Source organism: Cydia splendana, chromosome 22 (genome assembly GCF_910591565.1).
Source record: "Cydia splendana chromosome 22, ilCydSple1.2, whole genome shotgun sequence".
Classification (NCBI taxonomy): domain Eukaryota; kingdom Metazoa; phylum Arthropoda; class Insecta; order Lepidoptera; family Tortricidae; genus Cydia; species Cydia splendana.
In genome coordinates, this window is record NC_085981.1 from 5,385,575 (window position 1) to 6,286,407 (window position 900,833).

The 900,833-nt window shown below is 37.9% G+C and overlaps 5 protein-coding genes, 2 long non-coding RNA genes and 2 other non-coding genes across 12 annotated transcripts; 7 read left to right on the forward strand and 2 right to left on the reverse strand.

Moving 5' to 3' along the window:
* The first annotated feature begins 989 nt into the window (after positions 1 to 989).
* LOC134801480 (glycine receptor subunit alpha-2) lies at positions 990 to 19,830 on the forward strand. 2 transcript variants are annotated; one of them, XM_063774086.1, is made up of 9 exons: positions 990 to 1,037; positions 1,963 to 2,156; positions 3,884 to 4,085; positions 4,979 to 5,205; positions 8,131 to 8,213; positions 8,628 to 8,762; positions 17,854 to 18,030; positions 18,439 to 18,644; positions 19,657 to 19,830. In XM_063774086.1, the coding sequence occupies exons 2-9, from the start codon at positions 2,044 to 2,046 to the stop codon at positions 19,828 to 19,830; spliced, it is 1,317 nt and encodes a 438-aa protein (XP_063630156.1). In that variant the 5' UTR covers positions 990 to 1,037; positions 1,963 to 2,043. The 2 variants fall into 2 exon arrangements, with proteins under 2 accessions (XP_063630156.1, XP_063630157.1); XM_063774087.1 differs by having other exon boundaries at positions 991 to 1,037; positions 3,902 to 4,085.
* Positions 19,831 to 103,276: 83,446 nt separating this feature from the next.
* LOC134801403 (growth/differentiation factor 8) lies at positions 103,277 to 105,894 on the forward strand. Its single transcript, XM_063773935.1, has 2 exons — positions 103,277 to 103,733; positions 105,412 to 105,894. Exons 1-2 carry the CDS (start codon positions 103,371 to 103,373, stop codon positions 105,793 to 105,795), a joined length of 747 nt encoding a protein of 248 aa, XP_063630005.1. The 5' UTR covers positions 103,277 to 103,370; the 3' UTR covers positions 105,796 to 105,894.
* A 2,548-nt stretch (positions 105,895 to 108,442) lies between these two features.
* LOC134801510 (latrophilin Cirl) lies at positions 108,443 to 566,396 on the reverse strand. The gene is made up of 24 exons (XM_063774122.1): positions 565,918 to 566,396; positions 303,528 to 303,887; positions 136,072 to 136,261; positions 132,576 to 132,682; positions 131,795 to 132,006; positions 130,499 to 130,655; positions 129,462 to 129,590; positions 125,231 to 125,372; positions 124,555 to 124,706; positions 123,884 to 124,003; positions 123,383 to 123,513; positions 122,802 to 122,961; positions 121,880 to 122,047; positions 121,548 to 121,670; positions 120,824 to 121,014; positions 120,532 to 120,659; positions 119,897 to 120,122; positions 119,255 to 119,420; positions 118,577 to 118,791; positions 117,806 to 117,903; positions 117,055 to 117,223; positions 116,170 to 116,361; positions 112,993 to 113,265; positions 108,443 to 110,607 (listed from the first exon to the last, which is right to left on the reverse strand). The coding sequence occupies exons 2-24, from the start codon at positions 303,847 to 303,849 to the stop codon at positions 109,762 to 109,764; spliced, it is 4,617 nt and encodes a 1,538-aa protein (XP_063630192.1). The 5' UTR covers positions 303,850 to 303,887; positions 565,918 to 566,396; the 3' UTR covers positions 108,443 to 109,761.
* Positions 174,355 to 632,641, forward strand: LOC134801530 (uncharacterized). The gene is made up of 2 exons (XR_010145676.1): positions 174,355 to 174,452; positions 632,537 to 632,641. It is a non-coding gene; the product is annotated as an uncharacterized LOC134801530 (long non-coding RNA).
* LOC134801481 (uncharacterized) lies at positions 537,760 to 720,858 on the forward strand. 3 transcript variants are annotated; one of them, XR_010145672.1, is made up of 4 exons: positions 537,760 to 538,097; positions 538,399 to 539,554; positions 541,354 to 542,905; positions 720,773 to 720,858. XR_010145672.1 is itself a non-coding variant. In XM_063774090.1 (3 exons), the coding sequence occupies exons 1-2, from the start codon at positions 538,007 to 538,009 to the stop codon at positions 539,550 to 539,552; spliced, it is 1,245 nt and encodes a 414-aa protein (XP_063630160.1). In that variant the 5' UTR covers positions 537,760 to 538,006; the 3' UTR covers positions 539,553 to 539,554; positions 541,354 to 542,943. The 3 variants fall into 3 exon arrangements, 2 of the variants coding, with proteins under 2 accessions (XP_063630160.1, XP_063630158.1); XM_063774090.1 differs by lacking the exon at positions 720,773 to 720,858 and having other exon boundaries at positions 541,354 to 542,943; XM_063774088.1 differs by lacking the exons at positions 541,354 to 542,905; positions 720,773 to 720,858 and having other exon boundaries at positions 538,399 to 540,195.
* On the reverse strand, positions 632,518 to 855,076 carry LOC134801532 (uncharacterized). The gene is made up of 2 exons (XR_010145678.1): positions 854,999 to 855,076; positions 632,518 to 632,646 (listed from the first exon to the last, which is right to left on the reverse strand). It is a non-coding gene; the product is annotated as an uncharacterized LOC134801532 (long non-coding RNA).
* A 13,964-nt stretch (positions 855,077 to 869,040) lies between these two features.
* On the forward strand, positions 869,041 to 871,250 carry LOC134801389 (facilitated trehalose transporter Tret1-like). Its single transcript, XM_063773920.1, has 2 exons — positions 869,041 to 869,173; positions 869,888 to 871,250. The coding sequence occupies exons 1-2, from the start codon at positions 869,071 to 869,073 to the stop codon at positions 871,213 to 871,215; spliced, it is 1,431 nt and encodes a 476-aa protein (XP_063629990.1). The 5' UTR covers positions 869,041 to 869,070; the 3' UTR covers positions 871,216 to 871,250.
* Positions 871,251 to 886,735: 15,485 nt separating this feature from the next.
* On the forward strand, positions 886,736 to 886,808 carry Trnak-uuu (transfer RNA lysine (anticodon UUU)). The gene has a single exon. It is a non-coding gene; the product is annotated as a tRNA-Lys (tRNA).
* A 12,919-nt stretch (positions 886,809 to 899,727) lies between these two features.
* Trnak-uuu (transfer RNA lysine (anticodon UUU)) lies at positions 899,728 to 899,800 on the forward strand. Its single transcript has one exon. It is a non-coding gene; the product is annotated as a tRNA-Lys (tRNA).
* The last annotated feature ends 1,033 nt before the right edge of the window (positions 899,801 to 900,833 follow it).

A 900,833-nucleotide genomic window follows, 5' to 3' on the forward strand; every position in this document is an offset into this window, starting at 1 on the left:
TATCTGTGGTCGTGCACGCAAAGGGCCGTCAAGTTGTGTCAACCCTAATAATTGCTCGGAGCAATGCTGAGCCGAACCGAGCCGAGTTAGTCCGAAGTCAGGAGTGTCTCCCCACTGACAGGGTATAGGAGCATCGCATACCGGAAGTTTAGTAGCTTCGTGGTCCTATCTACACCACTGTATAATACGAAGTATCAAATTATGTTGTTCCTTCGTTGTGTTACCATTATCAAGAATATGTGTTCATTTTAACTTTTTAAATGTTGTTTATAATCGCGTTTGTATGTTTACTGTACATAGTTATATCTTTTATACTCGATACAGACTGAGTAATATAGTGATTGTGTATTAAGTGTGGATGACGTCAATGTGAATAAAAATGTGAATTCTGTGAACACAGCAGTGACATCTGTTTTGTACCAATGCTAAATTACTAACCAAGGTAGAAAGTATAGGTCCCTAGGTATTACAAGCGTACCTACTAGGTACTTATCTACTATTTCAGTCAATGGGTCAATATAGGACCCCATCGTGCATTAGGCAAAAATATTTCTGAAAGTTTATAATACACTGCCACCTGAGTTTTAGTTTAGGTTCCTAAAGTCCTGACTTAAGTTTTATTAGTCAGCATCAAAAGTATATGCGTCAAATGTATATCTATACCTATCTACCGTTATCTAAATCTAATACCGTCTTATAATGTGCAGCAATTATTATCTATAAAACTATAATCTTAAAAGTCTGAAAGTTATTCAAAAATCTCAACAAGTTTAAGAATAAAACGATAGTTGAGATATGCCCTCATTGATTGCTCCAATTATCTTACGTTGCACGTTCACACTATATAAAAAGGTACCTATTAAGTAATGAAGCCCCACAAATGACATCCAAGCAGCACTGTTATAGGTACCGCATTAGTTATACGGTGCGAAGGGGTAAGAAAGCGTGATGTAAGACAATGCAGTGTAAAATATTAGATTTACCGTCATGTGGTCTTTCTTTGGACAAATTTAAAAGGTGTAATTGAATCAGTGTTTGTAAGACTTCTTTTTATATAGAAAATCAGAGACATTTTGGGAAATAGAAGGGAGATGTGCTTGATAAAATAGGACAGAAAATAATGTTTACTCATTTTGGTGTTTGTGGATAAGCTAGGTAATTTTAAAGTGCCTTAGTTGCCTTACCTTTCGTATGTGTGTGGTAAAAACGCAAAACGTTGAGTAATAATTTGATCAGGATCCTTATCATACCTACTCAGAGGAGAGAGTATGTGTTGGGTCTAGTTGCAGCATTGCTCTATTTAATAATATTGAAAGTGGATTTTTTGATTGTCTTAAAATATAAGACAGGTACGGTAGGATCATGGTTGCATGCGGTCGAATGCTGATAGCAACCCTGAGGCACCCCATCTAAAGCGGGGTCGGCACTCGTTGGTGGTTTTAGACGGTAGTCCTCCACTGGTTAGTCCGTCATTCCCCCTGGTTCCCCCGGACCAGGTAGCATGCGTAAATCCATTTCCCTAACGTAAAAAAAAGGGTAGGATCATTGGTTTGTTACTAAAGCCTTGTGAGGTCCTGCGTACAAAATTTTGTAGACCGTCCATAAGTAATACTTACCTAATCCAAATTTTATTTCGATTAATAGGTGATGATGTAGTGCATAATTGTTTTCCTTCGTATTTTCTCGGAAACGTTCGTATTTGTCATGCTACTTCAGTCATCCTCAGTACTTTTTGTACCGTGACTGACTGAAATAGCAAGTCACGTTCGTTACGTTCGTACGTTCCCGTGAAAATACGAAGGAAAATAAATTAATTATGCACTACATCTGTACTAATTCATGGGAAATATAACAGTGAGCATACTTACTATACTAAATATACTAAGGTACCTACATTTTTCTTTGCATCGTCATAATTTTCTTACAATAAAACTGTAAAATAAAATGTCAGTTTTCCAATAGTTAGGAAACTCCGAAGCAATTATGAAGCATTCACAAAGGTGACAAAACATTAGAATTTAGATGAAAGTGGACTATAAGTGAATGGAACACATATTCAATATGAACTTTAGAGTGGCGTGGTGTGGTATTCTTTTCTCTTTCGTGCTTGAGGGAAACGCTGATGCTGGAAGAGTGCAGGCCGCTGTCAGTTTTTTGTAAGTATCTTTACGTCTTCCCTCATATTTACTTACCGATATGCCAACATATATACATATAGTTTCTAAAGTTGCGAAATGTTCCACATGGAAAGGTTTCGGATTGGTCATGGATTTTTCAAAATACTTTATGGGAAACTATCCAAAATTGCGTATGAAAAATTTCAGATTTTTTCCATAACTTTCCTAACATTTTTGGTCACTTTCTGGAACTTGCACAACTGTAACCAAATAAGCATACCTACATCATAAACGAGTAGGGTGACTGCAATAGTTATTGGCCACTACGTAGTAATTGGCCACTCTTAACAATAAGACTTCTACCTAATTGGTTTAGGTTTAAAGACATTTATTCTCATAAAGACAATACATCACTGACATGAGAACATATTTAAAAATACATATTTACATCTATTTTCGTCGTCGCAACATAACAAAAATAAGACAAGTACATATTTAATTTTATTAGGATTATCTGAAAAACATAAATTAACTAACACGTTCAACTCGTTTTATATTATAGGTCTGTCTGCAATGACATGTTTAGCAAGTTCCTTTTTAAACGAGTTAAACGCGTCGATATGTTTAATATGTGAGGGTAGGTTGTTATACATGCGCGCACCCTCAAAAGTAATCATTGATTTGCCGTAGTTAGTACGAATCTTCGGTAAGATAAGAAAACAAGCGCGGCGGCTATGGCGAGTACAGGGGTTCGGAACATTTCTTCTACTTTTAAATGACAAGTTCGTGTGTATTTTCTTATTTAAAGTTTTACGTATAAAAATGCAACTGTTGTAGACATATAATTGTTTAATACTCATTACTTTTGTTTCAGCGAAAATTTTTTTTGTAGGTGTTAGGTAGTGATAATTAAACAGCATTTTAATTATTTTATTCTGTAAAATTTGTAGTTCAGCCAATCTTGTTTTTGCAGCACTGCCCCAAATTTCAATAAGGTATAGCAGGTGTGGTTTTACAAGCGCATTGTAAATAGTAACTTTTTGGTTTTTAGGTATATACTTAATAGTGTTATGAAGAGAACCTCGCAGGGTTACCAATTTCTTTTTTATTTGTTCTATATGATTGTTCCAGGTTAGGTGTGTATCCATGTAAAGGCCGAGATATTTTTCATGAGTTTTTTGTTTTAAGGGGATGTCATTTATTGTTAGAGGTGCGTGTGTAGGAATGGGTTTGTTTTTGGCTTTAAATATTACGTAGCAAGTTTTGGAAACATTAATAGTCAACAAATTACATTGCAACCATTCGTAAAGGATATCTAGATCATGTTGAGCTCTAGCAATGATATCATGTATAGATGAACCAAAATAGAATAGACAGGTGTCATCGGCGTAAAGAGTGATGTGGCCATTTAGATCTAGTTCATACACATTGTTAATGTAAGCTAAAAATAGGAGGGGACCCAAAATCGAGCCCTGCGGAATGCCACATGTTACGGGACGTTAATTGACTTGTTTCTTTCTGATTTGTTAGGAGTGGTTAATAATATAGCAGTCACCCTACTTATCTATTGCTTGGATAGCTCAATTGGATAAATCAACTGCCCAAGGATCGAGTCAGGTCACAGGTTCGAATCCTGCAAAAGGACTTATATTTTTCAATTTTGCCAATATTGTGCTTTCATTTACCTAGTACCATAATTTTCCCCTGTCCCTTTCATAAAAGTAAAAACCAGGTAGGATTAATTCTCTGCAATCCCGCTCATCCAGGGTTGACTGCATTTCCAGAACAAACTCTTCTTACCAAGAGATCGAACTGAAGTCGGAATCCAGCCTGTCCCTTCGCGACATCCTGCCAATCAAAGCGAAGTACTACGACAAGAATAGGGCTCCGAAGTTATTGGGGCAACCTACTATAGTGTACTTCCATGTTACTGTGCTGTCCTTGGATTCCATTAACGAGGAGAGTATGGTGAGTAGCTTTTTTCGTCAAAAGTTGTATCATAATAACTACTAAGGCCCACTTGCACCATTCCACTAACCCGGGGTTAACCGGTTAAACCTGGAGTTACCATGGTTACGATTTGACACTGGGTTGACGGTTAAACCGTTTTATCCCGGATTAGTAGAATGGTGCAAGTGGGCCTAAGGCACTGTGGACACAATCTATAAGGGAAGTCCGTCTACAAGGTCTCTACATCTACAGGAAGCGTCTACATACAGAAGGTCCATTTAGGGCTGATACAGAAGGACTTTAACCCAACTGCAATTTGTATGAGAACTGCACGCCGACTGCACGCCAACTGCAATGTCGGCGTGCAGGTCCCATATAAGTTGCAGTCGGGTTGCAGTCCGTTTGTACCGGCCCTTATAGAAGGTCGATAGAGCCAAAGGAGTGAAAAAGCTTTCTAATTGTGTCTGAGTGACGTACAAATACGAGAGTTCTTGTTCTATGACAGTCTTCCCAGCAATACATTTTTATGCCGGTCTTCTCCACATTGATTCATACATTTACATAATTAATAATGACAAAAGACTATTATGAACTCTAAGTACCTACCGACTAGAAATAAAGTAGAATTTGGCTAACGTACATACCCATTGTTATTTATGTATTTTGACAGAATTTATTTAAATTTGACAGAAGCCTTACCGTATTTAAGGTTAATAAGGTCAACTGACAACTACAGAAAGAAAAAGAACCGATCATTAAGTGTGCATCACGAAATGGACCCAGCTCAGCTCAGCATAATGCTATAAAGCCACCGCTGGTCTTCCGTAGGGCCCATTCGGTGATGCCATAACAGATTAGTCAGATACCTGCTTAACACATAAAGACATCAGCTTTTTCTTCTCCATTTCCAGACGTACGTAGCAGATATCTTCCTAGCTCAATCCTGGCGGGACCCTCGCCTCCGTCTGCCAGAGAACATGCACGAGGAGTATCGGATCCTGGACGTGGAATGGCTCAACAAGATCTGGAGACCAGACTGCTTCTTCAAGAACGCCAAGAAAGTCACCTTCCATGAGATGAGCATACCGAATCATTACTTGTGGCTGTATCATGATAAGACGCTGCTTTATATGTCCAAGTGAGTTGTTTTGACATGTTTTTTGATGGAACTGATCTGCTTACCTTGGCCCAAAGAGAACCAAGCAGCTATTGCTAATGCAATAATTTTCTTTATCTAGTAAAGGGAAGTAATAATAATAATACAGTTATAGAAATAAATAATCAATATATAAATAATCCTCTTGTGACAAGAGACTTGTGCCCAGCTGTGGGCCGTATATACATTACAGTGGGCCGTATATAAAATCTATTAATGTATCAAATCGCTGTCCCAATATTACATCAGGGTTCTTTGTTACATTTTCAAGATAGTTGAAATTCGACTTAATGTCACTATGACAATGTTCAAATTTCAGTTCGATAAAAGTTAAACATAGAACCCTGTAATATTGGGCCAGCGAAATGCTACTAGATTTCCTTTGGTCCGTTTTCATAACTATGGTTTTCGTAACTGGCTGCCAAAGAAGATTAATTTTTCCTATTTCATAATTAATTATCAAACAAGAATTTACTTTCTGGTTTCGTAACTGGTTATGAAATAAGTTTTTTTTCTGTTTTCGCCTGGATTGGCTACGAAATATGAATTATTTTTCGCTGCTTCGTAATTAGTTATCAAACAAGAATTTATTACTCTTTTAGAAATCGAGTTTCGTTATTAACTTCGATATATTTTTTGGAAGTTAAGTTCCCCTTTTGTTGCCAATTTACCCTGTGAGTGACTGACTGGGTAAATTGACTACCTACAAAAGAGAAGAGAGCAACATCCAGGCTCTTTCTGTACCAATTTTGATTAAAAAAAAAACTTAGATACAATAAAAGTACCTACATAGATATCTCTACAGTAAATTAGAGAAAATAGAAATACGAATATTGTAAGTCATCTACGAGGGGTGTTCAAAATATTCTCGGTATGAGAATGAAAACAAACAAGTACGAAAAGTTTGATATTTTTATTTTTCAATATACTCCCCCCCTATGTTCATACACTTAAGAGATCGATCAATTATTTTTTTTAATCCCTCATAAAAATATTTTTTATCTTTGGTGTAAAAATGCTCCTCCACTGCCGCCTTCAATGCTTCATCGTCAGAAAATTTATTTCCACGCAGATCCTTTTTAAGATTGGGGAACAAAAAGAAGTCGCTGGGGGCTAAGTCCGGGCTATACGGTGGGTGAGTAACAGTTTCAAACCCACATTCAACAATAGCTGCCTTGGCAATATGAGCAGTATGGACGGGGGCGTTATCATGCAGAAGCAGAACACCTTTGGTTAACTTTCCTCGCCTCTTTTCTTTGATTGCATCCTTTAACTGACGTAGAATATTAGCGTAGTACTGTCCTGTGATACTGACACCTTTTTCTTTATAGTCGATTAGTAATACTCCTTCACAATCCCAAAATATCGTGGCCATGACCTTGCCAGCTGAAGGCATGACCTTGAATTTCTTGGGATGAGCTGAACCCTTAATGTGCCACTGCATGGACTCTTGTTTACTCTCTGGGTCATAATGATGAACCCAGGTTTCATCTCCAGTAACTATTCTTTGCAGCACCTCATCAGGATTTTCACCGCACAGGTCAATAAAATCGGAACAACAAGCAACACGCATGTCTTTTTGAAGCCGAGTCAGCATTCGCGGAACCCATCTTGCACTTACTTTTGACATATTAAGATGGTCATGGATAATATCATGTACGGTACCAATAGAGAGATTGGTTACTTGAGCTATAGATTTTACTTTCACTCGACCATCTTCTAATATAAGTTTTTCCACTTTATCTATATTTTCTTGTGAAGTAGCTACTACAGGCCGGCCAGGTCTAGGGTCATCTTCAATACTCTCCCTTCCACGTTTAAACTCGCTTGACCACTTTTGAATGGTAGATAAAGAAGGAGCAGACTCGCGGTAAACAAATCCATTTCCTCTTTTATGGTTTTTTGATTTTTACCCTGTTTTGTCAAGAATTTTATGACGCATCGATGTTCTAATTTTGTTAACATTGTCAATTCGCACATGATGTCCGTGTTTGTTCAGCAATTGCAGAAAAACAAAAGAACATCTCGGTTCGAATTATACTTTTTTTTAATGTCAACGAATAAACCTTAGCGGCCAGTAACGAAAGAAATTTTAGAAGAGGTTGTAAGATATCAATACCGAGAATATTTTGAACGCCCCTCGTACTTTAATTTTCTAGATTTGTATAGATACAAAAGCTTGTTAAAACAGAGTACCCTTAGTAACAGTAAAATAAAAGAAAAATATGACCTAACTTCCTTTAACAAAAAATATAATTTTCACTTCGTAATCATTCTTCTTAGTCTAATCTAATACATAAATGGAGCAATAATCTCAATGCAGTGGCCGGTAGTTATTTTGTGTCGTTTTACACGAAAAGGTTAGTACCTTGTGTATCACATGAAAATGTCCAATTATGAAAAAAGAAAAAGTAATAAGTTGTGATAATTAATTACTAACGAAGAAAAAATACTCGATTACGAAAGCAGAAAGTGAATTCTTGTTTGATAATTAATTATGAAACAGGAAAAATAAATCTTCTTTGGCAGCCAGTTACGAAAACCATAGTTATGAAAACGGACCAAAGGCTATTAGACCAAGGTACCTAAGTCTCCAACGATTTTGATAGCACACGCAGTGCTAGTGTTAGTTATAGGTATATCCTAATTTCATAGAAGTTTGACGTTTAAAATAACACTTGCACTGCGTGTGCTATCAAAATCGTTGCAGACTTTTCTTGGTTCAACTCTATGGTCTCTATGGGTGTACCGTGTACCTCAGGGATCAATATTGGAGCCCCTCCTATTCGTTATCTACATTAATGTTCACCTGCCATACCTAAGCTTATAAAGACCCATGAGGTAGACTTCTTCAACTTCTCAATTATTCTCCAAAGTCGCGTAAACTGATGATCGTGTTTTGTTCAGATTGACGCTGGTGTTATCGTGCGCGATGAAGTTTGAGTCCTACCCCCACGACACGCAAAGCTGTTCCATGATGATAGAAAGTTGTAAGTTTTCTCAATCTTTCCGTAGTATAATAGGTAAATAATATATCCAAACATTTGTTTATGAAAGTTAGCACACGTTGCGCAGTACCTACACCGGCATTCTAAACGTTCATAAACGTTCCGTCATCATGTTGCCAATCAAACTGAGATTCGGTCAATTACTCAGTTATCAGTCAAACTGGCTCTGCGGAGCGAGGTAACTTCCCTCAGGCCGTAGTTTAATGTGGCCATTCTGTACTGTGGCCATCTGTATGAAATGCTATTCCTTATCGTGCGATCGTGGATTAGCACAGGAGTACCGCGACAGTATCTCGCCCGTGAGACAGACTGCCCGTCCGTCTCTAATTAATTCAGTTAGAAAAAGACAGGACTGTCGCGGCATTTTGGTGTCGGTTACCATTTCCCCTGTTCCAGTGTCGCACACGGTCCACGACCTGGTGTTCATCTGGAACCTCACGGATCCGCTGGTTGTCAACCCGGACATTGAGTTGCCCCAGCTCGACATATCAAACAACTACACTAGCGACTGCACTATCGAATATTCCACTGGTAAGTATTGTAATACCACAGAATATAGTCTAGTAGTAATATAATTACAATGTAGTCGCGAGTGAATTTAATCGCCCATAAGGTTACTTCTGATTACGAAAATGACCTCATACAAGTGCGAAATTATATCAAACTATCCGAAATCAACAAATAAAAATCTCGACGCAATCAAATGTTATCATTGCGGCGAAATCACCGAATTAAATGGATTCTACGATTGGATTGATAACCAAACCAAGATCAAAACATTGAAATGCAAAAAATGCAGCAAGCATACAAGCGTAAAGGTATTTATCAACACTATAATAAAGAAAAGTGAAGTCGGTGGTCTGCCCACCTGCGACACAAAATATTACATTTACTCAACAGATGAGTCTAAAACTAGGCAGGGCAGGGGCCCGCTCTGTAAAGGCTCGAACTGCAAACAATCAACATTCACGAAAGTTATCGACCAGGATCGATTTCTTAACAGAGAAATAATAACTTTTGTCAACATTGTGGCATTATAAACGAGATTACTGCAACCAGTTCTTCGCTTCGTGATGCACCGATTGGCAAAAAAGTCGGCGAATGGCTAACACAGAATAGACTAGAAAAATCGCGTCAAGAACAAATCCAAAAAACCTGAAAAGGTTCGACCAAGTACATAACCCAAGAAGAGCTAGAAAGCAAGACAATATGGACAACAAAAAACCAACTATGCCCACGATTGAAATATCAAATAGCTTTCAAGGTCTCCCAACCGATAATGAAGGAACTGTTACGCCAACAACTTCAGTGGCCGACGAAAGTGACCGTAAGGCAGATGACTATGCGAGTGACTCAAGCACCTACAGCAAACGCAAACATCGAACAAGCCCGTCGTTCCAATTTAAGACAGCAAAGCGAAGGCGTCCCCAGGAGCCTAAAAATGCTCGTGAATCAGTAGTTGTCAACCAACACACGGAAGATAAGCCCACAGTTAACAATGAAAAACAAAATACGACGAAACGTCTCCCGGCAGTAATCTGCACCAATGACTTATGGTTGGATTCCGCCACAATATTTAGAGAAATTCTGCAGCTCGCTCAAAAATATAATTGTGGCGTGAAATGTGACCGCGAATCGGGTAAGATAACCTACACGCCTAAGACCCTTGAAAACAGATGTCAACTTATAAATGAACTGAAAAACAGAGCAGACTTTGAATATCACACGCATGGAACAAAGCTCGAGAGGCGTCCGTCGAAAAAATTCGTTGCTAAAGGTGTACTTTCAAGTGGATATACCGAAGAGGAAATAATACATGACATTGAAACTAGGTATGGTCTAAAACCAGAACGGGCCTTACCGCTCAAAAACTCAGCGCTCCTCCTCATATTTAATGGGGACACAGACACGCGTGATATAAAATGCATCTCGACAATACTCTGTCAAAAATCAAAAATAGAAAAGTACAAAGTAAAGATAACAGCAGTAACACAATGTAAACGTTGTCTTAATTTCGGCCATGTACAAGCACACTGTGGTATGAAACCCCGCAGTGACACTGAAAACGTAATAGACAACGAAGGTAACACATCACACGTTTGCTCAAACTGCCGCCAGCCTGGTCACACGGCAAGACAAGCCAAATGTCCCCTATTCCAAAAAGAAATAAACAGGCAGCGTGAAAGACGTCTCCAATTAATAAATGCTAATAAACAACGCAACACATTTATATCTAATCAAATACTTTCAACAACCCGAGCGGAAACATCATATGCTAATGCTACAAATGCTACAACAACAAGACAACAGTCAGACAACACACAAAATGTTACATTGACAGTAGGGCTTCCAATACCGGGATCCCGGGATCCCGAAATACCGGGATCCCGTCTGTTTAAACGCATTTTTTAATACCGGTATTTTTTAATGCATTACCGGGATCCCGGTATTTTCAAAAACAAGGAAAATGTGCGGATTATACCGTTTAAAATCCTATAAAATGATTAAATTCGGCTGTATCAAGAACATTACTTGCCCATTTAATTAAAGATCATTTAATTGAAACAATATCTGTGCATATGCGTTAGATAAATATTTGGTGATGAATTCTGATGTTCAGGATATGATATTAATATAATGAGGAGGCAAACTGTCATTGTTGCAGTCTGAGGGCTTACCGCGAACCAATTGTGGAAATATAGGATCTCCCTATTTTCCCAAGGACCCGATATGCATAAAACGGTGAGAAAAAGCTTTGAGTATCAAAAACTAAGGCATATGCAAAGACCGTTTGTATCATTTGTATAGGCTGCATTTTAAGGATTATAAATATTTTGGAAAGAGTAAATACACAGGTAGCTTAGTTTTAATGAAGAAGAACATAATTTAGGGCATAATGGCTTGGCTACACATGCTGTACTCCATACGCATCACGACTTTGTGTACCTATCTGTTGTGTCGTAGGGCGGGCGTATATGAAACGCCTTCTTGTACACCCAGATGATCCAGTACGGTTACCATCAGTTTGTCACTGATATAAACGCCGTCGAGAACGTAATTTACTTTCTATACATCTCGCTCGCACTCGCATATTAGTGCAAACGGGATGTATAGAAAGTAAATTACGTTCTCGACGGCGTTTATGTCAGTGACAAACTGATGGTAACCGTACAGGTATACACCAAAGTTTGTTTTCGATCGAATACTTGTAATATAAGAGGAAAATCTGCACGTGAGCCTTCGAAAATTTGAATAAACGGTAAAATACACAAGATAACCTGAAATATATTAAGTGATTACCTTTGTATCAAATCAGCCTTTTTAGTTTTTACCACCAACTGTAGCATTTCTCCTTCGAAGCTTGGTTTGTAGTTCCCGTACAGTCATAAATGAATACATTTTTCTTGATAAATCGCAAGTATTAGTAAATAATTCGCAACCATACGCTTGACACAAATCGTAAACAATGACGGATCACAGAGACGACATCTGTCCTAACCTTTCAGTGTGCCTCCTCATTAGTTATTTTATATGGTTCCTATTTTTATTTATTGTATTTTGGTATGTTTTTGTAATATATATAATATATGAATAAAGAGATATGTTATTAGTTTTTAAAATGATATCAAAAAGTAGAAAGAAATGAGCAAGGAATTATAGTATGGCTGGTTTATTATGTTGAACTAAAAATGAGACTGGTGAAGTCAACAAGGCGGATAAAATGATTGCCAATCTGGAGGGTGAAATAATAATTATTGCAGATGGCGATTATTGTTTAATATCCTAAGCTAAGGACATACATATCTGGTGTTACAGTGAGCCTTTTTTTATAAAACTCAAAAATTTTAAGCGATTCATAGTAAATACCGGGATCCCGGGATCCCGGTATTGATGAAGACAGTTTCGGTATTAATACCGGTATTGAAAGAAGTCCGGTATTTGGAAGCCCTAATTGACAGCTACACAAGGAAAAACCAATGTGACCTTGGAAAAAGTGTTAAACATTCTCCAAATAATGCAACAGCAAATGATGCAACAAATTGAGCAGCTGACAATGATCATAACCGAAAATGCATAACTTAAATCAAATAGCTAAAATAAATAAACTTCGCATCTTACATTGCAATGTGTGCGGATTGAAGAAAAAAATTATGGAAATCAAACATTTAATACAAAAATATGAGCCTCATATAGTAGTACTCAATGAATGTAATACAGATTTTGACAAGTATACGTATATTATATCGAATTATGACAAACTAACTGATACGACACAACCTCACCTAGGCACAGCTATGTATATAATAAAAGGTCTGCGATGGAACCAAATACAGCTTATACCTGGGTTTGACGATGGCGAAAGAAAAATAGAAGGAGTCGCAATCAAACTATGTACAAACCAAGCAACTGGAAACCAAATTACGATTAGAGGGCTTTATATACCACACGTCTCCTACGGGCACATAAAGAGACAATTACAACACCAACTTGAAGACGATAACTGCATCAATATTGGTGATTTGAACCTAAAAATGAGGACACTCAAACATCGCAGAACGGTAGGAGCAGGACTAGCTATTCAAAAATACATTGATGAAGGTCACTGCAAACTAATTCATACAAATAAACCTTCAAGACCAAACTACGCTGGCGAACAAATCCTAGATGTCGCTCTCGTTACTGGTTCCTTGCAACATGAAATTGGTGAGGATTGCCGGCAGATCGAGTCGATATCATCAGACCACATGCCGTGGTTGTTCACAATGACCTTACCCACAGAGTTACAAATACAGAAGTTTAGATGTATGAAACTACTCCTAACTGACAAGAAGACGCAACAACTGTATCAAAAAACTATCGAAGATGGCTTAGATCCAAACGAAACTATTGGAAACGACAGAGCGTTAGAAATGTATATTCAAAAACTTGAGGATGTAATCACCAATGCCTTAGATCTAACAGCACCGGAAAAGGTTATAAAACAGAAAGATAGTCTTCCGTCTAACATTCAAAACCTTATACTCTGGCGAAATGAATTAAAACAAAACGTTAAAAAGACACGCGGTCACCATATTGCAAAACAACTTTATAACGAAGCTAAGGCACAAGTGAGAGCATCATTGGAATTGCACAGGGAAAATGGCTGGAAGAAAATTATCGAGAGCAACAATGATAACAGAGCTAAATTGTGGAAAATACAAAGAACACTTAAAAAACCAATTCCAAAATTACCTATGCTACCAGGTTGCACGAATGAAACTGATACTATAAATACTTTAGTTGATGCTGCTATAGTCAAAGACTCTATAATCTCAGAAACTGATTCTGGAGTTGAAATAACAACCCCATTTCAACCACTAGAAGAAGCATCACCAGAAGAGGTTAAAAGGGCTATATTCAGTTTTAAAAATAAAAAAGCTCCAGGTCCCGATCGAATTAAAGTGCACGCTATTAAATTAGCCGGCCCAGCATTCTGGAAAGGATTAGGAAAAGCTATCAACTATGTACTGTCTACAGGATACTATCCAAACAAATGGAAACTTGGCGAGTGTATATTCTTGCATAAATCAGGAAAAAACCACAAAGACCCTAAGTCATACCGACCTATCACATTAATAAACATAATGGGCAAAATCTGTGAACGAATTATGTACAAAAGAATAATGGATGTATGCAGTGTACTAATTCCCAATTTCCAACACGGATTTATGAGCGGTAAAGGAACCAGCACCCAGATCCTAAGGACATCCAAGTTCATCTGTGACGCACTGGCTGGGGGTCACAGTGTAGCCATGATATCAACCGACCTAAGCAAAGCTTTTGACTCTATTAACCATAAGGGACTCACACGTAAACTCCAAGATGCTGACATACCAAATAACGTCATCAAGCTTATTGAAAACTATCTTACCAATCGAAAAATAAGAGGCAAATACAGAACGGTTACAGGAGAAGAAAAAATTGTGCCCAACGGTGTACCCCAGGGGTCTATATTGGGACCAGTGATATTCAATCTCTACGTGCACGACCTACCGAATACAAAAATCGCGGGACAAATGCTCTCCCAATACGCGGACGATCTTTGCATATTAAACGCATCTGAAACACCTGACCATGCTACGACAAGGGCTACATGGGCGGCTGAAGAAATTATAGACTACTATGAACGATGGGGTTTACAGTGCAATGTGGATAAAACCGAGTGTATAATGTTTACAAGGAAACAATCCAGAAGCACTTCGAGAAAAGGCTACAAACCGACTGTGAAGCTTAAAGGGTCAGTACTAGGGCTTCCAATACCGGGATCCCGGGATCCCGAAATACCGGGATCCCGTCTGTTTAAACGCATTTTTTAATACCGGTATTTTTTAATGCATTACCGGGATCCCGGTATTTTCAAAAACAAGGAAAATGTGCGGATTATACCGTTTAAAATCCTATAAAATGATTAAATTCGGCTGTATCAAGAACATTACTTGCCCATTTAATTAAAGATCATTTAATTGAAACAATATCTGTGCATATGCGTTAGATAAATATTTGGTGATGAATTCTGATGTTCAGGATATGATATTAATATAATGAGGAGGCAAACTGTCATTGTTGCAGTCTGAGGGCTTACCGCGAACCAATTGTGGAAATATAGGATCTCCCTATTTTCCCAAGGACCCGATATGCATAAAACGGTGAGAAAAAGCTTTGAGTATCAAAAACTAAGGCATATGCAAAGACCGTTTGTATCATTTGTATAGGCTGCATTTTAAGGATTATAAATATTTTGGAAAGAGTAAATACACAGGTAGCTTAGTTTTAATGAAGAAGAACATAATTTAGGGCATAATGGCTTGGCTACACATGCTGTACTCCATACGCATCACGACTTTGTGTACCTATCTGTTGTGTCGTAGGGCGGGCGTATATGAAACGCCTTCTTGTACACCCAGATGATCCAGTACGGTTACCATCAGTTTGTCACTGATATAAACGCCGTCGAGAACGTAATTTACTTTCTATACATCTCGCTCGCACTCGCATATTAGTGCAAACGGGATGTATAGAAAGTAAATTACGTTCTCGACGGCGTTTATGTCAGTGACAAACTGATGGTAACCGTACAGGTATACACCAAAGTTTGTTTTCGATCGAATACTTGTAATATAAGAGGAAAATCTGCACGTGAGCCTTCGAAAATTTGAATAAACGGTAAAATACACAAGATAACCTGAAATATATTAAGTGATTACCTTTGTATCAAATCAGCCTTTTTAGTTTTTACCACCAACTGTAGCATTTCTCCTTCGAAGCTTGGTTTGTAGTTCCCGTACAGTCATAAATGAATACATTTTTCTTGATAAATCGCAAGTATTAGTAAATAATTCGCAACCATACGCTTGACACAAATCGTAAACAATGACGGATCACAGAGACGACATCTGTCCTAACCTTTCAGTGTGCCTCCTCATTAGTTATTTTATATGGTTCCTATTTTTATTTATTGTATTTTGGTATGTTTTTGTAATATATATAATATATGAATAAAGAGATATGTTATTAGTTTTTAAAATGATATCAAAAAGTAGAAAGAAATGAGCAAGGAATTATAGTATGGCTGGTTTATTATGTTGAACTAAAAATGAGACTGGTGAAGTCAACAAGGCGGATAAAATGATTGCCAATCTGGAGGGTGAAATAATAATTATTGCAGATGGCGATTATTGTTTAATATCCTAAGCTAAGGACATACATATCTGGTGTTACAGTGAGCCTTTTTTTATAAAACTCAAAAATTTTAAGCGATTCATAGTAAATACCGGGATCCCGGGATCCCGGTATTGATGAAGACAGTTTCGGTATTAATACCGGTATTGAAAGAAGTCCGGTATTTGGAAGCCCTAGTCAGTACTGGAATATAAGGAAAGCGTAAGATATTTGGGCGTGATACTGGACAAGAGACTTAGTATGAACGAACATGTTAAGAAGGTAATCGCTCGAGCTAAAAGTGTGAGAGGAATGCTTTCTCCAATAATCGGATGGTATTCTAAAGTAAATATAGAAACAAAATTAACCGTGATTCAAGCATGCCTACTACCTATTATCGATTACGGTATAGTACAACTACTTCCAAGAATTAGCAAGACGAACCTTCAATCAATTGAGCGTCAGTACAGAATGGCATTAAAGTCGGCTGGCAACTTCCCTAGATCACTTCCAACATCTATCCTATGGGAAATGCTTGACGAAGACCCATGGCACATAAGAGTACATGATCTACACCATGATATGATACGGAGACTGGATAAACTGTGCATTCAAGGGTTAGATACTCCAGGTCCAACGTACACAAGATACGGTCAATTCAACCCAATGTTGCTCAGCACAAGAATCGGGGAAGTGCCATATATAGATAAGCTAGGGAGGGGTAAACGCGTCAGCAAGCGTAAAATTCCTCCTAGGGCTCCTTTGTTATGAATGAAATCTGAATTCCTCCATAACCTAATATGTAAAATATACACATAGATTAAATTACTAGATCTTTAAGACATATGTAATTTTACCCACAACCGCTAAGCGGACATAATTTGTAACAAAAAAGATATACAATAAATATGTTTTCACCTTCACCACCACAGAATAACTAATAGTACTACCGTACAGAAAATTCACTCCTTCACAAAAGTCAGATTTAGGTATAAAATTATACCTATACTCACCGCCTGCAACAAAATTGAAACTTATAACCGCGTACGAACCGTGAATCTTCTTTGCGCGAGCGCCACGTTACACGACTATCGTGCGAGCCGAGCGGCCTGCACTGCCATACGCCTGCCCTGCCCGGGAGGTGCGCCGGCCAAATGTACCTAAACTGCGTAGTGACAGCCCCCTGGTAATACATCTATTTGGGCCAGATAGCATCCTTCGATAACAGGCAGTCTAAAGAAATCGATCGACGCATCGAAAGTGCCTGGAAGAGCTTCTGGTCCATGAAGACGCTGATGAAGGGTAACCTTTCACTGACACTAAAGCGCAAACTCGTCGACATGTGTATCCTGCCTATCCTAACCTACGGCGCCCTAACTTCGTCATAAACGGAAGCCCAGAAGTCCCGATTCGAGATTTGCCAACGAGCATACTAGGAGTTCGCAAAACCGATCGGGTTAGGAACACGGGACTGCGCTCCAGAACTGGAATCGTAGATATGGGTGCCGTTAAGCTCAAGTGGGATTGGGCGGGACACGTCTGCCGTATGCACCCGGATCGGTGGACCAAACTGGCTACTGAATGGACACCGCAGACAAGCCGGCGCAGAGGCAGACCAAAAAAGAGATGGCGGGATGACCTCGACGCTTTTCGCAGCGAGTGGCGGGAGCTTGCACCAAACCGTGATGAGTGGCGGAAGAAAGGGGAGGCCTTTGCCCAGCAGTGGGACACAAAAAAGGCTATTAAAAAAAAAGTATTGTAATGATCAATGTTGGCATCAGGGAAGTGTGCGGGCAGGGACAACGGACGTCGTATAAACGCAAACCTGTTCATGCTCCTACACGTAGGTCATGCCTCAACTCTAAGTTTCTGTCAGGATAAATACAATTTGTATCTCATTTCCCAATCATTAATCGTATTCCAGGAAATTTTACCTGCTTAGCTGTGGTATTCAACCTCCGGCGGCGGCTGGGCTATCACCTGTTCCACACATACATACCCTCGGCGCTCATCGTCGTCATGTCCTGGATCTCCTTCTGGATCAAGCCTGAAGCCATCCCAGCCAGGGTCACACTTGGAGTCACTAGTCTTCTGACTTTGGGTAAGTTTTGGAAGTGTTTGGTTGCGAAGCATCAAGGGTGTATATTATAAAACTTGTGCTAGATGGGCTACCACCTGTCCTACACATACATATCCTCGGCGCTCATCGTTGTCATGTCCTGGATTTCCTTCTGGGTGGATGGCCACAGTGAGTGGCCATGTTATGTCCCTATTATGATTTATGTCATGGTTGTGATTATTACGAGGAAATATTCAAAGTACCAAAGGGCTCTACTTTTTCACCGGACACTTTCTGCTACAGGACAGGAAAACAATATATACTTTTCTCTGTCCATCTTAGGAGAATGTGTCCGAGAAAAATGTAGATGTAATAACCCCTTAAATCAAACCCAAGGTCATTAGATACGAAAAACCGTAGTCGTGTTACAATTTTTGTCTTAAATTCCAGCCACCCAAAACACCCAATCGCAGCAAAGCCTGCCCCCCGTCTCGTACGTGAAAGCCATCGACGTGTGGATGTCGTCCTGCTCTGTCTTCGTGTTCCTCTCGCTCTTCGAATTCGCGGTGGTAAACAACTACATGGGGCCGGTGGCTACTAAGGCCATGAAGGGGTACTCTGATGAGGATCTGTCCAGGGATTTAGATGCGTTTAAGGTCAGTCTACCATCGTCCACACAATTAACTGGCATTAAGCCTTGACACTACAGATCCAAGCCTGACAACTAAAGTGGTCCGATCTTCGAATTTGCGGCGGTGAATAACTACATGGGGCCGGTGGCTACTAAGGCAATGAAGCGGTACTCTGATGAGGATCTGTCCAGGGATTTAGATGCGTTTATGGTTAGTCTACCATCGTCCACACAATTAACTGACAATGACATTACATTAAGCCTTGACACTACAGACCCAAGCCTGACAACTAGTGTTCCGCTCTTGGAGTTCGCGGTGGTGAACAACTACATGGGGCCGGTGGCTACTAAGGCTATGAAGGGGTACTCTGATGAGGATCTGTCCAGGGATTTAGACGCTTTTAAGGTCAGTTTACCATCCGCAAGACTATTAACTGGTATTAAATCTAACATAAAAGCAAAAATACGAAAATGCCCCATACAAAAATATGAGTTACCAATAATTTTCTATATGAAAATTTCGCAATTTTGGAAATTTTCCGGCGGCACATTGTTCCATTCTTCAAGTTTGCAGTGGTGAACCGCAGTAAATGGCTACTACTATTATGCGTGATTGGGCAATATTGAAGAACTTGAAAAGCCCTGTTAAATCGAAAACATACTATGAGTTGGTTTCCCCTCAAATGGCTCCTTAAGCCAGTACCTAAAGATACAGATTATAGGTACTTAGGAAAACAAAAGACAAATCAACTGAAGGCGATTTTTTTTTTCACAAAGTCAAGGATAATTAAATCTAGTTTCGGCTTCTAACTTAGGTACCTATATACAGCTTAAAACCGGTCTTGACGTAGTTTGGAACACTGGAAAATTAGAAATAAGAATCTAAATCCCAAAAGAATTCTCGCTAAATTCATTATAAAATACTGGCATTAAAACATATTTTAAAATTCCACTCTCTCATCATCATTCATCATCTCATTTCCTTTGGAAATGCTTACTTTTCATTATATCCCAAATAACCGTTTTTTACTTTTCAGCACATATTCCCAAACTCCGTGGACCCCCGCGCCAGTACCTCCGCCTCTCTCCCTCAATACGAGACCTTCTGCAACGGGAGAGAGACAGCAGTATACATCGATCGGTTCTCTCGCTTCTTCTTCCCCTTCTCTTTCTTTATACTGAACGTCGTCTATTGGTCTACTTTCTTGTAAGTTTGTGATGACTTTAAAAAAGTTATGAAAGATAGTTTGTTACATTTAAGTTAAAATGAAATAGTGTATATTTAGGTACAAAATAGACGAATAAAATGCTAATAACTTAAACTTTATAATTTTATTTTCTCTGCGTCATAAATACTGTTAAATACCTAACACACATTAAAATACTTATTTTTATTTTATTTATTTAAGGATCACCAACGGATAATACATCTACACAATTACATAGAAACAAGGACATTTAAACATAACAGATGCTTAGCCACTTATAGGAGTTATAGGTGACCACAGCTCACACGTGTATATATCAAAGAGAGTATACATATAAACAACTAAAATTTACTTAAATTAACTTAAAGTTACTTAAATTTACATAGAGTAGAGAAATATGAACAAGAAAACATGTGTAAGCATGCAGACATAGACACTTGAAAACATGTGTAAGCATGCAGACTTAAAACACAATGGCGAAATCGAATGTTATGAAAACACCAGTGATCCGTTGTTCTTAAAGGATGACTACAACGGTCCGGGCACGGGCCGGGGCGCCCGACACTTCAGTTTTCTATAAAAGCATCACGTATCATCACGGAAACCCGTCGGGAGCCACGTCCCGGGCCCGGACCGTTGTAGTGAGTCATTCTTAACCCTGGAACCACTTGAAGTAAGTAGTCAGTGAATGTATTAAACTTTGTTGACTTTATTTGTCATAGACATACCGTAGAATGGGGTGAGTATATAGGGATTACGAAGGCAGTTATGAATGGGGTGAGGAGGGATGGTAGGGGGATGAGATGGTATTTTTAGACCAGAGTTATCACATTGTTAATTACGTAAATATTTTATTCTTTGAGAAGTCAAGCTATTGTAATATTGTGTCAATTCTAGCAATTGCTCCATCTCACTCAATTCCTATCCTCCTTAACCCCGACTACGGGGTGAGCTGGGATTTCCTACTATTTTGTGTTTATCGTTGAATCTATGAAATGAAACGACAGATTATCATTAAAAAACTAAAGTTCATACTACCGGAACACTTTTCAAGTATATAAACCAACGTGCCACATATATAAATAAACTTTTATTGAGGTTTGAACTTCGGATTTGTCCCAACTCACCCCATTTTACGGCACGAGTTGTTTACTCTGAAATAGTTGCTGGTGTATTTGCAAAAAAAATGACAAAAAAACTGTATGTACCTATTTAGACAAATGTCTCTTCATCAATTTCATCATACATAAAGTTAAGAACCATCCATTGGATTGGATTCACAAATGGTAATGAGCTGTGCAAGAAATATTACCAAAAGTTGGAAAAGTTATTGGAAATTTCAGTAAAAATTCACAGGAAACAAAGGTAACATTCATTTTGGAAATGTAAAATTATGATTCCCATACAAAAATAGAAGTACCAATCCGAATTTTTCTCTGTGAAAACTTCGCAATTATAGAAATTTTCCCGACGACAGTAACTGTTAGCTAGGTTACTCTTGGAATGTAAAAACAATTGAACCATTAGCCCCGTCAATCTGTCTACCATCGGTAAGCCTTAATAAAGCATTCCCAAAATAAGCACAGGCCGACAGAATCGCCTTTCACTTGACAACAGACATGTCCAGGACCTAGGCTAGATACAGTCAGATTGACTTACTTGACTTATTGTCCTATGTCCCCTAGGTGGGGCATAGACATGTGCGCCGCGCCGCCGCGCCGCCGCCGCCGATGATTTTTCCACGCCGCCGCCGCCGATAAATTTGACCGGCGTATAATCGGCGTGGGAATTTTTTATACCTATCGTGTCTTATTCCATGTTGCGTAGTGAGTAGATAGTGTCAGAGGTATAATTTAAAGATCCTTATGCTTTTTCGCTCATTATTTGCCAGTGAACCAAATTAGCATCATTTTTGTCGTTGCGGTGTTAGCCGTGATAACGATTTAGCGTTATAAACAAGATCTAGTTTCTGGATCTCAGGTTATTAATTGATATTTTATCGCACAGCTTTTTTGTATAACGCATTTTGTTTTACATCAATAGTCTCTTGATTGACAATTTAATCAGTGAACTAAAGTCAAGAAATTAGCAGGTTCATATCCTAGGACAGAAACATGCTATTTTCTTCATAGAATCACCAGCAAGCTGTCACCACGATTATAATTGCATATTTTATATGATCGTTGTTGACCGCCCCATATCGAGTGCCCGCAAATGGCATATCTATATCGTTAGTTCATCGTTAGTTCACGTTAGTTCAGTATATTAAATCGTTAGGATCCGACTACAACATCGATTTTTTTAAAAAACAAAAGTGGGGAGGTCAACTTCACGCTACCGCCCCAAAATCGATTTTATGGTTTTTATCAATTAGAATCGATAGATAATCGTTAGTTCACGTTAGTTCAGTATATTAAATCGTTAGGATCCGATTCTAAGTATTTTTTTTTTTCAATTTTGTGGGGCGGTCAACTTCACGTGAAGTTGACCGCCCCATATCGAGTGCCCGCAAATGGCATATCTATATCGTTAGTTCATCGTTAGTTCACGTTAGTTCAGTATATCAAATCGTTAGGATCCGACGCATAACTTGTGTACGAATTTTTTTTTAAAGTAGGGGAGCGCCAACACCGTCTTCCGCTCCAAAATTGTATTTATGGTTCCAATCAATTGGAATCGATATGTAGTCGTTAGTTCATCGTTAATTCATGTTAGTTCAGCATGTGAAATCGTTAGGATCCGACTACATTACGTATTTAAAAAAAATAACATAAGTGGGGCGGTCAACTTCACGCTACCGCCCCAAAACCGATTTTATGGATTCTTTCAATTAGAATCGTTAGTTCATCGTTAGTTCACGTTAGTTCAGTATTTTAAATCGTTAGGATCCGACTAAAAGATGTTTTTTTTTTAAAAACGAAAGTGGGGAGGTCAACTTCACGTGAAGTTGACCGCCCCATATCGAGTGCCCGCAAATGGCATATCTATATCGTTAGTTCATCGTTAGTTCACGTTAGTTCAGTATATCAAATCGTTAGGATCCGACGCATAACTTGTGTACGAATTTTTTTTAAAGTAGGGGAGCGCCAACACCGTCTTCCGCTCCAAAACTGTATTTATGGTTCCAATCAATTGGAATCGATATGTAGTCGTTAGTTCATCGTTAGTTCATGTTAGTTCAGCATGTGAAATCGTTAGGATCCGACTACATTACGTATTTAAAAAAAATAACATAAGTGGGGAGGTCAACTTCACGCTACCGCCCCAAAACCGATTTTATGGATTCTTTCAATTAGAATCGTTAGTTCATCGTTAGTTCACGTTAGTTCAGTATTTTAAATCGTTAGGATCCGACTAAAAGATGTTTTTTTTTTAAAAACGAAAGTGGGGAGGTCAACTTCACGTGAAGTTGACCGCCCCATATCGAGTGCCCGCAAATGGCATATCTATATCGTTAGTTCATCGTTAGTTCACGTTAGTTCAGTATATCAAATCGTTAGGATCCGACGCATAACCTGTGTACGAATTTTTTTTTAAGTAGGGGAGCGCCAACACCGTCTTCCGCTCCAAAACTGTATTTATGGTTCCAATCAATTGGAATCGATATGTAGTCGTTAGTTCATCGTTAGTTCACGTTAGTTCAGTATTTTAAATCGTTAGGATCCGACTAAAAGATGTTTTTTTTTTTTAAACGAAAGTGGGGAGGTCAACTTCACGTGAAGTTGACCGCCCCATATCGAGTGCCCGCAAATGGCATATCTATATCGTTAGTTCATCGTTAGTTCACGTTAGTTCAGTATATCAAATCGTTAGGATCCGACGCATAACTTGTGTACGAATTTTTTTTAAAGTAGGGGAGCGCCAACATCGCTTTCCGCTCCAAAACTGTATTTATGGTTCCAATCAATTGGAATCGATATGTAGTCGTTAGTTCATCGTTAGTTCATGTTAGTTCAGCATGTGAAATCGTTAGGATCCGACTACATTACGTATTTAAAAAAAATAACATAAGTGGGGCGGTCAACTTCACGCTACCGCCCCAAAACCGATTTTATGGATTCTTTCAATTAGAATCGTTAGTTCATCGTTAGTTCACGTTAGTTCAGTATTTTAAATCGTTAGGATCCGACTAAAAGATGTTTTTTTTTAAAAAACGAAAGTGGGGAGGTCAACTTCACGTGAAGTTGACCGCCCCATATCGAGTGCCCGCAAATGGCATATCTATATCGTTAGTTCATCGTTAGTTCACGTTAGTTCAGTATATCAAATCGTTAGGATCCGACGCATAACCTGTGTACGAATTTTTTTTTAAGTAGGGGAGCGCCAACACCGTCTTCCGCTCCAAAACTGTATTTATGGTTCCAATCAATTGGAATCGATATGTAGTCGTTAGTTCATCGTTAGTTCACGTTAGTTCAGTATTTTAAATCGTTAGGATCCGACTAAAAGATGTTTTTTTTTTAAAAACGAAAGTGGGGAGGTCAACTTCACGTGAAGTTGACCGCCCCATATCGAGTGCCCGCAAATGGCATATCTATATCGTTAGTTCATCGTTAGTTCACGTTAGTTCAGTATATCAAATCGTTAGGATCCGACGCATAACTTGTGTACGAATTTTTTTTTAAAGTAGGGGAGCGCCAACACCGTCTTCCGCTCCAAAATTGTATTTATGGTTCCAATCAATTGGAATCGATATGTAGTCGTTAGTTCATCGTTAATTCATGTTAGTTCAGCATGTGAAATCGTTAGGATCCGACTACATTACGTATTTAAAAAAAATAACATAAGTGGGGCGGTCAACTTCACGCTACCGCCCCAAAACCGATTTTATGGATTCTTTCAATTAGAATCGTTAGTTCATCGTTAGTTCACGTTAGTTCAGTATTTTAAATCGTTAGGATCCGACTAAAAGATGTTTTTTTTTTAAAAACGAAAGTGGGGAGGTCAACTTCACGTGAAGTTGACCGCCCCATATCGAGTGCCCGCAAATGGCATATCTATATCGTTAGTTCATCGTTAGTTCACGTTAGTTCAGTATATCAAATCGTTAGGATCCGACGCATAACTTGTGTACGAATTTTTTTTAAAGTAGGGGAGCGCTAACACCGTCTTCCGCTCCAAAACTGTATTTATGGTTCCAATCAATTGGAATCGATATGTAGTCGTTAGTTCATCGTTAGTTCATGTTAGTTCAGCATGTGAAATCGTTAGGATCCGACTACATTACGTATTTAAAAAAAATAACATAAGTGGGGAGGTCAACTTCACGCTACCGCCCCAAAACCGATTTTATGGATTCTTTCAATTAGAATCGTTAGTTCATCGTTAGTTCACGTTAGTTCAGTATTTTAAATCGTTAGGATCCGACTAAAAGATGTTTTTTTTTTAAAAACGAAAGTGGGGAGGTCAACTTCACGTGAAGTTGACCGCCCCATATCGAGTGCCCGCAAATGGCATATCTATATCGTTAGTTCATCGTTAGTTCACGTTAGTTCAGTATATCAAATCGTTAGGATCCGACGCATAACCTGTGTACGAATTTTTTTTTAAGTAGGGGAGCGCCAACACCGTCTTCCGCTCCAAAACTGTATTTATGGTTCCAATCAATTGGAATCGATATGTAGTCGTTAGTTCATCGTTAGTTCACGTTAGTTCAGTATTTTAAATCGTTAGGATCCGACTAAAAGATGTTTTTTTTTTTTAAACGAAAGTGGGGAGGTCAACTTCACGTGAAGTTGACCGCCCCATATCGAGTGCCCGCAAATGGCATATCTATATCGTTAGTTCATCGTTAGTTCACGTTAGTTCAGTATATCAAATCGTTAGGATCCGACGCATAACTTGTGTACGAATTTTTTTTAAAGTAGGGGAGCGCCAACATCGCTTTCCGCTCCAAAACTGTATTTATGGTTCCAATCAATTGGAATCGATATGTAGTCGTTAGTTCATCGTTAGTTCATGTTAGTTCAGCATGTGAAATCGTTAGGATCCGACTACATTACGTATTTAAAAAAAATAACATAAGTGGGGCGGTCAACTTCACGCTACCGCCCCAAAACCGATTTTATGGATTCTTTCAATTAGAATCGTTAGTTCATCGTTAGTTCACGTTAGTTCAGTATTTTAAATCGTTAGGATCCGACTAAAAGATGTTTTTTTTTTAAAAACGAAAGTGGGGAGGTCAACTTCACGTGAAGTTGACCGCCCCATATCGAGTGCCCGCAAATGGCATATCTATATCGTTAGTTCATCGTTAGTTCACGTTAGTTCAGTATATCAAATCGTTAGGATCCGACGCATAACCTGTGTACGAATTTTTTTTTAGTAGGGGAGCGCCAACACCGTCTTCCGCTCCAAAACTGTATTTATGGTTCCAATCAATTGGAATCGATATGTAGTCGTTAGTTCATCGTTAGTTCACGTTAGTTCAGTATTTTAAATCGTTAGGATCCGACTAAAAGATGTTTTTTTTTTAAAAACGAAAGTGGGGAGGTCAACTTCACGTGAAGTTGACCGCCCCATATCGAGTGCCCGCAAATGGCATATCTATATCGTTAGTTCATCGTTAGTTCACGTTAGTTCAGTATATCAAATCGTTAGGATCCGACGCATAACTTGTGTACGAATTTTTTTTAAAGTAGGGGAGCGCCAACATCGCTTTCCGCTCCAAAACTGTATTTATGGTTCCAATCAATTGGAATCGATATGTAGTCGTTAGTTCATCGTTAGTTCATGTTAGTTCAGCATGTGAAATCGTTAGGATCCGACTACATTACGTATTTAAAAAAAATAACATAAGTGGGGAGGTCAACTTCACGCTACCGCCCCAAAACCGATTTTATGGATTCTTTCAATTAGAATCGTTAGTTCATCGTTAGTTCACGTTAGTTCAGTATTTTAAATCGTTAGGATCCGACTAAAAGATGTTTTTTTTTTAAAAACGAAAGTGGGGAGGTCAACTTCACGTGAAGTTGACCGCCCCATATCGAGTGCCCGCAAATGGCATATCTATATCGTTAGTTCATCGTTAGTTCACGTTAGTTCAGTATATCAAATCGTTAGGATCCGACGCATAACCTGTGTACGAATTTTTTTTTTAAGTAGGGGAGCGCCAACACCGTCTTCCGCTCCAAAACTGTATTTATGGTTCCAATCAATTGGAATCGATATGTAGTCGTTAGTTCATCGTTAGTTCACGTTAGTTCAGTATTTTAAATCGTTAGGATCCGACTAAAAGATGTTTTTTTTTTAAAAACGAAAGTGGGGAGGTCAACTTCACGTGAAGTTGACCGCCCCATATCGAGTGCCCGCAAATGGCATATCTATATCGTTAGTTCATCGTTAGTTCACGTTAGTTCAGTATATCAAATCGTTAGGATCCGACGCATAACCTGTGTACGAATTTTTTTTTAAGTAGGGGAGCGCCAACACCGTCTTCCGCTCCAAAACTGTATTTATGGTTCCAATCAATTGGAATCGATATGTAGTCGTTAGTTCATCGTTAGTTCACGTTAGTTCAGTATTTTAAATCGTTAGGATCCGACTAAAAGATGTTTTTTTTTTAAAAACGAAAGTGGGGAGGTCAACTTCACGTGAAGTTGACCGCCCCATATCGAGTGCCCGCAAATGGCATATCTATATCGTTAGTTCATCGTTAGTTCACGTTAGTTCAGTATATCAAATCGTTAGGATCCGACGCATAACTTGTGCACGAATTTTTTTTAAAGTAGGGGAGCGCCAACACCGTCTTCCGCTCCAAAACTGTATTTATGGTTCCAATCAATTGGAATCGATATGTAGTCGTTAGTTCATCGTTAGTTCATGTTAGTAGCATGTGAAATCGTTAGGATCCGACTACATTACGTATTAAAAAAAAAACTTAAGTGGCCCCACTTAAGGGTCAACTTCACGCTACCGCCCCATAACCGATTTTATGGTTTCTATCAATTAGATTCGATAGATAATCGTTAGTTCACGTTAGTTCAGTATATCAAACCGTTAGGATCCGACGCGTAACTTGTGTGCGGATTTTTTTTAAAGTGTACGCCAGCGTACCTACAAAAAAAACGGTCACCCATCCAAGTACTGACCCCGCCCGACGTTGCTTAACTTCGGTCAAAAATCGCGTTTGTTGTATGGGAGCCCCACTTAAATCTTTATTTTATTCTGTTTATAGTATTTGTTGTTATAGCGGCAACAGAAATACATCATCTGTGAAAATTTCAGCTGTCTAGCTATCACAGATCACGAGATACAGCCTGGACAGACGGACGGACGGACGGACGGACAACGGAGTCTTAGTAATAGCATGCCCTCCCATCCCGAAGGCGTTATAATTATTTTCAAATGGATATCATAGTGTGTGTATCATAATCGGCCATTACGAAATTTTTATCGTACAGATTAAGATTGATTAAGAGATATTTAAAGCGTCATAAATTAAAAACGTTATAAATGAAATACAAACATTAATAACAACACGAATTCAATGCATTAATTTACGAAATTTGAAACCCCAATTATATTGCAACTGACTACGTTATGAGCAACAGCGCACGACAATTATTTCAAGCTGTCGAAGTAATATTGAATATTGACACTAGATGGAGCCACCACGATTCTAGTATGTTTTACGTCATTCGAAAACGGAACGAGTGTGGGTTTCTTTTCCTGAGTTTTGTTTTTCGTTTTAAGACATGATGTGAAGTTTGATTTAGAATAATTATTAATTACAATCGAGTTTTAAATTACGGAATTTAGGTACATACCTAATCTAAATGAGTAATCTATTTTAAAGTAGGCCTGACGTTAAAATACAAATTAAAGAACTCATAGGGCGATGTCTTTCAAAACACATGAATGCTTTGTTTCTAAACAAAATGCATGTTTTGATTTCGCTTGGTGTCCATGTCCAAGTCAAACGCGCATTTTACTCCTTTATTGACCGAAGCGTTTGCGAAGGTCTCCGTTTTATCTCGGGCCAAAATCGTATGTCCGGACGTTCTCCTCGGTTCAATTCTCAACCGATTCTTATCAAATTTTATGACCAGATTCTAGAAATAAAATAGTTTTTTTTCGATCCGAATATTAGATTTTTTTTTCAAAATGGCGGAAAGAAATAGTCGTATTAATATCATAGGAGTTTTTTTTTCTTTTTGAGATATATTTACAGTGCTTGTCAAAAATGTACTAATTTAGTAACGCTGGTACATAAGCCGTCTAGGAGGTATTTAGATATATCATTGTATGTAGATTTTTACTTGAGATTAAGTAGCCAAATTTCGTCACTTTAAGTAAGTGCTATGATGGCGCAGTTTGCAAACACTTGCTTTGATGCATGGAGGTGCCTAGTTCGATCCCCAGTAAAGTGTAACTTTTTGTAAATTTTAAATTTTGTAATTTTGATTGATCAAGCGAGTGCAATCTTTTATTTAACTTTTCGTTAATTTAGTTTTTCCAAATTATTCTAAAAGGCGTAGCCTTACATTTTTTATTCAGAAGCTATGCTCGCGAGGTCTACAGAGGGTCTACCGCGAACGACGTTGCCACAACTGTTGCCACAGCGCCACTGGTTTATTAATTTCCTTAAATTGTAAACGGCGATCTGCTTTAACCGCGAAAATCGAAGTTTGTAAGACTTCGAGAGTTAGACCAAGCTAAATTGACAGGGATTTTGATGGTACAGACAGACTGTGCAAGTGTTTTTTTTTTAAATTTCATAATTTAATAGAAGTTTGACGTTTAAAATAACACTAATGAAATAGCTTGGTATGACTCATGCAACTATCTCTGTCACTCTAATTACGACTTAATTTGACTAAAAGAGAAAGATGCCCACACTTTGCAATATTCGATCGCGGGGCATGCCTGCCTCTGGCATTCAGGCGAACTTTTTTGTTGACGGACGGACTCCGACAATTACTGCACTCATTACTGCGACGGGGAGTACGGGCCGATTTATTAATTTTAAGCACAAAAGTCTGTTGAAAACGATATATAGATAGGACACCATTTTACAAATTGACCAAGTCAACTCCCACAGTAAGCTCAATAAGGCTTCTATCTATCTATCTTTTTCAATATATAAATATGTTTTTATAAATACTGTACCTATACGTGTGTGTGAACCTAGCATATCAAGTGCTAGCATCTCAAACTTTTATGAGAGTTCTAGTAGCATCCCTAATAGTTCTACAGTTCTAGATGGTTTTTTTAAATAGTTATGCTCATTTTCGCGAAAAAAATGAAATTTTAAAATGAGATGCTAACTTCACGTTTTGACACTCCAGCATCCCAGCCATTACCCACTCCACAGCCTCGAAATAGCATTTAAATGAAAGATACTAACATTTTTAGACGATATATAATGAGTTCTAGTCAAAAGTGTAAAAAAAATTTTTTTCATATATGTATGGGACACGAACATGAAAAATAATTCTAGGTAAATTCTGATTAATGCTAAGTTTGAGCAAAAATCCCAGTTTGGACAACCAGCTTCTCAGCAGTTCTGGATAGCCAGCTCCCACGTGCACTAGAATAACCACAGTTCTATCTTCTAGAAGAAAATTTGACAGAGTTTTGATAGAATATCTCCGAAAATAGTCTTAAAATCGAGTAAATGCTAAGTTCTCAGCGTAGCATCCCAGCCAATGCCGGTCTGATACCCAGCATCTCAGCAGTTCTGGATACGCAGCTCCCTAGTGCACTAGAATAACCACAGTTCTATCTTCTAGAAGGAAATTTGGCAGAGTTTTGGAGGATTATGTTTGAAATAATCTCGAAATCGAGAAATAGCTAAGTTCGGAGCTTAGCATCCCAGCCAATGCGGGCTAGATACCTAGCATCTCAGCAGTTCTGGATAGCAAGCACCTTAGTGAATTAGAATACATGCAGTTCTATCTTCTAGAACGAAATTTGGCAAAGTTTTGAAAGATAGTCTTTCAAAACTCCGAAAAAAGTATCGAAATCGAGGAATTGCTAAGTTTTGAGCTTGGCATCCCAGCCAATGCAGGTCAGACACCCAGCATCTCAGCAGTTCTGGATAGCCAGCTCCAAAGTGAAATAGAATAACCACAGTTCTACCTTCTAGAAGGAAATTTGACAGAGTTTTGATAGACTATGTCCGAAAATAGTCTCGAAATCGAGTAAATGCTAAGTTCTGAGCGTAGCATCCCAGCCAATGCAAGTCTGATACCCAGCATCGCAGCAGTTCTGGATAGTCAGCTCCCTAGAGCACTAGAATAACCACAGTTCTATCTTCTAGAAGGAAATTTGACAGAGTTTGAATAGACTATGTCCGAAAATAGTATCTAAATCGAGAAATAGCTAAGTTCTGAGCGTCGCATCCCAGCCAATGCAGGTCTAATACCCAGCATCTCAGCAGTTCTTTATAGCCAGCTCTCTAGAGCACTAGAATAACCACAGTTCTATCTTCTAGAAGGAAATTTGGTAGAGTTTTGATAGACTATCTCCGAAAATAGTCTCGAAATCGAGTAAATACTAAATTCTGAGCGTAGCATCCCAGCCAATGCAGGTCTGATACCCAGCATCTCAGCAATTCTGGATAGGCAGGTCCCTAGTGCACTAGAATAACCACAGTTCTATCTTCTAGAAGGAAATTTGGCAGAGTTTTGGAGGATTATGTATGAAATAGTCTCGAAATTGAGAAATAGCTAAGTTCGGAGCTTAGCATCCCAGCCAATGCGGGTTAGATACCTGTCATCTCAGCAGTTCAAGCACCCTAGTGCATTAGAATACACGCAGTTCTATCTTCTAGAACGAAATTTGGCAAAGTTTTGAAAGATAGTCTTTCAAAACTCCAAAAAAGTATTTTAATCGAGGAATTGCTAAGTTCTGAGCTTGGCATCCCAGCCAATGCAGGTGAGACACCCAGCATCTCAGCAGTTCTGGATAGCCAGCCCCCTGGAGCACTACAATAACCACAGTTCTATCTTCTAGAAGGAAATTTGACACAGTTTTGATACACTCTGTCCGAAAATAGTATCGAAGTCTCAAAATCGAGAAATAGCTAAGTTCTGAGCTAGCATCCCAGCCAATGCGGGTCAGACACCCAGCATCTCAGCAGATCTGGATAGCCAGCTCCAAAGTGAAATAGAATAACCACAGTTCTACCTTCTAGAAGGAAATTTGACAGAGTTTTGATAGACTATGTCCGAAAATAGTCTCGAAATCGAGTAAATGCTAAGTTCTGAGCGTAGCATCCCAGCCAATGCAAGTCTGATACCCAGCATCTCAGCAGTTCTGGATAGTCAGCTCCCTAGAGCACTAGAATAACCATAGTTCTATCTTCTAGAAGGAAATTTGACAGAGTTTTGATAGACTATCTCCGAAAATAGTATCGAAGTCTCGAAATCGAGAAATAGCTAAGTTCTGAGCTAGCATCCCAGCCAATGCGGGTCAGACACCCAGCATCTCAGCAGTTCTGGATAGCCAGCTCCAAAGTGCACTAGAATAACCACAGTTCTATCTTCTAGAAGGAAATTTGACAGAGTTTTGATAGACTATGTCCGAAAATAGTCTCGAAATCGAGTAAATGCTAAGTTCTGAGCGTAGCATCCCAGCCAATGCAAGTCTGATACCCAGCATCTCAGCAGTTCTGGATAGTCAGCTCCCTAGAGCACTAGAATAACCATAGTTCTATCTTCTAGAAGGAAATTTGACAGAGTTTTGATAGACTATCTCCGAAAATAGTATCGAAGTCTCGAAATCGAGAAATAGCTAAGTTCTGAGCTAGCATCCCAGCCAATGCGGGTCAGACACCCAGCATCTCAGCAGTTCTGGATAGCCAGCTCCAAAGTGCACTAGAATAACCACAGTTCTATCTTCTAGAAGGAAATTTGACAGAGTTTTGATAGACTATCTCCGAAAATAGTCTCGAAATCGAGTAAATGCTAAGTTCGGAGCGAAGCATCCCAGCCAATGCAGGTCTGATACCCAGCATCTCAGCAATTCTGGATAGGCAGCTCCCTAGTGCACCAGAATAACCTCAGTTCTATCTTCTAGAAGGAAATTTGGCAGAGTTTTGGAGGATTATGTTTGAAATAGCCTCGAAATCGAGAAATAGCTAAGTTCGGAGCTTAGCATCCCAGCCAATGCGCGCTAGATACCTAGCATCTCAGCAATTCTGGATAGCAAGCACCCTAGTACATTAGAATACATGCAGTTCTATCTTCTAGAACGAAATTTGGCAAAGTTTTTGAAACATAGTCTTTCAAAACTACAAAGAAGTATCGAAATCGAGGAATTGCTAAGTTCTGAGCTTGGCATCCCAGCCAATGCGGGTCAGACACCCAGCATCTCAGCAGTTCTGGGTAGCCAGCTCCCTAGAGCACTAGAATAACCACAGTTCTATCGTCTAGAAGCAAATTTGACAGAGTTTTGATAGACTATGAGTATAACATGAATAAAGCCTTTGTTATACAAAAGCGAGCCATGAGGACTATAGTGCGTATTCCACAAACTGAGTCCTGCCAGGAATATTTCATAAATCTTAAAATACTAATTGTCCCGTGTCTGTACATCCTTCTGCTCCTCACTGACCTGGTCAAAAGTCTAAAGGAGTACGAGACCAATGAAGAGAGGGAGACAGCTCTACAACAAGCTTCCCAGTGAGTGGAGGAACATCGATAGCCTTGTTATCTTTAAAAATAAATTAAAAACACTGCTGCTGAAAGAATGCTTTTATTTTATAGTGGAGTTTACGACCTACTTTAGTAATTTGTCTACGTAATGTTGGTAGTAATTATTTTAGATAAATACGTCTGATATTGTTCTGCATGTTAGATTTTATAATTCTTAGATTTAAGAAGGACCTAGATTTAAGGAACTTAGTATGTAGTTATATTAAAATACAATTGTCATATTGTTCATGAATAAATAAATATTAATAAATAAAAAAAATTGCCCTGTACGCTTGCCTCTTGCTCACACTATGTTGGTGCGAGCGAGACGGACTGCGAGTGAGTTAACGTGATCACTGAAATTTAGGTCCGCCCTCGACTCAAATAAGGGTATACAAGGAGGGCCTGTCGCTACATTAGAAAGTCAGCTGCCTCTATCGCACTTGCATAATGGAGCGATAGAGACGCAGATAACAAACTTCGATTTTGTGATTCTCGATTTTTCGCGGTGGGCCAGTTAAATCTGATTGAATTTGCTTATCACCCATTTGCAATGTAGGTATTTTTCAAGTAAATTTAAAATAGTCAAATTTGGCATCAGTTTAGACACATAAGGAGTTTTTTTATAAACCATAGTGACAAATACTAGTAGGTTGAGTAAGGTCATTTTGCATGCACTTTGGTCTCAGGCGATGCCGCTTGGCACGATTGTTCCTTAGGTCAAACAAAGCTGATTTGCCCCGGTAGCCGGGAGATCGTACCATGCAGACCCCCCAAAAAGGGGGGGGGGGGGGTGAAAGGGTCGGCACCCCAGGTCCAATCTATGCTATATTCCTTCCTTCTAGCAACTAGGGCAAGTTGTATATCATTTTCGTATAATTTAGGGACGGGGAATTCATTTTCGAAATAATTATTATACCATTCCATACAAAAAAAATATTTTTGTACAAAAAATGAAAATGTTATGTAATTTTTTATGACAATTTTGGATGTTACAATCACAGTGTGGCGATTTGCACTAAATAAAAAATTGGACGATGTATCCCATGTATTCCTTATTCAGAAAAATATCACTTTATAGTAGGCACTTATACATTTTTTCGTAATAAAAAAATAATTTATAGAGCGTGGCGGTAACGATTTCCATACAAATGGAACTATGCCCAAAGTCAAAGATTAAAAATGTTTACTAAAACACTGAATTTGGCATTTTAAAAGTTTAAATAATTTTTCTATGCGTTTTTGCCCTTTTTTGGGACAAATTTGTTGTTTTTATTTTTCTTTCATACAAACTTTCTCCCCCCCATTCCCCCCCCTTAAGGGTTGATATTTTTAAATTTGTTTTTATAACTAACTTATACCTTTTGTAATTAATCGATGTTCAAACTTTCAGGTTAAAATTTTCAGTAGTTTAGGATCTACATGTGTTTGATCTAAAGACATTTTATTTCATAATATCCCATACATTATAATATCTAACAAAACTCTGCTTACTTCCAGACATCATACAATCTAAACCGCTGAAGATATGAAGCTGAAATTTTCAACATCAATTAAATGCGACAGGTCTAAGTTTAAGATAAAATAAAATTTTATAAAATCAACCCTTAAGGGGGGGGGGGGAATGGGGGGGAGAAAGTTTGTATGGAAGAAAAATAAAAACAACAAATTTGTCCCAAATAAGGGCAAAAACGCATAGAAAAATTATTAAAACATTATATTTCAACTTGTTATTTTTCTAAAAGGTATAATAATTATTTCGAAAATGAATTCCCTGTCCCTAAATTATACGAAAATGATATATAACTTGCCCTAGTTGCTAAGACTAGGAAGGAATATAGCATAGATTGGACCTGGGGAGCCGACCCTTTCACCCCCCCCTTTTTGAGGGGTCTGCATGGTACGATCTCCCGGCTACAGGGCCAGGTCAACTTTGTTTGACCTAAGGAACAATCGTGCCAAGCGGCATCGCCTGAGACTAAAGTGCATGCTGTTCCATACATTTGTGTTCCTTACTAAACCTACTAATACAAATGTGTTAAGTACTTTACACTCTCTACAGGACAAGCCAAAACTAATAATATGAGCCCAGGATCGAGGCATTTATGCGCCCGAACTCGCATGCGATTTTAGTTACATTGCGGACTGTTGGTCACGTCCAATTCAACCGACCGATCAAAAACTGCAATGTAATGAAACTCGCATGCGAGTTCTCGCATCGTGTAAATGGGCCCCCGTAATAGATATTTGCTGACAGGGTCGAATAAATTTTCCCGAGTTTGAAGTTAAGCCGCAAGTTAAGCACGGCCAAACTTGAAAAAATCAATCAGTAAAAGCGAAATAACTACAGTTACAGATACACTTTCTGAAGAAAGGGAAGTGTATCTGTATCTACTTTTAAGCAATTTTTTGCTCATGTTACAGGCCACACTTGGTATAGTATGCTACATAGTAAACGTTGCCAAAAAATTTAACTTCTTATACCGGGTGTCTCTTGCAAAATCAAAAGATTATGTTTCTTTAGTTTTTGTCTTATTCATACAGTTTAAATATTAGTTTCAATGAACGCTATAATCACTTAATTGACGTCATTTGTGGCTCTTTAAACAACAAAATTCGCCATACATTGCGTCTTAAAAAACATTTTTAAAATCAAATCCTAAGTACAATATACCTACAGCTATGAATACAAGGATGAGCTCAATTTTAATAAACTCAAAATCGAACTGGTTACATACGTAGGTATAAATATATTATACCCAGACATAGAAGTTTTTGTGGCATAAACGAGTGTTTGAGAAAATGAAACATCGATAAGTCATAGATTAATATTTAAATATGTAACTTCTGCTTGCTTTATATAGGTAAGTTACCGAGAAATTTTAATAATGCAAATCAATACAAAGCGCTACGTAATTTCTTTATTACATATATTTAGTACTTAAAAATTAAAACGTAAACTGTAGTAAGTATACGGTGTCAAAAACATATCAAAAGAGAAGAAGATATCGAACGTGTTGTGTATTTCGCAGTAGCTATATTCTTATAAAATGTAATACATATCTAAGTACATAACGTTAAGGTAACATCGATAACTGACATGTCGATATTTCATTTGGTCAATCACTTTTTTTTGCCACAAAAACTTCTATGTCTGATTATACCACTAAACCTTCGGACGCTAAACACTGGCAAATATTGTTGTCCTTAAACAAAAAATATAGCATAAGAATTTTTTATTAAATTTCAGATATCTTTTTTTCATACAAATTAACAAATTAATTATAATTTTCAACGCTACAAAAAATACTAACTATAAAAATCAAACCTAAATGAACGTCATTATATATTAATCATTCAAATTTATCATTTAACCTTTTCGACGCTGTGTCAAACACAAAAGCTGTCACTCAGACGCCACGTCACCGAAGTGTCAAAACTGAAATTGAACTTTATGCATATGCACGTAGGTCTATGTTGCTATATGGTCAGTGACCGATTAATCGGTCTTTGGCGTTGAACCTACAGTGCGGATATATCGGTCATTGGCGTCCAAAAGGTTAAAAGTAAGTACCTAGGTATATTCTACCAGCCAACATAACCTCTAGCCGCCCAGAGCCTCTACCATCAGTTTTAACATTGACATAACGCTCACGTCTACGTAATTTACTTTCTGTACATCTCGCTTGCACTATTGCTCGCATATGCGAGTACGAGCGAGATGCATAGAAAGTAAGTTACGTAGACGTGAGCGTATATGTCAATGTCAAAACTGATGGTAGAAGTACAGAGGTCTATAAAAAGGTCTCCAGTTCTATTCTAATTTGAATCTTTATTTAAACAAATCAAAATTACATTTGCATTGGCAAGTTTTGATGTCTGGGTGGCTAGTGGATAAAGAAACTATTATCTACTCAAAATTTGCATCAAATTTTATTTCCACACGTAGATAAAATGCAACAAAATTCCTCTCAGGTTTTGAACAATCAAGAGCTTTACGATTACGAGCTTTATAGAGCTGAGTATCTCTTATTATGTTTTGAACGCCCACAAGGCACTGTAATTTATCGTTTAAATATCGTCTATATAAGTTTATTCAAGCCAAAGAATCGTTAGTATCCGTGTCGATTGCTTGCTAGGCCACATTACTTGGCTCGGCTGGTCCATATACAGGGTGATTTCGGGGTCGTGGAGCAAGAGAGCCAGACATCATACAGAATCCAAAGATGAGCCTAATGATGTTGTTAATTATTGTTTATCACCAATAATGATGATTATTTTCCAGATGACGAGTAGGAAAAAACAATTTTGCATACAATTTGGTGACCCTACTCAATGTGACGTCTTGTCGCTGTCCATACAGCGTATGTCAAAAGTCATAGGGTGACCATAATTACTTAGTATAACATTAATTTTACTTGAAAAATCAGAATAATTCAAGTAATTATCTTTTAATCAAATACTACCATATGATAATGTGGATCATTTACAGAGTCAGAAAAAGTGGTTCTGGATCACGACCCCGAAATCAACCTGTATATGAATTTTTCGATTTTATTTTTTTATGGGAAATCTAATGAGATCCTAACGATTTGAATGCCTGAACAAACGTGAACTAACGTCGCTCGATGACTTCACATGGTTGGTTTGGCTGATTTCGGGGTGGGGTGGCTAGCGTGAAGACAGCCACCCCAATTTGAAAAAATAAAAAAAAATGAAGGAATCGGGTCCTTACGATTTTACCTACTGAACAAACGTGAACTAACGATGAACAAACGATATAGCTATGCCATTTGCGGGCAAACGATTTGGGGTGGTCAACTTCACGAGCATACCCTGGTAGGTTATATTTTTGCCGCCAAAAAAGATATTCAGACTTGAATTTGTTTTTGGTTAACCTAGAACTTTCTTTGGTTTTTGGATTAAATTTTTGGAAATGTTACTTTTTGTTACTAAATATTCCCCCTGAGCATTAGGTGACACTTAAATAGCCCAGCTTTCGCACGTATCTGTAAAAATCCGGAATCCTATTTGAAGGTGCTATATGTAGCTTATTTATTTAAAAATATCGGAATAGGTAAACTTGGATTTCCCGGTTTTTTAAGTTTGGTAAAACCAGTTTTGTGACCCCTATTTGTGATCCCCTTGCGTAATTAATGAACGCCCTCTTACTAAACATACATATAATAATTAGGTAGGTATACGAATTAAACTTTCCTAATTTCTGATTCGGGAGTTCCTATCACCGACATCAAATTTTCTTTAAGTTTCGATCATTATGGTAGGCCCTCTGATGTTTGATATCATAACAAATTAAATAGGTACCTACAATAACCTAACTTTCCTAAATCATTGATACACTTTAACCGTATTGTTTCAATTTTCCGTATAAATTATAAGTCATTCAAGATTTACCTCTGACGCACAGTGTTCCGTCTAGAACAAGCTAGGTGGACAAAATTCATTATCAAATTTCCACTAATGAGTAATTAGATTAGATAAATAACATTCTTAAACCCCCAAACCCATGAATAGATCATGCCTAACTTTCTAATTTTATAATTTATAGGGCGCCGAAGTCAGCTAATGAGCTAACTAGGTAAGTGCAATCGCACAATTAAATCAGTTGCAATTCTGTGATGCGTACCAATATACGGAAAAGAGAATAAAGGACGGCACGCATGACTGTAGCGTTCACGCCTATGTACAGTCGCCATCAGATATATCGGAGCGGCCAAGGTGTTCACAATATCTGAACACGCGCTCTAACGCCCTGACAATAGAGGCGTGTTCCGATATTTGTGAGCACCTTGGCCGCTCCGATATATCTGATGGCGACTGTACCTACCTAGTTGTATAGTAGTTTGCTTACGCACACAGACGCACCTTAAGGCCTGCCGGGCCTGCGCAAACCGGCGGAGCGCAGCGCAGATCACTTAAAAATTATCAATGTATTTTCTTCCCTATTTCAATTATCTTCAGGTATAAATTTAAATGCTTTGACTCCGACCTCGGAGCATCACGGAGGATTGTTACTCCGCGGCATCGAGGAGCACGCTAGAGGATACCGCGGCGGTAGGCGCCAGCATACCGCGGCATCCCCCGGCATGCGCCGAGGCCTCCCGAGTGCGCCGGAGTAGCGCCGGAACGACGGGGGAGAACTCGTGCACACTAGTCACTATCCCTTGTGATAGAGTACACGCGGCGGCATGCCGCGGCATCCCCCGGCCTGCGCCGAAGTGCTCCCTGGTGCGCCGGCCGCCAGCGCCGGGCTGGCAGGCGCTCGCGGTATCGCGGGGGATTTTACCTCGCTGGTGTGCGCTGCGCGGCGTAAATCCTCCTCGGTGATCTGCGCTGCGCTCCGCCGCTTTGCGCTGGCCTTTAGAAATCTGAGTGTGCAGTTTTGGTCGCTGTGCAGTCGCGGCCTTGAGAGGCTGCGCAAGGTTACGCCAGCGCCGATCGATACGAACAATTGTAAAAATCGAAAATGAGCACATATTAAATTAAAAGTAAATAGAACAAACCTATAGATGTAATACGTCGTATTGTCAATACAAGTTTCCAAATCGCACTGTTTTTTGGAAGCGGAACATCGACGTTTGACCGGTCATGACCTTGCATTGGAAATACGAACACCTAGGTACCACTAAAAGGACTAGGTAATAATTATAATTGAATACGAGTATTACCAGTGATGTGATCAATATCACTCGATTCTTAATTTCGCTCGTAGGTACCTATTCCAAAAATAGCATGTCATCGTTTTGACAACCGGTCGGGCCTTAGTAGGTAACCCTGCCTATGAAGCCGATGGGCCCGGGTTCAAATCCTGTAAGGGCATCTAATTGTGTGACGAGCACAAATATTTGTTCCTAAGTTAAGTTATGGATGTTTTGTATACATAGCTATATGTATTAGGTACAGTATTTATAAAAACATATTTATATATTGAAAAAGATAGATAGATAGAAGCCTTATTGAGCTTACTGTGGGAGTTGACTTGGTCAATTTGTAAAATGGTGTCCTATCTATATATCGTTTTCAACAGACTTTTGTGCTCAAAATTAATAAATCGGCCCGTACTCCCCGTCGCAGTAATGAGTGCAGTAATTGTCGGAGTCCGTCCGTCAACAAAAAAGTTCGCCTGAATGCCAGAGGCAGGCATGCCCCGCGATCGAATATTGCAAAGTGTGGGCATCTTTCTCTTTTAGTCAAATTAAGTCGTAATTAGAGTGACAGAGATAGTTGCATGAGTCATACCAAGCTATTTCATTAGTGTTATTTTAAACGTCAAACTTCTATTAAATTATGAAATTTAAAAAAAAAACACTTGCACAGTCTGTCTGTACCATCAAAATCCCTGTCAATTTAGCTTGGTCTAACTCTCGAAGTCTTACAAACTTCGATTTTCGCGGTTAAAGCAGATCGCCGTTTACAATTTAAGGAAATTAATAAACCAGTGGCGCTGTGGCAACAGTTGTGGCAACGTCGTTCGCGGTAGACCCTCTGTAGACCTCGCGAGCATAGCTTCTGAATAAAAAATGTAAGGCTACGCCTTTTAGAATAATTTGGAAAAACTAAATTAACGAAAAGTTAAATAAAAGATTGCACTCGCTTGATCAATCAAAATTACAAAATTTAAAATTTACAAAAAGTTACACTTTACTGGGGATCGAACTAGGCACCTCCATGCATCAAAGCAAGTGTTTGCAAACTGCGCCATCATAGCACTTACTTAAAGTGACGAAATTTGGCTACTTAATCTCAAGTAAAAATCTACATACAATGATATATCTAAATACCTCCTAGACGGCTTATGTACCAGCGTTACTAAATTAGTACATTTTTGACAAGCACTGTAAATATATCTCAAAAAGAAAAAAAAACTCCTATGATATTAATACGACTATTTCTTTCCGCCATTTTGAAAAAAAAAATCTAATATTCGGATCGAAAAAAAACTATTTTATTTCTAGAATCTGGTCATAAAATTTGATAAGAATCGGTTGAGAATTGAACCGAGGAGAACGTCCGGACATACGATTTTGGCCCGAGATAAAACGGAGACCTTCGCAAACGCTTCGGTCAATAAAGGAGTAAAATGCGCGTTTGACTTGGACATGGACACCAAGCGAAATCAAAACATGCATTTTGTTTAGAAACAAAGCATTCATGTGTTTTGAAAGACATCGCCCTATGAGTTCTTTAATTTGTATTTTAACGTCAGGCCTACTTTAAAATAGATTACTCATTTAGATTAGGTATGTACCTAAATTCCGTAATTTAAAACTCGATTGTAATTAATAATTATTCTAAATCAAACTTCACATCATGTCTTAAAACGAAAAACAAAACTCAGGAAAAGAAACCCACACTCGTTCCGTTTTCGAATGACGTAAAACATACTAGAATCGTGGTGGCTCCATCTAGTGTCAATATTCAATATTACTTCGACAGCTTGAAATAATTGTCGTGCGCTGTTGCTCATAACGTAGTCAGTTGCAATATAATTGGGGTTTCAAATTTCGTAAATTAATGCATTGAATTCGTGTTGTTATTAATGTTTGTATTTCATTTATAACGTTTTTAATTTATGACGCTTTAAATATCTCTTAATCAATCTTAATCTGTACGATAAAAATTTCGTAATGGCCGATTATGATACACACACTATGATATCCATTTGAAAATAATTATAACGCCTTCGGGATGGGAGGGCATGCTATTACTAAGACTCCGTTGTCCGTCCGTCCGTCCGTCCGTCTGTCCAGGCTGTATCTCGTGATCTGTGATAGCTAGACAGCTGAAATTTTCACAGATGATGTATTTCTGTTGCCGCTATAACAACAAATACTATAAACAGAATAAAATAAAGATTTAAGTGGGGCTCCCATACAACAAACGCGATTTTTGACCGAAGTTAAGCAACGTCGGGCGGGGTCAGTACTTGGATGGGTGACCGTTTTTTTTGTAGGTACGCTGGCGTACACTTTAAAAAAAATCCGCACACAAGTTACGCGTCGGATCCTAACGGTTTGATATACTGAACTAACGTGAACTAACGATTATCTATCGAATCTAATTGATAGAAACCATAAAATCGGTTATGGGGCGGTAGCGTGAAGTTGACCCTTAAGTGGGGCCACTTAAGTTTTTTTTTTAATACGTAATGTAGTCGGATCCTAACGATTTCACATGCTACTAACATGAACTAACGATGAACTAACGACTACATATCGATTCCAATTGATTGGAACCATAAATACAGTTTTGGAGCGGAAGACGGTGTTGGCGCTCCCCTACTTTAAAAAAAATTCGTGCACAAGTTATGCGTCGGATCCTAACGATTTGATATACTGAACTAACGTGAACTAACGATGAACTAACGATATAGATATGCCATTTGCGGGCACTCGATATGGGGCGGTCAACTTCACGTGAAGTTGACCTCCCCACTTTCGTTTTTAAAAAAAAAACATCTTTTAGTCGGATCCTAACGATTTAAAATACTGAACTAACGTGAACTAACGATGAACTAACGACTACATATCGATTCCAATTGATTGGAACCATAAATACAGTTTTGGAGCGGAAGACGGTGTTGGCGCTCCCCTACTTAAAAAAAAATTCGTACACAGGTTATGCGTCGGATCCTAACGATTTGATATACTGAACTAACGTGAACTAACGATGAACTAACGATATAGATATGCCATTTGCGGGCACTCGATATGGGGCGGTCAACTTCACGTGAAGTTGACCTCCCCACTTTCGTTTTTAAAAAAAAAACATCTTTTAGTCGGATCCTAACGATTTAAAATACTGAACTAACGTGAACTAACGATGAACTAACGACTACATATCGATTCCAATTGATTGGAACCATAAATACAGTTTTGGAGCGGAAGACGGTGTTGGCGCTCCCCTACTTAAAAAAAAATTCGTACACAGGTTATGCGTCGGATCCTAACGATTTGATATACTGAACTAACGTGAACTAACGATGAACTAACGATATAGATATGCCATTTGCGGGCACTCGATATGGGGCGGTCAACTTCACGTGAAGTTGACCTCCCCACTTTCGTTTAAAAAAAAAAAACATCTTTTAGTCGGATCCTAACGATTTAAAATACTGAACTAACGTGAACTAACGATGAACTAACGATTCTAATTGAAAGAATCCATAAAATCGGTTTTGGGGCGGTAGCGTGAAGTTGACCTCCCCACTTATGTTATTTTTTTTAAATACGTAATGTAGTCGGATCCTAACGATTTCACATGCTGAACTAACATGAACTAACGATGAACTAACGACTACATATCGATTCCAATTGATTGGAACCATAAATACAGTTTTGGAGCGGAAAGCGATGTTGGCGCTCCCCTACTTTAAAAAAAATTCGTACACAAGTTATGCGTCGGATCCTAACGATTTGATATACTGAACTAACGTGAACTAACGATGAACTAACGATATAGATATGCCATTTGCGGGCACTCGATATGGGGCGGTCAACTTCACGTGAAGTTGACCTCCCCACTTTCGTTTTTAAAAAAAAAACATCTTTTAGTCGGATCCTAACGATTTAAAATACTGAACTAACGTGAACTAACGATGAACTAACGATTCTAATTGAAAGAATCCATAAAATCGGTTTTGGGGCGGTAGCGTGAAGTTGACCTCCCCACTTATGTTATTTTTTTTAAATACGTAATGTAGTCGGATCCTAACGATTTCACATGCTGAACTAACATGAACTAACGATGAACTAACGACTACATATCGATTCCAATTGATTGGAACCATAAATACAGTTTTGGAGCGGAAAGCGATGTTGGCGCTCCCCTACTTTAAAAAAAATTCGTACACAAGTTATGCGTCGGATCCTAACGATTTGATATACTGAACTAACGTGAACTAACGATGAACTAACGATATAGATATGCCATTTGCGGGCACTCGATATGGGGCGGTCAACTTCACGTGAAGTTGACCTCCCCACTTTCGTTTTTAAAAAAAAAACATCTTTTAGTCGGATCCTAACGATTTAAAATACTGAACTAACGTGAACTAACGATGAACTAACGACTACATATCGATTCCAATTGATTGGAACCATAAATACAGTTTTGGAGCGGAAGACGGTGTTGGCGCTCCCCTACTTAAAAAAAATTCGTACACAGGTTATGCGTCGGATCCTAACGATTTGATATACTGAACTAACGTGAACTAACGATGAACTAACGATATAGATATGCCATTTGCGGGCACTCGATATGGGGCGGTCAACTTCACGTAAAGTTGACCTCCCCACTTTCGTTTTTTAAAAAAAAACATCTTTTAGTCGGATCCTAACGATTTAAAATACTGAACTAACGTGAACTAACGATGAACTAACGATTCTAATTGAAAGAATCCATAACATCGGTTTTGGGGCGGTAGCGTGAAGTTGACCGCCCCACTTATGTTATTTTTTTTAAATACGTAATGTAGTCGGATCCTAACGATTTCACATGCTGAACTAACATGAACTAACGATGAACTAACGACTACATATCGATTCCAATTGATTGGAACCATAAATACAGTTTTGGAGCGGAAAGCGATGTTGGCGCTCCCCTACTTTAAAAAAAATTCGTACACAAGTTATGCGTCGGATCCTAACGATTTGATATACTGAACTAACGTGAACTAACGATGAACTAACGATATAGATATGCCATTTGCGGGCACTCGATATGGGGCGGTCAACTTCACGTGAAGTTGACCTCCCCACTTTCGTTTTTTAAAAAAAAACATCTTTTAGTCGGATCCTAACGATTTAAAATACTGAACTAACGTGAACTAACGATGAACTAACGACTACATATCGATTCCAATTGATTGGAACCATAAATACAGTTTTGGAGCGGAAGACGGTGTTGGCGCTCCCCTACTTAAAAAAAAATTCGTACACAGGTTATGCGTCGGATCCTAACGATTTGATATACTGAACTAACGTGAACTAACGATGAACTAACGATATAGATATGCCATTTGCGGGCACTCGATATGGGGCGGTCAACTTCACGTGAAGTTGACCTCCCCACTTTCGTTTTTAAAAAAAAAAACATCTTTTAGTCGGATCCTAACGATTTAAAATACTGAACTAACGTGAACTAACGATGAACTAACGATTCTAATTGAAAGAATCCATAAAATCGGTTTTGGGGCGGTAGCGTGAAGTTGACCTCCCCACTTATGTTATTTTTTTTAAATACGTAATGTAGTCGGATCCTAACGATTTCACATGCTGAACTAACATGAACTAACGATGAACTAACGACTACATATCGATTCCAATTGATTGGAACCATAAATACAGTTTTGGAGCGGAAAGCGATGTTGGCGCTCCCCTACTTTAAAAAAAATTCGTACACAAGTTATGCGTCGGATCCTAACGATTTGATATACTGAACTAACGTGAACTAACGATGAACTAACGATATAGATATGCCATTTGCGGGCACTCGATATGGGGCGGTCAACTTCACGTGAAGTTGACCTCCCCACTTTCGTTTTTTAAAAAAAAACATCTTTTAGTCGGATCCTAACGATTTAAAATACTGAACTAACGTGAACTAACGATGAACTAACGATTCTAATTGAAAGAATCCATAAAATCGGTTTTGGGGCGGTAGCGTGAAGTTGACCGCCCCACTTATGTTATTTTTTTTAAATACGTAATGTAGTCGGATCCTAACGATTTCACATGCTGAACTAACATGAACTAACGATGAACTAACGACTACATATCGATTCCAATTGATTGGAACCATAAATACAGTTTTGGAGCGGAAAGCGATGTTGGCGCTCCCCTACTTTAAAAAAAATTCGTACACAAGTTATGCGTCGGATCCTAACGATTTGATATACTGAACTAACGTGAACTAACGATGAACTAACGATATAGATATGCCATTTGCGGGCACTCGATATGGGGCGGTCAACTTCACGTGAAGTTGACCTCCCCACTTTCGTTTTTAAAAAAAAAACATCTTTTAGTCGGATCCTAACGATTTAAAATACTGAACTAACGTGAACTAACGATGAACTAACGACTACATATCGATTCCAATTGATTGGAACCATAAATACAGTTTTGGAGCGGAAGACGGTGTTGGCGCTCCCCTACTTAAAAAAAAATTCGTACACAGGTTATGCGTCGGATCCTAACGATTTGATATACTGAACTAACGTGAACTAACGATGAACTAACGATATAGATATGCCATTTGCGGGCACTCGATATGGGGCGGTCAACTTCACGTGAAGTTGACCTCCCCACTTTCGTTTTTTAAAAAAAAACATCTTTTAGTCGGATCCTAACGATTTAAAATACTGAACTAACGTGAACTAACGATGAACTAACGACTACATATCGATTCCAATTGATTGGAACCATAAATACAGTTTTGGAGCGGAAGACGGTGTTGGCGCTCCCCTACTTAAAAAAAAATTCGTACACAGGTTATGCGTCGGATCCTAACGATTTGATATACTGAACTAACGTGAACTAACGATGAACTAACGATATAGATATGCCATTTGCGGGCACTCGATATGGGGCGGTCAACTTCACGTGAAGTTGACCTCCCCACTTTTGTTTTAAAAAAAAAAAAACATCTTTTAGTCGGATCCTAACGATTTAAAATACTGAACTAACGTGAACTAACGATGAACTAACGATTCTAATTGAAAGAATCCATAAAATCGGTTTTGGGGCGGTAGCGTGAAGTTGACCTCCCCACTTATGTTTTTTTTTTTAAATACGTAATGTAGTCGGATCCTAACGATTTCACATGCTGAACTAACATGAACTAACGATGAACTAACGACTACATATCGATTCCAATTGATTGGAACCATAAATACAGTTTTGGAGCGGAAGACGGTGTTGGCGCTCCCCTACTTTAAAAAAAATTCGTACACAAGTTATGCGTCGGATCCTAACGATTTGATATACTGAACTAACGTGAACTAACGATGAACTAACGATATAGATATGCCATTTGCGGGCACTCGATATGGGGCGGTCAACTTCACGTGAAGTTGACCTCCACACTTTCGTTTTTAAAAAAAAAACATCTTTTCGTTTTTAAAAAAAAAACATCTTTTCTCCTAACGATTTAAAATACTGAACTAACGTGAACTAACGATGAACTAACGACTACATATCGATTCCAATTGATTGGAACCATAAATACAGTTTTGGAGCGGAAGACGGTGTTGGCGCTCCCCTACTTAAAAAAAAATTCGTACACAGGTTATGCGTCGGATCCTAACGATTTGATATACTGAACTAACGTGAACTAACGATGAACTAACGATATAGATATGCCATTTGCGGGCACTCGATATGGGGCGGTCAACTTCACGTGAAGTTGACCTCCCCACTTTCGTTTTTTAAAAAAAAACATCTTTTAGTCGGATCCTAACGATTTAAAATACTGAACTAACGTGAACTAACGATGAACTAACGATTCTAATTGAAAGAATCCATAAAATCGGTTTTGGGGCGGTAGCGTGAAGTTGACCACCCCACTTATGTTATTTTTTTTAAATACGTAATGTAGTCGGATCCTAACGATTTCACATGCTGAACTAACATGAACTAACGATGAACTAACGACTACATATCGATTCCAATTGATTGGAACCATAAATACAGTTTTGGAGCGGAAAGCGATGTTGGCGCTCCCCTACTTTAAAAAAAATTCGTACACAAGTTATGCGTCGGATCCTAACGATTTGATATACTGAACTAACGTGAACTAACGATGAACTAACGATATAGATATGCCATTTGCGGGCACTCGATATGGGGCGGTCAACTTCACGTGAAGTTGACCTCCCCACTTTCGTTTTTTAAAAAAAAACATCTTTTAGTCGGATCCTAACGATTTAAAATACTGAACTAACGTGAACTAACGATGAACTAACGATTCTAATTGAAAGAATCCATAACATCGGTTTTGGGGCGGTAGCGTGAAGTTGACCGCCCCACTTATGTTATTTTTTTTAAATACGTAATGTAGTCGGATCCTAACGATTTCACATGCTGAACTAACATGAACTAACGATGAACTAACGACTACATATCGATTCCAATTGATTGGAACCATAAATACAGTTTTGGAGCGGAAAGCGATGTTGGCGCTCCCCTACTTTAAAAAAAATTCGTACACAAGTTATGCGTCGGATCCTAACGATTTGATATACTGAACTAACGTGAACTAACGATGAACTAACGATATAGATATGCCATTTGCGGGCACTCGATATGGGGCGGTCAACTTCACGTGAAGTTGACCTCCCCACTTTCGTTTTAAAAAAAAAACATCTTTTAGTCGGATCCTAACGATTTAAAATACTGAACTAACGTGAACTAACGATGAACTAACGATTCTAATTGAAAGAATCCATAAAATCGGTTTTGGGGCGGTAGCGTGAAGTTGACCGCCCCACTTATGTTATTTTTTTTAAATACGTAATGTAGTCGGATCCTAACGATTTCACATGCTGAACTAACATGAATTAACGATGAACTAACGACTACATATCGATTCCAATTGATTGGAACCATAAATACAATTTTGGAGCGGAAGACGGTGTTGGCGCTCCCCTACTTTAAAAAAAAATTCGTACAAAAGTTATGCGTCGGATCCTAACGATTTGATATACTGAACTAACGTGAACTAACGATGAACTAACGATATAGATATGCCATTTGCGGGCACTCGATATGGGGCGGTCAACTTCACGTGAAGTTGACCGCCCCACAAAATTGAAAAAAAAAAATACTTAGAATCGGATCCTAACGATTTAATATACTGAACTAACGTGAACTAACGATTATCTATCGATTCTAATTGATAAAAACCATAAAATCGATTTTGGGGCGGTAGCGTGAAGTTGACCTCCCCACTTTTGTTTTTTAAAAAAATCGATGTTGTAGTCGGATCCTAACGATTTAATATACTGAACTAACGTGAACTAACGATGAACTAACGATATAGATATGCCATTTGCGGGCACTCGATATGGGGCGGTCAACTTCACGTGAAGTTGACCTCCCCACTTTCGTTTTTTAAAAAAAAACATCTTTTAGTCGGATCCTAACGATTTAAAATACTGAACTAACGTGAACTAACGATGAACTAACGATTCTAATTGAAAGAATCCATAACATCGGTTTTGGGGCGGTAGCGTGAAGTTGACCGCCCCACTTATGTTATTTTTTTTAAATACGTAATGTAGTCGGATCCTAACGATTTCACATGCTGAACTAACATGAACTAACGATGAACTAACGACTACATATCGATTCCAATTGATTGGAACCATAAATACAGTTTTGGAGCGGAAAGCGATGTTGGCGCTCCCCTACTTTAAAAAAAATTCGTACACAAGTTATGCGTCGGATCCTAACGATTTGATATACTGAACTAACGTGAACTAACGATGAACTAACGATATAGATATGCCATTTGCGGGCACTCGATATGGGGCGGTCAACTTCACGTGAAGTTGACCTCCCCACTTTCGTTTTAAAAAAAAAACATCTTTTAGTCGGATCCTAACGATTTAAAATACTGAACTAACGTGAACTAACGATGAACTAACGATTCTAATTGAAAGAATCCATAAAATCGGTTTTGGGGCGGTAGCGTGAAGTTGACCGCCCCACTTATGTTATTTTTTTTAAATACGTAATGTAGTCGGATCCTAACGATTTCACATGCTGAACTAACATGAATTAACGATGAACTAACGACTACATATCGATTCCAATTGATTGGAACCATAAATACAATTTTGGAGCGGAAGACGGTGTTGGCGCTCCCCTACTTTAAAAAAAAATTCGTACAAAAGTTATGCGTCGGATCCTAACGATTTGATATACTGAACTAACGTGAACTAACGATGAACTAACGATATAGATATGCCATTTGCGGGCACTCGATATGGGGCGGTCAACTTCACGTGAAGTTGACCGCCCCACAAAATTGAAAAAAAAAAATACTTAGAATCGGATCCTAACGATTTAATATACTGAACTAACGTGAACTAACGATTATCTATCGATTCTAATTGATAAAAACCATAAAATCGATTTTGGGGCGGTAGCGTGAAGTTGACCTCCCCACTTTTGTTTTTTAAAAAAATCGATGTTGTAGTCGGATCCTAACGATTTAATATACTGAACTAACGTGAACTAACGATGAACTAACGATATAGATATGCCATTTGCGGGCACTCGATATGGGGCGGTCAACTTCACGTGAAGTTGACCTCCCCACTTTCGTTTTTTAAAAAAAAACATCTTTTAGTCGGATCCTAACGATTTAAAATACTGAACTAACGTGAACTAACGATGAACTAACGATTCTAATTGAAAGAATCCATAACATCGGTTTTGGGGCGGTAGCGTGAAGTTGACCGCCCCACTTATGTTATTTTTTTTAAATACGTAATGTAGTCGGATCCTAACGATTTCACATGCTGAACTAACATGAACTAACGATGAACTAACGACTACATATCGATTCCAATTGATTGGAACCATAAATACAGTTTTGGAGCGGAAAGCGATGTTGGCGCTCCCCTACTTTAAAAAAAATTCGTACACAAGTTATGCGTCGGATCCTAACGATTTGATATACTGAACTAACGTGAACTAACGATGAACTAACGATATAGATATGCCATTTGCGGGCACTCGATATGGGGCGGTCAACTTCACGTGAAGTTGACCTCCCCACTTTCGTTTTAAAAAAAAAACATCTTTTAGTCGGATCCTAACGATTTAAAATACTGAACTAACGTGAACTAACGATGAACTAACGATTCTAATTGAAAGAATCCATAAAATCGGTTTTGGGGCGGTAGCGTGAAGTTGACCGCCCCACTTATGTTATTTTTTTTAAATACGTAATGTAGTCGGATCCTAACGATTTCACATGCTGAACTAACATGAATTAACGATGAACTAACGACTACATATCGATTCCAATTGATTGGAACCATAAATACAATTTTGGAGCGGAAGACGGTGTTGGCGCTCCCCTACTTTAAAAAAAAATTCGTACAAAAGTTATGCGTCGGATCCTAACGATTTGATATACTGAACTAACGTGAACTAACGATGAACTAACGATATAGATATGCCATTTGCGGGCACTCGATATGGGGCGGTCAACTTCACGTGAAGTTGACCGCCCCACAAAATTGAAAAAAAAAAATACTTAGAATCGGATCCTAACGATTTAATATACTGAACTAACGTGAACTAACGATTATCTATCGATTCTAATTGATAAAAACCATAAAATCGATTTTGGGGCGGTAGCGTGAAGTTGACCTCCCCACTTTTGTTTTTTAAAAAAATCGATGTTGTAGTCGGATCCTAACGATTTAATATACTGAACTAACGTGAACTAACGATGAACTAACGATATAGATATGCCATTTGCGGGCACTCGATATGGGGCGGTCAACTTCACGATCATATATTTTATGATTTCTCGTGTGATGCTGGTGATACGCATAAGGGTAACATTCCATTTCTGACCGCAGCTGCACTACTAGTACGAACGCGTCGGGGTTATTGTCAATTTCTATAGTATAATGAATGGTAGTGCTGCTGTCGTTGGAAATAGACTGTCACCTTAAGGGTCATCATATGATAGACATGATTTGATTTATTTATCACATAATATACAATTTCATTTAAAATTACACACCATCAATTCTTAGTCATTTTATGGTGATTATTAGCTTCTTTTACTTAACAATATATATTTCAATCAAAATTATAAAAGTCAGGTTAAAGCTTCGTAATGATTAATGAGCTATACCTTAACCTATACCTACTTATAGGAACTTAAATCACCAAGTATCATCACTAAGCTAGCAGTACAGAAAACAAAGTAGACCTTAATATTCCATAAAACGGGACACTTCAAAGACATTCTGTTGAGCGAATCAACCTGCCAGAGACGTTTACTTTCGAAAACGATGACACCTTTATTCTAACATACATTTCTGTTAAACTTCAGTTCAGACAAATGTAAAGTATGTAGTTCATCATTATTTCGTAACAAATCCTAGGTAAGGCGACAGCGGCTGGGAAAAGTCAATATAGATTTAAGACTTAACATATAAATATGGTTTAGGTTTGTTTCGTCTGGTTCCCCGTTAGTCCAGTGAGGTTTTTGCTAGTTCGTCGGTTTCCCCGTTCGTCCGTTCCCCTTCTGACCGTTTCCCCGTTCGTCCATGTCTCCGTTCGTCTGTTTCCCCTGGTTTCCCAATTCGTCCGTGTCCCCGTTCGTCCGTTCCTCTTTCGTCCATTCCTCCCGGTTACCCCGTTCGTCCGTTCCCCCTTCGCCGGCTTATCCTGGTTCTTGCGATCCCCCACCCCGTCCCGTCCCGTTAGTTTAGCTTTCTGTAAGCCTGTGTGTCTACTAATACCAGATATCCTTATCAGCGAAGTAAGGGCAGCAATCCAAACACAAAAAAGTGATAAAGCTCCAGGCGATGATGGGATCTCCAACGAAATATTGAAATATACCATTAATGACATCTTAAATCCTCTTATGCGTCCTCCTATTCTCTTGTCCGTGTGGTGTCGGGCGAGAATAACACCACCTCCTTTCTTCCCGTAAGGCGAATAAGGGATTACGGCTGAAGTATGTCTTCCGAAACACTAAGCCCTGAGACGCTGACATCCAGTCTCCAAAAAGAAGGAAAACTAACAATAAACCCGGATCTGGAGCCACCGTTGCGGCGCAAGCCAGGCACCTGCGGCCAAACCGGCACCACACGTACTGACTTGTCATTCCTGTGGACCATGTCGGGAAGGAGAGAGAGGGTGGTACGGGTTCTGGGCAAGCCCGTGTTGCCATAAAGTCGTCTGTCCCAAGCGCAGCAGCATCCGCGGAGAGGGCACTTCGCCCTCCTGCCATGCAGGGGGGAAACAACACGGGGAGTGGCAGTTACCGGTTATAAGTCCGCACGAATAGGAGTCGCATGTGCGGGCGCCAGGGGTCACTCCCGACAGTAGGAGGATCCATCGAAGGTCCACTGATCAGTTACCGCCTGCTTCAAGCTCGACCAATAAGGTACTGATCCGCCTCAGCGTTAATTTGTTCTGTCTGGGTGAACGGGACACAAGCTTTACAGCTGGACGTTGACCCTGTAACACCAACCACCTGCTCAGAACGGAAACAACTTTTAAGAGCTACAACAATTCTTCCTACATGCGCTACGCGACATGGAATGTCCGAACAATGAGGACAGGTTTTCCGAACACCTGCAAAAATCTTGATTGCGCGCAAGATCTGCGCAAAACATGAAACATTGACGCGGAACTGAACAGGTTCAACGTCGATGGATTGAGGATGAAGGCTCTTTGCGCAAGGCTAACTACACTTTTTACTGGAAGGGTAAAAGTTCTTCGGAAACACGGGAGCATGGGATAGGATTTGCGGTCCGTAATCATCTACAAATATAAATATACCCCCATATGAGCCAGATACAAATATTGCTTGCATAGAAGATTTTATATTTAATGTTAAGTAAACATCACTGTTTACTTTTTAAAAAACATATTTGTATATTTACATTAGTTAAGTTCTATTTAAGTGTATTATGAATGTTATAATTTTGGATAATGTTAAAGAAATAAATATTATTCTTATTCTTTTCTTATTCTTATCTTCTTGATGCAATAGAGACACCAGTAGGTGTATCCGAGCGCGTCATGGTCTTGCGTCTTAATACGAAAAGCAACTATGTGACTCTGAGCTCCGCTTATGCACCGACGCTCAACTAAACCCGAGGCCAAGGACCAATTTTATGACCAGCTCGATAAAGTAGTTCGCGAGGTGCGTCCATCCGATAGGCATATTTGGGCGACTTTATGGCTAGGGTCGGCAGGATAATACTAACTGGCCCGATTGCCTAGGTGCGAATATATCGATAAATATAAGTTCTCAACACCTAAATGGAGTCTGGCGTGGAGCAGTAGTTATAGGACTGGCCTACATCCAGCAGAGGAGTAGAACAGTTAGGTATAATGAATGTGAACCTGGCCATCCGTTTAGACAAACCACCTAATGGAAGAATAGAAATAAAGGAACAGAGAAATTGAGGACAAGTCAATTGACGAACTAGGAAGTTGACGTACTGGGAAATGGACGAACAGAAACTGACTAGACGAACGGGTAATAGGACGAACTGAGCAATTGACGAAATGGGAATCAGACGAACGGAGAAACTGACGAACCATGATATTGACGAACTGAGAACTGGACGAACGGAGACCGACTAGACGAACGGAGAATCGGACGAATGGTGCAGAATTGATAAATATATTTTTTTTGTGTTTTATTTGTATTCCGCTTACAAAGTAAAAATACTGCCTGAAATGTAGCGTTTTAAAGTATCCTTTTTATTTTAATATTCAAACATACCGTTGCTAACCGTTAGGTTGGTATTGGTAATAAATGGTTGCCAAGTGACATGATGGGATATAATTTTCGGCAATAATTTAGAAAACACTTATAATATGTTTTGAGAAATGTCAGAAGGCTTTAATGTAGAGTTTCTACAGCCACATTCTCATGCAGTATCAAAAACTATGCCACGCCGATTTTACGCCGATCACGCCGCCGCCGCCGGTCAAAAAATCACCGGACGCCGCCGCCGATGATTTTGCCATCGGCGCACATCTCTAGACTGGGGCAGAGGGCGTCCACAGTGCGCCGCCACCTGGATCGGTCTTGAGCTTCGTGCTTGAGTTCGCTCCAAGTCTTCCCGATAGCCTTCGCCTCTGCAACAATAGTCCGGCGCCAGGTCTGTTTTGGGCGGCAACGTTTCCTCTTTCCTTGGGGATTCCAGTCGAGGGCTTGCCTCGGTATGTGGTCAGGATCCCTCCCGATCTCCCGAAGGGATCCTGACCACATACAGTCAGATTGACCCACCCATTTTATTTTATAAACTGAAATAGACGTCATTACTAAAGAGAAAATTACCAAGCACAGGCAATAATTTTATTTATTCCTTGGTTGTATAGATGGCAGCACCATCTCTCGCTATACCGTAATCCAGTGAGGGATCCGTATGGTCATACTGAACAAGGTTTCCTATGGAACCGTCCATATAAGGTTGTTTTTGCGATTTTGTGGTATTTACACGCTAATGGATGATTTTGGAGTAGTGATCCTGAATGTCAAAAATCTGTGGCTATAACAGATTTTTGACATTCAGGATCACTACTCCAAAATCATCCATTAGCGTGTAAATACACACATTAATATTTTGGGGGTTATTGGGAGATAAATTACTTAACATAATGATGACATCCATTATATTTATAATAGGTACCTAAGAGGCTGATAATTTGCACATAAATTGGAGGCTGAGTGTACTCATTATGCAATCGATTTAGGCGGTTACGTTCGGCCTGCTAAATAGGCGGCCCAGACAATGGCTAGGCGCATTCGGTATGCAATTATATTCTTTAGTCTAGACTTAAATATTAAGGCCAAGTCTCAGTTTGAAATAGAAGAAACTTTATTCAAGAAACGTTACGAACGAAAAGCAATTACTCAAACCCGTTAATCTTTAGGTCATACTAAGTAACTTTTACTATAGGACCAACCCCGAAACCGCGAAAAAAATTGGATGTTTCATACATTTTGCTGGTCTGATGTTTCCTATGAAATTTCCTATGGGAGAGTAAATTTTTTTTCACCTCAGCAGCTCGAACAAGGGTACTTTGCTTCTTAAAAACAGTGAGCAAAATGCGATTTTGCTCACTGAGTCATTTTGTCTCACTCAGTGAGCAAAATGCGATTTTGCTCAATGATTGTGTCTCACTAAGTGAGCAAAATGCGATTTTGCTCACTGAGTGAGACAAAATGACATTCAAGTGATCTTTATAGTCATTTCAACATGCGGGGTCTAATACAAGTTCGATATACTTGGGTTCTATTATCTCTGTCCCTCTAGGTATGTTCTCACTGCTTAGGGTGAAAAATTTTGTGTACTACACGAGATCAAAGTTATTTACATCTCGTGCGCTTTTGAATCCCTTACTACGCTCAAGATTCTAAATTAGATTCACTCGCTACGCTCGTGAATCTATTATAGAATCTTTCGCTTGCACGGGACTCAAAATAAGCACTCGAAGAAATATCAAACTTTGATCTCTTGTTGTACAAATAACTATAGTAGAAAAATGTTAGTTTAATCGCTTGCTTTACTGTTCTATACGACCCCAAATTCTTATGTGCCCAGGGCCCCAGCATAGTTAAAACGGCCCTGGGTGTACCTAGTGATGACAAATATTACCCCAAACCGCGTGTATTTCATTGCCGATTGAGCTCTTGGAAGGAAAGAGTTCGCCTTTGAATCCCGGTCCATTCTCGGATGTTGAACCACGATTTCCTTGGACCGCTATTTTTTCTTGTTTCATCGACCTTCCCATCATGATCAACTACAGGAATATAACTATATGTCATGTCTGAGAACATACCCTAAAGGATGACTCACGTTAGACCTTGGAGTTTCGTTTTCTATGGAAAGCATCACGTGATCACCTGTCATCTGTCATAGAAAAGTAAGCGCCGGAAGCTCCAGCCCGGACACGGCCCGGTCGGCCCGACCTAACGTGAGTCATCCTTTATTAAGCAACTTTGCGTTGTTTGATCGTTGAGAAATTTTAAAGCATGAGTTTGATTCCTGACCTTTCAATTATAAAATTTCTTCTAACTTACACAGAACTTAATTACCGACCTTCCCTTTAAGCTCTTATCACACCGAGCGGATAGTATCACCGAAAATTTGAATGACAATGTTTATTTGCATACAACGCTAGTTCGTCTAGACTATACGTGACCTGCATGGCTTAGACCCACGGCCCATTTAAAAGGACATATCTTCATACAAAACTGTATGAACTTACTGTTTTACTGAATGGATGTAGTATGCACCTAACTTGCATTTTGGGTACTGATTCTGAAGTCAATGGACTTGAATTTCAAGGTCTAGACCTGAACTTTTGGATCCGGATGATCAAGAATTTTGTTCATATGGTTTTGCTGACGTTGGCTAGTGATTTACAATTTCTTTTCAAAACATAAACATGTAAGTATTTGACGAGAAAGTTTCTCAATATGGTAACGAGTTTAAGTGGATATGTAGGAATCATGTCTACTACTGATATGCCGTCGAAAAGTTGTCAAAAATGCGAATTTCCTAATGAAAATTACCAAATGGCTTCCTGAAATTTTCTCGAGCCTCCGTGTAAAAGTGCGTACTTATCTGAAATCATATGTTTAAAATTATTCTAATTAGGATTAATTTTGGGGTCTCTATTGTTTCCCATAAAGTTTCAAGTTATAATGTATTGTTTGTCCGAATTTTAGTTAGTCATAATTATTTAGTTTTTCTCAGAAACGCGTAACTTTTCAGGATTGCCATAAAACAAACCTAACGTAACCTATCCATAGGATAACCTTGCGAAAATCCTGAAAAGTTAACGGTTTCAGAATTATGACTAATGATAATCTGACAATCATTAAATACATTATTACTTCAATAATAATTATGTCAAACAAAGGGATTCGTTAATTTTGCTGAAGTAATCAGGGGTCGGCAAACCGCGGCTCGCGAGCTGCATGCGGCTCTTTGGAGGCACGATTGCGGCTCTTCAAGCGGCCAAAAAAAACACATTTAGAGTTCTAGATCACTGAACCGTGAACTGACCATTTGCGGCTCTTTTAGATTCCTAAAACTGGTGAATTCTACTACGGTTGGCTCTTCTTTTCAAAAGTTTGCCGACCCCTGAAGCGAGCGATCCTGAAGCGTGACAAGCATGGTGACAAATGATAAAGAGCCGACCATCTTAGCCCCACTGAAAAGTTTAAGGTTACATAAAGTGTAAATATTGCTTCTATATGACACTAGCATTAAATTATTAATGACCCCTTCCAAGTAGGTACCTATATGAGTAAGACATTAACCCAAGCAGTTAACAAATGAAAGCGCAAACTTAGAGGAAATACTCCTAATAAATGTCGGCTCTATATTATATTTAGATGAAGGTAACCTCTAGAGATACAGGATGATATTGTTTAAACAACACTAAAGTTATTAACTCGTGCACGGCTACTTTGTCAGTAGAAAAAGGCGGCATATTAGAAAAATGTAGGCGCGAAGGATTATTGATGTAAATGTGGATTTTTGCTTGTATGTAATCCATATTTATTAATATAAATCAATTTAATTACATATCGCACAACGTATCAGCATTGAGATACAGCGAGGAAATGCCGCCAGCATCCTTGGTACAATGCCTCAAGGGCCTATTTTAGATTTAAGCTAGTTATTAATTTCGTTTAGTAGTACCACTGTATATATATTGTATTTATTTCAAATAAAATTGAGATTACATATCAAGCTTATTTAACTTAATGTACTTACATATGTTTGCAATAAGAAATCCGCAACGCAGGCTTCGTCCGGTGGCTACAAATGCAAATCAGCAACATGCCTCGTCCCAAACATACCAAGGATGATATCCGCAACAGGCTTCGTCATTATAAAATCTAAGTTAAGCAATATGTAACCGTCACGAATCGTACCTGGCTCAAATGTCCCCATCACGCTGGCAGCGTTACCGCGCTGAATGGCCAATGAGATCTCTTGGACCAGGTACGATCCGGACCGAGGGTCGCACCCCCTGTCCCTCAGTTGCCGACCCAAATCCCTCACAAAGTCCCTAGCCTGCACAGCCCAAGGTCCTGCAGTCTCGACTGCAACTGGGGCAAAGTCGTACATTGGTTCCAGGGCAGAGTATTTGGCATGTTTCATTTTGGCGGCATACTCCGCGGCTGTCCCAGCAGACCTGACATGTAAATTAAATGTTGACGTGTAAAAGTGCCCTTGTGGCCTATTTGCTGAATTAATGTTGAAGTTTGAACTTCTCCCATAGAAAATTTGATTTACGGGCCTTTTTTTACTGACAAGTTTGAGTATAGATTATTTTTTAAAGAAGAGATTTCAAAAGTTGATCGTTATGTTCCAGAAGGTTATTTTCTTGTCATTGTTTTCCAAAAGTTTAGGAAAGAATAATGTACAAATATAATCGTAGGTAATTAAATAAATTAAATATTCAATAAATATTATAGGACATACAATTATACCTGTATACGTATTAAAATTGTCAGTAGCGGGCTTATAAAGTCGGGTCGCGCTTTTATCGTCAGTCATGTCAGTTTTATAACGATGGTTTTAGGAGCCCGTGAAATGGACTTTCGGTCGGTTAATTTTTTTTATTTTTTTTGTATTCTGAGTATATTTTGATGTGAACAAAGTTATCATAGCCGATGCCCACGCAAAATATACACGGTCGACAATAACGAGACTTTTGCTTTCACCCTGTATATAAATAAAAGGACACCCACACGTGTCAGTAATGACGGTAAAGTCGTAAAAGCGTTCTGCGAACCCCTTTACAACCGCGTTATTTTCGCTCTTCGCCGTTAACTGAGTCCCATTTTGATTCCTTTTACGTTCTTTAGTTTGCAATTAGGGATGACTCACGCTAGACCGGGCCGGGACCGGGCCGGAGCTTCCGGCCCTTCGTTTTTTATGGACGCACGTGATCATCTATCAGTCATAGAAAATGACCTGTCGGACGCCTCGGCCCGGGCACGGTCGGGTCTAGCGTGAGTCGTCCTTTATATGTTTGTTTCATCTTTCAACTTTTTAAAACTTGTACTTTTTTAGTTAAGATAATAAAAAAAATCTAAATAAAATCGTCCATCGTTAGTAAGCTAATAAAAAAATTAGAGAAGTCGTCGGAAATTTCAGGAACAAAGAAAACTTTCATATTGGAAATAGGAAATTTTGATTCTCATACAAAGTTTCCGAAATTTTGCCATGTGGAAATTTCGCAATTTTGGAAACGTATATTATATCAATTAGGCTGTAACAGATACTTTTGAACGCGAACTTTAGAATATTAGTAATATTATATTACTACACTAGCCACCCGCCCCAGCTTCGCACGGGTTAACAAATTATACACCTAAGAAACCTTCCTCAAGAATCACTCTATTGATAGGTGAAAACCGCATGAAAATCCGTTTAGTAGTTTTCGAGTTTATCGCGAACAAACATACATACACACAAACAGACAGACGGGGCAGGGGACTTTCTTTTACAAGGTGTTATGATAGTGATATTTGAATAAGTTGTCCAGGGTGGCAGAACTGGCAGATATTTTAGGCTAGTTATTTCATCCGCCACCATTGATATTTACTGTATAGAGTTAGACCAAGAAAAGTCTGCAACGATTTTGATAGCACACACAGAGTAAGTGTTAAGTCAAATTACATAGAAGTTTGACGTTTAAAATAACACTTGCACTGCGCATGCTATCAAAATTGTTGCAGACTTATCTCGGTCTGACTCTAACTATCCCAATTCCCCACCACAATTCTTCCTTGTGAGAAAAAAAACCGATGTAGGTGTAGGTACTAACAGCAACACCTATAACTGATCATAGATAGACCTTATCATTATCACAATAAGGTTAACTAATGGTCATTTAACCGTGTGGACTGTATATTAGTATTGCATTGACATCTGACCTGCACTCGATGCATTATTGCATTAAACGACTGTTAAATGATAAATCGATACCTATTAAGCTCATCAAATCAGGAGAACATTTAAGTATGATTTAAAAATAGTACTTTTGGAATTTTCCATTGTTGCTCGTCGATTTTTATTTTGGGAATTTTATGCGTCAGATTTTGATAGGTAAGTTTTAAGAACTCCTAATTTTGGCCGGTATAAATATGAAATACCAATTTGCGCAAAAATACCTACATATCAATATTTTAATACAGTAATTTTGTGATATTGTACCTTGTACCTAATTAAACTAATTAAAATATTGGGACATGATACTCGTCGTATATCTATCTATCTATCTAATACCTTTAAATTTTTGTATATTTATTTATTTATATATATATTTCGGGGATCTCGATAAAATTTCGATCTCGATATTTCGATAAAATTTGGTATATGGGGGTTTTCGGGGTCGAAAAATCGGTCTTATTTATCTCTGGGAAAACGCAAGTTTTTATATGTTTTCCGAGCAAAGCTCGGTCTCCCAGATATTTATGTTTAGGTAAGGTAAAGTAAAAGATTACAAACTTTTCTTCAAATAATTCAAAGTTTCCATTATAGTCGAACCAAGCTAACTCTGCAAGTCAATGACAAAGTGTGGTCATGTCATCATCAATGTCAAATTTTTGAAAATATGACGTTTATAATAACACTCTCACTTTATTCTATTATTATATGTAATGTATACATACTATCTTATTATATTCAAGTCGGTGCAAAGTTACGTTAGACTGACTCTATAAACAAATGTATTGAACATTGAACAAGTCGATTCGAGCATATTATGCTACTTTTAGAACATCTATCTTTCACGACAACGACACTCGTAAATGCTAACAGTAAATAACAAAACCTCGCTTTCTCCCTAACAACAAATTGATTATTGAAATAATAACAAACGATACAAATAATCAATTACTGTTATCTGCCTGTCTGTCTGTCCGTCCTTCGCAACCGTACATCTGTCCGTCAGGATGATTTATAACATATAATAATAACATACTTAGCCAATCAATCGATAACGGTTTAATTGTTAATGTTATTATAGAATTGAACTTTGTAATGTTTGCAATCACATTATATCCTTTCATACTTCACTACACCTTATTTAAACAAAGTCCCCCGCCGCGTCTGTCTGTTTTTTGTATGTTCGCGATAAACTCAAAAACTACTGCACGGATTTTCATGCGGTTTTCACCTATCAATAGAGTGATTCTTAAGGAAGGTTTAGGTGTAGAATATGTTAACCCGTGCGAAGCCAGGGCGGGTCGCTAGTAACATTATAAATGCGAAAGTAACTCTGTCTCTGGTAACATCACGGCTGGACTGATTCAGATGAAAATGATTTTGATATGAAGTTAGTTTGAGTCCTAGGAGCATAGGATATAGGTTTACGACGGAAATTACTATTCTACGACGACGAAGTCACGGGCAAAAGCTAGTCAGGAAATAGGTTATTAAGAAAACGGGGGTCGCTACCCCTATCCCTCAAAGTTCTAATGAGTGCTTTGGCCTCCGCACACCTAGGCCCCGCTGTTTCAATAGTCCCGTAAGTAATACCCATTTCTACGGGTGTGGCAAGCAATATAACGACTATTCAGCTTTAGGTATGCCGAGTAGAGGTGTCCAAAACCGTCAAACTAGTAATTATATTACGGTCGTCTGGGTACCGTCTGCTCAAACGCATTAGGCCTTGAGACGCACGCGCGTGATTTGCATTCTGTACTTTGATTTGAATTTGAATTTAGAATACGTGCCTATTGTTTGAGCGAGGTACTGCGACGTTGACGTAGGTAATGTAGGTACTAGATCGTTTTCAAAATGCATCCTGACGCCTAAGGTCAGTATAGTTCCCCATAAAATTTTTGATTGAGAAGTATTTATTTGTATACGTAGGTACGTATTCGATAGTCAAATCCTATCAAGCCAACATCACGGTTGACAGCCAAAGGTTTTGCTTTATATAAGAAACAGTTTTACTAATTGTATATTCAGTTCTACTAATGGTACCTACATCGTATACAATAACTATGTATGCTTCCTGTATTTAAAATAAATTATTTCACACCATGTACGCAATAAAGCACCAGATGATTGTTAGAACAACATAGATAGCAGTTATTTTTAAAAACAATTTCTATTTAATAAATCGGATAGAAATATAAAAAATTGGTCAGTTGACCGTGACGTCACTATATTAGTTTCATATTCCATATCAGCAAATTGTTTTGAAAGTTCTTAAAAAGAAATTGATTTGACTAGTAGGAGTGTCCCTATTGTAATATGTAGGTACAGTCGAAATCAGATATATCGGAGCGGCCAGGATGCTCACAAATATCTGAACAGGCCTATCTGTCAAGGCTGCGTTAGAGCACAGAATAACTAATAGTACTACAGAGTGCGTGTTTGATATTTTTGAGCACCTCGGCAGCATGTCGCCGAGATATCTCATGGCGACGTTACATCTTCATTACACTGAGAGAAAAGGATAACAAAAATTCACAGATTTCGTGCCTCACACGACTATCGAGCACATTGGAAATGAATCTACGGAATTCGAAAAAATATTGTCGCTGAGCGACGAGAAAGTCTGGATAAGGAAAAAGTTACAAAATAAAACTACAACGTTGAATGATAATTATTTTATTCTTATATTAACACAAGTATCCTGGACATAACGCATGTGAACAAACAAATTGCAAAATTTCCACACGCGTATCGAAGTTTGAATAATTGTCGCCGTGGCGCATAAGTATAGGTACATATTTCAATTTTCGATTAATAAGCAGGATATATTAATGTTCAAAGTACAAGAAAATTGTTACACGGCAAATCCGTAGTCAACTCGAGAAGTGGTAGCCACATCGCCGTTATCGTCACTCGAGTCTTGATCGGCAGCGGCCCATTTGCTGCAAGATATGAAATTTTCTTGACAGCAGTTTGACGCGACGAGAGATGACCATAACAGCGTTTGTCTATGTTGCACCAAACCTGAGTTCCAATAGGATCTACCAGGGTTCAGCATCAGCTATCTTGGGTAAATCTCTACCATGTGATCATCATGACGAATCGGATGTCCAAAACAGCGCGTGCCTATGTTGCACCAAACCTGAGTTCCGCTAGGTACAGCCAGGGTTCAGCATCAGCTCTATCTTGGGTACTACTCTCCTAAGTGCTCATCAAGACGAGTCGGATGACCAAAACAGCGTGTGCCTATGTTGCAACAAACCTGAGTTCCTTTAGGTACAGCCAGGGTTCAGCATCAGCTCTATCTTGGGTACTACTCTCCTAAGTGCTCATCGAGACATCGACACCCATAATCCATAACCCATTTGATGAAGTACAACCGTAGGCTTAACACGAGTTTGGCACTACATATTCGCTTACGTCTTCGTAACTTACTTTCTATATACATCTCGCTCGCACTAATAGGATGCCAGTACGAGCGAGACGCATAAAAAAGTAAGTTACGCACACGCTAGCGAATATGTCAGTGTTAGACTTATGGTAAGGCTACTGAGGAGTCGGGTAATGGCGGTTGAAGGGTTGGTGGTTCAAGCTTCAGGGTCGAGGGGTTCCGTGATCAGGGGTTGATGTGCTGTGATCACTACTCAGTTTAGGTACATTTGGCCGGCGCACCTCCCGGGCAGGGCAGGCGTATGGCAGTGGGCTGCCGCTCGACCGCACGATAGTCGTGTCACGTGGCCAGGGCCGGATTAAGCATGTCGGGGCCCCTAGGCAGTGCGAGGCTCGGGCCCCCTACAGTCAATTCTGCACACAGCATATTCAGTACAGGGAAATAAGTTTGCGTTTTTAATTTCTATCTTCAGGCGTCGGACGAGCCGATCCAAATAGAACGATGTCTTTTTCGCTCTTATTGCGTGGACGTAAAGCTTTATTCTATCGGTTTTTGCCGATTCCGCGTCGCGTCAAGTGTGGGGAGAGCCTCTAGGCTTAAGGCCAATTCCCAGTGGAATACCAAAGATGTGAGCTTCAGCGTCACTTTCCTATCTACCTCTAATGGCAAATTTTAAGCGAGGCTAAAAGCTAAGCTCAACTGGTGCCGTAAAATTGATTTTTTCAATAAGTTAATATTTTGCGAGCCTGAACAGCGATTGTCCGACCATACGACCAAACGCCGAGCCACATGATTAGAATCAACCTAATAATAAAGAATTTTCATATGTTTAAATTACTAGAGTTAGACCAAGATAAGCCTGCAACAATTTTGATAGCACTCTCAGTGCAAGTGTTATTTTAAACGTTAAAACTTCTATGAAATGATGACGTATAAATAACACTTGCACTGCGTATGCTATCAAAATCATTGCAGACTTTTCTTGGTCTAACTCTACTCATTCACCAGTCAAGCTAACATGTAGATACAGGGTCAACTAAAGAACCAAAATATAAACGCGAGCGCAGCGAGCGCGAAATTTTTTGTTAACCCTTCAGTTAGCGAGTTAGAGAAGGATAGCATACCATAAGAAACACAAAAACACTTGGTATAAAATTTGTTGGTGAGGACCATTGATTCGGGAGCGACCGCCTAGTCCGAGGTCAGTCTCGTTTATTAAGAGGTTGTTTTGTAAAAGAAATTGTATCTTAGGTCCCTTTTATTGATTTAATCTTAAAGATAAAAGTCTTCCTTTGATAATTAAATAGCAATTACCTCCAATAATCAATTAGTTTTATGGTGGCAGTCATTTTTAACAAGGAAGCTGGAAAACTGTCATTCTTCCGGAGTATGATTAGGTCTGGCCAAATGTATAAACATTAGAATAATTTAATTGCTATATTCAAATAGCCTATATAACTCTGATTCTAACAATATGTGATTTAATATACTTTCAAACATAAAAAAACTTAAATCGACGATTTTGTAAAATTTTCTTAATCTGCGCTGACCACCCACCGGGGCCCCGCCACTTGACTACTTTTCGCGTTTTCGCTGGCGCCACTTGAAGGGTTAACAATATCGCAAATTGTGAAAGCGTGTTAAAAGGCCGGGTATCGATCTTCATTTGGGCCTAAAAGTCCGAAGTGCCCCAGTGAGGCGAGCTTTCATGCGAAGTCAAAGCCGTGCTTCATCAGGCCAGGATAAATAGTTGAGCACAGACACGAACCAGCAATGTCCATTGTATTAAAAAACGAGACCGCAGGCCGAGCTTGGCGCTACGAGGCCAAAGGCTAAGCTGAAGTAGAGGAGATGTGGAACACAAATCAATGGTAAATTGAGGTAAAAAGTGAGGCTGAAGGTCGAGCATTCCTATGAAAAACTGGGGACAGTTTTGTCTACTTTCTTTTTCTTTGTTTTAATCAATAGTCCTCGTGATTCTGAGTCGAAATAACCCAAAAGTTGTTGGTTGTTCGAAAAAAAGTGAACCTTTTTTCCCGAAAACCCCTATTATTACAACTTTACAACAGGTACGCACAATACGCCCCGTAAACTGTAACGTATTGCTTCAATTTGATTACAGTAGGTATTTCATTAATTTAAATGGGTCGATAAAAACAATAACAAAGCATATAATTTTTTATAATAATAAAAAAAATTACGCATGAATTTTGACCCTATGGAACAAAATATTATTTGGTGCGCGCTGAGCCGCCGGGGCCCCCTGGCCGAGGCGGGGCCCCTAGGCAGTTGCCTACTTTGACTTAGGGTTAATCCGGCCCTGCACGTGGCGCTCGCGCAAAGAAGATTCACCGTTCGTGCGCGGTTATAAGTTTCAATTTTGTTGCAGGCGGCGAGTATAGGTATAATTTTATACCTAAATCTGACTTTTGTGAAGGAGTGAATTTTCTGTACGGTAGTACCTACTATTAGTTATTCTGCGCTAGCGACTACCAAGCTAAAGGATGACTCACACTAGACCGGGCCGGGGCCAGGCCGGAGCTTCCGGCGCTGCTTTTTCTATGGAAAGCACCACGTGATCACCGATCAGCTGTCTTAGGAAAATGACGTGCGGACGCCTCAGCCCGGGCACGGGCCGGTCTAGCGTGAGACCTCCTTAAATCTGCATGGCATTCGCAATGACACTGAATCAAATTTGAATCAATAGTATCATGCAATTGAATTGTTTTATTTTAAAATCGAACGAATCAAAACTAAATCTACTCTGCCGGCCTAGCCAAGGTTACAATCGCTATCGCTTCGACAACGAAAAGCATTATGTCTCTCTATCACTCTTCTATATTAGCGCGACAGTGACAGTTGCGTTTCCATCGCTACGGAGCGTAAGCGATTGGCATCTTGGCTACGCGGCCTGTTCCCTTTATAGTCTGTGTGGAAAGAGAAGAGTCGTGGAACACGTATGGGGCCCAATACATTCCAAGACTCTTCTCTTTCCGCACAGACTCTAATAATGTTTTTTGCTTTTTTTAATTGACAAGGCCCAAAGTAATACAAATGACGTGATACATTTTCCTATGACATAATATGTTTATAAACAGTCTTTAATTCTACAAGAGATAACAATAACGTCGTTACAAACGCGACAATTTTCCAAACAATCCGAACGCATTTACCTAACCATTTTAGACCAATACTCGAATCGAATAGCGTTCTAATGTTCCAAAAATATCCTGCTAAGCAAAAACCAACCTTCTCCGACAGGGATAAGACAGTTCTTGATGAAAAGGTATCTCTCAGGATGCAACGAGTAGTAGAAGGGAAGCTGCGAGATTCTCACGGCCGCCCGGATGCATCGGTCACTACCAGCATTCAGTAGTGATGGGAAAATATTATCGATGTGCAAAATCCTTAAATCACATTATTGAATGAAAAAAATAGCATACCTTCAGATCCACAGCGCAGGCTTCGTCATCCTACAGAAAGCTCATTCTTAGGTGTCGTCAAACTAAAACATGCGTTTACACATATGTCATCAGATCTGCAACACGCATCATCAAAATTAAAAGCAACATACAAAAAAACCAGCCAAGTGCGAGTCGGACTCGCGTTCCAAGAGTACCGTACATTAAGTCCGACTCACGCTTGACTGCATATTTCTAATAGGTTTTCCTGTCATTTGTAGGTAAAGAACTATGTTGTATATTTATTTAAAAAAATTAGACCCAGTAGTTTCGGAGATAAAGGGGGGAAAGGTAATTTTTTGGCTATTCTCTTAAATAACTTCTAACCTATTTATTTTAAAATTATAAAATAAATATATTTGAAATTCTGAAAATGAGCTGTTTCATTTGATATATACCTATAGCACGATATAGTTTAAAAAACTTTATTTTTTACATTCTAATTTACCCCCCCAGTCACCCCCATGTTTAAAATTCATTTGTTTACGTTACATTTCCGTCTTTGGTTCACTAATTTACACATGTGTACCAAATTTCAACTAACTTGGTCTAGCAGTTTCCGAGAAAATACGCTGTGACTGACGGACAGACAGACAGACGTACGAGTGATCCTATACGTTTTACGGTACGGAACCCTAAAAAATATACATACATATATATAATAAGTAATAATCCTAATCCGGTAAGTAGCCGGCACATTTCCAAGAGTGACTCAATAACCAATAGGGTGGTTCGGTGGGGTGCGCAGTTAAACTTTTAAGTATTAGAACCAATACATTAAGGCCCCAGTACACAATGGGCCATCGCCGGCCACTCCAAGGGACGCAGCCATGCGGTAGAATGAGATAGCAATATCACTTGCTCCCTCTAACGCATAAATGCGTGCCTTGGAGTGGCCGGCGATGGCCCATTGTGTACTGGGTAGGGAATGCAAATCGGTTATTTTCGGTTATTTTTTGTATGGAAATTATCGGTTATTAACCGAAACCGCGGTTATTTCCATACAAAAAATAACCGATTTGCATTCCCTAGTACTGGGGCCTTTACTCAGTAATTGACGCGTATGTTGTTCTTGTTTTCCTATATAAACAACGAATTTAAGTAATATAATATATGACATAAATAAGTAAATGTATTTTATAAATTTTAATTTTATCGATACAATGTTGCACAATTTCCCCACACTACGAAAAGAAATAGGGTCACTCGCCCTCTCAACAAGTCATTTTTAATTATGTGCGTATACTTCAATCTTTCCATTAGTGACCCGTTAAACAATAATGCAAACGACCGACCATACAATCCTCTATTAATTCCAAAAAGTCCTAAGTCCCCATCAAATATATAGTGACTGGTATCTTTGTGATTTCGCGAGGCGCAATGACAGCAAATGGCTGGGTCGTTGACCTGATTTTTTCTTTTTTGCAAACGAGACCAAGGAGTGGCAGGATGCGGCCTTTAAAAAAATGGGTCAGGAGAAATTTTCGAACGTTCACAGTGGGATTTGGGTCAGTCGTTCCGAATTGGACAAATGGACATGGGGTATTGGTATGATTATGATATTTATGAGTGGCTGTGGCTTGGGATTTAGGGCACCACTTGATTTTAAGACGTTGATGTTTTCTTTCATTGACATTTCAAAATGACATGTCGTAGAAGTTAGACCGAGAAAAGTCTGCAGAGATTTTGACAGCACCAGTGCCAGTGTTATTTATATGTCATAATTTCATGGAAGTTTGACGTTTAAAATAATACCTGCAGGCGTATTATGGATGACTTTATCCACGTGATAAAATAACTGTCACTTTTTAACACCGTGGGATAGAAAGTGACGGTCACCGTTTTATCACGCTGTCACGTAGACAAGAACGACCATCACATCCGTACTGCACTGCGTGTGCTGTCACTGACTTGGAAACAAGCGGGAACCGTAGTCTGGCAAACCAATTTTGTCAGTAATAAAGCCGTGTTTTTCAAACTTTGTATAGGCTCCATACCCTTTCTCTCCTCTTCTTCTCTTTGTATGGATCGACCCTTCGTGCCTAAATATATTTTAATTTGCCGCCTTTTTTGACGGAAATGGCTTGCTGAACTATAAGTTTCCAGGCACCACGCAACAGGGGTTGCCACTACTAATATAATTGATTCACAATGCCCGCATGAGGCAACCCTGCGCCTGCGCTGATAGCCGTAAGTGGGCCCAAGGCTAGCGAAGGACAATGTTCTGACCATGAATCTAGTAGTATGGATTGGACATGAGTGGTGGGGGGAACTGACATAACGGGATAGTAGAATAGAATAGAGAGCATTTATTTGAGGCAATATAAAAGAATGTGGTCGTGTTTGCCGCTCCCGTACTGGCTTACACTGCCACGAAAAACGTTGTCTCCCTACCTGACACTGCTTGTTTAGTCTGTAATAGACTCGAAGGCCAATGATGATAAAATAATAAAACAACACGTAACATAACTTAACATTATAAGCCACGAAACGGTCCCGACTCAGCATGATGCTAGCCTGGCGGTCTTAATATATCTTTCAGTAAGGTGTCATTCTATGGAACTTGCTAACTATGTAAATAAACCGCCATATTGTAATTGTCTAAGAATGATGAATTTACTAGTGACTTTTGTTTACATAGTTAGCAAGTTCCATAGAATGACACTTTAAGTAGGAGTAGCATTGTTTACATAGTTAGCAAGTTCCTAGTTAAGTAGGAGTAGAAGAGGAAGCACTATTATTGTTTGTCCTTGTCACTGTCTCACTTTTTTTTTATTCCCCAGTTCCCCACCGTAAGTCACAGTTTCACTTTTTTGTATTCCCCACCGTAAATTTACTATGGTTTATGGCGGGCAACAAATAAACCGACCATTCATTTTGTCGTATTGCGTATGTTCTGTGTTCTGTTCCTCACGGACGCACGCGTATAGCTCATCTAAAGCGTCATTCTATGGAACTTGCTATGTAAACAAAAGTCACTAGTAAATTCATCATTTTTTGACAATTTCAATATGGCGGTTTGTTTACATAGTTAGCAAGTTCCATAGAATGACACTTTATAGGATCCTACCATGTATGGTTGTGACCGTGGCGTTGAACAGTTATTGGCGATCTTGGGCTAGATTTTTGACCGAGCGTTAGCGAAGCTCCGTTTCAGTGTGAGCAAAATTGCTTTCGAATGTCTGGATGTTCTCATCTGCATGTCGCATTCTCGTGAAATTTTGTGAGAGTCGAGTACGACAAGTATACTCATGGACAATTGGATTTAGAAAAACGCAAGAAAAAGGTTATACTGGATTACAGCATCATTATTCCTCGCGTTATCCCGGCATTTTGCCACGGCTCATGGGAACCTGGGGTCCGCTTGACAACTAATTCCAAGAATTAGCGTAGCGTAGTTACTGGATTAAGTATAGCACCTAAAGTAATTTTTAAATTATTATTTAAACTTTTTTTTTCGTTCCTCTAAGTTTGTCCATGAGTGTAGTTAGCTCCGGAAAGACAACTCTTGACACAAATATAAACTTTTACATACACTTTGATCCCTAGAAAGATCTAGAGCTCCTTAACCTCTAACGCTGACCTTCATGCCAAATATTTGAACTGCATAGAATATATTTCAACTGTTATTTGTTTGAAATTTTATGTGCATTAGGTACAAAAATACTTGCTCAAAATGTAGTTAGGTACACTATATAAGTGTAGGTACCCCTTGTTGACCCTCATACTCACTTCGCTCGGCCGATTAAGACTGCAAAAAGTGCAAAATAGTGTTTTTCCTTGAATTATCTAGACTAGTACTAGTACGCGAAAAGGCTATGACCCGTCAATCAGCCACTGCTGTCAGTAGTTATCGAGTCAATAAACTTATGTAGTTGTGTTTTAAAATATGTATTTTAATTTTAACTACCTAAGTATCTTAGTAACAAATTAATAAACATCACTACACCTTATAAAACAAAGTCCCCCGCCGCGTCTGGGCCCGATTCGGATTTTGAAATAGACTTCTATTAGACATCACCGAGATACGATAACGATATGTTTAAGATCTAACCTGTCAAATTTGACATTTGCGCGATTCTGGTGATACTGTTGAACGATTTCCACAGGATATGACTTAGAGATCCAATTCACATCTAATAGATATCTTACTCTATCTAACGTAAAAGTGACATTGGTTGCCCGAATTGCGCGGCAAAAGAGACTAGTTGATATCTAAACTATAACGTATCTAGAATGGATCTAGTACGTGTCGTCTCTTGTAAATATCTTGAAATTCGAATACGGCAGTCTGTCTGTTTATGTGTATGTACGTTCGCGATAATCTCAAAAACTACGGAACGGATTTTCATGCGGTTTTCACCTGTGGTTTAAGTGTATAATTTGTTGAGGTTTTGTGTAGGTAACCAGCGCAAAGCCGGGGCGGGTCGCTAGTTAATAATACTAGAAGGAAATACTTCAGTCTTCTGGCAAAACCTGTACCGATATGATGGTCGTTCTTGTCTACGTGACAGCGTGATAAAACGGTGTCCCTCACTTTCTATCACACGGTGTTAAAAAGTGACAATTATTTTATCACGTGGATAAAGATGGATAAAGCCATCATAATACGCCGGCTGAAACGTTTATAGTTTCTTGCTTGTTACTAATATACCTATTTGTTATAGTACAACTTACGGGTTTTAAAAGAGTTTATAAGAAGGCCCATCAAATCCGTTTACCGGTTTATACAAGTATGCTTGTACCGCGTCGCGTCAATTTTCTCCACATGTGGCACGACCTCTAATTGCAATCAATCAACGCGAATTCATGGGATTACTAGGTAATTGAAAGGACAATGCACCCAGTAGTTATGGTCTGTCTTCTATCATCATCATATAAGCCCTTTATCGCTCATTGCTAAGCATAGGCCTCTCTTCTAGTAGGTACGCCACTTGTCCCGGTCCTGAGCTAATCTCATCCAGAAGTAACCCGCAATTTTCCGGATGTCGTCCACCCAACGAGCCAACGGACGCCAGGCGCTTCTTTCATCCGAAAGCGGCCAACATTCTGTTAACATTTTAGTCCACCTGCCATCACTATGCCTAGCAACATGTCCCGCCCAATTCCATTTTAGTTGGATAATGATGAAACACACGTCATGCACCTTGGTGCGGCGACGGATCTCGACATTTCTTACTCGATCTTGAAGCTTGATACCGAGCATGGCATGGTCTTCTATAGGAAACGTTACATACGACAAAACAGAAGATGCGTACAATATACGAAAGAAGCGCCTACCATCTAAACAATGAATTCAACCCCTCAATACTGCGTGTGGCGACCCGCATCCGTATAGGGGTATTATTGCCTGACAAAGACCTCCCGCTGCGTTCTACACACACTCGCTTTAAATTTAAAAGACATATGCACATTAAACATTCGTAGTAGTTACTCCATTTTGGTGCGAGCTTGATCAAAGGATATGATTTGTCCATTTGATTGCCGGTTAATTCGTGATCGCTGATAAGAAACGGCTTTTTAAATAAGTTTGGGATTAACCGAATTCTTCGGGTCCGTCGTCGTTCGGCTTCGCACGGGTTATATAAAACCTTGACAAATTATACACCTAAACTTTCCTTATGAATCACTCTATTGATAGGTGAAAGAACCGCATGAAAATCCGTGAACGAGTTTTCGAGTTTATCGCGAACATACATACACACAAACAGACAGACGCGGCGGGGAACTTTGAATGAGCATTTAAAGATACTTTTTGCAATTTTTAACCTATTATAACATGCATTTTCTATGTCTATACAAAGTGTCATTCTATGGAACTTGCTAACTATGTAAACAAACCGCCACACTGAAATCATCATTCAGTGACAGTTTCAATATGGCGGTTTGTTTACATAGATAGCAAGTTTAGTTCTATAGAATGACAATAATATTTGCATACTGTTTAAAACAGTTGAAAAAGGTGAAACATATTTTATTTTTACACTAACACATGTAATCTTTACCCTTTTTCTGCGAATAAAATTTTGTTTGTTTGTTTGTTTGACACTTTACCTACTTTTTGTACCGAGACTGACTGAAATAGCAAGACACGTTCGTACGTTTCCGTGAAAATACGATGGAAAATAATTATGCACCACATCTGTACTATGTCGTGCACATACGAGAATATTCTGTACTTAATAAAATATTATTTAGGTACATATTAAAAATAATTAATTAGGTAATTACTCACCTCACATTTATTTTACATTAAGCCAGCGGTCACTTTGAACTACTAAAATTCCGAAATCCATCCTCCCACTGCGAACTCCTTCCATCCTCATTATCCTCAATAGATTTCTTATTTCTGGCGAAACAAGGTTGATTTTCGCATGGCAGGATCTTTTGGGAACGGATTGTTACCATGGAGGTTTGAATATTGGCCGTAATTGTACGAAATTGACGGCGTTTTGAGTTTCGGGTGACGTCGGAGTTCGCCATTCGGTCTATTTGGACACTATTTGGATTTATGGGGACTGAAAGCAAATAAAAGGCTTATTGAGAAATCACATTTGTGACATATACAGTCAGCAGCAATAGTTGCTAAGCGGGCAAGGTGTTAAAAATGATCTTGACTTTATTGTTAAGAGAATAAGAGGGCGTTAAGGTAATTTTGAGCACCTCGCCCGCTTAGCAACTTCTGCTGCTGACTGTACATATCCTTTGGAAATACACTTTTAAATTTTGGTTGCTCGAACTAGATAGAGTCCGTCTGTCCTCCGCCTACGCCAAATCTTGAGATTGTTGTCAAGCGGACCCCAGGCCCCCATGAGCCGTGGCAATAGGGGAGGTAGAATTAGAGTCCGTCTATGTTAACTTTGCACCGTCTTGAATAAAACAAAGTGAGGGTATTTCATTAAAAAAAAATTATTACAAAATATAATTGAGTTTGTTTCGTTTTGAAAAAAGAACGGAACAAAACGAAAGCAACTCTTCTCTTCATTGGACGCAATTTGTACTACAGATATAGTCCATAAATGTTTTCATTTCTAATGCTCTGAAAGAGGGTCATTGTTATTCTAAAAGGTGTGCAGAAAATGATTCGTTTCTGCACTAGAGCATTTTAGGTTGCAAGTACGATTTTATTAATTTTTTTACGGTAAGCAATTGAAATTTGGGTATAAATGGATTTGTTATACAATTTCCATTCCGATATAATTATGTCTCCCCATTCCATAAATAACGATACTTTTGCCTAAATTGGATACTTAGTGAGTAACTATAAAAATGTATACTTAGTCGTGTTTAAAAAAAAACACATGCATTTTACTTTCCTCGTATTCGAAATGAAAAGTAGAGTGTTTAACTCGGGTGAAAGGCATCAGTTCAGCCTCGGAGTATTAGCGTTGCCAGAAATGAGTGCCTTCCATCCGTTGGTTAACAATCTACTATTACCATCGTATTTTCTCGGAAACGTTCGTATTTGTCATATATGCTACTTCAGTCAACCTCAGTACTTTTTGTACCGAGACTGACTGAAATAGCAAGACACGTTCGCACGTTTCCGTGAAAATACGATGGAAAATAATTATGCACTACATCTGTTCCTAAGTAAATAGGTACCTATTAGGACCGTCGGATGCTAGACCATGGTTAAGAAAAGAGGAGTAACTACGCATTTCATGATGCATTTGCTGAATGAATCACCCGTGTGTGAGCCAAGTGCATGCACCCTCCAAGGGCCTGCCAATCTTGATTGCACTCGCCCGACCTTCACCTCCTAAAGGTTCACTTGCTTCTAATAAAGCCCACAGGCAATAACAGTTATACATGCATTTGAACTCGTGTGTAGTAATGATAAGGTTTAATCTCGACCTCTCTACAATAGCCCAGTCTCATTGTCCACCCAAACTTCAATTTGACCGGTATACTGTTCACTTTTTCTACAATAGTCCCAGGGTGTCTATTGTTGCGCCTGTGAACGAATTCCAGCAGGCATTTTACATGACATTAAAGCTCTCCTACGTGTTGGATCTATATCCCCAAGCAAGCCTATGAAAAGACCAGGATTTATAGGCCCGTGAAATTCAAGGGTTTAATCAATTTAATCATACACACATATAATCACGCCTATTTCCCGGAGGAGACCACGGATTTCCACTTTGCTACGATCCTGACATAAGTACCTCTTTCGCTTCCTTCACTTTCGTAATATTCCTCATACACGCTCGTCGGTTTAGGGTGCTCTTGACCTGGCATTTCTTCAGGGTTAAATCAGAGAATTTAATGTTTAAGTGCCCTTTGGGTATTATCGTAGAAATAAATAAACAAATAAGTAAAAATAAACATAATTAGTATGTTTATCTGGACACCACAAGACAAGGTATAACTATACCAATTTTCATAACTACTTATTTCCGCTGATTGCCAATATTCGGCTTAATTTGACGTGACTACCTACTAAATTAGCACCATATGTACCTACTGAAAATCACTTTATTTTGCACGTGCATCTAGCACACACTCATACATTCTCATACACCTCTCCGATCATTGATCCAAGAGGGAACCGTCCACTTGCGCGCGTAAACAACGCGTGATAAGATGATTGGGTTCGAACTCTGGGTCCTCAGGATAATACTTATGGGGTTAGGTGCAGATACTTTACAAGCTTGAGAACATGGAAGTTAAAAATTAAAGACTTTTAACGAAATAAGATGTCCATAGGCAATAGCGATAGCTTAACACAGGCGATTCGTCTGTAAAAATTTTTTCGCTAAAACTAATTCGAACTATCTTACGGTCATGAGATCTATCTATGTTGCACTTGCTGCTCCCAATATTCTGAAGTACCTATTGTAGCAAGTTTTGTGAAGGGCAAACATGGTCCATAATATTTTACATAACATTACATTCGACGTTTCAATGACAGCGGCTCCTTTGTCACGTGTCATCGCCTCCTTGCAATCCATCTAAATCCACCAATTTGGAACTCAAGCGCACCTCGTAATAACTACTACAAAATAACCACTTCCTTTGACGTTATTGAACTCTCTGGGTTCAGGGACCGTACGTCGATCTGCCAAATTTTCAATCTGCCAAAAAAGGGGTTAAAGGTCTTAGAAAGTAGATGAGACTTACTATCTTTCAACACTTCAGGATTGAGCTTACCTTGGGAGCCTCTTAATTATTTTGCGTTATTTTTTAGATTTGAACTCTGTTCTGCTCAAGATAGGGTTGCAATTTGAGTTGGTGAAAAATGGGGAAGTGTGCAGTCAAAAATGACACAATGTTGGGGTAATGAAGATGCGAGGTGTTGTGAAGGATTTTAGTAAGATTAATGATTGATTGAGTCCTACTTAGTAATTCTTACGTGATTTATGAATACAAGTGGCGCCTATGTCAATGTTTATTGATGTTCCATTAGGGTCTGATTCTCAAAATACTGCTACTGCTAGTATTGCTACTGATTTTGATTCAATGTAGGCACCTAGACTAGGGGTCGGCAAACCGCGTTTCCCGAAATTACTATTGTGGCTCGTCAAGATACCCAAAATGTAACAAATAAAGCTCTGACCACTGAAAACGATATAGAACTTTTTGAGATTCCTAAAATTAGTGATTTTGCCGACTCCTGACTAGTGTTGGTTAAGACTCGAGTCTTTCGAGTCCTCTACTTTAAGACGACTCGGTCTTTCAGACTTATAATTAAGTCTAAACTAGAGTTCTTTTCAACTTGTCAAAGACAGTTGTAAAGGCATCCTTGGCATGTAAAGGAGTTCTTTTAAGAGAATTCTCATTTAAAAAAATTAGTCTCTACGTGAAATTCATGTGATACCTACACCTACAATAACGCTTATTTTATTTACTGCAACTAAATACATAAAATATAAAAAAATATCATTATATTATTGATCATAAAGGCATACAAATAAAAGCACGTTGTCTGAACCCCACACTAGGCATAGCCTACAAAATGGTTGGCGGAGCTTATATATACTTGGAGGCTTGAGTCGTTTTGAGTTGCGTTTAAAAAATACTTCATTAAGGACTCAACGCGTGACTTAAAAGACTCGGAAGTTTTATTAACGCAGTCTCGTGAAAATGAGTCTAATTCTTTAATTTTAGACTTGAGATTCTACAAACACTACTCCTGACCTAGACCAAGCAATAATATGTATCCAATATTGAGTAATTCTTACCTTTGAGTGACTGATAAACCTGGTTCATCAGTAAATATTTACTGTTTATATGAACGTAATGGATTGATAATATATCTCGGTGTATGTCAATATTTGTAGTCTGGGTAACCGGAGATTAAAAATGACAAACAATAGTAATCTCTTCACCTCGTAAGACCCAATGTGCATTACAATGTACACTCCGTTTCAATCTAATTCGAATCTTTTGAAGACGAAATAAAGTTGTATTTCTTTTGTTTCATTGTTTTCTAAAACAAACGAAAGTCACCCTGTAACACCCATGTACTAGGTTCTAAATTAAAACTGGGAAACTTTGTATGGTGGGCCTTACGAGGATAAGGATGCCTCACGCTAGACCGGGCCGGGGCTATCCCCGGAGCTTCCGGCGCTTCGTTTTCTATGGAAAGCACGTGATCACCTATCAGCTGTCATAGGAAATGACATGTCGGACGCCTCGGCCCGGGCACGACCCGGTCTAGCGTGAGTCATCCTTTAGTCAATCAAGTAAAATCCAGTAAAATGTACTAAACAACGTATCTACTACTCCTCGAGTTGTGAACCTTGTTAGTTAGTTAGTTTTAGGTACTGGGCATTTTCCACAAATCGACAACCATTACGGCGCGATTCGGGAAATGAATTAGAGATTCACTAGAAATGAAATAGTAAAGATATGTGATGGCACGGCAAAAGGTAACTTATGGCGGTTGGCGCTTACGCTATTATTAACGCCGCTCCAATATTATTGCGGCCGCCATAAGATACCTTTTGCCGTGGAACGTCACATATCTTTACTATTTCATATCCATGGACACTTATTCCATGGGAGAAGGGTAAGTGTCTACTTTGGGATGCCACATGTGTCAGCACGTTTGCCGCCTCGCACATGGGCCGGACGGTCCGGGCGGCAGGAGCGGCGGCTGAGTTAGCGGCGCTTCGGAAGCGCGATAAGTACCTACTCGGCCCTGCTAACAAAATATCTTTTTGTCCCTTTGGCAGTGGAGACGTCCGGGTGTTGGTGTGCCGATGCCAAAATTTTTTTGAGTGAATTGGGGCAACGTTTGAGGGAGGGAGGTCATGACCCTCGTTCCGGGTCATTCCTGATGCAGAGGCTGTCTATCGCGGTCCAGCGTGGCAACGCGGCGAGCGTGATGGGCACCTTTGCATCTGGAAGGGCGCGGGACGGGTTGTTTGATTGAGTTATCGGTTGTGGCTTTATTTAGCTTAGTTTTAATTTAGTTTAATTTAGAGTTAATTTATTAATTGATCGAGTGTGTTTAGGTATAAGTTTTAATTTGTAATAGGTTTAGTTGTATATTTTATGGAAATGAACACGTCATAATAAAAAAAAATATAGTTATCTTTTTCTAAATAGTGTATCTGTGCGGCCGTGTAACGATATAATATATATAAATACGTTAGTAGACACTGTGTATTTCATATCTAGTGCATCTCTAATTCATTTCCCGAATCGCGCCGTGAGCCATGATACTATTTTGCGTGAAAAACGAGGTAGCGCTAATCTTTAACTACGACTCTTCCACGAAATTTAGCATTATTAATTGCGACTTGCCTCCTTTACTACTAAGTGTCCCAAACTTTCCATACATTTTTGTTCCTTCCACTCCGTTACTGCCATACAAAGTGTGCCGGTAACTGAATGGAAAAAATAATTTGGGAACCTCTTTTCTACTTTTAAGATCGAAAGAGCTCGTGATTTTTGAAGACCTATCCATAGATGCCCCACACGTATGGGTTTGATGAAAAATTTTTTTTTGAGATTCAGTTCTAAGTATGAGGAAACGGGAGGAACCCCCAAAATTTATTGTTTTTATTCTATTTTTGTGTGAAAATCTTAATGCGGTTCATAGAATACTTCTACTTACCAAGTTTCAACAGTATAGTTCTTATAGTTTCAGAAAAAAGTGGCTGTGACATACACGGACAGACAGACAGACATACATACATGACGAATCCATAAGGGTTCCGTTTTTTGCCATTTGGCTACGGAACCCCAAAAAGGCTAAGTACTTTTGACATTGATATTTTAGCTAGCGTCTACGTAAATTACTTTCTGTATATCTCGCTTGCACTCAGGGCTCGGAAACCGTTTTATTTTTCAAACCGATTTCGTTCATTCACCCGGGAACGAAAAGGATTTCGTTTCCGTTTGCGGTTACCGGGTAAAGAATTGTTCTATTAAGATACTAATTTATGCCTAATTCGTTCGCCTTCCGTTTATGTGGAACGAAATTAACCGGTTAAATTGAAAATATCGAAGCGAGATAGAACGAGTAAGTATTGCTATTTCTTTCACGTATGACAACGAGTTTAACCGAGAGTCTCCGAAAGCCAAGAGTAACCGGTATTATATCGTTCTCTGCGAACCATAAAGTTCCGTTCCCTCTTCTTACCGGTTAGGAGATAGAACGTAATATTTTAGTTCGCATTATATCAATAAACCGGTTTTTTAATGAACGAAATAATATAACGGTTTTGGAACGATATTAACAGGTATTTCAATACCGGTTCCGAGCCCTGCTTGCACTAATGCTCGTATGCGAATACGAGTGAGGTACAGCGAAAGTAGCTTACTTTAGACGTGAGGGAATATGTCAATGTCAAAACTGGCCAGTTTTGACCAGGGCCCCCCTGAAATAGGGGCCCCTATTTCACCAACGTGACAGGTGCGACAATTCGACAAGTCTCATTGTTGCTGACGTCACAGGCATCCATGGGCTACGGTTATCGCTTACCATCGGGCGGGCCGTATTCCTGTTTGCCACCATCATTGTATTATTAAAAAAACTTTATTATACCTGCAAAAAACAGGTATTTCTCTTGCGATGTTTATAATGATAATGATGACAATTGTCACAAGATTTCAAAGAACTTTCGGTAATTCTTGACAGCAAATGAGTTCTGTGTCGGAATTTCGTGACAATTGTCGTATTTCTTGTGACAATTGTCATTAGCTTCGCAAAATAAGTACTTATTAACTGGCGATATACTTAGTGGTTTTTTTAAATTAACATGTTGGTGGCAAACAACCACACCGCCCGTCTGATGGTAAGCGGTTACCGTAGCCTATGGAGGCCTGTGACGTCAGTAACAGTGATGTCGACAATTGTCGGACCGTACGTTGGTGAAATAGGGGCCGGTGGTACCTGAAAAATAGACTGCAAGATAATACCTAACATTGTTTTGATGATAACGACCTGTCTGTCATAGCTGTTGATCTGAGTCGTAGTAATGATGTAACTACACTTATGTCACGCGTGATCACAAGCAATTTGTCATAGTAAACTATTGGTACAGACAGGTATAAAATAGACGGCGCTTGTGTCATTGAGTGTTCTACGCCAAGCACAGGTGTGGAGAGACAGAGAGAGCTGCAGAATAGGAGAGATGCCCTTGATTCAGTTTGTAAAATGGACAATTCGAACGTGAACTGGACGTCGTTAAATTTATAGTCGGAGGTAGGTAAGAAGTAAATTTTGACAGTTATAAGTTATAAATTAACCCCTATATATATGACACTAAGGCTATCTAGGCTAAGTAGGTCTTAGCTTCGTAAATATAAGTCTCCCCTTGGCCATCGGCCATATTTTATTCTTAATTTTTTTTATTCATATAATTTACAGAGCATTACAGTGGACTAATTACAATTAAATAAAAAACATTGTGAAAATAATAGACAGTATTTATACAAACAAGGTACAGCTACAGTCTAGAAAGGACAAATAGAACAAACGTGGGAAAGAAAAACTAATACAAGATAGAAGATTCACGCTTATCCATCGCCTCACAGAAATTCATACATTCTTTACACAGATCAATCCAACTATGTATATTAACTGCCCTCCTAGGCCATCGGCTGGCGACGCCCTTGCGTGGCCTGGCGTGAACTAGGATATGTTTGCGTGGTCTACTATTTATAGGTCTTTGCTATTTGGAATGGATTTGTCTCGACCTCGTTCAAGGGTAATATTGTTGTGAAGCATCGTAGAGTGACCAATAGAACTATTACGACGTAATAAAGACTAGCCCAATTCCAATAAGTCCTAGGTTTCTCCTCCGATTTCGGGTTCATCCACATATTCTTCTTCTTCTTCCTCAGCGAGTATGTGCCCACTGTTGGGCATAGGCTTCTCCAAATCTTCAAGCAGCCCTATTTGCTGCTTCTCTCCTCCAGAGTGGGCCTGTAATCTTTTTAATGTCATCCTTCCATCTTGTTGGAGGTCTGTGATCTGGTCTTTTTGAACGAGGCCTCCACGCTAGGACACGCTTGCTCCATCTCCTATCATCTCTACGACATATGTGCCCGGCCCAGGCCCATTTGAGAGTAGCAATCCGTCAGCCGATGTCTACTACTTTGGTCCACATCCACATATTAGGTCACAGCAACAGGGAGGAGGGGTCATGCCAAGTGCGACAGTACGTATTAAAGACCTTTCTTTTTCCTACGAAAAAGTCTACAAAAGGTCCTAAATTCTTAGAGCATTTAGTAACTGGCGACGCCTGTGCTGTCATTTTCTGTACCAAACAGTCTGCCGATTTTTGCGGGGGAGGGGCACGTCAAATGTATGGCTATTTCTACATAATTTACACATAACGTACAAATAGCCATGTCAGATAAACGTCAGTCCATACGAAAGTTTGCACAATTGTGCAAGGTTTTCGGCAGAGGGGAAAGCTCTTAAAGGCGACTCCGACTAAACTAAACAAAATCGAAATTTTGTGTTATGTATTAATGGACGATCCCTTGGCACGTTTGGAAAAAACTGCTGCAAATGAATTATTAGGGTTAGATCAGGTATGGGGGAAAATTTGTTACAGGGAATACCGTCATAGAATATAGGGCATGAACTCTCGTATAGGTAATACGGAGTTCCCTCAGTCATAGTCAAAAATAAAGAGGGTCAAACTCAAAACCATTGTTCAGGTCTTTCCTGTGGACATATCCAAAAGTTAGGGGCTATAAAGGTAAATTTTCTTATTTAACGCTTATCCACACGAAAGGGTACTCCTTTTATTTGGATAAGTATGATATAGTACATTGTGATACAAGTGTGCTACGTTGGTCAATACACACGAGGCCATATTGTAGGCCAGGGGTCTCCAAACTTTTTTACCTGAGGGCCATATTGCGCCTCAGAATTTTGGCGCGGGCCACGGCACACAGTGGGGGGGTATCTGGTTGGTTGCTGCTGTTAGGGCTGTGAACACCTGGAGCCTGGCTCCCGCGGGCCGGATTGGACCGCTGTCGGCGGGCCGGGGTTTGGAGAGCCCTGTTGTAGGCGATTGTCGATATTGCGCAATAAGAAAGCCGATGTGTGTAATGACCAATGCACACGTGTTTCATACGACGTTTTTCAACACACTTCTTCTTTCTTCCTCGCGTTATCTATATATATGCCACGGCTCATGGGAACCTGGGGTCCGCTTGACAACTAATCCCAGGATTTTACGTAGGCACTAGTTTTTACGAAAGCGACTGCCATCTGACCTTCCAACCCAGAGGGGGAAACTAGGCCTTATTGGGATTAGTCCGGTTTCCTCACGATGTTTTCCTTCACCGAAAAGCAACTGGTAAATATCAAATGATATTTCGTACATAGGTTCCGAAAAACACATTGGTACGAGCCGGGGTTTGAACCCGCGACCTCCGGATTGCAAGTCGCACGCTCTTACCGCTAGGCCACCAGCGCTTAACACACTTGCGAGGAAAAAAAAAGAAATTACATATTAATCCAATTTTAATTAATTTATTATTAGCAATTAATTACAATCTTAACTCGATCGGTTAACATACATTACCGCACAAGTGCGATAATATAATAAAAAAGCACGCGTGTGTAAGGGTAGGTTATGAGCCTAAAAGCGGTCAAACAGATCACTGTGTTATGTCTTTCCTGTAGACATACACAAGAGTTAAGGGCTATAAAGGTTAATTTTCTTATTTAACCCTTATCCACGTGAAAAGGTCCTCCTTTTATTTAGAGAACTATAATAAAATCATTGCTTACATGCCCACAAGCTGTTAACTATTGCCCACAGGAGAGAAAAATGTACTGTTCGCGCGAACACACTAGTTTTCTCTCCTGTGGGCAATAGTTAGCAGCTTGTGGGCATGTAAGTAATGATTTTATCATAGTTCTTTAAATAAAAGGAGGACCTTTTCACGTGGATAAGGGTTAAATAAGAAAATTAACCTTTATAGCCCTTAACTCTTGTGTATGTCTACAGGAAAGACATAACACAGTGATCTGTTTGACCCAAAAGCGGTTCAATAAGTTCCACGTTACGAGCAAGTGTGTTGAAAAAATCATTACCTATATGTTCACGTTAACTATTAACTATTGGGCATAGAGAGAAAACTTGTGTGTTCATCCGAACTGAAATGTTTTCTCTACGCATCTTTGTTTATTATGAAATATGAATGAAGGAATGTTATGAAACTGAAGGAAGCGAAAGAGGTATGTCAGGATCGTAGGAAGCAGAAATCCGTGGTCTCAGCCTACCCCTCCGGGAAATATGCGTGATTATATGTATGTATGACCCAAGGAGCAGAGCATAAGCTTAAGCTTTGCAGATAGGAGTCTAAGGTAACTGTGAGCTCAAAGATCCTACGTCCGTTTTATCAGCAAACACCCTACACTCAATGACAATCATGAAAGCAGATTCACCAGCAAAGGTCATTGCCGCATCCTCACAAGTATCCTGGACATTGTCGCATGACCCCGCGACCAAAACATACGGACATACACACAAACTTTCTTTACAACCCTCCATTCAATTATCAACCTTACACCCATTACAAAAAGTTCATTTCTGAACGGCGATTCGAAGGAACTTGCATGTCAGTGAAGATGTTTATTGAAGTGCAAATGAAAATGGACTTTAATGTTGTGTGGAAAGGTTTATGTTTGATTGCCTACGTAAGGTTTGAGTGTGTGCGTGCGGCGTCATCGAGTCTCACAGTGATAGCTCGTGTGATTGGGTTTGCAGAAACTAGGGGCTGTTCTTAAAAAAAAACAGTTTATTAAATAAACTGGGGCTACTTTGAATCGCGGGGATTTTTTAAAATAGGATGTTGATTTTTGAACGCAAGTTTAAGAATTTTTTTGATGTGATTGGCAACCTTAACAGACACGATGAAAGCGTTCAGAAACTACTTAATTCTTATTAAATTATTTTAAAAATTATGATACATGGTTAATGTTACCCCACTATTAAAAGGAACCCCAAGTTTACCGGTACAGAGCATAGTGATAATAAATAACAGGCAATATTATATACTCGGCTCTTAAATAATAACTAGGTATTACTGACATTTTTAGGGGCCTGTCTATTTTTAGTCTAGTGCCAAGGACAAGAAAGTTTAATGTTAATCATCCCCTTCTACTTGCAATTTTAAAACGCTGAAAATAATTTCCACAAGATTTATGTGAAACACCGATTTTCCTTTAACCTACAGTGTTTTCCGTATACATAACGTTTCCCATTTTCATTTTTCTTAAGCGTAGCTCGTTAGGTAGGATTACTATTTTTTATTAGACCAAAATTTATATTTTATTAAATTATAAAAATATAGGTAATTATAGGTTATACTGTTTATTAATAATAATTAAAAAAGACAAACACGAATATCAAACTAAAACTAACTACAATTAAAATAACTAAAACTAAAAATTAAAAATACCTATCAAAATTTGGTGCCCTCGGGAGGGTGCCCAACACGCAGGCAGCGTTCCCGCGCTGGATTGCAATGGGCTTGGCAACTGTCAAAGGTTTGCCTAGATGGCGCCATCATAGCTTGCCCCTTTTTCTATGAGATTTGTCTTAAAGAGCTGGCATCCAGGGTATTAAAAAAACAAAAATTTGATACAATTCTAGGGATTGACGGGGCAAGCTATGATGGCGCCATCTGCTAAAAACTTCCACCGGCCAACCCCATTGAAATTCTCTGCGCGAGAAAGCTGCCCACGCGGGGGTCGCCCGTTGCCTCCCTCAGCCGTTTGCCGAGCGCCTTGTGGAGCATCTGTGCGCCTCTGCCCCACGAACCAAGCGTCTCGACGCCAAACGCGACGAAGTCGTATTGGGCGCCGAGACAGCTGTACTTGGCTACCTTTTGACGCTCCCGAGTGTCCGCCGCCGCGCCAGCACGCCTGCTGGTCGATGGGACGTAGGACGCCGCTAGCGTATCAGCGCAAGTGGCGTCCCATACCAATGCACGACCCATCTTCCAGCGAATCAATGACATCCCGTCAGGGCGCTTACCGTCGTTCCGCACTATTTGGGGCTCCAGAGCGGCGGGAACGCCGGCACTGACGAGCGCCCTTCTCAGGATGTCATTGAGGGCGGAATGGCGAGACAGGCGGCCCGAACCCGAAGAGCAGGCGAGCCCGTGGTGACCGAGGCTCTCTACTTGGGATCCACAAGAAGCGCAGTTGTGGTCGGCACAGAGAGCAACTCCTAGCCGGAGACCGGCGGCTATGCGAAGCGTCTCTGGGTCGATAAAGGTGCCGGTGTTAGGCGAGGGGTACGCGTGTAGCCAATGTCCTGACTCTGGCCTAGATGATGCCAGAAGCCTCGGTCGGTCCCTGCCTGTCGTGGTGTCCAGAAGTGAGTTTAGAGTTGAGTCTGAAGCTATGTTATCCCCTACTGGTTAAATAAACGTCAATGATACGTTATGACACTTATGACTTCTGGCGATGGCGATCTTTCAAATTATGGCCTTCCGTATTACAAGCTGATCGAGGCCACCTTATGAGTTACCCACACTCACAGGGCTGCATTACTGATGTGTATGTATGTCGGGCTCATGTATTCGTCAATTTAATAGGTTTACACTATTTAAAAATGTAAATTGCCGGGAGACGTCAAACGTCAGTGTGTGTGATGTGTTTTTTTTTAGTTCAAAATATTATTAATAATATTTTTTTATTACTTATTCAAAGAAAATCAATCCATGTCCGTGTCATTTTTAACGGCAATTCATTTCATTCGATAATTTTAAAAAATCGTATTTCGAATTGCGATAAGAGATCACTATCTAAATCACTAACTGCCCACGCTGTTGCTACCCGTATATTGATAAACGCCCCTATTGCAATTTCTTATCCGTCTATCTAAAAAAAAAGCTGATTTTGACCATTGTACCCAATCTCACTGATACTGCTAAATGTTAACAACAACAATTAAATACCGCGTGCCGCTGCGAAATGTCGTAAGTCAAACCCGCATGTAGTAAAAAATGCGTCTTATTTTGTAGGAAATTAAGATGAATTTCGGTTGTGTGTGAAGTAAAGAGAGCATGATTCAATCTTCGGTGGCTGCGAGGCAAGAACCCACGCGTTTCGGTTCGCAGTCTGAATTCGCCTCTTGTCTTGAGCGCTTCCATGCGCGGTGTGGGCGCGATTCTTTTTGAAAATGGAATCTAGTTCGAATGTACATTCGATTTTTGAGTTGACCGTTGTGTGTTGTGCTAGCGGCCAGTGTGTTGATGGGTAAGATTTTTTTTAGTTTTTTTTTATATTAATAATTCGTTTAGTGAAAATTAGTTCAGCAGGATTTGGTTGTAGGTACTGAAAAGTATTTAGGTCATGTTAAATTTGCTGAATTGGCAATAAGTTGTAAGCATAAAATAAAAAAATACGATATTGAAACTTTTATGTATAGCTGGTCAAGCAAATCTTGTCAGTAGAAAAAGGCGCGAAATTCAAATTTTCCATGGGACATTATCACTTCGCGCCTACATTTTTCAAATTTGCCGCCTTTTTCTACTGACAAGATCTGCTTGACCAAGTATATGTAATAAATTTCTTATTAAGTTTTTTTTTTTATTCAGAACCGTTGTTGGGGATCTAAAAGTTTTTTTTAAATATTTATTTGATCAAAGTCTCGAGGCACAATCATTTAGTTTTAATTATTATTATTTAAATATTTATTCTAATTCCAACCATCACGCACATTAGAAAACACATTTGAAAAAAGTTTACTTTAAAAAGTTGAGTACCATTTCGCGCGCCGTCGGCACCGGCGTTATACCGCCCTTGAATATGTGATAAATTGATAATGCTTCTCTTAGCAAAACTGGCTTATACTTGTTTTGGCACATAGATATACATCTAGCGGCTATAATGCGGAAAGAAGTGCTTAGGTGCGCTAATGACGATTTTTACCCGACTTGACTTGAAGAAGGAACAATGATTTTTAATGCAGGTATATTTATTTATTGAAACATTAAGAACAAATAAATATTAAATAGGTATTGTATAAAAACTTATAAACTAAACGCATCGTAAAATCAGGTAACTATAGTCCTTAAATACAACTTGTGATCAAGTTTTTAAAGTTGATTCTAACGAGCCTTTATGATTTATTTCGGAGCTTCGATACAGTGATGCTCTTTCTATATTTATATACTCAACATAATTTGAAAAAAAATATTTTACTGGAACTTGAATTTGGACGAGAGTTGTAAATTGTGGACTAAAGTTAACTGATTTGACGGTAGATAACTAACTTATAGTATCCTAAATGAATAAAAATAAAACACCCTAAACCTAAATGTATGTTCACCGATTACTCAAAAAACCGCTTGAAAATTTGAAATAATATTTTTATGATATATAAAGGACATAGTTTACAATTGATATCATTATAAAGGCAAGATCTCATGAGGCGATCCTGGAGAAAATGAGGGAACTCTTCAAATTTCTGCCTGTCACCTTTTCACACTTAAACCGCTGAACCGGATAAGATTAAATTTGGTGGAGATAGACAAAGACAAAGGGTGAAAAAGGGACCCTATTACTAAGACTCCGCTGTCCCTCTGTTCGTCTGTCCGTCCGTCCGTCCGTCTGTCACCAGGCTATATCTCACGAACCGTAATAGCTAGACAGTTGAAATTCACAGATGATGTATTTCTGTTGGCGCTATAACAAGAAATACTAAAAACGACTACAATAAATATTTAAGTAGGGCTCCCATACAACAACGCTTTTTTTGCCGTTTTTTGCGTAATGGTACGGAACCGACTCGCACTTGACCAGTTTTTTTATCAATCATCCACGCAGACAAAGTAGCGGACAGAAGCTTGTCTTAAATAATTTTTTTTTTGTAACTCGTGCATTTTATGTCGAAAGCAAGATCTAGTGTAGCAGTAGTGATGATGAAAATCGTTAAATGAATCATTGTAACTAAAAATTACTTGTGAAGTCGTTTCTTCTTTGTGAAAGATAATCTGTAAATATATTAACTTGTGTGTTTACTCACCACCATTAAGTGAAGTGCACTTGCTGATAAACTTATAAAATGCATTTCAAAATGTTTTGCAACTGTGAACTTATACAAAAGGTGCAGGGGAGATGGGTACCGTAAAACGGGGTGAGTAGGTTTCCCGGAGAGAGGTGGGTTATGAATGGGGAGAGAAGGTTTGAGAGGGGAGTGAGAAGGGATTTTAAGGCTACTGCTACAAAAATAATGTATTCCAATTTAAAATTGAGCTATAGTGCCTATAGTAATAAGCATAATAAAAAAAAATCGATCCAACAATCTTCCAAAATCACCTTTGTATGAAAACCCCTCTCACCCCAAATACGAGGCACTACGGGGTGAGGTGGGTTTTCCTCTTTATCGTCAAAGTTATGAAATGGAATAAAATAAAAACTAAAATACAAACGTCCGGAACACTTATTATATACACCATTCAGTTTTCATATGTAAAAATAAAATGTTATCGAAGTTTGGATTTCAGTTTTGACCCTACTCACTCCATTTTACGGTAGTGAGTGAAAACTCACGGGTAGGTAAATACCGAGTAAATACTCCGTATACGGCGCTGATTTACTAAAAAAGATAAAGTTAAGTTATTTTTTTATTATTATTTAAGAAACAACGATGTTATACAGCAATATAAAATAGACAACCGCGTTGAAATCAAATGCTAAGAACGCACCGCGTCCATTATATCCGTACCTATACTCTACTATTACTAGAGACTATAGGCCCTATAGTCTCTAGTAATACTCTAGTGAGACTATAGGTCCTACAGTATAGGGCCATTCCATCTGATTTCAACAAATGGGGTGCACCGAAGGTGTCAGGAGAGATAAGCCACCGCCATTCTTTTTATCTTAGTGCCAATTCGACAGAAAAAATTGGGTCAAATTCCTGCTTACACATAATTTGCTTTAACTTTTGATTTAGAATAGGTAACTATATAAATGATTCTTTATTTGATTAAGTTTGAAATCAGCATTTTATATTGTATTACAAAAGTTAGCTAAACCAACTACAAACAAAATGGTGGCCATCTAAAATGTTCACGCTTCCGCAAAATTTTTGCGATTTTTAAACATTTTCTGTAGCAACCATATTGCACATCAAGAAATATTTTTTTCTAAAATATTAAGTAATTACCCTTCTTAATATTGTTATCTATATATAAATATTTACTAGGTTATAAGTAAAGGGGTAGGAAAACAGGACCACAGACATTTGAATAGAAAAGCTAGATTAAACTTGCAGGTGCTATCCCTAAACTTGTTCAATGTACAGTCACCTGCAATAATATGTTACACAACGAAGGCCGCAAAAATATCTGACACGATCTTATTTGTAGAGTCATAAGAGCGCGTCACATACTTTTGCGGCCTTCGAAGAGTAATATGTTATGGCTTATTATTAACCTGGCAACTAAAATATTAAACAGGAACTTTCATTGGGCATATAATAATATAATTTGGCTGTGCATTAATATTTTAGCGCCAATAATTTTATATTAGCCTCAAATATAAGCATCATATTAATAAAAAAACGGCAGCAAAATCAAGCCCCCCAAATAATTTATAGGGAACTTGAAATGATAAGTTGGCGTCTAAAATAATAAGTTGGCAACTAATATTGTAAAGCGATCATAAAATTTGGTTATCATCTAGTTGTTCACATCTAAGTAATCATATTGAGCATAATTATCGTTTCAGGTAGTATTTCAATACGAAAGCAGTTAAATTTAATGAATATTGGTCACTATTTACACAAAACATCTCAAATTAATTTACCAATGCGCAATACTTAAAGTCGAAATTCCTAATCATGAAACACCTAATGGCCATTATACCATTAGATCTTTCAATTTTTAATTACCAATTTCCATAGTTACCAATGTGTTCTGCCAAAGTCAAAAGATAGGTGCGACGACGAGCGAAGCGAGGAGGAGCGTGTTAGGTTGACCGTGTAGTGACCAAACAAAATATTTTTAAGGAACTTCATTTTTGAATTAATAGATAGCCGTTTTATTTTTAAAATGTGCTTCATAAATGGTCTCTAATATAATAATTCAGTTGCCAAATAAATACTTCGTATCTGCCTAAAAATAATCTAAAGCTGTAACGGCATTAAAATACAACTAATATTGATATATTTTAAGGCTCCGTTTTTGTTGCCAAACTATTAATTTTAGTACCCATATTAATTTTTTTAAACTACCCAAATTCGATTAATTAGTTGACCGGTTAAATACGTGCCATATATTATTGCATTGAAATAGTTCATGAAAATCATGAACCACATATTTACAGCATACGAAACTGAAAAGGACTGATCGATTTTAGTTCCTTCTATAAAACAGTCTAAAATAGTTTTCTGTCTTAGAAGTTAATAGCTACCTACAATATTAGTATATCTTTTAAAAATAATAACTATTTAATATATGACTTTAAAGATACTTATTAAATGGCTTGATGTGCCTGATGATGGATGATTGTGCATATTTTTCGCAGTTTTTGTACGCTTTTGATTCGGATCAAAAAATCCTAATATCCTATGGGAAATGAACATTAAATGGTATAAAAATATTAGTTCATTAGTAGAATGGACTGTGAGCAATATCTAAATAAGTAAATAAATATATTCGTAGGCCGGGTCACTGTCACTACCGAGTACCGACTAGGAGGCCGTCTTAGTAAAAACCGGTCAAGTGCGAATCGGACTCGCGTTCCACGTTACTAAATTTTTAACAATGTATTTTTTTATGTGGAACGTGAATGAATTAAAATGTCTTTAAAAAACCCGTAGGGGTCGGATCAAAAACTTAAGTAATAATTAAGTCCGACTCACGTTTGACTGCACACTTCTAATAGGTTTTCCTGTCATAGGTAAAGAACTATTTTGTGTATTTTTTCAAAATGTATACCCAGTAGTTTCGGAGATAAAGGGGGACGAATGGTCGGACAGACAGACAGACGCACGAGTGATCCTATAAGGGTTCCGTTTTTTTCCTTTTGAGGTACGGAACCCTTAAAAATACCAACGCACTCCACACCTGTGTGGAATATAGGAATCCACTAATCCTCTATCCTCATAAGTATGACATCATTTTGTCAAATCCACTAAACTATTCGTACCTAGGCGCTCGCTGTAGGTCATGTCCAATGATTAGATATTGTACGTTCATAAATATACACACGCTTCTAGTCCTTATCTCAACTGCATAAGGTGGAATATTGTGTAGATATTTGTGGTCGTATTTATGTACGGATTATGGATGAATCGACTGTTATTCTGCTTATCTTGCCTGTGTTTACTGGAATTAAATTGATTTAAAGTTCTAGTGTGCTAAATATAGCAAAGTCTAGACGTTTACTATATTTAGATCACAAAGCGCCTTTGGCTCGCGAAAGTGACAGAAGGTGACGTGGCTACAATATTGCTGTTTTTTGTATAACAACAGGCAATATATATCAGCAAGAAAGAAAGAAAGAAAATACATTTATTTAAATCCACAACATATTACATATAGAAAAACCGGCCAAGTGCGAGTCGGACTCGCAAACGAAGGGTTCCGTACCATTATCTATAAAAACGGTCATCATCCAAGTACTGACCCCGCCCGACGTTGCTTAACTTCGGTCAAAAATCACGTTTGTTGTATGGGAGCCCCACTTAAATCTTTATTTTATTCTGTTTTTAGTATTTGTTGTTATTGCGGCAACAGAAATACATCATATCTATCACGGTTCGTGAAATACAGCCTGGTGACAGACAGACAGACGGACGGACGGACGGACAGCGGAGTCTTAGTAATAGGGTCCCGTTTTACCCTTTGGGTACGGAACCCTAAAAAAGACATAGGTACTAAAATAGGACTCAGCATAATGCCGCGGCAATCCGTGGCGCTGGTTTTCAGTGGGGACCTGACTTAAAATTATGAGACGACACACATATTACGATTTATAGAGTTACATTTTTTTGTCATTCAATATTGAATTGTTCGCCACCTGTGGCAGAAGAAGAGATATGAGACAAAAGTCAAAAGGTACGTATTTGTTAAAGAAAAAAAAAGGTTTTTTTTTCTTAGGAATGGTTTCAATGTGATACCATAAATGAATTCAGCACCCCCGATTTATACTAAAATGATACCAAACACGACCTAGCAGCTTCACTGATGTAGATATCAAGATAAAATTGAGAGACCTACTTAAACTTTCAAGAGCGGATATCTCAAAAACTATTCAAGATATCGAAAAATTTGACTAAATAAAACTTGTAACAAATTTTATGAGCTTTAGGATTGTTAAAGTAGTCATGTCGCTAAGACGCAAAGTTTCCAAGATATAAATGAAAAACCGAAAAATTAGACCTTCTTACCCCCCTCTGCCCCCCAGCACCGAGGCTACGGCCGGGGACTTTTGATATGTCCACCTCCTAACTAGTCCAAACAAAGTTACGGAGTCAAAAATTGTGCTCCTAGCATTTCCCTCTATACCTTCTTATTGCTTGGCCTATTATATTTATGTGCGATTTGTGATAACGATTAACCTGTTATCAAGTTGCTAATTAAAACATGACAGTTGTAGGAACTTCTTTATTTCAATGTTTATTTCTGTCCCGGAACCTAGATAGTAAAAGTGGCCTTGAGAGCCTCTTTTTATTGATAAGCTGAATAATACGAGTATTGTAAGTTTAATCATCATTAGGTATTTATGTTGGTTTATTTATATAGCGGTGTTGATACACGTTTAAAGGTAACGCGAATAAACACTCCTGGTAGATTAGCCTCTTGGCTAGGCTACTAGATTTGCTAACTGTACATGCGATGGACATCTTGGCTAAGCCCCTAGGATTTGCAAGCGTCCATAGGCTACAGAAATTGCTTGTTTGCACTGCCTAAAAAACATCAAAGTGAAATGTCCATGGTTGAATGAGTGAAATATTATTGTCACCCCAACGGTAACTTTATTTCAATAGGTATAGTGTAGTTTATTAGCAAATATTATAGTGTAGGTCATTAGCAAACTGCAAGTTACATAATATTTTCAAAAATGCAGGAACATTCGCGGAAGTTTCTGGAAGCTTACCCGAGAATTTAAAGCCAGTTTCCATTCAGAAAGATTCTTGTGAGAATTTTTCAAAAAAGTATCAGTAGGTACCTAATGTATATGTATCAATATTATATACAGGCAGAAGGAATATCTAATAAAGCCTGTATTTATAAAGGTCTTGACATATTTTTATTGTTTGTAAATTTAACTGTACCCCTACTTAGGGTAAATTTCATTAATTAGCGTGATATATGTGACGTACGCGTTTGCGTTGTCATTTTGTATTGGATTTTGAGTGAAATCGACTGAAATTTACACTAGGGCAAGAACTTTTCCTATAGAATTTTGACAACTTTGGAAACTTCTCCTTAGTTGTTACATATTAAGTGTAATATTTAATACTTTAACTTTTTGAGGTCGCGTTCATAAGGTTAATTAAATAATTAAACAATTATGAATGAAAGATAAAAGTTATCATACCTACTTTGCGCGCCTTCGCCGTAATAGAATGATAATTGATAAATTCTAACAAAATATTTCATTAACCTTTTAACCTAACCTTATCAACCTTTATGTTAAATGGGTTCTATTTTAAAACAGCACAATCGTTTTTTAAGGTCAGTCGCCGCAGTATGATATTTTAAGAAATTATCATATCACTTAAACTAAATATTAATACGTAGTTCATTATTTATGTTTGACGTCACATTAGCATTTTTTTGATAAATAAGGAACATATTAATCAGAAATCATTACTATATTACGCATAAGTACTCCTTGCGATTTAACTTTAATTCGCAATTTTTCTCTGGAATTAGACCACGAAAAGTCTGCAGAGATTTTGACAGCACATGAGCACACGCAGTGCAAGTGTTATTTTAAACGTCAAACTTCTATGAAATTATGACGTATAAATAACACTGGCACTGCGTGTTCGGTCAAAATCTCTGCAGCCTTTTCTTGGTCTACAAATACGATAGTACCTAATACCCTGTCTGCCAGTCTGTTACCTCTTCACGCTTAAACAACCGATTTATTGAAATTTGGTATGGACATGGAGATAGAATGTCACAGGAAAGGGACATAGATAATAGGTATGGTAGTTTTTAACGTTACTCGATAAATATACTAAGTTAGTACCTACATACTACCTACTTAGTTTCCGGAAGCAATATGCGCAAAAACTAGTGCAACTTGCGTAGCAATGTGCCGAAGAGAATTTTCAAAAATTGCTAAGTTCTCATGAAATATTCTCAGTATTTTTTCTGCACGTTTATTGCCAAACCTTCTTACAGTTAGTTTCGATTTCTAAACACTTGAAATAGACGTCATTTAGTGACGTATTCGTCGGGTGACAAGCAAAACTCACTAAGTACTATCAAAAAATTAAAGTAACAATGCACTTTACACTTGTAACACGGTTTATTGTCCAATAATTTCAATGATGTTAGTTAGTGACTTTTGTCTTGTCACCCGACGAAATATTAAATGAAACAGTCGTCAAGAGTTAGAACATTGAGTAATTAATAATCCCTAATCTGAACGCGAACTTTCGAAGTGGAAACTTGATGAGAATATTCTCATGAAATTTCCACAATTTTGGGGAAATTTTGAGAATGTTCCGTTACTTCCACGTTGCTATACGCTTGCGTCAAAAATTTGGTAATCATTACCCGACCCAGATAGATCAAGAATTTCCGCAAATTAGTTGCTAGGCATCAAATACCTATTCCAAGTCTTTTTCTGGTGTGCACGTGTTCCCAAAAATCTAGGACTACGATATATTTATGGCCCAACAATTAGTCAGACAAGGCGAAACAGTTTATGCTAAACAGTCGATGACAGACTTGTAAACATTGGCGATTTATTAAATTCGCTGGTTTTCGCGAATTTATTTTAAACGGTGTTTCGACCTTCCATTGGATGAACGAACTCGTATTTTTAGAACACCTGCGTGATGCTGTAGGTATTTTAATTTCCAGAAATCAGCTGCTGCTTGAGTAGTTGATTTCTTCCGTTGCAAGTTCGCGTGCCCTGGCTGGGTTATGGAAATGATAGGATGCAAATGTAGGTTGTAGATGTAGGTGGTGTAGGTTGTAGGTTTCTTATAGCAGCCTTGGCCAATCGGCTGACCAGTTTTTGGAAAATTAATCAAATTGTCAAACCGTCACTCTGTCACATATTGTAACTCTTGTATTTGTACACATACCTATACGGTTACCATCAGTTTGTCACTGACATAAACGCCGTCGAGAACGTAATTTACTTTCTATACATCCCGTTTGCACTAATATGCGCGTGCGAGCGAGATGTATAGAAAGTAAATTACGTTCTCGACGGCGTTTATGTCAGTGACAAACTGATGGTAACCGTACTAATCCACTTATCTACAGAAGGTCGGTAGAGGTCCTTTCTGACTGTGTCTGAGAGAAGTAGTAACCCATATAACCATTCCAGTCGCAGAATCACAAAGTGGTAACTAAATGTCAGATGTGTCGTAACAGAGTCCACACAATGTGTCTAGAATTGTTTCGAAACAAAGTGTCGTCGCCGTGTCTACACTTTTCCGTAACAAGGTGTCGACACATTTGTGTGCACTTTGCGTGCGGTTTGCGACTAAATCTGACAGCAAATTTGTGACAGCAAATGTCAATATAAAATACCTCTTGAAAACCAAGGTTTGTCAAACTACTATTAGTGTCTCGTGTGCTCGTAATTCTAGTAAGTCATCATGGGCAATGCAAATGATAATAATCGACCGAAACCATATAAACACCCAACACCCGTCAACCTTTTACAGAAAAGTTTTTAAAGAAATTCAATAAGCTACTTAGGTCAGGCAACGAATGCTCCAAAAGTTGTAGAGGGAAATAAATGCTCGGAACACAATTTTTGACTCCGTAACTCGGTTTGAAAAGTTAGGAGGTGAACATATCAAAAGTCCCCGGCCGTAGCCCTTGAGCGGGGGGGAGAGAGGGGGCTTTGAAGGTCCCATTTTCCCGTTTTTCGATTATATCTCGGAAACTATGCATCTCAGCGACATGGCCACTTATACAAAATGAAAGTTAATTTAATTTGTTACAAGTTTATTCCGTCAATTTTTTCGATATGTTGAATAGTTTTTGAGATATCCGCTCTTGAAAGTTTATTTAGGGCTCTCAATTTTATCTTGATATATCTATATCAGTGAAGGTGCTAGGCCGTGTTTGGTATCGTTTTCGTATAAATCTGGGGTGCTGAATCCATTTAAGATATCACATTGACACCATTCCACAAAATAAAAATAAATCTTTTTAGGGTTCCGTACCTCAAAAGGAAAAAACGGAACCCTTATAGGATCACTCGTGCGTCTGTATGTATGTCCGTCTGAATACACAAAATAGTTCTTTACCTATAGATGACAGGAAAACCTATTAGAAATGTGCAGTCAAGCGCGAGTCGGACTTAATGTACGGAACCCTTAATACGCGAGTCCGACTCGCACTTGGCCGGTTTTTTTGAAACTCTTCTTGACGCTTAACCGCTGAACCGATTTCGTTGAAATTTGGTATAGAAATAGTTTGCGTACCGGAACAGGACATAGGATAGATCTTATAACCAAAATCATCTTTTGAAGGTGTGAAAAGTGGCGTGGAAATTTGTACGGGAAAGCAATAACCGCTGAACCGATTTATATGAAATTTGGGATGGTCTACATCTTTGATTTAGTTAAAAATGATGAAAAAACATGACTTCAAACCTAAACTTAAACAGTATTAACTTCAAGAAGTCAATTCTGAATTCCCCCCTACACCTCATTTCACACCTTTAAAGGATGATTTTTGAGATAACTTATTATATCCTGTCTCGGGACTCAAAATATATGTGTACCAAATTTAAATTAAAACTGTTCAGCAGTTTAAGCGTGAAGAGGAGTTTAAAAGAAAGTATTTTAATAAGTTTATATGTTTTTACTTCGGAATGGTGTCAATGTGATACCTTAACTAAATTTGGTACTGCGAATTTATACGAAAACGATACCAAACATGGCCTCGTAGCTTTACTGTTGTAGAAGTCAAAATAAAATTGAGAGCCCTAAATTCTTATTACTTGGCCAAACTTGTGTAGAAGGAAAAGGTAAAATAAAAGTCTTCGGCAGGAATATAAGACACAAATATATTTTTTTTTGCGTTACTATTTCATTCATCAAATATAAACATACCTTGATTATACTATTCTAGTGAGATCCTCATAGATAAACAAAAACATTTACTTAAAAAATTACAAGGTCGAAATGTCACGGAACTTGTGAGAGTAATATGTGAAAAATATAAACTTTTTTGACAAAAAAAATCTGGACACAATTTAAGAATCACCCAATTGCGTCGAGGAATCATCTGTATTTTTGCTTGTTTCATTACCTCCTCGCTTCTTTTTTGTCCTTTGTATTCTGTAGCAATTTGTTAGATCTGAAAATAAAGATAACTTGCGTCGTCACGGATGTCGATTTATAGGTTTTAGGGAGTGCAGAATTCGAAAACGATGATCATTTTATAATCCAAGATGGCGCCTACGTATTTTGTCATAAAAGTGGAATCCAAAATAGTCATCATTTTCGAAATCTGCGCCCCCTAAAACCTATAAAACGACATCCATGACGACTTTTATGACATAGTGCATGGCCGCCATCTTGGAATCCAAAATAGTCATCATTTTCGAAATCTGCGCCCCCTAAAACCTATAAAACGATATCCATGACGACTTTTAAGACATAGTGCATTGCCGCCATTTTTAAATTGAAAATGTTATCATTTTCGAAATCTGCGCCCCCCAAAACCTATAAAACGACACCCATGACGAATTTTATGACATAGTGCATGGCCGCCATTTTGGATTCCAAAATGGTTATCATTTTCGAAATCTGCGCCCCCTAAAACCTATAAGGGCATTTCCATTTAAAGTTGTACCCTCGAGTTTTTCGCATGTCCCCTTACATTTTTTGCGTTTTACTCTTAAGACGAATTTTTTAACTAGGCAAATGATGTTTTTTATTGAAATATATTATATAGACACATCATTTATTAAGTTTAATGCACAATAAATCACATTTTTCTTACTTAAAATCAGGTTTTTAGATATGATAAAATCACTCCGTAGTACTGTCCCCTTCACCGACTTCAATTTTTGATGGACTTTTACACATATTTTTTCTATGAAGGCAACACCAAGTAATGCATTCCTGGCATAGTTTAAATGTTGAAAAATGTGTTATTGTTGAAAAAGAGCTTTAAAAACATCAATAATAGGGTTTAATTTCAATAAAAACGTTGTCCCCGCGAAATCGTGAAACGGACATAGTCCAGGTTGGTTACGCAGTTTTCGCTACTTAGCGAAATACTTTTTACCAACATTTTAGGTTTTTTTTCATCCTGGCAACCCTGTGACCATAGATAAACCTTGTTTAAACGTCAAATTTGATTTAAAACAGTCAATTCGCAACCTCAAAGGCGTGCTGGTGTGTGACCGGTAATTTTACTCAATGTTTTGTCCGTTTTGTTCAACTGTTTATGCAGCTTGAACCTTAAGTAACTAAAACACTGTTAATATTAAATAAAACCATGTTTCATATAGTTATTTATCAAGCACATAAGTTGAACATTGCTGTTAGTTTTGTATTATTTTGAATAGATTTAATTCAGGATCAGACAAATCGTTACGTCCTTTTGGTTACAATTTGAAGCGTAACATATAGCTGGACTAGAAAAATGTAACCAAACGGACACGGTAAAGACGCACGCACATTGAGTATGTATAGTTTTTACCGTGACTTTGTCTATACTTATTTAATTCGTGTGCAATTAATAAGTCATATTTTATTAAGTTTTATTGAGTTTCTTATGTTTAAAACTCTATCTACTGATTTTGGTACATATTTTGTAGTCCTTTTTTTATTCACTGAGTATTTGTGTAAATTTTTGATTATTGTGATCTCGTCTTTACTTTGTCAATTAAGTTACATGGGCGTCCATTTGGAAATGTCCCCTTGATTTCAAAAGTATTTATTATTGTTTATTCAAAGTTTATAAGCTAAAATATTTATTTTTTTTGACAATAATCACATGTTTTGTTAATTCTAATGATTGTTATTCGTCACATGGCAGTAATGCCAATAACTATTTAATAAACCTAAAAATATCGTACGATTTGGGGCCACCTCGTAACCAAACCACCTAAAATTCCCTTTTATGAAAAATCTTTGTTCTAAATTGGTCAATGATGATTGTTTTTAGGTTGTTTATTAACATTATTATGCTTTAAACATAAAAACATTTGCTTCAAGTATGTATTTTATTGACTATTTCAAAAACCATTTGTAACCAAACGGACGGCAAAAAACCTCCCTCATCCTATTAAATATTAATTTTAACTGGTTTATGCTAAAAATATTACGATTCTCTTTTGTGTTTCGTAAACTAGAATATATTTACTCATAGAATCACATAAAAAAGTACCAAATAATCCAAATTATATTTTCAACTCGTCAAGTGAGTCATGGTACAACTTTAAATGGAAATGCCCATAAAACGACATCCATGACGACTTTTATGGCATAGTGCATGGCCGCCATTTTGGATTCCAAAATGGTCATCATTTTCAAAATTGGGGCCCCCTAAAACGTATAAAACGACATCCATGACGACTTTTATGACACAGTGCATGGCCGCCATTTGGGATTCCAAAATGGTCATTATTTTCGAAATCGGCACTCCCTAAAACCTATATATCGACACCCATCTCGACTTTTATGACAAAGTGTTTTGCTACCATCTGCATGCAAGACATTTCTATTATTTTTACGTACAAAAATGGCCCCCTGTCAACTTTCAATCGAGATTTAATCGATAATTTATTCGATTAATATTCAGATTAATTCAATTTCAATCTATGTTAGGTCGACTAAACTAATCGCGATTAAAATTTGAGAATTAACTTTTTTTATTCCATTAATTAGTCGAATAAACAGTTAATCGATTAATGCCCATCTATGACCACGGCATTTTTACACTTTGAGAATATCTGAAAACAAATCAACACAAGGAGCCATTTTGCAAATCCAGTAACATACCAGTAACTTTGTTATTACTTTTGACAGCGCGTGTCATGTGTCAACACAGAGTCGACACAAAGTCGAAACATTGCAACTACTTTGTGACTGCAATATTTCTCAGCCTTAAACCATATTTATACATCATAATTAACAAGTTTCGTAGTATGTAAAGCGTTATTTCTGTTATTTAAGTATAGTATGCGCATCGAAGTACTAAAAATGCTTCAAATAATATAGTTATGAACACAGGCACTGAGAAGTAAACAATTTCATTTCCGGCTAAACTAAAACAATGTGGTGGCGCGTTGATTATATTACACTTAGTTTATCAAATCACTCGAGCAGTTTAATTCCCCATAATAATTTAAGTCATATTGTAATATAAATGCAAACAATATATAATTACGTCTTGTAATCCGTTTTAGAGATGGCGTATTAATGTCACTTATTTTTATTTAAGTATTTTTTCATCTGACAGTTTCCATTTGACAGGAACAAAATGAACGAATGAACGAATGATTTTGGCATAAAGTAGTCGCAAACCCGAAACAATGTGTGCACACGGCGACCACACTTTATGTCACTTTGTGTCATGTGTCGACCCTTCCCCATTTCTGGTAACTGTGTCGACACGGCGACGACTCTGCGACTGGAATTGTGACCGAAACAGACGGTGTCGACACAAGATGTGTCAACACCGCGTCGTAACGGCGACTGGAAATGGTTGTATGGGAAGTAGTATTTTTGTATACAAATACGAAAGTTCTTGCCCTGTGGCGGTCTTCCCAACCAATGATGATTTAATTGATTGATTTATAAATAGCTAATAGGTTTATCTGCTAATATCTGCGTTTCCATGAAAAATCGGTAACATATTGTTTGTGAATTTTATCGAGACTAAGTAAAAATATTAATAAAAAAAATATATATATAAATATACAGTGGTACTACTAAACGAAATTAATAACTAGCTTAAATAGTTTATTGTATGTAAATAAATGTTTCTGTTCTATATATAATAAAAGACGAGAGATTATTGTCATTATTAATTTCATATATTTTTGTTTCAGGTATCGCTGACTGCGTGGCATCGGATCCAACATCTCAAATAGTTTTCAAACAATTAATAAACATCAATATCCAAAATAATCTTATTAATATGCCAAATTAATTTTTCAATTACCAAAATATATTTAAAATTACAATCTTGTCAAACACGTCAACCTATTAATACATCAGCTATAATAATAACGCGGTTTAAATGTGAATAAAAAGCAACATACATTTATAAACATTAAATTAAAATATTACAATGACTGAATTGCGAAGGTATAGGTATAGGAAGGTATATGAAGTTCGAGTTTTTGACATTCACAAGGTGTGTGAGGAGAGTGAAAGCTTTCACAATTCCGGTACTAGAGGTGGCGGCCTCGAAATATCACGAATTATGAACGTATGACAGTCTGTGTTTGCTTGTGGTGTTAGAAATTTGGACACTGATAGATAGGTAAATGTAAAAACTAGACTAAATTGAAAAAATAAAAACACTATACCTACTAAGTCGCACTAAACCAATCTAAATAAAAGTTAAAACACTTTGGGCAATCCGCTGTATAGCAGCTTCTTATATCTCTACAAACCTTCTCAATTTTATCTTTCTATTCTCCAGACACCAGACGGCACGGCCACTTCAAAGGTCTGAAGCTCATCACCTTCAAATTCTCCAACAAAATGGTGGAAAACGAGGTGGACGCGGCAGTCCTCAACATACACGTCCAAGAGTTGCAGACACACAACTCCACCATAGACACGACGGAGGACCATTTCACCATAAACATCCAACCTAGCAGAGTAACTAAAAATCACAATAACAACAAAGCAGCCGTGCCCTACGGCCCCGAAAATTCAGTGAAGATGTCAAGGAAAGAACTGAAGATGGGGAAATGGCTGAAGTTAGATGTGACGAGTATGGTGGCGGAGTTTTTTAGGTTGCCACGGGAACAGGGGTTAGAGATAGTAGTGAGAGTACAAGACTCGAATAATAAGATGAGCTTGGTTGTACCGCATCCGAGCGCTGAATCAAACAATGCTTTGGTAAGTTTCACGAATTCTATGGAATTGTAAATAAGTATACCTAATGACAGTTTATCAATCAATCAAAAAATCAAAAATATACTTTATTCATGTAGGCCTAGCAACAAGCTCTTATGAATCGTAATTAATCTTAATCTAATCGAAGGTTAGCTGGAAGAGATCCCTTATAGGGATAAGTTCGCCTTTGTACTTCCATTACTGTAATTTATTTTTGTAAACCTGTGTTGTGTACAATAAAGTGATTACTACTACTACTACTACTACTACTACTAATTATCAGAGCAATTTATTGATGTTAATATTATTCCATAATAAAATTGGATTATTATACATATCAAATTTAACACTAAGAATTTCACAAAAGGATCGTCAAACATTAAAAAGATTGTATAAAAAAATACTAGTCTAGAATTTCTAGAATAAAATCTAAATGTCAAAAAAAAAGCATAAGTAACAAAAGAAGTAAATAGTATTACATCGGAATATCCATTTCCTCATCAATAATCAAATATACCTAATAAATAAATAATCATTTCGAATAACAATTAATCCCACGTTGTAATATCATTCATGTAGTCTTGTGTGGTATAATAAGCTTTAGAAATAAGTTTACGCTTTACATAATTCTTAAATTTATTAATAGATAATTCAGTAATATGGTTTGGAAGTTTATTATAAAATCTTACACAATTACCCATGAATGATTTTTTAATTTTATGGAGCCGAGTGAAGGGCACTTTAGATGAGACTATGGTATATTCCTCCTAACGTTTAGATTTTCATATTTTATATTCAACCACTTGGCAATAGGGCACAAAATATTGTATTTAACTCATGCTAAATCAATTTTTATCAAGCAGATACAAATTTTACTACAGGAAAAATGAAAAAATTCACCGCTTTCGCCAAGACTTGAACTTGCAACCTTTGCAAACCGTCCAATCGCTCTTAACCTTAATTTACTTAATGCTTTTGGAGATCAAAAGGTGTTACTAAATTGGGATCAAAAAAATACTGGTAAAATGGTTAAACTGCATTAATAAGTAGGTAACCCGTCCATATCGCTAATTAATGGGGTGCACCAGGGTTTAGATATCGAGGTAAAAATAATGAATTCTGAGAATTAATAAAGATACGAAAGTAGTTCGTAATTTTATTGCAGTGATAACAACAGTAGGATGCAGATATATGTAGGTATCTATATGCAAGTATGGTATCAATGTACCATGTTGTCTAACTAAAATGTAATAAGTATACATTTATTTTGTAGTGGTATGAAGTGTGCATGTACTTAGGTACTTATGCCCCGTTTTTTAAAAGGTCATTGGTTTTTCGATTAGAATTTTTATAACATCAACAGTAGTGGTAACTTTCTTCATGCACTAAATTATTGTGTCGTTTATATTTTATTGTACAGCAATATTGGATATCATAGGAGCCCTAGCATTTCGGAAGAAAAAGTTAATTAGCTACCACTGCTTTTGAGGTTAGAAAAATTCTAATCTTAAAAGAACGGGGTATAGTAACAGGCGCTCTTGAGATAGTTTTGTGGTATCGAAATCAAAATTATGGGTCCTAAATTCTGCTTTAAGTATCTGGAAAAATCCTGAGTCCTTTACTCATGCACATCGTACCTAAATATTCGACGTCACCATGACATGTATCCTTGTTTTCGCAGATGCCATATATAGAAGTAAGTCTAAAGGACAATTCACATAAGAGGATAAGGCGAAATATCGGCATGGATTGCAACGAAAACTCCAAAGAGGCAAGATGCTGCCGTTACCCCCTAGTAGTTAACTTTGAAGAGTTCGGTTGGGACTGGATCATAGCCCCAAAACAGTACGACGCGAACTACTGTAGTGGGGAGTGTCCCTACAGCTTCCTACAGAAGTATCCTCACACACATTTAGTGCATTTAGCAGCGCCACAAGGAAGTGGAGGTCCTTGCTGTGCCCCGAGAAGGATGTCGAGTATCTCAATGCTGTACTTCGATCATGATTTAAACATCATCTACGGCACGATCCCGGGCATGGTGGTGGAGAGCTGTGGCTGTTCATAGCGACAGTTGCCTGCCTAGTCTAAGACTCCAAGCGAACAGTTCAGTGTTTGTCTTTTTATTTGTTTCTCAAAATGATCACTCCGTTCATTAAAACTCTTGTTTAATGTTGACCAGCGTTAGTTTCATCGTTTCGATTGAAAATATATTGCTTTCTAGATTGGGTTTTTTTGTTTTTATTGTATATTTTTGTTAGATTTGTTGGTTTCGATAATATGTTTGTATACCTACTGATTCTTATTAGTTTTAATAATTTTATTGATACTTACCTACTTTCGCTTGGAGTCATAAGTGTAGTCTATCCCTTTGTGATATTTGGCTGAAGACTGCGAATCCTTGTGTTGTGTGCGCGTGTGACATTGTAAATTTATTCTACGTTTGTACATCTTAGTGTAATGGACGCTCTTACTATAAGTTCTAATTTAGCATCAACATCATTCATTTTCGTATTTAAATCCCTATCGATATCAGAAATGCTAGATTTTTTGGATCATCTTCGAAATTTTACATTTTTATTAAGTTCTTATATTAATTTAGCTTTAGTTTTCTAGTGTTTTACTTCAGACGTAAGATTTGCGTATGGGTCTTTAAATACTATTACAACGTTGAGTAAGAAGCTCACTAAGTCAACCTGATTTTCTAAATAATCTATGAATTCACTTGCTTGTTATTTTTTTATTCACTTGCTACAAATCACTGCAACGTCCTTTAAATCTTTGTCCAAACTTTGCACTACTTACGCAAAGTTTAAGGAAGTTATTAAAAAATAGATAACTTTATTATCAGTTTCGACTTTTATAGTTGTCAGACTAATTAACCGAAATAAAAACCATTCTTGACCCATATTAATTATGATGAAATTATAAATTAAAATCAATAAAAATTGTACGACGTCTGCCTTGATAACACGAGTTATTAAGTCGAGACGATAATTCTTTATCTGTTATTACCTTTGCAGCAATGACATGAGTGTCTTTATGCAACTTTTTATCTCTAAATGTCATATTTTCTAGGTTTATCTTCGGTAATATTAAGTTAGGAACCTTAATTGAATTTTAACGAATGATGATAAGCATGACATTGAGTTGAGATGCATGCTTGATTAATGTACCTACTTGCATTTATACTTTAAGCCACAAATAGAATGGCACTTCATAAATACCGAAAAATACTTAGTTGATTTAGAATATTATTTGAATCTGTTTTGGATATATTTAATACAGACGCTTAAAATAAACTGGAAAAGTTGTTCTAATCTAGTACCTACCTACTTAAATAATATAAGCATGTATTTGTCACAGTTTAATAATAAATATAGCTAAGTATATATTTTAATATTTCACAAAATACAAGTTATCAACTAGTTTGCGAAGTTTCCGTCTTACGAAACTATCTTCCTCTTTTGTCTATTATTGGTGCCTTTCTATACTATAAATTCTATAAGTAATTGAAATTAGGATGAAGCTGAATTTGATAAATACTTATTTAAGTTACTTATTTATGAATTCTTGTGACATTTTTTTATCTTACTACAAATTTTCTAATCATGTTTCAAAAATGTTTGTATTTTCTTGTCTAAAATTTTATAGCGGGTGGTGCTTAATCATCTAGATATTTGTTACAATTATGAAATTATATATCAGTACCTACCCATAAATTGTATTATTTTGGCGTGATCTAAAGTAAGATTAAGAAAAAATGTTTAATGTAGAATTTTCAAAAAATAGATCTCATTTTAAGGGCATTTAGTTGCATTTTGTGCCTTTTATAGATCTCCTTACTTTTGGATGTGGAAAAATATTAATGTTTAAAAATATATATAGTAATAAATATATTAGGTCTTTTGTATAAGTTTGGCGTATCTTGAGTTAAACAGAATACTAACATTTTCGTGTTCTTATATTAATTAAATAAATTTTGCGACTCATGTTTTACAATTCGTATTATTGTGTGGGTGTAAACTGTTTTTTATATGGAAATATATGTCTATCAAATATGTCATCTTTTATTTCATACTAGCTTTTGCCCGCGACTTCGTCTGCGTGGAATTAGTACCAGCAGCTAGAGTAAGTACAGCGCAAACAAAAAAGCGCAGCGCAGCGAATAAAATCTAATATCAATTCGAGCAGAATATGCTCAATTGTTTACACCAATTAACAGGCACTTCATTAATTTTCCCATTTCCACCCCCCATTTTCACCCTCTTTAGGGATGACTTCTGACATAAAAACTATCCTATGTCCTTCCCCGGGACTTAAACTATCTCTATGCCAAATTTAAACTAAATCCATTCAGCGGTTTAAGCGTGAAGAGGTAACAGACAGACAGACAGACACACTTTCGCATTTATAATATTATATAGTATGGATTTCGACTTTATTTGTCCGACTTAAGGGAGCGTTATTCTAAACGAAATTTACATAATCAATATTTGAGAAATAAAAAACAAACACTGAGAACGTACTCGTAATATTACTTATCGTAGCGTGGCGCCTACAGCCGTAATATTATACTTATAGAAAGGGACCCTACTAGGGATGTACCGACTAGTCGGCCGACTAATCGGCCATTCGAGCGCCGATTAGTCGGCTAGTCGGCCAAATCAATAGTCGGTACATCACTAGACCCTACATTGAAAAAAAAAATCATGTAGTTTCCCTTGTGGATATCCTCTGAGAACAACCACTCTTTATTATATAAACTTTAAATTATTTACACATTTTTGTTTTTCCTACTTTACATTAATATACTCGTCAACGTTATTAAAATACAATCAAAACAAAAAATATAACAGAAATACACATGACGAAATGTACAAGTCGTGTATTTAAGAGTGGGGGAAGGTGGACTAGTATATAACCGAATACAAAAAATAATACATCCCACTCTTTAGTATTTTCCCGTAAAAGTATTTTATAAATTTTGGCCTCGCTAAAATGATATAAATGTTATAATTACTATAATTACGTTGTTAAACAGTATTAAAAAATGGCCAAATATTTATTAAATACTCCAGTCTAATATATTGCTTAATCGATCCAAAATATACAAGAAATCAAGAGTACATTTAGTTACATTATTGTACTTGTATCAATTCTATGAAACAATTCCTTAACATTTAGTTTTACGGTAAAAATTAACAGTTTCATTCATGGCATTAAAATTAAATCTACCTATGTAGAAATAATATATTTTATTGTTATTTTTAAGTATTTTAACACTAAGTTCTAATGTACAGAAAAGTGCACAACATCGAGGTGGTGTCAGTCTATAATTAGGTTGGATGGATTTTTTGAAATATTTTCGAAAAACAAAACATACAAAGCTGCAGTACGTACAATTAATATCTGCCGGAGAAAAACTTAATTATTAAAAATTATATGTCACAAAAAATAAGTTAAAACCATACTAATAATAAGTTATGGCAGTGAATTTTACATATTCGAGACAGCGAGCCCTAATCTAAAGCGTAAAAAAAGGAAACATCACAGATTTTCGTACCTACACAAATCTCGCAAACGTACTTAATGAAATGCCATGATTCGTAAAGGAAAGTCGACAGATAGAAATATTTAAGGACACACTGGAAGTACTAAGAGCCTAGCACTAAACGCTAAGAGTCGTATATACAAAATTGCTATTTAAACCCGCCATAAAGAAAATATGGTCGTAACACTGAACTTGAGCCGTTATCTTTAAATAGGATCACAGTGGAAAAAGTGATTTAAAGTTACGTTTACAATCTAACCGTCTATAAATATATGTTATTTTAAAGTCCGCATTATGGCAAGTTCCTACATAAACGCTATTTATGCGCTAGATTTTTCTCTATACTACGTCCATAGAAAAAATCACCCGCTATATCTGTACACTCACTCAGAGTCTATCACTAACACTGAAACATTCGTCCGAGATTGACACAGTCAGTTCCAATCTTTTCGTTCGATCACTGGGTTTTCAACATAGTCCTTAGAAACTTGGTTGGGAGACAGTCCTCGGATTGCCTTGTTGTGGTTGGTAAACGTCGTAGGAATTGTGTGGCTCCAAATGGCAGACAACATTGTTTTCGCCATTCAGAACCGCTGCCAGAGCCCTCATATTATTCTCTTGTGGCTGATGATACGCCGGATGCATCAGCCTTCCGCTCTCATACGCGTGTCTCGGATCGTACGCCCGCTCTATTGTATCCCATTTGCCATACTTCGCATAATGCTCCTGGTCATGGTGATGCCTTTCCCCCGGACTGTATGAGATCAGAGGCCTGTGGTCCCCGTAGAACTTGGAGCTCGAAGAGCCGTGGTGGCCCGGATTTTGTCTGCAGTTGTCCGGCCCAGAATTATCATCGGACACGTCTGACATTAGAGTCTCGTTCCTTTCGATTTCTTCATAGACGGGATCATCTTGGATGACGCGGAACTCTTGCTCGGATCCACGTCTGTATATTCTTCCTTGTTGGGAGGCTATTTCTGAATAGGTATGGTTGATATTCTGGCTGCCGTGGTGATGATGGTGCTTGCGTCTGTTCTCGTCCTTGTAATGTTTGCGGAAGATCATTTCCTGGCTGCCGGGGGAGTGCTGGGACATGTAGACGTGCGGGTTCCTGAAGTCGTGGTTGTAGCTCCGGGTGGTGTTGTAGCCCTGGTGGTGGAGGGGGCTGTCCTCGTCCTTGTGGCGGGGGGAGGGGGGCGGGTGGAGGGCGCCGTCGCAGTCGTTGTAGGGGGAGTGGAGGTGGTTCTGCGCGGCGAGCTGCCGTGACAACGTGTCATGGTGGGGCAGAGTCGAGGTCCCGGTTGGGTGGTGCTTAGAAGAAGTGTTCTGTGGAATAAATGCTGTTTTAGTATGATGTGGTAAGTTTCTCATGTAACGATATAAGATTTCGATTAAAAATGCAATTAATGAACAACGAACAAGTAATTACAAATGAAATGAATAAACGTTACTTTAAAGATAGTAATTATAATGTTAATAAAAATATCTTACAACTAGAAATGTTTATTTAATAAATTCTCTAAACAGCTCAATGAAATGTGCATATTGTATGGTCAATAAAATGTAAACACAAAGGAAGTTGGAAGGGTACAGAAAAAATAAACAGATGTATTGCTAGAGATATTCAATACTACTGTCTAATAGTATTTTTTCATCATATTCATAAGAATGATAATCACAAGAATCGAACTAAGACTACCTAACTTACTTTTAGATCAATTTAGAAGGAAGAATATCGTAAATACAGGTACCTATACCTAGGTAGACTAAACGTACTAAAGTGTTTAACTATGGACTTTAAAGGACCTCGTTTCTACCATACATAGGTACATTATTCATATTATTATTTAGGTACACGCACTGGTACACGTCAAGAAAACCCAACCAATCAGATAAATTTCTTGTTAAACTTGCAATGTTGGATTTTCTTGATGATGCAAAAAATACGGGTTACATGATGGAATCCAGATTTTACACAATAAGTACAGTGCCAACAATTTAAACAATATTAAAATTTTAATAATTACCACACGTTTGAAAATACAAATTCCACAACTTCATTTGCAATTTCATTTAGATCTGTACAGATGTAGTGCATAATTGTTTTCCATCGTATTTTCACGGAAACATACGTGAACGCGTGTTGCTATTTCAGTCAGTCTCAGTACAAAAAGTACTGAGGTTGACCGAAGTAGCATGACAAATACGAACGTTTCCGAGAAAATACGATGAAAAACAATTATGCACTACATCTGTATTCATTCTATTAACACTTCTATTGTCATGATAATTATGAGGACATCTTATATGATCCCCGAACTAGTTTTTGGTCTGAATTTATGAAGGAGTTAGTTTTTGCAGTTTGTCTATAACGACCCAATGGACATTTATGGGTGAATACTAGAGGTTGGAGCCATCATAATTCCATGAAAGGGTGTTGTGCCATTATGCAGTGATGGGGGGTTACTGAGGGGGGTGTATGTACAGGGTGAAACATGCAATGCCACTCGATGCTAGGTTAGTGCATGCACGACCCAAGGTAAGGTCTTGGTCTTTATACCTGGAAATAACGCGGCTAAAGGTTACCTGTGCTAAAATAGTTTCAATGTCGACGTGTTTATCGATGTTCAACGTAATCATTGTCAGCATAAAAAACTATGTCATACAATAATGCCTCCGTCTCGCAGTTTCATATCGTAGTTTTCTGTGTATCGTAAAGAGTAGAAAGGGGTACCTATATATTGTTTTTTACCTGGCCGAGAATCCATAAAATGTTCGACCAACGAAACTACTTAGTAGTGTTAAAGAGAAGAGTAAGGGTGTACGAATCGAAAAGTAATAAATTAAAGATTTATGTGATAAATAATGTATGGTCTATTCTATTTTCCTATGGTTTGTGGAGTCTGACCAAGTGAAATTCAACTTTTTTGGACAGAATCATATAGTTAACAAGAGTGTTACCTGTTTACTGTGTTTTCCCTATCTCTAGGAATTACGTAAAAAGTCACTTTTTGCATTAAGCATTTTTTTATCGATCTTGTACGCTATACACAAAAGGAAATATTTGAAATGAAAGCTATAGGAATTTAATTTAAAGACTCCAAACTACGTACTACCTAAGTACTCGAATTTTAGACACACAATCCACTAAGTACTAATGGATAATACTGATTGTGATTAGCATTCTTGTTATTACGTTAAATGTAAAGAAAAAAATGTTATTAACATCAAGAAAAAGGGTATCTTAATAAGTCTATATTTTACTGAACCCTGATTGCTAGTTTTAATTTCATCAAATCTACGAATGAGTTGTCATTGATTGCTTAAGGTAGGTAATAAACGCTGACTCAAGAAAGAGAGACAAAGTCATAATTTGTAACTTAGAGTTCTATCGTGACCCAGGACTTTTTGAAAGAAATGCACTATTTACTACATTTCCGTTCTTAATAGCCAATCGGAACAAATAAATTTGATAGTGAAAGGGCAATTTTGAAGTCAGCCAATGACAGTGACAGAAGGGTATGATGAAAACTTAAATATACATGACTCAATCTTTAAAAACTAACCTCAATTGGGTAATATTTTCTAGTTACTTGTAGAATATTCTAGCCAGTTTATATTAGAAAAACGAATGATATTCCTATACGTATCTACAGGACCAAGACCTTACCAAACACAAATCACTCTAAAAGTGCTACACCCTCCCCTCACCTTCCACATGCTCCCGTTCTGCCATTCGTTTCCGACGGACGCGGCCATCTTGTTAGAAAAACAAGATGGCGACCGCGACCTTAGATTCTGGTAATCGTTCGGCTCCATGTGCCGGTAGCTATGCATGGAGGCGATGCTGTGCGAGTGGGACGCCGAGTGCGGGAGAGCGAGAGGCGTGGAGGCGCGCGGGGCGCGGGGCTCGTCGCTCGGGACGTATATGGGGGCGGAGGGGCGGACCGTCCAGCGCGCCGGCTCCGGCTGGAGGTTGTAGCTCTGTTTGTATCACATATATACATATAGGACCGATTTCAACACAATTTCTGTAGTTTCAGGATATTTGGAGATATTATTTTTTATAAGCTCGACTCGAATGAGTTCGGTTGTGCCAGATTTGATAGAATGTGACAGTATTCATCCTGAAAAAGGATTTCGGAGTTTTTCTAAAGTATGTTGGAATATGGTTTCGGATCATAGGCACCAACTGTATCAATTTATGTTGAAAAAAGTCCAGAAATAAAATACATAATAAATATATAAAGAAACATAGGTACTAATAATATCTTAATTCAAAACCTTTGAAAGATAATATACTAAACGTAAAGTCTTTATATTAAAAATACTTAAAAGCATTGTCGAAGTTTTCGATTTGTCTGAGAATCTAAAAATAATTAGATATTGTACGAAAGTATTAAGCGAACATATGCATACGCATATTGAGAGATAGGATTTTCAATTCCATTACTAAACGTATCAAGATTATACTAGTGAAAGCTTTGTTAGTATAAATAACTTGATACTTTAGGAACCACCACACACCAAGAAAGGTTAACTTATAACTAAGAAGAAAAGTTTAGTTGAGTTAGTAGTCATCTAAAGCGTTAGAATATTTTAGTTCTACAAAAAATAAAAAAAGACTTACCTGTTCGCACGTTAGTTACACGTCAAAGGTTAACCAATATACACAAAACATTGAGCTGAACCAAATTAGTCACAAGCCAAAGTGGTGTTTGGTGGTTTTTAAATTTGGAATAAATCCTATCTCTTATTCTATGCGTACACACCTGCTTGCTGATTTTGCCGGTAGCCTTGAAACCTCCCGCTGCCAGCGTTTATAGGATTCCTTAGATGTGACATGGGGGCGGATTCTCTTTCAGGGATATTATGTGCGAAATTAGCCCCTGTGGCGTTCAGGGTAGGGCCAAAATTGGATGACGGACCGAAATTCTGGTTTTCATTGGAATTTCTCCTATTTCTATGGGAGTGGTAGCTATGGGCGGCTGCGGCAGCGGCGAGGGAGGCAACGGCGGCGTTGTTGATAACGTTGTTGTTGTTGTGGTTGTTGTTGTTGACGACAACGTTTAGGTTGTTGATAACTAGGTTGTTGGTTGTTGACGCTGAGACTGATGTGCTTGCTGAGCTCTGTTAGAACGTTAAGACTTTCAGTTGGTTTATCAAATTACTATTATAATAATGTTAATAGTGTATAATAGTAATACCTAATTATAATTTTGTTATTATAATATGTATTACTTTATTACTTTATATAATTATAATGTATTGTTTCTATGTTTAGGTACTTATCTAAGTACTTTAAATGTATTGTATGTGGAAACTTAGGCTAGGATATGTGTACCTAATAGTGTAGTTTGTGTAACTCAAAATCCATCCATCCATCCATCCATCCATCCATTCATCCATCCATCCATCCGGTCCATTTCGTGATGCACACTTATTGTTCTCTTCTGTTCTTGCTGTTGTTGTCTGTACATGTTCGTACATGTTTTGTGATCGTCACGAATAAAAATCTTTTATCTTTTATCTTTTATCTAAAATATACACAAATAAATATACTTACATAGTAATTCTATATAATTTTACACCCGATTTTTAGTTACTTTGGTGCACACGTAATGTGGGATGAATTTGAGTTTAATTATTATGTTCCCGTTTTTATACCGTTACCATTAAAATTAACATGCACATAATTGACATTATATTATGGAGGAAAATGCCATTTGTACAGAATTTGCAAGCAAAGTTAAGTTGTAGGTAATTATGTACCTATAATTAAAAAAAAATAGATAATTAACTCTGTATTAAGAAACTAGCACAGCTTTTGTACGAATGGCATAATCCAATTGATATTACACTTATTCATCAGAGTTATTTCCTTTATAATAATTAGTGATATTTCGTTAGTGATAACTTTCGATTAAAATTCATTAACTGTCATCACATTTTCAGAGCGGGAGCCGTCGAGTAGTTTATACCTACGAGGTTATGTTTTTTGCAAAAAGAAATAGTTTCGGCTTTATCTGATGATTTAACTTATTGGCACAAATAGCCAGGTGCCGCCAATGTCGACACAAAAGAAGCCGATAGCATTATATGCAACAGTATTTTTTAATAATCAATATCGGGTGGAACAGAACGAAGGACTTTTACGCAAGCGGGGAATTGTTTAGGCTACGTACCTACTTTATTTTTACTTATTAATCACGTTAATATTTGTAACCGTTTTTGAGATACAGTTTGGTAAACATTAGTGCAAAATTCTTGTGTCAATTAGTCAAAATTTATGTTTCAACCATAGACTAGGAATCCTTTAGACGGAGTTCAGAGCTATTATTTCATGAAACCGATGATGCCAAAAATATTGGGGTGCGGGAGACGAGGTGAGCGAGGTCCCGTGCCGTGATTAGTCCGTTCAAAGACACGGGCGTCACACAAAGACACTGATTCGAAAATGGAGTAAAACTACCGTATATTTGTGGCAGAGGGGTAGCGCTACTATGCTCAGTCTGGAGGATGACTTGTCTGTGGTTTCAACTCTAGCAAGTAGATTTTATTCCTGTTGAATGACATGACATGATGACATGTGTCAATTTAAAATGCAAATATCTTTGTAGGTTTGTCACTGATATAAAAATATGTCATTTTAATGATTTTGTTTTTTTTTTTAATCCGTATTTACGATTATAATAACTCGTAGATCACTTAGATAACACTATATTTTCAACTCAGTCTCTATAAATGTTCCACCCTGTATATAAGTACAATCGATTTTTGGGTTACTAAACGTGGCGTAGACTCCTGCATCGTTTACCCGCCAGTTTGAATGTAAAAAATAAATCATCGATTACTCTAAAGAGACTCCTGCGAGGTTATCCTCCTTACCGTGACATCCCTGGGGTCGACGGCGTCCTCGCTGTCGGCGGCGGCGCCCTGGTGGTAGCGGCGGCTCTTGACGCTGCCCTGGCGCGTGTCCGCGTGGTTGCTGGTCGCGGTGGGGGGAGGCGGGGGGGCCAGCGCCAGGCAGCACGACAGCCAAGGGTGCCGGCGGCCCAGGCGCGCGCACTCCTTCTGGAACTGGAATTTATGGGCTAACTTAGTGAAGAGTTACTTATTACTGCCTCAGCGGTAGGTGTGCCATTTTAGAGCCGAATATCATAGGTGCGGGCCCGAGCTCGTAGCGATGAGTTTTTTGGAATTCTTTTAAATAACTCAATTGATAGTTACCTATCAGTCGGTCTCTCCTGAGAGAAAACGATGTCAAAAATTATAAATGAGCGGCGAGGACAAACCAGAATCTGATAGATTTCTTAAATACGCATATATAATACATGTATATCTACCAAAAATTTAAAAGTGCATAGAAAACTATTTTAGATTGCGAATCAAATAGTATCTTAAAATTTCCGGTTGCTGCCACTCTGCATGGTAAATTTTAGAACTACACTTCATCAGTGGTCTCCATAAAGGCTCAGTTAAATTATATCTACACTATGTATGCGAAATCTCCATCTTCATTAGGTACGGCTTTATATGACTTTTGCTATTAAAGACTCATACAAAACAGTGAAAATCAGCAGAATCAGCAAAAAAGCAACAGTTAAGAAACTTGTGAATAAGATTAATGAACGACCTCCCCAGCGACTCCAGCGAGATAAGAATCGTGAACAAGTAGGTCACGCCTGTCGTTTACTCAAAATACAAAGCTCTAAAATCTACCATAATCCGTGTCAATAATGAATGCAAAAACTAAACTGTTGTTAGACTTACGATCTCATTCTGCAAGCAGTGGAAGATGAAGATGAACAGCCCCTGCAGGGAGTTCAGGATCGTGAACGCGTAGGCCACGCCCACCGTCTGCTCGTTCAGGTACAGGAGACCGAAGGTCCAAGTTAGCCCCAGCAGGAAGGCCAGGACTAGGGAGCTGTTCAGCCATACCCTGGAACGTCAGGAAAATTTGTTATAACCTGAAGTTTCTAGAAAATTCGTAACGGTATGAAGAAAAACGAAAAAAATAAATTAAAGAGTGATATTGAATTGAAGGTTATTTTGATTGAAAAATCGTTATATATAGAAGTTGGTAGAGGATCGATAAAAAAGAACATTCCAATAGTACAGGTCAAACAGTAGTAGCAGTATATGCAATGATTATATTATATTATAATTCAATGATTAAGTCTTACTCAAAGCCGTACATAAGACAATGCGAAACAATATGATTGAACAACTTTTGGTTAATATTTATGAAGATAAAATGCTTTTGATTTTTGCACAAATCTGACTACTTACCTGTAGCGCCTAAAAAGACAAAATTAAATAAATAAGTTACTTGTTAACATTAACTACTATCCAACAAATAATAAAAAGCGGAAATACATCATCAGATGATAACCAAAACTCACTAATTACTACCAGTTCAGAGGCATAGTGAACCGTACTATTTAGTAAGAAAATAAGGTTGATTTTTTTTGTTTGCTTGTCATGTAACATGTAAATGTTTTTGACTGAGAAGGATATTTACCTGATTTTGTACAGCTTGGAGTTTTCTTTCGCCTTGATTGAAACGGTGGAGTGGTGGCACATCATGTAAATGACCATGCTCAAGCATATCCAGTTGGCCTGAAAACATTCAAACAACAACATTAGAATGTGGTCATATTTATTCAAATTTAGGGCACTAATTACCCAGTTTAATAATAATACACACACGAAAGGTTTTTATGGTATTAACAAGATGTGTTCCAAAAACACATTGTTAGTTGTCTCGTTTCCCTAAACGCTGGGAATCATCATCATCATCAGGCCTTGTACATCTTTACAGATGATTTAAGCAGCATTGAGAATAAAGTTGCTCGAATCGGTGATAGTCATACATTTTATGAAATCACAATACTTTCGAGTTTCGATGGTCATCACATCTTTGAAGTGATTAAGTTTTGTTAAATAACTGGTGGTAGATTTGTGATAAAAATAAGTCTACTGTTATTTATGTACTTAATTTTAAGAAAATATATCTTAGACATAGTGTTGGCGCAACATAACATAACGAAGACCGGTTGACGACACATGACGTCACACACATACGTCACGGCTCCCCGTTCCGCGTACCTACATTAGACTGCACCTTACAGCCAAAGCGGCTACACATATTTTATATAGATTCCCAAAAAACCTAAACGTCATGCCTGTAGCTAGTTATTAAGTTAATAAATAAAGAAGATAGTATCCTGGAGTTTCTTCATTACCACAAGAACTTAAATTGAGGAGCACATAGAATAGAGAAGGAACTCACCGTGAGCACCAAAGCCACAGGGCCAACAAAACTCATGACGAAGAGTCTCTCCGTGGACAGCCAGCAGTGCTGCGGCGTGCCGTAGCCGGCAGGGAAGGCCGCGGCGGAGGCCAGCACCACCAGCGCCGGCGCCAGGTACGCGCCCGCCATGTACCAGCGCGCACGCGGCCGCTCCGGCTCGAATACTTCCACTAGCATGGCGTATAGGTGGAACCCTGGAAGAGAGTTTAGAAATGTTAGATTCGGAAAAAAGTGGAAGGAAAACCTTCTGGTTTACTACAAAGGGAATTCTGGAAGAAAAGTCTTTACCAATAAAACCTGCGATATAATCAAATGGTTTTATGATAAAAGCTTTAAGTCCACTTAAAGCTTTAAATCTGAAAGTCCGCAGAATGTTGGGATAAGCCATTAATTTAGAAATGTTACTGTCAACCTTTTAACAAGGTCTTGTTAAGAGTGGTTTGACATTATGGACTTTCTGAATTCGGAGATAATGAGAAAAGTAATTATGAAAGCGGGAAACATCACCAAAATTAAGATCAGTACCAACGAAAACGAGTATATAAAGGTTGACTTTATGCCTCATATTTCAATTTCAGCAACGCGATTAAACTATGGCATTTAAATGCACATTATCTACTGTCTTAGTGGAAGTTTCTAATAACATTGACAGCTTACCTTCTAGAAACATCCAGGCGAAGGCAGCCAAGAAGAAGTAGTGGAGTAAACCAGCTATGATGCCACATAACACTCGGTCTTGCGTCTGGTCGATGCCACACATAAACACTACTTCCGCAATGAGGAGACAAGCGCAGAGGTTCTTGTGGATTAGCACTCGGTCCGACTGTGAAGAAAATAGAAAGTTAATAAGATAACGGCCATTTTATGGTGTCCCCTGTAGGATATTATATGGGGATGTTCAGTAGCATCAAACAATCAATGAAACAAGAGAACATGGATTTGAGTTAGGATAATCTATTAATAAATAAACTTAAGCAATTAAAGTTTCTGGATTCTCATCAGCTCTCGCTCAAGACCGGGACAAAGTGGCATACTAGAAGAAAGGCCAATGCTCTGCACTGGGCGTTAAAGGGCTGATATGATGATGATAATGATGATGATGATGCATCAATGTTTCTCTAATCCCCTTAATTCCAATGAATAACATAAGTACTTACATTGTAAAGTGAGAGTTACCCAACCATCGGAAGTCTTGTAGAGATTCAGCTTTCGGATTCTGATTTTCTTTTAGAGAATTTAGAGCCCCGGCTTCTTAAGCCATTGGGAAAACATAAAATATAATATTAATACGTGACTCACCTTCATATTTCTAAAGCACTGGAACACAATAATAGCGGCCAGCAAAGCCACAGCAGAGATAGCACAACCGATGAAAGTCAGGAGTCTCAAGGCCATCTCATGCTTGGCACCGATGGAAACGCCGTGGACATCCATGAGGATGGCGAAGTTGGTGAGATGGGAGCATGCGCAGCCGGTGTGGGTCGTGTTGGTCCACTCTACGTGGCAGCCTTCCGGGGACCAGCCACTGGAAGAAAAAAGATTCAGTTGAAGGTTAGTTAAAGTATTCTGTCAGAAGTGCCTCGATGATCTCCATTATCAGTCATTCTCTGAACGCTGGGGATTGATACATAATGACATATCATATACTTTTATACCAGGTTCTGCCATCAAGCTCCTGTCTCTCGCCTCGTGTAATTATTGTATGAGTGCAGTAATAAATAGGTTTGAGCTGTTTCCTACTCTTATTTGGGTTTAGACAAATATAATGTCGAGGTGAAACTGGTGAAAGTTTATCAGAACACCTATTATTTGTCCTCAAGCAATGAAGCAGCTTGAAATATCTGAGGCTATGCTATTTTGATGTTTTACGAAAGATTTCTTGCATACCAGGAAACTTTAGAATATATTTGTCATGAATTGCAAAGCAAACTTACTGCAACGTGTAGTCCCAGAAAACGCAGGCGGGGTTTGTAACGTTTTCAGTCCTCAGATGCTTCATGGTTAGTCGGACCATTTGAGATAGCTGGATGTGACGTCCGTTGCCAAGACTGGCTGATATGACCTGTAGAAGAAGAAGACGTGATTAGAGCAACTGAAATAGATTATTGTTGGAAAAAAAAGGAAAAAAAATGTTTTTGGTATTTGTGTGAAAATGTGTCTAATCCTAATCAGTACTGATACATTTCTTGAAGAGCGAACATGTAACCAAAAGTTTTCATTCTTTACCTTAGAGTTCAAAACCCTGGTTACATTCCTCTTCTCCCGTTCAGAGTTCATACTGGTGGTAGTTGATGCAGACGCATCGGAGAGGAAGCTGCTGTAAGGCGCAGTCTTGACGCCGAAGGTGGGCGGCAGGATTTCTTCCAGCCGGTCGAAAGCGAAGAATACTATGCGGACCAGGTCGTTTTGGCGGTTGTCTGAAATAGAAAGAACATTATAAAATAAATGATGATGATGATGATGTCTTCCAAAGCGAATCCGTAGACGGCGACACCCGGTCAAAATCAAGTATACGGTTTATTTTTATCAATAACTTTTTTGTCCTGGCTCCGGCATTATAAACAGAAAACTGCTGGCGAGTGGTGGTTTATACGTCTTATGGCAAAATCATGTGATCCTATTAATATGTTTCATCTTCCACCATTGTATTCTAGCCATGCACTACAGATAATAAACGAATTATTAATTATGAGGGGCATGAGAGTATTGAGGGGCAGAGAATTGTCACTATCTTCATATCAGCCTAAAGACGTCCATTGCTGGGAAATGACCTCCTGATGGGACTCCACGATAGACGATCGTGCAACGCCCTTATCCAACGAAGCACACATCTTGTTGGGGGTATCTATTTTAGCTACATCTTTCAGTCGGTCGTCAAAAAAGAACCTTTCTTCCCCTTCCACCATCGGTTCTAATTCGACAACCTTATTTGTGCCTTTTAATTACTCACCTAGCAAAGCAGCCTTGGGTATCGTGATGGTATCCTCAGAAGCTTTCCACTGCTCCTGCGCGATGACCGATGGAAACGTCTCGTCTTCCACATTCTTCACTTCTAGAACTCGCACGGAAAGACCTGGAAAAGACGAGTATTTGAAAACACTGAAGTCAAAAAAATGATGTGATGCAGACTGCAGCATACCCAATTTTGAAGATTTCTGAAGATACTGTCAACATCTGAGCTCGGAATTTTCACGGCAAAACAAAAGACTGTCGCAATCTTGCTAGAGTTAGAAACGTTTTTTTATCGATATCGATAGTTGGGTACTTCATTGAAAAACTTACAGATATTCTTAACGATCTGCAGTATAGTCTTCTCCTTGGTGACGGCGTCAGCCAATAGAAATGCGTTCTCTTCCAGCTGTGTGAGAAGTGCGCTTGCGACTCGGTTCTGAGCGTCGGCGCTCAGGTCCGCCCAGGATGACCGCTGACTTTCTTCCAAGAGGTTTGATCCTGAAATTATATGAACAGTTAATCGTATGACCGCCAAAGAAGTCAATAGACGAGCGCGGGTACAGCCCAATCTTAGCCTTAATGCATTCTGATAAGGTCCACGGTGACGCGCCGCACACGATATGCGTGACGTTCAAAGGTTCACGTAAAGGCGAACTTTGAAATTAACGTACAAATTAACTTTAATTGAGAAACTGACTAAAATTTACACATAAATACGGACTTTTGCGGTACTAAAGAGTAACCTTCAAGATTTTTCTGCTAAAAGATTAAAACCCCAAAAATTCTATGGACTGAAAACACGCTTCTCAAAAATATGTCGCTGAACTAATTGGAAAGGGGCCAAAAACAATGTCTTTATTATCGTTTTCTAGGGTAATTCTCGTAGCTCTAGGTTTTATTTAATTTGTAATTTTTGCCGTATGTAAGTACCTATGTTCAGGTCAATTCTTGCAAGCAAAATTAGAACTACTTCCCATTATTCAATTCATCTGAAACTAAGTTAGCTGACAATGCAATAGTATGGTCTACCATCTAGCAGGGAGATGATGGACATAGGAGGTGGCCATATGAACTTTGTGATAAAACAACGTACTTAATATAATTGTGTTTGCGTTTGTTACGATTGCCTCGAACTAGTTGCCTGTTCAATCAATCAAAAATCCTGTTGAAAGAAAAGTTCAGTCTGCGATAAAAACTTGTAACAAAATTTTTTTGGTAAAAAACTTATTTTAGTTTAGAAAAGCCAACTTACCAGTCTTAATAACCCCCAGTAGCATGTCGGTAACGATGGCTTCTCTCTGCTTCGGGTCCGGGAACGTCTGAACGTTCTGCGACATGCGCTGTGCCAGCTTCTTCATTATGCTGGTGGTGGTCAGCATGTCTCCTCCGTATAGCGTCTTCGATGATGTCACCTGGTTTGGAAAATGTTTTGTATTTGTTGAAATAGTTATGGTAGACAGATGATACCTCAGATACCTCAGCATAAATACACGATCAAGTCAGAAAAGCATTTCTGAAAAATATAGTCCCCCTGTTCAGATCTGATGCTACTGTAGTTTTATTAGGAAGTTATTAGGTATTATAAGATTTATAAGACAAAATCACTAAGACGAACAAAGCGAAGCGCAAGGGCACTACCTACATTTAGCTTTTTCTTCTTTTATTTAGATACTTTGTTTAATACGACCCAATGCCACAGGGCGTTCATCAAGCTGAAAATCACAACAAGTAGACAACCCTATTATGCTTCCATCGAAGTCACGATCCTCAGCAGTGAGAGAGAGAGAGGGAGAGACTAAGAGAGGTAGAATAATAAATGCTCAGTTAAGTTACCTGTGCCAAGTCATTGCTGATGCTGAGCAGGGATTCTCCCTCCCTGACTCGGGCCTCGAGGCTGTTCAGCCAGACGGACCGGCACTCGCTCAGGTCGGGCGTAGGGCCGTGCCATTCTGGTATCGCGTCCGCTGTAACAATATTATGAAAATCTTTACAATGTCATCTATCAGTTAAGTAATTATTTTTAGACGACTTCAGAACGGAGAAGGCTCTCAATTCTTCGGGATATTTTCTCATGTCAAAGCGAAAATTAAATTATTTTAATGGTCTCATAGGTCAGAAACCGATTATTGGAATCTGGAAAAATTTACGGGGCACTATAGGTACCATTTAATGATTTGGACATTGTTTTTAGTACCTATCTCTTAAATTTGCCCTAAAACAAAAAATAACCACGGAATCCCTTATGATTTGAGTTGCTGTAGGTCTGTATAGCTTGGACCTGTGATTTAGTATGCATTTAGTTTAGATTGGAGTAATAATACTGCTGAAACTCACAGTATCCTTCAGCGCTGGTCATCAAGGTCCCAAGGGAATCTAGGTTCAGACTGGAGGCTTGCGCGTCCGGCAGGTTACCGCGGTAGTCGATCATATGTTCAGGAGAATCACCATCTCTTCCTGCAACATTATTAATAAAATTTAGTTAACTCGTTATAGGGACTTCCGTTGGTTCTTATATGATTTAATTAAAAAATTTCGAAGAACCTATGCCTGAACTTGAAGGTTAGAGGCTAGTTGTGTGTGTGCACAATTAAATAGTCAGCAAGGACGAGCGCGTCCATACGAGCGCCGTGCCTTCTCTAGATACAACTATACACTAAAGCCCTTCTACCATGATCAATCCTTCCTTTTTTTAGATGAGAATAGTGCGACCACTTGCTCAGACCGACCTCATATAATATCTACGAGTAATATGGATTGGCAAAGTAAGTTTCGGAATAATCAGTATCATCGCTTGTTCTTTACATTACCGTAACCTGTGTGCTGTGTGCTGCCCTCATTTTGTCGGCTTTTCTACGTTAAACCGTTTGGAGTAAAATTACTAAAATTAGTTCCAACGGCTGCCGCTAGCATTAATGTTTGACATTCCAAAAGATTGCGTGTGTTTGTGATAATCAGCGCCACTTCTCTCTCCACCGACTTTGCACCTTGCCAATACTGTTACATACCTTTAAGAAGTGATTCGGAGCCGAGCCTCTTCATCAGCTGAAGCCTATCGTTAGGCTCCAAGCCTAAGTCGTGATAGTTCTCTCCCGATGGCAAGCTAGCGCCGCGCCGCCTCGGACGTTCTTCCTCAGGATGGTGAGGGGGTACGGTACATCTAGAGAAAAAATATATAAATTAATTATAGTGTCCAATGGTCATTTAGTTAAGTTCAAGGGTGGGCCAACTTTTGAATCAAAGAGACCTACCTTTCCATTATTAAACCATAGATATTGATTTGGGACGTCTAAAATACTCATTTTTGAGGAACCAGACGAACGGCAAATCGAAATACAAACCTAACTGAAGATGGTTGGTTTAATTTCCAGGAGACTGTTACGTTATTTGTTTTGCTGCAGCGGCCGGCAACCTTTTAGCAGCCAAGGGCCACATAGTAGTTAACGAAGATAACGCGGGCCGCACTTTGGTAATTTTTGTGACTTTGACTTTTGTCAATATTACATACAAAATAGCCAGGGAGGCTCGCGGGCCGCAAGCGAGAGGTTCGCGGGCCGCATGCGCTTGTTGCCGACCGCTGGTGTAGCACATTTATGTAGAACAATATTTATTGTTCCCGATATGGATGTTTTCTAGTTACGATGGCTGGATGTGTGGGCAATAGTTTTCGAATTGTATACTTACTTCCACCTCGCAAGTCCAGTGGCGCCCCCAGGGCAAGGTTGGACGGCGTAAGTGCCGGCTAGCGTCCAGTTCCAATGCAAACCGCGGGCGCTGACTTGGGGACAATAAGACCTTCTGCCTAGATTGGGTGTTGCGCTCGTGGCTGTAACAGAAAATATTGATATTTGAGACAAGGAATATGATTAAACGGACTTATTTTTTAGAGACAGCTTTTCGCTTTGAAAAAGAGAAGGTAGTCAACTCCTGCCTTTGACTCATGCTTCAAAAATTAGCTGAATATTCGTAATTGAACAAAAACAATACATAAACTACGAGGATTCTACGTGGTCGAGGATTTTTCTAAGTATGATCATTTAATCATTTAATCATTTAATCATTGCAATCATGTACAACATTATAAATATACAAGGTACAAACATAAGTGAACATGAACCCGGACAGGGTATAGCAATTACTTTTAATCTTATACTAAAGTCTTATTACAATAAATGCTCGTATTTTATACAAAAAGCATAACAATGTATAGAATTAACATTACAAAAACCAACAACTACTCTAATTAGGTCTTAGATGAATTTGCAAGATTATAAAAAGTAGACCTAGGACTATGAAAGTACGGACATAAGATTGTTATTCCTCCAAAAATTCGGCTATTGAATAGTAGGCTTTATTTATAAGTAGTTGTTTCAATTTATTAACAAATGTATTATAATTTTCTTCTGATTTTATTTGTCTGGGAATGCTATTATATATGTGGATAGACCTGTAGTATGGACTTTTTTTGAACATCTCAATTTTGGGTTCCGGTAAGGCTAAATCATGATTTCGGCGAGGATTTGTATTGGATTCATAGAGGTTAATATTTTTACGTACAAATTTGGCTGTTTCTAGTATATATAATGATGGGAAGGTTAATACACGAAGTCGAATGAAGTGTGGTTTACAGCTAGAGGGTATTTTGATGTTAACTATGATGCGTATACACTTTTTTTGCATAATAAATGCGTCATGTGCATCAACGCTGTGTCCCCAAAGTAGAACGCCATAACTTAATAATGAGTGAGCATACGCGTAATAGGCTGACAGAGCACATTGCTCATCGGTATTTACTTTTAGATTATATAGGGCAAACACAAAGGAAGATAATTTGTTCTTAATTCGCGCAACATGTCGTTTCCAATCCAAATGAGTATCAATTGTGAAGCCTAATAATGTAAAGTCTGATACTTCTTCTACATTTAGTTCTCCGGATGTCGAACTTATATCTATGGGCTGTTTCTGATGGGGTCTGAATTGGATGGCTTTCGTTTTCTTATTATTAATTTCCAGATTGTGGTGTTGCAACCAATCTACTATGTATTGTTCTATATGTTTCGGTGATGAGAGTATTAGCGTCTTTGCTTGTAGGGCATTTAAACAGGAGGGATACATCGTCAGCGAACATAATGCATGTGTGTTCTGTTATTTTTGGTAGATCATTTATATAAATTAAAAATAGTACGCAACCGAGTACGCTACCTTGGGGAATGGAATTGTTTATGGTTCGTAGGGTAGATTTAAATGTCTGCATCTGATGTAGTTGGCTATTGTAATGATCTATTTGTACATATTGTTTTCTGTCCTGTAAATATGATTTTAGCCAAGCATGAACTGGGCCACGGATTCCTATATTGTATAATTTCTGGAGTAGTATGGGATGTGAAACTCTATCATAAGCTTTAGACATGTCCAATAACAATCCGACCCCGTATGTTTTATCTCTGATGTGTTCCAATATTGTTTGTATGTAAGTGTATACTGCAAGAGTGGTTGAATTATTTTTCTGAAATCCAAACTGGTTTTTGTCTAAGAGTTTATATTTTTCTAAGTAGTTATAAATACGATTTGTTATACATTTTTCAAAAATTTTTGATATTGTAGGGAGTAAAGCTATGGGTCTGTACTGATTAGGATCATCTTTTTTACCGTTTTTCTTTATAAGGGGTCTAATTTTCGCTATTTTCAATTTTTCTGGGAAACAACATTCACGGAAGGATTGGTTGATTAACTTAGTTATTGGTGGGGTTAGTTCATCTGCGCATGCTTTAATTAGTATAGGGGGCAGTTCATCTGTCCCACAACTGTATTTATTTGGCATATTACGTATAATTTTAAGTACTTCTGGCTCATTTGCTGGAAGCAAATACAATGAGTTAACAGTTGAGACTGCACCAGGCCGACTCGTAGTGCCATTGTAACGAGATTGCTCACTTATATCTGCAAAAAAATCATTGAAGTGATTAGCTATCTTTTGAGGACAATTAATATCGATATTTGATATCTTTAATTTAATATTTTTGAGCTGAGATTTCGAAGATTGTTTTCCCGTAATTTGTTTTATAGCATACCACATACTTTTGGTCTTATTCTTAGAAATACTCATACTTTTTATGTAATTTATTCGCTTAGCTTCCTTTACACAATGTTTTAGTGTTTTTGTAAAAAGTTGATAGTGTTTTGTTATAGTTGAATTGTTTGTTTGGTTCACTAATATTCTTAGCAACCTTTTGTGACGACATGACTTTTTGATGCCTTTTGTTAGCCAGACTTTACATTTTTTGGTTTTTTGTTTAATAAGTTTTAAAGGTATGTATGTGTCTAGCAATTCCTGTAGTTTATTATCAAAATTGTTATAGTTGTTATTTATTGTTTGGCAGTTTATGATTTGTTCTTCCCAATCAATTTGACTTAGCGCGTTTTTAAATAGCATAATATTATGCAGGCTAAAGTATGTTTAATAGAATGAAGTCCTAATCCTAATCCTAGTCCTAATCCCCTTTTTGCGCATAATACCAATTGTATAGCTTTACTAATATGAAGTTTGTTCAATACAATTCTTGAAATGTCCACTGACCCAATTCCGATCCGAGCATCTTCAAATAAGAATAGAAAAGCGCACCTTTCTAATGCATACCTTTAACACTAAAGTACACTTAATTTCTACCAGCAACTCTCGAACCATCAATGGACCCTATTACTTTGTAATAAAGTTTACAAATAGTAAACGATTCAAAGTAGCTCTCTCAATACCTTGTGAATAGTTGTGAAGCATTCATTAAGCCGTTGTCTCAGTCATATGTCATTCACACTGCACTCAAAGGGACCACTTAGCGTTCACTTTTACTTTGCTTGACTTTGCAAAGTCAACACATCGCCACACACACAACACATTATGCTAAGCGTTGAGTGCATGTTTATCTTGCCTTGGAAACTTTTACAGAATATGGCACGCGTAGGCGAAACGAGAGATTCTGACTGCCGATGGCGTTTTAAATGTCATTAAAATTGGGGCAGAAGAACTGTAAGTATTATCAGGTCTATGTCTTGTTTAGAATTTTGAAGATCACTTATTTAAAGTCCATCTAAGTTAACTTTGCACCGACTAGAACATGACAAAGTGAGGGAGTGTCATTATGAACGTTATATTTTCTTAGAAATTCGACTCAGGTAGTCACATTGTCTAACCTGATTAGTCTGTCTCCAAAGAATAAGTAGTAAGTACATATGTAAAAATCTTTAAAGATAACTTTATAATTTGACCACAATGGGTTAGTTATTGCGATGTATTAAAGCAGGGTAGGGTTAGATTTACGCGCCTACCTACAGTAGACAAATAAATCAGTCCTGAATATACTCGCGTGCTGTGTTATTTGCCTCTCATATATTAATACCCAGTATATAATAGTTATAAGGTTAAATTTGGAGAAGACCGTCTAAAAGGGAATACCGTTTACAAGCTCTTTCGTCGCTTTTAACTTAACTCTTGCATTTATACACATACTCTATTAACAGAACGTCGTTATAGTTCGTTTTTTTTTAGCATTAGAAAAAAGGTAAACAATTTTGACGTGTCTTTTTATTGAAAAACAGTTTTGAAAAAAAGTCACAGCATTGTAACAATTATGAATCATATACGATTATTTACATTCTTTTGCTTTCATAAGTACTTAGTTAATGATTTTTAATAAGCGTTTTTCAATTAAAAGACACGTCAAGACCGCGTAGTCTTTTTCTAATGCTAAAAAAACGAACTTTATAGTAGAAGGAGTAAAGCTCTTCCTTTCTGACGGTCTCTGAGCGACGTACGTATTTATACAAATGCGAGAGTTTTTGCCCTATGACGGTCATCCCTGCAATAAATGCTATATGCCGATCTTCGCCACATTGACCTTAAGTTTACGTAGATACTTACAATATCTCTTTCCAAACTGATCATCAAGGTCTGTGTCCGGCGCAGGGTTCTCTTTCGAAGGAACGTGAACTGCCGGCGTAGAGTCCGAATCTTCGTTGACCGGCCAGTGACGATTTTCTTCTGTCACTACTGTTAAAACAAACGTAAATGTTTTATAATTAATTTGATGGCTTTCCAGATGCCTAACCTTAACTGATTCTGTAAAGCGAACTTATGAATCTTTAGAAAAATATTTAAAGTGTCTTAAAGTTGTTACCTCTATCCAATTGTCTTTGTTTATGTTTCTGTACATGTATTGTAAACTATGTGAGGTGCGCAATAACCTCCTGAGTCCCGTTGCCTTTTCAAAGTACATATTAATCAAACAATTATGAACCTTATTCATAACCAAAGGCATCGTAACCTCCCGAAAGAAAGGTTGAAATTTCGATTTTAATTCTTTGTGTCGGGGACTCAGGAGGATAAAGAGTATTTTATATTGTATTTGTTACTGTTACAGTACTTAATGATAAAGAACCAGTGCTGGAACTGCTGCCTTAAAATTAGGTTGAAGTTGCCAAGCATGTGACGCCAACAATTTTTTTTGAATCATAGCAAGTTTATGGTATTCTTATATACCTGAAAATAAGCTTGGCTAACGGCCCAATTCGAACTTTAAGATACGTCAGTTAATAGATCTAGAAACGATATTTATTAGATATGTCAGTGTCAAATGTGACGTTTCTTCAAACAAAAACTTCACTTTTGACACTGACACATCTAATCCATATCGTTTCTAGATCTATCAATTGACGTATCTTAAAGTTCGAATAGGGCAGTAAGTCTTTGTTGAGCGAGCGAATGCGAAGGTCTCCGTTTCAGCTTAGGCAAAAATTCTTTCGTATGTTGGATGTTCTCGGCTACGGGTCGAATTTTTCAACCAATTCTTGTGAAATTTGGTGAGCAGATTCGATAATTTTATAGAATTTTTTTGTCAGTACAGTTTTAAGAAAGCCACTCACAAAACCACTAGTTTAATATTGTTTAATAATCCTTACCATCATCTTCCTTATCCTTGCTGGGCTTGTCGTTCCTCGGCCTGTTTTCAGGCTCCACGACTTTCGGGACCTCCTCTTGGACCTCTGGCTGCGTCTCCTTGGGGGACTGCTGCGGCTCCCGCTCTGACGACGAGTCCGGTTGCCGGGTCGTGGTCTTCTGGGAAAAATTTATTGATAAGCCATTTGTTTACTATCCTCTTGTCATTATTGCAGTTTTGAATTTGGAACCTTCTTATATTCCATTTTAATTCAAAATTCTATATGGATTAAATCCTTTATAAGGGCCTTAGGGACTCAGGAGGCTATAGGTTGACTGGCTTCGAGCAACACCGGGAAGGGAGTCGGCATTCGCACTATTTCCCCTCTGCCGAAGCACAAGCCCAACTGGGCATGCACACAACTAGCGCGGTGCGTGTTGTGACTCATCCGAACACAAAAAGAGATCGAGGTGTGCAAGATTTGTCTTTGACGTGTGCCATTTTCTATGTAGGTATTTGGGTCGTCATTACAGATTGGATTTTGTATGTAGTGAGTGAGAAGTGCGACTGTATGCACGTTTCCCCCCGCAGAAAATGGCTGAACGATTTGTACGGTAAGATATCGCTTGGGATCCTCCCTTCCGACGTATCGGAAGCCGGTGTTGCTCGAAGTTGACTGGTGATAAGCAAATGACGTCAGTCCACGGACAAGACAATAACACATAATAATAAGACCTTTAACAAATCGGGTAAGATTTAAATTTTGATACAAAATTTTAAACAGGACGCTGTGTGCTAAATTGCAGTAGTTTTTGCTTTCTCTTTAATCTGGAATCGCACCTTCTAAGACCCTGCCTTTAAAGCCCTTAACGTCAGTGTAGTGATAAATGCATTTCTTGTACTGGACCACAGAATAAATAATAGTCTATTACGAGAGATACAAGCGCAAGCGCGAGCAGGCGTCCGTTCCAAAGCGTTGCGCGGCAACAACTACTGCTAGACACCAAAACTGGTGTGGCCGCATGTACTTGTAGCGACGCGACGAAATCGTGGAGTGAGCCACGCTTGACTGGACTTATGGATATTAGCGTGTCTGTAAAGTAGACCACAGGACCAAGAAAAATTCTCACCTTAGACGCAACATCTCCTAGCTTCACCTCAGGTGGCAACGTGATATGAGGCCTAAACGTCGGTGGTGTGATGACCGTTGGCTTCTTCCTTTCGTTCTGTTGCGTTTGGACCGAACTTTTGGGCAGGGGGACTTTGTATGTAGTAGGTATGTGCTACCAGACCTTAGGACCAGGAAAAAAATTCTCACCTTAGACGCAACGTCTCCTAGCTTCACCTCAGGTGGCAATGTGATATGTGGCCTGAAAGTCGGTGGTGTGATGACCGTTGGCTTCTTCCGTTCGTTCTGTTGGGTTTGGACCGGATTCTTCGGCGCTGGAGGGACTGTGGACCGCCATACCGTGGGCTGCGATGTGATCAGCCAGGGTGGGGATGGTCGGTTGGTCGTACTTGTCGTTGATGCTGAAAATGACATTGTGAAGACATATTTGAATGTATTTCTATATTTAGAAAGATACTTAACATCACCCATATCTGCAGGACGTTCTAACATCTCGCGTAAGTAAAAAAACTGTCTAAGGCATTGTCATTATCTAAGAACTTCAATAATAGTAGGCATTGTAATCTTCTAATTGTAGAAAACCGATTCTAGTGGTTTAGAAGGCTAGCAGGCCAATCTTTAAGTAGTTCATGTTCATTATTAGCTTTTCATAATAAACATCCCACTATGCTTCAGGGTTCAGCAAACTTTTGAAGAGAAGAGGCGACTGTGGTAAAAATAATCAATTTTACGAATGTCAATGAGTCACAAAAGTTGATTTGACTGGTTCAAGCTTTATAAGTGTTAATTTTTTTGGGTGTATTGAAGAGCCCCAATTGTAAGTGCAAAGTTTTCCGACCCCTGGACTTGGTTTTTAAATTAAGACATTTAAAAAGTTCACCTACTGGCATCAGTATCTTAGAAATATTCATAGGAATAAAAAAAATCTATATTTAATTTAGTACCTATCAAAACTTTAAAATGATCTTACCAGGTACGCATTGGTAATGCGCTTCCAGATACTTAAGCGTGTTGGGGCATGGGTCGCCGAACATGCTCGTGCTCGCCAGTATACTGCAGTTTTGGTGCATACTACATCTGTAAAGGGACAAAAATAGGTTAAAATTATTCTTTGAGGATCTAGGATACATTCTTGAAAATGTTTTTGTTCTAATGAATGTCTATATGTCTGATGTTGTGTTCTGGAGTGGAGACCGCGTCTGGGCAAACGTAGCGTGGTACGCCCTCTGGCCAGATGGCGGGATGACTTGCACAGGAGGGTCGGCAGAGACTGGATGCATAAAGCGGCAGACCGGGCCACGTGGCGTACCTTGGAAGAGGCCCATGACCAGCAGTGGACTGAAACGGGCTGATGATGATGATGATGATGTCTGATGACTTGTATTAGGTATGCCCTTCATCTGTAGGTATTTAATAAAAAAATCGAGTCGAAATATAAATGATTCCTTTTCCCGCACAACGCCTTTTTAAGTTTCCGCGCAATCTTAAAGCATTGTATACCAAATGAAAGCTGACAAAGTTGCAAATCAAGAAATGTAAAAGTTTCAGTCTACTCGTAGTTAAGTCGGAAAAATTATTAGTTTTCTGAGAATGTACGTAACATTGATCAAACTCTGTTTGTGGTAGTTTCATCCATCAATCGATTTCTTCCAGTGTTTTAAGTAGTTCTTGATGTTAATAATCTTTGCATTTTTATATCAACGTTAAATTTAAGTTTAGGATTCCCGTATATTTTTTACTCACTGGTCAGCATTAGGTGGAAATACTTAAGAAATCATGCTACATTTTTTTATTTACCGGAGGTTTTTCAACTTCAAAACCTGGGCTAACATGGAACAATGTCGAATCAACGAGTACTAAAGAGTGACATTTGGTTGATCATATTTACAGTCAGTATATCTACTGACTTTTGCATTTACCAAAATGTTTACCCTTGTTGCTTTTCCACATAAATTCCGTACGTAAATCTGCCGCAAAATAAATCACGCATCCGGTATCTCGGTCACGTCATATCTTTAAAAAGTCAGTAGCGTCATAGAGAAAATAATACATAGAGTGCTCACTCCATACATCAGTTTTAGTACCGAAACGACTTTTATTTTCGTAGTCGACATCTAGCATCGAATAGCGGAATTATCAGTACTGCTACTTGACAATACATAGATGTTGCAACGACAGAAAAATCTAATGCTCAACTATTTTTAGCTAATATTATAACCGGATACCCCGGAACTCTGTTTTCAACTACTCTTGCTTTTAATATTAGTTGTAAATTGTTGTTCAGTACAATTTTCGTGAGTCGCGACACTAGAGAATTCTAGTATCAAGTAGCGGTACTGATAATTTGATAATTGCGCTACTCGATGCTAGATGTCGATTGCGAAAATAATACGGGGCGAATAGGGAAATGAAGCAGAGTCTCTAATTCATTTCCTGAATTGCGCCGATAGTCTTTTTGGTACCAAAACTCCACTCTATTCTTACTACATTTCTCTATGGCAGCGTCCCACGCGCGCGGATTTTTCAAAACATTTCCATTTTTAAGCACCGTTTGCCCTTGTTTGCATTAGCCAGTTCGCCCGTCATTTGCATGGCACCACGCATGTCTTTATTGCCAATCTCGCTGGTAACCCAATAAACTTGCAGCGGGATTTCATTTTGGGCAATTTTCACAGTTTCCGGTTGACGGGACGCTGGGCTAATGGCAAGTGCTGATGAGACACAAATTGGGGGCGTTTCTGATATTAAACGGTTTGAAAGTGTGTCGCGTATGAATTGGAGTTTGTCCGTCTTGCTATTAATTTTATTGGGAACACATGCGGTCATTTATACATTTAAGTATTTTCAAAATTCAAAATTTTTGCATAACGCGAAGAGGACGTGAATTATTAATTTTAGAACATTTTAAATGCTTTAAATGTAAGTTTTACGCAGTTAATATATTACAAGCTGGCCCCAATTTCACATCGGTGACAGGTGCGACAAGTGTAAAACATCACTGTTGCTGACGTCACAGGCATCGATGGGCTACGATTATCACTTACCATCAGGCGGGCCGTATTCCTGTTTGCCGCCATCATTGTATTATTAAAAAAAACTATTATATCGGAAAAAATCAGATATTTCCCTTGCGAAGTTTCTGACAATTGTCAAGATTTAGAAGAATTGTAGGTAATTCTTGACAGGAAATGAGTTATTATCGGAATTTCGTGACAATTGTCGTGTTTCTTGTGACAATTGTCATAAACTTAGCAAGAGAAATATCTGTTTTTTTCCGTTATAATAAAGTTTTTTTAATAATACAATGATGGTGGCAAACAGGAATACGGCCCGCCCGATGGTAAGCGGTAACCGTAGCCCATAGATGCCTGTGACGTCAGCAACAGTGATGTTTTACAATTGTCGCACCTGTCACCGATGTGAAATTGGGGCCAGATGACAATAAAGTATGGTAGGTAACTTGATTTATGTTTGATTGATAATATATTGTACTTTGGTAATTTGAATGCTGTTTTAAATGTTTTTCGTGTAGAGAGTTTGGAATTGCCCGACGTTTAAAATTATCATAATGCGTATTACTAGATTATCAAATTCGAGAGTCACAGAGGCAAAACCTTTTCAGATAAGGTAGTACTAGTGCTCGACATGCTAATGCCCAATAGATGACACCCTGCTGTCACCTCTATTGACAGTGACTTAAGTTTCAAAATGACATGTACTGAGACCGCGTCGAGCACCAGTACCACCACCTTATTTTAGACTGTCATCTAGTTTTTTTCCGCCCTACAGTTTTCGTTTCAAAACAAAGCATCCAATTTTCTCTGTACCCCTGATGTATCGTAACTACTGAACCGATACTGACAAATGTAGTGTAAGCAATCATTAGAATATGGTGGGGTGAATATCGCAGAATAATACAATATGGTGTGAAATTTCAACGCACACCTCCCCTTTCATGCGCTGTATAATATTTGTAGCGATAACAAGTAGCTATGTAAATATCTAGGGAAATACGCCCGATCTTAATACTATTTTGAACATGGTGGGACTGAGACACTGAAATATAGGTAGAAATCTTATAGGGATTTCCCTAGCACCAAACTCATTTGAGTTTGCCTAGCGGCGGCTTAATATTTTCATGAAATAGCTTTCATGAAAATATTCAGTGTACGCAACAATATAGGATTTTAAAAATGACGATGCTTTCATTCGTGTATTTAAATAAATACGTCTAAGGTAAATACAAAGTGTTGTAATTTACTCATTTTCAGAGATCAAGACCTCAGAAGTAGTAAATAAATTTAAATCATTGTATAGTAATAATGCTAATGACGAACATGATGATATTGACAGTTTTGATGATGATCGTGGGCATGATGACGATGATTATGATAATAAAGATATTGGTGATAACAACGAAGTAAATGATAATGATAATAATTAAGTAGAAAGTAATAAACATTTACCTGCTATGTAAAACCCGTAAGCTCCTCGTAGACATACAGTTAACGCTCCAGTCGGTGTTCCCATGGTCGTTGCAGATGGTGATGGAGAATCTGCCGTAGTTGGCTCTGATGAGGTGGATGACTGAGCCTTCCCCGCAGCCAATCTTCAAGGTTTTGCCTTCGCACGCATACGCTGTTTCGTACCGAGGTTCTGTAAAGAAGAAACGATAAAATTAGACAGTGAAAACAAGATTTTTTTTTATTTTGATACAATTATAAGAGTTTTTCGCATTAACTATAAGTAGTGTTGATAAAGATCATTTTCAATTGGCCTTCCTCGGGTATAAAGGGGTTGGTAGAGTTATTAAAAAACTTAAAGATCAGCAATAAACCCTTCCACCTAAGATCTTTTAGTAGATCTAGTTCGCTAGATTACCAGTTGTAGCTAAACGGCTGTCGGAAGTGTCACAAGTAAATTGGAAGATTACTACAACGCAATGTAGCAAACAGTATCTGATTTCTTAAAAAATAATCCGTAGACACCAGAATAAATCAGACAGACCAAACAAAATGTGGATGAACTGTGTGAAAGTAGAAAGAAATTAAGTGATGATTAGTGGTACAGTATTTAAAAAAATGTTGCACCGACATTCGAATTCTTTGGCTTCTTGGTATATGATTTACGCAAAATCGATGTAAAATTCTCGACGCAGCGATGTTGTAACCTAAGAGCTGTAATATAATCTTGTGGTTGCGGTTTTTCTCTTGAAGACTTTGTTTTATACGGATAAACGGAGGCTTTTGATACATCAGTGAGCCGATAGCAAATTTCTTAGTTAACATGATTGCTTACGTTTAGAAAAATCGAAGTGTGTTTCATTTAACCAACCAAAAAACCAAAGTTTATACCAGAATTGATGATACTATTTTGACGCTTAAAATCCTCATTTTAGTTTGACAAGTAGGGCTTATATTTTGTTTTAAGAAACCTTGGACACTCAATGACTCAATCAAACCTGATCTGACAAAGATTTTTACTTTAATTCTTATTTCTATCCAAAACAATCGACCTTATTGTTCTTTTGATCGATGGTCACGTCTCACCGGATTACGCCCGCAATCATGCACCCTTATCTACCCTCAAATAATCCAATTAAACATCGAACATTGTTACGTTCAGAATCCATTTGCACGTCTGATATCAGCCGAGACAAAAGAAACTGTCGACTCAACGTTCTATAATCAATTTCTGACCGATTCATCAAATTGAGAAAACAAGTGACGAGTCGGAAATGTACTTCATACATTGCTACTTTCTATACTTTTACAAAATTACCAACTCATATTTGGCGCGCAATGGTTCTTCTATAATAATCCTAGCTGTTACATCGTTCGTTAGGGGTGAAAACAATGGCGGATCAAAAACAAATGCACAGCGTACAACGGCAGTTCGCGATGAGCTTACAAAAATAAATGCTTATAATAGAGAAGTAATGGATGCGTTTGCACACTCAGTTGCACCTTTCATAATCAGAACTAGGGTGCATATTGTAAGATTTCGTAATAAATCTGGTCAAATTAATGACGGCACTGACAGACCGTTTACGCGTTTTTGCTACGTCATAACTTGTAATAGGCGAGGGTCTACTCGGATTACGTTTTAGAATTTATTTCAGTCGAGATCGTTACGGGGATGGGCAGAGCGATCTATTCGAGTGTGAAATTTCAGATGTATTCTCGAAGCGATATCTATATCGACGCAAGCTCATCGGAGCATTCAGGTTGTTAATATGAGACTAGTCAAACGTAATTTTAACAGTTCCTTTACCACTGACGTTTATTATCTACTTGCAATTCTATAAATAATTATCCGTAAATACTGCTATAGATACTGTCACGCGAGAGCTAGTTAAAGTGAAGTTTATATGGTTACACATAAAACAAAATAGAAATAGCAGGAAATAATTATTATTTCAATTTCACAACGCCGTTGTTCAGAAGACCACAAATATCCTTATGATACAGTAAAACAGCGTATTTCTCTAAGACATGATACTTACAACCTTATAACCTTAGAGTTAAAGCAATTTCCATATACACCTATCGTAATAGACGCTTCATTGAGATGATAAAATGAAAATTGGACCTTTTACGACTCGCGTTTAAATTCAAATTTGTATGTGACGGAATTTCGCAAAACGTGCAGTGGCTACATTCTGCAAGATTCAAGTTTGAAGTTTGGACTAAAAATATCTTAAATTCTTACTCCAAATAAGGTTGATGTACAACACAATTAAAACATATTTTAATTATGGTTTGTTAAACAATCAGAGAAATTTCCTTCTTAAAAAATATAAAGTATTTGACTTAAGTACGTAACCTAGGTTGGTATATTTCTGTCCTTAGATATTTTTTTTATTATTTTAAAGAATAACATTAAATGAAATATTGCTAAAGAATCCTAGATATAAATAAATACTACCTCCCGCTCTACCGGTGTATTTTGAGTATTTATTGAGTTTAGTACCTATTTTGACAAATTTGACATAATAATATGTAGGCAATAGTTATAGGCACGATGTTGTAAGGATGTTTTTTACATACAATGTACCTATAGATCGTTCGCGTTAAGAACGCAGTAAAATCTTCGAGCAACACCGGCTTCCGACACATCGGAAGGGAGGGGCCCAAGCGATATCTCACAGTACAAATCTTTCTGCCATTTTTCGCGGGGGGAAAGGTGCACACAGTCGCACTTCTCACACACTTACATACAAAATCCAATCTGTAATGACGACACAAATACATAGAAAATGACACACGCCAAAGACAAATCTTGCAAACCTCGATCTCTTTTTGTGTACGGACGAGTGACAAGTGTCACAACACGCACACTAACACATTTTCGTTGAAGTATGTTATTGTATTCTGAGAGATGAGAAGTCGGATTTGTCGCTCGACCGATCCGCAATTTGTACTGAGCGAGCAAAATCGATAAATCCAACAATTACATGAGACTAAAATATAATAATTGTGTTTGAATGTAATTAAACGTATGATATGTAAAAAAAATATTACACGTGAAATGTAACACTTTCTTTTTGTAAATTTGATGTCCCCGACCTCTTTTTATAACAAAAAACCTAGCAAACAGGCATTTTTGTGCAGCAGTGTTCACGCGCGCGACTGGACTCGGTCTAGTGAAAAATCCAAGTGCAACTAGTTTTATTACCCGCGCTAGATTAGATTGACGCGCTAATCTTGTACCTCGGCAGAGGGGAAATAGTGCGAATGCCGCCTCCCTTCCGTGTTGCTCGAAGAGTAAAATAGTCGCTATAGCGATGCTCAGTAACCAATCAAATCGTTCCTATTTAGAAAATATGCCTCCAACTGGCCACTGTGAACTTTAATTTCAAATTAGGAACGATTCGGTTGGTTACGGCCGTGGCTACGCCGGCGGACTATAATGATTTTATTGCATTCTTATCGCGAAAGAAATATAGGGAAGTATAGGTAGTATAGTCTGTATCTTTAGGTATTTAAATAAAAGTAAACAAACAATTTGTACATTTTCGGGTAGTTATAACATTTATTGGTTAACCAACCAAATATAAAATCGCCTGGATCAGTCACTGAACGACCTGACTTTAACCTACATTATTTGATCGTGTAATGTTTTCATCTACCCTCAACTGGCTTAAGAAGCCGTTTAAATAAAAGTAAACAATTTGAACATTTTCGGGTAGTTACAACATTTATTGGTTAACCAACCAAATACAAAACCTTCTGGATTTGTCACTGAACGACCTGACTTTAACCTACATTATTTGATCATGTAATGTTTTCATCTACCCTCAACTGGCTTAAGAAGCCATTTGAGGGTCTTTGCCCTGCAGTTTGGCAGAAGAAAAAAAATCTGTATAATAGGGTTTATCTCATCTGAATCATAGTATAATAAACATGGTCTTCTATTCCCAGAGTGACACAGGCCTACGTCACAATAACATGGCCGCTATATATAGCGCTATCGCATATTATCATATAGCGCTGTCGCATGATGTCTTAGGCTTGTGTCAGTTAGGTGACCTAGAAAAGACGGGAATGGAGTACCAGGCGGAGTATATTATTATACCATGATCTGAATAAATGTTTTTTTTTTTAAAGATACAGAGTGTAGGTGTATGTGTACTTATTTTGTGCATACAAAATGGCCGTTCATGAAAATATCATTAATCAAACACCGTTTAATCCCTCTTAGCTATAATCCCCCAATTCGTAATTATAACTTTAAACATTGGGCGGGACTCGTAAACGGTACAATGCGACAAAATTAAATTTCCCAGATTTAATTTAAGATTTAGGCTGACAGGTGGAAAGTTTCCGATTTGAAATTTGAATAACAACAATAAGAGTTATTTGTCAGCATTTTCATTTCGAGTATAATAATGTACATTAAACATTATAAAGTTTATTATGTGTTTAAAAGCGTGAACTCGAGAATTCAAGGAAAATTTTAGCGTTCTAGGGAAAGTTCTTCAAAATAATTATATCCCAAACTCATCAAGCCAACCTTTTTTAGGGTTCCGTACCCAAAGGGTAAAAACGGGACCCTATTACTAAGACTACATTGTCCGTCTGTCTGTCACCAAGCTGTATCTCATGAACCGTGATAGACAGTTGAAATTTTCACAGATGATGTATTTCTGTTGCCGCTATAACAACAAATGCTAAAAAGTACGGAACCCTCGGTGGGCGATTCCCACTCGCACTTGTCCGGTTTTTCCTTTGTTTGACAGAGTATTTAATGAAAGTTATACTTTTAGCGTTTGGACATTTCCATACTTATCTTAATATTTTTTTACCATGTCTTAATATAAACGAAGTACAAAGATATGATATAAATCATACAAGATTAGGAAAGTAAATCGGTCTCTATTTATATACTTAAGCTAAGCAAAATCATAATGAAGCTTTCATTAACGATAGAGTTACTTCTCAAATCATGTAAAATTAAACCAAAGTCACAAAACCTATCACTAGGTCACCCTGAGACGACTGAAGAATATAAACAAGTAAACAAAATAATGAAACGGATAATTTCGACAACATGATAAATGACTTGAAATGGTTATTAATGTTAAATTTTACTAGTACCATTAAGGTAAGTATAATAGTCGTTAAATAGCCCTTTTCTGTACAATTATCCCTTCACGATTCGTGTATAATAACTACTTGCGACACGAATCTTATCGATTTAAATTCGTTCATTACACTGTTAAAAATTATGTAATTTTACATGCAAAAAAATTACATAATCCTGTAAAATTCCCGAAAAATCTGGGAAATTTACGGAAAAATATGACATTTTACGTAATTCTCGTAAAAATTTAATTTAAAATTACATAATTTTTAACAGTGTAGGTATAGGTACCAAATAAGGTGTATTTCCGTAATAACCAACATCGTATAATTATCAATTTACAAATTTAAGAATTATGTAAAGCGTAAACTTATTTCTAAAGTTTATTATACCACACAAAACTACGTGAATAATAAAACAACGTGGGATTAATTGTGATTCGAGATGATTAATTATTTATTAGGTATAATTGATTAATGATGAGGAAATGGATATTCCAATATAGTACCTATGTTCCTTTATTATGTTATTTTTTTTGACGTTTAGATTTTATTCTAGAAATATTTTAGACTAGTATTTTTTATACATTTTTTGTGAAATTCTTACTATTAAAATGATCTGTATAATAATCCAATGTTATTATGAAAATGAAAAGAATAATATTAACATCAATAAATTGCTCTGATAATTAGCGTAAGATAATATATACTTATGTAATACCAACTTATCATTCATAAGTGCTTGTTGCTAGGCCTACTTGAATAAAGTATCTTTGAACTTTGAATTATGAAAACGCGCCTTGATTTGATGGAGTTATGGGTGATTTCGAGAATTAACCGACGTTCGGGGGTTCATTACGCGATTAGAGAAAAGTTGAGCTAAATACAAATGTTGATTTGATTGGTCTAAATACTCTAAGTATTCATATTTCTATGCCTTTCAAACCTGAGAGAAGAAGCGAGGTGAATGGCGGTTACTCCACCGACAAGATTTGGGTTCTTTAATGAAGAATTAATTGTATGATAATGAATGATGATTAATCTCCAGATTTGCTGAATGAAATTGTTACTCTAGTCGGATCGAAGAAAGAATTTAGAGCTGGTTGCACTAAACCACATATATGTACCTACATATAGGTCGGTAGCCATCGTTGTTTGTTTATGTTTTACTAAACGCTGATCAATTCGTTGTGAGTGGTGCAATCTGCCCTTTTTTACTCGACCTTGTTACACACATCAGTAGGTATTACCTAAGTACTTAATTAAAACATTCTGCAACGGAATAATGCCTGCAAAAATTCAGTATATTATGTAAAACAGAAATAGCTCGACCCAGCTTAACTATAAATCATTTAAATATACAGGAAATTAACTGATCGAAATACCTCCGCCGCACGCGAGAATGCAGTTTGCACCGATATTAAAGATTGCATCGAAAATGTATTTTAAATCACTAGAAAACACCTTGCTGCTCATAATATATTTTATGTACTTTTTACATTGCCTTTATTGAATTTATGTACGTTACCTATAAATATGTGCAAAATATTTTACAAACAGCAACATCCGAAAACTAAAAAATAAATTCAGGCGTGCTTATAAAATAATAAATAACTCCAACAGTTAAAATGTTATGTTTTTAATGCGTCAAACATACGTAAATGCAAAAACACAGCAAACTATGGAATGTGCACTGCTTTTCGGCGAAGGAAAATATTACGCATTCTACATGCATCTCTGAAGAAATACAAAAGTGTGCGTGAATTTGAACATCCTAGTTCGTATTGGGTTAGCGTGGGGGCTATAGTCCAAACCCTCTTCCAAACCTTATACTTGAGGCTGCCGTACAGTGGTGGGACCCAGATTAATCATGATGATGTTATTGCTATACTGAAGGTGCCTCGAAGAATCTGCCAATGTATTTACTTAAAAGAAAAAGTGAAAAAACTCACTGCCTCCGGCGAGACACGAACTATGTACTTACCTATGTTTGTTTTTCCAGGATTTCTCATTGGTATGAAACGTTTTTAATGTGTGAAAAGATAACAGTAGCGGCCAATACTACTCGATTTCTACCGGCATGCCTATATCTCTTAGCGAAGTGCCGTTCTCGAAATTTTCCCGAGAACAGAGAAATCTATCGGAAACGTTCTCGGAAATTTCTCGGAAATGTTCTCTGAGAGTTTTAACCTTTCGTCGCAAAAGTGATGAATTCTTTTGTTTAATCGCTTAGTGTAGGAGATAAGACAAATACCATGGAAGCTTAAAAGCAAATACTTGGCACCATTCATAGCAATATAAAAAATAATACTAATTGATAAAAAAACAGGAGTAAAACAACACAAAATTGCCCAAACAAGTTATTTGAGGCAAAAGGTATAAACTTAACAAAAGTAAATAAGACATCCCATTAAAAAAAAAATTAAGATTGTTCATAACTTATTTATACTAATAAAAGAACGTTCTCGAGAAAGTTGGTCCGGAAATTTCTTCGGAAAGGAATTCTCAGAAACGAGAACATATCACTACTATCTCAAGATAGTTTAGTAGAAGTACTTTCTTCACGTTCTTGAAAAGCGAAATGATATGGGCTCCTTGCCTTCAGATTTCGATAACCCCCGTTGAAGTAGATATAAAAAACTATATCTACAATCTACTAGTACTTCAGTATCCCCTTGAAAATCGCCAGTCATGAGGGGAAAAGGTATAATAAAAAATATATTTATGGAAGATGTCCAGCTAGTTATTATGAAGGGTAGAAAACAATTTACGACGTGTTTCGAAAGGGAAGGGGGAGTAATGGATTTCTCGAAGAATATGAAAAGGTACGTTACAATGTGAAATGTAAAGGTAAAAGGCTTTTTGACCTGTCTATATAAGTAGTTGTGTATGGAACTAGGGAAATTGGGTGTTTTTAGAAAAACGTTTAGAATGTACCGTTTACTAGTTAAAAAAAAATGAGGTAGGTACCTAATATAACTAAACTATTTTAGAAGTTATTTTTATAAAAAAAGGAAGAAAACCCTATTTCTGTTTTTTATAGCTTTTTATGGAGTGTTAGGAGCGTCACAAAACAGACTAATATTTATGTATCCAAATAAATGAAAAAGTACTGCTGAAAGTAAGTACCTAGAAATAACCCATTTTTTTAAAAACAACTTACTTACACGATATTCCTGAAAAATTTAAAATTCCGTCAAAGTTCAGTAAAGGTACAAATGGAAAATTGTATGCCTACCTAAAATTACATCACTTATCGTTCATTAGCATTAAATAAACGGAATATAAAGCTTTTACAGAACACGGCCAACCAGTTTATACAGAAACCAAATTCAATTTCAATTTCGATTCTAAAATAATTACGCAATTAACTCGAAAGCTTAATATCTTCAAAGTTCCTTGATTATTAATGTATTCCATGAACATATAAGTGCCAGCCCTAAAACGTTCTTAATTGCGAATTTTAAATGCAATTGCTTAATAATCCTGCCCTAACCTAGCCTAACTCATCCCGTAATGAATTACACTACCGCACAAAGTAATTTCAACCTTAACCCACGTGAAAAGAGCTCAAATTACGAATGACTGGGCAAATAAAATAGCTTCACATATCACAGAACCTCATTAGCAAATACATGTGACTGTCATTTGATACCAGACTGCCGAATAGCATAGCGTATTATAACCTTAGCAAGCTCATATCAGGTATAATGCGTGTGATTCAATTTATACCTAAATACCTTAAATTAAGGTGTTATTTCCAACTGCAGTCAACAACTTAATTATAATATTGAAAGGTTATATTCACGTTTACACATCTGAATTCTTGAAATTGTAAATATAGACTGAAAACGCTTGGGATAGAGTTGAATTTCGTTTGAATTGTTTGTAGTTTTATCGGCTGGATGGTGATTTTAATTTTGACTGTCATTAACTAGCTTTAGTAGCGGCCGCGGTAAGGATTATAGCAAATTTTATTATGCGAATCTAGGTTATCTGATTTCGATACGTTTTTAGGGTTCCGTACCCAAAGGGTAAAAACGGGACCCTATTACTAAGACACCCCGTCCGTCTGTCCGTCCGTCCGTCTGTCTCTCACCAGGCTGTAACTCATGAACCGTGATAGCTAGACAGTTGAAATTTTCAGACATGATATATTTCTGTTGCCGCTATACCAACAAATACTAAAAACAAAATAAAATAAATATTTAAGTGGGGCATACAACAAACGTGATTTGTTTTGCCGTTTTTTGCGTAATGGTACGGAACCCTTCGTGCGCGAGTCCGACTCGCACTTGGCCGGTTTTTTAAAGTAAGTAGTTTTAAAGCATTAAAAATGTGACGTATTTATAGTGAAATAAGATTCCAGTTTCAATTTTAATTTGCTGCTGGAGTGATGGAATGAAGATGAAGTAATATTTAATGTTCTTTGTGGGATTTTTGAATTATTTTATGCATTTTATTGAGAAATAATTGGCAGGCAGTCATAGTTTTAACTACCTACACATCAAAAGATTTAATCTTTGATCGCTTATTGGAACTAAAAGCGGCTCATGATTTTATTACTTTATATTTTATAAAAACTATCTGGATCTTTTCAAAATGAATCAGTTTCGGAATAAACTTAATTCAATTTGAAACACTTAATTCGATTTGATTAGTTACTGAATCTTTTCAAACGAAAATTAAATTCGTTAGAATTATTGAAATGCATTTATACAATAAAGTAATTGTAGAATCGTGAACGAAAACAGGCTTTAAGTGTGTTGATATGCCAATATTAAATATATTTAATTCAACACTATGAAACGACATTGAAAGTGAATAGAATCAGGCGTTACTTTGCGGAAATCCATATGAATTAAAACCAAAATATTACTTTGCTAATCCTTAACTAGTCATCATCTCAGCCATAAGACGTCCACTGCTGAACATAGGCCTCCCCCTTGGACCTCCATACGTGCCGGTTGGAAGCGACCCGCATCCAGCGTCTTCCGGCGACCTTAACAAGATCGTCTGTCCATCTTGTGGGTGGACGTCCTACGCTGCGCTTGCTAGTCCGTGGTCTCCACTCGAGCACTTTTCGACCCCATCGGCCATCTTCTCTAGTATTTTATATCAATTATAAATAAGCTAGCGTGAAATGTATAATGATAATGATGGTGATTGATAAAAAATCCCCGGGCCTCAAACTATCACCATACAAAATTTAATCTCAATCGGTTCAGCGGTTTAAGCGTGACAAGGTAACAGACATACAGATTTACTTTTGCGTTTATAATATTAGTAGTATTATAGTTCGTTTTTTTTCAGCATTAGAAATAAGGTAAACAATCTTTGTGTCTTTTAATTGAAAGACACATTTTAAAAATAAGTTACGGCAATTATGCAACTATTATGAATCTAATACGATCATTTAGGTATATTGATTTTTAAAAAGCGTTTTTCAATTAAAAGACATGTCAAGCTCGCTTACCTTCTTTCAAGTTCTTTTTATAATGCTAAAAAAAACAACTATAGTAGAGATTACGTCGCATATAAGTGGCATACTTAAGTTGTTAACGAATAAATGAATAAAGAAAGAATGAATGAATGAATAACCACGGGTCCCAGAGATTGAAAATGCGTCTTTACGGCGGTTTTACGACTCGGGATATGCCCACTTGACACTTAGGCATGTCGATAAAAGTTTAAGGTTTCCTTTTAATGCCGTCATAACGGAAATTTAGCAAGCAATCTTGAAATTATAGGTAAGCTAAGGGTTCTAGACAAGGCTCGGAACCGGTTTTTTCTTCATACAAAAAATACCGGTACTATTACGTTCTTTTTCATTCTTTGGTTAATTATTTCATTTTTAATGGGAAAATCTAATAATACGAAGTTGTTACCTAAATACATGATTCAGTCCTACGTAAAGAGCATAAAATAATCAATAATATTGGGCTATTTCGGGGTTTTGAAAAAAAAACCGGTTCCGAGCCTTGGTTCTAGAATCGAACCAAACTCTGCATGCTATTTGTAATGACAAAGTGAGGACATGCCATCATCATTAATGTAAAATTTCTATGAAAATATGACGTTTATGATGTAAGACACTCCTTCATTTTGTAAATAAATGAGTAGTAAGGTAAATGATGATGAGCAAAACAAAAATATATTTGTTTTAAAGCCGAGGACATTGTCTAAGGAAAGAAGAAAATATAACATTGTAAGAAATATTATTTGAATAAACACAAACTTGAGTTTAAGTATTTTGTGACGTCACCGATTTGTGTAAAGTGTCCTTTTTTCTTTTTACACAAAAAAGCGCAGATAATATCCGAATAATCAACTCAAAAATTACATTTTCATAAAACACACGTAACCGCAAAACTAATTCGCAAAGCCGAACAATTTTATCTGCCTGAAAATAAAACTGACCTTTCCGGCAAAATACGTCCAAGTGATTTAATTATATGAATTTGCATATTTCCGGACAAACTGGAAAACGCCCGGTAACCGGCCATGTTGCTCTGATTTGTGAACCCTTTTTTACGTTTTCGTTTTAAAGGGATTATTAGAATTTTTTATCACATTTTTGTGACGGCGATTATGTGATTTTTAATCGTTGATTAGTTTTAATTAAGTTTATTTTTGAGTTATATCGAAAAGGAGGGTGGCCTAGCGGTAAGAGCGTGCGACTTTCAATCCGGAGGTTATAGGTTCAAACCGCGGCTCGTACCAGAGTTTTCGGAACTTACGTACGAAATATCATTTGATATTTGCCAGTCGCTTTTCGGTGAAGGAAAACATCGTGAGGAAACCGAACTAATCCCAATTAAGGCCTAGTTTACCCTCTGGGTTGGAAGGTCAGATGGCAGTCGCTTTCGTAAAGACTAGTGTCTACGCCAATTCTCGGGGTTAGTTGCCAAGCGGACCCCAGGCTTCCATGAACCGTGGCAAGAAGCCGGGATAACGCAAGGAAGAAGAAGATTTTTGAGTTATACAGGGTGACTATAAAATAACCGCATTCCCGTTGCCGGGGAGTTTTTGGTATTATATTGGACACTTGGAGACCTTATACATCTCTAAGTATTTATTTATATATTTTATTTTTATTTTTGATTGTACATATCTATATTTTTAATGTTTCTGACACTTAGAGACCTTTACATCTCTAAGTCAACTTAGGCTAGTAATTATGTGAAGCTATACTGTCTTTTTATGTAACATACGAGCACAAAATGCCGTGTCTTACAGCTACATGTTATTACTATTTTAATATTATTATAGGCCGGTAGCTTGAACATGTCATGCTCGCTTAAAAGTCTTTGCTTACGGTGGCGTCGTTGATCGGGTCGCCACTTTCCCGAATGAAGGTTGAGGGAGGCGATGGCTGAGATACGCGTCATACTCGTGAACGGGTGCTGTTTGTGGAGACTGGTCTGTTTAAGCTAACAGAAGCTATTATACTTAGTAACTTTATTTTTATTAATTAATTACAGTGAGACGCCTCATTCTGCTCTCGTATGTTTCTTTTCTCTTAATGAATGTATTAATTATACAGGATATTGACTCTTGGAGACCCTATACATCTCTAAGGATAACTTGATAAACTATATAATCTTATAGTTCTGACACCCAGAGACATTTACACCTCTAAATATCATAGATTTTTTTTTGTGTTTTGTATCTGTATTTTTTATGTAATTCGACATTAAGAGACCATATACATCTCTTAGTAATTGTAATACGTTAGATTGAATTGTTAGTTTTATTTTATAAAATTGTTGATGTTATTATTTTTGCTTGTATGTAAATTCAATGATGACGTGTAAAAGTGCCCTTGTGGCCTATTTGCTGAATAAATGTTGATGTTTGATGTTGATGTTTGATGTTTATACTGAGCAACTTTTACTATGTGACCAACCCCGAAATCGCGAAAAAAATATTAGCTGTTTCATATATTTTGGCTGGTCCATTTTCTATGGGAGTCTGAAGTCTAAGTGGTGAAGATTAAAATGTTCTCGCGTAGAGCTATGGCGGAAGTAGCCGCAGGGATTAATCCGAACGATTTCTCGGAGCAGCACTCCCATTATAGATGCTTAGTACCAAAAATATCTAAGCACAACAACGCACAGATTATTGTACAGTTCTGATCGAAATATAATCCTCTTATAAACAAATAATTCGCAAAGGCCGCAAAGCTTTAACCTTTGTGGTAATCCCACTAATGGCTGTTACAACTTTTACTGCTAATCTGATGCGATTTTAAGGAAGTTTTAACTTTAACCCAGTTTCTATAATATATGTTTATATATGTAACATTCGGAAAGAATGACCTAGTTATCAGTATCAGGAGTATTCCACGGGCTGTCCCGTACAAAAGCATTTTATATCATATATTACGACTTTTTCTTCGGCGTTATTTTTTTAAGTGAAAACTTCTTTAGCGGCGCTGTGCACTTTTTGTGATGGGGAAAAAATGGTAAACTCGCGACAAGTCGCGTGACCGTAAGATTCGTAAGACGTAAGACGGACACTTGACCTGATCGAAAAACTGTTACAATGTCATTGAGTTTTCACTTCTGCCGTCACTCCCGGAGTGTAACCCGTTGTTTTTTTTTCATATCATATCATATCATATTTCTGACCTTTTGTCACAGAAAAAGAAACTCCTATACCTACATATCTTCAGAAAATTCGCGTTTGTACGGGACAAACGGTAGACAATTTCATGGAATGCTCCATCCGTGTATTAACCGTAAACGATATCTATGTATATTGTTTAATAATGTAGGTTATTTTTAGGTACATAATAGCACAGTCAAAATTCCTGACATTTTCGTATTCCGGCCGCATTCCTGATAAACGGCCAAAATTCCTGACATCTGGTACCTAACCCTAACTACAACAAACATCGACATCTTTTCTGTATCGCTTCGCAGTCGCGTCGTATTCCAGCCATTCCTTCTAAGAAAATGTAGTGATATCATTCATTCGAAGAGTGAATGGCTCCTCCGAGAGAGCTGAGCAAGTTTGCTTTATTCTCAAGACATCAACAATTCGAAATTTAAAAGCAAACCACAGGGCAGTAAATTCAGCGGGCAGTAGCGTTGAGCCGTATTGGCGCAGTGGAATCTACTCTGACAGCAAACACGAATTTCATGATAAAATATATTTATAAAATTGTATCTACCTGAAACTGAAAATAAACAACAAGTATAGTTTTGATATTTCAAAAATAAATTAATATATCCACATTTTGGACCACATTTTATGATTGGGTCATTCCACCAGTTTTACCACCATATTTATGCAAAGATATACATCTAAATAATTATATTCGAAATGCGAATGAAAAGTTAACCAAAAATCAAACGTTTCGGTTGAATACACGTCATGCTCCGTGGAAACCCCACATACTTACATACATACTTCAAAAAAATTGCACCTCAATAGATCGAGAGTACAATAAACTCAATTCGGACTTGCTGTAGAGCATCTCCCCAGCAACCCCAAAATTTAATTAAAGAAAATTCACGTAAATACTTACTTTTACTAAGACGCCGAAAAAAATAGTACTGCGGTTTATAACGTTGAATGAGTTAGCCATGGCTAGTTAAATTACCTAATTGTCGCCAGGACGCAAGCGCCTCCAGCCGACTTCTCAAACGTACGAAACTTTGTATTTTTATATACAATGGGATACACACATTTTATTTATTTATGTTATGAACTTATTATGAACTTGATTTCTGGACTCTAAGCTTGCTTTTTATCTATACTATTGCTTTTAATATGTTTACTGTGCTACTGGTCTATCCTAAACTGAACGAGTTTACAGCTGGTTTTACGAGTTCCAGAATCGCCTTGGATTTGGTCTAGAATTTTCTAGAAATTTCTGAAAGGTGATTTGTTAAAGATGGCGCCGAAATTAGGTTTTGGGGAAATAAATTGGTGCCTACAGTGTATGGCTAGAGGAAAGTGCAATCAGAGATATATGATTTATATGTTGCAACATTTTAAGGTTTCTTTTTAGTTATTAATTTACTTTCAATGTTTTCTTTGTTTTAATTTACATTGAAAAATAAAAGCGGATTGGTTGAAGCTCCTTTTACAGCTTTTTATGTATTATATTATAAAGGCGTATAAAAGTGACGTTTTAGGTAAAAAAGATCCACACTTTGTCAGTTGTCAATAACTCTGATATCCGACAACCGAAAATATTGCATTGGGATAAGGATAACTTCTAATGCGGGGTAATTTTAAAAATTGCAAATACGTATGCATATACTACACGAAAAGCACTTTCTACTGTTACAACAGTAAGCAAGATGCCTTGGTTAAAGTTGAAGTGGCATAAGTGTTGCCAGAGTAGGAGGTGCTTCTGGTTTAGAAGATATTAGCGATTTCCAAAATTATCCCGCGTTCGAAGTTACCCCAATGCACTTTACTCTTTATTAAATCAATTTATTCGCCAACAGCCCAACATTGAACAGCTACATAAAAAAATGCGACTAATAATAGAGTACTGATATAATAAATGAAAAGACGACATAATGGCTACCATGACGTCACAATTCAATAACAGCCACACGGCCATTTTTATTCATAACAGCACTGTCACGTCTCAAACCCACCATTACACCGCCATAATTGTCTCTTATGAAAAATAACTGACAACTGGACACTTGAGATTAATTCACTCTTATATACTTACTCAAACCCATACAAAACCCACCCTTAATACCACTACATTATCGCCCAATGTCCTTTGACGGGACTTAATCAGCGACAGCAAAAAATACAAGCGAATATAACGCGTACAGTTTCAAAAATAAAGTCCAAAATTACGTAACGCGCGTTCAAGTGCATTTCTCGCATACATAGTTGCGAGTCGGGGGTGCACGAAAGAGTACCCAGGGGCGTTTTTTTACCAGTTTTTGGGCGATATATGCACCCCGAGTCACGTATCGTATGAAGTAGCTTCCTGTTAAACCTGTTTCATTTTTCTTTCCGTGCGTTTGGGAAAAAAGGACGTGTTTTGATTGATCACAAACATAGGGGCAAAGTGTAAAAAAACCGGGCAAGTGCGAGTCGGACTCGCGCACGAAGGGTTCCGTACCATAATACAAAAACGGCAAAAAATTAACGGTCACCCATCCAAGTACTGACCCCGCCCGACGTTGCTTAAATTCGGTCAAAAATCACGTTTGTTGTATGGGAGCCCCACTTAAATCTTTATTTTATTCTGTTTTTAGTATTTGTTGTTATAGCGGAAATATAACAGAAATACATCATCTGTGAAAATTTCAACTGTCTAGCTATCACGGTTCGTGAGATACAGCCTGGTGACAGACGGACGGACGGACGGACGGACGGACGGACGGACGGGCGGACAGCGGAGTCTTAGTAATTTCTTACATAAAGGGTGAAAACGCTACATTCTATATTATTTCTCGCATTAATATAATTTTTATCCCAAATAATAAGGTAAAAAGGTAAGGTAGGTAAGGTAAAAAGGTAAGGTAGGTAAGGTAAGGTAAGCTAAAAGGTCGATATAATGCACAAAATGAATTATCGTTGATTGCAATAAAATAAAAAAAATATCAATGATTGATTGCGTATTTTTTCAGTTTAATACATTTATTACATAAATTTATTTATTACATACACATATATTTAAAAATTTGTTAGTTGTCTACTAGAGTCTGTGCGGAAAGAGAAGAGTAGTGGAATGTATGGGGCCCAATACATTTTACGACTCTTCTCTTTCCGAACAAACTCTATGAAAGAATTCAAGTAGGCTATTTCCTAGGAATAAGAAAATGTCCAGGCAGATGAAAATCGCTTACTATCTACAAAATATATTCAGCAGACTTCAGTATTGGCGCGGCAGTATATGTTTGCCAAGGCAATGCGGAGCGATGCATTTCCATCCATTTTGCTATTCAAGAACGCTGAAGACGAAAAATTGTATCGATATATAGTGCCCGCTTAATACGATCACATTTTATATACGATTATAACTATTACATTAAAAAACTTAAAAACCCCCTATGCAATATGCCAATAAAATTTTATGGAATAAATGCCTTACTTTATTTTGGAAAAGAGCTGATACTATTCAAACAGCTGGATTGATTTCCAAGAAACATAGCCGCAAGAAAACTCGTTTTCACGTCAAAAAAACCGCATCGAAATCGGCACATCCGTTGAAGAGCTACGATGCCACAGACATACACACGGACACCCCCCTTTTTGGGTCGGGGTTTAAGAATACTAGCATATGAAATACATTATCTCGAAAAAATAAAGCATTTGACGGACCACGTCACTATTTTGTAAGGCAAGATGTTCTACTTTCCTCTCTATAACTGCGAGATAAGAAAGTCCTCTGTGTAACCGCTAGACATTAACGCTGTTATAATATTAGCAATTGTATTTTGGGAACTTAAAAGATAGTAAAATTTAAGTATCTACACATTCTTTATATTTCTCTTGTAAACTTATGTAAGTTAAGGCAGCTTATCTTTAGCACTGATTAACAGTCCGCCGCACGGTATCGGCCTGTCAGTTGTTCGGAACTGTAAAAATTTTGTTCTAACTGACAGGCCGATACCGTCCGGCGGACTGTTAATCAGTGGGCCCCTTAAGTATTTCGGTATTTTTAAATAGTAAGTGAGCATTACACCACGCACACACATCAGCCGAACGCAGATACCCGAAGTCACCTGACCGTCTATTTGGACCCTAATTTTTACAACCTTATTTTACATATAAAAATATAGCAAAAAATATCAAAATGTACAACAATCACGACGACACCAACCTCCATGACAATATATCAAACTGTAACGTCAGAGAAACATTTAAATCGTAACATTTCACCCGAAAGGTCCACCTGGTACCTCGGAAAGGGTGTAAAATTTAGTGTGTACTGTTCATATATCACTGGCACACTGGGGCTTATTTATGGCAACACTTGAAGATCCCGCAAAAACCTTTAACACTTAAAAAATAATTCAGCACTAGCTGTATAGAGTGGGGTGGGGTTTGGTGCAAGATTTAAGCGAGGCGCGTGTACTTGTAGATACATGGCCATTTTATTGGTTTATAATTTATTTTTTTAACATGGGGTCTAGCCAAGATGACAATCGTACATCGCGCCAAACGAAAAAGGTAAAAATGTATAGGGACAAATGCTACGAAAAGTCAAGTGATTATTTACATAAGTGGTGGTACTGGTGCTCGACGCGGTCCCAGTACATGTTATCTTGAAACATAAGTCATTGTCAATAGAGGTGACAGCAGTGTGTCATCTATTGGGCATTAGCATGTCGAGCACTAGTACCACCACCTACATTATTTAAGTTTCGATTATCTTTTCTACCAAGGACTGACATTTTGACTGGGCTCCAGGACGGATAGATATGAGATTGAAAATAGTTTTCACGTTTAAAACAGTGTAAACAAAAATATATGAATCTGGATCGTACAAACATTTTTTAAGACAACAAGTATGTTGTTGTCATGTATTGTATGTCTATACACATGTTAAAATTAAAAAAAATAGGTTCACCTGTAATGATGTAAAACTTAAAAAGCAAACAAGGCTCTCTAACTAAATAGTTATTCTTACTAACGATACTAAAAGTTATACCTACCTCAAACTGCCTCAAACAAGCCTAAATCTTATCCCTCACACCACGCCATCTTATATCACAAATTGTATAACCGGACGCGAGCCCTCCGGCCTTCTCGATTGAGGAAAAAATCTTATTTGACAACCCTGGCAATTCGCACCCCGCGGGCCGCCGGCAGGGGAGGCGGGGGGACGGGGAGTGAATCAAGTTGCAGTTTAGGGTTGCCTACGTGGAGAGAATGCTTATAGAGTGCATGGATGACTTGATAAGCAGGAAATCGGTTTAGAACTGAAGACTATTAAAGTGAGGATGGTTATATGCTTCCCTTTTATGATGACATGGGTTTTTATAGGCTTTGAATTTACATTGTGTGTTTTGTTACATTGGGAATTTTCGAAGTGGTTTTTTATCCTATTTAGTAGAACATTTTGAAAAACATTATTAATAAGGTAAACGTACTGGTGGTCCCAGTACATGTCATCTTGAAACTTAAGTCATTGTTAATAGAGGTGACAGCAAGGTGTCATCTATTGGGCATTAGCATGTCGAGCACTAGCACGTGTACCTTACAGAGTGTAAAATTGCCATTATAATCTTTTTCTTCGTTTAAAATATGGCTTCTATTAAATTTATGTTGATTTCGCCAATGTCAAAACTGTGCTTGTACAGGTGATGTTGCTTAGTAGTTGCTTTTAGTAAAGTAGGTAATAGCTGGACTTTACAAATAGCCAAGATGGATTGCCGGGTGTTGACTAAACAATGGTTAAACATGTTTCAACATTAATTCTTTCACGTTAGTTCACTGCATAATAAATATAAGCTATCTAAATTGCACTTTAAACAAAATTAATCAGCGAAAATTAAAGTATAAATATTCTCGAGACGATTACGCCATTTGGAAGTTCAACCGAAGATACCAATTGAAGGGATGTTTACAAAAACAACATAACTGACTACACTGGTTGACACCTGAAACAATTAACAATGTTCTTAAAAAAGTGTCAACCCAACCGCTCTAAGCAGTTATGTTGTTTTTGTAAACATCCCTTCAATTTATAGACGTTATATCCTGAGTAATTTGACGTTCACTCTGCCACTGTTTGTGCAGAATTAGCTTGGACTAACTGCCAATTTTAATCCGTTGTTTCACGGTACTTGTTGAGTGTTAACTTGCAAAAAGACAACCAAGTGCATCGGCATTTGGAAGCCGAACAAAGGCTCGGTGACCACGCGTTAGTGTCTGGGCTCGGGTTACGGCTACTTGTCCTTTTGCATACTCTGGTACAGTCAGCGACGAATGTTACTTCATGTGTTCATGGCTCCGAAGATCAAGGAAAGCTTGCATTGCTTGCGTATTCGTTGCCAATGCCATGGTATTACAAGAAAAGTGTGACACTACATCGCCAATAAACAGAATTCCTAAGCTTAATATACTTAAACTGTTGTTTGTGAAAACATGGTCGGGCCGAAAAAAACCTTTCTTAGCGATACAGAACGGCATGTGCTATTAAAAAATCATTTATGGAAAGACATGAGCAGTTACATATTATGTATCACATTATAAGACGATAAAACTAGGTGAAAAACTGAGTTGAACTTTAACTTAGAAAATACTTTCGTTCGTTATTTCTGGTGAGCCCAGAAAATTACATTATAAACCGAATAGGTAAGAACTAAGAACTTCAAAGTTTCAAACAGTCAAATGTTTATTATCTTAGATCGTGTTTTTTTTAACATCTTTACTGTAATTTCCTGCTCAAACATTCATTATTTTAAACTTTATCCCGTGAATGTACTTAGTGCATGCTTGCACGAAATAAAAGACGAGCGAAGGGTTAAAACAGTCGTGTTGTAAGGGTTAGCGTGTTTGCGGATGTGGGTTCACGTCCACAAAAGAGTGCAAGTGATATTTTCATTAAGAAGGCCATTGCATGTGCAAAAGTAAGTTTTCTTTATACTCGTATGTAGGACAGACATTTTGCATAAGTTTTTTTATGGATTTAAGAATAGGAATAAAGAATAAAGATCATTTATTTCAGCAAAAGGTTATTTATTTGCATGAAATCTTAGTAAAGTAGGTATGTCATAAGTATTGACGTACTAAAGACTACCTGGAAAATAAAGAGTTAGACCAAGATAAGTCTGCAGCGATTTTGATAACCCAGACTGGGAAGTGTTACTTTAAACGTCAAACTTCTATAAATTATGACGTATAAATAACACTTGCAGAGTCTCGGTTATCAAAACCGCTGCAGACATATCTTGGTGGTCGTCTATACTCTGTATCTTTAGGTATTTAAATAAAAGTAAACAAAATCTACTCTCAAATGGCTCCTTCAAAACATTACATGATCAAATAATGTAGGTTAAAGCCAGGTCGTTCAGTGACTGGTCCAGGCGGTTTTGTATTTGGTCGGTTAACCAATAAATGTAATAAGTACCCGAAAATTTACAAATTGTTTGTTTACTTTTATTGAAATACTTAAAGATATGTACTATAGTAATTGAGGCGGCCTGTGGATTATATTAATCAAGTACATATATAACTATAATCATTATGAATAGTGTAAACCCAGAACTTGAAGCATGTATCGAATATTTGCGCCGTATCGAATATCTCGCAAGCCAATACCATAGGTAAGCGACACCGGAACGTTGCGGTCGCCGTATCGGCTCCGTGGGATTGTGGGTTCATGTCTGACCCTGGATTATAATGCTATGAAACCTACTTCGTACAAGCATAAAAAACTACGAGTTTGGTTTCACTAGAAACAGTAAAGGTCGTAAAATAAGCATGCATTTCTTTTAAACATGTCTGTCTCAATCAAATCATCAGATATTTTACGCTTATTTGTCTCGTATTAGCGTTCGTAGTTAATAAAGCGACTGTATATTAGTTAGTACATATATAAACTGTATTGATTGTCTAGACTTATATCAATCGGGATATGAACCGTGATTATTTTTTGTATTGATTTCGAGCTCCCGATATTTCGACGCAGTTACATGCATCTTGTTCACGGGTAACGGGTCGATATAAGTCTAGTGAAACTAACCGTGAATCATTCAAAACTGTTATTGTATTGATTGTGTAAATATCAAGACGAAGAAAATTAAGTAATTGGACTAAAAATACTACCTACATACCTACTCAAAAGTCTAGCAAAGCAATGAGCTTACTACCTACACAAAGATAAGATAACAAATGAAATACGTTAGCTAAACATAAACTCAATGTAATTTTTCGCATTAGCAGAATCTAATTTTGATACTTCATTAATATCATATTTAATTGAATAGAAAACTAATATATATCTGAGAGTTAAAATGCCTAAAAGTCAGTTAAAAAAGAATTTTTTAAGACAAAATTCCGCCATTCCCGTTTTAAAAGCGTCAAAAATAAACAGGGCAAATTTATTGAGGAAAAACAGCACCGCAATTTGGCAAGAAACCCCAAAGTAATTAATAATCTTTAACTAATTAATTTAGAACTGTAATTAGGCCTATCTAATTCAATATAGTGTTTAATTAATTATATTAGCCACATGAAAATAACTTGGAGAATTTACGATTAAGGGAAATTCTCGTGAAAAATTCTGCCTGGGAAAATTTTAGCACCGCTTGAGCTTTGCAATGTCGTTATGAGTATTTATGATATTTAAGGGTTTTGTAATTTGATTAGGGTTTCAAAAGGAGAAAAAATTAAACCTCAGATGTAAGAGTTCCTATTGCTTATTAAAGAAGTATATTTGGGCTAATAATCGTTTAATTCACCGAACTTTTCGCCTGAAAAATTTTGTTTAAATCCTGGGTACATTTGATCTAATTAGGTATCCGTGTGTATTTCGCTTATACGGAAATACACATTTGTTTCCGATATGATTAGAAAAACACACACACTTACACGTATCATTTACTCAAAAATGAGGTTTCGATGTAGTTACTCAATGGGACCATTGATTTAGGAATTTAAATTTTAAGAGCTAGGATGCTTTACATGATAATAATTTTTAAAATAAACTGGCATCTTTTTTGTTAACATTAACGGGTTTCATTTATGTAATACAGGATTTGGGGAACTCGACGCCGCAAGGGTTAAGTGTAAAACCATTATTTTTAAAGCCATTAAAACACTACTGATCAGCTTTTATGGAGCTCCACCATGACGTCACTATAACGATAGAAGCTCTATATTTAACCTTAACAAACCAGTGTAGCGTGGCCTCATTAGGTTTTTTTATACAAAGACAGTGGGAATCGTGGGCGTATCAAACTATCAGATATATCGGAGCGGCCAAGGTGTTCACAAATATCTGAGCACGCCTCTATTGTCCAGGCGTTAGAGTGCTTGTTCAGATATTGTGAACACCTTGGCCGCTCCGATATATCTGATATGGCGACTGTACATCAGAACGGATGACGAGGGCTTTACTGGACAAGACTGATTACAAATCATAGCACACGTTACATTCCTCATCTTAAGCAAAGCAGTGGATTTGACACAGGAACCGCCACAGACGTCATCTTCTCCAAAGCTCTCCTGAATATTGATTGACAGCACAACTTCAATTGTTCTGGATTTCATTTGTTTTGACAGCGCACTCTAACAATCTTATAGGATATAACCAAACGGAGTAGCCATTAACAGGCGTTCCCCTCTGTCGAAAATAGGCGGCCAATGGTCATCACATTGTATGGACTGACGTTTATCCGATATGGCTATTTTTGCGTTACGTATACATTTGACGTGCCCCTCCCCCACAAAAATCAGCAGACTGTTTTGTACCGAAAATTACAGACATGGCGTCTCTGTTTGGTTTTATCTTCTAACTAACCTAACAATAGTCAATGTACGAAATACTTTGTGCTTAGAGTCCTTTAGCAGTGCTATTATGGCCGTGAAAGGAAACTTAGTATACTGGTTAAGTCTGAGACTACTATTCTTTTACTAGTTGGAATAATGCATCAGTAACACAGTTATTAAAGCTAACTAGAACGGCCGTAAATAATCTACGTTATAAGTTCCAGTCAAATTATTATACGCCAGGTCCTATTTTCATTTTAAATTGCGTGGTATTTTTTGAGGCATAATTTGGAAAATACTTAATTGAGGCGTGTTTTAGAGTCTAAAACTGGGTTTAGTTATAAATGGTGAAGTGTGAATTTGAATTAATGTTTTTATGCAAATTGTGTGACTTAGGTAAATTTTGCCTGGTGTGTAATGTAAGGTATAATCTCAAAGGTATAAAAAAGTCTATGCATCTGTATTTGAGTTTTCCTACTGGTATTTTTTTTAAGTCCAGTCATATTTATTATATATGTGCCTAACGATGCTCCAAATATTTTTCTCAAAGGATCTCCAAAACAATGGAGAAAAAATATATATTTTAAACACAAACGCAGGTAACAAATTACTTTCTTTCACCTCGATTAAATGATCATTGCGTCCAAACCAATTTATTTGAAGCCCTCGCTTGCTTGTGCTTCCATATAAAGCAAGGTTTAATAAATAGGCCGGATCACCCAGCAAATATCATTTATAATGGCGGCGACGGCCATGGCTGTTTGCGGGAAAATAAAAAACGCGGGAAATTGCGTGTGTTGAAAAAAAGTAATAAGTTTCGACTCGCGTTAGGGTCCTGTATGTATTATTGACAGGTTTGTCTATGAATTTACATACAGATATCAAAATAAAAGTAAAAAAAATGTTAATGGTTATATTCATAAATGTTTACTTTTCCTTAAAATGACAAAAAATGTTGTTAACACACAGTTACAGGTACTTAACGAAATATAATTAGGAAAATTTAAATTTATTTCGTTTAACAGTTGTATACGACAGATATAAGTTGATCTTTACCTATAGTTTAGCAAGCTAATGGTACTGCCAAAAAAGTTGATATAATATTTAAAAATATATATATGTACCTAGGTACGTAAGATAAAAAAATTATACTCTAGATATTTTAATTCCTAACTTTTCCCTAATAACAAAATTTAGTAGCACAGGCAGAACCCAATGTAAAAAGCCCAAAAATCCGATGTCTATTTTTCATTCCGTTTTCCCTAATTACGCCCGGCACAGTGGGCAGTAAATATCTATGGCGGGAGATTACCGCCTTTTGACGCCTTGAACTGCGTGGAACGGAACGCCTCGCCGCGAACGACTTTGGTTTTTAAATGTAAAATGAGTTTTGATTGTTAATACAAAAAAGTTTGGGGAAAAATAAAGGTAGTTTTTTTGTAATAATAATTGAATTAGAAGAGATATAATTACTAAAAAGTCTGTAAAGCCATTTCCGTCCGTAGAAAAAAGCGGCAAATTTAAAAATGTAGGCGTCCTATAGAAAATAAAAATTTCGCGCCTTTTCTACTGACAAAGTTGTTTCACAGGCTATACTTCTCTTCATTTAAATTTATATTACTTAAACGAAAACAAAAAGTGGTTTCATAATATGGGTTCAACGTGAAAACGAAGGATTATGGTAGTTCTGTATTTTCGTGAAACCGCATTAATGATTTATCATTATGATGGAACAAATGTAAAAAGAAATACCCAATAACCGTATACATTTACGAGAAAGTAATATTTCATACGATTTTAAGAGTTTCATACAAATTGACGCGTAAATTCAACGTATTTTGTAATTTTAAGATAAGAATTGTCATTTCATTTCAAGAAGAAAGCCCGGTACGCTTGCTTACTTTAAAATTGTCATACTTTTATAAGTGTGAATGGGTCCAAATTTTGCGTCCATCCTCGCTACTACCATAGATAAAACTGCAAGTTCATATTAAAAATATAACAAATAAAAAATAAACTTTTTTTAAAACGAGTAGATTCCAGTTAGCTTCATAGTAAAGTTGAGCAGTTTATTGTCATAACGACAATTTCATTTTGCCGCAGCAATAGTACGCGAACGCGACATTGGTCCGTCGCGCCGAATGACATCGAACAGTTTTAAACTTTGCCGAGTGTAGCCATAGTTTTACTGGAAAATAAAGTTATCGCTGGAAATAACACAGACACGGTTGACACTGATAAATTAGGTAACGACTAGGTCATTTATAAAGCATAAAAATTATAAACTTTAACTGGCAATACTGATCGAAATTCATTGAATAAAAAAATAGAATAACGTTAAATAAAGCGGCATAGCTACATGGTGAATATACATTAAATTATGTAAAAATGTTTTGCTATCAATATTTAGAATAGAAAATGGAAACTTCATTTGTATGGAGAGGCGTTCGTCTTTCTCGTGTAGCTTAAAAACGGATCGCAGATGGACTGTTAAACTTAAAAAACCGTTAACAGTCACGTATCAAATTTGAAAATAGAACTGCTAACCAACTCGTCCCAATTGAGAACCTTGGCGTAGCTAACTCGGAGATCTTCAGTAGGTAATCGAATTTGCCGAGCTAGTAGAAAGGAAACGGAACAACTTCAGATCGGTTACTGAACGTTGCAAACCGAAAATCGAACGTGGCGTTTGATTTGTGGACGATTAGAGAAAAAGTCGTTAGTCGTTTTAATCTTTAGATGTTAGGCACACTTAGATATTATAATTTATAAGGATAATTATACGGATATTAGATATAAAAAAATTCGAAATCTTTTGTCTTATGCAAAATTTTTAGGACTTTAAAGAGGCGATGAGGCTTAAATCGTGTATTTTTTTTTGTATCTGGACCGTGTAAGTGTTAAGGTTGCGTTCATTGTGATTATTATTTTATTTAAAGCGATTTTTATTGTATCCTATTTTTAATTAACTGAAATTAGCTGACTGTTATGCTTCCAACATAACTAGAGGCCGCACTTGGTGACACTGTAAATTAGACATGAGTAGTTCGCGAATGAAAGATTCAAATGAAGTACTTCACTTGATGTCACTCTTTCATTCACTAGTTCAGCGCGGATTCACTTAGTTCTTTACTTCAGCAGTTCAGTTTAAAAACCTGTTCATTTACTTAAAGAGTGACAAGGACGCCATGTTAAACCTTCGATTCATAAATTAATTTACTTGACTGATTCATATTGAATGAAATTATCTATCAAATTCTTAATTCAACTCAATATATCCGCGAATGAGAGAAATTAAACCAATACTTTTGATATAGATGGATCTGTTGAGCTACTGAACTAAACTGAACTAGTGGACTAAAAGAGTGAAGTACTTCACGGTGTACGAAAGATGCATATCAATCTTTTCTTTTCAGTGATACATTTTGCGCATGTCTCCTGTAAATGCACGAAGTAAGGGAATTTTTATGAAAAAGTATACTGGGATACTACTATAAAGTTACATAAGAACGTATCTACGTATATTTTTGGAATTTATGTGTAGAAAATATTACGAAATATTTAAAAAAAGCAAATGGCGATTTTACCAGCTAGTAAAAATACGAAAGTCAATCAAAATTATCATAATATATTTTATTAATGAAATCATTTCAAAAGTAAACTGGCAACACTAATTATAGAAGTCAAATCCCTCGCATATCGGAGTTAATTGCTATTTTATATATCTACTTAATTTCTTCATATGACATATCATGAAATAATAATCATTTGTTAAACTTATCAGAATATTTGATACTTCTCGTTACTTATATGACAATGGCGACGTTTTGTTCTAATTAATTTTAAATTTAGAATTTAGCGTTTCAAACCGACCGTTATAAATGTAGAATTCGTACGAATGTCACTCAGAGCGACAATTTAAATCTAAGTTCGTTTCTAAAGCGGGCTGTCATTCAATTTCAAATTTCAATTGATTAAAATTAAGCAGGTATTTAATTTTCATCAAATATAGGAATTGTAATAAAATGTATTTTAATAAAATACAGGAATTTCGTATTCATTACTATATTAAACAGTACGTTTTATATTATGTCATTTAAGAAATTGTGCCTCTGTTGAGTGCGACCTGGGATCATTACAGAATATAATATATATTCCATACACATTGTATGGACTGACGTTTATCTGACATGGCTATTTTTACGTTATGTTATTTGACATGCCCCTCCCCCGCAAAAGTCGGCAGACTGTTTTGTACCGAAAATTACAGACAAGGCGTCTCCGTTTAGTTATATCCCCTAAGGTTACAAAAAAAAAACCGAACTAATTACTTTGACGTAAGAATTTACTTTCAAAACTTGTCAAATTAAATTCAATCATATCTATATTTATATAGAGTCGTAATTACCGCTGGCCTCAATATGGCCGCCATTTTATCACAAAACTTTAAAGTATACCTACAATACAATAATTAATTGAGACCCTGATTGAGTCTGGTTTATTTAGGGCTCCCTAAATTAACAAGCTAAATGACACTTGATGACGCCCATGATCGTATTACGTGGAATTATTAATGTCTGACGTCAATTCCGTTTCTACACAGTTAATTACAAACAAGTAGTTTTAAAACCGGCCAAGTGCGAGTTGGACTCGTGCACGAAGGTTTCCGTACCATTACCAGGCGTGGCTCACTCCGCGATTTCGTCGCTTTGCTACAGGTAGCTAAAAGTACATCCGTTCCACACCAATTTTGGTGGCTAGCCATACATAAGCCGCGCGTGACGCTGTCGCCACCTAGCGGCCATATATGTCCTGATCGTAACAGACGCGTTTTGTTAGAGAGTGAGTCTTCTGTACCTAGTACTATTATTTATTCTGTGCCATTACGCAAAAATCGGCCCATGCTTTTGGTCTCTGGAGTGCCACAAAGAACATACACACACGAGTTAAGAATCCTAATTCTTATACACGGTGGCTAAAAAATAACTGCATTCCCGTTACCGGAGGTTTTGGAATTATACTGAACAACTTTTACTATGGAACCAGCCCCGCAACCGCGAAAATTTTTTTACCCTCCTGTAGAAAATAGACCAGCCGAAATGTATGAAACAGGCTTTTTTTTTGCGATTTCGGGGTTATTCCCGTAGTAAAAGTTGCTCAGTATAACCCCAAAACTTCCCTGGCCACGGGAATGCAATTATTTTTTAGCCATCCTGTATACTATGACGGTGCAAATAAGCATACAGCCCGCTTGGTTTGTAGTGATAAAACGCTAGTAACTTCAAGGAAGCGTTGTCGCCCCTTAATAAAAACTCCTTTCTATTTTGAAGAACCCCTTACCACCTCGAGAAAACCTTACCGAAACTTGTCATGAAAATAAAATAACATCATTCAGATATTTCATATTTCCAAGCTAAAAACAGACCCTAGGTATTCTTAAGTACATCGGTAAACATGGGCCCGAAGGAGGCAGGGGGAAATAATTTACTTTCCTCGACGACGTCACGTGCTACTACTAATGTGCGAAATAATATTTCTCCCCACAGAGGGCGCTTGAGGCGATTGTCGATGTCACAGATCTCTTACGCACTAGATGGGTTATACATGGCGCGCTTATACGATCCATCATAGTATAAACAAGAACCCTTATTTTAATGGCGTTTGAAAAGCTTATGCCGGAGGAAAATATATCGACAAAAATGTAGGGATTAAGCAATTTAAACATGGGTAATTTCGTAGTAATTTTAGTATAATAATATATAGTATAATAATTAGTATTAGTAGTATGTATAATAATTTTATCTATGGTGTGGAATGCAACTAAATGATGAGGGTCTAAATATGGTAAGCTCAAAGTGGCCTATATACCTGCTAATATCTTACTAAAATATCAGTCTGGATTTTGGTTATACAGCCACGAAAAAAGGTCCGAACAAAAGCTTATACATATACGGGTATTTCAGATAAGTATTAAAATTAAGCGTGTAAAAGTTAGAAAGGCAACATCACCTACCATCTCTCGTAGTTGAACGAAGTTTACTTCATAATCATCTCAACTCAAACATTAACTTAGCAAATAGGCCACAAAGGCACTTTTACACGTTGGTACTTATACAATAAATATAAACAACAAAAAATATAAAATTCAATACAAAATATCTAATATCTATTCACTAATTGCAAAATAATAATTAAACACAAATCAACTTTGTTTTATAACGGTTGGGCACTGAATTTTTTATTAGTTATTAGTGCGTTTTGTCAAGCGGACTCCCATGAGCCGTGGCAAAATGCCGGGATAACGCGAGGATGAAGTATTAGCACCACTTGCACCGTCCTTAACCCGGGGTTAACAGGTTAAACCTGGAGTTACCATGGTCAGTACAATTTGGCACTTGGTTAATGGTTTAACCGCTTCACTCGGGGTTAGAGGGATGGTACAAGTGGCGCTTAGTGAGTTTTGGTTGAATGGTTGTCACTTGACGATATTAGATGACATGCGGAGTCTATGAAAAATATTTCATGATCGATGTCCATGCACATACAATTCTGGGACTGGTAATTCAATCCGCGGTGCTTCGGGCGATGACGGGAACCTTTGACACTCGTTCGTTGACATGTCGCAAGAGTTTGGGGGTTCTTGTTCAAGGTATTGTTAGAAACAGGTAGAAGATAGTATATAATAAGTACTTATATACTTACAAGATATACACTTATACAGCTCATTTTTAAAACATGATATGACAAAAAAGTCGATTTTTATATTCTTACTTAACACTTCCAACGTCTCCAACTCCTATCTTATGAATATCAAAACAAAGGGCCCCTAAAAGTAAAACCATACGCCAAGTCCGATACAAGCAACAAAACTTCATCGTTTGTCTTCAAACTTAACCCGTTCATAACTCTTAACAAAGCTCGCAATGAAACGCCACAACAGGCAATGAAACCGGGATTATTGCGTCCTTTCGAATCAGGGAATCCGGGAAGATATATCCGCGCTGGCACAAAAGAATTGGCGCGATATCGGCTGTCGCCCGCCATCTTGTGATCTTGACATCCCGAACGTTCGAAAATCGAATGTCGTTGGGACGTGTCAGTTTGGAACAGAACTCTGGTTTTCGAACGTAAAGGAGATAAGAACGTGAGGTTGGTTGCAGCTATTAAGGTGCTCTGTCATTGTCGTTGGATTTAACCAACTTAGGATAATGTGATTTGGTAATCACATTATCATAAGTACCGTAAAACCATCCAGCTATAGCCCAAAATCTCCCAATTATGATCCAAAAGTAGCCTGAATATCTTCGTTTAGGTGGAATTATTATTCTAATGCAAAATATTTTCATAAACGAAAGAAAAAACAGAAAAAAAGCCAAAAGAACATTGGTAATGATACTTACTTAATTACCTTTGGACTAGTGTATAGTTGTAGTATTGGACTATATTTGGGTTAGCAAATTAGCCATCTATACGCAAAAAAATAAGTTTTTTTTAAATTGAACCTTACAGCTCCCTAGTATTCTTCGTCTATATTTGTGTATACGTAAATCTCGTCAGTTTTACTTCCTTACTGGCCAAATCATTGTCAAATTAACCCGGAACGTAAAGCAACAAGCACATTAGGCTCTGTTTACACCATAAAACATAAGGCCGAATCAAACGCTTCATTAAAACAGGACTACATTCCACCACCGTGTATCGCGTGACGCGCACACATAAAAACTCTGGCGCCCGAATTTGATATAGTGCGTGCTTAACTCTTAATATCTTTATCTAAATCGTACCATAAACAAGAACTTTTTTCATGAATAACCGTAATTTCGAAATTTGAAAAACCGGTTAATTGGCTTAAGGCCTCCACAGACGTTACCGATAATTGCATGCAATTTACTTTTACACTGAGGCATTTCATTGATCGATTGAATTATTTGCACCTACCGGATTTAATTCAATGAAAAGAAAAATTCGTACTCATGACGATGCAAGTATGGCTTAGTGCTTAAGCCTGCACAGGTGGACGAAAAAAAAATCGTTACACATACATAGCTGGCAATCATCTAAAATCGTGACTGTTACCTTCATGAAGTGTGTTTTCCGAGCAAATTTTAACCGATATTTTCTAGCCATTATAGCCATTCATGACTAACGAGCTTGAAGTTTTACATAAGTACGCAGAAAATTCAAAAGATAGATTAATATGTTCACCAAAGTTGTAATGCAAAATGTAAATATGAAGATAAGCATTATAAATACGCTAAATACGACTTTATTCCACAAATTCATTGTGATATAAATGGAGATCTCTGGATTTTTTCCATGGAATAAAATGATTCGCAACCGAAATTACATGTATTGATACAATTTCTTCGACGCAAAATCGGATTTATAAATGCAATATACAATTCGTTTATCGCAGAAGCCGATTGCTTTACCTAATATTAGATTTTTACGTAAATTTCTCTTTTATTGCACTCATTTGCCGGATTATAGATGTAAATTTACGTCTCTGGTACGATTTGACCCTGTTGATAAGGTAGAACGTTTCATTTATGCGATTATAGCTCTTTTGTTTCTTGATTTAGGGGTGTGTACAGTCGTGGCTATAAGATTTCTGTAAAGCGTGTCGCAAAGTATTAGTGTATTTGGGGTAATTTCGCGGCTAATAGCAGAATAATATCTTCATTACGATTTTAGGATTAATTATGGCTTCACATTATGGTTAGGTGAAGGTTTTTGCAATATTGGGAACTATTATTACCGGTCACGAAACGATTTGAAAATAAGATTAGCACACGTCATGCCTTTAAATAAAACAGTTAATTTTTTTTAGTAATAACACCCCTTCAAAAACTTGTTAAAACACTTTAACTACATCATAATTATTGGGCTCTTGAGGCATAAACATAAATTACGTAACAGAATGCATTTCGCGCCGGTCGCTCTTCGTTTGTCTCCGGTCACGACATCCCGCCTTAAGCCGTGCACACACGAACTTTGGTGTGAAAATGGGATACAATTTTGGGGAAATAATCAAAAACCGGTTCGCGTGCCCGGTGGGCATTAGGTCGGCCCTACCCTGGCCCATGTTAATGCTGCCAGGTATAACGCGGTATGTATGTAATGAGCCGAGGAAAATTGTGTTGCCATAAAAATAATTGTGTTTCCTACCGTTCCTTGTACCTCGATTAGCCCCACGAATGCGGTACTATGTGTTTTGTGAATTAATTCAGTAATTTATGGTCGGGATCCTATATTCAGTGATTTTTTTATAGCTTCGTAGGCGCTACGGTATAAATAAAACGATGCTAACGTAACTATATTTACAATATTTACATGCCTGATTTATAATCCGGATTTGAAAATAGAACACGCTGGGTTTGAAAACCGTTGATCATGTTTACGTCGCGACGTTATCTTGTCTGTGAGAACAATCGAAACATGGAATCGATTTCAACATCGACTCGAAAGTACTGTTCCCGCCGTAGTTTTTCGACTCCATTCGATTTATGCGTTTTGTTAACGCGTCGACTTTTATGTTTCCTCTGGATACTTTTAGTGTTTTCTGGTACAAATGCTTGGCGTGTTTTCTTTAAGTTATTTTCAGTGCAGTAGTAATTGTTTCGTGTTTACGCACGGTGATTGTATGGCCCTATTTTTTAACGGTTTTAGTGTGTCTGTTTTGTTTCTTCGTTGTTTGTGAGATGTGAAGCTAAGCAGTTCAGAATCAGAGGGAATGATATATGTTTTTGTAAAATAACAGTTTCTGGATTAAATGTTGGCGGACATGACAAGTTACGATCACGTTAATTTATTAAGCCATTTCATGAAATGTAACTGAAATTCTGCAAAAAGTGAGCTATTGCGAAGCTAGATAACAAATACTAAGAACCGGCAAAAAAGGAAACGAGTTAATTAGTTCGTTTCAAAACTCATAAAAACAAAACTTAGAATACACACAGATGAAAGGACATTTAGAGATTTCTTTCAGTAAATTTATGGTGCCAATGTAGAAGGTCATATGATTTATTTAATGAGGTTCATACTATTTTTCTGGGTACTTTTACTATCTTAGCGTATAAGGGGTCATCCATTAATTACGTCACACGAATTTCTAGGTTTTTTTACCCCTCCCCCCCTCCTTGTCACACTTGGTCACATTTGGCAAACCCCTCCCCCCTGGTGTAACGTTACGTGACGTAAATATTTATTTAATATTTTATCAAAATATTTTTGACAAAAGAAATATTAGTAATTTTATAACCCAAAACTGATTAAGAAATAAAATTAAACGAATAAAAACGATTATCGTTTCAAAAACTTGTTATTTAATAGTATATACGTCACAAAGTTTGTGACTCCTCCTCCCCCTTGTCACAACATGTCACATTTTCTTGACCCCCTCCCTCCCCCTATAAACGTGTGATGTAATTAATGGATGACCCCTACTGACTGCCTCATAAGTCTGGTAACTATTACTACAATAGGTACATACTCTTTATGGCACACCTCACACAGTTAACAATACATGTATAGAAACATAAACAAAGACAATTGAATACGGTAACAACAGGCGGTCTTATCGCTTAAGAGTGGTGCAGACGAAAAAAAAATCTAGTACTGAAATCGAATCATTAAACTCATTAGAACAATCAATACCCACAATCCTAATTAAGCACCTTAAAACCCCCGAAAGCACCAAATCTTTTCCCAAAGCAACTAAAACTTAACCCTATTACAGCTTAAGCCTTTATAAATCAATTATCAGACTGGCACATTTGTCACCGGACCCGAAACGTACAGTTTCCACCTGCACTGTCTAAGCTGATAATTACGGGATTATTTCCCCTTCTCCACCCAAATGGGGGGCCGACCACCCCCACTTCACTCCGACTCAATGCGATGCATGTGCAACGGTTTTTAGGGTTATAATTTTTCGCCTTTCGCGTTTTTTCGCGCATAATTTGTGGGGAAATGCGTTGTTTGGGGGCGACGTCCTTCAGTCTGCGTTTGTAATTCGTTTTTCAAAATGGCGGCGGAAATCTTAGGCGAACATTTATAATTGTTATTGTGTTTTCATGTTAAATTATAGTTGTACGACACTAAAATTAATTAATTAATTTTAAGTTGTTTTTGTACTTACTAACACTATATGGATCCACGGATTCGAAATAAATAATAAATTGAAGTTGAAATAATGCCATTATGTGTTATTTATGTTTGAAGCCTACTTATATTATATTTAGGTTTGCTAATTAATATGCGTCATGGACGTGTGGCTATCAGTGATATTTTCTGTTAACTAATTAATAGTACTTTTTACGTGTCAACTTATCAAAAGTATGGCAAAATCTGTGATTTTGGAGAAATTCCTTATTTGCTGCTGCCATATTGCATAACTCACACAATTTGAACAAGTTGGTATAAAGGAACAAGAAAGAAAAATAATAAGTACAGGGGGGGCAAATGACAATCGTTTTACAGAAAACGAAACGAAACGAAATGCCTCTCTATCATTCTCCCATATTAGTGCGATAGAGACAGATAGTGTTTCGTTTCTTTGCGAACGATTGTCATTATTCAATAGGCCTGCAGTAAAGGTAAAAATAAAAGGCACCCTTCGGTAAAGAGCGTTCTATTTCCAACATTCTACGTCAAATATATGATCATACCCAAATTTAGACACAATTATCAAAATGCAATCTCTAAACAGCTTAAACCGCTGAACCGAGTTAACATTAGAGAAACTAAACTCAATTAAATTAATGATTATCTCTCAAACCAATGAGATTTCAGTTCAGTGCGCACTAGAGATGGGCCAAACACGAATATTCGACCGAATGTTCGGTTCAGATCTTACCGAACTGAATATTCGGCGGAATTATTCGGTTCATCTGTATCATTCTAATACACCTTTTGAAAATGCTTGAATTACATTAGCAGACAAATATGAATCGCTTCCTAGGCAAATCCCTAGAAACAAACAGGTCTATAAAAGAAGGAACTCGCAATCAAATTTTCAACACTGTCCAAATATTCAAAACATTCTATGGATTCAAAATGTCTCATCTCATCAAGTCATGTGTTTGACAACGGGAAAACGTAACCTGATGTAAGAGAGTACTTGAAAAGCTCTGGACGAGCTTTTGCACTGTTCAGTGTTGCAACAAGAAAAACATAATAAATATTCGGCACTTTAATATTGGAATACTTGACGACCGTTCTGGCATAGTGGGTAGTGACCCTGCTTGTGAAGCCGGTGGTCCTGGGTTCGAATACCGGTAAGGGCATTTATTTGTGTGATGAACATAAATATTTGTTTCTGAGTCATGGGCATTTTCTATTTATTTAAGTATTTGTATATTATATATATCGTTGTCTGAGTACCCACAACACAAGCTTTCTTGAGCTTACCGTGGGACTTAGTCAATTTGTGTAAGAATGTCCCTATAATATTTATTTATTTATTATTTATACTTGCCGAATAGGTACGCCGATTACCGAATATTGATCCCATCCCTAGTGCGAACCAAGTTAGGATTGGTTCGTAATTTATTAGGGACACTAAGGGCTGAGGTCACGGGTCGGGTATTAATTTATATTGTATGTTGATATTATGATTTTGCACGTTAAGTGATAAATGGGGGTATGGCGTCATGTTTCCGTGTAAGACGATATGAAAGTATTTGGAATTGACAGGTAGATACCTAAATATAATCGCGTCTGTATATTATGTTACTCCCCTTCGCTTATAAATATGTATTTTCACTGCTCTTGGGTATTTTCTATAATTATAAGTGCTATTATGAGTTATATTGTCAGATAGTGTCAATAAAATTAATTCTTCGTAAATGTTACAAGTGGTTATGCGAGTCTTGTTATTTGTGCTTTTAAACAATATTTGTAGATGTTAAAATTAGATTGATCTGCATCAGATTGTCTCTTAATATTAATTTATTCATAATCAAATTACGCCTCTAGCGGTTCTTTTTATTCGAATGTTTTAATATCATTTTTGATGAGACATTTTTGACGAAATATGACGTTATTTTCGGTTAGGTGGGTATTCTGAGGTGCATTTATATGACACTTCTACTGCCATTTCTACCCTATTGGAATGGAAAGTTGCTATGAATGTATGCCGTGTTGTAGGTACTATGTGACTATGAATGTGTGAGTTTGCCGACACTGGTTTTCATACTAAAAAGCTGTCATTTCATATCCACTAGTTTATTAATTCGTGATTTCTACAAACGTTTAGGTGTATACGACAGTAATCTGATACAAAAACCCAAACAATCCAACAACGAAAACCCAGACAAAGGCAAAAATAATAAAAAATCCACGTTTCCTGGTCTAAAAACTATGAATATTTCCACATAACTTTGTCTTTTTATACTTAAAAATATAATTTTCCGGGCATTGGTCGCACACGTCCACAGAGACCGCTCTGAGCCGTTCGTGCGAGCGTAAAAAGGTATCGTCGAATCAAAGGGAGTCGTACGTAAACATGTGTTTAACGTATTTACATACGTGCATGTTGCGTTGGTGTAAACATAGGTTATGTTATGCCTGACGAAGCCTGCGTTGTGGACTGACAAAGCCTGCGTTGTGGCACTGACGAAGCCTGCGTTGTCAATATTTTGTATACAAGCTGGATATATTTTAAGGTTCTATTTGAAAAAAAAAAGGTTATGTTATTAATTATATAATATTTAATACCTATAGAAATGAATTCAGCTTATATAGGCATTGGAATATTGGAGTTTTTCATAGCATATAAAATCATTTAATTAGCGATATGACCGTCTGTTGTTAACTTACCTCTATTTGTGTTGCTGTTTTCTTTTTGTATGGTTTTCTTCTATTGAGGTGTGCAATATAGATTATTTGTATGGGTTCCGAACTTGTACACTAGGGGTTCCGAAGCCCTATAGTGTAAATTTCATTCAATAGCGTGACGGACGTACGCGTTTGCGTTGTCTCATTTTGTATGGGATTTTTAACAGCAAGCGGAACGTTTTGGAAACTCAAAATCCCATATAAAATGAGACTTAACGCAAACGCGTACGTCACGTCAGGCTATCGAATGAAAAATGCACTAGGGGTACGGTCCAGGGTCGTTTTAAACTATTCTGGGGCCCTTGGGCACATAAGAATTTGGGGGCCTTTTGGAATAATCTTCTATTTTTTATAGGTAATCAAATATAATGTTACTGTCTGTCCTTGAACCCGGGTATGTCCTTAAACTACGTCCAAGACCACCGGTGGACGGGCAGCAGCGTCCCTCAAATTCGGTGTACTCGACTGTGATCGCCAACCCGCCTGCCAAGCGTGGCGATTATGGTATTCACCCCCCCATCATGCAGAGCACAGTACGGATGGAGGTCCAAGGGGGAGGCCTATGTTCAGCAGTGGACGTCTTATGGCTGAGATGATGATGATGATGACGATGATGATGTCTGTCCTTCGGGGCCCCCTGAGGATGGGGGCCCTGGGCGCGGGCCCCGTGTATCCTTATGGTAAAGACGGTACTGGGTACGAAGCTTTATTTGAAGTTAACGTAAACTAACCATCGTTTGTTTTGCAGTTGTATTGATACAGAGTTTGACGCTAATGTTGAACACAGACAATAAGCCACAACAGTCATATCTGTAACTTAGTTGTTCAGCTTTGGTTACACAAACAAACAAACAAACAATTCAGTGACTTCAGTTTACTGATAGCGTACTATGAAGCCGATGGTCCTGGGTACGAATCCCGGTAAGGGTATTTATTCGTGTGATGAGCATAGATATTTGTTCCCGAGTAATGGGTGTTTTCTATGTATGTAAGTATCTCTATATTATATATATCGTACCCACAACACAACCTTCTTGAGCTTACTGTGGGGCTTAGTCATTTTGTGTAAGAATGTCAAATATGTATTTATTTACGCTAAAAACCAGGAAAGTTATCAGTGGCAGTGCGTGAAAATTTCGTAAGCAAACCAGAGTTATTATGGCTTTGTTTTTCTTATATTTGGTAGGCTAGGTTTTGAGGTAGGTTAGGTTTTGAGTTAGGTTAGGTTTTGAGTTAGGTTAGGTTAAAGCGATCAACTGTCTGAAAATAAGGCAAGCTGACGGTAATCAAGGTCTACGGACACTTCACCACTGTTAGGTACTAAAACTGACTAGTTACCATACATTTTAAGTCCGTAACATCTCAACTAAAACATGTTCTTGACGCTATATTCACTTAGCTGCTCTAAACTTAATGTCCCCTACCATGTGTGATATGTTTATTGTTTACGTTACGATGGAAATAAACAGACACATGGTCGTATGTCTGTCAAAAGCCATCCTTTAGCGACGGAACACATTTTACTATAAAATCTGTTATATATTGATTTATTTTCATGATGTGATAGGTAGGTAGATCCGTCAAGAGCGTACTCCCATCTTAATTTCCGGAAATGCACTTGAAACCCCTCTGGTGATGCCAGTCTATTGGCGGTATTTGCTTGATATCAGACAATTTGTCTGCTCCTTTGCTTCAAATAAAAAAGTTTTGGGGTGTGTCAAAATTAAGCATGCATTTTTTTTGAAGCGATAAATAAATAAGCTAAATATATGTACGATCTATAAATAAAAGTAAAATCTATCTACACGGTGTAACATGAGGAAACCGTATAATTTTAACAGCGTATTCCTGATCATATTTAGAGACAAAAATGTCCTATAAACTTTTTGAAATTTGCCTAGTTTCAGAGATAATGTTAATTTAAAAAAAAAAAACAAGTTTTTATTGTTACATTGTGTAAAAGGCCTTTTTGATGGTGATGTTGCTGCTATGGGACGTAGTCTAAATATCCTTATTGATAGATGTCAAAAAGTGACAAGTAACACTTTGCAAAAAGTAGGTTTTACGAAAAAAAAATTAAAAATCAATTTTAAGTGACAAGTTTACCAATAACATTTATTTTTTATGTACAAACATTCAAAAAATTGAAGACCAAAACAAAAAAAATATTTTTTGGCGAAACTGACCTAAACTCATATTACATTTTTTCCTTCTTTTGACCTCAGAAATGCGTGGCTAAAATTATTCGGTTTCCTCATGTTACACCGTGTATAAAATTAAGTAAGGTAAATGGTAAATGTGCCTTCAACGGACAGTGGTAAGATCCTAAATGCCCACGCGTCCCGAAGCTACAAAATAATTTCCACTGAGACCGGCTGCGTTCAACTTCGAGATGCCTTCGAATAAGCTACAGCTATTTTAAACTAAAATAGTTACCAACTTACTTTGGTCGTCATATAGCATCTGAATCGGACATTTTGTAACAAAGTTATGCTATAGTTTGCTCCATGTATGCTCTATTGACAGAGTGGTGTCATCCATATAAATGATAATAACATTTAATATGTGGCAATGTTATGAATAACCAGCGACGGAATATAAAGACGAAGTTCTTATAGTTATATTTTTAACTTCAAAAAACGGTCCATATTCCAGCGTTCGGTCCAGCGTTGGAATTTGCCTCGTTTGCAAATTGCAACAATATGCTGAGACAGGGCCTTTTCCCTACGGCACACATTGCTGGACCCAAGTGTGTATTCTTTTCTCTGTTTTTTTTTTTTTTTTTTTAATGTGTACATAATTTTTTTTGTTTTGCTGTTCTAATTATCTTATTTCTTTCATCTTATTGTCCTGTGTATGTGTGTTTTATGGAATAAATGTCTTTCTTTCTTCTTCTTCTTCATATGACCATGGAGTATAGAGTAAAAGGAGCGAAATCTCTTATGGTAGAACAGTTGTAAAGTGTCCAGCGGTCATCTGTAATAATATGTAGTTCCAAATCTCTCCAGAGTAGCGCTAGAGTAGCTAAGGACGTAGGCGTTATTGACGGAGTGAAGTGCGCTGTCAATGATTTGAATTTTTTTTATCAAATATTCAATGTAATGTAGCGCTAGGGTTTTTTGTCGAACACTTTTTGATACGTGGAGATTGATTTCCTTACCTTTACCTTCCATACATATGACTGACACTTATCTGACAAGTATTGCTGACAGTTATCCCTACTCCATAAATATACCCCGCTCGCAGATTTGAATATTACCCAATACACATTTACCCGCTATTTAAAAAAGTTTTGATTGGCTAAAATAAAATTCTATATGTCAAACATATTGCGCGGCATTATATTTGAAGTTGTCAACGTGCGCGCAGTGCAAATGAGTCAAGTTAATTAACTTATAATATTGTAAATGTATTAAAAAGCCAATTAAAATATGCAGGTTGATAACATTTCCATACATAATCTTATTTTTATATCCACAATTATCATCATCTCATTAAATATATGCTTTTACTTTAATCAGCCATGTTGGCACGGCCACCACAGCTAAAACGATTCCCGTGTACCAGAATTGGATAACGTACGGTCCATAGACTTTTAATACGGGATTTGCCTACTCTACGGTGATAAATTCCATCAATTAAGCCAGCCGACTTTAAACCTTAAATTGATTGTGGGAGGGTGGTAAATTGAATGTAGGGGGTACCTGTAGTTAGTGAGTTCTCGGGGTGTGTTTCCGTACCTGCGAACAGAGAAAGCGATGTTTAAAATTTATGTAAGTATATAACTATATTCATAATATTTTACTATATAACATACACTTATATTTATGTGATATTTAAATCCTTCATAATATATAACAAATGTATGTATTAAAATTCAGAAACACATACTTTAAGCACAAACGGAAACGTTTTTTTACCCTACATATCTTAAAAACATATTTGGAACACAGACAACAGTCCTAAAACATTTATATAAAATTATTTACACAAAATAAAATATTTCAGTACAAAAGGCGGACTTAATGAATGAATGAATGAATTTATTTATTACAGTCAACATTAGGTCCACATATTGTTAGTTTTGAACTTAATCTACTAGCTAACATGTTAGTTACTAATAATAAATATATAAAAGTGATTTGCTCCTCTGGCTCATTTTGCACATCAAAGGACAATCAAACTTATTACAATGCCAATAAGGCATAAAATGTATATGCAGCCAACAACTAACTGGACCCAAACATATGGAGAGATGTAATAATAGCCCAATAGCCCGTCTTTACCTTGGGTATGATGAAACTTAGTGTTAAGGGGCCCACTGATTAACAGTCCGCCGGACGGTATCGGCCTGTCAGTTAGAACAAAATTTTGACAGTTCCGAACAACTGACAGGCCGATACCGTCCGGCGGACTGTTAATCAGTGGGCCCCTTTATTTGCTTTCGCAGAACATTATAGCTGACATAACGCAAACTTTCCCAAAATGGCCGAATAAGCGTTAAGCTAGAACTAAACCTAGCCTCATTCGCACATATACAGGTTGGAACATTTCTAGAGACAGAGCTGAAAGGATATTGTTATCTAAGTGATCTACCATCGAGTTAATATAATAGTAAAGCTGGATTAAAAAAGTAAAACAAAATCATTAAAATGAAACATTTTTATATCAGTGACAACCCTAAAAAATTATTTACATACTAAATTGACACATGTCATGTTATTCAATATGATCTACTTGCTATGGTTGAAACATATAGATTTTTGCACTGATGTGTAACAAACTGTATCTCAAAAACAGTTAGAAATATTAACGTGATTAATAAGTGAAAAGTACGTAGTCTAAACAATTCCCCGTTTGCGTAAAAGTCTTTCTTTCTGTTCCACCCGATATAGGTAGGTAAGTTTCAGGTGAATCTCAAAGTTTTGATATAATAAATACAAATAGTTAAATTTTTTTACTTTATACGTGAATACAATATTAAATAATTTACTTGCGTCTTTCAACATTTTACACCACAGGTGTAGTCCATATTCAAATTTTGTAGTTTTTAATCTACAAAACACAGGTGCAACGTAGTCTGAAATAAGCGGTCGTGCTCATACTAAATTAGTACGTAAGCACTTGTGTGCTGACCGCAAGTTGCCTTATGTGTTCCATCTAGTTGGGGTGATCTGTGTTCTCGAGTAACGTGCTCAGCACAAATGAACATTAAACCGTAGTGAGCAGCGGTAGGGTTACCTGATACCAATATCTGAATTCCCGGATAATTTGAAGCTACTAGTATATGTACAGTCAGCAGCAGAAGTTGCTAAGCGGGCGAGGTGTTCAAAATTACCTTGACTCGTTTTTATTCTCTTAACAATTAAGTCGCGTCAAGATCATTTTGAACTGGCCCGCTTAGCAACTTCTGCTGCTGACTGTATGCGGCTGAATGGCATCGGATCGCACAGGACAGGAACGAATGGAGAAATCTAATGTCGGAGGCCAAGATCCACTTCGGGACGCTGAGACAGCGAAGTAAGTTTATTTTTAGAGGCAAGTCCTAACATTTTGCTAGTTTAGTTTAAAGTTACACAATAAGGGCCACTTGCACCATTCACCAACCCGGGGTTAACCGGTTAAACCATGGTTATCAGTACAATTTGACACTGGGTTAAAGGTTTAACTGGTAACCCTGGGTTAGTAGGACTAACGTAGGTTGTAGTGCAAGTGGTGCAAAGTGATAAAAATAAATTGTCATAAGACATACCTTAAATCAATTATGGAACAAAATAATAATTCTGAACTCCATATTATTAAAAAAAATATCCTAATATTTCCAAAGACCCAAATTCCTAATATGGCCGGTAAATTTCGACGCGTGACAACCCTAAGGATAGTTGTAATTTGGGGGTGGAATACAAGTACTGGTTAAACTACGGGTACCAGACCTACCCCCTTATTCATAAAACTTTACGGCCCTGATTTAGTTAAAATTATGTTTTATCCCTTTCTTACAAATACATAAGTCAACATGACAGATAAAGACAAACGATTATTAGCTAATAAGGGGGCTAGTATGTACTGGAACTGCTTTTTGAGTTAACGCGATTTTAGGTACTTTATTTAACCGAAAAAAGGTAATTTTTGATAGCCTTGATCGGTATTTTATGCAGTTTTGCCTGAAATTTCGCAATTTTTAATTACCAAGATTAAAAAACGAGTAATTAAAACTTATAAGTTTGCAAGCATACCAAATTACCAGACATCGTATTAGCGTTAGCCTAATGATTAATAAACGTTAATTACGTTAATATTAACCTTAATTTACCATTTCAGTTGGAATTATCTATACCAATTCCGTTAACACCACTCCATTGCACCAAAAATGCTAAAATTTACGATGTCTGCAAATTACAAACTAATCGGTTTAGCGGTTTTTTACTTGATCATTTCAGCCTAATATATACGTCCCACTGCTGGGCACAGGCCTCCTCCCATGCGCGAGAGGGCTTGGGCTATAGTCCCCACGCTAGCCCAATGCGGATTGGGGACTTCACATACACCTTTGAATTTCTTCGCAGATGTATGCAGGTTTCCTCACGATGTTTTCCTTCACCGAAAAGCTAGTGGTAAATATCAAATGATATTTCGTACATAAGTTCTGAAAAACTCATTGGTACGAGCCAGGATTTGAACCCGCGACCTCCGGATTGAAAGTCGGACGTCATATCCACTCGGCCACCACCGCTCCGGTTTTTTACTTATTTCGGAACAAACAGTCCTTTTGATCTCATATTGACATATTCCTTGTTAACCCAGTGTAATTTTATGTTATATGTGTTCTCTCTTTCTCTGAAAGTTTACTAGAACGCGAAGATTATACTAAAAATACACGTAACCTTACTACGGTAAAGGTTAATGCGTCTACGGTGACCTTTATAACCTGTTTACTATGCATAGGTCCAAGTTAGATCTGCTTTAGGGACTCTATTGTGGGGCACCGGTAATTATGCCTAATATGCTTAATTATCACATAAATCATGCCGATACGGCGTAATAATGTCACTCGTTATGATAAACAGCTCTTGTATTTCAAATTAAGAATATATTATACCTATTATATATCGTCGTCTAGTACCCGTAGTATTTATATGTATGCAAATATTCAGCTCAATCGGAAATCAGGAGGTGGGTCAAATTTAGCTTCCAAGATTTGACCCACACTAAGTAACAAACTAAGTTACAGACTAACAGGGCAAGTTAAATAAAACCTTGTAAAAAGGATAGGAGTGGTTTTAAACTAAAACTTGCTATACCCAGATTTACTATTCTGATAGATGAACAAGATTGGCACACCCATTACACCGCTGTCACTAGTGCCGTCAAAACGTTTAACTTGTATATTCAGGGTATTGTTAACAACTTTTGGGCACGAAACCCAAAAAGTTTTCTAAACAAATCAGTAGCCGGAAAAGTTATGTGAAAGTTCAGTAGGGCTAAGATGGCCGGCTCTTTATCATTTGTCACCATGCCTGTCACATTCTAACAAATATGTAAGTGCGAAAGTGACGCATGGTATGACAGGTGATAAAAATGCGACCATGATACCGCTGCAGACTTCTTCTACTAGCGACATCGTGTAAACTGTTTACAACCCAAATGTCTTTACAATGAGCAAAACTTCCGTGAGACACAGACATATTAAATCCATATACTGATATTATAAAGGCGAAAGTGTGTCTGTGTGTCTGTCTGTCTGTCTGTATGTCTGTCTGTCTGTTACCTCTTCACACTTAAGCCGCTGAACCGATTTAGTTTAAATTTGGTATAGAGCAGTGGTGGGCAAACTTTCTTCATGAGGGGCCAAAACTTGAAGGAATTCAGAGGAGGGCCAGATTTACAGCAAAAATGTATTTTTATTATATTGCTAGCCATATTATACATTTTTTTAAATGACTGGCGGCGGGCCAGATTAAACCCTTTCGTGGGCCGGACCTGGCCCGCGGGCCGTTCTTTGCCCACCACTGGTATAGAGATAGTTTGAGTCCCGGGGAAGGACATAGGATAGTTTTTATGTCGGAAATCATCCCTGAAGAGAGTGCAAAGGGGGGTAGAATTGAAAGAGTTAATGAATTGCCTAATAATTGAAGTAAGCAATGCGCGAATTGAATGATTGCTCTTAGCATTATCCAGGCGCTATACCTACTTTAGCTGCTGTCACTAATTCCACGCAGACGAAGTCGCGGGCAAAAGCTAGTATATTATAACGGAACGTTCGCTCATGTATTTTTAAGTCGACGATTACTCGACATGTTTCGCACCGTAACGAGGAGCTTCAACGAGCACGCGTTGGAGGACCGACACAACCATCGTCCGGTCTGCGCACATTCGCCGCAAAATACGTGAGTGATCCCTTTTCATATATTAAATATACTTACTATGATTCCCATATTATCTTTCTACCTCTTTTTATTTCCCTTAGGGCCACTTGCACAATTCACTAGCCCGGGGTTAACCTGTTAAACCGTTAACTCAGTGTGAAATTGTACTGTAACCATGGTAACTCCGAGTTTAACCGGTTAACCCGAGGTTAGTAGAATGGTGCAAGTGGCGCTTAGGGGATGATTTCCGGAAAAAGTACACTGCCGTGCTTATAATAAGAAGTAAATAATTTTGAAATGTCATTAAATTGTATACTTTGTACCTATAGTTTTTCTTTAAAACGTCAATAGGTAGAAGACTGTACAACTACATACATATTCCGAGCGTGTGTAATGTTGTGTAATTAATTATGAATGTTCAGAACCCTTCAGGCTCGGAGGGTCACCCTGTAATTATATAAAAACGTGAGATAACTTCATAAAACTCTTCCGGGGTAGCGTCGGCAAACACGACAGGAAGCACAGAATAAATAATAGTACTAGGTATATAGAAGATTCACTGTCTAAAAAACGCGTCTGTTACGATCAGGACAGATATGGCCGCTAGGTGGCGACAGCGCGACGCGCGGCTTATGGCTAGCCACCAAAATTGGTGTGGAACGGATGTACTTTTAGCTACCTGTAGCAAAGCGACGAAATCGCGGAGTGAGCCACGCCTGCAGGAAGTGACGAAGAATATGTCATATTTAGTAAAACGGAATAATGTCGTCGGTTCACTAGACTTATATCGACCGGGATATGAATGGTGATTCTGATTACCTTTTGTATTGTTTTCGAGCTCCCAATATTTCGACGCAGTAAAGGTAATCACGGTTCATATCCGTCGATATAAGTCAAGTGAAACTAATCGTGAATCATTCAAAACTGTTAATGTCGGAGGTTTTTTATGATTTACAAAGGACACCAACGAGCAGACGAATCGCCTGATGGTAAGTAGTTGCCGTCGCGCATGGACGCCTGCAATACCAGAAGGCTGTAAGTACGATGCCGGCCTTTACGATGAGTTACGCTTTCTTTTTGAAGGTTTGAAGAGTAAGTGAGGTGAGGGATTTAAGAAGTAAATCACTTATTAATTTATTTACAGTACATATGGTGCTACTTTACCGCACTAATGCGATAATAAGCTCGTAACGCAACTATGTCGAAAATTTAAGAGCCATATGTACTGTAATGTAACGTTGTATAACGTGTGTAACTTTAACCTGTATCTCAAAACTTCAACTCGCCTTAACTTCTTTCCCTTTTTGAAATTTGGATTACTTGAATTAGTAAAAACATTTTTCCTTCTTAAAACTGAAAAAACACAAAAAAAAATTTTTTTCTTAACTTTAACCTGTAGATGCCACTATTTTGAGAATCACTCTGTACGATACGTGTGCGAATAGGTAATTCGCAACTCGTATCGAATTAAAACACTCCATAATGTAGGTAATATTATTGAGCAATTTATTCATAATAAAAACGCAATACGACAACGAGAAATTTTAATCAAAACGACTCGAATTTCATTTGTATGTGTTGCTCCAAATATACAAAACTAATTTGTAAGCATTCGTCGGTAAGCATTGTTACATTATTCTTGTATTCCGCCGAAAAACTTGCTCATTGCAAATGACACGACTTTCGTTATCAAAAGTTGCAATCAGTAAAAAAAACTGGGCAAGTGCGAGTCGGACTCGCGCACGAAGGGTTCCGTACCATAATGCAAAAAAAAAAAAACAAAAAATAAAGCAAAAAAAAACGGTCACCCATCCAAGTACTGACCACTCCCGACGTTGCTTAACTTTGGTCAAAAATCACGTTTGTTGTATGGGAGCCCCATTTAAATCTTTATTTTATTCTGTTTTTAGTATTTGTTGTTATAGCGGCAACAGAAATACATCATCTGTGAAAATTTCAATCTATCACGGTTCGTGAGATACAGCCTGGTGACAGACGGACGGACGGACGGACGGACGGACGGACGGACAGCGAAGTCTTAGTAATAGGGTCCCGTTTTACCCTTTGGGTACGGAACCCTAAAAGAACCACCACTTTATAAGGAAGACGAAGCTCTTTTAAAAGCAATTAAAGTCCAAATTCATTAACTGATAGGTGTTAGATAAGACTTCCTAACATACGGTTTTAAATATGAAGTGCAACAGATAATTTTTGCAAGCTGAAACTATACGTAACTCAATCAAATACAGTTCAATTTTAAACAAGTATGAATATATGTTAAGAGTTGGCTTAAGTTATTCAAACATACATAACCTCATGTAATATACATTAACGTTCTTAAAGTGACTAATTAAATACGAAGAAAACTTAATGTCATACAGTACGCGGCTATTCCATATTAATGCTTGAGTATTCTTAAAGTTACTTACATTAATAATTATACTTTCAAGGGTTCCACAATGAATGAATGAAAATCTTGATTTCAGGCAATTATAGTTCGTTTTTTAGCATAAGAAAAAGACTACGCGATCTTGACGTGTCTTTTAATTGAAAAACGCTTTTTAAAAATCAGTAACTATTACTTATGAAAGCAAAAGAATGTAAATAATCGTATATGATTCATAATTGTTACATATCTGCTGTGACTTATTTTTCAAACGTGTTTTTCAATAAAAAGACACGTCAACATTGTTTACCTTTTTTCTAATGCTAAAATAGTGGGTAATACATAAATACCTTAAAATCAGCCTACATTCACAAATATAAATAAATACTATCACAATATGCACACAGTTGAAAAAGTGCATACCCACTAAATTGTAATATACCTACTTGAATAATAAACTATCTTTAGCTTATCGTTATCATGTTTTAATTTCAAAATCCCTTACCCCAAATCTGATGAAATTATGACATGTTAAACTATCCATCATACCCCACCACTAATACACCAACATTAAAATTAATGCGCGGAACCCCTCAAACGGAACCTTTTTTGGCAACCGTACAGCTTCACGATGATACATGGCGTCTCGGCGACTTTCATACATTATTAATTACAAAGACTGACAAGGACGGAAAACTGACTACAATAGGCGGGAAGGAGACGGCTATAAGGATTGGCCAAGTTTCGAAGTTTTGAGATAAATTAGAACTTGTTTTAAAGTGAATATGGATGACATTTTTGTATTTTGATTAAGGAATTTGTGGGTTTCGAGCCGTAAGGCTGCAGGGTCAGTTCTTTGTATTGTAGGCACAGACAAAACATCCTCCAGACTTAGCATAGTCGCGCTACCCCCTCTGCCACGCATACGGTAATTTTACTCCATGTTCGAGTCGAAAGTGTCTTTGTGTGACGTCCGTGAACTCGTTCGTCGTTTGAACGAACCAATCACGGCACAGGACTTCGCTCACCTCGTCCCGCGCACCCCCGCATTTTTGGCATCATCGGTTGCATGAAATAATTGCTCTAAACTCGGTATAGGGATTCCTAGTCTATGTATTGTAGGTAACCTGATTGAAGAAAATATTTAAGCAATAATTTGATAAAAACTTTTTTTTTTAGTTGCGTTTAGGTACTTCTTTTTTTGTTAGCCTAGTTTAAAGTCCCACTAGGTACTTCTACTTTTGTAAAATCTTGGATCTGTACTAGGGAATGCAAATCGGTTATTTTCGGTTATTTTTTGTATGGAAATAATCGGTTATTAACCGAAACCGCGGTTATGTCCATACAAAAAATAACCGATTTGCATTCCCTAATCTGTACGGCTACCACCATATTGACACTGATATATTCGCTTGCTTGAGCGTAACTTTCTATGCATCTCGCACGGACTGGCATATTAGTGCGAGCGAGATGTAGTTATCATATTTACCAGTACAATTTGACACTGGGTTAACGGTTTAACCGCTTAACCCCGGGTTAGTGGGATGGTACAAGAAGCCTTAAGTACTATAGTTAGGACCGTGAATCTTACGAAGATAAACTATATTATACTATCTAATTTATTGCCAAAAATATTTTGTGTAAAATATAAAAATATTGTGTTTTGTATAAAAAAATATTTTGTGTTCTGAATTTCAGGGAGAGTTCAGTCTTCTTTATTTTCAATCTTAGTATTATTCTAACTAGGTAAGGTGGTAGTACTAGTGCTCGACATGCTAATGCCCAATAGATGACACCCTGCTGGCACGTCTATTGACAAATGACTTAAGTTTCAAGATGACATGTACTGGGACCGCGTCGAGCACCAGTGCCACCACCTTAACAGCAGAAATCCGTGTTTTAATCATTATCCAGACAGCCCATTTCCATACTTTACCGACGAAAATAATGATCAAAGCAACAGGCAAGGAAAAACATTAAGGACCAATCTGTGCAGAAAATCTTTTGACAAACATAAAAACACGTAATCAATCAGCGGGCCCCCAAATGAGGTCGTTCACCCCAAACTTGTTGGTTTAAGATTAATTGCGATATTGTTAACAACCCCTGAGAAATGAGACAGATTATTGGTAAAAAATAATGATTGATTGTGTGATTTTATGGAGCGATTTATTAATGTAATTGTTTTAGCCCATTATGTTTAGTGATTTAACGTTAATAACTTCTAATAGAACAGCCTACGACTACATAGTTTTCGGAGATTGTATGTAAGTCGTTAATACTGGCAGTTTTGAATGATTCACGGTTAGCCTCACTAGACTTATATCGACCGGGATATGAACCGTGATTACCTTTTGTATTGTTTTCGAGCGACCAGGCCAACGAGTGTGAACGCGACCAGGCCAACGAGTGTCAACGCGACCAGACCAACGAGTGTGAACGCGACCAGACCAACGAGTGTGAACCTATGAACGCGTCCGGTGGTAACGTTGACAGCGAACGCAGCCGACGCGCACGAATGAGGGTAGACCGAGCGCGGTCTACACAACTTTGACACCCGCGCGCTATCTTCAGTCACACCCGTGAACAAGATGCATGTAACTGTGTCGAAATATCGGGAGCTCGAAAACAATACAAAAGGTAATCACGGTTCCTATCCCGGTCGATATGTCTAGTTAATACTGCCTATAAATGGACGCTAGTGAAAGCCCACACTGTGAGCCTTGTTCTGGGGATTATTATGCTGCTTTCAAATATAAAGACGATGTTCTTCTTGACAGGTTTATAATTAATATTCGTTTTACAAAGCAAGTTTCTCATTTAGCCGCCATACTTCACAAGTTGACAGGCAAAGCTAAGAGTCACAGATAACATATATCAGCCCTACGCACTGTCATTAGAACTAATATTACAATCATCGTACGTTGGTACACTGTATTAGCCATATTGTTTTATTAAGCCGTTACGTTGTTAAGCTTGGAATAATACTATATAATATAAACTAGTACAGAATATAAAATGCTAATATTCGGCCAATCCTGGAGTACAACGCGTCTCTGCGTTTTAAAGAGTTAAACATAAGTAATCCACATTATACATACTTAATGCACAACAGAACAATATAATCAATATTACTCAACTTATGAACTATATCACTACAGGCATTCCTCAAATGCCTGCAACGACTCACTCTTATAAACTACATCAATACATGCCTTCACATGTTATTGACTCACTGTTTCTTACAAACTACATCAATGCATGCTTTTACATGTCATTGACTCACTGTTACATCAATACATACATTCACATGTTATTGACTCACTGTTACTTATAAACGACATCAATACATGGATTCAGATGCACATGCCATTGACTCACTGTTACTCATTTAATACATCGATACATGGGTTCACATGTTAATGACTCACTGATACTTAATACATGGATTCGCATGTCATTGACTCACTTTAAATCACTTAATGCATCATTACATGGACTCACTGTTACTCACTGAATACATCAATACATGGGTTCACATGTCATTGACTCACTGATACTTAATAAATGGACTCACATGTCATTGACTCACTTTAAATCAATACATCATTACAAGGACTCACTGTTACTCATATAATACTGATCAATACATGGGTTCACTAGTCATTGACTTACTGATACTTAATACATCATTATATGGATTCACATGTCATTCACTGTTAATCACTTAATGCATCATTACATAGACTCACTGTTACTCATTTAATACAAAATACATGGATTCACATTTATCATTGACTCACTGTTATTTGTTACATCAATACATGGACTAACATGTCATTGTCTCACTGATACTCACTTAATAGATCAATACATGGACTTACATGTCATTGACTCAGTTACTCATTTACTATATCAATACATGGACTCATGTCAGTTACTCACTGTTACTCATTTTATACAAAAATACATGGATTCACATATATCATTAACTCACTGTCACTCGTTACATCAATACATGGACTAATATGTTATTGGTTTCACTGTTACTCATTTACTATATCAATAGGTACATAATACATGCTATTGCCTCACTGTTACTCATTGAATACAAAAATAAATGGATTTACATATCATTGATTCACTATTATTCATTTACTACATCATTGCAGCTCTCCACCTGCAATGCCTCACTGTTAATGTATGTACAGTCACCTGCAATAATATGTTACTCTTTGAAGGCCGCAAAAATATGTGACACGCTCTTATTGCTCTACAAATAAGACCCTGTCAGATATTTTTGCGGCCTTCGAAGAGTAACATATTAGTGCAGGTGACTGTACCATATATAGCTCACTCAAATTTAATAATTGCATGTCTTTTATACTGAATCACTCTTTATTGTTTGACATATTACCAAATTGCTATATTATTCTTTATAAATTCGCTCTTATAACTCCTGTGTTACAAATTATTATACAATACCTTTTTCATTAAGGTCACAAAATGTATTATTCTTTAAAAATTCTCTCTTATAATTACTCCTGTTGTGTGTTTTTATTGATAATAAAATTTATTCTTATTCTTATTTTTGTCTCACTTATTACCTAATGCCATTTTATCATGATAATAATTTTCTATGCCGTGTGAAAATATCTGATGGCAGGCCTCGCTACCATCTATGTGAATGAGATGAATGACTATTACAACAATCCATATCCAGAGACCTACTACTCACTTGTCTATATTATGGTGCATACTGATATTTGATATAGTACTGCCTTGCCTTGCACTTGACTTTTCCTTACTTTTTCTGTCACACTTTCTACTACAACCATGGAATCTTCCCATTTTTCACTTTTACTGTTTAAACTGACAATATGAAAACAAATCCACATACACATAACATGATAGTTACAACCAGTAATTCAGAGTGAAATTCAAAAGTAACAATTATGTACCAGAATTTCCTTAAAACTGATTTCCATTCACAATCAATACGCTCACGAGAAGCCAAACACATACTATTAATCGCTTGGTACTATTACAGCTATTGGAGTTACTGTAAGCATTTCAATAACAAAAAAAAAGAAATTACGCACACGAACAAAAGATAAACACATGAAACATGCTCTTGTTAGTACATTCGCGACACAAAACACGCTATGTTATCTTATTCTTTTATTATGTGGACGTCAGTAAGTAGTGTAAAGTTTGTTCAAATAGGTTAGTTTTCCTTAAACGGATATCACTTTCTCCAACTCCCAGATTTGTTAGTGAATAATCACTTCTCTGACTGCCAAAACACGGTGAAAACAGATGAAAATAATTGGAATTATCAGACCTCTGGCTCCCAATTTATAGAAATAGCGTCTTTTCCAACTAGCGGGCGTCGGTTTCAAAGCAAGCTGCTCCAACATATCCCGGCTTCTGAATTGAAAGCCCACCCTGTGAGCCTTGTTCTGGGGATTATTATGCTGCTTTCAAATAAAAAGACGATGTTCTTCTTGACAGGTTTATAATTAATATTCGTTTTACAAAGCAAGTTTCTCATTTAGCCGCCATACTTCACAAGTTGACAGGCAAAGCTAAGAGTCACAGATAACATATATCAGCCCTACGCACTGTCATTAGAACTAATATTACAATCATCGTACGTTGGTACACTGTATTAGCCATATTGTTTTATTAAGCCGTTACGTTGTTAAGCTTGGAATAATACTATATAATATAAACTAGTACAGAATATAAAATGCTAATACTTAGGCAGTCATAAAAATCTAACCTTACCAAGGAAAATTTTCCTACATACCAAACGTCCTTAATTTATCCTCTTCCCGCCCAGAGACCTATAAAAAGGTCTGCCACTCCATTCTATTTGGAATCTTTATTTTGACAAATCAAAGTTGCATTTATCTTGGCAAGTTTTGACGTGTGGTATAAATGTCCCGGAAAATCAATTTCTGACTTTTCAAGGTAAAAAAAACGAATTTAACGTGTACAAGTACTTTTCATCCATACCTAATACATACATACATACATCTAATACCTTTAAACGAGCAATTCTTGTTTATTTATATATTTCGGTGATCTCGGAAACGGCTCTAACGATTTCGATGAAATTTGCTGTAAGATGGGGACGATAAATCGATCTAGCTAGGTTTTATCCCTGGGAAAACGCGCATTATTGAGTTTTTAAATGTTTTCCGAGCAAAGCTCGGTCTCCCAGATATATTATTCTACAAAAAACGCCAGTCTTGTATGTCATAAACATTTCCCAACATCTCATGTGTCACATTACAACACTTAATGTACAAATTACAAGAAAATTACGTCCATAAACGTCTAAACACACATGCTTAGAACATCAAACAAAGGTCGGCCATTATAAAAACGTTACGTCATAACGTCAACCTCGAATTTAAACCTTATACAGTCGACGTCAAAAATATGTTTACACTTTTGCACCTTACTCCTTTGTAATAAGGCTAAAAATGTACACATATCTTTGACGTCGTATAAGGATGAAAGTGTACGTTGAATTTCTTTAGGGGGAGAAGTGCAATTAAGGAGCCAGGTTTCGAGAGCCGCATTATTTTCGTAGTTTCGGAAGTGTTGATATTATTCATTCGAAGAATTTACGATACATGGAACTTTTTAAACAGCAATACAGAGCCAATTACTAGAACATACTTATAGGTATGTCCTGTCCTTCCCCGGGCCTCAAACTATCTCCATGTCAAATTTCATCTAAATTGCTTCAACGGATTAAACGTGAAGGAGTAACAGACAAACAGGGAGTTATTTTGGCATTTATAGTATTTACTTTTAGATAAATTAGTACAAGTTTTTGTTTACTATTAGAATATATATTAGAACAAATATTATTTTTAGAAAACATTTTAATTTGTTTTTATTTCAAGTGGAAACACTAATATATAAATTGTAAACTGAAATAAATGTCATATACTAAGAAAAAGTGACCAAGGCCTCCTGTGCCCCAGGCTGGAATCGAACCAGCGTCCTCTGCTATCGCGGCAGGTGCCTGCCGTTCATTTATTTCAGTTTATAAGCTTTTGTTTTTTAGTGACAACACTGATTTTAGGTATCTATAAAAATTTGACTCGTACCGAAATAATGTTCGCTCTTTCAAAACCTGGCTACTTCCCGCCTCTTCTCCCCATACGAAATTTTGCAGGAAATTAAGGCATTCAGGGCCTCGTCCTAAGGGCCTTTTGTTATGGTGCCATAAATCCTGGTCAGACCTTGCCTGGGACCGTTCTTGCATTGTGCGTAACTTTTGGTACTGAAGTGAATGAAGATCTGATACCAGGTAATGAATGGCCTATTGTTTTATAATTAATTTGGCCATTATCGTTTACACCTGCGTTTAACGGCAATTTGGTTTGTGGAAGTTCATAATTTGTGGAAGATCAGAGGCAGAATTGTTCTAATTTTCATGGATATGTAATGAATAATTAAAATATTCATTTTCAGGCAACTATTATTGGCCCATAGATAAATACCCTAAAACTACCTACCTAATACCCACCTACCTACCTAATGAACCTACCTAATACCTACCTATCAATGTACCGTCGTTTCCATATCTATCTAATCTATCTAATAACTTTAAACGAGCAATTCTTTTTTATTTATATATATATTTCGGGAATCTCGGAAACGGCTCTAACGACTTCGATGAAATTTGCTATATGGCGGTTTTCCGGGGCGAAAAATGATCTAGCTTATGCTCTAGCTATAGCTCTGGGAAAACGCGCATTTTTGGGTTTTTACATGTTTTCCGAGCAAAACTAGGCCTCCCAGATATTAGGTAGGTACTTTTTTATATGTTATCGCCGTCCTTAGTCAGATCAGAGGTCATTTCCCGATGACTTATTCCATACGAAAGTCCAAATCTAATGCTTTACAACTCAACAATAAAATAATATTATAAGCAATATGTACAACTGCTTTTTGTCCAAACAATAATATTAATAAAAAAAAGCCTTTTATTTCTTGAACATTTTAAAAATTGTTTACATACCTATTTTATTTATGTTTTAAATAGTTATTCAAGAACCCCGTGTTCACAGGTGAAGGCCTCCTCCAAAGCCCTCCATGTATCCCGATCCTTGGCCACTTGTATCCAAGTTGGTCCAAACAATACCCTTGTCCAAACTTCACAAGCACCTACATATTTCGACGACCGGTCTGGTCTAGTGGATAGTGACCCTGTCTGCTAAGCCGATGGTCCTGGGTTCGAATCCCAGTAAGGGCATTTATTTGTGTGATGAACACTAATATTTGTTCCTGAGTCATGGTTGTTTTCTATGTATATAAGTATGTATTTATCTATACAAGTATGTATATCGTCGCCTAGTACCCATAGTACAAGCTTTGCTTAGTTTGGGGCTAGGTTTGATCTGTGTAAGATGTCCCCTAATATTTATTTATTTAATATTTATATATACTGGTACCATAAAAGCTTCGCTGCAATTGTCAACTCGCATCAAAGCGACTGCACAAATTGAACAGTAAAAATGCAGTCGCCTCCGACACGTCAAACTGGCCCAGTATCTCAACATCGACATTATCCATTACTCTGTTTACATACAATGGCGCGAACAACAATGAAATTCGATTTCCAATAGGTCCAGCTCAGACGGTCGTTAAACCCGGCTTATGTGACACAGGGATGGTTAGATTGACAAGCGGTATTGCTTTTTGTTTTCATAAATTTGTTGTATTTCCGAGAAAATACGATGGAAGACAATTATGCACTACGTCTGTGTATTGCACGTAGAACCGATGGCCATTGGGGCGGAAAGGTTCTCGAGTGGCGACCACGTACCGGAAGGCGCAGCGTAGGTACAGTACAACAAGGTGGACTGATGACCTGGTAAAAGTCGCGGGAGTCCGCTGGATGCGGGTGGCCGCACCCGGTCATAGTGGCACTCTTTGGGAGGAGGCCTATGTCCAGCAGTGGACGTCCTGTGTCTGATATGATGATGATTATGATGACTACATCTATATTGTTGTTTATTTTTAATTCCCATATGTAGTGTAATCTAAACAATTCGGCTTAGCTCAGCGAACTAGCCATCGCTCATCTCGCTCGCTTACTCAAGTTAACACCGGATTTATGGAAATTAACTATTGTTCTATATTGTCTTTTTTTTCGTAGGATTAGGGTCGAAATGAACACGCCAGATCATAACTTTTCGATATTGTTTTAGATAGGTTTCGTAAAACCACCCAACTATAGTCCCATAGTAGAACTATGGTCTTCATTTATGAAAAAAATCGCCTATAGGTACATAAGTCGCGAAATACAAAAGTACCTAATACGCGCTTATGTTGATGGATGACATACATTTTTTCCATTTGCTGGAATGCTCATTTAGGAAGTACTTAACTAATAACAGGCCATTTAGTCATAAATATGTAGTTAGCTATGTATATACATAATGTATGATTTCATTAGTATGTACATATATCTATCACACGCATGATTGATCAATATTGCATCAATAAGTTTTAAAGACAATGATAGTAAACTCTTTCTTTATCAATACTCCATAAAATTCTATTGCCTGTGAAAACTTCCGCCATATAGGTATATATCTTGTAACTCAATTGTCTACCTTTATTACGGGAACGAATCACAGTAAAACATGTTTTACAGTACCGTAATCTAATAATAAACGCTGAGGAAATGTTCATAGCGTGAATCACGGTAGGTTCATATTTCAGTTAAAAGCTTTTGAACGTTAATAAAACCTTTATATTTATTGATTTATCGAGCTTGCTCTAATAGTTACATTTATTATTTTAAACGTGCACAAAACGGCGTTATCTATTAGTAAAACCACAGGACCAAACAAATAAGTACAATGTACACTACCAAAGGGTTCAAATGTGAGTTTTGAAACATTTATTGTGATTAAGATAGGTATTAGGTAATAATGTAAATGATGTTTAACAAAAAGAAGATAGGGATGATGTTGTGCAACCTTCGACAGAAGAGCAACCAGAAGTAGAATACATTTTACAAACAAGATGATTAGGTAACTACTAGCAGTTCCCCAAAGTCCATGTACTGTTTCAGTTAACTGTGCTAATTCCCCGCTCTATTTGCCGGGGTTCGAACCCTGAGAAGGGTTGAAGCAGGTCGCCTGTGAAATGTCTTTAGCGGCGCCACATGTTTCGGTTATTTTTACCCCCTTTTACCCCCAATTTATGGGGGTAAAACACATTTTAATTCAAACGTGCGGCTTTTAAATCGAAACGAAGGTTTACTCATAAAGAATGTTTTAATTTCGTGCGACATAAGTATTTAACGTACCGTAATTTTATGTTATAATTTATTTATATTATAGGATAAATCTCATAATCATAATAATTAATTATAATCTAATAGTAGGTACCAATAAGTCTTAAACTATTAAACATATATCGACACAAAGAGCAGCAGAAGAACTAGTTTTCACTAACATTGAACCTATTGAACCTATTGACCTATTATTTTATTTTTAACCTATTGAATAATTAGTTTAACTAGTTTTCACTGAGGCCTTACGGAAAACTAGTTTTAAGTTAAAACTAGTTTTCCGTTGCGTATCGCCTCAGTGAAAATGCGTTTTCCCTAGTTAAAACTTTTAACTAGGGAAAACGCATTTTCACTGAGGCGATACGCAAACTAGTTTTAACTAGGGAAAACGCATTTTCACTGAGGCGATACGCAAACTAGTTTTAACTAGGGAAAACGCATTTTCACTGAGGCGATACGCAAACTAGTTTTAACTAGGGAAAACGCATTTTCACTGAGGCGATACGCAAACTAGTTTTAACTAGGGAAAACGCATTTTCACTGAGGCGATACGCAAACTAGTTTTAACTAGGGAAAACGCATTTTCACTGAGGCGATACGCAAACTAGTTTTAACTAGGGAAAACGCGTTTTCGCTAAAAACATAGTTTTACGATTTATATCAGCAAATCTTAGTTTAAGTTTAATATTACATAAGTATTATAGCATAATTTTTATATGGACCTTAGTCTGAAATAAACTGATTTTTTGATATTGACCGTGATAAGAACCGGGATATTGAATATACTTAGGGCATACTGAAAATTTCTGATACTGGCCACTTGGGAAAAATATGTCGTGTCATATATCAGAATCCAGAAACTTTCAGTATGGCCCACGTACAAGTCTAGTGAAACTAACCGAGAATCATTCAAAACTGTCATAGTTTTACGGTAACATATGTCTAGTACCCACAACACAAGCCTTAAGCACAGAATAAATAATAGTACTAGGTACAGAAGACTCACTCTCTAACAAAACGCGTCTGTTACGATCAGCACAGATATGGCCGCTAGGTGGCGACAGCGCCACGCGCGGCTTATGGCTTTCCCCACAATTGGGGCGGAACGGATGTACTTTTAGCTAGTTACCTGTAGCAAAGCGACGAAATCGCGGAGTGAGCCACGCCTGCCTTAAGCTTATATACTGTGGGGCTAGGTCGATTTGTGTAAGTCCCATAATAATTAATTATTGACTAATCAATACACATCCTCTGTCTAGATCTTAGAAATAGTCTGATAATATAACTACTTTCAAACAAAGCACAACTTAAACGAACTAGTTCTAACGTTAAACGATAGATTTAATTCCACGGGCACCAGAAGGCCTACCGCTAACCACGTTCGACGTGTTGCCTCTGTCGCACTTGTAAACTCGTACATAAGTGTGACAGGAAGGCAACACGTCATAGTTCACGGTAGGCCTTCAGCACAATTAGGTCAGGTAGAGCAATATGTTAGGCACCGACCCTTTACCCTATTAGTATATTTCACCCCTAAGCAGTTGGCCCATTACAGTTATTATACCTAAGGCCAATCATCTTGAGAATGATGTTTGCCGGTGAAATATTGTGAGATTTAGTAATCCGTAGGGAAGGGAAACTGCTAATAAGGCCTAGTTTCCCCTCTGGGTTGGAAGGTCAGATGGCAGTCGCTTTCGTAAAAACTAGTGCCTACGTCAAATCATGGGATTAGTTGTCAATCGGACTCCAGGCACAGAATAAATAATAGTACTAACTACAGAAGGTTCACTCTCTAACAAAACGCGTCTATTACGAGAGATACGAGCGCAAGCAGGCGTCCGTTCCGTAGCGGTGCGCGGCAACCACTATGGCTAGACACCAAAATTGGTGTAGGCCGCATGTACTTGTAGCGACGCGACGAACTCGCGGAGTGAGCCACGCCTGCTCCAAGTTCCCATGAGCTGTGGTAAATATGCCGGGATAACGCAAGGAAGGAGAAGTGAAGGGAAACTTGCAGAAATATTCAGAAAATAGATTTCGCCCGCGGTTTTCTGCTTGGAATGATGATGATGGTAAAAACTATCCTATGTCTTTCCCCGGCCCTCAAACTATATCCATACAAAATTTCATCTTAATCGCTTCAGTGGTGTAAAGGGGCCCACAGATTACCAGTCCGCCGGACGATATCAGCCTGTCAGTTGTTCGGAGCTGTCAAATTTTACTATTGACTGACAGGCCGATATCGTCCGGCGGTCTGGTAATCAGTGGGCCTCTCAGACAGACCGACAGAGATACTTTCACAGTTATAATATTAGTATGGATGATCGAATTTATGGGGAAACTGACTTCTAAACTTGAACTTGAAGGTCGGCGGAATATATCTAGATAAAATTTTTGAGTACCACGTTGTTTTAACTCAAAAATATGCGAAACCATAATCAATGGTCGTTCTTGTTTACGTGACAGCGTGATAAAACGGTGTCTGTCACTTTCTACCCCGTGGTGTTAAAAAGTTACAGATGTTTTATCACGTGGATAAAACCATCCATAATACACCGGTTGAAAACCTCAAAGAACTCTTAAAAACCGTGTCACAGTGCACGTAAACACTAAAGGTCTATCTCACATACACGTCCTATAAGACATAGGTACGATTATAGGACGTGTATAGGACCTTATAATGAACTCGTATATTGACATACATCCTTTTCATACTACTACCCATTGAGCTGCACTATCTTTCTCTAATTAGTGCTACCTTATCCGCTACCTGCCATGTTCCGTCGGAAACACAAGTTATAAGCTTTAGCGGATCTCTGCATTAGACTGTATTTTTCATCTTACAGGAAAAAATCTAGAACGACGCTTACGCTTAAAAATAATTGAAGTGTGCAAAAGATAGCCATCACGTATTATGACCATACATGAGTGCGAAAGAGGCGGACTACAAATGAAAGAAAGTGACCAATTTTGCGCCCCATAGCGGCCGCTAGCAGCCGACGTGAATACAAAACGTAAGGTTTGAATATATACGAAAAGCTGCATTTAGGAGACACAGTGGGTGGTTACATCTTAGAACATACATACTGTGAGATAAGCAAATGGTTTATTCTAAATTGCTTCCAATGACACTGATTTTGGTCGCGCTTTTGATTTTTGACAAGCAATCAGGTACACATTCTAGACATCTTTAAGAAGCATTTTTGTATTAGTACCCTCTCTAAGGCATTCTTTTTCTTATTGGGGATAGTCTATTTCTTTTTCGCTTTTAAATACGCTCCGTCAAAACCTAATAACCGAGACACACTCGATCACAGAATTGGGCCACAGCCCCGATGCATTCATCCAATCTTCGTTTGCAGAAAGTTCGTCACTCAACCCATTTCATTTCACTACGGAAATATAGCTGTCCGAACAAATGAGGTCCCAGGCTACACATTCATCTCGAGGGGGGAAGAGGGGGGGGGCTCAAGCTGAGAGGTAACTTTGATTATTGATTTGAGGTACAGCGTTATCAATTAATGTAGCTTATTAATGTTTCCTTGTGAATATAATGTAGTACCGCTTGCATTATAAAAGCATTTTAGTACTTGTGGTATTTGAATGTCTTCAGTCGTCAGAAAGAGTTATTTTTTTATATATTATATGGAAAGTTATTATTATAAAATTACGAACTTGCTATGAATGGACCCATAACCCAGATCCATTTTAGACAAGAAAATGATAAATATCTACAATTAAAAATCTTACAAAGGTTCTATACCTGTCAAATAGTAAGCAGCAAGTAAATTCAATATTTGGCCAAATCTAATCCCATCTTCTTTTGACTCTTACTTACCTGACTCTGAGATGCAAACTTTCTAAATTTCGGTATTTTTAGTGACGTTTAATCAGCCACTTTGAAACCCTTTTTAAGCAAAATAATATAATTATGTCTAAAAAAGGGCTGCTTAAAAATTGAATACAACGTCAACCTGAAAAATTTAAAATTAAAACCTTTACACACAATATTCAGTATCCCATATACTACTTAACTTAAAACACAAGTCAAAACATTCCAAATAATTAGAAGCTTTTCACTAAAGAGCTTTTTGGTCAAACTTTTGACTTGGGCACTCTGGGACCACTCAAAGATCAAAGGTGCTATTATACGACCATTATATGACTGATGCATTATAAAGCTTTTATGTAACTGAAGCGAATAACTTGAGTGAAAGAGGTTTAAACCGGAGAGGGTGAAATATTGAATTGCAGCGTTCCAAAGGTTTTTTTATAGTTTAAGCTTAGAAAGAATTTAATTATGAGGATTCTAGATCTGAAGAAAGACAAAAGCTCTTTTGTGTGGAATGTGGAATTTTTCAGGATTTTATTCGTAGTAGAATGACCTTACGTGGGTTTTTAAGCCATCAAATTTTTGTCTCTATATTATTTATTAAGCCCAAATTGACTTAATTGGAATATTAAGATCCATTTACTGTACTTATGGTAAATCGTCACTCGTATTGAAGTTTTTTTTTAATATGTTATTATTAGCAAGAGATAGTGGTGTAAAAGCTATGTAAAACTAAGACATAACATAATGTAGTCATAATGTAGTCTATATATAAATAAAATAAAAATAAAAGCCTTTTATTTCGTTGCAGATTACAAAAATTAAAAAAAAAGTTTTTTGATATAAATACATTTATTAATAATAATTATTAAAAGACAAACAAGAATATAAAACTAAAACTAACTACAATTAAAATAACTAAAACTAAAAATTAAAAATACCTATAAAAAAAAGTTAAATCTATTAGGTTAGTAGTATTCATTTTGTTAGTAATAGAGTTATTAGTAATTTAAAAATTAATTGTAATTTAAATTGTTTTTTTACATTTAGTACAGTTGGTATTATTTGATACAATTTTAATCTGCAAGAACCCCTCTGCAGGTGAAGACCTCCTCCAAAGATATAGTCTATCTATATACAACCGCTACTTAATTTCTGTCATTTTAATAGCCAATATAAAAAACGTTAGTTGAAACATCGACAAACGAAAAGACAAAATGGTTAGGGGTGATAGATGTTACGAAAAGTCACGTGACTATTTCCATACAATTTTTTAAGTTTCAATTTCCGTTTTCTATCAAAGAGTCATCCTGTATGGCTAAGATGGTCGCCTCTTTATCATTTGTCACCATGCCTGTCACGTTCTAACAAATATGTAAGTGCGAAAGTGACGCATGGCATGACAGGTGATAAAAATGCGACCATGATGCCGCTTCTGGTTAAGCCCCCAATGTCCATATTGCCCCAGTACGTATTTACTCCAGGTTCCTCGAAGGCCAATCGATAATACCCACGATGACCTTAAGCCGTAAATAACAAGCCCTTATGACACATCCTTATAATAATATATCGCGCACGACAATACAAGTAGGGGGTATACATTTAGGGGTTACGACGCGTTTATATATGTATTATGTATGCGACAGTGGTTATTCAAGTGGTTATTCAGCATATGTTTCTCGCGCGTGATATGAAATAGCTATTGCTAGATATTCCGCGCTATTCCGTCCACGAGCGTATGTCTTTGATTTTCAATCATAGGAAAAAAAAACCATCTGCTTTTGATTGCTGAAACTAAACGCAATCGCTGCTTTGTCGACGAAATTATCAATATTGTTCGTTGTTCGAGAGAAACTCTAGTGCACGGAATAGTCCCTATGACGGAATTAGCCACATTGACCATATAGACGAATTCTGAACTAAACGACATCAAAACAAATCATTCTATATTGTAATTTTGGAGTCCCAAGTCCTAAAAACTTGCGTACGGAACCTTCTGAATACCGTTACAACTCGCGCTTAACCGTTTTTCACGTACGGCAGCCGTAATTGCCTGGACCGTGTGGAAAGCCTCTTATGTCCGGATGAAATTCATTTTTCGATCATCGATTACGATACCGATGATACCTTGATTGTTTTATTGGATTGCCATCGATACGAGAGGCTACGTAGTTTGATTTCGTTCGGTATCGTAAAATAACTAGATATCGGTTCCGTAAAAAAATTCTGTTCGTACCTACATTTTGAACTTAGGATTTCCGGTTGAAATTGAACACGAGAATATGTTGTATTTTTGTTCATAGATGTTGTTTTAAGATTATGCTACACAGCGTTACAGCGTTACATTGCTGCCATCATATGTCAAAAGCGGGGTCCCTTTGTTTCCCATAAAGTTTTAAGTCATAATGTATTGTTTGTCATATTATCATTAGTCATAAAACTGAAACCGTTAACTTTTCAGGATTTTCGTAAGGCTATTCTATAGATGGGTTAGGTTAGGTTTGTTTTATGGCAATCCTGAAAAGTTACGCGTGTCTGAGAAAAACCAATTATGACTAACGAGAATTCGGACAAACAATACATTATGACTTAAAACTATTTGGGAAACAATAGAGACCCGTCAATAGTTGCTGCCCGGGTTTGACAGTAATGCAGTCGGCAGTAATGCCGCGCCGCATTACTGAAGCAGTAACGCTGGTGTTGTCTGAATTCGAACGATGCCTTAAGGCAATTTTCTTCTTGTAACTTGGTAGACGTAGGTATATACATGTACTTAGATATGATCGAGGCCTATGTAATGTAACTACCGCGTACGTTCTGATAGTAATGACCAGCATAAGTGTGATCCTTCATTACGTATAGTTGTCACAAACCTGGAGGTCACGATACGCTGGTTCTTCAGTTTTAGGGACGTACGGCCTAAGGGAAAATATCATGACATTTCGAGTCCGACATTTATAAAGGGCAATGTAACATAACGTAACGTGTGCTCACGGATGTGTGATTTTATAGCCTTTTATTTACCTATATATTAATAGTTGACTTAGCTTGTCAGTTAGGTAAACTGACACTAAAGGTGACGTTCCGATGTCAACGGCAGCCTGCATAAGGTGACAGTCCATTTCCAACTACAGCAGCACTACCATTCATTTTACTATGGAAATTGACAATAACACCGACGCGTTCGTACTAGTAGTGCAGCTGCGGTCAGAAATGGAATGTTACCTTTACTCTTGCGGCATGGTTGTCGCCGCCGCTGTATTTGTCAATTTCCTTGATAAAATGAGTGACGTTTATCTAGAGTTCATTAACGGCATTTGGAAAAATAACGAAGAAAAGTCTCGTAAGCAAAAAAAGATGAATATTTTTTATTATTCATGAAAACTTAGAAATAATTCTAGAAAATTTAATACATATTCTAAGCATGCAATATTACATCTTTTCTAAACAGATATAATTAGTAAGTACGTCAATGCAAATTAAATACAATCCTTTCAACCGTTTAATTTCTTGATAATTCTAGATTGATATTAATTTCATAAAAAAAGTTTAATATTAGAAGTATAAAACGCACTTTGATAAAAATCTAATCAAAAAGTTCAGCGAAGGTGATAATTGGAAAATTGATGAGATACGTTTCTTGGTGTTCTTTTTATTTTGTAATTTAAAAGTAGGTACTACGTTCTAATTTAACCCTTTACCAGGCTGACATTTCAAAAATGACAATCGAATGACAGTCTTACTCATCGAAAATAGAACACATGTTTGAAGTGCCGTATGTGGGAAATCCCTTAGCCTGTTAAAGGGTTAAAATAAAACAGATATTGAGTAATGCTATTTAGATATGCTTAGATAGGCGATGACTATTGTCACCTGACATTGACAATTCACCGTACATTACTGGTCTAATAAGAAAATATTGACACTATGTACAGTTAGACCAAGAAAAGTCTGCAGCAACTTTGATAGCCCACGCAGTGTAAGTGTTTTAAATTAAACGTCAAAATTCTATGAAATAATGACATAAATAACAGTTGCACTGCGTGGCTATCAAAATCGCTGCAGACTTTTCTTGGTCTAACTTTACCATCCTTACTTACCCAAAAATAGGCAGGAAATTATCAAAGTCAGGTGTCAATTTGTCAAGTGGCTGAAACAGGCACGAGGTGCCTGTCACCACGCTGACAATGACACCTGATAATGACAATATTCAGTACATTTCCGGGTCGATAAGTAGGGATAGTATTAGTATTTAAAGTCAACACAATATTATTTATTTTTTATTTAGAACACATACAGTACATGACACATAAAGTCAGACGTATAGTACGCACATAAATCTTACTACTAAAAAGACCTGAAGCGGTATAATGGTCGCATTTTTATCACCTGCCATGCCACGCGTCACTTTCGTACCTACTTATATATTTGTTAGAACGTGACAAATGATAAAGAGCCGACCATCTTAGCCCTAACTGGATAAATATTACAAGATTATACTTCTTAAACAAGCGATGTACGGCTAATCGACTCTGTCACGTGACAATTTTCACAGTGATGAAGTATTTGAATAAATCATGCGTCAATAACGTCATTTTCTGACAGTAGAAGCACGTTTAAGATATGACGTAACACTCATATAATTATACCAACGTGACGTCACACGTAGTAGTTTCATTAATGTGTTTTGCTAGCCCGTGACGTCAGTTCGTTAAACTACGACGAGAAAAAAGTCCGGGGGAAATATAATGAAGTAACTTTTCCAATTACATATTATAGGTAGTTTGTTGGCAAAAAAGTAACAGGGAGTGTTATTCGGAAATGAAAATGTAGTACATTTAATACCAATCCTACTATAATTTAAACATACCTACTCTATGTATAAAATGAGGCATTAACTGTTTGAATCTGGAACATAGTTTTATAGTTATTGTAGCTGAGTAAGAGTCTTATTTAACAATGAACTAATAATCACTTTGCATGTTTATTTATATTGGTACGTTTTTGCGCCAAACTATATACCTCTTATGTAACCAATAAGTAAGTAAATTTAAATTTACAGTTAAATATGCCCTATTGTAACAATTCCGTAAGCATTTTCTAGTGACTATTTTTTGTATGGTTCCTTATTTTGTTTAATTTAGTTGCCATAGGGCAAACTAAAACTGTAAGAAAAAATAAAAATGACAATTTTTTCTGTTTTAGGACTCAAATTACAAAAGAATTGTAATTGTGAAGTGTATCATTTGTTAGGGGGATTGTCGCATTTAACTTCTACAGAGATGACTATTGGGTCAGTTTTGCACGTAACTGTATATGTAATTTTGATACGTTAAATGTGTATTTGAGAATGATGTCGTCGAACGCGGCGTACCAACTTGCAGACAACTTTTGTATACATTTTCGGTGGGAAAAGAAGCGTAAGTATATTGAGATTTAATAATATATATACAGCTTTTTGTTGTTGTTATGCGGATTGTAGCTAGTTGAAAAAATGTGTTCTACTTTTAAAATTTTTAAGTGCAAAGTTGGAAATTGAATTTTAATAATTAATGTAATGACTTACACCGTTACATAAAGGGGAAAATAAATATTGTATCAAACTACCTATATGACACAATACAGAAGTAAATATGTGTACAGATATTATTTAGTAGTGGTGTGCGGTTTTGCTTTGGTTTTGGTCGAAACCGAAACGAAAATTTTCATACACGTGTTAAAATCATTGAATTAACTGTCAAAAGCCCTAGTGTCAATTTCATTCGATACGTGCGTTCGCGTATGCATTATGTCTATTTTTGTACAGCGCGCCAAGCGGGACGTTTTAGAAACTAAAAATCCCATACAAAATGACACTTTACATCACGCTATCGAATGTTTACATTAGGGGTACAATTTATTGTCCTTTCTACCTGTAATTATCTCTCATTCGGGACTATTCACCTATCATTTATGGAAATTATATAGCCTACCGTAAGAACAAGTTGTAAGTTTCGGCGCGGCCGAATGTTTCGGCAGTCTTGTGGCCGAAACCAAACTTTCAGCGAAAACATGACTTATGCCGAAACCTACCGAAACCGACACTTCTTTCGGATGATATTATTATTTGGTATCTGTAAACAATGTAAACTTTGAGATACAAAAGAAAGTGATTTTACATCTCTCACATTTAACAGATACCTAAACAATAAATATCTACTTCCTAATATTACAAAAGTATTATTTATATTGAATAGCCCACATTGCACATTCCAAACAAAATATTTGGGAATAAACATGGTACCCACCTGTTATTGAATCGAATGCAACAACAACAAAAATGTATGCACAGACATGATTAATTACCTTACAAATTACATTTACATTTCCCATTTTTTACAGACAACAAAGTACATTTTACTATGGCAACACAATGGGGATGGCAACAAAAATGTACTTAAACACAATCATTAAATTAGCCTGGCAACCCCACTAAAGAATTTTACCGCGCAAATGATAAAAATAAATTAATTTAAATTTAGCCGCGAGCAAAGCTCTCATTCCCATTGCTTACCCGAAAACGAACGAGCCGAGTTGTCATTCGATCCAGTGAAACGTGATCTTAAGAGCCGTAATAACAATAGAGAATCCAAAAATGCACCAACACTGGTTTTAGTGAACCTTCGACACAGTCTACCATCAGAATAGCACACCAGCATTCAACACAATTTGTACTTCGAACACAAATTGAATTAAGAACGAATAAAACACAGCTCAAATTTAATTATGCAGTTCCGTAACTTTATTATTGACATTATCTCAACGGATTACGGTGGGTATTCGAATGGCATTTGTTTTTACGCACACAGGGGAATTGTGCAAGCTAATTGTAAAGAAAAACACATGGGGTACCAGTGTTGCTAGGGCTTATAATACAATTAATAATAATCAATTCGTCGGGGATCCCGGTTTATTGACAGAAGAAAATGGCGGCGTGAAATGAAATTGATGGGGTTTTCGTACCTTTTGGAGAATTTATGTTTATCTATCTATAAATTTGTAGCGTACGTAAAGATTTATTTAACAGATTTCAGGAATTTATTAGGAAATAAATTATATCAGATCATAGTACCTTCAACTTGGGCATTACTAATTTATATTACATATTTGAGAGTCAGTGGTGTTTTGTACATGTTTGCAGTGTAGTAATTAAGATAAATATTCGATTAAACAATTAGCAGAAGTTTAGAATTAATACGTAAACACTTAGAAAGTCTGATGAAATATATGAATTTAAATCGACTCTTAAAATATAATCATTTATGTTCACCTCTAGAAATAATGTTACAAAATAGGATTGTTTATTTTTTCTAAATTCGAGAGAAATAAAATGCAACCATGATAACATGGCAACATTCAAAAATATTTGATTTTCATTGGAGTTAATCAGTGCTAACATTTGAACCGTGGGATACCACAGGATACGAATAAATTGTGTGAAATAAATAGGTACGTTATATTTACGGTCAAATAATGGCTTTATAAACTGAAACCGCCCAAAATCGCTTCAGACTGTAAACACAGGGAGTCCCGAAAGCCGTCGAGAGTCATTCAATGCGTCACCCGCCGGATTAATATGTATGAGGCGTGAACCACGCTGTATAAGCGAGCTTATACAGCGCTTATACAGGCTCTTATTAGGCGGCGAAATAATAAGAGTGAACCCGTTTCGATGGTGTTTCCAATTTCCAGGAGATTATGTATGGGGATGAAATTGAGTGTTTATTTTGTATGATTATTGTATGAACGTGTCGTTTTGTAACGAAAAAAGGCTTCGTTATCGAGAGTTATTTGACTTTTTATCAAACCATAAATATAAGATGTAACTATTGTTCTTTATGTATAGTACATAATACATACATACTTAATTACTTACATATAATCACGCCTATTTCCCGGAGGGGTAGAGTATATAGTTGATCAAAACTAATGTGACAATTTTGTCACAGTCTTTTGCTATTTTAGATCATGTTGAACATTGACAAAACATAATAATTATGCTTGTTAAAAAACTACACGTCTAGTAAATTACAAATCACAACATTTTCTCTATAATTACGTCCAAATAGATTTATCAATAAGATAAAATCTCAGTTTATAAGTAACCCCACTATAATTAGGACTTAGAATATTTTACTTTACTCCCCTTCACATTAATCATTATAATTGACTGTTCAACTGGTTAAAAGTGTAATGCAACAACTATAATACGTATTTAATAGTTCTTATTTCGTTGAAATAAAGTTGATTATTGCCTAGTTCATTTAATGAATATCGCTGTATTGTAATGATTCAAATGACGCCATATTGTTTGAAAGCGGAAAGCAATTCACTAGAATCTTAAATAAATTTTTGAGGGTGTATATTTAAATAGAAAACTATTCGTTGTAATAAAAATAATATCTGTCACTTTCAAATAGCTTAAACTATCCTAGGACCTTTTTTACAATGTCTAAAATAAGTGTGTGTGTGTGTTAAAATCAAAATGATTGTCAAAAGGTCTAATATATCCTTATAATATAATTATGTTCTCAAGTTCTCATTGTTCTAAATATCACATAACTTATTATGTAAAGATGGTTACCCAAGGTAAAATTCTAGGAAGGATTTTGGTAATGTCTGAAGATTGTGGAAAGGAAGACACTAGAAGACACCACACTATATGTGAAACTTAAAGGTTCCCCGAGATTAAACTCATTTATCACCGTTAGGTTAGATGTAGGTAATAGAGTCTTGAAATACATTAATATTGAATTGGTACCTGTAGTAAACAGTTAACTAATACCAACCAAGTAAAGCACGTCCACCGCTTCCATTTTGCCTAAATTCACCTTATACCCTCTAAAATCCAAATGACATAAGCGCTCACAAATCTCATACGTTAACTGCACTTTCATAATTCAAGACCGAAAGTGATTTAATTCCTTGCGAAGCAAACACATACCTAATGCACTAATGAAAGGATCCAGTCAATCGTGCGGGGGCGGCATAAACCGTCCATTACTACCAAATGCATTTATACTACTAATTATAGGGGGCGACTGTGACGGATTCTTTTGTTCGTGGCATGTGTCAATGGGGGATATTGCTGTTAAGTTGTCTAGTGATCGAAATGTAAGGGGGATTTCCGTTACAGGTTTTCTTGGGATTGCTTGCATGGGTCTGATTTTTTGTACATAGGTAGTCGATTTTTCCTGGCTTTTTTTGCATTGAACTGTATATGTACTTATACATTCCATGTCTTTTACTGGGACACGAAGTGTTTTGCTTTTTTATTTCTACTAAATCCATTTCACTTCATTGATTTTGTAACTAGAGTAGGACCATGCTGGTAACTTTGCATGACATTGAACAAAGTGTGGTAATGCCACCATTAATGTCAAAGTTCTATGGAAAAATTGACGTCTTTAATGACCCTCACTTTATTCAAGTCAAGTTGGTGCAAAATTAGATTAAATGGACTCTAGAAGTATAGATTTCTTCAATAATATACATAGTAATACAGATATCAACAATAGACATCCTGAAAACTACAAAATATGTCTGAAAACAAAAATTTTAACGTGCTTTGGCTACAAATACGGCCAAGACAATAGAATCAGGTCAACCGGTCACCCGAAAGTTCACCGGCAATCAATACAAACTCTTCGTCCAATTGTTCTAATAAAGACTACGTAAGAATCATAAACTAAAATAGCCTGAAATAGGTCATACTTATAGAAAAAAAAGTGATCAAGCCTTCCGGTGTTCGAAGCCGGAATCGAACTCACATCTTCAGCTTACGCGGCTAATATCAGAACATCCTCAATATAGTCTGTATTTTTAGGTATTTAAATAAAAGTAAACAAACAATTTGTACATTTTCGGGTAGTTATAACATTTATTGGTTAACCAACCAAATACAAAAACACCTGGATCAGTTACTGAACGACCTGACTTTAACCTACATTATTTGATCATCTAATGTTTTCATCTAATGGCTCCTTTAGCAGTTGAGGGTAGATCTTGTTTACTTTTAAATACCTAAAGATACAGAGTATAGACACGTCACACCACTAGACCACAGTGCTCAGTTTATAATTTATAGTAGTGTCAGTGTGACTTCTTAAAAACATAAATCAAGAAATATTTAATAAAATAATTTGATGTCTTCCCTAGTTGCATACTATAAGAGATTTAATTTCCTAAAGATACATTTGTACTAAAAATACAAGCAGAAAGCGTCGGCTTAGTGTCTGTCGTCTCTGCCTCATAATATCGCAATGTTTTGTTGACGCGCTCCGCCAGCCCGTTACGTTGAGGATGGTTAGGGTTGCTACGAACGAGGTAAAAAGTCCCGAGAAAATTCGTGATTTATGTAAGTTTTCCCTATGGTTAACTGATGAAGAACGCCTAGAGGCATTTAGTTCGCCGGTTGTATTCTTTTATGTGCAATAAAGTTTAAAATAAATAATAAATAAGTTTATTTTCACGCTGGTGATGGTATACTTTCATGATACTGTCGAAAGGATTAAGTCGTCAAAAATGGTGTCTATGATCTGACTAAACTGAAAGAAAACACCATTTTTTAAATAATTGACCTTAGCGTTACCTGACCTGATGAAAAAAAAGTGACTGATGGTCAGTTCAGTAATCGGTTATTGTAAAGTATATGCATCTAAAAAGGTGTTTGCATAGTTCCCAATTATTATAGCATTTATTTATTTATTCGTGTGGCAAACATACATAATAATTGTAAAAATAGAAATTGGTAATTGAAGATCTACACATAGACCAGTCAGCCACTTTATGGCTTCGTCGCTCAGGGTGATCAGGTCTTCGGAAGGGCTTATAGGACTTATAGGGCAGTCTTGAATTATAGCGTTGTAGAAGCACAATTACTATGTGATAATCATAATTCCCTCTATAACGCCAGAAAGTCCCGACGCTTATTTTAAACTGCGTTCGGTCGTTTTATTCCTGACATGTTCGGAAAATCTTTTCACCTGGAAACCCTATAGACGCCATTTTACACGAAAGCGCGGGAAAGCTGTCATGGCGGCGAAAAATAATTAGATTTCACCGGTTGCCGGTTCATTTCTGTATGTTTTGTTAATTATTTCTTCGTGTCACAGCTCTTTGCTTTTTTACCTTTTGTCTCCAAGGTGGGCCTTTGTTTTATACTAAATGGGAATGAAATGTTGCCTCTCCTTTTTAATATTAATGGGAAATCGGAACGCTTTCTGTTTATTCAATATGCATGCAACTTTGTGTTACTTAGTAGTTTGCTGAGTATTTTCTATTTGCTTCCGTAGAAGATGCTCTTCTTATTTTGGACTTAATTTGTTTTAAAGAATGAGAGTGCGCTAAGTTTTTCGGAGAATGTATTTTACAAGCTTTTATTCAACTTGCCCTGTTAGTATGTATGTTCGTTAGTGTGAGTCAAATCTTCGAAGCTAAATTGGACTCACGTCCCGATTTCAGATTTAGCTGAAGTTTTGCATAGTACCTATGTAAATAGGATAACAATGCAATATAATGATGACATGGGGACGATGACGGCCATGGGATTTTTGTGATAAAACAGCGCAGACTCCTTAAGTTTGAGTTGTAAGAATTGTCTCGATGAGTATTAGTTGCCGTAGTATTAGTGGAAGAAAAAGTGTCAGCGATTAAAGCTTGTATGTACCAAAAAAGGAAATTCTTGGCAAAAACTTATTGCTAATGTGTCTTCTGCGATTCCAGAAGAAAACTTAACAAAACGTTACTCCAGAGTAACACAAGCGATACTGAATAGTTTTCACATTCCGTGATTTTAACCTTCGAAGACATCATTTTAATTATAAGATAATAAATACTAATTTAAATTAAGTTATTAAATTTAGTTCTAATACAATTCGTAATTGTATTACGAATTATACCTATGTCATTTGTTTAAATAAGATTGACAAAATTACGTAATACCTATATACCTACATACCTATAATATACGGTACCTACCTACACAAATAAGGTGGACGGCGAATTGAAAACTCCCTCCTTTTTTGAAGTCGGTTAAAAATAATATATTTTCATATGTGTAATCATATAAAAGTTAATTTTAAACATAACTATTTATAAGACCTCTAGAAGTTCCGTGCACATTATTTATTCTATTTCCCTAAAAACCGATCGTCCTAGAATAATAGTCAGACCCAATGGTAGTTAATTAAATTAGGGTCTGTGTTGATTTAGGTCTATCGCGTGTTGACCCTAAACCGACCCTTGATTGTGTTCATTTCGATCATATAAATAGCTTACGTATATTTTGGTCTACATATATTTAGTTACATGTGTAGTTTTGATTAATTTCATTTAGATTAGACTTATTTATTTCAAGATGAAAATTACACTATAAATTTGCTACATTCCTCATTATTTTTAATATTTATATTGTACATTCATTAGTAGTATTATTAGAAAATTAGCTGGATAAGATCCCTCAAGGGGACAAGTACGCCTTTGAGCACATTTATTGGACTCTCTCTGTGCTATGTACTTGTTATCTGCAATAAAGTGTTTTACTACTACTACTATGTACCTACTAGATTATAATATATTAAACGCTATTAGTTACAAATTAATTAATACTTATTACAACAATTTATTTCACGATTTAAAATGGTTGACTTGATTTTGTATGCAAACATTGATTTATTGTTGAGTTTTGCGACTATTTCATGCATTTTTCAACAAATGAAATAAAAACAAAAATATTCTTACAGTTAGGTACAAACTCGAACTAAAATTTTAAAATTTACTTTCATTTAAATAAACAATCCTATCATAAGTATCAACAATCAGACTTTATTTCCAATTAACTGAAATAAAAGCGGCCTTTAACACAATAACGACACTGAACCGCACGCCGCTACGATGTGTGAGCGAGACAGCGAGACGCACGACGCAAGTACATCCGATGTCCCGCTCGCACACCGAAGATACCTAAATCATGAATAGTTGAAACTGCTTTGCCAGTATTAAGTTCGGTCAGAAACTGTAAGCAAAGCAAAACGTAATTCCGTACTTATGACGGACGTCGAAAACTTTCTTGCGGGGACAGTTTCGGGTCTAACTCGAAACTAATCTCCGAAACTAAACACTCAACAAACGCAATAAAGTTGAAATTAATTTACACATTGCATCCGCCCTGTAACTTGAGCACCATCAATCAAAAATGAACTTTAAACATTTAACTTAGGGTTCACAATTGCTACACAGAAGTAGGATACTAGTGTGACCAAACAACGGTAAGTGAGGAGACATAATCCACGAGCAGCATGTGCGTGATCGCGATCTGTCCCGTCTGATTAATGAGTCACCCCACACTAAGGGTCGGGACATACGATGTAATTATATGAGGATTTTTGACACGCAACAGTGGTCATGGGAAATTACAAATGAATGTATTTGATTTATTGTATATCGTAGATAATGTTCTTCTCTTTATCAAGAGGTATGTATATTTTATATTTTACCTTGTAGCCGGATTGGCAATTGTTATTTTTAGTTAGATAGGGTTAAAACTAAATATACAATTGATAAAATGTGTCACTGAATTAGTAATCTAGCCAATCTAGGAATCCACAAAACGATCAGAATCCAATATTAATAAATTAAAGTTCCGTACATAATTTATATGCGTTTGGAGAACATTTAATCTAAAAACTGCCTATTTAGGCTAAAATGGAAGATTGTTCATGTTATCTATTCCTATGCAATGCGTTTCAATTCAATGTATTTTTATACAAAAAAATTCTCGATACCGTTTACTGATCCTGTCTAAATTCTCCCAATGCAACTAAAACAACCTAAAATATCCAGCGAAAATATTGGAAGGTATTTAAAATCGAACTAAAATATTAATTAACAAAAATAAATAATACCAGCCAGTGTGTTCCAGCTTTAAGTCAAACTCCAACGTCCATAGTTTTTCCCGCTGCCAACTTTAATGACAGTCACACAATGTCCATTTAAATCCATAACGGCTTACGTTCATTCAAAATTAGAACAACATGCGACTTTTTTGAATGAGTCCAGTTCGACCGTTGCAAATATTTTGAATTTAGAATTGTCTATTCGAGGAACTAGACTGTTATATTTGTCGCTTACCGACTGTTGACGAACCGATATAATGAGATCTCTCATTACGTACAGTTTTTGTAGGTCTAGAGGTCACTATTATATTGGTTGGCTAGAGGCGAATGCTTCGTAGGTTTAAGAATAACAACGTAATAGTCCAACGTGTTGATGAATTATTTTTACGCTAGATGCAGAAGCAATTTTTAATTTGATTGATATGCTTTTTCAAAGTTTCGGACCAATATTTTATTTGTGGCCATCGCATACTATCAATCAATTGAATCCAATTTTAGCTACAATACGGAATTGAAATATTAAATTGGAATTTGGCTAAAACTTTGCGAATATTAGGCGATTAGTTTAGTTTTAAATTCAGAGATTGGATATATTATTTATTTATTTCTAGAAATTATTGTTTGTAGTTCTTACTAAAGGGTTTTAGTAAAGATATAAGCGTAAATGTCGATAATTGGTTTTTGAAAATAACTACATTTTATTTATTTTAACCTACCTTTTGTTTGTATATGGATAAGGATTCTGTTTCTGTTAAGGATTCTGTGAGGAGTCATTTGATTGGTCGTGGCTTCGTTTAAAAGTAAAGGTGGCATTCGGATGACGACAGACAGTGAGTATTGTTGCAGCGCGACATTACTGCCGCAAAAGACTAAAATCCGGCCAGCAACCACTATTTTGACACTGTATTGATTTGGCTAATGTCAAATTTAATAATAAAAACCGGCCAAGCGCGCTCGCAAAAAACGGCAAAAAAATCACGTTTGTTGTATGGACTAAATATTTATTCTAACTACAAATTTTGTTTTTAGTATTTGTTGTTATAGCGGCAACAGAAATACATCATCTGTGAAAATTTCAACTGTCTAGCTATCACGGTTCATGAGATACACCCTGGTGACAGACAGACAAACGAACAGTAGAGTCTTAGTAATGGGGTCGAGATTTTACCCTTTGGGTACGGAACCCTAAAAACTATTTCTCCGTCTGTGCGTCCGTCCGTATGTTTCATAAACTCTAACCTCTATAAATCGCCGCCATATTGCCACATACTAAAGTAAACTTCGCTAACTAGTATTCCAATCAGTGTTGCCATCGTCGAAAATTGCCCTGATTTATGTGTCTGCAGAGATTTTGCCGCTGTAAGGGAATTTAATGGATATCTAGATGCTAATCTAATATTTTATCTTAATTTATAGCGGCGACAATGTCACCGGTTACCAGAATTGTTGAATAGTTTCCTTATATTGATGACGTACCTGGAAAAGAAGGAAATTATTAGTTCAAAGTTAATATTAAAACGATATTTTTTAAAACATTTATTTGTGTGGTAAGCACAGATATTTGTTCCTGAGTCATAGATGTTTTCTATGTATTTAAGTATTTGTATATTATATATATCGTTGTCTGAGTACCCACATTACGAGCCTTCTTGAGCTTACCATGGGACTTAGTCAATTTGTGTAAGAATGTCCCTATAATATTTATTTACTTATTTATTACTATTCGGAGATCCAACAGCTGTTAACATGTTAATAAGTTTTATAAATGTGATACAAAAAGCCAATTACAGGTTCTCACCAGTAAATACAGATTAACAAAAACAATTGGTGATTATTAGCACTATTGCACTACACATTCATTTCAACGCCAAAGCCAGAGTAGCTAATTTTGAATTCGTATTACTAAAGAAGATTCAAAAGAAATACAGATTAACAAAAAACAATTGGTGGTTAGCACTATTGCACTACACATTAATATAATATTCAAGGCAGGTACAGCCGCCATTAGATATATCGGAGCGGCCAAGGTGGTCACAAAATCTGAACACGCACTCTAACGCCTTGACAATAGAGACGTGTTCAGATATTTGTGAGCGCCTTGGCCGCTTTGATATATCTGATGGCGACTGTACATTAAATTTTCTGTCAAATTTTATACGCCGTGATTTTGTTTAATTCCGAGACTTTGGCATACGTAACATTAATTAAGAAGAGATAATATATGAAGATTCTTGTGGTTTTCTGATGTACGGTTTATAATAACTTAATTAACCTATTGATGGAAAAATTCCAATAATCTTGACTATTATGTGTCTGTACTTATAACGGGTGTGGCCTGTAACACGAGCAAATAATTGTAACATAGATTGTACGCTTCAAATGGAACTTTTGTTAAATAACTTTTAAAATTATGAAGTATATAGACTTCCTATTTTTCATACAAAATAAATACTATCTTCTATGTACGCCATTATCATTGTCATTGACGTTGCTTGTCACGTCTTAAACATAACAAAATTCGCAATACATTGCATCTTAGAATAATCTTTAAAGTGTATTAAAAATAAAAACACAAGTTATTTTTAAAAGTCGCTGAACAAATATTGGTCAGTATGAGGAGTACAACCTAAAGTTTATTTTTTTGCTAATATTACATTTAATGTTTTAAATTATAATATTTGAATTTTGAACTACCTGTTATTGACCAAACTTAATTTATTTTACTATCTGTAGATATTTATGTTTGTAATCTGTCTGATAAAGTATAATCAATACTGAATAAAGGAAAATGAATATATATGAATATGAATGCAACACCCGGTATAAAATTGTACATATGAACAACTGCTGTTAATTCTTCTGAGTATGACCGTTTTAAACATTAATTGGAAAAGATAAGTCGAACTGATTAACTGGATCTTGTCCCAATTAGCTTTTGCACATGTTTCAATGAAATGATGTGTCAAATGTATTTAATCTTACATTATACATCTACCTTCACTCGTTTCACGATACCCCACACTATTGGGACAAAGCGAAAAAAAACTTTTTGTAAAAAGATACCCTAAAATTTTTTTTTCTATACTTTTTATTTTACCGTTCTGTCGCAATGCATGATTTATGTATCCATGCCAAATTGCAGCTTTCTGGCACTAACGATCACGGAGCAAAGCCTCGGACAGACAGACATGGCGAAACTATAAGGATTTCTAGGTGACTACGAAACCCTAAAAATGGTAGGTATTTTTGATCACACGTCAGTAATAAAAAAATGCCGCCCGGGTTATTCAGGCTCACTCTGTATATTTCTAAAACATTTTTATAACCGGCAACAGATGCGTCATAGGTACGCTAACCACTATTGCCACAATCAAATAAAAAAAAGGAAATGTAACTGTAATATTCCAAACAAAATGGCCGTCCTTCCGGGCACACAGGATATTGGATAGAGGCATCGAATATTCTATTTTATATCAGCTTTAATTATCTTTGGACGATTCGCACCAATGGTCTGCTATGTTAGCTAACTTTTTAAGGACGTGATTTTTGACAAAAATAAAATATTTACTCGAAACATTATAAAGTAGGTTTACAGAAAAAATGGTACCATTTACTTTTGGGTTATTAAACTTATTAAGGCTCAGAATCACGAGTATTGAATGAGACAAAGAAAAAAGTGTCCCCAGTTTTTCATACAGATTTTGGGTGTCAGTTTTGTGACGGTCCAATCGATCCATACAAAACGTATGTAAAAATGCTGTGACGCATCTGACTTTTTTTCAACACATTTTTTTTCTTTTTAAATCGATAGTCCTCGTGATTATGAGTAGAAATAACCCAAATGTTAATGCATTTTCGAAAAAAAGTAAATAACTAAGTAACTTTTAAGTGAAAATGCCCATAAGACTGATACTAATATATGTAGGCATGTAACAGGAAAGCTAATCCGTTATAATATTGTTACCTCAACACGGTGTACAGTCAGCAGCAGAAGTTGCTAAGCGGGCGAGGTGTTCAAAATTACCTTGACACGCTCTTATTCTCTTAACAATAAAGTCGTGTCAAGATTATTTTGAACACCTCGCCCGCTTAGCAACTATTGCTGCTGACTGTACAAAACCGCGGCTTATGAAACATCTGATATGCGTAGGCACTTGCAGGAACGTCTTAGTGGTCAGTTTGACCGCAACACGAACATTCTTGTGTTGGACGTTTTAAGGTTTCCATTATGTACAGTGTTTTAATGAAGGTTTCGACTACGGCACTTTAAAGCATACAAAATCTTTATGTACAGTCACCTGCAATAATATATTACACAACGAAGACCGCAAAAATATCTGACACGATCTTATTTGTAGAGCCATAAGTGCGTGTCATATTTTTGCGGCCTTCGAAGAGTAACATATTAATGCAGGTGACTGTACAAAATAAGTTTTTGGCAAAAAAAACATGTTTGGTACAAGCTTAAATCGCTGACTGTACTTTTCTTTCCACAGGCAACTAATACTCGTCGAGACAATTCTAACACCCCCAAACACAATTAGTTTGCGTTATTTTATCACAGAGCAAGGCCATCTGTCTCCATCATCAGATCAGCTGCGTCATCATAATATTGCATTTACATCCGAAAATTTCAACTCAATGGGAAATAGGGAAGTGTGTCAAATTTACATTCCGAGATTTGACCCACACTAACATATAGGTACCTACCTACTAACAGGGCAACTTATAAAAATATCTCTAAATATTTACTTTAAGTACTAATGGAGCATTCCACGGGCTGTCATACAAACGCATGTTATTTCCTGTGTTGCGACTTTTTTTTCGGCATTGAAAGCAGGCGATTATTTTTCTGTGCATATTTTTGAACATTTGACATAGAAAAGGAAACTCTTATGGTCTGCAAATGTTCAGAAAATTCGCGTTTGTACGGGACAAACGGTAGACAGTTTCATGGAATGCTCCTAATAGGTACACAGTCGAGTTCAAACACAAATTTTCAAACCAACATTTCATAAATATATTTACACGTGTCCAAGAAACTGATAATCAGCTCGTGTAAACATATTTTTGAAACATTGGCTCGTTTAGGTGTTTGTAAACTCGACCGTACTTTACAAGTTTGCTAAAATAGCTCATAATTACTTCTTAATGACAGCTATAATAAAATATTCGTTCTTAATGAAATCCACTTTTTCCCGTTTAAGAATTTTACATAAAATTTTAATTCCCACATATTCGTAGTTTCATTTGCTTTAAATTCGTTTATATTTATGTTTTCCACAACCATGTTTCCGTGAAAACAGTTTTCATAATGTAAATATACACACATACAATATAATCACGCCTATTTCCCGGAGGGGTAGGCAGAGACCACGGATTTCCACTTTCTACGATCCTGACATACCTCTTATAATCAGGGCCGTCTTAAACTATGCTGGGGCCCTTGGGCACATAAGAATTTGGGGCCCTTTTGGAAAGTAAAGAAAGCAAATTAAACTAACATTTTTCTACTATGATCATGTACTTATTATAAGTAAAATATACTGTTACTGTCTGTCCTTCGGGGCCCCCTGAGGATGGGGGCCCTGGGCACGGGCCCCGTGTGCCCTTATGGTTAAGACGGTACTGCTTATAATGTAAATATAGACCATGAAACCAAGGAAATTCATTTCTAATTATACTCTTTCCCGGACAAATTAAATGTGGAATAACGATATTGTTGAGAAAACTTACAAATACTCGGTGTATGAGGGAAGGAATAGAAATGCAGGAAGATTTTCCTTCCATACGTAATCTAGGGAAAACTGCGCGATTCGACATTGCTTTATGCTAACTCGTGACTTAGCTCATCTTGTGAAATAGACGTCATATTAATTAAGAGGAATTTAAAATGATTATTTTTGACATATTTTTTTGTACTGTATTTTAGGAATGACATATTATACAACGTTTACAACCAATTATGAGCCTTGTAGCTTGAAATAAATGAATATAATTTTTTTTTATTTTTATAATCATAATTATCTATCAGAACCCCAGTGTAAATTTCATTCGATGCGTGACGTAACTTACGCTTTTGAACAGCGCGCCAAGCGGGACGATTTGGAAACTCAAAATCCTATACAAAATTGGACTTAAGGCGATCGCGTACGTTCCAAACGTCCATTTTTACTATGAAAAACCTCTTGTTCCTGAGTAGAAATAATAATAAAAAATCCCAATTCTAACACAAACATTTTTGGTACAATTTTAAATAGAAATGCCCCGCTTGCTTTTTTTTAAACATGAGAATAATACGACATGTTACCAGGATGTTATTAAAATAAGTCGAACTGAGCCTCAATTCTTTTTATGACAATATCTGTTATTAACATGAAATAAGGCTATTGTTGTAACGACAATACAATGAAACCTGTAATATGATGCAAGATAATTACCGTAATCTTCTTTTAGGGAGTCATTCGGCTTTATTATACCAATAATAGTTAGCAATACAGAGTTATTATTTAATTATACCAGTTCCCAGTTTAGGCATGGCAATATGTCTTTCGTCTAAGTACATATGTACAATTGTACTCAAACGAGACTGCAAGTCGTTTAGCCAAGATGCCACGCTACGAAACTCTCTATTGCACTAATACTCGTATGTAAGAGTGATAGAGAAACAAAACGTTTCGTTGTCGTAGCGTAGAGCAAACGATTAGCATCTTGGCTAGGCCCCTTAGACCATTAAAACCTTTTAACCGCCATAGAATTTGTCATCGGGCGTGCTCGTGTCGCCGGCGGTACACGAAGTTTTGTCGTATTTATCAGACCGCGGCGAAATGAACCCGATTTTGTAGGTCTTATATCAGTCTACGGCGGTTAAAAGGTTAAAACCGAAACCCATCGTAGGATTCGAGATGGTGCTCACGAAGATTGCTGCGAATCTCATGGAATCAGTAAGGTATCGGGTATAATTTCATGGCTTATCCCCTGATGCGATAAACCATGAGAATATGCATGGACGTATTATGGCTACGTCTTGTTCCTGGCCGGATAAGGAAACATATTCTGGGGAAACATATGCTCCAATTTCCTACATACAATGTTTACCAAACTTTACTATGTATTTAACTATTCTACGTTATATTCGGAGTTCTCATAAAAGCACTTTACGTCGGCGATAACGGCCCAGGTCTCATCCAATATTCTATATCACTCAGTTGCTCAGACCACCATTTTGAATTTCTGATAGCAAGTACGTTGTATGTTACCTGAGTACGCTTATATATTTTGAGGGTGCATAGCATAATGTATGTTTTCACTATGTTACACATTGTGGTTATAATATTAGTGTTTTAACCCTTTAAAGTGTAAAAAATGGCCAAGGTAGTGAGTTCAAGCTGCGTTGACGCTAAATTTGTCCTAATGATTTTGCGTCGCAAATAATACAAAAATAGGGTCAAAAGTTATGTTGTTTTTAACCTACATTACGTAATAAAACGTTAAATAAATCTAAAATCCAGATGTGGTAAGCATGCAAGTCATGTGTGCGTTAGATTAAATTAAATAAATACATATGTACTTATTTCTATTAACGATTTATAAAACAGTTATATATTATGTATATTGGCCAGAATCTTTGATACCAATATTATAATAAGAGAAGCATAATTTAGATATAGATGCAAATTTATACTATATTATTTCAAGGAAATGTAATCCATCAAGTTTCCTTTATTATCCATAACGACAGTCATTTCTGCTCACGTTCCCAAAAACACGCTGTATATTTACTAAAAGCATTCAAAGATGGCGTACCTTTAATAAAACCCATTTTCACCCCAAAAATCCCAATTTCGTACTCGGTCACATGAGGCAAAAGGCGTTTCGTTACACATCTGCATTTTATGTCTAATTAGGTCCCCAAACAATATATTATTCGCCCCCATTCTAAGTTAAACCGTATTATTAGGTAAATTACGTTGTTTTTCGCTTGAATGACAGTTTCTCGTGTTAATGTGCCAATGTGGCAATCCAATTGGATTCACATATGACGAGATTTTGGCCTTATTTTGAGGCCTGGTAGTAAGAATATGAATAGAGTTAGACCAAGAAAAGTCTGCAGCGATTTTGATAGCATACGCAGTGCAACCGTTATTTAATACGTCAACATTTCATAGAAGTTTGACGTTTAAAATAACACTTGCACTGCGTGTGCTATCAAAATCGTTGCAGACTTTTCTTGATCTAGCTCTAGTTCTAAAAAAGAAATATTGAAGTATCAAATTAAGTACTAGATTCGGACCAAGATGGCATAGCATTTGTAGTTAAAGTGTGGCAATGTCATCGTTAATGTCAAATTTCTATGAAAATATAACGTTTATAATGCCTCTCCCTCACTTCGATTTATTCACATTGGTACAAAGTTTGCATAGACGGACTCCATAATATCGTCCATATTTATCTCCTCACATACTTAACTTTAATACCTTGCCCAGTTAATTTAATTCGAAGTCAAGCATACTTGAGGTATGCTACGGTAATATAACAATACTACGGTCAATAAGTTCAAACCATTAATCTAATTATTAAAATAACGAAATTAAAATTAACACACATTTCTAGAATTATTTTGTATCTCAATTATTACTTATTAATTTAGTTACAAATTTCCACTTGAACAGATTTTCCTAGAGTCAACGCCATCTTGCTACAAGTTAATTTGCAATATCATAATTTTCAATTTTAAACCTTACGTTTAACTCTATAAGGGTGAATTTCCAGTGAAATTCCGAGAAGAAAATGACATATTTCAAAGGATACGGCCACCATGATCCCGGCATTACACATTTTATCACGAAGTCTGTAAACGTCTATAAATATAACCAGAGACAAGAATGTAATAAGACTATCAATCTGTTTACGGAGTTGTATCGCTCAACATTGTTGTAGCTGAGCGAATCAACTTTTAGCCCGACACTAATCTCTCTACGACATCTAAAACTTCAATCGAAAATTTCGCTTATATAAATAATATATTTGTGTTACACGTTAAAACAAGCGAGTTGCTCACTGAGAGACCTACAATTTAGACAAATATTAAATTGGAAACATGATTTATTGGTAACTCCAGATACGTTTTTGGTAACGCACGTGACGTGAAATATCTCGGTCTAAAAGTTGATTCGCCTAGATAACGTCATATTAGCGCTGTCTCAGTTGTTTATTATTTTGATCCCACCTATCCTCTTGCGACCTAGCATACAATATATTCTGAACTTTTATAGAGTAACTATACTATAGTTCCAGGTTTAAAAAAAACAACTTCGGAATCTCAGTAAATGACCAGCAAAATGGGGATGACGTTGCGGTGTTAACATTATTTACACTTCAAATGTCACTGATATAAAATAGGACATCATTTCAAAAAGGTGACATGTCTATATTAAATCCCTGTCGATTTATTCGTGTTTTATTAGACGGTATGCTGTTAATATTCAATACATGTGACGTCACCTAAAGGATTGGGTCATAAAGGGAGCATATATTCATACATAATACGTATATTAAGGTCTAGGTCACGTATAGTTTTATATTGCACTGTCCCCGGAAATAGGTTAACAATGTTATAACATACAGGATGTCACGAAAGAAATAGCGGGTCAATTTTGTACTGGATATCCGTTTTCTGAATGACGTTTGGGCCACCCGTAGCTTTTTTTTTTTGGAAAATGCACATACTTATGACATTTTGTAAAAAGTGTTTCTTTTACTGCGATATGAAACATTTGCTATAAAAAAACTGAATACTGTTATCATATAAATTTCTAAGTAAATTACCATATTACGGCCTCCTAGCCTAATCGTTAGTGACCCTGCCTACGAAGCAGGAGGTCCCGGGTTCGAATCCTGGTAAGGGCATTTAATATTTATTTGTGTGTTTATCACAAATATTTGTTCCTGAGTTGTGGGTGTTTTCTATGTATATAACTTTTTATATATAATTATATATTATGTACATATATCGTCGTCTAGTACCTAAAACACAAGCCTTATTGAGCTTAGTTACTGTGGGACTAGATTGATCTGTGTAAAATTGTCCTATAATATTTATTTAATTATTTATTTATAGGTATTATCGTATAGTAAGTAACTTTTGAGAAAAGTTTATTAAAGTAACGTATAAGACCACAATCAAATATATCATCTAACCAAATTTACGTAAAACCAAAAATAACAGCAATATTAAGAAAAATATGAATTATTCTTCACTGATCAAACGCGAAACTGGCAACACTCTAATTTAGCGCGCTAATGTGACGCGTGACGTCTAAAAATGTAGAGAATAACTCCGCAACCCTGTCCCGCAAACAATTCCAAATAATAACGAGAGGAAAGCGGGAGCTTTATATCGTTTCTCGGGTTCCGTTCCTCCTCTAATAAAACTGAAAATGACAAGTCAAAGTGACAATATTTAAGAACAAAATAATTGTACACCTTATTGTATGAAAACTGGCGTGATGCGCAGGACCGAGTAAAATGGCGTGCTCTTGTGTTGGAGGCCAAGACTTATTTTGGGTCATCGCGCCAAACTAGTAAGTAAGTAAAGTACCTATTGTATGAAGTACTTATTATAGAATGTGATTTTTTTTAAGTATGTAGCCACACTACTACCTATATAAAAATTATAATCTGCAATAGATGTCATAAAGTGACCAAGCCTTCCCGTGGCGGGTAGCCCCGAGGTCCAAGGAGTTAGCCGCGTAAGTTAAAGATGCCGGTTCGAATCCGGGCTCCACCACTGGAGGGCTTGGTAAACTCTTTAGTACATGCATGACATCTATTTCAGTTGACAAAATATTTTTAATGAATTTCGTCCTTCATGAATGTTCCAGAAAAATATCCTTGAGAACAAATATAATTTCGACAAAGAAAAAAACAAAGTTCAAACTAAAATTACTGAAACTAAACGCGGAACCCTAAAACCGTTGAAGCTGCATCGATCCATACAAGTCTGAGGCAAAATAACTTAATAGAAGCTCCAAGTGACATGCAGTAACCGAGTTAGGGGCTCGAGTTACACCGTACCGAGCCCGGTCTGTGACGTGACGAGTTCCGTCCGTGACGTGCCGAGCCCGATCCGTGACGTGCCGTGCCTGGTCCGTGTAGTGCCGAACTTGGTTCGTGTCGTTATCACGTGAGGAAACCGGACTAATCCCAATAAGGTCTAGTTTGTCCTCTGGGTTGGGTGAGATGTCAGTCGCTTTCGCAAAAACTAGTGCAAGGGATTAGTTGCCAAGCGGAACCCAGCTACCATGAGCCGTGGCAATAAACCGGTACAACGCAAGAAGACGATGATGAGTAGAATCCGATTTATTCAAACTGATTTCAATATCGATCCCTATCAAATGTATCGTCGGCCTAAGTCGCAAACCTCGTAACTCCATTTCAAGGAAATTAGTACCTAATTGCTACCTTGGACAACTTACTTATAGTCGCAAACCCCGTAACTCCCCCGGAGGAGTTACGAGGTTTGCGATTTAGGCCGACGGTATATGAAATTACGTACGTCACGGCCGGGCTGAGACGCTCGTGCCGTACATACTGTACGGTGTAGCGTCATCCTTAATTTCCAACGTCATGAACTATATTTGCGGCGGTGAATTTTTAATGCACTTACATCTGTCTTTGGCCACAATTTGCTGGAATTCTCTGATGGAATTTTCCTTGCAATAATAATTGATGGATAGACCTGAAAGGGTTACAATTTAAACTTGTCCCAAAAAAATGTATTTAATTTTCCATTGAGATACGCAAATTCCATACATTTTCGTACAGGAAGTTTTAGGACATACAGTGAAATTTCGCTTATAGTCGTATTGTACATAATAGGGAACTCACTTGTTTTTAGTCACTCGCGCGACATGTTTCGGAGAGCCTAGGTCTCCTTTCTCAAGCACTAACAGTGCGAGCAGCGATACACGGCCGTCTTAAACGCTGCTCCCACTGTTAGTGCTTAGTGCTTGAGAAAGGAGACCTAGGCTCTCCGAAACATGTCGCGTGAGGACTAAAAACAAGTGACTAAACCGTAATATTATTCAATGGTCTAGTCTCTCAACAGTTTAAATTCGAATAGGGAACTCAATCAACCCAACCAAAAAAAAAACGAGAAAAAAACGACCTAGAATGGTTCTAAAAGACATTATTTATGCATTGACAGTTTAGTTCATTTCGTAATATTTCGACGAGTCCGACGTCTCGGAAATTGGACGACGGAAACATGAGGAGGTCTGGGTGAAATTTAATTTGCTTTTTATTTACGCTTCTTCAGAAAAATAAATTTTGGGCCAGTGTAGTTACTCTCAAAATGCTCTCAAATGAAGCATATAAGGTAAACGTACTGGTGCTCGACGCGGTCCCAGTACATGTCATCTTGAAACTTAAGTCATTGTCAATAGAGGTGACAGCAAGGTGTCATCTATTGGGCATTAACATGTCGAGCACTAGTATGTTTACCTTACATAAGAAGCAGAATTTTGGGTCTCATTGTGGCAACACACTTCAATAAATTTTAAACAAACATTATATTAAGGATTTCCAAACTTCATACCGATAATTCAAATGATATCGTATCGGTTTTTGGATTAAAAATCATTTTAGGTGCAAGATTTTATTGCTTACTGTACCTTTCTTTCCACATGCAACTAATACTTATCGAGACAATTCTAACAACCCCAAACACAATTAGTTTACATTGTTTTATAACATATTTCCCATGGCCACCTCCTGCCTTGATCATCAGATCAGCTCCATATCATTCATTGCATTGTCATCCGATTTACATATATGCAAAATTTCAGCTCAATCGGAAATCGGAGAGTGGATCAAATTTAGCTTCCAAGATTCTACGCACACTAACTAACATACTATCAACAGTATCAACACGGCAAGTTACATATATAGAAGCTTGTAAATATGTCCTAAAAGAAAAAAACTTCAAAGAAATCCAACAAACCTCCAATTCCAACCTGATTGCCACACAATTACATTGCCTCCCCTAAAAAGTCTTAAGAAATGCAATACATACTAAATAGGTGTTTAAATCAATCGCACCCCACAATCATTGCATCATTACGTGCTGGATGGAACCCCGCGAAATTAGCAACGGTGTAATTTCGAATGTAAATTGTAAAAAGAAGTGTCCGTTTTAAGGAACTCGGTGTGTAATTTGCTTTTGTTGTTTAGTCATGTGCTATTGATTTTTTTTTATAGAGATGCTATTGTTTGGGAAAATATAGACGTTAGGAGAAACAATCCCAAAATGTATAGGTACATATGTGGTGTTCATGTGGTCCCCAGTTGGTACACACAACCGGGAAGTGCTTTAAAACAATACTACCCAATTAACAATCCCTACCTTTAACTAAAACACCATCAAAACTGCAGGTATTCACAGATACATTAAAAATTAAAAACGACGGGGTACGACCCTTTTTGCCGTCCGTGGGTTATTTCCGACCGCCGCGCCCGAAATTAAGGGTAACATTCCATTTCTGACCGCAGCTGCACTAGTGGTACTGAACGCGTCGGTGTTATTGTCAATTTCCATAGTAAAATGAACAGTAGTGCAGCTGTCGTTGGAAATGGACTGTCACCTTAAGGTAACGTACGGATTCAGACTGCAACGGCGTTACTGCTGCAATATTGAAGCACCAAATGTCCAAAATCTAGGTACTTAACAACATTATAATTCTTGCAGTTGGCAGCAATTCTGCACGTCAATAATGCAGACTGCTTTGCTGCGGGAAATGTCAAAAATTCAGTCATTTTATGAAGACATTTATGCAAAATTCAGTCTTTAATATTGCTGCTACTGTATCGCGATGCAGCATTGGTGCCACTTTCATTGCTGCAAATAAATGCCAAAATTAACATTGATACTTGGATTATTGTTATTTTTTGCCGCATTACTGTCCCGATCAGAAGCCATTAGGTGTAAGTATAACCGCAACAGTAACGTTTCTGCAGTCGTCATCTGAATAACGCTATTAAGGTACTGTATGGATTCAGAATACACCAGCATTTACTGCTTCAGTATTGTACCTATGCTCGGAGTTTCCGTGCGTGATCGAATCGGAAATGAGGAGATCCGCAGGAGAACCAAAGTTGTCGACATACCTCAGAGGATTGCCAGACTTAAGTGGCAGTGGGCGGGCCACATTGCTCGCATAACCGATGGCCGATGGGGCAGAAAGGTTCTCTAGTGGCGACCACGTACCGGAAGACGCAGCGTGGGAAGGCCCCAGACTAGATGGACCGACGATCTGGTTAAAGTCGCGGGAAACCGTTGGTTGAGGGCAGCGAATGACCGTTCGCTGTGGAGATCTTTGGGGGAGGCCTTTGTCCAGCAGTGGACGTCTTTCGGCTGAGATGATGATTGTAGCGCCACATTACTGCCAGCTGCATTACAGCCGCAAATGTCAAAATCGATGTGGCTGCCCACATTTTTGGAATTTGCGGCAGTAATACTGCCGGGAGTATTATCGCGCTGCAATACTGCATTTTTTAGGTAAGCATGCTCCATCCTAGACTGCATCGGCACTTATCAGGCGAGATAGTGGTCAAATGCTTACCTTTTTCCAATTAATTAAAAAAAGTAACGCTGCTGAAGTCGTCATCTGAATGCCACCTTTACTTTTAAACGAAGCCACGATCAATCAAATCCACTGTCTCCCACCATTTATCTTCCAAAACGCATATTAAAAGAAAAAAACGGAAATATACCGTGGAATTATTCATGTTGGGGGGTATCGGGAGCGGTTCGGCGGTTCCGTAGCTTTTTTTGGCAGTATGACATGGTTTGACTACGCAATGAAACGGTCAAGTGGAAACTGTCAAACAATAGGGTATTATACTGTATTTAAAATAAATTATTTTACACCATGCATGAAATAAAGCACCAGATAATTATTGGAAAAACACAGATAGGAGTTTATTTTTAAACACAAGTTCTATTTAATAAATCGGATAGAAATATAAAAAGTAGGTGATTTGACCGTGATGTCACGGTGTAATGTTTCATATAAATTCCATATTAGCAAACCGTTTTGACAGTTCTAAAAAAGTAACTGATTTGACTAGTAGGAAAATACCCTATTGTAGTGAAAGAAATGTTTATAGTTTGTCAAAGGACGGTCTCATTTCAATCATAGACAGAGAGAATCATACTATCTTTGTCTTACACTAGTACTAGCACCCAAAAGAAAAGGAGGAGTATAGTTTTCCTGGTTCTTACTGAGTGACAGGGCTATAACCGCGAAAATCGAAGTTCGCAAATTGCGGGGATTTTTCTCTGTCACTCTAATTACGCCTTCATTGGAGTAAAAGAGAAAGATCCCCGCAATTTGCGAATTTCGGTTTTCGCGGTAGCCGCTCAGATTGGTTTGATCAACTATAATAACAGTACCCCTAGTGTAAATTTCATTCGAAAATATCTACTTAAAACTTAAGAAATCAGATTTTCAGTGTCATTTTGTATGGGATTTTTGAGTTTCCAAACGTCCCGCTTGGCGCGCTGTTCAATATTCCATACAAAAATAGGCATAACGCAAACGCGAACGCTCGTCATGCTATCGAATAAAATTTACACAATAGTTCGTTTTTTTTAGCATTAGAAAAAAGGTAAACAATCTTGACGTGTCTTTTTATTGAAAAACACTTTACAAAAATAACTCACGGCAAATATGTAACAATTATGAATCATATACGATTATTTACATTCTTTTGCTTTCATAAGTATTAGTTACTGATTTTTAAAAAGCGTTTTTCAATTAAAAGACACTTGAATCGTGTAGTCTTTTTCTAATCCAAAAAAATACGAACTATACTTACAAAATTCTTCTCGCAAAGAAGCGTAAATAAGTAGAAAAACAATATAACTTATTGCAGTTATTTTACCATTTAGTTTTTTTGCAAATCCATCAACAGAAGGTTATTTCTACAGAAAATCACGAGGACTATCGATTTAAAAAGAAAAAAAATGTATCCCAAAAAAATGACAGTTTTGTAACGCATTTTCTTTTCTTTCACATACAGTCAACAACAGAGCTATGAATACAGGCAAAGTGCCAAAAATATGTATACACGACCTTAATGTACAGGCAATAAAGTACTGTATACATATTTTTGACACTTTGCCTGTATTCATAGCTCTGTTGTTGACTGTACATTTTGTATGGACCGTTACAACACTGACACCCAAAATTATTATGATAAACTGTGGACACTTTTTCTTTGTCTCATTCAATAGTACTCGTGATTCTGAGTCTAAATAACCCAAAAGTTGATGGTTTTTCGAAAAAAAGTAATTGGTAATATTTTTTCTGAAAACTCCCTTCTAGACCTAATCCCGAAGGTCTTGTATACACCCACGCACCCCCAAACCGGCCAGACAGATACAGAGTGCAAAAAATAAATATCGCTTTTGATTCCACTCCTGTACACGGGATGCGGTAAAACAGTTACAATATTTTCACCACGCCAGTTCGTAAAGGCTTTCTTTATTGTTCGAAAACTGATGAGAAATTTAGATTTTATCTACAAGAGTGACAATACTTTGTCACGTTAATATAGGTACTAATTTTGAGTTGTTTTAACCTCATGTTGGCTGGGGAGTTGACTTTTGATTAAAAATAAATATTAAATAGCGTTCATTTGGATTTGATTAGTACTTAATATTTTACAGCTACTATTTCCTTCGCGCTGGTGTGGTGAAAATTTTAATGTTTCACTCTAGGTTGCTATTGTTTAAACCCGTGCCCGCTCTCGTGAAACCCTCGCAACACAAAAGATAACACTTTCAGAACCCCTCGTTACGTTCTTGGTTCAATGTGTCTACTTTGCTCGGAGGAGTTCGCCTCTCTCTAAATTTTAAGTCCATTTGAAATCAGCTGTGTTTTTTAACGCGATCCACAAACATACATCTACAAGCAATTTAAGCTATCCAAACCTAAGCAGTCTAGCATAAGGGCTGATTTAGACGGCGCGCGTTAGTTACATTGCGGACTGTTGGTTACGTCCAATTCAACCGACCGATCAAAAACCGCAATGTAATGAAACTCGCATGCGATTTTACTCACATTGCGGACTGTTGGTCTCGCATGCGAGTTCTCGCATCGTCTAAGTGAGCCCTAAGTTGCGTTCTCGCGCGCGAGTCCATTCTTCAAGTCGCGCGTTATTTAGGTATAATAATAATAATAATAACCTAATGCAGCGCCGGGCCGTGCTCGCCGATGTCACCATCCCCCATGATGAGAATCTCTTGAAGGCCGAGAAGGACAAGTCCAGCAAGTACCTAGACTTAGCTCACGAGATTACCGTCATGTGGGATGTTGACTATCATTGTTCCTAATATAGTCGTGTCAGCGAACGGTCTCATAGCGAAGAGTCTCGACCAACACCTAGAGAGACTCTCGCTGGGTGGTTGGATCAAGGGTCAGATGCAGAAGGCGGTAATTTTGGACACGGCGCGTATAGTACGTCGGTTCCTCACTCTGCGGCCCTGACCACCGGCAGCTTGGGCCCTGCCCCGCTGCCGGCGGCACCTTAGGTTAGGTTTTTATAATGTGTTTATATGTATTTTTTATTGTTTTTTATGTACTTTTGTATTTAACTTTTATATTCATGTTATAAACAACCTAACTTAAGAAGAAAAATAAATAGAGAGAATAATAATAACCTAAAACTAGAAGCAGGTTAAACTAGTAATCTAGATTAGTGCTGCCAACTTTACAGACCGAACTAACAGAATCACAACTGCAGCTAATGTCTCATCAGCCTGAATTCCGCGTCCAGCAATTTAGAACGTTCAAAACAAAACAATAAATTGGATTATTCATTTATGCGGAACCTCTACCTCTGTGCGGTAGGGTTGTCGCGTCTAGGCTATAACCACGAAGTTCGTAAATTTCGAGCAACTATCTCTGTCACTCTAATTACGCCTTAATTGGAGTAAAAGAGAGGAGTACGCATGCATACGCTCACCTGAACAATGTTAAGTTAGTTACTTCTAATTCTCATGTAAATGAATTGTAAAAATTCTTATGAGAAATAAATTCTTTAAACCCAAGAAAGATGCCCGAAATTTGCGAACTTCGGTGTTCGTGGTTGGCCCAACTATATGTGCCTTTCGCGTCAAATGAACCCTATGACACTTCCTTTTTACATGGAGTAGTTACGTAAAAAATTTGGTAGAGTAAGACCAAGACAAGTCTGCAACAATTTTGATAGCACACGCAGTGTAAATGTTATTTTATACGTCATAATTTCATAGAACTTTCACGCTTAAAATAACACTTGCACTGCGTGTGCTACCAAAATCGATGCAGACTTATCTTGGTCTAACTCTAGAATTTTTTTTGTAATGGTATTCTAATGTTGTATCCTTTGTTATCTGTTTATTATTTTAAATAAATTATAATATATATTTACAATATTTACATATACTTCATCAATTTTCGACGAAACCTAATGTCACCCAGGACACGGCCGCATTGTTATCTTATAAAGTTAGTAAGAAGGATGATGGGTAAAAAGCGTTTTTTATTACAAATAAATAAATAACAAGTTGGCAACCCTAGTTAAGGGGCAGACACAAAAACGAAACAATAGAATTCCAAATTGAAGTTCGGTTCGCGACAGAGCGGTTAAAAGGTTCGGTGTGGTATCAATCAAATTCGGCCGCTCTGTTTATCCTGGCCTTAAATTAGAGGGAGAGCTTGTGGGTTGGAGGGAGAGGGCAGTAGTGAGGTTTGATTGCGTTTGGAAGCGAAGTGCATGTGTACATGCAGATTAGGATTGCGATAAAATGTTATGCTCGAGTTTAATATGTATACATTTTTGCACCTTATTGCAATGGATTAAGATGAAGAAATGTATACATGTTTATAAACGAGTACAATGTATGTATATATTGAGGGGTATTCCAGAAAGTGTCCGGTACGGGACGCTAGTATTTTAACACTTCTGATAAAGGTAAGAAACCGATATTTGGCATGATAATTTATCTTTGAGCTTTGGTCTACTCCAAGTAGGCCGAGCACATGATGCAGATAGACTACCCGTCTTTTTCTAACTACCTAAGTACGTTAATAAAAGAGGGACGAGTAGTCTATCTCGCCGCGAGATACTGTCGCGCCAATCATGTGCTAGCCCGGCAGAGAATGTTGAGAAATTAATTATTATCTACTCCTATCAATATCACAGAGTAAATACATATAATGTCATGTGCCGTCATGTGTACTGACGTGGATTTCGAAGAAGGTATTGCATCTGTGTCTATATAATTATATGCAAACCTCACGTCATTTTTATTATGACATATATTTTTGTCTGGGGACCGTTGTTTTCTTCTATTAGGTACACAACTATCGATATCGATAAAAAAACACTTTTGTGTGTTTCTAACACTAGCTAGACTGCGACAGTCTTTTGTTTTGCCGCGAAAATTCCGGGCTATGGTCCTAACATAGGTCAATGTTTTTTTGTCCTAATGTTTATATCTGACAAACCAGTTAGGACAAATGATTTTAGTACAAAAGTTATTATCTAAGGCTTGCCAGAGAGACCTGGCTCCAATTTCACCACGGTGACAGGTGCGACAATTGTAAAACATCACCGTTGCTGACGTCACAGGCATCCATGGGCTACGGTTACCGCTTACCATCGGGCGGGCCGTATTCCTGTTTGCCACCATCATTGTTTTATTAAAAAAAACTTTAAAATATCGAAAAAAAAACAGATATTTCTCTGGCTAAGTTTATGACAATTGTCACAAGAAACACTACAATTGTCACGAAATTCCGACACATAACTCATTACCTGTCAAGAATTACCTACAATTCTTCTAAATCTTGACAATTGTCAGAAACTTCGCAAAAGAAATATCTGTTTTTTTTCCGATATAATAAAGTTTTTTTAAATAATACAATGATGGTGGCAAACAGGAATACGGCCCGCCCGATGGTAAGCGGTAACCGTAGCCCATGGATGCCTGTGACGTCAGCAACAGTGATTTTACAATTGTCGCACCTGTCACCGTGGTGAAATTGGGGCCTGTACTCACACTAAACACAGTGGTTTATCATTATGACACGACACGTAAGTTCCAACTGCCAATGCATGCCTGCATAAGGACTAATAAATACGCGTTGCATATCATACCATACTTGTTGGCTTATTGCAATCTACATTGCAACTTAGGCGTGGTTCAAGCATTAAACTTTCATCTAATAGTACCTTTAAACGAGCAATTCTTGTTTACATATATATCTCAGAAACGGCGCTTACGATTTCAATGAAATTTGCTATATAGGGGTTTCGGGGTCGAAAAATCTATGTAGCTAAGTCTTATCTCTGGGAAAACGCGCATTTTTGAGTTTTTATACGTTTTCCGAGCAAAGCTCGTTCTCCCAGATATTGTTAGTTAAATGAGCTAAATTACAGTTATTAGTCTAAGAAAAAGCAAGAATATTAATGTAAACAGTCAGACTACGTTTAGTTTTATGGAGCTCCCATACATTGTCTTTGCCAAGTTGATACTAACTTAAAAAAATAGGCAAATGCGCAAAAATTCACTGTCTCTAACGAGAGTCGAACTCGCGACTCCGGGTACCAGCCCGCCGCTCTACCAACTGAACTATCGAGCATATAAACAGGAGGATAGTTATTATCAATCATCATCATCATATCACGCAGACAAAGCCAGTAGTTTTTATTATTGGGAGCTTATAATGTCCCACTGCTGGGCAAAGGCCTCCCCCCACTTTTCTCAGTCTTCCCGATCTTGAAAAGTCTCTGGCCATTCCTTTAAAAAGGAGTCTAACGGCTCGATTCGGAAAATGAATTAGATTTCTACTAGGCTTCAACAAGGTACGATACGGATAATTTAAAGATATTTGCAGAAAAGGTATTTGTGTAGATATGTCAAATTTGACGTTTCCGCGATTCTGGAGGTCCTCTTGAACGATTTCGACAAGTTATGACTTAGATATCCAAGTCACATCTAGTCGATATCTAATGTAGATTTAGTTGATCTCTAAATCGTCTGAAGATATTGTGATTATCTCGAAATCCGAATAGGCCTGTGACTCGTCTCGCCATCGCCGACGTGGTCTGCCAAATCCTCGTTTTGAGCCAGTAGTTAATAAATTTATGAATATTGGTAACTGCACAAGTGCACATGTCTTCTAATAAAGTTTATTCTCGCATGTTTGCCTGAGTTACACCGTCCCATTAAAGTGTAGTTAGCCTTGTAACTTTTACAACTTGGAACAGCATTTGCGCAATGCACTATTTCTTGTTTGTATCTCTTGGTATACCTACCTACTTAGTAAACATAAATCTTCTTCCTCGCGTTATCCCGGCATTTTGCCACGGCTCATTGGAGCTTGGGGTCCGCTTGACAACTAATCCCATGATTTGACGTAGGCACTAGTTTTGAAGAAAGCGACTGCCATCTGACCTTCCAACTGTAATACTATTTTTTAAACTAAGGGTCACCGAAGGAGATAAAACAAACAACCCGATAGTGGACAGGAACAATTTAATTGTCGGGCTAGTTAAGATTACACTTTTAAGCTTAATCACTATTCGACGACTTATTGGTAGTAAATTAAATTCTAAATTTATGTCTATATAACCAGGTTTTAATTATCGTTGGTGATACTTGGTCGATTGCGCTATTTGATAGTTAATACTAAAAGGTGAATAGTCCAAAATCGCAGTTTAGGGAAAAATAGTGAAAGGCTTAGCTGCACTGTAGCGACAGTCGACGGCTCTCTCGACCAGATGGCCGGAGGTTCCAATAGCAATCTAAATATTTTTCCATTACACAACCCAGCGGGGAAACTAGGCCTTATTGGGATTGTCACGGTCACGATGTTTTCCTTCACTGAAAAGCGACTGGCAAATATCAAATGATATTTCGTACATAAGTTCCGAAAAACTCATTGGTACGAGCCGAGGTTTGAACCCGCGACCTCCGGATTGAAAGTCGCACGCTCTTACCGCTAGGCCACCAGCGCTTAGTAAACACACAACTTAGTAAACATAAATAAGGTATGGAAATGGTCACGTGACTTTTCGTAGCATCTGTCATCCCTGTAATTTTTTCCTTTTCGTTGGGAGTTAGTCGATGTACGATTGTCATCTTGGTTAGGCCCCCAGTTAATAAAACGGACAGATCAAACAAAGGTGACCCGATTTCCTTACACTTGGGTGTATCTAATCACAACCGTCCATCACTTGAGCCCTAATAACCACATGCAAAACTGCAATTTCGTATGCAGGCTGCATCCACTTGCATATCCGTGAAAGTAAGCCGAGAACGTCTTATATGCTGTAGGCTTAGTTGGCTCAGGTCACAGGTTTGAATCTAGATTTCGTTAGAATTTCTAAACTCCATATTGGAAGTCTGAGAAATCCTTCCAATGTGACGGTGAGTTTGAATTTCAATACCTACATTTGAATTCTCGACACTCAATACAGATTTTATGGTGGACTCATATGGAAGGGATTTCTCATAAGTGGTGTTCTCAGGGAAACGTACCAGTTTGTTTGTCAATATGGTGCTGGTATAAAGAGAAAATTAGGGGCTGCCCTTATGGAGAACCGACAAAGTGGCACCTTTTTATGATAATGTCACATATGGTTGACAACAGTCAACGTCGAGAGACAAATTCACGTACAAATCTCGTTACACTTAGTATTACACAGTTATATACCCAAAAGTTGGATTAAATAACTCCTATATTAGGAATTGAAATGGATGTCTTTATTTATTGATCAAATAAGTAACACAGCATTACAGTATAAAACCAAGGCACTGTCAAATTACAAAATAAAAGACAGAAAAACACCCTACCTCCCTACCTACTAAACCTACGAAAGAAAAACCACGTGACCAAGCCCTCCAGTGACAGAACCCGTATCTATTTCAGTTTATAATTTATATAATGTAGTAAGTAGTGTAACTACTTAAAGAACGCAATATTCAATAAAATAATTAGCATTGCTCCCAAAGGTGTCCTATATTCGGATTCGCAAGTTGTTAGTTGTGATGTAAAAAGTTGATCAAGCTAAAGCTTACGAGTAATAGGGTATTAATTATACTGTATTTAAAATAATTTACTTTACACCATGCATGAAATAAAGCACCAGATAATTATTAGAAAAACACAAATAGGAGTGTGTTGTTGAGGGTGAGTTGACCGTGACGTCACGATATAATGTTTCATATAAATTCCATATTAGCAAATCGTTTTGACAGTTCTAAAAAAGTAACTGATTTGACTAGTAGGAAAATACCCTATTCAAGCTCGTGTCACCATCACAAATATTTCTCCTTAAGGAGGTCACCTACATCCCGGCCACTGCACAAAACTGAAAAATGTAAACCAATCCACTAGCTTTAAGTTTTCATATTTTTCACAGCCCGGCAGTTAGGACCATATATTTGAAGTGCAGACAATTCATTTTTCAAATGGCGTGGCGCGGTCGACAAAGTTTGTTCGCCACTGGAAGTTGTGGAAGTTTGAGAACTTTGATATTCGTCCGTTCGCTAGATTTTGTGGATTTTGACCGCATAGAAACTTGACTCGGTCCGTATAAGTCGGTTATGTGTTCGGATCTTAAGCGCGTCTCGTATTGGTACGGTTGAGTGAGTTAGATAAATTAATAGTTTATGTCAAGAGTTCCTTGGTCTCAAAAAGTTTGTTTGGTTTGAAAGTTTATCGGTGGTTGAACTTACGATGTCCGAGTATATATATACACAAACACTACATCTATAAGTGAAAAGGTTTCGTCGTATTTGTTTTGCAGAAATAACAAAATGTAAAATTAAAAACAACAAAACGTGAAAAAAATATTTAAGGTATACTTGGTCTCGCCTAGCATTTTATATAAGCTCAAAAACGAGGTCAAACTAATGCTTTTAGACAAACAGTGGAATTTATTCAATTGCTGCTATTTATTCTAGAACTCAATGGCATCTTAATACGTGCAAATGTTCTTTATATCCACAGTGGAATATCAATCAGGTCGCATCAAAAACCTACAATGTATTCTTATTCTATGTAAATGAATGAACATCGCCCGATTTTTATTAGCGAGACGTTGACAATGCTTGTGCAATACTAATGGAACTGTTGAATGATATAATGTTTGTATAAACAATGTTTACAAAGGGTTTAATCAAGAAAATCAAATTAGTTTCACCTTAAGCCGTATATTAGCACAAAGCGGCGTGAAACATAGGTCTAGACACGAAAATCTCAATCTAATTCTAAATTAAGTTAAGCAAGAGACGGCATGCAAGGTATTCATGTTTTGAATGAATTAATATGAGAATAGAATAGCGTTAAAATGAACGGCAAGTTGAATTTCAGAGTTGCTTAGAAATTCAAAGGGATTATAGTCAAAAGCCTTTGTTAAAACTATTATTTATAACGCAACTTTGTTTATCTACTTTCAATACAGAAATAGATAATATACAATAAGACAGTAGTTTATTTGAAATATATATAATCATACGTTGATAAAATAACGCGTTTTCTGCTCTTTCAAACAGTTTTGTTATTCTAACGGTGTACCTCAAGGAAGCGTTCTGAGTCAACATGCTAACTTAATTCCACATGTAAATTTTACTCTCTAGTTTTCGTCGGTAGATTTTCGAGTCAGTATTTCAAACTGTTTGAGGTGTATCTTAAAATACCATTCGTTTTATTTTGCATTAAAACTACTTTGCTTGTAAAAAGGACTGTTACAGACAAAGATTGAAAGAGTAATTGATAAAAAGATCCAAATACAAAAAAAATAGTTTGGTATACTAAGCCAACACATTTCTTTTTGTTATGATAATTTCGCATGAATGAAGTAAGTAAATCTTATTTTTGCGACATGAAGATATATATTTAATTATTTGTTCGGGGACAAACGTAAAAGTTGATAGTCAGCCAACAATAATACTTTACACCTCCTTCCATAGCACAGTTGAACTCATCGAGACGATTCTAACAACCTCCGAATATCAATTAGGTTGTGTTATTTTATTACAGTTCCTTCCGTTTCTATTATCAGACCACCTCGAAGGTACTACATTGGGACAAAATTAGCTGAATTTAACATTATTGGATACCAGTTGATAAAGAGCAAAGGGCTTGCAACTTTCAAACGTACGTCTTGCATTTTTAACATTAGTACGATGACCATGTTTGGTAAAAGTAACTGGACTATTCCAACGACGAAATATAATTATTTGCGTAACATGACCACAAACATAACACAACAAGTTGCAAACTCAGACAAGCAAGTAGCAACCCAATCCACTGTTCCGAAGTTACCACAGTAAATGTTTTGACGTCCTGACATATGAATACAGACTGCTCGCGAGCACGCATTAACCCCAAACAGGTCAGGATGCTCAAACGAATATGAATTCAGTGTAAGCCGAAGAAACCACCGAGGCGAAGTAATTCCCGTAATTCCACTAATTAGCAAGATCTTTGCGAGCTGTGGGCGGGGTATGTGTAAGTTTATTGCAAAACAGGTGAAATAGAAAGTCACAAATCACAAGGCCACAAATGTTATAAGTTATATAGTTTAAATTGAATTTTTATCTTTATAGTGCTTTTTATGTTTAAATAATAGCATAGACATTGCCAAGTCTTCAGCGGTTGGTACTTTAGTATTTTCTTATCGATCGGGTAGTTTATACATTATTTACTTTCTTTCTCTCTTTACTCTGCCTACACTAGATTAGAATAAAAATCATAGTTATCCATTCTTCTTAGTTAAGAGATTCTTCTTTACGCACTAACAATAGTTTTTTTGACACTAATTACCTACTGAATAAATTAAATTAAAAGATTCTAGACTTTATACTTAAGAGTCGTCACTGTCCAAATATATTTTTTTACAAGATTCTAATATTTATTGGATACTTTTGTAATAACATTATCTAATGCGTATTTTGCTAATATTATTTCGTATGATTATAAAAAGAAGAACTACCTACTGCTATTTATCAAGTCGAAGTTTCCCGTCAATGTTTGTGCAATAAAGTCGAAATACATAAAAGTGCAAATACTGAGAATGCAGCGTCGGCAAAACAGCGGTACCTGGGGCGCACCGCAACAAAGACAGGGACTGATACCCGCCGGGTACAGTCGGACGGAAAAGTAGTTTGATATATAATATTCCGACGATATGTTTACGGAGGCGTCTGGTAAAAACTACGATTCAGAAGGAAAGAAGAGAAAATAAAATGGAAGAAGTAGCAGTAATAGTGCAAAAACACATCATATACAATTAGGAAAAGCTAAGTACAAAGGCGTACTTATCTTCTCGAGGAATCTCTGCCAGTTAACCTTTGAATAAATGAGAAAATGTGAAAAAGCAGAAATGGTATATCTTTTCGTTATTAAAAACAGCAATAAATATATAAAATACGATCAAAGATTGGTACACGAATGTATTTTCTATGTAGGTAATGTCTACAATGTCGCAGGATGGAGAGGGTTAGCCTGGAATTTGGTTTAAAGATCAACCGCAGTAAGACCAAGATGATGATTATCGATCGTGTCAACGACAATTCGCCCGAAGTCACACAAATAGCGAATTGTGATGTTGTAAAATCGTATGTTTATCTAGGAGGTCTGATTTCCAACAACGGAGGATGTGTAGACGTGATCAAACGTCGTATGACAATAACTAGAAGCGCTATGGACAAGTTACGAAAAATATGGCGGAATCGTAACATCACAAAAGCCACAAAAATCCGGCTCGTTGGAGTACTTGTATTCCCCATATTTCTCTACGCCGCTGAGACGTGGACCCTGCGGGAGAGTGAGAGGAAGAGGGTGGATGCCCTGGAAATGTGGTGCTGGCGAAGAATGCTTGGGGTATCGTGGACCGAACACCGCACCAACGTCTCCATACTCCAAGAGCTCGGCATCAAGTAGCGTCTATCCTCCATCGTTCAAGCTCGCATCCTCACCTTCTTTGGACACGTTTCTCGACGTGGAGATGTATCCATAGAGCGACTGGTGGTGCAGGGCAGAGTAGAAGGTACCCGAGCGCGAGGAAGGTCGCCCATGAGGTGGACGGACCAAATAAAGGCAGCAATGGACGGCCCCTTGCACGAATGCGCTAAACGCGCAGCCGTCAGGGAGGAGTGGAGGCGAGCCGTCAAATGCGTCACAAAGGGAGACTTCCAATGATGACCACGACCGCTCTGTCAAGAGTGTCCCGATCAAGAAGAAGAATGTCTACAAAGTTTATGGTATGTATTCTATGTATATTCTCAAGTTAGAGACTGTAATTGTCCAATCCGCTTTCTGAACTATATTAATACGTCAAAGTCTTATGTCAAGGTAAACAAGACTGTCAAATTATATATTCATAGGACAAATGCTGTTCCAATATATATTAGATTAAAATAAAAAACTATAACATTTTATAGTTTTTTATTTTAATCTAATATAGTTTCAGGACTTCACAATCGATTTTTTCGTTTGTCATTTCTCCATCTTCATATGTGCTCGACTGTACAGTGCGCAGTCTTTTGAACAGTGTCCGCGCACACTTACCGGCTTGGAAATCCCGTTTAGGCGCGTCAACTTCACCCGACTTGGCTCCGACGTTCCTTCACTACCCAATATTTCTATAGGTGATACCTACTGGGAAATCCTGTTTGATAAAATGCCAGAAAAGTGGTGAAAATTACAGCTTTCAACTTGCCATTCTGCCATTAGTTTAAAATGATTTCCCGCGTAATAATCCATCTTACTCTGGACCCCGTAACTTCTATGTTTTCATGGTTAATTCACTTTCCCGCTTAAGTGTTAGGCATGTTCCTTTCAGAATCTTCTTAAGCGGTTGTAACTGTATTTTACCCACGAATGAGTTTTTCCATCAACTTCAATATGCTATTCATATATCACATAAATTATGCGAAGTTACTCTGGCAAGGATTTAATCTAACAAGTCATTTTAGCTGAAAGTACCAAACTTCCATACACTAAAAAAACAAAATGCCCTTTCTTCGTCGGGTTAAAATGAAGATCATATCATTAAGAGCAAACTCCGTTATGATCTAAAGAAAATAGCCGAAGAGAAACACACCGGCGCATTTCCTCGTGGAGAACCAGGCTTAGCCAGGATTAAAAGTTTCAAGTATAAAATAGTTAAAATTATAGCTCAACCACGCAACACGGTGAGCTTATTAAGCTTCGTATCAGATCTTAAGTAGTTTAGAAATAAGAAAAGCAAGCAAGTTATAAAACTTGAAGGGACTGTTGTGAGTTCTAGGTATGGAAAGTATTTAAAAAAGACTTGTATTAGGTAACACGAACTTCAAACTTCAACATTTTATGATAACGATATCTCAATGATTTTTCCTGTACCCTGTGTTTCCAATACGCTCCGCTTGGCGCGCTGTTCAAAATCCCATGCAAAAATAGACATAACACGAATGCTAACGCTCGTCACGCTATTGAATGAAATTTACAACAGGGGGTTCAGTTACATTAGGAGCCCAAGCAAATTCAGCAAATCTAATGTTTGGCGTAAGTTCTAATTTTTACAAAAGCGACTACCAAATGATTCTACAATAGTAATAAGGTCGGTTTTCTCCAGGCGTTTTCTTTCATAAAAACATTGACGATAATTTTGGAATTATCGAGCTGGGATTCGAACCCTCCGCGGTTGATATTTGCACATCAGACTAAACTACTACGCTCCCGCGTCTTTTTATCACATCATTTGGTAGCTCCAGACCAAAAACTGTCGTTTCGCGCATTACAGAGAATCCGCAAGAACAGGCGAGCGTCGCAATGGAAATTCTAATAAAATGGCCAAAGTTTAGATAAAATTGAAGTTTAAAAGTTTCTCGATAGTCAGGTGCGCCTGATCTGGATTTATTAGTCTGCAGGTAAAGTTGACAGGTAGGATGTAAAATAACTTAATAGCAGTAAAAGGAACTTCTGAACGGTAACTAAGGTATTAAAGAAGAACTAACAAGGAATCATAGAAAAGTACTTTAAACTTTGAATTGTATTAACAAGTATTTAGGAACTCCAAATGCAAGTTCAAGAAATAATCAAAGTTTACGAAGAAAACTTAAAACTTCCAAGTTTTGCAGCGAGATAGAGATTCATCCCTCATTCTGTTACATAAATATAGATATATGCCAACTTATTCTTACCTACTTCAGAGAAAGAAGTATAAATGACTGGTATTCAATTAAATTACATCTTTCCCGTATTGCCATGTATATCACAAATTAAAAGAAGTTTAAAATTAAATTAATGTTTTTCCCATAAAGCTACCGCTTTTTATTACATTATTATCATCAGATCAATATCTACAAAGTAATATACGTTGTAGATGCAAATAGATGACAAGATTGTGACTCAACATATAAATTTGTATTTTAATTACCCCACAATGTATTTTAATTACATGTAATCTTATAACGAAGAAATAAACATCCTAATATAATGCCACCTTGAACGCTACGAAAGTTCTAACAAAAGCCAAAGATATCTGATATAGTTTTATTCCCAAAGGCGACGCGGATATTCGGATCAGAAAACGTCGGAAAACAAATAATTGTACGGATAAAACTAAACATATCTTGCGTAACGACGAATTCCTATGTGAAATAAAATCATTCGGAATGTTAGTAAAGACAGCTAACGGATCTATTCGCCGATAACTTTGTAGCCTCACATAGAACACAGTGTAAAAAGTACATTCTATTACTTATTCGTAGTTTTAGAAAGTAAATGATATTAGAGATACCACTACTCATCATAATCACCATTGCCCTGTAATACTACTACCTAAATCAATTAAAACGGAAAGAAAATTGAAAATATAATAGCAAATCCTTACCTATTAGGTATAAATAAATAGGTCCGATAAGGTAAAGATCCAACGTTTGACACGTTAACCATTAACTTAATCTCAAGTTTGACTAAGCTTTGAAAATTTAAAACAGAACGGTTTGGAGCATCTATTTAGTAGTTTGCCTTTCCCAGTCTGTGTTCTGCGACACCTTATTCGAAACCTACAGAATTGTAGTCGTCTTTTTCTCACACAATAAATGATGGCCTTTCAGGAGCAATAGGAGTCGTATGTAGGGAAATGCGAGGGAATAAACTCGCAGATAGCCGCAACAATGTTTGGAAATCTGAATAAGTGCCAAGAGGATAAGATAGATTTGCAATCTGAAGGTGGAGATAAATGAGGAAGAGATGTATTTGAATATTATGTTTGTTTGCTGACTTGCGATTTTGTAAGTGTTGATGGAGATGTAAATGGTATTATAATTTGATGTGATAAAAGTAGGTATATAAATGAAAAAAACCTTTACTGGCAGAACAATGAAAAATATTGCAAATGATGCTAACAATTATGTTGATATAAAAAATATCTTTAAAACAAACAGGGAAGTATTAAGATAGCTAAATAAATTTACTGCTCACAGAACGGAGTATCATTAATATCAAACAATTCTGCAAATTACTTCCCAGACTCAGCAAAATCACCAAAAGCTCCTTTAAAGTGCATCTCTAAATTCCACCAAAGCCGGCATTGACAACTTTTAATGCAGGCAACCCCCAAGACAATGGTCGGACCCAAATGTCTCCTATCGATTCTGCGGCGGGCATGCATCCCGGAATATGCCGCGGGGAAATACATGCCAAGTTCGCATTAGGAGGCATTTACGCGTCGTCGCCTTTAGTGAAGTATTTTGATAGAAAAATCATGTGATTGAAGTCAAATGTTGGGAACTAATGTTAAGAGTGATTTTCTTTTTAAGTAGGTTTCCTGTATTCTCTATACTTTAAAACTTTCTTTTTTTTCTTTCCAGCAGAATGTTTAATGATACTTCTGCAATATTTAAGCCGCATTATATTCTTTAAAAATCAAAAATTTTACTACTTATACAAAGATAATACCTAATATCAACGATTCTTAAACTAGGCTTAGTATTTGTACATACATTTTATTGTACGCAATCAACAATAAATTTATTCTATTCTATTCACAAAATGTTCTCAATTTGATTCTTTTTCAGATATTTGCTTAAAGAATTATTAATAAGATATCTTACATTGCCAATTTTTCTCGCGAAAATAGGCATCTGCTTATTCTTTAATGCAACATTATTTTCGTTACTTCTTAACAAGATTTAGTCTAACAATTCTATCCAAAGCCAGTTCCAATCATTAAGGGTTAAACCATTCTCCCGTATTCCTACCTAAAATTTAAATAGACAACGGATGTTCCATTCTGTATTAACGTTTAGAAATATCGACGTATCTCCGTCTATTCCTGCAGCAACTAAATCCAACGGCAAATATAGACTTGAAATATCCAGCTTAGGTCCCAGTAAAATGATATAGGTATATAATAGGATCCACAATTGAATTCAGAATATGGTGTTTGAGATAGAGAGCGGTTGGTGATAAAATATTTTATTCACGGTCGAGAATTGAATTGAAGACACGCAATGTGCACAAACTGAATGGAAAATTCACTAACCTAAAATTCGATAAAAACTGGATTTGTGAGATTGGCAGCGAATATTGTTAAGTAACTTTGCGAGTTTTATAAATTGAAGTAAAGTAAAATTTTCATAGTAATAATATTATAGTTGTTTACCAGTTAGGATTTCGAGGGGCAACCATGTCAATACAATTAATGAAGTATTAATTGAATTAGAACTTTAAGTATAAAATCCACAATGACCTAAAAAGATGGCTGCGATAATACTGCCGTAAATAAACCGAAACGATTTAATTAAGACCAGCATTGCAATGAATAAGTTTACAAATTCAGTCTAGATAACTGGCCAAGGTAATTACAAGTTATGTACTCGTAGTTTAAAAGCCGTTTCCTTTGTCTTTCCTTTCTCGTATTTCGTAAAATATTTCACATTGTTTTACTACTGAATAACAATTTGAACTGTTATAATGAACTGTCTTGAATGTTCGGCCGCATTCGAAATATCTCGCAAATGGTTGTGGTGGAAATATCTTGAATGTGTTGGATTCAATAATTCCACATTCCATTTAGGGTGGGGGTTGATAGGATTATGGATGTCAACGTTATTACAATATTGTGACGGTGGTATGCCACAGCTTCATACTTTGATTTAGCAATAACGTATGTAATTTCACAGGATTTTATTTTAATCAGCATTGAAATGAATTTTGTTTTGGTGTTTAAATATGTCAGTGTCAACAATAATTAATTCGAAATAAAACACGAAATTAATAAGAGACATAATTCATTCGCCAGATTTTACATGACTTACAAATAAAAAGCTGGATATTGATATAAAGACGTTTCTTCTTAACTCGTAAGCGCAATTTTATTCCTCCGGCCTCATTTAAAGCTAAATGCAATACTAAAATCAAAGTATTTTTCAAATACAAAATCAAGTTGTCAACTCCTTCACTGAAATCAATTTATTATTTATTTATTTAGCCCAATCAAGCGGCGGCGAATCGTTGAGTTGATCTTCTTCATCAACCGTATTTTCAAGAACGTCTGAATCAGAACTTCTTGGTTTGAATAGCTTTTCTTCGTTGATTTTGATTATAGTTTCAGTAATTACCTTACAAATATTATTTGGTTCACGGCTAACAAAATAATGTAAATGGAAATGGAATTAAAATGGTCAAACCTAAAAACATTTTAATAATTTGCGTTGTGCTGTGTCAATGTTTTATGACAGTTGTACCTAACCATTATTGAAGTTACAATCTGAAGTATATTAGCGGTCAAATAATTGACCATCCAGGATAATTATATGACTCATAAAATTTGAAAACCCAAGCACGCTCGCATTACCCAGGCCCCGCCCAAAGTACCATTACGCCTCCCGACTTTGCGTGTTTTCATGGCAAATTAACCAGACAACGTGCCCGGCTAACTCGCCACTAAATACCTAATGTACTTAAATACCTAATGCATTTAGTTGGAATCCCGGGCAAAAGGCTTGAATTTATAATGGCGCCCGACATTTTTTATTCAACGGTTACCGACGGACGGATCTGGTAGTTTTTTAACGTAGATAAAAATAACTTATTGCGTTATGGAAACGTTTTTCGTGTCGCTGGTAAATTTAGAAAGGGAGCAATTAGCAAAACGGCCAAATAAAAATAGTTATTCTCAGATTCGGTATAAACATCGACGATATTTTTTAGATGTTCTACTTCTATAGATATAATGTAGACTAAAGGGGCCCATTGATTAACAGTCCGCCGGACGGTATCGGCCTGTCAGTTGTTCGGAACTGTCAAAATTTTGTTCTAACGGACAGGTCGATACCGTCCGGCGGACTGTTAATCAGTGGGCCCCTTAACAATCTAGTCAAGAACGCAGTACAAGGTTGGCTTAAACCACCATACCGCCAATCGTTGTGGATATCCTTTGAGGAGATAATTTTAATGTTGGGACATTTAACTATTTCGAAGGAGAAGTGATAATGATAACTTTACTAGACTTCTCTCGGGGTGCCTATATGACGATATTTTCCTTCCAAATGTTCCGAATACACTCTTTCTCAAACAATCATATTGATTGCGTGTAATGCTACAGGGATTCTTCATCCCCAGCCAATCATCGCTTGGTAAATAAACTCATTCGCCTCAATATCACAGGTATAGAAAGTCTACGAAAATACTGAATCCAGATCTGCAAAAACCACTTTCATCTGATAAATGTGGCTATGAATATAGAGGTAGAAATAGATTAAGAGCAAAAGCGTAGACTTTAACAGGTGGCAATGATGCGAAAGACATTTAAGTATATCTCCTTGAAAATCCTGAAAATAACGTTAAAGTAAAACCTTGGTCTAAATGTTGCAAGGAATCGTGTAAAGCGCTAACAGTGCGCAGTTAGAAGAACACGTCTCAACCCTCAAGGTGCACTATTTTTTGAACTGTCCAAGTACCTTATTGATCGCACCAAGTTACGGACGTTACCTAGTTCTTAGAGTTGAGACGCGGAGGGTACAGACTGTACAGTGTGGACGAAAACGTGCTGTTTTACAAGTTTTAACCTCCTGAAACCGTGTACAAATCTGTGTAGGTACGTATTCTGCAATCTATTCTGAACTCCTAAAGAATAACAAAAGAGTTCCAAATTCAAAAACAACTTATTCTGAGTCTCTGGAGTATAAAGATCTATGCTATCACTATGCTAAATAAAATTTGTAACTAATTGGTGTATATGTGAGTTGAAATTCAACATTTAATCTCTCTTACAAATCTCTTGTTAGGTTTCATCCACATTGGAGCTTAATATTAGTGCGTTTAATTTCAAACAAATGGTTACGTTTAGGGGAAAATAATAACACCGATTAAGCGATTAACAGACGCAGACAGCTCATACACAGTTACATTTTTAATTTTGGTTTATGAATCGTACTTTCAGTGTACAATAATTAATTAACAGTAACCTGACATTTGCCACAACTTTGTCAGTTTGATTATAAGTAGATTGAAAATATCACTATGCGGAGTTCATGCGTTCTTCGTTAACTTTAGTGATGATGATGATGCATTCCTGTTATCCCTCATTAGGGACATAGGGCTCGCAGAAGAATCCTCCATTTGTCGCGATCTTGAGCGGCTACTTCCAGCTATTTCCAGTTCTTTCTTTTTTTACTTTAGTGATAAGTATTGAAAATAAGCTTTTCAATAAAAAGTGAACAGGCTATTCCTAGACGCTTGAGCTCTAATATTAATGTTCCTTTAGCGTGCACACTGCGAGCGCCGTTTAAAAATAAACCAATGTAAATGTAGTACACTGTCGAGCTTTTTGCAGTACATTTAATACCATTGAGTTATTATGTACTGTACTGTACAAAGCGGTGTATCGTGGCAAATTTTAAAAGGGTATATTTGTATTTTATGATTGTAAATTTAGATATGTTGTAACTCATAAGTTATGAGTCATAACTGAGTTTTTTCACGATTCATTAATAAAAGACTTTGGTAAGTTATTTAGTATCAGTAGTATCATCATCATTGTCCCATGTCCCATGGGTGAAGGTACCTTATGGAGGTTGATGGTACTTATTACGCTATTATTAACGCCGAACCAATACTATTTCGGTGCTGTGCGACGTAAGGGCCAGCCGCCAGGTAGCTTTTCCCGTGGAACGTCACATATTTCTTTACTACATCGGCAGATTGACAGATTTTTAGGGTTCCGTACCCAAAGGGTAAAACGGGACCCTATTACTAAGACTTCGCTGTCCGTCCGTCCGTCCGTCCGTCCGTCCGTCCGTCCGTCTGTCACCAGGCTGTATCTCACGAACCGTGATAGCTAGACAGTTGAAATTTTCACAGATGATGTATTTCTGTTGCCGCTATAACAACAAATACTAAAAACAGAATAAAATAAAGATTTAAATGGGGCTCCCATACAACAAACGTGATTTTTGACCAAAGTTAAGCAACGTCGGGAGTGGTCAGTACTTGGATGGGTGACCGTTTTTTTTTGCTTTTTTTTTTCGTTTTTTTTTTTGCATTATGGTACGGAACCCTTCGTGCGCGAGTCCGACTCGCACTTGCCCGGTTTTTTAACTACACGACGCTATTATTTTTTTCAGAAAAGTACCATACCATAGAAAATGTACCATATTTTAAACTTATATTAGGTTCGCCAAACTTACGTTTAATGGCGACATGATGCACTCATTTTCAATGTTAGTACCTTAATCTAACTAAGGTTAATACATAATGATATCATATGAACGCAGTATAAGCTGTATTTATATAATATTTACCTATCCTATTTATTCAATCATGCGTTGTACCTATTATCCTCATTTGTACGTGTACTCGTATCTACCTAAATTATTTCAAATCATTGTTACCCATGGTGCAATGTCATAGAAAAAATCAATTAAACAATAGTAAAACACAATTTATAATAGTCGTTTTAGGGAGACATTTTTATTGCATTTATACTGCTTCAGTTCCAGTTATCATTTTATGACCAAACGAATGCGTTCGACATACTGCGTCAACTTAGCAACGGCAAAATTTTAAACGAAAACAACCAGGCACAAAAACAGTTTTAAACCGAAAAATATGGAAACCATTCCGTTAGTTAAAAGCAAAGTTCCGTGGAACAACGGAAAAATAAAGGCGAAACAGCAGAATAATTTAAATATGACCATTAATCTGGCCGACATAGATGTCGCGGGTAGCGTCGGCAGAAAAATTGCAACGGATCTCTGTTGCAGATAATGGTTGGGAAAATTTTAAGTGGCAATATCTTTAAGTGCTAGTTTAGGGGTAGTGGATTATTTTGATGTATATGTGTGAGATATTTTGCTTTTGGGGATGCATTTTAGTGCAATTTTATTACAGTTTAGATTTTGGATACAAGCTTTTTCAGGTTTTTTTATGCTTTGACACTAAACGGACGTGTTTAAATAAATAAAAGACACTTTTCACTGAAGTTGAAATACAGGCGATCACCTTTAAATCTTCTATACTTGCGGATAAGATAAGGTAAGATTTATCAAATTGTAGCGTTATGTGTATGCAATTTTATGCATGTACCAATAGTAATCTAAGCATAATATTAAACCACCATAACAGAACCGTAGATATAATAATCTTAACGTTTGAAGAAGATTGTGCTTCGGAAAGTCTATTTCGAAGCTCGTTTCTTCTCATCAAATAATTCAAAGTCCCCAAGACTGTTACGTGCGATATTATTGTTAATATATCACATAAACCACGAAACCTGAGAGCTAATTTAGATAAACACCAACGCGCACAATAGTTCATTATTACGCTAAATTCCTCCTAAATTGGCGACCCTACCCTCGAAATTAAACCGTCTTATTAATAGATGGCAGATACGTCGCTTTTGTCTCGGTATTAATAGAAAATTCAAACAAGCCTTGCGGTACTTTCCCTTTTGATTAAAACGACACTTCACCCGCTGGCAAATTAAAATCTTACATCGCGTGGTTAGAGCCGGTTACACACAGACACGGTAGAAAAACAAGTTAGTACGAACGGAACAGATATAGATACTAAATTTGCTGAAACAAGACGCTGGCACAGAATAAATAATAGTACCTGCTAGGTACAGAAGGTTCACTCTCTAACAAAACGTGTCTATTACGTGAGATATGACCGCAAGGTGGCGCAAGCTCGAGCAGGCGTCCGTTCCGTAGCGGTGCGCGGCAACTGCTAGACACCAAAATCGGTGTGGGCCGCATGTGCTTGTAGCCACGTAACGAAATCGCGGAGTGAGCCACGCCTGACGTGCAGTGAATAATGCTTCTCTGTTTGTCTCACACATGCTTTATAATACTCTCACGGTGTGAGGTCATTGAAATCAGTATTGTCTACTATACTGGTAAACTGTGCCTCTTGTATATGCAACCCGTACTCACCTGACTCTCATTTTTCGAAAGTCACATCTGATGTTTTTAGGGTTCCGTATTTTATTATGTTTTAGCATCTTTCACTTTCGTCCGTCCACCATCACCATCTTTCACTTCCATCTGTGACTTAAATCCATCTTTCTAACCAAAAACATGCCAAACTATCCATTTTTGGTGTACCTTTTTGTATTGTATTGATTGTAGCAAGGAGCTTTTATCTTTTTTCTGATATTCGTCGTATTTTCTGATATTCGTCTTATTGATTTCGTCCAGATTGCCAAACTCTACGCCAGTGTGTCTACGTGTTAACGTTATTTAGATTAAGAGAGTATCTTACCGTCGAGGCGGAATGCTTGTGGTACGACCATCTGAAGGGCTCCGTATTTGATATCACATCAAATATAGACAATTATTATCATCATCAACAATATTTAAAAGCTATGCTCTTGTCGGTGGAGTAATCGCCACTCATCTTTTTGCTGGGCCAGCCTTTTAACTCCCTCGTACGACACGACCGAAACTCTATATTTTATTTCGCTGAGAAAAGTATGTGCGCCTGGGCCTTCCTCTGCGTCTTCTCCCCTCAATCTTGCCCTCCAGGATGTTTAAAAAGAATCTGTCGTGCCGTATCAGGTGGCCAACCATCTTGCCCCTTCTGTTAGATAATGTGTCTAACAGGCATCTCTTCTCTCCTGCCATGCTTAAGAATTTAAACACCTAACGCATTGAGACATATTCCCTTATATGTACTTGAGTCCAAGAATCTGGTAAAATTGAGACGCTTTGTTGAAAAATGCACTTAAAGTTGATACGTTAAGGTCTATATTGGAACTTCACAAGCGATGTGGTTGGGTGTGTCAAAGAAATAGAATTAAATAAATACGCTTACGTTATCTTTCGTCGTTCATATTCGCTGTGATGTTTTGTGATAAGTACTAGTTCTATAACAGTTATCTTTTTAATTAAAATACAAATGTAACTGCTGATATCTTCTCTTAGCTGATTTTAATTTTCAGGGTTCCGTACCCAAGGGGTAAAAACGGGACCCTAATATTACTAAGACTCCGCTGTCCGTCCGTCTGTCACCAGGCTGTATCTCGTGATCTGTGATAGCTAGACAGCTGATTTTTTTTACTGACGATGTATTTCTGTTGCCGCTATAACAACAAATACTAAAAACAAAATAAAATAAAGATTTAAGTGGGGCTCCCATACAACAAACGTGATTTTTGACCGAAGTTAAGCAACGTCGGGCGGGGTCAGTACTTGGATGGGTGACCGTTTTTATAGGTACTTACGGAACCCTTCGTGTCCGACTCGCACTTGCCCGGTTTTCTTTAAATACATATTTCAAGAATAGGCTGTATTTTTCTGCTTATAACAAATATTAAGCACCCATCTACGTGTACTTACGTATTTTATATCTTATCTAATTAATAAGATAAGTCCTGTAACGTACCTGTAACAAAAAATATGATTATGATTAGTATGGCAAATTAAATTTACTTAAACCATATTTACTTAAAATTACTGTTATTCTTTTATATACAGGCAGATTTTTTTTTCGCCTTTAAAACAAATTTTCAATGAAAAATGAAACGAAGTTTCATGTCAACACACGACATAAATCTTGTGCATGGCCGTTCTCTAAATGGCGAGAACTATAACCTACAGACTTCAAAATATTGCACTAAATCTGGTAATACCCTTTTCGTTAAGTTACAAGAAGTAGTTTACTTCCACCCCAACCACAATACAAGTCATGAGCACACGTTAGGTATATCACACAACGATAAAGGCTTAGACACACTAAATGCGGTTTAATTGAAACTACACAGGAAATGAAGGAACCGAGAGGAGAGGAAGGAAGTGGGGCTCCCATACAACAAACGTGATTTTTTTGCGTAATGGTACGGAATCGTATGGTTTTTTAAATAACGTCAGTTACTACAGCTTCTGCCATTAAGAAATAAAACCTGAATTATTTGAAGAGCAACACGTAACAAACAGCCGTATTCGAACAATGAGATACGTCAAATACTAGATACTGAAACGATATACTATACTAGATATTGGATCGGATATGTCAAGTGTCAAAAGTGACGTTTTTGTTTGAAGATACGTAAATTTTGACACTTGTTTGACACTGACATATCCGATCCATATCGTTTCAATATCTAGTATTTGACGTATCTCATTGTTCGAATACGGCTGATCTTAAGACATTTTGACGAATCGTATTACAGAAAATAAAAATTAGAAGCAAAACCTTTCGAATGTACAGACTAGCTTTCAACCTACCGCATTAGGTATATCTACGGCTTTACACTCGAAGCCATTTCATTCCGCGCCCGTAAATCATACGCTGAGAGTAACGGCCCAATACTTGTGCTATTCCCTACAATTTATACTTCTAACTCGCTTTTTCTGCGGCTCTTTGTCTAAATGAGGACTTATCTCACGTTTGATTTAGTATTCCGTAGATATTGCATAGAAATATGGTGGTAGTTGTAGTTCAATGGCGCGTTTTGTCGGTTCAATTTGATTAAGGGCTCATATAGACGGTGCGAGAAGTCGCATGCGAGTTTCATTACAGTCCGCAAGACGACGAGAGAAGAGAAGAGTGGAGAGACGAAGTGCAGAAAGACCTTAGCGAACTCGGCGTCGTCGACTGGACAGAAACGGCTTTGGACAGAGTAGCATGGCGGTCTTTGGTGTCGAAGGCCAAGATCCACTTCGGGTCGTTGCGCCACAGCAGGAAGTAAGTAAGTAACAGTCCGCAATATAACTAAAATCGCATGCGAGTTCGCGCGCCGTCTAAATCAGCCCTAAAGTCAGGTACATATTTCCTCAACTTTCAGATATACTACAAGTGAGTCGCTTAACTTCAAACTCGGGTAAATCCATCTGACAGATCATGCGTTTTTGGTATTAAGAAAATGTAGTTGCTGAGAGGGTCGAATGGATTTAGGTACCCGAGTTTGAAGTTAAGTGACAAAAGTACGTATACTCGTAGCAATGTTTTTTACACGCGTTTATTTAGCTTCACTGCGTATAGTAGGATTTTGGCCACATTTACTAGTGTGGCCGCCACACCAGTAAATCAACATCTAACTTAGTAGTAGTAGAACTTGAATATTCACCGCAGCTTCGCAGAGATTGATTACCTTTGTAGTTCCAATGAAAGATTGGTTATGACAACTCTATATTTCGCTACGCTGCGTAGTACAGTCCAGTGTAAAAATATGGGTGTAGACAACTTACTCAAAAATATGTCCCATAGTTCTTAACTAATTCGCTGATATAAGAGTTATGTATTGGGACATATTTTTGAGAAACTGTACTTATATAAATACTATGTTTGTGGTTCGCACCAAATAATATTGTAGGGATGAATTTATAGTTTATCCCAAATATGTTTTAATTACTCGCGGACAGAGCGACCGATTTTATTATTAGATATATTTATATTCAGTTGTATGAGCTCTGTTGTGTGTAAATAATCCTAGAGCAGCTGTAAGCGCTGCGCGCCGTGCTTGACGGTCTAACGATCGACCCTCCGGCTGCAGCGCTGACAGCGATGTATTGTGCCCGCCTCCCGCAGGCGCAGAGAGCCCTTAGAGACGAACTTTGTTATCGTGGCTGTCATAGTTTCTCATAGGCTAAGTCGCTTTTTCCCGTTAAATTTGTATTTTGTAATAATTATTTGGCTTTCGCTCTCACTCCTTCAGTTATGTATATAGATGTGTATTGTGTGCCGTAACGGACAATAAATTGGTGTGTGTGAAAACGAACGTTGGGTGCTTATTATTTGTCCCTGCATCTGCACCCGCTTACCACGCCTAGCACAACTCTACCTTCCACATCTACAATATAATTATGTACATATAATGGTTCAAATTGTCGTGTTGTTGTTGTTGGATTTGTGCCTATGTGATTAAATTATTTCATTCGCGGTCTGATAAATACTTAATGATATAATCAAAATTTGATTGGTAAAATATTTCAAATTACAGTCACGTATTTACAATACCTTATTATTTAAAGCTTAATACAGATTAACACTGATATTGATTTAAATATATGCACATGAAGCCTAGCGGTAAGAGCGTGCGACTTTCAATCCGGAGGTCGCGGCTTCAAACCCCGGCTCGTAGGTACCAATGAGTTTTTCGGAACTTATGTACGAATTATCATTTGATATTTACCAGTCACTTTTCGGTGCAGGAAAACATCGTCAGGAAACCGGACTAGTCCCAATAAGACCTAGTTTCCCCTCTGGGTTGGAAGGACAGATGGCAGTCGCTTTCGTAAAAACTAGTGGCTACGCCAATTCTTGGGATTAGTCGCCAAGCGGACCCCAGGCTCCCATGGAGCCGTGGCAAAATGCCAGGACAACGTGGCAGATGACAGATGATGAAGTGATTAGCGATTGGTGTAAAAACCGATCCCGCGCTTCATTCCCAGTTTCCCACAGATACATGAGTAGGAAATAGGATATACTAGATAGTTCTAGAATCTATTTCCTCTAAATGATATAGTTCCGTAGTTATTCCAATTAAATCGTCAGGCTAGCGGCGGATGTCCGCAATCAGACACTAGTGATGGGATTGCTTAACGGGTTTTCGTAACAGGTACATAGGTATAATAATATTAACTAAATGATAGGTATAAGGTGGAGTAATTTAAATAGGGCCGGAGGGGAAATCCTTTCAAATTAGAAAACGCAGGTTTTATACTACTTAACGATGGTGATGAAATTCGATGGACTAGATTGCTTAAGGGATATCATAAGTAAACGTAAATAAGTTATTTCTATAGAGAAGTCAACATAATTAAAGCAAATTTTTCCGAGAAAGGTCCTTATGCTTCATGTGCAATATGGACCTTTTTAACAGAATTTTTGTTGGAATTTCAGATAAAAAGTCCTTATTACACTTGAAGCGTTGTATTTGGACGTGGCAGGCCCAGACGGAGATGGCGGGACGACTTAGACGCCTTCATCCACTAGTAACAGGCGGGAAAAGCACTACAACGGGAGTTGAGAATGGAAATCAAGGGGAGAGGCCTTTGCCCAGCAGTGGGACACTATAACGGGCTAAATAAAACACTTGAAGCATAAGGAGTTTCAGTGATGGAAAGCCACAAATGTTGTTCAATACTATCCACTAAGTCTCTTAAAACATAACAAATGTTGGTATATTTTCGACTAAGTAGTTAGTGGAAATCAAGGGAACTATTCCTCAGGAGGAAAGGGAAAGGAGATAGAGGAGACTGTAATAACTACAGGGGCATATCCTTGCTAAGCATTGCAGGAAAGGCATTTGCAAAAGTTGTTCTGAGAAGACTGAACACTTTAGCCTTTCAGATATACCCTGAGTCGCAGTGTGGGTTCAGAGCTGGCCGTTCGACCAATGACATGATATTTACTCTTCGGCAACTACAGGAAAAATCTCGCGAACACCGTGTACCGCTGTATATGGCCTTTATAGATCTCAACAAGGCATTCGATACCGTGAGTAGGGAAGGTCTATATGAAGTATTGTGGGGTATTGGATGTCCTCCCAAACTTTTGTCACTTATCAGGTCCTTCCATGATGGCATGAATGCCTCAGTTATATTTGATGGTGAGAAGTCGGCGCCTTTCTGCGTAAACCGTGGAGTCAGACAAGGCTGTGTGCTAGCCCCTACCCTCTTTAATATCTTCTTCTCGGCTCTGCTTCTGACTGCTTTTGAAGAGTGCGATGTCGGAGTACACCTGCATACTAGAAAGGATGGAAAACTGTACAATATTAGTCTTCTAAAGTCAAAAAACAAGCGTCTAGACGTAACTGCTAGAGAACTTCTATATGCGGATGATGCTGCACTAGTTGCAAACTCTGAAAACGAACTTCAGGAGTTGGTGACGCGATTTGGTCGCGCCTGTCGACTGTTCTCTATGAGCGTAAACACCAGGAAGACTGTCATCATGGTGCAAGGCGTAAACCAATCTCCGAACATCATGCTCGACGGTGCTGTGCTCGATGTCGTGGACCATTTCTGCTATCTTGGCTCTACCACCACCCAGTCACTATCTAACGACAAGGAGATAGACACTCGGATAGGCAGAGCATCAACTGTTTTTGGGAAGCTTTTCGCGCGCGTATGGAGAAACCGTATGCCCACTACATACACCAAAGTCCTTGTATACCAGACCTGCGTCCTAAGTGTATTGCTGTACGCATCAGAAACATGGACTACATACGCGAAACAAGAACGGAAGCTGAACGCTTTCCACATGCGCTGCCTGAGGACTATACTTGGAGTTACTTGGCAAGATAAAATTAGCAACGAGGTAGTACTCTCAAGAACACGTTGCTGCAGCTTAACTGCTATGTTAAAGCAGAGAAGACTTCGTTGGCTCGGTCACATACATCGCATGGACTCTGGGAGACTACCACGCCAAGTAATGCTGGGTCAGATAGCGGACGTAAAAAGACCTGTAGGGCGCCCAACTCTACGGTTTAAGGACTCATGTAAGCGTGACATGGACAGTTTTGGCATTCGGACCGAGGGCTGGGAGAAACGCGCCGAAATGAGACCGGAGTGGCATCATGACAATCAAGTCGGAACTTCTAAGCATGACGATGACTGGCTGGAGAACCTTAAGCGGAAAAGTCTTCGTCGTGCTCTACCACCGCCTGCGGACTCGCGTTTTGTGTGCGATCGATGTGGCAAGAAATGCCGCGCTGCTATAGGACTTTATAGCCATCAACGGCGCCGCAACAAACTTCTACAACAGATGATGTGGCCAATGATGAAGTAGTTAGTGGAATTATCTGGCATTGTTTAAATGAACCTGTGTAAGTATACGTACATATGTGCCAGATTATTTGTTGGTCACCAGAATCTATTAAAAATAATGACTGAATATAACCAAAAACTTACACTTCGCTTATAAATGGATGATAATTAAATATAATAAAAACATTGCTTTGGTTAATACTTCGCGTACAAAATACTTACTCCAAATACTAACAGACACGTCTCTCCAATAACCCACGTATCCGGTGCTTGAGTTACATTTCAAAATGTAACGCTCGTTAGCCAAACATACAGACAGACAAACTGATTGTTTATTAATTGTCTAGACTCTAGACGTTTCTAGTGTGCTCGAGTCCTAGGAAATTTCGCGCCTCACCGATCTCAGAGTTCAAGTGTTCCTTTATTATGGAAAGTCCTTTGGATCAGCTTATGCCTAGATTGTATGGCTCTCGTAGACTATTACGAGAACTAAAGTTCTTCGGGCATACAACTAGGGATACAGTTTTTAGTAGTCACACTACTACTATTTCAGAGCATTCTGTGACTACTACTAAGATGTCATAACTAAATATAGAGTGACCAAGCTCTCAGGAAGCCGAAATCGGAATCCAATCGGCTAGCGCCCTGGGGGGGTTATTTGTCATTGTGGTCATCACAATTTAGAAAGCAATTCAGACTGCGAAGCCAAGAGTTGCAGATGGAAAAGGTTGGTCCCATGGAGAAAGTTTAAAACATCTTCATTAATTGTGGTCATTCGGGATCTCGTAATTTCCCAATAATCCGTCAAATGGCAAAGATCAGTTGGACTAACTTAAAAGAAATCCAACGAAGAGGTTTTACGTACGTATAGTAGGAGACATGAGAAGTTTGTTGAGAACCATAGATAATAGAAGAGGATAGATGCTTGGATACCTGTTACGACATGAATTTATCAAAAATGTCATAGAAGGATAAGTTGAAACAAACAGGAAAAAGGGGAAGAAAAGAAGAGGGTGTATGGATCAACTAAAGGAAAAACTCAGCGTCTTGTAGACCTTGTAGTATCAGGCTAGACCGATGTTGAATTGTTGAACAAATAAATGTCGAAAGGATGATGTAACACCTAAACAATACATGTTCCTGTGAATCAGGCGGCCTAGCCAAGGTGACGATCGCTTGCGCTTCGCCATCGAATCGCTTTGTCTCTCTATAACTCTTCCATATTAGTGTGACAGTGACAGTTGCGTTTCGTTCGCTACGTAGCTATAGCGATTGGCATGTTGTCTACGGGGCCAGGAAGCGCAGCAAGTGTCCTAACGGGGGTGTAATGAACGTTTTTACGACCGTTTCCTTAATGGCACTAACAGCAGTCACCACACCGCCAACGACACGACAAACGACAAATTTACTGTAAGTGAGTGTTCAAATGCGGTATTTGTAAGCACATGCAGAACTTGTAATTGAGAGAGAAAATGTATTTAGGACTGTTGTGAAAATATTATGGAGATACAACTGCCCAGATAAATAGTCCATAATAATATGTTGTATAAACACGCCTGAAGCCTTTACCTACACCAAAGATAAAATTATACAAAACAGAAAAACATAGAAAGAAGCGCTGGTGGCCTAGCGGTAAGAGCGTGCGACTTTCAATCCAAAGGTCGCGGGTTCAAACCCCGGCTCGTACCAATTAGTTTTTCGGAACTTATGTACGAAATATCATTTGATATTTACCACTAGCTTTTCGGTGAAGGAAAACATCATGAGCAAACCGGACTAATCCCAATAAGGCCTAGTTTTCCCTCTGGGTTGGAAGGTCAGATGGCAGTCGCTTTCGTAAAAACTAGTGCCTACGTCAATTCTTGGGATTAATTGTCAAGCGGACCCCAGGCTCCCATGAGCCTTGGCAAAAATGCCGGGATAACACGAGGAAGAAGAGAGAAAAACATAGAAAGAGAAAAGTGCCACTAAATGGTCTCATCTCAGCATGATACTGGCGACATCCAGCGCTGATCTTCCGATGAGACCATCAGGTGATACAATGAACAGGTAACAAAAATAACCAACAAAAAAGAAAAAACAAACAATAGGCCTAAATAAATTTACATATGGTGAACTAAAGATTAAAGAGTTCATCATATTATTAGAAGGTTCAGCGTACTCGCAGTTCCTTAAGAATGCATAAAATTAAAATTCTAAAGAACTGGAAAGTCGGATGTAAAATGTTTCAATTGTTTTATTATATGTTAAAGACAATCAGTGTCATGCACACCGGCGGGCTGCGCGGCTAAATATTTAACGTTACCTTTGTGCATGTTCTTATTGTGTGGATCAAGATGAGAGAGAAAAGCGGATTATGCCAGACGTAGGGTTGCCATACGTCAGGATTTCCCCTGCCTCCTTTGTCAGGATTGCGGGGAGACTTCGTGAGAGTCAGAGTTTTCAAAAATATCAACCAAAAAACGTAATGTGGTACGTCCCACAATAAAAAAGGAAAAAAAAAAACATTTAATATCAACTAACCACTAAAAGCTAGCTAAAAGTTTGGAGTTGGGCAGAGGAAATTGAAGGTTATGCTGTAGCTATAGCAACGGTGGCGAATTAAGGGGCTCTGGGCCCATGAAATGTTTTGGAATAAGGGATTTAATATGCGCTTTTGCAATTTACCTTATTAGATCACAGCATGGCGTGGTATTGTTAAGAGAAATGACCGGACTTTTGTCAAGATGATCCATTTTTTATATGGGAACGCTAGCAGGAAGGAGTAGGTAGTTGAATGACCAAGTATTTAGTACGTAAGGGCCGAAACAGTAGTACCTAAAGAATAGTCTAAGCCTGCGAAAAGTGTCGTGGTATTTATTAGAAAGGGCGAGTAGATTAGATACCAAGGCTATTTTTAGAATTCACTTACTCGTACCTATTGATAATGATTATGAAGTGAATGAGTATGCCCTTTTCCTTTACATTTTTACAGGAACTCGTTAACCCATATGTCCGAATGTCCTGATGCCAAATACATATAAAACAGTCATAGTCTTTCTTGATGCTTCTAAAAATGCGAGTGTCCGTTCTCCTACATTTTACCCTTGGCATTCGTTCATCACTTGTACCGGCCGCTTATAAAGCATTCATACGACAACCACGAGCTATTTGTAACTATGTAGTTGAACCTACAATAAAGTAAAATGCCCGTCGCCTGTGTAAATTCTTCATTTATTACATTTCGCGGTAAGCTGGCTTCAAAAATGCATTCGTAGTGGAATAAACGACGAAGACAATAGGGGATTATAGACTTATGTAAATGCGGGACGTATTAACATATTCATATTTGATTGAAGTCAACTGAGTATGGGAACAGAATATATAGTAGTATTTACGTTACGAGTTGCACATAAAAGGCCCACTGTCGAACAAAACCAACGTTTGACATCTAAGACATCGGTTAGACGCTAATTCTGGCGTCAGTTCAGTTCATCAGTCTGGTCAGACTGACGGGAGAATTATCGTGTACCACGCGGACTGATGGACTGATGGTCTGGACTGATGATATTTAAATTTTTTGAAAATATTCGTCAGTCCGTTTTGAATGACAGAAAACTGATAGGAGACTGATCGTGTAACCTCTTTGTGTCATTCTCGCGTCAGTCCATGCAACAATTGAATGATGGACTGAACTGAAGCCATAATTAGCGTGTAACCGATGTCTATTGTTGTAATTTTATCAGTCTGGACTGATCGTCTAACCGTGTCCATTTTCCATCATTCTGGCATCAGTCAAAACTCGAATGGACTAATGGACTGAACTGACGCCAGAATTAGCGTGTAACCGATGTCTAACGCATACCCAACCTTGCCATACCCAACCTTGACGCATTGACGGTTATCTTTCAGTTTGCTAGGGTTGTCAATTTTACGTGTCTTCGCGTTAGTGGTATATATTGTATATGTTTATGAAAATATGGTATGTGGGTTACGCAAAAGAAACTTATGTAAAAGATGGTATTTACACACTTATTAAAATTACGCATGTCTATAAAATATTTTTCTCATTATAAAAAGACTGCAATTAATGAATGACTTTCTAATACTGAAAGACAAAGTTCATTTTGTAATATCACTAAGCGATTATTAATATTAACTAAATTTAAGTTAGCCAGCAAGCTCGTTAGTCCACTGTGCGGTTATTACTAAGTTTAGTTAAATTTTCACTGAGCAGCTACCACTAATAACAATATGATATCGTTTGCGTCATATTTACAAAACATAACCTCCCGAGTCTAAATGTACATATTCATGCAATCTAATTTGAACTTTTCATGAAGCAAATAAAGTAGCATTTCTTGTGTTTCATTGCTTTTTAAAACAAACGAAATTCGTTCCAATTTGCTTATAAATAGAACAAGGTACAAATTAAAAGTTAAAAAAAATTATATGGAGGGTCTTACGAAGCTAAATGAAGAGTAGATATTGTATATTTAACTTCTTTCAAATTTAGACAGTTAAATTATATTTTTGGACACTGCTTGACTATTAAAGTATTAACTTAGTTCTTCCTACGATAACATGGCGTTATTCATAAACGCGTTACTGGCCTGAATTAGCTATGAATCGTTTGTTTTCATCTGTCATTTTGACTTATGTATTTTTAAGAAAGGGATAAAACATAATTTAAATAAATCAGGCCCTTAAAGTTTTATGAATAAGGGGGTTAGGTAACCCTAACTTAAAATTCTACATGGCGGTAATAGTGGATTGTATTGTTTGCAGCTTTTAAATGTACCTTTTTGTCCGACCCTAACAGCTAATAAATATTGCTCGCAAACATATTGTTCAATATTTTATTTCATCAATGTCCATGACGTTTTACTCTTGTAAACCTCGTAAACATTCATAACTCGACTCGCATTTCACTTTATTCCAAAAGTCGACATCAGATCTCATTCTCCATTATAACTTGACCTCAAGATCTATCACGAATAAACGTCATCACAGACCACACTTATACTGGACATCTGAACCGCGTTTCGAATAATCCCTGAAATGTTATATCGATTTATCAACTTTAAACCTCAACCAGAAATGTAATACCGAACTCATTGTAATTTCAACTTTGACACGTGTAAATAAAACTCTAAATGCATTGACCATTCGTTTTTATTCATTTCATAACTTTTTTTTAACGCGTTTCGTTAGCGCTACAGATCATATTTCGCGAGATTTGTTTACAGCTATAAAGGGTTTTTATATTTAGTCGTTTGTATGTTAAATTGTAGGGCATAAAACGGGTCCCAACTAGGTATTGCATTGAATTCCTGTTACATTGAACTAAAGTTCATAGATATCAGATCACTATCATCGGAAGAAATAGCGGGTGTAATGGGTAACAGGATACTTGTAATGTTACAAATATGCATAACACTTCTCTGTCTTCACTTACTATGTGTTCCGTAGAGGAACAGATTAGTATTAATTACTTTCTATGCATATTTAAATAGGTATTTTTCTTACATACAAAGCAACACAATTAGGAAAGAATATATTTTCGTGTAGTAGCTAGATATTTGAACTGGCAACTGCATTTATCTCAAAAGCCCTTCCGGCGCGACACAACCGCGCCACCTAGCGAGGATAAAACTTCTTCTCCTGCCGTTAAAACTAATGGCCGCGTTCGACCCGTGCTCCGATTAAAATAATTCATATTTCGGTTCCCGTCGCTGCGATTTAAGTGAAAATCAACCAGAGACTAATTAGTGACCCAGTGCCCCTTATGGATATATGCAGCTGTCGATAAAGCAGAGGATTTCCCAATCATCATACATAGACCACCACGTGGTACGCCAAGGTGCTGCTGGATTTATGTAAGTTGCTCTCAATTTATCTCGGCTACATAGTTTTTTGGTCCTTCGAACCGGATCTTTCTTTCTCTGGTTGTGTTGCTCTTGTATTTTGCGATTTTTGCGGTATTTCGTACCCAGTTTTTTCGTTTAGACACGTTTGTAGTTCAATTTAGTATTGTCATTGTCGCCATCTTTGTCTCGCAAAATGGTTCCTAACCCTACAGACGGCAATACTGAAGCCGACACATCGTGTATTACACAAGACATATTCGAACGAGATCTAATTCTCGACGAATTAAAGAGAACGTTACAGTTCGCAGCGACAAATACGGATCAATTTCGTTCAAGAACGACAGATTTAACAGTGCATCAGCGAAAGTTTACTAAGATTCAAACTAAAATCGAAAAAGCGTTAATTAAATTGCAAAGCTTCAACAAAGAAGCCAATATTAAGATTCGTAACGATTTTAATGACTTGTATTACGCGATAGTTACACATTTAAATAACCTAAAGGAGGTAGACGTAGAAAGGCGTCGCGCGAGCCGCGCGCTTACCCCCAACGAAACGCTTAGCAACGATCGTCGAAATTTACCAAAATTATCGCTTCCCGAATTTCACGGCGAACCGACTGGTTGGCCTGCCTTTTTCGATTTATTTCAATCGCTGGTACACAATAACAATGCCTACACGGATGCGGAGAAGTTTAGGTATTTGCTCCTTTCTGTCAAAAACGAGCCACATAATTTAATTAAATCAATTCCCATAACGGAAAGTAATTATGCAATTGCGCTCGATATTCTAAAATCCCGTTATGACAATAAACGCATTATTGCATCACAACATCTAGATAAGTTGTTCGATATAGATATTTGTTCCGCGCGATCAGCTGTTGCCATGAGAAATTTACTTAATGTTTATCACGAAAATATAAAGGCGCTCGAAGTCATGGATTTTCCGGTTAAGGAATGGGATTTCGTTCTGTTAAATTTATTATTACGTAAGATTCCCGTGAATACGCGAAAAGAATATGAACGTTCCTTAACCAACCCGGGCGAAATACCTAAAGTTCAGGGCCTAATTACTTTCCTCGAACGCGAACTTTCAGCGGAACAGATGATTTCAGTTTCCCATACACAGTCCACTCGAAACAATTCCTTAAGTAGTAAAAATAATACAAATATAAATTCAAATCAAATAACACCCAAGCGTGTTTTTGCAACAAGTACGGCGTCAGCTCAAAGTCGACCTTACGACGATACAAATAAGGTTCGATCTTGCTTGAAGTGTAAAGGAATGCATTCCCTCAATAAATGTTTAGAATTTTTAGACCTATCGGTGAAAGATAGATTTGCATTTGTTAAAACAAATAATGTATGTTACAATTGTTTATGCCCCGGGCACGACTTAAGGAATTGTAAATCAAGTTTTAAATGTCGTAAGTGTAATAAACGACATCATACTTTAATTCATATAGAATCAAACATTCCACAACCGATTATCAATGAAGCTACGGATTCAGGTGCCGTCTCGCTCGCTCTTACGGAGCAGCCCGGCCCTAGCAGCCCGTCGGCAGTTCACGGCGTGAATGAACAGAGTTTAGGTAGTTTAGGGAAACAACCTAGCACGGTTTTATTATCAACGGCGTTGGTTGACCTTTATTACGAAGGCAACAAAGTTGCGACGATTCGATGTATGGTAGATGGGGGTTCACAAGCAGCTCTGATTACAGAATCGTGTATGCAACGACTCAATTTACCGCGACAACATGTTAGCGAGCCGCTGGTCGGTGTCGGCGACTTGCCGCTGGAACCTAGGGGTACCTTCGTGTGCTCAATTTCGCCTAAGGGCAAACAAAATCCAATCATTCCGTTAGAGGCGTCTATTCTGGCGAAGTTAACCCGTCAAATGCCTAGTGTACCACTAGCACCTCTCGCTGATTGGCCTCATTTGCAGGGACTCGCTTTAGCCGACCCTGAATTTCACAAACCTCAGCCGGTCGACATGATACTCGGCGAGGACATTTTCATGGATATTGTTCGCGATGGCATTGTCAGAGGTAAACCTGGCACGCCCACCGCAATTAATAGTGTGTTTGGTTATTTGCTAGGAGGTAAAGTGAACTTTACTTCCAATGTTTCGACTCCACGCCATACTTGCTTTACGTCGTTTGACAACGACAATCTTCAGAAGTTTTGGGAGCTGGAGTCAGTACCAGAGTTGCGGAGTTACACTCCCGAAGAAAAGCTATGCGAATCCTTTTTTCAAAAGACGCATACGCGTGATGAAACAGGGCGATACGTGGTCGCTCTGCCATTCAAGCCCGATGCACCGCCGCTCGGCGAGTCTCGGCAAATTGCCCTAGCACGATTCCATAAATTGGAATACCGTCTAGAACGTAACCCCCAGTTGAAGGCGGATTATCACGCTTGCCTCCAGGAGTACGTGGATCTCAACCACATGGAGCTCGCGGACGATAACCCCCCCGCTGGCGCGAGTTATTACATACCCCACCATTGTGTGTCAAAAATTTCCGAAACTACACGCACACGCGTAGTTTACGACGCTGGGTGTCGCACGACAAGTGGACACGCGTTAAATGACACTTTGTTAACAGGTCCTAAGTTACACTTAGACATTGTTGACGTTCTTCTAAAATTCAGAGTGCATAACATTGCATTTTGTTCCGACATCAAACAGATGTATCGCAATATTCTTGTGCGTGAAAGTGATAGGGATTTTCAGCGCATCCTTTGGCGCCAATCGCCCGAGGAGCCTCTGCGCGATTATAGGCTTCGTACCGTTACCTTCGGTATAAGTAGTTCCCCTTATCTCGCCTTGCGCACAATTAAACAGCTAGCTCACGACGAAGGTGAGCGTTTCCCGCGCGCCTCCCCAGTCTTACTCAATGACGTCTTTGTTGACGATGTGGTAACCGGTGCAGATACCACAGCCGAGGCTCTCGCTCTGCAGCAGGAACTGATAGGTATTTGTGCCACGGCCGGGTTCGAATTACGTAAATGGCAAAGTAACTCGCCAGCTATTCTCGCTGTTACGCGATCCCCAGATTCTCATGGTGAGCGGCACGAAAATGTTCATTTTGCCGAAATGGAAAATGACAAAGGGGTCAAAGTCCTTGGACTTCAATGGAATCCGGGATCAGACTCATTTAGTTTCAAAGTACAAAGTACTTCTCGGGCCTGTACGAAGCGGGCTATTCTCTCGGAAATTGCAAAAATTTACGACCCACTCGGGTTATTATCTCCGGTGACATTGTTTGCCAAACATTTAATTCAATTGCTATGGTTAGCAAAGGTTCCTTGGGACTCCGAAGCCCCTATCGATATAGTTAACTCATGGACGAGTTTTGTTAGCGAGCTCCCGCTCTTATCTCAAATTTCATTTCCTCGTCATATTTTTAATACTGACGACTTCGATTCAATCGAAATTCACGGATTTGCAGACGCAAGTCAAATTGCGTATGCCGCCTGTGTTTATATACGTCTTACGGACAATACCGGTAAGGTTCAAACTTATTTAGTCATAGCTCGAACCCGCGTAGCTCCACTTCGGATTTGCCTTACTATTCCGAAAATGGAATTAATGGGATGCGTGATCCTGTCAAAATTGATAGAAAGAGTAATGCGCATTTACGGTGATCGCATTCGCCCCGATCAAGTGTACGCGTGGTCAGATAGTTCCGTCGCGCTCGCGTGGCTTAAGTCACCCCCGCACGAATGGAAAACGTTTGTCTCTAACCGCACCAGTGAGATTTTGTCCCGTGTCCCGGCGAGATGCTGGCGTCACGTCCCGTCAGCTGACAACAGCGCTGACCCGGCGTCGCGCGGTCTGCTGCCCGCCGCGCTCGTACAAAATGACTTGTGGTTCCATGGTCCTACATGGCTCCAACAAAGTCACGACTCCTGGCCTATACAAAAACCGGTAGTAAACACAACGGAAGAAAAACGTAATAAAATTGAATCAACAAATATTAATTGCGCATGTGTTTCCACATTGCCTACTTTCCCGGACGATGATACTCTTACTACGCGATTTTCGTCGCTAGGTAAATTAGTTCGCGTCACGGCATTAATATTTCGTTTTTACCACAAATGTAGAAAACATAAACAAACGCTCCCTGAGTACATCACCGTACCAGAGTACCACTTTGCATTAAAGCGACTTATATTGATTACGCAACAACAAGTGTTCGAAGACGACATAAAAAATATCTCGTCAAATAAATCCCCTTCCTTACGTTTGCGGCGTCTCGCGCCTATTCTAGATAGTGAGGGATTATTACGCGTCGGCGGACGTATTCATAAATCATTTTTACCTTATGAATCAAAACATCAATTAATTTTACCTAAAAGACATCCTCTTATAAATCTTATTATTGACGATACTCATATACACGAATTGCATGCCGGTCCGCAGTGCGTGCAAAACTCGCTCTTACAGCGATATTGGATTATTTCAGGTCGCGATATTGTGCGTCTACGCGTGCATCGTTGTATTCCATGTTTCCGCGCACGCCCTACCCGCGTGCAACCTCGCATGGGCATGCTTCCCTCGGTCCGCTTGCGCCCCGCGCGCGTATTTAGTAAAACTTCGTGCGCTTTTTGCGGGCCATTTTACGTTCGCGCTAATAAAGTTCGTAATGCAAAAATAATAAAATGTTATGTTGCGGTTTTCGTATGTATGAGCGTTAAGGCTGTACATCTTGAATTAGTTTCCGAACTTTCCACAGAAGGTTTTTTAGCTGCGTTGCGACGTTTCACGTCCCGCCGAGGATATTGTACAGATATATATACCGATTGCGGACGTAACTTTGTTGGTTGTAATAATTACCTTAAAGAATTATACGCGTTCTTACGTAACGATTCGGTCATGAGCGCTCTCAACCAACAAACTTTAAAACAAGGATTAACTTGGCATTTTCAGCCACCGTATGCTAGCCATTTCGGTGGACTATTCGAAGCGGCTGTTAAGAGTTTCAAAACCCATTTATATCGCGTAATAGGTACACAGACGCAAACATATGATTCTATGCACACGCTGACCTGTCAAATCGAAGCGGTACTTAACAGTCGTCCTCTCTGCGTGTTAAGTTCAGACTCTTCCGATCCGTTACCTCTTACGCCGGCTCATTTCTTAATCGGCGAGCCCTTAACGGCCCTACCGGGCGTTTCTTTGATCGACGAAAACCCTAGTCGTCTTACGCGCTGGCGCTGGGTACAACAAGCTGTCCAGCATTTCTGGCGTAGATGGAGTCGTGAATATCTCCATCAACTGCAGCAGAGTACAAAGTGGCTTCAAGATCGCGGTCCCGCCATCCGTGAAGGCACTGTTGTTGTGGTATGCGATGACCACTTGCCGCCGTTACAGTGGAAACTCGCGCGCGTTCATGCTGTCCATCCGGGCACTGATCACGTTATTCGCGTCGTAACTTTAAAAAGTGGGAACACATTGTTCAAACGACCCGTAGTTAAGGTCTGTCCCTTACCCTTAGAATAATTTCTACAATCGTTACGACTTTTAATGTTAGCATTTAAGTTAGGTATAAGTTTCTTTATCTTGTTGAACTTTCGCATGTTCTTTTAAAAGACACTACGTGCTTTTAAGGTGAGCGGCATGTTCCGTAGAGGAACAGATTAGTATTAATTACTTTCTATGCATATTTAAATAGGTATTTTTCTTACATACAAAGCAACACAATTAGGAAAGAATATATTTTCGTGTAGTAGCTAGATATTTGAACTGGCAACTGCATTTATCTCAAAAGCCCTTCCGGCGCGACACAACCGCGCCACCTAGCGAGGATAAAACTTCTTCTCCTGCCGTTAAAACTAATGGCCGCGTTCGACCCGTGCTCCGATTAAAATAATTCATATTTCGGTTCCCGTCGCTGCGATTTAAGTGAAAATCAACCAGAGACTAATTAGTGACCCAGTGCCCCTTATGGATACAGTGGAAACTGGATAAGTGGAATCGCAAGGGACCGGCTGTTTAGTTCCGCTTATCCAGGTTTTCCATTTATCCAGTTTTCCACTTAACCAGGTTCAAATAAAACGTTTTCTCACTTACAGAGACTCTCGCTAACAGAGGTTGTGGATGCTAGTAATGTCGCTTATAGAGGTCACGTATGGTATGATCAAGACTTAAATAAGCATCTTTTATTAAATATGTATGTATTAACAAAAATAGGTATGTAATCCTGACTTTAAAAAAAGCAATACTGTAAATAATCCACAGTACCTACTCGTATACAATTTTCAAAATTACAAAAACAAAATCACTCCTAATATTTATTTATGCAAGAGAAACCAGTATGGTTAAATAAATCAATGTACCGATCTACCGATTGTACTTTAATGCAAAAAAACTGAACGATGTGTGATCTCATACAAAATACGTAGTTAAAACACGAACCATAATGTTAACGAAACAAACTACCCTCCTTGTGACGGTTTATTAAAAATACAAATTTTATAACGCCGAGCTATTCCACTCATAGAGGTTTCGGAGACGGCTGCTTCCAGTTACAGAGGTAAAAATAAGAAATTTTCGAAAAAATGGATTTCGCTTATAGAGGTCCCAAAATTCCACTTATAGAGGTAATTCGTTGCCAAGGGACTGGAACCGAGAACTTGGGTCCACTTAAAGAGGTTTTCCACTAACCCAGGTTCCACTTATCCAGTTTCCACTGTATATGCAGCTGTCGATAAAGCAGAGGATTTCCCAATCATCATACATAGACCACCACGTGGTACGCCAAGGTGCTGCTGGATTTATGTAAGTTGCTCTCAATTTATCTCGGCTACACTATGTAAAATTAAATTACAGCGTCTATTTTAAAAGCCACAGACTAACATAACAACTGCGTTTCTAAAGCTACTACCACGGATTGTTAAAAACAAACTTGCTTACCAATAAAAAAAAATACACATCCAATGTGTTTGGTTTAGCGTTGTTCATAACCATTCCAAATTTCAAATCGATAGCTTCAGTAGTTCTCGAGATATTTAGCGATGTGACAGATGGACGGATAGACGGACAGAGTCGCACCATAAGGGTTCCTTTTATAATACCTTTTTGGTACGGAACCTTACTTACTACTTTAGCAGCCAGCGGCTGGGTGAGTAAACGGTAACTTTGGCGACTAATTTACTCCGTAATAATTAGGGATTATAATATACAGCGCACAATATTAATAATACATTAATAATCTACGGCAATACAACATTTTATTATAACTGGATTAGCGTGTGCGCTAAGACCTGGGCTATAACCGCGAAAATCGAAGTTCGCAAATTGCGGGCATTTTTCTCTGTCACTCTAATTACGCCTTCATTGGAGTAAAAAAGAAAGATCCCCGCAATTTGCGAATTTCGGTTTCGGCGGTAGCCCCTCTGTGTAGTTATCGTCACGCGCTCATAATATGTTGCTGACCGGCACAAATACCAATCAAAACTTGCTTACCAATCATGGCAGTGAAATCAGCGGCAATAGCACGGTCGCATTTTTATCACCTGTCACCATGTCTGTCACCTTCTAACAAGTATGTAAGTGCGAAAGTGACATGCGATAAAAATGGAACCATGCTGCCACCGCAGGACAAAAATTATCAAATCTTGGAACATATTAACCTTTAATACGATTTCCTATACATAAGACGCCATTAATTCCTGTCTCGAGATATGCAGGCCTATTCGGATTTCGAGATAATCACAAGATCTTGAGATCAACTAGATCTACATTAGATATCGACTAGATGTGACTTGGATATCTAAGTTATATCTTGTCGAAATCGTTCAAGAGGACCTCCAGAATCGCGGAAACGTCAAATTTGACATATCTATCTTACAAATATCTTTAAATTATCCGTATCGTAACTTGTTGAAGTCTAGTAGAAATCTAATTCATTTTCCGAATCGAGCCGTTAGTTTCATGCCTTCTTCCGTTTAACACATTGAGTGCCTCTCCGCTCGGCGAGTTCGCTGTTAATAGTCGCTTTCCTCTACAAAGCGGGAAAACGCTGGGATCAGCTACGAGCGTAGCGCTACGAAGACGTTGGCAGTGAATACGTTATGATTGGTTTCCACTCGGAAAGCCTGTTTGCTCAATCAATTAAGAAATATAGGAGGTTAAAGTTTTGTTGTATATAGTTCACAAATGAACTTTTTAAACTTCCTGTTTAATTACCGAATTACCAAGTCCACGAGTCGACCTATTTTAAACCTCAAGGGTATAATTAAGCGCAATCAACTCTAAAACAATAACGACGTAATCGTACCGTAAACGGACACCCAACACGTCCTACGATTATTATAAAACGTAATAATAACGCTATTAACAAGAGAAAATTCAAATTAATAATAATTGAGGTTTTCTAACACCATTGGCGGGATTAATAAAAATTTTATTGTTAAGTCGGCCATTTTGTGTGCCGTGAAATTAATTCAAAATGGCGGCCGTAAAACCGCGTGGGTACGCGGAGCTATGCTTGATGAGAGACGATTAAAATTGCTCCTGAATTTGCGATAGGAATGCAAATTTTTTGTACAGATTAATATTATCTGGTGCTTTGGGCCCTTTGTGTAATTAAAGGAGAATGATACTCTATTTATTTGAAGTAGGTGTGTTATATCCGGGATTACGTATCGTCGGCTGTGATGTTGTGTCGTTATGAGAGGTTTTATTCTTAATTAATTTTGTACACGCATGTACACGGCAAAATTAATAAGGGTCATTTTATTTACATGTTTAACATCATTGAAAAAGGGCTGCTTTTGTTTAAATTGATTATTCTCTTAGCAAAGTATGCAAGAGAACGTATTGCACATAATAACACATAAAGTATCTATACAACTTAGCGCCACTTGCACCATCCCACTAACCCGGGATTAACCGGTTAAACCGTTAACCCAGTGTCAAATTGTACTGGTAACTATGGTAACTTCAGGTGTAACCGGTTAACCCCGGGTTAGAGAATGGTGCAAGTGGACCTTAGGTAATTAACGAATTTCTGTAACAGGCCTGTTTCTGATGCCTTTGATAATCTAAGAAAGGATTAAAACTTCAAAAACGTAGCTCAGAATATATTAATTTATTTCACATTTAAGATAAACAATTGAATTATTATATAATATTCACACAATAAACAAAAGCTTTAGCAAAACGAACTATCTAAGCCATAAACAAAAAACAGCGCGGGCACTCCAAAAAAACCGCGCGACAAAATAAACTCATCACGGCCAACATAAAAATTTGAATAAAAATGAAAAGCGCCGCGTTAATCCCGGCGTGGGCGCAAGATTGATCGCTCAATATGAAATATGTGTGCTAAGCGGCGAGGTATGAAAAAGTTAGATGTGGCATTGGGTGGTGACTGGATTATACTTAAAAAATATCAAGTACCTATTTTAAGTTATTATTTTGTCTTATTAATCTGTATATTACACGATGCTTATTATTGTTTTTTTTTTAACTTCTATTTTTGAAAACAATGTCCCAATTGGCACAAAATTTACGTCAGTTGTCTATAACATTCATATGTTTATCTACGGTAGAAAAGCTAATGGTTTAAAGCCAACATTTTATTTCGAACTAGAAGTAATTTTCCTCAAAACGCACAATTCTCGTCTCTCAATGCTAATACGATTATATGAACTTGGTTAGCTCCCATTTTATAGTCAAAGCATATATTAACTAGCAGCATAGTAAAGTTTAAATGAGGTTATTAAGGTCTAAGTAAGTTTAAATAAGTTTCTCAACATACCGCATCCACACAACCTGCGTCCCAACCACCGAGAACTGTCCCGGCTATAAATTAAAACCTCCACTAATGAGTTACAATATGACGCGGCCTTAAGACTCTATTAATTCTTAAGCACGGGTGGTCTCTGGACCATTTGGGAATGTCGTGTAGATATCGCTTATGACGTTTTTTTAAGTGCAACGTGTAATTATGTTAGGCGTCTTTTTAGTGAAGTGGTTAGACTGTTCTTTTTATGATTTAGGGTGGCATTTATAGTTAATTATGTAAATTATGATAGCGCATATCGACTTTTATTAAAAATTCAACAAAATATGAATTTTTCAGCAGCATACTTTTATTTTACAGACTCGAGAAAAACATGTTTGTATAACTTCTTTTCCCAAGCACTATTTATTATATACTTAACTTAAAAAATAAAATGCTGATAAAAATTCTCGAGGTCTAGAAAAAGCAAGAACTACAATAAATCAGAGATAAAATCATTACGTACTTCACGGAAAACTGTACCTCAAAACGACAAAAACAAAATTATGGCCCCATAAAAATGTTTAACAAGCATATATCATACCTCTGCCGGCTCGTTAGGCAATTATAATATTATATTAGATAATTATAATGTTATATCGTACGCTTCAAGTAATTAGTTGTGATTATAATTAGCTTTTAATTAATTTCGCTCAGAAATTCTTATTAAGTTTAATTTGCGCGTTAGTGTTAAATTACTTTTATGGATTACGTTTTAATTTTATACATATTAAGATCGTGTATTGTTTGTTAGGTTTACTGTTAGTATTATTACTTGGCTAACTCAGAGATAACTTATTATGTATTACAATGAAAGAGAACGTCATATTTCTTTTATAGTACATTATTATTTTTAACCGACTTCCAAATCTCAAAACGAGGAGGTTATCAATTCGGTTGTAAGAATGTTTTTTTATTGTTTTTTTTTATTGTTTGTTGACTTCTATGATTTTCTCACAAATGTCACAATTATTCTTATGAACTTACATTATTCAACATGTTTTTTTTTTTTATTATTAAAATTATTTAATTCGTAAAAATTTATGAAAATATTAATTACATGTTTTTTAAATTAAAATATACATCGTACTCTAAAATGCATGTACACTCCTGAGGCCTTTGCCCAGCAGTGGGACACTATTATAGGCTATTAAAATAATCGATTCTATACTTTATATTTGAGACTTTATCTATGAAAAGGGACCTTATTGTCGATGGCCCTTACGCCATTATTAACGATGCTCCGATATAAATACAATGCCGCGCGACGCTGTGCGGCGTAAGCGCCTTCGACAATAAGGTCCCTTTTCATAAATAATGTCCCATTTACTTTGACCTTCAGTTTCATTCATTACCATGATTTATTTATATATTCCATTTAAAGTTTCATTGCCAATTCATTCAAAGTTCACACTTTTATTGAAAGTCATAGTTCCATAGTTTAGGCTCGAGCATTCTCGCAGTAATAAGCTTGTAAAGCGTAAAGTTTCGGCTTTGGAGAGTCCATTACATTCGTACCAACGCGTTCTATGCTCTACCTTCGCCGTAGAGTAAGAAAATATAGAGCAAACTATGATAGGTTATTTTCGAAATGAAAAACGCATTTAACCGATTTGCAAGACCGAAGTGGTCCCATAAGAACACCGTGAACAAAGTTTTATACGGTGCTCTAAAAATTGATCTAAAATTTTTGTACCAGAATTATTGAGCACCATTTTGTTGTTGGTACAGTGAAACCTGGTTAAGTGGGACCTGGATAAGTGAGAAACCTCTATAGCTGGGACTCATGGTGCGGTCCCGACACTTTAGCACTGAGTTACCTCTGTTAGTGAGATAAAACGAACCTCTATAACTGGGATTAGTTGTTGTGATTTTATAGTCACATTTACCTCTATAATTAAGACAGAGAGTGTATTTTACCTCTTTTACTGAGACTATATTTATAAGGTTACATTTTCCTAATTGTTTTTTTTAGAATTTTATACGAATTACCTCTGTATCTGAGATAACGTCAATCTATGACCTCTCTAACTTGGACTTTATTGATCTATTTCCGTATTCTTACTAACTCTTAGTCTATCCACAAATTCCGCATTTACTTAATTGTGTCTAAACAACTTCAAGTTTCATTTAGTTACTTGATGTAGTTAAAACTATCGAAACGAAAGCTGAAATCTTGATAAGTAACAAGAATAAACAAATTTACATTTAATAAATCTCTAAGACGCAATGAAGTCCGTTTCAAATTTAATTAAAAAAATCTATCCTTTGGAAAACATTCAAAATAAATTCAAAGAAATATTTAAACAGACTTAAAAAATATTTAGGGACAAGGATTATTTTACCTAAACATTCAAAGATGATTACAAAATACCTTATTAACCACCTCTATAATTGAGATATATCCTCTATTCTCACCTCTATTAATGGGATCCTCTGTAAATGAGACAAAAATTTATTTGTACCTGGCTAACTGAGAGCCTGGGTAAGTGGAATACCTCTTTAAGTGAGACAAATCTGCTCGTCCCTTGAAGTCTCACTTATCCAGGTTTCACTGTATATAGGTAGGTATACCTACCTAACTAAATATTTATTAAATGCCTATATCACATACCGAAAAAAGAATTTTATAATTGAGTTTTAAATAATTAAAGTCCAATAGTACTTCATCAAACCAAAACAACAACAATCCAATAGATAACCTATTCAAAGAAGGTTTTGGTGCAAAAATGGTAAACAATGAAGGCGGCCAAGACTCTACATGGAGACTCCGCTGGAAGAAAAGCATAAAACTGACGGGAAAACAATATAACCTTCCACAAGGTAACGTCGGTCGTCATTTCATTGACCTCCTAGCTAACGAAATCAATAATCTAGTTAATGAATTACCGACGAATGGATTCTCTGAACGAGTATTCTTCTACTGCAGCACAATCCTCCAAAGGGATAGTTTAATAACTAAAGGTTCAGACATCAGACGCCTAATAAACAGAAGACTAGAAATGTGGCGCAAAAATCAATTTGACGAATTAATACAGGAAGCAGAGAGATGTAACAAAAAGAATAGCCGCTATAAAAAACAACAAGATTGCGATCATATGTCACGCGTGTTTAACAGACTGATGCTACAAGGAAAAATAAGACAAGCGAACAGATTTATCACAGAACGTAATGGTGGTGGAATATTAAAGCCTGACGACAAAATTGGAGACAAAAATATATTTCAGATCCTGGAAGAAAAACATCCAAACCAAGCAACACCGATTATATCAGATTTCAACCAAACAACACAACTTCCAAACCTTGTCCCTTAACCTGTGTGTAACCTTGTTGACGTAACATCCAGCCATATTGAAAAAGTAGCAAGAAGCATCTCGGGAGGTGCAGGCCCAAGCGGGACCGATGCTGATCAGTGGAAAACGATGCTTTTAAGGTTTGGGCCACACAGCTTCAAATTAAGAGAATCAATAGCAGCTTTAACAAGAAAACTAGCAAACGAAATAGTAGAATGGGATGCAATAAGGGCACTGCTAGCCAGAAGAGGCATCGCCCTTGACAAATCACCTGGTGTCCGCCCAATCGGTATAGGGGAGGTACTTCAACGTGTCATAGCAAAAGCTATGGCTCTGACGACTGGCACTGACGTACAAGAAGCATGCGGAGCAAACCAACTATGTAATGGAATAAAAGCCGGTATAGAAGGTGCAGCACACGCAATGTCAGAAAGCTTCCACGAAGAAAACACCGAAGGTATACTACTCGTTGACGCTACCAATGCATTTAATGCCCTCAATCGTCCATTAGCACTATGGAATGCCAGACTTCTATGGCCCAGATGCTCGAGATTCCTCTTTAATACCTATAGAGGACACGCAGTCATATCATTTAGAAATACCAATAAATACATATTAAGTAAAGAAGGAACGACCCAAGGAGATCCACTGGCAATGCAAATGTACGCGATTGGAATATTACCACTAATAAAAACATGCAAAAACAAGAATAAATACATTCAGAACTGGTATGCGGATGACTCTGCATGCTTAGGCAAATTTGATGAAATACTAAAATGGTTTAAGCTGCTAATGAAAGAAGGACCCAGATATGGCTACTACCCTGAGCCTACAAAGAGCTATCTAATAGTCAAAGAAGGCCTTACAGATATTGCCAAACAAAAATTCGATAAATTGGGAATCAAAATTGTAAAAGCACATCGATTTTTAGGAAGTTTTATTGGAGACATAAGCGATAAAACCGACTATATACGACAAAAAACAAAAAATTGGATTGATTGCATCCTTAGAATAACAAAAGCTTGTGAAAAATATCCTCAAGCTGTACATACCGCATTAACTAAATCACTACAATGCGAGTGGCAATACCTACAAAGAGTGACTACTGGAACAGACGAAGACTACAATAACCTAAAGAACGCAATCAAGACTCATTTAACACCCTCCATACTAGGCAGAGAAATAACATCTATAGAACATGAACTCTTTGCTCTTCCAGCGAGGCTCGGAGGCCTTGCAATTAATGATCCCACAAAGCAAGCTAAAACCTCACATGCAATATCATTAAATGCCAACAAAATACTAATAGATGCAATTCGAACCGGCGATGAAATTAACATAGAAGACCATCAAAAACATGTATATGAAACTTTAAAAGAAGAAAGAAAAAAACGAGAAAATAATGAACAACACGAATTAGAATCAATCATGGATAAGCTAACAATAAAAACAAAGAATTGCATCCAAAGGGTAATTAACAAAAAATCATCACAGTGGCTAACAGTACTACCGACCAAAGCTGATGATACCGACCTAACAGCAACGCAGTTTCGTGACGGCCTTGCGATCAGATACGGGCATGAACCTTCTAGCCTGCCACTAACCTGCGATGGCTGTGGTGAAAATAACTTCAACCTAAACCATGCACTTAATTGCAAGAAGGGAGGGCTCATAAAAAGAGGCCACGACCAACACAGAGACGATATCAAAAGTTGGGCTGAACCAGCATGGGGTTCGGCTACTACTGAGCCAATAATGCGAGCCGCAACCTTAGATCAACCAGGGCTAATAAGCGACTTACTACTGGAAAGTGTATGGGAGCCAGCGAGGAAGGCGTTCTTTGACGTTCGCATTGTAAATGCCGACGCCGCCTCGTATGGTCTACTCACATGGCCCACGATTGCCCAAATACACGCTCGCGAAAAACATCGCAAATACGACCTGGCTGCAGAAGATCTCAGAGCCTCATTCACTCCTCTTGTGGTCTCCTGTGATGGCGTTGTTGGAACGGAATATGAATCCTTCATAAAAAGAACATCCCTTAAGCTCCATGAAAAATGGTCGAAACCATACTCACAAATAATCAACTGGATCAAAGTCAAAATACAAATATCAACCATCAGAGCTGTCTCTCTAAGAATTAGAGGAACGAGAAGAAGGATAGAAAGATTTGGATCCGAAGACGGCTGTGGAATACCCATCCTTGAAGATTAGATTTCTCTTCTTGCTACCACACAACTGTATTGAAATAAGCTTAAAATTGTATTATTTAACGTAATAAATGTGTTATCATCATTAAAGTCCAATATGAAATATGATAACTGATGTCCTTCGACAAAAAAGTAAAGGAATATGAAATTGCTCGAATGCAGTGTTAACTTTTGTATGATAAGCGCAAGTTCACTATTCCCTAAGTTACGGTGATTGCTCACCATCAAGTGGGCCGTATGCTTGTTTGCCACAGACGTAGTATAAAAAAATACTTAATTAATCTTGTATAAAATTTTCTTATAAATATAACCTAACCTAACCCTACTCTACCCAAAACGGGTGGATCATAATAACGCCGTGGGAACAGACAGACGGGCTGACGGTGCACAAAATAAATTGCTACTTTCATATGGACGCGAATAAACAAATATAATTAACTATGATTAATATTGGGCGAGCGGGGAATGGCCCGATTTTAAAGATTTTTGAAATGAAAACGTCTTTAGCGGCACTGTGCACTTTTTGTGATGGGGAAAAATGTTAAACTCGCGACAGGTCACGTGACCGACAGATTCGACAGATTGAAATTTCGTAAGACGGACACGTGACCTGATCGAAGAACTGTTACAATGTCATTGAGTTTTCACTTCTGCCGGCACTCCCGGAGTGCAACCCGTTGTTTTTTTACCATATGTACCTAGAGTCGGACCAAGCTAACTCTGCACGCCATTTGCAACGACTAAAGGCCAGCGCAAACTGCGGAGCGCAGCGCAGATCACCGAGGAGGATTTACGCCGCGCAGCGCACACCGGCGAGGTAAAATCCCCCGCGATACCGCGAGCGCCAGCCCGAGCGCTGCGCACCAGGGAGCCCTTCGGCGCAGGCCGAGGGATGCCGCGGCATGCCGCCGCGTGTACTCTATCACAAGGGATTAGTGACTAGTGTGCACGAGTTCTACCCCGTCGTCCCGGCGCTACTCCGGCGCACTCGGGAGGCCTGGGCGCATGTCGGGGGATGCCGCGGCATGCCGGCGCCTACCGTCATCATTAATGTAATTTTTTAATGAAAATTTTAATGACACTGATTTATTCAAATCGGTGCAAAGTTAGGTTAGACAGATTCTAGACGTGTTAAATTTTTACAATATTTTCAGTTCATCTTGTTGAGGACTTTTTTACTGGCATTTTTCAGTAAAAGGTTAACAACACACTCAATGTACTCTTCTACAAGGCTAATAAAAAAACCGGACAAGTGCGAGTCGGACTCACCCACCGAGGGTTCCGTACTTTTTAGTATTTGTTGTTATAGCGGCAACAGAAATACGTCTGAAAATATCAACTGCCCAGCTATCACGGTTCATGAGATACAGCCTGGTGACAGACAGACAGACGGACAGAGGAGTCTTAGTAATAGGGTCCCGTTTTTAAATCTTCAGTTTAACTTTTCGTGGTAGATGTTGTTGTTAACTATTCGCTTTCAGAACAATCGTCAGACAACTCTTTGTAATTCCGACCCACCTACACCGCAGAAAAATTAATTGGATTCATCCGCGCAATCAGTCAAATCCTAACCCAATTGCATATAAAATTGAGTTCAATTTCGCATAAGAGTGTGATGATCTGTTGTTACTGCACGGCGAAATCAAAAAGTAGTAAAAGAATATGAAGGTGGTAAGGAGTTAACGCGTTTTGGAATTGGTAGGGTAACGTCCCTAGAGGGTCGTTCCCGTATCGGCAGAATCGTTTCGCAGCGATAAAATGTAGTCAGAGGACTCAGAGGGTCACATTGATTGTGCTGGGTTTTATTTTATGACGGCCAAGTTTGAATGGTGCAGGTTGGGCAATCATTGTTAGTGTTTCGCATTTGTTTTGTGATTGATGGAGGCATTTAGGGGATGTAAACGTTCTAGTTTTATTTCTGAGTCTGGTAGAAGTAGTGTGTGTTTAATTTTAGAATCTGGTATATTGGACGTGATTATCATAGATGCTGTGATGAGTTAATGCACCGTATGGTTTATGGTAAAAACGATTACTACTAATATAAATTATTATATTGTTCATTTAAACCCTTATTCATAAAACTTTACAAGACTCAATAATTAATTTAAGTTTTATCGCTTTCTTACAATGACATAAGTCAAAATGACAGATAAATACAAACTGTTAATAACTAATTGAGTTTCTGGCGCGTTAAAGAACAAACCCAAAATCATAATTAATATTCTTTTCTTTACAAAAAAACATAAAACCAAGTAACAATTATGAAGTGAAAGAGATCAAACTTAAAATAATTAAAACATACCTACGTGAATTTTAGCTTAGTGTCAACTAGAAACATCATTATACTAATGTTCGCTCCTTTATTTTACATATTCCTACAAAACTAAATTTCCCTTGTGTGTTGAGACAATATAAATCATATTTAGAACGTTATTTTAAAACGACAGACATAAATTATGCATATGAAAATGACAGTAAGATGGATTGTCATTTTTTTTGCGCGATTAGATAATCTAATAATATTTATCTTACTCGGCTATTATGTCACGGGTTTGAAAAAAAAAACTCGTTTAGAAGCTTAAGAAGCTTTAATTAACCGGTTATTTATACAAATACTGTATGGAGCAAGTATTTAGGACATATTTAATTTATCATTGTTATTATCTTAGGCTACCACATATTTTTTCGTAGCACTTTTTTGTTTAAACGGTATGCTACCATATGACAAAAATAATTATAATATAATATCTAAGATAAAAACCGGCCAAGTGCGAGTCGGATTCGCACACGTATCATTACGCAAAAACCGCAAAAAAAAACACGTTTGTTGTATGGGAGTCCCACTAAAATATTTATTATATTCTGTTTTTAGTATTTGTTGTTATAGCGGCAGACAGACAGACGGACAGCGGAGTCTTAGTAATAGGGTCTTAGTAATTAGTTTTTTACCTTTGGGTACGGAACCCTAAAAACTGACTGATACTTTAAAGCTATATATTTTAACTGTTTGTTTTTCAATTCCTCTTCGTTTTATTTAACAATAATATCGATACCCTAGTTTCCTAGTTCATAGTCCTACTAATTACCCGGAAAACTTGGTTATAATTTAGACTTGTGCACTTGTATCTGTACTAATTACACCAAAATTTTCGCCGTAATTAGTACGAGTGTGCACTACGGTATCGATACATATATGAATTATGTTGTGTGTTAATTAGATGATACTGTGACACTTATGATTTATGATTATTGAGATTTTCGTTTTGAAGTAGCTGGTTTTAAAATTGTACAGGCGTAATTTTCAAAATTTTACTGATGATGGATGGATCACAAGTTACAAGGGCACATTATTCAACTGCTACCTCACTTTCAAAGCACAATCATAAACACACACACACAACAGTTTACAACAGTTTCACAAGAGATAAAATTTCTGCGTTCCTCCGACCGCCGACGGAAAGTGTGAAGCCATTAACAAACAGAAAGCATGCTCAAAAAGCCGGCAACTGACCCTTCCCTGCGGGGCCGTTGCAATAAACACGCTCGCGAAACGGAGCGACGCGTCGGGAGCGTACTATGTTGGGAAATATGGGATTGTGGGGTGATGTAAAGGTTTTATCTATTAATAAGGTCTAGATCTATTAATTGACGTATCTTAAAGTTCGAATCGGGGAGTTAACGTTTTTCCGATTGCATTTTGGATAACCAGCTACGCTTTTAGTAGATAAGCGTTGTTTTACATTAATGTAAGTCAATACAAAAACTAAAATTTCTTTAAAAACCTAGGTATTGCATTTTTTAAACAGTATGGGTACGGTGACACAAGTCATCTCAAAACAATTTTGCGAGATTTTCCGTTTTAAGTTTATAAATTGTATGGAGATGGCATGTGTCACTGCATCCATACTGTTTCAAAAATACTATAGATGCTTACAGAATTTGTAACCATGATCGTAATATATTATGATTTTCGTAGCGAAACGGTTGAGAGACGAGACGGGAACACGCCGAACCCCGTTTAAGTAGATACGAAAATATTATTGTTTCATCACACGACATGTACACTGGCGTTCAAAAGTGCATGGATGTCGACCGTACTGCCTTAATATTACGGTTGAAACATGTCCATGCACTTGAACGCCAGTGTACATGCTCTAAAATATGCGAGGAAGTGCAAGGACAAGAGATATGTCCTTACAATATCACATATGCGTAACAAGGGCGGATCCAGCTTTAAGGGTATACACCCACTTGCCAGAATTTCATTTGCCATAATTTCATTTGCCATAATAGTCAACAGCCATTATATTGTTTCCCATGATTACATATGCAATACTTATTGTTTACTATATTAGTCATGTGCCAGAAACTTTGTTTCCCATAAAATCAATTTCAATAATATCATTTGTCATCATCATTGTAAGCCATAATTATCACTAGCCATAATATATATTTTTTACAGAAACCAAATGCTACTAGAAATATGGGTTAGGTTAGGTTTGAACTGCGACCCTTACAGAAAAGTAATGCTACTGGAAAAGTGGGTTAGGTTAGGTGTAAACTGCGACCCTTACAGAAATGAAATGCTATTGGAAAAGTGGGTTAGGTTAGGTTTGAACTGCACCCCACACAGAAAATAAATGCTACTAGAAAAGTAGGTTAGGTTTGAACTGCGACCCTTACAGAAAAGAAATGCTATCAGAAAAGTGGATTAGGTTAGGTTTGAATTGCTACCCTTACAGAAACCAAATGCTACTAGAAAAATGGGTTAGGTTAGGTTTGAACTGCGACCCTTACAGAAAAGAAATACTACTGGAAAGGTGAGTTAGGTGAGGTTAAATATTCTATTAAATAATATTATTACAATTAATAATATGGACAACAACACGTATGGCACTCGTACGTTCTGGAATCTAATAATCGGGTAAACAAAGAGTATGTCACATCATTTTTATGGTAAACAAACAATTCGGGCAAATGAAATTCGGGCAAATAAAATTCGGGTATATGAGTATTATTTTATATAATTTTCGGACAAACAATAGACAACCAGCTTTAAGGATGCCTCACGCTAGACCGGGCCGAGGCCGGGCCGATGCGTCCGACACGTCATTTTCTATGATCGCTGATCGGTGATCACGTGGTGCTTTCCATAGAAAACGAAGCGCCTGAAGCTCCAGCCTGGCCCCGGCCCGGTCTAGCGTGAGTCATCCTTAACTTATTAGGTACTGTCAAATTAAACTCAGCACTGTCCAGAAACACAACAAAAAAGTAAAAAACATCTTATCATCCCACCTCCCCTTATTTGCGCTTTTCAAATACTATTCAATATCAAACTGAAATGCCGAGTAACTCACCTTTTCTCTCCACCTCAAGCTGAAAGAGACTTAAAAGTATCGGTGTTAAGGTTGATTTTTGAGTGATAAGTTTCTATTCTCTAATGTAATTTTGATTAAGTGGAGCGTTCATTATTATCTTCAATTAGTCTTCTACATGACATGTATGTCAGTTTGATTAATTTGAAATATTTAACGGTCAGTTATAATTAAATGGGTTGTCAATTGTTTGCAAAAACGTACGCCAAGCCCTGACTGAAGTAGCATGAAGACAAATACGAACATTTCCGAGAAAATACGATGGAAAACAATTATGCACTACATCTGTAAGAAGCAAGGATGTTGCGAATATTCGCATCCGCATCCGCAACCGCGGAACTTCCGCATTATTTTCAAAATCCGCATCCGCATAAAATCGATGCGGAGCTTAATGCGGATGCGGATGTCGAACAAGTCGGTACAGGAACGTCTTAGCGGCGGCGTAAGTGCTAGGTAATTTCGTCATTACCTATAATAACGAAATCGTATAGATCCACAAAAGTCGGCAGTACTGTTTATTAAATATAACGCACCTATATTCTTCCTCAAATACTAAACGATTCGTTTTTTTTTTAATTCTAAAATGTAATATTTGACGTTTTTTAAGTACCTACCTAACTACTTATTTGATCTGCATCCGCAACATCCCTGGTAAGAAGTTATGTCTTATGTCTACAAAAATAAGTGCTTTAAATACTTTAATTTATTTATTAATGTTCAAAAGCCTGAATGTGTGTCTTTTGTGACGACTTGTATGATTTAGTCCTAAAATAAGGACTCTGTCATCAATTTTGAAGATATCGATGTCGTAGGCCGATCGTAATGTTCCTGAGTAATGTTTTGACGATAGTCACATTAAACCAATACATTAGCAGGAGATCTAAGGTCCACCACCTTGCATTTTGGAGACAAAGCAAACCGCTTGGAACAGGTGTTCCTGGGGGTGATCTGAGCTGATTAAGCCCGGTTGCCAAGAGGTTCCCCCCAGCAGGTGGGCAGGGGAGGGGGGGAAAAAATGCCTCCGGCGCGCCTCACTCTAAGCTTTATATCTGCATACATCTCGCAACTATATCAAGTTTGGTGTCTTTTTCGTGTAATTCGAGGATGAAGAATTCATTTCTGTGACTAAATTTTCACTCACCCATACAAAAAATTCGAGAAATTCAAAATTCAATGAATATGTTTTAATTTTTTTTTTCGTAAATCCTCTTAAAAATTTTATACTATGAGGATTTGCTCTAGAAAAAAAATACCTGTGAATAGCCCAGTTATCCTACTATACAGAATAGTAAACTGTTTTGTGTCGCGCGGCGTACCTGCATTGTAAGAACGGTATGCAGCGTTTAGGATTTTTAAGTATGTTTAGATGATTTCTGATAAGTTGTTATTCTTCTGGTTGTAGATTGCATTAATAAATTACTTCTGGACGTGATATATATACAAATATAAATTAAATATATAAATATAGATGTTGGGAAAACCTTCGCCAACAGAGTTAAGTATTATAAATGTGATAAAATTAACATTATTATTTGTATGTCTTTTCCATATCTCGGGACCACGGGGTCCCGGACCTTTGGGAGGCGTACGTGGGGCCGAAGCCAACAGCGCAGAGGCCCTTTAAGGCACTTTAATCTAAAAGCAAGGGATACATGTGGTGGATACTATCCCCGAACGCACAATGTGATACATCCGGAGATGGTGCAAAGACTATTGCAGTGCAGCACTTTTGTGCTGCGATGGGAACTAAGGTCATGGGCTATAGATTTGAAAGTTGGATGGACTGGATAATGGGCTATGGGAGAGCCTAGCGGACACCTGCCGTGACAATCAGTCTCAAAATTGTAAATGACAGGTGGTGACTCGCCAACTCCTTGAGTGGGCCCCGCAATGGCCGCACGCACAATGCTACAACAGGGCAACACTTTGGAGTGGCTGTGAGGTTGTCGAGATGTGAGTCTGCGGTAGCCAGATCCCGGTAATCCGTTCAGCAGGCCGCCGGCGTTATGACATTTTACACTTCCAACCTGGAGCATAGGTCCCTCTCTTGCGACTCCATTCTGGCCGGCCAATCAAGGCAAGCACAGAGGCGAGGGCCAGATGACAGGGTCCTCTGGAATAGGGGTCCGCGGTGTCGCCACTCACCGTCAGCTCGCCACAAGCTGCCCCCGCGGGACATTATTGTGGTGTTGTGGGCCTTTGAGTGATGCATTGACCAGCATTGATCTATTGTGACGGCCCTTTAAGTTCATTACTAATGCCCGTTGCATCCAGAAAGTTCCAGATTCTTTGGGCCGTAATGTTTTGTACCTCATAGGGTTGCACTACGTGTCGCTCTATGTAGGTACTTCTTTTTGACATTAGTGGTCCACAAGAACAGAGAATGTGCATTGCAGTCTCCTCTGACTCCTGACAGAACCTGCATGTCGCATCTTGTTTCTTGCCAATTTGAAACATATGTTTGTTCAACTTGCAGTGTCCAGTCAGTATTCTGGTCACCGCGCAGGTTTTGTGCCTTTTGAGTCCTAAAAGCTCCTTAGCAGTTTTGCTGTTGAACCCTTTGATCAGAGCTTTCGAGTGTTCTTGTCCTTTAACGAACTTCCACCAATAGATTGCTCTCGTTTTTTCTAAGTTGCTGAGCAGAGAATATGCATCTCGTTTTGTGCTTCCACAGAACGGTTCTGGGCCGACCAGGGGTGTGTCTGCGCCCTTTCTAGCAAGTTCGCCCGCTTCTTCGTTTCCGTTAATGTCGGAGTGCCCTGGTACCCATCTAAGTGTAACTTTGTTGGAGTAAGCCAGTGCATTTAGGTTTGTTTTACAGTTCTGGACTAGTTTTGAGTTTGACTCAAGGGATTCTAGTGCCAGCGGAGCAGCCTGGCTGTCTGAGTTGATGTAGAAATGCTGGTGTCTTAGGTTTCTATCCAGATTGATCTCCGCACATTTGTTGATAGCGAAGACTTCTGCCTGCAAGATTGAGGCCAGTGTGCCCATGCTAGCTAGCGCTCTGAGCTTAGATCTCTCACCATAGATCCCACATCCTACATCATTGCCTTTCTTGGAACCATCTGTATACCAGATGTGGCTTCCCTTTTCGACGTACATTTGGTTGTTGATCCATTTGTCTCTAGGAGGTATTTCTACTGTGTACAGTTTGGTGAGATGACATTCGGTGTGCGTGTCATCAGTGGGTATGCTAAGAGTTCTATTCGCAAAAACCCAGGCCTTTAGATCGGTTAATGCCTGAGAGCGCCATTTTGGCCTGTTTAGCGTGCATATTCTGTAGACGCACTGCTTGGCCTCCTTTTGCACCTGCAAGTGGAGTGGTATGATGTCCAGCAGTGCATCTAGGGCCGCTCCCGGTGTCGAGGAGTAGGCGCCTGTTACTGTTAAACAAGCCGTGCGTTGCAGGCTGTTTAGAGTGTCTATTGCTGTCTTTTGGCTGGTTTTGTTACACCAGACTGCGGAGGCGTAGGTGACAATTGGCGTCACTACCGCTGTGTATAACCACATAGCAATTTGGGTCTTAAGCCCCATCTTGCTCCTGCCATTCGACAGCATGACCACATGGCCATTTTCGCTTTTTGTATAATGTTTCTCAGGTGAGGGTTCCAAGTTAACTTTTGGTCGAAGGTGACCCTTGACCTCTGCCGAGAACGGTATTATTTGTCCATTAAGTCTTGGTTTTGTGAGTTTATCGAGCTTCCGTTTCCTTGTGAATGGTTAAATGGCTATTACAGTCTTGCTCGGATTAATGGACAAGTCATTTTCTCTACACCATTTGAATATTGTGTTTAGAGCTCCTTGCATTAGGTTGGATATTGTGTTGAGGCAAGGGCCTTTGACGATGACTACAAGGTCGTCGGCATATCCTTGTGTATCAAAGTCTTGGCCTGACATGATTGCAAGAAGTTGGTCCACCGCTAGGGTCCATAATAGTGGGGATAAAACGCTTCCTTGTAGGCACCCTTTAGTGGTATAAAATTCATGCTCTATATATAGTATTGATGGTCAGAGTGGCTACTCTGTTCGAGAGCATGCTATGTACCCATCTTTCGTCTACTCCCTTTGATTTCATACCATTGAGTATGGTCTCTGTGGGTGTATTGTCGAAAGCACCTTCAACATCAAGGAACGCACATAGAGCGGTTTGCTTTTCCTCTAGGGTTTTCTGCACCTTGTCAACCAGGTTGACATTTCGGCGACACGGCGGTTTTCAGTTGTGTCGCATGTTCCGGTGTAGGATTTGGTATATGTTTGGGGACAGATTATAGCCCCTCAGCAACAGCCACCATGCCCTGTTGACTGGGGCTGGTCCAAACAACATGGTTATTCGGAGCCCATATGGACAAGCCTACCTGCGGCGGCTGCTGCTTGTTTAGAGCTTATTCGTTGCCGCTGCAAAACAAAATGCGCAGGGAGGTGCAACTGCGTTAAAAAAAACCTAAAATGCACAGTCCTATGGGCATGTAATGGCAATTACGAACAATATATATCTTATTTTAACCCGCATTTTTTGTCAAACATCTCCTATGTTAATTTTATCACATTTATAATACTTAACTCTATTAGCGAAAGTTTTCCCAACATCTTTATTTATATATTTAATTTATATTTGTATATATATCACGTCCAGAAGTAATTTATTAATGTAATCTACCACCAGAAGAATAACAACTTATCAGAAATCATCTAAACATACTTAAAAATCCTAAACGTTGCATACCGCTCTTACAATGCAGGTACGCCGCGCGATACAAAACATTTTTTTTAACAGAGTTATGAAAAAAAATGTTTGACAAGTTTACTATTCTGTATAGTAGGATAACTGGGCTATTCAAAGGTATTTTTTTTCTAGAGCAAATCCTCATAGTATAAATTTTGTACAGGATTTTCGAAAAGTGAAATTAAAAGATTTTTTTTGAGTTTTGAATTTCTCGATTTTTTTGTATGGGTGAGTGAAAATTTAGTCACAGAAATGAATTCTTCATCCTCGAATTACACGAAAAAGACACCAAACTTGATATAGTTGCGAGATGTATGCAGATATAAAGCTTAGAGTGAGGCGCGCCGGAGGCACTTTTTCCGCCCCTCCCCTGCCCACCTGCTGGGGGGAACCTCTTGGCAACCGGGCTTAATCAGCTCAGGTCACCCCCAGGAACACCTGTTCCAAGCGGTTTGCTTTGTCTCCAAAATGCAAGGTCCCCTTAGAAAACGGGACCTTAGATCTCCTGCTACATAGGATAGGTTCGTTAGGTTGCTTCAGATGCCCGAAGGGCAAACTGCCCAGAAATAGGAGCCCCGCGTAGCGGGGCTCCGTCGACTCAGGGAACGAGTCAAATATTTTCACGTTTCACGATATGCCTAGGAATTTCACGATATGCCTGATCTTACGATCGGCCGCCGACATCTACACAAAATTAAATGTGACGTTCCACGACGAACGGTACCTTATGGCGGTCGGCGCTTTCGTCGCGATATTGAGTCGCCGTTCATAATGGCGTAAGCGCCCACTGCCATAAGGTACCTTTCGTCGTGGAATGTCACCAATAATCTAGTTCCTTAATTATACAAACTTTTTCCACACCATTTTAAAATACATTGTCTCAAGCCATTCATAAGCCCAATAAATGTGTGGTTGGTAGGTAGGTATATAAAATATTTCTATAATGGACAGTTAATACGCGAATTGTCATCAAACCCCTTTATCTCTTATAATCTGGCGACCATTATCTCTAGAAACTTCTATTGTCCTGCACGTCATAGTTTTATATCGAATAACTTCTTAAACCTTGACTAAGCAAAATCTACCTTGGACTAATAGACTTTAGGTTCTTTTTAAAACTGCATGAACAAGTCTCGTCATAGCTTTATATCCAATATTTTCTTAGAGTGCACAAACAAAAACCTACTTTGCCTTTAAAGGTTTAAGGTTTCTTTTAAAATGACACAAACATGTCATTATCGGTAGTTTTCAATTATAGCCCATGTTAGGGTTGTCATCTTTAAATTATATCTCCTTAGAGTTCTTTTTTAGCATCGAAGTCTGCTTTTAGGGTTCCGTACTCAAAGGGTAAAAACGGGACCCTATTACTAAGACTCCACTGTCCGTCCGTTTGTCTGTCTGTCACCAGGCTGTATCTCATGAACCGTGATAGGTAGTCAGGTGAAATTTTCAGATGATGTATTTCTGTTGCCGCTATAACGACAAGTACCAAAAATAGGATGAAATAAATATTTAAGTGGGGCTCACATACAACAAACGTAATTTTTGTACCGTTTTTTGCGTAATGGTAAGGAACTTATCGTGCGCCAGTCCAACTCGCACTTGGCCGGTTTTTTAACATCCAAGTCTGTTTTATTAAAGATAACTTTTTAGATAAAGTCTTTGAATTACCTTTTGCAGGTTTTTCTAGGGAGGGAAGGTAATCCATGCTGTCTTTTGACACCTCATTACATCGCTTGTTTTGCAAAATGGCTGCAAAATATCACAAATGACTGTTTATCAACCTCCTAGCCTAGTCGGTAGGTAGGTAGTGAACGGATCGAAGCGTATGTATTTAAGTGTTTGTATATTATATATGTCGTAGACAACGAGTACCCACAACACAAGCCTTCCTGAGCTTACCGTGGGACTTAGTCAATTTGTGTAAGTGTCCCTTAAAAAAAATTCCTATATATTTATTTATCATATACATCGTCGTCTAATATCCAAAACACAAGCCTTATTATTGAGCTTACTGTGGTGCTAGGGCCATTTATGTAAGATTGTGCCATGCTATTTATTTATTTTACTCAGTGGTAAAGCAATGTAGCCATTTCATCGCCATGTCAAGACATGTCATTAATACTTGTTAAAGGAGATTTATTAGTAGCTGTTATTTGCGGTGTTTGCAAGTAAGCGAATTGACAGGATAAGTATGGCTACTTATGTTTTTCATAAAGAAAATTATCGTTGGAATCGAGTTGTTAGCTATTTATTGAATTACTGTTTTTACTAACATATTTTAACTGTCGGTCTAGGATGAGTTGCGTTCTTGCGCGCGACTCTGTACATCCGCAACTACAAGTATGGACTCGCGCTTATGCTAGACCGACAGGTCTCGTTAACACTAGCGTTCCTAATGCTAGAATAAAAAAAAATATTTTTCACTTCTCATGCTCAAAAAGTGCACCTTTATGTCGTGCGTAGACGACATAAAATCGCATTTTATGCTCTAGAGCATAAAGTAAAATCATCTAATACGACCTTTATTGACTTAGCAATAAAGTCCAAATTCTGCCATACAAACTGCCAGCCCTGCCGGCGCGCCCCCGACCGGCGCTCTCCCGATCGGCGTGCCCCGCGCCTCCGACCGGCCCAAGAACAAATTTCTTTAGGCCGTGGTTTTTCTGGCCCGTCACACGCGACCGGCGGCGTCTGGACGTGCGTCGCACGCTGTGCCACACGCCGTCGGTCGCGGGTGCGTGGGTTTTCTGGCCCGCGGCCACCCGTCGTCGGGGAAGGAGCTCAGTCGCATTGTGCCCGCTTTGAGAATTGGTGTGCTGTGCTTTAAATGAAATGAATAGAAAAATACTAACATTTTTATTGTTAGAAGAAGAAGAAGACGATGAAATATTAATATTATCAAAAAATAAAAGAGAGCCAACCGATATATTTAAAAATCGGGAAAATGAAGGTTCTCGCAAGTTGCTGTCTTCATAACATGCTAATGGAAAATAAAAGCAATGAAAACCCCACAAACTCTAATACCAGCAACAATAACACGAATCAAAGCAATTTGACGGCACTTCGACGGACTGGTGGTGTAGGTGGAGTCGCAGGAATAAATTTAAGAAATGAGTTGAAAGACTATATATGTTCACCTCAAGGGTCAGTGACATGGCAATTAAATATGGTGTAATTATAGGTACTAAGAATGTAAAATTGTAAATAAACACTCACCTGGAATTTTCATTGTTTCACTAATATTTTCCCATTTTCTGTGCTTTAAATTGTTATTTTTATAATCTTTGTCAGACGCGTCGAACAATATAGGATTACAACGTATTAGATTTATTAATAATTCATCGTTGTCTTTATTGAAATGAGACATTTTCAATATCAAGACGCCACCCGCCGTCCGTCGCTATTCTACAAAAATGATAGCGACCGACGCGTGCAGCGTGTGACCTTCGCCCGTCGACCTACCCGCCGCCGGCGGCGTTTCAGAGAAACCACCCTCAAACATTCCCGAACAAAACATCCGAACGTCGTCGGCGGCGGACACGCGTCGGTCGCCGGCCGCCGGCGACGGGTGGTCAGAAAACCCAGGGCCTTAGTCTTGAATAAATACGTTAAAATAACCTAAAATATTTGATTTTTTGTATATTTTCCTCGCAATCGAAGTGAAAAGCAGAGTATACAACAAGGGCATAAATGTCCATTTTTACCCTCGTCTACTATTTTGGTCTTCGCTTCGCTCAGACCAAAAAATTGCCTCGGGTAATAATGGGTCACTTTATGCCCTTGTTGTACAATCTACTATTATAATAAACTAGCATCCGTCCGCTTCTTCGTCCTTCGACCAATTATTTAGGTACCTCAAGAAGTACCTATACGTATAATCAACACAGATAATTAAAATGGCTGTTAAACATTCTTCTATAGAAAAAATAATGTTCAAAGCCATTCGTCATCCTGATAAAACAATATCCGTCTACACGCTCGTAATACATCACTAGTGATGAAACATAGTAAAAGAACTGATAGTAGATTAACTTTCCCATCGCTTTGGTGACGCAAACTGCAATTTCGTTAAGAAAAAAATATATGTGACGTTATATATGAAAAGGGATCTTATTGTCGATGACGCAGATTTTTTTTAATTTCCCGCCAAACATTTGTGTAATATTTCAGTAGCCAGACTCTATTAATAAAACAATGAGCGTTAAATTCTTGTCAAATTATCGGAATTGCACATAAATACGGAACGTCATTTTAGACACAAAATGTATTGCTATATAACAAAATTGAATTCTATGCATCAGGCAAACTACCCATCCGACTTGGATTCGACGAGCGAATTTACCTAGCTGGATATCAATTAAAACATACATTATCATAACAAAATGATGTAATTTCGTTATCATTCGCGCGTGCATTATATCCATACTTGTATTGGCACGAGCGAGACGCACGGGTAAATGACAACAAAATGACATGCTTTTGACGTCAAAATATTAATTCGAATCCTAGAAATCTTAGAATATTCAATTCTCATCTAGTTCGCCTTTGTACTGCCTATCCTGTGCCATTTTGTGTTTTGTACAATAAAGAGTTTATACATACATACATACATATTTATCTCAGGTATATGTGTCCGTGATTGGGGTACCTTTTTCTTTTGCATATAAATGTGTGTATATTCATGCACCAAGCCCTCCAGTGCTTGAGACCGGATTTGAACCGGCGCCTTCAACTTTCGCATATATGACACCTGTTCGCAAAATTAGACTGCATCACCAATGCCATCAGGTGAGATTGTGGTCAAATGCTTACCTAACATTTGACCACATTGACATAAAAAAAATATATATATATATACAGAATGATTCATGAGACGTGAGCAGGACTAATCCTGCACACTCAGTAACTGATAATTGATCGATCACCGTCGTATTTAGGTGAAACAGCCAGATTTTTTCCTATTTTTTAACTTTTTGGTGAGGGCTAATTTAATCCTCTACAATCATGGTCACCCTACAAGACCTAATTAATAAGCATAAAACCGATTAAAACCTCTTTAATTTTTGATTACGAAGAAAATAAACTGTCAAACTTGAGTGAGATACGAGTTTTCAAAAGTAACCAGACCGCGATGACAGTGGTGACATTCAATTTGACACAGAATATCGGTAGTTTAGTATTCTAATTTTAGGGTGACCACGCATGTCGTAAATAAATAAATAACTTTTTTTTCAACACGACTAGAAAATTAACGTTAACCTCACTAATACTGATACGAAAGTGTTGCTTATAATCTACGAAATGCGCAGTATTAGTCCTGCTCACGTCTCCTGAATCACCCTGTATATATATGATATCTATAACGGTTGACATTAAACATATATGATATCTATATCGGGTCACAAGGATACATTACTCTTCACAAATCTGCTCTGTCAAAAACGCGCTCGAATTCGCGATTTTTCAACACCGGACCTGACCTATATACGCATTGTACGACCATTGTTGTACAAATACGGAAAAACTGCAAACAAAGCGTGGCGGATGTACACGTGACGTTTCATTAAAAACTAGGCTGATTCGGATGGAGTTCAACTTTCACTTCAATTAAAATAGGTTTGTTTTCGACAATAGAAGAGTTGCATAGGGACCAAGGACCACGCAGTGACAGGATGTGGAAACTGTAGGCATAACTAGAAAACGTTTTCTGATGAAAATGTGAAGTTAAATTGTTATTTTTTCAATTAAACATTACCGATCGACGATTACAAAAGTACAGTCAACGTCAAAGATATGTTTACACTTTTGGCCTTACTCCTTTGTAATAAGGCGAAAAATGTAAACATATCTTTGACGTCGACTGTACCTACCTAAATAAGTCCTTAAGTAGTAAGTACTCTCTTCCTTCCTTGCCGTATCCGGTAATGGCGACTTCATCAACAATTCTTATCCGGATTATGGAATGCCCTAATGTGGCTCACAAAACCAATCTTTGTCTTGAAGATGCGGTCACACGATACGCAATAGAGTTGTCTAGTTGAGTTGTTAAGTAGTATAGTAAGATATATAACTAACTATGTAATACTCTACCTAATGCCGCCAACAAATTTGGTACAATGCCTCAAGGGCCTATTTTAGATTTAAGCTAGTTGTTAATTTAGTTTAATAGTACCACTATAATGTAAACAAATGCCTTATTTTATTACCTACTTTACATAACCTAAATATAAGTTGCTATTGATAGACCTCGATTCCTTGGAAATGCCTCAAAACCTGATATTGTAAGTTAACGAGCTAAAAATTTAATCTATTTATAGTTAGGTCACTAGATATTCGCGATGGTTCTAAAAAGGCATGACAGCTGACATGAAAAGCTGAAAGCGTGGCGATTGTTCCAGTAGAAACGCCTAAAAATATGAAATGGAACCATCAGACTGCCAGTCCAATTTAATTGTTTATTTTTGCTACTAAAATGGAAGTCTAAGTCTAGAGGTCCGTTCTAAATTTATTTTTAAATGGCTAAATGGAACTCTATTTACGGCGTGGTATTTAAATACAAAATAAAAGTGATAAATTGTTTTATATTTAAGATTTACTCCGTATTCTGTTCAAAGTTGTACTTTAAAGTAAGAACGAAATAAAATGAAGATTAAAACTTCAGAAAAACACTCACGCTTTTTCTGCAACTTTAAACCCTTCCCCAAAATCAAAACGTATTGTAACCCTTTTAACAATTACCAAAATTAGATACCTCTGACCCTTTCTCCCCTCCCAACGCAAAACAAGCCTTAAACACAAGGCACAGAGTCGTCATTACTCTGCACTCGTTAACTAGACGATGATGGATGTACGCCCTACGTTCATTAGCTGTGATTGCAATTTTCTAAAAAAAAACCTTCTGGTTCATTTTCAGTGTCTGACTTGAGCCCGTTATTGTCCTTTTCTGTCTCTTTTTGATTTCGTTTGCTATCTCTTTCAGGATCTTCAAAGGGCTTTTGTGCCGTAATTTACTTCTTACATTTGTTATATTAGTGAGGTCGGGACTAGAACAGATGAATGCAGTTGTAGCTTTAAATGTGAAATTCAGAAGCTTAAAAAGTGGCTCTTATCCGAGTATTCCTAACGTTATTATGTTTATTTGAACTTCGACGTGAATTCTAAATTAGTTTTGTAAAATATAGATAATGCGTCATTCGTACGTGTTCTTTAAATTCAATCTTTATACTTTTAACGCAACGTTTTTGCACAAACCTAAACTATATCTTAGAAACCCTATTACTTTCCTCCCGAAGTCAGTATAGATATAAAACGACCCTCGTTATTGTATCGTAAGAAAACTGGTTATTACCGGTCATTACCCTGAAAAATAAATTTGCCTTTTGCCCTCCATAGCTTTTTCTCCGTGCACTAAAAGCACTATTTTTCTTCATGGAACCCCATAACCCAATTATCCGAACATTTCGAAATGAAATCTCTTGTCACAACGTGCCTGATAGCGTAAACAAGAAAAATGGCCGACAAATGAAGACAAAGGATTGTTAGGATAAAAAAGAACGTATGGCAGATGGCGAGTTGGAAGAATTTTTAGAGCAGGCAGGCTGAAATGTGGAATAGAAAATGATAACTTAAAAAAACTACGATGAATTTTTAAATGGATATTTTGTAGAGCGTTTTTATGCCACTGGTCATATTTTGTTTGTTTGAAAGATCGTGAATATTCTTTGGAAACAGCAAGACGGAACAAAAACTTTCTTATTGAAATATTCCCGAGCAACTTAATTAAAGTCTAATTGATATAGGTACCTAGACCTACCTATTATTTAAAGTAAATACAATAGTGGTTCTAGGTACTCCGTTCCTAACATAGTCAAAAGAAAAGACATTTTTATATAAAATCACATTACCAACATTTATCTCAGAGAGTTTAAAAAAAAAAACAGAAAGTTAAAATTTAAAATGGCTGGCCATTTAAAGTTTACAAACATTAATGGTATAATAAAAAGAAAACACAATCTTTGTTTATTTTCAAGCCGTTTCCATTTCGATTTCGGTCGAAGTTTTGTTGTGAGAACTATCAGAAGTCAAAACAAAATTAACTGCTTCTTATGAGGTTTAAATGAAGATACAGCTTTTATAACATTAGTTGCCATGGTAACCCTTTTTTATAGGTACACAATGTAGGACAAGAACAACATATTTTGTTTGATGTTTTTTGCACTGCACTTACTATTATGTGACTGCACTTACTTTGGCTATTATGTGCGCGCTTACGAAAACTATGTGTTTAAAATTTTAGCACGAAAATATATTTACGAGTACTAACACCCATTTGCTAGCACTGATTTAGTTACCAAGAGCAAATCTCACTAACAGACTACATCTTTCCCTAAAGATATGCTAAAGCACTTAAACGGAGAAAACATGACGGCGATATATTTCCATATCAATCGGCCGCACCGTCCAAAAGCTAAATGACTGTAAGAATCCATCCCGGTTTCAATTTATCACCCAGAGATGGCGCTGAATGTATGAATGAATTGAAAGTTAGATTACACAATTTAAATTCCCCCTTCATGCAAAATAGGGACGGAAAGATGAGGTTTGAGGGGGAATACATTATACCGAGGGGGTGAAATATTTACCTCGCGGGAGTTTGGAAGTGTGTTCGGCGGAGCGGCGCAAAATCTTAATGGATTATGGTATGATTGGCCACTCTTACCTGGGGATATTAAGAACGTTTTTCCTCTCTTGATTCTACTATTGGATAGCAAGCAATTAAGAAAAATAACAATTTTTACGCCGTAGATAATCCGATTTGCTTTTTTTTCGAACGGATTAGCCCTGGATCGATTAGCGAGATGAATGTTGCGATATCAAAGGGGTTTATTTCCGTACTGGTTTTAGTCGAGGCTTGTATCTTTATTTTGTATTGTGCTCTCGACTTTGTAAGCCTTTAATAGCTTATGCTCTATTGTTTTGCAGCATGTGGACTTATCCAATCACTTTATTACTTTTTTTAAAGATTCTCATTTGATTTTCTAGAGATTATCAGTTGTATCGCTAAAATAGCTTTACTTTGCAACAACGTTGGTTGTAAAAAATAAAATACTTTAGATTCAAAAGAAAGAAGAATCAATAAAAGCCCTTATATCATTAATTGTTTCTGCGAGCGTGCAGCTTTACAAATCTTCAAATTACTTGTAGCTAATTCGTTGGAACTTTTTAGTATTTGTTTAGGCTTTAGATAAACTCTGTAGGTAATTAGTAGTATATTTGCAAATAAAAACCCGTATTTTGCGAACTTGTTAATGGATTTTACATTAAGACTTTTTAACACAATCAAGTAGGCGGTATAATGGCGGCTTTCGTGTTTAAAGTACCAATTAGATATATTATGGAGTTTCTAGAATTGGGATCGCTACGGGTAGAATGCTAGGTCCTGTTTATTTGCATTTAACAAAAACTTAGCAATGAGTCTTGCTGATGAATGAGTCAATGAACTTGGATTTTCTAGTCTTATCTTTACTTAGATGTCTTTGAATCAGGTTTATGCTTTGGAATGAAAATGTACTTTCTTCTCTTGGAAAGAAATGTTGATTATTTCTCCTCACATTTATGCAGCTCGTAAATTACATTGTTTTCTCTTTTAACGGTCGTTTTTGTACCCGAAGAAACAAAACCTACTTTGGAACATTAATGTTTTTAAGTGATACAGTCACCTGCATTAATATGTTACTCTTAGAAGGCCGCTAAAATATGTAACACGCTCTTATGGTTCTACAAATAAGATCGCGTCAGATATTTTGGCGGCCTTCGTTGTGTAACATATCATTGCAGGATTTGCAGGTGACTGTACAACATTTATCCTTTTTTCTTTTATTTGTTATTAAGCTACTTGAAATTTTAAAGTACTGCCATAATAGTTTAAAAGGAAAAATGAACCGCTGAATCAGCACCCAAATTTAGAGCAAGATTAATAATTAGCAAACCTACGCAAAACAAAGCATGCCCCATTTATCGTGATTAGCGCAGGGATGATTAAAAAATTAAGATTATTAGATACTCTAAGAATAGCCTTGTCTGTCGAAACCAACACGTTAACTTTTACAAATTAGCGCTAAATCGCAAGGCATGTTTTCAGAATACAGGTTAAGATAGCATTCGGCAAGACGCTGCCGCGACCCGGCTGCCGCGACCGACCGCCGCCGCCGAACGTGGCAGCTGGGCAGCGCCGCCGAAAGCATTCGGCTAGGCGCGACCGGGCGGCGACTGCCGACTGCCACGTGCAGTGGTCACACAGGAGTCAGTGCTAGCAGTTGTGGGAGTCAGTTGCGTATTATTTAAAATAACGATGTCTGACAATTTAAATATGTCGGAGAATGGCTGAAATGTGCCATCTGTCGCCTTCAAGAGGCGTTTTATCATGCAAACCTTGACAAATAGAGCAAACTAGGGTGTTACGTACACCTGAGTGGCGTTCGACGCAGTTCCGCCAAGACGTCATAGAGTGCGCTGTTAAAACAATTGAAGTCCAGAACAATTGAAGTTATGCTGTCAATCAATCTTCAGAAGGAGCACGATGAGAATGAACGGGAGAAGATGACGTCTGTGGCGGCTCCTGGGTCTAATCCACTGGTTTTCTTAAGATAAGAAACGTATCGCGTGCTGTGATTTGTAATGAGTTTTGTGCAGTAAAGATTGTGAGTTGAACATCGTATTTCATTGAAGGCCCTCGTCATCCACGATTGAAGGTTCTGATGTGCTGCCGATAGTATGATACGCCCACAATTCCCGACAAATATATGAAAGCGAAGGAATTTAGTTCCAATTTTCCTACCTGTGCCGACGGAAAATCAATTAAAACAAATAGCGGAAATTTTTTGGCATCGATGGCAAACATGTACGCATGAAATGTCCGAAAAAGAGCGGATCTATGTTTTTCAACTACAAAGACTACTATTCGACTGTGCTATTGGCAATTGTAGACGCACATTGCAAATTTATTGCGGTTGATGTGGGCTCGTATGGAAAGGAAGGAGACAGTGGCATATTTAAAAAGTCAGTTATGGGAAAAAAATAATTCAGTCAATTTAATGTGCCTAAATACTCGTCGTTTTCTTCGCAAGACGAACGGGCAGCGCTGCGACACCGCTCCGGGAGCGGCTCGGCGGCGCGGCCGAGGTCGCGCGCAGACCACGCCCCCCGCCCGCGCCGCTCTGCAGCCTGGATCGGACGGTGTGTCATACAAATCCCTATAAAGCGGTGCGGCGACCGCCGGGCGGCGACTGCCGGGCAGCCGCTGCCGGGTCGCGGCAGCCTCTTGTCGACGCATACCTTTAGACTAGTCGTAAAAAATGAGTGGATCAACAGTAAAGGCTTGGCCACATACAGAGCGCGACGCAGCGCCGCGTCCACGCCGCGCGACCGCGGCACATGCTAACAGGTTACCGACGTCAAACAGACTGCGTCCCGCCGGTATCACGCCCCGCTTCTGTCGCGCCCCGCGCCGCGCGGCCCATTGCGTCCGCGCGGCGCGTGCGCAGCGCTGCGCCGAGGGAACGCGGCGGCCCGCCGCGTCGCGCAAGGTCACGTCAGTAGGATCGGACGTAGGCAGCGAGCGGTGCGCCGCGTTCCCGCGCGGCCGCGCCGCGTTCACGCGCGCCTTGAGGGCGTGTTGAGAGCGTGAGGCCGGCGCGATCGGCGCGCGCCCTGTTTGACCAGGCTTCGCGTCGGCATCACGCGGCGCGGACGCGGCGCTGCGTCGCGCTCTGTGTGTGGCCAAGCCTTAACCCAAAAGGAGCTGGCAAGATAATAAGGAATATCTACTTATACTCGTACCTAAGTAACTAATCTCTACAAATTGTAAATGTAAAAGTCTCTGTCTGTCTGTTACCTCACAAACAAAAGAAAATGGCGGCTGTTTGTGCTCGTTGTTTATTTTGGTGTTAACGCAGTCTTAGTACCTTGCCGTTTTAACGGAGTTTACATACGGCTATACAATGTCCTATATGTGTTGAGTGTGAAAAGGTTTCAACTTACACGTGTCTGTGGGTTGTTATTAGAATTCGGATTCAATGAACTATAGGTATGCCGTGGAAAGGGCTGAATTACGTTGACATAATAATATTTAGATAACAGCGTTCTTGAAATCAGATTTATTTAAATACATAAACATGTTTATTTTTCTATGTTTTATTTTCACAGTAACAAATCGTAATGTGTCCACGAACTCCACTCGTTTTATCGAGGACTAGCGACCAGCCCCGGCTTCGCACGGGTTACACAAAACCTTAACAAATTATACACCTAAACCTTCCTCTAGAATCACTCCATTGATAGGTGAAAACCGCATGAAAATTTAGTAGTTTTGGAGTTTATTGCGAACATACACAGAAAAAGACAGACGCGGCTTTGTTTTATAAGAAGCACTACCACCAGTTTTAACATTGACATATTCACTCACGTTTAAGTAACTTACTTTCTATGCATCTCGCTCGTACTCGCATATTAGTGCAAGCGAGATGTATAGAAAGTAATTTACGTAGACGCGAGTTAATCTGTCAATGTCAAAACTGGTGGTAGCCGTGGTGTAGTGAAATTGACAGGGATAAAAGTGACAGTCCATTTCCAACGACAGCAGCACTACCATTCATTTTACTATGGAAATTGACAATAACAGCGACGCGTTCGTACTAGTAGTGCAGCTGCGGTCAGAAATGGAATGTTACCCTAACGCCCACGTCAAGCAGCAGTAATGTTGCAAACAGTTGCAGCTGCAGCTGCCATCCGAACGTCACCTTTATTCAATTAAGTAGAAAGGAGCACAAATCTCTTACCTTACCCCCTTATTCATAAAACTTAACGGGCTTAATTTAGTTAAATTATGTTTTATCCCTTTCTTACAAATACATAAGTCAAAATGACAGATAAGGACAAACGGTTATTAGCTAATTGAGGTTTGTAGTGCATTTATGAATAAGAGGGTTATAATTTAATATTCCATGACATTAAGTGACGTAATATTAGGAAACAACATTTTGAATATCTAGTTTTCTTCTTTTCTCTTTGTTTGAGCTTTATCCAATTCAATTTCACTAGGCATAATCCACTTTGTGACGTAGCGTTTTATTCTGGCTCCAGTTTCGCGGAAAAATGCAAAATATACTTCTATATTACACCATGTATGTTTAAAAATCCCTACTAATATTATAAATGCGAAAGTGTTGTCTGGCTATCTGTCTGTCTGTTACCTCTTGACGCTTAAACCGCTGAACCGATCTAGATGAAAATTGGTACGGAGATAGTTTGACGTTCTGGAAACATATCTGGACATAGGACAGTTTTTATCAATCACTATTCATCATTGCACGCAAACGAAGTCGCGGGCAAAAGCTAGTAGGTATATTTAAGTAGTATGTATAAGTAGTGTATGTTATCTAGCACATAATAGTCAAACTTTTAATAGTTTTAATCCTTGCGTAGCTTACTGAGCATAAACTCATGAGAAAAACTAACTTTATCCTCAAGATCCGTAAAGTAGTTAAAACATTTCTATTACCGACATCTTTTTGTCTACTTTTACAGGCCTCTCCAAACCTCCAGTTTCCTTACCATTTTCTCCGTATGAATGCATGTTATTTTAGTTTAATATCCCACTGAGTTTTGTAACACAGAAAATCCTGGCTCAAAATCCATGGTGTGTATGTATCATGTATGTACGTGTTTTTTGCTAATAAAAAATACTATTACTTCTGCCTAAGTGCGCACCGTCTCGATTTTTTCCGAAAACTGGGCTAAAACGAATACAAGCCTGCCCTTGCTAAGCGATTGCAACACTTTGCTTTGCTCACGCAAGTTTATTTTAGTTCCAGCTATCAAGTTAAGTCCTTCTTACACAAACGTACATTTGCCCGTACTATAGCAACTTACGCCTTTCTTGCCCTAAAACTTTCAACTCCGTACTATGGGAACTTACTTCCTTTTGGCTCGGAGATTTTCACGTCTTTACTAAGGGAAGATACGTCCTTTTAACATGGATCGCGGTTTACATGTTAGATATAAGACGTTTGACCGCTGAAAGGCTGATTTATGAGCATTTGGAGAAAACAGTTTTGTGCTTTGCAGTGGGTTAACCGTATACTACTCGTTTTAAAAGATAAAGCTACCGTTAGAAGAAGGTAGATACAAGTCAGATCAGAGTTATTTAAGACCGTTATTTTCAGTACCGTAGATTTAGTTATTTGTTACTGACTCCAATAATTTAAACGCCAAAGGGCAGAGTACGTTTTCTCTTAATCATATTTGAATGTAATTCCAATTTCATGTTGTATTCGCAAGAAAATATTGACAATTTAGGTTTATTTATTAGGTATCCGTTATACTGCAAAGCCGCAAAGTATTATAGGTCAGAAATAACATAACTTTTAGACCTTAATTTTTCATTATTTTCCTAACCAGAATCAATAACTGATGAAGGTTTATCGGCCTGCCTTTGCTATTTTGTTTGCCTAAACGATTAAGTTTCAATAATCTTATATATACCTTTAAACGAGCAATACTTGTTTATTTATCTATATATATATTTCGGGGATCACGGAAACGGCTCTAACGATTTCAATGAAATTTGGTATCCACTAGGGGTTAACTGGGCCGAAAAATCGATCCAGCTAGATCTTATTTCTGAGAAAACGCGCATTTTTGAGTTTTTATGTTTTCCGAGCAAAGTTCTCTCTCCCAGATATTATTACTTATACTACACAACTTTTGGAACCCAGATTCGGATCCAAATGCCAACTAATCCATCTTGCGACGCCTGCCCACACTGCCTTTTCCATTACGCGCAGTGAGTAGGTATCTAAAGATGTAAAACTAATGTCATTGAATAAAACGGTACCTACACGATTAGTCACTAACCACAAATTTCATAACCCCTTTTTTGCTTCGTATTCATTTTCACGGTTAAAGTTCTTTGTGCGATTTCAAGTAAATTCGCACTCCAACTATGACTAAGCCTTTGTAAAAGTTCTGTGATCTCAGAATCTTCGTTTTCGTTAATTAGTCATTTGAAGCTTAGTTTTCCTTGACTATTGTGTGGTTGACAATGCGATTTCAAAGAGCTGTCGGTACTTGGTAGAACAGCGGGGTTTCTATTTGTTGTTGATTCTGATGACGAATGTTTCAAGTCTTAGAAAAAAAACGTAACTTCTTATAAGAATAACTTCTTACTTTTAGTCAGGAAATCAATTTTACGATTGGTTCTATACAATAGGTACCTATATTTGCTTAAATCAGATGACACATTGCAGATTAATATGGAGCAAACTGTTAGTCGTAAAAAACCATCTTACCAACCTAACTTTCTAATTTCTGTAACAGTTAAAACTCCAAGAATTAATATAACACGGCTAAGGATTTACATCACTAATAAAAAAGTAAGCGCGGAAAATTTATCACTTATAGAAAGGAATTTAGAAATTCGCCTCTTGTTTTATTTAGAGGCTAGGTTAGCTTAAGGTGCATACACACCGCAGCTAACTTTTGTAGACCAACACTATGGTAACACGACATAAGTTAACCTAATGTAGCAGTAACAATTGAAAACGTTTTTCTACAAAAAGTTCTACAAAATGTGCATCCACACCGCAGCTACTGTTGGATGCACGTTTAGTCAGATTAACAGTTAAAGTTAAACATGAAGATATGAACTCACCTGCACTCCTCGCTTCAGCCGGCAGTCTATCCATAAGCAGCATCAGACACAACACAAACACAATTGTTTTAAACCTAAAGCACCAGCCTCTTCGATACCTCTCCCACACATTATTGCTACAACTAACCGCTTCCCCAAAACTATTATTGTCTAATTCACTATTATTGCTAAACACATCTCTCTCTTCACCTCCTCTGTCTTCTAGTAACGATTTGATATCTTGTAGGCTTTTACTTTTGTTTGTTATAGTCTTTTCTAATGGTTCTGTGTCGTTCCAAATCATAGTTGGTCTTGGCTTTGTGCTGAAGTTAGTGATGTGCATTTGTGATGTCAAATCGCCGCATCTTGGTGTGGGCTCATCTGAAAAGAAAGAAATATATATATTAATTTAGGAACGAGGTACTAAATCTATGACGGAAATTGAGGAATGAAAGGCACACGCCTATCCTACTTAAAGATGCATCCTCACCACAACGTTGCCTAAAGTTAAAGTGTTGCAGTGTTGCTCCACCAAGGTTAACTGCGATGTAGATGCACCTTAACGTTATTCCATCCAAAACTAGATTTTCAGAATATAAAATGCTGCAGGTTTCAAAATAGTGAAATATTAAATCCAAATAATGCAATCTAAAAAATATACAGGATAATCGGTTAATGTTTTGGCTTCAATTCACAATTTTATTTCGTTTTACCAATACTGTTTACCAATGTTACAATAATAAAGTTTGCGAACCCATTCGTAATACGGATTGAGTTAAAAAGCAATATTTCATTTTCATCACAAAAAAGGACGCAAAAAAGCACCTTAACCCAATATTCACCGTTGAAACAGATGAAGTTACTGGAGTTTTTAGTAAAACCAACTGTTTTACTATGTATGAAGCTCCGTTTTTCCGTGTATATAGTACAAATATTAAAATACGCGGAAAACGCATATATGGGGTATTCGCGGAAAGTCGGCTTTTATACAGAACTGTAATTTGAATGTGTATTTCAAAAGAGATTATAATAATATAAAATATTTTAAATAACTGCAACGAAATTAACAAATGAATGAAAAAGCTAGGTAAAAACAAAATACTATTTGGTAAAAATGGGTGTAAATATTGTACATCATGATAGTGAGTTCCATATTAAACACTGAAATTCATCAGGTCTTTTTGTTTTCCATAATCTTTTTTTAATTGTTTATTTTCCATCGGCATTCTAACGTAGCACTATGGTCTATCAAGTCAAGTATTCATGGAACGAAACATGTCGAGCAATCTTCGTCTTAAAATTATGTGAGTGACCCGTTTTAATAATTTAATATAATATAATTGTGTCTAACGGAAGCTTTGTTTTTAAAATCTGTAACATTTAACACAAAAAGCGATAATAAATGTATTGCTTTAGCTTAATCTACCTGTAAAGTCACCTGCAATAATATGTTACACAACGAAGGCCGCAAAAATATCTGACATGAGCATGACTTAATATGATAGAGCGTGTCTCATATTTTTGCGGCCTTTGAACATATTCTTGCAGGTGACTGACTGCCCGATTCGAACTTTAAGATACGTCAATTAATAGATCTTCATTTCATTCTTTTAAAATTATGGCTTCAGCCCATTGGGGCTATTTCGCCAGTGTCAAGGTCGTAGTAGCAGGGTAACACGATTGAAGTTGTACGGTTAGTACAAGACAGTGTACGGTGATTTAGCTCTTGTAAAGCGATAGCGGGCTTTACAAGAAACACGTGGACAACCGGCCGTAGACTCCAAAATGATGGTTAAACGTGCTTCAAGATAAATTCTCCATTCACTGCACACTACCACATTAGTTTACCGTATAATAGGCTATCGATATTACACTTTAAACAATATTAATGAGCAAAAAACGAATCAATTAATCTCGCCGCGTGCCCTCAAGATGGCGCTCGAACCGGAAGTCCCCATGTCCACAGTCAAATGTGACGTTTCTTCAAACAAAAACGTCACATTTGACACTGACATATCTAATCCATATCGTTTCTAGATCTATTAATTGACATATCTTAAAGTTTGAATCGGGTCCTGTAGCTCTCGTTCAGGCATATATTGAGCAACGTAGGTAAGTCCTTATCTTATTTATATAGTATGACTTGTTAAGCATGCACTTTAAATGCTATTCAGGCTTTACGTAGCTCCAACGAGTCTAGACTTGGCTAATGAGCTCATTACGTGAATCGATGCCTGCGAGTGATCGATCTGACGTCATCTTTACGATAATTATCCTGTCTTCAATAAAAAAAGGAATTTTAATAGTAAAATGGATGGTATGAATAATTATAAATAATGCTATCAACAAACAATATCGACAATGAAGAATAACTCCGTGTTTTACGTAAGTAATAATGACTCAATTAAAAAAACAATTTCATATTACATACTAAAGTTTGTCTGGAAGACATGGCTCTTTGGCGATTAGACCGCTTGTTTTTTGCCTACATCAATAATTGGTAATAAGTAATAGTGAAATAAAGAGTATTCTTGGTATTTATTCTCCATATTTACTAGTATCGGATAAAATATTAATAGCAATTTTTTTTTCTCGGATATAACTCACTAACCTACATCTCTATAAATATCATAACTATAACAATTCCTGCAGGCGATATTGACCCGAATCGTGAAATGCCTAGTTTTTTTTAGGTGTCTTGACTAGTTTCAGTTAAAACACACTGACTCGGCTTCTCAACGAATAGACACATGAGTATAGTAAGCGCCACTTGCACCATCCCACTAACCCGGGGTTAACCGGTTAAACCGTTAACTCAGTGTCAAATTGTGCTGGTAACCATGGTAACTCCAGGTTAAACCGGTTAACCCTGGATTAGTGGGATGCTACAAGTGGCGCTAAGGGGCTTAAACATTTGCGTCAGAAACGCAGGTGTCGTCCCTGCAACATTGTTTTGAACAGAACCATACTGCCCTCCTAAGCTAAAAAGCGGTATTTGCATTAAATTTTCATTGAAAATACGTCCTTTTAGCTTAGGAGGGAAGCATAGAATCAGTGTTATGGCGTCCAAAAAACTCGACCCACTCGCCTCATTTTCAGACAAGAAACATTCCTTGAGCACACAGCGGAAAGGAAACCCTGAAATTGCCTACAAGTATTTTTGACGCGCCACTGATAGACACCCCCTGTAAGTACCTCTAGCCGCCCATACGTCAAACCTTGCCAAGCAAAATGAAATTTTATTTAGTCAACACAAAGTTCAAAATAGAATGGAACAGGAGACCTTTTTATAGGTCTCTGGGCGGCTAGATAAACGTGTGTGCTATGACGCAGGTGTCACAAGACGCGGCCATTATTGCCGCTGTCGGCTTGATAAATTGCTTATTAGATTGTCATCGCCAGCAACACCTTTTTAGGGTTCCGTACCCAAACGTTTAAAAACCCTATTATAGTTCGTAGGTTTCTAATAGAGCCCGACGGCTAATCCTATTGTCTATTGTTAAGTAAAACCGCATGTGCTACTTACCTGCAAAAAGGGTCTTAATTATTCTATTTGGCACCTGAGCGCGGGCTAGTCCAACGCTCAAAAAACCAGTGTAGGTGCGCTCTCCGATAACGCGCCTTTGTTACGCATCTCCATGACACATTTTAGACGTTCTGTAGCGTTCGACTCGCCGGCACTCAGTAACCGAAGTACTGTACTTTTTATGCAGGTGGTTGTGGCACGTGGCACGAGCGGTTTTACTTAACAATAGACAATAGACGATAGGATTAGCCGTCTGGCTCTATTAGAAACCTACGAATTATACTAAGACTCCACTTTCCGTCTGTCTGTCACCAGGCTGTATCTCATGAACCGTGATAGCTAGACAGTTGAAAATTTCACAGATGATGTATTCCTGCTTCCGCTATAACAACAAATACTGAAAACAGAATAAAATAAATATTTAAGTGGAGCTCCCATACAACAAACGTGATTTATTTGCCGTTTATTCCTCGATATTAATAATGGCAACAGGTAGACGCTTGAATTATTAACTAATATAGGTAGATAATGGTACGAAACCCTTCGCGCGCGAGTTTGACTTGCACTTGGCCGGTTTTTTAGGTAATAAGGTTAAATTGAAGCTTGTAAGTCCATGGTGTTTTTTAATCTTTTTTGTTTTGATTGAATGGAATTCGTGCCTCCTAAATTCCCTCAAATCTATCAAATTTGTAATAATTCTCTAAACGGTTTGAAAATTATCTTTATTTATTTTTAAATTGTGACTAGAAATTTGTATTGTATTGATTTATCTTTTCATAATAAAATTAACTACAACCTAGCTATTTTCCATAACAATCATTAATCAAAAAGTATTATAATATCCGCAGATTATTAAACAAAAACAACACCCAATTCCAAGCCACTGAAACACGTAAAAGGACCGACAGTGCAACAAGAACAATGCGAGGTCCAGCGTTCGAGTCCCAGGTGCGGGCCGGACTAGCGGGCTCATTAATCTTCCAGTGCAGGTAAAAACATAGCTATACATAGTGCTATAAGCACTAAACTAGAATATTGCTAGCGTGTGATACTGCTAAATGAATCCAGGGTCAGGGTTGGATCCCTTTGGGATTGTTAACTGTCCCATGGTTTCAAAAACTTCAATTCTTACCTTATTGAAGTTGTTAAGGAATTTAGTTTAACTATTATGTATTTCTTTTTAAACTTTATTGCACGATATAAATCTGTACAAATGGCGAATTTAATGCTTTAATGATTTCTCCATTGAACCAATCACTAATCAACTATTGAGTCAAACAGAAACTTGCAGTTAGTGCAGGATTAGCAACCGACTTGTAACCACGATGCAAATGCATATGCCGTGTTTAACAAAACAAGTTTTAGGCATACGGGTACTTAACTCTTGGTCACTTAACTGTGTATCATTGCCGGCCAGTTAGCAATCGTCACAAAACTGACGGTCAATGTCAAATCCCATACATTTTGACAGGAAAGTGACGGTTAGACGTTATGAAACATGACTTAAGTCGCGCTTTAAAGTACAAGTTAAAATCAAAACACACAAATCGAATAATGAAACTTCGTTTCACTGATTTCTATCACAGGATAATCAATAAGTATTCGATCCAACGTGAGCAGATCATATTAATTTGCAAGAGCATGGCAAATATACCATGCAGTTATATTGTTATTAAATTGTTACAACTTGAGACCATTTAACGGGCATTTGTGTTATTGTTCCGTTATGACGTAATTATGAAACCTTTGAAATTGTTCAATCCCACGAACAATCCGCCATTATTCACCAAACGCGCCAAAAACAAAACACCGAAATTGTCAAATTTATCTCCAACAATACGTTTACGAGTAATAAAATTGTTGCAATGGCCGATAACTCACGACACCTGCGAAGGATCCCATGACGAAGTTCAGCTGAACTCAGTCCTTGGGGGACCGAAACAATTTCCAGTAACGGCCTCCTACAGGTAGCCGGTCCGAGAAAATTCCCTGAATACTGCTGGGAAGTAATAGTTGTAACTAAGTTTGGAAGTTACGTCGTATAGGTCGTTTTCTTGAAGGCATTGCGCATAGAAATATCGGTAGGACGTGAGCTTATCTTTGACATAGTTGGGAATGGGATGGGTTGGTGGAGGAATTTAAATCGGACGTTCTACTATTCTAGTTGAAATATTTACAATCGTTGTGCTTTTGACAATGTAATTTAGGACGAACTGTTTAGCGGGTTTGACAGTTTTATTGCGTCGGAAAGTTAATCTCGTAAACATCTTGATGTTGACTTCCTTTTTGTTTTGCGTTTTAATGTACAAGATATCTGATGATTTTAACGTTTTCAGATCTCCACTCTACAAAGGTTTACCAAAACTTTTATAAATACAGCAATCCATTGGCAAACTTTATCTAGTACGTAAATAGTTATACCAGTTGATGTATTCCTGTTGACAGTTAATCCATTACCAATCTAATAAAAGTAATCAGCCTAGTGCCTTGCCATGCGAATCTATAGTCCTACTTTCAGTACCTAATAACACTTTTACTAGTTGTTTTATGAAAGTTCCTTTAAGATGTATTTAAGTACATCTTGATACTGAATTTACTCTCAGTTTAGTAACATACTGGTCGTCTGTCTGCTCTTACACCCTCAATCGACTTAATGTAATGAAAATAAACTTGTAGACAAAACAAATAATGAGTATGTTTCTATTTGATCGTTGTCGCCTGTTAACTCAGAAAACCAATACTTTGACTTCAGGCCCATTAGTTGCGAAAAGACTGTTATAATTACTGCAAAGTTGGAACTATTCACTTTGAATCACAGACAAGACATCCTCTTGAATTCAATATTTCGACATTTTCGACCTAGTGTTGTATCTTACAGATGCCATTTTACTTTTATCACACATTTATTGATTTTATTTTGCAAGAAGAACTTAAACATGAAGAATTATGTTTAAGTTCCTGAATGAATGTATTTTAAGATCACATTTTACATTCATTCAGGAACATTCATTGCCTGAGTGGTAGTTTGAGACTCCAATACATAAACTGTCCAATTAGAGCATAGCAGAACAAATTCAAAATTTCTACTTAGGGGATTAAAATAATAGCTTCCGGAATACAAATCGAATTAAATTTAAACAAGTGCCAACGTAAGAAACAGAAGAAATATAAGCAGTCATTAATCTAAACAATCCTTGGTCCATCCTGCCCCAGGGAGCCCAGGTGCTCAGCTTGACGGATTGTTTGTTTTGCGCTGGCTTGTTTTCGGATGGTATTCCACTGCAAATTTTGCAAGGGGATTTTAGAATACGTGTGGGAAGATAAATTTAAAAGTTGCATTGTAAAAAGATGTTGAAAATGGGGAGGATAATCTCCACTGGGAAACTTCGACGACAGAAGCGGATTATGAACAAGATAAATGATAATAGATAAAAATGAGTCTTGCGCTTAACAATGGTAATTAAGATGAAAATGGATCTATAGCTACTAATTATGTGTACAACCTTTAAGATCATGAAAAATCTCCATAAGTATGATAAGGACAGAAAAAAGATCTTGTCCTTTATCAAGAAGTCTTGGACAGTCATCACACCCTGCGGTTGTAGCAAGGTCAATTTGTCAATTTATCGCCTGTCACCTTGCCTGTCACGTTCTAACAAATAAGTGCGAAAGTGACAGGCATATTGACACGTGATAAAAATCCTACCATGCTACCGCCGCTGAAATTAACAAATGAAAATACTTAAGAAATATTTTAAGAAAACATCATATCAATAGCATCACCAACTTTAAAAATAAAAGCAAAGTAAACAAACAATGAAGAGAAGGATCATTTGGATTAAAAAAGGGTCTTAACGCAACAGTGGATATAAACACAAAAAATGTAATTAAAGATGCGAGAGCAATCGTTAGTGCTGCCTTAATTACTCATTGCGCATTGCATTTTATTAATAGGAATCTTAATGGGTCTGGTCACATCGTGTTTGGCTGTATGTATGGGTTGTTTAGCTTAAGGGCCGGACTAGTTATGTTCAAGCTAAATTTAGAAGTGGTCGGGTGGAATGGACCCACGTTCGTAGTTCGTAGAGGCGATTCGCAAGTCATAAGAGTACGCGAGTAAAAATTAAACTTTTTATTCAAAATTTCAACCATGCCACTTAGCTCAAATAGTTGGAGAGGTAGTAGCGCGGTGGATTTTAACACAATGTAGCTTAAGTTCGTAATAAACCTAGTTTAAATGTTTCACGGGAAAAGGTGCATCATAGCGGTCGGCTATACTTAAGGTTACCGTGGAACGTCACAAAATATTCAATGTTTACTTACTACCAGTGGAATGAGTCAGAGTTATGTACCTAATAAACCTATTTTAACATTAAGGTTCTTTTTTAGCGATCTTTGAGGTGAATGTCCTTCAACGTGCCTCAGACTATGCTAATACCAAATTTCATCTAAATCGATTCAGCGGTTTAAGCGTGTAGAGGTAACAAACAGACAGACAGAGTTACTTTCGCATTTAAAACATTAGTCGGGATATAATGAGTTGTGCAGAATACTTCCTAATTTTCCAAAGTAAAAGAGTTTATCCTGCATACCTTTCGCGTGTCACTTGACCCTCAGAGCAACAGTCATGTTTTGCGGGGTAAAATTTCAAAGCCTTAAACGTGTCAGCCCTATTTTGTAGACAAACGAGCATAGTGCCTGCGAATCGTGGTTAAATCTCTAGAATGCCGTGTCCTACATGCGCAGGTATTTGTAGAAATTCTTTGAAAAAGGAAAAGGTTTCTATTTTGTTGTAACCGTTTGCTTAAACGCTCTCTCTTATCAGTAGGTGAATAATTTTAAATTGGAAAAATTACTGTCTTGGCAGACCAAAAATGCGATGGCTCGATGTCGTGAAGGCAGATATGAGCGTGAACGGGCTCACACGAGACGTGGAGGAAAGAGAGTAGGAAAGCGGACCCTGGCAAAGGCCGGGATAACGCTAGGTACACTGTCACAGGAAGACTGTCTTGGGTGAGATTTGCTGGCTATTGATGAGGTCTTGGTGGCTCAGTTGGCAGAGCGCTGGAGTATCGATCCAGAGGCCATGAGGTCAAGTCTCACCCATGACAGTAATTGTTCCACTTTTAAATCTATTCTATGCTTAATTAAGCATCGATCGCAGACGTTTCTGCTTGTTAAAAAAATAATATAGTAAGTGAATAATTTCGGATGAAAGATCTTCTACGCCTACTATTATAAATGCAAAGGTACTTGTGTATATATTATGTCACGTTTAAACTACTGAACCCGCTGAACTAATTTTAAATGTATGGAGATATTTTGTTCCAGTGAAATAAATAGGATAGTAGACGTAGATACATATTAGACGATTAATTTGTTATTGAATCTCATATCGAGTTTGAAATAAGAATACAACACTTAAGGCTCAGTTGTCTAATAAATTAATAATATCATATAAAATACATCTATTTAAGTACATATCCGCGAAGCTTTCCATCGTATATTTCCATAAAATCTCTTCATTTGAGACGCTGAATTTCAAGGAGTCCCGGCACCCGATAATGGTAGCTATTGATGCCTTATTTCCTATTCGAAATTTGATAGGGACCAAGATCTAAACCATTTCCGGTGCCTAGGCAATGATGGAGCGGCGATACATGAAAATGGAATAGGATTTATTCAAATAACTTAAAGTTAAATAAATACAAATACCAGACATGATAAGATAAGATAATCATTAAGATTCAAATGATACAGTTGATAATACATAGTGGTCGAGTCCTCCTACTTATTAGGTATGAAGTATCTTTGTCAGGACTAGATCTTAGGATTAGGACAAAGCTTACCTATAAGTTTGGGGTACGGTAATAAACAAAGGATTCAAGAAAACTTTAGGCATTAGAACCCTCACAAATGTTGCCAACAGCAACAATATTTCAAGAGTATTAGCAAGCATGTTCCAGGCTTTGCAGTTGTAAGAACTTGAACTAGGACATGTAAATTATGCCATCCTAGTTTCTTCATAGACTAGCGAGCAAATTCTAAGAAGTAAATTTCCATGCGAATAGAAAGTAACTTCCGTTTAACAAAGATAAACGTGTTTCAAATGATGATTTCTGAGCATCAGACGCTTCATAATTTGCTACAAATAAGGGTCTATTGAACCTTAATATAATTGGAAAACATGTAATGTTCAGCATCAATTTTCATTAATCAAAACCCATTTACTACATTATATCAAGATGATGTATTACGTATTTGTCAAAACTTAACGTAACCAAACATTTCACGCTAAAATTTTCGGAAAATCTACATTGAAATGGCCTATCAAGTAAGCACTAACTCTGGAAGACAATTTGGCAAATGCAGTAAAATCGAGGTATTGAGCGGTGTGAAATTTTCATACAGTTAAGTGCTTTCGTGGTACTGGAATCGTGTTTACACATAAAAGGTCGTATCTACATAGGAAATTCACTCTCTATTATCCATTTAGAGAAGAATAGCTGAATTTAGTTCCTGTAAAAGATCTAGATCTCCATTTAACAGTGTTGCTAGGTGGTTAGGACCTTAATGCCCTTAATGGACTTAAAACTGTTGAAGAAGAGTTGAATTTAAGTTGTATTTAGATCAAAGCTCTAAAGAAAGGTCCTAAGGCCACCTTTGAAAAGGCTATGGTGAGTTCATTTTCTTAAGCACTGAACAAGTATAATCGTATGTAGAAACGTATTTACCAGGAATATCTCCAACAAGTCAGTAAAAGTAAGTAAAAAACAATTCCTGGTAAAAGATGTGCGCGAACCCAAATGCGTACTTAATAATTCCCTCAACATTAGCATTTAACATTCAGTCATTCGATGAAAATATCTTTTCGATTTTAATAACCCAAGCTATCCGACATGCAAATTCTTCACTCAAAGATACTAATTTCAGATAAATTGTTATCGCGTTCATATAAAAACTGTAATTAAAGCGAACTGAATTAATGATTAGCAAGAAAAAGGACGCATCTGCTGGAGTTTACAATAACACTTAAACTTTTCAGCTCTAATCCTTTAAGATAAAGTAGAAAATCGTGTAGATGTTTATGAGCTAGGATGCAGAGGTCCTTTACGTTGGTAGTTGTAAAATAATTGATGTGAAGGTGTGACGAAGCGGTAGGTATCACGCCACCTCTTCATAAATCTTCGTGGAGTAGAAAATAGAACAGCCGTAAACATTCCGGTGGAAACCGGTTCAGAAAATTTACAAAAAGGGCGTAAGTGATATAATTCACGTATAAAAGCTGGTCATTTTGTGGAAGGGGAAAGAAACTAATGTTTCTAAATTATAAGTTTGAAACTAAATGGAGTGTTGAAAAGTATCGCTTTGTTCAAACATGTTACGTACTCAAGTAACATTGATAATTACTAAAATTCTATCTGAAGTTCACCCTCATACCTTTTCACAAGCTTTTATTTAACTTGCAATGTAATGTATGTAACTACGTTCGGATCAAATCTTTCAAGCTGTACATTACACCCACTTCCCATTATTCTATGTACGTAAGTTGGGTGACAATACAATATTATGGTACCATCGAACTGATCTGACGATGGACACAGGAGTTAGCTATAGGAAGTCTGTGATAAAACAACGCAACCTAATTGTGTTTCGGTGTGTTAGTATTTTTTCGATGAGTATTAGTTGCCCGTTGAAAGAACAGTACAGTCAGCGATAAAAGCTTGTGTACAATGTGACTGCTCAAGATCCTCAACCAACGATGAAGATTATTCATAAAACTTTACGGGCCCAATTTAGTTAAAATTATGTTTTATCCCTTTCTTACAAATGCATAAGTCAAAATGACAGATAAAGACAAACAATTATTAGCTAATTGAGGTTTGTAGCGCGTTTATGAACAAAGGGGTAAGACGTCACACTTAAGTTGTAAATACTCCTTTTCCATAAAAATATTGCGTACTCCAAACTTCCACCAGTACGCTTCAATATAACAGACGAATGCCTAACTTACACACGTAACACTTGAGAAGTTGGACGGAGACTTACGCCCTTATTGCTGTAACATTGTGATAAAAGGCGTAACTACAGATCTAGTCTAGTAACAAGTTGTGTTAATAATTCTTGTAACAGAAAAAGTTTAGTAAAGATGACTTGAGGATAACAAGGGAAGTTTATGTTACTAAAAGGATCTCATATATAAAATATGCATGAAGTGTATTTTGTTGTAAGTAGAAAATTTCTTCAAGGCATAAATAAATTTATGGTACTATCTTACCTTGACATAGTACCACAGTTAACTCAATAAAGCTCGTGTTGTGGGGTACTAGAGGCAAACGAATACAAAGACAAAGTTGTCGATTGGAAGTCTTCAGCCAGGTCAGGATGGCAATCGTACATCGATAAACGCCAAACGAATAGAAAAAATGTTTACGGGATGACAGATGCGACGAAAAGTCACGTGACTATTTCCATACATTATTTAAGTTTCGATTGGCGTTTTCTAACAACGATTGTCATATTGGTTAAGCCACCTGTCCGCATAGCCAAGATGCCGATCGCTTACGCTTTGTAGCGATCGAAACGCAACTGTCACTGTCGCACTAATATGGAAGAGTGATAGAGAGACATAATGCTTTTCGTTGTCGAAGCGATAGCGATTGTAACCTTGGCTAGGCCGGCTGATATGACAACTGACGTTATGTTCAAAGAATGTCGTCAATAATGTCAAAAATATCAGAATCTCAATTCTCCATTACTAGTCGAGAGCCGAAATTTTCGACTTGCGTCAACCGTAGGAAATTACTGCCGTCCTCAAGCTAAAAGGCCGCAAAATGCAGCAGTGCCATTTTGAGAAATGAGCAAAAAACGCGCGAAAACATTTTTCTTGAAATTAGTAGGATATAAGCATATACATTAAACGTTATAATATAGTATTTAATTAGTACTATTTTTTAAGTCAATTTAATTTAGTAATAATTCTTAAAAAGTGCTCTAAATCATTAAATTTCCGTTCTTGGTTTGTACCTGTTTAACAAAATTACGCTAATTAAACGACTATAAGGCAGCTAAAGTATATTTAGCGGTCTTTTAACTTTGTAATTTTATCTAAAATTGAATACGTTGTACAAGTCATATGAAGTTAAAAAGTAGAACATAGCTAAAAGGTGACTAGTAGATCTAACCGCCTTTTAGGTATGAATAATAAGTCAACTCATCTAATACATCAAAGACTAAAAGGTGATTAAAAATGTTTAAACGCCTTTTAATTTAACAAAACCATTTGTAATTGTATCGTTTAAAAGATTTTGTGAATTCAGCTAGATAAAAAGGCAGCTATCTTCAGAACAAAATGTAATAACTGCTTTTTAGTTTACAATCATTTCAAATTACCATAAACAAATTTAAGAAGTTACTTTATTCAGAGCAGGAAGAAAATAAATAAAAGACATAAGATACTAAAAATCAAATGTAATCCAAGAAATTAGCGTTCAATCATTCTCAAAATAATATTTATTTGAAGTTCAAGTTAGTAATAAACTCTGCTAATCATAATATTACTGTGGGACAACGTAGGAGTAAGCACATCTTAATTTAATTCGCTTTGCGATCTTCTTACATGCTTAAAATCACAGTTACGTCAGTTTAATGTAATTCCTAATTAAAAACACCCCTCAGTCTTCAGTACGAGCAATTATTTTAATAGTAAAATGGCTTACCCATATTGTTTGTAATTGTACTATAACTACTATAACTTTTTAATACAGCTAAATATGTTTTAATCATCTTACAGAATTATCCATAATCGTTTTTAACGAAAAGGTATAGATAGTCAGTCACAAATCTTACACAACTAATGACAATGATCACAATTACTTAAACAAGTAGATAACAAATTCGTATTTGTACTTATGGAGATCAATCAACTTTATTTCTACTTAAAAATTAAATATGACATATAAGTCAGTGATCAGTCTTACATGATTTTTAAGAATAGTGAGGTAGAGAATACTACAGGCGTAATACATGCCCGATAATTAAAGTAATTAGGTTCTTAACTCAAATAATATGTTCATTAAAACTAATAGCGACATACTACCGCGATTCTGGCAAATCGCGCCAAAATTTCAACTTATGTGTAGGTATTACTTGTGAGCATTTGTTTATAATTTCCTTTTTTCTACCAACGTCGGTACCTTTGGGATCGACTCGTTTGGGAAAAGTAATAGCGCTTGGATTCTTCAAGTATTTGTCATTTAGAAAGCGGAGTTGCTGGTAATCATTTTTGAATTCAGTTTTGTATGATAAATCATAGCACCCTCTAGTAAAACATGCTTGTGTAATATCACGAAGGTAAACACGTGTATTCGAATTTTGAATTCTACGCTCTGAAGTAAAGTTAGGCACGTTAATAAAATCTTCAATTACCATGGATTTCACTGTTACTTTTCCATTGTTCGCTGATCCCACTGATTCCGTAAAATCAGCAAAGTCGTAAATTTTGCCTTTGTGTTTCATGGACAATTCGACTTGATGATGAAACTGGTCACAGCTCATGAAAGTGTGACCAGGTTCGAAGTAGTACAACGTTATGGATTCCGTGCCTATATAATCGCTATTAACCATATGAACTAGCATGGAATATAAAAGCCAGTTCTTGTTCTGTGCACTGCAGTTATCAAGCCATATATTTACATGTTTGGTGTCACGATATTGCAAAAAGAATGAAAAAAATGCACTCATTATGTCTTCTTGCTTTCTTCCAGCTATAGCGTCGTGCCAAAGAACAGCGTAAGGTTTAATACTAGATGTTATTTTTCCCAATGGTGCAAAGGTTTGATTATATGTAGCAAGACGTAAACAGAATATTATTTTCTTAAATGTGTCCAATCTTGGAAGCATTATAACCTTTTGCAAATCAGCACTAAAATATATATTATCCGGGTCTTGTTCAGTCTTGTGTTCTTCATACAATTTTCTAGCTGCAACATATTTGTCATGATGAATCGCAAATGATGTGCAGTCCTCGCAGTTATCTAGAATATTTTCCTCGATATTATGAGAACTTTCTTTTTTGTGTATTTGGTAGCTTTCGCAAACCTCACATTCTTCATTTCCTAAATTAGTAAAAGATATATTCATTTCTTTAACGACCTGCCTATATAATTCGTAAGAAACTAGATCTTGAGGATATTTTTTGCAAAAGTGGTCATGCATACAAGTGATAGTTACGTCGCTCGGCAAATATCTACGGTTAGGAGCATGCGCTCTTCGGTAATGTGGTTCTAAAGGATGGAACGATTCAACGTGTTGACGAAGTATTTCTCTATCGTAAGCTTAATGTCTTAGTATGTTTTCCACGTGAATCGGTCAAATCGTCATCAGCTAAAGAGTTGTACAAAACCTTGTCATTCGTTTTATTAAATCCGAGTGTAGTCAAAAAAAATATTTTACAAACTGCCACTTTTGTATCATCATGTTTTCTTAGGAAAAACGTTCTCCTTGGGGCTCGAAGATTTGGTCCAGTCTTTTGCCTCTTAGGTACAACTACAGGCACATTATTTTGTATGAATAATCTTCTTTCTTTCCATGTTAAATTCCAGTAACTGTCGTTAACATCCTCTCTCTCTTCATCTGTCAATAAGGTAGTGCATTTTTATGACATTTTGAATCGCACCCTGGCTTAACCAGATATTCCAATCGCTTGTCTTCTTTCTTGTCGGCGTTTCTTTCACTTAGACTTGTATCGTATTTTTTTCGCTTAGGTGCAGGTGAACTTTGACCATTTTCTCCAGATAAATCAATACTAATCTCTTCGCTATTGTTAATTGTGGGTATATAATTTAACTCCGTAGTATTCCTTCGTTTTAGAATTCTTTCACCGATTTTATTAGTTTGGGTATCGGGTATGATTTCTATGTTAATGGTATTTCTTCGCTTAATAATATTGGTTGTATTAAACATAGACATATGGGAGTGCTTATTCGGATGTTTATTCAAGACTGGGGCCGCAATTTCATTTTCAGAATCATCACTACTACTCGTTTCTGGAATATAATTTTTGTCGCGCACGGAATCATCGGATGAAAAATCATCATCTCTGTGTGACGATGAAGAACTTCGGCTGCTTATGCTTAGCTCTTCATCACACCTTAAATCAAGTTGTTTTTCAGTATTGGTCGCTGGGAACGCTTGTTGGAGAAGATCTACGGCATTCGACAAAAAGACAGAAGATTTAGATTGTGTGGTAGCGTACTCGTTAAAATTATTAAATATATCAGATGTGAGTGAATAATTCCTGCGATTGACTTCATTTACCATCTCTTGGACACAATGTTTAGGTAATCCTTTTTCCACAGGTTTTCGTGTGATGACGTGGGTTCCACATAATGATCAGGCAACTGGATGTTATGACAATCGACCGAATGATGGATGTCTTCACTGTTTTGGTTTGATGGATTTCTACATCTGTCTAAAATGGTTTTCAACCGAGAGGTCTTCGGTTCATACCTGGAGCAATTAAACATATTTCTATAAGTTCTAGGTGCCTACCTTATCCTAAAAAAGTAGTTTTTTTGTAGCTAATAATAGTATGCATTAAGCCAACCTCATAGTTACAAACAACCTTATTCTGTGCTGTCTTATATTACAAGAATCTAAACGTAAATATACAGCGCGTGCGGTTCGGGTCAGTCTAAGTACCTACATAAGTGTGTAGTTGAACACGCACCCGCGCCCGACGCGTAGGTATGTGAAGTGTACTTAACTGTGAGAAGACGTCCATAAAAACGTTTTGGTCAAAAAAGTAAGATTATGTTTCCGATTATACTATTAATACAACTTATGCAACACACTACAGGCAGACAGACAATTTAAAGATTGTTTTATGAGTTCTCATGATTGCTTTGTCTCTCCATCACCAGGCAAGCTTCATAGTACATACAATGCTATTAAACATATCTTCACAAGATATACCTACACATCAAATTAGTTCCCAATTGAAAATGATGAAGTAAAATGTACATTGAGTAGAGTACTAAACTTGACTAAAGAAATAACGCGCCAAAACAGGTGTTAAACTATCTATAAGAAGGTCGTTAAACGGTAGGTACATAATACTTATCCCAAATGAATACGTAAAAATACTTTACCTCGTGAGTTTGCGCGGCTGCATACTGGAATTGGCGGGAAACTGCGCCCGGTCTTCACGTGCCACACCCTCACTCGACGGGAGCGCCCGCGCAACTGATTTCGTTGCTTCGAGCGAGGATCAAGTAACCGCCTTATTGATATGGAATACCTAGTTACCGCGATATATTTCTGGAACTGTCTACTATTTTGTTCTATCATTGCCAAATTAAAAAGCCGTGACGGCCTTAAACCGATGCATTTGCATGTATACCTTTTACGCCTATACTAACGACAAGGCGGCTAAGCGACTTTAACGGGTTTTTAATTGTGTATTTATAGCTTAGCTGCTATTTAGTTTGGGAGTAATCATCATTTGGCCGTAATATTTGTTACGCTAGGGAGCAGTTAAAGTACAGTAGCCACCTTTTAGTCGTGGAAGTTGCAATAACTGTTTTTAAGAGTTGTACTAAATACCCGATGTCAAATAGTAAGAAGCAGTTATTGGCCTTTAACAGCCTTTTAGTGAATTTTCTAATTAAAAACTGCCTTTTTGCTGGTAAAAGTGGCAAAATGGTGTATTTAGCCGCTCGCGGGACGGCCGTAACTTCGCGGTTTTTTCACATAGAGCTATGACACCTAGATAGGTAGATAGAGAATTGTTTACTGTATCGCGCTGTGATATTAACTCAAAAACGTCGTAAGAGCCTTTAACGGCCTTTTAGCTTGAGGACGGCAGATTACTACTTACATCATTATAATAATAAACATTGTCAGACATAATTGGAACATGATACTAAAATAAAGAAATGAACTCGTATCCAAAAAACTTACCATAATTATATTCTCAGATGCAGCTATAATTCAAGTAATAAATCACGTCAAATCTCATTAACAATAAGAGAATTGTAATAAAGGCAGAAATGTCTGGGGATCTCTAGTTGAGTGGTATTTATTACAGCGCCCTCTAGTGGTAATGGTGAGTAGCTAGAGTAAGTAGCTGACGAAATGGAACGGCCACCTGATGTCTCGACAGTGCTTCACACAATGCATTTAAACAAAACCCTAACACAATAGGTTTAAGATCGAAAATGGTATGTGCTGGCCGCATTTGTAGATTTACGGACAATGGAATGTCATTTATTACAAGATAAATATCGAGGGATATCGCAAGCTCGGAATGCCTTGCAAAATTGATCTCTATCTGTGTGATTTAGAGTAGTAATTGCAACTGCAATGTGTAGAGAGGAAACCGTTTAGGCAAGGTATCTGAACGCTCCGTCTCTTTTCTACAGGAGTGTTATGATAGAGATGGGTTTTCTAATGCTGGCTATTCACTGACTGTTTTTGGGGTAGTAGCAAGGTCAATGATCTTTTGGGCTAGTGATTAAAAAATCGAATTTATTGCTGTAACTTAAGATGTGTGAAGGGTGTTTAAATTTCGAACAATATATGGTGACGATTGTATTAGATAGGGTGGCTTTAATATTCTTGAAGAATGTTAATAATATTTTAGAAAGGGGTTGGAAATTGAATTAGAATGAAACTACTAATACTCAAAATTAACTCAAAATTTCATAATTGGCATTTTCTAAATTGCCATTGTCACTTTTTTGCACATGTGTGTGTATAATCCTTTTTTTATTTCCCACCATGATTACGTTGGAAAAAAAAAGCCTATAATTTAAAGCATTTTATAAAAACAGTAAAGCTTCATTGCAATTTGCTAAACATAAGCTTTTTATACCAACATAACATTTGCAAAATAATCCCCAACAGCGGTCATAGACAAAACATAGGTACACAATAAAAACGCAAATTTATCTCACAAGCCAGAGCTCAAAACTTTATATAAATGCACATACAAACACGACTGGGGTAAAAACGCACAAGTGAGACTAGTTTCTGGGCCATTCCGCTTTTGTAGCCATCTCTGTACGGCTACCACCAGTTTTGACATTGACATAACGCTCACGTTTAAGTAACTTACTTTCTATGCATCTCGCTCGTACTCGCATATGCGAGCAATAGTGGAAGCGAGATGTACAGAAAGTAAATTACGTAGACGTGACTGACGTGAGCGTTATGTCAATGTTAAAACTGATGGTAGAGGCTCTTAAAACGACAATGGTGTGAATGGTGTAGGTATTTAGGAGGAGAAATATGGTTGACTCAAATATTCTACCCGTATTTATACTAATCTAGCTTTTAAAATGAGGTGCTCGTATTTTCTATGTTTTAGAAATTCCAGAATTAACAAGATTAGTCAAAATTATTTAGCAGAAGCAAATATTTAGAATCCGGCACATCACATTTTTTGAAGAGAAAACTACTTTAGCGGCGCTGTGCACTTTTTGGGATGGGGAAAAAATGTTAAACTCGCGACAGGTCACGTGACCGTAAGATTCGTAAGGGGCTATTCATAAATTACGTCATTTCAAATTAGGGGGGGGGGGGGGGGGGTCTGGACATCGGATGACGGTAGCATGAAGTAGGAGGAAATGGGGTCATTTGAAGCATGATTTTTGGATGATTATAGGGGGGGGGGGTCCAAAATCGTCAAAAATCGATGACGTAATTTATGGACAGCCCCTAAGACGTAAGACGGACACATGACCTGATCGAAAAACTGTTACAATGTCATTGTGTTTTCACTTCTGCCGGCACTCCCGGAGTGCAACCCATGTTTTTTATTTATTTAACTTAATTTTTGTTAGTTGATATCAAAAATTACTCAAAACTACATTTACAAAAATCTAAACCACATTTCTTTGGACATAATGTTAAAACATGAGTACTATCAACGAATATTTCATTTCATATTGTAGAAATTAGTTTCATAATAATATCTAATTTAGGTTAACAGGTATCGATAAAACGTCAAGTGTATTGCAAACTGGGCAATAAGGCAATAAGTAATTACTCTACCCATTGAAAACTCTTCAACCTCCTCATTTAAGAAGTATTACACTCTTCTTTATCGGAAAATAGGTTCGCTTAATTAAGTTTATCTAAGTGCAATGTGATATTTATAAAGCCGACCACTGACTAACAGTCCGCCGGACGATATCGGCCGGTCAGTTGTTCGGAACTGTCAAATTTTTGTTCTAACTGACAGGCCGATATCGTCCGGCGGCCTGTTAGTCAGTGGTCGGCTTAACAAATACGGATAAAAAAGGATTGAAAATCATTAATCCTTGTTTTTAGTTATTTTCAACATACTGAAAGGAAGGATAGTTCCGTTTTTTACAAGCTTGTTATTAACTTGCAATGTACCTAACTATGTAAATTATGTAAATATGTATGTGCCCTGTGTATGTAGCTATGTTTGTAAGGGTTAAATCTTGCAAGTTAAATTTGACCCACTTCCCGATTTCCAATGAAGCTAAAAATTTGCATACAGATGTAAGTCAGGTGACAATGCAATATTATGGTACCATCGAGCTGATCTGATGATGGAGACAGGAGGTGGCCATAGGACCTCTGTGATAAAACAACTATTTTTAGAATTGTCTAGATAAGTATTAGTTGCCTGTGGAAAGAAAAGTACAGTCAGCGATAAAAGCTTGTACCAACATTTTTTTTTGTCAAAAACTTATTTTAATGGAAAAAGGTAAACATTTGATCACAATCTCTCCTGGTAAATGCTGATACAGTCTAGGACTAGGATGTAGCATGCTGACCTAAAATATTAAAAAGATACAAGTTATATCAGCTGGGAATAGATTTGGAGGAAGTGAGTCCCACTCCTTAGCCGTTCGCATACAGTGCGACACGAAAGAGCAGAAATTAAATATATTTGATCTAAATAATTTCCATACAAAATTGTGGCCGTGTCATTGAGCATTTTAAGTCAAAAATGTGACAGTTACAAAGAAAGTGGCGCCCTCATTTATTTTCTACTATCTCATGTCGCACTGTAGTTGTGTTGCCCTTATTTTTCCGACCGATTTGTAGTTTTAGAACGAAATTCGTACAAAAGCAAAATAATTGTGTAGTAAATTGAGATGTCATTTTAGTACCTTGAATATAAAAACAAAGCTTAGGCCATCCCTTCTTCGTCAAATAAAATACCAAAAAAAAAATGCTGCTTTTAAGACAAAGAAAAATGTGTCATACTCCTTTGACCACGCCAATACAGCGACGCAAGAATTTATTTTACGATCCTTTTTCTATAGAGAATAAAATATTTTCTATTTGGGGAATTCTGTCAAATTCCCGTAAAGCCTTTTTGTCGTCAAAAGGATTTCGCCGGTGCCGGGAATTCTAGCGAAATTCCCTTCTATTTCAGTTAATACTCGAATCGAATCATGTAATTTTTGGGCATAATCAGTTTTTGTACGTTTCAACTATACGGTTGAAGTGTTAACGCTAATTCTTATGGACGCTCCAAATTGATTTATAATTTTGGCTCCAACGGTTTGGGCATGTTAAGAAATAAACATAACATAAATTGATAAATTGTAACCATCGAAGAAATGAAGTTATAAAAATAGGGATGGTAAGTTATGGTTAACATACTGACATATTGTCGACAAACAAGTTAAATTTGACGTTCTTAAAGATCAAAATGATCTGAAGTTTATTATAATATAGTAACTGTTTCTTTTCATTGCTTTTTTATTAAACCAAAATGATGAACATTGTCGTAGACTTTAGAATTTTGAGGAAACGGGAAATTTTCAATGGGAGCTGGAGCCGATTTTTTGATGTCGACACCGCTTATTAGTTAGTTATTTTCAAAGTCACTAGTTTCAAAATTGTCAATCCATGAACGGAAGGTGTACTCTTAAAGTCGACCTTAAATGCAAACAAGTTTTATATTATTATCTAAGTATGCAGCATTATGTAGTTTAAATGCTTACACATAACGGACAGCGCTTTGTTTTCATTATATATAAATGCAAATACATTTACCCCGGAACGAGATATTTGTAAAGATGAACTTGCACAAAAATCGCTAAAATATTCATACACACGACACTACAAACTCAAAAAACATTAAATATTTGTACACAAATAAAATGCTTTAAATGAGAAATAGATTTTCATCGACTGGAATTCAAACGAAATGTATGGGCACAGTCAACACTCGGCATGTTTACCCTACTTGAAAAAAAACAACTTCTGTTTGGCATAGTGGGACAAACAAGGATATTAAATGTACTGCACGACAGGTATGTTGCCGACGCGAACGATTTTAGACTTTAACCCTATCAAAATACGGTTCATTAACTCGATCACGTCGCCCATGTTACGGCGAAGTGTCAGAGGCGAATATCGGAAAATTAGTAAGTGTTTTTCTTTGCTGTTTTCCCGAAAACACACTTTAGTTGTTTGTGATAAAGTCCAGAATTGAAGCGACGGTTGAAACTGCTAGTAATGGAACCTTCAAAATGGAGATTTCTGCTGCAAAGTTAGGTAAAAAGGGTTAATGTAAGGGATTTTCTAAATGGAATCCGCGAGTAATATTAGGTCCAAACAAACCAAACAAGATTATTAATTTAGATCGAGTGGAACAAGTAACCGAAAATATTTTCGTGAATTATATAACAACACTTCTCTTGAGCCTTTGCCAGCCTATAATGAGAATTTTCTTTACAAGAAATGCTACCTCAATGCTTCCTTTGTTTTGGGATAAAATTTATTCCGAGCTAGGTAATATTTTTTCGTAACACGCGCGTAACTTTTTCAAGGTTTAGAGCTTTTTCACGGTGTTTTCATAATGACATTCAAGTCGTATTATCCTCATTAGTTCTAACTTAAGTGGCATTAGTAGCTACGAGTAATATAGCAATTTCGTCTTTATTATATAATTCGCGTTCAATAAAATTGGGTGTAAAGAGCCTAGTACCCACATTATTTATGATTTTTAAGATTTAAAAGTGATTATTATTCGGTCCTGTTGTAAACGCGATAGAACTTCTTCGACATACTACAAATGCTACCATGAGACTTAATGTTATCAAAGCCCATCTACATAACACCATCTTAAATCAACCATTCTTCAACCTTATTACAAAGATGTAAGGGTTATTACTGCTCAGTGAGGGTAAGCTAGGCACTTGTGCCAATAGATAGAGTATGCGGGCTGCGGATATGCAAGTCAATCAGCGTTGGTGTACTCAAGCAAGGAACGTATATGTTGTAGCCATTGGCCTAAATGTAAACGTACCTGTGAGAAAGTGTAGACGATAGTGTACATAAAGCTTTTATTTTAGATGCTAATATATAGTCTGTCAAACAACTTTGTCAGTAGAAATAGGCGCGATAATAAAATTTTCTATGGGACGATCCTCAGCAATGGGGACCGAGCAAGATGGGACTTTTTTTAATTTGCCCCTTTTTTCTACTGATGGAAATGGCTTGACAGACAATAGGTAAACATTGGAAGGCATAACCATGTGTGTCGACACAGTTTTCTGTTTTTAATTCAATGATTCATTGATTAAAAGGCTTTATGGCGTTATTCGTAAACAATTGTCAAATCGAATAAACCATTGATATTCTGTTTGTTAGAAAGAAACAACATTTAAAAGAGGTTGCTAAGTTTTATCAAGGGGGATAATTTTTTGCATTGAATTAGTAAAAGTAACATGTAAATTAAACAAAGAAAGCACACGTACGAGTATTACATGTAAAAGATGAAGAAGATGAAAAAGAAAAAGTAATATAAGAAAAAGGCAATAACAATTATGAATGTTAACAACACTTAACATACATAAAGCATGATCGCAACAAAGAAATGTCCTAATTCTCATTAGGAGTAATGGGCCACTCAATGCTGAATAATTTATTATTCTCAATTGTCGATAAATTATTTACGTCGATTCCTCGCAGGTGTTTATATCTCCGTACATTTTCGAAGACATAACTTATATGGAAATGGTAAGAATTTAGGACCTTTTTCTTCTAAAGAAGTCGAAGCAGAAATATACGATTAGCCTTCGGCGTCTGAGAAATATTTATGCGAATATAAGAGTTCGTTTTGGGTTCTTTATATTATGAGACCTTTGTTTCTGAATGAACGTTTGCCAATATCCTTTAGTCTCCCAGAAGTCTATAAAACGGGTTCCATTTCACTGTGTTTTGAATCTTTATTTTCATTTATCTAAATTTGTCTTGACAAAACGATTTTCGATTTTTCGATGTTGGTTCGAAGCTGACAAAAAAAAATTGGTAGTTAAGTAGAGATGGCATAAGTTTAGTTACTTTTTACAAGACAAACATTTCTTCATACCTAAGTATGTACATTTATAACCAATTCAACGTGTTATAAATGCAATCATTGAAAATTATTTTTCTTAAAAAGAAAAATGGCGTCAATACGCAAACCTACCTAGTTCAAAAACCCAAAACACTTTCAACTCATAAGCTCATATATGTATTATGTAAATAGAAAAAAATATGATAACTAGCAAAATTCACCCCTTTGAATCGTAAATTCCCCACCCCATACAGAACCTGCGGCATTTACCCCCAATTCTAAGATTTTTATTTACGCGCGCATTCCTTGTAAGCAGCCTGTTAAAATGCAAACTCGATTCGGAGGCTGTCTTATCAACGTATCTATCTATAGCTTTGTTATCAGCTACCTTCATACACGCGTTATAAACACGCAATTTTAGACATTATCTTTGAATATCAAGAGGAAAATGATCGTGAGTAGGGTTTGAGTAATATTTATAAGTATGCTGTTTATTTTAAATTAGCGTACGACAATGTATTCTGGGGTAATGCGAACTATAGTTTTTCGGTTGTTTTAATTTGTTTATATTATTATTCTTACAGAGTTTATTGTATCCGACAAATAAATAGTAGATTAGTAGTATAGGTACTTTATTTGCTTAGTATGAACTAAGTTACCAACATATTACAAACACAACTTAAAACAACTGCTACTGATGAACATATTTAGTAGCGAATATTGTCGCTAGCTTTTCAAAGACAAGGTAAGCAAACAAACACACGGTTCACCAGAACTCTTTGATACTTTGTACCGTAAACGCTCCTAATATCATCTCTTTTCAGGAAACGGATTCCTTCCACATTTTAAACCGTTCCCGTGTAAATTCCTGTAAATTCCCACAATTTCCTCCACCTGAGTACCCAGCCGAATTTAAAAGGGGCTACCACCATAGGAGTGTATTTGGAGTTGGTGCCTTTTGAATTTGGCCGGTTGGAAGGCCTGTGATAAATAACGCTCGTACACAAGCGGCATACATTAGGCTGATAACGCGGTTAAAGAATACAGTGTTGCTGGAATTGAATAAGCAATTCCAGGGAGAGTTTCTGGGACTTAAACCGGTTACATGGTTTAGTAAATAAGATAGAAGACTAGAGCAGAAATATTAGCTAGATATTAGCATTTTCCCGGTTCCGTTAGAAACTCTTCTGTTGCCGTAATCTAAAAGAATATCTTGTAATGGAATATTTGATATCCATCGATTTAACAAAAATTTTCTTTTAGAAAAGAAGTGTGGCTCACGAGATAACCTATATACGAGTAAATACGTTTACAATTCAATGGATTTTTAACTTAAATGATGATTCATTCGATTAATGGAGCATCAAACAAGTAATTGTCAATTTTGTGACACGCACTTTTATTGCTGAGTATAAGTACTTTTCGAGACCTTTCTAATGAGCCTAAATTCAACGTGTTTGTGTTTTCCAATCCATGAGTTCGATTGGCTACTTACCCTCCGACTGAATCATCAGATCAGTTCCATTTTAGCTATTCGGAATTACGGAAATACTCCAAATTCCAATTGAATCAGATACCAAATAGTAGTTTCAATTTAAGTTAGAAGATTTGAAAAGACAGTGAAAGTGTATTTAATGTGTACTTAGGATTGTTGATGCATATCAGATATAATACTTTCATTAACAGGGCAGCTTTGTCGATTACTTACATATATACACTTAGATTTGATGACATTTAGATTTTATTCTAGAAGTTCTAGACTAGTATTTTTTTATACAATCTTTTTAATGTTTGACGATCCTTTTGTGAAATTCTTAGTGTTAAATTTGATATGTATAATAATCCAATTTTATTATGGAATAATATTAACATCAATAAATTGCTCTGATAATTAGATTAAGATTAATTACGATTCATAAGAGCTTGTTGCTAGGCCTACATGAATAAAGTATATTTTTGATTTGATTTGATATAGGATTCGAAAATTTTATTTTGGTCCAGCAAATCTGAAATTCCTCTCCCCTCCCATACATGTCACTGTATCATAACATCCCAGGAACTGTGTATTTAGAGAAAATGCATGTCTACGTCTACATGTATGTTTGTACTGCGACATGTTTATTTATCCCCGTGACCTGGCAAGCAAGCCCGCGCTGTACATGTAAATGAGGTATATACTCAAAAGGACTTAGTCCTGTCGTTTCAGTTCTAGGTACGTTTTCGGTGCGTCATTTTCAGGTGAATCATGAAATGGAAATAAGGAGTTACTGCCCGATTCGAACATTAAGATACGTCAATTAATAACTCCTTAAAATACTTTTACTTATTCTGTGGCTTCAGCTTCAAATACGATTATCAAATATCAAAAAATATTATTTTGAGAAAACGTGATTACTGATTAGATATTTTTATTTACCGTGGGTAAAAGTCCCAATGGTGGTAAGTTATGATTAAAAGTAGGACAGATATTTGTTACTAAGTTCATCGGTGTTTCCTATGTATTTAAGAGTATTTGTATAATATGTATTTATTACTATAAATATTATACAAATACTCTTAAATACATAGGATACACCCATGAACTTAGTAACAAATATCTGTGCTCATCATACAAATTACCCTTACCGGGATTGGAACCCTAGACCATCGGTTTCATAGGCACGGTCACTACCGTACCGACTAGGCCAGACCGGTCATCAGGATAGTCTACAAATCTCACGCTAGCCTCATGCGGTTTGAGAACTTCACATCTTTTCGTCGCAATGTACGTATTCTGGTTTCCTCACATTGTTTTCCTTTTCCGAATGGTATTCCGTAAATAAACTCCAGCAACACATATGTAGTTTTCAAATATACTGTTCACATTTGTGTTTACTTTTTAAGAATTCAAATGTTATTCCATATATCCATTTATATCTCTAAATTATTCAGCAGTGACCTCTATACCATTAAATATTAAACTTCCAGCCAATAGATATGATAATTCAAACGAAACCTAACCTCTAACGGACTAAAAGCCAAAAATAACCTAACCCAAAGGTACTGTCAGCCCTAACACGACAATTCCATTCCAGGGTTGTCACTCATTAGCATACGTACATACGCTCATTGGCGGCCATTTTCCTTTCCCGCCGTTTGTATTAATTAAAAACTCTTTTTGCAGCGGCATTTTTGAGATGTTATGAAATGGAAGGGGTTTTTGCAGGCGTAAGTGACATTTGGAGATGCGAGTTTTGTAAAAAGGAGTGTAATTTTATGTTTATTACAGTTTTTATAGCCATTTAGGCGCAACAGACATTGTGTAATGCTTGTCATGTATTAGGTCTGAAATATATTTGACTAAACGTTTATGTACTTTACTGCACTATAAACATTACAGAAATATAGGGGGCATCGACCTTAATTATGTTTTGAACATATAGTTTTAAGTAGTTTTTTAGTTAGTTTGTAAAGCTCGGTGTGCCTCTCGCACACTCGACGCTCAAGTCAGTTAACGAGCAAAGGGCACCAGCTGCTCAGCTACAAAAAAATCAATTCCAAAAAAAAAAATATACTCCGTTGGCTCAGCGACCCAAAATCAGACTTGACTTCCGACACAAGACAACGCCACTTTTCTCAGTCCTGTGCAGTCCACAGAATCCAGATATCACTTTAAAGGAATGAAAACGTCTACTTTTAATTGTTATATTTTCTCTATTGTTCATTTTACTACGACGTGTAAGTAGCATATGTATTGCACAGATCATGACAGACTTTCTAAGTCGATATAACCAGCAAGACATTAAAATGCACCACTGCCATCCAAAATCAAATTGTAAGGCTTAAACAACAACCTAGTTACGTATTCCTCCGACTCTCCCAAGCTTTTCGTAAATAAAAATGGCTGAATATACCTTCCATTCCCTAGGGATGGCCAATAACTCCTCCGGATTCGTCTCCACGTATGGAAATCGAGCGCCGGGTGTTGAGACGGACACCCGTATTGTGACAACCCTATTGAAAATGGAAAATGAAATTTCGTTGGGAAGTTATATGGTAATGTCGTTGTGGAGTTAACTATTATATTAGTTTTCATCGCTGAAGCTTTAGATTTGGAAGGTGTTCGTTTTGTGGCTTGATTTGATTGTATTGGCAATAATGTGTGTCTTTAATGTCTTTATACTCGTACTGTATTGTTTTCGACTGGACGGAAACGGCTTTGGACAGACAAGCATGGCGGTCTTTGGTGCCTGGGCTACAACCGCGAAAACCGAAGTTCGCAAATTGCGGGCATTTTTCTCTTTCTAATTACGCCGTGATTGGATGAAAAGAGAAAGATTCGATGAAAGTTCAAGTGTTATTTTTAAATGTCACCCTTCTATGAAATTATGACGTATAAATAACACTTGCACTGCGTGGGCTATTAAAATCGCTGCAGACATTTCTTGGTCTAACTCTAGTGTTCTTTAACGACATGCGATGACAATAAAATAATACATTTGTGCTAAATCTAATTATAACTTAGTAAATACTTAATATATGTGACAGTCCACATCAAAAGGGACCTTATGGACAGTCACATATGTTTTTAAAAATGGCGAGTTAAAATGTTCTTAAAATAAGATATTTATAAGATACATTTGAAAAGCAAATATAATGACACATTATAAACTTATGTGCAAAATAATGACAGTAAAACCTATTGCCAATGCAAGAAATAAAATATCAAGTGCAACAAAAACTCTAAGGTTGTAAAGCGATGCAATAAATTCTAAACACCAAACCATCCTAACCCCATCCAATTTCGATTTAACACCCCCAATTTTTCAGTATCGATAAAAATGCAGCCCTTCAGGTGTTTCAGTCTCGGGGGATGGAAACCGGATTCCAGGGTAGTAAGTAAAATTCTAGATTCTTAAGAAAACAGGCCAATTCGAACGTATACTGACATCAGAAAGATATTTGAATCATCATCACTACACCTTATAAAACAACGTCCCAAGCCGCGTCTGTCTGTTTGTGTGTTTGTATGTTCCCGATAAACTCAAAAACTACTGAACGGATTCTCATGCGTTTTTCACCTATCAACAGAGTGGTTCTTGAGGAAGATTTAGGCAGGCGTGGCTCACTCCGCGATTTCGTCGCTTTGCTAAAGGTAGCTAAAAGTACATCCGTTCCACCCCAATTGTGGGGAAAGCCATAAGCCGCGCGTGGCGCTGTCGCCACCTAGCGGCCATATCTGTGCTGATCGTAACAGACGCGTTTTGTTAGAGAGTGAGTCTTCTGTACCTAGTACTATTATTTATTCTGTGGTTTAGGTGTATAATTTGTTAACCCTTGCGAAGCCGGGGCGGGTCGCTAGTATTACAAAATAAGTTATCTTGCGTCTTGCTTGCGCCAATACAAGCACAGACACGTACGAGCGAAATGCACGATGAATGACATCAGTTTCTAACTATAAAACTCCCGTGAGAGTCCGAGAGATATGGAGCAGTCGGTGCTCCGAGAAGAAGATCCTCGAAAATTGGATCGATACATGTCGAACGTTTATTCTAAAATAAATAAATAAATAAATAACGCCAATTAACAATAATAGTACGTGAGTAACCCGTTTAAAATAATTTTAATATGTTTCATGTATGTCTTTCAATAAGTACTTATATGTAGATTATTCTCAAATTCTACCAAGAACACAAACATACAACACACGAAACTTTACATAAAATCTATGCTAGCAGATAATAACAAGGAAACACCTCGCACCGAAAGGAAACTTTTGTGTCTAGATAAGATAAAGTAACTTCTTAGTACACATCCTAACGAAATACCTCTTGCTAACAAAACAGACCAAGTTGCTGGTGATTTAGTACATTGTACGTATAGTTTGGTCTTTAGAAATAGGCCATGATGGCAAGATCTTTATATTTAAAATACATCCAGAAAGGATTCGAAATGACGAGATGTAAGTATGTTAAATTCATTATTATTATTTTATTTTTTTTCAGCCTTCTTTGGTGTCCCACTGCTGGGCAAAGGCCTCCCCTCGTTTTCTCCACTCGACCCTGTCATCGGCATTTTCCCACCATTTGGGGTAGAATGCGTCCAAGTCGTCCCGCCATCTCCTTTTCGGTCTGCCTAAACCCCGACCTGCACCGTCTATTGTGTTCCGTGGTGGTGGAATTCATTATACGCGATAAAATATTTACTTTTATTCAATGAATAACTATCGCGGTAACCGAAGACAATATCAACTAAAATAACTAACTATTTTGGCTCAGCGATCCAAAGAGAATCTTGTCCTCCGAAACGAAACAATGGAAGACAATATCATGTAGCTAGTTTTAAAATGAGAGACTAACATCATTTGTGTGGCTTTTTGGCTGCGGGTTTACCGTTTTCTTCCATTTCCTATATAGTACATTATTTACCTGCTGAAGCCGTATCACCGTAGCGGTCCGCATTAACATAAGTTTGATCCGTTCAGCCGGTAATCCAGGATCGAAGCAGTCAGCCTCAGGATCGCCGTTAGATTTAACCGGCATTAGGACGGGTCCGTGACAGTTTATGATAGATGGGATATTTCGTAGCTCTAACAAAGCTGCGTTTCCACTAGAGATAAGCAAGGACGTAGAGATGTCTTTGTTAATAAAGCCGACCAAGTGCGAGTCGGACTCGCGCACGAAGGGTTACCATTAGGCAAAAAACGGCAAAAAAATCACGTTTGTTGTATGGGAGCCCCACTTAAATATTTATTTTATTCTGTTTTTTGCATTTGTTGTTATAGCGGCAACAGAAATACATCATCTGTGAAAATGTCAACTATCTATCTATCACGGTTCTTGAGATACAGCTTGGTGACAGACAGACGGACAGCGGAGTCTTAGTAATATTTAAGGTCCCAATAGAAAATTGCCGACTAGAGCTGCGCCACAGAATAAATAATAGTAGGTATGTACTAGGTACAGAAGATTCACTCTCTAACAAAACGCGTCTATTACGAGAGATACAAGCGCAAGCAGGCGTCCGTTCCGTAGCGGTGCGCGGCAACCACTATGGCTAGACACCAAAATTGGTGTGGGCCGCATGTACTTGTAGCGAGAGCGTCACGCCTGGCTGCGCTGAGCGAAGATAGGTAAATGTAGTTATTCTATTGGTTCTTAACAAACATCCCTCGCTGACTACCCAATCCATAGCTATATGAGCTTTTCTAGCATGTGTCTAAACCGAAAAACATTTGCAACTTATTTTATGCCCCGCGTAAAAATCGACAAAGTTACCCAAATTATTGTAACCATGCGCACCATATAGGAATGTATAGTCGCCATCAGATATATCGGAGCGGCCAAGGTGCTCGCAAACATCTAAACACGCCTCTATTGTCAAAGCGTTAGAGTGGGTTTAGATATTTTTGAGCACCTCGGTCGCTCCGATACATGTGAAAGTGACTGTACATGTAGAACATAAAGTCGGAAAGTCATCGGATACACAGCAGTGTGCGTAATATATGCAAAATAGTAAAGCTACGATAAGTACGCGGCGTCACGCGAACTCGACATTTTGTTACCATTTATATAAGACTGAAAACAACATGTTACTGTACCAAACAACCTATGAAAAGTGATCGCGATAAAACCAATTGTAACCTTACTCCGTTCGGATAAGGTATAGATTGGAATGGACAAGGTAATGTGATAAATGTTTGAGGGTAGGAGAAATTGCTAATAATAATAAATGATGGGTCAAGGGTGAACGGAGGAATCAAAGGAAATTAGAGTACAATGACAAATGTGGGCTGGTTGCGAGCGAGTAATAAATTCTGTTTAAAGATGGTCACGGCAGCGATAAGTTCGTATCTTATTGACCGAAGCGTCAGCGAGGTCTCCGTGTCAGATTGGGCAAAAATGCTTTCATATGACCAGATGTCGCAATTCTTAAGCCATTCTGGTGAAATTTTGTGAGCAGGTTCGATGATGGTGGCCTAGCGGTAAGAGCGTGCGACTTTCAATCCGGAGGTCGCGGGTTCAAACCCCGGCTCGTACCAATGAGTTTTTTCGAAATGTACGAAATATCATTTGATATATACCAGTCTCTTTTCGGTGAAAGAAAACATTGTGAGGAAACCGGACTAATCCCAATAAGGTCTATACCCTCTGGGTTGGAAGGTCGGATGGCAGTCGCTTTCATAAAAAAGATAAGTGCGTCGCCAATTCTTGGGATTAGTTGCCAAGTGGATCCCAGGCTCCCATGACCATGAGCCGTGGCAAAATGCCGGGATAACGCGAGGAAGATGATGATGATATTCTTTAATTTATATAAAATTAATTTCATTTAAATATATCCCATTTACATTAACATCAATGATCAAAGTTAAACAGAAATTAACCTCGGCTTTTCAACTTTTTCCAATAGTCTCAGATTCAACATTTGAACTTCCACTTCCGAAGTTGGTTAGACACTTTTAATTATTAATATTGAATTACATTGGTGAGAAGACTTTAAAGTTAAAATTTGGTTATTGGAATTCTATTAGCAAAATAAACAATTAACGAATTTGACGCGATTTTCTATTTAACATATTCGCAAACTTAACCGCAAAAGTTTTTAGCAGAAATCGCAAAGCGTCTGGTTGACGTAAGTGGTGACCGATGATGGTATACTAAAAATATTCTCCCTTTTTCACAAGCAAAACCTGTAAACTAAAATATGAACAAAGTATATAAATCCTAAAGTTACCGCCTGTACTTTAGAGTTACCTTAGTAAGCTGTATGGTATAAATTAGACGTAGATTATCAAGTTTGGGTCATTAAAGCAGCCCTCAGCTCAAGGGTTTGTGGAATACCTGCTTAGGGTACGAACTTGCTGAATTAAGACGAAACAGGAGCTGAGTTTTAAATATTTTAGGTAAATATACCCGTCTCGCTAACGGAAGCGGCACCTAAAAGTAGTGCGATAAGGACAAGGCGAAAAATCGTGCGTAAAAATCTCAAAAATCGAGGTTTCGTACTCCTCTGTTTCCTCCTCCAAAACTTAACCAATCGTAACCAAATTTGGAAATCTAAATGATTATGAAATTATCTGTGTCGGACCGTTTTGCTTTTTTGGCAAATTGATATCAGTTTTGAATGCCACGCCTCTCATTGCGGCATAGTCAATTAGGCCATTTTGGCCATTTTTGAAGGGCTCTAGCGCCTTAAAAAACAAAAATATCAAAAAAAGCAAAACGGTCCGACACAGATATTGACAATATTAATCTGTGTTGAATAAATCATTGCTCTAGCTTCAAAAACCACGGAGGAAAACGAGGAGTACGTTTGTATGGAGAAATGACCACTCCTGTTGGCTCTTAAGTAGGCCCTTCAATGTTTGATATCGGCGTTTTAGAAATAAGTAGCTTTTATATAATTTATTACATACTAACTTAGATGGCCTCCTAGCCTTGTCGGTAGTTACTACCATGCCTACGAAGCAGGAGGTCTCGGGTTCAAATCCTGTTATGTCATAAAAGGTATGTATGTTACTGTATACTTAACTGTAATCTAATCCTGTAACTATTGTCTACTAGTTCAAATTAAGGTAATTCAGTACAAAATCCAACTAAAAGAGATAGGTACCTAAACGAAGGTATTAGAGTTAATTTTGGACCAAACTGGGGGCTTTTGGACTGCACTTAGGTTATTTTACGGCACTGTTTTACCCATGGTCTAATAAAACATGGTCTTCTATTCCCAGAGTGACACAGGCCTACGTCACAATAACATGGCCGCTAGATATAGCGCTATCGCATATTATCATATAGCGCTGTCGCATGATGACGTAGGCTTGTGTCAGTTAGGTGACCTAGAAAAGACGGGAATAGAGTACCAGGCGGAGTATATTATTATACCATGGTTTTACCTCACCAAGTCATAAACAAAAAGACTATCCTAACAAACTTATACATTTCTTAACTACCTGGAAACCTACCATTTCTCACTACCCTCAAAACCAACAAAAGTCATTGTACAGTTAAGCCGAGGTCCCTAACGACCGTTTCGCCTGTCTGTCTGTCACATATCTTCGTAAGTTTCCTGGAATCCTTAATGGCATGCTCATATTATAAAACGGTTTCTAAGTAATGGGCAAAAATAGTTATGAAGCCAGCTTTGTGGAAAGCGTATACGGTTACATATTTTCTTTCACTTTTAATCAAATATTTACTAGCGACCCAACGGCTTCGCACGGGTTACACAAAACCCGTTGATAGGTTGTTGACGTTGTTGATAGGCGAAAACTACATGAAAATCCGTTCAGTAGTTTTTGAGTTTATCGCGACTTTACAAACACACAAACAGACAGACGCGACGGGGGACTTTGTTTTATAAGATGTAGAGTGATAGGGTCTTTTTGATAGTCACAAACGGATTGCTGAGTAGCTGTTGAGTAATTAATGGTTTAACGTGTTTCAAGATGAATTCTTCATCAGCCATATTTCAAATGACTAAAAAGATTAGATTTAAGATCTGGCCTAAAGGGGTTACAGGACATAACACATTAAACATCTACTCAATATGGGTAGGGTAAAACAGACAGTCGCATGTGCAGAGCGTGGAAGAAGAGGAAACAACAAAACACATTCTCCTAGACTGCAAACAGGTAGAAGTATAGGTACTTACTTACTTACGGGTCATCCATTAATTACGTCACACGAATTTCTAGGTTTTGTGACCCCTCCCCCCCTCCTTGTTACACTTGGTCACTTTTGGCAAACCCCTTCCCCCTGGTGTGACGTCACATTTCTTCAACGAAATCGGCAATTATTTATTTAATATTTTATCAAAATATTTTTGACAAAAGAAATATTAGTAATTTTATAACCCAACACTGATTAAGAAATAAAATTAAACTAATAAAAACGATTATCGTTTCAAAAACTTGTTATTTAGGGATCATCCATTAATTACGTCACACGAATTTCTAGGTTTTTTTACCCCTCCCCCCTCCTTGTCATACTTGGTCACATTTTGCAAACCCCTCCCCCCCTGGTGTGACGTCACATTACTCACATTTTAGGCAATTTTGTTTTCAACGAAATCGACAATATTAACTCGGCATGAATTTTTTATATAAAAATATTTTTGATATATAAATATTAGTAATTTTATAACACAACGAAAGTTACATCCAAAATCTCATTATTTAACTGTACAGCGAATAAAAAAATATAATTTAATTTTCGGTTACTGATGAAGTTAAAGTGACATCACAATGTTTGTGACTCCCCCCTCCCCCATGTCACAACATGTCACATTTTCTTGACCCCCTCCCTCCCCCTAAATGTGTGACGTAATTAATGGATGACCCCTTAACTGTATAGCGAATAAAATAATTTAAATACATTTTCGGTTCCTGATGAAGTTAAAAGTGACGTCACAAAGTTTGTGACTCCCCCCTCCCCCTTGTCACAATATGTCACATTTTCTTGACCCCCTCCCTCCCCCTAAACGTGTGATGTAATTAATGGATGACCCCTTACTTGGCTGGCGCGATGACCCAAAATGAGTCTTAGCCAACACAAGAGCATGCCACTTTGATCGATCCCGAGCGATATCATGCCAGCTTTCGCCGACGCCGAGCTCACGGAGAATCTCATCATCATCATCATCATCAGGCTATAGTAGTCCACTGCTGGACATAGCCCTCACCTAAAGAGCGCCATAGCGCCCTGTCCTCAGCTTGCCGCATCCAGCATCTGCCTGCAGTCTTTCGCAGATCGTCATCCCACCTGGTCGGAGGGCGAAGGGGACGGAGAATCTGCCCAACGATATTTAGGATGACCAACAGGACGGCATCCAGCTGGTTTATACAGGAGCAAATACCTAGGGATTGCGTCCACAATAAAGGGAGCAGTTCATCATCATCATCTCAGCCATAAGACGTCCACTGCTGAACATAGGCCTCCCCCTTGGACTCGTACCGGTTGGAAGCGACCCGCATCCAGCGTCCTCCGGCGGCCTTAACAAGGTTGTCTGTCCATCTTGTGGGTGGACGTCCTACGCTGCGCTTGCTAGTCCGTGGTCTCCACTAGGGCATGCTCCCGGGAATTCCCGGTTCTCATATTCCCGGGAATTCCCGGGAATTTTACAGTGTCAAAAGAACCGGTACTGAAGAGCCGGTACCGGTACTTCCCGGTTCTCATCATATGACTATTTATTCCCATTTCAATAGTAGTAATGTTTTAGTACTTTAGCTCGAGACATTAATATAACATTTAATAATGGTGCTATGAAACGGGGGACCCACATAACCCGACAAACTAACCTAGTAAAGTAGACATTCGTGCAGACAGGCCGTGCCGTCATAGTGCTGAGTGCATCAACTACGCTACAGCCGTGTGGCTCGGCCCAGGCGAAGGCAAAGTGTGCCGGTTAATTTCGTAAAATAGGTTGGAACGCCAATTAAGTGTTTGTTTATAATAAAGTAAGTCATTTATTCATTCTTATGCAATTATTTGTATGAAAATAAGTCATTCATAAAGATTGTACACTAACACAAACAATTTCTTAAAAGTAATCAAAAGATGCATTGAGAACCGGGAAGAAACGGGAATCCCGGTTCCGGCCATGCTCAGAACCGGGAAACGAAATTCTTGGTACCGGGACCAGTACTGCATGCCCTAGTCTCCACTCGAGCACAAAAGGCAGTTAAGAAGCACTAACTAAGGGGGTGAAATATAATTCAAAGTTCGCCAGAAACTAGGTACCTACTAAAGGGTAAGCAGTACAATTTCCACTATCAAACAACAGAACTGCTAAATCGTCTTAAAATGTCTCGGCCATTTCGCCTGGTAAGTATGTACAATAGCAAATCAGAAGCCCGGGCCTGGCGGGTTTGCCCGAACTTGCCGGTTGCCGAGTAATATGCATAATCGTGGCGGGATCCGCTTAAGTAAAAGGGCCCAAGTTTAGGGAGTTAGCGTTTTATAGTTGACGCACGAAATTGTTTATTTATCTATTGCACGTACCAGCATTAGCTTAGGCTATCTGTGTAGATAGATCTAGTACGTAATAAAACCGAAGTTTTTAAGCTCTGACATAATTGTATTTGATTTAAGATTTAAATAAGCCCTAACGAATCGAATATACTTTTGGCTCGCTATGGTTGCTAAATTTTTATCATATTATGTCTTGCAACTATAGGTGAATAACTCAGCGCACAATGTTTTGGGAAATTTCTCCTTGAATATATATGTAGTAGTATCGTTTTTAGTGTTATTATGCGAATGTACAGTAAATCAGAGTAAACGATGACTCACGCTACCGGGCCGGAGCCGGGCCGGAGCTTCCGGCGTTTCGTTTTCTATGGAAAGCACCACGTGATCACCGATCAGCCGTCATAGAAAATGACATGTCAGACGCCTCGGCCCGGGCACGACCCGGTCTAGAGACATCCTTAAAGCCCAAGCCCGTTTGTTAGAAATTGCCAGTTGGCAGTAATATGCATAATCGTCTGCAAGATCCGTTTTGGACTCCTAAAGTAAGAAGGTCCAAGTATAGGGAGCAAGCGATTTAGTTTAGGTTGTTTCGTTAATTTTGACGGTGCCTTAGATCTTGTTAATTTTCTTGTTCTTGTAATTCTTCCTATTTATAGACTATGTACGAAGTTGGTGGTAGGGGAAATTTGCCAGTCGCTTTTCGGCGAAGGAAAACATCGTGACAATAAGGACTAGTTTCCCCTCTTGGTTGGTAGTTGCTTTCGTAAAAACTAGTGCCTGCGCCAATTCTTGGGGTTAGTTGTATAGCGGACTTTAAGCTCCTATTGGCCGTGGCAAAAAGCCGGGACAAAGCGAGCAAGATGATGATGATGATACAATTTCAAAAGCGTAATTACATCTTATATCTTATAACTTATACCGTTCCTCATAGTTTAATTTACATACGCGATTTACTTAGCCCCTGCGATGATAGTGCGTAAGTTTAGTTACTCGCGCGAGTCCGCTCGCCTTATTCAAACGAGCCATCTCGAAACCAGCGTATGCTTGATCTCTAATTACGTATACTTTGTATGCATACAAAGGTCATGTTATATTAGATAGTGAAACCTCGGTAAGTGATGATTATAGATGGAGATTATACTAACGCTGTAATTAATTCTCACGTGATATTGTTTTGATATTACTTGATGAAGGCTAAAGATACATATGTAGTCCTAAGGGGAAAGAGACGTTACATAAGTGGAAATATGGATCATTTTCTATGGTTTTCTTTTAGTAAAGTCATATTAGTAAAGTTGCGTCTCGTTGTTTAAAATAATTATAAATTAGTGATAAATTTAATTTAAAAGTTAAAAGTAGGTACCACTGTTTGGTTTGGCGTTAGGAAGATTAGCAAGTTCCCTCTTGGTATATATGTATATATGTATTAGGTATGTACTTACCGAAAAACAACTGGTAAACGTCAAATTATATTTAATTACTTACGGATTTTGTAAGTATAATTTACTTTAAGAAAAAAATAATTCAATAGACTTTTCTCTCTGCACTTGTAATATTGTGTTTTCTAATATTCAGAGTTTCCGAACTTTTTGTAGTACATAATTGTAGTTTACCTGAAAAAAAAACATACGATTATTACTTGCGAAACATTATGTAAATAAACATAAAAAAAGTATAATGACACAATCAAGCCTGTCAAAATAAATGACAGCAATGCGTCACGTTATTAAAAAAAACGCGTGACAAAACAGAACCGGTAATACCCCAACGCATTATCATTAAATCCGTAGGGCCTTTAATCCAAAAAGAAATCCACCAGAATCCCAAATCGGGGGTCTTTTGAACAACTTCAAAGTTAAATAACCCCTACGACAACTTGTCGCGGCAGCAAAACCACATAAAAACATTTTGAACCCTAATATTATCAACTTAAGGTTGAGTTTCAAACGAGAACTAAGAGAAACCAAGAAACAAAATGCTGATCCGCGCAATTCAGACTGTATTTCCGGCAACATGAGTTACATTTTAAGTTAACAAATATTTAAATTTATTCCAATCCGTGAACACACGAAATTGTACTCTATGACTAATTGCTAAAGGTGCTATATCGTTTGTAGCTGTCCGGTAGCCGGCCAGGGGTGCTGAACCTGGGTGCGATTTTTCACCGAGGCCCGTTGAATGACGTCTGTATATTTTACTAGTTAAGTGACAGATGGGTGAGGGCTGCGCACTATTTATTGTGCTATTACAGTTTGGTTGCCAAATGCCGGAGAGCTTGGGGCTGACAGTTGAAAATTGCTCTCTCACTCAACCAACCTTTGTCGGGATTATTATACAATTGTACACAATTCTCGTATCTGTTCAAAGGTTGAATGTTATTGCCGTTTTATTTGTTGCGTATTGACGGATAGTAAAACGAGAAACCAATTTATTTTTATTGTTCCAGACCTGTGTAAAATTTAATCTATTTATGACCGACGTAAAGGTTGGCGTATGACATTTTCGTTAGACTATACGCTGTTTTCTCTTAAGTACTACTATATTATAGGTTGTCAAGTTCAGAAAGGAAATGCAACATTTATATGAAAAGTACTGAAACCGGACATTGGTAGTTTGCTTTGAGAACTTGCATAAGCTTATAAGGATTGTTTTCATGAGTAACTTAACTTCAATAAAACTTGTCAAAAATAATATCAATTATTTCACATACAAAAGCCTAGTTCAATTTGGATGCATGTTTTTTATTTTTATAATGTATGTTGTCTTCATACCCCGTCGAACACTTTAATTGGCTAATTATCCCATGTCCGCGTTCAACACATTAAAGTCCAGGAAGTCCATAATAGCTGTAAAACGAAACGAATCCAGGCCGGGCCATCAAAATGACTTAATTACATCATCATCGCCGATTATCAACGCAAATGAATATTTTAACGCGGCACTGATGCCTCTATTAGGCTCAATTTGTACTTGTCAGTGTCACACATGCGGGCTGCATAATAATCGATTTTTATAACACAATCAACAGTTATTCGTGTGGGACGACTTCATTAATTTCATTATGTAACTTTATGTGACAATTTATCAAAAACGCTTTTATAATTAAGTTTGACCCTTTGAACTATATTGTTACTCGTAGGTTAAACCGTTTTTCTTTTATAAAATTGACATTCGAATTGCGATTACAGCAGTGCTAGTGCTGCAGCGTTGATGTCCCTTTTTTCAAACCTTTTGTTTTGTCCAGATTTATCTCGTTCATCCGCTAAACAAAAAGGTTCCCCACCCCTGCATAATAGAACTAAGGTAAGCAAATTTCCCCATTGGAGTACACTCAACCAAATCTACCTCCGCAACCTCTTATCTTACTCAACTAGACTATCATAAAAACTACCTTAACATCATAAAAATAGGGTCCATTTCCGAAAATAGGTCAGAACCAAGAAAAGCTCTCGAGAAAACAAGTCGGAATGCAAATACTTAAATCCGAAGAATCGTTACCGAAAAGAATCAATACGAACTCTCTGCGACCAAATTGAATCTACGCTAAAACAAACAAAAGTAAACTTTGTCACGTGGATATAAGGTCGAAATGGAGCGCACAGTGTTCGTCAGTCACTATCAGTTCCGAGTGACTGGGCTGTAATCTCATTACTTTGACAGTTGGAGTATTGACAGTGAGTTTGACAGGAGATACGATTGTCCATTGGCTATTAATGTTCACTGTGTCCACGCCATTTGTTTCTAGTTCTGTGAGGGGGTGAAGGAAGGTAGTTGAGATTAGGAATAATGGAAAAAGAAATGTTATCAGGGAAATTAATTTCATTACGATTAATTTAGATTAATTTTATTTTACCCTTCAAACGACCATGTTCCTATCTGGGCATTTTCACTTAAAAGTGTACCATTTACTTTTTTCGAAAATCCATCAAGTTTTGGGTTATTTCTACTCAGAATCACAAGATTCACGAGGACTAATAGATTTAAAAAGAAAAAATGTGTCCAAAAAAATGACAGTTTTGTAACGCATTTTCACATACATTTTGTATGGACCGTTACAAAACTGACACCCAAAAATTTTATGATAAACTGGGGTCACTTTTTTTCTTTGTCTCATTCAATAGTACTCGTGATTCTGAGTCTAAATAACCCAAAATTTGATGGGTTTTCCAAAAAAGTAAATGCCATTATTTCTGAAAACCCCCATCTACACCTACACTAAAATTCTCGTAGTGGTTTTCACGGTTTTGCCAAAATGTTTACAATCAAGTGCACAACAAAATAGTAATACAAATAAATTAGAGCGAAAATAAATAAAAAAACTACATACCTACTCGACTTATTTACTTTGAAAGTACCGATACGATTTTATAGCAACAAAAACTTGTAAGTACTAGACAGATCTAAGTTACCTACGTAAATGTTCAAACAAGTTTCATGTAATTAAAACATGTTTTAAAATGATAGTTTAAATTCTATATAGGCATTGTATGGGAGCGGCTTTTTCGCGTGTGAATTTTAAGGTCAAACCAAAATAAAGCACACCATCTTAAATTTTTGACCCAAAAACGAGGCACAACCCTGTTTTTGCCCCAACCGTTTACCTAAACCCAGAAATGTAATCAACTATATCAATGGGCATTCTATTCATACGGACAGAACAACCACTCCCATAATAGGACCATTCAGAACAGTAATTAATCAAAATAGCCGCAAAGCAGGGTTGCCACAATCTGTAACTGTTTAAACTTAGTTTAGTTTGTGGGAGGAATGCAATTTGGGAAGGCTGTTAGGTTTGACAAATTGAAAAGAGAAGAGGCAGTCGGAGTAAGTACCCCACACAGGACTACTAGGACAGGGAATAATGCGGTCAGGGGCCTCTGGCCCTTATGCCATAAGGTTAATACGGTTGCGGGATAAGTGCGGCTGGGCTTCGCACTGGGCCCGGTTTACAGATTAGTGTTTAAAATTGCGAGTTCATACATTTTTCACTAATCAAATGTATTGAACGCGCAATAAACAGTAGTCAATGTGTATACAAGCCCCAATGTAAACGCTAGCCACACTTATCCGTATTGACCTTACTCACATTTTAGAGTTAGCGCAGTCCATGGTGACACTTGTACACCATTTTTTTTTGTATTTTTTTTTAATATGTGGCAGTCATACAGGTGCCGAATTGTGATCCTATAAGTGTTCAGTCTTCAAAATTCTTAGTTTTTCATTAAATCACAACTCAATAAACGCAAATTCTTAATACTCTTTAGTAGATAAATTATCATACTTTCTTAATATTTGCGTATTACTTACCCAAATCTACTTTATTATATCTAAAAACAATTGTAATAGCTCTAACACCAAATCAGCCTTAATCACCTTCAACTAAATGATTTAAGCCACTCCAATCTCAAATTTCACAGCCATTAAAACGAAAGGGGAGTCACCCCTGAAAACTAAATAATATACGTTAGTGACAACCCTACCTAGCTAAAGAAGCGGCTTTCCTGTTTTCTTTAAAAAGGTCTTATCTTTGCTAAGACATGGATGCACTTACGTCCTTTTTACAGTTACACAGCCCGGATACAGTTTTGTTTAAGAAAGCCGTATGTCTGTTGAATTATAAAGTTGATTTACGTCCTTTTTAAAATAAGTTTTGTCCGTAATCGGGAACTGAAAGCGGTTTTGTGTGCATTTGTCCCTTTTGTTGGAATATGACTTACATTAGAGGAAACTATTTGGTGGCTTTTTGTACGGTCGAGTTTTGCGAGAATTTCTAATTTTCATGATATTTTCTACATTTTAAAAGAAAACCGCAGTTCAAAACGACGGTCAGATAACAAAGAATAAAAAATGTCTTTGCTATTAAGAGTTTAAGGACTAAGCCAAACCCTTAATTTCGTCTATGACATATACAGGGTGAAAAAGTAGACTGCCTAATATTTTATACGTAGTTTAGTAACATTAACGTAACATTTGCATTAATTGGTATTTGAAGGATTTTTATTAGATACAAGGTTGTCCAAAAATACGTTGAACAGAAAGGCAAGCATTTGCTAAAATTATCATCAATATGAATTTTTGTCAACATATTTTTGGGGCTCACTGTATTTTTGTGTGCATGCGTGTTATGTTTTACAAAATATTATGCAGGCGACTGTACTTAACTAAAACCCTAAGAATACTACTAACTTTTTATAGAGACGACTCAGATACCTATCTATTATACTCCAGAAATATCAAATTAACATTCAGACCACACCCAAGGTCTGAACAGAATCGTAACTGGGGTGTAAGCCAATTATAACTAAAATAACAATTAAACTGTTATAATATAATAACCGAGGCAGCCGAAAGGAATAATCAATATTCAAAAACTATTGTCATGTGGGTTGGTTGATATAATTTAATATAAACTTTGCTAAATTGGCATTTGACTACGTAAATGGGTGTTGCGCTCAAAACTTACACACACATAAACATAACGATAAGTATAAAAATATGTGTAATATGTGTAAAATATGTGTCTATTGATTGTCACTTTAAAATTAAATTTATTTTACTTTTTTATTATTTTCCATTGGCGTCAGCATCCATTTCATTGCCACCCTGTATAAAATCAATATTCTAAGGTAATAAGTAAACCTTAATGGACACTACGTGTACAGGTACATATACATTTTTTTTAACTTACATACACGATGAAATATGAAATGTATTGATCCCCATCAAGTAAAAGGTTACGCCGTAGTTAGAATGAAAATTTTGAGGTCATACACATTCATATGTGACATAATGTTAAATGTCAAATATGTAACTAGTACATCATAGCCTCTAAGTAAACGCCACAGTCATACACACGTAGACTGTGAAGCTTTGCTTCACCTTTTAAACAATGTATTTTCTCAAGATAAGATAAGATAGAAAATAGTTTATTCAAGTAGGGCATATCAGACTCAAACTTTCACTTTCAGACTTAAAGGGTAAACTTACTAAATAAAAATAAAAAAACTGTAAAATCTGTTAAATACATTATTAGAGTGCAACCAACCTTTAATAAAATAATATTAAATAAACGTTCAAATTAATTTAACGGCAAGGCATTCAACTGTGCCGATAAAGAGCAAATCTTATACTTAAATTCGTCACCCTTCTGTGAGCATTCCACCAATCAGAAGACCCGTACGGCTTTCGCATACTAACGAAGACCAACTTCACATTTGCGTTCAAAACCAACCTTATATCTGAAGCATAGAGTACTATATCCCTTGCCTTGAATGAAATTTACAATTTTGTCTTTGGAAAAGAGTAGAATAAATAGAGTGGCCATTTCGTTTACTAAATCTACGGAGAGATTTTGTGATTTTAGTTTTAATATCGAGTTTTTATAATACTTTGAGGTTTAAAGTTGCTCCTTCATTTCTGCATTGATTTTTAAAATTTTGTAGTTATCGTGTAAATTATTGAGAGTAGGTTAGTGAACTGTACAATGTGCATTAGTTTAATAGATATACTCGTACTTTTGATGTCTCTTTGAAATGTATATTTGCAAAATACCCAGTAACATTAAATAAAGGTAGTATTTAGGACATAGTAGCGCGAATTGGATCCATAGAAAGACTGATATTTGCAAAAGAATGACATATGACCTTAAATAACTTCTGGCCTAGATACACGAGGATTTTCTGGGACTTATAAGATAACGTTAAGAATGCCATAATGAAGTATTCCAGTATTCAGCTTATTATCTCTCATTCCAAAGTGATACCCTTTATTTGACTTGCGGTTTTACACAAGTATATACTGCCCTCCTAAGCTAAAAGGCGGTATCTCAAAAACAAATTAACTTGAAAAAGATTTTAAGGTACATGTAATTTACTTTCATTTTTCATTTCAAATACTGCTTTTTAGCTTCGCAAGTTCGCAGGGCATTATACCAATCTATTTATTTATCTATTCTTTGTCCCATCCCTTGAGATTCATATTTGAGGGGAGCGTTCCCTCCAATCGCTCCGTGCTTATGTTTTTAATGTCTCATACAATAATAACGGACATTGTGCTGTCACTGCATAGACAATGGGGTAATCCCGTCTTTCAAATATTAAATTTGGGGTACCCCGCTGTTTTACCCGATTATGGGGTAAAGTTTAACTTGGTTCAATGGCCTGCTTTAATATGTCATGGATCATCGTTTACTGTGACAGTGGATATACTTAAGCTCTCGCTGTTGAATTAAAAAAAGTCAATACCTATGATTTAATAATGAAATATGAATAATGTCTGCATTGGAATATTTTCAAATTATTACCCACTTAGCAGGAAAATATTTATTTACTTACCTACTATAAGCTTTATAGCACATATGGCATACTTAATGCCTGAAGGCATTAAATATGTGTTATATAAAATAAAATAAAACTTTAGAGTTCGACGTAATTATCAACGACAATATTTGATCAGCATAATAAATAGTTTTCAAAATTAAATACAAATATACATTTTTTATAAAACGTACTACATCTACAGTCAGGAAAACTATAAGCGTAGCATCCTATAATAATACACAATGTATGTATGTGCAGATTTCAGTAGGTACCTACCTATAAAATTACAAAAGTTACCCAATATCCGTGACCAAAAACGCTGACTGAAAACCGATTTCAAAATTCCGTTTGAAGCTTAAAACGCGACATAAAGGCCTATTCCCTAATACGATAATACGATATTATTAATGGTCCAAAACAAATCCCATCAAACTTTCCCCGACTCATACATTTTTGAAAACGGTCACCTTAAAAGCCAGGGTTAACCGGCGGGTTGAATCGTAATACAATTTTAATCCACAATGTCGCATCTGCTGTAGCGTTGGTGTGACATACGCCTTTATTCATATAACAGACGAGTTCGCTATAAATATTAAGGTCGCATCTGTATAACACTCAACTTGCACATACGTCCTTATTACTAAGCGTATCGGACAACATTTTAACAAAAAGGTCGTATCTGCATTACGCTGCCCGTTTTCAACGCTCTTATTGGTCGAAAGCAGTCGTTACATCCCTTCCGGCCGCCATGTTAGTCGTGAACGCGTTTCGTTGCGTTTCCGTTTTGCGTTATCGTGTAACGCGAATGCTACAGTTTTGGCGGTAAGGGTTGGCTAGATAACCTAGTTTCATTGTATCATTATAGCTCATTATATTTCCACGAGGAAAATATCCAGTATAGATAATCATACGTTTCTTTTCTTTCAGCGATTTAGAATCTACTATTGACTTTCTGAAATTGCATAGCAAGTTGCGCAAGGAATAGCTATATTCAGGTTTGTTCCATTAGTCACTGAAAATTTAATTCAATTTTTGCATGGGAATGGAATTTACATCGTCGACTTAAGTCGCAAACCTCGTAACTCCTCCGGATGAGTTAAGGGATTTGCAACCTTAGCCAACGAATCTTAAAGTTACAAGCCTCTTAACTCATCCGGAGGAGTTAAGAGGTTTGCGACTTAAGTCGACGACATGGAAAATCAATCACTTGTAAGAACAATGCACATCCATCTTTACTCGTATGTATTATTAAAAGTAACTCTGTCCGTCTGATGAAATCTGGCCCCTGTTTCACCAACGTGACAGGTGCGACGAATTGTAAAATCACTGTTGCTGACGTCACAGGCATCCATGGGCTACGGTTACCGCTTACCATCGGGCGGGCCGTATTCCTGTTTGCCACCATCATTGTATTATTTAAAAAAAACTTTATGATATCGGAAAAAAACAGATATTTCTCTTGCTAAGTTTATGACAATTGTCACAAGAAACACTACAATTGTCACGAAATTCCGACATATAACTCATTACCTGTCAAGAATTACCTACAATTCTTCTAAATCTTTGACAATTGTCAGAAACTTCGCAGGAGAAATATCTGTTTTTATCCGATATAATAAAGTTTTTTTAAATAATACAATGATGGTGGCAAACAGAAGTACGGCCCGCCCGATGGTAAGTGGTAATCGTAGCCCATGGATGCCTGTGACGTCAGCAACAGTGATTTTACAATTCGTCGCACCTGTCACCGATGTGAAATTGGGGCCTGGTAAGGAAATAAATTGAGGCCTTGGAAAGAACATAGTTAGTTTTTATCAATCATCATCATTCCACTAGACGAAATCGCGGGCTGAAGTTAGTTTCAGATATTTGCCATAATGATATGAATATTAAATAATTGAAGGGTTGAAAAACATCAAAATGTTAGTAGCCGCGCAAACTGCGCTTTTTCGCCCCAACTTCACATTGAGTATTCATATTTGAGTGTACGATCTATACACGAGTGTAAAAAAGGGTTACAATTGTATTGTTTTCCTGGCACATTCACGTTGTCGCTTGTGAATTAATAACACAGTTTACAAACGGCTCCTGGTACACAGGGAATTGAACCACTTAGAGCAGACAGGGCAGTTAGAGAGCTACAATATCAATTCCGAAATCGCAAGTCTTGGCCTTTACAAAGGACTTAATAGCTCAAGTGGCCAATCAAAGGTGACAATCGTTGATAGAAAACCGATACGATCTTCAAACCCTCAAGAAAAGAGCATATACATATATACTTCCATCTTAAATTCTTGCAGATGTCTATGAGAGAAGGTAAATGTTTACCATCGGGCGATTAGTTTGCCTCCTATATCTTAAAAACAAAAAAAAAAAACAGTTTTGATGGCTTTGGACAAAGTAGCATGGCGGTCTTTGGTGTCGGAGGCCAAGATCCACTTCGGGTCGTAGCGCCACAGCAGTGAGTGTGTGTGTGTGTGTGTGTGTAATTTGACATAGACTTGCAATTCCACAACACCAAACGTTCCCTTCACACTAACACCATTTGTCTTCTACATTTGACACCAGCGCTGTTAAATCTGCGTTCAAGTCTTTAAGTTATGTTAATCAGAGATCTGTCTACGTCCCAGCTCCCACGTCTAGGAAGAATTGCTTCTCCGAACAGAAAGGTCGCAAGTTTATCTCCGTTTGCACGCGATTATAGTTCTTATTCCATTATTTTATGTTAGGATGGCGTATACATTCGCATTTTAAGACCTGGTTCTGAGGGGCAAACAGTATTTGGGATAAGTCTAAATAATAGCTTCATTTAGGAAAATATTGAACAACTGGAATCAAGCTAGTAGTATATTTTAATTAAATATATATTGTTGCTTCTGTTATTGCGATAAAAATTTTAACAGTCAATTATTAACATTGCAATGTGACATAATACGTTTAGTAAAAAGACGTATCTGCATCTGCAATTGAGCATATACGTCTTTATTGGCAATCATGGCACACGTAACATCCCTTCCTTTCTTGAGAAATGCTAATTTTGGAAATTTTGAGTAATCAAAGTTAAACAAAATTACAAAGTATTGTTTAAAAGTAATTCGACATGTCCAAATTGCCAAGAGATCAAACAAGTCGTATAGGGTTGTCAATTTGCATGTATTACGAGTCGTCTCATCATCTTTGTTATCACTTTACCTTTTGTTAGGGTTGTCACAAATTACATGTGCGTATAACAAATTAGTAACAATCGCTGTATGTACTTTCAACCATGGCATTTCTTATTACCATAATTATATTCTGTATATATGCTGTTACCTACCCTTGTTTCGTCTCTTAAAACATATCTGTCACATGTATGCATACTTAATACGAATGATGTGTTTATGCCACAGGTTTTTATATAAACAATATTTACAACGATTATCAATATATTTTATTTTCATTACTTTAAGTCGTTAAATTTACATTCGCGGTAGGTCTTGAAGCAGCCATCTTTCTTCGAAACAACATCTACAACAAAAATAACTTAACAGCTGCCGTCCAAAGTTCCCTATATGTAATCAGATTTACACGACAATTACGGTTAAAAACAACAAGCCCTTTATGTTTACATTGTAAAGTCTTAGAAGATATAACCAAACGGAGACGCTATGTCTGTTGGACATTTCTATTTAAAGTTGCAAACCCCAACATGCATTTTAGATTTTGGAATTTTTATATTATTTCCACTCAGAATCACGAGCTCTTTCGATCGTAATCGTAATACAAGAAAGAATTTGTCCCCAAAGTTTCATACAAATTTTTATTGTCTGTTTTGTCACGGTCATAGAAGGTTGTATTGAAAACCGTAACCAAACGGACCAACAATTTTGAGGACACGTACGACAGTAAAAATAGAAACGCTCGTGATTCTGAGTAGAAATAATACAAAAATTCCCAATTCTAACACAAAACATTTTTGTACAACTTAAAATAAAAATGCCCATTTTCGGTACAAAATAAGTCTGGAGATTTTTGCGGGGGAGGGGCGCGTCAAATGTATACGTAACGTCAAAATAGCCATGTCAGATAAACGTCAGTCCATACAGTGAGTATGATCATTGGCCGCCTATTTTCGAGAGGGGAACGCCTGTTAATGGCTACTCCGTTTGATTATTTCCTCTAAGTGTAAAGTCGGTAACCCTACAACAAAGTTGCATCTACAAAAGCAAGCCCCATGTGTTAAGTACGTGTTCCGAGGCTCATGTGGTTCAAGCAATTTAGTTTATTGTAGCACGCCGTTCCGGAGAAACGTGGGTTTTTTACTTGAGTTTGTACTTGGAGGTACAGATGCGTTTGAACGAAGATGTTACAAGCAGTTGTAACTAGAGATGCCCCGAATAGTGAATTTGGCCGAATACCGAATATTCGGCCCCTCTCTCGGCCGAATACCGAATATTCGGCATGACATGCGAACATTTTGAGTCACAATTATTATGAAAATTGTTCGCCAACAAAGCACAACGTTTCCTAAGATATATTTTTATATTGAACAGAATTAATTAATGTAGTTAGAATCTGATTGATTAATCAGACCCATGATAAAAATAAAATCTTTTGTAATCAACAAATGCTCAAAAACGTGCCTTCGTATTTAACTACTTTTCAAGAATACATTTTAAATATTAAATATACCTAGTTTTTGGTATTTTTTTGTGTAATTTTTCTTTTTAAGTAGGCGCAACAGATATTCGGTCGGTAATCGGCCGAATAGTAGACAACATTCGGCCGAATACTAAATATTCGGCAAAGTGGCCGAATAGGCCGAATACCGAATAGTTGCCGAATATTCGTGGCATCTCTAGTTGTAACTGTATCGTTAAGTTTGTAATCCCTACTATAATATTATAAATGCCAAAGTAACTCTGTCAGTCTGTACGTTATCTAGTGTTGGTTAAGACTCGAGTCCTTTGAGTCCTCTGCTTTAGACTCGACTCCGTTTTTGAGACTCTTATAATTAAGACGAATCTCGAGATTCTCGAGTTCTTTTCAACTTGTTAGAGGCTCGATTCTTTTGTAGAGACTTGAGTCCTTTTCGTAGAACTTGTAATTTCTTTACAAATAACTTTGAAATGCAATGTCTTTATGTAAAATTCAAGGATGTACCTAGCACAAATCATACAATAACGTCTATTTCCTTTACTGTTGTTGAGGTAAAACCTATAAAATTGTTGACTGAGTCTTTATTCGGAGGCTCGAGTTCTTTTGAGTTGCGCTTAAAAGAGACTCAATAAAGGACTTGACTCGGGACTTAAAAGACTCTGAAGTTTTTTAAGATATGAGTCTCATAAAAACAAGTCGAGTTCTTCAATTTAGACTCAAAAGACTCGAGATCCTACCAACACTAGTTACCCCTTTACGCTTAAACCGTTGAATCGATTAGATGAAGGCTCGAAAAAGTACTTAAGCTAGGGCTGAATTTTATAAAGTATAAAAAAAGTAAAGTTTACATTAAAAAAGTTAAGTTTAGTTTATTACTCGATAATTTTAATATTCCGAAAAAAAAGACGCATCTGCAAATGTAAACACAAAGTAAACAAACAACTGTAAAGTGACCAAACGGCAGTAAAGTACCAATTATTCCATCAATTGTCGGCGGCCATTTCTCTTGATCATCGCCCCTATATTTACAAATGTCTTAGTTATCGAAACGACGTAAACGCCTGACATTTACTAATGACATCTGACCTTTTGCACAATGTCAGAAAAGGCCTTAATTCTTAACTAGAATGACCGGTCAATGATAGACGTAGTCGCGTTTGGCAATATAAAAGGATTCTTATATTTCACGGGACACATATTCTAATATTAGGTACCTACATCATTGATATTTCATAGGTAACTACTCGATTGAATAAATAAAAATTAGCATAGACTGAATTAGAAATTCTGACCTGCTAGCATGAGTTGCATTCTCGCGCGCGACTCCATACATCTAGCAAGACTTCAAGTATGGACTCGCGCGCGAGAACTCATACGCAACTTATGCTAGACCGCCAGATAAGTACACACTTTCACATCAATATATGTATGGACATAGCGCTAGCCGTAAGGTGTGACGACCTCAGCTCAAGAGCTCAACTAAAGTTATTATATATAGCCTTGGACGGATGTCGGATACCAACTAGAGAGACAAGCACTTTCGCCATTGTAACTAGAAAATGTCTGCCCACTCCATAAGTGTCATAACACATTTCAGAAATGAAAGGAAGAAATTTTCCATCGCCTTAGGTGCAGTTATATGGCTTAAATTATTAATTTAGACACGTTTACGCAAGACGGCAACATGACAGCAAGATTTTGTGTATATGGTCGTAAGTACACACTACACGTGCATGAAGCGCACTTACGACGTTTGGCAATAGATCCACCTCATTCGTTACGAATTCATTTTCGCGTGAGAAGCATTTTGTCGTACAGTATTCAGTCGCATTTCTAATATATGCGACATTTACTCACGTCTAATGAGCACTTAAGCCGTTCATTATAATATTTGTGTACTTTATTTAATAACCGGTTTATCAGAAAAAAAAAACCTATCATTATATCCAGTCAGTCATCAAAATACCTACTCCATCCTTTCAGCTCAAAAAGTTAGTTCATAAATGTTATAGTAAATGGAGGATTTTATTAAATATATAGTCATACAAACCGGCGAAAGGAATGGAACTGACGTTAAATGAAAAAGAGTGAACATTTTGTAGAAAGCCTTAAAAAATACATTATTCGAGTCGGCATTTAAAACTCAACTATATTTATTTGCAAATAAATTAAGCTGCGGTGCAATAAACCAGTCTACTTTGTATCGATATTTTTGCATACAATAAAGGCATTAACTTTATTGTATTCAAAACTGAGGAAACGAAACAATCTGTCCAAAACTTTTTGCTCCCTTCATTACCGAAAGCAAAATATAGACTGCAGTTTAGTAAAAAAAGTCGTATCTACATATGCCCTTAAACAGCGTAAGGCACTTTTGAACTAGCACTGATCTGCGTCAGAAGATTGACTTGAAAAAAGACGACCATATGTCAATCTTTTTGTCCTGTATCCTGACTATTAACAACTTTACCGCCACTGAAATATAACATAATGTTTATAATGCTTGTGTTAAGGTAGATTATGGTTTGAAATAGTTTTGTATGGCTGTAAGTGTAATGTTGTCGTCGCGGCTAATTTAAACGAGACAGACGGACCGATGTTGATGTTAGTACGATTAAACTAAAAATAAAATGTCAGCTTTAATAGATGGAGGAGCCTTTTTATTACTTTTAGTATGACTTAGTGGGGCGAATAATATGTTGTGATTCTTTATTGTATCGATAGTCATCAATTTAGTAACAATAAAACCCAAATGATAGTTTTGGTTGTTCAATAATTAGGTACATTACCTATGCAATTTCAATAGCAGTTTTGTACTTTTGATAGCTATCATGTAATTTATCGGTTTTATTAATATTGAATTAACAACAGTCTGTATCATTAGGTATTTAAATAAAAGTAGGTAAACAAAGAATTTTTACCTGACCTGACTTTAACCTACGTACATAATTTGATCATGTAATGTTTTCATTTACCCTTAACTGGCTTAAGGAGCCATTTGAGGGTAGATGTTGTTTACTTTTATTTAAATACCTAAAGATACAGAGTATAGGAGTCGAAGTGGTCGCCTTGGTCGAAATCGGCCGGAAGGATCATCATAATATTGAACTAACTAAAGTCTTAATTTGCGACACATTAAATTATAACTGTCATATTTTAAAGTGGGCTTCATTATCTTTAACGACACGAATAGATTAATCAGGATGTTTATTATTCCACTTTCCTTATATAATAGGGCGTAAAGGACATATACAGGTTGTATACATTCTCAAGCAAACTCAATTTAAGCGTAAGCAACATTGAAATTCTACAATTTACTCTTAACCACGCACTTTTGTGCAACAATTTCGCTTAAATTAATCTTTCAGTTATTTTAGCATCGAATTAAAAGGTAGACAATTTAATTATGTCGAATGGAAGTTCAACAAGATGCTTGGACAATTCTTTAATTGCCACATTCCACTAAAACTATGTATTTAATGTAATTACGTTATTAAAAACTAGTAAGTTCACAGCTTGCAACTCGTTCTAAAGGTTATATATTAAAATACCCTATTAGAGTTAGGTTTTTAAGCAATAGGTACAGAAAATTGTCTATTTCTTATAAGGTTTACCGTATTAACATAATAACCTATAATTTTAGCTTCAGTCAAGAGTTGACAGGATGTGCGTTATTTAGTTTTGTACTCCAGAAGTGTCTGTTATTGAAATAAAAAAACAACGGGTTGCACTCCGGGAGTGCCGGCAGAAGTGAAAACTCAATGACGCACTATGTATAATTGAGGTTAACGCCATCTAGCGTTATTTCGTCGCATTACTTGAAACCCCTAAGCACATCACTGTTAGTACTCAAATTATATTAGTGCCAGTTAGAGGGAAACTCACTAGACGGCATTTAAATCAATAAAGAAAAACTCATTGTAACAGATTTTCGATCAGGTCACGTGTCCGTCTTACGGTCACGTGACACCTGTTACGAGTTTAACATTTTTTCCCCATCACAAAAAGTGTACAGCGCCGCTAAAGAAGTTTTCACTTCAAAAATATAAATAACTCATGCTTGCATTGATTTATTTTAAAGGTACTGTGTAATTTGGTGAGTTTTGGAAGACAGGATTCATGATTCATTGCATATGCCTACCTACCTACTTTAGTTTTATATTATACATGTATTTTTGTGTAGTGTAGCCAATGAATGTAGTCAACCCTTAATTTCAATCAAAACATCTTACCAATTTCCTCTAGACGTCAACAGAAATCCAATCATCCTATTGATCGCCCAATCAACCGACCAAAATAAACATATTTGAATAATAGTCGTTTAGGGGCAGCCCTGCCCGGCAATTTGCGCAAACTTACCTTTAAAACCATGAAAGCGTAAGTACCTTTGATGTGCATAGGCGCATGTAACATTCTTACACTTGGCTTTGCACCTGCGACCTTTACGGCATAAAGTCGGATGTGATTTCGAGTATTAAGGAGATACGACATTGTGTTTCCAAATGTCGTGAACATCAAAGCGCCGCGCTGTCGCCGACAATCGCAGGGTTGCCGCTATTGATTCACGTGAGCCACACGGTCATTGCCTTCAGACGTGGGAGATCGTTATAGAAGACTTGTGACTGTATTTAACGCAAATTGCAAGTGGGGAAACTAAACGAGTTTAAAATCGACTTGCGAATTCGTAAAATTCAACGACGTAAAAGGTCGGATAATCGTTGAACCGAGTAAGATGGAGAAGAACCATTTCAAACTGTTTTTGTATAGGTAAAAGTTATATTACCCTATTATATTATATTGATCCTTTACATAAAGGTAGTTGATTTCCTTAAAAAAAGCGCTGGTGGCCTAGCGGTAAGAGCGTGCGACTTTCAATCCTGAGGTCGCGGGATCAAACCCCGGCTCATACCAATGAGTTTTTCGGAACTTATGTACGAAGTATCATTTGATATTTGCCAGTCGCTTTTCGGTGAAGGAAAACATCGTGAGGAAACCGGACTAATCCCAATAAGGCATAGTTTCCCCTCTGGGTTGGAAGGTCAGATGGCAGTCGCTTTCGTAAAAACTAGTGCTTACGTCAAATCATGGGATTAGTTGTCAAGCGAACCCCAGGCTCCCATGAGCCGTGGCAAAATGCCGGGATAACGCGAGGAAGAAGGAGAAGTTGATTTTCTTATTTCAGCGCCATATTAACACGTGTCGGTGTTCTTATAAAAATTAACATAACATAAACTAAAACCACTTTGAAATATGTAAATGCAGTAATGAAGATATCATTTTATATACTTCATAAAACTGGTTATCGGCAACTTCCGAACGCAGCAACTCTGTGTCTCAAACATTACCTGTATGTAAAATGGATCTTTCGCCATTTATCCCCATAATCCGCAAAACTGAACTCTATTCCCTTAAGCTCAAGTATATTTATGCCGAATATGTAATTTGGCTTTGCTGAGCGTTCAAATTGTTCTTTTCACTGCTTGATAAGCGGAACTGAACTCTATGTAGATAGAGATTAGACTTTAGGAGATGAAAATGTACTTTGGTTGAGGTAAATGCTTAAATTGTTCTTTTCATCCCATCATAAGCCCGTGGGAGGCTGTAATGCATCAATGCGGGAATTAGATGTGTTGATTGGGCGGTTGGAGTTTGAATTAAGAATTTTGAAGCGCTTTTTGAGGTTATTAATTTGCTGACTTGGCAAATACATAACGTCGTATGATCAGATACGTCCTTCTATTACAAATTTATACTAAAATACTCTATTTTTCTTGTAACTGAATTGGAACTGACAACATGTGATCACGCATGGCGTGCTTAGATAAATAGATAAAGCAATACTTTATTTACTTAAGATCCTGGATTAGGTATTATTAAGTCTTAATAAACAACTCAAATATTAGACAATAATAACTTAATGTGTTAACGATTTGAAGAAAGATTTACAAACAAATGCAAATTTTTAAATTAAAACCCAAACAATTACCGCTTTGGGCAAGATTTGAACTTACGAGCTTTTGAAAACACCGGTCCAACCGCTCTTAACCAAATGAACATACGAAGCCTACCAGAGATGTGCAAATATTTTCTTCTTTTCTCTTAACACACCTTAGGGAGGCCTTAACGCACCTTAACTACCTCTACTCCTGAAATATAGAAAGCATTAAGCAATCCTATAAACATTTGCGCTACACTCCCGTTAGAAATGCAACACGAACACTAGAATTTCAAATTTGGAAAGCCGTTCAATCGCCATTATTGATATTACGAATGGCTCATGCAGTAATGATATACGGTAGCGGGTTCGGTGCCGGCGGGCGCAATTACGTACAGCAAATTCCCTGACGCTGACCTCTGGAGTTACCTAGGCTAGGTTGGAGGTGGTATTGGAAATTTGTGGAAAGCAGTTGCGGTCCGGTGGACAGATAGGCACCAATATTGCTTTTATGGCTGTGGACTTTCTGTGATTGAGTCAGGATGTCTTGATATCTATGAGTAGGTAAGAAAACAGAAGTATACATTACGAAAACAACTATTATAGGCTTGATAAAAGATTTGGTAATGCATCAGGTCAGGACAATGAAAAGAACAGTGGCCACAAATGGGAGCTAGTCGAACCATTCAGAAAGACTTCAGATAATAAGCTTTTTTAGTAAATGGAAAATGAATAAAAAGAAATAGGCTCGCTAGTAGCTAGATGTAGGCCGTCATAACCTGTAGGTAGTTCAAATTGACAAGTTGACATAATCCATCTAAGTGTTTAAACAAATCCGTCCTTTAATATTTATATTTAAATTGTGACAAATTCTTAAAAAGAGTAAAGTTTATTCATATTTTCAAATTTATATTTTTGCATCTCTCAGCAACTTCAATCGCAGTAGATTTAATATAGTATTGTCAAGAAATCCTGTAAGGAATATCCAAATTTCCATTACAAGTGACTTTCTAAACCCTGAAAGTTAACAAGTAAAGCGTGAGCAAAAGCCAAGCTAATAAATAGAATATTCCATTCACAATACTATCGAGGTGGAATGTCGAGATTACCGATCGCCCAAGGGATTCCATCTTACTCTTACGCCAATAAAGTTGATTTCTGATAGTGTTTGCCGGCAGAATGATAATACTGTAATTTTAAATATAATTCCGTTTTAATACGGTTCGAGCGACTTTGTTACCGATAATAAAGAAATAAAACTAGATTAACTTTTTTCTAGATTCTCCCTTTTTAATATTCTTAAATTAAAGTCTTAGCCTGGATTATCAATTGTGAGAAGATTTGGAATTAATAAAACCTAGCTAATTTGTAGTTGTTGATGAGACAATATTTGTTACGAAAATACGGCATGAGACTTGAAACTAGATAATAAAATCTTTTCTAAAAATGATCATCAAATTTCATACCTAAAATATCATTGTCTTTAAGCTTGTTGTTATTAAAGTTCGCGATCATTGTAGATACCAAAACCAGGTGTGGCTCACTCCGCGATTTCGTCGCGCCGCTACAAGTACATGCGGCCACACCAATGTTGGTGTCTAGCCATAGTGGTTACCGCGCACCGCTACGGAACGGACGCCTGCTCGCCCTTGCGGTATCTCTCGCAATAGACTCGTTTTGTTAGAGTGAACATTCTGTACCTATTATTTATTCTGTGCCAAAACGTAAAACTTATACCTTTTGGTTTCCAATCCAATTTAAACCAGATCGAACAAGAACCTGTCGCAACGGTTTGAAATTACCTGCCCCCAATACCGGACAGATCCATTCCTTTCGAAACTCTGTTTGACGTGCGATTGTGGATCGCATATAGGTAACGGCCAGGAATCCTAAACATTTGTCGCCGGTTGCCGGTTCTGCTGTCGTCAACCCAAAAGGTCGCTTAAGTCTACTACTAGTAGAATTAATACGGCCTTTTACCTCGAGGTTGCTCCATCGGACTCCGATCGGAAATACAATTTTAAAAGGAATCCCCTGGCCTTGTAACAGGCGTTTAGACCATTTTGGGGGTATTTACAGAACGCTGCGCTTTAGTACGAATTACTGGATCCAGGAATGCTAATTAGCGTAGATTCTGAAATTGGTTAGTTAGACTGCTGAAGCGATTGAATGATTTCGAGCTTTGGTATCGTGATCTGATTGTTGTACCTATAATAGTTGATTAGCCAATGTTCCAATAAATGTATGTATTGACATAGCCAAAGGTAAGAATGATATTTTATAGATATGTGTTCGTGATGCACCCTACATAGCTGTTTGTAAGCAATGGAAGTAACTTATCTGTTATGTCAGCTGTATGTATCTAAACCGGCTTTATTGACGTCAATCTCAACAATAACATTTATCTGATCTCTATTCTTCTCATTATCTACAACACCAGAACCCTTTACAAACAGACAAACAAATAACGCATCGTACCCCACTCACAATAAATACAATACTACCCTCTAACAACGTTACCTCCAAGATTCACACCTTAGTACAACGACCCCTCTTACGGAACCCCACTATTGTTCGCAACTTGGTAACAAAAACGCCTACTGTCTTTGTGCGCCCAACGCAGATACGTCCTTGTTACTTTAAATGTTATAATCTACAATATTCGCACGAAAGGGCGTATCTACACGGAAAATGCTTTTCAGTTCCACCTCGCGATAAAAGCGGTTGATGCTTGTGTCAAAACTGATTAAATAGCTAAGATAAGCTGTAATTACTAGGGGCAGCGTTATTACTACCGAGATAGCGATTTATCCCATTTGATTTTGAGAACGGTGAATACTATGCACAGGCGTTAATTCAGGTGTCGAAAATGTAAAAAAAATCGTGCCACAAGCCACTTTTTAAGGGTTTTTTTAAAATAGCATAGTTACCTCTACTTCATAACCTTTAACCTAAAAAGTAAGTATCTGTAGTAATTAGTATCCAATGTCAGCTATTTCCTAGTAATATTAAATTTGGAACTGACTCATTCTTACCAATTTCTTTGGGTCCGGTCCGAATCCTAAACAATTTATTCAGCTGTCAAACTCGTAAATCAAACGAGAAATAAAACAGTACAATCCATATCCCCATTGTTGTCAGACTAAAAATTAATAACCTGCCCGAACAATCAGAACGGCCATCTTTATTAATTAATATATTTAATAATGAAATTTAATTCCGCACCTGCCTTGCCTGTCTTTGACAGCCCTTTGACTTGAAATTGTGAATTTTGGGGACTTTTGACGAAGACTTTATTGAATTTTAGTGGATATTGTGTTAGCTTACGTCTGAGCGCCTTTGATGGTAATTACCTGTAACATAACAAAGAACAATTAATACGGTATAATTACAAGTAATATATTATGATGTATAATTAATTATTTACCCTTTGATTGTGTTTCTATGTAGCCTATTTAGGATTTGCGACTATGCAATGACACAGTAATTAAAAACGTATAAGGTCGTATCTACATTAGACGTCATATACGACTTTATTGGTTTAAAATTGTGTTCTTTATGGCTGTAACATAGTACCTAAGTACCTATCTTGGATATTTTAAGGAATTATACTTCGTGCTTTGCTTGAATAATTCAGTAACAAATAGCAACAATATCTACTCAACTTTGCTTTGGGATAATAAAATTTGCGTCAAAAATTAAACAGATGTTTCTTACCAATGACAGGATTTTTGGCAAAACTAGCGTAAGTACCTGTTTAAACTGTAAATGTCGATTTGACAATGTCACAAACAAACGACAGAAAACCATGACATATTTCAACCATTACAGCTATTCGAAAATATTCACACCCTACAATTTTTCTTTCCCATTCTAAATGGCAATTTTATCCCGACTCTCAATTTATGCCTATTACTAGGTAGGAGTTACATCGCTTTTGGCCCCGCCCGGCCGACGGTTCTCCCAGGCTTTCATTATGACTGGATAACATGAGAAAACTAGTGTTTACGTCAGTATAGTAACTTCATACAGCAAAGTTTACCGAATATCACGTTAGATGCCGCTGAATCTGCCGCGTCGATTCCAACATCGCGCTAATGAAATTCTAATCGGGTTTGTATATAAGGGTCGATTTATTTTAATATACTGTCTTAGAATTTCAATGTTTGTTTTATTCCTTCTCATGTAAAGGGCGCCCTTTTTGCACGAGTAAGGGACGTTAGATTTTTAAGAAAGCAGTAACTAAATAATTAACACACAACCTTTAATACACAACCTTACGTAATAATTATTAATTAGTTGCGTTTTTGTAGCACCAATGTTCCTTTACAAACCTAAACGGGCTGTGTTTTGACACTTTTGACTAAGATTTATATATTTACCTAATGTAAATTATCATTGTTATAAAATGTCAATTAAAAGTTTCTAAGTATAGTACCTAAAAAGGCCGCAAAATGTCTTCCATCCAAACATTTACAAAGGACTCAAGTGACTCAACCAGAATAGTAATTACTTAAGCAAGGAGACGATCAATCACAGTGCGTCGCTGGCTTGCGAGATACGGCTGTATATTCTAGACCATAATGGAAAAGGGTGAAGTCGGAATTGGCCATAGAGCATTCAATAACTGGAGTCACCTTTAAGAGCTTACTCCTCTGCCGAAAAACTTGCACAATTGTGCAAACTTTTGTATGGACTGACATGGCTATTTGTACGTTACGTACATGTAGAAATATACATTAGACGTCCTCTCCCGCAAAAATCGGCAGACTGTTTCGTACAGAAAATGACAGCCATGACGTCTCCAGTTACTAAATGCTCTAAGGAATTGGCTGGTCATACGTAGCGACTTATTGAGGTCACTGAACGACTTTTATTATGGGACCAATGCCGAATTGCCAAAATTAATTTTGGCTGTTTCATACATTCATGTGATGTCGCTGATTTCAATGGGAGTTTTTTGTCGCGATTTCGGCATTGGCCCCATAATGAAAGTTGTTCCCCATAATAAAGTCACTACGCAGAGTATGAACGGTGGTTAAAATTTCACCCTGTATAGCACGAAAGACTTGATTCGTGGACTACTCGAGTGGCGACCATGGGGGGAGGACCGTCCTCATGTCCTCAAAGTAGACCCCAGATGCGTTGGGACGACGACATCACAAGGACTGCGGGGAAGAAGTGGCTCCAGGTCGCACAGAACCGTGACGAGTGGCGTAAAATGAAGGATGCCTACACCCGAAGGGTGGCCTAGAGAGAGAGAGAGAGAGAGAGAGAGAGAGAGAGAGAGAGAGAACGGAAATGGGTAGCTTTATGTCTATTAAACTAGGAATTTGGAATATACAGCTTTACTTAAGAGTGGGGAGAAATAAATAAAGACATGACACATGTTTTCGTGATTTTTTTCTGTCCAGCCAATGGAAAAATACTGGTAACGACTATCCTACCTACGACCCATCTCTCAAATAATAAAGACTTATTTAATTACACGAACGGGTCTACCGCGATATAATTTCATTGTTTTTACCTTTCATTGTTTCATTGTTTTGAGTCTTTCCGTGACCACAGCTGGTGCAACTCAGCTGAAACGTCGGAATTAAAGGTAAAAACAATGAAATTATATCGCGGTATACCCGTTTGTGTAATTAAATATGTGTACAAAACGCGAGAGTTTAAAGTGTTATAAAGACTTGTTCTTTTACACTAGCGACTGTAGCGAAACTTTCCTCAAGAATCACTCTAGTCTAGTGATAGGTGAAAACCGTATGAAAATTCGTTCAGTACAATAGTTTTTGAGTTTATCACGAACATACATACAGAGACAGACGCGGCGGGAGACTTCGTTTTATAGATGTATATAAATAAATAGGTAACTTGGTGAAAACTGAAACACGGTCTTCAAAGACATTCAAAAGCGTGTAGTTGTCAGTAACCGCAGTTTTGCAATCCGATTACAAGCCACCGCATCTCGTTTACTTAACCAACTTACTAACTTAATACCCTAAGTTACTTCGCTAAGGTTATTTTAGTTATATTTCAATTTCGAACTGAAACGTTACATCAAACTTGTACCTACGGATGTAGTGCATAATTATTTTCCATCGTATTTTCACGGAAACGTACGAAATAGCAAGACCTATTTCAGTCAGTCTCGGTACCAAAGGTACTGAGGTTGACTGAAGTATTTAGCATGACAAATACGAACGTTTCCGAGAAAATACGATGGAAAACAATTATGCACTACATCTGTACAAGCTTTAGGTGACGTTTGGATGTCACCTGCAGCTGCGTTAAGGTGACAGTCCATTTCCAACGACAGCAGCACTACCGTTCATTTTACTATGGAAATTGACAATAACACCGACGCGTTCGTACTAGTAGTGCAGCTGCGATCAGAAATGGAATGTTACCCTAATGCGGCAGCGAATGGCACTCATTTTGTCAAGGAAATTAACGGATGCGGCGGCAACAAAGAAAACTGCAGTTGACATCCGAACGTCACCTTTATTGACCGAGTGAGCGCAATAAGAACGCGAAGCGGCGTTTTATTGGGCTATATCGGTCGGGCTGTCACGGTGTACTGTTATCCTCTAAGTACAGGCACAGAATAAATAATAGTACTAGGTACAGAAGACTCACTCTCTAACAAAACGTTACGATCAGGGACAGATATGGCCGCTAGGTGGCGACAGCGCTACGCGCGGCTTATGGCTAGCCACCAAAATTGGTGTGGAACGGATCGGATGTACTTTTAGCTACCTGTAGCAAAGCGTCGAAACCGCGGAGTGAGCATGAGCGCATTTCTCAACAGATTCTCGTGAAATTTAGTTAGCAAGTTCAATTTTTATTATTTTTTAAAGTGGCGGAGGTCTACAGCTCACAGAGCTAACTAGTTTTATCTTATTGCGTAGGAAGTGTTTAGTTTTTAAACCATTAATATGGAAATTAGTTGTATAAATAGGTCTTTCCAGGACAAGTTTATGGCATTCCTTTATTCATGATGCAAATTTAAGTGTTAATTTATCTCTGTATAAGTGCGATTGGCAATGAAATTCGCGGAAGGAGTTGTAATGGACACAGGAAATAGGTATCTTTAAGATTTATTGACATGGTCGATTATGAAATACAACTCAAGTCACATGAAAAATTTTGGGACTTAAATATTAAACATATTAAGAACGACTCACGTATTTCAAGTCGAAAAACGCTCGACATGTTTCACTCCGTACCTAGGAGTGTCATCAGGAGCTTGCGTTGACGGTGACGGACCGGCACAGACTTTTTGTTATTAAAATTTGGGACTTAAAGTTACCATCGTGCATCTTTTCTGTGGACATCGTACAATAAATGGACAAACCAAACTTCAGAAAAGCTGTACCATTAGTAGAATGTACCCATTGTACCCAAATCGTTCACCTTTTACGAAACGTTTCGTCTTGTATCTTGTTTAATTAGTAAACGTCACACACAAAATGAAATTATGTACCTAAGTCTGACTACTACACAGATGGTGATTTAATTATTAAATATCTGGGAGGCTCGGAAACATATAAAATCTCATAAATGCGCGTTTTCCCAGAGATAAGGCCTAGCTAGATCGATTTATCGCCCCCGAAAACCCCCATATAGCAAATTTCACAAGCACAACCCACAACACAAGCCTTCTTGAGCATACTGAGGAATTTAGTAAATTTGTGTAAATATGTCGTATAGTATAAACAATACTGCATAATTCGCAGAAAAGGTGTGCCAAGCTTTAATGATGTTCGTATTTATCTCACAACAAAGCACTTTATACCATTTTGTGTTTCTGACGCATGTATTTAAAAGAAAGACACATTTAAATCGCTATTAAATTGCACAACGGGACTTAATCGCGTATTTAAGTTTTAAGATTTACCTCCGACGTTTCGAGGACGGCGTTGTCCCCGTGGTCTTGGAGAAGACACCACGTCGTGGTCGCGAGTAAGTCCCGTTGTGCAATTTAATAATGTTTAAAAATCGTGAAAATTTAAATCACGTTCGAGAATCTCTGTATCGCCCTAATGGTTGACTGGTACACTCTAAAAAAAATTTGGTTGGCCCTATCAATATTTTGATAGTCGTAATCAAGCATCTTGATTCCATACGAGCCTAACAAGGACTTCGACATTTCAAATAAGGTAATTCTGATTGATTTTACTATTGCTATGTAACTGAGCCAACTAAGATCTTGTTCAATATATACATGAAAAAGAATTATGCTAACTAATTGACCCTAGTAAGATCAACTAAGCTTGATATTTATTGAATCAACCTACGTTACATAATTATGTCAACAAGTTAATAATAGATGCAAGGTATACAATTGTTAGGATTAATCAATACCTACTTTATTAGTTCAATCACAGATACACTTATTGTTTTAAGTAATCAGCTTTCATTGATTTATATAAGATCGTAATTGTTGTAATTAACTTAACGTCAACTAAGAAGAAACTGCTCTTAGTTGGTCTTCATTTTTTAGAGTGTAGAGGCCGCCATTTGTACTTATTTTAGTGTGCAATAAAGTTTAAATCATCATCATCATCATCATCAGTCGTTCCCTCAATGCTGAGGATCGTGACATCATGTCCTAATGTTGCTGACCAGTCTCTTCCATAGGCTTCTGTCACCCGCCATATGTACGGCTTCCTGCAGATGTATTAGATGCAGCGGTGTAGTGACTTGTGCGCTCCATCTAGCGGGTGGTCTGCCGCGAGTCCTCTGGCCCTCAACTTTGCCCGTCATAGTCGTCATTTCTAGGCTATCAGGAGAACGTCGTGAGAGGTGGCCAAAATATGCAAGGATGCGGTCTTGACATATGGTCGACAGCCGGCGGTTTATGCGTAGCTCTTCTAGAATGGACTGGTTCGTACGCTTTGCAGTCCAAGGTATTCGCAGAAGTCGACGCCAACACCACATTTCGAAGGCATCGATGCGACTTCTCATTTTGGCTCGGATAGTCCAGGTCTCTGAGCTATACATAAAGATCGAGAATACTAGGGATCGCACTAGTCTGATCTTTGTGCTCCTCTGGATAGCACGATCCCTCCAAATCTTGTCTAACCGGCTCATCGCTCCCTTAGCCATCTGGAGAAAGTTTAAATAAATGTAGTTATATTGCAGGTACCTAAACCATAACTATTTCCGTTTATTATTACGTAGGCGCCATTTTTTCCTGAAGCCTGTTATTGACAGTACCGGGGATGGTAAATTTAAACCCCTATTTAACCGTATCGGAGTAACGTCGAACCGGTGGGTTCCGGTTATCAATCATGTCCCGCGTAATCAACCCCGGAAGGGGGTTCAAATGTTTTATGGTAATTATAAGACTATGGCCGAGATATGAAGGCATTTTGATATCAGCAAAGAGAATTTGAAATAGAGATATACTAAATTATGTAGCTACAGTACATTTACTGCCATCTTTCGATAGAAGATTAAAACTGTTAGAACGCCATTTGACTGTGATAATTATTCTTTCACTGATATGTGTTAACCTGTTAACGTGTTAAATATTAATATTATGGCCATCTACTAGAGCGTAGGCTGAAGGATATGGCGCCATCGCTCGAAAACATTGCACCGTACTTTTGGCGTATAGTGTCGAGTAGATGGCGTTAATATTAATATTAACAAGTTAATACATATCAGTGAAAGAATAAAGATCAAAGTCAATTGGCGTTCTAACAGTGTTAATTTTCTATCGAAAGATGGCAGTTAATTTACAGTGGCTACATAATTTACTTTGACAATCCGCCTCTATACACTCTATTCTCTTTGATATCAGTAACCCTTTATTTTATGACATTAACATAAAATTGCAAATCTATGTCCGTATTTCTTTTACAAGCGCTATTTTTTAGAGTTCTGTACCCAAAGGGTAAAAACGGGATCCTATTACTAAGACTCCACTGTCCGTCTGTCACCAGGCTGTATCTCATGAAACGCGATAGACAGTTGAAATTTTCACAGATTTCAGACGTCGTAGGTAAGATTTCTGTTGCCGCTATAACAACAAATACTAAAAAGTAGGCCTTGGTGGGCGAGTCCGACTCGCACTTGTCCGTTTTTAACAAATGAGTTTGTCCTTACATTCGTTTTAGTCATGAAAGTGAGGTACCTATAATATTTTAGAACTTTACTTACGCACTTTAGTTGTTCAGCCTAGCGGTAAGAGCGTGCGACTTACAATCCGGAGCTCGCGGGTTCAAACCCCGGCTCGTACCAATGAGTTTTTCGGAACATTACGAAATATCATTTGGATATTTACCAGTCGCTTTTCGATGAAGGAAAACATCGTGAGGAAACCGGACTAATCCCAATAATGCCTAGTTTAGGTACCCTTTGGGTTGGAAGGTCAGATGGCAGTAAAAACTAGTGCCTACGCCAATTCTTGAGATTAGTTGCCAAGCGCACCCCAGGCTTTCATGAGCTGTGGCAAAATGCCGGAACAACTCGAGGAAGAAGAAGACTTGTTCACCTGGTGCGCGCGTACCCGCCCGCATATCTATACCCAGCTTTGCACTAATGAATGCTCGCAGGATGCGAACCGCATAAATCTAACAAACCTCCGTATTACCGCTAAGCTAGCCCGACCGAACAAAAACGTCGCATCAGCCGTTGAAATGCCTCGCCATTTATTGTCATTGCAATTGGTTGCTTTACAGCGGGCGAGTCGCGTTTTCAAACGCCAGTGTAACGTTATATAACTTAAGATCAGTAACAACCTTAAACTAACATATTAATAAATAAATAATAAGTAAACTTAAGTATATACCTACAGTTTGTTCTGTACTCTCAGTTTGGCGAAAATTATAGGTACCTAGTCTTAAGTGTCTTAAAAAAAACTGCGTTATCAGGACGGATTTAGACTGGTTATTGTGAGCTTTTCACTCTATGATTTTGACTAATTGGAATTAACTTCTATAGTGCCCCATTGCATACTAAGCGTAAAAGAGTATTTTTTTAAAGAACCAGTTTATTGTGATCTTATGGTAAAGTTAGACTTGTTTCTACTGTTTTAGTCTATAAGTCTAACGGTTTTTTTTGTGTCCGTGTTTGTGTATGGCATTTTTAATGTGTTCAAATTTAGCTTCTAGACAAATGAGCAATAACTCCACATAAAATGATGAATAAAGAGTATACAGAAATAACTTGAATCACTAATAATATCGAAATAATTTACGTCAAAAACCGAAAGTCAGACCACATATGCGACTTTTTATCTTCCGCGAGACTCCCCCACTTCACCACTTTGCCTTAAAAGTACTTAGTTGTTAAAGGACTATACCGCCAACATAGAAATTCGAAAGACTATCTGCGTCCTTTCTCACTCGAATATTGCAAGTGTGATAGAGATAGACTTGGCAACCGTCCTCCAGTTCTCGATAAATTGGTTTTCATGTACCGAATACTCGCTAAGTGATATGGATAAAACCCGTTACGACCTTTCGTATTAGGAAGGCTATCGCATGATAACACAGCCTATATTTTGGTTGCAGTCTATGATTGGTTGGCGGTAGTTAGGTACGTTTGAATTTCGACTGCTTTATTTGCTTAAAATTGACTTAGAAAATTACTTGGGAAAATTACTAGTCTATGCATCTGTCTTTTGAAGTGAAAACTTCTTTAGCGGCGCTGTTTACTTTTTGTGATGGGGAAAAAATGCTCATGGGGTGGGGGAAAAACTCGCGACAGCGTAAGACGGACACGTGACCTGATCGAAAAACTGTTACAATGTTATTGAGTTTTCACTTCTGCCGGCATTCCCGGAGTGCAACCCGTTGTTTTTTTTTAATATGGCGCATGGCGACAAACTAAACGTGACTACACTAAATATGCAGTCGGCTGCATTACTGCCACAAATGGACGTTTACGTCATACTGGACGTTATTGATTTTATTTTTATTTTGTTAATTCTATGTTTATTATTAGATTATTTTTAACACTTTGTCTAGTCCTACGTAATTATTAACTATAGATGGTCAAGCAAATCTTGTAGAAAACGGCGCGATGGAACGATATCCTCTCGCGCCTACATTTTTCAAATTTGCCGCCTTTTTCTACTGACAAGATCTGCTTGATCCAGTATAGTTAAACTCTAATCATCATCATCATCATCATCATCAGGCTATATTAGTCCACTGCTGGCCATAGCCCTCCCCTAAAGAGCGCCAAAGCGCCCTGTCTTCAGCTTGCCGCATCCAGCATCTGCCTGCAGTCTTTCGCAGATCGTCATCCCACCTGGTCGGAGGGCGTCCTGCACTACGTTTGCCGAGTCGCGGTCTCCACTCAAGAACACGTTTAGCCCAGCGGTTGTCGGTTCTTCTTGAGATATGGCCAGCCCACTGCCACTTCAGCTTGCTAATTCTTTGAGCTATGTCGGTAACTTTGGTTCTCTGTCGGATGTAAACTCTAATGCTTTATTGAAAAAAAGTAAAACTTCACTTCAGTTGTTGTATTTCGCATCTCAACATCTTCAATAATGAATAGGCGGCCCGATTCGAACTTTAAGATACGTCAGTTAATAGATCTAGAAACGATAGGGATTAGATAGGTCAGTGTCAAATAAGACGTTTCTTCAAACAAAAATATCACTTTTGACACTGACACATCTAATCCATATTCGTTTTATTAATTGACGTATCTTAAAGTTCGAATCGGGCAGAGGAACTCGATAGCTATTGAGAAGTTTTTTTTTTAAATAAAAGTATTTATTCATATTAAATTACTAAAAGAAATAAACAGGAACATAAAACTAAAACTAACTACAATTAAAATAACTAAAACTAAAAATTAAAAATACCCATCAAAATTTGGTGCCCTCGGGAGGGTGCCCAACAGGCAGGCAGCGTTCCCGCGCTGGATTGCGATTGAAATTCTCTGCGCGAGAAAGGTTCCCGCGCGGGGGTCGCCCGTTGCCTCCCTCGATTGAGAAGATTGTGTTACTTATTACTGACTGTTTTACCGCTGGAGTGACGAAGCCCAAAAAGACCTGTCAGCCCTCGGAATACCCAACTGGCGTGAAGTGGCGCAGAATAGGGCAGAATGGCGCTCTCTTGTGTCAGAGGCCAAGATCCTCTTTGGGTCACTGAGCCAGTGATGTATGTATGTATGTATGTTTTACTTATTAACTAGTTTCTGTCAAGTAATTGTAGAAATCTCATCGTATTTGCATTATACACAAAAGAGATTAACAATAAATAATAAACATAATAGCTAAACACCAAATTATTTAATACATTTTATCAAGCTAAAATAAACTTTATATCAATGAGATTAAGAACTAGTGAATGGATGATTAATTAGCAATTTGTATGGAATAATGATAGATAAATTGTAATTGAACATCTATAGACGTGAGAAAATGATTACTATTGTATGGTTGTCTAATTTGTAACACAAAGGTGGGTGACGTTGCGTTTTTGTACGTCAAGATTTTGTTAAGAGGCAGTTACTCAAGTTAGTTAGAGTTAGTTTTATGATTACCTACTCAAACAATTTTTATTGCATTTTAAAATAGTAAAAACCGTAGTTTGTAAACACACCTACATACCCTTTTGATGGTTATTGTAACGGATACCGTAGCTTATGAACGACAATCAAAAATCTACTTTTAACCTCTTGTTACCAAAGTCATTTCATGATGTTTCGCAAAAAATAATAAAAATACTAGGGTAGACCGAGGCGAGTAGGATCAAGATTAAAATATCCGTTGATCATCGAAATATTGCATTGACATAAGCACACTAATGTGTGGCAATGGGCAGGCCACATTGCGCGCAGAGAAGATGGCCGATGGGGTCGAAAAGTGCTCGAGTGGAGACCACGGACTAGCAAGCGCAGCGTAGGACGTCCACCCACAAGATGGACAGACGATCTTGTTAAGGTCGCCGGAAGACGCTGGATGCGGGTCGCTTCCAACCGGCACGTATGGAGGTCCAAGGGGGAGGCCTATGTTCAGCAGTGGACGTCTTATGGCTGAGATGATGATGATGATGATGATGATGAAGCACACTAAAATTCCAGCGCCCGTCTCTCCTGCCTATGACGCCAGAAAGAGACAGAAATATTTTAAATAACAAGAGACTTTTTTTGATCCGATTCGCCTCGGTCTCAATCAATCAATCAATCAAACTTTTATTGATAAAATAGAAGTATTTTACATGTCAACACATTATATCGATTACAGCACACATTATTATTTTATACATGAAAACATTTACAGAATATCATTATTTTTTTTAACCACCCTACTTAAAGTCTACCCTACTTAAAGAATATTTAAGATACTCAAATCAAGAAAAAGAACAAAGCAAGAATTGACGTAATTATTTAAAAAACCGGGCAAGTGCGAGTCGGACTCGCGCACGAAGGGTTCCGTCCCATAATGCAAAAAACGGCAAAAAAAAAAACAGTCACCCATCCAAGTACTGACCCCGCCCGACGTTGCTTAACTTCGGTCAAAAATCACGTTTGTTGTATGGGAGCCCCACTTAAATCTTTATTTTATTCTGTTTTTAGTATTTGTTGTTATAGCGGCAACAGAAATACATCATCTGTGAAATTCGTGAGATACAGCCTGGTGACAGACGGACGGACGGACGGACGGACGGACAGCGGAGTCTTTGTAATAGGGTCCCGTTTTACCCTTTGGGTACGGAACCCTAAAAAAATACAAAACCTTTTATATTCTGTATAAGTAATTGTATAAATAAGTAATTCAAGTTGAGTGGTGCTACAACATCATCTAAAATTACTGTCACTGAAAAGTTCCATTTATCATTCCTGTCATCAATTGTGAGTAACATTTTACCGTTGTATAAAATATTCCATTACTGTAAACAAGTAAACCATTAATTTTTGTAAACGTAAGTTCGAGTAAACCGTTTTGTCGCGGACAGCCATTAGGTCGTTTATTTGCAAAACTTATCATCAAATAATATTCGTAGTTATAATATGTCGTGAGACTTAACATGTGGTATGAGTGGTGCTTTGATGTTTTTGGGATGGTTTGTATATTCCGCCTGTTGTCTGCTTCTATTTTTAATCGACTGATTTTCTTTAAGCTGTATCATTTGAGGTGTGCCAATAAAGAGTATGCTTTTTAGGGTTCCGTACCCAAAGGGTAAAACGGGACCCTATTACTAAGACTTCGCTGTCCGTCCGTCTGTCTGTCACCAGGCTGTATCTCACGAACCGTGATAGCTAGACAGTTGAAATTTTCACAGATGATGTATTTCTGTTGCCGCTATAACAACAAATACTAAAAACAGAATAAAATAAAGATTTAAATGGGGCTCCCATACAACAAACGTGATTTTTGACCAAAGTTAAGCAACGTCGGGAGTGGTCAGTACTTGGATGGGCGACCGTTTTTTTTTTGCTTTTTTTTCGTTTTTTTTTTGCATTATGGTACGGAACCCTTCGTGCGCGAGTCCGACTCGCACTTGCCCGGTTTTTATCTATATTGTTAGTATTTTTTAAGGTATCCCAATGTTACTTAAGAGCCCATCCTACAATATTAATTATTAATATATTATATTAAATTTAAATTTTTATAAAATTAGAATTACTTTCTAATTTACCTAATTGGATTACTTTAAGTACGTAGCGTATAGACTTCGCCTTAAATATTTGAGTAATCTTCTACAATTAGCCGTATAATGTATAGGTATCTAATATATTTTCTATAATTGGAACTAATGAATGGTAATAATATAATAAATCGTCTTTCTATAGAAATACAATAAGTACCTACATAATTGGCAAATTATAAGAATCTATTGTGGTATAATTGCACTAAATCACTGTATTTCAATCATATAATAATTATGTGTTTTTGTATTTTACTTTTATATTCATATTATAAATGACCTAGCCTAAGAAGAATGATAAATAAAGGAATATAATATAAGACGAATAAAAAAATCTCTAAAATAAATTTTTAGAATGAAGGCTGAATTAAAAAAAATTGTATTTACCCTATTTAAAAAAAGCACTACGGCCGAAACATACATGATGTCATTATTTCACCTCATATCCACATTTCAGGTGTGAAACGACGTGCTTGTCCTTAATTTTTGCAAAGGGACCCTGTTTCAGGCTGACCGTCGGTCATCTTTATACGATCCCTCAGGTCTGCCTTTAGATTAATGAAACAGGTAGATGCGACCTTAGGTATAGCGAGCGGTCTCTCACACGTCTCTCTCTCTCACGGAATACACTTAGGGCCACTTGCACCATTCACTAACCCCGGGGTTAACCGGATAAACCTGGAGTTACCATGGTTACCAGTACAATTTGACACTGGGTTAACGGTTTAACGGGTTAGTGGGATAAGTGGCCCTTACAGATGTAGTTCATAATTGTTTTCCTTCGTATTTTCTCGGAAACGTTCGTATTTGTCATGCTAGTTCAGTCAATGTTAGTACTTTTTGTACCGGCTGAAATAGCAAGACACGTTCGTAAGTTTCCGTGAAAATACGATGGAAAATAATTATGCAATACATCTGTAACAAACATCGTCATGGCAAAAGTTATAAAAATGTAATTACTTACATTATATACGTCACATTATTCCCCGATGCTACCTGAAGGTACGGCAGAATTTCAGTATCGTAGAGACATTAGCACGATTGATAGTTACTAAGATACCGGACTATGCACAGCCACAGAATAACTAATAGTACTACGTACAGAAAATTCACTCCTTCACAAAAGTCAGGTTTAGGTATAAAATTATACCTATACTCGCCGCCTGCAACAAAATTGAAACTTATAACCGCGCACTAACCGTGAATCTTGTTTGCGCGAGCGCCACGTGACACGACTATCGTGCGGTCGAGCGGCCTGTACGGTTACCATCAGTTTCTCACTGACATAAACGCCGTCGAGAACGTAATTTACTTTCTATACATCCCCTTTGCACTAATATGCGAGTGCGAGCGAGATGTATAGAAAGTAAATTACGTTCTCGACGGCGTTTACGTCAGTGACAAACTGATGGTAACCGTACTGCACTGCCATACGCCTGCCCTGCCCGGGAGGTGCGCCGGCCAAATGTACCTAAACTGCGTAGTGACACCCCCCTGGCACAGCTTAATGGACCAGTGTGGCCATAATGATAAGCGCGACATTTCAAATGTATTTTTTTATCGTTATGTAATTCTTCTTTATAATTCCTATGACTGAAATAATTTCGTTAAAATTTAACAAATTAGATTACTTATAGTTTGGTATTTTACGAATCTAAAAATATCTTTATAATATAGCAGCTGCCAAATAGATGTAACCTTTGACGTGTCTATCATAAATTGCGTCTAGAGTCCCTCGCCAGGTGCTGAGTACGGCTCATCGGCCATAATGACGCCGCCGCACTTAGCGTATTAATATGTCTGTATATGTAGAGTATTATGTATATCATCTACATATAAAAGCTGTACGTATATACACGTATATGGCTTGAGCCACTGTACCCGGCTATTTTCTACCTAGCCACTGTTCCCTCCTTCACCCTAAGTAAAATTCTCGAATAAATGTATACCTACATGGGTTGACGACTTTTTTAGTACTATTCAAGGTTTAGTGAACACCAGAAAGTATACGGACATCGAAGATAATAATGTTCATATTATCCTTACAGGCCTGTTAAAATTTACTTCTTAAAATTTGCTTGACAATAATCTTAGAAAAATGTACGTTAACTTTGATAATGTCCATAGAAGGTACAGTTTTTAGATGACCAGAGAATTTATACTCAGAATCACGAGTTATTTCGATCCTGATAGGATAAAAAAGTGTCCCAATATTTTTATTTCCATTCCGTTGCTTTTCATAGACTTTGTATGGTTTATGTACTATTATTTATAAAACCAAATTGGATACTTAAATAATGCGGCAAAAATAAAACCCGCTCACATATAAATAAACATATAAATCACCATAATCTTGACTTTTCCATGCGCGCAAAATTACCCGAACTAACCGACACCCACACTAATATTACACTCCTGTCAAACGTAATTACCCTCGATACTAAGCAATTTATAGAGGAATACATCGGATACACGACTAAGTTCAAAAGGTTTCAAGAACGTACGTGTTTCATAAAGACAACGTCTTTAAGATTTACTTCACTATAGCACGCCATACAAATCCAATACGTCTTAAGAATGTAAGGTACCGGTAGAATACAACAGTATTACTGTAGCAGTATTGCAGCGCGCCATTACTGCCGACTGCATTACTGCTGCAAATGTCAAAATCCGGGCAGACCCATCGATTTTGACATGTGCTGCAAAAATGAGCAGTCAGCGATCATGGTCGCATTTTTATCACTTATCATGTTATCCGTCACTTTCGCACTTACTTATTGTTAGAACGTGACAGGCATGACGACAAATGATAAAAAACTGACCATCTTACAACTGAGCAATAATTGTGTTACCCATAAGTGGAAACTGTTCTGGCAATTGTATTAACTTAATTCGTTTAACTATATGTGTAATTAACTATATGATGTTTGTTTCCCTAAGCAAATAAATAAATAAAAAAAAATCTTATTGTTAGCCCTAAAGAATACGTTAAAAATGTAAAACGAGAAATGTATATTAAAAGACGTTTCCTGCAGTAATATATCGCTGCAATGCTGTTGCCGTCAGCCGTCAAATGCAGCAGTATTGCAGGCGACATTACTGCCGACTGCGTTACTGCTACTTTTGACATTAGCGGTAGCAATGGCAGTCGACAGTGTCGCGCTGCAATACTGCCGAAGTATCTGGAGTAGTCTGAATGCAAACTGTACCTTGAAGGTGACAGTCCATTTCCAACGACAGCTGCACTACTGTTGCGACGTTACTGTCATTCATTGTCTTGTCATTCATTTTACTATGTAAATTGACAATAATGGTAACATTCCATTTCTAACCGCAGCTGCGCTACCGGTACTGAACGCGTCGCTGTTATCATCAATTTCCATAGTAAAATTGAGTCATGCAGCTGCGGTTAGAAATGGAATGTTACCCTAACATCGACGTGTCGGAGCAGTAGTGCAGCTGCGGTCAGAAATGGAATGTTACCTTGAGCCTCACAAAGTTATATTACCTTTTGGTTTTGATAAGTTACTGGGGTCAATATTGTGCATTACCGTTATGGCTACCGGCTTGCCTAGATTCTGGATAACTGTGGATGGAGCATATGAATAAAATGTACTTTATCTAGACGTGAGGTACGTGATGGTAGTATGTTGTGGAAATTATGAGGTTGCTTGGAATTATTGCGTTGTCTTTGGAGTTTATTGCTCGTATAATTTTATATGAATAAAGCTGGCTGCGAATAAAATTAAATTATCTCTTTAACTGGTAAATAAACTTGCTGGGAATATTTTAATTCAAACTGATTATAAAGATTGTCTAATGTCTGAGTTATAAAATGTTTCGGATGGACACTGGAGGCCTTGGTCACTTTTTCTTGGTCACAGTTTAATCTACTATAGCGACCCGCCCCGGCTTCGCACAGGCAAACATCGTCATATTTCATCCAATTAACACAAGTCCTTAAAAATTATACACCTAAACCTTCCTCGAGAATCACTCTATTCACAGGTGAACACCGCATGAAAATCCGTTCAGTAGTTTTTGAGTTTATCGCGAATATACAGACAGACGCGGCGGGGGACTTTGTTTTATAATGTGTAGTGATATTAGTAATGCTACTACTTATATATACAAATAAAGAAATTTATAGCATTATTTAGGTACTTAAAAATTACATAAAAATGTCAAAAAAAATTGTAGTGTACAATAGATGTCTAGGCAAACCTAAATCCACTAGTCGAGAATCTAAAAAGCTAATAACTTCAAAAATGGCGATTAATAAAATGGCACCCCATGATGAAACAAAGAAATGTTTACACGGATGTTTGTCCGTTTGTTTGGGGGAGGACCCTGATAAAACATGTTTGCGAGGAATCAACAAGATCCTGTGTAAGTATGTATTTCAAAATGTGGTCAAAGGAAATAAATACGATATTTATTCATTTCTCATCTTAGGCTAGTTGTTTTATAATCTGCTCATAAAATTTCGATTTAAATCAAAAATTAAAAAGATAAACATTTATAAAAATGCTAATCTATTGTCGGAGGTATTTAATTTTTTAACTCGATTGGACGAAATTTACCAGATATTGCAACTTTGAAAAAATATTGTATCTGGTACTATTCAAACTAGAAAACAATACCTAAAATAATAAAAACCTTTGGACTAGATTAGATCACATAGGTCGGACCCCTACGAAAGGGTAATTTCCATATAAGGTAACATTTTATTTTTAATTAAATATGTTTCCGTGTCAATAAAGTTCAAGTTAAAAGCTACGAACTCCACATGCAACTTTTATTACTAAATATACTTCTTTTTTGTTGACAATCCAAAGCAGAGCTTTTCCAAAGTAGTTACTCGTATTATATGAAAACTCTGAAAAAAAAACAGAATCTCTTCTCGTTTACATGTAGGTACAGACATCTAGTTTATGAGACGCCTAGCCTAGACTAATGTGCACTTAGTAAATTGGACGTGTCTAAGCATATTGAAAAATTACTTCATTTATTCTATTCCGTGTAACAGAATCTCTTGTTTAAAAGAGCTCTGAGTACTTAAAATGATGAAACAGTTATTTCTTTATATAATCTTATTCTATTTTTGTTTATTTACTCAAACTTTATTTCACAAAATAAAATACAATTTAAAAATGGCTGACTTAGTGCCTATACAAATGTTACATTACTTTTCTTATATTAGTTGTGTCGTGCTAAATTAATATATTTAATACAATTCTTTCATAATAGGTAAGAGGAACTTTTAAGGGGCCCACAGATTACCAGTTCGCCGGACGATATCAGCCTGTCAGTTGTTCGGAGCTATCATATTTTGCTTCTAACTGACAGGCCGATATCGTCCGGCGGACTGGTAACCAGTAAGCCCCTTTAAAGTAGAGTAAGTAGAGCTTTTGAGTACAAACTTTCATTAGAATGATATCTAGGTTGAGCACAGGTTACAGATATCAATGATCACTCAAAATTTACCTTTCAATACACTTTCCTTAAAACTAAACAAACTCAGAACTTCAAAACCAATTCGCTCAAACCTGCCACCTCACTCATTAAATCACCAAAACTCAAACTCAGACTAAGAACCTGTTTAATATAAGCTTATGAGCCCAAAGTTCGATTCAAAGCTCCGTCAAAATATCGCACAATGCTGAACTTTTATTGGCGAAATTTAAACAACCATCTGAGGTAATAGCCGAAGTTTCTGGGAAGTTGATGAATCGTTTGTGTTAGCTTTCACACGTTGAGTTGTGGAGGAGGGGGGGGAGGAGGAATTACTAGCGTGGCGTTCCTTAAGTATATAGTTTGTATCTTTAGGTATTTAAATAGAAGTAAACAAAATCTACCCTCAAATGGCTCCTTAAGCCAGTTCAGATGAAAACATTACATGATCAAATAGTGTAGGTTAAAGTCAGGTCGTTCAGTGACAGATCCAGGCGCTTTTGTATTTGGTTGGTTAACCAATAAATGTTATAATTACCCGAAAAACTACAAATTGTTTGTTTACTTTTATTTAAGTGCCTAAAGACACAGACTTTAGGTATGTATAAATTCCTTATCTTGTAGGAATAGGTTTATTGTGTTGTGTATTGCCAAATCACTACACCTTAGAAAACAGTCCTCCGCCGCGTCTGTCTGTGTGTTTGTATGTTCGCGATAAACTCAAAAACTACTGAACGAATTTTCATGCGGTTTTCACCTAAATAGTGATTCTTTAGGAAGGTTTATGTGTATAAAGGATGACTCACGTTAAACCGGGCCGTGTCCGGGTCGGAGCTTTCGGCGCTTATTATTCTATGCCATGACAGACGATCACGTGATGCTTTCCATAGAAAACGATACACGGCCCGGTCTAACGTGAGTCATCCTTAATTTGACCCGTGCGAAGCCGGTAGTATTAAAATAATTAAACTGCAATTAATTCGTAGGCATATTTATCTTTTGAGACATTTTTAAATAGTTGGATAATCCCTTTTTCTTTACTCCGTAGAATTTTAAATATAAAACACCTTGAAAGTCCAACTTACTTAAGTTAACAAAGGTCCATTTATCATGAAGCTAATTCTTGTTAAGTTTTATGTTACGTGGCATTTTATATAACGTTGTATGTATTTTACATGGCGTGACATTGTAGGTACACAGCGGCGTACAGATGACACAGATGTATTTAGTGCATAATTATTTTCTATCGTATTTTCACAACATACGAACGTATCTTGCTGTTTCAGTCAGTTACAAAAAGTACTGAGAGTGACTGCAGTAGCATGAAAATACGATGGAAAACATTTATGCGCTACATCTGTTTTGTTGAGAAAACCGCTAGGCTCAAATGGGACTGGTCACGTCTACCGCATGCATCCGGAGAGGTGGGCTAGCTTAGCCACCAAGTGGATGCCGGTAGAGGGACGTGGCAGGCCCAAACGGAGATGGCGGGATGACCTGGACAGCTTCCTGAACAACTGGCCGGAGGAAACACCAAATCGGGAGTCATGGAAATTAAGGGGAGAGGCCTTTGCCCAGCAGTGGGACACTCAAATAGGCTAGGAAAAAAAATTTGTATTTAGTTTTTAAGTGAGAACTAAGGAAGTAGGTCTTCGTATCAGCTTGGGGAAAAATGCATTCGTATGTCCGGATATTCTACTCTACAGGTCGTAAATCTCAACCGATTCTCGTGAAATTTTGTAAGCAGCGGTATTTTGGTCGCATTTTTATCACTTGTCATGTCACGCGTCTCTTTCGCACTTACATACTTTAGAAAGTGACAGGCATGATGCCAGATGATAAAAAACCGACCAAACCGTACGAGTTCGATGATTAAATCGTTTTTTTTTGTCGATTCAGTTTTTGGATTTTTTGTCAAAATGCCGCCATACATTTAATAAATAAGTTAATTAATTATCTTATGCTACTTAAACATCATTGAAAAGTCTTAAAATACTTTCAAGACTCAGCCCTGCTACCAGTGAAACTATACTTTTTTTAAACGACTTCTATACAAACAGCCGTATTCTTACTGTACCTAGTGTAACTACGATTGTAAAACTGACCGTCAGCACGTAAATCTCAAACTTTCCCCAGACACAACCCCTCTCTTTCCCACACACGCCACCACCATTAAAATCCTCTTCCATCCCGCTCTAGAAAACTTTTTCCACGTAACAAAGAAACTGTGAACATTTAAACTTGGGAGCATTATCTTGAGTTTGTACTTTTAAATTTTTAGTACCCCTGAGACGGATGGCTTCATTTTAAAATTTAGTTTGGGAACTAATTTCATGGTGGATATTTTTCGCAGTGTTGGAGGTAGCAAGGGATTTATGCAGGCGATTTCGTGTGGCATAACTAGTTAAGTGAGCTACGGTTTTTACAGCGGTAAAATGTCCTTGATTTTGAGACAACTAGGATTTTTTAGGGCTACATCGTAAACAAGGCAGCCTTAAGAGCGCTATTACATTTCGGCGTTGAGCGAGTTTAGGTATTTTACGCGCTGCGGCAGGCCGTGCGAGCTCAGTACGCCGATCCCTTCTACCACACTCGCACTACAATGATGGATTAAACATTCTTGATCCTTCGCGAAGCATATTGAAATCAACCATAACAACACTAACTGTACTTAACTTTTAAAGTTCTAAAACTGTTATTTGGTAAGTACGAAAATACTAAATGCAGTCCAAATGTACATAGGGGCTGTTCATAAATTACGTCATCTATTTTTGACGATTTTTGACCCCCCCACCCCTCAAATCATCCAAAAATCAAGCTTCGGATGAATCTGTTTCCTCCTACGTCATGTTACCATCATCCGATGTCCAGACCCCCCCCCCCCCACTCCTCCAATTTGAAACGACGTAATTTATGAATAGCCCCATACTTGTACTTATGAAGGTATATTACTCGAAAGAAATTATAGGTACCTACTCGCTTATTTACATGTTTCGTCATTGCATTTGGTACCTATAGGTTGTAAAGTTTGTATCAACGAGGGTTTAAAAACGAACTGGTACTGAGGATCTGATGATGATTAAGGTGGTCACGGATACCAATCAACCATGTAGTAACATGATTAGGCTCGTTTGATTCATCTCAACAAGATCTTTGACACTGAAGATACACAGGGTCTGATGATGGAGCTGGAAGGTGGCCACGGGTACCAGTCTATCATGTAACTAAACAACTTCGTGTTTGGCCTCGTTTGATTCGTCTCAACAAGATCTTTGACACAAGACAGTACTCAGGGTCTGATGATGGAGCTGGAAGGTACCATTACCAATCAACCATGCAACTAAACCACATCGTGTTTAGGATCGTTTGATTCGTCTCAACAAGATCTTTGACACTAGGTGATACTCAGAGTCTGATGATGGAGCTGGAAGGTGGTCACCGGTACCAATCAACCATGCAACTAAACCATTTCGTGTTTAGGCTCGTTTTATTCGTTTCAACAAGATCTTTGACAAAAGATAGTACTCAGGGTCTGATGTTGGAGCCGGAAGGTGGTCACCGGTACCAATCAACCATGCAACTAAACCATTTCGTGTTTAGGCACGTTTTATTCATCTCAACAAGACCTTTGACACAAGGTAGTACTCAGGGTCTGATGATGGAGCGCGAAGGTGGCGACGGGTACCTGTCTATCATCATCAGCTCCATCATCAGACCCTGAGTAGTATCTTGTGTCAAACATCTTATTGCGACGAATCAAACGAGCCCAAACACGAAGTGGTTCAGTTACATGGTAGACTGGTACCCGTGGCCACAGTCCAGCTCCATCATCATACCCTGAGTACTAACTTGTGTCAAAGATCTTGTTGCGACGAATCGATAGAAGCCAAACACGAAGTGGTTTAGTTGCATGGTTGATTGGTACCGGTGACCACCTTCCGGATCCATCATCAGACCCTCAGTACTACCTTGTGTCAAAGATCTTCTTGCGACAAATCAAACGAGCCCAAACACGAAGTGGTTCAGTTACATGGTAGACTGGTACCCGTGGCCACCTTCCAGCTCCATCATCAGATCCTGAGTACTATCTTGTGTCCAAGGTCTTGTTGAGACGAATCAAACGAGCCTAAACACGAAGTGGTTTAGTTGCATGGTTGATTGGTACCGGTGACCACCTTCCGGCTCCAACATCAGACCCTGAGTACTATCTTGTGTCAAAGATCTTATAGAAACGAATAAAACGAGCCTAAACACGAAGTGGTTTAGTGGCATGGTTGATTGGTACCGGTGACCACCTGCCGGCTCCATCATCAGACTCTGAGTACTATCTTGTGTCAAAGATCTTGTTGAGACGAATCAAACGAGCCTAAACACGAAGTGGTTTAGTTGCATGGTTGATTGGTACCGGTGACCACCTTCCGGCTCCATCATCAGACCCTGAGTATTATCTTGTGTCAAAGATCTTGTTGAGACGAATCAAACGAGCCCAAACACGAAGTGGTTTAGTTGCATGGTTGATTGGTACCGGTGACCACCTTCCGGCTCCATCATCAGACCCTGAGTACTACTATCTTAACCCATTCATGGCCACGAACCGCTGAGCGTACACAATACGCCGGGCCACCATACAAACCGTTTTTAGCTAAAACGTATGACTCAGCTTATGGGTCTCGAGCCTGGCGCGCACGGTAAATAAATCGCCGCTTATGAAGCCGGCCAGTTGAACAGCATTATGCAACATTTTTACTAACCACCGTTTTTCTGTGCCTATCAAAAATAAACTTATTACTTATTGCAGTTTGGTTAGGCGGGTTCAAATTCCGGTAATCCATAGCCATGGTCACAAAATACGAAATCACTAAACAGCACAGGAGGAGTATAAAGTCGCCCACGAATAAATCGTGACTAAATAATAATTCCCATGTTACTCCAAAATACATCTCTAATAGGGGGGATGGGATTTTTTTAATTTATTTATTTAGGCTCACAAAACAGGTTACAGTCATTGCGTTTACATGCATATTAGAGGCGTACAGCGTTCTGAACTGGACTCTAACCCTAAATATGTGTGCACATTAAGAACAAAATTTACATGCGATAAATTTGTGTCTAAATATCAAATAATCATTCAAATATGTCAAACTTATGGTATCAAAATTACAAACAGTTATAAGCATAAATCATGTCAATATTACATCGTGTTAGTACAAGTGAGGAGAGACATTATTAATATTATTATGAAAATTACAATAGAATAACAGAGAATTACAATATCTAACAAAGTGCTTTTTTAATGCTAATTTTGAATTTAGGTAGATTATTATTAAAGATGTCGAGAGAAGGATGTTCAGCAACTGTGTCGTTGTACAATCGACACATTCTGGTAACCGGATTATAATAAGATGTGTTGTTTTTGAAAATTTGTAGCTGGAAAATTCTGTGTGAGGGGTTTCGTGTGTTTATGCGTGTAATTAGGTTAAGTTGTGAAAGGAGGGAAGGACAGTCAATGTATGAGTGAATGATTTTATATAGAAACAATAACTCGCTGTATTGTCTCCGCGTCGACAGATATGGCAAGTTGAAATGTTTAAGCCTACTGGAATACGATCTGTATGTGCGACCAAGCTGAGATCTATAGCAAAGGATATTAAGGAAACGCTTTTGCACCCTTTCCATGCGATCAACGTGAATTTTGTAGTAAGGTGACCAGATTATAGATCCGTATTCCAGAATGCTTCTTATTAAAGAGAAGTAAAGGATTTTAATTGTTTGATTGTTTTTAAAGTCCCGGGAGGCTCTAGTGATAAAACCTAAAAGCTTATTGCAATTGCCGATCAAGTGGTCGTAATGATAATGGAAATTTAATTTTTCGTCGAAGTACACTCCTAGGTCGCGGATGACTTGCTTGCGATTAATTGAGACGTTGTTTAGTGTATAGTCAAAAGTGATTTTATTTTTGGAGTTTGTGAATGAGATCGTGAAGCACTTGTCCGTATTTAAGTACATCCTATTTCTGTTGCACCATTCAGATATAGTCTTGAGATTCTGTTGAAGCATTGTGCAGTCTTCAGTATTCTTAATAGTAGTAAAAATCTTGAGGTCATCCGCATATAAAAGGCAAGGACAGGTCAACTCAGCGACAAGGTCATTTATATAGACAACAAATAAAAGCGGGCCCAAGTGCGATCCTTGTGGTACGCCAGACGTGATGGTAACGGGCGCAGAGAGATGACCTTTGATATTAACAAGTTGGCTTCTGTTCTCTAAGTAAGACTTAATCCATCTCAGCAGATTGCCGTGAACCCCATACCCCTCTAGTTTTCTGATGAGAATAGAATGATCAACCTTGTCGAATGCTTTTGAGAAATCTGTGTATATAGAATCAGTCTGTAATCTTTTAGCAAAAGCGCTGCAGAGATAGTTCTTGTAAACCAATAAATTGGTAATAGTAGATCTGTTTTGTACAAAGCCGTGCTGGCTAGGAGAAATAAAGGCTTTTAAGTGTGAGTAAAAACAACTGTACACTACGGATTCTAGCAATTTTGAAAAAGCAGATAGGATACTTATAGGCCTGTAATTTTTGCATTGATCTTTATCGCCTGATTTGTGGATTGGGATAATAAATGCAGTTTTCCACGCATCTGGAAAATTACCGTTTGATATTGATTTATTGAAGATAATGGAAAGAGGTGGGCTGAGTTCGTCGACACATTTTTTTTATGAATGACGCAGGAATGCCGTCAGGTCCAGCCCCCTTGTCACTGTCAAGACGTTTTATTTTAGCCTTTACCTCGTGCACACTGACGCGAGTATCGCAAAGAGTAATATGCGGATAGACTGCATTGGAAATACGAGTAGCATACGTGCATACGTCAGCTGGTTTCTCAAAGACGGAGCCAAAGTAACTAGAGAACATTTCACAGACTTCATTTGTATTTGACGATACGAGATTGTTAAATTTCATCGTAACTGGTATCGAGTTAGAACCCTTTTTATCGTTTACGTATCTCCAGAAGTGTTTAATATTATATTTAATGGAGTCTTGTACTGAGTTTACGTATACAGTATAACATTTATCTATCAATTTTTTGCACCTAGCCCGTAATAAATCGAACGTGTCGTAGTCTCGAGGATTACCATATGTTTTATAGCGTCTGTGGTACTTCGACTTCTCTTTCAAGGCCTTTATTAGACCACGACTAAACCAACACGGATAGGTATCAGCTTTTACTCTTTTTGAGGGCGTGTTATTTTTGATAATTTCGTCCAGTTTACTGTGGAAACTATGTACAGCTGTGTTTATGTCAGAATCAGATAAGAGTTTCTCCCAGTCGACCGATCGTAGCTCCTGGCGAACTTTTTCGTAGTTACATTTATTAAAGTTTGGTTTCTGTTGGTTAAAGGAATTGATACATTTTGGTGGCAAGATGACAACATCAAGGTCTATTATTAATGGCGGATGATGTGCATCAGTCCGGCTTAGAGGAGCTGCGCCGTAAACGCTGACACCGTTCATACTCGATAGGACAAGGTCTAAAAATCGATTATTATTGTTAGGGATATTATTGTGCTGATTTAGGTTGCATAAAGATATGGTTTCTAGGAGTAGTTGGGATTTTACATCTTGAGGCAAGGATGGCTGCATAAGCGAAGAGTTAACAGACTTAGTCCAGTTGATATTAGGAGCATTAAAATCACCGATACAAATAAATTCGATCTTTTTATTTGGTTGCAACATTCTTCTCTGACAATTCGAGTAAAAAGATTTTAATTTAGCTAATTCGAGATCTGGTGGCAAGTAGCATAGACATATAATTATGATGACTGAGTCATTAACTTGAACACGGACCCATACATCTTCTATCTCGCTCTCCCAAGAAGGCAGGCGAACTGCGTTCAAATGTTTCTTAACTGCAATCGCTACTCCACCGCCCTCGCTCTTACGAACAGTGGTTGAGCAGCGATCTCTACGAAAGATGTTATAACGGCGGTCTAAAACTTCAGCGTCATGTACTCCGTCGTTCAAGTTAGTCTCAGTTAAACAAATGACATCGTAACTAAAATTTAGAGTATTTAAATATAGGTTATTTAGCTTACTTCTAATTCGGTTTACATTTTGGTAGTATATTAACATAAAACAAAGGGACTGAGGTTATAAATATATAATTAACAGAATATAATCTTATTACTTACTACTAAATTAAAACTAATGCTTACTCTAATTTCTTCAAACTACTTAAGTTCTTTATATAGATAGCATCAGACTCCTCATTTTTGCGCACGTAGATTTTACCGTATCTCGTCCATACAATATTATACTGTTTCTCTTTTGCAGCTTTCCTTGTTTCCGCGAATAAAAGTTTACATTCAGGAGAAAGATGCTCCACAACATATATCCTTGAGCTCGCTCCAGTGATTCCCAGGTCTGAACTATTAAGCAGTGTAGTAGAGCCTCCGGAATTTCTAGCCGACTTGTTGTACCGACTGACCGATGACAATACAGAGTCACGTAGCATTGGGCTTGACAATGACACTAAAATATTACGCGGCCTCCTAGAATTAGGGTCCATTTTAGCAACTCTGCGGCAGGCAACAATGTTAGAATCGTCCATGTTCATATTAACGACTGAGCATAATTTCTTAAAAAGTAATAAGACGTTTTCTTTTTTATTTTCCGGAACGGCTTGTATTTCCAGATTGCAGCTCCGTGATATTTGTTCCATAGTTGAGAGGCGTGTTGTTATTTGGCGAAGAGAGCCTTGCAGTTTATTATTTTCGTCTTGCAGGGTTTTAATTTTTACGTCCTGTTCTGATATCTGCGATTTTAACGACTTCTGTTCGTAAAATATGAGGTCGGTTGTAACATTGATGTTGCTTTCCAATTCTTTTACAGCGGCATCGATTTCAGGACGAACTAATCTTTTGATGTCTTCTTGTAAGGTCACTCTAAATTGATTCATAAACACATTGAACGACTTATTTAATTTTTCTTCGATGAGATTCGAAACTGATGTTTGGATTTTGTGATCTAAAAGTGAACTCATATTGCTTATTGTCACCGGCTGGTCTTCTTTTACTGAAATGTTTCCCGAGCTGCCCTGGGCCAGCAAGCTTCCGTCCAACGACATATCTAGGCTAACTTCCCCGGCTCCCAGTCCATGCATGCGCACCGGTGTGTCCGGGGCGGTCCTCAAACGACGAGTATTAATATTCGTGCAGCTTGGGCACACCCATGTCCTAAAGAATTCAGGTTTGAGAGCGGAGTATTGCTCTGCAGTGATCCCTAAGCATTGCCGGTGGTATATGCCAGGGCAACGACAACATTTCACTTTGTTATCATTAGCTGTTATTATATTTTCACACTGAGCACCGCACTCCATATTAATTAAACTTAGTTGATGTATACAAATAGTCTACCGAACTAGTGCTGACCTCTTTGGCCGTTTACTTGTGAAATTGCGCGCTTGATCGAACTATTTAAGCAGGTTCGGGATTTACGCAAACAGGGCTAATAAATAGTTTACAAGCAGGTTACGAGATGGCGCTATAATCAAAGGTTCCGGTGAACGCTTAAGCAGCTGTATTTGACAATGACACTACTGACAGTTATTAACGGTTACTCTTATAATATTGATGAATCACTTCTTGAACTCTTGTGACAAATACCACATGAAAGATAATACCGCCGCCGCCGCTCGGATGCATGCATTCCTTGTTTATTGTCCAAGTGTGTCCAAGCTTACACCTGTTCGGTCATTTATCTTTGTTTTGGTAAACGCCATTATATTAGTAACAATAGAGAACTTAAAATGTATTATAGTACTTACTTTCTAATCTGCCGTAGAAACCACGATGTTTTAAAGAATTTGTAAATATTTGTCACAAACTATTTGTAATACAATACATATTAGTTAGTGATGACTGTTTCAACCGCCTTGTTTTATATTGTAACGAAAAAAAATGAACCTTAACATCATTGTTAGTAGGTAATTGCCTAAGATACAATACAACGATCACCAAATATTATGACATAAAAGTACAGTGGGAGAAAATCCTAGTTGCCTTACCCCTCATACAAAACAAAATATTATTATACTACGGTTTGGTTCCTACAAAATGTGGCTTACCATCATCCAAACAGTAATCGGTTGTAAAATGGTACAATATCAAACAACTTCAACATGAAATAAGCTTTAAATCCAGCCAATGAAGTTTATTTTATCCTGCTACGGAAACATTAGTAGTTTTTACAAGTAGCGCCAGGCCACGGTGACCCATACCTTGAGCCATGTCAATAACTTCTGAAATATATATATTTTTTGTATTTTTTAAATATGGATTTTTCTGTTTGCTTGCATCGCATATGTATCTAGAATTTCAGTATATTTACTATATTGCACTGATAGTAAACCAAACTTGAATATTCTAGACCCTGTTTTCATTAAAAAATACGTGTTTATAATTTTTTTACCTAATATACCTTATAGAAATGGTTGTTAGCTTATATGATGCTTACGTTATTACATCAAATTACGTTTCGTTTAAGTTTAAATCAGAATTTATTCAAGACTCACATGTGAGTCACTGGCCCTGCGGAACTGTTTGAGCATGACCCATACGCTGAGTCGCTGGCCCTGAATGGGTTAAGTCAAAGATCTTGTTGAGACGAATAAAACGAGCCTAAACACGAAGTGGTTTAGTTGCATTGTTGATTGGTACTGGTGACCACCTTCCGGCTCCATCATCAGACCCTGAGTACTATCTTAAGTCAAAGATCTTGTTGAGTCGAATCAAACGAGCCCAAACACGAAGTGGTTTAGTTGCATGGTTGATTGGTACCGGTGACCACCTTCCGGCTCCATCATCAGACCCTGAGTACTATCTTGTGTCAAAGATCTTGTTGAGATGAATAAAACGAGCCTAAACACGAAGTGGTTTAGTTGCATGGTTGATTGGTACCGGTGACCACCTTCCGGCTCCATCATCAGACCCTGAGTACTATCTTGAGTCAAATAAATACATATAGAATGTCAGGTCGTTTCAAATATTTTTAATCCTGTCCGGTAGTTTATTAAACTGTACCATTATAAATTATAATACTATAAAAACGGTGCTAGGATCAAAGTCTCTCGTTGCGGTTTACACGCACACAGTATAGCGTTTTACACGGCGCCCGCCGCACACAATGATAAAAAACCTCGTCGTCGCCGTTGAAAATGTGCGGAGCCGACCGACACACGTCCTGCCTCTACAAGCTCTGCCGCGGCACTGAGCTGGCGCAGCGCGTGTCATCGGTAATATAGAGTAGTTTTCAAAAATTTGCCAAAAAATTATAGTAGAATTTCATAAACACTAATGTATACCAACAGTATAAGCAAACGTTGCAGATTGCTTGAGTATGAAAATGACTTCGATATTAAGTAGATTTTCGTAGGAATTGACACTTGTTTCGGAGAGAAAATCGAGTTCGTTTTACTTTGATTTTCTCTTTCTCAAAGGTATGTAGGAAAAATATAGTTTGATATGCCTAAAGTACAGGGTATTAGTAATACAAAATAGCCAGGTTTAGCAGAGTAAAATTCTCAACATTTCCAAATAAGAGCTCGCCATTCAGTGCTTCACGGGGTTTTTCGGAAACGACCATCAGAAAAAAAATCATTACTAATTTAATAAGTCTTTTTTCTAATATTTACAACGATATTTATAAAGATAAGAAGACGCTTTTACTGGAACAAGTACTCATTGTTTCTAATAATGAGCGCAAAGTCCTGAATTTCGTCGACTAGTATCATCAATTTTGCATTATTTCGACTTTTCTTGTAAGAGCGCTCTTAAAGTTACGCCGTATCAAAATACAACGGAATAACTAGACAGGGAGACCTTATTTGACAGTACATATATCAGAATCAGTACGGATATGATGGTCGTTCTTGTCTATGTGACAGCGTGATAAAACGGCGTCCGTCACTTTCTATCCCACGGTGTTAAAAAGTGACAGTTATTTTATCACGTGGATAAAGATGGATAAAACCATCCATAATAGGCCGGCTGCTTTATTTTAGTGAGCGGCAGTTGGTTTGACTCAATTCAAAATGTGTTAAATAAGAATAAATACATTAAAGCTCAAGAATAAAGGAAAAATGGAAAGGTTCACTGTCTCCAAGACTCGAACTCGCAACTCCGGAATACTACCTCACTAGCCCACCTCTCTACCAACCAACTGTACGGTTACCATCAGTTTGTCACTGACATAAACGCCGTCGAGAACGTAATTTACTTTCTATACATCTCGCTCGCACTCGCATATTAGTGCTTAATATTGCCACCACAAGGGTTACCAGATACAAATTCGGGATTTCCTGACAAAATTCCTGATTCGCGAATATTTTTCCTGACACTCATATCGGCGACGGGTCCCTTTTTAGGGTTCCGTACCCAAAGGGTAAAAACGGGACCCTATTACTAAGACTCCGCTGTCCGTCCGTCCGTCCGTCCGTCTGTCACCAGGCTGTATCTCATGAACCGTGATAGCTAGGCAGTTGAAATTTTCACAGATGATGTATTTCTGTTGCCACTATAACAACAAATACTAAAAACAGAATAAAATAAAGATTTAAATGGGGCTCCCATACAACAAACGTGATTTTTGACCAAAGTTAAGCAACGTCGGGAGTGGTCAGTACTTGGATGGGTGACCGTTTTTTTTTGCTTTTTTTTTTCGTTTTTTTTTTTTGCATTATGGTACGGAACCCTTCGTGCGCGAGTCCGACTCGCACTTGCCCGGTTTTTTAGGTACATAATAGAAAAGTCTGCTAATTCACTAAAATTTTCGTATTCCGGCCGCATTCCTGACAAACGGCCAAAATTCCTGACATGTCAGGGAAATTCCTGACATGTCAGGGAAATTCCTGACATCTGGTAACCCTAACATGTGGTTAGGGTTACCAGATATGCGAATTAGCGGAGGTGCTTAGCATTGTCGTATTATTTGCAGACGTTTCTGCTTAATACATAATTAATTTACATTAAAATACTCCTAAAACACCTTTTATTTGCTTAAACACTAATCGCGCATTAAAAACCCGTCCCTAGGGCACAAACTTCCACAATTTGGCAACTTGTCGCGTCGACATAACGTATTTACTGCGACGAAATATTAATACGGCCCGTAACGAAGCGGTGATAGTTTGCCGGACAGCGGTCAAAGACTAGGAAAACAGATGGGACAGTTGAAAATGGATTATGGGTTTGGTGACGCGTATATGAATGAAAATCTTTATTTTAGGCACGGGAAGCGGTGGTGGCCGAGTGGATATGACGCCCGACTTTCAATCCGGAGGTCGCGGGTTCAAATCCTGGCTCGTACCAATGAGTTTTTCGGAACTTATGTACGAAATATCACTTGATTTACCACTAGCTTTTCGGTGAAGGAAAACATCGTGAGGAAACCTGCATACATCTGCGAAGAAATTCAAAGGTGTATGTGAAGTCCCCAATCCGCATTGGGCTAGCGTGGGGACTATAGCCCAAGCCCTCTCGACAATTGTCAAGATTTAGAAGAATTGTAGGTAATTCTTGACAGGTATTGAGTTATATGTCGGAATTTCGTGACAATTGTAGTGTTTCTTGTGACAATTGTCATAAACTTAGCAAGAGAAATATGTGTTTTTTTCCGATATAATAAAGTTTTTTTAAATAAAACAATGATGGTGGCAAACAGGAATACGGCCCGCCCGATGGTAAGCGGTAACCGTAGCCCATGGATGCCTGTGACGTCAGCAACAGTGATGTTTTAAAATTGTCGCACCTGTCACCGTGGTGAAATTGGAGCCAGCTCGTAGGCATAAACAAATGTTTATAATAGAAAGCAAGTGCTTTCTTGGAAACAATTTATTTTTGACCCCCGGTTATCAGTAATAATTAACCCTTGTGGCATCGTTCAAGAAATATGTCCCACTTAAATTAACCTATAAAATAATTGATTTAAAACCACTTATGTCCAATTATCGGTTTATAAATAAAATTGTATTATAATAATCTGTTTCTATACCACTAGCCCGGTTATAGAACGATGTATTTCTGTTATTAGAGTTAGACCAAGAAAGTGTTATTTTTAAGTCATAATTTTATAGAAGTTTGACGTTTAAAATAACACTTGCACTGCGTGGGCTATCAAAATCGCTGCAGACTTTTCTTGGTCTAACTCTACATAAAATATCACTAAATAATTGCATCTCGGCCTTTAAACAATCTTTGCCTAGGTTGATATATAACCGATAGTATTCTATGTTTAGTAAAAATGAGAAACATGAATAAAATATTAGTTCAATAAGAAAATTAGGCTTTATATTAAAAAAAAAAACAGTTCTGTTATTTCGATTCTGACAGACAACGGATAGCCTAAAGGGGTCCACATGTTACCAGTTCGCCGGACGATATCAGCCTGTCAGTTAAACGCAAAAGGTGCTAGTTCCGAACAACGGACAGGCTGATATCGTCCGGCGAACTGGTAATATGTGGGCCCCTTAAACCGTTAAAGAACTTCGAAATTTGAAGCATACATTTGAGGCAAACCAAACGGCTCCAACGTACAAAGTAAAAGTACAAAGTCGCTGGCGGAAGCTAGTGAATATATGCCCTCACCAAGACTCCGCCGTTTTAGGCAGCAATAGAAACTTCATAATAAAAACATGTGACTAGTCTGTGCTGCAATATTTAAGTGGTCAGCGCATTCATTGCAGAAGTTAATTTATGTCCAGTATCGCGTAACGTCGCAAATTGTGTTACACTACGATATGGAAACTTTTAGGTATTTATGCTTTATTAATTTTATGGAAATGAGCAAATGAGTATACACGGTGGCCAAAAAAATAAGAGCATTCCCGTTTCCAGTGAGGTTTTGGGATTATACTGAGCAACTTTTGCTATAGGACCAACCCAGAACTCGCGAAAAAAAAAATTACCCTCCCATAGAAAATGGACCAGCCAAAATGTATGCGCGTATTCGGGGTTGGTCCCATAGTAAAAGTTGCTCAGTATAGTCCTAAGGGAGAGTAAGTAAGTAAATCTTTAGTGCAAACCATGGTATGTACATTGTGCATAGATGTTACAAATTATATAAAGTTTCACATGGACCCCGGTAGGGTGTAGCAATTTTTCTTATAACTAACTTATACATAATTATACTAACTAAACTTAACTGCTTAACTTAAACCGGAAAACAGTCCCAAATTAAGCAAAGTTTGAAGATAAGTATATGGTGCGCAGCACTGCTATGCTCAGCGGACTAGGCTATACTCTTCAAAGAAAATGGCTCAATTGTCTGAAAATCAGACAAGCCAGTGGAAATCGAGTTCCATGTGCACTCCGCATACCTAAGAAAATATCAAAGCTTTTGAGAAAAACGATCGGTGATCGGCACACTCCAGAGTGGTAAGGTAGGTACGACCTCGGATGACCCCACTCGATTTTGTACAGGATGTCTTAGGGCCGCTTTCATCATTCACTAACCCGAGGTTAACCGGTTGTCTGGAGTGACCATGGTCACCAGTACAATTTGACACTGGGTTAACAGTTTAACCGGTTAACCCCGGGTTGGTTTGGTGCAAGTGGCGTTTAATGTTTTCCACGAGTATTTTATTATTATTACATATCGAACATTTTACCTCTCCAAACTGATTTTAATGAAAATCAATTTATTTTGTAAAATATACATAGCAGTAACTTTTATATTTGATGCACAATAGCAATTTTGGCTCTAAACTAAATAAACAGCAATTTGTATGAGAATTAATTAATACACGCTATTAATAGGATTATATTTCGACAAATAATTATTGGCACTAAATTAACATCATGCGTCTACCGCAATATTCTATGAATGAAAGTTTTACCACTATATATAATTAAATATAGAGTATAAGAGAAGCAATTTAAAATCATGAATTTGAATAGAATAATAAATTTGAGTAATTATATAATTAAAAATACCTATGTCAACAGCATGCATTGAATGCTTATGAAAAACTGACAAAAATGAAAAAAAAACTAAAAAATAAAAGTGCTCTTTTTGTTTGCTGCATAGGTACTTAATTGTGGTGAAAATTGAATGTTCGTTTGTTTCCGATTGGTTATTGGTATTTTTAATTATATAATTAATAATACCAATGTCAACATGCTATGCATTGAATGCAAATTTTATGAAAAACTGACAAAAATAAAAAAAACTACAAAATAAAAATCGGCTTTTATGACCTCTTACTTTAGTCCTAGTACCTATCTAATCTAACAAAACACCACAATACAGTCGAACAAGCCAACTCGAATCTAACTTTTATAATAATACATTAAGTAACACTAAGTCAAAGGGGCTGTAACTTATAATTGTTATACAACTTAGATTGCCTTAGACCGAGTCTCACCAGTTCCCTCAACTTTGGTATTGATTTACATTTTACTCAAAACTAAGTAATGGAAGTAATGTTTAACGGAAATAAATTGATATACAGGGTGTTTTGTTGTCTGAGTTGTCTCTGACCATCTGGGGAGTGAATATGTAGATCAAACAAAAAATATGACAAATGTAATTCCAGTAAAAAGTTTTATAGGTAAGAAACTCCTTTAATCAATTTATAAGTATAACTAATATATACAGGGTAAGTCTGATCATACTCTGAGGGATGAATATGTTGGTCATACTGAACTAATTTTACTGTAGGACCAACCCCGAAATCGCAAAAAAAAACTGATATAGAAAATATTGATATATGATTCGCCGAAATGTATGTGACGGTAGATTTCTTTTTCGCGATTTCGGGGCTAGCCCCCATAGTAAAAGTTGTTCAGTATGACCTACCTACATATTCATCCCTCAGAGTATGGTCAGACTTACCCTGTATATATTAGTTATACTTATGTATAGGTATATTAATTAAATTGCTTGTACAGGAGTTTCTTACCTATACAACTTATTTACTGGAATTACATACTACTGTGACATTTTGTCATATTTTTTCTAAAGGTGTCCATAGGCTACAATATCCGCTTACTCAAGCGAGCTACAAACCATAGAAATAATCAACACCGATGCCATAAAGCTTGCAATTATAAACTTATCATATAACTTTACCACAAACATTCAAAATACGGCACAAACCAATCAAAAACAAACGAACATCCAATTTTCACCACAAAGTATGAAGCAAACAAAAAGAGCACTTTATATAAAACGCCGACCCTAATAACGTTGAAGACTTGAACATGACACGTAACATGTTGTTGATACCGAATTAATTTACAGGTAAATCGCCACCTACGAATATCCGACAGAAGCATGTATGAAATTTAATTAATAAACATTGATCGAGCGCAGCCTGCGCAGCGTATGTGGGGACAGAGAATCGGGTTTATTTTTAAACGCTGGGTTGTTTATAGGAATTTAACGCAGCATGTTACGTTTGATTATTTTACGTTATTATATGAGCAAATGTACCAAAAAGTTGTAAAATTTGAAGATATTAGAAGAAGTTTCAATAACGTATTTAATTTTTAACTACGACGAAATAAAAAAATATATTAATATCCAACTTTTGTTTTCTTAATAACACCGCTTATATACTTTTAAAACATTCGTTATTATGATTCTTCTTCTTAGTCGGTTCCTCAAGGCTGAGGGTCGTGACCATCAGGAGTGCAGTTCTTCACCACCGCTCTCCAAACCCCCCTGTCTTGGGCCAGCTGTATTGACCCCTGGATGTTGACGCCCGTAGCGTCGCGTATGGCATCAGACCACCGAGTTGGAGCCCTGCCTCTACTCCTTCTCCCTTCAACGCACCCAACCAGAACGAGCTTTTCAAAGCTGGACGAGTCTTGGCGGGCCACATGGCCAAAGAAGGTCAACATTCGCTGGAAGCATGTAGTTGAAAGCCGGGTGGTAATATGTAGCTCTTCGAGAATAGACGCGTTGGTGCGGCGTTGCGTCCAGGATATGCCCAACATTTTGCGCCAGCACCACATCTCGAATGCGTCTATTTTTGCTCTCACACGTGGCTTCCATACCCATGTCTCAGAGGCGTAGAGGAATATAGAGAAGATAAGGGTGCGCATAAGTCGGACTTTCGTGTGGCGGTATATATTCCTGTTTCTCCAAATCTTCTCCAAGCGCTTCACTGCTGCTTTTGCGATTTGATTATGATTCTAGACATGGTATTTTTCTAAAATTTTCGTCACAGTGTACCTACTTATCTTACAGTACGACGAATCGAATAGCGATTGACGATTTCAACCCAGATACTCAATTAACGTTATAAAGAATACATCATTTTAACTGAATTTAAGTAAACAATCCTTTTCCTGTAGCTCAACTCACTGCGACGGATATATGTAAGTAGTTATAATACTTAGGTACTACTAACAACAAAAGTTACGATGTACGATGATAATTCTGGCGTCATTTTTAATATGTGGCCGCGCTGTTATAACGGTTGTTACATATGTGCTGGAAAATTTAAGGTCGTGTATACATGTAAGCCTGACACTGTACGATTTTAAAACATATAATATGTGACGGCCAATAATGTTGTAAAATACGAAACTTTACGGCCCGGGGAAATTTCCAAGTTGGGAAATATTTAAACAATTTAATACAATGTTTTGATACGCTGAAAATTTACTCCTCAGAGAAAATACGATGTAAGGTACATACGTGTTTTATGTACTTGAATTAAATGTTGCTTGTTTTCAGATTTCGACGTGATTAATAATTAAATAAATATTTAACGTTGAGGTTACGCAGAAAGCCTGTTTTCAATATGCAGCACAATACCACGATATAAATGTATGAAATATGTGTAATATTGATGTTATTTATACACTAATAATGTCATGAGTTAATTGTATATGACGTTATCTATGAAAAGGGCTTATCGTCGATCGATGGCGCTTACGCCATTATTAACGATGCTCCGATATAAATACAATGCCGCGCGACGCTATGCGGCGTAAGCGCCATCGACAATAAGGACCATTTCATAGATAATGTCCCATATGTATAATGCTTTAGATGTAATGTAATGAATGTAGGTAGTTCTATTTGTACCATAAAATGAGAGGGAACCCTGCTTTGTTCTCTTCCTATATAATTCTAAATGTAATTCTATATTTAGGAAAGGTTATTGTAATGCGTTACATTACATTATGTAGGTACCTATGCTGTATACCGGATTAATTGTTCATCAGTATCCTATCGATATCCGTAATCCGTATGTTAACATGTGTGAGTGTATTGGTAAAATAGTGTAGTAAGTCAAGAGCAGGCCTCAGTGATATGGGGGGCTTGGGAGTGCGAGCCAAGTACAATACAGCATTTTAATAAAAGCTAAGTGTTGCCAGGCAGCGTGATGGCAGGTGGGCCAAAATGTTAACGGAATGGTGGCCGCTTACAGACGAAAGGAGTGCCTGGCGTCCGTTGGCTCGTTGGGTGGATGACATTCGGAAGATTGCGGGTCACTTCTGGATGAGATTGGCTCGGGACCGGGATAAGTGGCGTACTCGAAGAGAGGCCTATGCTCAGCAGTGGGCGATAAAGGGCTGATATGATGATGATGAAATAATATTGAAAGCGTGACCGCTAACCGTCATCCGTAGGTAGACTGTTAAGTGTATATCCAGATACACGTTTAGGTTTGTTTATTGTTACGGTGCCCTTACAGGTCTACGAAAGGTTAAGTGTCAATTCGTATTTGTTCACGTTGTTTATTCTATATATTACTTATAGTTTCGTCGAACATTTTCGTTGTTGACATTGTTTAGCACCTACTAAGTAAGTGCGAGTAAATATTTCATTCAACGCTCATGTATGATTCACTGATTATAATTTCGTATATTGATGTTATTTTATTTTATTCGTACACACAAAAATGAATAATAAAAATGTTTTGTCCTCGTAGCTTACCTAAACTACGTTATATTTCTAAAAGGACACAATTTTCCATTTTCATCGGTAATTACTGTCGTTAGGCAAGATTTTTTTTTAAGTATTAACTTTTCCGTACGAAGTAGGTAGGTCTTTTGCTCGATTATTTCAGAATCTTACATTGTCATACGATTATGATTTATTTTCACCCAACAATGGCCTAGCTAATTACTTAATATTATAATTGCGATAGTAATTCTGTGTCTGTTACCTCTTCACGCTTAAACCGTTGAACCGATTTAAATGAAATTTGGTATGAAGATCGTTTGAAACTCCGTGAAGGACATATGATAGTTTTGTCCATCATCATCATTCCACGTAGACGAGCAGAAGCCAGTATCATATAAATTCGTAAAGAACTTGGACCACAACTCTACACACACGCCCTGGTACAGGATTAAATGAAAGCCCGAGGCGCTAATCAATGTACTAAACCAACAAATAAGGCCTCCAAATCCAACATTTCTATTAAAATGGTTTAATTAAATAACAATGTTGTAACTAGACAAACATAATAATGTCGTATGTCCAAATATTGTACTTATGTCATTTTGCTTCATGTAAATTTCGACATAAGTGAATTACAATTTATCGCGTGTCACGCATTTTGTGAGGATTATTTAATTGTGATTAAACTATTCAGTTAATATGTTCCAAATTTTAATAGAACGTTTACATGTTAAAATACATGTTGTAAATTAACAATAGAATTATGAATATTATGATAATATTTGTTATATAATACTTTAAACTCTCGCGTTTTGAACACATATTTAATTACACGAACGGGTCTACCGCGAATACCGCGATATGATTTCATTGTTTTTACCTTAAATTCCGACGTTTTAGCTGAGTTGCACCAGCTGTGGTCACGGAAAGACCAAGGAAAGGGTCAAGGAAGGTCTTTCCGTGACTCAGTTGAAACGTCGGAATTTAAGGTAAAAACAATGAAATCATATCGCCGTAGGCCGTTCGTGTAATTAAATATTTATTATTCTAGAATAATGAGATGTAGGTATATTTTAAAAAGGTTTTCTCCTTGCACAGCCTATAGTATCAATATTTCACTATAAATAAGTGACGTTCCACAGGTAAAGGTACCTTATGGCGGTTGGCGCTTACACTATTATTAACGAGTCTCCAATACTAATGCCGTGCTACACGACGTAAGCGCCAACCGCTATAAGGTACCTTTACCCGTAATGTATCACAAATGTATTGTTATGACTTATATACATAGCTCTAGGTGACTCAGTAAACTATTCTAAAATTGTCTTATTACAGTAAGGTCAAATAGGTGACATTAAGGTTTTCTTAGAAGTCAAGGGCGCACAGTTTAGGATTTAGATATTACTATAGGTAATACGAAGCAATGTCTAAGTGACATTGCGTGTCACGAAATTCTATTCAGCATGTGTTAATTACATATTTGGCTGTTGAAAATAGATATACACGTTGATAAAGTACTTTACCGACACTGGTTGTTTTCCCAACCAATCAATGTCATTTGCCGATGCTTACCTGCAATAAAAACACAAATGTCATTAGTATATTTACAATGTATACCTAACCTATTGAAACCGACTTTCTTATTATTAAGTAATATTTTTGCGGTCTATTGCATTTTCGAGGTTCGATTTGAATAACGTTGCGATTAGACGAGCTGAAATTTTTGATTTAATTTGTGAAAAGCAAAAGATTTAAACGACTTTCTTATTTATTAAAATGCCTAACACACAACTTATTTAAATGTTAACACTTTTAACGCTTTTAAAAATACATATGTGCCTACCGCCGCACTTACCATCAAATCGACAAACAAAACGTACTAACAAACTAAAAGCTATGCACTTACGTCCTATTTCCCATGGTGGTAAGTGTTTAAACAATTCTCTTATCACCGTGTAACATTACATGTTATCGTTGTGTGGTCTTGCTAATGTTAAATCAGATTACGGAGTGCGATTGCGAAACCCGATGCTTGCAACTGGGTGATTCAATATAATTGTTCTGAGAATGCACATTCCGTATATGCAGTTACAACCATTTTAAAAGACGTAAGTGACAAAGATAATAAGAATGTTAAGCCTTAATTAATATTGGTTGATGGGTTCCGTTAAATGGTTGCATTGTTTTTTTTGTTGTGATTGGGAGGCGACATGCTTTGATCTGAATGCAAATGCAGATCAAAATTGTTATTTATTAAACCTACCTGAAGCTAAACCGCAGTATAAAGCAAAATATATACTTTAAACCTAATTAAGATAGCAAGGTGTATGGTTTAATTTACATAAATAGTAGGGAATGCAAATCGGTTATTTTCGGTTATTTTTTGTATGGAAATTATCGGTTATTAACCGAAATCGGTTAATAACCGATAATTTCCATACAAAAAATAACCGAAAATAACCGATTTGCATTCCCTAATAAATACGTTTAAATGATGACATTTCTTTGGCACATAATAGTGATTTTTAAACCAGAGATGCATGACAGCCAGAGAGGTGAGATAACGTAGTTTTAGTAACCGTTTAGTTGTCGAAGCCAAATTTTTGTCTATTTAAAATATTTGCTTATTTTTACTCTTTATCGTTTGGTTTGGTGCAATCTGACTAAAAGTACTTATTTATCTAGTGCTCTCAAAAGGGTCCGAAATATTGCCATGTAAAATCTTTTCATCCCTACATTGCAAAAATCTAAATGAGTTTTCATATAATATTATATTCCCGTTTCGCTTATACCAATTTCATGCGTCGATTCTAGATATCAGCGAGGCGATTAAATTCAATTCCCTCGTAAAAGGTAATTGCAAATACCTGAGTCTGCGCCCGAGTGTATTTCTGTTTAGAAAGCCGTACAGGATCAACTTTTGCCCTTTGATATAACGAGATTAGAAAAATCTAATCTCATTTCAACCGGTTGCACTCTTTATTTTTCTCTTTTATTTAAAAGCTTAGCTGCGCAAAAATGTCAACGCCTTACAATACTTTCTCAAATGATGTAAGTGACATTTAGTCCCATGTCCTTTACGACATTTGGAATATTAAGCATATGTATAATGCTTTCATTCTGATATATTATACCATTGAAACCGTTCAGCACGTACACATAAACCAGCGTGCATAAACGTTCCGAACACACTTAAATCAAACACCTTTAAGGTACGGGGTTTATGTCGTAATTCACCATTTGCAAATGGCGTAAGTCTGAGAATATACGTGTAGATACGCCGTTGTGTGCTCGGTGTGGACGCAGTGGAGTGTAACTTGTACAATGCGAATGTGTACGGAAGTGGAGTAGGGATGCGACGTTCCCGGGCCGCATCCGTGCCTAAATGTCGGGAAATGTAAAGTAGAGGTTAAGGTGAATTGTGGGACAGGGATGGGAAAGTTTCCTGGTTTGCATCCGTTGGTGTTAAATATTAGCTATTTCGTGCGGCTTTATCTTAAACGTAAACATAATTACGATTAAAAACAGGCAATGATATCCGAGTTTCATTAGTTACTTGCCTAAGATATGTAATTTCGAAATGTAGTCAAATTCAACACAAGTATAACGGTTTTTTTCGTACAGTAAATACATATTTGCTAAGCTCATACTCAACGTATAAGTAATATTCTTGACATTGTTATACGCGTGTCTCCCGTAATTTGCGACTTTGTTCTTAGCTACCCAACAAATAAAGTTAAATATATATTCCGACGCCATACCCCGTACCTAACCAACTACCAGGATACGTAGACTAAATCCACAAATCTACATTTAACCATTCACATTAGCATCGACCTTTCCCCTCCCTAGCTACCTGGCTCGACTTACATTAACGATAAAATTATGAAATATAGCCTCAGTTGCAAGGGCTGTCTGACACTACACAATGAATCACTGCGTTTCTCGGATTAGTGCGGTTCCGTTAAAAGAATTTATATTATAGTACGCTTTTGTTTTGAGAACGCTAAATATGGGTTAGTCGTTTGTTTAAGCTTTCAGGTTATGAGTAGAATGTGCTTTATGGTTGCATTTTCGGATAAAGGTTTAATTTGTTTTGGCTTTCTTGGTAGTTACGTTAAAGAGCGTTGTCTGAAACATAACTCACACTCAGTGAAAGAGTTTAAATTTGTATCGTATTTTAAATAGAGTTAGACCACGAAAAGTCTGCAGTGATTTTGATAGCCCACGCAGTGCAAGTGTTATTTACACGTCATAATTTCATAGAAGTTTGACGTGTAAAATGACACTTGCACTGCGTGGGCTATCAAAATCGCTGCAGACTTTTCGCGGTCTGACTTTATTCAACATTATTGTTATGATTATGTCCGTTATATATTAGGTCATTACCTATGAAATTGGCGTTTTGTTCGGAGAATTTCAACGAAACACGAATTTCCATACAATTAATTTTGCGGATATTTTTTTGATGGCTAATTCAAACCAAACAAAAATTTTCCAGTAATTTTTGACACCTTTAAGGTATGTTTTCAATATCTCCATTTCTTGAAAATTGGTACCATTAGAAAAATATAAGTAATTTTAATACTCGAACCGACAGCACATGAAAAGACCTATTTTCAAGGCTTAATTCTGAACACTTAACAATAAAAAATAACAATTAATTGTATGTAAAATCGTTGTTTATTGAGTGCACTGTAGTTTTATTGTAATTGTGTATGTACTTTTGTAAAAAAAAAAAACTAGGATCAGACTTATATCTATGAACAAAAACGCCAATTTCATAGGTAAGGACCTAATATATTCCTCTCGACTGTACCACACATAATTGCCAATATGTTCCCATTTCACAACCGTAGCAAATTATCACAGCGACAATAAATCGGGGATACGTCATAATTCCGCCAGATTATAATGACGTAAGTGCATATTACTTCGATGGTCTATACATTATTTTTTCTCAGCCTCCATTAACGTAAAAAGGCGTAAGACCATATTTCCTTTATGGTCGATACGTTATTTTTTCTTAGCTGTTACTGAATTCAAAAGGTCGTAAGTCAATTGCACTTTTATGTTCGTTACGACCCTTTTTATAGCTTGGCTATTGACGTCGCGAAATCAATTATTTCTGTGCGCCGGCGCAAATGAGGAGCGATAAAACGTCGATCACATAAAATCGTAATTAAATCGGTACGGTCGGCAGCCTTCGATCGTAGGCACATTGTTTATTCTAGTACCCACGACACTTTATTGAGTTTTGTGGGGCTAGGTGGATTTATGTATTATTGCCAGACTATTGATTTGTTTCTTTTTTATTGGCCGAGCCACGCAGACAGAGATTTACTTCATGAATGAATGTCTATCTCATATTATTTAGGTTTTACTTTGTATTTTCGCTTGCAGAAATTAGAGTAAAAAATAAAAATAAAATATTTTCTATTTAGCACCATTAAATCTATTACATAGTTGTTTCTATTGTTTTAATTTATATTTTCTACTTCTGAAAGTAGAATAAAAGGAGCGATATATAGAAATATATGTAATAAGTAAGAGTGTTGGTAGCTTTTTGTTAATGAATAACAGAATCTTCATCATCAGTATAATCACAGTCGAAAGTAAATTAAACGTAGTACTCAAAAGAAAATAAAGAAAAAGCATATGAAAGATTTTTAACAAAAACCTTAGGTACATTCAAAATCAAACCCTTGAACTCGTCCTTCGAACTCTTCACTCAAAAGCCAAGTTCAAACCAAACCAAGTCAAAACGAAACCTTATATTTAAGAGATCAAAGTTGAAAATCGTTTACCAAAAACTATTTAATCACCCAAAAGCACAGTCTACTATCGATTTTCGAATGTAACGAACAATGCCTTTCACACAATAAAGTGGAATGACAAATGGAAAAGTAGCAAAATGTGAGGGATCATAAAAGATTATCTATCTGGAAACAAATACGGGGGAGGACAATAGTCTCTTTATTAAGGGTCCGAATGGTACACTATAGAAAACTACAGAAGGTCTAGTCGAATTAATATTGTATCAAGCAAGCATTTTTTATGATATAGGAGGCAAACGAGCAGACAAATCGACTGATGGTAAGCAATTACCGTCGACCAGGGACACATGCAACACCAGAGAGGTTGTAAGTGTGTTGCCGGAATTTATGATATATCGGTCCGGAAATACCGCGGGCGACAGTTCAATCCAGAGTTTAGATGTGTGAGGCACATTTCTTGTATGAATTTAGAAATTGTTCTGTATTTACACTAACTTGCAAGTCCACATAGAATTACAAAGGAATTATACATATCAAATTATTGTAAGAACCAACCAAATTAAAGTATAAATAAACAGCAATTGAAATAATTATTTTTGTGAATATAATTATTAGTACTTACATACATTATATAGGAGCCCACTAACATATATTTTATCACCGCCATATGGGCCAATTATTCAAAGTATATTAGTTGCTATAACATGGTTTTTATTTAGTTTAAATATTTATTTCAATCATGTGTATGCCTTGTCCAAAAATAAATATAATCTTAAAGCTGATCTACTGCCCTTATCTACGCTATGGCCACATTTAAGTCTAGCGTGCGTCCCTTGAAAGGAAATTACGTCAATAAGATCCATTTCGCTATCCCACGCTCATTCGCCCATAACAAGAAATCCATACATTCGCCTTAATCAGTATCAAGCTATTTTAGTCCTTAACGAAGTGGGGTTGTAAATATGTGACCATTCAAACCAAAGCTTCTAACACGCTTGGCGTTTACATTAAAAATGATCTTATTTGATAGTAGTACAGTGAATATTGGTATAAGCGCCACGTCGTTTAGGATTATTTAGAATTTTGACTGAAATAATGACATGTGGCTACTGATCGTGCGAATCATTGCTGATCTTTATGGGTCGCGCATTTAATACGATTTTACATCTGGTTAAAACATTTGGCATCTGTATTTGGTCCTATTTTCGATAGTCGTGCGTTATTATTGTCGTGTGGGCTGGTATCTATTTAGAATCCTTTTCGATCTCTTTTCTAGATGTAATTTGGTATGAAGATAGTTTTAGGATTGGGGAAGGACATAGGTTAGCTTTTATCATTCATCGTCATAATTGCACGCAGACAAATGGTAGTTTTGTCATAAAAATTAAAAAAGTCTATAGAAGCGTTCGTAGATTTAAGACAAAAAACCAAATCTAATGATAGTAATTATCAGACCTTTTAGTATTTTTACGCAGGACGTGTTTATACTGTTTATATTGTCTTTATAATAAACAAAAATATTTATTGTTTTTCTAATTTACTAATAAAAAAATGTTATACTAATAACATTTAGCTGTAAGGGACATTTTCAACTATACACCCGCATTTTTCAACTTTAAATGTAAGTGCACATTATTTCAAGTGCGTTATAGACTAACATGTCATACGCAGGCTATAACGACATGCTAGTAAGCACTAGAAAACCAATGCTCTCAATACAAGGACCACACATTAATTTAAATTACAAAGCGGACATTAAGCGTCTACTGGCAGATACAACCGTTTTTCCCCAATCGATACTCAACTTTAATACTATGACTATAAAGTTGAAATCAGACTGACGTCAAAGAAAAAAAATAAGTGCAGTCAGCGAATTTTAAAGCGTATTTTAAGCGCATATGGTTCGTATCGCAATGGGGTGTTTTTTTTTAATGTTAATGGCCAGCACGCGACTTCCACTCATAATCGTCTCCCCTCCGATTTTATAATCGGGAATAAAAATGTTTTATCGATTGGGTGGGGCGCCTTAACGCGTGCTATTCACACGATAACGATTTTATTAAACGCTGTACTTATTTTGTATGTGTGCAGATTGAAGTGAATCTACCTTGTAGGTAGTTTATTAAACTAGCGTCTTAAAAGAAGTAATATCTAGATTTTTTAAGGGTTCCGTCCATAGGGTAAAAACGGGACCCTATTACTAAGACTGTCCACTGCCCATTTGTCTGTCTCTTTGTCTGTCCGTCTGTCTGTCTGTCTGTCACCAGGCTGTATCTCATGAAACGTGATAGACAGTTGAAATTTTCACAGATGATGTATTTGTTGCCGCTATAACAACAAATACTAAAAAGTCCGTACCCGCGAGTCCGACTCGCATTTGTCCGGTTTTTTTATAATTATATCATGGCACAAACTTACACAACGACTTGTGTGCTAGGTCGATACCTATACGGCTACCACCAGTACGGTTACCATCAGTTTGTCACTGACATAAACGCCGTCGAGAACGTAATTTACTTTCTACACATCTCGCTCGCACTCGCATATTAGTGCAAACGGGACGTATAGAATGTAAATTACATTCTCGACGGCGTTTATGTCAGTGACAAACTGATGGTAACCGTACAGTTTTGACATTGACAGATACGCTCGCGTCTACGTAAATTACTTTCTATACATCTCGCTTGCACTAATATGCGAGTACGAGCGAGATGTACCTACAGAAAGTAAATTACGTAGACGTGAGCGTTATGTCAATGTTAAAACTGATGGTAGACGTAGGTCCCGAATCGAGCTCACTCCCGAAATCAAAATTAGTTAAAAATCTAATGTCAAAATCGATATGCTGCCTGAATTTTTTGATTTTGCGGCAGCTATGCAGTCGGCTGTAATGACACGCTACAATACTCCTGCACCTGCAGTAATGCAGCAATACTGCTGCATTAATGCTGCCGACTGCATTACTGCAGGAAACGTCAAAAGGGTCATTCTGTATACGCGGTGGCTAAAAAATAACTATATTCCCGTTGCCAGGGAGGTTTTGGGATTATACTGAGCAACTTTTACTGTGCTTATGCCTTAACTTTTTTTTTTTACTTTTTTTTTTATTATTTATAGAAAATGGACCAGTCAAAATGTATGAAACAGCCAAATTTTTTTTCGCGGTTTCTGGGTTGGTCCCATAGTAAAAGTTGCTCAGTATAATCCCAAAACCTCCCTGGCAACGGGAATGCAGTAATTTTTTATCCACCCTGTATAGAGACGTTAATAGAGTTCCGGAAATCAACATGGATCCTGACAGTTGCGGCAGCAAAGCTGCAGCATAAATGCTGCTTAAGGTGACAGTCCATTCCCAACGACAGCTGCACTACTGTTCATTTTACTATGGAAATTGACAATAACACCGACGCGTTCAGTACCAGTAGTGCAGCTGCGGTCAGAAATGGAATGTTACCATTAGTCTGAAAAGTCTGAATCCGAACAATACCTTAACCCGGACTTTACTACCTCTTACAATAAGGGCGAAAAACAATAACACCCAATCAGCTCGTGAAACTAAATTATTATCACCATGAAAATACGAATCGTAAATACCCAAGCAAAATCGCTAAAGTCACTTCCATAGACAAACAGTAACTTTACAAAAGTCGTATGTTACTATGAAACATGTAGACAGATACGTATTTTATGAAGAGATAGAATCTAAGGCCGTTAATATCATATTTACGGCCGCCTATATTTTTCACATATTAATATATTTAATCACTGAGGATGGTGCAAGTTTATAGCCATTTTAAGGCTGTTTTAAGACCGTATTTAAGCTAATATGGATTAATGTTTACGGCGCAGGTAAATATTGATTTTGGTTGCGACATAGGAATGTGGGGTTTATTGGTTAGTTGGTATTTTATTGTGATTGTGTGGGTTTTTCATATTGGATGTTTCCGGATCAGAATAAAGGTGGTTATAATCAAAATTTAATTCAAGGAATATGAATCAATGACAAAAAGCGAAGTGGGCAATTCTGTCGGGCTAAAAGTTCAATGTAATATACTAGTTAAACATTTAATTGTACAATGAAAAACAAAAAAAAGGAAAAAAAACACACATCATTAGTATAAAAGCGAACTTATCCCATTCAGGGATCGCTTTCCTTTAATGTACGATACGATGCAGAGCGTAACACTCAGGTCATTTTGCCGACCTAGGCCGGGAATGTTGTGCGAAAATCCCTTGCCGGCGCGCAACACGACGTTTCCCAAGTTTAGCAGCATTCCCGTGCCGTACAGAAAGACGTAATTTGGTAATGTATTCTTATCCATTCTCCATACTTAGTGATAATGTTTGCGGTAAAAAGTCGGAAAGCGCAACTCACACCCACTCACGGGCACTCATCAAAACGTATATTCCACATTACTCGCGATATTACCTAGTTCCACAGATAATGGCACATCGGAGTACGCAGGTGTTGACCTAGTTAGCAACAGTTTCATTGTGGGACGGGCGGGTCTGCGCAGACCGTCGTGAGGTTTGCAAAGGGTCGAGCCGTCTCCATCTATACTCTGTATCTTTAGGTATTTAAATAAAAGTAAACAAATCATTTGTACATTTTCGTTTAGTTATAAAATTTATTGGCTAACCAACAAAATACAAAACCATCTGGATCCGTCACTGAACGACCTGACTTTAACCTACATTATTTGATCGTGTAATGTTTTCATCTACCCTCAACTGGCTCAAGGAACCATTTGAGGGTAGATTTTGTTTACTTTTATTTAAACACCTAAAGATACAGACTATAGTTAGGTCCATTGTTTTTGCCTGATTCTAAAGAGGAATTGTCTTCATAAAGTAAATTGCGTGAGTGTCTTGGGGCTATTCATAAATTACGTCATTTCAAATTAGGGGGGGGGGGTCTGGACATCGGATGACGGTAGCATGAAGTAGGAGGAAATGGGGGCTTTTGAAGCATGATTTTTGGATGATTATAGGGGGGGGGGGTCAAAAATCGTCAAAAATCGATGACGTAATTTATGGACAGCCCCCTTGGAACAGTTATTGGAGAGGCCAATTAGTAGGCACTACCTTATTTACGATTATCGTAGGACCGAAAAGGTTAATACCGACAAGTGGTATTGTTGGTATCAGCATGGTCTACTGATTATCGAAATGCATGTTGTCACCTTCTAAAGTGTAATTCTAATAAAATAAAATAAATGTTTTCAGTCCTAGGGGCTATTCATAAATTACGTCATTTCAATTGGGGGACATCGTCTGGACATCGGATGATGGTAGCATGACGTAGGAGGAAACGGGGTCATTCGAAGCATGATTTTTGGATAATTTTAGGGGGGGGGGGGGGAGGGGGGGTCAAAAATAGATGATAGAATAGAATAAACTTGGCCTCTCCACTAACAACATCATTTTGGAAGAAGTTACGAAAGGGTGGTGACGGATTATTTTCACACTTTCTTCGCTTACGGAAATAAACAATTTTAACAGACTTCAATTTTAAAGTCAGTAGTTACATTTGAAAGTAGGTACAAAAAGTAGTAAAGGTAAGTTATCCTTTGCGCAGCTTCCCATACACAAAAAATGCAGACATCCGGTCGGCGCATACCCTACCACACTCATATTCGTAGTGGAAGTGCGGTGCGCCTCGAGTTTTTTGTTTGAAGGAAAAATGCGCGGCGTTATGGCTTTTTAGTTGACATGTTTTAATTGTGAAAGGTTGACGATGTCTGAATGGGCGCGGTTTTTTAGCCCAGCTTGTTAGCGCGCAGGGGTTGTGTGCCGGTGGTTTGGTTTTTATTCGCGTTAAAGTTCTAGTTAATTGGACTGGTTTTGAAAAGGATGTAATTGTTAGACAAGTTTCATTTGTATGTTTTAGTTTCACGACAAAATTGAGCTCCGTATTCAAATATGGAAATTTTATACTGAATTGTCTATTTCATGGCTCTGGTGCAATGTACACATATTATATCGTGTGTAATTGTATTATTGTTTACTTTAAGCGCTGATAGTTTCTTAGTTCGTTTAAAACTTTACCATTTAAGGGTAAGCACTCGCAATACCCAATATCAGAAATGCAAAGTCAATTACAGCATTTCTAGGTCGCGCTTATGCAACAAGGAACCAACATAATGATCATATTAACAACACAGGTTTTCTTTGTTGACACTGCAATTAATACAAATAGCTTACAATAAAAACAAGAGAATTTGCTCTGTTACTACCAATCCTTATTATTTTACTAGTCTCTGGTTTAAATGATCTAACGTACATATACAATGCCTTTCACATCGCCATTACTAACTTAACACATAAATAATGGTACTTATGCAACTTTAAGCACTAAATTTGCGCCTAGAGTTCAAACTAGTAACCTAAAGTGAGACCTACCTATAAATTCCACTAAATCATTACTATAGAAAATCTAAGTAACACCGGTTGACTTTTAGTAAATGATAGCTTTAAGTTATCTAGATTTGGGCTTGTGCAATAAATATTGTATAGTAGTCATCTATTATATTATTTACTGGAATCTGACATAAATATCTACTAAATAGTAGCAGTACGCAACAGATTTATATTGTATTCTATACTGTAAATGAAGGATTTTAACATTTCATGCGCTATGTATGTATTATAAAATACGGTTGTTCAAATCACTTAATGTTGACATAGGTAGTTTAGTTGAATGTACGAATGGACTGATGTATGCTAAAGCATACCAAAGGGTAAAATCATATATAATATCTATACACTCTCGGCGAGTTCTTTCCATATGCATAAGATATATTTCTGGCCTTTTTCTTCTTGAAATACACGAAGGTAGTCAGTGGAAAACGGTAACTTTTTATGAAAACGTTTGTGCAAAGTTACCTGTTTTTATTTATTTCGAGTGTCATACGCTTATTTCAATTCATACATATAAAACCAGTTATAAATATATGCGAAATTCTATCATTTACAAATTTATCACTCTTGTGAATTTGCATAGTTTACTATTACCTACAATGTTTATTATAGTCAGATTTCGCCAAAGTAACACTTTAACCCGGACTTTGAATTTTCTAAATAGCTCGGGATTGCAAATCTTCGACATCTTTTGCATCCTTACAAACAGTAATAACAAACGTACCCACATGTGTGAAAAACCCTTACGTAATACACACAATAACCCAATACAATCCCAAGCTATTTCTATATTGCATAAATTAGGCGACTGCACCCATCTCGCATACCGCCGTCACCTCTCAAGAGATTGCATCTAGTCAATATTCCTTATACCAACTAACACTGTACCTATTACAATGGTCACGTCGGCGTCCTCCAAGCTGAAATCAACCTTAAATCAACTACTATAGATTCAAATTTCATTGGCTTTATACATCGTGAATTGAACTCAAGACTAGGAATGGGGAAGGTGATTTGAACTGTATAATAAGGTGGTTTAGATTGATTTTTGAATGAGGATAATCGTGTTTACAAAACAGACAGGTTTATATTTAGGATGGTATTGTTTCATAATGTAGGTAAATATATGTAGGATCTATTCATGCTTGAATAATATGTGTTGATCCGTATTTAGATCCTTACATTACACCTGAGTGAAGTGTATATTGTTTACGGATATCTAAGACAATATGAAGCATAACAGTATCTACCATCTTTTAACCCTTATTTTGACAACGAAAAAAATACTGGAAATAATTTTTGACTGTTTTTGTTGAGGAATTAGATTTACTTACAAATAAAATATAGCGAGCAAACGTAGTACATACAAAACTTCTAATTCTTAATTTTTTGCAACTAAAATTGAAACATTAGATACATGTACCTTATCTTTTACCTATTATAAACGAGCATTTCTTATATTTAATATTATATATATTTATTCATATTTTCATATATTTCGGTGATCTCAAAAACGGCTCTAACGATTTCGATGAAATTTGCTTTTTTAATTCATCTATCCGTTTATTCAAAAATTTAAAAAGCTTATGGGTTAATTTTTCTGCTTTTTAAGTCTCACGAATCACGAACCCTCTACCAAATACTGCTACCATACAATCGAACTTACTCTCTCATTTTAAAACGAAACGAAACGAACGGAAACCCCCAAATTCCGGGGGCGAAAAATCGATCTAGGTAGGTTTTATCTCTGAGAAAACGCGCATTATTTTAAATTTTATATGTTTTCCGAGAAGAGCTCGGTCTCCCAGATATTCGTTTTAAAATGAGAGAGTAAGTTCGATTGTATGGTAGCGGTATTGGTAGAGGGTTCGTGATTCGTGAGACTTAAAAAAGCAGAAAAATTAACCCATAAGCTTTTTAAATTTTTGAATAAACGGGTAGATGTATTGCTAACTATGCCACTATCGATGACGCACCAGTGAACGCGAACAGCGCCCCTTATATAAAGCCAGCCATTAATCATACTGTCATACCGCGGTGCAAAGTTTAAAATGTACTTTAACACCGCGCGGCGAACAATATCTTAATTTTATTGTGAGGTATTAGTGGTACCATGCATAACTTTTCGCTAGTTTTTAGGGTTCTGTACCCTAAGGGTAAAACGGGACACTATTACTAAGACTCCGCTGTCCGTCTGTCTGTCTGTCTGCCCGTCCGTCCGTCTGTCCGTCTGTCTGTCTGTCACCGTGCTGACTCTCATGAACCGTGATAGCTAGGCAGTTGAAATTTTCACAGATGATGTATTTCTGTTGCTGCTATAACAACAAATACTAAAAACAGAATATTATAAATATTTAAGTGGGGCTCCCACACAATAAACGTGATTTTTTTGCCGTTTTTTGCGTAAATGGTACGGAACCCTTCGTGCGCGAGTCCGACTCGCACTTGGCCGGTTTCTTTATTATATTAATGTTTTGTATAGGTACTTAGTACGGTTTTTTTTTAATAACTACAATTAAGAGGGGGCTAACACAGAACTAGTTTTTATATTGAATTTACTATATCTGCAAGGGAGAACTCGAAACAAAACCTTATTAAAAGGATTAGAAATACGTCACAGACATATTGGATCCTTTTACGGATATGATGGTCGTTTTTGTCTACGTGACAGCGTGATAAAACGGTGTCCGTCACTTTCTATCCCGCGGAGTTAACAACTGACAGTTATTTTATCGCGTGGATAAAGTAAACCATAATAATACGCCTGCAGGAACGTCTTGCGTTAGGTATCCCTTTTGTCATCAATATTGAAAAAGGAACTTGAGTAATAATAGAAACATTTCAAATGTATATAAAGGTTTACATTTCATATGTATTTATACGTATTTTCATACCAGGATTGAGCTTAAAAACTTTACAAAAACACACGCCGCCATTTTCATACGACAATGCATCTACGAGCACCAATTCACGATCCCTCATTTTTGCCACCACCGAAACTCCAAACTAAAACTTAATTCACAAAAGTCACATGTCACTATAAGACCAGTGTAAACACACGACTTTGTCTAAGTAAGGAACTATGCTGGTGAAAGACGAAGTTGCAAACTACCCACCGAGAGATGGCGCGAGTTTCTTTGTGGCAATTGTGACTGCATAGAAGTTAGGAACGTTGATTACTTCTCTTGAAGTGTACCTGGAAGAAAAAAGGTTTCGTGAGATTTATTTAGAAAAAAGGTGAAATAACTTGTGACTAAGGTTGAAATTGACAAAGGAATTAATTGTTTTTTTCTTAGATTCAATCTACAGTCTACAATAGCTTCCTAAGGCCATAACAGGCCATACAAATGAAAAATCCAGAAATTGCCACTGACATTTGAACCTTTAGTGCAGGGAATAGAGTTGATTTTGGTTTTGTTTGAAAAATGAACGAAACAAAACAAATGCGACTCTGTTCCAATTGAATATGATTTAAATTTCAGCGAACTGAATAAGTACTATAGGTAGGACCGTGGGCCTTAGGAGGATAGTTGAGACCTGTAAATAATATTGCAACGAAATTAGGTCAATGAAGTGCCCTGTTTAACTTCTTAGTGCAGCCGCAATATTTGAAATACAATAAATAACATAATGCCATTTTTTTATTATTTTAATCGATTTTGAAACAAAGTGGATCTAGTTTATATTTGATAGATAATTTTAATCACAAAAAATTAACACAGATACGTACTGGCCAATCGTATAATGATTACATGGACTATAAGATTATTACCACAATGTAGAAAATCAGTGTTAAAGAAGCCCCGCGTAATTGTACAAGTACAAATTCAATTCGAGTTAACTTTTAAAGTAATAAAATAAAAGTTTTAAATTATAAAATACTTAGCCTAGCCCAGCCTGGGTCTCACGGGGTTAAAACCATTTGTCAAATACCTAAACACTTATCACTGTAATGTATACTGAATTCAATAAACAGCTATTAAGCTTTAAAACGTTCATAAATTCCATCCCTTTCTAACAAACATTGCAGCAATATAACAGAAAGAGCCAAAATAATGTCAAACTCTCCCGAAGGGTGTCACTGTACCTACTTAATAAACGTCATCTGAATTATTCATATAAGAGGATGGATCGCAATAACTAGAAAATGCCAAGCGAATGTGGACTTTACGACGTTATATTAAAGGTGACGGTTAACGAGTATTTAGAAGGTTTTAAGTTACAATGTCTTAGGCGTTGTGATTTGGAAATCAAAGGAGTTAATCTGCAATGGAAGATTTGGTGCGCGTTTTCATTGTGATTTGTTTGACATCCGGGATCCTCGAGTCAAGCCAGACGAGCGTAATTTTGTAAGTAGTGAGTTGCGTAATTTCATCTGCAGAAATTCTAATGTATATGTCGGCAGTAGGGCTTGCAATTCGAATATTCGAATATTCGAATTTGTCGAATATTCGGCCTGTTTTGATATTCGAATATTCGGCCGCTCAGGTTTCGAATATTCGAATATTTTTTATTACTATAAAAAATCTATTTAATCCGCTGCAGTTACAGTTTCTGTGTGTTTTCCGGGTATTTACAGTGAATGAGTAATGGTAGGTACCCAAATACGAAGGAAATAATATTTTTACTGTATTCCTCTCGATAGACTTCGTGAATACAGTGAAACCTAACTCAATTTGAAAGAAAACGAAATCAAAAAGTATGTTATTTTTACGGTGCATAAGTTTTGAGTTAAAGGGTCATTCTGTTTATTAAGACTAAACCTTGCCCGCACTTATCGCAATTCTCAAATTTGATCATACCAAACCTGCCCAACTAGGTAATCTAACTATGCACCTTTAGCTGACGAATAATCCAGTAGTCAACTAATTTTTTCCCTTAAATATTCCAATATTATATAATTAAGCCAACCATTAATTAAGGCCTGAGTGACTACAAGTTAATTTAAATCAGAAAATAATTACCTACTAAAAAAATAGCTTACATACCTAGGTTTGGTTTAGATGATTAAAGTTATATTATTTCACTCAACGGCGCATTTATAATAAAAGTTTTATCTAGAAATATTGAATACGTCTTATTTTGGCGTTTTACTTGTTTTTATAAATGTGGGCATCTCATAGTAGGATGATAAAATCTAGTCAATTAAGTGGATTTCTGCAAAATATCATTAGTTTTAGCAATAAGTGAAATAAGCTTTTGAATAAAACGATAATAAACCGATTTCTCGTTCTTTTTCTTATTTTTTATAATATTCGAATAATTATTCGAATATTCGAATATGTCGTCAGAAAAAGTCGAATATTCGAATACCTGAAAGTTTCGAATATTTGCAAGCCCTAGTCGGCAGACAACTCATAAGATAAGATAAGATAAGATAAGATTTATTGTTTAACTGTGTACAAAGATGTTACATAATATAATTAAGAACCGACAGTTTATCCATCACGGACGTACAATATAATTAGAGTCGGACCAAGAAAAGTCTGCAGCGGATTTGATAGCCCACGCAGTGCAAGTGTCATTTATGCGTCATAATTTCATTGAAGTTTGACGTTTAAAATAACACGTGCACTGCGTGGGCTATCAAATCCGCTGCAGACTTTTCATGAACTGACTCTATGATATGATGAATATAATCATGAGTCACCAAACAGGTGTGGACCAAACAGGCGTTTTGTATGAAACCGAATGCAGCAGAAATTGAGCAATCGAAATTACTCGACTCCAACTCAAAAAATTACGCGTCTGGCTTCACCCTAATAGGTACCTTAAGATTTTTCGCAGATTTTTAACAAAGCCCTCTTTTAAAAGTTGGTTAAAATTGCAGCCTTTCTCACCAGAATCATAGAGAACACGATTTTTTTTTTCAATAGACTAAATAAAACTTTTTTTTGCAGTGGGTTAAAAATGGAATTAATTTTTCTTCTTCTCTCATACTACATTATAAACGAGTTTAAACAGAGTAAACCTACATTTATGTTTAAAGTACTGATGTGCCGCTGGAAAGTTTCAAAAATTTCGAAATTTCTACAAGAGGAAAGTACAAATAAATGTCCTTACCAGGATACCAGGATTCGAACCCGGGACCTCCTATTTCGTAGGCAGGTTCACAACCGACTAAGCTAGGAGGCCATCAAAATTTACTCATGCGTCATCAAAACGAAACCTTGGAAACGCGCCCTAAACGGTAACTATTGACTCTACGCGCCAAATCTGGGCGGAATACATTTTCCCTTTTTGTCACAAATCCCGAGTAATGTAAAGGAGGCTTTATTAAGTTTTTGTTAACATTCGGAGTATCTCGGAGCCAGGTACGGGACTTTAGGTTATTTAAATGTAATGTGTATCCCCCTTTATTATTATTCAAGTAGGTATCTTGGCGTATTTTACTTACTTCTTCTATTTAGGAGAAAAATAGTAGAGATGCCCCGAATAGTGAATTTGGCCGAATACCGAATATTCGGCGACCGGATATTTGGCATGACATGCGGACATTTTGAGTCACAATTATTATGAAAACTGTCCGTCAACAAAGCACAACGTTTGATAAGATATATTTTTATGTCGAAAAGAATCAATTAATGTAGTTAGAGTCAATCAAATCAGACCCAAGATAAAAATAAAATATTTTGGAATCAACAAATGCTCAAAAACATGTCTTCGTATTTAACTACTTTCCAAGAATACATTTTAAATCTTAAATATACCTAGTTTTTGGTTATTTTTTTGTGTAATTTTTCTTTTTAGGTAGGTGCAACAGATATTCGGTATTCGGCCGAATAGTAGGCAACATTCGGCCGAATACCGAATAGTTGCCGAATATTCGTGGCATCTCTAAAATCAGACCCCGTCTAAGCTAACTTTGCACAGACTTGAATCGTCATTATAAACTTCATATTTCCATAGATATTTGATATTAATGATGACATTGTCACACTTTGTCATTGCCAATGCCAAGCAGAGTCAGCTTGGTCCGATTCTACCCACCGGACTGATATAGGACACGGGGATTTGTATGTCCTTTTAAAAGAACAAAAGATTATTACATATATAAATGTGACATTCCATCTAATAATGAAGCACCGACCGCCATAAAGTACCTTTCGCCGTGGAACGTAACAAATTACTATTATTAATCCTTTATTCAATTAGGGTCTTAGGTTAGGATTTTACAATGTGAGTATAAAAGTAAAATATAAAAACACTTACAAAACATTACAAAAAATATATAAACACATTATAAAAAACCTAACCTAGGGTGCCGCCGGCAGCGGGGCAGGGTCCAAGCTGCCGGTGGTCAGGGCCGCAGAGTGAGGAATCGACGTACTATACGCGCCGTGCCCAAAATTACCGCCTTCTGCATCTGACCCTTGATCCAACCACCCAGCGAGAGTCTCTCTAGGTGTCTCATTATTAATATTATTATTCAAGTAGGTATTTTCGTGAAGTATTTCAGTTACAAACACAATTACGAATCTCGTTATACCTATAAAAAAATACAAATTAACGTAAAAAATCTTCAAAGATAAAACCCTTTTTATTTCACCTGCACAGGTTCCGAAATGAGGAAAAAATACCAATTAAGAGCACAAAAAATAACGAACAAGTAATCAATCCGTTAATCCAAATTTAAAAATCAGCGATACGTTTAACTCGATTATTCTGGAATATAAAAAGGGGAAAAATAATTGGGGAACTTTGAATGCTCATTTTAAGAACAAAAGGGTCTTCAAAGGGTGATTCTTACAGAAATATTATTAAATGGAATCGATTGTCTGCAGAAGTAAAGACAAAGGGTTGGTTATGATTCTCCATTTTACCTATAAGTTGTTTGGGAAAGGGCTTTGTTCGTTGACGCGTTTTTGTCATCGGCTTTTAGGCGATGTCCTTTTTAAAGGCTTAAATTATGTTTTCAATTTATTGAGCTGCGTAGGTAGGTATATATATACCGTGGATCCGATGAAAATATGATAGAACTATGTTGTCGTGTGTTTTATTCCGAAATGCTGTTATCGTGTATTTTATTATAAAATTGTTAATACTCTATTATTAAGTTACACAAACCTTTGCTCCTAAATAATATGCTCCTAAAGCCCAGGTCCTTCCTATAATAGTAATTACATCAATGTAATTTAAACCATTTCCAATTGGAACAAAGTTGCATTTCTTTTGTTTTGTTCGATTTCAAAACCAAAAGAAATTGTATCATATTAGTTTCACTGTTAATTTCAAATTCAACTGCCATTTTTTTTAGAATGGTTTGACAATGGGCCTTAGGATTAGGAGTTTAAATGCCTGTAGCAGTAGTTGTGAACACAGACATTAATCGTCAGATTCACGCTTTCTAACAATATAAAGGTAAAACATATCTTAGAGCTGAAATTGACAAAGCATCATTAACGTGTCCTTTCTAAAGAACATAACACATTTAGGGCCAAGAACCCGACTGTCGTGTACACTGTTCGTTGCGACTACGCGCTCCATACGGCGAAATCGTGGCTACGCACTACGAGCGTAACCCGCAGCACTTAGTGGCAATGAATGTGTTAATAGTTGCGGTACACTTTTATAACCATAATTCACCAAACTTGTTAAATTTAATCGGGACAAAGAGTTTTAAAAAACCGCCACCCCGAATCCTAATTAAAGATTAAAATTTCGAAGGGCGGTTTTCAATTCATTATTAAAATTTCGCGGTCCAAGTCTCAACGCAATTCGGGATCGCCTCAAATGATTTATTGTGTTTCTGATGCGACAATTTTGGAAGATAAGTACTTTATAAAGGTCTATAACCACAAACAAAACATGTTTTTCCTTGTTTTACGCTCTAGATATAATTTTAATTTTAATGTTAAAGACTATTCCCCTTATTCATAAACGCGCTACAAGCCTCAATTAGCTAATAATCGTTGGTCTTTATCTGTCATTTTGACTTATGTATTTGTAATAAAGGACAAAATATAATTTAACTAAATGAGACCCGTAAAGTTTTATGAATAAGGGGGGTAAGTATCTAGATATTTTCGAATTATGATCACGTCTAATGCAATATCTATTTTTTTTAAATATTAGGTTTAATCGCTTTTACAGAAAAATGAACTGAATCGATTTAATTGTTGTTAGAATGACTAGAGTCAATGTTATGATATTTACAGTTGCAATCATAATAAATCAAAGAGGTCTAGCAAATAGATAAAAAAGGGAATATTTTTTACTTCAAGGATGAGTTACATTTGTTATTCTCTTCTTCTCAGTCGTGCACTCTTGTCAGAGTGGTCGTGGCTGTTTGGATGACGCACATGGCTGGTCTTCATTTCCGGTTATGTTGGTGGACTTCAAACTTTTTCTTGCATTACATTTGTTATTATGGTTTAGAAATTCCTTGCCATCGATATCAGTCACTTCAGTCGATATTTAACTAATCACTGCCACGTACGTTCTTACCCCCGAAAATCCAGACTATGGACTGTTAAAGTTTTACCCACAACATTTTTATGATACAAGTTATCATTTTGCTACTCTCAGGTGCAGGCTAGATATGTTTGCCTCTAGGTTTTGTTAAAATTGCTTTTGTTCCTGAAAACCAAACTTCCCCTTAATTGGTAACATGACTCCTGCAATCGCCTAGGGATGTTTACTAACATAACATGTGTTCGTGTCTATGAAATCTTTTTGTATATATTCTTTCCTTTCGACAACCTCGCATTTTTGCGCGTTTGAATGTGGGCTTTATTTCTAAATAAGTTCCAATCTCGAATTTAATTTGTACTTGCACAAGTACTCTGGGATTTACAAGATTAATGAAAATCATTGTAAGGGTGCGCTGGTGGCCGAGTGGATATGACGTCCGACTTTCAATCCGGAGGTCGCGGGTTCAAATCCTGGCTCGTACCAATGAGTTTTTCGGAACTTATGTACGAAATATCATTTGATATTTACCACTAGCTTTTCGGTGAAGGAAAACATCGTGAGGAAACCTGCATACATCTGCGAAGAAATTCAAAGGTGTATGTGAAGTCCCCAATCCGCATTGGGCTAGCGTGGGGACTATAGCCCAAGCCCTCTCGCGCATGAGAGGAGGCCTGTGCCCAGCAGTGGGACGTATATAGGCTGAAATGATGAATGATGATTGTAAGGGTGAGTTTTGTACATAACATCCCGTCAAGTATTCTCCTTATTATACATATAAGTTACACCCTACCCTACGTCCCATTGAAAGCCGCCATTTACATTGTTTTAACACGACCTCCTTTGTCCCTAATTCTTTGGCCCGAATCTTTTCTAACTTGAGTTATGACGTTAACCGTAATTACTTTGTTCTTTGCTCTTTTAGTTAAATTTTGTTAATATTTTTGCTTTAAGGGCTTGAAGTGTTATCGTTGGCTTTTTAGAACTTGAAAGGTCTGTTTTTGCGTTTTTTTTTAACTTAGAACAATTTTAGGGTCTGTTTACACATAAGGACCCTAAGTACGAAGAATATCGTACATTGACCCGCCTGTTCCTATCTCTATCTCACGTGCCTAATTATATTGACGTCTCGCTCGCCCGGTGGCGGTCAATGCTACTGTGCGAGCGAGACAGATATACTGAATCACTCGCGTGTGATAGAGATAGGAACAGGCGGGTTAATGTACGAAATTCTACGTGCTAGCGTCCGAACTTTAACACCAGTATATAAAACTTTTCTATGTATATGTCTAAAACCGTTATGTATAAAATAATAATGTGTGCTGTAATAGATATAATGTGTTGACATGTAAAATACTTCTATTATATCAATAAAAGTTTGATTGATTGATTGATTGTAATTTGATTTATAGGAAAAGTTGTTATAAAAACTCCCATTCCTTTAATATCTCAAATACCTTTTGAATTCGTCAACATTTTATAAACGATCCGAATACATGTGACCTTCCACGGAAAAGGTACCTTATGGCGGCCGGCGCTTACATCGTATAGCGCCGCAATAATATTTGAGCGGCGTTAATAATAGCGTAAGCGCCAACCGCCATAAGGTACCTTTACCCGTGGGACGTCACAAATTGTGTCTAAGCATCGAATCGATTAATTACATTCGATACAAACTTGACATTCTACAAATCGATTTTAAAATCGACCACGTTTAATATGACTGTCATCAATTTTGTCCAACTTCATAGCGAATTAATGTGACTATTCTAATGAGATGAACATTAATCAATTTGCGATACAAATCATTATCATCTAGCCGCCCAACCGCCCATACGTCAAACCTTGCCAAGCAAAATAAAATTTTGAGTTTGTCAACACAAAGTTCAAATTAGAATGGAACAGGAGACCTTTTTATAGGTCTCTGGGCGGCTAGACGATAAGTGTCATTGATAGCTTTTTTAATTTCTGTGCTTTTAAGGTTAATTTTACCAGTTTTTATACCTACGACCGGTTTTTTTTTGTAGATATGGCTGTTTCGTAACATTAATCTTACACATGTCAATAATAATGTATGTATGCGTTTATCGCACATTAAAGACTACACACATTTATTTTGTGAAGATTAATATTTAAATATTGACTCATTCAACCAGCTGATAACTGAGAAAGATTTTTTGTTTATTTATTTGAATGTGGCGATGTTTTAAAAAGTAATACATAATAAATGATGTTAAACGTCAAGGTCTAGAACATCATTTTGTTTAAAAAATATAAGACGACGCTAAATCCAGCCTTAAAAAGAAAATACTTTTTTTACTTTATACCTATGACGTATAAATATGTTCTTAAAGATCAATCTACTTACTAGCTTTACACCAAATAAATGACAGGTCAAAATTTTTCTTCCGAACAAATGTAAGTCCTTTCAGAACATTTTCTAGGTACAATACAATTAGTATAAACTCTCATACATGTATAAATACTAATGGGGTATTATCACGGTATTATAGTCATGGAAACATGCAATGCCCAATGTCCTTCCTGTAGGACATTTTGAAAGATCCTTTTATCACAATGTAGATAACTTTTAATTATTAACAAAAAACCGCAAACTCGGAGATAAAGCTGAGGGCACACCGCGCGTAAATATATTATTCGAACTTAAACCCGTCTTCGTCGGAAACTTCATTAAATATTGCAGATTTATGCTAAACGTTACTGTGGTCCCTTTTTTATTGCCGCGTAAAAACTTAACTCGAATTAACTGTTGTAACTCGACTTTAGTTATCGTCGAATTTTAATTTTAATATGATAAATCTTTGAGTTTTAAATCTTTTTTGTTGTAAGATGGTTTAAGAATTTTTAAGATAAGACAAAAGAAATGCACGTATAACTTCTCTTGTTTCAAAGATAAGTCTGCGAGAGAATTCATTCGTTTTTTCTGTAAGTACTTTGATTATGAGAGAGAGAGACTAATACAACTATGGTCCAGTTTTTAACGTTGATTATTAACGAGCTTTTTTGATTTGTTCTCGTTACATTTATTTTCGTGCTTAGATATACCTACTAATGCTTTTTCTACATTAGAAAGAAAGAAAGAAAATACATTTATTTACGTCAACCAACCAGTTAAATTACAAATTTTACATAGACATATAAGACGTTAAATAGGACCCCCACTCAGCGTAGCAACATGAATTTGAAAAATACTTATACATATTTTAATGGAACTTGAATTTGGGGCATAGTTGTAAGTTGTGGACTAAAGATACTTGAGTTTACGGTATTCAAGTTATTGAATGTTCAAATCAAATTTCATGTTATTTCAGAATGTCGTTTTAAAATGAGAGCGTAACTTCGATTGTATGGAGGCGGCTTGGTTCGTATGACTTTTATTATAACACACTGACGCAAACTGATGGTAGACTGACCCACGAGCAATAAGCCAGTGTGCCTGTGAACGTGTCCTATCTTTAATTTCAACCGTAAGTACTTTTAAAAGACATGATATGCCACTCCCACACTCCCAATTTGTCCCCAACTTTAGAAGTTGCTACAACGGTTTTTATTTAGCTAACGACATACCCGGACCATTTCCGGATACGGAACCCTGGGGTTCCAAAGGTACGGCCCCTTCCGACCGAAGCTCCAGCGACGCCCCCTGGCGTTGAATAAAGGGCATTAAGAAATTACGATTTATTGGTGCTAATGTAAGAGGAATTTTATTTAGAACAATTATGAGCATTATCTTGGGGGTTTGGTGAGAAATCTCCATAAGGAAGATGTTTTAACGCTTTTAAAGTAAAGTTAACCCATAAAAGGAACTTCCATATCCAAGTTAAGGTTTGATAAATGAAGACAGAAAAAATCCAGATTATTTTGAAAATAACATTATTATTTTATTTATTTATGGTACTCTGAAATAAAGATATTGTATTGTATTGTATTATTCGATTGCAACTAACGTAGATTTTTATGGTTTAGGTTAAATTCTTGTTTTCTTGTCAGTTTGCTGTGAATTTTTACTGAAACCTATTTATCGCTCGGTTAGTCTCGTATTATTACGGCCTCGCATTTGTTCGTAAAGTTGTATTCAGCCAAAGGATATACCTAAAACTATGTGTAACATTCTTACGTATCAATTTATGGTACGAATAATTACGGATATAAAAAGACTACATTTCAGGTACAGTATATGAGATTTTATCCTTTCAATTGCAATGGTAGTCACATAAAAAACTCCGCAATCAAACAACCAATCAAAAAAATATTACCACAGACTAAAAACACAACGGAAATCTAATCACAGACAACAGACTATAAAAATAAAGTTTTTTTTTCCTTCCCTAGATTGCAATATCTATGAATAGAAACTCACTGACTGCAAGATATCGGATAAAAAAGGAAAGTAATAGCGAGTAATACCAGGATAACCCCCTATAGCTATCCCGGCGGATTTAATATTGAAACGAGGGGAGATATTATAAAAGCGTTCGAAATTCGTAAATTGTTCGCTATTCCAGGTATGATTTCGGACTGGAGGGGTAAATTTATCTGTGCAATGCAATATGCTCTTGAGAGATTAATAATACATATTTTTATTATTTGGTTAAACAGTCTTATGTTTAGTGAAACAGGCAAAATATATTCACATGTCAAGTCTAGGTATACAGGGTGATTTCGGGGTCATGGAGCAAGAGAGCCAGACATCATACAAAATTCAAAGTTGGGCCTAATGATGTTGTTAATTATTGTTTATCACCAATAATGATGATTATTTTCCAGATGACAAGTAGGGAAAAACTTTTTTGCATACAATTTGGTGACCCTACTCAATGTGACGTCTTGTCGCTTTCCATACAGCGTATGTCAAAAGTCATAGGGTGACCATAATTACTTAGTATAACATTAATTTTACTTGAAAAATAAGAATAATTGAACTAATTATCTTTTAATCAAATACTACCATATGATAATGTGGATCATTTACCGAGTCAGAAAAAGTGGTTCTGGATCACGACCCAGAAATCACCCTGTATGTTACTTTTTCTTTATCAGCAAATTATTTAGTAACAAATGCCTACATGAACTAGCACTTAATACTACTATAAGTGTAAATCGGGACTTTTCGTAACTTCAGTAAGCTTATGAACCACCTTTGAAGCATTCCATGAAATTGTCTACCGTTTGTCCTGTGCAAACGCGAATTTTCTGAAGATTTGCAGGTATAGTATAAGATTTTACTTTTCTATGACAAATGGTCAAAAATATGCACAGAAAAATAATCGCCTGCTTTAAATGCCGAAAAAAAAGTCGCAACACAGGAAATTAAATGCGTTAGTACGGGACAGCCCGTGGAATGCTCCCTTTATACAATTTTGGTTAGCATAAAGGACATTATTAATTTTAAAAAATCGTAAATACTATGATCGACGTAAACATTTCTTTCTAATTCAGTATTTTTTTTCAGGTCATAAATTCCGTAACTCATTCCTCCCATTCTAGGTCTTCAGAACTAAATAGATTACATGAAAAAAGTCCAAAGTAAGTACCTATAGCTTCATAAAGCCCACTGTCCTACCTGTAGTACTAATTCCTTCATTGTAATTTGAACCATTTTCAATTGGATTACAAGAGAAATTCGACTATATTATGATAATTTGTATACAAGCCATACAAGGTGGCTCGTTTTAATCGCTTTTAAGTGTATACAGATATATAACGTATATATATATATATATATATATATATATATATATATATAATCGCGACAGGTTTCTGTATCACACATTAATTACAATGGCTTTGTCGGTACATAATGCCGGCAACTAATTATCGAAATTGAAATCCGATACAGTGCGTAGCGAAACTCATTAGTAAATGGATCCACGTTGAACATTCGTGTACCTTATTACAAAGAGATAAGGATTAGTATTGGTCAGGTAATTGTTGATGCTAGTTGTACGCTTATGATTGGAACTGGATGAGAAACTTGGGTGGTCAGGTGTAAGTACAGTAAGCAACAGAAGTTGCACGGCCGTATTATTAAGAGAATAAAGGTAGGCGTGCTGAACGCAACATACGCTCTTGTTTAAAAACTTTTGCTGTTGACTGTATGTTGAAAATTACAATTAATTACAATAATTAAGTTCTACAGTTTTCTTTGATGTATAAATTATTTTTATTATCCAAATACTACACTCAAAACAAGGAAAAGCGTCAGTTTATAACAAAATTTCAATGCATAGTAACCCGTTTTTAGGGTTCCGTACCCAAAGGGTAAAAAACGGGACCCTATTACTAAGACTTCGCTGTCCGTCCGTCCGTCCGTCCGTCCGTCCGTCCGTCTGTCACCAGGCTGTATCTCACGAACCGTGATAGCTAGACAGTTGAAATTTTCACAGATGATGTATTTCTGTTGCCGCTATAACAACAAATACTAAAAACAGAATAAAATAAAGATTTAAATGGGGCTCCCATACAACAAACGTGATTTTTGACCAAAGTTAAGCAACGTCGGGAGTGGTCAGTATTTGGATGGGTGACCGTTTTTTTTTTGCTTTTTTTTTTGTTTTTTTTTTGCATTATGGTACGGAACCCTTCGTGCGCGAGTCCGACTCGCACTTGCCCGGTTTTTTATTGTTTTAGTGCATAAGTAGCCAACATTTTTTTAGGAATCACAAGGATTGAGTTTAGGCACTCTTTTCTTAGTACTAAAGTACCTAGGTAAATAAGACGCCTAGCCACTACTAAGAATGTCTAGAATTTGGATAACATTAGACTGTAGAAAATCACAAAACCAGAGATTCTAAACTTTTCTGAGAACGTAGGTAAGTACAGCAAAAAACTTAAGGGGCCCACTGATTAACAGTCCGCCGGACGGTATCGGCCTGTCAGTTAGAACAAAATTTTGACAGTTCCGAACAACTGACAGGCCGATACCGTCCGGCGGACTGTTAATCAGTGGGCCCCTTTAGATTTCGATACAACGACAACGAATACAAAAACAATTGTAGACAGTGACAGTAGTGACACCTCAAGCTTTGACCTCTGCCTCTTTAAGTACGTCTACCACCAGTTTTTACATTGACATAACGCTCACGTCTAAGTAACATACTTTCTATGCATCTCGCTCGTACTCGCATATTAGTGCAAGCGAGATGTACAGAAAGTAAATTACGTAGACGTGAGCGTTATGTCAATGTAAAAACTGGTGGTAGACGTACAGGTGTTTTATACGAAAACTGTTTATTCTATACTCACTTCTATACCATGTACTCCAGGTAGGTACTTTAATGATTATACCTAATAATATTTTCCTTAATAAATAAACAGTAGTATATCTAAGCCCCGGTACACCGGTGATTAAGGAGGCTGCTCCATGATATACGGTTGCGTGGAGATGAATCTTACAAATGAATCGCTCATCTTAGTGTCGGGACACAGTGCTATGAAAAACGTGTAGCAAAAAACTTAGTGTCGGGACACAGTGCTATGAAAAACGTGTAGCAAAATAAGCGCGAGCACGGACTTCTAGCCGAAGCGTGTGACATTTACATCTATAACATTGAAGATGGCGTTGTATGCTGGGGACTGTCTCTCTTTTTTATTTGCTAGACTCTTCTAATGTTTTCCTTAATAAATAAACAGTAGTATATCTAAGCCCCGGTACACCGGTGATTAAGGAGGCTGCTCCATGATATACGGTTGCGTGGAGATGAATCTTACGAATGAATCGCTCATCTTAGTGTCGGGACACAGTGCTATGATAGATAGCAAATATGCGGGAATCCGAACGTAACATTGTAGTTTGTATATTGAATTTTTACTCGCTTTAATCAAGGGCGAATGGCAGTGAAACTAGACAATTCTAGCAAGGGCAGACTCCAACCAAAATTTTATAAAGTTATGTTAGCTCGATAGGAAAAAATCACGAAAATATGTCTATATTCGTTACCGTTGCCATGCATTCCATATTAGCAGTATAATTTTATCACTTAAAAGATAGGTAAGGAAATAATAAGATAGGTAAGGGAAGGATAGGTAGGAGGTGATGAGAAAATTTTTAAACAGAAGTATATTGTCAGAGTAATTGAGATAAAAAAGGTAGAAACCCGCACGACAGCCCCTCCATCAGCGGTCCGCCTTGACGCCCTCTTTCTATATGTACCTACATATTTGGATCATAGCGAACCATTTGCGTTTTATACTGGCTTTATAAGATTGTCCTTAGCTATAGGTATCAATTTTTAAACAAGCAGTTACGTCTGCGAGCGTTATTCCTAATTTTATATTCTCGTTTTATAAAGGAAAAACTTGTTTTGAGTGTAAATTTTTCCATTTTTTCCTTTAATATAAAATTTGTCCTTAGCTATAGTTCGTTTTTTTTAGCATTAGAAAGAAGGTAAGCGATCTTGACATGTCTATTAATTGAAAAACGCTTTAAAAAAATCAGTAACTATTAGGTACTTATAAAAGCAGAAGAATATAAATGATCGTATGAGATTCCTATTTGTTACATATTTGCCGTGACTCATTTTTAAAACGTGTTTTTCAATAAAAAGACACGTCAAGTTGTTTACCTTATTTCTAATGCTAAAAAAAACGAACTATATTTCCGAGTTTTATAATCTTTACACTATTCTGAATAGATTCATTCCTAAATACGTAAGCACATTAAAAATGCTTAACTCATAATTTGTCATTCTTTCAAACGGTGTGTCTCCAGTCAGTATATTAGATCATTTATAATAAAGACTTGCGTACGATTGAGCTTAAAGCAGATTACTGTGACAGATCACCGATTTATATTCGGCCATATTGTTTTTCATAATGACAGGGACAGATAAACAATAGACTGTCAATCTTCACCAAAGATATGTGTACATAGATGGCGGCACTTAGCAAGATATCGTTGAAAACACCGTAGTTTTTATGAAGCTTAAAAAAATAATAATAATTTCAATTGATATAAAGTTGAATTTGTATTGTTACATCCATTTATAAAACAAAATTAATGAAACTTTCTATGGCCCAACACTATTAATTAAACTTATGTTTTTTTTCTGTATGGTAGGTTAATAAACTTGGTCAACTTGGTGGTTTGATCTTGTCAGTACAAAAAGGCGGCAAATTTGAAAAATGTAGGCGCGAAGGGATATCGTCCCATAGAAAATTTGAATTTCGCGCCTTTTTTTACTGACAAGATTTGCTTGACGAGCTATATTAACTTATTTAGGTAAGTTTAGGCCGTTAAAGTGTTCCAATATCAAGCGGAGCCGTAAGCACCTTAAATAACGAATGAAACCGAGAATTCACTATCATCATATCTCTAGCAAAGCTAGTGATCTCGACCGGTATGAAGATTACTTATTTACTCCGATGGCTCAGCGACCCAAAATGGGACTTGGCCTCCGACACAAAAGACAGCGCCTCTTTTCGGTGTGAAGATTAACAGTTTTTATTGTATACTAGTCTCTAATACTACGTAGGTGTGACGCTTAGTGCAGTTCGTTGTAAGTTTCAATAGTTTCCAAATGCTTTTTCTAACTATTCGATTTAGTATAATAAGATTAATAGTTCTAGCTGACGAATTCCCATTTCCTGTAGGTTTTGTTACTCCCACTATCTAAATATTACATTTAATGTACCCTTTATTGAATATTTTAATAACGTGCGTGACGTCATCACCAAGCTTAAATGGAGTTGGGCGGGACATGTTGCTAGGCAGAGTGATGGCAGGTGGGCCAAAATGTTGACGAATTGGTGGCCGCTTTCCGATGAAAGAAGCGCCTGGCGTCCGTTGGCTCGTTGGGTGGATGACATTCGGAAAATCGCGGGGCACTTTTAGATGAGACTAGCCCAGGACCGGGATAAGTGGCGTACCTACACGAAGAGAGGCCTATGCTCAGCAGTGGGCGACTGAAGGCTAGAATGATGATGATGATTTAATGTTTTAGTGTGTTATTTAGCAACTGGTATAAAAGGCTAGTTTCCAAGTCATATCTACGATAACCCATTGAATTGTAGGGTCAGATGTTTATTTTACGTTTAATAGTTACAAAATGCTCTTGATAAATTAAATTCAAGTTTCTGACCTTAAACCCACCTGGTTATTACTAAATATTTGTAAAATAATGAATTTATCGATTTTTTTCTTGATTTTGTCAATTTTCTCTACTAATGACGAATGTTACGGCAAAAGTCATCAAGGAAAGCTATTAAAATATATACTTAAACATATATTTTGTATGCGCACAAAAAACGTTAGGTAGGTACTTACATTACAATTACTTCATCAGTCAGATAAAAATTCTCGGGAATTCTTCAACGACAATCACAGTGAAAAACCCCCGTCTTTTTCTTTTACTAATCAGGCTTCCAATTTCAAAATGCAACAGTACACTACACTCCGTCCATAGCTTCAAATAAATCTTCACAAATATGCACCTTACACCATCGTGATAAGGCGAAATATGTATACATATTTTAGATTTCAGGACCTCGTTCTCCGTAGTCAAAAAAATATTTACAGATTTGCACCTTACCCCATTGTAATAAAGTCGAGAAATGTAAACATATTTTTGAAGGCAGGAACAAAAACGCAACCGAACCGTTCAGCGGCTGAGATTAAACGCACATTCTGCAATATTTTCTACAAAAGGATACCTTAATCCCCTGCAAGTGGGGGGCAGACGTTTTGGAATCACCCTGTGTTGGCTGAAGATTTTTATAGAAGTTGTATATGTAGAGGTATACCAAGAGAAGTCTGCAACGATTTTGATAGCACAAGCAGTGCAAGGGTTATCGTCGTGTTAAACTTCAAACTTCTAAGAAATTATGACGTAAATAACACTTGCACTGCGTGTGCTATCAAAATAGTTGCAAACTTCTCTTGGTCTAACTCTACCTTACTTGTAATAAAAATAAGTTTTTTTACCTACCTTTCTACCGAAATTTGTTTATTATATGTAATGAGAACAGAACAAAAACATAAGCATGAACATTAACACGTCACCAGGCTTCTTCTTCATTCCAACACTCACCCCTTGTTTTTCGGTTCGCCGAATAATTTGTAAGTAAGTAAATATCCTTTATTGCACCATAAATTTATTTAAATTTATATATTTGTGGTTTATACTAAAAGATACATTGGTTTAAAAAAACTTCCAGAACCAGGACATTGACCCAAAACCTTCAGTAACTTTAAGTACGCAACCATCCGACTACAGCTTAAATACCTAATCAATCTTCTTCTTCTTCCTCGCGCTATCCCGGCATTTTGCCGCGGCTCATGGGGTCTGCTTGACAACTAATCCCAAGAATTGACGTAGGCACTAGTTTTTACGAAAGCTACTGCCATCTAACCTTCCAACCCAGAGGGTAAACTAGGCCTTATTGGGATTAGTCCGGTTTCCTCACGATGTTTTCCTTTACCGAAAAGCAACGGTAAATATCAAATGATATTTCGTACATAAAAACTCATTGGTACGAGCCGGGGTTTGAACCCGTGACCTCCGGATTGAAAGTCGCATGTTCTTAATACCAGCCATCAGACTACAACAGCTTAAATACCTGATCAATCTATCAAATGAAATATAATCCTAAACGAAATAAAACGTTATCACCACAACGCCCCAATAGAGACAACAAAATATCATGTCAACAAAAAACCGGGCAAGTGCGAGTCGGACTCGCGCACGAAGGGTTCCGTACCATAATGCAAAAAAAAAAAACAAAAAAAAGAAAGCAAAAAAAACACGGTCACCCATCCAAGTACTGACCACTCCCGACGTTGCTTAACTTTGGTCAAAAATCACGTTTGTTGTATGGGAGCCCCATTTAAATCTTTATTTTATTCTGTTTTTAGTATTTGTTGTTATAGCGGCAACAGAAATACATCATCTGTGAAAATTTCAACTGTCTAGCTATCACGGTTCGTGAGATACAGCCTGGTGACAGACGGACGGACGGACGGACGGACGGACAGCGAAGTCTTAGTAATAGGGTCCCGTTTTACCCTTTGGGTACGGAACCCTAAAAAGAAATCAAATTGGCAAAAAAATCTTGAAGATTTCTATAGCGAGACGGATTCGCACACTTGTAAAGGTTTGTGTGTGTGTCTGTGTGTACAGCCTATCCGGGCCTATTGACGTAGTTCTGTCAAGCGTGCATCACGGCAGGGTTGACACTTTTCTAAAAGAAATATGGAAACTTTTGTTTTATTACATAGGAGGCAAACAAGCAGATGAGTCGCTTGATGGTAAACAATTACGAAACTTTGGAAACGTTACGAAAAAGTACTTTATTATAGATTTTGTATACTTGAGATTTTGCATTTTTACACAGAGAAAATGTATTTTATAAGTATGCATAGGTAAGTAATAAGGTCATTACGTCAAGTGGTAAGTTTCAACTTGTTTTAAGAGAACCTCACTTTTAACTAGATGCCACAATTATCGGTATGTATTCATAATTATGGACCTACTAATGGGATATGAATAATAATGTAAAAAAAAATAGGTACGTTTTCGTAATTTCTAGGTTAAATCGGAGTGATTTTTGCCATTTTGAACTGCAGTCAGTGAGGACATTCTTGTTAAATTTTAAATTATTAAATATTATTAGAGAATGGTAGATCTATACTTTTGACGCGTAGATTGCTCCGCTACTTTTGATACTGACTGTACTTTATATTTTCCATAGTTGTGCAAAAACGCGATACAAAAAAATGCAATAAATTTAGATCAAGTCGAGTGGCAACCCTAAGTTGCAATCGGAGCGACTAAGCGGGAACCCCGAGACGGCCGTATTTAAGCACACTACGTACAAACATACAAACATACTGCTAATACATAAAAATATGTTCTGTAATCTATACTATGATAACGTTGAGGGCATATTCTGTTCTGATCTTCACTGTAATATCAAAAGCTGTAACTGTATTGGATTTATATTTAGGTAGCTATGGCTATTAAAACGTAACAAATATAAGAGCCTCGGTAGAGAGTAACACTTTGTACCATTTGGAGTTGAAACTCTAGGTCCATGGGGTCCCAGCGCGCATAAGTTGTTCGCAGAAATCGCGAAGCGTCTGGTTGACGTAACTGGTGACCGAAGAGCTGGCGGCTACCTCGCACAACGTATCAGCATTGCGATACAGCGAGGAAATGCCGCCAGCATCCTTGGTACAATGCCTCAAGGGCCTATTTTAGATTTAAGCTAGTTATTAATTTCTTTTAGTAATACCACTGTATACAGGATGATTCATGAGACGTGAGCAGGACTAATCCTGCACACTCAGTAACTGATAATTGATCGATCACCGTCGTATTTAGGTGAAACAACCACACTTTTTCCTATTTTTTAACTTTTTGGTGAGGGCAAATTTAATTCTCTACAATCATGGTCACCCTACAAGACCTAATACACATAAAACCTCTTTAACCGTAATGACAGCATTTTGATTACGAAGAAAATAAACTATCAAACTTGAGTGAGATACGAGTTTTCAAAAGTAAACTGACCGTGATGACATTCAATTTGACACAGATTATCGGTAATTTAGTATTCTAACTTTAGGGTGACCATGCATGTCGTAAATAAATTAATAACTTTTTTTTTCAACACGACTAGAAAATTTATGTTAACCTCACTAATACTGATACGAAACAGTTGCTTATAATTAACGAAATGCGCAGTGTTAGTCCTGCTCACGTCTCCTGAATCACCCTGTATATCTTGTTTGTAAATAAATGATTTTCCCCCATCAGTAGTTATTATTACACATGTAGTTTTTAGGGTTCAGTACCCAATGGGTAAAAACGGGACCCTATAACTAAGACTCCGCTGTCCGTCTGTCTGTCACCAGGCTGTAACTCGAGAACCGAGATAGTTGAAATTTTCACAGATGATGTATTTCTGTTGCCGCTATAACAAAAAATACTAAAAACAAAATAAAATAAATATTTAAGTGTAGCTCCCATACAACAAACGTGATTTTTTTTGTCGATTTTTGGGTAATGGTACGGAACCCTTCGTGCGCGAGTCCGACTCGCACTCGTCCTTTTTTTTTATTACACAAGCGAAACGAGCAGACGAATCGCCTGATGGTAAGCGATAACTGTCGCACATAGACACCCGCGACACCAGAGGGGTTGTAAGTGCATTGTCAGCATTTAAGATGGGAGTGCGCTCTTTTCCTAAAACCATAAAAAAAAAAACAATGAAAATCATGTTTCGGCTTATCGGCTAACGCTGCGTCTTACGTAAGCGAACAACTCGCGAACGCGACGCGGCGCGGCGCGGCGGGCCCAAGGCGTCGCGTTCGCAACGAGATCGCCCACGTAGGACACTTCTATAGGTACCAAAGGATTGATTCACCACGCGCCGCATCGCTTCGCTTCGCGTTCGCGTGTTTTTCGCCTACGTAGTACGCTGCGTTAATGTTAGGTTTACGCAAAAAATCCGGTTTCGGTCGGACACAGCAATAAAAACAAGTTTATAATAGTGTACAGTCACCAGCAATAATATGTTACTCTTCGAAGGCCGCAAAAATATGTGACACGCTCTTATGGCTCTACAAATAAGATGGTGTCAGATATTTTTGCGGCCTATGTTGTGTAACATATTATTGCTGGTGACTGTACATACAATACATGGTAAGTGAGTAGGTTAGCGAAAAATCAGCAGGAAGACGGTAACAAGGGGTCATTACTGTCCTTTGTTGATGCCTACTACTTCCTGCTAGTTAGAGAGTTGGGGCTCGAAGGGATTTTCTTTCATTTTGTTGTAGGTACGGTTCAAAAAGGCCTGATTTGACTGTCGGCGCGATTCGGGAAATGAATTAGAGATTAACTAGATACGATATAGTAAAGATATGTGACGTCCTACGGGCAAAGGCACCTTATGGCGGTTGGCGCTTACGCTATTATTAACGTCGCTCCAATATTATTGCGGCGCTATGCGACGTAAGCGCCAGCTGCCACAAGGTACCTTTTGCCGTGGAACGTCACATATCTTTACTATTTCATATCTAGTGAATCTCTAATTCATTTCCCGAATCGAGCTGTGTATTTATAGAGTGGACAGTTTTTTTTTCAATCGGTTCCTATGCAAAATAGAGTAAAAGGTGTAAATACAAGTAACATGCGAAACGCGATTGTTTTATTAGGTACAGTCACCTGCAATAAGGAAATTATAATTTCAGTATCAGGTAGAAACATTAAAAAGAAAAATAAACAACTTATCTATAAAATAAAACTAAATTAAAATACATCTAAGAAATTGGCCGCCTTTGGCATGGTGACGAGGACGCTGGCAGCATTTCCCCGCTGTATTGCGATGCTAATACGTTGAGCGAGAAAGCTGCCAGCTCTTCGGTCACTAGTGAAGTCGATTAGCCTTTTTGATAGCTCTTTAAAAAGTTGTAGAGCATTAGGACCCCACGGGCCAAGGGTCTCAACCCCAAATGGCATAAAAATATACTCTGCAATAATATGTTACACAACGAAGGCCGCAAAAATATGTGTAATACACAATTTTATTTGTAGAGCCATAAGAGCGTGTCACATATTTTTGCGGCCTTCGAAGAGTAACATATTATTGCAGGTGACTGTACATCTTGTAAATCCCTAATTTGTGTTACATCAATTCCTACTTTACTATTATTTTCTTCCTAGCGTCAGGTCCGCTTGCAAATGATCCGAAGAATTTGCGTAGGCACTAGTTTTTATGACTGTGACTGCCTGCTGACCTTCCAACCCAGAAGGAAACTAGGCCTTATTGGGATTAGTCGAGTTTCCTCACGATGTATTCCATCACTGAAAAGCGACAGGTAAATATCAAATAATGTATGGAAATTGAGATTATGTAATACAAAAGGTAATATAACACTAACCTACACATACACCTATTGGCAAGCAAATGTATGTAATTAATTCATAATGAATGAAAGCGTAGTGTACCTTCCCATTTAAAGGCGTGACTCAAGTCATTCTCAAGTTTTAAGACATACCTACAATTATTGAGTGACGCTAATGTTGAAGATTATTTATTGAACTTTACAGTTCAAAAGGACGTAAGGTACATTACTATTTGATGGAGATTCGACGTTTTGAGTAAGCATACCTTTCCCCTAAAGTTACCTGAAGGGTAACGACATTGCAATAGGGATTAGGGAGGTGATTGCAAATATTATCGATAATTGTTAGTTATCGACTGTTGGCGACTGGCTGGCGCGCGACCTCTTTGGAACATATTTTATTTTGTAAAACCTTTCGATTTATGATTCAATATTATTGTCAATTAGTCTGCCAGTCAACGTGATAACAACAACATCTTTATTGTGCTCTATTTATCAATTAAAACCATTATTTATGTAACATCTACGAGTTTCCATCATCACATAATACAGTCCTCCCCATTAGCTATCATCGACAGTGATTCGAAAGTACCGGAAGGAAAACGTTAATTAAAGAAGCTTGATTGAAAAGAGATGATGCTTAATTATTTAAGATTATAAACTAAATTAGCTCAAATTGTAAATTAACTTAAGATTAAAGTAGCCTTAACTACTGCAATCTCATTTAAATAAGTGTTGAGCACTATTCTTAATAACTTTTTCTTTATTATAAGTTCTTAAAGGATAATTCAAGAAGGTCGAAAAAGCTTCATTTGCATTACACAATTTCGCCAATAAAAATTTATTCTTTAAATAAAGGAATTTAAAGAATAAATCGCTGCAACGATGTATGTACCTATATACAATGGTATAAGTCTGTTTCATTGAAAATTTATAAACAACAATTTAAACGTTTCAAATATCATTGAGATATGGAAATAACTTCTCGGATACAAAACAGATGACTGATAATTGTAAAACTGCCAAAGACCAAGTAAAACTCTTAAAATGTCATTTACACGGTTATCACACAAATACGGATCCACGCTTCGGAACAAAGATACGATCCGCTACTTATTTCTATCGACATCGATAGAAATAATTACCTAGCACATCCCTAGTATGCAACATTATTGGCGTAAATGATTTCCGGCGAGATCTAGCACGCAGATTGTTATTATAGCTATATTATTTGTTGCACCACATAAACGTAAGGGTGTCGTACGTAACAAGGGGGTTTTACGAGCGACGCGATACTGAAATATTGCACAGTTATAGGCACTTACGCCTTTTATTAACAAAATGGCGACGGAAATTATGCGAAGTTACTTTTTAAGTTTATAATCTCTTTTCCAGTACAATGAGGACGTAATGGCCAGGGAATTTTGAAAGGTGATACGTCATTGTATAATATGAGCCTTTTGCACGCTTAGAACGGCGTAAGTGACACTAACTTCCTACGGTGATACGTATTTTTATATAATGTAGATGGAGAAGTTACTTTTTATGTTTAAAATTAGATGAAAACAAAATATAATGATCGAAAGATTAAAATCACGGTGCAGAAATAACACGAAACAGGTAATTTACGACTTATTTCCGTAGTCAACGTAGGTGGTTACTTTCTTTAAGATATTATTAGATGTTTTTCCCATTTTTGACGACCGGTCTGGTCTAGTGGATAGTGACCCTGTCTGCTAAGCCGATGGTCCTGGGTTCGAATCCCAGTAAGGGCATTTATTTGTGTGATGAACACTAATATTTGTTCCTGAGTCATGGTTGTTTTCTATGTATATAAGTATGTATTTATCTATACAAGTATGTATATCGTCGCCTAGTACCCATAGTACAAGCTTTGCTTAGTTTGGGGCTAGGTTTGATCTGTGTAAGATGTCCCCTAATATTTATTTATTTATTTTATTTATTTATTTTATTTTTTATACCAATACCAATTAATTCTTAAAGTAGGCGTTAATTTAATACATATCCCCTTTGGATTAACGATTTTATCTGTAAATATATATAATATGATCCGAAAAGGATTGATTAAAACGTTTTTACCAAATTAACAAGATAACATTCTAAAGTAATAAAAAATAAAAAGCAGAATTCCAACAAAGCGCTACATTTTTATATCTAGTTGAAACTAGACACTATCAAACGGCGCATCGTTGAAACTAAAACAAATTGCGAGCATATTTCGTTGGAAATAGTACAAAAAACTGTGAAGATCGTATTTTTCACGTCACTAGTGTTTTGCAATTTTGCGTTTTAAGGTTATGAATTGTATGGGGAATGGAGATGACGTGTGTCACCGTACTCAAGTCGTTTAAAAATACTATAGAATCAGTATGATATTCACATGGAGTTACGTCTTTTTGTGTCTTGTTTAGTTTCCCTGCCTACATATTTGGAAATATGCACCGGTAACGGTACAAAAGCTCTGAAGATAGTATTTTTCACGATAGGTCTTTTTGTGTGTTGCCTAGTAGTTTCCCAGCCTTCCTACGTGGGCTAAGCTAAACTATTTATATATATAACCTTTATTGTGCAAAAGAAAACTTACAGTACAATGGGCGGCTAAACTTAACGCGGGTTGAGGACTTCATAAATTATATATTTTTCAAACAAAGAAAATATTTAGATGTACCGGCCGAGCTAATGTGTAGGCAGTAGGCATATTTCTTTCTACTATTGCAACGTTATCACTGCAACTTGTATTTCCGGGGTGAGGGCCTGGAGATCTATAATACAAGTCCAACCTAGTTCGGACTGAGTCCCTCACAAAGGTTATTGTAAAAATATTAAAAATAATATAAAACAAACATTTTGTTTGTAAAATTATCCTTTGTGAGGTGAAATAAAAACATTTTTATTATTTTATTATTATTATTATTTATGATTCATTCTTATGAAGGAAATAATTACCAACAAGATTTCTTCGTTATTCATATACCTACCTATTCAAATACTGTATGGAAATACCCGTTTGAACAAACACTACAAAAACACATACGCCGCAACATACAGTGGTATACAACCAAAACTATGCTACTATAGATAGTTAAACTAAAAAGTAACTCGACTGTAAAAAAAAAAAAACATCATGGCCATCGGAAATTCGCAGCTTTGACGCTTCTGGGCTATTCCCACGTCATAACAACCAGTACATGTTAAAACCCCGTTGATATGTAGTCGGTATTGACCTTGAGGCCAAATTTAAGTCGGTTCCGAAAGCGCTAGCTCTCGTATTCGGTAAATGGTGACAATAACAGCAATGCACAGGAATGTCAGTCAAAACGCACATAGATTCAATAGGCGTATGTCCTTTGGACGTATCTACTTTTACGTCTTTTTAGAACACTGTTGATCGTCAATACGCATACAGTAACTGACGTATGTCCTTTCTGCCGCCGTAAACCAAAAAGCTGTATATCATTAGGAAGGTATGAAGATACGTCCTTTTGCTTTGAAGTGTTACTATTGGGTGCATTGGCCGTTACGTCGTTTTGCAATAGTGATGCCAGTCAATCACCGCGTGGTAAAGCGTCGCGTAAATCCGAGAGTGCAATAATTGGCATCCAGCGTTGGGTCTATGGTCTGAGTGGACTTTTTGTTGCCAGACCTAATAATGTGAGTTGTCACGCAGTTGGGTTCGCTCGATTTTCGAATTTAAATCCGGTAGTTTGGGGAAAGGTGTGATGTTTAAACAATGAGGTTGATTTAACATCTTTTTTCTGAATTTGTTTAAAATTATACGCAAATTTGAGTTTTACCAGGTGGTGACCTGCTGACGTATATCTATAGAACTATCTGAGCCAAAACACTACCTGCTACCACTAGCCTTACATTTTGACAATGTGACAGTTATCTTTTTTACGATACATCTCTTCCACTCTTCAGAAATAAACTTAAAATTTATACTTATAATCATTACCAACTTGCGCTCTGATGCGGCGCGTAATACGAATCCAATCGTACTTTACAAGCACTGGTTGCCAGACTAATCTCCTCTGCAATACAATAAGGACGTAACAGCCAGGGAATTCCTTAAGGAGATACGACATTTATGTAATATGAACAACTTGCACGTCTTCTAGACGTAAGTGACACGGATTTCCTAAGGATATTTGATCTTATATGTAACGTAGACTTAGAAGTTTGGCTTGATTGTCGATCGATAGCAATTAGAGGTAGACACGATAATTAGTTTTCCAACTTATGTGCATATAAGATATAAATTTTCCTGAAATCTACGTGTCTTAGTTTTTGCACTAGCAAAAGTAAAAACAGCTTAAGTAGTTTTGAACTATGGTCATATTTGTTACAGGCGATTTAATTTAATGACCTCTACTCTAAATATCTTTACGTGCTTTGCATTGATAACTTATACCTGCGCACTTACATCAAAAGCATTTGAATAGTTTAATTACTTAGCAGTTATGTGGTTGCGGTATATGGATTGAGCAAAAAAAAATATTGGCAAACAAAAAAAAACTCTGCTCAATTATGTATCATTTGAATAGGTATACAATGTTAATGACCTTAATTATGAATAAAAACATATTTTTACAGTACAGTACATATACTAACACTACACATATTAAGTATAATCGATACTACATTAGTGTTAGGCGTTAATTAGTTTGTCTAACTTACGCGTCTAATTACTAAAATTAATAACGCCTTCATAGACCTGGAAGCCAGACATGTTTGTGTACTTAGCCCTAATTGACAATAATATAAGATTGGCAAATGTGTTGTCTATGTATTCAGTTTATTTAAAAAAAAACGAGTAGGGGGTGCGATGACAGTGACACATTCGTCAACCCAATCGAATAGTTGTAAAATATGTAAAAGAGAGAAAGCAAATTATTTTATTAAAATTTTGTAATGTTTAACTTACTTACTAAAATACAGAAGGCCTTGGTCACTTTTTCGAATATGACATTTATTTCAGTTTCTAATATATATCGGAAATATCGGAATATGCAATGCAAATGGAAAGTCCGGTGGAACCACCTAAGTATTCTTTACTTTTCGTAACTGATACAGCTACTTCTAGGTGGCGTACAAAATAAAAAGGAACTCAAGGGCTGTTGGCCGTTACCTCATTACGAAGGATACACCATTCAAGCCAGGATAACGAAACTTATTTGAAGACTCGTAAGACTCGTGTGCTAATCGAAAGGTTTCTTTTCATTCGACTCGATACATTCACATATCCAAGAATTTCAAACTTCGCTACCCGTTTTTTAATACATTACACATCCTGTATTACATAGTGTATATCACTGAAAAAACAAACTTTTGAAACGGATTCAAATACAGCCAACCCGATGAAAGCTCGATACAGGTAAATTGAGGAGCGCTACCTTTTCTGTGAAAAAGGGTGAAAAACTGTAAAAACTGCCTGAAATTGGTATAGTGTCACTCGCAAGCTACATGTCAATCGCTGTCAGTTTTGGTGGTCTTTCAAGCCATTTTATACTATGTTTACAAAAGATTGTAAGTACATAAAACCGTTTGGTGCACATAAATACAGGGTGATTTCGGGGTCGTGAGCCAGAACCACTTTTTCTGACTCTGTAAATGATCCACATTATCATATGGTAGTACTTGATTAAAATAGAATTAGTTCAATTTTTCTTATTCTTCAAGTAAAATTAATTTTATACAAAGTAATTATGGTCACCCTATGACTTTTGACATACGCTGTATGGAAAGCGACAAGACGTCACATTGAGTAGGGTGACCAAATTGTATGCAAAAAGTTTTTTCCTACTTGTCATCTGGAAAATAATCATCATTATTGGTGATAAACAATAATTAACAACATCATTAGGTTCATCTTTGAATTCTGTATGATGTCTGGCTCGCTTGCTCCACGACCCCGAAATCACCCTGTATACATTTACTTATGTGTACGATACACTCGGAAAAACAGAACAAAAGTAATTTTTCTGCGAAATGCGGTTTTGAACGGAAACTTTGGGTTTCATCTTTTGGTCAACGACAACTTGGCGAATACCTTTTGATATTTATTTTTAAATGAAGTCTAATGTATGACTTAATTTTTTTTTTTTACACTAAATAAATCTTTATTTACATACAATATATATACAGTGGTACTATTTTCATTTAAAATTTCAAGTATTAATTTCAAATTAGAAATTGATTTATGAATAAGAATGGTATCATCAAATCTTGGCATTAGAAGCCAAACGGACTCCGGACAGTTTTTCGATGAAACCGGGACAGATATAGATGTATTACACAAATTAAGAAGAAAACTTATAGAAATTTTACTTATTTAGAATCACCTGATCTTTAAGGGGCCCACTGATTAACAGTCCGCCGGACGGTATCGGCCTGTCAGTTAAAACAAAATTTTGACAGTTCCGAACAACTGACAGGCCGATACCGTCCGGCGGCCTGTTAATCAGTGGGCCCCTTTAAATGAAAAGGCTAGGCATGAACATCAAGACAAAAAAAACATCATAACATGATATCAACTTAACGTACAGCAATATCTTGATTAAACCAAGCATTTAGCAACGTAGTAAATTAAGCTACATTTTAATGTCTTCCAACAATAGAAAAACTCAGGAAACTCCTATAAATAACCCGGAGATCTAATTAACGTTTCATTTCCTACGTTTAACTCCTATAATTGAAACAAACAAAAGTTTTTTCAAAAGTTGTCCTTTAAAAAGGACATTTTGAGAAAGAATAAATTAAGCTGTATAAATATGGAAAATTATTTCCTTTTATTTTTAACAAAAATAAAGAAGACCAAAGTTGCAAATTCAGAGTTAAAATAGCTTGTAGAAAAGTATTTTAAGTAGGTGTACATAATTAGATTAATTACACATTAGACATTAAACTTAAAAAATTTAGGGCGAAATATTTTACTGTGCTTCCCTATCTAAGCGGTTTCCCATTAGTACTTTCAAGTTGCGTTTGGCTACCTAATACCAAGAAGTAGCACAATCAATAATTTTCTCAAAAGCGACTGCGATTTGACCTTACAACCTAGAATAAAAACTAAGTTTTCAAAAATAAAAAAAAAACACTAATAAATTTTCTTTCACAAAAAATTACTATCATAACTCAGGATTCGAATTCAAGACCTCCCGTTTTAAAAACATGCCATACGTCTACCATCAGTTTTGACATTGACATATACGTGCACGTCTACGTAACTTACTTTCTATGCATCTCGCTCGTACTCGCATATTAGTGCAAGCGAGATGTACAGAAAGTAAATTACGTAGACGTGAGCGTTATGTCAATGTCAAAACTGATGATAAAGGCTCTGGTCTCCTCAGCTACTAAAGCGTATGTAAAATCAGGTAAAAAAACGCATTTGTCGACAGAGTAGACTGCCCACTGTACGGTTACCATCAGTTTGTCACTGACATAAACGCCTTACTCCTTCTGTCTCTTTCTTTACTCCTTCTGTCTCTTTCTCGCTCCTTTCTTACTTGGCAGTGTCGCGGCCCTTCAGGCCGCGACACTGATCCCACTCATACCACAAACTGTAACTGGCCCCAGGCGCGGCCAAACAGTGTAAGCAATGTTAAAAAAAAAAAAAAAACCACTGTACGGTTACCATCAGTTTGTCACTGACATAAACGCCGTCGAGAACGTAATTTACTTTCTATACATCCCGTTTGCACTAATATGCGAGTGCGAGCGAGATGTATAGAAAGTAAATTACGTTCTCGACGGCGTTTATGTCAGTGACAAACTGATGGTAACCGTACTGATGAGGCGTTGGAATCAATTGCACGAACCCAACGGATCATCAAAATAAATAGTATTAAGTAGTTTTAGGTATTTATTATTTTATATATTATTGTACAATAACATAGATACAGGTAGTTAAATTATATATATTCTGTACTAACACTATGGGTTCTATGCCTGAAATAAATAATTTCAATTTCAATTATCATATAAAACAAATAATCATAATCTAATCATAATCATTTATTTATTGCATCCATGGTATTTACAAAGATACATATTTGTAAACATAATCCAACGAGAAAAAGGCAAAAAATTGAGCGTAATTCACGAAAATTGTCACGATCTTTATACAAACAATGACAGTTACCATACACATGCGACAACGAAAGGGCTTCGTATTTGCACAGGGCGTATTTGTTTTGTCCTTCACACAGTACACTGCGGTCGAGGGAGAGGGATGATTGCGGTGCGCTTTGGTGGGAAAGGGATAGAAATGTTTTTTTGTGGTATTAAACGTTAGTGCGTCCCTAATTGTCAACCGTGAGAACAATAACATTTAAACAGTGTTTATGTTTGTTTAAGCTTTTATATTAAATTTCTAGTCCGATATAATAAATAAGTGCCTTCCCGTTGCCAGGGAGTTTTGGGATTATACTGAGCAACTTTTACTATGGGACCAACCCCGAAGTGGCGATCCCGATAACCGGCCAAATTGTATGAAACAGCCAAATTTTATTTCGCGATTTTGTGGTGGGTCCCATAGTAAAAGTTGCTCAGTATAATCCCAAAACCTGGATGGCGACGGGAATGCACTTATTTTTTGGCCACCCTGTATATATTTTAAAAGCTAGTAAGACTCAAAATTACTTTTTCTTCTAATTTAATATATTCAGCGTAATTTTGTCAAAAAGTTCTGATTGTACTGAAATTAAAATTACATAAGTACATACTTTAAAATTTAGATTATACTGTACAAGTACCTAGTTAACATTCAGTCTTCGTGTAATAACACTGAATTAAAAAAGTTGTCAAAAAATAAGGTTTTAATTGCTTAATTAGCTTTGTGAAATCCAAACCAACAATAAAACAAAATACCTAGTAAAAATATTTCAAGTCAATTTCTTCATCACTGCAACCTGTGATTATTTTGTCCTTTAAAAATGACATACTTGAAGTTTCAATAATTATAGTTTACAAACTACAATGTTCTTAGGAAACGTAGGAAAATCAATACATTTATATAACTATATTAATGTGATATCTGTATATGTGTAACTGAACTAAGTACTTTATGTGAGCATTGTTAGACATTGTTAAAACAAAATACCTAGTAAAAATATTTCAAGTCAATTTCTTCATCACTGCAACCTGTAATTATTGTGTCCTTTAAAAATGACATATTTGAAGTTTCAATAATTATAGTTTACAAACTATAATGTTCTGTGTTGGTATAAAGAGTGTGTATATTATGCAATCGACACTGGCTTGACACATTTAATTTGGATATAGAAACTAGCTCCAAAGACCTACTGTAACGATTCACATTCTGAAGGAATCGTAGGAAAATCAATACATTTATGTAACTAATGTCATAATTGACGTAATAATAATGTCAGTATCTATCTAATGTCAGTATATCTGTATCTAAGTAGATATATATGTGTAACGTAACTGAATTAAATGTTTAGATTTAATTATCATTTAAAATTAGTACTTAGGTACTTAAAAATACATTTGTACAGTCAGCAGCAGAAGTCGCTAAGCGGGCCAGGTGTTCAAAATGATCTTGACGCGACTTAATTGTTAAGAGAACAAGAGCGTGTCAAGGTAATTTTGAACACCTCGCCCGCTTAGCGACTTCTGCTGCTGACTGTAGGTAGAGTAGAGAATTACAAGCTGTAACACCCTTATTCATAAAACTTTACGGCCCTGATTTAGTTAAATTATGTTTTATCCCTTTCTTACAAATACATAAGTCAAAATGACAGATAAGGACAAACGATTATTAGCTGATTGAGGTTTATAGCGTGTTTATAAATAAGGGGGTAAGTAAATAGTCTAGTTATAAGCTCTGTACTATGTATTAATAAATAAATAAATATTATAGGACATTCTTACACAAATTACATGACTAAGTCCCACAGTAAGCTCAAGAAGGCTTGTGTTGTGGGTACTCAGACAACGATATATATAATATATAAATACATAGAAAACAACCATGACTCAGGAACAAGTATCTGTGTCATCACACAAATAAATGCCCTTACTGGGATTCGAACCCAGGGCCATCGGCTTCACAGGCAGAGTCACTACCCACTAGGCCAGACCGGTCGTCGAATAATATGTAATATCAACATTTTTTTAAGTAATTTATATGTGCATTGTTAGATATTGCTAATGCTAGTTCAAAGGCCTAAAATCGAGACCGATAATATTGTTTTATCGAAATACATATATATTCTCGGAAAAAAAGAAGTAGCAAAATAAAAATAGCTATGATACATTTTGTCCTACACAGAGTACATATTTCAAGTAGAGCAAACATCCATGCAAAGCGTAATGCCGTTAGAATGCCACCAAAATATTCATAAGCTTTCATATATTTCTTGCACCTGTAGCAAAATTGAACATAACGAGTCACGGCTACATACCTCGCGACCTAATAATTTCATCTTTAGCTTCAAATCTATTTCCCTGACGGTTACGTATCGTGAGGCGCCCGTGCATACTAGTTATTTTTACAGAAAGTACATTTTATGTTTTTTTTTAACCTTCACTTATTTCGATGACAGAGATATAAATGTTCATCATATGTTAACAACACTAAACATATAACTATTTTGTAAATTACGTGGAGGCATTGATGTATATCTCAGGACTGGCCAGTCCGTCCGAGTTACGGGTAATAATAATGGGGCATGAATGGGGCCAGTATAGCGGTGTGAAACCGCTACAACGCGATTGGTGGATGAGTTCCCATCACGCGCGCCATTGGTCGCAACTATTAGTTGCATTAGACTGCACGATTGCCTCGAATTCGTGAGTGACACCGCTGAACTAGTACCATTTTTAGTGCCCGTAAGGCCCGTCCTGTCCGATGTGTGGAGGGTAGTAACAGAATTTCATTTTTTAATGTATTATCATGACAATTTTTTAATTCATTTACAAATGAGATTCATCCTATGACATAAATCACAATTGCTTTTTATCTGAAATTGACAGATAGTTTCAAATCATTCCAATTCCTTATTAAACAGGTACTAAACTTTCTGTACAAATCTAAGTAACACTCGAACTCTATATAGAGGTGATTTAGCCTTTGACAAATACTGGTTGAATAGAATATTGACGCAAAACGTAATACCGCCGCTGGGCGGAGCTCCGCATTTATTGGTTCCAAATTTGAACTTCGGATTTTGAATTTCGAACGTATCAACTGCTATTTTATATGCCAGGTTCATTAAACGAAGTTCTTCATGCCAACGACTTTTTTGGAATAACATATGTAATTATTTAAAGTAGGAAAATGTAACGGCCGATATAGATCACTATGAATGTGATAATACTGATAATTAAAATAGTAGGGAGTGAAATGATACATTTATGGGGAGGGCATACATTGAATACAGAGCGTAGTGAAGTGAGGGATTCAAGTGTTAACGCCAAAGGTGAAAATCATTTTTTTACTATAGATAAGTGCATAGTTTTTTGTAATACAGTGGTAAACAAGCGTACAGCTCTCCGGATAAAAGGCTATGAACATGAAAGCTAAATTTTAATATAAGTACAATATTGAAAAGTGGGAGTCAAATTGAAAAATAACATTTTGACACCAAACATGACATTTTTAAACAAAAGAGCTTATTCATCAAAGGGAGAAGCGTCTGGGTAAAATAAGAGTCATTTCGTACCGACGGCATATTATCACGTAACAAATTGGTTACCTTTTGTTCGATACCGTCCCGAGTCGCTCGGTAGCGTCAGCAGGGAAGTAATTCAAGTAAGTACATAATATATCAGTTTTATAAGTGGTTTAGTACCCTTAAGAGTGAATTGCAAAAAAATTGTACATAGTTAAGCACCTGTAATTAGTCTAAAGTTAATTGATTCCATTGTGTTACCACAGTTAAGCCATTTCTGTTTAAGTTAGATGCATGAAAGTGTGTTAGCGTATGCTATAGACTTATATGTGTACGAATTAAGTACAATAAATACAATACAATTTACATAGTTAATTTTCGTACACAAATTAATCAATTAAGTCAAGACTTATCACAGCTTCTTAATTGCGCTTAATTACGTAAAATTTTTTTGCAATTCACTCTCAACACAAGCCTTATTGAGCGTACTGTGGAACATGGGCGATTTGTGTAAGATTGCTCTATATAATACATATTTATTTATTTATTCATAATTAATGAAAAAAAAAAAAGATTTCTACGTTTCGAAACACTGTTTCTGACGATAAGAAGAAGAAGAAGAAGAAGAAGTTTATGCCGGTCTAATCGACTGAGCTACCGAAATTTTAACTCGGTGAATTTTTTTGTTCACATTAACACACCTTAGGTTGGCATTCAAGTCCCACATCATACTTGAAACATCAGTCTAGACTTTACATATAAGTAACTGCGGCGCTAATAGTCACTTATGTTTTAGCTGGAAATATCGGTTTTTTAAACAAAAAATCGATTTATTTGCCTATATTTAATACCTTACCTTACCACATTTATTAGTAAGCAGTATATTGAAAACCAGAAGATTTGACTGCAACATACCTGCAACAGAAAAAAAACAAGATTAATAACATATTTTCACTATAGACGCTACTTTTACATATATATGTATGTAATGTGGCTCCTATGACACTGTAGATTCCAAAAAAATAAAAAAAAAATCAAGTTATAACGCCGAAACATCTCTGTCGACTGTACTTCAGTAAAAACCGTCGCCTACTTAACACGAAGAAAGAATCTTTTGTGTTTCATTCAAGTAAAACCTACCGGGTACCTATTTATTTTTTTGTACACCGTACTTCAATAAGGGCGTATCTGCATAACTGTTGTACAAGACACGTGTTTATATAAATTTAAATCGATTGGGTATTTTTAGGGTTCCGTACCTCAAAAGGAAAAGACGGTACCCTTATTATGTCTGTCACAGCTTATTTTCTCGGAAACTACTGGACCAAGTTGAAATTTGGTACACATTTGTAAATTAGTGACCCAAAGATGGACATCTAACGTAAACAAATGAATTTTAAACATGGGGGGCCACGTTTGTGGGATAAAAAGACAGTTAAAAAATAAAGTTATTCAAACTATATCGTATTACATATAATATCAAATGAAAGACCTCATTTTGAGAATTTCAAATATATTTTTCTGAAATAATTTAATTTGTTCTAATACTTTAGTATATTTTTTATAGTTTAAAATACATATAGATTAATTTTAGTTTTTAATTTTAATTTTTGACTGTGTTTTTAAAATAATATACAGGGTTACTTTTTTACCAGTACAATAAATCAACATACGTAATTGTTGCCAATAATAAAAAATACCAGCATTCTTTGTTACTACTATTTGGGAACAAAAAAACAAAAATACCAATGCCCGAACTTATCCGCTAAAGTACTAGAAAATGTGGATGCCTTACGCATCAATTAGCAAACGCACGAACTGGCAACTGTTTGTTTACGTCATCGCGCGCGATTTAGCGAGCGGCGGCGGCACACGTATTGACATAAAAAAAATACTACTTGATCCCAATTCTTCCTTCATACTTGCACGGGCTTAGGACCGTCAAAATGAAGATGTTGCTTTGTGTGAAGTATGACAAAAGGTCTCGAAATCTGATAAATTACGAAGTAAGTCTGCAACATTTTTCAATGAGGCGTATTTAAAAAATTGGAATCAACTATGTACAATGATTGAAATCTACCCTACATACCTAATTAATGGAGTCCATTTCTCGTACTAATTCACATACTTAAGTAAATGTTCAAAATGCTGTCCGTGGTTTTGTAAACAAAGCCGTGCCCGTTTTTGTACGTTTGCTTCGATTCTTTCCAAGTAATTTTCACGTTTAATTTCGTCAAACGCACTGTCTTATCGGTCAAAGGGTTGCACTTTGCATTCGCAGTTTCCCGGATGCTTTGTTGTTGATGGTTATTTGTAAGATAAGTGAGAGTTAAATAAAACGGGAACAAATAACACAAACGTATTTTTGAAGGAAATCAAGAAGTGACGTGACAACACATGTCAGTAAGAACAGAAAAATAAAACCTATCTAATGAGGTTGCGTTCTTAGTCTCCAACAGTTGTCAAATCGTGCGCCGCCGGCCGCTCGCCCCGCCCCGCCCCTTTTATTACCTCATACCGTTGACACCTTGTAATTAGTGCAACCAGAAGTTACTAAATTGGTGAAGGATAAATTAAGTGATGAGAAATAAAAAAAAAAATTTTTTATTTGTGCAATGTGATCTATTATCGATACCAATGATGTGGTAAAATTTATTGTACCGGTAAAAAAGTAACCCTGTATAACATTATACTATAGATTATAATATTTATAGATTAGAAGTTATTTAAGAAAATAGACGACAAATGACCATCCCCCCCCCCCCCCGCCTTTATCTCCGAAACTACTGGGTCTAAAATTTTGAAAAAATACACAAAATAGTTCTTTACCTAAAGATGCCAGGAAAATCTATTAGAAATGTGTAGTCACGCGTGAGTCTGACTTAATGTACGGAACCCTTGGAACGCGAGTCCGACTCGCACTTGACCAGTTTTTTTTATATGTCGTTACACTTCAGTACAAATAAGGTCGTATATACACGGGTGGTGTAATATACGACCTTTTATTATAATTAAATGTTATTTGGAGGTTGTTCGCCGTTCGGGTGTTAATAGTAGTTTAGGGGACCAAGTTAACAGTAGTGGAGTGATACTATGGATAATTTAATATAAAACATTAAAATCGGCATTTTTAATAAGAGGCACTGGCGTCACATTCGATCTCTTTGACAAAATTTCATACTTTAACACCAACAGTGGTATCGAGAATTGTATACCTATAAACTAACTATTGCGGGAAGCTATTAATATTATATTTTAAAGCGTTTGAATTAAAACATCTCGATTTTATTTTCTATATCAATAATAGTACATATTTCACTGAACGGTACTCTTTCGATACAATTGAAGGTTGTCTTCTATCTAACTCTATTCATTTTACACGGTTTGTTGATACTATATAGTTTTTAAAAACAACCCCTTTGACTAGGCGACCGACTGAATGTACAGAATACCAACCCACCCGTGCACATCCCGTTTTACCTCATAATTACAAAGCTATTTTAAAACCTGCCGGCTAATCAATCCAACAAGGCATAATGCTCACTGTGCGGTCGTCGGAAAGTGCGTCAACATCAAAGTGAATGAACGAATGGGTGAACTGTGAACGGTGACCGGGTGAATGATTCCGCACGCCTCGGTGGAAGTGACCGGGATAAGTGCGGTCGGGGATTATGTTCGATGTGTCTTTTTGTATTGATTTTGCTCTTTTTGCGGGTTTACTTAGCTTATCTTGTTTGTTTGGAGGCGAAATGGATATTGGTGAAACGTGGGTGTTACTTATCAATGAGATGAGTCAATAATTAATATTGTTAAATTATATTTCACCGAGATTTCTTTTTATTAATAGTATTTATTGAAATTGAATATGGACGTATGGTGGATATTTCTGACTATATAGTAGAACCTGGACGTCCGGCATTTTGCAATAAGATAGGTGCTTTAATACATATATCAATATCATATATATTAGAAGAAATTCCGATAGGTAACAAGTCAAAATGTGTATTCTCAAGGCTTTTTGACAGCGCGTCATAATTTCATAATCACCCGGTGGTGATTTAGTTTATAAGTATTTCAAAGAGTACGGGTACTATGTTCATTGCTTTTTAACGTAAACTATGTAAGAACTTATAACATATAAAAAAAAATTAACTGACATGTGTAAATTTATAAATCTTTCCTTCCTAAATGTCGTCTGGACTCATCGCTTTAACGAAAAGACCGCATGTTGTTTACCTCTACTGGTGTTGTTGTCGTCTCTCTCTATTATTTTCTACTATGCAACAAAGAGTACATACATTCCATTTCACCTCCCTACCACGTAACCGATAAAAACCCCATGTTGACTGGTCACACTCCGTCTATTTAACCACTCTAAAATAATCATTCACTCAAAGCTTTGTTGCCGGCTCGATTAGTCTGCGAACTCATTCCGGCTACAAACAAATCCGTTCATTCCGCTCATTCGTTCACCCATTCACGTGTTCGTGTTACACATCAGTGTTTGATCGTATTTTATTGGATCGACGATGGTGATTAAATTGTGAATGAGGGAATGCTGGATGAATTTTTAGACAGGTTTTTGACAGTTAACGAGAAATATTTGGACTATTGCGAAAAATTCGTTTAAAATTTCGATGAAATGTAGCGAATTTCGTTTCACGGTAAAGTAACGAATTTTGTCGTAAATTGGTAAGCAACTTTTATTAAAATTTTTGTGTACTTTATGATAAATAAATAATAAAAAAACTTCATATAAACTGTAGTCATAAACACAATACTATAAAAAACTACATTACTACACTTTATTAAACGAAAAAGAGCTCGGATTGTCGTAATATGTAATTTCACGTGTTGGCATTAGAACGCCGCGTAAATTAGAATCAATGGGTTTCTAAATGCGTTCAAACCTCGAGAACCAAAGCAAATTCACTCAATAAAAATAAACAAACTATCTCACGTAACTTACAACGAAAATTCATTTAACAGTTTTGAATGATTCTCGGTTAGTTTCACTAGACTTATATCGACAGGGATATGAACCGTGATTACCTTTTGTATTGTTTTTGAGCTCCCGATATTTCGACGCAGTTACATGCATCTTGTTCACGGGTAACTGATGATAGCGGGTGGGTGTCAAAGTTGTGTAGACCGAGCTCCGTCTACCCTCATTCTCTCTACCGTGAACAAGATGCATGTAACTGCGTCGAAATATCGGGAGCTCGAAAACAATACAAAAGGTAATCACGGTTCATATCCCGGTCGATGTAAGTGTAGTGAATATTCATTTATTTCCTTCAACTGTTTGTTGAGGATACAGACAAATAAAACTCCAAAACTGAAGCACCTAATGAGATGAAACGGGGAACAAAAGAAGTGAGCGAAAAGGTCGCATCTGCGTTTTTGTGCCGCGTCACATGCGACCTTATTCCAAAATGCCGGCATAGTTTACAACGAGAAGTTTTAATTAAAATAAAACTTCAGCTAACGGATGGACCTGGGTTGTTTTCTTTAATTTATTCTGTAGAGGACTTTCAGGTTTAATGTTTACAGCGACACATCAAACCGGGAGCATCCTATAGTCTGTATGTTTAGGTATTTAAAAAAAGTAAACAAACAATTTGTAAATTTCCGGGTAGTTTATTTATTGGTTAACCAACCAAATACAAAACTGCCTAGATCAGTCACTGTGAACGACCTGACGTTAACCTACATTATTTGATTATGTAATGTTTTCAGCTACACTCAACTGGCTTAACAAGCCATTTGAGGGTTGATTTTGTTTACTTTTATACCCGTACCAGAGTCACTGACAGTGTCAAAACTGACATATACGCTAACGTCTACGTAATTTACTTTCTATACGTCTCACGCGCACTAATATGCGAGTACGAGAGAGATGCATAAAGTAAGTTACGTTCTCGATTGGGTTTATAAATGTCAGTGCCAAACTGGTGGTAGCCATACTGAACGCCGCGGGCGGAGTGGGAAAATTGAATTTCCTTAACGTTAAAAAAGCTCTTGACACGTGTATCGATATTTTAAAGCGATTCAAAGGTAAATAGGTCGGTAGATGAGACTGTACACATAGTGCGACATTGAATAGTAGAAATTAAATAAAATGGAACTAAAAAATGTATATATTAATTGTTGCCATGTTTAAGCATTTTACGTCAAAAATGTGACAGTTACGTAGGAAGTGGCGCCCTCAATAATTTTCCACAATTTCTTGTCGGACTATAATTAGAATGATAGTATTATATTATGTCCATATGGACTTGTAAAAATCATGTTTAAAACAGGCGTTCATTTCATATATAGATGTCCATGTAATATGGGATATATTACACATTTTTAATGTTATATAGGTACATATATTTCTACTTAAAGCGCAGTATAAGGTCTAGTAGTTTTTTTACATTAAGTAGAAGGCAATCAATTATTAAATTTTTATTTTAATATCGTCATATATAACTATATGCACACCTTCCAATTTAACGGCCGATAGGTTAAAGGGCGTATTTCCGTAAATCTCACCAACATAAACGACTTTTCTCAACGCCAAGCTATCAAAGGCGTCATTACCCGCACCCTGTCATTACGCAGCTACTTAGCGAAATAAAACATGACAGTTTGACAGGCTGCAATTTTGCCAATTATGCAGTTGCGTTCATTGGGGTAAACAGAGAATTGCCTCTCTGTCGCACTTGAAAATTCGTACGCAAGTGTGATAGGGAGGCAACACGTCGAACGTGGTTCGCGGTAGGCCCTCAGTTCCCATTGTGACCTGTGTGAAACATGGGCAGGAACGTCAAAACGTACAAAAAATAACAATGCCCCTTGTTCATTATCATAAATGTCCTTTCAAAAGTAATTTTCGAACTTATTTTAACAAGCCTTCAATTCTCTTCCAAACACTACAGACTACATAGAGGTCCAGCGAACGAAAAGTCTTCTAGAAATCAACTTTTGCTCATGTCGTCTCGGATATGGATGAATATGGTATCGATGCATTCAGTGAATACCTATGGGCTACTACCCATAGGTACCCTTCTTACTAGAAGGGTTATTTGGTTGTCCGAGGTGGGGATTTACATGGTAGAATGCATAAACCTAATTCAAATAAAATAGAGTAGGTGAGCGAAAGAGGTCATGAGAAAGAGGAGGTTATTTATGTTGATATGGAAGACCTGAGTTGTGCTTCTAGTGTCATTCCCAAACCTTATATAAAAGAGCAAATGGATTGGATAAAAGAACCCGTGAGAGCTGCTGCTTCATTTGAGGACGGGCAGAGGGTGCAGGCGGCAATGGAAGCCCTCCGCCAGTCATGTGAAGATGGCTGTTGGACTTCAGTGCAGTTGTTGACGGAGCCCCCCGATCCCAACCCGGCTCTGTCAGCTGCAGTTCGCCAAACTGCTATTTCTTTACAATAGATTTGCATTTAAATCAAGTTTCGATATGCCATTATCCGAGACGACATGAGCGAAAACTAACCTAAAGTCTGTGCGGCCGGGGTACTAACACGAATATCTTGTAAAAAGGAGACATAAAGAATACCTACTCCTGTTTTAGCAAAGGTTTATAACTCTTATCTTAAACAAAACCCATTGCTATCAAAATCCGTCTAGTATGGCGTGTGGAATGCTACTCATATTCCACACTTGGACGCATAAAGTCGGATATGCTGTAGCCCTCAATGCATATACGTCCTTCTTGCATATTATATGTGACTTTAATGTGTGGCCGTAGCGTGATATTAATAGCATGTCGTACTAATTACTAATGGATTTGCGGTCTTGACATTTGTTTTTATAAATGAACCGACATGGCGATAAGCCTTTATACGGTTAACTTGGTTTAGGGAATTAATTATTTTTTCCTGCTTTTCAGAATGCAGCCTAATTCTTGCCTTGAGTGTTGCGGAAAAATTTAAGCCACGAAATAATTAGCCTAATAAATAATTTAACATTTTTGAAATTTCAATTAATTTCGTCAACTTGGTTATATTTTCACCACCTAGACTAGACGATATTTCATTTGCACTTAGTGTTCTGGGCTATAACCGCGAAAATCGAAGTTCGCAAATTGTGGGAATCTTTCTGTCACTCTAGTTACGCCTTCATTGGAGTAAAAGAGAAAGATCCCCGCAATTTGCGTATTTCGGTTTTCGCGGTAGGCTGTTTATTTATTTTTTTACTTTGCAAATATAGATTTTTTTATTCATACTTAGCTCAATTTAAATATTTAAACAACTAGGATTCCAAGAGCACTTTCACTAGTTAGGTATTTATTAACGCCATTATATTCTTGAGTAAGTACGCAAAGTGCAAAAGCGGCTTAGACTGGCCTACGCCCAAGCAATTTCGCGTAATGCCAAAATCAATAAATTCCAAAACTAAGATAATAGCAATAGCGCAGTTAAAATAGCGTAACAATAGGTCTTATCGCGGCCTATGGCGATAAATATTAAATACAATTGGCGTTAACGATGCAAATCGTTGCGTTTAAAGCATTTTACAGGTAACGATACTATTACGATACGATTGCGATATTTTCATGCATTAAAAGACACACCAACCCGCCGCCTAAGGGCTCGGCCACAACATTGCGCGACTGGCGACGGCAGAAGCGGCAACTATAGGTTGGAGCTAGACACTGCGATCGGACCTTTCGTTCCCACATTGCGCAAGTCGCGCAATGTCGTGGCCGAGCCTTAAGGGCTGATTTAGACGGCGGGCGAACTCGCATGCGATTTTAGTTACATTGCGGACTGTTGATTACGTCCAATTCAACCGACCAATCAAAACACGCAAGGGTATGAAACTCGCATGCGAGTTCTCGCATCGTCGAAATCAGCCCTAAAAGCCGCTCTCATACAATCGTTACACTCTAATTTTAAAACGAACTACTACTTAGTTGTCTCGATCCTGCGCATGCTTTTAAAACGACATGCTTAAATATCTGGGAGGTACTAGTTTTTATTGAAATATAAAAAATATATAAATTATAAATTGTTATATAAAGAAAATAGAGCAAGTAGAAGTTTTGTATGTGAAACTTCTGCTCATAAAATAAGGATGAAAAACAACTAAACAATGGTAAGTGATTGCTGCAAAATTGATTTTTTTTAAATATAATTTAAGAGTTAGTCTCTTGTCGGTGTAGCTCTCTCCATTTGACTCTATCCAGGGCCGCCTCCGTGATTTCCTTATACGACATTACAGCTACCTTTTCTTTTATTTGTGTTAAGGTGACAGTCCATTTCCAACCGCAGCTGCACTAATGTCAATTTTACTATGGAAATTGACAGTAACAGCGACGCGTTCAGTACCAGAAGTGCAGCTGCGGTCAGAAATGGAATGTTACCCTTATGTAGCTTATCCTCGGCCTTCCCCTCTCTTGCCTGCAATCTTTCCTTCTATTATGTTATTTATAAAAGCGTCATGTCGTATAAGGATAGATAGATAAATAGATACATGGTTCTAAAAATACTTGTCGACGACTATAAACTCCTTCGCAATATACAAATCATACATTCACCGGAATCCGTCATAAATATGGCCGCGGGCGGAATTACAAGGCATAAATACCGAACCGCGTAGCAATAAAAAATGTTTACAATAGCTCATAAATATAGTTCGGGTAATTATAATGAAAAATTGCTGGAACTGACAGATTGACAAACTGGATACAATAACAGTAGGCAGGCGTGGCTCACTCCGCGATTTCGTCGCTTTGCTACAGGTAGCTAAAAGTACATCCGTTCCACACCAATTTTGGTGGCTAGCCATAAGCCGCGCGTGGCGCTGTCGCCACCTAGCGGCCATATCTGTCCTGATCGTAACAGACGCGTTTTGTTAGAGAGTGAGTCTTCTGTACCTAGTACTATTATTTATTCTGTGCAGTAGGTTAGAAGGAGTTTCATAAGTTTTATCGGCGTGTTTATCACGTGATAACTATGAGGTAAATCATGTCTTATTTTTATTACATGGTGTCAAAAAGAAACAAAATCTAAGTAAGTAATAGATAAAGGGAATAGGTTACTATCGAGACGATGAATGTGATTCTATAAATCACTTTAAAAGTCACTTTTTGAACGGTGATTTATAGGTTTTTGACAAAAACCTACTTTTATCTGGAAGTCAAAGCTGTTTTTTTATGATAATAGGAGGCAAACGAGCAGACGAATTGCCTGTCGGTAAGTAATTACCGTCACAGATGGACAACTGCAAAACCAGTTCTGGGTTGCAAGTGCATTTGCCGGACTATACGATGGCAATGCGCACTTTTCTTGAAAGTTGGAAGTTCGTTATGGTCCGGAAATACAGCGGGCGACAGTTCACTCCATAGGGCTTAGACGATGCGAGAACTCGCATGCGAGTATCATTACATTGCGGTTTTTGATCGGTCGGTTGAATTGGACATAACCAACAGAGCGCAATATAACAAAATTCGCATGCGAGTTCGCGCGCCGTCTAAATCAGTCCTTTTTAGCTGTGCGATGCAGGGAAATCACCAGAAAACCTGCTTGATTTATACCTATTGGTTTTCTTCTAACTGTCGTTTGCATTTGCCCTGGAGCTGTAGCCAAGATCACAATCGTTTAACGAAAAACGCCAATCGAAAAGTAAACTGTACCAAGATTCACTGCCGGTTCGAACTATCTATAGAAACGATATGGATTAGATGTGTCAGTGTCAAAAGTGACGTTTTTGTTTGAAGAAACGTCACATTTGACACTGACATATCTAATCCATATCGTTTCTAGATCAATTAACTGACATATCTTAAAGTTCGAATCTGGCCGTCAGATGCGACGAAAAGTGATGTCATCGTTTCCGTACATAGATTATTTAAATTTCGATTGGCGTTTTCTACAAATTACCAGTTGGCCAGGCCTGCTGTTTCTTTTTCCACTTTGCCTAAACGTTTCCGGATGAGGTTTGAATATAAATTAAACAATTATATCGTGAAGGGATCGAATCAATTCGTAATTGACTATTATTTCACATTCGAGTCTCAGCCGTTAAGCGTCCGGTTAATTTTGTAAACTAATGTCCCGTTAAGCGATTAAAGTGATTTTTTTATGATATTGGTCATGCGATATGCACAGACCACCTCAAAGTTACACAAGAACAGAACCAATATATCGATACGTGACTTTTCCGGTAAGGTGCTTTGAGGTAACTGCAAAAGCGGGATAATTTGGAAAATGGCAAATATCTGATATATAACTTATTATCACTACATCTTATAAAACAAAGTCCCCCGCCGCGTCTGTCTGTTTGTATGTATGTTCGCGAAACTCAAAAACTACTAAACGGATTTTCATACGGGTTTCACCTATCAATAGAGGGATTATTGAGGAAGGTTTAGGTATATAATTTGTTACGGTTTACCCGTGCGAAGCCGGGGTGGTTCGCTAGTATAACTTAAAAATTATGTACTTACATATATACTAAAATATTATTTATATACCAATTTTAAAAACGTCTGCACATTGCCTTGCATATTCCTATTTATTACCTACAAAGCAGCGCAGCACTATCTGTGCCTAGGACTACCTAGGTCATAATTTAATGTAGCTATAAATAAATTAGTATATATAATGTATATATGCAATAGTCCTGAAATAAATACTTATTCGTTCATTTATTCAAACTAAACTGCATACAGGGCGGCCATTTTCTATCGTAATTTCCCATACAACGATTCCCGATTGGATATAGTAATAAAGACCGTACAATACCTTAATAAAATAAAGTCGTATCTGCTATGAATACTGTATTAAGATACAGCAAGTTAATTATGGAACCGCAACTGCACTTGTGGAAGTCGTATCTGCTATGCATGAATTATTCAGATACGGTCTTTCTTAGCACAGTAATAAAGACGAAATTCCTATGGATATAGTTTAAGATAAGGCCTTTTGATTAGCATGTGAATTCACCACAACTGATTATTCACACCCGACACCAAGACGTTCGATGTTTAAAGCGAGTTTTGATGTTAAAATAACGGTAAAAATACGCAGTGTAAAGAATCAACTAATTACTTTTGTGGTAGATTCGGTCTTTTATACCGTTACAATGCATGGATGAGTCATTAGAATGTATTTTATTAATTTCTGATTCTAAAATCCAAGTGACAAAAGGTTAAGGTTATAAAAAACGTCCATCGCACATTAAACAATGTAGGTATAGAAATGATTACATGACTTTTCGTCGCATCTGTTATAGCGATATATTTTTACTTTTCGTATGTTGATTAAAGATCGTCATTTTGGCTACAGCCCCTAAGATAAACCAATTTACGAGAATGCTATACTTCAGTCAATGTCAATACTTTTAATACCGAGACTGACTGAAATACTACTTACAATTTGTATATTGAATAATATACTACTTCGCTGGCTCAGCAATCCGAAGTGGATCCGATGTATAATATATGCCTACATTACTATGCAAAGAAACACTACTGTTCACAAAGCCCTAACTTCTAATTGGATCCCCGAAGACTGTAATTAATACCCGGCCTAATCGAATGTTCACCTTCTAATGGAAGATGTCCGTACAGGCTTAGGCTTAGCGAGCCTAATACTGCCTGTTCCCTAAACCGTGTGAACTATCTAGTATAAATTGACCCATTGCTTTGAGACAAATTTGTGGTATCGGAGGTCAGGGTAAGACTGGTTATTCAGTGATAGTAAGTGACATGAATAGCGTTACAGTAACATACGCGCTAAGCATTGACACAATACATGGCAAGCTTGTTGAGGAAGCGCAAGATACAAACGGTTACGATTCACTCGAACCTAGCAGCTTCCATACAAATTAAGCTCCCATTTTAAAAGACATTCTGAAATAAATGAGAAGTGAGTAGTAAGTGAGAGTGAAGTGACTGAGTGTATAAGGGAGAAGTGGAAGTGGGAGTTGGAAGGGGTAGACCTCGGCGGACTTTCTCTGATCAGATCGGGGAAATCCTGAAGAAAGGCCAGGTCAAGAGCACCCTAAACCGGAGAGCGTGTATGAGGAATGTTATGAAAGTGAAAGAAGCGAAAGGGGTATGTCAGGATCGTAGCAAGTGGAAATCCGTGGTCTCTGCCTACTCCTCCGGGAAATAGCCGTGATTATATGTATGTATGCTGAAATGACATGAAACTACTTAGGCATGGACTGGCATGGAATGTATGTTTTTCTTGCTTTCATTTTACGTACCGACGAGTGTAAAACTTCTCAATTAATAAACTGTCAGTGTGAAAGCAATACCTTGTTATTTTTAATTAAAATGTAACTTACTCGGTACTACTGAAATGATTGGAAAATAAGAAAACTTATTTTTCGAGATGGTATAATTATATTAAATATTGAAAATGCTTTTTCAATAAACTAAAATCATATTTTTAGGGTTCCGTACCCAAAGGGTATAAACGGGACCCTATTACCTAAGACTCCGCTGTCCGTCCGTCTGTCTGTTACCAGGCTGTATCTCATGAACCGTGATAGCTAGGCAGTGGAAATTTTCCCATATGATGTATTTCAAGGGGGAGGCCTATGTTCAGCAGTGGACGTCTTATGGCTGAGATGATGATGATGATGATGATGATGTATTTCTGTTGCCGCTACAACAACAAATACTAAAAAAAACAGAGTATAATAAATATTTAAGTGGAATTAAAACCTTGTTGAGTAAATTGGAATGATTTTTGTTGCTTGAGAAAGCAATGAAGGAAAAGAAATGCTAATTTATTTGGTTTATGAAAGCTTCTAATTAGATTACAATGCACATTGGGCCTTACATTATTCAATAAGGATCTAAATTAATAATTTTATTACTTGCCCATAGTACAAGCTACAATACACGGTGGCCAAAAATTAAGTGCATTCGCGTTGCCAGGGCGGTGTCGGGAGTATAATGAGCAACTTTTACTATGGGATCAACCCCGAAATCGCGAAAATAAAAAAATGGCTGTTTCATACATTTTGGCTGATCTATTTTCTATGGGAGGATAAAATTGCTTTTCGCGATTTCGAGGTTGGTGCCATAGTAAAAGTTGCTCAGTATAATCCCAAAACCTCCCTGGCAACGGGAATGCACTTATTCTTTAGCCATCCTGTATACATATAGCTATAGATATACATTTCTACAGCGGCAGCACTCCCATTAAAAACAGTGCGACGTTTTTAATTTAAAAATCTCCAAGCCAAGAGTCCTCCACATGCGCTCACGTTGCCCCATAACGACTAAATGACTGACTCTAAGACTTCACTTAAGTTAATGAAACGTCTAAGAGTTTTAAACTTACAAATGGTAGGAGTGGTTGCGCTGGGTATTAATATGGTGTGTTTTTATGGTTTTGCTTTTCATTTTTGTGTAAAGCTATTGTATTTTTAAGGAATATTCCTTTTTTATTTACTTTCACCTGTCCCGTTGTCTGTAATCAAATCTTGCAAGTTAAATTTGATCGACATTTCGGTTTCCGATTGAGCTGAAATTTTGCATGCATGTATAAATCGGATGACAATGCAATATTATGGTACCTACCATCGAGCTGATCTGATGATGGAGACAGGAGGTGGCCATAGGAACTCTGTGATGAAACAACGCAACCTAATTGTGTTAGGATTTTTTAGAATTGTCTCGATGAGTATTAGTTGTCTGTCGTAAGAAAAGTACAGTCAGCGATAAAAGCTTGTACCAAAAATGAAATTTTTGCCAAAAACTTTTTTTTAAGTGAGATGCATTTTTTTTTCGACCAAGACTTTCCTTGGTGAAGACTAGACTTTCACCTACATTTTCTTTCTTTGTCGTCACACCCTTGTCAGAGTGGTCGTGGTCGTCATATCAGGGCCGGTGGCAAGCTTCACAATCCGTCGCCATTCCTCCCGTAGCCCTTCTTGTACATTCATGGAGTGGTTCATTGAATGCACTTTTGACAAGGTCTGACCAACGCATTGGTGACCTACCGCGCCTTGTGCCTTCGACTTTTCCCTGCACTACACGTCGTTCCACAGATGTATCGTCTCGACGTGTAATATGTCCAAAGAAAGTGAAAATACGACACTGGACGATGGAAGAAACCTTCACCCTTTACCCTTAACCCTTCTTTAGCGGCGCTGTGCACTTTTTTCTGATGGGGGAAAAATGATAAACTCGTAACAGGTGTCACGTGACCGGAAGATTCGTAAGACGTAAGATGGACACGTGACCTGATCGAAAAACTGTTACAATGTCATTGAGTTTTCACTTCTGCCGGCACTCCCGGAGTGCAACCCGTTGTTTTTTTTTACAATCTACAAGTTTCTGTCCTAGTTATCAAAGAACACATTCTAGTTTACTTAGCATACATAACTTTAATGACTTTATTTTTGACCCACTGCAATACTAGATTCCTACACAATATAGCTAATTTTTGTCCAGCTTTCCATCCCTTCCTGCCCACTGTGCGCCCACTGGGCATCGGTCACGTATCTCGTAAAACTCTGGACAACAAAACGTTACTAATTAACCCTGTAATAGTGCCATTACGTTTAATGCTCGAATTTTACGACCGTGCGTAAGACGAGGATTGGGATTTTTGTTTTTTGGCAGTGGGCAGTTTGGTTTTGATTAAATCTTTTAATAGACTGTTATTATACTGGGTGAAATTTTAACCACTGTTCATACTCTGCGTAGAGACTTTATAGGTCATACTGAACAACTTTATTTATGGGACTATAGGACTAATGTTTTGTCACTACGCTGAGTATGAACGGTGGTTAAAAATTCATCCAGTATAATAACAGTCTATTAATTAATATTAATGTTTCAGCGACATCACATCAGCTGGAATGTATGAAACAGCCAAACTTTTTCCGAGATGTCGGCATTGGTACCATAGTAAAAATTGTTCAGTATGACCTACAGCGTGATCCAAACCTTGACGTCCAAGATTTTTTATTAGATTCCTCACGTCGTGGGCTATCAGAATACCCCATGTATGTTAGCCGATTATTCGTAGATTTCGTGTTATGAATTTTATAACTTTTAACTTTTGTTAAGAAATTCCGAAGTGAAGCAATTAATTTATTTACTGTTTGACCCAACAATCGAAATGCAACGCAAATATTTCATATCGACTGACGTCATCATAATATTAATTACGCTTTACCGGTAATTTCCAAATCCATCACAATAGTCAAATCACGTCATATCGTTATATATATCCTAGCCCACAACCTGAATAAACAACAGCTAACGTAACCAGAACATCGGTCACACATATCATCAAATCGAGAATGGGAATCGTTGACAGCCACTTGGAATAAAACCATTTGTGGCGAAACCGCAGGCGGCGTGTATTCCTGATGCGCGAGCGCCATTTTGTCAGCGCCGAATGCCACTGTGAAGTGGCCTCTGGGCCCCTAAAAATTGTGTAAGTTACTAGAGTGGCTCTGTGAGTGACCTCACGAACTCCCGTTGCATCGCCGTTTCGAAAAATATCTAAAAACTGAATCTACAGAACGAATTTATCTGGATCTGTAGGGCTAGGATGGCCGGCTCTTTAACATTTGTCACCATTCCTGTCACGTTCTAACAAATATGTAAGTGCGAAAGTGACGCATGGCATGACAAGTGATAAAAATGCGACCATGATACCGCAACGAATCGGCTGAGATATATGGTACCTTGCGTTTCTCCAGAAACTTCCTACCTAGCACAGCTAAACTGTGGAATGTACAGTCGCCTGCGGTATTTCCGGACCGATATGACCTTCAAACCTACAAGAAAAGTGCGTACTCCCATCTTAAAGGCCCCCCTAACCCCTCTGGTGTTAGTGTAACATGGGCGACGATAATCGCTTACCATCAGGCGACTAGTCTGCTCATTTGCGTGCTATATCATTTAAAAAAAAATGAGATCTGTAGCACAGAATAAATAATAGTACTAGGTACAGAAGACTCACTCTCTAACAAAACGCGTCTGTTACGATCAGGACAGATATGACCGCTAGGTGACGATATCCGCGGCTTATGGCTAGCCACCAAAATTGGTGTGGAACGGATGTACTTGTAGCTACCTGTAGCAAAGCGACGAAATCGAGGAGTGAGCCACGCCTCCCTGTAGGTAGATAAGAACACCCAGAGTACCCGTCAAACGAAAGCATCATATTCTGAAGAGAAACATAGTCAGAGACCACATTTATGACCCGTAGCGATAGGAATTGTAAAGTTGCGCCAAATACATTGTATTCCAACGGTATTTTTATTGTTCTTTTTATTGTATGCAAATACAGGATGAGCAATAAATGGGTCAGTAGGGCGAAATTTTAAAATGAATGAGGACTTAAATTTATTTCACGATTTGAATGTAAATTTTTATGTGGAACTTCTGTAATGCGATATTTTTTTTTATATATTATGCGCTCTAAATTATTTCAAACTTCTTGAAAGGAAACATTATTACTGTCGAACAAAATCATCAATAGGACTCAGAACAAAAACTCATTACCTACCATGATTTATTGGTGTCCCACTGTCCTACAATATTTTCTATAAATGTATAACTTTCGTTTCTCACCCTGTATACTGACTTCAGTATTAAAATGTAATGGCGAATCTGATCAATCTGCATTCATCTCGCTCACTCGTAAGAATAAGACCCAAGGACGACAGAGAAGGCCCTCTTTATGGCCCACTGGGCCGCAAGATGCAGCCAAAAAATATTTATTACACGCCATCAAGTTTTAAAAATTCGTGTAACGCGACACCGGCCAAACAAACGAATGAATACAAGGCAGTAAAGTATCCGGGCGTGCACAGTGGGCCGAAAAACCATGTTTTGTGGTCATAAAAAACTTGTTTTGTTCTCCCAAACCTCAATTAAACATTTTATGTTACGTGTTAAAATGATATCCATTAGTAGCTAAATTTCTCGAACAGAATCAGCTTTTGCGAAGCAAATTGAGTTTTAAATTAAATAGCGCTATCTGAGCACTCACAGTGGTCAAAAACGATGTTTGCCGGTCATAAAACCTTTTCTAAAAAACGATGTTAATTAAACATTTACGTCGCGACGCTCGGGATCTTTAATTTGACGTAAATTGACTTTTAGCGTTCGAAGTGCAGAAATAATTGCCACAGCTGGTCGTAACCGCGGTATTTTTATTAACATACCCTGTTATTAACACAAAAGAATTTAATGAGAGCCTGTCTGGCTATAATAAAACGATATTATAATAATATATACCATTTTATAGTCGAGAGTGTAGGAGGCATTCCTCTACGACGGTGTAAATCTTCTCACGATCATTTCCTTAAATGGCATATTAAGGTACAGTACCAGATCTCGATATATCGATAGTGTTGGTTTGATTACTATCATTTCATATTAAAGATAATATACCGGGTGTGGCCTGTAACACGAGCAAATAATTAAAACATAGATGTACTCCTCAAACGTTGATACTTTTGTTAAACAACTTTTAAAAATTATGAATTATTTAGACTTAATATTTATTTAATAAATATTATCTTCAATGGACGCCATCGCCATGCCCTATCATTTGTGATTGACGTTGCTTGTCACGCCTTAAACATAACAAAATTCGCAATACATTGCGTCTCAGAATAAACTTTAAAGTGTATTAAAAATCAAACCACAAGTTATTTTTAAAAGTTGCCGGACAAATGTTGGTCAGTATGAGGAGTACAGCCTTCAGTTTAATTTTTTGCTCGTATTACAGCTAGGCCACACCCGGTATAAAATCATAAGGTACACTATCATTGGTATTGGAGGATATAGATTTAAATAAGTAGGTCATTAAGAAAAAAAAACATTTGGTATTTATTTATTTAAGCATTTGGGGAACAAACAGACCAAAACAAGACTCATAGTAAATCAGATTACACATCCACAAGACACAGTCATTTCGTGTTTTGAACTCGAAGTCATAGTGCGACAGCTGTTCGTCAAAAAATAGTTAAAAATAGTTTTTGAAAAGATTGTGCATCAGAAAGTAACTACTTCAGTAGCATAAGCACCAGCTAGCCACACAGTTTCCACAAATGAATAATTACATTTATGTAGCAGAAAAACATGTTTGTAAGAATTAAGTTATTATTTATCCACTTTTAAAATTTGTTGTTATTGTTATGTACCTACATCAGTAAAGAGTATTAACACTGAAAGTGTTCAAAAACCACAGAGTGTGCAAAGTCAAGCAGTGCACAGTGGTAAGAACAATGTACAATTTATAGTACTACTGTGCAAAAATGAACCGCTCTTCAAATCTCGAGTGAGTATTCTATTTGACAGTAACACAGGAAGATAAACGAAGTTTTATTTTTGCGAAGCATAAAACATGTAATAACCATTCTCGCCTCTAAAGTAAACAATCGGACATCGTCCATAAAATACAGCCTAAGTTATTCTGTGGACATAGGTACATATTGAAAGGCAAAAATTGCCCTCAAGGCGAAAGTAAGAAATTATTGAATAACTTGCACTGTGTCTTTACCTATCAGGGAACAATGGTGTACCGGACATTTGGGAGGCGTGCGTGGAGCCGAAGCCAACACGTAGAAGCTCTTTTGACACTTTAATGAGATGTAAGGGGTACAACGAGCGGATGTTGCGCCCGATGGGACGCACGCAGAGACAGCACTGGCCGGATTCGAAGTGGCGTATTCAGTCACAGGGGCCACAGGGCCTACCGCGAACCACGTTCGACGTGTTGCCTCCTTGTCACTCTTACGAACGAATTTACAAGTGCGACAGAGAGGCAACACGTCGAACGTGTTTCGCGGTAGATCCTCAGCTTACGCGGCTAAGGGCACGGCCACGACTTTGCGCGACCGGCGACGGCGGCGGCGGCAACCATAGGTTGGAGCGAGATACAGCGACCTTTCGTTCCCACCTATAGTTGCCGCCGCCGCCGTCGCCGGTCGCGCAGTCGTGGCCGAGCCGTAACGCCCTGGACCTTTAGGCTACCCCGTTACGTCGTCGTTAATAAAATAGTTGGTTTTGGTCCCAGAACAGCTACTAAAGTTTGCTACAATTCTTCAAATGCATTTGACAACTCTAAACATTACAAAATTCCCAGTACCTTAGAACATGAATGCAAGTAAATCGCTCCAGGAAAACATATAGTAATTCCTCCATTCATTACGAGTCCTCTATGAGTCTTTGTGTGTTAAGCCTGGAAGCCTGAAGTGTCTAGATGTTTCTAGAATTCGCCTTTGTTCTAAAAATACTTAAAGATGTGAGGGAATACCGCGAAATATGTTGCTTTGGTTTGTTTTTAGTCGTTAAGTTTGTTGCTATGTGAGTAAATGAGTAGCGAAGTAGTGTTCGACCGAACTTGACCGATTTTTCGGTTTTGGTTTCGATTTTGGTCAAAAAAACTGCCAAACTGTATTTTCAGTAGTTTCAGTTTCTGTTTTATAAAATTGGCCGAAGTTTCGGTTTCTAGGGCGTACTATGAATCGTTCATACATACAAACTACCCTTCATAGGACATGCATTTTATATAAATACCTAGTATCTATACAATGCGTTGTTAGTTTCGCAGATTAGATTTAAATAATGTGCTTTATTAGAATCAAGTGTCCTTTTTTAACCGACTTCAATTTCATTGAAGGAGTTCTGTATTCGTTTGTTTATTTGTGACGTTCCACGGGTAAAGGTACCTTATGGCGGTTGGCGCTTACGCTATTATTGACGACGCTCCACTACTAATGCGGTGCTACGCGACGTAAGCGCCGACCGCCGTAAGGTACCTTTACCTGTGGAACGTCACATTTATTTGCATGTTTCCATTTAAACAGCTAATGTATGTTAGTTTCCATCTATTTATTGTAAGTTAAAAGTTAGGTATATTTTGGAGACATCTCTTATTGGCTATATACACTTAGCATTATTTTTTGTATTGCTGACCTAAATAAATAAAACCATTGAAACGACAATCATGGGAAACAAAAAACAAATCTACTCCCAAATAAATTACAATGCAAAACAGCCTAAAACCGCGCGCCATTTGAATTCTTCGCACAGTGGTCCAAGATTACAGCAACATTGGACATAATGCTCATGAATTAAAAGAACAAAGCAATGGTTTCCGCGTGACAACGTGCGTAGGATTTGAATGCTTTTACAATAGGGTTTAACGTGGCGTGGTTAACGTGGAGGTGAGGGTCAAATATAAACTGGACATTATATTTATGGTCACTGTGTGAATAGATATTAGGACAATGACTTGGACAATATCTATAATGATATTTGAAAAACTGTTCAGCCGTTTTAGAAAAACCCTTTTAAACGTCTCACAAAAAACATTTTGTTGTTATTAGAACTAGTGCTCGACATGCTAATGCCCAATAGATGACACCCTGCTGTCACCTCTATTGACAATGACTTAAGTTTCAAGATGATATGTACTGGGACCGCGTCGAGCACCAGTACCAACTTATTATTTATTTATTTAAAGCTTATAGCACAAAAGAAAACTTATCATACAAAAGGACGTATCGTATCGTCGTATTAATCTATTTTATACATTATTTCTACAGAAAGTTAGAATCACGTCAATGCTCCTATTTAAGTCAGAGCTGCCAACTAATGATAAAATGTCCTCAAATACTATTTAAGTTCTAAACGTACATCAGATCCTTTATATCCTTCAGATCCTTTTAGTATTAGTACTTCTTAGTACTTTAAGTAGGGGTGTATTTACTCTCCAAAACGCGGTATTCGAATTTGGTTGCACGCATTTCTTAAATTTTAACAATATTCGAGTCAAGACGACTCATCTATTAACACTTTACAATGTAACCGAACATGCACAGTGGTCTCCATCGACAAAAAAACGGACAAAAACCATTTTTCACACCGTATTCACCCGATAGCTGCGCCTGGGCAAGATTCGCTAAAGACGCAAGTGCGACGAACTCCTGTTGCGATGGAGCGATATGCTGTCCCGCTTCGCCCGTCGGAATGCCTACTTGTAAGTTATTAATTGTTACTATTTCCACGTTGTAGGATAAGGAGACTTTATTAGCTTCTTCTACAATTTATTTGTATGATTGTACGTTTCATTTCAAGAAATATACTCGTGTATCATACAAAAATATACCCACATTGAAATGATTTTAAACACGCAAAGTATCTTTACGAATGCAACATTGAAATAATAAATTCAAAATACACTTATAAATAAAAAAACTGCCCAGGTCGCCAATATTATGGTTCAGTTGGCAGCGTTACCTCTTTGAAATAATAGTTAGGATGGTAGATGGTAGGTAGATAAAATATTTCAGATTTGGGTTAAATGCATGAAGAAACACCACCAAAGGTGTCCTATAAAGAAAAAATTACAAGGTCTTTCGGGGATTGAAATTCCGACAATTGGCGAGATTTACTTTTTAATGACGCTACAAAACCACATGCCTATGAAATTTTGTCTCTAGTAATATTTACCAGTAAAAATACATTAAGATCACAACGTTTTAACAATATAAAATTACAGTTGAAAAAATTCCCAACACCAATAAAATGTCTACAAAATCCGATCCTAAACATAGGTGTTAAAGGTTAAATCGGCAGATCAAAGTCATGATTTACACTGCTAATTAACTTAGTTTAGTCAACGCTGAAACAAGGAATTTTCCTTGATAAACAAAGGCAAATCGAGAAGAGAAATGTAATTATAAATGGGAAGGAAGTTGTGGAGGTTTATTCGTTACATTTTTGAGTAGGTTTTTTTTATTGTACTTCAAATATTCTATGTTGACCGTCTCAATAGAATAAACAAACGGTAACACGTAGGAAGGGGTAAAACAACAAACACACTGGTCTGGCGATTGATTTAAATAAATAATATTGTAGTTGAAAACAAAATATACCGGTGTAAAACTTTTATAGAGAGAAATGTAACTCAAAAGCCATCCGATCTTTGACTACTAAACATTCGATTAAAGTCTTCGTTCGTTTTAAGTCTTTTATTAAAAAGAGCACATTATATTCTGTTAATACTGAACCAGCAAAGCGTCATCCGCCATCCATCAGGACAGATTAAAGTCTGTCGCTGGTCAATTCATAATAAAAACACTTATTGTTGTCTAGATATCATTAAAACAAACTCAAAGCCCATTTGTTGGAACTAGTTAAAAGGATGAAACGTGATGTCATTGCACCAGTTAATGCGATTACGGCAAATTGTATTACGACGGCAACAGCTATTATGCCGGTCTCAATAGACGGTGACTAGACGAAAACTGAGCTTTTGGAGGAATGTGTGGAAATAGTGGAAAGAGTAGCAATCTAAAGAGTACGTAAAGATTTAAAATTAAAAAGATACAAGGAATGTGTAAAAAATAGTGAAAACTGTGAGCAATATTAACATAAAGTTAACATAAATGAAGTTTTTAAGGATCTGAATGACTATGAAATGTGCTTTGTCTTAATTGTTATTAAATTCAATGGATTATTGTATAATTAAATGAAAATAGTTGTAATAGCACTGTTTATTTGAATTTAATTAATTGTTTTGTTAGTATTAATTATCTAATGTGTAAATGCCTGAAAAGGTAAGATTTTAGTTATACATATTAGTTATTATAATGTACTTAATGTGCTGTACATAGCTTAAATCTATTACACAATAAATTACAATTACAATACAATACAGTTAAATCTATCTTTCTTTTCTACCTACGTACGTTAAGATACAAATATATTAATTTGGTTATAAATTGTATCGTGGAACAAAAATTCGTGCCCATTATAGAAGAATGTACGACTGTATCTTGAAAAGTTCAATGAATGTCAAATATGATTGATTAAGTACATAATTGTTATCAAATTTAACTTTGTCACTTCAACAACTGTGACGCATGAACGGTATGTAATGTTTATCAAGCTGTTTAAGCGTTTGTAAATAAAAAAGTCTAACGACTTGACGTGACAACGAGACATTAATCTAAAAGCACATCTTTTTCCTTAAAGGTATGTCTTTAATAACAAACTTTAAGGTATGAATTTAAGTGTTTATAAATGTACAAACTTTACCAAGTGATTTGCATGCCGTTATGAGGCTGGCATTTTTATCAACGACAGTCAATCAAGAACAAAAACGTTCAAAACGAACATTTATTGAAAAGTCAATGACATCTCAAAGATATCCTCCGGCCAAAAATATATTAAGATTAAACAAGTGCCTAAAGTGGATGATTTTAGTAAATTATATTCGTATATAAAGTTCCTTAAAGAAAGCAAAATGACAGTTTGCTTTGATTAAGTTGGAGTAGATAAAACTGTGCTCGTAGATACAAGATAAAACACCCAAACGCTCGTTTTTAATGCCCAAAGCACCGCGATAAAGTAAATTTATTCATTAACCGAGGCGAAGCATTTTAGCCTTTAATCTAACTAAAAACAGCTGTTTAAAGCGCAATCAAAATAAAACCAACACAAATATTTGTATCGTGTATAAAAACGAACATTTATCTTTCTTTTAAGGCTCCAAAATTGCGGGACAAGCATTAATGGATTTAATGTCACTGATTCGGATAACGTTATTTAATAAAACTCTCAATATAAATAACCCCATCTGTCGGTCGTAAAACTTCTGAATCTTGCTCGCGTGTTCCGAGGGTTTAAAGCCACTGCCCGAACACGATCTGCATCCGTGTCTTCGGAAAAAAGACAAGTTTCGATTTGTTTTCAATGACTTCTTTTTTTGGAAAAAAATTGCCACCATTCCCAACTGACGGTTGCAAGTACAAGGGAATAAATATTCACATCTCTATCTTGATGTTTACAGCATGCAATGCCTGACGGGCGGGAGCGGTCAACCTTTTTTTACCGATTTCAACTTTGAGCTTACTTTGACTTTAAGCAGTCGTTTTCTGTGCATATTCAAACGACTTTAGCATTTCATTTTAATCCTCTCAAAGGTTCTGGCGCATTTGAAATCATAAATCGAGCGATCCCGAGATACGAAACAGGACCAACTCAGTACATCTAGTTTGCAACTCGGATGCCACACAAATCACAATAACCGCTCTTCATTATCCGCATTTCACTCGACTGGGGCCGTATCTATCGGAATGCGCCCACAAAGGAGTATACCAAGTTACTAAGTCGCTACACTTTGTCCAACCGGCTTTGCCTTGAAACCAGTCCGCCCCGGGCCGGTCGCGCCACCTACGACCAAAACGCACTATCAACCAGTTGACTGACACCTAAATGCCACTTAAGCGTTGTTCTCTCGAAATTTTTATTAGTATTAAGTAGCTTGTTGAAGTTTTTGTCCGCATACGCTACTAGACGACCCACTGTGGATCTTTGACCTTTCGAAAAGCATTCATAGATAAAAATTAAGTGTTGATGCTTTCTTCACGTATTTTTATTAGTCGCTTAAAATATTTTTTATTGTAAGAAAAATGCAGTTCATTAGAGGTGATTTATGGTTGATAATCGCTCGCTGCATTCGCTCATTTACGCTTAAGCTGGACGAGCAAGATTCCGAGTAAAACGCCAGTATATTTAAAGTCGTATAGGCTATATAGTAATTACAGATGTACAAGTGGTAAATGGCCGAGCCGCTCTCCCGGTCTAAGATCTGTAATACTGTCATTTGATCTTTGAACAACAATTTATATGCGTAAATATTGAGCGGTATTTACTGTCGATGCTTTGCGAGATTACTTAGTCGCTAATAACTTACCTTTTATGCTAATAGCTCATAACTACAGCTTTATGTCCACCTTTATGTTAGTTCGAGATATTTTATCACTCAATCGTCCAAGCCGAGGTTATGTAAATTAAAATCTTACCAATTCCAATCTGCCGGTGAATTAGCATTAACGTACCTGTAACACGAAAAGCGGTAATTAGTTAGACAGAACGATAAACCGCACTTATCAATCAGATCTTTATTTCCCTTTGATTAGTAACTCGGTGGCATACGACGCACGATTTGTTACAAAAGTGGCCCAAAGATATCTATGGCGAAGATTCGAAAGGCCCCACAAAGAGCCGGTGCCTCACGTATATTCCATTTTCCTGAAAAATATATCCTGAAAAGGCGCCCGTAGGAAAATAGTAATTACAAGTTCTTTCTAGCACCGTGTGCCATTGTGCTGCCTCACAATGCCGAGGAATCTTTTTGTCCGCCCTATCGGCTGTTTGCACCACTGTGCCCCGTTGGAGCTCGGAAACATATTTAGATGTAGACTTCCACTCGTCCTCTATTGACAACTTTTGTGCATTTTTGCTCGAACGATCTGGTTTGACCCGATAGCACGTTGGCCTCCTTGGGAATTCTATTCAATTGTGAATTTTAAATGTTTACTTCTCTTGCTTTTAAGAGTAACTTTCACTAGTTAGGAAATATCAACGATCTTCTGAATTCACAAACATTATTCATGAGGGACTTTGAAATTTTGAAACAATTGAGCAGTTTGATTGATAAAAAACGTAAGAAATTGCAAAAGTTTTAGATTGCCTAGAATAAAAACCTTTTGTTACTTTATCAAGACATTGCAGCCGTGGATATTATTCTCGAACTTATCTTGAGTTTGAAAAGAATCTTTACAAACATTTTTGAGTTAATCGACATTTGTCAGTGGACTGTAGATGATAGCAAAGTGCTTTTTACTATTGGAGAACATTAAGCCCTAATCCTCGCTTGGCACTTAACAAAATCTTAAGGACACAAATTATAAGAAATGATGAATGTTATCTTCTGAATATACTGAATATACTTTACCTATTAGGCGCGAAGAGTAATTAAGTACTAGTAATTTTTCGCTCGATCCGATCAAATAAGTTAGCTGATTAGCACTGTATAGCTTGCTTTAATATTAATTCATCAGAAATATTAATATAATTGTAGCGTTAATAAACTATAACTAAACACACATGCCTATAATATTGTACATAATCAGAGGTGAAATCTATTTACATTATTTATACCTCAGTGCCCAGTTTGCCCTCAAACGTCAGGTAACTAACCAAATACACGAACCACTGTGCAGCATATGCGAAGCTCATGACTAATTTGAGGTAAAGACAGGCCAATAGAACCATCATGCAACTAAGCAAACAAATTACCTCCACACTCGAAGACAAAATTGGAGTACACAGTTTAGAACTAATAAGCTTCCAAACATAATTCTGAAAGAGAATTTCTTATCAAATATTGAAGTTTTCTATTTGAATTTTTCACTTCATTTGTAGAGAATTCATATTTGCTTGTTGACATTGGTTATTTTTGTAACGAAGTTGGAATTATGAAAATATTTGGTTTACATTACAATGAACTTTAATTTTACGGTTCGTAAACAAAATAAACCAATATAAACATATCTAACTCAAATCGTATTCTTCAAAATTGATTACTTCAAGACGCTGATAAAATAACGATCAAATATCAATAAATAGTTATTGTAATTAGTTATCAAACACTTAAAACCTGATACACCATTAGACACATAATGGTAAAACAACAATTATAATTTGTACAGTGATAACAGCAATGACTTTTGACATTAGCACTTAGGAGCGATAAAAAAATCACAGCTTATTTTCTTGCACAATAGATTCCATTCTCAATAAAGACCGTCAAAATGTAACAGCCATACATTAAGCTTCCTAAATTATCTTCTCACAATATGGCAATTTTGTCCGTTGTAGCAGGCATTGTCCCACTGTGCTGTGGATAAGTACAAAGACCATTGTAAGTGTATCGGCTTGGTCGAGTAGACACTAAGCGATAGCTTTTAGACCACCGTTAAAAGGTTCGAGATTTTTAAGCTTAATGACCAAGTTGCGAATGTATTGCAGGCTATAATTTTTTGAAAAATAAATTTTAATTATGATAGCAATATTGTAATTATATTGACAATGATGATAATAACAATGAAGGCAGTAAAAATAAAAAATAATTGGATGTATAGCGGACAAATAAAAATAGACAAAATTACAAAGCTTCATGTCAAGCATTGAACTAAAATAGCCTGTTGTTGATGAATAATTGAACTAGCTACAATAAGTGGCCAATTTATATTTCAAAACGGGAAGGACGAAGAAAAATGCTCTGATTCATTACCCGTAAAAGGCAGAATTGTTTAACAGACAACTACAGAGCTCCAAAATTTATTATGCATTCCACTAATCTCAGAGGCTACCCTAGGAAATTAAGCAACTTCTCTCTAAACAAGCTTATTATGCGACCTAAACAAAGAGTATCGCTAAATTATTGAAGGCCTTCCGAGGACGCGACCATCCAACTTGGGGTGTTATATTATAGCCATAGCTTACCGTTACCGAAGACACTTCCTTGTGGTAACCAGCATCTTTAAGACCTTCAGATCCGTAACTGCTGAGCGTAGTTTGAAGACACTTATACTGGGTTCTTGAAGCGATGGTGACCAATGGGAATAACTTTGGGGAGTTGGCGTTATAAATAAGAATGGGGTTCTTTCCATTTACATTGCCGTCGATACTCTGCCAAAAGGCGGTTAGGAATAATGGTCTGCTTTTTCTATTGCTTTTTCACAATCTTTATTCTTTGCTTCTAATATTTTGTTTTGATATTTTGGTCAAATGTTTTTTTTGCAATTTCCCTAATGACTTTTGGATTAAACGATAATGTTGAAACAAGACACGAAAAACATCATTTATAATGATATATTTTTTGCAATTCTTATATTCATTTTATCCCACCCAATTATTTTTAGGTTACGTTGAAATAGGGAAAAGTGTAAGCGACGCGAACGCTCCTATAGATCGAACATAACGCCAAAATTCGGCGTTGAAACATTAATTTCGTTCAACAGCACTTTAGTAAATTCGCTTAAACACCCCGAAGCGTAATTTACATCTTATCTTCGCAGACAGGAGGGGTCGGTTTTTTCGAAGCTCAAACACACCTACCTTGATAGGAAGGTGACGGTTTTTCCGAAGTCCCGAATGGCTTGATAGGGCGGTGATAGATTTAGTGGAGGTGCCACTGATGGCGGCATTGATCAGAGGTTTTGTGCATTCCATCATTTTAGTCTACTTAGCATAAGACGCGACTTCGCGATAAGTCTGCTGACAGTCTCAGATTACTTTTATCGGTGTTGGTAGTGTTAAAACTTTCTTAGATAAACAATTTGTCTGGGGCGAAGTAGACGTTCTGTTTAACCTCTATGAATACGTAAATATGTATTCTACTTTTAAGGTCATGTCATTTCGATTCGACCGCTAATTTAAGTATTATTTCACCACATTAATTTCATGTAAGTGCGTTTAAATTATGCATGTGATTGACAGTTGTAAAATTACCACTAGGTATGTGTTGTCACGATTCATCAAAATAATTTCCTAGCGTAAATTCATCACAGTGGTCCAGCAAAGTTCCTCGCGTGGACAAAAACTGGTACCGAATTTTTTTGATGCTTTTTTCTTGAATATTTTTTCTCGGACATTAGGTCTTGGCTCGAACTTAATGTGATGTATGTAGATGACATTATTATGATTCAGAAACACGCCCCGGCCGTGCACGCGCTTACCTGTCGTCTCATTTGGTTATGTTAATCGCCATTTGCTTGTTCTTTCGGCACATTTTATTACCATTTTACCGTCATAGATTTTTATTTATAAACACTTCGTTTTGCATCTCTCTCATCTCTCATGTATTAACTTAATTTACGGGCTGAGGTTAGAGTTACAACTTCATTTCAAATTACGATGTCATGTTTTTGAAAACAAATGTTTATTATTATCATTTAAATCACTTTTTATTGGTGTTTCAAACAAAGCGACAAATTATAGGTCTATTCTCACGAATATATTATTTCCCATGGATTTGAGTACTTTTAAAGGTAGGTAAGTCAGTTATAATTGTAGCGATGAACGGACCTTAAAATGAACACTTTTGATAGCGATAAAAAACTTACAAAATTACTCATGACTGTGATTTAGTATGTAAAAAAGAACCGTTAGACGTTTAAAAACCATGCGAACAGACGCGTACGCAAGAAACAAAAATCCTAGCAATTCAAACACATATTTTGCGTAGTTTTAAACGATCCGCTATGAGGCATATTTCTAGCGTTACAAAACTAAAGCGGCTGAGGTAAAGACACAATGGTTTAGAGATCAAATCGCTGGACAAAATGAGAAACAAAAATCCTCCAGAGACAGTCAGCCATTTTGACACATATTAATGGTAGCCACACAGACGACACGGGCAGATAAATAGTCTCCAGTCATTTAATGAGATATAAACGTGACTAAGATTATTTCCGTTATATGTATGGTATTTAAAGTATGGAACAGCATTTGGGGCGGTCGTGATTTTAGGAACGATTCAAAATTCATTAATGGCGCTGTTTTTGTTAACGGTTTTTGAGTTGACTAGCCTATTGTACCTATAATTGGACAGTAATCTGTTATTAATGAGGGATTATTATCATTATATTTAATGATCACTTATTCATAGCGCTTTGTAGTTGATTCTGAAGTGATACTGTTACAAAAGTAAACTAAATTATGTGTGTTTGTTACCTTTTCAAGCATAAACCGCTTACCGATATACTTTCTCGTAAATTTGATTTAGTTCTTATTATTTTCGTAAGTCTCGTATGAATTATTCCGGTCTGTAGCCTACCAGTTCTTATTTGTATCAATTAGAATAAAAACATATTCAAGTGTAAACAACATAATTGTAATACTTACTTCTAAGCATTAATTTATAAGTAGGTATATACTTAGACGAAACAAATGAAACGTATATTGGCACTCGAGTCTCTGAGTATATCGTAAATTGATTCAAATTACTCGTAACATGAAATAGAAAGTCATTTCGTCGTCTTTATGAGTCTGAACCTATCACAGACATACATTTAAAGGAGCATATCTTTTTATAAAAGTATTGTCATTTGCGTCATTTTGTTATTAGGGCAAGCTACTTAAAAATGTCTGACTGTCTATCTGTGAAATTTCTATTTTTTAGTATACCTTGAACTAAATATCCCTAATACCTATTTAAGGCCTGTGCACACCGGCTTGCGTGTGCGTGATGTGCACGTGCGCATACGCTAAAATGTTGGAGCCGCACACGCACACGTCACGCAACCGGTGTGCCGTCTCTCATAAGGATCTGTATACTACAACACCGCACGCGCACGTGCAAGTCACGCACACGCAGCCGGTGTGCACAGGCCTTTAATATTATCAAACTGGAGGGCAAATTTGTACTGGTTTTTGAGGCTCCGAGTTCGGTAAGCGTAAATAGGTGAATCAACTATTTCTAGTTGTTATTTTGTCCTATACGCCAGGAGACAATAGTGATACAGTTTGGTAGAACTGTTATACCATGGTTTACTAATATGCTAGATAGGTACCATTACGTAAAGGGCCTGAAACTACAAATAAATGCTATAAAACCAGGATTTAAGGAGAGACCCATATAGTGAACCATAGCAACGAGTGTGAAAAAGCTGATTCACCCAAATAGTAAAATAAAAGGTGACAGTCATAACAACGTCAAGAAAAACACGTTACAATAGACTGATCTCACGACTTCAGTTTTTCGTCACTAAAAAGTTTTAAAAGCCACCATTTACTTTTTTATCAGACAGATTTCCATCTTTGCAAAAAATAATGCGACAATAATACAGTTGAGAGAATATAACAAACAGATGGCACGAAATTTAAATGCAAATTATATAACATACGGCAAACGCAAATATACTCGAGTGATGTTTGAGTTGCACTTAACATCGGGGCAAAAAGTCTGACATCCGGGGATCGCGCCAAAACCACATGCAGCCGAACGCAGTCAAAGACCAAAACCAAATACCCTAGCATGTAAACACTACGAATCCAGCCGAGGGGCGAATAAAAAAAAAGTCAAACAACCCAAGCCTTGTTCGAATTTTAAAAACAAAAAATTGTCTCAGCCCCAAGTTTCGAAAACTAACAGGTGGTTCGTGACGTTAGAAAAAACGGCGGTCAGTTTTTGTTGAAATTAAACGTAGAATTAGAGAAAATTGTTCGGTCGACCGCGAATGCGTTAAGTTTCATTCGTTTTGTGAATGAATACGGCCAGTTATGAGTCGATTTTAATGACCGTGGTATAAATAAGAAACCGGCGAGTCGGACTCGCGCACGAAGGGTTTCGTGCCATTACGCAAAAAACGACCAAAAAAGTTTGTTGTATGGGAGCCCCACTTAAATATTTATTTAATTCTGTTTTTAGTATTTAAAATATAAAAAGCGGCAACAGAAATACATCATCAGTGAAAATTTCAACTGTCTAGCTATCACGGTACATGTGATAGCCTGGTGACAGACAGACGGACAGAGGAGTCTTAGTCCCGTTTTTACCCTTCGAGTACGGAACCCTAAAAATACAAGTGATTATAAATTGTCATTATTACAGTTTATCTTAATGCAGTTAAAGGCGTTTTTTGTAGAAGAAATATCTCAAAGGCAAATTTAACGAATACTGTACAATGGAATAACGAGTACAGTTTGTCTATAAAACGATTCATTAAAAAGCTTTTGAGACACTTGTTATCTGAGTGTTAAATCCTTGGATTTTCCTTAAATACAAAAAACTTCAAGTATATAGTTCGATTTTCTTTGTAGACTACCTGTAATAAATTGATGCTCAAAATGTATACCAGCATTTGTATAGCTACACTCCAAAGACAATTATGTAAATAGACTGGTAATTTTGATATTCCTTTTATTGGTAATATATTGTAGGTAAGAAGCGTTGGTATTATACACGGTGGCTAAAAAATAACTGCATTCCCGTTGCCAGGGAGGTTTTGGGAAGATACTGAGCAACTTTTACGATGGGACCAACCCCGAAATTTTAAAATTTTATTTTCGCGGTTTCGGGGTTGGTCCTATCGTAAAAGTTGCTCAGTATCTTCCCATAACCTCCCTGGCAACGGGAATGCAGTTATTTTTAGCCACCCTGTATAAGATGCTTTGACATCTACTAAACATGTCAACAACATCAATTTACTCTTGTCAATAGATGTTTAAATGATAAAGACTACGAAAAGCACGTTAATGAGCAATGCAATTTTGTCTTGCTTATCAAATTTGCGTCTTTACACAGATAGCCGTTTAAGCGAATTAGTTTAGAGATTGACAGTCTATAATGTTCTCGTCTTTGGTATACACAATATACATCTAACTGTACATTTATGGTCGTATTGAGTTACATTTAGATAACTCAAATAGACTTTACGTGTAGCTGTCATCGCTGGTTTTTGCTCTCGATTTTGACATGTATCTCTTAATTGGGTGGATTGCTTTTATGATGGCTTTGCTAAGTCGGTAGCCATGTACTAAATCGTGTTAACTTTTTGTTAAGACGAGAACATTTTAATGTACGGCTTTTTTTTGCTCACGTACCTACCTATTTTGGTAAGTGATAGATTACAGGCGTGTCACAAAAAAAGTTTTTTTTTGTATTTTTTCTTATTATATCATTAACTAAATTAAGTAAGTATTAAGCTGGTTATTGATTATAGATTTAAGCTAGTTATTAATTTAGTTTAGTAGTACCACGGTATATAATATTTTTAAATATTTTATGTAAATAAATGCCTTATTTGATTCAACAAAAAAAAATCAAATTAATTTCACATAGTAAGGGAAAAGTTTGTAGTTATTTATTTTAAGATTACTTTTATTTATTCATAGTAAGATAAGATGGAATGTTTTTTCTTAAAAGTCTGTCTTTTAAAAGCTCTTTCGTTTACAACGGTTAATACAACAAATTGATTAGATGTTTATCGAATTATAGCCTAACATAATTACGGAACCCTAGGGGTCCTGATGGTAAATCACTTGCGTCATTACATCGAATAAGATGAGTAATTTAATTACAACATCAACTTGAAACCACTTCACTACGTACTCGAGTGGCTCGAACTTCGGAGCCTTGAGCACCAAAAAATCTTTTGACAACCCTGATGCGCGTGATAAACACAAGCGAAAATATAAGTATCCTTACGGAAATAATTGCGAATGTGTGCGTGTCAAAAAAACGTTAGGGCTGCCAAAAATAAAGATAACGTAATTCACAAGAGTTTGCGTAACAATGTAGATTAAATAAATAATTTACAAGGTAACAGGACGCTATCCAGACCAGACTACAAGACCTAAAAGTGCCTGTGGGACCGCTAACATAAATAATGAGGTTATACAAATCCTATTACAGTAGGCTCTGCTTACACGGGGATTTTTGCATGCAGTGTACATGGTTAGGCTGCTTTTTATGTCCTGTAGCCTGTGTTGTGAAAACATATTTCTATGCATTTACGTGAAGCCTAACTTCCTACACAGTTATCGTATTGTATCAAAGTCTAAGTACCTTAGGTTTTACACCTACAACACCTGGCTCCAATTTCACCACGGTGACAGGTGCGACAATTGTAAAACATCACTGTTGCTGACGTCACAGGCATCCATGGGCTACGGTTACCGCTTACCATCGGGCGGGCCGTATTCCTGTTTGCCACCATCATTGTATTATTTAAAAAAACTTTATTATATCGGAAAAAAACAGATATTTCTCTTGCTAAGTTTATGACAATTGTCACAAGAAACACTACAATTGTCACGAAATTCCGACATATAACTCATTACCTGTCAAGAATTACCTACAATTCTTCTAAATCTTGACAATTGTCAGAAACTTCGCAAAAGAAATATCTGTTTTTTTCCGATATAATAAAGTTTTTTTAAATAATACAATGATGGTGGCAAACAGGAATACGGCCCGCCCGATGGTAAGCGGTAACCGTAGCCCATGGATGCCTGTGACGTCAGCAACAGTGATTTTACAATTGACGCACCTGTCACCGTGGTGAAATTGGAGCCAGAGGGATTGCAAGTGCGTTACCGGTTTTGACAGTTAAGGGCAAAATGCAGACCTCTCGCTGTCAACACATCACACAAAAATTTGATAGCTATAAACCCAAATCTACGATTTGAAATACACGTATTTTCAAATAATTTAGAGCAACCCGTATTGTTTTCTAAAGTTTTTTAAAGCTGAAACTGAACTCCCGCGCAGCGTGCGTCCATTAACTTGCATCACCCAGCTTTTAAAACGTTGCGTCAGTATCTGTTTTAAAATCTTTTTGTAGTTATACTCAACTGGGTACGAGTGGGACGAGTCCCTAAAGATCCAAGTCTGTATATTCGGAATAAGTAATATTATTATGTAAGGCCCTGGTCTCCTATTTTATGCTGTACGCGGCGTCTGGCGTCAGCGTCAACGTTTTTGAACAAAAAAGACGCTGACGTCGACGTCTAAAACAGACCACAACAGTACATCTCTATAGTAAGCATCGTGACGCAGACGCTGTAAGCGGCCGATGGCGTTTATAGGAGACCAGGGCCTAACTAAGCTAATAGCCTCTGCGTGCGACTTCGTCAGCATTTAAGGGCACCATTCACTAACCCGGGGTTAACCGGTTAAATCTGGTGTTACCATGGTTACCAGTACAACAGTAATTTGTTATATTTGACACTGGGTTAACAGTTTAATGGGTTAACACCGGGTTAGTGGGATGGTGAAAGTGGGCCTAAGTCGTTCGTCTCGTCCACACATTGATGTTTTAAATTTTAAGGTCCTGCCAGAAGACCTACAAACTCTCCTTATCATTATCCTATGCGCTTTCCTGAGCATCAAACTATCACAATTAAATTTCATCTTAATGGGTTCAGCGGTTTACGCGTGAAGAGAAAGGACAGACAGACAGATATTATATTTATACTTTCGCATTTATAATATTAGTCGTACGTCATACGTTGGACGTCATTACCAAACTTAAATGGAGCTGGGCGGGACATGTTGCCAGACAGTGATGGCAGGTGGGCCAAAATGTTAACGGAATGGTGGCCGCTTTCAGACGAAAGGAGTGCCTGGCGTCCGTTGGCTCGTTGGGTGGACGACATTCGGAAGATTGCGGGTCACTTCTGAACGAGATTGGCTCAGGACCGGGACAAGTGGCGTACTCGAAGAGAGGCCTATGCTCAGCAGTGGGCGATAAAAGGCTGTGATATGATGAAATTAATGAATATTAGTAGCGTTAATTTTGTTGTTTCATTAATAAAAAATTTCCCTATAATTAACATACCAAAGTCAAAACATTTTTTCGCGTAGGGCTGGGACGTGACCTGGTTTCGAGTTCGATATCCATATTTAGAGATCGATGTTCGAAATATGCGCGTGCTTTCGGTTTCGTTTTGCGCGCATAGCAATTAAGTATTTGTTAGCATCGCAGGCATCGTATTTAAAGAATGTATGTCGTTTAATGGTTGGACATTGAGAAGCTTTGGATTCTGATGTGTCCGGAATATCCTTAGCATCTCATTCATTGTAGTTATTTGTCATAAACATAAAAATACCTTTACAATTGGGTTTGGGGTCTGTTTTTTACCTCTTGTTTAAACTGTCGCGATTATCCCACATGACAGACATTATAAAATAACATAGGTATAAACAGTCAGGTAATTACCACTAAAATTTAACCACCATTATTATAAATTAAATATGCTATGCGCTTTTAGCTTTTATTTATCTCATACACATTTATTAACGGCTTCCTAGCCTAGTCGGTAGTAACCCTGTTTAAGAAACAGGGAACCCGGGTTCAAAACTGGTAAGGGCATTTGTGTGTTGTTTTCTATGTAGGTACCTATTTAAGTATTTGTTTATACATATGTATTAAATATATCGTCGTTTTATACCCACAATACAAGCCTTATTGAGCTTACTGTGGAGAGTTCGATTTGTGTAAAGCTTGTCCCATAATATTTATTTATAATAATTTATTTACGCAATAGACCGAGCTAGAACACTACGGATCAATATAACATGATATTCGAACATACAGTCAGCAGCAGAAGTTGATGAGCGGGCCAGGTGTTCAAAATGATCTTACGCGACTTTATTTTTAAGAGAATAAGAGCGTGTTAAGGTAATTTTGAACCGCCCGCTTAGCAACTTCTGCTGCTGACTGTACAGTGGCGTTCAAAAGTGCATGGATAGATGTCGACCGTAAGGCCTTAATATTACGGTTGAAACATCTCCATGCACTTTTGAACGCCAGTGTACATTAAATCCGGTACCCGACAAACAAATTAGGCTTAGTACAAAGTCGAAACTGGCAGACCAACTCGTACGTTCCGAACATCGAATGTTCGATTTTCGAAACTTTGTCACATCCCTATTCGGTCGGTTCCACACGGGGTGTTTCTGCAAGTTCTCCCAGGCGATTAGTTGTAGGCACAGACATATATGTAGGTCAGAAACTGTTAGACAAAATTAAATAAAAAAACCTTATGTTTTGTTTTCTTATCACGACACGATACGACCTTCAAAGTTTCAATAAAAGAGCGTACTCCCATCTTAAAGTCCGGCATCGCACTCGTAATCCCTGTGAGCAGGTGTCCATGGGCAACGTAATTGCTTATCGTCAGGCGATTCGTCATTTGATTTGATTGGACGATTAGACATTAAACTTTTTCAGAAATCTTGGTACAAGCATAAAGAAATAACTAAATAAGTAAGATTAGTTAGAAGTTAGAACGCGCAGTCTATACATGGATGGTAAAGTATGGTTAACCTTATGATAAATACGTTTTAATCTCGCTTAAAACTTAATTAACTAACTTGAATCTTATAATAAGTAAGTTTTTGCTAAGTTCGTTTAAAACTGTAAACTTAAAATTATAAATAGAGTGGAAACATAAGCTTACTTATTTATTTCTCTATGGTACACGTGAGCTCTATTCATATGCATGTCCGTGGTAGTAAAATTCAGAGCTAACCAGCTTTTCAGCTTGTGTGGTTTAGACCAATTATTGTTGAGAATGATTATTAGACTTATCAGAAGGATCTTAGTTTGCCTGGATTCTGGGAAATTAGTCTGTCTGTGTGATTATTATGAGCGAGTTGGAGATTTTGAACGTAAATATAGCAACCATGCAATAAGATTATACAAAATAAAAACAGGCTAAGTGCGAGTCGGACTCGCGCACGAAGGGTTCCGTACCATCATGCAAAAAACGGTAAAAAAATCTCGTTTGTTGTATGGGAGTTCCACTTAAATATTTATTTTATTCTGTTTTTAGTACCTATTTGTTATTATAGGGGCAAAATATTTAAATACATCATCTGTGAAAATTTCAACTGCTAGACAGTTTATGAGATACAGCCTGGTGACAGACAGACAGACGGACAGAGGAGTCTTAGTAATAGGGTCCCGTTTTTACCCTTTGGGTACGGAACCCTAATTAGAGTAGATGATTCAGAGCGTGAACCCAAAACGTAAACAGTATTTTTTCAGCCTCATCACCCGAAAGCGTTAGTTCCATTTTATTTACGTCCCGTGACGGGTTCCGTAGGGGGTCCGTAGGGTCCAAGGTTTATGGAACCTTTTACGGGTTCTGTATCGTTTATTGTAGTTGTTGTTTATGGCGAAATAAATGGTTTTGGGTCGTATTGTTTTTATGTGAAATTTGCTTTTATTCACGCTAAATTAGGCCAAGGGATTGTAAAGCGTAACCTAATTGTGACCTTATAGTTACAAAAGGGTGCTGTTATACAGAAAATACAGGGCACTTAGGTCTTTTTAGGAATTAAGGCAAAAGTAGCGGCAACCAAGTTAGATCTTAGTAACTGGGGCAAGAACGAACGAGTGTTTAAGTACGAAGTAAAACAGAATCACAAAGTACCTAAGGGGTCATCCATTAATTACATCACAAGTTTAGGGGGGGGGGGGTCAGGAAAATGTGACATGTTGTAACAAGGGGGAGAGGGAAGTCACAAACTTTGAGACGTCAGAACTTCATCAGTAACAAAATAATTTTTAAATTATTTTATTTGATGTACGCTTAAAAAACAGGTTTTTGGAACGTAAATCGTTTTTATTTGTTTAATTTTATGTCCCAATCGGTTTTGGGTTATAAAATTACTAATATTTATTTTGATAAAATATTAAATAAATATTTGCCGATTTCGTTGAAAAAAAGTGACGTCACACCACCCCGGGAGGGGTTTGCCAAATGTGACCGTGACCAAGTGTGACAAGGAGGGGGGGAGGGGCCAAAAAACTTAGGAATTCGTGTGATGTAATTAATGGATGACCCCTAAGGCAAATTCTTGAATTTTATAATAATGTAAGCAGGTACCTACTGTATTCATGATTCCGTTTCATGTTTTTATAGCCCGTTTTATTATCTAAAGAGTAGATGAGTACATTAAATGTTAATGGCATTAATACTACTTAAGTTCTTCTCAACCTACGCATTCCTAACATATAATAAGCACACCTCCGCGTACATACCGCGATACGAGTACCCACAGTTCATAGACTAGGAATCCTCTAGACCGAGTTTAGAGCAATTATTTAATACAACCGATGATGCCAAAAATGCGGGGGTGCGCGGGACGAGGTGAGCGAAGTCCCGTGCCGTGACTGGTCCGTTCAAAGTCTTCAAAGACACGGACGTCACACAAAGACACTTTCGACTTGGAGTAAAATTACCGTATGCGTGGCAGAGGGGGTAGCGCGACTATGCTCAGTCTGGAGGATGTTTTGTCTGCCACAGATCTACAATGTACTGCCTGACAAATATTAAAAGTGTGACCAATATAGCGCGACCAACGTACAGTTCACCTACTCGTACGTTCACAACTCAAGCCTTCTTGAGCTTACCGTGGGACTTGGTCAATTTGTGTAAGAATTTCCTTAATATATTTATTTATTAAAAAAAAACATAGTACAAACAGCAACACTCCTAACTGTGCATCGGTGGATCTTATTACGAAAAGCATAAGGTCCACCGATGTGGGTCAAACAGATCACTGTGTTATGTCTTTCCTGTAGACATACACAAGAGTTAAGGGCTATAAAGGTTAATTTTCTTATTTAACCTTTATCCACGTGAAAAGGTCCTCCTTTTATTTAGAGAACTATGATAAAATCATTGCTTACATGCCCACAAGCTGTTAACTATTGCCCACAGGAGAGAAAAATGTACTGTTCGCGATAACACACTAGTTTTCTCTCCTGTGGGCAATAGTTAACAGCTTGTGGGCATGTAAGTAATGATTTTATCATAGTTCTTTAAATAAAAGGAGGACCTTTTCACGTGGATAAGGGTTAAATAAGAAAATTAACCTTTATAGCCCTTAACTCTTGTGTATGTCTACAGGAAAGACATAACACAGTGATCTGTTTGACCCACATCGGTGGACCTTATGCTTTTCGTAATAAGATCCACCGATGCACAGTTAGGAGTGTTGCTGTTTGTACTATGTTTTTTTTTAATAAATAAATATATTAAGGAAATTCTTACACAAATTGACCAAGTCCCACGGTAAGCTCAAGAAGGCTTGAGTTGTGGGTACTCAGACAACGATAAATATAATATACAAATACTTAAATACATAGAAAACATCCATGACTCAGACACAAATAAATACCGTTACCGGGATTCGAACCCAGGACCATCGGCATCGCAGGCAGGGTCACTAGTCACTACCCACTAGGCCAGACCGGTCGTCAAACCAAATATTCTTAAACATACCAAACTTCTACTCGCTCTATTTTCTTTGTATAACTAATAAATAACCAGTTTTAGCAACGAAAACTAGTACCAGACATATATATACATATGTTTACCTACTTAAATCGTTCGCAGAAATCGCGAAGCGTCTGGTTGACGTAATGGTGTCCGAAGAGCTGGCGGCTACCTCGCACAACGTATCAGCATTGCGATACAGCGAGGAAATGCCGCCAGCATCCTTGGTACAATGCCTTAGGGGCCTATTTTAGATTTAAGCTAGTTATTTATTTCGTTTAGTAGTACCACTGTAACACGGGTGTGGCCTGTAACACGAGCAAATAATTAAAACATAGATTGTACTCCTCAAACGGGGACTCTTTTGTTCAACAACTTTTAAAAATTATGAAGAATATAGAAGTAAATATTATCTTCAATGGACGCCATCGCCACGCCATATCATTGTGATTGACGTTGCTTGTCACGAATGTCACGCCTTAAACATAACAAAATTCGCATTACATTGCCTCTTAGAATAAACTTTAAAGTGTATTAAAAATCAAACCACAAGTTATTTTTAAAAGTCGCTGAACAAATGTTGGTCAGTATGAGGAGTACAGCCTACAGTTTAATTTTTTGCTCATATTACAGGCCACACCCGGTATATCTTGTATGTAAATAAATGATTTTTCCCTTAAATGTTCATGCCAATTCAAGCATGTCGTTTCAAAATGAGAGCGTACCTTCAATTGTATCGGAGCGGATTTTTTTGGCCGGGGGTTTGTGTAAAATTCTTAACCGTTTTTCAAGAATATTTTCTCTCCGTTGCAACTCGGACTTCCAAATATCCGAACCTCCCCATCACCCTAAGCGTAGCTAATCCGAATTCTCCAGAAAACCCTCGGAAGTAAATGACCGAAACACCCCCGGGAAATAGTTGGGAACTTCGGCCGCCATTACCGGGGCACGGGCTCATCCGTCTTGCGCCGTATAGATTGTTTGCTTTTGTTAATTCTTTGCGCAATTAACTCTGGTTTAAAGGAGTTTTAGGACTGTAAAAATGCATGAACATTATCTGCACACTTCCACATTAGTTTACTGCATAATAAGCTATCAAAATTACACTTTAAACAACATCTCTGGACTAATTTTGAGGCGACTGGCGGGAGCATGGACAAGGCCGTGACGAGTGGCGGAAGACAGGGGAGGCCTTTGCCCAGTAGTGGGACACAATATATAGGCTATAAAAAAACAACATTAATTAGCAATAATCGACATTAATTAATTAGCAATAAAAAAAAATCACGAGGCGTCATCTCCAATATGCAGCTCAACCGGAAGTCCAATCGAAACAAGCTTACTCTTAGCGCTACTTGCAGCATTCCACGAACCCGGAGTTAACCGGTTAAACCTGGAGTTACCATGGTTACCAGTACAATTTGACACTGGGTTAACGGTTTAACCGTTTAAACCAGGGTTAGTGGGATGGTGCAAGTGGCCCTAAATGGCATTTGCAATGACAGTGTGGCAATGTGATCATTGATTTCAAATTTCTAAGATTTTTTTTCTTTTCAAGTCGGTGCATAGTTAGCTTAGACGGACTATAGTAGCGTGTGCGGGCTGCCACAATATAGGTACATATTTATGATATAATACACAAAATATAGCAAAACAAATAAGAATTTGCTGCCAAAACCATACTTTCACCATTATCAAACCTGTTATGGGCCAGCAGGGCACGGAACCGGTTTTTTTTATCCCAATATAACCCTATATGTTTAATTATTTTATGCTCTTTACGTAGGACTTAATCATGTATTTAGGTAACGATTTCGTTCAAAGTGAAATAATAAATCAAAGAACGAAAAAGAACGCAATAATACCGGTTTTTTTTCTATGAATAAAAAACCGGTTCCGAGCCTTGTGGGCCAGGCTTTCAAATTATCTCTAATCCTAACCATATCTACGTATGTAGGGCACCATAACCTGAGCGTTCGTACATGCTAGCACGGAAATGCTTTTAAACATTACCTTATGTTCACTTTACCTAAATACACAGATGATGGAAGTATAGCAGATATGCCACACTTAAAACAAAACAGAGATTTTCATTAGGTAGATATACATAGCAGCCAGTTGCACCAACCTTAGTATGTAAATGAATTATACTAGAAATGAGTAATTTTTTTAATAAGTGTAGCTCATTAGCAGAGGTCAGAAAGGATGCGCCATTTGCCTTATAATATGACGTAAGGCATATCAAATTATAAGGTAAATAGCTCCCCAGTCCGACCTCTGCTCATCAGAAGTGCGCGACATTAGGATGGTGTGCAAGGTATTTTCAGGAATGTAATTTTAGTACTCTTTTTGGTTATATCATGCGGTCTAAAAAGCATGACCTAGAAGGGCAGATTATCTTGACTCATATGGCAAGCGTGCGCGAGGAAAAGCACCCACGAGATGGTCTGATGTTGTGTAGAGGGTGGTTGGCGACAACATACATCGCGCGACCCATATGGCTTATGATCGCACACTGTGGAGACGGAACACACATGGTCGCAATCCTCAGCAATGAGGGACCGAGGAAGAAGAATTTTAGTACGACTGCACGAGTGGCATCTCTGCAGTTTTTTTTTTAATCTACATCTTTAGCTAAAGAGCTAATGCAACTACGTAAATCATAAAGAGTCATTCTGAAACTCTGTAGAAGTTCAATTTGCGAACACCAACCGTTGCCAACTAATGTTTGGAAAGATTTTAGTTTTAAGTGGGGAAAATTGCGATTTTGCTGGACATAATTCTGGCTCTTTATGGTAAGAGATTGCATGTGAAGAATTTTGGCCAGCTTTTTACTTTATATAAATGTTGCCAGGAATTAATTTTTTGGGAGTCTCGTTGTCTCGCAAAGTGGTAATGTGACTTTATTATGTTTATTAAACGACTTAAGAAGCTCTTTTTTGAGGTTACGTATATAATGCAGACCAAATAGTTTTAAATATCACTATCATTACACTTTATAATATATAAACAAAGTCCCCCGCCGCGTCTGTCTGTCTATGTATTCGGGATAAACTCAAAAACTACTGAACGGATTTTCATGCGGTTAACACCTAACAATAGAGTTATTCTTGAGGAAGGTTTAGGTGTATAATTTGTTAACCCGTGCGAAGCCGGAGCGAGTCGCTTAAATTAAAGTACGTTTAAGATGTCGTTGAATTCCTTTCTGTCGCAATGATTATGTAGTCATCAAAAACAGAAACTCCCTTTGAACGCCACGCCTGTCGTGTGCGCGTCATCGTGAACCTTATTGTCATAATGCACTAAGGTTGATATTTGATATTAGCCGCGCTGTCGTCACGCGCCTCAGTTGACGTGTACTTCTAAAAGTTCTAAAGGGCCAACGGGCGAGGTGGTCAAAATGATCTAAACGCCTTTATTGAACAGTATCTGCTCAGCAACTTCTGATGCGGACTGTGCTTAAATAATATATTATGTTTATTTATTTTAGTTTTAATTAACTTATTTTAGTATTCACTACACTTGTTCTTCGCACGGGTAACACAAAACCAACAAATTACACCTAAACCTTCCTCAAGAATCACTCTATGGATAGGTAAAAACCGCATGAAAATCCGTTCAGTAGTTTTTGAGTTTATCGCGAACATACAGACAGACGCGGCGAGGGACTTTGTTTTATAAAGTGTAGTGATGTGCCTTCATCCTTTGACTAAACTACATTGTCGTGAGGTGTTTAGTACTTAAGTCTGCAGTTTAATGCCCTAGGCATTACAGTAAGTACAGAATTATGTGGGCTTAATGACGCATGCCTTGCGTCTCTTTCTTTCACATGTGCAAGTATGATGAAGTTTAAACATAGAAAATCGCAACTCCAACTTTTTTTGCGCGCTATTTTTGCTGTGCAAATGCAAGTTTTTAATTGTAAAGTATACTTTTTTTTTTAAACTAGATACGCTTTTTTATGTATTAACCACATCTTTATACTGTTTTGTTTCATATTTTAGGATTTTTTGTTTGACATAAGAAATAGGAGCTTTTCGACCCTAACTAGAATAAATAATAAAAAAATCGAAAAAAGTCAAACGAAGGAGCGTAACTACGGTAAATATACAATAAATTGTATAAATATAATATACATAATGTCAATATCTAGGGAAACAAATGGGAACTACGTTTGTATAGACAAGCCGTAGTCCACTATAATCTAACCCCCTTATTCATAAAACTTTACGGGCCTGATTTAGTTAAATTATGTTTTATCCCTTTCCTACAAATACATAAGTTAAAATGATAGATAAGGACAAACGATTATTAGCTAATTTGTTAATATTAATAGGTTTGTAGCCCGTTTATGAATAAAGGGTAAAAAGACTGGAGAAATCTACTTAGTAATTTTACCACCATATGAGGCATAAAAGCTTGGCGAATACAATTTTTACGGCCATTCCCTAGTCATTTATTCACCTTTTACTACCTGACCAATAGCAAAAAGCATTACTTTTCCATAGAAACCGATAGTAAAACCAGTTCAACCGTAAAATACAGAGTTGCAAATAGTATTGCGAGAAACAATCAACACTGTTTTCACACTTTGGTTTTTGTGTGACAACGATTGGTGTCTTGCTGTGTTGTTATTGGCTATTCAAAAAACGTAATTAGTTGAAGAAAGTGATTGAATGAAAATGTAGTCATAGTCTATTTATTCTTGCCTTGAATTTAAAAGTTTACAAGCGGTATAATCAAACTAGGTACTTCGGAAATCGACACGAGTTGCGAATTACTTTTTCGCACGTGTATTGTACAACGTTTTACAGTACATGTGGCCCTTTAAATTTTCGACATAGGCACGTATTGTGCTAATTACCGCACTAGGGCTGTAAAGTAGCACCAAATGTACTGTAATAGTACATTACGACACAAGTGCGAAATTCCCTATTCGCACATGTATCGCACAATGTTTTACAGTACATATGACCCTTTAAATTTTCGACATATTTATGTAGTTACGTAATGTGCTAATTATCGCACTAGTGCGGTAAAGAAGCACCATACTGTAAAAGTAATTCTGTGTAAGAAGGTTAAGGTAAGACCATGGTATAATAATATACTCCGCCTGGTACTCCATTCCCGTCTTTTCTAGGACACAAGCCTACGTCATCATGCGACAGCGCTATATGATTATATGCGATAGCGCTATATATAGCGGCCATGTTATTGTGACGTAGGCCTGTGTCACTCTGGGAATAGAAGACCATGTTTTGTTAGACTATGGTTAAGACATACTTACGTTGAATGTTGAAATTTCGGTAGGTCCGTTAAAAGGTACTTGAAAGTTTGACTACAACATACCTGTAACAAAAACATACAATTATATCCAAATGCTTTTACTGTACCAAACTTAATATGTTATGTAGGGCAGGAAGACTAAAATGTTAACGGAGTGGTGGCCGCTTTCGGATGAAAGAAGCTCCTGGCGTCCGTTGGCTCGTTGGGTGGTCGACATTCGGAATATTACAGGTCACTTCTGTGCAAGATTAGCTCAGGACCGGGACAAGTGGCGTACTAAAGAAGAGGCAAATGCTCAGCAGTGGACGATAAAGGGCTGGCATGATGATGATTATGATGGCAGACATGTGTGAGGATTGACACGCTATGGGTGATAGGGCAATCGATCGGCATGCACAAAAAAGTGTATTGTGTTACATCACTTCATATCTAGAAATAGATTTGTTATCAAAGTTTCCATTTATTCTGATAAGTTGAGTTTTATGAATTGCCTCACAGTAAGTTAAAACTTAGTTTAGCCTCAAACTGGTTAATGCCGTCAACTTGTCAGCTGGCAATTACGGGTCCTGTCTGATTATATAAACGGCCAGGTTTTACCTGATTTAGCAAGGTGTATGATTAAGAAGTTTTCATTTAATATAAGAAATAGGAAATATTATGTAAGAACAAGTCTGCCCTGCTAAGGCAATTAGCGGTATCAAATAAAAATTTAATGCAAACATATACCTTACATTCTTTATCTGAAAATTCCATTTTCAACGTCATTTGTTTTCGAGATACCGCTATTCGGCTTAGGAGGGAATTATTAGAAATTACAGTCTAGTCTAGTAGATTCGAAACTAATTTAGGATTTTACTCTAAGAGGCCAGTCTAAAAAGTCACACAAGGGAGAGGGAACTTTCTGCTTTGATTTTCTCCTTTTTCTCTCAAGAACTTTCTTGAAGAACGAAGTGCCAAATTGTCTCCAAATAGGCAAGCTAAATTCATGCCATGAATCACTCAGTTCACACGGCATATAAGAGTTATTATTCAGATATAATCAATATGGGTTGTGTACCAAAATGTTCTGGCTTGGCCACCTCGGATGGGTGAAGATCGGGCAGCCAAAAGCCGCCTTCTGTTGGTCATCCTAAATATCGTTGGGCAGATAGAGTGGAGCCAGATCTCCGTGAGTTCGGCGTCGGCGAAAGCTGGTGTGATACCGCTCTGGACCGAGAAAAGTGGCGTGCTCTTGTGTTGGAGGCCAAGACTCATTTTGGGTCATCGCGCCAGCCAAGTAAGTAAGTATAGTTGGTCAAACCAATTTGTCAGTCAGTAAGAACCAAGAAAACTGTAAGTTTCTTTTGGGTGCTAGTACTAGTGTAAGGCAAAGATAGTATGATTCTCTCTGTCTATGATTGAAATGAGACAGTCCTTTGACAAACTATATAAGACCTAAATGTTCACTATTTTTTTTTCTTTAGACCTAATTTTGTTCCCATCTGCTGTCTTACCCACATAAAACACAAAGACAAATCTACATTAAGAACTAATCGAATCTAAAAGACCTTCAAAACAAAGCATCCAATAAAGAAAACACAATAACGACATTTCCAAAATCGGTTTACGACAATGGGACACATTATGGAACGAAATGATTTCCCGAGAGGCCGTGGAATATTAAATGTCGATTAAATAACGGTTTTATAATAATTGGCATCGAATGGGGAAATTAAGTGACAAATTACACAGGTTTTTTTATGTATTTTAAATTGACGACGAATTACAATAATCACACAATTCAAGATGGAGGAATTCAATTACCGATAGTCAAAACTGGAGAACGTAATAAGCCCATAAATTCGTTGAAAGTCCCGTTAGATGCGGTTGATTCTGAAATTAAGATTTCTAGAACGCGCTATCGAAATGTTGCCGTAGAATTGTATAAGACTTATTCCGTATTTCTAAGTTTAGTTTAGATAGTTTTATGTGTATTAAAACTATTCTCCTTGATACCAGTATCCCTGTCCAGTAGGCAGTGGACAAAAATGATATGGAATTAACGTTACATATATTACTGGTGTTGAAATTTCTGAATTATTTTAATTTAGGTAATATGCAAAAGTGGCTTTTAATTTTCTATGCCATATATTTGGGTAGGTACGAGTAGTAAAACAAGATACAAAGCAAGATTGTACAAATAAAGCACCTTTCCAAATGACGGTAGAATTATTTATATATTTAATTAGTGGAGAGCTTTCGTAAGAACTAGAATTTCTTGGCTTCAAAACAACGGGCACAAAAAGAGAAACATTGTGCACTAGGAGCTAAAGGTGTGGTGCCACTAGTAGAGTTAGGGTTGCCAGATGGTCGGGATTTGGCGGGATTCTCCCGATTTTTAGCATGTGTTCCCGATTCCCGACAAAGTGGAAATTGTCCCGAAAAACAGCTTCACGTTATAAAACAATAATTTCAAGTGCGGAACTATCGTCAAGCGCAGTGCCAATAATATAAAATATCGTTGTTGTTAATACAATTAGGTACTTTAATTTGAATGTATTTTTTCCCGACTTAAGTCCCAAAATCCCGAAAAAAATAATTTTTTTCCCGATAATAGCGCCTTTCGATCTGGCAACCCTAAGTAGAGTCCAAGAATATTCTTGATTTTTTTTAAGTACATAATTATGTCGCAGTCAAATTGGTAGAATCCGCCTTTTTGTTAGAAACGGCGTCGTCATTTTACAAACGTGAGACGTTACCGTGACGTAAACGTAAGCTTGAAACTACCTATTCGTTACGTGAAAGTTGCAAAAAAAGCATACTTAATTCTTTGAAATAAACCATCTCGCAATAGTTTCGCTCCAGTTTGGCTGTTTGTTTTTATCTCGTAATTCGTACTTTTTTATATAAAACGTAGCTTATTTATGTAAACTTTTGAACTATGTTCAATGTTCATGCAAATCGGAGCGATCGTGCGCGTAGACAAGTTAGGAAACAATCGAATGGAAAGCGTAACTAATTGAAAAGTGGCAAAATGGTTATTTACGATACAAGTGCGGAAAAGAGGAAATTCGAAACGAGTGGCAATAGCGAACGAGTTGCGAATTACCTATTCGCACGTGTATCGTAAAACGTTTTACAGTACTGCATATGGTCCTTTAAACTTTCGACATACCTACGAACGAAAGTAGTACCATATGTACTGTAAAATCCGTTTTACCACCCACGACTTTTAAAACAACTTGATTTTGATATCCAAGCCAATTCTGTGGTTAAAAGGCACGTATTTATTGATTTAAATCCAATTGCACATTTAAAAAATTCGCCGATAATGTCTTGAGGGGTTCCCTGTTAGTTAATCATACAGAAGTATCGATAGCATATGGAACCAAAGAATACATAATAAAACATCTATTAAATAATCAGACAAAATAAATAAAGTTTTATGGTTCCATGCAGATTAAAGCTCTTAATGCACTTGAACATGTCCTTAGGACATGCCTACAACTATCTGTAACGAATACCAATAGGGTGATTCGCCAGTAACTGGCCACCGACCAATAACTGGCCACCCTAAACTAAAAATTAATTCTATTCACCTGTAAACAGAATTCATTTTAGTTTAAGGTTTCAATAACTGGCCAGTGGCCAGCCTTCAATAACTAGCAACCTCATACTAAAATTATTTATGTTTATAAGTGAATAGAATTCATTTTTAGTTTAGGGTGGCCAGTTACTAACAGTTCGCCAGTTACTGGCGAATTACCCTACTTTTTAGGGTTCCGTACCTTAAAAGGAAAAAACGGAACCTTTATAGGATCACTCGTGTGTCTGTCTGTCCGTCTGTCACAGCCTATTTTAAGTTGAAATTTGGTTCACATATGTAAGTTTGTGATCCAAAGACGGACAGTCACGCTTGACTACATATTAGAAATATGTAGTCAAGCGTGAGTCGGACTAATTACTTAGTTTATGATCCGACCCCTATGGGTTTTTTAAAGGCAATTCACTCGCGTTTCACATATACAAAATACATTGTTAAAAATTGAGTAATGTACGGAACCCTTGGAACGCGAGTCCGACTCGCACTTGTTTATTAGTAGTTTTTATTTGATGGCGTGTCTGCTTTGCAGTCTACTGCAATGTCAAACTTCTAAAAACTGCGTCAGCAATATTTCTTAAAACAACAAAGAAAAGTTATAAAGAGCCTGTCAAACCAAAAATAAATCCGCCATTTTCACTTACCCGCCCACACTGCGTCCTCACCGGGCAAAAATTTTAAGTGTTCCCGACTAAAACAGGAAAGCAGTAAGTGTTGCCATAAATCCACGCTGGAAAAACATCGGTGTTACCCGTTAATTTGACTTACGGACTTTTAAAAAGGAAATTATGTTGCACTCAATGAAATTATTAACGTTTTTTGCTTAAGATGAAATGAAATTTAGTGGTGGCTGGAGTCGAGATGCGAAAAAGGATAAAAAATTGAAAGAAAATTTAAGCGCTAAATTTGAGTTTTCTCATAACTGTGTACCATTAACGGCTGGTTAGCAATCATCATAAAACTGACATTTTGTCAAGCAAAGTGACAGTGAGACGTGACATAACTTAAGTCGCGCTTTAAAGTTAAAATGATAAAAAAAAAGATCAGTACAGTACTTACTACATACTATAAAAATACTAGTCCATAACTCCATAAGCATAACGAATTTCAAACATATTGTAAATATAACCTAAATTAATTGCTAGCAAACTAATTAAAAATATTGTCTTCGGTTACCGCGATAGTTGCCCATAATTAAAAAAAATTAAACAATTGCATTCCACATCTTTTTATATGTATGTAAAAAAGACTAAAGCTACATAAAAACTTGTACATTAATTATCCATACGTTCACATAACTATAACTCACAAGTAACATATCATTTCACCTATAACCTAAATGAATAGCCAGCAACCAATCAAAAATAATAAACGAGTAAAACAATTCTTTGTTACGACTTAGCATAAAACGAGACGTGTTTTTACATGTGGCCGATTCCGATTTCACAATATGTTAAGTTTTTGATATTGTTTTGATACGACCTTGATAATCGCTCCTGCGCGCGCATCATAAAGTCGTGTTATTTGGCATTTAGCTCGCACTTATTAGATGTGCTGCAAAGTTTTTTTGACGTGATAACGTCTTATAAATCGATGAATACCGGTGCATGCACGAAAAAGTGTCACGTTGTGGACATACGCCATGGTAACGTTACGGCCACGTTTTTTTATGACGTTATCACGCAAAATTATCGTCCGTAAACCGACTTTACAGACAATCATTTTTTTTTATACAGGCAGACAAGCATACCCGCCCGCTTGATGGTGACCAGTCACCGTAGCCCATGCACTTGCAAATCCAGGGGTGTGGCTACGCGTTGCCGATCCTTTAAAAATGTGTACTCTCCTTTTTGAAGAACCCATACTATAGCCCCTCGAGAAAACCCGGCATGAGCTCATTCCACAGTCTGAGTCCGCGTTAGGAATATTCAGCACAGTGTCCGACCTGTGTTATCTATGAAAAGGAACCTCATTGTCTATGGCGCTCACGCCATTAACGATGCTCCCATATAAATACAATGCCGTGCGACGCTGTGCGGCGTAAGCGCCACGTCATCGACAATAAGGTCCCTTTTCATAGATAATGCCCCATTTAGGTTCTAGGGTGTGAGGATGAAGGCCCTGCCGAAGGCGAACGGTGCGGTGAAAGCGAACGTTGTATCATATAACATCAAAACCATAACAAGTTTTTAGAATAGGCCTCTGTCATAACTTGAGAATAAAAGGCAATACCGAAGGCCTGAAGGTAATTGAATTTCAATTTACGATCCTTTTATCGGCACACGCTTAAAATATACGATAATGAACAATCTAGAGTCGATTCTCACCTTTTGATAAAGGGATGCTGGAGCATAGCTTAAGGACTGGAGGCTATCTTTGAATCTTTAGGTCTTACTCACTACCTTATTATTTGGAGCCTTACGTGTCCCACTGCTGGGCAAAGGCCTCCCCCCAGTTTCTCAACAGATTTCTCTCCAATGCTGTGTCTGGCCACTCCTTCAAAAAGGAGTCCAGTTCATTCCGCCATCGCCGGCGGGGTCTGCCAACTCCCCGATTTGAGTTTTCGGGCTCCGACTCTGTCTCTGTCTACAGTACCTAGTGAGTAGTGCTCACTACTACCGGCCGTATTCGAACAATGTTTATAAGATGTCACAGCGATACGATACCGATCTGTCAGTGTCAAAAATAACATTTCTTCAACCAAAAACGTCACTTTTGATCACAGAGCTCCTCAACTACTAGACGGAGCACATCAGTCAATCGAGGTCACCACACATATGCTCTCCCGTACAAATTTAGTATGGCAGAGCGACCGCTTATTTCAGTTGCGCCGACAATCAGAAGCACTACTCAAGTATTTAAAAAATATTTATAATTATTATGCTTTAGGGGTCTTCTTGGGTTAGTATAGTACAACTCTATTACACTATACTCTAATAATACAGATCGGTATCTATCGCTACGACGTTTTATAAGCATTGTTCGAATACGGCCGTACGTCTTCTGTACTATATTGTATGAGAAGACAGTTTTTTCTTTCTAGAAATAGACAGTGTATAAAGCATTAATCGGAGTCCAAAGGCTCCTTGGAATTCATGTTCCATGTTTATCATTAATTTAACGACTGCTTGTCGTACAAAATGTAGGCTAACTGTGCACTCTTAATGTGGGTGACCATATCAGTTCCGATTATAAGGTTAGTAATTGTGCGATTTTATAGGGGTAGCATAATAGTAAGTACATTACGATACAAGTAGGAATGTACGTTGTACGATACATGTGCGAATTATCAACTCTTTATAAATTTACTTTGGTACAACCTAATACATTTTTCTTCAAAAGTGCTGGCTAAAAAGTCAAGATAAGCTAGGTGAAACATTTGTACAGTTTTTTGTTTATCGTGTGATTCGAAATTTGAATTAAAATATTTGAAATTGTGTTCCACTGGTTATCAAGATTTGTTTTAGAGTTCCGGTGCAAAAGGGTATTTAATTGAAACCAGAAGCGGTATCATGGTCGCGTTTTTATCACATGTCATGTCATGCGTCACTTTCGCCCTTACATACTTGTAAGAATGTGACAGGCATGGTGACAAATGATAAAGAGCCGGCCATCTTAGGCCTTCAGAATGGCGTTAGTTTTTCCTTACATATTTTATTTATTTTGACCTTGAGCCTAAATACAATGGGATTAGGGATTGCAAATCCGAATCTATTTTACAAAATCCGGATTTTCGGATAATTTTCACGCCGAAATCCGAACTTCGGATAAAATCCGGATTTAGGGAAATTTTTCTAGGTACCAGGAATAAATAAAAAAAAACGACTTTCTAATAAGAAATTAGTCTTTTTATTTACTGTAATAGTCTTATGATCAAATAACAAGTTATATTAATTACACAGTTATATTATATCAATAACAAAAGCAACTTGGAAACAAAAAAATATCTTGTTTAATAATTTTAATTAAGAATCCTACAGTCACAACACTGAGATCAAAATTTCTTGGGGGTTTTAGCACATCTCCACTGCGGAAGTTGCGGAACCTAAGTCAAAGTCAAAGTCAAAATATTCTTTATTGAGTAGGCTTAGAAACAAGCACTTTCGAATCGTCAGTTACAAATATTATCTTATACTAGACGGGCCCGCAGCTCCGCTCGCGTAAGTGAAATAAAGAGTTTGTCTTAAATTTAGTTAAATACCGATATTATTATGTATTCAACCCTACCAGGGTTTATAACTGTGATAGGGATTTCTTATTTGTAGCCGTTATTTGGATAACTTAATTCGCAAATTTCTCATTGCGAAAAGGCAAGATGGTATTTTTTCATCTACGTAGGTATTTATTTAAAACTTGATTCAACAAAAAATTTTTTTTATTTTTATAAGCCTAGTTGCAAAAACATTTATTAGATTAATTTCCGCCTTAAGACAAATATGAACGACCACCGCCGATAAATCGCCTTTTAATACAAACGTAGGTAGTCCCCATTTCCCTTTCTGGATACTACCATTAGGTACTTACTACGGCTACGGTGACGCAACGACCCAAAGTGAGTCCTAGCCTCCGACACCAGATCACGCCATGTTTCTCGGTCTTTCAATAGCTCTCGCCAGTCGCCATGGCCGAGGTTGAGCAGGTCTTGAGCAACTACGTCGTTTCAGCGGTACCTAGGACGTCCGCTCGGGCGTCTCCCATTTTGTTGTCCCAAGTACGCTCTCTTCACGGCACGGTCCTCTCCCATTAACTCTAAGTGTCCGAGCCACTGAAGCTGCCGCTTTGGTCTCTCAATATTTCGCCACTATATCGTAACACATCCTTATTTCTATGGCAACAAAGTTATATTACGATATTTGGCTGACTGCTGACTGTACATTTGCTTATTTGCAGTAATCAGAACATTTTAACGGTGCAAAAGGCAATTGTATAATAGTTTAACAAAAAATCCGAAAATTCGGATTTGGGTTTAAAAATCCGGATTTAGAAACGGATTGAAAAATTGGCGGATAATCCGGATTTTCGAAGTTCGAATAATCCGGATTGCAATCCCTAAATGGGATTTTATTGTAGTTTATTTATTAATTATAAATTAGATAGTAGACATAAACTTCTGTATTAATCAGAAACTGGTAAATTATGAACCACCTACCAGTGTTTTATACTTAAAAGTATTATTTTTATACTTAATGTTTTATAAATAAAATCCGCAGTCATGTAATGTCAACTAACATTTTGAATAACAGCTTGAAAACATATTTAAATGTTTTGCAAAGCTTTGTCTGAAACACAAATTAAATTCCATTATAAATGTTATCTAGAACAGAACCCCTGCAGCGTGACCGACTCGCGCTTGGCCACGTAGCGTGACTTAGATCTGGGACAGAAATACGAACGGTGCGTTGCTGCTAAATATTTATAAATAGTTTTACGTGCGCGTGAGTAAGGGTTTTATTCGGCGATGATGCGAAGAAATTCACAATGTAGTACAAATACTGGTTAATATTAGATAATTAATTAAGAAGTGTAACACTCATACGGTAGATGTCGCTATTATCACTAGGTGCATCTCCGTATGATGGATATGGTAGAAAGACGGCACATAAGTACAAACTGTTGTCTAATTTCGCCACCCTGCGTCCATAGCTGCTTTGTTACTGCACACCGTTGTATGGGGACCTTGCACTTTGAGACTATGCGCTGAAACTTGGCACAGTTGATTCTTAGCTAGTCTTGAGCAGATACAGACCGGGAGCCGTCGAGAGCCACCTCTCATTTAGTGGGGGGGGAGGGGGAAAGTTCGACGCTGCCGCGCTTCACTTGGAGCAACATTTCTCTAAAACTATACCTATTAGGGAATGTAATATATCATTTTCGGATAAATTAAGGATGAGGAATCTAGTTTTGGAACAAAAACAATGCACTTTCTAACAAAAAAAAAGCATAAAGTAGAAAAGACTAAAAAACGTATTTTTGATTTTTTCATAATTACCAATTTTTTTTTAAAGTGTAGCAGGAATCTGGAAACAAAAAATACAGTCGTAAAGCTACACTTATTACGTTTAAGAAAATATATAGTTTAATATACAAAACTGTTGAGAAATGGGAGATAAAAAATAATATTAAGCGTGGGTCAGAGTGATCTCAATACAAAATATTATGATTGTGGGAAAGTTACTTATAATTTGTTCTACAATCGTTTATTTTTCTTGTTTTTCGTAAATAACTCGTAAACGGTAGCCCACTGCAAAAAAATATCTTTTACGTAAATAATCTGTTTCAGATTTCTTATAAAATAAGTACTACTGGTTTTCGCTACCATCAATTTAAAAAAAAATATTGAAGGGAGAAAATAAATACTTAGGTCCCCTTTTTTAGTCATTCGTAAATAACTCGTAAACGAAGGCCAATAGCAAAAAAATTTTTAGTACATGAATAATTTACATAAAATTTCCTACAAAAAAGGTCATTCGAACTTTTTCGCTAGGATCAATATTAAAAACGATATTAAAGAGAGAAAATAAATTCTAAGGTCCCCTTTTTAAATATTGATCCTAGCGAAAAAGTTTGAATAACCTTTTTTGTAGGACATTTTATGCTAATTATTCTTGTGTTAAAATATTTTTTGCTATTGGCCATCCTTTACGAGTTATTTACGAATGACTAAAAAAGAGGACCTTAGTATTTATTTTCTCCCTTCAATATTTTTTTTAATATTGATCTTAGCGAAAAAAAGTAGCACTTATTTTATAAGAAATCTGAAACAGATTATTTACGTAAAAGATATTTTTTTGCTGTGGGCTACCGTTTACAAGTTATTTACGAAAAACTAAAAAAATAAACGATTGTAGAACAAATTATAAGTAACTTTCCCACATTAATAATATTTTGTATTGAGATCACTCTGGCCCACGCTTAATATTATTTTTTATCTCCCATGTAACAACAGTTTTGTATAATAAACTATATATTTTCTTAAACGTAATAAGTGTAGCTTCACTACTATATTTTTTGTTTTCAGATTCCTACTACACTTAAAAAAAAAAATGGTAATTATGAAAAAATCCAAGATACGTTTTTTTTCTTTTCTACATTATGTTTTTTTTTTGTTAGGAAGTGCATTGTTTTGGTTCCAAAAAAAAAATTCTCATCCTTAATTTAACCGAAAATGATATATCACATGCCCTAATAGGTACAGTTTTAGAGAAATGTTGCTCCAAGTGAAGCGCGGCGGCGTCGAACTTCCCCCCTCCCCCCCACTAAATGAGACGTGGCTCTCGAGGTCTCCCGGTCTGTATCTGCTCATGACCAGCTAAGAATCAACTGTGCCAAGTTTCAGCGCATAGTCACAAAGTGCAAGGTGTCGTGCACTAACAAACTAGCTACCAACCGGAGAGCAATAAGCACACGCCATTGACATATAATATCTAAGGACGGGCCTTACGGGCACTAAAAATGGTACTAGTTCAGCGGTGTTACTCACGAATTCCAGCCAATCGTGCAGTCTAACGCAACTAGTTGCGACCAATAGCGCGCGTAATACGAATTCATCAACCAATCGCGCGCGTGATGCGAACTCATCAACCAATCGCGTTGTAGCCAATGACCTTTTATTTATGTAGACGTGTGACGTTCATAGTTGACAAAATTAAAAATTGATCCAACGATTTTGACAGCTTGACAGGTTGGCGTCACCCATACGCCTAACTAAATATAGGTTCCGGAACCTACATTTAATGGCTCACAATCGTGCGCCTGGTACCATATCTACCTCAATTTACTTACATCTATGGTTGTAGCGGTGTCACACCGCTGTACTGGCCCCTGTCGTGCCTCATTATTATTGCCCGTAAAGCCAAGTCCCTAGATATATATGTCAATGGCATACGCTACAATAACGAAAAATAAATCTGTTTATTCAAACGTTTTTACATTGTTTATACGAGCTCATCACGTAAAATTTACTGGCACTCAGCACTCTGTTAAGGATGACTCACTCTAGACCGGGCCGGGGCGTCCGACATGTAATTTTCTATGACGGCTGATCGGTGATTACGTATTGCTTTCCATAGAAAACGAAGCGTCGGAAGTTCCGGCCCGGCCCCGGCCCGGTCTAGCGTGAGTCATCCTTTACCCAGCAAGTTCTCAACTAAGTACTTAATTAGTTCCACATCTGTAACATAATCAGTTAATTAATAAAATTCGTTGCAAACTCCGACCGCGTTCGATACATAGCAAATACATTCTAATTTTATGCATGGACGAACTTTATATTACGGCAAACAATTTAAACACGTGGGCATTAATGCCGATAAGTTGGCATGTAAATTGTGCCGATAAGTTGGCATGTAAATTGCGAGGGTCTCTATTGTTTCCCAAAAAGTTTTGTCATAATATCATATTGTTTGTCAGCATTTTCGTTAGTCATAATTTATTTAGTTCAGAAACGCGTCACTTTTCAGGATTGCTATAAAACAAACCTAACCTAACCTATCTATAGGATAACCTTACGAAAATCCTGAAAAGTTAATGGTTTCAGTTTTTGGACTAATGACAATATGACCCGACAAACAATACATTGTGACTTAAAACTTTATGTCAAACAAAGGGACCCCAAATTGCGAATTCCGAAACGTTGGTCGTCCAACTTTGGCGGGTGTTGTCACGTCATTTATTTACTAGTGAATCCATAAAAAATCTAAGTATCTACATATCTATAGATAGGTAGGATATCTATAAATATATACTATCGACCTGCTCAATTCTGACACATCTATATAGATCACGATAAACACATGTACAAATATATTTTCATAATAAAACCCTCTGTTAAAACTATAAAATATTCAATTCCTAGTAACAATATTGCAAGTTAACATACAACTCCAAATAAAACCTTGTAAAGCCGCATCCATATCTAAAGTGCCAGCCCACTCGCACTTAACTTACTATTACAAGCAAGCCTTATCAATATGACATTTATATCACCTTTATTATGGCAAAAAATAAACCAGCCACACAAGAATGTTGTTCCGAACGCGCGTGAGTCTTAAGGGGCCCACTGATTAACAGTCCGCCGGACGGTATCGGCCTGTCAGTTGTTCGGAACTGTCAAAATTTTGTTCTAACTGACAGGCCGATACCGTCCGGCGGACTGTTAATCAGTGGGCCCCATTAGGTTACGGCGACATACTCGTACTCGTACTCGTACGTAGAAATAGGCACTAAAATTAATACTCTGGTAACAAAAGCGGAGCCTTAAAATATTTCAATATGAGTTAGTATTTTAATGCCGTTACAGCTTTTGTTTATTTTAAGGCAAGTAATTTTTTTACTTGGCAACTGAATTATTATGACTCGCGCACGAAGGGTTCCGTACCATTACGCAAAGAACAGCAAATAAATCACGTTTCTTGTATGGGAGCTCCACTTAAAGTAAGTATATTTTATTCTTACCTATATTATGTATAATATAAATTAAACACATCAATATTATTATTTATTGACCTTTGTTGAACTCTTTAAGCATTCAACTTTTTTGAAACATAGAAACTTAGATAAAAAAGGTGGCTAGGAAAAAAGGCAAGGCGTCAAGAGATTAAATTTTAGAACCGAAACTGCGAGGCAAGGATTTTGAGTTGGGTCATTAGAATGCAATTGCAAATGCATGCAATTTTAAGTGAGTTTTACTAGCCAGATGTTTCTTGGTGGTTTACTTACACAGTATAAAAAAGCCACTCCTTTCGATTTCCTATCCGTTGTAAATTGTACCGTATTGTTAGGCACGTTACGTTTATATTAAAAATTTAGAGTTACTGGTCAAAAATCTTGGACTGTTCCTATTGGTTGATAATGTAAATAAGTGACCGCGTCTGGGGTGCATTTGAAAACGAACTGTAGCATGCTCAACCGTCGCTGCACCCGATAGTGCCTGGGCATTTGCACACTTAACAGTGCACCTTTAACGGCCGGTTAGCAATCGTTACAAAACTGACGGTCAATGTCAAATCCCATACATTATGTCAGGAATGTAACGGTTACACCTGAAACGCGACTTAAGTCGCGCTTTAAAGTACAAGTTAAATGCAAATGCCCACCTATATGGGGGATAGTGCAATATCGCGTAACTAACAAATGCATTTAGGTCCAATTTCCTTGTTACATTGTTTGAATTTGGAACTCTATTGACTTTTTTATGCCTATTTGTTGACTCCGAAATCAAGCAAAATTACTATCCGGTATCCGGCTGGATAGTAGGTCACTATCAGGTATCGGGCCGGATATTAAATTAGAGGGCTAGAAGGGCCGGATACCGGATAGTAACCGAATATCCGGTGCATCTAGGGTTGCCAGATGGTCGGGATTTGGCGGGATTCTCCCGATTTTTAGCATGTGTTCCCGATTCCCGACAAAGTGAAAATTGTCCCGAAAAACGGCTTCACGTTATAAAACAATAATTTCAAGTTCCGTACTGTCGTCGAGCGAGCGAGCGACCCGCGTAGAGTTTTTGTTTGTTCAAGATCTCAAAGAATTTATACTATTTTTATATAAAAACGTCTATGGGCAGAGCAGCTGACGTAGTGCCAATAATGTAAAATATCGTTGTGTTTAATACAATTACTTTAATTTGAATGTTTCTTTTTCCCGACTAAGTCCCAAAATCCCGAAAAATTTATATGTATGTTTTCCCGATAATAGCGCCTTTCTATCTGGTAACCCTAGGTGCATCTCCAGTTTTAACTTTGTATATTTAAAGTTGTTCACTAAATTTTTCTAAGATTTGCGATTTTTTATGCTATTTCTACTCAAAATCTCGTGCTCTTGCGATCCTATTAGGAGAAAAAAAGGTGTCGCAAAATTTCCATACATTTATCGTTACTTCCATTCCATTATCGTCATACTAAGTCTATTAAAAAGTGTAACGAAATGGAAACAGAAACTGCATCTGCCGCGATGTAGAGAACGATGGTTAGATTTTAGTCTCGAGCACTGGAGGCCTTAGCCACTTTTTCTTACGTATAGGTATGACTACGGCTGTAACGATACATGATTTTGCCGATACGATACCGATTTTTGAAGTAAATAACCAGCAATACCGATACAGATACCGATATCAATGGCACAGTAGTTAGTTAATAAATCAAATAAATAAGGAATTATTTAGGTACATAATATGCATAAAACATACTTATATGTATAATAGACACTCGATTTTGTGAAGTGTGAAAAACTGTAAAACAATTAAAGGAAAATGACAAATAAAAATCAAACAAAACATTTATTTAGGTAACCATCAAGCAATCAAAGCAAAAGTAAATCCAAATCGGTAATTATAGTTCACTTTAGGTATTTTTATTTATGGAAACAAATTTACTCAAATTATTAGCAACGTCGTTCGTTTCGCGCGTTCATACCGTATGACATTTCAGTTTCCAGTTTCTATAATAGTGTTTCGACTTTTCATAAAAAACATTCGTTTCCTAACAGTGGTGTCAAATATCTTTTCACCTGCTGTGCGAATACGAACATGGCCAAGTTAAAAATAACTGTCAGTATATGGTCCCCTTTGAGCGCCACGCCTATCGTGCGCGGCGCGTCATTGTGAACCTTATCGCAATGCACGAAGGTTCATATTGGGCTGTATCCGCCCGCGTCAGTTGACGTCTTCGGCCGTCAGTCGACGATCAAAGGGTTAAATAACAGGGTTCTCTAACTAGTCGCTTCCCGTGGCGTTGCGTGCGCCTTGTAATTATTTATCTTCAACTTGTGTTACCTGTTTTTTATTGAAAACTACATTTAGTGTGACAGGCGTTTGACGTGTGAAAATGTCACATTAAGTGGCAGTAATTGGTTTTTAAATACTGTTTTATGAGCATAATAACACATGTAACTGAACCGCCAGAACGCCGAAAACAAGTGTTTGTGTTTTCTTGTTGACTACAATGGCGGATGTTTTTCAACAGTTTGTTTGCACGTTTATACGCATATGCATATTAGTACATTATTCTTTATTAATTTGGTTTATTAAGTAACTACTAAGCCATCGATATCTTTATCGGTATCGGTATTTCGGATTATTTACTTCGAAAATCGGTATCGCATCGTATCGGCGAAATCATGTATCGTTACATCCCATGTATTGATACAAATGGTCACAAATTACCAAACCCTAAAAGGCGCAGACACACGAACCCTAAAGGGACGCTTTTAGCGAGATAAGAACAACAAATGGTAATTCGAGGGGCCCACTGATTAACAGTCCGCCGGACGGTATCGGCCTGTCAGTTGTTCGGAACTGTCAAAGTTTTGTTCTAACTGACAGGCCGATACCGTCTGGCGGACTGTTAATCAGAGGGCCCCTTAACGAATTACCATTTGTTGTTCTTATCTCGCTAAAAGCGTTACTCAATGTCCAGACCACTTAAAACTATGTTTATTGTAAAACCTGTTTTATTGGCAAAAATCATAATGCGATTTAAGTGGTTAATGTCATTTTATAATCAATTTTATACATTAATATTCAAAGCGAAATATAAAAGTACCCTCCCATAGAAAATGAACCAGCCAAAATCTATGAAAAAGCCAAATTTCTTTTTCGTGATTTCGGGGTTGGTCCCATAGTAAAAGTTGCTCAGTATAATCCCAAAACCTGGGGCAACGGGAATGCAGTTATTTTTTCCCCACCCTGTATTATTATTCAGTGAACTCGTGCGTGGCTGATTTATTTCAGGTTAGAGATAAAAAATCCTGTGACGTCATTGATAAGGTGGTCAATAAAATATTTATTTACACAGCTGTTGTTGTGCGAAAGCGTCTCATACACTTTTTTTATTTTCGATAAACCCTTTGAACGCCACGCCATTGTAAACTTTATCGGAATGCACGAATGATATTACACTGTAACCTACCTACCAACTTACCTACCACCTACAACCAACCTACCAACCAACCTACCAGCCGCGTCACTTGACGTTAAGTGTAAAAATTAGTGATGTACCGACTAGTCGGCCGACTAATCGGCCATTCGAGCGCCGATTAGTCGGCTAGTCGGCTAGTCGGCCAGATCATTAGTTTCGTATAAGTTCAGGTGAAAAACTATATTTTTGCTCCTTTGGTTGCGCTATTCATCATATTAGCTTGGCTAAAAGGTGTTCTCTACAGGTTCAAAGACCTATCACAATAATCCTCGTTCAATTTCTGTCTTTAGATCTTTTATTTTGCGATCCTGAGCAGACCGTCAGTACAGCTTGTAGGAGATATTTCCAAGGCTCTATTTCCCGTACGTAGTCGCCAGTTAAGAACCTATCCCCTGTGGTCAGCGTCTTTACGAGCAACGTGCCCTGTCTAAGTCTCTAAATTTAGCAATAACATGAATAGTTCCTCGTGGCTCCACCATTAAAAAAAAACAAAATCTGAATAATGATAATAAAAAATTAACTATAGAACTTGCACATGAAATTACACGAGAATCAGTTGAGATCGACCTGTAGAGGAAAAAACCAGCCCCCCAACATACGATAACGATCAAACGGTCAATTATATGAACAAAAGTTTTCGTATGCAACCCTGAATATATATTTTAGTAAAATAAACATAAAACGTATGGTAAATATTGACTGTTAATTTCTATTTTTTCTGTTTTTCTTTCACTAATAAAGTGCCGACTAATCGGCCATTTCTGCCGACTAGTCGCCGACTAATCGCCGACTACAAATGTGGCCGGATAGTCGGCTAACGGCTTTCCCGACTAGTCGGTACATTTTTAGTAAAAATGTAATACATTTTGTACCTCCCATATTCCGAATACACACATGAATTCTATATAAAACATCAGGCTTGAAAATTATGTGTATTCTCCTATATTGCTAGAATTAATGTATGTTTACCATACAAGCAAACATTTACTGTTTTCATTAAGTCAAAAGTAATAAGCGCTTATTGAATACACATGTGAAATGAATTCTAAGAAGTAAACAATATAAACATGTTCAATGTTAATATATTACTGGCTTTGCTTTTATATTTTTTTTTAATTGCTTTCACAACATTTTTTTATAGCAAAATGTTATTTTTTATTATAAATACGGTGAATACCAGTTTACGAAAATAGAGAAGGCAGGTAATGGTCTAATTTATGTGTTTGCTCAGGTTTGACGGCCTCCTAGCCTTATCGTTAGTGACCCTGTCTACGAAGCTGGAAGTTCCGGGTCCGAATTCTGGTAAGGGCATTTATTTCTGTGTTTAAGAGCCAACGGGAGTGGTCATTTTTCCATACAAACGTACTCCTCGTTTTCGTCCGTGGTTTTTGAAGCTAGAACAATGATTTTTTCAACACAGATTAATATTGTCAATATCTGTGTCGGACCGTTTTGCTTTTTTTGATATTTTTGTTTTTTAAGGCGCTAGAGCCCTTCAAAAATGGCCAAAATGGTCTAATTGACTATGCCGCAATGAGAGGCGTGGCATTCAAAACTGATATCAATTACCCAAAAAAGCAAAACGGTCCGACACAGATAATTTCATAATCATTTAGATTTCCAAATTTGGTTACGATTGGTTAAGTTTTGGAGGAGGAAACAGAGAAGTACGAAACCTCGATTTTTGAGATTTTTACGCAGGATTTTTCGCCTTGTCCTTATCGCACTACTTTTAGGTGCCGCTTCCGTTAGCGAGACGGGTATATTTACCTAAAATATTTAAAACTCAGCTCCTGTTTCGTCTTAACACTAGTGATATATACTTTAGAATCGCGTGAACTATAGTAAAAACAAACACTCGCTGCACGTGTATATTTAGTGTGCTCTCTGTTACACCTACCCGCCGTAGGTAAGTGTCGCTTCCGTTAGCGAGACGGGTATATTTACCTAAAATATTTAAAACTCAGCTCCTGTTTCGTCTTAACACAGATAGTTCCTGAGTTATAAATGTTTTCTATGGGGCTATCCATAAATTACGTTATCGATTTTTGACCCCCCCCCCCCCTAAAATCATCCAAAAATCATGCTTCGAATGACCCCGTTTCCTCCTACGTCATGCTACCATCATCCGATGTCCAAACTGAAAATGAAATGACGTAATTTATGAATAGCCCCTATGTATATTATCGTCAGTACCCATAACCGATCGGCCACGACATTGCGCGACTAGCGAGGCGGTGCGGGTGGGAACAAAAGGTCCGATTGCTGGGTCTCGCTTCAACCTATGGTTGCCGCCGCCGACGTCGCGAGTCGCGCAATGTCGTGGCCGAGCCGTAACACAAGCCTTATTGAGCTTACTGTGGGACTAGATCGATCTCTCTTTTGAGTAAATTGCGTCCATAACTACGGTGCCTACTTACCACTCTATCCACATTCCACGAGTTCATTATTTGAGGAAAAAATAGTAACTTGCAACAAATAAAAAAAAAACTTTAAAACCCAGATCCAGCTCCCCCTTAAAACCGAAAGCACAATTAGTAAGAAACACATATCTTAATAACACAAGAACTTGGCCTTATGCTAATGCGACCACGCTTTTAAGATACGCGGGACAGTCCGTGTCGGACGTACCATATATTACGCCACTCTATATATTATGCAAATACTCTGAGATAAATTCAGAATTCATGGACACTATACGTTAATGTTCTCTGGCATACCTTTTGGAATATATAATGTGATATATGTTTTGGGCTTATTAAATTAACCTTTGGTGATAAAAGCTTTTGCTAATGTAATTTCATTATAAATGCACAAACATATAAATAAACATTCAAAAAAATATTTTTTTCTCGTGATTTATATAATATTATTAAGATTGTTTTTTAGGGTTCCGTACCCAAAGGGTAAAAACGGGACCCTATTACTAAGACTCCGCTGTCCGTCTGCCCGTCCGTTTAAGTGTGTCTCCCATACAACAAACGTGATTTTTTTGCCGTTTTTTGCGTAATGGTACGGAACCCTTCGTGTGCGAGTCCGACTCGCACTTGGGCGGTTTTCTAATACCACAAACGAGCATACGGTCCGCCTGAGCAAGCATCGCAGCATATGGACGCCTGCAAATCCAGAGTTACATGCACATTGCCGACCCTTTAAAAACCTGTTGTTTTTTGAAGAACCCCATACTTACCGCTTGAGATAACCTTGTATGACCCTGGATGTAAGGATATTAATCCGTTGACAACCTCACGATAAGATAATATTTCGTACATTACCCAGGTAACCTAGACTACCCAATTTGCACCGTCCGCGGCCCTGAATGTATACGACCCACTTGACTAGATCTTACGGCGCCTTACCTTGTAACGTCTGACGTGTTTCGAATTTAGGTTGTTTTCATTATATATGTGAATTTGTAAGCATTGGTAGCCTAACGGTAAAAACGTGCGACTTTTATTTTAATCCGGAGGCAGCGAATTCAAAACCTAGTGCCTAATTCTTGGGATAAGTTGCCAAGCGGGTCCCAGGCTTCCATGAGCTGTGGCAAGCCGGGACGAACGCTAGGAAGGATTTTGTAACCGATTTTTTCGTCATTTTAAGTCTTGTTTTATTGTTCTTGGGGATCCGTAGTCATGAAAGATGTGTTTAGTTTGCCATATCGATCTCTGGCCTATGTCTATTATGGCATGTTTAACTCTTCTTTAGGGTTCCGTACCCAAAGGGTAAAAACGGGACCCTATTACCAGGCGTGGCTCACTCCGCGATTTCGTCGCTTTGCTACAGTTAGCTAAAAGTACATCCGTTCGGCCCCAATTTTGGGGAAAGCCATAAGGGGCTGTCCATAAATTACGTCATCGATTTTTGACGAACGTGTTTTTTTTGCCGCATTTTTGCAGTAAAAACATTTTTAAGTTCTATATTAAAGCAGGTTAATCATGAAATTCAGTGATTACAGCAACATTGAAGCCATAATAACACCAAACTTCCACCATTGTAACAACACAAAAATGTTACATCAACTTTTTTCTTTTACAACCCTTATAAACTAAAGTGTTCAAAGCACAATCAACTTTATTACCTTCGTTATACGGTTCCATTTAAAATTAAGGGTGCAATGATCATAAACTGACCAAATTAGTCGGCCTTATATAAAATTCAGCCTTATTATGGAGTTTTGAATAGATTTACGAGGGAGGGTAGGTAATTGCCTGATCTGCGAAGCGAGACGAGTTCGAGTCCCGATCTGAGCATTTAAAAGTGCGGACTCGCCCACCGAGGGTTCCATTTTTTAGTATTTTTTGTTATATAGCGGCAACAGAAATACATCATCTGTGAAAATTTCAACTGTCTAGCTATCACGGTTCATGAGATACAGCCAGGTGGCAGACAGACAGACTGACAGTGGAGTCTTAGTGATAGGGTCCCGTTTTTACCCTTTGGGTACGGAACCCTAAAAATTAGGACTGGATAAAAGAGATACGCGTGTGGTTTTACTGCAGTCAGTTTAAAAATAATAACTGAGCGCCACAGTACTCACACTTTGTGGTTACCCTAATTTATTCGGATTTTTAAATACTTCTGAGCTAGGTTTGGGCTATCCATGTTAGAACTCACAATAATATCATCCTTAAGTTTAAGACCAGAGCCTCTACCATCAGTTTTAACATTGACATAACGCTCACGTCTACGTAATTTACTTTCTGTACATCTCGCTTCCACTATTGCTCGCATATGCGAGTACGAGCGAGATGCATAGAAAGTAAGTTACGTAAACGTGAGCGTTATGTCAATGTCAAAACTGGTGGTAGCCGTACTGATTTATTTACCTGTCTTTGTGTGACAGACTAAAAGTTTTATGTTAACGAATAACTTTATTTTTAATTCAAGTCAGATATTCCATTATTTGTCACCCTACCTAGTATAATAGCTTAAAAATGTAATAACACTAATAACCCGATATGACGCTTAAACAACAGATCCACATCACAAAACAAGGAATATCTATAAACATCACTATTAAATAAATCTCAACCCTGTTCCAAGAGGAAGAGAGTTCATTTTTAATAAATCTACAACAGAACGGCTTACAAAAGGTCCGCGTCCTTTGTATCCAAAATCGAAACTGAAACAAAACACGACCATGCTGCAGTCCAATCGCTCGCTCGAGTTCGACTCATAAAACCATTATACGTAAGACCTCTCCGTCCGTAATAACTACGCGTAACTTGAGAAGGCATTTATACTGGTTGGTTTGAGTGTTCGACTCAGTTTAGTTATGAAACAGGGATTAATGGTTTTGAATAGCTCTTTAAAAACTTGTAGTACAGGGATCACTTCCTGACAGCTCATCCGTTTCAAAATAAACCTTACTTAACTGTAATAAAGCAGAATTTCGAATATTGAAATTATAGTAAGAGAGCTATTCTATTATTTGTGAGAATCCTTATGGTTTAAGTTCTAAGGTTATAGTTTTAAGGTTGATTTTTGTGTGTTTTTGTTCATTGTTCCGTACGGGTGGTAAGGTGTTAGTGTAATACGTTTCTGATGCGTTTTTAATTTGGCCTCGTGTGAACTCCTGCGCACTGATAGACACATTAACACACCTTTAGATCTAAAACGACGTATATGTTTATAGTTAAACAAATTTTCAATTTTATCACAATGGAGGAAGGGTTTATTTTGAATGTGGCGTGCAATTAAGTTGTGTGCATAATGTGTGTTTGTTTTCAAATTAGCGCTTGTAGAATTGGGCAGGCTTGGCTGCGCGCGACTTTTGGGCTGCTTCGACCATCCTGTTGGCTCTAAGACAAATAAGTCAATCATAGAGTCGGACCAAAGTAACTGTGCATGGAATTTGCAATGACAAAGTGTACTTATGTCATCATTTACGTCTTTCTACGAAAATATGACGTTTATAATGACATTCCCTCACTTTGATCTGATCAAGTCGGTGCAAAGTTAGCCTAGCCTCCTAAGGCCCAAGGTCCTACCTATAGTACCTCTTCAGTTCGATGAAATTTAAATCCTATTCAATTGGAACATAGTCGCTTTTGCTGTTTCGTTAAATTTTCCAACAACGCGAATTCAACTCTATTTCATACACTATAGGTTCAAATTTCAGTGGCAAATTTTAGATTTTTCTTTTGTATGGCTGGGCCTTATAGGAGGCTAGCGAGATGGCATAAATCGTGACAATTTATCAGGCAATTATTGCTTCAAACTTTTGATAGACAGTGGTTCTCCATGTACCTACATTATGACTATCTACACATTTTTTTATTAGCCTATGTGTGTCCGACTGCTGGGCAAAGGCCTCCCCTCTCCCTTTCCAATCCTCCCTGTGCTGAGCAAGATCCCGCCAATCCCGCTGGAATGCATCCAAGTCGTCCCGCCATCTCTTTCTCGGTCTGCCTCTGCCACGACTACCCTACCCTGGGGATGCCAGCTAGTGGCTATTTTGGCCCATCTGTCGTCATGCCGGCAGACATGTATGTATTTTTACACAAAAAACCGGGCAAGTGCGAGTCGGACTCGCGCACGAAGGGTTCCGTACCATAATGCAAAAAACGGCAAAAAAAAAACGGTCACCCATCCAAGTACTGACCCCGCCCGACGTTGCTTAACTTCGGTCAAAAATCACGTTTGTTGTATGGGAGCCCCACTTAAATCTTTATTTTATTCTGTTTTTAGTATTTGTTGTTATAGCGGCCACAGAAATACATCATCTGTGAAAATTTCAACTGTCTAAGTGTATAGCTAGCTATCACGGTTCGTGAGATACAGCCTGGTGACAGACGGACGGACGGACAGCGGAGTCTTAGTAATAGGGTCCCGTTTTACCCTTTGGGTACGGAACCCTAATAAAAATTGATATCACTCCTCGCTATCTATATTTTAATTCGATGATTCAGCAGGCTACCTATCCACTGAGGTGGAGACGAGCGGAGATGAGAGAAGACGTGCGGGAATCAACCTATTGGTAGACCCGTTTGTGTAATTAAATATGTGTACAAAACGCGAGAGTTTAAAGTGTTATAACCTATTGGTCGATTATATGTACATCTTTGGTTGTAATATACATCTCTTCTCCCATCCGCTGGATTACAACCAATGCCATTGACTGATTCCCGCAAGTTTTCTCTAATCTCCGCCTCATTGGAAAGGCAGCCTAACGTAAAAAGTATATTTATTATTTTTAAAACAAAGAAAACACATCTAAACATTAAAAAACTGTTAAAAATCTCAACAACCGCCCCTCTTTAAACCTTAGTTAAACAAAAGTTAATTCTAAACGAACGAAGCAGACAAATGGCGCGTTTCACACAACAATACCGTCGTTCGTAGTGATGGGGCGTTGGCGGGAATGTTCCCAAGTCGGGGAAACATTGGGGTATGTTGGAAAACAACTTGATATTAAACAGCGTCTTTCTTCCATCGTCCAGTGTCGTATTCTCACTTTCTTTGGACATATTACACGTCGAGATGATACATCTGTGGAACGACGTGTAGTGCAGGGAAAAGTCGAAGGCACAAGGCGCGGTAGGTCACCAATGCGTTGGTCAGACCTAGTCGAAAGTGCATTCAATGAACCACTCCATGAATGAACAAGGGCTACAGTACGGGAGGAATGGCGACGGATTGTGAAGCTTGCCACCGGCCCTGATATGACGACCACGACCACTCTGACAAGAGTGTGACGACAAAGAAGAAGAGTTGGAAAACAAATTGTACAAGTTGCCTTTAGTCGCACCTGGGCAAGCGACAAATGTGCACGTGCTAACGTCCCACTCACAGAAAGAGAAAGAGACAAACTCGTGTTTAACAACGAGTATGGCAAAGATGAATGGAATGCGAAAATCAAAAATAACATATTTCTTCGTAGGTATAGAAATAAATATGGAAATATTTTTTGTGCTCCTTATGTACGAGTATAACCTATATATACCTAGTTATATAATATAATTGTGTCTAACAGGGAACGATAGACATTTAGGACTTTTTCCCACAACGGGAACATTTTATCCCATCCCTAGTCGCAAAAGACTCCAACTATTCTAAGTTGCTTGCTTTTAATTAAAACCCAATCCCCCCACTCAAAAACATACCTTCTCTCAAACGCATAGCGCTCTTTATCCCTTAAACGCGTATCCGAAAAGGCAATGCATAGTACCTGAAAAAGAAAAGCAATTATGTACTAACAGCCAATGTAGTTGGGAGCATTCGGTTTAATGAAATAGTAACTAGATTTAAAGTTTACGACTCCCTCATCCGTTACAATTTGGAGTTACGCTCGGACACACGGTCATTAAGAATGATACGGAAATAAAGGGGCCCACAGATTACCAGTTCACCGGACAATATCAGCCTGTCAGTTAATCGCAAAAGGCGACAGTTCCGAACAACTGACAGGCTGGTATCGTCCGGCCAACTGGTAATCTGTGGGCCCCTTAAGCTTCGTACTATTCGTACTGTTATCATGGATGAATAATTAAAACAAGAAGACCGACAACTACTTTACAAAATCGCCAATATTCAGGTTATTTATTTTTAACTTTAAGGAAAAATGGAAAAATTTAGCGCTTCAGGCAAATTTCGAATTTTTGGAACACCAATAGCTCTTACTTAAACAACTGAGATATCGAAACGTACCAGAAGCGTGCTGTAGTAAGAGAGTAAGGAAAATTGTAGGATACCAGAAATACGGGCTGAATGTTGCTAGAGATGACAAGTAGGTACTCACAAATCACAATGTCATGACGCATGATGAAGACGACACGAGTGCGAGCGAGAAATCCGATGAAAACACTACTATTTCAAAGAACTGATGATTTTGGTGCAGGTAAAAATATGCAAAACTAATTTTAAGGCAGACCGTCAAAGGAAGACTAAAAGATGACTCACGCCTCACGCTAGAACTGTCCCGGTCCCGGACCGTCATACATAAAGCAGACTGAAGATTTACGAAAGTTTAATAATTATGCAAGGCTTTTACGTAAGACAAAAATGACAATAACTATTCACGCCACGACATGATATTATAAATAAGGTGTACGCCTATATTATATAACAAAACCTCAACAAAGAACAGGCGTGGTTGACGCCACGGTTGTCTTGTCTGTGTTTTAACCCACCGCCTACTCGTCAAAACTTGGCAACACAAATGCAATTTTGATTTGTCAAAATAATGATACAAAATAGAATGGGTTGGGAGACCTTTTTATAGATCCGCGGTGTTCCAAAAGGCCTGACCTATTTCTAAACCTATAAAAACTAATTCAAAACTTGCCCGAAGCGGTGACTTTCTATTTTTCGTTTAATTTTAAAAAATACGGTAAATCAATAGGGCTGCAAAATGACAATCTTCAAAAGTATTCAACTAAATGTCAAATAATGGACCAAATATCCACACATCGTGTCCAAGTAAATGACCAATAATGGACCAAAAGTCTACACATCGTGACTGTGTGTCCACACTGGGTCAATTCGACCAATCAGCTGGAAGAGCGTGTGTTAATTGCGGTTCGGGGTAACTGCAGTTTTGTTTAAGACAATGTTAGGGTTAGGGTGGATTTATGTCATGGTGTTGTAATGGGTTGGATAAACGAAAGTATAGAACTTAAAGGTTGTCTGGAAGAGATGGCTCTTTAGCGATAAGAGCACCTGTTGTTACCTTGTCTTTATGTGTTATGTGTTTCTCTCTGTAAATGTTTTTTGAGGTTGTGCAACGAAGAGGATTTGTATTGTATTGTAAGTAAGTATGTACCTAACTTGTTACTAACATAATATGGGACTTAAACTGAAACAAATTAAAATATTTTCTGAAAAATAATTTAATTTGTTCAAATACTTCATAGTGATATGGGACTTGTCCTGAAATAAATATTATTCATTCATTCATTCATTGTATGGCCGTGCTGGTAAAGCTTGAGCGTTACTAAAGGCAACGCCTATTACAAACGTAAAAACAAGACTTTGTTAACCCTAGCACACTTAGATTATATTATTATTCATATCTACACTTTTAACAAGCACATTTAAATTCGTACACTAACTAAGGTTTAGAAAAAAAAGCTGTTGTATATCGCCCATCGCTTTAAATAACCAATCTATTAAGTCGTTCCACGAAAGAAAACCCGGCAAATTCACGGAGCACCCCGTGGCGGGTAAACAGAGGTGTTTGCTCACTAAATTGGAGGATTATAGCTTGTTCCGAGTGTTTTCTATCAAAATTCAACGTGTTTTGTTACTTTTTAAAAATTTGAGTGCTGGGTTTTGCGGATTATTCAAATTCTCGGTTTAGAACGGTTTTTAGATGTAGTTGATGGATGCAAAAAATGGTTGCATTTTATGATTTCGTTGTTTGTTTAGGTTTAATAGTTAGAAACTTTCAGTTATGTTTTTAAATAGTTTTTAACTTATTTCAAGGTACAGAAACCGTCTTTTTTAACTATTTAAAAACTGAACTAAGGTGTTATCAAACTACACAACGGGACTTAATCGCGTATTTAAGTTTTAAGATTTACCTCCGACGTTTCGAGGACGGCGTTGTCCCCGTGGTCTCGGAGAAGACTGGCTCAAGTTGACATCAACATCTTCTAGCCGCGCGAGTTTTTCGAACTACCCGCACTTGGTCTTGTTTATCAGTTTGAACGTTTTGCGCACTAGGGATGTCACTCTGTCGACACACAACACTAACGATATTCGATTTATCGACTGTCGATATTCGTTTCCAAGACCAAGTGCGGGTAGTTCGAAAAACTCGCGCGGCTAGAAGATGTTGATGTCAACTTGAGCCAGTCTTCTCCGAGACCACGGGGACAACGCCGTCCTCGAAACGTCGGAGGTAAATCTTAAAACTTAAATACGCGATTAAGTCCCGTTGTGCAGTTTGATAATGTTTAATAATCGTGAAAGTTTAAATCAGTGTGTTGAACTAAGGTGTGTTAGGGTAAGATTGAAAGATTTTATTTAAGTATTAAAAATGTCGGGCGACTTTTTATCTTAGCCCTCATGAATTTACCCCCTTTTAAATTTACCCCAACGCACCCTTACTAAAATTGAGTTATGTAATAAAATCCTCAAAAATCAACATCATCTCCCTTTACAAGTTATAATATAAATAAGTGTTATAACATTTCTCTGGTTCAATATTTAGTTCTATGTTACATTTTCAAGATAGTTGAAATTCGACTTAATGTCACTATGACAATGTTCAAATCTCAGTTCGATAAAAGTGAAACATAGAACCCTGTAAATATTACAGGGTAGCGATTTGTAGGTCATCATAAATTCTTTTTAAAATTTTAAATACCTATATTGATTGTTTTACTTTCATATACAATTCGTATAACGCAAAACACGTATAACCATCATTTCACCATACATCGAATCGCAAAATCACAACCCATATCTGTCATGGCATAATAGACTTTGACCCTACTCAAAGTGGATTTAAAAAATAACATTACGCGCCATCACGGCCAATGGAGTCGGAAGCTTCATTCCCTATTATTGTCTAAATAGGATTAATGTGGCAACACTCATTTTGTCTCCAAGCGTGGCAACACGACGGAAATGAGGCTGGACGTTATTTTTAAATGTCTGATATTTGGAAATGTACATCATCAATTCATCAAGTAAGTAAGAAGGAGATTCCTAAAACGAAATTAATCGAAATAACGTAATTCTGTACGAATAAGCGTATTATTTATAATAGATAACGTCTCTTTTATTGCCAATTTACTGCTTTTCACTAATTACTGCCGTTGAAGGTTGGACAGAGAAATACTAATAAGGGTTCCCTTTTGATTTTGTAACCCTAAAATGTCATCGTAATCATCTAGTTCATCTACAAACTGGCGGGCGTCAAGAGAAGACAAAGAATGGTGTCTATTTTTTCTCAACCTTATTATTTATTTGCCGATAACTTTGTATTTCATGACGGTTCACGCTTAAAAATACTTTGTTACATTAATTCATCGTTAATGGGGTCACGGTGTGAATCCAATAAACAAAGTGCACATTAACCTACACATCTTTTAAACTGATTGGACTTGGTTGCATTTTAATAGCAGATTGTTTAGCAAGGGAAACAGGCCCAGAGGGACTAGATGAGAGAGGATTGTGTCATCTGATTTGTGTTTTTGTTCGCACTGAGATACATTGCACGTTATCTTGTGTTCATTCAGCGATATTTCGGGCTTTTACAATTATACTGTCCATATCGCAATTAAAACATTATTTTAAGAAATTCATATTCAATTACGGGTGATTGCGGCATAGGGATAAGTGTGGCTGGTCATAACATAAACACTAATCATAATCAATGTGTTTTTATATCTTTTCCGAGCAAAGCTGGATCTCCAAGATATTTACACTTAACGCAATACCAACTGGCCACTGAAATCATAATGCTATCTCCTTTAACCTCGTTCAGATTAACGAAGAGTGAAAGAAATGACATTCTGACCTGACTTGTCACTTAGTTTAGCGGCATAGTTATAGTATGAGTTGCACACGGAATTTTATTAAGCGCAGTCTCGTAAAAACGAGCTCCGATACAGGGATAAGTTCGCCTTTGTACCTTTATTTCTGTAAATATTATGTAAACCTGTGTTGTGTGCAATAAAGTGATTACTACTACTACTACTAACGAGTTGAATGCTTAAAAAAATTACATTTAACGCCTCGATTTTCGACCAACACTATATTTGACTTTTTACCCTTCCCATAACAAAAAAGATAAAACTTCCATCGGCGTATTGCGAAAACTGACCAAAGATAAAACAGATGTGCCTATTGACAAGGGCGGGACCACTTTACAAAATTACATTGTCACCGTGTTCCTTTGTTGAAAGATTCTATATTTTCCGAACAATACTTTCGATGTTTCAGCACACCGTTCGTACAGTTCTTGAAAGTTGTATAAGCCGGAAATATAGTTTAATTTCAAGTTTTAGGTGTAATAGCGACCCGCCACGGCTCCCCCCTGCGAAGCCGTGGCGGGTCGCTTATTATAATTATATTTTATTAACAAATTATTCACCTAAACCTTCCTAGAATCACTCTATTGATAGGTGGAAACCACATGAAAATCCGTTCAGTAGTTTTTGAGTATATCGCGAACAAACACACAAACAGAGGCTGCGGGGGACTTTGTTTTATAAGGTGTAGTGAAGTGTGAGAATCAATTTATCTTAGCGCTGGTGATATACGCAGGCCTTTCTTCCCCGCGTTAACCATTTTGGCCACGCCGCTTGATAACTAATCCCAAGATTTGACGTAGGCACTAGTTTTTACGATAGCGACTGCTAACTGCACGATACATACACGACGATGCACGATGTTTTTACGATAGATCTATCTGACGATGGCAGTTGGAGGATCCGAAAGAATGCCGAAACAGAACATCTGATAGCCGAGCCGAATATAATAGGTGAGACCAAAGCGCATCGTCCCCGCTGGCTTGGCTACCTCGAAAGGATGGGTGATGATCGGTCAGCCAAAAGGGCCTACTTGGGTCGACCAACTGGACGCCGTCCTGTTGGTCATCCTAATAGTTGGGCAGATAGAGTGGAGGCAGATCTCCGTGAGCTCGGCGTCGGCGAAAGCTGGCGGGATACCGCTCTGGACCGAGCAAAGTGGCGTGCTCTTGTGTTGGAGGCCAAGACTCATTTTGGGGCATCGCGCCAACCAAGTAAGTAAGTGACTGCCATCTGAACTTCCTTATGGGTATAGGGGAAACTAGGCCTTATGAATAGGCGTCGATTATAAATAGATGACTCAACAGTTACTCACACAATGCAATAAAAGAAACTGTATGATTAAAACAAAGGTATTGCTTATTATTAGTGTCATCTATTTAGTAAGCAATTAAAATAAGCAAACAATGACATAACCATTGTTTATCATTGATATGCAATTTCGCAATAGATAATAATATGTACCTATATATAGGTATCGGGATTATGAACGAAACGTGGAGCCTATTCGACTTGTCCAGGGTGACACGTCGTGACGTAGCCTCCATCTGTCATTTTTAGGGTTCCGTACTCAAAGGGTAGAATCGTTTAATTTCGAAATTTCAATACCATGAAGTATTTTATTCGTCCTGTATGTCCATCTCACCATCCACTCAAGGCTCAGCAAGACAAAAAGACGTACACCTCATACCATAAACCAGCCGAACTGACACCATAAGTTTCCCTTAAAACTCCAACTGGCAACATTCTGTCCTCAGACACGCGCGAGGGGGGGAGGCAGGGAGGGGGCCGTAAGCGATTTGTAAGAGCCGATGAAAGCTCTCGAGATATTGAACGGCAGGGTTGTCAACAACCTTAATGGAAAATAACGGGACAGGACATTTTTACTTAAGCATTACATAAATATGGCTTAGTTTGTTAAGTGGGACTTTTCGTACGTGGGTAGGCGGGCTTGTGAGGGATTAAAAGGGATAATTGGATGATCGGGTGTCGATTGTTTTGTGATTTCGTGAGAGCAGTCACTCCTGTGACCTTTGATTCCCATTTTTGGAGAAATTAGCGTTAGATTCAAATTCGTTTATTACATTTTTTTTTCACCTGCCTAGACAACAGCAACACCAGAGGGGTAGCAGAGGACAGTGCGGAGTGTTTTCGGCCTAAGATCTTCCACCATCTACCAGTCTTTGTGAATATTACATTAAAGGAAATAATGGAAAAAAATACGCTTCCGGCAGGACTTCAACCCGCAACCAACGCAATCTGTGCGTTTGCTCTAACCAATTGAGTTACGGAAGCCTACCAGGACCTCATGAATCTTTCCATTCCTTCCCGAGGTTGCGGGTTCAAGTCCTGCCGGAAGTGTAAATTTTTCCATTTTTTTCTTTAATATAAAATTTGGAATATCGCTCGCAGACGTATCTGCATGTTTAAAAATTGGTTCAATCTTTGTGAGTTTTGTGATGTTTCTCTACACCCACTTTAAGATCTCGAGCCACTCTGGTTGATATTTTAATATGCATAAATTATATTTATCTAAAGGCCAAATATATACTGGTTTAACCGAACTGATAAGTTGACTTATGAATATAATTCTGTATATTATCGGAGAGTTGACCGGATATTTTATGTTGAATTGATAAAGAGACATTTATATGAATTTATTTCTTGGGCCGTGTTAGTTATGATGTGTTATCTTTATTGTTCGTTGTTTATGTTTATGGGTCGATCTTATTGGAGATAAATGGACTTGTTAGTTATATAATAAAATACAGTGTGGGAGACGCAATTGAATACGGAAATTACTAATGACTAAATTTATGGGTCGAGAAAAGAATAGAGTTAGACCAAGAAAAGTCTGCAACGATTTTGATAGCACACGCAGTGCAAGTGTTATTTATACGTCATAATTTCATAGAAGTTTGGCGTTAAAAATAACACTTGCACTGCGTATGCTATCAAAATCGTTGCAGACTTTTCTTGGTCTAACTCTAGTGACAAGACCGTCTGTGATATAGGTAGTAGGTATGTTTTTTTAATACTTAACCATAACCAACACAAAATATTGATAGTACCTATAACAAAATTCTGCTTTTTACGGGCAGAGCTCACAGTGTCAGCTGCTAATAAACGAGATTTCTTTTTTGGCACCAGTAAAGTATTAAAAAGAAAATAATGACTTAAAAATGTACGTAACTTCTCTACGTGCTAACAAGATTTATTTTAAAGCAACAACAACTTCTACAAAACGTTTTTAACAACAAAAATCGCAAATAATAAAAAAATACGTGCGTGTCAACCCTGCGCCGAGTAAGACAAGAGTGCCAGGCGACCGCGGTTGCAAAATTCTCTACTAAGGTCATTCACCTTCCTCATTAAGCTATAATTCTATTTACGCGACCTGTCCTTGTGCACGTAGCCTAATATATAATGCACCCCAGGACAAAAGTATGGAAACAGGCTTACGTATATAGCAAAAAAAACTGTGATTTTCATGTGTTGGATTTTTATACCACTAATTAGAAAACAAAATAGTAAAACCGGCTAAGTGCGAGTCGGACTCGCGCAGGAAGGGTTCCGAACCATTACGCAAATAAAGGCAAAAAATCACGTTTGTTATATGGGAGCCCCACTTAAATATTAATTTTATTCTGTTTTTAGTATTATTTGTTGTTATAGCGGCAACAGATATACATCATCTGTGAAAATTTCAACTGTCTAGCTATCACGGGTCTTGAGATACAGCCTGGTGACAGACAGACAGACGGACAGCGGCGTCTTAGTAATGGGTCCCGTTTTTACTCTTTGGGTACGGAACCCCAAAAAATAAAATTTTGGTTACTATAGTTGCCAGTTCAATATCTTTATAATATCATTATTATGATGATAAAATACTTACCGTGTATCTTTAATCCGTTGGGGTTGCCTATTGTAAGTTTTTGGTAGCCAATATACAACAATAATAATAGAAACATGAGATATGGAAGAGAACAATGTTGTTTCAATACTTTCGGCTTTGGGTGTATTTGTGAGAGCGGGAGGAAGCTATCGGCTAGAACGAAATAGTTATACCTACAAACCTACATATACAGTGTGGAAAAAAATTATGGGCTCTGGAGGGAAAGTGCCTTAAAACCTTAAGTTACCTCATTTAACTTAAAACTATGGTTCTAATTACACTACTGTCTACACTGTTTTATAACTAGCTCGTATGATGGTGGCCATTTTTGATGACAAAACCTCCCTTAATTCTAATACAATTTGATCTTTACTTCCAAGAATACCCTGTATAAACACTGGGGAAGAGAAACAGAAACGCCGAAACAAATCACCAATAAACGAAGTACGAACTAACGTACTGCTAGAGACGAGTGAATTATAAAAACTGGCGATTTACAAAAGCCATGTTTGTAGTCGGCGATTAGTCGGGAAAAATGGCCGATTAGTCGGCACTTTATAAGTGACAGAAAAACAGGGCAAAAAGAAATAAACAGCAAATATTTACCTAAGCTTTTCACCTATTTTACCCAAATTCCTATTTAGGGTGCCTACGAAAACTTTTGTTCTAATTATTGACAGTGTGGTCGCTTTCTTATGTCCGATTGTCGTATGAAATATAGCCTTAGGTTTTTTTTTAATTTTTAGTATTACCACCTTTTTTGCCTTTAGGTAGATGAATAGCGCGACGATAGGATAAAACGTTTTTTAAAGTGCATCTGAACCGAACTTATACGAAACTAATGATCTGGCCGACTAGCCGACTAGTCGGCCGACTAATCGCCCATCCGAGCGCCGATTAGTCGGCCAAATCAATAGGCGGTAAGTACATCACTAATTATTATATAAGATGACTTAGGGGAAGGGGGGTCGTCTAAACGTGTATTATTATTTTCTAAAAATGGCACTGGTTTTTTCCAAACTATCGATTTAGTCTGCCTAGGTAATTCTTATGAGATGAGATGGATAGACGATGAATCTGTCAAAACGCCTTCTCTTTGACAAATCATTTTTATACGGTCGTATATAATTACTGTCAGTATCGAAAGTAGTGGATCGGACTACGCGTCAGAAGTATCTAAATTAGAAATGGGCCGTATATTCGGTATTCGGCATATTTTTCAATGTTCGTATTCGGCCGAATAGCTCGGTTCGAACTGTCGAATATTTACCGAATAAAAAAAGCTTTTTTAAGGGCGACGCTAGGTGGCGCAGGTGCACGTCGCGGTCAGGCGTGACTGGCGTGAGACGGTTCCGTTTCTTTTCTTAAACATTCCCGGCCGGTCCGGAGGGGAAAGGTCAAAAACGCGAGTTTTAGGTAGTTTTTTTAGGCCCACCCGATTATCCCGCCGAATATTCGTATTCGGTATGATCTGAACCGAATATTCGTATTCAGCAAAGTCCATATTCGGCCCATCTCTAATCTAAACCATTCTATAATAACTTAGCAAGAGATATGTCGCTATTGTCGCTGTACGTTGAAAAATTAGATTGTGACAGATACTTTTGGTACGTTGTTTCATCTGTTACTATTGAAATTGATGCTTACTGTACAGTAATTAATATTCACTGGTCTCTGGCACCGCCTATGAATAGTACAAATTAAGGACGCTTGTAACAGTTGGTACAATGGGCTCACATGTGGAACCCTTGGCTTAGACAATTCCACCAATCAAGGGGTCGATGAACTTAGGGATTCTCTGAGATTGGCATCGGGCTTTGAAATTGTGCCAAATCATCTAGTTTTAATATCAAGAAAATAGTATCGAATCGTCTATACCTACTTCGTTTTCTTAGCATTAGAAAAACAAGTGCACGAAGAGTTCCGTACCATTACGCAAAAAACGGCAAAAGTTTTTACCCTTTGGGTACGGAACCCTAAAAAGGGTAAACAATCTTGATATGTCTTCTAATTTAAAAACGCTATTAAAAAAATAGTAACTATTACTTATGAAACCAAAATAATGTCAAATCATACATGCTTCTTACATATTAGCTACAACTTAATTTCCAAAGGTGTTTTTCAATAAAAAGACACGTAGAGGCAGCACCCGCCACCAGGGTGTAAGGATTATTGAGAGTTAATGGGATCATAAATGAACTAGGTTATTGGGAAGGGATGGACTATAAGTACTGAGCTATGGGATAAAAAACCGGACGCCTGCCTAATAAAACGGTATGTAGTTTTATTTTCGGCAGACGTTAGTATTATTAGTGTTTTACTTTTGACTTACGCTTATTTTAATACTTACGCAGCATCCATCGTTAAAATTTAAATAATTACCTGTAAAAATAAACAATACATTAGAATATAATATTGCATAGACCTAAGTAACTAAAACAACGAAATACACTGTAAAATAGAACCGTTTTTCCCCCGAAGGGTAAAAAACGGATATTTAGTTTCCTGCCGAAGCTTGAACCACATTATGAGAAATGAAATAAAATATCAAATCACTAAATTAATATTGTACCTACTAATAATGTGGTTCAAGCGAAGGCACGGAGACCTAAATATATAATATACAAAACGGTTACTAAAATTTAAAGATACTCAAGTATAATTGAAAGTAAAAGCGTGACAGAAGAGTCATTCAAAAACTAAAACATCTTCATAATACATATTACTAAAACTAAATCAACACAAATATTAGCTGTCACAGTTAAAAATATTAGTCGTGGAGCCAAACTAATACGAACGGAAGTGAAAATTAGACGGTCGTAAAAAGATACGGCTTTTTATGTGTCACGCGTTAGGTTAGAGGAGTTTATTAGTTAAAATGTAGTTAAGTTGGAGTTAGGTGCAGAAGTCAAAATGTTTAGCGTTTTACGATGTATTTTGGAAGACTTTAAGTCTAAATAAGTCGTCCGCGTTTATAAATTCTTAATATCGTTGAATACGTACTTATGTCAGACGTAACTAAATACAATTTGTAAGCATGAAATGCAAATTTGTACTAAAAGACTTCGGCCATTGGAACGATAGCGATTTTTTTGGGATTTTATACACAGTAATATCCGAAACCGATAGACAAGGTTCAATAAACATTTTGCATTACGTTTGATTTTATTTCCGGTCCTATACACCTTTTTTGGAGATCCGTTAAATTTTTCTAACGTTGTGACGCTTTCTGCACTAGATTTGAAGCATCCCTTTATTTTTTAAGCTGATTTACTTCGCACGGATACAGAAAAGCTATAAAACCGTTTAAATTCTATCGTGTTCAAGTTCACATAATAAATGATGTAACAATCTCAAGACGGTCAGTAACGTCTCTATAATCTTAAACTATTTATCAACAGTCATTAAAGGCATTGTGGTGCGGTCCCACAATACTTACTGCAATTATAAAGATAAGGGTACACTGGTGTGAACGGCACTATACAAAATACTTCTTGTAAAGTTGTAATCAAGAGGTATTAGTTACGACGATTAGCAACGTTCTAAAAAAGGAAGTTTTCAATTCTACAGTTGAATTGAAAGTTGAAAGCTTCCTTTTTGCTATGCTTGTTTGCCACCGACGTGGTATGAAAATTTGTGTTAACTTAATATTTTTCTCAACCCATTTTTAAATACGAGTAAATAAATATATGGAAACGTTTTCGATCAGGGGGGCGATTTTTGAAATTCGATCGCTCGATTTCGTCACTCGGAAATCGGTGGAAAATAGCGATATACTAATTTTTGAAATACGAGCGATAGAAATTTGGAATGTAGTGGTATTGACCACTCGTTTTCAATTCTATTAGTAGAATTTAAATGCCTAGTAGTGGAGATATTATTGAACGACATACACGAAATCGAGCGGTCGAATTTCAAAAATTGGGCCCCTGATCGAATTGGTTTAATCAGCTGTATTAAACTGGGCATTTTTCTGTTCTAAATTGGGCATTTTTCTGTTCAGTCACAGAATTAATAAAAATAAATTGTTTTCCAAACTTGCTTTTCATTGTTGCGGTTCAAATATTGTTTTATGCGGTTCAAATAGTTTTATCAATTATCAAATATTTTTAGTTTTGACATAAACAAATGTTAAGCGCCCCTTTATTTTGTTTTAATCTATATTACCGAAATAAAACTGAAATTCATGAAAATACCTTTCTTCTAAATCACTATTACAACATAACCTAAAAATCCACATACATAAAACCACAAACAACATTTAAATCGTTACATCAAAATACGTCTTATATATTATTTTTCTTTCCAAGCAAGTTATATTTTAAAAAGGTCCATTTGATCTCAATAAAACTAAAATTCTATATTACATAATCTGAAATCCCATAAAGCAACCACAAACAAAAAATTTACTCCACACATCAAAACACGTGTTATTTATTATTTTTGTTTGCAAACATGTCAAAGACAACTCGATTTGCTACTTTATATTATATAAAATCTTTATTTCAATAAAACTAAAGTTCAAGATTACATAATCTGAAATCCCATAAAGCAACCACAGCCAAAAATTTAACTCCACACATCAAAACACGAGTTATTTATTATTTTTGTTTGCAAACATGTCAAAGATCGCGATTTGCTACTTTATATTATATAAAATCTTTATTTCAATAAAACTAAAGTTCAAGATTACATAATCTGAAATCCCATAAAGCAACCACAAACAAAAATTTAACTCCACACATCAAAACACGTGTTATTTATTATTTTTGTTTGCAATCATGTCAAAGGCAACGCGATCTATCACGCGCTGGCGCCGCGCCAAGGATACTATTTCCAACTATTTGGAGCTAATAGTTTTACAGTCCGTGGGTTCTAGCCTTTGTAATTAATACTTTTTATTTTTTTATTTTGTGTTGGAAAGTTTATTTTTGGTTAAATCGTTATGTTTAACGCGAATGTCGATATATAGTCTATGGAAAAAGTAAAAAGAGAAAGAAAAAAAGAGCCTTGAGAAGGAAAACTATTTCCAACTATTTGGAGCCAAGGAGCTAAGCTAAGATAGTTTTACAGCTCGTGAGTTCTAGCCTTTGTAATTAATACTAGCAGATTTTTGTGTTTTTTTTGTTTGTTTGGGCATTTATTTCGAGTTAGGACGTTTGGTTGATATTATTAATGATCGGTTCTTTTTAGGGTTCCGTACCCAAAGGGTAAAACGGGACCCTATTACTAAGACTTCGCTGTCCGTCCGTCCGTCCGTCCGTCCGTCCGTCCGTCCGTCTGTCACCAGGCTGTATCTCACGAACCGTGATAGCTAGACAGTTGAAATTTTCACAGATGATGTATTTCTGTTGCCGCTATAACAACAAATACTAAAAACAGAATAAAATAAAGATTTAAATGGGGCTCCCATACAACAAACGTGATTTTTGACCAAAGTTAAGCAACGTCGGGAGTGGTCAGTATTTGGATGGGTGACCGTTTTTTTTTTCTTTTTTTTGTTTTTTTTTTTGCATTATGGTACGGAACCCTTCGTGCGCGAGTCCGACTCGCACTTGCCCGGTTTTTTATTGAAGAAGATTGTAACGAAAGAAATATATAATATAGTTACTATGAATCAAGAACTTTAAAGGTACTACCTATTTACAACTATTTGTAGCTAATATACTCTGGCAAAGCCACTTCGTCAGTAAAAAAAATTAAACTGTTTATTTCTGTTTGAGTATAGTTTTACAGTTCATGAGTATAGTGCGACATGAATTAGTAGTAATTTAATAAAATGGAACTAAAAAAATCCATACAAAACTGTTGCCATGTCGCGTCAAAAATGTGACAGTTTCGTAGGAAGTGGCGCCCTCAATAATTTTCTTGTGCTTCTATAACCTTTGTAGATGCTGGTAGATTTTAGTGTTTTTGTTCTTTTCTTGTTTTTAGGCCGTTTATTTTGAGTTAGGTCGGCTCTGTTTTATTTGCATAGCAATCTGTCCAAGAAAAAATATATTGTAATTGAATTAGAGTGTCTTGAAAAGGAATATTTGTACAGCTAATTGAAGTTGGAGTCAATAATTTTACAGTTCGTGCCCTACTCGTGTCTTTGTAATTAATACTGGTTTATTTTTGTTTTTCTTTTTTTCTTGTTTTATTTTGGGTTCAGTCTATCCACGTGGATGCTATCTTTCCTATTGGTGAAGTTTAAGGAAAACTGTAAAGTGAATAAAGGAAAATGTAAATAAGGAAAATAATTGGATAGCAAGTTAATTATTTTACTAGATTCTTTGTGTTTGTATTTTATTTTTGTATTAAGCCTGGAAGAGCTAAATAGGTAGGTATTTTTATATTTTGGAAGAAGCAATAGAGTACGTACCATAACCTATTATATTATTATAGGACTACTTTGCCAATAATTTGCCTTTATACTCTAAACATCAAGGTATTGTATTAATTTCTTGAGAAGCGCACTAAAAAAGGATCAATTATATCAAAACGGTATCAATCAAAGCAGCAATCGTATTTATTTCTTCGTAATAAAATTGACTCTCAAATTGTAGGTCAAAAAGCCTAATAAAAAATGTAACTCAAACCATTTCCAAAAAACCGTTAAAATTATTAATAATTCAAAGCATTGGCCCCGCAGAGCCGTTTAAATACAATTTCGGACGCCAAGAGCGCCCTCTAGCGCTTCCGGGACGCCTAGCGACTTCCGGCCCCCCACTTCCGGTACTGTACCGCGTTTTTCCACTTTTTCAAGTGGTCCTCGTACCTTTTTGTCCTGAATGCGCCCCTTTTTACGAAAAAAGACGTATGTTAACCTACAAAAAGTGCAGATACGACCTTATTCCGAAGGGTGGTGTGAAGGTTTTTGGTAGTGCTGGACTCATTATGTTGTAAGAGGCTTTAATGAGACCGAAAGTGTATTTACTATATAAAAAGGAAGCGGTGAAAAATAACTTGATACATAAAGTGGGTCACATGTTGGAGATGCCTGCATTCAAGCGGAGTTTGAAAGGAATTTCTCCCGCTGGATGCGTATTTTACGACTCACAACAAATACAATGCATGCCGAATGAAAAACTGGAGTAAAAACCGGCCAAGTGCGAGTCGGACACGCGCACGAAGGGTTCCGTACCATTACGCAAAAAACGGCAAAATAATCACGTATGTTGTATGGGAGCCTTACTTAAATATTTATTTTATTTTGTTTTTAGTATTTGTTGTTATATCGGCAACAGAAATACATCATCTGTGAAAATTTCAACTGTCTAAATTCTTGAGTTACAGCCTGCATGGTGACAGACAGACGGACGGGCAGACGGACAGCGGAGTCTTAGTAATAGGGTCCCGTTTTCACCCTTTGGGTACGGAACCCTAAAAAGATGAAAACACTAAATAAGATATATTAATAACCAACGGATTAAGACAATTTATACGTCTGTCAGCTTAAACAATATATGAAGGCTATGCCTTCATACTGCTTAAAAAACTAGACATTTTAGTAACTAGTAACTACCTTTGCCCTTGCCCTACCCAAGTACCCATTTACTTTGTATTTTTACTTTGAAGTGGTGGCAAACTATGCATACATTTTATAAAATACAAAACTGTTCAGAGACTTCTGAGACGCACTATGGGCCCGATTCGGATTTTGAAATAGACATCTTTTAGACATCACCATACATCGGCGGGGAACAGAACCCTATGGAGGAACCTGGTCTTCAACAGAAGGATATGATGTCACGATCCTCAGTATTGAGGGACCGACTGAAGAAGAAGACATCACCAAGATACGATAACGATATGTTTAAGATCTAACCTGTCAAATTTGACATTTGCGCGATTCTGGAGATACTGATGAACGATTTCCACAGGATATGACTTAGAGATCCAATTCACATCTAATAGATATCTTACTCTATCTAACGTAAAAGTGACATTGGTTGCCCGAATTGCGCTGCAAAAGAGAATTAGTTGATATCTAAACTATAACGTATCTAGAATGGATCTAGTACGTGTTGTCTCTTGTGAATATCTTGAAGTTCGAATACGGCAGTATGACAAAGTTTACTAGCCATTGTCAACCTTACTGCAACGAGACAAGGTCGACGAATGGTCAATGAGGTGTACACACGTGCCGTGCCGTTTTTAGGTATAGGTGTTAGACATGTGTTTTATGCCTTAGCCACGCGTCGCCGACCACGCGACCACATTAATTAAAAAATGTCGTATCTACCGGTGCACGCATATGCTTATACGACCTTATTGAATTAAACTGAGAAGTTGGCCATAATAATCAACGGGTCGTATCTGCCTTTAGACGTATATGCACGTGCGACCGTATTGAACGAAGCAAAAGCTACGCTATTGTGGAATGAGTCATTCATTACCATTATTGAGACAAACTGTACCAGTTACATTGTACGATAAATTGCTTCATTTGAAGTAACTTGCTTAGAGCTTACCCCGAAATTCCTTTTATAGCTTTCTGTATATCCCTACTAATATAAATGCGAAAGTAACTGTCTGTCTGTACCTCTTCACAATTAAACCGCTGAACCGATTTAGATGAATTTTGGTATGGAGATAGTTTAAGCTCAGGAAAGGACACAGGACAGGTTTTAAACTCCAGGTCATCCCTTAAAAAGGTAAAATGGGTGAAAAGATTCGCTTTGGAAGCGGTATTTTTCTAAATTATTTCGATTTCGGCATACGAAGTCACGGACAGAAGTTATTATATGTAATATGTATAAATAAGAACCTTTTTACCTACCGAAAGCAAAAGTTTTTGGCAATATGGCCCCGAAATTATTTAAATTCACTTAAATCCCTAACAAATGGCGATGTGGTAATCTCTAAAGATCAAGATACAAAAGATTATCATAGTATTGCACCATAAATGTAGTACTTGCACCATAGTACTAGTACTACAATGGACGAGCAATGGGAATCAATTTAGAACTGATGAAACATTTGAGAACACAATTGGTATTGCGAAAGATTTGTTTGTCATTTGAGAACGCGAGTGTAAAATATGTTGGGCGGTGAGAGAGGTTAAATCATAAACAGTCTATTTTAGAATGTTCAAATTTTTTTAGTGTTGTGTTTTTGTACATCAATTTATAATTTAAATACTGTAGGTACTACTTTTCACGAGTATCGATTGAGAAACGCGACATAGAATAGAATAGTTTTTTATTTGTAAACACACAGACAATAGACATACATAGAAAAAACATAGTGAAAAATAAAGTGTCACGAAATGGCCCCATCTCAGCATGTTGCTGGCGACTTCCAGCGCTGATCTTCCGATGAGACCATCAAGTAAGAAATAACCACGGAAGGTAACAGACAAAAAAAAGAAACATAAAATAAGCCGAAAAAATTATTTACACACAGTTTACACAACTAATACAAAAAAAAGAGATACAACATGACGACAAAAGTAAATAGATGACACTAAGTTACAGTAGGTAGAATTACATGGATCAACCGATCGAACTTGTACAGTCGACGTCAAAAATATGTTTACACTTTTGTACCTTACTCCCTTGTAATAAGGCAAAAAGTGTAAACATATCTTTGACGTCGACTGTACCGGTCCGGTCGGATTATATACATGTAACTAGGAAACGCATTTTTATCCAAGCTGAAGCTCAAAAATAAAAAGAAGCTACAAAATATTATTTTACTTCAATATTGCATCCTCCAGATTTAATTACCATGTAGTCCGTTTTTCGACATACTGCATCGTCACACAGTTTTAGAAATTAAAAAAGAAGACATTATGACCATTCGATTACTCATTCATTCACCGACCGGTCAGTCGCAACCAATCTTGTTCATTCGTTTTTCGTGTGCAGCATCGTCAACATCGTATCCTGTTATAGTTGATCGTGAATTATAATTACACATTAAAAACTGTACGAAACATGGGAAAACGTAAACACAAACATAATGACAAGGATATTCGTCGCAAAATTCGACGTTTGGAGGATAAATTGCGATACAATAGGCGCAAAGGTAAAACTACCCGTTATTTTAACAATTTTATTGATTTGTTGTTTTTGTTACTTTTCCTGTGAATACGCTTCGTAAATTAAGTAATGTCTTGAAGTGGTAACACGAGATGTTATCCTGACAGATAATTATTTGTTTCTTGACGTGGTAATACGAGATATTGCCCTGAAACAATAACTTTTGTGCTCCTTAATGTGGTAATACGAGATATTGCCCTGGGCCAATTATTGTATGTACCTACTTTCTTAAAGTGATGATACTGTGATATCGTCCTGAAAGTAACAATGTATTATTATTATTTTAGATTTGGATCGAAGATCTGACTCCTCGATGTCAGGTTCATCACAAAGCTCTTACTATGATAGACAATCACCAGATGTCGAAGATGTTGAAGGCAGAAATAGCGAGTATGGCGAAGACGAGATGCTTCGTGAAGAAGCTTTTATGGAAGATGAGATTCATGATAGTACTCGCGGCTTGGCATCTCAAGTGCAGCCAGTGATGAACAGCCGCATAGCGAGCCCCTTGCCTCAGATCGCAGTGGCGCCAGCGCCAGCTCCAGCGACAGCGCCATCTTTGCCGCTAATACCTACCGTACCGCCGGAACATGCCGCCTCGGTCCAAACTAACCCCGCTCAGTCTGTACTACCCACAGAAATAGATATATCTACAACCGTACTCCCGCAAGAGATCTTATGTATACTGGGAGAGGCAAAAAAGCTAGATGAACCACTCGGTGAGTGCATTCCTGATGAGCTCTCTGAACGCTGGGGGAAAATATTAACGGACGGGCTGGCCAAGGAAGTGAAGCAGTCTCTCGTGGATAAAATACTGATGCCTAGTAATTTTTTACTAGCTCGAGCGCCTAAGTTAAATCCGGAGGTGGCAGCAGTCATTAATGAATCAGCAAAAAATCGTGACATGCGTTTAGAAAAAGCTCAAAATCAACTGGGCCGGGGCATCGCTGGACTTGCAAATTTAGCAAATGATCTTATAAAATCAGAGTTGGATAAACTTGATATCATCAAGAAAATTTCGGAAGTTACCCAAGTCCTGCTAGACCTTCATTATGAAGAATCAATCAACAGGAACAAACTCCTAGTTCCGTTGTTAGATAAGAAGTTCTGGAACACAATAAAAGGGGTTAAAAGAGACGAATATCTCTTTGGTGAAAAACTGGGTGATAAAATCAAAAACTCCAAAGATATAGAAAAGTCGGGTCAACAGATTAAAAAATCCTTCACATTCAACCCGGCGTTCCAGCATCGTAAGCAAGCAGCGCAGCCGGGAAACGCGAGAGCTCCTCCTCGTCAATACAAGCCGAAAGCAACGCCAGCACTGACGACGGGCAGATACTACGAGCCTCAGTCCTCGACGTCGGCGAGGAGGACGACTTCGAGCCAGCGTCGCGGGCGTCACTACTCGAACAACAGGGCGAACGAGCGGAGCCGGCGTTAGAGGTACCACATGCCGGTCGCATACAATATTATTATAATAATTGGTTATTAGTCACCGACGATCCGTCGGTATTATCTATTGTACAAGGATATAAAATTCCAATTGCCTTGCCGATTTCACAAAGGACCGAACCCAATAACCCTCCCTTTTCAAAAAGGGAAATGGATTCAGCAATAGCTAAATTAATTGAATTAGGAGCCATTACGAAATGTAATGAAAATACCCCTGGTCAATTCATTTCGCCTATATTTTTGACTCCAAAACCTAACGGTGATTTTAGGTTTATCTTGAATTTGAAAACATTAAACAAGTCTGTTTATTCTCACCATTTCAAAATGGAAGATATTCGCACAGCTATTAAGTTAGTATCAAAAGGCGCCTACATGGCTACAGTTGACCTAAAGGACGCCTACTTTCTGGTCCCAATACATCCATCGTATAGAAAAATTTTAAGGTTTAGATATGAGCACCTATATGAATTCAATTGTTTGCCAAATGGGTTGACTTCAGCGCCCCTTGTCTTCACTAAGCTATTGAAACCGCTTCTATCCTTACTGAGAAGTCGGGGACATATATTAGTAGCTTACCTTGACGATATCTTGTGTATAGGAAATACTCGAGAAGCTTGCAAAGACACGGTACATGTTTTAATAGAACATTTGGAGAAACTTGGTTTTGTTATCAATTTCGAAAAAAGTATTTTTACTCCTGCTCAAAAGTGTAAATTTTTAGGTTTAATAATAAATTCACAAGCCATGCAATTACAATTGCCTGATGATAAAATATTAAAAGTCTCAGAAATGGCAAAAAATATGCAAGCTAAAACTTATACAAGTATACGTGACTTTGCAAAGTTCGTAGGTACACTCACGGCCGCTTGTCCTGCAGTGGCGTATGGTTGGGCGCATACTAAGCTTTTTGAACGCGAGAAATTTTTAGCCCTTCAAAAATCTCACGAGAATTACGATTCACAAATGATTCTCAAATCGTGTTTACTGGATGATTTTAAATGGTGGTCTAATATTGCGTCTAAATCTCAAAATAAGATGCAAAAAGATACTTATCATTTTGAAATCTTTACTGACTCATCTCTCACCGGCTGGGGAGCAGCTTGTAACGGCGAAATTACTAGGGGGCATTGGTCGGCTGTCGAAGCTCAAAATCATATTAATTATCTCGAGCTTTTGGCAGCCTTCTTAGGCTTACAATCATTTTGTAAATATAGTCGTGATTTAAATGTGTTACTCAGAATCGATAACACCACTGCTATATCCTATATTAATAGAATGGGGGGTATACAGTACCCCCATCTAAACAAAATCACAAGAACGATATGGGAGTGGTGCGAACAGAGACGTATATTTATTTTTGCGTCTTACATTAAGTCACGTGACAATACCGATGCCGACCAAGCCTCTAGACATACCAATATTGACACAGAATGGGAACTTAATTATAAAAGTTTTCAAATCATTCGTAATCACTTGGGAGAACCTGACATAGGTCTATTTGCATCTCGTCTAAATAACAAATGTCGAAGATATGTTTCTTGGAAACGGGATCCCGGTGCTTACGAAATTGATGCGTTTACCTTTTCATGGCGCAATTACTTTTTTTACGCCTTCCCTCCATTTGCGCTTGTTCTAAAATGTCTTCGAAAAATAGTCGAAGATGGAGCAAGGGGTATCCTGGTTGTCCCTCATTGGCCGGGACAACCATGGTTTCCGTTGTTCCTGTCCCTAGTCAAATCAGAAATTATCTATCTGACACCTAATAAAAATCTTTTACTGTCACCTTACAGAGAGTGTCACCCCCTTTGGCGCAGCCTTACCCTGGCGTGCGCAGTGTTATACGACAAGCCTACGTAAAACGCGGCATACCGGATGATTGTATTGAAATAATGTTACAATCTTTATCAAAGAATACTCTTACTCAATATAATGTAGGGTTAAAACAATGGTTCGAGTTTTGTCAGGTGAATAATATTGATTTGTATAATGGTTCTGTTGCTGACATCTTAAAATTTCTTACAGAAAAGTACCATGCAAACGCCAGCTATGGCACATTAAATTCCTTTCGATCCAGCTTATCCTTGATTATGGATAAAGACCGATGTAATAATGATTGTGTTTCGAGGTTCCTAAAAGGCGTTTTCAAAAGTAAACCGTCCTTTCCTAAATATAATTATATATGGGACCCTAATTTAGTCTTAGATTACCTGTCTGGTTTCTTTCCTAATGAGTCGCTAACGATAGAAAATTTGACAAAGAAATTGGTAACTCTTCTCGCGTTGTCAACGGGACAACGTGTGCAGACGTTATCTTTAATAAATGTTGCAGATATCCAGATACAAGAGTCCCGTATTGTTATTGTCATTAATGAGATTATTAAAACATCTGCGCCTAACAGACATAATCCAAGACTGACTCTACCCTTTTTTAAGGAAAAAGCCACTATTTGTCCAGCATCAGCATTATCCTGTTACATAGAAAGAACATGTAATTTTAGATCCACTATAAACTCGAACAAATTGATCTTGACAATCAAAAAACCTATTCACAATGCTAGTCCCCAAACTATCAGCCGCTGGATAAAGCAAACGCTAAGTAATAGCGGAGTGGACACCAAGACGTTCACCGCTCATAGCACCCGGCACGCCTCGACGTCCGCAGCTAGCCGATCTGGTATTTCCACTGATATAATTCAAAGAACAGCGGGGTGGTCGGGAAATTCTCTTTGTTTTGCCCGCTTTTACAATCAACCACTAATAAATACACAGGAAGATTGTGTTTTTGCTCGAGCGGTATTAAATAGTTGAACTAGGTTCATTATGATAATTGATTAGTTGAATAATCTGTGATTATTATTAATATCTTGAATAATATTGATACATTATTTCTGATTAACTTTGTATACCTACAATTGCATAATAATAATAAACTTAAAATTATTAATTATTATGTTGCCTTTCATTCTGCAACCAGCGCTAAACATCTACATGGTAATTAAATCTGGAGGATGCAATATTGAAGTAAAATTTATGGTTAAAAGAACTTACCTAAGTGAATTTCAACCAAAATTTTACGAAATATTGCATCCGAGAGATTTAATATCCCGCCAACCCCAAAGAATAAAGAACCCCATGATGCAGAATAAAAGTCTGGGTTAATAATTATAGCTCTAAAACAAATGAACAAGATTGGTTGCGACTGACCGGTCGGTGAATGAATGAGTAATCGAATGGTCATAATGTCTTCTTTTTTAATTTCTAAAACTGTGTGACGATGCAGTATGTCGAAAAACGGACTACATGGTAATTAAATCTCTCGGATGCAATATTTCGTAAAATTTTGGTTGAAATTCACTTAGGTAAGTTCTTTTAACCATAAATTATATTAGGATTAAGCTACTAGTATCCTATAAAATCGAGATAATATTAAAAATGATTACTACTTCAGTGATAAAAAATCTGCAGAGTTTAATAACCGTTTATACTGACAAAAAGATGAGGTTAACAGTTACAAAATGAGGTCGCAACCAAGTCCAATCAAAAACATCTACACAATTATGCGCCTTACCCCATTGTAAAAAGGCAAAGAACGTAGCCATACCGCACGTCAACTACCAAATAACGATCAAAAAGATGTACAATTTTGTACCTTACATCTTGGTAATAAGGCAAAGAACGCAGACATATACCTCTAACGTCGACCTCACTTCGGATCATTAATTTGACAGTCCGCATAGCTCGAAGTGTTACGAACACCGCGAGTGACGCCCACAAAGCGAGCACGGGTTAAAGGTTGCCGTCTTTAAATGTAGCTCTGTTGGGCAACCCCGGGTTTTCTTAATGGACATGTAATGAGTAACGTAACGTTTTTTGTACGGTGTTCGGATAAGTGGTTTTTGGCATTTGAGCCGAGAAATTATAATCGCGTCCGTCAATTATTTTAGCTCTTCATTAATTTCTTGAGCGCCTTTTTAATTAACGATTTCTTTATTTGTTTCGTGTGCAATATTAGAAAGCACTTTAACTGTTTCATTAACGATTTCGTAACTTTAATATAGTGTACATTACGATTTGTATTGTTTTTTGATCTGAAAAATTATGATCGTGTCCAGATATGATGATTTTAGAACTTCATAACAACCGCGCGTGTATCTCCATTCTCCATTAGTACCAATGTTTTTTTCCCGTCTACAATCATCGTAGTTTCTTTCTTGTATACTATACCTATTTCATGTACTAGAAAGCACGTTTACTGTCTCTTTTTCAAAAAAATCCTTAACTTTATCATTTACTTTAACAATCTTCGCATTTTCTCTTTGTTTTGCAAAACAAACAAAACTATTAGTTACATGGTGTTCTATTTATTTATTTAACTTTTATTGCACAAAACCTTACAGTACAAAAGGCGGACTTAATGCCATGAGGCATTCTCTACCAGTCAACCGGGAAAGCAGAGAGATTCTATCCTCTTAATTTATTTCTTGTGCATAGCCTATTTCATGTACAATACTAGAAAGCACGTTTTTTGTCTCTTATTCAACAATTGCCTTAACTTCCTTTACTTCGATAACACCATTTACTTCAAGATGAATCTTCGCATTGTATCAAATTTGTTTTGCAAAGCAAACAAATCAAAACTCGTAGTTTATTTCTTGTATAATTTCATGTACAATACTAGAAAGCACGTTGACTATCTCTTTTTCAATAATTTACTTAACTTTATCATTTACTTTAACAATCTTCGCATTGTCTCTTTGTTTTGCAAAACAAACAAAACTATTACATGGTAATGTAGGGAGCGTTCTAAAGCCGGGCAGAATCTAGGAGTCACTTGAACGGTTCTTGAGAAGTCGATCAAAGTGGGATTTGCACTGAGACCCCGCCAGGACACACAAAAGGGCTGAACGCTTAATTCTTTCCAAATTGAAAATTTTGTTTTTGTTTGTATTAATTTCACGGGGACTTTGTTTAAAGCCTGGATTAAATTTCGGGGTTGTTTGAAGAGACGATGGATTTTGATTTATATTTTACGTAACCTGTTTTAGAAACGTATAGCTGATCAGAAATATTCGTTACGTAATTATCAGTAGCTTAATTACCAAACCAAACAGTTGCAGCTTATATTTGAATAAATGAATAAATTGCTCTGTAATTAAGTACACAAGTTTCTCTTTTAATTATCAAATGTTTACTCACTATGCTTACCACATTTACATTTGAACAGTTTTTACTTCAGCTTTTAAATGCTTTTACTTAACTTTCAATATGTATGGTCGTCGCAATGTTTGTATGTATGTTTGAGTCAAATCTTGCAAGCTAAATAGTCCCACTTCTCATTATTTCGTTGAGATGAAACTTCACATAGGTACACATAAAGTTGCGTGACAATGACAATGCAATATTATTGGTATAATCTGTCCGTTTTTCTATCAAGTACGGCATAGTAAAAGTATGGCGAACTTGATCTTAGAAAACGGACAGGCTATACCACCGAGCTGATCTGAGGATGGACACCTTCGCATACATCATACTATATGTAAATTGGGTGACAATGCAATATTGGTAGCATCGAGTTGATCTGATGATGGACACAGGAGGTGGCCCATAGGAACTCTGTGATGACACAACGCAACCTAATTGTATTTGGGTTTGTCAGAGTCTCAATATGTATTAGGTGCCTGTTGAAAGCAAAATACAGTCAGTGATAAAAGCTTGTATTAAAAATGTTTTGTGTGTTTGACATAAAAAAAATCCTTCTTCATTTACAAAGTTCCATGTGCCAGCCCTATGTATTTAATATCCGTCGCCGTGAGAGTCAAAGCCTCGGCTGGCACCCCTAATCCTTCAACTTGGGTCTCTTTTGTGCCAGACTAGACGGTTGCATAGTTTTAAATAAATTAGCTATATACACAGACTAGGACTGAGAGCATTGTGGGTGTTAAGTATTTGTGGAGGTATTTGAATTGTTTTACAATTTGAATGTTTGTTAAACAAACTGATCGACTTTGTAATTTTTTTAGGTGATTGAGCTTAGAAATGGAGTATTTTTTGTACATAATATAAAGGATATAAACATAGTCTTCAACCTACACTTAATTATATACCTTGATAATTAAAAACGGGTGGATGGGGATGGATGATAAGCGGGATTTTACCTTCGAAAATGAGCAAGTATAATATTTGTACCTAAAGATACAGAGTATAGGCGTCTACAATATTTTCAATACATATAAGACATGTAATACCTGTCTTATTCCCGACTTGTTTATCAAATTGCATATTTATCATACTCATTGAAGCTTAATATATTCATATTTTCTTATTTAAACTCGGATTAAACCTGTCCTTAACAGGAAATTGACATTTTAATGCGAATTAAACTTTTTACATCTGAGAATATGCACACTTATAGCCGTGAAGATTTTATCATCAAAGGTTATTATTATGCTTAAGTTAAAGCGTTTTTTTGCACTTTTGCACAAAGATTGTGTATTTTTATAATGTATAAATTTATAGATATATAAAATAACTTGAGAAATATCTGTAAAGTCTTAGGTATAGTCAATAGTAAGGCCACATATATTAATGTAGACTGGTAGATAAACATATATACTTGCGTGTAAACTCAGGAATTCTTAGTGTCATAATTATCATAAATAAATAATGTGGCTAGTTAGTTACTTAGTACCTACGGTAGAGTTCATAGTTATAGTCATGTACCTATAGCTACATTGTTTCACCTTATTGCAATGGATTAAGTTGAAGAAATGTATACATATTTATGAACTAGACTGTACCTATATATCTTATACATATTCGCTCTTAAGCATCAGGTATATTTATTTAATATATAAGAACGGGTCACTCACGTATTTTAAGTCGAAAAACGCTACAGATGGTCGGTACAGTGTTAAACATGTCGAGCGTTTTTCGACTTAAAATACGTGAGTGACCCGTTCTTAATATGTTTGTGTCTCACGGAAGTTTTGTTATTAAAATCAGGTTAAAAAAAGGTTAAAAAATCTTTTATTGAAATACCTATCGTTATAATTACGACCTACATTAGTCAAAGTATTCTTAAGAATTTTCTATTAATTAAAGTACCAGTATTTCGTCACTTAACTACCTCTCCCAGTGTTTTGTCATTGTCACCTCATAAATAAAATGAAATTAAATATCATCCCGACAAATGTCACTCGTGTCTTCCAAGTTTTTGACACTTCCCTTTCTGTCATCACTCGCAAATGGTTCCACTTGCGACCAAAACATCTCGATGCTTTTATTAAAAGGTCGGATCTAATATGCGCCTTTGTAGGGTTCCGTATAGGGTTGCCAACCGTACTATATTATATAGTATTGTATTATATTTTGGCTCTCTGTACTATATACTTTTGGAAAGATACTATATAATATATAGTACGCTAAAATACTATATTTCCGATTAAACGTATATTACACTCATGTTTAGTATTTTATCTAAAAGTACTATATTTTTTTGAAATGTACTATATTTTTGATGCCTTATTCGGGAAAATACTATATTCCACCAAAAAAAAGTTGGCAATCCTAGTTCCGTACCTCAAGAGGAAAAAAACGGAACCCTTATAGGATCACTCGTGTGTCTGTCTGTCTGTCCGTCTATCACAGCCTATTGCCTCGGAAACTATTTGACCAATTAAGTTGAAATTTGGTATGTACATTAGTGACCCAAAGATGGACATGTAACGTAAACAAATGAATTTCAAACATTTTGGGGGGTAAATGAGAACGTTAAAAAATAAAGTTTATCAAACTAGATTGTGTTATATATCAAATGAAAGAGCTCATCTTTAGAATTTCAAATATATTTTTTTATAATTTTATAATACTCGTACAGTGGTTACAAGTTATTTAAGGAAATAGCCAAAAAATTCCCATTCCCCCTTTATTACCGAAACTACTGGGTATAAAATTTTGAAAAAAAATCACCAAATAGTTCTTTACCTATAGATGACACGAAAACCTATTAGAAATGTGCAGTCAAGCGTGAGTCGGACTTAATGTACGGAACCCTTGAAACGCGAGTCCTACTCGCACTTGGCCGGTTTTTAAAGTAATTTTCCATATATTTTGTTAGCAAGATTGGCTTCCACTGTTTAAATTCAATCACATTCAAAATTCAACTCAATCCCGTTCTCTTTAAGTACAAATCCCAATTGACGTTATTCGAATTCTATTTGACAAGGTTAAGTTTGCCGTTGGGAAAATCAAAGGTATCCCATTTTCATCTGTCAGCGTTAGTTGTTAGGGTGACAAAAGATGTTTTTACGTGCACTGGTTAATTTTGTGAGTCTATGTTTACTCATTGAGTGACGAGAGGCAACAGTTCGAAATGTTTGGGACGTGAACCATACTTTTAATTTTGAAAAGGTCGTAACTGCCGTGATAATACTTAAAACATACGACTTTTTTATCGATCATTGTTGAACCGGGGTTTTTTTGTCTGTTAATCAATCGATGAGGCTATTTAAGCTAACGTAAGCAAACAATGATTTTCTTCTGATCAGATGTTAACATACTTGGTAAGTCTCAGTCTGTAAAGTAATTATGTCCTTATTCAGAGAACTATGACGTATATAAGTTATCAGTAGAGAATTTAAGATGAAAAAGGAATGTAATCCTTCAAACCTTCAAGAAAAAAACGTACGGCTAATCTTAAAGGTCGGCAACGCACTTGCAACCACTCTGGTGTTGCTGGTGTCCATAGGCGACGTTAATTTCTTACCATCAGGCGCTTTGTCTGCTCATTAGCCTCCTATGTATATCATAAAAAAAAGAAATTGACATTTTTGTCACGGATCACAGTGAGAGATTACATAGGGTTACCGTATCTAGATTTTATGAATTTGCCTTTTTTAGCCAAAAATGGCTAGCTAGACTATAGTAAACCCTAGTATTTCCCAGTGACTAACTAACCGTCATTACGTTTGTTATACTTGCTCATTTGTCTGGAAAAATTTGCATGACAATCGTCATTTTGGTTCCATTGACAATCCATTTTCAATCCTATTTCTTTTACTTTAGAGTCCATATTGGTAGGTTAGCAACGGTGTCTACAACATAAATTGTATTCAATTGTGTTCATTTGTATGTTTGTTACGTATCGTAGTGTGTGAATCATTCTTGACACATCATTAATATGACTGTTCGCAATACGCACTTTCAGTTATTTCATTAAATCAAATACTTATATACCTAATATATTTTTCTCGCACAATGCGAATTTTTCAATTTTGTATGTTTAACTCAGGTAACACTTAGTTATTTACGATATAAGTGCGGAAAGTTGGAAATTCGCAACGACCGAAGGGAATGTTTTAAATCGACATTAGTTGCGAATTACCTATTCACACGTGTATCGTACAACGTTTTATAGTATAGTGCAATATTTATGCAACTGAAATAAAAGACGAGAATTGCACTCTTATACTTTATGCATTCTCATAACCTGAGAAATTAACTTTATGCTTATCATTTTATAACAATATACATTAATTATTAAACTGAATATTTATTTACAATATTAAATTAAAACATCCGGTATTTCTACAAAAAAGAATCACGTAAGCGAATTAACCTTCGTCTTGAAACTTCCTTTCAACTATTATATATTCCTCATTCCGTAATATTATCTTATATACATTATTTGAATATTTTACACAAAAATAATGTGTATTGGGATATTTTTGGCAGGCAGGCGAGATAATTTCACTACCAACAGTAGGTACCAACTATTTTATTTAATAGCCTAAGAGGCCGTTAGCTAAATTAAGAGATTTTTTTTGACGACCGGTCTGGCCTAGGTGGTAGTGACCCTGCCTGTGAAGCCAATGGTCCTGGGTTCGAATCCCGGTAAGGGCATTTATTTGTGTGACGAGCACAGATATTTGTTCCTGTGTCATGGATGTTTTCTATGTATTTGTATATTATTATATTTATCGTTGTTTGAGTACCCACAACACAAGCTTTTTTGAGCTTACCGTGGGACTTAGACAATTTGTGTAAGAATGTCCTTATAATATTTATTTATTATTAGTTATTTCAAAATTAACTCAAATTCGAAATTATCACATTTTTTATTACAATGTAAGCATAAAATTCAAAAGAGGCAACCGCTCTCATTGTCGCTGAGAATTAATAATACCTCGAGAATTCGTTGAACTTTCTCAGTCACACTTAACTAACCATTACAAACGTACAACCATCCTTATCTCGCCCGTACGCAGCTAATCGAGCGTGAGAGAGACGGGATGATTTACAAAGCTCTTAGTAAGTCGTAAATCTTTTGTAGTCGATTCGCATTGACGAGTGCGTACAGTCGAAGTCAAAAATATGTTTACACTTTTGCACCTTACTCCTTTGTAATAAGGCGTAAAATGTAAACATATTTTTGACGTCGATCGTACAAAGATGTGCCGGCGCAAGATAAAGTTTAAGATGAAACTATTTGAGTCGTTTAGTGAAATGTAGCGTGCTTTAGGTTTTTTAATGTGCGTTTATCACCTGGCGCCTCATTATTTTACAAACATTTTTATTACACATTTTGGATTTCACGGGCCTATAAATCCCGGTCTTTTGATAGGCTTGCGTGGGGATATAGATCCAACACGTAGAGGCCCCTTGGAGAGCTTTAATGTCATGTAGAAAGCCTGCTGGAACCCGTTCACAGGTGCAACAATAGACACCCATGAACCGGTCTCAGCAGGCATTGGGACTATTATAGAAAAAGATTCTCCTTCTTCTAAGTCGGTCCCTCACTGCTGAGGATCGTGACTCCGCTTGCTATTTTTCCCCAGCTCTCCACTTCTCCCTGTCGGTTGCTTTGTGGAAAGCGTTGCTTAGTGTGATGTCCATCTGGGCGGATATTTGGTCACACCATCTCGTTGGACTTGGTCCTCTAGGCCGTCTGCCGTCCACCTTTCCCATCACCACAAGTCTCACGTTATTATTATTAAACTCCGTATATTTGTATCAGTAAATTGTGTGCTTAAATCTTGAAGTTTTAATAATTTGTACTAGATACTACTGCCTAATTGAATTGGAATTTGGCAAACATACATAATTCCTAAGACAATAAAATAATACCTACGCTAATATGATGCAGTCGGAAGGTAGCCAAAGGAACTCCTCGGTGCAAACACAAACATTGAATTTAGGTTCAAAAAATCGTAAGATAAGATAACATCAAATTAGCATAAGTTTTAATGAATAAATATTATCTTATCTTATCTTATCATAGGTTCATTAGAAAGGGTTTGAAGAGTACACAATAGACAAAGGAGTTAAAGAGTGTGTATATTTTTTTACTACTGTAACTTATAAACTTCAATAACTAATAAGCTTCTGAAGTTATCGCAATACAGCGAATTATAATCTGATACATTGTCAGTAAATTATTTGTGGTAGCAAGCTCCCTTACTCCCTTAGGCTTTGAAGTCTGCTTATTATAGCGGGCTGTACAGTTTATTACCAAACATAGTAGTAAAAAAATGTTTTGTTACCTACATTTAACTTCAAATAAGACCACGCAAACGTTAACCGCAGAACCGTACATCTGTTTTTGTTCATCCAAATATTTTAGCATGACCATTCTCAAGAATCCGCAAAAACAAAAGCATCGCTCCGCCAAAGTCACAACATTCAAAACATTCCTAGATTTTGGAGGCAGCAACTTTTTCTGGCATTTTTTCCTCCGCGGCGGTCTAATGGATGCTTACAAACTTTGTTATCGTTTCTAGCATTTATATTTAGATTACAGGAAACTCAACCTTAATTCCTTTATCATAAGCGCGTTCATCATCATCATCTCAGCCATAAGACGTCCACTGCTGAACATAGGCCTCCCCCTTGGACCTCCATACGTGCCGGTTGGAAGCGACCCGCATCCAGCGTCTTCCGGCGACCTTAACAAGATCGTCTGTCCATCTTGTGGGTGGACGTCCTACGCTGCGCTTGCTAGTCCGTGGTCTCCACTCGAGCACTTTTCGACCCCATCGGCCATCTTCTCTGCGTGCAATGTGGCCTGCCCATTGCCACTTCAGCTTGCTAATCCGGTGGGCTATGTCGGTGACTTTAGTTCGTCTACGGATCTCCTCATTTCTGATTCGATCACGTAGAGAAACTCCGAGCATAGCCCTCTCCATAGCTCGTTGAGCGACTTTGAGTTTTGAGATGAGGCCGATAGTGAAAGACCACGTTTCGGAGCCGTAAGTCATCACTGGTAACACACATTGATTAAAGACTTTCGTCTTGAGGCACTGAGGTATGTCGGACGAAAAGACATTACGTAGTTTCCCGAACGCTGCCCAACCGAGTTGGATTCGGCGGTTGACCTCTTTCTCGAAGTTGGACCTACCTAATTGGACTACTTGTCCTAGGTAGATGTACGAGTCAACAACTTCGAGTACCGAGTTCCCAACAGAGACTGGGATGGGCACAACATTGGCATTTGACATAAGTTTCGTCTTGTCCATGTTCATTTTCAAGCCCACCCGTTGTGAAACTCGGTTGAGGTCATCGAGCATCATGCTGAGTTCCTCCATCGACTTTGCCATGACTACGATATCGTCGGCAAACCGAAGGTGAGTGATGTATTCGCCGTTGATGTTGATGCCAAGTCCTTCCCATTCCAGGAGCTTGAAGGCGTCTTCCATTACGGCAGTAAACAGTTTCGGAGAGATAACGTCTCCCTGCCTTACGCCTCTTCGCAATGGAATCGCCCTCGTGCTCTGCTCCTGTACTCGGACCGACATGGTGGCGTTACTATACAAACACTTCAACACTTCGATGTACCGATAGTCAATATGGCATCGCTGAAGAGACTCAAGCACCGCCCATGTTGCCACCGAATCGAAGGCTTTCTCATAGTCCACAAACGCTAAGCATAATGGCAAGTTATACTCTTCGGTCTTCTGTATAACTTGCCGCAGCGTATGGATGTGGTCTATGGTACTATAGCCTTTTCGGAAACCGGCTTGTTCGGGAGGCTGGAAGTCATCAAGTCTGTGTTCGAGACGGTTCGTGATGACCCTTGAAAACAGCTTATAGACATGGCTCAGAAGCGTGATGGGTCTGTAGTTCTTCAATAGGTTGTTATCACCTTTTTTGAAGAACAGCACCACCTCGCCTCTACTCCATGTTTCAGGCGTTATGCCCTCGGACAAGACGGAATTAAAGAGCTTCTGGAGGACTTTAAGTACCGGTGTTCCACCCGCTCTCAGAAGCTCTGAAGTGATTCCGTCTTTGCCCGGCGCCTTGTTGTTCTTAAGCTGCTTCAGGGCCATCCTAATCTCGTACAGACTGATGTCCGGGATATCTTCGGTATAATGTCGGGACAGCTTGGCTCTTGGATCTCCTACCAAGCTGTCAACGGGCTTTGCGATCGAAGTGTATAACTGTCCATAGAACCTCTCGATCTCACCTAAAACCTCCGCTTTGCTCGACGCTATGCTGCCATCTTCCCGTTTCAGCTTTGTCAGCTGGCTTTGCCCAATAGACTTGTCCTTTGCGAACACTTTGGAGCCTTGGTTTCGCTCAATAGTCTCTTTAATACGGTTAGTATTAAAGAGACGCAGATCATGTCGCAGGGACTTAGATATACGTCTATTGAGCTGCCTATATGACTCCGCGTCATCGGGAGACTGCAACTGTAGCGAGCGTCGTTCAGCCATGAGGTTCAAGGTTTGCTCGGTCAATTTCTGAGGTCTATCTTTACGGCGGGCTCTAAAAAACTTAGACCCTACTGTGTGGACAGTTTCCACTAGCCCGTCGTTGATTTCGTCCACTGAAGCCAAGTTCTCTAGGCAAGCAAAGCGGTTAGAGAGCTCGAGTTGAAAGCTTTCGGGGTTTTGAACATAGGCTCGAGTAGGTCGGAGCGTAGACTTCATCAGGCTGGACCTTTCAAGTTTAATATTGATATTCAGTGTGCCTCTTACGATTCGGTGATCACTACCGGTCTTTACCCTGTTGATCACAGAGACATCACTGAATATCCGTTTCTTGTCGGTCATGATGAAGTCTATCTCGTTTCTCGTGGAACCGTCAGGACTCATCCAGGTCCATTTCCTGTGAGGCGGCTTCTGGAAGAAAGAGTTCATCATGAAGAGTTCCTCTCTCTCCAGAAAGTCGGCCAGCCTCTGACCCCTAGGGTTCCGTTGCCCATACCCAAATTGCCCCACTCTCAACTCATCCCCGCTTCTCTTGCCCAACTTTGCGTTGAAGTCCCCCATAACAACAGTAAAGTAGGTTTTAGAAGTATGTATGGCCCTACTTACGTCCTCATACATAGCTTCTACTTCATCATCGGAGTGTGACGAGGTCGGTGCGTATACCTGAATGACCTTCAGCGAATATCTTTTGGATATTCTGAGTATTAGGTATACCACCCTGCTCGACACACTGTCGATGGTTATTATGTTGTTTACGAGGGACTTGTGAACGAGAAACCCGACACCACCTTGGGACTGTTGGTCGCCCTCCCGGTGGTAGAGCAAGTTACCAGACTTCAGGGTTGTCGTGTCCTCCCCCTCTCTACGGACTTCGCATAACCCTACAATGTCCCAGTGTAACCTGCTCAGTTCCTCTTCCAGCTCGCAGATCTTTTCGTCAGTCCTCATAGTGCGTATGTTGTGTGTTACCAGGGCCAGTCGTCGTCGGGGCGGGTAGCCGGATCTTTGCCGGAGATTCTTAGCACCCCTGACCCCGCTAATGCCCTGACCGCTACCATAGCCAGAGCACCGGGGGTCGCCGGAACCTCGGGGCCGTGGTTCTATTGTGCTCATCATGATGGGGGGTGAATGCCATAATCGCCACGCTTGGCAGGCGGGTTGGCGATCGCAGTCGAGTACACCGAATTTGAGGGACGCTGCTGCCCGTCCACCGGTGGTCTTGGACGTAGTTTAAGGACATACCCGGGTCCCGTAGTTTAAGGACATACCCGGGTCCAAGCGCGTTAATAACCGCATAATATGGGAAGCACACCGTCCAAATTAAGAAGGTAATATAAATGTATGAGCGCAGTAGGTACATTCGTAATGCTTTTGCATTTGATTTCGTTAACCCTACCTGAAGCCATACTGCCAACATCGAAACATCGAGAATCGTTGCCTCTATCGCTCTTGCATATTCAAGCGAGAGAGACGGAAAACGATTTTCGATTTTTCGATGTTCTCAGATACGTGAATTGACGTAATCTCTTAGATTTAGAATTAGGTCGAACGTGGTCTATGTCAACTAGGCCGGTCTTAATACAGCCTATCGAACTAAGATCTTTTGTCCCAGATTTATAAATAAGCGAGATAAGCGTGAGAAATATCGATGGCAGAACCAAACTAGAGCCAAATTCAAAATGCAGCGGAACGAAACGTAAATCAATGTTTATATCGAAAACGTTTCTAACTCACGAAATTAATCTTTTTAGAACCTTATTTCGTTGTAATAAGACTTATGAGTGGTTAGTTAATTTTGTAATGACCAAGGGTGTTCCTATCGAAATTAATCCGATGACAAATTGGATTTTAAACGGGCATATCTTTTGTTTCTGGTGATTTGTTGATACCTGTTGGCATCATATTAAGTTTTTAAAGACTTTTATATCTTTATTTTCAATAAAAATGTCTGATCAACAAAGGATTTTAATACGCACCACTTAAACTGTCTTGATTTTTCTAAAGTACATTTTAAAGGGGCGACTGATTAAAGTCCGCCGGACGGTATCGGCCTGTCAGTTGTTCGGAACTGTCAAAATTTTGTTCTAACTGACAGGCCGATACCGTCCGACGGACTGTTAATCAGTGGGCCCCTTAAAATACTGTCGACTCTTTATATGACTTTCGACTAAACATATTAAAAAATGTAATAGCTAAGTAAAAATAAGGTGGATAACTTCGAAAGCGGGATAATTTTGAAAATGGAAACATTATTTATTACCCCCATGCACATTATTTTGGAAAGAACATCAAAAATTGTCTTTCAATACTTACCAACCATTCCTTTAATTTAATTGGTAGAACATACAATGTTATAGGTAAATGGAAAAGCTGTAGTCTTTCATACCTCGCAACCCGAAGGTTTATGGTCTCTCGAATAAAAATTTTAATACCTCATTTAAGATAACTAATGATCCTTACCGCGGCAATAATAAAGGATGAATTAGTATTAATTCTGCAATCAAGATCATCAATCAATCTTGGAATGACATCATGCTTGATTTCGTTTTTTGTTAATGAAGGTATGCGGGTCGTGCAGCCAGAACAATTAGATTTTATAAGCATTCGTGTTTTTTGCAATCACAAATAATATAAACAGAAATAAATAAGTAAAAATTATGAACTTAAATTAAAAACTACAACTAATGACAGTTTTGAATGATCCACGGTTAGTTTCGCTAGACTTACATCGACCGGGATATGAACCAAACAATAAAAAAGGTAATCACGGTTCATATCCCGGTCGATATAAGTCTAGTGTAACTACATACATAGAATTTTATTAAATTTAATTGTTAGTAAAAAACCTGGCTCCAGGCAGCGCGGTTCCTTGTGGCAAGGTGATATATAAAATTAAGCATTCGTGTTTTGAATTAGGATTTACGTTTTGCATTGCAATGCCTGCTGTGACATTTTTATCACATAAATTTTCCATTCAAATGTTAGAAGATGTTAAGATCAAACTGGGTTAGGGACAAATAGTGATTTTAAAAGTCATAATTGATTTGGGAGGTAATGTGGCCACCCAAATCAATAAACAAATAAAGAAAATAAAGGACGGCCTTCTTTGCAATTCAATACTATTGATAATAGTAAAATCAACCAAAAAATAAGGTGTCCAAAGATAAAATATGTAACTAACCTAACAACTATAATTTGTATACAATTTATATACTTAGGTATAAATGTCGTCCAAAATATGGTTCCAACTTCCAATCTAACTCAAGAAATAAAAACGACTTTTACGTTTCCCCAATAAATTCCAGCAACATCAAGAATATCAAGATCAATTACTTACATTATCTTCATCTCGCTTATAGAAATGAATAAAGATATACTTATCTTTGAAATCAAAAGTGTCTCTATTACTTCCATTTTCCTATTATTCCTCTAAGTAATCATTTAAGTAATAAAATGTGGTTACAGATTTTATCTTTAGATCTGAGTGTTCTTCCGTGTGAAGAAATTCTTTAGTTCTTTACTAAGCTGATATCTTCAGTGTATTCTATTACTATTACAATACGTACAATTTCACTTTGCGCTTTTAACTTTATCCAGTGCATTCTGTACCAGAGCTTTTAACACCACTTACTTTTGACTTTCCTCTTATTTATGTCTTTGTCTTGCATTCGGTTACTTTCATTCCATTGTACATTTTACAGCGTACAGCGAAACTTTCCCATGAATTACTGCTTAAGAATCAAGATAACTCTTCGACTAAATACAGATGTCGCATTTGGGGCATGACGAAATTGCGTAAGATACCATGGGCACTTTTTGTCCCATACCTGAAGCACATTGCAGGGTTTAGTGTGAAACCGGCCTTTGTGTGTGTCCCCTCATAAGGACTGCTTTGGATTGTCCGATTTTGAGGCCTCCTTTAACTTCTGTTGTGGACAAATGAGGCAGATAGATGTAGGGATAATTTGTATAGTAAGAGAAGTCAATGAAGGGACTTTTATGTGTGATGTTGCAAAAAGATACGTCATCAGGATTAAGTAGTAATAAAATAGATAAGCCGTGTACAAAAGAAAATAGTATTTTTAAGCAGCAATAATCAACAATTTTAAAAAATCAGAAAAAAACGCTAACATTAAGAATACATAACCTCAAACCTTGAACATCATGGAAAACAGCATTTGTGAGGTTTCAACCTTGTAAAACTTGAAGCCAATCAAAAATGTTCCATGAAATTCTAACTTCTACAAGTTATTCAAGAGGTCACCTTCATAAATGTTATCAAAGGAACAGAGCACACAATTCTACCTCACCCTTGTCTAGGTTATCAGACTTACATAAGTGTACCTATTAACCAAACCTACTTTTAAAGACTTAAACGGAAATCATAACATAAGCATGAAACCATTCTCGAAGTTCCACGAAGTTTTACTTTATATTTAATAAGTGGTATCAAGTAAATTTTCGAAGCAAAACTACTTAAAACTTAACGCAATCTTCTATTACCATCAACGAAACTTAACAAAATGTCGCAGAATTTCCCCTATAAATCAATCCGACCGAAAACTCGATAAACGCAAAAGCAAAACGATAAATCGCCAAAAACTCGTGGACATCCAACAAAATCACAGCGAAAATTACGACAGAAACTTTTTTAATAACGCCCGCGATTCAGTCTCAATCGAAAAATCCGTAACAAAAACCCCCCGAGCACAACAGCAAGAAAAATATATAAACATGTCAAACGGGGACCGGTTCAGGTACGCCATTTTTTTAAACACCTATGCGGGGAACGGAACGTCCCTTCGCGGGAGCGGGACGCGCGCATACACCCATCCCTTTATAGCATTCATGAGGACAAAGAATAAGTAGTCATAAAGACGTGACGTTCGTGCAGATGGTTGGTAAAACTTAATACTTGGCAGTTTGTTCGGTCTAGTGCTATTAGAAGGCACAGAACAGATACGTTGTTACACGGGTCTTTAGTTCCCGAGACTCATGAAAACATTAAAGGAAATTGTTCTCTCCGGCGAGGTCGTATATTGCGTTCCGTGTTGGTGGTATCGGGCGCCTTTTTACTTTTGCTATTGGCGCGAAATTGGAGGGAAAAGAAAATGGCAAACATTCAATGTCTCAATTTAACTCGGCGGCAGAGCGACGCGAACTCAATTGTATTTAAAGTGCTCCGAAGATACGACCTTAAAACATTGCTACGTGCTTTAATATTCCTAATTTTTCTCATTCCGAGAGTAAACATTTGAGCATCGACGTTCTCATGATTGTTCTCTCGTAGTCCGTTAGAGAGAGAGGTCGGATTGTCTGTCTCGGAAGGGTCGGTAATTTTTACCTGATGTCGCCCGCCGATGACAGAGGTATTAATAAGGGGAGCGAAAGTGGACGACACTTGTTAAATATTAAGGATTAGCAAGAATTTCTCATAATAGTACACACACTTATTGATATTAATAGGATAATACTCGTGGGTATTGCAGTGTTAGACTTCGTTTTGATAGGGCTAAATTTGCAAACAATGGATAATAATGATAATATTAAACCGTTAAACGTGATACAAACTATCAAATTAGGACATAATGCTAAAATCAGCATAACCAATCTTGCTTGCGGATTTTGCCAAAATTGGCGGATTTCAACACGTTTTAGCATGATTTTCTGTCGGAACAAAATTCAAGCATTTATCTAGCTTCCCACAAATCCCGAATCTGTCCAAGAGGAAAGCTCAAACGTTACAATCCAATTTAATGACGCACAGATTCCCACTTTTGATGACGCGAAAGTTCCCAAATCAGTTCACGGAAATAACCTCGATCTAGCCGATTCCGAAGTCATACGAAACTCGTAAAACCCTGGCGGCAAGACGGTTGACTCACGAACATTCCCGGGCCCTGCCGATTTAACGATCCTGTCGCGGGGATTGTTACATTACTCCTTCCGCACGCAAATATCCCCGCCACAGCTATTGCAAGAACTCAATACACTGCGAAAAAAAGGTCTGGTGAAAACATCGGATGTTTTAACGCGTTTCCGATTTGGGGGTCGTAAAGCGGTGTTACGTAAATCGATCGTTTGTTCAACTGATTGCTAGATTGAAAAGCCAGTTTTTTGCTTTCGGGCTTAGATCCCACTGTCAGTTTTTCCTATTACATAGTCACTGACTAGATTAAGCAAACTACTTCATCATCATCATCATCATCGCGGGAGCCCGCTGGATGCGGGTGACGCAAGACCGGTCATTGTGGCAATCTTTGGGGGAGGCCTATGTCCAGCAGTGGACGTCCTCTGGCTGATATGATGATGATGATGATGACTAGATTATGCAAACTACTTATAAGAACTTAATCCGATTAACCAAATCACATTTAGGAATGGTTGAGCTATCGGGTTAATTTTTTTTCACTCCACTAGTCCAAGCCGAAAAGTTCAGCTAATATTGGCAAATACTTAGTAGCACCATACAAGACCCCATTTTATAAATTGTATGACTGAAATGGCGCACTTGATCAATAACGAGGGAACTTTTGACCAGGGAGACTTGTATTAAGTTACAACTTGTAACTTTATAAATTGGACCCTAGAACTTGATGCGATACATTGTGTTTCATTTCTATTATTTATTTTGCTTCATCAACTTCTATTAATACCGGCGTGGCCATTCCCTTAGGACGATCGTTATCTTATTACACAGTCAATCAATCCCAGACATTAATTCCGACCTCAAATATGTAGATTCAAAACATCCAAAACTCTATAATTCCAAAACAATTTCCAACCACAATAAACTTTCAACTGGGGTCCTAACGGCAACCAAAATTATTTCCGAGCCGAGCCTTCCGAACAATAAAATTGCTTTCTTATAACAAGTTCGCCTCGGGCCTATCCCGTAATGTTACTTCCTTACGCACTCCAGACCCGAGGTGTAATAAAACAATAAAATGTTGCAAAACTCGGGATTACAGTTCTTAACGACTCAGGTAGAAAGCAACATAAACAGCTGCTTGAATGACTCGAGGTATTCAAGTCCAGATAATGCACTTAAATATAGCATTGAAGCGCTCTGGGGAAATTCACACGTTTCTTCAAACCTGGCGGACTTAATGGCAGCGAAAATTATAAAAGCACCATTACACTAATAATGGCAGTTTTGCAAATTAAAATACCACGCAACGATTCAATTTTCAACGGAAAATTTAAGGAAGAAATAGAAGATCTTAATACAAATCCATAATAATACTCCAGAGAAGTATCGGAGATTGGAGATAGAAATGAAAAAAATTCTTAAGGTATCTTCATGTCTTAATAAATAGGCAGAAAGCCACTTAACTCCGTTTGAAAGACGTGAGTGAGCCTGTCTCACTGAGACAATTCTTCTCATTAAACACATTGATTGTATCCTAACAATACTGGAGTAAGGTTGAATTTTGAATAGCGGCATATACGAGCTTGTAAATGATAATTTTGTGCTTTCATATGCACGGTCGTTATTGTGCTTTTAGAGAATGTGGTTGAATGGCTTGTGTTTGGTAATTTACGGAAAAAATGAACATTTTAAAGCGTACTTACATGTAGGTTTATGCATCCGTAAACACTTTCTAGCTAATGACTTCTTGATCCTTTCCTGCCACTTCCCTAATGGACAAGCTTTAACGCTCTAAGCCCTAAGAGTACCGTTGTCTTTATAGTGTACTTATAACAGTTATAACGTTATCTTACGACGTTTATGTGACTAAACGCATATCAGTAATCAATTAAGATCGTGCGCATACCTAACAGTTTTCTTCGTCAACGAGCCTTATCATAACACAATAGATTGTCAGTCATAATTAACCCAGAGAAGCTTTGACAATGCGCTTGGTCAACTCCGAATACCTAAGCGGAGAGACGGAGTAACCGCTTCAGTAACGGTAAAAAGATTTGCTATCTTGTAACGGGCGGTCCAGTATTTCATTTTTGGGTCGTAAATGCTGACCTTTTAAGTAGAACGTTCGATCATCGTTTTAAATCTGATTAGGCGGAGTGAATTTAATCTTCTTGCGTTGTGAAACGGTTTAAGACGCCAAGTATGGAGTACCACAGGGCTCTGTGTTCGGCGCTTTAAATAATCAATCACATTAAACTCTAACAGTGGCTGAGTAATAATCACTCAACGTTCTTTAATTAATCCGTCCCAAAGTCGGAAATTTATAAATTAGTTTTCTATGTAAATGAAGGTGACGGTTGCGCCGAAACAAAAGGTATTACGACACATGGAATCCATAAAGGTGACATGCGGATGTCAACTGCAGCCGCATTACTGTTGCGACATTACTGTTTCGACGTTTATGTCGCCGCTGTATCTGTTAATTTCCTTGATAAATATGCGACTATGACGTTCAGTCCGTCACTCAACAAAAAGAGAGAGATACAGCAGCATCATCGCCGCCGCAGTAATGTCGCAACAGCAGTTGATATCCGAACGTCACCTAAGGTGACAGTCTATTTCCAACGGCAGCTGCACTACTGTTGCGACGTTACTGTCATTCATTGTCTTGTCATTCATTTTACTATGGAAATTGTCAATAACATCGACGTGTCGGAGCAGTAGTGCAGCTGCGGTCAGAAATGGAATGTTACCTTAAGTAATGATTGGAAACGTGTCACAGTATCATTAACTAGATCGACGTTTGACAATAATGACGTCGGACTGACAATAATGAGTAACGCGTCAACAGGATCTGATAGCGCAGTCACGTCTCTGTCTGACGTCTCGTTAATCTCGGAACGTGCCGATGACGTTTTGAGCTTTTCGAAATGTTTTCGTTTGTGAAAGTAGCCAGAAAATATGTTTTATCCTCTGAATCAGTCATTATATTATAAGGCAAACATGACGGCTATAACATGATCTTTCTGTATTTTTATTTGTGTAGTATTTTTAGGACTATGAAATGCCATGAGGCTTGAATCACGGTCTGTTTAAGGGATATTTAATGGAATATACAACACAATTATAAAACATTTGGACGCGAATTCTGAAAATGTTACAAAAATTTAGGACTCGTGATTAGGAATTCATTTAAGGCCATTATTTCATTCGTATTAAATAATTTTACGTACTTTCATAGTAGTGAACATACGATCAACAGAAAAGCTGTAACTCCTATTTATACTTTATCTCAAGTATTAGAAGCATTAGACCGAAAATCTGTCAATAAGTCATACACCAGTGTAAACTATGTGTTTTGGGTGTAAATATTTGCTTTACACAATGTTTGCCTAGGGTGCCTAGATCAAAGTGGCAGACGCCCTAGGCTTCTATATTTGGATGTTTGTAACCACAAATATCATATTGATAGGTAGTAAATAGGTACCTAAATTACGACTACGTGCGTAATATTGAACTTAATTACAATAGTAAATGGTATTGACACTTTGATCTTGAAATGCTTATTGTATATTGTAATACAGAACTTAGTAACAATCCGTAAATACCTATTTTAATCACGATAAATTACCAGTTGGTAATTTCATATCAGACTAAGGTGAGGTGAGGTCACCTCACCTCAGTCTAAGATGCGATTTCAATTCCCTGAAAAGACTTTCAATGTGCTGAAATAGTCTGATCACTTTGATCTTGAAATGCTTATTGTATATTGTAATACAGAACTTAGTAACAATCCGTAAATACCTATTTTAATCACGATAAATTACCAGGTGGTAATTTCATATCAGACTGAGGTGAGGTGAGGTCACCTCACCTCAGTCTGAGATGCGATTTAAATTCTCTGAAACACCTTTCAATGTGCTGAGATAGTGTGATTTTGCATTGCAATGCATGCTAACTAACAGCCCAATTCGAGTTTTAGTTATTTGATCTGTTTCCAAAATGATACTGATCTGTCAGTGTCAGTAATGAATGACGTTTTTGGTTGAAGAAATTTGCCTGTTACACTAAAGTTTGTACTAATCTGTCAATATTATCGATGAAATTCAGCGCAAAATGTTGTCAATCGACCTTTACAAAAATATGTACCTATAATGAGCACCCCTGCATGCTAAACTAATAGTTTTGCTGGCTGTACATCGAAATAGCAGTTCCGTTACACGCATGTCTTTCCGGAACCATAAATCCGAATGTTTCGAACAATATTTCAAAAATTCAAATCAAATTTCGAACGTCGCCTACGGCGTATAACGTTATAGCGATGCATCAATTCCGACATGCCCTGGAACGTAAATCACGGTTTTTTCATCGCAATTAGCTCTAGGGCGAGCGACACGTCGACATATGTCGACTACCGATGTTCGGTTTACGGTTCGAGTTCCGGCCCTATTCCGAATTTAAACGGCAAATTAACTAAGCCGCGAAAAAGTGTTTTAAGTGAAAACACATGTGCATTTTTTTTAAACAGCCTCTTTAACAACAGTCACTTCATTCAAATAAGTAGCCGTGTAAAGTTGAAATGCTAACGCGAAAGCTTTGTTATTGTCAAAAAATCGTTCTAGCTACATGAAGAACCATAAATCACTTTTATACCTAAATTTTGATTAATGATCCTAACCTAGAAATTCTTGATAGGTAAAGTAATTCAGGGCCTTTGAATCCACACGAATCACACGATTCAAACTTTGGTTACGTAATACACATTTATATGGTATAAAATGTTTATAGCTTAAGTTTGTTCTTTGATTTTATACGCAAACATTGTATAACGAATTTAAAATACCACTTACTTCTCAATTTATCTCCCATTTTAAAAATATAATCAATTTTATCTACGCATTTTCTAATAAAATAAACATTTAAATTCTTTAATGCTAATAGAAGTAAAAAAGCGTTTAGCGTAGGTTGGATGGAATGCGTTTCACAAGGAAATGGCTGCAAAATAGGACCCTATCGTATTACTGTTTCAAAATCCACAACTTAATCTTGTATGCAGCCATCAATACTTTATGGCTCATTTTACGACTAAATCAACGGTTTCATCTTGCTGTAAATGCAACCCTAAAGCGTCTATAAAATTATGCGTTCCGATGTATTCAAAGTTAAATAATAAAAGACGGTGACCTGGATTGTTCGAAATTCGAATTACAATGAAGATACGAGTTGTTTTATTGCCTTTAAATGTACCTGATAACATAGCTAACGGTAGGAGATACATACATTGATAAACATTTAACGCTTTTTTAATTTGTTACGTTCCATTTCACGCATTTTTTTACTGTACTTACACATTGTGCATCAAAATATAAAATATCTTACAAAGTACCTATGTAAAATTTTATTTGTTTAATAAAAACTAATTATTCTGGAGAAATACTAGTAATTACACTATTAAACAAAATCAAAAGTTTCCATTATTTTGAATTGCGCGGCGTGTCAAGGAGATTTTAAACTAAGAAATCGACTTTATGTGTAAACACATTGAAACACATTTAAAATCCAACCAATAGAGGTATATCCCTGAAATAAATTTAAATAATTTGCAACTCGGCTGTATGCCAAAAACCTGTGCCCATAAAAATAATGACAACACAAAAAAAAAAACTACTTACACTCATTTCATTTTCAAAATGGACACTCAGTCGACGGTGTGTGATTATTCCTAGAATAAAAAGCTTTATACAATGACTAATACGTAGTTTTTGTTCTATTTTCCGACGAATAACTTGTAATCGGTGTATTCTTCAATCAAATCTAGATAAGTGTTTCATTTCTATAAAAGTGATTCGGATATGGCATCAAAACTCCGAAGCGGTAAAGTTCTGTAAAATCAGGTTACCAAAGCCATTAATTATATCGTTACGTGCAATTAACAACAGTAAAGATTCCCTCAAATTGTAATAGCTGTTTCGGAACACGTAAATGTGAGGTTATAACGAAAGCTTGGCTGCTTGGAACTAGTGTCGCCATCTATCGAGAAAGCGCTTTCTACGCCGCGTTGTTTGTGATTTTATGTCGTAAATATTAGTTCAATTGTTTATTTATTATAGCACCAGCTTTATTTGGATGCGTATGTCACATACAATGTGTTGAAAGTGTGGATTGTGTATTTAGTGCGTCAATCGTGATATTATATGCCGAGAATATCGTAAGAAGTTTTTGTGGATTTTGTAATTATTGTTGGTCGATTTGTGAGGATTACATTTTAATGTAGGTATTTGAATCTAATGGATTGCAGACACGTTGGTATTTTATCTTTTGTATTAAGCTTTATATTCATAGTTTTATCTTCACAAAACGTTCGATGTAATTCGCAGAGCTTTTATGAATGCTAGCGAAACTAATCTTATCTCAAAAAATCTCACGGTCCAACAATCTCGCGCCGGTTATCGACTTATCGAGTAAAAAAACGGCTTTATTATAATCGAGCCGAAAGTACCTACAATAACAAAAGCTCCGGAGTTATCAAAAGATCGTTAAGTGGTCGGTACCGTTACATCGAGCTGGCTAATTAATACTCGCCCACACCTCGAGGTTCGAACCCGTTCTGAGAACCCATAACATGCACATAATGCAAATAGCGTCCGAATGAAGCCGTTTTAAAATCGAATGAATCTTCAGATCGGTTGCACGGACCCCGAGCCCCACACGACTATCGATTCAACTCGACACGAAGAAAAAATCCTTACAACAATGAGCCGGTGTAACAATAAATACCTTAATGATATCCCGAGATCGAGAGCCGTCCGACGGCTAGGCGGTCCCGTCGCACAGTTTTCAAGAGAAATCCAACACTAGAACATAACGTACACGTAACATCACAATACGAACTCACACTGCACAGGTCATGAAATCCACAGCACTGGTTTGGGTACAAAAGATGTTTGTCTCGTAAGAACGCGGGGCTGGCGGCACGGTACAACCGACGCGCTCGACGGCCGGGCACGAACTGAACTGGTTTTGCGGCGGGGGCGCGGGGAGGGTGGTCGGGTGCGTTTGGTTCGGTTTTATGAAAATATTTCGTGAGTAATGCACGTGTTATGCCGGGTCGGGAGTGCGACGGCCTAGTACGGCCTTTGATTTAAGGTGTTCTTTATAGATAAAGATAAAAAGCAATGTCGTGGTCACACTTGTCATTGTACAAGCCCACGCCGCGCTCACGCTTGCATTTCTCTGCAATGCAATCAAATTTACAACATATTGCTCTTCGTTTCATTTCATGGAGTTATCGGAGTTCCATTATTGGATCTTTCAATATTACAGGTTCATAAACGTTGGGATAGCTTGCAATATGAAATATAGAGACATAATAATTTGTACTATGTAAACTACGATGTATATTACATAGGACAAATCTTGTTGTACCTATTGTAAATTTGTAACCGTCCCATAAGTATGTTGAACAAATGCATTTAATCGTTCCGATACAAGATGATAAATTTGTATTTGACTATATTTACTAATTACTTCAAGAGCCTGAGTGTACTAGCCTGTGAAGAAATGGCGACACGTAAAAAAAGCTCCCGAATGAGAGGTGATTTTTCACTTTGAAAAGGTATCGACCACAATGACTATAACTAACTACAAAAAATCTAGAATTTATAATCGTTTGCCAAATAATTTTAAGTCAGCAGAATTATCAGACAATATGTTTATTAGAAAGCTAAAGGAATATTTAATAGATAAGGCGTTCTACGCATTCGATGAATTTATGAATACAAACAATGTTATATGTGATTATCAAAATGAGATACTTATTATTGTTAATATAAAATAGATATAAGATGTAGATGTGTATTATAAAATTGACATGTAACTTACGTTATGAATAAAGAAATTGAATTGAATTGAATTGAAACAGACAACCTGCTAAAGGAAAGAGATTTCAACACCAACCATGCAATGCTACTAGTTCCAGAAATACTATCCTTCTTTTGTATAAATACCGATACTTATAAAAGAGATCATTAATTCCCAGTTTCAAGATAGGTATACTTACTAATCGATCGTTTTAATGAAGCAGAAAAGTCTGGTCATATAAAGCTACCATTTTTTCCATCAGTTACCTACTTTTAAGACCTTAGAACTTAGAACAACGGCTACACTAATGAAGCTACCACAAAGGCGCATTTCTAAGGCCAAAACATTTCACAAATGGAAGATATAAAGTATAAAAACCGATGCAATAAAAAAAGGAATTGATACTTAGTTATGTACTATAACTGTTGTAGCAAAATTACATCAGACGTATCAACTGATATTAAATCTGCAGCGAGCAATCGCCTCATCTTATCGTTTCCATATTGTGCATAATCTGAACAAACAAGGTGGAAATTCCCAGTAAGTGTAAAACTAACTTCAGTAAATATACTAAAAGATTCGCACGTTTACAATGGCGCAAAGGAACATTTAGTTTCTCAAGTATCCTGCATAAAACAGGGACATCAAACACAAATGTGTGCTATGGGACCTCAGAGAATCACACCCCAATGCGTTGAGCGTAATCCTCCAGGGACGTACAGTAATGAAGAACTGCACGGTTCACGCAATGCATTACACTGCTCTTGAAATAAAACATGAAATAAAAGTATTTAGACGGATTATATCGCTTACCTATAATGAATTTAAAATACATCCCGACGGTCAACGGGTGAATGAGGAAAAACATATTCACCTCTGTCAAAATTACAATGTGCAATACTATTACAGAACTAACATACAGAAATATTGAACAAAAACCGAAAACCATAAATTTTAGACTAGTATTACAATTATTACATACAAAATAGGCTCATAAAGCTAGTAACATTGCTAAACTAAACAATACCATCAAACACTATATAGTTTCACAGTCCTATGTCTTGCTTGTTCTTTTATTAGATGTACTACTGGATCCCAAGCTGGTGGTAGAGAAAAGTCATCTTCGCTGTTGCAATTTGGATATTACCAAATAGCGGTATCCGAAGACAATATTATGCACTGTTCTTGTCTGAATTGAAAACAAAACAAAACAGATGTATGAATGATCGATCAGAAAAGCCGCAAGTAATATCGTGTAAGAAATAGAACAACAACAAAGTAATTAAGGGTGATTCCAATACACCTACGCACCGAATTTTGAAAGACTCCTCATTTCTCAATTCAATTAGATAGCAATGTTTGCAGAATAAGGCCTGTGAAAATAAGTATATAAAGTCCGAGTATCTCACTAGAATGTTACTTATTACTTTACTAAACGCAGTTTTTTTAACGCAGATGCTTAAAGAATATTTTAAGAAGAAAAATGTTAAAACGCAATATTATAGTTATTAAAAAAAAATTAAACATACCGATAAATAACTCTACTAACTTGTGACTGACAAGAAACTTTTTCTGGGATCAAAAATACCTACCTATTTTTTATTTCGTACTGTTCTTCCTCTTTCTAGAGTTATGTATGGCCTCTACAAACGTCACCGATAATTGCATACGATTTGCAAATTGCGGCATTTGATCGATCGATAGAATTCGTTGCTCCTACTTAGCCGACGATTATTATATCTCACATGTCATTTATTGCTCTATAGAAGCCTTTACCTGAAGGCATTTCCGTTAGTAATAATAATCGAATAAATGCATAAACAGAATACACGCGTTTACATTATATATACTATAAAAACTTTTTACAAAAAAAAGCAAACCGACTTCAAAAAGGATGAAATAAAATTTTATCCTTTTTGAAGTCTATGCGTTACCAACTGATATGTTTGAAGTCGGTGCCAAGCCAAATTTTGAAGCATACCATGATTTTGGTGCGATTCGATAAGGATGTACCTACGTTGGATTGCCTTACACGACGACAATGAACTACTTTCTGTAGGTATAGTCGGCGTTAAAAATATGTTTACACTTTTCGCCTTATTACAAAGGAGTAAAGTGCAAAAGTGTAAATATATCTTTGACGTCGATTGTATCTAAAGCCCCCTCCAGACTATGCGCGTGAATCGCGGGCGAAGCCGCGAACGCGAGTGTGGAGTCGATTTCGCAGGTCTGCGTTCAGGACTCCACACTCGCGTTCGCGGCTTTGCGCCGCGATTCGCGCACGAGTGTGGAGGAGGCTTAAGAACACACCTCAGGACACACGATCAAACCTTCTTGGCGCAGTCTGTACCATGTTTGTCGGCACATTAGTGGAAATCCAATGCATTTTTTTTCGTCGTATTTTTTAAAGAGCATTTCTTACTAATGCTCGAACAGTCTATAGCACGCAAGTGTGAGATTGGGACTGAGTAATTTCCCGTCCCTTATCCAGAGGACTACATTTCAAAGCGGTTCAGTTGTTTAGCCTTGAAAAGGCGACAAAGAGGCAGACAAAATTACTTACACATTTGTAATAGTTATTAGTGCAGTTCTAATGGGATTTATAGCCATAAAGCTGATTATTTTGACTGGTATTGTTACTACTTGGCTTGGCACCGACTTCAAACATATCAGTTGGTAACGCATAGACTTCAAAAAGGATAAAATTTTATTTCATCCTTTTTGAAGTCGGTTTGCTTTTTTTTGTAAAAAGTTTTTATTTTTCCATTTTTAGTTTTAACGCATTGTTAAGAGCGCGACGCATGAATGAAAAACAAGATCATGTTTAACACTAAATTCGTGTACCTATTACTTTAATAAATATGTCATGTAATCAGGAATTTTCTCGAGTCCGTCTGGGAAATTATAATTCCTGTCACTACTACACTAAATCCATCCTCCGCCCCGCCACTGGCCCAATCCCTCAACGCCCCGATCACTCAACCTCACAGCGCATCAACCCCTGATCCAGGAACCCCTCGACCCTGAACCAGGAATTTTCTCGAGTCCGTCTGGGAAATTATAATTCCTGTCAACTAAATCCATCCGCCCGCCCCGCCACTGACCCAATCCCTCAGCCCCCCGATCACTCAACCTCACAGCACATCAACCCCTGATCCAGGAACCCCTCGATCCTGAACCAGCAACCCTTCAACCGCCATTCCCCGACCCGTTAATCTCTGACCCCTTAACTCCTAACCCTAACCCCCGATCAGTAATAGCCTTACCAGCTTACCACGAGTTTGACATTGATATATTCGCTAGCATGTGTGTAACTTACTTCCTATGCATCTCGCTCGTACTAACCTTAGTGTGAGCGAGATGCATAAAAAGTTACATTTAGATGCATAAGACGTTAGCGAATATGTCAATGTCAAACTCGTGGTAAGGCTACAGTTGCAGTACATCAAATTGGTGGTTTTCGGAAGCAAATGCTCGAGTTACTTTAGAAAACCCCGAAATCACTTAACACGTGCCTTTAAAAATTGAGGAGTTCCCTCAATTCCTCATGGATTCCATCAACAGACCAGAACCAAAAATAATACGGAAACACCGTGGAGGTAACTTCTTCCAAACAAAAAAAGAATTACTCAAATCGGATCACAGGTGCCGGAGTAATCGGTGAAGATACTTACATTTAAAGAAATCATCATCATTATCATCAAAATAATCATCATCATCAGGTCTACTTCATCAAATTAGTGGTTTTCGGGAGAAATTGCTCGAGTTGCTTAAGAAAACGCCCAAAACACCATGCATGTGCCTTTAAAAATTGAGGAGTTCCCTCAATTCCTCATGGATCCCATCATCAGAACAGAACCAAATTAAAATGGGACCAACTCGGAGGTAGCTCCTTTCAAACAAAAAAAGAATTACTCAAATCGGACTACGGATGTCGGAGTAATCGGTGAACGTACATAGAAAAAAAAAAAAAAAAATAGCCACAACCGAATACAGAACCTCCTCCTTCTATGAAATTGAAGTCGGTTAAAAATACCAGCTATCGAGCAGCAGAATCAATACTTACAATATAATTTTACGAACGCTATAAAACACGAAGCTTATGCATATGCACAGGCTCAAGGCAGATTAAAATGTTTGACATACAACTAGTTTTTACATTGAAATGGAAAAGTGTCAGTGCATTTTATAGGCATAATAGAAATCGCATGTTAATTCTATGCTAATCCAGCCAGGAATTGCTAGGTATGCCTATAAAGTTGGGTATTAGCTTTTTAACGGCATTGCGATCTCGTATCGGAATATTTTCTGCAAATTAGATTCGTGTAGAATAATTTAGAAATTAAAAGTAAGTAGTTTTAACCTTTGCATTAATAACACTTAATAGTTTTGTGTATTTTGTATAATAAAAATAAGGTTTATCTCTTTCTCTTTATGTATGTATTGTGTTTCTCTGTAAATTTTATTTGGAAGTTGTAAGTATGATAAGATTTGTATTGTATTATGTTTTGTGTGAAATGAATGTAAAAAAATATTTTAATATGTATTCTTCTTCTTCTTCCTCCTCGTTCCCTCAATGCTGAGGATCGCGACCACATGCAACACGTCTCCATTGATTGCGGTCATAAGCCAAGTGGACCGCACGATGCAGGCTGCCGCCACTCGTCTTCTTCATGGCGTCAGACCATCTCTTACGAGCCCCACCCTGAGCGCGTTTGCCATTCATTCGCCCCAAGATGATACACTTCTCCATATCATGCATTGGTGATCTCATAATGTGTCCGAAAAATCTAAGGGCTCGTATAAAACGCATATAAATATGTATTACTGAGTGCGGAAATAATAGTAAATATTGGGAGATCAAGCTTTGCTCGGAAAAAATATAAAAACTAACAAATGCGTGTTTTCCCAGAGATAAGACCTAGCTAGATCGATTTTTCGCCCCCGAAAACCCCTATATAGCAAATTTCAAATCGAGATCCCCGGAATATATAAATACAATATATATATATATATATATATATATATATATATATATATATATATATATATATAAATGTTTACGAACAACTTTTACGATGCGGCCAAACCCGGAATCGCGAAAAAAATATCTTTTCGTATATTTCGGTGAATCAGGGCCAATGTTATCTATAGAACAGTTAATTTGACGATTATTCAAAAACTACCCAAGTAGCACAGATAGCTCTATAACTACTCACTTTAAGTTCTATCTAACGCTCTGTGCGTATTAAGACACTTATAAGAGCACACTCGTGGTCCTACAGCTGTATAATAGATCTCAGTAATATTTATATAGCTTAGGGCTGATTAAAAGCTACATTACGGCTCTGAAAACTACCATTAATATGCAAAGAGTGATATAAAGGTATATTTGCTACGACCCTATACAGCTTTAAGGGTTATCAAATGATTTAACCGTTATAAGGTCTGTTTAGTGGATAAAATTACGCCATGTGCTGTATAAGGAGGTAATTGTGGACTTTTATTACGTTGACTTATTAAGGGAGCACAGGTGAACTATTATGAAGCTAATAGACGTATAATGGAACACATGTGGCACATAATACAGCTTGTCGCTTAACATGATTACCGCTAAGCAGCTTTTATTACACTGACTTTTAAGGGACCATGAGTGAACTAATATGAAGCCAATAGACGTATAATGGAACACAAGTGGCGCATAATACAGCTCATCGCTGAACGTGTTTACCGCTAAGCAGCTTTTATTGCGCTGACTTTTTAAGGAAGCACGAATGAACTATTATGAAGCCAATAGACGTATAATGGAACACACGTGGCGCATAATACAGCTTATCGCTGAACATGTTTATCGCTAAGCAGCTTTTATTACGCTGACTTTTAAGGGAGCACGAGTGAACTAATATGAAGCTAATAGACGTATAAATGGAACACATGGGGCATGGGCATAATACAGCTTATAGCTGAACATGTTTACCGCTAAGCAGCTTTTATTATTCTGACTTTTTAAGGAAGCACGAATGAACTATTATGAAGCCAATAGACGTATAATGGAACACATGGGGCGCATAATACAGCTTATCGCTGAACATGTTTACCGCTAAAGCAGCTTTTATTTCGCTGACTTATTATAAGGGAGAACGAGTGAACTATTATGAAACCAATAGACGTATAATCGAACACATGTGGCGCATAATACGGCTTAGCGCTGAACATGTTTACCGCTAAGCAGCCTATTATACTACGATTGGGACTGTCTGCATAGCGGCTGTTTAAACGTTCACAAGATGCCTTATAATTGTTTAGAGGTTCACTCGTGTATCGAAATAACGACTTGGACTGTATAGTGGTTCACTTAAGTATCTTTGTCAGATATATAACAGTCCTATGCTGCATATTAGAATTTTAAAGGTTCACGTTGCTTTTTAACATTGACCGCCATTTTATTGTATATAACCTACAAAATTGAAATTGCTTTTCCAACGTACTTTCTGTACTTTCTATAACGTATTATTAACTTTTTATCTCATAATTCTGTCCAAACCACTGAAATAGTTTTTACACATAGCTTATTTATATCATTTATTTAAATAAATACTGATTATTTTCGTGGCGCACTGAAATTTTCTTAGATAATGTATATATATAATGTCAATAAACTTGCATTCCCAAACATCTTTTTCGCATTAATATATAAAAGATCATGTACAAACATTTAACTAAACACTTTAACAAAATGACTTATGGTGTCGTTGCGCTTAACGTTTTTGCTTCAATTTAAATATGTTCACCTCTGCGTTCGTCGTCAATATACGAAATATAATAGCTGATTTTTAAGGCAGAGGTGTAAAAGTATGTTATTAATTATCTTTTATTCAGCCCAACGTCAATCTTTCCCGGTATTAGGGCGCACATGTGACATATTAGCTGAATAAAGGGTAACTGGTGGTCTCTTACCCAGTCAATATACATCTCTTATAACTCCTGTTACCCCTTATAATTCCGTTAAATTGCTGCTACAATGCTCTTAAGTAGCTATGTGAACTTAAGGCTGCCTAATTTGTGCCCATTTAAGAGTTATAAAAGCTGAAAAGACGCTTATACAGCTCTTATGCAGCTTTTATATTCCAGCTTCAAGCGTATTCGTACTTCATTATGCGGCCGCTATACAGCTAATCTGTGCTACTTGGGTACTGCCTGAACCTACGGCACCTTAATAATAACACAGGAGACCTGTCTCTGTCTGTATGACGTTACCTGTAACGTCATTCCTGTACTATTTGAAATCAGTTTATTGATATCATGTGATCTTGGCATGGTGGAGACGCTGGGATTATTCACTTACATTCAAAACTTATTAAAAGTGGGGGAATTTTGATGTGCATGTATTTTAGAAAATACCTACAGCGTTACAAAGATACACTGGAGATCTGTCTCTGTGTCTGTATGACGTTAGCTGTAACTGTACCTATACTATTTGAAATCAGTTTATTGATATCATGTGATCTTGACATGGTGGAGAGGCTGGGATTATTCACTTACATTCAAAACTTATTAAAGGTGGGCGAATTTGAATGTGCATATATTTTAGAAAATACCTACAGAATCAGAATCAGAATCAAGCATTTTATTCGTGATAAACTTAAAACTAAGATTACATACAAGAGAATAACTAAAACTACAAATATTAATAAAATTGCAAATACAGCGTTACGAAGATAGATTAAAAGAATGTAATTTTCGTAACATTTCGTACCTTGTCACAGTGACAATAGAATGAGGTCCCTAGCGACTTTCATAATGATTGTCACTGTGACAAGGTACGAAATGGTACTGAAATTTAAAATGAAAATATAGCAAGATAAGTGTTTACGCAAAGTAGGACACATTCAATTAAAGTCATGTTAATAGGTTAAGATAGGTTTAGTTTAATTTTAATTCGTATGAGTGTGTGATTATTGAAATTCTTTAATAGGTATCATTAAACTGGATTTTAATAATATACTGAAAAAATGGGAAAATGTACACTATCAGTCAATTGCAATGTAAATTGTTGTTTTTTTCTTATAAGTACCTAATTGTATTTTAGTTTGTTATGTGATTGTTTTGTGCAATAAAGTACCTAATTAGGTACGACTAATAAATTGCTTAAGCTCGGTATTGACTTATTATCAGATTAAATTATTATTACTACAGCTTTTTATTTACGTTACTAAAATATGTTTTTCGAACGTCTTGGTTTGCAACGTTTTTAATTTCAAAATCAAGCCGCTTGAAATTCTCCGTAACTGTCAAACGCATTTTAAATTTCCCCCTATTTAGTAAGATTCCAAGTTGCATCCAAGCCCGGATGAAATTCCTTACACCTCGAAAAGTTAATTTAAAAATCTTAACGGCCCTTATGAGGCTAGCTGGGAATTTTACGATATTAATAAACCTATATTAGCAGGGAGAGCATTACGAAAGTTTACCGCTTTTAAAAATGATTGCTATCCACTTCTGCTAGGTTTAATACGTCATAAGTATAATTAAAGAAATTGTCTAGCTATCGCGGTTCATGAGATACAGCCTGGTGACAGACAACCGGACAGACAGACAGACATACGGATAGCGGACCCTTTGGGTACGGAACCCTAAAAAGTGTGCCTACTCGACGAAACATTTTCCATTTTATTCTAAAATTTAATTTTACGTACTTCCTAGCTCCACTGACTCATTTTATTTACGCGTCCGTGTAAAAATAAACTCCAATCGTCTACATCAAATTTTATAAATGCACGGGTAAAGTGCATCGCACGACACGTGTATTAATATGTGCATACATCATATCCCACCACGACTAATGGATCCGAAAATATAATACCAAAATACCGATATGAAACGACATATACATACCTTCTTCGGTTGAAGGGTAAAATTTATAAATCAGTCATAAGACCTGTCGTCATGTATGGATCAGAGTGTTGGGCCCTAAAGGTGACGGATGAAAAGAGATTGCATGTAGCGGAGATGAGAATGTTAAGATGGATGTGTGGCGTGACGAGAATGGATAGGATAAGGAATGAGTATATAAGAGGAAGCCTGAAAGTTGCACCCATAACAGAAACGGGCGACAGAGAGGTGTGGAAGAGAAAGACATGCTGCGCCGACACCAAGTGAATGGGAGAAGGGCAAGAGAATGATGATGATGTATCGCGAGTGCATTAGCCTACTGACTAAAGTGTATCGTTTCTAAAAACACGTTACGACAGTTACATGACGAACGAAACGATCGCAAACAAGCATGGTATAATAATATACTCCGCCTTGTACTCTCTTCCGACCACGTGACTGACACAAGCCTACGTCATCATGCGACAGCGCTATATGATAATATGCGATAGCGCTATATAAAGTGGCAATGTTATTGTGACGTAGGCTTGTGTCACTCTGGGAAGAGAAGACCATGTTTTATTAGACTATGCAAACAAGAATACATCAGAAGCAGAGGGCCTACCGCGAACCACGTTCGACGTGTTGCCTCCCTGTCACACTTACATACGAATTTACAAGTGCGACAGAGAGGCAACGCAAACGTGGTTCGCGGTAGGCCCTCAGGACATAGGGATTGTCGACCGAGTGAGATGTAAATGGGCGAGCGTAGCGAGGCTATTTAGTAGTACGAGGCAGGTACTCTCTAATGTACTACTTTCGAACACAATATTACGTTATCGGTCGTAAGCAGACTGCATGGTGAGGAATGCGCGCAGATCCGCCTCCACCATGGTAAAACCCCTAATAAAACGTAATTTAAAAAAATGATTCATGTATATGACCGTTTTGGATTAACTACAAATGTAAGTATGTACTTATATAAAACCCTCGTTGTTCGATAGGTAAAAAAATCCTTCAACTATATTTCCATCAATCGCAAAAGGCTGACAAAAGGACAATTTCCAAATATCTCCTTATCCCAAACGGGTGACCTTCTGAAAAATCCCCCTGAAAATGGATCGACAGCTGAAAGTCGCATAATGCGTTGGCCCAGCGGCTCTCAAACTTGTTTCATGACTTTTTCTATGGGCGATGGTGTATTTTATATTACGAGCAGTACCTAAATGGTGCTCTCGACTACGGTACTTTTTTTTGTTGATACTTCAGTTCACGTGTACCGTGTACACTGGTACACGGTAAACGTGTACGTAACTGAAATAAGCGCTTGTGCTTTCGTACTATCTACTTACAGAGTGACCAAAAATACGTAGAAATTTTTTTTTTGAATATTTTTCTTAATTAAGTACTTACACGTCTTTTACAAAATGTTCTTTAAAATTAAAACTACAATTATTTAACAAAAATAAAACATATTCTCTTCAAAATAATATATTCTCCTTTAGCTTTAAGACACAAATCCAAGTTTTTTTTTTTAATTATCGTCACTATGCCGCAATAAAAATGTTGCCAGCATTTTTTGGGTCAACCTGTAAATGGGTCACCTGTATGGTGTGATGACCGTCTTACGAGTATATGGATGTGTATTATGGTTAGTATTTTTAATCCATTCCGAGATGATTTGCCGTGCATGTTCGATAAACAAATTTTAGTAGATTCCTTGTAAAGGCCACACAAAGCCTCAAAATTGCGCACAGTTTGAGATTAGCTGTCCTAGCCCTTATGTATTTATTTAAAAACAGGTAAAAACTTGAGTAACCGTTGTTTTAATGTTATCTCGTAATAGAAATATTGCCTTCAGGAGTAGGGGGTCATCCATTAATTACATCACACGTTTAGGGGGAGGGAGGGGGTCAAGAAAATGTGACATATTGTGACAAGGGGGAGGGGGGGTCATAAACTTTGTGACGTCACTTTAACTTCATCAGTAACCGAAAATGTATTTAAATTATTTTATACGCTAATTATCATTTAAATAACAAGGTTTTCAAACGATAATCGTTTTTCTTCGTTTAATTTAATTTCTTAATCAGTTTTGGGTTATAAAATTACTAATATTTCTTTTGTCAAAAATATTTTGATAAAATATTAAATAAATATTTGCCGATTTCGTTGAAGAAATGTGACGTCACACCAGGGGGGAGGGGTTTGCCAAATGTGACCAAGTGTGACAAGGAGGGGGGAGGGGTAAAAAAACCTTGAAATTCGTGTGACGTAATTAATGGATGACCCCTAGCGTGGGAGTCTGAGCTTGCGAGTTTGTTCCACTTAGGCCCACTTGCACCATCCCACTAACCCGGGGTTAAGCGGTTTATCCGTCAGCCCAGTGTCAAATTGTACTGGTATTTATTATTATTGGGGCGTTGTAGGCCTTTGAGTGTCGCATCGACCAGCATTGATCTATTGTGACGCCCTTTAAAGTTCATTACTAATGCCCGTTGCATCTAGAAAGTTCCAGATTCTTTGGGCCGTAATGTTCTGTACCTCATAGGGTTGCACTACGTGTCGCCCTAGGTAGGTACTTGCTAAATTGTACTGGTAACCATGGTAACTCCAGGTTTAACCGGTTAACCCCGGGTTAGTGGAATGGTGCAAGTGGGCCTTAGGGTAGTTAACTGATCTTTTTTGCTAGATGTCGCGCGAGTGAATAAAAATACGTGAGTTAAACATAAAATTAGCTTAACACTTATAAATAGTACTTTGCAAAAACTATAAAGAATGACCATAAAACATCCATGGAAAAGTTAATAGCCATTATTGTATCAATGAATCACTGATCTAGCTGAAACTGCCGCCAAGCTTAAATGGGACTGGGCGGGACACGTCTGCCATATGCCGGATGATCTGGGGGCCAAAACAGCCACCCGTTGTGTCCCATTGTAAGGCGTCACGGCAGACCTCGTCGATGGGACGAGCTTGAAACCTTTGACAGAGACTGGCGGGAGACTTTAGGGGATAGGGATACGTGAAGAGGGAGGCCTTTGCCCAGCATTGGGACAAGATAGGCTCAGTTCTGCTTTAGCCCTTCTATAAGGCATGCGTGGGGATATAGATCCAACACGTAGAGGCCGTTTGAAGAGATTTGATGTCATGTGGAACGCCTTATAATTCTTCTTCTATTAGTAATACATTTTATATGCCTATGCATGTCGTTTAAAATCGAATGTCCCAAAAGGAGCAATCCCCACACTCGCAGCGTGTGCCTGTAATTTCAGCTCTAAGCAAATAATGAAAACTGTAGCGCCGTCGTGGGTTGGACGTAATTGCCGACTTTAAAACTTAATATAATCAAAACGGCCGCCATTTTGTCCGGCAGGGACTTGGAGGACGTTTTTTATTTATAGGCCCTCTATTTTAAGTTTATTTATAGATCGTTTGTACATATAACACTTTAAACTCTCGCGTTTTGTACCTACACATATCTAATTACACAAACGGGTCTACCGCGATATAATTTTATTGTTTTTACCTTTAATTCCGACGTTTCAGCTGAGTTGCACCAGCTGTGGTCACGGAAAGACCCGTACCACACCCGTACCCGTGTGGACGGCTAGACCCGTTTGTGTAATAAAATATGTAGTTTGTACATATTATTATTTTAAAGCTTATTTAATGTTTTATGTTTATTTAATTGTGTGGTACCTAATAAATATATTCATCATTTTGTTTAAGGTGACCTTGCCGCTAATCTAGGCTTATTTGCGTTACAATAACATATGTATTTGTCTTGGAATTGTAGGAGTTCTCATATGTGTTTGTATTTGAATAACCTACAGCTAAGCTCGGTCCCCCAGATATTTAATCTGGGGGACCGAGCTTTTAGCTCGGAAAATATATAAAAACTCAAAAATACACGTTTTCCCAGAGATAAGACTAGCTAGATCGATTTTTCGCTCCCGAAAACCCCCATATATAGCCATCGAAATCGTTAGAGCCGTTTCCGAGATCTCCGAAATATATAAATCAGAATCAAAATCGTTTATTCGTGATAAACTATAACATACACAAGTATATATACAAGAATTACTCGTTTAAAGGTATATGATAATTTGTTAGAAATGTACTATAATTAATTATTATTCTTTATTGATTTAATTTATTAGATTAGGTAATTTATCATATCGATATAAAAGTAAAATATAAAAACACTTACAAAACAATAAAAAATACATATAAACACATTATAAAAAACCTAACCTAGGATGCCGCCAGCAGCGGGGCAGGGCCCAAGCTGCCGGTGGTCAGGGCTGCAGGAGAGGAACCGGCGGACTATCCGCGCCGTGTCCAAGATCACCGCCTTCTGCATCTGACCCTTGATCCAACCACCTAGCGAGAGTCTCTCAAGATGTTGGTCGAGACTCTTATATTATTTATTATTATATTATTAAGAACTAGTTTGTGAGGGATGGCTACGATAATCATAAAGGCGCAACGATCTAAGGTCCATTGACTCTAATTATAATGAAATAAAACGCATAAAACCAGCCCCACTTAAGCATGTGTGTATTATACACCTTATACACAAACAAGTACATAAATTATTTGCAAAATGGACATACGTATTAAGCTCTTATTACATAGTCTCCTCAGAGTCGTAACTAAGATAATTTATAACTTAGTTACATTTCCGTGCCTGTTTTATTACTAAGAATTATATTTATATTCACAGACAAGACATCCTCCAGACTGAGCATATTAGCTCTACCCCCTCTGCCACAAATACGGTAGATTTACTCCATTTTCGAGTCGAAAGTGTCTTCGTGTGACGTCCGTGTCTTTGAACGGACCAATCACGGCACTGGACCTCGCTCACCTCGTCCCCCGCACCCCCGTATTTTTGGCAGCATCGGTTTCATGAAATAATTGCTCTAAACGACGTCTAGAGGATTCCTAGTCTATGGTTATATTCAAAAGGCTCAGTTAAACCGTCATGACTGTCATAAGTAGGGTTGCCAACTTTTTTTTGGTGGAATATAGTATTTTCCAGAATAAGCCATCAAAAATATAGTACATTTCAAAAAAATATAGTACTTTTAGATAAAATACTAAACATGAGTGTAAAATACGTTTAATCGGAAATATAGTATTTTAGCGTACTATATATTTTTCCAAAAGTATATAGTACAGAGAGCCAAAATATAGTACAATACTATATAATATAGTACGGTTGGCAACCCTAGTCATAAGTCGTAGTTGTTTATGATTTTGTACACGATTTTGAACTTTATATCGTTGAAATAAGCACCTATTTATTAAAAATTTTTATCGCGTGTCCAAGTAGGTAGGTTAACAGCTGGACTACATCGGTGGGCCATTACGGCCACCGCCAATTTGACACTGACATATTCGCTAGCGGGTGCGTAACTTACTTTCTATGCATCTCGCTCGTACTCGCATATGTAGGAGCAGGCGCAGACATAGCGAATATCGCTACGTCTTACGTAGGCGAACAACGCGCGAACGCGGCGCGGCGCGGCGCGGCGAAATCAATCCTTTGATGTCCTACGTAAGCGATCTCGTTGCGAACGCGGTGCGGCGCGATTTGCACGCGAATGTCAGGCGGCGCGGCGCGGCGCGGCGCGGCGGCGGCCGCTTTCGCCGCGCCGCGCCGCGCCGCGTTCGCGCGTTGTTCGCCTACGTAAGACGTAGCGTATGTCATTTTGACCCTGCTAAGGCAGTCGAGGTAAGGCTACTTAACGGCTCGGCCACGACATTCAGCTACTTGCGACAGCGGCAGCGATAACCATAGGTTGGAGCGAGACACAGCGATCGGACCTTTCGTTCCTACCTATGGTTATCGCCGCCACCAACGCCAGTCGCGCAATGTCGTAACAGCTGGACTACATCGGTGGGCCTTTACGGCCACCACCAATTTGACACTGACATATTCGCTAGCTTGTGCGTAACTTAGGTACTTTCTATGCATCTCGCTCGTACTCGCATATTAGTACGCAGACGTTAGCGAATATGTCAGTTTGACACTGCTAGGCAGTCGTGGTAAGGCTACTTAAGTGAGGAGTGTATTTTTAAAGGGCATATTTTTGTATAAGAAGTTGTCATATAGAAATATGCCCATTTCAAAAGACACTCCTCAAGTACTGAACTTCAGATTGTACAAACGATATATTTACCTAACAGCTGACCATAAATAAACAAGACAGACAATATGCCTAAAGACAATAAGATCAGAATTAAAACCAAATCCTTTCCCATTCTGTACGAATGCCTTAGATCCACAGATCACCTACACTAGATGGAGCATGACATTCTCAAGGAGTCTTTTTTGCATCAAAAGGGTAGAATAGAATAGAATAGAATAGAATAGAATTGATTTATTCGTAAGCACAAACAATCGTTACAATACATTATATAAACTCACTCGCACTCGCTGGGTACTCGCGCGCATTCCGATTATACGATATAGGAGTATTGTAAATAAGTCCCAGGAAATTATTCCGTTCAACTAAGTGATGCGGTTTTGCAAGAACTACACGAGCCTTCGTATTTATCTAGGTAAGAATGCGGATCTTTTAGCTCTTATCCTATATTTTTTGTAAGTTAATTATGGTTTTATTTTGCAAATGTAACTGTAAATGGAAATGTAAGAATATGTTTAGTACATTATCAAATAGATAGTACCTACATACTAAATTATTAGGGAGTTTTGAAATGAAATGAAAACATTTATTTTCAGCAACTATTGGCCCATGAACCTTAAACTAGCATACATATTATTACAAAATAAATATTAAAACGAAAAACACACAATTATGACGTTTCGATCGAAATAACATTTTTTTAATTACTTTGTCTAATCTCGATCTCGTCGAGATAAATCTTGATCTCGTCGAGATAAATCTCGATCTCGAAATCCTGGTGGTCGAGATCTCGAAACACCCAATCTCGATTCAGATTTTCGCTTGGGATCTCAAATCGCCAATTTAGGTTCTAGATTGCATTTCTTTCATGCGGTGTCTAGGCGAGGTGGTCTGTCCTCAGATCAAACGCTCGACATTGGCGTTAACGAGCCGTTTGGAACGGTATTTAAAACAAACCAACACGTGCTTGAGCGATAAATTGATAGTAAGGGTGTGGCTGACCGATAGGAGTTAGCGGGAAGCGAATATTCTGCTTATTGGGTAAGATCGGCTCTTGAGTAGGCAAAAGGTTGCTCTTGAGTGGGTGATTGTACGAAAGGTCCCGATGGGTCGAAGTGTATCCGCACGGACCCCCGAAATGATAAGATAAGATAAGATCGGCTGTGCGTTGTAGCTTGTAGCGCCACAGAAAGTAAGATCGGCTGTGCGGCAGGTCAACAAATAATATACAGTCTTTGGCGACTGTTTATTACTCAAGCTAATTTTGTTGTTTGTTTCTCCATTTTGGAATTTACGGGTCTACAAATCCCGGTCTTTTGATAGGCTTGCGTGGGGATATAGATCCAACACGTAGAGGCCCCTTGGAGAGCTTTAATGTCATGTAGAACGTCTGCTGGAACCCGTTCACAGGCGCAACAATAAACACCCATGAACCGGTCGCAGCAGGCATTGGGACTATTGTAGAAAAAGTGAATAGTATACCGGTCTATGGATTGAAGTTTGGATGGACAATGAGACTGGGCTATTGTAGAGAAGTCCGGACACCTGCCATAACAATGCTAAAACACGTTATCGAGGCAGGTGGTGACTTGCCGCTGACTAGATGGGCCCCTGCAACTGCCGTCGCGAAGACGACCAGGAGCAACATCGGTGTGAGCGGCTCAGGGGTGTCGAGAGGTGTGCGCCGCTTTCTACCCAGTGGCTATGTTACCAGCCACTGTGCCAACTCGCGTCTTATGCATCTTTCACTTCCACCCCTGGAGCATATAGCTCTAACGGTAACGACTCCTCTCTGGACGGCCAATTTTGTTGTTATTGTTAGGTTTGTTGATATATGGAAAATTTTGATGAAACGCTTAATATTAAATTGATAGTAAGGGTGTGGGTGACAGGAGGAGCAAACCAAGGCAGCGGTGGCGTAACGTCATCGCCAAAGATCTAAACGCCTGTGGGTTAGCGGAAACCGATGTCCAGGATAGAGCGAAGTGGAAGGAGAAAAGTAGGAAAGCGGACCCCGTCACAGTACGGGACAAACGCTAGGATGATGATGATGATGAGTAAGGGTGTGGGTATGGCTAAAGGACAAGATATCGCGGAATATCGTTGGGCCTTTATAGGCAATAATGGTATCTTTATTGGCAACACAAAACTGTTGTATAGATTCGGATAAAAATATATATTAGATTATTGAACAGAACTTAAAGTTCACTAATAAATAACTACAATATCAGTTATCAACAATGCCCGCGCCCGCCCCTCCCATGGCCTCACCTAACCCGTTATTCATTCAAACTCCATACAGTTGCTGTGGCTCTATATAGGTATGTAAGGTACAGCGGGACAATTTCGACTGCGGGGTAATTTCAACTAATAAATATCTTCCATGTTTTACATTATTAACTAGAGTCACACACAACACACATCTTATTCGCTATCTGGACATAGGTATATGGCATTCTATTTAATAATGTAAAACATGGAAGATATTTCGATTAGTTGAAATTACCCCGCAGTCGAAATTGTCCCGCTGTACCTTACATACTTCTAGAGTGTATTTATTGGCCTTAACTAAAAGCTCACTAATAAATAACCACAATATCAGTTATCAACAATGTCCGCGCCCGGCTGCCATGGCCTCACCTCCCGTTGTATTAAATTTATACGATTTACTCATTCAAATTCTTACAACTCCATACAGTGGCTGCGGTTCTAATATAGTTTGGCAAGAGTCGCTTGTCAGTGGAGCATAGGTAGAGTCGTACTGTTTTTTACTTACTAGTAGCCTACTAGCCCCATCATAAAGGGACTAGGTACTACTAAAAATATACTGCGATGGTATGCAGCAGTGTTGGCCGAAAGTTAATTGCAATTGACCATTAAACATTACAAATCGAACCGTAAACGGTAACGGACGGTTAGAGTTGACGGTTCAACTTGTACTGGTTAATGGTCAAGAATTGTCAATTGCATTAACGTTTCGGCCAACACTGGTATGCAGAGTAACGATATCCAACTGAAAATACTAAAACGAAATTAGGCACATTATCATGCTTTTTTTCTATCAAACCAACTTTATAAAGTTTTGGTTGCAATGGAGTTAGTTCTCTCGACTAGAACGTGCTAAACTAAACATTCATAATCAAAAATTCTGATTTCCGTTAGCCCCTATTCATCATCATCATCATAATATCAGTCCATTGCTGGACATAGGCCTCCCCCAAAGAGTGACACAATGACCGGTCTTGCGCCACCCGCATCCAGCGGACTCCCGCGACCTTTACCAGGTCATCAGTCCACCTTGTACGTCTACCCACGCTGCGCCTTCCGGTACCCCCTCCCGTTAACCCCTCTTAGGGCCACTTGCACCATCCCACTAACCCGGGGGTAAGCGGTTAAACCGTTAACCCAGTGTCAAATTGTACTGGTAACCATGGTAACTCCAGCCACTTGCACCATCCCACTAACCCGGGGTTAACCGTTTGTTAACCCCGGGTTAGTGGGTTGGTGCAAGTGGCGCTTAGTGAGTTATATTCTTTGGTTAAGCCCCCTCTTAAAAGTAGATGTAGGCAGTTTAGTCGCTACAAAGCGATTACTTTCAAAAACTATTTGGAAGTGGAAGACAAGTCAAGTACAAACAGCAACACCCTTATTCATCGGTGAACCTTATGCCTTTATTAATAAGGTCCACACATTGGACAGTTAGCAGTGTGGGCGATAGTACCTACAACTAGGGTTGCCAGATCAAAAGGCGCTATTATCGGGAAAAAATATCAATTTTTCGGGATTTTGGGACATAAGTCTGGAAAAAAAAACATTCAAATTAAAGTACTTAATTGTATTAAAAACAACGATATTTTACATTATTGACACTACGTCAGCTGCTCTGCCCATAGACGTTTTTATATTAAAATAGTATAAATTCTTTGAGATCTAGAACAAACAAAAAAAAATCGCGACGAGCGGCTCGACGCACTGCACGTTCGCTCGACGACAGTTCGGAACTTGAAAATTGTTTTATAACGTGAAGCTGTTTTTCGGGACAATTCGGGAATCGGGAACACATGCTAAAAATTGGGAGAATCCCGCCAAATCCCGACCATCTGGCAACTCTAGGTGCAACCGAAGGTGCAAAACAATTTAAGAAACTTACTGAACTACACACATATTTCAGATATAGAAATATTCTCGGGTTGAACGACCCCATAAGGGCTGAGTGAATCTATTTTACCCTGAAGTAATAATGTTATTCCCTGAATTCGAGGGAGAAACTATTAGGGAAACTTATAATACTCTTTCGGAACATTTTTTTGGATTATTTGCTTCGCGCAGAAAAGTTGTAAATACTTTGAGGTGTATGTTTAAGTGGAATGAGTATGGGGTATCTTGAGAGTGTAAAAAATACGTGAGATTTAAAACTATGGTTTTAAAGAAATACTAGGGTTTATGATCCAAATAGGGTCATTGCGTCAGTTCACCGTCCAGTGCCTGTGTCCGTCTCCGTCCACGTGGCGTAGTTGCTACAGAATTGCGTATAATTTGAATATATGCGTATTTTTTTTAATACCACATCGGTGGCAAACAAGCACACGGCCCGCCTGATGGTAAGCAGTCACCGCAGCCTATGGACGCCTGCAACTCCAGAGGTGTTACATGCGCGTTGCCGACCTTTTAAAAACCTGTACACTCCTTTTTTTTGAAGAACCCCATACTGTAGACCCTCGGGAAAACCTCGGAAGGGAGCTCATTCAACAGCCGGAGCGTCCGCGTATATGTATATTCAAGAAATGCGTATAATTTGAATATATACCTGTACATTCAAATGATACGCAATTCTTTGTAGCAACTACTCCAAGTGGACGGAAACAGGCACTGGACAGTGAACTGACGCAATTACCCTATATTCAGCTACTATACTACACGTCTAGGCCGAAAAGCTTAATTAAGTATAATAATATAAATTAGTTAAACACGGCCATAAAACCAAATAACGAAATCCAAAGAGACATTAACTCACAATTAAAACAACATACGTCTGAATTAACGAGTTATTAATGTTATTAATTCTTTTAATAGCCCGTATGTGGCAAAAAATGGAACCCGTCCTACGAGTCCTGCGTACATTAAAAAAAAAACAATCTCGAGAATGCAGTAAACGCGTATTAATTCCATAAGTCTTTACTACCTTTTGAATTTGGAACGCGAAAGTGCATCGCTTTCCATAAGACAGTCGCTTCTCAACTGCCAGTGTTACACAACTTTAAACTTTAACTCAATACAACAGAGTCCTTTTTCATTTGGCACAAGTTAGATAGATATGAGGATTTTTAAGTAATATTCAGGTATGTCGGAGTAGAAGATAAGAATGCTATATTAATTGCTGGACGCGAATTAATAAGATCGATTCTGGCAATGCACTCGTAGACGAGTTATTTTTATGTATTGTTACGATAGGCATTTTAACTATAATGGCCTTGGTTCTCGGATATATTAAGCTATAGTATTTGCGGTATAAAACGAGCCATTCCTTCATGAACTCGCTGTCTAGGTTCCACAGACGACTACGCTTTTTTCCGATCATATACTCTAGCTAGAGCAGAAACATATCACTTTCTGCACACTTCATAGGACAACAACGACCCACTTTCAGAGCATGAGAAATGAAACGGTCCTTTGACTTTGTATATTTGTCTGTTCTTTCCTCACTATAACATAAAAAAGTGAAATAAAATGTAATAAACGACGAACAAATCCACGTGTGCAACTTGTCGCGAATCCGGATGGCATTGAACCCACCTGACATAACTAGGGAAATATTCGACTTGTTTTGATAAGAGTTTGTGACATGGCGAACTTTTTTGGGAAAAGTGACGACGTTGTCCGTGCAATGTGGATTATTATTATTTATTATTCAACGGCTTCTTTTTGTATAGAATTTTCATAAACAAACTCCATAGGTACTCCGATTTCATGGTTCTTGACATTAATTATCAGCCATGTTACAAATTTGACGATGTCACCAGCTGTCTTAAATATAATCGAACGAAACGCCTGACAAATTTCTAAAGTATTATCTTCCAAAGAGGGGAACTTGAGAAGAATGGTGAAATTGCCGGCTTATTTGATCGATTTGGAGGCATTATGTTTTCTGCAGAATACAATGAAAACAGAATGAAGTTTGTTTTATGCGGGTTTTACTCGTCGAGAGACCCCGAGACAGGCCGAGAACGAGTGTGTACATGCTGTTCCCTTCTCGTCTCGTCTCGCGCTTCTCCGATTGGATCGGAGCGGCACCGAGACTCTCGACGAGTGTGTACAGCCGACATTAAATGTAATATGTACATAACACGAGGTGCATTGAGGTGCATTGAGGTAACTTAGAACGGGATAATTTTGTAAAATTTTCGACTGTAGCAACCGTAAACAAAATGCATTTAGTAAGCGTTGTAGTAGGGTAAGTCTTGCCAAAGTATGAAGTGCTTTTGGGATTAACTATTTTCAAAATTACCCCGCTTACGCTTTCGAAGCTAACCAGATGCACCTTAACACAATTAGACATCTCATTTATATACAAAGTGACATCGAATGGGATGCAAAATTATAAACAAAATTGTACGTATCTCTGTTCGGCCCTATGTGGTTTTGACTGGTAAGAGACTGCCCCATCAGGCATTAAATTTTATTTTCACCGCACACCATCGGAAAGGTTCTCTAGACATCATGTGGAAAAAGCCTAAATATTAAGAAAGAATGCAGAACTCCCATTTTCAGAATGCAGAACTCCCATTTTCAGAATGCAGAACTCCCATTTTCTCGATTCGAACCCAGACCCACAAGCTTCGTAGGGGAGTAGAAAAATGAATACAACAAGACTTAAGTATTTAACGAAATTTTATGAATACAAAAGACTTTCCCACGAATCTCAAACATAAAGTATGATATTTTATAACACATTATGTCTTATATACTACGAATTAACAAAAAGAATAGATAGTATAGAGGGGTCCTGTCATTGTAAATTTTGTAGTCACTGTAAATTTACTGCCATCTATCGACACACGACTAAAACTCAAAATGAAAACGTATAAAGTTGTCAAAAAAATTATATATATGGATAAATGATTTTATTATTTTTATATCATTTTGATCCATGTTCATTCACTGATATCTATGTGTTAAATTTGTTAAATATGAAACGGTGTCGTCACGCCATCTAGCCGAGGATAGGCTAAAGGTGTGTGCGCCATCTATTCGAGAATCACTTTTGCTTGAATTCCGAGGCACGTTTTTTCCTTAGACTTTATTCGTCTTATACGAAGTTACATATGTCTTTGGAATTAAGAAGCATTTTTCTTTGAACTTCGAGGGTATCATAATAAGGTCATGTATATTTTGATAAGAATTTGTTTACGATTGACAAATATTAACTTATGAAAAACTTCAAGTAAACAATTGTATCGTGTATTTGTATATGGAATGCGAGTACTTTATATTTGATAAAATCTTAATTAAATAAACATGTTTGATTGTAATAGACAAAACAAAACAAAATTCCATCTTATGTTGGAATAAATGAGAAAATTTCTAACCAAAATACTTGACTATAAGCTTAATTTTAGGCTCGGTGTGTGTAAGTGATGTATAATTACATACCGGGTGTGGCCTGTAATACGAGCAAAGAATGAAAACATAGATTGTACTCCTCAAACCGTGACACTTTTGTTCAACAACTTTTAAAAATTATGACTCCCTATTTTTCATACAAAATAAATATTATCTTCAATGGACGCCATCGCCACGCCATATCATTGTGATTGACGTTGCTTGTCACGCCTTAAACATAACAAAATTCGCAATACATTGCGTCTTAGAATAAACTTTAAAGTGTATTAAAAATCAAACCACAAGTTATTTTTAAAAGTCGCTGAACAAATGTTGGTCAGTATGAGGAGTACAGCCTACAGTTTAATTTTTTGTTCATGTTACAGGCCACACCCGGTATATATAATAAAAAGATACATACAGGGTGGCCAAAAAATAAGTGCATTCCCGTTGCCAAGGAGGTTTTAAGATTATACTGAGCAACTTTTAATATGGGACCAACCCCGAAATGGCGAAAAAAAATTTTGGCTGTTTCATACATTTTGGCTGGTCAATTTTCTATGGGAGGGTAAATTTTTTTTTGGCGTTTCGGGGTTGGGCCCATATTAAAAGGTGCTCAGTATAATCTTAAAACCTCCCTGGCAACGGGAATGCACTTAATACTCGTATTTTTTGGCCACCGTTTATATTAGATTAGATTATTTTATTTACTTAATATAAATTACAATACAAATTTACCTGAGCCAAAAATCCTCACGAGATTCGAACCCCAGACCATTAACTTCGCAGGCAGAGTCATACAGTATTACAGCGTCAAAAGTCAAAACAGTACGGCTACCACCAGTTTGACACTGACATATTCGCTAGCGTCTGCGCTACTTACTTTCTAAGCATCTCTCTCGTACTCGCATATTAGTGCGAGCGAGATGTATAGAAAGTAAGTTACGCAGACGTTAGCGAATATGTCAGTTTGACACTCCTAAGGCAGTCATGGTAAAGGATGACTCACGCTAGACCGGGCCGGAGCTTCCGGCGCTTCGTTTTCTATGGAAAGCACCACGTGATCACCGATCAGCCGTCATAGAAAATGACGTGTCGGACGCTTCGGCCCGGGCACGGCCCGGTCTAACGTGAGTCATCATTAAGGCTACAGTTTCGCTGTACTTGAAGAACGCCTGTATGACCCCATTCTGCTTGTTCCGTATGTTTGTTTGGGCCGGTCATGTTTACGCCACTTTTTCCTAATTAAAACTTTTCTATTGTACCTAATTAGAGGTTTTCGGGCTTGGAAACTGGGATGAATATTTTAACAAATTTTTCTACGTACTACTACGTAATTATACAGGGTGATTCTGATTTCTGAGTCGTGACCCAGCTAGAACCACTTTTTTGACTCTGTAACTGATCCACATTATGATATCGTAGTACATATTTGATTAAAAGCTAATTAGATTTTTTTTCAAGTAAAAGTAATCCTGTACGGATATGATGGTTGTTCTTGTCTACGTGACAGCGTGATAAAACGGTGTCCGTCACTTTCTATCCCACGGTGTTAAACAGTGACAGTTATTTTATCACGTGGATAAAGATGGATAAAGCTATCCATAATACGCCGGCTGGTCATCCTATGACTTTTGACATACCTACGCTATATGGAAGGGGACAAGACGTCACATTGACTAGGGTGACCACATTGTATGCAAAAGATTTTTTTTTATACTTATCATCACAATACGAACTTTCTAATAAATACTGGAGCAAAGTAAGCATATTTTACAGTAAATATTCCATAGTTAAATGACACGTATCCTAGTTTATATACGAGATTAATCAACAATAGTAGATTGTACAACAAGGGCATAAAGTGACCGATCATTACCCGAGGCAATTTTTTGGTCTGAGCGAAGCGAAGACCAAAATAGTAGACGAGGGTAAAAATGGACATTTATGCCCTTGTTGTACACTCTGCTTTTCACTTCGATCGCGAGGAATCTAAAATTATATTTATCACGGCAATTTACACCACGAAATTGTCGTAAAGCGAAAGAACATAATACATAACCAATTCCCGCCAACTAACTTTTTAATATTTTTTTTAAATTTTCAACATGTGATCAGAGTTTCAGACGCTTGGTTTTCTGCCAAGTCAAACATTTCGGAGCATTTTTGAACGATAATCGACTCCTATCATATGCGATTTTATGTCGTCTACGCACGACATAAAGGTGCACTTTTTGAGCATGAGAAGTGAAAATTAATAGTAGATTGTTAACCAAGGGTTGAAAGGCACCCATTTCTGTCGAGGTAGTTTGGCGCTCGAACGCAGTGAGAGCGCCAACAGTCCGAGACGGAAATGATGTCTTTCACCCGAGTTAAACACTCTACTTTTCATATCGAATGCGAGGAAACCAAACAAGACAAGGCAATTTCGCAAAATCAGTAATTGAAGTACCTAATAGACCTACGGCCATGATTTTTTTCCTTAGGACTTACTTGCAATCGGGGTCTTTACATGTGTGAAGATTAATAACCCCTAGCGAAAATCATTAAGATTGCAATATTTTTTAACGAACTGCAGTAATTTTAAAATTATTAAATTTGTTCATTATAATATGAAAATCAGCGGGATTTTGCCTCTTACTTTTTAATTTTATACTTTTTCCTTCTAAAAGCTGCAACAGACTACCGGACCGCATCGCGACCTTGGTGCGCCGCACCACGTAATAACATAATATAAGTATTTTAAATATTAAATAACAATTTAATTAATAATATAAGAAAATTTTATCTAGTATTTTATTTTATTTTCATGAATATAGTGCTAAATAACTTCTAAAACCAATTTAATATCGTACAAAGTTTAACTATGGCTGTATAAGATTCTGCCTTGGCTCATTTACGCAAGTGTAAGGTTGAAAAAATATTTTTGGTGTATTCCTTTTGGTTCCCACCTTATGAAATCGAGTAAGTAGAATTCAACGAAAGAAATCAAGAATAATTTGTTTCTAACAATTTACTTACATCATTTTTTATAAAAAAAGGATCAACGTGGGATTAGTAAAATTAAACAATTACCAATTGTTCCAGGCGAGGAAATAAAGGTACTATTTTTCCAGTTTGTTTCCACCCAGTTGTTCGTGGGACTGGGACGCAGAGGAGTACACCACTTTTCTGCGCTAGAGCATAAACGTATCACTTTCTGCGCACCTTTTAGAACAACAACGACCCACTTTCAGAGCATGAGATATGAAAATGAATAAACAAAGTACCTCCCCACACATAATGTAATGTATGTTTTCCCTCAAGTATCCTAAACTGCTGCGTCATCACATTCGCAACACTCCTCTACTTAATACGAGACTTTTAACACTCGTCATAGAGTAGTTACTTAGTAGACGTTAAAAACAATTGATAAGATACATACTATTATGATAATAGGTATGTATTTAAATCTTGATTCGGATTTTTTACCTCCTGAGAATAATAGTACATTATTGTCGAGGCTCGGAAGTAGCTACTTGCAGGCTGAGGATTCGTTTTAAACGAACGACCTTGGGAGTCCGTTTAATTGAATCCGAAGCCAGCAAGTAGCCTTCCAGCCGAGTCATATATAGTGCTTTTCTCAAAAATGGTGCAAGAAATATAAATATCATAGAAATATTTTACAAAAGCAACGTTCTTACGTATATATTTTCACAGAAAAAAGTAGAAACAATTGAAAAAATTAGCTTTGCCGCCTTTTTATTTGTTAATAAAAAAATAGAAGTGTATTTTTAAAATACTCCAACCTATTTGAGACAGCTAAATAGTCGCGGTACTAATCATCTGTTTGGCTGTTTAATGGGCCTGTGCCTTCATTTGATGTGGCCATTTCAACTTTTAAAAAGTTTGGAACTCGACAAATAATGGAATTTGTATGCAACATTGCAGTCCCAAAATCGATGCAATGTTTTTAACTTTTTAAATTTTGACTGACCATAAACTACGCGCTTCGCGACCTATTTTTTAGACGGCAAAGTCGACTTTGCCGTCCATTTTTGAGAAAATGTACATTACAATGTACATATTCGTGCAACCTAATTTTGAACCTTTCATGAACCAAATAAAGTAGCATTTCTTTTGTTTCATTGCTTTTTTAAACAAACGAATTTGTTCTTATAGAATAAGGTTCTAATTAAAAAATTGAAAACTTTATATGGAGGGTCTTAGGAGGTTAAAACTACGTAGGTAAGATGCAATTGTAAGTACAGTAAGTACATATATCAAAATAGTCCTCAATGGTTCAAGTTGAAAAAAAAACCAGGTTGATGGTTATGAGGTTATGGCTAGCTTTAATAACATACATATTTAGTCAAAACTAATTATCAGTAAATAATTCCATATGAACTGCATAGGCGAAATGTATTAATAAATAATCAATAATTTTAACGGCTCGAGGCTTTTATTCTGTTGATCAATCTACAATTGATATTCCGCTATAAACAATTTTAAATATACAATAAACACGAGCATGGCTCCCTACTGAGGTTATCTCTATTATTGGCTACAGCAGCGGTCGGCAACCAGCGGCCCGCCAACCTCGCTTGCGGCGCGCGAGCCTCCCTGGCTATTTTGTATGTAATACTGACGAACGACAATGTCTGCTAAAGTCACAAATATTACCAAAGTGCGGCCCGCGTCATCTTCGTTAACTACTATGTGGCCCTTGGCTGTTAAAAGGTTGGGCTACAGTATGGGGTTCTTCAAAAAAAGAGTGTACAGGTTTTTAAAGGTTCGGCAACGCACATGTACCTAACCCCTGGAGTTGAAGGCTTCCATATGCTACAGTGACCGCTTACCATCAGGCAGCCCGACGTAAGCTTATTTGCGACAGATATAGTAAAAAAAACATCCTCAAGAAAGAAGCCTCATGGAACCTCAAAGCTCATAGGCACAAAAGCCCATCACATCTGCAACATAATCTTTGCCTAAGCTTTTTGTGTCCAATGGGATCTCGTCTATTTTTTGCCGACGTCATTAGGCATTGTGTCTGGTTTAATTGTACTGAGATGTAACTCGTTCGTTCAATAATATTATACACCGTATCTACTTAAAAATAAACTTCAGAATCATTTGGCATGATCGTTATGTCAAACTGTCGCGTTAAACATCTTGTTAATATGAAACGTGACCTTATTTACATTTGTACAGAGTTGATTTTTGATTGATGTATTTGTAAGGTTAACCCTTTGTAACACAAATATATTTTCTGATAGGTACGTGTTTTAGAATTTGATTCGGTTCATGAATCTGTGATTAGTGTTTTGATAGTGTTTCTCGTTTTGCGAGGAAAAAAAAAATTTGTTTTAAAAAAAGTTTTTTAAGTGTGATAAAAACCGGACAAGTGCGTGTCGGACTCGCCCACCGAGGGTCCCGTACTTTTTAGTATTTGTTGTTATAGCGGCAACAGAAATACATCATGTGTGAAAATTTCAACTGTTTTAGCTATCACGGTTCATGAGATACAGCCAGTGACGGAAGATACGGACAGTGGAGTCTTAGTAATAGGGTCCCGTTTTTACCCTTTGGGTACGGAACCCTAAAAACTAAAAGAGTAAATAATTTGAGCTAGCTAGATGAGTATTTTTAAAGGCTTGTGAAGAATTTTTCTAAACGTGTTGTGTAAGTCATGTCATAACATATTCTATACATAATAATTATATTCTCTTCGTCACTTGCGTTAAAAAAATGCTTCACTAAATAAAATAATAGGTATAGATAAGATATACCAACAAATCACGGGTTGGTAAATTCTTGACCGAAACCCATTAAAAATTAAATAAACAAAAAACTTTTATCCATTTTAAACAGCTTACAATAATCATTTTAAAATTGTACTCGTGTTTACCTCCACGGAGTAAAATTTATGAATCAAATTAAAAACTTCAATCGTTATTATTTCGATGAACTTGAAAATTATGTAAAACTAAAAAGTTTGGTACCTTTATAATTTATTCAAATCAATTATAATTAGGGATTTGTTGAATAATTTGCATTTGAAATATTAATGCGTGATTTGAAACATTTATTTGAGCAACAATTAAAGTAGGTAACCGAAAATTTTTATAAGCGACCTTTAGACTTAGCTAAAGTTAACTAGGTGAATATTGACACTCTGCCAAATTCGAACTTCAAGATATTCACAAGAGACGACACGTACTAGATCCATTCTAGATACGTTATAGTTTAGATATCAACTAGTTCTCTTTTGCAGCGCAATTCGGGCAACCAATGTCACTTTTACGTTAGATAGAGTAAGATATCTATTAGATGTGAATTGGATCTCTAAGTCATATCTTGTGGAAATCGTTCAAGATTATCTCCAGAATCGCGTCAGAAATGTCAAATTTGACAGGTTAGATCTTAAACATATCGTTATCGTATCTTGGTGATGTCTAAAAGATATCTAATAGATGTCTATTTCAAAATCCGAATCGGGCCCAGTATCATCTTAAGCGTAGCGATAGACTTAAAAGGGACGAGGTAAAATAGCAAAATAACTTAGGTTGTTGACAGTCTCTAACGTCTCTAGAAACTTCCTGCCAAACGTTTACTACGATAAAGTTGGTTCTATATAAAAGAATCACGAAAACATGTCTAATTTTCGTTTAATTTTAATTCTATATCGTTATCGTGTTTAAAAATGCCAGGTTCCAAACGAAAAGCAGAATTAAAAGCTCAAAAGGCGTTAGTTTACGCATTTCTTTGTATAAATACTCCGTACTTTGACTCTAAAGTTACGTTTCGCCTTATTACAAAGGCATAAGGTTAAAAATCGTGAACAAAGTTAACGTTCCCGACCTAGTTACTAAAGTGGCCTAGTGTTTGTCCCGGGGCTAGACTGCAAGGAAATTGAAGAAACAGCCAACTCGCAAGAGGGATGGGAACGGTTGGAACCTCGGAACTGGAAAGGATATTTGAGTCGGGATTTTAAAGGAATTATATTTAAGTCAACTCAAGTAAACAAAGTAAGTACACAAGTAAGTAAAGTAGTTAAGTACCTAAGTTAAGTTTTAGTGAAGTGGGACTGGGCGGGTCACGTCTGCCGCATGCATCCGGATAGGTGGGCTAGTATAGCCACCAAGTGGATGCCGCAAAAGAAGAGCGGACGTGGCAGGCCCAGACGGATTTGGCGGGACTACTTAGACGCCTTCATCAGTAACTGGCCGGAAAAAGCACTACAACGGGAGTTGTGGAAATCAAGGGGAGAGGCCTTTGCCCAGCAGTGGGACACTATAACGGACTAAATAAAAAAAAATTAAGTCCTTAACACATCATCGGAATTTCAACCATTATTGTGGTTGATCAGTGCCTCTTAGCTGGAAAACTTTGGGTATTACCTAGTGGTCAGTGTGGACGAACCTTTAGCTAATGAGGTAGTGATTATTGTGTGCAACCCATCATTTGACAATAATGCCGAAAACGCCCTACCGCCGCCGTCGCCCGTGCGAGCAATCGGTTGCGAAGAGGTACAGCCGAAAGTTTTAATTTATAACCCATTTTGTACATTGTCACACTGACAATAGTATGATCTCTAGCGACTTTCATATTGATAGTCACTGTGACAAGACACGAAATGGGTCATAAATTAATACTTTCGACCGTACAGTAGAGCACAGGAGTACAGGATAGACTACCCGTCTTTTTCTAGTCTATCTAACCCTAATAATTGCTCGGAGCAATGCTGAGCCGATCGGAGCCGAGAATGCCCGATTAGTTTCCTACCCCTGGTGAAACCCAATCCTAATAATAACCAAATACCAAGTCGCATCTCTATGGTATTCTATTTCTGTCCATCACTCGACTATCTGATTTGTGATCGGGTTCGATTCCGATGTTAATATTTATCTAAACTTTGTACTTACTTTAAAACTAGGTCAATTTGGTTTCAAAAGTTTATTTATATTTTTGTCTATTATTCTAAATAAATAAATAGGTTCATCTAGCGTCTCAAGTATCTCAACCACTTTTAATTTCTTAGGGTAGATTGCATTAAGGATGACTCACACTAGACCGGGCCGGGGCCGGGCCGGAGCTACCGGCGCTTCGCTTTCTATGGAAAGCACCACGTGATCACCAACCAGCCGTCATAGAAAATGACATGTCGGACGCCTCGGACCGGGCCCGGCCTGGTCTAGCGTGAGTCATCCTTTATGCGTCGTGCAACTGACTGACCCTTAGAAGCAACGATTAGCGGTCTTCGTCACATTGCATGGTCCTTAGTCCATAATGACATAATATTATTATTATTCTATGACATAGGTTTACTTATAGGTTTGAAGCGCGGGTGGCCTAGCGGTATGAGCGCGCGACTTGCAATCCGGAGGTCGCGGGTTCAAACCCCGGCTCGTACCAATGAGTTTTCGGAACTTATGTACGAAATATCATTTGATATTTACCAGTCGCTTTTCGGTGAAGGAAAACATCGTGAGGAAACCAGACTAATCCCAATAAGGCCTAGTTTACCCTCTGGGTTGGAAGGTCAGATGGCAGTCGCTTTCGTAAAAACTAGTGCCTACGCCAATTCCTGGGATTAGTTGCCAAGCGGACCCCAGGCTCCCATGAGCCGTGGCAAAATGCCGGGACATCGCGAGGAAGAAGAGATAGGTTTACTTATAAATAACTTTATAGTCATAGAACGTCTGCTCGAGGAGCCACTGTCTAAGTTTAGTTTTGAATATTGACGCACTTTTTGCAGTAACAATTTCACGCGGAAGGCAATTGTACACTTTTCGACCCATTACATGAGTTAGCTTTTTGATTTTCACGAGTCTGTGTGATGCGAGTGGCAGATATCGCAACAGATATAGATTATCATATCTAAAACAATTTCGACTAAGCGCCACTTGCACCATTCCACTAACCTGGGTTGACCGGTTAAACCGTTAACCCATCAGTGTCAAATTATACTGGTAACCATGGTAACTCCAGGTTTAACCGCCCCGGGTTAGTGGGATAGTGCAAGTGACCCTAACACCGTTTTCGGTCGTATATTAATAATTAGGTATTCTTAGCTATACTCTGTATCTTTATGTATTTAAATAAATGTAAACAAACAATTTGTACATTTTCGGGTAGTTATAACATTTAAGGCCACTTGCACCATCCCACTAACCCGCTAGCGGTTAATAGTGGGATGTTTAAGCGTTAACCAGGTAAAACCAGGTTAAGCGGTTAAACCGTTAACTTAGTGTCAAATAGTACTGGTAACCATGGTAACTCCAGATTTAACCGGTTAACCTGGGGTTAGTAGAATGGTGCAAGTGGCGCTTATTGGTTAACCGACCAAATACAAAACCGGCTGGATCAGTCACTGAACGACCTGACTTTAACCTACATTATTTGATCATGTAATGTTTTCATCTACCCTCAACTGGCTTAAGGAGCCATTTGGGGGTAGATTTTGTTTACTTTTATTTAAATACCTAAAGATACAGACTATTCGCGGATGGTCTAGAACGCAAAACGACTAGTGTAATATTTTGCCTATATCACTTTTAGTCTACATGGCGAACGGTCCAGAACGCAAAATGCCTAGGTATTCGTTTTATCTTTACGTTAGCGATGTCGACGGAGCCCTGCTGCTATCGCGGGGCTCCTATAGGTACTGTGCTGTTTGGCCATCGGCCATTTGAAGATAACTTAACGAACCTAACCTACCCTAGTGATATAAAAAAGTGATCATTTTGCGTTCTAGACCGTCCGCGACTATACCACTATAGGTATTAACACTGAAACGCATCAATCTTACTTAGATGGACCTTATTTCTTTTCAATAAGGTTTACAATTAGTCAGTTAACAGTGTAGACTATGGTATATACAATATATCATTGATTCGACTTTCGTGTCAACAACACTATGTCTTTCAATAGTTAGGTCATCACAGATTGTCATCGAAGGTAATTATCATTATAAATCAATTAGGGATCAAGGGATCAACGTAGGGGCAGGCTGGAAAAGGCATTGTTTACAAGGACGTTGAACTTTGGGGGGCTATTCTGATCAAAACGGCAGTAGAACTTCTCCGTTTGCGTGCGATCGCAAAAAAAATTACGCAGAGCACCAAAACTCGTAATTTTTATCAAACATAGCTAGGAACAGTAAGAGTAAAGGGGCCCACTGATTAACGGTCCGCCGGACAGTATCGGTCTCTCAGTTGTTCGGAACTGTCAAAATTTCGTTCTAACTGACAGGCCGATACCGTCCGGCGGACTGTTAATCAGTGGGCCCCTTCAGAACCATCGTAATGACTCGCTTTCACGTAAAAAAATCGCATCGAAATCCATCCATTTGAGAGCTACGTTGCCAGAGACAGACCGACAGACAGACAGACAGTTAGACAGACATTGGCGTCGAACATATAACACCCCTCTTATTGCGTCATCATCATCATATCAGCCCTTTATCGCCCACTGCTGAGCATAGGCCTCTCTTCTAGTACACCACTTATCCCGGTCCTGAGCTAATCTCATCCAGAAGTGACCCGCAATTTTTTTTCTTTTGCGTCGTGGGTTAAAAACAAGGCTCGGAGCCGGTTTTTTCTTCATACAAAAAATACCGGTAGGTATTATTTCGGTCTTTTTCGTTGTTTGGTTTATTATTTCATTTTTAATGGACAATCTAATAATACGAAGTTACCAAAACACATGATTCAATCCTACGTAAAGAGCATAAAAAAAATAAAAAAACAACGGGTTGCACTCCGGGAGTGCCGGCAGAAGTGAAAACTCAATGACATTGTAACAGTTTTTCGATCAGGGGCCGATTGCAGAACAAACTACAACTAATATTACAAGCGGAACTCCTTATTTCATAAGTGAAATTGGAAAAGGAGTTCCGCTTGTAATATTAGTTGTAGTTTGTTATGCAATCGGCCCCAGGTCACGTGTCCGTCTTACGTCTTACGAATCTTACGGTCACGTTCTGACCTGTCGCGAGTTTAACATTTTTTCCCCATCACAAAAAGTGCACAGCGCCGCTAAAGAAGTTTTCGCTTCAAAATATTGGGCTATTTCGGTTTTTTCAAAAAAACCGGTTCCGTGCCCTGTAACCGACGGAGAAGTTGAGACTGTCAGAGACAGGTTCAGAATAGGTGTACCACATTAGGGTATTGGCGTTGTCCTTACGCCGGTATCGGTTACAGAGGGGGCGCTAACATTAGCTGCATTGTTATAATATTGTATTACTAAATTATCTATGGATTTTTAAACGTAAATGTGTCACAGGTGTCAGACTAATTGGATTGCGTGGACTAAATTACAAAGATAAAGATTTAGTGGTATTGATATCGTCTGATGTGTACTGTGACATTGATGACATCAATCAGTTCAGTAGTTAAGAGATTATAAGAATCGTTATTATAGTAACCTTTCAGGTTTATTATTACACACTTTTATTATTATTACACACTTTAATTTAGCTTCACTGCGTATATACCGATATCTCTTTGTAAACATATATGGGTCTTCAAATCTTGTAACTTAAATTTGAACCACTTGCGGGTGATTGAGCTGAAATTTCGCATACTTCCATATTTCCGATGACAATGCAACAATATGCTAACATGGAGCTGATCTGATGATGCAGTCGGAAGGTAACCTTAAAAGGTACTCTTCGATGGAAAAACATAAACACATTAAGTTTAGGCTCATTTGAAAGGTCTCGAGAAGTAGGTACCATGCAAAGGAGAGAAAGTACCGTCGGCAATAAAAGTGGGTATCATAAAATATTTTTGCATTTATATAAGGTATAAACTATAACTATAACGTGACTCTCTCTCTCTCTCTCTCTCCTCAGCATTATTATTCCCATCTGATTGTGGGGTCTGCTTTTCTGGTCTCTCGATTTCGCGCCGATTCGCGCGATCGGACGTAACTATAACGAGACTTTTTTACGTATATGTATACCGGGTGTGGCCTGTAACACGAGCAAATAATTAAAACATAGATTGTACTCCTCAAACGGTGACACTTTTGTTCAACAACTTTTAAAAAATATGAAGAATTTAGACTCCCTAATTTTCATACAAAATAAATATTACCGTCAATGGACGCCATCGCCATGTCATATCATTGTGATTGACCAAAGAGAATAGATAGTATAGAGGGGTCCTGTCATAGTAAATTTTGTAGTCACAGTAAATTTACTGCCATCTATCGACACACGACTAAAACTCAAAATGAAAACGTATAAAATTATCAAAAATATGTATATAGATGGATAAATGGTTTATTATTTTTATATCATTTTGACCCATGTTCATTCACTGATATCTATGTGTTAAAATTGTTAAATATGAAACGGTGTCGTCACGCCATCTAGCCGACCATAGGCCAAAGGTGTGTGCGCCATCTATCCGAGAATGACTTTTTCTTGATTTCCGAGGCACGTTTTTTTCTTAGACTTTATTCATCTTAATATTTGGATTGACGTTGCTTGTCACACCTTAAACATAACAAAATTCGTAATACATTGCGTCTTAGAATAAGCTTTAAAGTGTATTAAAACTCAAAGCACAAGTTATTTTTAAAAGTTGCTGAACAAATGTTGGTCAGTATGAGGAGTACAGCCTACAGTTTAATTTTTTGCTCATATTACAGGCCACACCCGGTATTTAGATTAGGTATTTTACATACTGTCATAAACAGCAAGACACTTCGTATTATCCAGAACCAAAACAAGACATCATTATTATAAACCAGTTTCCTAGTAGCTGGTTAAACACGGTGTCTTTTTTAAAAGCACGCATCCCAAATTGTGTCCCTATTGAGACTAACTCCGAACACAAACTAACACCTTTTACACTGATCATTGCTTACTACTAGATTAAGCAATGAGCTTATTAAAACGTTAAACCGTTAACCCAGTGTCAAATTGTACTGGTAACCATGGTAACTCCAGGTTTAACCGGTTAACCCCGGGTTCGTGGAATGGTGCAAGTGGGCCTAAGACTGTCTTCTTCTTCCTCGCGTTATCCCGGCTTGTTGCCACGGCTCATGGGAGCCTGGGGTCCGCTTGACAACTAATCCCAAGAATAGACGTAGGCATTCGTTTTTACGAAAGCGACTGCCATCTGACCTTCCAACCCAGAGGGGAAACTAGGCCTTATTGGGATTAGTCCGGTTTCCTCACGATATTCTCCTTCACCGAAAAGCAACTGGTAAATATCAAATGATAAGATAAATGATGAGAAATGATATGATGATGATTATTAAGTGAAGACTATAACTTCTCAAAACATGCCAATATGGGTAAAGTATGAAATAAGGCTCCGAAGTCCGTTCATTTTATGATATCCACAGGAAAAACGAATACCCTTAATTCACATTTAAAAAGTTTTATATCCAGTCGCAGTAGTATAGTGATTTTCTAACCAGATGGGTACGTTGACAGGTGTAATTTCCATAAAAGTTATAACCTTAAAACGCCAAATCTCGCAAAATCTCTATTGAGATGACATCTGTCAGCATACCCTTCGTGTTTGAAAGATACTACCTATAGTGACGAATAAACGTCAATCCTTCTAAAATATGCACTATCTAGCGAGAGGTAATCTATAATACAAACTAACACCTTTTTATAACTAGCTCACCTGTAACGTTGTCAAAGGAAATGCGACTTTATTACGTCGTGTTAAGAGCGTTGGAAGGTTTTTTTATAACCAGCTCACCTGTAACGTTGTCAAAGGAAATGCAACTTTATTACATCGTGTTAAGAGCGTTGGAAGGTTTGTTAACGTGTCAGCTTAAGGAGTAAACGCTTTTCATCATCATCATCATCATCAGCCTACTCTCGTCCACTGCTGGACATAGGCCTCTCCTATTGCACGCCATTGAGCACGATTTGCGGCAACTCTGATCCAGCTCTTGCCAGCCGCCTTGCGAAGGTCATCGCTCCATCTAGTCTGAGGGCGTCCTACGCTACGTTTGCCGATGCGCGGTCTCCACTCCAGAACTCGCCTACCCCAATGGTTATCGGTTCTACGGCTAATATGACCGGCCCACTGCCACTTCAGCTTGCTTATCCGGTGGGCTATGTCGACGACTTTAGTTCTCTGACGGATGACTTCATTTCGAATACGATCCCTCAGAGAGACTCCGAGCATAGCCCTTTCCATAGCTCGCTGAGCGACTTTGAATTTATGGACCAGTCCTACCGTGAGTGTCCACGTTTCGGCTCCGTATGTCATCACGGGTAGGACGCACTGATTGAAGACTTTTGTCTTCAGACTTTGTGGGATTGATGACGTGAAGACTCGACGCAGCTTCCCATATGCTGCCCAGCCCAGCTGTATCCTTCTATTCGACTCTTTCTCGAAGTTGTTCCTTCCTAACTGCAGTATTTGCCCGAGGTAGACGTATTCCTGAACAACCTCGAGAACAGCCCCTTGTACTGCAATAGGTCCCGGAGCAACACGTTCGTTGAACATAACTTTCGTTTTGTCCAAATTCATCCGGAGACCTATGCGTTGAGAAGAATCAGCTAGACCGATCAGCATATGCTCTAAATCCTGCAACGTCTCAGCCATGATGACGATGTCGTCCGCAAATCGCAAGTGTGAGATGTATTCGCCATTAATGTTAATACCATGTTCCTTCCAGTCGAGCGTTTTAAACATATCCTCCAATGCATTTGTGAACAATTTCGGGGAAATCACATCCCCTTGTCTCACACCACGATGCATGGGGATAGCCTTAGTCTGCTGGTTTTGGACTTGGACTGCCATGGTAGCTGCGTTGTATAGACATCTAAACACTTGGATATATCGCCAGTCGACTTGGCATCGCTGCAGGGAATCCAGAACAGCCCAAACTTCAATGGAGTCAAAGGCTTTCTCATAGTCCACAAATGCTAAGCACAGGGGCCGATTATACTCTTCAGTCTTCTGTATAATCTGCCGCACTGTGAAGATGTGGTCTATGGTGCCGTATCCTCCTCGAAATCCGGCCTGCTCCGGTGGCTGAAATTCAAAACAGCTTGTAGATGTGGCTTAGGAGCGAAATGGGTCGGTAGTTCTTCAATAGGGCCTTATTTCCCTTTTTGAAGAACAGCACGACAACACTCCTACTCCACACCTCTGGAGTTCTCCCATCGAAGAGAACGGCGTTAAAGATGTTCTGGAGCTCCTTCAGTGCAGGTTTGCCTCCCGCTTTCAGAAGCTCAGTTGTAACGCCGTCCTCGCCGGGGGCTCTTCCATTTTTTAGCTGTCTGAGGGCCATCTCGATTTCGTCAGTGCTGATTTCTGGCAAGTCTTCGGTAAAGTGGCGGATCAATGTGGCTCTAGAATCCTCATTTTCGGGATCTGGTTGAGATGCATGCGAAGCGTATAGCTGGCCATAGAAGGATTCGATTTCAGACAGAATCCCCGACCGGGACGATACAACAGCCCCACCAGTTTTGGTCAGCTTCGTCAGGTACGCTTTTACGGTTTTACAACTAGAGGCAACACAAGTTGGTTGGATAAACCGGTTAAACCTTTAACCCATGGTCAAATTGTATTGGTAACCAGGGTTAACTCCAGGTTTAACCGGTTAATCCCGGGTTACTGGTTAGTGGTATGGTGCAAGTGGCAATTAGTGGGTCAAACACATATTAGAAAAAGGTCACTTCTGTGGACACTACAATAAAAATTAACGACTCTTACGTTTTAGTTGAGTATCAAGAATCTACTGTAAAAATGTAAAAACCTGTTTTCTCGTTACACGAATCAAACACATTTCATTACACATGGTTTTATGAAACATCACAATACTTTTTAGGGTTCCGAACCTAAACGGTAAAAACGGGACCCTATTACTAAGATTTCGCTGTCCGTCTGTCTGTTACCAGGCTGTATCTTATGAACCGTGATATCTAGGCAGTTGAAATTTAAATTTATAACAACAAATACTAAAAACAGAATATAATAAATATTTAAGTGGGGCTCCCAAACAAACGTGATTATTTTTGCCGTTTTTTTGCGTACCGCTACGGAACCCTTCGTGCGCGAGTCCGACTCGGACTTGGCCGGTTTTGATTAAGCATATTATTTGCCTGTGTTTCTGTTTTCTTTTATTGCGGTTTGTAATAAACATTTGTATTGTATTGTATTATTATGGTTGATAATATTGTTTTATTTTAAATTCACAAATCCATGTACTTAAAGGTTTTTTTTAGCAATGGTCGTCTGTAAGGTTTTTTTTTTACTTTTTACCTTTTAAGACACTCACCTATTTAATATCCCAGACCTCCAGACCGAAAATAAACTTTATCTAATCTCTTAGAAAAAGGAGCCAAATTGGAAAGCCTAATAATTTCCATTTGGTCCCTTGTCCCAATGATTTCCATATGGCAGTCCTACTTATTACTATCATTAGACCCTAGGGTCCGCGTAGGCGACGCGTAGGACTGACTAATGACATAGCTAGGGATGGACCTTTTAAAATATACTTTAGGCAATATTTAATGAAGTAATGCATTTTTCGGAAATATTGCTTGTAACTAATGTACTTACCTCCTCATGCACAGACACCGAGGCTTCCTGAAATTAATGTTTGAGTAAAGTATTTTAAGCAATATTCGTCCGGTAATATTTCCGAATAATTCATACAATTTGGCGAAATTACAAGTCGGAAGCTAAAAATTCTTTTTAATATGTTTGTGCTATAATTATTTATTTTTACTTTGGTCAAGGCAATATCACTTTGAGCCATATTTTCACCAGACAGCGTCATGTGTTATGTAAGCAATATTTCCGATGATAACATTTGATTCGGATTAGATCAAATTACCACAGTTGAGAACATTTCCGTTTCGTATCTTTCCTCCCCATTATTCCCATTTAGGATTCCCGAATATACTCCATCATTAGACATGTGTTCTCTAGACGTAATAAAATACTTTACGGTAGGTACATATGGTGCTACTTTACCACACTAGTGTGATAATTAGCACATTACACTATGTCAAAGTTTTTACTCGTGTCGATTTTAAACACTCTCTTCGGCGGTGTTTTAATTTATCGCCACTCGTTGCGAATTTCCTATTTTTCGCACTTGTATCGTAATACGACGTAATAAATCCGGGCAGTGCCTCCCACTCTGTGCAATATTGCCAGCAATATTCCCTAATATAGCCCATAATATGCAATTAGCCATGAGTTGACTGGATGTAATTATTTGGTTTATCCCATGCGGGCAGCGTTTTCCACTCCGTGCAATATTGCCAGCAATATTCCCGAATATAGCCCATCATTAGCCATGTGTTGAGTGGACGTAATGAAATGGTTTATGCTTTGCAAATGGAATCTCGTTTGGATAAAGTTAATCTCCGATGCGCCGGCGGCCATGGTTTATTTAAGTGTTGGATGAACTGCGAATATTTATTTGTGCATATAATGGTGCGAAATGTTTTATTTATTTAGGAAATTGTGTGGCTACATGCTCGCATATTATTATAAAATTGGTAGGGTTGGATTATAATAATATTTGAATTAAAACTATTTTGTATAAAGATTAAAGTATGAGATGATCTTGGACTCAATACATAACCCGCTTAGCGCCACTTGCACCATCCCTCTAACCCGGGGTTAGTTGGTTAAACCTGGAGTTACCATGGTTACCAGTAAGTACATACAATTTTACACTGGGTTAACGGTTTAACTGCTTATTAACCTGGCCTTTTTAGATCACAATACGATTGCCAAAAAGTTAATTACCTAGCTATCTTGAGGCCTTTCTCACGGGACGTCAGCAATTCGAAGTTTTTAAGTTTCGCTCGATAGAATTAAGTCGCGAACATAAGGTCTAAAATTCACTTTAAAAATTATAATAGATTATGCATATAAACTAAAAATACGAAAATGATTTCTAAATAGGAGCAATATTCATATTATGCTTGAGGGAACGTTCTCAGCGATAATTGTATTTCTTATTAAGTAAAACACAAAAAACTAAAATTCATAAACATGACATCCGCGGTCCCGAGCACGCACATCAATCTCGCTCACGCTTACGCTCAGTGAGAGAGAGAGAAGAACACGAACCTATTGGGCCTTACGTCTCGGTCACGAAAATACGCGACTGGCGACGGCGGCGGCGGCAACTATAGGTGGGAACGAAAGATCCGCCGCCGTAGCCAGTCGCGTAACGTTAAGCTGCATCCATACAGTAAAGGCTAAATTAAAAGTACCGTTTATGAACGGACCCGATGGATAATAGCCGATGGATCACCTTATCTGCATCAATCATTGCGCGGTCATTTATTACCACAGATATCGGTGGTTGGATTGCTGGCTTCGGAATCAAAATGTCGAACGCAGTGTTCTTTGGGCCTCTCAAGATAACTATTACACTATGCGCTGTCAATGTTTTGTCGGCCTAGGCTTGCAATAGGTATTGTATGAGTATATTAGACGTTTCACAGCTTTCTATTAAAAACGTAAAGACGATTTTTCAACGCATGTTTTAGGAAAAAAGTAAAGTTAGCAATCCGATCAACAATATTAATTAGCACAATCAGCCGGTGATGTCACCCGACTTGTATCGCGGTCCGATACGGCTCGCCCGATCATTGCGCCGACGCTACTATACGGAATCTTTCCATTCCTTCCCTTATGTACACGCCTTTGGGGTGTCGTAAAGCGACAACTTTTTTTTTTATTATTGAAAATAACATGGAAATATAAAATATGCGTACCACAATACAAAAATTCGCCAAACTGCGGGGCAGTTTGTTGGCGATCCAAACTGCGGGGCAGTTTGTTGGCGATACCTCGGCGATCTACCGAAAGACATTGGAGGTTGCGGGTTCCAGTCGGAAGCGTAACTTATTCCATTTTTTCCTTGAATATAAAATTTTAAATATAGTAAAGTTAGCAATCCGATCAACAATATTAGCACAATCAGCCGGTGATGTCACCCGATTTGTATCGCGATCCGATACGGCTCGCCCGATAGTTGCGCCTACGCTACGGAAGCCTACCAGAACCTCGCGAATCTTTCCATTCCTTCCCTTATGTACACGCCTTTGGGGTGTCGTAAAGCGACATCTACCGAAAGACATTGGAGGTTGCGGGTTCCAGTCGGAAGCGTAACTTTTTCGATATTTTCTTTTAATATAGAATTTAAAATATAGTAAAGTTAGTAATCCGACCTACAATATTTGCGCAATCAGCCGGTGATGTCACCCGATTTGTATCGCGATCCGATACGACTCGCCCGATCATTGCGCTTACGCTACGGAAGCCTAACAGAACCTCGCGAATCTTTCCATTCCTTCCCTTATGTACACGCCTTTGGGGTGTCGTAAAGCGACATCTACCGAAAGACATTGGAGGTTGCGGGTTCCAGTCGGAAGCGTAACTTTTTCGATATTTTCTTATAATATAGAATTTAAAATATAGTAAAGTTAGTAATCCGACCTACAATATTTGCGCAATCAGCCGGTGATGTCACCCGATTTGTATCGCGATCCGATACGGCTCGCCCGATCATTGCGCCTACGCTACGGAAGCCTACCAGAACCTCGCGAATCTTTCCATTCCTTCCCTTATGTACACGCCTTTGGGGTGTCGTAAAGCGACATCTACCGAAAGACATTGGAGGTTGCGGGTTCCTGTTGGAAGCCTAACTTATTCCATTTTTTCCTTGAATATAAAATTTTAAATATAGTAAAGTTAGCAATCCGATCAACAATATTAGCACAATCAGCCGGTGATGTCACCCGATTTGTATCGCGATCCGATACGGCTAGCCCGATCGTTGCGCCTTTCCGCGGCCTTACTTTCTGCCGTTTCACGCTATTTAACATTATTTTATTAGTTACAGTTGATTGGCCTCATGAGTAGATAAAACCGGGCAAGTGCGAGTCGGACTCGCGCACGAAGGGTTCCGTACCATAATGCAAAAAAAAAAAACGAAAAAAAAGCAAAAAAAAAACGGTCACCCATCCAAGTACTGACCACTCCCGACGTTGCTTAACTTTGGTCAAAAATCACGTTTGTTGTATGGGAGCCCCATTTAAATCTTTATTTTATTCTGTTTTTAGTATTTGTTGTTATAGCGGCAACAGAAATACATCATCTGTGAAAATTTCAACTGTCTAGCTATCACGGTTCGTGAGATACAGCCTGGTGACAGACGGACGGACGGACGGACGGACGGACGGACGGACGGACGGACAGCGAAGTCTTAGTAATAGGGTCCCGTTTTACCCTTTGGGTACGGAACCCTAAAAAACCGGCCAAGTGCGCGGACTCACGCACGAAGGGTTCCGTACCATTACGCAAAAAACGGTAAAAAAATCACGTTTGTTGTATGGGAGACTGAAATATTTATTTTATTTTGTTTTTAGTATTTGTTGTTATAGTGGCAACAGAAATACGTAGGTACCATCATCTGTAAAAATTTCAACTGTCTAGCTATCACGGTTCATGAGTTACGGCCTGGTGACAGACAGACGGATAGAGGGACAGACAGACAGACAGACAGCGGAGTCTTAGTAATAGGGTCCCGTTTTTACCCTTTGGGTACGGAACCCTAAAACTAGTGACTCATACAATATCCAAAGAATAATGACGTCATTCGTTGTCCATGGGAAGGCGACTGTATGTCAAAAATGTCAAAATAACATTTCTTTTATTCAGAGACCAGTACCTGACAGTGTCAAAACTGACATTAACGCTTAAGTAATTCTTGAAACTCTATTTAAATTTGTTAACGCTTACGCCTACGTAATTTACTCTCTATACATCTCGCTCGCTCTAATAGGCGAGTACGAGCGAGATGCATTAGAAAGTTACATTCTCGATAGCGTTTACAACTTTAAATAAAGTTTCAAGAATTGTCTGTCAGAGAAAGAAGTACATAGTTGAAACACAGCGGCTGTTATCAAATTGCACAACGGGACTTAATTAGAGATGGGTAACTCAGGAGTGATAGATAAAAAAGATATATATCTTTCTCGTTTCATGAATCACTCTTCTTGTCTTTACGAATCCGAATGTATCAGTATATCCATACCGCTCACTCCCTCGGCAACGATTTACTAAAGCGAAAGCGATGACTCGGTCGCGCGTCGACCGAAGTAACACGAACGAGCGACAGCGGTCGTTCAGTTCAGGCGGATTCGGACGCGTCATTCGCTATTCCGCGGGAACGAGAAGTAGATAGTATAGTATTTCTCGCTCGCGCAGGATGCAATGCAAATTGCAATGATGAGTTATTAATTCGGTTAATGAGTTAAATTGCATTGCATTTAATAAAATGTAAACAAAAAGCAATAAGGTATTTTATTAGGCAAATATATTCTTGCGCATGACAATACGAACCAAATCAAGCTTCCTTGTGAATGTACCAATCTATATCCATCATGATACAAAATGAAAAAGAAAATGTCGCCACGTTATAATAACAATTCTGTCTCTCTCTCATTCATAAGATGACGCAAAGTCAGTAAGTGTCGATACAGTTACGAGCGGGACAACTGATACACACGGCTATAAAGATATAAAAGAGTGATACATATCCCAGTGGTAAAAAGATATATATCAATCTTTTCCCTCTACTGACACATTTCGCCCATCTCTAGACTTAATCGCGTATTTAAGTTTTAAGATTTACCTCCGACGTTTCGAGGACGGCGTTGTCCCCGTGGTCTCGGAGAAGACTGGCTAAAGTTGACATCAACATGGTCTAATAAAACATGGTCTAATAAAACATGGTCTTCCATTCCCAGAGTGACACGGGCCTACGTCACAATAACATTGCCACTTTATTTCAACATAACATGTTACATGGGTACATTATACCTATGGTTAATAAGTTAAAATATTTCTGTGAGTGTTAGGCCCTATCTTCATACATCGCAGCGGGGTGCGCAGGGGGGGGGAGAGTGGACTGTAGAAATTCTCGTAGGCGGCAGAGGATGGAGCAATAAAACAACGCAGCTGGCTTCAGATGCAGGAGGGTCGAGGTTGGAGAGGTTTCTTCTTTTCCTTTTAGTTGTTTCCTAGTCGGCTGCTGGCTCTGGACTGACGCTGAGCGGGGCGACGTACCGGCTTTTATTACTGCCTATTTTATGTACCTCGTCCCCCGCTACCCGCGTGGCGCGCATGCGCGGATCGAGAGAGATCGGCGCATGCGCGCAGACTTCCTATCTCTTTCTAATATGATACCTCTCTTTCTAATATGATACCTCTCTTTTCCTCGGCCCTCATGCTTTCTTTATTTAAATATTTATTATCTTACAAGTTTTTATTTCTTATGCTATTCTACCTAACTTCTTTTTCTAATTAGACTTTATCCTAATTAGCAGTGATCGGAATAAGCAGAGTATATTTACCTACACTTGGTAGAACATAGATAAAAAGTGGAGACTTCCTTACGACAAAATTTTTTTGCGGGACTAAAGTCCCGGGAACTTACCGAATAATTAATATTGTTCTGAATAGTACAAAAAACAATGCAAACTGCTTCAATACAATAAATAGGCATAAAATAAAACAACCAATATATAAACGAATTTTTCTATATATTTTTTTAATAAACTCTCTTTATGTACAAAGTTATTATTATTTTATTAAGTCTAAATATAAATAACATTGCAACTCAATCTACAAATACAAAATTATTATATTGATTTAAACTAACACCATTTTCACACATACCTATTATTAAATGAAAACGGGACTTAATCGCGTAACACTTATATTTAATATTTGGCCCAAGGTTTCGCATGTCACATTACGTCCGTGGTCAGAGGCATACGGGTAGGGAGTTGTGTCAACATTTTCTAGCTATACGAGTTTTTGGAACTACCCGCACTTGATTTCCATTAGTTACTTTTATGCTAGGGTAAGTGCTACGCGAGTAAGTCCCGTTCTCATTTACTTTACAAAATTATTTGTCGTCACTATCAGAATCACATTCATAATGATAACATTCATTCATTTCAGTACTATTATTATTCTCCTGGAGATGATTGAAATATATTACTATAATTTTTTCCATATTTTCAATTTTCAGTCTATTTTTTTCACGCTTAAAACCCATTTGTATGTAGAAAATGACCGTTCAACGTCTACAGAGTGAGTGGTGCAAAATTATAAATCAAATCATCATCTGCGTCGATCCCTTGAACAAGGTACAGTACGGTAAGTATAATGTATGTAGGTTTAATACATTACACGGCCAAATTATGAACATAGGCAAGTGACTCAAGTCAATAGTCATAGTTCGTGACCATATATTTCAGCCTTTATTTTCTTACCTTCGATTACACATACACACAATGAAAAGGATAAAAATGTTAAATAATAAATACATTATCTTACCTTGAAACTTGGTAGTTTTGCAGTATCCGTGGTGTTTTCAGTATCCAGTAATCGCCAAATCCAATCAAAGCAAAATCGGTGTCCGAGTTCAGGCCGTGTGTAATCAAGTATAGCAGGCGAAATTCCAGTAAACAAGCAAATGTCAAATATCCAAAAAACACAGTATCTACACTTCCGTACGTACTCGACAAGGGATAGTAAGAAACTGATGTCAACTTTCTATTTAATGCATAAGAAGGGTTGCAGGTAACAGCGATAAGTGATAACGACATCTGCTTTGTCTTTTAGACGATAACAATGGAAATTACAATTAACATAGTAGATAGTAATACTGTTATTTCTATCTCTTTCACTTAAACACAGCTGGTATTGGCGTAAAAGAGACGGACAAGTTTGAAATAATATATATACAATAATGTTATATTATCACTCGTAAACTAGTACAAACTTGTAGTGTTGTGGTTACTATTTAATTTTACGTACATTGGGGATACATTATGAGATTTTATTTATTTTACTGATTTTTAAATCCGGGAAGTCCCGGTAAAAAAAAAATATCGCAAGGAAGTCTCCACTTCATGACTTTGTTCTACCAAGTGTAGGTAAATATACTCTGCCTATTCCGATCACTGCTAATTAGCCTATTATCACATTCTTATTTGAAAGGCGCAAAGTGTGTGTCGCCGCCGGCGACCCACACTTTGCCCCTCCCGTTATGCAGAGTTACGTAATGAAACACAATAGGAGGATATTTTATTATTCACAAACTTTGGCTTATCTAAATTATATCTTAATTATTTTATTATCTAATTACATCTTATTAATCTAAACGCGCGTCGTGTACATTTCTCCCGCCGTCGCTTCGCGAACCTACTGGTAGCACGACGATCTTCTTTGTCGGCCTCCTCAGCACGTGTCCCTTGCTCGTAGAGACGTCCACGACTCGAACCACGCCATCCTTGCCCGGGTATGTCTGCGTCACTATCCCCCGTGGCCATGTGTTACGGGGGAGGTTGGAGTCACAGATGATGACGACGTCTCCGACGGCCGGGGCGACTCCTCCGTCGTAGGGCTCCCGCCGGTGTTGGAGTAGCGGCGCGTACTCGCGAACCCAGCGCTGCCAGAAGGTGTCGGCGAGCTGCTGGGCGCGCTTCCAGTGTTGTCGCGCGTTGGTGTCGCTCTCCTCGAAGGTGCCGGGTGCAGGTGAGTAGCAGTCCGGCCCCAGCAGGATCATGTTCGGGGTCAAGGCCGGCGGGTCCTCTGGATTCACGGCCACGTAGGTCAGCGGTCTTGAGTTGACGGTTGCCTCCGCCTCCGCCAGTAGGGTCTGCAGGGTCTCGTCGCTCGGGTACTTCTCGTGCAGCGTAGCCTTCATTGCTTCTTTGACGGTGCGCACCATACGTTCCCACACGCCCGCCATGAATGGGGCGGCGGGGGGAAGGAAACGCCAATTGATGCGGCGTGCGTGGGCGGCGTCTCTCATTGCTTCCGCCAGCTCTCGGTGTGCACCTCTGAAGGCAGTCCCGTTGTCACTCCACAGTTCGGTAGGGCACCCGCGCCGAGCGATAAAGCGGCGCAGTGCGTTGATGGCGGAGTCGGTGCTCAGTGAGGCAACCATCTCCAGGTGTACGGCCCTCGACGTCATACAGGTGAACAGTGCGACGTACCTTTTCTCTCTATGACGGCCCACTGTAACTTCTTGCGGCCCGTAGTAGTCCAGACCCGTGTATGTGAAGGGCCTAACGTGATGTGCTAGGCGCGCCGCTGGCAGGTCACCCGTAGATGGCGCCGCGGGCTTAGCGCGACGCAGGCGACACTTTGGGCACTGGGCGATCACTTGTTTCACTGTCGGTCTTATTTTCACTATATGCACACGCTGTCGCAGATCGTTAACCACTATTTCGGTGCCGCCGTGATGTAACTGTTCGTGAACGTGAGAAACATATAACTTTGTATAGTGATGTTTCCCGTGTAGCACTATAGGTCGCACTGTCTCTTCTTGTAAGTCGCCGGCCGCTATTCTGCCCCGCAGACGTATAATGTGATCGCCGTCCATATAGACACTCAGCTTGGCTAGTCGGTCGTCCTTGTCTGGCGCGCGGCCGCTTGCTATGCGCCCTCTCTCTTTTTCGTAGCTATCTTCTTGTGAGGCGCGTACTAGTAGTTTCTCGGCGGCACTTAGGTATTTGGCTTCTAACACTAAGTACTTCTTATCTTCTTGTGGCGGCGTAGCGGCGATCTTGACAGGTGTGCGTGTGTGGGTGGCACGCTTGTTCCAGGCGCCGTCTTGTGTCTCGTTTGCGCGCGTTCGTTTGCGCCTGGCCGCCGCGATAAGTTGTGTCGCGGGCCGGGCGGGGTCACGGGGTCGAGGGCGCACGAGGTCGATGAACTGTAGCACACGTGCGGTCGCACGTAGTAGTCGCGTCCACTTTGAGAAGCGCTCGAACCTAGGTATGGCCGCGTGTTTATTTTCAGGCACGGCGGCTGTCGCAGCACACGTCTCTTTTTCTTCACCGGTCACGGGAACTTCGACTTTATTCTCACGGGGCCAAGTCGATTCTTCATTGTACAGGAATGACGGGCCAACGAACCATCTGTGGCTCGTATCGAAGTCAGCTGGTGTGGCGCGGGTCGCGTCGTCGGCTACGTTGTGTGCTGTCGGTACCCATCTCCACTCGTTTTTCTTAGTGTGATCTTCTATCTCGGCGAGTCTGTGGGCCACGAACGTCTTGAATGTACGGGGCTCGGCGCGTATCCATGCTAGCGCCGTGCGAGAGTCGCTCCAGTATATTTTTGAAGCGATCTCGAAGTCGTGCTCTTCTATCACTGTTCTTGCTAGCCGTACGCCTAGGACGGCCGCCTGCAGCTCCAGTCTAGGTATGGAGATAGGCTTCCTAGGTGTGACGCGACTCTTGGCGGCCGCCAGGGCTATTTTGACTGACCCGTCGGCTCGCGTCATCCTCCAGTACACGGCGGCGGCGTATGCTTCTTCACTAGCGTCGACGAAAGTGTGTAGCTCGCGCACGGCGGCAGGCGTTGCGTCGTAGCATCTAGGTATCTTTAGGGTACCTAGGTCTCGCAGTTGTTGTAGCCACTCGCTCCAGCGCTCCCGCAGATCTTCTGGTATAGCTTCGTCCCAGCTCGTGTTATGTTGCCACGTGTCTTGCATTATTCGCTTGGCCGGTGTAGTGATAGGTGAAATCAGGCCGAGCGGGTCAAATATTGACATTATGATGCTTAGGGCTTCTCTCTTCGTCGGAGGCCGGAGGTCATTGACCACCTCGGGCTGAGCTCTTCTAGTGTTGAGGCGAAACCGGATGCTATCTTCGTTTGTGTCCCACAGCAGGCCGAGCGTTTTTTCTATCTCGCTCCCGCCGATAGGGACAGTGTTTCCCTCTCGCTCTTCGCTGCCGACGACGTCTCTTATTGCTTCATATTCGTTCGTAGCCCACCCACGCAGCTGAAACTTGGCTTGTTGGTGTACATGATCGACGTCTCTTGTTACTTGTCTTGCCTCTTCTATTGTGTTGAAGCTCTGGAGATAGTCGTCCATGTAGTGGTTGCGCTCTATTGCTCGCGCAGCCTCCGGGTACTGTGTCGCGTGCTCTCGTGCGTTTCTATTTTTGATGTATAGATCGGTGCACGGCGATGACGACGCGCCGAATATAACTGAAGTCATGCGGTATTCTTCTGGCTCTCCCTCGCGGCGATCGCCCCTCCATAGGAAGCGGAGTGCGTCCCTGTCCTCTTCGCGTATCTTGATCTGCATGAACATCTCTTTCAGATCAGCTGAGACTGCGATGCTGTGTTGACGAAACTTCATGATGACGCCGGGTAGTGATTGCAGGAAATCTGGACCCGTGTGTAGCATGTCGTTGAGGCTGCGGCCGTGTGAGGTGGCCGCAGCATCATGGACCAGTCTTATCTTCGGCTTCTCTGGGTTGCAGACGGCGAAGTGAGGTAGGTACCACGTCCTGCCGCTTGGTGGCGTGGCCGCGCGCTCGGCGTAGCTTGAGGTAAGTAGATTGTTGACGCGCTCGTTGTATTGTTGTTTCAGGTTTGCGTCTCGATCCAGCTTCCTCTCGAGCGTGTGTAGCCGCTTCAGTGCGTCGTTGCGATTGTTGGGTGTTCTTTCTTCTTGGTTGCGCCACAGTAGCCCCGTCTCGAACCTGCCGTCGGGTAAGCGGCGGCTCTTTTCTTCTAATATGCGAAGCGCCTGTTGCTCGGGATCGCTGCTCGGTCGCCTCGGCTCGATTGATAGGGACTCGAGAGCGAAATATTTCTTCATTGTTTCTTCTATGTTTTCGTTCGACTTGGCCCGCGTGAGGTGCGCACAGCAGTACGCGATCGGCTCCGCTCTAGTGGTGCGGCAGCCGTGAAGTACCCATCCTAGTAGGGTTCTTGAAGCGACGAGTTGATCGCGCCGTCCTTTTCTTATTTCCCGCGACACGATTAGCTCCCAGTTGTCTTGACCGATGAGTATTTGTGGGGTTGCGCCTTGGTAGGTTAACTTGTGCTTGAGTCCTCTGAGATGTGTGCAGCCATCTATCTCGCTCGCACCTATGGATTGTGTGGTGAAGCCCAGACTGCCGACGGTGTGCGCGTTTGGTATGCGCTGCTCCTGCCCGCCGTACTTGTTGCGTATGTAGACCTCGACCCTCCTGCTCTGATTGTGCTCCATCTCTTTCCCGCCTATGCCCTGCACCCACATTGGTTCGGTGGGGCCGTTGAGCCCGAGTGTGTCCGCCAGCGCCGAGTCGATAATTGTCACGGTGCTGCCTTCATCTAGTAGAGCGAAAGTGTCTGCTTCCGCCCGCGGGCCGCGTAGTGTGACTGGTACTATCTTCAGGTAGGCGCGTCTTGTTTGTGCTGTCGCGCAGGCGATCTGGTTCACTGCCGAGGCCACGACCTCTTCTGGCTTGCGTGGTGGGGGTGGCTCGGCAGCGGCTGCAGCGGCGGCCGCGGGTGGCGATTTCTCGTGGTGTAGTAGGCGATGATGTCTCATGGGGCAGCCCTGCTGGCCGCAAGGCTTGGCGCGGCAGGCGAAGCGTCGATGCTTGCTGACGAGGCACCGGTAGCAAATGTTGTTCTTCTTGGCCACTTCCCAGCGCTCGTTCGTGTCGATCTTCATAAACTGCGGGCACGACGGCAATTGGTGCGTAGCGTGTTCACATAACGGGCACGCCGGCTTCTCTTCTTTTGGCTTCTTATTGATTTCGACTGCGGCGGCGTAGGTTCGCTCGGGCTTCTTTCTTGCACTTCTTACTTCTTTATGTTCCGTTGTATTTTCAGGCGGAGCGTAAGGCGTGCACTTGTCGGCTTCATTATTCAAAAAGTCGGCAATCTTCTTAAGTTCGGGCGTCTCTTCTCTTGTAGCTGCGTAGTCGTACCACTTGTTGCGAATTATCGGCGATAACTTGTCAACTATCGACCGCAGTAACTCGGGGTTGTAGAGATACTGCGGCTTCTTCAATATCTCGATAGTCGTCACTGTGTTAGCGATCCGGCTGGCGAATATGCACAGATCACGTGGGTTGTCGGTGAGGCGCGGCAGTCCCTTTAGCTTCTCCAGTTCGTTGACAAGTAGTGCGTCAGGCCTTCCGTATCTTCTTTCTAGTGCTTTGATGACGTCCTCTGGATGCGGCTGGCTGATGAGGAGGGCGCTGACGGCCTCCCAGGCGACACCTTTTAGACTTCTTCTTATACGGGCGACGTTTTCACTTGCGGAGAAACTGGGCGCGGACTCGTTGTACGCGGCTTTAAATTGTAGCCACTCGGTGCACAGGCCACTAAACGTCGGCAGGTCAGGTATGTACTTCTTGTAAGACTTGCTGGCTTGAATGGCTTCTGTGAGGGCGGCGGTTAGCGACGACACGTCCATCGCACGAGCATCTTCGCATGTTTCCGGTCGCGCGCGTCGTCTAGTAGTGCGCGCGGCGGGCTCTTGCGTTTCTTCTATATGGGCGGCCTCTTCTAATGTTGTCGCTCGTTCGGGTCGGCGATTGAACCAGTCAGCGATGCGCTGTGGAGCGAGGTCCTCTTCCTCTTCTGACTCCTCTCTTGATGACGCCAGGTCTATTCTTTCTTGACGTATTCTCGCTAGCTCGGTTTCCGCTTGCACGCGCTTCAGTTCCAGCTCGGCTAACCTCTCCTTGGCCTCCAACTCCGCGAGGAGTCTCTTGCTGGAGGCCTTGGATCGGTGTGACCGAGCGGGCTTCGTCGGCGGTCTCGGTGGCGGCATCAGTTCGACGGGGTTGCGCTCGACGATCGTGGCGGCGAGGCTGGCCGCAGGCGTGGCCTTAATGCCCGACGTGTCAGCGGGGTGGACGACGTTGCTCGGCCCGGGTAGGTCCTCTGGTGTGGGACGCGTCTTCCTGATGGCGCCCGTACCCGACGATGCAGCTGTGTCCAACGTCTTCGCTGAGTCCGACGTTGCGCCTGTGCCCGACGTAGTGCCTGTGCCCGACGTAGTGCCGGTGCCCGACGTAGTGCCGGTGCCCGACGTGGTGCCGGTGCCCGACGTGGTGCCGGTACCCGACGTGGTGCCGGTTTCCTCGGAGCTCGGAGATTTTGCGGTATTTTCTGACGACTCTTCATCTTCCTTGTTGTGGTTGTTTCTTGTTACTACCATCTTGCTGTGTTCTTGCTTCAGAGATCCGGCTTCGACGAGGACCAAACAATGTGAGTGTTAGGCCCTATCTTCATACATCGCAGCGGGGTGCGCAGGGGGGGGGAGAGTGGACTGTAGAACTTCTCGTAGGCGGCAGAGGATGGAGCAATAAAACAACGCAGCTGGCTTCAGATGCAGGAGGGTCGAGGTTGGAGAGGTTTCTTCTTTTCCTTTTAGTTGTTTCCTAGTCGGCTGCTGGCTCTGGACTGACGCTGAGCGGGGCGACGTACCGGCTTTTATTACTGCCTATTTTATGTACCTCGTCCCCCGCTACCCGCGTGGCGCGCATGCGCGGATCGAGAGAGATCGGCGCATGCGCGCAGACTTCCTATCTCTTTCTAATATGATACCTCTCTTTCTAATATGATACCTCTCTTTTCCTCGGCCCTCATGCTTTCTTTATTTAAATATTTATTATCTTACAAGTTTTTATTTCTTATGCTATTCTACCTAACTTCTTTTTCTAATTAGACTTTATCCTAATTAGCCTATTATCACATTCTTATTTGAAAGGCGCAAAGTGTGTGTCGCCGCCGGCGACCCACACTTTGCCCCTCCCGTTATGCAGAGTTACGTAATGAAACACAATAGGAGGATATTTTATTATTCACAAACTTTGGCTTATCTAAATTATATCTTAATTATTTTATTATCTAATTACATCTTATTAATCTAAACGCGCGTCGTGTACAATTTCTTTATAATTTTATAATTTTCATTTATATGTATTTTAGCTTAAATTTTACAATAACACGTCATTTTTAATTACTCGTTAGCAATATCTTCCGATTCACGAAAGAAATTTCAGACTTTCGGGTAATTCTGTTTATACTACTGGCAACACAGGATAGCGCTGTGCACATTTGACAATTCGGATCTAGATAACTTCATGCCCTGACCGTCATCCTTGTCGAACGCGTGTTAATTGTTATTTCCTTCTCGCTCAGTGTCAGCAGTCGCAGTGTTTTCCAAACTTTTCACGCCGTAAGCTTGGTAATTAATGTGTAACTGTGAATTAGTTTTTCAAACGTTTGTCTTGTATAGATAAATAAAGTTTAATTTAATACATTAGATTTGTTTTATTTTACTATGTTTCTACATGAATAACTTAAAATTAATGCCGTTAAAATAATTTTCACCGTTGGTTAAAATTCTCCCACATTTCAAAGTTTGAGAACCTGTAAACAGCATGATGACGTAGGCGCGTGTCAGTTAGGTCATACGCGAATCTCGGAATGGAGTACCAGGCGGAGTATATTATTATACCATGCCCCCCACGTTTCGAGGACGGCGTTGTCCCCGTGGTCTCGGAGAAGACTGGCTCAAGTTGACATCAACATCTATTAGCCGCGCGAGTTTTTCGAACTACCCGCGCTTGGTCTTGTTTATCACTTTGAACGTTTTGCGCACTAGGGGTGTTACTCTGTCGACACACAACACTAACGATATTCGATTTATCGACTGTCGATATTCGTTTCCGCTTACATTTACTAATGACTGGATTCCATGTGGATGAGATCTTAAAACCCTCGTCCCGATTGAACTAAAATACGCGATTAAATCCCGTTGTGCAATTTAATAATGTTTAATAATCGTGACGGTTTAAAACAGTGAACAGCGGCTGTTGTCCAATAAGATACCAAAACGAGCAAAAACACTACCAGTTATTCCAAACATATCGATTACAATCTTAAAAACAAACTAATTAGCCGTTACTATAGGAATGCAATCCATTAAATAAAGGCGCATTCACACGGGACGTATTTAATGGTCAACAGTTTAGCGTAATGAGACGCCGAGTGCGCGTGACGTGAGGACTTTATGATTTCGCGGACACCGCACACTGGTAGATATTATTGTAATATGTGGTCATTGTATATAGGAGCGCTGGTGGCCTAGCGGTAAGAGCGTGCAACTTACAATCTGGAGGTCGCGGGTTCGAACCCCGGCTCGTACCAATTAGTTTTTCGGAACTTATGTACGAAATATCATTTGATATTAACCAGTCGCTTTTCGGTGAAGGAAAACATCGTGAGGAAACCGGACTAATCACAATAAGGCCTAGTTTACCCTCTGGGTTGGAAGGTCAGATGGCAGTCGCTTTCGTAAAAACTAGTTCCTACACCAATTCTTGGGATTAGTTGCCAAGCGAACCCCAGGCTCCCATGAGCCGTGGCAAAATTCCGGGACAACGCACTTGTATTACAAAGTTACAAGCTTTTGAGAAACGGGCCCCTTCTCGCTCATCACCGCCAGCGGCGCCAGCCATCGCTTTATATCGTTTATCTTACAGTGTGCCTCCACCGTGTCCAAACGCACGTGAGCACACGTGGTCACAATATTTACTCCCGGCACTCACACGGCATATTTTGCCGTACCAAAATCTACAGGCTCTATGGCTATAGGTTATGTACGTACAGTCAGCATTGATAACAGCGGATGAAAAACGCGCCAAATGTACCTGTAGGGCTAAGATGGTCGGCTCTTTATCATTTGTCGCCATGCCTGTCACGTTCTAACAAATATGTAAGTGCGAAAGTGACGTATGGCATGACAGGTGATAAAAATGCGACCGTGATACCGCTTCTGGGGGCCGATTTTTGAATTTCGATCGCTCGATTTCGTGTATTTCGTTCATTAATATCTCCACAACTAGGCATTTAAATTCTACTAATAGAATTGAAAACGAGTGGTACCACTCGATTCCAAATTCCTATCGCTCGTATTTCAAAAATTTGTATTTCGCCGTTTTCCACCGATATTCGAGTGACGAAATCGAGCGATCGGAATTCAAAAATGCCCCCTGCTCGAAGATTGTCAACTGTACAAATCAAATCAATAGTTATTTGTTTTACAAGGGGGCAAAGTTGTTGTTTAACCGCTCGTGCTAATATTGATACCCGAGCAAGCGAAAGATTCCCAAATTGAACCACGAGCGTAGCGAGTGGTTCGAAAAATGGAATCTTGAGCGTTGCGAGGGTTTCAAAGCACGAGGGTTAAACAAAATTTGCCCCCGAGTGAAACACAAAATTTTTCACCACACCAACTTGAAGCAAATATTAAATGTAAAATATCAAACAAAATCAAACCAAATCAAATCCAAATGAATGTAATTAAAAATTTATCATCCAAAATCATCATTTAAAAGTCATTTCTACCAGCAAACATAAGAAACCAACTCAAAATTTGCATTTGATTACTTTGTCTCACATGTGAATAAAATGCAACTTTGCTATCAGTTTTTAAATTGCAAAGTAAGCCTTTCCGAGCTGGTGTGGTGAAAAGATATTTATCACATAGTTACGAAGATTGACAAATTTTACGTGTTTCCGATAATTATGACTTCGTGTTTGTAAGTGATTTAGCTACTGTACCTACTCAAAATAGTTCTATCGTTATTGACGTTATCTATATGAATAACATAACTAGAGATGCACCGGATATCCGGTTACTATCCGGTATCCGGCCTATCCGGCCCTCTTTTTACTATCCGGCCGAATACCGGTTAGTGAACTACTATCCGGCCGGATACTGGATAGTAATTTTGCTTGATTTTGGAGTCAACAAATTGGATTTAAGAAACAGTGACGGTCATAATCGTACTCGTTTATTATTTTAAAACATTCCGCTATTGCACGCGCACTCCTTTTTGAACCTAGAAATGATTCCACGCGAACATTCACTACGAAACAGATCAAAGCCTGCACAATGCGCACCTGATGAAAAACCGAAATGTAGGTATAATTTCGCCGGCCGAATATTCGGCGGCCGGATACCGGATATTCGGCGGCCGGATACCGGATATCCGGCCGATGAACAGGCCGAATATCCGGTATCCGGGATCCGGCCAAACAACTATCCGTTGCATCTCTAAATATAACGATCGTATTTATAGATACTAAGCGCCACTTGCAACATCCCACTAACCCGGGGTTAACCGGTTTAACCGTTAACCCAGTGTCAGATTGTACTGGTAACCATGGTAACTCCAGGTTTAACCAGTTAACCCCAGGTTAGTGGGATGGTGCTAGTGGCCCTAAGAGTTGTGTAGTTTGATTATACGGTGTCCCATAACGCAATTTTTTCTACAAAAATATTCAAAATGCGTTGTCTCCATTTAAACGTGGCATACAGTAATACTTCTTTTATTTACTGCTATTAGTATCCAGATAAAAACTTCCAAATTGTTGACGGAGTCTTTTTTCGAAGGCTCAAGCCCTTTAGAGTTGTGCTTAAATAAGACTCAATAAATTACTCGATCGCTCACGCGCACGCGCACACGCACACACACACACACACACACACACACACACACACACACACACACACACACACACACACACACACACACACACATCGAACAGTAAATGTAACGTAAAGATTACTGTGTCGCCTTATCCCAACAAAATATTATGTCAATGAAATACCTTACAACATGTTTGTTAAAACAATGATGACCTTTAGCCATTCTGACCACTCGAAAATAACTTCTGAAAATAACCGTCAGATTTATTTTCAGCCTGAAAGTTACATAAACTCTCAACCCTTTGTGAATGGGTATTACCTACATTAATTATTTAAGTACGTGAGACGACCCTATATCAAATTGGATTGTTTCGTTACTTAGATTATAACTTTTTATGATATGCTTTTTTATTACACGAGCAGAAGAATCGCCCGACGGTAAGCAATTACCGTCGCTAATGGCCACCCGTAACATCAGAGGAGTAAGATGGGATTACCTACGCACTTTTCTTGAAAATTTGGTCAGTAAAATATACCAAATTTCATAAAGAAGTCACGTTCCATGCATGTTAATAATACGTAGAAGTAATAGTTTTGTTAAAATATTAACATAATTAAACAGTAAAAAACATGGCTACATCAACATTGCAGATGTAGTGCATGATTATTGTCCATCGTATTTTCATGGAAACATACGAACGTGTCTTGCTATTTCAGTCAGCCTCGGTACAAAATCTGACAGTGAAGTAGCATGACAAATATGAACGTTTTCGAGAAAATACGATGGAAAACAATAGGGTGTTTGACTGTATTTAAAATAAATTATTTTACACCATGCATGACATAAAGCACCAGAATATTAATAGAGAAACGTGGACAGCACTTATTTTTAGCCACAATTTTATATTTTAAAACCTGCATAAAACTATAAAGAGTAGGTAATTTGATTGTGACGTCACATGCTCGTGTTTCATATAAATTCCATAGTAGCGAAATCGTTTTGACAGTTCGAAAAAAGAAACCGGCGCGATTCGGGAAATGAATTAGAGATTCACTAGGTATGAAATAGTAAAGATATGTGACGTTCCACGCAAAAGGTACCTTATGGCGGCTGGCGCTTACGCTACTATTAACGCTGCTCCAATAATTAGCCGGGGCAATGGTACCTTTTACCGTGGCGCGAAACATATTTTTACTATTTCATATCTAGTGAAACTCTAATTCATTTCCCGAATCGCGCCGATTGTCAAATAACCTATTACTATTATGTACCTACTACATCTGTATTACTTTTATTTGACTCTGAATTGTAATGAAAGCTTTGATTGCCAACTGTGTTTTTTCTTCGTGCAGGCGAACAGGCGTCAATTGCTCATTGAGACGATTTTAACGAGCCTAAACTCGATGAGATTGAGTTGTTTTTATTACATAGTTCATTTGGCGACCTTCCAGCTCCATTATCAGAACAGTTCATTGACACCATGATATGGGGCATTATCTATGAAAAGGGACCTTATTGTCGATGGCGCTTACGCCGCACAGCGTCGCGCGTCATTGTATTTATATATATCGGAGCATCGTTAATAATGGCGTAAGCGCCATCGACAAAAGGGTCCCTTTTCATAGATAACATCGCATGGCATTGTTAACCATCTCATGTTGTTTACCTTCAATAATTTGTTGCACGACGAAGCGCGCAAAAATATATAGGTAGCTAATACTAGCTTCTTCATCTGCTTAAATTTCTTCTAAATCGGTTTATCAGATTAAGCGTGAAAAGGAAACAGACAGGCAGATAACGCCTCATATGGCTGGACAAATATGATGGATTCAACTTTTTCTTTAGTATATCTATTTCAGTTTACCATTGCCTATAGACAGAACATCCTTGCATCATTACGAACATAACATAATACGCCCACATATCGCTGGCCCAATATTACAGGGTTCTATGTTTCACTTTTATCGAACTGAAATTTGAACATTGTCACAGTGACACTAAGTCGAATTTCAACTATCTTGAAAATGTAACATAGAACCCTGTAATATTGGGCCAGCGATATATATCACAATTACCAACCCTAACGCTGACGCCGCTATGTGGATCATTAGACCGCGAAATTAGCACGCGCGACCTCAGGGCTGCCTAATTGTTATCATTGTTACCTGCGGAATGCGTGGAATGTCGCTTACCCTATCATATGTGTGTAAATATGTAGGGAGTAGAGTTAAAACAGTAACTAACTTTTACAGTTATTTTTGCCCGAAAGAAAAGTTAATTAGATCAACTTAACATACTTACATATTTTTGCGTCAGAAAATTATGGATTCTAATTAACAGTTAAATTTAATCACAACCACTAAATATCTGTTAAATATCGAAATAAATCCTTTAGGTACTATAGAATTCAGTAACAAAATACATAACTGTAAAAAATAATTTCCTTAGTCAATGGGGGCCAGTTTCATCTCCATTATCTCCAACCACATCTGAAAGACTGATTAACGCCACTCAGCAGGGTAGTATGGAATATCCCATAGCGAATGAGCAATTCGGATGAATGATAGAACTTCATTTGAGCTAAGTTTGTTTAATAATTAATTATATTATACTGTACACTGAAAAATATGTCATATCCTAAATAAAAAGTGACCAAGTCCTCCAGTGGCCGAGGCCCGCATCGAATGCGTCTTCAGCCACCTTCAGCTGACGCGCCTAACACAAATCAAGATATTTAATCATTTTTTTATTTTTATTTGTTACATACCTAATTATCGATCAATCAATCAATATATATTTATTTCAGACCAAAATTACAGTCCATATTTGTTAGTTATGTACAGTAAAACCTACTTATATCTATGTTAGTTATATCGTAATCCTATCCTAATAATAACTTATTTAGGAGCATGCAGCGACACCCAATGTAAAGGGGCCCACTGATTAACAGTCCGCCGGACGGTATCGGCCTGTCAGTTAGAACAAAATTTTGACAGTTCCGAACAACTGACAGGCCGGTACCGTCCGGCGGACTGTTAATCAGTGGGCCCCTTTAAGGGTTATCAAGCCTCTCTCCTATTGCCGCTATGAAACTATTGACGCTGCCTCGCACGCGACACATCTGATGTATTTTTTTATTTGCGTAAGTTCTACTCAGCAATAATACCTTTTATAGGTAGGTTAGGTAGTTAACGAAGTTATATCTCTACAATAAATTACTGTATTTAATTAAACAAACGGGTCTACCGCGATATAATTTCATTGTTTTTACCTTTAATTCCGACGTTTCAGCTGAGTTGCACCAGCTGTGGTCACGGAAAGACTGGAAGAGCTGGTGCAGCTCAGCTGAAACGTCGGAATTGTATGTGTATATTGTAATATGTGTACAAAACGCGAGAGTTAAAAGTGTTACAATAAATTACTGTTTTTAAACTCTTTACTGTACGAGACAACCATGCGTAATTAAATAAAAGGATTTGTTGACTGATGTCAGTGGAATGTTGTGCCCTTAGTAATCGCTAAATAGCCACGAATTTATACGTTTCATTATCTTTATGTGTGTTTTTAGGGTTCCGTACCCAAAGGGTAAAACGGGACCCTATTACTAAGACTCCGCTGTCCGTCCGTCCGTCCGTCCGTCTGTCACCAGGCTGTATTTCACGCACCGTGATAGCTAGCTACTCGTATCACAGTTGAAATTTTCACAGATGATGTATTTCTGTTGCCGCTATAACAACAAATACCTACTAAAAACAGAATAAAATAAAAATTTAAGTGGGGCTCCCATACAACAAACGTGATTTTTGACCGAAGTTAAGCAACGTCGGGCGGGGTCAGTACTTGGATGGGTGACCGTTTTTTTTGCCGTTTTTTTGCATTATGGTACGGAACCCTTCGTGCGCGAGTCCGACTCGCATTTGCCCGGTTTTTATATAACGGTTCATTCATTTTAACAACGTGCGTACAACACAGATGGCGAAGTAAGTGATCCGCGTGCGAAGAGAGCGGTCTCTTCCAGACAACCTTTAGGTAGTTGTAGTAGTGTAGGTCAATGTGAGAGAGTAAGGTAAATAAACCTTATAACTCACGGATGTAAGGGTATCACTAGGAGCAGCTGGCACGCGATTTGAGAACAATGTACGCCATCAATAACGCCTTTATGGTGCGTTCCACTTGGCACTATATATAGTAGTATAGATAAACTGTTACTAAAAGGTAAGCAAAACACGAATAAAGGATGACTCACGTTAGACCGGGCTGTGTCCGCGAGCTTCCGGCGCATCGTTTTCTATGGAAAGCATCGTGTGATCGCCTTCATGTCATAGAATAGCGCCGTAAGCTCCAGCCCGGACTAAAGTGACTCAACTTAATGTTATTAAATATTATTAAAAAATAGTAGATATAAAATGGCTTTTTATTCCGTTATGAATATTTTTCCATCATGTTTCATTGGCAAAATATATTGTCAAAATTCTCTTAAACCTAATTGTACTGATAAAAACACACGAATGCGTTGCGCTGTAGACGTGCAAAGCAGACAATACGATAAGGTGTATTCGGGCAATTTCGGGAATTGGATAATCCCCGAAATCATTCAATAATCATTCATGTTCTGCTGTAATAAGAGTCCCTTTTCGTAACTATCCGCCACTTTATTAGTATTATTTCCTTTCGGAATTACCCGTATACAGCTTAACAAAAACCTTTTAAGGATTAAAGCCATTCGTCAATTTCATACTTCAAGTAATCATGGTGTAACTTTAATGCACTTTTATGAAACGAACAAGATTCAACACTTTTATGGCGTCCCGCTAACTTTAAACCACGGCCATAAATGTATAAATGCAGCAATTCGATTTTGACCCACTTCCTCGCAAACCGATTCGAAACTTTGCACATGTAGTTATGATATTGCAACTGTAAAAAGTTATTACGACTTTGCAAGGATGGAATCCATATATGCACATATTGCACACATGCTTTTAAGATGTATTTTATTACTTTGAGTGTTAAGTCCGATATTTGCGCATTTAAAATTATTCTGCTTTGACACAGTTTCATAGATTTTAGGGTTTAAGTTTGAGTCGGCGGTATTTGCTTTTCATGAAAGTATTATTCTTATTTATGCAATACTGTTTTGGCCATTTCGGGAATATCGGTGAATTGAGTGATACGGTCCTTATAACCTATGATTCCCGTAGTTTCGAAAAACTATGAGAAAAATGATTTAAGAAAATAGCCACAACATCTCCGAACTACTGGGTCTAAAAGTTTGAAAAAAATACACAAAATAGTTCTTTCCCTGTAGATGACAGGAAAACTTATTAGAAATGTGCAGTCAAGCGTGAGTCGGTCTTAATGTGTGAATCCATGGAACGCGAGTCCGAGTCGCACTTGGCCGGTTTTCTTATTTTCAAATGGTTAAATTAGGTCCATTGTATTATTTAGTACTACGGGTCACTAAGTATGTTCATGGGCCTTACGAGGTAAAATCAGTGCAGGTTGTTATGACAGGAGTTCCGAAAAAAACGAGTTTTTCGGAACTTATGTAGGTACGAAATATCATTTGATATTTAACAGTCGCTTTTCGGTGAAGGAAAAACATCGTGAGGAAACCGGACTAATCCTAAAAAATAAAAGGTTAATGCCTAGTTTCCCCTCTGGGTTGGAAGGTCAGATGGCAGTCGCTTTCGTAAAAACTAGTTCCTACGTCAATTCTTGGGATTAGTTGTCAAGCGGAACCCAGGCTCCCATGAGCCGTGGCAAAATGCCGGGATAACGCGAGGAAGAAGAGAGGTTGTTATGACAGGAGCCAGGAGGAACACACCTACTTTACTCGTAAGAGACGTAAACGTAACAAACCTCCGTATTTCTCGCGCGCTTTCGCAACGACTTTCTCGTCTTGTTAGTCAATTCTGAACGAACCTATTTGCAAACATAAATACCTACGTTACAAATACAGACTATTATTATTTCTAAAAATTGAGAACAACTGATAAATATAAAGTTATTGACTCCAAGGAAAGAAAAGTCACGAAGTTTAAAAATTCTTTAATTTTAAAGTTACCTAATAACTTTAAAATTAAAGAATTTTTAAACTATTTCAATTGGGAATACTAGTTGTCGATTTCTTAAATAAAAAAAATTAGCTATTTGACTGAAATAGTTATTTACGATATACAAGTGCGGAAAAGAGGAAATTCGAAACGAGTGGCGATAAATTAAAACACGACCGAATGGAGTGTTTTAAATCGACACGAGTTGCCAATTACCTATTCGCACGTGTATCGTACAACGTTCTACAGTAGGTACATATGGCCCTTTAAACTTTTGACATCGCACAAAAAGTGCTATTTTACGCACTAGTGCGGGAAAATAGGACCATATGTACTGTAAAAATATTTTTATGCAGAAAGTTATGAAGTAAGCAAAGCAAGCAAGCGCACCCAAAAAGCTGCAAAAACTATAAGAATTCACCCTCGATCAACTTTAATATGAAATCCTAAAATGTCTACGTTTTTCTTGAAACCTTTCGAATAGAAAATGAGCTAAAATACTCCATTCGGCTGACAGACACTATAAGACTGCGTCCCAAAAGGGTCTTAACACTAATTCCCGATACCTACCGAGAATCAGGCAAACCAGTATAAGGATGGTGTTTAGCAATAATGTGTCAACCCACATTCATTACGCAATAAGATATCAACTCAAAAAAATGACGCTTAAGGGTAACATTCAATTTCCAACGACAGCTGCACTACTGTCAATTTTACTATGGAAATTGACAATGACCGACGCGTTCAGTACCGGTAGTGCAGCTGCGGTTAGAAATGGAATGTTACCATAAAGTTGACATTTTATTGCAAAATGAATGTGGGTTAACACATTTTTGCTAAACACCATCAATTTAAAAGTAAGCTGATTTTTACAAGCTTTACATTTATATATATAGGTACTTATTCATTTTCGAACCCTTTACAGCGTTCGTGGTCAACGGGTGACTGAGGAAAAACTACACTGTGCAAAAACTACCCTATGTATTTTAAAATTATAACTTTATTTTTTTACTTCATCATTTACCTTCCAAAAGTGGCCCCCTTGTTTAAAATTAATTTGTTTACGTTACATGTTCATCTTTGGGCCACTAATATACATATGTGTCCCAAATTTCATCTTAATTAGTCCATTCGTTTCCGGGAAACGAGAGAGTAGTTGTGTTCGTACATGTTTTGTGATCGTCACGAATATAAAATCTTTTTTTTTTTATCTTATCTTAGAAAATAGGCTGTAACAGACGGACAGACAGACAGACGCACGAGTGATCCTATAAGGGTTCCGTTTTTTCCTTTTGAGGCACGGAACCCTAAAAACAACGAAACCTCATTGTATTTGGGCTTGATTGGATTGTTTTGATGAGTATTAGTTGTCTGTTAAAAGAAACGTACAGTCAGCGATAAACGCTTATATCAAAAATTAAGTGAAGGTAAATAAAGCGTATGAAAATTTCTAAAATTCTACTTGTGCGATGGAAATCCTATCAGCGCCATCTACAAAAAAGCTCATCCTAATCTGGCTCCACCACGCTAGGTAAGCAATAGGTATAGTAATGAGACTCCTTCTTCTTCCTCGGTCCCTCGTCATTGCCGAGGATCGCGACAGTGTGCGATCATAGGCCATATGGGTCACGCACTGCATGTTGCCGCCAACCACGCTCTTCACAGACCATCTCGTGGGTGCTTTTCCTCGCGCACGCTTGTGCAATGAGACTCCAGGGCTCTCGAATTAATGACGCAGTGAAGGGCTTCGAGCGTCTGGTCTTAAAAAGTTGCCGCGTCGAACGAATGTCAAGGCGTCGGGGTTGATTATTAATTACTGGAGGTAGACATTTTTATATCACATGGACACTATAGCACAGAATAACTAAAAGTATTATCATACAGAACGGCCACGTACCGCCCCGCCCCGACTCGCATTACCTCGCCCCGCAACTGGCCGCGACATGAATCTGGCGGACTTCTGGCGTTCTCTCAGTAGGTAAAGCGACTTACCCACACATACACAATGACGCGTGTACAGACGTGCCGCGCACACATATAAACGCAAATGATTTTTGATGTATGGCGTGTCCGCCCTGTGACTATAGTACCGTGGTAAATAGTGGTAATGCTGACGAAATATGAAGTGAGCCTGTCGAATAAGTTTGAACAAGATCGGCTCACTTTATATTTCGTCAACTTTACTCTCAAACTGAACTGTAGTATCAAATCAAAAATCGTGGATTCAAACTTCGGTTGTGCTGTATTGAGCAGAAAAATTCTTTCTCAAAAAACACGCAAAAATATGTCTAAAAAAATTCGCGAGAAAGACAGCTTTGTTTTAACCCCTTACCAGGCTGACATTTCAAAAATGACAATCGAATGTCATTCCTACTCATCGAAAATAGAACACATATTTGAAGTGCCATATGTGGGAAATATATATCCCTTAGCCTGGTAAAGGGTTACGACCGGTCTGGCCTAATGGGTAGTGACCCTGCCTGTGAAGCCGATGGTCCTGGGTTCGAATCCCGGTAAGGGCATTTATTTGTGTGATGAACACAGATATTTGATCCCGAGTCATGGGTGTCTTCATTGTATTTAAGTATTTATAAATATGTATATATATCGTTGTCTAAGTACCCACAACACAAGCCTTATTGAGCTTACTGTGGGACTTAGTCAATTTGTGTAATAATGTCCTATAATATTGTACCTATATATATATTTTTTTTTATGACATGGAATATAATATTGTGAAATTTGTGAATGTGAATATTATACCAACACATGGTAGGTATACCATTGAAGAAACTAACTGATCTCCTCGAACATGTCCGGTGAGTCAGCAATTTGTCGGCTATTAATCTTCTAGTTTTTAGTCTAAAAACCCTCTTTGTCTGAAATTCAGGCAAAAAGTGCTAGTAAACTTTAGCTTGTAAAATGCTCTGCACTCTGTAAACCACAGCGGGTTTAGTGCTAAGTACCATTTTGATTTGAACTGATGGTTTTCTTGTCGACAAAGAAATTGTAGCTAATGAGAATACAGATGTAGTGAATCTTTTCTCATAGTATTTGCTCGGAAACGTCATGCTACTTCAGTCAGCTTCAGTACTTTTTGTAATACGAACGTTGTATAAGACGCAAGTCGCAATTTTTGTGTAAGTCGTAGGTAACAAAATATTATATTTACTGTTATACAAATATTTCTTTCAATAGGTACCTATTCCTTCTTTTAGAATATATATTATTGATATTTTTAGCACCTGTCTTATTTTTTTTAAAGAATCAAATTATCGTTTCAATACTTTCAATGGTCAAAATTAGGTACCTACTTATGTCGCAGAAGCAGAACTTTCATCTGTTTTCAAGAAAACACGCACAACTTTCACAACTATCTTCACATCTCACAACATTCACTGAAAAACCAACCCTAAGCCGAAGGAACACGGTTGGTTATCCAACTACAAGCCGGACCAAGATACACGTTTGAAAAAGTTAACCGTGAACGTCGATGGTAGGTATTTTTTACCAAGGACTCCACAGCTGCGCTTCTGTTAAAGGCTCAGTACATCAATAAGCCTTTCTGAGAAAGTCCGTAAAGGAGACTACACACTTACCACTTGTACCATTCCACTAACCCGGGGTTAACCCGTTAAACCTGTAGTTACCATGGTTACCAGTACAATTTGACACTGGGTTAACGGTTTAACCGCTTAACACCGGGTTAGTAGGATGGTGCAAAGTCTAAGGCGGTTTTCACATTGTCATAAACTCGCAATAAAATTCAAACGGTATTTTCTCCCTGTCTTTTATGATGTTTGGTGCTAAATAGTACTTTTGACCTGAGTCACTTACCTAGTCACAATTTCAATATGGGGTTTTGCTAAACTATGTGTGAAAATCCTAAATGTTTAGACAAATATGTTTGCGGTAGTTGTAAATGCGAAGTAATAAACAATTTCACTTTACATACTCCATCAAATGTACATTAATAGTTTTGATATACTAAGGTATATCTTTATATTTTTCTTATTTACCTATCATTAAATTACAGCAGTTAAAAAGTATTAGGTACTTGGAGTCGGTGCCCCATATTATTTTCTTCCTTGTAGCTCCATGTCTTTCAGGGCTATCTATTCTCTTATATGAATGTATCATATGATACGGATATCCGCTATTTTTATTTTAGTTTTTATTATAGATAAATCACAATTACATAATATTTTGATCCAAAGCATCGTTAAACCAGAATGCTTGGTCTCGATACTCCATTCCGCAGTACTTAAATAATTAAACCAATTCCTCATAGGGGCCCACTGATTAACAGTCCGCCGGACGGTATCGGCCTGTCAGTTAGAAGAAAATTTTGACAGTTCCGAACTACTGACAGGCCGATACCGTCCGGCGGACTGTTAATCAGTGGGCCCCTAATTTAGTACGACTTTATTCATCTCTTTCCATTACAAATATTACCCCAAACACTGTACATAGTACACCCGGTATTAAAATACAAAACAATACAATACGGTAACAATACGGTATTTGTTACAAAATTGTTGTGAACTTTATGATAAATAAATTAAAAAAAAAAAAATCTCCGACTAAAATAGAAAGTAGTCTATTCTGCAGTCCTCCTAAATCCCGTATGTTTATTTATAGAGCATTAGAAAAGACGAATCCCCGTTTTCATCAAGGAGCGAGAGGCTATTTTCCTCCTTTGTTTTCTTCTAACCTTTGCTTTTCGACAGTGAAAGTGAAATTACAACGCTGTTAATGGCTTTCAGAAATGTCTACACTATATTTCGCTTAGCTTATTCAATATAATATTACGCAAAACTCTGCGTAGAGGGCGTTACTAGGCCAATCACATGGCCTACCGTGAAACACGACAATCGAAAGTTCGGTTTCTTTCTGCCTCTCTAACTCTTGCCTATTCGATCGATAGAGAGGCAGATAAAGAAATTTCGATTTTCGCGTTTCGCGGTAGGTCACCTGTAAACAAACCGCCTTGATGCATCAATGTCACAGTGAGAACTTGTCAAAAAACTCTTTAAGGCCTAGTATGTTTAAGTCTATGGTTTACTAAACAAATGAGTGCTGCACTCTGGCGGCAGAACATTGCAGTAATACTCCCTATTGTTTTCATTTGTAGTTTCATCAGTCTCAGCTCAGTCATAAGCTTTGTTGTATTGTACTTCCTTCTTCTTCTTCTTCCTCGCGATATCCCGGCATTTTGCCATGGCTCATGGGAGCCTGGGGTCCGCTTGACAACTAATCCCATGATTTGACGTACTTCCGACTTCAAAAAAAGGAAGGAGGTTATCAATTCGACCGTTTTTTTTGTATGTATGTTACCTCATAACTCTGTCATTGGTGAACCGATTTGGTTTTTTTTTATTGTACTCAAATTTTGTAATAGACGAAATACTAGAATCATCATTGGCATATTTACGAATCTTTAGCAAAGTATTCACCTATTATAAATACAAATCTGTATGTATGAAAATTGCGACCAATGCTTATCTTCTACTGAAAGCTGTAGCTTCTACTGAGGTGTGCAATAATTTGTATAACCTATCAGTTTCGGAAAAGATTAAAATTAGTGGATTCTGAATAACAACGCTAGTCCTCCGGTAGGTACTATGATCTTTACCTGGTACACATAATATATTAACCCATGTCGACCGACTCGCATACTCGTATCGCACAATTCACACATGGCACATTCTTGCGGCTGCGGTCAGCTGCGGTCGCGGCCAACTATGGTCGCGGTTCACTACGGTCGCTATCGGGCCCATTGAGTTATTATTACTATAGACACAGAATAAATAATAGTACTAGGTACAGAAGACTAACTCTATAACAAAACGCGTCTGTTACGATCAGGAATCAGGACAGATATGGCCGCTAGGTGGCGACAGCGCCACGCGCGGCTTATGGCTAGCCACCAAAATTGGTGTGGAACGGATGTACTTTTAGCTACCTGTAGCAAAGCGACGAAATCGCGGTGTGAGCCACGCCTGCTATAGAGAAGCCATATCAAACAATTAAATTGTCGCAATTGCAACCTGTACTATGCGACCAAAAGTCGTAAGCGCCGTAAAGCCCATGGCGTTTACGCGTTTAGTTCGCGAGATTCACGCTCCGCTTCTATGGTTTGTTGTCAAAACAACAACAACTCATGGCGCAAAATCCTGGTTCTCTATGCCGGTTCTATATGTAGTAATCCAATCGGTGAAGTTACATAGTTTTCAATGTACTGATTAATAACTCTATTTATAAGATACTCGTACATATTTTCGTTTAAATGCTTTACGGCGACATTAATTCCAGACTTTTAACTCGAACTATCTCACTGTCTTAATGTTACTATTTCAGGAAAATTTCAATTGATCAATAAACAATTTATCCCTGGGGAATAATCCTATAGGTGTATGTACTGGGTACAGTCAGCTTGAAATAAAGTGTCATTCTATGGAACTTGCTAACTATGTAAACAAAACTCACTAGTAAATTCATCATTCAGAGACAATTTCAATATGGCGGTCTGTTTACAATTACATAGTTAGCAAGTTCCATAGAATGACATTTTAGATAGTGACGGTCCAAGTGTCCAAATATATCGTAACACATCTTTATTACTATAGAAATAAGGATGTGTTTATATTTGGCCACTTTAGGTCACTCTCTATTTGATGCTGACTGTACAGTCGCCATCAGATATATCGGAATGGCCAACATACATAGTTATGTATGTTATGTATGTTATGTGTTAGTAACATAAAATTATGCGCAATATATTAGATGTCCCCTCACTACTACACCAAATACAGCTCAGAGTTCCTCGTAGACGTCAGCGCCACTGTCAGAAGAAAAGGTTATTCTCACTTCCCAACAGTAGAACGTGTTATGCACAAAATATATTCATAAGACGTGCCTGCAAACTATTTAACGAAAATGACAAGCTCTCTAACATAGATATATTTACTTGTTCCATTAATACTTTAAAACGTGCTTTTCTTTAGGTAATAATGCATCTTTTCCTTTCTTTACGCTCTCAACTGTTTACGTTTGGGTAACATTTAAAAACAGACTGTGATTTTATGTAACAAATGAAACTCTAGGTCTAAATTTTAGCAATATTGTATAAGCAATGTTTGTAAACGACTGTATGTTTCTAAAATATAATAATAATAATAAACATACTCACAAATACCTGAACACGCCTCTATTGTCAAGGCGCTGGAGTGCGTGTTCAGATATTTTTGACCACCTCGGCCGCTCCGGTATATCTGATGACTGTACCTGCAATTATAGCGGAACTATACGTGTTTAATCAATTTCATTATCGCTAACGACCCCGTCTCGAATTATTCCGGTAATTCCGGTAATTCCCGGTGATTCTCATTACCTGCCTTTTCAGCCGTACTGTTATGGCGTTCTATAAACATTATACACGTTATAGTTTTTTCATTAACGCTTTATTCGACATATTCGACAACATACGTGCTTAAAGTACTTCACTACTCCTTATAAAACAAAACGGCCCGATTCGAACTTTAAGATACGTCAATTAATAGATCTAGAAACGATATGAATCAGATGTGTCAGTGTCAAAAGTGACGTTTTAGTTTGCAAAAACGTCACATTTGACACTGACATATCTAATCCATATCGTTTCTAGATCTATTAATTGACGTATCTTAATGTTCCAATCGGGCAGCAAATCCTTCGCCGCGTCTGCCTGTTTGAATGTATATATGTTCGGGATAAACTCTGAAACTACTGAACGAATTTTAATGCAGTTTTCACCTATCGATAGAGTGATTCTTGAGGAGCGTTAAAGTGTATAATTTGTTAAGGTTTCATGTAACCCGTGCGAAGTCGGGGCGGGACGCTAGTACTGGATATAAAGTTTTGTATTTTTCCTGATCAGAAATGACTATTGAGAGTATTGAGTCCCACAGAGGCTTGGGCTCACTAAGCTTCCTTTTGTATGTCGAATCGTGTCGTTTTGTGTGATGTCCGTCTGTCTGTCTGTCACCAGGCTTTATCTCATGAACCGTGATAAATCGACATTTGAAATTTTCACAGATGATGTATTTCTGTTACCGCTTTAGCTAATGTAAATATTAAAAAGTACGGAACCCTCGGTGGGCGAGTCCAACTCGCACTTGTCCGGTTTTTAATATTATTAAATGTTTATAATAATATTAAGGATGCGTCTACTGTGTACAGTCAGCAGGTGCTGCGCGGCGTGGAGTCACAGTATCCGGCTTGTTGAATAACTGATGACCCTTAGTCGCTAACTTGATCCACCGCCCAAGGGGCACGGACGAAGCGGAGCTGAAACTATCTATATTTATTGCAGATGACTGTACTAGTTTATAACATTATTATATGTTTATAATGGCAGTAAGGATGCTTCTACTGTGTACAGTCAGCAGGTGCTGCGCGGCGCGGAGTCGCAGTATCCGGCTTGTTGAATAACTGATGACCCTTAGTCGCTAACTTGATCCACCGCCCAAGGGGCATGGACGAAGCGGAGCTGAAACTAGCTATATTTATTGCAGGTGACTGTACTAGTTTATAACATTATTATATGTTTATAATATTAAGGATGCTTCTACTACTGTGTAAAGTCAGCAGGTGCTGCGCGGCGTGGAGTCGCAGTATCCGGCTTGTTGAATAACTGATGACCCTTAGTCGCTAACTTGATCCACCGCCCAAGGGGCACGGACGATGCGGAGCTGAAACTATCTATATTTATTGCAGGTGACTGTACTAGTTTATAACATTATTATATGTTTATAATATGAAGGATTCTTCTACTACTGTGTACAGTCAGCAGGTGCTGCGCGGCGTGGAGTCGCAGTATCCGGCTTGTTGAATAACTGATGACCCTTAGTTGCTAACTTGATCCACCGCCCAAGGGGCATGGACGATGCGGAGCTGAAACTATCTATATTTATTGCAGGTGACTGTTCTAGTTTATAACATTATTATATGTTTATAATATTAAGGATGCTTCTATTACTGTGTACAGTCAGCAGGTGCTGCGCGGCGTGGAGTCGCAGTATCCGGCTTGTTGAATAACTGATGACCCTTAGTCGCTAACTTGATCCACCGCCCAAGGGGCATGGACGAAGCGGAGCTGAAACTAGCTATTTGTTTATTTACACTTATGGCCGTCACTGTACATTGTTTCTTATCATCATCAATAAGAGCTTTACTCGGAAAACATATAAAACTCAAAAATGTGCCTTTTCCCACAGAAAAGTCCTAGCTAGATCGACTTTTCGCCCCCGAAAACATATGAGTTATTGGTAATAGTTAACACTTAGGTTTACAGGCAGAATGTCTATATATGGTTAGGTTACAATATTAAATAATCTGTTTTTTCTAGCTCAACACAGACAATGTCTATAATAAGTTAAGCTATGCTAAAGTACCTCTATAAGATTAGATATGAAGATTATTAATTATTGTTGGACTCTACGTTTTGTCAGCAGTTTTTGTAAATCATTATAATTAAAAAGCAGTGAGCTTAATCCATCAGCTTGTCAATTGTAATTATACAAATAAATAAATAATTAAGGACTATTTTACACAGATCTACTTAGTTCTACAGTAAACTCAATAAGGCTTGTGTTGTGGGTACTAGAAGATGATAAATATAATATACAGTTACATATACTTATATACGTAGAAAATATCCATAACCCAGTACATATCGATTCGAGTCTAGAACCTCCTGCATGTAGAGGATGATAAATATAATATATAGTTACATATACTTATATACGTAGAAAATATCCATACCCCCTCCACCACCCCTCCACCTCCTGTATCTAAGGCAGGATCACTGCGGAAAAGCACGAAATTTTGCAACAGTTCCAAATTCTCTTTTTTTCTTGCTCCATTTTTATTACATCTCTGTTTAGCCCTATGATTGACTAGTAGAAAATGCATTTAGGCATTAAGTCCGCCATTTATACTTATTTATTTTGCGCAATTAAGTTTAAATAAATAAACAAATTTGTTGTATTTTTTTCTTCTCCACTTTAGTCTTACCTCCGTGTATTCTCCGTTCGCTAAACTTTCTTTCAATAATGAGCATCGTTTTACTACTATTACAGAGATATATTATTTCTTTTATGTACTGAAGTTGCCCTGCATTTATTTTCCGGATTAATAAGGTAAAGGCAATCTTTCTTATTTTAATACATATTTATGAGGTGTTCGTGTATAATATTATAAAATTATAATAACTTTAGCGTACCTGTTTACTTGGGATATAATGGATCCATCTTTTCTATTTCATCGTCGGGTAGTTGCGTCAGTTTACCTTCCAGTGTCAGTTTCCGTCCACTTGACGGATTAACAATTAATACCTACATTTCATTTTTAATTCGCTACTTGCGAGATATAATTTTTATGTAGATAGATAAATTGTTTAGATATTAAGGATTGCAATAAGTCAAAATTTGTGCAGCAATGAAGGTTTAATATTCAAATTTCGTCAAGTGGACGAAAACTAGCGCAATGATCCTATTTCGTGTCATTTTCGTAGGTTTAACTAGAGTCATTTGTCTTATTTTGGGTTTTGGGTTTCTATGATCATACCCCGGGGTTTTGGGTGCTGCAATGATTTCGTTTATGTATAGCCCTAGTTTATGTCATGGGATTAGTTGCCAAGCGGACCCCAGGCTCCCATGAGCCGAGCAAGAATCCCGGGATAACGCGAGGAAGAAGAGAAGATAATCCTAGTTTAACCTGCTCTCTAAACAGATATTTAATTTTTCTATGTACCGAAGTTATATTATATATTGGTACATACAAAACCTATTAACACGTAACGCTAACCCCCAATCCGTCCATAATCCGGCCTAGTGATGTGACGTCTGTGTTTCTACTCCGGAAATATTGCCATCGGTAATTTTGGTTGAGTTCAGGTTTTGTCATTCTTACTGGTACAATACAATTACAATACTTACCTACAAAGTAATCTTTACTACACACCTTAATAGAAGAAAATAAAATAGAAAAACAGCAATACAAGTAGAGGTAAATATACGGTGCAAGAACATAGGCAGTCTTATCGCTAAAAAGCTCTTCTAGACAACCATTAGGTAGCGGTTTTATATTAGTGGACTTTCCCTCTGTTTTCCTACGTAATTCTCATTATAAAGGTAAGTAAAACTTAAAAACGTGAAACGCTTACAGGCCGGTAGAGCATACCAACGAAGATTAATGTTCAAAGTAACCACTCACAACAATATGTATTTACTTATATACACATTTATTCATAAAAATCTTTGTTTCGTTCATATTCATAAAATTCGTTGTCTAAAAAAATTATATTCCATGAAATATTGCCAGCAATATTTCCGTCCGTGTCCCATCACTAACTGCGTAAACCACTCTTGCGTATCCCGAGAGTATATGAGATATTGATTGGAGTTTTCCCGCTGTTTTCAATACTTTACCCATCCCTACAGGCCGCTATCCATTGTCTTACTCGAGATTGACTCGTAGTGGTACTCAAACTTTTTTAAATCATCGTTTTTCTTGCAAGGAATTTGTACGTACTGGTGTACCTTTGTGATATTTCTTCTTACAATCTAACATATTTAATTACAAAGAGGCAACGCCAGCAGCGTGCTAGGCACATTTACCCGGGTACCTATCGACCATAGTCTGTAAATTTCTATAATATTACTTTTTATATTTGTTATATAAATAAATGATTACATTGTATTACAAATAATAAATTAAAAGGCATGCACGCAAATTAAAAGAACAAACACAACGTAAATACCTACATTTTTTTGACATGTCTTGAAGAATTGTTGGTATTAATTAAAATTTCTTTTTAATTGAGATTTAACATTTGGAAAATCAGCATGTCGCGTAGAAAGAAAATTAAATTGACCTAAGTTTCTATGTCAATATTTTATTCTACGGTACGTTAAAAAGAAGCAATAAAGACACGAATAAAAAAAATAGATTATATAAGTACAAAACACGAACTATTACATTATTACAGACCCTACAGTAAAGAGCAATGAAATCGGGCCTCATTGTATTGGCTATATAATACAAAACAATGAAATTATATCGCGGTAGACCCGTTTGTGTAATTAAATATGTGTACAAAACGCGAGAGTTTAAAGTGTGCAATTCAATAGGAATGAAATAGATAAGTTAATAAAATTATGTTTAATTTATGTATTATTTTAATTATCAAATAGATTATTTGCTGCTTTTGAATCTGTATACGTTTGATGTTAAACTTCATTGTAGGATTTTGTTCATTTCAGATCGAAATATGTAGTTATATTAGAAAACTGTTAAAAGTCTCACCTTCGTTATCTGTAAATTTTATACCATCGCCCGCACTGTTAACTGTCCATCGGTGGGCCGTATTACAAAAGGCATAAAGGGGCCCACTGATTAACAGTCCGCCGGACGGTATCGGCCTGTCAGTTGTTCGGAACTGTCAAAATTTTGTTCTAAGTGACAGGCCGATACCGTCCGGCGGACTGTTAATCAGTGGGCCCCTTAAGGTCCACCGATGGACAGTTGTGTTGCTATTTGTACCAGGTATCCTTAAACCATTAATCCTGATATAGGCCAATGTGTATCTAGAACACAGTTTGAGAACCACCGGCCGCAGACTCCGATGATTAACTTTTTGTTTTCCTTTTCCGTCACGTTGTACTCGTAATGTAGACGGATTTAAATAAAAGTTTCGTCGTGATGAAGGACTTTTAATCCCAGGTGGTCCTATAGAAATCTGCCTATTTTTAGTTTAAAGAGACGAGGCAAAATGAAGACTGTTTATTTACACGACTCACTTACTTGACTGGCTCAGTGACCCAAAAAGGATCTTGGCCTCTGACACAAGAGAGCGCCACTCTGCCCTATTCTGGGCCACTTCACGCCAGTTGGGTGTCCCGAGCGCGGACAGGTCTTTTAGAGTTCGTTTTTTTAGCATTAGAAAAAAGGTAAACAATCTTGACGTGTCTTTTAATAGAAAAACACTTTTTTAAAATATGTCACGGCAAATACGTAACAATGATTAATCTAATACGATCATTTATATTCTTCTGCTTTCATAAGTAATAGTTATTGATTTTTAAAAAGCGTTTTTCAATTAAAAGACATGTCAAGATCGCTTACCTTCTTTCTAATGCTAAAAAACGAACTGGTATCTGGGATGGCAGACGGACGTTTTCCGCCCGGGTACGACTATAGGTATGGTAAAACCAAAAAGAAGTTAAGTGTAGGAGTATGTGCATAATGTTTGTATGCATGCTGATGTTCTAAATGCGAAAGTAAGGTATGTATGTATGTTACGTCTTCACGCTTTGACTGCTTAACCGATTTCGATGAAATTTGGGATAGTCTTTAAGTTTATTGGTCGCTGCAACATATTTTTCGTAAGAACTAGACGGCATGGCGGCATATATGTTTCCGTGGCGTTATATACTTTTATACATATAAGTTTGAATCCTCGCCATCTAGACATAGACACACTATTTTAGAGAAATAAAATTGTTTATATAATATTATAATAGCAGTATTTTTATTTACTCTTCTTTGGCTCCACTACTTTTATGCTGACACGTGTATAAAAAAAGTTTCCGCTGTCCAACTTTGTTTGACATATTACTTTACAAAACGACTTTGTGTTTGTAAATAAATAATAATGTTATTTAGGTCACGTGACGAATCCTTACACGAGGCGTCTTAAACAACTTTAAACAATACAAATTATTGTTTACTAGCGACCCGGCCCGGCTCCGCACGGGTTACACAAAACCTTAACAATATATATATATACCTAAACCTTCCTCAAAAATCACTCTATTACTTACTTATTTACTGCTGTGGCGCAACGACCCGAAGTGGATCTTGGCTTCCAACACCAAAGACCTCCATGCTGCTCTATCCAAAGCCGAATCACTCTATTGATAGGAAACTGCATGAAAATCCGTTCAGTAGTTTTTGAGTTTATCATGACGTCAATTGATTCGTAATAATTAATAACGTAACAATTGACCTTTCAGTGCACAGTGAATAATACACCGCCTGGAATCGAACCCGCACCAGCCGCGACAGCCACACTGTAACATAATCAACAGCAGTAATTTGCATCCGCATACACTAGGTGTCCAAATGTAATTAGAGAAAGTAATTGCAGGCAACATGGCACAGTACTCGTGTAGACAGTACCCGTACAGTGGATACGTCATGTTATAGTTGCAGCCCAGTGACGAAGCTAGGCGTGGGCGAAGTGGGCCTCGCCTAAGGGGGGCCTCGCGCGAGATCCCTTCGGGCACAGTGAAAGAAAATGCCTCGGCCTCGCAGATGCGACTTCGGCTAGATTAGTTCACGCTACGCCACTGTTGCAGCCACAAGAGTGCAATACAGTACAACACAAATACTCTTTATAGCACACCTCAATGCAAGAAACTAATATAGATAATGCAGCAACAAGCAGAGGTAAACAACAGGCGGACCTATCGCTAAAAAGTGATCTCTTCCAGACAAGCTTTAGGTAACGGACATAATAAATGTATGTTATATCTTCAAATAGCATCACAGAATACACATAAAACAATACATACAAGTAAAGATAATAGTCTTTTTTATTGTGGTAACGATGACCCGTAAAATTTGGTTGGGACAAGGGGTAGTCCTTTCAAAAAAAAAAAAAATGTTTTTCCTTGTGAATTATTTCGTCAAATTTGGCGCGCTAGAGGTGTCCTAATATATTTTTAGTAGGTAGACGTACAATTTTTTACTGACATACTATATTTTCTGTCTTATTTTCTTGTAAAATTACATGTCTTTGGAAACGTTATGCACTGTTTTACAAAGTTTGCTGTGCCAGCGGTGTGACTAAGTAATTAAGTGGGTAACAATCTTGACTGGTATCTCTCTCACACAGTCCATCCACCATTTCATCCATCTGCTATAGCAAATGCACGCTTTGCTTTCTTACAATCTTTATATTCTGTCCTTTTTATTTCCCTCTCAATTTCCTGCCCAGTTTCAACACTGCCAGATCTTAGATGACTTATCTATGTTTACCCTTTGCTTTCTGTCTGTTTTATTTTAAGAACTCTGCCTTTGCACGTCCTTGGAACCGACACGTACTGTTCTACAAAGTTGACTGTGCCAGCGGCGTGACTAAATAATTAAATGGTAAGACGTACAATTCAGCTAGTATCTACTCTTACGAGTAGATCCAAGGATGTGGGTTCGAGTCCCACGTTGGCCAGAGTTGATCATCGTTGATTTTTTCATTGTGATTGACATCTGTATTTACAATTTATAGATTGCAATAATGTGGTACGTAATATATATATATATATATATATAATAAAAAAGGAAAAATATATTAACATTTACGAGTAGATGACTTATCTATGTTTACCCATTGCTTTCTGTCTGTTTCAATAACTCTGCCCTTGCACACCTGTGAAAACCATTCGTACTGTTCTACAAAGTTTACTGTGCCAGTGTGACTAAATAATTAAGTGGGTAGACGTACAATTCAGTCGCGTACGTCTTGATGAATATAGCGCTTGATTCTTACTTAGGGGTTGCTGGGGGTTGGGGGTTGTGCACAAATCACGCGAGGTGTTTTCGGCTATTTTTTGACCCCCCTTCGCCCTTTGTAATATTTGGTAAGGTTTTTGGCTACCTCCCTCCTCCACATAACCTCACGTGTTTTTTTTTTCTTTCGACCTAATTTTACGATTAATAGTATTTATTGTATACAGCAGGGGTCTCCAAACTTATTTACCTGAGGGCCATATTGCGCCTCAGAAACATCGCGCGGGCCACCGTCAGCGCCGAGGGGAGGGGGGGATGTATCTGGTTGCTGCTGTTAGGGCTGAACCCCTGGAGCCTGGCTCCCGCGGGCCGGATTGGAACGCTGTCGGCGGGCCGGATTGGAACGCTTCGCGGGCCGGATTTGGCCCGCGGGCCGGGGTTTGGAGAGCCCTGGTGTACAGTAAATACATAACTTAAAATTGTATATAATGTCGGGGTGTAGGGGGGGGGGGGGGGGTAGGTACGTAGTTCAGGTGTGCGACGCTGGGCTTACAACGCCTACTCCCTCAAGTCTATCATACACGTCCCCGTCGGCCATGGCTCTGCCGCCGCAGGCCATGGCCGAACCCATCCCACTCATGGGGTGGGTCGTACACCCTGGTAATGCTGGTGGTCGGTCGGGCGTCGCACATTCCATCTGCCCCGGACCACCAGTAGCTGAGTATGAAGGCGACGTCGTAACCTGTGAGGACCTGAAAACCCGAACGGAGTACGACAAACTCTGGAGAGTCCTGTAAGGCATGGCTAGCAATATGATTTCGATCAAATTGCTAGCTATGCTATACGGACCTCAGTCATAACCCGTGAGGACCTGAAAACCCAAGCGGGTTATGACACACTCTGGAGAGCCCGAATGGCATGGCTAGCAATATGATTCCGATCAGATTGCTAGCTATGTTATACGGACCTCCCGGTTCCGCTTAAGGTGTAGGTGACTTAAGCGGACTATACTCACCTGCCTGCGTAAGTCCTGCGCAGTAGAGCGCCGTAAGCGGGGATGCAGGAGTCCTGGGGGCCGAGGCCTGCAGGGGGTCGGGGTTAGTTATCCCCTGTGGGCCAATATGCCCTTTTTGGTCCGAATTTCCGGCGAAACGGTGGCCCTGCAACTAGCCACTGCAGGGTATTGGACACGCGTCCCGTACGGTCGAGGTGGTACGGTCCGCAGGCGAGGTGTGGGGAGGGGCGTTCTCTGGGAGGATGCCAGGGGCTCGGCCATGCTAACGGGGCAAGGGCGCGTGGAACCACTGGGAGAGATAGGATCGTCTCTCTCAGCCACGTGTCTGCAGCTCCCGATGTCGCGCATGAGTCTCACCTCTACACACCTATACCTCTTGGGTATTCCTGGTGTCCAAAGTGACATCCCCAAAGGTGCGGGCTCCATGGAGGGTGGGAAGCTCGAGAGGTGAAATTCTTACATTTCAAAAAATGGAAATTACAAGATCCCAAACCCCGCGGGTGCCGGAAGGGAAACCGGAAGGCGCCCCAACACCGGAGGGAAACGGCGCAGTTTCGGCTGTACCCGGAACCTCCACCCAACACAACACTACACGAGGAGACGGAGCTGTCCCGATAGTTCCTCCCTCCTCATCACGTGCTTACAGGGAGGCACAAACAACCCTGCCAAGCACCACTACACACGGCGCTGTCCCGACAGTACCGACACGCTACACACACCAAATGGGAGCTGTCTCGACAGTACCCCCACAAACCAGACACAACACACCCCGTGGTGGCGCTGTCTCGACAGCACCGCCTCGGAAGGGGCAGCCCGCAGCAGGGATTAGAGCCGCCGGGAAACCAAAGGCACGCAAACCTGCTACGTGGACGCCCAAACCAGTAGGTTCGGTACCACAGCGTACCCAAGCCCTACTGCCAACACCGGGGACATCCACGGGCACTGTTCCGACAGGAGGGAAACCCCCTGCCACGGAGCAGACCCCAGTGATGGAACCAGCGCTGGACCCCGTCTCTGCTCAGCTGGAGGCGGGCTGGACCGTCCAGGTGTCCAGGAAGGCGCGGAGGTGGAAGCCCAATAAACGGGTGGAAACTCCCGTGCCCCCGCCTCCCCCTGTTACAGCTGCGGCTAAGCCGCATAAGCTGAACAAGAAGCAGAGAAGGAAGCGCAGAGAGAGACTAGCAGCTCTCAACACCGCCCCGGCGCCTCAACAGAGCGTCTCTGGGAAGGGTCAGGCGCAGGCTGCAGCTGGTCCACCAGCAGCGAACCGTGCCCCTCCCCAGGAAAAGAGGGCGAAGGGGACCAGGGCCAAGAAGGAAAGTAACCAGGGTGCCCGGTCTTCTGCCAAGAGGGCCCGACTGGATGAGACAATATCTCCCAGAGGAGAGCCTAAGAGGCAGAAGACTGGACCGCCTGGTGAAACCCCCCATGCCGATTATGCAGAGGCGGCAAAGGCTGACCTGCTGGTGGCGGTAACTACTGCCACCTCGGGACACCTGACCTCGCAACAATCGGATGAGGTCCAGAGGCAGCTGCTAGCCCTGCTCTCGCAGGAAGCTAGACAGCCCACCTCAAGCCTTCCCGCAGGCCCACTCTTCAGGGGCAAGCCCGTATGGGCGAATGGCTCCCTCAGATTGTGGTGCGAGAACCAGGCTACGCTAGCATGGCTCAAGCGCAGTGTGGCTACCATCACCCTCGATGAGGGGGAGAAGGTGGTAGTCAAGCGCCAGAGCGAGGTACCCAAACGAGTACGCTGCGGCATCCTGTTCCCGGGTGTCTGGGAGGACTTTGGCGAAGTAGGCCGAGCCCTCCGCTACCAGAACCCGTGGGCGGAAATAGACCGCTGGCTGCTCAACCGGCGAGAGGTGCAGGGAACGGAGACGTTCGCTGTGGTCAGTGTGCCGGAGACAGTCGTGCAGCCCCTTGTGAACCGCGGACGCCGGCTCGGCTTTATGCTGGGTTCGGTGTACGTGAAGTTTGAGGGGTCACGGGGCAAATTCAGGGAACAACCGCCCCCTAGCAGCACTGTCGCCATAGATGGCGCAGCTGAGGCACCTGCCGAGCCCATGGACACTTGCGTGACGACGCAGGCACCTGTTGACGAAGTCCAGGAGCCTGAGTTGCAGGCCCCAGCGCAGTCTCCTTCCGTCCCCGAGAAGGACGAAGAAGAACTTCTTCGTGACTCCTCGGGGAGTGAAGGGGAATGCGCGCAGGGGCTGGGCAAGCTGGCCATCGGCAAGGAGGAGGAGGAGCCGATGTCGGCGGAGGAGGGCGATCCTGGTGGAGGAACCCCCTTCGCCCATTGGTAAATTCCTCCAAGCCAACCTCCACCACAGCGAAACCGCAACGGCTCAGATCCGGAAGTGGCTGGAGGTCAACACAACAGCCGTAATTCTGATCCAGGAGCCGTGGGTCAGAAGGGGCTCTGTTTGCGGTCTCCGTAACATAGGAGGTAAGCTAACAGTCTACTCGGGTCCGGATAATCCCCGGGCCTGCATATACACAACTAAAGATATACATGTGCAACCTCTAACGAGCTTCTGTTCTAGAGACGTGTGCGCCATAAGGCTGCGCGGGGCGCAAGACACCAGCATGCAGGAGATGGTCGTAGCCTCTGTGTACATGCCGGAGGCGGACGACCCACCACCGCACGACATGACAAGGCTGGTCAACTACTGCGAAGAGGCGGGGCTCGAACTCATCGTGGCAACCGACTCGAACGCACACCACCCCCTATGGGGCATGGATACAGGTAACGAGAGAGGTAAGAAGCTTGTCGAGTACCTATTTACCACGAACCTCAACCTCCTTAACACAGGTTCGAAACCAACATTCATAAACAGACGCAGCAGAACAATCATTGACCTGACCCTAGCATCTGAAGAAGCATCGAAACATATCTCAGGCTGGCATGTATCGGAGGAGGTGTCATGTTCAGACCACAGATGGATTCGATTCGACATTCAGGTAAAAACATTCACAGCAGTGCCTAGAAGGGACCCACGCAGGACTAATCGCGACCTCTACACCCTGCGTCTAAACACAGTACTGGAACAGCAGGAGGGTCCCCTGAAGATAGTAGGCATAGCTGAGATAGAAGAACAGGTAAGCACCCTTACAAACACCATCCTGGATTGCTACCATCAGGCATGTCCCTTAGCTACCCCATCAACAAGAAGTGGAAGGAAGAACAACTGGTGGGGACCTGAGCTGGAGAGACTCAGGGGCAAGATGAGGAGACAACTAAACAGAGCTATGAACACTGGCACTGACGAGGACTGGGATAACTACAAGTCCACCAAGGCCAAGTACAAAAAACGACTCAGGTACAGAAGCACAAACTCATGGCGCAAATTCTGTACAGACATTGAGACCACCATGCAGGCTAATAGGGTAAGGAAGGTTCTCTCCAACAACTCAACCATAACCTTGGGATCCCTACGTAAGCCTGACAACTCTCTCACCAACTCACCGGAGGAGGCGGAACGGGTCCTGGTGCAAACACACTTCCCGGACTGCGTGATATCGCACCCAGTAAGTTGGGAGGAGGAGGAGACCACTCCGTCGGAGGACGAGTGGCAGCAGACACATGAGGTAATCAGCCCGCAGCGCACGCAATGGGCCATAAACAGTTTTGACTCCTTCAAATCTCCAGGAATGGACGGGATCTTCCCTGCGCTACTTAAGTGGGGCGGGAGGCATCTCACTTTGAAGCTGACCACCATTCTGCGCGCCTGTCTGGCTCACAGGTACGTGCCGAAGCGGTGGAGAGAGGTCAAAGTCATCTTCATACCGAAACCAGGTAAAAGCGATTACTCAGATCCCAAATCCTTCAGGCCCATCAGCCTGACCTCATTCATGCTTAAAACCTTGGAGAGGTTGTGCGATAGGCATCTGAGGGAGAGAGTGCTGAGTAACGTGCCCCTGCATCCCAACCAACATGCCTACAGCCCTGGCAAGTCTACAGAATCGGCACTTCATGCAGTGGTAAGCAAAATTGAGGTAGCGATTAAAAACAGGTCCATGTGCTTAGGAACCTTTATAGACATAGAAGGAGCCTTCGACAGGACTAGGTTCAGCAGCATTGCAGCAGCACTGGTAAGACATGGTGCGAATGCAGTCATGACCAAATGGATAAACAACATGTTGAGCCAGAGGGTCATAAGACTTGGGACAGGCGAGACACAGCAGGCAGTAGTGGCAAAGGGATGCCCCCAAGGGGGAGTTCTATCGCCACTTCTATGGAACCTAGTGGTGAACGACCTCATAACAACATTAAACAACAATCACTATTACACAATCGGCTATGCTGACGACATAGTGATACTAACAAGCGGCAACCACTCAGGTACGGTATGCGATGTTACCCGCTCTGCACTAGCCATCGTGGAGCGCTGGTGCGTTAACAACGAACTCACAGTCAATCCCCGCAAGACGGAGCTGGTAATGTTCACCAACAAACGCAACTTGGGAAACTACCACCTTCCCAAACTGTTCAATACAGAACTCCAACTATCGGCAGAGGTAAAGTATCTAGGGGTAATACTTGACAACAAACTGAATTGGAGTAATCACCTAAATGGCAAAATTGATAAAGCTACAGTCGCGTTCTGGCAATGTCGTAGAATGGTGGGTAGAACCTGGGGATTAACTCCTAGGCTAACTCTATGGCTTTACCAGGCAGTGATAAGACCAATAATAAGCTACGGCGCGATAGTATGGTGGCCACGCACCAAACTATCCACTGTTGAGGCTAGACTACAACGACTCCAGAGGTTGGCCTGTATGGCGACAACGGGCTGCATGAGGACAACACCAACCGCGGCCCTGGAAGCCTTACTGGGCCTGCCTGCACCTCTTCATACAACAAGAAGCGCTGGCTGCGGCGGTACGTCTCAAAAAATCTAATCTCTGGAGACCGCCTAGGGTGCCACACACCGAAATCCTCTACGAGGCCATAGGTAAGGAACCGCTTATAGAAGCGGTGACTGACAGGATACCCAAGCAGTTCGTCTTCGACAAAAAATACAAAATACAATTACACGAAGAACCCCATGAAGGACTCAACCCAAGGGAGCTGAGAATCTTCACGGACGGATCAAAAACAAGGTCAGGCACTGGCGCTGGGGTTTTCTCAGAGGACCTAAACATACACATCTCGACACCACTTGGTGCCCATAACACAGTCTTCCAGGCGGAATGTATGGGCATTATAATGGCAGCACACGCAATCGTCTCAAGGGAAGCAATGGACTACCCCATCCGCATACTCTCTGATAGTCGGTCAGTACTACAAGCTCTACAAAGTTATACTTTCACTTCAGGGCTAATTTACGAATGTCACAAAGCTCTGTCAGAGGTATGTACCACCAATGGCATAACTCTGCAGTGGATCAAAGGACACAGCAACTCACGAGGTAACGATGCAGCCGACATCCTGGCGAGAGGAGGCTCGGAACTGAAGGTGGCAGGACCTGAGCCAATCCTACCTCTGCCATATGCCTGGCTCCGGAACACGCTGCGACACAGCACCAAGGTAAAACACCAGCAATATTGGTCTAACCTAGGCACATGCAGGCAGGCGAAGGAAGCCCTCCCGACACTCAACCCCAATCTGTCGCGGAGGCTTCGACAGCTGAAGAGACCACAGCTCCGGCTTTTAGCTGGGGCAATAACTGGACACGCCTCATTTAACAAACACCTATTAACCCTACGTGTTACAGATAGCCCCCTCTGCAGAGCATGCATGGAGGCAGAGGAGACAGCCGCCCACGTCATTCTCGAATGCCCAGGGGTGGCAAAATACCGGGCACAACACCTCGGCTCACCGGGGTCTCTCCCAGAAGTCGTCGGCAACATAAAGGGTCTGCTAGGCTTCTTGGTGGAGTTGGGTTGGCAGGAATAGTGCCGCCATCCCATCACGCAAAATAGGCGCAATAATAGACGTCGAGTTGCGGAAAACAAGCCCGCGATAACCTATAACCTATATATTGTATATAATGTCGTAGGTATTTTTTCTTAGTTTCGTTCACGGTAGAAAAATATCTGTTGTGATTTTTTCGTGACCCCCCTCCCCTATCGAACCTCGCGTGATTTGTGCACAAGCCCTTAGGGTTGCCAGATGCTAAAAATGGAGGCATTCATAATCCGTTATATTTATCTATTTTGTCTCATTCAAAGTTGTCGTAAGTAGGTAAGTACTTAACTTTCCTGATACCCAAAGGTTCTAGAAGAGGAAAGTTTTAGCGATAAGACCAACTATTGTTACCTGCCCGAATCGAACTTTCAGATACGTCAAATAACACGTCTAGATACGATATGGATTAGATATGTCAGGGTCAAAAGTGACGTTTCTGCAAACAAAAAAGGCACTTTTGACACTGACATATCTAATCCATATCGTATCTAGACGTAATATTTGACGCATCTTAAAGTTCGAGTCGGGCAGCTAGTCTTAAATTTCATGCGTATTTTTTTAACATTATGGTGCACATTAAGGCGAGGTATGCCCGAGGAAAATTTTCAGATTCTGTCAAATTACCCCATTTCACACACAAGCACACTTCACGCACACTACCTCACTTTACTGGGACAGGTCAGTGACCCATCCTGTTTTTTTTTTAAGATGCAAATGAGAGTAATTTAAGTTTCGTGTTAACCACTAGCCTCCTTTGAGGAAGAGAAACTCTAAAAAAGTTCCATTGAAAGAAGGAAGAGAAACAATATATTTTATCTTACTCTCCTTGTCTGTTCATGTCATATGTGACGTATTTAAATGTAAATTAACTAAAATCGAATTCATTAGATACGCGTACTAAATAAACCGAATAAATACAGAAGTCGTCAGATGAAAAACGTTATTTAGGTACTACTCTATTCAATAGGGCTTTCGATAAGGCGCAAAATTAATTCAATGACAATTTCAATGAAATCATATGTGTATTCCGATGATGTTATTATTATATAACTTACTTACGTTAGCTTAGCTTCAATCTGTATATATTTAGTTGTAGTACCTAGCTAATAAGAAAATTTTGCATGCTTTTTCAAGTGAAATGTAGGGGAGAGCGGGGACAAACGTAACGGCGGGTGGAAAGGAAAGTAACTATTGCTCTGTAAGTTTATCTAATAGTCAAAACACCACTCCGCTGCTATTAGGTGATAGACAGTGGCGCCCCCTTCACTTGCATTCAGTCGAAACGGGCGCCACGTGCTATTAGGTTGTGTGAGAAAACGCAACGTGATTTTTCTAATCAAAAGTACGTTTTTCGACTTTTAGTTATTTGATGTTTACGTTGTATTAAAATACATAGATTTTCTGAATAATTGCATATCCCCTTGTTTATAATTGAATAATTGAATAGAGTGGCATTGTCCGGCTCCCGGTCTCTATGGTGGCGGGGAGCCGGGAGACGGACAGACATAACAAGCCGTTGAATGGCGGCGCCTCAGATTTAACGGTGGGTTGAAGTTGAGTGGCGCGGCCATTTTGGAAAAATATACGTCAAGTGGCGGGGCCTCCAGGGTGGTCATCGCGAATTTGGCGCGTGTTAGAAATATGACCGTTTCTCAAAAAATATGTATGAATGATATATATTACCTATGTATTATTGAATTCAGCATAAAGTGGTTTATTTGATTGTATACCAATGAATTACATTCTATTTTATGTGAATTATGCTGGACTTGATCAAATCTCATATTATTACCAAATTTTTTCTACTTTCATGTATAAAAATACGTATAATTAGGAAATAAAACAATTGATTGTAGAAAAAGCAGTGTTTATGACAAAACAATACATTTAATATGATTCACACGACAGTTCTAACAAACTTTATTTTACGCGGGAATTCGACCGTTAAGGAATACCATCCTTAATAATTGTTTATTGACGAATGTATCTTGCAAGAGTGAGCAAGCAAGGCATAGGGTTAACGGTTTTATTTTAGGCGCGAAATACGATGTCGCACAGAGGCCGGGAGACGGTCTCTGCCACTCACGGGCTTGTTATGACGGAACCGTCTCCCGGTTCGCCGCCAATTAGGGAAGTGTCCGGCTCCCGGCCTCTGCCAAGCAGGGGCATATTTAAAAAAATGGCCGCGTCATTTTTCTCTCCCCTTCAACCGGAGGCCCTGCCACCCGAAGGGATATTGATTATTGATTCGATTGATTGCAGTTTATTTTCTCGAACACGTTCCGTTTCAAAGATATCTTTCATGTTTTCAGAAAAATGCGGTCGGGTACAAAAGTAACAAAGCCGTATAGGTACAAAAGTAACATTTACATCCCATACAATATATACCTATTGAATCTAATATGGGGTCACATGCTTAATGCGTCAATGATGATTTAAACGATGTATGCCATATTTATGAGTGAAGAAACTCTGAACCTGAATTATCTGAGTATGAAACATGTTTATAACAGAATAATTGATCTCATCACTTGAAATAAAAACAATTTCTAACGAGGACTTAATATTGATTTGTTTTCTTAAAATGCTAATGTTTATGTAGTTAAAATGCAAATATTAAAGTGTGTGATCAATAATAATTTACATAGTTATATAGTACTTTTTTGATTTGATATGTCATATTATATTAATTACAGCCCACTGTGTCTTGTTACTTTTGACTCACATGTGTTACTTTCTGCACGCCAACGGGGTCATAAGTAACAACAGACGATTTTTTAGTCACTCTAGTACTTACATACAAAATACACAATTATAAGGTTAATCAAGATGTTAATTTACAGAACATGCAATGAAGTTATATATGACTACATTAATTTCATCAAAATAATAACGGTTAGCCAGAAACTAAGGTCAAAGTACAAAGTGTTGCGTTTCTCCCCGCTCTCCCCTACGCATCCAAAATTACTGTCCACCTATGTTCATCACTACATTTTTGCAAATAAACATATCGTTATCTTTATCAATAAATAAAGTCCTGGCAGGGTGGAAATTTAATTTAGGCGGATTGTTTTTCTCTGCATCTGACTGTACAGCTACGCCAAATTTTTGGTAAACTTACGGTTATATATTCAGAATCTGAATCTGTGTAGTTATATAGTACGAAAATACTTAAGATATATGGACATTCCTCTGGTCCTTGAACTACGTCCAAAAGAGAGGTATGGCCACTGTGAATTACATCTCGCTTTGTGTGGTAGGACACAGCACAGCAGATGTAATTCCAGATCTAGAGCAGAGCTCAACCTTACAGAAATCTGCAGCCAAATAACACTAGATCCTACTCATAGTATTGTTCCTGCCGGTGAGTATGGTTGCCAGTTATCAACGAGGGTGCGGAGGGTTAGGCACGGCAACGCGCATGTACCTAACACCTCTGGAGTTGCAGGCTATATCAATATGCTACGGAGACTGCTTACCATCAGACGGGTCGTATGCTTGTTTGTCATCGACGAGGTATAAAAAATAAAATTATATATGCACAGAATATAATTGAACTAAAAACTTTGTTTTATTTTATAGTAAATTTGGATAACAATCGATACATAGACAATCCCAGTAAACCAGTCCGCAGCCTGTAAGCCTCGTAGGCAAGTATATCTCGGCCTCACGAGCCGCAAAAACTCACTAGGACTGAGGCTAGACCATAGTCGTTTATTTATTCTTGATTTCATGAAGGTTTGCAGAACAGCACGTAACCGCATTATATATCTGGGCGGACCTCACAGCAACAAAATAGGTGTACCGCTTCAAGATTTTCAAGTAGTACACGAAATATTTACATATCGTTCCGTATTAATAGGTAATATTTGAAGATCAAAAGTTCTCTAACATAAATACAAGATCACAAAATTGTCATCACAATCAGTTCATTGACGTTGACGTACAGAAGTCACATGGGTACGTTTTTAAAATTACGCAATATTAGGTAATACCAGCATAATGAAAATTAACTCCAATCAGTAAGTATGAGTCTTCAAACTTTTTTCATTTTAAGCGGGGTTTCAAGGAGCAAATTACTTAAATGATTTTAGAACCGTATTGTTTTAAGATAGTTTACTGCGTTTTTCAATAATTATCCCCCGTAAACAACAACAAATCAAATTTAAGATGAGACTCGAGCTCTATGTGATGATAATTAATTTACCCTATTTTTGTAAATACAATTTGTCTACTGGTATACTTTTTCGTATACGTATATGATTTAATGTCAAAATAATTGCAAAACACAACTGTCAGTTTAGTGCGCCCCGCGATAGAACCGCCTTCGTTCAAGCCCAGCGGGCATCTGATCAAAGAAGTTGCGTGCACGGGACCGCTGATATCATGTTTTTGAACTTATTTATTTAATGTTAAAATAAAAAAAAAAGTAATCGCGGAATTCGCTCAAGCATAAAATTGCGCGTTATTAGAAGCAGTTTTCATATTTTTTATCTTTTGTGCACAAATTGTTACGAATGTTTGAAGTCCGTTTTAGACCTATGTTCGTGATCGTTTTCTATCGAGCAAAAGTCAAAAACTTAGGATTCGAATCGCGGAAGTCACTAGAAAAAGCCCTCAAGATTGCTAATTGAATGTATGGCAGCCGTATTGTGAACCAAAAAAGAGCTACGGCTTTTTAAAAACTTCGTTTTCTGAACCCACTGCACCTTAAAGAATATTTACTTATTTACTTATTTGTTTTGCTCTTCTTGACGGGGGCACTACTGCCCTCAGATAGTCTGCCAAACCAATTTTTCAGTAGAAAAAAAAAACCGACTTCTAGTGGGCCCGGTGAAAGATTATGGTAGACTGGTAGATGGTGCACTATGTAGAAAAGGAGGTAAAACCACCCACTTGTCTACTAGCATTTCGCTTCTGTAGTAAGGGTCGTAGTTCTAGAACTAACCTAACCCACTTCTCTGATAGCAGTTCGGTTCTGTGAGGATCGTAGTTCGAACCTAATCAAACCCACTTTTCTAGTAGCATTTCGTTTCTGTAAGGTTCGCAGTTCTAACCTAACCTAACCCACTTTTGTTCGGTTCTGTGAGGATCGCAGTTCAAACCTAACCTAACCCGCTTAACGGCGCATGCGGTGCGGTGTACGGGGGTTAAAGCGGGAGGGGTTTGGCATCATCATACTTTATACCTACATTTTATGGTAGGTACCTAATCATAGTGGTTTTCCGGGTCAAGGTCCGGGTCTGAGTCCGAGTCCGGATCCGAGTCCGGGTCCGAGTCCGGGTCCGAGTCCGAGTCCAGGTCCGGGTCCGAACCGGATCCGGGTACGAGTCCAGGTCTGGGTCCGAGTCCGGGTCCCAGTCCAAGTCAAAATCAAAATTCGAAATCACCAAACGTGTACTATGCGTCGTTGAAGAGTTCTGTTGTGTTCATCATCAGCAGTTCCACTTCATAAAATGCGACAGTTTTTAATGTAAATGCTTGATTTTATGATGAAAATTCAGAAAATTCTATACGTATGCCTTTAAGATTTGAGGAGTTCCCTCGATTCCTCATGGATCCCATGTTCAGAACTCGAGCTTGACAGAAATGTGGCTTAAAAACTAAACTTGCTTAACAAACATAACGAAGAGGACAAATCGCCAAACGTGAACGACGGGTCCAGTTCCGGGTCCAGGACCAGGTGCAGGTCGAGGTCCAGGTCTAGGTCTAGGTCTTGGTCCAGGTCCAAGTCCAGGTCCAAGTCCGGGTCCAGGTCCGGGTTCAGGTCCAGATAAGAACCCGGATCCGGGTCAGGTCTGGCTCCAGGGCCAGATCCGTCAAAATCGAAATTCGAAATCACCAAACGTGTAGTCATTGAAGAGTTCTGTTCTGATCATTATCAGCAGTTCCACTTCATCAAATGCGACAGTTTTTAATGAAAATGCTTGATTTTCTGATGAAAATACAAAAATCTTTATACGCCTTTAAGATTTGAGGAGTTCCCTCGATTCCTCATGGATCCCATCATCAGAAGTCGAGCTTGACAAAAATGTGGCTTAAAACCCTAACTTGCTCAACAAACATAACGATGAGGACAAATCGCCAAACGTGAACTATGCGTCGTTGAAGAGTTCCGTTCTGATCATCATCAGCAGTTCCACTTCATCAAATGTCACGATTTTGAATGTAGATGCTTGATTTGTTGATAAAAACACAAAAATCACTATATGTATGCCTTTAAGATTTGAGGAGTTTCCTCGATTCCTCATGGATCCCATCATCAGAACTGGGTTTTGACAAAAACGGGACCAATCTGTATGCATATACATACAATCAAAAATGGAATTTTCAAAATCGGTCCAGTAATGCCGGAGATATGGAGTAACAAACATAAAACAAAAAAAAACACAACCGAATTGATAACCTCCTCCTTTGGGATTTGGAAGTCGGTTAAAAAAGGTGGGAAATTTAAAATGTTTAGGAGATAACCCTTCGAGCCTATATTTCAAATTTGCGGCATATTTATAAATCAAATTTAAATAGTACCTACTATAAATTGATCACATTTCAATAAAGGATGACTCACGCTAGACCGGGCCGGGCCCGAGCCGAAGCGTCCGACATGTATATTTTCTATGACGGCTGATCGGTGATCACGTGATGCTTTCCATAGAAAACGAAGCGCCGAAGCTCCGGCCCGGCCCCGGCCCGGTCTAGCGTTAGTAATCCTTTACCTTGTTATCATCCTTCCTGCGGACTTTGGGAAGACCAAGATTTCATTTAATAATTAAATTAAACTAAGATATTCCTTTAAGTAGGCACTTATTCAGATACAGAAAGCCCTATAGCGGAGATAGAACTGATAACGGAGATTTAGCTCGCAGACTCCTAGAATTTATCTGTAAAACCTTCATTTATTACTGTGATACTGTCGTATACCTTTATAAATTAAAAGCTTGGTCTAGTTGCTATGTAAAAAAATAGAAAAGAGCTAAGCATTTTATAATGAATTTATAAAACAGGGATGAAACCCAAAGATTGGCAGATAAACTGTTACCTTATATTTTGAAAAAAAAACTACTTTTTTTAAAAAGATTCATAGAATTTATTTGCATAGAACACAGTTATGAGAAGGATCTCCGTGCATTCAGTCTGCATGCGGGCGTGCAAATATTGTAAAAACAGGCAATATTTACAAAAGCATAAAATAATATAAATTTAATATAAAAAAAATTAAAAAAATTTAAAAATGGATTGATCAATATCAAGGCTATTATTAAGATAACATTTAGAATTTGACAATAGCGTTATCCGAACTAAGCTTTTTTTTTCATATGGGAGACCGAGGTGAGTTGTGACAGAGGAGAGTTGTGACATTGTCGATTTTTTGGAATCCATTAACTAAAAACAGGTCGCAATAGCGTTTGTTAGCTCGCAACTTGAACTAACAAACGCGCGCTATTGCGACCTAGTTTTTAGTTAATAGATTCCAAAAAATCTCCTCTCAATCAACTCTCCTCTGTCACAACTCACCTCGGTCTCCCCTACAGTCAGCAAAGCTATTAGCAATTTTTATGCAGGGCTACGATACACATTTATAGATAAAAAATGTGTCTTTTATAATTGAATTGAATTTATGAAATATCATACCTATTGCGTTTCCATAAGGTGCCTTTTTTATCCAAGATACATAGAAATTATCCACTCTATCTAAAATATGCTGCTTTTTTATCTCCATACAAAGTCGGACCACCCTAAGAGAGAAACTAGGATTTACTTGCAAAGGTTTGCAAGTAAATCCTAGGTTCTCTCTAGAAAGCACCAAGGTGTAAGAGTAAACTAGGTACCAGTTTTAATTAAATCTATTAATCAAGTAAAGTAACACTCACCCCTTTAAAGTAGCAAATGAACACCCAAGTCTATAAAACACATTAGTTAAACCGTTTAAATGCATTAGAGTGAATTACGTTTTTTGCATCCATAGTTAGTGCCAATGAATAGGTCTGGCGAACGGCCAGTGTCACAGCGATTGTGGACAGAAATACCACTAGACTAGACTATTTTAGCGTTCTCCAAAAAAAAATATATTTAAGATTTCGATTCCAGATCGTCTCATTTTTGTATGAATATTTTTTCTATTTGTATGAACGTGACGCACTGGAAAAAATATTTTTTCATACAAAATTTTGGAACACATTTTTTCATGTATGAGGCGTGAATGTACAAATGATTCTGAGAAAAATGAGCCCAAGTAGTCAATATTTTGAAGACACGAATGGAATGTAATTTTTTTTGGAAAACGATCATTTAACAGACACGAAATAAAGTTTCAATACGGAGGTCGCAGGTTCAAATCCCGGCTTGTGTCAATAAGTTTCTCGGAACTTATGTACGATATATTTGATATTTACCAGTTGCTTTTCGGTGAAGGAAAACATCGTGAGGAAACCGGAGTCCCAATAAGGCCTAGTTTCCCCTCTGGGTTGGAAGGTCAGATGGCAGTCGCTTTCGTAAAACCAAGTGCTTACGTCAATTCTTGGGATTAGTTGTCAAGCCGACCCCAGGCTCCCATGAGCCGTGGCAAAATGCCGGGATAACGAGAGGAAGGAAAAAGAAAAGGTTCAGGCCGCGTAGCCAACATGCCAATCGTTTACGCTTCGTAGCGATCGAAACGCAACTGTCACTGTCGCACTAATATGAAAGAGTGATAGAGAGACACAAAGCGTTTCGTTGTCGAAGCGATAGCGATTGTCACCTTGGCTAGGCCGGCTGGCCGTGTCATACCAGAAGGTTAAGGAGTTGGCAGAGGACAGGACGAGTTGGAGATTGCTCCACCGAGAAGAGCACAGCTCTTAAATATAAAGAAGAAGAGAAGAACGAGAGGAAGAAGAAGAGACGAAATAAAGTAAACTTGCACATTAATACGTAGCGCTTGTGGATGGTTTTCTATAAACGATTATCATGGGGGAGGGGGGCTAATTGTTATGTATGACTTGCCTAAAACACTATGCGAAATGATAAGTATGAGTATGTATGTACTTATTTACTTCTTTTGTGTTTATAATCTGGCAGAGTCGCCATTCAAATCTCAACTTAACTCGTTTAAGCCACTTAGCTGTATTATTTTTTCATACCTCTTTGTAAAAAAAATTGCGCCTTCAGTATTTTAACTCTTCTCAAACAAATAATTGAATAAGCACAAAGTTCATTTTTGAAAGTAAAAATAAATTCCGTTATCAAAAAACTCGCACTAAGCCGGGCATTAAACATTTTATCCTTGCAGTTTTAAAATGTGGATTTTATTTGTGATGATTTTATTTTATATTAGTAGTTTAATCAGATAAAACACTTGAAGTAAACTGTAACAAAAGATGAACCAACTATCAAAGAAAAGTCACAATTCATTTTTTTTTATTTAAAACGTTGCCCTAAAGAAATTTTTACATGTAGTATATTCTGAGTTGTATTGGAGTTTATCCCTGTTTGAAGCCTTCAAATCAAGGCTCCTGAAAACAATGGCAATTAGAGTGAAAACTTAATATTCTAGTACGTGCCAGAGCTCCCTCAAAAACAGCCTGTAATGATATTTCAGGCTACTGAAAACTCATTCAGAGCACGAAAATGTTGATTACAAATTTTCCAATTCTTTCCTACATTTCTTCTACTACAGCAGTTTAAAACAATAATACGTTTTGGTAAAACATAGGCAGACAATTAATTCTTTGTTTTCAGTTCCACAATAAAACAGCGTTTTTTAGGGTTCCGTATCCAAAGGGTAAAAACGGGCGCTGTCCGTCCGTCTGTCTGTCTGTCGCCAGGCTGTAACTCATGAACCGTGATAGGTAGACAGTTGTCATTTTCACAGATGATGTATTTCTGTTGTCGCTATAACAACAAATACTAAAAACAAAATAAAATAAATATTTAAGTGGTCCTCCTATACAGCAAACGTGATTTTTTTGCCGTTTTTTGCGTAATGGTACGGATGCCTTCGTGCGCGAGTCCGACTCGCACTTGGCTTGTTTTAAGAGTGCAATAAAAAAGCATAATACTTCATAGTGGAAGCCTGGGTGGGCCTCACTTGTAAAATTTTAAATGAATTAAAACAGATTATATTCCTGTCATGTCATACAAAAAGTATTATAGTATACAGCGGGAAATATTAGGTAGTTATGTTATGTAGGTATATAGGCTTAGTAAAGTCTTATTTGTTTGTATCCATTCACTATTCATGTTGAAAATAAATCCAAACGAGTTAAAATACTTGTTAATTTTGCTGTCAAAGGACAGTAAAATAATTTTATAGTATAGTGAACACTTTAGTGGATGGAAAATACCGGAAAATGGATGAATCTAGTTAGCTGTCTAGACGAATGGTTGTTTTTCTTTATTACTTCACTATTTTATTACTGCGTCGGCTGTTATTAGGTTACAGCGGCTCGTTTTGTTTAAGTGATGATTGTTTAATTGGTAACGAATGCATAATATACAGGATGGCCAAAAAATAAGTGCATTCCCGTTGCCAGGGAGGTTTTGGGATTATTCATTGTTTTCCATCTAGAAATGCGGCAGCGTGTCAAGCAAAGTTCAGAAGAAGATGGTGTTTTCTCGGAAACGTTCGTATTTGTCATACTACTTCAGTCAACCTCAGTACTTTTTGTACTGAGACTGACTGAAATGGCAAGACACGTTCGTACGTTTCCGTGAAAAAACGATGGAATATAATTATGCACTACGTCTGTATATGAGGTTCTTCTAAAAGGACTGCACACGTTTTTATGTCGACAATACTATAGTTGCAGGCATCCATAGGATACGGTGACTACTTACCATCAGTCAGGCCATATCCTTAATTGTGTACTACCGACGTCATTTCATAAAAATTTCAAATATTTGCCAAAATCGTGGTCACGGCACCAAGATCAAATATGTTTGTATAAAAATTTCATTACAAGACTTCCCTGTGTAAGATATTAAGTAACTATATCCTAAATATTATGATACATTTTATCCCAACTTAAAATCATGTTCAAGGGAATAACAGAATGGGTTTTTGTAATAAGTGTAACTTTAAAACATAAGTACAATTATTTAACTTCCAAATTTAATTTAACATTAAGTACCTGGATATGGCCCAATCAGCATTGGGCCAGCGTGGGGACTATAGCCAAAGCCCACTTGCGAGTGGGACGCATATAGGCTGAATGATGATGACCTGGATATTGTTTTTGAGCAACTTTTTAATTTTACCATTAACACTATCATAAAAATAAAACCTTTATAGCGATTATATTAAAACATGCCCAATATCCTTTATTTCAATATTCCATCAAACTGCCAAATGTAAATAAATATATCCACAACTGAACAAATTACGGTACACTCCAACTACGCATCATATTTTTAATTAAACCCTACACTGCCGTACAGCGCCAACAAATTGACAATATGGCCGCCAAATAAATACATAATTCGAAATTCAAAATTCAGCCAGCCATGACTGTTTGAACGGGTAACGGCGATTCATCAGAATTAGCGCTGATTGGTATAGAGAGCGATGACGTCATCAATTTGTAGCCAACTGGAACGTAGGGTTATGGATAGTATTAGCGGTGGTATTTCACGCAATTGTTCAGGTAAGTTCGGTTCACGACTACTTCGAGCAGTTACTGAGTCAGTCAGTGAGATAGAACAGGAACGCGTCATATGACTCATGTGTCTGTTTTGTTAGAGAGTAAATTTTGTACGTATAAGTTCTCTTCTCGGTTGTTCAGACTGTTTGGAAACGTACCAACTCATACTACGTGACGTCACATTTTTGTTTTATTCAATATTGTAACTAGCTACAAAAAGCATTTAAAAGTAAATCGTAGGTACACTTTTTCCTGTAAATGCCCACAAACAGTCATTAAACAAACACTGTCAGTCGATACACAAACTACAAACTAGGACTAACTGACAAAACTACTTCCGTACGTACAAAATAATTGACAAACAACCGTTACAAATTCGAACTGCGAACTAAACTACAAGTCGTATCAGTCAGCGCGGATTGGCGGGCTGAGCGATGACGCCATCAATCGTGGAGTCTCGACCAACCGCAGGCCGCCGCGCCGACCAATCACGGTGAGTTATTGCCCGCCGCCATTTTTGTCGTGAGCTCATGAGCTGCGGTAATTAGTGCGGTTTGTATGATTAATTTAGTGAAGTGGGATTGTTTTTTATTGGGATTTAAAAGGAAGTGATAATTTTTCAACTGTTATATGTATATTTAAAAACAGAATAAAAAGCAACGTTCGCTTAAAAAAGAGAGGGATTACTAATGAAAACTACCGATTTTAGGGTCATCTTAATAGTTACCAAGGTCACTAATTCTAGCTGACCTTTAATAAGACCCCATTCAGACACGACACTGGGCACACAAAGCCCGGGGTCCTCTGCCAAGCCAAGCGCACCAATTTCCCCGAATCGCCCAACTTTTCACTTAACAAGCACCGATTCAAATTAACTCGCACCTATGAACTTTCGTCTGGGACGGTCACGAGATGGCTTACCACTAGAAAAAGCATATCCTGAATAGCCTAATAAACAAAACTAACTTTGATAGAATGACGAATTTTTTGCAGCTATACTAACATTTGTATGCCAGATATCTGTAGTTCGCAGTCAAATATATTTGTCACGATCTGATTGTTCCACATATAGAGGTATTTTGTAACTTTTTGTTAAGCACTTAAGTCTGTATCTTTAGGTATTTAAATAAAAGTAAACAAACAATTTGTACATTTCGGGTAGTATAACATTTATTGCTTAACCAACCAAATACAAAAGCGCCTGGATCAGTCACTGAACGACCTCACTTTAACCTACATTATTTGATCATGTAGTGTTTTCATCTACCCTCAACTGGCTTAAGGAGCCATTTGAGGGTAGATTTTGTTTACTCTTTTTTAAATAAATAATAATAATAAATAAATAAATATTATAGGACATGTTTTACACAAATTGACTAAGCCCCACGGTAAGCTCAAGAAGGCTTGTGTTGTGGGTACTCAGACAACGATATATTATATATAATATGTAAATACTTAAATATATAGAAAACAACCATGACTCAGGAACAAATATCTGTATCATCATACAAATAAATGCCCTTACCAGGATTCGAACCCGGGACCATCGGCTTCATAGGCAGGGTCACTACCCACTAGGCCAGACCGGTCGTCGAAATACCTAAAGATACAGAGTTATAGAGAATGGTATTGATAATGGTAAGCGTTATCTGGTCCGCTATTTTAGATGCTGACTGTTTCTATGCAGCGCATTCTTCGTACATGTTTTATAATAGGACATCCACGGGGAGGGATCTACAAGCGCCTATCCATTAAATAACGCCGGGAACTTTCAGTTTCCCATATAAATGGATTACAGAAATTATAACATTCGGCTAAAGTGTCAAACATGCCCTATAGGTTTACTGCGGTGCTAAAACTTTAATGAATTCAGTCCCACTCGTCAAATATGATCCATGCGTGATTTTCACAGAATTATTTTGCCAATCGGTCAGGAAATGAACTGTCTGTGATATTTCCGGACCGATACGACCTCCAAACCTTCAAGAAAAGTGCGTACTCCCTTCCCTTGTACATATAGAGACTTCTAACTTAAAAGCCAAATCCCTCTGGTGCTGCAGGTGTCCACGAGGGACGCCGTGATTAGCGCACAGCGCATACCATAGTCTAATAAAACATGGTCTTCTCTTCCCAGAGTGACACAAGCCTACGTCACGATAACATTGCCACTTTGTAGAGCGCTATCGCATATTATCATATAGCGCTGTCGCATGATGACGTAGGCTTGTGTCAGTCACGTGGTCGGAAGAGAGTACCAGGCGGAGTATATTATTATACCATGGCGCATACCATTTCTTAAAATGTGCTGCAGAGTGAATTGATAATTCAATGTTTTTTATGCATATTTTAATGCACTTATGAATGTCAGAAGTTTATCACCAGGAATCAAACGATGTCCCGAGAAGAAGAGTTTCAGCAAAGTAGCATAATTTATTCAAAGCAGTGTACAGTCGCCATCAGATATATCGGAGCGGCCAAGGTGATCACAAATATCTGAACCCGCCTCCATTGTTAGGGCGTTAGAGTGCGTGTTCAGATATTTTTGAGCACCTCGGCCGCTCCGATATGTCTGATGGCGACTATACAATACATGTACATTTTACCCGACTACACCAACGCAAAAGGAAGGGTTATGATTTTGATCGGTAAGTACGTGGGTATGTATGTATTATGTATCTTCATTTGTTCCCTAATAACTTTTAAAGTACTCATTATAATTTGACAAACGATGTGTCAATCGAATCGTCTTAATCGTCCGCTGGTTATAGTTCTAAAAAGAAAGAACATCTATGGTGGTCAAATTGTTAAACTGACCATATTCTAACCTTGACTAAACTTTAAGAACCACAGCTTTCATAAATCTGTCTTGGCTGTCCCCTAATGGGGTTGCCAAATTACCCATCTATTTAATTTGCCGAATGGCTAAACGAATTAGGCTGGCAACTTTGAAATGAATTAAATTTCCCATGTTGACGGGACGTGTTGCCGTTTTTTTAATTTATTGATTTTTAGGGTGACGGGTCAAACGGTGTTGCTTTTTGGTTGGCTTTTGGCTTGGTTGATTTCAGTAGATAATTAAGGTTTTTGATTTTCCATTATGTGACGGTTACGTATGTACTTAAAAACATGATACATTTACTGGAGTTCTATATCTAAATGCTTTATTTTTCTTATTTCTATACCTATCATTTCTTATGTTTTAAGGCCCACTTGCACCATAATCCCACACTCTAAAAAATGAAGACCAACTAAGAGCAGTTTCTTCTTAGTTGACGTTAAGTTAATTACAACAATTACGATCTTATATAAATCAAAGAAAGCTGATTACTTAAAACAATAAGTGTATCTGTGATTGAACTAATAAAGTAGGTATTGATTAATCCTAACAATTGTATACCTTGCATCTATTATTAACTTGTTGACATAATTATGTAACGTAGGTTGATTCAATAAATATCAAGCTTAGTTGATCTGGCTAGGGTCAATTAGTTAGCATAATTCTTTTTCATGTATATATTGAACAAGATCTTAGTTGGCTCAGTTACATTAATAGCAATAGTAAGATCAATCAGAATTACCTTATTTGAAATGTCGAAGTCCTTGTTAGGCTCGTATGGAATCAAGATGCTTGATTACGACTATCAAAATATTGATAGGGCCAACCAAATTTTTTTTAGAGTGCACTAACCCGGGGTTAAACGGATAAACCGTTAACCCTGAGTCAAATTGTACTGGTAACATGGTAACTCCTGGTTTAACCGGTTAATCCCGGGTTAGTGGAATGGTGCAAGTGGGCCTAAGTCTCTTATATTTATGTTACTCTTCTTCCTCGCGTTATCCCGGCATTTTGCCACGGCTCATGGGAGCCTGGGGTCCGCTTGACAACTAATCCCATGATTTGACGTAGGCACTAGTTTTTACGAAAGCGACTGCCATCTGACCTTCCAACCTAGAGGGGAAACTAGGCCTTATTGGGATTAGTCCGGTTTCCTCACGATGTTTTTCCTTCACCGAAAAGCGACTAGTAAATATCAAATGATATTTCGTACATAAGTTCCGAAAAACTCATTGGTACGAGCCGGGGTTTGAACCCGCGACCTCCGGATTGCAAGTCGCACGCTCTTACCGCTAGGCCACCAGCGCTTACTTATATTTATGTTACTGTCACGAGTTTATTAACCTCATATTAGTTTCATGAACATTATTGTATACATCCAATATGTATTTTATTTATGGTTCACTTTTGCTTGAAACAGTTGAGAGTTGTCAAAATGTTTGATTGTTTTATATAAAGGATGACTCACGCTAGAACGGTCCGGGTCAGGGCCGAGGTGTCCAACATTTCAGTGTTCAATAGAAAACATCACTTGATCATCGATCACTCGTCATAGAAAACGAAGTATCGGAAGCCTCGGCTCGGACCCGGACCGATCGAACGTGAGTCATCCTTTTAATATCAATTTCTAAAATTGCTCTATTGGACTCAACCCAAACACTAAAATACTCAAATAGGCTAGATGACTAATTTTCATTTATGGTATCAATCAATCAGGTTTGTTTTTAGGATCAAATGTCTATATGGGACCCATTGCATTAAAGCAATACAAAAGTCAGAAATGACAGTCAAAGTCCGACAGTCGTACTTCACTCGCGAAACGCCCCGAACAAAATGATATGTGACCGTGACGTCAAGGTCACAGAGAGTCCATCTTGAAGTATGACCAAAACAAGAAACTTGCGATTTTGTCGGTGAAATATTGCGTTTATGTATATAGTTTCCATACAATCTTTTTTTTTATAAAATGTGAGTAATCGAATGGTATCCTTATTTTTGTCGTTTTTGGAAGTTGAAAAAAAAACTTAAATTTTGAAACTTTCAGGTGCTGTACTTTTGTATTATTTCCATACCTATATTTATTGATATTTACAATCTTGTGATAAATTGCTCATTTGCTATCTATTTTACTAGATTTTGTTGTAAAATTCAACATGTGTCATCATCCCTATTAGATGAAGCCCTATATACAAGCACTAATATTACATTACAGTTACCTCAAAACAATCCCTTATTGCTTTTCTGTAACCTAAACGTCCTAAACATTCAAAATACATTTATTAAAATCCAACCCCAACGAAAATCAGTTCGGACGTACGCTTTACCCGACAGGATTAAAAATTAATTTTAAATATAACTCCAAGATATTGGTCTGGCATGACTCGTAGGTTTCACCCTCTTTGTTGTGTGCCTGAAATCCCATATGTATAGGTTTGCATTTTAAGAAGAGGATAATGGAATTAATTATGTAGGAATAAAATTATATAAACAAGTAAATTAATAAATATTATAGGACAATTTTAAAATTTTTAGGGTTCCGTACCCAAAGGGTAAAACGGGACCCTATTACTAAGACTCCACCGTCCGTTCGTCCGTCTGTCTGTCTGTCACCAGTCTGTATCTGTATCTCATGAACTGTGAGGAAACCGGACTAATCCCAATAAGGCCTAGTTTGTTCTCTGGGTTGGAAGGTCAGATGGCAGTCGCTTTCGTAAAAGCTAGTGCCTACGTCAATTCTTGGGATTAGTTGCTAAGCGGACCCCAGGCTCCCATGAGCCGTGGCAAAATGCCGGGACAACGCGAGGAAGATTATGACTGTAAGTACTGAAATTAATACTGAAATATGCCTGAAAATAGTAATCCAACATCTATAGAGACCTACTAAACGTAATAACAATAAATTAATCCAACAAAAAGCCTTAAACCGCACCCAACATACGTTCAAAGTATATCACGCACAAAGAAAATCCCAAAAAACCGCTAGCGTCGCACAATATTTTAAAATGACACTTTTATGTCTTTTATTACTAGAGGAGGTACAAGATAACTACCCTTAGACTTACAAAGTCCTAAGTATATTATAATTCCAAGGCCTTTATGACTTTTTCGCTTTAAAAGTGAAGGTATAAGATAATATCTCAGTACGGGTCAGCCCCTCAAAGGGTCACATGCAAAATGGACAGAGCATTACATTAGATGTAGCTGTGTAATACACTCGAGGGGTAAGGAGAGTAATGAAGATGGCTTTGTACGAATTGCATTATAAAGAGAGGAATGAATGGGAATTTCAAATTAGGTTAAGGATTCAATGGAGGGTTTTTAGGACAAGGTTATATAGGAAGTTTATGGAATCGTACAGTAGGTAGGAACATTAACTTTTTAAATTTTAAACAATAAACAAACAATAACAAAACAATAAAAAAAAATAAACAAAAAGAACAATCAAAATTACCTCGTGATCTTTTAGGACCTAGCTGACTGTTAGGCTGTTTGTTGAATACTTAAGGGTTAGTCAAGGTATTCAATATCGACGCGGGAAAAGTGCCAAAAATTATGTGTACACGACTTTATTGCCTATCATATGTATGAATTAGACTTTAGAGTGAATAATATTTTTGTCACTTTGTCCGTGTCGATATTTAATTCTTTGACCTTGAGTGACAGCTGGGTGTCATCTATTGGGCATTAGCATGTCGAGCACTAGTACCACCACCTTATGTACCAAATATAATTATTACAATGTATGTAATTAGAAATACACATGGCATCCTGGTAGGGTACCTATTTCAATTTACTTACATCAAGTTATTTATGGAACAATTAAATTTGCCTTGGTAGGACAGTTGAGTTAAACCGGACACTTTTTCCTCTTGGGATTGAATGTGCTCGTGATTCTGACGAGAATTAACAGGGTCAAACAGATCACTGTGTTATGTCTTTCCTGTAGACATACACGAGAGTTAAGGGCTATAAAGGCTAATTTTCTTATTTAACTCTTATCCACGTGAAAAGGTCCTCCTTTTATTTAAAGAACTATGATAAAATCATTACTTACATGCCCACAAGCTGTTAACTATTGCCCACAGGAGAGAAAACTAGTGTGTTATCGCGAACAGTACATTTTTCTCTCCTGTGGGCAATAGTTAACAGCTTGTGGGCATGTAAGCCATGATTTTATCATAGTTCTCCAAATAAAAGGAGGACCTTTTCATGTGGATAAGGGTTAAATAAGAAAATTAGCCTTTATAGCCCTTAACTCTCGTGTATGTCTACAGGAAAGACATAACACAGTGATCTGTTTGACCCAACAAGGAAATCACAAAAAATACAAACAAGAAACGTGACATTTTTTTTAGAAATACTCGAGGGCGCCATTATCAAAACAGCAAGTTTTATTTTTCTATTTACTCGTATTACAGGAAAACCATCGAAATAAGTTCAACACCAAAGATCCCTCTAAAGGGGCCCACTGATTAACAGTCCTCCGGACGGTATCGGCCTGTCAGTTGTTCAGAACTGTCAAAATTCTGTTCTAACTGACAGGCCGATACCGTCCGGCGGACTGTTAATCAGTGGGCCCCTTAATACTTATTGGAGATCTAAATGATTTTAGTAATACACTACCTAAATTTTTGTAATATGTTTTGCTTAAATATACATACCTACCTACACCACTTCTTTTTTTGTCAATATGAGTTTCAAGCGCATATATATATCTACAACAAACATAATATATAAATATATACAGGGTGTCCCTAGCCATTGGACAAAGCCGAAATGTACATATGCATTAGGGTTTTTAGAACCAGTATACAAAGTATCATAACAATCGGTGTACCAGTTATGAAGAAATTAACAAATTACGATTTTTTTACTTTGGAGCAACCTGTATGTGTTAGTAGCTCCTGAGGTAATAAATAGTATGAAACCTTCTTCGACCGTTTTGATTATCTTTTTTATTTATGACAGTAATAAGATTCTGACTTTTGACAAATGTCATCATTGCCGTACATTTTCAAACAAATTGTCAAAATCACTGCCAATGATTAATACAGTATGTTTCTTTTTGTTGTCGATTATTGCAAATTACTTTTGTTTGGTAATTTATTTTTTTATCTTTTGTTCTAATAAAAAAAAATATTACCGTTAGAGCATTTCTGAAAAGTAACCCTACGTGGGATTTCAGGGTTTGTCCAATGGCTAAGGTCACCCTGTATATATATATAGTCTGAAGTTACAACCACCAACGACTGAGCCAAGTATGTGACAGTTGGACAGCAGCGCAATTTGGACAATTTGAACTATTTGCAGCACAGGTAAGTAAAAGTCAAACAGCTCCTGTAAACAAGTCAGACGGGCAAAACCGCAGACGTTAGCACAGATTACATTATGCCTTAGATACTGTTCTCATCTGAGCCAGGCGTGAGGCGTGAGCAGAGGGCCTACCGCGAACCACGTTCGAAGTGTTGCCTCCCTGTCACACTTACGTACAAATTTACAAGTGCGACAGAGAGGCAACACGTCGAACGCGGTTCGCGGTAGGCCTTCTGAGCTCATTCCGCGATGTCGTCGCTTAGCTACAAGTACCATCACGCTCCACGATTGTTGCGCCATTTATGGTCCTAGCTAAATTGGTTGTTCAATACTTACGCTTTAGAATTTTCAATTTAGCAAGAACCCTAAATGGCATAACAATCCCGTGTGGTGACTGTACATGCGGCCCACACTAATTTTGGTGTCTTGCAGTAGTATTTGCCGCGCACCGCTACGGAACGGACGCACTTGCGCCACCTAGCGGTCATATCTGTCGTAATAGACGCGTTTTGCTAGAGTGAACCTTTACCTAGTATTATTTATTCTGTGTCTGAGCGCAGGAGCACCCCAGTACCAGCGTCTTCCGCTGGACTGCATTCTACGGAGAGCGTCTCGAAATTTCGGCTGCCAACATATTTCGCGCGCTGCTCGCGGCGCCCTGATAACTCTTTAGCGCTGCTACGCAGATGTAGCCTTGCTCTGCCATTTTCTATCGCATGTATAATGAATGACTCACGTTAGACCGGGCCGTGTCCGAGCCGGAGCTTCCGGCGCTTCGTTTTCTATGGAAAGCATTACGTGATCGCCTGTCATGTCATAGAAAAGTAAGCGCCGGAGGCCCGGCCCGGACACGGCCCGATCTAATTTTTTCCGCCATCGCTCTACGCGACAACATTTCCATCTTCACCACTTAGGTGGCTGGCAGTCCTCAACTGTGCGTTTCTCCAGAAACTTGCCAGTTAAAATGTGGAATAAACAGCCCGTGGTATTTTCGGACCGATGCGACCTTCAAACCTTTAAGGAAAGGCGTACTTCCATCTTAAAGGCTGGTTGCACATTTGCGACCGGCCGTAGAATACCGGTCCAATCACTCTTAACAGACTACCGAAACTTACCGCGAACAGTTTGTGCGGAGCTCTAAAAATTAGTATCGCTTGCTGGCTTATCTGCTTGGTAAAAATGTTTGTTTAAGAGTGGTGTATCTCTGCTATAGCGTTATTAATCTGCGGCGCTAGTTCGGAATGATGCTATTAGCACGGAATTAGTTTAGTTATCTAATTAGTCTGTCTGAATGTCACACTACTCCAGTCTACGTCTGAAAGTAAGGATTAACTTGACTAACGCGAGCGCAGCCATCACAGTCTACAGGGAAATTATGTATTAATTATATTAACTTTACTTCTTTGGAATTAAATTCACAAACACAATGTGGTGCATAATTGATTTCCATGATGTCTCTGAGTCATTTTGGGCCCAGTAGCAGGTCTTCTTGGGGTAAGGTTGGCTTCCTTGAGTCTTCGCCGAACTGTTGGAGTGCTAACAGGCACAACCCGGTTCCGCATCAGGTCTCGCTGGATGGCAACAGCGGTACGGTGGCGATTACGAAGACTGGAGATGACGATGAAGCGGTCTTCCCTCTCTGTTGTGCACCGCTGACGGCCAGATCCTTGTTTCCGTTTCAAGGTTCCAAATCGACGAAACCGACGGTAAACTCTGGAGACAGCAGACTGGCTTAAATTCAGCTGCTCAGCAACAGAACGCTGCGAGAATCCTCGATTCACCAAGGCGACGACTTCGGCGGCTTCAGCTTCGGTGGTATCCATTTTTCCAAGGTTTACTAAAATATTTCCCGCTTTCCGGAAAAACGACCAAAAGTAAAAAATTTAGCTTGAGTCGATTTTTTTGATCGCGAGTGTATATCTGTACTAGGTACGATTTGACGGGGGTGATTTGGTTTGATGTTTAAAAAGCATATTATTCGATAATGGAATATTTACTGGACACATTTTAGTTTAGTTTTAAGTACACTCTTATTTTTGCTTGACATTTAACATATTATTTTCGCTTGACATCATATTATAATTACCTAGTGCATGCTCCATCTCTTCTTGATTTTATATTTGTATGCCAAATGGCAAAATATAGTGAAACATAATTAAGTTATTGTATAAGATCTTTATTTAGCCTGTTTACAAATAAATAAATTTTGTATTCTGAATTTGAATTTTGAATTTTGAATTTTGAATTTTGAATTTTGAATTTTGAATTTTGAATTTTGAATTTTGAATTTTGAATTTTGAATTTTGAATTTTGAATTTTGAATTTTGAATTTTGAATTTTGAATTTTGAATTTTGAATTTTGAATTTTGAATTTTGAATTTTGAATTTTGAATTTTGAATTTTGAATTTTGAATTTTGAATTTTGAATTTTGAATTTTGAATTTTGAATTTTGAATTTTGAATTTTGAATTTTGAATTTTGAATTTTGAATTTTGAATTTTGAATTTTGAATTTCGAATTTCGAATTTCGAATTTCGAATTTCGAATTTCGAATTTCGAATTTCGAATTTCGAATTTTGAATTTTGAATTTTGAATTTTGAATTTTGAATTTTGAATTTTGAATTTTGAATTTTGAATTTTGAATTTTGAATTTTGAATTTTGAATTTTGAATTTTGAATTTGAATTTTGAATTTGAATTTGAATTTTGAATTTTGAATTTGAATTTGAATTTGAATTTGAATTTGAATTTGAATTTGAATTTGAATTTGAATTTGAATTTGAATTTGAATTTGAATTTGAATTTGAATTTGAATTTGAATTTGAATTTGAATTTGAATTTGAATTTGAATTTGAATTTGAATTTGAATTTGAATTTGAATTTGAATTTGAATTTGAATTTGAATTTGAATTTGAATTTGAATTTGAATTTGAATTTGAATTTGAATTTGAATTTGAATTTGAATTTGAATTTGAATTTGAATTTGAATTTGAATTTGAATTTGAATTTGAATTTGAATTTGAATTTGAATTTGAATTTGAATTTGAATTTGAATTTGAATTTGAATTTGAATTTGAATTTGAATTTGAGTTTGAATTTGAATTTGAATTTGAATTTGATTTTGAATTTTGAATTTGAATTATGAATTTGAATTTGAATTACAATTTTGAATTTCAATTTTGAATTTGAATTATGAATTTGAATTTTGAATTTTGAACAAAAGTGCGAGGACAAAAGTAAAGCGTGAGTAAAGCTTACTATAAGTCGATGTCTATAAAATTATGACGTATGACTGTCATGTAATTTACTTACCTTCATGTAATTTTTGAAAATTATAATCACTTTTACAATATTTTGTTTTAATAATTGTCAGAATGAGTAGAGCAGTGAACGAGTAGAGTCACTCATAAGCACTAGTTTTAATAAGGAATCAATTAGTTAAAAATTTACCCATCAAGGATGCTCTAAGCATCAAGGCTTCGAAGAAGAGCTGACAATTTAATGTCTATACGAGTACACAGCTATGTGCGTTTTCTCTACACAGGCCCCGTAGCCAACGTGCCAATCGTTAACGCTCCGTAGCATCGTATAGTCATCTCTCTCTATCACTCTTCCCCACTAGTGCGACAGTCACAGTTGAGTTTCGTTCGCTACGGAGCTTTAACGATTGCACGTTGGCTACGCATCCGTAGAACACATGCCAATCGCTAAAATTCCGTCCGTAGCGAACGAAACGCAACTGTCACTGTCACACTAATATGGAAGAGTGATAGAGAGACACAAAGAGATTAGATGGCGAAGCGCAAGCGATTGTCACCTTGGCTAGGCCGCCTATTCTGTCTCTAACTCGAGTTCCTAAAACGTACCATTAACTTGGCAGCTGAAACGCTTAAATAAAGTAGATAAGTACAAAAAGAGATCCCAAATTTAACTCGCGAGGAAATCCGTTAATTCCGTTAATTGTTAAAATAATCCCGCCCTTTTCGTAACAACCGGGCCCTAATTAAGCCAGTTGTGATAAAACCGAAATGGCCGAAAAAAGTCCCTTTGCTTAATCTAATTTTAAAAACGTGCTAGGTTAGAACGTTCTTAAAATTCGCTTTAAAGTGGGTGTTGTACGTTTAAGCTACGTCAAGACATACAATTTTAAATTATACCTATAGCTAGTATAGCTAGTGATTCACTTTCCAAACATAATATAATAATAATTTTATTATATTATATTATATAATATATGTATGTATATAAAGTATGTATATCTATTGTTTATGTATTTTTATTTTGTTTATTTTTATTTGCATGGTAATTTGTCTGTTCTCGATATATTTAGTGATAGGTTTCTTTCATTGCATTTGCAACACCTACTGACATATGTACATTTATTAATTTCCGCTACCCAAAGGTTGTCTGGAAGAGATCACTTTTTAGCGATAAGACCGCCTGTTGTTTACCTCTGCTTGTATTTCTGTTTTCTTTTGTATTGTCTTCTTTTATTGAGGTGTGCAATAAAGAGTATTTGTATTGTATTGTATTGTATTTGTATAAGATTTTCTCGGACTGTGTAACATAACAAGCTAAGCATTGGAAAATGTCATGCAAGTCTCTAGGGTTACGGGTTACTAATATGTACATTAAATTTGGAGATGTAAAAGGGTCCCCAATATCACAGAAAATACTAATAGGTAGTTACTAATAAGATTTGGAGGCTTACAAGATCTCGAAGTGTCATAAATGTCATAATGAAATGATATGAAATAGGTACGTGTTTCGCGTCAAGGGGCCCACTGATTAACAGTCCGCCGGACAGTATCGGCATGTCAGTTAGAACAAAATTTTGACAGTTCCGAACAACTGACAGGCCGATACCGTCCAGCGGACTGTTAATCAGTGGGCCCCTTTAGTTTTATAAAAGAATGCTATAGGATACATAACTAATGTAGGTATGCGGAGTGAAATCTGGATAAAGTTTTGAACATTTAAAAAGTAAACAAAAAAATTAACTGAAATTATATCTATCTGCCAATTTAAAGTCTATATATATGTCAATTAATCGAGTATGTATCATGTATCCAATAAATCAATATTATAGTTATAATATTACAGACACGTGTACTGTGTAGTCTCTACGGCTTTATAATAATACATTTATATGATTTAATTTAACGATTCAGTAAAATAGGTCATACGCAACTTACGCAAGTGTAAGGTAAGATCAAAGCCACAGAAATAGCTTAATGCTATGCACTGGTAAGGTCGCAACCTGCATTACTATACCGGGTGTGGCCTGTAACACGAGCAAAGAATTAAAACATAGATTGTACTCCTCAAATGGTGACACTTTTGTTCAACAACTTTTAAAAATTATGAAGTATTTAGACTCCCTATTTTTCATACAAAATAAATATTATCTTCAATGGACGCCATCGCCACGCCATATCATTGTGACTGACGTTGCTTGTCACGCTTTAAACATAACAAAATTCGCAATACGTTGCGTCTTAGAATAAACTTTAAAGTGTATTAAAAATCAAACCACAAGTTATTTTTAAAAGTCGCTGAACAAATGTTGGTCAGTATGAGGAGTACAGCCTACAGTTTAATTTTTTGCTCATGTTACAGGCCACACCCGGTATACTTATCTGTATTAATACTTTATATCTGGCCATTTTATGTGTAGTTACTTGGCTATCTAGGTCGGTATATCTGACGTCAAAATGATGTTTATATATTATCTATTTCGCTTAAAGAATAAAGCGCAACCAGCAGGCCTATTATGGATGGCTTTATCCACCTGACAAAATATCCTAATATATACGTAACAGCGTGATAAAACGGTGTCCGTCACTTTCTATCCCGCGGAGTTAAAAGGTGACAGTTTTTTTATCACGTGGATAAATGTGGATAAAGCGATCCATAGACAATACCCCTGCTGGTTCGTTTGTTTATTTTAAAACTCAATGCCTTACACAAAACCGTGTTTTATTAGTACATCAAATTCGCATTTACTTACACGTAGTATAGCCGGATTAGATTTATTTAGGTCAGTGTCTTTATGGGTGTAGTAAAACGGAGCTCGTTGCATTCGTAAAGTTAATATTAGAATACGGGCATGGTTTAAAAGACAGTAGGGACGGTTGCGGTCGCTCGGTTTTCGTGGAAATCTTTAAGGCTTTTATAATAAACTTTTAGTGTAAAGGTTACTATTTGCAGATCAGAACAACGAAGCTCACAATCAGTAGGTTTGATGCAAGAATAACTAATAGTTATTTACGATACAAGTGTGAAAAATAGCAAATTACTTATTCGCACGTGTATCGTACAACGTTTTACAGTAGCTACATATAGCCGTTTATATTCGACATAGTTACGTAATGTGCTTATTATAGCACCTATCTATAGTGTCGTAATATAGCACCAGATGTACTGTAAAGTTACAACTATTAGCACCGCTATCACTATAGTACGCAAGATTAAGGTTGGAAAGTGTTCAATAACTTAAATGTAGCCTACTGAGCACTATTTCGCCCTAACATCGACATCGATCGACAATTTGCATCTCGGTAGTCATGTCTCTGCGTTGACACATCGTTAGCGCGATATATCTCGAAGGTGACGCCATCTCGTGACACGTTGGTGTACTCCAAATTGCAATATGCCGAAGATAAAATGACCGAGTGCTACGCTGTAATCGAGCCAATCTGCCCGATTCTAACTTTAAGATAAGATTAAGTTCGAATCGGGCCTTCAATAGGGACTGTGCTAGTGCGATGGAGGGTCTGCCATCTTGTGGCCTGAATCGGAAACATAAACATTGCCAAAGCAAGTGCTACCATTGTGGCTACCATCTACCGTTTTCGTATGTTTTCTTGTGCCATCTTATGGGCTACATCGGAAGCATAAACTTCACATTTACGCCTCGCGCCGAAAACCTCACGGCTCTTAGGTATGCTGCTCCCTATAGTTCATGCACGCTCCCTATATTCGTGCCAGATACCATGATTAGGTATTTATCCAGCATTACATATCTTTCTTCAGTTTATTTTCTGGTTTTTTCGATTGACTAGGTACATACAGGATGGGACTCTTCAGAAATTGAGTTTAGAGAATTAAAAAGTGTTGGAATGTAAATGGATATCTGGATACTGGACAGGCTACCTACCGTAACCGCTTACCATCATGTGGGCCGTACCTATAATACCTATATAAAAAGCAAATATATTGTTTTGTTGCTTCATAGTACCGCATTTTTTCAGATTAAGATATAATTTATACGTTGATGAGGGACAGACAGCCTGCCAAACACTGGCCCTACGGGCTTACCGTAACATTTATGTGCTGTACATGTATGTACATGTTGTAACCCTTTGATCGCCTTACAAACTCTATGAAAAATGGAAACGAAATGGAAGATGACCAGTCTAGTAGGTAGTGACCCTACCTATGAACCCGATGATCCCGGGTTTCTAATCCCGGTAAGGGCATTTATTTGTGTGGTGAACACAGACATTTGTTCCTGGGTCATGGGTATTTTCTATATGTGCCTATATAAGTATGCATTTAGATATATACGTATGTATATCGTCGCCTAGTACCCTTAGAACAAGCTTTGCTTAAAATAATAGTTTGGGGCAAGGTCGATCTGGATAAGATTGTGCCCAAATATTTATTTATTTATTAGTTATAATAATCTTGGGAGACTTTAACTCCTATTTAGATTGAAAGAGCTCGTGATTCGGAGTAACTAGATAAGGACAACATAAAGTTTATCAAATTAAAGAGTGTAGTGTAGGTACAATTTCAAATTAACGGCGCGATTCGGGAAATGAATTAGAGATTCACTAGATATCAATCAATCAATCAATCAAAGCATTTATTTTCACGCTACTAAGGCCCATAGAGATACATACCTTACAAAGTAACATGTATATATACAATAATAAAAAACTTAAATACTTACTAAAAAATCATTTTCGTGACGCAGTTTTCTGTTGCGGCATCACTTGCTCTGGTGTAGGATTCGGCAGATTCCCACGGAACCGCCGAAATATCACACCCTTCGGCCAGAAGTCCGTGTTCGCGATGGCTTCCAGCAGCGGCCGCGGCACGCGCACCACAAACGAGCTGAAGTGCACGTTATGACGCGATCGCAGCTGGACCACTTTCAACTAGTGATCCAAAGGACTCGAGCCTTTTATATAGCTCTTTTTTTAGGGCTCGCCTCATCTCTTGACGCCTAAAAGGCTATTTAGCTCTTTAGCCCTCGAGCCTAATTCTATTTAAGAGCCTAGACTCTTGGGGCTTAATAAGGTTATTAGCCCCAAGAGTTTAGGATCTTAAATAGAACTAGGCTCGGGGGCTAAAGAGCTAAATAGTCTTTTTTTTAGGGGCTTAATAAGGTTATTAGCGCTAAGATTCTAGGCTCTTAAATAGAACTAGGCTCGGGAGCTAAAGAGCTAAATAGGCTTTTAGCCTTTTAGGTTTCAAGAGATGAGGCGAGCCCTAAAACAAGAGCTCCAAAGGCTCGAGTCTTTTGGATCACTACTTTCAACTCGTAACTGGCGCGATACGTATAGCGCCGTATTCGGCGTGGCAGCCCTCAGTCCAGATGCAATATCTGGCTCCGCTGTGCCACACTGGCTCTTGCGAGGCGCCTTGCGCAGCCGCCTCTCCTTCGACGCCTGCGTGAATCCTTTTCGGCGCGGAGTAGCTTCTCATCTCGAGAAGCAGATTCGGGCACCTTCGAAGGTGTGCGGGGATATGAAATAGTAAAGATATGTGATGTTCCACGGAAAAAGGTACCTTATGGCGGCTGGCGCTTACGCTATATATTATTAACGCCGCTCCAATATTCAGCCGGGGCAATGGTACCTTTGTCCGTGGAACGTCACATATCTTTACTATTTTATATCAAGTGACTCTCTAATTCATTACCCGAATCGCGCCGTAAATGGCCCAATAGTTACTTGAAGTAGCCTACTGTTTCTGAATGCTTTCATTTCGCTAGTGTATTTAGTTTTCGTTAGTGGCTCTCCCTATGTACCAGGATTATTCCTACGAATTTACCTCTACTGATGAAGCTGGTGGTAACTTTAGACTGCTTTTAGTGCTTATATTAACTTAGTAACTTAAGAGGGAAGAATAGCTTTGCGATCCTATGTATATTTTTGATGAAATTTCCATTTCGGGATAAAACGGTTTCCACTAACTAAATCTTTACAAATCACTTTGATTTTGATGTCGATCGCTTCAGCATAATATATTCAAGGTTCATAGGTTTCTTTAAAAAAAAACATTATTCATTTAAATGAGTGGCCATCTAAACGTTACAGTCACGTGATCGCGTTACGCGTTACGCTGTTTCCCCACCTCAAAAAGTGCCCAGCGCCGCTAACGAAGTTTTCACTTCAAAAAAATTGCAAATTCGGAAAACAAGGAAAACCTATGAACTATGAACCTAGTCTTTCATTGTGTTAATAACGTACTAAAAAATCACGGAGAATAAGAAAATATTTAGAAGTGGAAAAACATTTTCTCTTTTTGTATGAACGACTGCGTAGTATTCTTCCCTCTTCATATAAGTAAATACGAATTATAGGTCCTAACTATGTCAGCATTTGAATCTGTTAGTGATATTATGTTTAAACTACTGCCTACGTCAATTCTTGGGATTATTTGTCAAACGGACCCCAGGCCCCCATGAGCCGTGGCAAAATGCCGGTATAACGCGAGGAAGAAGAAGTGATATTATGTTTGATTTTATGAACAATACAGTAACAGTCTCGGACACCTTTTCAGCTTTTATCCATACTTATATTGTTGTGAGATTTTAATAATTAAATAAGCAAAATAAAACGCCGGGGTAAGAAAAAAAGATCTTAGTTTCAATTTAATTGAACTTTAATTTAAATTTCACTGATTGGCGATTACTTGTACTTGTAGGTCTAAGGATGCGCATAGGATAGTTCTTATCAATCATCATCATCGTCCCACGCAGACGAAGTCGCAGGCAGACATCAGTTAACCAATAAGTATGTATTGGCCAATAAATAGTAGATTGTTAACCAAGGGATGAAATGATGCCTTTCACCGGAGTTAAACACTCTACTTTTCATTTCGAATACGAGGAAAGTAAAATACATGTGTTTTTTAAAACATGACTAAGTTTAATTTAAGTATAATTTTTTATAGTATTTTTTGAAGGGTACTTTCAATTAACAATTTAGGGAAAAGAATCGTTTATTTATGGAATAGGGAGTCAAATATCAGAATGGAAATTGTATAACAAATCCATTTATACCCAAATTTCAATTGCTTATCGTAAATAAATTAATAAAATCGTACTTGGAACCTAAAATGCTCTAGTGCAGATACGTATCATCTTCTGCACACCTTTAAGAACAACAATGACCCTCTTTCAGAGCATGAGAAATGAAAAATCTACATAAGTATAATGGCTAAAAACTATTTTGGTATAGTTGTGAAAAAAGTTAGCGAAAACAAGCACTCAAATTACCTAGCACTAAATTAAGGCACCCTGAAGTCGACAGGAGCCTACACACTAGGATAACCATGCAACGGGAATTAAAAACGGGACCCTATTACTAAGACTCCTCTGTCCGTCCGTCCGTCTGTCTGTCTGTCACCAGGCTGTATCTCATGAACCGTGATATTAGGCAGTTGAAATTTTCACAGACGATGTATTTCTGTTGCCGCTATAACAACAAATACTAAAAACCGGGCAAGTGCGAGTCGGACTCGCGCACGAAGGGTTCCGTACCATAATGCAAAACACGGCAAAAAAAATACGGTCACCCATCCAAGTACTGACCCCGCCCGACGTTGCTTAACTTAGGTCAAAAATCACGTTTGTTGTATGGGAGCCCCACTTAAATCTTTATTTTATTCTGTTTTTAGTATTTGTTGTTATAGCGGCAACAGAAATACATCATCTGTGAAAATTTCAACTGTCTATTAGCTATCACGGTTCGTGAGATACAGCCTGGTGACAGACGGACGGACGGACGGACGGACAGCATAGTCTTAGTAATAGGGTCCCGTTTTACCCTTTGGGTACGGAACCCTAAAAACAGAATATAATAAATATTTCAGTGGGGCTCCCATACAACAAACGTGATTTTTTGCGTAATGGTACGGAACCCTTCGCGCGCGAGTCCGACTCGCACTTGTCCGGTTTTTATAACGCGGACATGTCCGTCTATCCAATACGTCTGGCCACCCGACCCACTAGGCAAACTGCCAAACAATATTAAGATTTCCTTTCAACAAGACAACCCGCCAGCAAAACGTGTGTGAGAACTCTGTTTTCCTCACTAGAAGCTTAAAAGCCCTGTCATTCATTGTTGACCTTTAATACATCTACTAGACTTGCTAAACTTTCAAGAAGATTTTCTTTTATGTCTAGAGAGAATTTTAAAATGAGGACTGTCATCTTCAGATAATATCGCGTTATTAATCATTGTTTTACAGTAAAGTTGCAGAGATAACTGAGCGTTTCTTTTATTTTTTGCCATTTTTATATATTGTGACCTTTTTCGCCACTTTTTTGTTATTTCTACTCAGAATCACGAACTCTTTCGATCCTAATGGGATAAAAAATGTCCTTGAGTTTTTATTTCTATTGTGTTACCATTTCTCTGTATATTTTGTATGGCGGTATTAAAAAGGAAAGTTTGAAAAATGTATGGAAATTCTAGGACACTTTTTTTCTCCAATAAGGACGAAAAGGGCTCGCGATACTGACTAGAAATAACACAAAACTGGCAAAAAAGGTCATAATATATCAAAATGGCAAAAAATAAAAGAAACGCTCAACTGATCCCCCTACATAGGGAAATTAGACCCACAAAAATTTTGACACCTGACTCGTCTCTGCCTTCTTACACTTTCCATTTAAAGGGGTGTGAGGTGGCCATTTCTGGGCTACCGCCCATATTGACGGCTTCTTTCGCGGGCTGTAGCGACAACCCGGTCTGTTGGGCCAACTTTTATGTTATTGGCCTTTTCTTCGTGTTGGCCATCATGACTTTGATGACATGTTGGCCAATCTGCGGCTTTGAGGTTCCTAGGGGTCTGGTGGTGGCATGAGCTCGCGCGGTTGGGCTCGTGGCCGACGGGCGTCAGCGGGGCGGGCGTGGAGGGGGGCTACCCTGCATCATAAGCCTGACTCGTACTAAAACATTTGCTCGTTAACCATTGGAGAAGGAAGTATGTAGGTACCGTAAAGAAAACTACACACACGTCCTGTAGAGATATCATCAAAGGTGTACCTAGTGAAAAAGCGCGTAAAAAATATAGAAGTACTTGTATGGATGATGTCAGTCTTAACTTTTTACTCGTCTTTGTCCGTACTTTCAGCTTTCAGTTGTTTTTAAAGTTTAAGTGCGAAAAAGCGCTCGAGTACCTACTTGAGCGCTTTTGAGGGCCAAGGGCTATGAGAATATAAAATCTTTGCATTTATAGAGGATTCTCTTGCTTAGAATTTGTATATGATAATTTGAAGTAGGTATTAACTATTTTATATTTTATTTTTATTTCATTATTTATTTATTAATTTGAAGTACTAGGTATTAGTAGTGATCGACCTTACATATAGGTAATTTATTGTCACTGGGTATGGGAAATTTCACAAAGACCAGGGACTGATCGGGCAACATTTTAATTCCTAAGAAAATTCGTTTTCATCCGTTTGACGAATTCAAAAATCTGGTAATAAGGTCACATCCGACGAGCGAGGTTTTTTAATTAACAAAAACGTAGGTTATACTCTATATCTTTAGGTATTTAAATAAAAGTAAACAAATAATTTGTACATTTTCGGGTATTTATAACATTTATTGGTTACCCGACCAAATACAAAGCCGCCTGGATCAGTCACTGAATGTCCTGACTTTAACCTACATTATTTGATCGTGTGTGTGGTCGTTAATGTTTTAATCTACCCTCAACTGGCTTAAGGAGCCATTTGAGGGTAGATTTTGTTTACTTTTATTTATTACCTAAAGATACAGAGTATAGGTGCAGCCAAAGAATTTAATTTCCTACCCATTTTGTACTTGGTCACAGTGACAATAGTATGAAGTCTCTAGCGACTTTCATATTAATTGTCAATGTGACAAAGTACGAAGTGTGTCGGAAATTAAATTCTTTGACTGTTCTTCTATTCTTGGCCTATTATATTTATTGTACATTTAAGTTTTTTTTTCAAAATTTTGAGATTATTTCTAGATAGCATCATGAGCTTTTTCAATCCGTAATAGAAAAAAAGGTGTTCTAAAATGTTCATACAATTTTTCATTCCTTCCATTTCGTTACCGCCATACAAAGTCTGTGAAAAATGATAACGGAATGGAAATAAATGTCTTAGGACACTTTTTTCCGAAAAGGAACGAAAGAGCTCGTGATTTTGAATAAAAATATCACAAAACTTCCCACATTTAACAAAGTATTTAAAATATGTTCTATATTTGTATACCATACTTTCCTATTCTTAATATTATAACAGAAACATAACCAAAATGTAAAAAAAATCCGACCGTACCCCTGACATTGCATCAATCGCCAGGGGTGCTAAACCCGGGCCTCAAGGGCGCGAGTGCGACCGACAGTTTTACAGCCCTGCCAAAAGAATAGCGCATTTATTATTTTTATTTGCCGGCAACCGTGTTTTCGCTTTTTTCGGTCCAGTTTCCGTCGAATGCTGTCTTGTATTGGAATGAAACATTTTTGGGGAAAAATACTACTTATATTTGGGGATAAGTACCTACAGGGGGGAAATTTAGACTGCGGAGTAATTTAAACTAATCGAAATATATTCCATGTTTTACATTATTAACTAGAGTGCCATATATGTCCAGATAGAGGGCGGGGAAAAAGAGGTGTTGTCTGTGTTGTGTGTGAGTGTGACTCTAGTTAATAATGTAAATTGTAAAACATGGAAGATATTTCGATTAGTTTAAATTACCCCGCAGTCTAAATTGCCCCCCTGCGCCTTATTTAAAAAAGCTTAAAATACAAAATTGTAAAGGCGGGGAAGTATTATTATATTTTCTGATAAAATTACTAAATCTAAAGTCAGGTCAGTACGTCCCTTATCTAAACTTGTAAACAATGTTAATACAATATCTTAGCGCATCATTATTTTATCCCGATAACCTTAAGAATAAGGTAAGGTAGCTATACTGCAGCATCCGACCATGTACCTTGTTATCTCATCTTGTGCAGGAACTAGGTTATCCACTATTCCATCTTCCTAATAAGTAGCGTTAGTATACAAATGTAAAATTAAGAAAAAAGCCTATTTTGGCGGAAATGAATTTCCTACGTTCTTCACCCGCATCCGATATTACCCCAACACAAGGAAACGTACCGACGAGAACGGTAGATGGTAGCACTTGCTTTGGCAATGTACAGTATGTGCACATATGATTCAGGCCACAAGATGGCAGACCCTCCAACGCGTACGGTCCCTATAGTTCAATGAGCAATAACTTATCACTGTAAGTACTTAAGAGGGGTGTCAAGTCAGAAAATTACAATATATTTAATAACTACAATTTTACGTTAACTTCCTGTAAGCGCCACTTGCACCATCCCACTAACCGGAGGTTAACCGGTTAAACCGTTAACCCAGTGTCAAATTATACCATGGTAACTACAGGTTTAACCGGTTAACCCAGAGTTAGTGAATAGTACAAGTGGCCCAAATTAATAAATTAGGCTTTTTTTAATAATTCACGTATTTCCCTGCGTATTTGTAGACCTTACAAGAAATTTCAAATGCTTATACATTTTCCGAAGCGCGCGTAGTTAGCGATTTATCTCTGTCTTTGTATCTAGGACACACTTTTAGCATTAAAGAGATATGAGTCATTTTTCAAAACCTTACTTCAATCTTCTCTCTCCATCAAAACTGAACCATATATTCTACAGCTTAAAGTCTGAATTTGAGTGGACAATAGAGAGTACATAAGTCCTTTTGATAAATGTTTAACGTAAAGCATGAGTAGAGTATGTTGACAAATTAAAAACTTCGTATCAGGGCTCGGAACCGGTTTTTTTCAAAACCCCGAGATAGCCTAATATTTTTAACTATTTTATGCTCTTTACGTAGGACTGAATCATGTATTTAGGTAACAACTTCGTATTATTAGGTTGTCGTATTAAAAATTAAATAATAAACCAAAGAACGTAGTAATACCGGTATTTTTTATATGAAGAAAAAACCGGTTTCGAGCCTTGCCTCGCATAATAATTTTCTGTTTGTCTTAGTATACAATGTGTAAATATTTTTTCCCTAAAGTCAATATCCAGGGGGGAAAATGGGAACTGCGTTTGCATGGAGCTAAACGGTCATCCACTATCCTCTTAATAACCAAACTCCAAAGTTGGAGCAAAGAGAATTTTAGGTATCGATTATAGCTTATGTTGGAATAAGTTCTTTTCCAAAGTGACGTCACGATCAAGCTTTGAGAGGAATATTCTGGAAACAAATACATTGGGAATGATGGTGCAGTCACCATCGGAGCAACCGAGGTACACAAAATCGTCCAGCAAATACTTGAAATTTTGTGTGACGTAATAATTAATGGGTGAAGCTTTTCCGTAGTTTGCACGTATATGTGTATATTGCATGGGTTTAAAGAATTTTTATTGCTCATAAGAATTTTACAATTCACTTACATGAGAATTAGAACTAAGTTAACATTGTTCGGGTGAGCGCATGCATGCGTACGTGTATTCAATCATGCAGCGATGAAAGATTAGGTACAACATAGTGTGGTTTGTCGACGAGTGGTAAGTAGACGGCTGCTTCTCATAGTTATAAGGCGATCTTTAAAACAAAAAGTAGGTATTAAATGTTTAATGTTTAGAAACTATTAAAATTATCGATACTTACTTTGGCTAAATACTTCACTGAAAATTGTAAAAAAATTCGTATAGGCAACGTTTTGTTAAAGTTTTTCACCGACGTAATCTCAATACGTGTATGAACATTTTCTCAAGCGAATCTTTTTAGATGCTCCACTGAATTTCTTCATGGCTTTGTCATCAGTTCTATACCAACGTTAGTCTTGTCACATGACAAAATGTGTTTGGTTTTTGATGAGTGTTTTATTATTGGGAGCAAATCATGTGTTACATTGAGTTTTGACGTGTTTAATGGTGGGTAACATTTATACACATTGACATATTAAATAAACACTACACATATTGATAAGTACCTATAGGAAATTGATTCTTATTTTGTCGTCACACTCTTCTCAGAGTGGTCGTGGTACTCAGGGCCGGTTGGCAAGATTACTAATCCGTCCCCATTCTTCCCGTACTAGCTCTTGTGAGTCTTGTGGTCCATTGAATAAGTGTTTGGTTTTTGACTAACTAGGTCTACCCAACGCATCGGTGACCTACCGTGCCTTGTGCCTTAATTTTTTTTAATGTCAGCAAACGAGCAAAGAGCCGCCTAATGGGAAGCGGTCATCGTCGCCCATGGACATAGCAACATCACAGGAGCCACTTAAGCGTAGCCGACCCTTGAGAACCTTAAATACCCGCTTCTTGAAGAATCCCATCAATAAATTTTTCGTTGCACTACAAGTCGTTCCACAGATGTGTCGTCTCGGCATGTAGTATGAAATATTTATGTATGTAGGAAATGTTTAAGTTGTCAAAATGTTATTTTCTCCATATTCTTATAAACAGCTCTTATTTAATGGCGTCCGCTAATGAGTCGAGCTATTTCTCGGCCAATTGGTCGATTTCGGGTTAAATCGCCCGATTATCGGCTAAATAATGTTCGCCCCGGGTTATTAACGCTATTTTTAATTAGAAATGATTCGACAGAATGAGTTATGAATTGTGTAATCATCAAATAAATAGTGCAATAACTGCAATTAATAGTTTAAATAAAATATTTTGTTGTAACTTTTGTACAGAGAGCAATAAAAGTTGCGGGTGAAACAACGCTCCAGGGTCTACCTATGTCAAGATGTAGAGAACTTAACTGCTTTAATAGATAACGTGATAAGATGTTTTATTTAGAATCAATAATTCTCATATATACTTAGCTATAAGTAGTACGTTCAAAACTAGAGATGCCCCGAATAGTGGTTTTGGCCGGATACCGAATATTCGGCCCCTCTCTCGGCCGAAGCACCGAATATTCGGCATGACATGCGAACACATTTGAGTTACAATTATTATGGAAACTGTTCGCCAACAACGCACAACGTTTGCTAAGAATATTTTTTGTTAAATAGAATTAATTATAATTAATTTAGTTAGAGTCATCAAATCAGACCCACGATAAAAATAAAATATTTTGTAATCAATGCGAACGAATGCTCAAAAAAGGGTTTCGTATTTAACAACTTTCCAATTTTGTTAATCCCAATTTAAAACTTTCCAAGTTTTTGGTTTTTTTTATTGTGTATTTTCTCTTTAGGTAGGTGCAACAGATATTCGGTATTCGGCCGAATAGTAGGCACATTCGGCCGAATACCATATATTCGGCAAAGTGGCCTCTCTATTTAAAACTAGCGGTGCCTGCGGTTCTACTCTTCATAGAAATCAATTTGTATTACATTTCCTTCACACAATCACATATTATTCCTGAATTCAATACTTCCAATGACACTTGACATTCCGATTTTCGTCACAATTTTGATACTTACCAGGCAATCTTGTTCATTCTAAACCTGTGTTTTCATTTGAAGGTTTCATTCAGTAAAACCGGCCCTTTGGTTAACCGTAGGTACTACCAACATACCCTGTCTTCCATGCGGTATTAGCAACTCCGCATTCTGTTGCCAACCTTCGAAACCTAACCCAATTCTAAACCACCACCACCCAAAAACCAACCTTATCCCCGTCACTGTAGATCCAAATTTCAGTGGAGAATCCCCACCGTATTCTCATGACGAGCCGTCAACGTGACGTCACTGCATTTGACAGGCATGTAATTGGTATGTGTTCTTTATACGGGGATTGATATTTTTATGAAGGCTTTTAATTTCTGTTGCTACTGGGGGGAGGTTTATTGACTCTTCACAAGTGAATACGAATAATATGCTTGAAAAGAGTACAAATGTAGTGCATAACTATTTTCCATCGATTTTTCACGTAAACGTACGAACGTGTCTTGCTATTTCAGTCAGTCTCGGTACAAAAAGTACTGAGGTTGACTGAAGTAGCATAACAAATGCGAAGGAACGTTTCCGAGAAAATACGATGGAAAACAATTATGCACTACATCTACAGAAGTAAATTTTCTAATGAATGCCATTTTACGTCAACTAGGACGTATAGGTAATGTATTTATAAGAAAGGAATAAAATATAAATTAACTAAGGTCAATGTGGAAAAGACCGCCTGGGTTTGGAAGATCGTCATTGGGCGAGAACTCTCGTATTTGTATTAAACCTACTTCGCTCAGATACAAGTCAGAAAGCGAAGAGCTTCGCTTCGCCTCCACCAACCTTATTTAAGTAGTGTATACCGGGTGTGGCCTGTAACATGAGCAAAAAATTTAACTGTAGGCTGTACTCCTCATACTGACCAACATTTGTTCAGCGACTTTTAAAAATAACTTGTGGTTTGATTTTTAAAACACTTTAAAGTTTATTCTAAGACGCAATGTATTGCGAATTTTGTTATGTTTAAGGCGTGACAAGCAACGTCAATCACAATGATATGGCGTGGCGATGGCGTCCATTGAAGATAATATTTATTTTGTATGAAAAATAGGGAGTCTAAATACTTCATAATTTTTAAAAGTTGTTGAACAAAAGTGTCACCGTTTGAGGAGTACAATCTATGTTTTAATTATTTGCTCGTGTTACAGGCCACACCCGGTATAGGTATGTGTCCAAGCGCAAAAGTTAGAAGCGACGAAAGAGCTTGTAGACAGTCTTACCTGATAGACGGTCTTCTCACATTGACTTTAATTGAGGCTTGTAAAGTTTTATGAATAAAGAAAGGTTATAGCTATAGGTATAGGTAGGTACAGTTACGGGTTTTCCAAGTATTTAATTAAAACTGTCAGTTTAACTCGGTTATGCGGGCGATTAATTGAGAACCGATTTCACACAAGATTGATTCATACATATTTGCTGAAAGAACTGAAAATAAGGCCACTGCTAACAGATGGATACTACGGAACTATTTTTTTTTTAATTCTTAGTATGGTCAGTAGTAGAGATGCCCCGAATAGTGAATTTGGCTGAATACCGAATATTCGGCCCCTCTCTCGGCCGAATACCGAATATTCGGCACGACATGCGAACATTTTGAGTCACAATTATTATGAAAACTGTTCGCCAACAAAGCACAACGTTTGCTAAGATATATTTTTATGTTGAACAGAATTAATGAATGTAGTTAGAGTCAATCAAATTAAACCCATGATAAAAATAAAATATTTTGTAATCAACAAATGCTCAAAAACGTGCCTTCGTATTTACCTACTCTCCAAGAATACATTTTAAATATTAAATATACCTAGTTTTTGGTAATTTTTTTGTGTAATTTTTCTTGTTAGGTAGGTGCAACAGATATTCGGTATTCGGCCGAATAGTAGGCAACATTCGGGCGAATACCGAATTTTCGGCAAAGTGGCCGAATAGGCCGAATACCGAATAGTTGCCGAATATTCGTGGCATCTCTAGTCAGTAGTAGGCATACCACAGGTAGGAAACCATCACGTAAGTATATGATCATGTCATAAGTGCAAAATAGGCAGATTACAAATGAAAAAATGTGAGCACTTTTGAGCTCCATACGAGTAGCGGAGCTTAGTGTAACAAAACATGAGGCTAGCTTACTGGAAAATACCAAAAGCTGTACCTTTTCAGGAGATACGATGGGTGATAATATCTTGGAATAATAATATACTGTTAACAAAGGCAAATAATTTACGCAATTAAATATTGTTTCTGAATTTAATACTTCCAATTAATTATTTATAAAACGGCACGAGGCAAAAAGAGGAAGTACTTAGTATGAAGGAGGTTGATTAATTTACTACTCTCTAATACCTAATAATATCTGATAGACCGAGCTTTGCTCGGAAAACATATAAAAACTCAAAAATGCGCGTTTTCCCAGAGATAAGACCCAGCTAGATTATCGCCACCGAAAACCCCCATACAGGAAATTTCATCGAAATCGTTAGAGCCGTTTCCGAAATCCCCGAAATATATACTGCCCTGCTAAGCCGAATAGCGCTATCTCATAAGAAAATTAATTGCTAACTTATACTTTAGTTTCTATTACTGACAATTCCATTTTCAAAATCATTTGTTTTTGAGATAAGTAGCGCTTTTTTGCTTATGACGGCAGTATAGGTACATATATAAATAAACAAGAACCCGAAATAGAAATAGAAATAGAAATAAACAAGAATTGCTCGTTTAAAGGTATTAGATAGATATATTATGTACTAATTGATTGATAAACATTTATTTACAATTGAAATTAAGTGCTAAGTATACGCCCGGTACAAAATAAGAAAGAAAGCTTATCACATGTTTATAATGTAAAGTTCGTTACTCGTTATATTGTAATGTTTAGATAGTTATTTCTTCTCTGATATTTTTCACTGTAGCTATAATATGGTGTTAATTAGTTTGTAATAATCCGCTAAATTGTAAAACATGCTGTGTACCTGGTTTTGGATCTCGTGCTAGATTTAAGCCATAATGTGCAATTGTATATTACCCATGATATTGTACGATGTCTGTTTAGTGTACCTAATAAAGTAAAATGTAAAAAAAAAACATAGTAGGCCTGTAGCTCAGGTGTTTCTGACGCACGGAAAAGGTTTACTACCCTAATAAAAAACCAATCATACCTTTCAGTTTCTCGTATCTTAACCAAAATGTTAGCTGAAAACACAACCTTAATGTATACAACTTGAGGTCTAATATACAACAGCGATAAGATAAAGATAAGAGTTTATAAAAGGGATGCATTGAGAAGCAGAATTTTAAAAGTACCGCTTGTGTTTTATGCTTTCTTTACGCACCATTTATGAGTATTCCTTTAAGCCCATTTTTATAGACAAATCTGTAGCCATGTGTTATCGATAAATATTTAATTTGGATATGAATCGTGCTATATATTGTCACTACTTTGAAAAAATCTCGTACGTGTAGTTACCACATTTTTATTTTTATTGACATAACAAGATACGAGTTTTTTTTTTCAAAGTAGTCACGATTTGTTTGTGGAGTTACCGGTAAACTTGGGGTACTTTGAACCCAGAGAAACATTGATCATCGAATTTTAAACAATAAGGAATTGTTTTCTGAACTCTCGTTTCTATTTCTGTTAAAGTTGCCAACCACATCATAAAATTCTTAGGCTTTCGTTCTGAAATCAACTCCCTATTTCTCAAAAATCGATGATCAAAGTTTCCCCGCGTTTTAAATTATGTAATCCCATTTTACCGTAATAGGTTCAACTGGCTACCTACCAGTGAGTTTTTCGGTACTCGAAAATAAAATTTTGCTATTTAATGTCAAATTAGAATCATGAGCAACCATTAGAATAACATAAAAAAAAATCTTTGAAAATCCTGACACAGAATTAAGTGTTAAGAAAATTTGTTTTTAAATAAGCGGAATCTTGTGTGAAACTTTATTCTGGACCTCTTAAAATGGTCCAGCTTTCCACTGAGCTAAGTTCTATCAATCGGTGTCACGTTAGTTAAAATTAAGTTAGAGTTTCACACAGGAGTCACGAGATTAGATTCTTAAGTACTTGCGTACCTAGTCATATTAGAATTCTAATAAAGTTTTTAAATATAATTTTGGTCACCTTTCATTTCCACAATAGGTTCCCCCAGCAAGCGTTTTGACACCACTTTTTTAGCTGTATATTTTTTACTTTATTTTTTTTATGCAAACGTACTATAACTTTTCTAGAACAAGTCGAAGCTTTGTCATTTTATTTACCCCTCGAAAATAGTACGTTTCACATAATGCCTTCCATAAATATACAACAGCATCACAATGTAACAGCATCACACGATTGGGCGACATACTTAGTTAATATCGACTTTATCTTATTCATGTTATGGTAGAAAATCAAATAGGTAGGTAGGTAAATTAAACCATCCATCAATCACTAGCTTTACAATAAAACCCCTGTAATCAGGTATTTTTGCTTGTATCTAACTATTGTAACCGAATTAACCCTTTTTCGGCCCGATGGCGTTGATCAGCACTAATTAGCAGTGAAACTGTTTGATCGCCGGCACTCATTAACTAGGTTTTAAAATCGCAGGCTATTCCGTTTTATTCAATTCCGATAGGTTGAACGAGCGTAGGTGAGTCGAGGTTTCGGGGGAAGTTCTGATTATGAAACTTGTTAAAAGTTTTGATACGAGTATGATTATAATACGACCTTGACACGACTCGCAGCGCGCAGAAATAATTGTGAGCGAGATGCTAAATGACACGACTCTCATGCACACATACAAGACATCCTCCACACTGAGCATAGTACCCCCTCTGCTCCGCCCCCTCTGCCACGCATACGGTAGTTTTACTCCATTTTCGAGTCGAAAGTGTCTTTGTGTGACGTCCGTGTCTTTGAACGGACCAATCACGGCACGGGAACTCGCTCACCTCGTCCCCCGCACCCCCGTATTTTTGGCAGCACCGGTTTGATGGAAATAATTGCTCTAAACTCCGTCTAGAGGATTCCTAGTCTATGCTCATGCATTTCGCGCACACCACATACATGATCGCACCAAAACCATTTAACATTCCTTTCTAGTCTTTCGATTTGGAACCGTCTATTAATGTGTTCGAGCAACACCGGCTTCCGACACGTCGGAAGGGTGTCCAAGCGATATCTTACCGTTCAAATCGTTCTACCATTTTTTGCGGGGGGAAACGTGTACACAGTCGCACTACATACAAAATCCAATCTGTAATGACGACACAAATACATAGAAAATAACACACGTCAAAGACAAATCTTGCACACCTCGATCTCTTTTTGTGTACGGATGAGTCACAACTCGCACCGCGCTAGTTGTGTGCATGCCCAGTTGGGCTTGTGCTTCGGCAGAGGGGAAATAGTGCGAATGCCGACTCCCTTCCCGGTGTTGTTCGAAGCTTAATGTGGAGATGCGTTTTTGTTTAAAGTATGATGGCAAGTATATTGCCTCTATGGACTTGAGGGCTGAGAGAGAGAGAGAAATTAACACATTCATTGCCACTAAGTGCTACGGGTTACGCTCGTAGCGCGTAGCCACGGTTTCGCCGTATGGAGCGCGTAGTAGCTACGAACAGTGTACCCGACAGTCGGGTTCTTGGCCCTGAATCTGTTAAAAAGAGTAACGAATATAAACCCTATAAATGCAAACTTTGTCTGTAAAGTTTCTTAACAATTCGAAATTATAAAATAACCAATTCATCAAATTAATTTAAATTGCGCAAATATTATTTTAAAGTTTGGATTTGAAATATTTCGATACCGAAACAAGGTAGGTAGCCCATAGGCTAACCTAGGAAATTAATTAACATTTTAAGTGACCGTTTTTAGGTCGTCCGTTAAACTGGGGTTTTTTTTAGGTCCCTGTATAACACCCAAGTAGCACAGATTAGCTGTATAGCAGCCGCATAATGAAGTACGAATACGCTTGAAGCTGGAATATAAAAACTGCATAAGAGCTGTATAAGCGTCTTTTCAGCTTTTATAACTCTTAAATGGGCACAAATTAGGCAGCCTTAAGTTCACATAGCTACTTAAGAGCGTTGTAGCAGCAATTTAACGGAATTATAAGGGGTAACAGGAGTTATAAGAGGTGTATATTGGCTGGGTAAGAGACCACCAGTTACCCTTTATTCAGCTAATATGTCACATGTGCGCCCTAATACCGGGAAAGATTGACGTTGGGCTGAATAAAAGATAATTAATAACATACTTTTACACCTCTGCCTTAAAAATCAGCTATTATATTTAGTATAGTGACGACGAACGCAGAGGTGAACATATTTATACTGAAGCAAAAACGTTAAGCGCAACCACACCATAAGTCATTTTGTTAAAGTGTTTAGTTAAATGTTTGTACATGATCTTTTATATATTAATGCGAGAAAGATGTTTGGGAATGCAAGTTTATTGACATTATATATATACATTATCTAAGAAAATTTCAGTGCGCCACGAAAATAATCAGTATTTATTTAAATTAATGATATAAATAAGCTATGTGTAAAAACTATTTCAGTGGTTCGGACAGAATTATGAGATAAAAAGTTAATAATACGTTATAGGAAGTACTAAACTAATGATTTAGGTTAAGAACTCAGGCACAAAACCATATTGTTACCCTTAAAAGTTGGAAAAGCAATTTCAATTTTGTAGGTTATATACAATAAAATGGCGGTCAATGTTAAAAAGCAACGTGAACCGTTAAAATTCTTATATGCAGCATACGACTGTTATATATCCCACTATAAAGTCCAAGTCGTTATTTCGATACACTAGAGAACCTCTAAACAGTTATAAGGCATCTTATGAACGTTTTAACAGCCGCTATGCAGACAGTCCCAATGGTAGTACAATAGGCTGCTTAGCGGTAAACATGTTCAGCGCTAAGCCGTATTATGCGCCACATGTGTTCGATTATACGTCTATTGGTTTCATAATAGTTCACTCGTTCTCCCTTATAATAAGTCAGCGAAATAAAAGCTGCTTTAGCGGTAAACATGTTCAGCTATAAGCTGTATTATGCGTCCCATGTGTTCCATTTATACGTCTATTGGCTTCATATTAGTTCACTCGTGCTCCCTTAAAAGTCAGCGTAATAAAAGCTGCTTAGCGATAAACATGTTCAGCGATAAGCTGTATTATGCGCCACGTGTGTTCCATTATACGTCTATTGGCTTCATAATAGTTCATTCGTGCTTCCTTAAAAAGTCAGCGTAATAAAAGCTGCTTAGCGGTAAACACGTTCAGCGATAAGCTGTATTATGCGCCACATGTGTTCCATTATACGTCTATTGGCTTCATATTAGTTCACTCGTGCTCCCTTAAAAGTCAGTGTAATAAAAGCTGCTTAGTGGTAAACATGTTAAGCGACAAGCTATATTATGTGCCACATGTGTTCCATTATACGATATACGTCTATTAGCTTCATAATAGTTCACTTGTGCTCCCTTAATAAGTCAACGTAATAAAAGTCCACAATTACCTCCTTATACAGCACATGGCGTAATTTTATCCACTAAACAGACCTTATAACGGTTAAAGCATTTGATAACCCTTAAAGCTGTATAGGGTCGTAGCAAAAATACCTTTATATCACTCTTTGCGTATTAATGGTAGTTTTCAGAGCCGTAATGCAGCTTTTAATCAGCCCTAAGCTATATAAATATCACTGAGATCTATTATACAGCTGTAGGACCACGAGTGTGCTCTTATAAGTGTCTTAATACGCACAGAGCGTTAGATAGAACTAAAAGTGAGTAGTTATAGAGCTATCTGTGCTACTTGGGCAATTACGCTGTGAGACATAATTTAGAACGCGAATTGCCGACTGCATTACTGCCGCAAATGTCAAAATTGATGTTGTACCTAATGTCGCGCTTCTATACTGCCATTACTGCTGCAGTATAGAAGCGCTGGTGCAGGCTCAATTCAAACGTAACCTTAATAATAATTAGAGATCACTTAAGGATGACTCACGTTAGATCGGGCCGTGTCCGGGCCGGAGCTTCCGGAGCTTACTTTTCTATGACATGACAGGTGATCACGTGATGCTTTCCAAAGAAAACGATGCGCCTGAAGCTCCGGTCCGGACACGGCCCGGTCTAAAGGATGACTCACGTTATACCCGGCTGTGTCCGGGCCGGAGCTTCCGGAGCTTACTTTTCTATGACATGACAGGTGATCACGTGATGCTTTCCAAAGAAAACGATGCGCCGGAAGCTCCGGTCCGGACACGGCCCGGTCTAAAGGATGACTCACGTTATACCCGGCTGTGTCCGGGCCGGAGCTTCCGGAGCTTACTTTTCTATGACATGACAGGTGATCACGTGATGCTTTCCAAAGAAAACGATGCGCCGGAAGCTCCGGTCCGGACACGGCCCGGTCTAAAGGATGACTCACGTTATACCCGGCTGTGTCCGGGCCGGAGCTTCCGGAGCTTACTTTTCTATGATATGACAGGTGATCACGTGATGCTTTCCAAAGAAAACGATGCGCCGGAAGCTCCGGTCCGGACACGGCCCGGTCTAAAGGATGACTCACGTTATACCCGGCTGTGTCCGGGCCGGAGCTTCCGGAGCTTACTTTTCTATGACATGACAGGTGATCACGTGATGCTTTCCAAAGAAAACGATGCGCCGGAAGCTCCGGTCCGGACACGGCCCGGTCTAACGTGAGTCATCTTAACGTGAATCACCCTTTATTTGAAAATTCTGTGTTTTTCAAGTATAAGTCAAATAATAATAGTCTTATAGTCCTTATTTAGGGAACTTAATCTACTATAAAGTATAATTTTCACACTAAACTATACTCTGTATCTTTAGGTATTTCAATAAAAGTAAACAAAATCTACCCTCAAATGGCTCCTTAAGCCAGTTGAAGGTAGATGATAACATTACATGATTAAATAATGTAGGTTAAAGTCTGGTCGTTCAGTGACAGATCAAGGCGATTTTGTATTTGGTTGGTTAACCAATAAATGTTATAACTACCCGAAAATGTACAAATTGTTTGTTTACTTTTATTTAAATACCTAAAGATACAGACTATAGGTTGTAGTGTGCCTAGATTACGTGTTTAGATGTGCCGTATCATAAAATATGAAGACGCACTCAATGATGCATGCAAGCCACTTTAGACTTCAGCTCGGAGCTTCATCGATTTTACTGCCATACCTACGAGTACATTATATGTAAAGTATTGACCGTAAAAACACACGACCATAATCAAGTACTAGAACTATGGGCGGCAAGTTCAGTAAAAAAAACAATGTTTCTTTTTGTTTTTTTAGGGTTCCGTACCCAAAGGTTAAAAACGGGATTCATAAGACTCCACTGTCCGTCTGTCCGTAAATAAGTAGTTAAGTACCTGTACTACTCCGCTTAGAGTTACAAGAGTTTGACAAATCAGTTTTGTGTGAAAATTAAGGCCAAAAATTATGAAGACTGTGTTGAAAGTAAGTAAATATCATATAAAATACATTATTTTACCCAAACTATTGTATCTCAAGACACGTGATTTTTTGCTTACCACGGCAGGGTTAATATCCGAAGCGGAAAATGGGGACTACGTTTGTATATAGAAGCGATCGACCACTTTCCTCTTAGGGAAACCCAGATGAAAATATTTTAAGCAAATCGTCTTTAAACAAACATATCAAAATCTTCACTGTCAGAGACAAAACCGAAAAACAATTTTTCACTCGAGGTCGCTTTACCGCGCCTGTCATCTGTCAGGGAACATGAATTACACGGGTTATGTGGCTTTACATGTGACGTGACAATGTTATTTCTATTGTAAATAACATGTTTGATAACAATAATCTAAAAACGGATGACAAAAGAGCTGGCAGCTTTTTCGTCCAAACGTCACCTTTATGAAATTTGCTGCCGCATTTTTTGCCGCGATTGTGAATTTCATTACGTCATTCAACTTTAGTATTATTCAGAGAGGAAATGCTGCCAGCATACTCGGTACCGAGAGTCCGCTTTAGAATAACGAATTTTAATTAAATTAATGAATTCGACATTTATTTATGTTATTCAACATGTCGTCTAACTTTGATTGAAAATCTTTGTTTTTAATTTATCTTAGTTCAACTAACATTTACAAGGTTTAGATTAGAACAGATCATGATGTGTGGAGTCGCGGAAACATTTCAAAATATTGAAAATTCTCAGAAATTTCTTGAAACTATTCCAGTGATTGAAGAGTTAGGTATTCTGATTACCTATAGTAAATAATTAGATTTTTTAGAAGAACATTATCGTAAAGTAGGTACAAGAAGGCCTCACCCTTCTAGGTAAATACCTATAGAGATATTCTGATAAGTCAGAGATCTACCTTATCTGTGTGCGTACCGGTTTGCGCTAACGCTAACTACTATTATTGGACTGTTATTGCTAATAACTTGCAGTAAATTGCAATTTAATACGATAATATTCAGAAAAACCCATCTATTGACCAGTACGAGGCTCTATTAAGTGACATTTGCTATTAAGTACTTATTATACTACTTAAACTTAAAATGGCTAATAAATGGTAGGAAATACTTGATCGTTACGTCTCTTCCTTACCAAAGTGACTAGCCACCGTTCGGTATTCCCACATTTTGATTATTTTTATTGGCATTATAAAGACTTTGGTCTTTGCGGCTGACTCACCGTCTGCCACCATGCTGGGCGCTCTACGGGTGGTCGGAAACCAAACCAAATTCGCTTGACCTATCAAACAATGCTACAAATGTAGCAAGTTTGGACACACGTTCGAAATGAAGTCTCAGGTTTGAGTGGGCGAGTGGCAGTTGTTTTCGGAGTCATCAAGGCATTGTCAGCAGGACTCCGAACCTGTCATATTGAAGCAAAGGAATTTAAACTTTATCTGTAAACATGTATGGTTGTTATTAGTTTGGGATTATGTTGTGGATTTGGCAAAATTTCTTAGAATCAATTTCTATCCGGGTAATTAGCGGGCTTCTGTCAAATGAGTAATGATTTATCTGTAAGTCGACGGATTTAAGTGTCTTTAAACAGGTTTAAGTTTGTTTATAAAGTTAACATGAAGTTTAACAAGATGTGATAAACCATTTTTAAACTGCACGCCCATCAAAAGTGTCTTTTAAGCTTGCTGTAAAGTCTCTTGCCGTTTTTCTGTGCGCAAGCAACTATAGGTAAGAGTATTTTAGACGTGAGCATGGGTACCTACTCTGGGGAAGGGCGCTATACCATAACTATTGATAGGCAAATGAAAAGTAAGTACATACTTCGGATCATTGTTGATGTAGGCGCGACTAACTGAATTATCGGATTCGAACCCTGGTTCGGAGCAATGAGTTTCAAAATTGTTCGAAATATCATTTCATATTAAATTACCAATCGCTTTTTGCTGAATGAAAACATGGTATATTAGTCTACGATGGAGTAGGTACCTAGTAAAAATTCTGCTTAAGAATAAAAATACAAAAGGTGATGTTATAGGGTGTAATTTTTGCCATATAATATACCTAAGTGTGCCATATAAAGGCATTAAACTTTAACTATGATATTGTAAACATCGCGTGTAAGATGCTTTATGGAGCTCGGTGCAGTCGCATTAAAAATGTAATGATTCAATCGACGTTCCAGGAAACAAGTCAATTCGTTCCGAACCTATGCGGGGATACTGGTGGTTCTCGCACGAATCTCGCTGAAATGTGGATAAAATAATGAAGGTCAATACGGGCATAGGGAAACAAGTTAAATTAGATTAGTGTCTAAGAGCCCATCAACGTGCACACTAGCGCCACAGCTAAATAATCGTGATTATTTAAATTTAACGAAATATATTGAAAAAGGGGGCCGCTACGTACTTTATTGTGTATTTAAGTACCTTTTGAATACATCAAACTAGTTTTTATGTTGCTGTCTACTAGTTTACATCAAACTAGTTTTTATGTTGTCTGATGTACTCAAAAGATACTTAAATACATAATACAGTACGTAGCGGCCCCCTTTTTTCAATATCTTTCGTTAAATTTAAATAATCACGATTATTTAGGTGTGGCGCTAGTGTGCACGTTGATGGGCTCTTAATTACACAAACGGGTCTACCGCGATATAATTTCATTGTTGTTACCTTAAATTCCGACGTTTCAGCTGAGTTGCACCAGCTGTGGTCACGGAAATACGGAATTTAAGGTAAAAACAATGAAATTATATCGCGGTAGACCCAATGTGTAATTAATTAAATATGTGTAAAAACGCGAGAGTTTAAAGTGTTATAGATTAGTGTTCACTCCATACAACTGTGGTTATTAGCTCGAAAGCTTGACATAATGAAGGCATGACGAGTAAGGAGACTGAGGCCAGTACCGTTTTTACCATAAGGGCACACGGGGCCCGAGCCCACGGCCCCCGTCCTCGGGGGGCCCAGGAGGACAGACAGTAATAGTATATTTGATTACCCATAGTAAATAGAAGATCATAGTAGAAAAAAAATAGTTTAATTCGCTCTTTACTTTTCAAAAGGACCTCAAATTCTTATGTGCCCAAGGGCCCCAGCATAGTTTAAGACGGCCCTGACTGAGGAAGGAGTGGGCGAGGTGGTGCATACCAAGTTTTACAACGGACGCCCCCCGCCCGCTCCTCAGCCCTTACTCATCATTGTTTCATTATTTCAAACTATTTCTTCTTCTTCAAACCGAGTGAAAAATCTTGAGAGGACTATAAAAAACTGGTGGTAGGGGTAAAAATAGCGTGTCGCTTGCGCTAGATGGCGTGCCCCGGCTGCAGTTTGACACCGCGCACTTGCATTCTGATTACATTTATAATTGACTCCAAATACAGCTCGGATGTCTAAGTAGATACCCTCCGTTTTAGACATTCGTGTTCATTTTAAATCAGGTGTCTCAATAGATACTTAAGGCCCACTTGCACCATCCCACTAACCCGGGGTTAAGCGGTTAAACCGTTAACCTAGTCTCAAATTGTACTGGTAACCATGGCAACTACAGATTTAACCGGTTAACCCCGGGTTAGTGGAATGGTGCAAGTGGGCCTAAGAGAGTTAAGAGAGAAGTTTAAGTTGGCTCAATTTTACAGGCTTAATTATTTTTTTTGACAAGTATTAATCACCTAGTGTTCGTTTATAAGAACTTAAGAGGTAAAATTGATCGATCGAGAGAAAGCGAAGGTCTCCGTTTCAGCTTCGTCTACATTTATCTCTGTGATTTCTCTCTCTCTCTCTCTCTCTCTCTCACTCGCTCGGTCGCATTTTTCAATCGATTCTCGTAAAAATTGGTAATCTGCAGGTTCTATAGTTATGTAGATTTTTTTTACGATTCAGGTTTTTAGATTTTTTCAAAGTGGTGGGCCATGGGGGTTAGCGAGGTCTACTGCTCACAGACTCATTAGTATAAATATAATAAATTAATAAGTTTTTCTGTTTTTCTGCAACAAAATGTCTTCATTTCAGTCTAAATAAATCGTAAGTCTTGCTTTTCGACACGCGTCTTCTTTTACTGACGAGAAGAAATTACATTTTAAAATTTCATGGGATTATGCTACAGGGTTGTACCTACCATACGCGTCGCTAAACTTTTACAAGCCAGTGCTATTTTTTGAAGAGAACTGAAATTTTAAACATATACTTCCTTTTTAGGAGAAAGACGTATCACAAAATAACACACCACTGGACACAAAGATAGGCTGATATCACACCAGATTAACAATTTAAAGCGTTCAGGTTTAGATGGACACTTATCGCAATCTCTTTGTTGTGCTTTGACCTAATTTAACACATCTAAGCTAGTGATAACCTACAAACTGAGAATGGATAATACCCCAGTACAAGGTTCAGTAAGTTTTTGTGAAGAATAGCTAAACCGCAATAGAAATTTCAAAGAGACGTAATTGTTGCTTTTAGAGTTAATAACTAAACTTTAAAATTAAATCAGAAATTAGAAAATTGCTCGATAACGACATGTTTTGTTCCATAACGAGGGGCTTCAACGAGAGCACGCATTGGACCGACGCAAACTGTCGTTATCGAGTAAGTCGAGCAATCTTCAACCTTCAATTTTCAACGAATAGGTACACGAATACGTGAGTGACCTGCATCTTTTTTTAAAAGTAGCAAAGTAGAGTAGAGCAGAAAGGCCATAGTCGGTTTTCCATAGTAAGTTAGCCCTTAAATCAATTTGATTCGGGTTTTTTTTTGTGAGTACCTCTTATGGTGAAGAATATTTTTGCTGAGTATCAACATCCTACTAGTGACAGTTTTTAACTTATGATTTTTTTTCTCTTTAATGAATTGGTTTTCGGGATGTATTCAAGCGAATTGCTTAATTTTTTAAAATAGTATTCTTTATTTACGTATGCACCGATACTCAAAAAACGAATACCAGTTGTCATATAAAAAAAAAGAAAAATGAAGTAAAAAAAAATAAAACATTTTTTTAATGTCGTTGTGAAGTAGCGACACCGCTAATTTTTTTTCTAATTGTAGGCCAGACATTGGCCTACTACTTGCCTAAATATCAAAATTTTGCAAACGGTACTTCCTGTCAAAAATTAGGAATGTGTGTGGTCAAGTCCTGTACTCAATCGGTGTTTTTCAATGTAGTATACAAACTCTTCGATTATGTTTGCGTTTTCTTATCAGATTGTCGTATTTAAGAGTAAAATGCCAATGACAACTTAATGTTTGTATACTACATTGAAAAACACCGGTTGAGTATAGGACTTGACCACACATATTGCAAATTTTTGCCGTTTGGAAAATTCTGATATTTAGGCAAGTAGTAGGCCAATGTTTGGCCTACAACTAGAAAAAAAATTAGAGGTGTCGCTACTTCACAACGACATTAAAAAAATGTTTTATTTTTTTTTACTTCATTTTTCTTTTTTTTATATGACAACTGGTATTCGTTTTTTGAGTATCGGTGCATACCTAAATAAAGAACACTATTTAAAAATATAAGCAAATCGCTTGAATACATCCCGAAAAACAATACATCCAAGAAAAAAATTAATAAAATCATAAGTCAAAAACTGTCACTAGTAGGATGTTGATACTCAGCAAAAATATCCTTAACCTTATAAGAGGTACGCATAAAAAAAACCCGAATCAAATCGATTTAAGGGCCAACTTACTATGGAAAACCGACTATGGCCTTTGCTCAAGGACTTGCACTTGCAGTTTCTAGTCTTTTGTTCTAAAAGGGCGTAATAACAGTGTTTCTTTTAAGATAAGCCCTTCTTGCGATCGAGTAAATAAGTTTACTGAATTAATACAAGAAGGGCGTAACATCCACCTATTTTCTCTTTAAATACCATTTTGTACTATCAAGCTAGTTGCAATACGATGTATCAGCAAGTACTAACAGTATCACATTAAACTTACAAAATACAAAAAAAAATACAAAATCGTTTATTTGTCCAACATAGGTATGAATAGTACATAAGTACAGATCTTATAGTATTACTGTTGTATCACTATGTTGTGCCATAAGGCGTACAATTTTTTGTCATTAATGGACTGTGACTACATGCTGTGCACAGTTACCATTAATTATAGTCTAACAAAAATTCGCTTACACTATAATATGTTTTGTCAACTAAATATTTAAAAACTTTACTTTTAAAACTTGTCATATCCTCTAAATTTCTTAATTCATTCGGTATTTTATTAAAAATTTGTGGGGCCATTCCAAATATACTTTTCCTATATAATGCTGTTTTGGAAGGCATTGAATTTATTCTGTTCCTAAGACGTATACTCTTAAACTGTTGAAATAAGTGGGGATTACTTTTAACAAAAATTACAATTTCGAAAATATACAAACAAGGTAGAGTTAATAGTCCTAATTTTTTAAAATATGGTTTACATGAACCCAGTTGCTGAATTCCACACAATGATCTAATGCATCTTTTTTGCGCTTTAAACGCTACTTCTCTGTCAACTGAGTTTGCCCAAAATATAATGCCATACCTTAGTGTTGATGTTACATAGGCTTGATATGCCGTCAAAACAACTGGTTCACTAACAATCTTTCTTAAATTATATAAAACATATGAAAATTGATGCAGTTTCTTACATATAATGTCTATTTGATTTACCTATGATGTTTGCATCAGATACATTTTTGGCTTACGCAAATTTGATCACATTTCATCTTTCCGCTCCCAACTCAAATGGCTGCCCATTCGGCGTCGTAGAGACATTCATGTACTTTCCCTTCTATTTAACGTCCTTTTCTCTCCCTCTTCTCCCCCTTATCTCTCGGAGAGGTTTAAATTTTTAGCAGACGGCAGCGGGCACCGGCTCCGTTCCAGTGCAGATCTCTAGCTCTCTGGCTATCCCGCCACACAAACACCGATCCTATGACAAGTCTTTTACTGTGTACTCTGTCAAATTATGGAATTCCTTACCGTCTTCTCTTCGTAAGTGTCAATCGGTCGCATCGCTAAAGGCGAATTTAAAAAAGTTATGGCTTTCTGACGGAACTTGAAATCTAAAAGATGTATGCGGTTAGGTAGTTTTAGTATATATGTATTGTATCATATACAATGTATTATATGTATTATATATTTTAAATATATATAGTTGTTTACATATTTGTTATATTTCATATCCCATACTTTGTATATAGGTACATAATTATAGTAGGATATAGGTTTACCTATCTTGTAGGATATTAAATATTTTATCTTTATGCCGTTTAGTACAGCTTTTATGTCTACCGTTCTCCAATTTTCCCTCAACTGCTCAAGGGTTAACTGGAAGAGATCCCTGAAAGGGATAAGTTCGCCTTTGTACTAATGATGTGTGTTCTTTCATGTTTTATGTTTCTTTTTGTACAATAAAGTATTTTACTACTACTACTACTACTAAAGGGCCTAAAACGCTTCCCTGAGGTACGCCATAATGAATTTGTCTAACTTCCGATGAATAAGTGACCTCAGTTTTCGTTTCAACGCATAGTCTATTTATTTGAGTTAACTGCTTTCGATTAACCAAGTAAGACTTAATCAAATTATGCACATTACCTCTAACTCCATATTTATATAATTTATCTAGCAATATTCTATGATCTACAAAATCGAAAGCTTTCGACATATCCATGTAAAGTGCTGATACCGGAACTCTCTTGTCAACATTTGTTACTATTACTCGCATAAGGTCAAAAATAGCCATATTAATAGACTTACCTTTACGAAATCCCATTTGTTCTTGCGTGAATAAGTTATTCTTTTCAAAATATCCGTAAATGGAGTTATGAATTACTTTTTCTATAATTTTTGAAAAAATGGAAAGCAGTGCAACTGGTCTATAGCTGGCTAAATCTTCCTTATCGCCTTTTTTAAAAAGCGGTTTAACAATACCTACATTTTTATCGAAAATACTTACTAATCTAGACCTTACTTCGTTGCAATAAAGTTTAAGAATGATCAGTCATTTATGTCCGCGACGGTACAAAAAAGTTTCGTGTTAAAAGGGCGTAATGGCCATGGATATCCTAGTAAGATACGCCGTTTTGTAAAGAATAAAGTAGTAGGTACATTAGAGGAATCCAGACTTTAGTCACGAGCGCTTCAGTAACGGGGACTGGGGACTTAAAAACTGGGTCGGGACGAGAAGGACCCGCGATACTGTGGGAGCAAAGCTAAAATTTAGTTTTTTAAAGCCACATATTTTGACTAAGATGTCTCAAACACCTCAGCAACCTCAACCTCAAAAACCTCAGACCTCAGCAAGTATGCGCCCAATGTTGGGCATACGCCTCTCCAAATCTCCTCCAAGCAGCCCTATTTGCTGCTTCTCGCTTCTCTCCTCCAGAGTGGGCCTGCAATCTTTTTAATATATCCTCCCATCTTGTTGGAGGTCTGTGATCTGGTCTTTTTGAACGAGGCCTCCACGCTAGAATACACTTGCTTCATCTCCTATCATCTCTGCGACAAATGTGCCCGGTGGGCCGGGTGTTTTGACTAAGATGTAGAGTTTGTCAAGATAGTTTTTTTTTCTAAAGGCTCCTTCAACATGATCGTTAGTTTTTATCGAAAATACTCTTTCATACTAGTTCTCGCATTTCATTCACGTCGTACTGTCATTCAGCCCACGTTGTCTTTCTTCCATACATCGTGTTTCGTTCCGGCCAGGGAGGGGATCCCTTCTACTTTTCCTATTTCGATCTAATCTATTTTTCTCTATTATTACTTGTTTATTTGCTACTAGAGGTTAAATCTAATGCAGGGTTTTCTATATTTACATACTACTTACTTTACTTACTACTTACTCCGTTCAATATGAGACTTTGCCTCCGACACAAGACAGCGCCACTTTTCTCGGTCCTGTGCGACCTCTCGCCAATTGTTGTCTCGAAGTTCGCGCAGGTCCGCCTCCACCATGTCGCACCAGCGATATCTGGGGCGTCCGATAGGATATTTACATATTATTAAACATTTCTATACTTACATGAACATTTTGTGAAGTTAGGGCTTGTAGAGTTAGGGCGTATAGAGTTAGAAGCTTGGCTCTACATGAGATTTGATAACTTTTTGACAGTGCGAGCCATAATGGTGGCCTCGTCTTGGCAACATTTTATATGAAAATGTTTTTGGTGGTATCAGAATGTTTCTTACAGTAAACAAACTTGATCTTATACATATCTCTCTTTTCGTTTCAAGTTTTCAACTTACGACAACAATATTTTGAATTATTTTTGACGAGATATTTTCGGAAATGTTTTTCAAAATCCTTAAGTTCAATCATTTAAATAGTTACTGTTAAATCATTTTTTCCTTTACGACGTCTAAATTGAATACCATCGAATTTTCTTGAGCGTAGTTCGCTGTATGCCACCGCCTTTATAAGAGTCCACAATAAAAGTCTCTTGAAATCGTGACGAGATGACGGCGCTTGTTAAAAAGTAGCAATTTTATAAAAACCAATTTCGCCTGAATGTGACAATGAAAATGAAAAAGAAAAATTGTATTCTTCATCATCTAAGCTTTATCCCGGTAATTTGCCACGGCTCGTAAGGAGCCTGGGGTCCGCTCGGCAACATAATCCTTTGGCTAGCCAATTCTTGATGGACACTAAACTTTAGTCTGTATTTTTAGATATTTAAAAAAAACCGGGCAAGTGCGAGTCCGACTCGCGCACGAAGGGTTCCGTACCATAATGCAAAAAAAAAAAAACAAAAAAAAGCAAAAAAAAAACGGTCACCCATCCAAATACTGACCACTCCCGACGTTGCTTAACTTTGGTCAAAAATCACGTTTGTTGTATGGGAGCCCCATTTAAATCTTTATTTTATTCTGTTTTTAGTATTTGTTGTTATAGCGGCAACAGAAATACATCATCTGTGAAAATTTCAACTGTCTAGCTATCACGGTTCGTGAGATACAGCCTGGTGACAGACGGACGGACGGACGGACGGACGGACAGCGAAGTCTTAGTAATAGGGTCCCGTTTTACCCTTTGGGTACGGAACCCTAAAAACTAAACAAACAATTTCCCAATAAGCAAACCAACCAAATAAAAAACCGCCTGGATCAGTCACTGAACGACCTGACTTTAACCTACATTATTTGATCATGTAATGTTTTCATCTACCCTCAACAGGGTTAAGGAGCCATTTGAGGGTAGATTTTGTTTACTTTTATTTCAATACCTAAAGATACAGAGTATAGTTTGTATATTTTTAATTTAGGTAAATTATAATGCACTTATGAATAATAGAAATGCCAAAATCTACCAACGGTTCAAACCTACACATCGTAGAGAAAATACCGGCACAAGAAACACGGCGGGCCACCATTCTTTCAAAAATTATAGGTACTGCATCAGAAAACAAAGTGCCTATCAAAAAATAGTCTATCTGTAGGTAATGCTCGCCCAAATGAATGTTATATTACAAGACAACATCTGGGAGACCGAGCATGGCTCGGAAAACATATAAAAACTCAAAAATGCGCATTTTCCCTTTTAGAGGATATAACGCCATGGAGGAGACGCCATGTCTAAAATTTTCGGTACAAAATAGTCTGCCGTTTTTTGCGGGGGAGGGGCACATCAAATGTATAGGTACGTCATGTCAGATAAACGTCAGTCCATACATATGGTTGACATGTGGTTGACCATTGGCCGCCTATTTTCGACAGAGGGGAACGCCTGTTAATGGCGGCTCCATTGTTAATTACTCCGAGATTTTCCCATAGATAAGACCTAGCTAGATCGATTTTTCGCCCCCGAAAACCCCCATATGGCAAATTTCATCGAAATCGTTAGAGCCGTTTCCGAGATCCCCGAAATATATATATAAATAAATATACATACATATAAATAAGTAAACAAGAATTGGTCGTTTAAAGGTATTAGATTAGATGGATAGATTTAAGTATTCTCTGTATTAATCAAAAACTACTCAGTAATGTACCGTAAAATTTAAATACTTTATCAGAAAAAGATGTCTTCCGCCTTACTAAGAATAAGGTACATAAAACTAGTTCGCTTACATTTCTATTTGCAAAAATGCCATTGTAACTTCACGGGCAGACGATTTCAATTAAGTACAGTCAAGCGGCTGGAATAGTGTGGAATGAAACTATTTATTATTTATTTATTTATTAATTAATTTAAAATATTTAACTATTTTTAAAGCCACATATTTTGACTAAGGTGTAGCGAGTTGTGAAGGGCAACAAATATTAATTAATTAAAATAAAAACTTTTAAAAAATACAATTACGGCTTCGGTCCCGAATAAATCTAAATCCCATAAAACATAAATGTGAAATGAGAGGCAAGTTCAATATTAAGAATATTATGTATGCGTCGTTGTTGACTTCACCAGAAAAAAAAAGATCTATATGGGTGGCAAGTTCCTGTTCGCTTGGGATGTAATTAAAGTTCTGGATTGGTCTTAGCTAGTTTTAGTTTATATGTACACGCTATATTATATTTGTCTAACTTACTTTTCTAAAATTTAGTTTGTAAAAAAACTGGGCTGCTGCAGGACCATCCGAATGTCACTTTCAAGTGTGACGTGAAGATTTTTAGAATGATATAAATAAGGCATTTGCCTAGCTCAAGTAGGTACGTATGGTTGAGTTGTTTACGAAATGAAAAGCCTTCTCCGCTCTATACTTTTACTCTAGAAAGAAGCTCAGCAATAAGCCCAGAAGCTCTACATCGTATTCATTTACACTATTAATTTAACATAACTTCGTTTAAATTCAAAACAGTTCAGAGTTTGACATGGACATAAGAGCGGTCAATTTAGGGCAAATATATAACTTATTATGTACTTACATATAATGTCAATACCTTTGAAAATATAAAACAATATGCTCATACAAATTGTTACAGTTATTTTTATCCTCTTACTTACTTAATCAATATATTTTTGAAGTGAAAACTTCTTTAGCGGCGCTGGGCAGTTTTTGAGGTGGGGAAAAAATGATAAACTCGAGACAGCGTAACGCGTAACGTGATCACGTGACCGTAACGTTTAGATGGCCACTCATTTAGATGGCATTTAAATCAATAAACCAAACTACCTAATCAAACAACTATTTTGAATAGAATAATTGAATATATTTGATATGTCAAAAAAAGACATTTATGTATTGTGTCATTTTAAAATACTGTGTGATAGAAACACACTTTAAACTTAAAGCTAGTCAACCAGAAAATACGAAAATTATATTAAGACCTTCCAAGAGGCACTTTAACATAATAACACGGCTTCCTATGTTGAGTGGAGGAAATTCCATTATAGGCGCTGTATCGGAGGTATTTTATGCGAGCCTTTCAGAGGCGTCTATTTTGCGCTCCAATGCCAAAAGGTTGTAAGTCATTATGAAACTGACATGGATATATGACTTTTTTGCTTGTCTCTTGGTATTTCAGTCACTATACAAAGAGCATATTATATGCTAGTTCAGTTTATATAAAGATGCGTTTCAAAACCTACTTTAGGCATTCACAAGATATAATTTAAGAGTCACATGAACCCGCCACTAAAAAGGCACTCCTGAGTGATTCTCAAAATAGTGGCATCTTAACCTGTCATTGAGTTTTTGAATTGAATGTATGTTTATTTGCTCTTTTTCATATGAAACAAAAATGTATCTAGATAAACTAAAACAATGTTTATCGAGGCTGAGTAATTATTTTTATTTAAATTTAATACTTATATTTATAAAAAATAAAGAGTAGCACTTTTCACTGAAACCTGTCTCGTCCAAAAGCATCGCTCTTCCGGTTTTAGTTCTTTAGATTTTATAAGCACCAATTTATGTAAATAAAATATCATCCTATATAATAACATAAACAATACCTTTTAAAATGTACTTTGCACAGGCCTTATATATATTTTTTTTACAACAATATTCACGCACGAAGTTTGTCCAAGGATATTTTCACTGTTAACCTGTACCAACATGTACATGTGCGGTATTGCATCTGACTGATACACAGAAAAAAATATTTAGATCATAACTATGGCAAAATATTAGGTAAGTATCAAGCTAACCACCGTAGGGTACATTATGACCCAAGTGTCGTAGTTTCGTAGAGACAAGTTGTTAAAGGCTTCTAAATCTGGGGTTTTGTAACGTTAACTTTAACTTGCCTCGTTTATTTTACGAATTTGGTATGGGGCCTAATGTAATAATATCATTTTAATATTGTATGAAGGTTTATTCATCTATGCTAAAAGTGAGACATTCGTATTATTATCCGTTCAAAGAAAAAAATTAAAATGAATGTATTTTTCACTGTAACCTGCTTAACTTTAACCTGTGTTCAATGTATAGGTTATTGTATGTCTTGAAAATAACTTCTTCATTTTCCGTTCCCTTTTGAAAATTTGGGGTACTTGAAGTGGTAAAACATATTTTTCATTCTTAAAAGTAAAAAAAATACAAAAAAAAATTTTTCATTCACTTTAACCTGTCGATGTCACTTTCTTGAGAATCACTCTCCTATACAATCGAACACGCACTCATTTTAAAACGAGATGCTAATTACTTGAAACGTCATGAACATTTACGTAAAAAATAGTTATACATAGAAAATAGAGCGAGTAGAAGTATTGTATGTAATTACATAATTTCTATGCTTTGCTATATTCTTTGTATCTAATTTCTTTGTGTACCAAATTTTAGTTTCCCCTCTGGATTGGAAGGGTTGTCGCTTTCATAAAAACTGCACTGTTAGAAAAAAAATCGGGATTTTTAGGTAAGTACCTACCTAAAATTAAATATTTATGTAGTCTTCCATCTGAATGTAAAACATCACAGTTTTATACACATCACGTAAATACATTTTATGTAAATTTGAAGATGTAAATTTACATCACTCATTTTCGAAATGATCGTTACATAAATGAATGTATTTCACATTTACATATAAGTATGTAATGTACATTGAAATAAAATTATGTGACATCAATTTACATAAGAAGATGTAATACCACGGTGCCTACGTGATAGTTTGCCAACCGGACCACAGGCTCCAATGAGCCGTGATGATGACGAGACCCCGTCCTCAATGTGCGTCTTTAAACCCTACAAATAATTTCGCAATCATGCCGTACGTATGTAAATCCGATTGGGCCTACAAAGAGCTTACCATGCGTTTAGTAAGCGTTTCCCCTTTGCCAAGCTGCGTAGGACCAAAGAGAATAGAGTGTATAGAGACGGATTGTCAAAGTAAATTATGTAGCCACTGTAAATTTACTGCCATATATATATATATTATTGGGAGTGTGGCGTGCTGTAGTGTGTTAGTTTAAGATTAGTATTAAACGTAACGTCGAATTGACTGGTTGTTTCACTGACTACGTCTCCGCCTCGACTCCCCACCTCAGATGGCGACCCTGCCAGGATTCTGAGGTGGGGAGTCGAGGCGGAGACGTAGTCAGTGAAACAACCAGTCAATTCGACGTTATGTTTAATACTAATCTTAAACTAACACACTACAGCACGCCACACTCCCAATAATATATATATATATATATATGGCAGTAAATTTACAGTGGCTACATAATTTACTTTGACAATCCGCCTCTATACACTCTATTCTCTTTGGTAGGACGTAATATAATTTACTTTCAATCATGCGAGGGATACATATTGATTCCTGTCTTTGTGCTTCGGAAATTCCATTTGTATATGTACGTAAAACACGTGTAGGTACTTAAAATGAGGTAAGTATTAATCAATATTCGAGTTTTGAGGTCAACGTGGGATTATTTAGCTACAACAGTATCTAACCATATTATTTAAGGTAAATTAGTAGTAACTGTAAAACTACCCAATAATTAGGTACCTAAGTACATGTTTTGTTTTCTATACATAGAAAACAAAACATCCATAATCATAATAACAATATTAGTGACAATCATACGAATAAATGTCCCTACCAAACCGGAACCTATAGCACAGAATAACTAATAGTACTACCGTACAGAAAATTCACTCCTTCACAAAAGTCATATTTAGGTATAAAATTATACCTATACTCGCCGCCTGCAACAAAATTGAAACTTATAACCGCGCACGAACCGTGAATCTTCTTTGCGCGAGCGCCACGTGACACGACTATCGTGCGAGCCGAGCGGCCTGCACTGCCATACGCCTGCCCTGCCCGGGAGGTGCGCCGGCCAAATGTACCTAAATTGCGTAGTGACAGCCCCCTGCCTATAGGCCTATTATGGATAATGGAATCCACGTGACAAAATATACTCTGTAATTTTCCTCGCGTACGTATATATAGTTTAAACGACTGTCTTGTCTAAGGACTATTTGATAGCCCCTCGATAAATATTCAAAACACGTGACGCCAGTGACATAAACAGTACACTTAGCAGTCGCTTGGACGTTACGGCGTAATGATGGCTGTCACTGAAAACGTGTAAGTCTAAGGCGGTTTAACACTTGTAAAACTTACCTAAGGTGATGCACACATGGCTATTGGCTAGCAATCTATTACTACTTTAACTCACTGTGAACTCACTACTGTAACTCAAAACGTCTCATTTACTGGAGCGACCTCACAATTTGTCAAGTTCAAGTTCAAGTTCTTTATTTGCGTTCATGTTGTACATAAGGGTATTAAATAACAAATGAGTTGTTTCAAACATGAGCCCTGCAAGGGCATAGCATTATTACTTAACCTAACTTATACCTAATACAAATAAAAATGTAAAATTGTAATCTTATTAGAATAGGTACATCTTAAAACTTATCATTTAAATATTCGTCGACAGTGTAGTAGCTTTTGTTTATAAGGGTTTCTTTTAATTTTCTTACAAATAAATGTTCTTTCTTTTCTTCCTTTATATTTTGTGGCAATTTATTATATATCTTTATGGACATGCGTGATCACGATGTACCTATCGCTAAAACCTATGTCTATTTTAAGTTTGCAGTGATATATTAAAATACACACTAATGTACTATATCTTTGTATCTTGCTTCGTATATTTAAGCATAAACACTTTTAATTGCCTCCCCAAAGCAAAAAAGCATTAAAATACATAATTATTCAAGATTATGAACTAGTAGTATACACGATTACTATATTCAGTAGCGTATCTATAGCTCGTCTCGAGCATAATCATCGCTTAGTTCGTGATGAGAGAGTGCTTCTGCGGGGGAAAACACACGGGCTGATATATTGACGAGCAAATATTGGAAGGATTTTATACATTGGTAGAAACACCCCTATAATCGACATGTTAAGACCCTATTCGACACCTTGCTGTCAACTTTATTGCTATGATATTATGATTGAAAATGTCGATTATTGGAGCTGTGATGGGCACTGGAGCCTCTACGTTAACTATCCGGAATTTAAAGGAGTAAGCTGACAGTTGCGTGCATGTATTACATGAGATCGGTACATTATCGTTAGTTACTCAAAAATATCCTCCTGACGACTGAGTTTCCAAATTTGTCAGCTTAAACATATGTTAGCAGGACGTAGGTTAATTATTATTGTGGGTTATTCTTTACTTAACTTTTTACGGCAAGTTAAAAAGTTTTGTTAGTTTAAGAAAGAATAGCCGTATCATATTTGGGTGTCTTCGCCGATACACGAGGTATTTTTCTACAATCCATTCATACTAAGAGCTCACCCACTGTACCCTATTTGACAAATAAATAACTGTATGACGAGACACCAAGAACGGAATTTTACACACATAACGAAAACCAACGGGAAGACACACAAGTCCATCACTATAAAGTACAGACTTTAGGTATTTAAATAAAAGTAAACCAAAGCTACCCTCAAACGGCTCTTTAAGCCAGTTGAGGGTAGATGAAAACATTACATGATCAAATAAGGTAGGTTGAAGTCAGTACGGATATGATGGTCGTTCTTGTCTACGTGACAGCGTGATAAAACGGTTTCCGTCACTTTCTATCCCACGGTGTTAAAAGTGACAGTTATTCTATTACGTGGATAAAGATGGATAAAGCCATCCATAATACGCCGACAGGTCGTTCAGTGACTGATCCAGGCGGTATTATATTTGGTTGGTTAACCAATAAATGTTATGACTACCCGAAAATGTACAAATTGTTTACTTTTATTTAAATACCTAAAGATATAGATAGGGTTGCCATAATTAGTCGGAACTAATAAGGGACAGTGGACAACTTTTTTTTTGGAGAGCCCTGTTCTAGAGCGCTATTACTAAATAAATAAATATTATAGGCAGGGTCACTACCCAGTAGGCCAGACCGGTCGACAACATACGGGACAAAAACGGGACCAGTAAAAATACGGGACGTGATACTTAAATACGGTGACAGTCCCGTATATACGGGACGTATGGCAACCCTAGATATAGCGTACAGGCTCGACACACTACCCTCCCATACGTCCCATTCATAATACGTTATTGCACAGCCGCGACATGTACCTGCCCCATTGTTGTACTTTTTTTTAAAGGCAGATACGGCCACAAGGCATGGATCGGGCCTTTGTGCGTGATAGGCACTGCACTTAGTGTACAGGGTGGTTTCAAATGACTTTTCGTTGGATATGCGCTGTGACGGACTGAGCTGGAAATGTTTTTTGTTCTTGTAGCGACTAGTATTGTAGTTAGGGTGGTCTAAATACTACATACCATTACTACTACTACTATACAGTAGGTATCTTTACAATGATGCCGATGACGTGTAGGATAGATTACAATTCTCATGTCAAATATTTTACGTTATATTTTATTTATATCGTTGGAATTATAAAAAAAATTACAAGTAAAGACATTAACACAACATTTACAAACTGAATTAATAATAAATACTAATATCTGCTTAAAATTAAAATAATATTAAATAAAACTTTATTAAAACTAAATTATAGAAGACAAGTAAAAATATGAAACGAAAAACTAATTTACAGTCCGCCGGACGGTATCGGCCTGTCAGTTAGAACAAAATTTTGACAGTTCCGAACAACTGACAGGCCGATACCGTCCGGCGGACTGTTAATCAGTGGGCCCCTTTCTAGATATAGATATGGAGGAACCTAGTCTTCAACAGAAGGACATGATGTCACGATCCTGAGCATTGAGAGACCGACTGAAGAATTAGATGTAAAAGTAAAAATAAATATTTTTTTTGTAATCATCCTGTGCATGTCAATATGAGAGAGTGGTGTGCCATTTCGACAGGGAGCCGTGTGATGTTGCATCGCTTTAATGTGGGGATTGTACGTAATGGGCCAGAAGTCTTCACTTATAATTGTTTAATGGAGATATATGTGGCTTTTATGATTACTCATACCTACTAGGTACTAATTCTACTATTTTGATGAAAATTGTATCACTTTTAGGAATTATTTAATAATATAAAACAAGCTCAAAATCGAAATGGGATGGGACATAAGAACACGGCCTACAAGAGTCATACATTTGACGTGCCCCTCCTCCGCAATAATCGGCAGACTGTTTTGTACAGAAAATGACAGCCGAGGCGTCTCCAGTTACTAAATGCTCTAAGAATGTGGCTCATATCGTGACACCAAGCTGAGTGAGGACCATTTAGCGCAACTCTTCATTTTGTGTAGGTATTCTTAGTTAAACACTGATTTAAACTTTCACGATTTTCAAACATTATTAAATTGTACAACGGGACTTAATCGCGGGACTTAGTCGATAAATCGAATATCGTTAGTGTTGTGTGTCGACAGTAACATCCCTAGTGCGCAAAACGTTCAAATTGATAAACAAGACCAAGTGCGGGTAGTTCGAAAAACTCGCGCGGCTAGAAGATGTTGATGTCAACTTGAGCCAGTCTTCTCCGAGACCACGGGGACAACGCCGTCCTCGAAACGTCGGAGGTAAATCTTACAACTTAAATACGCGATTAAGTCCCGTTGTACAATTTAATAATATTCTTAGTTTTTTTTTTTTTTTTTTTCGCATTTCGCGATTATCGCGATCGCGATCGCATATCGTATTCTTAGTTAGTTTTAAGGTTATGTTATTGTGCTAATGAACGCTTTCTTCTTCTTCTACATAGACCTCAAGGACTATGTTAAAAATTGTTGGTAGTAATGATGTCCGAATAATGACCACTTCAGACGCCATTAGCGTCCGAACTGTTGGCAAACTTCGGTTGCTATTAACAATAACCGCGAGCATATGTACGTGAAAACTTCCAAGTACCTCAAATACGCTTCATTGTTCGCCATGTTAATCAAAAAAGGACGTATTTCAGTCTCATACCGGATGACTTTACCGTTAGGGATAAAAATGAAAAATAAATCTTATTATATACACCGCCGTGGCAAACGAGCATAACGATAACCACGGATCGTACCTCTACGCGCCACTTGCACCATCCCACTAACCCGGGGTTAAGCGGTTAAACCGTTAACCCAGTGTCAAATTGTACTGGTAACCATGGTAACTCCAGGTTTATCCGGTTAACACCGGGTTAGTGGTATGGTCCAAGTGGCCCTAAGTGGACACTTTAGTTTATCCTCATAAGGCCCCTAGTGCATTATAATGCACAGTCAGCTGCAGAGATGGTTGACCCCCACTGCAAACATCATTTCTATTACTCGCTTTCTAACATTAAATGATTTGTATTTGTATTTTGTACTTGTAAACAAATTTGTATCAGTTCAGGTCAGGTTATCTATGCAGTTGATTATAAGAAAGAAATTTGGAATGTTGTGGATATACTACTATTACTGCCTTGTGTGATAACACTGGCGGTAAATAGTACACTATTACAGTGTCATATATCTCTTGCCTTGACTCCTAAGTATATAAAAATGATAACGATTGTCGTAATGACATAGAATTTTGAGGAAATGAACAATAACCGGAGCTGGACCCGATACTGCGGTGTTTCAAAGTTTAATCTAGATAGAAATTTGTACTCGCAGGTTATCAGTCACTAACAGGGTCAGCCCCGTTAGTCCGTAGTCCTCGTCTATATAAAATTTAACTGTGGCCCCGTCACGAGTGCAATATCAATGACCAAAAACACAAATTTCATTAGTGTCTCATTTCAATTGCATCCTGTACAACCGTCACTTGCTTCCATACATACGGCTAACATTTCTCGCCACAAACAAAAACGGCCATATCTCACTCAGATATGATCGTCGCTTACGCCATTTTGTCCGGGTTCCGGATTTGCCGGATAACAATGCCGGCCGATACCCGGCTTTGTTTTCACTTATCCGGAATACCCCGAGCTCGTTACTCAAATAGCTGCGCGTGGTGCCGCAGTAAAAGCAAGGACAGTAGCCCAGTTATAACTTAAGCGTTTTGGACTCTTCAACCGACTTCAAAATTATGAAACGAGGAGGTTTTCAATTCGATTGTTTATGTTATGTTTGTTACCTCGGTATTTCGTCATTTTTCAATTAATTTAAAAATAGGTAGGTACATATATATATTTTTGATTGAAAGTATGTATATACTTTCAATCGAATCCAACTTGGATGGGCAGTGTTTAGGAAGATACGCAACATCTTCTCGTCCAAAATACCGCGTGTCTTAAGACGAAAGTCTTCAACCTGTGTGTGTTGCCGGTGATGACGTACGGCACAAAAACGTGGTCGCTCACAATGGGCCTCATAAGAAGGCTCAAGGTCATTCAAAGAACAGTGGAGTATGCTCGGAATTTCCCTGCGTGATCGAATCAGAAATGAAGAGATCCGCAAGAGAACAAAAGTTGTCGACATAACTCAGAGAATTGCCAGACTTAAGTGGCAGTGTGCGGGCCACATTGCTCGCAGAACCGATGGCCGATGGGGCAGAAAGGTTCTCGAGTGGCGACCACGTACCAGAAGAAGCAGCGTGGGAAGGCCCCAGACTAGATGGACCGACGATCTGGTTAAAGTAGCGGGAAACCGTTGGTTGAGGGCAGCAAATGACCGTTCGCTGTGAAGATCCTTGGGAGAGGCCTTTGTCCAGCAGTGCAATGGACGTCTTTTGGCTGAGATAAATGAATATACTTTCAGATTAGTCCCATTTGTGTCAAAATCTGGTTATGATGATGGGATTCATGAGGAACTAAGGGAACTCCTCAATTTTGTAGGCATACATATAGTGTTTTTTTTCAATTTCGACAATAAATAAAGCATTTACATTCACAATAGTGACATTTGATGAATTCAACTTCCTGTGTACAACTTTCACGTTTGGTGATGTCTTCTAATGTTGTTAGGTTTAGGTAAGTTAGGTTTTTTAAACAGCATTTTTTCAAGGTCGTGATCTGATGATTGATTCCTTGAGGAATTGAGGGATTTCCCCAAGTATTAAGAGCAAACTTATATCTATAAGTACAAGCTTAAATAATATAAATGTAAGCTTAAATAGTGACCAAGTATTTAAAACTAAACTTAAACTGCTTCTTATAGAAAAAGCATTCTACAGCATTGACGAATTTATAAATATTCGATGAGGTCGTTGATACTGCACCATAATTAAAATTGTATACAAAAATTAATGTAATTTGTGTAATTGTAATTGTAAATTGTATTGTGTGTTGTATTATTGTATTGTATTGTATTGTATTAACAATAATAACGTAAAAAGAAGAATGATTTTGTTTAAAAAATGTTATGAAATAATTAATTTAATTAAAGAACATATGTATGTAGCATATATTTTTTGGAAATATGTATAAAATGTGACCTGTAAAATTTGCTTTTACCAATAAAGATCTGTATTCTGTATTCTGTACACCACAATGCCACTATATAAACTACAAGTATTTCTATTTATACTAATTTGTGTGAGAAAAATGTTAGCATCTCTACTGTCCCGCGAACCACTGTGTCCCGGTTATTGTAGGGGTTGAAGAAAAGTTGCATGCCGGTACAATACAACTAGTAACGTGCGGGCATTGTGTAGCACATGTGTAAAAGGCACCTTAAACCCCCTCCCGCTGGGAGGGGGAGGGGGGGTTACAAGGCTTTAGCCATATTTATATTTTTGGCAATATTTTCGCAACGTGAATGTTAATATGGGCCTTGTCTGAAACTTGATTTTTGCAGATTATTTTAACGAAATGGACATTAAAAGCCTTTATCGTCGTAACAATTTTCTACTTCTGAAAAACTGTTAGTCATCATCATCATCATCATCATAGCCAGAGCACGTCCACTGCTGGACATAGGCCTCCCCCAAAGAGCGCCACAATGACCGGTCTTGCGCCACCCGCATCCAGCGAACTCCTGCGACCTTAACCAGGTCGTCAGTCCACCTTGTGGAGGGTCTACCCACGCTGCGCCTTCCGGTACGTGGTCGCCACTCGAGAACCTTTCCGCCCCAACGGCCATCGGTTCTACGGGCAATGTACTCGACAACATTACCATCTTCACCACTGAGATGGTTGGCAGTCCTCAACTGTGCGTGTCTCCAGAAACTTCCTGCCTCGCACATCTAACCTGTGGAATAAACTGTCGCCCGCGGCATTTCCGGACCGATACGACCTTCAAACCTAGAAACTAGGTCGCAATAGCGCGCGTTTGTTAGTTCAAGTTACAAGCTAACAAACGCACACTGTTGCGTCCTAATTTCTAGTTAATAGATTCCAAAAAATCGACGATGTCACAACTCTCGTCTGTCACAACTCACCTCGGTCTCCCTACTCCCGTCTTAAATGCCAGAAACGCACTTACAACCCCTCTGGTTTTGCAGGCAGGCGTCCAGGGGCGACGGCGATTGCTTACCATCAGGCGATTCGTCTGCTCGTTTGCCTCCTAAAAATATTATTAAAAAAAGGTAAAATGTAGTTACAAAGGGACAAAGTTGTTGTCAACTCCTCGTGCTAATAATGATACCCAATCAAGGGAAAGTGGAATCTTGAGCGTTAAGAAGGTTTCAAGGCAAACAAACTTTTCTCCTCTTCTAGATAAAATGCAACATCCTCATGGCAAATAAAGAGAGCCTTTACGAGCTGGCGTGGTAAAAATGTTTATCTGGTGTTAAATGATTTAACTTATTTAATACAACAAATAAAACCAATCCAGTACAGTCAGAAACGTCAATATAATAATACCGGAATAATTGTTCCCGTACAGAAACGTGATCGACACCAACACCGTTCGGCACTCTGATGAAAGAAAACAAATGGAATTATATATAAACCTTCAGGAATTATTATTGGGAAGGTACACAGACCATGGATTGAACTAGAACACGCACGTGTTTCAGATGAGTAAGAAATAACGCTGCCGCTTGCAGATCATGTCAAGAGAGGAAACAGCAATGCACATCACCTCCTTCTGTGGAGCTGACCAACATTAAATAAAATGAAATTAAAAACTTTAGATAAATACCATAAAACTAGCATACATATTATAAAAAAAATATATATATATTTGTGGACATCTTACACAGATCATTATAAGATATTAATCTTTAAACTAAAAACAACACACTAATGTACGAACGTATGAAGACGCTTCTGGTGACATATATTGAAACCATTAAAATATGTATTGCAACTTAAAACGTTTCATTACATCTGTACAATTATTATGTAAATATATTCATACTAGCAACAAACACCTGACAAGAGCAAGACTGAACGATGTTTCTTTTTAAATTAAATACTAGCGACCCGCCTCGGCTTCGCACGGGTTAACAAATTATACACCTAAACCTTCCTCAAGGATCACTCTATTGATAGGTGAAAACCACATGAAAATTCGTTCAGTAGTTTTGAGTTTATTGCGAACAAACAACCAAACATACAAACAGACAGACGCGGCGGGGGACTTTGTTTTATAATTATAAGGTGTAGTGAAGTGCGTTTTTGTGTAAAATAAGACTGAGCGTGGGAAGGCCCCAGACTAGATGGACCGACGATCTGGTTAAAGTCGCGTGAAACCGTTGGTTGATGAGGGCAGCGAATGACCGTTCGTTGTGGAGATCCTTGGGGGAGGCTTTTGTCCAGCAGTGGACGTCTTTCGGCTGAGATAATGATGAAGTGCGTGCATTTGGTGCGTCTAGTTCAGTACAGGATCTGTGGGAAGGTATTAAAAGAATATTTGATTCATGGTTCGCTGAGATTCTGTTGTTTCAATGTAAATTGAGAATGTTTTATTAATTATTTGTAGTTCATACTTAATACATATGGTGGCGTCAAATGTATGAAATCATTTTATGCCACTATAGGTACTTAAATTAAGGTTTTTTTTTTAATTCTTCACTTTTATGTTGGACACAATGTCATCTAACAAAATTATAATCAGTAATTGATGTAAATGCTTATCAATTATCATTTTATTCACTCTAAGATGTACCATACATAAAAATATATTATATAGGTACCACCAACTAAAATAGGTATTTAAGTATTTTTTTTTTTCAAGTTTAATTTATATTTTCATCGTTAACCCGTGTTAAATATAAATAAGTAAATACTTAATAACAATGTTTGACTTTGGATCACAAATGAATAATATAATCTAGAAATAACTTTTAAACATATGTAGAGAGAGTTGGGGCTGTCCATAAATTACGTCATCGAATTTTGACGATTTTTGACCCGCCCCCTAAAATCATCCAAAAATCATGCTTCGAATGACCCCGTTTCCTCCTATGTCTCTACCATCATCCGATGTCCAGACCCCCCCCCCTAATTGGAAATGACGTAATTTATGAATAGCCCCGTTATTAAAACATTGTATCACAACAAGACATTTAAACATCCCAAAACCAGACGGCCAGTCCACTCCATGTTTTTATTGTTAATTAAAAAAAGAGATGAAATCGCGTTCCCTAATTTAATTTTCAAAACCATTACCGGTAACTTTTTTCGGGAAAAGGTAACGCGAGGAAAGTTTGGCTGTTTAGAATTCAAACAACGGATGTAAGAGGAAACAAAATGGTCGCCGTTAGTGATGTGCTGATGCCGGGAATATTGTAGATTCAAGAGAATAGTTACGTATCCGTGTTCATTGGAAGAAATACTTTTATTAACTTATTTCAAGTCTAACTAACACCTCTACACCTTATCCTTTACTTATATAACGTTGATGGGTCTAAAAATTTCTTCCATGTTTTTAGGTACCCAGGTAAACAAAAAAGCTATTAGGTATTTATTGTAGTTTATTTTAATATTGGTGAGCATTGAGCATTAAGATTATTTGTATTGTATTGTATTATTGTTTTCTAATAATTTTTAGATAAAGGATGACTCTCTTCTTCTGAGCTTCCGTCGCTTCGCAGCCTTCATAGAAAATGAAGTATCGGACGCCTCGGCCCAGGCCCGTCCCGGTCTAGCGTGAGTCATCCTTAACACAAATAAGTGCAAACAAATAACTTTACAAAATCTAATTACCGTCAAAGCATAAAATTCAGTAATATTTATTTAACAATAGCTTAACTAACATTTGTTTTCAATAGATATTTAAAAACAGATATTTAGAATAACCAAAAACTTTTTTTGCTTTGCTCTTAAATTATTCAATGTTGTTGTTTAAAATATTCCCGGGAACAGGAAAATTCCCGGAAATTCCACAAGCTCATCACTAGTCCCCTCGCGGGGGTGCATTCCGTAAGCCGTAGACAAACATTCGATGGGTGTTTGATGGCGCCAATTCAATTTATAAGGTGACAGGAGTTTTCACGCACACTTACCCACAAGGGGCGGGGTGTAATATCATATTCAAATCAATTTGTTGTCAAGTGGCAGTGTTGAAAGATGATGAAGATATTTTTACAAGGTATTTATAAGCGGACGTGTTTGTATCAATATTTGTCCATTTGAAATCTTGCAAACTATAAATTCGGATACTAAAATACTTAATGTTTGTGTAATTTATTCCACTATGTCAAAAATATTTTTTTTTAAGCAAGAACTGGGTAATTTTTTCAAATTATTTGCTTCCATAAGTAAATATCTATGTCCGGTCTGGCCTAGTGGGTACTGAAGCCGAAGGTCCTAGTTTCGAATTTGGCATTTATTTGTGTGATGAACATAATATTCGTTCCTGTCCTGAGTCATGGGTGTTTTCTATCTATATAAGTATGTATTTATCTATACAGGGTGATTTCGGGGTCGTGGAGCAAGCGAGCCAGACATCATACAGAATTCAAAGATGAGCCTAATGATGTTGTTAATTATTTGTTTATCACCAATAATGATGATTATTTTCCAGAATTTGGTCACCCTACTCAATGTGACGTCTTGTCGCTTTCCATACAGCGTATGTCAAAAGTCATAGGGTGATTATAATTACTGCTTAGTTTGGGGCTAGGTTGATCTGTGTAAGATGTCCCCTAACATTTATTTATTTATTATTTATCTACGTCTTTTAGAATAGAGTACCTACAGGTGAATAAATTTCAAAACAAATCCGGTCTCGGACTGTCGTCCAACAGGCTGCAAGACAAAAGATTTGCCCGAACTTGGACAAGAATTACCCTCGGAGTTAACTGAGTGTTGGCTACAGATCAGTCACTTTCTAACCGACTACGGCAAAGCTAAAGGGAGGGTTATGGTTTAAGCAGTCTAATTCTATATATAAGAACTAAGAACTATACTAATTCTAAACTTGGACAAGAATTAGCCTCAGAGTTAACTGAGTGTTGGCTACAGATCAGTCACTTTCTAACCGACTACGGCGAAGGTAAAGGGAGGGTTATGGTTTGAGCAGTCTATGTCATCATCATAAGAGCCTGACTCTTGTCGGTGGAGTACCTGACATTCCGTTCTTCTGTTTTGAACGAATAACAAAAAATCGAGCGGTCGAAATTCAAAAATCGGCCCCCAGGTGTCCATAGGCGATGGCTCTGCCACTGTTTTGAGTAGGGTGACCAAATTCTGGAAAATAATCATCATTATTGGTGATAAACAATAATTAACAACATCATTAGGCTCATCTTTGAACTCTGTATGGTGTCTGGCTCGCTTGCTCCACGACCCCGAAATCACCCTGTATAGATAAATACATAGGTACTTATATACATAGAAAACACCCATGACTCAGGAACTCATGACTAAGAACGAATCAGCATTGCCATCTAGCGGGGCAATGCGGCCAGCCTTCTGGGCACCCTACCGAGCGACTACGACTTAGGTGAAATTTTTTATTTATAAGTTTTTAGTGTTTTTCATTATGTTATAAAAATGTTATTAAATAAAGGAATACGTCTAAACGAATATTCTTAACATTTGTCGTCTGCGACGGAAGTGCGTGGAGAATCATCTCAAAACATTCTCAAAGTTATTATTTTTGTAATCATCCCCATTGTCGGCGTAATTAAAATTCACAGAACTTGTTCGTCTTTTCCGCTTTACAAATAATAGCCCTAAACTTTACCCGGCTTGTGTAGGTGATGTAAATTACTTGAGTATTGTTGTCGTTTTATGGCTTTTCTTATTTTTCTACTACTTTTAAGGATGACTCACGCTAGACCGGGTCGGGGCCGGGCCGGAGCTACCGGGGCTTCGTTTTCTATGGAAAACACCACGTGATCACCGATCAGCCGTCATAGAAAATGATATGTCGGACGCCTTGGCCCGGGCCTGGCCCGGTCTACCTACTACAGGATCCGGATCGGGACCGCCGACCTACATATATTATTTTAATACTTAATATCTGGGAGACCGAGCTTTGCACGGAAAACATATAAAAACGCAAAAATGCACGTTTTTCCAGATATAATACCTAGCTAGATCGATCTATCGCCCCCAAAAACCCCCATATAGCAAATTTCATCGAAATCGTTAGAGCTGTTTCCGAGATCCATACATATATATATATATATAAATAAACAAGAATTGCACGTTTAAAGGTATTAGATTTAATAAACACAAGTAGAAACGGACCGCGATTGTCATATTATTTTAAAAAATCGGACCCCTGAAGAAACTAATTGGTGACCCCTGACCTAGTAGGTATTAAGTAAGTAGTTTCTTAACGTTAGTTGAATTTATGGAGTTAATTACAGCGAAATGAAGCATTTTCAATGGCACAAGCAAACATATTAAAAGCCCAAGTATGTCATGAAACGAACACAAAAGCATGCTTTAATATAATTATTATGCGTCTAGAATAATTCTGCGGAGTGTGTTCCATTGTAGCCCAGCATATAATAATAAAATAACTTTGCATCATGTGAGCGGACAAAGTACCTTCGTAACTGAGAAACAAGAATCTTTTGTGCGGGGCCACAGTTACAGCGTTTATGTGTCGTGCAAAGTAGAAACAATATAGGGTCAACCGGGATAAATGCCTCATTTGAGGTAAATGCGTCTTTTAAACGTTTCTTCTAAATGGAACATTTTAGAACTATTGCAATCCTCCCTATTCGAAGTGTGGTCACTGAACTTTTAGTGTAGACGGCTGTAATAGTTATAATACCTATATGTTGCGTTTGGAAGATATCTTCAAAAGACGCATTTACCACAAGAGACGCATTTATCCCGGTTGACCCTAGTGGACGATAATACCTACTAAATGTGCGAGACAATATAAAATTAAGGGGCCCTGGTCCTGACCGTGTCTCCACATTAGAACAACTCGCTGCAACTTGTATTAAATTTATTTTAACTCCACAAAACTTACAACATATTTACATCTTGACAACTAAATTTCTTCTGCTGTTTCTATTCAATTGTTTCCTATCATAGACAATACTAAAATAAAAAACCTAAAAAGTTTTGATATACTTATATACCTTGTGTTCGGTTATGTTTTGACCACTACACTACTACTAAAAATATAACATCATACTAAAAATAAAATTCGCGACTCGACGTAAGGTAAATAGTTTTCAACTCGAATTTAAACTGTTGTGAGTCATACAAATGACTAACATTAAGGTATTAATTGCGCGCCGAACGCGCAGTGCGGCGAGCAAGGTACGCGGCGCGCGGCTATCGTGACCGTTAGTGCGTGAAAATGGCTACCTAGCACTCCGAAACATGTTTTCAACTCTGTATGTTTTGACATACCCTTTTTGAAGGCTCAAAAGTGCACCAGAAGCGGTATCATGGTCGCATTTTTATCACCTGTCATGCCATGCGTTTAATCCCAAGTCCCATAAGACTTTCGCACTTACATATTTGTTAGAACGTGACAGGCATGGTGACAAATGATAAAGAGCCGACCATCTTGGCCCTACAGGCGAAAAATACCTGTGACAAGACTCGCTGTCAAAGCGGCCCAACCCCGTCTTGTTTGAGAGCCAGCCCCAAGTTTTAAGCGTGTCACGTCTTGCAAAAATCCCGGCGCACTACAAAGTATTTTTTCACAAATTCACACGAAGCGCCCGTAAACAAGGGATTGAGAACTTTAGCGCTAAAAATACATTTTATGAATAGGAGGAAACTTTTTTAATGAAATGCAAGATTCTTCGACTTTACGGTTGTTGACAGTTGTAACTGTTGTGACAGATGCTAGGATTTTGTGAGTAAAAAACAGATAAAGTTACCTACTTATTTAGTTTTTTGTAAAAACGACAATACATTAGTTAACCACAAAAATCGTAAAACATGAGAACACAGACAAAACATCCTCCAGACTTAGCATAGTCGCGCTACCCCCTCTGCCACGCATACGGTAATTTTACTCCATGTTCGAGTCGAAAGTATCTTTGTGTGACGTCCGTGTCTTTGAGCGGACCAATCACGGCACGGGATTTCGCTCACCCCGTCCCGCGCACCCCCGCATTTTTGGCATCATCGGTTGCATAAAATAATTGCTCTAAACTCGGTCTAGCTAGAAGGATTCCTAGTCTATGCATGAGAACAAGCCAAATAGATTAGAAAAAGTTGGAAAGAAACAGAATGTTTACATATTCCTTAGATTATTAGGGCGAGCGAAGCGAGCCCTATCACTAATCGACGAACTATGCATTCTTGTGGTACACTTTACGGAAAAACTACTGCACTGTTAGATTTGAAATTTAACATAGTAATTTAAATTCATGTCTAGATGTGTTATCAAACATAAAAATATCATTTTATAAACCTAAAAATATAAAATAAAGTAATAACACTTTGTATTACTACTAGCGCCATCTGTTGGCAAAATGATGAATTAACATTCGTGCTAATGTTAATTATTTCTTTCTCTAACAGATGGCGTTAGTAATAAATAAATATTGGACATTCTTATACAAATTGACTAAGTAAGAAGGCTTGTGTTGTGGGTATTCAGACAATACGATACCTATGTGGTGTTTTCAAGTTCAATAATGTCGATGACGCTTACGCCATTAACAACGATGAATACCAAAGTGGGTACAATTTTGGATTCAACCCACCTCGCTTCACTTGGTTTGATTCCCATTTTAGCAATTAAGTTTTTGTGAATACCTACTAGAACAATCAATCTTGCTGTATATTTACTGCGGAGGTCAATTTACTCGTATGTTTTGTGACGCTGACGATGTGATGATCAGTCATGTTGTGTTAGCAAACTTAAATCGGGTATTTTCAGTTCGAGATACAGTTTTGGTGCCATTAATTTATTACGTAAGACGATTTTGGGGTGGAGGGGGGTCGAAATATCTTATTTTTTCTTACAAGGGGGTGGGAGGGGGTTTTCATAGTTCTTAAGTAAGATCACAAAGATGCGATTTTTTTTTAATTTCTATGAAATTATGACCTTTAAAATAATATGTACTTCCACACTCTATGCTATCAAACACGGTGCAGAGTTAGCTTAAACGAGCTCAAGTACCTTTGTACAGATACAAATAAACATTCATAAAAATATTTTTTTGAAAATAAATTATATTGGTGGGAGGGGGACGGGGTCAGCCTATTCTTATTATTTCTTACATAGGGCGGGAGGGGGTCAAAAGCTGGCAAAAATTGTCTTACGTAATTAATGAATGGCGCCTTTAGTGTTACTATTGCTTGGAACTGCTAAAATTATAAATAAAGATAAGCATAATTAATACAAACTTCAGTGACTTAGGGCCGATACAGACGGACTACAACCCGACTGCAACTTGTATGGGAACTGCACGCCAATCGAAACGTCGGCGTGCAGTTCAGCAAAATGACCCAGTACCCTGGCAGTACCTAGCGGAACTCAGGTTTGGTGTAACAAAGGCACATTATGGTTTGGTCATCCGACTCATCTTGATGAGCACTTAGGAGAGTAGTACCCAAGATAGAGCCGATGCCGAACCCTGGCAGTACCTAGTGGAGCTCGGCTTTGATGCAACATACATAGACAGTTTTGGATATCCGACTCGTCATGATGATCACTGGGTAGATCAGTACTTTCAGTACCCAAGATAGCTGATGCTGAACCCTGACAGTGCCTAATGGAGCTCGGGTTTTATACAACATAGGCACACGCTGTTTTGGTCATGCAACTCGTCTTGATGAGAACTTAGGAAAGTAGTACCCAAGATAGAGCTGATGCTGAACCCTGGCTGTACCTAGTGGAACTCGATCAGGTTTGATGCAACATAGACACACGCTATTTTGGACATCCGACTCGTCATGATGAGCACTTGGGAGAACAGTACCCAAGATAGAACTCATGCTGAACCCTGGCAGTACCTAGTGGAACTCAGGTTTGTTGCAACATAGGCACACGCTGTTTTGGCCATCCGACTCGTCTTGATGAGCACTTAGGAGATTAGTACCCAAGATAGAGCTTATGCTAAACCCTGGCTGTACCTAGTGGAACTCAGGTTTGGTGCAACATAGGCACACGCTGTTTTGGTCATCTGACACGTCTTAATGGGAACTTGGAAGAGCAGTACCCAAGATAGAGCTGATGCTGGACCTTGGCTGTACCTAGTGGAACTCTGTGTGTTAGTTTATGTGCGGAGCAGCGTGATTACCGCCAGTAGGTGTCCAGACGGGATAGTTTTTCGATCAATTGTGTGAAGTGGACGCAAAAATAAATTCAACAACATTGGCTCGCTGACCCAACATTATGTAGGAAAGCCAGTTGGGTTGCTTACAAAAAGTACTGGGCGGCCGTATAGGATGTAATAAGCACTTATGAAATTGTATATTACGTGTGGATGATATTGGCAATTTGATTTTGTCGTCTGGACACGTTTTTAAAGGACAAAGTAAAAGCTGTAACAGACAGGCGTACCGGACAGCAACCGGTTCGGTACGTTAAGGTAGAAAACCTCCGCGAGCCCTTACAAAGCGCTGCTTTTTGCTAGTATTTCGTCTCTTAATATTTAGTCTCACTCAACTCAAAATAAATACGTATAACTCCTATACCATTACCCGAACTCATCTTCTGAACACATCCTAATCTAAAGTAAGGCTAAAAAAACATTTGTAAATGTCTATCGGTCGCCATTCGTTTCCACCAGCCATTCTAGCCAAGATAACGCAACGAATGTGCAATTAAGGAGTGAATGAACGAAATGAATGGACACACGTTTATCATTCGCTCAGACCTAGGAATTGAAACTTGGCTCAAAGGGAGTTGTTTCAAAGGTTGATGTGCAGTTAAAATTTCCATTGGAGTGTTCGGAAAATAAATCTTTCAATTACAGAGGGTTTAAAAGGTGAATGAAATAGAATGAAAGCAGTCATTGGGCAAGGTCTTGCGAATGTTGTTGAAATATTAAAATCACGGCAGCAAATATATTTTAGTGTTTTAATAAAATTCAATCAGAATTTAGTATTATCAGGTGTGATTTATAATATGTACATATTTTGTCCAGTAACCAGTAAATGTTACCATTTTATTTATTTGTTTTGTTAGATTTTAATTTGTATTGTTTGAATTATTTCTTTGATATAACTTGAATTCAATCAATTTTTTGGAAGATATGGGTGATTATTAATATATGTATGTATAATATTCTAAGATGTCTGTGAAGCACAGACAAAACATCCTCCTGACTTAGCATAGTCGCGCTACACCCTCTGCCTCGCATACGGTAATTTTACTCCATGTTCGAGTCGAAAGTGTCTTTGTGTGACGTCCGTGAACTCGTTCGTCGTTTGAACGGACCAATCACGGCACGGGACTTCGCTCACCTCGTCCCGCGCACCCCCGCATTTTTGGCATCATCGTTACTATCTACTAACGTTGACAAGCACATAATAATCATTTGTCCCTTTCCATCATACCAATACGTCGGAAAAGGACAAACGATTATTATCGGCTTGTCAACTTTAGTAAACGTTTATGAATAAGGGGGCTAGAGCCCACACTTTCTTAAACAACAAAGTAAGATCTGTGCCCAGCAGTAAATAGATTCATCGCCGAGATTATTAAATACTAACCATATAACATATAATACCTCATTCAACTTAAAAGTATTTACTGTATTTATTAAAAAGCTTACTTAAACGGTGTCTACGTACTTACCTGATACCACGTCATAGTGGTTTCTATTCCAAAATTTTAAATCATATATTAACTTCTCTAAGATATTATCTGTTTTGAAGTATTCGTAACGTAGGTACAGTCGACCAAAGTAGGAAGGGTGCCTCCCCCGCCAGACAGATACGGAGGAGCTAAATTAGATTCATATCAGACCTAGGGTTATTAAGTACACTCGCCCGATGTACGATCTATACAGCTACGTTCACAGCTCTATTCAAAGTGTCTGGTATCTTTAGGAACCAGATCCCTTATAATAATATAATTCTTTAAACTCTCGCGTTCTGTACACATATTTTATTACAGGAACGGGTCTATAAGATCCCTAATTATAAATGCAAAAGTAGCCCTAATGTCTGTCTGACTTAAGAGCCCATCAATGTGCACACTAACACACTATGCAGTGGCGCGCACTGCTAAATAATGGTGATTATTTAAATTTAACGATAGGTATTTAAAAAAGGAGGCCGCTACGTATTTGTATTTAAGTACCTTTTGAATACATCAAACTAGTTTTTATGTTGCTGGATTCGTCAATCTATGCGTCCGAAGTTAAAACGGCCGTTTTTGTTTTGAGTTCATAGATCAACGAATCCAGCAACATAAAAACGAGTTTGATGTATTTATACAGTACGTAGCGTCCGCCTTTTTTAAATACCTATCGTTAAATTTAAATAATCACGATTATTTAGCAGTGGCGCTAGTGTGCACGTTGATGGGCTCTTAATAGTCATGAGTATGACCTACCATTACCTCTTCACCCTTAAAACACTTTTATTTTGATGAAATTTGGTATGGCAGTAGTCTAAAGTCCGGGGAAGGACATAGAGTCGTTTTTATCAATCATCATCATTACACGCAGACTATCTTCATACCACATCTTGTGTAAAGTAGGTATGTGAGTTACACACTAGGGGGTCAGTATAAAATGTAAATGCTCTGATATTATTGTTTTGGAAATAAACTATTTGTATTAATAATAATAATAACCTATTAGTAGGGATACCGTCTATTGAATTGACTGACAACTAATAAGCGCCAATTGTACACGTTCTATGCGGCCCATTGTACATAGTAGGAAATAACCGTCTGATCTATTTCCTACCACGACAGACTACGTACAATAGTAACGTACGTCTGTGTCTACAATAACAATAGGTCTGCTTATCGATTGATCATCGGGTTTTGATTTAATGACAATGGGTCAACCGTAAAGTACCTACTTAAATCCTTTTTAAACAAAAAACAAAAGGTTATTAAAGTATAGATGGTCAAGTAAATCTTGTCAGTAGAAAAAGGCGCGAAATTCAAAATTTCTATGAAACGATATCCCTTCGCGCCTACATTTTTCAAATTTGCCGCCTTTTTCTACTGACAAGATCTGCTTGACCAACAACTTTAGGTACAATTTGAATATTTTATATTTCAAGTGTCACCTCATTAAGGATAACTCACGCTAGATCGGGTCAGGGCGTCCGACATGTCATTTTCAATGACGGCTGATCGGTGTTCACGTGGTGCTTTCCATAGAAGGGCCCCGGCCCGGTCAAGCGTGAGTCATGATGCTTTAGTATGTGAGATGCAACCCAAAAGACAAATTCTTCGTTCTATCTGGATACGGAACCCTGAAATTGGTTAAATAAATGACTGACCAAATAAATTACATTATTTAAGCTTAGAATAAATTGAAAAGTGGAAAAAATTACTGTCTTGCTGGCTATGGATGTGGTCTTGGTGGCTCAGATGGCAGAGCGCTGGAGTATCGACCCAGAGGCCGTGAGCTCAAAGTCTCACCCAAGACAGTAATTTTTTCCACTTTTAAATTTATTCTAAGCTTAATAGCATCGTTCGCAGACGTTTCTGCTTGTTAAAAATTAAAAAAGTTACATTTTTCAACACTCCAATTCTAACCGTTCCATACAGCCAGTTTAAAGTTTAATTACGTTCAGGTAATAATTACCAGCTCTTATCGTATATTTATAAGTAATTAAGGGACACAGGTGCGAAAGTGAGCGTTTACGCTAATGTAGATAGGGAGTAATTTATCTTTTACGGGTTTTGCTCTAATAGCCTGGATATAGAGGATATTGGGTTTAGCTGGGGAATATAAATTTAATAGAAGTGTCGGTTAGTTGGAAGATAATAAAGGATTTTATCCACCTTTATTGGTAGGTACCTACTACCAAAGAGAATTTGATATAGAGGCGGATTGTCAAAGTATTTTTTGTATCCACAGTAAATTTTATCTAAATTTATCATGTAGATCATAGTTATCTGAAATAAATGTACCTATTTTGATTTTTTTGGATTTTTATAAATATACTGCCATCTTTCGACACATCGCTCGAAAACCATACCTAAGATGGCACCACACCTTTGGCTTATGCTCGTGTGATGGCGACACTTTTTGACATTTAACAAATTTAACACATCAGTGAAAGAACAAAGGATCGAACTCAAATGGCGTTCTAAAAGTTTTAATCATGTGTCGAAAGATGGCAGTAATTAACTGTGGCTACAAAATTTACTTTGACAATCCGCCTCTATTCTAAATTATCTTTGCTGCTAGGTACTAAGGAATTATTTATAGTACCTATAGGTACGAGTATATTACTTATCTCAAGCAGTCGGTAAAGAAGTTGCATAGCGATTGGACTTTTCACCTCTTCTTCAATCAATAACCCGTTTCTACAACTTAAAATGCCTGTGTTGAATTTAATAAACCTTTCACTTATCATCATCATCATCCTTTTATCGCCCACTGCTGAGCATAGGCCTCTCTTCTAGTAGGTACGCCACTTGTCCCGGTCCTGAGCTAATCTCATCCAGAAGTGACCCGCAATCTTTCGGATGTCGTCCACCCAACGAACCAACGGAAGCCCCCCGCTTCTTTCATTTTATTATGTTTAGATAAGGACGAACTAATTTTGACAGCATTTTTCATAAATCAGAAAACCGCTCGGACAATAACTAAACGTGTCTTTTTTCAGCCAACAGGTATGTCTGAATATACAGGGTGAGGTGACCTTAGCCATTGGACAAACCCTGAAATCCCACGTAGGGTTACTTCTCAGAAATGCTCTAACGGTAATATTTTTTTAATTAGAACATAAAATAATTACGTAAATTAGCAAACAAAAGTTATTTCCAATAATCGAAATACAAAAAGAAACATACTGTACCTATTGGCAGTGCTTTTTGACAATTTGTTTGAAAATGTGCGGCAATGATGACATTTGTCAAAAGTCAGAATCTTATTAATGTCATAAATAAAAAAGATAATCAAAACGGTCGAAGAAGGTTTCATACTATTTATTACCTCAGGAGCTACTAACACATACAGGTTGCTCCAAAGTAAAAAAATCGTGATTTGGTAATTTCTTCGTAACCGCTACACCGATTGTTATGATACTTTATATACTGGTTCTAAATACCCTAAATGCATATGTACATTTCGGCTTTGTCCAATGGCTAGGGACATCCTGTATAGCTACATGGATTTAACAATTCGACGAAAAACCCAGTTTTTTACGATTTAATAGTTATCTGGGGGTGAAAAGATTATTTACTAAAAAGGTACTGGAATACCGATATTAGCCTTTTTCTCAAAAATAAATCCTAATCCCTCGTATCGGTATATCGCTTGATTTACGTATTATCGGACAAGAACACAATATTCTGCGAAGAAAAAGTGCCATTAACAGTAAATCACTTCCACGCACGTAATCTTTTCTGCATGAATACATACAGTTCCATACAAATTGCTCGCCGAGCGATGGTGATCGATGTTTCTGGACGAAACCATCAGATGAATGAATGAATGGTTTAACTCTTATTTTAAGAAATTCACTCCTTCACTCTTTCTTTTAGTTTTTACTCATATTTAATGATATGAACGTGTCTACCGCGATATAATTAATATATACTAATTTCAGGTACTTTAGTCATCCGTGACCACAGCTGGTGCGACCTAGCTGAAACGTCGTATTTAAGGTAAAAATAATGAAATTATATTGTACAAAACGCGAGAGTTTAAAGCGTTATATAGTTTTTTAACCGACTTCAAAAAAGGAGGAGGTTATCAATACAGGTTATCAGTGGCTTGGCACCGACTTCAAACGTTTCATTTGCTAGCGCATATAAAACGGGATAGTTTATTTTATCCTTTTGAAGTCGGTTTTACTTTTTTTAAGTTTATTTTTTTACTGTTGTATGCCACTGGCGTAGGTCACGTTATACTGGCGTCAAATATTTTCAGCCTGCGCTCGCGCACCCGATAGGAACACGCGGGCAGGCCACGACAGACGGCCTCATAAATATAACCCAAGGTCAGGGTCGTGGGAGAAAAGACTGGAATTAGCCATTCTTAGGTCTCAAGTTTTACCAGCGTAATAGTAAATTGTATTTTATTATTACTCTGCAGCGCTGGTACAGATACCATCAAAAGTAGCGGATTAGACTTCGCGTCAAAAGTACGTCACAAAAAGAGATATGTTTCTATGTACGTATGTCGCAGTCAAATTGTAAGATTCGGCCTTTTACAAACGGCCGAATCTTTTTGCAAACTTGAATTTTTATTTTTTCGTCTACTTAATACCAAAATTCTTGATAAATCACATGTCACAGGACCACTACCACTCTACTCTACTCTATCATCTCCTACGGACTTGCGTTTAGTGTGCGATCGATGTGGCAAGAAATGCCGCGCTGCTATAGGACGTTATAGTCATCAACGGCGATGCGAGACCCCATAAACACACAAGCGCCGCAACAAGCATCTACAACAGATGATGTGGCCAATGATGATTTTCATACAAATTTAACTTCAATTATGACATTACCACACTTTGTTATTGCAAATGTGCTGATTTAGCTTAATCCGACTATATTTAAATAGTGTGTGGATTTGCAGCCCATTTCAACGTTAAGAAACTCTTACACAAACTAATGTCACACCATCATTCTGAACTCAAGAAACACTAGTTTAAAGAAACCATCTCAGCGCCGTTCTCGCTATTAATGACCCTTAATGAGAGCTCGCTGGCCGAGGGGACTGTTTTATATCGGCAATAAAGCGCGCCTGATCTATAGTGGATCCAGTGTAAACAATGGTGTAAATTGTTTTTTTGGGTTCCATTGGTTTGTGCGAAACAAGAGCGGGAATGTATTTAATTACACAAACGGGTCTACCGCGATATAATTTCATTGTTTTTACCTTTAATTCCGACGTTTCAGCTGAGTTGCACCAGCTGTGGTCACGGAAAGACTGACGTCCCAACAAATGTCAACGGAGATATTAATAAAACACCACTAAACTACCCGAAATTAGTTTATAAAAATTTCAATCGTGAGGACGGGTACAAATTATCGTCTACTTGGGGACCAGTGATTCAAATGTTGAAACCAGCGGATATATCTTCGGACCAGTGTACGGATACTGTGAGTGTTGCGTGTCGTGCCGTGGACAATAAACATTAAACTTTAACGGGTAGCTGCAATTTCTTTGTCTACCCCGAACATTTTTATAAACTAATTTCGGGTAGTTTAGTGGTGTTTTATTAATATCTCCGTTGACATTTGTTGGGACGTCAGTCTTTCCGTGACCACAGCTGGTGCAACTCAGCTGAAACGTCGGAATTAAAGGTAAAAACAATGAAATTATATCGCGGTAGACCCGTTTGTGTAATTAAATATGTGTACAAAACGCGAGAGTTTAAAGTGTTATAAGAGCGGGAATGGCTTCGCTTTATTGAAATTGAATAAGTTACGTCGATATTTGTTGCTTATATACAGCTGACTCTAAGTCTAAATATAATATACCTACCATGCCATATGTACTGTAAAACGTTGTACAATAACGTTGCGAAAAGGTAATTCGCAACTCGTGTTGATGTAAAACACTCCCTTCGGTCGTGTTTTATTAATAGGTAACTGTGTGAGGTGTGCGTTTTTTTTCCTTTACACTTGACATCATTCTTATTTTGCTCGCACTTTTAATATTTGACAAGCAATCTTTTGTTGAATACAGCAACTTTTCTAAGTAGCAAGCAACTTCATCGCATCAATGTTACAACCACGGCATAAGTAAAATATCACGGTGGTTGGATGTAGGTACAGATAGGTAACCTTTCAGGGATGTTCCGAATAATCGCATCCGCATTCCCAACCGCGGAACATCCGCATCCGCACAAAATCGATGCGGACGTTCTGCGGATGCGGATGTCGAACAAGTAGGTACACAAACGTCTTAGCGGCGGCGTAAGTGCTAGGTAATTTCGTCATTACCTATAACGAAATCGTCTAGACCCAAAAAACTCGGCCAAGTTAAACCGAACCGAAGACAATATTACGGCCAAGTTACTGTTTATTAAATATATACTAAACGTTTCGTTTCTTTTTTTAATAAAGATTACTAAAATTGTAATATATCAGCCTTTAAATATCCGCATCCGCGGATGTCAAAAAATCTGCATCGCCAACATCCCTGGTACCTTTATTAGTAACTTTATTAAATTGTCTACGGAACCACACTCGCCCGTACGTCCTCGCTCCCTCTCACACATCCGCACATTTTCTCAATGTCCATCCTTGTTTACTGACATAATTAAATAAAACCCCACTCAAGGATATCGTCACTTACTCCACACCCTCTGTCGCAATTTAAAACTTAAATCCTACCTCATAAAGTTCAATTTAAAACGGCGTTGAAGGTTATAATGATATTAATTTAAAGAGGTGAAGTTTGCAGAGGACTTGGGAACTTGTAAATCATATTGAAAATTTGCGGGTAGAAAATGCTATAAGTATTCAGGATCGGGAGCGTCGCCGTTAATAAATAAATTAATATTTATGAGTTGTTCGGTCCAAACTGACCAAAATTAGTTGTGATATGATATCAGTATCCATAATTTTTATACGTGTATATACTTAAAGTGTAATTCTATGGAACTTGCTAACTATGTAAACAAACCGCCATATTGAAATTGTCTCGAATGATGAATTTACTAGTCACTTTTGTTTATATAGTTAGCGAGTTCCATAGAATGACACTTTAGATGGGGCTATACATACTGTATGTAATTGAACGAAAAGCAATTACTCAAACCCGTTAATATTTCTTAGGTCATACTGAGCAGCTTTTACTATGGGACCAGCCCCGAAATCGCGAAAAAAAATTGACTCTCCCATAGGAAATTTCAACATCAGACCAGCAAAATGTATGAAGGATCCAATTTTTTTTTCCGCGTTTTCGGGGTTGGTCCCATAGTAAAAGTTGCTCAGTATGACCTAAACATTAACGAGTTTGAGTAATTGCTTTTCGTTCAGATACATAGGTACTGTATACTCGTTAAGTTATTCTTTATTGCACACCTCAAACTCAGCCACCGCGGCCAGTGTCCTGGGAACAATGCCTCAGGCTAATAATTTAGGTTTAGACTTATGATCATTTCTATACTTATATGTCAGATAAATAAATAATAGGAAACCTTCACCACACGAAAATAATACAGTGAATATAGCAACAAGAATATAGCAAATATTATATATTTTTACCAGGTTGCCACCGCAGCCAATGGGCGCTAGCAACTCCCGTGGGGTCAGAAGCCCTTTCAGTTGATAAGAATTCAGTGTGATGACTGGTTAAGGGACAAATGTACTGATCCAACAAGTTGCAACCTCGGGAACATTAAAAATATCGGGAAATGTCAACCATATGTCGAGATTTGCGATATTATCTCTCTCTGTCTCATTTTATTGGTGATCGGCCTCTACGCTCGCCTTCTACGGTTCCATCCATTCTATACTTTTGCAGACTTTATCTCCCTTTCGCACTTTGTGATCAAAATGCGCTATCCGTCATAAAACAATGTCAAATCGCACCCCACGATGAAATTGATCCGCGAATCAGTTCACGGCGCGTGGTATGAAACAGTAGTGGTCGAACGAAGTATCAATTGGGGCGGTCGTTTTTTACACGCGCCGCGGAGCACCGGTCGCGTGTGAGAACGCTTATGTGGCTCTGGCACGCGATTGGACGGTTGTGGACGAAAGTGTTACCTTTTTTTGTTAGCCTATTAAGGTGGCGAGAACTGAGACACCAGCGCGCCGCTCTCCCACCTTCGTCACCGGGCACGGCAATCTCCTGCCAGCTATACAGTCGCGGCTGCCGCTCTCGCATTGGACTTAATAGTCATTTGCGGAAGTGCCGCACTCTTAATATGGGCGCTGTTTAAACCATCATCTTATTTATGCTGGGCAAAGGCCTCTCCCCTTGTCTTCCACGACTCCTGTGCCTGCTGGCCAGTTACTGAAAGGTGTCTAGGTCGTCCCGCCATCTCCGTCTCCATCCATCAATCCCACTTAAACTTACCTAACTTAAAAAAACCGGACAAGTGCGAGTCGGACTCGCCCACCGAGGGTTCCGTACTTTTTAGTATTTGTTGTTATAGCGGCAACAGAAATACATCATCTGTGAAAATGGCAACTGTGGCAGACGGACAGTGGTCTTAATAATAGGTACGGAACCTTAAAACGAAGACAAAGAGTTTGGTTCTGCTGAAAAATATACATACCTAGATCTGGAGAGTTCGCTCTGAGCGTACTGCGGGGCCGCTCTGGCGGGAATAGAGTGCTCCGTGGAATTGTTCGGATAATTCCCTGCCGGTTCTTTCCACCACTGGTCTACGCGACAACATTTCCTGCTTCACAACTTAGATGGTTGGCAGTCCTTAATTGTGCGTTTCTCCAGAAATTCCTGCCTCGCACAACTGTCGAATGAACTGTCGCTCGCTGTATTTCCGGACTCATACGACCTTCGAGCTTACTGCCATCTTAAAATCCGGCACGCACTTTGTAACCCCTCTGGTGTTGCAGGTGTCCATGGGCCACCAGTAGACGAATAATGATAGGTGACAATTCAATACACAGTTTAGCTGTGCGAGGCAGCAAGTTCCAGCAAGTCTGGTTTCCTAAGGGTAACATTCCATTTCTGACCGCAGCTGCACTACTAGTACGAACGCGTCGGTGTTATTGTCAATTTCCATAGAAAAATGAATGGTAGTGCTGCTGTCACTGGAAATGGACTGTCACCTTAAGGGTAACATTCCATTTCTGACCGTAGCTGCACTACTAGTACGAACGCGTCGGTGTTATTGACAATTTTCATATTAGTAAAAGGAATGTTGCTGTCGTTGGAAATGGACTGTCACCTTAAGACGTATTCGGCCCGATTAGGACTTTAGAATACGTCAAATATTACGGCTAGATACGATATGGATTAGATATGTCAGTGTCAAAAGTGACGTTTTTGTTTGAAGAAACGTCACATTTGACACTGACATATCTAATTATCGTATCTAGCCGTAATATTTGACGTATCCTTAAGTTCGAATCGGGCAGATTGTCATTGAGATGTCACAAATGCTTACTATTTTTTTCTGCAAACTCCACAAACTGTGTTTATAGCTTTCTTGTTGAGACGCCTAAAATAAATTAGGTGAAATTAATTGCTAATTTATAATTTATACTTTTTAACTTTCCTTCACAACAGTACTTAACCCTTTAATATATTTTTAAAGGCAGCGAGACGCGGAATGATCGAATGCTATGAATTCGTGTTATACATTCGAACTTATCCGATTGTGAATGTAGTAATTTGTTTAATGTTCCCCCTCGATGGGGGGTTATTCTGACATTTGCAGAGAGTGTTGGACATGAGTATGACAATTTGTTTTTCTTATGACGAAACATGACGAACAGGCGCGATAGGGTTAATAATTACAAACTGTCTGTGTATGAAATATTGTGAAATATTGGGGTAGATTTTCGAAAACAAAGGAGGCATGCATATCAATTAAATTAACATCTCTCCTGTGGACTTGCCCAAAGTTAAGAGCTGTAAGGCCCAATTTTCTGATTGAAACATATCCGCTCCGCATAAAGGTCAAAAACATTTTTACTATGAGTTAAGTTTAGGTACAATTTTCTGTGGACATCATAAAATAAACGGACTTTCAAAATAAATTTTCTTACTTTATCTAAGTAACTAAGTCATGTTTCAACCTTCCAATTCTTAAAAGTTGTATGATAAAAGTCTTACAAAAATTTATCCAATCAATCAATTCATTTATTTGTCCAAACTTATTTACAGTTCGTAAACTAACCGCGACCGTCGAAGTCGATGTATGGGGATTGAGGACAACAGTTTTCCAACGGCAAAGTTAAGCTAGTCCCTCAGTAGATACAGTTTATTGTTTCGTTAGAGGATCGGGAATAGAACTATTTACATGGGTAAGTTTGTACGGAACCCTCGGTGCGCGAGTCCGACTCGCACTTGACCGGTTTTTTAAATTCATATAAGAGTTCCATTCAAAAATCAAAAAAGGTAAAGGAAGAGTTCGTCGATCGAAAGGAAGCTATGGTTTTACATCAAACTCTGTGAACATATTTTTCATAATGTCAACACCAAGAGAGGAAAATAGAGACTATGTTTGTAGAATTGTAGGTATATAGAAGCGGTCCTCCACTTACCTCTTAATAGTATAGTTTTTTTCGCCATCAATCATTTCTTTTTCAATATGGAATACACACTAGTTATAATCTAGAGCCCTAGAAACATCATTAAATAAATATCATGCGCAAACGCACTTTACGATGACGTCACCTTACAATAAATCCTTCGGGAGTAACTTTACGCCGGCCGAAATGTCGTATCGTTAATTAATTTTATTTATTGTTAATTATTTGTTTATTTTATTTATTTTATTTTATACCGCGGACACGCGAGCCGGCGCGGCGGGAGTCGCCAAACCAGTTGGAGGCAATAAAGGCAAAAATCAGCACAGGTGGGGTTAAATAACAGTAGGACAACGCAATAGTCCATAGGTACCTACCTACAGCAACGTGTACAATTTTCTAACTGCTAAATCTCTAACATTGTAAATCTGTGCTAAATTTCTAACATTGCATCTGCAGTATTTATGTAAAGTATTGATTGTTAAAATGACATAAATTTATTATTTCTGCTATTTAAAATTAGCAGCCGGAAGAGATAGCTTTTTAGCGATAAGACCGCCTGTTGTTTACCTCTGCTTGAGTTGTTGTATTATCGGTATTATTTTCTTGCAGGTGTGCAATAAAAAGTATTTGTATTGTATTGTATGCGTGTATTTTCTTCTCCTACGATAGCTTTCTTCTTTGTTCTTAAACGGCGGTCTGCTCTAAACACGCAAGTTAATAGCATCTTTTCAACGATTGGGTATCGCAATACTTCAATACAAGATGGCGTTCTTAAAAAGGAGCTTCAAATTTGCTGCTGCAAATGTTTCAAATGACATACCCTTGTGTGTAGCAATGGCAAATTACAGGCAGTTAGTCAAAACGCATCTACTTCTCTCCCTAATTTTTAAGATCTTCGACTCTTTAGATGCTTGGGCGATCCAACTTTTAAACTTGGTTGTAAAATTTCACCTTTAAATAATGGCTTCCCTATGTTTCAGTTTATGGTGTATTTTAAAACATTCAAGGCCCCAACTGTTGAACCTAATAAATCTATTTGAGCATTTTCCAAAAAAAATGTAGGTACATTTCATTCATGTCTTCAAAATATTGACTTCTTGGGCTCATTTTACTCAGAATCATTTGTACATTCACGCGCAAAAAATGTATCCCAAGATTTCCTTTCCAGATCGTCACATTTTTGTATGAATTTTTTTTTATTTATATGAACGTGACGCACTGGAAAAATATTTTTTCATGCAAAATTTTGGGACACATTTGTTCATGTATGAGGCATGAATGTACGAATGATTCTGAGCAAAATGAGCCCAAGGAGTCAATATTTTGAAGACATGAATGAAATGTAATTTTTTTTTGGAAAACGCTCATTTATCTATGTGTTTTGGAAGCCTGATTTTTTTGTAAATCCAGAGACATTTTGTGCAACTCAAGAGACACTCAAAGCTGGCGGTCAAGAACTTGATTGGCCCGCTTAGGTACGTCTTTACTCTGTACACATTCGTAATTGACTTATTGTTTCAACAGATCGACTGTGTCCGTACTCTGTCGCATGAATAAACATGTTTTAAATAAAGGCCCTGCTTTAATCACTACAAGTTTTTCTCCGCTATCAAACACGAATTGGAAAGATTCCCGTGTGCGGCGCATTTCGACATTTTCGACTCATTATCCGGGGAGTTTTGACCGAGTTCAGAGCCATTTAAGATGACGTCAGCGCCAATTTTTACCTGAACAATGACATCAAAGGAACATGAAAAGTGAAACATTAATAATGTACAAATAGCAACACTCCTAACTGTACTTCGATGGACCTTATTTAGGATGACTCACGTTAGACCGGGCCGTGTCCGGGCCGCGAATTTACAAAAGCTATACTATTTCAGTAACGACTCAGATTTTAATAGGTGAGCTTTTGTTTATGCATATTACTTGACAATATCTATACCGTTTCGGTAAAAAGTAGTCACTGAAATGGATTAGCTTTTTGCATACATATTTTCAAATATTATTCACGCCAAAACCTAGTCGAGTTTAGTAAGTTCAGGCACGTTTGAATGTGATATCTAAATTTTAATAATACTCATTTACTCAAATGATTTAGATTTTGTCGCGATATATTTAAACATTAATGCTCTCACAATACCTAGTCGAGCGGAGTCTCGCCGTCATTATTCAATATTATTCATCGAGTATTATTTGTACGACACTAAAGTTCACTGAATATTGATTTCAACAATTATTTTTTTACCAAATTACTTTTCACCTAGTATTCATGTAAATTGCCAAAAAAGTAGTTTAGGTTAGTTTGATCTGCAACCTCCAAGAAAACGAAATGTTGCTGGAAAAGTGGGTTAGGTTAGATTAGAACTACGACCCCCAAGAAAACGAACTGTTACCAAAAATGTGGGTTAGGTTAAGTTAGAACTGCGACCCTCATGAAAATAAACTGTTGCCAGAAAAGTGGCTTAGGTTAGGTTAGAACTGCAACCCCCAGGAAAATGAACTGTTGCCAGAAAAGTCGTTCTATGTAAAAAAAAGTCGGTTCGCTGTTTGGTCGTAGTTCACCTAACACGCTCTTCCTCGCTTCGCTCGTCGTCGCACCTATCTTGACTCCGTGAACTGTGTCAAATGACTAGACGATATCGTATTAATAAATAAATATCTAGCAAGTTGAATGATTTGACCAAAGAAATGTACTCCAAACGTTGTACACATAGTAATAATCTACTTAACAATAATTCTATAAAGTAAAACGTTGTCATGATGAAAATTTGGCGAATGTTGGTTGCCAAAGTAAATCATCTGCGAAAAGTTGTCTGGCAAGTGAAATTCGGACAATAAAACTTCGGAGAAAAGGCAGAACACCGTAGTAAATCCTTAAATAAATCGATTTCACAGTATTACGATTTCACATTAAACATGTCCCAATAAGAAATCTCAACTGATATAGTTCTTAAATGAAAAAAAAATTAGGCATTTTTAAGTAATTAGCACGAACGGTAATTAATACAATACAATCGGAGTCATTACTAAAATATTATTCAAGTTTAGATCGCAACAAACTAGCATTTGTAGCAACAATATCCATATTAATTTAGCCAACAAAGTCTATACGATTTCAGTAAATTTCTGTACTGTAATGGATTAGGGTTTGATCAAGTTTTGTCCAAACAAAAGCTAATCCAGTTCAGTTCGCATCTGGACCTTATCAGTATAGGCTTTGTAAATTCGCGTCCGGGCCGGAGCTTCCGGCGCTTAGTTTTCTATGACATGACAGGCGATCACGTGATGCTTTCCATAGAAAACGATGCACCGGAAGCTCCGGCCCAGACACGGCCCCGTCTAACGTGAGTCATCCATGCGGGGGAGGGGCACCACAGGGGCACATTAAGTGTATACGTACCTAACGTAAAAATAGCCATGTCAGATAAACATTAGTCGATACAATGTGTATAACCATTGGTCATAGAGTTTTGACCGAGGGGGCCGGAGTTTCCGGCGCATCATTTCTATGGAAAACATCACGTGATCGCCTGTCATGTCATAGAAAAGTAAGCGCCGGAAGCTACGGCCGGACACGGCCCGGTCTAACGTGAGTCATCCTTAAACCGGCAGACTGTATTGTACAAAAAATTACAGACAAGGCGTTTAAAGGTATTAAGGTGACAGTCAATTTCCAACGACAGCTGCGCTACTGTTGCGACGTTACTGTCATACATTGTCTTGTCATTCATTTGACTATGGAAATTGACAATAAGGGTAACATTCCATTTCTGACCGCAGCTGCACTACTAGTACGAAACGCGTCGGTGTTATTGTCAATTTCCATAGTAAAATGAATGGTAGTGCTGCTGTCGTTGGAAATGGACTGTCACCTAATACATCGACGTGTCGGAGCAGTAGTGCAGCTGCGGTCAGAAATGGAATGTTATCTTAACTGTTACATAACACATAGACACACACACACGTTCTAACGGCGACATTAAATGGCGGTTGATTAGATGAAGATATTTTAGCGGCCTAAGTGATTTGAGCAATTATTGCCTGTCCCCCGCAGGGCCAACTGCCTTTGACATTAAAAGAATTCTGAGACACGGACGTAAATAACTGGATATTATGCTTGCTTATAGGTATATAAGATATTTTATAAATTGTTATTTGAAAAATAGAACAGATTATTAAGTATAACATTATTAAATTGCACAACGGGACTTAAGTTTTAAGACGGCGGAGGTAAATCTTAAAACTTAAATACACGAGTCCCGTTGTGCAATTTAATAATGTTTAATAATCGTGAAAGTTTAAATCAGTGCATGAGATTATTATAAATGATAACTATGAAAAATCAGGGTTTTTCATAAAATAAAGGTATTTTTTTAGCAGATTTATGACAATTTTCTTTAAAATACAAAAACACTAAATCTTGTCGTGATTCAGAGCAGAAATGAACTATAATAGTTTCTAAATTTTCGGAAAACGAAAGGGTACGTTTCTCCATAAATTCCTAAAACACCAACTCGTTTCTTCATGACACTTCAGTTATTTTTATAAAAAGGCCGTCTTAGCGCAATACGGAAGAAATTTTAGCACAGACTGTGACCTGTAATTCTTTATTGCCAATAAATTATATCTATGTCTATGACAGGTAAAGAAGTTGATTTTAGGTATAGAAGTAACGTAGAGGCAACTCCTTGGATCACATGGACAGATCAACTGAAACATCTTCCTCAAAACTTGACTCTATTCTAAGGAATGCTACGTACTCCTGTAAGGAATGCTACGTACTCCTGTAAGGAATGCTACGTACTCCTGTAAGGAATGCTACGTACAGGAGCCTATGCAGTATGCAGACGTAGCCTACATAGCTACGTTTGATTCGTTGCTGTATGTAAGTTTTCTTTGCGACAGTAAATGACTTTTTATTTTATTTTATTTTATTTTTTAGAGAGAGGTTAAAGGATGACTCACGTTAGACCGGGTCGTGGCCGGGCCGGAGCTTCCGGAGCTTCGCTTTCATAGAAAATGACATGTCGGACGCCTCGGCCCGGATACGGCCCGGACTAGCGTGTCATCCTGAATTCAGCCCATAGACTAGGAATCCTCTAGACGGAGTTTAGAGCAATTGTTTCATAAAACCGATGCTGCCAAAAATACTAGGGTGCGGGGGACGAGGTGAGCGAGTCCCGTGCCGTGATTGGTCCGTTCAAAGACACGGGCGTCACACAAAGACACTTTGCTAGTCGAAAATGAAGTAAAACTACCGTATATTTGTGGCAGAGGGGGTAGCGCTACTATGCTCAGTCTGGAGGATGTCTTGTGTGTGATTCAGCCCTTCTAGAACCCATATAGCAGTGTAGTCTACGTGTGGTTCGCCTACCAGTGAACATTGTGATTAGTTTCAGTCTCCACTCTGTTAAACTGCAAGCTAAACAATATCTGGAAAGTAACAACTATTTACTGCTTTATTTCATTACATTGGCTCGCAAAAGTTATATTATGTTATTGCTGGCGATGGCGTGTGTTTAGAATTTCTAGATAATAATTTAGGCACTGTATTTTTGTTATAACTATATACATATATTTGACAGATAGAAAGAGTTTGAAATATTAAACCTTAGCGTATTTAAGGATAAGGTCTACTGTCCTTAATTTTGTATGAAATTAAAAGCAAATATCAGCCTTCGTGAATTAAGTAATGTAACATTTGTAATCTTAATCCGATAATGAAGCTTATTTTAAAGATCATAGTCTAAGTTACTAGAAATAAAGTAGAATTTTACTAATGCTGTAATTCTGTGCGTGGAATGCGACATGCTAATAGACAGACCAAAAAATTTGAGGCGATAGAATAAAAGTTTCACTTTAAAAACATGAACAAAAATAAAATATTTCACGCCGTTGATTTCAATTGGGATACAGTTTGTCGGTGTAAGCCTTATGAACATGTTCTAAAAGAACATAGCACCTTTTTCTTGCATAACTGCACTTGTAGCATTAATAAATATTATGTAGCAAAACTTACCTTTGCTATTACGTTGCAATAAAGGATGACTCACGTTTTGTATGGAAAGCACCACGTGATCACCGATCAGCCGTCATAGAAAATGACATGTCGGACGCCTCGGCCCGGGCCCGGCCCGGTCTAGTGTGAGTCATCCTTGAGTGTTGCTCCTTAATCGAACACGTATATTTTAGTCCAAACTCCAGATTTCCGTTGTGCGTATCTTAATTCGCAATCAGTAACAATTCGCGCCGGCGAGTCAACCGTTACATTCTTACCGGCGTAAATCATCGGAGCGGATTTTTACATTTCTGCATTAATAAGGGATTTGGCACGGTCGACAATGACTTGTACCGAAACATTTTTGGAGTATTTTCGTACGGTGAACTCGACAAAATGTACGTTTATACCTCCTCCAGGCTTGACGGCAAACCTTAAAGTATGAAACGGTATTGATGATGATGTTCATAAAAAGCGGTGTATTGTAAACAATCAAAAGATACAGTGATTAGTAGGATTCGCACCTAAAATTCCGTTTTTTTAAGCTGCATACAGACTAATACAGAGACCTGACAGTTTATCACACATTTTTAATTTTTTTTAAACCTGTAGTAATAATATCAGATAAATTAACGTGTATTTTCAACTTGGCCTAACCACAACCCTCCGCAATAATAATTTTCCTCTCTTAATATTAAGTATATCACCGGAAAAGGGAATCCTTACAGGTTACAATTGCTTAAGGATTGTAGGCGAGTCAAACAGAAGGCGAACTAGTCTTACAGGCCAATTCGAACGTACACTGACATCAGGCGGCTTAGCACGGTCGCGTTTTTATCCCTTGTCACCATGCCTGTCACGTTCTAACAAGTATGTAAGTGCGAAAGGGACGCGCATAGTGATAGTCGATAAAAATGGAACCGTGCTGAGCCCGCAGAATGATATTTGAACCATGTTATGTTATTGTGCGTCTCGCCCGCGCGAATACATGTACGAACAAGTACAAGCGAAATGCACGATAGAAGGCGTGGCTCACTCCGCGATTTCGTCGCTTTGCTACAGGTAGCTAAAAGTAGTAAAAGTACATCCGTTCCACACCAATTTTGGTGGCTAGCCATAAGCCGCGCGTGGCGCTGTCGCCACCTAGCGGTCATATCTGTCCTAATCGTAACAGACGCGTTTTGTTAGAGAGTGAATCTTCTGTACCTAGTACTATTATTTATTCTGTGCTTACACTGACATCAGAAGCGGTAACATGGTCGCATTTTTATCACCTGTCATGCCATGCGTCACTTTCGCACTTACATATTTGTTAGAACGTGACAAATGATAAAGAGCCGACCATCTTAGCCCTACAGAATGATATTTGAATAATTTTATTTATCATGTCAGTTAGTCAATTCAGTATGTCAGTGTTGCATGATAGCTAAATAACATAATACAAAAATCATTTTGATATCGGTGTTACGTTCGAATTGGCCTGAACACTTATTTTAACTAAAACAAGGACCAAATAAAATCTTAATATAACAGTAATAGTAATAGTAACTTCTTCTGGCCTAGCCAATTAAGATGACAATCGCTTGTAGAAAACGAAACGAAACGCTATTATCACTCTTTCATATTAGTGCGACCGAGAGGCATTAGTTCATCGTTCGCTACGGCGCAACCGAATGGCATCTTAAACTGAAATAAATTTCATATACATACTAAGAAAAAGTGACCAAGGCCTCCAGTGCCCCAGGCTGGAATTGAACCAGCGTCCTCTGCTACCACGGCAGGTGCCTGTGCCATTCGGCCACCTGGCCACCGCGGCATAAATCGATTTTTTCCAAGTATATGCACTTCTTATTGAAGTCTTCCTCTTCCTCCTTGCGTCGTATTCCTCAATATTGAGGGTCGTGACCTCCCTTTTGAATCACTTTCCCTATCACCTCTCACGTTCTTTCTCCATCTGTTTCTGTCCTTGGCGGTGTGGAGAGCCATGTGGACTGTGGAGTCAAGAGCGGTGCGGATCTGGTCAGACCAACGTATTGGACTGCGTCCACGTCCAGGCCTTTTCCCATCCACTTAGCTTTTCGAGGTTGCCACCGTCTTTCCTTGCTATATTGAAGGCTTATGGCGCCCCCAAAAAATAAAATAAAATAAATATTTTCTGAAAATAATTTCATTTGTAATACTTCTAATAACTAGGATTGGCATCTTATTTAGGCTCTCTGGTTTACCACATCGTTGGACTCAGCCGTATTAGAATATAATCCCAAGCCTTATAGGATATTTTATAAGCAATTTATTACCGAGTACGCGCTTCGGACCGTTAACTTCTGTGTCAGGAATTTTTCGGAAGTATCGGGGATAATTTCCCGGTGGATTATTATCCAAGTTAAGTTTCAAGTTTTATATTTAGATTAAGGATGGTGATCTTTTTAACATGCGATACATATTAATTTATTATTTTTATTTTGTTTATTAGGATACAGAGCGATGCACGAATTTCATGCGCACAAAGTTGCAGGCAAACATGAGGCAAAAACTGGTTAATAAATAGAGTACGAGAGATATTCATAGGAATACCCGTACATTAGAACCACGTAAATAAAATATTATACGCGTAATTGAAATCCCTATAAAGAATCTAGAACGATCGCAATACCTCAGAAGGCCTACCGCGAAACACCTCCTTATCGCTCGAATATGCAAGAGCGATAGAGACGAAGATTGCAATTTCGATATTCACGGTAAGCCTATAATACAGTCGGAATCAGATATATTGAATCAGCGAAGTTGTCTACAAATATCTAAGCAAAGCTTGTATTAGCACGATGTTAAAGTGCATGTACAGATATTTTTGGGCACCTTGGCCGCCCCGATATATCTAATGGCGACTGTATAATCATACGGCCCGATTCGAACTTCAATTAATAAATCTAGAAACGATACGGATTAGATATTCAGTTCAGTTCAGTTTTTAGTTCTTATGGCTTCTGTCCGTTGGGACAATTTTGCCAGTGTCAAGGTAAGGGGGCCAGAGGTACAACTCCAGGTCTTGATCCAGTCCGTGTAAATGCTTGATCGGTTGAAAATCTATATACCTATAGGAATAAAAAATAGTGTAAAGGGAAAAAAGAAAGACAAAATTCAAAAGAAAAAGGGGGACCCGCATAAGCAAATAGAGAGAGCAGTGAGCCAACTTCCAATTTTTTTTTTTAAAGAAGTATAAGGAGAAGAATGAATATACAGACAGAGGATAGCATTAGAAAGGGATTAGAGCCTAATGTTAAAATCGTTCATAAACTTAGCAAGAACATTAACAAATGGAGTGTTAACCAAAGTGAGAATATGATTTATATTAACAGGACGCTGAACATAGTCAGGGAGAAAGTCATAGAAACTGGCGTGAGTATTAGGACAATTAAAGAAAATATGATCAGGGGTACCTTCCTCAAGGCCACATTCGCATAATGAGTGATCTAGTATATGGATTTTAGCTAGCCATGCAGGGGAAGAATTGTACGGATTAGATGTGTCAGTGTCAAATTTGACGTTTCTGCAAACAAAAACGTCACTTTTGACACTGACACATCTAATCCATAACGTTTCTATACTTTGTATCTTTAGTTATTTCAATAAAAGTAAACAAAATCTACCCTCAAATGGCTCTTTGAGCCAGTTGAGGGTAGATGAAAACATTACATGATCAAATAATGTCGGTTAAAGTTAGGTCGTTCAAGTGACTGATCCAGGCGGTTTTTTATTTGGTCGGTTAATCAACAAACTACCCGAAAATGTATAAATTGTTTGTTTACTTTTATTTAAATACCTAAAGATTGAAGAAGTTCGAATCGGGCAGATAACACATAAAGAAGCGTTCGTCCGTCGGTCATAAAACAAAATCATTACGATTAAAGAAGTGTCAGTGCGGCAATTTTATTTCGCCCCTGACAAATTTAACGCTCGCCGTGGCAAATTTAATGGGCGACTAATAACCGGACTGATCGCGCGACGAATCGCTGGACCGGTTTGGTTCTTTTGAGTTTTATGCGGTACCGATTTTAGATGGACGCGAGTATGCGAGTTTGGGTCTTGCCTGATTCGTCCATGGAAGTATTTAAGGAGATTTTGTAGTGGTTTCACAGGACAGGCTTCACATGGTGTGTAGCCAACATGACAATAGCTTACGCTCCGTAGCAAACGAAACGCAACTGTTACTGTCGCACTAATATGAAAGAATGATCGAGAAACTCAAAGCGTTTCGTTGTCGTAGCGCAAACGGTTGTCACCTTGACTAGGCACCCAGGCACCATTGGCAAGGCGTGCATATAACTTGATTCCCAACGGCTTCCCTAATTTTCATTGAACATCCCAGGCTGTACGATTAGCGAAAAGCGAGGGCTAGAGTTTTCTCTTAAAAATGTAGTTTTCAATACGGTGATCAATTAACGATTAACGTCAATGATACATCTCTCTTTTTTTGCCATCGTAATTTCACGGAAACGCACGAACATGTTATGCTATTTCAGTCAGTTTCAGTACAAAAAGTACTGAAGTTGACTAAAGTAGCATGCCAAATACGAAAGTTTCCGAAAAAATACAGTGGAAAACGATTGTTCACTGTTACGTTTGTACTAAAGGTGTAAATTTTAATTAAGTGCTTTTATGGTTTTCTGGAAGAGAACCCTCTCAGGGATAAGTTCACCTTTGTACTGTCAATTACCTATAGGTACATCTGCTGTCCGATCTACATCCGATGGGGTCGAAAAGTGCTCGAGTGGAGACCACGGACTAGCAAGCGCAGCGTAGGACGTCCACCCACAAGATGGACAGACGATCTTGTTAAGGTCGCCGGAAAACGCTGGATGCGGGTCGCTTCCAACCGGTACGTGTGGAGGTTCATGGGGGAGGCCTATGTTCAGCAGTGGACGTCTTATGACTGAGATGATGATGACATCTGCTGTAACCTAGATTGTTGTTTTGTACAATAAAGGTTTTATTACTTACTTACATCTTTACGTCCGTTTCTTGCGATAAATAATAGTGAAATAAAGGGCCTTTGCCTATAAATATACTCTGCATCTTTAGGTAGGTATTTAAATAAAACTAACCAAAATCTACCCTCAAATGGCTCCTTAAGCCAGTTGAGGGTAGATGAAAACATTACACGATCAAATAATGTAAGTTAAAGTCAGGGGGGCGATTTTTGAATTTCGATCGCTCGATTTCGTCACTCGAAAATCGGTGGAAAACGGCGAAATGCAAATTTTTGAAATACGAGCGATAGAAATTTGGAATCGAGTGGTGTTGACCACTCGTTTTCAATTCTATTAGTATAATTTAAATGCCTAATAGTGGAGATATTATTGAACGAAATACACGAAATCGAGTGGTCGAAATTCAAAAATCGGCCCCCAGGTCGTTCAGTGACTGATCCAGGCGGTTTTATATTTGGTCGGTTAACCAATAAATGTTATAACTACTCGAAAATCTACAAATTGTTTGTTTTTAAGCGGGCATTACATTATACAATTTGCAGAGCGCTAATTAAGTGTTGCTCGGCGAGATAAAAAAGAGCTTGTTCATTACACTACACTAGCTAGCGACGCTAGTTAGTGTCTTATTTTCATTTCAGCAGTGATCATCGTTCGAATCGAACGTAGCGTTTCGGTCGAAGGTCACGTTTCGGTCGAATTCTTTGTACATTTCGAGAAGCACTTTGTTAGCATAATTTCTAATGTCTTTGTTTTTGTAATCTTTATGCTTTTTATCCCATAAAAATGGCATGTCTTTATAAAGTTCATGATTGAAGAAGAAGATTTTAGTAGTAGGTACTTCCTTTTCCCTTGTCTGTGGCTGTGTCATTTTGAACTGAAATGCAATAACTAAAACAATAAAACATCCATCATACGCGTATTCGAGTGCATCGGTGGCGTGCCGACAACTGACCTTACACGGTAAGCGCTGAGCGCGCTAAAACCATTTACACTATGCGTTCTAGTGCGCTAGATAGCGTTAGTGCGGCAGAGCACATGCGATCGCACTAGATTGGGTCACTAACTGGCTTACTGTCTTTACACTATACTAAATTAGTGCGCTAACTCAGCTAGCGCACTGCAAATTGTATAATGTAATGCCCGCTTTACTTTAATTTAAATACCTAAAGATACAGACTTATAATAAGTATTAACAGAGTAAATCCAAGTACGAAGATATGATATGGGTAGAGTTGGAAATAGCCCGTCGCATAACGCAGTCGATTATCTAAAAATAAAAACAAAGTTCACTAGAAAATTAAAACATCACAGCTCGCGGTCAATTGACGATAATTGGACATAATCGTGTTTTATTTTTAAAAAACCTTTCGGATATTCTAGGGTTTTTCGTAGCAATAAAAACAACCTACTAATACAATAAAACTTGAGATTACTATTACTAATTACTAAGTTGAGTGTGATAATGCTATTCAGGGGACTTAAAGAAGACAATTGTTTGCAGAAAATGAAACGAAACGCTAAGTTTAACGTCAATAGTGTAATACATATTACATGTAGTTGGTCAAGCAAATCTTGTCAGTAGAAAAAGGCGCGAAATTCAAATTTTCTATGGGATGATAACCCTTCGCGCCTACATTTTTTATAAATTTGCCGCCTTTTTCTACTGACAAGATTTGCTTGACCAACTATACTATGGAAATGATAGCGTTTCGTTTCGTTTTCTGGAAATGACTGTCATTTTATAGATATTTCAAATGCATTTGAGTGTATTTTGAATAACCTCAATGCACAATCTTATTGAAATTATTCTCTCCCAAAATCGAGCTTCGCCTCTTAAAATATCGCATTACAGCGACAAAAATATGCTAATTTAAAACAAATAACGCAGTATCACCGGCGACATTTTATTGACTGTCGTCCCAGCCATTCCGGGAAAAAAATTCGCATGTTCGAAATGCCTTTCATTCGCATCCTCATCATTCTAAAACAGACTTTTCTACTTTAAATCAAGGTTGCTTTTGTTAAAATGTCAGAATGTGCCATACTGCCTTTTAAAAGTAATCGCTCGATTTATTTCGGTTGGCCGTCCGCGATTCGATATTTGAATTGATTAAGATGCGTTCCAAATTTGACGTCTGAAAATTCGGTTACTTTTTAAGTGAGTCCGAATGGGAAGCATTTTATAGCCAGCAGTAAAATTTTCTTTAAACAATTTACATGCAATTTTATAAACTAGGGGTAGGGACTTAAGCTGGCAGGTCCGACTAGATACATAATAAAAATATCAAAAAAAAAAGAAAAGAATTCCTAATATGCAGGTATGAAATGTTAGAATCGAATCTTTGTTAGAATCGAATTGTTGGGCTTAATTTTTCTATTTTTTTATTTATTTACTTGTATTTCCAGCACTTTGATGAAAATGCGATAAAATTATAGTTTGTCAAAGGACTGTCTCGTTTCAATCATAGACAGAGAGAATCATACTATCTTTGTCTTACACTAGTACTTCTGTTCTTACTGACCTGAGCTATAGTTAGTCAAACCAATTTGTCAATTGGTTTGACCAACTATAGCTTGAAATTCATCGGACGATGAAGTCGGAAGTCTATTTAAAGATTATTCAAAGAAGTGTGAACAATAATGAAGTCAGAGGGAAAACTAAATTTATTCAAATACAAAACTGCATTAAAAAAGAAAGCATTTTATCAAGCCAATAATCTCCAGATTAAGATCAAATCACTTCAATTAATCGCATTTTATCCAACATTACAACTCTCCATTCGAAATCCAATCGGCAATTACTTTCGCCTATGTAAAAAAACCGAACAAGTGCGAGTCGGACTCGCCCACCGAGGCTTCCGTACTTTTTATTATTTGTTGTTATAGCGGCAACAGAAATACATCATCTGTGAAAATTTCAACTGTCTAGCTATCACGGTTCGTGAGATACAGCCTGGTGACAGATGAACGGACGGACGGATGGACGGACGGACGGACAGCGGAGTCTTAGTAATAGGGTCCCGTTTTATACTTTGGGCACGGAACCCTAAAAAGTAACATTTAAACACGGCATTTTCAATTTCGTAACACTTGTTACAATGGAACACAACATTTTTGACATGAGCACACTTAATGTCATGTCGTTATTGACATCTCTATTCCGTAGCCGATTAAAAAGAAATAAACTCTATGGTTCTCGAAATAGAGTCTACTCAAACGTGTTTTAATAAGTTTGTGTTAATAATGAATGGCAGAAAAGGCGGGCATAGACAAATGAAAGAGAAAGTGCTACATCAGTGATTTGATTACTCATACAGCACCTGAATGTCTTTGGTATTAAAAAATAATTATGATAATGTCACGATCGAAAGTGACAGCTGTCAGGTTTGGCGCTAAATGTGTGATGTAATGGAAGATGCAGGATGTTTAACAGTTTCTACGAGTATTTATTTACTATTTAGTATATTTTTGTTATAATTTACTCAAATTCTTTGGTGTGATTCTAAACTGAATGTCGTCGTTAATCCAAGGCTAACTATTATTTGTAAATGGAAGAAAAACTACAGATAAAACAAAAAAAATGGTAACTATAGCTGGTCAAGCAGATCTTGTCAGTAAAAAAAGGCGCGAAATTCAAATTTTCTATGGGACGATATTCCTTCGCACCTACATTTTTCAAATTTGCCGCCTTTTTCTACTGACAAGATCTGCTTGACCAGCTATATTGATACAGTCTGGCAAAAAAGAGTAGAAATTAAAAAGTGGCAACACTGTAGTTTCGTCCCTTTCAAATCAATTTAAGGACGACACTACAGTGTTGCCACTTTTTAATTTCTACTCTTTTTTGCCAAGCTGTATAGTTGGTCAAACCAAATTTATCAGTAAATAAGAACAAAAAATCTATACCTACTCATCGTTTTCTTTTGGGTGCTAGCACTAGTGTAAGACAAATATAGTATGATTCTCTCTGTCTATGATTGAAATGAGACAGTCCTTTGACAAACTATAATTACGTATTGTATTGTATTTGTGGACCGTAGTTGTGGTACTGAATAATTGGGTGGTTTTAAGATAGGTAACTTATTGGTATGTGTATAATGTTACTGTAATCGTCTTGGGTACTAAAGTGACAACCTTAACAGAACGTTGGCAACCCTACAATGTGCTCCCGCGCAAGAGGTGTCGGGAATGCGGTCCGGTGTTGCCAATTAGTGGCGGAACGAATGCGACCGGTCGCGCTGGGGTGACCATGCCCTTCTAGATTAGATGGGACAAGTCCTTATGATTGAGAATAAGAGAGTCATAGAAAGAACGGAAAGAAAGAAGAGTGACACCGCTCTAGTTCTAATAAAGTTTTTTTTAAATGTCATGTTGTATTTTATATTCAATAAATATATCTATTATCTATCTATGTACCTATCTCTCTAGAGTTAGACCAAGATAAGTTTGCAACGATTTTGATAGCACATTCAGTGCAAGTGTTTTATTAAATTTATGCGTCATAATTTTTAGAAATTTGACTATTGTGTGTGTTTATGTGTGTGCTATCAAAATCGTTGAAGACTTTTCTTAGTCTAACTCTATCTTAGCCCCCCTCATCGTTTCCAATCATGTGACCGGTGGGATACAAAAAACCTTTTTTTTTATATGAGTCCTATAATAGCTGGCCAGACTTGGTCCTAAAGATACATTCTTGGTAGAGAATTGGAGGTAGGTTTAAAACCGGTTTATCTTTAGTAGGTAAGTAGAGTATCCCATTAAGATAATGTATGAGTCTACTCAAAAAAGTCTAGTCGTAAAACAATACCATTTTAACATAGTCACTATTTTCTGTTTGAATGTATGATAGACCAAAATATGCTCAACATTTCCACTGTAAGTACATGTGTGTGGACATTTCGGACTTTAACATGGTAACCCTACACCAGCTTATTATTATCGATGGGTATTATGATTTTCTGCAGCCTTCGTAATGCTTATTAATAATGTGGGATTTGGCTCTGGGCTGTACACACATCGCGGTCCAACAACTCCCCACCCTTACCCTCGAAACATCATATCTCACTATGAAATTTGTAAAGACATACGACCTTTTATACTCAAGCTACCGGCATATTGCGGAGTTACTTTAGCAGGGGCGTATATTAGCAAGGTTTTGTCGAAATGCAACCTTGTTACTTACCGTTATAGTTCGAATTCCAATAGGATTATTTTTGCGAGAATTTGCGAAAGTTATCTCTTGATTTAATCCGTGTGAAGGACGAACTTACAGATATTATGTTCGAATTGATAATTTAATAAATAGCAGAAATTGTATTGAAGTTATTAGTGACTTAGGATGTTTTGGAATCAAGCGGAGTTAAGTTTGTGTCTCTGTTTATTTACAAGTGGTATTAAAGGCTTTAAGTTGGTGATAGGCTTAATGCTTGCTTCTGTAGTAAATAAATAGCAGACATAATACTACCTATTCCAATAAAATGGTAGTATAGGTAAGGACTCCAGTATTTGAGTCCTCTGCCAGCTGCCTTGCCTTAAGACTCGACTGTGTTTTTTTTCAGACTCATATAATTAATATGAAACTAGAGTTCTTTTCAACTTGTTAGAGACCCGAGTATTTTTAGAGAGTTAAGTCTTTTTCAGAGAACTTTCTTTTCATTTACAGGTATATACCATACATACCTTTAATATTTATTAACAGAATGGACACTAAAGTGCGAAAAATTTACGTTTTTTTTTCCTTTTAAGATCGAAAGGGCTCGAAATTTCGAGTAGTCTTTTTTTTTCAAATTTAAAAATAAAATTATGTTCACACTTTAAAATGGCTTCCTTCTATGACTTAAATAGATAGATAGAATACCCTTATTGTACACATCAATAAAATATTCCGTTTCAGAGAAAACACTAATACAAAGTAACACAGATTCCTTAATATGACTTGTTTATAACACATTAAATAATCGTATTACATTTAGCTTAAGGCATAATCCGATGACAACATTATATTAAGCCGACCCTTAATAAAATTAAAATAATGATTACGATTCCGTTTTATTCTAAATAACCGTTTAAACAAATGTAGGGTGACCATACCGCTCATATTTTGTGGGATGATCCTTACTGGTTCGTTCGGTTACCAAGCATGAGCGAGGCGATCGCTCTAGCAGCCAGCTGGCCTGGCCACGACATTGCAGTAAAATGATTTGTGTTTTTATAGTTGGTCAAGCAGATCTTGTCAGTAGAAAAAGGCGGCAAATTTGTAAAATGTAGGCGCGAAGGGATATCGTCTCATAGAAAATTTGAATTTCGCGCCTTTTTCTACTGAAAAAATTTGCTTGACCATCTATATTTTATATTTTTTAATGTATTTTAATTGAATTTAATTGATTTATAATTTTTAATGTTATTTAATTTTATTTTAATTTATTGATTTTACAATTTATGTAGGTACTCAACTAACATATTTTAAGCACAGTGTAAACTAACAGAATATGGGCCGACAGGCCTGAAATAAATAAAATAGCCCCCTTCTATGACTTAGGCCCACTTGCACCATCCCACTAACTCGGGTTTAAGCGGTTAAACCATTAACCTAGTGTCAAATTGTACTGGTAACCATGGTAACTCCAGGTTTACAAAACAGTTCTTTACCTATAGATAAGATTGATCCCCACCTCAACTTCCACCCCACCCCAACGTGTTAAAATTCGTTAACACGTGACTGCTATAAGAGGTTGGGGTTCGTTGTAAGGAATTCTAGAGACTTCTATGACACTGGAACTATGAAGCTTTTATACACAGTTATAACACCCTCTCTAGTGAGAAGCAAGCTTGAGTCGGCTTCCATAGTCTGGAACCCGTATGAGGTATCCTACGTTCTTTTTGTAGGGAAAGTGCAAAAGGTATTTTTGCGCTTTTTATATAAGTAATCGTTCGGGTACTACCCATTTTTATACCCTACAAAATTTTTGGTAGGCGTCTTGGGCTCTAACTCCCTAGAAGTCAGGTGAAATTTTGCGCACCTATGCGCTACTTGCAGTATTTTGCGAGGTGAGTCTGATTGTGCCGAATTGGGCACGCAAATGGTGCGACTGTCTGTTCCCTCACTGACAGGCGTGGCGCACTCCGCGATTTCGGCCCCAATTTTGGGGTTTGCCATAAGCCGCGCGTGGCGCTGTCGCCACCTAGCGGCCATATCTGTGCTGATCGTAACAGACGCGTTTTGTTATAGAGTGAGTCTTCTGTACCTATAATAGTACTATTATTTATTCTGTGCCACTGACCAGGATCAATTTCAGACCTCGTGAACGGGGTCCACTGGCAGCACAGATGTCACGAACTGTTTCTCGCAAGAAATCGCCGCTAGTTCGCGCCCTCGACCTCCTGAATGCACTATTAGCATCAGCTCCTGAGTGTGATCTGTTTGCTGGCAGGTGGAATATAGTGCGTGATGAATGCTTGAGGTTTTGCGAGATGATTGATAACCGGCCTTCGACAGTTTGAAATGCAGGTACTATAATTGTAAAACTATATTATGTATGTTTGTATCGCAATGTTTTTGTTATATGGGGTAAAGATTTATTACAACACTATTAAATAAATATAAAACATTAAATTAGCTTAAAAATAATAATACAAACTATCTCTAAACTAAATAAACTTAAAATAAAACACCTATAAATAAAAAACGTCCCCCAAGTCACTGCCGATGGGCAGTGTGCCCAGAAGGCTGGCCGCATTGCCACGTTGTATGGCAATACTAACGCGTTGAGCAAAATACAGGCCAGCCCTCTGGTCCCCTGCGGCATCCCATTTTGTTATATTGTTTATACATATTTAAATTTACTTGTAGTTCCGCAGTGACTTGGTGTATACTGTTATACTGTGTAACTTATTTGAATAATAAAATAAAATAAACAAATGACAGTGAAACCTATTAGAAATATGCAGTCAAGCGTGGCGTGAGTCGGACTTAATTACTTAGTTTATGATCCAACCCTACGTGTTTTTTAAAGACATTTCATTCACGTTCCACATAAATACATTGTTAAAAATTGGGTAATGTACTTAGAACGCGAGTCCGACTCGCACTTGACCGTTTTTTTTTTCATTTGGCCTTTGTCTATGTACGATTGTCACCTTGGCTAGGCCCCCTATTGTCTCAACCAGTAAAGCGCAATGGGAACGTTGGCAGGAATAATACGCCACATAATCATTAAATTAATCGAGGCGAACTGCATATTATGCAGATACCGAGCCGACTGTACTGCGTTTGTGGAAATATTTAATATTTGATATTAATAATTAGACACAATATATTGCACTATTACGCAATAAAATACTTGAATTTACTGGAAAATTTTATTTAGATTATCAAGTGCTTTAGAGACTGTATCCATCTCTAAGTAATTAACTAATCATTAATTGAATTCATATTTGTACCTAATTGTATTTTATAATTATTGATGATAATTTTTTTTGCTTGTTATTACATCTTGACATGTAAAAGTGCCCTTATGGCCTATTTACTAAATATATGTTTAACTTTTCGGGAGCTGGGGCTCGAAGTGAACGCTAGTAAATGTGAGTTTTTTCCTTGCAGTGCCAACTCACAACCTTCCTTCTCTTTGTTTTGTGCCCTACTCCCTGGCCTCAAGGAGTTATCTACCCAGAATTTTAACCTTTTGGGTTCCCCGATGTTCCCCGCAGCTATATTTGAAGCCTTCAAGGTGAGAGAGCAGCTTCTTAGGTCCGCTGGTGAGATGCTGAAAAAGCTCTCGGCTCATGTGGCACTTACTTTGTTAAGGTCCTGTTTTACCGTTCCCAAGGTGATGTACTTTCTGCGTACTGTACCTGCCTGGCTGCACCCCGGCCACATGGATTCGTTCGACCTGGTGGTGAAGGAATGTGCTGAGGGTGTGCTGAATGTCTCTCTGAATTCGGACCAGTGGGACTTGGCTTCGTTGCCTATACGGAGTGGCGGTATTGGCATACGGCGCGTGCGGGATGTGTGTCTTCCGGCTTTCCTGGCGTCGGCGGCGGGGGCCGTGGACCTTGTCACTAAGATTTTATCGTTAGATGGTGGCAAGGCAGAAATACCTTTCGCTTCCGATGCGTTGTCGGCCTGGGAGGCTCTCAACCCGGGTGCGTCAGTGCCTGAACAGCCGTTCCGTCAGCGCTTGTCGGACGAGGTCGGGATTAAGCGTCTGTTCGACTGTCTTTTAGGCAAAGCTTCTGGTGCGGATAGAGCCAGACTGAACGCGGCTTCGGCGCCAGAATCTGGGGCTTGGTTGCACGCCCTTCCCTCCCCGATCTTAGGCACCCTGCTCGACAATGACTCGCGGGTGGCCGTTGCTCTTCGTCTGGGCTGCGATGTTTGTCAACCACATCTATGCATCTGCGGGTCCATGGTGGAGAGCAACGGGCACCACGCTTTGAGCTGTTGCCGATGCGCGGGGAGGTTTCCACGCCACCACGCGTTGAACGACATTGTTCGAAGGGCGCTGGTGTCAGCCAATGTCCCGTGTGTGCTGGAGCCGCCGGGCCTTAGTCGGGCAGATGGCAAAAGGCCGGACGGTTTGACTCTGGTGCCGTGGGAGAAAGGAAAGTGCCTTTTGTGGGACGCCACCTGCGTCAGCACATTTGCCGCACTATGCGGTCGGCAGGTGCAGCCGCTGAGCAGGCGGCGTCCCTAAAAAGGGACAAGTACTCGGGGCTAACGAACTACTTGTTCGTTCCCTTGGCTGTGGAGACATCTGGGTGTTGGTGCGCGGAGGCGAAAACTTTTCTCGGGGAGCTGGGGCGTCGCCTGCAGCAGAGGGGTCTCGACCCCCGCTCCGGGTTGTTCCTAGCGCAGAGGTTGTCCATCGCGGTTCAACGCGGTAACGCAGCAAGTGTGATGGGCACCTTTGCGCGGGGGGCGATGCGGGGTGGGTTATTTGATTAGTTTTTATAGGTTAGTTTAGGTTTAGTTGTAATTTATAGTTTTAGAGTTTACGATAGTTTATTTCTTAGTTCTTAAGTGAAATTAATGTTTACCCTATGTATGTAATTGACCTAAATAAATATATATACATATATATATATATATATATATATATTAGGGTGGTTCACGTTTGTATGGGAAAAATTCAAACTCTAGTTAGAAGAAGCGGCACCTCCTCATTTTGTTACACTTGTTATGTTGACAAAATACGCCAAGTTTTGTAATCTTATCTCAACTACAAGGGGGTGCTACAACACTTTGAAATTTTTCAAAGTTGTATGAAATCCAAAAAAAAAAGTATTTATTATTCAGAATTTTATTTAAGTATCTGGTTTCACACTATTTGCACATGTGATTTATAAGTTTTTAAGTAGAAAAACATTTTTATTTCTATTTTTTATAATTTTTCAAAAGTAAGATTTTTTTTTTTTAGATTTTTATGTAAGTAGTGGTTTTCACATTACTTATTTGAAAGTGTGATTTAAAAGTTATTAAGTAAAAAAATATTTTTATTTCTAGTTTTTATGATTTTTTTAGGTGAAATTCATAAAATCTTACTTTTGAAAAATTATAAAAAATAGAAATAAAAATGTTTTTCTACTTAATAACTTATAAATCACATGTGCAAATAGTGTGAAACCAGATACTTAAATAAAATTCTGAATAATAAAAACTTTTTTTTGGATTTCATACAACTTTGAAAAATTTCAAAGTGTTGTAGCACCCCCTTGTAGTTGAGATAAAATTACGAAACTTGGTGTATTTTATCAGCATAATAAGTGTAACAAAATAAGGGGGTGCCCCGTAGGAAAATAAAAAAAAATGTTTTTTGTGCCACCCTAATATATATATATGTTTAACTTTGATTTGAATCAACATACGAACCTGTATAATACCTTCTTCAACCTAGCGTTTTCCCGGCCCAGCGCCAGGGTCCGCTTTCCTGCTTAATCTTCTCCACTTTGCCCGGTCTTCGGCATCCTCAGGTGTGAGATTGTTCTCTTCCGTGTCCGCTGTCACGACGTCCAGCCTGCGTTTAAGGACTACCGCGGCCGCGTGATCTATGGCCTTGGACAGTGAGGTTGCGGCATCTATTTCCGACGTAGTCTACCGATCTGCGGCGTATATGGCCATACCATCGGAGGCGACTTTCCTGCAACTTATACGCTACGAACCTGTGTAATATATTTCTTTTAAATTAAGGAATACTTAAACAGATTCCATTATCAAATCACAGCTCTGGCTTCAAATAATTAATGACAGGCGACTGAGATTTATACCTGCGATTTCTGATCACCACAAACATATGAGAAGTTAATTGAAACAAAACTTCGTCCGCTCTAGAGCTATTTTAAACACAAGCATTTACAACATATGCAACATATTTACATTTCCACGTATCGTAAAGTGTCTATAATTGCAAAATGGCTCACATTAGTGCGTTTAGCATGACTGTACCATCGACACGATATCTGATCAATTATAAATCTTATTTCAAAGAGATAAAGTCTACTTGTGGTCAGTGCAGAGTTTTACTGAGTGTTGCTTAGTAGACACAGTTTAATAACTAAACATCAACCTTAATACCAAGGCGTAAGGTCTAACAATGTTCAGTTAAGATCATGTTAGTACTCGAATAAGTTAAACGTCACACCGAACACGTTATGCAGCTTAAACGCCATTAAGGGAAGAAAAAGAAGCGAAAATAACTGGCCGGACGCGTCCGTGCGTGCATGGGGAAAAAAAAGTTCAAAATGGGGTAAGCGCGAACTGTGGTGAAGTGTGGGTTCGGTGGATTCGCAATCATTCAGGCCAATTAAAACTCATACTGACATCTGACGTAGTATCATGATTTTTTTATACTCTACCTATGTAAGTTAATATCAGGTTTTTTTTTAATTTCTACATATGTAACTATAGATGGTCAAGCAAATCTTGTCAGTAGAAAAGGCACGAAATTCAAATTTTCTATGAGACGATATCCCTTCGCGCCTACATTTTTCAAATTTGCCGCCTTTTTCTACTGACAAGATCTGCTTGACCAACTATAAAACTATTGTTGAATTTCTTTTGTAGTGTGCAATAAAGCATTTTATTATTATCTTTATTTATTTTTCATCTCAAGTTAGGTTATTTATAATCTAAATATATAAACGTGAAAGACCTGACTGACTGACTGACTGACTTAAATCAACGCACAGCCCAAACCGCTGGGACTAGAAAGTCCAAATTTGGCAACTAGATTCCTTATAAGGTCTAGGGGTCCACTAAGAAAGGATTTTTCAAAATTCATCCCCTAAAGGAGTGAAATGGGGGTCCAAAGTTTGTATGGGGAAACAAGATTAGTTAGACTATTTTATTCCAAATTTCACAGGAGTATTCCTAAAGATAAATGAGTAAACACGTGTTTCAGGTTTTTTGAAAATTGAACCCCTAAGAGGGGGAAAAGTCCCCAATAGGGTTGATATCTCAAAATATCAATATGGGTATCGTTTTCATAGTATTTTGAGACGCTAATAACAAAAATGGCATCAAAATTAAAATTAACGTAGCCGAAGTGAACAATCATCCCCCTGGTGGGGGTGCAATGGGGTTGAAATTTCAAAATATCAATATGGGTATCATTTCCATGGTTTTGTGGGACGCTAATTACAAAAATGGGATCAAAATTAAAATATAACGTAGCCGACGTGAACTATGGCCCCTGGTGGGGAATGCTAATTACGAAGATAGCATAGACGGTTGTAACATACACGCTGATTTACAGCCACACGTGATCCAGACTTTTGAGAATGCAATGCCTTAAAGTAATTTTTTTTAGCTATTAGCTCAGGGAAAATTTCACTAATACCTACAATGGCTGTTGAATTGTTGGATATTGATGGGACCATGTTGGCTCACACCGTAGTACCTATAATTGGAGATGGAGCCTGTCAGGCCGCGTAGCCAAGATGCCAATCGCTTACTCTCCGTAGCGATCGAAACGCAACTGTCACTGTCGCGCTAATATGGAAGAGTGATAGAGAGACATAATGCTTTTCGTTGTCGAAGCGATAGCGATTGTAACCTTGGCTAGGCCGGCTGTTTCGCGCCATCTCCTATCTTCTGTATGATACGCAGGTGATGGCCAGGGAGGTGCGCGAGCAAATCGTTAGTCACGTGGTGGCCAACTGGGAGGAGTTTGTTATTATGTCTCATTAACAGTAACGGTGATAATTACTCCAGCTCCGTTGAATACTGCCTTGAAATGTCGCGCCCGTTTACTTACGGTAGTCTCTGCGAGTTGGTAGCGGCAGGACAACTGTTTCCGTGGGTTTTCGAAGTTTACCGCAACAATGAGCTATATATGGGAACTGTGGGTAATCCGGTGGGCCGACTAAGATTTTCAAGTGATTTGTCTAGCGGTCATTTTGACGTATATATTCGCAGTGAATTACTCGTAAGACCCACAATATCAGAGCCCCCTTCTTCACTCCTCTCTGTGGTTGCCAAGAAGATTACCACGAGAAGGAATGAGGAGATTACCACCCCATTTAGAATCAGACTCATCATTATCTCTTACCGCTACCAAAACAGTTACTAAAAAACGCCGTGCCAGGTTCACGAATACTACACGGAACAAACAACTAAAAGCTGCCGCAAATGCAAAACAAATCATCAGATCACCAAGCTGCCGTAAGCAATTACCAAAAAATGAACCCTGATGTACCTTACACAGAGAAGCAAGGTATCAGCATCAGCAACCCCACCCCGAGGTAAACCGTGACACCTCCACTAGGTATCAGCAAACCCACCCCGAGGTAAACCGTGACACCTCCGCTAGGTATCAGCAAATCACACACACTGATACACTTCATCCATGTAAAACTCCGCACCATTCTCTCTCAAGTTGCCGTTTAATGTCGTCCGAAAAACTGTCCTTATATTTTTCCCAGAGACTTAACGGGTCAGTAAGTTGACAAAAAACTAACATTATTATGAAAAGTTCACGCAGCTTGAAGGGAGAATCGCACAACGCAGCTTCCTCTAAAGTTGAGTCCCAATGTTTATCGTCCTCTAGCAATCCAAGGGAGAACCACTAAAGGGGCCCACTGATTACCAGTCCGCCGGACGATATCGGCCTGTCAGTTGTTCGGAGCTGTCAAATTTTTGTTCTAACTGACAGGCCGATATCGTTCGGCGGCCTGTTAGTCAGTGGTCGGCTTTATGTAGTGTATAAGGAGGTGCTATAGGTACAAAAGGCTACAACTACATAAATAAAAATATAAATTAAAAGGTGTTAGGTACAAAACGTACATTAGATTATATTAAATAAGTCGAGCTCGATTAATCGATATAATTACAATTGGTGTCTTCAAGTCAAGAGTGAATACTGTGAATAAGCTTTTACTGAAATAGTGAGCTATACCTTCGTAGGGTTGCAAATAGAAAAAAAACCAAATGTTTTTTTTTTCATATTTATGAAAAAAAAAACATGAAAAAAAACCTGGCACCATGGTTTTTTTTCTAAATTAGGTTTCTTTTTCAGATGAACAAAAATATGCCACAATAACGGTTTTTCGTGATTTATTTGTATATGTAACTTAAAACTAAGTAATTTTTGGGGAATCCCTGAATTCCCCGATGCGGCGACGAGAGGCGTTGGTGTTGCCAACAGTAAATTGCAATAACTACCACTACAGATTTCATTTATGTTGTTATTAATCAAAGTTGTTAAATTAAATTGGTTTAATGGTTAACATAAACTGACATAAAGTCTAAAACAAGTAAAACAACCGTATAAAAGTATTAACTGCCTTGCAAATTTTGAGTTTTCATACTTTTGAAAAAAAACGTACTCCAGAAAAAAAACGTTTTTTTTTTTCACGGTTTTTTTTCATGTTTTTTCTCAAGTCAGAAAAAAAACCGTTTTTTTACAACCCTACACCTTCGGCCTTGTCATCACTTTCCAGCAGGTGAGACTAAGGTCAGTCACTGTTCAGTCCGTAAAAAAAAACAAAATTAAAAAAACTCTCCTGCGCGTGCGAAGCCGCGGGCAATAGCTAGTATGAATATAAAAGTAAAATATAAAAACACTTACAAAACGATAAAAAAGACATATAAACACATTATAAAAAACCTAACCTAGGGTGCCGCCAGCAGCGGGGCAAGGCCCAAGCTACCGGTGGTCAGGGCTGCAGAGAGAGGAACCGGCGGACTATCCGCGCCGTGTCCAATTATTATTATTATTATAAATATAAATGTTGTATAAAAACTTATAAACTAAACTTATCCTAAATTAATAAAAATAAAACCTAAACTACAATAAAAAATCGCCACTCGGCAAGGTGCCGTAGACGCTGGCAGCATTACCTCGCTGAATTGCAATGCTTTTGCGCTGTAACTTAGTAATATGTATGTCTAATTTAAGATCCTAGAGATAGTTCGAAAAGTGTATACATGTTTATGATACTGACTATGTATAGTATGTATTAACAGTATAAGTGTCTTGGCATAAGTAGGTAGCTGTAAACTTATACTTGTTTCTTTGAATGAAGAATAAAGATCTAAATGATGTGATTTAGTTAGGTATCGTGCATTTCTCTCGTACTTGTCCGTACATGTATTGGAGCGAGCGGGACGCACAATAACTAAATGGCATAATTCAGATATCATTCTGATTTGATTCTGGCCTGTCTGATTACGCTTTCGGGTATTCTGGAGCCCGATTCAGAGTTAACAAATTGTAACAGTTTTGATCTCATTTTGATACGATCTTGAAGATGGCTTAATTTCGACTTAAAATACGTGAGTGACCCGTTCTTAATATATTTAATATGATGATGGTCGTATCAAAACCATTAAATTTCAAATTACCTCATTGTTGATATTGATTTGAAAAATAAGTTTTTCCTTATTTCTCTGAAATTTCCCTGAAGTTACCCAGAACTATTCCAACTTTTTTGAAACATTCCGCAACTTGCGCATCTGTCTACTATTGTTTAAAACAGACCTTGGAGACATGACACAATAATATAAGACCTTTTCCTTACTGCGGATCCCTAAAAAAGGAAAAAGGTGCGAGCGAGAGGTGTGATTTGTGTGCTTCTTCGCGCCCACCGATAAGAGGTTGTAAATCGATAACAATTCGATTGCAGAATAAAAATATGTTGTTTTCAACGGGTAGTAATTAAATTATCTGCTACAAGATTGGATGCCATTCATATGGCCACCGGAGGCATTCTGTCGTTATTTTCAAAAAGGGCATATGCGCCATATAAAGACAACGCTTTTACCCCTTTTTTAAATTTAATTATAAAGCTTTGTAAGATGTTTGATACGTTTTAAGGCGATTTTAATCTACAATTGCTATCACTGTGAGCTTTAATTTTTACAATATCAAGATCATTTTATTCAGAGCCCACTGTGTCCCACTGCTGGGCAAAGGCCTCCCCCCTCTTCTTCCACTCGTCTCTGTTTAGTGCTATATCTGCCCAGCCTCTCAAGAAGGAGTCCAAGTTATTATATTATAAATAAATCTTTTACAATACACATAATATATGTCCACATACGTCTTGGCGTAGCTCGTCAGACTGAAGCAATCCTTTAGCATTTTGAGCTATAAAATGTTACAGAACACATTCATATTACTCTTTCCAAAAGGTCATAATTATCTACAAAAACCCACAAAACTTAAGACCTTTCGTAGTTGGATAACCTTCCGGACGGTGGGCGGGTCCTTCGTTTAGCAAATTATAATTAAAATGATTTACTTACGACATAAATAACACGTCGAATTTTAAATATGGCCGCGCGGGCGATGATCTCGCCGGCGCTAATTTTTGTATTGTGTTTCTGTACGGTTACCATCAGTTTGTCACTGACATAAACGCCGTCGAGAACGTAATTTACTTTCTATACATCTCGCTCGCACTCGCATATTAGTGCAAACGGGATGTATAGAAAGTAAATTACGTTCTCGACGGCGTTTATGTCAGTGACGAACTGATGGTAACCGTACTGCTCCGTTTTTAAACCGTTTCACCGTGGAGTAAAATAAAAAAATCACTTCCATTCCAATGTGTTTGGGTTAGCGTTGTTCATAACTATTCCAAATTCCAAATCAATAGCGTCAGTAGCACTATAAAGGATGACTCACGTTAGACCGGGCCGTGTCGAGCTTCCGGCGCTTACTTTTCTATGACATGACAGGCGATCGCGTAATGATTTCCATAGAAAACGATGAAGCTCCGGCCCGAACACGGCCCGGTCTAACGTGAATTGTCCTTTAGAGTTCCTTTTTTACCTCTTTGGTACGGAACCCTAAAAATGAGATAAACGGCACTTTTTGACTATAAGGTCGACCGGGGTAAATGCCACTATCGGATTATTGCGTCTATTTAAATTCTTTTTTGGGTTCCGTACCCAAAGGGTAAAAATGGGACCCTATTACTAAGACTCCACTGTCCGTCTGTCTGTCACCAGGCTGTATCTCATGAACCGTGGTAGAATAATTATAGAATTTTCACTTTTCTGTTGCCGCTATAACAACAAATACTAAAAAGTACGGAACCCTCGGTGGGCGAGCCCGACTCGCACTTGTCCGGTTTTTTTGAACAACGTGAATTCAATAAAACGTAAAAAAGAAGTCGATTAGACCAATCATCATAGGTATTCGATAAATAACGAAAAACAGGCCAATTCGAACGTACACTGACATCTGAATGATGTTACTTAGTTGCTCGCGCCAATATGTATGTACTATGTACAGGTACGGACAAGCGAAATGCAGGACAACTGAATGATATCAGTTTTTTAGATTCTAGGCTAGCATTTTTTATACAATTTTTTATGTATGACTATATTTTTGTGAAATTCTTAGTATTTTTGATCGATATGTCGGAGAATGGCTAATGTGCTATCTATCGCCTTCAAGAGGCGTTTTATCACGCAGCCTTTGACAAATAGTTCCTGGGTCTAATCCACTGGTTTGCTTAAGATAAGAAACGTAACGCGTTGTGTGATTTGTAATGAGTCTTGTGCAGTAAAGACTGTGAATTTAACATCGTATTTCATTGAAGGCCCTCGTCATCCACGATTGAAGGTTCTGATGTGCTGCCGATAGTATGATATGATACGCCCACGATTTCCGACATATATAATAATCCAATATTACTATGGAATAATATTAACATCAATAAATGGCTCTAATAATTAGCTTAAGATAATATAATGGAATAACAACTAACCATTCATAAGTGCTTGTTGCTAGGCCTACACGAATAAAGTATATTTGAACTTGAACTAGATATCATTCTGATGTTAGTTTACGTTTGAATTGGCCTGATAGACGCAATAAGCCCATAGATGCATCTGATGCATTTTATCCCGGTTGACCTTATGTGTTTTTGGTACAGGTTGACATATTTTTACAGCATCAATTTGTATCTATATTGACATACCTATCGACAAAAAGTACAATTTTACGCACTCGGTTAAATTTCGATTGGCATTTTCTATCAACGATTGTCATCTTGGCTATGCCTCTTAGAGCGTTTTCACATTGTCCGATCCGATATCGGTTGTCGGAAGGAAGTAAAATTTAAGATATATGTGTTTCTCGGTATTTATTTATGCATTTAATAAATCATTATCACTAAAAAACGATAAATAACGCAAAAAAGCGGACTTAATGTCAATGGCACTCTCCTGCAGATGAATTTATCGGAAGCGCCTTTCCGATATCGGATATCGGCAGGCGCCTATCCTATGTAGGATCCTACATCCGATATCGGATCGGACAATGTGAAAACGCTCTCAGGGACCATTGATATTACCAATCAGAGCAAAGTCCGAGAACAGGGCGCAGCTGCCTTGGTAGAGTGGCGGAATAATAGGGTACATGCAAAAGGACGTCTTTACACCCTCCTCTTAGTTGCATCATTGAAAATAAGGGTTGGTTAAATATGTATTAAGGATGACTCACGCTAGACCTGGCCGTGCCCGGACCGAGGCGGCCAACATGTCGTTTTCTATGACGGCTGATCGGTGATCACGTGGTACTTTCCATAGAAAACGAAGCGCCGACCCGGTCTAGCGTGAGTCATCCTTTAAATGGTTAAAATTTATATTTTGAACAATTAGTCAAAATTAGTTTTCTCCAAGGCACTACGCGGAAACTACTTTTGTGTGAAAAATCCCAGTTAAATGTTAAAGCTAGTTTTCACCGAGGCCTTACGGAAAACTAATTTTAACTAAATAGTGAAAAGCGTTTTCACTGAGGCGATACGAAAAACTAGTTTTTACTAGGATGAACGCGTTTTCACTAGTTACTAAAAACGTTTTACAGTAACATAATATACATACATAAATCCTGTAGGTATGTACCTACAAAAGTAAGGTAATGTAATATGAAAAATAGTAAGTATAAATTAGGAGTTTTTTTAGAAAAATTAACAGTATGAGTAGCTCAAATCACGCGATTACTTATTCTATTTTTTTTTAAATCCTAAACATACGTGAGCCAGTACAGAATACAGCTTTAATAAGTAAAAAAAAAAAATGCATTTTACAAGTCATACAACTTATGTTAACGTGGTGGTACTAGTACTCGACATGCTAATGCCCAATATATGACACCCTGCTGTCACCTCTATTGACAATGACTTGACTTAAATTTCAAGATGACATGTACTGGGACCGCGTCGAGCACCAGTACCACCACCTTATACATACTTAAAAACTATTTATTAGCAATATGTAATTCATCAGATTCCGTTTCACACGGTGTTAGGGCAATGATCCATTATACACATAAACTTATCAATTGCGTTGTTAGTAAGCAAAACCTAATTTTAAGATTATTTTTGAATATTGGGTCACTTACCGAGTCCTTCATTGGCAATGAATCATTGCAGACGACAGTGAAGTATGTATGTATGTATGTATAAACTCTTTATTGTACAAAACACAAAACACAAATTTATGGCACAGGATAGGCAGTACAAAGGCGAACTTATCCCTTTAAGGGATTTCTTCCAGTTAACCTTAAAAAAAAAGTATAGTTTTGGCCTGATTATACTTAATAGTGATGATGGCTGACTTAATGATGTTTTCAGTCGCCCGCGTAGATGTTTAACAGTTACCATTGTACTATAAAAGGTCCGCAACAGGTCCCGTTTGGGGCTGACAATTCGCGCGGTTCTCCGGACATAATAAACACAGGCCCGAGGAGGCTATTCTGTGCACCGCTAGCTTTTGATTAGCGGCCGATGCTACCGCATTGTACGATCATAGGTACACTCAGCAGCAATAGTTGCTAAGCGGGCGAGGTGTTCAAAAATGATCTTGACGCGACTTTATTATTATAAAACCGGCCAAGTGCGAGTCGGACTCGCGTTCCAAGGGTTCCGTATATTACACAATTTTTAACAATCAGTGCCGGATTAAGATATTTTGATGCCCTAAGCATTTCTAGGTGCCCCCTCTCCCTAGGGTCATCAAGATTACATTGATTTTTTGGTAAATTGAGAGAAGTTCATTGCCGCATTACAGCTGAGAATGGAAATCAGTCACATCATTTTATCACGAAAATTGACAGTGCCGCAGCAGTAATGTTGCAACAGAGTACCTAATGCTGTTGCAGTCGCTACCCGAATGTCACCTTTATCATAGCGTAGAAAGTAATAGAAACGCGAGCGAAGCGAGCGCGGAAATTTTTCGATATAAAAACGCAATATGATAGACAGTTGTACATTTTTACTTTTAGTATGGAAATCAGTCACATCATTTTATCACGGAAGTTGACAGTACTGCAGCAGTAACGTTGCAACAGAGTAATGTTGCTGCAGTCGCCACCCGAATGTCACCTTTATCATATATCCTTATAAAGTAATTGAAAACGCGAGCGAAGCGAGCGCGAAAATTTTTCGATATAAAAACGCAATTTTAATTTTAGTCCCAACCAGGCGCGAATCCAGGATTTCATACAGAGAAGGGATGGGACAGTTTTCTATCAGCCTAGCTTCACATAGGGCTCGATATTTAAGGGTCTCAGCGAGGTTGTTTTCATGCATAAAATATGCAAGAAAGCAGAGAGCTTGGAATTGAATTGGCGAAGTGTGAGAAAGGCAGTAGGCCCAGCTGCGAAAGAGGAAAGCTTGGATTTGGATCCACGCCCAAGTGTAATTAAGGCAGAAGATCAACTTTGCCGTAAGGCAGAAGGCCTCGCATAAGACCTAACGCCGAACCGCAAAAGAGTGGGTTGAAATCGAATCTATGCATGTAATCACGACTCTTCTACTGCTACCGATTGTTTCTCAAAGAATTACGCGCCATTATTTTTGCAAATTAGCTTTTGGACAGCTAAAAAAATCGTGTGGTAAAAACGATGTGTCTGTCCCTAATTTTAAAATTTGTTCACCTTTTTCAACCTGGCATTTTGGTGCCCTCCCTGAACGTGGTGCCGTAAGCACGTGCTTGTTTTGCTTATTGGTTACAAAGTCTTTATTAATTCAACCATTAAAGTCGACGAGTACAAAAAACTTTAAGCTAGCTCTCAATTTAACATTTTTTTTAAACATTATTTTTAATTTGACCTTACAATTACTCGTAAGTAGGTAAGACCGTTAAATATTTAAAATGATTATCTTATCAGAAAATTATCACCAATTACTCTAAGAAAACTACTACTCTAAGTAATCCGGCACTGTTAACAATGTATTTTTTATGTGAAACGTGAGTGAAATCTCTTTAAAAAATCCGTAGGGGTCGGATTAAAAACTGTAATTAAGTCCGACTCACGCTTGACTGTACATTTCTAATAGGTTTTCCTGTCATCTATAGGTATAGACCTATTTTATGTATTTTTTTCAAAATTTTAGACCTAGTAGTTTCGGAGATAAGGGGGGGGGAATGGTCATTTTTTGCCTATTTTCTTGAATAACTTCTAAACTGTTGATTCGAAAATTATAAAAAAAAAGTATTTGAAATCCTTACAATAAGCTCTTTCATTTGATATGTAACATGATATAGTTTGAAAAATTTTTTTTTTTCATTTTTTCATTTACCCCCCAAAAGTGGCCCCCATGTTTAAAATTCATTTGTTTACGTTACATGTCCGTATTCGGGTCACAAACTTACATATGTGTACCAAATTTCAACTTGATTGGTCCAGTAGTTCCGGAGAAAATCGGCTGTGACAGACGGACAGACAGACAGACAGACAGACAGACGCACGAGTGATCCTATAAGGGTTCCGTTTTTTCCTTTTGAGGTACGGAACCCTAATAAGAGAATAAGAGCGTGTCAAGGTAATTTTGAACACCTCGCCTGCTTAGTAACTTCTGCTGCTGACTGTACAGTCGGAGTCGTAATTGGCTCGTTGCTAACAAGCGCACAGCCTGCCTAATAGCAAGCGGTTATAGCCTACGGACACCTGCAACTCAAGAGGTGTCATGCTAGCTGCCGAACCTTTAAAAATCTGATCTGTTGAAGAACAATATTATATGTGGATGCCCATTAGTACAATAAAAGTAATAAAACTCGGTTTTCAGTCAAAGAAGGCAACTCATAAGTGCCATTGGTAAACGTCTATTTGTCTCGCTATAGCTCTTGCATATTCGAGCAAACGAACGAAGTGTACAGTACCTATCTACTAGAACAGTATTATAACAGTTTTGTTGTATTTAACTTGTATGTCTTTCCCATCACGGAACAATGGTGTTCCGGACCTTTGGGAGGCGTGCGCGGAGCCGAAGCCAACACGTAGATGCCCTTTTGACACTTTAATGAAATGTAAGGGGTACACCGAGCGGATGCTGCCCTTACCCGTGTCATGGGACGCACGCAGAGGCAGCACCCGCCAAGGTGTAAGGGCTATTGAGAGTTGATGGTATCTAAAATTAACTAGGATATTGGGTGAAAGCGATGGACTAAGTACTGAGCTATAGGGTAAAAAACCGGACGCCTGCCTAATAAAACGGTATGCAATTTTATTTCCGGCAGACGGTGACTCGCCCTCACAAGATGGGCCCCCACAAAAAGCGACATCTAGGATGGCTCAAGGGCAACACCGGTGTGAGCGGCTCAGGGGTGTCGAGAGGTGTGCGCCGCTTTCTACCCAGTGGCTAATAACAGCCACTGTGCCAACTCGCGTCTTATGCATATTTCACTTCCACCCCTGGAGCTTATAGCTCTAACGACTCCACTCTGGCCGGCCGGCTAAGGCAAGCCAGAGGCAGAGAATCCTGAATCCGTATTTAACTTATTGTTTACAATATTAAGCCAAAACTTGGCCTAGCATTCACAAAAATCAAAATATTAACTCTAGAGTCTAGTAGGTAATCGAGATCGTTGTTTGACGGCCCTTACCTGACCTGACGGTTTGGTGGTTTACTTACGAAGCAAGAGGTCCCGGGTTCGAATCCTGGCAATGAAGTTATTCTTGGGTATAGAAGGTTGTAGGTACATAAAATTTAAATAAATGTGACTTTACCCTAATCTTCTATTACGTCCCTGTATATTTTTTAAATCCTCTTTCCTCTTAAAATTATATCAACTTACCAATGTTACGTAACATACATTAAATTTTTAAACGACTTTTGCCTTTGATTGTACCCAGTGGGCAGTACTAGTTTAGTTTACTAATAAATGTGTGGGTGGTCGGCTATAATTGAGTATGGCCCTTTTTGAGGTCTGCGTAGAAGGGATCCCTATTTTGAGCCCAAGCACCCATTTAACGAGTGATACAAACATTCAGTTTATTTAATGTAATTAGTACTTACACCAATTATGTTTAACATATGAATTTATTATAACAAATATATAGGTATACATATTATTAAACCCTTTTGCAGAAGAATTCCAGTTACGCTTCGCACGGGTTACACAAAAGCTTAACAAATTATACATCTAAACCTTCCTCAAGAATCATTGTATTGATAGGTGAAATCCGTTTAGTAGTTTTTGAGTTTATCGCGAACATACATACACACAAACAGACAGGCGCGGCGGAGGACTTTGTTTTATAAGTAAGGTGTTAGGTTAGTAATCATATTTACCAAAGCAAGACACTGTTATTTAATGATCCCATACTTACTATTCTACCTTTCGCAGACCTGAAACTAAGATATATTCCCAAAAGGCTTTTTTCTTTGCGTTAAAAACAAAAAATGCGCAAGGAAAATAGCCAACATTCTGTTACAGATTCTTGTCTCGAGTAATAAATTTGTCTCAGGAAAACAAAATGCTAGGAACGTGGTACCTAGGGGGAGGTAAATAGAACGAATATGGGCCAGTTTTTATTTTGCTGTCGTTTTTTAGGGTTCCGTTCCTAAACATCCTGGAAGGCAGGATTGAAAGAAGGGAAACCTAGAATTACTTAGCCCTGCCAAATAAAATATAATGCTTCGTATGAGGAAATTAAAAGACTGGCACAAGAAAGAAATGATTGGCGATTACTCCACCGACAAGAGCAAAGCTTATAAGTTATGATGATGATGATGACCCAATGGATAAAAATGGGACCCTATTACTAAGACTCCACTGTCAGTCTGTCTGTCTGTCTATCGTTGTACAGTTGAAATTTTCACATATTATTATGATGTATTTTTGCCGCTATAACAACAAATAGGTACTAAAAACAGAATAAAATTATTAACCTATTTAAGTGTGGCTCCCCATACAACAAACGTGATTGCTTTGCAGTTTTTGCGTAAAACACAGAACCCTTCGTGCGCTAGTCCGACTCGCACTTGACCGGGTTTTTTTCTTCAGATTTCGATAAAATTTTCTTGGATAGAGTTTCGCAATTTTACGAAAAATTATATTTTCGTAATTAAAGGACATGCGTATTTTTTTCCCTAATTGAAATTTCGTATCAGTCTTAGATAAATACTGTATATGTTTCGTAAATGGTCATGCCAAGTTCCATGTAATTTAAACATGTTTTAATATGAGACCGCAACTTCTACTGTATGGATGCGCTTACGCCTATGGGCCCGATTCGGATTTTGAAATAGACATCTATTAGACATCTTTTAGACATCACCATGATACGATAACGATATGTTTAAGATCTAACCTGTCAAATTTGACATTAGCGCGATTCTGGAGATACTGTTGAACGATTTCCACAGAATATGACAGAGATCCAATTCACATCTAATAGATATATTACTCTATCTAACGTAAAAGTGACATTGGTTGCCCGAATTGCGCTGCAAAAGAGAACTAGTTGGTATCTAAACTATAACGTATCTATAATGGATCTAGTACGTGTCGTCTCTTGTGAATATCTTGAAGTTCGAATACGGCAGGTTCGTGTCACTTATAATTTATGATATGTTACATCAGCTGTCAAATTCGTAGCACGATTTTTCCTTAACTTAACTTATCTTAATACATTCAACGCATCTTTGCTTTGGTATTTATATACCTAGTATTATGCACTTAAAACCTGATTTGAAAGTCGGCGCTCTTTCGAACACCTTTTAAGTGCTCATAACCTTAAGTATCATAACTCAGGGCAACACGGCGGCGAGCTAAGCAAAGCATCGATACACTATAGCTATCTAGATTTCTACCGGTTTACGTGAGTGGGAATCGCTGTGAGAGTGAATTGCAAAAATATTGTAGGTACATAACTAAGCGCAGTTAAGAAGCTGTGATTAGTCTTATCTTAATTGATTCATTTGTGTTACGAAAATTAACTATGTACCTAAATTGTATTGTATTTATTGTACGTAATTCGTACACATAATTATAAGTCTATAGCATACGCTGACACACTTTCATGCATCTAACTTAAATAGAAATGGCTTAACTGTCGTAACACAATGGAATCAATTAACTATAGACTAATTATACAGGTGCTTAAGTATGTACAATTTTCTTCAATTCACTCGTGAATCGTTTCTCCTTCGATGCCTAGTAATACATAGTAGTGAAAAGCTACTTTTTAAAGTACCTAGATATAGGTATGCCTACTCGTTAACCTTTCATATGTGTGTGGAGGTCTAAAATAAGTATAAACTGAAATAAATGTATACAGTGTGTGTGTGTGTGTGTAATGTGTTCAGTAGGAAGTGCATATACTTGGAAAATTTGACTAATGTCGCTGTGGCCCGGTGGCCGAGTGGTTCAGGCACCTGCCGCGATAGCAGAGGACGCTGGTTCGATTCCAGCCTGGGGCACTGGAGGCCTTGGTCACTTTTTCTTAGTATATGACATTTATTTCAGTTTATAATTTATATAGTAGTGTTTCTACTTGATAAAAACAAATTAAAATATTTTCTGAAAAATAATTTAATTTGTTCAAATACTTCATAGTATAAAATAAAGTATGATAATAATATAGTACTTTAGGATGACTCACGTTAGACGGGGCCGTTTCCGGGCCGGAGCTTCCGGCGCTTACTTTTCTATGACATGACAGTCGATCACGTGATGCTTTCCATAGAAAACGATGCCCCAGAAGCTCCGACCCGGACACGGCCCGGTCTAACGTGAGTCATACTTATCTGTTTCTCTCTCGTCTCTCGTCTGTGTAATAAGGATCCTGACCGAATTCTTAGTGATCTTTTTGCGTTCTTTTTGAGAACGATTTTTTCTGTATACAGGGTTTGAACCCACAATTTTCAACCTCCACACACAATATGAAAGGTTGAGCATAAATCGAGGTTAGCTAGACATTGTTAGGTGATTAATTAAGGGGCCCACTGATTAACAGTCCGCCGGACGGTATCGGCCTGTCAGTTGTTCGGAACTGTCAAAATTTTGTTCTAACTGACAGGCCGATACCGTCCGGCGGACTGTTAATCAGTGGGCCCCTTAACACAAAAACATTATCGACAAACGATCCAAATCCTGTTTAGACGACAACGGTTTCACTCACTTGAATTTTTAGTCGCTATAATATTGATGACATGCCGAAGGGCCCGAAACATGTCGCCATAGCGACTAAAAATTAAAGTGAGTGAAACCGTTGTCGTCTACAACAGTTTAAAATATGTCTCACAAAAGTTTAATTTCGATCCAAACCCTAAACATAAAAATAACTATAGCAGATATTAACAAGCCGTAAGGCCGTTTAAATCCTTAAAGTGTAGCGATAAACCAATAACGAGGTATATATTTAACTGGTAATATCCAGTTCCACAGCTGGTTCGAGCTGGTACAGTCGCCCGCGATGTGATGTGAAATATGAAATGTTTTTAATTCCCCGTCAAAATTTAGCGTTACTACTTACCCCTGTTACATTAAGCCCCCGGCTCCCCTACCTACCTGCTGAACTGTTTTCGGTGCTCTCAAGTGTAGATAGTACTTTTCTGCGTCCATATATAGTCTACACCGCCCAAGCTCACTACAGACTAATTAAATACCTCTTCTTCGTCCTCGCGTTATCCCGGCATTTTGCCACGGCTCATGAGAGCCTGGGGTCCGCTTGACAACTAACCCCAATTGACTTAGACACTAGTTTTTACGACTGCCATCTGACCTTCCAACCCAGAGGGGAAACTAGGCCTTATTGGGATTGGTCCGGTTTCCTCACGATGTTTTCCTTCACCGAATAGCAACTGGTACCTAAATATCAAATGATATTTCGTACATAAGTTCCGAAAAACTCATTGGTACGAGCCGGGGTTTACACCCGCGACCTCCGGATTGAAAGTCACACGCTCTTACCGCTAGGCCACAGGCCACCAGCGCTTTATTTTACCTTATTAAGTAAATACAGTCGGTATTTACTAAAACTAACAACTACTAAGAAAATTTCTACGGTTAACTCACGTATTTTCAAGAACTAACAGGTCTGTATCACGACAGGTTAAATTCGATTGGCGTCCTATTTAGTTGACATGCGGCCAATCGTACACTGTCGCTCGTCAAGAATTTATTGTATCATCAGAACCGGCCATCTTTTATTCATATTCATATCGGCCAGCAATCGATCTAATGGGCCGGCCGGCAAAAAGGCCATTATCTTACCCCATGTTGTATTAATTGTCGAACGTAATCTATTGAGGAGACCGACGGTTGAGCGCCACTGGTTTTGTTTGTAATAGGTTAGGTTTTAGATTTAAGAAAAAAACCGGCCAAGTGCAAGTCGGAATCGTGTCCCAAAGGGTTCCGTAGCTCCCATATTTTTTAACCGGCTTAAAAAAAGGAGGTTCTTTAAGAATGTTTTTTTTATTCCAAGTTACGCTTGACCGTAGACTTATTATTATTTAATAAACACAGATGTGTTTTATCCAGAATTTTAGGCAAAATTGAGGAGGCTAAATATTAGGCTGTGACAGACGCAGGAGTGATGCTATAAGGGTTCCGTTTTTTACTTTTAAGGCACGGAACCTTAAAAATAGAGCCACTTAACTCTACAATGCCTTAATTGGTAGCGACAAAGTGAGACAGAGCTACTGTAAGAGTCATATTTTCATAGTACATAATTAGACTTTCAGTGTGGCATTCCACACTTAGCTAGCGAAATATGTGCAGAGTTAGCTTAGATGGACGCTACTTGACTATTTTAAAGTATGTCGGCAGCCGATAGGATCAGGCAGATCATGAAATTCCTAGGCATCTCGTGAATCGTGAAAATCATTGTCTCGTTCCCTGAGTGGACCCCACTACACCCACACCCACGACATCCGTTTTGGAAGTCTAATAGGCAGAATGCAGAGGAATCCCGCTCGATGAAATATTAATGGATGAGATTTTATCGACTTGAAAACTAATCAATTTGATTCATTGTAATTTATAAATCTTGTTTCTGTTTGACGACCACTGCTTTACTAGTAAATACACTGTTTTACTATTAAATAAGTTTTTGGCAAAAATTTCATTTTTGGTACAAGCTTTTATCGCTGACTGTACTTTTCTTACGACAGACAACTAATACTCATCGAGACAATTCTAAAAACCCCTAACACAATTAGGTTGAGTTGTTTCATCACAGAGTTCCTATGGCCACCTCCCGTCTCCATCATCAGATAAGCTCGATGGTACCATAATATTGCATTGTCATCCGATTTATACATGCATGCAAAAATTTCAGCTCAATCGGAAACCGTGAAGTGGATTAAATTTAACTTGCAAGATTTGATTCCAGACCGACAGACAGACAGACAACGGGACAAGTGAAACTAAATAAAAGCTTGTAATAAAGTCATTTATTTCAAGTAACTATCTCACTCATAGAGGTATTTACGGTTAGTATGTATGTACTAATGTCATATAGCTATGTTATTATCTACATTTTATAGAAATAAATAATTACTATGGTAAGTACCGTTTAATAAGACATTCGTATAATTTTAGATCGGTAAAGGCTCGGAGTAATTAACAATGGAGCCGCCATTAACAGGCTTTCCCCTCTGTCGAAAATAGGGGCCAATGGTCAACCACATGTCAACCATATGTATAGACTGACGTTTATCTGACATGACGTACCTATACATTTGATGTGCCCCTCCCCCGCAAAAAACGGCAGACTATTTTGTACCGAAAATTTTAGACATGGCGTCTCCGTTGGTTATAACCTCTAAGGAGTCAATAGGAATTTGTATTTCAAAAAAATCACACCATGAACGGAATAAACTAGATAACTATTGAACAAATCGTAACGAAGAACGAAGTAATTATTTGGCACAATTTGTACCTATTTAATAATTCAAAAATACCAAAGAAGGTAATTTCTGTATTTCTGCTTACAAAACGACGCAGATTTTAAGTTTTCTAAAGGGACCCACGGATTACCAGTTACATATCAGCCTGTCAGTTGTTCGGAACTGTCAAATTTTGCGTTCAACTGACAGGCTGATATCGTCCGGCGAACTGTGGTAATCAGTGGCCCCATAAGAAAACTAAATTTATTTAAATGTACAACTGTAATAAAACCATTATGTCACTATCCCACGATCCATCCTAACAACAATAAATTAATTCTACAAGGGCATAAAAACATTTTTTTATAGTACAATATATCCGTGGTACCGTAGAGTAGACAATACATTAAAATTAATAATTATAGATAGGCGACGCGGGGGGTCGGCTCCGTTACTCGAAAATCGAAATTCGTGTAGCTCCATCTCTGTTACTTTAGGAAAAGTGATGGAGATGGAGATAGACGTGTATTCTTATAGGATGCGTATGCGCGGCGAACTAAAGTCCCACTTGCACCATTCCACTAACCCAGGATTAAGCGGTTAAACCGTTAACCTAGTCTCAAATTGTACTGGTAACCATGGTAACGCCAGGTTTAACCAGTTAACCCCGGGTTAGTGAAATGGTGAAAATGGGCCTAAGAAGGTTAAGAAGACTTAAGTGAGCTTGTAATTTAAACAACTTTTACAATTGATTAATTATAAAATGGGATTTAATCGCGTTTAATTACGTTTTGAAGTTCGCAGAAGGAATCTTCTCCGACACCACGGGGATGACGGGGACAACGCCGTCTTCGAAACATCGTATTAAATTTTAAAACGTAATTAATTATACGCGATTAACGGCTCGATTCGGAAATGAATTAGATTTCTACTAGACTTCAACAAGTTACGATACGGATAATTTAAAGATATTTGTAAGATAGATATGTCAAATTTGACGTTTCCGCGATTCTGGAGGTCCTCTTGAACGATTTCTTGCTGCTTGCTGAGTACTTCGCCTCAGTATTTCACGGGGAGGTCCCACTCTTGAATGCTGAGTTAGCGGCGCAAAGTTGTGCTGGCCTTCCAGTTAGTAATGCGCGCGTGGCAGTGGAAAATATAGATGCTGCAGACCTTCGTAAAGCAGCAAAACATTTAAAAGCTCGAGCATCTGCTGGACCTGATGACATACCATCTTTTCTTGTAAAAGACTGTATTTCAGTACTTGAGACTGCACTTTTACACATTTTTAACTTAAGTCTGAAAAGTGGGCAGTATTCCAGCCTGTTGGAAAGTCTCGAGGGTGATTCCTGTTCCTAAGAGCGGCACGGGTCGTGATGTGTCCAATTTCAGACCTATAGCTGTTCTGCCAGGTTTCGCCAAGTTATTTGAGTCCATAATAGAAAGTCGCATCAGCCAGCAGATACAATGTTGGTTAAGTGACAGTCAGCACGGATTTCGTCGTGCTCGGTCTACTGTCACTAACCATGTAAACTTTGTAGACCACGTCAGAGACGAGCTAGATGCAGGTCGGCAGGTGGATGCGGCTTATTTTGACTTCAAAAAGGCATTTGACCTGGTAGATAATGACATCCTGCTTCAAAAATGTAGTGCCCTGGGTTTTACGCCGCACCTACTGAACTTTCTATCTAATTACCTTCGTGACAGAAACCAGTACGTTGAGTGGGGTGGATATAGTTCTAGAACTTTTTTCACTCGGTCCGGCGTGAGTCAGGGCAGCACTCTCGGCCCAACATTATTTACGATAATGATAAATGACTTGCCGAGCGTGGTACACACTGCTGGCTGTTTGTTGTTCGCTGATGACTTGAAGTTGTTTCTGGGAGCAGGAGACAAGTCTGATCTGGAGGACCTCCAGAGGGACATAGACGCGGTGACCGAGTGGAGTGAGGACAATAAACTGCATTTTAACACATCTAAATGTAAAGTTATTACGTTCTCTAGAATTCGGTCACCTCACATCAAACAATACCACATTAAAGACGCATTCATGGATCGCGTTGATGAGGTAACTGACCTGGGACTGACCTTGGACTCGAGACTTGACTTTAGGACGCACGTTACCAAGATATGTAAGCAGGCGAATAAGGTCCTGGGGTTTATCATGAGGGTATCGAGCCAGTTTTGTGACACTTGTGTTTTGCTGTTGCTATACAACGCCTATGTTCGCAGTAAACTTGAATTTGGTGCTTGTATCTGGGATCCGCACGAAAGCAAATATACCCTCATGATTGAAAGAATCCAGAGGAAATTTGCTCGATTTCTATATAGGAAAAAGTTAGGATATTATCCTTATATGTATCCATCATTGTTTGTCAGTGGTATGGTCGGGATGGATACATTAGAGTTGCGGCGGAAGTTGTTACTGATGGTGCATTATTATAAGCTACTGTGCAACCAAGTCTGGAATCCATCTACACTGTTAAGAATAGGTCTTTCTGTTCCGCCCCCTCGCCGTTGCCCCGCGGCGGGGGAGGGTGGGGCGGTAGTTTCGCGACGGCGCCGGCGCCTGTTCGCATGCCCGGTGAGGCGCACGCGCTGGGCGGCAAACGCTCCCTCTGCAAGAGCTATCGCTCTATTAAATGATATGTCTCTGCGGTTACCTGACGTTGACATTTTTTATCATGCATCTTACCACGTTATTAAAGGCATGTATGAATTTTTGAATTTAATTGATTAATTAATATTTATTAGCTTTATTGACATATTATTTTGATAATTGAATTTGTTTCTGTTTTTGTACCGTTGACATGTAATTTTATAGTGTAAGTGTAACATAGCATGTATAATATTAAACATTACTTATAAGCGCCTTGGTTCATCAGACTGTAAGCTTATTCGTGAATAAATAAATTAAATTAAATTTCGACAAGTTATGACTTAGATATCCAAGTCACATCTAGTCGATATCTAATGTAGATCTAGTTGATCTCTAAATCGCCTCAAGATCTTGTGATTATCTCGAAATCCGAATAGGCCTGTAAGTCCTGTATTATAATTAATAACTTTGTAATAAATGTACGTATTCATAACCGTACCAGCTGATATACCTTTTGCAAAGAGAAATTAAACCGTAAAAAATTGCATGAGTATCAGATCTTACATTTAATAGTTCTCTTCTGTGTAAAGTGTCATTCTATGGAACTTGCTTTAGCTATGTAAAGAAACCGCCATATTGATATTGTCAAAGAATGATATATTTACTAGTGACTTTTGTTTACATAGTTAGCAAGTTCCATAGAATGACACTTTAGAATGGGTGATTGCTAGCTAAAAACCGTATATTCTCTAACTTATTCCAAACACATTGTATCCAAATATTATGTAATAGACACACTAAAAATATCATATGATAGACCTAGCTTTCTCGTGTCATCCGAATTTTTATTTAAAAAACACCTTTTTTGTCAGCTAAAAACCGCATTTTCTGTTGATAATCTAAAACACGTGTATCCAAATATAAATAATATAGAAAACAGGAAAACTAGTGATCGTAACAATATCGCCGTCAGCACGTATCAATGTAATCTCATCCGATTACGGGACGTATGTGTGGCTTCCTCACACGTCTAAACTAAAGTATTGGCATAACAGTAATCTATTTCTGAACATTAAAAGGCTTTACTCATAAACAGGGCTCGGAACCGGTTTTTTTAAGCCCGAAATAGCCGAAATTTTTAATTATTTTATGCTCTTTACGTAGGATTGAATCATGTATTTAGGATATTCAGGTAACAACTTCGTATTATTAGATTATCCCATTAAAAATGAAATAATAAACCAAAGAACGTAATAATACCGGTATTTTTGTATGAAGAAAAAACTGGTTCCGAGCCTTGCTCATAAACGCCTGTCAAGTCTGACAAGCCCTTGATAATCATTTGCCCTTATCCGTCAGTTTGGCATTTGTTTATGTTAGAAAGGGACAAAATTTTAAAGAGGTTTACTAAGTTTTATGAATAGGTTTACGAATAGAATAGGTATAAGTTTACGTTCGGCATTCAAATCGCGATTGTAACGACTCCTACAGCATCATTCAAGTACATTTCCAAAAAAATCCTTCATGGTTTTGTTCAATTCATCATTCTCTTGTTTTGTCCCATTCACTTGGGGTCGGCGTAGTATGTCTTTCTCTTCCATACCTATCTGTCGCCCGTCATCTCATCATTTACTTACGTTCGTTCAATTGAATCGTTCGTTTGTTCAATTGCTACTTTTTACTCGCATTGCATCTCGCTCGCACAAATAATAAATGCAAGAGTAGAGAGTAAAGATAGAGTACTCTATATAATTCTACTATGTCTATCTAAACCAGCGCGGGAAACAATTCACACCTACTCGACGTGTCGATCAATACAACTTGTGATAAGCTAATATAACGGTCCAATAGGTCGGTAACGTGAATACGAAAAAATGTATACAAGTTTTGGGTGTCTGTTTTGTAAAGGTCCATACAAAATGTATGTGAAAATGCGTTACAAAACGGAATTTTTTTTAGGACAACATTTTTTTTCTCTTTAAATCGATAGTCCTCGTGATTCTTAGAAATAACCGAAAAGTTGATAGATTTCGAAAAAAAGTAAATGGTACATTTTTAAGTCAAAATGCCTATAATACTTGCGTGCTTTTGGGATATTGCCTCCCATTCATTGGAAAATATTTGACAAGCAAGTGGTTGACTAAAGCGATAATGGGCTTGTCCGACACAACCATAAAGAAATAAGCAAGTGCAGCATAATGCTAAAATGTACCTACTAGTAAGCGCCACTTGTACCACCCCACTAACCCGGGGTTAACCTTTTAAACCTGGAGGTACCATGGTTACCAGTACAATTTGATACTGAGTTAACCCCAGGTTACTGGGATGGTGCAAGTGGCGCTAAGATGTTTTAAACTTGCTTAGAACTTATTGAACTTATGGTCGCCCTAAATCTACTTGGCGCCGTTCTGTGGAGCAAGAGCTGGGTGTATTGGAGATGGGGTGGGAGGAGGCTACCCAAGCTGCCCAGGACCGGAGTCAGTGGAAGGAAAAGATTCGAGCCCTACACCCCAGCAGGGGGTAACAGGATGGAAAGAAGAAGAAGAGAACTTATTAAGGTTATTATCCATATCATAGAAAATATTGAGAAAATATAAAAAAGTAGCATATTCATTGGCATGATGAGACATTACAATGTAGGTTACAATTCTGTACACCTAATACTGCGATATCCCATGCGTTTTATCAGCCACAAAAATCATTGAAACACGAAAGAATTTCCAATCGGTACCCATCCAATATTAAGTTGATATAAAATCCCACTTTTACGGGGGGAAGGAATAAATCTGGGAATATAAGTGGGGGTATTTGCGTAATAAATCCGCGGTGACGTCACGGCGGAATTCAATAAACCGATCGCTATAAATTGACGCATCAAAAGGTACGCCGTATATTTTAGTGCGCCACAGCGTAGAGAGGGTTAGCGGAACATTAACAATGATTAATTAAAGTGAAGCATATACCTAGAGGGTTAACTGGACAAAAGTTCAAGTAAACTTTAATATTTATTCATATATATGTATATAAGGTACCAAGGCCTATGTCCAGCAGTGGACGTCCTCTGGCTGAAATGAAATGAAACGAAACGAAACGGAACGAAACGAAACGAAACGAAAAGAAACGAAACGAAACGAAACGAAACGAAACGAAACGAAACGAAATGAAATGACATGAAATTATTTATTGTCTGATATGATGATGATGATGATATAAGGTACAAAAACATGTGATTAGGTAAAGCGACAATGGGCTTTTCCGCACAACCATAGAGAAATAAGCAAGTGCAGCATAAAAGATGACTCACACTATACCGGGCCGGGGCCGGGCCGCCGCTTCCGGCGCTTCGTTTTCTATGGAAAGCACCAAGTGATTACCGATCAGCCGTCATAGAAAAAGACATGTCGGACGCCTCGGTCCGGGCTCGGTCCGGTAAAAACAACTTAAAATTACAATAACTGTAACTGGCGTAACTGCCAGCTCTCCGGTCCCCAGTTGCGTCCCTGAGTCTCTTTGAAAGGTCTCCAAAGAGACTCAAAGCGCCAGGACCTCACAGACCCAGGGTATCGACTATGCATCAAGCAAATTTCACCGATCTTCTTTCAGACTTTCTATTCAGGTTTTTCTGTCCTTCATATCGTTGCGCATTATATCGGCGATAATTGAAAGATGGCACAATCAAAATTTCTATTTCTGACCAGCAATGTACAAGTTGTAGAAAAGTCTTAAAATCTCTCCCACTGTCCACTTTGAAAGCTACGTATCCAAGAAAAGTGCGTAGCCCCATCGTACTAATAAAACCACTGTTCCTTAATATGCACTGTACTCCGAAACCGTGATAAAAGATACTGGAAATTAATATTCGTACCGCAAGAAAGATCGCTGACAATACCCCCGATATATCGTACCGGTTTAGCGGACGCATGAAATTACAATTTATTCCCTTTCAGACGCCATTTTGTGGCTGTATGTTAGAGAGTGACATACATTAATGCATACGAAAGTTTGGGTAACTGAATATGTGGAAAGAATTGTAATATGTAATTTATGTTTGGGTCTTGCAAGCTAAATTAGACCCATTTCCCATTATCCGATTGAACTGAAAATCAATCAAATTTTATTTGCTATAAGTAGGTAAGCACAGTTGCATGCATGCAAATACAGTTCATTTCTTTTATAATAAGGCACAACAATAGATATACAAAGAATAACACTAGATAAAATAACACAAGTAAAACAAACAAACAGAAGAAGAAAAACAGTAGGTATACAATTTAAGTAATATGAGTGGAAACTTTACATACATGATGATGATGATGATCCTTCCGGCCGGTTTCGACCAAGGCGACCACTTCGACTCCTAGTTAGCTCGGCGCTCGTGCGCCCGAATATGGCTGACGTAGCCGATCTTTGAGGTGAACCCCCGCGCACATTGAGGGCACGTGAGAACACCAGCCACATAGTGGTAGTGAATGGAAGCAGGCTGGCGTGCTTTCAGCTCATCGCGTTTAACGTCGAGGTCAACTTTACGTTACTCCTCGAAATCGCGCACTTTGTCATGCACCAGCCTGCGCCACTCAGGACGCTGTGCTGCCAAACCTTCCCACTGAGAGGGCTCGATGTTGCATCTTTTCATGTGCCGTTTCTGAACATCTTTGTATCGGAGGAGTTGCCCGCCAAGTTTCCGCTTACCCTCCTCTAGTTCAGAAAAAAAGATGCGCTTCGCCACTCTCTCCTCCGCCATACGCGATACGTGACCGCACCACCGAAGCTGTCGACGCATTAGGTAAACCTCTAGTCCACCGACCTTGGCGCGTCGCAGAACTTCGGTATTTCGCACTCGGTCAGACCACTTGATGTTCATAATCTTACGTAGGCATTTGAGGTGGAACTGGTCTAAGGTACGAATGTGATGACGGTACACGCACCACGTCTCGGAAGAATATAAAAGGTTTGGCAGCACGATCGCCATGTAGACCGAAATTTTGGTGGCCAGTTTTAGGTCGTGCGAGCAGAAGACCTTGGAACACAGTTTTCCAAACGCTGCAGCTGCAGCGCCAATCCTGCTGTTGATCTCAGCGTCAAGGTCACACTTCGACGTTATAGTGCTTCCCAGATACCGGAATTTGTTGATCTGCTTCAGCACGTCCTCACCACGGCGGCCTCGACCTCACCTCACGTACGGCTAGTGTCTCGTGACCATGTGAGTCCAAAGACAACACCTCCGTCTTTTTAACACTAATTTTGAGGCCGAACTTGCAGCAGGCTTGGTGAAAAACAGACATCAACTGTTGCAGGCCATCTGGGGATTCTGCAAGAAAGCACAGGTCGTCAGCATACATGATATCTGTGATCAATGCATGTGAAACCTTCGTTCTCGCCCTAAATCTGGCCAAGTTAAAAACACTGCCATCGGTACGGAAGCGTATGCGGACACCTTCGGATACTGTTTGTAAGACTTCCTTGACTACAACTGCAAAGTATAAAGCGAACAGTGTAGGGGCTAGGACACACCCTTGTTTCACCCCACAGGTAACGGGGAAGAAATCTGACTGCTCACCGTCTACGGCTACGCAGCACTGCATGTCGTCATGCAGGAGTCTCACAAGTCTCACAAACTTCTCCGTGCATCCCAGCTTCTTGAGTACCAACCAAAGGGCTTCGCGAGGCACACTATCAAACGCTTTCTCCAGGTCAACAAAACAGAGGTACAACTGACGGCCTTGTTCTCTGCTTTTTTCTTGTAGTTGACGGACGCTGAAGATAGCTTCGCAGGTGCCTCGGTCAGGTCGGAAGAAAAACAGTAGGTATACAATTTAAGTAATATGAGTGGAAACTTTACATACATACTTACTGTAAGTTGGGTTACTTGGGTGACAAAGTAATAGGTATTATGGTAGGTCCCATCGATGATATTGTTTTGGCCATTTAATAAATTTATTTTTATAAAATATATACAAAAGAAATATGTGAAATGATTTTTATCTTAAGATATTTACGTATAAAAACCTGAACATAAATTATCCTTTTTTGGAAATGAGTTAAAAAGTATCCCAAATACTGTAAATACCAAAAGTCACTTTAATATAATTAATTATATTACAATAGACATATTATGTAGATGTAGACTCACCTCGAATCAATACACCAATAAGTTCAATAACATATTCAAATCACCAGCGATAACGGATCGGATTTCGATTCCACATAATGATATAATATGATGATATATGATGTTTGGCTATGACATAATTTCATAAAGGTTAATATCTGAACACAGGTACCGAATTATTTATAATATGAGGTAAATATTGAAAAAATTGAATAGTGTAGTCAGTTTGATGTCAGTTAAAAACACAGTTATGTATTTAGTACGAAAGAAGGGTCTAGTTCAGTGGTGGGCAAAGTACGGCCCGCGTGCCATCTGCGGCCCGCGAATGGATCTTATCCGGCCCGCCGCCGGTCCTATGAAATAATTAGTATGTGGCATTGGCCCACGATTATCAATTTATCACAAATCAAAATAAATGTTGGCTACAATTCTGGCTCTCCACTTAAATATTCTAAACTTTCTGGCCCCCCATGAAGAAAGTTTGCCCACCACTGGTCTAGTTAAATAGAGTTGATGTTAGTTAATAATCACAGCATCATAAGATAATAGCTAATTTAAATAATATATCTAAATTCAATTGTTCTAACATAGATTTATGTTCTAATTTCACCAGTCATAAAATGAGTTTTAACGAAAATAGGTACCTACACAAGAAAAACAAGGTTTGCGATTACAAAGATAACAGATCTATAAAGAACAGCTACTAGGTAATCTATTAAGAATAATCGAATTAAATAAGACAAAAAAACAGTAAAGGATGACTCACACTATACCGGGCCGGGGCCGGGCCGTAGCTACGGCGCTTCGTTATAGAAAGCACCACGTAATCACCGATCAGCCATCATAGATAAAGATGTGTCGGACACCTCGGCTCGGTTTCGGCCCAGTCTAGCGTGAAAACTACATGAATTTTATTAAAAGGTAAGTAGGTACCTAAATGAAATAAAACATTATTAAAATGTCCCGTTCTGCCCATACCAAGTTCAAATCGGATATCGGATCAGATTTCGATTTTCCCAAAATCGGCGCGCCGGTGTGCGAGCGAGACGGGGATAGGGGTCATAATAATGGCGTTTGTTCTTGGTATTGGCGGTTCCACACTGCTCCGTCGATATGGAAATTGTGTTTATGATTTTTATTTTATTAATTAAATAAAGAGAGGCCTTTGCCCAGTGGAACACACAAATAGGCTAGAAAAACATAATTGCGATAAAAATCCTATTCAATCAGAAAACACCTAGTTTTAATACCGTTTCATCATATCAGCCCTTTATCGCCCACTGCTGAGCATAGGCCTCTCTTCTAGTACGCCACTTGCGGTCCTGAGCCACAGACAAGACATCAGCTCTACCCACTCTGCCACAATCGGTAGTTTTACTCCATTTTCGAGCCGAAAGTGTCTTTGTGTGACATCCGTGTCTTTGAACGGACCAATCACGGCACGGGACCTCGCTCACCTCGTCCCCCGCACCCCCGTATTTTTGGCAGCATCGGTTTCATGAAATAATTACTCTAAACTCCGTCTAGAGGATTCCTAGTCTATGTCCTGAGCGAATCTCATCCAGAAGTGACCCGCAATTTTCCGGATGTCGTCCACCCAACGAGCCAACGGATTCCAGGCGCTTCTTTCATCCGAAAGCGGCCACCATTCTGTTAACATTTAAGTCCACCTGCCATCACTCTGCCTAGCAACACAACCGTTTAACTGATATTAAGAAGTTAAGAGCGGTGGTGGCCGAGTGGATATGATGTCCAACTTTCAATCCGGAGGTCGCGGGTTCAAATCCTGGCTCGTAGTGCTCGTACCAATGAGTTTTTCGGAACTTATGTACGAAATATTATTTGATATTTACCACTAGATTTTCGGTGAAGGAAAACATCGTGAGGAAACCTGCATACATCTGCGAAGAAATTCAAAGGTGTATGTGAAGTCCCCAATCCGCATTGGGCTAGCGTGGGGACTATAGCCCAAGCCCTCTCGCGCATGAGAGGAGGCCTGTGCCCAGCAGTGGGACGTATATAGGCTGAAATGATGATGATGATGATGAAGAAGTTATTGCGGGCACCTGCATACAATATGAAGCTCATTAAGTACGTAAGAATGTAACAATACGTAAACTAGTTATAGTCTCATAACTGAGCGATTCTTTTATTTTTTGCCATTTTTATATATTGTGACCTTTTTTGCAACTTTTGTGTTATTTCTACTCAGAATCACGAGCTCTTTAGATCCTAATGGGATAAAAAAATGTCCCAGAGTTTTTTCCTATTGTGTTACCATCTCCCCGTATGTATGGCGGTAACAAAAAGGAAAGTGTTAAATGTATGGGAATTTTGTGACACTTTTTTTCTCCTATAAGGATGAAAAGGGCTCGCGATCCTGACTAGAAATAACAACCCACTTTTGGCAAAAAAGGTCACAATATATAAAAATGGCAAAAATAAAAGAAACGCTCAACTAAGTTACCGTCTACTAAATATCTACCGCACAACTTTTTTTCCAATCACTGAGATAAGTGGCAGGTAAGATACCTAAAGTACGGCTACCACCAGTTTGACACTGACATATTTGCTAACGTCTGCGTAACTTAGTTTCTAAGATATATTTATCTCGCTCGCACTAATACGCCAGAACATAATTTAATATTTGAGTACAGCATGGAACAAACCGTCGGAGTCACGTTCTGTAGTTTACCGCGCGTCGATTCAGAGTTATTGTAATGAATATGATATAAATAAGTTTCGTAAACGGCTCACAGCGAACCTCTTGTACCTACTGGATAAAATGCAGAAGGTCTACTTCATATATTAGGGACACGCTAGAAAGACGCATTATTACCGGGAGTGTCGTCGGACGAATAAGTAGAGGGCGTGCAGCGTGCACCCAGTAAATGGTCAGATGTGGTCGAAAATATTACCCTTATTATTAGCTCCAGGCAACGATGCAGATGGCCGAAGATCGAGAGGCCTGGTGAGCAGTGATAGGAAGAATACCCCATAGGAGTCACGTCCCTCAGACATGAGGTCACGACCAAGAAGAAGACTACATACTTTAAGCGCCACTTGCACCATCCTCCTAACCCGGGGTTAACCGGTTAAACTGTTAACCCAATGTCAAAATGTACTGGTAACCATGGCAACTCCAGGTTTAACCAGTTAACCCCGGGTTATTGAATGGTGCAAGTGGCCCTAAACAGAGAAGAGAAGCATTAGCTAAGTTTTTTACATTATACGGATAGTTAGCAGTTCCATATTTGAAAAATAAACTTTCAAGCTTATTATTTTCCTAATAGCTGATAGAACTTTATTTAGGGCACAGAAAACCACCTAAAATTGGACGATTCTCAATACCAGTATTGAAATCCAATATTGGCCTTCAATACCGGAATTCTGGAATAAATACCGGTATTGAAGATAAACATTTAAAAATCTTTTTTTAGTCAATGAAAATGGTTCGTGATTCGTTTTTACTATTTTACACTTTGATTATTCTTATAGTTTTTACGGTTTTAGTCGTAAAATCATCATTTGTACATAAAATGAAACTCCAACACTTTCCGATATTTCGATTTCAATTCCGGTATTGAAATATCGTAAAAATCGACCCAATATTCTGGCATTTCGGGATTCCAGAATTACGGACCATATTCGCCACCTAGTTTTTAACCAGCAAAGTCTATTTTGCCGGACATTTATGAGTAGCACATTTAATTAATTTGATTGAACAATGTTTGCCATATTTCACGCCTGAAACACAGGGAATCCTAGTTCAGGCACATGTAAACCATCACTATTTTTAAGTCTTTGTTTTATATGAATGTAACCATGAAATATGTGTTTTTAAATAAATTATGTTTATGTTTAATTATATGAACCGGACCTACTGACTCTTAACTTGTTGTTTATCTTGCTGTATCGCGCTGCAACTATAACATCGAGAGAGATTTGAGGTTACTTTAAAGATACTTATGTTTTATGGTTCATTTCGGACATGAACTTGAACGGGGAACAATACTGAAGAGTACATTAAAAAAACCGGTCAAGTGCGAGTCGGACTCACGTTCCAAGGTTTCCGTACATTACCCAATTTTTAAGAATGTATTTTTTTATGTTGAACGTGAATGAAATGTCTTTGAAAAACCCGTAGGGGTCGGATCAAAAACTAAGTAATTAATTCCGACTCACGCTTGACTGCACATTTTTAATAGGTTTTCCTGTCATCTATAGGTAAAGAACTATTTTGTGTATTCTTTTTTTTTAATTTATATCCAGTAGTTTCGGAGATAAAGGGGGGAATGGTCACTTTTGAGGTACGGAACCCTAAAAATGAGGTTTATCCACCTACCTGTTTGTATAGTTATATAGCTTCGTTTCTCTATATATAATGTTTCATTATGTCTGTAAATATATAATATCTACTTATATAATATTAACACAAAGCCGGTGATAAGAGTCACACGAATGGGCCGCCAAAAAGCCGCTCCCATACAATTGAAGTTACGCTCTCATTTTTAAACGACATGCTTATATTAAGGTCAAGGCGGAAACAGTGGCTCAGTTGCCCAAATATCGCCTCCCTCGTGTTGAAATTTGGTTGAGTGAGCCACTGTACCCGGCCTTTTTCTACCGAGCCACTGTTCCCTCCTTGACGCTACATGAAACTTGGCATGAACATACGAGTAAGTAACATTTTACAACGAAAAAAAGCTAAAAGAAGTTTTGTATGTAAAACTTCTACTTGCTCTAATTATTTTTTTGTAGGTAAGTATTGTACAATTTTTAGCAACAAAACTAAGTTCGATTGTATGGCGGCGGCTAGGTAGCAAAACGGAATGTCAAAATTATGACACAACCAATCATTTTCCGAAACCAGTGACATTAAATCATAATACAATGTCACATCAAAGTCGGGCCAACCGGAAGTCTGTCAACATAGTGTCTGGTAATAATTAGTCGTTGCACAGCCGGCTTTTGTTGAACTGTCTACTTGTCTACTCGTGGTAGGAATGCAGCGCGGCCTACTCGGGAAAGCGAGTTGCTTGCCATTCATGTTGCGACTGGAAATATAACAGACGGATGATAATGATGATGGCGACTAGGAGTGGTCTGATATAGACTTGGCGTGGAAAAAATCATTTTAGGAAAATGTTACAGGAAACATAGGAAACTTTCATTTGGAAATAAAAAAATTCGAATCCCATAAGTATAAAGATATGAAAATTTCCGAAATTTTCCATCTGGAAATTTCGCAGTTTTGGAAACTTTCCGACGGCACATTAGTCACCTGTCATTCCAATAGGTACATTTTTTCTTGCCACTTCATAGTTTTAATAACTGTATAAAAATATACAATTTTAGTGTCGTAATTTTTACCTTAGATACAATACGAGTACAGATTGTGTCCTAAAAGATTACGATTAAGAACATAGAACTGAGAGCCAAGTTCAATATTTAGAATATGCGTCGTTGTTGACTTCGCCGGCAAAATAATTGAGCTATATTAATGAAATTTGGGGTTCTCGTTAGCCTTAAGGGTATAGTCTCGTAAACCTTAATAAATGAACCAAACTTCATATGTTTATGTTTAATAGATTTTGAGTTACGTAGAGGTCAAAAGTGGCACCAAATGGTTCTGTAGTATAACACACGGCCGCTGAGTCGCCAGTTCTCTTCTTTTGAACTTGACACACTACCGCGTGTCTAGATAACTTTTGTTTTTCAGTGAATTCACTCATGAATAGCCAGCCTTATTCAATCCCAATATTGGTTAAAGTTTATCTGCTAAGTATAAAGCTATGTGGAGGTCGGCGCGTTTGATTTGTACAAGGTAAGTTAAGTTAGGTTAGTTAGGTAAGGCAAGTTAGTGCTTACTAAGACTACCTCACGTAGATTCTGCATTTATGAAAACTATACCTCTCGTGTCGAATGATTGGCATTGAATGACATGACAGTTTATTATTATAGTCATAGTCATAGTCATATAATTTATTTGCTATAAGTATACAAGTATACATGCAAATATACATTAAAACAGTGTAAGTAGTTATATGGAGATGTCACGTAAAATGTTAGTACCTATTCAGATTCAGTAAGATAAAACCATATTACTTCAATTATTTTTTAGCCCAACCAAAATATCTATATTGGAAGGAACCGTCATCCATCATTCGACGCGAGAGGCGTAATGATCACAATGCACTAATATTACACCAGTAAAAGCTACGGCACTATTTGTAAGGTAGACGTACTAGTGCTCGACATGCTAATGCCCAATAGATGACACCTTGCTGTCACCTCTATTGACAATGACTTAAGTTTCAAGATGGCATGTACTGGGACCGCGTCGAACACCAACCTTACTACTAAATGGGTGTAAGATAGGAATCTGAGACCCTGATTTGCATCAAACCATTTTTGACTGCGCGCCCTATGTGCAGAAAAAGGAGCCGCGTGCGCGTCTGCGCGTTGATGTCGTTTGAAGCATTCAGTTAATGACAGTTGTAAAATGTATAATTGAATATACAAGCATACAGTTCGTCGTGGACGCAAATAAAAGATGATTCACATTAGACCGGGCCGTGTCCGGGCCGGAGCTTCCGGAACTTACTTTTCTATGACATGAAAAGCGATCACGTGATGCTTTCCATAGAAAACGATGCGCCGGACGCTCCGGGTCCGAGAAAAGTAAGTTCCGGAAGCTCCGGCCCGGACACGGCCCGGTCTAATGTGAACTAGTCGTCCTTAAAATAGGCGTTTGCTCGCTTATTCTAAATATAACTAGTAACATGTATAGCGGAATAAGATAAAAATAAGTTTACCTTTATATTTTGTTTTGTACAATAAAATGTTTATTACTTATTAAACTAACTAATTACGGAATACTCAGCCGACGTAGGTAATTTAGATAGAATAGAGCTATGGCTGGGCTTTCTTACCTACTATTAGAGACTTTTCTCAATACTTATATAATCACGACTTTTATATGCGGTATCTAGTGGATATTAGATCTGCCCTGACTTATTAAACTAACTAATTACGGAATACTCAGCCGACGTAGGTAATTTATAGAGCTATGGCCGGGCTTATTTACTATTAGTGACTTTTCTCACGGATTCCTTCGTAAAATATGTTGATTGGATGACGCTTGTAAGCGTTTGCTCGACTGCGACAGAAAGGAGGGTGTTTCTGAAACTTAACCCTTAAACGGTCCAAATTAAAAAAAATTATATGATTCTAGTTTCATCGCCTATTTGAATTATTAAAAAATTTGAAAAAGATATAAAAATATGACGTTATTTGATGGTTATCCATGGATCTCTAGGGGGAGAGGCTTTTCCCAGCAGTGGGACACTTTATAGGCTCATTAAAAAAAATCTAAGTGTATCCTAAGGTTAAATGTAGATGATATGCGAGTATAATGACTCCATATATTTAATTTTTGTTTGACAATCTATATATAACTCAAAACAGATTTATTATACGCTTACGACAGATTTTTACTAATGAGTTTAAAATTAAGAAATTCATATTATATTTCTTAGATTTCTGTATTCTTCGAACCACTAGCTTAGCACCCCTGCATACCAATATATAAATGTATGTATTTGACTGTATCTCAGTGAAACTATCCGATCGAATTGCCAAATGCCGTCGTCGCTAACTCTATGCACACGCCGCTTATCTTTTAGCACCAGCCCTGCACTGCTTCTGTTATCGCAACTAAGACGGTGCTGCGCGAAATCCACACCTTGCTGAGAACAGCGAAGAAATATATATAGGCCCCCTGCATGAACTATAGGGGGCAGCATAGGAGCCGTCAGATTTTTGTCGCGAAGCGTAAATGTGTCGTATCAGCTTCCGATGTAGCCCACCAGAACCTACTTTGCACAAGGAAACGTACCTACGAGAACGGTAGATGGTAGCATTTGCTTTGGCAATGCACATAGGTTTCCGATTCAGGCCACAAGATGGCAGACCCTCCAACGCGCACGGTCCCTACAGACGAAGCTCTTAGTACGGAACTTCAGAAAACTGTCCATATTATGACTGACACTTTTCTGACACATATCACAGAATGCAGTCGTCAGCATTACTGCAGCAGTATTGCCGCGCGACATTACTGCCGACTTAAGGTGACAGTCCATTTCCAACGACAGCAGCGGTAGTGCTGCTGCTGCAAATGTCAAACATCCGGGCAGCAGCATTGATTTCAGTAAAGGTGACAGTCCATTTCCAACGACAGCAGCACTACCATTCATTTTACTACGGAAATTGACAATAAGAGTGACATTCCATTTCCAACTGCAGCTGCACTACCGGTACTGAACGCGTCGCTGTCATTGTCAATTTCCGTACTAAAATTGACAGTATTGCAGCTGCAGTTGGAAATGGAATGTCACCCTAATGGTAACATTCCATTTCTAACCGCAGCTGCACTACCAGTACTGAACGCGTCGCTGTCATTGTCAATTTCCATAGTAAAATGAACAGTATTGCAGCTGCAGTTGGAAATTGAATGTCACTCCTTAGAGTGGTACCCTTAGGTAACATTCTATTTCTGACCGCAGCTGCACTACTAGTACGAACGCGTCGGTGTTATTGTCAATTTCCATAGTAAAAATGAATGGTAGTGCTGCTGTCTTTTAGTGATTTACTGAAATCAATGCTGCTGCCCGGATGTTTGACATTTGCGGCAGCAACGCAGTGGACAGTAGCTGGTGTAGTTTAAATCCGAACAGTAGGTACTTATCAATCAATCAATCAAAGCATTTATTTTCAGGTTACTAAGGCCCATAGATACATTCCTTACAAACTAACATATATATACAATAATAAAAGAACTTCAATACTAAAAAATCATTTTCGTGACGCAGTTTTCTGTTGCGGCGTCACTTGCTCTTATACTGATATCGCGCTCTTTCCCTTTGCACGCGTGTTGAATAGGAACCCAGTTCACCTCAAACCGCTCATAGTTTTAAGACTGTAAATAAACTAGCGGAGGTAGATATAGAGGCAACATGTCTTACGCGGATTCGAAGCGGCTACAATGGCTTAAACCTAAGGCCACGCTTTGAGGGTAGCGTGGCAATATATTGGCTCTGTGTTTGACTTTTGAGACCGTTATGTACTAAATATCATTTAATATTTACCAGTTGCTTTTCGGTGAAGGAAAACATCGTGAGGAAACCGGACTAATCCCAATAAGGCCTAGTTCCCCTCTGGTTTGTAATGTCAGATGGCAGTCGCTTTCGTAAAAACTAGTGCCTACATCAAATCATAGCATTAGTTGTCAAGCGGACAGTGGACCCCAGGCTCCCATGAGCCGTGGCAAAATGCCGGGATAAGGCGAGGAAGGAAAAGGAGTTTGACTTTTGAGACCCAGTCTAAGCAAACTTTGCCCCGGTTTGAATAGATCAAAGTGAGAGTGTCATTATAACGTCATTTTCATAGAAATTTGTCATTAATGATGACATTGAAACGCTTTGTCATTGCAAATACTTACCATGCAGAGTTAGCTTGGTCCAGTCACCTGCAATAAGTTACACAACGAAGGCCGCAAAAATATCTGACACGGTCTTATTTGTAGAGCCATTAGAGCGTGTCACATATTTTTGCGGCCTTCGAAGAGTAACATATTATTGCAATTTGCAGGTGACCGTCCAATTCTATTGGACAGCCCCATACAACCATTTCCAGTCGCCGTTACGACGCGGTGTTGACACATCTTGTGTCGACACCGTCTGTTTCGGTCACAATTCCAGTCGCAGAGTCGTCGCCGTGTCGACACAGTTACCAGAAATGGGGAAGGGTCGACACATGACACAAAGTGACATAAAGTGTGGTCGCCGTGTGCACACATTGTTTCGGGTTTGCGACTACTTTATGCCAAAATCATTCGTTCATTCGTTCATTTTGTTCCTGTCAAATGGAAACTGTCAGATGGAAAAATACTTAAATAAAAATAAGTGACATTAATACGCCATCTCTAAAACGGATTACAAGACGTAATTATATATTGTTTGCATTTATATTACAATAGGACTTAAATTATTATGGGGAATTAAACTGCTCGAGTGATTTGATAAACTAAGTGTAATATAATCAACGCGCCACCACATTGTTTTAGTTTAGCCGGAAATGAAATTGTTTACTTCTCAGTGCCTGTGTTCATAACTATATTATTTGAAGCATTTTTAGTACTTCGATGCGTATACTATACTTAAATAACAGAAATAACGCTTTACATACTACGAAACTTGTTAATTATGATGTATAAATATGGTTTAAGGCTGAGAAATATTGCAGTCACAAAGTAGTTGCAATGTTTCGACTTTGTGTCGACTCTGTGTTGACACATGACACGCGCTGTCAAAAGTAATAACAAAGTTACTGGTATGTTACTGGATTTGCAAAATGGCTCCTTGTGTTGATTTGTTTTCAGATATTCTCAAAGTGTAAAAATGCCGTGGTCAGAGATGGGCATTAATCGATTAACTGTTTATTCGACTAATTAATGGAATAAAAAAAGTTAATTCTCAAATTTTAATCGCGATTAGTTTAGTCGACCTAACATAGATTGAAATTAAATTAATCTGAATATTAATCGAATAAATTATCGATTAAATCTCGATTGAAAGTTGACAGGGGGCCATTTTTGTACGTAAAAATAATAGAAATGTCTTGCATGCAGATGGTAGCAAAACACTTTGTCATAAAAGTCGAGATGGGTGTCGATATATAGGTTTTAGGGAGTGCCGATTTCGAAAATAATGACCATTTTGGAATCCGAAATGGCGGCCATGCACTGTGTCATAAAAGTCGTCATGGATGTCGTTTTATACGTTTTAGGGGGCCCCAATTTTGAAAATGATGACCATTTTGGAATCCAAAATGGCGGCCATGCACTATGCCATAAAAGTCGTCATGGGTGTCGTTTTATAGGTTTTAGGGGGCGCAGATTTCGAAAATGATAACCATTTTGGATTCCAAGATGGCGGCCATGCACTATGTCATAAAAGTCGTCATGGATGTCGTTTTATAGGTTTTAGGGGGCCCCGATTTAGAAAATGATGACCATTTTGAAATCCAAAATGGCGGCCATGCACTATGTCATAAAAGTCGTCATGGGTGTCGTTTTATAGGTTTTGGGGGGCGCAGATTTAGAAAATGATAACCATTTTGGATTCCAAAATGGCGGCCATGCACTATGTCATAAAAGTCGTCATGGGTGTCGTTTTATAGGTTTTAGGGGGCCCCGATTTAGAAAATGATGACCATTTTGGATTCCAAGATGGCGGCCATGCACTATGTCATAAAAGTCGTCATGTATGTCGTTTTATAGGTTTTAGGGGGCCGCGCTTTCGAAAATGATGACCATTTTGGAATCCAAAATGGCGGCCATGCACTATGTCATAAAAGTCGTCATGGGTGTCGTTTTATAGGTTTTGGGGGGCGCAGATTTCGAAAATGATAACATTTTCAATTTAAAAATGGCGGCAATGCACTATGTCATAAAAGTCGTCATGGATATCGTTTTATAGGTTTTAGGGGGCGCAGATTTCGAAAATTATGACTATTTTGGATTCCAAGATGGCGGCCATGCACTATGTCATAAAAGTCGTCATGGATGTCGTTTTATAGGTTTTAGGGGGCGCAGATTTCGAAAATGATAACATTTTCAATTTCAAAATGGCGGCAATGCACTATGTCATAAAAGTCGTCATGGATATCGTTTTATAGGTTTTAGGGGGCGCAGATTTCGAAAATGATGACTATTTTGGATTCCACTTTTATGACAAAATACGTAGCCGCCATCTTGGATTATAAAATGATCATCGTTTTCGAATTCTGCACTCCCTAAAACCTATAAATCGACATCCGTGACGACGCAAGTTATCTTTATTTTCAGATCTAACAAATTGCTACAGAATACAAAGGACAAAAAACCGGGCAAGTGCGAGTCGGACTCGCGCGCGAAGGGTTCCGTACCATAATGAAAAAAAAAACGGAAAAAATGCAAAAAAAAAAACGGTCACCCATCCAAGTACTGACCACGCCCGACGTTGCTTAACTTTGGTCAAAAATCACGTTTGTTGTATGGGAGCCCCATTTAAATCTTTATTTTATTCTGTTTTTAGTATTTGTTGTTATAGCGGCAACAGAAATACATCATCTGTGAAAATTTCAACTGTCTAGCTATCACGGTTCGTGAGATACAGCCTGGTGACAGACGGACGGACGGACGGACGGACGGACAGCGAAGTCTTAGTAATAGGGTCCCGTTTTACCTTTTGGGTACGGAACCCTAAAAAGAAGCGAGGAGGTAATGAAACAAGCAAAAATACAAATGATTCCTCGACGCAATTAGGTGATTCTTAAATTGTGTCCAGATTTTTTTTGTCATAAAAGTTTTTATTTTTCACATATTACTCTCACAAGTTCCGTGACATTTCGACCTTGTAATTTTTTAAGTAAATGTTTTTGTTTATCTATGAGGATCTCACTAGAATAGTATAATCAAGGTATGTTTATATTTGATGAATGAAATAGTAACGCAAAAAAAAAATATATTTGTGTCTTATATTCCTGCCGAAGACTTTTATTTTACCTTTTCCTTCTACACAAGTTTTGCCAAGTAATAAGAATTTAGGGCTCTCAATTTTATTTTGACTTCTACAACAGTAAAGCTACGAGGCCATGTTTGGTATCGTTTTCGTATAAATTCGCAGTACCAAATTTAGTTAAGGTATCACATTGACACCATTCCGAAGTAAAAACATATAAACTTATTAAAATACTTTCTTTTAAACTCCTCTTCACGCTTAAACTGCTGAACAGTTTTAATTTAAATTTGGTACACATATATTTTGAGTCCCGAGACAGGATATAATAAGTTATCTCAAAAATCATCCTTTAAAGGTGTGAAATGAGGTGTAGGGGGGAATTCAGTATTGACTTCTTGAAGTTAATACTGTTTAAGTTTACGTTTGAAGTCATGTTTTTTCATAATTTTTAACTAAATCAAAGATGTAGACCATCCCAAATTTCATATAAATCGGTTCAGCGGTTATTGATTTCCCGTACAAATTTCCACGCCACTTTTCACACCTTCAAAAGATGATTTTGGTTATAAGATCTATCCTATGTCCTGTTCCGGGACGCAAACTATTTCTATACCAAATTTCAACGAAATCGGTTCAGCGGTTAAGCGTCAAGAAGAGTTTCAAAAAAACCGGCCAAGTGCGAGTCGGACTCGCGTATTAAGGGTTCCGTACATTAAGTCCGACTCGCGTTTGACTGCACATTTCTAATAGGTTTTCCTGTCATCTATAGGTAAAGAACTATTTTGTGTATTCAGACGGACATACATACAGACGCACGAGTGATCCTATAAGGGTTCCGTTTTTTCCTTTTGAGGTACGGAACCCTAAAAAGATTTATTTTTATTTTGTGGAATGGTGTCAATGTGATATCTTAAATGGATTCAGCACCCCAGATTTATACGAAAACGATACCAAACACGGCCTAGCACCTTCACTGATATAGATATATCAAGATAAAATTGAGAGCCCTAAATAAACTTTCAAGAGCGGATATCTCAAAAACTATTCAACATATCGAAAAAATTGATCGAATAAACTTGTAACAAATTAAATTAACTTTCATTTTGTATAAGTGGCCATGTCGCTGAGATGCATAGTTTCCGAGATATAATCGAAAAACGGGAAAATGGGACCTTCAAAGCCCCCTCTCTCCCCCCCGCTCAAGGGCTACGGCCGGGGACTTTTGATATGTTCACCTCCTAACTTGTCAAACCGAGTTACGGAGTCAAAAATTGTGTTCCGAGCATTTCCCTCTACAACTTTTGGAGCATTCGTTGCCTGACCTAAGTAGCTTATTGAATTTCTTTAAAAACTTTTCTGTAAAAGGTTGACGGGTGTTGGGTGTTTATATGGTTTCGGTCGATTATTATCATTTGCATTGCCCATGATGACTTACTAGAATTACGAGCACACGAGACACTAATAGTAGTTTGACAAACCTTGGTTTTCAAGAGGTATTTTATATTGACATTTGCTGTCACAAATTTGCTGTCAGATTTAGTCGCAAACCGCACGCAAAGTGCACACAAATGTGTCGACACCTTGTTACGGAAAAGTGTAGACACGGCGACGACACTTTGTTTCGAAACAATTCTAGACACATTGTGTGGACTCTGTTACGACACATCTGACATTTAGTTACCACTTTGTGATTCTGCGACTGGAATGGTTATATGGGGCGTTAGTTGGCAGGTTGACATCCTGTCAAATATGAAAAACACGAAAATGTACATTTTTCTCGCGCCCGTGCGGTGTCTTTACTTTTACTTCCCCATGCACCTCGCTCGTAGCCAATAGTGTGGCATGCTTATTTCTTATAACTTTTAGCAAACAATATGGCAGCACCATAAAAAATAATAACAGCGGCTAAATTAATATATCAGATGCACAACTGCTTACTTACGTCAAACGACAGTATGTTTTACAGTGATTTAAACTTTCACGATTATTACACATGATTAAATTGTACAACGGGACTTATGGAGTATTTAAGTTTTAAGTTTTACCTCCGACGTTTCGAGGACGGCGTTATCTCCGATGGTCTCGGAGAAGACTGGCTAAAGTGACGTCGGAGGTAAATCTTAAAACTTAAATAAGCGGTTAAATCCCGTTGTACAATTTAATAATGTTACAGTATATGTTTTGCTCTTATTTTGTGTTTTAAGCCTTAGTATGTACCTAGTTGACGCCAGACGCTGCCTATAGTGTCACGTTCTATAGAAATTTGCTGTTTTTCCATGCTTCTATTACGCCAAAATTGCAATAATATGATTATGTTTTGCCAAATATAAGGTGTGACGCTATTAGTTCTTCGAAAAAGTTTTTTATCAATCGCTCTTTAAAAGACCTCAACCTTACTAGCTAGAAGAATGGCATACAACCGCCTAAATAGGCCTGATAACAATCTGCGAGCAGGGGTGTCCAATCCAATCAAAAATTTGAAATGCAAATGGCCGGCTTCATTAAAATATATGTACACAATGTTAAGCTTTTTGATTGCGCGTTTTGGATGTCGGTAAACGCAGTTACTAAGTACGTATGGAATTTATTGAAAACATGTACAACGTCTATTACCGCTGAACAAGGGTTTTAGGAGACCTTCACTGTGGCTAGCTATGAGCTGCCCTAACATCCATCGCATCTACCTAAAGTCTGTATCTTTAGGTATTTAAATAAAAGTAAACAAAATCTACCTTCAAACGGCTCTTCGAGCCTGTTGAGGGTAGATGACAACATTACATAATATATCAATAAATGTAAGTTGAAGTCAGGTCGTTCAGTGACTGATCCAGGCGGTTTTGTATTTGGTTGATTAACCAATAAATGTTATAACTACCCGAAAATGTAAAATTTGTTTATTTACTTTTATTTGTAAGTTCTTAATTGTTTTTCATTTGCCCTTTCCAATATTAGAAACTGGTTACTTAACACTAACTTTCAAACTCAATGTCTATCAGTCTATCACAAAATAATTTCTAAAATCAAAGTACCTAAGCTTTTAAAGTAGCTCCATTTCTAAAAAGTAATGACTGAAACTAGTAGATTTTTAAGTACGTTTTGACATTTTAATTACATTATCGAGTACGTACGGGTCAATCTTACTTAGCCACCTAATTGTGAGTGGCGGGAAACCTGTGAAATATTCAGGGAACAGTCAAATTGGATTTGGATTTAAACTTTCTAACTCACTGTCGGCTTCGATTCTTTAGACGTGTTATTTTACATTTGATTTGTAAGTCTCCGTCTTGTGTAACAGTATTTGATTTCAATAAAATATTTGATTAACGGATGTAGATGTTATTAGATGACTCACGCTAGACCGGCCGTGCCCGGGCCATGGCGTCCGACATGTCATTTTGTATGACGGCTGATCGGTTATCACGTGGTGCTTTCCATAGAAAACGATGCGCCGGAAGCTCCGGCCAGGCTCCGGCCCGGTCTAGCGTGAGTCCTACTTTAGTCACCTACTTACAAGAGCGTTCCATAAGTGACAAAAAGTAAAAATCTGCTTCCGCTGTTTACGCAATTAGAATTACATATATTATCTTTATCTATTGTAGCACTGCTACAATTTTCATTACAAACAGCGATTTAAAGGGACAATACAATATTAGTTAACGTCTCTGGTACAGTGATGCTTTAGACGTGTTATTTTACATTTAATTTGTAAGTGTCCGCCGTGTGTTATTTGATTTTAATAAAATATTTGATTTAGTCCATCTACTTACAAGACCCATTCCATAAGTGACAAGAAGTGAAAAGCTGCTTCCGCTGTTCATCCAATTACAATTATTTTTATCTATTGTAGCACTGATACAATTTTCATTACAACCAGCGATTAAAAAAGGACAATACAATAAAAGTTAACGACGTTACATAAATGTATAGGTACCTATCCTGATTTACATATTTGAGTCTTGAGTACTGAAAAAATGTATCCCGCTTGTAAAGGTGCAGCGTAAAAATAGCTTTAGATTCCCTCATGGTATAATAATATACTCCGCCTGGTACTCCATTCCGAGATTCGCGTATGACCTAACTGACACGCGCCTACGTCATCATGCTGTTTACAGGTTCTCAAACTTTGAAATGTGGGAGAATTTTAACCAACGGTGAAAATTATTTTAACGGCATTAATTTTAAGTTATTTATGTAGAAACATAGTAAAATAAAACAAATCTAATGTATTAAATTAAACTTTATTTATCTATACAAGACAAACGTTTAAAAAACTAATTCACAGTTACACATTAATTACCAAGCTTACGACGTGAAAAGTTTGGAAAACACTGCGACTGCTGACACTGAGCGAGAAGGAAATAACAATTAACACGCGTTCGACAAGGATGACGGTCAGGGCATGAAGTTATCTAGATCCGAATTGTCAAATGTCCACAGCGCTATCCTGTGTTGCCAGTAGTATAAACAGAATTACCCGAAAGTCTGAAATTTCTTTCGTGAATCGGAAGATATTGCTAACGAGTAATTAAAAATGACGTGTTATTGTAAAATTTAAGCTAAAATACATATAAATGAAAATTATAAAATTATAAAGAAATATTTTAACTTATTAACCATAGGTATAATGTACCCATGTAACATGTTATGTTGAAATAAAGTGGCAATGTTATTGTGACGTAGGCCCGTGTCACTCTGGGAATGGAAGACCATGTTTTATTAGACCATGGATTCCCTTAACTTTGCGATTACTACAGGAAAGATGAGATGAGACCGAATTAAGCATACTATCAAATGTGTATGACCCATTTTTCATTTTAAGATAATGCACTTGGTTTTAAAAACTCTTAATCTTTAAAATAATAATTAATAGATTACCGAAGTAAGTATTATTTTTAAAATAACACCTAAGTTTAATTTCTCTTTATAATTTATGAATCTCTCCTGCACAAACATTTATGTCTCTGTTTGACCCAATGGTTGACTGATAGAGAATGCCTTATGGCATTAAGTCCGCTATTTGTAAATATATCTTTGTTTGTGCAATAAAGTTTAAATAAATATAGGTATGTTGAATCATCGAGAGCGTGGAATTGCATATGTAGTAGTATTGTTTGTTTACAGGCATTCTATATTTGAATTTTCTATTTTCTTGTACTATCAGCATACAACCACTACAAATGCAATTCCATCATCTCGATAATTCAACTTATAGTTAACAATGACATACACGAATGCACGTAGGAATGCATGGTTCCTTGTCCGACACCCTTGCACCGTTAGTCGCGTTATCGCGCAATATCGCGTCGCGTCGCGTCGCCAATGCCGTGAAGGCATTTACATGGTGCGAGCTCGTACAATTTGTGACGAGTACGCTTTTTAATTATAATAGAGTATAAATAAATAAAGTGACCACTTGATCACTTGAATGATCACTTGTTTGTGATCCTTAGTGACCGAGCGAAAGCGAAGGTCTCCGTTTCAGCTAGAGCAAAAATTATTTTAATATCTCCTGTAGAGATCGCATTTCTCAATCGATTCTTATGAAAATTGATAAGCTGGTTTAATAAACACTATACTCAAAAAAAATCCATATATGTACTAGGTATATAGAATACTTTGTTGCTCCAGGATTTTTTTGAGGCCAGGTGTAGTTACAGCTCACAGAGCCACTAGTAAATAGAAATTCAAGCAATTTAATCATCTCTGGTACAAAAGTAGGTGAAATGGTTAAAAATTTTGACAACAACTTGTTGTTAACCACCTCAATTACCTACTTCTCTCGCGATTGATTATATAGTAGTAATACTTAATTAATATGCAAATCAATAACCTATTATACCAGAAGACTTATAACAATATGCTTTGTCCCGTACAAAACCAGTTAGTCCAAATAGTCCAATATTTCATAATAATTATCATAATTTCAGCTTACCTTAATCGACCTGCCAACAACTGACAAATGTACAATACAAACATAACCCGTAAAACCACAATATCCACACATAATAGAAAAACAACATTCATGCATAAACTGCATACAATTTTGCACTTTATTTCGTAATAAAAAGGTCCATTGTGGATTTGAAAATTAATATGATTGCTACTGTTAAATTATGAACCGGCTCCGAGCTCATTTGGGAACAATAGATATATTTTGCTTGCGAAAAACGACATAACTTACTAAGAAGTTATAGGAGTTCTTTCCCTTTCTTTCTTGGCTTTAGGCAGAAAACATGAGAAAACCCACGCATCTGACGTTTGTAAGTTTGTGTCAGGTATATATGTAAGTAGTTCGTTTTTTTTAGCATTAGAAAGAGGGTAAGCGACCTTGACATGTCTTTTAATTGAAAAACGCTTTTTAAAATCAGTAACTACAGTAGTTACTTATGAAAGCAGAAGAATATTAAATGATCGTATTAGATTCATAATTGTTACAGCCAATAAAAAGACACTTCAAGATTGTTTACCTTTTTTCTAATGCTAAAAAACGAACTATAGGCAGAAAACATGAGAAAACCCACGCATCTGACGTTTGTAAGTTTGTGTCAGGTACCTAGGTACTGACATTATCTAAATGAAAGTTAAAAAAAATATCCTATTGCAATCCCAGGCCCAGGCTCAGATCACCGTAAATGACGGTTTCAAGCGCCACTTGCCACCTGTTCTAGAATTTAATAATTTTGTCTTTTTTTTTCGGTTCTGTTTTAGGATTCTTTTCAAAACGGCTGAGTCTTACATTTATTCAGCTTTTTAAGCTACTTATACATACAATAACTCTTCATAATGACTGCTCTGAGGACCTACCGCGAAACGCGAAAATCGAAATTTCGTTATCTGATGAGATGACTATCACTTGCATTTTCGAGCGATAACAAAATTTCGATTATTCTTGGTAGACCCTCTGGTCCCCATTGCCACTACAGTGGCAAACTGGTACATACGTACAGTCACCTGCAATAATATGTTACTCTTCGAAGGCCGCAAAAATATGTGAAACGCTCATATAAATAAATAAATAAATATTATAGGACAATTTTACACAGATCGAGCTAGTCCCACAGTAAGCTCAATAAGGCTTCTTAAGAGGTCTTATGGCTCTACAAATAAGATCGTGTCAGATATTTTTGCGGCCTTCGCTGTGTGACGTATTATTGCAGGTGACTGTACCCTTATGCTTCATTAGCAGACATATCATTACGTGCGGGAGGTAGACAGATGTCAATCAGAATATTTAAACCGCATTTAGCTAACGACTTGCTTTGCATTACAATTGCGGCCGACGGCGCAGTACACAGATTGTGCAGCGTACTGCGTAAGTAATACCTATAATAAATAGACTCGGACCAAAAAAAGTCTGCAGCGGATTTGATAGCCCACGCAGTGCAAGTGTCATTTATACGTCATAATTTCTAGAAGTTTGACGTTTAAAATAACACTTTCACTGCGTGGGCTATCCAATCCGCTGCAGACTATTCTTGGTCTGACTCTAACTTCAGAAATCAGAAATTAGAAATTTATCTTAAATCCTTTATCCCTAGTGTAAATTTCATTCGATAGCGTGACGTTTGCGTTAAGTGGCATTTTTTATGGGATTTTGAGTATCCAAAATGTCCCGCTTGGCGCGTTGTTTAAAATTCTATACAAAAAATAGACATAAACGCGAACGCACGTCGCGCTATCGAATGAAATTTACTAGGGGTTCTGACAATACTCTATTTGGCCCTGAGATAGTGTCGCTATAGTCGCACCAAACAAAGTCTGCAGCGGATTTGATAGCCCACGCAGTGTAAGTGTTATGTATACGTCATAATTTCATAGAAGTTTGACGTTTAAAATGACACTTGCACTGCGTGGGCTATCAAAATCGCTGCAGACTTTTTACGGTCTGACTATACAAGCAGCTTACATTATGGCAAAATGTGCGTACGCCACGTTATAGTGTACGTATCATAGATCACAGGAGAACCAGGTATCTTCTGAAACTAGGTAAGAGCAGTCTGAGACTTCTGACAGGTATTATTACAGGTCATAACACTCTCAACAGACACCTTAAGATAATGGAGATTAGCAGAGACGCCTCCTGTCCACACTGTGGTAAGGAGGAGACTAGCTTTCACCTACTAGCGGAATGTATGATGTATGCGGCACCGCGGTATAATACATTCGGTAAAGATACACTAAAAGAGAACGAACTAAAGGACGTCGAACTCAAAGACCCTTCTGTTCTGCAGGAAAACAAGAAGATTTGAGGAGAATGGTGAGGGAATGCCGCCGGGACAGTAACCTGCAGCTCCGACTCCAGGGAACCGGGCTGAATGAACGCGACACGCGATCTACAGCCCGCCTGCTTCCGGCCAGGCGTCCCTATCCCTACACTACATCTACTACATCTACATCTATGTACATAGTGTACGTATAGTCGTATACCTACCTAATATAGGCAAATAAAATGTCAGTACCGGTTCAAAATGTTGTTTATTGTAATGCTACGCAATCCTTCTTCGTTTTATTGATCTAAATATTTTATTGTATTCTAAATATTTTTTCTTGCATCTTTGACAGTCTTTTTTGGCATTCTTGTGATAAAATCGTTTATATGTAGTTACGAAGTATATTATTTTTAATTACATCGGTGACATTCAATGACTTCCAACGTCTGTTGTCAAAGAGTCTCCTTGCCAGTAAAAAAAATACCAGTACCACTGAAAATCCACAACAATGCTAAGGTCAAATAAAATTGTTTCTAGGAAAAATCTAATTCCAAAGTTGGCCCCTGTGGCATCGTGCTGACCTTATTTCCTCGCTGAATCACAATACTTAGTTACTTACCTATGCGGTAATATTAATTTAGACGCATAGTCTGATAGGTATTGATTTTGATGCTGATTGTAATACTGTAATTTTATATTTTATTTCAGACCATCTGTCCTGTTTATAGGCACATACGTATTGTTCTCAATATGTTTACTGTGCGCGCGCTATATCTTAGTGCACATCGACTCCGGCGCAGGTTACAGCATGATCAAAGGCCGCTCCATCTCTCTCCCACCCATTGTTCAAAATCTCGCGCGAGCGAGACGACACGCTCATAATTCAGAATGTCGCAATTCACGGATAGTTATCAAATGTCAACGCACGATACCGGGAGGTATGAAATGCAAAACAGTGAAGGACATTTGAAATAATACACCTTCTAAAAGTAAACATAAATATGGGAAACAATTCAAAATGGCGGCAGATACAAGTAATAATTACTGTCAATCTAGAGCGAGCCTAAGTTAGTCACAAATCCCCACATTAAGCTCAATAAAGCTTGTGTTGTGGGTACAGTCCTCAGTCTCAGTCTCTGTTCAGCCCTATGGTTGACTGGTAGAGAATGCCTTTAGGCCGCCATTTGTACATTTTTTGTATTTTGTGCAATAAAGTTTAAATAAATAAATAAATACAGTCACCTGCAACAATATATTACTCTTCGAAAGCCGCAAAAATATGTGACACGCTCTTATGACTCTACAAATAAGATCGTGTCAGATATTTTTGCGGCCTTCGTTGTGTAACATATTATTGCAGGTGACTGTACTAGACGATACATTTTGTATCACTTTTGGCGTTTGTTGAACGATTACGACCCTTATATGTAAGTATGTAAGTGCAAGAGCGACGCATAACATAATAGACGATAGAATTGCAACCATCATATCCGTAATTCCGTACAGATATAAAAATATCAATGTCACACTTATATATACTTGTCAATAATCATGATAATTTTATATGAAAACTATAGCGACCCGGCCCGGCTACGCATGGGTTAACAAATTATTAGGGCTTGCAATTCGAATATTCGAATATTCGAATTTGTCGAATATTCGACCTGTTTTGATATTCGAATATTCGGCCGCTCAGGTTTCGAATATTCGAATATTTTTTATAGTTACAGTTTCTGTGTATTTTCCGGGTATTTACAGTGAATGAGGAACGATAGGTACCCAAATACGAAGGAAATAATATTTTTACTGTATTCCTCTCGATAGACTTCGTGAATACAGTGAAACTTAACTCAATTTGAAAGAAAACGAAATCAAAAAGTATGTTATTTTTACGGTGCGTAAGTTTTAAGTTATAAAGGGTCATTCTGTTTATTCAGTGCAAGCGTGCGTTAAGCGATTTTTTGAAGACTAAACCTTGCCCGCACTTATCGCAATTCTCAAATTTGATCATACCAAACCTGCCCAACTAGGTAATCTAACTATGCACCTTTAGCTAACGAATAGTCCACCCAGTAGTCAACTAACTTTTTCCCTTAAATATTCCAATATTATATAATAGGCCTGTTGCAAGTAGCAAAGAATCACGGAAATAATGGTTTCAAAGAAACATATATGTTAATATGATTCTAAAAAATGGCCCAATCTCAGTATAAACTGAAGGATTATTAATATATTCAATAAAATAAAACTGCAAAATTCTCCAATCGGCCATTATTACTGAAACGCCAATCAGAAGCGTTCCAAACAGTGACGTCATCAATCTATAACATATTTCTTAGAGCAACATAGACAACCTCATTGACCGAAATCCATACGTTCTCACCAAAGAGTTCGAAGGTGCAAAAAAAAATGTTATTTCGCCACTAAACATTTATTACGTCCAAAAAATATTATTACACGATATAAAGGAGATATCTATTTGTTATTATCTAAATAAAATGCTAAATAATACGATATTTCACAAACAAACTTTTTTAATTATTTGGCTGAATGGAACTATCATTGCCATGTTGGCTGTCGTAACTAGAAAAAATTAAAAATTAAAAAGTAAAACCGGCGCTCGGTGATTTTCACTCAAAATTTACTTGTATCTAAATAATTCATCTTAAATTGCAACCGTGTGAGAGTTTTTGTCTAAAATGAGTTATTGTGATAATTTTTGTAATGTATTTATCATCCCTAATCGTAATATATGGTGCTGAAATAACAATATCATTCGGATTTAAGGGAAATTCGTAACTGTAAGTATGTAAACAATGTCTACCACCCTACCACCAACTAAATAGTGACGTCACAAATGTCGTGCGAGGCGTTTTCGCGCGAGTTTTAAACTAGCTATAATAAAATGCAATTATTTATGTTAAATCTTATGAGTATAGCTGAAATATTGTGTTTTTCGGAACCAATACAAGTGTACCGACAATAATAAAAGGGATTTCAAAATTTGTCATCAGGCCTATTAAGTCGACCTTTAGGAATAAAAACTTGCCAAAACAAACAAAGTCAATAAAGATTCAAAATACAATGGAATTAGGTACAGGCTTCTGAGTGACTACAAGTTAATTTAAATCAAAAAATAATTACCTACTAAAAAAAATATCTTACATACCTAGGTGTTTGGATGGTTAAAGTTATATTATTTCACGCAACGACGCATTTATAATAAAAGTTTTATCTAGAAATATTGAATATGTCTTATTTTGGCGTTTTACTTGTTTTTATAAATGTGGGCATCTCATAGTAGGATGATAAAATCTAGTTAATTTCTGCAAAATATCATTAGTTTTAGCAATATGTGAAAAAAGCTTTTGAATAAAACGATAATAAACCGATTTCTCGTTCTTTTTCTTATTTTTTATAATATTCGAATAATTATTCGAATATTCGAATATGTCGTCAGAAAAAGTCGAATATTCGAATACCTGAAAGTTTCGAATATTTGCAAGCCCTACAAATTATACATATACACCTAAACCTTCCTCAAGAATCACTCTATCGATAGGTGAAAACCGCATGAAAATCCGTTCAGTAGTTTTTGAGTTAATCGCGAACATACAAACACACAAACAGACAGACGCGGCGGGGGACTTTCCTTTATAAAGTGTAGTGATATCATGAATTCCAGTTTCGCAGTTATTTTAATTTACCTAACTGTGAGAACTTAATTGTAGGTATCTCTGTTTGGCCCTATGGTTGACTGGTAGAGAATGCCATTTGGCATTAAGTCCGCCATTTGTACATTGTTGTATATATTTTGTGCAATAAAGTTTAAATAAAGAAATAATAAACAACTTGAGAAGGTAAACAATCCGAACTGCGCTTTAGTTAAATATTTACGATTGCTCTAAGGGGTCATCCATTAATTACGTCACACGAATTTCTAGGTTTTTTGACCCCTCCCCCCCCCCCCCTTGTCACATTTGGTCACATTTGGCAAACCCCTCCACCCTAGTGTGACGTCACATTTTTTCTACGAAATCGCCAAATCGAATTAAGTAAGTACCTAAGTATTATTAATATTTTATCAAAATATTTTTGACGATATAAATATTAGTAATTTTATAACCCAAAACTGCTTAGGAAAGAAAATTAAAAGACTAAAAACGGTTATCGTTTTAAAAACTTGTTATTTAAATGTACAGCGAATAAAATAATTAAAAAAAAAATTTCGGTTACTGATGAAGTTAAAGTGACGTCACAAAGTTTGTGTCTCCCCCCTCCCCCATGTCACAATATGTCACATTTTCTTGACCCCCTCCCTCCCCCTAAACGTGTGACGTAATTAATGGATGACCCCTAAGGTTCCGTTTTTGAGGTCATAAATTAAGTCGACTACTAGAAAGGGACTGCAGATATCTCAATATCTACAGATTTTATCAGTTTAATAGAATAAGCATTGCGAATAAGAATAAATCAATATAATTGATCGACGAATGAATAAGAGTCAGTGCTCAGTTCAAATTTAACATAATGAGATTGAATCGGTGGATGTGTTCTACCGCTTATAATGGCTTTTATAAATAAAATTTTATTTCACATCACCTATTCGAAAAAGGGCTTTTTCTTCCCCGCTAGGAGGGATCAAAGTTGTACTTTTCTGTTCTAGGACACGATTTTTTCTTTCTTGCATACTATTTTTTTTTTGGTCAATTAATGTATATTTTGGAACATAACAATTTTCTCATAGTGAAAAGCAGTATGTGTCACACGGTATCAAAATTATTTCGTCTTGGGCGTTAACACTTGAATCCCTCATTACGCTCAGAATTAAATGTACGCCCTTGACGGAAATATATAATTTTGATCCCTTGTAACACAAACTACTATTTCACGCCTTCGGCATTGGTCCCATAATAAAAGTTGTTCATTGCAGTATGTAGGTAAATAACTATGAAGTTGCTACGCAGAGTATGGCTGATGGTTAAAATTCTCTGTAATCTGTATAATATAGTCCATCTAAGCTGACTGTACTGCGACTTGGCTGTTGAAAGAAAAGTACAGTCAGTGATAAAATCTTGTACCAAATTTTTTTTTCTAAACTCATCCTTTTATCAATTTAAATATTCAATAAACATTTTAAATTTCTCCCTACGCACATTTCCTATAAGGTAAACGTACTGGTGCTCGACGCGGTCCCAGTACATGTCATCTTGAAACTTAAGTCATTGTCAATATAGGTGACAACAAGGCGTCATCAATTGGGCATTAGCATGTCGAGCACTAGTACATTTACCTTATCTGCGCCATAACTGTTAATGTCTATATTTGGCACTCCGCTTTGAATAGCCACAGACCAACAAGGCGGCCATAATTAAGATAGCTACTTAATTAAATTAAACGTTTGATTTAGTTGCACTAGACAGCTCCTATTCCAGTAACTTGCAGACGGAGAGCTGGACCCGGAAAATGGTATGTGATAACGTTTGACTGGTAGAGAATGCCTATAGGCATTAATTCCGCCTGTTGTTTCTTTTATATACTTACTTAATTTAATCCTCCTGAAGAAAGACCAGGTCAAGAGCAACCTAAACCGGCGAGCGTGTATGAGGAATGTTATGAAAGTGGAGGAATCGAAAGAGGTATTTCAGGATCGTAGCAAGTGGAAATCCGTGGTCTCTGCCTGTGCCCTCCAGGAAATAGGCGTGATTATATGTATGTATGTATATACTTAATTTGGGTACTTGAAAAAAAAAACCAGCAACCCTGCCTGAATCCCAACATAATATATGGACCCGGGTATGTCCTTCAAGTACGTACAAAAGTGAGGTATGGGCTCTGTGAATGTCATTTCGATTTGTTTGGTAGGTCACAGTACAGCGGATGTCATTCCAGATCTAGAGCAGAGCCTAACTGGGGAAGTGCCACCTTTCAGAAAACCACAGTCAAATAACACTAGACCACAGAATAACTAATAGTACTACCGTCCTAGACCTCACTCTGCTCACTCATAGTGTTGTGTTCCTGCCGGTGTAAAGGGTTGCTCAACGGTGCGGAGTGTTAGTTTAGAAAAAATACTAGGTATTCATAATTTTACTTTCGAATACCAAATTTTCTAGGGTATTACCTGGTAGTTGCCAGGAAACTTGCAAACGAAGCTAACTATCGCCATTGGCACAAATTGGTTGTATCGTGGTACCATAAATGTGGGGTTGCCAGAGAGCAAGACGACGTTTTCCGGAGCTAGCTCTCAACCTATAACTTGGGAAATTTATTGAATGCCATTGTGAGGGAAAAATGTTTTGCAACTGCTTTAGGTGTGTCAGCGTTCGTAATTTAGTAGGATTGTGCCTTATCTGGTACTGAAATACCATAAGTATTCGGTAGTTTCGTATGCATTGTCATTTAGTACCGATAAATACGGGAAACTATACTACAATTGTGGAACAATAACAATCATACAATAGGGAATATTACGCAAAACTCTGCGTAGGGGGAGCCAATAGGTACCACTATCCATCACAATCTGGGGGTCTACCGCGAAACAAGAAAATCGAAATTTCGATATGTAACCTCTCTTAAATCATACTTGCATATTCGATCGATAAAGAGGCAGATAACTAAATTTCGATTTTCGCGTTTCTCGGTTGGCCCTTGTTAATAAACCGCCTTGATGCATCAATGACATATTTTATTGTCTGTGAAAACTTGTCAAAAAAACAGCTTAAGGTACAGTATGTATAATTTACTCTATGGTTTACTAGTAGTGCTGCACTCTGGCGGCAGAACATTGCGGTAATACCCCCTATTACACACAGTTACAATTATTTCCTACAGATGCACAATATTTTTGCATTTATTTTACTAGAATTACACAAAAGGCGTACACTAATCTAGATTAGTTATTTTCTAGAACTAAAACTAGTTATTTACGCTATATTTTCCCTAGAAAAGAAATTCATCTTGCTCTACAACTAAGTTAAGAACTGGCATTTTCTTCTTACAGTTTGTTTATTATTAAGAAATTCGCTTTACGTACTTCTTCTTCTTCCTAGCCTTATCCCATTTACTTGGGGTCGGCTCTCCTTATATGGCGTCGCCAGGAGCGTCTGTCCTGGGTCGTCTCTGGTGGTATTCTTTTTTCTTTAAGGTTCTTTTTTACAAGACCTATCCATGTTATCTTGGGCCTCCCGCGACCCCTAGGCTTCTCACTCATCTCTAGCACCTTTCTCGTCATGTGGTCTGGTGGGCGCCTCATGACGTGGCCATACCATCGGAGTCGATTTTCGGTGAGTTTTTCTTCGATTGGCCTTACTCTGAAACTGCCTCTAACGTGGATATTCTTAATATGATCCAACAGCGTTACTCCGCCAGCCCATCTCAGCATCCTCATCTCCGCTGCATGCAGTTTAGCGACTTGGTCTTTTTTGAGTGGCCAACACTCAGAGCCGTATGTCATTGCCGGGCGCACAGCTGCCTTATAAACTTTGCCCTTAATACGAACTGGCATTCGTTTATCGCAAAGAACGCCCGTGAGCTCACGCCACTTCACCCATCCAGTGTTGATACGGTTAACGATATCTGCATCTATAGATCCGTCGTTTTGCATGTTCGAACCAAGATATTTGAAGCTCGTTACTTCGTTCAGAGGATTGCCGTCCAAGTTAATTGTGCTGCGGATGTTGGCACCACTGAAGTTGCAGTGCATCACTTCAGTCTTCTGTCGGCTTACTCGCAGTCCGCCGTCCTCCAGGGCTGCTCTCCAGGTTTCTAGAATGTTTTGCAGCTCTTTTACGTCTTCGCTTATCAAAACTATATCATCTGCGTAGAGCAAATCCCATGGGGGTGGACGTTGTATGTGCGACGTGAGGTGGTCCATCACCAAATTGAATAATAACGGGCTGAGAGCTGATCCCTGGTGGACACCCACCCCCACATGGAATTCATCGCTATTGCCAGCAGGACTCCGGATGGTTGACTTCACGTCTTTGTACATGTCCATCACTATAGAAATATAGTATTCTGGAACATTTTTGGCGCGTAGTGAATGCCAAATGAGTTTTCTGGGCACGCGGTCGAAAGCTTTCTCCAGATCGATGAATACCATGTGGAGGTCGGCTTTGTTATCTCTGTAATTTTCAATCAGTAACCTGAGTGTGTGGAGAGCATCAGTAGTGGACTTTCCGGCTACAAAACCACATTGGTTCTCACTGATATTGGTCAACTGGCTAAGTCTTTTGCTTATAACGCGTTCCCAAATTTTGAAGGAGTGTGGTATTAGCTTTATTGCTCTGTAGTTCCCACAGTCTCTCAGATCACCTTTGTTTTTGAAAAACGGTACCAAGTAGCTACGCCTCCATTCGTCCGGAATACCATCTGTCAGAATACCATTAAACAAATCCGTTAGAAAAGAAACTCCTTCATCGCCAAGCCTTTTCAACAGTTCCGCTGGAATTTCGTCAGGCCCAGTAGCTTTGTGATTGGCCATCTTTTTTATAGCGGTCTCGACTTCTTCTTTGCTGATGCTCGGTATTGGCCCTTGTACACAGGGGATTTCTGGTAGTGGTTTACAAGGATAGGTTTCGTTGAGTAAATTCGAGTAAATACTCCTTCCACCTCTCTTGTATTTCCTTATTCGAAGTTAGTAGTCGGCCACTTTTGTCTTTAATGTATTTGATGGTTTTGGTATCTTTTGAGTTGTTATGCTTTTGCTTAGCGATTTGGAAGATCTCTTTATCAGTTATGGCTGCTTCGAGTTTGGTATAGAAATCGTCCCTTGATGATGCTCTGGCTTGCGCAACTGCTCGTTTTGCTTCCTTTTTTGCTACTTTGTACAAGTCAAGATCTTTATCGTCCTTGCTATGTTGCCAGATTTTGAAAAATATTTTCTTTTGATCGATTTTTTGTTTGACATCTCCTTGCCACCACTTAGTGTCTTTTTTGTCGTGAATGGGACCCTTGGACATGCCTAGATGATGAATGGCTCTTTCAGTGCATAGCTCCCGAAAATGGTCCCATTTTGCGTTCGTCGAGTCTAGTTTTTGCATTTCTTTTAGATGGATAGTGATGTCTTCCGTTAGATAATTACCCTCTTGCCTGTCCAGTTTATGCCAACGTATATTGGTGACCTTATCTTTGACAACCTTAACAGGTTTAGGCATTGTAAACTCAGCAACAAGAATACGATGCTGTGAGGTTAGTGGCTCGCCCGGGATCACCTTGCAGTCCTTGAAGGTTTTAGGTTACGATCAGCTAAGATGTAATCTATTTGGGTACTAGCACCTCCACTTTTGTAGGTTATGAGATGATTTAGTGGCTTGGCAAAAAAGGTATTAACAATAGCAAGGTCATGTGTTATTGCAAACTGCAGTATGTTCTCACCTTCCGCATTCATCTGGCCTATCCCGAAGTTGCCGTGCACTCTACGGTAGGAAGTTGAGGTGTTTCCGACGTGGCCGTTCAGGTCTCCTCCTATGTATTTTGTTTCGTTCGGGGGTATGGATTGTAAAAGATCGTTAAACTTTACGTACAAAATAAATATATTTAAAAGAAATTTACAAAAACTGTACTATTGACGTAAATATTTCAATGTTTATCCATATTCTACGCGACGAATAATATGTACCTATATAGAGTAGGTACTAGACAACTTTAACTTTGGGACCAGTTCTTCAAGATTCGATTCGATTCAAGAGTCGGTGGTTAAAAGGTTGTCCATTAATTACCGGACACCCGCTATATAGGGTAATTCGTCAATAACTGGCCACCCTAAACTAAAAATGAATTCTATTCACCTATACAGAGAATTCATTTTAGTATAAGGTGGCGGTAATTCATTTGTAAGGGGGAGGCCTATGTTCAGCAGTGGACGTCTTATGGCTGAGATGATGATGATGATGATGATGAATTCATTTATAGTTTAGGATTAGTGTAGTAAATAAAGGTAGTGGACCCCGCAGTAATTCCTCAGCCAGAAAAAACTTTACAGTATGATAAAGTATCAATAAATAAAAAGTATTGTATAAATTTCCAAAGAATAATAATAATAGAATTAAAGTAAATACCTAAAGTCTTAAATCGTTAATATCTTTTTACGGAAAAATGCTCCGTTCAAACTTTCTTTACCAGACATATTCATGTAACGTATTGCAACAATATATGAAATATCAAAAAAATATCCCAGCAGAAATACCAGTATTAATAAAATAAAATTTTTTGGCGTGTCTTTGACCGGAAAATTGCTCAGTCTAATTTTTTCACTGGAATGCCATTTTATTGCCGTTTTATACCTACAAAATGAAAATCTAAAAATTGTCCACTCTCAGTTTTTAATAGTTCTATAATACATACATTTGGATACGCATTTTTTTAGGATTTTTTTACCCACTGCGCCAAATTATATTCTAAGATCATATAAGAATAAAAAAATGACAGAGCAATTTTCCGATGAAAATGAGCGTCAAAAAAAGGAAGTATCATAAAAAAATATTCTCATGTTTGAAAAAACTTTTAGATTTTGAGGTTAGTGTGAGGTTAGTGGCTCGCCCGGGATCACCTTGCAGTCCTTGAAGGTTTTAGGTTACGATCAGCTAAGATGTAATCTATTTGGGTACTAGCACCTCCACTTTTGTAGGTTATGAGATGATTTAGTGGCTTGGCAAAAAAGGTATTAACAATAGCAAGGTCATGTGTTATTGCAAACTGCAGTATGTTCTCACCTTCCGCATTCATCTGGCCTATCCCGAAGTTGCCGTGCACTCTACGGTAGGAAGTTGAGGTGTTTCCGACGTGGCCGTTCAGGTCTCCTCCTATGTATTTTGTTTCGTTCGGGGGTATGGATTGTAAAAGATCGTTAAACTTTACGTACAAAATAAATATATTTAAAAGAAATTTACAAAAACTGTACTATTGACGTAAATATTTCAATGTTTATCCATATTCTACGCGACGAATAATATGTACCTATATAGAGTAGGTACTAGACAACTTTAACTTTGGGACCAGTTCTTCAAGATTCGATTCGATTCAAGAGTCGGTGGTTAAAAGGTTGTCCATTAATTACCGGACACCCGCTATATAGGGTAATTCGTCAATAACTGGCCACCCTAAACTAAAAATGAATTCTATTCACCTATACAGAGAATTCATTTTAGTATAAGGTGGCGGTAATTCATTTGTAAGGGGGAGGCCTATGTTCAGCAGTGGACGTCTTATGGCTGAGATGATGATGATGATGATGATGAATTCATTTATAGTTTAGGATTAGTGTAGTAAATAAAGGTAGTGGACCCCGCAGTAATTCCTCAGCCAGAAAAAACTTTACAGTATGATAAAGTATCAATAAATAAAAAGTATTGTATAAATTTCCAAAGAATAATAATAATAGAATTAAAGTAAATACCTAAAGTCTTAAATCGTTAATATCTTTTTACGGAAAAATGCTCCGTTCAAACTTTCTTTACCAGACATATTCATGTAACGTATTGCAACAATATATGAAATATCAAAAAAATATCCCAGCAGAAATACCAGTATTAATAAAATAAAATTTTTTGGCGTGTCTTTGACCGGAAAATTGCTCAGTCTAATTTTTTCACTGGAATGCCATTTTATTGCCGTTTTATACCTACAAAATGAAAATCTAAAAATTGTCCACTCTCAGTTTTTAATAGTTCTATAATACATACATTTGGATACGCATTTTTTTAGGATTTTTTTACCCACTGCGCCAAATTATATTCTAAGATCATATAAGAATAAAAAAATGACAGAGCAATTTTCCGATGAAAATGAGCGTCAAAAAAAGGAAGTATCATAAAAAAATATTCTCATGTTTGAAAAAACTTTTAGATTTTTTTCCAGTATCACATACATCGGTATAACTTATTTTGTAAAATAATTTTGGACTGAGGAATTACTCGGTTCAATATTAAATCAGATTTGTGTTTTTACCTAACTTAGGAGTGTTTTTTTTTGGATATTTATAATGTTAGTCTCGGCTCATACTATACAATAACCAAGCTAAAATCGACTGAGAAATTAATGCATGGGTCTCCATACAACAACTTGCTTCATTTACTACACTAGATGGCCAGTTATTAGCCGGTGCCCAGTAATTGACGATTAACATACTACTATTTAAACAGTTAAACAAAAACTATTTAAAACTGTTAATATGTATACAGTTTAAAATAAATAGTGCCGCCAAGGTTCTTATACCAGAATCTATTCGGGATTGAGGATTTTCTATACCAGGGGTTGGGTATGGTTGCTGCTGTTAGGGCTGAACCCCTGGAGCCTGGATTTGGCCCGCGGGCCGGGGTTTGGAGAACCCTGTTCTATACGAACCTTTGGTAATTTACATTAATGAGTACAGTGTAATAATGTCTAAATTAAAGAACAAAGGTTTAAATTTTCCTTTCCATTCTTCGTTAGTCAGGCACATAAACAACGAGTTATCTGAATGTCTCGGTTCACGCAATTTAATAGCATAAGATATTATCTCAGTCTTATTTAAATCCAAGCCTATGTCTCAATGCCTCGATATCTACATTATGATACTTAGGTACGGTCAGAGTATAAGGACTGGACAGTAGCATATCTCCGAACGTTTAGGAAAATGTATGTTTCCCATTTGATGTTGGGTGAATCTACTTCGGACAACAGCTCACAGAGTCAGTCTTCAGGGTCACTTTTAAAAACCCTGCGTGAATGATGCGTCGTTGAAGAGTTCCGTTTTGATCATTATCAACAGTTCCATTTCATCAAATGTCACCATTTTAAATGTAGGTAAATGCTTGATTTTTTGATGAAAATGCTAAAATCACTGTGATTGAGGAGTACCGTAAATTTCTCATGGATCCCATTACCAATTACCAGAACTGTACTGTGTAAGTAGGTATATACTTTCAATCAGAAAAAATAATTTTCATAATCAGTCCATAAATTATAATGACGGAATTTACAAATATCATATTAATTTAAATATCAGAGCAATTTATTGATGCAATTATTATTGTTCTTGGAAAACAATTCAATTATGAAAGAGGAGTCAAACTTAATAGTAAGAATTTCACAAAAAGATTGTCAACCACTAAAATTTTATAATAAAAAACTCGCCTAGAAATGAAAAACGAGGTTATGGAGTAACAAACATTAAAAAACCGGCCAAGTGCGAGTCGGACTACCGTTTCAAGGGTTTCGTACATTAAGTCCGACTCAAGCTTGACTGCACATTTCTAATAGGTTCTCCTGTCATCTGTAGTAGGTAAATAACTATTTTGTGTATTTTTTTCAAAATTTTAGACCCAGTAGTTTCGGAGATAAAGGGCCCGGGAATGGTAATTTTTTGGCTATTTTCTTAAATAACTTCTAACCTAGGTATTTAAAAATTATAAAAAATATATAGTATTTGAAATTCTCAAAATGAGCTCTTTTATTTGATATTTATATAACACGATATACCTACTTAGTTTGAAAAACTTTATTTTTTAACTTTCTCATTTACCCCCAAAAGTGGCCCCCATGTTTAAAATTCATTTGTTTACATTACATGTCCATCTTTAGGTCACTAATTTACATATGTGTACCAAATTTCAACTTAATTGGTCCAGTAGTTTCCGAGAAAATAGGCTGTGACAGACGGACAGACCGACGCACGAGTGATCCTATAAGGATTCCGTTTTTTCCTTTTGAGGTAAGGAACCCTAAAAAGCATACAACCGAAAACATACAACGAAAGACAGACAACTCTTGATTCACCTACTCTGTTACAGTTCCCTTCACATAGGTGAGAGGTTAGGTAAACGAGCCGGCATTTGAAACGGCGGCGACTGTACGCCTACTGCGTGCGCGGCTGGAATGTTGGCAAATGATACGCTTATATGTTTAAGGTTAGATCTATGTGTTGTTATAAGTACTTATACAACTGTTTCTTATAGATTCAACCCACTAAAGGTGCTATGTGTATGTTTTTAGTTAATTTAAAGGGGCCCACTGATTAACAGTCCGCCGGAAGGTATCGGCCTGTCAGTTAGAACAAAATTTTGACAGTTCCGAACAACTGACAGGCCGATACCGTCCGGCGGACTGTTAATCAGTGGGCCCCTTTAGGTACTTGATTGTGTTGTGTGAATGTAAGTACGCATGCATGCGCTCACCCGAACTATGTTAACTTAGTTACTTCTAATTCTCATGTACCTAAGTGAATTGTAATTCTTATGAGAAATAAATTATTTAAACCCAGATAGGTAAACGAAATCATCAATCTTGCGTCTATTGCAGACGATTTATGGTGTAATGTAAGACATTAGACATTACACCGGCCCGGAATTAAGGAAACGCAGGGATGCCCAGCACCTAGTGTTCCAAAAGACTCGAGCCTTTGGAGCTCTTTTTTTAGGCCTCGCCTCATCTCTTGAAGCCTAAAAGGCTAAAAGCCTATTTAGCTCTTTAGCTCCGAGCCTAGTTCTATTTAAGATGCTAAACTCTTGAAGCTAATAACCTTATTAAGCCCCAAGAAGCTAGGCTCTTAAATAGAATTAGGCTCGGGGGCTAAAGAGCTAAATAGCCTTTAAGGCGTCAAGAGATGAGGCGAGCCCTAAAAAAAGAGCTAAAAGGCTCGAGTCCTTTGGATCACTACCAGCACCTGCATTACCCTCTCGGCTTCACTGTGTTATCCCGCAGGAAAGACGAGCCAATACGTGTGGAGGCAGGTCGGCTGCAGGAATCTGCCGCTTATTTCAGGTTGGACCTTACTTGCGCCTTACTTATATGATATGATATGATCCCTTATCCTATGTGAGGGTTGGCGCTATTCTAAAGCCGGCCACCACACGGTCAGGAAATTATAATATTTCACAATTGTATGGAATCGAATTTACAGAAATTATACTTACACGAAAAACAACATCAAACGTTACAGTTACGTTACGGTTACAATATTTTAAAATCAATAAACAAAAATTTTAAATCCTAAACGCAATAAAACGGTTGAACCGATTGTGATCAAATACATATATCTAAGAATCTAATCTACAAAACCTGCTTTCAAATGAACCACAACCAAATTGGTTCACCCGTGTAAGAACTACGGTGACACAAACAGACACATAGACATACACACAGTTGCACACACACGAAACGGTCAAACTTATATTATAACACTTCTCTTTTTGCAACAGGCGTTAAAAAACACGAAAAGAATTAAAATGAATTAGGTCAGCCATTCTCAAAGTGTGCTCCGCGGACCCATAAGGCTCCGCCAAGCCTCTGTGGGCTTTGCGGGAAAAAGCGAAAACAAATAACCAGCTCTCCTATATATCTCTGGTCCACAGTTAATTTGTCAAACGATTTTTTTTAATTTGAGGCTCCGTCAAATATTTTGCTTTCCAAACGGGTTCCGTCGCCAAAAAAGTTTGTGGCGACCACATAGGTACATTCGTGTGAAGCTACCTTTACAAAATAACCACGGCAACACTAAGCTGTCATATAGACAGACAGAGAGAAAAAGAGAATTACTACACGTGTATTTTAGATGATTAAAACCAGTATTGCATACATCAAGATAATGTACGGTGTAACTAATAAACCTTGTATTCTACACAACACGGTCGTTCTTTAATGTTCCTGCCATCACCTCGCAGCACTCCCACAAGTTTGAGAACCGCTGATTCAGGTAATATGAACATTAGGTCGTAGTATTAAACCATGACGACACACCATGAAGGATCTCTTTACGGGTAATAAAACCACTTTGCGGTATCATTGCAAGAAGACATTTCGCGCTTGCGCCACGGGTCAGGAGGCACTATCGTTAAATAAACAAGTATATTTACTGTAATCTGATACCTGCATTGCCTGGGTTAGATGTATTTCATTACAGATGCGACAACTCCAAATCATAACGGGGGTCTTTACCGGCCATTACGGGGTCAAAGGAATTCTGGCCAAGACGGGACACTCTGACAACACCGATTGTCGTATGTGTTGCGAAGAGGAAGAGACAGTAAAACACCTAATGATGTCACGCCCTCGCCAGACAAAGAATGAAAGACTTTGGAGCAGGATATCTGGAACCAAAGGACTGAAACGCTACCCATGAGCTCCATCATCCGACACATGGATATGGTGGGAAAACCTCTTGAGTAGTTGACGGATCTTCTCTAGGGGGTAGTTGCACAAAAGATCCCTATGGGTCGAAGTGTATCCGCAAGGGCCCCCTAAAACAATAAGGTAATAAGATAAGATTACAGATGCGAGGACTGTAGATTGAGGGACCACAAGCGAGATTCAACATGGGAAGGCTAGTTGACCACCAACGGGGTTGGCCGGTCAAAGTATTTACCGATGGCGCCTGTCAATCCCTAGAATTGTGTCAAATATTAGTTTTAATGGAATTTTATGCCCTGGATGCCAGCCATATCTCATAGAAAAAGGGGCAAGCTATGATGGCGCCATCTATGCAAACCTTTGACAGTTGCCAACCCCATTGTGCCAAATTTCCGTTTTCTGGATTTTTTGTTCTGGATGCCAGTCCTTTAAGCCAAATCTCATATAACTAAACTTGAGACAGGGCCAAGCTATTATGGCGACATCTATGCAAACCTTTGACAGTTGCCAACCCCATTAATTGTCGATATCACAGGAACTACTTGTTTTGGGGAAGCGCAAGAAACCTGTGGCCTATTTTATAAAGCTACAAGTTACAATTTACAAGCGGAAGTCTCGTTCTAACACATATGGTTAGAAAGAGACTTCCGCTTGTAAGTTGTAACTTGTAGCTTTATAAAATAGGCCACTGGTCGTTTTCGGCTTATAGCCTTATATGATCACGATGATAGAAATGATAATAATTACAATAACTGAATCAACAAATCCGAAAGGATACCTCTAAATAATTGAAAACTTAATTCCTTAACATCAGTTAAAACACTTAAAACTAAATGGATCAGACAAAAACAATGAATAGAACCTAAATGATTGAAAAAATGATTAAACACTATTTCTCCTTTAGTAAATCTACGTTAGACAAGTCTTGCTACTAAATGTATGTACTTATTTCTCAGCTCAAATATAAAGGAACTATATAGCATAAGTAGTAGTATCCAGCAGTAGGTAGCAAAGTCTACAGGGATCTTCCTATTCTTTCGTCGTCTCCTGCTTTGCTAGCGCAGGCCGATTCGGGACACTAGTCACAACAGTCACGTATCTATCCCCACATCCATCTACCATCGACAGGAATCGAACCCGCGTGTCGTAATACCAGCGGAACAAATTAACACAGTGCAGCTTACGTCACCGATTGCATCTATTAAGGAAGGTGCGGAGTAATGTCCCGAGATGCTGAGATACGGAGATGAAAGGGCCGTTCGCTTTACTGTAACTGTAACCAAACAGTTTACAGCGGTATGGGTAAACTATGAGGCAAGTAATCGACACGACGAAAGGACGACTACTATCACATCTATTATCATATAGTCAAGAAACATACAAGAAACAGGAAACTGAAGCCACTTATCTCAGCAGAAGCCTTAAAGCAGGTGTACTTTGCGCATTTCCACTCTATCATGGCATACGGCTCACTGCTCTGGGGCAATTCAACAGATGCAAAAAGAGTTCTGATAATGCAGAAACGCGCAATACGTACACTTGCCGGTGTGAAAGACAGGCACCCTTGTAAAGAGCTTTTTGGTTCTCAACGTATAATGACGCACTACTCACAATACCTGTTCGATGTACTGATATATGTAAGACAGAATATATCCCAATTTGCACGCATTAACTTTCCGGGCAAACTGCTTCGAGCTGCAGGGCGTCTGAGAACAGTTCACCGTCGCATGGCACTTTCAAGAAAGAACCCACGAGTCATCGGCCCGACTTACTACGAGCACCTACCTGCCGATCTGAGAAATGAGCCGTGTGACGAAACATTCAAGCGCAAATTGAGAAACCTTTTGTTGGATAACCCTCTGTACTCTGTAAATGAGTACATGGAATTGAATTTGTAACGACATATGTAATTTTATTTATTATTAAATTGTTGATTTGTATTTTAAACATGACATTTTGCTCTTTTGTTCATCTGTGATATTTTTATCTTTTTCGACATTTTAATGACAGTTGACAAATTATTTATGTTGACATCGACTTTAATGTTAACTTGGTTTATATTCAATTGTTTGACATGTTTTTCTTTGTACATGACGATCCTTATTGGGAGACACAATTTTATTAATCTTATTATTTTTTATTTTAAATATATAATGTAATTTTTGACGATCATGATGAGAAGATAAACATAATTTTGTCGAATGTAGCAAATTTATAGTGTAATTTTCATCTTGAAATAAAGAAATCTTAATCTTAAATCATATGTCCGAAAATCACATCTGTTTATTTCCGGGGCCACTTATAGCCACTGCCACGTTTCAAAGATCCTGTTATTTTTCGATGCACGGCCTAAAGGGATGTAAGGTCCATATTGGGAATAACTTTGAAAGCAGCACTTGCGCTACTGCGAGGCTTACAAAATGTATTTTTGCTATACATGTAGCGAAAATACGCAAGTACCTACTGTAGCTATAGTAGAAAGTGCTAAATTAGTAGTTTAGTAAATATTTTACATTTTCAAAATCACCCCGCTTTCGTAGTTACCTCAATGCACCTTATTGATGTGCGGTCTTCAGCTGCCCTCAGTGCCCCTTTTAAAATTCCATCCTTTAAATTTCAATACAATTAGACTTTAGCCCTAAAATAGATTATATTAATTTGATACAATTTGTGTTGTATATGACGCTTAGCTTGATATCCGATACTAATGGGTCGCCATTATCGATTACTGACTTAAGGCACCCTGTAATTACTGCCAGCATTGAATTACAACTGTAATTAGTTAACAGCGTGGGTTTCGATTCATTTGTGATAATTACTCGATATTGTTTACATTGAATTATCTAACGCGCGATTTCATAAATATCCGTTAGACTTTATGTAAGTAGGTAATGTAAGAAAAGCTTGAAAGTTTTCATTCTTGATACAAGTTTTTATCGTGACTGTACTTTTGTTTCAACAAGCAACTAATATACATCAAGGCAATTCCAAAATAAACACAAACAGTGAGCTCCTAGGCCACCTCCTGTGTTCATCATCAGATCAGCTTGATGATACTCGTGCCATAATATATATTTTTTATTGGAAAAAGTTGAGCATTGGACCACAACATTCGAAGTACAGTTTAGAATTATAACAATAGCATTTGTACCCAAATATTGTACAATTGGTAATATTTTATACAGCCTCATTAGCTGTATTTTCTGTATTTTCACGAACTTTGCAAGATAAGAAATGCGCCGAACAGAAATTTCTAAAATTGTAAAGTTGCCATAAAATGTTTCTGGACGTTTATTGCCAAATTTTCTTACTGTTACTTTCGATTTCTATAACATATGATATGAAATAGACTATAACACTTTAAACTCTCGCGTTTTGTTTACATATTTAATTACACAAACGGGTCTACCGCGATATAATTTCATTGTTTTTACCTTTAATTCCGACGTTTCAGCTGAGTTGCACCAGCTGTGGTCACGGAAAGACTGACGTCCCAACAAATGTCAACGGAGATATTAATAAAACACCACTAAACTACCCGAAATTAGATTATAAAAATGTCGGGGGGTAAACGTCGAAATTAAAGGTAAAAACAATGAAATTATATCGCGGTAGACCCGTTTGTGTAATTAAATATGTGAAATAGACTATAATGAGATTAATGAGTGACGTAAATATTAAATTAAACAGTCTTCAACAGTTAAGATTAAATTGAGTAATAATCCCTAATCTGAACGGGAATTTTCGAAGTGGACGGGAATTTTCTAACTTGCATTAGGAATTTTCTGAAAGTTTCCACAAATTGCGTAAATTTTGCGAATATTCTGCAACACACATTGCTATGCAAGATACCGAAACGCATTCGGCGTGACCACAACGAACGCGTGATCCCATCTTCCATTCCAATGCTACTGAAAGATAAAGATAATATATTCCTAGCCTTATTAAATCGATCTCCGCATAAGGAATGACACAAAACGCTCATTTCAAATCTCGATAAAGGGCGGCGGCCCTTTTTAAAACGTCTATAATCTATGGCTAAACTGAGTGCTTATCTGGCGCTACCTTTAAAGGTTGGATAGTCTGTGGCGCGGTGGCTGTGCGAATGGAGATTTTGTGTCGGATAGGGGTGGCATTGGGACAGACTACCTCCCATAGATAGCTATAGTAGGAGGACTGAAACACTTTATTGCACAAAATAGAAAATACAATAAATGTGAACAAAAGTGAACTTATCCCTTTAAAAAGGGAACTCCTTCTACCTGGCCTTTAAGCAACAGAGACATAAATACGAAATGGTACCGTAAAAGTATAAAACTTTGCCCTTTAACATAACTTTGCCCACCGCGTCACGCGTCACGCGTGTTTCTGAAGAAAGTGACGAAAGTGTGTATCTGTAACTACTTTTAAGTTATTTCGCTTTTACTGAACGGTGGGCAATGTCCAGTGGGTGGGTATGTAAGTAGTAAGTAGGTAGTCAAACTGAATAAAATTAGTACATGACGGCAAGACTTAAATGATATAAGTAAGCATCTTATTATTTTCTTCTAATTGAAGAATATCCTGAAAAATTGGATCGAGTGGATTTTCGAGCGTTTAAATTCGACTTAATACGTGATTAACGCCAATCCTCCATGCTCCATCTAGAGGACAAGTGATCTATGGTCTGAAATGATTCTAATGTTGTGTTAAGAGTGGCCGATATAGGCAGATAGGCGGCGCTTTGAGATCACGTTCCCAGGGTTGGGCCTAATAAACTCAAATAACAATGATATTAGGTATACATAGATTATATCTACTCATACATAAGGACTACAACCACATTTCTCGCTTGCCTATGCGCGACTAAAGAGCAACTGTACAATTTGTACAATTTAAGCGCTTCAATTTTGAACCGCCTATATTACCGGATATCTGTGATATCTCTGTAACTGTAACTATAATACCTACCTATATTACCTATATGCATAGTTTTAATAGGATTTTTTAAATTTAATCCAAGTATGTAGTATGTATATACCTACTCATATTTTAATCATCATCTGGAACGCTGAGCGTATCTGCAAAGAAATAATTTATCATGTGTTTTGTATTATAAAGTTCAGTTATTGTGGGGGCCTTTTGTTTAAGAAAATGACTAAATTAATTAAAGTAGTTTATTTACACTCACTACGAGTATATACGTGGTTAAAGTCGTTCGAGTTCGCGCCTATCCTGTATGAGTGATATATTGATAATTATAAGTTTTAACCACGGTAATAATTTTACGCCTGAACAGAGTAGGTGCGCCATTCGCACTTTAATTTGATACTTCAAATCAGAGTGTTAAACGCAAAATCAAATTACCGCTCCAACGAGCGATTAAATTAACTAATTCTCGTCGTAACTGCATTAAAACCTATAATTCATAAAACTGTCTTCAAAAACGACGTATCTGCCTTGAAAGTAATTTTCACTTACGACCTTTTCATCGATAACGCCTAAAGGTCGGTGTAGGCGAAATGCCTTTAAGAAAACCACGAAATACTTAAACTTTACAAGCTGGTGTTATTCAATAATAAACCATAAGACTTGGTAATAAGGTTTTAGATGAATATGTTATGTGTAATATATCTTATTAAAGTTTTGTCCCAATAAGTAGTCGCATAATTCGTTGCTAGATTAGCCATAAATAACGGAGTAATTAATCAAAAGTGAACCTTAAACGCTATTAATAAGGTTGTTTTTCGTGTGGCGTGGGTTAAAAGGTAAAGGGACCCGTAGGGCAATGTTGCCAGTGCATGATTTAGGCCCGATTACGCATTTCGTATCTGAAGGCAATTACAATTTCATTTCTGCTATAGAACAATTGGATGTCTATGTCCAAGAGTTAACGGGATTGTCATAAATAATTTAAATGTGATTTTATATTGTATATACTTACTTACTTAGATCTATAACTGTCATTTTAGTAAAAAATTCGGCACAAAAGCAATATGATTAATTAGGTATCTATATACAAATGTAGTGCATAATTATTTTCCTTCATATTTTCACGGAAACGTACGAACGTGTCTTGCTATTTCAGTCAGTCTCGGTACAAAAAGTACTGAGGTTGATTGAAGTAGCATGACAAAGACGAACGTTTCCGAGAAAATACGAAGGAAAACAATTGTGCACTACATTTGTATAGTCCCACAAGAAATTGTAGAAAATTATTTAGGGCGCCACTTCCTACGTAACTCACATTTTTGACGTAAAATGCTTAAATATGGCAACAATTTAGTATCGAATTTTTTTAGTTCCATTTTATTTAATTATTACTATTTTATGTCGCACTATAAATCATAATCGAGGTTACGTTTTGCATACAAATATTCTACTCGCTCTATTTTCCTTGTATAAATATGATGAGCAAAATGTTTATGCCGAGTTTCAGGTAATTTAAGCATGTCGTTTTCTTATGAGAGCGTACCGTGGATTGTATGAGAGCGTACCTTGGATTGTATGAGAGTGGCTGATTAGCGATTCCTATATAAACGATTGGCACATCGCTAGGAGTTCTATTCAAATAGTAATTTCATATTATCAACTTGTTATGAATCATAATATATGATCTGTAAGAAGCGGTTAACAATGACATTTATTCAAAAGAAATTAGGTACTATCTGAATATTCTGAATACATATTCCGAATACTTAGGCCTCTAGGGCCTAGGCCCCCTGAAGTGATTACCTAATACTACTGCTACAGCCAAGTCCTATGGAAACATGCACTACAGCCGACTGAATTAGACCCTAATTTACTTATTCCCAGACTTACCGATGCAAAATTGCATCTAGCCATCTGTTACAAACTTATCCTTGAACACGGCTAAAACTGGAACTATCACACCTACATACTATCTCACATACTTCAGTTAACAGTAGCGCTATTCACAACCGCAAAACTAAGTTGGTATCAAAACACAATATCCTTAATAACATTGTGTAACTCAATACGTTGACGCTATCGTGTTTTGTTTCTAGTAAACGTCAAAATGATAACAATAGAAGATGTAACTTTCAAATTCTCTTAACATAAAAATATTTTCAATGAATTTTAAACTGTAGTGATTTGCTATAAGGTTTCATTTTGGTGTAAACCTCTTGAGTAAAATGGGATGTGATGAAACCATTTTTGAATAGCAATTGGTGTCTAAAACGGCTTAGATTATTATGTTAATATTTTTGATTGTCTTTCGAATCGATAGACTAGTTATTCGAATATCGATCGTATTGCATTGACTTAAGATTCTAGGTAAATATTTGATATTTTAAGGAATCTGGAAAATAATTACGTGACAGTGTGAAGGTTTAGGTTTAACCTGTTGGTAAATTCCTTATAGATCCGCTTACTAGCGATAAATTGGAATTAGATATGGTATTTAAATAAGGCTGTCAATTGTCGTGAGAAAATTATAATTAAAATCGTTTGAAACAACTACGGTCCGTTTCGAACTTTAAGATACGTCAATTAATAGATCTATAATAATATATAATATATATAATAGATCTAGTAACGATATGGATTAGATATGTCAGTGTCAAATGTGACGTTTCTTCAAACGATAACGTCACTTTTGACACTAACACATCTAATACATATCGTTTCATGGATATTTCCACTCGATTCTTACGCAGGGTGTAGATCTCTGGTGCACAGCGGCAGATCGCGACAGGGTGTTTAAGATACAAAAACGAGCCCTGCGTATCATGGATGGAAAACCATTTGACTATCCTGCTCAGTCTTTGTTTAAAAAACATAAAATCTTAACGTTACCGTCTGTATACATATTGACTGTGTGCATGTATGTAAGGTCAAATATACAAAATTACAAATTTAGCGCTAAAAATTGTGACACATCGTCGCGAAGGCGACCACGATTACAAATCCCAAAGCATCGACTCGCTAAGTCTCGACGATCGCTTGACGTCATGGGACCGACTGCCTACAACTCCGTACCTAATGTCATCAAAGACTCGACTAGCGATGCAATATTCAAAAAGAAACTTAAATCCCTTCTAATAGATCAGGCATACTATCGTATTGCCGACTTTATGAGTGCGCCGGTGAGTAATTGACCCAGCATCGTTTGAGAAACAGGTTCTAATACCTAACTACCTACAAATGTTACTTGTTTATTACCTACTTGTATTTAATTATAAAAACATAATGTACTCAATAGTTTTAAGTTAGTGACGTGTAAAATGTAACTATGTTTATATTTACCAATAAAGTCTGTATTCTGTATTCTGTATTTCTAAATCTATTAATTGACGTATCTTAAAGTTCTAATCGGGCAGTTGGCCCTATACCTACATAGTGGATAGCTATTTAAAGTCCTACGCAACGCTAATTGCATTATGGATCATTGGCTTTTACTCTGAGACCATCTTAGAAACAAACAAAAAAGCTGTTCTTCTCTTATCTGCTGCTAAAGTTTTGTACAGCTTTTTCTCGTCTTCTTACTCCTTCTCTTTTGCTGAGGTAGAGTTAGACCAAGAAAAGTCTGCAACTACATAATTTGAAAGCATACGCAGTTCAAGTGTTATTTATACGTCATTATCATATGTCATTTATAATTTTATAGTGGTTTGACGTTTAAAATAACACTTGCACTGCGTGTGCTAACAAAATTGTTGCAGACTTGTCTTGGTCTAACTCTAATAGGCTTAATTTGTAGCTATACTGTCAAGCCGTCCAATTTCTTCATAATTCGAACTGTAATTATATGTTTCTTCACATCATGCATTGAAGACCAGGCATAATGTGCCCGAAGATCTAAGACTCGCTCATGACATGCTGTGGATGTGGAAAGCCGAATGTCAATGTAAAATGATGAATACAATCCAGTTTTTTATACCACTGTATGAGTCATATCATAAGCAATCGTAAAAACCACCTATCATTGTAATTAACTTTGTAAATACAAGTACTGCATGGAAATACAATTATTTCCAGTTCTTGTTACAGAAGTTTTCGTCAATTTTGTAGTAGATTATATGATTCAGAATTATGGTTATATTATTAACTTTGCATAGAATCTAAAATGATTGGAATCTAAATCTCGAAATTCTGTTGAAAGTATGCCAAGAATCAGGGCGCCATTCCACCTTGTTTACTGGCATCTAACGACATCAAAACTAAGACATAGAAGCGGCATTTCTTTCCCAGAATGTGCAGAATGTGGACTGAATTACCTCCTGAGTTAAATAGATACGAGTACGCTACGATATGGGGTTCTTGGTTGTTGGGGTTTCTGTAATGAGGTGTGCAAAATATTTTGTATTGTAAAGTTGTTTTGTACAAAACAATAGTATTGTATACCGTAAAACGGGGTGAAAAGACACGATTTTCAACTTCAAGGACGATTTTCGCCAATAATCCAAATGACAAAAGTAAAAATTTTGATATCATTTTTTGAGTCTTGGTTAGTTCTTCAATTTTGCATTTGTGAAAAAAAAAAATACCTACCCAATTCAGAGAAAATCAAAGAAAACTACCTGTTTTCTCCATATCCTTACAACGGGGTCGATAGACACAAGAAAGGGGTGAATAGAAATATTAAGTTTTAGTTGTCATAGGCATCGAATTTGGTCATTATTATGTTGATAGTCTATTGGCAAATTTGTATATAATAATATATCTGTTAAACAGCTATTTGACACAAAATTATTTTTTCGTGTCTTTTAACCCCCAAGGCGTGTCTTTACCCCTTTGTTGTATCTAATCACCCCCTATGGCGTAACTGTTCACCTCATATGCGTGTCCACTGACCCCTTTATCACGTAAAATTGCTTGTTATTGGTTTTTTGTAAAAAAAATGCTTTATTATAGAGAAAATTAGTGATATTATTTATTATTAAGGTACCGTAGACCGGGGTGACTTTGGAAAATTTTACGGCCTTAGAATTACCATTATTCATTATTTACTGAAAATGTTCCTGTAACTCGTTAGATTACTATATATTCATATTCACCTACTGTAAAAAATCTCGCATCAATATTTATTATGGCTTAAATACTAGAATTTTAAAGTCGCCCCTGCATTTGAAAGTCACCCCGGTCAATGGTACTACAGAATTACAGATACTATATTACCAGGTTAGCTAACTTTTACTTAGTTAGTTTCAAAACATTTACCGCTAGAACAAGGTTCAGACAGGCTTCATTTCTTACCTCGGCGAGACCTTACTTTAGAGTCAAAAAAATCTAACTTTTAGGCAGTTTGATTAAGTTCTTTTGGTATCAATGTAGAAAGTAGATAGTCTACTGTATACGCATTCCAAAAAATCTAATTTAAGAGATGTACGTTTATAAATATAACAACTTGAAAACAAAGTTCAAAATTTCTCTATTCACCCCGCGATTTCTGTTGACCCCGTTTTACGGTAGTTCTTCAAGGAGCGGGTTTTCAGGGTTCTTAAGGCTCGACAACGCAAGTGGACCCTCCAATTTTGCTTATTTCGATGGAGGACGGTGACCGTTTCCCATCAGGCGTCTCGTCTGCTCATTTACTGACTATCACACATAGTCACATCAATATATTAACAACGAAAAAATATAAAAACTAGAACACCATATCACGAGTTGTTTATGTATCGAGTAGAATTAGGTTCCGGACTAGGTCACTCCAGACTCTTGGGAAAACTATACCCAGCATCCCAGATCTTTGGCGGACATCTCGGGAATGCTAGCGATTTCCCCAGTTTCAACTAGATTCCTTATTTTTGAGTTTTGAGACAACTATTCTAACTCTCGTGGAAAATATTGACGAAAACACCAAAAACGATATTGTTTTATCTTCCTCGCGTTATCCCGGCATTTTGCCACGGCTCATGGGAACCTGGGGTCCGCTTGACAACTACACGCCACACACACACACAGAGACACAGGACAGACAGACAAACAGAGGAGACTTAAGGGGCCCACTGATTACCAGTCAGCCGGACGACATCGGCCTGTCAGTTAAACGCAAAATTTGACAGCTCCGAACAACTGACAGGCTAATATCGTCCGGCGAACTGCTAATCTGTGGGCCCCTTTATTAATAGGGTTCTGTTATCAAACAAATGGCATGCCCTATGCTAAGAACAGTTTTGTTCTGTGTGTATATTGTTACATGTTATGGACGCTCTGGTTGGATATTGAAACATGATTGGACATTATCGAGCTGCCATCAGGCCGCTAATCTCCGGTCAGTCATATCGTGCGGTTAATTACTACGTCACTTGTGTTAACTGTTAATATAATTGAACCAGATGGGAAACTGGGCATTATTGTAGCTTAGTATACCTAATTACCTACTCATTACTCTATAGTACGTACTATTCTAAAAGGGTAGAGACTCTACCTTTTTAGAATAGTATGTACTATAGAGTAATGAGTAGGTATGGTTAAGGTAAAAGTCTTTTAGTGAAAGCATTTTGTATTATATTTTTGGGTAACGTACAAAATACATATGTCTTTTTCTTTAAGAAATAAATGAATTTATCTATACTAGAGATGCCACAAATATTCGGCAACTATTCGGTATTCGGCCTATTCGGCCATTTTACCGAATATTCGGTATTCGGCCGAATGTTGCCGAAAAATTACACAATAAACATATTCAAAAACTAGGTATGTATATTTAATACCTATTTAAAATCCTCGGCACCATGCCAAAGGGGCTCAATTTCTTGGACATACACTCGGCGTCACGGAAATCGCACACCCACCGATTTTTGTTTTAAGCGAATATAGCTCTTATCATATGTATTATACCCTCACAATATATACATCATTTAAAAGCACAATTAATAAGCATTAAAACATGTATTTTAATTTTAACCTTATTTTATTTTATTTAGTATTCGTTTTTAGTTTTAATCTAGTTTTATTTTATAGATAAGTTCGTTTACTTTTATTTTTAATATTTGTATCTACCAAATAAAATATACCCACAAAGAATTTAATATGTATTCTTGGAAAGTTGTTAAATACGAAGACCCTTCTTTGAGCATTTGTTGATGACAACATATTTTATTTTTATCATGGGTCTGATTTGATCGTAGAGTAGTACATTCTACATTCATTAATTCTGTTCACCTAACATATATGTAACCAAACGTTGTGCTTTGTTGGCGAACAGTTTTCATAATAATTGTGACTCAACATGTTCGCATGTCATGCCGAATATTCGGCGCTTCGGCCTAGAGAGGAGCCGAATATTCGGTATTCGACCGAAACCACTATTCGGGGCATCTCTAATCTATACTTATATCTAAACTGTAGACCTATAGTCGCCGTATAGAGCGGGTAACAGTAAAGAGCGCCATTATGCTGTCCGCGGCGACAACTCTAATGAGAAGTTAATTCCGAACCGAAGGCATCTGTGTCCTTTGCTGGACCATAATTATACCGCTATGAAGTGCTTTGGGGTTATTCCGATAGTTTACGATTACATTTTTTTAAAGTTTTTTTGGTATAGCACAAAACATCGCTTCACCTTATAAAACAAAGTCCCCAGCCGTGTCTGTTTGTGTGTTTGTTCGCGATAAACTCAAAAACTAATGAACGGATTTTCTTGCGGTTTTCACCTATCAATAGAGTGATTCTTGAGGAAAGTTTAGGTGTATAATTCTTTAATCCGTGCGAAGCCGGGGCGGGTCGCTAATAAATATTAAATCAAACGCACTAAATATTAAATCACGTCAAAGGAGAATGGGCAATTTATCCCATGGATGTATACTGTTAAGACATATCTCGTTTGAAAGGGCTTACACATAGCATTATTTTATTGTATGACACCAACTTTGGATAACGTGCAGGGACTGAGCTATTAAAAAAAAGAGTGACGCATACAAACCGGTTTTTTACAATATACTTGTTATGTAGCTAATTGTTAGGTGTTTTATATGAAAGAACATGAAAAATGCTACACTTCTGTATACCAATCAGAAAATTTATTGATATAACGGAGAGACGTCGAGAGGTAAATCAGTCGTAAATTATAATAAGTGCAAATGAAGTTTCTAAATCTATCTTATGTAGAGGTTGCCAAAACCCTCGAGGATGCACTGTATTGATACCTGCATTTGCCTGAAGAGCATTAAAAGGGCAGGGTTAACACAGTGAACCCTTATAATACATATAAGCACGTGACACTTCTAGAGTTGCAGGCGTCTATAAGCTACGGTGTTTAATCACTCAGCTATAAACAACTTGAAATATATTCAGAATTCAGTGTTAAAAGATTTTTTAAATCATCCCTAACCACTTCACTTTTTGATTCGTTAACTTTTCCTAGGAATGTCCGACTACTCAGCGACAATTTATTAAGTATTATTATCATTTATGTTGCGAAATGGTAGAGTGGCGTTTGATTGGCGAGTAATGAGGCGACATCTAGTTAAAAGCTGTAAAAGAAATGAGGGACTAGTTGTTTAAGTACCATATAGACACCCAACTATGTAGTACTAAAACTATCGGCCCGATTCGAACTTTAAGATGGGTACGTCAATTAATAGATCTAGAAACGATATGGATTAGATACGAGTATATCAGTGTCAAATGTGACTTTTCTTCACACAAAAACGTCACGTTTGACACTGACACATCTAATCCATATCGTTTCTAGATCTATTAATTGACGTACCTACCTATCTTAAAGTTCGAATCAGGCAGTGAATATTATTATTTTAGGTTTCTTATACTTCAGGTGTGTCTATAATTTGAAAGTCGCAGTTAAATATTTTCATATGTGGAAAAAAAACACACATCACCAAAAAAGAATGTACTGGAGGCCAACACATGTACAAGTAGGTATGAGACAAGTACCTACGAGCGTAATGCACGCGCGAATGATAATTAAATGACATCATTTAGTTATCAAAATATGTACGTTCGAATTGGCCCTTTGGACTATAGTTTTACGGTTCCTGTTGTTATGCGTGGTATAGCAGGCGTGGCTCACTCCGCGATTTCGTCCCTTTGCAACAGGTAGCTAAAAGTACATCCGTTCCACACCAATTTTGGTGGCTAGCCATAAGCCGTGCGTGGCGCTGTCGCCACCTAGCGGCCATATCTGTCCTGATCGTAACAGACGCGTTTTATTAGAGAGTGAGTCTTCTGTACCTAGTACTATTATTTATTCTGTGGCTATAGCAGATATTGAGCAGCACAACTAGCACAAGTAGCAAAATAATTAATGCATGACACAAACTATTAACTAATAAGTAACCCCTTACCTTTTACTATAGTAATATTTCTCTCCCTATGGTGCACACTGAGGTATTTCTGTATTGTATTGCACAGTTAGAATTTATAGATGCTGAGCATAGTGGGCATGCCTACGCGATTGCTATCTTAGGTTCACAGTGCTAAACTTTGAGCTAGGATTTATGTTTCGTTCGCCTAGATTTCACTAACGGAGTAGCAAAGACGTGTCGTTTCCCAAGGTGTCACGTTAGACCGGGCCATGCCCGAACCGACGCGTATATATGTCATTTTCTATGACTGCTGTTCGATGATCACGTGGTGCTTTCCATAGAAAACGAAGCGTCGGAAGCTCCGGCCCAGCCCTGGCCCGGTCTAGCGTGAGTCATCCTTTATACAGTCACGTGCAATCATATCTTATAGGGTCACTGCTATAGTTATTAGCCACCACATAGTAATTGGCCACTCCTAACAAATCAGAAAGAAATAAGCCAGTAGAAGCTTATTTTGATTAGTTTGCATTTGAATTTTGGGTTGACATGATGATGATGATGATGTCCTCCCAGACGTATCCGTCGTCGGCGACATCCTGACACGTTTTTTATTTATTTATTATGAGTATTACTTATTATTGAAAGGGTTTTACCTAACTATTACGCGCACGGGCGCGAGCGTGACTTGCAAATCCAAATTTGGTTTTGAAAGTCCAGCAGCACAGAACACAGTAGAGCTGTCCAGATGAGTTGTATGCATGGGTTGACATATTAAGTAGGTAGGTGTTGGGTACCATATTTTGAATTAGTTTCACCAAGATTCTACCCTATCCAGGTGTACTTAACGTACTTTCTAGTTTCCGATTGACGTCTACATAACTTTTATGACCATAATCAAGCTGACTTGAGCTTAACTTTTTGAGTTTTCTGCACATAAAAGTATTTCAAATGCCCTTAATACTAAGTTATAGTCTTTCAAGCCAGTCGCCCACATTTAGTCACGGCATCAAACATAGATTTCAAACAGGCAAAAACGTGTACCTTGAGATAAAGTTCTTCCAATTATCCTAGCATTAAGCTAGACACTATCTAGTGTTAGTTCACGTACACACACATACACACATAACGCCACACCTGTTAATCTTTGCGCAAGCGATCCAGACGCTGAATGGTAATATTTGTACGCACTGTTAGGGTTGACACTCTTGCCGAATCAAACTTGCCCCGGAGACTTCGTGACACACTAGCCACTTCGTCATCATCATAGGCCTTTTCGTCTATTGCAGAAGATTTATGGTGTAACACCGGAGAAACATCGTTTTTGGTGGCTGAATAGACCGATGCGAGACCGACATGGTCTACCACAGGTCTGACAAGAGAAGTTTGCGGAAGCCACCTACATTCCTCATATTCCCGTTATGATACCTCTATTAGCCAACTACCTACTTAACGATGAGGTTGACGCTTCGTACACTCCGAGCTTCGTACCAATCATCCTCATGTTCGAACTTAAAACTGCGGCTTTCCTGTCATACATGAAAATTGTGTCTGAAAACACTCAAGAAATTTTTGTTACGTCCAAACAATTAAAACAAACAAACAAACAAAATGTGAAAATTCCTAAGACTTCGGACCTTATCTTAGTCGGATTTCTACAGTAGGTACTATATAATTAGCAAAAAGAGATATGGATGACCCTGTGTTAAAGAAAGCTTGATGGTTAATAAATAAATATAATAGGGCATTCTTCACATTACCTACTGGCAACCCTTGAGTTATTGTCATTATGAGGCACGTCGAGAAATCGGCAGCATCTGTGCCGCGCCTGCGCAGTCGTGTCATTGTCAATACATATTCCGAAATGCTACGTATACTTAGTGCATTCTTTTCACAGACTTCACAGTATTTATTTATTTATTTATATAACCATTATTGCACAAAAGAAAAACCTTACAGTACAAAAGGCGGACTTTTTTAAATTTTTGGCGTAATCCCCGGGTCGATTTTTTAATTTCGAGCCTTTTTCTCATGCCAAATTGGTTGGCCAAGCTATAATTTAATTATTTTAATTCATCAAAGTTTGATGAATAAGTCGGTATATGTCGCTGAATTGGACACGGAGCTTTGTACATCAGTTCATCACACTAATAATATTTTTATTATGTTTGCATATTTTAAATACATATTTTACACAATTTCATAACACTACATTTAGCTCGCGGCAAGGTTTATGCTAAAAATAATTGACTTTCTTTTATGCAACGGAGCCACGCTGTTTCGTCGCCTAAATAGTGTTTAGTTTTAAGTTTATAAACTAAGTACATATGTATGTTAGTCTGTAAGGTATTTGTAATATGGGCCTTGTTGTCTGATTTCTAAATAAATAAATAAAATACATACCAATATAGCATCGCTCTACGACTTATTTAGGTAGTTATAAGTGAAATCAATAGGTACTTAAAAGGTTTTTTTTATAAAAATGATTTTAAAATTCATATAAAGAGCAAAAGGACTTCAGTGCCAACGTATGTGAACTACATCCTTAATTTATCCTGGAGACAAAACACAATGGCAAAATGCATACAATTTAGTGGTACAGTAGTGTGAGCATAATTCAAACGTGCCCGCGGATAATCCTAGCGCCGTCTGCGAGTTAGCAGCTGCTGCGGACAGCCTTGTCACCCTAAACTTGCTAAACTTGGTGTACCTATTGTACACATACAATACATATTGTGATGTATGGTCACACTTTTGGTTATAGTCTGTCCGCTTTTCTTAAATCTATGGCGAACTTGATCTTAGAAATCGGACAGCTATACTGTAATGCGTGTATACATTTTTAAGTATATTATGATAATTCCTTTTTTCTTCAGCCACCCAGTTGTTGTAATGCGTGCTTTATGAACTTGATATAATTAGCGTAGCTAAGGGAGACCAACTCTTCGAGCCTACAATTTAGTCGCGTTTTTCTACTCACAAAGTCAGCTTGCCAGACTATAATTCAAAATCAAATTACCTATTTATCAAGTTATTAAGCAAATCATTTTCAAATATGCTTCAGTTGTTCACAATTTCTAGCATTACCATCATCTCGCCAAGTAGGTAGGTACTTATAAATAGTCAACGTGGAAAAATACCTCGTATATTTTAAAGAAGCTGTTCACACAGACTGTTAACGGAGCGTCTCAGGTAATAGCTTTTGTTACAACTTTTATAGGTTAAGTAAGCTTCGCGAGACTGTCCCGGCTTACACTTGCGGGTATGCACCGCAATTATGCAAATGCTAGTTGCGCTTAAAAAATAAATAACTGTACAGTTAAATTATTGAGTTTGCAGATCTGGGGTTAAACTTATTTTTGGATATAAACAAATTATAAAATATGTCATGCGGCAGAAAACATAAAATTGACAATGTCTTCTTCTTCTTCGCTGTCGTATCGCTCTTGACAGAGCGGTCGTGGTCACGTTGAGGCGTCCGCGTCGATAGTAGAAGCGGACACAGTCACACAGCTCTTCGCACGATCTCCCGCCATCTCTCCCCGTTGGCAGACGTCTGGCACAGTCAGATACGCGGTTTCCCACTGCGGATTTTATGGTCAGTCCAGCGCATAGGTGATCTGCCGCGCGATCTGGTTCCCTCCACTCTTCCTTGTACGACCAGTCGCTCTATGGAGTCGTTATCTCGGCTGACGTGACAATGAGAGACAGACAATGTCTATCGCCCAGTATTTAGTTCATCGCTTTCACCCTAGCCTAGTTCATTTTAGATTCCATCTCTCAATAGTCCTTAGTGTCCTTACACACTGGGGGGTGCTGCCTCTGCGTGCGTCCTATAAAGGATGACTCACGCTAGACCGGGCCGGGGCCGGGCTGGAGCTTCCGACGCTTCCTTTTCTATGGAAAGCACTACGTGATCACCGATCAGCCGTCGTAGAAAATGACATGTCGGATGCCCCGGCGCGGGCTCGGCCCGGTCTAACGTGACTCATCCTTAACACGGGCAAGGACAGCATCCGCTCGGTGTACCCCTTTCATCATTAAGCGTCAAAAGGGCCTCTTACGTATTGACTTCGGTTCGTTGCGCGCCTCCCAAATGTCCGGAACACTAGTGTTTCGTGCTCATCCAACTTTACCTTGAGACACTTGTTTTACTTTATTCACAGCTCCATTTACTTTAGTACTTACTGATGTTATTCCAAATAGACCGAGCATGACCGAGTCGAGCGGTCAGGCGAAACCCCGGCCCGCCGGCCAAATCCGGCCCGCGAGTCCCGCGACGCGTTCCAATCCGGCCCGCCGACACCCAAAGCGAGTGTCCATTGTCCGGCCCACGGGAGCCAGGCTCCAAGAGTTCTGCATTTATTGAGAGTGGAACTGTTCCTAACAGCAGCAACCAGACACCCTTCCCCGGCGCAAAAACCGACGGTGGCCCGCTCGAAAGTTTCTAAGGCGCAATATGGCCCTCAGCTAAAAAAGTTTGCAGACATCTGCTGTATATTATTACAATAATTAGTAAAACTAATCCATTTTCCCAATTTTTACTTAAATTTGAAAACTTGGAAAAATCCAGAAGTTGATGATTTTTAGTATGTGATTTTAGACGTTTTTTTCGGGGTTTGTAATAATCTTATATTTAAAAACTTTATCAAAGGTATATAACAAATAGTGTACCTTTCTGATGGTAGTAAAATTTTTCATATACCTATCTCTTACTGAAAAGCAACTTCTAACATTGATTTGGCTGTGAAAATCGATGTTATAATTTTTTTTACTATTTTTCCCATCATCGTCAAACAATTACGTAACACATATATTAATTTCCGGAAAAAAAAATATGGTATAGTTTACTTTAAGGATGAATCACATGTGTGTTATGATTTAAAATATGCTTGATAGATATGTTCGTTTTTTTAGCATTAGAAAGAACTTCGCAGAAGTAAGCTTGTGGTTCCAAATCCGGCACTTTTAGCGGTAATAATTTGAAGTAAATTATATGTATTGACCATGCTACATTAAATAATTCAACAATTATTAACAATTAAAGAGCCTGATAAAAATTGCACGCTTGCTTCTGTGGAGTTCTTTCTAATGCTAAAAAAAACGAACTAGTAGACCACCTTATTAGATAATATTGGTTTTTCGGAGCATTCGATTCACCTGCACTTCGTAAGCAATACGAACACGGCCTGACTTCGCGAAGACATCATTAGTGCTGTCTCTTCCACTCTCGCCCGTGACAGGATCGAGTGAAAGAAACAGATTGTATATTTAAGTTTCGTTGGGGCTTGTGTCTGATGCAGACTTCTTTTGTTCAGTTTTCAGCAACAATGAATTTGTGTTTCTTTGATCTTATACATACTTGGAAATCGGAAATATAATAGTTGGTGTTTTATACCATATATAAACAAGCATATAAAACCAGATAGTGAGAGGATAACGTAGCCTATTTCAGGAGCGCAATATGCACATTACCGACCTTTTAGGAACTTTTTTGAATTGTAATTTTGCATTGTAATTTTGATACAATCCAAAATTTCCACGGTATTGATAGTTTTGCAGTTGTTTTTCTGACATTCAAAGTTGAATAATATATGTTTTTGTCAGTCTCCGCCTCAGGTCAAGTGGACGAAAACTAGCGCAATGGCCCTAATTCGTTTACATAGTTACACTTTCCACATTTACAATATGAGTCGAATTGGTTTGTAACGAGATTGTAATGCTAACACCAAACATATACCATTAAACGTAGATCTAGGGACCCCCAGCAAGAATCTCCATTACCTAATACCAACTGGCGACTGAAGTCATAATGCCATCTCTTTCACTCTTGGTTGGTCTTTATAAGAGAAAAGGAGATAGCATTTTAAAATAGCACCAATAGCGCGTACGTGCTGTTCCAAGTTTGAAGTTTGCACAAACGTATCCGTCGCCTGACCTACTTTTATAATTCCCGCCAAATTGTTACCGGCTTACTCCCGTGATGGTGGCTGATTTGAATGCCTTAAGGATGACTCGCGCTAGACTGGGCCGGGACCGGACCGAGGCGTCCGATACGTCATTTTCTATGACGGCTGATGATCACGTGGTGCCCCGGCCCGGTCTAGCGTGAGTTATCCTTTACACGTGGTTTTGGGGTAAAAGGTAAATACTCCATCCCGTGGTATTGTATTTATAGGTTACACAGGGTGATTTTATTATGTCCGACCTGAAATGAATATGTAGGTCATACTGAACCTTCTACTATGGAACTAACGCCAAAATTGCGAAAAAATCTGCTGTTCCGTAGAAAACATAGACTAATTTTTTGCGTATTCAAGGTTGGCTCCATGGTAAAACTTGTTCAGTATGACCCCGGCAGCTGATAATATTCACCCCTCAGAGTATGGCCAAGGTCAGACATAAAAAAAATATTAAATTACTCTGTGTAACGCGCCGAACAGCGATCTCTCAACATTAAATAAATAATAAAATAATATTTCCATTTTGATCCCCCCTATGTTTAAAGAGTCTTTGCCAGGTCTATCCTTAACTTAACTTAAAAATTGTACTTACTAAATAAACCGCGATTCTTACATTTTGCGTGCATACAATGCGCGCAGCAAAAAGTCATGTACGTAGGTATAAGGGAAGAATTAACACACACAATAAATTCACAATAACTTATTTTAATAGAAATGTACTTAAAAAGGAAAAATTTATTATTTCGCACATTACCGCAAAGCACCCCACCGACTCTTCTGTCCGCCATGACAGAAGTTGGTTCCACATTCAAATCACAAGTTTTCCACCGAGCGCCGAACGTACCTACACATCTTGTGTTCCAAATTTGAAATTCAATTCTTGCGCTTAACGGCTGCATTTTGAGCGTTCACAGATAATTTTCTTTGGAAGTTGTTAATGAGATTTGGAGATGTTATGGATAATAGTACATTATTGTCGAGGCTCGGAAGTAGCTACTTGCAGGCTGAGGATTCGTTTTAAACGGACAACCTTGGGAGTCCGTTTAATTGAATCCGAAGCCAGCAAGTAGCCTTCCAGCCGAGTCATATATAGTGCTTTTCTCAAAAATGGTGCAAGAAATATAAATATCATAGAAATATTTTACAAAAGCAACTTTCTTACGTATATATTTTCACAGAAAAAAGTAGAAACAATTGAAAAAATTAGCTTTGCCGCCTTTTTATTTTTTTAATAAAAAATAGAAGTGTATTTTTCTGCCGAAAATACGCCAACCTATTTGAGACAGCTAAATAGTCGCGGTACTAATCATCTGTTTGACTGTTTAATGGGCCTGTGCCTTCATTTGATATGGCCATTTCAACTTTTAAAAAGTTTGGAACTCGACAAATAATGGAATTTGTATGCAACATTGCAGTCCCAAAATCGAGACTGCAATGTTTTTAACTTTTTAATTTTTGACTGACCATAAACTACGCGCTTCGCAACCTATTTTTTAAACGGCAAAGTCGACTTTGCCGTCCATTTTTGAGAAAAATACGTTGACTTGGGAGGAACACAAAGCGAATGTACCTATAATATGTATAAGTATCTTAGTAAAATATGTGAAATCAAATAAGGATACCGGAAAGATATACAGTAGGTATTACAAGACAGGACTATAGTCTGTATCTTTAGGTATTGAAATAAAAGTAAACAAACAATTTGTACATTTTCGGGTAGTTACAACATTTATTGGTTAACCGACCAATTACAATACCGCCTGGATCAGTCACTGAACGACCTGACTTTAACCTACATTATTTGATCGTGTAATGTTGTCATCTAATCTCCTTAAGCCAGTTGAGGGTAGATTTTGTTTACTTTTATTTAAATACCTAAAGGTACAGAGTATAAGTAAAGTCCATCTAAACTAACTTTGCACCGACTTCAATAGGACAGAGTGAGGTAGTGTCATTACAAACGTATTTTCATAGAAATTGCGTGCGGAGTTAATTTGGTCCGACTCTACCTAGGTACGCATAAATAATTTTGTAGTTTGATCTTTTTCTATATTTCATTGAACAAACTACCAAAACTGTACTAAAAACAAATTATTTTCTAGATTATTTTCAACCAAATGAGAATTTCCACGATATCGAAATCAGTATTTAAGATAAAAGTGTTTAAAAAGTTAACCCGTAAATGCACCACCATATAAAGTTAAAAAGTAGTTGCTCCGAGCCATATTGCCTCTATTACTCGACGCTTAACATAATCCAGATTCTTTCAACTCACTTAGCTGTAACTAGACTATAAAAGACCATTACGGTTAACATCCAAACTTTTACCTCAGAAATGAACTTATTATGAACTCTACTTGTAGAATATAGAATAAGAATAACAGTCACGACACTTTGACTCAAAAACGCCCTAGATATAAAGCCTGACCAGGCGGCTTAGCACGATCGCGTTTTTATCCCTTGTCACCATGCCTGTCACGTTCTAACAAGTCCGTAAGTGCGAAAGGGACGCGCATAGTGATAGACGATAAAAATGGAACCGTGCTGCGCCCACAGGAATATATGATCACGCGCCATTTTGCGGAATTTCACTGGAACTATTTTTTTCATACTGTACTGAACTGTCACCCTTATACATGAGAATAACAGCGCCCTCTTGACAATGATCATATATTAATTAATTGGGATAATTTAAACTACCTAGATCAGCCATTCTCAAAGTGTGTTTGTTCCGCGGAACCCTAGGGTTCCGCAAAGCCTCTGTTGGGGTTCCGCGAAAATACTTGTAATAATAAGAAAAAAAAACAGCTGTTCTATAGGTGTATATCTGGTCCACAGTGACGAACGGAATTTTTTAATTTGGGGTTCCGACAAATATTTCGCTTTCCAAAAGGGTTCCGTCACCAAAAAAGTTTGAGAACCGCTGACCTAGATAATCGAAATATCTTCCATGGTTTATATTATTAACTAGAGTGCCACTGCCATATAGTCATAGTCATAGTCATTTATTTGATAAAACCGATTTACATTTTATATAATGTAAAACATGGAAGATATTTCAATTAGTTTTAGTTATCCCGCCGTCTAAATTGCCCCCTGCACCTTAACAAAAAATTTACATGCTCAGCGAGCGGCCGTGAACGTTACTTTTGGAAAATGCTTACGAAAAAAAAGTCGAAACATGTCCCCAGTTTATTATGTGAATGCAATCAAATAATGCAGACTCAATCGTTGTTATTAGTACAAGGTTCTGCGCAAATTCATCGTAAATCAGCCGGCGTATTATGGATGGATTTATCCACGTGGTAAAATATCTGTCACTTTTTAACACTGTGGGATAGAAAGTGACGGACACCGTTTTATCACGCTGTCACGTAGACAAAAACGACCATCATATCCGTACAGATTGCTATAAACGCGTTTTTTTACGGTAATAAATACAAACGGTTTGCTTTTGATTAAAAGTAAGTAAGTAAGTAGTAGTTTTGATACAGTATGGGGTTCTTCAAAAAAGGAGTGTACAGGTTTTTAAAAGGTCGGCAACGCGCATGTAGCACCTCTGGAGTTGCAGGCGTCCATAGGCTACGGTGACTGCTTACCATTAGGCGGGCCGTATGCTTGTTTGCCACCGATGTGGTATAAAAAAAAACGGAGTGTTATTTTGCTAAGTGAACTTTCTTCTTCCTTAGGTCTACATTTTAATGCTCGCCAAGTAATAGGCATGAAGACACTCAAGATAACAATCTATATCTCCTGTATTAAGTCCTGCGGGCTCAGCACGGTTCCATTTTTATCGACTATCACTATGCGCGTCCCTTTCGCACTTACATACTTGTTAGAACGTGACAGGCATGGTGACAAGGGATAAAAACGCGACCGTGCTAAGCCGCCTGGTTTAATTATATGTAATTTAAAAGCGATTTCATTTGCGTTAAGTGGTTCTTTGTTTTCACATTTACAACAATATCATCAACAACGTATCTTTAACTATAAAACTCCCATGAGACTCTGGACCATATTCAAATTATTATCGGGTTACACACATAGGTATTATTAAGGCGCCGTTATACGCGCCACCAGCATGTGCATCCGAGGCACACGCCACCGCTACTTATAACTCCACTGACAGGTGGCTTGGGTTCGACGATGGTGCCGCCCTTCCACACATCGAATGAAACCCCTTTTCTACCCAAAAAAAGACTAACTTATATTAAATTATTAAGTCGAATAAACGCCAGACATGTTTTGATCCATTTTGAGGATATTCGGTAAGTACAAGTCGCGCTCTCGATCCCCGAACGTCTTCAAAAAGGGTTTATTCGACTTAATAATACGTGAGTAACCCGTTTCAAATTATTTTAATATTTCAACAACATCGTCTTGACAGCAAAGTATTTGGTTGGTTAGATAATTTTTAGTATAAATAAGTAGGTAGCTATGTTCAGAATCAGCTTTCAGTTTTGGTCCGAACCGTTACCTATAAGTATTCTTTTATTAAAACTTTTTGCCCGATATCATCTGACTGCCACAACCATACCAAGTTCTAGGTCAGGATTGACACCTTTTCCACAACGACGTAAGTGCCTTTTTCTACAACAAACATACGCCATACCCCACCGAACCTTTTTAGTACAGTCAGCACAAGTTTCACGCCGTAATACGGAAGTTTGTCCCGGAAAGTAAATAAATCTGTCCCCTGGACGAACCCTTCTGAGATAAGGTGATAACAGGAACTCAATTTAACTTGAGAGAGGCCCCACTGACGGACAATGCGTACAATTGTTCTTAAAACCTGTGAAACTAAATTCAATCCTATGCCTATAGAGTTATGGTTGAAAATGCTGTTTACCAATTATCATGAGAGGTATGTAATGAACTTAGTTTTAAATAAGTAAACAGGGTTTGTGTAAAGATTTGGTTGACGTTTGTAAATCATTGATATGGTTGGGAGTTTTGCTTAAGAAGTCAAGACAAGGTTTACTTTTTTCATTTTCAAAGTTATAGTTTTATGAAGTGAAAGCCGTCTTATTTGTTTAATTTAATTGATCTTATTAATATGGAAAAAAAACAGTGTTTTATGGTAACAAAATAAGTATGAAGGTTTTAAACTTGTCCTTTATATGGTCCGTCTAGTGATTTATTATGTCATAGTTTTCATACTTGTCACAGTTGTTATAATTATCAACATAGGTAATATTCTAATAATGTAAATAAAATGATTAGACGCATGGTCAAATGCCGAATTTATTATTATTATTGTCGAAGACACTTAATAGTTATATAGTGAATAGTATCAGGCGTTACTTTGCGGAAATCCATACTAATTAAAACCAAAATATTACTTTGCTAATCCGCGAAAAGATAACGTGCTAGTCAATCAGTGCTAACCCGTTATACTTACTTGCGTATTTTTACATGCAATTAATATTCCCACCCTCCCACCGCAAAAATAAATACGCAAATAAATATAACAAACCACCACCAAAAGAATAAACCTCGACACGTGTTTCGGTTCTGTCTCGCTGTAAGTTTAATTTATCAAAATTAAATTATAAGAGTATGTTATTTATTTAGTTTTTACCATAAGGAATACGAATTTGATACTAATTTGTTATAAAAACATTTTAATTTCAAGTTTTATTACCTGTATGTCACGTGACTGAAAACGCACAACTCATTAATTACGTCACACGTTTAGGGGGAGGGAGGGGTCAAGAAAATGTGACATGTTGTGACATGGGGGAGGGGGGAGTCACAAACATTGTGACGTCACTTTAACTTCATCAGTAACCGAAAATTGATTTATATTTTTTTATTCGCTGTACAGTTAAATAATGAGTTTTTGGAAGTAACTTTCTTTCCTAATTGGTTTTGTGTTATAAAATTACTAATATTTCTTTTACCAAAAATATTTTTTCATTAAAAAAAATAATGCCGAGTTACTATTACCGATTTCGTTGAAAACAAAATTGCCTAAAATTTGACGTCACACCAGGTGGGGAGGGATTTGCAAAATGTGACCAAGTGTGACAAGGAGGGGGGAGGGGTCAAAAAACCTAGAAATTCGTGTGACGTAATTAATGGATGATCCCTAACTCACAAAAGCGAAAAGTTAGCATTGCACATTTGACGTTTCTTTGTAACGGCACTGCTATTATGACGTCACAACGTCACAATAATGGCGGCTGTCTTTTCGGCGTTGACATTTATCGTATAAATTTTCAAAAAAAAACTTTACATATAGCGATACAATTTTCAAGAAATAAAAATACCAGTTGGCTATCGAAGTTAAACGAACATTTACAAATACGAATATTTAACAAAACATGTAAAATAGTCTAGGTATTCTATAAAATGGATCGTATATCGTATCGTACTGTTGAGGATCTCTAACCGGCCTCTATAATCGCCCGGTCGCGTTATAAAGATGTCAATGTTAAATAGTTTCTAAAATAATAACGCCCACGACTTATGGTGATGGATGTAACAGCAACGCGTTATGCAAAAACGATATTAACGTCGGGACACAGATTATGTGCGTGATTCCAACTTTAAGATACGTCATTAATAGATCTAGAAACGATATGGATTAGATATGTCAGTGTCAAATATGACGTTTCTTCAAACAAAAACGTCACTTTTGACACTGACACATCTAATCCATATCGTTTGTAGATCTATTCATTGACGTATTTTAAAGTTCGAATCGGGCCGTATGTAAGGCGTTCAAAGGGTTAATTAATACACTCACAACTTCACTCATCGCTAAGGTATATCTCGTTTTTATATCCCTGATCCCAAAATGACAATTTGATTATACCAATTTGTCCAATCGATGGCATTTTAGTACAAAAAAGCCAATCGAACATTTTGGTAAGTATATGGGCAAAGATAATATAGTGTATAGAGACGGATTTTCAAAGTAAACTGTGTAGCCACTGTTTACTTTGACAATCCAATGACTTTGTCAATTTACTGCCATCTTTCGACAGAAGATAAAACTGTTAGAACGCCGTTTGACTTTGATTCTTATTCTTTCCCTGATATGTGTTAGTTAACTTATTGAAGTAATATTAATATTAACGCCATATACTCGACTTTAGACCAAAGGTATGGTGCAATTTTTTCGAGCGATGGCGCCATAACCATCAGCCTACGTCTACTACTATGTACTGTAGCTACATAATGTACCCTGGCTCTCTATATCAAATTCTCTTTGATATGGGTTATAAAAAATACAACATTCACGCATTTGCGCGAGCGTGTTCGTTGTGATTATTACCTAGAAGGTATTATAAGTACATTGAAATATTTATACATTCATTAACATGCAAGTAATGACCAACAAACGTCAAAGTTATATTTATAGTGAAATTAGTGAGCGAAATCACAGGTCGAGTGTTAAATCCAGGCTAATCGTTGCTAATGCGCGGCACAAGGCGGGGCTAGCTGCCGGTAATTTACCTATAATCGAGGCTATGGTAAGAATTCTGGAAATATTACAGACTAGATTTTTCCCGCGACTTTATCTGCGTAGAACGCGTTACTTGCTCTATCCCGTCAGACACTCAAAGGGAAACTTCCGGGATAAAAAGTATCCTATAGGTACATTAGGTACTTAGATAGTTGGGCAGTCTCGGTTATGTAGGTAAGTAGGTAGGTAGGTACACTATAGGCAACTATAGGTGAACCAAATTGTATACCAAAATTAATTCAGATTTCTGAAAAAGTTCCGTTGTTGTACGAGCCGGAATTCACAACCCATGATTTTTGAATCTATAAATCGCTCACCTTACCGATTCTCTTACGTAGGTACATATTTTTTTACTATTATTATAATAAAATATTTCTATGAAAAATAAGCATTGGAATACAATATCAAGTGAATGAGATATGGCGCCAGTTATCATTAAAATCCCCGTAACAGCTAAAATCCGCATAAATGTAACATATATAGTAACAGCACCAGTCATGGGACATTTAAGAGGAAATTAGGAGTATTTATGATATTTCCCTTGTACATGTAAATGGTCTTCCGCTTAGCGTGTTAAAAGATGAAAGTCCTATCCGCCTTTCATGTTTTAGGCGTGTTGTATCAAAGATACTGCAATGAGTTTCCACATAATTAACAAATTAAAACTATGCTTTTTTTCTCCAGTCATGGACACCAAAGCTCCAGTAATGGGCCCCCGGTAATGGACGTGGATCCAGTATTGGGCCCCCTATAATGGACATTGCTCTATCAGTATAAAATTTTGAAATGGGGAATAAGTTATGGCAAAAAAATAAATTTTTGGTATAAGCTTTTATCGCTGAATGTATTTTTCTTTCCACAGCCAATTATTATTGTATTAGATTCATCGAGACAATTATAATATACCCAAACACAATTAGTTAGGGTTTATTGCGATAAAGTTCCCATGGCCACCTCTTGTCTCCATCATCAGATCAAGTCCATGTTATCATAATATTGCATTATCATCCGATTTGCATACTTAATTACGTACTTACACAAAATTTCAACTGAATCGGAAATCGAAAAGTGGGTCAAATTCAGCTACCAAGATTTGACCCACACTAACTAACAAGGCAAGTTAAATAAAAGTTTGGAAAAACGATATTAATTTATCCTAAGTCCGAGAATACCCCCTGGTTGACATATTTCGTAACTACATTTTACTTCTGTATTGTTTAAAACATGAAATTATGGCATGGCAAGCATCATTATGTCAATTGTCCCATCATAGGAGGTATGCAGTTTTACAGCTCCTATAATGGGATTGGGCCAAATACCACTATTTTTTTTACATCTGTGGAGTCACAACATAGTGTGTTGTATACCTTATCTCATGGTAAATGCAATTAACAAAACACATTCTAGTTTTCATCAAGTATTAATTAATTAAAATTTAATAAATTAACTCACCTCTCTTAGCGAAGTTGTTAAGAATTTTTAGTGATATTTTTTTTCAGTGGCACGACAACTTTTGGGTTGACGCACATTTCTTAAAAAATAACCGAATTTAATAAAAATTCAAATGTAATCAGCTCTAGGACTCTTATTTATGATAAAAATATATCCAGTGTTTATAAACTACTTTTATATACTTATTTTAGAGGAATTGTGTTTTTTTGTCCCATTACTGGTTCCGTGTCCATTATAGGGTATACTACTATAAAGCACTAACCGCAAACCAGTGCGGATTACCGCCATAATAACAAGTTTCATAAGCTCTTCCCCATTATACGCAGATATATGACTGTATTTTATACCCACAGTTATTTTGCAACGGAATTAATCACAAGCCTTAGTACGACTTATGTGTTAGTGCACAGAGGACGCGATAAAGTCAGTACGGCCGTGTCGGATACATCAATTTAAATCCGAATACAAACTTTTATCTATACATATAATAAAGCTGAAGACGGTCGAAAGTCTGTACATGGAAGATATTTGAAAAAAAGTTGGCTGGGGATACTTAGAATTGATAACAGAACACGTTCCAACAGTTTTTAGAATTTTTGTCTGTTTGTCTGTTTATCTGTTTATCTGTTTGTCTGTTTATTTGAACGTGCATCACGTGAAAACGGCTGAACGGATTTTGATGAAAACTTTACTAATCTGTCGAGAAAATCCCCGGCCAGGTTATAGGCTATAAAAATTCAACCCCTAAAAGGGGGGGTAGCCACAACACTCGATTGACTTAAGTTTGCCCCTGAATCGTATGGCGCTACTTAGGAAGGAGGGGCAAACTTTTTTCAAATATGTGTTAACACTATAGAGTACCCTGGTAAACTAAAAAATTGTCGCGCTCGCTTCGCTCGCGTTTTCAATAACTTTCTAAGATATGATAAATGTGACATTCGGGTGGCGACTGCAGCAGCATTAGGTACTCTGTTGCAATGTTACTGCTGCAGCACTGTCAATTTTCGTGATAAAATGATGTGACTGATTTCCATACTTAAAGTAAAAATGTACAACTGTCTATCAAATTGCGTTTTTTTATATCGAAATATTGTCGCGCTCGCTTCGCTCGCGTTTTCAATAACTTTCTAAGATATGATAAATGTGACATTCGGGTGGCGACTGCAGCAGCATTAGGTACTCTGTTGCAACGTTACTGCTGCAGCACTGTCAATTTTCGTGATAAAATGATGTGACTGATTTCCATACTTAAAGTAAAAATGTACAACTGTCTATCAAATTGCGTTTTTTTATATCGAAAAATTGTCGCGCTCGCTTCGCTCGCGTTTTCAATAACTTTCTACGATATGATAAAGGTGACATTCGGGTGGCGACTGCAGCAGCATTAGGTACTCTGTTGCAACGTTACTGCTGCGGCACTGTCAATTTTCGTGATAAAATGATGTGACTGATTTCCATACTAAAAGTAAAAATGTACAACTGTCTATCAAAATGCGTTTTTTATACCGAAAAATTTTCGCGCTCGCTTCGCTCGCGTTTTCAATAACTTTATAAGATATGATAAACGTGACATTCGGTTGGCGACTGCAGCAGCATTACTCTGCTGCAACGTTACTGCTGCAGCACTGTCAATTTTCGTGATAAAATGATGTGACTGATTTCCACACTAAAACCAAAAATGTACAACTGTCTATCAAATTGCGTTTTTTTATATCGAAAAATTGTCGCGCTCGCTTCGCTCGCGTTTTCAATAACTTTCTAAGATATGATAAAGGTGACATTCGGGTGGCGACTGCAGCAGCATTAGGTACTCTGTTGCAACGTTACTGCTGCGGCACTGTCAATTTTTGTGATAAAATGATGTGACTGATTTCCATACTAAAAGTAAAAATGTACAACTGTCTATCAAAATGCGTTTTTTATATCGAAAAATTTTCGCGCTCGCTTCGCTCGCGTTTTCAATAACTTTCTAACATATGATAAAGGTAACATTCAATTTTCGTGATATAATGATATGACTGATTTCCATACTAAATGTAAAAATGTACAACTGTCTATCCAATTAGGTTTTTTTATATCGAAAAATTGTCGCGCTCGCTTCGCTCGCCTTTTCAATAACTTACTAAGATATGATAAAGGTGACATTCGGGTGAGGACTGCAGCAGCATTACTCTGTTGCAACGTTACTGCTGCAGCACTGTCAACTTTCGTGATAAAATGATGTGACTGATTTCCAAACTAAAAGTAAAAATGTACAACTGTCTATCTAATTGCGTTTTTATATCGAAATATTTTCGCGCTCGCTTCGCTCGCGTTTTCAGTAACATTCTAAGATGTTCATGATAAAGGTGACATTTGGGTCATTAGGTACTCTGTGGCAACGTTACTGCTGCGGCACTGTCAATTTTCGTGATAAAATGATGTGACTTTCTCAGCTGAAATGCAGCAATGAACGCCACTCAATTTACCAAAAAAAAAAATAATCTTGATGACCCTAGGGAGAGGGGGCACCATGGTCTAGAAATACTTAGGGCATCAAAATATCTTAATCCGGCACTGGTCGTTTGCGGAGTCAAACGATTTGGGACTCGCATTTTATATGCATTACCATGCCTTCCCGAAAAAAAACGAATCATTCGCGAAAGTCTCGCAACGCATTGAGGTTACAAACGGCACGCGGTCTTCCTCAGGAGTCTGAAGAAGACCACGGTGAGTGGCGCTCTAGCCAGGCAGGCCGCTTCGCTTTCGCTCGCGCGCGTATACCTTACAGGGGGCGTAGCCGAATTACATTCGCTCCGTATCGATTCGATCTCTACGATCGCAAGCGACTGGTCGATAATGTTTACAATAACCTAGCCAAGAGGCAATCTTTTTAGTTAACGCTCATTCTACGCGCCAAGTCGGTAAAAATTAATTTTTGTCTGTGGTTCTCGTTCAAAACCGTCAAGAAACATCATCTGTCAGCTGTCAAGAGTATCAAGTGAACAGCGAATCTAATTTTGGAGAAAATAATTGTTTTATCGGTAAGCAAATTAAATATTTTGGTATTTGTTTAACTTAGTTTATCACAATTTCGTGATAAAATAACTCTATATAGTGTAATATTTGAAGAGTGCGTTGTTAATTGCATATAATTTTGACCTAAAGTTTAACAATTTCAGACAGCCGTCGTCCCCGCAGCCCCAACCAAGGCGGCGACGCAGCCAGAGCGGGCAAGAGCGGCTCCGCGGGCTCTTCTTCCACGCTGAGAAGTTCTCGCCAAGTTGGCACGTACAGTCAGAGCTGCCGCTGCAATGACGCCTTCATGGCAGTTACCAGTGCTAAGGACGTGCACTGCTGGCTTACTTGACCAGAAGAGACAATACTTTAAGCGTTAGTATTGATTCAAACCGTGAAGTGATATTGTGGACAGGTTTGCCCAAATCAGTGTAACCTCAGTGAACTCATTTACTTCATAGACTTCAAACATTTTCGAAATTATCAAAAGTCAAGCGGACATTGAATACATAGATGTTATGCATTAGATTTATCTATTAAGATCGCCGAGGACAGGAACACTTGGAAAAGCATGGTACATCGCGCAGGAAACTCTTCAAACTAGACACGACCTTCAGCAATGAAGACGCCGACTAAGAAGATGCATTAGATAAGATAAAAGCTGCCTGTGAAACCAAAACTAATAAATCATACTTAGTGTTACTTAATATTATTTTTTTATTACCTACCTGTCTTTGATTTTTGTTTACTCAGTAATAGAAATACCTAAGTGAGTGAGGCGTTAAAAATGAATTAAACACATCTTTATTATTTATAGTCAATGGAAATTTGGGAAGGTAATCTCACCCACTAAGCTACTGGCTGTTCATATTTAACCTTTTGTATGCTCCTGTCAAAAATTTGTAATTTATATATCAATCATAATTGAATAAAATAAAATAAATAAATAAATATTGGGGACATCTTACACAGATCAACCTAGCCCCAAACTAACCAAAGCTTGTACTATGGGTGCTAGGCGACGATACACATACTTATATAGACAAATACAAACTTATATACATAGAAAACACCCATGACTCAGGAACAAATATTAGTGTTCATCACACAAATAAATGCCCTTACTGGGATTCGAACCCAGGACCATCGGCTTAGCAGGCAGGGTCACTACCCACTAGGCCAGACCGGTCGTTTTACAAAGACAACTTTTAAAAATTATTGCATTTTTTAAAGTTGAATATAGGTAAGTACATGGAAGCAGATCTGCTCCTAAGCATACCATAAGTTAAGGTGGTAACCACCATAAATAAATGCCATAAATAAATGAAACAATGATTGGGTTAAAAAGTTAAATTATATTTATTTTATTGAAAATCTATTAATGAAAGATGCAGCAGGTATTTTTTGCCAGCAGCATGAAATCAGTAGCCATGTTTGTACATATATTATGTACAGTGTTTTAAAATAGTAAAACAACACTCAATATATTTTTGTGGTTGTACATGTGACATAGTTTCTTCCCTTGACCCTGGCTTTGGAGCACCATAAAGTATTGGTTCATATGCCAAGGCTGCAATGAATATCCAAGTCACCTGAAACAAAATGAATGCTTAGTTTTTCAACAAACTCTGTAACATTTGGTTATAATATTTATTCTCTACCAGTCATATGACAAAAAAAAACTAAATGTTTTGTGTAAGTACATGTTATGATTATTTTTATATAGTGTGTAAGTACAGTCAGCTGCAGAGAAAAGGTACCACCACTACATAGAAGTTTGTATGCAGGGGTGGGACCTTTTCTCTGCAGCTGACTGTATCTGCGCCTGCCAAAAGAAGTCATATACAATGTTTCATAATATGAAAAAGTTTCATTAATATGGTTGATAATGTATATGTATGACAACAGCCCGTCTGGCCTAGTTGGTAGTGACTAGTGACCCTGCCGGTTAAGCTGATAATCCTGAGTTTGAATCCCCGGTAAGGAAATTTGTTTGTGTAATGAGCACAGATATTTTGTACCTGAGTCATGGGTGTTGTCTATGTATTTAAGTATAGTTTGTCAAAGGACTGTCTCATTTCAAACAAAGACAGAGAGAATCATACTAGCTTTGTCATATACCAGTACTAGCACCCAAAAGATAAGTATGAGTATAGTTTTCCTGGTTCTTACTGACTGACAAATTGGTTTGACCATCTATATATAGTTATCTAAGTACCCTAAGTACCCACAACACAAGTCTTCTTGAGCTTACTGTAGAGTCCGACTAGAAATTGTAGAAATTAAAAAGTAGCAACACTGTAGTCTCATCCCTTTCAAATCAATTTAAGAAAATGGGATGACACTACAATATTGCTAGTTGTTAGTGACCTTGCCTATGAAGGTGATGGTTTTGCATCCCGGGAAGGGCATTTATTTGTGTGAAGAACTTTTGTTCCCGAGTCTTTATCTATATTTGTATAGCCTTTACCTATATACCTTTGCCTTTACACATTCAATTCACTTTCCTATTGAAAAACAAGTGCTTGCCATTGCGCATATGGGTACCAAATTTAATCTACACCGTTCATCGGTTTATATTTGATGACGTAACAGGAACACATTAGTTATTTTAGCATTAATAACATATTTTATATACTTATTAGTAGGTATAGTAGGGATAAGTTATTGACTCACTCTTACCTTTGTAGGGACATTGTTTCGTGTTGCATTTGTGGGTGCATAATCCATTTTTCCATGACACTGTCACTATAGATAGGTAGATATTCAGCGCCTCGGTCACATTGGATCCTTTGGGTGAAATGCTGCGTACGGCCCACAATCCTTTGATCGTAGCATACATGATAAGATCACCAGCTAAGGGCAGTCCTTTCCTAAGCAGTTTCAAGTTTCAATAGAGGCGATTTTTCAGACGGCGCCTGCGTCTAAGCGACACTTCCGCGTTGTTCGCCGCCCACAATAATGTTGAAGTATGCTTTTTATTACAAATTCTAATTTACAAACACTATTATTCGGTATTTTCTTGTGCTTCGGTAAGTTATCTGCAAGGGGATAGCTCGCGCTAGATATTGACACCTAGGAGGCGATAACGATTCGATTTCGCTTGTCAAAAGTGTCACTTGGCTAGACAATGTATGGCAGATATCGAATTTTGGTAACGAATGTTTTGCGTTTCGTTACAACATTGCAACTTGGCTAACATTTTTGTATTCGTTAATATTTTTCGACAGACTCATCTACGGTACCTGTCATTCCCATACATTTTTTATCGATTCGTTAGCGATATCTTTTTTCGAAATGCGTTTCGGCTAGGCCCCCTGGATCGTCTGATATACACCTACTACTCTGTCGTTTAAATCCTTAGAGAATATAACCAACGGAGACGCCATGTCTATAATTTTCGGTACAAAGTAGTCTGGCGTTTTTTGCGGGGGAGGGGCACATCAAATGTGTACCTACGTAACGTAAACATAGCCATGTCAGATAAACGTCGGTTGACCATTGGCCGCCTATTTTCGACAGAGGGGAACGCCTGTTAATGACCACTCCGCTTGGTTATATTCTCTAAGTTTAAATCACGTGTAAAATTTGAATAAGGGCGAATAAAACTATTGATTTTGGAGTGTAGTTTTATTTAGTGGTACCTAATTGTAAAATATTTTATCTGGACTTCAGTCCTCTAGCATATATCCATAATAGAGGGAGAAAAATTAGGATTAGAAATTAGCCGCTTACTGACACAGACCGAATTACACGCGGGCGAAGCCGCGGGCACAGCTAGTAAATTAATAATACATATCTTTAACATTAATGTACTATTAAATAATCACATAGGTACCATCACGCTCCGCGATTGTTGTGGATATATGACAGTATTTATGTCGGCGCCCGATCGTAAGATCAGGCATACCGTGAAATTCCTAGACATATCGTGAAACGTGAAAATCTTTGACTCGTTCCCTGAGTCGACCTCTGCCGCGACGACGCCTAACGAACCTATCCTACCTATATATTGGTTTGATGCGACTATCGTCAAAACATTACACAGGAACATTACGATCTGCCTGATCGTACGATCGGCCTACGACATTTATACCCACAGTTATTTTGCAACGGAATTCATCACAAGCCTTACGACTTAGGCCCACTTGCACCATTCCACTAACCCGGGGTTAAGCGGTTAAACCTGGCATTACCATGGTTACCAGTACAATTTAACACTAGGTTGTAATGATTCGGGTTCTTGAATTCGATGTTAGATAAAACAATTGGTGACAGTTAACTTTATACTATATTTAATATATTTATTGAATACAACTAAAACCTTAAATATTAAAATATAGTGAAATAGACACAGTGTACGATATTGCTAAAATAACTAAGAGATTCTCGTCAACGACCAGGGCAGCAGCCGAGCGCTCCAGCCTCAAGTCCAAATCGTCTCGTGACAACTGTAGCGAAATTATGATGGTATTCTCAGCAATGCTATTCCGGGAGTTTATAATTTCCATAAATTATTATCCCGACAGAAAGGGCGTTCCCGTATGCTGTGAACATAGTGTCGCACAGTGAGTGTGAATAACACTTTTATATTTAAAAAACTTCTATAATCACAAAGTGACATCAATTAAGCTAAATGATCAGCCGGTACACTTACCCCGTGACTATCTCTGGCACTCACACGCACAAATATCACAACAAACTCCCACCGATAGTATTATGGCGTAATATGTCCGTAAAACTGCGTGTTTTAATTAATCGCCGTCTTATTAACGGCGTAACATTTCCTTTGTCTCTGTTATTTTTCCATTTTGCCGGTCGTCCGTGTTTTTCCGGACATTGATGTCCAGATCTAAATTACCGTGTCACTTGTTAGTTGTTTACCTGTTGTCAACCCGCTGACCACTAGTCTACTGCTAGTTGCGGAAAGATGGCGTTACTATGTAATAAGTGACTTATGCCGCTACTACTTGCCGTGATGCGTACGCGTATATAGCGCATGCATCACAAGGTTAACGGTTTAACCGCTTAATCCCGGGGTAGTGGAATGGTGCAAGTGGACCTTATGTGTTAGTGCACAGAGGACGCGTTAAGATCAGTACGGCGGTATCGGATACATCAATTTTAATCCGAATACAAACTTTTATAGATTAATGATATATTTCTTTAACATTTATGTACTATTAAATAATCACATAGGTACCATCACGCTCCGCGATTGTTGCGACATTTAGGGTCCTAGCCAAATTGGTTGTTCAATGCTTACGCTATAGAATTTCCAATTTAGCAAGAACCCTAAATGGCATAACCATTTCGTGTGGTGGACAGTAACTAAATAATGTGACAATGACTCTACGTGTGACTATATAGATATACCATCATGTTATGTATTTATGTAACTTTCCTTAGTCACTACAAAAAACTTTAAGAGCATTTTCTGTCAAGTATTGGACGGATTCAGTCTAGAGATATAAATGCATTATATATTACATATTTGGTTATCAGTTCACTTTGTTTTAGGCAGTTTTATCGCTGAATGATCTAGCTTTTTTGAAATCTTGTATACAATCTTACGTTTGCACTCATAACAAACCGACTGTCGCAAGATAGACTAACATCTAGGGTGGGAAATAACCCGCAATTATAAACCGAAATAAATGTCATATACGAAGGAAAAAACCGGCCAAGTGCGAGTCGGACTCGCGCACGAAGGGTTCCGTGCCATTACGCAAAAAACGGCAAATAAATTACGCTTTTTGTATGTGCGCCCCACTTAAATATTTTATTTTATTTTGTTTTTAGTATTTGTTGTTATAGCGGCAACAGAAATACATCATCTGTGAAAATTTCAACTGTCTAGCTATCACGGTTCATGAGATACAGCCTGGTGACAAACAGACGGACAGACGGACAGCGGAGTCTTAGTAATAGGGTCCCGTTTTTACCCTTTGAGTACGGAACCCTAAAAATATCTGCAAAATTCTGTTATTCGCAATGCTCGATCCTTATCTTCGTTCTTCGTCGGTCAGTGAAAGATTATCTCAACATCAGTTTCAAAATCTGCTCCAACCCGAGCGTTTGTATGGTCATACAAATAACACATTACTATAATTTTTATATCGGTGACAGTAGTGAATGTAAATGGATGTCAACTGCAGAACCTTGTTAAGAGTTTATGATTAAGTTATTAGGAGGATATACCTACACTGCAAAAACAAAAATGAAGAAGCCGCAGAAGAACTATATGCCATTTTTGAGACAGGTATTTATTTGCTTGTGAACTGTTTTAATTTTATTTGTAATTTAAATTACTATGTTACTAAAGTATTCTTAGAAAAAAAAATCGGGGTAAAACTTAAAACAAAATCGATACGAAAATAAATTCAAAACTTGCCAGAAACATTGTATTTGTCATTTTTAGAATTTAAGGCACCAATATAATTAACGTTCGCATTAAAAAAATATCGCCTACAATAAAATTTAAAAAGAAGTAAACTAGTCTGATAACTTCGGGCATATATTCCGAGATATTAAGTACCGCATTATCGTAGAAATCTTATACTAAGGATGACACACGCTAGACCGGGCCGTGCCCGGACCGAGCCGTCCGACATGTCATTTTCTATGACGGCTAATCGGTGATCACGTGGTGCTTTCCATAGAAAACGAAGCGCCGGAAGCTCCGGCCCGGCCCCGTCCCGCTAGACCGGGACGGGGCCCCGTCCCGGTCTAGCGTGCGTGAGTCATCCTTTACATGGCTTAAAGATTACTTTACTTTTGATAACCTACATCCAAAACATCTCAATCAAATTGTTACAAAATCGTTTGAATCAAAAACCTTTTTGTTTTCAAACAGCTATCAGTTTACTCTTTCAAATTTTGCATATCGGTGTTGTCTAAATAAACGTATTGGTATTGTCTAATACTAGCACAGATTATTGACTAGGTACTACCTATTATATTATCTTTATCTACACCTGCAGTGGAAGTGTCATCAAAGATAATGATAAATGATAAGGATACCTATCTGATTTGTTGTCATTCAAGGCTGCAACTAGTTATCTTTTACTGTGTTGTTCTGATTCCTCCTCCCTACTTTAAGGGCCACTTGCGCCAGCCCGGGTTAATCTCTAACCCGGGGTTAAACGTTAACCCAGTGTCAAATTGTACTGGTAACCATAGTAACTCCAGGTTTAACCGGTCAACCCCGGGTTAGTGGGCTAACCCTGGATGTTGCAAGTGGCGCTAACACACCGATCTCTCCGACCGACATTCATATCTAACCTAATTTCGTGCCTTTTCCTACCATACTGCCCTTACTGCTATGCTATCTGCGCCTTCATTGGCCTAAAATGATAACTGAATGACACTGCAGAAAATCTGCCGAAACCGTAGTAATATCGATCCATTATACCTTAGTACCAGTAGGTAATCCAACTTTAACTAGGAAATATCAAATATTTAAGTAGATTTTTGTCATAAGATTGTCCTTAAATGTTTTGGTTAATTTTATTTTTTCCGTAAATTGCAGTGTTTTCTAACAGCGAGCGTGGCCTTCAACATCATGGGACACGGCTGCGTCATTGGCTACCCCGCAGTCTTGATACCCAGCTTGAGGCGGCCTGACTCTTACATTCATCCTACGGCCAGTCAGGAGTCGTGGATTGGTAAGTTAATTGTCACATGGTTACATCTGCTTTAAAATCATGGGGTTGATTAGTTATCGAGTGTGTGTGATGTCGATACTCAGCCTGAGGCGGCCTGACTCCAAACTCTGCTTAAACATCATGGGGTTGGTTGTGTTATCGAATGTGTGTGCTGTCGATTTTGAGGCGGCCTGACTCGACCCACAGATCATTAACTAGTTACTTCGTCTCCAACATCCAGACAGGATTCGTGGATTGGTAAGTCAGTCATATGTCATATGGTTACTCGGTTACAACTGCTTTAAATAATATCATTGGGTACAACTGTGTTCACGGGAACTCGCCTTCTTGATTTCCAACCTGAGAGGCCCTGACTCGCACACCCGGAATCATGAATTAGCAGATTAATGGAGATAGGTTGACCTTATCAACCAGTGCCTATCTGAGCCAGAGCCTCTAACATTCAAGATGTTTACCACTATCACTAGGCATATAAGTAATAAGTGCCATATATGAACACCAACGCTTGATCATTATACATTCTTATCTATATGCTATCTCAAACTCTTTTACCCTTAGTGTGGGTTGAGTTCCCTTGAGAAAAACAAATCACTGATCTCCTTTTTTCATCCAGAGTATAAACCATAACTTTGGTTTTCCTAAAAATTATTAGTGATCAAAATCTGCGTATTTTGTTTTTATGGGATATAGATTAATTATACCTTATCTTTTCAGCGTCCGTCATCGGCTTCGCTTTCATGCCAGGCAACTTATTAGTGATGCCTCTCATGGATGTAATTGGCAGGAAAAAGTGCCACATCCTCTCCGCCATACCCATCTTAGTTGGATGGTTCCTGGTTCTTCTAGCTAACAGCGTCCAAGCCTTAATCCTGGCCAGATTCTTACAGGGTATATCCATGGGTATATTAGGGCCTCTAGGCTCAGTTATCATAAGTGAAATGACCGACCCAAAGTACCGGGGAGCCTTTCTGACTTGCATATCATTATCCTTGACTATTGGAGTAATGTTTACGCATACAATCGGCACTTTGTTGAGCTGGCAGCAAACAGCCCTATTATGCTCCTTCTTAAGCTTTACGAGTTTGAACATGATTATTTTCACCCCTGAAACACCGCCATGGCTGATAGCGAAAGGGAAATACGAAAAGAGCAAAGAAGTGTTTTATTGGCTACGTGGCGAGGGGCCGGTGCAAGAAGACGAACTCCAACATATGATTACAGCTCAAAAGATGATTCGGAAGTCGAGTGTCGCTGGTCAGAAGCTTTCCTTCTGCACAAAAACGAAAAGATTCTTCAGATATATAGGGTCCACTTTTAAAAAGCCTGAATTTTACAAGCCTATGCTGATCATGCTCCACGTGTTTGCTATGTTTCAATTTGCTGGCATAAATGTTATCAGTTCTTATGCCAAGGATATCATAGAACAAGTTGTGGGTCCTGAAGCAAAAGCTGTAGTGCTCATGGTCATATTAGATTGCGAAAGACTTGTCTGTAATATCTTAGCTGTGTTCGTTATGCAGAAATGTAACAGGAGGACCGTTCTGTTCTCTTTAGGAGCAATATGCGTAATTTCTTATATAAGTAAGGCAACATATGTGGTAGCGAAGCAGAACAACTGGCTACCTTTCGAAAATCAGTATGTTCCTATATTTCTAATATGCATGTACATGTTTTCGCTTACATTCGGTTTATCAACAATCCCATTCGCGATTTCTGGAGAAATATTTCCATTGGAATACAGGGGGTTGGGTGGTGGTCTCAGTGCATTGCCCGTATCTCTGAATTTCTTTATTGCTGTGAAGAGTTTCCCAGTTTTGACAGGATCCATCGGTCTACCATTAACGTATTTCGTGTATGCTGGAATAGTATCGTACTGTCTGGTGGTTCTTTGGTTTATTTTACCAGAGACAAAAGATAGGACTCTTCAAGAGATTGAGGATGAATTAAGAGGAAACACTGTGGTTGGAGACAGGAGAGAGTCGGAACCTCTGCATGGCAAAATTCTGCTGCGTCGGTACAGCTCCCAAATCATTGTACATTAAGACTGTATTTTGTATTTGTAAATATTTAAGAACTCCTATTTAAATTGTTTATACGACAACGGTTTCACTCACTTGAATTTTTAGTCGCTATTGGCGACATGTTTCGGGCCCGTCGGGGGTCCTTCCTCAGGCTCGAGTGCTCGCGGCGGCTGCATGTCCCATTTCATTCGTTTTGATAGAGCGAGATTACTTACGAATGTCCCATTTCATTCGTTTTGATAGAGCGAGATTACTAGTACGGGAGAAATGTTTTGTGCCGCGTAAGATTCGCGAGGCGATTGAAATTGGACGCCGCTCTAACTTCAATCGGGACGGAGGCTGGATGTTGCCACCTGCATGGAAGCCTATAATACCTGGTATTAGGCGGGAAGTGCGTTGTGACGATCGCGTGGACATAGTAAGTGCAGTGTGCTTGACGCCGGTCGATGCAGCCGCCATACCAGACCTTGACCTGACAACTCCGGCTGCGGAGTGCACCGCGCCCCCCGCCCCCGCTCTGTCAGCGCGCGCGCAACGAGCGACGAGGCGGGCGGCGCGATCAGTGCACGAGTTGCAGCTGCCGCGAGCACTCGAGCTTGAGGAAGGAACCCCGACGGGCCCGAAACATATCGCCAATAGCGACTAAAAATTCAAGTGAGTGAAACCGTTGTCGTATAAACAATTAAAAACATGTCTCACGAAAGTTTAACATCGATTAACTCCTATTTATTTATAATAGTACCTAATAAGACTCTGATTATGAATTGTCAAAACCTCATGCGTTCAGCGTTGAACCATGTTTGACACTTGAAAATATTGATTTATATAATATAATGGTCAGTGCCAAGAACCTTTGTCAAGAATCAATTATACAAACTTAAGTTAGAATTACTCTAGCGCCTCATTGACACCTCAGGTGACCGGAGGGCTGGCAGCTACCTCGGCCAGAGGATAAGCCTGGCCATCAAAAAATGTAACGCTGCCAGCCTTCTGGGCACCATAACGCATGAAGCTGACCTGGGGAGCATTTTTTACTTATAAGTTTAGTTTAAGATTTGTTTTATTTTAGTTTTAATGTAACGTTTAGTTTCTTTTTATTTTCATTTTGTTTGGTATTAATAAACAACCATTTAGTAGAATGTAAGTTAATGTTAGTTATTACGTGAAATAAATACTCTTTAATGTTATTTTGTTACATTTCGAATTTTCGGTATTCTCTTAAGTGAAAAAGATGAACAGGTAAACTAAATTAATCACAAGTTACTGACCTAACTTGTTTATACTTCGATCTAACTATTTTGAGACCATTTCGATGAATAACAAGCGTTATCACTTAATTTAATCGTAAACTGAGGGCCTACCGAAAAATCCAAAATTTCTTTTTCATGTTATGGCCTCTGGTAACGCTTGCAAACCTTTTTTTTATTATGAAACAAACAGTCCAGCAAATAATATGGTTACAATCTCTTTTCTACGTTTAGACCTACGGTTCCAATATTTATTTAAATTTGTAGCTAAACACGTCAGTACGCTTTGAAGTCGTTTTAAAGTCTGTACGCTCTTGTCGTACTGTTTTGGTATTGTGTACTGCGCTGAGCTAGTTCTGCAGTCGGAGCCGGTCATTACTCGATAATAGAGCTTCTAATGGCGAGGTGTTCGACGCAGGGGCATCCCCTCGCTCAGTACCATCTTTACCATAAGGGCACACGGGGCCCGTGCCCAGGGCCCCCATCCTCAGGGGGCCCCGAAGGACAGATAGTTTGATTACGTTTATATTTGATTACTCACAATAAATAGAAGATCATAGTAGAAAAATGTTAGTTTAATTCGCTTTCTTTACTTTCCAAAAGGGCCCCAAATTATTGTGCCCAAGGGCCCCAGTATAGTTTAAGACGGCCCTGATGCCCTCGCTAAACAAGTGCTGATGCCACATTTTTAGGGTTCCGTGCCTAAAAAAACCGACCAAGTGCGAGTCGGACTCGCGTTTCAAGGGTTCCGTACATTAAGTTCGACTCACGCTTGACTGCACATTTCTAATAGGTTTTCCTGTCATCTATAGGTAAAGAACAGTTTTGTGTACTTTTTTTTTAATTTTAGACACAGGATCGAGTTTTGGAGATAAAGGGGGGGGGGGGAATGGTCGGACAGACAGACAGACGCACGAGTGATCCTATACATAAGGGTTCCGTATATTCCTTTACTTTTGCTGAAAAGGGGAGGTGGGATTGATAATTGCAAAAAAATCTGGTTGACGTATACTTGAACGACAGCATTTCACAAAGTGCGAATGTAAGTCGAACATACCCTTTAAAGCAATGGTCAGGGAACATATTAACCAGATTCCAATGAAAACTGTTCTGAGGATTAAAATACCACCGAAACTACATTAAGAGTCTCACAAACCTAACCGCCGCCATACAATTACGCTCTCATTTTAAAACGACATGCTTAAATTACCTGAAATACATGAACATTCAGTAACGTATACATATATATGTAATGTATATCTACATAGGTAGGATATAGGTCTGGTAGGTACTAGTTTTTGTTACTATAGATCGTGTTTTTAGCATTAGAAAAAGACTACGCGATCTTGACGTGTATTTAATTGAAAAACGCTTTTTAAAAATCAGTAACTCTATTACTTATGAAAGCAGAAGAATGTATAATAATCGTATATGTTTAATAATTGTTACATATTTGCCGTGACTTATTATTCAAAAGTGTTTTTCAATAAAAAGACACGTCAAGATTGTTTACCTTTTTTCTAATGCTAATAACAAGAGAAAAGCGGCGACCCCAGGTCCGGCGCATTTTTAATCCAGCGTATTTCGCTAGCCGTGCAAAGAGGAAACGCCAGCAGCGTGCTAGGTACATTTAGCCGGGTACCTATGGCCTAATAGTATATAAAAGTTTTATATACTAAAATTAAGGGTTTTATAATAAAACCCTTAATTTTTATATTACCTAGTTATAAGCTTGTATATTTCTGTACTGTAGATATTAATTGTTTTTGGATTTAATAAATTGTTTAATTTAGATAGGGTTGAATGTATGTATGTAAAACTTCTACTCGCTCTGTTTTCTTTGTGTAACAATGTTTAGTCTCACATTTATAGACGGGTCTATCGCGTATTTATTTTATTACCTTTATTTACCGACGTTTCGACACAGGTTTCCACCACCAGGGCCAGGACCAGTGAAACCTGTGTCGAGTTAATATGTGTTCAAAACGCGAAAGTTTTAAATATTATTATAATGTTTAATCTTTTCGATGGCGGATTCTTGTGAGTCTTAATTTTGCATTGTTTCACCCTGCTTACACCAGTTTGTACTTAGGTTCAGACTAATAACATTAAACAAGTCACGAGTTTGAAACGAATTAACCATGAATTAACGACTCTAGTGTAATAAAATTAATTGATTATCTGTGTAGCAATTAAGGCAGTTTATTAATTTAATGATCCCCCGTTTTATACTTAGGCTGAGTTAGGCTTTGCTTTTACAGACGTACTCAAGAGATGTAAGCAGTACTATGAGTGCGGATTAACTACATCAAAGTTTTAAGTAAAATATGGAACTATTAGTATTCCAATTTAATCGAATTTAAACTGTTGTGAGACAATCATACCCACACTTGCATAGTCCCGCCGAACCCTCAATCTTCCGCCTGTTCCTGTAACTGCATAAAAAGAACCAACTCACTCAAATATTTAGGCGTAATTATTGATGAAAACCTTAATTTTAAAAACCATCTCTCGACGACCACTGGTAGAGTTCGTAAACTCATCTACACTTTTAAACTTTTACGTGAATCTGCTTCTGGTCAAATACTCAAAGCTGTTTACTTAGCTCTCTGTCAATCAATTTTAAACTATTGTATACTTGCCTGGGGAGGCTCTGGTAAATCGTTCATGATAATTTTGGAGCGCGCACAAAGAGCGGTTCTAAAGGTCTGTTTGGGGCGACCCCGTCGTTATCCAACAGCTGAACTCTTCAAAGAAGCCCAAGTCCTGAGTGTTCGCAAATTGTTTTTGCTACGTGCTATCTACTCATATTATGGCCGGATCATCACTCGCTCACTTCAAGTCGAATTTACAGTATGCCTAAACCTCGTGTTCTCACTTCTTTTGCGCAGCGCTTCTCGGCATTTCTCTTCCGCACATTTACAATAAAGTAGTTAAAATTTGTGACATTAGGCACTGTAACGTATATGAGGCAAAAAATCGTATACTAAACCTGCTAAAGTCTTGGAACTACGAGGAATCAGAAGAAATTCTGAATCCTTCCCATCCCAAGTGACTCCTTACTCCACGTACTCATAGGATTACCTCTTCATTCCTCTTCGAGTTCAGTTTCAGTTTTTCATAACGCTCGAACACACTTAAATCTAACAAACTTTTACATTCATTACATTCTTAGATTTTCATTCACACACTTTCCACTCCCTTCTCACAACAAGCTTACAAACACACTAATTCACACTCCTCTTTCTTTCCTGATTCCTATTCTTATGTTTAATATACAGTAGAACCCGCTTAAGACGATTCTGAGGGGACCTAGCAAAAAAGCGTCTTAAACGGGAAATCGTATTAAACGTGAAAAACTAACTAGTATTATTTCAAGTACAAACACCGCAGCGAATGATATCTAAGTGTAGTTTACACGCGGTTATTAATCTAGGAACACTAACGATATAATAGGCTCAACTAGAAAGTCGTGGAGAATCTAACTGCAAATAAAAATCTGAGAGCGATAGCTTGCACTCCGTGGTCCATAACCGTCAAGCAGATTCCATAGCATTCTAAACGCCGATAAGGACCCGACAAAAGATATTAGACAAAACAAAAACCCTAAGGTAGGTAATAAACACATTAAAAAATGTTGGCTGACGGCGTATTGCATAACAATACGACCGTACGGCGGTTATGTCAATTGTATATAACACAAACGTGCAGATGATGCGTAACGGGAATTTTAGATGGCGTATTAAGCGGGACGCGAGTCGTATTAACCGTGAAAAAATGTATGAAAACAGGCCTAAAGTTGCAGGGACCGGCGCAAAATGGCGTATTATGCAGGAAATCGTATTAAACGTGATCGTATTAAGCGGGTTCTACTGTATTTATAATTTTTGATCACTGGTAACTCGTGCTGATCATGACCCCCGCGATACAGGCCATGCCTAGTGCGGGGTTCACTGTAACGTGCTTGTTAAACTTTTATTGTCAATAAAAATATTGTTATTGTTCTCTTTATTTATTTCTCATCTTAAGTTATTGTTATTGTTATTATTGTTATTGAATAATGCAGCCAACATGTTGCGCGAGTGACTAAAAACAAGTGAGTCTAAACCGTAAAATTATTCAAAACTATATATAGGTATTCGTTGTGAAACTATTAAAACAGATATTATTAACATTAACCATAGTTGTTTTAATAGCATAAGTAACTGACATTCTAAAATCGGCTAGTGTTAGGGTAGGGCACAGAGTTCTTACACACATCTTTCAAAAATATGCAAGAAAATCGAAGTAGGTAGGTACAGAACATTTGAATTAGGTTAGCCAAAAAGAAAGAATAAATAAATGAAACATTTAACAAGTACAATTAAGGTAGGGTTTATAGTCATGGCACTGTAACTGATATGTTATGGTCATAATTCTATAGTACAAAGTATTCTATAGTATAGTACAAAGCGTACGGCTCTACACAGTTACTTGGTCCTTTTCAATTAAGGTCAATCTTGTAAGCTGTACCCAGTCTGGTCTGTAGTCTTGTCTTGGAAGCTAACGGTTTACGAGTACCTACATCCGCGTGTTATCTCAAAACCGTCCGGGTACATTATAATAAGAAAACAATCACTAAATTATATCTACGAATGCTCACACATTCATAACCTGCGCACAACACGACCGGCGTATTATGCTATTGTGGATAGCTTTATCCATCTTTATCCACGTGATAAAATAACTGTCACTTTTTAACACCGTGGGATAGAAAGTTATGGACACCGTTTTGTCACGCTGTGACGTAGACAAGGACGACCATCATAGCCGTACAGTAGGGCTACAATGGTCGGCTCTTTATCATTTGTCACCATGCCTGTCACGTTCTAACAAATATGTAAGTGCGAAAGTGACGCATGGCATGACAGGTGATAAAAATGCAACCATGATACCGCTACAGGAAGAAATAGATGGTTTGGGGCCTACATTAATTATGTACATAGGCAGTGGCGTAGCGTGAACTAATCTAGCCATGGGCGAAGTCGCATCTGCGAGGCCCTTTTCTTTAACTGTGCCCGAAGGGGCCTCGTGCTGTACAGATGTAATGCATAATTTTTTTCCATCGTATTTTCTCGGAAACGTACGAACGTGTGTTTTGCTATTTCAGTCAGTCTCGGTACAAAAAGTACTGAGGTTTACTGAAGTAGCATGACAAATACTAACGTTTCCGAGAAAATACGATGGATAACAATTATGCACTCACTACACGGGCGTAGCCAGGGGGGGGGGGGGGGGTTTGGGGGTTAAAACTAGGGCTCGCGGTCGTGTCCGGGTTTCGTGTACACGTGTTCGGTACCCGTTTCCGAACTACACGTACACGGTTTTCTGACCCGTTCTACACGTGTAGTCGTGCACACGTGTAATTAAGATCCGTGTATCCGGGTACCCGTGTACCCGTGTACACGGTGAAACGGACCTTAAATACACGCGGGCCTAACCCGTCCTTGGCGTGTAGCGGAGATTGTAGTAATGTATATATGGATGTTCAATGTGATTGATATGTGTTGTACCAATTTAATTTATTTTTCACCTCAGCAGCTCGAACAAGGGTACTTTGCTAACAGTGAGCAAAATGCGATTTTGTTAAAGGAAAATATATATTCCGTTCGTGGTAGTTTCAGTCAGAGATGGGCAAAATTCATTTGAATGACGAATTACGAATGAGAATTACCAAATCATTCGCGAATGACGAATAATTTTTTCGAATGATCATTCGTGTTCAATTCATTCGCGAATAATTTATTCGGCGAATAAAATAGCCAACGAATAAATTATTTGCGAATAATATTGTCGAATAGTTAGCTTACAAAATAACTATTTAGCTGTTTTATATCCCAATAGTAAAAAGAAAATGTTTTCTATCGGTTTATCTGGTTGGTTGATTTGAGGTGTGGAAACTGGTAATACGCCTCATGTATTGGCGGTCACGTGGGGCGAGAACAACTGGAAATACACCAATAATGGGGGTATTCCCGTTTGTCCCCTTCGGGAACATGTGGGAAAAGACAAACAATCTTTCCCATTTGTCCCCACTTCATTGAAGCAGGGACAAATAGGAACACACCATTAACGGGTGTATTCTTATTGTTCCCCGCCGGGAACAGATGGGAATAGGCGCTGCATATAAAACATTTCCATTTGTCCCTCATGTATGGCGTAGGTCACGTGGATAGGGGACAAATGGGATTATATCAATAATGCACCCATTATAACCAATAATGGGTGTATGCCCATTTGTCCCCGCGGGGAACATATAGGAAAAGAAGCCGCATATAAATATTTCCCATTTGTTCCCACCTTATTTTTGTAAGGACAAAAGGGAACACACTATTTTCGGATGTATTCCCATTTGTCCCCGCCGGGTACAGAAGTGATAGGATTTGCATATAAATATTTCCCATCTGTACCCTCCTTATTGGTGTGGGGACAAATGGGAACACACCATTTTCGGAAGAATTCCTATTTGTCCACGCCGCGAGAGACATTTGGGAAAAGACGCTGCATAGAAATCTTTAGTATCGGCACCAAATGGGAACACCAATATCGGGGACAAATGGGAACACCAAAACTCATATAAAACATTCCCATTTGTCCCCGCCTCATGTATGGCGTAGGTCACGTGAATCGGGGACAAATGGGAATACACCAATAATGCACCCATCATTACCAATAATGGGTGAATTCCCATTTGTCTCCGCGGGGAACATATGTGAAGACCCTGCATAAAAATATTTTCCATTTTTCCCCACCTTATTGGGGTGGGGATAATTGGGAACACAATTTTCGGATGTATTCCCATTTGTCTACGTCGGGAACTGATGGAATAGGTGCTGCATATAAATCGTACCCATTTGTCTCCGCCTCGGGGACAAATGGGAACACCAATATCGGGGACAAATGGGAACACCAAAACTCATATACAACATGCCCATTTGTCCCCGCCTCATGTATGGTGTAGGTCACGTGAATCGGGTACAAATGGGAATACACAAATAATGCACCCATCATTACCAATAATGGTCGAATTCCCATTTGTCTCCGCGGGGAACATATGTGAAGACCCTGCATAAAAATATTTTCCATTTTTCCCCACCTTATTGGGGTGGGGATAATTGGGAACACAATTTTCGGATGTATTCCCATTTGTCTACGTCGGGAACTGATGGAATAGGTGCTGCATATAAATCGTACCCATTTGTCTCCGACTCACGTATGGCGGCGGTCACGTAGGGCAGGAACAAATAGGAATACACCAATAAAGAGTGTATTCCCATTTGTTCCCGCGAGAAACTTATGGGGAAAGACGCTGCATAGAAATCTTTTGAGGTGGGGACAAATGGCAACGCCAATATCGAGGACAAATGGGAACACCAAAATTCATATAAACATTCCCATTTGTCCCCGCCTCGTGCATGGCGTAGGTCACGTGAATTGGAGACAAATGGGAATACACCAATAATGCACCCATTATTGGTGTATTCCCATATTACTAATAATTACCAATAATGGGTGAATTCCCATTTATCTCCGCGGGGAACATATGGGTAGACCCTACATAATAATATTTTACACAAATATCGGATGTATTCTCACTTGTCCCGGCCGGGAACAAATGGGAATAGGCGCTGCATATAAACAATTCCCATTTGTCCCCACCATGGATGGCGACGGTCAGTTGGGGCCTTTCCCAAAATTTTCCTTGGCTCTAAAATACGCTGCAGTTGCATACCTATTCAGATTCGCCATCTGAGTGTGTATTACAAAAATCCTTCGTGTAATTTATTCGAATAATTCATTTCTTATTCGAAATTCTAAACGAATGGTTTATTCGCGAATAATTTATTCGCGAATATTAATCTCACCATAATTATTTAGATTAAAAATGATTCGAATAATGCCCAACTCTGGTTTCAGTAAGCATAACACTTTAAACTCTCGCGTTTTGTACACATAATTACACAAACGGGTCTACCGCGATATAATTTCATTGTTTTTACCTTTAATTCCGACGTTTCAGCTGAGTTGCACCAGCTGTGGTCACGGAAAGACTGACGTCCCAACAAATGGTAATATGGTGGTGGTGGTATTTAGGTTTACTTTAATTATCAAAAAACTACATCAATGAAGAAACTGAAATACCAACAATGAAGTCAACGGTTACTGAGATATTGTTAATTTTAATCTTATGATCATTGAAACAAATTGTACTTACCTACCTATTATTGACATTACAAATCAATCCAGTAAAACTGCAAAGTAGGTAATCGAATCTTCCTAACCTTCCACATATTCAATCGTATGTCTTCATAGCACGAATCTCCGCTACACGAGAGTGAAGGGTCGAACCGGCGGGTAAATAAGATCCGTTATTTCGTGTATCCGTGTACCCGTGTACACGGGTACCCGTGTCAACGTTTCCGAATCCGGGCGGGTTCGTGTAGTTCGGGTTCTTAAGCCCGGCGGGCTTAAGAACACGGGTACCCGTGTCAGCGTGTAACACGTGTATCGGGAGCTCTAGTTCAAACCCCCCCCGAAAAGTTCAGAATATTAACATTCATAGAATTAAAGTAATTTTTCCATTTTCTCCTTTAATATAAAATTTGGAATCAGTTCTGTGTGTTATCGCGAACAGCACATTTTTCTCTCCTGTGGGCAATAGTTAACAGCTTGTGGGCATGTAAGCAATGATTTTATCATAGTTCTCTAAATAAAAGGAGGACCTTTTCACGTGGATAAGGGTTAAATAAGAAAATTAACCTTTATAGCCCTTAACTCTTGTGTATGTCTACAGGAAAGACATAACACAGTGATCTGTTTGACCCTGCTACGTTACTGCTGCAGCACTGTCAATTCTCGTGATAAAATTATGTGACTGATTTCCATACTAAAAGTAAAAATGTACAACTGTCTATCAAATTGCGTTTTTTATATCGAAAAATTTTCGCGCTCGATTCGCTCGCGTTTTCAATTACTTTCTAAGATAAGACAAAGGTGACTTTCGGGGGGCGACTGCAGCAGCATTACTCTGTTGCTACGTTACTGCTGCAGCACTGTCAATTTTCGTGATAAAATTATGTGACTGATTTCCATACTAAAAAGTAAAAATGTACAACTGTCTATCAAATTGCGTTTTTATATCGAAAAATTTTCGCGCTCGCTCCGCTCGCGTTTTCAATTATATTCTAAGATATGGCGACTACAGCAGCATTAGGTACTCTGTTGCAAAGTTACTGCTACTGCACTGTCAATTTTCGTGATAAAATGATATGACTGATTTCCATTCTCAGCTGTAATGCGGCAATGAACATCACTCAATTTACCAAAAAAAATCAATGTAATCTTGATGACCCTAGGGAGAGGGGGCACCATGGTCTAGAAATGCTTAGGGCATCAAAATATCTTAATCCGGCACTGGTCGTTTGCGGAGTCAAACGATTTGGGACTCGCATTTTATACACATTTCCATGCCTTCCCGAAAAAAATCGAATCATTCGCGAAAGTCTTGCAACGCATTGAGGTTACAAACGGCACGCGCTCTTCCTCAGGAGTCTGAAGAAGATCACGGTGAGTGGCGCTCTAGCTAGGCAGGCCGTATCGTCCGATATACACCTACTCTGTCGTTAAAATCACGTGTAAAATTATAATAAGGGCGAAAAATCTATTGATTTTGGAGTGTAGTTTTATTTAGTGGTAACTAAAATATTTTATCTGGTCTACTGTCCTCTAGCATATCCATCTGTCACCTTTACTTCAAGTTCCGCCTCCAGGGGAGAGGGAGAGAAATTAGGATTAGAAATTAGCCGCTTACTGACACAGACAGAATTCCACGCGGGCGGAACCGCGGGCACAGCTAGTCTCTAATATTTTTCTTGTGTAAGGGTTATTTTATGTACTTTTAGTCGTTTTATATTCTTGAACACCCCCCCCCCCCCCCCCCCGATACTAAAACCTGGCTACGCCCGTGACTCACTACATCTGTGAATGTATGATATTGGTTTAGAGTTTAATTTCAAATTGTTAACCCTATTGATTAACCCTTTCTACCTCAAAAATACTACTATTAACACAAATAAGTACTTAAGTAAGTGCCCTAATTAGGTCGAATTTACGGTAGGTACTTTAGATACCGAATGATTAATAAATAATGTAAATATTAAAAACTAGCTGTGCCCGCGGCTTCGCCCGCGTGTAATTCGGTCTGTGTCAGTAAGCGGCTAATTTCTAATCCTAATTTTTCTCCCTCTATGGATATATGCTAGAGGACTGAAGTCCAGATAAAATATTTTACAATTAGGTACCACTAAATAAAACTACACTCCAAAATCAATAGTTTTATTCGCCCTTATTCAAATTTTACACGTGATTTAAACTTAGAGAATATAACCAAGCGGAGTGGTCATTAACAGGCGTTCCCCTCTGTCGAAAATAGGCGGCCAATGGTCAACCGACGTTTATCTGACATGGCTATGTTTACGTTACGTAGGTACACATTTGATGTGCCCCTCCCCCGCAAAAAACGCCAGACTATTTTGTACCGAAAATTATAGACATGGCGTCTCCGTTGGTTATATTCTCTAAGGATTTAAACGACAGAGTAGTAGGTGTATATCGGACGATCCAGTAAGGTATACGCGCGCGAGCGAAAGCGAAGCGGCCTGCCTGGCTAGAGCGCCACTCACCGTGGTCTTCTTCAGACTCCTGAGGAAGACCGCGTGCCGTTTGTAACCTCAATGCGTTGCGAGACTTTCGCGAATGATTCGTTTTTTTTCGGGAAGGCATGGTAATGCATATAAAATGCGAGTCCCAAATCGTTTGACTCCGCAAACGACCAGTGCCGGATTAAGATATTTTGATGCCCTAAGTATTTCTAGACCATGGTGCCCCCTCTCCCTAGGGTCATCAAGATTTTTTTTTTTTTTTTGGTAAATTGAGTGGCGTTCATTGCTGCATTTCAGCTGAGAAAGTCACATCATTTTATCACGAAAATTGACAGTGCCGCAGCAGTAACGTTGCCACAGAGTACCTAATGACCCAAATGTCACCTTTATCATGAACATCTTAGAATGTTACTGAAAACGCGAGCGAAGCGAGCGCGAAAATATTTCGATATAAAAACGCAATTAGATAGACAGTTGTACATTTTTACTTTTAGTTTGGAAATCAGTCACATCATTTTATCACGAAAGTTGACAGTGCTGCAGCAGTAACGTTGCAACAGAGTAATGCTGCTGCAGTCCTCACCCGAATGTCACCTTTATCATATCTTAGTAAGTTATTGAAAAGGCGAGCGAAGCGAGCGCGAACATTTTTCAATATAAAAAAACGCAATTTGATAGGCAGTTGTACATTTTTACTTTTAGTACGAAAATCGGTCACATCATTTTATCACGAAAATTGACAGTGCCGCAGCAGTAACGTTGCAACAGAGTACCTAATGCTGTTGCAGTCGCCACCCGAATGTCACCTTTATCATATCTTAGAAAGTTATTGAAAACGCGAGTGAAGCGAGCGCGACAATTTTTCGATATAAAAAAACCTAATTGGATAGACAGTTGTACATTTTTACATTTAGTATGGAAATCAGTCATATCATTATATCACGAAAATTGAATGTTACCTTTATCATATGTTAGAAAGTTATTGAAAACGCGAGCGAAGCGAGCGCGAAAATTTTTCGATATAAAAAACGCATTTTGATAGACAGTTGTACATTTTTACTTTTAGTATGGAAATCAGTCACATCATTTTATCACAAAAATTGACAGTGCCGCAGCAGTAACGTTGCAACAGAGTACCTAATGCTGCTGCAGTCGCCACCCGAATGTCACCTTTATCATATCTTAGAAAGTTATTGAAAACGCGAGCGAAGCGAGCGCGACAATTTTTCGATATAAAAAAACGCAATTTGATAGACAGTTGTACATTTTTGCTTTTAGTGTGGAAATCAGTCACATCATTTTATCACGAAAATTGACAGTGCTGCAGCAGTAACGTTGCAGCAGAGTAATGCTGCTGCAGTCGCCAACCGAATGTCACGTTTATCATATCTTATAAAGTTATTGAAAACGCGAGCGAAGCGAGCGCGAAAATTTTTCGGTATAAAAAACGCATTTTGATAGACAGTTGTACATTTTTACTTTTAGTATGGAAATCAGTCACATCATTTTATCACGAAAATTGACAGTGCCGCAGCAGTAACGTTGCAACAGAGTACCTAATGCTGCTGCAGTCGCCACCCGAATGTCACCTTTATCATATCGTAGAAAGTTATTGAAAACGCGAGCGAAGCGAGCGCGACAATTTTTCGATATAAAAAAACGCAATTTGATAGACAGTTGTACATTTTTACTTTTAGTACGAAAATCGGTCACATCATTTTATCACGAAAATTGACAGTGCCGCAGCAGTAACGTTGCAACAGAGTACCTAATGCTGTTGCAGTCGCCACCCGAATGTCACCTTTATCATATCTTAGAAAGTTATTGAAAACGCGAGCGAAGCGAGCGCGACAATTTTTCGATATAAAAAAACGCAATTTGATAGACAGTTGTACATTTTTGCTTTTAGTGTGGAAATCAGTCACATCATTTTATCACGAAAATTGACAGTGCTGCAGCAGTAACGTTGCAGCAGAGTAATGCTGCTGCAGTCGCCAACCGAATGTCACGTTTATCATATCTTATAAAGTTATTGAAAACGCGAGCGAAGCGAGCGCGAAAATTTTTCGGTATAAAAAACGCATTTTGATAGACAGTTGTACATTTTTACTTTTAGTATGGAAATCAGTCACATCATTTTATCACGAAAATTGACAGTGCCGCAGCAGTAACGTTGCAACAGAGTACCTAATGCTGCTGCAGTCGCCACCCGAATGTCACCTTTATCATATCGTAGAAAGTTATTGAAAACGCGAGCGAAGCGAGCGCGACAATTTTTCGATATAAAAAAACGCAATTTGATAGACAGTTGTACATTTTTACTTTAAGTATGGAAATCAGTCACATCATTTTATCACGAAAATTGACAGTGCTGCAGCAGTAACGTTGCAACAGAGTACCTAATGCTGCTGCAGTCGCCACCCGAATGTCACATTTATCATATCTTAGAAAGTTATTGAAAACGCGAGCGAAGCGAGCGCGACAATATTTCGATATAAAAAAACGCAATTTGATAGACAGTTGTACATTTTTACTTTAAGTATGGAAATCAGTCACATCATTTTATCACGAAAATTGACAGTGCTGCAGCAGTAACGTTGCAACAGAGTACCTAATGCTGCTGCAGTCGCCACCCGAATGTCACATTTATCATATCTTAGAAAGTTATTGAAAACGCGAGCGAAGCGAGCGCGACAATATTTCGATATAAAAAAACGCAATTTGATAGACAGTTGTACATTTTTACTTTAAGTATGGAAATCAGTCACATCATTTTATCACGAAAATTGACAGTGCTGCAGCAGTAACATTGCAACAGAGTACCTAATGCTGCTGCAGTCGCCACCCGAATGTCACATTTATCATATCTTAGAAAGTTATTGAAAACGCGAGCGAAGCGAGCGCGACAATTTTTTAGTTTACCAGGGTACTCTATAGTGTTAACACATATTTGAAAAAAGTTTGCCCCTCCTTCCTAAGTAGCGCCATACGATTCAGGGGCAAACTTAAGTCAATCGAGTGTTGTGGCTACCCCCCCCTTTTAGGGGTTGAATTTTTATAGCCTATAACCTGGCCGGGGATTTTCTCGACAGATTAGTAAAGTTTTCATCAAAATCCGTTCAGCCGTTTTCACGTGATGCGCGTTCAAATAAACAGACAAACAGATAAACAGATAAACAGACAAACAGACAAAAATTCTAAAAACTGTTGGAACGTGTTCTGTTATCAATTCTAAGTATCCCCAGCCAACTTTTTTTCAAATATCTTCCATGTACAGACTTTCGACCGTCTTCAGCTTTATTATATGTATAGATGTTATATTTAACCCAGCCATTTTACGACAGCATAACTTATGTATTGTTTATATTTCACCAGCTAATTACACACTAAAATTGTGTGAAAACAAGTGTTTTGTACAATAACGTTTTCCTTCAAGGCCTGAATTTTGTAACCAACTTTTAGATTTGTTTTCCGTCTCTCTCGCGTTATAGAACTTATTTTTGGGTGAATAAGATTCATAATTGTACTTTTATTTAGTTGGAGCATTAAATTAATGTTCATCATATAAGTAATTATTTTGCTTACCGTACAAGAGCCCGGATAGCTCAGTCGGTAGAGCATTGGACTTTTAATCCAAGGGTCCAGGGTTCAAGTCCCTGTCCGGGCGATTATTTTTGATAGCCAAAGAATAATGTGTGTCAAAAATGTGTGAGTACGAGTGTGAAAGCACTCTAAGTACAGTCAGTCATCAACGGACACCTCTTTTTGTTGTATTTTGTATTGTATTGAGAAGAGCGTGTAGACAGGAAGCGTTAACTAAATTACACTTGGTATAACTAAATTAACTAATAATCAAATCAAACCGACTTTAACAACAATGTTTGCGGTGGCGCGCATGGATAGTTTTGCTGCCATTATGCGCAAAAGAGCCGCTTCATTGTTAGGCGGGGTGAGGAACAGCATCCTAGCCATGTATGTATGCAGACAGGTTAGATGGGGCCTACCTGAACCACTGTAGTGCACTGCACATGTGCTTAAATAAATAAATATATATGTAAATATGTAGTTAGTACATTGACTACACCAAACTTACAATAAAAAGTAACCTAAAATTAAAACTACCTACAAAACTAAAACTAAACCTAAAAAAAAAATACCTAAAAATCTATATCTAAAGAGGGTCCCTGGGGCATAGTGCCAAGAATGCTGGCAGCATTTCCTCGCTGGATCGCAACGCTAATGCGTTGAGCGAGGAAGCTGCCAGCTCTTTTGTCCCCAGAGACCTCAACAAGCCGTTTGGACAAATCTAAGAACAGACTCTCAGCTCCCGGGCCCCACGGACCGAGGGTCTCGACACCGAAAGAAATAAATTTGTAATTGTCGTCGAGACCCCCGTATTTCCGCCTTTTGAGGGTCTCGGCAGCTTCGGCAGCGGCACCCGCTTTCTTTGTGGTACCGTAAAGGTGAGACGGTGCCAGTGTGTCCACACTGGTCGCGCCCCATACCAACACTCGTCCCATCCTCCACGGAATCAGTGACATACCATCCGGTCTCTTGCCATCGTCCCGGGCTATACCGGTCGGCTCGAGTATTGCTGGCACGTTGACGGTGACAAGAGACCGGCGGATAATGTCATTGAGCGCGGCGTGACGTGACAGTCGCCCCGCGCTTCGCTGGCAAGACAGACCATGACGTCCTAGCTGGTCCACATCACTTCCACAGTGGCATTTATGCGGTGCACAGATTGGAACCCCCAGGCGCATCCCAACTGCCATCACACGGAGGGTGTTTCCATCTAAATGAGTGCCAGTATTGGGCGAGGGATATGCGTTGCGCCAGTGGCCAGCCTCCCTTCACCCAACTGCGATCAAACGGGCGCGTTCAGCTCCTTCGCTGTTATCTAAACATGTGGTATATGTTAATTTCGATAAAGCATCATCCCAGCTCCTCTGTGATTTTAGATCATATGGAGGGTCTTGTCCCGGACAGGCAGACAGCCAGGCATTTCTAGCATCGCCCAAGCCTGTGACCTCATAGTTTGTGGGTAAAACCCTTAGGATTTTTCCTACAAGATCAGCAGAGCTATGGACAGACGATAGAAATGCCGGCAGTGATACGCTAGAAATTCTGCGCAATCCCAGCCCGCCGTACCGAACGGGTAGCGATGCTTGTAACCACGATTGATCGGATAGCTTTAAATTGAGAATACGCTCTAAGGTAGTCTGGACCATGATGTCTATAGGTATGTATAAAATTGATGTTTCCAGAAAGGGCTGCAGCGAAGCACATACATTAACTTTGGAACAAAAAGGCAAAATTTAAGAATGATGAGGGCTGAATAGGGGCTTATTTCTAGAAGATGGTCGGCGTAATTTTGAAATTTAGAAACGGAGTTACTGATAAAAGTTGGAAAATAATTGTCAAAGATTGGAGTCCCCAATATATATATATTAATATTTACAGTCAGCAGCAAATATACCTGAGCGGGCAAGGTGTAGTTAGTTAGTTAATAAGTTTGTGTGTGTAGGTACCTACTAACATTAGTTGTAAGATTAAAATGTGTCACTAACGAAATTGATCCTTTGTTGGTCTTAAATAAATTTAATTTAACGTTTGACGTGAAGGTGTCACAAAAAACGATACATTTATGATAACATTGCACGCACAATGTAATGTTTGGACCATCCTGTAGGAGCATAATCCCTGTACTATTAGTACTTAATAAATATAATATAGTTGATCGAGGAAGCCCTCAAGGGCGATAGTTGCTACTTCTTGTAGTGCCATAAACATGCCCGGGCCATATTTATGTCCTTCCTACAGGCCCGAGGGCCTAAATTAGTTGTCTATTAAGCCCGTAACTATGAAATTACAATATAATATGAATTGGAATTGGTTAATGTTGGGGCAATGATTTACTTGGCGATATTGTTGGCAGTCGAGGAACTGTTATTCAATTTACTCAGTTATTACAGTCTCCTTTTGCATTTAAGATGGTCCTACGAAATAGTTACTATACGTAATAAACAAAAGGGTAATCTTTTAATTTTAACCTTTTTAACCTCTTTGTTTAATAATGATAAGGATCCTGATTTAATTTTTAGTAATTTTATTGCATTTGTTTGTTGAATTCACGATGAAAGATTAAACGTCCGTCACCCCTTCTTAGGTCACCAACCAAAAGTAGGGTTAAAGGGTAGGGCTACTTAACCCATTAGCGCCCATTGTACCCACTTGGGTATACCTGGGTTACAGGCATTTGATTCGATTTTCTACCTACTGTATTTCTACCTAATAAGAGCATTAGAAAAATGGTGGGTTCCTAAAAGTGGGTGCAGGCGCTAATGGGTTAAGATTATCATGGTCCCTGAATGAAAAAAACAGACAGTCGCAGTTAACTGAATAACATCGACTTCACGTAGGTATTTATTTATACATTAAATGCTATTTGAGGTACATATACAGATCACATTCTACACATTTCGTTGGTATAATTCAATTTGGCAGTCACTGCTAAATAAATAGACATCAAGACGATATTTTACACTTTCTTCTACCCTAAGGTTCTCTAATAGATCTCTCTGTCTCGAAATGCGTATGTACGTAGCATTTTTTTTATTATTACAACAGACATTCCTATTTGCATTAATCCAGACATAACGGTAAATTAATTCCACAAAAAATAAATTTCTTTTATTCCAAGCAAGTGTTGAATACGAAAGATGAATATAGGAAATGCGCGCCAGCTAAGATTGTTCGGGAAATTAATTCAACCGCTCAACTCGCCTCCTAGCTGTTATTTATCGCCGCAAAAAATAACAAAATGCTTAAAATGGCTCCTAAGGACTTTTGGCACGGTTGATAGTCGTTGAACAGTAGTGTGAGACTAAGGTTAACATTCCATTTCTGACCGCAGCTGCACTACTAGTACGAACGCGTCGGTGTTATTGTCAATTTCCATAGTAAATTGAATGGTAGTGCTGCTGTCGTTGGAAATGGACTGTCACCTTAATGTGTCCGGCTCGAAGGACCATAAAGCGAAGCTTAGACTAGCAAGAACTTGCATGAATTTTACGCTACATTGCCGACTACTAAGGTAAACTGCATTCCAAACTTTGATCAAATAACGCAATGTAATTAAAATTGCGTGCAAATTCTTGCTAGACTAAACCTCGCTTAACAATCCTTTCTAAATTTGCGATTAAATTCGAAGCGATGACAGACGGAAGTTGTACATTTTGGGCGACTTCCATAAAAAGAAATCCCAGGGAACATATATAATTTCAAAGTAACAAATAGAAAGATATAATTAACAAATACAACAGAGAAGATAACGTAAATGTAACCTAAAATTAAAACTACCTACAAAACTAAACTAACATTAAAATAAACCTACTTAAAAATTAAACAAGAAAGATAGAAAGATACTTATACTTAGTTTGTCAAAGGACTGTCTCATTTCAATCATAACCAGAGAGAGAATCATACTTACTTTGTCTTACACTAGTACTAGCACCCAAAAGAAAAGGATGAGTATAGTTTTCCGGGTTCTTACTGATAGACAAATTGGTTTGACCAACTATACATGCCCTTCGATTTAAAAGACGTTAGCCTGACGAAATGGTTAATTAAGTTATCAAAATTTGTAATAATATCTAAAAGGTTTAACCCTGAGGAAGTCTTCCCATAGATTGGTGGTGATAAGATTCGCTGCGTTGTACCTACCAACAATACCTACAAAAATAGATTTTTAAAGGTTATGAATGTTATGAACTAATGAACATCTCACTTATTAAATACCGTAAAACGGGGTGGTTCAAATGCAGGGACGACTTTGAAATTTTAGTTTTTAAGCCATAATATAATATATGTTTATGCGAGATTTTTGACAATTTTGACAGTATATGAACATCAATATAAATATAGTAGGTAATCTAACAGTTTCAGTAAATAATAAAGAATGGTAATTTTATGGCCGTTTTAAAGCTATCAAATTAACCCCAAATTTTCCTAAAGCCACCCCGTTTTACGGTACCTATTGTACAACTATTTAATCGAACGAGCGAGCGAAGCGAACGAAGTTCTTACATTCGACTTGGGACACGCGGCTGGCTAGGGGCACGTCCCGGCATTTCGATGTTTTTAAGCTAAACTATCAGAGGATAGTTTGATACTCAAGAACTTAAGTAAATTTGTTCTAATTTAAATGAAATTGGGTAAATGTGTAGTTGAGAGCATTATATTTTAGTCATTAAATTATGAGCAGGCTCGATCAATGGGTTATTGAGCTAGAAGGGCTTAGAAGGCTAAAAATAGTAGAAATAAAATAAAATGGAACTAAAATTTCCATACTATAGTCGGTCAAACAAGTTTGTCAGTAAAAAAAGGCGCGATATTCAAATTTTCTATGGGACGGTAACCCTTCGCGCCTACCCTATTAGCCGCTTTTTTCTACTGACGGAAATAGCTTGACAGACTATAAATTGTTGCCATGTGTAAGCATTTTAGGTCAAAAATGTGACAGCTACGTAGAAAGTGGCGCCCTCATTTATTAACCGACTTCCAAATCTCAAAAGGAGGAGATTCGATTGTGATTTTTTTACGTTTGTTACTCCATATCTCCGTCATTACTGGACCGATTTTGAAAATTATTTTTTTGATATGTATATGCATACAGATTGGTCCCGTTTTTGTCAAAACCCAGTGCTGATGATGGGATCCATGAGGAATCGAGGGAACTCCTCAAATCTTAAAGGCATACATATTGTTGTTTATGTGTTTTATCAACAAATCAAGCATATACATTCAAAACAGTGACATTTGATGAAGTGAAACTGCTGATGATGATCAGAAATCAGAACGGAACTCTTCAATGAAGATTCACGTTTGGCGATTTGTCCTATAAGTTATGTTTGTTAAGCAAGTTAAGTTTTTAAGCCACATTTTTGTCAAGTTCGAGTTCTGATGATGGGATCCACGAGGAATCGAGGGAACTCCTCAAATGTTAAAGGGATGCGTATAGAGATTTTTGTATTTTCATCAGAAAATCAAGCATTTTCATTAAAAATGCGAAGCGTTAGAACTGCGAGCCTTACAGAAACGAAATGCTACTATAAAAGTGGTTTTGGTTAGGTTCGAACTGCAATCCTCACAGAACCGAACTGCTATCAGAGATGTGGGTTCGTGAGGCTAAAACTGCGACCCTTACAGAAACGAAATGCTACCTACTAGAAAAGTGGGTGGTTTTACCTCCTTTTCAACATAGTGCACCATCTATGTACAATAATCTTTCACCGGCCCCCATAGAAGTTGTTTTTTTTTTCTTGAAAAATATTTTAAACAAAGTCAATCGCTCTATATAATTTTTGGCAAACAGCGAGTTCTCAGTTCGGGGCGAACTACTAGTAACATTCAGACATCTTTAAAAATTCTAACGAATAGGTAACTATGTGTCTTCGCTTGCTGATTGGCGTTCTGTCGACTGTGTTCGTTAAGCCCGCTTCACTTGGGGTGAAAATATCGTTGCATCTATTAGTTTTTCAGCTAACTTAAGTTGCACGACGTTTAAGACGTCAAGCGTGCTTAAAATGGGAAAGGATGAAAAATACTCTTGATATTATTTAGACGTTACGATTGTAGACTTAATTAAAATACATACAATACCTCCCATTTATAATTAAAGTTAACTATTATAGGAGGTCAATTCTAATTTAGCATTTCGTTATGGGTTTGAACTGGTTTTGATACGACCCTGACGATCGGCTTGATAATTGCATCTCACGCGCGACTTATGGTGCTCCCATCACACTGACTGTTATATAACATTGTGTGTAAGGTACAACATACCGTAAGCCGGGGTTTAAAAGACACGATTTTCAACTTCAAGGACGATTTTCACCAAGAATCCAATTGATAAAAGTAATAATTTTGACATCATTATTTGAGTCTTGGTTAGTTCTTCAATTTTGCATTTATGAAATCAATTTTTACCCACCTAGTTCAGAGAAAATCAAAGAAAACCACCTGTTTATCCCATATCCTTAAAACGGGGTCGATAGATACAAGAAAGGGGTAAATAGATATATTCAGTTTTTGTTGCCATAGATATCGAATTTGGTTATTATGATGTTCATACTCTATTGGCATATAGTATGTATATCTATCTGTTAAACAGTTCTTTGACAGAAAATGATTTTTTCGTATCTTTTAACCCCCGAGACATGTTTTTTCACCCCTATCTAATCACCTCCGATGGCGTAACTACTCACCCCATACGGGTATCCAGTGACCCCTTTATTACGTAAAATTGCTTGTTGATTGTTTTTTTGCAAAAAAAATGCTTTTGTTATAGAGAAAATTGGTGATAAGAATAAGAATAAGAATATATTTATTTGAAAGAACCTTGTTTACAAATTGTTTACGTATCCTGTGGCCCCACACTAGGCAAGCCTGTAACGTGGCAGCCGACTTCGCAGTTCGTAGGCTAAGGTTAAGAAAAACTAAAAGTAATCTAATAGGTGGTTAATGAAATTATGAAATTCAAATAAAGAAAAAGGAATGAGAAAGTGTGCGTGTGCGTGTGTGTGTGTGTGTGTGTGCGTGTGCGTGTGTGCGTGTGTGTGTGTGTGTGTGTGTGCGCGAGTGTGTGTAAGGCTACAGAGAATGTTATAAGTGATTAGGTGATGACCTTCAACAGCATCTCAGTTTGATTGTAGTTAAGACCTTTCAACCAGTTCTTAATTAAGAATTTTGCTTCAAGAGGAGATTTTTCAGATATGTTGCATGCCTTTACTACTGTATTGTAAATATACGGATGCAGGAAGTTAGGAAGGCGCCTCGCGAATGTGGTTTTAGTGATGGGCGTAGGAATTCTAAAGACTCGATTACGGATTAGGGTAAGGTATTCTTCCGAATTTATGGTTTTTTGATGTACGTGAGTTGCGACTCGTAGGATCAATAATTGCCTTACACTAAGAACATCCAGGGGCGTATTTACCCTAGGGCCATCCGGGCCATGGCCCGGGGCGCCAACCCCCGAGGGCTGCATATGCCGCCCCTGGCGGATTGCCTTTTGTTTTTCTTCCTTGACTTCTGGGGCGGCGAAACGTATTGGCCCGGGGCGCGAAATTTCAAAATACGCCCCTGAGAACATCCGCGTCTTTATAAAGGGATACCGTCGGAAACCACCGGGGCTTGCCGAGCATGACCTTGAGCACAAACCTTTGGGCCCTTTCGAGAGGCAGCAGAGCAGAGCTCGTGGAGCCACCCCACACACCATTGCAGTATGATAGAATGGATTCGCAAATAGAAGTGTATACAAGCTTAAGCAACTCCCTCGTAGCACAATTTCGTAGCAGCTTCATAATGAATACCACCTTTCTGACTCTAGCAGACAACGCTTCGATGTGCTTTTTGAAATTAAGATTTTCATCAAGCGTAATGCCCAGGTACTTTACGGTGGTACAATTACTAACCATATTACTTATTATTTAGGTACTTACAGATCTGATTCCATATTACCATGTTAGCTAACTTGTACTTGGTTAATATCACTACATTTACCGGTAGAACAAAGTTCAGACAGGCTTCATTTCTTACCTCGGCGAGGACTTATTTTATAGAAAAAACTATTTTTTAAGCAGTTTTCGTAACTTATTTTGGTATCAATGTAAAGTATATATAGTCTACTATATACATAGGTATCTCAAAAACTCTAATTTTAGAGATGTACATACGTTTTTAAATATAACAACTTGGAAGAAAAAGTTGAATGAAAATTTATCTATTCACCCCGCTATTTCTTGTGACCCCGTTTTATCAAACACTGTCAACTATATTATTATAATGTCCCAGTCACACGATGTATTATATAACAGCACGTGTTGGAGCACCACATCAATTCATTTCGCATGTACCAATCAGCGCGAGTGATATCCAAGGTCATATAAAAAAAATCAAAACTGTAACAAATTGTTCAAGCAGAATCGGGCTCCAGGTCGGTGCCGGTTGTCTAGAGATTGCCCATTAGCGATAAGAGCGCCTGGTGTTTTACCTAGTTCAAATCATCCTTGTATTTCGTGTAGTTTTGTTTGAAGAAATAAGAATATTTGTACTTATTGTTGATTCAATAAGTGTTAGTTTGAGATGTGTGTTGTTTGCAAAGTACCAAGAAATTTTACTGCTCAGCAACGAAACAAGCATTATTTTCTCGATATAAAAATTCGAAATAGCTACTTAATTCGGTACCGACTTGAATTTAATCTTTCTCATTTGTTGATGGTCAAAAATCATGACATCATGAGTTCAAACCTCGGTCGCGCCGAAATAGAGCAGAAAAAATCGTTAATCCTCAAAAATGCCAAAAGATGACCAAAACTTCGCTCTGAATCCGTGTCATACACTGACAGAGGTTGTTTCGCTCTCTTTACTAGTTATATTTTTAATTGTATCCTCTTAATATGTTCCCGCTGTGTCACACGTGACAAAAAGTTACTTGCACCTAGAGTATCTCGCTTATGCCTAAGATTCTATCGTAGTGTAGGTATTTCGCCTGCTTGCTCGTTAGGGTGGTATTCCTCCTATCCAATTTCTTTGTCCAATGTGTTTTGCGTCTCACATTTATGTATTTAAAATTTAAATCAGGCAACAAGGCCCATATTACAAATACCTTACAGACTAACATACATATATATATATATATTATAAACTTAAAGACTAAACACTATTTATGCGACAAAACGGCGATTTAACTTAATGAGAGAACGGGGATTTAGCTTAATGAGAGAGTGAGACGCACTGGCCTGCCTGCTCGTCTTTTACACTGGCAGCCTGTGGGTCCGATATACCCAAAAGTCGTACAATGCGATTAGGGTGCAGTACAACAATGCCTTTAGGATGCTGATTGGCCTGCCCAAATTCTGCAGCGCATCAACCATGTTCGCGGAGTCACGCACAGATGGATTTGCAGCCATTTTGCGCAAAAAAGCAGCGTCTCTGTTGAGCAGAACAAGGGACAGTCCAAACAGCATCCTAAAGATGATTGCTGATCATGTGTGTTGTCCTGTAATTAATGAAATAATTTTAAATGTAAAGTCAAATTTAGCTTTTAAGTACTAACATTATTTTTAAGTATGTACTAACAAAAATAAGATCATTGTTATCTTTATGAAATAAATAAATTGATTGATTGATTGGACAAATAAATTGGACCGGAGGAATACCTACACTCTTAGCCTAAGCGCGCACCACGATTTTAGTTTTTGCGACACGATTTTAGAATCGCGCTGTAATATATCGCAGAAAATTCACTGCGCGCACTGCGATGAAAAAGTCGACGATTTGTTCATTCTCAACATGGATTTCGTACCAGTCGTTTGTCATGAAACGTTGTCTTTAATATGTGATCGCTGTATGACTTTGAGTATTTATATCACAAAGGTGATCTCCTTCTATTTCCATAATTAAATGGTCAACATCTAGCGTCTTCAGCAGCAGGTTCCGACATGTTGACGCTTGGAGAGCGATATGCCGACTGAGGTCCGGGTGCGATTTTATTATCGCAGTGCGCGCGGGGCCATACAATTCCGTATGCTGCAATTCACTTTGCGACAATCGCGTCGCGAGCAGTCGCGGAAAAATGTGACAAATCACAATTTTAAAATCGCTGCGATTTTTTTGTCACATACGTTACATTTCTGCGACTAAATTATCGCGCGACAAAAAGTCGTGGTGCGCGCTTGGCCTTAGGGACAGCTAAAGTTATATGGCCCCAGTAAATCCGACAAACATTATATGAGCGGTTTTGCTCTTGTGATACGACCCCGACGATTGCGCACACTGATTGATAATATAAACTATACTAATAATTCTAATAAACGATACTATAATTTGCTATACACGTGAAATTGTTTTAATTTAAAAAAAAACAAGCGAAATAGCGATTCGCCGCGTCTTTAATATGTATAGGTACCTTACCTCCATTGTTACCAGGCGGCTTAGCACGGTCGCGTTTTTATCCCTTGTCACCATGCCTGTCACGTTCTAACAAGTATGTAAGTGCGAAAGGGACGCGCATAGTGACAGTCGATAAAAATGGAACCGTGCTGAGCCCGCAGCTGTAGGTATCTATTACTTACAATACTTACCGATCATATGTGACGTCCCACGGGTAAAGGTACCTTATGGCGGTTGGCGCTTACGCTATTATTAACGCCGCTCCAATATTATTGCGGCGCTATGCGACGTAAGCGCCAGCCGCCATAAGGTACCTTTTGCCGTGGGACGTCACATATTACATTCCTCCAAGTAAATACACCAAAAAATCCAAAAATCAGCTTTACATCACTCTTTGCATTTTTAATGTAAAATTTTACCGATGTACATACAGGATGTTTGGTCCATCGTTTGCCAACTTAAAATGGCGGATAAGGGGGGTAGTCTTCTATCTATTCACGCACTTTAAAAAAAATTTGGGCCCACGTGTACTTTCTTCTTAACCTCTAGTTTTTTTTTATTAACCCTCAAATTCAAATGTTTTACTTACATGTAAAAATGTACACCAAGGTCAACTTTGATTTTCAATTTAAAAAAAAAACAAAAAGAGACCACGTTCTTGAAATTGCTTCACAAAATTCTGTGTTCTGTCGTCTTTCTAATGATGTACAATAACCCAAAAAAACCTTCCGTGGGCCCAAAAATTTTTTAAATTTTTTTTTTTATACTTTTTGACATTTAACAAATTTAACACATATCAGTAAAAAATAAGGATCGAAGTCAAATGTCGTTCTAAAAGTGTTAATCATTTACTGCAGTAAATGTACTGAGTACATAGTTTACTTTGACAATATTCCTCTAGTCTAAATTCTCTTTGCCTACAACTATCTAGGGTTTATCTCAGGCTATTATAATATTGCCAGGGTTTTTTTTACTTTAATTAGTTATTTAAAAAAACAAGCGAATAGCGATTCGCCGCGTCTTTAATATGTAATTAAATCATTAACCACTTAGTAGTGAATCATACATTTTAGTGTCTACCATAAACCTCCGTTACCAGCTGTAATATATACTTACCGATCATTATAGTAACTCAACACGAGTGGCAGTAATGCCCCATGCCAGACCCCCATAAAACCCTGGGTTATACTCCAGTCACTAAACGCTGCGACCCTTAAAACCCCCATCCATTTTTTGGATTTATAGATTTCTGCAATCTATGAAAACGTCGTAAGAATAGTCAGTGAAACTATTAGCTTAGCACCATAGATGTAAGTAAATTGAGGTAGATATGGTACCAGGCGCACGATCGTGAGCCATTAAATATAGGTTCCGGAACCTATATTTAGTTAGTCGTATGGGTGACGCCAACCTGTCAAAATTGTTGGATCAAATTTTAGTTTTGTCAACTATGAACGTCACACGTCTACATAAATAAAAGGTCATTGCTTAGCACCCTTGCATAAAAAGATGTACTTATTTTTATTATTTATTTTCGCCAAACTGACGGCTCGATTCGGAAAATGAATTAGATTTCTACTAGACTTCAACAAGTTACGATACGGATAATTTAAAGATATTTGTAAGATAGATATGTCAAATTTGACGTTTCCGCGATTCTGGAGGTCCTCTTGAACGATTTCGACAAGTTATGTATGACTTAGATATCCAAGTCACATCTAGTCGATATCTAATGTAGATCTAGTTGATCTCTAAATCGTCTCAAGATCTTGTGATTATCTCGAAATCCGAATAGGCCTGTGAGACAGTTTGTTGGCGAATAGTACGCTCTCAATATTATATGTACTTTCTCGTTATAACTACATATACATACAGTGTACAGAACGAACTCAACGAACTGTAACTATGTATAGGTAAATATGTACTAGGTTTACTTATTATTTATTTGTTTATTAATAGGTGTGTTAGTTTAAGGCATAGTTAAGTTTCTTCAAGGGTGCGAAGCTAATCGTTTTGCTGACATGCAATACTTTGAGCCATTGGGGTAAGAGAAACAATATGAGAATTCCCTACAAGTGTTTGTCTTGTCCCATGTAACCTTATTTACTTTTTACATCCTCCTATATCACTTCACCTAGTGGGAACATGCATCCCTATACCCTCCCTACAGATAGGTAAATACAATTCTAGGACTGAAAAATAATTTATAGTCATAATAAGTCGAATGTTTCTTGAGTTAAAATCGTTATCTCATTTGACCTCCGTTGACTGGGCTACTTAGGTTATTGGACTAAGGTGTTACGGACTGCCCATGCATTAACTTTACAATGTAACAACACATTATATTCCCTAAGGCGTGATATTCTCATTATACTAACTAGAAAAATATTTACAACCTCGTATGTGAATCAACTGTGCACTTCAAAACACGACTTTGTAACGGTGACATAAGTTTCAAATTCCAATAAAATAGGTTTTTTTATTACGGTTTTGCATAAATTATCCTTCAAGCTATTTTTATCGGTGCTGAAACAACCCAATTGCTTTTATATTACGTATTCGTGATGCAATCGTTAGCCCGCTTACGTAGTTTATGGTGGAACGTGATAAAGAATTTGGACGCTATTCAACATGCCCGGATAGCTCAGTCGGTAGAGCATTGGACTTTTAATCCAAGGGTCCAGGGTTCAAGTCCCTGTTCGGGCGGCATTTTTGCATCAATGGATTTATTACTCAGAATAACGTAAACCGCTAACTTAAATAATTTGACATTTGTTACTTATTCAAAATATTTAAAAGGAGACAATACCTACTCTTTGATACAAAGTGTGTGTATGTTTGTGTGAAATCAAGGCACTGATATTAAAATGAAGTAATGTACGTGATTTTTTTAAGTTCTATTTCCTTTAGTAGGTATGCACCTCAAAAGGATTATAACATTTTTTTCGCAAACATTAAATATTCCTGAATTAGCTCTTGTGAACGCTTAAAATCAAATTAGTACCTATCATAATTCAGTAATCAGTATCTTTATTGGTAATTTACTCTTCTGAGGATGCAGATTTTAATGAGTAGGTAATTTAGTTATAGGTATAAACTTGAATTTATTATTAACTACCTATGTTATTTAATAATGGAATTAAACGACCTTATGGTAAATGAAAGACATGGTTATCACTAATATTAATAAATTTAAAGATGACTAAATGAAACAACTAATTTAAATGTAGTTAAGTGTATTAGCAACGTTGGTACATGGGATTACTGGATAATACTGTCGTGGAGTAAGTAACACGTAGAACACGCCGCAACAATTAGGTACATATAGTGTTCGTTAAATATCATTAGTAAAAAAGAATTATATCACCAATAAAAACGTGCGCCGTCGCCTACGTATCTTACCGTATAACTCTTTAAAAACTATTACACCTATAAATTCAACTGATTACTCAAATACTACAGATAAATAGAAAATGTGAGCATTCATACAGTTAGGATTTTTTTTTACTTAAGTACATACACCGAATGCTGTCGGTTTGTTCCAAAAATTCAATTTTTGAATACGCTTCAACAGATACAAAACTTCGTACTAATAATACTAATAATTAATAGCTACAACATTTTTTCTAGTACCCAATTACCGATACACAGTCAAAAATGTCTAAAATTACTAAAAATGAAAAAAAAAAGTAAAATAAAGATACTAAAATTTGTGATAATTAAATGTATGGTAAAGATT

Coding starts and splice junctions, on each gene's coding strand:
- LOC134801389 (XM_063773920.1), top strand. CDS start 869,071: ATGGGACACGGCTGCGTCATTGGCTACCCCGCAGTCTTGATACCCAGC. Junction 869,174..869,887: donor CAGTCAGGAGTCGTGGATTG/GTAAGTTAATTG, acceptor TTATCTTTTCAG/CGTCCGTCATCGGCTTCGCT.
- LOC134801510 (XM_063774122.1), bottom strand. CDS start 303,849: ATGCACATCACTAACTTCAGCACAAAGCCAAGACCAACTATGATTTGG. Junction 122,048..122,801: donor ACTGGGGGTTATTAAGACTG/GTAAGTTGGCTT, acceptor ATATAATTTCAG/GATCAAACCTCTTGGAAGAA. Junction 120,123..120,531: donor TTCTGGGACTACACGTTGCA/GTAAGTTTGCTT, acceptor TTTTTCTTCCAG/TGGCTGGTCCCCGGAAGGCT.
- LOC134801481 (XM_063774090.1), top strand. CDS start 538,007: ATGGGAAAACGTAAACACAAACATAATGACAAGGATATTCGTCGCAAA. Junction 538,098..538,398: donor GCGATACAATAGGCGCAAAG/GTAAAACTACCC, acceptor TTATTATTTTAG/ATTTGGATCGAAGATCTGAC.
- LOC134801403 (XM_063773935.1), top strand. CDS start 103,371: ATGGTGGAAAACGAGGTGGACGCGGCAGTCCTCAACATACACGTCCAA. Junction 103,734..105,411: donor CTGAATCAAACAATGCTTTG/GTAAGTTTCACG, acceptor TTGTTTTCGCAG/ATGCCATATATAGAAGTAAG.
- LOC134801480 (XM_063774086.1), top strand. CDS start 2,044: ATGGAACACATATTCAATATGAACTTTAGAGTGGCGTGGTGTGGTATT. Junction 8,214..8,627: donor TTCCATGATGATAGAAAGTT/GTAAGTTTTCTC, acceptor CCCCTGTTCCAG/TGTCGCACACGGTCCACGAC. Junction 18,645..19,656: donor GGGATTTAGATGCGTTTAAG/GTCAGTCTACCA, acceptor TTTACTTTTCAG/CACATATTCCCAAACTCCGT.